Genomic DNA, 916,370 nt, shown 5'->3' on the forward strand with positions numbered 1-916,370 from the left:
ATGTCCTCCTGAATGGATATCAAAACCACACTTACAAAAACAACAGCCCAAATTACTCCCTATGTAACAGGCTGTATCAGTCCCCCCATAAGGCCCTGTGGTATTTGCCTGCCTCACTTCTTTAAACTCTTCGAGGATTCTCTTGCCATTTTGGATTCTCTGGATTATAATGGAATCACAGAATCACAGAATGTGTGGGGTGGAAGGGACCTTAAAGCTCCTCCAGTCCAACCCCCTGCCATGAGCAGGGACACCTTCCACTATACCAGGTTGCTCCAAGCCCCATCCAGCCTGGCCTTGCACACTTCCAGGGATGGGGCAGCCACAGCTTCTCTGGGCACCCTGTGCCAGGCCCTCCCCATCCTCACAGGGAAGAATTTCTTTCCAGCATCTAACGTAAATCTACCCTCCTGCAGCTGAAAGACATTTCATTCATATGTTATTAATCTAAAATCTGCTTTTCCTGTCTTTGTGGTCTCTAAAATGCTTGGAATTGTTGGCTGTGAGGCCACATTGTCTGTATGGTTTTGTACTGGGCAGAGAGAAGGTAGAAGGTGCCGGGTGTCACCTGCCATTGAATTCTGCTCAGGTTATCAGTACCTCCAGAATAAGCATGTTGTCATTCCTAAATCTGTAATTCCATGGATGTGCCCATCCGCAGAGCCCCAACAGGCAGGACCACGAGTAGAAGGCACTGAGACAACACCCCTGTGCTGCCCTGGACTCCCTCAGGCTTCTGCCAGAGCTCTGATTCTGCCTTCCCCTGCTCCCAAACATCCCAGCAACCCACAGCCACCTAAAACAGCTTCAAAACAACAGAAAATCCTGCAACTAATCCTGTAACTTTATTATATCCATAACAAATGTACAGGTGCATTTTAAGGCATTCTTTTGGGAAACAAATATCCAAATGTTTTGTACAGAACAGGACTCACCTGCTCAATTTTCTAAGCCATATCATTCTCAGTTATTGAAAAACAGCTTGCAAAGCTTTTAGCATCCAAAACCTAATACTTAAATATATGAACCCTCTGCATGTGTCCTCTGTAAAGTTCTGAGAGGGTTTGGGGTTTTTGTTCATTCTGGTTTTAGTGCAGAACTGGTACAGAAGACCAAGGTCCCTGTGGTGAAGGTGTGGTTCGGGCCCTGGACATGCCACCTGCTGCCTCCTGGGCTGTGGATGGTTCCTCAATGCTCCTGCAGCATGAGGGCAGTGATTCTCCTCTCCATGACTCATCTGTTGTAGCTATTTAAACTAAAACTCCACGAGATAGGGAGTGAAATTTTAGCTCCTCACAGCCCAGTGAGTTTGGCTCACTCCTTATAAACACACACGGTCGGTCGGTTAAGCGAGTTCAGGTGTCTGTGTAGTGAAACCCTGATCTGGGCTGTGGTGTCTCAGTGCTTTTAGAGTGCTAAGAATAAGGATGTGGTGGCATATCCAGGACTATACTGCAGCCACAGAAATGTAAGGTCTCCGTTTTCAGTCATCTGAACGCTGCCAAAACCATCTATGCAGAAAAGCGCACCAGCAGCGGTCCAGGGTGGGTGATCAGGGAAATGCTTCCTCTTCTCCACTTACAGCCAGCAGTGCTGCATCCGTGTGGAAAACAGAGCAGGAAAGCAGAAATCACAACTGGGATTTCAACCCCGCAGAGAACTGAATTAGGAGTGAGAGCTGCAGAGAAGAGCAGTCTTTCCAATGTAGCTGTTCTGGAGGGAAACTGTGGTATGGAACTTGTGGAGAGGAGAACAGGGAAGCCTCGGGGTGTTTCAGTGCCTGCACCACCTGGTTCAGGAGAATCCTCTGGCTTACAAGAGGCTCCTCCATGAGCAGCTGGCAGCTCTGCATGGAATAGAGAAGGTCCTGGAGAAGACCCGGATTCCCACCAAAGGACACAAAAGGAAGACTACTAATCATTAAATAAATCAGCAAATCTGGCTACAGCTGAGAGTGATGTGGAGGAAGATGCTGAATTTCTCTCAGTGATGAAATTTGCTCCTGTTTAGGCCTAATCTGGGAAGATATTTCAGAGTCTAAAAGACTTTCTTGTTAGGGGAAAATAAAAAATATTCAGCTTTTTTTGTTAAGGATCAGGCTACAACTCCGAGCTGTCATAAGAATGAAAATCTGTTTTCTGAACATCAAAAAAATAGAATCTCACCCTCCCCCCCCCAGTGGTCAGTTGATGCAGAATAATGGCATTAATTTTTTTGTTGCTGTTGCTTAAGAATTTCAGAATCACATAGTCAATATTGCAATTTAACTATTAAGAGATGGAATGAGTGTGCTTATCTTTCAAAATTAAGATCTAAAATATTCTACATCATCTCAATATTAGTGTTATTCTCATTTCTTAAAGGGTGTGGGTGTGGCTCTGCACTGTAAGAGGTACAGAGTAATTCTGATTGGATTTCCTTAATGAGTTGGGGCCTATGTTAATAAAAACCAATGCATGAACTTTAAACATACCCAGTTGTTCCCAAATGCCCTTAATTTGGAATAAGGACGTCTTTATTTTATTTCATTTAATGATTCTTAAAGTTAGGACCAAGAAACCACTGCCACTAGTGGAATTCCTTTGAGTCACCTTGCACAACCACACAGAGCTGACTCATTCATAAATTTTACTGTTTAATGGAATTCTAGAGACTGTAGTTAAAGAGCCAGTGGTTTAGAGAAATTAAACTATGCCAAAAAAGCCAATTATTCTGGATGGAGTGATCACGAGTTGAACTATACTGGTACAGGAGGTGTAACCTTCCTGTGTCACCAGGTCCCAAACAGCTCAACTTCTCCTGAAGCTCAATGGCCCTTGTGTTCTTAAATCAGACATTTTTGGAGAGACATGCATCCATTTGAAAAATACCAAAATAGAAGTGAAAGAAATAAAAAATTGTAAAATTATCTGGGTCAAAATCTGGAGTATGAAGCCATGAAACTGAACCTACATCCTTCTGTCTCCAGCTTGCTCCTCACCTCCCTCTGCCTGCTCTGGATATATATGACACAGGGAATAAACAAAATCTCTTCCAGAGGGATCAAGAAGGGCATTGTAAGAACAGGCAGTCAATTAAATATTATCTGCAATTGTTGTGCCACATCTTTAAACAAGAAAGCACAAAGCCCATTCCCTTTTACCAGCAGCTTACTCATGTAAGTGCCAGCTGACAAGTCTCATGCACAATGAAATAGATATTCCTACTAACTCCATGATTATTCCTGGAATTGTAAATACAGGGGGTGTTGGCACTGTGACTTTAACGAAAACCACAAACTATACACACGGCACAGACGTTCTTCTGCACAGTTTAGATTTAATCTCCAAAGTCGTGGCATATGGCGCAGGCGGTTTTTATACAGAGACATGGAAATGTACACAGAAAATTTACTCCAAAATAAGGCAGTGCAGACTCAAGCCCTACCGAGGGTAATTTTGTGTTCATTAATTGAAACAGAATCAGCCCAGCCCAGCTGCCCCTCAGTGACTCCCCTTCCAAGGAATTGAGAACTGGGGCCAGCTCTGGTGGGGTTCCTGCGCCATGGCCCCGTGACCACGGACTGCGATCTCTGGATCCACACCTATGACCTCAGTTTGGAATTGGTGATCTTGGAGGAAGAACCAGTCAACTGGCTCCAGCTAATTATAACTTAATTAAGCTTAAGAGAAGTTTTTCCTTCAGAAGAATTAAAAACCTCAGTTGGTTTTCAGCAGAACTATGGAGTTTGCCAAGTGAGCTGAGCTCATCTCTCACTCAGTCAATCACAAACTCTGTTTGTGATTCCGATCCCACCATCACCACCGGCTTCACTCTCTGCAATGCCTCTGGGAAGGAATTATCCCAAATGTCACCATTGCTCTACTTGATATTGCCAGCTCAGTCTCTCAGCGGGAGGCAAAAACAGCTGGACTCTCAAATAAGATTTTGAATTTAAAAAATGTAATTATTTGAATTAAAATTAGTCTCTTCACATTTTTCGTCTCTGCATTTCATTGTTAAATTCAGATCTGAAATTACAGTTTCCTTTGCTAGTTTTATACCCTCCCTTTCTACCCTAAAGTTAGGATAAGCTATTCCGAAAGGAGAACGAGTTTTTGCAGAAGGCACACAGAATAAAGGACACATGGGTTTAGCACCAAATAATTCCCATCTGGAAGTCTGAAGCCAGGGCTTCAGGAACTTTCACCTTTTATTTAACCTGCTTATGCCGATCACAGTTCCAAAGTATGTGGACATTGTACTTCCTAAAGCTAAAAAAAGCACTGAAAACTGATCATAAGGAAGGATTTAGGGGGAAAACAACCCAACCACAAAAGAAACAAGTGTCTAAAACGACAACTGGACAATGAAGAAAGATGGCGACTTCAGCTGAAAGGAGTCTCAGTTTCTCAGTGATATAAAGTCAGCAATTAAAATAGAAAACCCAGATGACAAATGGAAACAAGGCAATAGGTAACAAGTAAAATCAACCAGAAGCTGTGGGCAGCAGGACGTGAGCGGGGGAGGCTGAAGAGAGCAGGAAAATGGTTACAAAGTTGGGATATTCAGCTTTAAAGTGTAGTAGAACACACAGAAGTCATAGCTCTGATGTAAAACCACGAGATGATGATGACAAAGTGGAAAACAAAGCAGAAAACCTAGAAATCTTCACAGTTCTTACTTCAAAGGAAGGATTTTGAGAAAGTTACCAAAGAACTATGAAGCACTTAAGAGGTTCATAGTGCTGAGCTCTGGTGAAATTAAACAAGGCTTTAGCGACTGGGAGAATTTTGGTCAGTTCTGGGCAGAACAGATGTTCTCCGACACCCACACCTGGCTGAGGGTCAGGAGGCTCAGGAGGGTCCACCTGGGAGCAGTGGCTGGTGGGCAAAGAACTGATCCCTTCATGAAGAGCATGGACCAGCATATGCAGGACTGTGCCAGGCACGGCCTTGGGCAAGAGCTTAAGAATCCTGAAGATAGTAATAATAATAATAATAATAATAATAATAATAATAATAGAGGAAGAACCATTATTGATGATAAAGATGACACAGAAATCACAGAATCAGAGAACCACAGAAGGGCTTGGGTTGGAAGGGACCTCAAAGCCCACCTCATTCCACCCCCTGCCATGGGCAGGGACACGTTCCACTATCCCAGATTGCTCCAAGCCCTCCCCAGCCTGGCCTGGAACACTTCCAGGGATCCAGGGGCAGCCTGTTCCAGGGCCTGCCCATCCTCACAAGGAAGAATTCCTTCCCAGTATCCCATCTAACCCTGCCCTCTGGCCGTGGGAAGCCATTCCCCCTTGTCCTGGCACTCCAGGCCCTTGCCCCCTCTATGTCTTATACTTTACTGTGGGAAAACAAAAGATCTGGTGGTGAAGTTAGGAGATGACTCAAATGAGAATCTGAGGATACATTTTCTTACCACGACTGTGATTAATCTCTGCAAAATGTTCGGGGAGGAGGAGTTGATTCTCCATGGGACAATTTTAACCCAAAATCAGTGCCATTCTTGAGCAGAAGCCCAGTAAATATCCAGTTTTGGACTAGAAAAATCAGCAATTAAGAAAACTCCATTTCTAGAGAGGTCGTGCAGCCCAAGACTTCTGTGGCTTTACATTCAAAGGTGGAAAAAAACAAACAAAAAAAAACCCCCCCAAAACGCCCTCAGAGCACCCTTACCAAGTCAAACCCAACCACTCCAGTGTCAGCACTCTCTTGCACTCAGGGTACTTCTCTGCCCTTTTTCTTGGCAGTAAAGTACTGCTGGCCACAAATGCAGGGTCTGGAGCATTTCTGCCATCTGAAGGACGAAACAAGACTTTTAACATGTTTGTTTTGAAGCACAATTTACAGCGAGGATTTAGGCTGAAACCGCATCCCTATGCTGAAGAGGGGATGAAAGGCCCAGCAGGGAAGAAAGCAATAAAAATATCATTGTAATTATCCCAAAGTCAATCATCGTCTCTCTCCAAGTGGGGCAGGGCATGGGCAGGGGAGCATGAGGCACGTGTCCCTCACACAGGGGCACACGGGGCCCATGGGGCACCTCAGGAACACGACACACGGTGCAGACAAGCCCCATGTGTTCTGCCTTCTCTGAAGCCCTGGCTCAGCCCAGCTGTTGTCCTTGCCCCTGTCCCCACTGGTGCTCTGTGTCCTGCCAAGGCCATGGTGCCCAGTGCCATCCCCAGCAGATTCCAAGGCCTTGCAAGGGGGTCACGTGGGCCAGAACAGCCCCTCGCCCAGTGACCCCTTGCCACCCCTTGCCACCATGGCAGCTTTTCCATCCCTGCCCCTTGGAATGTAGGGAGTGAGAGCGCACTAATTTGAATTCATTTTCATCCTTATCAGCTCTGAAAGATGCACAAAAAAGAGAATTGCTGAGGAGCTTTGTGCTTGCAGCCACCACGCGGGTTGGGTGAGGACATGCTGGTAACGTCTGGAATATCTCTTTTTAAATGAGGAAAAAAGGTGGGGGGCTTGGAAAACAGGTTTTAGTGTCCCAATGAAAGCATGACAGCAACAATTTATAATTTTCTGCTGTCCAGTTCCCTCCATATTTCTCCCTGGCTGCGCATCCCTCTTCTCCTCTCCCCCCCATCCATCCTCCATTTCCAGCTGACTCCTCGGCACCGCTCTAGCCTCCTGTGAAATGGTGGCGTGCAGAGGGAAGGGAGGAAGAGAGGGAGGAAGAAAGGGGCTACAGTGGGGAGGGCAGGGGAAAGAGAGAGATTGAGAGAGACAGAGAGAATGTCAAAGCTCAAGTCTGGCATTTGCCTATTTAAATTCAATCACGCAGCCCTCGCCGAGCTGGAAATGGATGGCCTGCGTTATGAATTTCTGATCAGACGGCTGATAGGTTATGAGCGGGGACGTAATCCCATTGAGGAAGGCTTTTTCCCAAGCAAGGGCAAGCAGTAACTGCCCTTCTGAGATGGCTCTTTGCTTTGCCCTTTTTATATTTTTTTTTTTCCTTTTCTTAAAAAAAAAAAAAAGTCCAAATAAGCATTTTTATGATGATAAATGTGTAATAATGATTCATTCTGCCTGCGTCTGAAATGGGAGATGCCTTGGTGAAGCAGACATGCGCTCAAAATAAACTGCCATATTTTTTCTTTTTTAAACCTAATTAGAATTCTTGCCTTCGCTCAGCTCATTTTGTACCAACACTAGTGATCTAAAAAGAAAGTGAAACGAATGAACACGTGCATTGAGACTGGTATTTTTAATACCCTGCAGGGTTTTTAATGTTTTATAGCTTGCCTTTTTTAACACAATGTGTTTACATAAAAGGATACAAAAATTTTTTTCTTCAACTGGCAAGAACTTCTGGCACACTGTGAGGCAAGCCAGAAATTAGCTCAGAAGATGATGTTCTCTTACATCTACCCACATGACGCGGTTATGTTGTACTGAATTAATTGAAATAGCTGAGGACACTGGCAGATCTGCAGTAGCCAAATTCACCAGGCAGGGAGAGCACAGCAGCCACAGTGGTGTGTGCCAGCCCCAGGGCCTCCACAAGCTCGCACACAACTTTTGTACTCATCAAAAGTAGAAAATGGAGTTTGCTACTTAAAATTCAGGATCTATGTGCTGAAACAACACCCATCCCAGTGTGCAAGAAACCAGTTCTGGGGAGGAGGATGTAGGGTCAGGACTGCACTGACAGGGCTGGAGCTTCTGAAAATAATCCAAACCTTCTGCGGACACAGGGGAGGAAGGGAAGAGCGGGGAAACATCTCAGTGTTGGTGCTAAGCAGGAACTTGCTCTTGGAGCTGCATCTCTAAACATGTTTCAAAGTGCAAGGAACATGGAATCACAGAATCCCAGAATGGTTTGGGTTGGAGGGACCTCATCCCCTCCCACCCCCTGCCATGGGCAGGGACACCTTCCACTGTCCCAGGTTGCTCCAAGCCCCATCCAACCTGGCCTTGGACACTGCCAGGGATGGGGCAGCCACAGCAGCTCTGGGCAGAAAGAGTCCCCTGGGACCTGGGATTTAGCAGCCACCTCCCACCAGTCTGGAGCCAAGTTTAATCTCAAAAATGCAGTTCATTCAGAAGATCACAGCTGCCAAAGTACCAACTTTTCATGGTTTTCCTCATTTTGTTCAAATCCTGGATCATCAGCTAAAAAAGCAGAGTGTTGTGGGCAGTCCTCCAGGACTGCTGGGCCAAAGTACCATGTCCTGCCATAATCCAGACCCTCAGGTGACCAACATCCCACCTGTGCCCACCAGCACGGCCAGCAGGGGCCAGTGGGGGAGAGGCTGGGACAGCTTCTGACACAACAACCTGATTTTCTCTTTTAGGACATTACATTGAGATGAATCTGCCTGTGCTGAATTGCCAAAGCTCCATGCACAAAGGGAAAATTGTTAAACAGATATAATAAAGTGATTTTTTTACCCTCCTGACAGCATCATAACTGCAGAATTTCTGAATTTACACATACCAAAAAGGAGGGTCCCAGGAAACCCTTGCACTGTAAAGGGCTGTTTTTCCTGAGGGACACAAAAAGCTGATGATCCAAGTGGTTTCCAGCTTTCACATACTCAAATGGTTAATTTTGCTCAGTATCTACCACAAATGGGCCAGAAACCTGCAGCTGATAATTATGAAATACTGCAGCCACAAGGGAGTTCCCTCCCCAGCACCACTGGTTAGGGATTGTCTTATGTCCTGGAGCTGTCGAATTTTGATTATTTAATTGAAATTACATATATTAGCATGGGTGTTCTCATTAGCCATAAAATAAAACATCTAATCTTTTCCATCTTGTTGCATCAACATCTGGTGGTGATGAACTCTGAGGGCTGCAAGCCCAGAATGTGAAAACATCAGTGTTTAAATTAGTCACCTTTTAGTGTCACTTCCTGGCTTCTTGCATTAGGAAAAAGGAAAACAAAAGGGAAGGAGTGGGAACGAAGAACTGTGTAATATTAGCCTTCTTTATCTCCTTTTATATCATATGCAGAATAAAAAATTTGCTTTAACTGAGGTGGAATTGTCGATTATCCAGCATATCACAGAATTTATTTTCAATTACAGTTTCTAACTATCTTCCATTACCAGATCTTAAACCCAGGTGTTGATATCCTCCTTCACAGGACTGATCAGTTCCCAACAACCAAGTGAAACTCCAGAAAGATTATTTTTTTTATTATCTGTGTTCTAATCAAATACAGGAATTCCTAAGCTGGTGATTACAGCAGTGCCACTTGTATTTGCAATCTCTGCTTTACATGTTTATTCACTAAATCAAAAATAGAGCACAGATAAAGAAGCAGCCTACAATAATAAAGCATCTTCTTGCAAAAAGCTTTGAGTGCTTTCTCTAACTTATCATTAAATTTAAACTCATTTTTCCCAGTTTTCACTTCTGCAGTTAATAACTTTTATACAGCTATCCTATAATTACATTAACAAAAAAGTAAATTTCCCCCATTTCTCACTACATTACCGGTATTACAGCGTTAATGGCAAATTAACCAGTAAACCTGCAAATTAAGTCAACTCATCTTCCACTGATAGGGCAGAAATCTGTAATTTAGGCAGGTTGGAAGTTTTCAGTGCTTTTTTAACTATTGTCGAGCTTCTGCTTTTCCCAGTGTACCAGTAAAACCCACACAGGAGCTATTGCCATGTTCTAATCACCACTCAGCCCTTTTTAGCTGTTTCCTGAAGTACGGCCAACATGGAAGTGCTCCAGTGGAAAGCGACCCACGACATTCCGCCCTGGACTCCGGGACACGTCAGGGGAGGTGGTGGCACACCCGGTCCCTGGCAATGCCAGGAGCCAGTGAAGCACCAGGGCTGCTCCAGAGAGATTTGCTAAGGGTTGTCCTGCACTGTTGTCCTACGTAGGCAGTGCACAGCCGCAGTGTGCAGTCATGTCCCTGCTGTGTTATCCATGGAACATGGCAGTGGAAGCACCACCTCTCCCCTGCAGGGTCAGTCCTCAGCAACCACGTCAAAGCCCTCAGTGCGGGAGAGCTTGTGGAACATCTACTGCATGGAATCATGCAATGATTTGGGTTGGAAGGGACCTTAAAGCTCATCCAGTTCTATCCCCTGCCATGGGCAGGGACACCTTCCACTATTCCAAACCCCTCCAGCCTGGCCTTGGACACTTCCAGGGATCCAGGGGCAGCCACAGCTTCTCTGGGCACCCTGTGCCAGGGCCTGCCCATCCTCACAGGGAAGAATTCCTTCCCAGTATCCCATCTAACCCTGCCCTCTGGCACTGGGAAGCCACTCCCCCTCGTCCTGGCACTCCAGGCCCTTGGTACATGTCTTGTATTTCAGCTCCAACTATGGTGTGGTGGGCCAGCCTTCTATGCTCCTGAGCCATGGAAGAGAGGGACAAGGCAAACTCGGCATAAAATGAACAGAATTTCAATAACAACAGTCAAAGATACATCTTTGGAATATTAGATTTATGCAGTGGAAAGGAACCATCAAAACCGTTCCATTTCAAAAATATAAAGGCTTCCTGAGCTAGTGAAGCGCAACAGAAACACTCAGTGATAAAGGACATCACAGCTCTTTATAAACTGAACCGGTGGTTTCCCAAATTTAATATGCATGAACACTGCATGTGAGTCCTCTTAAATCCAAGTACCAAACCCTGCCTGTTTAATAAATCTCACCAGTCCTCCACTATTAGACAGGGGATTAAAACTAATCTATCAATCCCAAAACCAAGCACAGAGTGGATTAAAATGCAAAACACATGAGAGTATGAAGATGCTTAATGCTAAATAACAAACATTTCAATCACAGAAATCATTTTTATCTTCTTGTTTATGCTAAGTAGATACTATTAGGCTTAATATCTGTATTAACACAAGTGGGGGAAGAAACAGTTTTAAGGAGACCTAAATACTTGAATGCTACTGGATTGCTGTGAGCAGAAGCTCTCGTGGTGGAAGTGAGCACACCCCGGTGTTTGAAATCATGTTTGCTCTCTCAGGCCAGCTCAGTGGTGCTTGACCTTTTTCCTATGTTTTTAACCCGAAGCAGAACACCCAGAGGGTCCTGACAAAGCCAGAACTTAAACCTGTTATTTGCATCAGACATCTGAATATCCCTTTTCTCCCACTTCAGGGTTGCCATGACATCAGTCTCACACCCAGATGCTCAGGGCTCCTGTCACCCACCTGCACTTTGGGTGGGGTTTGTTGCGGTTTTTTAGGAGTACATGAAAAAAGCTCATCCCACCATAGGATAAATGTAATAAAAGATGGAGCTATGTGTGCCTGTATCACACCGGGAATAACCAAATGTGACTCACACAATGGCTCCCAGTTCACCCTCACCCAGTAATTCACTTTGTTATTGTCACTCTGAATTCCTGGCAATGGGATGATCCCCCTTTCTGACAGGAAGTTATCCATCTACATCTGCATTTGTCTATCTGCCTGGCAGAGATAAGGATTTGGGAACACTGCACCCAGTTGTGGCAGGAGAAAGCACTTGGTGTGTTCCTTCCTGATTTTGAGTGCTGGGAAGTGCCCAGTGTTAGCTTGGATTCACCTGAGAGCATCCCAAAACTGCAGAGCTGGACCTTATTCCTTGGTATCCGAGCAAAACTTATGCACTGAATCAGAGGAATTGTAAGATTTGAGGTGAAATAATGTCCACCAGAGATCTGTGTGAGGCTGCCATCACCCACATCTCACTCACCAGCACATGGGGTTTTGGGGGGATTTCACACCAGCAGATGTGAAGCTGGTGCATTAACCCCAGCATTGTCCCAGCAGAATGGTTAATGACGAGAGGGAGGGGCTGCCTGGGCTGGGGGAGAATGGCACACGAGTTCAGGCCATCCAGCTGGAGAAGGAAATTTGGCAACAGGAAAAAAGAATGGAAAGAATAGCCAACCCCTCAACAACACTAACTTACAATGATGGTTATTTGTCTGTGGGGCCTTGGGTTTGGTGAGGCAGGAGGCTCTGGTGTTACTTCAGCTGAAAGTGCTGTTGACTTGCATTCTTCGTGTTTAACTTTGCCTTGGTTGTGAGACAGTTTTTCTGATGCGTCTTCATTCAGTAGTGACTTAAGTCCTTCACTCCCTCAGGAACGCGTGAAATACAGAGGCAGTACAGAAGCACGCTACTTTTTCTAGGGTTCAGATACTTAAATAACAGACTTCTGCTCTCGTAATCTTTGAATTTTAGCAGAAATGACAAATTCAGGAAAGGAGGAAGGCAAGGATGCAGCAGTTTGATAGTCTTTCCACAAACTGGAAGCAGAGATATATAATTTGCCAGGAAGGAAAAGAACCCAGGGCAGCTCAGGCACCTCCCTCTCCCACAGGCAGCCCTGCAGCCTGCCCACAGCTCTGCTCTTACCTGCCCGTCCTCGGTGCAAGGCAGCAGCGCACCATGGATGTGCAGTGGCACAGCAAAGAGCACCAGCGCCTCACTTCACAAAGGAAGGCATGTATAGGCAGCACTTCTCCACATCCCTCTGCCCTAGGGAAGCTCCTGTGCCGCTCCCCAGGCTCAGGAGCTGAGCGTATGGGCATGGCATTGTGCCAGGTCCTCCCCACCCCCTGCAGACACCACAAGTCTTTCCTCTTCCCCTCTTCCCATTCGTGGTCAGCATCACTCCCCAGGGACTGTCATTCCCCAAATGCCCAGTGATTCACTTCTGGTCTTTCCTGGCATTCCCAGTTTCCCTACTTAATCTAACACTTAGCACCCAAGATGCCAACAAGGAAGTAAGAAGTCAGGATCATCACACGTAAGCAGCTCACAGGTGTTAGGAGAAGCTGTCCTTCATTTATTCTAAAAATAAATTAATTATTGTCAGTAATTGTGGAAGCACTCATTAAAATGCCATTTGGAAAGAGGAAATACCTTGGACAAAGATAAAATACCTGGGAAAAAATTAGTCTCTGGCAGCGTAGGACTCAAAGAAACCTGTGGGCAGGAGGACAGGAAGGAAAATGGTGCAGAAACTACCTGAACTTACAGAGCAGTTCTGTTATCAATGGGAGGCATCTAAAGACCCATCCAGCTTCTCCCAGTCTGGAGCACAAGCACGTGTCTGGGGAACAGTCATATTTCCCTCTCAGTCTCCAACTTCCATCTTCCTGTTCCTGCATGTGGTTGGGGGCCCAGCTGCCCACCTGTGTGATTTGGGTACCGCTGTCAGGAAAGCACATCACCACTCAGAAATCGTCCGTGACCCGGATCAGCCCTCCCTGTACTGGGCTCCCTCTCCCAGCGAACAAAGAGGGGCAGCTGGGGCCCCGCGCTGCTGTTCGGCTGATCGGAGCCCTGGAAGTGTGGAGAGGTTTATAAGATTAATTCTTATCTCTCTGGGCAGTGGGTCAAGTCAGAACCATCATTCAACAAACTCTACGGATAATCTCCCTTTATTACTTTCAATCAAACTAAATGTCTGCAATCTGCAGCATGGTTACTAATTTAGTGAAAGAAATTACCTGTAGAGCTCGATTATATAACAGACGAAATATAAAATAGTCCGGGTAAGCAGCCACTCAGTTCGTACATCCCTCAGTGCAGAGCAAAGCTGCTCTAGCCTGGCTGCATCCACGCCCACAGCTGCCCTGTGGGGGAAAACGCCCAGAAAGGAGTGGACAGTGTGTTTGTCCACTGCCTAATTAAACTAAGAGAAGAAACTTGTGCTTAGGGCTACACTTGGCATCAAATCTAAAAATTTGCTGCTTGTGAATATTTAACAAATGCGTTTTGTGAGAAATCAGATTTCCAGCGTATTCTGGTTAATGGAATTCTGCTGCAGCCCCTGGACAAAACAATGTAAAGCTGCCTGGCTTGTGGAAATCATTCTCCTCCAGTGATGGATAATATAGCATGAGGTTTGCCTTGGTTTGATTAATTTCAGAATATTGCAGAGAAGCTGCATAATCCCTAAGATAGCAGAGAGCAGGAGGAAGACACGATGGAGCGGGATAAAAGCGCGCAGTAACGAGCACAGGCAGTTTCATACATATATTATGTAGATATTAGAACAAGGCTCACAAACTCGGGGGTCTGGGCAAGTGGTGACCACAATAAGGGGCAACACTGAAAGCAAAAACCTGCTAAACATTTCCACGGCTATGACCAGAGACAGAACACAAACAAGAAAATTTCCATTTCCTTTTTCCATTCACAACAGCCATTATTTACACAAGCCCTGAATATGAAAAAGGCTCTAACAAATTTACAGTGGGGTTTGGATGGATGAGGATGACGAATGATGGATGAGGGAGACAGAGGATTCCCTTATTAAAGCATCAAATCTTTCCCTAAATATCAAACAGACATCTCAGCCTCAACCACTCAGCTCAGACCAAAAATTATGCAAACCAAGGAAGCAAAATTTTGCTTCCTGATAAAAACTGGAAATTTGTCTTCCATGTTACCCAATTTTCACTACATAACTTCAATTTTTATGCTGGCTTTTACATCTACTTGAAAGATTAATTAAAAAAAAAAAGACAAACTTGACAACACAAAAGCCCAAAACATCAATGAACTTCAGAACAAATCAGGCAATTGGCATAATTACAAAATTGCCCTGTTTGGCAATCCAGGGAAACAGCTCCAGCACCCAGTCCGCAGCAGCCCTTCCTGGTGTCGCCAGCAGAGCCACCACCACAGGGGTGTCTGGTGGGAACCTGCCGGGATCCTGGTGGGCACTGGGCAGGCAGAGCCACGTGCAGGGCCTGAACCTGCAGCCCCGTCCCATCCACACATACTGGAAATTTATTAACTTCAACCTATCTCTGTGTTGCCTTAAAACCCAGCCCTTTCCATTTTCCTTTCTCTTTCCTTTTCCACCTGCACACAGGAGGACACAAAAAAAGAGCTGCAATAACAACAAGGGAACACAGTCCCTTGCAGGGCTCTCCGAAGCTCTCCAGAGAAATCAACACCAACAGCAGACTTCCCTTGTCCCCATCATGGATGCTGGTGGCCATGTAGCCCTGGGGCAGCTCAGACTGGGAGCAAGACAGGGAAGGAATATTGCCTTAAATCCTCCTCCTCTTATGTGTCAGCCCATGGGTGAGCAGTGACTGCTCCGACCTTCCGGCACGCTGCCGCTGCGCGCGCGGGAGGCACGGCCACCCCAACTATTTTAGGAGACATAATGAAGAAAGGAGAAGCAGCCCAAGTCCTTGAGTGAGAAGAAGCTTCCAGGACTGCAAAGCAGCAAACCCAAGGTTCACGAGGGAGGGAGAGGAAACAGTGCATGAGGATGATGAGTAATACAGGAAAATAACATGTAACACATGGAAATGGAGTGTTTTCAGCTGCAGTGTACAGTAGTGACCATCCTACTTCCAAAATAATATTGCACAATTAGAGATGATTCACAGCAAACTGCCAGGAATGATCAGGGATATGGAAAATCTCTTGTATGACCAGAGTGAAAGATTTTTTTTTCTAGTCTTAACTAGGCAATAAATAAGAGGAGACATAACAACAGCAATAAGATAATGAACAACCTACAGGGGGTAGATCAGCTTCTTCTGGGCCATCTCATAACACGAGTACCTGGGCAGCCTCCATGAAATTAAAAGGTGATGCATTTGAAACCAATCAGGGGAATTTCTTTCCACAAATGCAAATTAAACCTGGGGACTCCCTGACACTGAACATGCCAAGCAGAGCACAGACAGATGCAAAAAATGGAGTGGACAGTTCTGGTAACACTAAAATAATATTTTAAAAATCCAGAATTATAGTTGTTAATGACAACAATTTAAAAAACCCCACAAAATACCTCATACAAGTTATGGTTTAATTCACTTTCTAATTATAGGGAATCAAGATGAGAAACAGCTCCTTCCTCTCTGCAGCCCCACAGCTCCCCAGGAAGGCTCACGCTGCACCCACCAAGCTGGTTGTAGATTTTACTCTTGAAAATGCCCCTGCGTTTCCCTCTTCGCTACAGAGCAAATGCTCTGGATGAAAACCCAGACAGCTCAGGTCCTGGGCTCAGCATCCCAGGAAATGGAATCCACATGAGAAAACATCCCCTTAACTGCCTTTTGATTAAAGCTTGACACAAAGCGTTTTCTCCCTTTTTTGTGTGGGAAATAAACCCAGCCCAGTCCATTTCCACAAAGAATTGTTTGACTCAGTTTAATCAAAAATAAAAAACTTTTTAAAAAAAACTGCTTTCAAAAATTAGTTGTTGTTTTTCATGTTAAAGGTCCAAGATTTTCAATCAAGACAGATATTTAGGTGAAAAATTCCATTTCCTCACGACATCATTTTTAGCTGAGAAAAAAAGGGTGAGTGTAGCTTTTTTCAAACATCTCTTGTTCCTCAGCATAAGCAGAGAATCCCAGCATGGTTTGGGTTGCAAGGGACCTCAAAGTTCATCCCATCCCACCCCCTGCTGAGGGCAGGGACACCTTCCACTAGCCCAGGTTGCTCCAAACCCCGTCCAGCCTGGCCTTGGCACTTCCAGGGAGGGGGCAGCCACCCTTCTTGGGATAATTAATTTGCTTTATGTTCTTTGCCCCCAGGGTGCAGCATGGGACGATGGCAGCCTTGGCCCCGATCCCACACCGCGGTCACTGCTCAGGAACACGCTGTGGGAGGGGGAACCACGCGCATCCATGGGGATGGGACACTTTGAGAAGCGCCTTCGCACTAGAATTCAGTCAGAGCTTTACTGAGAAATAGACAAGAAAAGCCAGGCAAGAGACAAAACCTACTCCCATCAGTTGCCTGGTGGTCTACAGTCCCATTTTTGCATCAAAGTTCCTAGAATTCCATGCAGTGTGTTTTTTTCCAGTGAATGCAATTTTTTAGCCTCAAAAAAGCGATAAATAAATGAATAGTTGGGTAAAGCTGCGTTTAAAGGAGAAGAGGATCAAAGTGAGGCAGCGCCAGAGAAGGCAACAGCTACAACCAGATTAGGCTGCAAACACCTTTAACTCTTCTTTTATTACTGCACCTGTTGGATTCATTTTTAACCTTATAATTTTATATTTTAAGTCTCTAATAAATCACATTTACCTCCCTTGGGTGACATGTTTTGATATCTGGTTATTTATTCACTTTAGTGCCTGAGTGGTTGTGCAGCAAGGGAGGAGCTCACTGGGGGGCACTGGCACTGACACAGGAGCTGCTGGCATGAACTAACAGGAGCCCAGAGTCTCCTGGCTACTAAATTCCACTTCTTTTTTTCTTTTTAGAAGTGGTGGGAGTTCAGTTGATGCCTCCTAGTCCCTTCCAATCTTTGTGTGTGATTCCCATGATCTCCTAAAGCTGAGGAGTTCAGTCCTCATTCAAACAGGTCCACACGACTACAGAGTGAGGCTGATGTTGTGTTTAGGGTTTGGGGGAAAAACCTCACAGCCCATTGGACTGCCCTGAAAACAGGGCACGTGTCAACACAAGCTCTTCAGGACAGCAAACCCTTGACTGCAGTTCCATGTTTTATTCTGGATGTGCTCCGAGGACACGGCAAACCAATCCACCACAAGTATCACAGCTTTCCGACAGACTCCAGAAAGGCTCCTAAATGCAGGAAAACAAGTCTATAATTACATAATTGAGCAGATGCACTGCAAGTTTTCTTTTTTGTTACCCCTTAGATTTTTCAAAGGCAACGGGACAGCGCTGTGCTAAAAAGCAATAAAGCACGGGTAATTTAATACAAAATTACATCCATATTGAAAAGTTTACATGAAGTTGAGAGCAGGCAGAGGTCAGGTTTGCAGCAGGACTGTCTTTAATTGTGGCCATCAGGTTTAGCAATCCAGATCTCTGGATCAAAGACAAATAGAAGGCGTTTCCTCACCGCTGACTAGTGAAAGCCGCCAGTGAGCACAGCACTATCTTGCACCAAAAGGTCATAAAAATTATTATCTGAGGGGGAACATGTCTCACTGTTCAACACACACCTTCACAAAGGCACCGTGGATTTTTCTACAGATTTTTTCAGCAATTAGGAGCATAAATTAAAAATTTTATTATCAGTTTTCAGATGTAAAGGGGTTTTCTAGTCCTCTAAAAAAATGTTTCATCTTTGTGTAGGTCTTTTTTAATATTTTTCAGTTGCTTTCAATCATCCTCTCAGCCCAGTGAAACAATTCCTCCCTCCGTAGGGAAGAAATGTGAGCTGAGACACTGTTTCCTTTCCAAGGTGGGGGGAAAAGGAAAAAAAAAATCAAATGAGGAGTAAATTATCAGCAAATCAGATAGAAACAAGCTCTCCAGATCTGCAGATCCATTGTACAAATGAAGCAATTTCATCTCAGCTTGCTCTGGGGGTGGGATTTTAAGTGGCCAAGGGGGACTGGAGCGGGATGCTGGCAGCCGAAGCATCACAACATTTGCATGCACAGACCACTCAAATCTGCACCAGGAGACTACTTGTGAGAATCCATCTTTTTTCACTTAACAAGATACAAAATATAAAACACATTTGCCTCTTATTAAGCCTCTCTTGTAAGTGGTTCCAGGTCCACCACTTTTAAAGAGGGGGAGAGGGGAGCCTGGATGCTCTCTTGGGAATTTCACAGGAGTGACTGGAGATGAGGTACAGGCTGGAAGCCTTTATTACTCTTTCTTTTTTTTTACTTTTTTTCCTTGTCTCTAAAAGCACAGAAGGAATAACATTTTAAATCATTAGCATTTACTTTAAGTAGCCCTTTCTCCAACTCAGCTTCCCTTCCTGGCCCTCACCCTGCTTGCACAGAGGAGCTGCCCCAATGGAATTGCCTTCTGGTTTTGGAAGGCAGAAGGTGCCTTTTTCAAAGCTCTGGCCTCCAAACTGAGCCAGCTGTGAAAGAAACCCTAATCTTTTTTTTCTTTAACGTGTACTGAGCACAGGGTTCTTGTGTTTATTAGCACCCAGACCTATGAAGCATTTTGCCTCTTAGATTCCCTTTAGTGCTCTTGGAGTGGTTTCTGGTTTGGTTTAAAAACAAACCAACACAAAAGCAACACCAGTCTCAGCAAAAAACAAGGATTTTTAGCAGCCTCAACCCAATTCACAGTCCTGTGTCACACATTCCATAGCATTTTCATCGTTTCTATGCTTGTTAAATATTAGATGCAATATTAAAATATTGAAGAGAAAAAAAGAGGCTGGTAGCAACTGCTTGAATTTACAACCCAGACAAAGAGATCAGTGCAGTGAGTTATAAAAGGAGTTGTGGATCCTGCAGGTTTGAGCATGTTACAGAACACAGTTATGAAATACCCCTCATTCGGTGTTCAGAAAGGAAGGAAAAACAAGTGGTTCCTTTACCTGGAAACTAGGTGTTAATGAGAGCTCTTCAGAGATAAAAATAGTCTAATTTTCACTGCAAAACAGACTATGTGTTCTTGATTGCCATTTGCCTGAAAGGAAACCTGGGCACAGGTGCTTTGTCTTGAAATTTGAGGATTTCTAAGAAAATGGCCCGTATTTCGGTAATAGGGCAAGCACTGTCCTTCATTTCCACATAAAGGAGGAGGCAGAACTGCTAGAAAACAGCAAAAGGGATGGAAAACAGAGCATCTGTTGGAAGAGAAAAAACATCCAAAACCTCATTTCTACTGCATTTGGAATCTAAAACCTTTGGATATTTCCAATGCATCCTTCCCAAGTCCAGAAGTTGCCACATTTCCCCTAAATCTCCTGAATTTGCTACTAAAGCACATACTGAACAACCCCTTGTGTGATGAGAAGTTCAGTGAGCAGGTTCAGTCCCTGGAGCAGCTGTGCAGGAGGTTAAACGCTGGGCCCACCTGTGGTTTGGGGGAGCCCAGGAGGTGCGAGGGTCTCCAGTCGGATGCATAGCTCAGGGCAGGAGGTGCATCGGCACCACAAGGTCCTCAGGGTGAGGGGCCTGGCGGGGCTCTCGGGTCCCAGCTGAGCCCCTCGGTAGGGTGGTGGCACCCCTGGCCCAGCCCCAGAGATACAGAGTGAGACAACGATGGCCACGAGCAAAGCACAACATCTGTTTGCCACTGGTGACAGCGGGAGAGGACCAGGGTACACAGGTGACTTGTCTCTCACCACCTTAGCACACACATTCACCACTCAACGTTTGGCAACCTTGGTCACCCTGCAGCCAGAGGGAACACCCACTTTTGGACTCCATGCCTCTCAAACCCACTCCCCACCATTCCCTGTCACCACCACCAACCCTCTTCCAGCAGCTGTCCCTGGGCTGACACTTTGGGGTAGGATGGGAGGAAAGGCCAGCTCTGACCTCCCCAGCAACAGCCACAGCTCAAGAGGTCCCTGCTGGAAAGTGGTATCTGCACCTTCTGCTCAGTGAAGGGACCTCCCAGGTGCTCCCAAGGAAAAGCTGGTTTCCTTAATGGTTACACCAGGTCTCAAGATGTAAGAGAGGTGAAGCCAGTTACTAATCCCTAATTCTGGTGGGACATTTCACCTCCTCTGATTGAAGGTTTTGTGGTTTCTGTTAAGGAAACTTCCCAGTCAGACCATTCCCAAGACTCCCGAGCAGTCACACTCCTAAGGCCAGAGACTTTCACTGCTGGGACCAAAGCCCCTCCACAGTGGTGGCTCCAGTGACCTGATGTGTCCCATTTGATCTTGATGAAGGTGATAACTAATGGATAAAGGAACAGACTCCAAAGAGCTTGGCTGCCCAACAACTCTCTCCCATGTGTCATCCTCAAAAGTGCTCTTGTGACTTCGCTGAATCATCAGGGTTGGAAGAGACCATCCAGTCCTGCATTTGTTGTGTTCTGGCACATCCATGGGTGTCCAAGGGTTTGGGGCAGGAGGACCCTGACCTGGGTGGAAGATATAGGGCTGAGGATTTAATCTCTTCGTACCTCAGTCACCTAATCCATAAAACAGGGATAATAACGCTTGCTAATCTCAGAAGGCTTTAACTGATTATTTGTTAAGATCATCAAGAACTTAGAAGGAAGGCTTTAATGACCTACTAAGTCTATTAATTATTTTATCATCATTGCTGACAAATTGTATGATTTCCCTCCTTTACCACTGAGTCCTTTAGATGGGAAAGGTTCGAGGTGAACTTCATGTCTTCCCACTTGATCATCCCTAGGCCACAACCCAGCTGAAGTGTTGGGGTATTATTACTACAGATAAGCAGAGCTTTATGGGTAAATTCTTCAGCCCAAGGTTTCTGTCTTTCTGTTTATCTCATTGCTATGGAGAAAGAATGAAAACAACCTGGCAGAGCCCAATGCTGCGGTTAAAGACAAGGAGTGAGGAGGTGCTGCACTAAAACAGGTACAGTGAGGACAGCGCAAAGTCAAGTGGTGGAGATCCAACCACATCCCCAGGTGAATCTTAATGAGGCATTGCCATAAAAACCTATGGCTGTTTATCACTGCTAACACCATGACAATTGCATGTTTATTAATGTAATAGAGGGAATCATATTCAAACCATATGTTTGTCTACACATGAGTTCACTGATATGTTTTCTTTAACTCATTTGACCCAAACGTCAGTGTAACCCACTGTAATAATGTTCATCCTTTATGCTCAAAGTCTTGTTAAAGCACCCATCAGGCAAAGTCTCTGTCGAAGTTATAGACAGTCTGAGACAAGTTCATCAGCTTTATGGGGAACCTCTTCCAGCGGCGAACTGTTACCATATCTGTGTCATATTCCCTGTTGGAGTTTGGTGATTAGAAGCTGAACCCACTCCACAAAAAGGGCTGACTTCTCTAAAGTGCTTTAGGTAGTTCCTTGCATTCCTATTTTTTGCATTTTTTAGACCCAGAGAATGAGCAAATGTTGCTTGTCAGCAAAGTCAACCTGGGGCAGGACTATTCTGATGCTCTAGAGTAAAGATTTTTCATAGAATCCCAGAATGGTTTAGGAGGGAAGGGACTTGAAAACTCATTCCATCCCACCCCCTGCCATGGGTAGGGACACCTTCCACTATCCAGCTTGCTGCAAGCCCTGTCCAACCTGGCCTTGGACACTTCCAGGGATGGGGCAGCCACAGCTCCTCTGGGCACCCTGTGCCAGGCCCTCCCCACCCTCTCAGAGAAGAATTTGTGCATGATTCTGGCAGTATTTGGTCAAACCTGAAAGATTAACTTGTCTAATATCAGTAAAGAGAGATATTTAATGGCTGGTGTATTAGGAGGAAGCATATCCTAAATTACCTTAATTCACATTTCATCTTTTTACTTCACAGGTCCAAACTTCTCAGAGCAGTGGCCAGACAGCAGAGCAAAACGGTGCTGGAGCACAAAGGGAACACGTTGGGCCTCGGGCCGGCAGTTTGGATGCACAGAAAACCACGTGCATGGATAACCACGTGCATGGATAACCACGGAAGGCTGTGGGCAGGAGGGGGAAGAGCTCATTTTGTTAATGGCCTCAGGACACTGAGCTAGAATCAGTCTAACAGGAAGGTGAAAGTTATTGAGCCACAAGCTTTCTCTCAGATGGTTTTCTCTTCAGAAGTTTACTTTACCTCCCAAATTAAATTTTTTGGTAATATTCAATACTTTAAAAAAAAAAAAAAAAAACACTAAGTTGTAGCAGTGTGTCCACAGTTATTTATTACCTGCCTTGTGGTCTGAACAAATATGATTTTGTTATTCTATGTTGTCAATAGAAAAAGCACATATGGTTTTGGTTGACAAAATTATGATAAAATTCACTGTATCCTAAAAAATGATTGAAAAGTTTGCAGATGGTTTCTGGGCATACTAGGGAGGGGGAGGATTGAATTTCAACAAAAGACGTGCCAAGTTTTTTTCTCTTCTTACTGTTCACCCTGTTTCCACATCCCAGCTTTTTCCTTATTAGATATGAGGGTAAAGCAGGTATCCAGCCCAGAACTCATCTGTTTCTCTTTAGCTTTTGGCATTCCATCACGCTTGGTCATGTTCACATGATGTTATACCCAGGTCCCTTCACAGATAAACATGAAATGACATCATAAGTCTCAAGTCACAAACAGCAAAACCCAAACCCAATTACGGTAATCTAAAGAATTTTGCACACCAAAAATTTCATGTTTGTTGAATATTCCTGATCTGAAGGTTTTCAGTTAATCTGAATCTTGTATTTTTTCTTTTTTTTTTCTTTTTCTTTTTTTTTTTTTAAACTAAGTTCTGTTCTTCTCAGTTCTCTTACTCCCCAAGGGACAAAGAACTGGGGAGAGGGCCAGAATTGCCAACCCAGATTAGCGATTATCTTGTTTGGTTTGAACTGATAACCCCCTTTTCCTCAGCACTGTTCACACAGACAAGGCAAGCCCTTCCATGGGGTTTGCTGCAGATGCTTGCAGAGCTTTAGGATGTTCTGTAAAACAAAAGACCAGTGCGAGCTCCGCTTTGTGCATTTCATCTCCAAAGCATCTGTACAAAGAGATTTCACCTGTCATTGCAGAAACACATCTTTCTTCTACTTTGTCTTTCTGGGGAAAATACTTATTTAACTTTCTGCTTGTCCCTAGAGGGTGCAGTGACTGGGGCCCTGTGAATGGGCTGGCTGGGTGGGCTGGCAGTGGGACAGACGCCTCGGGCGCTGAAGGGAGCAGGGCCTGGGAACTGCAGGCTGGAGATCTTGAATTAACCCCCATGCACTGGGACCAGCCTGATCTGCTGAAACAACTGGTGGGGAGCACCTCTCACCTTCTCATGCTTTCCAGTAATTTGGGAACAGACTTCAACCTGTCATGGCCATTTTCCTCTACGTGATGCTCATGGTAGTTGATGATCTGCTACATCAACACCTCCAACAGCTGTTACCATGGTGTGCACACTCCACATGGTGATCAGTGGGGGCTGGAAGAACACAACCTGGGCAGGAGAGTCTGCTTTCCCCAGGAGAGGGTGGAGGGAGGATGTCCTCACTGTGTCTGAACAAGAGGCGAGCTCTGAACTCCATCCCTGCTCTTTCTTTTGAGCCACATTAGTGACAGATAACCCATAATACTCAGAATTTATTCAACTTGCCAGAATATTTCCACCTCTGCCAAACCTGTCAGTGGCCTTCAGTGGCTGTCATCCCGCCTGCCTGGGATGTCCAGGAAGCAGCAAGCCAGCCTGGAGCAGATGGTTAATTATTGAGGGGAGAACATCTGGAAGGTGTCACTGGAGTGTTAGTAACTCTCCCTGTCTATGAGCTATGCCCAAACATGTCGATAAGTTTCCCAACATGGAATTCATTTTTTCTAACAGGATACATGTGGAAGTTCATGTTTCAGCAGTGGCCAGAAATGGCTTTTTTCCTCTTCAAAAAGATTTGTGACCTCTTCTTCAGGCTACTGTAATGTGATTTATTTGGGTCTCCTCTCAGAGAGCACTCAGGGGGCCCAGTGGAACAGAACACAGGAACACAGGCTCCCACCTCCAAGTTCCTGGGAGCTGTGCTCCATGACCTGCATCCTCTGCCCATGAGCCACGAGTGCAGTGACACCAGCACAGGGATGTTCCGTGCCAGGGGCCATGTGTCCAGAGCCGCCAGGATACGCAGGGCAGGGCAAGCTGGGTAAGGACAGCAAAACTCCATGTGCAGAGCAAGTGTGGGAGTGCAGGACACAACAGAGGGATGTTTCCCATCCCACATCTGCACCCAGCAGCTGCAGCCAGCTCTGGGCACTCTCTGTGCTCCATAAACATCTGGGACATGAAGGAAAATGGATTGATGCCTGGTACGGCATCAGCCACAGAAACACAGGCATACAACAGTGCCTGTGTCTCTTTCCTAAAGCCGCTTTGATGCTGGAGAGGATCCCTGGGACATGGAGGGTTAAAGCCCAGCACCCAGAAATGTCCACGGTCACCCAGCCATACCTGATCAGTCCAAGGGTCCCTGTCCTCCTGCACTGACACACCTTCTCTATAGGCAATTACTGCACTTTGCAAAGGAAAGATTTTGCAAAGCCTTGACCAGTGACCAAGGAGCGAGGTGCTCCCTACGCCCACATCTGCTTCCAGCAGAGAACCAAATCTTATCTAAAACTATTTTCTCATTCAGCATCTCTCCAAGCACATAATAAAATAATCAGTTTAACAATCACAATGACCCCAGACAAACACAGGAGCTGGAAGATCTACAGCAACAACTCAAACAACATCCTTGCAGAACATGGCACATCACGTGGCTCTCCCAACACCACACCTCTGAAGGTACTTTCTCAAGCAACCATGGGAATAGCTTGGACAGAGAGCAACACACTTTTATGCCTTGTCTGAGCCGCCAGCCTCCACCCAAGGCCCTAAGAGGCAGGGTCAGCACACTGCATCACTGCAAGTCCTTGGTATGATGCTTAAACCTCTAACCCACCAGTTCAGAGGGAAGAATTCTACCCAATAAACCTTCCTGACATGCAATAAAATAACACATTTATTTACTTGCTTGAACCCACCAATGTGCTGTTCATTTCAGTGATTGATAGAATTGGGTTATAATAAGCATACTTTATTATTGAAAAATTTAATTTAAGGTTTAAACATAAAACAAATGGTATTTTCAAATCTATTTTAATGGAGACTATCAAAACCATTCCATTGCCATAAGGGAAAAATTCTGTCTCCATATCTGTTATGTATATATGCATAAAATCTTCAGCCTACAAGTCAAAGTCGCCTGTCCTTCTATCAATCCATCATTCTGAAAATAGAATACAGAAAGCCTTATTTTTTCACTTAATTTTCATTAGATTCTTGAGGGAATTAAAATAACACAATAATGGGCAAATGCTGCCACTACAAATCCAAATGACAGCAATGAATCTACTTATGGACAGAATTCAGCCAAAACTCCAGCTTAGAGTGCCAAGCAGAAAGCAGACACCCATAAAAGCACACTTAGAGCTCAACTGTGTCAGGTAGGTAAACAATTTACTTCAAATCCAGACAGGAATATCATGCCTTTAATGTCTGGTGTTGCCTGGTGCTCACAGTGACGGACTCAGCACATCCATCCTCATCCAGGGTTTCCCTGCCAGGTGTCAGCTGGGCAATCCTCACAAGCACCGTGTCAAAGGACCCAATCCAGCAACCTGCCAGGACACCTCTGGCCTCCCAGCAGGACTGGAGAGGCACCAGGTGTGTCGACTGACTTTCCCTTTCTTTGTGCACCTTGTGCCATTCACCTCTCCTCACAGACACTCTTGGAAAGATATTTGAGAATATATTGAGAGAAGAACTTCATAAAGCTTTCCCCTGGCACTTTCCAGAGACCTCTCCGTGGCCAGTGAAGACATCACCTTTCCCATCTTTAAAATAAAAAAGTGCAAAAAGATATGGCAGGAGAAAATCCTAAGCCCCTTGCCTTCTCCTTCCCCTTCCTTCTCCTTCCCCATGGCTGCAGGTGCCTGCTGTGTGACACAGGTTTTTCACGATGGTCTTTCAGCCCCATCCTCTCAGCTGAGTGGTTGGAAGATACCTCTGCCCAGCTGGTGACCCCTGAAATGCTTCCCTGCAGCCCCAGCCAGGGCCACACCCTGAGCTAAAAGCACTCAGGGCATCATAGCTCAGCAAAGCACCATCCCAGGGTCGGGAAAAACAGATGCCCACAGGTGGCTATGCTGGCCCCACTCTCCTCAAACCCCTGCTCTATTCCTGTTATTTGTGAACATAGGCAAAACATGTTTTAAATTTGAATACATTTAAATAAAATGCCATGTGGCTGCCAGCTTGTTGTTCATAAGTAAGTTCAGCTTCAGCCACGCACTGAAGTTCAAGTGGGAGGAATGTTCTCATGCACGTTTTCCTTACACTTTCTTAAAACACCTCAAACCACAGCAGCACATGAAAAGCACAAGGTGTTGGCTGGACTCTCGTTTGATAATTTTTAAATTACTTAAATGATGGTCTGTATTCTAATGGGGTTTGCCCACTGCCCTGATAAGTCAACATCTTCACCTCCTCAACAGGTCAGACCCTTGGTACATTTTGTGTTGCTGCAGGAAAGAAATTTATCTTTTGCAATGACTTATTCTTTCCCTGGATGTTCCTTTGATGCAGGTCTATTGTTTCAGGGGAAAATAAATGTATTCCTTTAGCAGGTTTGTGCCTTCAGTGGAATTTGTGTAAGGAGGTTCCACTGCACAAACACAAAAAGCCCTAATAGATGCAGGCTGGGGCTGCCGCACGCAGGCACATGTCAGGTTTGATGACTGATGGTACTTACACAGATTTACACAACAAAAAGTACATTAAAAGGACGTTAAGATTGTGAGCCAATGTCACAAAAGCATGGAAATTCACATTTCAGGATTTAAACTTCCAATATTGACATGGAATGCTGAATATTAAAATGTGCTCCCATTAGAGTGAAGGCACTGAATAATTTTTAATCTAGACTAATAATTTCCTGAAATTTGTTGTTCTCTCTGCCTCTTAAGGCTTTCACATTTTTAATTAACTTTTTGTTGTGTCCTTGTCTTGTAATTTCTGAGTTGCTCCTCCAGTATAATTACATAATATATGCGGCACGTGTGATAGCTTAATTGGAAACGTTAACCACAATACACACGGAAATCATAAAAAGCTTCATGAAACTTTGAGAGTAAATGTTTCTACAGCTTTAGTGAGTTTATAAATGGCTGCTTCCAGTATTATTCTCTAATAAAAACAATTACACCTAATGCCGACCCAACTTGGAGTAGAATTAGGAATAAGGAGAAGAATAATTAGTACCTACAGAATCCCTATCACCGCAATGTTATTGGTTTCAGGTGGAAAAACAGATTGAGGCACAGGCAGCCAACATTAACCCCCCTCTCTTTGATCCCTTGACCCCCTTCCCCCTGGGTCTGGCGTTACTCCTACAAACCCCTTTTGGATCCAAAGCTTTCAGATGTTGAATTGCTCTTAGGAGATGGGGAGCACTAAAATAAATGGGAACTGAAGGTGCTTAGAAATGTGTGCAGCCTGAAGGATGCGAAGCTAAAAATAGGTAAGTAAATTGTATTTTGGTATTTTTTGTAGCATTCAAAAGGATTATTCCCAAGTTTATGCCAGGTCTTATCCTGCTGTCAGTTCTCTCAGGCTATTTTACAAGACTTCCAAGGAAAAGCGTGAGCAAACCCAGCGTGCTGTAACTTTAACTTGCAGCCTTGCTGCAGGAATATCCAAGTTAAACCAGTGGATAAAAAACTCTCCCCCGTAATGACTACTTGCTCTGCTCTGGAAAGGGGCTAGGACAGAGGGAAGGAGAGGAGGACAGGGAGGAAAGCAGAGTGCAATGAGATAAAGCAGAAACTGCTATTTGGAATACAATTTATGTTTGCTAATTCCATTTCTATCCCTCCAGAAGTGAGGCTCCATCTTACAGCATGCTGCAGCCATTTTACCTTCACCAAGCAGGAACAGAAAATAGAATTCTTCATCAAATAACCCAGAATATTGGGTCATGGGCTGATGGGAGCTAAGCAATGGCTAATGGATGATTAAGGCCGGAAGCAATTAAAAAGGGGAATTTTCTTAATATCTCAAGACAATTCTGTAATTCCAAGGCCAAAGGAGCTGCCTCTCTCCAGAAGTGCTCCCACATTTCAATGTTAAATCAGGATTGCAATTCATCAGCTCTTAGGCCCGTTATTGCAAAATACAATCATTTATTGGGTTCCATATTTGTTGAATTTGCTTTCCTGCCTGCAGCATCTTCAGATGAGCACAAACAGTGTCTCCCATTCCCTTCCAAAGGCAGTGCCTGGGACCCTGCCATCCTGTCAGGGCACCGAGCGGCAACACTGAACATAGACCCTGGCATCAGAGAGAGAACAGGAAGGCAACACATGGAAGAGGACACAGCCCGGGGGAAATGCCTCAGTGTTCAACAGCAGAGAGGCAGAGGTGGGTCAACGTGTAGAATATGAAACATGTCTTGGAGAGAAATGTGTCCGTAATGCAGGACATGCCAGAGGCTCTCCAAGGCGCCAGTGAAAGAATTTGGACCAGGCACATGCTGTTGCCACAGAGAAAGACATCGCTGGCGCAGGCCCCTCCTGACATTGGTATGGGCTTGGGAAGGAGTTTTCCAGAGCCTGAGGAAAAGCATGTATACTCATTTATCTGTTCCCTGAGTGGTAATGAATGGACAGGTCTGATGTGCTCCAGAAAGAATCTCAGGTTCTGAGAGGGACAGGGAGCACATCAGAGCTAAGGCTGTTGGTGAAACAATGGGCTTTTCTGGCCATATTTCATGTCCCTGGATCAAAGTTTGGGGTTTGAGAAACAGGAGAAGACAATTTCTACTGAAGGGAGTTGTCAAAGGAGTATGTCTCAGGTGGCTGCGCATTTTTCTCCCACCAGAAAGTAAAAAGAACACAGGTTATTAGAAGGAATTGTTTTCCTCCTCATAGACAAAACCACACACAGTGAAATTTGGACACAAGATAATCCAAGATGTGACAGGAAAGAGTCAAACACTCCAACTAGACTGTCTCACCACTGTACAGCCCTGTTTACTTGCAAGCAACCTGGGAAACCTGACCTGAGCAGCTCCCAGAGCTGAAGCCATTAAGGGGTTGAAATTTGGGGTTATACTAAGAAACAGATTTCAGCCTCCACTCTTGACTAAAGCCAGCGTTATCGGAACAGTGACAAGTGCTCGTCATACTGAGCTTCAGCAGAAGACCACTATCAGTAACACTAAAAGCCATGTTGTAGCTGACAAATTGTTATGGCAGAGCACAACGGTGTCTCCCAAACGTCCCCGCGCTGCCCAGCCCCGGGTTCGGCTCCTTTCCCACACCGCCTCTGTGTCCCAGCCAGCAGACACCGAGTCGTCCTCCCCTGCAAGGCTGAGAAGGGCCCTTTATTCTTTCCAGGTGTCCTGCCCTGGTTTATTTATGGGCTCAGTTTCTTCCCTAGTGTGAGAAACCCAAGCTTTTAGCCAGCTGGGAAGGATTGGCAAGACGCATTTGGGAGGGGAAAAAAATTAGTAATGCTTTTTTCTCTTCAACCTTTGCTCACCTTATCAGCAGGGAATTTTCCAGAGTGTCAGCAACTGCCCCACGAGCAACAATGCACGAAGGCACTCGGTGCTGAAACGTGGTCACATCTGATAAACCCTGGCTCTGGCTTAGGATAAACTTCCCATGAAGAACATGAAGGAAGCCAGACTCAGAGGATATTTCTGGCATTTCTGTTCTCCAGGGCTTTGGTAAAATCACAGCAAGCCCTACACAGCCCAGGAGCCATTACATCTCTCACAGGCCTGATAAAGCCACCTTCTCCTCTTCCCAAGCCAGTGTGGCAGGGACAGAGAGGAGAGGTCCCCTTGCAGCACCACATCAACCCAAAATGACATCCAGCAGCTCCCAACAGCCCAGGAGCCCAGTAACCCTCCAGCTGGATGAATCTTGTTTTTCAAATGGAAATGGCACAACAGGAAGAACCAGTTGTGCATCACCAGTGGCTCCTCCAGCTGTAAATTCACACCAGCAGCAGGGGGGTCTTTTTTTTGCTGGAAAAGGGACACAGAGAATGTGTTGCAGCAGCTTCATGAAGCCCAGAATCCCTGTGGGACAAAACTGAGGTGAAGTTCAGCAGTGTTGGATGGAGCCCATGGGGCCTGTCTTTATCACCGAGCTCCTGCCCTTGGGCTCTTGGTCATCGGAAAGGTGACATGGGAAACGTGCCAGGAGCTCAGTTTTGAAACACAGAAGCATGAAGACCCTGGAGAAGTTGTTTCTTGGAAGAAAATTAATCTTGGGTTTATCAAAATGAAGTGTCAGATACCTTTATGCTGATGCGAGAGAGATCCTACCCTGCTTGGTTAATGGCAGGTTATTCCTTTTCCTATGCTGTCAACTATTGTTACTGATTGTTAATAGCATTAATATTTCCATCACTTAATTTATTTCATTAATCCCATTCAGGTTTACCATTCCCAGCATATGAACTGTAAATAGCAATAATAATGCCATCAAGGTTAATATCAGTGATGCTGAAGGGTATTATGTAAAACACAGGCTGTGAGCGGCAGCGAGACAGGCGCCTATAAAACCTGCCCGCGCTAGCGGGGGGTGGGTTAAACAAAGGTCTCACGCAGATTTACGGAATTGCGTTATCTTCTGGAAGAGGTGAAGATTTAATACCCAAAGCCTCCTTTAAATTTCCTATAATGTTCCTTTCTATCCCCCGACTGTAAAAATACAGCCACAGACATCCATAAGGAATGGCATTTTTAGCTTAAATTATTAAAAGTCTAATAGTGGTTTCAGTTTGTTTCTAAAAGCAAAGGCAATGGCAACAGACAGATTGTCCCCTTTTAAATCCCAACGTGCAGGTGTTGGGGTGACTCCAGGCAGTGCAAGGAAAAGGTCTGTAACAGAGCACAAGACAAACAAAATTATGGATGTCCCCTGAAAGCCAAATGCCGGGTGGGAAGGGGGAGGCAGTGACCTGGGGACCCTGACAAGACACCCACTGTGCTGGCAGGGTTTCTGGACACTGTTCACAGACAATTCCACGACACAGCAAACCCAGGGTTGCCCTGAGCACAGCACGTTTGACTGAGAGAAGCAGGATCCCACCAGCACTACCGTTCCTGCAGTATTTATTACCTCAGAAATAAAAATACATCTGCTACCTAAAGCAATTAAAAGGCTAGAATACCTCTATGCAAACAACCATTCTCACAACTGGAAGGCTCACAGCCCCGAGGGGACGTGGGTCCTACGTGCTCATCACCGTCGTATCCAGGTAACCCAGCACGTCAGTGCCCCTTTTCCCATGGGGGCCAAGGTGGGAAGCAGAGGAGAACCCCCCAGGGACATCCCTGTTACAGACCCAGCAACCTCAGGAAATATTTGCTAATGTCACTCTGGAAAAAAAAATGGGGTAAAAAAGAGTCAAGAATGAGAATTTAAACCCTACAAGAATTTTGGGAGAATAAGGGAGCCACTGGTAAAGAGACCACTGAAAACAGGGGCTGAGGGAAAAGTGGGGAAAGGGCTCTGTTTGCCCCTCTGGGCAAATCTATCCTCTGGGATGGATTTCTGAAGATAAAGAACACGTTGGCTTCCTGCGCCCAGCCAGTGGAATCGAGTATTCACACCACTGGATTTGGGAGGAATTTGTAAAAGAGCTGGAGCTATAAAATACCTTTCTGCTCCTTTTTCATGGATGCTGCTGCTGAGGGTGCAGGAGTCTGCCAGGGCAGGGAATGGAAAAGGACATTTGCCATGGAGGATGGCTTCGTCCTGCGCTGGGAAGTGGCCCATCCACACAGACCCTCCTTTCTTTGTTACATCTGCCATGCCTTGAAGAATTAAATTAGATATACAAGGGGGAAAGAGAGAGGGAGAGAGGGAGAGAGGGAGGGCAAGGGAGGGAGGGAGGGAGAAAGGGAGGGAGGGTGAGAGGAGAAAAAAGGCTCAGGCAGGAATATATTTCCTATGTCTGGATAAGGGGAAGGATTCGAGGTAATTGCTTGCTTTTCTCATTGTTCTCAGCTGCCAAGCAGAGATTCATAGAGTGTCTGCAAAGATCTCTCTCTTTTTTCTTTTCCTTCTAATTCCTCACCCCCCCCCCCCCACCCCGAACCCCCATCTGTCCCAATCCCTATCCCTCCCCTTCCTCCTGCTTATTCCACCCTAGGAGGAAAAAAAAAAAGTAATTTGTCTGTTTTATTTATGATGCAATGAAGGTATGCTGAACGCATCGGGATAACCTGACACTGGTCAAACTATCTGTCAGCAAAGAAGAACTGCCTTCATACTCCAGCGAGTGCATAATTTAACCATTTCTCTCCCGGAGGCCAACGCCAGCCCATCCATTCCCAACACGAGGGTTTGTCACTGCTCCCTCCACGATCAAACCCGGGGTTGTTGGCAAAAACCAGCATTTGACATGTTTTCAATCAACCCTTTATCTTCTCATTTTCGCTAGTCATATACAGATTGTCTGCATGTAATAAAACTTCTCCTTGGAAAAATAGAAAATTATTTGAGATATTCAGATGAAAGCCAGGTCCCAAAACAAGATGGAACACACAAATCTGCCAGCTAGGAAACCAATTCAGGATGGATTTAGGACCCAGATAGAGCCAGACAATTGCATGCTGAGTATGGGGAAGAAATAGTAATGCCTCAGGTCTGAGAGAAGTACAGCTAATCCTTTCCTCCTGATGCACAGGGAGCAACGGCTTCAGCTCAGGGAGAAAATGCAACCCATCCAGTGAGCAGGGTGAGAGGGAATGGGAGCTAAAGGAGGGAGAAAGCCAGAGGAAAAAGAAGAAAATATTAGCACATAATATTCTGGAAGATTTGAAATGTGAACCCAGAATAAAAAATAAAAAATAAATAAAATTAACTGCATAAGGTTTTGTTGTGGTGGTTTTTTTTTAATTTTAAAAATTCCAACCAAATAAAAATAATCCACACAAGCCCTGTTGAAATGAGATGGAGCAAAGAGGGGACGGGAATTACTAGTTTCATCCCACCATTATAAATTAGTCCCAATATCTTTCCATGACTCCCAGTACAGCGCGGGGGGGAGCATGTGTGAGCACGCTGGCTGAGCCAGTGCCAAAGGGGCCATTTTCCAGCATGGACTGTGCTGGTGGTTCCCATCCCCACCAAGGGGACAGGGGGATTCCCAGGCAGCTCCCCGTATCCCCACAGCTGTGCCGTGAGCGAGAGCAGCTCCTGGTATGAGACAGGAAAGGACTGGGTGAGTTTGAACAGATTTTTGATACCATCATAAACACGGCCCTCAGGATTCGGCCCTGGCCGTGTGTTCCCGCAGCGGGAAGCAGTGCCAGGCAGGACTGCCTGAGCCCCGGGCTGAACACACCCGCAGCATTCTGATGTTTAATAAACGACAGAAGAAAGTATAAAATAAATAAGAAGAGATTTTGCCCTCTAATGCGATGCATGCAAGAGGGATCAGGGCAGAACTCCAGGAAATGAGGGCTTTGACGAATAGCTGCTGCTCGGGATCTTATTTATTCCTGATAGACCCCAGCCCTCACTGCCACAATCAGGAAAAGATTTTATGAATGGGAGTATCTGTAGCAAGAGGAAATGTAACATGGAAGAGAGATAATAGGAAGGGTCAGGTGAAAGCCAAGAGGCGGCTCCTGGGCTAGGCAGTGACACCACAGGACACCCCGGGGCCACTGTCCGGGGCCACTGTCTGGGGCCAGCCGCTTTCTCCCGTGGCCAGGCTGCTCACACGGATCTGTTCGGGAAGGAGGGATTGGAGATTTCAGTTCTGGGTTTACTCTGCATCCCTGAGAAACCAGCAACTGGAATTCACATACATTTTCCTTTGTGAGATTATTTAGGAGTCAGTCCTTACACCTATTTGTGCACTTACCTATCAATATACAGGTATGACACACACATTAAGATAAAAACAAATATATTTGACAAAATATACAAGTAAGGACATAATTTGTATATGGAGAAGCAATTTATAAAGGATGAGATTCTGTAGCAAATCTATCAAAAACAAGCACATGGTGCTGTTTCTCCTGTCATTCAGGAAATCCCACATCCATGCAAAAATAATGAACAATCACGTTTTTCACACAAAAATTTCTCCCTAGTAATTAGTATATTTGGGAATAAAAAGGAAGTCCTTTTTACTTCCTTGTTAACCTGTATTTTTTCACTAGGGAATGAAGAAAAACCATGAAATTACAAGGAGCCACACTCCTTTTCATTCATGACAATTTTAAAATTTAAAATATTAAAATACAAGTAGAGGTCAACCCAGCAGGCACAGATTTTATTGTCAAATCACAACTGAAATCAAAATTAGTTAAAACAATTTAATTTTGTTAAGAAAAGGTACAATGAGACTGAAATGTCCTGTGCCTGCTTTTAACTTGTACCAACTCTTAAGGCTGAGTCCTAAACCTGCAAACAGGACACCCATAACTAGAACAGTTTCATTAATATAAGGGCGGGAGCCCCAATAACATCATCCTAATTTCCAAACAGGTTTGAGTCACCTCCTCAAATCCACAGGTAAAATCGACTGAAATAAAATTCCGCATCTTTTCGACTGGCAAGGAACTGCAGTTCTGAACACTGATTTCTGTTCGGGATTTGGAAGTGTTCGTAATTTGTGTTTGCCAAACCAGCCGGGTTTTTCCAGTGGGGACATGGGATTGGCTTTCCGTCTGCGCGAGATTCCTGCAGAAATCTGACAACCCTCCTTCACGAGCCCCTCGTTCAGTAACTGCTCTGCCATTTGGGGTTGCTTCTTTTTCACCTGACTTGGCTCCACAGAGCCCAAACCACACATTTAAAAATGGATTGCAATGTCCCAAAACAAAATTTTTTATTAACAATAATTCTCCCATCCCTCCTCCCCATAACACTGAGCACAGATACACTGATAGGAGGGAATTTACTCAAAGCAGTAATATTTTAATCAGGGACTTAGAGCAAATGAAAATCATACTTCATAAAAATCATACTTTGTAAATTATATTTGTTAAAACATGTTTTGTAAAAAATCATCCTTGGTAAAATAAAATAACTCCCATTCCATTTCAAAATGAGAAATTTTGAAAAGAAAAGTAGAAAATATTTGCAGAGAAAGAAAAACCAAACCAAAAAGACTAAGACAGGTAGCGGAAAGAAACTTTAAAAACAAATTCACAATTCTCACCAGCAATGTAAAAATTCTCTGGAATATGGATTTCTATGACATCCAGACCTACATTTGCAGAGCTGGCTCTGAGGATATTTTTGCTTACATGCTCCTTTGCTGTAATAAAAGCAAATAATAAAATGCTAGTGCTATTTACTGGAACACATCCATGAGGGTTTTTCCACCTCAGATGAGTGACGGGCATAGACGGTGCCAGACCACTTCGACCCAGGTTTAAAATAACCCTAAACAATTTCTATAATCTGTTTTCAAGGGCAGCTTGTTGGTAATACGAGATTTTTTTCCACAAACTCCAGAATACGTAATTCCTCAACTGTTTTATCATTTGGCTGCTGAGTATTTCTTTCTCAAGAGATATACTTCAGAGCCTCGCACAGAGAGATCCCGATGCTTCCCTGGTTGAGCTCTTTGTAAGTCTGTCCCTCTCCCACGTATAAGCATGGGAGAAGCACACAGAATAAAGGCTGCTTCCCAGCACTGTGACAGCCCACACTTGGGGCTGAAAACCAAAAATAATTCCCTGTATTTGCCCCACTCTGTTAGCTTTTCCCTTTTTCGGATGGTGCCTTAATTAAGGATTTTGCCTCTCTCATCTCCATTGCTATTAAATTTTAACCCAGACACACAGCCTTTGCTATTTCCACCCCTTCTATGATTCCCGTTACGGCAGCCCCTGGCCCCCCACGTCCCTCCAGCCTCTCGCTCCCCACATTGGATCTTTTCCTCCTTAAATCTCGGGCTCTTCCCGCTGGCCTTGTGCACTACCAGGGAATCATTTGCTTTCATAATTTACATTTTTTTCTCTGCATCTCTCAGGGTTTGGCAGAGGATGCTGCCGGACGCAGCCTCGCTGCGGGTGCTGTTCATGGATGGCGAGTGCCCTCTGCAGGAAAACACCCCCAGCCAGGACAAACCCTCGGAAATAGGGGAAAACGGGAGCAAAGAACTCCTGCTTGATTATGATTTTTACTCATTTCATTCTTACACACACCATCAGCACTGCTGGTCCCTGAGCTGAACTTTCCCAAGCTGCTCCATCCCTCCCAGCCCCACAGCCACATCCCAGCCCATTCCATATGGAACCAGATCCAATAAGGGTTTTCCTTTCTCAGGTAATGTTTTCTGCCAGGCTCTGAAATCTCAGCCACATTATTTCAGAGCACAGACACACAGGATTCCTGCTTTTGCTGCAGCAAAGCTGCACAGGATGGAATTTTTATTAGTTTTTCCCAAAAAATAAACTCTTTAGGAAATTCCAAATCAAATCCTGCTCAGACCCCTTTCCAGAACAACAGCCTTTGCTGTGTGTGCCCTGCTCACTCTCCTTTTTAAACACCAAATTCTGATTAGGTTTTATATATATAGATAAAATCAATGCAAAACATTGTCTGGGAGAAAACTCAAGTGGCAGATTTAAATCAAATGAAAAATAAAATAATTTTTAAAAAACAACAAAGAGAACACTTTTAAGGTAGGTCTCTAGCCAGGGCCTCCTGAAAGCCTTTTAATCAAAGGCCAGGTCCCACACAGGGACCCTGCTGCCATGGCCATCCCCAGCCATGACTCCATCACCAGCCACAACTCTGAGCTGTGTGTCTTGTGGCAGAGGGTGGGATTAGGAAAAAAACCCTTCTCTAAAGGAAAAGCATTTTGAAAGACGTCACGAAATGCGAATTTACTCGTCCTTTCCAAGAGCTAATAATGCCTGTGCAGCACAATAGGCATCGCTCACCATGCTATGGGCAGACTCCAAGGCTCCTTTCTCTGTCTCCCCCTTTTTTGAGGATATCACTTATGCAAACCTCACCCGGCCTCTGCCTCGAGATTGTATATCAGAGCAGCAGGGGGGCTGATGAAGTGCTCATTTTTTTACATCAGTCTTATAAATTGCTCTCCCCATTAATTGTTTCCATGGAAACAATGCATTTGGCCTGGATGGGGATCCTGAAAAATTTTTAATGGGATTCTTAAAAATGTGCAGGAAGCAGGTGGGGGGTAGAGGAGGTGCTCTCAAACACCCTCCAAAGAGATCCAGCCTAAGTTCTACCAACATGTGCTGTTAATTGTTTGTGGCCCAAAGCTGCCAAGCCTGGAGTCAGTCGAGGATCTGAAAACATTATTCAAATGACTGGGAAAAAAAAGAACCAAAAGGGCAAGTACAGATTACGTGACAGCAGAGATGAGAATTTCCAAACACCTCCTGGCAAAACACAGCCATGAGACCATGACCAAATAACAATTCTTTAATGTCACAGCCTTAACTAATAATTTAAGCATGAGCAGCCCTTGATAACCCATCAGATCCTCCAGCGAACACGGTGCTCTGCGCGGAACCGCCGCGCTGACAGGGACAGCAGTAGCGACACGGCCGTGCACACCCACCTTCCCCTTCTCCACTCTTCCTGCGCCTGAGAGGATTTTTCTTTTAATTTTTTTTCCCCCAGCAGGGAAAGTATTTGTATTACAGGGTATGAAACTAGTCCAACATGCAAGCTTATTTAATTTGGAAAATGTGTGGCTAAATGCCACTTGTTATGGGATTAGTTAACAGCTGCAAGTCTGCTACTGTGGAAAGAATTTTTTTTAAGGCAAAAAAAAGGAAAGAAAAGGATTTAACTGTGAGCTGCTATGTGCTGTCTCCCAGCGTTCTCTGTGGATTTTTGAGTTCCATCGGGTGTCTCAGCTCTCAATGGGGTTGTCTTCACTGTCAGCTGAAGCCATCTACACTTACATTAGCTCCTCCCAAGTAGCTCCAAGTGTTAGGAGCGAGCCTGGAACCCAGCCCTGGAGCTGCCCAGCATGTTCAGAGGAGCCAGCCCAGCCCCACAGCGTGATCAGCAGCAGCTCCGGCCTCACTCCGGCACGGCCGGCTCAGCCCAGCCACCCTCTGCCTCCAGTCACAGACACCCACAAGCGTCAGGTTACTGGCAGCTCTCAAGTTATACCTCCAGCTAATCCCACAGTGCAGACAGGCTCTAAATTACTTGTTAAGAATCCTGTCCTCGTCCTGAGTGTCCTCTGGTGTCCTCCATCACTAAGTGCTGCTATTGAAGGAGCAGATCATCTTTAACACATCAGTCACACAAGCCAAACCCACCAATCACTTTATTTTCCATGACCTCCCTACATGACCAGAACAGATATTTCCATACAGATGCCAAGAAGCAAGTTCCTAAATCATAACTTGCTCCTCCCAATCCCAAAGTGCTTCTCATTAGTATCCCGTTGCTGTCCTCTTTCCTACCCAGGAACACCGTATCTTAGAATCATGGAATGGTTTGGGTTGGAAAGGACATTAAATATCATCCCGTTCCACCCCCTGCCATGGCCAGGGACACCTTCCACTATCCCAGGTTGCAGCAAGCCATCCAACCTGGCCTTGGACACTTCCAGGGAGGGGGCAGCCACAGCTTCCTAGAGCTGAGGCCCTTTGTCAGCCTCAATTGTTGGGTAGGAACCACAAATCTGGTGCTTGGTTCCAGGCTCAAGGAAGGACACAGTGCCACTCCAGGAGCTGAGAGGAGCAGCTGCCTCCCAGGGAAGAAGCCGCTGCAAATCCTCGCCTTGGAGAGGCGTGAGGAGGAGGAGGATGGCTGGGAGGGGAGGAAACGCACTGCTGAGCACAGCGAAGGCTGCTCAGATAGTGTCGCTTCCCATTTCAGGCTCTGCATCTCACTGCTGCTCAACCTACAGTGCAACAGTCCAAAAGGTTTTCATGGCAAAAGCCATAACAAAGGAAATAAATCCGTTTGTCGCCCCCTATGACAGATGTGACCCAAATTATCTTTGCAGAAAATGTACCCTAGTGGATCTACTGCTCTGGGGGGCAGGAGGACTTTGTGCTTCTGGGCACAAAATGCTTGAGGCATCCCAGTGAGCTACAGCAGGGAGGGGGACAAAGAGGTTGGCATCAAACCCCTGAAAAATTGCCTGTGCCTGCAGCTGTCTCAGATCAGTCATCTCTGAGCAGAAGCCAATGTGTGCTTCTCTCAAGGTTTCAGGGGGCTTTTTCCAGCCCTCGGACCTCTGGAAGTCCATCTCTCTTTGCAGCCTGTCCTTGGAGCAGAGGAGAGACTGTACAAGGCCTGAGCTCACCAAACCCCATGTTATTAGCTCCAGCCAGTCTCTGCAGAAGTGGTGCTATCTATCCTAGCTGAAATTTTGTTTCAATCCTGTATTTATTCCCATAATTTAGAAACAACACAAAGATAGTCACGTCACATGGCAGGAAAATTCCCCTTTGGCTGTTCCTTTTGGATGCCATAACCCGATTACTTTCATGTTGCATGCACACTAATGATCACACTGTGCTGACATACACCCCGCAATTACGTGGACACAGATGGATGCTACGCGGCATTTTCCTGCTGGAAGTGATACCCTGAAAGGGGGAGGATGGAGGTAATTGGACCAAGTTTCTTAAAATCACATTTCTGCTATACCAGTGCCAATTCCTTGGCCACAGCCTGAGCCAGTGTGCATACGCTCGGCACAACCAAGACCTGACTGTGCAGGAAAAGCTTTTTCCTTGCCGAAGATCACCAAACCGGAGGTCACAGCAGGCTCCCCTGTGGCTGCACACCCCTGGAAAAGGAGCGAATGCAGGACAATGGGGTGTGGTGGCTGCCCCTGCAGCATGTGCAGGCAGAGGCTGCGCCTGCAGCTTTGTGCTCAATGGCCCCAATGGACTTGTAATACTGATGAGCACGTTGTGCTGAGACAAAGTACCAGCAGAGGGGCTGGTAAAGACCTTTGACATATCTTTTAAAAGTGCTGGAGATAAACGCTACACATACACTTTTTTAAGTGTATCAATATCGCGCTCACAGTGATGAGCAGCAAACCAGCCCAGGGCTCCTGGTACTTTTCAGGGCTGCATAAGCTGGATTTGCCATTTCAGTTAACAAATATAACCCCCCCCCAATAAAATTTAAAATAAGTGGGTCATTATAACTCTTTTCAGCAAGCAAGATTCCCAAAGTTATGTGTGAGTGCTCAAGCAAGCACTCCCAGTCCTGTGCTCCTGGGTACGTCTTCACACAGCACAGACAGGGAGAGTCCCTGTCCTGGAAAGAGCATCAGCACATGGAAACTACAGGCACATCCCCAGCTCCGCTGGGACCTGCACGCTGCAGATGCTACAAGTGGAAAGCTGTGCAGAAGAAAGCTGTCATTTCCTTCATTGCCTTTATCTTAAAAGGGCCCAGACTGGGTAAATTCTGTTTCTCACAATGCTACAGCAAAATTTTAGTTTTCTGTGATTCCTTTTTAAAAATGACAGAACAAAAATCCTTGTTTCCAAAGCTGGAGGTTTGCAGCCTCTGTTCCTGGGGAGGAGGGGAGGGGAGTGGCTAGTGAAGGTTTTTTCCATTTGTCCACATTTAAAGCTGGGTCCAGTTTAAGAGAAACAAGCGAGAACTGGGTTTTACCATTTCAGAAATGAAAGGTATTTACCCTCAAGACAGTAAAGGATCTTTTAAACCTTGCTGATGCAGGGGAGGAAATGAGAAGTTTACACTGCACACCCAGCCCCACTCCTGCTCAGGTGTGGAGTTCACTGAAATCAATACAATTTCTCACCAGCACAGTCACACATCAACAGTTCCATATTTGCATCTTTTATCAATGCAAAAGTTGCTTTCAAGAAGAAAACATTCTTCACAACAAATTCAAAGTTTGTCCAGTTTAAAAATGATTTAATAGACTCATGGAATGGTTTGGGTGGGAAGGGATCTGAAAGACCATCTCATTCCAACCCCCTGCCATGGCGGGGGACACCTTCCACTACCTGAGGCTGCTCCAAGCCCTGTCCAACCTGGCCTGGAACACTTCCAAGGATGGGGCAGCCACAGCTTCTCTGGGCATCCTGTGCCAGGGCCTCCCCACCTCACAGGGAACAATTCCTTCCCAGTATCCCATCCATCCCTGCCCTCTGGCAGTGGGAGGCCATTCCCTGGGTCCTGTCTCTCCATGCCTTGTCCAAAGTCCCTCTCCAGCTCTCCTAGAGCCCCTTTAGGCACTGGACGGGGCTCTGAGGTCTCCCCAAAGCCTTCTCTTCTCCAAGCTGAACAATCACAATTCTCTCACCCTTTCCTCAGAGGGAAGGTGTTCCATCCCTCGAAATCATCTTGGTGACCCTCTTTTCTCCCACCTCATGATGTCACATAAAGCAAATCCCAACTGCTCACCAGAAAAAAATGAGAGCTATTTTCTAGAGCCCTGATAAGGTTTAAAAATATATAGTCAAACATCATATAGGCTAAGTGGAGGCCTGATAAAGTCCATCTCTTACACCAACCTTCAAGGTAAAATTAATAATTAATTAGTAAAGCCAGGACATGGAATGATTGCTATCAATATTTTAATACTTTTACTGCTAATTTCATTCTCCCTCCATATTCTGCTGCTGGAGGAGCAGAAGAGCTGCGTGTGCGCTTTCAGTGCGGCCCCTGCCTCAGGGCCAGCGCTGGAGGAGCAGTATCACCCACAAGCGTGCCCCAAACACCCCTGCTGCCGGAACCCAAACCCAGCATCCACGCCTTGTTACGTGTGTCCGGCACTGGCACGTTCCAGCCTTCCATGGCATCAGCTCCAAGCCAGGGCCACCCCCATGGAGACAGCAGGCAAAACTAGGAGGGGTTTAATGAAGATAAGCAAAATGCAACTGAAATCTTCCCCAAGCATTAGAAATATCTATTCCCGCTCCTGCAATGCAGCAAGGAAAACTTTCCAAGAGGAAAACTGCTGAGAAACTTGTGAGGAGGTGATTCCAGGTAGGTGCCAGGACCCAGGAGCAGGAAGCAGGTGGGTGGGCAAAGGAAGGGAGATGAGTGTTGCCCTCACTACTGGAAGGCAAAGTGTGTCCTGCCTGCTTTATTTACTCTTTATTAGTCTAATGAGGCTGTTTCCTGGGAGTTTAATTACCATAATAGAGACAATTCCTTTCTTAACCCTCTTTACAGCTTAGAAGAGAAAAAGCTTCTGACAGGGGAATGTGGAACACATGGGCTACACTGTGTTTGCATCAGCCCGAGCAGAGCCCCCACGCCTCAGGCACGTGGCCACAAACCTCCCCCTGTGGGGGAGTCCCTGCCGTGGGGGGGTCCCAGCCGGGCTCCACTGCCCACCCTCGCCCAGCACCCCATGAATGGCTGAGCTGGAAGGCAGTGCTACAGAGCTCTGCTGCAAAAAAATTAAGAGCACATGATTAATGCTACATAAAATGTGTGGGTTCCCAGCCCTTTGAAATCGTACCTCTTCATCATTTCCATTTACAGTTTACTAATGAAATTAGATATGGTAAAGGAGTCCTTTCTTTCTTTTTTCCCTTAAATTGAGTGTACATTTTTTTAGAGTTAAATCAACATATTTTCCATTCCATATTCAGCAAGAAATCAGACAATTAAATGTGAGGGGGTTTTTTTCTGGTGCTGCTAAGAGCTATTTCTATGGTGTTGCCATAATACATACAGCAATTTACTGTATTAGACTTACATGTCTGTTACTCTGCACAACAGATACAACAGATCAGATTAGAACAAGGTAAAGAGGCAGTGAGGATGAAAAGCACCAGATCTAAGACCAGAAAACACACAAGCTCTGAAAAGCCACAGCAGAGCTGTGCTCACCCAACCGGAAGGCTCTCCCAGCCCACTTCATCCACAGCTACACAATCCAGACAACACCCTGCAAAAGCAATTGCTAAACCCCTAATACACTTGTGCCAGAATCCAAAATCCAAAACAAAAAATCCTTGCCTAATTTTCTTCTAATCCAGCCTCACAGAAGGGATAAGGCACGAAGTCCTGATTCCTGGGCACCGCGGTGTTGATGACAGGAAGCCATTAAAACATCACTGTGAGGTCACAATCAAATTAAATGAGGCCGGAGACAAGGGTCATGCTGGTGTGACGCATGCACGGTGTCCAGGTAAGTTATACATGCACTGTGTCCAGGTGTCTTACACACATGCACCATGCCCAGGTGAGCTGAACACATGCCATTACCCAGGTGAGTAACATGCCATGCCCGTGTGTGTTACACACATGCCATGCCCACTGCAGCCCCAGCTCAGTCCCTCCCAGGACAGCTCTCTGGCATTGCTGGCCTCTGGGACCACTCACTGAGCACTGTCCAGTGACCATCAGGAGGGAATTCTCAGATTCTACTCTTTAAAAACACGGGGGGAACAGGTGTTTACACAGCTGTCACCTTAACACTGGAACTGTAAATGGTGAAATGAAATAACTAAAGGCATTTCCCCCAAAATTCTGATCACAGAGTTGCCCCAAGAGCAACAGGATTTGGGAGCCTCACATTCCAACGCTGCATGTTTAGATGAACGCTGTCTTTTCTGCAGTGCAGTTTGAAGGTTTGAGCTTGGCAGTAAGAAACTGCACTCTCACTAAAATTCATCCATGGATATCCCCTTTGAACGCTTCTTGGATGGGTATTTTCACTAACATTGTGTTTATTAGCAGAACAGAGGGAGGACTGTAAAGCAGGATCACGGGAGAGTTTGATTTCCAGGCAGTGATGAATGGCGGGGGAGGCCAGGTCACCCGGCTGCAACATCAAAGGGGCGACTGAACCAGCAGCACACTTGAAGTTAGTTAAAATGCCATCACCATTTTCTGAGTTTTGCTTTTTTCTTACATTTAAAGAAATTATATTCCCTAGTGCAGGCCTCAGCCATTATTTCCAGGTCTCTGATGATACCCAGGACTCTATAAAGGCACTACCTGCTGGCGTGCCAAGGAGGATTTGCCACATGGTTTAACTGTGATACGACGCTCTCCTGTCCTCACCATGTCATTTAAAGAGCTTCAACAATGCGCTTTATGCACCTTCCCATGGGCCTGCCCCATCCTAAGGCACCAGAATTAAACTGCCAAAGAATCTGTGTGGGTCTGGTTCCTTTCGGGCTAAAAGTGGACAGATTCTTTCAGAGTTCTGCCCTCCTTTTCTGTCAACATGGAGTGAGGAACCAGGTGTTCCTGGGGTAGCACATGGCAGGAGAGGCAAGTCCTAAAGCCTTGGAGCTGAAGCAGACACAGGCTAAAAAAATAAAGTTGTGTACTATATGCACACTTACTGTTAGCAAAGGTAAAAGCAATCTCAAACCAACTACTAAGCACAAGATATCCCAGACTGCTTTGGATTGGAAAGGACCTTAAAGCTCATCCAGTTCCACCCCCTGCCCTGGTCAGAGACACCTTCCACTGTCCCAGGCTGCTCTAAGCCCCAACCAACCTGGCCTTGGACACTTCCAGGGATCCAGGGGCAGCCACAGCTTCTCTGGGCAATTATGCCAGGACCTCTCCATGCTCACAGGGAAGAATTGCTTCCCAATATCCCAATTAACCCTGTCCTCTAAATATGTACATTCAATATACCTAAATAATTAATAAGTGCATTGAATGAACCAAATCCTCAGTCAAGCCTTACTAAGGGCGGGTGGAACACAGAGAAGACCTGTGGTAGATCACACACACCTGCTGGGGCCTCTCCTGCGGCCGGCCCCTTCGCTGGCTCCTCCATCAGCCATCGCTCAGCAGGGCTTTGGCTTTCTCCTTCCCTGGAGAAACGGCCGCGTCCTTAACGTGTCCATCCCTTCCATCATTACGTTTAAACAGTAAACGTCAGTGATATTTGTAATTATTTGTAATTAACTGGTCTCGTCTGAGCCACGTTCCCACTGCGCCGAGCCCGCTCCAGCACCGACCAGTTCTGGCGGCTCGGAGCCGGCGCGTGCCCCCTCACACATCCCGGCGCGTGCCCTCCTCGTGCCCGCTCACACATCCCGGCGCGTGCCCTCCTCGTGCCCCCTCACACCCACACACACCTGCGCGTGCCGCCCCCGCGCGTGCCCTGCCCGTGCCCCGCGCGTGCCCCCCGCCCCGCTGCGCGTGCCCGCGCTGTGCGCTGGCGCGGGGGCACCAGGGGGCAACCTCGGCCCGGGAACCGGCGCGGCCGGGCCGGGCCAAAGCCGGGTGAGACAACACGGAATGAATAAACACACAATAAATACACACCCCCCGCGGCGGCAGGCCGGGAGCGCCCCGGGGGTAACGGTGCTCACAGGCACGGCTGAGCCCGGGCGGAGCGAGCGGAGCGCCAGTGGCCGGGGGCTGCAGGGACTCGTGTGACACACGTGTGACGCCTCAGGGAACGAGGGCAGCGGGATCCCGAGCACGGGAGGAAGCGGGGGCATGCTTGACTTTCTCACTAATAAATTTTACCTACTTTTCACACATTGTCAATATTAGGAAGGAAGAAAAACCCAAGTTTTTTAAAACCCCAATCTCCCCTAAAAAGGCTTTGGGAATCACAGAATCCCAGAATGGTTTGGGTTGGAAGGGACCTGAAAGCCCATCTCATCCTACCCCTGCCATGGGCAGGGACACCTCCCACTGTGCCACGTTGCTCCAAGCCCCAATGTCCAGCCTGGCCTTGGACACTTCCAGGCATCCAGGGGCAGCCACAGCTGCTCTGGGCACCCTGTGCCAGGGCCTCCCCACCCTCACAGACAAGAATTCCTTCCCAAAATCCCACCTAACCCTGCCCTCTGGCAGTTGGAAGCCATTCCCCCTTGTCCTGGCACTCCATGCCCTTATCTGAAGTCCCTCTCCAGCTCTTCTGGAGCACTGGAAAGGGCTCTGAAGACCCTCTCCCCCTTAGACACTGGAAGGGCCTCTGAGGTCTCCCTGGAACCTTCTCCTCTCCAAGTCAGTGCAGCACCCACCCAGACACAGGCTGGGTTCCCCCCAAGTGCCCCACTTCACAGCAGGTTTCAGAGCACGGCAGGTACATCACAGGGATGCTGAGTCCCTGTGGATCACCAGCTTTCACGGATCACAAGGGAACAAAAAGTCTAGAAGACGTGCCCAGGCTGTGGTGTAATGCTGGACATTCCTGCGCGTCAGGCTTTCCTAAATTATCTCCTGGGTAAACAACCTAAAACCAGCCTCTGCGCTCTGACGTACACAGGCTTGTTTCCCTGGGCATTTTGCCTGGGTGAAGAACCCGGGCCTTTGTCCCAGATTTTTATCTGAAGAATTGCATATATTTATCCAGGCTGGTCCAGCCTGACCTGGACTGCAAAGGCCCAGCCCTGCCCCTGCAGCCAGACCTTCCCCCCTTCTCCTCCCTCTCTGCAGTGACAACAAATCCATCGCCACCGTGTTCACCCGGCATTATCTTATCAAACAGAGAGGGGGGATAGTATTGATCCTTTTCTCCGATTTTAAAAAGAGGGTGAGAGGAAAAAAAAGAAAAAACCCAAGAAGGGGAAAGCAGACAAAGAGAGGCGAAATCAAACCCCTGAGCAACAAAGGAGGAAAACCAGGTGGAAAACGGGAATTGTTTTCTGAAGGCCAGCTAAGTGGAGAATTGAAACGAGGGAGGCTCTGCGAGAGGACTGGGGGATGAAAGGGAGTGAGGGTAAGAAACACAAGGGCTATATAAGTCTGAAAATGGCTAGAAAGAACAAGGGAGAGAGGAGACAAGAATGGAAACCTCTGATGTTGGCAGGAAATGTTGTGATTCTAAAGATGAAACAACTTGTGGGGAAAGAAATTGGAAAAAAAATACCCCTGTGTATTTCCTAGGGTGAACTCGAGCAGCAAATGAACTGTGGCAGAGGCAGCTGCCGGACAGCGCTGGGCAGGAATGAGGCAGCACAGCGTCCTCTGAAGGAGAATTCAGTGTTAGGAAATCACATCCCTTCACAAGGCCATGAGTTTTCCAAGCCTGCTCCAGCTGCAGCTGCAGATGTGGCTTAAAAACACGAGCAGGAGGCCCGTCCCCTGTGGCAGGACTGTATATTCTATGGCCATAAGATTATGGCCATGAGGGGAATAAGGAGAGACAGGGCTGGAGAGATCTTTAAAACTGCCAAACTCATCTGAGGCAGGTAATAAGGGACATACATGGAGTCCAGGAGGAGAAACCCGACAGCTTTCTTACTTATCTAGGAAATGAATACAGAATAGTTTATTGTGTGTATTTTCACTGTCCCCTGCATGTTGGGGGCTCTAATTCCTTTGGATGAGTGCCAGTGTGTTAGGAAAAAAATTCTGGGGAGAGGGAAGGAGTAGATTTACTAGAAAAAAAAACCTGCATTCCTTCCAACCTTTCTGCAGCTTCTTAAAAACATACAAAAAGCCTCCTTCAAGCTGCTCAGTGCCATACCAATTTCCTGTGTAGACCTGGATATTAGTATATGTTTTTCTGTGTCTCCGAAGTTTCCCAAGTTACCTAATGCACGCTCAGCATGGAGCATTTTTAAATGAGTTAGTCTTTATTGAATTATGATTTCCAGCAGTCACTAATAACAAAATTCAAATTGCTCCAGCAGACAAGGATTTGAAGAATGCTGAGAAGAAACTGAGTTTTTAAGAGACTCTAGAAGAGCCACCCACTGCTTGTGTATAGTAACCGTGAGCCTCTCGACGGAATACTTCAAATAGTTAATTAGATTTGCTAAAAAAATAATAAAAAATCAGTCATTAGGCGTTCCCACTCTGGAGACACTGAATAAAGGCTGTTACTGGCACACCTATAGCTCTGGCAAAAGTGAAGCTAAAAATAGAGGGGATTTTAAATAAAGTTTCAGGTTTTCATCACACTGTCCCTGCAGTGGGCACGACGCAATTAGCAACACATCTAAAGAAGAAAGAGGAACTTTTATTCCATTAGGACTTCTTTTTTACCTCGGGAATTTCTTCAGGCTGCTAAAGAGGCATTTTTCAAGCAAGGAATAATAGGGAGGCTCAGAGCCCATCCACAGCACGCGGGGCTGGGAACTGCAGCTCACCTGCAAACTGAATTTGCTCTATTTTGTTAACCATTTATTTTGTCTTTACTGGCTGTTCAAAGGGAAGTGTGATAATCCCACTGTTCCTCACTCCCTCAGTGGGGAGTTTAATCTAATAAAGCTATTACAGCCGAATGGATTAAAGCAACGTGAAGCATTAGTAATTTGAGGAGCAGTTAAAGAATGTTAACGCTGAGGCTCCGCGCGGATTCTTCTCCAAACACGATCCCAGAGATGAAAGCAGAGCTGCTACTCAATATGTCATTTTTCAGGCACAAAATTTAATTCTTTCAGCCTCCTCATTCAGATGTTTATAGCAAGGAGCAAGAGGCTGCCCATTACTGAACAACTGCTGAAACCAGAGGCTGACCAGAATGGGCAGGCTTTCACTCACCCCAGTTTTGATTAATCCTTCTGTTACAATAATATCTTTTTCAGAAAGAGAGATACATGACCAAAGTCATCTGATATGATGTATTAGGATGAGCTGCAGTATTAAATCTGAGGGACTTAGTAACGTTCCCTGTCTGACCCCTTTGGTGCAGCAGATGTGCAGCATCACTGCCAGGAGGGCTGAGAGTCATGGCATGGCCAGGCAGGGATGGAATGGAGGGATGGAGGGATGGAGGGATGGAGGGATGGATGGATGGATGGTATGGCCAGGCAGGCACAGGATGGATGGATGGATGGATGGATCTGGAAATGGAGATTAATACATTCAAAGTTCCTCTTCTGATATTCTTTACTGCATTTCCCATTAAAAAAAAAAAAAAAAAACAAAAAACAAACAGCTCCATGCTGACATTTGCATTGATACATAGCAGCAAGATAATTTCTAGGAAATTCAGGGGGAAACTTGGAAACTGGACTTGAAGCATGAAAGTAGCTGGCAGCTTAACTATGAAAAAATCTATTGTCTCTACATGATGCAAGTTCCTCCACTTAATTCACTCACTAGTTAATTTGTTTCTTTGTTTAATATGATAGAAACCCCAGGGATCGAATCATTCATAATAAAATTATATTAGTACTTTATTTTTGTCATTTCTGATTGCTCTGAGCAAGCATTATTGAATAGTTTGATCATGGGATACAGAAAGTTACCATTTAATTAATATGAAAGGTGCCTAAATTTTGAATAATATTGAAGAAAAAAGCCTTAGGACGTGGCAGGAGACTTGGTGTGTTATTAACTCTCTTGCTTTCTGTGCTGTGTTGGCTGTCAGCTTTGGGTGCACTTCAAGTTAGGGATTTAATCTCTAAAGCCTAGAGTTGCTCAGAATGCTGTGGTCAGCACACAACAGTTGTACTGACACAATGGAGAAGAAGATGATGGGTGTGGGTGTGGGTGTGGGTGTGGGTGTGGGTGTGGGTGGGTGCCAGGGGCTGGCTGCTGCCCCTCGGGGTGATAACCACCTACCAACTGGATGAGCTCAGGAACCATCAACTTGTTACTAACACTTTGACAATAACCACCAATGCTGGGGCCACATGTTCACACAGAAAGAGTCACACAAAAAATGGGGATAAATATTTTCTTAAGTGGAATCAGCAAAGTCCACCTGCCTGACACTACCATAAGGCAAAAAGAAATTTCAGGAATTAAAGGGGCTCTGGGTGCTCCCCCAGCAAAAAACAGACAAACAAACAAACAAACAAACAACTTGTTTGGAAGCAGGAACAAGTAAAACCTGCCCTAGAGAACATTTAGCCAGCAGGTTCCACAGCATCCCAAAATCTGTGCTCACCTTTTAGCACTCCAATAGTGGGAAGCTTTGTGGGACACCCTGGCCAAGTCACCCTTCGCACAAAAATAAGTTTATGCTCTTTAATATGGTTGGTAGAAAAGGTAGCAGTTAATTAGCATAGGAGAGGATAGTGAGGAAAGAGAGGAATCAGCAACACGACTGGCAATGAAAAGCGATGTTAATAAGCAGAAGGAAATGTATATTAGAGGCAAAAACTAATGTATTGATAGACTCAAAGATATCCCTGATCAACAGGGTCAAAAAACCCCATGTTTCCGTAACACATCCTGTTGGAGTAGCCCAAAGGAAGTCACTGCAGACACCAACACTGCCAGGTTAAATCAACAAGATTTCCTAATTAAGAAGTTTAGAAGGATATTAAACCTTGTACCCCAGGGCTTCTGTCAGTCTTTTACTATTGGAGCAAAGCAAGAGACACATTTTGGGGCGGGACTGTACAGCACCAGTGTCCTCTGAGGTTCTTGGGTTCTCCCCTGTAAGATGCAACAACCATTACAGCCAGGGATGAGGATGAACCAGCAGAACAAAACAGACTCTGCTTTCCCTCAGCACAAAGTCACATTAGTTTGAAATCCCAGAGTCTCTGATTCAATTTGGGAGCTGCAGTGGCGTCCGCAGCAACACGGCTCATCCATCTTACACTGTTTATGCTGCTGAGCCTCTTTGTGGCTTGCGAACCACCCAGCTCAGCTCTGCAGCCTTCATCTCACTGTGCACGCTGCCCAGGATTATACCACACAGGAATTTTTAAGGAACCTATGTCTTTCTACCCATATGTCTTTAAAAATGAGGCTTTCTACACATACATCCAGATATTGTGATTTTACGTTCCCACAGAAAACTCAATTTTCTCTCCACAGGAACAGGCCACTGAAGGTATTTATAAAGGCATTAGAGCTCATTCTGCTGCCTTCTGTAAAGATATATTCCCGTTTAGTATAATAATGCAAATTATTTGGGCTTTGTTGATATGGCCACAGAGTGGGAGCAGGGATGGGGAGCAGCCTGAAAAGTTTGCACAAGTTTCTCTCTGTCATCACTATTTCCAATACGCAAAGGGTTTTTCATTGCTGGGAATAATTGAATAAATGTGCAGGTTATATCTAATCAACTCAATTCTCATTTTCAGGTCTTAAGCAGCTCTCCACTACATTGGCCAACAAACACAGAGCATTGCCATTCTCCAACTTTCCTACCAGAAACAGAAATGCTGTTTGTTATCAATCAGTTCCCTAAAGAGAGGGTTACAACTTCAATAGTTTTCATTTCCAAATCCAGCTGAAGCATTTTAGAAAGTTCCCGGTGCTCATTACCCATCGCTGCCCAACAGCCATGGATGTCTGCCCTTCCCAGACCCTCTTTAACCCTGACCTGCAAGCAGAAGGTACTGGAATGGCACCGTGAGAAAACCCAGGCCAAGCCAATTCATTTAATATGTCTCTTGGGACAGTTTATCCAGTATTCCCAGTTGATTAAACAGGAACACCAGCAAGGGGAGTTCCCGTTTGGCTGCAGGAGGCTGAGCTCCTCTGCTGACCCCAGCATTCCCACAGCCTCCCTGCAGCACCCTCGCACTGTCCGTGTCAGGCCCTCCACAGAGAGCCTCGGGAGAGCCCACACCAGTGCTGGATAACTTACCAAGGCACATCTTCTGCCAGCTCCTAGCACTTGATAGCTTGGTAACTTCCTGAAGCATGAGATTTGGATGCCTTGGGATGATTATTTAATGTATTTGAGAGGATTTAAGTTATTCCTCCCAACACCTCGACTTTCTTGCTTTGCTGAAATGTTTGGCACTTCAGGACACATTGTCCCTCGGCAAAGAGGGAAGGTGAGAAAACAGCCGGGGCCGATTCCCTTCCACCCTCCTCCCAGCCCTGCTATTCCTCCGAGACCTCCAGCATCATCCAGCAGAGCGTGGAGTCAGCCATGTGCTAATTCTGCACTTACTGCTGGCTCATTTAATCGCTCCATTTCCAGCCCTGTAACCAGAAGAAAGTGTTTCTCTCCGCTAGAATAACCTTCCTGCTCGGCCCGGGTCCAGCGCCAGCTCCGGCGACACTTGCGGGGTGTCCCGGCAGAAATGCAGCCACCGGGCGGGGCCAGCGGGGACCACGAGCGAGCCTGGGCAGGGATGTCCTGCCGGACTGCCAGGGGTGCCCGCGGGCTCCCGGAGCAGCAGGCGGCCAGCGGGGAGCGCGGTCGGGAGAGGCCGCTCAGGGCACTGGGTGTCCCCGGGCAGACACGGCGCAGTTCCCTCATGTTCAGCATCCCAGCTCTAATTGCTCTGGCTCTCTTTGGGCCTGGAGCGGCAGAACAGCTCCACCTTCCAGCTCCAGCTGTAGCAGGAACTTTGTCTTTGGGCTGTGCTCTGTAGGGTGATCATGTAATACAGGACCATGGGAAGAGCCCACTTCACTGCAGAACAAGCACCGAGAATAAACCTGCCAAGTGTTTCACCCTTTGCACTTTCTCCTGCTCCAGCGTTACCTACAGTGCTCCGAGGGGAGCAAATGCCTTGATCTTATCTAAACATTTCTTTTGCCACTTTCATGGCAAGTCCCCATTGCAGCTTGAACAAGTGCAAAACCAAAACTAACCAAGGAACACCTGCTGGAAAAATAAACAAGAAACTGATTCTGTTTGTAAAACTTTTCTCCTTTTCTCCTTTTGCAAGATATTCACATCGGAGGATATAACTATCCTCCTTGCAGGTCCAGTGTAAATAGTGCTTTTCGTTAAAATTAAAATAATCAATGTTTTTAATGCCTGTCAAGGCCTTGCAAATACAAAATGCTGGAGGCTACAAAGGACAAAAAATAAGTCTAGAGCTGAAAACATATATTATAACTGGTCCCTTAAAGCCTGGTGTGGGATCCTTTTATCATTCCTTCATTCCAAGGTTAGTAGGTTATTAACCTGTATCCTGAGGGAGAAAAGATGCACATCAATTATATCAATTGAATAGACAAATGAAAATCAAATTAAAAATTTAACACATGCCACCATAATTACAATACAGAGCTACAACGAGGAATTTTCAGCTGAGGAATGAAATGGAGAAATGCTTCCCAAGTGCAATTTACAGGAGCAGGAAAAGTAGCCAGAGATGGGAAACCTACTGAAACTAAAGCCCATACAGGAGAAAAATAATTTTCTAAATCTGCCACCCACTGAGAACTTTTGATTGCAATTTTAGACTAGGATGCAAAAATATTTAGCTCATTTAAGCAATTAACTGTGTTTATATTGTGTAATTATATGTATTAACATTGGCATATTGAAACAATCAAATAAACAATCGCAACACTTCAGCCTTTCCTGGTATTTACACATCCCAACAAGTTGCAGCCCCATGAAGCTTCCAGCTAGCAAAGTCCTTCTGGGAACACAGGATGCACAAGGGGTCCCTGGCCACAGCCAGGCTGTCACCTTCCATGGTTGCCAGGAGGCAGCAGGTGTGGGAAAGGCAAAGGCAGGCACAGTCAGCTCATTCCAGGATCTCCAAGAGATGGCAGAGGACAGGGAGGAGGCTGGAAAAGTAAAGCACCTGTAGGAGGAGAGGCAGGCATTGGAGGTACCTGCAGTGAGGCAGAACCTGCATGTTTAGAACACGTCAAAGGCAGCCTTTACCCAACATTCCCAGGGCCTAAGGATAACAACTGGATACAGGTTCAACAGCTGCTTTAAAATGCTAAAAGAGCCATTTTGAGGTTGTAGAAACGTTCTGCCTGAGTTGCAGCAGTAGAGCTCTCCAGGCCTCCCATGGGGGAGCCAGACCCTTCCCCTTTGGGGAACAGGCTTGGCCGAGTCCCTGTGCCGCCGCTGCTCCCAGCCCTCGCCTCCTCCTTCCCTGTGCCAGCAAGCCAGAAACACCTTCCTACCAACAGCTCCCAAACATCTCAGCACCAGAGCGGGGGGGAGAAGCTGGAGGCTCCGCTTCGCTCTGCACATCTGCCTGTAACTTCAGCGCTCCGTCACTTGTGTCTGAGGCCAATTCCTCAGAAACAAACAGGGAACAAAGGCGGTGCTGCACCGGAGTGGTGCCATTTTAATGCTATTTCTGTCTGTATAAAATCTTCTGTAATTTGTTTACGACTACCAGATTCAACAATAGTGTGCAAATGCAAACCCACTTATGTTAATGTCCTCTCTCGCTCTCTTTCTCAGATCAGATTCTGAATAAAAATTACGTAAATACTCTGTTTGAAAATATATAAGATGAGAACTAGTTGGGGAGGGAGCAAGAGAACCTCCAAATGCACGGTCCTATCAACCACATTATTTTTTTTTACTTAATAACTTAAGTGTACTGTTAGTGAAATTACAACCTGCTTGTGACACAATAAATTTACAACAAAACTCATTCCATAAATTATTCAATTCGCTGACTCCAACGATGCTGGGAAATATCACCATGAGCAGATGATTAGCATGTGAAAGGAAAGCCATCTCCAGCCTGAAACAATCACTGTCACACCTCCATTTGAAGATGCCTGGTGGAGTTTTGTAAAATTACCATTAGGAATATACATTTAAGGCTTTGTAGTTTCTATAAAAGCATTAAGTATTTGATTTACATTAGATTCATTTGTTCTTTCTTCAGCTGTCTCTTTTTCCTACAAACCATAACTGTTTGGATAAATGCTGGCTCAATCAAGTGTGCATTAAAACAAAAGAATTTAAGTTCCATAAAAGTGATGAATCAGAACTAGAAGCCAACCTTCCCCCTCCCTCCTCTTCCCAGGCCACAGGATTGTTCCAGAAGGAGAAATGGGCTGGTTTGGGAGCCTGGAAGACAAAATAGTCTTGTCCCACATGGACACATGTTCCTGGAGGATAACCCAGGCCCTGGACCATTGGTGTGGAGCTGTTGGATCAAATGCCAAGTCCTCCTCAGTGGTGGGAAGGAGACGAGGTTGGGGATGAAGAAACATTTCTACGCAGCTAAACAGTGGAGCTCTCAGTGGACAAAACTTGGCATCTCCTAGCCTAACCTGAGCCACAGCTTTTTGGGGAGCCACCAAATGAAAATTTTAGCCAAAATTCAGCAGTGGGGTCAGCACATTCCCAACTACAGAGAATGGGACTACTCAGTGTAACCCACGCCCGTGTCAGCAGCAGCTACCACAAGCATGAGCAAAATCACTGGAAATCACTGGAAATGTTCTTCCGCAGCCATCCCTTAAAACTGTTCTGATAGAGCAAGGAAAAGATTAAACCCTCCCTCTGTGCTCTGCTTTTAGCCTAATTTTGAACAATTCTCTTTATTTCATTCTGTGGCTCTGCAGACATGCGTGACCTTGCTGATGAACAACCCGCACCCAGCCGCTGCCACGCTCCAGCCAGGCTGATGGAGAAACTTTCAGCACAATTTTCTCAGGTGACCTAGATGAGTTATCTGAATGCCTCCATACAACAGACCCTTCTGATCCAGGCCTGTGAAATTTAAATATCTTAACCATTAGAAATATTGAAAAGTCTTCCAGCATCTTCTGCCTGCTGGATTTCCCAGGTGGAGAAATTCAAGGGGTATAGGTAAAGAATTTATTTCCCTGGAAAGGAGAAGGAAGGATTCTTCTTGCTCTGGGAATGAAAATGTCACACTCTTATAAAGTAGTTTAAAAAATAAGAAGTCCAACAGCAGCAACCAAGTGATTCAAGAGTCAGTGGCTCTTTCACAGACAAGAGTGTTTTGAAACAAGAGCTACTGGTTTTAAGCTGCATAATGACACCACTGTGCCAACTTCCTCACCAGCCCTGCCACTTGTATTACACAAATCAAAGATTGTTCTAGGAGTGGCGACTGCAAGAAAAGGAATTTTTGCTCCTTTACCCAGAAACTTTATTGGCTCTATGTGAGACTGCACTGCCCCATCCAGTGACAAACTGCTGGATCCCGAGTTCATTGCCAGCACTCAGACACATTCCCTAACTCCTTCCTGAAGCCTCTCCCATCTGAAAGCATGAACTTACATTATTCATAAGGATAATCACAAATATGCAGGGAGCTGTAGACATGTAATGGAGAGGCTGGCTTGTATCCCATCCAAATTCCACGCGCTTCATGGAGCTTACGACTTTCCCATAAATTTTTGCAGCATGGGACATGCCTCCATTCTCAGCCACTCCAGCAGTCCCAAAGCAGGGACAGCTTTGGGAAAAGTTCTCATGCTCCCCCATGGAGCTTTATTACTTTTGAAGGAAGGAAATCAAGTGGAAATCTTGTGCCACCTTCCTGTGGGTTCTCCAGGGGATGCGTTTGTTTACACACGCTGACTGCGCAGACAGAAGGCAAAAACGTTCGTGCTCTGAAACGGAATTCTGGAAATTCTGTGAAAATAAATATTTTCAAGATCATAAAACCAGCAAAATTGAGTTACTGTTGTTTCCACTGCCTCAATGAAAAAGCCAGGGAAGGCCAGTGCCCTGCTTAGCATCGGCAGCTGGCAGCCAACAAGAGGGCAGGTCTTCAGGCAGCTTCTTTAGGGGTGGTGACATGGAGACATTTCTGTCTCATCTGCCTGCAAGAAGCACCTGAGGCAGCCACAGTCCTGTGGCAATGGCTGTGTGAGGCAGAAGGGAGGAATCAAAGTCCAGTCGGCCTAGAAGAAGAAAAGAATTAGATATGTCTAACTCTGGGAGTTGGAATGATGTTTGCAGGAGAGATTATGAAACAAGGACAGGTAGGAAAGGTGTGGGACCCTCATAGCATGTGTTACTGGAAATATCCCAACTCCTTTTAGACAAGATTATTAAATATCAGTAATAAAGTAATAGATTAAGAAAATGGAGGTACTTCTAAATCCCTCAAATCTAAGACCAAAAGAAGATTCTTTCCCTTAAGCTTCAAGCCCATCCTGAGCGGATCCATGTCATCGGATGCAGTCCAGTAAGGAATCAAGAGACGAGGTATTCACAGCCACATTAACAGTAATAACTGTAACTTCAGCAGAAGACAGAATTATGGAGACATTAATAAGTGATGAGATCACAAAACATCTGGAGAAACGTGAGCTGATACAAAAAGTTGCCAGCAGAGTCTTATAAAGGGCAAATCTTGTTTGACAAATCTGCTGGAATTTTTTAAAGAGGTAACACAGACTCCAGACAGGAAGAAAACATAGGACATAATCTGTTTGGATTTTAAAAGGTTATTTGACACATCACAGCCCGCAGGCCGGTGTATTAAAGTATATCAATCAAAAAATGCACCAACCTGGAATGGACAAATGAAATGCAGGAAGTTCACAGCCTGGTGGTGTCATCAGCACAAACCAGAGGGAGCAAAGTGGAGCCAGTTTTGTTCTGGGCATGTAAGATGGAGAAGAAAATATCATAGTACAAACATCTCTCCAGATGGATCACATCGACCCGTGACATGGAGGACATCAATTAACACACTGTAATGGCCATTAATTTTAACTGGAAAATGAGGATTTTTACTATTAGAAGCCTTAGCATAATGATGCTTTTGGAAGACACACAACAGAAGAAACTGGGAGAACCTCTAGGAATACAGAAGGTTTCATGATGGGCAGAAGGCTGACAAGACTGATAGAGCCACACCCAACAGGGAAAACTGGCTGAGTGCTCCATGAACGATGCAGTGGAGAAAGAACAGCCACCACTCCTGCATGGATGGACAAGCCAAAGGCTGACCCAAGAAACAGCCCCGATGTAGGTCCTTCTGAAGCAGATCCCTGGCAGGAAAGGAGATCTCCTCCAGCCCCTCTGGAAGCTGCAAGTCAGCAGTGAGTTAAGCACTGAACAGCCAGCAGCAAGGAGAGGAACCTCTTCAGCAACAGGTTCCACATTTATCTCTGGCAGTGGGAAGCCATTCCCCCTTGTCCTGGCAGTCCAGGCCCTTGTCCAGCGTCCCTCTCCAGCTCTTTTGGAGGCACCTTAGGATGTGACCAAACTGGTCCAGAAGTATCATAAGACACAGGGCAAAGTAGGAAGAAAACATGACAGTAAGAAAGTGCACCCTGGAACAGGAGGCAGGAGCTTATTGTCAAGTATTTAATGTTTTCTAACTGCAATACAGAGACTTAAAATAATTTCTATATAGGCTTTCTGGGTAAAAAGCACAGTCAGGGAAAAGTTACACTAATTTAAACAAAATTAATAAAGAAATGTTCTGCTTCTTTTTATCATCTTTCTACCTCTCATCATTTATCATGCAAATTAAATTGCAGTAATAGAAAATGTAAAGAAAACAAACTCTGCAGTATATTGAAACCTCTATCCAGCAAGAGATAAGGTTGAGTATTAGAAGGAAAGGTGCAGAAAATTAGCTGTCCAGACAATAACTGAGAGGGAAACTGGTTTATTTAGCCTGGAGGGATTTTTTGTTGCAAACTGACTAAATTAAAATCCTGACTATTATACCCAGTATCACACCAGAAAACGCCTTTTCCTTGCACTTTTAGATAAATTTTCATTGATCTCATTTTATGCATGATTACATTTTTAATGAGATGTACAGTATTTCGAAGCTAATTTTAAATGCCTTCTCCCTCTCCTTCCTCTGCTCCCCTCCCTCCTCCCACCACATACACACTTATGCTTGTTGGATTAACATTTCTGATAAATTGCTTGGCCAGAAAGGAACATTACCAAGAGGAAATAAATTACTTCCATCTTTCGCAGCTCCGGCGTAGTAAAGTAACCTTTAAAATGGCCACTGTCTAATTCTGCCACCTTGCAATTCCTTCCAAAAGCAATCATTTTATTTCATGGAATGATTGTATTTGTTGTTGGTCACGCTGAACAACATATGGAGCAAGGGAAGAAGTCACTTTCCTCCACTGGCAGTTCTGACCAGAAGAACCAGCCATGCCTTGAAACTCAAAACTCTCCTGAAATAAAGAGTTTTATCGTCAGGATCTTTGACTCTTGTGAATAAAGTACAAAGCAGGTGAAGGTGGGTGAACTGGCCTAATGCCAGAGCATGGGGGTCTCGCCTTGAAAGTATTGGGCAATAATTGATTTTCAGCATGGAAAACTTGGCTTGTTCCCAGAAGTTTTCAATTTTATTTTCTTCCTTTGACTATTTTTGGTAAAGTCACACCCTGTAAAACAAAGGGGGAAATTGCAGGGACAAAGTATGAAATAAAATTCTGCCTCCAGCCCATCATTAAGGACCCAGCAGTTTATTTCCCTCTTTGATTTCAGGCTGCTTTTTGTGAAGAGGGGCTGGTTTGTCCAGCCAGTTTCTCTCCAGTCCATGCTCAGGAAGGGGAAATAAATGAATGAATAAGTATGGAGGCTTGGGTCTCTCCTAACTGAATTTCAACTCTGTAATTTCCAGCTGTTTTGCAAACTTCCCAAGGTTGTTCTGAATTGCTGCCTTGCCCTCTGGAGGGATAACAGCCGCTCTGCTCCTTCCGTCTGCCAGCCGCATTCACTGCTGCATCGCTCCCACATCCGGGAGATGCCGGGATGCTCCTGGGAACTGGGGTCACTGGACACGATCTGCATTTACCAGTGTGCCCTTTTGTGTTTCTCCTTGTGCCTGACCCACACCAAGGGCCAGCAGCACGTCTGGCACTGCACCTGCAGTGGGAGCTGCTCCGGTGGTGAGCAGAGCCAGGTGGGGAGGAGGGGAATCGGGGACTGTGAGATGGGACAGCCCAGTAAAGCAGCAGTGGAGAACAGGAGAAAACTGGCGAGGATTGCAGGGGAAGGGAAGAGGGCTGAGACGGAGCCTGGGCTCCGAAAACCACGGAAATGAAGGAGTAACAGAGGAGTATCAGCTCAAGCTGAAGCATCAGGAGAGGGGATTAGGAGTTTATACGTGGGACAGTGGAAATGAAGCTGAGTAAAATGTCCCACAGACAATGGGAGCACGAAAGAATCTTAAATGCAAATCCACGTTTCACAAAGGATTTATCATTATCCAGCAGTGCTTTGAGAATTAAGTGTTTCCATCAGAAGTCTTGTCCCAGTGCACTAACACGACAGACGGCATGAGCCTTTCCAGATGTGGGAGTGCAGATGGGCTTACAGGCCTGCAAAGCAAAATCTTCCCACTCTCCCCAAATGGATGAATGGGACTGTTACACAACCTGTGAGGAATTATCACTGCCGAGAAACCAGCACTACAGGAACAGACAATGGGATCCCCAGAGCAGAATCCGTGTGTGAAAACACACAGAACAGTTCCAGAAAGGTAAACAGCTCAAGAGAGGGAATATAGATCATGCAGCAAAACCTGGCCCTCAGGCTGCACCCCCAATTTTTATTATCATAGAACCAGAGAATCCCAGCTTGTTTGGGTTGGAAGGGACCTGAAAGCTCACCCAGTACCACCCCCTGCCATGGGCAGGGACACCTTCCATCATACAGGTTGCTCCAAGCCCCATCCAACCTGGCCTTGGACACTTCCAGGGATGGGGCAGCCACAGCTTCTCTGCACAACCTGTGCCAGGGCCTCAACACCCTCTAACGTGGTTAAACTGTGTTATTATTAAGTTGTAGGTGTGAAGGTTAAAGAGAATCAGAGTTTTCCATGAATAAATGACCGGTCTTTGTGATGAAATTAAAAGTGTAACATTTCCACAGCTAAATGACAGCAAAGAACTTACTCCAGGTCAGTCGGTACCTCAGGGGAGCACAAACCCTCCCCACACACAAAAAACATTTTACTGTTTCTCCCACCAAAAAGGCTTTTCTGGCCCCAGCTGCATCCAGACCCAGCATTTTACCCCATTGCAGAGGTGGATCTTGGACTGGGGCTACTTTCAACAGAGCACGTTTTCCAAATAATCCCAGACGTTTGGCAGGGAAATTGCCAAAGCTGCTTGTAGGCTGGATGTAACTTTTAACACTTACACTGCACAAAGCAATTACTGCCTTGGTTTCACTGGCTCTCCAGAAGGATCCCCTTGGTGTGCTGGCAGTGGGAGAGCCTGCACTGCACTGGCATTCAGGAATGTGAACTCCTGGATGGTGCTGGATGGCAGGCTCATCCCTGGGCTCCCCCCACACGGAAGGCAGCCCCTGGCTGGGCACAAGGGGCAACATCACACAGAGAAACTCCTTCTTTGGACCAGGCACAACCAACTCCCCCCCGGTATTGCTGCTACTGCTTTATTAAAATGCATAAAGCAGCCAGAAGCAAAGACACCAATAAATTCTTCTGTAAGAGCAGAAATGTTTTTTTCAAATGGCTCCCCTAACACTAATAATCACAGCTCTCTTATGTGTACTTGACTCTGGTTAACCTTTTTCTGGCACTTTTTAACTTCTCCAAGTCAGGTACTAATATGGAACTAATGTGGGGTTTATTTTCCCTATAGGAATAGCAGAAAGAGCACTGCACATTAGCGTAATCATGCCGGCTCCTTCCAGAAACTGCAGGACTTTACATCAAAGCAGCCGCATTATGGCACAGGAAAAGAATTTAATAACAATTGGGGGACTAAGCATTTTTTTAATGTTAAGGGGGTTTTATTGAATATTAATCCTATAAAATGCTCCTGAAAGTTGGCAGAAGGAAAACTGATGTCCCAAATAGTTACCGTGGCCTTCCACAGTGCTGGGATGCAACTGCAGTGTAATCAGAATTCATCATGCCATTAGCAGAAGGACAACAGGAAAGGAGACACTTCCTCCCGCATCCTGGGGCTTGAACAACCAGAGCTGTGAGAACAAGCTCAGCATTGACAGCCTCAGCCAAGCTCTCAAAGTTTACGCGCTTTTGGGTTCAGAGCTTGTAGTTTCTTTCAATACAACTCGATATTTGCACTCTTGATGTTATCTTCTGCTAAAGATTTTCATTATATTTTTCTCTCTGAGGGGGTTGGAGGTGCTGAAAACAGGTCTGCAGTTAAAAGGAACAAGAGGCACCCAGAGTTTTTTCCCCCCTCTTTCTAACTACTGGATACTTTCCTTTTTCTTTTCCTTTTTTTTTCCAGGAGGAGGTCACTCTGCTGCCCCGCATGGCTGCAGCCATGCTCCAGCCACATTAATCCCTGCCCTGCTGAGATGCTGGAGAAACAGGAATTCATCTGGCACCAGCAGAGGAAAGACAGAAGGAAAAATGAAGGGGGAAAAAATGAATAAATAAATAATTCAGGCAGAGGATGAATACTTGAACGAAGCAGGGCCTGTGTGCAAGGGAACACTGGGCTGCTCTGGAACAGAGAAGAGCACCAGCCCACAAAGCTGCACGTTTATCCAAGCAGAGTCAGTGCTCCTGCCCGGGCGCTGAGCAGAGCTTTCCCCGGGCACCTGGACACACACAGCCGTGCCCCGGGTGGGACCTGCCCTCACCCTGGAGCTGAGTGCCCCGCACAGACCCTCCTGTGGGCACTGTCTGTGCCAGTCAGGTCAGCTGCTCCTGGATAGACACTCGGCACAACTCCTCCTTTCCTAAGTGTCTCCTGGCCCCCATCGCAGACCTTAGGATTTCCAGAGTAACTTCTGAGGGCCACCCCTGAGGGCTGGGTAAGGGACCCACACGTGGAAAGGGCCCTATGCTTTAACCTCCATCTCAAATACTCCTTTTCTCTCTTTTTCCCAAGCCAAGCTCTGAAGGGGTGGTTTCTTCCTGCTGCACATGCCAAAACAAGATCAGGAACCCAGAAACCACTTGTGTAGAGAGAGCCTGATGCTGGAAGGCAGGGCAGCACAGAGCCCACAGGGGCCCCCCACACTTGGACAGTGTCTTAAGACACACTTGATGTTAGTTTCTTGTTCTGAGATGCCTCCAGCTTCTCCTTCACTGGAAAAGGAAACTCGTTCATTATGTATCACAACAGTGTGTTAACAGCTCACAGCCTGAAATGAAGCAAGTGCAGAAAACACTTTCATCACCGTTTCCGTCTCGTCAGTTGGGAGTTTGCTGGCACTCAGTGGAGATGTTTTCCCACACGTTTACCATATAGCTACCCCAAAACAGTAAGTGGAAGAGTGACTGACCAGGTACAATGCAAAAGACCACTTGTTCCCCCAGCCACGCCGCATGGTCTGTGCCATGAGCGCTGCTGTCACCATGAGCCACTGCCGTGGTGCCTCTGAGCAGCCCCGGCCCTGCGGCGCTGTCGCCTGATTGACCTGTCAGGAGCATCGAGGCTGGGGCTGAGCAAAGAACACATTAATAAATCTTGATATCAGCGTTTTATCAATGTGGTCTTGTAAGTTTACGAGCATTTGGCTTTGTTTTACACCAGACAGCTCCACGCTGCTCCAGAGCAGGCTGCCAGATGTGCAGCATTTCCTCTGCAGCCTCATTGCTTGTGACGGGTCAAGTCCAACAGGAACCTCCTGGGGAGCCCGACTGCTCCCTGGCTGCCCCACAGCTCCTCTGGACACTGCTCTCCCAACAGGCTGACCACACTTGTGACCTCTTTGGGAGTTACCGTGCAGACAAGGTGCTGCTGCCGCCCAGCATCTGGGCCTGGGATGCAAAATTATGGTTGAAACATCTGAAAGCCCAGGAAGGAGGGTGCTGCAGTAGGGAGTGAAGGTGTGAACTCCATGGGGATCCTGAGAGCTGCAGAGGCAGTTTCCATTCATATCCCCATACAGGTTTCTCAAAATAAAAAAGTGGAGCTTGCATGTATGCAATACCAAAAAAATCTATGTGCTATCAGGTGCCCACAGGAATCTCTGCACATTTGGCATTTGGGAGTGGTGGGAACATCAAATGGTTGTGGACATCTCAGCAGCATCCAGCATTTCACTGTACTCCATTCTCTGCCATCACCTAGCCTTGCTTTAAAACTCTCTAGAGACTGTGTTTCCTCCCATCTTTGAGAGACCTTTGCTTAAAGATTTCATTACTGGCTGATTTTTAACCACTATTGCCTAAACATTTCTTTTGTTAAATTCAGCCCCTCCTGTTCAGTTTTTAGGGTGGGCATCCTACTGGATCACGGGCCCATCCATGGTTGCTCACAGCCATGGGTGCTTACATGGCTGCTGAGTCACTGCAGAGCCAGGCTGTGACAACTAACCTCTCCTAATCCTTTCTCATAAGTCAAATCTTCAGGTCCCCAGTTCTCCTTGCTGCTTTTCTGTGAACTGGTTTTCACTTGTGAACAGAAAGCCACTGATGTGGTGCCAGAAGAGAGAACAATCTCCCAGCTGCAGCCACGGGGCATAAGGGGGTCACTATGGTTCTCCTGCTCCTTGCCATGATGGTTTATAGTGCAGGCAAATCCAAACTGCTCATCTTTCCTACAGGACACTGCAAACTCCTGTCTAACTCAGTGGCTCCTGTTACCCTGAGACACCTCCGAGCATCGCTGCTGCTCAGGTTCTTTCCCATGGAACATACCTGTGATGGATTAGTACTTTCATACACAGGCAGCTACATCATCTGTATTTTTCAAGGCTGAATTTCATTTTTCCCCTTTCCTGTTTCTAACTTCTATAAATAAGCTGGTATTGTACCTGTATAAAACCACTCACAACTCATCATTCTCCAGAGTTAGTCTGATGAGGTTTCCTTCATCTCTCAAACTATTAGAAGTTATTAAGAAGTTGTTGCCCAGAGCAGATGTGGCTGCTCCTGGAAATGTCCAAGACCAGGCTGGACAGGACTTGGAGCAACCTGGGATAGTGAAAGGTGTCCCTGCCCATGGCAGGGGGTGGAACAAGAAGAATTTTCAGGTCCCTTCCCTCCCAAACCATTCTGGGATGCCATGATTAAAGGAGATGGCATAGAATTAAATCAGGACCAGCCATGTGGCTGTAAACAACCCACCACCACCACATTAAACATTCTGCCTTTATTGCTGTTCTTAGTCTTCAGTCTTTAGTTGAGTTTTCTGTTTGGTAGACAGAGCTTCCACCTGTACCACCAAAATTAATTTTCAAACACAAGTCCATGGGAAGACAAGGGCTGTGTCAGTCTAACCTGCCATAGGGAATCTACTGCCTCCACAGAACCACAGAATCAGCAAGGTTGAAGAGACCTTGGAGATCATCAAGTCCAACCATCAACCCAGCACCACCATAATCATTCCTAAAACACATCTGCAAGTGCCACATCCAGATGGCTCTTTAACACTTCCAGAGATGATGACTCCAACCCCTCCCCGGGCAACTTATTCCAAGGGTGAAGAAAAGGGAGTGACCTTTGGAGAACCTTATTACCTCTATTTCTAATGAGGCTGTGAGCTCCAATCCCCAGCACAGGGACAATTATCAGTGCCTGGGCCACCTTCTGAAGACCAACCCGGCACTGTTGCCACCGTTGCTGTTGGGAATTGTTTGCAGATTGGGAAGGCACTTGCAGCAAACATGACTCCTCCTGCTGTACCTCCTGCAATCACCTAATGAGTTCTGCGTGGGTCTAATCAAGAATGCTGAGGCAGGACTTGGATGAGGTCAGAGCCCTTTGCTACAACCACCACATCTGTGGGGCTGCTTTGAACCTGCCTCTCAGTTTTATCACACTGGCATCTCCTTCCCACCAAAGAGCACTCAGGAAACCCTGAGATGCTGGTGGAAAGCTGATCAAGTGCTCTCTTTGCAGCCAAGCCCAGCAATCTTCACCCTGCAGGAGTCATGCATACCCTCCCCAGAGCCATGCCCCTGGGCTTTGTCTGGATTAGAAGGAAAACAGCACGTTTAACCCTCCAATTTCAGGCTGCAATAGCTCTTTATTATCTTACCCATAAATCTGAGCACCTCTTTTAAACATCCAAAGAGAAAACTTCAGAGCAACTAATCCAAAGGGAAATTGCCCTCTTGGCAATCTTACAAAAACCAGCCCAAGGGAGATTTCTTGCCCAAGTCCCTGTTCCATGTGCCACACAGCCCAGCTGAGTTACAGAAACAACAGACCCTCAAAAGCTGCTGGCAGCTGAGTAGTTTAAAGTTGCTATAAGGCAATATTTTGGCAAGTGGTCATGTAATTGTTTGTTCTGGACATCTGCATTGACTGCAGGAGCAGTGAACACAAGACTGTAGGAGTTTTGCTTGAATGTAGAGCAGAAGGCAGTGAATGGTCTCTGTTCCCCAGCAGTCTGTCTCAGCTTGGGCTCAACTACAAGAAATCTCTATTTTTAGTCTTACAACAGGTGGCTTAAGGCAAAAGCAGGTATTGACTACTGCCCTTTTCATAAGGCCTTTGGAGATGCCCAATCCCACGCTACTGAACACCTCAAGGAGAGGAGGGGGGATTGGCACATCCTGTGAGCAGACCCTGGAGACGGGCAGGGAAAAGCCTGCGTGGATACCTGCATCCATGGAATGTCAGCATCTCCACACTGCCTTTTCCAATGACAGCTCAAGACCAATTTTTGTTACAAGGTATATCTTTTGTTATACCTCCTTATGTTACAAGAAGGGAAAAGAAACAAGAATTAATAGAGTTGTGGATGTTTGGAGGTGTCGGTCACTGACAGAAGAAGGCAGTTGTTAAAGTCTCAGCTGCCCAGACTTCAGACAGCAAGGATATTAGGATCAAAAGAAATTCCAAGAACTGGTTTATTGTTGGGTGGATATGATTATATTATTAATAAAGAAGCAGACAGGGCAGAAGTGGTCAATAAACATTTTGTTAGGAAACTCAGCCAGTGCACTCAAATCAGATGAAGACAGCAAACCCATCTGAGGATTTCTAGGCACAGGGAGCATTAAACAATCTAAAATCTAACAGCCTCTGGGTGCCTTGTGCTCCTACACTGTAAGAGAATTGCCAGGAGAGATCCCTAATCTGTCAATAGGAATGGAGAAAAGTTACCAGAGCAGGAAAATCGTGGTACTCTGGAAATGCTGTAGATTATATCCACACTCACCCAGAGCAAGCAGGACTTGTAACTACAGGTTACTTAACCTGTCGTCAATGTCAGCAGAAAGTCAGGGAAGTTAATATAGAATTTGATCAATAAAATATTAGAGGATGGGAATAAAATTAACTCAAGTCACAAATGTTTTGTTCAGAGTCTTGCTGAGCAAACATTGATTTTTTTTTTTTAGTTTCATAGTGTTGTTTCAATTGACTGTCTCAGAGTCAGAACCTGTGGGCAAACAGGGCTGCTCCATGCAGCAAAAGCTTCCCAGGACTTTCCCCGCCCTGGCCCCCGGTGACCAGTGACAGCAGGTGACTGTCCCCAGTGCAGGGGCTGAGAAATGGCCACCAGACAGCACACGGGTTATCACGGCCCAACCAGATCCTCACTACCACAGAGAGCCACTTCCCATTGGTTTGAGGGCAACAATCCTATCCTTGGCTTAGGCTGATCCTCTCACAGAATCACAGGATGGGGCAGTTGGCAGGGACCACAGTGGGTGATCTGGTCCAACCTCGCTGCTCTAGCAGGGTCATCCCAGAGCATGGGGCACAGGATTGCAGCCAGATGGTTCTGGGATATCTCCAGTAAGGGAGACACCACAGCCTCTCTGGGCAATCTGTTCCAATCTCAAGCAGGCCTCAGTGTACTGGGTTGCACCACTGACAGAAATGCATGGCAAAACCTAAGAAAATTGGAGTTTTATCACCTAATTGCAGTAGGGAAGCCAAAGAACAAGTGATGGTGGAGACACTCCTCACAGCCACCGCTACTGTCTCCACTGCCCCTCAGACCACAAACGCCGCGTGACACTGCAGCCAACCCTGCAGAGAAAACAAGAAGCCAAACAGAAGTTTGGCCTCGATCCACTGAAAGCAGGGGCTCATCTGTAAGTGTTACAAGGTGTTCCCATCCCACGTTATGGCCCGACTCCAATTTGTGCAGAAGCTGGAATAATGGCTTTTACTAAAGGAGGCCGAGGCCGGCCCTTGGCTCACTGCTGCATGAGCTTCCAGAGGAGCAGCGGAGTGATGCTCACTCGCGGGAGACTGGAGCTGATGCAGCCAGAGAGCTGAGCTTCCAGGCACTCAGATAAACCCACCTTGAAACGAAATTTTATTGAAGTTAAATTCTCCTTGCACAGATTTACAGCAGGTGACCAGCTCAAAATTTTAATTGCAAGCAGAGAATGATTAAGCTGCTTATTTGAAAGGCAAGGCAGAGTGAGTCTGGTGGCCCTCGGGTAGCACTCCATAATGGGACAGAGAGCCTGGGCTGGCACTTGGCTCTGCAGCAGCCTCACCTATGGGCAGCAGAGGAAGGATAATCATCTCCTGGAAAGGCTCCAGTACTCATCTGGGCCTCCAGAGCCATTACTGCCTGGAAAACAGGGAAAGCTGGGAGGCAGCCAGTGAAGCCCTGCAAACACAAAGTGTGGGGTACCACGGCTCACCGTGCCCTTCCTGGATGGGAGAGGAGGCAACAAGGGCTGAGTTTTGGGGGGGTTTTCTTATTTAAGAGCATTCTCTGGTGCTGCAAGGTCATACAGTCACTTAAACCACAGCACTTTCACTGCACCCACTATTGCCGGTCTATTTGTAAATTATTTAATAATAAAAAATAAAAACAACTCTGCAATCACCATCCCTTCATCCACCCCCTTCACTGCCAGCCTGACAAAGACACTCACCCCCAAACAGGCACAAACCCCCAGAAAATGAGATCCAGCAATTGTAAGATTCAACTTCAAAGACATCAAGAGATATAACATTTTATTTGCCTTCTGCCTTTTAACTTTTGGGGTCCACTCAGGTAATGCTTTTGAATTTTTAATTAAAAATAAAAGCAAGGCTGCTTCTGCTGTCATTTTGCTTTGTAGTTGAACATTTAAGTATAAAATCTGTTACCTGAAGACTCTGCTAAAGCTATGAGTTAAGGAAAACTGCCCAAAACATATGTCTCAGCAGATCTGGACACATATTTTGGTTTGAGCTCGTTTTATTTTGCCTAAAACTCTTCCTGTACATTCTTTCAGCAATTTTAAAGTAATTTTGATTTTCATGCAGTTTTTCTTTTTGCATTTTAAATTTAAATCAGAATCATGTAATCACAGAATGGTTTGGGTGGAAAGGGACCTTAAAGCCGATTCCATCCCACCCCCTGCCATGGGCAGGGACACCTTCCACTGTCCCAGGCTGCTCCAAGCCCCATCCAACCTGGCCTTGGACACTGCCAGGGATGGGCAGCCACAGCTTCCCTGGGCAACCTGTGACACAGGGAGGGACTTCATTAAATTTAATGCATGCATTTGGTATCATGAGGACAAATTGCCTCCATTTCCACCCAGTCCCGACCCCCTCCTCACTCAGCCCTTTCCCACTGTCACTGTGACAGTTCACATGTCCAGACAGACCACTAGGGAGACGGTTCCAGTGACACCTGGGAGAAGAGCAGGTCCAGGGGCTTTCCTAACACCTTTGGTGCCAGGTGGGGATCGGTGCCCATCTTGACAGAGCCCTGCAATTCCCGTGGGCCCTTCCCCAGGCAAGCAGCGCTGGGGGCTGTGGCTGTGAGAGCGAGCACAAGCCCCCAGTGTTCCTGCTCCCTCCTAACCACAACAGCACACCAGCATCCGACAGTGCCGCTGTAATGGGATCCAGCAGCAAAACGCTCTTTCTACTGGAGGACTGCTATATTTCATTGCTGAAAGAACTTAAAACTTTTGAAGCCTCTCCTTAATTTTCAATGAAAAGTGTTTGGTTCCAGGGTGACAGACGAGGCTCTTAAGAGCTGTTACCACATCAGGTAATTATAAAATGAAGGAAGGGAAAGGGAAAAAAGCAAGTGAGCGCCAGATTAACACTCAGTGTGTTTGTGCAGGGCTACAAAGGCGCTTGCACGGCTGCCTGCGCGGAGAGCTCAGCTACAACAGCTTCCAGTTGGAAAGAAAACTGAAGGAGGATGGAAGTGAGGAAAGAAGAAATTGCAATTAAAAACTGAAATGAATTCCAAAATAACATATGAACTGGAATGCTACAAAATACTTTCGGGGGAAAAAAAAAAAAAGGAAAAAGGATACTTTTGTAGCAAACTGAAACCAGCCCAGATTGGAAAGAAGATTCAAAAATCTCTTGTGGAAGCTTGGGGCTGGCTCAGGCCCCAGAAGCTGGAGGAGGGCTGTCCTCTCCCTGGGAAGCAGGTAAATCTCAGCAAACTGGAATTTCACTTTGTCACTTCACTTAACGTACTCTGTGTACAACTAGGGGAAAAAATTAAAGCAAGGCAAACAGGCTGAGCAGAGCCCTATGAAATGGTTCCAGCAGCAATAATTTATAGAATCCCAGAATGGTTTGGGTTGGGAGGGACCTTAAAACCCATCCTGTTCCACCCCTTGCCACAGGCAGGGACACCTTCCACTGTCCCAGGTTGCTCCAAGCCCCGTCCAACCTGGCCTTGGACACTTGCAGGGATGGGGCAATATGGTGAAACCCAGTGATGTAAGAACACATAGATCATACAAGAAACATATGGAGTAGAGGCACAATCCCTTGATAAGTGATAAAACACAGCAGCTCTCAGTGAGAAGAGGTGAGCCCCGAGGTGGGACCACGCACTGCATGACTGAACAGGGCAGAAGCAGCAGACAAGGGGCATCACCGAGTTCAGTAGCCTTCAACTTTGGATATCCTGCCCCTAAATCTAAATTAAACCAGAATAAAATGCAAGATTACTAGCCTATAGGTCCACATAATAAATTCCTCCTGAATTCTGCCTCCTGCCAGCAGAGTGTTTATAGCACTACCTGGGGAAAAGCTTGGAAATTCTGTTTTTTGAGTGGCCGCGCCCAGTGCCAGCCGCCAGGGCCCATGGACACCAGCTGTGCCCACCCATCCCAGCCCGGAGTGGTGTGCACAGGGGCTGATGGCAAAGAAAGGGCCTTTAATAAACCAGCAGCATAATTCAGGACTCTGTCCTCTTTATTTTTTAATAGAAGCCTTTCACGATATGGAACTAATTATCGCCATCTGCCGTCCCCGGTCTTATATTTCCTCTCTCACAGCTCATTCTTCAAAAACTCAGTAGCTTCCTCCCTTTACATTTGTAAATGCTGTTGACTATGGATAAAATCCATGTTTACTTTGTATTCAGGGCCCATAGGAAAGCTTGTTTTAATCATCAACAGATGTTACATTCTGCTCTGCTGTGCTTGGCACACAACTTCAGAGGGAAATAAAAGAAAAATCTTTATTTTAAATTTAAATTGTAGATTGTTACAGACTAAATAAAATGCCAAATTGTTATTGGAAACAACATGGCCACTGTAATAACTGTAACTGACATTTACTTTTTACAATTAGGGTTTTTTTCTGGTGCTGTTTAACACAAGATGGTTTCCACATTTTGCAAAGGACTTTCTTTCCCTTTGCTCTGAAATAATTTGCAATCAAGCCACAGACATTTGTAATTTATTTTTATTTAATACTTTCCTATGAGCTTATGAAATACTGGGATTATTATGCTATTTACAGTAGATAGTTTTTGAATACGTACTCTCCCTCCGGACTCATATTTCAATACACGTTATCCCCTTGAACTCATTTATAAACACCCATTATTCCCCCAGACCCCGCTATAAACATGGAATATCTCCACGGACTGTTCCAGCCTTATGGTCCTTTTTATCTCTGGCTTCTTTCCTATTTATATTCATCTTTGATGTCTGATCCCGCGCTCCCCCCGCCGCGCGTGCCCGGGGGATGCGGTGCCCTCCCGAGCCGATGGCAGCGGGACCCCGCAGGTCCGGCCGCTGCTTCCCTCTTCTCCCTTCGCAGCTGCTGCAAAACCCGAGCTGGCGACAGCGGCTGGCGCGGGCACCTGCTGCACGTGTGGGGATTGCGGCATCCCGACATTCCCTGATGATGGCATCCGCTGCTCCTTTCTCAGTCCCTGTGTGAGCAGTGACAATATGATCCTCAAGCCTCCAGTGCCTGATCATTCATTCCTCACCCAGTTACTAAAACGGTGCTTTCTTTGAGTGTTAACTTCTCATTTCAGTTTTATTTCCACACCACTGCAGAAACTAATTATGAAGTTATTTAGAGGTTTGGTATTGCTCAGAAGCAAAACAGCATAAAATGTCTGAGCAGGAAAAACTGAAATATTAGGCAGGATAGCTCTTCATTGTACCTGACTATGAGAGCGATTGCGAGGGGACATCCTCCACTAGACCAGGTTACTCCAAGTCCTGTCCAAATTGGCCTTGGACACTTCTGGGGATGGGGAGGACAGATTTCACGCCAAAAGATGTTTTAAACACAAGCTTTGTGCATCTGTGAGCTTATACATCAGAGTGTCCAGCAGTTTTTAGAGCAAGTCCATAAGGGAGCAGAAGGAGCTGTGCTAGACCTGGATGACACTGCTGGGGCTCTGAAGGATCAGAGGTGGGGGTTTAGATGTAAGAGAATTAATTTGTAAAAACACAACGATGCATGCCAAGGTCAGATGTTGCATATATTTGGGCAAATATTAAGCACAAACAAGTTTAAAAAAATTTCCTTATGAAATTTGTGACCTAAGAAAGAAATCTCAGGACGAAATAAATCCTTTTCTTTTAAAAATTGCGAACTCCAGCACAATGCAAACCAGCTTGGAAAGCACCAGACAGCTATTTTACATCACTGGTGAATACTGTTACGAATTAACAGCTCATTAAGAAAAAAACCTTTGCAAACCATGAATCTAAAAAGAAAGTCAGAGAAACTGTCATCTGCAATCTCCAGTGTGTGAATAAATCTAAAATCCATCAAGGGACAGAGTTCTTCCGAGAGCCAAACAAACAGGTGTCCCCTGGCCTCCCGACCCCAACATCAACAGCGCAATAAAACTCTTCCCAGTTCAGGACCAAACCATTTGGTACCAGTACATGGGATAATACCTGCTCCTTAAAACACGGAAACATGGATAACAAATGCCTCTAAAGTCCCAGAAGAAACAGAGACGTGCACTGTGAAGTATCCCCCCAGGAATCCTGTAAATCATACCCAAATTTCACTTGTCCTGGAACAGGTTTTAAAATCTGTTTGTGGTTTCTCCAACATATTTTAAACTGTATCTGGTCAGTTCAGAAATGAAAGAGTCCTTCAAACTCCAGTGGAAAGATCTCTGTACGTGTTATTTTAAAATAGCCTTAAACTGCAGACAAATTTGCTCTGCAAACTCAATTATTTTCATGGTTTTAAAACATTTACCCTTTTTTTATCACATTTGATTGATTTGTACAGTAAAGTGCCATTACTTCCTCCATTCATTGCTCTGTGTCAGATTTGTTCACGTTGGCACCCAAAGGGCAGTGCTACGCTCGTCCTGTGTTATTCTCTGTTCCCTGAGCTCCAGCATTCCCAGTGCAGCTGGGAACCTTTGGGCACTCAAATCATCTTGGGGCAGCTGAAAGCACCATGAGCTTCTCCTGTTGGCTTCAATGAGTCTGGCCTTATCTCAGCACCAGGGGTATAAAAACTTCTGGTCACGCAGATGGTGACCCACATTTAATTTCTGGGACTACCTTTCCATCCATCCATGGATTCCTCCGCACTTGAAATGTAAGATCAGCTTGGAAAGCTGTCCCAAGATAACCTTCAGTGTCACTTCCAAAAGGCCCTCTCTGATTGAGGGTGAGAGCCCAGCCCCACTCTGGGGTCACATCTTTGTAACTCGCTGGGTTCACCTGGCACTGCAGCACAGGTCAGCCAGAGGAGGATTTTTACCAGCACAGGTTTACGTGCAGTTTATTAACATGAAACCCTTTCTCCACACTGTCACTTCTCCCAGCTCCTCGTGGTTTATCCCATCACTACCCTAACACAACGTTCACACGCAGATATGATAAACACCAAATAATAAAACACAGAAGCCAATGTTGTGACATGCACAGGAGGTAGCAAAATTAGAGCTGGAAGTATCACTCCAGCCCTGCATCACACCACGCGTGACACGGGATGCCACCGCCACACAAAGCATGGGAGATTGAAGAGAAGAACAGATAGGAGTATACAAAAAGGCAGAAACATCAAAAAAAATTTTTATTCTATTTTCCTGACAGCTCCTCACATTTATTTTCTGTACTTCGGTTCACCACTGAAGAAATCCCTGTTCAATTAATGATGATGGACTAAAACATCATAAAAACTCGAGCTGGTAGGACTGAGTTGTTCAAGAAAAAGGAAATTATTAGAGGTCGTGTTTATTCAGAAACAAAAGTGCCTTGTTAATTCACAGGACTCAAGATAATGTGATGATTTGATCTGACACTTTGCTTAATACAGGCCACCAGAATTTTCTGTATTATTTCCAGTTTAAAGCTCAATAGTTGCACTTGAACTGCAGGTTTAGAAAATCATCCACTCTCGATGTTAAAATATCCACCATAATGGCCATTAAGTTGTTCCAGTGATTAATCACCTTCCCTGATTAACACGTACATTATTTCTAGTCAAATTTTTGTCTACCTTTAATTCAATTCACTAAATCTCATTGTATTTTTTTTCTTCTACTCTTAAGAGCTCTCTATTTGTTAATTCTTTTTGCCCGTGTAGGCACTTATTGACCAAGTTCAACCACCTCTTCAGTGCTTTTCTGATAACAGAAGAGGCTTGATTTTTTTTAATCTGTCACCATAAGATAAATTTTTCACTTATTTAATCACCTTTGTGGATTTTCAGTGCATCTGTTTCAGTGCCTTTTTGCAAGTGTCAGGCCAAGAAATGGACAACAGCACATGAAGGCACCAGAGGAGCTGCAGGGACTCCCAAGATTAACTAAAAGGAAATTATCAGCATACAAAAGCCTTTCAGCAATTATTTTTAATTTTTCAAAAGAACCGTGTACTTTTAAAGTGCATTTCAACAAAAGGCAGTATCGTTTGTTTTATATAAACGGACAACTTTGAAATGCATTCTCTTTAAAAATTATACCACTTCTTCACATCTTAATTAATGCCAAAACTTGATTTTCTTCCTTAGCAGTGTATTAGAAAACTGCTATTAATGTAATTTAATTTTTGTAAGGAGCAGCATTTGTTTTCTATTTAAAAAAAAACAGGTGGTTGTGAAATGTTGGTCTGTCAACATCGCTTAGAACATTCCCATTCCATGCCTCTACGTAATAAATTAAATCAGAGTTTTAATTGTGCCCATGCTTTGTGGTTCCTGGCAGTACAAAAAGATATTCTGTGAATTCACGTCCCAAAAAGTCCTACTGAGTGATTAATTACTGGTCTGGAAGATATAAATATGCTTTTCAGGGAAGTCAGTATGGACTGCTGGAAGCTTTGGTCTTATATATGGCTGTAGGTGTCTCTTGCCCAGCAGACATCACCCTAATTCAAACAAGATCCCAGTTCCAATATTTACTGGCAGTACAAACCCCTTCCCTGCCCGCTTGCCCTATTTAATTAATACAAGGTCTATAGATTTGAAAGTGAGGAACACAAGATATGTTTATTCATATTTTAGATTTCTCTGAGTTTTCCTCAGCCTGGAAGAAGCCACCAGCATAATGTCTTCAGTCCTGCACATTCTGGACAGCGGAGCTCCTCCAGAATATGTTCTAATCAGCATGGGAGTAAAGCCCAGCCCAGCTGTCAGTCCCAACCCCATGGACTACTTTCTTCCCCATGACTCAGGGTTGTCACAGCTGGTGGCTTTGCTCTCCCCTCAAACTCTTTCTCTGCTCCAAATCAATTCTTGGGGCAGCTGGTGGTATTTGCAGTCTGCTCCCAGTGTGTCATACGATAAATACACAAGGAGAAGAGCTTTATTTTCCTTCCCACTGGAGCACCATCAATATTAAAACCAAAACCATCCCACCTGCACATCTGGAGCAAGTCAGAGCCACCCCAGCCAGGCGATGGGGTTCAGCTGGAGCTTCCATCACCCCAGGGGAACATCTCCCAGCAGGGTGAGGAGCAGCAGGCAGGAGATCAGTCAGCAAAAGGAAAACTGATCAAAACCAGCAGCGATTTGAAAGGACCTGGAACCAGTAATGCAATAGTGAACTTCTCACAGTCGGGCCACCAACACAAGCCAAAGCAACCCAAGTGGAGATTACTGCCTAATGGCCTGGCAGAGGCGGCTGAGGGATCACAGTCCAGCTCCTTGCCGCAAAGAACACCATTTATGTCACCACAAGCAAGAACATGACAAACAAAGACAAACAAAGACTAACTTCATCCTTCCTCTTTGAAAAGGTCTGTCCGTAGTCAAGGAACAGAGTGAAATGTGAAAGAGAAATGTGTTCCTGTTTGGGGGATACAAGACAAGAGTTTTGCAATCCTCTGAGCACCAAAATTCACTGAAATCACCGGGGCCATTGTGATTGCTCATTAACAATACACATCTTCCAGCTGACATTTTTCATTTGGACCTTGTGAAAACCACAAATCAAACATACATAAGAAGGTAGCCAACTTCAACCGAGGAAAGGTCTTTAAAAAACAAGAAAGAAAATAAACCTTTGATAAAATAATTGCTTCTACTGTTATTTTTTTTGCTATTGCTTCAAAAACAATTTCTCTTTCTTTCTTGTTCATCTATCTGGTGTCCTGCTGGTGTGCAGATGAAAGGTCCCGTCTCTTTAAAATTTCATGCAGGGCTCTTCAGAACATCTCAGTTTTAAATGCCCATGGCAAAGACAACAAAATGTACCAGTAAATGGGAAGCGGATGAAACCCCTGTTTATCCACTCCATAAAGGTAGAGTGTGCGACAGGGTCTGTTTCCACACCCACGCAGACTGGCAAGAACCAGCCATAAAATCACTAAACCACATCACTTACATTCAGCCAGTACTGACCCCAACTCAGCACTCCAAAAACTACCTGGGACTTAGCAAACCCAGGTGGGTACAATTCTATCACCTGATAGGAAAGTTTTTTTCTCCTTCTACCCTTCCAGTACCTGAAGGAGCCTACAAGAAAGATGGAGACTATTTACAAGGAATGACAGGACAGCAGAGAATGGCTTCACTCTGCCAGAGGGCAGGGTTAGATGGGACATTAGGAAAAAATCTTTACTGTGAGGGTGGGCAGGCCCTGGCACAGGGTTCCTAGAGAAGCTGTGGCTGCCCCTGGATCTCTGGAATTGTCCAAGGCCAGGTTGGACGGGACTCGGAGCAGCCTGGGATAGTGGGAGGTGTCCCTGCCCATGGCAGGGGGTAGGATGAGATGGGCTTTAAGGTCCCTTCCCAACCCAAACCATTCTGGGATTTTGTGGTATCACTGACATTTCCTTCAAGTGATTTTGCCACTCACTAAGAGCATGTTTTGACCAAATTCAAGACAACAGATTCTCACGACGTAATTCAAGTTTCTACAGCTCATGGGCCAGCATGGTAACCACCACCATCTCAGGCTGCAGCGTTCAAGTCTGACAGGTTTGTGTGGGTTTGTAGTACCTTTTTGCATCTAATGAGTCTAAAGTATTTTGCCAGAACAGTCACTGAATTTCCAGCCGGAAGCCACAGCATCTGTTTCCTATATCTCTGCTGTTGCTGCTCTCATTTACAGTGTTCACAACTCTAAGCACTCTTGAGAAGATATTTCTCAGCTCACTGTGGAGTTGAAGCAGATGATTCACATCTGTGGTGCTGAAGCAGCTTGGGAGGGACCAGTAGACTCCCTGCCCAAAAGTGGGAATATGTATAATTAAAAAAAAAACAGAACAAAACACACAAAACCCATCAGAGGAACCAGTTGTCAAACACTGAGACTCTTGAGGAAGAACAGAAATTTATGGACTATTTTTCAGAGAAATGTTCTAATATCTAACAGCAATCTAAATTCCTCTTAGGAATAGGGTAGCATTAGGTCCATAAACTCATTATGAGTGGAATTATGTTTTGTACATTAACAATGAAAAGAACAAATATTGTATCAAAGTAGGTGAGATGGAAGGTTTGGACCCTCAGGATCCTGACACAGAAAATGTTACCCTGCAGGAGTCACTTGCATTAATCAAAGCACCCTGATAGTGAATCGCACATTGAGAACAAGGGCCAACCACTCAGTGGGACCAGGTGTGCGATGGGGATGGCTCAAAGTGAAGACAATTCAACCACAACACATCTCTGCTGCAGTCTAGAGGTTGGGTTTGGGGAGCACTGTGCATCACCCACAAGGAAAATTTCAGTATCCGAAGGAGCTGCTGATCAACAGCCTCATCCTGGATAACCTTGTGCCAAGGCAGTTCCAAGGAGAAAAATCAAAATCATCCGATGTTCAACAGAGCAGCCTTGTAGATGAAGGATGGTGTCACAGAGTGACACACGAGTGAGTCATGGGCTCCTCAATGTGCAGAAGTGAGTCATGGCTCAGTAAATAGGTTTGCTCTGGCCACATCCCTTTGTCACATAGTGCTAATTACACCAAACCCCTCTAATTGCATCAGCCACTGCAGAGGAAATGATAAAACTCCTTCAGTCAAGCCTGAGCTCCTGCATCCAGAACAACACCACCTCACAGGATTTTGCAGCCAAGTGCTGTGAGGTTATGAACAGGGATATGAAGCATAAACCACTTTCTGTATTACCAAGTAACTACAGAGGTGAAAAAGCCCAGAGAGCCCCAGCTGGGAATGAGCCCGTTGTGATTTGCTCCACAGGATTTAATACACACAAGTCCTGCAGAATCATTCTCAGGAGTCTCTGCCCCAACTGGGGTGGACGCACTTCGCTTTGGGCTTTTAAGGCTGAAAATAACACGGATGATTTTACACGATAATCGGACCAGTGCAATATTTCCACCCAAATGACATCTGTATGACCATAATGGAAGGTGTAAGTAAAAGGAAATCTCTGTTATTCATCACAGAATGTAATCAAATGAGAAGGATAAACAGTGTTTTCTTTGACAATCATGTCTATGGTACATGACCTGCTGTCACACCAGAACAGCCTTAATACAAAATGAAGAACTCAGGGCTATTTTCTGGAAGTAGAGAAGTAACTTGGGGTTATCTTTTTAGCTTACTCATGCATTATGGACTCAATAGCTCAGTCTTGGTTTTTCATTTGTTACTATTAATTAGACATGGTGTAAGCCAGAGGCAGAAAGCAATCAGAAGAACCAGCAAAGATCAGAGATCCCCTTCCACAGGACCCTGCTCATTGCCCAGCTGGACCCTCACTGCCTCTGACTGCCCAAGAGACACGTCTGGGCGTAAAATTAGTACAAAACCTGTGACAGTCTTGGGCCAGAACCTCACTGGCTGTAAAGCTGCTGTCCTCTCTGTCTAGAAGGGAACCACTACAACTGCTGTGCCTCCAAAGTCCCACACCTGCACTTCTCACCTGCACATCCTAAACCCCTCATAGGGGTCATGGATGGATCACCAGTTATCACCTCTCCTAAAGGTAACACATGAGCTCAGATAGCCTTTAAACACTTAGACTGAGAAAAATAAAGAACCAAAAAAACGCTTCTCTCTTCCTACTCCAGCCCAGCAGCATCCCAGAGGGATGCATGGACAGAGATGTCAGCCCCAACAGACACCTAGTTTTGGTATTAAGAGTGGACCCCAGTTTGCAGCCCATCATTCCCCAGGGCAGAGAGGGACCATCCCTGGCCTCAGGACATCACATCTGCTGCTGGTTCTGGAAGGGACCATGATAGATTAATATATAATTTATTTATTATATAATTAATTAATATATAATTATATAATTAATTAATTATATAATAAATATATAATTAAAATACCACAAATTCCATCCTGTGACCTTGAGCTGTTCCATGGTTCTGTGGTTCCCAGTCAGACTGTGACACTGGACACCAGGTAGATGAAGTTTTCAGCTTCACAGGCAAAAAAGCTACAGCAATAATTCTGATGAACTTTTTCAAACACATCCTGAATTATCGGCACATTACCTATAGCCCTCTGCCAAGCCTCAGTGGTGCTCTGCTGAGGGCAGCTTTCACCAACGCTTCACGAGAGCAGCACAGCCGATGCGCGGGTGCCTCCTGCCCTGCTCCGGGGACACCCTGTGCCCAATCCCCGTGCCCAGTCCCTGTGCCCACCAGCCTGGATGGCCCCACGCACAGCATAGCCCACGGACAGCCAAGCCCCAGCACAGGGCTGGCAGGAAGGCAGCAAACCAGCCCACCGGGGCACAACCACCTGACCCAGGAGCATCCTCATTAGAATCCTTGTTAGCCGCCCCATGTAATTAGCTCCAGGCACATTTCTGCTCAGCCTTTCTACATCTGTGTTTTCCCCAAAGACTTAACTACCTGGTTTAATGCTCAAACACTAAAACTCAGCTCTCCTTCCATAAAGTATTTTAATCTAAAAATAATTTGAACCATGTTTATTTTTAAGAACTTTCACCCTCCCAAAAATAATGTTTAAAAGAAAGCAACTTTAACCATGAATACAGAGTAAATAATTGCTGTTGCTTTCCTTGCAGATAAATCACTTTTACTCTGATTTTTTTTTTTAACAAAGATCAAAAGTAATATTAATCATGCTGGCCAGGGAGCAAAAGGACATTCCCAGACATTAACTGCCTTCCAAATATGAAAAACATATTAAATATCTCTCTAAAACAAGATGTTTTCCTCATGTTTCCTTTGGGAGAAAGCTGCTGGGCACATTCCTGCATGGGCTAGGCTGGGGGGGCACCTGTGGTGTGCCACCCCTCAGCACACCTGCCCCACACGCCTGGCATCCAGCAGACTCTGGCCCTGGGATGAAGATGCTCTGGTGGCACCAGGCCACCTCACCTTTACACAGGAACTCTGCGCTGGGAGTCATCCTGATTGTGCAAATTGATTTTTCCCAAACTTCTGCAAGAAAGCACACACATGGAAACTCCCAGCCATCTGGCTGCCACCACTGCACACGTGGATCCGACACCACAGACTTTGCATTTACTTAATCATGATCTGTGATTTCTGTTGCCATAGGATCAGAGGCACGAAGGAGACAAACCTCCTTGGGCAGCATAAGGAAATACAATTAGGGTCAGTCCCAAGAAAGACCCAGGAAAGCTGTTTTTCCCTCAGCCCAGGCTGGCCCAGAATGCCAGCACACTCTCAGTAACCCTGAGTCAGCAGGAAGGTGCTGACGGGGCCCACAGTTCCAGCAGCAACCCTTAAGCCCACAGTGTGCGTTTGTTATTAGGACAAAAGAAGGGGGACAATGCCCGGTGGTGGGCATCGCCCACAGAGTGAAGGCCATTAAGAGCATTACTCTTCTCCAGAGGGTTTTATCCTTCCCCTTCCCATCCCCAAAGACTTTTTAATGGTTTAATCAAGAAAATATGGGTGCTTTCTTCCCTTAGCGGGAACTGGGGAACTGCGTGGCCAGTGCAGCCCACTCCGCCCCACGCTGGGACACAGCCGGGGCCCGCCACAGGCACGGCCCGTGGGAGATGCCACTGGCTGCCAGGCCGGCACACGCCCTGCCAGTGCCATCCCATACCACAATGCCCAGCTTCTGGAACGCCCTCTTGCCCTGCTCCTTGGAGCCGACCTGTGTTAGACCACACAGCTCCTGCCAGGTGCCTGCTGCCACACCACACCTCCACAGCGAGGCTGCTTGTGCTCCTGCTCCCAAAAACAGAGCTCTGCCTAAAGGAGATGGACGAGTTTGGTGTCCCAGCAATAAAGGCTTCTCAGCACCATCAGTAACTCCTCTTCCCCTTCATTTCCCTGCTCCCCCCAGCAGCAGGAGGGACACGCAGACAGGAAGGCTGCGGAGCAATGGCCAAATCTCCTGTTGGATTTGCTGCCTGTATTTCTTTGTTACTGAAGTCCCCCTAATTACTTTGAAAGTCTGTGAATTCTGGTCACAGAATGAGGGGTTTCTGTCAAAGCAATTTTCCAGAAAAAGCTGTTTCTCTGGAATAAACTTCTCATCTGCTAATCCACCAGTGCCGCAGTCGCCGGCTGGCCCAAAACAAAGGAATAAGGTTTTCCTCCCAGATACCCTGAGGAAGAATTTTATTAGCAGCATACATGTATGATTAGAATAACAGAAAGAAGAGTTTATTCGTGAAAGAATTGACATCAAACCAATACCCAAGTCCTCCGAGGACAGGGTAGATGCCTTTGAGCAAGAAGCTTTAAAAAAAACTACCAAAAAGCACAGAGGTCCCTCACTTTTTCCATCAAGTTTCTTCTCTGTGTCTCACTAGAGTCCTTTTCTTTTAAAGCAATAGTATTTGAACTTGTACCAACTCCTAAAAATTAAGATTTTACATGTTGATCATCCCTCGTAAGAAAAAATTCCCATATATCCAAGTGGGAAACAGCACACAACACGAAGTGATAAAATTTGGCAGAAAGTTAATAACTACGAATCTTTAAAATGCTTCATGTGAAAGAGCTGATGATGCAAAAGCAAACAGAGTGAGCGAGCATCCCGGGATTTGTAAATTAAAGCCGTTCAGTACCTCACATCCAATGTTACAGGTCCTGTTAAAGCAGGAATTGGCTGTCCCTGACTTACCAGCCCTCCCAAGCAGAGCTCTGCTGACACCGTGCCACGCAGCAAAGGTGGGTGCAGAGGCTGCTGTAGCTGAGGGGTCTCACAGCACCAGGGCTGGCAGCCAGGCTCCCTCTGCACCCCTCGTGTCCCAGCCGGTCCTGATGGCACCAATGGAGTTTGGGAGGTGTTTGAGACCACAGCAGGACAACCTGACAACGCCTGTCCTTGGCTGTGGTGAGAGCACAGCCCTGAAGGGACCAGCCCAGTGCCCGGGCTGTTGGAATGTGTGCCCTTGGCTGAATTATAGCACCAAAAAAGGAGCCTACAGAAATTATTGTTTTCTGATTCACTCTTAGATTAATACTCAGAGATATACAGTCTCAAGTTATTTTCCAACCATTAGAAGCAGAAAAAACAAATATTTAATAAATTGATTAAACTTCTGTTGGGCAAAAGTACTTCAGCATACCCTGAGCTGTGGGTGTGTCTGTGCCACCCCCAACACTGCCAGCAGACCTTGTGCAGAATTGCTACAGTAAAAAAAAAAAAAAAAAAGAGAAAATATAACTATGTGAGGCTTCTCCTCAACCTGTTTTCCTTTCCTAGGAAGGAGACAGTTATCCCTGCTCCAGTAGGACGGAGATAAGCACACGCAGAATGCCCACAGGCTACAGTTTTTCATTTTCCTCTTGGCCGATCTACAACTAAGCTGCCAAAATAAACCTCGCCTTCTAGTCAGGCTCAAAATGAACCAAACTGAATTTTTATGTCATAAAAGGAAGCAAAAAAATAAGCATGAACAGTTAAAATGCTTAAAATATCAACACTTTTTTCCAGAAGGGAAAATAAATTTATGAAGACAAGCTATTAAGCGCTGATTTCAGACACTAATTACGCAGTCCCCAACACATCCATTGCAGTATCTCAGTCACAGTTGCCTTCCTAAAGTCAAGGAAGTGAGAAAGTTTGGCCTCATGACATCAGGGACCAAATCCAGACTTTTTAGGTCAGAAGAGGACCAAGCACATATTTTGACAGCTACCTCATCTAACTTGTTCTTTGCAGAGCAACAGCTTCATTAAACGACAAGGTTTTTTGAGTGACATTTTTGTGGCCCAGTGAAAGCTCCAAAAAGAACTTGGAGAGGAATCCAAAGTCCCCCCACTGACTCAGAGCAGCAGGGATGCCCCAGGGTCACCTGAGCAGCCAAGAGCCTCTCAAAGAGCTGGTATTGATATTTTCTGGAGACACTGAAATTTCTCCGAAGGAACCAGACTACTTTCAGTTTTAGACCTAATATGAACTTCAAATGATTAAATGTTTCATTGTGTACTGAAGACCTGAAGGATGAACTTTTCTAAAATGCTGAAAACTCAATAAGCACTATGAAGACATAGACCTGGAGATTACCCCACTGCCCTGCCATGGTGCCGTCAGTGCATTTCCCAGGGTTCTGGCCCAGCTCTGCCTCTGGCAGGCCAGAAACCACAAAAAGAGCTCAGCCCAGCCTGTGCAGGCTCCCTCAAACAGCAGCTCACACGTCCTGCGTGGCCAGCTCCAGAGGCCTCCCTGAGCTGCTGCGTCGGGCACTGCCTCCTGCAAGAGATTTCTCTGACCACCTGGCATTAAAAACTTAATTACCTCATGCAAATGACTTGCTCTTCAGAGCTGGGAGGTGCAGTCCCCAGGAGGTAATGCCCATGCTGGCCACTCCAGCAGGATCATGTACCTGTGGAGTGTGACGGTTCCGGTGGTTTTGGCCATGGGATGGAAGGAGAGCACTGAAGATTGCTCCAGCACCCCTCTCACCAGTCACCTCATCTTGGAGCAGCCCAGCATTGTTTTAACTTACCAACACCTAAGGCACCAGGGAAGTTGTACACAGGCAAGAAATTCTCTGGCAGCGGATTATTTTGTAAGGTGTCAAGGAAAAGGAACCCAAGGAGCAGCCAAGATCTCAGAGAACCCTTCAGAGGCTTCCTGCTCCCCTCTCCTGTGCTGACTGTTCCCTGGCTTCACTGACCTGCCAGTCTGAGGCACAAGCACACCAATCCACCATGATGCTGCATAAAACAGTGCAAAAATACCTATTTTAAGGAAAAGCCCATTTTGTGAGTCACGTAGACAAAAGTACAAACGCCAAGTACCTGCTGTGTCAAGCAAAATACATAAAGCACAATCAGAAAAACCCACTGGAAAAATGCAAGTGCCACACAAAGCAATCTGGAAAAGTAACATAAAATGACTGACGGGTTGCTTGTCACTTTTGTACGTATTCTCACCCTTCTTCCACTCACTATACTCATTTCCCTTTTGTAAAAAAATATTCCCCTTATACGGTGTCCTTGATCCTTTCAGAGTATGACACAACATTAATAACAGAGGTAAACAAACTTCCAGACCAAAACAGAGTATGTCATCTATCACACTTGGTTCCTCATGAAGTACAAGCTTTAACTGGAATTTGTGTGGCCAGCAAGACCAAATTATCAAATTAATCCGCATTTTGTAAGTTTTTTTCCTTGTTATTCTAATTGAAAAAACAAAAAGAGGAATTATTTCCACAACATATATCTTATGACTACTGCAGATCCAGACCGACGACATGCCAGAAGGTTGGAGAGCACCAGCCTGAGGCAGCAGCCCCACACATGTGGCAAGTGGAAGCACAGCAAGAGTAGCCTCTCTTCTGTTTAAAAACACGGTAGAACAACCCAGTTGCAAACGAGTGGGCAGACACGCCAAGCAAGCGGCATCGCACACCTGGAGCGTGCGACGGCAGCGTGAGCCGCGTCAGGCACTGGCACACGGTTCTCTTGTCCGGCCCCAGCGGGAACACGGTCAGTGCACTCCCCTGAGAGCAAGGCAAGGCTGTTTTTAGTGGGGACAGGCTCACCCAGACATCCAGCTCAAGGTTCCAGCGATGACAGGGCTGATGGCTGACAAGTTACTGCCCAGAGGCACGGACTGGCCATCCCTGCACATGTCCAGAGCAAGGTCTGACCCCGTTACAAACACAGGCGTCGATCCACGACGCGTTACTGAGCTCCATGGGGGACCACGGCCACAGCTGGTGGTTCCTCAAACAGGGGTGCTGAAAGCTTTGAGTCACACAGTCAGGATAATTTTCTATTTAATCTCATGGACATTCCAACTGACCCCTGCTCCTCACATTGCCATAATTAGAAGCGTTTGACATTACACTTTAACAACATTCTTCTTAGTTGGCATTTTTGTGAGCAATTAATAACCTCAACTAAAAATAAAATGTATGTATATATACACTGTGCTATGAAACCCACAATATTTTAAGATAGTGTTTCATCTGAATACTTTCTTGAGGTCATGTGTAGCATCTATCTCTTTATATGGATAACTAGAAGCAAAGAGGAATCTGTCGTGATAACATGCAAATAAGTACGGTGCATTCATACGAGACCAAACACTAGAGTAATAAAAAGGAAGGAAAACTACACAGCAGGACAGATATTTCCAGCATTAATGTAGCATTTTCACCTGCTGTGCAGACACAAATTCTGTGTACATGAATTAACACTTGTTCTTATTTGTTTTCTCCCCTTCTTTATAGACTAGAAGCCTTATGTGCACCTTTACTTTCAACTAATATTAAGAAGCATCCATGGCTGCAAAGATTATTTTCATTTATTCATGTGAAAAATGGGGTTGTTGTGTACACTTCCTGAGGGAAAAAAAATGTGAAAAGTTATGCCAAAAACTAAGAAGAAATGTCTCTTAGACTCTCATCATTTTATCACCAAGATACCTTTAAAAAAAATGACTCTTACATCCGAGCAATGGTCACCCTATTGCCAATAATAAGGGCTAAATCAATTTAATCACAGAGCTTCTGTACTTTCTGGTTGAGCAAAGCTCAGCAGGAGCTCCTGGGCTTCATGGAGGTAGAGACTGTCCTCTGATTTCTTATCTTAATGTTTTACATTAACATTCTTTTAATATTAACAGGAGCCTGAAAACAGCCCTGCATGTGCAACTCAATCATGTGCTTATTTCCATCAGCATTCCTCTGGCAACCAGTTCCTTGTAGATAAGATTTCTAAAATAATTAATATTTTCATGGAGCCAGCTATGTTTTAACGTCAGAGACACGCAAGGAGATGGCTCTGAGGAAAAAAAAAAAAGTCATTACCTAAACAAGTAATTTTTACTGAATTCCTGAGGGGCTCCAGCACACGGAATTCCCTCAGCTGGGCTGTACATTTGCTATCAGAACATACGTGCACTGTACCTCACTCAGCTTGACTCATAAAACCTGAGTGTGCTAAGTCTCTGGTGATAGAACAGTCCTGATTGCTTTTGTTCTGCTAATTAGCAGGGAACAAACCCTTGGAATAAGTTTTTCCCAGTGAGTGCGCTAGGGCACACACAGTGCAGTAATAGCACCACAAGAAACTTGTGTAACAGAGAATTCTGGCTTCCTGCTTTCTTAAGCCTGACACAAAGCTGGAATAATTAGGGTGATAAAGTCGAAGCAGCCCGAGTAAATTCAGCTAAATCTGGTATCACCACAGTTGGGACACTTATTTGCATGTTTAAATTACTCAAGTGACTAATTTTATAATTTCCTTTTCAACTGCTGAATGCCTTACGTCTCAAACGAGTCCCCTGGGAGGCAGAGGCACAGTGCACGGTGTGTTAAACTTACAAACTTGTTATACTGCACCAGATTAGCATAATACTGCATACGTTATTCCTTATTTAATAAAAATTTAATTGTGCATATAATTTGATAATTCAATACCAGTAATTTGTTATACAAAATCTAGAATGCACTCATTTGGTTTCTTCCTTGGAAAAAAGTTACCTGTGAGTTCTCTGTGACTAAACATTCTCACTAGAACTCCCAATTTTGCCATATTTTACCTGCAGCCTTCCTAAACAGGACACAGCTCACACCCAGGGAAATCAAAGCCTTTCACTGGCACTCAGAAGTCCTTAAATCCAGCCCCCTGGGCTTTACGTGGAAGATGCAGAACACTGAGGCTGCAGCTCTTAGTTAATGATGTTCTGATGGTACTCCTTGGGCACATCTTCCACGCAAAGCCAGGGAATGACCACGGAACGTGACCAGAACAAACAGCATTCTGTGCCCATTGGAGGCGAAGTTCTCCACACACTCTGATGCCATGTGAAGATTTCAATCACAGACTGCAAACAGCCACTGAAAACATCTTGAAAAGCATTTGGAAAATCCCGTAGTTACATCATTCCCAATTACCATCCCTGGCAAACCAGCCTTTCCACTGGTTTGTTGACATGCAGTTTGGTTTTCCATGTCCTAGGGGAAAATGGTGGTCTTGGGAACCTCCTAATGAAAGTAAAACTCACTCAACAGGATCACAGGAACGACAAATTTGTTCTCTTCTGTAGAAATTAGCAGAAAATATTTGTCTCGTGTTCTACTGACATGTTATTTCTTCCCTGTTTTCTAGTTTGGCTCTCTGGAGCTCATCCAAAGCTTCTGACACAAAAAGTACAACTGGCAGCAGTTCTCCAACCCCTAGGGCAGCCCTGGGGATTTAACACCCACCCACCCTCCCAACTGGGTGCCAGCTGAGTCCCAGCAATGTATTTTAATTGAGAGCAATTACTCCACTAATAGAGGAATGCCAGAGAATGCATTTTTCCATTGAAAAAAAATTCCTAATAAACAGCCACCATCACACAGGTGTTAAAACCATTAACCCCCACAGCTGAGAGAGATGAAAGCAAACTTTTGGAGAAGGCAGTTTTTGCAGAGCTGCGTTAACGTCCTCCCACAAAGGTCAGTGCAGCTCAGCCCGGAACCTCCCGGAGCCTGCTGAGAAACCCTTCACATCTGCCCAGCCTGGGTGCAATCTCAGTGTAACACACAGGTCACCTTCCTAAGCTTCTCTACCTTCTCTACATTTAAATTAATTGTATCATTTTATTTATGTTTCCAACTTACTGTGGTGTATTAGCATATTAAAATTAACTCTGCTGGCTGTAATCACTTTACCTTAACAAAACAACTTACCAAGGCAAATTTGATAAAATTATAGTACCCCCTTGTGGTGTTACCTTCATGCCCCAGTAGAACACCTTTCAATATTATATTTTTTTAAAATCCTTTTCTATCAAGCTCAGTGGAGAACTAACTAGCCTTTTCTAGGATCCATCAGGAGCAAAGGGAAGCAAAGGGACTATCACTGGAATCCAAGAATGGATGAGCTAGAACACCACTTTTCCATGAGCCAAGGGAGTAATCTGTACTAAAAACTGACTCATTTTACATCAACAAACACAGCCTATGACACTTTGATATGAAAACATCACTTGGGCAATTGCCTCCCTGATGTAAAAAAAACCAGTAAAGAATGATTTCCATTAAAAACCACCAAGCTCAACACCCAGAACACAATCAGCCCAATCAGCTTACCAGTTAAAAAGAAATTTGAGAGTTCACCAGTGATTATACCCCAAAGAATCACCCCCCCCAAACTGTACACACAAACCTCAGAGGCACCTCCTTATAGATCCTGAATATCCCGTACCATTGCACCACGGGTTCCAGCACTATGAAAACTCCTGTGCGACAGGTTTAGTACCCAGGAGTTCAGGTGCCCTCCAGAACCTGAAAATATGGGAACGTGGGAGCATCCAAGAGCCTGCTCAGTGGAATTTCACAATCAGGGAACCTTGCAGGGACAGCCTGGACACAATTCACAGCTATTTTAAACTCATCATCTACCAAGCTCAACCTGTGACCTTCCATCACGACGTTAAAAAGTTACTGTCTCCTGTTCATGACAAATGGAGCTTTGCAGACACAACGTTCCCAATATTTGGCTGCAGTCTAAGAATGGAAAAGAGAGAAAGTCTGGCAGAAATACACCTAAGGAGATTTTATTCAGGGAAGAGAGGACCTCCTGCTTCACACACACAAGCCATTAAGAATTTTACAACCAAATCATATGGAGCTGCCTGTACAGAACGTGTTCCTTCTCCCTTCCAGCAGCCCTGCCTGATAAAGGAGCCTGGCTCCAGGCTGGATGTGTTTCCTTCTGCTTCAGGACTCAACTCTGCCTTTCTTTTTCCTACTGCCTTTCTGAAATTCCATGGAAAGCCATTGTTGTTAAACAGCAGTAAGTGTTACTCTCCCAGCAGTGTACACTAACAATAATTCAGCCCTGTGTCAAGGGAGGCTGTGAGTTCCTAGCTGAATTTATTTGAAAAATAAAGTTTGTTCTTTTTCTCCGAGATCTTTCCTTAAGCCAGCATGGAACTCTTGTAAAAGAAAAGTGCCTCTAAGTACCAACTACCCAAGGAACAGCCTTTTTATTTTATTTTTTTATTCGTTGCTCACCATGACAACATAATAAATGAGCCCTGAGAGACTTGCAGTGCTTAACTATTTAAAATTGTGTATTTTATCTTTCACTGTAGGCTTCCAGACATAACATCCATGATCTATTTTTCAAACCCTCTTCAGTGTCTCTGAGTGAAAGGCGCCAATTTTCACCTGCAATACGCAATGATCAGAAGCACACCTTGAGCAGGGACTCTGGTAACACTTTACAGAACTACTCTTACAGTATTTTTGTGATCTATTAATAATTACTCGCTCCTGTAAAAGAAAGGCAACAAGGCAACAGTTTCACCATCTGCTTTTTCCATTTTTGTTTGGAATTCTGCTGGACGGCTCTGTATTCTTTCATACATGACTAATAGGAAAGATACAAGACTAATAGGAAACACAACTGCAACTTCACTTAGGGTTGGTTTCAGTTAACAGATGGGCTTTAAACTATCCAACATAAAAGCATTCATTTCAGAAAAACTGACCCCAAAACTGCTTCATAAAATGAAGTATTTCCATTTTTTTTTCCCCTCAAAGCTTTAGGATCTCTCATGACACTACAGTATAAGAGGCCCCTGGGTTAAAAAAAAAAATAGCGCACACACACTTACAATTTCTGACCTTAAATATCAGAGACTAAAGGTTTTGCAATAAAAGTATCAGCAGTAACACACACAGCTCTACAAAAAGCCTCCAAGACCACAGCTTTCCTTGCTAAATTTCAAGAGTCAACATAAAATTACAGCAAAGAGATCTCCAAAATCCCGTTTTTTGGTCAAGCGAAGCTCTGGTTTTCCACCAGCCATACAGCAGCTGTGGTGAGACTTGGGGCTGTTGCAGCAGTGCTTCCCTCTGGATAAGTAACTCCTACGAGGCAGTCACGGATGGACACTGTCCAGAACCGCTCAGTCACAAGGACTGGGGGGCAACAGCACAAGTCCTACTTCCAAACCCCTGGATGTAAAGCACAGCAAGTGGAAAACTGCTCATCCCACACACACCCGGGACAGCTGAAGAGCATTTACCCAAGATCAAGATCCCTGGATGTGCCCGAGGCCAGGCTGGAAAGGGCTTGGAGCAACCTGCGGTAGTGGACGGTGTCCCTGCCCAGTGTGGTGGCAACTTCAATCCGAACCCGGCTCAACAGCGGAGCTTTCCCGGCCTCCCGCTTCCACAGGCTCTGGCTCCAGCCCAACCCACACCACAGCATTGGCAGCAGCTTCACGCGGGTTTACATTTACTTGTAAAGATGTTCAAAATTATACTGAAAAGTATTTTTTTGCAACTTGTTTCTCCTACTTCTGTCCCAAAGGTGCCAGGGCACCCGCCCCGGCCGCTGAGAGCGAGGGGGCTTCCCAGAACTTCCAGGCAGAGCCCATAGGTGGCGGCGTTTTCGTATGGAAAAACCAGAATTCCCTTTATTTTAACAGTCACGGCACAGTCCGATTCTGAGCCCGCAGGTGACGGGCAAAGACACCGATTCTCCCCATCAGCTCCTCTCCCCAGCCGCGGCTGGGCAGTGCCCACACAAGCAGCAGCATTTCCCTCTGGACAAGAAGCCAAACTTTCGTCCCCGCTGCTGTTAAGGAGCAGCATCCCAGAAGTCACCAAAGCACAAGTTTAGAAACAGAGGAAGCAAGTGAAGCTTTCCAAATTGCACTGTACCCCATGAAAATGGCTCTTCGTTTTGAATATTTTTATTACTTCCTAACCAGAATTCTCTGAGTTTTGCAGAGAGGTATAGAATCACTCAAAAAAATAAAAAAAGAACACCACACCAAACAAAACTCCCCAAACCCTGTAGTTTAAAAAAAATGCTGTTAAAATTTCATACAAGAATTAACAATGGAGAAAAGTTAGCGAATAAGACCAAGTAGAAAGTAAGTTCCTGTGTTTCCAGCAGTGGTTTTGCCAGATGCATCATCACATCTGCATGTGAGCAATTTTTCATTATTTATAAATGCGTTACAGGAACACGGCCAAGCTACAAACCAAGGAGTCCAACACACATTAAAAAAAAAAAAATACCAGGGAATGTGTCTTGGTTATAGAACAAAAGAATTCATTTTATCACTTGGCTTTAGCACTGGAGAAAATGGCTCCTGGTGCGCTGAACCCCGTGATGAATGTGCCCCCTCCAGATCTTTATTGCCCCTGTAAATCACCGCACTGACAGCACTTAATAAGAAAGCTTTGGAGTGGGTTTGAAGTTTTGCTTTGTACAAATAAAATCTCATATTAAAGAATTTGCTAGTCCTCAAGGTGTGGAAAAATAAGTATGACTAGAACCTGTTGTGCTTGCCTTTTTTAACTGTTTGTTTCCACTATTTTTTTAAAATCATTTTTTAGCAAAGGGACCAAAATAACATAAGGAAAATTATCTGTATTAAAATAAAAAATTAGAGTTAGGACTTAGTTATTAAAACCCCATATTTCTGATGTTTTATACCCTGTGATGTCTGGACAGGGCAACAAAATCAGAGGCATAGAATATAAAACATTAAATATCTTCCATGGTGTGATACGACATGCTGACAATACTCCTGGTTTTTAACTAAAGAAAGTGAGGATTCGATGTCCACAGTTATCGGTCAAAATTCCACTCTCTGAGAGAGGGCAGGATTATCTGAGTCACCTGCTACCCCCTAGGTGGGAACAAAAGGGTTTAAATCCCTTGGCAGCACTGCAACAATATTCACAGATGTGGTCAGTAACGACTTCTACATATACATATATACACACATATACACACAGAGCTTTGGTCAAGCACCCTATAGGAAAACAGAGAAATAAACTACTACAACACAAATATTTAAAGTTCATATCAGAAAGCGAATAGACTCGTTTATACATACAGATTTAATTGTTTGCTTTAGAGATGACATTCTAGAACAGATATTTGAGGGGGAAAATGGCTATTTGGAAGCGTTCAGAAGCAAAGTGCAGCTTGGCTCAGGCCATCATGTACTGATAGACAGTGTCAGCACATCACTGAACTATACTTTAACCAAAATAAATCACAATTCATGTGGTGGTGGCTTTCTGTTCTGCTTCCATGGCTTGCATTATCCTTGCTCAATTCCAGGCAGCATCATTCCTTCTAAACCAGTTTATGACACACCCTGGCCGAGGAAATCTTAACAGGAAACTACAGTTATTTGGACAAAGCTAAATGTATTTATAGGGAAATAAATGTATTTCCTGTTCAAACTGGGAGCACAAAGGTATTATGTGACAGACTATCAACAGGTCTGGAGGAAGTCCAGCTTCTCCTGATGGATTAAACACATTTGAGAAGGTACCTCAAGAAAATACACGCTAGTGGGCATGGTCTGGAAGAGTAGGAAAAATAAAGGAAGGTTTTTCCCTAAAAACAAACCCAACCAGTACTAAAGCAGCACATCAGTAAGAGTCCTTTAGGATTAGGATCCAAAGTATCAGGTATCAATATTTCCCAGCTGCATGGATCTTTCCATGCATCTTTTTCTACCTCTCATCACTGGAAAGAACATCTGCAAAGGTACCAGAAAGAGTAACCTGGCACTTGGGGCGAGTGTGCAACCCCAAACTGAGCAAAAGGAAGAGGATCGGGGCAAAAGGGGGAGAATCAGGGCACACGTGGATTTGGAAGGAAGTTCCAGGTTGATCATGTTCACCCCCAGGGACCCCCTGAGCTGGACACAGACCCAGCACAACCCCCTCCCCTTCCATGGACGTTCCCCTGCTGCCCACTCCCCCTACAGCTCACCGGGGCAACAGCTAGAGCCTCCTTTAACATTTATAATCATTACTTTGATTTTTAAACTACTTTATGATGGTTTAGTCTTACTTTCCAAACCAGAAACCATTCTTACACCTCTGAGAACTTTTGTGTGTAACTTTTGGGGGTTGTGTGTGGGTTGGATTGGGTTTTTCTCAACAAAATAAAAGCCCAACAAATACTGCAGGAATCACCTGTTCCATTTAAAGAGCAGATCCCAGGTCCCTTCCTCCTTCCATCCCCACTTCAGGTGAGGTGCCAGTGCTCAGGGACAGTCCCAGCTCAGCACTCCAGAGCAGGATCCCCTCTCAGTGAGGATGTTTGCCACTCCACAGCTCAACCACCTCATTAGCTGCTTTTTATTGAGCACCAACACTCATTACTTCTCAATTCTCTGATTAAGCACCACACTGCCGGGATCCCCAGCCTGCATCTGCCACCTGATTAGCTCAATAATTCTGATAATCGCAGACCCAGAGAGCTGGGAAGGGAAGGAACTGCAATCCCTGGGAGCTGGCTCGATTTACCCCTTTGTATACAACATCAATACCCCAAACTCCCAGCAACACTGTCCAGAGAATCCAACTTCAAACGCGCCAAGTTCGAGAATAATTTCAATAAAAAGCCACAGCAGGTCATTAAAATGCCCCATAATTGTGTCTGCATCGCACTCCGTGCTGCTCCCACCCCGTCTGGCACCCTCCAGAGGTTTAAAGCTGCTCGGGGAGCTGGAGGAGCCCCGGCAGCCCCGCCGTGGCTCTGTCACAGCCGGGGACAGTGGCAAAGGCCAGCACAGCCCCCTGGCCCTCTGCCCCCAGTCCATCTCCCCGCTGTCCCCCGTCACTGCCTGACATGATTTAACAACTGTAATTCCTTATTTAACGATGTCAAAGGTTTTTAGGAAATTGACTGTATTTCACCAACGATATATTTCTTCTCTATGACAGAGTGGTTAAAATGATTTTTAAACCAAGACAGCAAAATAAAGCAGTAATAAAATCAATAAAAGGTGCTTAAAACATTCCTTCTATTAGGTAATGGCATTTAAAATATCCGTAGCTTGTAATGGCACTTAGGATATGCCCGAAAATCAATGAGCTAAATTACTTATTGAACTAGTTAATTTGAACATTGAGTTTTATATGTATATTGATAAAACAAGCGACAAAAACCCTGGGTGTGTTCGAATTCCACGGTCAGATATCTCCCTCTGCCGGGAAAAAAACTCTTAAAACTCCACCAGAGACTTTTTTTTTCCTTTTTCTTTCTTTCTTTTTTTTTTTTTTTTTTTTTTTTAAGCAGGAACACTAAAGGATGTAACAACTGAAAACTCCACCAGAGGTCTCAGACTCTGTAGGGTTTGTAAATTATTGTTGGTTTTGCCAAAATCTTTGAAGTTTTACGATGCCGAATAGCAACACTAAACCTTCAATTGCACCCAAAATACCATTTGGTATTTTGAAATAGCAAAATATTGCCACTATATCCAGAAATATACAAAACCATGTGGGAAAAGTGTAGAAAATAAGCGGATACCGTAGTGCTTTAAAAACTGTGAGATCACCCTCAACAACTTTGGTATTTTTCATGTTAGTAACTCCTCCATGTAGACTCTGAAGTAATAGCCTCAGGTAATACTTTTGTTTTGCTAGAAATAAAGTGGGAAAGACAAGTTCTGTGTCAGCTTCTGCTCCTGAGGCGCAAAAACCCTTCTCCAAAGCCTCACCCGAGCCCGCTTCTCTTTCACACGGTGCAAAAACCTCTACAAAATCTGAGAGGCTGAAGGGCATTGGCTTTACCTGACACGGTCCCTGGGAAGAAACCAAACACTAATAAAGATTTCTACCTATTTTCGTGGACTTTTATCGCTGCGGTAGCGGAATCCCTGCCGTCCCCGGAGGCTCTTTCCCGGGCCGGGTCGCAGGGACAGCCCCGGCGCACCTGTGAGGGGGAAGATTAAACCCGGTGTTGGCACTTCCACTCCGTCCCAGGGCTTCCCTGCGCTCCCACCCTCAGGCGGGACGGCAGGGCCGGGAGTGCGGCCCGAGGGATTCCTCACTCTGGGAGAGGGCACGGAGATGCCTGACCCGCGGAAAGGCGAACGGCAGCCTCATCCTGCACGGGAGCCGCCGCGGGGGCCGGCACGGCCCAGAAGCACCCTCCCGGGAGGGCTGGGAACACTCAGAGGAGGGATGGGGGCAAAATGAGGGGAAACGATGGGGGAAAGAGGAGGGAAAAAAGGGGAGGGGGAAAAGAAGCGTTAAAAAAAGCAGGGGGAGAAAAAGGGGGGGGGAAGAGGGGAAAGGGGAGGAAAAAAGGAAAGAAAGAGGGGAAAGGGGGGCAAGAGGAGGAAAAAAGGGGAGAAGGAGGGGGAAAGCGAGGAAAGGCACAGAAAAAGAGGGGGAAAGGAGGGGGGGAAAGCGGAGGGAAAGGGGAGGGATCCGCAGCTGGGGACGGCCCCTTCCCGCCCTTTCCCCGCCTCGGGGCGGAGCAACGCCACAGCCCCAAGATGGCGGCGGCACCTTCCCAAGATGGCGGCGGCACCTTCCCAAGATGGCGGCGGCACCTTCCCAAGATGGCGGCGGCACCTTCCCAAGATGGCGGCGGCACCTTCCCAAGATGGCGGCGGCACCTTCCCAAGATGGCGATGGCACCTTCCCAAGATGGCGATGGTACCTTCCCAAGATGGCGATGGTACCTTCCCAAGATGGCGATGGTACCTTCCCAAGATGGCGATGGTACCTTCCCAAGATGGCGAGTGCACTGTCTCAGGATGGCGAGCGCACCTTCCCAAGATGGCGGCGCTCCCCCGAGCCGGCGGCCGCCCCGCCCCGCGCGGTGCACGCCGGTCGCTCGGGGCGGGCTGAGGGCCGGGGCCGGTCGGGCCTTGTGCGGGCGCGGGCGGTCGGAGCGAGCGGGGCCGGGCCGGGCCGGGCCGGGCAGGGCAGGGCGGGCGCCATGCCGGAGCTGGCCGTGGACAGGGTGGTCGTGCACCCGCTGGTGCTGCTCAGCGTCGTCGATCACTTCAACAGGTGCGGCCGGGCGGGAGCGGCGCCGCGGCGCTGAGTCACGGCCGGGCCGGGAGCGGGGCCGGGCCGGGAGCGGGGCCCTGAAGGAGCCCGGGGCTGGGAGGGGACCCGGCGGAGCGGGAGGGCCCCGGGGCCGGGAGGGGACCCTGTCCCTCCGGCACCCTGGGTAATTTGGGCCTAATTCCGCTCCCTCCCGCCGGTGCGGAGCGGTTTTAGAGTCAGAAATAAAGCCCTAAATCCCAGGAGATGCCCGAGCCCACGGTGGGTGACAGTGGGATCGGTCGCTGCTCGCAGGCGGTGTCGGGGTCGCATCCCCGGCCTCCCCGGGACAGGCTTTGGTTCCGAGGGCTCCGGGACGCCCTTTCGTGGCTGCGAACACAAGCAGTGATATAACACAGTCACTGCCCCTCTTCCACCCCCGCTGTGTCACCCCCGCCACGAGAGGGGGGTCCCTGCTCCCTCCCTCCCGTCTGTGAAAGGGACTGACAGTCGTTTTTCCTTTCAGAATAGGAAAAGTGGGAAATCAGAAGCGAGTGGTCGGAGTGCTGCTGGGCTCCTGGCAAAAGAAGATCCTGGATGTGTCCAACAGTTTTGCAGGTGAGTTCGGGTGTCCTGCCCTTCTCCAAACCCACTGAATTATTTAGTGGATGGATTGTGTTGGGGTTTTGGAAGGCACCCTGATCCATCCATGTACAAATCACCCCATATCCAACAACAAATGCAAACTGCTGTCGACACCCCCAAGTAAACCTCACTCTCCTTTACCAGCCAAAAATACCCAAGCCAGAGCGTTTCAATAAACATTTTAATTCAGGAAGTTGGATTCTTAAACACTGGTGTTTTGTTTTATTCCCAGTACCTTTTGATGAGGATGACAAGGATGATACTGTGTGGTTCCTGGACCATGACTATCTGGAGAACATGTATGGAATGTTTAAGAAGGTCAATGGTGAGTTGAGATCTTCTGACAGTCAGGGGTACATTCCCAAAAACTTTCAGGGCTGTGGAAAAGGGAATTTCTATTAATCACAGAATCCTTAAGGTTGGAAAAAACCTGTAAGATCATGGAGTCCAACCATCAACCAGTACCACCAGCATGTTGTCCACTAACCGTGTCCCACATCCACGCAGTTTTGAACACTTCAGGGATGGGACTTGCATCTCGAGATGTCAGAGGTGCAGGCTGTCAGACCCTGAGAGCAACGCAATTAACAGAAGCCATTAAATAAGCAGTGAAGGGACCAGCAGGAAGGTTGTGGGTCAGTAACGGTGACGAGTGAGCGTGGTCACTGCTCAAGCCATGGCCTTGTAATCCATTTCCCTCTCCTCCACATGGATCAGACTCTCACCCTTGATGTGCCTACCCAGTCTCTGCTCTGGTCTCTCTGCTGGGGCCTCCCCACAGTTCTGATTCCAGATCCTTTCTGCTTTTGCTCAGCCAGAGAAAGAATCGTGGGGTGGTACCACACGGGCCCGAAGCTGCACAAGAATGACATCGCCATCAATGAACTGATGAAGAGATACTGCCCCAACTCTGTAAGTTTGGCCTTTGGGGTTCTTCTTCTTTCTCTTTCCCTGAAAGGGGCATGTGGGAAGCCTTGTCCCCCACCTTTTTTGTTGGTGACACAGCATGGTGGCTGTAAAGTGATTGAGGAACTGGGATCAGGAGTTTTCTGAATCATTGTCTCAGTGCCTGCGGTTACCCCTCTGAGCAGCCTCGTGCTGGTGCTGAGGAGGGAAGAGCTGGCTCGGGTATTTCTTCCTACTCTTTGACCAAAATCCAGTTTCCTGCATGTTTTCTTTCTTCCCAAGGTGCTGGTGATCATTGACGTGAAGCCGAAGGACCTGGGGCTGCCCACAGAAGCCTACATCTCAGTGGAGGAGGTCCATGATGTGAGTGTTGACCGTGTGAAGTGTCACAGTCACGGCTGGGAGCACTCGGAGGCTGTCACTGGCTGCAGGTGCTCCCAGGTGTGCCCCGTCATTGTGGGCCTGCCCTGAGCAGCTCACGCCTCACTGAGCCCCATGCAGACAAACACCCAGCAGTGAGTCACTGTAATTGTTGCACTTCAATTATGGATGTGTATGAAATATTGGATCTTTTTGCCTTTCTGAGGCCTTCACTACAGAGCAGGAGCTGCTCTCCCAAAATGCAACGAGGCTGGATCAGGGAAGAGAGAAATAATTGTGATATTTAGTGAGAATTTCCATTGCTCCCCGCTGGGTACACACCAGCAAAATGCAGAAATGGGAAGTTACCCAGAGCAGGAGAGATTGCTGGGGCAGTCGGTGATACGGTGATCAAATCAAGGACATCCCAACTAGAGCTGTTCCTCTCACATCCCTTGTGGCCTGTGTAGGGCTGCTTTTCTGGTTTCATCGGTGCAATCCCTCATGCCCTGGCTAAAATCCCGTTTGTGTGTCCCTTCAGGATGGCACCCCGACCTCCAAGACTTTTGAGCACGTGACGAGCGAGATCGGCGCGGAGGAGGCCGAGGAAGTGGGTGTGGAGCATCTGCTGAGGTGAGGGGGGAGCTGTCCCGGGCCCTGCCCACGCTCCCAGCGGCATTCCCGGTGCCGTTCCCGGTGCCACTGCACGAGGAGCGCGTTGAGCACATGGCATAAATCCCGGGAGCACTGGATCCCATCATCCCTCGGCCGTGCTCACATGGCTCTAAGCTGGAAAGGTCCCAAGGGACGGTGCCCAGCAGGGTGAGGTTCTGATCCCAGTTCTCTCTGTATTTCAGGGACATCAAGGACACCACGGTGGGCACTCTGTCCCAGCGGATCACAAACCAAGTCCATGGCTTGAAGGGACTGAACTCCAAGCTTCTGGACATCAGGAGCTACCTAGAGAAAGTAGCCCTGGGCAAACTCCCCATCAACCACCAGATCATCTACCACCTCCAGGACGTCTTCAACCTGCTCCCAGATGTGAACCTGCAGGAGTTTGTCAAGGCCTTTTACCTGAAGACCAACGACCAGATGGTGGTGGTGTACCTGGCCTCGCTCATCCGCTCCGTCGTGGCCCTGCACAACCTCATCAACAACAAGATTGCCAACAGGGACGCAGAGAAGAAGGAAGGACAGGAAAAAGAAGAAAGTAAAAAGGAGAGGAAAGATGAGAAGGAGAAGGACAAAGAGAAGAGTGATGGCAAGAAAGAAGAGAAAAAGGAGAAAAAGTAAAAGGTGTAGTTTTTTTATTTGTAAATTAAAAATCTTGTAAACTAAATCCCTGGTGCTGGGGTCTTGTATGTTGTGCTTAGCACTGCTCTTCCTCACCCAGGCAGGGTTGGGGGAGCCATGCAGAGGCTTTTGATTTGATTATACTTTAATACAGCACTTTTCCTTCCCCCAGTGTGTCTTGGGGGGTGTTGAGGCCTCAGCTCACACACAGTCTGCTCTTGGTGCGTGTATTCCCATTTTCCAGGGCTAATCTATTGCCATCAGCCACTTTCGTGCACCGCAGCCATCCCTGTGTTTAACTGGCCCTGTGCCCCAGCCCCTAGGGGTGTGGCACAGCTGGGATGTTGTCACTGCTGTCACAGCTCTGTGCCAGCAAGGCCCCAGCCCCTCCCTGGGGACAGCGCTGGTGGCCCTGTCACCCCTGCTCGGGGCCAAGCAGCTCTCAGGGCGGCAGGAGGCTGTGAGCCCGGGGAAGCACCGGGACCATCACCGCTGACACAGAGCGGGCAGGGACAAAATCCACGGGATTTGTGATCCCAGTGCTGAGCTCCGGCTGCTGTCATGGTCCTGGAGCCTGAGCACTGCACAGACCCCACCCTGGGAGCCATACCCGGGCCCAGGGGAAATGCTGAGCCAGGACAGGCAGAGACCTGGGACTCGCAGGGATCCAGGACACAGGCACACCTCGGTAGCTGCTTTGTCGTTTATTGCACAGGAAGCCTCGCGGGGCAGGCAGGGCTGTGCGGACCCGGCCGCTTCCCAGCCCGGAGCCGTTGCAGGGTCCCGTCTGCACGGGCCCCCGGACACACGGACATGCCAGGCCTGTTGCCCGCACACACAGGGAAGGGCAGGAGTGACATCCAGGTGATGTTGCCCTCTCCGCAGCCCGGCTGGCAGCAGAGGGAACACTGAAGTGTGGGCAGGACCCAGGATCTGAGCGAAGGCCGGCAGGGCCCCGGCAGTGCCCCGAGCCCCCGGGGCTGCTGTGGAGCACCAGCTCCGAGCAGAAACCACATCACTTAAATACAGCTGCCCAGGGGCCACAGGCTGCAAATCCGGACACGCTCAGCCAGGCTCTGGCTCCAGCGGCTGCGGGTCTCGCTGGGGAAGGGGCTGTCCTGGCGCTCAGACGGTGCACAAGAGCCCTTCAGAAGCATCATCTTGAGGGTCCTTGTCAGTGTTGCTGGATGCTGGGTGCAGGATGGGGCCCAGAAATCAGTCAGAGCCATTTTCCCCCTCACCTGCCACTACCAAAATGCCATCAAAAGGCAGAAAACAGGAGGGGGAAGAGCCTCTACCAAACACCTGTGTCTGTGAGGGGGGCCGAGAAGCCCCAGTGCCCCCTGTGCTGCCCCCCAGCCCCTCTGCGCCAGCCCTCGCGAGCCAAGCCCTTGTGTCCTCCTCTCCATCACACCTCAGATTTCCTTAGGGAGGGAAGCAAAGCCCCATTCCCCCAGGGCCGTGTCAGTGCAGGCCTCGCCTGGGAGCAAGAGCCACAGTGTCCATAGGGGCCTGTGCACATCCCAGAGAGGGCCCTGGGCACCGGTCGGCAGCACTCTGGGAATGCCCCACAGCTCCATCACTCCTGTCCAAACCCTTCCGTCTCCTCGATGGCGTAAAGCAGCTTCTCCTTCAGCTGTTCGTAGCTCTTGTAGGGAGGGAGATCCAGGCGGTTGAAGCTGGGGAGAGAGCGGAGGCTGAGACACGGCCAGGAACAGCACTCCCATCCCACAGGATGGAGAGCCCCGTGCAGCCCCGCAGCGTTCCCTGTGCCCTCACGCACTCCGACCAGGCCGAGGGGCAGTGACTTACCACGTGTGGCTCCGTGGCAGCCACGTCTCTTTGCCAACTTTATCGATGCAGAATTTCTGGGGCCCGTTGCTGCCTGTTAATGACGAGCACAGCAAAGCTCATTACACGACCAGGAGCTGAAAAAGAAACCCCTCCCACACACACTGAGATCCAATCCCAGGGACACGGGGTAAATCCACGGAAACAATCTCTGCCTGTTTGCAGAGAGGATGTTCAAAAAACAAAGGAGAAAGCAAAATGCAGGTTCACAGCACCAAGGGGCAAGAGCACCATCTCTGAGCATGATGGTTCCATAGCCAGTGCTAAAACTTATTGATCTGTGAACCCTCAGGATTGTGCGAGTCCATCCAAGAGTTTTAAAGGACCTGGTACAGGAAGTCTGAGTCACTGGCTTTTTAACAGATTGGGAATGCTGGAGAGGTTCCAGGGGGCGGAAAAAGCTAATATGCCAGCAAGAACAACTGAGGGGGTTAAGCAAGCTGGTTGGCTTGACACGAATACCAGGAAAGTCAGGGAAAGGCTGGTGCAGGCCCCAAAAAGCAGCAAATTAAAGGATGAGTGGAACCACACTGTGGTTTTCTGAAAAAGAGGCTTTGTCACACAAGAATCAAAATTCAATCAGAAATCCAATCTCATTCAGATTGAGATCACAAACCAGCCCGACAAAGTTAACCCTGGCAAGGCGGTCATGGCCAAAGAACGTGTCTGGCAATGGCACACCACCAGATGGGACCCCTGTGCTCAGACCTCGCAGCTGCTTTCCTGCTCACGTGCTGCGTGTGCTCTGTGTGGGGACAGGGACAGGAAGGTGCCACCCCCAGTGGCTCCCCAGGACACACCGATGAGCTCAGCAAAGCCCCCGACAGGCAGGCGGCAGGTCCCCGTCACGAACTGCAGCAGCCGGATCCTCTTCTCGTTGTCCATCTCCTTAACCACCTGCAGCAGGAATGCAGCAGGTGAATGGGATCCTGGTCCCATCCCACAGGATGGCTCCTGCCACCCCACGCCCTCAGCTGGGCTCAGACTGACCTGCCAGAACCACTGGATCTGTTTGCTGTTCTTGGTGTAGTGCCTGTAGATGGTATTTTTCTGCCAGTCGTTCATATCGATCTCCTGCATCCCGCACAGCATCAGCTGGGGACAGGGGAACACTCAGCAGGGGACAGACGGGGCCCTGCACCCGCACTCCGAGCACCAACTCCTCCAGTGCCAGCCTTCAGCCGGCCCAGGCACCAGCACTGAGGCATCTGGGATGAATTCCTCCCATCCAACAAGATGTTCTCTTGCCAATGGACCCAGTGAGCCACCCGCAGAGCAAACACCCGGGGCCGTACCCTCGTCAGCAGAGCCGATGGGCACAGAGCATGAGCAGGGTCACCATGTGCCTCTTCACATCCACGTCCCCACCCCAGGTGCCAGCTCACCTCCAGCTCCTTCTCGTCGAAGTAGCGCAGCCACTCGAGTGGCACCACCTCGTTGAAGCCGTCCAGGAATGCCTTGGTCTGTTCCTCCACGCCCCGTGTGAACCTCCAGTCCGTCAGCAGCCTGGGGAGGCAGACGGGGTCGGCACAGAGCCAGCACCGCTGGCCCAGCACGGGGAAGCCCCAGGATCCCTCCCACAAGCAGGGAGGGCCCCGGGAGTGTGGGGAAGGGGAGAGGGGCTCCCTCAAAGCACCAGGGCTCCCCTCAGTTCCCACTGGTGGATTTCTGTCTCTGCCCCCAAACCCATGAGCAGCATTCAGCCCCAAGCATAGCACAGCGGCCTTAGGAGCTCCAGGGGTACAAAGCAAGTCCCCTGGCTGGAGATGAGCTGGCCCTGGCAGCCCCCAGGCAGGCAGGGGTAACAGCCATGGGATGGGAGAGCAGCCTCAGCCTCTCTCCCCTCTCCTTTTTCCTGAAAGTACTGGCAACTGCCCAGCCCGCAGCAATCCAGACTGCAGCAGAGCTCGGCCAGCCGCGCCAGCCCGGGCTTGTCACAGGCCACGTAGCCCAGGGAAGCGGCCACGTCCCAAGCCCCACGGTCCCACCCCTGCAGCCGCTGGGGGCGGGTGCCTGACAGGACCCTTGGGACAGCCACTCACATGATGTACTCCTCCTTGTTCTCCTCCGTCACACGGATGCTCTCACCACCCTCCTTCAGCTCGTGGGTGGTCACCTTGCCCAGGATCTCCATGTCCTGGATGAAGTACAGCTCCAGGCCGCACTCCTCCAGGCTGTTCTCCCTGTGGGGGACACTGGGATGTGATTCCTGATGGAGGCACCCAGCAGCAGTGAGGGGCTGCGGGGAGAGCTCTGCCCGCCCGCAGTGCGACCGGAGCAGGTGGAGGAGGAGCGCAGGGCACTCACTTGGTCCAGACGATGGAGTTGTAGAACTCGGGGTCGATGGACTCCAGGTCCTTCAGCGTCGGGCGCTTGTTCAGCATCCGTTTGTAGAAGGGCAGCGTGAAGCCGGTATCGATGAACTTCCCGTGGTACAGAGCCTGTGGCGGGGAGGGGACACCAGGTCATGGGGGACCCCAGGACGCAGCCCTGGGGCGAGAAAACGCTCCACCCTGGGGCACTGATGGGGCAGAAGGAACTCATTGCCAGGTCCCTGAGCTGTGGCACTTGCTCCTGGCTGGCACACACGGTGGGAAAGGGTGGGCTGCCCCAACAGCACCGCCCAGGGCGGGTGGGCTGCAGCCCCTCTCCCTCCCCACCACAAATTCCACTGCGTCTCCCTCTCCCCTCACAGCTCTATTAAGAGCACTTGTTTAAACAGAGCTGTGCTGTGGTTTCCCTCAATCCCTGGCTTCCAGGAGCCCCGAGGCAAAGGCAGCCAAAAATAATGCAGACGCTTGTCTAGAACAGCCCAGCGGTGAGTAATAGTCTGGGGTTTTATTGGTATCCTGCGAGGCGGGGCAGGGCAGGGCAGGACAGCGGGGCCGGAGCCGCCTCCGCGCACACCCCGCAGGGCTGCGGGCCAGGGACCCTTCCCTGGGCCTGGGGAGCCCTGGCAGCCCCCCTGCCAGCCCGGGGCACATTGGCCTTAAGGAATCCGAGACAAACAGGAGGAGCTGCTCCGGAGCTCGGGCAGCTGGAAAATCTCACACGGCTGGGACTAAAAATAGTCCCTGGAGCTGCAGATCCGACAGCACCTGGAGTGACAGCCAAAGACCTGGAGCCATCCATCCCCGCCACAACTCCTGGGAAACCAGGTCTCCTCTGGCCCCACAGCCATTCCCTGGATTTAAAATGCATCACCCCACAGCACCCCCTTGCAGGGCCATCTCCCATGGACCCACATGTGGGCAAGAAGGGGCTCACGGAGGGCAGCAGTGCCGAGCCCAGCACAGCTGTGGCACATGGAGGTGCCCCTCGCCCTGCTGACCACCCCGTGCCATCCCCCAGGCTCTCACCATGGCGATGAAGCGGCCGATGAAGCGGAAGTAGGTGAGGTGGTCGGGGTTGATGGAGGAGGCGGGGTTGATCTGCAGGCAGTAGTTGTTCTTGCCCGCGTACTCGAAGAGGCAGTACATGGGGTTGAGCACCTCGTGGGACAGGAGGAAGAACCACTCCCTGGACGAGACAAGGGGAACACGGTGACAAGCAGCTCAGGGAGGAGACAGTGTGTGTCCCTGCACCAACCGGGTGCCCACCTCCTCAGGGTGCCAGGCAGGTGTTGGGCACTGGTGTGACTGGGCGAGGGTGTCCCCCTCCCCGAGGTGCCCTGTGGTTTGTGGGGGTTGTGAGATGTTTCTGGAGATGCCAGTTTGCTGCAGGCCCCACTCAGAGCATCAGGAACCCCGTCAGGTGCCCACACACTCAGTCCCAGCTGGGCTGTCCCACACATACACACCCCAGTGCACCCAATCCCTCTGCACACGCTGCCCCAGGAGCCCCACGCCAAGCTCGGGACAGCACCATCCTGGCTTTGCTCCCCCGGCCGTGCAGGCAGACAGGAATCCTCGGACATGGAGGCAGCCCCGGCATCCCGTCCGTGGTTCTACCCTGTGGTAGAACAGCATGACGTAACCTACCATAGGGTAAAACCACTGGCAGGACACAGAGAGAGGTGGAGCAGGAGCAGGAGCCAGGGTAGCAGCCCCACGAAGGGCAGCAGGTGAGCGTGGGGTGGCAGCGGGCAGGGACACACCAACCCCAGCTCCAAGGAGATGTCCCAGGGGAGCCAGAGGGGGCTCACAAGCACACAGGACCCCCTCAAGCCAAGCCACAGCCCATGCCCTGTGGCAACACCATACTGGGGCAGCAGCAGGGCCGCAGCAACCACATCACACCCTGTCTGCCCTGGCATATGCTGACTGTCTGGGAACACCAGGGCCTGTCAGCTGCAGGGAGATGAGGCCACTCAGCCCATCACCCCCACACTGGGGGTAGCAGGGGAGCCCCAGCTGCGTCCCCTGTGCTGTCGCTGCCAGGGACACGCCTGGAAGTGCTTTCAGGGCATTCCACCGCTCCTAAAACCCAGTTTCCCATTTAAACACCCCTGGACTCCTCTGCTCAAGGACTAGGAGTCCTGAGTGCAGCTGCCTCGTGCCTGCACTGCCCACAGGACAAAGGGCACAGGCATGGCACAGCTCAGTGGCCCGGCGCGCCGCGCTCACCTGGCAATGCCACCGTAGTCCAGGCCCTCCTCCCCTCGCATGATGATGTACAGCCGGCGCCGCAGGTCGTACGGCTTCATGTTCATGATCTGGGGACGAGCAGGGAAGTGTCACCGCGGCGGGGGCCAGCTCCACTCCTGAGGGCCAGCTCCACTCCTGCCCGGCTCCGTGGCCCCGGCACCTCCCTACCTGCTGGAAGGAGTCCTCGAAGAGCGTCTGCCGGGACACGCTGATCTTCACATGGCTGGGCAGTGCGTTCGACTGCAGGCAGGGCAGAGGCACAGGGCTGTGTGAGGCAGGCACGGCCCTCCTCACCCACACCTGCCCACAGGGCTCAGGGCACCCACGCAGCCGCCCACAGCCGTTCTACTCACGTGGCAGAGGAAGCGGAACTGGTGGTACTTCCAGCGAAAGCTCCGGTCATACGCACCTGGGGAGCCGCCGTGCTTGCTCCTGCCAAAGCAGCAGGGCCTCGGTCACACCCCCGGCCCCGAGCAGCCCCCGTCGCCAGCCAGGTGGGATGAGGGTCACTGGGTGCAGCTCTCCTCTGTCAGAGCCCACGCGAGCCCCCAGACCCGCTGCTCGGGGCTTACCCAGACTCAAAGCCTGGGCGCGGGTCCTTGAAGGTGGTGGTGCGGGTGTTGTGGTCCACGAAGTACCGCACGCTCTCGTTCGTGTACTTCATCTCCCAGCCCGGCGGCAGCGGCGGCTCCTGGATCATCCTGCTGGCAAGGAACGGCTCACCAGACAGGCCCTTCGGGCAGTCCCCCCTGAACTACAGCTCCGTGCCAGGCAAAAGGAAGGATCCATGGCATGGGACTGGCAAGCGACTGCGCGCACCCTGCGAGAGGAGCCCTGCCTGGGCAGCACTCCGGCCACAGCCACGGCACTGTCAGAGCTTCACTCTCCATCTGTGGGACGCATGGCCTCAGTGCAGGCCAGCAAAAGGTCCTCAGCCAGGGCAGGTCCCTGGAGAACAGCACCTTCCCAAACCCTGCTCCCCCCACAGCCGCCTACCCCTGCGTGCGAGGGTCTTCCCACTGCGTGGTCCGGGTGTTGTGGTTCACGTAATACACTCGGCCATTGTCCTGTCTCTTCTCTAGGAGAAAAGGGAGAGGAAGCGTCAGCTGGAGTCCTGGGAACAGCAGCTCACAGAAGTTTGTCAGCTCCCCCATTCCACCTCCCTGGCTCCTTTGGAAAAGGCAGGATAAACCCCACATTCTTTCCACGTGCCCGAGCTGCCTCAGCCCAGCAGTGCCAGCATGCGGGAGGCGCCAGGGCAAGGCCAGCGCTGCCAATGCGCTGCCAGGCCAGCACGGGGGCTGTGCACAGCCACACACCCTCGTGGCACACACACCCCCTCCTGGGACACGCAGCAACGTCCCTCCCTCCACATGGAGCCACAGGTGCTTTCCAAACTCCCTGCACGGCCTTGCTCCAGTGCACACGTGTGTGAACACACAGGGTCCTCCTTGTGCTGCACACAGGCACAAAACAGCCCCACCACACACACCAGCCACCCCTACACACACCCCTGCCTCCCCAGCACCGTGTGTGCCCCGCACCTCCTCCTCGTCCTCTGTGTGCTGCATCACTCCCACATGCTCAGCCCTGCACCACGCAGGCAGCGACACCTTGTCACCTCCCTGTCACCCTTCTGGCCAGTGCCAGCCCCTCGCTCCATCTCACTCCTGGAATGTGGGCAGCAGCCCCCAAATGATGGCCAGGACTGCATCCACCCCAGGGATCCCATCCATCCTGGGGACCCCCAACCCAGGGGGTGCTCAGCCTCACGCAGAGCTGCGCCTCCCCAGCCTGCCCAGCTGGCACTGGGGACGGGTCCCTTCTCCTTGCTGATGGGAGGCGGGATACCCAGCAAGGGCTCCACCACTGCCCCCATCAAGACACTGCCCCTGTGGACTCCCTTAGCAGCCTGAGCCCCTCTGTCCTGCTCCAAGCTTCCACAATTTTAACCCCTCTCCTGCTCTCCCTGGCACAGCACAGCCCAGCTGCACCCACGAGCGTCCCAGCCTGCCCTCTCCAGGGATGCTTTGGCCATGGAGGGGATCTCTCTGTCCTGCGGGTGACACAGGGACTTTTCAAAATGTCCCGGCACACAATGCTTGGGCCATGTGGGGACCACCAGCCCTGCTCCTGCCAGCTCCCAGCCCTGCTACAGACCCAGGCAGAGCAACCTGGAGGCAGCACGGCAGCAGGACAGATCCCTGCTTGGCAGAGGAGGGGTCTGGGGACAAGCAAGGACTTGGATCCCCAGCATCTTCCCCCATCCAAAGAGCAATCACAGGCACTTCTGCATTCAGCAGGTGAGAGAGGCTGCGAACTCCTCCAGCAAAAAGGGAAAAAGGGGGGGAAAAAAGTTGAATTTCACATCAGAGATCGTGCTAGTCACAGGCAGAGTCAGCCCCACGTGCAGCCAAGCACAGGGAGTGCCGGCTCCACGGCCACCCTTCCCAGTATCGCCAGGGATGGGAGCGAGGAAGGCGCTGGCAGCACGGTGCTCCCCGCGGGATGGGCAGGGTCCTGCTGCCGGTGACAGGAGTGTCCCCTGGGGGCCATGCAGGAGCAGGTGAGGCAGCACAGTACTTACCCCAGCCAGGAGGAAGGGGCCCCAGAGGATCATTGTCGGACGGGGCTCCGGAGGACTAGAGACAACAGAGAGAGCAAAAACACGGAATAAACCCCAGAGCCGGGATGGCTGGGAAGAGCAGAACATAGAGGTGAGCCGGCCAGCCCCGCTTCCACTCGCCTCTCCTTGGCCCACAGCTCCCAGGGAACTAAAAAAAACTTGCACACTCAAGGAGGGTTAAAAAAAGAAACGCAAAAAAAAAAAAAAAAAAAAAAAAAGAAAGAAGAAAAAAAAAAGCCCAGAAGCTCAGCCTAAGCAGGGGCTGGGGCAGCCAAGGGGCGGCGGGCAGGGGCAGGGGCAGGGGCTGTGCCGGCCGAGGGCAGCGGGACGGCCCGGAGGGCTCCGGACGTGCGCGGCTGCTCGGCTGCGCCGGCGTCCCCTCCACATACACCTCCAGCCTCCTCCAAGAACCACACACAAGAGGGGAAAAAATATCGCAGGCCTTTCCAATGAAATCATTCCCACAAGCGCTGTCCACGCCCCGCGCTTCCTGGCGGGATGGCGGCCCCCTCCTCCCGGGCAGGGCCGGTGCGGGATGCGCTGCACTGAGCCCGCATTCAGCCCGGGCGGCCCGGCCCCCGCCCCCGCCGCACAAAGCCCCTTTCTCCCGAGCCGGGCTGGCCCAGCACGGGGGGCACGGGCCGCTGTCCCGCGCCGGTGGGTGCAAACCCCCGCCCCAGCCCCGCTGCGCTCCCTGGGGATAGAGGGTCCCCGGGGCCCAGGGCAGGAGGGGACCTGGAAGCGCTTTTAATGGTTAAATAAGAAACGAATCGTTACCCAAAAGGTAAAAAACCCAGCTGCTGGAGGGGGCTGTGTCCCAGCTCCCCGCGCCAGGACGGATCCGAGTCAGCCTGGGTCCAGGGCATGCCACCCGCAGCCAGACCCGGCCCTCGCGGCGCCAGGGACCCCCACCCCCGAGAGGCACCGAAACCTGGATGGGTACAGCTCATGGCAGCCCAGCACCCCGGGGATGGCCTGGCACAGCCCGTGCCCCTCTGAGCTTCATCTCTTGTACCCGCCCCCCGTGCCAGGACTGGCATGGCCAGCACAGCTCGGACCTCGGGCAGCGTCCGCTCCCTCCCCACCAGGACAGGCTGCCCAGACACGCAGCCAAGTCTTGTCCAGAGGTACCACCTCACTGGCACCTAAACATAGCTAATTGAAGCTACCAGGGCAGGGCTCCAGGCAGCTCCTGCAGCTCCCCACAGCCCCTGGGAACAACCTGGCCCCTGTGCCAGAGACCCTTCATGCAAGGGATGCAGCACCAGGGCATCTGCTGGGAGAGCGAACCCTGGCTTCACCCAAGCCCCCCAAGCTCTGCCTTTCCCAGGCTCTGCCCCACTGCTCATCACCCCCCCTACCGTCCCCTCCAGCAAGGAGGGCAGAGGGATGCTGGAGGCAGGGGCAAGTCAAGCAGAAAGCCCCTGTGGGGCAGGAGGCAGAGCAGCAGCCATCACCGCTGGCAGCAGAGTTTGAAACAAAAAGTACAATCGTTTCATCAGGCTAAATTTGGAGCTCGAGTCCCTCCCTCGGCAGAGCGCAGCCAGGGTGAGTTGCACGGCGCTGGAGCGGCTCCAAGGCTGGCGCTGGCGGGGAGTGAGGGACGGGCCCGGAGCCCCGCTGGGAGCCCCCTCCCAGGGGAGCCCCTCCCAGCGCCCTTCCACTGGGCTCTGGTGAACGGCACGTGGGACAGCACGGTCGTGGGGGTCCAGCTCCCCTGTGAGGCTTGGAAGGGTTGGAGAGACATCCAGGGAGGGACAGGCAGGGGGAGGAGAGGGGCTGAGCCCCAGGAGCGGCCCCGGTTGTGTTCCACACAGAATGGACTTTGCACTGCCTACTCCCCTGCCCAGAGAGCAGCTGAGCTCCTCGATGCAGCCCTGAGCTCACTGCAGTCTCAGCTGGGACTCCTGGCTTTCTCTGAGGAGATAAAAGTCAATGAGAAGCTGGTTCCTCTAGGCTGCCCACCTTCCCTCCACACCTGTTCACCTGCCTCTGGCACGAGTGCAGTTTCACCACTGCACGGGCCAGATCGCTGCTCCGGGTGGCAGAACCGCTCCAGCCTGGCCCTTTCCCAAGCACTGCTCTCCCTGCAGCCCATGGCCACCAGCACTGCTCAGGTCAGCAGAGGTGCTCACTCCCACAGCTGGGTCCAGATCCACAGCAAAGGTATGGCTGGGACAAGCGTGGTCCCTGCCCAGAAACAGAATGGTTGAGACCATTCCCTGAGCAAGGAAACGCAAATACTCAGCCCAAACCAGGAACGAGGGGAAGCAGCAGAGGAAGCAGGAGGGAGCTGGCCAAGTCCAGCTTGTTCCTTGCACCCTCTGGTCCCTGGCTCCTGCAACCCTCTGCACTTGTACCCTGGCCCTGCAGCTCCTGCTGCATCCGGGACCCAACCACGCTGTCCTCAGCCCAACAGAGACCCAGGGAGGGATGAGCTCAGGCCCCAGAGCCTCCTGTCCTGCTACACACCAGGCTCCCACAGCTCCCTCAGCTCCAACAGCAGGTTCTGCAGCCCCATAGGTCTGCAGCAAGGCTTGTCTGATGGGAGTCACAGGAGAATGTGTGCCACTGGCACTGGAGAGACCTTGGGCACAGGCAGCTGAGGACACCTCCCACCACTCTTCAAGGCCGTGCAAGCTGGTTTATAAAAAGCAAGTCACTCCCCCACAGCCTCTGCAGGCAGCTGAGGAGTTTGTGGGCTCCCATCCAGGCACTGCTCTGAGCTCGCACAGACCCCACACAGCCCAGCAAGCGCCTTCCCACACTCCGTGGCTCCCAGGCAGGCCCCGGCGAGACCAGCGGGACAGCCAGGTGAGACCCCCGCCAGCACCACGCCCGGCTCTCACCTGGTACAAGAACCTTTGGCTGAACTGCTGCATGGCCCCTTGGAGCTGGTTGCGCTGCGACTGCCACTGCTCGTAGTTCCTGACGTACTCGGCCGTGGGGCGCTGCCACGTGGTGGTCCGGGTGTTGTGGTCCACGTAGTAATACCTGCCTCGAGGATCCACGCGCTTCTCCCACCTGCAAGCACCCAAGGAAGTTGTCACCGTGTGTCTCACGCAGCTTGGCGGGTCCTGCGGACTGGCACCCTCCGACACGAGGGCTCCGTGCCCAGCTCCAGCATAACCACTGGTTTCACACCTAAAGGGGCTCTTTTGGACAAGGACCCACCAAAACGAAATACAGAGGACGAGTGACTCTTCGAGTAGCTCCTGCAAGGGCACACGAAGCCTGACAGGATTCTGGGACACCAGCAGAGCTCCCACCAGGATGCCATGAGCATCCCTCCAGGACAGCCGACCTCCAACTGAGGCAAGGCCTGGAGCCCCTGAGCCCCTTACCCTGGAGGAAGGGGTCTCTCCCACGTCGTGGTCTTGTTGTTGTGGTCTACATAGTAGACTCTACCATTCGGCAGCTCCCGCTGTTCCCACCTGCAAGAAAAATAAAATCATGAGGCAGGTGATACTTGCTGGCACCAAGAACATCCAGAGAGCTGCCCCTGGTGGGTCAGGGAGCCCAACCCCTCACATCCTTGGCATTCCAACCTTTACTGGACAGGTCTGCACGGCAGCTGCTGGGCCTCCTAGATGGAGACTCTGGGAGAGGGGCTGCAGCACTCTGCTTCCTGAACAGGCATAACCTGGAACATAAATTCCTAATTTCCCCCAGAAAGGTCGGCGTAAGATTTCACACAGGGTCAGTTTTATGCCCTGTGTTTCTGATGTTTTTGGTTGGTTTGTCCTAATACATCTTCAAAGGGGAGTGTTTGAGTTTGGGCTGGGGCTGGGTTCTCTCCCTGGCAGCCCTGGGCTTGCTGCTGACAGCTACGGCTTAAACACACGTGTGGCCACGGCACTCGGGCTGGGGTGGCCCTGAGGACAGCCTGGGTGACAGCGAGCCTGGCTTTACAGGGCCACACTGGAACCATTCTTTGTGTGAATTCATTCATGAATTCACCCTGGCAAAGGTAAAAGCTCTGTGGAGCCTGTGCTTTCTCGTCAGCTTTTATCCTTCAGCAGAGGAGGCGAGGCAGCAGCTGCTGACAGATAAAGTGTTCTCCTGCCACACTTCTGCTCCCACAGGCCTCTCTCCCCATTCAATCTTCTGTCTCAATTAATCACCATAAAAAGCTCTAGGAAATTAATACACCAGCTTCTGTGTGACAGCAAGGGAGCCAGCCCAGGCTGGCAGGGAGAAGGCAGCCCTGGGGATGGAGCTGCTCCAAGTGCTAGTGCCCCACAGCCTGGGCTTGTTCCAGCTCAGCCCCACAGCTCCAAGGACAGCAAAGCCATCGGTGACCTCACCACAGCCACACACCTGCTGTGACACAGCTCAGCTGCATCGCAGCCTCTGTGGAGCCCACGCAACACCTGCACATGTTGCTTCTAGTCAGCAGCACTGGACCTTTCTCCTCCCTGGACCAGGTCAGGGACAACAGTGGGTATCCCCGAGGAAGAGTCCAAGGCAGCATCTGCTGTGCCCCTACACCGTAAGGGTGAGGAGCTGCCAAGCCTGACACCGCCCAGTTTCCTGGTCACAAACCATGAACTTGGTGCTTCATGAGCATAAAAGCACCAGGACAGGTAAAACAAGAGTGAAATCTCTAAAGAGAAAATCAGCACAGCTGGGGTGTCCTAAGGCACAAGGATGTCCACCCCATGAGATGGATGGCAGAAGGTGCCCAGGCACCTTCAGGGCAGTGGAATTGCCCTGGACAGGTCCTCCAGTCTCATTAACATCAGGTTCTCTGATCCATACAGCTCTGAGGACTTGGAAGGCACCATTCCTGTGGCTATAGAGACCAGAATTCCCATGATGAGAATTCCTCCAGGTTTCTGGATCCCTCTGGGTGTGCTCGTGACTGAAAAGAGACATGCAGGATTGCGGAGAGCTGCTGGTGGTGGCAGCTACTGCTTGATGTCCCCCTGCCCCCACCTCACCCCCTGTAAAAACACTGATGAGCTCACAAACTCCTCCCCAGCAGCTCCTGGGTGATGCGAGGAGTGAATCTGCCGAGGGCTGGCTCTCCCTGCCAGTCACCGCCGGTGGTGATGAACCGCGGTTACCGCTGACACACAGAGATGGGGACACTAGGGACAACCAGTGCCCACCTTGCCCAGCTCCACACAGCCCCCAGCATGGGAGATCCACGGTTTTGGGAGCACTGGATGGTGGGAGCTCTCCCCACATGCACCACACTGCAACCACAAAGCACCCAACGTGCCGGTCCCTGCCAGCTCTCCTCCAGCTGCCCACAGGCTCATGATGGCCATGGACGCAGGGAGCCACAGGCACTGAGAAGTGGCAGAGCTGAGGCAACCCTGCAGTCCAAACAAAACGCCCTCCTTACGTAAGAAACCACAGCCCCATGGGTTCTGCCAGGCAGCATAAAGCACCTCTTTGTGCGGGCAAGACAGCACGCACGCCCCCTGCTCCAGCCGCCTGTCCCCACATGGGATCATCCCTGATAGGATCCAGATGCAGGAGCCAGCAGTCCCCCTCCCCTCCCTTCACTATCGATCCGCTCAGAAACCCCAGCAGGAGAGCTGGGACCCCAAGACCTTGGGCGCTGTGGCCGCGGCTCCGGCGCCACACACGCTCCCAGCTCCGCAGGGGAACACTCTGCCCAGAGGATGTGAAGGAGGTTTTGGGCACTGTCGGGGCTGGAATTACTCAGAACTCCTTCCAGCCCTCTCTAGCCCCTAGGACAGACTCCCACTTGTGTGAGGGATGCCTTTGAGCCACCACACCTGGTGCCGATGTTGAGACACGGAGATCTGAGCACAGCAAATCACTTGGGATCCCCACATGAACCCAACCGTCTGTTACAGCCCAGAATGAGCAGGGAGGCTGGGACCACCCTCCAGAGGCTGAAGGGAGTGCTCCCCACGCTTCCAGGGAAGGAAGGAGACGCTCGGAGAACGGCGCAGGGCTCAGGAGGGACGTGCCTGGCAGCTCTGCAGGGGGACGCTGCTCCTGGAGTGGCAGAGCAGGAGCCATCCCCACGGGCCCTACAGTGCTCTCACAGCCGTCCCAGCAAGGGGCTATCCTGCATCCCCATCTCCCAAGATGGGCCCCAAACCACCAGTCAGAAAATTCCGTGGTGAGGTGAGCCCGCCAAAAACCAGCCTCCCTGGATCAGGGCTCAAGAGAACTCCAGAAGCTCATTTACACCACCCCAGGGACACAGCACTGTGCAATCCAGTTCAGCAAATCCCCATTAGCCCAGGACCTGCTCTGGCAGCTCCCTGGCAGGGTTCACACCGTGGAGACCTCAATGGATTCAACTCTCTGCTCTCCTTCACCTGGGAAGCCCCTGATCTCTGGTCTCCCCCTGCTCAGGCCAGCACAGCACAGCACAAATGCAGCTCGTGCTGCCCTCTTTCCCCCTACAGATCCCACAGCCAGCACAGAGGGTGCTAACCAAAGGTGTCTCCAGAGATCTAAGCTCCAGCTCAGCCTGGAGAATGCCTCACTACCCCTTCAGTGTTCCTCTCCATCCATCTCCCAAAGCAAACGCCTTTATCCTCCTCCCTGCTCTGACACACCCGATTCTCTGGTGTGTGAGCTCCACAGGGAGATGGGCACAGACGACACGGCCACTTTTCCACCTGGCTGGGCCAGGTAAATCCAGCCTGGTGTCTTAGAAAGCGGCGCCTGCAGCCTCCTGAACCTCCAGAATCCTGAGGTATCTGCAGGCTTCCCTGCCCCAGCACAGAAACAACAGCCTGTTTCCAGCCCCAGGTGGGGAAAAGGAGACCTTCAGTCTACCTGGTAGGAGCAGAAAGAGGCATAAGCTCTGGCTGGAATAAAGGCCTTTTTGAGAGCACTGGACTTTTCCAGCTGCCTGGAAACAGGAAGCGCCCAGGCCAGGAGAACAGAAACCCTCACACACCCGCATAAAGGCACAGTGAGCCGTTAACCCTAATTACCTGTGACTGACACGCGAGCGGGGCCCTGACCTTCCAGGCATCGCCTCAGCCAAAGCAAAATAAACAGCTCCCTTCATCCCAAACACAGGCCATTTCACCCCCCGCCCAGAATTCTAGGGGTCTGACACGAGGGGAGAACGGCGCAGCTGCAGCACACTGGGGGCTGAGCCCAGACCCCGACTGCCACCCCCACAGCCCGAGCCAGCAGCCCCCACTCCTCTGCAGCCCGTTCCCAATGTCCTGTGGTGGAGGAGGAGGATGAACAGCATCCACACCAGGCAGAATGAGCACCACTACTCGAGGGCCCTGCCCCCCTGGCCCCAGCCGTGGCCAATGTCTCTGTGGTGTCCCCGGAGCACGCCTGTGCCCTCCTGCTCAGTGGAGCTCCCTGAAAATCCACGCTCACTCTCCTGGGTGTTTTCCTCTGACTGATCCCTTGAGCAGCCCGGTGAGAGTGGAGGGCTCTGCTGCTCCCCAGGCACAGATGCTGCTTGGCACAGAGATGCCACTCACTGTTTACTGCCCCAAACACCCAGCAGGCACAGGCCAGACCTCAGCCCAGAGCATCCTGGGCAGGCAGGCAGGACAAGGAGCACAGGATCCCCAGCACCTGCCCCAGGCCCTCCTTGTTCCACTCAGCACCAGCATCTCCATCAGTTCCTGGGGCAGCACTTCCCCTCCCTTGAACAGCCTCTCATCCCAGCACACAGCAGTGCCCCAGTTGGTTCCCATCCCCACTCCCCGAGGGCCACAGGCAGAGCTTACCCGGGGGGCAGAGCATCCAGGGTGAGCACGGCTGCCCGGGCTGGGGGGGCACTGGGGCCTGAGGCCGCCTCCTCGGCCTCTCCGGAGCTGCTCAGGGCAGGAAGGGCAGGAGCAGCGGAGCCGTCGGCCGTGCCGGACGCCGCCGGGGTCGGAACGCTGGCACCAGCTGCCGGCCTGTCCTCATCCATGTCCACGGCACCCACGGCATCCCCGTTCACTGGAAAGGCAGAGGGCAGGCGGTCAGCACCAGGGAGGGGGCCAAGGCCGGCTGATCTTCCCGGGAAGCAGAGCACGTGGTGGGTCACAACCCAAGCACGGCGCTCTCAGTGCTCCCAGCCTGCAGCAAAGGCAGCACCTGCTTCACCCAGACCCCTCTGGGCACCACTGCCATCGCCTCCATCCTGAGGCAATAGCAGAAGGTTCTTTGCATTTGTGCTCAGTGTCTCCTCTGCCACTGGAAACAAGCTGCACCCCGGATGGGAACTCAGGGAATGAGGGGGAGCTCCGAAACAGTGGGTACAGCATCTCCCCTGAGGCAGAGTGAAACCCAGGCTCTGCAAGTCAACAGCACTGGAAAGAGCTAAACGTTGCTGGATTCCACGGAACTTTTGGGAAGGGGAAGAGACTGAGCAAAGGAAAACTACAAAGAAAACTGGTAAGTTTTTTGCAGAGAAAGAAAGTTGAAAGGGAATTTGTTTGAGGAATATTTATTAGATAGCCAAAACGCTGAGACCTGGCAGCCCAGCTGAGGAGAACCTTTGCTACAAGGCATCCTGGCTGGAGTGGCAAAGCAAAAGCTTTATAAACAACCCACAAACAAGGGAGTGAGGGATGCAGACAGATTTCCATGAGTTAGAGCTGAGAAACATAAAAACTGTAAGGGAAGCCCAAATATTTAGAAGCATTGTAGGAAAAAGCAGTATAAACCCTCATGGAAGGGAGACTGAAGAGCTACAGATGCTCTGTGGAAGAGACAGAGTGCTCAGGACACTCTGCTTGGCAGCTGGAGGGTGGCAGGACAAATCCTCCAGCACCAGAGGGATCCTGGGACACAGCAGCAGCTGCAGGTGCCCCCAGGCAAAAGCTGCAGGCAAGGAAGATTTCCAGGTTAGCAACAACTGATGTTCCATCAGAGTCCAGCAGGACCCAGCTGAGGAGGTCTCTGACTGCCCTTCATCTCCAGCAAGCCTGGGAAAAGGCCATTTTAGAAGCTTCAGTCACATTGTGAGAAGCTTCAAAGGGAACCTGCAGCAGGACCCAGGTGAATGCACCATGGTCAGTTTGATCTCAGTCCTGGACAAAGCAGGGAAAAGCTGATCCAAAGTCCACCTGATAAAGAAGGGCTCCAGGGGGAACATAGCAAGGGCTGAACAATGTGGCTGTGGGGAAAACACGGCTGGGAATAATCTTTTATTGTCAGCTGAAATTACAGATGTGAGTGACAAATGTAATGGGGAGTTCTTGCAACAGCCTGCTTGAAAAACATGGCAGTGTCACCAAAATGTGCCACAGTGAGGGAGAAGAGGTTGGTTTCTAGGCATTCCAGGATGTCCAGCACTAATCCCAGCCACACAAAACACTCTTCTCCCCATCCCAAGCCATTGCTGACAGGACCTGCGGGAGGCATGGAGGGTGGTAAAACAGCAACAAGGACGGCACAGTCATAAAGCCACTGGGGAGGCTGTGGCTGGGCCAGTAAAAAGTGCTTTAAATACACCAAAGCCAAGGAGCCAAGTTGTACTTGAGATCAAAATCCCCGTCCCCAGCCTGAGGGAGTGTCCACAGAGCAAGGAGCCTGGGAGGGGCTGGGCTTTGACAAAAATGGGCTTTGGAAAAATTGAAATTGCATTGCTCCAGGTTTTCCCAACGAAACGTCAGAAAACACCAAACTCCTTCTGGGCTGAACAGTACGTTTCCTTCTACCCAAAACAAAGCGCTCTGCCTCTCCTTCATCTCCCACAAAAGCAAATGCAGTGCAGAGGAGCAGAAGATGCTCCATGAGAGCCAGAGAAGAAAAACAGATCAGCCACGTGTGACTTCACAGTCAGGCACTCAGCAGGTCTCAGTCCTGCTCCACAAGGGATTTATGGCTTTGTGGACAAATCCAAGAAATGACAAGAGAAATCTTTCCAAAAATACCCCATGGTGTAAGAACCAGCCCTCTATGAGAGGTGGGTTTGTGCCTTGTCTCATGCTTGACAGGCAGCTGCTCCTCCCCACTTCAGAGCTCAGAACATTTTCACTGAAGACTGATGGGAAATTCAGCTGAACCCTGAAAAAAGTCCACTCAGCGGTGACAACTGTCCTCCTCACTGTGATATCGGTGATATTGCTGCCCCAGTATCCTTTAAACACGTGGAGCTGGTGACTCCAGAGTGGAGTCACAGAAATGATTCCTGACAGGCAGCACAGATCCCCCCAGTGCGCTCTGCAGAGCTGCCTGGCTTATCAGAAGTAAAATCAATAAAAATCAATCACTCCGCGGGGACAAAATTCCCAGGCACTACAAGATGCATTATCTCAGCAGCAATTCATTTTCTAAATGAGTAATAGCCCCGAGCTCTGCCCCCACCTCCCACGAGCGCAGAGTCACCTGTGCCGTTGGCCACACCATTGGCCATGCCGGTGGCCGTGCCATTGGCTGTGCTGGTGGCCGCGCCGGTGGCTATGCCATTGGCCATGCTGGTGGCCGTGCCATTGGCCATGCTGGTGGCTGTGCTGGTGTGCTGTGAGCTCTTGGCCTGCTGCCGGTGCCGGCTCCTGGCACTGGGACTTTGCTCTCCACTCCCCGCGTTTCCCCGGGCTGCTCCGGCCACATGTCGGTGCGTCCTGCAAGGGAAGGGAATGTGGGAGGTGGCAGACATCACATGGAACACCCCACTCCTGTCTTTTTGCCCTGGTCTTCCACTGCTTCCTCCCAGCACAGCCACTGGTGTCCCCTGGGAAGGGCCAGGATACAGTTCCATGCCTCTGCTCAGGGCAGTGCCTGGAGCTTCATGCTGCCTGCTCAGACCTGCCCCCAGTCTTGGCACACACCTGCTGGTGGCAGAGACCCATGGAGGAGTCACCCAGGTGACACCACCTTGCTTTGTTCACAGGCGGTCACTCTACGTGCCGAGGAATGGCCCTGGCCGCTCACGGCCGGACATCTGCTTGCCACCGTGGATGCCAGCTTGTTTCATCCACCCCTGCAGATCCCAGGAGATCCCACACCAGCCCCAGGTCCTGCACCATGGTGGGGACCCTGACCAGTGCCTCATGCCTGGCTCCAAGTCTTGCACAAAGGCAGATGAGGAAGGTGCTCCCAGGACAGCTGTGGCCTCCAGAAAAGGAGGGGACAAGCAGACGGGAAGGAGGGAGCTGAAATCACAGCACAAGTTGTGACCAGCTCAGGTGCAGCTGCTCCATCTCTTGGGGGTCGCTGCCACCCTGGAGCTCACCTGCCACTGCTTCCCATGGCCAGGGCAGCCCAACCTCCATGGGCAGAACACCTGCAGCTCCCCCCAGCAAACTCTCCCCTTTGGACCATCCAGGGTCCCCAAGGCAGCACAGAGGCATTCCTGAAAAAGCTGGGTTTCACCTTAAGAATTCATTCCTGTGAGCGAGGAGGGGGACAGGGCAGGAGGGGAGACACTGCCATCCCAAATCTGGGGGGCCTGGGGAGCAGAGGCAGAGCCCAGGCAGCAACCATGGAGGGTAAAGACTGCAGGGACAAGGACATCAGTTTCTCCCAGCCAAAATCTACCTTAAAAGGGCAAAACCCACAAACTGTCCCCAAGTCTCAGGGCTGGCACTGGGAGGGGAAAGCAGCTTGGCAGCGACAGGGCACAGATCAGTCATGCCACTCACAGCAGCTCCAGCAACTGGAACCCTCCCACTCACTCCAAAGCTGCTCTCCTTGGGGAGCGGCTCATGGCAGGACTGGGACTGGGAGGAGACATGGGAAAGCAGGAGATGGTTGTTGAAAATAGATTAGATGAGAGCCACGGGCAGAACAGGAGCTGCTGTGGCCATTTCAGTGTGCCCCCAGGAGGGCAGCCCCAGCCAGGGGCTCCTCACACAGTGAACTCACACTGGAACCCCGGCTGCCCCCCACACGTGGCTCTGTGCTGGGTTTGCTTTGGCCACCCGCACCCGGGAGCAGGGAGCAACTGTGGGTACAGAAGAGGCTCCTCTTCCCCCATCAGGAAGTGAAGGTGGTCCCTCACTGATGTGGCTCAGCAGGGCATACTAGTAACCACCCACCTTCCAAAAGCTGGCTGGGACCTCTCCCCACAATTCCCCCCATGGTGAGGCCAGAGGCAGCACAGCCCCTGGAGCCCTGGCCAGAGGGGAACAGGCAGGTGGCAGCAGGCTGTCCCACTGGGAGCAGCCTCTCTGGCATGGGATGGATCTGGCCCCTGCTCTCCTCAGCACAGATGAGCTCAGAAGTGCCCAGAGAGTTTTTAGAAACCAAAACAGGATGTTTCCAGGCTGCCAGCCGGCAGCACAGGGTTACCAGCCTGAATTAGCCAGCCTGCCGCCCAGCCCAGCCCTCCTACGAGTGCTCCCATCTGGGCATTGTCTTTTAATAGACACTGGAAACAAACCCAGCAAGGCCACAGAGCGTGGCGGGATGGGAGTGTGTGCTTAAAATAGGAGCAGGGAAAAAACCAGGCAGAGCACGGATGGGAACAAACAGTGGGGTGGGGTGGAGCGGGGTGTGCGGATGACAGCCCCTCTCCCACGCCGGGGGCAAGACCCTGCTGTCCCCCATCGACTTGGGGACTTGGTGGCTGCCCCATTGCCCCTCCTGGGCTGGGGCAGATGATGCCAAAGAGCAAAGTGGCATCAGCCAGGTGACATCAACATTTCTTCTCCCCCTTCTGCCAAGGCGGGGTCCCCTCGCTACAGTGGCCAACACGGACCCCAGCCAGGAAACCCAGGAATGGCCAATTCCTGCAGCTGAGTTGGCCAGAAGCTCCCTTGTGAGATGCAGCAGAGGTGGCAGCATGTCTCGGTCTGAGAGCCAGCGCTGGCTGTGGGGAGCAGTGCACGACCTCTGGGAAACAACTGGGAGAGCACCAGTGCCATGCAGGCAGTGAGAGCACAGCTCCCGAAACACAGAGCTGAGAAATTCCCCCTGTCCCTGCCAAGGTGGAAGGAGGCAGCCACATCCCCCAGCACCCAAATGGGAGAATCATGGAATAACTTGGGTGCATAGAGACCTGAAAGCTCATCCCGTTCCACCCCCTGCCACGGGCAGGGACACCTTCCACTATGCCAAGTTGCTCCAAGCTCTGTCCAGGGATGGAGCAGCCACAGCTCTGGGCACCCTGTGCCAGGGCCTCAACAAACAGGGGTTGTGGCACCCATGGCCCCAGCTCTCAGCCAGAGCTCCTTTTCTCCCTGCACAGAGGGCTGTGGAATTTCACACCCAACCACCAAGATTAGCAGCAAATCCCAAGATGACATTTGTTCAGGAGAAGAAAGAGAAGCCCTGACCAAGCAATTTCCCTTGCAGGGACAGTGTAGAAATAGCTGAGGAGCAAAGAATGACCCTTTTCTTCCCATCCTACCGCCGAGTGACTTTGCCAGCATCCATCACCAGGCCCAAGAAAATAAACACGGCTCTGTGTATAAACACAGCAACCCATCAAACAACATTCCCAAGTGCAAGGGACCCACAGTCCACTCTGGAGCAGGCAGCTGCCTCCACTGTGGGTATGCAGAGCAGTGCTCTGCCCCACAGAGCAGCACCACATCAAACTGAGCAGGTATGCCCAGAACAACCCCAAATTCAGGTAAGAGCAGCATGGATTGAGAACTAGCTTGAAGTTTCCCATACCAGGGCAGCCATGGGATTTGACTGATCGCAGGCACACCTGGCAGGTGTCTGAAGGTGCCCTGCACAAGTCCTGGCCAGGCCTCACCACACTCAAGGTGACACCTGAAGCAGAAACTCCTCACAGTCGACGGGAAACCAGCGGGGAATGGGCCACAAGCAGTGCCCGGGCTCAGCCTCCCAAACTAGAATTTTCTTTGCAGGTTTTCTAGCACCTCCTGAGAGCTGCTAAGTGCCTGCCAAGCCCAGCTCAGTCAGGTCACCGAGCACTTCCCACCCCTGGGGAGGCTTTAACACCTGGACAGCAAGAATCAACAGGAGCAGCCACCACAAAGGGGCATGAACTGTGTTCACAACCTGCTCCCAATTTCCATCTCTCTCCCTCCTCGGGTGGGAGATGGACACACAACATGGAAAGACAGGGTCACTTTTTGAGCCAAAAACATCAACTCTGGTTTGTGCCCAGCAGATGAAGAAGGAGCAGAAGAGCTCAAGGTGTGGAGCTTGTAGCTGAGAGCGCTCCTGAGCCTGGGCCACACAGAACCTCCCACGGGCAGGCTGCAGGCGTCCTCTCCACAGCCACACTCCTACCCAGAACATCTGTACAGCCTGCTGGGCCACTGCCATGCTCTGGAAATATAAATAGGTGTTAAATTCAACTCTCTGTTGACAGTGTGACACGTCTCTCAATAACCACAGCTCCAAAAGGAGCAGCGCTGAGCCACTCCAGCCCAGCAAGGAGGCAGGGCAGGGCATGGAGCCAGGTGCAGGATGGCCTGCTGCCCAAGCATCTCACTTCCTTTGGAAGCAGCTGTTATTTCCCTGCAGCTCTGCTCCTCCTGCTCTGCCTGGACCTTTGGAAGCATCTCCCTGTGGCCAATGCCTGGAGGGACATTGTGCTTCCCAGCCTGGTCAGAGCTGTGCTTGAGGGAAGAGCTGGGGTTCCTGTGATCCCCATTTGAAGGGACCCCACTTTGCTGGTTTGTCTGGTCACAGCTTGCCCCACTCCTAGAGAGACCATTCTTTCAGCTGCCAGTGGAGCAGCTGGTGGAAACTCTCTGAGCCATCAGAGACCTGATATTCCTTAAGAGACCCACACTTTGGGAGAGGCTCAGGCCAGCCACAGCCCAGCTGTACAGTCACCCCTCTGCACTCCCAGCTCTGCTGTCCCCCAGCTCAGGCCCCCCCTGCTCCACACCTCCCGTGTGCTGCGCGACAGGGGCTCACTGGGAGATCTGGAGCAGGATGCACAGCACAAGGACAATCCAGACAGAGCCACAGCAGCCCCTCAGTAATGGACACACGGCATGGGACCCTCACCTTAGTCTGCTGCCAGAGCAGTTGGTACTGGGAGGTTGGTGCCAGCCCTCCGTGGCCACAGGTGTGCTGGTGGGGTCCCGTCCAGGCACCTGGGACCCTGCATGGGGGAAGAACAACGGGTGAAGAAAAGGACTGAACCACCTATAGATCTACCCTCCTTCCCTCCCTCCCACTTTCCAGAAAGGAGCCCCAAAAGCACAACAGCCTCATCCCTTGTAGGACAGACCCCCAGCACCCAAGGACCCCCCCACCTCACACTGGGGTGCTCTCCTCACACCACACAGCCTGGCACTGCCTGGCCCCCCAGCACTCTGTAGCTCCAAGCAGAACACAGGACTCTGCAGAGCTGGCAGTGCCAGGAGAGTGCTGCATCCACAACTCCCAGATGTCACAGGTTTTGTCTTCTAGCGACAAAGAGGAGCCAAGGGAAATCAATGCATCAACCCTTGTTCTGTACAAGCTTTGCTCCCCTGGCAGCCCCGAGAGAGCAGCCACCAGCCCGTGACCCCACGCACGCTCTGCCGTGGGGAGCTCTCTGTGAGTGGACCAGCAGACACCATTTCCCCAGCCCTCACGGCCAGCGAGGGAAGGGGCTGACCCGCATGGAAGGCTGGAGGAGGGCCTGGAGAAGGGCCGCTCCTCCCAGGCCGGCTGCTGTGAGCCTGTCGATGCTCCCGTTCCGCTCCAGCCACGCGCCCGCGGGAGCCCACAGGGCTGGGGCCCCAGCGGGGGCGGAGGCGAGTGCTGGCCCTGGGACACCATCCCGGGGCTGCCGGGGCCGCGCTCACCCCGCTCCGCTCCCCACGCCTGGTGTCCGGAGCGGCCGCGCGGGGCTGGGCACTCACCCTCCGTGCCGGCACTGCCGTCGGGAACGCTGCCCAGAGCAACAGCCGGCCCGTCCAGGAAAATCGTCAGCTCTCCGCCCGACACAATGCTGCCTTTGTTCTCCGTCTGCAGGTCCAGGGTCAGCTGCCTGTTCTCCACTGTGGCAGACGGGACATGGAGAAAGAGACCCCCAGTCACCACCGGGATACCAGCGGTGTGGAGGTGGCTCCACTGCCCCAGCAATCACGTCAGCCTCCCGGGCTCCTCCAGGCCTCCCCCGTCCCCAAAGGACAATGTGCCCACTCCCTCAGGGCCAGCTGTCCCAGCGAGCACCACCAGTGTTGGCCCCACACCTACACACACCTGCCAGCGCTGCCAGAGGACCCCTGGCCAGTCCCACCACCTGCTCCTGAGGAAGATCCTTCTTCACCACCCCTCAGGATCCCTTCACCCTTTTCCTGGGGCTGCAGCTGCCCCAGGGGCCCTGGCTGTGACACTGAGACCCCCATCACTCACAGATCCAGGAGCTGGGGCTGTAGGGCAGATCCCAGCAGGAAAGCCAAAGGATTCGGCTCCTTTGAGATGACACACGGGGCAAGAAGGGTCCTGCATGATGGTGAGGATCCCTCCATCCACATCCCCGTGCATCAATTCCACTGAACAAAACCGGCACAGAGGGCCGTTCCCAAACAGGAACGCTCTGTTGCAGCACTGGACCACACTCACAGAAGGTTCTGGAGAGGGTGCCACAGGCTGGGAGGCTCCTGGAGACAGATGCCAGCTCCACTCCCTCCCTTGAGAGCCAGCCTGGTTTCAGCAGCTTCAGCAAGGCTTTGCTGGTCCCTGGGGGCAGCTGGGGCACAGCACAGCCCTCAGCACCCACCCCATCACAGCAGTGCCTGCCAGTGCCAGCCAGACTGAAACACCCGGCTCCATCACAGAAGGCCAGAAAAATTTGGCTGCACCAGCCTGGGACACTGGCCCAGACGCTTCCTGACTCATTTGCTCAAATAATATTTTTATTATACACGGATTGCTCATGACACAATGGCACCATTTTTTAGCAACCTGCTTTGTCCCGGTGCGATGCGGGGACGGGGTGTGGCTCAGGCCAGCAGGAGGAGGATGGGAGCACACCCCCATGGAGCCCTTGTCCCACCTCTAGCTCCGGCTGTCCTGCACTGGACTTGACACTTCCTTCTCCAAGGCACCCCAAATCCCAGTGACACAGGGTCTGCGGTGAACACAGGCCTGTGGGACAGGCGGCACTCGAGGATCTGAGGGAAGTCTCCAGCACCAAGAAGATGGGTGTCTCCTACACAGCTCATGGGGGCACAGCTCTGTCACTGATCACCATCATCCAACACGGGATTCTGCTGAGCCTGGTCTCCCCCTCTGCCTCACGGAGCTGCACTCCACTTGCTTCCATGGGAAACTGACCTCACAGACAGTTTTAAGAGCCTGAGACAGAAGATGCTACTGAGCACAGCCAAAAACCAGGACAAATCCAGACCCTGTTTCCCCCCCGGCTCCTCCAAGCCGTAGGAATCCGCATTTTCTCCAGGGTCCCTCCATCCCCCTCCACGTGCACCGCTCTCCGGGGCCGCACAAGCCCTCATTGTGCGGGCGCCCAGCCGAGGTGCAAAGACAAGGTGTCTCCAAGTGGAGGATGTGAACATGAACCTCCCAGCCGGCTTCCTTCTCCCCCCCTCCACCCCCTCCAGCTTTTTTAAAGAAAATAAACACTCGCAGAACCTTCCACTCCCTGTCCCCGAGCAGCGTGCGGGACGCACAAAGGGACATTGCTGCTGCACCGACGGCGGGTCCCCCGAAGGGCCCAGCACAAAGGCTGCCTCTGTCCCGCCGGCTGCCAGAATGTCAGAGGGATTATTATTATTTTGGGAGGGGGTCGGGGGGTGATTTGGTCCTGAATAAGGTCTCAGTTCAGCTACTTCCAGTGCCCTGCACGCAGCATCAGAGCTCCCATTTAGCAGAGGTGAGCTGGAATTCCCACCCAGCCCATTAAGCGGATTTACGGTTCTGCGAAACGAAGCTGGGAGCAGCCGGCACGATAATGGCCCCGGGCTGAGCCCCAGCTCCGGGACCCCCAGGAACCACACGTGTCTGACCCCAGGGAGCTGCCACACGAGACGAGCAGCTCCTCTGGAAGACCCTGTGTGAGGTGGCTCCATCATCACACCTGCATACCAGAAGATTTTCAGACAGACAGCCAAAAAGTGCTTCCCAGTCTCTCAGTTCCCCAAAGCTAGCGCCAAGCTCCTTGCCCAGTCCCACTGGATGCAAAGGCCAGTTCCCATTCCAACAGCTCCACGTGATCACCCAGGTTTTGTCTGGGATGAATCAAAGCTCCCTGGTGCTGAGCAGGTGAAGACTGGCTCAGCATTGGTGCATTCCCACAGCAGAAGGAATGACTCTATGCTGTGGCTACAAGTCCCTCCAGGAACAAGCAAGGGGAAAGTTAAACCTTCCACAGACATCCCCAAATGAAGAAGGAACCCAGAGTTTTGGGGAAGGGATAATCCTTAGTGTCCCATGAAAGTCTCCCCAGGGGAGCTTTGCCTTTGCTGCTGATCCAGCCTCAACCACCAGAGGTTTAGAGACAACTGTGTCCTACTCCATTTATCTGCCAGGGATAACCAGGAGGGCCTCAGGTTTCTGTTCCTTTCCTCTAAAAGGTGACATGGGATGGGCACTCTCCAATCCCCATAGTGACCTGCTGGCTGGATGGCCAGTTTTGTGGGATTACATCCTGGCCATGGCAGAGCCAGCTCATGGAACTGCTGGGACATGCAGCACAGCACAGCTCCTTTGGCATCACAGCCACAATGGGGTGGAGCTGCAGTTTTCCAGAGGCTGGGAATTGCTGCTGTTGTCCTGAAGGATCCCAGGAGGCCAAGTTCCAGCCACTCTGCCTGGGGCACAGCAGCAGAGACTCTGTGGGATCTGTAAAGCCCTAGCACGTGGTGCCACTCAGCACACAGGGGGACCAGCAAGGCCCACTACGGGCTCCACACAGCCCAGGATACGAGGCCGGCCAGGGCCAGCGGCAAGGAGCTCCCAGAGCCCGGGAACAAAGAGGTGCCTCTGCAGAGGCAGCAGCTCAGGGGCCGGGGCCAGGGGCCGTGCCATGGCAAACGAGCTGTTTCATGGGAGCCCTGGGAGCAGCTCAGCTCCTGGAAGGCTCCAGCTCCTGTCAGTGATTGAGCCAGTGCTGACCCACCTCTCCACCTCCCCGGCCAATCCCTGGGAAGGCGGGAGGTGCTCGGAGAGGCCCCGCAGGCGCTGCCAAGGCGCTGGGAAGCGCTGAGAGCCCGAAAGCTGGGCTGGACCCACCGGAGCAGGAGCTCCTGCGACAGCCAGGCTGTTGGCTCCAGAGGCTCTCACAGCCTTCCCGGGAGCTCAGGCCTCATCACTGAGCCCTTTTTCCATGCTCCGGGCCTCAGAGCTGAGACTCTTCCCCCTGGAGTAAGGCATACCTGGCAGGAGGGCTGACAGCACCATCCTGGCAGGCGGGAGCCCAGCACGCACTGCCACAGGTGTCACCAGCAGTGAGGACACTGTCCTGCCTGCTGAGGGGAACAACAGGAACATCAACCCAAGGCCACAGCTACACTCACAAACCAGTAACTTTCATAAAGCCTCACCAAAACCATAACAAACCCAACGAAGACAAAGGGGCTGCTGCCCGGCAGGAGCTGCCCTGGGGAAGGCTCACTCTGGCTGAGCACTTCCCAGGATGGGGAGAGGAGGGCCAGGCCCCTCCAGTGGCAGGGGGCACATGCATTTCACTGCCCTTCACACATTAATTGCCTGACCCAGAATGGCTTGAAATCCCAGATGCCTTTTGCACGACCTTGCCTGACCCAGCCCCTTCCTCAGGCTGGCTGGCAGAGGGAACACACTTCCCTCTTCCCAGGAAGCGAGGAGCCCCTGAGGAAAGGATCTCCCAGGCTCCCATAGGGCCCCCAGCAGTCTCTGGCCCACTCAGACCTGCAGCAAAGCACGAAGGCTGAGCATGAGCCTGCAGGGAAGAGGAGGGAGCAGATGTCAGCCCAGACAAGGAGGGCAGACGAAAGCAGACAGGAGCAGACAGGCAGCACCTTCCCGGCAGGGCAGGGCAGGCTCTGCAGCTTTAAGAGTCCTTCCTCCCTCCCAGCCCACGGTGTCAAGGAAAAATCTGACACGTTTTTTCTGAGGGATGTTAACAGACAACCTAGAACAGCCAGTTGCCTTTTCCATTCATTTTCCACACAGCCCCCCGGGATGGCTGGGAATGAAAGAGCCAATTGTGCCCCCGTGGAGGCGCAGGTAGGGCGGGAACCGCGGCAGCTCCGGGAGCCCGGCAGGGCCCCTGCACACCTCGGGAAATAACGGCTGCAGGGGAGGGTGCCCAGGGGCACAGATCCCACAGCTGTGGGGCTGGCTGGCAGCTACACCCCAACAGAGCCAGCCGAGGCACACATCCAAGTCCCCACAGGCCTTGCGAAATGACAGCAGTGGCAGCACATGTCCCATGTGTCCCTCACTGCCACAGCACCTGGTGCCACCCAGAGCCACAGCAGCACGGCAGGGACACTGATGTGGTTTCAGAGCTGGCAGCACCAGGGGAAGCAGCTCACCCCAGCCCCCGGCACCGGGGAGGGTCTGAACCAGCCCTGAATCCCTCGGGGTGCAGGAGGCCCCTCTCCCTGCTCAATACCAGGTCTGTGTCTCACAAGCTTTGCTTGGAAGAGACAGAGCACGCCTTTTCCAGCCCTGCGCGGCCACTCGCGCCGCCCCAGCCCTGAATGGCCGCCTTTATGTGGGAGCTGCTGTCACAAGCCACGCTCTGGCAACCGCAAACGGCGGCAAATAGCAGCGGGGTTTGTGTTTCCGAGCCGGCTGCGGCGCCCGGGCTGACGCAGGTACGGCTTCCGGCACGCCCGGCCCAGGGCACACAACGGCACCTTGTTCCCTGCCGGGGAGCGCTGGAGCCGCTGCGGCCACCCCCGTCCTGTCCCCTGTGCCCCGGGCAGGCGAGCGCAGCCCCGGGCCCCCCGTACGTACACTTGCCGCCGCCCTTGAGCAGGCTGCCGAGGCTGATGGAGGCGGCGCCCAGCAGCTCGTTCCTCAGCGTGTGGCAGATCCACACCTTCAGCTCCAAGTGGCTCTGAGCCGTGACATTCCTGCAGAGACCAGGGAAGGGGGCTGTCACCGTGGCCTCATGCCTGCTCCATGCTTGGGGAGCAGGCAGTGCCAAAGGCAAGCAGCAGAGGAAGGTGGGCAAGGACATGGGGCAATGGGAGACCCCCCCTCCCACTGCCCTCCCAGCCTGGCTGTCTCTGGCAGTGTCCTCATGCAAGGGACAAAGCTCTGTGACATTCAAGTGTCCCCAGAGGGGCACACAGGGCCAGCCCCACAGCAGGGGTCACATGGACTCACAGGGTGAGGACCTCGTTCCACAGCAGCTCAGAGACCCCCATCTGCTTCCCCGTCTTCTTGGTCTCGCTGGGCAGCCCGTCGCCGGCCACCTCCACGTAGCAGTTCATCCGTGCTGGGCGGCTCTGGGCCTTGGGCTTCACAGACACGACTGGGCAGGGACAGGCACAGGGTCAGGCAGCCATGAGACACCCTGTCCCCTGCCCTCATCCCCCACCCCATCCCTGCCAGCCCGGGGTGCCATGACTCACAGCAGAGTTCTGGGAGAGGGGCAGTGGGGAGCAATGCTCCTGGTGGCAGCGATGGCTGGCACCAAGCCCTGACCATGCCCATCCCCAGCTTCACCCCTCCGAGGGTGGCAGGACTGTCACTGTCCCCACGGACACCTCCCGACCCCAGGGCACGGGGGCAAGGTGGGACGGGGCAGCCCCGGGCCAGCAGTGCCTGCGGAGGGGCAGAGCTGGGGACGTGGCTCTGAGGGGACGGGGCTCCGGGCGCCGGGAGCCATCTCGCGGCCACGGGAGCACCAGCGCGGCCCCAGCAGGGCCACGGAGCCACGTCCCCAAGGCAGCCGGGCGGGGGAAGCGGCCGAGCCCAGCCCACGGCACACAGGGCAGCGCTGGCCATCCTCAGCCCCTGCTGCCCCCGGGAAGGTGTCCCAGCCCGGGGTGCAGGCAGAGCACACACAACACACGTTCCTGGCAGGGGGAATCCCGGCGAGGCAGCGGGACCCACCTTTCACGGAGAGCGGGGACTTCTCGCAGGGCGGCCCGGCCCTGGCCCTGCTGGAGCTGGCAGCGGCCATGGCATCACCCCCGGCTGGAAGCAGAGAGAGGAGACACCTCAGCACCGCTCCCACAGCGCCCAGGGAGCCCAAACACAGCCCGATGCTGCTGCGAGTGCCCGGCACGGCAAGGACACGGGGAAAGGGTTGGGCAACCCCCGGGAAACACAGGCTCCCTCTCCTAATAAACCAGCCCTGCACCACAGACAATGCTGCGTCCCTGGGAGAGCAACCCCTGCACGGCACCGCTGCTAGCCGAGCTGGGCAGTGCCACCTCCAGACACCCCTCTGGGCACCTGAAGCTTCCCTGACCCACAGGTCAGTGCTGATGGGGGACAGAGCAGCCACCAAAGCCTTGCCCTGTGGGACACTGACTCGTGAGCCCACACATCACCAACAAGATGGCAAGGACATGGCAGTGGCACAGGCTGGACAGAAGCTGGTCACAGCACGGGGTAGTGGCCACATCCCTCAAGGGAAGCCCTGGTCTCACTATGGTACCAAATCCACAGAATCACTGAGGTTGGGAAAGGCCTCCAAGACCATCGTGTCACGCCCCCAGACAGGAAGGACACACTGTGACACCAGGCAGGGTGGCAGGACACGTGGCTGGGGCCTCTGCCCAAATCAGCGACCACAGAGCGGAGGGATGAGGTCACACATCACACAGGAGCACGAGACGCTGCGTCTGGGATCACGGAGTCAGCCATGGGCTTGCTCCAGCCTCCTCCCCACCATTCCCAGGAGCTGGAGAGGACAGGGGCCAAGGTCATGGCCCAGCCCCTAAGCCAAGAACTGCCCAGCCAGGACCAGGGCACTGCCAACCTCCCCCTCTCCGATCAGGGGAAGCAGGAAAAGGGAGGAAGCAGCTCCAGCCCCTCTCCCTGTGCAGGAGCCTCTTCTCTGCTCTCTCTTTACATCCTCCTTAAACTGTACCGAGCTCCAACCCATGGCAGATTCCCTGTGAAATCCCTTCTCCCAGGGTCTCTGCTCTCCGTGCCAGCACAGCAAACCTGCCTGGCACCCCAGGGCTTGGCTGTGTCTCATACAGCCCCCACCTCTGCCTGGAAATCCCCGTTTGGCACTGTCCAACCACTGTTCTGGCTCCATCCAACAACAGCCGGGGCTCCTGGACACATCCCAACCTCCTGTCCCTCACCGTGAGGGGCTACTCACCACACTCACACAGTGACTCCCATTCCAATTATCCCGGCCCGCAGATCACCCCGACCTTCCCTGAGGATATTGCATACTCCTCCTCCTCATGTCCCCAGCTCCACATCACATGGATTCCATCGGGGCCGTGCCCCTCCAGTGCTAGGCCGTGCCCAGCCCTGTTCCGCCTGGGCTGTCGCCATCCTTCTTCTTTCAAACCCTGACTCTTCCCCATTTCCTCTTTTCACCATTTCTCCGTCACTCGCTCTGACATCCCCGGCCACGCCAAGCACCCCTGATCCGCAGAAACCCCTCGGTGTCCAGTGCCGCTCCCCGGGCACAGCTTTGCTGTCCCCGGGCTGTTCCCGCTCCGCACACCCCCACAGCCCCTCAGCCGAGCGGGGCCATGACCGGCCCGGGCCGGGCCCGGGGCGCTCCCGCACCCCACACATGGGGAATCCCCCTTGATAAGGCCGAGGCCTCCCTTCCCTCCCCGGCTTCCCGTTTCCGACAGCCTGGCCTGACCTCCCGGGTCACCCGCGGGGCCGCCGCCCCGGCAACGAACACCGAACCCGCCCCCGGGACCGGCCGGTCCGGCCCCGCAGCCCCGCACGGAACTGGGCCGGGCGCTGCGGGCACCGCGCACAGGAGGCGGAGGCCAAGGGCCCCACCTTGGCCCCGCTGTCCCGGGCTGGTACCGGCACCGGCTGAGCAGCTCCTGGCGGCCGGAGCGCCTCAGCAGGCCCTGTCCGGCGGACGGACGGGAGCGCCCCCGTGCCGAGCTGAGCCGAGCCGAGCCGAGCCGAGCCGAGCCGAGCCGCGCCGCCCCGCCCCGCCCCGCCCCGCCCCGTCCCGTCCCGTCCCGTCCCGTCCCGTCCCGTCCCGTCCCGCCCCGTCCCGTTACCGGCAGCCGCTCCGCTCCCGCTCCCCGGCTCCAGCTCCCGCCGTCATGTGACCCCGGCCGCCACGTGATCCCGCCGACCGGAAGCGCTCCCGCGGCACGGCCGCCGGTCCCGGCGTGCCCCGCTTGAACTACAACTCCCGGCGTGCTCCGTGCTCGGACCACAACTCCCGCTGTGCTTCCCGCGGCGCTTGGACGGCGGCCCGGGTGGGCCATGGGGCACGCGGACATGGCGCGTGTTCCGCACGTCGTGGCCGACACGGGCGCGTTCCTGAGCGCTGCCCCGCTGCAGGTACCGGGGAAACATCGGGGAGATATCGGAGGGGCGGGGAGGACGAGGGGTTACGGGCAGGTGTGACTGCGCTGCCCGCAGGACATCGCAGACGCGCTGTACACCGTGCCCGAGGTGCTGGCCGAGATCCGCGACCGGCCCGCGCGCCGCCGCCTCGCCGCGCTGCCCTGCGAGCTGCGGGTCCGCCGCCCGCGCCCCGAGCTGCTGCGCCTCGGTGAGTGCCGGGCAGGCCCCGGTTCCCGTCCTGCGCGGGGCACCGCTTCCTTTCCCTCGGCCCCACGGCCCGGCCCCGCCCCGCCCGGCTCTCGCAGCCCGGCCCGGCCCGGCCCGACGGTGCCATTGTTCCCCGCCCGCAGTAACCGAATTCTCCAAGAAGACCGGGGACTACCCGAGCCTGTCGGCCGCCGACCTGCAGGTGCTCGCCCTCACATGCCAGCTCCAGGCCGAGATCGACGGCCCCGGCTGCCTCCGCTGGGAGCCGCAGGACAAGGTAGGATCGGCCCGGGGACGGGGCCCCGGTTCCAGCGGCCCCGCCGACGCCCCGTGCCGCTCCCCAGGTGCGGCTCAGCTCCACCCCGCGGCACCCAGAGGCCCCCCTGCACCTCGCCGGCTTCCACCTGCCCGCCAAGGTAAGGCCCGGAGGGAGGGCGAGGGCGTGCGGCCCCTCGGAGCCCCGGGTGAGGGTTCCCCGTGCTGTGCCCCCAGCACAAGCCCGCGGGGAAGGGCCCGCGCCAGCCCAGCCCCGGCAGCGGCCCGGCCCCGCCGGACAGCGACGAGTTCGGATCCTTCCTGTACTGGCGGCCGCCCCTGCCCAGCATCGAGGAGGAGCTGCGGGAGCTGCTGGTGAGAATCTTCTGGAGTTTTCTTTCTGTCCTCGCTCTGTGATTTCTGGCTGGCCTTTCCCGACCCCTCTGTGCCACCCTGACTGTCTCCTCCCCCCACATGGCCCAGGTCATCTCCAGTAGCCCCGAGCCCCTGGAGGAACACCCGGAGGAACACCGGAGCTCTGCAGATGGGGCCAGCGCCGGCGAAGAGGAGGAGGATGAGGAGAGCGATGACGAAGGCTGGATAACTCCCAGCAACCTGAAGCAGGCCCAGCAGGACACGGGGCACTGCGACACTGCTCCCGTCGGTGTCCAGGTCGGCTGTGTCACCACGGACTTTGCCATGCAGGTGGGTGCTGGGCTGCAGCCACGGCTCAAACCTCGGGGCTGCTCCCACCAAGGCAGTGCCGAGTCCCTGGGCAGGGGAGAGCAGCTTTGGACAGCTCCGTGTGTCGAACCAGTAGGGTCTCAGTTCCAGAGGCCTGTGCACAGCCTGTTGGGCTCTCACTGCCCCAGCTGGCAGGGCCCAGTCCCAGCTCCCGGCATTCCCAGCTCCCGGGGTCCCAGGTTGTCCCTGCTCTTGCAGAACGTGCTGCTGCAGATGGGTCTCCACGTGCTGGCCGTGAACGGGATGCTGATCCGCCGGGCCCGGAGCTACATCCTGCGCTGCCACGGCTGCTTCAGGTGCTGAGGCTGATCCTGCTCCCGGGCTGAGCCCCTGTTCCACGGCCCCGGGAGCTGTGAACCTGTCTGTCCCACCCTCACAGGACCACCTCGGACATGACCAAGGTTTTCTGCCCCCACTGCGGTAACAAGACCCTCAAGAAGGTGGCAGTGAGTGTCAGCGACGATGGGAGTCTCCACATGCATTTCTCCCGCAACCCCAAGGTGCTGAACCCCCGGGGGCTCAGGGTGAGTACCTGGACAGAATCCCAGACTCACTGAGGTTGGAAAAGACCATCAAGATCCTCAAATCCAACCTGTGACCGATCCTCACCTTGTCAGCCAGACCAGAGCACTGAGTGCCATGTCCAGTCAATTCCTTGGACACCTCCAGGGATGGGGACTCCACCACCTCCCTGGGCAGCCCATTCCCATTTTTAACAACCCTTTCTGTGAAGAAATTCTTCCACTGGGACCCCAGGGATGGGAGCCCAGCCTGTGGCTGGCAGGTTGGAGGGAATCAAAGCAAACGGTGAACATCCTCCAGATGTTGCACCTGGACCCCAGGGCTTCTGGGCTTCCCTGCTCAGGTCTCCAGAGGCCTGTGGTCACCTCGGAGTCCCTGGGAGCCGGGGCTGATCCCTTCTCTCCCGCAGTACCCGCTGCCGGCGCCGCAGGGCGGGAAGCACGCCAACAACCCACACCTGGTGGAGGACCAGCGCTTCCCGCAGCAGCGCCTGTCCCGCAAAGCCAGGCAGAAAACCAACGTGTTCCACCCCGACTACCTGGCCGGGGCCTCTCCCTTCGCCGAGAACGACGTGCACAGCCGGGCCGCGCACCTGCACCTGCGCGATGCCGCCCTGGGCGCCGGCCGCCGGCGCCTCAACCCCAACGCCGTCACCAAGAAGTTCGTGAAGAGGAGGTGAGGGGCAGGACGGGCCCCGCCTGCAGGACCTGCCTGCCCGGCTGCCGTGGTGGCTCCACCAGGGCAAGGCCTCTCCCAGAACCTGGCATGGGCGTGGGCCAGGCCGCTCTGTCGGCACTGCGCTGGTGCCCAGAGGGCCACCGTGACTGGGGTGGTGGTGGCTGGGTTTGGGGAGGCCCCAGCATGGGGGAGAGGGTGGGGTGGCTTCCCTGCTGGCCCTGGGTGCCCCTGGGCAGGGGCTGTGTCACCCAATAAACACCAAACCCCAAAGCACCGTGGCTCAGTCTCGTTTGTGTGGGTGCCTGTGCCAGGGGGAGCCTTGCTCTGAGCCTCGAGGGATAAGGAGGCTGGGACAGAGGAAGGGAGGATTTCTTTGATGTTTTGCCCCATGGGATCATGAGCTCCAGAAAGACAAAAGCCCAGGGCAGGGGGTTGTGTCTCACCCTGGCACTAGGCAATGCCCAGGGCTGAAGGGGGAGACTCAGGTAAAGCTTTTTGGATAAAGCTGCTGAAATCTTCCACAACTGCCTGTTCTGCCCAGCTCTTGCTGCAGTTTCTTAACCCTGCTGAAATTGTTCAAGGTAAGGAAATGCCTGGTACCAGCTGTGGCCCCTGGTCCTGGGGAGGTTGCAGGGTGGGAGCAGGAGAGGGGAACACACCTGGGCCTTCCCCAGCCCCAGGGCATTTTTGGTGTGTCAGAGCTGCAGATAAAGGGCATTGGGTAACGCACCCACAAATCCTGCTGAGGAGGTGGCAACTTCCAGCGTCTTTGCTTTGGACTCTTGGCCTCACCTCCCTGGGGCAGCCTCTGTGTCTCCCCCAGTCCCTCAGAGACAGGATCCCGGGCTATGGAAGCTGTTCCCTCGGTCACAGTTTGGAGGCTGGGTTGGGCAGCTCTGGAGATGCCCTTGGAAAAACCATCACAAGACTTTACACTGCAAAATGAAAACTTTCATTGTTTATTCTCGACTGCAGCTGTTTACAGAAATATAGTTGCGAGTATACAAATGTCCCAATAGAAGCAAAATATTTTTATTTTTTTTAATATTCAACAAGTTATCACAGGAGAGCTAAAAACATAGATGCAAATAAAATATCCCCTCATAGACAAACTGAAAACACCGGGAATCAGTGCTTGGAAAACCCACCTACGAAAGCCATATACACAGAACTGCACGAAGGAGTATCTGGTGCTACTTTCACATTGCAGGACACAGAAGAGGCAGCTCAGCGGTCGAGGGTGCACCCAGAACATCTGGCAAGCAGGGGAGAGCCCACCAGAGGTGCAGGGACAGAGAGGTTGGAGCTCTGCTCTGAAGGGGTTGGAGCTTAACTCAGCATCAGCTCAGATGGGAGTAATTCAAACTGCCTCCTTTTATCCAGAATAAAAAGGCTGCTAAGGATACTGGAATGTGATCCCAGTTCTGCAACACCCAAAGAGCCACTTTCAAACAGGAACGTCCCCCTGGACACGTTATCCCGATGGGCAGCCATGGTCCTGCCCAGGACACTCGGGGCAGGTCCCGTTCCACGGGCAGCTCCAGGGCCAAAACAAAGCCAAAGCCATTTACCTGTCACATGAACACAGAACCCTTCCCTCATCCCAGAGGGATGGAATGTGTCACAGAGGCTGCCGGGTGTGGGAGCTTTGGAACCTGAACAGAGGGGTCAGTGAGCAGGGAATCCTTGGATTCCTCACCCTGTCCCCACACAGTGAAGGTTACCAGGAAATTTAAAGAAGTGTAACAGCAAAAATGACAGATCTCTGGAAAAAGCAGGGCTCAGCCCAGCAAACTCCAAGAGAACAAATGAGGACATTGGCTGTCAGTGTGGTGGAGGTGATTTAAGAAAACCTGTACCAGGACAACACTGTCTGATCCACTCATGACAAATTCCAGTGGAACGTGGATTTGGAATGAAAAAGTCATGGTGGCCACAATACACACTATTGATTTTATGACCTGATTTAATGGCTGGAGCTGGGCAAGGGGAGGTTTAGGCTGGATATCAGGAAAAGGCTCTTCCCCCAGAGGGTGCTGGGCACTGCCCAGGCTCCCCAGGGAATGGGCACGGCCCCGAGGCTGCCAGAGCTCCAGGAGCGTTTGGACAGCGCTGCCAGGGATGCCCAGGGTGGGGTTGTTGGGGTGTCTGTGCAGGGCCAGGAGCTGGGCTGGGTGATCCCTGTGGGTCCCTTCCAGCTCAGGATGCTCCATGATTCTACGATCCTTAGGATTTAATTCCTCACACAACCTGCAAGACAGAAATCAGCACAGTTGTGGCAGGTTCCTCATGGACAGAATTCAATGGGAGCTTCACTGGCTTTCAAGGAGTTCTCTACATTTTGACTGCTGCAGTAATGAGTCAGTTAAAAAAAATCAGTTTACAGACTCCTGCCCTTATGGGAATAAAGAGGAATGGCAGAGGAGCTTCCCCTCCCTGACCCAGCACAACCAGGGACCCTTTGCTACACAGTAACATCCAACACACCTGGCTGGTGTCAGCCCAGCCCCTCTGGGGGCCACCACCAACCCCTGCCTGCATGAGCTGCTGCCAGACTGGGGATGCAAAAGGCTCTGGGGTTACCCGAGGGAAGCCGAGGGATGCTCAGGGCTGCAGGAAGCCCATCCTCAGCCTGGGTGCCAGTTCTATCCTAAACCACATCTGCAAGTATGAACTACAAGATATAAAAATACAAAAGTGGCCACATCTGCTTCCAACCCACGGATACCAGCGAGGTTCCCAAGCAGAGCAACTTCTGGAGCCAACGGTACCAACAGGGCCACACGTCCAGGACTGAGAGGTGTGAGACAGCTACTTATGAGTTACTACAAAAACCTACTGAGGAAAAGGAGTATTATTTCATCTTTATAAAAATGTAAATATAACAGTATTCTATGCATGTGCCTACTATTATTTATATATAATAATCTGACTCCTCTATATACATATATATAATCCTAGAATATACAGGCAGTGTGTATTTACATCCCTATACAGATTGGGAGAGGAAAAGCCTCTCCTCCTGTGTAACCCCCCGGAGTCCCCCACTCCCCTAGAGAATTCCACCAGTTTCCCTTTGCAAGAGTTTACCCCCTGCAGCATTCTTCCTTGTTTCTGACACGTTTATCCCATTTCCAACGCTGACCCTCTCCCGGTGCCACGGCACAGACGCCCTGCCCGGGGCACCACGGCCACTACAGCTGGCACAGCTGGTCTGAGCAGGAACACAAAGTGCTCACAGTCAGCCCCAAAGTCTAAAAAAGCCCAAATTAAAACAAACCCCCTGAACAAACACAGCATCCCAGTGCTGCTTCCTTTTAGCTTCTACAGAATGGAGCTGCCCCGAGACCCTGGAACACGAAACCACCAACTCCCTGAAACTCAGTTTTGCACTAATGACAAGTCACCAGTGACCAGCATTTGCTCTTCTCACCTTCCACCCACAGCTCGGAGCATGCCAAGCAATTCCCTCTCCTCTCTCCTGCTTCTCTCTCTCAGATCCATGTCCGTGCTCCCTGTGCTCCCACAATGCCCCTGGAAAAGGAACCCAACTGTTTGCCAAGCAGAGGCATGAGAAAACAGGAATGAAAATCCATTCAGACATATTTTCCTTTTATAAATTAGATACTAAATCAAAATCTCAACAGAAACTTTAAAAAATAAAGTTTGGCTCATTCAGGTGAGGGGAATGTCCACTGACACAGCTGCCCAGACTTGGTGCTTCCAGTAAAAACCTGCCAAAGTTATGTTTAACTGCTCATGCCTTAGTTTATCTTAAAACTACACAGGAAGCAACCACCCTGTCAGTGATTAGAAGTAATCATAGTCACTGATCAGACACTGGACATCCACTTCAGAACAGCCAGCCTGGAATTATTTCTTGAACTAGATTTGTGTTAAAATAAGAGCAAAGTGTTCGGCTTGCTGCAAGATCAGGCAGTGAGGAGGCAATTAATAACAAAACAACTGTTAATTAAGCACAAAGCACCAGTAACTCCATGCCAGAGGAGCTGTTCAGCTCCAACTGTGCGTTAAGTGTTGTCTCTGTGGTTTCTGGGTGGGCTCTGGGCAGACTCAGGGTAAAAGCTGAGGGGATGTGGTGGGGGCTGGCAGGTCCCTCTCCCTCAATTTTCACCTGTGCCCACAAATGGGTGCTCTGGGACCCCCAGCGATGCTGGATTTACAGACTGATACCTCAGGAGCCTCTCTGCACCCAAAGGGCCCAGACACGATGCCAGTGCTCCGTGTGCTCCTGGAACACAGGGATCATAGAGAAGCTCTGCTGCCCAATCTCAACTGCTAAATATGCCAGAAGTGAATGTTCAGGCCCCTGGTAAAACACAGATGTGGCTCAGGCTGTGCTCCCTGCCATGACACCCTGCAGCCTGTCCATGAGCTCTTTTGGGGCTGATCCAACCCCTCCACCCTCGGAGCCGCTGCCCGAGCACGCGCCAACCGCTGAGCGACCTCTTCAGTCACACAAATACTTTTTGTAACCAAATCACATGTTCAAAGTGTTGTACATTTAAACATTGACCTAAAATGAACAGGTAAATTTAACACGAGGAAAGGAAGGTGTTTCCAGAAGGGAAAGCTGGGATAGCACAGCCCTTGGTTGGTTTTTTGTGTATGTTTTTTTTTTCTCTCTTCTCTTCATAAGCGACCTCAAATGCCCACAATTCAAACATACCCTTCCCTGGAGCTGTGGCAGGCTTGGGATGAGGATCTCTTCTGGGCACTCATCCTGTTCCATGGAGAATTGGTCCCTGGTGACTTGGCACTGACCAACGAACGGATACAGCCCTTCGGAACAATGAGCAAACTGAAGCAGCACACGAGCGAATCCATCGTTCCTGTCACTCCTTCTGTGTGTGACAGCCCCAGGTGACACCCAACAGCTCATCCTGGGACACTGATCCTGCAAACACCACCAGTTCCTTTCCCAGTGAGTGGCTATGGACTTCCACAGCCCTCTGGACGTTGTTGGGTCCATTGTTCTCAGCCTGAGCAGCCCCACACAGCACCTGGGCACTGCTGGGGGCTGCTGCTTTCCTGTCGTGAACCATTACAAGATGTTGTTAATGTTTTGTCTTAGCAGGGGAAAAAAAATAAAGTACAGAAAGAAAAAGTCTGGGTCAGGGTTAAAGCAGCTCTGGACATGATGCAGCGGGGAATTCTTTCTGTCCTGATTAAAATTTCCAACGTTTGAGCATAATCATAAATTAGGAGTTAAAACACAGAGGCGCTAGTATTAAAATATTAAATAGGCAATGAGAGTGAAGAAAAGCTGAATGGCTCATTCTGAGGGAAACCCCAATATTTCATACATTATATAATCCTAAATGCCTCTGGGTTTCCTTGCTAGGCTGTGAGTGAGGGACACACCAAACACAGAGCGAAGCTTCTCGTGGCCAGCTGGACCAACACTGCCTGATGGAATGGCGAGAGATGAACACGTTATTTATGTTGCAAAAAGTACTTAAATACTCAATAAAGACATAATAAACCCCACCCCACCCCACTGTTATCAGACGCCACGTTGTGGTAGAACATCAGACAAACTCACAAATTTACCACAAAAATGTGTGGCAAAAAGAATATTTTATATATATGTATATATATAAATTTTTTATATTTATGCCAATGTACTCACTCAGTACAAATAGCAAAATAGTTATACCATTTCCTAAATACAAAATATAGCTTTCCAAAAAAATGAAACACACATTTAGATATAAACCATCCAAAACTTGAACGATTGAAAACTGTATTCAAAATTAAATGACCCAGAGCAGGTCTCTTTCTGAAAAGTTCCCTTCATATCGGCAAGAAGCCTTACTACTGAAAACGTAATTCAATGCCTCTCAATGAGAGAGAGAAAGAGAGAGACAGAAAGAGAAAGTGAACGTCGTGACAGACCAACAAACGGGGGAAATCCAGGAAAACCAACAAAAACTCTACACGGCTCAACTACGCACACGAGTTAAGGGGAAAACACACAGTAAACAGACTCGAGGAACTTAAAAAAAACCATTTACAGACGGTTCTTTTGTTATTTCAAATAACAAAAATGAAAAATGACGTGATACCAGCTACACTCTACCGAGGCGGAACGGGCGCCGCAGGAGCGGCTCGGCTCCGGCGGCAGCGGGAGGAACACGGATCTGAACGAGGCTGTAGTGAGAGATCACACACTGTCCGGAGAGTTGAAGCACCTAAAAAATCCACATGCCTCACAATACACCTGCGTGGTCTGGAGTGGGTTGTTTTTACATTCGGTAACATCAGTCAATGATTTATTCTTTAATTAAACACGACAATCTAGAAACCAGACTTGGGGCTCTGTGGTAGAAAAAGGAAAAATCACTTCAGAACTGCAATGAGCTCCACGTGCTACAAAGATGCAACAGCTCAGGATGAAGTGATGTTTTAAGAAGGCTTAAAAATGATGCAATTTGCCCCCTACTTGGAGTAAAGCCAAGCTTTTTCCATCAGTCACAGCTGGAAGTGGCGGGTTAAGGGGGATTCCTGCGTTTAGAAGGTGGTGGAGAAATTGCTTCCTCTCTCCTTAGTCCTTGATTATTTGTCAAAGCTTCTACTGACTAAGCAATTTACTGCCAACGATTCCTAAAAGCTGTTTCTGAGCTTTAAAGCCAGTAGGACATTTACGTCTTTTTTTAAAAACACAATACAAAACTGAGGGAGAGAAGGAAAACCATGGAAAGAATGAAAGGGAGAAGGCTGGTTTGGGAACAGCTCATGAGGCTTTACAGAGCTCTAACCCATCAATCAAGAGCGGGAGACACAGAGGAGTCCCTTCCTCAGCAACACAGAATGCTCTTTTCAAGCTGAAGGTGTTTTAGAGAAGATTTTAAGATCAACTGGAAGTTCCCCTTCATTTCTTCATTCTGTAGAGCCACCAAACCCTTGCTCTATGTACAGCTCCACGTAAGGGATGTGGGAAACCATTAATCTCATTGTCAGATGGGAACTGGTTATTACAGCAGCAATTCTCTGCTTGGTTATTACAGTTAACAATACTTGCAATTCATAAAGGGTGGGTTTGGCTCTCCCACTCCGTGTCAGCCAAGAGATCCCTTCACTTACTGACAGCTGAGTCACAGCTCGGGGCAGAGGCAGCTGCTGTTTCTGCTGCACGAGCTTCCCGAGGAAAAAGAGAGGATGTGAAGAAGGAATAGGAGGGAAAAAGTAAACGTGGTAACATGGATTACCTTCCAACAACAATAATAACTGACCAGATATGCTTTAAATTCCAAGAGCCCCCACAGTAATGAGGTTTAGGAATCCGGTAACAGCCCAACCCCACGCCCCAGTAACACAAAGCATAACTCCTCAGCATTATTGGCCCTATGGAGCCCAAACTCCATGGTCATGGCCTCAGGTCTGCCACTGGCCACGCGTGTGCTCTTTAAAGAGGCCACTTTTCCACAGAAGCAATTGGTTCCACGCAGCCTAATCCAGAGTTGGAAGGTCTGAGAGGATCTGGGGAATCGTCGCTTTTTTTTTCTTCACGGAATTTCTGCATGAGAAAACAAGCAGAAAAGTCAGGCATAACTAACCACAGTTCCCTCTTCCTTCTGTGCAGTTGCTTCATCTTCAGGGTGCTCCTCGTGAGCAGGCACTGAACCAGGGGTGAGGAGCAAGAGAAGCTCTGGAGAGACTCCCAACTCCATATACAAACCCTTTTAGATTAGAGAATGAAGTGTATCACTTCAGTGAAAACTCAAGAGGGGATTTAGCTCCAGACCAGCCCCAAGTTCCACAGCACAGCCTACACTGGACTCCAGAGTCCTCCTGGTTCTTGGTGCTCATTTGTAGTCAAGGGCTCTTTCCCCCCTCTGAAAAAGACACCTTCTAAAAGCAGAGTGTCTCCTAGCAACAGCTGATGCTGTCAGCTGTTTCTAACACAGACTCAGCATGTGGCACACTCAGGAGCTGCCACATTCCACCAAAACTTGTTCTTACATTACATTATTGTAACCCGGGGGAAGAGTTCAGAACAGTTCAGACTTGAGGTGTTATTTACTCATTAAGCCTCACGTTTTTAAACTACAGTCATGTTTCGTAAGGTTTTGATCTGCCAAGCTGTCAGTGATCCACTCTCCTCCCCAACAAAGCACCAGACTCACGGCAGATGACAAAACGTATGAAAATTGAACAAAAGTCTCAACTGTTTCATACAAATTCTGACCTCTGACTGGTTTTAGTAACTTCATTCTGGTACTATAGTCTTAATTCAGCCTCACTGGTGTTTTAGCTGGCCTCTTAAAGCACAGTCACACACTGCAAGGTACAAATGGGCTGAACAAATCTCCTGTGTGGCAGGAAAGAACCCAGAGACCCAAACTCACCACTTACTTGCCTAATTAAAATGAGCCAGCCATGTTGTTCCCCTGGTTCTGCAAGGACACGAGCAGATCATCTATTTTCTCCATGTTCTGGTTGGTGGCCATGGCTGAGGGCAGCGGCGGGGTCTCGGGGAGCTGCTGGGACAGGAGCGCCGGCACCGCGGGCTGCGCCTCGCCCTGGGGCTGCCCGGGCTGGCCCATGGCCATCAGCTCCTCCGGCAGCGCTGCCGGCCCGGGGGGCAGCAGCTGACCACAGTCTGGGGGACAGAGGGACAGCTCAGTGTCTTGGCACAGTCCAGCAGTTCCCACAGCAAAGCACCCAGCTACGACCACGGCCCACCACCAGCTGTGTGCCCTGTGAGAGCTGCTACAGCCTGTTGTAAGCAACACCTGCACCTCTCACTGCTGGGGCTCACAGGCACCCACAGACCCATGCACACAGAGAAAGGCTCTCCATCCCACAGAACTGCTCATGGAGGCTGGGTCCAGAGAGGCTATGAGGAGAAGTGCAGGTTTGTACAGCTAAGTACACTTTAACACATTTCTGGACCCTATAGCTTCTAAAGTCCTTGCTTTCCTTCAATAACGTGAAGAAAGCCAACGTGTATTGCAGAAACCAAAAACAGGAAGAGAAATGCTCTCTTAAGAGACCACAATCATTCCTAGATTAGACATTAGGGAGAGATCCTTCCCTCTGAGGGTGGGCAGGCCCTGGCACAGGGTACCCAGAGAAGCTGTGGCTGCCCCTGGATCCCTGCAAGTGCCCAAGGCCAGGCTGGACACTGGGGCTTGGAGCAGCCTGGGACAGTGGGAGGTGTCCCTGCCCATGGCAGGGGGTGGAACAGGATGGGCTTTAAGGTCCCTTCCCACCCACACCATTCCATGTTTCTATGGCAGCTCTCTATCCCGAAAGCTCAGCACGAGGCACTGGTCACTTACTGTTCTGGATGCCGAACAGGAATATTCCCGATGTCTGCTGGGATGAGGCAGGGGAATTCTGCAGCTGGTTGATGGCACCTCCCGCTGTGTTGTGGAACAGAGGAGCCTGCTGCTGGGGAGGAGAAGCAGTTCCTGGCATTCCTGCCATGCTGTTTTGGGAGGAGTACATGGGGGACTGCTGCAGCTCCGGCTGGCTCATGCTGTTCTGCAGGGCAGACATGGAAGCTGAGGAGATGAAGAGGGTGACTTGTTGCTCTTGAGAACTTGGGGATCCTTGGACCAGCTGAATCTGGGGCGAGTTATGGAAGATGGTTGGCTGCTGTGCTTCGGCCTGGTTGGAGCCAGGATTCTGGAGAGGAGACACTGTGGTCTGACTCTGGAATTGCATGGGCTGCTGCTCCTGGTTCATTGAGGCCATGTTGGACTGTGGATGAAAAATGGACTGGCCTTGTTGCTCCTGATTGGTAACTGGGTTTTGATTTGGATTGAAAATCATGTTCTGCTTTTGGGAGGCCATTGTACTCATTGCATTTTGATTGCTGAACATCATGTTCTGCTGCTGCTGCTGTTGCTGCTCCTGAGCTGGGGGGCTGCTCTGGATAGCAACAATTGAATGCTGAGGCTGGAAGATGGCCCCTTGTTGGTTCTGAGGAATGGAGCTGGACTGGATGGAGCCCAACGACACTTGGGACTGAAACAAACCCTGCTGAGCAGGCTGAGTCTGGGGCTGCTCCTGGGGAAGCATGGAGCTCTGGATATGAGAGATCTGTGTCTGCTGCTGGAAAGAAGCCTGCTGTTCAGTGTTTGTTGCTGACTGAAGAGGAGAAATGGGATTTGGGCTTGTAAAGAATGACATCTGCTCTTCCTGAGTGGCAGGGTTGCTCATGGAACTCTGGGAAAGGAACATGTTGGCAGACTGCTGGTCTTGAGGCACAGAGGAGCTCTGCAAGACACCCATGGCATTCTGTGAGTGGAACATCGGGGGCTGCAGCTGGTCAGAGGAATTAGTGTTGGTCTGGTTGTGGACGATGGAATTTGAGCTGTGAAAAAGGGATCCTTGTGTTTCCTGGGATATATTCTGAGTGTCGCCAATAGGGTTCTGAGAGTGGAAAAGCTGAGCTTGTGAGTGTGGAGACTGTTGGATGAAGCTTCCCGACTGAATGGACATCATTTCTCCACCTTGCTGGAACAGACCCCCGCCCTGCTGCTGAGTCCCACTGGCCTGGACACTCATCATGGTCTTAGTAGATGAGAAGAGATTAACCTGGGACTGACTTTCCCCACTGTGCTGCATCTGAACCATGGTCTGAAACACAGAGCTCTGCATCTGTTTACTCTGCCCCGAGGCCTCTTCTCCCTCAGCAGAGCTCGATGGCTGGAACATGGCAGGGCCGTTGTTGGAGACCGGCTGCTGTGCGGGGGCGGCTGCCTCGCTGCCGGACACCCCCGGGGACGAGGAGAACAGCTCACACTGCATCTGCATGTCTTCACTTGTGGATAAGCCACCCATCATGTGAGACGCCTGCTGGTACACCGGGGACTGCTGCAGGGCTCCGTTCCCCGACGTGGTGGAGGAGAACAGGTCCGACTGCATCTGCGTGGCCGCCTGGCACATGTTCTGCTGCATCCCCATCACCATCGCCGCCGACGTCTCCATGGCCTGCTGCTGCTGCTGCTGCTGCTGCTGGTTGGACAGGGCACCTTCAGGCTGGGAGTGAACGTTCTCAGCTCGTCCAGGCAAAAGGTTCTCCGGTCTGGAATGGACAGCTGTGTCTGAGGAGGAAAATATCCCAGGATTTACACTGTTCTGTATCTGGCTGACCTGCTGAAAGATATCTGCATTCAGCTGATCTTGGACATCCTCGCTGCTGTCTGAGCCCGAAAACAAAACGGAAGATAACTGCTGCTGAGCTTCCAGAACCTGCTGCACCAAGTCAACGTTCCTGTTGCTGCCCGTGGCGGTGTTGGTGGGGAAGTTCCCAGCCTGGAGCTGCTGGATGGTGTTCTGGAGCTGACTCACGCCGCTGGCCGACGAGAAGATGCTCGAGGAAATCTGCTGCTGCAGGGCCTGGGCCGGCTCCGAGAGCGTCGGCTGCTGCTGCTGTGAGGCATCAGCCAGCTGTGACAGAGTCACCACTGTGCCATCCGACTGCAGCACCTCCCTGGGCTGCGAATCCCTCGTCTGGAACTGCGCAGCCTGCTGCAGCAGGGCATCGCTGTTCTGCAGCTGGCCCGGGGTGGACACTGCGGAGAAGCTGCCGGGCTGGGAAATGTCCTGCGTTTGGATCGTGCTCAGGGTCTCTGGGTTGTACACCTTGGGCTGGATTTGCTGCTGGTTTTCGCTTTCAGAAGGTAAATGGGAAGCAGAAGTTGATATGCCAGACATGCTGTTTTCCAATGTTTGTTGAGTTGACCCAACCACATTTGAAGCCTGAAAAGAGCAAGGCATTCAGTAATTTATAAACTTACTGGGGTTATGCTGATACAACTTCCCCAAATCCCCGATGTCCAGGGAAGATCAGAGGAAGATGTGAGATGTGAAAGCCAGACACACCCAAACCAGTAAGCAAATGATTAGCAGTGGAAATGCTACTTCAAGGATGGAATCACGGCACAATTAATGAAAGCAACACTAAGAAGTGATTAACAGAATATTCTTACAGTAATTTACTAGTTCTGTGTCACAGGACAAAACACCCCATTGTAATGTCACTAACCCATCAATCTGTCTGGGTGCAGCAACCAGGTGAGTCATCTAAGGAAATTGTCTGTTTTACTCGTGCTCTGTGACTGTGTTTTGCCCAGACTGATCGTGGACATGGCACTTTCCCTGTCTATTACTCTTCTCCACTAGCAAAGCATAGACCAAGGAGTAGAGGTAACTCAGAGTCTGAAAGCTGCTGTGCTCAGCCCCCAACAAACTCACCTGGAGCATGGGGGGAGAGCATTTTTCTGTACTTACTTCCATTGGAGCCACATCTTCATTCTTGATCATACTGCTTGGCATGAGTGGAGTTATCAAGGCACTAGGAAGAATGTTCACCTTCTCCAGGTTACAGCCCGTGGCCTTCACTGCTGCAGCCACAAAGAAAACAAGAAAAAGAGGGGCAAAAGATGGGTAATACCCATCATTCCATAACTCCTTTTAAGTAAATTAAAGAATTGTTCTTCAATGTAAAGCAACAGATCTCCACGCTTTAACCAAATTTAAATCTTACAGCAACGTGGCAGTAAAATTTCTGCACTTGTGTATAGAGTGAGGAAGGACAGAGCAGACCAAGTACATACAGCAGATAAAATGCTCTGACCTCTGGTTCACAGTCAGCCTGGAGTAGAACAGGCACAGGAATGAACCATCAGAGAGGAGCTAACACAGAGACCCCCATGAGAAGGTAAATTCAGCTTTATTGCATAAATTGACTGAGGACATGAAGGAACAGCAACAGCACGCTGTGTTCTGAGGAGCAGCAGCTGTTCTCCTGGAGCAGTTGGGATCTTCCCTCCGTTAAGCTCCACACCAAATTAAGATGGATGTCAGGCTTACCCTGTATATAGTTATTATTTTCCTCATCTTTTCAACCTGGCTACTAGAAAGCTCTTACCAGTGCTTTACCAGTTTGTTTCACTGCCCTCCATATTTTTGTAAATTTCTCCCCCCAGGTACTCTCTGCAGGTTTGAACTCAGCATATCTTCTATCATCCTCTCTAACACTTGTAAAGTCTCTTGTAAACCCAGCCCTGCCAAGACCCAGCCTTAACGCCAACACAAGTCCATGGTCTCACCTGCAGCCAGAGTCCTATCCCACTGTGACCCCAGTGCTCATCTGCTCCCTCCAAGCTGCTTTTCCAGAGCAGCTCTGGGAATTCCCAGGCATCTTTCTGCACCACCAGAATCTGAACAGGCAACTAAGAGACATTTCCTTCCTTGACTTCATTTTAATACTGGAAGGATCAAGTCACACTTAAACAAAGAACAGGTAAACCTAAAACCTGTTCCTCTGGAAGAAAAGGACAAACTTCTTCTGGATAAAGGAAAAAAATCCTCACTGAAGGGGATAAGTTGCAATTCCCAGAATTAACATTTTTAACTAGTCCCACTGAAAGCCGAGTTATAAAACCTATAAAAACACAACTTCTGAAAAACACCACATTGTCACATTTGTTTTTCAGTGCTCAGCCCTTCCCCACCACTACTTTAGATGTGTTTTTGCTTAAATTAACACTACACAGTTTCTAATTCTTCGCATTAACTGCGATCTTATGCTTCCTTTTTATTCTTCACTTGCAAATATACTAAATAAAGATTAGACTGCAGAGCCTAATGCATGAAAAATAAAAAAAATCAGTAGTATTTTTGCTTTTTTTTTGTTCTATATTAGCTTGTACTAAAATACACTGATAGGAATACTGTGATAAAGCAAAATATTCAGAGTCAGAAAACAAACCTCCCTGTAAGAATAGGGCCAGATTTTATAAGCACAGACTTATCACAGGATGTCTGATTCATTTCTCCAAATCTGGGTAGGAATTCATAGTTAAATTATTAAGAACACTGATAAGAATCAATTTAGTACCTTTTATAGCCTCTTCAAAAGAACAATGTTGGGCTGGGCTGGAGATTTCCTTCTTCACATTAACATTCAGAGTCCCAGCTGCCGAGACAAAACACATTGAGAACTTCCTTACCTTAAATCAGCAAACAAGCCAAAAAAACACAAAGCAAACCAAAACAATTCCTTATAGCTTAAAGAAATTCAGGTTCTTTGAAACCCACACAAACCTTTGCACTGTCTATTGCGATACAGATAAATAAATAAACTAAAATACATGAAGTGGGCAAATTGCAGCTTTCCCCAGGACAAAGCCTGGTGGGATTTCTTGGTTTATTTGGTGCATTGTATGGAATATGTTGATTTTTTTATCCTGCTCAGCTTCATTTTGATCCTTAAACTAGAAATGGATGCTGTTCTGTAAGAACAGCCGTCACAAGACAGCTGGAATTTGAGGTATTTGGCACATAAATGAGAAAAGCAAAGCCTTTAGATCTTATTGTTAACAGAGCAAAACTCGCCAGCAAGAGGAGTTTGGAAAGATCCATGCTACTGAACATTCCTGTGGCATGGACTAAAGGCTGTGGAGTCAGAAGTGTTCAGCAGGTGCAATGGCCACTCCTGCCCCAGTGCATCCCACACACCTGGCTCTGGAGTGTAGGTGAAGGGCTGCACGTCGTGAGATCTCCCAGCGTTCGTCACCACGTATATTCCCACTGAGACAGCTGAGGTGATTTGCTGGTCGTGATATGGTGGCACCTTCACAATAAGGTGATTCTGCAGGGCAAAAATAATTGAAAAAATCACATTTTATTACTACTGATCTCAATCCTACTTACATCCATCAAAAGCGAGAAATAGACTGATAAACCACCATAAAAACCCAGGACACTGGGGGCAATGCACATGTGGCATACTGCCTTCAGAGGTGGGACCAGGATGGCACTTTTCTGACATCATTTGCAGCCAGAGTGTCCTCCATGAAGACACTTATTTGTGTGCAAAATAATACATATTCTGTAAAACATTTCAAAGTGGAACAGAAATTCAGCCAGTTATAAAGACCATGGTGTACACACTATCCCCTTCCATGGAAAACTGCTGGGAAAACTGAATTAGGCCTTTTAATTCCATTGTATGCAAGGGCAAAGACCTGCTCACCAAACCCACTGTGGGATCCAAGCTCTCGGTTAGAAACTGACCGATTATACTTGTGTAAACCCAAAATTATATTCTACCAGACTCACAACAGACCTTACGTAAAAACAATTAGTATTACTTCTAGAAATGCAGAGAAAGAGGAAAAGGCTTGATTAATTTTTCTTTGAAAACAAAGTCACTGTTTTTTAAATTAGAAATATAATAATAGTACTAGTAGTAATAGTAGTAGTAATAATAGTAGTAATAATAATAGTAATACAGAAGTACCTGATGAAATAATTCCATGTCAATTTCAGCTTCTGCCTTCCAAGAATTCTCATCTAAATAAAAATTAAAAAGCATAAGTTATTGCACATCCTATAGAGCAATTTATTTTAGGGCCTTTGACTCTGCTCCTCAGTTTGCTCTCCACGACTGAGCCTTACCCAGCAGTGAAACCCCGACCCCAGGCTCTGCTCAGCACCCCAAGCCAGCACTGCTTTCACACTAACCGGAAACATTCTCTTGGAAAATCACTTTTGTTCCCTTTAGGAAGTTCTTGCCAATCAGAAAAACTTCCTCTTCACCCTTCACTGAACAGCTGTGGAGACTTTTCTTTAGGATCTCTGGGACTCCTGCTGGCTGAGCTGCAAGGGAAAAAAACAGAGTCTGGAATCAAGAAAATATCAACATCCAAACCAAACCACTTTTACTTACAAGGTTATGAAGGAAAAAATAAAACTCCTGAGCTTCTTTCTTTATCATGTATTTCGTGACAAACTCTTCAGAATATAACCATTTCTGTAATTTGCTCACTAAATGTAATGAGCTCACAAAAATCACACTTAGCTCAATGATCTACTAATAGTCTTTTTCCTTTTCTCCTGCACGTATTAAACCTTCACAATGAAACTCCCAGTGTTGGGGCCAAAGCTCAACAAGTGCTCAGAACAGAAGGAAATGTGTTTCTGTAACTCCCTCGTGTAGAGTGATCTCCAGAGGCATCAGCCCTTAGACACACCTGAAGCCAACTTGCAAATTCAGCCTCTGGGTCATAAAACTTTTTTTGTGAAGCTTATTTTGTTCTGCTCTGCAAAAGAGCAGAAGCAGCAATTCCCCAGTTACCTGGGGGGCTTTGCAGCCTTTTTACGTGACACAGTTTTCTGGCTGGTGCAAGCACTAACCCAGGGCTTGGAGCAACCTGATATCCCCTGGTCCATGGCAGGGAGTGGAACAGGATGAGCTTCAAGGTCCCCTCCAAATCCTTGCAAGACTCACATCTCTGTAGTTGGGAATTTTAGCAATTTGAATCAAATAAGCCAAGAGGATGTGGTTTCAAAGACACACATGCCTGGATGCCCCAGATGATGATTTATATCACTCTTATAAACTGTCTTTGTTGCAAACCATTCCTATTCTTCTTAAACCTTAAACCAAATAGGACCACATGTGCTAAATGCAAATGAGCACTGCAGACAATTCAGAGATACATTTTAAAATAATGTGCTTTGACACATTTAATATAAAAGAATTCCAGTTTCTAACGAACGTTCCTCAACCACCTTTTCTCCTTGGGGCACACACACAGGCTCGTGCTTCTGCACTTGCCTGGCCCACTTTGAGTGTTTAATAACAATATTCCCTGGGCTTACTACACAGCAGAACATACATCCTGTACCACTCCAAATTATTTAATGACCTTTCAGAAAGGATTTTTCTACAACTCTGGCTGCGGGTTCCCAGGCAACCGTTACGCAACGACTGAATATGCTAAAGGCACATGAAAAGAGTAACTGGATTTAGGTTTGCTAACAAGTTAACAAAGCCTGTTTAAAACACAGGCCTTAAATAAAGAGCCTGCAGCTCCTTAATGCCTTTTCTATGGTTTCTGGAACATTATTAGTTATAAAACACAACGTAAACAGGCCATGATGAGTGTAAATGCAAACTGTGTTGTGAAGGTACATTACACATCTGTAGTAAGGTTTATGTAGCAAAGCAACCGGGCGTAATGTGCTTGAGGAGATAATTTATATTCAGTAACAACACATTTCACGCCATTTTGATCAGCCAGTAGCCATGTGCCAGCACTATTTCCTTGGCCAAGGTCTACTGCAAGTCCCCGTAGCTTCAGCGTAAGACAGAAGCACAGAGTCCTGGAAGGAGCCTCAGGAATTCCCCTCTCAACCTTCACACCACGATCAGCTTTATCCACATATTCCCCAAAGACACAAGTCTGACCAGAGTATTTTGTTTTGTGTTCTAAGACTTCCAGCAGTGGAGACATTGTAAAATTACTGGGCAAGCTCTTAGCAACTTACACAACTTACACAACTTAAGTTGCAATCTCTTAGCAACTTACACAATTGAGACTATTTTCTTAGCAAGTGACCAAACCCCAGCCTGCCAAAAACCAAACCAATTTATTCTTTGCATCAAATACAGCTTCTTTTAGCTCAACAGCCTATTTTAAAATCAGTCTCTGAATGTTTCATCTCAGACTCAGCTTCTACTCACAATAACAAGTTATGGAGTGTTTGAGAAATCATCAGGTGATTTCCACTCCCTTTTCTTCTACGGTTGAAATAATTTTATCTTTAACCAGAAAGTTACAAACAAAAGAGATACAGGAATGGCTTTGGAAGATTTTATAGAAAATGTTTTTATCTTAAATCTGAAAATTAGTATCAGATGCTCTATTACTGTAATATACCACCATGGTCTACTGACTGGAATGGAGCTGCAAAGATGACCATATTTCTAAAAAATATCCACAAAATATTCTTTTTATACCATGGAAAGAGCACAACACGAGTGCCCAGGAGTTCATCTACTCTTTCCATGAATAGAGAAAAAGCTCTCCATCTCATTCATCAAGATAAGGGGTGGAACAAGATGAGCTTTAAGTTCCCTTCCAGCCCAAGCTATTCCACGATTCCCTTTTCCCTGTTGGTCAGTGGAACCTCCCCAGCCGAGGCAGCCATCTGTGCTCGTGCTAAACAGAGCAGTTTAATAAAGAGCTATAAAAAGTTTTGTTCTTGCACTGAACCAGAATAGATTCAGCCTCTGGCCCACGCAAGGACCACAGCTGAAGAGCCAGGCTTGCTGACTTACTGCAAGTCTTGTCTAGCACTGAAAGCCGAGGCATGAATGTGACAACACAGAAGAAAGTCGTACCAGAGTCATTTTTCAAAGCAATCATGACAAAAATTGTGAAATTTTAGGAGGCAAAAATTCATTTAACTGAAGATCAGGAAATGCGTAACTATTTTTCAATACTAGACAACAATTTCAACTAATACCTCACCACAAATAAAAATCAATCCACTTGATTTTAGCAACAGCAATTCTGAAATTATCACAGATTAACACGGGGTGGTTTTTTCCCCCCAAGATAATTTCACAGAATCACAGAATCATTTAGGTTGGCAAAGACCTCTGAGACCATCAAATCCCAGCTGTGCCCCATCCCCACCTTGTCCCCAGCCCAGAGCACTGAGTGCCACGTTCAGGCCTTCCTGGGGCACCTCCAGGGCTGGGGACTCCAAACCTCCCTGGGCAGCCCCTGCCAAGGCCTGACCACCCCTTCCATGCAGGGCTCACACTAAAACCGAGACCCCTCTCTACTCTCAGCTCTTTGGTTTGACACTCACTGCACAGAATTGGGGAAGAAGGCGTCTGCAGGGTCAGGGTGGAGCCGTCCTTGCGCGTGATGTTGACGCGAAAGACGAGCCGAGCGCGGGTGCTTTTCTTCTTGGAGCCGGCAATGCCTATCCTGGCTTCCACATCAGCGTTCCTCAGCTTCAGGATTCCCACACAATCAACCCTAACAACACAAAACAGAGCAGAATTTCACCGTTTAATACGTTCAGCATCTTTAACAATCTCTCGAGTAGTTTCGTAAGCCAAAGTCAAAAGCCTTGAGGTAATTACTGACATCTTATTAGATTTCTTTTTATTTACATGAAATCTATGACCTTTTTCAAGTTTTCATTCAACCCTGCCTAATTTGGATGATGAATCATGGGAGAAAGGCATATGAAAGCATGAATAAAACAGAAAGTGCAATGTAATTCGGGTAAGCATTCAATTTAGAATCACAGCTCTTCATTCTTCCATCCCCAGGGCAAGATCTGTGTTTGTAGGATTATTGCTTCAAAATATTCTGCATTCACTTAAAGAAAGCAGGAGTAGAAGAAAACTTACTGTAGTCATATTATTTATGTTCAGTGGGACTTGGAAGTGACAGATAAGTCCTCCCATAAGTGTGGTCCTAGGGGAGATGTACAGGGCCAGGTGAGTGATGCAGTGCTGGCTTTTCAGACAGGCTCCATGCAAAATGATTTAAAGCAAAAAACAGCCCAAAAAATAAGAACAGGAGAAGCAAACACAGCCGGATGTGTTAAAAAGAATAATATTGCCATTTACCCAGGATTTTGGGTTCTGTGCCCAAAAAGCACACACCACCTGGTATCTCATTTGAATACAGCGAATTGCAAGCAAGAGCTGAGCAGCAGAGAGAGGAGAGTGCCAAGATGTTCAGACTTTCACTATAACCCATCCAAGGGAAAAAGGAAATCGGTTCCCAAGCCCAAGCTAATGAACGAAAATATTCATGGGAAGAGCTACTCACGCCAGTGTCATGTTGTTGCTTGGGTCCAGCCCCACCTCTATGACAGTGGTGCCCTCGATGTCCACCTCCTTGCAGGGTGTGGTGTTCCTGCCCGTGACCCTGCAGGCCTGGTAGAAGCCGTGGGGCTTCACACGCCCGGAGTCGTTGCCCACGAACACCTGCAGCACCACGGGCTCGTTGTGGCCTTCCAGCTGCAACACGCCAGGTGGGCAATTAACACAGGAATGACTGCTTTAATTATTATTATTATTATTAACATCCTGTTTCTAAACCAGCCTGAATCCTGTCTACCTTCAGACAGAAGTATCCCAGCTGCGACTCTCACATCTCTTACAACCTCCTGTTCTCACCCCAGCTGTGACTACTCCCCCCTCTCTTCCCAGGATTCCCCCCAGCATCTACATCCACCAGGCAGCCGAGAAACAGAACATTTCCTGCGGCTCGTTCCAAAGGTGAAGAGGTTTTGCTGCTCAGTATGTGTACAGCCACTGGCATTCCAGGACCCCACCTTCATGCCAGCCGCATTTGAAATCCTCGTGAAACCTGATTACAATTGTCCAACACCTGCAAAACCCCTGAAAGAGTCAGAATAGGATGAAAGGGAAGCAGAGGGAGGAATGGGATGATTGAATGGTCCAACCATCCAATCACATAAGCCCAGCTTTCCTTCAGACACCAAAATAAAAATGGTAACTTGACATCTCCTACTTAAAAGGTTACAGTGTCAAGATTCACTGAAACACTTCATAAATAAGAGCAAGTCAGACATTTTAATATCCTCCTGCAACCCCATGTGCAAGCCATAATTATCCCAGAACATGTCAGTGAAAAATACATTCATTTTTGTTACATGAACACCCTGGCATGAAACGGTTTGTGTCCTCTTAATGCTTTTTTTATCTGGGATCCCCACTGGGGTCACAGACTAAAAATACCCTGAGGTAAAAGAAGTCCTGAAGTAAACCTGGACATTGCATTACAAAGGAAACTCTCCTTCTTTTTAGGAAATAGTTAAGAAAAATACTCCAAGTGAAAAGAAACATTAGATTGTTGCCAAATTCCCGGGCCAGAGCTGGAAATTCCTTGCCAGAGCATTCTAGGAGATAAAATGAGTATTTTAATGTTTCCATTGAGACACATTTGTTGCTAAAGGATTTCTGTGTGACAGTGTTGTCTTTTGTCCCAGGCCTGGAAGCCTAGGCAACACCTGCAGAAAGAAGCTCCAGTTTTATTAGTGAGGACATGCAAATGAGAGCAGAATCCTCTGGAGAATCTCTTGGGGGATTATTCCCTGACACACTTAAAAAATGTAGTTCTGAAGTCTGTAGCAAGTTTGAATAAAGGAAAAAAATAAACCAGTAAATACTGATAAGATCATCGTGGGCTCATGTCCAAATAGCAAATGTGACTGTCAAAGATGAGCAAAGCCCCAAGATCTCTGCAGGTGGCCCAGCACAGGCATCCACATGGGACCCACAGGCACAGCTCACAACAAAGGGCTCAACAGCCAGTCCCTTGGTTAAGGCTTGGTTATACAATTTTAACATTGCATACCAATTGTAGACTCAAGTTCTAAGTCACCAAGAACAGAGTTTTATTGAAATGGCCACTGAACCTGCTTCTCCTCCTTGGCCTGAGTCAGAGCCACGCACCTGAGCTGCTCCCAAGCGCCAGATCTCTGCTGAGCACCAATATTTTTACACTCTTCTTCTCCATCTTTAAACCCCACAAACAAAACAAAAAGCCCCCTTGTCCATAACATATTTTTTCCCACTAGCTCAGATTTCCTGAAGATTCACTGACTCATTTGTCTGTCCAGCCCTGGCAGAGTTTTATCTGCAGGGTACGAACTCCTCTGCCTACTGGTAAAGCAAACTGGAACTTCCAGGAATTCAGTAACATGAGACTCTTCCAAAGAGAATTTTCACTGATGGGTGCTAAAGGGTAACTGGGAAAGGAATTAAAAGGAAATTCAGATGAACAAAGGCCCATTAAGAAAATCCACATAAATGAGCACTAAATCCCCATAGCAACAGGCCGATATGAATGGATTCTTTTCTTATGAAACTTTACTGGAGTTCTGCATTACTCAGGAGGACTGAGTGAAGGGCTGCTGGTGTTCCTAACACTGCTGAACAGGACTTTGAAGTTAAGTCTACTTCTGTATTCTGTCAGCAGCAGTCAGCACAAATTTTAAGGGCTGTATCACAAACAAACATCTCTTTGTGGACCTGGTAAGTTAGTTTGGGTTGAGAACTGCTTTGCTGCTTTCTCAAAGTGACGTAACTAAGAAAAAATATGAAATTAAATGTCTTTCACCCTCCTCATCTGTATGATAATAAATCTAGCTGTCTACTCGCTCAACCTGCTGGCCACACTCCTCCCAGTATGCCCAGTATGCCCAGTATGCCCAGTATGCCCAGTATGCCATTTGCCATGGTGCCAGTGAAGTGCTAGCCTGGACTTAGCTCTCTGATGACTCTCATAATCACTCGTGGGAGGATATTTGACATCAGTTCATCTGTTTGTCACTCTAAGTCAAGTCCAGCCTTGCTCCTGGTGAGCCTCTCTACCATTTCCATTAGGAAACCTTCCCAAGTAAGTCCAACTGCTTTCCCCAGGCTAGACAGGTAAGAAACAAGACCTGCAAACTCCTACTCTGTGCATTAGTGAACAGGAATGTCAAAGATCTCCTTGTAACCTTCTTCTTTGTGCTTCTCCTCAGATCAAGAGGCCTTCAGCACCTGAATTTTAAGGCATCAAAGTCCATAGAGGAAACAGGCTGCAACTGCCAACTGTGCACATAAATGCTGCCTCTTTCCTTGCCCCCAATCTCCAGTTCTCCTGATCCACATCTACCTCTACTGCCTCCACCTGTACCATGCTAAACACACTCAGCAGTACGACCTGTAAAACACACCTCAGTGAGATCTTCATGACTCACTTGAAAGACACTGCATATGTCAACTCAGATGGTGCTGAATTAAAAAGAACAAAAACCACCAAGCAATCAAAAAAAAAAAAAAAAAAAGGCCCAACCAAAACAAAGCAACAAAACCAAAACATCCCACTTATAATTAATTTCTTTTAAATGAAACCTGGTTTTATGTCCTTACTAATGATGACCCACTGTCACCAGCCATCAAACAGCTACAGCATTTCACTGTCCCACTTTCGTAGGCATGGAATGTCTCTGTACTCATACACTTCATGGAACTGCAGCCTAACAGGAAGTGCATCCCAGATTTTGTATCCCTGCTTTGACATCCAGCTTCCCTCTCCTCTAACTCTGTGACACCAGCAAGACTTGTGACCTGCAAGAAGAGACCCAGTCCAGCCCCTGCAGCAAAAGAAAAGAAAGACTGCAAAGCCTGGTCCCTCAGCACTACAGAGACAGGAGGCCCACTGAACCAAAGCAGCTGCCCTCCCCCTGGGGCAGCCCTGGGAAGGCAGTGCTGTGTCCCCAGCCTACCTTCACGGTGGGAAAGCCCTGCTGCGTCCGGTCCTTGACGGAGCCCCGGCTGCCCTCAGTCAGGTACCGAGCCCTGTGCTGGGTCTCTGGCTGCACCACGATCTTCAGCTCCTTCCCCTCACTCTTAGTCGGGTACTGACCACACAACATTGGGGTCTTCTTCCCTCCAGCTCCCTTCTGGTTCTCTGATGCTCTGGGAAGTCAAAGCACACCATCAAGAAGATGTTAGAAGCAGCTCCCCAGTAAAAACACTCCAAATCACAGAAAAGCTAAAAAGGCAAAGAGTGTGTATTAATGGATGGAACATTTGTAGTTAAAAGCAAACTTTGGAATTCTCTTTCTGCCAGAGGAGACCTGCAGGATGAAGAGGAATGGTGCTTCCCTGCCTCCTCCATCCAGAGCACATGGGAACTGCGTTTCAGAGAGCAAACATAAAGGAAGGAAAAAACAACTAGCATTAAATGATGTTAACAAACAGAAGGTGCCTCATAACCTGCTTTTCAGAGCCTATGACACAGCCTGAACAAGCTGTTTTGCTGCTGTAACAAACACACACGTACACACACACTGGATGGATTTAAGGTTAAATGACACTTCTTTAAACAGGAAAACAGCCTCATGCCTGTCTCCATCTCAACTTGTATATCCATGCAACTCCAGCTCCAATTTCCATCTAAACAGATTGACCAATTTATGTCAAAACCCAATTAGTTATTGTAAAAACTCTGGCATAATTGCACCAATGTTAAATCAGTGTATGCACAAGGCCTTTCTTACCAGGTGCATTCCATAAGATGCAGCGGCTTGTGCTCAGTTCCATAATTAAAACCAGGATGAAGGAGCCCTCCCAAGTCTATCAGCACATGAGCCATTTTGTGTTCTCTTTACAGCACAATGGGAAATAACCCTTGATCCTACAGAGATCGGGATTTGGTAATGAACCTGAAGTCCAAAAAACTCCTTTCCCACTAGGAAATGTGGATGTGCCGCAGCACACGGTGCACGCAGGAAAAGGGCCCCATGATTCATGCAAATTTCATATTCTTCCTTCCTAGCAAAACACAGTTTCTAACAGCTAATGCCTGGGAAGAAAGCAGTTTTAAATAACAGGTGTGAATTGCTTAAAAAGCAAATCCTGTTTAAACGTGCAAGTTATGGAAGTAATTTATCCAGGATTTTTTCCTTCTCAAACAGGGTGAAAACTGCTTTTTTTTCAAAATTATTCCCTGGGAGGTTTGCCACTGCATGAAGCTCTCACTGACCCAGAGCTGGGGTGACCCAGCTCTTCCCAACTACCAGATGATTTACATTTACAAACACGATCCACACCTTTCCTAAAGCTGCTGCTGCGCACAGAGCAGCCCCTGGACACAGCACATGCCCCTGATTCCAGCCCTCCCCCAGCCCTGTGGGGCCTGGCCTGGCACTGCTCCTTTTCCTGCCCCAGGAAAAGTCGGGCACTTTGTGCCCATCCCACCACATTTCACAGCCCTGAAAGCCATGGAATCATAGAACAGTGTGGGCTGGGAGAGACCTCTAGAGATCATCCAGTGCCACCTCCTGCCATGGGCAGGGACACCTTCCACTGTCCCAGGCTGCTCCAAGCCCCAATGTCCAGCCTGGCCTTGGGCACTTGCAGGGATCCAGGGGCAGCCACAGCTGCTCTGGGCACCCTGTGCCAGGGCCTGCCCACCCTCCTTCTAAAAAACCTTCTCCTTTGATCTATACTAAATCAACCCTCTTTTAGTTTAAAGCCATCACTCTTTGCCTAATGCAACAGGTCCTATTTGTCACACTCTTATTTTCATTAAGCCTTCAAAAACCTTTCACTACCCATTAAAAAAAGGGTTAAAAAAAGAGTTGCTGCTTGGGATGATTTCCATTCCCATTTTCTGTCCACGAAGGTTAAGCACTTCACTGTGGACAGCCCAGTCATGGCCCTGGCAGCCTTGCACACTCACCCTCAACCAGGACCCAGCTGAGGCAGGAACTAGATAAAAACTAGCATAAAACCCTGCAAAATAATAATAATACAATCTTACAATAAAACTATCTTCCTGGCAAGGAGTCCTGACTACTCTGCTCAGTGCAGTCACACTAGCTGCTTCAAAACAAAAAGAAGCTATGCACAACAGCACAACATACCTTCTTTTGGGAAAAGGGACAAAACTGTCCTTCAGTGCAGCACACAGAAAACCTTCGACACGCTAAACAAACTGTAATTAACACCATTATGTCTTTGCTTCTGTACAAGTTCAGGGAAAACTCTAATGCAATTCAAGCTCATTACACAATCACTTTCTATCTTCCTGTCAGGACATTCCTCCCATGGACTACTCATTTCAAGGAATTTACCAACTTTCAGTCAGTATCTTTTCTTTTTCTTGTTCAGAATTTAAAAATAAACTTCTCAGCTTCCCACAGGGAAGACAAGAAGAGATGCTGGGCAACCTCAGCTCTGGTGTTTGACCCTTCCGAACACCACTCTGGGACCCGTGGGGCCCTGGCTGGGCACTGGCACCGGACAATGCTCCATGGAAAGACACCACAGGGACTGCTCAGTCTGACCTTGCCACACCTGCAAGTTCCAGCTCCATAAATTAATGAGACTGGGACATAGCTGAATTTTGAAGGGAAACGTTGGCGAGCAGGCCATCAAAATGAAATTCACCTTTACTGCTCCCAGTGCCACGTTTCAGCAGCGTGACATTAACACTGACCTCTCCAGGAGAACTGTACCCTTAAATCCCAAGTACCTTAATTGTCAGCGTACTAGTATTTTATCATTTTAATATTTATGCAGAGACATGCTCCTCACAACTATTTTAGTCGTTCCTCTAGAAACTTAATCATTACTTTCAATCAATTAACCAAACCTGGAGGCAATTTAAAGCCTTCACCAGAACTTCTCAGTGGTCCTTCTCCTCAAAATATGAGGATGAATCACTTATACATCCCTTCAATTAATGATTTAATTTTAATTCAGTTTATGCATATTGCAATTATTCACACCTGTACATTTAATACACACATATTTAGCAATTTGACTGTTACCAGACAAATGTCCTCTAATCCAGCACTTCTTTTTTTAAAAGGAATAAATGTAATTGGCAAATCTTATGACTCTACTCAAACAGATCTCCTGAGTAAAGTTTGGCCTGGTCCTGCTCTGCTATCAGGCCTGTTCGCAGGGCAGACCTGAAAGTGAAAGTGAGACCAGGAAACCTGAGTCTCTGCCCTGAATCACCACCAATTCATCCCCTTCTAAAAAGGCTTTCACAAATTCCAAGTTTCCACAGGAACATATTCTTTCTCTTCCTGCCTTTTAACAACAACTGTGTCTTTAGGGGCAAATGCCATTTCCATTCACCACGGAGCACAGCAGCTTTCCTTGCTCTTTTCTTAAAGCCAAAAGTAAATGAACTCCCTTGGCTGAGCTCCACCAGGCTGGGAAGTTTAAAAAACTCCAGTCACTACAGTGACCCAGATTTGTAAGGCCAAATCTCCACATTCCAATGGCAAAATCAAATTTTCTAAGATCTTGGCCACTTCTTATCCCAGAGTATTTATTTCCAAGGACAGTTCTGTTACCTGGGAGTTTTCCTGCAGTTCAGTCTGGCCTGTGACACGTAAGGAAAAACATTCCACTTTCTTCCCCTCTGCACTCACAGAACCTATGGATTTCCCTAGTCAGCCCAGTGTTTTTGGGGAAGTCTTGTTCTGTTCTTAGACCAAGATCCCACATACTCTTTCAGAGCTTACAGAACCTCCCTGAGATCACGTTTACAGTGGCACAGTTCTTGCCTTTCCGTAAAGCTTTTCCCTGTGTAAGGGAGGGCCTGGTTCCTTGGAGCTGGGGGAGGCACTTCCCTCATTCCAAGCCGCCTGGTCTACCAGGTACTAATATTTTATTTAATTACCATTGATTTTGGCTGGTGAAAACCCCGAGGCTGCAGGCCACCATGCCCAGGAAGCAGCAGCACACTCAGGACATGTTCTCAGAACTGCTTTTCACAGTGAAATTTTAAGTATGGAACTGCACTGACCCTGGGAATACAGACTCCAGGCTCTTTCCCTTTGGGATATGAGAAGTTCATCATCTTTGCCATCAGTCAAATTTTAACAGTCACCCGTTGCTGTGATGAACGTCAGAACGTACTGCAAGCACAGACATAAAAGTCAAACCAAAATGCACTCCTGCCCCCAAAAAAGCCAAAACAAAAGAGCCAAATCTATCCATTTGACCATTTGAAAAGTACTGAAGAAGCAACAAGTTAAAAAATAAAATAAAGAAACGTATCAACACACTCTTGCAAACTGATGGAATTGTCCTCTTTAAGCAGCTACTGGAATGCATTTAGTGAACAGTGTGAAGTGGGAGATGAGGAGCCACCACCCAGGCGTGCCCACGCAGACACACGCACACAACCCAGAAGCACAGAGAGAAACAGCATTAGAGATTTATTTCTGAAAAAATCAAATACAGAGTGAATTCACAAGGAAAAACCAAAACCTGGTTCACCATATTGTCTTAACATTTCATAAAAAAGTAAAGCAAGCGATAATTTAAAAGATGAGAAATCTTAACGAGACATTAACCATTAACTTCTACTCCCATCCTTATTTCTATTTGACAAACAGAGCAGCAGGTGAAGTGCACAGACTGAAATCCTCACATAAAATCCTGCAAACAACCATTCAGGGTGCGCCCACTCCACTCTGCCTTTCTTTTTAAATACATTTTCATTGCCATTTTATAAATGAAATTGTGTGGCCCTCTGGGAATTTCACTTAAAGAACAGATGAGCTTATCAGCACTGCATTTAATTGCTGCAGGAAAGTTTAGCTCTATCTTCCAAATAAAGATTAACAAGTCTAATGAAAACTTATCACAGAATCATGGAGTGGTTTGTGTTGAAAGGGACCTTCAAGAGATCCAGGTCCACCCCCTGCCATGTGCAGGGACACCTTCCACTATCCCAGGTTGCCCCAAGCCCCGTCCAACCTGGCCTTGGACACTGCCAGGGATGGGGCAGCCACAATTTCTGGGGGCAGGAAGAACTTATCCTGGGCTAGGACATGACAGGGACAGCAGAGAAGGGAGGGGTTTATGTGAGAACCTGAGCAGAACATTTGCCGGGGCACAGGGGCACTTTTATTAGTTTGGGTTTACATGTGGAGATAGAACGTTTTTTTCTTTTTTTTTAAAAAAAAAAAAAAAAAAAAAGCAGATACCAACCCATTTCCTGCTTTTGAGTTGCTTTTGCTGTCCGTGCTGAGCTGAGAAAGGACATAGTGAGGCGCTTTGGCACTGTCGGCATCAAAGATATCCATGTTGGACTCTTCGCAATCTCGGCGTTTGATCCCTGGCCTCTGCTTTGGGTTGCGTTTGCGCGATTTACGTGGCACCTCAGTGTTATCATTGTAGGAACTGGTACTCATGTTACTGAAGTTGGAGGGTGAATCCTCCATCCACATACTGCAGCTCTGTTCTGACTCCAATCCACAGCCCTCATCCTGGCAGGACATCCGGCTGTTGTCCAGCAAGTCCTCGGGTGGTGGCGAGATGTACAGGACTGTGTGGCGCTTCGGCGTGGCCGGGTGCTGCTGGGCTGTGTTACTGGTTATCTGCTGCTCACTTACCCCTCGGGTACTTACCCCCACGGCCGCGGAGCAGCTCTCCACTTGCATAGCCTTGCTGTCGGTGACTGAGGTAGAGTAAATGGTAGGGCTGGAAGAGGTGGTAAAGGAGCTGCAAGCACCGCCCATGGAGGAAGAGGAGGGAGCTGAAGAAGCATCTGCGGTGTACAATTCACAAGTAAATACAGGACCCGTGGCGGGGCGTGCGCTGGCTATAGCAGTCCCAGTGAGATCAAGGTGATTTAGGAACCGATTGCTTTCCCCCAAGAAATGTTTGGAATTTGGTTCAGTTTTGGAATGGAAGTGCTTAAAGCAATACAGCCTAGCCAATACTTTGGAAATGTCCAAACAAGTCTTAGCACGATCCACTGTAATCAAATTTCTTTACAACTTAATGTTAATTCATATAAATGGCTGCGAGTAAACAGAGCTTTCATTGCCTCAGCTGGACTAATTATTGGTGTAGAAGCCATTTCATCTAAAATAGCCCCAAAACAAAATGCTTATAATCCACATTCAATGCCAATTAAACCATTTATTGTTGGAAATTTTTAATTTTTTTTTTTTTTTAAAGATGGGACTGTGCTTAGCCACAAAATATTAAAATAAGTTTCTAACCTATGAAGCAGAGAACTACAGGTCATTTTTAATGCAGACACTCCCTGCTTCAGAGGCAAATCCTGGAATAAAAATATGAGAAAATAAATGAGAAAAAGAGCTGCTGATTATTCCATCATAAATGAGAAATAAAATATAAAATCAACTGAATTGGTAGGCAAAATGGAACTGGTATCAGTCACTATGAGTGAGCTGTTGATTTTGAAGGTTCAAAAGAGGGATGAAATATCTGTGCTGGAGACACGCTGATCCAAGAACTGGGAATCTCTGTAATTTGACTTGTTCAGTCACTGGACCGATTTCTCTCAGACTTTATCAGTCCCTTCCACAGAGATGGCTTGGGACAGACCTCTGAAAAATTCACATTAAACAGGAGATTTCCAACACTGTGACTGCGACTTCTGCAGAGGTCCCAGAGCTCAACCTGGTTTAGAAACATGAAAATTATTAAACCAAAGCCCTGAAGATTTCTGGAGAACACTGTAATTGTTGCCATTGAAGAATTTTAACGGACAGATTAGTGGAATACACTGAGTTAAATATTCCAGGGGAAGCAGGCCAGACAAACATATGTATTTATTTCAATCATCTGTAGCTCACTGAGGAATAACTGAATTTTATAGTCAGATTTCAGCTTCCCGTGGGGAGACCCTGTTTTCTGTATTTCTGCGCTGCCACCCACACCTGATAAACCAGAAGCACTGAAATCATCTAATTTTGGAAACAAACTGTACATTAAATATATACATAATAATAATACTGTATGTTTGTTCAGCTAGTTACTGCTGTCACACAGGTAATGCTTATTACTAAGAGGAACACGATGTTTCTCCTTTTTGTTACTTGGGATTTTTTTAAAATGCAAAATATTGTAATAGTCTCTCAAGTCTAAAAGTTTTAGGGACTTTTGGACTATTTTATACAGTTTTAGTTATTTGAAAGTAACAGAAAAAAGTATGTTCAGCCATGATATATACATTTAAATAACAGCAAAACTCGGCCAACTTTCCTATACTGGGAATTACTGTGAGTATCAATGACTGATGATAAAGAATTTTTAAACCATTACTGTTTCCTACAGCTTTCCTGTACTTAATGAATGTGAAAGCAAACTTACACCACTTCAGACTGTCAAATTTAGTGGTTGTTACAGTTTATCAATAAACTATTCTGCCTTCCCCGAGCCTCCCAGTGAACCAGGAGCAGCTGAATGATACCAGTTCCATTTTCCAGCTTGTTCTTTGGCAAATACAGTGGCTGAAATTGGAGAATTCAGTCACTTTGCATTCCAATTTAAAGGCAAATTTCTCCTTTCTACATCATGCATTAATGCAATGCTTCTTTCAAAAACATTTATAGGATTGGCAAGAACTATTAAATATAGGTATTCATTTCAGTGACAATATTTAGGAGCTGATTTGCAGCCACTTTGAGTTGAGACAGCCCACTGCTATTGGGGATGTTTATTTTGGTAAAGAGGATTAGTTTCCATCCATCATTTATACCTCCAGAGAGAAGCAGAAGTGTGCCCAGGGAGCCCCTGGAGCACCTGGCCGAGCTGCAGGACTGGGGGGCCGAATCCCAGGAGTTGCCCCAGGAAAGGTCAGTATATGGAATTCAGGGAAGAGCCCGAGGCAGTGTGGGCACGTCGGGGGTCTGTGGGACAAGGACTCAGACCATGAAACCATCACACACATGGAACAGGCAGCAGGGCTTCGACTGCAGGATTCTTCCTCCAACAGATTAATATCAGATTTATCTTTTCACATCAATCCTGGGAGTGTAAGAAAACCTTGGACACTCCAGGCTCAGCTCTGCGTGGGCCACGTACACAAGCACTGGGCTCAGCAGGGGCTTCAGTGCATCTCCTGGCCAGGAATGCAAAACCTGCACTTTTCCCTCACTTTCCTAGGGAAAAAAATAAATATATCACTGAACCAAATGCTTTTCAGCACAAAGCTAAAAGAGCTGGTGATGGTAGTGTTGTTTTAGGGTGCAGCAGTGTGAAATATTATCATTACTGCAATATCATCATTACTGCTCTCCAAAACAATTTCTCCTCCTTTCTTTTTATAGAAGTTAAAAAGCACTTATACGTATGAATATGTGTATGTGGGCTTTTATACTTTTAAAAAGTCAATAAACATTGTCCATTATAAATTGGTAACACTCTCCTCCATTTACCAGAGATGCCCCTGTGTAATGATAAGATTAGATTATGGAAATAAATCCAAATTGAACAGTAATGGCAAGAAAATCTCTCTTCAGCCTTATATAATAAACGAATGCCATTACCATAAATAAGAAAGTATGATAAATATTACAGCAAATAGAATAAATTGGCTGTATTGGAACAGTCAAATACACAGATTTAAAAACTTTTGGGGGGATAAATGAGATAAATTAGTAATTGCTTCAGCAACACTTTAAGTTATGAAAATACTAAGAAACAGTGAAATCTGTGTTTTCTCAGAGTCTGCAGGCCTTGAGCCAACTCATCTTCCTTTGAACTAATAAATAAACTGGGTCAATCAAATAAGAATTCACCATGTTACTGCAATGAATAAACAGAGCTTTACATGGCTCCCATTTGGGTTCATCATTTTATTGCAAAGCCACATTTGTATCTGACACCCAAAATAGATTCCTTGGATGAACGTGCTGCATTTTGGAAAAAAAATAATTTAGTAATTTTGACTTAACTTGTGTTGCTTTACAAGGTGAGAGCATACACACACCTTCCCCAGCTTGAGCATTCCTTTTATTTTACTTTCTTTAGACACATATTAATTGGAATTGTTACAGGTGGCTCATGATTTGCAATTTAACAGTGCGTGCAATGACAAATACATATATGTATTTTTAAGTGAGTAGGTACATTTTGAAATAGAAGACTGAATATATTTCATTTAACACAGTCTCAAAATCAAACTTGCTTTCAGAGCGATGACACTGAACAGAAGCAGTGCTTGTCATGGCAAGTGTGCAGCCTCAGGAATAGAAATGAAATGTGCATCAGCATCACAAGGTGGGGGTTTTTTTTTTCGTTTTTTAATAAATAACAAGATAATATTCCACATTAGAGCAACTGTGATCACTGTTGAAACTAAACCTCCTGAATCTCTTTACTGCCATCACTGTAACACAAAAGGGAGCTGGAAGAAGTAATTCAGACTTTGTTGCCTGTGCTACAAGTTTTTCTTCCCCAAAAGAGGCAGAATTGTACCAATCAGTCCAGCACAGGGACTAAAAGTAAGGGAGCACATAGCAAAGAGTGTCCTGTGAGCAAACCAGGGCAGGCTTTTTCTTTTCAGTACCAAAAAACCAAAGAAAATTTATTACCTCCTGCATTAGCAACCAAGGCAATGACATATTTTCTATATCCTATTCTCCTGTGAAGTCAAACAAGGCATTCAGCCTCTAAAAAAAAAAAGGCTGGAAAGGCAGGAGAGAGAAAAAAATCACTACTCGGCATTGAGGGAGTCTTTTTAGGTAACACTTCCGTGGAGCCAATCCTGAAATCCTTGTTCACTCTTTTCAAATACCCTTAAATACAACAAGGATTACCAAGTCCTCAAGGAGAAAGAGTGTCCTGATGACTTTGCTTTTTAATTGCAAAAGCAAGTCATTTCCCAGACTGGAAAGCTTAAGATTGTAAAGACAAACTGAAGATATTTTTGGTTTCACAAGTTTTCCAGCCACCTGTGCATGGACAGCCAGGACAAGCAAAAAGCCATTAAAGAACTGCTTTTTTTCTCAGAACCTCCCCTGCATCCCATGGTATCCTCTATGCTCTGTGCAGAAAACAACTGTCAAAAATGAAAACTCACCCATAGGGTGAGGATTAAGTGGCACATAAGCTTAATATGTGAAGTGTAACTTCTATTAAATGTGTTAATTTATCTAACATGTCATGTCCTTGGTAAGATTTTTTGATGTCAATTGGTTTATTTGAACCCCTGGACACAGAAGAACAATTTCAGGACAGACCCAGAAGGAAATTGTGCAAATTTCCACCATCAACCTTTGTGTTGTCAAAAGGTTTTAAAGGTAAAACCCAGAACTTACAAAGTGGCTGCAAACCTGCTTTCAACACCTCACATGCCAAACTTGGGGTTCTACTTTTCTTCTTCTTGTATTACTGATGTCATGTCAAAAACTTTTCCAAAAAGTTTAGTTTCAAATCAGTATCAATCCACTATTCAGAAATAAACCAAAAAAAAAAAAAAAAAAAAAAAAAAAAAGTAAAATTTAAAAAAAAATTAAAAAAAAAAAAAGAAAGAAAGAAAAGAGACTTATGAAGAAGTCTGAAAACAAGACCGACCTATACCCTGGGTGAGATTGGATGGGTTAAGTGTCTCTGGCACTATTTGTCTTCACTATTGACAGACACTGTCACACAACCCACCACTCGATGCCTGTCTCTGAATGGCGAAGCTAGAATGCAAGTTAAGTGTATTAATAGAGAAAAAAACTAGCATCCCAGCAAATATCATAAAGCAATCCAATTCACCAGTTATTAAACACACTCAGATTCAAGATAGGTAGGTTAATTTAATTTACATTAAGCCCAACAGTGTAAATTCCCCTTTACATTCCCATGCTGACCCAAGCAGTGTATTATTATACTTTGGGTAAATACATCAATCAATGGTTTTGTTATGACTCCCATTATTCAATTAACACTCAAGTTTAGGTATCTAAGGAGGACTTTTGTTAGTGTCTCACACACACCAATTCCACGGATCTTAGATCTTCCCACTCAGTGTAAAAGGCTGATTCCAAGCAAGCAGAACTCTGGGACCCTCAGCTGCTCTCTCCAAGCTCTGCCACCCCTCAGCACCTCCCCAGCTCCCTGAATGAGACATTAAGATTGATGGATCTGGCAAAAAACACCTCAATTTAAGAAACAGACTATTTTATCTCTTAAATATAGGGCTGGGTTTTTCCTAAGAAATCAAGAACTGCTCTTGGCCTTCACAACATTGTCGATGCTGCTACAGAAGGAGGTGTCCAAGCAGTGGCACAACAGGACTGTTCTTCCCCTTGCTGCCTCGGTTTTCCATGATTCCTTATGGAACAGGGAATTCTCATGTCACAAAGTAGTTCTCAAGTCTTTCTGATCTAATAACAGGAGCCATTTAATGCAAGAAATTGCCGTAAGAAAAAAACCTCACAGAATGATGACAGTTTCTTTGAGTAGTTCTAGAAAACTGGGTTTACTGACTGTATGAAATTCATGATGACTGAAAATAAATTTAATTTAGAAAAAAGATGCGAACTAGATGTGAAATTTATAAAGACTGAAAACAAACAATTTAGAAAAAATATGGACTAGATGAACACCAATATAAATATGGAATTCCAAGGAAGCTCATGGAGCAGGAATGCCCTCAACACACGACTCCTTACAGCTGGTATATTCCAACTAAATTTGGAGAGAAAACACCTAAAATGGAAACAGTGAGAAAAATCTTTGTCTCTGGCATTTCCCAGCAATGATGTCTCACCAGAAGACCCTTTGGAACGATGAAGGAACCTCTCCAAGCTAAGCTGACCCTCATCACAGCCTGGCCTCTCCAGACTGGGCTCTGCCACGGCTCTTTTGGGACATGAACTTCCAGGAGAAACACTTAAACCCATGTACAGCACCAGGAGGGTGAGTTTTGAATGAGCATTAGGGTCTGCTTGAAGTTCATTGTGTAAGAAAGAAGTATTTGACTCGTGACTGAAGCAAGAAGGCTGCAGACAGAAATCCCCGGAAGACATCCTCCTGGAAATGACAGGAAGGCATTTCCAACTGGGAGGGTGGTGGGAAGAGGAAGGGAAAAGCCTACAAAGAAATGGAAGTTTTTACAGGCATTGGAGGCCAACTACAAAGAAGAATCCTTTTTTCTGCTCATTTGTTTACAACGTGCAATCGTAAGCCCAGGATAAGAGAACTGGGGACAGCACTGAGATCCCCTTTGAAATCTCTGGTAATTATTTCTGTATCAACAGGAAAAACTGACTAATGACACCAGGAAGGATGATAAATGGATAAAATATTTTCAGTAAAAATAAAAACGAAGAAGCCTGAGAAGCCACTCAGGGAAAACTAAACCAAAACAAACCCATCTCCATTTTGAGGCTTTATGAGAATCTTCCGTTTGAGAATGATGAAAAAGCCTTATTTTGGCAGCAGAAAACACGACCCCTTAGCACCCAGCCTCTACCCCACAGGTGATGCAGATATCTTTATCCATGTCTCTAAAGTAGCAATTCAGAAGCAAAGCCCTATTTTCGTCATTAAAATGACCAAAGATGCTTATAGCAACATTTCAATTACAACTCCAATCAAAAAAGCCAATTACATCTGTTTGGACAAGTAGGTTGTCCCTTTACTGAAAAAGAAGCATAAAAAGAAGCATAAAATTGATCACAAAAAGGTAAAGTTTCATCATTTACCTACTATTTTCCTAGGATGTAATCACAGGCGTTTGAGAGCCAGAAGACTTCACTACATCACAGATTAACTGTATCCCAAAACAGAGAATGCAAAAGAGGAGATCAGTAAATACATTTCAGTAGCACAAAATCTGTTCCCCTTTTGCTGCAGCAAGAACACCACTCTGGAGAATTCCACTGGAAACTACAAACTGGAAACTGGACAGCAATGCAAAAAATATGGAAATATATATATATTTGCCTCTGTGGGAAATGGAAAGCAGCTTGAGAGATCATCAACAAGATGAAGCATCTCATTCCAAGTTTTGCTGCAGGAAGAACAAGGAATGGTGAGAAGGGAAGTGAGTTTCTGTAACAGTTCACTGGGGTTCAGAAGGTTTGAGCATTCCTGGCACTGGAAAGAAAAGATGAAAAAGTAACACTCATTTAAAGAATATGACTGAAAACACTCCTGATCATCCCCTAAAGACAAGAACCATGAGCTACCTACAAGCTGGAAAGACACCTTTGAGAAAGGACTTTAATTGGCAGAGTGAATTTTAAGCATTTTAAGGTTCAAGGTGTCTTGATCAACACCAAAAAATTGTTCAGCCTTTCAGAACCAACTGAGAAGAGACTCAAGCATTGCTCCTCAAAACTGGAGCTCACAAACACTGTGCAGGAGCACTGGGAAAGCTTCAGGCACATTTATTTCATGTAAAATCTCCAGGCAGAGCACACAATGACATTTCTCAGCATGACACCCTCAATGCATTTCCAGAGTCTGGAGATGATTCATATTTAATGTGTTTATGGTGCTGCACTGGGAAAAATCTTGCTTTTCCTGTCCCCTGAACAAAGACCCTGGAATTCAAGTAGCGAGTATAGAGAACCGTTTCCAGGGGTAAAACCTTTCCCCTTCCCTCCCTTCTGCTTTCCAGAAGAACTACAGAATTAGAAGCTTGAGCTAGCAGCTCAAAATCCCAGAGTTCTATGAAATCATACTTGCCAGTTTGATATTCAGAGAGTGGGTAACACCTCTTTTGTCTGAATTAATGAATAGGAGATACACATTTATTTACAAATTAATGAAAATCCAATCAGCAACATTCCATTTTCATACTCTTACAACTGTTCTGTAAATCACAAAACAAATTTCCAAATGGAAGAAGAACTAGAAGTCTGCCCCTGTGAGGTCATCACTGCTAAAACCAGCCCATCCTGCTCCTCCAAAAAAAACCAGGAGTTAACTGCAGCAGTATTTCCAACCTACAATGTGATTTATATGGGACAAAACCCCACAGCAAGGTGACAAAAAAGCCTCAAGTAAGCTGAATTTCAGCCAGATATTGCCTTACTCCGTGTTTCAGGAAGCAGAGAACAAGCTGTGTGAACTACTAGAGGAGTAGTAAAAAGCTCTGAACACTTTGGATCAATCCCTGTCACGGAATCCTCTCATTATCCAGAGTAATCAGATCTGCAGGGGAATTCTACATGGTGTGGCTAGCTGTTCAAATTAGCCCTTCCTTTCAAAAACAACAATAAATGAGATTACCTACAGCACTATGCAGACTGAACTATCATTTCCCTCTCATTCCTAAATATGAGGTTTTAAGGCAAGTAAGAGCAGACAAAAAAAAAAAAAAATAGAAAGACTTCTAGAAAACAAGGGGAAAATTTCAGATACAGAACAAGAAGTTGCCAGTCCTTCCTCCTTACCCTGCTCCTGTACAGTGTCAGCTCCCCAAAAAGCTGCCCACAGTCTGCTATTAAGCATTTGATGTATACAAATGATAGTCAATCTTCATCTTTTGAAATGCAAGTGTAAAATGTATGTTTGTTTCCCTGTATAAACACCTGGTCTGCACAAAGCCCAGGATGATTTTTCTGTGAAGAAACCCTAACCAGACCTCTCATTACTACTCGAGGCAGGGTAACACGGGCTGAAAGTGAGGTGGCAGCTTCTCAAAGACATAGCAGAAATCCCAAAACAATTAAAGAAAATAGTAAACCACCTTTTGTCTACCAGCGTGGTACAGCTACAGCAAGAACATGTGCCACGTTCAAACCAGCAGTGGAGACAAAATGGGTCTTTGTCTGGTTGGGTGGGGCAGTTTAAACAGAATTTTTAACAACTGTCACTCCAGGCCCGTGTCCCCATGTCCCTGTCCAGCTCTCCTGGAGCCCCTTTGGGCACTGGAAGGGCTCTAAGGTTACCCTGGACCCTCCTCTTCCCCAGGTTTAATAATCCAAGCTCTCAATTTGATATCAGCTCAGAGGGTCACTGACATTGAAAGGTGTTCGTGGGTGAATGATCAGGTCTCCTTTCAGTGTTAACAAAAAGCCTCAACATTAGTTTTTAAAGTTTTTGATTCCAGAAACTTGTGCTGCAGTTTAACCCAAACACACCTAATGCATCTCAGGTTTTTTAAAGGATCTGGACTGGCTGCTGGCAGACACCAAATACCTGGAGGCAACAGACTTTTAGTTCCATTCAAGTTTAAGTCTTTTCTGTTAGGTACAGAATTAATTAGCAGTTCAGGTCTGTCTGTGGATTTAGAGTGTAACAGGGTTTGTGGGGTAGTTTTGTTCAGTTGTTTTTAGGATACGTGTTTCTTCAAGATTTGGTTGCTGCTGTCTATGAACCAAACCCACCATTAAGAACCCTGATTTTAGAACAGATGCCCAAATTATTTTTTTAGTAAGTGATATAAAAGTATCAAATCCTTCCAATATAATAAAAGCATCAAATTCTTTCAATGACCAAGTTCCACTGTGCACAGTTAAATCCACAGGTTCTCAGGAGAGGTCTGGCAAAACATGAATGGTGAGCAGTGCTGTAAAGTTTCTCTGACAAATCTACAACCACTTCAGGTTCTGATCAGGATTCCTGAACCATGCAAATCTGGGAAACAGTCTCACACAAACATTTAATGCATATGAACTTGGAGAGAGAGAAAATGGAATAATGCAGCTATCTGAATCCTCACCCTACAGACATTTTTTTTTTAAGCAACAATTTAAGGCCAATTAGTGGAACATGACCTTATAAGATATATGGGGATCAAATTACGAAAAAAGCCTCCTTATCCAGTGAAGGGAGATGCATCTATAATGGGCAAAATTATCTTTTCTCCCCATTGCACAGATGTTTACTAATATGTATGTTACTGACAAGAATTCCAGATGCAAGCCAGCACTAAGGCTAACCTCCCAAATCAAAGCTTTGTCCTTAGATCCTCACTTTTTTATGTTTAATGAAGATCAGTGAGAGTCTTTAAAGTTTACAACATGGCTGGGAATAAGAAAAGGATGCAGACTAAAAGGTCATGCCTCTTTTTTATATGTTGTCAATTAGAAAAATAACTACACTGGTCATTTACAGAGTTTCAGCTGATATACATTATATCCTCATGTATTTGAGGATTTTTTACCACATCATGCTAGAGATGTGTGTGAAAGGAGTTTAAATACTACACTTCCTCAGGCCCCAGTGGAAAACATGACCTTTTCTTCCTCCTCACATTTTGGTAAAAGCTTCATGGCCCAAAATGTCATCTCCCATTCCATTTTTATCCTAACTAGAATCCACTGGTTTACAGTCAGTCGGCGTTCCACCTTAGTTCCAAACAGGGATTTATTCCCTTGGAAGACAGAGTGCATTCTAGGAGTTAATTGCCTGTGTGGCACAACAGAATAGAGGAACAGATAATTTATTTCTTATGGAGATGCATACACGAAACACAGCAACCATTAACATAAAATACCTGACACTTTTGATCACCCAGCTGAATGATACCACCTATATTCTCCTAGAATGAACTCTGTTACTTCTCCACAAGCTCTTTCTTACACTCAGAACTTTGCCAGCACTGTTCATGTTGGCCAGAACATTATAAACCTTAAGAAAATACAAGAATAAAGGAGAGTCCTTACCAGCAGCAACTACAGCTGGAGGCGGCGAACCGGCCTCGCCACCGCTTGTTTGGCTCATGGATGCTATGGATGTTTCTCTGGAAGGTGGTAACTGCAGCTCCTTTGGGAGAAGGTCATAGACAGATTCTGTGGAACAAAAAGAACTTGATCAAAAAGTCACCCATGTCCTGTACAAGAAAAGAAAGAATGTTTTTGCCTATAAGATACAAACTATTACCCAACCCTTTCACAACCTCTGGAAAAAGCTGCAGTAAGTGCTCGGAAGTAACAGCATGGAGAAAAGTTATTTCAGAAAACAAACAAACATTAAGATGCACATTCTGAAGACTGAAACAAAGGACACAAACTTGTTCAAACAAAGAAATAATTCATGAACTCCCAGAGAAACTATTCTCATCCAGAATGAAGGGCTGAGGGCAGCACATCACGTGAGAATCTGAGACAAATCTGGTTTCAGAATTCCAACTGTGCAACTGACTTCTTAAGGAAAAAAGCCTAATTTAGCACCACCATCCTAACAACATCCTATAGTCTTCGAATCACAGACTGGTGTGGGTGGGAAGCAACTTTAAAGCCCATCCCATCCAACCCCCTGCCATGGGCAGGGACACCTTCCACTATTATCCCCAGGTTACTCCAAGCCCCATCCGACCTGGCCCTTGACACTTGCAGGGATCCAGGGACAGCCACAGCTTCCCTGGGCACCCTGTGCCAGGGCCTCCCTACCCTCACAGCCAGGAATTCCTTCCCAATATCCCATCCAGCCCTGCCCTCTGGCACTGGGAAGCCATTCCCTGTGTCCTGTCCCTCCATCCCTTGTCCCCAGTCCCTCTGCAGCTCTCCTGGAGCCCCTTTAGGCCCTGGAAGGGGCTCTGAGGTCCTCCTGGAGCCCTCCCTTCTCCAGGTGAACTCCAGCTGTCCTAGTCTGGCTCCAGCACCCAGGGGCTCAAGGCCTTGGATCAACTTAGTGACCTCTTCAGGGCTTGCTCCAACAGGTCCATGTCTTCCCTGCCCTGTATTAATCCCCTGGTTTTGATCTCTCTTCCTCCTTGTGTGTTACCCAGGAGACGTCCTAAGGTTCCCTCCTAAGAGCTTGTTCCATCCTCTCATATTTACAGCTCTCAAGCTAATTCCAGCCTCCTGTACACCTGCAGCCTTAGGAGTGCTCACCAGGTGTTTCAGGATAGAGGTTTGGCGCCATATTTTAGACCCTATTTCAAGTAACTTGGTCTTTATCAATGAAGCATGAAATTAAAGATTTGCTCTTAATGGTCTTGTGACCTTTGGGAATGTGCTTCAATTCTAATGCTGGCTTTTCCTTCCCCTCCCTCTTTATCATACTGGAATTATTCACAAAGATTAGAATTGTGCTGCTTGTGGATTACTGCAAAAATCATGTGCTCCCTAAGAAAAAATTATCCTGTGGGAGTCTTGGATGTAAGTATCCCTTTAAAGCAAAAGGTTTGACAGAACCTTCACCACACTGGAGAGTCAAAAATAAATTTCTTAAACAAAAAAACATCCACAAGAGCCACCCCAAAGAGAAAAGCTCTCAATTACCTACTAACTTGAGGTTTGGAAAGGAGCTTTTGTAGTCAACTCTGAATATTTTATGAGTCATGACAGAATGATGATGATGACAATTCACTCCTCTCAGAGGCTGTCTTGAGGAGAAAGGAATGCAAGTGTATGTATATATTCAACTTACATATGAAATATAAAGCATTCTGTAGTTACCTGCAGACACACACTGCTGTAATCCCTCATTTTGGGGCCCCTCACTAAACATTTTGAGTAGCAGCAGCCCTGAACACCTGCCTGTGAGTTTCCTGCCCTGCTACAGGTAGCAGTGCCAGTGCCAGCCAGAGTAAAGGCTGGTGCTCATTTACAAGGGCTTGTACAAACTGCTGCACTCATCTCTGAGGAAAAGCAAATGCAGCTGCTCCTTGTAGTACAACAGGGGCAAAAGTGACAACCAACCAGTGTTGCCTTCCAACCCCTTCCAAACCATTCTGTGAATCTATGAACACAGGGCAGAAGTTTATGGTCAAATCCAAACTTTCAGAAGAAAAACAAATCTCCTGCTTTTCTCGCAGCAGATGCAGCTTCACAGTCTAAAACACATCATTAGTGAACTGCAGTTCAACACCTTCCAGAGCAATCCCAACTGCAGTTCAACACATCCAGAGCAATGCCCAGGTACCTTTAAGAACTCTTGCTGCCACAAACCTACTCCACACACATCAGACTTCAAATGAAACTTTGTGTTTTCACCTAAACACAGGCCAATGTTTATATATGCTGAACTATAAATAGCATTAAAGCAAAAACTGACAAATTCCAGAAACATGAGAGTTGTTGCAAGGAAACTAATTCTTCCCCAGAGGATACAGCTCCCCCCATGCCTCACACTGCATTAGGAGCTGAAGTTACTGCTCAGCCCCTTTCCATCACCATGTTTTACATGTGTGTGCACTCACCAATACTGAGAACATGAAATTTCCTGCTATAATTTTATGTTGATTCATGCAGAAAACACCTACTAAAGGGAAAGGCTGCTATAGAAATGCAGTATTACATTTGGAGGCAAAAATAGCATTTCAGCATCATTACGTATTTCTACATAATTAGCAAGAAAAAAAATGTGTAGACAGAATTCTTGCTTCCAGCAGCCAGTGCCGAATCAATGAGGAAGTTTAAGCTGTCTGACAGCACTAAGTGTCTTGTAATTTATTGCTGATTTAAATTCCATTGATGAATACATTGGTTGATCTGAAGTTCCTGGGGTTTTTCTCTGGAAGTAGCTCCATTTATACTCAACATTTAAACACATTTTCTCTCTCCATACAGGAAGCAAGGAACACGTGTTTCAGGATTAGTGTTATTATGAAATATAAACAAGATAACACACAAACAAGATAACAAAACCCTAGTGATCAGCCAGAAGTCCCACACACTCATTTCCCCACACAAACCCTCACCTGCATTAAGGTAATCAGTTATTAGACATATTATCTACAGTAAACTTCCAAATCTCTTCTCTTTCCCCAAAATATCTCGCCTAGACAAGCCCAGCTTCACAAATTCTCCTCCCGAAACCAAGGACACACAGGGACAGGCAGATTTACAAAAAGTATTTTAAGTGTCAAATTTCTTCAACTGCCCTTTATCCGATTATCCTGCCCTCATAATCTCTCATCTGAGATCAGCTGCTTGGAACTTTGATCTTCCTGCCAGTTGTACTGACAGTCCAGAAAATTCTATTTCACATGGTTATTATATGGACCAGATCTGCACCAAACATCGGATCAGGATCCAACAACACAGCACCTGCAATCAGGACAGAGATGATTTTGTCCATGTGTACTACTTGAACCTGCACAAAACATTCTGAATTTATATATTAGTAGAAAGTAATCAAGAAATTTAGGAAGGAATTGTTCCTTTGAGGGTGGGCAGGCCCTGGCACAGGTTGCCCAGAGAAGCTGTGGCTGCCCCTGGATCCCTGGCAGTGTCCAAGGCCAGACTGGACAGGGTTTGGAGCAACCTGGGCTAGTGGAAGGTGTCCCTGACCAGGGCAGGGGGTGGCACTGGATGAGCTTTAAGGTCTCTTTCAACCCAAACCATTCCAGGATTCCCTGGAATTGGGTCATTTTAAGTTAAAACAACCACACAAAAGGTGTCTGTGGCAGGGCCGGACACATGACCACCAGTCCACACAAAATACGCCCTTGGGTCAACACGGACCTGGATCAGTCCCAGCAGCTGGTGACAGGAGCTCTGTCTTTGAGGGGGAGAGGAGAGGCCTTGGAAAGATTTAGGAAAAATAACACTGAGAAGGTACAAAAAGCAGCGTGTGAAGCTGATGTGGTGATGCTGCAGCAGGAGTGCAGAAGGCTGGTTCGTGATGGCAAACCAAATTCTGCAAGCTCCTTCACTTCCTTTTTTACTCACTTCCCCTCAGTGCACACACAGCTGCCCTTTTCTAGGAACGTTTTTGGATTTCTACACACAACCTAACCAGGCTGAGTTACAGACCTGGGCCTATAGCAAAGTCCAAGTGCTCAGCCTTCTCCCATACCCACCAGCAGCAAATACCTCTGGAATTCCTAACCCATCCTCATCCTCACAGCACCAAGGGACCGTTCAGAAACACAACACACCTTGCAAGCTGCAACATCACATTCCTCCTCACTCACTAACATGCTGGGATTCCATTTAAACTTCATTCTCAGGAACAGAGCAGTTAAGCTTACAGGAGCAAAGAGAACACGACACAACTGCTTCCTGTGTGGGAATGCTGAGACAACTCCAGGATTCTGTGACAAGTCCCATACAAAGCCCTGCTTTTCCCAAAGAGTAGGTATTCCCAGCGTGGAGAGTGCTCTCCCTCTTCATGGAAAAAGTTTTCTGTAAAGCAGCAAACCAAGTACACAAGGATCCACTATTCTGTCACATGCAGCACCTGTGAGACTCTTCTGGGCCATGAATCCTCCATGACTTTCTGGCTGCACCTACACAGACATTTCAGCTGCACAGATTAAGAACCGTGATTTCTAGAAATTTAGTGCCCCATTATCTCGAGCTGTGCTAGGACTGGCTCAGGGTGTTAAAGAACCTCTCTGTCCTCAAGCTTTTGTGATGCAAATTGAATTGAGATCCTTCTGGTTGGCTGACCAAATTGCTGCTGCCCTTAACTCAGCACCTGGTGACACTGGGAGCACAGAGACATGGAAAAGAGCAGAGAACACCCAATTCCAATGTTTAAAACACAGCAGCTCAGCCACGAGGAATGCAGACATCCTCGCTTTGCCAGGACCTCCAAACACCTTAAAGGTTATAGTATTTTCTTTACATACAGAAAAGAGACCCCTAAGCTTTGCTATTACATATCAAAAGCCAAGCCACGCTACCCAGAACTGCCACAGCTGGAAGCCAAGTCACAAACCCGATGGAGAAGTTTGCTCTGACCTGCAGGCAAATGAGGCCATAACTAATGCAGAGGGTCCTGGCTGCAGCTCCAACTCCACCACCATTTCTCCAGGTTGTTCCCAGGCCCAGCCTTGAGGAGGTCGTTGGAATCCAGCCCCAGCTCTCCCCCAGCTCACCTGTGCCTGTTCCACCACTGTGACCTGCTCCTGGGATTTCAGCCCCTCTAATGCCAGGGGCTCCTCCAGCAGCATCCCCTTCATCCCTCCTCCTGGACTAACAGGTAATGACAGATTTCCTGCTCCATGGAAATCATGCAAAGAGCCAGATCAGTACATGGGGGAAGATGAGAACCACCCCAATTATCAGCACTAGAGACAGAGATAGGGCATTTTCCACTTGCTGCTGACATTTTTTGCCCTTAAGGAAAGGTACATCCTGGAAATCCCTTACCACTTCCATGACCTCATGAACAGCAGCCAAGTTAATCCTCGTCTTTTAATAAGCTCCCTGCACTGAATGGCTGCCCATTTGATCCCCACTGATACTCGTCTCCTCAACATGGTTTAATACCCGCACAGATTTGGCTGGTTCTTCCAAAGCCATTTCCTTGCTGCAGCACATGACAGTCACACCAGAGATTAGACAAAACCTTGGTGTCCTCCTCTAATCAGCTAGAGGCATCGGAGCAGAAATCTCTTCTAATGATGTTCACTAAGCTGATCAAAAAAAACAAGCAAGCAAACAGGCCAAGAGAGTTGTTTATATGGAACTGAGATTAAAAAACAATTAGAAATCATGAAGCAGCAAGTAGCCTCTGCTACACAGGGGAGGTCAAAGAAGTGAGCACGCGTGCTCAGCAAATTAAAGAGGCCATAAAGGAAAAATAACAGTGTTCATATTCCACCTCACCCCCAGCTAGGGATGCAAATTCCATTTCAGAGCACCCACACACATATATAAAGGTCCTATGATGCTAATCTAAGACACAGTTTTGGGCTAAACCTGTATTACCAAGGCTCCAAACGTCAGATTGTCACTCCTCACTCCAAAGGCCACTGCATTTTAATAAAACAGTACATGTGACTTGACATCTTTCAGAAACTTTTGTGGGTAAGGGATGCTAAAACCAGAATCTACTCTAGACCTAAAAAATTCAGGTCTCTGCCAGAAGACCTTGTGGTTGGTCTATGTGTTTATCTTGAAGTTCAGTTCTACTCAGATTTCAGTGTCCATGATAAACACCACAGCTTAGTGGTTGAGCTTATTGGAGGCCACTGATTCCACCACAATAGCTTAGTTCAGAGAGTTTTTAGAGAATGATGGGGGAATGGGAGAGCTCTAAATATTTAAAATCTAATCAAAGCTTTGCTTTGTTAAAAACGTTCATATCACATGACCCTCGGGGATTTTTCTGTACACAAAAGCTTGGGTGTGGGAAGACTTTGAAGCAGATTATTTTGCCCATCAGGAAGAGCCTGTAGGAGCCAGCTGAGGAACCCTCTGGCTCTTCACCCCAAGACAAACAGGTTCTCCTGCAGACCCCAGGAACAGTATTGACTGAGTAAGTTTGGTTATTATAACACAGAGAATTCAGAGAATCACAGAATCAAAGAATGGTTTGGCTGCAAAGGGGCCTTAAAGTGCATCTCATTAAACCCCCAGCCACAGGCAGGGACACCTTCTGCTAGACCAGGGTGCTCCAAGCCATGTCCAACCTGACCTTGGACACTTCCAGGGATGGGGCAGCCACAGCTTCTCTGAGCACCCTGTGCCAGGGCCTCACTGCTCTCTCTCACAGGGAAGAATTTCTTCCCAGCATCCCAGCAGAACTCCTAATAAAATTAAGGAAACATTTCAGAAAACTTAGGCCACCCCACTAGAGAGAGTCCACATCTCACAGCACGACTGCTCTCCCTTCCTCAAGGCTAAACCAGGAGAAGTAACCTCAGGACCCACAGAAGTAACTCCTGCAGTGGAAATACAATAGCTCAGTGCCTTTTAGCCTTTGAGTGAGCAGACAAAACTGTTCCTCCAGCTGCTTTGAGATAGCACACCCATAGCCCTGACAGGGAATGGCAGGGAAATCTGCCCCCAGCCCCCGGAATGTTTTAAGCATTGAGACGGCAATGCCAATAACAGGGCTGGCACAGGGACTGGCACAGGGACCGGCACAGGGACTGCATGGATGGAAGCCAAAGAAGGATAACAAGGATTCAGTAAGAAGCTCAACAGAGGAAGCTCTGAGAGTCTGAGAAAGGCAACTAGGAGAGAGACAAAGCCCAGTGCATGAACCAGAACAGAAACAGACGGAGACAGGCACAGCCCAGACAGATCAGTGACCACTAAAGCACTTCCTACTTCAGTGCCGAGGGTTTGTTGTTGTTGGGGTTTGGGCTTTTTCCTTTTTTTTGTTTGGTTGGCTTTTCTAAGTATTCCTTAGGAGATTCAAACTCTCACTTGCAGAAGTGAGAATCACCCATGACAACTGCAGGCCATGGCAGCTCTGCTTAAGGGACAGCAGAGATTTTTAAGTTATAAAGTTACAAGATAAAAGATATAGAAGAACACACAACAAAGAGTAAATCAGCTTTTGTTCTGTATCTGTCAAAAGAGGATTTAGGACATATTACAGACTATCATACTCCTGTATTTCCTAACATCTTTGCAACTTCACTGACTTAACATCAGAAGCTTGGCAGCAGGGAAAACAAGACAAACAGTCCTGAAAACAGGTTTAGGTTTCACACAGAGCAAAATGGAAGGACCCTGCTTGAACATACATAGAAAAGATAAAATACAGCGACTGTTCAAAGAAACACAAAATCACTAAGGTTGGGAAAGACCTTTAAGAACATCAAGACCAACTGTTAACACAGCACTACCAAGTCTCACTAAACCACAGGAATATAGATTTAGATGGGATACTGGGAAGAAATTGTTCCCTGTGAGGGTGGTGAGGCCCTGGCACAGGTTTCTCAGAGAAGCTGCGGCTGTCCCATACATGGAAGCGTCCAAGGCCACGTTGGACATGGCTTGAAGCAACCTGGGCTAGTAGAAGGTGTCCGTGCCCATGGCAGGAGGTGGAACAGGATGGGCTTTAAGGTCCCTTCCAACCTAAACCATCCTAGGATTCTGTGACACTTGTGAAATTCTGTGATATAACTGCATGGCAAAAGCCAGAGAGCAAGAAGCAGCCCATAGGCAGTGAGGCTGAGCAGGAGGACAACAGACACTACATAACAGTCTTGATGCAGACACCCTAAACATTTTACAGAGTTAGTGGTCTAATAACTCCTATTTTTGCAAGAGTTGAAGCTGAGTTGTAGTAAGATCATAACTCACAAGGCTCCCGGTCCTATCTGTCTTACCCAGCGCCAAATCCACCAGGTTACATTTACTAAACCATTGCTTTCATTTCATATTTTTCAGTATGTCTCAGAATAGAATTAAACAAAGGACTCAATACAAATTAAGTGTGTAATCGAAAATACGTAAAGACTAATTAGCATGTTCTGCCTAATTGCCCAACACTGGCCATGGATTTCCACACAGTTCTCAGATGCAGGTCTGTCACCAGAGACTTGCCAGGCTGTCCTGACAGAGGAAACAAACTGCAGAGCACTGTTCCCTCTATCTGCCACGCCATCCTCAGCGCATCTGCCGATGGTGGAGCAGGGAAAGACTGGAAGCAGGTCTTCCCACCAGCACTCCTGTTATTGTCAGCCCTGGCAGGGCTAGATTGCTGCTACAGCAACAGTGGCAGGTTTTCAAAGAAACTGCAGTGTATACAAGGATGTTTTACACAGCCAAATAGAAAATCTTCCTTCCAGTTCCCCCTGGCTTCAGACAAAAGCAGCAAACCCTAAATCAACAGGCTTCACGCGCGCGGAGGGAAAGGCAGATGCCGCAGTGCTGCCTGTGCTAGAAAACTTCAGGATTAAAGAGCTGATGTTGGTGCAGCTCCACTCTGAAGAACCCCCAGAGGATCCGAGTGCTCCGTGTTGATGATGTAGCACAGGGCACTAAAATTCAAATCTTGCCTGCAAATGCTGCTACTCCCTGAAATGCACTTTATAATGTGTTAGTGAAGGAGAGAGAGGAGTTTTCTGAAAGGCTGTTGTTTTACAGAAAGATGGCCAGTAATATATTATTAATGATTAAAGTAATTAACATTTGATCACAACTCTAGTATCACAGAATCCCAGACTGGTTTGGGTGGGAAACGACCTTAAAGTCCATCTCATTCCACCCTCCTGCCATGGACATGGACATCTTCCACTAGACCAGGCTGCTCCAAGTGCCATCCAACCCAGCCTTGAACATTTCCATAGTATCATTATTTCTTTTACTTAAAAATAAAAATGAAAGCTAAAAGTTATTTCTTATATATTTTTAAAGGACAAGTATTACTACCAAAAATGGCAGTATTAAATAGGTAATTTTGCAAGCAATTCGTAACCAGCTCCTGCAGTATATCCCACCACCCTTCAGAAAAGCTGCTAATCTCAATATTCAGGATTCTGCACAGCAGGGTAGAGTTGAGAAATTAATCCTTTTAAAGTTGAATTTCAACAATTGACAGAGGCATGTGTTAGCTGAATTCTATTTATGGCATTCATCCAAATATCAAATAAAGCTTTCCTGGCTGTGTTTCAGTCATCCCCATTCACAGCTCAAAGAGGACTTTTATAAATGTAGACAGGCAGTATAAATCCTGGATCTTGTTTGCATCCAATTTTACACATCTCAGAATGAGAGAACAACATTATTTAGGAATTGCCACTTCAAGGGACAGACCAGTAATGACTTACTGAGACATCTATCCTGTGCAGTTGTAAACTCCAGACAAAAGCCAAAGAACATAAAAATACTCCTAAAATACCACTGTGGACAAGGCAGAGCAGTATGCAGGCTGACAGAGCTGCAGGTACACAAACACAGAATCATGGAATCACAGAATCCCAGACTGGCTGGATTTGGAAGGACCTTAAAGCTCACCTCATTACACCCCCTGCCACGAGCAGGGACACCTTCCAGTAGACGAGGCTGCTCCAAGCCCCATCCAACCTGGCCTTGAAATGTTCAGAGAAACCCAAATACCAAGTGATCAAAGAACATCAGTAACAGCTATTTATCAACCCCTTTAAAACACCTGTGTTGTTTCAAAAATCAAAGTTCACCAGAAACAGAGGTAATCAGGCAGTTCCTTAGGTACAAAGCACCATCCGAATTCAAGGACACACAGAATCCACCTGACCCCACAGTTCACTGTTGTCTCAGAACATTTCTCAGCCTTTTCAGGTTTGCACCATTTTTTCTGATGGGGTTATTTTTGTCATCTCTTATATTTCCTGTGAGCATGAAAAGCAACAGCAGCAATGAAAGATACAAGCACCTCTTTCTTTTGAGGCTGTACCACAATACGTAAGGTGAAGAATAAAAGGCATTCTGACAGACTTCCAACACATTGCGGCCACCTCTTGGGTTCAGTATTCCATTATAAACCTGGATGTACAGGCTGTGCTCCTGAGACCTGACCTGTCCCAGTAACTCCCAAAACGACACCCAGCATCTCGAGTCCACAGACTGCCTCCACGCCTCCCTGCCTGTACTCCCATTAAAAGTTATGTTCTTTCATCATCATCAAAACTGAGAAATGCTTATGCTTCCTGCCACCACTTTGCTTTCTACTGCTAACTCAGCTGTGTTTGATGATAAACACTGTTCTTCAGACCAAAGATGATGTTTCATAAAGAGCACTCCTCGGCACAGTTACAGAGCTCTGGTGAGTCTGACACCTCTCATGCTTCGAAGGGACCGACTGATCAGGGACATGACCAGCATGCTCACCTGTGTGACCAGTAAACCTGTGTCAGCTACTGCACCTGAAGGGATTCCTCAGGGAAATAAAGATGCAAGTTGTTCATAAAAACAGGTTTTCAGAGCATTAAGCAAGTTCCTCTCCAAGTACATTCACACACAACTCTCAGGAGACAAATGGGAACTTAAGCCAAACATTTAATGGTAAAATGTGAACAAAAGATTCCTTGCTGCTCTACAGAGCTAAAATCAAAATGGGAGACAGCAATGAAGGAATCAATCTAGAAGGAATCTAGAACTCCCAAGTTACCAAAAATTTAAGGACAGCTAAATATGGATTAACCAACCTCTTCTCTCTGACAGGCAAAGGTTGACAAGAACAGGACATTTAGAAGAGTATTTCTATTATAATTCCTTCAAATTCTGACAGTCATCTACAGACTCACTCCCTGGTTCAGGGGACTGCCTGGCTCAGCTGCACTAAATCTTCCTAAAGGAATTCTTTTGCCATTGTATGTACCGAAATACCTGCACGGCAAGGAGCACCCAAATGTGCTCTACCCAACACAATCCTTCTCACCACCACACCTCCAAAAGCACCGTTTTCACTTAAGTAGCAGCAAATAACTGAATTACTGAAGCTTACACTCAACTCTTTCAGGCCACAAAATAAATCAAATTATTTCCTCATCTGATTAAAGAGTAACTTGGTTCCAGGCGTGGTTCAAGTTTCCAAGCAAGGCAGATGGCCCCAGCCAGAATTCAGATGTCCTAAAATTAAAACAAAGTGTTAAGGATTTTTGTCTCCTTTAGAAAAGATTTACTCCCAGGTGAGACCTGCACACCTGCTAAGGAAGGGCACTGCTCACACTCACACAAACACACTTGCAGACAAGAGACGATGGAAATTCTTTCTCTGACACTGACATGCACATAGGAGTTGAAAACTGCTGAAAATGCTGAGTGTGGTTGGAGCACAGAATTCCAGGAATGCCCAAAATGTCACTTTCAAAGGCATATGCTGGTGACAAACAAGTGTAAGCTTCTTTGTAAGGGAGCAGCAAGACAGTCACACCTCCCAATAGGGTCTGATCCTAGTATATATCCTCAGCAAAGTTACTAGGATACAACTTAGTGTCCAGGAAAATCATAGATAAATCACAGATAAATAAATCACTATATTTCAGAGGAAAAATCTGACTTAGTGCCCCAGTAAGAAAGTGACTACAATGTAACTCTAAAATTCCTGGTCTGGGGACTCACAAACATACAAACAGCAGAAGCTCTTCAGAAGTCACAAAACAACATGGATTTAGGGCCAGGAAGATGAAGGGCCTGGAGCATCTTTCACACAAGGAAAGGCTGAGAGAGCTGGGTCTGTTCAGCCTGGAGAAGGCTCAGGGAGGTTTTATCCACGTGTGAAAATTCCTGATGGGAGGCAATGAGAGGCTCCTCTCAGCGGTACCCCGTGACAGGACAAGAGGCAGTGGGCACCAATTAAAACACATTAAATTCCATCAGAATTATCTTATCCATGGAGACAGCCAAGCACTGGCCCAGGTTGCCCAGGGAGGCTGTGGAGTCTCCGTGAGGACAGACAGACCCAGCTGGGCACGGTCCCAGCACCTGCTCCAGCACTGATTCCATGATCTCCAGAGGTCCCTGGCAGCCCCAAGGGCTGAGACTGAACGCTGGCACTGCCTCCACAAGACTCACCCGGCTCCTCTCCCACCACCCGAACATCTGACTGTTTTCAGAAGTTTAACCCAAATCAGATTCCTGGGCTCTGCAGCATTTACTTATGAGATAAAACCAAGACTATTAGAAACTGTAATTATAAATTCCTCAGTAAATCTGCTTTAATAGGAATACACATTCCAAGGAAAGCTGCCTTTTTTCCTCCCTAAGAAATAAAACATACTCAAATATTACCAGGAGACCTCCTCATTCCTAAACTGAAAACAGAGTAAACTTTAAATGAAATACACGTATTTATTCACCACATATACAGCTAGACTGTGGGATTTCTTGCTGAGTCAAAAAAGAGCTGAGTTAAAGTCTAGATAGTCCTGTTCTGCCCCAAATAGTATGGATTTACACATCTCCACAGTGCAGGATCCTTGCTGCAAAGGCAGAAAGCTGTCAGTTAACAGAAGCTCTGAACTCTGCAGCTGATTATTCCCCAATCACCCCAGAGTGCTCCTATCCAAACTCCCTGATTCTTCTGCTGAGTGAATGCATACACACAAAAAACATCAGGCCTCCAGACAATGACGGACTGAAACAACTGGATGTAGTGTCAGTTTTTCTGAACGGGAATGGAAACTCCAACATTTGGAAACTTTTTAGGACTGCCTTTGAATCTCTCTCTTCCCTATCTTCACCTTGTCTGGGCATTGACAGGAACCACTGTCCATCTTCCCTCTGTTTGCCAAACGTCCTGACCTTCACCACAACTCAAACCTGCTTTTAGGATCAAAACCTTGTGTTTCTTCAGCACTTCAGTTTCATCAACTTTGTAAGGTGACCCCAAATTCTTTCTAGTTATTTACAAAGCAACCATAAAACCTTTCCAAATGCTGAAGGGACAAGTGATGGAAGGGAATGGAGAACAATTTACAGAGAGTATTTATGTAAATAGACAACATTCCTCAGTCTGGTTAAATGATATTCACCTCACAGATGCCTCAGAGCTACACAACATGGTAAAATAACGTAGCTGAAGTTGGACATTTACATTTTAAGCACTGCTGAAGCACTGCCTGCTTTGCAAACAGCAGTTACTGGGGATTTTACTGCGTGTCCATTAGCACCTGCTATTACTCCACAGTTCAAAGTTGGATCTGAGAGTTTGTTCAAAGCTGGATCTGAGAGTTCGTTTCAGTCAGTTCCTAAAACAACTGCTAATGACAAACTGGCCTGAACGTTCAGCCTCATCAGTTTACTCTCTACATACCCACCGAGATAACACACGTGATAACTGCAGAGACATGACCACACACCTTACTTCACCTGCACTTTGGCCACTCACCAACTCCTGCTGGGGTTCACCAGCACTTCTACACTTCAAAATGAGTTCAGGCCATTGCCTCTTTGTATAGAATAAAATATTATTTCTCCTTCATTTTCACCATCCCTGGAGGTGTTCAAGGAATGACTGGACATGGCACTCAGTCCTCTGGTCTGGTCAACAAGACAGGGATCACTCAAAAGTTGGACTCAACCTTAGCGGTCTTTTCCAACCTAAATGATTCTGCGCAACACACTTCCATGTAAAACTACATAACCTGTGCACCAGTGCAAAAGTCAGACCAAGGCTCCAGGCTGCCAATCATTTTTAGTTACAGATACCAAAAGGTAACTGTGCTGTTGAAAATTTATAAATAAAGGTCAGATGCTTCATAAAAAATGAAAAATCTTAACCTATAACCTCAGAAACGTATGATGAGAAAATTCTACTTCTTGACAACACTAATCTGCAGAAGTACAGAATCGCAGAACCATGGAATGGTTTGGGTTGGAAGGGACCTAAGTTCATCTCATTCCACCTGCTGCCCTGGGCAGGGACACCTTCCACTAGACCAGGTTGCTCCAAGCTCCATCTGGCCTTGGACACTTCAAGGGACAAAAGAATTGGGCAATGTATGGAGATTCTCTAATAGAAAAAAAACTACAACTCTCGGAGAACAACAAAGTATTCAAAACAAGTAAAACTGACAATAAAAGAATCCAACTAGTCTTAGAATCAAAGAAAAAGCATACTTAATTCCTTTTAATTTCCCCTACTTCTTGATCCACACCACATATTTCTCTATGGAAAGGGCTGCCCAGGGCACTGGTGGAGTCCCCATCCCTGGAAGCATTCAAAAACTGTGGATGTGACACTTAAGGACACTGTTAGTGATGAACATGGTGGTGTTGGGCTGACACTTGGGCTTGGGGATCTTAAAGGTCTTTTCCAACCTCAACCATTCCATGATTTAGACTTGGGTACAAACGGAGAAGCACTAGAGAACCCAAGGCAGGAGCAGTCTCACACTCCTTCACCCACACCTGTGGCAGAGAGCCTTTGCAGTGTCCTGCCCAGCCCTCCAAGCTCCAGAAACAGATTCCCTCGCCAATTCCCAAAAACCAGCCCCAGCAGGAATCCTGTCTGTCCAGGTCTCGGCACAAGAGCACAGGCACAGCAAATGCTACAGAAGGCACAACATGAGGAGCATCTCTTTCCATGGCAGAGCCAGTTCAGCAGTTTTAGCTCATCTGCTCCCACCTCCACCACTTGATCCCAGTGCTCCAGAGCCCCCCTCTCCTGCTGTGACACCACTCCTTGTGCAGCTGCACAGTAACTAGACCAGGAAGGAGAACAGTGTGAGAAAATCCAATCAGAAGTACAATATCCCCATTCTAGATCAGTTTCCCAATCCCATTCATCTTCCAACCACAAACAACAATTGTGCTGGCACGATTCAGAGCACAGTCCATGGGTGAGAACAGACGGTGGGGAAAAGGGGCTGTTCAGACAGCTCTGCCACCGGAATATTCAAATTACACCCTGGGAAGCTGTGAATTCAAAGTCCTCCCCCTACCCCCAGCACCACACAATCATCTTGCAGCAACACATTCCAGAGTTTTGTTTTGAAAGCCAATAAAGGAGGAAGATTCCAAGGAGGAAAGGACATTTACGAGGCTGACGCACAAGTTAAGGAACTTTGGTTGAATCCATTTAGGTTAAGTCAGACTGTCCCGGGGGCAGCTAGAAGAGCTGCAAGAGGTGGGTGTACGGATCCATCCTTCCCAGGGCACTCAACACAACGCATCCACCGTGGCACCTTCTAGCAGTTACAAAAAAGATAAAAATTGCTACAAAAAGAAGCCAAGTCTGATTTCTATTCCTAAAACCTGCTAGTACCAGTTCCAAAGTTCAAAACTATCTTTATAAAGCATCTTTTCCATCTCTCTTCAATAATTTAGTGACTGTCTTAGTAGAGTTATCCCTGGGATGATGGGAAGAAAAAAGTTCTGGTAGGGAAAAAGAAAAACCACCAAATTCCATGTTTTGTATCACAATTCCCAGCAAACACAACTGGATTACAGTCAGTTCACATTTAAGCATGAAGAACGTTTGAGTTTTGATTATATAACGTTTTTAGGGCAAAAGAGCTATTTATCAGACTACTAACATTCTTCTTGTTGCTACCAAATTCCAGGAAGTCTCTCAGTTTTACAGTCACTCCATTGTGGAAAGCAAAATCCAGGAGATGACTAAAAACTTCTAACTGCACTTGCTGCAGTGCAAAAATGCCATTTTATTAGTACACACACATTATTGGGTAATTCAAAATGAATGTATTAGCTAAACTAATCCCATGTTTAATCAGATTTGGTACCTGACATCTGATGAACTGCTTTAATTACAGGTTTTCACCCTCGCCTACTGCCAACGAAGAGCCAACTTTGCTCTATTTGAATGCTGCAGATGATATTCAACCACAGGACAACCAGCCTCGAGGTTTTAGGTTTTATGCTCCAGTGGTTTTTCTACTACATTACTAATCTGTATGCATATTTGGGTTGGTTTATTCCAAAAAGGACAGTGTGTTATGTAAAGACGGGAAAGAAACATACTACAGCCTAAATATTTTCGGCATGAAGTGATGCATATTTTTTTATATCTCTATTAACTTCTAAGCAGGAGATGCCATCCTTCTGCAATGGTTACAAAGCATTTCTTAATTGATTATACATTATTTAATACTGACTATACATTAGAAGACTGGTTTTAGTCCTTCACACAAGTCAGCTCCTCAGGGTCTGTGGGATGAGCTCCAGCAACAGGCCTTGGAATCCACATTTCCCATTTCTTTCATTTTTAACTGCTACAACCAATATATAAAACATTTAGAGATCCTGTTGCAGAGGCCTGCAAGTACAGTTTCACTATCATTTTAAGCCAACATAAGCTGCTGCTGAAAGAACCAGTCCCACCTCTCCTCAAGGCCAGTTTCCACACGTCCCTTCCTTGAGTCAGCATGAGCCATTCATGAAGACCCACAGCAAACACAGGATACTCACCCCATTAAAAATCATTTCTCCTCCCCTTTTCCTTTGGGAAGGAATAAGGGAGAAGCTGAGTTAATTTCAACACAATCAGTCCAGCTCACTGTGGCCACGTCAGAGTTGGCGTGAGCTGAGGCACAAGGAAAAGAGGAGCACACGACTGCCTGAACTGTGCACGTGGGAATCATTCTCGCTGGAGCTGCTCATGGAAACACACCTACAGGGGCAAAAACTGGAACATAAAGCATTCAGATACTCAAAGAAAATACTCCCTGTCCCAAGATACGCATAAATGAAAAGAAATTACTCGAATGAGTTATCAGAGCAGTTTACATTATCGACTCACACTGCGGGCTGAGTTTTTATTACCCACTCACACTCACCTGAGGTGTGGGGGCTTTTAGAGTTTTGTTTAACATTTTTTTTACGAGAATATGAAAACAAAACTCTTAACTGAAATGGTGGTGCAAGCCAAAATTTTAACACATGGTGCAGGGACAGTCTGATGACGTAACTCGGCCTGTCCAGAGAAGGGGAGAAAATACACCAGAAAAAAAAATCACACTACAAAAAACTTCAGTCACTGAGTTTCCAAATGTAGCTTCACTTTTTTTAATCGGTGCATGCAGACTCTGCCTCTTTAACTCCAACAAACCAAATTTTGTATGTCAGAAACCCCAGTAACCCCCCAGACCACTCCAAACTCAGCTCCTCTCAGAACCTCTGTGCTCCCCAGCACCCATCAGCGATGGCTCCCAAGGCCGGGCTCGCCAACCACACGAACCCGACGCGCACAGGAATGCGATTCAGAGGAGAAGGGACTGGCCCCAGTTCAACCTGGGGCTGGATTCCACCCGCGGGGCGGCTGCGCTGCTAAAAGCAGAGCAGTTATAAGAAACTACTCTCTCTTAACACACCCTCATCATAAATGCATATTTGTGGTTCTCTCACTATGTTCAGACCTTTCCCTTTATCTCATCAGTTGTACTTGTACCCTGAGCCGGAGCACTTGTCCACAGGATAAACTTATCTGTATCTATCTAGGAAAAAAAAAAAAGGTGCACTGGAGCGTGTTCTGATCAGTCAGAGAACCACTAACACGTTTTCCTAAATCCAGATAAAATCATATTCACAATCACTTCACTACTCATTCTCAAGAAGTATATTCATTGGTTCTAAAGTTTAAATTGCATTTCAACTTATCATCTCCTTGATCTTTTGTTACAACAAAATATGAAAAGCAAAACTTGCTTTAGCCTCTTTATAACCCTTCTCTGCTTTATACACCTCTGTCACAGCATCTCGCTTGGATCAAGCAGCTCATTGTGACCACAACATCCTCCCCTCGACCTCTTCCAGCTCTGAATCCACATCTATGCACCAGAAGAAAAATACACTCTTGATTAATCAGTTTGAGACTCTTTTCCAACCTGAAACACTCAACCATTCAATTAAATACAAAAAAATAAAAGAGAATTCACAGTAAGATTGGGCAGTTCAAAAGCTGTGCTCAATTAACAAGTACTTGAAGCAATTTTGTGACTTACACGGAACATTTTTACACGCTTCCCAAATTTCCAGTAGGATAAATCATAACTTCGATGGGGTTTATCACCTGTATTTATAATTGAACTTCCCTGTTCCAAAATACTCTCCCTACAGCTGGCACTAGGACTGAAACCAACTGGAACGCATTGTGCTGGGTAACCAGAGAGCCTTGAGCCCCTCTAGTAACATCCTAAAAAAAAACTTACAAGCTACCCGTGATAACTTTAAAGAGAGAATCAATTACTCTGAGCAGTTTGAGAGTTCCCAAGATGTGCTTTGATTCATTAAAGTCTTTCTATTTCTTTTACCTTCATCACTTACCAACATACAATTCGAAGTTAATGACCATATTATAGTCCTAAAAAAGTTAAATCTTTCCTGCAACAACATTAAACTGGTTTAAACCTTCACTTCAGGGTAATAAGGGACTTTCCATTTCTTTTGTTGTACAGCCCCAAAATTGTTCCCTCCACCAGCTGTACTGTGGGCAGATATATTCAACAAACTACTAATAAACTACTAACAGGTACTTCTAGTACCACAAACTAACAGTAGTGGCTTTCAAGTCTTTTAAACACGAGAAAATGAGTTAAAAACTCTGTAGTACGTAACACTTGTCCTGATGGACTTACCCATGTTCATGTGCACTTGTCAGAGCTCAAATTCGGTATTTTGAAAACAGAAGTTAATTTAATTTACTTTTAAACCCACTTCATCCCCTCCGGGTCCGACTCCCCACAGAGGATGCTGCTTTACTCCGGTGCACGGGGATAACGCCCGGAGATGCCCCGAGGTCCCGGCACCGGGGCCCCTGACCCTCCGCTTCTCGACCTCTGGGCCCGTTTTTAACCAAAACCAGGCCATCCCACCCCAAAAATCCGAGCCCTCTTGTTCCACTGAACCGCGTTCCCGGGACACTTTAATGAGCAGCTTTGGGGGCCCCTCACCCGCCCGCGCTCCCCGTTAGTTCCCGCTCCGGGCCAGAGCGTATCCGTCCCTCCGGCCCGGACAGAGCCGGGGCCGGGGAGGGCCGGGAGGAGCGCCGGGAGGGACCCCGGGCGGGCCGCAGCCCCCCGCCGCCGGCCCCGCCGCCGGAACCTGTCGGGACACATTCTTGCGGCGGCCGCGGCCGGGCCAGGAATGCGGCCGGGGGAGCCGGAGCGGCCCCGCGCGGCCCCGGGGCCCCTACGGACGCGCATCCCGGGGCGGGGGCGGCGGGCGGGCGATGCCCCGCGGGGCCCGGGGCGGCCCGGAGCGCGGGCCCGGCGGTACCGGCGCTGCCCCCCCACCACAGCCCGCCGCGGTCACTCACCCTTGGAGTAGAGCGACTTGGGGGACTCGAGGTCGAGGTCGGCGCTGAGCAGAGAGATGAAGTCCGAGGGCATCGCAGCTCCGCGGCCCGGCGGGGGCGAGGGGGCGGCGGGAGGAGGGGGGGGCCGGGCCGGGGGGGGGGGGGGCGCGGCTGCCTTCGCCGCGCGCGGAGCGGAGACACGGGCCGGGAGAGCGCGCGGTGCGCACGGCGGGGCCGCGGTCGGCGGGGCGGGCGGGCGGGCGGTCGGGCCGGGGCTGCGGGAGCGGGCGGCGCTCGCAGGGCCGGTGTGCAGCGGAGCGCGCCCGACGCCGCTCCGAGCCCGCTGCGCCTGCGCGGGGCACGGGAGGGGCCGGCGGGGAACGGCGGCGGCGCGGCCGCTCTGCGCGTGCGCGAGGGGAGGACGGGGACCGGCGGGGGCGGAGCGGCCGCGCGTGCGCACGCGGGCGGGGTGCGGGGGAAGAGTCTGGAAGGGGGGGGGGTGGGGTCGCGATGGACGTTCACGGGTTCCCCCTGCACTGAGGGGAGCCGGGGTGAGAGGAACCCTTCAGGGCAGCTCCTGGTGATCAGGGGAACCGGGAGCGCCCTTCAAGGGCAGCCCCAAGGATGGACTCTCAGAGGAGCCTCCGGCGGTGAGGGGACCGGGATGGTCCCTCAGGGGAGGCCCCGGGGTGATTCATCCCGGGAGACCCCCAGGCTCAGGGGAGCACCCCGGCGTGAGGGCAGCTGGGATAAACCCTCCCGGGAGCCCCCGGGGTGAGGGCGGCAGCACTGGTTGCCCCGAGATCCCGCGGCCGGGGCTGTGCCTCGGGGGGCTGTGCCCGACCCTCCTCGCACGGTGCTGGGAGTCGTGAGGACACCCCGCGGGTCAGGGCCGGCTGTGGTGCCATCACAGCTCCGTCCACCCTCAGGGTTCTGCCATGGAAACCCACAAGGCAGAGCTCGCAAACCCACTGGTGGATATTGTCCCAAAAAAAAGAGCTATTTTCAAATAACATGAAAATGCACAAGCAGTGTCAACAGTGCATTATCATTGACACGGGTGGCAGCTGCCTTAAGAAACAAATGCCCCACATGGGGGGAATAGGGAGAACATGAGTGCTGAGTTACTGAGAGGGAGTTTGGGAGTCCCTTTCCCTGAAAGGTACAAGAAGGGGGAGGAGGCGTGGAAAGGTGTCCCGCACAGATGTACAATTACATTTCCAAACTGTCCAAAATCTGCTTTGGAAGTGGGGAAGGGATGGGAAAGCAAGAGGGGTTGTATGTGAGTGGATGGAGGTGCCAGGCGAGTGCTTAAGCTGTGAAAAATGGAGGCAGAAGGAGCTGTGAACAGCTGCCGCGTGCCTCCGGCACCGAACAGGGTCCAGTTTCCCTGGGACACCAAAAGGTTGGCTCCCGTCCCTCCTGCTGCCAGCTCCTTGCCAGTCTGCTCTCAGATCCCAGCGAAATCTCCCTCTAAAAACACTCAGTAGCTTCCATGTGCTTACCGCAGCCCAACAGCCAGTGAATGACCCTTGAGCCCCATGCCCTGCTGGTCAGTCGGTCACTGTGGGATGGCCACACTGGTGCCTTCACCAGGCCCTTGACCACAGTCCCGTGCTTGTGACACCGTTGAGTTGATCCTTGGAGCACCAGCACTCTGTTCCGCCACACTCCCTGTCCACCGGGCGCCAGGCAGTGCTCGTGGCATCAGAGTGGGACACACATGGTGTCCATGGCTTCACAGTCCTGGCAGAGCAGTGGCAGCTGCACGGTGCGTGGTTGGTGGCATCGGTTTCTCTTTCATCCCAGACAAGCTGCTGTAATTCCTGGAGCTGTCCTGGCTTTTCGTCTCCTCTGCCTGTCTTCATTCATGGTGTGGCAGGAGGGCACAGGACTCCAGTACATCTACAGATTTCAGCCCTGTCCATCAGCCATCACTCCTGGTGACCAGCCCCTCCCCAGAGTGTGCCATGGAAGTCTCCAAGACCCTTCCCTGGACAGCGACAGCCAGGATGCAGCCATCCTGGTCCCCAGGAACACTCGTCATGGCACATCGCAGTTCTGCTGCTGTTTCAGGGTGCTCAGCACTGCTCACCCATACATTGTTCAAGTCAGGTATGAGTGCCCTCCTGAGTTAAAAGTCTTCCAAAAGGGTTTTCTGTGATCACTGAGTCCCTCAGCAAAACGTCCAGGGATGGGACAGCCACAGCTTCACTGGGCCTTACCACCCTCACAGGGAACAATTCCTTCTCAATATCCCATCTAACCCTGCCCTCTGGCAGTGGGAAGCCATTTGCCCTTGTCCTGGCATTCCAAAGTCCCTCTCCAGCTCTCTTGGAGCAGTCATACTCAGGAGAGCTGAAGGGAAAGGTTCCCCTTTGTCAATCTCAAACCTGACAACTTCAGAAGGAAAGGGGCATTCACCTGTGCAAGGCGGGGATTGCCCTGCCCTGCAAGGGAGGGAGGAATGTCAGTCCATGAGAGGAGAGAGAGCTACTGCTATGCTGGCACTACAAAACTGAATTGTTTGGGAAGCATCCAGGGAAAACAATGTAAGACTGTGCTATACTCACCTCCTGTCTGAGTGATGAGGGAGACAGAGGCTCTTGCAGAACGTGCCATCACCAGATGGGCTGTGGTGGGGAAGGAAAACAGATCTTAGTCCTGAAAGGGAAGTGGTGAGAGACAGAGTGCTCAGGGATGGAGCAATTCAGGATAGAGAAGGTGCCTTTGAGAGGCACAGGAATTCATGGCTGGGCAGTGAAAGGACAGCACCGAGAGCCTGGACGTTGCTGGCCCAGCAGCAGCAGCTCCACGACAGCTGCTGGAGCGTGTTTGGCTGTGAAGGGCTTTGCAGGGTCCTGGGAAGGGCAGAGCTGGGAGAGTACAAATAACAACATAGAATGGGGGGTCAAAGCAGAGAAAAAAGGAGTCCTAGCACTCTGTGGAGTGAGGCAGGAGCAGACTGGCTGTGCAATCCCGCCTGTGTTCACCCAGCCTGGGGGAGCTTCCAAAGCACTGCGCTGGTAACAGCTGGAAAGGAGAGAGGCCCTGGTGCTCCCAGCATTCCAAGACAGGGAGGCTATGGGCAAAGGCCAAATTTGGAGAATAAATAACCCAATTTTTTGGGAGGACCAAACAGTCCTGGACAATTAGAGTTTTAAAGGATTAAATAAATTATTAGTCCACAGTGCAGCACAGACCAGCAGAACCACACTGAGGCGGGTCAACAAAGCACATGTACAAGGTTTCCTGGGATCCAGTTGGAGCCATAAAACTCCTCTTGTGGGCCCCAGAACATGGAAAAGCCGTGGGAGCAGGTTGCAGTGGTTCTGTGTCATTGAGGTATTTTCTGTCTTTATTCTAAGTTCCTCTTCCTGCAGAAGCAGCCGGATAGCGGCAGGTGTGAGGGGGAAGGAGCCTAAACCGGGATCGTGGGGACAAATTAGCAGGTGCCTGCAGAATATCACTAACCCCGTCTGCGATTCCGGAGCCGACGTAGGTGTTTTATTTTCTAACGGTGTTAGAAAGACTGTCAGAAAATAATTAGGCTCTGTCAACAGTTCCCCTATTCCCAGATTACTTACGACTTCCTGACTCATTAGAGCTGCTGAGGTTGGCAGGAAACCTGTTTTATAGTAATTTCTGTTAGTGGTGTCCCTGGAGAAGAGACAACATGGTGCGGGTGACACCAGCGTGTGACACCAGCATGTGACACCAGCGTGTGACATTGGCGTTGACTTCACCCTCGTGATGGAGGCACTGGGGCCGTCGGGGTTGTGCAGGGTGGTTACTGCTGGCAGGAGACACCATCCTCCCTCCATCCCCATCCTGATGACAGGGAACAGGACACTCGGTTGCGGGGCCAATGCTGGGCAAGGTCCAGCTTTAAGTGCACGGGATTTGCTGGTGTCCTGAAAATTTGCCTGGTCGTGACAGTTTTAAAAACAGAGGGGACACGTAAATCCCATTAAAGGGCCTTTCCATTTAATCCTGGAATAAAGCCACCATAGCCTCCCCGTCCCAGAGTGGGAGCTGTGATGTGCAAACACAAGTTGGCTGTGTCAGGACTCTTCTGGGGCTCACTGGCCCCTGAATTTTACCATCTCTGTCTCAGATACCCTGCAAATCCTCTTTGGTGCTCAGAGGAGCAGGACCATGCACAGTACTGACCCTGCAGCACTTGGAAGCAGATTTAAAAATAGTTCTGAAATCTTCTGTTTATTTCTCTGATTTTTGGATCTAATTCCTCTAGATGAAAGATAAAGTTTACAGTGAGACACTGCTTGTCAAGAACACAAAGCCCAACCTTCCTCCTCAAAACTTGCATTTCCCACTCAGTTCATGCCCTTTTTCCCTACATCATCTCAGCTGAAATCCAGGACCAAAGCAGATGTTCCCATTGATTTTCCATGCCCTTTTCCAAAGTCAGCACCTTGCTGACCTCCTGCTCCCTCCTGTGATGCTCCAACCAGGTACTGCTTCCCTGAGGCTGCTGATGGTACTGCGAGATCCATAATCAGGCAAATTTTAAGAGCCTGATTCTGCTGATAGCCACAGGAGTGGAATGTTACATCCTTTTATAAGCAGACATGCAAATAAGCGACAAATTCTATGGTCTCCATGTCATCTTTCCATTGAAAACAACCCTCCTACACACTCTTCTCACAGAGGTGTGAGCATGGGACTCCTGGGACCACAGGGCAGTGGTGCCGCCATCACACACCACGTGGCTTCTTCCAGGGAAAACCCATGCCCATGGCTGCTCTGCCACTTGCTCATGGCACTTTCTAAGAGATGATTTGGATTATCAGGATGATATAGGCAGCCCTTACAGCTGCCCTGCTGCAGTTGTTAAAACTCCCATTGTAATTACAGCATGGAATATTGTATGGAATCAGGAGCTGCCTGTGCAGTGCTTAGCCCCAAACTGCTGCTTCCCCAAGGCCCACAGGGACCATCGGGTCGCTCGGACACCCATGCTGCCGATCATCCTTTGCACAGGCTCAGCACCAACTTCTACCAAGGAAAGATTTCTCCTCTACCAACAGGAAGGCAAATCCCATGTCTGCAGTAGCTCCCCAACACTGGGTATTTGAGCCCTGTAACACGGGGTAACAGGGTATGGAGTAACTAAATATCCCACACCTGCTGGAAGACAGGATCCTGCACCTGTTTGTTGTACAGCTTTATTGAACACAGCAAACACACAGCCTGGCACCTCCTGCCAGGCAGACAATCTCCAGCTACAAGAAATGGCATTTTGTGGGTGCTTGCATCACGGAACATGCACCAACTGCGCCCTGGAACACCCTCAGACTTCCCACCCCTCCTCCACAAACCATCAGCCCAATTAACAGTTCCATTCTGCGTCATCAAGGAACTTGGGGTGGTGGAGAGGCAGAAAAGGTCGGCACTGCACTCTTGGGCAGCCCTACCATGCTCACATTAAGCAAAGGAGCTGCCTCCGTGCTCATGTTTCCAGCTCCTCACTCAACTCCTCCTCCTCCGCACCTGAAGGAAGCGGAGCACAGCCCAGATTGAATTCCACCCACAGAGGTTTCTGTGGGGTGAAAGCTGAGACAGCGCCGGCATTGTGCAGGGACCTGGCAGCAAACACGGGCTGTGCGGGTTCAGCATGAGGACAGAGCTTGGCAATTGCCTGTTTTAATCCTTGAACAAAACGAATAAACAAGCTTTGTTAATGCCTCCCTTGTTGCCCGAGCGGTTTCACACCTGTGGGGCCCATCCTTGAGCCAGTCAGAACAGAATGAGAAGAGGTGGCTCCACCACCACACCAGAGGACACCCGGAAAGCACCGGGCTCATTCCAACCCACCTCCATCCCAGACACTCTGCCCCTTGTCATTAATGGAGAAGTGAGAAGACTTTGATGTGGCTTCTGCAAATGCATCTCAAGCACTTTGAGGTCTTTGAGGAGCTGGCACATGTGCAGACAGAGGCTACTTGGGGTTCCACAAGGCACTGGACAAGGATCTTACCAGCTCCAAGAAGCCCTGGAACAAGACTGAGAATCTCTCCATGGCAATCAATTTCCATTAAGAGGAAATAAAGGTTCCATAGCATACAGGAATCAACAGGCAACTTCCCCAATAGCAGAGGGTCAAGAGCTGATGGCAAGGGTCAGTGATGGCAAGAAGTTATTTAGAGCAACCAAAATGCAACTCAATGTAAAGAGTACCAGGAAAATGGTATAAAAAAAAAAAGTCAAAATCCAGGTAAAAGTGCTGCCTGTGGAGAAAACAGGTGTGTTTCCAGCATCACACCTGCCCTGTTCCTCAGGTGAGCACGGTGCTCCTGGATCCAAACCAGCTGACCTTTGTGGAGTCTTGCACTGTCCTGAACAACCCTGACTCAGCACAGTGATACTTTGGCCAACATGTGCCTTCCAGCTTCAAAACCTTTCCCTGATACGGAATCTACTCTAAACTCCCCCAAACTGAGTTCATAGTTCACAATTTTGTGTTAGATGTGAAGGCAGCCCTGGCAGTGCTCTTACTCCAAGTTCCCTGGCCTTTGCTTTTAAAAAGCAGTGTGTAATTCCACATCCAAGAACAAAACCTTCTGGAGGACACAGTAGTTTTATGGAAGAGAGAAGAAACCCCACAACCCATGGAAGGTTTTCACAGCAGAACCCCGGGGTATCACTGCCCTTTCTGCTGATACCAGGGGATGATCAGCTGTGCTGCAGGTTTGGATTGGGAGCCAGTGTCGCTGGCAGAGCCCCGCCAAAGGGTAGTGGGCACCAGGATACCACTTCCCTTTATCAGATCCCTTTATCCCTTTATCTGCCCCTTTGGGCAGATCCCAAAGCCCCAGACCAGTGTGCTGGAAGAGCTGGAAAAGTTCCTGTCTCAGCACAGGAAGCAAACTGTGCACTGTCTGCCAGCACAACTGCACAACACACAAAAACAGGGCAAGAGGGAAATACCCTCCTCTATTCCCAGACAAAACCAGCATTATCCACAAATCCCAAATGCATTTCCTTTCCCTTTTCATTTTAGTAGAAGAGACCAGATTTAATTGTTTCCCCCATCTGGTGCACATTCACAGTCCATAAGAATGAGTTTTGTTTCCAATACATGTGTCGGATCATGACCTTAGGGAGAAAGAAGAATCTGCATTTCCAGGAGCCACATGCCAGTTCCCACTGGCTCTGCCACGCACAGCACGAAAACACCCAAACCAACCAGGATTCAATATAAGTTGTTCACAGGATATACATTCCAAAGGGACAAGTACAAATACTACAAAATGAACAGAATCACTTTTAAAATCCATGTATTTGTTTAACCGTTAAAAACAGACAGGTACAGGAAGAGGCGGCCAAGCAAACAATTCCCTGCTGCTCCAGTTAGTGTTGCCTGCATGCTCTGGGAATGTTCGTGTGGAACCAAAGCTCCAGACATCTTTTCTGGCAAGGGCTGGAGACAACTGGCAGATGATTCCCAACTGTGTGAAGGGCTGAGGCAGAGCCACAGGCCCAGGGCAGCTCTTTCATGGTGTCTGGCTTCACGCAAAGGCATTGTGAGAAAGAGGTTGTCTGGGGGTTATGTCAGAGAGCAAGAGAGAGTGAGAGAGAGAGCATGAGGGACACCACACCAATGCCAGGGAATACTGGAAGTTCCTCTTTCCCTGCCACTGCAAGAGGGGAGTACGACAGGTCTATAGGTCCCAGAGTTAGGACAGAGTTTGGAATTAGCTTGGTCCCATGGATATCAACATCACTTGACAGACTCAGAGCTAAAAGCAAGGCAGGAAAGTTAAGGGCAGCAGAACTCCACGTGTGGCACACATATACTCTCTCTCCCTCTTTTCAGGCTGTCTGAGGCCCCAGCAAGGCCAGCTCAGGAGCTTTTCCCATCCACCATGTAATACCGATACATTAAACCTAAGACCAGTGCTCCGAAGATGGGGATCAGCCATGTCGACCAGAAACTACAGGGAGAGAAAAAGAAACAACAAACTAAAACGTACACACCACAGAAACCACAAGAAAGCATCTAGTTAATAATCCATTCCCAACGTTCATCCCTTGTTACAAATCTAGGGAACACCTGGGAGCTGTACCCACAGGGTGACCCCCCAGCCTGGGCACAGGCTGGGCAGGCCCCACTGTCCCCGTTCACAGGCTCTGCCAGCCCCCACAAGAGGCCCAAGCGTGGCCTCGTGCCTTATAAAATAGCAGCTGGATGGCTGAAGTTTCCAGCTTGGCACATCCAGAGACCAATGGGGGGGTTTGCTGTTGGTTTGGTTTTATTTTCCTTAAATAAGTCAGGCTGTAATTTGCATTGTACAAACAACACAGTTGACTCAAGGATGACAACAGCTACAGCTGTGCCCCAGTAAATCCGCCTTGCTCAGACTCCAGAGGCCACAGGCTCACCCTCAGCAGCCTCCTGAGCAAAACCTTCTGCACCAGCTGCAGGAGACCAGGGCCCTGTGCTGGTTTTAAGGATTTTCAACTAGACAGGCTGATCATGGTAAAATCCTCCGAAACCCCACTCATCACTGCGTTGTGCCACTCCTCGGCCCACAGCGACCACCCAAATAACCCCTGTGGTTACAGGGATGCAGCCACTGCCGTGCAACACCAGCACATGGGGCAGAGAATTCCAAACACTGGGATGCTGGTTCTGCCCAGCGCAGAGCAGACCTGGGCTCACATCCAGCAAGGGAGGTGCATACTCTGGCACTTGCTTTGGGGTATCTGCTTGCCAGGACACTGCAGTACATCCCTGGGGATTTTCCTGCCCTTTGGAGTTAAAATGCAGCTCTACAAACAGAGTCCCAACCTCTCCATGTCTCACTCTTATTTTCAGGAGATACTATACCTTGATTGGCCTGAGGATGTCATACTTGGATTCTGGAGGAGGAAAGAGGGAGTTAGCAGGGGAACAAAGAAACATTAAACAAGTGCTAAGAAGACAAGCCTGAATGTGTGATTACAAGTACAGAGGAGAAATAACCCTCCTCTCCCAAACACCCCGTCACCAGTGCGGATGTTTTTGGGGATGTTTGCTGTCATCTTTTCCTCCATGTTCTTTCCATCAATCCAATCTGTCCCACCCAGTCACCAACTTCATGCTGGAACTTGCACCCCTCTCAAAATAAGGCCTTGCTTATTACATCACAGCTTTGGGTTGGTTTTGTGCTTCCTCCTTATTTATTTCTACGTTAGTGATTCTCTCTCTTGCTGCCATCTTTAAATTACACTGGAATATGATTTTAAAACAGATGTTGCCCTCCAGAGAGAGCCCTCAGCTGTGCATAACGTGCTGGACTTATTGATCAGAACAGAAAAATACTTGAAAAAAAAATATTTAACTCAGATCCAAGGGAGCTACTCTGATCATCCCTGACTTCTGTGCACGTTTTCAGCATGTGATTCTGTTCCTGAATCGGAGTTGAATCAAACGATAAATTTTAAGGTGAATATGTACATAATCACACAGCTCCATGTTATAACTAAGCATGGGCTTTACCCAGCCTGAGTTATCCTTGATTTCCCTGCTGACATTTTCCTTCTGGATTCCTGCTGCTCTGCAAGTGGTCCTGCTCAGAGGAACATCTCCTGAAAGCCTTGTTGAAGGCAGAGCTGTGCCCTGTCCAGGCCTCCCAGCTCAGCTATCTGTGAGGCACATGTTTACCTCCCAGCTGGGAGTCTATTTATTGCCTTTTCCCTCTCCTCATCCCTTCCAAAGGCATTTTTGCAACACTCTGTCCTGTTCTAGTCCAGGAGTACCTGAGTGTTAAGCAACACCACTGATCCCCGAGGCAGTTAACAGAGAATTCCTGTTTGCCAGCCGGCCCCCAGCCGTGCCGTCTCCTGGCTCGAAGGGAACAACAAGGAAACCAGTTCCGTGGTCAGGACACAGCCAGAAATGCAAAAAAATGGTCTGTGGCTCAAGGTGTGGAAAAAACATCATTGCTGCCAGCAGAGAAAGGGCACAAAAACTCCCTTCCAATTTCACACTGAGGTGCCCACTGAGCTTCAGAACAAAAACAAAGGTAGAATTTGCTTGGGAAATTTATTCATGTGTAGTTTGCGTAAACATAAAGCCACAAGCTCCACAGAAAAAAAAGAGGGGGGAAAAAACCTCCAAAAGACATGTGACATTAAGTAACAGCAGAAAACTGAAATGCTGAGAGCTTACCTTAGAACCTTCCTTATTACGATCATTCTATCGGGAAAAAGAAGAAAGAAGAGGTAAGTGCTGACTTCAAAGGAAGGCTGCAGCCTTTATGAGGGAATTGTTCTGTACACAGGTAATTGCCTGGGCTCAGTTTTCAAAGGAGTCCTTCCTTTGGCACCCAAAGGCAGGCAGGAAGGTGGTGTTTGTGCTCCTGGGAATTCTCACCCTCCTGAGCTCAGAATTACAAGGCAAAGGTGGATTATGCTTCCACCAGCTACAGAGGGAACCCATGAATTCAGCTTAAGTACCCCAATTTAAATGAAGTGAGAAATCTGTTCTGAATGGTGGAAGGAGAAGACCAATTTAGTTCAATTTCCCCAACAGAAACCCTGGACAATAAAGGGACTGCCTAAACCCCTCAACTACTAACCTATTTCACAAGACGTGCCTCAGTGTCTGTGTGGGGGGGTTATGCAAGGGACTCACCGGATGGACCTCTCCAATGTAGTACTGCTTCAGCATTTCCCTGGCATCCGTGGAATGGCCCACGTCTTCGAAGCTCTCAGTGGCATCTCTGCCAGCTTGCTCGAGCAACACCTCTTCTCCACCTGGGTGCTGGAAGAGAAGAGTCCAGCTGAGCCAAGGGCTGGATGCAGAAAGGCACTGAGGATGTCATCGGCCTTTCTCCCAACCTGCACCGCTGGACACCTCAACCAACACCAGCAATAAAATCTGCCAAAGGTTCAGCTGTTCAACATGTCAGGAATTCACAAGACACCAGTGGAGGAAAGGATATTCTACTTCTTCAGGTACTGCTAAAATGATGGTGTTTGGCTGAGTCTGCACACAATGTGCAATACTGAACTTGATCCTGTGTGCAACCACCAGTGACACAGGGGGAGGAAATCATGAAGTATCACAAAAACTATACTGTTTAATGTCATACGCTGATTTCAGAGATTCAGAGCTACAACAGCCAAATCCCCAGGGAGCTCCAGAGTGGCACTGCCACTGCTGTGGGTGGCAGCTGGTCACAGCTGACTTTCAGATGAGATAAACTGACACAAACCCGGGTGTGGTTCTGTTGTCTGTGGTGGGCTGGGCTCTGTCCACTGTCGATGCCATAATTACAGGAACAGACCGGCAATGGAAAGCGCTAACCACAGACCTAGCAAAGGACAATCCCTTTACAGTCTGAGTGTGAACTACCAGCTAATCCAGTTACACCAATAAAGTGGTCACGCATCTCAAGGCACGCACAGGGACTAACCCAGGGCTTCAGGCAACCAGCCCTGAATTGGAGAAGAGATGTTGGGCTGCATTTCAGATCAAAGGACCAACACACCTGCTTGTCTCTGTCATATCCTTCTCCTTCCCACAGACACAGAGCAGTTGCCTCCCCTCCTCTTCCTTCAGTTTGTCTGTTTTTGCTGCCAAAAGTCTGAATATTCCCACCAGGCCATCCCACAGCGTACCAAACACAGGATGGACACAAACCAGCCCCTCTGTGTGCTCCGGTGGGTTGCTGCAGCCAATCCTGCAATCCTCGTACTGCAGCTCTTTATTTGGAATAAATCCCTTTATTGTCCAGGTATGTCACTAAACCAACATGGAGCTTTCTCAGGAGCCAAAAAGGGCAAAGTGGAGGGACACAGTTTGTTAGCAGGCAGTTATCAGGTGGCCTGAGCTGGGGCACCAGGTGAGGCTCCGTGGCTCTTTCCCTGTGCCCAGCTGCAGCTCTTGCTGCCTCTTCTCCCACACCAACCCTCAGGCTCGCTTGATCCCAGAGAAGTCAGACCAGGGACTGTTGGATGTTGTCTGTTCACATTGCTCAGAACAGCTGTCCAATTTCCAGCTAAGATCCACTGAAAAGCTGCCCATTTACCTAAGCCTTCTAGAAGAACTCCTTAAGGTTGCCTCACCAGAAATTTCATATTTCAGACAGGGGAATATCTAATTTTAAGCAGACAACCTTCCTTTCCTAATCATTCACTCTAAAAGGGCAGACAAAACCCTGCAGCAAGAGGGAACATGCAGTGGATCTTTCAGTGACATCCAGTCTCTCCACAGACAAAAGACAAGAGGAAGGATAAAATTCAAGAGAAGGAGAACAGTAAAGTTCAATCCTCTTTACATCTCTGGCTCTGAAACCTTTCTATGCATTTGCTCAATCCACAAATATTTATGCACATCTGTCTTTCGCTGCAATCTCCAAGCTTAAAAGAGAAAGACCTTCAAAATATTTTGGCATCTCTTATTTCTGAAGGGCTCTGTCCTCCAGACAGCACCGCTGCAGCCAGACAATTCCTACCTTGTCCTACCCCGGCAAACGTAAACCCAGACTATTTGTACAGGAAGTCATTGACTCTGCCACAGAACTTCCCAAAACTTTGCAAAGCTGCAGCTGCTGCAGGAAAACACGGAAACGGTGTTGCAAACTATGGGGGATGGAAGTACTTCCAGGGGAAACAATGGCTGCAAAATGTCAATTTCTGACAAGAAACAGCCAAAAGCAAACCAGAAGGAGAGAGGTGACAATAAAATTGGGTCCTCCGTGTCACTGGACCTTCAGCAGACACAGTGAATAACAGTGACTTGGAACTGAGGGCACGCAGCAAAGGCCTCCAAGAGCACATCCCAAACTTGCACAAGGAGAGAGCCTGGAATCCCCTCCCCACAAACTCCAAGGACCTGTCTGCAAATGTCTGGCTGGGAACTGCTGGTACAGACCTACTGGAGACACAAATGAGCTCAGCAGCACCACTAAGCTTCATGACTAATTAGATCACGGTGTCAGGTTGAGGAGGGATGCAACTTTCATTCCTACTGCCCAGAGCTGAAGAAATAAACCAGGAGAGGGAAGAGTATTCCCGTGCAATAATAATGTGCCAGCACCATACAAGCCAGAACCAAGGACGAGCAGCCACCTGGACAAATGATCCCCACATCCTGCACAGCCGGTTGTAAGGCATGGAATGGGTTTTCCAAAACCACTTCTGCAAAGCTGGAGCAAGTCAGCATGAGGAAACCCAGCTGCCTGGTGCTCCTCCTTCTCTTGAAGAACACTATACCTGAAACCAACTGACCGATTTGGGTCAGTGGTGTCACAACCCAGGCTCCTTCCACTTGGAAACTGGAAATGGATTCCTGCTCACACTTATCACGGGGATCGGGAACGGCAGCTTGTGCTGAGACATGGAGCTGTGGGGGCTGCTGTGTCTTGTGGGCTCAGATAACAGACACAGGAGCTTCCTAGAGAAACATGGATCTCCAGACAGTCCTACTCATATGTGAAAATGGAGATAAACTGTATCCCTCCAGCATAACTGTAAATAAGTCTGTTATAGATTGCGCACAAGTTAAACACTCAGATTTTGATGCCGGAGTGGTGAAGTGTGAGCCTGACAGACCCCAGAGCACCTGCAGGAGGTAGAGCTGCCTCCCTCCACCCTCACTCACCCTGAGCACCCAGCCCCTCCTGCTCCAGCCACAGCCTACACGTGCTTTTCTAGACCACTGCAACCTGGAGTAATAACATGTATCCTGGTGTGGTCTGGTTACCCAGATTTGGGAGAAAATAGATCACCATAAGGCTCTCTAGATTTTAAAATAATCCTATTTCATTTCAGGCATTCACAGGCTCTCTGAAGCACAGGAGATTGCATCTCCCAGAAACACCTCCAACACTTCAGTTGCTGTCTTCGCACATCTCCTGGATTTGGTTCATGTTCTTAAAATTCAGTAAATTTTGCTATGTGATACATGTCTTGTTACTCCTATTACACAGTAAATAATGTGAATTGGAAACTTAAACTGGTCTACACTTCCAGCAGCACACAGATTTCAGCTTGGCTGACCTGCAGTGCATAATTTGCAGGAATCATGAAGCCAAATTCAACCTTTTAGTGGTGACTTCTTAAGGATTGCACAACCCCACTCATGTAACGTGCCAGCACTCAGCAATCCCAGCCAAACAAATCTGTGAGCAAAGGCCAGGAAAGGCACCCACCAGCTCCTGCTCCAGTGACCACACGGGGCCAGGGGGACACACAACAGGGCACCCCGAGTGCTGCGGCTGCACCACGCAGAGCTCTGCAGCACCAGCTCCTCAGAGAACTGCAACTTTCAATGGAGACAAGCACTCCTGGTTCCCATCAGCTGCACGCCGTTCCCCGGCACTCCAGAGGGCAACAGATAGAAAGAGGATTTTTGCCAATAAATTAGGCCTTGATCTACAGTTCCCCTGTGCCAGCGAGGGGTGTGCACAGCATGGTGTTGTGTCAGCCACGCTGGCACAGCTCAACAGTGCCCTTATTCTTCTCCCTTTCCCTTGTCCAAGTAGGTCTTCTCATGTCAGAAAAACACAAATGGGAAAAAGGGCCTGGAAAGGACAGAGTGAAATATCATCTCAGAGTGAAACACCATCTCAAGGTGACACTCAGGGCACTGCTGAACCTGACTTGCTGGAGGGACCAAAGTGTTTTTCTGGGCTCACTTATAAGCCCAAAGGTGTTCCAGGGAGCAGGTCCCAGACTCCTTCTTACAGAGAACACCGAGGTGAAGACTCGACCTCCCTGCAGTGTCCACACTCTGAATCACAGCACAGCGACAAGTGTAAGACAAGACTCGCAGCTCCTGCAACGGCTGTCCCAACCTCCAGCTCATTCTGGCTCTTCCTAAATCCTAACCCAGCATTTTCTTATTCAGAAGCCAGCTGTGAACTGCTTCTCCAAATTTTTGCCTGGTCTTCCCTTGCATCTACTCAGCCTTTGTGCCCCCACAGCTCCCTCCCATCAAACTGTCCTGCTTCCACCTTGCACATCTCATCCCACCAAACTGCCCTGCCTGGAGCAAAGGAGGCTCAGGGGGTGCCTCTGCCTCTCCACAGCTCCCTGACAGGAGGGGGCAGCCAGGGCAGGTCGGGCTCTGCTCCCAGGGAACAGGGACAGGACAAGAGGAAACGGCCTCAGGCTGGGCCAGGGGAGGGTCAGGTGGGATATCAGGAGAAATTTCTTCCTGGAAAGGGTGGTCAGGCCTTGGGAGGGCCTGCCCAGGGGAGTGGTGGAGTGCCCATCCCTGGGGCTGTCCAAGGAAGCCCTGGATGTGGCAGTCAGTGCTCTGGGCTGGGGACAAGGCTGGGACTGAGCACAGCTTGGACTCCATGGTCTGGGAGGGATTTTCCAACCTGGACACTTCTGTGATTCAGTCATTTTCTGGACACAAAGAAGAAACCAGATTGTGTCAAACTTAATGAATAAATACTGAGAGCTGCAGAACAAGGCACAACCTCCAGTTGCCAGGTGATCACTTGCTCCTGCCTGATGCACCTCCGCCCTCGCCACGGCAGCTCTGTCACTGCACGCTGTGACTCCACAGCACACAGGCTCCAACCTCACGGGCCTGGAGGGAAACCAGAGTTGAATTCAGACCAGCAGAACCAACAAGCTGGAACATGTGCATTTCAGTGAAGTGTCTTCTTTGGAGCTGGTTCAGCCCAACCTCTGTACATTGCCCTGCAAATGCCACAATGTCTTTGCTGTTATTTCAAGTTGGGATAAACCCCTTTGAAATTTTCATAGAACCACAGAATCACAGAATATCCTGAGCTGGAAGGGACCCACAGGGATCAGCAAGTTCAACCCCTGGCCCCGCACAGACACCCCAACAACCCCACCCTGGGCATCCCTGGCAGCGCTGTCCAAACACTCCTGGAGCTCTGGCAGCCTCGGGGCCGTGCCCATTCCCTGGGGAGCCTGGGCAGTGCCCAGCATCCTTTGGGGGAAGAACCTTTTCCTGATCTCCAGCCTGAGCCTGCCCTGGCACAGCTTCATGCCATTCCCTCAGGCATTACTATTTTGTAACTGTTTATTCCCACTCTATTTACAGCTCTCAACACTTAGGACACCACTCTCAACCTTGTCAAAATCAGAAAACAAAGGCAGTAAGTCTTGAAGGAATTTTTGTCCCCACATCCAAGGGAACTGGAAATTTGGCAGAAGCTGCATTGTTTCCAAACCCCTGGTGCATGGTCCCTGCTGGGCAGGCAGCAGAGTGGTGGCTGCTGTGTCACTGTCACCTCCTCCTCTGACTTCTGGGGTGTCCCTTCACCCCAGACTTCACATTCAAACTACTGACGTGCCCCGATCCCGTTCACCCTTCAAGATGCGGAGTGAGGTACTTTTGAAATAGAAACTTCAAGCGCAGCATCTTGGACTGCTGTGATAACACTGTCACGGGCCTCTTCCACTTCCTTTTGAGTTGCTGCTGCGATGAGCAAATCGCCCATGTAATGTAGAATCATTGCTTGTGGATGCTTCTGTCGCGCTGGAGAAGGGGCCAGCTGGAAAGAAATCTGCCCCTCCCCGTGACCTGCCTGGACAGATTTCTTGGGAAACCTGGAATTGCCTCAGAAGAGCAGCAGCACAACCCCTGCCTCCGCCTGGCCGCGGCCACCGTGACCCGCCATCCCCTCCCTCCCCTGGAGGTATCACCGCGGGCATGAGCCCGGTCAGAGACCGCACAGCCCGGCCCGGGGGCTGCCTCAGGGGCACCGCGACCGCCTCAGGGGCCTGCTCGCCCCCTCCTCCTGCACCCGGCCCAGGGATCTCTGTCCCCACGGCACCCCCTGACCCTCCAGGGTCCTCCTCGCCCCTCTCGGCCTCACACGCCACCCCCCAGCCTCTCCCCGCTCCCCTCAGCCCCCGAGGGGCCGGGCCGAGCCGCCCCCACTCCAGGCCTCACCTCCTCCAGGAACCGGGTGACATCGTAGACGCGGCCGTGGATCACCAACCAGGTCTCGCGGCTCGAGTTCCGCTTCCCCACCTCCTCCAGGGTGAACACGGGCGCGGGCCCGTCCCCCCCCGCCGCCGCCGCGGCCTCTCCTCGCCGCCCGCCCTCCATGCTGCCCGGCGCGGCTCCGCGGAACGCGCGGCCCGACCCGCGCCGGCCACCGTAGCGATGGCAACGCCCCGCGTGGTTTCGGCCGCGCCCCGGGACCAATGGGGAGCGAGGCAGAGGGGGGTGCCGCCGTCTTAGCCAATGGGAGTGCGCGCCCGCGGGCAGGGCCCAATGGGGAGCGGCCGCGGCCAGAGGCGGGAAACAGCGCGCGAGCGTCGCCTCTGAGGCGGCAGCGGCAGCGGGCGGACACGAACCCGCCGGGACCGGCCCCCCCTCAGCCCCGGAGCCCTCAGCCCCCGCTCCCTTCAGCCCCCATTCCCCCGATACTGGCTCCGAGCCACCCTGCTACCCTCGTGCCGCCAGAGAGCGCGGTGCCCGTCAGCAGCCTGCCCTCAGCTTTTCCACTGTTCCTTTTGGTTCTTCCTGCGTGTATATAAAATAGATATGATCCCACAGCCCTTTCAACCGAGCCGGTGGAGGTGCAGCACATCCCCAGGTCCTGACTTTTCCCGGGTTCCAAAGCGAAGTTCACATTCAGGTCTGATGAGAAGCGCTGGGTAATTCTCCCTTCGGCAGGGTCAGGGTCAGAGGCCGTTCGGAAGCTCAGGGACCCGAGTAACGCATGAGCCTGACGGTTTCCCTTTACGAACTGGCATTTGTGGAATGTATTTCCTTGCACTTGCGGCACAGGTACAAGGCTGGGCAGTGGGTGATTGTTTAACAGCTGCTGAGGAGGCAGAAACGCCGTGCTGTCAGTGCTAAACTGTGACCAGCACTGGCTGAAGGTTAAAGGTGTGCGCAGGGAGAGTCCAGCGGGCTCACAGCTGGGCAGGTCACAAATCCCTCTGCATCCCAAAGGGAGCTCAAGTGAAGTTCTCTATTTTAGGCAAGTCCATACATTCACCTACCCAGATATTGGGACGTTAAAGGCTCAGCCTGTTCTGAAACCTCTCCACAGTCACCTGATCAATATTAAATATTAAATATTAAATATTGAGGTGCTGCTTCTTTTGATCCTTTCTGTCTACCTTTTCCCAGTCATCAGGGTTCTGTGTGTAACCCAGGAACCTCTGACATGGAAGTGTTTCCAGCTCCTGGTTGTGCTCAGGCATCCCAGCTCTCGGCACCTTTCCAAACCAATGTCTCTCCTTCTAGATCCTTCCCTGCCTGACCCAGTTCCAGAGGGAAGAGTTACCTTTGCTCACATTGGTTCAGAGTTTCTATAATCTATTTGATGGGTTTCTTAAAAAGTGCCTTTGTGCTTCCTTCTCTCCATCCCTCATGCCTGGAGGGTTTCTCTGTGGATTTTCAAAGGGATCTCATTACCCTCCTCCACATTTCCCTTGTCCCCTGTTCCATTGCTCCCTGTTTTTCTGTGGCTCTCCACTGCCTTTCTAAGGCCTGAATGGCCTTGGAAGGGACCTTAAAGCTCCCCCAGTTCCACCCCCTGCCACAGGCAGGGCCTGTCCAGCCTGGTCTTGGACATTTCCAGGGATGGGGCAGCCACAGCTTCTCTGGGAGCTGTTGTCCTGTCTGGTGCTCCAGCACAGCAAGAGCAGAGCCTGGTGACCAGGGGCCCGGTGATTTTCCTGTTCTGTTTCCTGCTGTAACTCCTCCAGAAGGATGTGACAGGCACGAGACCACGGCAACATGCAGATCCTGTTCCCTGGAATATTTTCTTTCATCTGTAATCACTTCATCAAAAGCCACAAATCAGTGAGGGGAGGCTCAAATGCACAAGCACGGCTGCAATTTGTGCCTTCCTGCCCAGTGTTTTGTTTGGCATGTGGAACTCCAAAGCTTTTCCTGAAAAACTGATGATGGCACTACAGGAGGACTCCGTGAACCTGGATAGTGAGGCCACTGGCATTCCTGGTCCTGATTCCTTTTCGTTTATTGGAGACGATGCAGAGAGCAAACCAATCAGTTTATTTTTGTATTTACTCTGGAATTTACCATTCCAGGCTTGTTTTCCAATCCTGGGTGCTGTTAACACACTCGTGGCTCAGGCAGACCCCACAGCTGTGCAGGAGAGAAGCCTGGATTGAGGTGCCAATGCTGTGCCCTCCCCAGCTCCAGAAGCATGTCGGGAATTGTCACCTTCTCCAGCTCCTGGCTCTGCTGGGGGGATCACTGCTTTCGTGACATCTGTCACGTCACCACCCTGTCCACACCTCCCAGGAACTGCAGAGACCTTGTGGATCTCATGGAAAGCAAATCCATCTGATAGGGTGGGAGGTGATCTCCCAAACATCCAAAGGGTTGACACCTTCACCAGGAGGGCGTTGGAGGAGGAGATGGCAGCCCAGAGAGACGCAGACAGGAGGCAGAAACAGGAGGCTAGGGAAGCTTTTCCCAAGTGAAACCTGGCTTGGAGAAGGCAGGTGGCCCTCGAGTGGCTTTATCCTCGTGTCTCAGAGAGGAATCCCTCTTTGCTTCCCTTGGGAGAGGACTTCAGGACTCTCTTTCCTGATCTTTGTGCAAAAATGAATGAAATTTCTCAAAATCCTGAAACTTGTACAGGGCCAACAGGATCTGCTGAAGTGGCTGGCACATCTGGTTGGAGCCGTGTGGATCACAGAGGCAGAAGTTACCGAGCTCCCTGACCAACACGGAATTTCCTGGTCAGGAGAGCGAAGGCAGTGTCTGAAGGGCTGTAAGCATGAGGCTGATCGGCCTCTCCCTGGATTGGGGGGACAGTGCTGAAATTCCGGGGTCCCACCCTGGCACCTCCTCCTGCATCTTGTGACAGAGAAAGAGCAAAGCCACTTTGCCCATGAATATTGCACGTGGAAAAGCATTTGACCCAGAGCATGGCACTCAGTCACCTCCCGTCAGCCCAGGAAGCAGCTGTCGGTATCGCTCCTCGCATCCTTCCGAGCACCCTCCATGACATTCCAAGCGCGGCTGTGCCGTGTCCCGCTCCCACCCTGCTCCCCAGGGCAGTCTCCCCGCGCCAAGTGATGCTTCTGCCTTGCACAGATTATTTTTATCTTCGTTTGCCAATAAAAATCCCTCCCAGTTTTTCTGTTTTCCATCTGACACACGGATTTTTCCCATGTGTGTTTCCTCCTCCCCTGGCCTGGGGCAGAGGGAAGGGAGGATCCCGGATCACCTCATGCCAGAGGAATTTTCACGTGCTTTTCCACCTCAGGTGAGAGAGCCTCCAGGACAGTGTTAGGGATGTTCCCTGGGCCGAGGAGACACGTGTCCAAGCAGGACACCCCAGAGTGGCAGAGAACCACCCCATGATCCCGAGGATCTGCTTGCCAGTGCCTTCGCCTCCGGGCACCAGCTCTGCTTGGGAATTAGTCAGCAGGATCACTGGGCAGACAGGACTTCTAATTCATTACCCCAACTCTGAGTGACTGTGGGACAATCTATGCCCAAAATCCTGTCCGGGGGACCTGCTTTGCTGCTCGTGGTGAGGGGAATCGGCAGGTGGCTGAGGTACAGAGAACAGGACTGTGGGGGTTGTTTGGGAGGCCAGAATAAAGGCAAACCCCCGTGCCTGCGCCGGCAGAGGGGCACAGCCAGCTTTGGGTGACACGAGTTTAACACAGGTGAGACACTCGCTCGGGGGTCTTAGCGCTTACAGGTGGGCGTTTTCCTGCTGTCGGTGCCGTGGGATGGGCGGCGGCCGTTCCCGAGCCCGCGGGGACTCGGCTGTGCCCCCGCCGGCACCGACGCCTCCCCGGCCCGTCCGCCAGAGGGCGACCGGTCCTTCCCGGCGGGGTCGGCGCGGTGCACGCCGGGAGTTGTAGGCGAGGCTCCCGCTTGGTAAGGCCGCGCCGAGGGGCTCGGGGCGCTGTGTTGGTGTCGTCACTTCCGGCGCGCTGGATCTCGGCGGGATGGCGACGCGGCGGGCGGCGCGGCAAGAGCGGGACCCGGACCCCGACCCCGACTGGGCCGGGATGGCAGCGCTCCCTGAGAAGACCGTGAACGGCTGGGTCCTGCAGTTCTACTTCCATCGGGCCATCGACGCCTATCGCTCCGGGCGCAACCGTGACTTCCGCCAGTTCCGCGACATTATGCAGGGTGCGCGCGGCCGGGCCGGGCAACGGCGGGGCCCCGAGGTGTCCGGACCGCACTGCACCGCCATGACGAGCCGTTTGTCCCACAGCGCTGCTGGTGCGGCCCCTGGACAGGGAGCCGGAGATGGCCCAGATGCTCCGGATAATGCAGCTGCTGTCGCGGGTCGAGGAGGGTGAGAATCTCGGTAGGTGCCCGGCCCGTTCTGCGAGCTTTCGGGAGCTCCGGTGCTGCTTGCAGCCGCTCCCTGCTCCCCCCGTCCTGTGTGCGTGTCCCTGCAGCTCCCGGAGCTTTGTCCCCGCACAGAGCAGGGCTCAAGGCGGAGGCTGCCGGGCTCAAGGCGGAGGCTGCCGGGCTGTGCGGGTCTCCCTGCGGGTGAGGGGTGGCTGTTCTCATCTGTCTCACTGGGGGGCCAAGAGCAGCATCCGTGGTGTGCCGGGGCTGGCCTGCTGGACAAACACATCAGCCTGGTGACTCCTGCTTAGCCTCGGAGCTGCCAAAGTGCTCCCGTGGGTCAGGGCTGGGCACCTGGGAAGTTCTCGAGTGCTGCTCCCAGAACTTCCCATGGCTGTTGGGGGGCAGGAATTGCAGTTCAGACACTTGGCAGTGCCTCAGCAGCTGTGGAATTTGTGGTGAACCTGTGTGGGTGGATGGCTGCCACCTGTGCAGGTAAATAACCAGCTCTCCGTAGGGAAGCGCCGTGACCCCCCCCCCAAAGTATGGATGCCAATTCTTATAGATTGCACCTTCGAAAAGGAGTCAGAGCTGACCCCACTTGAGTCGGCCATGCTTGTCCTGGACTTCATCCGTGAGGAGTTCTCTGTGGCGGACAAGACGATGGATGCTGTGCAGAAAATGGTGAAGGAAGCTGTAAGAGCTTTTTTTTTCTCAGTAAATACATTGTGCAGCTTTTGCCTTGGAAAGGTCTCGTGTGGGTGATGGTGGGAGCTGCCTCATCTGCATGTGATTCCCTCGTTATCTGCAAACTCCTACCTGCAGTGATGTAGGAGTTGGTCTGTGTGAAAGTTGGCACTGAGCTGTTCCCTGCTTCAAACTGTCCCTGTTTTCCTCTGTAGGCTGTTATTGTTTGCATCAGAAACAAGGAGTTTGATAAAGCTTCTGATATCGTCAAGAAGCACATGGGGAAGGAGCCCAAAAACCAAGTGAGTCCGTGCTGGAATGAATTGGGGGCTTGTGTGTCCTGGGGGGTTGTTGGGGTGAGGAGGCCAGAATGGAAACAGTCTTTCTGGAGTGCTGGCCCCTCAGTGTTGCAGGTTTGGATTGTCACCTTGGAGCCCCCTCTGTCACACACCTTCATGGGCCTTCCAGGCATCACCATTTATTCCTTGATGAGCCTCCAGCTCACCTTCAGAGCAGGTTCTGGGGACAGCAGGAGTTCCCATTCCTGTGTCTGCAGGCAGTAGGGTGCTTGAGCACTGGAGGCAAGGAGAATTCCTGAAATAAGGTGGTTCTGCTGCTCCTTGGTTGCCCTCCTGTTCCTCTGGCCTTTTCCCAGCCTCATCTCAGTGCAAACTGGTTGTGCCTGGAGAATGCCAAACAGGAAAGGCCCAGTCCTTGCCCACATCTTTGTTGTGGTTGTCACTGATTCCCTTGTCCCTGCCCAGAGTGTTCTTACCTGATCCTATGAATCCCTCTTCTAGAAGAAGAGGAACGAGTGGCTGGCTGTCATCCGGGAGAAGAATCCCTCTCATCCAAAGATCAAAAACTTCTCCTACGAGGACTTCCAGCAGAGCATCTTTGAGTTCCTGAAAGGCTACGTGGACGACTCGGAGCCAGCGCTGCTGACGGTGCGTGTCCACCTCGCTGCCCCGGGGATCAGGCGCCTGATTAACAGCAGGTTAAACCTGGAACACTAAATTTGGTCCATTCCTAAGAGGTTTATATGGCCAAACATGTTTTTCGATCTGTGAAATGCCTTTGGGAGGGATAAAATGGAATGGGAGCGCGAGAAATCATCTCTGTAACGGTGCTGTGCTTTTTTTCTCTCCAAGTTACTGAAAAGGACTTTGAATTCGGAACACACCGACAAAGCAAAATCCTCACTGGAGACTCCCGAGTTTACAGATGGGCTGAATGACCACGCAGCAGCTCCAGAGGCCTCCGGAAGGGCAGAAGGTCCAGCCAGAGCTCCAGAGGCCTCTGGAAGGGCAGAAGGCCCAGCCAGAGCTCCAGAGGTCTTGGGAAGTGGGAAGGGCCCAGCCAGAGCTCCAGAGGTCTCGGGAAGGGTGGAGGACCCAGCCAGAGCTCCAGAGCCTGCAGGAGCAGCAGAAGACCTGGAGGGAGCTGCTAGCCCTGCAGATAGGGCAGCTGGTCCCACAGCAGCTCCAGAGATTATGGAAGAAGCCAGTGACCCTGCAGCAACTCTGGAACCTATGGAAATAGTTATTGACCCAGCAGCAACTCCTGAACATTTAACAGCAGCATCTGATCTCCTGAACGGTATTCCAGAGCCTATGGAAATAGCTAAAGAACCAGCAGCAGCAACACCAGAACTCCCAGGAGTGTCCAACAGGGAATCACAAAGGTGGGCAGAGGAATCTGGCTCTAGACTGTGGATGCAGTGTGGCCGCAAGTTCTCTTCCATGGGGTAATTCCTTGTGTCCAGGCAGCTCCTAATTCCCCAAATGCCTGCCCCGGCCAGCCCAAAGGCGTTGGTGCAGGACTCTGGATCCTGGGAAAGCTGTTGAGGTGGTTTGGCTCAGTTGCTGAGACAAGAAGTGCTGTTGTGACCAGGCAGGGGGGCAGTGGCTGCTCTCGTGGAGCAGCGTTGGGAATAGCAGGAAGCAGTGGAGCATGAACGTGTGTTCTCCATACCGGCTTCCTGGGGCACTGCACCGTTTAGGAGGGAGCACTGGAGGGTTGGGAATGCCCTCGTCCATAGATTTGCACTGTAGGGCCAGGAGCTGGGGGTGCCAGTGGAGGGAAAGGCCGGATTTCGGGGCAGCACAGAGCTCCCTCGGCGGTCTCTCTACAACCCGCTTGGTTGTGTTTATTTTATAGGCAGCCCCCCGGAGCTGTAACCTCGTGTGGGATTTCTGTTCTGAGAGAAGCTTTCAAGATCCTGTCGAACTCCGGGGACTCGGACACACTTTTCACCAAACTGGACGAAACAGACTTGCCTTCCCCCAAGCAACTGTCTCCTTCTGTATCCCACAGAACCAAGAGACGCAGAGAAGCGGAGAATCAAGATTCTGAGACCTCACACCCTCCTGAAATACCCCAAAACATCAAAAACTTGTTCAGCATAAGCAATCTGATCGTGGAGTTGGACGGCTCGTCCAGCAAGTCGAGTGAGAGCCCCGACTCTTCCCAGGAGCACGTGGTCTCTTCTGCTTCCAAACCTGCTCAGAAATTGCCTGATGAGCCCTTGTCTGCCCAGAGTGACAAGTATGGAGCCCCTCTCGTGTGGTATTGTCTGCTCTGCCCCCAGTCTTGTCTTGCTGCTGTTGGTAGCCTGAGCACCAAACCCTTGCCCTCTGTCCCAAGATGAGTGTTGACCTTGCCTGCCAGCCCACGTGGAACTGGGCACAGAAAGCCTCTCTTGTCCATACATTTGGCTTTAAAATTAATTATGGTTTAATGGAGAGGAGAAAATGATCCAGGTCCTGCTGGTAGTGAGGTGCTGCAGCTGGTCCTGGCAGGTGATTCCAGTACAGGTAACACATGTTTTTCCACACTTCTCCCACCTTCAGCATCACTGGCCAGAGGCTGTAGGAGCATCCTGTGGAACAGGTTAAACTCTTGCTTCCCACATCTTGAGAAGTACAGTGTCCAGAGGCTGGCTCTGCTTGCTTGGTGGCCCTGCACCTCCTCCCCAAAAAACCTTCTTCTGAGCCAGTAGCCAAACTAAACCCTCACCTAATTTCAGGTCCTTCCAAGGAAAGTGGAACAGCTCCTGTGGCACGGAGGAGAAGGACAGTTGGAGTGATGAGGATGAGCTCTTTGCAAATGCAGGTATGGAGAGTCCCCGGCAGGGATTTCCTGTGCTAATCCTGGCATGGGGGTCACTCACAGGGGTCTTGCTGCTGTCTGAGTGACTGAATTTTGAAACCAGAAATCCTGTGGAAAGGCTGGGATAAAAGAATTGGGGTGTATTGCCTGTCACGGGGTGTTCTGACTGCGCAGCTCAGCAGTTCAGCCCAAGGCAGCCTCTTAAGGAGGTCTGTACTTCCCAAATGATGGAAAATGTAGCCCTCTCCCTTGTTTTCCAGCATCACTTGAGAAAAACAACAGCGTCACCAGGAACTTCAGCTCCAAGAAACAGGTATGTGGAGCCTTAGGTGCTTCCAGCAGGGCCTGCAGTGGGGCAGTGTCTGTATCATCTCCATGGTTAAACAGGCTGGAGCTGTGCCTGTCCTGCCTGCAGGACACTGGGAATGTGCCTCAGCTCCCTTTGCCTCAATGGCTCAGAGCCGGGTCTGCCAAATTGCCCTCATGCTGGCGAGGTTCAGAGTCTTGTTCCAGGTGAGGGGCACGTATCTGGCAGCTGTTACCCAGGAACCGCTCCCACGTTGGTGCCACCAGGAACTCTCCTCCTGACCCATAGGAAGGCAGCTACTGCACCACATACGCAATGCTGGAGTGGTGTGTGTGCAGCTGCCAGGACCTGTCTGCCTTCCCTGCCGTTCCTGGCACGGGTGATGAGGGAAGGAACATGCCAGGAAGGAGTTGGCAGCAGGTTCTCTGCCATGCAGCTCTTCCCTGAAGCTGCTTCCTTGCTCTTTGCAGAAATGGACCATACAAGAGAGCGAGTGGATCAAGGAAGGGGTGAAGAAGTATGGAGAAGGGAGGTGGAAAGCCATTTGCCTGAAGTACCCCTTCCAGAACCGCACATCGGTGATGATCAAGGATCGCTGGCGGACCATGAAGAAACTGGGAATGCTGTGAAGCTGGGACGTTCCATGCAAAACCCTCCTCGTTTTATTTTTTGGAAGCTGGACCAGAGTGCCATCTGTGCCAGTGTGGGAAGCCCCTCTGATGCCAAAACCATGACTGACAGGAACCCAGGAGCCTTGTGCTCCAGCTGTATTTGCAAAGATCAGTGTGCTGCAGGGGGCAGGGGCTGTGCAGCCTCTCAACATGCACTTAGAACCACCTGGATTGAGATTTCCTTGCCCACTTGACCACTGCAGCCTCTGGAATGAGTCCCAGCTGTTTGCTCTGCTCAGATGTGATCAGCAGGATGATCTCATAGGTGACTGTTTTTTTTGTTTTGGTTGTCTGTTCTCTGAATCATTTGTTTCATCTGTTTGCCATCACTCTCTTGTGGAAGAGAGGCAGCACTGAGTCCCAGAGCTTCTGCAGGGAAAAGAGCCAGGCAACAGGATCTACTTGGAATTTCCCCCCCCCCCCATTTATTTCTGCTTTATAAATGACTAATCTGTGAGGGGAAATTCCTCCCTTTCAGCTCTGAGTCTTTAAAAATGAAAATTATTTTGCATTTCGGTACTTGGAACTGCTTGTTGTTTCCACGTGAAAAGTTCCAGTTCTGTCTGACTTTGGTCATGTTCTCCTTGCACTTTTCCTGGTAATATCCTTGCTGTGTGTGAGCTCCAAGGGTGCCATGTGTTCCTGCCTTCAAGTGCCAAAGCTGGAACAGTCATTTGTAAAATAAAATTCCTTTCTTGTTTAGTATCAAGACTTGTAAAAGTGTGAATTTCTACCTCGTGAGTGGAAATGCTCCAGGCATGTGGGGCTCTCCCTTCTCCTCTGGGGGTGTTGGGTCAGGAGCAGCACTGCCCTCATGGTGTGACATGCTGGTGTAAATGGGAAACGGGAGTTTCTGGATTAGATTCCTGTGGAAAAAGGTCGGGGGGGGGGGGGGGGGGGGATACAGGGGCACTTTCTAAACTTAGTTTCTAAGTTTCTCTTGGCTGTCTTCCAGCAAAGCCAGGGCTGGGAGAAGTCTTGTCTGGGAACAGCTGCTTCCCCCTCTGTCCTTCAGCTGCAGGTGCTACACTGAGTGTCCCCTGTCCCCTGGCTGTGGCCATGCATTTCCCTCCCCTTCTGTAAATCCTTTCCCTGGAGAGCCCGGGGCAGCAGGAGTACCCAGGTAAGAGATGTGGGCCACTAATGGCCAGTGGGAGGCAATGCCAGTTGGTGGTGCCCCACTGGAAGGAGCTGTGTCCTGTTCTTCTCCATGCCAGGCTCTTGCCGTGGCAGCACAGGGTGCCAGAGCTCCAGCTCCAGGATCACCTTGAGCCGTGGCTGCTGTGCTGGCACAGCCCCGGCGCTGCGGAGCAGTTAATGATTACCCCTCCCTGCGCCTCGTCCCGCGCTGCCCTGCGTGGGGAGCGAGTGCTCGAGCCCAGGGAAGCAGGAGGATGCTGCTGCTGCTGCTCCTGGCACTGCTGGGCCCCGCTGGCTGCCCCAGGACAGAGCCCCTGAGCGGCTCCAGCCAGGAGCCACTGTTCCGCGGCGCCGATCGCTACGACTTCGCTGTCGTCATCCCTGCCGGCACCGTGGAGTGTTTCTGGCAGTTCTCGCAGCAGGGTGGCAACTTCTTCTTCAGCTACGAGGTGAGCGCTGGGGACGTGTCCTGGGAAGACGCTGACACAGCCAGGGAATGGCTGTGCTGGATCCATCCATGCTGGTCCTGTGGTGCACTTCATCTCAGGGACTGTGCCTTTTTTAAAGCAGTTATTATGGAATGGTTTGGGTTGGAGGGATCTTAAAGATCATTTCCTTCCACCCCCTGCCATGGGCAGGGACACCTTCCACTGTCCCAGACTGCTCCAACCCCTGTCCAACCTGGCCTTGGACACTTCCAGGAATGGGGCAGCCACAGCTCCTCCGGGCACCCTGTGCCAGGGCCTCAGCACCCTCACAGGGAACAATTTCTTCCTGATATAACCAACCTCATCTGTATCCATCATCAATCCCATGCATTTTTTAAAATTACCTCGTTTAAACCCATGAAGTGGTGCTTGCAGCTCCAGCACTCTTGGAAGCTCTGCCCTTCACTGCCTGCCCAGAGGCTGGGGCACAGTCAAAGGTCCTGGCACAGCATGTTCCTGAGCTCTGTCCCCTTCCCACAGGGAAACTCCAGCCCCTTCATCTGCTGTTTACACTGGGCTGGCTGAAGGAGAGCCAGGGTATGGCTGTGCCTGGTAGTGGCAGCTTCCCCCCGGCTCTGTGCTTGGCAGAGCAGGCCCACAGGAACACGTCCTCAGGGTTTGGCACAGCTCCATCCCTGACACACCAGTGACCCACAAATTCCCCTCGGATGTTCCCTGCCTCCAGGTCCAGCGGGCGACGGGGATTGGCAACAGCAGGAACATCCTGGTCACAGCAAATGATCCCAATGGCTTCCAGCTTGGAGCGTCCCAGGATGTGCGAGGACAGATCAACTTCCTCACCAAGGACACAGGTCCCCCCAGCCCCGGCCCCTGCAGCAGCTCTGAGCCTGCCCAGCCAGGGCTTCCCAGAGCGCTGATTGCTCCTGGGTGGGGAGGATGAGGGTTGAGCACTGGGGATGTGTCTGCCTGGTGCCCTTCCACCCAGGGACCAACAACCCCCTTCCCTTCCCTCTGCAGGTTTCTACCAGCTCTGCCTGGACAACCAGCAAAACCACTTCGGCCTCATGCAGGTGTATCTCAACTTTGGTGTGTACTACGAGGACTTCAACATGGAACACAAGCAGCCAGCAGAGAGGAAGGAGCTGAACGACACCCTGGAGGCGATTGGGGTGAGGGTCAGGGAGGCCAGAGGGTGCCCCAGCACAGCAGGGACAGGCACGTCCTGCCCAGGACACTGAGCAGGGCGTTTGCTCAGGCTGAGCTGCAGCTGAATTCAGCACTGAGCCCCACGGGCAGCTCTGAGTGCAGCTCTGCCTCTCCTGCAGGTGAGCATCCAGAGGCTGCAGATCCACACCTTCCACATGTGGCGCTTCTACAACTTTGCCCGGATGCGGAAAGGGGCCGACTCCTTCCTCCTGGAGTCCAACTACAACTACGTCAACTGGTGGTCCATGGCCCAGAGCTGTGTCATTGTCCTCTCCGGGGTGCTGCAGCTCTACTTCCTCAAGAGCCTTTTCCACACACAAACCTCGGGCAGCCAGAAGTGCTAGAACAGGGCAGGGACCCCCCCTGCAGAGCCAGGGGCCCTGGCTGCCACTCTGTCCCACCACAGTGGGAGGAAAGGCTGGATTCTGCTTCCAGGAGGAAGTTGGAGAGATCCCCCTGCTCCTGCCTCATCTCTAGCCTTGACATCAACCTGAGAGAAGTCAAAGGCCACACTGTCACCTGAGCGCTGTGTCGGTTTGTCACATCCCTACCCATTTTTAGTGTCTTAATGGGCCTTTTCTACCAGACTCCCAATAAAGGAACCCCTGGCAGAGTCCAGGGAGCGACTGCTCCCTGCTGCTGCCATCCAGCCTCTGTGAGCCTAGAAGCTGCTGGCCTCTTCCTCCCTCCCTCCCTTCCTGAAGCTCATCCTCAGACTCTGAGGCTCCCCCCGACCTCATCAATCCCCCCAAGCACACCCCAGTGTGTCACATTCCCCACAGGAGGGGTGAGGACTGGTTCCCCTTGGGCCCCCACACCAGACAACAGGCACTGAAAAAAGGAACAGGCTTTATATGACAGGGCTGGGGCCAGGGCCCCTCTTCCTGTGCTGGCAGCAGCCCCCAAGGGCTCTGCGCTAGCAGCTCCCCCCATCTCCATCCCACTCTGGCTGGGCTTCCCACAGCCGCAGTGCAGGACAAGGTCCGTTCTACCCCGGAACACTCACAGGGCCTGAGGGTCCCTTGGGCGCCCCGAGGGTCCCTTATGTCAGCGTGTCCTCGTTCCGCACGTACTCCCCGACATCGGCTTGGTGGAACACCACGATGGCTAAGGGGTCGACCTTCCGGCACTCCTGTGTGGACTTGGCAGCCACCCCGAAGCCCTGGGGGATGACGAGGAGGTGAGGGAGGTCGCCCACCTCGTACCCCCGCGCAGCCCTGGCCGGGGCCGGGCGCTCACCAGCGGGACGTCGGCCATGGAATACACCACGACACCCTGGTACTGCGCCGTGCTCTCCGTGATGCGGCCCAGCCCCGACTTCAGCACGTGGTTGCCGTAGAGGAAGGACTGCTCCGAGCCCGGCTTCACCCACACCTTGTACTGCAAGAGAGGGGCAGAGCTGTGAGGGGCCGGGGGCCAGGGCCGGGGCTGGCTCGGGGGCTGTGACCCACCTTGGCATAGGGTGCGAGGAAGTCCAGGGCCGTGACGCTGAGCCGGAACTTCTGGGACTTGGTGAACTTCCCAAAGCAGGTGCCCGGGGCCACCAGGCTCTCCCGGGGGACGCTGGCCGCCAGCTTCAGCAGCTTCTCACTGCGGGCAGGGCAGTGCTGGGCGGCGGCCGGGCCCGCACCCCGCGGGGCTGGCCCGGTCCCCACCCCGCCCGGCCCCTCACCTCAGGTAGTAGACGCGGTCCCGGTGCAGGCGGAAGCAGTAGGTGCCATCGGGCCGGTCCACCAGCAGCTGGATGTTCTCCCCGATGCTGCGGGGATGGACCCCGTGAGCCCGGCCCGGCCCCGGTCCCTGCTGCCGCGGCTCCTCTGCTCCGGTTCCCCCGGGCCCAGCCCTCCCGGTCCCCCTCCGTGCCGGCGCCCGCCCGATCCCCGGTGTCCATCACCCCCTCGGTCTCCCCGTTCCCCGGGGTCCAGCCGGTTCAGCTCACCCGGTGCCCATCCTTTCTCCATGCCCGGTCCCGCCCGATCCCCGGTACCCATCCCTCCCGGTCCCCGTCCTGTCCCCGTGCCCGGTCCCCGGCATCTCGCCGGCCTCCCCTCCCCATTCCCCATGTCCCGGCTCCTCACTATTTCCCGAGCTTCTCGAACACCGCCCGCGTCTCCGCCTCCGTGAGCGGCCGCATCGCCCGCGCCGCACACGCGGGGCCGCCGGGCCGGAAGTGACCGGACCGGAACCGGCGGTAGCGGAAGTGACGGACCCGGAACCGGCGGGTCCGGAGGTGACGCGGCGGTCCCGGCGATGGCGGCGGCGGCGGAGGAGGCGCGGCTGCTGGCCTGGCTGCGCGGCCCGGCGGCGCCCGGCGGCGCCGAGCTCGCCGCTTATGTGTCGGAGCTGGCGGCGCTGGGGCTGGCGGAGCTGGGCCGGGAGCCGGCGCGGTTGGCAGCGGAGCGGGCGCGGGTCGGGGCTGAGACGCGCCGCCTCGCCTTCGAGCACTACCGCGCCTTTATCCGCTCCGCCGAGTGCACCGGCCGTGCCGGCCGCGGCTTCGGCGGCATCGAGAGCCGCCTCGGCAGCCTGCTGGAGCGGCTGCCCGCGCTGCAGGACGCCTGCCGGTGCGGGACGGGCCCCGGGCACTGGGAGCGGCGGGCGGGGCGCGGCTGGAAACGGGGCCGGGAAGGGCCGGGGATGGAGTGAGGCTGGGGCACGGCCGGTGTGCGTGGGAGGGTCCCGGCATCCACCCGCTGCAGGGAGGACTCTCCTGCTGATCCCATGCCGCCGCCGCAGGACCTTCATGCGCGATGCCGAGGCCATCGCCTGCAGCCGGCGCATGAACAGCCTGACCCTGAACCGGCACACGGAGATCCTGGAGATCCTGGAGATCCCACAGCTCATGGACACCTGCGTCCGTAATGGCTACTATGAGGAGGCGCTGGAGCTCACGGCCTACGTGCGCAGGCTGGAGAGGAAGCACAGCAGCATCCCCGTTATCCAGGTGAGCCCTGCGCTGTCCCTCACCCCTTACCGAGATGAACCCCGCGTTGTCCCAGCCCTGTGATTCAGGAGACCTCTGTGCTGACCCAATGCCCTGATCCATGTGGGCCCCACACTGCCCCGTGCCTGGGCCCTGACCAAAGGCTCTCCCACAGGGCATCGTGGAGGAGGTGCGCCAGTCCGCCCAGCTGATGCTGAACCAGCTCATCCAGCAGCTCCGCACCAACATCCCGCTGCCCGCCTGCCTGCGCGTCATCGGCTTCCTGCGCCGCATGGACGTGCTCACCGAGGCCGAGCTGCGCGTCAAGTTCCTGCAGGCGCGGGATGCCTGGCTGCGCTCCATCCAGGCCTCCATCCCCGACCACGACCCCTACGTGCACATCACCAAGACCATCGAGGCCTGCCGGGTGCACCTGTTCGACATCATCACCCAGTACCGCGCCATCTTCTCAGACGAGGAGCCGCTGGTGCCGGCCGAGGGCGCGGCGCCCGGCGAGGGGGCCATCTTCCACGGCTGGGTGCTGCAGAAGGTCTCCGAGTTCCTGCGGACGCTGCAGCGCGACCTGGACCGCGGGCTGGGCGGCCGGCTGGACTCGCTGCTGGGGCAGTGCATGTACTTCGGGCTGTCCTTCAGCAGGGTGGGCGTGGATTTCCGTGGGCAGCTGGCCCCCCTCTTCCAGCGCGTGGCCGCCGATGCCTTTAGGAAGGCGGTGGAGGAGGCGGTGGAGAAATTCCGGGAGGAGATGAATTCCTATACGCTGATCTCAGCGCCAGCCGTGCTGGGGGGTGGTGCAGGAGTGCCGGTGCCCACGGCCCAGCCGGGGACGCTGCAGCCCCCCATGGTGCTGCTGGACTTCCCACCCCTTGCCTGCTTCCTCAATGGGCTCCTCGTTGCCTTCAATGACCTGCGGCTCTGCTGCCCCATCGCCCTGGCACAGGACGTCACTGCCTGCCTGGACAGTGCCCTTGCTGAGGTGAGTCCAGGGGATGGAGCTGGGACTTGTCCTGGGAGAACGTGGGGTGGGTTTGTTCTGAGTGGGTTGGGAAAGCCTCTGAGATCATCCAGTCCAACCGTTCCCCCAGTGCTGCCAGGGACACCACTGACCATGTCCTCAAGTGCCACATCCACCCAGCTGTTAAATCTCTCCAGGGCTGGGGATTCCACTGAGCAGCCTGCTCCAGGGCTGGACAGCTCTTTCCATGAAGAAATTTTCCTAATATCCAACTTAAACTTTCCTTGGCACAACTTGAGGCTGTTTCCTCTTGTCCTGTCCCTGTTCCCTGGGAGCAGAGCCCGACCCCACCCTGGCTGCACCCTTCTGTCAGGGAGTAGTGGAGAGCAAGAAGGTCCCCCCTGAGCCTCCTTTTCTCTAGGCTGAGCCCACCCCCAGCTCCTCCTTGTGCTTCAGCTCCTTCTCCAGCTCCGTTCCCTTCCCTGGACATGCTCCAGCCCCACAATGTCTATCTCAGAGTGGCCCAGAACTGACCCCAGGATTCCAGGTGTGGCCTCACCAATGCCCAGCACAGGAAGATGGGCAGTGCCCTGGGCCTGTGGCCACACTGTTGTTGGTACAAGCCAAGTGCCATTGGCTTCTTTGCCCACCTGGGCATGTGGTTGTCATCAGGTGACACCTTCGCTTCTCTCTCTCTCTCTCCCCAGGTGACTAAAACCATCCTGGCCTTCCACCGTGCTGAGGAGGCTGCTTTCAGCGGGCGGGAGCAGGAGCTCTTTACCCAATTTTGCACAGTCTTCCTGGAGGACCTGCTGCCCTACCTGAACCGCTGCCTCCAGGTGCTCTTCCCTCCAGCACAGATTGCACAGGCACTGGGTGAGATCTCAGGGTTTGGTTTTCATTGCAGGGGGAGGACACTTGTGGCTTCCCCCTGGCATTTAGTGGGCCGTGTCCTGCTCTTGCTCCCCTGACCCCTCTCTCCCCATCCCCAAGGTGTCCCCCCCACGCAGCTGCAGCGTTTCGGCCGCCTGGGCCGCATCGACGTGGCCGCGCTCCGGGAGCCGCTGGCTTTCCTCCTTCCGCCGGCACCGGGCCAGGAGGAGCCGTCCCCAGAGACCGCCCCGGACACGGAAGAGGAACGCGCGGCCGTGCCCACCGAGCCCCCGGAGAGTCCCTCCGGGGACGCCGCGCTGCCGGGTGACTCGGTGGGCACGGGGTAGCCGGGCTGCGGCGTGGCCGGGCCGTGTCCCCCCGCAGGAGCGACCCGTGCGGCGCCGCCCCCTCCCCGGTCCGCCCGCCCCGGGCCCCCGCCCGTTCCCTGCCCCCCGGGGCCGCCAGGCGGCGCTGTTCCGGCGCGGTGCGCGCGCACGCGGGGCGCCATGGCGGCGGCGCTGGGACGGGCCCGCCCGGTGCTCCCGGCCTGCCCGGTGCTCCCGGCCCGCTCGGTGCTCCCGGCCCGCCCGGTGCTCCCGGCCCGCTCGGTGCTCCCGGCCCGCGGCTGCGGACACGCGGCGGGCTGGGACCGGCGGGAGCGCTCGTACTGGCGGGCGCTGCGGCGGCGGGTGCTGGGCCCGCCCGTGCCGCCGTTCGCCGAGCCGGTGCAGGTGGGAGCCCCGGTGCTGCGCGGCGCCGCCGCCGCCGTGTCCCCGGAGCAGCTGGGCGGCCCCGAGCTGCGGCGGCTGGCGGCGGCGCTGGCGGCCGGGCTGCGGGGCCGGCCGTGCCTGGGGCTGAGCGCTCCGCAGCTCGGGGTGCCCCTGAGGGTCTTCGCCGCAGAGCTGCCGCCCGCCCGCTGCGCCCGGTACCCGCCGGCGCTGCGCCAGGCGCACCGCATCGAGCCCTTCCCGCTCCGCGTCCTCGTCAACCCCGCGCTCCGCGTCCTCGACACCCGCCTCGTCACCGCCCCCGAGGGCTGCGCCAGCATCCACGGCTTCTCCGCCTACGTCCCGCGGCACTGGGCCGTCCATGTCTCCGGTACGGACCGACCCACCCTGACCCGGGTGGGACCGCGTACCTGCCCCACCTAAACACGGTCGCCTTCTCATACGCGAGTCCCCCATTCCCTCCCGGGTCTCCCCACTCTCACACGGGTCCCTTAATTCTCTGATGGGTTCCCTGTTCCCTTATGGATCCCACCACTCTCTCACAAATCCCACCACACACAGGTCCCCTATTCTCTCACAGATCCTCCCACTCTCATCCGGGTACCCCTTTTTTTCCCCTTAATTCCCCCCCCAACCCACCGCTACCCCGGCCACAGGCGTGGACGAGCTCGGGGAGCCAGTGAGCTGGGAGGCATCGGGCTGGGCCGCCCGGATCATCCAGCACGAGATGGATCACCTGGATGGGACCCTCTACATCGACCGCATGGACCCCCGCACCTTCACCAATGTGGGCTGGATGGAGCTGCTGGACTGACCCCACTGCCCACACGCGGCTGCCCTGACCCTGGTGAAAGAACCAGTGCAGCTCTGGGGGCTCCCACTCAGCTTTATTGCAGCCAATACAGACCTGTGGCCTCAGCGTGGCTCCGGCCCTTCCTGCCCACTGTGCGCACAGGGAGGCAGCCGGGGGTCCCACCCACACTCCCCTGGACACCCGGAATTGCTTTGTGGGTCTAGGAACAACCTGCTGCCAAGGCTGTGCAGGGGAGGGGCAAAGGGGGGGATCCTCCCATCTGGGGCTTGTTTGGGGCTCATGGTCAGAGCGTGGGCAGCAGCCGGGCACAGCACGGGGGGGCACCGAGATGGGGCTGGGGGGCAGCAAGGCTGAGGGGAACCCAGCAATTGCACAGGGGAACATGGGGTGTGGGCTGGTGGGTGTCATCAGCTGGTGGCTGCTTCATCCAAGTAGCTCCTGCTGTAGGCACAAATCCCTGTCTGGGATGGGGGGAGCACGAGGAACCCTCACCCACATGGGACAGGCAGAGGCCTTGGCCCTGGGTCATGGCATTTCGGGGGGTGGGGGGCTGGGCAGAGCCCCCTGATGTGGGCAGAGCCTTGGGGAGTGGCCAGGCATTGCCTGAAGCTCTCAGATTGTTTTTATTTTCATATAAACAAGACAGAACCCAAAGCAGCATTAATTTAAAAAATAAAAAAAGAGCAGGAAGAAGAGTGGGGTGCAGCTGGGGGGGACCTGGCCACCCAGGCCATGCTCAGACCCACCCCCCGTAGTGTGAGCCCCCAGGGCCGTGTCCCCACGCCTGCCGGGTGCTGCAGTGCAATGGGGCAGGAGTGAGCGAACACGAGTCGGTTTGGCACGGCCGGGGAGGGAGGTACAGTGGGGCCTGCAGCTGCCCCAACCCCACACCCCCCATGCCCCCCTCAACCTTCCTGTCCAAAGTCCTCCGTGAATTTCTTCACTTTGAGGAGATCCTCGGCGTTGACAGTGGGGCGGGTGGTGGCCAGCGAGCGCAGCATGTCTGACTGTAACACAGGCGGGTGGGCACGTGGCTCAGACCGGGTAGGGCGTGGGATAGGGACCCCCACGGCAGTGGGGCACCTCTGCCCCATGGCAGCAGCACTGACTGCAGGTGGGTGCTGCCTGGCAGACCCAAGGCCCTTTCCTGTCACCCACCCATCCTTTGGGGGGAGCTCAGGACTCCAGGGGGGTAGACTGGGGGGTTGTGTCCACCCCCTGGAGCCACAGAGAACGAAGAGTGAAGTGGCCGGGCTGAAGCTGCGGAGGGGACACTCACCATGCAGACAATGGGCTCCATCAGCTTGTCACTGGGCACCTCCATCCAGGTCATCTCGGTGGCCCCAGGGTCACCAGGCGAGCATGGCGTCAGGAGATCATCCACCAGGACGCCAGGGATAGTGCGGGAGGGGCCACGCACCTGCACAGAGCCAGTGGCACGTGGCACAGAGCTCGGGGTGGGGGGACAGCTGCCACAGTGCCCACCCCTTCCCAGGATCACCCCAGGCTGTGGCAGCCCCCACTCACCTTCTTGAAGTGCGTGGCCGACTGCACCTTGCGCACGGGCTGCATCAGGGCGTCCCGCACGATGATGCTGATGTCGGCCCCCGAGTAGCCATCGGTCTTGCGGGCGAGCTCCTGGATGTCGGCGTCCGTCAGGGAGTGCGGGGTGTTCCCCAGGTGCAGCCGGAACATCTGTGCCCGCGCCGCCTCCTCGGGCAAGGCGATGTAGATCCTCTTCTCAAACCTGGCAGCACGAGGGGTGAGCCCCAATTCCAGCCCTGCCGGGGGGGCTGGCACAAGGGGCTGCATGTGGGGCTCACCTTCTCCTGATGGCCGAGTCCAGCACCCAGGGGATGTTAGTGGCACCCAGCACCAGGATCCCATCACTGCTGTTTCCCACACCTGCAGGCAGATGGCTCAGAGCAATCTCCAGGGGCTCTCTGAATCGTCAGGTTCCGCCTGCCTCATCCTGCTCCCACCCATCCCTGGACGGGCCCCCACCCACCTTGCATCTGCACCAGGAACTCGGTCTTGATGCGCCGGGCCGCCTCGCTCTCGTTCTCATTGCGGGAGCCACACAGTGAGTCCACCTCATCGATGAAGATGATGGAGGGCTTGTGCTGCCTTGCCAGCTCAAACAGGTTCTTCACCAGCCTGGGGACAAAGCAGGGGATGGGGTCCCCACTCAGAGACCCTCCTCAGCACCCCCATGGCAGCCCCATGTTCCTCCCATCCAAGGAACCCCACACTGGCAGCAAGGGAAGTGCCAGACCAGGGGCTGTGGGGCCCCTCAAGGGGCTGTGCTCTCTCCTGGGACCCTGTTCGGGATTAAAATAAGTCTAATTATAGGGTATCAGAAATTAATAGTGTAGAGTTAAGTTTAATTATGACTTGCTCACAGCTTGGCAGGGGTAGGCCCTGCTCAAAGCTTGCTGTAAGTGAGCTGTAAATGAACTCTGAGCATGGACAGATGGGAAACCTTTCAGTAAGAGCTGCAACTCTGGAAGGTCACAGAGCTGCCCCAAGCTGGAGCATGAGAGCAGTTAATTGAGACAAGGAAACAGAACCCAGTTACGTGTTAGAAGACCCCATCTTAAAATTGCTGTTGGACTGAGAGGTCTGTAAAGCTGGAGGGGCACAGGCTGTGAGCGAAAAGAGGCCCAGGGTTTGCTTTGCTCAGAGTCCCACTCTGAAGGCACCAGCTCCCAGCTCTTCTTTGACAGCCCCATTACTGGGGTTCACTGATGCTGGTGGCTCCTGCCCCAGCCTGGCCGGCCGGGAGCCAGGCTCTGGCCATGTGTCCCTACTGCCAACTTACTTCTCACTCTCCCCCAGCCACTTCGACATCAGGTCGGATGATGACACAGAGAAGAAGGTGGAGTTGTTGGCCTCAGTGGCCACGGCCTTGGCAAGGTAGGACTTCCCGGTGCCAGGCGGCCCGAAGAGCAGGATCCCGCGCCAGGGCGTGCGCTTCCCTGCGGCAGAGACCGGGGTCAGGCCTGCCCATCCCTGCACCCAGATCCGTGCTGGGATCACCCAGGGAGGGGTCACCTCCTGCACAGCCCCTTCCCACTACCATGGCCTCACCTGTGAACAGGTGTGGGAACTTGATGGGCAGAATCACGGCCTCCTTCAGGGCTTCCTTGGCTCCCTCCAGCCCAGCCACATCGCTCCACCTCACGTTGGGCTTCTCCATCATGATGGCACCTGTGAGGGTGTGACTCTGCTCACATGGCCCCACAAAGATGGGCACAGAGAGCAGTGAGAGCCAGAGTCCCTACCCACACACCCAGTCCTGCCTCCCCTCAGCACAGCAGCTGTTTGGGGTGACCAAGCCACAGGAATGCACCCCTGGGCCCCAGTCCCACAGCCTGTCCCCCTCCCCACAGCTGCCCTTTGACTGGGTTGTCAGTGAATCCCTCCTCAACCCCAAAGGGTTGGACCCACCACAGCCTCTCTCACCCATCAGCTGCTCCTGCAGCTTCTTCTTCTCGGGGTTCTCGCCCTCGCTGTCACTGTCACTCCTGGGGACAGAAAATAGGGTTCAGGAGCAGGACCAGCACTGGTTTAGCAAGGGGGGGTCCTGCCAGCTCCGCGGCCAGACAAGGGGATCCCTCACCCCCCTCGTCCCCCACGCACCCCTTGTTGTCATTCTGTGCCTCTCTGACGGGCCTCTTTCCGTGCCTGTCCTTGCTCCGCAGGTACTCCTTCAGCTTCTCCGCCCGGTCCAGGTACTGCATGCACTTGGCTCGGATGCTCTCCTTGGCCTTGTCGCTGTGAGCCTCATCTGCAGGGACCCGCAGGCGTCACCCGGAGCCCCCCGAGCCCCGAGCCCCCCGAGCCCCCCGGCCGGTCTCACATTTGATGGCGTGCAGGAAGTACTCCACGGCGTGCTGGTACAGCCGCAGTGCCTCCTCGTAGTTCTTAGCCTTGTCCTCCTCAGTGGCTTTGGTGACCAGGTCAATGGCTTTCTGCGAGGAGGGGAGCGCCGTGAGCACCGGGCACCGGCGGAGCCCCTCCCCAGCGCCAGGGGCCGGGCCGGGCCCGCCCGCACCGGGGCTCTTCCGCTTCGCCCACCTCCCTTCCCACCGCGCCGGCACCGGGGCTTAGCAGGGCTCGGCGACCTCAGCGGGGCTCTGCACCGGGACCGGGTGAGGCCTTTCCCCGGCCGGCACGGCGCAGGGGCCCGGGGAGGCCTGTCCGCCGGGCCGTGCGCAGGCCCCGCGGGAAGGAAGGGCGGTGTCGGCGCGGCCGGAGCCCCAGCCCCGTCTTCCTCCCGGTGCCCGCGGTCGATACCTGCAGGGTGGACGTTGTCATCGCATCGCCCGGTGCGGCCGCTCCGGCGGCCCCGGGACGACGGCGGCGGCGGCGGCGGCGGCAGCGGCACCGACTGCGGCTGCGCACGGCCCCGCGCCCCCTGCCGGCGCCGCCGGAACCGCGCCCGGTGCGCGCGGCCAGCCCCGCCCACAAAGGGGCGTGTGCGCGTATAACCACGCCCATTTGGTGACGTGTGCGGTTGTGGGGCGTGGTCTCGGACGGACACGCCCATTGATTGACGCCATATTGTTGGGCGTGGTTCAGTTTAGCCCCGCCCGTTGAGGCCCCGCCCCGCGGGCCCCGAGTGCGCGCGGACACCCCCAAAAACACGTGCGTGGGGTGTGGGGGGGTGTGTGGGGGTGTTCATGTGTGTCTGTACATGTGTGTCTGTGTCTGTACGTGTGCCTGTGTGTGTACATGTGTGGGGGTGTGTTCATGTGTGTCTGTGCGTTCATGTGTGTCTGTGTGCGTACATTTGTGTCTGTGTGTGTACGTGTGTGTGTTCATGTGTGTCTGTGTACACGTGTGTGGGTGCATTCATGTGTGTCTGTGTGTTCATGTGTGTTTCTGTGTGTTCGTGTGTCTGGGCATGTGTGTCTGTGTGCGTTCGTGTGTGTGTGTGTGTTCATGTGTGTCTGTGTGTGTACGTGTGTCTGTACATGTGTCTGTGTGTGTTCATGTGTGTCTGTCTGTAAATGTGTGTCTGTGTACATGTGTGTCTGTGTCTGTACATGTATGTCTGTGTGCGCGTGCCCGTGTGTGCGCGTGCCCAAGTACACAGCCTGCACGGTATTTACCTGTGCCCGCACACACACCCACCCCCTCCCCGAACACCCTCAGGTCCCTGTGCCCACTGCTGTGCCCGCTGCTGTGCCCACCTGTCCCAGAGCTGCACTGGCCCCGCTGCCCTTGCTGTCAAAGCTGCCCCAGCCCCCTCAGAATTCCCCATAGAGACCACCCCAGCTTCCCCAGAGATCCCCCCATTCCTTCCAGAGACCCTCATTCCTCCCACCATCCCCACACCAGACTCAGAGCGAGACTCGGAGCCCCTGGAAAAGGCAATCTGATATAAATAGCGATTTACAAAGAATACAAAAATAGAAGGAGAGGGGGCAGCACCCCAGGCCAGCACCCCACAGCACCCCTGCCCAGCACAGCCCCCCAGAAGCAGAGAACCATGCAGGAGTTTGGCTGGGGGGTACTGGGGTCCCAGTAGGAGGGGGGAGCCCTGGGGGGTCCCACTCTGGTCCTACCTGGGCCTCCCCAGCCCCCCCAAAGTGTGAGAGCTGCCCCCAAGGGCAGGGAAAGTACAAAAAGCGAAAAGTGCATCAATCTACGTGTCCTGCCCCGGGGGCCCCGGTGGAGGGGCACAGGCGGCAGCAGCTGGGCAGGGACAGCCCCGGGAGGGTCCCCTGCAGCCCCAGCCCCTGGCTCATGGCAGAGACACGGCGTTTGTTCTGCCTTTGGGAGATTTGGGGGTCGCTGCTGGGGGCCGGTGGGGCATGGCGGGGAGGCCAAGCCCCAGGGACCAGGATCCTGGGCCAGAGCATCCCCTTTGCACCCCTGAGTGCCCCCTGTAAGACAAACGTGCCCCCCCACCCTGAGCGGGGCACGGGGAGCCTGTCATGCAGCAATGGGGGGTTCCACAGCCCCAGCCGTGTCCCATGTGGGGACAATGTGACCTCTTTGGGGGAAGCCCGAAGGCAGGGGGACACTGGCTCCCCTGGACATGAGTTGGGGGGCACCACGGGTCCCCCGGGCGGAGGGGACGAGCTGGCCCCGCTCCAAGGCACAGGCGGTGAAATCAGTGATGGCTTCAGCCCCGGGGGGATTAAAGCTGGTGTGTGTACCCCAACCCCCCGGGGCACTGGGGGGGCCGGGAACGCTGGTGTGGGGCAGGAGGGGCTCAGCCCCCGCAGCCATCCTGCCACATTCCTGGCGGCTCTCAAGGCAGCGATCTCAGCCCCAGCAAGGCACCGACAGGGCAGGAGAGGTTGGGGGCCCTCTGTGACCCCCAGCTGGTTCGTGACAGGGCGGGGGGACCGGGGCACCTACGCCAGCAGCCCCATGCGGGTGACTTTGGCCGAGAGGAAGGTGTGCAGGACGAAGACGATGGGCTTGGGGCAGGAGTGCAGGTCCAGCGCCTGGGGGGAGATGGAGAGTGGTGTCAGCCGCCCCCACATCCCACTGGGGGCACTGAGGATCACAGGGCTGGGGGTTCCAATCAGCCAAACCCAGTGAGTCTGGGCAGCTGGGATGCTGCAGGGATGGGGGAAAGCAGGGACCAGCCCTGGAGGAAGTCCCCCAAACCAGAGGGGTGAGCCTGACTGCCCCCTCCTCACCAGCTCCCCCTCAGGGCCCCCGAAATCCAGGTAGAGGGTCCTGATGCCGTCATCCGCAGACATCTTCAGCCGCTCGTAGGGGTAGCGGAAGAGGACGCTGGAGCCCGGCTCGTCCCGGGAGATGGTGAACCCGCCCTCGTAGTGGATGGAGAGCTGGACCTCCTGCCCGCCCAGCGTGCAGCCTGCGGGCACAGCCGCTGTCAGCCCCTCAGCCCTGGAGGGGAACACGGGGGGAGCCGGGGGTCCCAGCACGGCGGCACTCACCCACAGTCACCTCCTTGATCAGCTCGGCGGCGGCGTGACAGCCCTGCACCAGGACGCGTGTCCACGCCGACAGGTCCCGGTGGGTCTCCACGCGGAACACGTGCATCTCCACGCCCTGGCGAGAGCCCGTCCGCGTGGCGAACGTCAGCTCCGAGCCCAGCGCGGGCGAGCGGCGCCCGGAGCCTGAGTGGACCAGCCTGGAGGGGAAGCGGATGGATGGGGGTCAGGGCTGCGGTGGCAGTGCCGGCACCACTCACCCCGTGCCCATCAGTGCTTTGGTGTCTCTTCCCTGCTCTGAGAGGCAGAGCCACGGCTCAGCCAACAGACGCCAGTCCCCAAGGGGGCCCAGCCCCAGCTCACCTGGTGGCCACCAGCGGGTAGCTGTGGCAGGGGGAGGCCCAGGCGTCCCTGGTCCAGGGCATCCCATCGTACAGCAGCAGGTCCTTCTCTGTCACTGCCATGAGCACCGGCCGCCACTGCTGCCGCCCGCCGTCCAGGCGCGCCTGCCGGGCACCAGGGCACCATGAGGGGCACCAGGGGCTGCAGGCACCCAGCAACTCAACCCCGAGCCCACGGTCAGATGGATCCCCACCCAGTGGTTCCTCATTGCCAGGCAGCATCCACAGCCCGGCCATCCTGGGAAACCAAGCTGGGAGCAGCCCCCAGGGGTCCTGCTCACCACGCTGCCTGGGCCAGCTGCAGCTCTCAGGCCGTGAATTCATGGAAAAGGGAGGGTGTGATGAGGGGCTCCATCTGGAAAATCCCAGTGGGAGAAGGGGCTGAGGGCACAGGAAATGCTGCCATCACCGGGGCACAGCCAGATGGGAGAGCAGCAGAGACAGTGCCCAGGCTGGGCTCTCTGTCTGCATCCACAGCCCCAGTGGCATCCTTGGCACATCTCATTGGCACTGCTGTCCCTGGGAGCACCCCAGCATATCCCATCAGTGCATACCTGCTCGGCCAGCCAGGCGATGTGCTTCACCTCCCGGCCGCCAGCCGTGGGGCTGCCAGAGCCCAGCGTGGCGTTGAGCTCGGCCAGGACCTGGGGCAGCAGCGCGGTGATGTTGGCGTGCAGGGCACTGAACCAGGCGTGGGCCGTGGCTGTGTCCCGGCACCGCAGCACCAGCGTGTTCCGGCTGTCCGGCGAGTGCAGCTCGATCAGCCTGTGAGGGGACAGGGACATGGTCCAGGGTGGGACATCAGCACCCAGCCGAGTGAGCCCCTGCCTGTACCCAGCACAGTAAACTGGCTGCACTGGTCTGGGGCTTCCACCATGCATTTCCACCTGCCAGGGCTTTTAGCCCTCATTTTGAGGCAGAGGGGCTGCCAGGGGTCTGGGAGAGAACATGGCATAGCCCTGGCCCTGGCCAAACCCTCTGGACTGTCCCTCTACAGCTCAGTGGGCAAAGCAGGAGGCCACGGCCTCATTGATGGGCAGCCCCCAGCTGTGGCCAGGGTGTCCATGGGGCGCAGGGTCAGTCACACGGGCACTGGTGGACAGACCCAGTCCTGTCCTGGGGGTCTTTGGGGAGCAGGATCTCCCATACTGGCACCCACCGGCAGCCCCTGTCCTCACCTGTTCTCCAGGTCGGGCATGCTGAGGTTCCGGGCGGCAAAGCACATCTTGAGGGGGATCACCTTGCGGTCACGGAGACCCTGGTGCTGCGGGGACCCCGAGTCCTCGCTGCCACTCAGGCTGGGGGACTGCGGGGCCGCCCCCTCCCATGGCAGGTCTGACACCAGCGATGGCTTCTTGATGTAAGGGGTCACCTCCCGCATGAACTTCACTGGGGGGAGTGGGGGGACAGTCAGGCCTGGGGAGGGTCCTGCACCTCCACACCACAGCCCTGTGCCCCAGGGTTGATCTGATAGGGCGACACACCAAGGCTTGGAGGGTCTTGGGGGGTCCCACCCTGTCCGGGTCGGGGAAGTCCCGAGTGAAGGACGGCACTGGCAGCTCATCCCTCTGCCGGCACGAGTGTAGGAAGGGGAAGGCGCCACAGGACAATGGTGCTGGGCGGGAGGTCAGGCTGCAGCCCATCCTGGTCCCATCCTGCCCTGCCGCTGTCGGAGCAGCCAGGACTGTGCCCGCCAAGTTTCCAGCACTGTAGGCGATGCTGAGCCGGCACTGCCGCTCACACCCACAAGGCGAGGAGGGTGTGCAGCCAAGACATCCCGGCTCCACGCGCCTCTCCAGGCCGGGAAGGAAGGAAGGAGGCACCAGCTCCAGCTCCTGCTCCCCCCGGACTGTCCCACCCCAGCACCACCCTGCTGACAGCAGCCCTGGACCCCCGCCCGGACACGGCTCTCGGCCGGCCTGCGCCGAGCCCCAGCAGCCAAGGCCAAGGGAGGGACACGCTGGGGACAGAGATGAGGCAGCGAGAGGGAAAACCAAACCAAAACAGCAAATAGGCTGTACTGCACTGGGGAGCAAGTGGTGAAAGGATCCTGCAGCCGGCACAATGCCACAGCCAGGCCCACTGGAGGGGGAGCAACACTGGCGGTGGGGCCCAGGCTGTGCTGCTGCCAATCCTTCACTGCGGAGCTGCCGAGTGGGGAGGGGGGCAAGGATAGGACAGCAGCGATGGGGAGTGGGCAGGAAACACCAGTCCCCCACCTTCCCACCAGCTCTGCTGAGCCACGGCGCTGCCATGAGGCGCTTGCCCTTGCTGTGGGCAGCACACGAGTTAATATTAGCTGCCGTCGCGCTGATCCCGGGATTACCGCCGTCCCCGCACCCCTAATCCCGCTGCCGGGCCGGGCAGGGAGCGCCGCGGGCAGCGCCACAGCCGGCAGCTCCCGCTGCGGGGCCACTTGGCAGATGTTTGCCAGATGTGGGTAGCTGCCTCCAGCACTGGGAGGGAGCTCAGCCCATGGGGGCTCCAGCTCACAGTGCTGCAACCCTGCGGTGCAGGCACTGACCCCGATGGAGTCGGGAGGGTGAGAGGCCAAGCTGGGCAGCCAGCAGCACCAGAGCCTGAGTGCTGTGCCAGGGCACTGCCAGAGAAGCGTGGGTGCCCCGTGGTGACTGGCAATGGTGGATGCCCATGGTGGGGGCAGCAGAACTGGCTCCCAGTTTTCAGTGGGATGCATCCACGGTGCAGGCAGGACATGGAGCACCTTGTGCCAGCAGGCACAAGGCTGGCACTTGGGTGGTGGCACCTGCAACCACCCCTTCTGCTTCTGGCGAGCTGCTGACCAGCACACAGCTGCACCAGCACAGCCACGGAAACTGCCCTGGCACAGCCACCATCACGCCGGCACAGCCACTGCCGCCCCACCTACGCGCTCACCACAGAGGAAGCCCAGCTGTCGCTGCGCCCCTCACCCGTCCCGCCGCAGGAAGGCAGCTGCTCTGGCTGCACAGCAGCGCCGGCCGCACACGGCTTCACCGGGGCCGAGCCCCCTGCACCCAGCAGGGAACACCCACCGGGTTTCCAAGGCTCGTGCCCGGCTGTGCCCTAGGCAGTGCCCACAGCTTCCCGCAGGGGCGGAAGGGCTCCCTTCCCCCAGGGCAGCAGACAGGGCCTGTGGGCACCCGGGGGAGGTGCTTGGCGTGGGCCCTGTGGCCAAACCCAGGACCCGGGACGGGTGACACCAGCCTCACGGAGATGCTGGTTTGGGGCTGATGGTCCCGCCTCCTCCACTGGCAGAGGGCCCAGGAGAAGCTCTGGCACCTGCCAGGGTGGTCAGAGCTCCAGGGCTGGTGAGGAGGGATGGGGCTGGATAGCACAGCCAGTGTCTCCCACCAGCTCCTCTCCGGGGCCTGCTGATACCAGTTGACCACCAGATGGTCCCACCACAGCCATCGGACCAGCAGTGCCCAGCCAAAGTGAGAAGGGAAAGGAAGGGAAAGGAAGGGAAAGGAAGGGAAAGGAAGGGAAGAGAAAGCAAAGGAAGGGAAAGGAAGGGAAGAGGCGTCTGCTGCGGTGCCCATGCCCATGGCGGAAGTCAGGGACAAACACAGCACGGGGCTGGAGCTCCTGTGGGACAGGATCAAACAGCCAGGCAGCCCGAGGAAGGACGCGCTGAATCCGGCACGGGGTCCCGTGGGGACTCTCGCTGTGTCCGACAGCAGCCCTGACCGAAGCACCAAGCCCAACACCGCCACTGCACCTCAGCCCCTGCCACGCTCCAGCCACGGCCAAGCACCTCGTGCCAGGTGTGCCCACAGCAGGGAGCCCAGCCACGTCCCCTCGTGCCAGCACAGTGTGCCAGGAGCAGGTGAGAAAGCAGCAGCACCTGTCCCCATACCCTGTGCCCAACGGGCACCGTGTCCATGGAGGAGCCTCGTGCAGCAGAGGACAGACGGACGTGCCGGGACACCTGGACAGTGTGTGGCACCACAGCACTGTATGGGGCACCCTGACCCACAGCACAGGGGGCTCGTGTCCTCGCGGTGCCCCATGGCACGAGCCCCATGCCGTGCCTTGGGCTGGGCAGGTCTTGCCCGAGCTTGTCGGGCTGCTGGGAACAGGTCGGGCAGGAGCCGGTGGCTCTGTCAGGCCAGTCCCGAGCCAGCCGTGCCGTGGGCACAGGGCCCACAGGGACACCGAGCCCGCGGGGAGGCTGAGCTCGCAGGGACACGGGCAGATCCCGAACCAGCGCCCTCCCTGGGGACAGTCAGCCAGCCTGGGGATTCTGTCACCAAGGATAGGCGACAACCTGTTCAGGGGGACGCCACAGCCAGGGGACACCAAGTCTATCCTGGGGGACGCCAGGTCTGTCCCCGGGGACCCCAGATCTGTCTCTAAGGGACCCAAGTCTGTCCTGGAGGGAAACAACCAGCAGAAATGTCATGTTCTTGTTCCCAGCTGTGAGGGGTCCCCATCCTGCCACAGAGGGAACAGCCCGACCAGGAGGGGACACCCCAGTCCCTGTCCCCGTGCCTGGGGGGCCCACGGGGGTTGGGGCTTTTGGGGGTGCACACACACGCGCCAGGACTGGGGTGGGGGGAGTGGCGTCCCACACCCGGAAAAGGGACCCAAGGGGGGCCCGGGAGTCCGGTGACAGCGGCAGGGGAGTGTGGTGGGAGCCGGTAACGGCGGGGGAGCAGCAGGGTGGGAGTCAGGAGAGCAGCAGGGGCCCGTACCGGGGACTGGGGGAGAGGAAGGGGTTTAGGCGTTACCTTCAAGGATGACCTCCCTCCCGGCTCTCTTCAGCGCCTGCACAGCTTGATCGTGGGTGGCATCGCGGAGATCGACGCCGTTAACAGCGAGGATGGCGTCGCCTAACCGGAGCGCCCCGCTCCTTTCCGCCGCCAATCCCGGGAAGATCCGTGAGATCAGCACCGGCATCCGATTCTCCCGACCTCCCTTAATGCTGATCCCGAGCCCTCCCGCCTCCGCTTTCACCACCCGCACCCTCCTCACGCCACCGGGTGCCGCCGCCTCCGCGCTGCCGTTCACCACGCCGTTCACCACCGACGGATCGCCGGTTCCCGGTTCCGCCGTTAAGCTCAGCGTTTCCCCGGTCAGTTCCGCCGACACACGGACCCAGCGTTCCCGGAGGAGCAGCTCCAGCAGCCCCGTTTTACAAGCCCGGGTCCACACGGCCATGCCGCCGCCGCCGCCGCCGCCGGTCACCGGGGAAGGGGCGTGGCTTGGCGGGAGGGCGCGGCTTCCTGGCCCCGCCCCCGCCCGCATGGCGCGCTGCGGTAGGCTCGGGGGGCCGGGGGGGCCGGGGGGGGACGCCCCGCCCCCGCCTCCTGTGCCACCAATCGCAGAGGTGGCGGATAAGCCGCCGCCGCTGTGATTGGTCGCGTCAGAGGGCGGGGCCCGGGGAGCCACGCCCCCGCACGCCATGTCTGGCGCCGAGATTTATTTCGCGCGCTGCGATTTATTTCACGACCTGCGCTTCAAATCTCCCTTAATTCTCCGGGGATTCCCGATCTCCCTCTCTCCATCCTGAGGGAATGACGCTTCCCTGCCCCACGCAACACCTAGAGAGCCCCGTCCTTAGGGAACGAGGCTTCCCGGCCCCAGGCGGCACCCACGGACCCACGCGGCCGCTGGGGAGAGAGAAGCCAACACTGGGATTAGACACTGGCAGGGAGAAGGGACGGAATTTGGGGTGTCACCTTGTCCCCACAGCGCCGGGGAGGAACACTGGAGGGATATGAGGATAATGATGACATGATGGTGATGTGACAACAGGGAGTCACCCACAACAAGGATAAGCCCTGAGCCTGGACATGTACAGAACAGCGAGGTTTTATTCCTACAGCACCCTAGGAAAATTCCTACAGTGCCCCAGGAAGCAGAGAGACAGTTCCCGAGGTTGGAGCAGCTTCTTCTGCTCTCAGGTGCCAAATTTCTTCTGTTGGACAGGCAGAGGCAGCTGGGTTTTGAAGTCCATGATGGGTCGTTCCACCACAACCAGGCAGTTCTCGTCCAGCAGATCCATGAAGAGCAGGGGCTGCAGGGCAGGAGATGGGAAACATGGAATCAGGGAACGGTTTGGGGTGGAAGAGACCTTTAAGGGATCCTGTTCCTACCCCCTGCCATGGGCAGGGACATCTTCCACTATCCCAGGTTGCTCCAAGCCCAGTCCAACCTGGCCTTGGGCACTGCCAGGGATCCAGGGGCAGCCACAGCTTCCCTGGGCACCCTGTGCCAGGGCCTCCCCACCCTCACAGCCAAGAATTCCTTCCCAATATCCCATCTAACCCTGCCCTCTGGCAGTGGGAAGCCATTCCCCCTTGTCCTGGCACTCCAGGCCCACGTTCAAAGTCCCTCTCCAGAACCCGAGCATCTCCATGACCCTGCTCGCCAACACCATCACCCAACCTGGAACTTCTTGCAGATCTTGAAGGCGTGGAGCTGCCGCTTCCTGGCCGTCTCCGGGAGCTGTTTCAGGGTGCTCTGGTTCATCAGGAGGGTGCTGTCATCGGGCAGGGGCTGCGAGAGCGGGCACAGCCCAGGTCAGCGCTCCCACAGGAACACACCCCGGGCACCCCCAGCCCTCTCGCGGGCTCACCAGGGACTTGTCGAGGACGCAGAGCAAGTAGGTGTCGTGGAGCAGGATGTGCGCGGGGTTCTTGGGGTTGAAGGTGATGTGTGTGATGGGCGAGTCCCGCTCCAGCCAGGCGCGGTGCAGCCCCCGGCTCTGCACGGCGCGGCTCCAGCTCGTGTACTGCTTCTCGGGGATGCTGAACTCAAACAGCTGCACGGGGCAGCAGGGACACGGGGCGGCTCAGGGGCGTCTGCTCCTGGCAGCACCCCCGCACCAGCGGCTCCAGCCAGGTCCCCAAGCCGGGCCGAAAAGCTCTGAGGGCAGGGAGAGAGGCACGGGGAAGGGAGCAGGGCCATGAGAGCTGGACCAGAAGAGCTCCCACCTGTTGGTCTGAGTAGGCGATCACAAGGTTGTTGGTGCTGGGGTGGATGGCGAGGGCCGATACGGCGCAGCTGTAGGTGGGCACCACGCAGTGATGCTGCAGGAGGGGACAGTGCACTGACAGGACCCACCAGGGCCACCGCTGGCACCTCTCCCACACACCCACCCCTGACCAGAACCTCCGGGACTGCCTCTGACCCCCTTTCCCACACACCCATCCCAGCCCCGCTATGGGGATGCAGTGATGGCTCCTGGGGGGCCCTGCCTGCTGAGCCCCCCATGCCCCGTCCCCTGAGGCTGGGGGCTCATTCCCAGGCCCACCTTGAAGCATTTCAGGTTGTAGATGTGGATGACCCAGTCGCCGCTGACGGCTGCCAGCCAGTGCCCGTCCGCGCTCGGCGCCAGCAGGTAAACAGCCTCAGAGCAGCCTGCAGAGACCCTCAGGCTGAGAGGGGTGCTGGGAGCCCCAAATCCCCCAGGGACACCCAACCCCACATCCCCAGATCTTCCAGTGCCAGGCCATCAGGGCACAAACAACCCCAGGAGAAACTCACGTGCCCCTCAGGGCAGGAAAGGGGGACACCCCCCCTCTGCCCCCACAGGGGAGGGAGATGTGGAGCCCAGGAACCCCCAGCACCATCCCAGCTCCCCCCAGCCCACACCTGAGGGCGGCCGCAGGGTGTGCAGGTGTTTGCAGCCCCCCGGCTCCAGCAGCTGGAGGACGTGGACAGATCCTCGAGCGGAGGCGACGAAGAGGCTGTCAGAGTCGGCGGAGAACTGGAGCTGGTAGGCCGGAGGCAGCAGCTTGGGCACTCTGGGGACCTGGGAGCGGGGACAACACAGCCCTGGCAGCCACCCTACTGTCACCCACACTCCCCACAAGTGACACTGGCCACACCAGCCCCCAGGACCCCACAGCCCCCCACCCCTCTGACCTTCCTGAGGCTGACGCCGTCCCCGTCACAGCGCACGCGGTACAGCTGGAAGCGGGAGGCGGTGGAGTAGCCGATCCAGGTGCCGCAGGGTGAGACGCAGCTGCAGTAGATGTGCTCCGGGCCCTGGGAATGCCACGGGGCTGAGGGCGGCCCGAGGAACCCCCAGAGCGCAGCACACACCCCTCAGCTGCCCCAGGGACACCCCAGCCCCCTCAGCCCTACCTTGCTCTTGAGCTGCACGAGGTGCTCCGGCATCCGGCACAAGGGAAGGACCTCGCCGTCCTTTCCTGGGAAAGAAACCACACGGAGCATCAGTGATAGTGGGAAAATCACACAGGGCCCTTTGAGCAGCTGCAGATCCTGGGGGAGTGCCCAGACCCTTCCCCGAGGCGCAGGCCAGCTCAATCCCAAAATCCTGCTGGCAGCACGGGCTCTGCCAGGGAGCCGACACCGGAGAGCTGCGCCTGTGACTCACCAGTCTCCTCAGTGGAGCCAAGTCTCCAGAGCTCCAGGTGCTGGGAGAACTGGAAGAGGAGCAGCCGGGCTTTCCTGGCGCAGGAGACGAGGCGTCGCTGTGTGGAAAAACAGGCAGGATGTCATGGACCCACAGCCTGGCACAACGGGCTGGGGCACAGCTGAAATGCCCTAAGGTGCTGGAGACTCCGCAGCGGGGGAGAGCAGGGAAATTAGGTCTGTGGGATGGGAGCCTGGAGATGTAGACCCAGCGGGACCAGCAAGACCAGCTTGACGACTTCTACTGCTCCTTGGCAGAAGCCTCCAGATGTACCAGGAAAGGGGACACAGTGGGGCAGAGAAGGGACCCAGGGACAGGGAAGGAATCCTGGCAGGGCAATGAGGGCACCTGGTGGGGCAGGGAGCTCCAGCCCTGCCAGCCCTACCAGCCCCAAGACCCCAATCCATGCATCACTCACATGGGGGAAGGTGAATTTTCGGAGTGCTGCGTCGTAGCCCTTCTTCTGTATCTTCTCCATCAGTGGGCGGATCACCAGCTGGGCATCCAGGCCTGGAAGCCAAGCACAGGTCAGCCGAGCCGGTACCACGAGGAGAGATCCAGCCCGGTCCCGGTGCCACCGGCAGTCCTACCCCCGGAGATGAGGGCGGTGGGGCTGTGTGCCACAGCCCGCACGTCGTGGCTGTGGTACTGGAAGGGCTTTGTCCGCACCCAGCGCTTCTCCAGCCCACCCAGCTTCACTGGCAGCAGCTGCAGCTGGTAGGTGGCCCCGGTCGAGGTGCCCACGACGATGCTGTCCTCCTTCTGCAGAGGAAAATAGGACAAGGTTGTGGGAGCAGACTGGGAGGAACAGGAGGGCACTGCTGGGAGGCACCGAGTGCAGCAGCTCCCGCTCCTCGTCAGCCCGGGGGGGACACGGGGGTCTCGCCCACCTCTGACACAGCCAGAGAGAGCGCGGCCGAGGTGCTGACGGTGTGGGACTCTGCCAGCGTGCCTTGCTCCCAGTCCCAGAACTGCACCCTCCCGAAGGAGTCGGCGCTGACCACGGTGCCGCGGGAGAGGAGGGCGATGGCCCACACCACGCACTCGCGCTTGGCCTTCTCCACGTGGTGGTTCACCATGATCCTCTGCACCGTCTGGCCTGGAGTGGGAGAAGGCTGGGAGTGACCGAGGGATCCCCCGGTGCAGCCAGTGGGTGCCAGCGGTCCCAGGGGATGGGATGGGATGGGATGGGATGGGATGGGATGGGATCACTCCAGGGGCAGCAGGTACCTGAAGTGACGTCGATCACACGGAAGAAGTCGATGGAGCCGGCCACGATGTGAGTGTCTGAGGGGTGCCACGACAGGCACAGGACACGGCCTGGGGAGGGAAGCTCCGTGTGAGAGCCCGTGGGCTCGCAGCCCCGCGGCCACCGGGATGCCCGGAGGGACAGAGGCACGGCGCTGCAGCCAGGACCCACCTTTCCGCCTGTCCAGGTTCCGCTCAAACTGGATTCCCCCAGGAACGACTTGGAAGATCTTAACAGAGCCGTCCTCGCAGCCGATCTGCGGGGGATGGGGATCAGCGCGGGGCACAGCGGGACGCTCTGCCCCCGCCGCCGCGCCCGGCGGGACTCACCGCCAGCTGGCTGCCGGTGCCGTTGGCCGCCAGGCTCCAGACGGGGCCCCCGCCGCCATCCACGCCGCGGGCCGCGCTCAGCCGGGACAGGTCGTACTCGGTGATGTCCCCGCCGAGCCCGGCCCCGAACAGCCGGTCCCCGGCCGCCCAGCACAGCGACTCCACCGACCGCGCCTCGTGCCCGGGGATCACCTGCGCAGGGACGGGGTCACGGTACGGCCCGGTACGGATCAGCGGGGCCGAATAAAGCCCGGTACAGCCCCGGTGCGGATCCGTAGGGCCAAGTAAAGCCTGCTCCCGGCTCGGTACGGCCCGGCTAGGCTCGATGCCGACCGGAAGGATCAAGTAAGCACGGTACGGGCTCGGTACGTGCACGGTACGTACCCGGTACAAGCTCGATAAAGCTCGATAAAGCTCGGTACGGCTCAGCACAAGCCCGGTACGGCCCGTGCCAGTGCCCTCACCTTCTCCTGGAAGTAGTTGGCGGCGAAGTTGTACACCTCGACGGTGCCGTCGGTGCGGGCCAGCGCCAGGCGGGCGCCGCGGGGGTGGCAGGCGAGGCAGCGCACGCCCGCCGGCACCAGCCCGAAGAACCGCACCCGGTGCACCTCGAACTCGCCCATCGCGCTCCGCCAGCCCCGGCGCCGCTCCGGCCCCGGTCGCGGTCCCGGCCCCGCTCCGCCCCACGTGCGCGCGGCGCGCCGGAACCGGAGCTGCCCCGGGGGCCGCGCGTCACCGGAAGCGGAAGCGGCGGCGCGGCGGGAGATTCGGGCGCTGCCGGCGGCGGGCGCGGGGCCGGGGCGGCGGGGCCAGGGTGCGGCCCGGGGTGAGCGCACGGTGCAGGCGGGAGGGGTTCGGCCCCGAGCGGCCTCACCGGACTGCCCCGGGCCGGCCCCGCGGCGCCGGTGCCGCTGGAGGGCACCAGCGCCCCGCGCAACCGGGCAGCGGCACGGGAGGCGCCGGGCCCGGCGGCGGGTCTGGGTCTGGGGGGGGGTTTCTGGGCATGGGGGTCTATGGGTAGCGGGGAGGGGATGGGTCTGGGGGGGTCTGGCGTCTGGACAGGAGGGCTGGGGGTGCTGGGGGCTGGATCTGGGGTGTCTGTGGGGCTGGGGGGGCAGTAGGACGCGTTGGGGGGAGATCTGGGCTTGGGGGTCTGTGGGGCCCAGGGGGATGGATCTCAGGATCTGTGGGCCCAGAACGGGGGTCTGTGCATGGTGAGTGTGTGGGGGGCCCAGGGACAGAAGCTCATCCTGGGGCCCCAGGGATAGAGGGGAAGGGCCAGGGGCTCCTGCTCCCCTACCCGCTCCCCCTGCCCTGACCGTGTCTCTGCAACCCCTGGCAGAGCCCCAGCATGGTGCAGATCGTCATCTCCAGGTGAGCCCCGCAGGTCCGGTCCCCGTGGCCCCTGTGCCAGCCGGGCCAGGGTGACGCCCCCTCTCTCCCACAGCGGCGGCGCGGGGGCCCTGGCACAGTGGGTGCTGGTGGAGCTGCAGGGCGAGGTGGTGCCCCGGCAGAGCGGGAGCCTGGCCGGGAGCCTGCTGGGAGACCTGCACTACACCTCTGAGGTGAGGCTGGACACCACCGGCACCCTCCAGGAACCCTCCAGCCCAGCCTCACCCTCACCCTCTGCTCTCCCCAGGGTATCCCTGTGCTCATCGTGGGCCATCACATCCTCTACGGGAAGGTGGTGCAGCTGGAGAAGCCGTTTGCAGTGCTGGTGAAGCAGGGAGGAGCCCCCCAGCCCAGCCCCACGGGGCTCCACGGCCGCTACACCGTCACCGCCCTCATCAAAACCAAACTGCTCTTCAAAACCCGCCCCAAGCCCATCATCACCCACGTGCCCAAGAAGGTCTAAGGGGAAGGATGTGGGCTGTGAACTGTGATCTGCTGCTGGAAAGAGCGGCAGGGACTTGGGAAGATCCAGGACCTCATCCCTGTCCTGCACAGAAGACTCGGGAGCTGCTGGTGTCTGGACACCTAGAGCCCTTTCTGGGTCACTTGTCCCCGCCAAAATGACTATTTTCAGAGAGTGACCAAGCTCTTGGCCTCATACCCTGTGGGTCACCCTCAGGGATACAGCTCCTGGTAGATAGGGACCTCCTGTGAGCCTGGGCAGGGGTGTCCCACCCTACAGGCTGCCCGCAGTGTCCAGCAGCTCCCAGGGATCCACGGAGGTGCCAGTGTGGAGATGTCTCCTTCTACCCCCTCCCTGCAGCTGTAGGGGCACCAGTGCCATGCAGGGACTCAGGACCAACCTCCCTCAAGTCAGGCAGGGGGACCAGGGACCCTCCCCAAAACACACCATGTATCCTCACTGCAAGTCTTTATTTCCACATTCCATCAGGATATAAAAACCAGCTTTTTCCGCCCGAAATATGAAAAAAAATCCCCCTGGCAGGTTCAAAAATAAATAGATTTACAAACCATCTGCAACAATACCAAAGAGCTACAAAAGTCTTCTAAAAAACCTTGTATTAAATTAAACAAAAACCAGCTAAAAGCTCTGTCATAGAAAGGGATTTTTATCCAAGTCCTGAAAAAAGGACCCACAGGTGAATTCCCTGGGGAGGGGAAAGGTTGGGAAGCACCTTTCCTAAATCCCCATCTTCCCACTGCTGGGAAGGTAGCGGGGTGGGAATGATGGGGCTGTGCGTTGCCCAGAGTGTGACGTGGCCCAAAAGGGTCTCCAGCAACACTCTGGCCAACACACAGCCCCCCAGTTTTCCCAGTTTCTCCATACCAGGATCCCCCCTTGGCTCTTTGGCAAAGCTGAAGGGACCTGCTGCCCTCCTGGAGCAGCCAGACCCCCCGAAAGGCCTGGGGGGCTCCCCGTGGGTACGTGCCCGCACGCAGCCGTGGGGCAGAGGCAGCACCAGCCAGCAGCACTGGCACCATGCTGGACGGAGACTCTGTGTCCTGGGGGTGGGAAGTGCTGTAGCACCATGGAGGTGGGACTGAAATCCCCGTAAAAAGCACCGAAGGGTGGAAAATTCTGGAGTGGGGCGGGAGGAGCGTGGCCAGCAGCGCTCCACACCAGGGTGCTCCATAGGGCACAGCGGGGCTGCGGCCGGCAGCACCCAGCTGGGTGATGGGCAGCCCTGGCTCGGCTTCTCCGTGTGGAAAAATGAAAATATAGGAAAAATAAACATCTTAATAAAGAAAAAAAGCAAGATTTCAAGATCTGATGAGAAATGCCAAGGGTTGGGAGCGCTCAGCGCTGCCCAGCAGCTCTGGGATGGGGAAAAAGGGGACTGGGGGTGTTCACTCCAGCATGTGGGATCACCCCAGCACCTGGTGGTTCTGGCATGGGGAAGAGGGGATAGGGGGTGGCTTACCCTGACACGCTGGATCACCACAGCACACGGGATGACCCTGGCACGGACCACCCTGCGGTCAGACCTCAGTGAAGACCAGCCCACACTGCTCCTGTCGCTTGCCACAGCGGCGGGCGACGATGGCCAGGTAGAGGGTGAGCAGGGCCACCCAGTAGCAGGCATAGAGGATGGCACCTGAGATGAGAAAGGCCACCTCGGTCTCGCTGAAGAGGTCCTGGCTGTAGGCGGTGTAGGCCAGCCCGCCCAGCAGCACCGCCACCCACACTGACACCGGCAGCAGCCCCACGAAGTTCACCACAATGGTGCGGCGCCCTGAGGTGCCCCAGCCCGACTTGTTGATGGTGGCAATGGCGAAGATTTTGGCGGGCAGCAGGCTGGACATGTAGAGGAGGGCATAGAGGGACATGAAGATCATCTCGGCATTGCCACGCAGGAAGCAGGCATAGGTGGCCTTGATGACACCCACCAGCTGCACTGTCAGCAGGAACAGGAGAATGTTCCAGACGCGGCCGCGGTAGAAGAGCTGGATGACGGTGGCGATGAGGAAGAAGGGGAAGAAGCCGGTGACCACCGACTCATAGGTCATCCAGAGGTGATGCTTGTGGAACCAGAGCGCGTTGTAGAGCCACTCGCGGAAGTAGGACTTGCTCCAGCGGGTCTGCTGGTTGAGCCAGCGCAGGTACCGCGTGGGGGTCTCCGTCAGGCACTTGGAGCGAGCCGTGTACTTGGTCCGGTAGCCCAGGCTGAGCACGCGGTTGGTGAGGTGCCGGTCGTCCCCGAAGCTGCACTTGCTGCCCAGGAAGGTCTGGTGGTACCAGTCCTCGAGGAACTGCTGCAGCAGCGCGTTGCGGTACATGCCCAGGGGGCCGCTGATGCACTGCACGCACCCGAAGTACGACTGGCACGCGCGCTCCACGTTGAAGGCCATCCAGTACCGCACGCTGCTCAGGAAGGAGAGCCACGAGTCGTACTTGTTCAGGATCTGGGGAGGGGATGGATGTGAGCCCCGGCAGTGCTGCAGGCCCCCGGCACCCCCAGCCCTGCCCTCGCCTCGCCGCCCGGGGTGCCCTCCCGCATGCCAGGGTACCTGGACGTCGCCGCCAACGCCGCCGACGTGGGGGTCGGCCTCCAGGATGCGGAGCATCTCGGCGGTGCAGGCGGGGTCCAGCACCGTGTCTGAGTCACACACCTGGGGGCAGAGGGAATGTCGAGCCCCGCTCCCGCCGCCCACGCACACCCGGCAGACAGCCCAGCCCACAGCCAGGCAAGCCTGAGCCGCGGACGGCGAGACCAGGCAGAGCCCCGGAGACCGGCAGGCGATGGCAGGGAGCAGAGCACCCGGTGGTACCGGGGCACCGCTGCCCAGGACACCCATCTCTGGCTGCTGGCACTGAGGGAGGACCTGTCCCAGTCACCGCATGTGGGGACCTGGCGCCCCGTGCCGCACTGTCCCACGGGATGGCACCACAGCCGGGCATGTGCTGAGGAGGTGATGGGACACCCCCGTGGGCAGCTGTGTGGGCAGGGCTCAACAGCTCAGGCACCCCAGTGCCAGTTGCCCCCAGCCCTGCACTGTCATGCATGGGGCCAGATCCAGTGCCAGGCACCCTGGTGCTACTGAGGATTCCCGGGGCTGCTCCCGTTCCACCCACAGCCGCTCTGCCCGGCCATGCCGGCAGGACGCTCGCTGCCCACATCCCCCCAGCCCATGCATGCACCTGGATATAGTCCACGGAGTCTCCAAGCGCCCGGAATGCCGTGTACATCACCTCCCGCTTCCCGCCCCACTTCTGGAGGATGCAGGAGTAGGTGTTGTTGCGGACCAGCGCCTGAACACGGGCCAGCCCTTCCCGCAGCCCGGCCTCCGTCTCCCCCTCGCCCTGCGCGTGGAAGTTGCTCCTCCAGATGTAGCTGCCAGAGTGCTCAGAGCCCATCACGTCGTGGAAGATGTCCAGCATGTAGGTGTCATCGGGGCCATTCCCGTCCACCACCATCACCACTTTGAGGTCAGGGAAGGCGATGCGCTTGACAGAGCGCAGGCACTTCGTCAGGTAGTCGGGATCCTCCTGGAAGGCGGCGATGCAGAGGGCCACCGAGCGCCCCGGCCGCACCGGCTGCCCCTCGCCCCGCATGCGCCGGTGCTCCAGGAAGGCGAAGAGGCTCTGGATGAAGAGGTGCAGCCCCAGGATGGCCCCGTAGAGCCCGAAGGAGAGGTAGTGCTTCTCCGTGTGGATGAACTGGTACCCTGTGACGTAGGCGGCCAGGATTCCCCCCAGCACCGCCACGGCGAAGAGGCTGGTCCCCACGACACGCAGGGCCGTGGAGAGGCTCCCTGGCATCTGGGGGGACACGGGGCACGATCAGGGCAGGGACAGGTGGACATCCTCCCCATCAGGTCACCCAGAACACAAAAGCGGGGTGGCCCTGCTCCTCTGCTGGCCCATCGCCGGTCACTGGTTTGGGGGTGACGCCTTCCCAGTACCTCCAAGGGGCCAGAGGAGGTGCGGGGGTCCCACGCACCCCACTGTGTGTGGTGCCAGGTGAGATGTAGGGGTCCCGAGTACCCCACTGTGTACAGTGCCAGCACCCCCCATCCACCCAAGCAGGAGCACGGCTGCTCCCATGCGATGGCTGGGCTGGAGGACAGGGAAGGGCACGGCGATGGCAGGGACCAGGGTGTCCCCGGGGAAATCACGGCCGCCCAGAGCCCTCCTCCGCCCCGAGCGCGTGCGGCGGGACCCCCGGCTGCGGGGACGGCAGCGCCCAGACCCCCACCCCGCTGCGGGATGGGACGAACAGCGCGGGCGGGACGGGACTGCGGAGCCGCTCCGGGACGCGGGCAGGGAGTGCGGGCGGGTCGGGGGTGCACGAGCACGTGCGGGGGTGCGGGCAGGGCGCAGAGCCAGCCCCGGGGACCCCCGGCAGCACCTCCCGGGAAACCCCCTCCGGCTTCCTCCCGGTCTCGCAGCCCCCGGCGCTGCCGGCTCCTCCCGGTCCTGCAGCCCCCCGGCGCTGCCGACTGCCCGTTACCCCCGGCCCCGCAGCCTCCTGAGCCGCCGGTCTCGCAGCACCGCGGGGGCGCCCCGAGTCGGCACCAGCGGGGCCGGGAGGGAGAAGGAGGGACCGGGACTCACCGTGGTGGTGCCGCCGCTCCCCACCCGCCGCCGCCGCTGTGCGCCCGGCCCGGCCCGTGCGGCCCCTTTATACCGCGGCGGGGCCGGCACCGCCCGCAGCCCGCGGGGGCCCCGCCCGGCACCGGCACCGGCACCGGGACCGCCGGCACCGCCCCCGGCACCAGCACCGGCACCGGCTCCAGCTCCGCCCGCAACCCCCGGGAATCCGCCCCGCACCGGCAGCACCTGGCACCGGCCCCAGCCCCGCACTGCGGGAGTGATGACCGGCACCGGCAGCACCGGCGGCACCGGCATCAGCGGCACCAGTGCTGCACCGGCACTGGCATCATCACAGGCATCACGGCACAGCTGCTGTACCGGCAGCACCGGCAGCGGCTCCGATGCTGCACCGGAACCGGCATCACCATCACCCGGCACCGGCATCAGGCACCGCGGGCACCGGCACCGAGCCACGGGGCAGGAACCGGCCACTCCATCTGCCCCCGCCCCGCTCTCGGGGCCCCTCTCATCACACCCACGTGTCACCTTCCTGTGCCACCGTGTCCCCCCGCGGCAGAAGTCACCCGTGTCACTCTGTCCCCGTGGCCGGTGGGTGCCGGGGCAGGACCAGGGTCATCCCGGGGACAGCAGCACTTTGTCCCCGTGCCGGCCTGGTGGCAGGGGACAACCAGCTCCTGGAGGGGCCATTCTGAGTAGGTAGGAGCCACAGCCTCAACTCGGGGCTCAAATTTAGCACTTTTGTGTTTCTCACCCCAGCCGTGTCCTGCTGTGCTGGGAGCTGGGTGCAAGGTGGTGCCGGGATTGGGCCCGGAGACTCCAAGCACCAGGAGCTGGGAAAGGGGATCCCTCCAGCAGGAGCACCCCGGGCAGGCGGGTCCCCCTTGCTGACACCCCCGGCGCTGTGGTGATGTTGTCTGGGAGCTTCCCAAGCACCTGGAGCGAGTGGTGAGGAACCGGTGAGTCCCTGGATGGGACAGGGACACGCTGGGACCCTCGGCACCACCAGCGGGACTCCCACATAGCCATGGTGGGGCACAGGGGTGTGAAGCCCAGTACAGCAGGGTCGTGCCTGTGCCACCACCACGGTGCTGGGACAGGGGACAGGGGCAGTGTGCCTGCAGCCCTCCCTGTGCCCTCATCAGGGTCCCCTCACTTTTTGCTGTGCCCATGGCTGCTCGAGGTAGAAACCAAACTCTCTCCACCTCCAGCACAGCTGCTGCCTTGTTCCCAGCAGCAGGACAGACGGACACATTCTTGCTCCTGGAGGCAGGATGGCTGGCCAGTGCCCGGCCAGTGCATCAAACCAAGAGACTTTTCATTCCAAATTCCTCCTCTGCCATGCACAGCAGGCCCTGGACAGGCACAGCTGGTACAGCAGCACCCCGCTGCGTGCCTGTGGGCTGACACCAGTGCCAGGAGAGGTGAGGAGTGCTTGGCCATCACTGCTCTCTGGTGAGGAGAACGCTCCCGCTGCTTGTGCACTCACAGCACAACATGGCACTGGGGGGAGACACGGCCAGGACTCCCAGCCTTGCAGGGAAGGGGGGTGCTGGACCCACCTCCCCATCTGGCAGGACACGGCAGCTGGGAATTGGGCCCCTGGGGCTGTGCACGGTGGTGCTGGGCTGCCTGGTGCCAGGGGAGCGAGGGGGCCACCAAGCTGGCTCCCTGAGGACTCTGCTCCCCCCACACTGCAGGTGTGGAGCAGCTCCTGGTGCAGGAATGGGGCCCATGGTGCTGCAGCACTCATGGGGACTGCCCTGCCTGGAGGGAAGAGGTGACTCTGATGTTGGGGTATCCCTGAGCACATGATGGTGAGTGGTGGTCCCAGCCAGGTGCCCTTAGCCCCTTCTCAGCATGGAGGGGGCTCTTGGTGCCACAGCAGAAGGGCCCATTCTCAGACCCTGTGGTGAGGGAGCCCCTGGAGCCTTCAGCATCCTCGTGGTGTGAGTACAGGGCCAAGGAGGGGCCATGGAATTCCACGCTGGGGGTGCAGACAGCAGAGGCCCCCTCCCTCCTGACTCCCCTCGGAGACAGCCACACATTGGTGCTGGTTAGCCAAAGGGAGCCTGAGGCACTGGCCCTGCTGGCTGCTTGCCCAACCCAGGGCTCACCCTGGGGATGATGCCCACCCTTCCACAGGACACAGGGGCTGGGACATGGCCAGGATGGTGCCCATGAGCTTTGCGTGGCCCCACAGACATCACAGACACAGGGCTGAACACGTCTCTGTTTAATCCCACACCCCGTCCCAGCGAGGTTCCCTCCCTGTCCGACACCGCCAGTGGCATCCCGGAGGGCACAGCAAGCCCTTCCCTGGGGAGCCACTGGCCCCAAACCCGGAGCAGGAACAGTTCATTTCCACGGGCTCAGACCCACTACGGCAGCACCACGATCTTCTTCTCCAGCGTCTGCGGGGGGAACAGGACCCTCCTCATGGCGGTGTCCAGCTCCTCCAGTGCCAGCTGCGCCTGCAGCACCGTCGCGCCGTCGCGCTCGGCCGTCGCCACGTGCTTCAGCAGGCGGTACAGGTCCCGCAGCACGTCCCGCAGCACCTGGGCACGGCGGGCAGGGGCAGCTCAGCGCCCGCCGGCGCCTCGCCCGCACCGCCCCCTCGGCGAGCCCTGGCAGGCGTGGGGCTGCCCCCTCCCCGGCGCCTCGGCCCCCCGTGACTCAGTTTCCCCACACGCCAGCAGCACATTGTGGTGCTCCTTCAGCACAGGGGCACCAGGGCATGCCGGGATCTCGGCTGTGGGGATTCCCGTGGGGAATGGGGCTGTTTCCTCCATGGGAGCTAAGTCCCAACATGCTGTTACTGGGAACTGCGGAGGGAGGCCACGGTGGTGGAAAAACTGGGCATTTCCAAGTCAAATCAGCGATGAACAACTCCCACGGTTCCCAAGAGCTGGCACTGCCCCCGGCATGGCACGGCACTGCCCCCGGCACAGCCCAGCAGCTCAGAGGGACACCCCCACAAAGCCCCCCTTCCCCAGGATCCATTGAGGGAACCCTTTAGTGGGGATGCCCAAACTGGGCGTCTCAGTCCCTTGGGGGGCTGTGCCTGCCCCAGGGACAAGCAGGGGGTGACCCACCTCAGTGACCTTCTCACTCAGCCCCCGCAGCAGCAGCACCACCACGTGCACAGCAGCTCTTCGCACCTCAGCCTCGGGGTCTGTCCGGGCTATGGACGTCACACAGCAGGTGACCTGTGGGGACAGGGCAAGGGGGCATCAGCAAGGACTGAGAGATGCACAGGGTCCCATCGGAGCAGCCACTGAGGTGCTGGCGATGTCCCAAGAATGAGGATGGGACCCCCATGTCCTGCGGGGCGCGGGCTCCGAGCAGTTCCAGCCAGGGCCGGGTGGCACATGGATGCCTCAGGAAGCTGTGTAACAGTCTGTATAAAAATCAGGCAGAGCCAAAGGAATCTAATTAAATCCCGGCAGTGACAGCCGGGAGAATTAGCAGAGCTCGCACCTTCCCGAAATAGCAGCGTGTGGCTCACTGGCATCACATCAACTGCTGGGATCCACCGGTGCTGAGCGGGAACTGAGGGGAGCAGCTCGAGTGCCAAATCCATGATGTCTCACTCCAGGAGCACCGGGGAGTGAAGCTCTGGCGTCCGTGAGGCACAGACCCATCGGCTCCAGGGCTGTTGGGCTCACCGCACTGGGATCTGAGCTCCAGCAGCTCGGCAGCCCTGTCTCACCCACAGCCTGCAGCCAGGGCGGGTGAGGGCCAGCTCCGTGATACTGATGATACTGATAATGGTAATTACGATAACGGGAGGGTAGAGAGGTGTCATTAAGCGGGAGGTGTCTCTGGCAGGCACCACTTGTGCCCCTAGGTCTCCTCTGGCAGTGACTGCCATGGGTGGAGCAGGCGCATAAAAATCAGGGCTAGAATCTCCCTAGTGTTTGCTTCAGGCCCCATGACTTTTATAGTCCACAATATCAGCAATTACCACTCATGTCCTTTATGGAAATGTCCCGTTTCCATATGGAAATGTCCCATTTCCATGTCCTCAGCAGCCCAACCATGTGCTAACAAATGTGCTCCTTAACGAGAGGCCCCATGCTCCCCAGGCAGGCTCAGGGGAAGGATGGAGCTGGTACCTCCTGGATGATGGATCCCAGCTGGAAGCCGAGGTGCTGGCAGAGCTCGCCCAGGTTGGAGAGGCTGCTGGCCCGCAGGGCACTGTCGGGATCCCGGGCACCCCGCAGGAAGGCCCGGATCAGCGGCTCCCGGTGCTGGAACACCATGTCCCCTGCAAGAGAGAGCAGAGCTGTGTGTCACCAGCAGGGAAAGGCCCATCCTTCCTGCCAAAGCCCTGGCTCCTTTGGGAACAGATGCATTGGGCATCTGCCCTGCAACACCACTGAACAGCTGGATGCAACATCTGCAGCGTGGCTTGTGTCCCTTGGCACACACCCCACGGCACAGACCTTGGGGCCCTTTGGCACATCCCAGTCCTCCCATGGGGTCACCCATGGTCCTGCAACCACACCAAGTGTGAATCCCAAATTCCCACATCACCCAGACCCAATCCCCTGCCCCAATTAGCACACAGAAGTGCTGTGGATGCTTGAGCTGCTAATGAGAGCTCAGGCCCGTGCTGAGCATCCACAACCATCCCAGGAGTGTGGTCATCCCACAGGAGCTGAGCAGCTCTGTGCCCCACGGCACAGGCACACCTCCTACTGGGCAGGGCCTCAAGGGGTGGAAAGAAAGCTCCAGAAAGCCAGCTGGCCTGTGAGTTCTGTTTTTCCAGCTCTCTCAAGCTCCAGAAGCTCCTCAGACAACGGTGCCCTGCAGCAGATGGAGGCAGTGGGATGGGATGCCCCAGGGTGTGGAGACAGGAATGATCCTTGTGGGCAACAGAAGGTCCCCAACACCCTGCACGTGGGGGCTCAGGGCTGGGGACTGGCACAGGGTGGGGGAGCACAGGGCAGCGCTCTGATGCCAAGGACTTGCTGGGAACGTATCATGCTCTGTGCCTGCATCCCAGGACTTGGAATTACAGCAGTGTGAGCAGTGCAGGGTGATCCGAGCGGGATGCATCCCCTCCAAAGCCAACAGTGCAGCAGCCTCTGTGCCAGATGGCTACACTTCCTTTCCCCTCCTAGAAAGGGAAAGCTGCTCCAGTGAGACAGAAAACAGGGATGGGGATGGGGACAGGGCAGGAGGGAGGCATGGCAGTCCCTCGGCAGAGCAGGAGAGCTCAGAATCACAGAGAGCTGTGGAGTGATCCTGAAGCGCTGGGTAAATCCTCGCTCTCAGACACTGAAGCTTTGCAACAGAAACAACTTGGTGCAATTTGTTCTATAAATATGCCGGCGAGCCGGGACGCGCCGGAGCGGCTGCCCACGGCAGCAGCACCACGGCGAGCGGGGAGAGCACGGGGGAGAGCGTGCCACCACCCCCAGGGCAGCTGCCAAGGGAAACCCTGCACTGGGTCAGACACTCGGACATCGCCCAGGGAGGTCCGGGACTGAGGGGCTCTGAGCTGAGACAGTTGGATGCCCTCTCCCCATGCCAGCAGTGAGGATGGATGGTGGCGCAGCTTGGCACTGGTGGGATGCCACAGCTGGCAGAGCCCAGGGATGCCACTGGTGCCAGGGAATGTGGCACAGGACACAGGAGAGTCACAGTCCTGGGGCTCAGGGGGTCTGGGCTTTTCAGGGGCATTCCCAGCCAAGACACACAGCGCCCACCCGGTGACCAGGGACCCCTGCCCGGCTGCCCCAGCACCACAGACACCGGCTGCCACCTCCCTGGCCATGGAGAGCTCCCACTGAGCACTCCCGCTGGCCAGGCCTCCTCCACGGAGTCAGACAAGGCACTTTAGGACATGTCCCAACAGCAGATGCCGGAAAGGCCTCATCCAGTTTCTACCCCTCAGCCCTGCGTGTCCGGGCGCTTCCCAGCAGTCTCCAAGCCTGGTGCTGCCGACCGAGGGGATGGTGGGCTGCTGGCAGGACCCGGCATCCTGCTCCTGCTGCTGGCAAACCTCGGCCAGCTTCCCTTTGGCTTCCGGATCCTTCCCACCTTCTGACAACAAAAGTCCCCTGTGGGCTTTCCCACAGGGAAAGGGGCTGAGCGGTGCTGTGGCTGCTGGCAGCGGGCAGTGCCATGCCCACGGCCATGGACTCACCCAGCGCCCGGGTGACACGCATCAGCACCTCGCCCAGCTTCATCCTGGTGACAGCGGCCGCGGCGTCCTCTGTGCCCTGTGCCGGGCACTCGTACTGTGCCAGCAGGACAGGCAGAATCCGCTCTGGGTACTCACTGGAGAGCAGGGCAATGCCTGGAGCAGAGAAAAGCTGGAAAATCAGTAATTTAGCAGTTGGCAGCTGGTGTCTGCTGCTGGGTGATGCCCTTTGACACGGTGTGGACTTGGTGCACTGGGGGCAGCTGGGCACTGCAGCCAATGCTTGGGCACAGAGTGGGGTCACTGCTCCCAGTTCCTGGCCATTGGCACATGGTGTCAGCATGTCTCTGTCCCTGCCGGATTTGCCTGGCCCAGACTGGGAGCAGGAGCCAGTGTGCATGCTCTCATGCCCGCTGCATCTTCCAGGGGCTGATGAGAAATCAGATCCCAGACACAGGGATCAGATCCTTCTCCAGCTCCATTGCCCTTCCCTGAACACACCCCAGCCCCTCAACATCTGTCTTGTCGTGAGGGGCCCAAAACTGACCCCAGGATTCCAGGTATGGTGTCCAGTACAGCAGGAATACATCAGTGGAGTCCAGCTCCATGAAACCCAGCGGTGCCACAACCACTGGCAGGGAGCAAGTGATACTATGGGGACCCGTCTGACGCGGCCCCCAGCCCCATGCTTGGCACGGCACGGCTCGGCACAGCTCGGCATGGCACAGGTGCTGCTGCCATGGGTGAGTCAGCGCTGCGAGGAACCGCGTCAGGGTTAATCACCGCCGCGGCCGCGCTGCCAAACGTGCGGCAGCTGCATCGGCGCGTTAATCACCAGGATGGTTCCAGCCTTTGTGCTCCAGCCGCGGGCAAGGACAGACCCGTCCCTCTCAAGACCGTACAGGCAGTGGGAAGCACAGCATAAACTCCTTTCCCAGCTGTTGCCAAAGGTTACCAACCCAACGGCAGCGGTGCCAGCATCGCTGTGGGCCAAGGGAATGGCACCTCCCTTGCACGGAACCCAGGGGACCGTGACCGTCTGTTGTCACACAGGACATGCCCATCACCCCAGGGCAGAAGCACCTGCCTGCAGATCCCAGGGGCAGCCTGGTGCTGTGGGGCTGTGCCGAGCGTGCCGGAGCAAGCACTGACCTGAGGGTTTCCTGGGAAGCAGTGTGAGTACTCAGGAACTGCCACCACGGCAGAGCCCTGAGGGAGCACCAGCGGGTCCCCCTGGTCCTGCTCCTCTGCCAGCCTCAGCTGAACAGACCCCTCAGTGGGTGCCAGGCCAGAACTGCAGCCCCAGCTGGTGACAAAGACCTGGCACAGGGATGGTGACCAGCTCCAGGGAGTAAGAATAACTGGGGGATGAAGTTTCCAGCTTCAGGAACTTGGCATGGAGCCCACGTGTGGCCCCAGGCTTGATGGAACAGCACAAAGCCACAGTCTGGGAGGGCAGGAGATGCCAAGCACTTCGGCCTGGCCATGGCTCTGCTGCTCTCCACTCCCACTTCCCAGAGCCCCCCCAGAACAAAACCTTCCCTGACAAAGTGCTGGCACTCATCCCGACAGGCACGGCTCACCTTGGATGGCTGAGAGGTAAACGAAGGCGTCCTCGTGCTGCATGTTCTCCAGGAACACCTGGAAGGAAGGGAAGTGCCATCAGCAGTGACCCTGGGCTGAGCCAGCAAGGCCAGAGGGCTCTGATAATTACGACCATCTCCAACCTGATGGCACATTCAGTGCCAGCTCTGCTGGGACGGGGCATGGGATGGGGGACACAGCAGGAGATAGGGACCAAGGCAAGGGACAAGGACCACAGCAGAAGCCTGGTACCTGCAGCAGCTTCTCCTGAAGCCGAAGTGCCTCGGGATCCCGCTGGGTGACCAGGCTGGCGAGATGGCGCAGGGCAGCTGCCCGGCTGGGGGGCTGGGGGTCATAGGCTGACACCAGCAGCTCCTGGAGCCCAGCCGGGGCCGGGCTGTCGGCACATGGGGCTGGAGAGGCACTGGGCTCATGGCGTGTGCTCTGCTCTCCGCTCCTCTCCCTGCGAGCTGAGGGGCTGCCATGTCCGTGCCGTGGCGATGGGGGGCTGGGGGCTCTGCTGGGAACGGCAGCAGGGCTCGGTGCTCCCGTGCCAGGCTTCCTGCCCAGCACGTCATCGGCAGCGGCGCCCACCGCGCTGGGGGAACAGGTGCCGTGGGTGCAGATGGCGATGCGCAGGTCCGAGGCCAGCTCCTGGGTGAGGGGCTCGGGGTAGGTGCGGGACAGCTCCTCCAGCAACGGCACCAGGCACTTCAGCACCACGAAATCGCTGGATTGGAGCTGTGGAGGGAGAAGAGCAGTGCTGGCACCAATGTTAACGAGAGTTCACTCCCTGGCATGCTCCCAGGAGGGTGGGCGGGCATGGGGGTGAGGAGCCCCAGAGCCCATGTGTAGCCCCATCCCCAGCCCATGAGCCGGGCTCTGGGCACCACGAGCTCCTCTCATCCCAGCGCCAATCCCAGCTCTGGCAGCTCTGGCAGGACAGGAGAAGGTGGGAAGGGCATGAACCTGAAAAACAGCGGTGTCCGTGCATGGGGGCCAGGCCAGGGACATCCCTCCCACCAGCACTGTGCCAGACTTGCCACCAGTCCTGCCTGGAAGGACGCTCCTGGCACGGCAGCCACAACCTGTCCTGAGCTCAAGGAGCTCCTGCCGTAACCTGGATTTAACTACTAAAATTTGGGATGTGAGGCCTGAAAAAGGGTGCTTTAGCAGAGATTTTGGATGATTGTGTAAAATCCCTCGCCTGCTAAAACCCAAACAGTTCTGCAGCTGCTTCCAAAACCTTTCACATTCCATTTTCCAAATTATGTCACTCCCATTAACGCAGAAGTGGGAGCAGGAGCTCGCCTGGGAGGGGCCCATTGCAGCCGCAAGGCTCTGGCTTTAACTTCTCTTCAACTACAGTTCTTTTCCCAGTGTTAGAAATTTAGCAATAAGAAACAATAAATGATCTTTTTCCATTAACGGCTGGATTTTCCTTAGGGCAAATCCAGGGATGAAGCAACCCCAGCAGCTCAGTGATGGCAGCGTATTAATGGATGTGCCATTGCTCGCCATGGCAGTCCCACTGACACCCGAGTGACACAGAGCTCATATCTCTATAGGTATTACAAGGTAAGCGAGAGATATAAATAACAATATAAATATGTATAAAATGTAAATATAAAAATGTAAGAGGATTTTCAAGGGTACAGCCCACATGGGAAGTTCACAATGCTCCAGAGCCTGTGACCGTGTGGGGATGCAGAGGGTGCAGTGCTGGCATTTAAAGATGCTGTACGTGACTGTGCTCCTCTGTCAGTGCCTTTTTGGAAGAGATTATAAATTAGTTAATTGGGCTCTTCGGGGTGCCCTGCTCGGATTGAATCCTTGGTCAACACCCCAGCACCACCCCAAGGAAAATATTTATATATAACTCTCTAGATAACTACTTACAGCTTGTGACCGAGCAGGGACCCCGAGCCAGGGCACCCAGCTGTGCTGCAGCACCCTCGACTGGGCATGGCACTGCCCGGCCCCCCGCCCCACACCCACCGAACCCCTGGCTTCCCCCCTCACCTGGACGGCCCCGCCGAGCAGGGCGGCCACGAGCCCCATGGCCATGGCGAGGGTCTGCGCCTCGGCCGCTGCGCCGGGGCCCTGCGCAGGGTGGGCACAGGCCCGGTGCAGCACGGCCGCCACGAACTCCTGCACCTGCCAAGGGAACGGCCGTCAGCAGCAGGGACACCCCGGGCCACCTCCTCTGCAGCCTCTGCACCCAGCTGAGTGTCCCCAGCCCACGCAGCTCTCCAGCACAATCCCACACAAGCTCAGGGAGCGTTCGGACAATGCTCTCAGGGATGCACGGGGGGGGATTGTTGGGCTGTGCTGTGCAGGGCCAGGGGTTGGACTCGATGATCCCCATGGGTCCCTTCTAATTCACAATATTCTGTGATTCTGTAATTCTGTGAAACTCTTCCCATTTTCCTCTTGTTGCCACTACCCTGATCCCAGTGTGGGCTCAGACAAGTCACATCCACAACTGGGACAAGGTCATGGTTAAACTGGTGAGGTCTCTCAGCAGCAGAAGCCCCCGTGGGGCTGCAGGAACAGAGCGATCCCAGCTCCATCTCTGCCTCCTGCCTGCCTCCACCATGGGATGGAAGCTGGGAAGGCAACTGGGATAGTCCCAAAGGGAAGCTCAAGGTGGTGGCAACAAAGGTCTGTATGGAATTGCCCTAGGAAAAGGTTTGGGAATTCCAGAGCCAAGGAGCTCCAGCCCCTGTCCACAATTCTCCATACCAGCCTCCCCCTTATCCTGCACAGCTGACACTCCATCCGGGCTGTTTCCCATGTTTTCACTTACTCTGTGATTTTTCCCACAATATTTTTATTCCACAAGCCTGTAACAATCCTGCCTGGTTGGCGCTGGCCTTCTCCACACTTGGCACCAACACTTTTGATCCCACAGGCTTCCTGCCTTCCTAACATATCTTGAAATGAGGGAGTTGATGTTCTCCATGCCTTATCTTCTCCCAGACAAGCCTGGGAAGGGTTTGGATCAGGGTCATTCCTACCTAATAGGTGTGTTGCAAAAAAAGAGGAACTAGTGTTCCTACTTCAGAAAACAAAGTACGAGGGCAACAAGGCCCTACTGCACCAAATCCCAAACTTCCACCCTCAGGGCACTGGGTGCAGGCAGCATTTCCTCCTCAGCTGCCAGCTTCCTTAAGCACATCCCTTAAGCAAGGAGGGAGGCTGTGGAAAAAGCCTTTGGAAAAGGCTGCATAAAAGGCTCAGGTACCTGCTGGGATAATTATTCCAGAGAAGAAATTCCATCAAACAGCAAGCAAGTAAAAAAAATCGGAATATTTGCTTTCACAACACAGTGACACGCAAGCTGGAAGGACTGAAGTTATATTTAATGTAAGAAAAAAAAGGGAAATCGTGAATAAATAATAGTAGATGGCAACTGAGAAAAATTAAAACTTAAAAAAATAATCTGGAAAAAAAAACATTTTAAAGTGGGAGGGAAAAAAATTGTAAAATAAAACACACTGGGGCACAGTTGTGTCTCAGGCAGGAGGAGAGAATCCTTGGTGCAGTGAGGAAATCAAGCTGACCTTGGTTATGGAGGAGAATATGTAAATAAAACAAATGTGCAGTTGGGGGGGGCCACAGTGGCTGCTGCTCCTGGGCTCCAGCTTTGGAAGGATGGATCCCACTTGCTCCCACCCCATTAGGGCCCCCCCAAACGCCCCAGGGAACCCCACACTGCAGAACCTGCTCAAAGCCTGTCCCTGTCCCAGCCCAGGGCCTCCCTGAAACACAACCCCAGGCAGGAGGATAATGGATTTTTTGTCTGGATTTCTTTGGTGGTGGATTTTAATCCCAGACTCCTGGCTGGACCCTGAAAACTGGCAAAACCCTTCCCCATTTCCCACCCCGACTCTCCGGCCCTGGTGGGTGGGTGTGATGGGGAGGCAGGTGGGGACAAAGCGCCGCTGGCTGTGTCCCCTCTGCTGCTGAGCACACAAAGGCTCCTTTGTCCCAAAGGAAACGTGAGGAAACCTGCCTGAGCCGTGACCGCCCCTGCCCACGGCGGCATTGAGAGCTGGCATAGCTGGGGCACTGGGGGAAAAACAGCAATAAAAAACAGGATGAGGAAGTTAAAAGACATCGGATCTGCAAAGGATCTGCAGGGGATCCACACGGGAATGGCATGCTGCCCTTGGTGTCCAGATGCCTTCCTGACCGGCACATCCAGGGAGGGGAAAGATTTTAACAAACCTTTTTGGGACGAGGGTCAAATGGCCTTTGAAATTACCGTATTTAATAAATTTGGCACTGCCCATTCACGAATGTAGGAGCACAGTTATGCCAACCAGGTTGCTCCCATCCAACCTGGCCTTGGACACTTCCAGGGATGGCACAGCCACAGCTTCTCTGGGCACCCTGTGCCAGGCCTCACCACTGTGACAGGTAGGAATTTCTTCACCATATCCCATCTAACCCTGCCCTCTGGCACTGGGAAGCCATTCCCCCTTATCCTAGCACTCCAGACCCTTGTACAAAGTCCCTCTCCAGTTCTCTTGGAGCTCCTTTAGGCACTGGAAGTTTCTCTAAGGTCACTCTGGACCCTTCTCTTCCCCAGGCTGAGCAATCCCAACTCCTTCAGCCTCTCCTCCTGTAAGTGTTCAGCCAATCCCCCTGGGCTTTGCCACAACCAACCTGCACAATGTCAGTGAACACGGTGTCGGAGATGCCCTCGCACAGCGCGGCCACGAGCTGCAGGACCAGCAGCTTCCTCCCCTGCCTGGCCTGGTACTGCTCCAGCTCCAGCAAACTCCCTCCAGGCTCCACAGCCGGGTTTGGAGCCGCCTCGTCCTCTGCAGCCACCTGAGTCAGCTCCTGCCGGGAAGGGAGCACAGGGCATGGAGAGGCAGCGGTTAAACATGGGGAACCAGTGCCAGGAATGCCAGGTGACTCCTCACACCACCACCACCTTCCAGTCCGTAGATGAAGGTCTCCGAGAGCTGTCCACAGCCCCTGGGTGTCCCATACCCATCTCCTCCTGTGACTGTGGGCTGGGGGCACAAAATCCCAGTCCAGCCCAGGCCTAGAGGGATCTATGGGGGGCTCCAAGTGGGATCAAAGGAAGCAGGTACGGGGCCCCTCTTCTACAGCCAAGGAAGCAACAGGGATTATTCCCAGCCTCCAACACACTTCAGACGTTCCTGTTGTTAAAACCGGCTGGGGCGGGGATGAGGATGAGGGTTAACCCCTTCAGGGACAGGGCTGCTCCCCCTCCTTGGCTTCCCACCCAGCACAGGGCTGCTCCAGCATGTGCTGTACCGCGGGACACGCAGGGGGTTGATCCTTCTTTTGCCTTCTGCTTGTCCAGGGAACCCCTTCCTGCAGGTATGCCCCAACCAGAAACTGGCTGCCCTCACCTTCAGGCAGTGGATGAAGAAGTCTCCAGCCAGACCACTCTTCTGGCAGTGGGACAGGAGTTCCACCAAGCTTTCCACATGGCACTGCTCCGAGGAGATCTTCTGATACAGGGCCTCATCTTCATCACTGGAACAGTCACTGTGTCACCAACACAAACACACCCAGAACTCCCTGACCCCCAGACTCCAGGGCATGGTGAAATCCCAGTCTGCATTTCCCTGGAACCCTTTCTTCCCAGCACTTCCCAGCAGAGCCTGGAGGCAGCTGAGCCAAACATTGCCCAGGTAATTTGGGCTCTGTTTATTAACTAACCTGCACTCATTAACAGAAACCATGAGCCCAAAACATACATTTCATCCAGCCATCCCATAAACAACAGGAGTAGTGCTGGCTAAGTTAGGCAGTGGTCAGAGCCGTGGCAGCAGGGGCATGGGCAGAGCCAGGGCCATTATGGAACAAGTTTAAAGTATTCCCAGTTTAAGCAAGGCAGAGCTGCTTCTAATTGTGGCCTTCCAGTACCTAAAGAGAGTTAATAAAAAGGGCCTGGAGTGACAGGGGGGAACGGCTTCCCACTGCCAGAGGGAAGGGTTAGATGGGATATTGGGAAAGAATTCTCCCCTGTGAGGGTGGGGAGGCTCTGGCACAGGGTGCCCAGAGCGGCTGTGGCTGTGCCATCCTTAGAAGTGTCCAAGGCCAGGTTGGATGGGGCTTGGAGCAACCTGGGATAGTGGAAGGTGTCCCTGCCCATGGGAGCAGCTGGAACAAGATGAGCTTTAAGGTCCTTTCCAACCCAAACCAGCCTGTAATTCTAACTCAGGTCATGAATAGCTTGAAAAGAAGCCAAACAAACGTATTTGTGGGGATTTTGCTGCAGGTGCTCCCAGCACACCCCTGGGCACAGCTGTGCCTCTGCCTGCCCCACAGTGCTGCCCTGAGCCCTCCTGCCAGCTCACAGCCCCTCTCTTTAAACCCAAGCTCCTGCTGCCGGATGTCCCGGGCTGCATGGCTGGAGACTAAAGGCTGCAGTTAATTCCCAGCATGGCCAGCTCTGCCTCTACTTCGAGACCATCTGCCCGCGCCAGAGGAGCTCCGTGGCTGCTCCGCGGCGCTGGCACTGCCACAGTCTGTGCTGTGACTGTGCCACCTGTGCCCGAGGGACTCCGCTCACTGTGTTACCAGACAGGCTTGGGCTGGAGGTTGGAAGTTGAATTTGGAGGTGCTGAGATTGGAAATGCCCATCCCATTCCCAGACACTGCACAGGCAGGGCTTAGCAGACAGGGAAAGCAGGCAGGGAGTGCACACCAACGCTCAGGTGGAGAGTGATGCTTTCTGGGGCTGGAAGTCAGAGCTCTGTGCCATGTCCAGGGAACCTGGGGGCTCTGTGGGTTGTGTGGAAGCGTCACCTGCCTGAGCTCGAGGGGATGAGACCCTGGTGGGATGGCACTGGCAGCCCCCTGCTTGCCCAGGCTCTCTCTGGCAGGCTTCCTTGGAAAGCCCTGGGTGCTGAGTGACCCAGGGGACTGTCCCACAGCACTCACCTGATGGTTTCCTCCATCACAATGGTAGCACCGCCCTCGCTGCCCACACGGAGCTGGCACCGCGGGTGAAGGGTGGGCACGTGGCTGCTCAGCCCGGCCAGGCCTTCCAGCACAGCCAGGGACTGCTCCCACTCTGCCTTCTCCAGGAACCACAACAGGATGTCCTGGCACGGGGAGCTGCCAAGGAGAAAGGAGCCGGTGGTGACATTGCTCTGCCCACTGCACCTTCCCTGTGATGTGGTTTGGGATGAGGGACATGACTGGAGCACTCCGGAGCAGCCATGGGCTCTCCTTGGGATGCTCCAGCTCCTGGCTCTGGCAGCTGAAAGCATTTGCGCCTGTTTCTAAGGGGATCAGCAGCACATCCTGCCCTTCTGGCATTCCCAGATGGAAGGATTTGGGTCCCTCCACACTTCAGGCTGGCAGAGAAAGGAGTGCTGTGAACACCCCTGGCACGCCCTGCCTGTGCCTCACACCGAGGTGACAAGGGCTGGTGGCAGTGCCAAGGGAGAGGAGGAAGGAGATGGGAGCACTGAGGTGGCATGGGGAGGGAGCCCTGCCAAGGGAAGAAGCAGGTTAATGAGGTGAAGCAGCCGCGCTGTGCTGTGCCGTGCCAGGGGTCTGGAAACCCGAACACTTCCAGGCAGCTGCCGGTTCAGTCAATCCTGCCAAATTCCTTAGCAAAGGAAGCAGTGACTCGGCATGAACTTGGCGCGTTCCACCAACTTGTCACGGCACTCGCTGTTCTTAGAAGTGATTAACGATGCCTTTAGTAACAGCAGAGGCCGTGTCTACACACACCTTTTAGGGAAAGCCTCCACACGCCAGGATCACTAGAGCACAGAGTAACCCCACCAGGAATGGTTTTACCAGGGAAAGCCTGGCGGGAGCAAGGAGAGAGGACAGCCAGCACCTGGCCACCCCTGTCCCTGCCACAGCTGGCACATGTGGTGCTTCCCACTGTACAGCAGTCATGGGGAGCTGGGCATGGTATGGGTATCAGCTGCCAGGAGGCAGGTCCTGATTGTACCAGAGGAGAGTGATCCCAGATTGGAGAATGATCCTGTACTTCCAAGAGGCAGGGCTTGAACTGTTTTCCCAGTTTTTATGCTATTTGTAGAGCCCTCCAGCCAGTTTCCAGCATTGCTACATCCATCCATGGACAATCACAATCCCTGCTCTAGGCAGAGCTACTCTGTGCTCCCGAGGGCATGTTCACTCCTACAAGGAACATTCTGGCTTCAGGGAACACAAAAACTAACATGAGAATGGCTTCCTCAGGCACAGGGCTGCCAGTGAGCCCTGCCTGTGGTTACTGCCTGCTTGGAACGAGAGTGCTTTGGGATGAGAACATGGATCTCTGCTCCTGCTTGTGCCCTGAGCGTGGCTGTGGGAGGTGGGCAGAGCCCAGCAGATGAAACCCCAGCAGAAGCCGAGTACAAATCCTCCCTTACCGTAAGTATGACACATTCTGCTTGGCGAAGGAATAGAGGGAGAAAACCACTCCCAGGACTGACTGCAAGGATCCCAGGAGCAGGCTCGAGCTGTCATTCCCAACCACATACACCTACGGAGAGAAGGGCACAGGGAGGGGAGTCAAACACCTGCGTGGGGCTGAGGGGAGTTCAGGAACACGTCTGCGCACAGGGCACCTATCAGGGAGGATGGTGGAGGGTTCTCAGCCTCTTCCTTCAGTCTGGAGGCTGTCTGCCCTGATTATGCCATATTCCTTATTAAAACCTGCCTTCAGCACCATCTTTCTCCAAGAATTTGCTTAACCACAGCAGGGCTCCAAGCTACAGGAAGGTTGCAGCCAGCTATTTGGGAAGTCTGCAGCTTAGGGGTAAGGTCCTGCCTTACCCAGGGATGCAACAGGCCCTCTGGAATGAGCAAATCTTCATTGAATTACAGCAAATCTCAAACACAGAGATCAGTCACTAGCAGGGCAGCTGGGCTGGTGGGTGCTGAGCTGAGGCACTGGGCTGCACAGGGTCTGGGGGGACTGCAGGAGCTCTGGGGATGTTGTAGAGGCTCTGGAGGGGGTTATAGGGGCTTGGGGGTGATTGCAGAGCCTTGCTCCTCTTCTCCACCTCAACCAGCACCCTCCCAAGAGGCTGAGAGACGCCCCCATAGGGCCCTGCCCTGCCCCATTGATGCACACAGACCTGTTTCCCTGTGCTAATCCCCACGGAGCCATTCCTCCTCCCCAGATCCTTGTGTACACAAAGCCTCCCAATGAAGCCCCAAGGATGGTTTCTCACAAAGCATCAAATGACACTTGCTAGGCAAGAAACACCCCCAGACCTGGGGTCCCCTCACTAATCTGCCTGCTGTCAGGCCCCCAGTGCTCTGCCATTAAGGAGGGACCCACCCCAACCCCCCCAGCACTGCTCTGGGAGGGAGCAGCCCTCCAGACCAGTCTCTGCCTGCCAGCCAGTTACAACAGATCATTACAGGGAAAATAGACAACAATCCCAGGATTTAAGAGCTTAGCCTGCCTCGGGGCATGCCAGGAAGCAAGTCACCAGCTTCTGAAATTTGAGTTCCTGGACTGGAGATGTCCTTCTGGGTTGGAACGTGCAGCAGGAAGCTGCTGGAGCCTGCAGCGTGGCACGGGGGATACTGGAGGGAATGGTAGGAAATGGAGTTATGAGGGGAGGTGTCACAGGAGAGACCTCCACAAAAAGCCCTCATCCTTCACAGGAAGCACAAGGATGGACGCCACCAATCCCCCAAATTCCAGAACCAAGGACACCTCAGAGCTCCTTACAGTGTCTAAAGGGGCTCCAAGAGAGCTGGAGAGGGACTTTGGACAAGGGCCTGGAGTGACAGGACAAGGGGCAATAACTTCCAACTGCCAGAGGGTGGGCTAAATGGGATACTGGGAAGGAATCCTTCCCTGTGAGGGTGGCGAGGCCCTGGCACAGCCCATGTGGAGGCTGGGGTACTCCTGCAGATGAAAATGAGATGACTGAGCATGACTGCAGGAGACACATTGGTTTGTGTGGCCCAACACACACTGAACTGCTCACCAGGTCTCAAACCAGCTCCTTTTCTCACCCAAAGCAGACACGGTACCTTGAGCACATCTTCCACACAGCTGCTCAGCTCTGCCTCTGGCACCAGCACGGCCCCTGCTGCCAAATCCTCCAGTGCCAGCTCTGAAAGCAAAGGGCAGAGACATGAGCCCCCAAAACAGCCCAGAGCCCCCAGCAGCAGAACTGCCCCACCCTTCCCTGCACCCAAAAGCACTTCCACAGCTCCCTTCCCTCCCCATGGGAACAGACCAGCCCTCATTAGCTGTGCTAATTGTCCTGCAATGCTGTAAACCCCCAAGGACACATGGAAATCAAGGCAGACCACAACTCCATGATGGATGATTCCCCAGAGAGCTGCTGGTCAGCGTGGGGAACTGACGGCTTCCATCTGGAAGCCCAGAACAAGGGTGTCAGACTGGGAGAGGCTCCCAAGGAGCACAGGGCAGAGCCAAACTGCTCAGCTCCCACGCTGCAGTAGTAGCAAATGTGGTGTACCCAGACAAACTGACAGGGTCAGCACAGAGAGCTGGGCTCCCACACTCCATGGCCTGGCTGCTGGCCTGAGGAAATTCAGATGGAATGACAAAAACCAGTGAGGAGAGAAACCAGACCCTTCCCCAGTCCGGGTACCTGCGGCCTCGGAGCAGCGGCGGAGCGGTGCCAGCAGGGGCTGGAGCAGGTGCCTCTCTGCCAGCTGTGGCTGCTCCCTGGCCATGGTGAGCAGCGTGGTGGTGGCCACACGCTGGAACTGCCGCGCTGCCACTTTGTCCTGGATGTGCAGCAAGTCCAGAACCTGCAAGGAAAGTCCACGATAAAGGAACAAGGATCAGCACCCCCTCAGAGGGGGCAGCCTGGCTCCTCGCAGCAACCAAGGAGCAGCCAGTGTGCTGCTTTGCTGGGCATCTGGCATGATATTCCATGTGTGGAAGAGCCAGTGTCCTTCCCACGCAGGCAGGATGCCTTTCTGGGCTCAAACCAGGAGCTTGCACCACTCCCAGAGCCAAAGGCTGGAAGCAAGGGCTACACAGAGAGTTCTGTGTAGCACAGTGCCAAGCACCTCGTGTGATCAGACAACATCATCCAGCATTTCAATAAAACATGGAAAATTCAAGAGCAGAAATGTTCTACTGCCAAAAGAACACGTCCATGTTGTGCTGGCTTGAACGAGGCCACACTCAAGCAAAAGCAACAGCCCCAGCACTCTCCAAGCCGCACTCCCCAGCAGAGGGGACAAAGGACTTACCTGGGGGCACACCTGTCTGTAGTAGTCCTCGAGGGACAGGCACTGCTGTGGGCAGGCAGCCAGGATCTTCCCAACTGCATCGCACTTCCTCCAGTCCAAAGCTGCTGCTTCAGTGCCAGCACCACCTACAACAGCAGCAGAAATCCCAGGTCAGCTCCAACCCATGGCTAGCTCTGGCTGAAGCCAGGTGTTCCTAGCCAAAAATCAGATTTTGAGCTTTTATTGCTCTTGTTAAACTTTCAGGAGACACCTGAACTTAAGGATCGAAAGGGGAAAATTGCTGTGCAAGAGCTCTGATAATGGAAAATAACTCCTACAGCCAGGTGGGTGAGCCAAAAGGTGGGGAGAGGTTGTGCTTGGATGGTTGGAGTTGGCCAGATGAGATTTTGGCACTAAAAACTGTGGGATTCAGCTTTTGGAGACCAACAGCTTCCCTTCCTGGCAGGACATAGTGAGGAGGGGATGGGATGGGTCTCACTGTCCCTACAGTTCTCACAGCACAGTGCCCAGCATGGCTCCCACTGCACTGGCACTGGGACAGGGCATTCCCCGGGACTGGTCCCACTCAGGACACACACGAGGTGTGACTCCATCGAGGCACAAACAGGGTAAGTGGGGTTAGAGTCTTTCAGTGTGGCCCTCAAACATAAGTGTATCCCAAATTAGAGCAGTTTGGGAGCTCAGCACAGTCAGGGGCAAAGTCTGTTCATCACCATGTCACCTCACACCAGCACAAGCCAATTCCTACATCCAGCTCTTGTGGCTCTGCTCTTCTGGGCCTCTCATGGGATGTACCATCTCAAGACACCTCTGAATCTGTGATCCTGGGGCCCAGAGCCCTCCACTCACCATCTGTGCCCTCCAAGACACCCCGAACCACGGCCTGCACCCCGCCGGGCCTCAGCAGCCTCTCAGAGAGCAGGTGCCCGCAGAGCCGCCGCAGCCAGGCTGGAGCTGCCCCGGCACTCGGAGACCTCTGGAGGGGAGCAAAGGAGCAGGGTAAGGAGCGTATTTGCACACACCTGTGCCAACCCACCTCTGGGCAAACAGCCCATGCTCTGACAGAGAGCACAGGACACAGACAGGCTTTGAATTGCTGCTTCATCCAGCGGCACAAAGCAAATCAGGAATTAATGAGAGAGGTCAGCCCTCGAGTGCTTAGCATGCTATTCCATCTCTGGAAGTGTCCAAGGCCAGGTTGGACGGGGCTTGGAGAAACCTGGGATAGTGGAAGGTGTCCCTGCCCATGACAGGGAGATGAACTTTGAGTTCCCTTCCAGCCCAAGCTATTCTGGGATTCTGTGATTCTATTAAGGGCATTATCCAATAGGGACTTTCCTAAAACAACACTCAAGAGATTCTCCATCTCCTCCTCCCCAGGAGGCTTTGGAATAGCCCCAGAGAGCAGCAGGTGCCCTGTGTCATACCCCGAGTGGAAGGGTGAGGTCTGGAGGAGCAGAGGCTGTGCTTGGCCGGGCACGGCGGATGTGGATGCCAAGCCAAGGTGGCACGTGCGGCGATGACAGTCCCTGACACACCCACACCCCGCTCCTGCACAGCACGGCTGGAATGACACACACCCAGCAGCCTCGCCAGCGCTCGGGGACTGGTTTTTAAGGTGTAAGAACATTTCCAGGAGAGCAGCACCCTCGGAGTGTGGGAACCACGGGGGTACGGAGCCCGATAGCCCCGTGCCGGGGACGGCCCCGGGTACCTGCTTGGGCTGTCCCTGCAGGACGAGCAGCTCCTGCACCGCCAGCGGCTGGTAAACGCGGTCCAGGATGTCCCTCAGGGCTTCCCGGCACCGCGCTCGCTCCGCTTCCGAGACACCCTGGAACAAAACACACCAGGGCTGTTGAGAAGAGAACAGCTTGGCTGGGCACTAAAGCCCCGGACCCGCCGGTGTCCTGCGGCGCCTCGCCGGGCTCCGTGCCTCCCGTCCTTCCTCTCACGTGGGGAACGGCGGGCAGGACACGGGCGGGACCGCCTGGGGAGCGGGCTGGGGCTCGGCTGGGTACTCACACCACCACCGGGGAGCGGGGACAAGAGGTGCGAGTGTCGCACGGACCTGGCAGAGGGTGGCGGGGCCGTGTCCCAGCACGCAGAGCCCGGCGACGAGCAGACGGAGGTGCCGGGCGAGCAGCGGAGCGCCCAGGGCCGGCAGCCGGGCCAGCTCGACCAGCGCGGCCACGGCGGCCAACAGCCGGGTCCCGCGGGTGCCGGGCGGCGGCCCCAGCCCCGGCCCCGGCCCGAGCCCCGGCGGCAGGTGCGGCAGCAGCCCCAGCCCCACGGCGGCCCGCAGCGCCCGCCGCACCGCCCGCTCCTGCCCCACGCTCAGCGTGTCGGCGCCGGGCGGCGGCGGCGCCCCGGGGGCGGAGGGGGCTGCGGGGGTGGCGGCGAGCGCGGCCAGGCGCTCCTTGAGGCACAGCAGCAGCGCCAGCAGCCCGCAGGCCGCCGCCCAGCCCGGCTCCGTGCCCGCCACCCCCGCCGCCAGCGCGGGCGCCCGGGACAGCATGGCCGCCCGGAGCTCGAGCAGCGCGGCCCAGCCCGCTGCCCGCGACAGCCGCTCCTCCAGCGCCGCCGCGTTCCTACGCAGCGTCTCCGGGCACAGGGCGGGCTCCGGGACGGACTTGGTAGCGCTGTCGCCGTGACTGGGCGGCCCCAGCAGCAGCTCCAGCGCCTCCACCACGCGGCCCGGCTCCGGCTCCGCCGGCGCTTCGCCCACCATGTTGGGACTGCTGTCAGTGAGCGCCGCCATCTTGGGGAGGTCAGGGAAGGGGCGGGGCGGCCGGCGGCCGCCATAGTGGGGAGGTCGCTTGAGGAGAGGGGCCGCGCTTCCTGCCGCCATCTTGGGGAGGTCGGGAAAGGGAGGCGAAACCGCCCGGAGAGCTGGGACGGGACTTGGGACGAGGGATGGAGCGACAGGACAGGGAAACGGCTTCCCACTGCCACAGGACAGGGGTCGATGGGATACTGGGAAGGAATCCTTCTCACTTGAGAGTGATGCGGTCCTGGCACTTGCCCAGAGAAGCTGTGGCTGCCCCATCCCTGGCAGTGTCCAAGGCCAGGTTGGACGGGGCTTGGAGCAGCCTGGGATGGTGGAAGGTGTCCTTGTCCATGCAGAGGAGGGGATTTGGATGATGCTTAAGGTCTCTTCCAGCTCAAACCCTTCCATGACGCTGATTGCCCACTTGCCCTGTGGAGGGGGCCTTGGCCACACCTGCGCAGCAGGTAAAGCCTTCGAGCACCGGCAGAGCCTCACGTGCAGGAAAGGGATTTGGTTTTCTTAAAACAATTTATTATTTCAATTTTATATAAAAACCATGCAATCAACACTTGGCCACTGCTGGTTTCCCAGCTTGCGTCAGACCCTTTTCCCATGATAAAAAATACAAACGGTGACGACAGCTAAAGACAGAGGGCAGGATTTCGGGAAAGCCCTTTGATTCCAGAAAGTGCCTTTCAATGAGTGCACGCTAATTACACCTGGCATGACACGGGCAAAAATCAAACCATAATCTGGGATACAGAAAAATAGAAATCTGCCTGTACATACTGTAGTAAATACAATTCCCTGTGACGGTGCATCTTTGGTCTGTTTTGATCAAGTACCTCATCCTACTTCTCCATCACCAGGTTCACGATCTGAGCCTGGTGGGAGAGCAGCTACGTGGGGCTGGGAGCACGAGGTATTTTGGAGAGTGCCAGAGAAACCCTTTTTCCCCCATGGAAAAGGGAAGAAGGAGCTGATCCTGCCCTCCAGAGGTGGGAGCACCTCACTTCCAGGATGGGGAATGGACCAAGCTGTTCCATGCCCTGGAGCCAAGGGGGCCAGGAAACAGCCAGACTACCCCAAAACACCCCATCCCCAGTGAGCCTGAGCTATTCTCAGTGAGGGAGATGTGGGCACCAGGTCCAGGGGGTGTTGGAGGGGGTTCGGCCACCCCAGGTAGAGACCGGCATGAGTCTGGAGGGGTGAAATGAGGTGGCAGCAGCGGGCCGGGGGTCCCTAATCGTCCTCCTCGCCGCCGCCGTAGAGCTCGGCCAGCTTGCGGAAGCGGCCGCCCCAGTCGTTGAGGTAGTCGTAGTCCTGGTCGCCGTCGGAGGCGGAGGAGTTGAGGGAGCTGAGCGAGGTGGCCTCCGAGCCGCTGCCCTCGTAGTCAAACACCAGCAGCGAGTCGTAGGGGGGGGCCGTGGGGTCCGTGTCGGCCGCCTTCAGGTTCTGGGGGAACAGAGGGGTCAGTGCCTGCGGCCCCTGTGCTGGTGTGGCAGGGAGCTGTCACCCCCTGGCCCCCCTGGGCCAGGACTCACCTCATCGATGAAGTTTCCGATCTCGTCGGGGTTGGCAGGGCGGGGCCGGTACTGAGGGGCCGCCATCAGCGGGGGGGCCACGTCATTGCGGATCACCTCGGGCCGGGCATCCAGCCCCCGGTGCAGCTGGCTCAGGTCATAGTCCTGGGGGGACAGGAGGAGACAAGGCTCGAGGGACAGCCATGGGCACTGCCACCACCACTTGGTGGGCAGGGTCCAGCAGGCACAGCCATCTCACCTGGTCCTCCTCGCCACCGCCCTCCTCGTCATAGTGGTAGACATTGTCCCTCATGTCATCCTCGGGTGGGAGCAGCGGCTCCTTCACCACCTTCCTCCTCCTTGCGAAGAGCAGCAGCAGCAGCAGGAGGACTGCAGGCACAGGGACAGGGCGTCAGGGCAGCAGGGAGAGGGTGACCCGCACTCCATCCCTCCCGTCCTTGTCCCCAGGTACTCACTGAGCAGTGCCAGGATGCCCCCCAGGATGCCCAGGATGGCGGGCACCCCCATGCCACCAGAGATGAACGCTCGCCGCTCGCAGTTCTTGGCTGGCCCCTCGCAGCTGCAGACCTGGGCTCGCACCGGCGTGATCTGCTCCTTGCCCTGCCCGTCCAGCAGCTTCAGGAAGATGCTGTACTCGCCCGGCTCCAGCTCCTTCTTCATGCTCAGCTTCACCAGGTCTTGGTGAACCACAGAATCATTTGGGTTGGAAAAGGTCTCCAAGATTATTGAGTCCAGCCATCCCCCAGCACTGCCAAGGCCACCACTGACCCATGTCCCCAAGTGCCACATTAACATAGCTCTTAAATCCCTCCAGGGATGGGGACTCCACCACTGCCCTGGGCAGCCTGTTCCAATGCCTGACCACACTTTCCATTAATGAATTTTCCCCAATATCCAACTGAATCTCTCCTGGCACAACTTGAGGTTGTTTCCCCTTGTCCTGCCCCTTAGGAGCAGATCCTGGCTGCACCCTCCTGCCAGGGAGCTGTGGAGAGTGAGAAGGTCCCTCCTGAGCCTCCCCAGCTCCCTCAGCCACTCCTGGTGCTCCAGCCCCTTTTCCAGCTCTGGCTTGGGAACACCCTTGGCACTGGCACAGGACTTTGCCCCGTGGCAGGTCCCCAGCCTAGTGCCCACTGCAGGGCCCAGCAGCAGAGCAGGTGGCACCCACCTGGTGGAGTCACCCTGGCAGTCCAGTTGCTGCCGGAGCCGTGCATCAGCTCTGCCCTGAAGGGGAAGGTGTTGGGGGGCAGGTCCTTGTCGACGATGTTCAGCGTCTGCTCCTCGGGCTGCTGGTTGCAGATGTCGAAGCTGCGGGGCTCTGGCACAGGCCCGTTGTCGTTCACATCCTGGAGCAGGAGGAGCAGTGTCCCCGTGCCGGTGGCATCGTGTGGCGATCCTGTGGGACTGAGAGTCAGCGAGGCACCCAGGGAGGGGCCTGGACCCCACAGGGGGACATGGAAGTGGGCAGGGGGGCAGCAGCTGGACACCCTCACCATTGTCCACGGCCAGGACGATGGCCTTGTAGGTGCTGTTGATGACATGCGCTGCCTCCCGGTCCAGTGGCTGGGCTGCCGTGACGATGCCGTTCTCAGGGTCAATGGCCAACCACCCCGCGGGATCACTGCCCATGCGATACCTGGGGGCAGCCAGGGGTCAACAGGGGGAGAGAAAGGGGCACATGGTGCAGCACAGCCCCTCAGACACCCTAGCAAAGGCCCTGCCACCATCACCCTCCACTCACGTGATTTTCTGGCTCTGGTCCTTGTCGGGGTCCTGGGCTGTGTAGGAGGTGACCTGGTATCCCACCGGTACATCCTCCATCACCTCCACCTGCTTGACTGGGGGTATGAAGATGGGGGCTTCATTCACATCCTTGACCAGCACCAGGACAGTGGCCGTGGCAGGATTCAGGGCCACAGTGAAGGGGACCTCGTTCTCCACCGACACCACAAGCTTGTACCGGTTCTGGGTCTCATAATCCAGGCCCTGAGGATGGGAGAGAAACCGGGTAGTGCCAGAAGGGAGTCAGCTGGTGCTGAGGCAGCCATGTGGCAGCAGGACCCACCTTGGCAGTTTTCAGGAGCCCATCGTTGGTTTTGGGGTCAGTGGTGATCTCGAAGTCACCCTGCGGGTCCCCGCTCTGGATGCGGTAGACGGCATGCCAGGCCGGAGAGCCTGGCAGGTCCTGGTCCGTCACATGCAGCCGGGCCACCAGCACTCCCACCTCGTTCTCGTTCACTGACTCCTCATACTGTAAAATGGGACAGGGACGGTCACCTGTGTGGCCCCAGGCACCCCAGCTGGGGGCTCGTGCTATGATGCCCGGGAGGGCAGCGGCTGGGGCTGGCTGGTACCATGGCAGGGTTGAAGACGGGAGGGTTGTCATTGACATCAGTGACTTTGATGATGGCGGTGGCGGTGTTGGTCAGGCCAGTGCCCTCCTGGTCCGCAGCCTGGATGATCAGCGTGTAGTTGGGAGTGGTCTGCAGGGCAAAATCACCCCAGTTAGGGCTGGGGTGGGGACTGGGGTGTTCCCCTCCTCCAGGCATTGCCTGCCTGCTCATCCACCCTTCTTTAGCCTTGCTCTTCCCTGCTGGCACAGAGGTAGCTGATGTCCCGGCTGCCCACCCGAGGGGCTGGCCCTGCACCCACTCCAGGGCTCAGCAAGGCTGGGGGTCCCTGGAGTGTCCCCAGCACAGCTCCTGGTGGGCTCGAGGCTGCAGACACCCCTACAGGCAGGGACAGTGACTCAGGGATGGCACGTCCCAAAACCAGATGGACACCAGGGCTCCAGCATCCCTTTTACCCCATGGCACATCCCACTGTGGAGTTGCCACAGGTTCCCCTGGGCCATGGCAAGGTGCCCACCTCCCGGTCCAGTCCTGTGCCAATGATACTGATGATGCCCTTCTCGGCGTTGATGGTGAACATCTGCTGTGGACCCTTAGGCTCCTCGCTGAGGATGGAGTAGCCGATGATGCCGTTGTTCACGTTGATCCCATCATCTGCATCCGTGGCGTTCACGGTCATCACGGACGTGCCTGGACACGAGGACAAGCCAGGGAGATTTTATCATGGGACAGAATCCACTGGACACCCTGGCACTGCTCCCGCTCAGGGCTCTGTGTGGTCCTGGCTCAGAGTCCCCCACGTACCTGGCTTTGCATTCTCCTCAATGTAGCCAACAAAGACTTGCTGGGTGAAGACGGGCCGGTTGTCGTTCTGGTCAGTGACGGTGATGATGATCTCCATGGGATCCTCCACGGGCTGCCCGTTGGCTGACACGGCGTGGGAGTAGAGCTGCAAGGACACAGTCAGTGTGTGTGCAGCCCCCCAGGACCACCCCCGTCCCACCACAGACCCCCCCTCACTCACCAAATATTTATCCTTCTGCTCCCGGTCCAGGGGTTTCGTCACCTCCAGCCACCCTGTCTCCCGCTCGATGATGAAGACACCCACGGGGATGGTGTCTGCTCCCTGCCCCGTGATGCTGTAGAAAACCTTCATCTCCTTGTCCTTGTTGGATTTGATCTGGCAGCGAGGCAGGAAGAAAGGGGGTGGAGACATGTCCCAGCAGTCTGGGGACACCCCGGACCCTGCCTGGTCCCTGTGGGGACACGTACCTGCACCAGCTTCTTGGGGAAGGGCCCCCGCTCATTCTCGGGGCAGTTGATGGGGGGGATGACCCAGTCCCTCTTCTGCCGCCGGAGGCCATGTCCATGCTCCGGGAAAATCAGCATGTCGGGTACTGTGTCCTGTTGGGACAGTGGCTCTGCTCAGTGCCAGCCCCTTGCTGAGCTCTCTGCACCAGGGACAGGGGCTGCTGTGACCCCAGGGAGTGGGTCTGTCCTTTACCTGCTGCATCCGCTCGTGGTGTCGGTGCTGGTGCCACCGCCGGCGCAGGATCACCTTGGCCGAATGCTTCTTGCCCACAGCGTCCCAGGTGTGCACAGCGAAGGTGATCTCCCCCCGCTGGAGCTGCAGGGGCCGGGTGGCAGAGACGACACCATCCCTGCTCACCTTGAAGCGCGTGTCGTCGGAGAGGAAGGCGGCATGGTGCGACTCACCACAGTCCACAAAGCTCACTGGGGATAAGGGACTGAGTGGCAGGAGGTTCTGGGGACATGGGCACACGCAGCACAGCCACATCCCAGCAGCATGGGGTGTGGGGTCACAGCAGTGGTGGGGATGCTCCACACACAGTGACACATGCCCTGCCAGGATTCCACCGGGGCACGACACACGGTGCATCCCTGCCCTGGCTTTGGTCCAGGATGGGACATGGCAGGACCTGGTGTGCCACGGGATCCCTGCCGGACAGTGACAATGGAGCAAGTGGCACTTGGCACAGCACATCCCTGTCCCCAGCACCATGTATGGTATGGCACCGGGCACAGCACATCCCCACATGGGTGTATCCCTGTGGCACAGTGTGTCCCCAAGTGTGGCGTGTCACCACCACTGTGCTTCTCCAGCTGCTTTTCCAATAAAAGCAAGGGCAGCAGTCACTCACCTACACTGGCACCCAGTGTCCTGGCAGCCAGAACCCCCGGGACCCCCAACCCCAGGGAGAGCGGCCAGGCGGGGTCCCGGTGTCACTAGCTGGGGTCTCGGCTGGGCGCGGCAGAGCCACGAGGCAGCGGTCAGCCGGCATCACATGAGCGGGGCCGCGCGGCCACAGCTCCCGAACAAACGCCCTTTGTCTGCGACAGAGCTGTTGGAGCCAGCGGCACCGAGGCTCCGGAGCCAGCACTGCCACCATCGCCCCGGCGTGACCCGCGCCTCGGCAAGGGGCCGTGCGGGGCCGTGCGGGGCCGGGCACGGCCGCACGGAACGGGGCCCGCGGGGTTCCGTCAGCCCGCGAGCAGCCCAGGAATCCGGGCTGGCTGTGGGTGGAGGGCGAGCGATCGCTGCCCCCCTGCCCACCACGGTGCCCCCGACTCGGCCCAGGAGGAGCCACCGGCGCGATGCCAGCCCCGCTCAGCCCCACGGCGGGACCCCCGGCCAGGGCTGGGGAGCCGGTGGGGCCGGCTGGGCAGGAACGTGCCGGGGCAGGCGGGAAGCAGAGGCGGCCGCGGGCGCGGAGCTCGGCCCTGGCCCGGGGCCCCGTGGGAGCAGCGAGGGGCAGCACGAAGCCCCCAGCCCCACACTGAGTGCAATGAGTGCTCGCTGCTCAGCCCGCACGGGGTTCAATGAGGGTGCTCAGAGCCCGCTCCCCCTTTCCTGCTCTCCCCCCCTTCCAACTCCCCCCCTTCCCACCTGGCCATGCACAACCTGTTTTTCCAGCTTGGCTGAAGGAGGGCTGTCCCCAGCCTTCCTCTCCCCGGGGCTGGGAGCTGTGGGGGGTGGAGGGGGGGCCCTCTCTTGGGAATGATGGGGGTGGGAGAAAAGGAGAGCTCAGGGAGTCCCACAGGGGGTGCCCCCCACTTCCAGTCCCCCCCACCACCACCTATAGGGCACTGGGACAACCAGACTCTGGTACGACCAGGCTGCCAAAGAGGGTGTGGGGCTGAGACCCCACACAGGGGAACAGGGCAGCCCCCAAATCCACCTCATGTCGTGTGAGGTCTCAATGGGGCTGGGCACAGGCAGAGCAGGGTGTCACCATCCCTGCAGTGCCACCACCCCATGTGTTGCACACGGGCAGCAGCGTCAGGGCGGGGGGCTCACCCCAGGGTGAAGGTGCTGCAGGGTGACACATCCCACTGACGTCACCCGAGTTTCGCTGTGACTTCAGACTCTCAAGGTTTCTCCACCCGGAGCTGACGGGGACTGTCCCAGCCCCCACCACGTCCCCACTACCCCAGAGCCCCCCGACCCACAGAGCAGAGCCCTGGTGACGCCGCAGCCCCCACGCAGGTGTTGCTGTTCACCACCCTGGCGCCGCGCAGGGCCTGTCTGGGCCTGCTGGAGGGAAAACACCGCGCTCAACTCACCAAGCTAATTACAGGCCGGCTCGTCAGCCTGGCCGTGAGCTTTGGGGTGCTCTGTGGCCCAGCATGGCCTGGCACCCACCAGACTCAGCCACCCCATGGCTGGCATTGCTGTGGCACAGCTCTGAATCACTGGGTGCCACACAGGCCTCAAGGGCAGATGGCCCCTTCCTTCCTCCCACGCCCTGACTGTGCCCGGAACCCAAAACTGAACGTGCTGGTGCCAGGACAGAGGATTTTCCGCAGGTCCCGGTGCTGCAGGGAAGTCACAGGCCTGGCTGTCACCCTGGTATCAGGCCCAGCCCTCATGGACATTGGCTTCTGCACGTTAACGATCAACCAGAAGGCAAACAAACACAATTCCTGGGGTATGACGTAGGGTCCAATTCCTGGCTCTCCCAGGTGAAGCCGTTACGGAGCTGAGGATGTTTGGGAGCCCCTGCTGCAGCACTGGGTGCTCAGTACCCCTCAGCTCTGTCCCCACTCAGCCACCCTGGCACACACACCACAGTGCCAGCACCACTCTCAGCCATGAACTGGTGCAGATGGTAATGGCCACTGTGCAGCCCCAGAGCCCTCAGAGTGCTTTTTGGGGACCGCAGAGTGGCAGCAGGTGCCCAGCACACAGATCCCCAGTGCCCCCTTGTCACACCAGAACAGGGCTTTGGTGCCAGCATAGCGGGACACTATGTCCCCAAAAGCCTAGGAGCCCATCGTGGTGCCTTGTCCCCATTCCAAGAGCTGCCCTGGGGGCCTACACTGAGGGTCCAAAGGAGGGCTCACCCTGGTGAACCCTGGGTGCCAGGTGAGGCTTGGGGCAGGGCAGGCGCCTGCGCACCCCACACCCCAACCTGCCGGCCCCAACAGGTCTGCGGCGCCTGAGTCAGCGCCGCCCGCGCTGGCGCACCCCGGGGAGCGGCTCCCGCTGCCCCCGCGCCACGATGCCCTCCCACCAGGAGGGCCAGGACCACTGGTGCCCTCGCTGGGACCACCAGGGCCCTCAGCGTGGCCCCACCGCTGCATGTGGACACACCACCACGGCTCTGTCCCCTGTGCCACCTGCCACCACAGTAAGCCTGTCCCCAACGCCATGGCACTGTCCCCACCGCGATGGCACCACCCCAATGGCACCATCCCCACTGCCACAGCCCTGTCCCCACGGCCACGCTGGCATCACTCGGGCACGGAGGCACGGCTTCATGTCCCCCTTTGCCCACCCTTGTCCCACAACCCCCCTGTACCCACAGTCCCGTCCCCGCAGCCACCCTATTCTCCACACCCGCTTGTCTCCGTGTCCTTACCTCGTCCCAGTGCCCGTCCTGCCGCCACGCTGTCCCGCGGCACCGTCAGAGCGAAGGTCTCGGCGGTGAAGCCGGGCTGGCACGACGCTGCCCGCTGGCACAGCCGCTGCCCGCTCTGCCCGGAGAGAGACGTTAGCACCGGGCAGGGTCCCGAGCAGGGTCCCGCTGCCCCGGGCAGGGTCCTGCCGTCCCATTTCGTGGCTCACCTGGAGCAGGAACAAGAGGAGGCAGAGCGGAACCGAGCAGCCCGCCCGCCGCCCCATGGCCGGTGCCGGTGCCGGTGCCGGTTGGTACCGGAGGGATCGGGAACTGCCGCCGTAGAGTCGCAGGTGCGTCCGGTCCCCTCCCGATCCCGCCCCGCAGGTGTCGACCCCGCCGGGAACCGCCCCGTCCCGCCCCGACAGGAGGCGGTCCCGCCCCGCCCGCACCCGGGACCCCGGTACTCCCGGTACCCCCTACGCCCGGTATCTCGGTACCCCCCCACGGTACTGCTGGGGTACTTCTCCCGCGGTCCCTGCTACCGTGGTACCCCCGTTACCGTTTCAGCCCCCGGTACCCCCAGCCCACCACCAGCCCCCAGTACCCCCAACATCCCTGGTGCTTTGCCCGTCCCGCGTACCCCCGGCTCCCCGTGCCCCTGATATTCCCAGCTGCAGCCACAGAGTCCCCGGGCTTTCCTTGCCTCTCCCATCCAGGGCTGTGGGAGCAGTGGGTGTTGGTGGGTGACAGGAGCCAGGAGTACCCCAGGGTCTCCCCATGCCACAGCCCCACAGGTCCCGGCTCTGCAGTGGGGGCAAACATCGTACCCAGGGACCCCCCGGGCAGGAAGGGCCCCTCAGGATGCTGCAGGCCCTGGCTTCCCCCATACCCCTCTGTCCCAAAGCACTGCATAGCTGGGGGTGACCCCATGGAAAGGGACCCCCAGGGATCCCCAGTGCCACCAGCTGCCCCCATCCCACACCTGTCAGGAGCTGATCCTGGAGCCAGTGGGAGACCCCCAGAGCTCGGGGTCTTGCCAGGGCCAGAGGCTGCTGTGCCCACCCATGCTAGCACCCATGGTCATCTCAGGGGGTTGGGGTGGCAGCCTGGGGGCTGCAGGGCTCCGGCTGCCCAGGCCAGGAGGGATTTAGCACCAGGAATGCCCAATGCCACCAGTGTCACCCCATGGAGGAGAGATTGGAGGTCAGTGCCCTGCCCATGCCCATCAGCACCCCTTTTGGACAAAGACACCCTGGGGGAGGCACGGGCACTACCCCTGCATGGGTGACACTGCAGCTGTGCTATAGGTTCCACACTGGGGTGGACAAGGGGGGACAGGGCTGGGGAGGGGTCACTGCAGGGCTGCGCGCAGCACTGACCTCCAGGGCACAAAGTGACACACAGCCTGGAGCGTCTAAAAAAACCAAATCCTTTATTAAAACTGACCCAGCTCCCATCCCCTCATCCGCAGCATCACACGCCGTCATTCCATACCTTAAAAAATAGATAATAACCACAAAATCGCAGCCGAGGAGGTGAGGGGGCTGCGCTGGGGTGGGGGGGCATGGCGGGGGGAACCCCCAAGGCACAAAAGCAGCAATAAGGCGGGGGCAGCGGGCCGGGGGTCCCTAATCGTCCTCCTCGCCGCCGCCATAGAGCTCGGCCAGCTTGCGGAAGCGGCCGCCCCAGTCGTTGAGGTAGTCGTAGTCCTGGTCGCCGTCGGAGGCGGAGGAATTGAGGGAGCTGAGCGAGGTGGCCTCCGAGCCGCTGCCCTCGTAGTCAAACACCAGCAGCGAGTCGTAGGGGGGGGCCGTGGGGTCCGTGTCGGCCGCCTTCAGGTTCTGGGGGAACAGAGGGGTCAGTGCCTGCGGCCCCTGTGCTGTCACCCCCTAGGCTCTTCAGGTCAAGCTCACCTCCTCGATGAAGGTGCCGATGTCATCAGGGTTGGCGGGGCGGGGCCGGTACTGGGGGGCTGGCAGGAGGGTAGGGGCCACATCATTGCGGATCACCTCGGGCCGGGCATCCAGCCCCCGGTGCAGCTGCCGCAGGTCATAATTCTGGGGACACACACATGGAGAGGGGCAGAGTCAGGTTGTCCACGCTGTCCACCAACCCCCTCACCCCCACACCCACCTGGTCCTCCTCGCCGCCACCCTCCTCCCCGTAGTAGAAGATGTTGTCCCTTGTGTCATCCTCGGGCAGCAGCAGCGGCTCCTTTGTCACCTTCCTCCTCCTCACGAAGAGCAGCAGCAGCAGCAGGATGACTGCGGGGAAGAGTGCCATCAGCGGGGACGTGTCCCCCACTGTGCCCAGGGCAGGGGTGTCCCCAGAGCCCCAGGACCCCCAGGATCCCCACTCACGCAGCAGGGCCAGCAGCGCGCCCAGGGTGGCGAGAACAAAGGGCAGGGCAGTGACAGGCTGGGGTCTCTGGGGACAGCCCTGTGCCAGCCCCTCGCAGGCGCACACCCGTGCGGTGACAATGGTCACTTGGGCTCTGCCTGGCTGGTCCAGCAGCCGCAGGTACACGCTGTAGGTGTCTGGCTCCAGTGGTGCCACCAGCTGCAGTGTCACTGTGTCACCTGTGGGAGATGGGGGGCTCATGGAGGAAGCACCAGGAATGCAGCCACGGCACAGCTGCCTCTGCCAAGAACCCCCCACATTATCTTCAGCCCCACTGCAATACCTGTGTCCCCCACCTCCACAGCCCAGCTGTCCCCTGAGCCGTGCATGAGCTCAGCACGGAAGGGGCCGGTGTTGGGGGGCAGGTCCCGGTCGGTGACGGTGAGGAGCTGGGGCTGGGGGCTGCGCTGGCAGACAGTGATGTCCCGTGGCTCAGCCTCAGGGCCATTGTCGTTCACGTCGAGCAGGGTGAGGAGCAGCGTGCCCGTGCCCGTGGCTGGCGGTGAGCCTGGTGGGGACAATTTTGGAGGGAGGACCCCAAACCCAGGACTCTCATGGGGACATAGGTGACTGAGCACGCATGGGGACAGGGGGTGCCTCAAAACCAAGATGTTCCCAGGGACAGAGACTCTCTGGGCAACAGTGGGTACAGTGAGGAGTGATGCTGGAGGGGGAGGTCCCAAACCCAGGACCCTCACGGGGCAGGGGTGGGGCTGGGCAGTCCCTGCACTGCTCCATGCTGGAGCTGGGATGTGTTTCCTGGTGATGGCAGCACGTGCCCCTCACGCGGGAGGGGAAACAAGGGCTCTTTCATGTCCCTCACCATCGTCCACAGCCAGCAGCACGGCCATGTAGGTGCTGTTCTTGACGAACGGGGACTCGCGGTCCAGGTGGTCCCGCGCGGTCACCAGGCCATTCTCAGGGTGCACAGCCAGCCAGCCTGCCGGGTCGTGCCCCACCAGGTACCTGGGGGGCACAGGGGAGCTGGTGCTGCGGCAAGGGGCAGCAGAGACCCCCCCAAACCTCCACGCCAACCCTGTCCCTGCTCACTTGATCCTCTGGCCCTGCGCCTTGTCAGGGTCCTGGGCCATGCAGGCGGTGAGGGTCTGCCCCGGGGGTACATCCTCTGACACCGTGGCCAGCTGCACCAGCGGCATGAACACCGGGGCCTCATTGACATCCTCCACAGTGACTGTCACCGTAGCAGTGGCCATCGGCAGCTTCACGACAAAGGGGACCTCATTGGCCACTGCCACGTGGAGCACGAACTGCTGCTTGGCCTCGTAGTCCAGACCCTGGGAGAGGGGGAGACATGGGCAGTGAGAGGGGGACAGGCAGGACCCCACTGTGGGTAGCGATGGGGCGACACGGGGGTGACACAGACCTTGGCGGTGCGGAGGATGCCCTCATTGGTGGCAGGGTCGGTGGTGATGGCAAAGGCACCCCCGTCATTGCCGCGCAGGATGGAGTAGACAGCTCGCCACGCCGGCGTGCCGGGCTCATCCAGGTCGGTGACAGCCAGCCGGGCCACCTCCCGCCCAGCCACGTTCTCTGGCACGGCCGCCTCGTACTGCGGGTCAGGGGCACCATCAGCACGACAGCCCAGCGGGCACCAGGGAGGGTCACACCCAGCAGGGGGGCCCACGTTACCGTTTTGGGGTCAAACTCGGGGGCATTGTCATTGACATCAGCGATCTCAATGATGGCCAGCGCTGTGGTGGTCAGCCCCTCACCGTCCAGGTCAGCTGCCTGCACAGTCAGTGTGTACTCTCGCACACGCTGTGGTGGACAGACAGACACCTTGTCAGCCCCTGCTTGGGGCTGGGACCCCTGCCCCACGGTGCTGCGGAGCCCACCTCCCGGTCAAGGCCACTGGCAATCATGCTGAGGGTGCCAGTGGCCCGGTTGACGGTGAACATTTGGGGATGGGGCTCCCGTGGCTCCTGGCTGAGGATGGAGTAGGCAATGACACCATTGTAGGTCTCCACCGCATCATCCGCATCCGTGGCTGTCACCTGCATGATGGAGGTGCCTGGGGATGTGGATGTCTGGGTAAGTGGGCTGCTGGGGGGGACGGTGCCGGGGCTGTGCCCAAGGAACATGGCAGCTGGGATGCAGAGCTTCCCAGGGGTCCTACCTGGCAGGGCTCCCTCTGGCACAGAGCCCCTGAACACCTCCTGCGTGAACTGGGGCTTGTTGTCATTCTGGTCTGTCACTGTCACAATGATCTCCATCGGCTCCTCCACTGGCTTCCCATTCTCAGACACAGCGTGGGAGAAGAGCTGCGGGGTGGGGTGTGAGTGGGGGGCCTGGCAGAGCACCCCAACACCTCCCCAGTGTCCCTTGGCAAGGACCTACGTGGTATTTGTCGATGTGCTCACGGTCCAGCGGCTGCGTCACCTTCATCCAGCCTGACTCCTTCTCAATGGTGAAGATGCCCTCGGGGGGGGCATCCGCTCCCTGCCCTGTAATGCTGTAGAAGATCTTGGTGTCTCTGTCCCGGTTGGATTTGATCTGGGAGGACACACAGACCAAGGAAACGGGTCAGTATCCCCCACCCCATCATACCCTGCCCCGATGCAGTGGGGATGCACCGCCAGCACCCACCTCCATGCCCAGACCCCCCACCCTCATACCTGAACCAGCTTTTTGGGGAAGGGGCCCCTCTCATTTTCAGGGACCTTGATGGGGGGGATCACCCAGTCCCTCTTCTGCCTCCTGAGAGCAGCGCGAGCCCTGGGCAGCTCCTGTGGGATGGGGGTGAGTGAGGGCACAGCCGGCCGGGGGAGCGAGGGGGGGGGATATGCGGGGCAGTGTTACCTGGGGGGAGTGCCTGCTCTCTGCGGGAATTGGGGCAGGGTCTGGCTGGCCAGCGGCATCCCGGGAGGAACCAGCACCTCGGGGGGGTATGGTGAGCGCCCTGCTCACCCCCGGTAGCCGCACGGGGCCCCCATCATCCCGCACCCCGACATCGGGCTCCTCCGTCCTGTACGGCCCCGCGCAGCCTCCGGAGCTCCCTGCGAGGGTGAGGGGTCAGGGGGATGGGGGGGACCTCTTCCCCGACACCCTCGAGCCGCAACCACCAGCTCCAGGACCCCGCAATCCCCCAGAGCCCCGAGGCGGAGTGGGGCAGGGGACGGTAGAAGAGGGGTAGCGAACACCAGGAGCGGGGCAGGGAACACCGGGCGCCGTACAGGAGCGCAGTGGAAGTTTCGGTGGAAGTTTCGGCTTTGTTTCATACATGATGGGAAATTCCTGGGCGGGCAGAGCCCGGCCCCAGCCCCCTCCCGGTGTGTCACCCCCCTCGGGGCTCCCAACCCCTCGTGGCCAGAACACTGGTCACTGAATCTCCCTCCCCCGCCTCCCACGCTGCATCCCTCGTGCTGGACACAGCCCTGGCTCCGCGCCCCCCCGGGGGAAGGATTAGGGGATTAGCGGAGCTGAGCCAGCTCCGGGCGGCCGAGCGGGCCAGGGCGGGACGCGGAGCGGGGCTGGGGGGGCTGCGGAAGGCGTGGAATGGGGCAGGGAGAGCTGTGCCCCGCGGCTGCTCCACGCCTGAGGGAGCGAGCCCAGGGGTGACGGTGGGGCCATGCGGGGAGCAGCAACCGTGCCCCGAGGGCAGTACCGGGGCCCCTCCCAGTCGCGATGGCCGCGATAAGGGACATTAATGGGGCTGGAGGAGCATCAGTCACCCTGGCAAGCGGGGCACGAGGAGCCCGGGGAAGCCCCCAACCCATGTCATGGTGGACCCCCAGCCCCGCTCCCCAGCTGTGGCACGGGTTGCTGTTCCCACCGGAGGAGCGGGCGGCACAGGGGGTACCCCACCACGTCCTCGGGGGTCACTGCTGGGTGCCAAGGCGGAGCCACACGGTCGGTGCCGGGGCCATGTGCTGCCCACGGAGGGGGGTCGCAGTGGCATGGCCAGACCCCAGCCTGTGCCCACAGCAGGGGCCTGGCAGCGCCCAGCTCCAGTCATGGCGGGCTCAACTGATGGAAACGGGATGTGAAAAGGGATGTGGTGTCCAAAGCAGGCGGAGGTCGAGGCCCCTCCCTGGCACTTACCGCCAAGGAGAGCTTTTAGTGCTCCCGCGGCCATTAGACGAGCGCTGGCTCCGGCCGCCTTGCCGGGCAGCCCCAATCTCCCGAGAGCCGCTGAGCGAAGAGGGCAACGGGCCCGGGCCAAGCGCCGGCACCGGGCCAAGAGCTGGCAGCAGCAAGACCCTGCCCAGCCTCGGGCCAGACGGACCCCGCACCCCACGGCCGGAGAAGGGTGGCCCTGGGGCACCCAGCCCCATTGCCAGCCCGGCGCCGGCCACCCACCCTGCGGAGACCCAGCCCTGCTCGCAGCGGGCGCCGCATGGCTGGGCCAAAGGCACTGGCATCAGCCGCCACCAGCCGGCCCCACGGGGCACCGCCAGCCCCATGGCCATGCCCCACAGCCCGGGGGGGGGGGAGGGGCACAGCCCTACAACAAGACCCACAGCCCGGGGCGGAGGCACAGCCCGACACCCCAGGAGCCCAACCAGCCCCGCGGCGCATCCCCACACTCGGGTACCCCCGCCAGCCCCACAGCCGGGGCACTGCCAGGTCTTCCCGAAAAGCAACGGCCCCACCACCGGGGGCAAAGCGATCCCGATCCCGGCAGTGAGGGGGGCCCTGCCGCCCCCTCCAGTGCCCGAAGCCCCGATCCCGGCCCCGATCCCGGCCCCGATCCCGGCCCCGATCGCGGCCCCAGCCCGTCCCCGAGATGTTCCTGGGGTCCCGGTGCCGCCGCGCCCCGACGGTGCGAGTTACCTAGTGCGGGGAGCGGCCCGCGGCGCAGCCCCGGGAGGACGCACGGCGGGGCCGCGGAGGGGGCGGCTGCCGGCAGGAGCGGGGAGAGGAGGAGGAGGATGAAGATGGAGAGCGGGCAGAGCCCGGAGCGCGGCCCCCGCATGGCCCGTCCGTTGCTGCTGCCGCCGCTCCGGTCGCCGCCCGCCGCGTCCCGCCCCGTCCCGCCCCGCGCCGCTACGCCCCAGGTGAGGCGGCGGCCGCGCAGGTACCGCCCCGCCCCGGAGAGCGGCCCCAGCACGCCCCAGGCACCCCCCGGCAATGCCCTGGACCCCTCCATTACCTCCGGGACCCTCCTACCGGGGGTTTACCCCCTATAACGGCCCCGGCAATCCCCGTTGCACCGCGGTACCCCTCTGGAAACCTCCGGCAACCCCCGATACAACATGGCACCCCCCGATACCACCCGGGCACCCCGGGTATTCCCCTGGAAACCCACCGGCAATCCCCAGTGCCCCATGTTACCTCCCAGGCACCCACCCGTCAAGATCCACGCACAGCCCGGTACCCCTCGGGCACCGCCCAGTACTGGAACCTTCAACACCCGCCGGGCACACCCGGCACCCCTCTGAAATCCTCCCGTCAATCCGCAATTCCTCCCGGGAACCCTGGGGCACCTCCTGGTAACCTCTTGGAACCCCGTGGCAACCGTCGGCAATCCGCGATACCCCCCGTTGACCCCCGGTCACCCCCAGTTGCCCGTCGGGCACCTCCCCGGTATGCAGCCATCGGTATCGCCTTGGAACCCCCTGGCACTCCCCGGTATGGCCCGGTACTGCTCGGGCACCCCCGCTCTCTCAGTGCCACCGCCCGGTGCCCGAGCCCCCCCGCCGCTGCCCCCCGGCCCCTCAGCGTAGCCCGGTGGACACGCCTAGGCATCCCGGGATCTCCGGGCACCTCCGGAGTCCTCCCACGCATCCCTCCCGGTGTCCCCATGAACCCTGGCCCCTCCCACCATCGCCCCGCAGGAACAGCCCCCTTCCCCATTCCTCCGTGCCACCCCCGGCTGCCTCCTCCCCCTCTGCCGCCTATGGGTGCCCTGGAACTCTCGGGGGGCCTGTGTGTGCCCCCCAGCCCCACTGGAGTGGGGGTTCCCACGGCCACCGAGGGGCAGTGCCCCGGGGGGTTCCTGGGCTCTGTCGTCCCCCCCAGCCTGGAGCAGCATCCCGTGTGCTGGGTCCCCACATACGGCCCCTCCCGGCCCCCCCGGGGCTGGCAGCGCTGGAAAGCCGGTACTGCTTTCCAGGCCAAGGTCACTGACGCAACAGGGAAGGTTTCCAGCCGCCATCTGGGGGAGCAGCCAGTGCAGCCGAAGCCATGGCACCCTGCACCTTCACCGTCCTCCTTCTCCTGCTGGTGGGACCATCGCAGTGGGGCCGGGGGTGTTGCATGGCCACCCCCCAGAGGTTCTGGGCAGAGCCGTGTCCCTCCATGGCCCTGCAGCCCCGCCCTCCATCCCCCAGGACATGCTGATTTTCCTGGAGCATGGACATGGCCTCCGGCGGCAGAAGAGGGACTGGGTCATCCCCCCCATCAACTGCCCCGAGAATGAGCGGGGGCCCTTCCCCAAGAAGCTGGTGCAGGTACGTGTCCCCACAGGGACCAGGCAGGGTCCGGGGTGTCCCCAGACTGCTGGGACATGTCTCCACCCCTTTCTTCCTGCCTTGCTGCCAGATCAAATCCACCAAGGACAAGGAGATGAAGGTTTTCTACAGCATCACGGGGCAGGGAGCAGACACCATCCCCGTGGGTGTCTTCATCATCGGGCGGGAGACAGGGTGGCTGGAGGTGACGAAACCCCTGGACCGGGAGCAGAAGGATAAATATGTGGTGAGTGAGGAGGGGTCTGTGGTGGGACGGTGCTGGGGGCTGCACACACACTGACTGTGCCCTTGCAGCTCTACTCCCACGCCGTGTCAGCCAACGGGCAGCCCGTGGAGGATCCCATGGAGATCATCATCACCGTCACTGACCAGAATGACAACCGGCCTGTCTTCACCCAGACAGTTTACCACGGTTCTGTGCTGGAGGGAGCTGAGCCAGGTGGGACCACTGCCACCACCTGCCAGGCAACACGAGAGTGTGTGTGACAGGACACTCAGTAGCCACCTGCTCCAGGCACATCGGTGTTGCGGGTGCTGGCCACCGACGCGGACGACGCTGTGAGCTCCAACAATGGCGTTGTGAGCTACTCCATCCTGAGCCAGGTGCCGGAGCAGCCCCAGCCTGGGATGTTCACCATCGACAGCAGCTCTGGGCTAGTCTCCGTGGCCATGCTGGGGCTGGTGGCAGAGGTGAGCCCTAGACTCAGCCCCCACCGAGCTCATCCCCCACTTGTGGGTGACGCAGCCTCTTGCCACAGGCGGTCCCTGAATACACACTGGAGATCCAGGCTGCTGACCTGGGGGGAGTCGGGCTGCAAGCCACCACCACCGCCCGCATCATGGTGCAGGTAAGACACTGAGCCCCCCGGTGCCCTGGCAGTGCAGAAGGGCAGGGCGAGGCTGTGGTGAAGCCAGTGCTGGCTCCTGACAGCCCCACATGCCCGGCTGCCGCAGCACAGACACGCTCCAGGTGCTTTCCATGGTGGGAGGCGAGACTGGGATGGCAGCTGTGCTGTGGCTCCTCCTGGCCCGGTGCCCCACCTTCCCACTGGGCTCTGGGCCACCAGCCTCAGGGCCATGGCACTGCCGGAGTCTGGGTGCCGGCGGGGCTCCTGGGCACAGCTCCCAGCGGGAAGCCGCCCGTGCCGGCTCGGCCCAGCCGGGGAGGAGCACCCGGTTCTGCGGGAGCCCTGTGCCAGAATAGCGGCATCCAGCCGCGCCAGCTCCACAGGGAGAGGCCCTGGCGCCAGGAAGGGAGGCCGGGGCCGGGGATGGCGTTTTGTGCAGTGTCACCGGCCACAGGTCCCTGGCCGAGCGGGACAAAGGCCAGCCAGGTAAGCTCACCAGGGTGCCTCTGCGGCACCCCCGTGTCAGCCAGTGCGGGTGTCAGGCTGGCAGTGGGAGCTGCTCCTGCTCCAGGGAGGCTGCCTGGTCCTGCTGGCTGCTGGGACGCAGTCCCAAGTCATGCTCCCACCCCAGCGTGGGAGCTCCAGGAGAAGAAGGGGCCTGGCTGCCCCCAGCAGTGCTGACCTTGACACCTGACATCTCTGGAGAGCTAGGCAGGGTCAATGTCCGCCTGCACGTGACACCGTGGGCAGGCATGGGGCTGCTGGGATGGGGCTGCTCCCTCATCGGGTCCAGGCTGGCTGCTGCCGCCGTGCTGAGGCCCACCAGGACAGGCAGGCGAGCAGGGAGCGCGGTGCTGCGGTAAGCACAGAGCCCTGCATCCTGGTGGGAACCAGCTGGCACCCACGCACGGTGGCTGTGATGCCTGGGGCTGAGCACCGTAGCACGGGAACGACGTGGGTTCCCACATCCCAGCTCTGGGAAGAGCGAGGTGCGGGGGCTTGGCTGCAGCACAGTCAAGGTGGAGGCAGATGGTGCTGCTAGGACAGGTCCCAGCCCTGCTTCCCTCTCTGCCACAGGCTGACGGCATGTCTGAGGTGGGAAACGGCACCCTGACCACCCATGTGCTGAACACGGCCATGGGGCTGCCAGCAGCCGGCCTTGTCATCCGCCTGGCCCAGCTGCAGGAGCCAGGGCCTCAGTGGACGGAGCTGGCACAGAGGTAGGACAGCTGGTGGCACTGGAATGGGGCAGGGACGCTGCTGCCAGCACTCTGTGAGCTTGGCAAAAGGCTCCTGGCACAACTGGCTGCCCAGCCTGGGGTTTGCTGGTGGCAGGGCTGTTGCTTGGGGGTATGGCCAGGGCAGGTTCTGGGGGTAGGGCAGGGCTGGCTTGGTCTGGTTTCAGGCACACGGACGCGGACGGGCGCTGCCAGCCCCTCCTGGCACCAGGACAGGCCAAGGCCGGCACCTACAAGCTGCACTTTGAGACAGCTGAGTACTGGCAGGGGCTGGGGCACACCAGCTTCTACCCCTTCGTGGAGGTATGGAGTGTTGGGGAGATGGGGACAGCTGACACAGCAAGTCTGGGGGCTGGGGCCAGGCTCAAGGGGCTGCACTCCCCAGGGCCCCACTATGGGAAGGGGATTCCCATCGCTGTCTCCTCGCTCTCCCTCAGGTCGTCTTCATCATCACTGACCCAGCACAGAAGCTCCATGTCCCACTGCTGATCAGCCCCTACTCCTACACAACGTACAGGGGCAGTTAGAGGGGCACAGCCTTCCCCTGGGGACACAGGAATGATGCCACCGACACTATTAAAAGCTCCAAACAGCAACGCTTGTCTTAAAAAATTGCCTTCCGCTTGTGCGAGGACAGAGGGAGCCCCAGGGGCGGCCTGGTGGGGTGGGTGGGATGCCTGGAGCCCTCCAGCTGTGCTGTGGTCCCCCTTGGGAGGAGAGGTTCCTAAAGATGCTCACTGGGGCCTGTGTAATGGCATGGAGCAGGAACAGGGCACAGCCCCACTTCCAGTGTGCCAGTGGGACCCTCAGTGCTGCCGGCATCAGGTGGGCACCGCAACGAGTCCAGCAGGGCCCTGCCCCAGCTCCTGCCCTGGGACGGGGAAGGACAGTGGCTGGAAACCCAGGTTGTCCAAGGGGATACCAAGGGCTGTCAGCTTTGCCTCGAAGGTCTGCAGCATGTCGTTGTGTGCCTGTGAGGGAAGGATCCCTGTCAGCCCCTCTGTCAGCAGAGGAGGGCTCCCTGCACCCCCAGTCCCATTTCCAACCCCCAAGCCACGGCCATGGAATCACAGAATCATTTGGGTTGGAAACACCTCTAAGATCATCGAGTCCAACTGTTCCCCCAGCAGTGCCAAGGCCAGCATTAACCCACATCCCCAAGTGCCACATCCACACAGCTCTTAAACCCCTCCGGGATTTCTCCCCGCCTTTACCTTGCAGACTCGGGCCAGCTGGAGCTGCAGGTCCTGGATGGTGGCATTCTTGGAATTGAGCACATCCTGCAAGGGGAGATTGGGATGAGGCCGCGCTGCCCAGCCCTGGGGACACGATGGCCTGCCGCGGGCGGGTGTGGCGTGGCAGAGCACACGGAGGAGCTGCAGCGCGAGCAGAGCAGCCGGCAGCACGGCCTGGCAGGTGGCCACCACCCTGCCCCCTCCGAGTGGCACTGCCAGGGACAGCCAGCCCCGGGCAGGGACAGGGAGCTCCCGGATGAACACCACAGCCATCCCAGTCTGCCCCGCTGCCGGGGAGTGCCGGCAGCACCTGCTCCAGCAGCACCGCCCTGCCGCCGCGGCACCGCGGGAATTACAGGGAGCCAGGCTCCCCGAGGCAGCTGAGAGGAGGAATTCAGGGACCCCAGCAGCTGCAGGAGAGCCCGACGCCAGTGACACCATCTCAGGAATGTGTTTTCCTTCCACCTGCTGGGAGGTGACACATCCGCTGCCTGTCCCATAGGCCTGGTATGCATCCCAGAGCATCCCAGAGCTTCCCTGACACCCCCTGCAGCAGGGATCTGTGTGGGGACAAGCAGGAGGGCACCGGGCGGTGGAGCCCTCGTTCCCTGTGTCTGTGCCCAACCCGCAGCAAGCACTGCTCCCTGGCTCCAGCTGCGGAAGGCTGCAGGAATGTGGGTCTCCAGGCTCTCTGCAGAGGTATTTTTAGCACGGCAGACACTGCAGAGCCCCAGGATCCTGTCTGCACTGTCCCCATGGCCAGGCGAAGCTCACCAGGTGCGACCCCACCTGCACAGAGCCCCTGGGTGCCACTAGACCCACTGGCAGCCGGCTGTGTGGCAGCACAGGGTGCTGGCAGTGCCATGGAGCCTGCGGCCATGCTCCTCAAAACAGGCCCCACCTGAGGGACAGATCAGTGCCAAACTCCGACACCCACACGCTCCACTCTCGAGGCAGAGCCGAGTGCCCCGCGGCACCGCACGTGGCCCTGGGAGTGCCAGGAACGAGTGACGTGCCACCTACAGCCATGCAGGATGGGGACCGGTGCATTCAGGGGCAGCAGGCACCCCACAGTGGGCTCTGCCCCCCAAATCCAGCCCTCGCCAGGCCCCAGTACCTCCAGCTTGTGCGAGACCAAGGAGAGAGCGCTGGGGCTGAGGTTGGAGGCTGCGAAGACCTCGCTGAGCTCCACCTCCTTCTGCTCCAGGAGGCTGAGGAGTCCATGCAACTTCCGCTCCAGAAGCAGGTTCTTGAACCCCGTTTTTTGCTGCACCTCGTTAATGGCTCTGGTGAACTTCTGATAGAGCTCGTCTCGCTCCGCCTGGACCTGCTCCGGGAGACAGCGCAGTGTCACACCACCCTCAGGACCCCAGGGGACACGGGGGCCTGCACGAGGCTGACTGGGGTCTGCGTAATGGTGTGGAGTACAAACAGAGCAGAAAACTGGTCCAGCAGCTCAGCCCGGCCATTCCCCACGGCACCTGCAGCCCACAGGGAAGGCAGGTGCTGCGGCACAGCTTCCCTCCCTCCCTTCTTCCCTCCCTCTCTCCCTTCCCTCCATGGCGCAGCACCTGCGCTTCTCCCTCCTCCTCCTCCTCCCCTCCAGGCATGGAATGCCCCAACGGGCTCTCAGCAGCACTGATTCAGACCCCAGCGAGGGCCCCCTGGCACATGGGGGTCACTCCTCTCATCCCCACAGCTGGCAGCAGTCCCTGGCTCACAGCTAGTTAATAAGTGTCCTAATTAGGACACAGTCTCTCCTCCAAAGCCTATTTCTGAACGCTCCGAATCTGGCGCTGTCTTAATGATGGATTGTTAATGAGGCCTCGGATCAATGTTCATATTCCTGGGGATTTCTACGAATTGCAAATAAGCTCTCTCCTGCCTCAACAGATTTATCTGGGTTAGTGGGGGGGAGAACTCGCTCTGCAGGGCTCTTCCCAAGCCACCCCAGAACAAGGAGAGGGAGCGACCCTGTAACACTGGCAGAAGGAGGGGCCCGTGGCAATCCCCCCTCAGCTCTGCCCCACGCAGCCCCGGCAGCCCAGGGGCCCCCGCTGGAGCGTGCATGATTGCTTAGCAAAGGACAAGGCCAGACCTGTCTGCTGACCGTGGGAGAGGCTGGAGCTGGGAGCTGCTTTGCTGGGAGCAGCAGTTATCACCCGACTCTGGATTAGCTTTGGAAAGCCCTGGGCTAAGCACGGGCTCTGCTAAGTCCCACGCCCTGTCCTCTGCAGAGGGTTTGGAGAAGGTTTGGAGAGGGAATGGGATGCCCAGCCCTGCCTGCAGGTCTCACCTTACTGAACCGCTGCTCCAGCACCTCATGTTCCCACTGAAGGTCCTTCAGTTCCTTCTGGGTGATTTTCAGATGGGCTTTGGAGTTCTGTGAATGGGAAGGGAAAGTTAGAGTGCGGTATTGTCTGGGAAATACTGGGGATATGTTCTGGGAAGGGAGGAGAGTGAGCAGCAGAGAGAAAACCAGGCAGCACCCACACCAACCCCCCTGCAGTAGGGTGGTCTCCTTTCCAGTCTCTGTGGATCCCCATCTGAGGTCCCACAAACACACAGTAAGCAGAACAGGACTTGCTTTGCCCAGCAATCACAGCACACCAAGTGGCAGAGGTCAGTGTTTTCCCTCCAGGAACGAGCCCATGAAAGGACAGGGCTGGCCACTCACCATCAGGGCCTCCTTGTCCCTGTAATAGTGAACCAACTTCTTTTGCAGCTCAGCCACCAGCTCCTGGGTCTCCTGCAGCGGCCTTGTCAGCTCCTTGTTCTGGAGCAGCACTTCTGCCTTCTCCTTTTCCAAGACAGTCTCCTTCTTCTTCAGGTCTTCCACCTGCTCCTGTTCTTGAGAACACAAGTGCTGGCTCCTGGGAGCTGCCCAACCCCTCCGAGTCCCCCACACCCTCAGGACACCCTCCCCACTCATGTGCCAGTGTACAGGACACCAGCAGCACCCACACCGACACCTGGGAACTGCCAGATCCAGCAGACACCCTGGCAGGAGCAGTCCCTGGGTGGAGGGGTGACAGGGACAGGCAGTACCTTCAGGAGGTTGATGAGTGTCAGGTTTTTGGCGGTGATATCGTTGTAGTAGTTCTTGATGGCACCAAAAGCCCCCTCATGGTTCCCCATCAGCTCACTGATCTGGGTGTTCTTCCTCTCCTCCAGCTCATGGAGCTCCGTCTTCCTCCGCAGGTCCATCTCATCCTGCAGCGCCTGCATCTTTCTGGTGTACTTGGCCTCCATCTCTGGGGGGAAAATGGTCAGAGCTGGGGGAAAACTGGCTGAAACAGGGGAGGAAAAGCAACCAGAATGGGCAGAGGAGAAAAACCACCCAGAACTGATGGAAAACTGACCAAAACTGTGTGGTGTGTGTGGATCAGCTGGAATTGGGAGGGAAAAACTGGGGAGCCAGAACTGGAGGGCAAACTAGACAGATCCAGGGAGGAAAACCAGCTGAAATTTGTGGGGAAAACTGGCCAGAACCTCGGGAGGGGACATCAGCCAGAACTGAGGTGGGAAACTGACCAGAACTGGGAAGGGAAAAATGCCCAGAACTGGGAAGGCAAAAATGCCCAGAACACGGGGGAACCTGCTGCCATCTGCTCGAGGTGCTGCTCGGGAGCCAGGAGCAGCTCTCCCTGTCATGCTCCCATGGGATCTGCCTCATGCCCTGACCTTTGGTCTGCATCTCGAAGTTGCTGCGTAGCCGGGCCATCTCCTCCTCATGTTTCTGTGCGGAAGAAACTCCGTGTTGGAGGAAACAACCAAATCCCAAGCCAGCCCATCCCCAGGGATTCCCTACTGCTCTTTGGGAAAGGATTCTGATCCCATGTTGATGCAAAGAGTGGCTTGGAGGTTCTCCAGCTGCTCTCACAGCTCCCCACTGTGGGAGAGGGGTCACCCAGGAATCCCCATTCCTGTACCAGAAATCCCATCCCACCCCACAGAGAGAGTGAGGGAGGCAAGATCCCAGTCCCGCTCCCACCCTGGGGATGGGGCACTTCACAGGTGGCTCCAGGCCAGACAGGGACGTACCAGGCAAAGGTTTGTAATGGCTGCCTCATTGGCCAACTCCTGCTCCTTCAGCTTTATGTTCAAGGAGCGCTTCTCTTTCCACAACTCCTGCTCTTGGTCCCAGTGATCCTTCTGGGCCCGCCTCAGGGACAGCACACCCTCTGCCTTCAGCTCCGTCAGGTTCTCCTGCTGCTCGTGCAACAGGTGCTTCACCTTCTGCTTGTACACCTAAGGACAGGCCAGAGACCAGGTGAGGGGCTCAGCAGGAGACACCCAGAACTGGGATGCTGGTGAGACATTCCTGGATCACATCCTGCCCAGCTCTTCATCCTCCTCTTCCCTTCCTCTCCTTCTCAGAGCTGCCCAAGGCTCACCTGGAGCCCTCCAGCCCCACCTTGATCTCCACTTGGTGCCGCTCCTCCGCCTCCTCCATCTCCCGGTCCCGGTTCTGCAGCTCTGCTTTCTTCTCCTCCAGCTCCCGGCGGGTGATTTCCCAGTAGCTCTGAATCCTGTTACACTCCAGCTGGAAAGAGTTCCGCTCCTGCCGCTCCCGGTCCAGCTCCTCCCGGAGATGCACCGTGTGCTCCAGCAGCTGCGAAGCCAAGAGGAAGAGACAAGTAACGGAGGAGGGAGGCCTTGGACAGGTGCCTTTGGACACTCCATGTGCCAGACCCGGCAGGACATGGTGGTTGTCACTGATGTGGAGCTGAGGAGGTCCCTGACTGAACCCAGCAGCTTCTGGAAAAGGAGTCACAAAGCCTCATCTGACTGCCCGCAGGATGGGGTTCTGGCTCGCAGTGTCCAGTAACACCACTCTCAGGTGCTTAAGATACTTCTGGTTCATTGAATTTTTTGGGTTGGAAAAGCCTCTAAGAGCAAGTTTAACTGTTCCTCCAGCACTGCCAGTGCTACCCCTAACCCACGTCCCCATGACTCTCAAATCCCTCCAGGGATGGGGACTACATCACTGCCCTGGGCAGCCTGGGCCAGGGCTGGACAACCCTTTCCAGGAAAAAATTTTCCCAATATCCAACTTGAACCTTCCCTGGCACAACTTGAGGGCATTTCCTCTCCTCCTGTCCCTGTTCCCTGGGAGCAGAGCCTGAGCCCCCCCGGCTGCCCCCTCCTGTCAGGGAGTTGTGCAGAGCCACAAGGTCCCCCCTGAGCCTCCTTTGCTCCAGGCTGAGCCCCCTTCCCAGCTCCTTCAGCCACTCCTTGTGCTCTGGACCCTTCTGCAGCTTCATTCCTTTCTCTGGACATGCTCCAGCCCCTCAGTGCCTTTCCTGTCATGAGGGGCCCTAGGATTCCAGATGTGGCCTCAGCAGTGCCCAGAACACAGGGCTGGAGAGCAGAGGGTGAGATGAGGAGGCTGCTCCTTCCAGGAACAGCAAGAACCCCCCTCCCCGGCCCCAGACAGGCGTCAGTGACACAAACCCCGGCTGCTCGTCCCTGTCACCCTCTGCACCTGTTGTCCCCAGAGCTGGGGCCAGGCGCCTCGCAAGGGTCCCCGGAGCTGTTCTTTCATGAGCAGCAGTTCTTTCCTCCCCAGGGGGTGGCCTGCGGGACCTCTCACCTGCTCCCTGCTCATGTTCTCCGGGGCCGAGGCATCCACCACCGCAGGGCCTTTGCCCCCTTTCCCTTTCGCTTTCTTTTTGGGTGCCTGCGGACAGAAAGCCAAACACAAGAGGTGAACGGGTGAGGCGGAGACTGCTGCTCAGGGCCCCCGTGCCGGCCCCGGAGCATCCCGGCTCTCACGGCAGGGACGGGGCAACAGCAGCGACACGGAGCCGGGGGCCCCGGGAGAAGCCTGGAAGCGGCTCATGCGCTGCCACTGACTCAGCTCCGTGGTGAACCCCTGGGCACAAAACACCTGTACCCAAAACAACGCCTCAGACGCATCACCGCAGTGCTGGGAACGGCGCCGAGGGGCTCTGTACCCTCCCCGGGAGCAGACCGGGACAGGACGGGGCTCGCAGACATCGGGGCGCGGGGCTCCACCGCCCTCCCCTGCCCGCACACCCCGGCTGCAGGGGACCCTTCAGCAGCCGCCCCGGTTCTCCCCCGGCCCCGGTTCTCCTCCCGATCCCGGCCCGGGGCCGCTCTCACCATGGCGGCGGCCGGCGGCACCACCGTCTCCGGGCAACGGCCGGGCAGATCCCGCGAGAGGATGGTGAAATCTCGCGAGAGGGGCGCTGCGGGAAAACACGCCCCTAGCAACGCCACGCTCCGCCCTGGCAACGGAGGAGGGGCCAGCGAGACCGGCGGGGGACGGGGAGGGGACCGGGAGGGGACGGGGCGGGGACCGGGAGGGGACACCGGCAAGAGGCGGGGGGACATCGCGGGGACCGGGCGGGGAGGAAGCGGTGGGGGGCGGTTGGAGGGAACGGGGTGACCGGGGGAACCGAGCGGTTCGGGGGGAACCGGGGGTACCGGGGGAGTTCGGGGAGGGCTGGGGGGGACAAACCCGAAGGGTCCCGCTGTGCCCGGCACAGGCTCCTCCCACCCCCGCGCCCACCGCTGCGCCCGGGGCTGTCTCCCCACAGCTGGGGTCCCCCGCCTCCGCTCCCGCAACCCCCCGGTCCCCGCTGGACCCCCGGTCCCCGTGTGCCCCCCCGCTCCTCCCGGTCCCCTCCGCGCCCTCTCTTGTCCCTCTGGTGCCTCCCGCCCCTCGGCTCCGCCCATCTCGGTGTCCCCGCCCCGCCGCGGCGGCAGGACCGTGCGGGCTGCGGGCTGGCACCGGGCCCGCCCAGCACCGGACCGGCACCGGCACCGGCACCGGCATCAGCCCCGACCCCGGCCCATGGCGGCTCCGGCAGCGGCCGCCACCGCAGGTGAGGGCGGGGGGCAGACGGGGGAGGCACGGACCGGCACGCCCATCACCGTGGAACCGGGCCGGGCCCCGCGGGGCGGACAAGGAGATGTAGGGCGGCGTGCAACGGGAGGGGGTGCATGAGGGGCGCATTGGGGGGCAAAGGGGGGCGCGGGGCCGTGCTGGGGGTGCCCGGCTGCAGGGGGAGGGGGGTGTTGGGGGGGCGGGGACAGGACATCGAGGGGGTCTGTGCAGGGAAAGTGGAGATGGAGGGGGAGAGCAGAGGGGTGCCCAGAGAATGTGGCGGGACACGGGGGTGTTCAGGGGGTGTTCGGGAGCACTGGAGTGCGCTGGGACCATGGGGGGCAGTGGGATGCTCGCAGGAGGTGGGGGTGCAGTGGGGTGACAAGGGGAGGCAGTGGGGTGGCCAGGTGGTCAGACGGAGCAGGCGAGTGCACTGGGGACTTGGGTTTGCAACGGGATGCCCAGGGAATGTGGGGGGACAGTGGGGTGCACGGGGGTGTAGAGGAGTAGTAGGGTGCTCACAGGACATGGAGGAACACCGGGGTGCCCAGGGGACGTGGGGAGCACTGGGGTACCTTGCAGACATCCCCCCACAGCTGTGCCAGTGCCGGTGTGCGGAGGGGCTTGGGGACAGGGATGTGGCTGTGCTGGTGCAGCTGAGGGGGGCCCGGTATTCTGGGGGGGCTTCACCTGGTGACAGAGGCGGTGCCAGGGCTCCCCTGCACGCCCGTCCCTCCCGCGTGTGGCCCGCACACGACTGTGCCGTAGCCGCCAGCATGGGGCAGCCCCGGCCGTGGCACCGGGGGAACGGCGGGACACCGGGCCCTTGAGGGGACAGTGCCACTGGGGCGGGTTGCGGGTGCCACGGGGTGACCGGTGCCATGGGGTGCCGGTACCGGCGGCTGCCCGGCTCTGCGGTTGCCGTGAGTCAGCACACGTCGTGCGGGAGAGATCCCTGATCCGGCCCCGCTCCCGCCAGGCAGCCGGTGAGCCCAGGCCGGAGCGGGCGGTGTGGCTGGTGACACTGCTGGTGACACGGCCGGTGGCACGGCGGGACCATGCAGGCGGAGGCCAGAGGGGAATTCTGCAGCCGGGACCAGCGCCCTGGTGGGTGGCGGCGTGATGCGGGCAGCGGGGGCCGCGCTCCTTACGGTGACACGGCACAGTGTCACCCACCGGGGCCGGGCACTGCGCGGGGAGAGGCGGCGGGAGCGGGCGGGAGCGGGCAGCCCCCGTGTCCTCTCCGGGGGGATCTGCTCTGCTCTGGAGCGGGATGAGGACCACATTTTCCGGCCCGAGGGAACGTACCGTCAGCGCGGGGTGCCTGATCCCACCGTGCGAGGTCAGGACGTGGCAGAGCCAGTGTCGGGCAGAGGGCTGGTGTCCCGCTGGTGTCCCGCTGGTGTCCTGCCCATGTCCTGCAGCTCCATGTGCCAGCAGCAGGAACACCTCGTAACGTCCTTTTCCCCTTTGGGTTGGGGGTCTCTGTCCCTGCCCCGCTGTCACCACCCTGGTGGGAGGGAGGCGATGCCCATCCCTGTGCCGTGTCACTCGGTAACGCAGTGGTGGCATGGTTCGGTGGTGGCACGTGGTGCCAGGGCACCGGCACTGACCTCGGGGGGACAGGGTGCTGTGTCCCCCGGTTCTGCCCTGGGCACACAGGGCCTCCTCCCACCCTCAGTGCCTGCTCAGCCCCGAGACACGGCTGTGCCCCCACCGTGTACCACCACCGCGTGCCGTGACCTGTGCCATGGCCAAGACCATCTGCCGCGGCCGCCTTGTCCCACCGGCTCTTCCCGGGGACAGTCCCAGCACAATCCGCCCTTTTCCGGGCCCCGGCACAGGCTGCGCTTTGTCTCGTCGACACAAAGGGGCTGCGCGGGGAGGGGGGCGCGGAGCGGGGGGTGGGGGCTGCCAGCTTCCGACACGAGGGTCTCGGCAGTTCTGCCCGTCTCCCCGGTCCTCCCAGGGGTCCTGCTGCCCCCGGCCCCTCAGTCGGGCACCCTGTGAGTGCTGGGGGGCCCCGGGAGGAACTGCCTTCACTGACGCAGAAGGTGCTGATGTGGCAGAGCTTGGCAAGGAGCCACTGGTCCCGGAGCACCCTGCAGGGACCCCCACCCACGGGCCGGCCCAGGAGACCCCCCGAGTCCCCGCGGAGGAGCAGGGTGGCATCCCCATCCCCAGCGCTGGCCTGCTGCAGGTCACCGAGCGCCGACGTGAGTGCGGCCCTGAGCTGGGGTCCCTGCCTGTCCCTACCTGTGCCTGAGGCCGCCTGCTTTGTCCCTGGGATGTCTGCCTGCCCATAGCATCACTTGCCTGTCCCCAGCACCTCGGGTCTGCTCCGGGGTTTCCTGCCTGTCCCCGAGAGTTGTCTGCCAGCCCTTGGGGGTCTCCTGCCTGTCCCGAGAGTCTCCTGTCGCCCTCTGGGGTCTCCTTCCTGTCCCTGGGGTCCCCTGCCACCCCTAGGGATCCCCTGCTAGCCCCCAGCCAGTCATGGCCGTCTCCAAGATCCTCATACCCCCAGCTCCCTGGGCCCCGAGCACCAGACCCCCGCCCCCCTCAAGCCCCCGCCCCCCCCATTGGGGACAGCGGTGGGTCCCCAGCCTCTCCCCGGTGCCCGCAGAGCCCCTGAGCAGCGTGTCCTCGCTGGAGGTGCACTTCGACCTGCTGGACCTGACGGAGCTGACGGATATGTCGGACCAGGAGCTGGCCGAGGTCTTCGCCGACTCCGACGAGGAGAACGTGGCCGGAGAGACGCCCGGCGGTGAGCGGGGGTCCGGGGCCGCCGGTCCCGGTCTGTCCGTCCATCCCGGTGCGTCGCTGACCGCCCACCCGCCCGTGCGTCCCGCAGGGCTGCAGCCGCCGGCGGTGCCGCGGGCCGGGTACCTGCGCTCGCCCTCCTGGACCCGCGCGCGGGAGCAGGGCCGGGACAAGAAGCACCTGAGTGACCCTGAGCTGCCGCCGGGACCTCCGGGACCCCCGGACGCCTTCCTGCCCGCCGAGCGCCCGCGGGAGCCGTAGGGACAAAACCCGCCGGGGGACACCGGGATACGCCGGTGCTGGTCCCGTCGGTACCGATGGAGCCCGTCCCCGGGCGCAGGACTCCCGTTAGCCCGCCCGGAGGGCAGAGGCGGCCCCAGCCCCGCGGCGGGGAGGTACCGGGGCTGCCCTCAGCCAGTGGCCCGCGGCCCCGGGTGGAAACCGGGCCGGCCCCGCCGGCCCCCGGGAGCGGCACGGCCTTGGTTGCTGGGAGCAGCGGGTGGGGCAGGACGGGACGGGCCGCACGGCTCAGCGCGGCCCGACGGAGCGCGGCCGGTGCCGGTGCCCGCCCGGTTCTGATGTAGCAGTGCTGTGATCCGGTAAAACCGACCGACCGACCCACCGCCGACTTCTGCCCGTCTGCGCCGCCGGGGCGGGAGCGGGAGGAGTTGGGGACACGGAACACCTCGGGAGCACCGGGGAGGGGGGGGCCCGGCCGGTACCGGGGCAGCGTGGCCGCGGCCCCTCTCGATGAGTGTGGCACATCCCCGATAACGTCGCGCAGGGCAATTCTGTCCCGCGGGTGGCGCTGGACCGGGGACCGGCCCGGGGCTGGGTCGGTCCCGGTGCTCGCCCCGCGGCAGCCTCAGCCTCGGCAGGAGCTCCCGGGCTGCCGCCCCCGGCATTCGCACATCCTGCCCGTGCCCCCGGTGCCCCCCGCCGCCGCCCGAAGCAGGGACACGAGTGCTGGGTTGCGCAAAGAGGCTCGTTAATGCTACAGGAAACACCGGGGAGAAGGGAAGGCAGCGGCTCCACACCGCACCCGGTCCAGGCCGGGGAAGATCCCGCAACATCCCCCCGGGGCTCGGCCCCGGTAACGGTGGTGCCGAGGGCTGGGGAAGGACCTCATTCCGGTATTGTTTGTGGGGGACTCGGTCCCGTCCCGGTGCCAGGGCTGAGCCCTCCTGCCAGCACCTGCCGCCCCAGGACAGCGCAGCGCCAGCCCCGGCCTGCACCCCGTCCCTGCCCGCACCCGGTTGCAGGCAGGGACGGCAGGAGCCGCTGTGGGGCCATAACCGGATCCCGGTTAACCGGATCCTGGCCCCTCCGGCGAGGGTCTCCATGCTTCCGGGAATGGCTGGAGTTCAGCAGTGATTCCCCCCCCAGCAGTGCTGCCATTTCCATGAGCAGAGGGTCCCAGAGCCAGGGCCACCCCAGTCCCCAAACCACCACTGGGCTGATTGTGTCCATCCCAGGGCCCTGTGGTGGGTGGGGAGCAATCTTGGGCCTGAGACCCCACCATGGGGGCAAACTCCCCTCAGGGCTCTGCTTCCGTGCTGGAGTCCTGGAACAAGGATTGCTTCCGCAGGCTCAGCCGGGCGCACCGGGGACAGGTGGTGGAGTTGTCATAGTAACAGTCCCTGGAGGGGGGGACAGCACTGGGTCACCCCCTGCCACCACCACGTCCCCACATCCCGCCCCAGTGTGTCGGTACCTGTGGAAGACGGCGGAGCAGTCGGCGCAGACCGAGGTGTGGCTGTCGAAGGGGAAGAGCACGTCGCCCTCCCGGCACAGCTCACAGACGAAGCCCTTGGCCTGGCATCGCTGGGGGAGCAGGCAGGAGGTGACAATGGTGACCCCGCCAGCCCTGCACTGGCCCCATGGGGGTGTCCCCCCGGCTCTGCCCCACAGCACGGGCTCACCTCGCAGTCCAGCTTGATGTGCTTGGCAAAGAGCGTGTGGATCTCGGTGAGGGAGCAGCCGAGGCGCCCGGCCTCGATGTCGATCAGGTCCTGCAGCGAGTACATCTCATCGTTCTCCACAAAGTGCTGTCGGTCCTGCAGCTGTGGGCAAACGGGTCACTGTGACTGCCACCGCTGTGTGACCGCCACCGCTGTGTGACCACCACCGCTGTGTGACCGCCACCGCCATGCCTGGCCCTGGCCCCCAGCCTGACCTGCAGCAGCAGCCGCGCCTCCATCGCCTCCTTGCAGGTGATGAAGTAGGGCTTCATCAGCAGGATGTCCTGGCGCAGCTTCTGCAGGGGACAAGATGGGATGGGATGGGAATGAGGATAGGAATGGGTGTGGGAGCAGGGATGGGACAAGCACAAGAAAAGAGGCAGTGGCAGGGGCAAAGATGAGATGGAGACAGTGTGAGAATGGGACAGGATGAGAATGGGGACAGGGATGGGATGGAAATAGGGACAGGAATGGGAATAGGAATGAGGACAGGGATGGAATGGGAATGGGTTCAGGGACAGGAAGACAGGGTTGTGATTGGGATGGAGACAGGAGCATGGCAAGAACAAGACCAGATTGGGTCAAGTTCATCCCTGTAACAGTCTGGGCACCCTCTGCCCCAAACCCCCCCACCTCACCTTGCTTCCTCTCTGTGGGACCCAGTGGGTGCCACTGGAGTCCCCCCCACCTCCTGCTCATCCCACGCGCCCTCTGTGGCGTCCCCTGCCCTTGTGGGGTGTCCTCCCCAGATCCAGCACTCACCCGGATCTCCACCAGCTCCTCCACATAGTTGAAGAGCAGTGGGTTGATCTCCCGCAGCTTCAGCACCGGCCGTGACACCATCAGTGCCAGGTACCTCATGCTGCACCGCGACACCTGCCCGACACCGCCAGAGCCACCGTCACCCCCCGCACCTGCCAGCCCTGCTGCCACCACCCACAGACCCCTGGCAGGGCCCCATCACAGGGACACGGCCCTGGGGACATGGCTTCCCCTCAAGTGAGCTGTGCCCAGCAACCCCCATCACCAGGGACATGGCCCCCATGACCAGGAATGTGGTCCCTCGAGTGACCTCTACCAAGGGACATGCCCCCCAGAGACCCCCATGACAAAGGACAAGGCTCCCAAGTCACCTCTATTCATGGATGCAGCTCCCAGGGACCCCCATGACCAAGGACATGGCCCCCCCAGGTGGCCTCTACCCAGGACCACTGTCCCAAGGGACTTCCATGACACCCCAGGGTGCCCCCACCCCATGCCAGGGCCACCTTGCGGGGCTCGAAGTCCCAGTTGTGGATGGCACGGGCGGGCACCACGGCCAGGTCGTTCCAGTGGCAGCTGGAGCAGTAGTAGAGGCCGGTGTAGTCGCACTGTCGGGCCTCGCTGGGCACCCCCCCTGTGGCGGCACAGGGCTGGCATGGGGCTGGCACTGGCACCGCCCTGCTCTCTGCCCACCCTACACCCTGTGTGTGCCCCCAGGACACCCAGCAACACCTGGGCACACGGTGGGTCCCCAGTGTCACCTTCCTCAGATCCCCGTAACTCCCAGAGCCCAAACCTTCAGCTCCCACCAGCCCCACACACCTCCCACCCCACAGCCCCTCAGCCCCAAGCAGCTCCCCCCAGCCTCACAGAGCCCCCCAAGGGAGCCAAGCCCCACAGGCTCCCACCTCCCCTCAGCCCCTCCAGCCTCACAACCCCTCAGCTCTGCACAGCTCCATGAAGCCCCTAGCCCTACACCTCCTGGTCCCACACCACCCAACCCCACAGGGCTCCCAGCTCATCCCAGCCCCATATCACCCAGCCTCAACTACCAGCTACCAGAGCCCCCAGCTCCCCCCAGCCCCACGGCTCGCCCCAGCCCCCCTGGCAGCAGCAGGGGCTCACGGAGGGAGATGGGGGCCCGGCACTCAGCACAGCGATAGTCCTGGCTGTCCAGTCCGCTCTCGGGGCAGATGCTGAGCTGGTACTCGGCTTGGTGGCTCACCTGGGCCCGCACACAGGGCCGGCTCACCAGCGGCAGGCACTTGCTGTGGCACCGGTAGTAGCAGCCTGGGGGACACAGGTGGTTGTCAGCGTGGGGATGGGGCAAACGGGGACGTGGAGGGGGTGTCCCAGACCCACCTGTGCAGGTGTACCAGGTCTGGATGAGCCCCCAGATGATGGTGCTGCACTTGTCACACATCTGCTTGACGCTCTTGCTCTTCTCCTTGTAGAAACGATGCTCCAGGACCACCCGGATGTTGGGCTCATCCTCACCAGGGTCCTGCAGGGGGAAAAGGGGGGTCAGAGAACTAAAGAATCACAGAATTGTTTGGGTTGGACCTTAAAGCTCATCCCATTCCATCCCCTGCCATGGGCAGGGACACCTTCCACTATCCCAGGCTGCTCCAAGCCCTCTCCAGCTTGGCCTTGGACACTTCCAGGGATGGGTGTCAGCATGGAGCCCCAGCCATGGAGACCCCCCTGGCCCCAGCCCCAGCCTCAGTCCCACCTTCAGCTCCTGCAGCTTGAGGCGGAGGTGGATGAGCCGAACCACGGCGTCCTTCTGCCGCTCTGAGTGCTCAGGCAGCGCCAGGATCACCCGCTTGCACTCCTCGATGGCCTGGCGCAGCTGCGGCACGTCCGACGCCAGGATCAGCCCCTGCCACCACCACCAGAGGAGGAGGAAGGTGAGCTGAGACCCCCATATCCCCCCCCATCCCCACAACACCCAGCCCACTCACCACAGGGCGGGAGAAGTGGTCCTCAGCCAGCCCCAGGTCCAGGGCGCCCTCGAGGTCCCCTGGGGTGGGATCCGGCTGCTGGGCTGCAAAGTGGGGTCTCAGGGGGGCCTGAACCCACCCCCAGAATAGGGGGTACCATGGAGGGGCTGGGCCTGGTTGCCCACCCCAGTGTGGGACAGGGAGTGGGGTGGGGGAATCAGCACCCACCTGGGGCAGGGGGTTCTCCGTCGGGGCGCTCCAGCTGCTCAGGGGTCTTGTTGAAGGGGTTGAGGTGGGCCTGGCGGAAGCGGGCCAGCCGCTCATCCGATGCCATCGCCACCGTCCTGCTGGGGAATGGACACTGCCTCAGTTACCCCAGCACTGGCACAAGCACCGGCACCGACACCCTGGCATCAACACCCCAGCACTGGCACTGACACCATCACCAACACCCCGAATACCATCACCAGCATCCCGTCAGGAGCACTTGCGTCGTATCACCAGCACCCACACCCTGGCACCAGCACAATCACCCCATCACAGGCACCAATAGCACCTCAGCAGCACCGACACTGTCACCAACACCCTGTCATGGCACTGATACTCCAGCGTTGGCACTGACATCCCAGCACCAGCAGTGACACCCCGGCACCAGCACCAACACCCTGGTACTGACACCTCAGCACTGACACTTCCTCGCCAGCAGCAACACCCCGGTACTCCCACCGGCTGTACCAGCACTGGCACGGACACCCCAACACCAGCACCGAAACCCTGTCACTGGCACCGACACAAACACCGACACCTCCTCACTGTCACTGACACCCCGGTACAGCCACAGAAACGCCAGCACTGCCACAAACACCGGCACACCGGCACTGACACAAACACTGACACCGACACACCGGCACCGGCACAAACACCGGCACTGACACACCGGCACCGGCATTCTGTCACGACCACCAACACCCCAGCACCGTCTCCGTCCCCAACACCCCGGTCCTGGCACCAACACCCACCTCCGTTCCCGGCCCTGTCCCCGTCTCCGTCCCCGCGGACAGACGCGTCTCTCCGCCTCCCACGCCCTGCCCCGCCGCCACCGCCCGCTTCGGCCCACGGTCACCACGTACCGGCACCGTGCACGGATCCCCTGGGGTCCCGATGTCTCCCCGATGTCCCCCCGATGTCCCCCCGATGTCCCCCCGATGTCCCCCCGCAGCCCCTCCCGCGCGCCCGCCAGGGGGCAGCGCCCCCGCCCCGCTCACCGCCGCGCGCCGCCGCGCCCGCCCGCGCGCCCCGCCCCTCAGCGCCCCCGCGCTGCTGCCCCCTGCCGGCCGGCAGACCGCACTGCGCCGCGCCCGGGCGGGGCCGCTCCGCGCACCGCGACACCCGCGCTGTGCCCACCCCTACAGCCCCGCAGCTCCCCTCCGCGCTGTCCCCACCCCTACAGCTGTCCCCACCCCTACAGCCCCGCAGCTCCCCTCCGCGCTGTCCCCACCCCTACAGCCCCGCAGCTCCCCTCCGCGCTGTCCCCACCCCTACAGCTGTCCCCACCCCTACAGCCCCGCATCCGACACCCGCGCTGTCCCCACCCCTACAGCCCCGCAGCTCCCCTCCGCGCTGTCCCCACCTCTACAGCCCCGCATCTGCCACCCGCGCTGTCCCCACCCCTACAGCCCCGCAGCTCCCCTCCGCGCTGTCCCCACCCCTACAGCCCCGCATCTGCCACCCGCGCTGTCCCCACCCCTACAGCCTTGTCTCTACAGCCTCCATCTCTACAGCACCCGGCCTCATCATCCCTTGTCCCTACAGCACCCATCCCCACAACTCGCCGTCTCCATCACCACTGTCTCCACCCCTACAGACCCCACCCCTACAGCCTTCATCCTCAGTGTCCCCATCGCCACAGCCCCCAGCCCCACTGTCCCCATTCCTATAGCCCACAGCCCTATCAGCCCATGGCCTCCAAAGCCGGGGGACTCGGATCCAGGAGTGTCCTGGGTCCTCCACAACTGCGCACACACCCAGCCCTGGGGAAGCACCCTGGGGTCTGCGCTACCACCTCAGTTTGGGGAACAAAGGGCCAACTGTGGCTGCCACACCCCCCCAGCATGGAGAAGGGTGACAGTGGGGACAAAGGCACAGCCCGCCTGGGGGGGCTGAATCTGTGGGGCAGAAGGGTGGGGGGCAGTACATGGGGGCTTCCCAAACACCTCCACTGGCTGGGAATGGTTGAACTGTGTGGGTGTTCCCTGTCCCCCCTACCCAGCAGCCACAGACAAATAGTACCTGGACAGCAATAAATTTATTAAGTATTCAAAAAAAATAATAAGACACAAACCAGTAAAAAACGAAAAGGGGGGAGGTAGGAAGGGGAGCAGGGGGCCGAGCCGGCTCAGGGGGGGACGGGGTCAGGAGACACTGAGGGGACGGCGGGGGGAGCAGCACCCGGGGGGTGCAGCAGCGCGAAGCCGGGGGGCCGCGGGCAGTGTCGGGGGGCGGCGTCGGGCATCACTTGGCGCCCTGCGCCTCCGACTCCTCCTCGTCGTCCTCGTACATCTCACCCTCCTCCTCGGCCGTGGCGTCCTGGTACTGCTGGTACTCGGACACCAGGTCATTCATGTTGCTCTCAGCCTCGGTGAACTCCATCTCGTCCATCCCCTCACCTGTGTACCAGTGCAGGAAGGCTTTGCGGCGGAACATGGCTGTGAACTGCTCCGAGATGCGCTTGAAGAGCTCCTGGATGGCCGTGCTGTTCCCGATGAAGGTGGAGGACATCTTCAGGCCCCGTGGTGGGATGTCACACACGGCCACCTTGACATTGTTGGGGATCCACTCCACAAAGTAGGAGCTGTTCTTGCTCTGGATGGCCAACATCTGTTCATCCACCTCCTTCATGGACATGCGGCCACGGAAGACGGTGGCCACGGTGAGGTAGCGGCCATGGCGGGGGTCACAGGCGGCCATCATGTTCTTGGCATCAAACATCTGCTGGGTGAGCTCGGGCACGGTGAGGGCGCGGTACTGCTGGCTGCCACGTGCTGTCAGCGGGGCAAAGCCGGGCATGAAGAAGTGCAGCCGAGGGAAGGGCACCATGTTGACGGCCAGCTTGCGGAGGTCAGCATTGAGCTGGCCGGGGAAGCGCAGGGAGGTGGTGACGCCGCTCATGGTGGCCGAGACAAGATGGTTGAGGTCACCGTAGGTGGGAGTGGCCAGTTTGAGGGTGCGGAAGCAGATGTCGTAGAGCGCCTCATTGTCGATGCAGTACGTCTCATCCGTGTTCTCCACCAGCTGGTGGATGGACAGCGTGGCGTTGTAGGGCTCCACCACCGTGTCCGACACCTTGGGGGATGGCACCACGCTGAAGGTGTTCATGATGCGGTCTGGGTACTCCTCCCGCACCTTGCTGATGAGGAGGGTGCCCATGCCCGAGCCGGTGCCCCCGCCCAGAGAGTGGGTCAGCTGGAAACCCTGCAGGCAGTCGCAGTTCTCACACTCCTTCCGCACCACGTCCAGCACCGAGTCCACCAGCTCGGCCCCCTCTGTGTAGTGCCCCTTTGCCCAGTTGTTCCCGGCACCGCTCTGCCCTGGGAAAAAAAAAAGAGGCTCCGATGGCCGCTGGCCCCCCACGCCCGCGGGCACCGGGGAGAGGATTAGGGCTGGGACCGGCCGCTGCCGCCGGCAGTACCGGGGAGATCTGACGCCGGGGCGGGGTGGGAAGCAGGAACCGCAGAGGTTTGGCGGCGTGCCGGCAGTGCCGGGCCCCGCGGCGCGGGAGGGGTGTGCCCGCCGAGTGCCCCAGGGACGGCGACAGGCCGGGCGGGTCCGAGGATGCAGGGGCTGGGGGGGAACATCGGGGGACGGTGCACCCCTCCCTCCTCGGGGACCTACCAAAGATGAAGTTGTCAGGGCGGAAGAGGTGGCCGAAGGCACCCGAGCGCACGCTGTCCATCGTCCCCGGCTCCAGGTCCACCAGGATGGCGCGAGGCACGTACTTGTGAGCTGAGAGAGACCCCATGACGGGAGGGGACCTGCTGCCGCCCCCCCATCCCGCCCCCAGGGGTGTTTCCCAGTGCCCTGCAGGGTTCTACAGGACTGGGTGCACAGGTCGTGTCCCCCCCAAACCCCAGGGGCTCATGGGGTGGTTGCATGTCTCATGCCCCCCAAACAATGGGGGTCGCATGGGGTGGGTGCAGGTGTCTGTCCCCCATTTCCCCTCGGGGCCCCATGGGCTGCGTGAATGTTCGTGTTTTGCTCCCCCCACACCACAGGATCCTCCAGGGTGAGTGCAGGTGCCCCTCTCCCCAAGGTCCCATGGGACTGGGCGCAAGTGCGGTGTCCCCCCCGCACCACAGTGTCCCACGGGGCGGGTGCATGTGTCATGCCCCCACCCAAACCACAGGGTCCCATGAACTTGGAGGTACATGTGCCCCCTGCCCCCCCAAACTACAGGGTCTGAGGGGGTGGGTGCACATGTCTGCCCCCCCTCGGGTCCAACAGGGCGGGGGTGCAGGTGTTGTGTATGACCCCTCCCAAATCACAGGGTCCCATGGAACTGGGTGCACTTGATTTCCCCCTGCCCCAAACTAAATGGTGCCACGGGGTGGGTGCACATGCCTGCCCCGCCCACACCTCCATGGGGTGGGTGTCTCTGTCTGCCCCCCCTCCCCACCCCAGCGGACCCAGCTCCTCCTGCATGGGGGGTCAGACTGGGGCCCCACGCCCCAGCTCAGGCTACCCCGCCGGGGGCAGTTCCGAGGGGAGGTCGCTTACAAGAGGCCTCATTGTAGTAGACACTGATGCGTTCAAGCTGCAGGTCCGAGTCCCCCACGTAGTTGCCGCTGGGGTCGATGCCGTGTTCGTCGCTGATCACCTCCCAAAACTGGGGAGGACGGGGAGCTCAGCAGGGCGGGAGGCACTGGAACATCCCCAGACCCCCGGGCGAGGCACGGGGCACCAGGATCCTCCCATCCCTAGGCAGGGCTGGGTGGGGCAAGAGGCACTGGGATACCCCAAACACCGAAATCCCCAGGCAGGGAGGGGCGGGGGGCACCAGGACTCCCCAAACCCCTGGGCAGGCGGTGGGCACCGGGATCCCCCAAACACCCAAAATCCCGAATAGGGAGGAGGGTATTAGGACTCCTCAAACCCCGAGACAGGGCTCAGCGGAGCGGGGGGCAGGGGGATCCCCCAAACACCCCAAATCCCGAGCAGGGCGGGGAGCACCCCCAAACGCCGGGCGGGGCTCAGCAGGGCGGGGGGCACCGGGATCCGCCGAGCGCCGGGCGGCACTCAGCAGGGCGGGGGGCACTGGGACCCCCCAAACGCCGGGCGGGGCTCAGCAGGGCGGGGGGCACCGGGACCCCCCAAACGCCGGGCGGCACTCAGCAGGGCGGGGGGCACCGGGACCCCCCAAACCCCGGGCGGGGCGCGGCGCGGGCGCTGTCCGCGGTGCTGACGGACAAAGGCGGGGGGCGGGGGGCGCGGGGGGGGGGCGGGGCGCTTTGTCCTCCCGGTGCGGCGGCAGGGGGGGAGGGGAGCGCAGGGGAGGGAGGGGGGAGCAGGTCTGTCTTTGTCCGCCGCCCGGCTCCGCCGCGGCGGGCGGGGCGGGGCGGCGGCGCCGCCGTTACCTTGGCGCCGATCTGGTTGCCGCATTGCCCCGCCTGGATGTGGACGATCTCCCTCATGGTGCGGCCGGGCCGGAGCGGAGCGGGACGGGAGCGGGCTGGGGCCGGGAGCGGAGCGGCACCGGAGCGGAGCGGCACCGGGAGCGCGGGGGGCGGTGCGGCCGCCGCCGCATCCTTTATAGGCTCCCGCCGCCGCACCGGGCCGGCCGCTGACGTCACCGCCGCCCGCAGCCAATCAGCGGCCGCCGCCGCAGCGCCGCAACAGCCCTGCGGCACCGGCACCGCCCGCCACGCCCCGCCCGGCCCCGCCCGCGGCCACGCCCCGCCGCGGCGGAGCGGGGACCCGGCACCCGCGGGGGGCACGGCCGAGGGGGCACCCCGCACCCGCGGGCAGCGGGGACACCCCGGGACCCGTGGGGGGATCCTGGGAGCGCCCGGCGTCGGCGGGAGCATCCCGAGGCGGCGGCGGCGGCGGGTCTGGGGGACACACGCGGGACACCCCTCCCAAGCGCGTCCCGTAACGGGGAGGGGTAGGAACAGGGTACGGGAGGGCCACCCTGGGGTTCGCGGTCGCCGGTCGTCCTCCCCGGGACCGGGGATAGTGCCGGTGCCGGTGCTGGGGTGGGCGGCGGCGGGCGCGGCCCGAGAACAAAGGCGACGGTGATGGGCCCTTTGTCCGGGGGCGGCCCCGGCCGCCCCCCGCGTGGGGTCCAGCCTCCTGCCGCCCCGCCAGTCCCTCCCGGTTCCAGCCGGTACCCAGTGGGAGCAAGTGACCCTTGACCGACCGGCGGGGCCGGGAGGGACCTCTCCCCCCGGGGCTCCCCGGGGCCGCCCGATGCCAGCCACAGCGTCACTGCAAAGAGCCTTTATTGGGAACCGTGAGCCCCTCGCCCGCACTGGGCACCCCGCGGCTCGTCCCATCCATCCATCAGTCCATCCATCTGTCCATTTCGGGGCAGGGGTGGCCGTACTGGTACCGTGTCCTGCTGCCTACCACGAGCACGTCACCACCTCCCGCAGCGTCCGCCGGAGCTCCTGGCTCCGGAAGGCGTAGATGAGGGGGTCAATCACCGAGTTACAGATGATAAGGATGAGGAAGAGGTTGAAGTAGCTGAAGAAGCAGATGCAGAAGGGGTTGGTGGGACAGGTGACGATGAGGATGAGGTGGAAGAAGAAGGGCCCCCAGCAGATAAAGAAGACACCCAGGAGGATGGTGAGGGTGATGGCACCCTTCAGGCTGCCACCACGGTGGGTGGTGGGTGGCTTCTGCTGGCTGGAGATGCTGTGGAGGTGGTGGCGGGCCAGGGTGAACATGTGGATGTAGAGCACCAGCATGAGGACCAGCATGAAGAGGAAAAAGCCGATGAGGCAGAGGAGGATGGTGTTGCTGCTGTAGTAGGTGATCAAGACGGTGCTGGAGACAGTGCTGGCCAGCCAGATGCTGACCATGGTGACCACGGCCCGCTGGAGTGTCATGATGCTGTGGTAGCGCAGGGCATAGAAGATGGTGATGTAGCGGTCAACGGCGATGACCCCCGGGAAGGAGAGGGAAGACATGACCGAGCTGCAGATGAGCATGTCGATGACGCTGTCCATGTGGTGGATGATGCTGGGGCGCATCACCAGCACCCCGTGCTCCAGCAGCAGCATGAGGAGCATCTCTGCCAGGTTGCTGATGCTCACCAGCATGTCAGACACAGCCAGGCAGCAGATAAAGTAGTAGGTGGGAGAGTGCAGGTTCCTGTTCTTCAGGATGGCGGCCACCACCAGCAGGTTCTCCACCAGGCTCACCAGCCCCAGCACGAGGAACAGCTCATTGGGAATGTCCAGCCCCTGGCACCAGCCGCTGCTGGCCCCGACCGTGGCATTACTCTGGTTGCCCTTGCTGGCATTCCAGGGCTTGCGCAGCAGACGCAGGGAGGCCAGCGTCGACATGGCCCCCTCCTCAGCCCCGGGGCCCCCCGTGGCACCTGCACGGCCCCCGAGCCCGCGTTGCGCCCCGCCAGCTCTCCCGCGGTGCCCAGCGGCGAGGCTGAGGGGATGCCCAGGAGTTGGGGATGGGAGGCGTGGGATGTGCTGGGGGTGTCACGTGCCTGCTGGGACCCTCCGGTTTGGTGGCCGCTCTCCACACCAGCGCTGCCCAGCGCCTCACGCCCGCTGGCCCAGGGTGCTGGGGAAGAAAGGGCCTTTTCTCTGCCCCACTTTAAAGCCGTTTCCCGCAGCTCCTCCTCCTCGGGGGGTGGGCACCTCCATGAGGGAGGCACCCCAGCAGTGAGAGGGGCCGCTGCCGAGGCCAGGGCTGACAGACCCCCAGGATGGCCCTGGGGAACCCGATTGCTTGGGATCACCATGAGCCGTGGGGTCTCAAATGCCCAGGGGTCCATGCATCCCTGGGGTCATGCACCTTGGGGGCACTGCCATAGGGGTCCTGTGCACCTTAGGGTCCCCACGTGTCCTGAGGTCCTGCATCTGCTGGGGGGACCCCTGAACCTTGGTCTGCATATCTTGAGGGGTCCCATGTGCCCTGTGGGACTCGTGTCTTGGGGGGTCCCATCTGCTGTGGGGGTCATCCACACACCCTGAGATATCCATGCACCTCGGGGACCCCTGTAGGACCCTCCCTACTGCATGATCCAAGCTGTCCCACACATTGGGACTGGGAGGGGTCCTATCCCCATGGCCCCGGGGAAGATGTTTTACCATGGGGCAGGCGTGGGATGCCATAGGAGTTGTCAAATGCGTGATTAAATGGGATGCTGCAGAGCCCGGCCCTGGAGGGATCCCAGGCGGGCTGGGAGGGACAGGACCCATCTGACCATCATGTGCCTTAGGTCTGTGTTGATGCCTGGAGCCACGTGGCTGCCAAAGAGCCATTCACAGCTCCATGAAAGGGCCGATCCCACGGTTATCCACTTCCGTTGGGAAGCCCTTCCCTCTGGCATGGATGCAAACGGCTCAGCTGCACACACTGGGAATGGGGTCCCAGGCTGCCACAGTGCCAAACTACAGGGATGGGACCCCACGGGATTTGGATATGCCAGCGGGGAACGGAGCCAGGGTGGGCTGGCTTGAGACTCAGGGTCTGCACACCCAGCCAACCCACCCCAGCTACAGCCCCTAGGGAGACAACACAGCAGAAGCAGGGATTTATTCCACGTATTCACCATTACTCAGCAAAAAAAGGGAAAAAAGCTTTACGGGAACAAGGATGAGTTACGGTTTGAGTGTGGCCTACCTCAATCCTGGCTCTAGAAGGTGAAGGTGAGGGAATAAAGGATGGAGAAACAAAGAGGGGGGGAAAAGATTTCTTCTCCAAACTAAATAAAAGGCTGAAAAAGCTGCTCCATGCACAATTCTAGTGGCACAGGGAACTCTGAGACCTTTGGAAGGTTCAGTAGTGAGGGTGCAGAGTATTTTGTGGAGGCAAGGAAGCTCCAGGCTACGGGAAGCACAAAGGAGCTGAAGAAGAGGGCAGTAAAACTCCTCTGGGAATTAAGGACAAGAGCCCGGAGAAGAACAGGGAGGGGAATGGGATGGGAATTGTGTGCAGAGGAGACCAGAAGGGGACTAAGCTGCCGTGGGGACAAGGGACAGCTGCTGTCGATTAGCTCGGACATGCTCAGACAGTCCTTGTTCCCCGTTAAAGAGAGGGGCCCTGGACAGGGCCCATTGCTGTGGATTCAGCCCCCCTCCCTGGACAGAGACCAGCCCATGGATGCAGCCCCCCTCCTCAGAACAGCCCATGCCCACAGCGAGTCCATGTGTGATTTTATTGGAGTGCGACACGAATCTGGGGGCAATGCCAGAAGGTCTTGGGGAGAGACACCTTGGGCTCAGTCCCAGTCCCCGTCGCCCTCAGGATTGTCATCGCGGGGGGGCTCCTGGAACTGGATGTTGGCCAGCATGTCCCGCATGGCCGCCATCAGCCTGTTCACCCCCTGGTTGAGGTCCTGCACTGCTGCGGCCTCGTCGTCCCCATTGTGCCTGATGTCCCCCTGCAAGAGAGCAGAGCTGTGGTGGCAGGGACAGGCACAACACTGGTGCCAAATCAGCACCAGGCTGTTGCCAGCTGCAGCTGCTGGAGCGGGAACACCACGGGGGAAACGGTGCACCCACATCCCAGCGTGCACTCACCTGCAAGTTAAAATTTGGCAACAGTGAGCGGAAGAAGAGGGATAAAGAGCTTTCGTTGGAGGGGTGGCTTGTCCTGGAAGACACAAGTGGCACCATAGTGAAGGGACAGCTCAGTTTGTGACTCCTCAGTGGGATGAAGTGGTGCTGGGAGAACCATGGCACTGCTGGAACCAGCCCTAAGGGAGGGAACTGCGGGGTTCCAAAGGGATTCTGAATTCAGGCAACTCCGAGCAGCAGCTCTGAGCAAAGCAGCCACTAAGAGCACAAACAAGGCCAGGCTGGAAGAAGCTTGGAGCAACCTGGTCTAGTGGAAGGTGTCCCTGCCCATGGCAAGGGGTGCAACGAGATGAATTTTAAGGTCCTTCCAACCCAAACCATTCCAGGATTCCACGATTCTACCAGCTCCGCTCTGAGCGGGTTGGTGTGGAACACACACACAGCATCACCCCAACACCAGGACTGGCTGTACTTAAGCTTCCATTTACCCCAAACCCTCCTGGGTCAGCTGTGGCCTGGGTTTTCCCTGGCTTTTGCCCTATGGCTGGGAATGGCCAGTGGTGACCACCACGGGAAGCAGCAGGACCAGTCCAGCCTGTAGCTCTGCCTGGCAGGAGCACCACAGCTCTTCCTCTGCCATGGAGGAGGATATCAGCGCCGAGCGCCCACGTGCAGCTTGGCCTGGGGCTGAGGGCGTGCCAGGAACACGCCGGGAATACGGCCGGTTGTGCCAGCACAGACACCAGGGGTGGAGGTGGTACCTTTCCGGTCGGGTGTAGGAAACAATGGAATCCAGAGGAGGGAGGGGGTCAAACCCCATCACTGGCTGTGAGGTCACCTCCTGCAGGAGAAGGAGAAAGGAGGGATGAAGGAGAAAGGAAGGAATGAAGGAGAAAAGAAGGGATGAAGGCGAAAAGAAGGGATGACGGCTGCGCATCCAGCAGCAGCAAACACGGGGGCCCACAGAAGCCGCGAGTCACAGGGGTTAGGATGGGCCCAGCAGGGACACAAGTGCCACGCCACCATGTGCAGCCACAGCCCCTGTGCCCCATCAGGCCCCTCACCAGAGGCAGGGCTGCCGTGGCCTCCTTCATCTCCGAGAGGATGATGTGCCGGTAGATGTTCCTGGGAGCGCTCTGGTACCGGATCTTCCTCCTGAGGCGGGAGGGGACAGAGCAGGGCACCCTGAGCAGGCACATTCCCGTTTCTGCTGCTCCAGGCACAGTGTCAGCAGCTTCCCTGGCTCCAGGGGACAGGCCACATTGGATGGAGCTGGCTTACAGCGAGCCAAAGGTGGGTGGCAGCTGCTGAGCTCCAGAGAAAGAGCAGAGAGCTTGGGGACGAGCAGGTTGACCTTGGCTTAGGACACCTGATGGCTCTCCTGTTTCTCAGCACTGGGAAGTGTTTCTAAGCTCTCACCTGCCCTGTGTGGCCATCCCTGCCCTTCCAGGCCACCCCTCCACCCTCCCCGGGATGTTTCCAGGAACAGGTGACAGCCAAGCCTGGGGAAGGCAGTGCAGGATATGCAGTGCAGGTTCAGCTCTACATTCCCGTTTGTGAAAAGCATGGAAGAGCCTCTGCCTTCCTGGCCCCATGCCGTGACCCTCGGCATCAGAGCAGCAGCTGTGGGGCTCTGAGCCCTGTCCCAGACACTGGAACCGCTGCTGCCCAGGACAGACCCTCTGTCCCACTCGTCCCCTGTCTCTGGCACAGGAGCCCTGCCCTCCACCTTCTGTGCTCACTTGTGCTCAGCCTCCTGCACCAGCGCGTCCCCGGCCTCCACCATGCGCAGAACCTCGTGGACGTGGGGCTCCAGCCAGGCCATGACAGCCGGGTCCTTCCACAGGGCGTGCGTCCTGCCCACGTACAGGGACGTCAGCTGGTTCAGGGCGGGTGACTGGCTATGGGAGATGGCTGTTACTCACGGCACCCTCCTCCTCCTCCTCCTGCTCCTCACGGGACAGTGAGGACTCAGCTCTGTGCTGGGCTTTGGTGCGGGAACATGAGAGGACCTGCAGGCTCCTGCCTGGCTATTGCCATCCACCTTCACCAGATCTTCTGCCTCCATCTATTTTTAGGCTAAGCAGAGCCATGAAATGAGGGAACACTGCCCTGGCCGGAGGGAGAGCCTTCGTGTGCTGAGGAAGACCACGTGTCAAGGGAAGGCAGACTGGTTGGAGACAGCCTGCCCTGGGAAGACACACACGTCACGCTCCCTCTCTGCAGACACCAGCAAGGCTCTGGGGTGAACTTCTGACCTGTCCACCTTGAGGTGAGGTGGGTCTGTCAGCCTGATCCAGAGGCCATTATGGAAATCCATTATCAAAGGGATTATCAAATGAGGCATTATCAAATGAGCCTACTCAGGGAACCCAAACAAGCTCCTCCATTAGCTGTCTGAGCATGCAAGATCCCCGCCGCCGGCAAAATCGATCCCTTCCCTTTGCTGAGAACATCTTCAGGCCTTACCTGATCTGGGCATTCAGCCCGAAGAAGGGGTGGGAGGTGACCCTGGCATCGGGCTGCACGCTGCAGTGATCCAACAGTGGCATCAGAACTGCAACACAAAGGCAGAGAACTCGTCTGGATCTGTTGGTGAGGAGCAGTGTGGGGTGGGGTCACCCCTTGCAGACAGTCACCCCCCTCCTCGGGGCCAGCACCCCCTGGGGCACCAACAAGGACACAAGGAGGGGGTGAGGACACTGCTGGTCCCTGTGCTCACACAGTTGTTATTTCAGTTACCCCAACGAGCAGCCTAGAAGATGTTTCCAGCCCCCACCAACTGAATCCCGGCTGGAGAGCTGGTTCTTCCTGCTGCACACACCCTCCTCTGGGCCTGAGGGCAGTGTGCTCCTTTCATGGACAGCAGCACCCACAGGATGAAAGGGAGAGTGATGGACACCCATGGGGCGAGCACATCTAAAACAGAGCTATGCCTCGGAGGGAGAGCCAAGGAGACTGGCTTGTCCTTGCTCCGGGCAGTCCTGAGGAGGTGAGACATCTCCCTGCTCTGAGATTCCAGCTCTCACCCTCCCCCAGCCTGCTCACCCCTGACCATCACTGGTGGAGAAGCATCGGTTGCTCTAGGGAGGGAGGACAGAATCATGGAATCACAGAACTGTAAGGTTGGAAAAGCCCCTAAGACCACTGAGCCCAACCATTCCCCCAGCACTGCCAAGGCCACCCCTCACCCATGTTCCCAGGTGCCACATCCACACAGCTTTTAAATCCCTCCAGGGCTGGGGACTCCACCACTGCCCTGGGCAGACTGGACCAGGGCTGGACAACACTTCTGGAGAAGGAACTGTTCCCAGTATCCAATCTTGAGGCTGTTTCCTCTTGTCCTGTTGTTCCCTGGGAGCAGAGCCCGACCCCCCCGGCTGCCCCCTCCTGTCAGGGACTTGTGCAGAGCCACAAGGTCCTCCCTGAGCTTCCTTTGCTCCAGGCTGAGCCCCTTTCACAGCTCCCTCAGCCACTCCTGCTGCTCCAGCCCCTTCCCCAGCTCCGTTCCCTTCCCTGGACATGCTCCAACTGCCCCCAGGGTGGACCCCCCACCATAGTGGGCACAGGCACCGCCATTCTGCCCCGCCGCGTCCGCTCTGACTCAGGGCTCCCTCCTCAAAGGCCCTTTGCAAATTCCTGCCTCTGCATCCGCCTGCCGGGAATCCAGCCCTGGCTCTCACAGAGGACAGTGACAAAGCCCGCGGGCATGGCCTTACCGGAGGGGACAGACTCACCGCTTGGGAACATGATGAGCGCGAGCTGGATGAGCCGGGCTGCTCGCTCCCGGGCCTGGCTCCGCTCCAGCTCTGGGCGCTCTTCCTGCTGGCTCAGGAAGAAATAGGCCAGTGGCACTGAGAAGGCAAAATTGGGCAGCTGGGACAGATTCCGGTGACTCTGCAGGATCAGGGAGAGCGTTACTGAGAAATGACGCTGTGCAGCAGAGCTGGGCTGCGCGGGGTCGGGGCTCTGCCTGCTGGGGTTAAGTGAGTTCCCAGCCACTGGCTCGGTGCCCTCACGGCTGAGTGAGCAATTTTGAGTTCTTACAGCTGTTTGCAGGATCCAAGGATTACAGAAACCAACAGCCCATCCTTTATGGATCATTCCAATGCTGCTGGGACGCCAGCTGGGCTGTGAGATCCCTTCCAAAGGGCTCACCTGGTGGGGAACATCCCAAGCACCCATCCCCTCACCTGCTGGCCACTCACCTCCCACTCCTGGAAGAGGCGGGTCAGGAAGGTGTATTCCCTGGCCCGGAGGGACAGGAAGTCGATCAGCAGCAGCACACAGAGCGGGTCATTCTCAGGATCAAGGCTTGGGAGCAGGGGAGAAAACAAACTCGGTGTTACAACAGCTGAGAGGGCTGCCCTGATTTCTGGGACAAACAGCCTCTCCCAGTGACATCCAGTGACTCAGCAAGTGGAAAGAACGGGAACACGGTCACTCCGGCACGGCCAGTGGGATGACGGAGAGCTGCTCGGTGTCCCTGTAGAGGGGACAGTCCCCTGCCACCATTCAGGAGGACAATCAGTGGCCACAAACTGAGTGGGCTGAAGCCACTGTCACACCTTGCTCTGCTGAGCCTCCAAGCTCAGGCCACACTTCAGTGGTCACAGGCCACCCAAGGCCCCTCCTCACCCATCACCTCTCCAAGAGCACCAGTACAGACCTGTGCAGCTCTAAGGGGTGGGAATGAGCCCATGCCAAGCACAGGAGCAGCAGGACCCCTCTGGGGTGACTATGCCCCCAAACCCAGACACTCCACCCTCGGTGGAGGGATCTACCTCAGGATGAGCTTGCAGAACTCCAGGGCTGTGCGGGGACAGCCCCTCTTCTCCAGGAACATCAGGTGCTTGAAGAGAGCCAGGAAGAAAGCCCTGCATGGGGAACAGTGGCAGGACTTAAGAGGCCAGATGTAGAGACACAGTCACCACCACCTCCTCACCCCCAAGCATCACATCCTGGTGTGGCACAGGGTGCCACAGACCCCCCATGATCCCATCTCTTGGTTTTGTTATCTTTTTGTGCAAGAACAGGGACAGCAAACTCATAACCTGCTCTGGAGACTGGGACCAAGACAAGTAAATCCTAGAAGCCCACATCCCGCTTTGTCCCAGTGGTGTGGGGACGGTGACACAGAGCGGGGAGGCCCAACACCTGAACTGGTGACACAGGTCACTGATGGCACAAAGTGTGTCAGCCAGAGGGACTGAAATGTGAGCACCCTCCAGGTACAGCAGTTTGGGAGAGATGGCTTAGGTCAGCTGACTGGAAAATTCCCAGAATAAAGTCACCTTTCCCAGCAGCTGCAGAGCTGGAGTTACATAAAAACCTAGGCTGGGAGGAGTGTGAGTGCTGGGGATGATGGCTGGAAACATACAGCAAGGATTTTTGTGACTATTTAGGGCTAAGGGGTACTGATGGCATGAGAAGGATATGACAGGGAGGGACAGTTCCTACTGCAGGAAGATACCCTTGGGAAAAGGGATGCTTTGTGCAGAAGCTTCCACGCATGAGCTCCCTGTGCTCCAGCACCATCCCAGGACCCCCAACAGAAAGGGACACTCAGGGTCTCCCCGGCTGAGCAGCAGTGGTGAATCTGGGTGGCTGTGGCCAAAGTGGGCCACCAGGAGCTCCAGCAGAGCCTCCCTGCTCCCCAGCCCTGCTCACCTGTTCTCTGGCCGCCGGTAGTCCAGCCTGCAGGCCCCACTGGTGAGGCTGAACACGGGGTGGAAGGCACATTCCAGGCTGTACAGCGCCCGCTCTGGGGACAGCAAGGACAGTGTCAGGGACAGGACAGGGACACCACCCCAGCACAGCACTGCCTGGCACTCGGTTTAGCCCAAAAGACAGGAAACCAGCTCATTCCCAGCCCAGCGAGGCACAAAGTTACTTCACACAACGTGGTGGCAGCAGGTACCAGGGCAGGGAGCACTTCCACATTAGATCTCACTCTGGGTGGGAAAAGGAACCATTTTGGGATTGAGGCTGGTCCAGCTGCCTCTGCCACAACTCTGTTCACATGGGAAAGCCAAGCTCCTGCCCTCCACTGCCCTGTGCCAGGGCCTCCCCACAGCCTGCCAGGGAAGGATTTCACACCGACACATCTGCTCCTCACCTCACTCTTACCTATGAGATCCCGGGCCATCTCCTGGTCCTCCTGCATCCGGCACACGTCGCTGAGCTGCAGGAGGGAGTCCACGTGGTAGGGGTTCATCTGGAGCAGCAGCTGCACAAGAGCATTGCAAAGATTCCGTCTCATTACCGGCGTCTCAGGAATTTGGTCTCTGACCCAGGTACCTCCCAGCACCAGCTCTGTGACACACAGCACCAAGAGCTTCCTTAATCCAGCCCTGCCAGATCCATCCCCAAGCTGGAAGGGCACAGGGAGCTCCATCCCTACCACATGCAGGATGGGAGCCCTCAATGGCAGCCTCCCTTGCCCTTGGGCAGCTCCCTCCCAGCTTTTCCAACCAGGCCTTTGATCATCTTCACTGTCCTCCTCCAGATCTCTCCCAGCTCCTCCATTTCTTTGAAAGGAGAGAACAAGATGTAGGCACCGTTACAGTTTGGGGTTTTTCATCTATCCCTCAACAGTTCTGAGCACTTGATCAGGGTTTTGAATCCCCTGGATACTGAGAGGACATTTGGACACATCTATTACAAATCCAGGAATCAACAATGGTAATGGATAATAATAATAAATAAAGATTTACTCCCAGGCTTCAGAAGAGAAGTTTAATCTAAAACTTGCTCCATTCACTAATTGTATTATAAATAGGCTACTTTTCCCAAGCACCTAAAACCTCAGTTCAGTAAAAAATTCTGAAGCTACTACAAATCTTCTCACAGTTTAGTTTGGGGATTTTTTTTTTCTCCTAAAACTAAAAAAGAAAGCTTCCAAAGCTCCAGAAGTTTCCATCTGCAGGGTGGGGACCCGTGGGACCACCTACAGCACAAAGACTGGATGTTCCAGGCTGGCCTGGCCCTGTCTGGAGCCACTTGCCTGATGCTTAACCTCTTCCTTAAGGGGTAAGATTCTTAAGTTCCTTTCTAGTCCCCTTTTTGGGGGGACATGGAGCACTCAGGGTCACTGTGATGGGAAAAAAACAAGAAAAGGTCACCAAGACCCTTTTAGCCTACCAGCAAGTGCAGAAAAAACACTCACTGAACAAGAGACTCCCCAAAAGTAATGTTTTATGAGCTGAAACCACAGCAACAAGGCAGAGTTGGGCTCAAGCTATGGCAGGACCATGGTGACCATGAACAAACTGTCTGGTATTGGCAAATCCATCTGTTAGATTTTACCCTTAATGGAAAAGGGGAAGACTTCAAGCTGTGTGAATGTCCTCAAGTTTAGCCAGACCCCCTAAGAGGATCAGAGCATCCAGATTAAAATACCATGGAAAGCCTGTCCTGTGTGGGACTGAGCTTGAGCTGTCCCTGGGACACTCACTGCTGCACAGGAATTACCTTGGCTCACTTAATCCAAATCCCTCAATCCAGGCAGAACTGCTGAGCTGGAGAGAGCCCCACGGCCCTGAGCCAAGGGTGGGAAAGCAGAAGGAAATAAACTTTATTTAGCAGACAATGGGCTCTTTAAGGAACATCTCCAGGGCATGTATCCCAGCTCACGTGGCCAGGCCTTTCAGAGAAACATCCCCCAGTTATGGTTTAGTTGGGTGCAGAGCAATTTTGCTGTTGCTTATCACTCTAAACTATAAATGTTACCATACAGCTTAATGAGCTCAGACATGCATGAAGGAATCCCAACACAAAAGCCTGTTTTTGCTGAAATACCAAGGAAAGACACATTTTTCATCTTGCAGACATTTATAAATACAACAGCTGTTAGTTTGGATTCCCAGTTCATGATGGGTTTATGCAATATTCCTCCTTTCCCAGCTAAGAGCTGAGACAAGGGAGCTTTATTCCCACCCTTCCAGCCAAATGGACAGTTCCTGTGGGTTCCTCTCTCAGGTGGTGACCTGGCACATGCTTGGCAGAGCCACCACGGCTCAGCCACCAGACCTCCTCTGCACCAAGGAGGTCACTGATTAACAAGGTAACAGCATAGCTCAGCACTGCGGGGCTGCCTCGCCCCACAGAGAGGGACACAGGGCTCTACTGCCCAAACAAGACTCGAAATAAAACATCAAGGGCTCTGCAGAGGGATCTGGACAGGATGGATCAAGGGGATGAGGCCAGAGGGATGAGCACAGTGAAGTGCTGAGTCCTGCTTGTGGGTCACACCAACCCCATGAATGCTACAGGCTGGAAAAAGTGGCAAAGTAGCTGGAGAAGGATCTGGGGGTGCTGGTGACAGTGGATGGACATGAGCCCAGGCAGGCAGGAAGGCCACTGGCACCTGGCCTGCGTCAGCAATGGCATGGCCACAGGACCAGGGCAGTGCTCATCCCCTGTGCTGGCACTGCTGGGGCACTTCCAGTTCTGGGGTCAGTTCTCAGCCCAACACAGACATGCAGGGGCTGGAGAGTGTCCAGGGAAGGGAATGGAGCTGGGAAGGGGCTGGAGCAGCAGGAGCAGCTGAGGGAGCTGGAAAGGGGCTCAGCCTGGAGCAAAGGAGGCTCAGGGGGGACCTTGTGGCTCTGCACAAGTCCCTGACAGGAGGGGGCAGCCGGGGGGGTCGGGCTCTCTCCCAGGGAACAACAGGACAAGAGGAAACAGCCTCAAGTTGTGGCAGAGTCAGGTTAAATACTGGGAACAATTCCTTCTCCAGAAGTGTTGTCCAGCCCTGGCCCAGTCTGCCCAGGGCAGTGGTGAATTCCCCATCCTTGGAGGGATTTAAAAGCCATGTGTGGACATGGCACCTGGGGACACGGGTGAGGGGTGGCCTTGGCAGTGCTCGGGGAACAGTTGGCTTAGAGGCTTTTCCAACCCAAACAATTCCACTGAAATGCACCAGCCACACTTGCCAGGGAAAGGGGCTGCAGGAACCCAGGAGGGAATGGCACAACCAACCCAACGTACCACGATATTGTTGGGGTCCATGGACTCCACAGCGTCCAGGAACTTGAACTGGACCTGCTGGTACTCACGGTGGTGCTCGAAGGTGAAGTGCTGCACCCCCCTCCGGGTGTCCAGCAGCTGCATGGTGATACCTGGAGGGTGCAGGGGAGACCTGGGTACCCCAAGAGAACCTCCTCTGCTCTCTCACAGCATCAAAAGCTCACTCACATCACTGGGTCCAGAGCTATATGTGTTTTTGGAAGCTCCCAGAGAGTTTCAATCTTTTCCCCCCTCTCACAAGTCAAAGTCCCAAATCCACCCAGAAAGCCCAGGCTGCTCACTCTGCCCAGGGATACTTCTCATTATCCAGCAATTCTGCTGCTAAGATGAGAAGCACCCTCACCCTGCTAACTCCAAAAGAGGGGAAAACAAATCCAAATTATAAGGGACAACTCCCCAGAGTTCTCTGTTTAGGCAGAAGGTGTATTTCCACGAGCTGAGGAGCAGTTCCCATTTACATTCTGTGCCCTGAGCAGCATCCATGTCACATGGGCCAAGCGTTAGGAGGGCAGGAGGCAGCCCCAAAAGCCTCACCTGTCTTACTGTAGCGTGGCCAGGTGTTCTTGGGAGCCGTCAGCCACATGCTGCGGACGTACTGCCGCTGCCTCTGCCTTGGCCTGGGGAGGAGAACACACAGGTCACACCTTCTCTGCACTGACAGGAGGAGGACGAGAGATGAAACCATGTTAAAGGGAAAAATGAGATCAAAATTCTTCCCCACAGAGAGCCACACAGAGCTGTGCCCAGAGCTCTACATTTGCCTTCAAGACACAACATACCTGTGCTCAGGCTTTGCCTTACGTGCACCATCTAGGCCAGCCAGTGCCTCCAGCATCTCCACTTCCAGAGCTTCTCTCCCTGTTTTTATCCCTGCCAAACTCTCAGCTGCCTCTGCTTCAAACAGCTTCCCAGGTCCAATTAGGAGAGCCCCACAACCCTCTGACTCACCCCTCTTCCTAGCAGGGCCTTCAAATGTCAATTGGATTAGTTTAAGCCATACTCAAAAATGCACAATTTATTGGTTCAAGAGCAGTTCAGGATCAAGGCTACTCTGAGGGAGTAATGTCTCCTCAGAAAGGGATCATAGACTGTCCTGAGTTGGAAAAGACCCACAAGGATTATCAAGTCCAGCCCCTGGCCTTGCACAGTCACAAGGGACTGCAGTTTCTTCTTCAAGCACCAAATGCTCTTCCACAGACTCTCTCCCTCCTTCCACCTGCATTGCTCCAAGCTCAGACCGTTCTTGGTTTTCCAACCAGCTCATGGAAGTGGGGATTTTGTGGATGACAAATTTTTTATGCACAGTGCAGTGCATAAATGCAGAGATGTCACACCCAGGGAGCAACAGGTTCCCTGGAAGCAAGTGCGTGAGACACCCTGAGAGTATTCAGGGTCCACTTTCCGTCCAGAGGCTCTGGAATGGCAAGGGACAAACGGTGGAGAAACAAACAAAATCTATGTGTCTGCACTCTGTGAACTTGAGTGAAAGGACTTTGAAGGGTGATTTGCAAGTAAATGAGAGGGGAAAGAAGCAAAGGAAAAAGCAAATGCCAGCAAAAGCCTGGAGAAGTCTTTCCCCACCTTGTACATATCACAGAAAATATTCCTCTGTCTCGATAAGCAACTACTAAATGAGTAACACACCCTGAGCCTGGGATTACCCACCCAGGTGTGGCACCAGGGACTCCTTGAGCCCTGCCAAGGGCAGGACAGACACACCTCCTTGGATTTGGAAAGGGTTTAATATCAAATTCTGAACTAACCTCTGGTCCCCAAGCACAGCACGAGCCCCGAAGTATCTCTTCAACTCATTCTCTGGATTCAAGTTTCTGAGAAGGTGGAAAGAAGAAAGAAAAGCTCCATCAGTTAAACACAGTGCCACACTCAAGTCTCTCCATCAACACTCAGCACCTCAAAGTGCCTCTGGAAAACCCCCAAACTGTCACACACTCCCCACTGATCAGACACAGCATGGAGAAAGGAGACTAAAACCGGCCAGAACTGGCAGGGAAAGTGCTGCTCCATCAGACAGGCTTTCTTCCTGCTCTGCTCCAGAGCTGGGGAATACTGCTGCTGCCCTCTCCAGGGCAGCTGGAGCCTTAGCTGGGATGTTCCCGGGAGAAGATCCTGAGTGAATCTCATGTCAAGCTTTACACACCAGGGCTATTAGCACCTCTGCAGAGGTTCTCCCACAGAGGATCTGAGGCTGGAAGGTCCCTCTGGAGACTAATCTGGTCCTGCCACCACTGCAAGCAGGCCTGGCAGCAGAGAATCCCCGTCAGAACCAAACGCAGCTTCCAGAGGAGCGGTTAGAACAGGGATGTGCACAACCATCCCAGCCCTTTCATGCAAGGTGCGGAGTTCCTGGCCAGATCACACTGGGAAGCTCCCAACTCCCTTCCTCGAGGAGCAGATGTCCTGTCACACCAAGGCCAGAGCCGGGTGGCAGCCAGCAGTACCTGTGCTCCACGTAGAGCAGAGGCCGGCTGTCAGTGATGATCCCACCCTGGCTCTGCGGGGCCAGCCCGGGGTCCTCGATCCTCTCCAAAAGGCTGTCGATGTCTTCCAGGTCGTTGTCTTCCTTAAGAGAGGCAAAGCCAAGGCATTTATTACAGGCTGAGTCACAGCAGCCTGCAGGTTACCCAGCAGAGATCACACCCAGCTGCCTCTGGCTCATCCTGATCCCTGGGTGATGGGATGTGGCTCTTCAGAGAATCCCAGAATGGTTTAGGTTGGAAGGGACTTAAAGCTCATCCCGTGCCACTCCCTGCCATGGGCAGGGACACCTTCCACTATCCCAGGTTGCTCTAAGCCCTGTCCAGCCTGGCCTTGGACACTGCCAGGGATCCAGGGGCAGTCACAGCTGCTCTGGGCACCCTGTGCCAGGGCCTCCCCATGCTCACAGGGAAGAATTTCCTCCCAACATCCCACCTCTCCCTGCCCTCTGGCAGTGGGAGGACATTTCCCCTTGTCCTGGCACTCAAGGCCCTTCCTTGTGCAAAGACATTTTAAATATTTAAATAACAACCTTCACCCTCTACTTTCCACAGAAACACCAAGTTACTGCTGTGAGCCTCATGACAAGGTCTCAAACACTCACATGACTTTAATCCAACTCTCCCATTCCCCATCTTCCAACCACCCCAGGAATCCATCCAGCTGCTCACATCCAACAGTTGTATAACACTTTAACCCTGATTTCCCTCTATTTTCCCCCTTTAAACAACAAGTGACACATTTCTTATGTGCCTTTTTCACATCCTCCTCATGATATCCATGGGTGGAACACAGAATTCCATTCAGGACACCCAAGCAGCACTGCCAGCTTGCCTTTTCCAGCTAAATTTAGCCCCTGTGCGTGCAGTGTACACAGGAAAGGGATAACGTGCTCTGCATGGAAGTGCTGGAACAGAGGTTGTATTATCCCTCGCTGGCAAACCAAACTGCCTGGGTCTGGGTGTCCCAGCTGGCCCATGTCCCCCTGCTGCTCGATATTCTTGGATTGGGAAATGAAACAGGCTCTCCAAGAGGGTTCTCCAACCCCAGGAACTCACTCCTGAGTGGAATTCCCAGGCAGCAGGTGGCCAGCTGTGCGCTGGCACTGCTGTCACGGCTTAGCCATTCTCTCCAGAATCCTGTGGCTCAGGATGTTGAGCAAAGAATCTCCCTGGAGTGAACAGGGAGGTTGGACTCCATGATCTGGGAGGTCTTTTCCAACCTTAAGGATTCTGTGATTCTGTGGACAGTTCAGACTCAAACCTCAGCAGAAAACCAGCTCCCACCTGAACCTCGCTCCTATTGAATTTAGAAGATCAATGACTTTATCCATCTGGTACTTCCAGCTCTGGGGTCCCCAGCACTGGAAGGATGTGGAGCTGCTGGAATAAGTCCAGAGAAGGCCACGAAGATGCTCCAAGGGCTGGAGCCCTCTACTCTAGAGACACCTTAGAGCCCCTTTCAGTGCCCAAAGGGGCTCCAAGAGAGCTGAAGGGGGACTTTGGACAAGGGATAGAGTGACAGGACAGGCTGGACAGGGCTTGGAGCAACCTGGTCTGATGGAAGGTCTCCCTGCCCACACGGCAGTGGATGGAATGAGATGATCTTTAAGGTCCCTTCCAACCCAAACCATACCAGGATTCCATGATTCAAAAAAGACTTCTTTAAATTTGAATTTAGAAATGGCTTTTTTGCCTCAAATCTCTCCTACAGTCACCTTGGAATTCCCACTTTGCCAACCCCACTGGAGGAACCAGCCTGGTCCCTGACTCAGAGCACACACAAACATACCACAGTCTCTCCTGCTGCATTTTTCTTGGTTTTCCTTTTCTTTTTTTTCTTCCGTGGCTTGTTACTCGATGCCGGCTGCAAAGACAAAGAAGGGAAGAGCTGTCAGCATTCCTGTGAACTGCAGGGGTGCCAGCTCCACAGGAAGAAGAGCATTTCTTGCAGGGATCAGCACACTGAGGGTCCTCAAAATTCACCCTTTAGCGTTTGTTAGTGGGTGGAAATCAAGAAACAAGGAGAAAATGGAGGAAAGCACCAAAGATTCACAAAGGGTTAAACCTCAGCTGACTTTCAGATCGATGTCTGAGGCTACGAAATCAGGAGAGAAACAAGATTAGCTGTGTCAGGTGTGGAGGAAATGCTTCAGCCTCTTTCAGTCTCCAGGACAAGCTGCATTTCTGCTTTTCTGGGGAGTAGGACAAATCCCAATTTCACTCCCATTTCCACAGAAACCAACACCTGACAAAGGCCCCAGTGCCAGAGCACCTCTCCCTGCAGATGCAACTGCTTCAGCTCAGGATGCTGGGGGGCATTCCCTAACCTGACTGGCACAGCTGGGAAGCACATTTCCAGGATCTAGCAGGTAACACAGCAGGAGATCACAGCATCACAGAACGGTTTGGGGTGCAAGGACCTCCAAGTTTATCCAGTTCCTACTCCCTGTCTAGGCAGGGACACCTGCCACTAGACCAGGTTGCTCCAAGCCCTGTCCTGGCTCTACCCAAGAGCAGCAGCTGCCTGTGCAGGGCTCCCACATCCTACCCGGAGCTCTGGGAGCAGCCACAGGTGTGTCCTGCAGTGCTGGCACAGCAAACTCACCAGGTCAGGGCCTCTGGAGCCACTGCTCACACAGGGACCCACTATCCAGAGCCCTCACTGCCCCTGGGCTGGCAGAGGCCAGCAGCACAGCTGGAATGCACAGTGGACTTTGCTCCTCTGGCACCCAAACCCGAGGAACACACATCCCAAATGCACAGCAAACAGGTGAGACCAGGGGCCAACCCCCTTTGCTCCCCCAACCTTCATCTCCAGTGAGATCTGGGCTGGACTTGCCATGGGAAATTGTTACTGAAATGCCCCTTTCCTCACAAAATCCTGCAAGGAGACACTTCTGGGCTGACACAGACCACAGGAGGAATCTTGATATCAAATGACAACAAACCACTATGGGGAAGAACAGGTTCAGTGTTCAGTTGACTGTGCTTGAAGTCCTCACATCCCCTGTTCAAAACAAATGCTTCCTTGAGACCATTCCCCCCTGGCCCAACCTCGGTGCTCATGTGGATGCAGCACAACGCCTTCCTTGGGTGCCTCCTCTCTGCAGCTGGAAAATCCCTCTGGATGCTACACACAAACCCAGACCTCAGCACCAAACTGCTCATCCTCCCCCAGATCCAAGTTCCCAGGTTTAAGTGTGCGTCCCTGCCCAGGATCCCTGGGGGCAGTTACCGTTCGGTCCGGCTGCCCGGCCTCCTGCCCCTCTCTGTGCCCATCTCCGTCCGTCTCCTCAATCACAGCCCCTTCCTTGCTCCTGTCCTTGCTCCCCTCCTGGCTCCTTCCCGCCGTGTCCCCCTCGCTGAGCCGGGTGTCCGGTCGCTCCTCTCCGGCCAGCAGCTCATCCTCTGACTCCTCAGCTGGGATCTGCAAACAGAGGGACAAGCTGCAGGGACAGCCCAGGGATGGAATTCCCCAGGGATCTGATCCAACACTCCACCTGCAAACAGACAGAGTCATGGACACCCGTCGTGTCAAGAGTGTCACCCCATGGCTGCCTGGAGAGTCCCACACATATGGAGAAGAGCACAGGACCACCATGATGTGTCCCCTCGCACCATGGACTCTGCTCTTCCCAGCCTTGCCTATGCTCACACAGCCAGGCCTCGGGGAAGGACAGGGAATGGCTGGGGTTGGATGAGGTGTCTGGAGAGCAGGACCAGGCTCTGTCACCCCAAGGACCCAGCAGTGCCACCAGGGCCCATCTGACATCCAGCACTGGGATCCTGCAGTGTTGGGAAGGTGGCAGGGATGGGATCTAGAGCTCCTAAAAACAGCTTCACCACTCCAGCTCTGACAACATCCAAACCCAGCCACCCCCAGGCCTCTCTCCCATTCCCTCCCAGTTCAGCCCCAGTTGCTGCCCCCCATCCTTCCCACTCACCCACCACCCAAACCAGTCACTCCCACTCCAGTCACTGACCCCAAATCACTGCCACCCACAAACTGTCACCCCCACTGTGTCCCCCTCTCAGTCACTGCCCCCCTGTTCCCTCCAGTCACCCCCAAACCCCGTCAGCCTCTGCCCTAGGTCTCTGTCACTCCAGCCACTGCCGGTGACTGTCACCTCAGCTGTCCCCCAAGTAAGTGTCCCCCAGCAACGTCCCCGACTGCCCACCCACTTGTCACCCCCAGTCACTGCCCTGCATTATCCCCCCAGTAACTGTCCCCCACGAGTCCCTGCCACCCCAGCTGCCCCCCAGCAACCGCCCCCCAACCGCTGCACCCCGGCGACCCCCGCCTTTGGTCTCCCTCACCAGCTCGAAGCGGTTGCTGACGCCGGCGCGGGGCGGCCCGCGAGGCCCCTTCCCGGGGGCTGGCGGCGGCCCCCCTTCACGGGCGCACTCGGAGCCGGGGTCGAGGCCAAGCTGGCCCAGCCCCGGCCCCTCCTGACCCCGTTGCTCCCCTCGCAGCCGCCTCAGGGCCCGGCGCGACATCGCCCCCCGCCCGCTCCGCGCCTGCGCCCGCACTGCGCCTGCGCGCCCGCCCCTGCGCCGGGCCCGCCCACTCGCAGCCCGGGCGCCCATTGGCTGAGGCCGTTCAGGCCCCGCCCCCAACGCCCCGCGAGCTCCGTGGCGCTCCGCGGCAGCGGCGCGTGAAATATGTCCCGGAAGGGGCAGCGTGGGAACGGGGCGATCGCCGCGGGTCCCGGGCGGGGCACGGCCCCGGGACACGGGCGGGGACCGGGGCACAGGCTGGGGTGGGCCCGGCGCTGGGAGCGCGCAGGGAGTGGCGAGGGAGCCGTGGGAATGGGGAGCGGGGTGTTCCCACGGTGCTGTGCGGGGTCGCGGGTGGGCACAGCCCGGGGCGGGGGGAATAGGGATGGCGGTGGGACATGTGCACGACGAAATGGAGTGCCCCGATCCCCTGGCACCCCGCAGCACCCTTCACCACGCTCCCCCATCCACTCAGGACCAGCCACGCGGCCCCAGGGCAGCCCAGCGGGTTTATTGTCGGAGGGGACATACAGAACAGCCATGCCAGCCCAGGGCACCGGGCACCCCGGCACAGCCAGGGCTTGGCACAGAAGCGGGGCGAATGCAGGGACTGTGAGTGTCCCACAGCAGGATCCATCCCCCAAGAGCTGCCCGCAGCCGCATCCGTCCTCCCGGGAGCTGCAGGATCCATTCCACCGGGGGCTGTGGGTGCCCCACGACAGGATCCATCCCCGCGGGGGCTGGTGGCAGGGACAGAAGGGGATGGCAGGGACAGCGGGAACGGGTCCTTTTGCCCCCTGGTCCATAATGTATATAAATATAGAGGCTGTGTGTATCCATCCTATGTATATATGTACATCGGGGGGCTGTGCCGGGGTGACCGGCACCCCCGTGGCGACCATCACCGGGGCGCCCGGCCCTTCACTTGAGCCACGCGTCGCTGTAGAGGGAGCGGGCCTTGGCGTGGCGCCGGGACGCGGCGCTGGCGTTGAGGACGGCCACGCTGCGGCGGCTGGAGCTGACCACGTCGGTGACGAAGCCGGCGCAGTCGGAGCAGACGTCGCGCAGGACCGAGCCCTGGGCGTAGATGTGGGGGAATTCCTCCTCCACCCGGCGCCAGCACGGCCCCGAGAGCGAGCTGCGGCACAGGGTACCCCGTCAGCCCCCGGCGGGGGAGGAGGAGGGGAGGAGGGGAGGAAGGCTCAGGAACTCACTGGAAGGGCTCCCTCCGGCGCAGCGGCACGGCCTTGGGCAGCAGCGAGCCCGGCAGGCTCTCGAAGCCCAGCGCGTAGACGGGGATGTGAGCCAGCTTCTTGGAAGGCATCTTCATCTACCGGAATGCGGGAGTCAGGGCGGGATGGGACAGGGACAGGGATGGGATAGGGATAGGGCACACAGGGATGCAGATGGGTCAGAGATAGGTACAGTGACAAGGCAGGACAGGGACAAAATGGGGCAGGAGAGGGACAGGGCAAGGGCAGGGGCAGGGTAGGACAGGGACACAGTGGCACTGCTCAGAGCCAGTCCCTTACCTTTAGACTGCAGGAGCTACAGACAGACCTGGGGACACAGAGAGGTGGGTGAGAGGGGCCATTGTGGGGACCCTGCTGCTGCCCCCCCCAGCCCCGTGACACGGCGCAGCTCGGCGCAGCTCAGCGTGGTGCTCACCGCTTGCAGAAGAAACACGACGCAGGCCAGGAGAAGAGAGGGAACTTGGCCCTGCAGCAGCAGCAGACCTGTGGGCAGAGCAGGGTCAGCTGGGGGCAGGTGGGGGGGGACACATGGCCCGCAGTCCCTCCAGCCCCCGATTCCCACCTTCCCCCTCCGCAGGCTGCTGTACAGCTCCTTGCTCTGCAGGAACTTCTCCATCTCGGCCTTGACCAGCACTCTGCGCACGTTGATCATCTCCTCCACAGTCAGGGCCAGGCTCTCCACGGGGTGGCTGAACTCCTGTGGGACAGGGGATGATGTCACACCAGACTGTGGCACAGGGCATGGTCCAGAGCACTCCTGTGCCAGAGCAGAGCATCCCTGGCATTGGCAGAGCATCCCAGGACAGCCAGAGTATCTCCAGCACAAGGACACCCCAGCCACCATGTGTCCTCACGCCAGGCTGCCATGCACCCATGGACATGCTTGCCTGGTGTCCCCAGCCCCAGTGTTCCCAGCTGGCGTCCCCAGAACCCACCAGCCAGAGGTGCTTGGAGCTGCTGGCGGGGGCAGCGCTGGATCCGTCCTCTGGCCTCTCCTCCACGGCGCCGAGGGCAGCCCGGGGTAGTGCTGGGCCATCTGGCAGTGGGTGGCAGCTGGCGGGGACAGAACCTGCAGGGAGGGACAGGGAGGCCGTGGCAAGGACGTGTTTCCCGGCGCCACCACTGGTGAAAGGCGCGGCACAGATCCCCTGGGGACACGGACACGGGGACCCCTGGCGGTACCTGAGCGGGGCCGGGGCTCGGGCTGCAGCGGCTCTGGGTCCCGAGGCGCAGCCTGGTCACCCCCCAGCTGACTCTGCAGCTGTGCCAGGTCCCGCTCCGAGAAGGAGCGATCCCGCTTCAGCGGCACCTCCGTGGCTGGAGAGTCCTCCTCCTGCGAGGCCATGGGCACCGTGTCACCAAGGGCACCCCGGCACCTCCCGTGTTTCCCCACCTCTGCAGGTTCCCCCTTGCCTCGGAGAGGTTCATCTCCTCCATCTCGGCCAGGGTGGGCGCCTTGAGCAGGACGCGTGGCCGCGGGCGCACAGGCGCGGCGCTGGCCGGGCACCGGGACAGCTCGAGGCAGGAGCTGGAGCTCAGGTGGCCGGCGCAGGCGTGCGGGATGCAGGGCAGGGAGCTGTATCCTGCGGAGGGATGGGCTCAGCGCCGTGGGGATGGGCACACAGGTGGCATGGCACAGCGGGGAGGGGACACCGGTACCTTTCTGCTCCACGGGCCGGAGCTTCCGCTCCTGCCTGATCTCCTCCAGGATCTTCTCGTGGAGCGTCCTCTGCTTCTGGGGCAGCGGCCGCAGCCGCCTCTCTGATGCCTGTGGGGTGCACAGATGGGACCTCAGGTGGTGGCCGTGGCTCGGGGATGGCACCGCCAGGGTGGGGATGGCACCGGTGGGACCCACCAACACTGTCACGCCAGCAGGTGGCCTGGTGCTGGCACTCACCTGCTTCAGGGGGGGCCGGGAGCGGATGAAGTCGAGTATGAGCTCGTGGGCATCCTTCTTCACCCGGGGGGGGATGTCTCCATCCACCTGGGGAGGGAAGGGGGTCAGTGCTGGGCTGGAGGGTGGCAGGATGGAGGGCAAGGGGCTGGCACGGTGGCCATGCTCACCATAACTTTGCGGAGTTTGTAGTTGCGGGCACGGATGTCCTGCATGAGCATCTCGAAGGGCGTGAGCTGGTACTCGGTGGGCAGAGGGTTGAACTGCTTCTCCTGCACCTTCTTCAGCTTCACACCGTGCCGCAGCTCCCGCATCAGCTGCACCCACAGCCGGGCCTGGGGGGACACACGGACACGGCGTCAGTGCCCACCCGTCCCCGGCACGGCCCCCATGCCCGGCCCCGCTGCCGTACCCAGTCTGTGTTGCGCAGGTTGCCCAGCTCCGCCGCCGGCCGCTCCTCCTCTTCCTCATCCTCTTTCAGCTTCTGCAGTAGCTGTTGAGGCACGAGATGCTGTCACCCTGTCCTGGCGGCACTGAAGGTGCAGCCAGGACTGTACCATGGAGCTGCAGCACTGAGCTGCACCCCAAAACACCCTGATTCCCAGCCAGCATGGCAGTCCGGGAGAGGGTGTATGGCCAAACACCGGCACCAACAGCCCTGGTTGGGGTGGGCAGAGGGGGCACTGCAGTCTCCCCGGTCCCTTGTCACTGCAGGTGTTTTCCCCAGCAGGGCAGTGATGCCAGCGGGCACCCATGCTCACCTCCTTGGCATCGCGGATCTTGGCGAGGAAGGCCATGAGCTCCACGGTCTCTGCGAAGAGGGCGCGGCAGACAGCCTGGTAGTGCGCCGGGGCGCCGGCGGGGTCGGCCAGGCGGGCGGCACAGCAGCGCATGGCCTGGCCGAAGGTGCGCACGGAGCGAGGCGGCCCCTCGCCCCCCTCCTCCTCCTCATCCTGCCCCCCATAGCCCTCGTCGGCCGTGGCGCAGCCGCTGTCCTCGGAGTCGCTGTTGGTCATCAGGTCGATGAGCTGCTCCAGGCGCGGGCTCAGCTCCCGCTCCTCGTTCTCGTCCAGCCCCCAGTCCAGCGCCCGGTACACGGCAAAGCCTAGCGACTGCACCATCTGCGGGAGACAGCACTGGCGGGGGAGCGGATGCACCCTGGCACCAGTTGTCCCCGCCCCCTCCTTGGTGCTGGGTCCTGTCCCAGGACCTGTGACCCCCGGGCGAGGGGGGCAGGGGGCCGTGCCCACCCCACACCGGGCTGTGATGGCCCCCACGTACCTGGGCTTCGGCGGAGGGCGTCAGCAGCGCGGGCAGGTCTGGGGGAGGAGGGCAGAGTCACCGCTGGCACCCATGGCCCTGTGCTGAGTACCCCACCCCGCATCACCCACCCGCTCCGGCTGTGGGGCCCCCACCCTGAGCCGCTCACATCCCCAGCTGCTCCTCCCCCCAGCTGGGATCCCTTCCCTTGCTCATCCCATCCTGGCCTGGTCCCAGGGCATGGCTCCATGGGACAGTGGGCACCTGCACGTTGAGCCCTGGTATCAGGCAGTGCTGGCACAGCCTTCTGGAGGGCACACTGTGGGGGCACAGGCACCCAGGTACCCCTCACCCCCGGGGCTGGAGGGAACTGAGAGCTCTACACCCATGGGGAGATGCCCCCTGCACCCATCTGGGATGGTGGGCACTGGCAATGCGGACACCAGGAGCGTGGGTACCAGCAGCACAGGCACCAGCAGTGTGGGGACTGGCAGCCACAGCTGGAGCATGGCACACACAGGGAACCCAGGACATGCTTGTGGGCAGCTTGAACCCCCCTGGCAGCTGCAGGACAAGGAACACGAGTGGCCTCTGCAGTGTCCTCAGGGCTCCTGGCTCCGCTTCCCTCATTGTTAGCTCTGCATTGAGCTGATCAATGTGGCAGCCACAAGGATGTGCCAGTCGTGTGCCAGCCGTGTGCAAGCCAGGAACGGACAGGAAAGGCAGCACAAGTGGTGGCCCTGCCATGGTACCACACACAAGCCCATCAAGAAACCATGTCCCAGACTGTGCCTGGCTCCCACTGCAGTGCCAGCCTCTGGGATGCCACCTGCTGGGTCCCAGCAGCTCCCTCCAGCCACTGGGGCACAGCTGAGGAGGGAATTCCCATAGGCTAGGGGACAGGAGAGGTTCCAGAGGGTGCTGCTGGCTCACCCAGCCTGGATCCAGCCCTGTGCCCTGGCAGAGCTGCAAAGCCACATGCCAGGCCAGTGCCACCACCTGCCCTGGCACCCGGAGGCACCTGGAGCCCTCAGGCTTCACTGTGAAGGCTTCACTGGTTCTTCCGTGGGGAGATGGCTCGGGTTGGCACAGAAGCAGCCTGGGAGCAGGAGGTGGCACAGTGGCACTAGTAGGTGGCACTGGCAGGTGACACCGGCTCCAGCCCTGCGGTAGCTCAGGGCAGGGTGTGGGGCCGTTCTCATGCAGGACCAGTGGAGCCGGTGTGACCACGCCATGCCCAGCTGCCACAGGCACGTGCCATGCCTGTGCGTGTCCCTGCCCTGGGCATGGAGCCACCTGATGCGCCCCGGTGTCTGCTCAGCCACCGGCACCGAGGACACACAGTGACCCCGCAGTGTCCCTGCCCAGTGTGGGCGAGGCCACACAGTGACCCCATGACACCAGGTTCCATCGCTGGTGGCCTTGCTGTGGGCGAGACGGGTGGAGACGTTGGCCATGCTCCAGGTGCTCCTTGTGGCATTGAGCCGCCCCGGTGTCACTGCCGGCAGCCAGCCTGGTGACACCCCGGAACCGTCACAGCCATGCCTGGCAGTGCAAGGCACCTGTGGAGGGATGGCTGGGAGGCCAAAGGGCAGGGATGGGGCTGTCCCGTGTGCCACTGCCTGGGTCTGGAGCGGGGGACAAAGTCCCGGGCGGTGCAGATGTGGGTGACAGGTGCCTGTGCTGTGTGGGTGTCCATGCGTCCGTCCGTCTGTCCTTGCTGTGTGTCCTGCAGCCCCATGGTGGGTGCCAGGACCACGCAAACATCCCCACCTGGCTCCAGCCTCCCTGGGTCACCCGGGACACCCAGTGCTGGTGACCTTGTTGGTGCCAGTGCCGGTAGCAGTGCCACACCAGTCCCAGACCCCCAAGTCACCAGCCCACCCCCTCCCCCAGGCCTCAGCGCAGCCCTTCCACTGATACCGGCAGTGCTGGTGTCAGTCCCCCTCGCCAGGGCCAGGGCTTGGGGCTCACCCTCACCCCTGCCCGGTGTCGCCTTCCTGCTCCCCGCTGATGGGACCGGCCTTTTTTCCTGTCCTCACAGTCTCTCTGGCGACCCCCGGCACTACTCCCCTGCTGCCGGTGCCTCGGTGCCTGCCCCCCATCTCCGGTGCCGCTTCTCCTGCCCATCTGCTGCTCCGGTACCGGTTTTTCCCCGCCGCTGCCGGTGCGCCCCCCCCGCTGCCGATACCCCCGGTCCCTCCGCGTCCCCGACGCTGGTGCAGCACCCCCTGCCGGTGCCGGTAAGTCCCGGTGCCGGTAAGTCCCAGGTCCCCGCTCTTTGTGCTGGTAAGTCCCGATGCCCCGGGTCCCGGGGCCGAGAAGTCCCGGTGCCAGTAAGCACCGTACGCTGCTCCCGGTGCCAGCAAGCACCGGTGCGGGTAAATCCCAGCGCCTCGCTCCTGGTGCCAGTAAGCCCCGGTGCTGGTAAGTCCCGATATCCCGGATTCCGGTGCTAGTTAGCCCTGGTGCTGGTAAGCTCTGGTGCCCCCGTGCCGGTAAGTCCCAGTTCCCCGTTCCTTGTGCTGCTAAGCTCCGGAGCAGGAAAGCCCCGGCGCTGGATCCCAGCGCCGGTAAGCTCCGGTGCCCCGCTTTCGGTGCCGGTAAGCCCCGGTGCCTCGCTCCCAGTGTCGGTAAGCTCCGATAAGCCCCAGTGCCAGTAAGTCCCGGTGTCCCGGGTGTCGGTGCCGGTAAGCTCCGCTAAACCTTGGTAAACCCCGGTGCTCCGCTCCCGCGGTGCCGATAATTCCCAGTGCCGGCAAACCCTGGTGCCCCGCTGCCGGTGCCCGTAAGCCCCGGTGCCCCGGTGCGCCCCGGTGCGCCCCAGCAAGTCCTAGTGCCCGTAAGCCCCGGTAAACCGCGGTAAGCCCCGTTTGGCGGTGCCGTCCCGTCCCCCCCACCCCCCCCCCCCCCGCGCGGGCACCGCCCGCTCCCGCCCCCCCCGGCGGCGGCGGCCCTCACCGTGCGGCGGGGCGGGCAGGCGGACGGAGCCGTCGGCGCGGAGGCGGATGTCGGCGGTGCGGAGCGGCGCGGGGGCGACGGGGGCGGCGGCGGCGGCGCGGCAGCCCTGGAAGCAGAGGGCCCAGGCCTGCTCCTCGTTCAGCGGCTGCTCGTAGCACTTCAGCACCTCCTCCAGGGACAGCTCCCGCGGCGGCCCCGCGCCCGCCCGCGCCATCGCCCCATCCCGCACCGCCGAGCGCGGGCGGGGCGCGCCGGGCGGGGCCGACGGGGCGGGGCCACGCGGGGCCACGCCCCAATTGACCACGCCCACGACGTCTCCCCATCCCGCACCGCTGGGGCGCGCGGCGGGGGCGGGGCCACGAAGGGGAGGGGCGGGGCGACGGGGAGAGACCCCGCCCCCCACACCGGCACCGGCACCGGCACCGGCACCGGCACCGGCACCGGCACCGCCGCAGGCGCCCGCCGGGAGGGGCCCCGGTGGCGCTGGGGGGCACCGGGCGGCTCGGGACGGCGCGGGGCCGGGCGGTTCGGGACGGTGCGGTACAGTAACGGTACGGGGCGGCACGGCACGGCACGGCGCGGTGAGCTCGGTACAGACTGGCACGGCACGGCATGGCGCCGTGTGGCGCGGCACGTTACAGCACGGCTCGGTGTGACATGGCTCGGTACGGTTTGGCACAGCTTGGTACAGAGTAGGATGGGGCAGTAGAGTGTGGCATGGCACAGCACGGCTCTGTACAGTATGGTATGGCTCAGAATGGCACAGCTTGGCATGGCGCGACACAGCTCGGCTCTGCATGGCTCAGCAGGGCGCATCACAGCTCAGTACCGGTGGCACAGCTCAGCATGGCATGGCTCAGGGCAGTACAGAACAGCTCAGCACCGATGGCACAGCTCGGCATGGCATGACATGGTACGGCACAGCTCAGCACAGTGTGGCACAGTACAGCACAGCTCGGCCCAGGCTGCCAGGCTGCAGGGCTGGGAGCAGGGAGTGGTTGTACTGGGCTAACTGGGTGCAGAGTGCAAGGTTCGGGGCACACAGCTGGGCACAGGACACAGGGCGCGAATCGCAGGGCATGTGCTGGTGGCAGTGCCCAGCATGGGTGCAGAGCAGTGCTTGGTGACAACCCCGAGGGACATGAGACCCCCCTGTGCCCCAGGAGGAACAGGGTGTCCATGGCCCATGGCTCGGCCCCAGCCCTGGCTCTTGCCCCATGGAGCCCACATGCCACATGTGGGGCAGCACATGCAGGGACACGATGGCCTTGGCACCAGGGTCACCTGGGGACACACGAGCGGGAATGAGGGCAGGAACATGGGATTGCCAGTGCCCACGGGGACTCCTGCCACGAGGCACCTGCCCTGTGGGGTGCTGGGGGAGCCCTGGGGCACTCGGCTGGGATGAGGAACTGGCACAGGGAAGGGGCCAGGCTGGGACAGGAAAACTTCCTGGAGGGAAGGACAAGAGCTCCAGATGCCAGAGTGGTTTGGGCATGGCCAGGAGCAGCAGGAGCTGGGTGAAGGTACCAGGATGAGCTGGGAATGGGAATATGATGTGGGGGGTTGGCATCCTGCAGCCACTGGGAAAGTCTAACATGAGAGCAGGATCACCTTTGGGCACCAGCTGGTCCCTTCAGACACATGGGGAGGGCAGGATTGTCCTGACGGAGCAGAAAGGACAACCAGTGCATGGGAAAGGTCAGAGGGAGCAAATGAACACTCTTGTCATGATGAGCTTCCCGTTTCCATGATGGAAGGAGAATAAAACCCTGTCTCAGCTCCATTAACCAATGAGCATAAACTGGGATCAATCCCAGAGCTGTGCTGGCAGGGCTGGGACAGGGATGGAGCTGACACACGGCTGCTCATCTGTCCCACATGGCCAAAGCGCTGCTCCAGGCCTGGAGACATCTATCAAAGAGCCCGGGATGGAGGAGAAAAGCCCTTCAGTGCCCATCCCAGAGAACCTGAACAGTGCCAGCTCCATCTTTGGGGAAGAAAATGGGATAATGGAGCTGGAATACCGAGAAACACAGCTCTGCATGGTGCCCTGGTGTTTGAGAAGGGGGAGAAGGGCTATGGGTGACCCAAGGTGTTCGTGCATCTCCGAGAGCGCTCAAATGCCCCATGGGTGGGTGGGACCACGTTGCAGGGAGTTAGGAGCACGGTGCCAGCTTCATCTCCAGCTGGATCCACGCGGGATCCTGCACAGCTGCAGCCCCCGGAGCAGCTCGTGGCCGCGGCGCCGACATCTGGGTCTGAACTGAGAGGTTTGAACGCCCCGTTTACCCTGTAATCAGCCGGTTTGGAGCCTGCTTGGGAAGCAACTTTCCGGGAGGAAAGCCACCCGTGCTGGCCACCGGAGCAGGGCCGTGCCGTGCCGGCTGCCAGCTTTCCAGCGCCTCTGGACACAGCCGGGGCGGCAGCGTCGGGATGGGAGCAGGAGGACGTGCGGCGTTTGAAGGAAAACCCACCCTGCAGGATTCGTGGGAAAGCATTTGCATGATAAAGCACGGAGCCCTTTGCTTTGGGTAAATCTGTAATTAATATGGAATCGTGGTGTAATTAAAAGCTGCCGGCTGGAAAACACAAACAGAAGCCAAGCGTGTGTGTGGATGAGGGAAATAGAATTAAACCCGAAAGAAATAGGGGGGAAGGAAAGATGAAGAGTTTGGGAAATGGTGTCAGAGCACTATGGGAGGGTTGGAATTCCTGGCTCCTTCAGTGTGGAAGCAGGATAAGGCACGGAGTTGGGATGGAGGGCAGGCAGAGCCCTTCCCCAGCCACCTGCAGCAGGGCTGTACCCCTGTTTCCTTGTGGATAATCCACTCCCGTGGGTTTCAGCTCTCATATGCAAAAAAAATTCCTTACAAAGCCACAGGAACCTGGGATGACTGCACAGAGCACCTGTGGGGTGGATGTGCCTCTCCTGCCTTCCCTCCATGCTGCAGTAAACTGGGAACATGGAAGGAGGGAGCATTTTACTTGGCAGTTTGCTCCTGCTGTGTGCTGGCCTCGGATATGGCTGGAGTTTGAGGGGGGACACTCTGAGACACACCTTGGGGACATTCGGGACCACTCCAGAGGCATTTGGAATACCCTTGGGGACCTCAGGAACACCCTGGGGACCTTGGGGACACCATGAGGACTTTAAGGTCACCCTTGGAAACTCCCTGGAGACCTTGAGGACATTGCAAGGACCTTGGGAACACCCTTGGAGACCCTGGGAATAAACCCCAGGAGCACTCTGGAATGCCAAGCTCCCAGCCAGATGCCTGCTGGGGCTGGTTGCGATGGGGGATCCCAAAATCTGGGGCTGCCCAGACCCCCCCCACTTACCCCCTCCCCCAAAATCTGGGGCTGACACAAACTTGACGATGGCATTGGGGGTTAAAGTGACTCAGGAATGTGACTCTGGCAAGGATTCCCAGGCTCGGTGCCGTGGGGCCTGTCCGCAGTGGGATCCCATGGCACTGTCAGTGCTGGATGCGCTGGCACTGCCGGGAAGTTCTCCCTGGCTTGGCATCATGTGCTGCTGACTCACACCCTGCCAGGGCCAGCACTGCAATAAACCATCCCACATCCCACGGCCAATCCCAGCCGGAGCTGCTTCCAATGGTGGACACCCTCGGGGGCTTCATCTTTCAGTGAAGAATGACCACTGTGGCTCCAAGCCACAGTGGCCAACAGCAGTGGTTCGTTGTCAGGAAGGATCAGATCAGAGGGAAAAGCCCTCTGGGAATTCTACTCTGCTCCCTGTGAAACTTTGCGGCGATTCTGGACATAAAGAGATCTGAGGAAAAAGAGGGAGAGGGGTGTTGGACACGGGCCTGGAGTGCCAGGACAAGGGGGAATGGCTTCCCACTGCCAGAAGGCAGGGTTAGATGGGATACTGGGAAGGAATTGTTCCCTGGGAGGGTGGAGAGGCCTTGGCACAGGGTGCCCAGAGCAGCTGTGGCTGCCCCTGGATCCCTGGCAGTGCCCAAGACCAGGCTGGACATTGGGGCTTGGAGCAGCCTGGGACAGTGGGAGGTGTCCCTGCCCATGGCAGGGGGTGGAAATGGATGGGCTTTGAGATCCCTTCCAGCACAAACCATTTTCTTCCAATCCAAACCATTCTGTCATTCCATGATTTATTCTCCCAGCAATGCTGGTGATTCTTCCCTTTGGGATTTCCAGCCGCTCTTGTCCCCTTCCCTGGGTGGGATCAGGGTCAGCAGCATCCTCACCGCTCAGAACTGACAGGACTGGAGTCCCCCACCCTATCCCCCACACTCTGCAGCTCACAGCCCGTGCGGAGCGGGTCCCCTCACGGTGCCTGACCCCCCGTGTTGTCCCACATCCCTCCGTGTCCCCCTCCCGACACGGCCGCGCTGCCCCGCCGCTCCCGCCGCCCTCCCCAACATGGCAGCTCCCACCTCCGCCACTACCAAGAGGGCGGCGGAGGGGCGGGACCACGCCGCGCTTCCAACCAATGGGCAGAGGCGGCGGGGGGGCGCGAGCGCGGCCGCTCGTCCGTTCCAGCCAATGGGGAAGGCGGGCTCGGCCGGCGGGAGCCAATGGCGGCGCGGGCTGGCGTGGCGGGAAGCGGCGGCCCGCGATGGCGGGCGCGGGCGGGAGGAGCTGGCGGGACCTGCTCGGTACGTGCGGGCTGAGGCGGCCCCGGGGCAAGCTCCGCGCCGGGCGCTCCCCGCGGGGACCGCGGAGGGGACGGGGGGCGTGAATGTCTCCTCTCTGCCCTCATACACCCCTTCTGTCTACCTGCACACACATCTCTCTGCCCCCATGTCCCGCTCCATCCGCCCCGCTCTGCCTTCCTCAAGGCCCCCGAGCCCTGGTACACGCCATCTGCCCTCATGTCCCCAGTCTGTTTTCTTCGCACCCCCGCTCTGCCCTCGTCCACCAGCAGCAGGGAGCGGGCGGTGATCTCGGGGTGCCCTGGGAACACGCTGGTCATAAACCCAAACTTCTCAGCAGGGAGAGCCAGGAAGCGGAAAAGCCCCTTTGGGAGCGAAGCGGAGCTCCAGGAAGCGGCTCTGCGGCTGCTGGAACACCACCAGAACCTGAGTGACCTCCTCCTGGAGGTAGGAACGGGACAGTTCAGGGTGGCATAGTGGGAGATCCCAGCTGGAGGTGGGTGCCAGTGCTGGAGTCAATGTCCCAGGAACAGAGCTTTCCGTGATACGTGGAAAGAAAAACCAACGCTGTAGGAATAGATGAAGTTGAAAGGTTTGTGTTGGAGAAATGAGATTGTGTTATCCCTTTTTTATCAATGTTTTACTTTTACAGACTAAAAATGGTTAAGCGTGGTTTGGATTTGGGAAATCCAGTACATTTTCCTTTGAGTCAGACCTGGCTTCTTGTGAATGTAGGGAAAACAAATCAGGAGAGACTTGGCTTTTCTCTGAATTGCCAACCACTTCAGACTGACATGACTGTCTTCGTGACAAGCTTGTCTTGAGCCACTGTTGTGATTTGGCCACGTTCTCCCTCTCCTCACACACTGATTTTACAGCTGCAACAGATAATGTAAATATCTCCCATAGTTCAGGATCTTTCTTTCTCTAGAGAATATTTCTCTTTATAAAAAGAAAAAGGGGATTTAACTAGAAAATGATCCAACATTTGGACATGTTTCATCAAATATTTATGGCCACGTGGCTTCATAGAAAGGACTTGAAAGATAGAGATTATAGAAATTCTGCTCCTGGTGCTGCTGCTGAGCTGTTTGGTCCCTGGGGATGAGGAACTTCGACCTGTATCTCCTTCTTTCTGCATAAACTGACAATAGCTAAACATACGTCTCTTGTAGGGTGCCATGAAATCTCTGCTTTTCCCTTCCCATGTGGGAGCTGTGTGTTAATTTCACTTCACTACAGGGATAGGTTTGTAAATGTGTGTGTCAGACATCTAAGAGTTTTATGGTTTTATTTGCTTTCCAGGTGGGAGATTCAGCCAAGCCAGATGTGCAGGATGGGGCTGAGCACCGGGGAGTGTCACCAGAGTCATTTATAGGTGAGCATCTCCCAGGCCAGATGTGGGGAAGAACTCTTCCTCAACACTGAATTTTTGCCTTTAAATGCAACCCTAGTCTTACTTTCTTTTCATTGTTCTGGTCTTGTTTCTTACTTACCTGGTGATGACAGTTTTCTGCTTTGCTCTTTTGTTTAGTCTCTGTTCTTCAGGAGCAGGCCTCAAAACTGGGTGTGCCCACAGCAACCTTGGCAGCCAAAAACGCTGTTGCCAACGTGGAGCGGATCTGCCAGGGTTCTGCCAGCCCCTCACGAGTCCCACTGCTGACCTCTGACCAGAGAGTAAGGGGAAAGCTTTATCTTTAATTTATCAACAAAACAGCACTGTTAGGTTTGACTTTAAGCCCAGTTTATCTGCTCTGATAAAGCCCCAAACACGAGCGGGCAATTATTCACTGCGGTGTTTGATTTGCTTGCAGAAGTACAAGATATATAAGAAGAGAAGTTTAGGCCTTTCCCCTGAATTCTCTCCACCATTTGACCCTTTAAAAAGCAGCAAACAGGGCAAAGCAACAAATGGTTTTTCTGATAATGTCTTATTCACAAAGGGAATTATTTCTTCTTCATTTCTGGGGTGATGCCAGAAGAGGTTGTCCTGCTTGCTTCAGACTGTGAAGGATTTGCTGGCAAACAACACGTTCTGTCGCTCCCTCTTCTGCCAGGAAATGTGGAAAATGAAGGTGAGAACTCATGGAGAAACATTGTGGTGTTACAGGCCATGAGATTTCATCCACGGGATGTGGCATCTCTGAATTCCTGAGAATGACTGGTCTTCCTGACCTTCCAAAAGCATGAGCTGGATTATAAATGGTGGGGGTTCTTGGTTATTTTGTTTATTTTAGAGCAAGTTCAGTGGCAATTTCCTTGTTTCTGCAGTGGGATTTGCTTTTTCAACTCAGCTGAGGTTTGGAGTTATTTCAATTATTGGGAACTGTCACAAAAGGATATTGACAGCACCTTGGTGATCAAGTGCTGGTTTTGGGGTGCTCTCCAGGTCCAGTGCAGGAACTCCCAGCTGACTGTGGGGTGGCACAGTCCCAGAGCCCTTCATGTGCTTTGCCAGCAATATTCCAAGTGTCTTTGGCATCCCGGTTCTCCGCTTTGTTTACCTGGGAAGGGCGATAAGACAAAGTGAGGTCACAGAGAAAGAAACCAGATAGCAGATAACAGCTTGTGCTGCCTCACAAACGGGATGTCTTGATTTCATCTGGGTGTGTTTTGTGGAGACAAGTGGTGCTGTGAGTGGAGTTAAGGGCTTTTTATGAGTGGGGCAGGTCTGATTCCTCGCTGCTCTCATGGGAAAGGAGGAGAAGGCTGATCTGCCCGGATAAAGGGCCGTGCTCTAGTCTCAAATATCCGCTCCTGAGCTGAAAATAGAACCTGTGTGTTTCACAGGCTGATTAAGATCTCCTGGTCCTGGGGCAGACATGGGGATAAATGAGAGATAACTCTGTAACTGAGGGCGTTACAGTAAGAATTAGGTTGTGAAGACAAATTATGTGGGCGAGTTTGGGGTCAGGGATGAGGCAGCTGCTGGTCACCACAGGAAGCTCCTGGGGCTTTGACTTTCCCCTGTGCCCGAGGCTCCCAAATGCCCCTTCCTTCCCAAGGTGGGAAGGTTTCTTGAAGGTGTTGGTTCTGCCTGGAACGATCAGAAGCTGCTGCTGCACCTTTCCCCTGCCAGGTGCACCCTGCAGTGCTGTTTTGCTGGCTCAGGACTCTCTGGGGCGTGCTGTTCTGGGCAGGAGCTGGAAGGGATGTTACAGGGCAGCAATTTGATCCACACAGGAGCGATGCCTGGTGCACATTTTTGCCAAAGGTTGTTCATTTTTCCTTTGTGTCCATCAGCCTTTCTGCCTGGATGATTGCAGTGGCTCTTCCTGTAGTCTCCTGCAATCCCAGCTCTATTGGGATATGGACTTGAGAGTGTGCACGAACCACTTGAGAGTGGCAGCCTTGTTCCACAGAGAACATAATAAACAGTTAATAGACTAAAGGACAATTCTCTAATCTGGATCTGGATCTGAATTAGCACGACCTGAAACTCAGTTGTGTTACCTGCTTCCTGGGATATCCCTGCTCCTTTGAATCTGCAGAATCAGCGTTATTCCAGAGGGAAAAGGTGGATATATTCATTACTTGTCCATGAAAATTTAAAATGATGATGCATCTACAACCCTAAACCACCCAAAACTTGTAGGAAATACAATCTTTCATCACCAGGTATTTCCTGTGCGGTCAATTAAAAAATTTTAACAGCTTCTGGATAGTTGGAATAAACAGAATTCAGCTTTACTTTTCATGTACCATTTGCAATAGCCAAATGTTAACTGCACAGTGCAGCCTGTGACCTAATGGTGGCATCTCCTTAGGAGCCCCTGGTGCTGGAGGCCGTGTGGCACCTGCACAGCGGTGGCATCGCTGGCCTGGCAGAGCTGCTGGAGAGGTGAGCGGGGCTCTGTGGGTTTGCAGATGTAGCTAATCTCCTAAAGCCTATTGGAATATAATCAGGGATTAGTCATGAGTATTCTGGACTGAGGATATAGTCAGGTGCTGGCAAGGGATCAGATTAGCAGGATTAAGGAGCTGCTGTGGGTTTGGGTGGTTACTCTGGGGTAATTAGCTCAGTTTAGGTGCGGTGGCTCCTCGGTGTCCACCAGCTGGACTCGAGAAGTAATCTTGCTCTGCAGAGGCTGGGTGCTTCCATCTTCACAAAATCTTACATTTTTTGGTCTGGCAGAGTTAATCTCCAGAGAATAGTTAGTCTAAGAATTTTAGTTTTTGGTTTTTGTCCCCCAACGAGTGTCCAAGGCCAGGTTGGACGGGGCTTGGAGCAACCTGGGATAGTGAAAGGTGTCCCTGCCCATGCAGGGAGTGAGACAAGATGAACATTAAGGTCCCTTCCAACCCAACCCATTCCATTATTGCATGATACAGAGCTAACAACTCGCCCATTTGTGAAGTTCAGGTTGTCTCCTTATTGTGTCAAAAGAGTGTCCCAGTGATCTTTTAGGCTTTTGATGCTGGTTTACTTGTCTGTTCACAGTGAAAGCCTTCGGTGCCCACTGTGCTTCCAATTTTAGGGAACCAAGGGCATAGATTAAGAATTTAATTTATTTTTTGAAGCATTTTTACCCAAGTGTCTTAGAAATTGGAACTGAAATTCTTCTAGCAGAGGTTTCTCAATGGAAACATTTTCATGTCAGAGATGAGGAAATACTTGGATGCACAATTTCACACACATTTTTTCCTTTGCATGCGTGTGTTGTGGGATCTTTTTATAAAGCAAATAATATAAAAAGCAACTGTTTGTAAAGCAAACGTGCTGGTCCAAGTTAAATAAATGAAGTGACACATTTAGGGCAGAATGCACAGGTGGCTCTTGCCTGGGCCCAGAGGATGGTGGTGGAGACAGCCAAGCCTTATGGAAAGCAGGAGGCATTGAACTGAAGGTGCTTTTGTGTGTTCCAGGAGCCCAGCAGGCCCAGCAGCAGTGGAGTGGCTCTGCAGCAGCCTCTGTGGCCTCTGTGAGCAGGCTGGGGACATGCCCTGTGGGGACACAGAGCTGGCACAGCGACTTCTCTCAGGCAAGGCCCTGGGCTGGGTGCAGGGCAGAACGTCAGAGGTGTAACAACACCGGCCTCACTTTGGGTTTCCTTACCTCATTTTTCTGGGGAATATATTTTTTATGTATTTGGAAAATTTAGCAAATTTTCTCCCTTTAAAAAGTAATTGATTTGAATTTTTCCATCCCTTGGAGTTATGGTAACTCAGGAAATTGTAGTTGTGGGGGGCATGGTTCAGTGGGGATACGCTGGCACTGTGACACTCTGCAAAGTCTGAGAGATTTTGGGCCAGAAATATTTCATGGTTCCATTTCCTCCCTATCAATTTCTATTATTTATTTTCTTAGTTTATTTAGGCAAAAATCCCTGCAGTCACCGACTGTGGACCAGTGCAGCTGGTCAAGTACAGCCCCTCTGAGTTCTGCTGAGGTTGTGGAGCATAGCTGCAAATTCTTTAGACTTTATAACCCTTGAAGTTCTGGATTCTTTTTCCTGGGAGTAATTTTACTCCAAGACAGTAAATGACTCCTGCTGAGTGGAGGCTTTTCAGAGACTGTTGGGACAGGTGGGAGGGGAAGGAGCAGGTGACCTGTGTGCAAGGGGGATGCTGGAACACCGATTCCTTCCTGATTTGCAGACTTTGCCATCGTGTTTCTTCAGAATGGCTTTGAGCAGGCTTCGGAGCTGGGAAGGAAGGTGGAATTCCAGAAGGTTGCCTACGTAAGGACAAAATGAACCTGGTTACAAATTGTGCTTTAATAAAGGAATTCCATTCATCTCTGGCTCTTGCTGAGTACAAATAATCCAGAGCTTGGAGCAGCAAGGAGAGGGTGGTGGTACAGGTGCTGGACTGGGGGAAATGGTGAAACCAGGAGTGAGACTTTTTGTATGGAGAATTGCTCCAAGGTGGCACATCAAGGCGTTTTTAAACTTCCTTTCACCTGGATTGCTTGGGTGTTCCATTTGAATATGAGACATGGAATGCTGGTGAGGTTGGAAAATGCTGCCCTCCTGTCTATTTTACCTGCTCTACTGCAGAGCCTGAGGTAAAAGTGAAGCTTTAAGAGGGACAAAACTCTTTCTTTGAGTCAATTTACTTTTTCTGCACTGAACTGCAGCTCTTTAAAACTCTAAATCCCTTAATTTGTCAATTTTGAACAGATCTGCCGTGCTGTTTTACAGAGAATGCTGGCATGTAAGTATTGCTGTGATCCCAGCTTTGTGCAGCCACTGCTGTTTCCAAGACTTCTATTCCTTGCTCACTGCTGAATCCCTAAGGAGAAATCCTTTGCCTGGCTGCTCTGTCTGTGCTGTTGTGCATAATATTTATGTCACTGATTTTATTTGCCTCTGCTTTCCCTGTCGTTCTAAAGTGTCTGCAGACACTGCAGTAATTTCTTGCCTTTTATGCTACTTTTTTTTTCTACTCCCAGCTGTAACATCATATAGATACCTGATCCGATTTCCTGGTTTTTAACAGGTTTGCTTGGAAGCAGGTGGAGCACAGAGGTTAGGCCAGGGTCAGTTTTGCTGCTTAGATTTATTTTTTTCTGCCTAGTAAATTAAACTTTGAGTTTACAGTGTTATGAGTGCTTTTGCTGACTCACCGCTTGGATTTGCAGGCTAGTGTTTTCTGAAACCCCTATTTTGGTGCTGAGCAAAGACATCTAATGTAGGTGTGCAGTCTTTAAGCACCAGTGTTTGTGAACTGCAACGTGCCTGCCTTGGCCTGAGCTGCCCTGGTGCTGCTGCTGAGGGCTCAACGCAGCAGTGCCTGGTTTACCAGCAAATCCTGGCGCAGAAGGACTAAACACACACACAGGGGGGTTATTTTTGTCCTGTGTCACAGCTGATCCTCACGGGGAGATGCTGTACCTGCTGTTGTCACGTTCCTTACACCCCTCCCGTGTCCCACACCCCTGGCTGGTGTCACCTGACTGTGCAGCTGCTGTCACTCCTGTCTCCTTAGTGACAGCGCTTCCCCGCTTTCCTTGCTGGCACGTTTCCTGCTCTGCGCTGCTGCAGAGGCTGCTGCTTTTTCTCTGCTGTAAGGTGACCCCATCCCAGGACATGCCACCTCCCCTCCATCCCTGTGGGCACTGCCAGCCCCATCCCTTGCCCCAGGTCTCGCAGGGAGCACTGTCTGTACGCAGAGATGCCTCACAGACCTTGTGAGTTCTTCTGGAAAGGGAAAGCTGCAAGAGAAGTGTTTTATTGTTTAATATGTATGAATCCCGTCTCAGGTGGCCCTTTTACAGTTGAAAAGCAACCCTTCTCAACAGAGGAGCAGGGATTTTGGAGGAGGAGGAACACGCTGTTGGCAGGCAGACAGGAGTCTGCATCCTGCTCTTCATTTGCCCTTCCCGTTTGCGCAGCCTGCACTGCCACACTCGCAGTCTGCCTGCCTGCAAAAATGCATTACACGAGGTTTATATAAGATATTTTATTAGTCCATACTTTTGGGTCACCTTTGAGGGGTCTCACTTCATTAATCTTTGGAGAACATTAGGATTTTTAATGTAAAAGAATTCCCTGTTACTGAAGACCTTCACAGGAGGAGAAGGACAGGCTGGGAGTAGCATGGGAGCAGTGTGTTCACTGTAATGATCTGGCAGTGTTGAACTGCTGTGCCTGAAGATAAGCTGAGTTTATCTCCTTTGCTTTATTCTCCCCTACTTAACCTTAAAGTATTCCTCAGCAGGAGAGCAGAGTGTTACATCCTGATGCTGTGGTGGCACGTGAGGGACTCCGGTTTGCTGCCCCTGCTCAGTAAATGTTTTTTTTTATGTTTTTTTTTTCTTAACTAGATGATTTTAGTACACAAACCAAGCTCCTTTAGCAGTTGAAAGAGGAGGGTTTTCAAGGCAGGGTGGCACAAAGCAGAAGTGCTGCTGCAGCAGACTGCAAAGCAAAGGGTCTCGCAGTCTGTGGGCTCGGAGTGGTGTGGGCTGATCGTCAAGACAACGCGCTGCGCAAGCTGCCAACCTGTTTGATCTCTCCCCGTCGTTTTTGGGGCAGATCGAGCTTTTAAAGGAATTCCTCCGATGCAAACGGCACATTACAAACGCGTGGCCCTCCCCCAGCCTGCTCTTTGCTCGGACCGTGGTTTCCAGGGTGGTTAATTCAGCTCGTGCAAATCCCTGCCTCCAGACAGGCTTCACAGCGCTCACGCTCGCGGATGCACGACACCATTAGGGTTGGGTTTGGAAATGAAATACTAATTTTATATGCATTTTTAGATGGCTTCATTATTAGCATGTTCTTGAAAATGCTTTTAAATTGGTTCAAGGTCAGTGATAATAGTTTCTGAGTCTCTGTGTCACTTTGGAGAATATCTGGTAAGAGTTTAGCGCTGCTGAGTGGCTTCTGCACATTTCCCTAGCAGGGTCATCTTTGCAAAGGGGCACAAATTGCTCATTCCTGTTAGTTCCTGCGTGGGGTTTAGTGTCACAGTTCTTTTCTCATTGGGTTTTTGTGTGTTTTGGGGTACAGGGGTGCTTGATGCTGTTGGTAAAGAGAAGCAGGAAGATGTTTCCATGGTGCAAGCTGTGAGGTTCTGGTAAGAAACGTTCCAAACAGTGTCAGGAGGAGGTTTTCATCCACTGTTGCACTTCTTACTGAAATAGGAGGAATGCTGTGGGGTGTTTTTTTACTTATCTACACGCCCCCCACCCCTCCCAGTGCTACTTGTGCTTGGTATTCTCCTCTAATAAAATATGTGCCGACAAAAGTGCTTGTAAAAAAGATAAGGGCCAGATAGGAAAGTGGGTTCTGGCAGTGCTGGAACCAACTCTGGACCTCCCTCTTGTCATGCCAAAAATTCCCCATCAAGTTTTCTCACTGCTTCTGAGCAGAAACACCTGGAAGGTGCAATCATCTCCAATTCCTGCTTCCAAACTTGTTTTATTTAACTGCTTTGTACATGTCACCTTCAGCCCCGTGCGGGGATACACACCTTAGACTCACATTTATAAATCTGATGGCTACATAGTGTTGAGTAACCACAAGTTGGTTTTGTTTTTAAATACACACAAAAAAGTATATATTTGTGGCAATTTGAGAAGATGGATGTAGAATAAAAATAAGTCATTCACCCTAAGCTGCAGCTGGTTGTTCATATTTCATCAGCAGCTGGTGGATCATATATTACCAATACCTGGCTGATCATAATTAGTCAGTACCTGGTTGATGCTATTTAATCAGTACCTGGCTGATGACCTGGCTGACATTATTTCTGGCATTTCCTTGTCCTTTGCAGGCTGAATGTGTTCAATGTGTCACTTTATGGAAGTGTGGCTCACCCGGATTCCTTGAGGCAGTTTTTCAGACACACCCTGACCGAGGTTCTCACCTACAACCCCGTGCTGAAAGGTGGGAAGGGGCAGGGACAGGTGTCTCCAGGTGTGTCCAGGGCTCTGTCCCATACTGGGGCCCAGCCAGAGCAGCCTCCAGGCTTCTCAGCCCCTTCCCGGGGTCTGTATAAGCAGGGTGCCAAATCAGGCAAAAAAAGTCATCTGAGGGTCATAGTTCGGGAGAAAATTTTGGGCAGGAAGGTTTCTAATCCTGGGTCAGTAATTGTGAAGCTTGATGTTTTTAGGAAGAAATATGTTTGAGCTATAAAATCTCTGGTAAAATCCCCATGAGCTGTGATCTGCTTGTCTGTTGTGTGGGAGAAGCTGTGTCATTGCTGGCTTCCAGATGAAAGAGGTTAATGAAGGAAAAGCTGATTCCTTGCTGATTCTCTGTGCCTGTGCCATGTCAGCCTACGCAGGTGTGATCACAAAACCAGCTCTGGGGTGGCAGTGCCATAATGGAACAGCCCAGTCCTTGTGCCACAGCCCATGTTCAAAAGGCAAATGGGAGACAGAATTCCACTGGGCAGTTTTCATGTGTCTGACTGCACAAGGGAAACTTACACATTTTGGGTGTATTTTAAAGCCTGTTGCTGAAGTTTTCTCTTTCTGGGTGCAGTGTCTGATGCCATCCAGATGCAGAAGGAGTGGAGCTTTACCAGGACTTCTCCACTGCTCACGGCTCTGTATCGCAAAGTACGTCTGCCTGGTGTCACCCAGAGAACTTTATTATCTTGGGTTTACATCCACTGAAATACCTGAAATCAGATTATTGGAAATTAGTGCAACATTATCCAGTTGCAGAATCCAAACCAGTTGCCAGAAACTCTGTGAAGAGGAAGCGTGAAGGGAAGGAACTACAGTGTTTTTTGCTAGTGCAAAGCTCTTAGTGAGAACAAAGATGCTGTTTGGAGACGTGAATTTTCACTGGTACAGAATAAGACGTGAGTTCTGAAAGAATGGGAATTTTACTATTTATTGTAACTGGTGCTGGTTCCAATCCAGGCTGATGTTTGGGCCTGATCAAAAGCTGCAGGATAGCTTGAAAAAGTCACAGAAAAGCCATCTGCCTGTCCATCTTGTCTGCATTCCCCTGTTTCTTGTGGCTGTATGTCCTAGCTAACAGGAATTGCCATCACTCCTCCAGCTGTTGGTGGCATTCAGTGTGAAGGAGTCCATCTGCCAGCTGCAGCAAGTCCTGGAGACCCACGAGGTGAACTGGCAGCATGTCCTGTCCTGTGTGTCCACGCTGGTGGTGTGCCAGGCTGAGGCTGAGCAGCTCTTCAAGGGTAGGTGGGCACTGCCACGCTGGTGTGTGCCTGTGCTGCTGGGGTGGGGAACAGGGGAGTCATCCACGGGGGCCGTCTGGAAAGGATTCCTGCGTGGAAAGGAACAGCAGAACAGCTGCTTTTCCACTCAGACATCCCATGGCCGTGGTTCCATGTGAATGCCAGGCCTCGTGCCTGCCACTTCTCAAACTTTGTGTACAGCTCAGGGTGGTTGGTTGATAATTACCTTCATTATTAATTGGCATAGTGATTACTTAAGCTTACTTCTAGCTCACCCTCACTAGCAGAGCTTGTTTGTGAGAATTCCTTCCTAATTATCCCAGTGCTGGACTCCCTACAGGGAATCCAAGTGTGTTTGACAGTTGAAAGTGCATGAAAAAATAAAATCAGACCCCAGAGGTTCTCCAGGCTGCAATACATGTCCTGCCTGATGTTTTATCACAGATATTTGTCTTCATTTACTGTGGAAAATACAGCACTGTTGTCAGGAGCAAAGTGTGAGGTTATTGTTTTACGTTCCTAGATCTCCTGAGCCATCTCCTGCTAAAGGCCTTTGGGAATTATGACATGGAAAATATGATCACTGCATTCCTGATCGCTCGTCAGGCTGCTCTGGAGGGCCCTGCTGTCTTCATGCCTTACTCTGAGTGGTTTAAGGTGAGACTAAGTGAGGCCTGACTGTTGAGTTTGTTTTAATTGTGTGAGGAAACATGTGCATAAGGAATGTTCTGCTGCGTGGAGAAAGCCTTGTTCCAGACAGGATAACCAGGAATGAGAAAGGGGAAGAACAAAAAAAAAAAAAAAAAAAAAGAAAAGAAAAGTACAAGTGATTGTATTGATATTAGGAATGATTGAATATTTATTATTGCCTTTGTGTCTGCAAAGAATAAATTTATTTGGCCTTCCCCAGTTTTCCCTCCTTTCATCTTTTAAGTCCACCTTGCCTGTTCTAGTTATTTGCTAGGAATGCAGACATGTAATTCCTGTTACAATCATCATCTTGGATGGGTTTCAGTATCTTGATAAGCAGCACTGTTGTTGTTGCATAAGTTGGGGGTTATGGCAGAGGAAGCATTCCTGTTTCCTGGAGGTTTGCATGCAGCTGTAATTGCTGTGTTTGACCTTGCAGATAATTGGTTGTTGCTTTTAACTGTAAACAGGTGGGTGTTTTAGGGATGCAAATCTCCACGTCAATTCAACCTGGAAATTCCTTTGTATGAGTTTGCAAATCTAAGCTCAGCTTTGGCTGATAGAGCGTCCAGGAGGTATCAAAAGGCAAACTGGTTGTGTTCTCTGTAGTCTCAGACTGGTTATTTTCCTTAGAATGCCCAGATAAACCTGTGTAGAAACCCGCAGATTTGTGGTTCCCTCATGAATCTCAATCTTTCGGTGCATCTCAAAGTTGCCTTGTTTAAGAGTTCTCATGGCAGCAAGCTTCCAGAGACTTCAGTAAGTCACCATGACACAAGGGAGCCCCTCTGCTCTGGAGCCAGGCTGGGAGAGCTGGGGGTGCTCACCTGGAGAAGGGAAGGCTCCAGGGAGAGCTCAGAGCCCCTTGCAGGGCCTAAAGGGGCTCCAGGAGAGCTGGAGAGGGACTGGGAACAAGGCATGGAGGGACAGGACACAGGGAATGGCTTCCCAGTGCCAGAGAGTGGATTTAGATGGGATATTGGGCAGGAATTCCTGGCTGTGAGGGTGGGGATGCCCTGGCACAGGGTGCCCAGAGAAGCTGTGGCTACCCCATCCTTGGAAGTGTCCAAGACCAAGTTGGATGGGGCTTGGAGCAACCTTGGGTAGTGGAAGGTGTCCCTGCCCATGGCAGGGGATTGGATCTAGATGGTCTTTCAGGTCCCTCCCACCCAAACCATTCCATGATTCTACAAACTTTCTTTGGAGACTTTTCTCCAGAAAGATTCTCCTGACAGAAATGGGATGTTTGGCATTTGTGTGCTCGGCCATGGCACTGCTTGGATGAGGATTCTCTCCACGCTGAAAGGCTGTCTCATCATTTTTCCCTGTTTCAGGCTTCCTTTGGGAATGCTGGTGGCCAGCACGGGAGCAGTAAGAAAGCTCTGGTCTTCCTCTTCGAGTTCCTGTCAGAGCTGGTGCCCTTTGAAGCTGCGCCGTACCTGAAGGTGAGAAGGTGCTGACAGAGGTGGTTTTCAGGTCCAGAACTGCCCCAAAGTGACTGTCCTTGTGCCTTTCAGTAGGTTCAGCTCATTGTAAATGTTGTTATAGTAATTGCATTACTTCTGGTTCATTATTCAAACCCTTTTCTTCCTGAAACAAGGAAGGACAAGATTCTTTTGTTGACGATGGGAGTTCCTTTCCTGAGTTTAAGCACTTCACTGATTTTGTTTGTTTGTTTGTTTGTTGTTGGGAAAAATTGTGCCAGTTGCCATGAAAATGATTGGTCCTTAACCAAGCAATAATGCCTTCTTTGGGGAATATTTGAGGTAAATGATGACTGCAAACATTAGTCAGAATTAGTTAGTTAGAATTTTACATGGGTTTCCTGTCAAAATGGCAAATCTCACTGTGATTTTCACGTTTCAGGTGCATATCATGTACCCACCTTTTGTGCCCACGAAACACCGGTCCCTGCTCTTGGAGTATATCACTCTGGCTAAAACCCGACTGGCCGACCTCAAGGTCAGGAAAAATGGTCTCTTTTGAGAAGAATTCTTTCTGGATCTGTCAAACCCTTCTGTGTGTGACCACCTGCACCTCTCACCTCACACAGGTGGCCATAGAAGACATGGGACTCTATGAAGACCTCTCTTCCACCGATGAGGCCGTGCAGGTACTGCTGCTCTGTCTCCCAGTTTTCTCATCAGCCATGTCCCTTTTCCTCTGGAAAAGCACTTAGGTTACCAACCTCCCTGCCATTCCAAAGCTGGCTGTGCTGCCAAGTCTCCGGCTTTAAGCCAAGGGGTTTTAGTGGCCATAAGTACGGGATCTCCCCAGTTTTCAGGAAAACTGGAGTGACATTTTATAGGAATCTTGATTCTTTTCAGTGGAGCACTTCCCCTCTGTGGTGTGGGACCAAAGCGTGGATATTCAAAGGAGATTTGGGGATGGAATCTACACTCTGCAGTTTCACACTGTGGTTAATGATGAATGCTGGGTAACAACAGTGATTTATAAGGAAGTGTTTGGCTTTATTATTCCTTCCTACATTTTGATCAGAGGAAGAGGCCTCACTTATACAGTCCATGATTACATGAAATACAGGCTGGAGGCAGGGTAGCTGAATTACTACAAGAAACCCAGTCTGTGATAAACTCACAGGAGTAAGCGAAGACTTAATTTAATTTTTCCAAGTCTGCTCTGGTTGTCAGTTAAGAAACTTGTTGTAGTTTGAGGTGTCTTACAACTCAAACAAGAGAAACCCGGGGTGTCAGCGCCTCTGCCTGCAGGCACAGGCTGGAAGTGGAGATGATGTGTCTTAATTCCACATGAACAACCAAAATAGAATCACAATAATCCAAATTCAGAACAGAAGAGGTAAGTTTATCATCACTCTCTATTTCTCACATCTTTCTCTCGTTCCTCGTGTGAGGCAGCCCCAGACCCAGGCACTCCGTGATGTTGAAAAGGCCCTTCAGATATTTGAAAACACAAGGAAGATCCCAACCTCTGTGATAGAAGCCAGGTACTGTGTGCTTTTCAGCTCCTCCTGGGCTTAGCTAGAATAATGGTAATAACAGTAATTGTAGAAGCAAAGTCTGAATCAAAATAAAGAAACAAGAAAAACTGAGGATGTGAGCAAGGAAGGTTTGGGGAAGTTCTTCCCACTTCCTGAGGAGTCATCTTAATAGAGGATATTTGTGGGGAGAGTGAAAAGGCACACTCCCCTGCGCAGAAGAAGTCCAAAATTATTATAATAAAATGCAAAATTAAAGAAATTAAAAACCATTGGCTAATCTGAACCTGTGGTTATTCATGTTACCATGAACATTTTGTATTTGCAGGAGCCAAATTAACTCCTGAGGTGTGGAGGTGGCACTTTGGACCTTCGGCATTGTTAACACTTTGCTCTGTTTATTTTCCCAGCATTTTCAGACGACCATATTACACTTCCTGGTTCCTTCCAGCTTTGCTCAGGCCCCGTGTGGTCAGTATTTGGCTTTTTCTTTGCCCCTCCCATTAGCTGTGTGTTTGTACACAGATAATTTGTCTCTAACCTGCCTTTTCCTCTCTTGAAGCTCCCTAAAACCCCAGATGGACTCATGGCTTTTATAGACTCCTTGAAGAGGTATTCAGATTTCTCAGTGTTGTTTTCTGTGCTGTTGGGCTTTCATTTTGGGACACTTGATATCAGATTATCAGGGGCTTTGACACTTTGGTTACAACCAACCTCTTGGCAGGGCTTGGTGGCCCAGGTCTGTGGCTTGCAGGTTGTGCATGGAGGAGCTTATCTGTGAAGTCTTCAGGTCTGTAATTAGTCCTCTGGCCACTGTGAAATCATTATTTAGGAGTGCCTCTGGCTCCAAGCCAGGTACATTTTGATGCAAATCTTGGAGGCTACAGCTGAATATAAAATTTCCCCAGGAATATCAGCCCTCTCTGTGAAAGGCTCTTTGGGAGAGGATAAGGGAGGAGTGAAAGACGAGACTTAAATGTCTGCTAACACACAAGGAACACCAGGATGATGTCCCAGGAGGACACAGCTCCTCTCAGGAGTCGAGCTGGCCCTGTATGCATGTTTAGAAGTGTTTTTCTGCACTGCAGGCACAGCTTTATTTTACATCCAGTAGTTCCTCTGTAACCTCCCATGAAGGAAGAATGTTTGCAACACTGTCTGCAAATGAGGTGCTTGGTCCTGCCTTGTCATTCCAGTCTGGCTCTAAAATTAAAGACTGGATCATTTAGTGAAATTAAAGTTGTAAGAGAAGCAGCTCTGTTCTGGGGAGCCTTGTGGGACGTGTTTTTAGCAGCGAGTGCCTGCCCTGCAGAGAGGAGGTCACACCTTGTTCTCAGCACGTTCGTGTTTTACACGTGTGAGTGCTGCATCTCACAGCTCACACTCTTATGAGATCTTAGACACGAACTAGATATGAAATAATCATTAAAACATTAATTAATAACATATATAGTGTTGGGTTTGTGTGTGCTACACATGTGCAATACTTGCTGTGAAAGCCTTGGCTAGAAATCTCTGCCCCTCATGTCAGATGATTAAAAAATGCTTCAGATGCTCTTTATGCTTCAGAGTCCCTCTAATTACATTTCATAGAAGGGCTGTTGTTTGTGCTTATTTAATAAAGCTGCAGTTTGTGGTTATGCAGGGTAATAAATCTCTTCTTTTTCACAGAGCTGATAAAATACCTTCAAACCTGTACTCCACGTACCTGCAAGCCTGTCATGCCATGAACGAAAAGGTGTTACAAGGTAAAAAATACAACATTTACTTATGGATCAATATGAAATGTTAATTTTTCCACTGATGCCCTCCTGAATTGAAAATTTTCAAAGATTTATGGCTGAATAGGTATTTAATCCATATAAATATGTGTTATGTTCTTAATGCTGTATTGAGGTGTTAAATCCTTACTCCTGTAATGGCTTTTTCTGCCAGCCCTGCTTGGGTGGGATTTCTGCAGTCCCTGGGAGCTTTGTGCTGTGCTGAGGCTGCAGATGATGCCTGAGCCTGAGCTGGCTGAATTCCACCTCCAAGACCTTTCCATGAATCAGCGTTTGCAGCTCGAGCTGCTCAGCCCAGGCTGGGAATCTGCTGTGCTGGGAACCTGCTGTGCTGATCCCTTGTGCAGTGACACTTGTGCTGTCTGAACCCCTGGCATCCTCTTTTAAGAGAGGATTAGGGAGATCCTGGGGGGAAGGAGGGGCTGGGAAAGGGATTGCAGCTCCTGGTTTGTAGGTGTTGGGGTGGGAGGGCTCCTGCTGATTTCAGGTCCCATCGCTGCAGCTTTACTGGGGCAGGATAATGGATATTTAATGAGGGTATTTCATGAGCTCTGCTGTCTCTGTCAGCAAGTGGGTGTTTCAAACACACCTTGTAGTGGTTTACACACAATGAAAAGGTCAGGCTGGTGAGCAGAGATGGTTCCCAGAGCGTGGTGGGGATAAGTTACAGATTCGTACTCTGACTACGGAGATAAATCTGTAGCCAAGCCCTGCTCAGGGCCTTTGAAGCTTTCTGGAGATGCTGTGGCTGGAGAGGCGTGACAGAGCCGTCCCTGGGCACCGCAGATGTGCAGCAGGCTGGCCTGGCTGCAGGGTTGGCCTGGCAACCGTGGGATGGGGTCCCTGTGGGCCGGGATGGGATCCGCAGTATCCCGGCAGCTCCGCAGGGCTCCCTGCACTGCCGCTGACCTCTAGTGGCACTGCCTGCGCGGCGTGCCGCCCTCCTGGGCAGCCCCAGCTGTGTCCCCTGCTGTCCCCTGCGCTCTGATCCTCTTCCCTGCTCCCTGCCCCATCCCCGGGCTCTGCACACAGCCGGGATTTAGGGCAGGGTTGAGCACTGGGCAGCCGCAAGCCCTTCTGTCAGTGCTCACTCTTGCACACGCAGGTGACTCAGTGGGCTCCTAACACCTTATTTTCCAGCGTCTTTACAGCCAGTATCAATTTCAACCTTTGTTGTTTGCTGTTCCTGCTCCTGGGTGATTTATCCTGGGCCTTGTACAAGAAGCTGTTCCTGTCTAACCAACTCTGGGGGGATTTGGGGCTGTGGCAGTCGCTGGTGACATCTCTTTCTAGTGGTAGAAGGAATTTCCTTTTATTCCTTCTTGTAAACAAAAAGCTGGAGTAACATGGAACATCTGGAGAAGCTGGCGATGTATCCATGCTGTAATGTCTCTCTCTGCATTTTGAGCCTGGCTCCAGTCTTCTGAGGACAGCAAATGTTACTGTGAGGGGCAGAGCTAAAGGAAGTGGGAAGAAAACTCTGAAAACAGGATTTTTTTGCCTCCGGTCTTTAAAAACTGAATTCCTTTTTGCAACTAGGCATAAACCCATAAATTATTAATTAAATAGCACATTCCGAATGTAAAAACAAAGCTCTACGTGTGGCAGCCTGACAGTTTGGGGTTTTGTTAGGGCTTCGGGAAAAGTAAATTCTGCTTCTACAGAAAGTGCAGGCAGAAATTGCTGAATGCATTTCCTCTCTTCCTTGTCTAGATGACTCCAAAGCAGAGCCCAGCCATTCCAAAGAGCCTTTTGAGCAGCTGAAGGCTGAACTGGCTGAGCTCAGGTCGCTGGTTGTGGAGCAGGCTCAGTGGGAAGGTATGAGGGAGCTACTTCTCACTGACTGTCCCAAAAGCTGCCTGAATGAAGTGTGGCTGGTGCTGGCCAAAGGCCCAGCAGGAGTTCCTGCCACTGGTAACCTGAAGCTGGTAATCCTTCAGAGCTGATAATCCTTCCAGCTATGAATATGTACATTTTAATGTCTGAGGTATTCCCGTGCTTAATTTGGGACTTACCTTTGTGATAATCACACCAATCTCTGCTGCCCCACTCCGGGGGCTCACCTGGTGACTCGGGCCCCCTTTGGAAAGCATCTTCCTCTCTGACATGATAAAAAGTAACGCTGTGGATGCTGATCCACTGGGTCCCAGCCAACATTTTTTTGCTTATTAAAGCTTTTCCTAACATACTTTTGACTCTGACTGATTAAAGTTCATATTTTGCTTGTTCTTGCTGCCGTGGGGGGTTGTAACTGTTCCATGCCTGCTGTCCTGACCCCTCCCCGCAGAGGTGCCCGCTCGGATTGCCGTGATTTCGGAGAGACTCCGCAGCGTGCTGGGTGACAGCAGCGAGGAGGACGGAGCTGCTCCTTTGGATTCCCCAGTCCAAGTGGCCGTTCCTGCCCCCAGGCTGGCACCCTGCCACCAGAGCGTGAGTACCATCTGGCTTGGGCTGAGGAACAGTGGGGCTGGGTAGGGAAAAATGCATCTGGATAGCAGGTGTGAAAGGCTGCTTTGTCTGCCGACAGCAGGAGATACACTTCTCCTTTTGTCTCCCTTGTCCTGCCCTGCACAGACTATTCCTGTGTTTTAACCACCTGGAAGTTGCTGGATCATGGGGGATCTGGAGATATTTTCTACCAGAGCAGTCCTATGATGAGCAAGGCTTTCCCCAACAGCTGTATCTAGGTGTTTATTGTGTGCTGGGGTCATTCCTGGGCTGTCATGGGCTTAATTTTCCATCCTTAGTGGCAGTGGACCTGTACAGCTTACAGTGAGTATCATTAACCACTGTGTCTCCTTGTTTTAGTGTCAGGAAACGTAATATATACAGAGCAGAAAACTAGGTGTAGGTGTCCAGCCTGGCAAGCAGGAATCAGCAGTGTGGGTTTTATTCCAGGTTTGTTCCTGGTGGTTTTTATTTCAGGTTGTTGATCTTCTGCTGACATCATTCTGCCAAACCCTACTAGCTGCTTCCTCTTTTAACCCTCCTGACAGGTAAGATGTGAGTCAAAGAGTAGGAGAACCAAAATTGGGTGATAACCGGAATTCCAGCTCTTGTGCAGGGCTGAGGAGGGACTTTGGGTGTTCATACCCCCATGCCAGGCTGGCAGCTGCAGGCTGCTTCCCCCGGAGTTTCTGCCCTCCAAGAACCTCACTCTGAGGTACATGAGTAAATAAAACCTGTTTCTTCTCTGTGGTTACAGATCCTTTCAGCAAAGTGGCCTTTGGCTCTGCTTTGTGCTCTGTGACAGGGATTAAACACCCCCCACAAACAGTGCCCGTTTCAGCCCAGTGGTGGTGGATGGCAGCGAAGCCAATCCCTTTTGTACTGGGATCCCTTTTGTCCTGGGATCCCTTTTGTCCTGGAATCGCTTCCCCCTGGCAAGGACTCGGGTTGGTTCTGGCCTGGCCGAGGAGGGAGAGGCAGCACTCCCCTGCACTGGAAGCACTGCTGCGAGTCAGCTCCTCCTCGACATAGCAGAGCCTGTAAACATTATGGGCAACATGTCAGTGGAAAATCACTTTGTTGGGCAACAAGGACGTGCTGAGGAGCTGGCTGGGATCCCAGCTGCCGCGGTGCTCTCCGGAGGGCAGCGTGCTTTGGCAGCCAGGGCATCCTTCCCTCTCTCGAACTGCTTTGCCCCGGAGCAGATGAATCACTGTTAAAAACCTGATTGAAAAGTCGCTGTGACAAACGAAGAGTCCCAGGAAATGGTGTCTAAGCACAGCTCCCACTGGTCTCCTCTGAGGATGGGCTTTTCTGTTATCTGGGTGGGAAAATCCCTCCCTCCCTCCCTGCCCCTGCTTTGCAGCAGGGCCTTGTCATAGCAATTCCTTTCTGCTTTGTTCTGTGATCCCATTTATTGCTCTGCCTCTGGTTACCCTGTGCTCTGACTGTGCCCCAGGCAGCTCCTCCTGTCCTTGTCACCTCAGAGGCCACTTTGGCCTGCTGAGATGACAACAAGTATTTGAGATGCCATCCATTGTGTGAGGCAGGGCACTGGTGGGGGGCATGTCTGTAGGGGTTCTCTGCTCAAGAACCCCAAAAGTGCCCCTTCCTCTGAGCCCGTGAGTGGAATGATAATTGTGCTGTGTTTACAGACAAGCATGCATCAGCTTCAGGGTGTTCAAGCATTTTTAATTACCTATTCCTGTGTTGGGGATAAATTTAATGAGCCTGTGGTTTCACCCTCTGCAGGCAGGGCCCGTGCCTCTCCTTGGTGGTGAAGATGATGTGTGGACACAGGAATCTCCTGCCTGCACTCCTGGGCAGGCTCTGCCAGCTTATTTATCATCAGGTCAGCTTTCCAGCCAGGAATCCTACGGTGCTAAAGGCCATCCTACTCCATTTCCTGAGCTGGGGGGCATGGACCTGTCTGGGCTGCACTGTGGAGGGACTTACTTCACCAGCCTCCAGGCTTCCAAAAAATACCCTGTTTTGGTCAAAGAGTATGAAGTTGCCCTCAGGAATGTGAGGAGAATTTTTCCCTACAGAAATACTACTTGTGGAAGGTTAATGCATTCTGAGACATTTTAACAGAAGCTAAAATAGGCAAGTTTAGGAAAGAGACAAAAGAAAAATGGCAGGATGCTTTATTCCTAATCTTCCACATTGAATAACTCAGCTGTAAAAATTAAAAAATAAAATTAAAATACTCCTATCTGGGCTGAAGGAGTGCATGGTTTTGTTATTAAAGCATTGCTTGGTTTATTTCCTCTACCCTGTGATATTGCAAGGGTGAAAATAACAGGCTGATAGACTAAATTAGCTGTCAGAGAAGCCAAAAAGCCTTGAGAATCCCAAAATCTGAATTTACAGTGAGTTATTTCAGGTTGCTGTATTGGAGAAACCTCCCATTCTGCTGCGGGTTGTCTCTCATCTGCTCAGTTGTTGCTGCACTACCGGTGGGCAGAAACAATGCTCTGCTCCTTCACTAAGCCTGAGTTTTTTCCCTGAGAAACCTTGTTTTGGTACAAAATGTTACAATAATACAAGTGAAGTGTTATAGTATTAAAAATGAAATATTAAACTGTTACAATGAGACAAAGAAGATGTAAAAAATTTACAAATGTTACAAAGTTACCAAAAATATCTCTCCTGTTCTTTACTTATTTTCCCTTTCAGGGTCCTTCCCTCAGTGCCGCTCATATTTTAGGACTAGCAGCTTTTGTGATTCACTTAAGTGAATGCAGAGCTTTAATTCCTGGAGTGGAAGCCAGTTTTGGGGTTTCTCAGCCTGTTCCTGGAAAGGCCCTTTCTGTTTCAGAGTACTGGAGCTCCTTGCTCGTGTGCAGGACAGAAGAGTCGTTTGCCTTCTGCCTGAGGTGAGGTGGGGCATCCTTCACCTCCTTGCTCCCCCAGCTTTTTGGGATGCTGGGAAGGCTCCCGTGGAGGATTTCCAGAGCCTGTGGAGGTGGTTGAACCAACCAGACAATGGAGTTCTTTCCTTTTCTCTCTCAGGTTTTGCACTGCAGCAGCCGCTTATCTGATGTGCAAGTTCTCATCCTGCTCTTATGAAGATTTTTGTGCCTTGATTCCCCCTGGCCTGATTAAAAAGGTAAAAGGGAAGAAGTTTTGCTATTACCAATTTCCTGCTGCAGGTCCCTGTGCAAGTATCACACCAAGAAAACAATGTAGAAATACACCTCGGTGCCCTCCCCTCCTAGCTCTTGGTGCCTCTGCTTGTTTGGCAGTTCCACACAAGCAGAGGTGGCTCTGGGCCTGCCATGAGCAGGGTGTGATGTTTCCATTCCAGCTGCAGTACCTCGTGCCACGGCTGAGCTTGGAAGCTCGGGGAGTCCTGTGTGAGGAGGCCAAAGCTGCCCTCAGCTGGAGTTCCCTGTCCTGCCCCTCTCTGAACTACAGGAGAGCCAGCCTGTGTTTGTGGAAGCAAGCACGCTTCCAGGAGCTCTTGGAGGAAAAGGCATTCCAGGTACAAATCTTTTCCATCACCCAAATTCACCATCTGATTCTCACCTTTTTAGATCTTCCCTTTGCAATTTCCTTATTGGTGATCAAAAGCTTCTTGTAAGAACTTAATGCCTGAAAGTAAGAACGAAATACCTGAAAAGTTGTCTGGCAGCTGAGTCATGTGGGCTGGGATGTTGATGGGGATGATAAGGTAGAAAGAGAAAACCAGAGGTAAAACTTTTGTGTCTTACTTCTTGGAAAAGCAGGAAGCTTGGCAAGCTGTAGAAGCTCAGGCACTGCAGAGCAAAGGCCTGTCCATCACCCTGGCTCCCTGCTGTGCTCTCTGTGAAGTGATGGAGAGGCAAATAACTGGAAATCCTTGCTTTTCTGGTGCTTTGTCTAAATGCCAGTGTTCCCCCGAGCCACCTGTGCACCTTGGATTGCCTGGCTCAGCCTCGCTCAAAGCACCTCAGCTATTCTCTTTGTACCACCTTTGCAAAGTCTCTGATTTGACAGACTCTCTTTTTTTTAACACACTTCCTCTAAAACCAGTTTGTCTTTGTGCAGAGCAGTTTGTGGTGTTCCTAGAATGAGTCCTTGTGCTTGGCTGGCTCAGTGTCCAGGGCTGGAACACCCCTGTGTTAGAACCTGTCTTTGATGCTCACACCGCCTGTCTGAGCTTTGCTCATTTTACCTTTATTTCTAATAACACCCGTTCATCCTGGTATCTAGGCTCGGAGGGGATGAGTGTGTTTGGAAATGTCAAAGGGATGGGTGTGCGTGGGACAGGCTTTATGGGATTTCCATGAATTTTTGAAGGCCAGTGGGGTTTTAGCTTGAATTTTTTAATAAGAGAAACAGGACAGGAACTTCTTTGGGTTGATGTCTCTTGTTTCATATCTCTTAATCCACACGGGATTGTGTCTGGAGAGGAAGTGAAGGTGGGGTTTATGTGGGGCAGCAGGTGGCTGTTCTGCTCAAGTTATTTCCCCTGGTGTTCTTCCCTGCTCCTGAATCCTTGTTTTTCCCAGCTATCTTTCAGAGAGTGGCTGCTGATGGAGCTGGAAGTGTGCCCTGAAAAGGACATCCTCTCTGCTTCAGAAAGGTAAGGGCCAAGGGGCTCTGTTGGAAAGGGAATAGTGCAAGAGTCTCCCATCAAAATTAGGGAAAAACACTGAAGATCAGGAAGTAAATGAAGAGTTGCTGCAGGATACAAATGCCTGTTGCCTGCTGTGGTTTGTCCTGAGTTCAAGCACTGCTGGAATGAGCTCTGTGTATGTTTTTACTTGAGGAAGGCCAGGCTGGATGGGGCTTGGACTGGTGGAGCCATGGCAGGGGGTGGAACTGCATGGGCTGTAAGGTCCTTTCCAACCCAAGCCATTCCATGGTTCTCTGAGGCTCACCCACACAGCCTGCATGTGCAGCCCTTCCAAACAACTTGTGACAAACCCTCCCTGTTCTGGAAGCCAGAGCTGGGTGGGGTCTGCTGGAGGACTCCTCATGTCTGTACTTACATGGTGCTTTTATCTGAGCACACATCACTCATCACACTTGATGTGTGAGCTTCCTTCTACATCAAGGGAAGGGCACCATTCCAGTAGATTTCCCATCTCCTCCTTTTCCTTACTGCAGACAGGATTTCCATTACTGGGCCATCTATCAGCGGTACCTTCCTGCGCCTTCTGCTGCTGGTGGCTGTGATGGAGACCTGGAGAAGGCTTGTGGAGTCATCATCGATGCCATCCTGGATTCCTCACAGAGGTATTCTGTGCCATGACTTCCCCTTCTGGTAATGGCCTTGAGGCTGTGCACTGGGAGCTTGTCCCTTCCGTGGGACTGGGGAAGCCATTCCCTTCTGGTCTGGCTGGAAGTGGGAGCTGGGAGGTGGCCCCGTGCGACTCACCAGTCTGAGCATAAGCCTCTTGCTTTAGGTGACAGAGGTCTGGGGCTGCAGCCACAGAGAGGCCCTCGTCTGGCTGTCTTTTTTAAGTTGACTTTGCACTCAGATTTGTTCGGCCAGACAAGCAGCAATGCCCCGGGGGCGTGGCTGGAGCTGGAAAATGAGGAGGGAGGTTAGAGCAGAGCTGCTGCCTCAGCTACAGCTTATTTAAGGCACAATGTCTGAGCTCTGTGTTCATCTGAAGCATCTGACTGTATTTGAACTGTGCTGTCCCCTGGGCTAGCAGGGTGAGTTACCTCGTGTGTCCCCTAATTTCAGGCTGGACCTGGGTGGCTGTGGCCAGTCGAAGATATCGGTCAGCCCGGAGATTCTCTGCAGGCTGCAGGTGATTTCAGACTCTGAGGATGTTCAGTCCTTGAACTTGACCAAAGTATTCCCTCATTCCTCGCTGTTGGCAAGGCTCCATTCAGCTCTCACATGTGGGCAGTGCTGTGGGGATGGGGAGAGGTTCTTTTTCATCTCTGGTTGCTTCAGAGAAACAAAGAGGGTTGGAGAGCAGGCTGGTGTGTGGCCCTCACTGGTTTCTCCACCACCCTGTTCAGGAGCTGGTGCTGGAGCTGAGGTGCAGGCCAAAGCTGCTTCCTGGCTGCTCAGCTGCCCAGAAACACTTCCTGTTCGAGATTCTCCGGGGAAGACTGACAGCCAGCCAGCATGGATCTGCTCTGGGAGAGCAGCTGTGGAGGCAGCAGGAGCTGCTGCTGCACAGAAGGTAAGTGCAGGCCTGAGCAGCTGGGAATGCCCCCAGCAACACTGCTGCTCGGGGCAGGGTGCTGTGTGCAGTGTCTTCCCCTCTGGTTCCACAGCAAGGGACAGTGGCACTGGATGTCATGGGGACAACTGTGCAGGGGACACTTATTCCCTGGCACCCACTGGAATTAGCTGTGTTTCCATGGGCCATCTTGGGCTACGAGTCGCCCCTGCAGCGGGCTGGGTGTCACACATCTTCATGGGGAGGCTGGTTCTCTCCCTGACAGTAACCTCAATATTTCATTCTTCCCTGCTGAAGGATTCTGGTCGGGCTCCCTGCATCCACCCTGATCACCACGTGCTGGAAAGGAAACACAACAGTGCTGGACTGTGACGACTTTTTTTGTTTTGTGAACTCGGAGCTGGTAGGTGACGTGAGCCAAGTGGTGATTGCTAAATGCTCTAGACAAAGACCTCACATTTGAATTTAGGGAAGGAGGTCGCATCCAAACTACCCAGAAAAGCTGTGGCTGCCCCATCCCTGGAAGTGTTCAAGGCCAAGTTGGAGCAACCTGGTCTATGGAAGGTGTTCCTACCCATGGTCCTTTCCAACCCAAATCATTCCATGATTCTGTGACTTTTGGGTTCATTCATTTGGAACTTTGGTGGCATTTTACACTATTGAGAGCAAATCCTTGGGAGTCGCTTTGTTTGGTGAAGTGGGTTACAGACAAACCTCCAGCGTTTCCATGGAGGCCTGGAAGGGGTTGAGCATGAGCCCTTCTCCAATCCCTCTGTCATGCCAGGGCCTTGAACTGTTTTGCTGTAGAGTGAGATCCTCCTCATCCTCCTGAGAAACACCCAGGGACATCCCTGCAGCTTTCTGGAAGGTCATTTGCCTTGCAGGTCCCTCAGGACACTGCTTTGTGCTCCAAGGACAGCTGATTTCTGTTTATTCGTCCTGACTGGCCTTTCCAGGCCCTCCTGCACTGTGATATTAGGCACAGCCAGAAACCTCTGTTCACCCCAAGACTGTTAAGCCATCTGCTGCTGCCGCCCTGGGCTCGGGGTGGGCAGGGACGTGGGCGCCGTGCAGCTCAGGTCCGTGGGAGTGCTTTATGTGGAAACCACGTTCCTGCCACCTGAGCTGGCCTGCAGGACTCACGGTGTGGTTCTGTGCTGCCTGAGCCCCTCTCTGCCAGACACCCGAAATGCTCTAAGGAAATCACATTCCAAAGGCAAGGAATGATGATTTTCTTTTCCCTCTCCATGTCTTCCTGCAGAAGAACGTCTGTTCCAGAGGGTACGCGCTCTCCTACGACATCACAGCTCACTTCTTCAGGGTAATGCTGCTTTTGTCACTCTGCCTCACTGTCCCTGCTCAGAGCTTTCCTCCTGATACATGAGGTGTCCCCTTTGTACCCTCCTTCTGAGAACCCTTGATGTAATTCCGAGAAGAGCGGTAATCCAGGAAGATGAGGGGAAGCAGCAGGAGGAAGTAGCGGTGGAGGTGAATTTTAATACAATGCAGCAAAGCTGGTGGGGGAAGGAGCTGTTGGTACACATTTCTTTTGCTGAGCCGTGCTGACCCCTACAGTTATCTCAGATCAGTTTACACACGCTCAGTGAGGGACTTGGAGCAGCAGAGAGGGATGTGTGGAGTCACCCTGTCATTTGTCCTCTTCCAGGGCCTGCTTAATGCCAGCTTGGACTGTGAGGATGCAGCAGAAGGGGTCAACGAGGCTCTAGCAAAGTGTCAAACTAAGTGTCCCGTGGTGCTCCTCTCTGCAGCGGTAACTGATCTCCTTTTGGCTCTCTGATTTTGGGAGAAATGCAGCACCAGTTCAGAGCTTGTGTTAAACACTATCTAAGTGTGCAACATCCAGCAGAAACTCTTAAAGCCTTTGGAAATGTGCAGGGTGTTTTTGAGCCCTTGGTATCACTGACCCCAGCTCTTGGGGTGCTGCCACAGGGGCTGTTCCAGAGAGGTGAGCTGGAGGCTTGTCCTGGTCTCTGATGCACTGTGTGGGCTGGTGGTTACATCACAAGCAACCAAAATGCCAAAAAATCCCTTTTTTTTCCTCTCTCCTGTGTGTAACTCCTCATGTGCAGTTTTACACAGGTTTTGGTGCATGTGTTGAGCGTGGCCATCACCTCTGTGGAACGGTTCTTTCATTCTGGCTGCTCCTGCCAGAGGAGTCCCAGGGCAGCCTGGTGTGAGCCTCTGCATTTCCAGGGCGTGACATTTCTCCCATTTCTGATGTGTGCATGTACAGCCTGGGCTTCTTCACTAAGGAGAGGGGAAAAACCTTTCCTTGAGTACCTGGCTGTACCAGACTGCAAGCAACCACTGAGGCCCCACCCCTAATGCTGCTGGCTTCCGTCTTTGTCCCCAGCTTTGGTGGCCGAGGCTGGAGCCAGTGCTTTGCTCTCAGTGGAAGAGACTCTTTGGGGCTCCACTTGCAGAAGAACTGGACAGACTGAGGAGCTGGCATGGCTCAGGCACCAGGTGTGTGTGAGGGATGGAGCGTGGAGCTGCTGTCCTGGAGGGACCAGCCCTGGAGGCCAGGCAGGATGGGATGCTCACGTGGGCTGAGGCTTGCAGGACAGCTCTAGACAGACTCCTCTGCAGGGCTTAAACTCAAAATGGGTCATTCTAATTATTTAGTCTGGCCCTGTGTGCAATGTGGGTCAGAGTGCTTCCCCACAGGGAAAAGGGGATCTCTGCAGAGGAGGCTGGGAGGCAGAGTCCTGGTTAGGCACAGCCTCCGCAGGCATTGAGTCACTCCTGGGAGCTGCCGCACCCTTTGCTCCCTGGATTTGGGGCATCTGGGCTCCTGAAGCTGCTCGCTGGCTCCTGAAGCTGCTCACTGGCTGCTTGCTTCCTTCTTTACCTCTCCTTACACGGTCTGTCAGTGCCCTGCAGCTTTTCTCCAAAAGCTGGGAGTTTATGTAAGAATCTCTTTGCAGGTTATGGCAGGTGATAATCACATGCTTCTGTAGTGTAGAGTTACTGCCTGTCCAACTGCTGATAAAAGAGATTTGGGAATGCTTCTGTCTGCTTCTAGACTTTGGCTTTTTTACAGCTGTCTCCAGGTAGCACCCAACTACAGGGAAAACAAAATGGAGAGAATGATTTACTTTTTTGTCCCAGTCACAAACTTGCACCTTTGCCCAACTCCCCGATTTCCTCCTCATTCACAGCTGTGCTTTTTCCCCTTTTTTATGTCCAAACCCTTGACATGTTTGTTCTGTTTCCCAGGTTCCTTTGTTCAGGAGCAGTTTTCCCTCTCTGTGACCCCTCTTGGCTCTCAGCTGCCTTCCTCCACAGTGCCATCCTGCAGCAGTCACCACGAGGACGAGGGAAGGAGGCACTGGAGAGGCTGGGGGCTGAAGCAGAGCAGGCAAGGCTGGGTGCATTTTATGTGTCTTCTCTTCCCTACACCTGAAAACTAGAAATAGGAGGTCTTTAACTGAGAGAAGTTGTCCTGAGATAGTGCTGCATCCCTGGTAATCCCTGTTGGGAAATCTTGCTGGTGGCTAGTTGATAAAAGGTGGCTATAAATTGCCAGTTGCTAAATTCTTATCCTAAAGGCAAAGTTGTTCCAAGCTTAAAGTTTTAACTCAGACTCTGGCTCCTGTGAAGTCAGGGAGGGCTTCTCAACAGCCGCATTAAAAGCTGAAGCTGGAGAGGGCCCTGCAGTGATGGAAAGCTCCATCCATGGCCTGCCAGGATTCCCTCTCCCTCCAACAACAGCAGTCCTTGTGGGTTTTAGCTCGGGCAACTTGGCTGGAAAGTTAAGGAGATGCAGGAAGTCTGTGAGACAGCAGCACAGGCATCTTAGGGGCTCTGGGAAGTTATGCTGCGATTCCCAGAGACAGATTTCCTGAGGGTTTTCCCAAGTCTGGTCCAGGAAATGGCTCTGTCTGTCACCCCAGTGCAAGGGGAGTTCCCCGGAGGGCTCTGCTGAGGAGGAAGCCGGGCTGCTGCCTGGCAGTTCTGGCTGTGGATTTTCCAGGGAAGAGCCAGGATCAGAGCTCAGCACGGGAAGTGTCCCTGTGCCAGAGGCTCACAGGTGCCAGTGCTGAAGCAGAACCTGGGCCTCGTGTTTACTGTGGAGGTTTTATTGCTCCAGGCAGCAGCTCCTCTTCCTGTGGGATTGACTCCTCCACTGTTGGTACTGGTCTGGAGCCAGGAGCTGCCAGTCAGAACCTGGTGTCACTGAGCACACTTGGTACACGGGGAACAGCTGCAGCTTTCAGCTCAGCATTCCTGGAGGGTGCCAGGGCCAGTGAGAACCGTGGGAGGGCTGAGGGGAACTGGGGTCCCAGCAGGTGAAACACTCTGTAGTTCATCCAGGTCCAGCCTGGGAAGGTACCTGGTGAGATGTTTGTATTCCCTGATTGGGAAGGTCGAGTTCCAGGTCATCACTACAGGTACAACTAACAGGCAGCCTCTCTCCCCTGCAGCTCCTTGTTGCTCTGCTGTTCTTCTCACTCCTGGATCTCATCTCAGCCAGAATAGCACCAAAGGTGAGTTCAGCCCCGAGGGAATTCTCATGGCAGTGGATGTGTCTGATCAGCTTGGTTTGCTGCCCGAAAATGCTTTGTAGCAGCACTGGGAAGGCTAGGAGCTTGTTCTGCCAGGAGGAAGGGATCAGCAACACCCCAGACAAGCCTGCTGAAAGCCCTTCTGTTCCCATCAGATTAAACCTGTGTTTTCCTCTCACTGACGTTATCTCCCTTTTCACTACTTTCACTTCTCATCCTGGATGATTTACTGTTTTCAGTTTCCTCTTCAGACTTCACACCTCCCAGGTAGTTCAGGAACCTCATGTCTTGCTCAGCTTTTGTGTAGCATCTCACATCTGTCAGATGATGTTTTTCCTCAGGCTGGAATGTGCTACTTCATGGGAGAAGGGCTGCCCAGCGAGGAGGAACATTAGTTTCCAAATGGTTTAATGCTATTAAGCGAAGGAGCAAAGATGACAGGAACTTCCAGCAGCTGCCTGCCCTGAGCATCCTGCTGCCTGTGAAGGCTTGTTTCTGTCCCTTTGCTGTCACCTCAGCTTTGAAGTGCAGCCGTTTGGGGAGTCACCTCACAGATGGGATCAGGGAGCAGATTCAAGGCAAAAATAACCAACTGGTCTCAGTCTGCCCGTGGGAGAGTCTGGGGGAAGAGCCAGGGAGGAGAGAAACATCTTGAGCAGACAGAGCTGGGAGGTTAATCCATGTAAAATGAGTAATGAAAAAAGAAACCCCACAATAATCCCAAGACACGTCACTAGAAAGGTTAGAGAGGACAAAAGCTGCTCCAGTGGGGTGGGTGTAGGACGTGCAGTGGTCTGTTGATTAATCCAGGTTGGATGGGGCTTGGAGCAACCTGGGCTAGTGGAAGGTGTCCCTGCCCATGACAGGGGGTGGGACTGGATGATCTTTAGGGTCCCTTCCAACCCAAACCATTCCACGGTGCAGCTTTCCCCTCTCTCAGCTGAGCCCTGTGGTGGCCTGATTTGGTGAGGAGGACACTGCCTTGCTCTGGTGCCCAGTTTCCTGGGGGAATCCAGGCTGCCAGGTGAGGGGAAGGACTTGGGCTGAATTCTTCGGGTCCGTTAGCAGAGCGCTTCATGTGCAGTCTCCTGTGGGGGTTCCTTTCTGCTTCGGTGTAACTACAGCCCAAGACAAACCAGACCTCTCCTTTCTGACACCCAGGAAGGAGTGGATTTTCAGATGTCTCTGGAATGGTCCCTGGAGATCTTGCAGTGCCTGGAAGAGAGGGGCACATCCTGGCTCCTGCTCTTCCATTCGGCAGAGAGAGGTGAGTCCTGTCCCCAAGGGGTGGAAGGACGAGTGACCCATCCCTTGGGTTGGAGTGTCCCTGGGAGAAGGGGCTGCTGGCCCTTTGGAAGCAGCACAAAAAACACTTGTGTGAAAGCTGAGAAAACATCCTGCTTCTACCCCAGAGTTTGGCAGACCCAAGTGACGATCAGGAATGACTGAACTCAGGTTTGTTCCTGCTGGTAGAGAAAGCCTGAGGGGACAACTTGCTTCTCTTGTTGGTTAGCACCCCCAAGCCCCCGTATTTATTGTGGGCTGGAAGGAAACTGTGCAGCCCTTGTGCTGCTCCAGAAGTGTGAAAGGTGATGTGAGGCCCTCTGAAGGTGCTCAGTGTTCCTCCCTGTCCTCGCAGGCCCTGGGCAGTGCCATGTCCTGCGCAGCGCGGCCTCGGACCGCCACACCCGGCTCCTGCCCCTGGCATTCTACAGGTGACTCCTGCTGGGCTGGGAAGGAGGAGTGAGGGGGCTCTGGGGGAGGGTTGGCATCCACAGCAGCTGGCATGGAGGCAGCAGCACTGCTGGCCTGTAGGTGAGCACAGTTACCTCTTAGCTGAGCTGCGGAGGAGAGGACCCCTCATCAGAGCACGATGCTGTTTAAGGAGCCCTGTGTCTTTTGCTAAAGAACTTAGTTAAAAGTTTTCCTTCAGCCTTGTGCTCCAAACACAAGATTTTGGAGCCACCTTCGCTTCCTGGGGTGGCCCTGCACACAGTGGGACTCAAATCACACAGGGCAGAGCAGCAGCTGTAGTTTTCCTTGTGCCTGTGTGTGTCCCATGGACCCAGAGCTAACAGAGCCCCTGTGTGACCTCCTCCAGCCTCACCCCCTGCTTCCACCGGGAGCTGCTCCAGAGAGATCCGACCTTCCTCGGCGTGGCACTCCAGCTGTACATCCAGCTGCTCCAGCTCTTTATGGAAGGGCAAGTCCTGCCACAGTCTGATCAAAACCCTGCAGAGCATGTAAGCAATGCTTGGACTCTTTTTTTCTATCACAGACCCAGAATGGTTTGGATTGGAAATGACCTTAAAGCTCATCCTGTCCCATCCCCTGCCATGGGCAGGGACACCTTCCACAAGCCCAGGGTGCTCCAAGCCCTGTCCAACCTGGCCTTGGGCACTGCCAGGGATCCAGGGGCAGCCACAGCTTCTCTGGGTACCCTGTGCCAGGGCCTCCCCACCCTCACAAGTGAAAATGTCTTCCTAATATCCAGTCTAAATCTACCCCTTTTCAGCTTAAAACCTCTTGTAACTGCTCCTATTCTTTAGCTCTTCCCCTGCAGCAGCACTTGCAGTATCCCTCTTGTTCCCATCTTCCTGTGCAGAGCAGAGAGCTCGTGCAGGTGCCTTTGCTGGCAGCAGGCCCTGGGGTGCTCCCAAACCCCAAACACCCCCTGCCCTCTGAGCTGTGACAGCCTCAGGGGTGGGGTTGTGGCTCCTGCTTCTCTTCTGGAGTAGGGACTGTGCTGAGGGAGACGTTTTGCCGGGCACCCATGGCTGTGTCTCTCCCGTGTCGTGCAGGATCCCTTGGAGTTGATCTCTGCAGCCCGGCGGTTCCTGCTGGGAGCCATCCCCCACTGCCCTGCCCGGAGCTTTGGGAACACACAGCCGGTACGTGCAGGCGTTCTCCCTCTTCTCCCGGTGTGTGAGCTGGGAGTGCTGCTGCGGCTCCCTCGGGCACTGATCCCGCTTCCCTAACGCACCTGGGAGCAGGGGGACACCTGCTGCTCAGCCGGTGCCATGGCCACATCCTCCACCGTGCCCAGCCCATCAAACCCTGCCCTCGTGCGGTCATTCCCGCTTGGGCTGAGGGAAGTGTCAGGCACAGCCAAAGGCATGAGTGGAAGTTTCCCCCTCCTCTGCCTGTGCTTGGCTGAGAGGCAGCAAAATGCTCCGGTGTAGCGGGAACTGAAGCTTTGAGGAAGCACGAGCAGCTCTAAACCGGCTCCCTGCCCTCTCCCCAGCTCCTGAGCACCTGTGAAGAACTTGACCCGGAGCTGGGAGCCACCCTCCTGCACTTCTCACGGCCTGCTGTGGACATGGAGCTGGAGGAAGAGCTGGAACTGTTCTGAGGAACACACCCAGCCCAACACCCCCATTACACCCAGCACAAGGAGCCACCTTTCGCACCTGGGCCATTTTTTTCAAATTACTTTGTAAATAATTTATTACAAGCATAACCATGAAGCTCTTGTTACAATAAAAAGTAGGTTACAAATTTTCAGTTTAGACTTGCTTTGGGAATCATAATTATGTTGTTGTTTTTTTTTTTTCTTCTTTTTCCAAAACAAAATGTCTCCTGAAAGTTGTCCCACTGTCCTCTGTCCCCCTTGAACCCCCGAGGGCACCTCTGTGCAGGCAGGGAACAGTCGTGGCCAACTTGGTTTCTACAACGTGTGCGTGGGGCTGGGGACACGAAGGGGTGCTGCCAACGTCCCCTCCCCTGGGATTAGACACTCTTAGTACAACACTGCTGAATCAGACGTGAGCATGGAAACCACTGCATGAGAACAAGCCTTTTCTGAGCAAGCTGAAGCTAATTCCACGGAGTTCTTTGGGAGACTAAAACGTAGATTAAAAATCTCCACTGCCGTACGGCTTCTACGGGGCTGGGCTGGGCACGCGTCCCCGGCCCCTCAGGTGGGCTCGGGCTGTGCAGTCACTTCTGGCTTCACCGCCTGGCCTTCCGCAGTCCCTGAAGTAGTGAGGAGGAGGATGGGCTCTGGCTCCAGCGGCTTGGCTTTGTCCTGAGTCTGGGTCAGAGGGTGCACCATGGACATGTGGACGTTGAGGTTATGGGCCTTCTCGAAGCGCTTCCCGCACTGGTCGCAGGCGAACTCCAGCTCCGCCTCTGCTTTGTGTTTGGTCATGTGGTACTTGAGGGAGGCGCGCTGGCGGCACTGGAACCCACAGATCTCACACCTGCCGAAGGCAAAGGGGGCTCAGCACCAGCCTGGTGCTGCCTCACTCAGCCCAGGGGAGAGCGCTGGGGCTGGAGCAGGCGCTGGGGATGGACATTTCATTGAATCACAGAATCCTGCAATGGTTGGGGTTGGAAGGGACCTTAAAGCTCATCCCATCCCACCCCCTGCCATGGGCAGGGACACCTTCCACTATCCCACATTGCTCCAAGCCCTGTCCAACCTGGCCTTGGACACTTCGGGGATGGGGAGTCCACAACCTGTGCCAGGGCCTCACCATCCTCACAGGAAAGAATATCTTTCCAACATTCCATCTAACTCTGTCCCCTGGCAGTGGGAAGCCACTCCCCCTTGTCCTGTTACTCCAGGACCTTGTCCCAAGTCCCTCTGCAGCTCTCCTGGAGCCCCTTTAGGCCCTGGAAGCAGCTCTGAGGTCTCCCTGGAATCTTCTCCAGGCTGAACACGCCCAGCACTCCCAGCCTTTCCTCATAGCAGAGGTGCTCCATGACCCTCTCCTCATTCATTCCGTTTAAAGTGATCCAGCCAGGATGCTGCCAGCTCCAGGCAGGGTTTGTATCCCAGAATTACTGTGCCAGGGTCAGTGACTGATCCCTTTGCTCCCTGGTGGAATCACTTACTGCAGGGGCTTCGCTCCCGAGTGCCGCATCTGATGGACCGAGAGGTGTTTGCGTTGCTTGAAGGTCTGCCCACACTCATCACAGATATAGTTCCGTACCTCTGCCACGAGCAACAGGAGAGAGGCATGGATTCTGCTGCATTCCTGGAATGTGCCCCGCACACGCAGCTGCCCACGCTCCCTGCGGGAGTCTGAACCCCTCCCCTGCCTTGCGTTCCTCTGTGTGCCCCTTGTTCCATTCACAGGCCCACGTGAGGTGCCACCCCCGCCCAGAGCCTCAGCACCTCCAACCGTGGTGCCACGAGGTGCGGGGTGTCTGTGACCTGTCACCTGCTGGCACACACCTGTGTGGATGAGCTTGACGTGCCGCTGCAGGTACCGGTCGATCATGAACACCTTGTTGCAGCCAGGGTGAGGGCAGGGCCTCTCCCGCACCTCCTCGTGGTGCTCTTTGATGTGTTTCTGCAAAGCAAGGACAGAGCTTCTGTCAGGGAGCAAATTGGATCCCTGAACACCGAGACCACCATGTGAAAAACCAGGATTTGCATCCCGATCTACCCCTGGCAGCAGGGGCTTTAGCCAGACATTGTGGAGCCTGTTCCAACGGCAGTGAGCCAGTGGCAGGAGGAACAGGGAGAGCCAGAGCTGACTGGAAAAGGCCAGGACTCCCAGCAGGCTGCTTTTAGTGACTGACTGCCTCCTGTAGAGCAGGGCGGGGAATTAAACCCATCAGGGATCCTCTGCTCACATGGAAGTGGCTCCGGAGTACTGGGAGCCACCAGTGTGGGACAGGAGCAGAGCCCGAGCTCACCTTCATGCCATCAGCCCCTCTGTAGACAGCGGTGCAGCCCTGGTAAGGACACTTGTAGATGGTGGGCAGCTCCTCCCTGCAGGCAGAGGTGTGTGAGGTGGTGTGGGCGTGGGGCTGCAGCCCGGTCCAGCCCTGCCAGACCCTCTCCTTACCGTTCACATTTGATTTTTTTTTTCCAGCCTGGCTTAGGCCCTGGCTTCTTCCTTATTTTGGGCTCTTCCACCTTCTTTGCTTCTTTATTGTCACTTTTCTTGCCAGAAACCCTCCAAGAAAGAACCAGGACAGTGGTTTAAGACTTGATCTTGGTTTTAGACCCACCTAAGTGTCCCCAGTTGTTACAGCTGACTATGACTTGGCAGAGCAGGAGCACACACAGCCCCAGGCAGATGAGCTGGGCTGTGGCTGTGCCAGGCTGGGGATGAGGGATGCGGCCCAGCTTTAACCCAACGGGGAGCTTGGGGGCACCTCCGTGGCCCCCAGGCAGGAATGTGTAGGGAGCAGAGCCATAAGGAAAGAGATGTTGGCCCTGTGGGGGTGGGCACCCGCCCCCCCACCCACCCCGAGAGCCCCTTACTTCTTCTCGGGGTAAGGCTCGAAGGAGTCATCTGAAGATTGCACGTTTCTCTTCTCGCTTTCATCATCGCTCAAGAAGTCCCTGAGAGAGAGAAGTTGCCCTTTACCAACGTGACCTCGGGCTGACCCTCAGCACCAGCAGTTCCCCATTCCCAGCACATCCATCTCCCCCACGGCACAGCACGGCGGCCGCTCCACGTGTTCTCCTCCCCGTCCTCTCCCCGAGCAAACACAGCGCCGGTGAACCCAGCAAAGACCCAAATCAGGACCTTTTAGGGCTAAAACTCTGCAAGAATAATCAAACCACTGTCAGGAGAACAAAAAAACGGCTGTTACTGAAAGGATCTATTCATGGGTGAGGGATGTGGTTGCCGCTTCCTCTACCGGGAAAAGGAATTTTGTGGAGCAAGAACGTCGCGTAATTGTCTGGCGCAGGTTAATGAAGCTGCAGGTCATTCTGTGTTCCCTCAAATGTAACAGCCACATTTGGATTTTTCTTTTTCCTCCTTTTAGGCCTTAAGCCATACAAGAAGCAATTAATTCCTGAAGACAGGAAATAGGCAATAAATTGTTGCTGCCCTTTTAATGTGACAGCTGACAGGCTCAGCTGACACTGGAGTCACTCTGCACTTGGCCCTTTAGACTCGGAACGCCTGCACTTGTGTATTTACAGCCCCATTCCAAACACCTGTGTTGGACTGAGCCAAATCCTTGCTCACAACGGACCGTGGAGCTGCCAGGTCCCTCCCGCTTCCCTGGGAGCAAACGGGGTGGTTTCTCCTCGTGCCACCCCGTGCCTGCATTCCCGCTCCCACTGCTCTCCCGCAGCCCCAGCCACGGAGGGAACTGCCCGGGGGTTATGGGGCTGGAGCAGCATCTCCCAGCACGGCTCCTTCCCCAGCGCAGAGAGGGGACAAAACAGGGCCAGGATTGCTGGAAGCAGCCGACAAGCACGGAGCACACGTGTGTGCAAACCCCCCAGAGCACAGGAGGGAGCTCAGAGCCTCAGAGCCACGAGCTCCACGGTGGCTGCGGCAGAGCCACCGCTCCGAGCCCCCACGCTGGTGGAAAAAGAGCTCTCTGGGTGGGGGAGTTCACACTGGCAAAGAAGACATTTAGGCTATTTTAAACCCACTCTTCTCTCACCCCTCAGAAAGGTCACTGAACTCGTCTTTTACCCGCTCATCCGACGTTGCAGACAGAACCTGCTTCCCACTCAACTGTCCTAGGGAATGAAGGAGAACACGGTGCGTTACAAGGAAAAGCAGCAGACCCATGTCGGCCGAGGAGGAGCCGACTGCTCCGGGTGCACTTGCGTGGTCACACCGTGGGGAACACATGCTCCGTGGCAATCAATGACTGTTTAAACCAAACTGTCCCCTCTGCCCAGAAATGGCTCTCCCTGTGCTCCACCTTGACCCTGCAGCTCCCAGGAGCAGCTTTTGGTTCCTCCTGTGACACCCATAACTGACAGACTTGTCCCTAGGCAAGTCCCAGCTGCCATTCCTGTATCCAGCAGCGGACATCTCCCGTGGGTGTGGGAGCTAAGCACAGTCCCCCTTCTGCAACTCAAAATGGGTGTTAATTCCTCACTTCTAGAAGTGGCGTTTGGGGCAGTTCACCCAGCAGTTTTCCTTTAGGGACAGAAGGGGATCCTGGGATTCAGCATCAGCTGCTGTGGAGCAGGGAAACCCAACTTCAGGGTCAAGCCGAAAGAAACATCCAGCAAACAGTGCTGGGGAACCAGTGACCATCCTGTACCTCTGGAAAGAGCACGGCAGCAGGGTCTCCCCTCTATCAGAAGGGGAACAGCACACAGAGCCAGCAGGGTGACCCCGTGTTCCCCTGTCCCTTCTGCATGGCTCAGCGCCCTCCTCCCTGATCAGAGGCCAATCGCTGAGCACTGCCCAGAAGGATCTGCGCCCTCCTTGAGGAACAGCAGTCTCCAGGGAGAGGGCCCAGCCCCTTGTTGCTCCCTGGGCCACCTCTCCAGCTCCCTGTCCTTCCCCAGGAGGGAGATCAGGAAGCAAACCCCTTACCTGTGGCAGTGCTCAGCGGGGAGACGGGCTGCAGCAGGGCCTGCTCCCGGACGGAGGCCGCGCTGTCCAGCTGCGAGGGAGACGGGTCTCTGTCCTGCGGCGGCTCGTTCTCCACATTCAGTGGCACCGCCGTGGTCCCTTTGTTGGCGGGCTGCTGGCAAGGAGCTGTCCTTACTGGAGCGTGCTGGGCTTTGGGAGCAGGAACAGCCTCGGCATTGTCCGCCCCGGCCCCGTTGTCAGTCAAGCGCTGCTGCGCCGTGCCCTTGCTCCACTCCCGTTTGACGGACAGGGCGTTGTCGAGCAGCACGGAGCTGCAGTCCGAGTCCGTGTCCATGACGTAGTCGTGGCCGTCCCCGCAGCCCCAGACGGCGCGGATGATGCCGCAGTACTCGGAGGAGAGCACGCTCCGCAGCCCGGGCACCGAGTCGCAGCTCCCGGCGTGCGTGTGCGTCCACGTCACCAGGCTGTGCAGGCACTGCGGGCTGGACGTGATCAAGTCAACTGGCCAGGGGAGAGGCAGCACAGTCAGGCCTGGGCACGGGGGGGATGGGGATGTGGATCTGCTCCCCCCAGGGCTGCCCCAGAAAGGCAGGTGGGAGCCACCCCAAGGGGCTGCACCCAGAGGGCTGGAGCAGGGCAGCCCCAGCGCCTGCCAGGATCACAGAACCACTGAGGTTGGAAAAGTCCTCTGAGATCCCTGAGTCCAACCTGTGACCAAACACCACCCTGCCTGACCAGAGCACTGAGTGTCACATCCAGTCTTTCCTTAAACACCTCCAGGGACAGCGACTCCACCACCTCCCTCCATCATTTGCTTCACAGGGTATTTCCAATTGTCCCCAGTGCCTGACAGCAGCTGGGACAGGCCTGGCACTGCCACCCAAATCTGCTCTGCCTGCTCTTCCCACCCTGAGGTGAGCCTGTGCCTATCTGGCCCAGCTCAGGAAGGTGAAGATTCTCCTGGGAAGCCAGAGGGAGGAAGGAGAACCAGCCCTATTGAAGGACACCAGAACCCTCCTGCATGTGGTCACTTCTCAGCACCCATCAACCCCAGCCCTCCACTGGTGGCGTGGCAGAAGGAAAAGGGGAGTGAGCACTCACCCAGGCAGGAGGCACCTCCTTCCATCCCCGGCTGCGCCTCGACCTCGCTGCTCCTGCAAAAACCAGAGTGGCACAGTGGGATTTGAGGGTCATGGAGGGACCACGTGGCAACACATGGCACCGTGCTGCTCCCGGGAGGCAAGAAAGGCCACGTACTTTCCTTTGGACTTGGCGTGGCCCGTGGGCGAGGCATTCACCCTCTGGATGAAGGTCCGGAGGACGCTGCGGCACTTGTAGAACTGGGCATGGCATTTCTTGCAGACGAACTGTGGCAGCGCGGGGTCCTGCCGCACCGCCACGCCCACCAGCCGCTGGAAGTCGGCGAAGAACACCTGGTCCACGCGCCGCTGCTTCTCCGAGTTCTCCCCCAGCACGGGCACCTTCCCGAAAGCATTGCGCAGGCTCCGCGAGGAGAACTTCCCGTGGCACAGGCGGCAGTAGCCGGTGCTCAGGGCTCTGCCGATTCCTGCCGAGGAGGATCGAGCGTGGCTGCTGAGGAATGGCACTGATCCACCCAAAGGTGCTCCCCTTCCCTTCATCCCAGCTGCCTCCATAGCCCCGCCTTCAGCAAAGCAATCCAGGAAAATCCAGGCAGGAGAAGACCCTTCTGACACCAGCTGACCCAAAATCACCCTTTCTGGCCCCACTGTCCCAGTGGCAGAGCCTCCTCTCTGCTGTGGTGTTCCCAGGCCTCTGCCAATGCCATCCTTTGGTTTCAGCAGTTCTTCCCCTTCCCCGGTGTTTATCTCCCAAGTATTTACAGCTGGCATTGTGTCCCTTGGCTGCCCCAGTGCTGGCTGTCCCATTCCTCAGCTCCCCAGTAGCACCCTGGAGTGGGGCAGCAGCTGGGGACATGCAGCTCCCAACCCGGAATAGCGGGGCAGGATGAAAAGTGTCACCCAGTTCACTGCCCTGTGGCGTTCCCGCTCTGTGGAATAATTTCCATCCCTCCACTGCACCCCAGCAGTGTGAAGGGAACCCTAAGCACAGCCTCCTCCCGGCCCTGATCCAGCCCAGCCGTGCTCCGAGCCCTGGGGGTCTCACCACAGCCCGCGGGGGTGGTGACAGTGGTGGTGACAGTGGTGGGACAGGGCAGCAGCTGCTGGGGGAGTGTCTTGGGGGGGACCCGAGTCCCCGTTTGTGAGTGCCCCGTGAGCCACCCGCCCTCCCGGGGCAGCGCCGGTGTCACAGCACCCAAGGGAGCCGCTGGAGATCCCGCTTATCTCCTGCCCCAGCTGCAACACGCGCGGATATCAGCCACCCCAAAGCGGGATGGCAGGAAGGTCCCAGTCACCCCAAACAGGATGGCGGGAGTGTCCTGACCACACTCAAACCGTGACGGAGGGAGGGTCCCGGTCACCCCCAAACCGGAGCAGGCGGTGGCCGAGCACCCCGAAATAGCGGGAGATTCCCCCGCTCTCCCTCCCCGGGTGCCGAATTCCTCCTTGCTTTGCCGTTACCGGCACCGGGATGTTCGGTGTTTCAGGGGGGAAGAAACTCCACACAAACGGGCCGGTTCTGACCTGCCCCCGCTCGGCACCGAGCCCCGGGACGGGAGGTCTGACCCCGGCAGTGCGGAGGGAACCCCGCCACACCAAGGGCTCGCCCATAGCCGGTCCTCGCAGCCCGTCCCGGTGGCGGCCGGTCCCGCCGGTGGCCCCGCAGCGGCTCAGGACCCGGGGAAGCGGCTCCGGCCGTGTCCCCGCTCCCCCCGCCCCGGTCCCCGCGCTCGGGCCTCACCTGCCTCCGGTGCGCAGGCGGCGGCCGCGGGGGGCTCGGCGGGCTCGGTGCCGCGGGCGGCCGTGCCGGGGGTCCGGCGGGGCGCGGGGGGGGCCCGGGGGCCGCCCGGGGCCGCCAGGAACCGCCCGCGCCGATCGCGCTTCATCGTCCCCGCCGGGCCCGGAGGCTCCGCCCGCCCGCAGCGCCCCCGCCGGCCGGGGGGACCCGCCGCGCCCGGTCCGTCCCGCCGCGCTCCGGGCGGGCCCGCGGCCCCAGCGCGCCGTTCCGGGCGGCCCCGCGGCCATGGCCGCGCCGGGGGCCGGCGAGGGGCCCGCGCCGGGCCGGGGGGCCCGCGGGCTGCAGGGAGCCATGAGGGCGGCGAGCGGCGCCCTGGGCATGGACAGCGCCGGGCGGACCAGGGTGAGCGCGGGCACGGCCGGGGAGGGACCCCCGGGCACCGCCGCATCCCCGGGACTGCACCCCCGGGGCTCGCCCCGCGCCCCCGGGCTCAACCCCCCCGTCCCCGGGGCTGCATCCTCGGTCTCCTCCTGTATCCCTGTGCTCCTTTTGCATCCCCGGCTTCTCCTGCATCCCTGGGCTCCCCCCGCATCGCCGGGGTGCGTCCCCCGGTCTCGCCCCCAGCCGCGGGGCTGCACTGCCGGTCTCATCCTGCATCCCGGGGCTCAGCCGCATCCCGGGGCTCCCCCCGCATTCCCGGACTCACGCCCCACTCCCGGGGCTGCATCCCCGGTCTGACCCAGCACCCCCGGACTAGCCCCGCACCCCCGGGCTCCCCCCGGCTGCCGTTTGGACCGGGACCCTGCGATCCCCCTGGGGGTTCCCGAGCTCCCCCAGCCCCGGGAGTCCCTGCTCAGCCCCCCCTTTGGCAGGAGGCCTACGTGGAGTACCTGAAGAGCATCACCCTCATCGCCCAGGCCCTGCAGGAGGAGGCGGCAGGGACGGGTAAGGCAGGACCCCTTGTCCCCCCCGCGGAACCATGGGGTCGGTGGAAGTCCTGCAGTGACCTCAGCACCCCCTCCCCACAGAGAACAGCGAGGGGGTCACGCCTGACACCCCAAAACTGCTGAAGCTGGCGGAGCAGTGCCTGGAGAGGGTCAAATCCATCGCAGCGGCGCTGGGTGAGTGAGGGGTGGGGGTCCCGTTTTGGGGAGCTGGGTGCCCCCCCAGGGCCAGGCTGGTGGTGAGGCACAGCCCACCTGTCCTGCCCCCGTCTCCAGGGAAAGCCCAGGTGAAACCGGCTGCACAGGAGCGGGGTGGGGGCCCCACGCCCCTCTCCAGGCACCGCCGGGTCTGCTCAGATGAGGGGGGGAAGCTCTCGCCATTCCTGCCCCCGGAGATCTTCCAGAAGCTGCAGATCGCTGAGGCACAGAGCGCACGGAAGTACGGGGGGCTTGGGCATGGGAGTTGGGACACGGGGACTGGGACATGGGGCTGAGACAGAGAGGGGTGGATCATGGGGGGCTGATGTGGACTGGAATGCAGGGGCTGGGACATGGGAGGCTCAAACACAGTGGGTGGGACATGGGGGGTTCAAACTTGGGGGGTTTGGGACACAGGGTCTGGCAAGAACTGGGACACAAGGACTGGCAGTGGCCCCATGCCCGCCTGGGGGGTCATGGGGCAGGATGGGGTCCTGGCACATGTCCTGTGGCCTGTCACGGGTGCTGAGGCCGTTCCTACAGGGAGCTGACGCCGCTGGAGGAGGCCTCTCTGCAGAACCAGAAGCTGAAGGCGGCCTATGAGGCGCGGGTGGCACGGCTGAACCCAAGCCAGGCCGTGCAGAAGACATCCCTGGCAAGTGGGGGGCTGGGGAGGGGCTGGGAGCCGCATGGAGCCGGCAGCCAGGCAGGGAGAGGGTTCCTGGGGGATCCCCCACTCCCCACTGCTGGCCACGGGGTGTGGGTGGATGTTCCCAACGCTCCTCCTGCTCCGCAGACACTGTCCCTGCAGCGGCAGATGATGGAGAACCTGGTGATCGCCAAGGCCCGGGAGGAGACCGTATCCTTCCCAGCGGGATTGCTCCAAGAGCTAGCTCCAGCAGAGCCTCTGCCCTGTCCTGGGTGTCACCGACCCCACACAGGCCTCTGGGGTCCCAGCTGGGGGGATGGAGGAGGGCGAAGGGCAGTGGGTGAGCACGGTGGTGGCTCCGGACCCTTAACTGTGCCTGGCCCAGCTGCAGCGTAAGATGGAGGAGCGGCGGCTGCGGCTGCAGGAGGCGGCCAACCGGTGAGTGGGGATGTCACCACAGGGGCCCTGCGCTGTGGGGACACTCAGCAGTGCGCTCACTGGCCCGGGGTGTCCCCAGGAGGTTCTCCAGCAGCGTGGCCCTCACCCCCGAGGAGCAGGAGCAGCGAGCACTCTACGCTGCCATCCTTGAGTATGAGCAGGACCATGTGAGTGTGGGCCAGGGGCTGCTGGCAGGCTGGAGGCTGTGCCGTGGGGCAGGAGGCTGTGCCGTGGGGCAGGGTGCCGCACCTTCCCCATGACCAGCCCTGGACACTCCCCAGGACTGGCCGAGGCAGTGGAAGGCGCAGCTGAAGCGGAGCCCGGCGGATCTCTCAGTGGTGTCAGGGCTCTTCTCCTGCCTCTTGAGGTACTGCCGGGGGTGGGCACGGTCCTGCCAGAGCGAGGGGGCTGCGGCTGCTGCCGGTGCCCCCTGCCCACCCCGTCCCTCTGCCCACAGCTGCCCCGAGCACCCCATCACGCAGCTGCTGCGGCGGCTGCAGTGTGCGGTGTACGCCCGGCTCTACCCCGCCGTCAGCCGCGGCCCCGCCGACGCTTCCCCCGCCTCCCCCTCGGGCCTCTCCTTCCTGTCGCTGGACGCCGGGGGCTCCTCGCTGCCCGCCGAGCCGGGGGGCCGCCGGCTCCGAGCGTCCCGCAGCCTCCACTGCATGTTCTCGGTGCCCGAGCACGGCCCGGCCGCGCTGCGGCACAGCCAGTCCACCACCACCCCCCTCGCCGACAGCGGCGCCCCGGGGCCCGCCGAGCCCCCCGAGACCCCCCGGGAAAGCTCCTTCGAGGACCTGGAGCGGTTCCTGGCGTCCCCTGAGGGCTGGGCCCCCGCAGAGACCCCGGCCGGCCCCGGGCAGGACACGGCGCTGCCGGAGCTGCTGAAGGGCGTCGTGAGGGACATCCACAACGCCATTGGTGAGGGAGTGGGGGGCAGATGAGGGCTGTCTGTGGGCTCTCCTGCACCCCGTTATGACTCGGGGCACAGGGTGGGCAGGATAGGAAGTCCCAGTGTGGGTAGGACAGGGGTCCCAGCTTGCTCTGTGACTTGCCCTTCCCAGACAGGCTGCTGGCTCTGACTCTGCTGGCCTTCGAGGGGCTCGGTACTGCCGCCGGCAAGGACCAGTGCCTGGCCTGCCTGGAGGAGGCCTTCTTCCCCCCACTCTGGGCCCCTCTCCTGGCCCTCTACAGGTACCGTGACCCGCTTTGGAGGGTCTGAGACCCACTGCTCCCTTCCTGGCACCCCCCTGTCACCTCTGTGCCCTCAGGACCGTGCAGCAGCCCCGCGAGGCGGCCCTGGCGCGCAGCATGGAGCGGCACCGGCACGCCAGCCCCGCCGACATGGGGCTGGCCTCACGCCTCTTCCCGCCCACCCCCGGCCGCCCCGCATACGCCTCCGCCGTGCAGGACCTGCGCCTCATCCCGCTGGAGACCTGTCCCCGCAGGAAGCTGGAGTGCATCGGTGAGCGGCGGTGGCGGCGCGGGGCGGGGGCCCGGGGCTGGCGGTGACCCTGACGCTCGCCCTGTTCCACAGTGCGAGCCCTGCGTGGCATCTGCGAGTGTGCCGAGGAGTACTGCGGCACCCGGGACGCCCGGAGCCTCGCCACGGCCGCCATGTGAGTACGGGAACAACGTCCCTCGGCCAGACAGAGCGGAACAGGGAGCGTGGGGAGTATGGGGCAGGTGTGGGGCTGGGGGCTGCTGCGGCCGGTGCAGTGTTGGGGCACCAGTCCCTGTGGCCACCATGGCTGACGAGTCCCTGTTGTCACAGCGGGGCAGATGACCTGCTGCCCATCCTGTCCTACGTGGTGCTGCAGACGGGGTTGCCCCAGCTGCTCTCCGAGTGCACCGCCCTGGAGGAGTTCATCCATGAGGGGTACGTGCCGGGGTGCTGGGCCATGCAGGCAGCCCTGGGCTCAGGACAGTGTCACCCTCCCGGGATGGGGGTGGCAACAGCAGCTCCTGGGAGCGCAGGGCTGAGGGGTGGTGGCTGTGCTGGTGTCCTGGTCACGGCAGTGTCACAGCCATGACGGTGCGGTGCTCGTGCGGTGCCTGGGTTGGTGTCCCGGTGGTGCCGGTGTCCCAGCGGTGGCAGCCTGGCGCCCGTGGTGGTGTCCCGTTGGTGACAGTGTGATGCGTGTGGGCACAGGTACCTGATCGGGGAGGAGGGGTACTGCCTGACGTCCCTGCAGAGCGCCCTGTCCTACGTGGAGTCCCTGCAGTGAGGAGGGGGCGGCGCGGGACCCCCACAGCCCCGGGCAGGTGCTGACGCCCCCTCCCCGGGTCCTCCCGCCCTGCAGGGGGCGCTGTCCGCGGTCTCGGCCCCGCCCCGGGGGCGGAGCCACGGGCGGCACGTGCGTTCCGGCCCGGTGGGCGCGGAAGGGGAACGGGGGGGGGGAAGCGAGCGGCCGGACCGGCAGGTGGGGGGAAACCGGGACCGGGGCGGAACCAGGGGCGGGTGGGAACACCGGGAGGCCTCGGGGGGGCGAACAGGGGGAAGCAAGGGAGTGACACCGGGGGGACCGGGACCGGGGAGGTGCCGGGGAGGCCTCGGGTGAGCGGAGTTCCGGGGCTGAGGCTTTGGCGGGGGTATCGTCATAGGTCTGGGAGGGGGATGCCAGGGTGGGATCTCACGCTGCTGTACCCCCAGCATGTGTGCAGGCTCGGCGCTGCGGCAGGAGCAGCGGCAGGAATACGGGCAGGAGTTCCGGCAGGAGTTCCACCGGGAGTACCGGCGCTCGCTGCAGCGGGAGTTCGGCCCCGCTGGGACCTGCCCCGACCCCGCCGTGGCGGAGCGGCTGCGGCAGCGGCTGCAGCGGGAGCCGGCGCTGCTGGGGGCTCTGCAGGAGGACGCCCTGGCACTGCTGGCCCGGGGGCTGCGGGACCACCCCGACACCGGGCTGGCGCTGCAGGGCCTGGCCGGCGCCTTCCGGCTGCTGGAGCTGGCGGCCGTCAACCTCTACCTCTTCCCGTGGCGCCGGGAGTTCGGCACCATCCAGGTGAGGCCCTAAGGTGGTAAGGGGATGTCGTGGGAGTACCCAGACAGCTCCAGCCACGCCTCCCGTTGTTCCTTGCAGACATACTCCGGTGCTTACGTGCACCTGCTGCGCCCGGCGCTCCCCGAAGCCGACCTGGTGTGGAGTTTGGGCCGACTGGGCTACGAGCGGCAGGACCGGCACCGCCTGGCTGTGGCCCGGTTGCCCCCGGGGCCCACGCTGATTGCTGCCGCTGTCGGCTTCCTCGCCTGCCGCCTGGAGTGTGAGATCCTGGCGGAGCTGGCGCTGCGACTGCCGCGGCCCCGCGCCGAGGAACTGCTGGAGGCGCGGCATCGGGCCGCGGGGGTCAAGGGGCACCTGGAGATGCTGCAGGACCCGCGGACGCAGCGCGGGGCAGCTGCTGACTGTGGGGACAGCGTAGATCTCTACCAGGAGATGCCAGCCAGCCCCGAGGACACAGGGGGCAAGGACACAGCTCCCCCAGCGCTGTGGAGGGACCCTCAGGATGTGCCCAAGAGGGGCTGGGGACGCTGCGATGGTGCGCTTGGGCCGGAGCCCGTGCGCAGCGCTGATCTGGACACCTCCTCTCACCTCTTCCCAGAGCAGGAGCCGGTGGGGACCGGCAGAAGTCCCCAGGTGCTGGGGGAGCACCGGGATTGCCCCCAGGATGCCCCAGAGCTGCCGTGCTACCAGCTGCACTCGTGCCTGCACCGGGGCATGCTGCCCTCGTACTGCTGCAGCACCTGCCGGCAGCTGCACGCCGGCGGCTGTGCCACGGGCCGCGCCTGCCGCAGCCGGCACCGCGGCCAGGAGCTGCGCGGGGAGCGGCAGCAGCGGCTCTGGCTGCAGCGCACGGAGCTGGACATGCTGCTGGCTGAGGGCTCTGCACCCTGCTCCTAACACGGCTGCTGCCTGCCTGCCAGGAAGGGAGGGGCACGGCCACCGCGTGGCACAAGGACACCGGACTCATCAGCCCCCGAGACAGCGGTGCCTGGGCCCTGCTCCAGCCCGGGCACTGCTGCTGTAAATTATTCAGTGCATCAGTAAAGTGGCTGCCTCAGCATGGGCTGTTCTGTCCTGGTGCGGGGGACCAAGATGCCTGGTCCAGGGGCAGGGTCTGCAGTGATACCTGACAGCACATCACCCTACAGGAGCAGCTCCCACCTCCCATGAGAGTGGGAGCCGGGATCCACTTAAAGGTAGGCAGAACCTGGGCTGGCATGGAGGTATCCTTGTCCCTAGGGAGGAATGTGTGAGACAGAGGAAGGAGAGCAGAGCCACAGCTTCTCCCAACCCTGCTGGCACCAAAGGATGAGGTCACTCCCTCCTACCATTGCCAATTCAGATACTTTTAATGATGGCAAAGTCGGGGTTGCCCCCCACAGACAGCACAAGCCAGGACCCCTGTGGGACAGGACCGGCCCTGCCAAGCCTGGGCATCCCCAGGCCCCATCTCTCCTCACTCCCGACCCTGGGGCCACACTCGCCCAGCCCCAGACTGGAGCCTGCCCCATCCCACACAGGGAGATGGTTTTGGGAGCCGTCCTGGGAATGGATGGAGCCCGTGGCACTGGCCAGGACTATTGGGCTGAGGGAATCCACCTCAGCCAGGACACATGGTGCCTGTTCCCATGGGACAGCTCAGGGCTTGCTGCGCTTGGCCTGGCTCTCCATCCCCGTGCCGGCCGCCCGCTTGTTCCGGTGGTGTGGGAAGGTGGGCATCAGCTCCGGCTCACAGGCTGTGAGGCACAGAGAGGTGTCAGCAGGGCCCAAAGCCTCCCAGTCCTGCCCTGCCCTGCCCCAGGACAGGGCGGGGGGGGGGTACTTACGCAAGGGCTTCTCCTTGAAGTAGGAGCTCTCCAGGCAGTCCTTGGCTGTGGCCCTGTGGGGGGCACAAGGGCAAGTGGAAGGGACTACCCCAGCCTGGGGGACAGCGTGGGGCAGGTTCCCTGCCCTACCCACCCTGCATCCTGCCTGGCTCTTACCTTTTCTTGGGGTCATACATGAAGAGGAAGTTGAGCAGTCGCAGCCCAGCCTCTGAGAGCCAGGGGAACCTGTGTTTCAGGTTGTTGTAGGGCTGTTTGCGCAGGGTGTACTGGGTGGCCAGCGGCAGCTTGGAGAACCCCTGAGGGAAACTGCATGTGAGGAGGGGCCAGGGGAGCAGCCAGGGAGACAGGACTGGGAAGATGGGCAGGGAGCTCTCACCGGCCAGATGTTCTCGTTGGGTGTCCCCAAGAGCTGCACGATGAGGTCGATCTGGTGGATCTCGGAGGTGCCCGGCAGCAGCGGTTTGTGTGCCAGCAGCTCGGCCAGGATGCAGCCAGCAGCCCTGCGGAGCACAGGAGCCTTTCCAGTGACCCCCCGCAGTTTGCAGCCCCCCAGCTCCACCCAGGCAGCCTCAGCACCCCCCTTACCACATGTCGATGCTGGTGGTCTGGGTCGTCATCCCCAGCAGCAGCTCTGGTGCGCGGTACCTGCACAGGGGACGCTTGGTGGCAGAGCCAGCACGAGCCCGTCCCGCTGGGAGGACCCGCCCCGGCACCAGCCACTCACCACAGAGTCACCACTTTGGGGGTCATGGGCTTGGGGGGCATCCCGTAGGTGCGTGCCAGGCCGAAATCAGCTGCAACAGAGAGTCACAGTCAGGAGGGAGCCCAGCTCTAAGCTCCGGGCACGGCTGGAGCGGGACGCAGGTGCCGGCACTCACCTATCTTCACACAGCCTTTGTCGGTCATCAGCAGGTTGGAAACCTTCAGGTCCCTGTGGGAAATGGAGCAGCTGGAGGTGAGAGACCGCAGGGAGAAACCAATCCCATCATTCCATGGCCTCCCTACCCTGCTGGTGCTCCCACATTGATGGGCAGCAAACCCCCACCCGGAGCTGCTCCTGATGGTGCCGCTTGCTCCCAGCACATGGGAAGCGTCCCCAGACACCCCTTTGTCCCCACAGCTCCATCCTGCCGCTCCCACCTGTGGATGATGTAGTTCTCATGGAGGTACTGCAGGCCCTTGAGAACCTGCAGGATGATGCACTTCACCTGGGGACAGAGGACAGGAACTGTGACCGCTGCAGGAGCAGCACTGGCTAGACAAACCCCCACAGGCCAAACCCACTGGGGTGTCCTGCAGTCCCTCCACCCCTGTGTCCTCCCAGGGGGTTCTGGGTGGGCATTTTCTCCCAGCTCTGTTTCCCTGACAGTTTGCTCCAGCCCCAAATCCAGCCTGGAAAGTCCCTGGAGGGTTCACTGAGATTCAGCAAATCAGGCTGCATCAGAATCCCTGGCATCCCCCACCTCAAGGTCTAGGGAGCCCCTCACAGTGCCCACATATTTTGGCAGGAATGGCAGCACCCTCTCAGGGGTGCTGGACCCAAATCCTGCTGCACCCCATACCTGAGCCTCTGAGAAGGGCGTCTGCATGTTCTCCAGGAGACTGGCCAGGTCCTGCTCGCAGTATCCCATCACCAGGAAAATGCTGTTGGAGACAAGACAAGGTCAGAGCCTCCCCCAGGACAGATTTGTCTGCTGAGGTGGCTCAGGGCTCCAAGGAGGTCTGGAAGGCAGAGGGAGGACACACAGGGGACTCTCACCTCTCCAGGTGGTTTCCCACAACCACTTCCTTCAGTTCCACAATGTTGGGGTGCTGGAGCTGCAGGAGCAGGGTGATCTCCCGCAGGCTGCTGATGGGCATTCCTGGGGGAGGGAGGAACAGCCGTGCTGCAGGAACGGGCTGGAGCCAGAGCCAGGACAGAGCAGCCCCTGCTCCCCCCCTCCTCCATTACCATCTTTCTCGTTGTCCATCCGCACTTTCTTCAGTGCCACCGTCTCGTCCGTCAGCGTGTCCCGGGCACGGTCTGGGGGCAGCACAGGCTGCGTTGGCACCAGGACACACACCTGGGTTCATCCCGACCCCACCTCGGCCCCCCAGCCCAGCCACAGGGGTGCAACTGGGTGAGCTTCAGGCCCCTCCCGACCTGGGGATCCCAGGGACCCGTGCTGGGATTCTACACGGGGGAACGTCTTCCCAGTGCCAGAGGGCAGGGATGGATGGGATATCGGGAAGGAATTCTTCCCTGGGAGGGTGGGGAGGCCCTGGCACAGGGTGCCCAGAGCAGCTGTGGCTGCCCCATGCCTGTAAGCGGCCAAGGCCAGGTTGGACGGGGCTCGGAGCAGTGTGGTCTAGTGGAAGGCGTCCCTACCCATTGCAGGGGGTGGAACGGAATTAACTTGGGGGTCCCTTCCCGGTCCCGCGTGGCCGCAGCGCACCGGGAGCCGCCCGCGCCCGGGAGGCACTGCCCGCACTCACACACGATGCCGTACGTGCCCTCTCCGATCCGGTTCAGCTTCTCAAACTCCTTCACGCTGCGGCACCGTCCCAGCTGAAACCAAAGAGCAGCGTCCAGGCGGTGCCGCCTCGACGGTTCCTCACCGGGGACCACCCCGCCGGCCCCGAGCCCTCTCACACCCCCGGGGACCCGCTGCACTCACCCGATCGGCTGCCGAAACCTCGAAGAAGCCGTCGCCCCGCAGTCTCCGGAGCCGCAGGGGTTCCAGCTCTGGTTCGGCCGGTGCCGGTGCCGGCGCCGGCGGCGCTCCCGCCTCAGCCGCTGCCATGTCCGCCATGGCGGGTTCCGCCCCGCGCACGCGCACTATTATCCCCGCCGGCCCCGCCCACCGCCAGGCCCCGCCCACATGCGTTAAGCCCCAAGCAACCGTTGCTAGGGAGGGACCAATAGCGACCTTGCCCGGTACGGCCCCGCCCCGTTTGGCCCCGCCCCCTCCCCGCCGTGTGCCCCCGCCCCTTCGCGGCCGACGCCCCCCAAGGCCTTCCCGCTGACCACGTGACCTCCCCGCCCCGGCCGCGAGTCTCTCGCGAGGTTCCGCGCGCACAGCCCGGAAGCGGCGGCGGCGGCACCCGGAAGCGGCGGCGGCACCCGGAAGCGGCGGCGGCACCCGGAAGCGGCGGCCGGCAGGATGGACGGTACCGGGGGGTTGGGCGGTACCGGGGCCTCCCGGTGGGGCTGGGGCGGGTCCTGAAGGCTGGGGCTGGGGGTGGGGAATCGGAGCCAGGACTGGTGGCCGGGATGTGTGGGCGGGGTCCCCGGTCACCCGGTCCCGGTGGTGTCGCTGAGACTGTGCTTTCCTTCCTTTCCAGACACGCTCTTCCAGCTGAAGGTGAGGGCAGCGGAAGCCCTTCCGCCTCCTTTCCGTCCCGTATCGCTGGTCCCGGGAGAGCCCCGGGGTCGGTTCCGCCCGCTGGCTCGGCCTCATCGGGGCTTCTCCGGCGGCGGGGCCGTCACAGGAGGAGGCCCCGGAGTGCGGGGGGGACCGGAGGTGCCGCGGGCAGAGGGTCGGGCAGCCGTGGCTAGCGAGAGGTGGGCTGGGACAAGTGGCACTGGCACGGTGGCACAAAGGGGAGCGGCTTCCCAGTGCCAGAGGTCAGCGATGAATGGGATATTGGGAAGGAATTGTTCCCTGTGGGGTGGGCAGGCCCTGGCACAGGGTGCCCAGAGCAGCTGTGGCTGCCCCTGGATCCCTGGCAGTGCCCAGGGCCAGGCTGGATGAGGCTTGGAGCAGCCTGGGATAGTGGGAGGTGTCCCTGCCCAGGGCAGGGGTGGCACTGGAGGGGCTTTGAGGTCCCTTCCAGACCAACCCAAACCATTCCGTGACTCTGTCCCTGGCCCTGTCCCGCTGTATCCCGGCGCTGTCCCGCTCTCCTCCGCAGTTCACAGCGAAGCAGCTGGAGAAACTCTCCAAGAAAGCCGAGAAGGACTCCAAGGCCGAGCAAGCCAAAGTCAAAAAGGTGGGTGGGGCTCATCCTGCCGGTGCCCAGCGCTGCGTGGGGTAGCTGGAATTCCCTCCTCCCGCCATGCAGGAGCAAGAAAGGGGCGGATCCGCTGCCCAGCCTGCACTCCTGCACTGCCGGGGGAATGTGGCACATCCAGCAGCAGGAGGGGTGTTTATTCCCACTCTGGGGCATTCCCAGCTCTGGGGTCACGGGAGAGCTGTTTCCTGCTGGGAGCCCCCAGTCTGAACCCGTGGGGGCTTCTCTGAGCGTGGGTTCTCCGTGTGCCAGGCCCTGCAGCAGAAGAACGTGGAGTGTGCCCGGGTTTATGCCGAGAATGCCATCCGCAAGAAGAACGAGGGGCTCAACTGGCTCCGGATGGCGTCCCGGGTGGATGCTGTGGCCTCCAAGGTGCAGACAGCCGTCACCATGAAGGGGGTAAGAGCCTCCAGCGGGGCTTTGGGAGCTCCATCCCCGCATGAAGCTTCCCCTCTCGGTGCCTCCAAGCAGCACAGGCTGCCCCGTCCCCCACAGCGACCCCGCTGAGGCTCCTGCTGGTCCTGATGCCTTTTCCTGCTCTTAAAATCAAGAGTCATACACGGTTAGAAGGGGAAAAGGGATTTTACCTTGGTGTTTATTTTAAGGATCCTTAGGTGCACACGTCCAGGTCATATGCATCGAGATGCACCCTGCTGAGTCTATCCCCAAAGATCTGGTATCACATTATAGGTGTTACTAATTAGCAGATCTATCAAAGATTCCCCAATGAGAGGCTCAAGTGAGCCCCCCTCCCTAAGAAGCCTTCCCCTGGATGGTTCTATCTTGGTTTACAGAATGTGTTCTGGAGAGGACCTTGGGGTCTGGGGCACATTGATCTTTAGCTATGAAGCTTCTAAAATGTTGAGTCTCTCAGCTTGACAAACAAGTCCAAGAATGTAGGCAAAAAGCACTGGGAATACAGAAGTTGTAAAAAGGTATAACAGGGGTATAAAAGAAAAGGCAAAAAATCTTCATGGCATCAGTCTCAGACAGGTTCATCCTACCCGGGGAGGCGTCAGGACAGCGCTTGGATTCATCTGCACCCCTCAGAGCCTTCCTTAAGGAATCTCCTCTTGCAGGTGACGAAAAACATGGCACAGGTGACCAAGGCCCTGGACAAGGCCCTGAGCTCCATGGACCTGCAGAAGGTGTCGGCAGTGATGGATAAATTCGAGCAGCAAGTGCAGAATTTGGATGTTCACACGTCGGTGAGTGCTGGGCATCCAGGAGAGAGAGGGTGGGACGAGGGTGGGATCCCTGGGCCGGGCAGGGTGACAGGGCTGTGTCTGTCCCAGGTCATGGAGGACTCCATGAGCTCGGCCACCACGCTGAGCACGCCGCAGGAGCAGGTGGACAGCCTGATCGTCCAGATCGCCGAGGAGAACGGGCTGGAGATCATGGACCAGCTCAGCCAGCTGCCCGAGGGAGCCTCGGCCGTGGGGGAGAGCTCTGTCCGCTCCCAGGAGGACCAGCTGTCCCGGAGGTTGGTTCTCTCCCAATTCCTGGATGGTTCCAGTGCTTCCCAGGATCCCTCACTGGCATGAAGGGAAGGAGTTGGCCCTTCCTGGGGGGCTCAGGGGGATGAGCCCCGTCTGTTGTGTTTGGGCAAGTCCCCAAGACTGTGGGGCCACTTTGGGCCTTGGGAGGGGGTGGGCCTGGTACTGGGCAGGGGCAGGACAGGCCCCCCAGCCCCACACTCACCCTCGTGCAGCTGCTCTGCTCAGGGAGTGCCTGGCACTGCCCTGCCAACAGCTCTGGAACTGCCCCTGCTCCCACACAGCCACCACGGGGCCACCTGGGGACAGCCCCGAGGCTGTGGCATGGGGACAGCCTGGGGAGAGGGACCAGAAGAGAAAGAGGAGTTGGGAAGCCATTCTCCACAGCACCTCAGCTGTGTGAGTTCACCCCCAGCCGCCGTGGTTGCGGCTCCAGGGCAGGATTTCGGGGAGGTTCCTTGGCAGAGGAGTTCCCTGGACACACTGGCTGCAGCTGCCCCCGAGCTGTGGCTGTTCCTGCTGCCCTGACCTCACTCCCTTCTCCCGCTCTCCCCTCCAGGTTGGCTGCCCTGCGGAACTGAGCTCTCCCGTGGACGGCACCGGTGGAGCGGGTGCAGGAGCCGGGACCCCCTCCCACAGCCCCGGCCGGCCCTGCCGCCGCCCCACAACACGTCCCCATTTCCCCCCCGCCTCGGGACTCTCGTGTGGGGGTGGCAGCCCTTCCCCGAGCAGGTGGCAATCCCGGCAGGAGGGAACGCGGCCGCTCCCGTGGCCGAGGAACGCTGTGCTGGACTGGGGGGGCTTTGTTCGGAGGGTGCTGCTGGTGGTGCCTGGCAGAGCCCCACATCCCGCTGCTGATGGAACACTAAGGGGACTTTCCTGGTCTCGGGATGCTGCTCCCCCAACTCCTGTGTTGTTCCCTGTCCCTGCCCGGAGCTGAGCTGTGGGCTGAGTTCCTCGGGAGCTGTTTGGGAGGAGCAGGAGAACCCGCGGGGTTCCCAGTCTCTGGCGGCGCTGCGGGAAGGACCCTGTGCCTGGCTGTGGATGTGGGGAGGTCGGTGCCTTGCAGGAAGGGGCGGTGACACCGGGGTGTCCCTTCCTCCGCTGTCACTGTCCCTGTGCCCTTTGCTGCTCTGTGTCCCGCCGGGCCAACACCCCCAGCCCCATACCACGAAGTGCCCTTTGGAACACCCTCCCACCCAGCCCTGTGCGTGTCAATCCACACATTCCCCAGGCACTGCCAGCTGGAAATGGTTATCCCGGCCCTGGCTGCCAGTTTGGACCAGTGAGGACCCGTGTCCACCACTGGGAGCGGATTGCAGCAGCTGTGGTGGCTGCAGACACGTCCCCAAATGTCCCCCTGCCGGGTGGGTGTGACAGGGAATGCAGAACCATCCCGGGAGCAGCTCCGTCTCGATCCTTGTGCCTCGTCCCTGGATATCCTCTGTCCCCTCGCTGCTGGCGCCGGGCTGGGGGCGGGGGCTGCTCGCCGCGTCCCCTCTCGCCGCTTGTCCCTTGTCACCTTCGCCTGGGGCTGGAGCTGTTTGTGCCCCTCCCGCGCGATCCCCGGCACCGCGGAGCTGCTGGATTGCTGGAAGCTCTCCCGGAAGGAAACGCTGTTTCCTTTGGGTCTCCCAGGAGCAACTTTGACCTCTGGGGGATGTCATGGGGGCCACCTCCCCGGCACAAACACTTCCCGCTGAGTTGTTTTTCCCGAGTTTAGTGGCCTTGGAGCGTGTGGCTGGTGACACAGAGCCTTCCTCCCCACCGAGGAGGAGGAGGAGGCGGCTTTGGTCTACAGCAGAGCACTGGATCTTGTGCCACCTCCCGATGGGCCGGGCGGGCAGCTGGGGGACCCTGGAGATTTGTGCCTGGCTCCCGGCTCCCTGCACGGTGTCCCCGTGGGACCGGGGGCTCCAGAGCTGGCCCCTGTCCCTCTCCCCGGGCTCTCTCTCTCTGGTTTCAGTGGTGATTTTTTTTAAAGTTTGTCTTATTTGCCTTCTTTTTCCCCAAACCGTGTCCATCCCCTTGTGTGGGTTTAAATAAACAATCTCTGAACACCTCAGTGTGTGTTGGGGGTGTGGATGCAGACGGGGTCCGTGGGCCCCATGGTCTCACCCTGTCCCCTGCCCTGCGACAGGACCTGGTGCCAAGGGGCTGCCCTGGAGCTGAGGGGGAGGAAGGGGCTGCTCTTGTTCCCACAGCCTCTGCCCATCCAGGAGCTGGGAAGTGGCTCGGGGTGCCCGCTCTGGGGGTGCTGGAGGACAAGGACAACCGCCTTCCGCCACTGCTGCCACTTCTGCAGGGACCTGTCCCTCTCCTGTGGCCGGACCGGGGGGACCAGGGTGAGCAGGAGCTCGGAGCAGCTGGAGCCCAGCTCCCCTCCCCATTGGAGTTGGGCCAGCCCAGCTCCCTGCACCGTTCCACAGCCCTCGTGGGGACAAGCCGGGCACCCCGGGTTTGTCACCGCACCGAGGTGGCACCGCACCCATCCTGCCATCAGCACCTGCCCACGGCAGCCTCACTGCCAGGGACGGGGCTGCGGGGGCGAGGGTGCAGCCTTCCCTGTCCCCATCCCCTCGCTGTCCCCATCCCTTCCCCGTGCCGGGCTGGCAGAAGGGCCCCGTGCCTCAGCCAAATCCCGAATGCCACAGGAAGATGGCTCTCCTTCTCCTGCCTGTTCGCCCGCCTCCGCTCCGAAGACAGGCTGTTCCTGAATGTGAGAGGAAATTGCTAAGGAGATAATTAAGTAGCCAATTAATTAGCTAATGATTAGTGGAAGCATCCTGCGGAGGCAGCGCCGCAGCCGCCCCGGCCAGGTGTTGCCGGGATGTGTCACTCCCGGTGCGGTTACGGCTTCCCGGTGGGCGCCGCCGGGACCCGGCTGCTCTGCCCCGCCGGTGGCATGCCGGGCTGGCCGGGGACACGCCGGGGTGGCCCAACACCTCCAGCCAGGAGCCGATGGGCGCTGGCGGGGGTCCCGCAGGGTCCCGCACGGACACTCGCTGCCGGCACTGCTCGAGCCACGGTTTTATTTCGCCGGCAGATCCGGCGGAAAGGGGCGCAGGGTCGTGCCCCGCCCGGCAGCCCCCGGGCACGGTGCCGGGGCCGCGGTGGCAGCCGGGTGTTAGCGGAGCACGGAGAGGAGCAGGGCCAAGGGCAGCGCCAGGGCTGCCGACGGGGCCCGGGCGGTGCCGGCGCCTTTGGAGTACCCGTAGCTGGTTCTGCACGTCCCCTCCAGCTCCTCGAAGGCGATGGGCATCTCGAGGGCAGCTGTGCCCTGCAGGCTCTTCTTCACCTGCCGTGGGGACACGGTGGGCTCCCGCTGTGAGGGGCAGTGCCCGTCCCCACAGAGCCCCTACCACCCCGCACTTCTCTGTGCCACCCCACACCATCCCACGGATGTCCCGGTGCCCCGTGAGTCCCTGTGCTACCCCCTGTCCCCATAAATTCCTGAGTGCCACATGCCCTGATGTTTGGCCCGTGTCTGCTGCCCCAAGCGTCCCCGTGCCACGTGCCCCCATGTCCCATACATCCCCATTCCTGATGCTCCCAGTGCCACTTGTGTCCCCACGGCCCAAGTGCCCCTTGCCCTGTACATCCCTGTGCCCGGTGCTTCCCAAGCCCCACTCACCTCCTCCACTTTGCTGAAGACCCGGAGCAGGTTCTCAGCCAGAGCCCACTTCACCTCCTCCTCTGTCCAGTTCCTCGCCAGCAGCTCGGCCACCAGCGCAGGATACTTGGAGACGTCCTCCAGGCCAGTGGGGACCCTGTGCCACCCCACAGGTCACAGCTGGGCTACCCCCAGCACCCCCAGCTGCCCACACAGGGCACGAGGGGACGCCCCCGCCCCTCAGGAAGTCCTCATGGCGGGGACACACTGCCCCATCCCATCCCATCCCATCCCATCCCATCCCATCCCATCCCATCCCATCCCATCCCATCCTGCACCATCATCCCCCTTTACCCTGGGACCCCGTCGTAGTCCCCGCCGAAGCCGACGGCCTTGGCACCAGCCACCTTCTTCACATAGTCCATGTGGTCTGGGGGGGAGGGACCGGGGTGAGCAGGGCAGGGGGGTCACTGCCACCCCCCACCCACCTGGGCACCTCCTCACCTGCAACGTCGGACAGTGTGGCCGTGCCACTGCAGGTCACGTAGGCATTGTAGAAGTTGACCATCACCAGGCTGCCCGTGGAGGCCTGAGGGGAACAGCCCTGAGCCCCCAGCCCCCCCCCAGGACCCCCCACTGTCCCTGCCCTGCCCCGGCCGTGCCCCCACACTCACCACCAGCTGCAGCACGTCGTCGGGCACGTTGCGGCGGTGCGGGCAGATGCTGTAGGCAGACGAGTGGCTGAAGATGACGGGGGCTTTGGAGATGTTCAGTACAACCTTCATCGTATCCACTGAGACGTGGGCCAGGTCCACGATCATGCCCAGGCGGTTCATCTCCTCCACCACCCTCTGCAGGGACAGGGATGGGGTTGGGGGGCTGAGGGGTGTATGGGAGGGTCCTCTGAGGGGTTCCCTGTGGGGATGTCTGGAGCTGCTTGGGTGGCTTTTGGCTGATGGAACAGAGGGATGGGCGGATGGATGGATGGATGGATGGATGGATGGATGGATAGATGGATGGATGGAGGGAACACTACAGCCAGGGCAAATCACCCAGCATGGGGCCAGTGGGCACCAGTACCACATTCCTCCAATGCCACTGCTCCTGGACACCACAGCTGATGCTATTCCTCACCTTCCCAAAGGGTGAGAGGCCGTGGTGCACAGGTTTTTCTTCCTTGGTGTCCACCAGCCAGTTGTCAGCCCTGCAAAGCAGGGAGAGCATCAGAGTGGCCACACCTCTGACCACATCCCCCCACACCGACCCTGCCACCCCCTCTCTGTCCCCTCTGGGGGTCTTACCAGGGAGTGTTGCAGCTGTGGGTGAGGGTCATGTAGCGGGCGCCCAGGCGGTAGAGGGTGCGCAGGATGCCCAGGCTGCTGTCGATGGAGTGGCCGCCCTCCACCCCAATGAGGCTGGCCACCTTCCCGCTCCGGAACGCCTCCCGGACACCTGCGGGAGGGCAGGGGCATCAGCTGCGGTGGGCACGGCCTGTCAGCACCCCGTGGTGCCGTCCCTGTGCCCGCTCACCGTTGCTGTCCGTGACGCAGGCGAAGGTGTCGGGGTACAGGTCGCACATGCGCTGCACCACGTCCATCTGCTCCAGCGTGCGCTTCACCGCGTCCTTGTTCTGCGTCTCGCAGGGCACGTACACGGACCAGAACTGCCACGGGCGCTCCGTCAGCACGGCAGCGCGGGCACTGCCCACCCCACTGCCCGCCCCACTGCCCACTCTACTGCCCGCCCCACTGCCCGCCCCACTGCCCGCACCACTGCCCGCACCACTGCCCACACCACTGCCCGCCCCGCTGCCCACCCTACTGCCCGCACCACTGCCCGCACCACTGCCCACCCCACTGCCTGCACCACTGCCCACCCTACTGCCCGCACCACTGCCCACCCCAGCGTGTCTGCCAGTCCTGGTGCTGTCCTGAGAGCCCCAGTGCTCACCCTGGCGTCCCTGCCCACCCCAGTACTCTTTCTTGTGCTCCTGTCCACCCCAGCGCCCCCCATTCCCCGTGGTGCCCTCACTGGTGCCCCTGCCCACCCGGCTGCTCCCTGCCCTCCCCAGAGCCCCCCCCAGTGCCCGTCCCGGTGCTCCCACCTGCCCGCCCACGTGCCCCTGGCGCAGTTTGGGGATGTTGGTGTGGGTGTCGTTCAGCAGCGTCAGGTTGGCTGCTGGCAGCATCAGCTGGTTGTTGAACTTCTGGAGGAGCTGCCAGGGCAGGTCGTTGTGCCTGGGCAGGGACAGGATGCGCACTGAGGAGTGGCCTGACCCTCTGCCCACTCCTCCTCAGGCTGCCCACCCCCCTGGCTCGCTGCACACACAGTCCCCCCGTCTGGCTGTCATTCCATCCATCTTCCATCCATGCATCCATTCACCCACACACACATTTATTATCCATCCTCCATCCCCCCATCAGTCCATCTCTCCACCCACCTGTCCTCTCAGCCAGAAGCCACCCAAGCAGTTCCAGCCAGGAGCTGGACACAGGGCAGTCCCAGGGGACAGCGCCGTGTGGGGCCCCTGGAGGACCCTCCCGTGCACCTTTCCCACCCATCATCAGCCCTCACACCCGGGGGAGCCAGCCCGACATCCCTTTGACGGGGATGTGACCGCAGGGACATCCTGCCACGCACATCCCACACCGGTGGGTGCCACCGGGGAAGTGGCAGGCTCCGGGCTGAGTGCCACTTCCCGCTCCTGCGTCACAGTCCCACATCCCCCTGCCCGCTCCCTGTTCCGATGGCTGCCGTGGCACAGCACTGATGCATGAGGGAACGCTGCAGGGGACTGGAGCCTCCTGAGGGTCCCGAGAAGAGAGCAGGGACATGCCTCAGGAAGAGCAGGGACTTCCCCCAGGGCAGCCTAGCCCCGGCTTCCCGGTACCCTGCTCAATCCCGCTGGGCTGCGCCGCCGGGGATCCCCTCGGCTGCACGGACGGTCCCATGGGATCCCCAGGGGAGCTGTCCCCTGTCCCCACACAGCCCTGGGGTGCTTGGCATGGGGATCCCCTGGGAAAGTTGCTCCCTGTTCCCGCACAGCCCTGGGGTGCCCGGCCCGGGGATCCCCCATCGGGCTGTCCCAGCAGGGTTTCCCAGCTGGGATTTTCCCACAGAGACCGAGCAGCCGGGCACGCTGCAGGGCCAGGTGACCTTTGCTCACCCGTCGATGACCGGCGTGGTGGTCATGATGCGCTTGGCCTCCTCCAGGTGCTGCTGTCCATTGCTGGGCAGTGCCAGCGCCAGCACCAGCACCCACATGCTCCCGCCTGGCATCTTCTCCCGCTTGATGCTGCTGGGGACAAGGGGGGACCTGCCACCACCACCGTGTGAGCACACGCACAGGGATGGCTGCCCCTCGTTCCTCCGTCCCCTCCCACCGTCAATGAATAACCAGGAGCGCAGCGCTACTCCTCCCTGGGTGCCCTGTGCCCACTTGGCAGTGCCAGGGCTCCACGGCCTCCCCCAGCCCAGCCCCAGTGGCTGTGTCGTGCCAAGGCCTCTCCTCCGAGCCGCGGTGACGCTCCCAATCCGTCTAATGAAGCCCAGATTTTTTTTGGCTGGGAAAGTGCCAGTCCCATCCCTGCCTTAGCCTCCCCGGCACTGGCATCCATCGGCACCCCCAGTTCAGCACTGGCACCCTCAGCATCCCCGGCACCCCCAATACCCCCGGCCCCGCTCACCCTGGCCCCGGGACACTTGGGCAGTCCCTGCCTGCAACGGCTGTGAATTAAGTTTTCCGGCTTGCGTGCGGTGACGGGGCTGGGATGGGCTCCAGCCACCCCAGAGCCACCCCCTGCCATGGCGCTGGAGCCGCCACATGCCCGGGGGGAAGCAGCCGGGGTGGCACGGCCGTGGTGTGGGGCGGCTGCTGGTCCTCCATGTGTGCTTGGATTCCCCACACTCCTGTCCTTCTGCAGCGTCCCGAGGGGAAACTGAGGCACCGTTATCCGGCAGATGCTGCACATCCCTGCTGGCTCCAGCTGTAGTGTCCTTCCCAGCAAGAGGCCTTGGTGGGGCTTCTGGGAATGGCACGGAGCCACGTGGAGATGGCCGACCCAACCAGACACCTCATGCTTGGAGTGTGCCGGGACGGGAACCCCCTCCGCCGGTGCCAGCCACGGGGAGCTCGGAGTGGGGACGCTGTGGGGCTGGCATCCCTCGGGCTTCCCGGCCCCCTTCCCGGGGTGGCGCAGCCCCCACGTTTCTCCCGGCTGCGGCGGGGGGTCTGGGAAGGCAGGAATCCCATCCCACCCATCCCCTTCCATCCCATCCCGGGTGTCTCCAGCCCCTGCCAGCAGCTCTCTCCCGGCGCTGGCCCCAGCGCGGCCGGATTCCCGGCGCCCCGGCAGGAATGTGCCGAGGGGTTCCGGCCCCCCGCCCGCCGGGGCCGCTTCCTCTTTCGGCGCTATTTAAGCGGCTCCCGGCGCGTCCCGCCCGGCCGGGCCATGGAGCGCATGGAGGTGACCGAGACCTTTGCGGGCATCGCCCTGCCCGGCCACCTCCACACGCAGGAGTCCCTCGGCTTCGCCGCCGCCTTCACCTTCCGCCCCACCGACGTGCTCATCGCCACCTACCCCAAATCGGGTGAGGGGCTGCGGGGACGCGGGGACAACGAGGGGACGTGATAGGATAGGGCTGGGACCCCCAGCTGGAGGGGGTGCGGGGGGTCTTTTCCGGAGCTGCCGGCGGGACTGGCAGATGGCTGGGCTTGGGGACACCCGGACCTGGTCCCCGCGGCCATTCTCGCACAGCACGGGGACCCCTGGCCAGGAGCTCCTGCCCGCTGAGCCCCTGTGCTGCTGCCATCCTATCCCCAGCCCTAGATTGGGGTCCCTGGGTGCTCAGGGGGGGAGAACACAGCCCTGCCAGCCCAGCTGCTGGGACGGGACACGTTGTGATGGGGACGGGACAGGACAGGCTGAGCCGTGCCTTGCTGTGCCAATCTGTGCTGCCTGTGCCAGTGCGGTGCCATTCCATGCTGTGCCACGGTGCCATGCCGTGCCATGCCAAGGTGCCATGCCCCGTGGTGCGCCGTGGCCCTGCCCCAACACACACCTCTGCAGGCACCACCTGGATGCAGGAGATCCTGACGCTGCTGTTCAGCCTTGGAGATGCCCGCCCAGCCAAGACCATTCCCAACTGGGAGCGGGCGCCCTGGCTGGAGCAGATCTACTGCCGGGAGGCTCTGCAGGACACCGAGACCCCCCGGCTCCTCACCACCCACCTGCCCGCCCACGTCCTGGCCCCCGCCCTGCAGCGCAGCAAGGCCAAGGTGAGCAAGGCCAAGGTGTGAGGGGTCCCCACTGGCCTGGGGGTCCCTGCAGGGACGTCCCACACCCACGGAACTTCCCAAAGCCAGGGAAATGCCGAGGGCTTTCTGAGCGGGGCGCAGCGGAATCCCCTCAGCCGTGGGGGTGGCACTGTGTCCCCCCAGGTGATCTACGTGGCCAGGAACCCCAAAGACGTCGCTGTCTCCTTTTACCACTTCCACCACCTGGCCAAGTTCCTGCCCGACCCCAGCTCCTTTGATGCCTTCCTGACGCAGTTCCTCGAGGGCACAGGTAAGGGCTGGGGGGGGGGGGGGGGGGGGGGGGAGGTGTCTCTGGGGGGCACTCAGCCTCAGGGCCGCCCGTCACCCCCACCTCCCCCCAGTGCACTACGGCTCCTGGTTTGACCATGTCAAGGGCTGGCTGGGCCAGCGGCACCTCCTGGACATCCTCTACGTCACCTACGAGGAGCTGCACCAGGTGAGCCCCGCTGTGTCCCCATCTCTGTCCCTGTCCCCGTCCCTGCTGGTGCCCAGTGCTGACCGTGCTCCTGCCCCAGGACCTGCGTGGCACAGCGCAGCGCCTCAGCACCTTCCTGGGGTGCCCGCTGGCACCGGGGACGCTGGCAGCCCTGGAGCAGCACTGCAGCTTCTCTGCCATGCGGGACAACACCATGGCCAACTACTCCCTCATCCCCAATGAGATCATGGACCACAGCCAGGGCCGCTTCATGCGCAAAGGTCAGGGGGAATTGGGCTGGGGGGCACGGGGGGTGTGGGAGTGCAGCATCCCTGACTCCCCATCCCCTCTGTCCCACAGGGGTGGTCGGGGACTGGCGCAGCCACTTCTCCCCTGAGCAAAATGCCCTCTTCAACCGCCGCTACCAGGAGGAGATGGGGGCCATGGAGCTGCCCTCCCAATGGCCCATGGCCTGAAGGACCTGGGGTTTGGGGGGGACACTGAGCCCCCACCTGCTGAGAACCACTGCAGTGGGGTAACCCTGCACGGGCCCCCTCAGGCACCCCATGAAACCCCCCCTGTGTCACCCCAGCACCAGGGGTTCCCATGGGGCTGGGGGTCCGGTGGGTGGCCATGGCACCATCCCACCTCCCTGGGGACAGGGAACTTTTCCGGCCATCCATTGTTGCCGTCCCCGTGGCCTTGCTCCCCCCAGTCAGGGACACATGGCCGTGACCCTCCTTTCCGCCCACCCCACCCTACAGAAATAAATATTTATTGCTGTTTCCAGGCAGCCAGCTGTTCCCATGGGTGTGAGGTGGGAAGCGGCACCAGCAGCGGGAAGAGGTGCTGTTATTCAGAACACAGCGGGGTGGGGACCCATCCCCGAGGACCTTATCAACAGGCGGGGGCAATGACCGGGTGGGCAGCACGGGTGTGGCGGGATGCCAGGCTCCGGGTCACAGCATGGCTACAGGGATTGCCGGCAGAGCTCGTGGCACGGAGCTGGCTCCTTCAGCAGGACCCAGGGCCCTCCACCCCTGGGGTCTCCCTCCCGGGGGATCCCCTTCCAGTGCCCCCTGCCCCGACTACCCTGGTTGGATGCTCCCCCTGCCCATCTCCCCTCCTGGGGTGTTTGCACTGAGGGGTTTGTTTCATCCCCCACACCCCAGTACCCTGGGGTCCCCCACGCAGGCAGCACCCCGAGCCCCCAGCCCCTCTGCTGCCATGCTCTAAGGAATTGCTCTGTGGAGCCACTGGGGAAGCAGATGCTCAGTCAATAATTAACTGGCTCTGTTACCCTGCCCCTGCAGGGTGAGGGCTTGGCCCTGGCATCCCCAGGACCCCTGGCCAGGGCTGCCTGAGAGGGGGAAGGTGGTGAGACCCTCCTTGGGGGCTGTGGCACTGTGGGACAGTGGCACCAGTGTCCTGCCACTCCTGCCCCCTCTGCCAGTCTTGTCAACCCTGCCACCTCTGCCAGCCCCTCCGCACTGCCGGTGGGGACAACCCAGCGTGGTGTCTCTGGACACTCCCAGCCCCGTGGGATCCCTCTGCACCCACCCTGGGGTCCCCATCTGTCCCCATGGATTGGAGTGCCAGGGCAACTCCTGCCCGCACCAGGACTGGCCCCTGCTGCAGCCTCCCAGACGGGTTTGGGTTTCCACGGCAACATCCATGATCCCGCCTTACGGGGGATGAATCAGGAGCTATAAATAGGTGCTGAATGGGGGTGCAGAGACTGTGCCCCTGCCTGTGCCTTCTGCTGCCAGCAGTGCCCAAGGGCCAGCAGAGCCGTCCCAGTGAGTGACACCTGCATGGGGACAGCCTGGTACCTGTGCCTGCACCCCGGGAGATGGCAGCATCCCAGAGCCCAGCTCGATGCCACCTGCACAGCAGCTCTCAGGTGGCCCCTGCCCTGTGAGGCTGTCCCAGGCCCCGGCGGTTTCAGTCCCTGTGGTGGCCTTGGGCATTCCTGCCCCTGGGAACGTCACCTTGCCAGGAGCATCTGATGGCACCATGCTGGGAGCATCAGCACACAGCATGTGGCAGCAGCCTGGCACAGTGCCTGGCACATGGCATGTGGCACAGCACGATGCATGGCATATGGCACATGGCACATGGCACACAGAGCATGGCACACGGCACATGGCACACCGAACATGGCACAGGGAACATGACAAGGCACCCATCATGTGGCACATGGAACAGACACGTGGGACATGGCACACAGCGCATGACACAGGGCATGTGGCACACAGCACACAGCGTGGCACGGGACGCACAGCACGTGGGATGTGACACAGTACACGTCACAGGGTACATGAACACGGTGCATGGCCTGTGGCACTCGGCGTGTGGCACACGGCACACATGGCACATGGAACACAGCTGGGGACACACAGTGCACTGCCTGCGGCACACGTCCTATAGCACAGGGCACACGGCACAGGGCACACGGCACAGGGCACGCAGCACAGGGCACGCAGCACAGGGCAGTGGCCGTGTGCCGGGCAGCAGGGCCCACTCCGCTGCCGCCTCTCTCCGCTCCCTGCCCTGGATTCGGGGCCGCGGCACAGCGGGGCGAGCGCCCACGCCGGCACATCCAAGCGGCGGCTGCTCGGGCGCTCCCGGCACGCTGCCGGCCACGGACACCCGGAATGTGGGGGCTGCGGCTGCCCTCGGCTCTTGTCACCAGGTGGGGCAGCACCCAGGAGCTGCCAGTCTCTCTGCCCAGCCCCCACTGAGCCCCCGGAGGGTGGGGGTCAGCACCCAGAGAGCAGGAGGATGGGCACAGGGGTGGTGCTTTATTGGGGAGATCATGCAGCCTCCAAACATCACAGTGACAGAGAAGCGGGGACCGAGGGGACCGAGGGGACAGCAGGGATGGGGTGGGTCCGGGCCACAGGGCACAGACCACCGGGAACGAGCAGTGCCGGGGGTAACCTGCCGGGACTTTCCCCATGTCCCAGCCAGGCGGGGGCTGGGGCAGGGCTGGGACTTGCGGGGACTCCGTCTGTCCCCATGGCACACCGGGAGAGTGGGGGGGTCTCACTGGGACGCGTTGAGACTGGGGTCGGGGGCCCTTCACTGGGGCAACCCAAGGCTGGGGCTGAGGGGCACTGGAGGGTCTCTCACTGGGGGGAACTGAGGCTGGAGTCGGGGGTCGGGGGTCCCTCACTAGGGAATACTGAGGCTGGGGCTCGGGGTCCCTCACTGCGGGGAGCCGAGGCTGGGGTCGGGGGTGGGGGGCCGGGGGCAGCGCGGGGGGAAGGCCTTGTAGCTGTAGTACTCCACCACCTGCTTGGGCACCTCCGCCAGCACGCACTTCGCCAGCGCGGTGGGTGATGCCTGCGGGACACCGGGGGACACCGGCGTGAGCCGCGGACACCGGGTCCCTGTGCCGCCACGTGGGGATGTGGACAGGGGAGGGGACGGGAGAGGACGGGAGCGACAGATGGGGACGACAGGGAACAGGAAGAGAGGAGATGGATGGGAGAGGGAAAGAGGGGACGGGACAAGTCGGGGGCGGGACGGAAGGGGATGGGGTGGGACAGGGAGGGGATGGAAAGGGACGGGAGAGAACGGGAGGGGAGGGAGGGGCCAGGAAGGGCAGGCAGGGGCAGGCAAGAGCCCGTGGCTGCTGCACTCACGTTCTTGAACTCGCGGAAGGGGACGAACTGGACGATGTCGCGCAGGACGGGCTCGCCCTTGGGGGAGCGCAGGACGCCGTCGTCCCCGTCCAGGATCTGCATGTCCGTGAAGTCGGCGTTGCCCACGCCGACGATGATGATGGACATGGGCAGGTAGGAGGCCCGGACGATGGCCTCCCGCGTGTCCGCCATGTCCGTCACCACCCCGTCCGTCAGGATCAGCAGGATGAAGTATTGCTGGGGGGACAGGGATGCTCGGGGGCTGCCCTGCCTCACCCGGCTGCCGGCCCCACGCCGGAGCAGCCACGAGTGTCACGAGTGTGCAAGGTCTCAGCCCAGCCCCGGCCCGGGGGGCAGCGGGACCCACCGACGCCTCCTTGGTCCGCTCCTCGTCGGCCGCCACGCGAGCCACCTTGGAGATGATGGGAGCCACGTTGGTGGGGCCGTAGAGCTGGATTTTGGGCAGGCAGCTCTGGTAGGACTCCACAACGCCCTGGATGCCTGTGGGGTGTGCGAGGGGTGAGGGGCGTCCCAGCCGTGGATCCAGCCCCTCTAGAGCTGGACTCACCCTCACACTCATCATTGTCGGGGTTGAAGTTGATGGCGAAGTCGTGGGAGACCTGGAGGGAGGAAGGGGAGGGGAGGGGACAGCTGGTCCACCCCCTGCCACAGCCCCTGGCACCTGCCAAGCACCAGCAGTGCCGAGGGTACCCAGAGGGACGAGCACATCCCTGGGGTACCACAGGGCCTTGGCAACCTGAGACCCCCCTCACCTCGTACTTGGGGGGGATCCTGGCACCAAAGCCCAGAGCTGAGAATTTCTTATCGCTGCAAGAGAAGGGGTGTGAGGAGCTCCAGTGCCATCACTGAGTGCCTGTCACCAGAGCATCTGACCCCAGGGTGGCCGTCACCAGTGTGTGTGGCCCTGGAGGACCCTCCAGAGCCACCAACCTGTCGTAGTCCTGGCAGATCTCGCCCACGGCCACCAGCGCCTTGAGGTACTCGTTGGGCTGGTAGGGGTTGATGTAGTGCAGGGAGCAGCTGTTTCGGGGGTCCCCGTTGGAGGCCGTGAAGTCGATGGCCACCTGATGGGGGGGCAGGGAGGGTCCCCCAGGGTGAGCAGGGCCACTGGTGTGTCCCTGCTTGCTGGGGAGGGGACGCTGCTCACCGTGAAATGGATCTGGCAGCCGCCCATGATGTAGTCCAGGAAGGAGTAAACCCTGTGGATCTTCCAGAGGGACCTGCGTCAGGCCCTGCCCCACGCCGGCCCACGGGGCCGGGCACAGCCTGGCACAGCTCCCAGGCGCTCACCTTCAGGTCCAGCAGCACCACGACCCCCGAGTTCTTGTAGTTGCGCTTCTTGATCTTGTACTTGGGGTTCATGCAGTCCCACTGCACCTGTGGCACCGGCACCCGCGCTGCCTGCGGCCCCCGCCCGGGACACGGCCCAGCCCCGGCACCGCAGCCCCTGGTGCCACGGCTCGGCACAGTGGGGACCCCACAGTCCCGGAACACTGCAGCCCAATAACCCTGCACCCCCACAGCCCCAAGGTGCAGCTGCCTTCCCCCACTCCCAGCCAGGCTCCAGCCACCCCATCCATGACTGATTCCCCAGAAGACCCCAAACCTACCATCCCTTCCCCAAAAAGGAGGGCAGTGAGCAGAAAATGACCCCAAACCCAGAGGAGGAGCTGGAAGGTGGCTGCTAGGATGGGCTCTGCTGGCAGCACACAGGATCACCCCAGGCCATCCCCGTGTCCCCGTGTCCCACCTTGTTCTCCCCCATCGCCTTCTGCATCTCCTCGAAGGTGGTGAAGAACTCCCCGATGAAGTCGTGTTTGCCCCGCGAGTCGTAGTCCCACACCACGCACTGCGATGGGCACGGCTCAGCCCCGGCACCAGGGGGTCCTCAGCCCTGTCCCCAGCACCGTGGGGTCCCCGGAACACCCCCAGGGAAGCTGGGGTACATAAGCTCCCAGGGCAGGAATAGGGCTCCCCATCATCCTTCCTCACCCTCAGCTTCCTCTTCTCCTCACAGCTGCAGAGTGAGTTGAGGGAGACTTTGAAGGGCTCCCAGATGGGGCTCAGGTTGTTCTTTACCACCTGCAGAATGGGGGGCTCAGTGGGGCTGGGAGCCCCTGGGGTGGCCGTGGGGCAGCCGAGGGCCCGGTGCCGCCATGGCCTCACCTCGGTGCGGTACACCAGCTGCTCGCTGCGGTCATCGTCGATGCGGTAGATCTCCAGGAAGGGATCTGACTTGCTGAAGAGGTCCTGGGGGAGGAGGATGGGACAGAGCATTGCCCACCCTGCCCCGTTTGCCCCCTGGCACCCGGCTCACCTTGTCGTCCAGCTTCTTGGCACGGAAGGCGAGCTCCACGTAGCCGTTGTTCCCCGAGATCTCCTCTGAGATGATCTGCGAGGAGAGGCGGCCGTGGGGTGCTCAGTGCCTGGCATGGCTTTGCATCACCCCTCTGTGGTGCCCCGGGCAGGGACAGGGTCCCACGTGCCTCCCTGGCACAGCAGGGACCTTCAGGATGGCCAGTAGATGCCACCAGGGACCCTGAGCCCTCCCCACCCCCAAGAGTCTGTGCCACCCTACTGATCCAGTCCAGTGCCACCCACGTGTCCTGTCTGGTGCCATCCCAGGATTCCAGCCCCATGTCACCTGTGTACCCCATCCTGGTGCCGCCCATGTGCCTGGGTTTGGTGCTGCCCTGGTGCCCCTGCTCAGTGTCACCCCACTGTCACCCCCAGCACAGGCTCAGTGCTCACCGTGATCGTGGACTTGCCCGCGAACTTCCCGTACTTGAGGAACAGCGGCTTCGTCACCCGTTTCTGCGCCACGATCTGCGAGAGCCTAGGGTTGGGGAGGGGACACCATCGTGGGGTCCCCGGGCGGGGGTCCCCAGGCTCACCTGCCCCACGGTGCACTCCATGCCCCCCAGGAAGTCGTCGTCGTGCGTGCCCACACCAGCCTGGCCGTGGCTGTCGTACACCTCGAAGCGCAGCTTCTGCACCTCCTCGAAGTAGTAATCGACCGTGAAGATCTTGGCGAACACGGGGTTCAGGTTGCTCTTGATCACCTCGCTGCGATCCACCTGCGTGGGAGCGGCACAGGGCCTTGGGATGCCAGAGCTCCCACAGGGGTGTGGGGAGGCAGGGATGGGGGATGAGGGATGGGAGCTGTTGTGGCGGGGGATGAAGGGATGGGAGATGCCAGGCTGAGGGATACAGGGATGAGGGATAGGGATGCAGGGACAGGGAATGCAGGGATGGGGGGTGCTGGGAAGGACCAGCTGTGCCCAAGTGAATGGCATTTGAAGGAGCCTCTTGTGCCCCCCACAGCCTCCAGCCCTGCCAGCCTTGGGTCTGGGGTGCCGCTCCCACTGTGCTCCAAGGGGATGCTCTGGCTCTGGCTGTGCTTTGCTGCAGCTCCACTGGAGCAGGAACAATGGGTTGGTGCCAGGACAAGCCTCTGTGCCCGTCATGGGGTGGCCATGCCTGGGGGTCACCCAGCCCCAGTGGCCCCGGTGGGCAGTAGGTCCTCAGCGTCTCCAGGCCGTGCTGGCAACGGGTGCTGAGCAGTTCTGGAGCCTCCCCCGCATCCGTCCCTGCCAGTGTTGACTCAAGGGGACACATCCTGGCCAGGGCACCCTGCCAGCCGCTGGCCCCTGCCCACTGCCTGCCCAGTCTGGCAGCATCTGTTGAACTCACACTGCCACCACCCTGCTACAGTCACCCATGTCCCTCCTGCTTGGGCACTGCCAGCCCCTCATTCTGGGATGTGGGTGTCGAGTGCCTCGGACCCTCTGGTGCCAGGATCTGCCAGCAGGTCCGGGGCCATCTCGGCTCTTGGAGCCAGCAGCAGAGCCAGATTCAGGCACCCCTCGTCTGGGGGACGCAGGCTGGCTGGGACAGGGAGGGGACAGGAGTCACTCCAAAAGGTGGCTCAGGAGGGGCCCTCTTGCCTCTTGGAGCTGGCTGATGTCTAGCACAGCACAGCATAGAGCATGGCATGGCACAGCATGGCATGGCACAGTGTGGAGCATGGCATGGCACGGTACAGCACGGCACACAGAGCATGGCACAGAGCACTGTGGGTACGAGTGTCTGGCATGGCACAGCACACTGCAGCTGGCACGGGGCCCTTGTCCCCCCCCGGTTCTGTGCTGGCTCAAGCGGAGTCGATGACACGCCGAGGGATTTAGCGCTAAATCTGCCGGCTGAGCTGCCGCGATTAGAGCGGAGCTGCCGGTGCCAGCCCAGAGCTCAGCACGGGGAGGGATGGAAGGAGCCGTGCCAGCCCCACTGCCAGCCCCAGTGCCATCCTGGTGTCTGCCAGCCCCAGTGCCAGCCCCAGTGCCATCCTGGTGTCTGCCAGCCCCACTGCCATCCCCACTGCCAGTTTCAGCCCCAGTGCCAGTGTGAGTTCAGTGCCAGCTTCAGCACCAGCCCTCCAGCCCTGAGCCACCCCAGGTGGGGCTGAAGTATCCTGTGTCCCTGTCCCGGGGCAGTGGAGCCACTCTGGAGCCACACACGGTGAACACCCCACCCCACCCCACCCCACCCCACCCTGCTCCCTGGCCCCACTGCAGCCCCAGTGGGCTGGATGTGACCCAGTGTTAGCACCATCCCCACAGGCTGCCGGGTGCCCCACAGTGCCCTGCCCACTCTGCATCACCCCCTGCACCCCGTTCTGCACCCTGCAACCTGTTGTGCACTGTGCACCCTACTCTGCATCGTCTCCTGCACCCCATCCTGGTGCAGCTCTGCACTCTGTTCCCTGCTCCTAATCCTGCACCTTGCACCCTGTTCTGAACCCTGACCCTGTTCTGCACCCAGCATCCCATTCTTCATTATCTCCTGCACCCTGGTTTGATCCCTGCACCCTGGTTTGATCCCTGCACCCTGGTTTGACCCCTGCACCCTGGGCTGAACCCTGTGCCTCGTTCTGCACCCTGGGCTGAACCCTGCAGCCCGTTCTGCACCTACCACCCTGCTTTGCACCCTGTACTCCACCTCTGTTATCTCCTGTATCTTGCTCTGTACCCTGCACTCTGCTCCCCACCATCTCCTGCACCCTGACCCCTGCTCTGCACCCTGTACCTCGCCCCCCACCACCTCCTGCAGCCCCCTGCATCCACCACCCTGTGTCCAGCCCCGCCACATCCCCAGGGCCCGCCCTGCCCTGCCCAGCGCGGTGGGTGCCAGCTGTGCCCCCCACTCTCCTACCTCCATCCACTGGCCCTGGGACTGCATCAGCAGCAGGACACAGGGGTCCGACTTGTTGAGGGTGTCGCGGTCCAGGAGGTGTTTACAGCTCACCCGAAGCTCCACCTTGGAGAGCACGGCCAGCGGGGCCTGCGGGCACGGCTCGGGCACGTCGCCCATGCCGGCCGGGGCGCGGGGGCCGGCCGGGCGCGGCGGGGGACAGGCGGCCCCGTGGGCGAAGGGCATGGGGGGCGAGTGGGGCGGCCGCTGCCTCGGGCGCCGTCAGGGAGCCGGGCAGGTGCCCGTCATGCCCGGGGCACGGCGCCCCGCGGTGCCGGGCACGGCCCCGGTGGCAGGACAGGGGTGAGGCGGAGGGACCCCAGGGACCCGCTCCGAGGCGGGGTGGCCGGTTCCAGTCCCGCTGGCTCCGCGGGGCCCTGCAAGGCATCAGAGCACGGTGGGGTTAGCGGGAGCTCGGGCACCCCTCGTGGGTGTGCCCCCAAGTCCCAGCCAGCCCCATGGGCACTGCTGTGGGGGGTTCACATGGTCCTGCAGGGCCGTGCCCAGCTCTGTCCCCGCCCCGCCCCGCCCCAGGGGCAGGATGTGTCCCGAGGGGAAGGGGGACCTAAGTGGGGTGGGGTACCCACCCTGGGGTGCCCCGTGTGGGGCTGTGGAGTAGAAACCCTCTCCAGCTCCTGCGGGCAGCACCCCCCAGCCTGGGCAGGGCTCTCCAGAGGGGAGTGGGGACACCAGCTCCGTGTCTGTGCCAGCAGGTGACGGATTCCCCCGTGCTGGGGACGGGGTTCATCCTCCCCTGGATGCTGGTAGCACTCAGCCAGGTGATGCTGCCTCACGGGCCAGCGAGGGGCTCTGCCAGTCCCAGCCCGGGGCTTGTCCCCCCACCTGCGGGTCCTGGGGGTTCCTGACTGGGGCAGGGGCAGGTCCAGGGGCAAAGCAGCCCCTGCCCGCCTGTACCCTCGCATGCCCCGCCCGGCCAAAGTTTCCTGGGGAAGTCATGCAGTGCCCAGGCCCTCCCCAGCACGTGGCTCCAGTGCCCCAGCTCCGGTGGGCACCGTCCCCCTCCCCAGGATCGCGGGCACCCCTTGGCATCATCCATCTCTCAGTGGAGGGGACAGCAGGTCCCACCGTGCCCATCGCCCCCTCACCTGGGTGCTGGTGGCCTGGGCTGGGTCGGGGTGCCCGCCGTGCCAGTGTGCCCGCCGTGCCGGTGTGCCTGCCGGAGCTGCTGCCGCTGCCTCCTCCACACAACTGACTCAAGCTGCAGCTCGGGAGCGGAGCTCTAAGAGAGAGATGGATGACAAGCTCCGTTAACTGCCTCGCTGCCGGCTCCGGAGCGGAGCCCACCCTACACCGGGGCTGAGCGGGGTCCCCAGGGTCCCCAGCACTGCTGCTGTGCCAGGGCAGGAGCTCCTGCTCCAAGTGAGATGCCCATGGCACAGTCACAGCCCCTCACCCTCTGCAGCTGCTCCCCATGCGGTACCCAAGGCCACGCTGGTCCTGGCCCCCCACACTCTGAGCCCACAGCCCAAGCACGAGGATGGGGTGCCCCACACCCACCGGGTGCCCTCCCCACATGCTGGAGCATCCAGACCCACATTCCATGCACATGGAGCCCCATATGCTGAGTCCCCAGCCCGGGACCCCCCACCCACCCCTGTCCCCCCAGCACTGCGGTGCTGTCAACCCAGCTTTATGGAAGATGATGTAATTAGCCCAAATTTGGAGGGATTAAAATGCAGATAGGGCTAACGAGCACGAGGGCACTGCAGGGTCCGGGCTTTGGGAGCTAATCCCCAGCCCGCCTGGCAGAAATAGGCCACTCTCCTTCCACAGCCACCAGCACGGCTCAGCAGGGCAGGAGGCACCGACCCACGGCCAGACACGGGGGCTGGGCAGAGCGGCTGGAGGGACACGGTGGCAACTGGACACAGGAAGCACCACACCGGGCACATCTTGCCTCTCTGAACCGCCCAGGATTCATGCAACCTGCCAGGGCTCCCGCATTAAGTGCCCCATCCCATCCCATCCCATCCCATCCCATCCCATCCCATCCCAGCTGCACAACAGCCCCAAACTGATGGACCAACAGTGGGCTGGGTGAGTGCTCCTGGAGCAGCTCTGATCCCACTGACACATCCCAGTGATGCATCAGCCCCAGGCACAGGAACTGGAAGAGCCTGGGATCCCCCCAACAGCCAAAAGGATCGGCCAGAGCCCCCCCAGTTTGTCCTGAGCTCCAGTGGTGCCACTTGAAGTATCACAGAACTGCTTGGATTGGAAAAAGCCTCCAAGATCAGTTCACCCTCTCCCCAGCACTGCCAAGGCCACCTCGACATCTCCAAATGCCACCTCTACCATGGAGTGGCCTTTAAGCCACAAAGAAATGGCTAAAAGGTCCCCAAACTGCAGCAGGGGCTGAGCCACGGGCCAGGGAGCACAGCATGGCAGAGCAGCACAGACCAGCCCTGGGACTCTGCTCCCGCCAAGCCCAGCTCAGGAGCAGGGCCACACCTTGCTCCCTGTGCCCCCCCCCAAAAATGGAAAAGCCCCCCTGCGTGAGTAGCACCTATGAGTGACCCCCACCATGACACCCAACTTGTACAGCTTGGCCTCACACAGAGGAAATCATCAAACCAGGAATACTGGTGTGGAAGGCAGGGAAGGGGCAGCAGACAAAGCCTGGCATGGAGGGGGAACCCCCAAAGCCCCTCAGAACCAGAGCAGAAGGGAGCCCAGGCTGCAGCCCTGACAAGGCAGAGGAGTGGGCACAAGGCAGGTGTTTAACTCGCTTTCAGGGAAATTTGGAGCCTCCAATCACAGCAAATGAGGCTTCCCACGCTTGAGCACATCCCTGTACTGCCACAGGCACACGGGGCAGCTCCGCTTGGTACATGTGCCCCAAAACCACAGCACACCCGGCTCTCTACGGCTTTTTATTGACAGTTCTGGGGAGAACAGTTCATTTCTTTTTCTCCACGTCCTGCTCCGCTGCTTCCTTGGCGCGCTTGGCACGGATGCCAAAGAGGCGGGCGTTGGCCCGGGCCATGCGAAGGCTGGCAAAGGCCTTGAAGTTCTTCTCGTCTTCCGAGATGACACGAGCCTTCTCCCGCTTGAAAACCTGCGGAGAGAGCGCCAGACAGTCAGACTGCCCCTCGGAGCCGAGGCTTCCCGCAATTATCTCCGCAAGGAGCAGAGCGGGAACGGAGTGCTCGTGCCACCTACAGGCCCTGCCCTCAGCCTGCTCTGCCGCGTTCCCGCTGGCTCCTCGCCGTCAGCACGGAGCACAATGGAGCAGGAATAAAAACAAGCACCACGGGAAACTTGAGTCAGGCTTCACAGAATCACAGCACTGTTAACGTTGGTAAAGAGCTTTAATAGCGAGTCCAACCATCAGCCCAGCACCACCATGGTTACCACCAGCCATGTCCTCAGGTGCCACATCCACGTGTTTTTTGAACACTTCCAGGGATGGGGATTCCACCACTGCCCTGGGCAGCTGTGCCAGGGATGGACAGCCCATTCTGTGCAGCAATTTTCCTAACATCCAACCTAAACCTCCCCTGGCACAGCTTGAGGCTGTTTCCTCTCATTCTGTCACTTGTCACCTGGGAGCAGAGCCCGGCCCCCACCCAGCTCCACCCTCCTGTCAGGGAATTGCAGGGAATGAGGTTTGTGACACTGCTGACAGCAGCTCTGGGAAGCAGAGAGGATTTAGGACAAACAGTGACCACAGAACCTGCCTTAGCACTCCCAGCCCAGCTAAACCCAAAGTGCCCTCAAGTTCTCTCAAAGACTTATTCCTGGGTTCTTTTTTGATCCAGGATGGGCAGTGCCTGGAGACAGCCACCCTCAGCTGTGAGGCAGCAAAGAGAGAACCCTCTCCACAAGCTCAACCTCAATTACATCACACAGAAAACATAATTAAATGACACTTACGTTCTTGATGGGCATAACGGGTCCTGTGAGCTGAGTGGCCATCTTGAGTTCCTCTGGCTGCACAACAGGAAGATGGGAACGTTAGAAGAACAGAATTTAAACTTCTCCGGCTAAAACCTCAGCTAAAACACAGCTTGTATGCAGGTACCCAGCTTAAACGTGGTGCTAATGATCCTGACAGGAGGTTTAACACCAAATGGTAACGAACCCAGCACTTCAGAGCGTTTGGCACTGACAAGCTGCATCAGCAACCCACGCTGTGCCCGGATCCGGCCGGAGCAGCAGCGGCCCACAGCTCTGCCAGCTGGGAAAGCTTTGACACCAACTGTGCTATTCTCAATTTACACAGGATCACAGGATCATCTAGGTTGGAAAAGACCTCCATGATCAATAAGTCCAATCTGTGCCCAATCCCCACCTTGTCACCAGCCCAGAGCACTGAGTGCCATGTCCAGGCCTTTCTTGGACACCTCCAGGGGTGGGGACTCCACCTCCTGCCAATGCCTGACCACCCTTTCCAGGAAGAAATTCCTGATGTCCAACCTGAACCACCTTCCCTGGCACAAACTGAGGCTGTTCCCTGAGCCTCCTTTTCTCCAGGTTGAGCACCCACACCTCATATACACCCAACACATTCCTCAGCAACTCCTACTCAGGTTGATTCCAGCTTCTTGTAAAAGCATGCCATCAGACAAAAATGATTGAACGTTTACTGAATACAGCTGAGTTCCAGCAAACACATCTGAATCAGTGTTTCAGCTCGAGGCCCTTCCTCCCTGTGCTGAAGATGGAGTTGAGCAGCTTGGAGCTGCCAGACTCCCCACAAGATGTGAGGACAGTCTGAACTCACCGTTGTGTTCCCTGATCTACCACCAGCAGAGCCAGGAAACACAGCTCTGCTCTGATCCTGGAGAGGTTTTAATGAAAAGCATTTTTGAATGTCAACAGCAACCACCTTCTGAAGCCTGGCTGGCACACAGCTCTGGAGCCACTCACAGCCTGTCCCTCAGCCTTCCACCAGCAGGACTGACTCCAGGGGGAATTTCCAGCCATTGTGACAATTTAGCTCCCTAAACTAAAACTCAGCTGGCTGGGGAAGGATCAAAGCTCCAGGAATCAGTACCAAAACAGGGCTGCAGCTGCTCAGCCAAATGCCTGGCTGGAGTGCCACTGCAACCCAGAGAGCCCTGTTAGACTCGACTCTGCCAGACCTGGCCTTGTGCTGGGCTCAGACCCACGGCGGTCACATCATGGAGAAGGCTCAGGAGCTGTGCCTGACACCAAACCTCCCAAAACAGGACACACTTCCAGCAGTCAGGTACTCACAGAGCTGTCTCCCTTCTTGGGCATGGCTGGCTTCCTCGGGAAGAGGATGAGCTTGGAGTGGTACTCCTTCAGCCTCTGCACGTTGGCCTGCAGGGACTCGGTGGACTTGTTCCGTCTCCGGGGATCCACGGAGATTCCGATAGTCCGGGCAAACTTCTTGTTGATGCCAGCAAGCTGAGGAGAGAGAAAGAGAGAGTGGTGTCAGCAAGCCATAGCTCCCAACAGCCAGACAGGGATCCAAGCACAGTCAGCACGGGATACAGGGTCTGGAGAAAGGCTCAGCATCAGCTGAGGGACCAACTACGCCACCCAACAAACGGTGTCCTGGTGTATCTTAGTGCTTAAAATGTTGTGCAGGCTTTGATTTTTGGAGGTGGATTTCCCTAGGGGAGCAAAGCACAACCGCTGCGGGACACATTTAAACCTGGATTCATACAGACATTTATGAGACGGTTCATGGACAACTCTGGTTCACTGAACGCTGGGAGCTCCATGAAGTAAGGATTGTTTTCTAACCATCTGAAACAACCATTAAATAGCTATTTTTTTAAACTATCTTAAACAAAAAGCTCATTTTCTGTTTGAAGACAAACAGCTGCATCCTACTTTGTGTTCCACCATCACCCGAAAATTAAAGAAAAGTAAGTAATGAAGCATTTGGCACCCAGAAGAACAATTTCCCTGCCTCAGTGCACCAATTTCAGTTATAAATGTTTTAATTAAGGCACTGAACCAGGCGCAGAGGCGGCTGGTGGCTGCCAGCGAGCCCTGATGTGGAATCTGATCAGATACACAGCAGGCAGCCCTGCAGACCACCTTTACCAGCTCAGCACACCTGGGCAGGTCACAGGGACAAGGAATGAAGGACAGGAAATGCTTCCCACAGATTTTAGGTGTTCCTAATCCAACTATTATCAATCCAGCCACTCTGGGAAGCTGCGCTGAATGGTTTCCTCCTGGTACAACATCCCCTGCTACTCTTAGAAATACATTGAGCTGGGTTTACCTGGTCCTCAACATGAAAACGCTGGCTAAAATATTTAGAATCAGCAAAAAAATGTTTAATTAATAAATAATTTAATGAAGATGATCTTAATCTTCCCACTCCTCTAAAGAAGTTTAGGAGACTCAAGGCTCTTTCAGAATTTGAATTTTGTACAATCTCTGAAGAGTTTGGGTTCTAAGGGACCTTAAAGATCACCAAGCTCCACTCCTTGCCATGGGCAGGGACACTTTCCCCTATCCCAAGGTGCTCCAAGCCCCGTCCAACCGGGCCTTGGACACTTCCAGGGACGAGGCAGCCAAAGCTTCTCTGCAACCTGTGCCAGGGCATCACCACACTCATAGGGAAGAATTTCCTTTGTATATCCAACCTAACCCTATTTCAGCTTGATTTTAATGGAACTTTAAGTGACAGTCTGACCAGATAAACAGACATTTACCTTCCAAAGCACCCTTCACACACCCACTCCACTGTCACAGGTAAGACCATCCTTCCTCGCTCCCAGAGCTGGGAAATCCACAGCCTTCCCTGGCTGTGGCAGCGCCAGCAGGTACTGACACCTGGGGAAGTCACCTTGTGCAGGACAGGAGAAGCAGCTGAGCTCAGACTGGGAGTTCACTCATTTGAATCAATGCTCTGTACTTACTTTAAGCTCCTCCAGGCTGAAGCCTCTACCAGCACGAACTTTTTTGTGGTATCTGATCGTAGGGCACCTCACGATGGGCCGGATGGGCCCAGCCACGGGGCGAGGGGCAATGCGGCGAGCCTTGGCCTGGCGAGCCTTCCTCCTGGAATGGCAGGATCACAGGATCATTTAGCTTGGAAAAGACCTCCAAGGCCATCGAGTCCAACCTGTGACTGATCCCCACCTTATCAACCCAGCCCAGAGCCCTGAGTGCCACATCCACTCCTTCCTTGGGACAGCCCCAGGGATGGGGACTCCACCACCTTCCTGGGCAGCACTTGCCAATGCCTGACCACCCTTTCCAGGAAGAAATTCCTCCTGATGTCCAATCTGACCATTTCCTGGCACAGCTTGAGGCCGTTTCCTCTTGTCCTGTCCCTGTTCCCTGGGAGCAGAGCCCGACCTGCCACCAGCTGCCCCCTCCTGTCAGGGAGTTGTGGAAAGCCAGGAGGTTCCTCCTGAGCCTCCTTTTCTCCAGGCTGAGCTCTCCTAGCTGCTCCTGGCCATCCAGACCCTACCCAGCTTCCTTTCCTTCTCTGGACATGCTCCAGCACCCCAATGTCTGTCTCGTAGTGAGGAGCCAAATGTAGCATCAGAGTTCCAGGTGTGACATCAGCAGCACCAGTACAGGGGACAGGCACTGCCCTGGTCTTGCTGGTCACACTATGGCGGGGCCAAGCCAAGTGTCACTAGCTTCTTGCCCACCTGTGACAGCCACCGGGTACACGGCATCTTTATCACACGTGCCACTCCTGCCCAGCGATGCCTCCGGAACAAACGGGCGGGCCGGGCTGGCTGCTGCCGCCCTGGAACCGCCAGTGCCATCAGAGACCCAGGGAAGAGCATTCATCACTGTGGATGCAGCGATTCCGGAGATGTCTCATCACCTGGCTGCAGCTGGCAGGGACTGGCTCCGAGCACGCGCAGAGAATGGCTAAACAAACCCACGGCGCCCCGGCAGCTTAAGCGGTCCCGCAGAAGCCGGGAAAGCACCTCCCGCGGCCCCCGGAGCTCCGGGACTCACCTGCGGAGCTTGCGGGCGGGCTGGTTGAACCAGGTGGCGACCCGGCGCTGCCAGTCCTTGTGGAAGTGGGGCTTCAGGATCATCCCATTGCGGCTGGGCGCCATGGCTGCGGCCTGCGGACACGGGCACGGTTAGCGCGGCGACATCCGAGGCGCCCCCAAGCCCGCGGTCCCCGGCCCAGCAAGGCCCCATCGGCGCCCCCGGGGCCTCCCCCGCGGCCCCGCGCGGGGCTGTGGCGGCGGCGGGCGCGGCCCCGGCGGGCGGATGGCGGCGGATGCAGCCCCCGGCCCTCACTCACCTCCCGCCACGACAATGGCCACCGGAAAGAAAGCGCTGGCGCGGCGGCGCCGGAAGTGCCCGGAGAGGGGCGGGGCCAGCGAGCGGCGGCGGCTTCCCGCGCCCGCAGCAAAGATGGCGGCGGCTCAAAGGGCCCGCGCACGGCGAGCGATGGGCGGGGAACGGGACAGGAGCGAACGGGGCGGAGCCAGGCCCGACCGGGAGCAGCAGCTCGATGCCCTCTCCGGTGCCCAGCATCTCCTGGGCAGGCCGGATGGGACGGACACCGGTCCCAAATCCCTGAGGAATCCCACGGGAGCATGGGGGTCCCTGTTCCCATCCAACCCCAGAGCAGGATCCCTGCTCCGCTGTCCTCCCTTTGGGGGAGCAGCGTTATCGCCCACGTGGCAGGAGAGGGCTCGGGGACTGCCATGCCCCTCGGCAGGTCCCAGCACCCCAGCAGCCACTGAGGAGCCTGCGCTGTCCCCAGCACTGTGCCCCGGTGCACTGCTCCCACCGGCACCCTCAGCTCCACAGCACTGAGGTTTTGTGAGTTAAAAACATAAAATCAAAGATCACTTGAAATTTCAGCTGCTGCCTGGAAAGGAAATTCAAAGAGCGAGTCTGGGAAGAAACAACCAAGCTTGGAATTAAAAAATCCAGGCAGCATTTTAGATGTAGAAAATTACTTGTGCCCCTGAAATGAAGGGAAATCAATCCCTAGGCACGGAGAGACCCCAGGAAATGAGTTGGGACAGGGGAGAAGACACAGTGCAGAGTATCTTCACATTCTCACGGAAGGAGGAGGCTCCCAGCTCCAGCCTGACCCGGGACAGGAGCCTGTGACTGTGACAAAGGCCCGAGGGCTGGGAGCTGTCAGAGCCCCCACTTGTGCTGGGGTCTTTCAGGTCACACACAGCCCTGGTGGAGTAACTCCAGACAATAATCTTTCCTAAAAGATGCACCCAGCCAGGGCACTCCAGGCAGCAACAACCACTTTAATGCTTTTTCTGATGAACACCAGACAACCCTGTCAGCAGGGCCTGTTTTGCAAGAGCCACGAGGATGAAGCAGCTTCTCCTGAGGATTCCCAACAAACACACCTGCTTTTGCTGGATTTCCAGGAGCACCTCTCCAGCTCTGAACCAGCAGCTCAGAACAGTCTTCCCATATGGACTCAGAGTCACCCTCTGCACAGTTGGTTTCCCATGTCCCACTGCTGAGCTCTGCAGAGTTTTGCCTCAACCTCTGCTTGGGAAACACTTGCTGTAAAAACTGGACATAAATTATTGACCAGGGAGAAGAAGGCCCTTGTCCCGACCACTCCACAGCTCTAATGAGCTTCATGTGTGCCAAAACACTGCCGGAGCCTGACACATTCTACACACACAGCAGCATGTTGTGGGCAGTTTATTCCAGCCAGGGCTGTTTGTGTGTTATTTTCAAAGGTTACACAAGAGCTGCAGCAGCTCAGCTCAGCCCCACAGGGGTGTCCCCATGCTGAGGGCACAGCCCTGCCCTCCTCCCATGGCACGTGGCTTACATGGGATCTTCCACCCATTGGAACACGTTCCCTGCTCCTGTGTACAAGAAACCTCCACAGCAGATCTGACTTACCCGACTCCTAATCACCACTACCCTGCTGGGAAATCAGTTCTGAAATCCTGAGGAGTTCTCCTTCCTGCAGGATAAAGCTCAAAGAGCCAACTTTGCCATCCCTTAATTTTGGGGTAGCAGCAGCACAGCAATTCCCTGCTCAGCATCTTTGATTCTGGAGCTGAGAAGGCAAAGGGTTTGTGTCTGAAAGAAGCCTCCAGAGCCGTCTCATTCCACATGGGAGTGGGTTCACACTGGTCTCAGGCGTGGTTCCTCCTCTTCCTCATGATTTGGTGGCTGAGGAGGTGTTTCCTCCTCCCTGGTGTCCTGCTTGTCCCTCTCTGCCTGCAGCCAGCTCTGAGGAGCAATCATCTTCTTGGGTCCGTGTGGCGGGGGCCCGATCAGCGCTTCAATGTCATCATAATTGATCACTTCTTTCTCCAGGAGGGCATTGGACAGCTGGAAAGGAGGAAGAAGGCAAAATGAGGGATGGAGCCCCCGGGCAGAGCAGAGAACTGCTTCTCTGAGCTGGTCTGACCTGTCAGCTCAACTCAGGCCTCAGCACCTGCAGCCCCCAGGAGCAGACCCCAGCTGTCCCACCACAGATGGGGTGACCCTGAAGCTACTGCAGCCAGGACCAAGTTCTCCAGGCTCCAGCACCGCTCCCAAGAGCATGTTTGGCCAGGAACACACGACGTGACTGCAACAAAGCAAGCTCTTGGGAATGATTTGGAATGAGAGCTCCAGGAACAATGAGAGAAGTGTCCCTCCTGCCACTGTCACTGCACCTGTGGCCCTGCCCAAGAGCCGAAGCAGCAGCATGGAGACCTCTGGCAGACCCTGAGCTTTCCCTGCACACACAGTGCTAACAAAGAGCTGCCTGTTCCTGCAGGCAGGGGCTGGAGGTCAGCACAAGTTCCTCCCCAGAAGAGTGGAATTCTCTGGCCCCTCTGGCAGCAGCACCGCCCCTCTGGAGCAGCAGGTGGCTGTCCAGCGTGGAACTGCTCGATGCTGCTGACGAGATGTGACACGCTGGCCTGGCAGCTGAAACACTTACTCTGGAGATACTTTGGCTGCGCTTTAAAGTTTTTCTGCGCTGAGCCTCTAGCAAACAGCTGGCTGCTGTTACACGGCAGCAGCAGGACAGAGGAGCCTGCAGAGACACCCCTGAGGATCCCCGCTCCAGAGCTGCCAGGGCACTGTCCCGGGGACAGCGGCGTGCCCCAGCTCTCTCCTGACCACGCACTGGAGGCCTGACACTGCGTAGCTGAAGGGGTTGTTGTTGCTGTTCTTGATTGTTTAAAAAGAAGAATTAAGGAAAAGAATTGCTTCATTTGCAAAACAGGCAACATTAAGTTGACTCCTGGTCATTTTGGAAGTCACGGACTGGAATTCTGAAGGGAAGTCAAGGAGATACAGAGGGTGCTGTGACCCAAGCTTGGCTCAGCACTGGGCACAGAGCTCCTGGCACAGGTGGGGATGTGCCAGGGTGTGGGGCTGGATTGGGACTGTCACGACACAGAGGAGAGGAGGAAAAGCTCTATCTCTGCAACAAAGATGCCTTGGTGTATCAGTTATCAAGGAGGTGAAAACTGCCTGGAGTCACCAGAAAGCGGGAACCAGCCCCAATCAGCCAAGGTGACAGGCCCCCTATTCCTACACCAAAGCCAGACACTGTCCACCTGATTGCTGGCTTGGCTTCCCAAAAACAGCCACTGTCAGCTCTCCAGGAAACTCTGCTGCCAAGAGGCAAGCAGAGAAGTGCAGGTGAAGGACACAAATTCCAGCTTTGATCATTTCCACAGAGCACTCCTCCTCCTCTACCCTGCAAACACCAGCTGGTGTGAGGAGGCAGACTACTCACTGCTGGGAAAGGCACACACATTCCTCCCGTGCCTGCTCTGAATCTGGGGGATACACAGTAAACAGTCACTCGTTCCCAACACTCCCACTACAAGACTTTCTAGGAGAGAGACAACACTGCAACAGCTGAGCTACAGAGCACAGAAAGCAGCAAGGCAAAAACCACCGGTTTAAAACACCCAAACTAACCCAAACCAACCAACAAACCCCCACACAATTCAACTCACTGTTTGCAGCTTGTCCCGGTTCTCCAGCAAGAGCTTTTCTGTGCGCCTGTAAGCCTGAGCCACCAGGCTTTTGGCTTCCTTGAAGAAACAAGAAGAGGGAGTTGGGGCGTAGGTGGCAACAAACACAACGTGTGGCTAAACAAGGAGAGCACTGAGGGATGGAATCTGCAAACTGAGCCAGGCAGAATGTGGTTCCCATCAACAGAAACTATGGATAAACTGGTTGGAAAAAGGCCCAAGGAGTGCTGGTGATAAGGGGCAGTGAAGTCTTGCCCTAGCACAGCTCGATGGGAAATGCAGATTAAGGCTGTCCAGGAGCTAAAGGTGCAGCTCAGCACAAATCCCAGGGAAGCACAGCCATGGTGCTTCTGAAACAGAGCTTTTTTGTTTCCAGCTTTTTGACTTTTGAACTAAAACAATGTGTTTTTTCAGCAATGAAGCCAAATTTCCTGTCAATACAGGCTGATTTGCAGTCAAGTCTGACCATCATTTTGGTTAGATCTCATCTAGGAAGTGCAGACATTTACACTGTGCAGCTGTGACCATAAAACACAGATTTCTTGCCATCTTAGCCCTGCACAGCACAGGCTACTGGACGGAACTCACAGCCAGGTGGGATTCTGCCTGTTCCTGCTGCCTCACTGCACAGCCCTGCCACAGGCATGGAACAGGTAAGTGCTCACTCACTGGCCAACAGCAAAATGCAAATTGTTTGGGTGTAAACCACTTGCCATTTTTCACTGAACTGCAGAAAGCAAAGAACAAAAAGAAGCCCTTAGCCCAGGGTGACCTTACGTGGTCCATCATTTGCTGCAGGCCCTGGCTGAAGGGGCGCCGGCCGATGCCAGGGGCACTCTCCAGGTCCGGGAAGGAGATCTGCCCGATGCTGGGCACCATCCCGTACTGCTTCACCATGGAGTAGGCGATCTTGGTCACCTTCTTCAGGTCATCCTGTGCTCCTGGGCAGGAAAGACACACACACTGCTGGCCAGCTCTCAGCTAAGTGCACGAAAAGCACGTCCTGCACAAACACATGTCCTACCAGTGGAGAGAGCAGAGGACCCACTGGAGCCCATGGGGGTGAACACTCCACCCACCGAGGGACCTTCCTGCACGTCCCAGAAGTGACAGGGAGTGACCCTACTGTGGCCAGCTCACCTGAGTCCTGACCTGCCACTGCCCACTGAGCAACCTGGTCTAGTGGAAGGTGTCCTTATCCACGGCAAGGGGTGGAACGAGATGGGCTTTAAGGGCCCTTCCAACCCAAACTATTCTGTGACCCTATTTGAATTGAACTAGTTGGAAACAGCAAAGAAAGCTCTAGGTCTTCTCAAGAGCCTCATCAGTAACTCTACCAGTGGCCTTAGGCTTTGGGACAAGTCTGAGACAACACAGTGACAACCAGCCAGAGACCTCCATGCTCACCAGTGTCAAAACACACCACGTGACATTTCTTCTTGCCAGCACAGGAAACCTCTGTTCCTTGCTGAGACCCCCTTGGACCTCCACCTGCCCATGCCAGGCTCTGGCTCCTCACCTGTGGTGACTTTGTTAAAGGTGATGGCCTCAGCCACTCTCCCCCCCAGGGCCATGCACATCCTCTCCAGCAGCTGCTCCTTGGTGAACAGGTACTGCTCCCGGGGCAGGATCTGCGCGAATCCCAGCGCTGCGTTTGTCCGAGGAGCTATGGACACCTGCAAAACAAGGCAGCTCCCTCAGCTCAGAGAGCGGCACAGCTCTCCCTCCAGCAGCACAGGGAGGGCAGGAAGAGGCCTCTGCATTCCCAGTGAAGTTTGCCCATAGCCGTGGACAGATTGGCCTACAGAGACACGGCCATGGACAGCAGCCTGTCCCTATTCCTGCACTGAAGGCTCTGCCTTCACACACAAGCACACTTCCTGTTCAGGAGATTATCCTTAACAGCAAGTCACAGAAATCCTGAAATTTAGGAGTTACTTTGGAGTGTATAGGCCGCACAGAGTTCACTGATTCTGTTCCAGAATCTCTAAGACTACCTGCAGAAACACAGAAGCCTTCAGAAAAATAACAGCCATTTTCCCCACCCATTAAACGAGAGTAATTAACACCAGTTCTGCTTACACAATGGGTGATTCAGAGTGAATGTGCCACTGGTAACGGGCCAAGGAGCTGTCGCCCTTGTCATTTCACTCCCCACCTCCCCCCAGTGTCCCGGCTTTTGGAGGAGATGTGCACGGATCACATCCCCGGGTGCCAGAGAGGCCTTTCCCTGCAGAGAAGGGCTTCGGGCAGACAACCTCCCAGTCTGGAAAACACATCTCTCCATCAGTATCAGAGCAATTCCTGCAATGGCTTCGCCGGCTGCAACGTGCTGGGAAAGGGATCACATTTGGATGTGTGCACACATGGAGCAGCGTGGAAGTGCATGACTGAGCAGCAGCACCAGGAGACTGAGCTGCTTCTAATTTTTAATTGCAAGGCTTCTCCTATAGCTGGTTAATCAGCTTTGCACCAGCACTATCATCAATGGAGCCTAATAATGGATTTCTCTACAGCATGAATTAGGGACATGGTTTATATAATCACAGAATCATTAAGGCTGGAAATGTGCTCCAAGACCATCAAGTCCAAACTTCAACCAAATCCCACCAGTCCACTGAACCATACTGTGAAGTGCCACGTTCGCTTGTTTTTGAACATTTCCAGGGATGGTGACTCCACCACTTCCCTGGAGAACCTGTTCCAATATTTAATCAACCTTTCAGAGAAGAATTCACTCCTAATATCCAGCCTGAACCTCTCCTAGTTTAGTGGTGGGCTTGGCAGTGCTAAGTTAGTAGTTGGACTCAATGACCTCAAAGGTCCTTTCCAAAGAAAATGATTCTGTGATTCTGGATTTGCCATTTACTTTGCCACAGTAGCACAGCCCCAGGCTCACAGAGCTGAGCAGAACTGCACACAAGCACCACAAAGCAATCTTGGACACAGGGAAGCCCTCGGGACTCCCTTCCCTGGCAGTGGAGGTACCTTCATGACGGCCTCGGTGTGCTCCAGCAGCCAACCAACCAGCGCGTGCCCGGATTCATGGAATGCCACCACCTTCCTCTCTTCTGGTGACAAGATCTTACTTCTCTTGGCAGTGCCTGTGGCAACACAGACCAGGGTTTGATAAGTTACCAACAGGTGGAATCAGTGGGGCATAACCTGGTCCAGCCCAGCCGAACTGTTTGTGCTGCACTCTGGAGAGGAGGAGGCAGCAAAAGTCCTTTAACTAAAATGTTTGGAAAAGGTGCTCCCTGGCCCTGAGGTAGAAAGCAATCCATGCCTGGAACTGCTTGAAAACCCTGGCAGAAGCTTTCCCCCTTCTCCTTACAAGAGACTTAATCATTAGACAAATAATTTGACATTTGATTTGATCACAGCTCAAGAACCTTGCTCCCAGCGTTGGATCTGTAACAAGGCAGCTTACTCTTTTATTTTTTTTGTGGAAAAAAAATCTGAAAACAACACAAAAACCCCCCAAACAACAAAACCCAAAATGAGACTAGCTAGAGCCTCGCACTGATTTTGCTGTTTTCAGTCCCTTAGGCAGAACAAGAGAGATGCTGAATTATATGTACAAGGTCCCAGCTGAGAAAATTGTGCATTAAGAACGTTCAAATCAGCTGAAGTCCGAGAGTAGATACAGAAATCCTTTTCCAGAGCCTGAAAATGTCTCTGATTACACATGGCATGCTCCGTATGAGCTTACTCCCAGGCTCCTGCGAACCAGCAAATGAAGCCATAACTCACACTTAACCCTTCCTTGAGGAAGGTGATTTTTGAAAGTATCTATTTTCCAACTCGGCAGAGCAAGTCCAAAAAGGATAAAAAAAAAAAAAAAGGTGAATGGAAGTAAAACTTCTAGCACATAGGAAAGTAAGTACAGAACACACAGTGTGCCAGGCATTCGTTACAGCTCGGAATGTTGGATGCAAAAAGGTCCCAGGATTTGCAGGCCAGAGTCCCCAGACAGAGCCCAGAGCAGCCAGTCAGAAGCAATATTGCACCAAGCTTGCTTCATGTCTTGGAAAACAACATTCTATTAACACGAATTTTTAAACAAAGTCAAGGGTTTTATTGAACAAGGAAACAACAAAATTAGTGTGGCAGATCTTGTAAAATTACTGCTCAGGGACCCAGGAAACTGCTGTGCCCCGCCAGGCACGATGGAACAGCAGATTAATTGCAACTGCCTTGATTATCATCAGTCAGTCCCTTACCCTGCCCTCAGCAGTGTGTGAGCGTGGCCCTGTATGGCTATTTCCACAGAAAGATGTACCTACTCTCTATAAATATATATGTATATACTTATATATACACACATACACACACACTTAAAGAATTCTGGAAGCATTCCTCTGTCAGCCCACTGAGGGAGGGACTGTGCTCTCCACAATAGCACACAGTGTGCCTACCAAGATTATTTCTTTTCCTACACAATCTCTAGGCAGAAAAGTTCCCTGAAAGCCTGTAGTTATCACATTTATGACACAAACTACCCAGGAAACAACTCTGGTGCATCTCTGCTGGTCTTACACAGACCCCACCAAGAAAATAGGCTCCATCTTCTAAAGCCAAGCCCTAAAAGCCTCTGTGTGCACAGCAGGTTTCTTCCCTCGCTCCCAGGAGACCTGACTGACTGCTTTCTGTTCCCAAACTAAAAACACAATGGGAACTACCACAGAGAGAAGTTCTTGCTCCTCCCTTACAGCAACACAAAGCTTTAAGGCTAACAGGGCCTCTGGACTTGCAGAGCTCCCTTTTGATTCCACCCCACTCTTATTAAAACCAGAAGCTCCTAATGGAAAGCACAGTAGTATCTTCTTTCTTTCAAGAAAAGCTTTTATAGGAACTGAAATGCCCTCTGGATTGTGAAACCCAGAAGCATTTCTATGACATGGAAAGGGTACATTTAATACAGGGGCCTGAGGGGTTGTTTGGGGTCTTTTAGAATCTGTCTACAAAAAATAGCCAGTCCTGCTAATATGAGAGAATCTGATTAAGCAACAAAAAGACTCCGTGGCCTCCTACACACCCCAGAGCCTGAGTGAGGCCAGGCAGCTTTAAGTGCCAAGCCCACGTCCTGCAATGCCCCACCACATGGATCCCAGAGATCCCTTCTGCTGCCAGGCCCCTGGCCTTCCTTGCTTTTTGCTTTATTTTCCCAGTCTGGGGAACTAAGGCAAGGCTGGAACTCAGAAAGAAAAGGCAAGTGAGTCCCTACAAGCCTGGTGCTTTTGCTCCTGCAGATGGGAAAGTAAAGCACATCTTTACAAGAGCACGTGGTGCCAGGACAAGGGGGAATGGCTTCAAACTGAAAAAGAGGAGGTTTAGTTGGAATATTAGGAAAAAAAACCCCTTCCCTGTGAGGGTGGGCAGGCCCTGGCACAGGGTGCCCAGAGAAGCTGTGGCTGCCCCTGGATCCCTGGAAGTGTCCAAGGCCAGGTTGGACAGGGCTTGGAGCAGTCTGGGCTAGTGGAAGGTGTCCCTGCTCATGGCAGGGATTGGAATATAGACTTTGAAGTCCCTTCCCACCCAAACCATTCCAGGATTCTGTGATCTTTGCTGCGGCTGATGAGAATTTCTGTGTTACACCTACAGCTGTCTCACTGTCCACTCTTGGGAGCTCGTGTTTGTACCCAAAGCACTCAAAAGGTTTTGTTTTCCTGCAGCAGGTGAAGCTGTGAGGAATTTTCTCAAACATCTTCTTTTAAATGAGGAATTCTCTAAGCATTTTCTGATAAAGCAAACACTCAGGATTTAATTCCAGGATCAGGAAGTAACTGACCCAGTACAAACATCCTGTTGCACACATTCCACTAAAAAGGCACAGAATGCCAGTCTGTGTGCCCGGGCTCCCCCTGGGAATGGAGCCTGGAAGCAGTTCACTGTCTGATTATGAAATCCACAGCTTGGCACCAGGGCAGTTCAGCCTGAAACCCACCAGATTCAAATCCCTCAGGTGAAGTCAAGAGTTCTGGGAACTCTTTTGCCCTCCCTACAATACACTGCTACAGGGAAATCTCCAGAGGTTCCTCTCCTGGCAATGGCACAAGCAGCAGGGAAAGGCCACAGGATGTTCTCAGAGGGAGAACAGTGCTCTACTGTCTTGCAGTTTATTCTGCCAATTCATCAAAGCCTGGGCTTGTAGAGCAGAAAGAAAAATCTCTAATTTCTTGCTGGTGAGGATGCAGAGACTATTTGCTATTGATGTTTATGTAGCAGGTGTCCAGAGCAGCAAGAAAAATTCAGAAATATTGTCACTCTTCTTGTTTAAAAAAAAAAAACCAAAACAACAATCCACGAACCCCCTCAACCTTCTAAACTGAAAATGCCACACATTCGAATTCTACTCTTTATGATTTTGCCACTGGCCACTTTCCCTGAGCTATGGGTTCAGACTCCTGCAGATTCAAGAAGAGGAAGCCATTTGGGGTCTTTTTCAGAGAACTTTCTGTGACTGTCATTGAAGACCTTCAGACCACAGCACTGTCTGGACCCATCTCTCTTTCTGGAAGGTAACCCTCTCACCTGAGCAGAACAGAGCCCTGAGGCAACACCAAGAAATGCTGCTGTCCTGGCACAGGGTGCCCAGAGCAGCTGTGGCTGCCCCTGGATCCCTGCAAGTGCCCAAGGCCAGGTTGGACACTGGGGCTTGGAGCAGCCTGGGACAGTGGAAGGTGTCCCTGCCATGGCAGGGGTGGGACTGGATGGGCTTTAAGGTCCCTCCCAACCTGAACCATTCCTTAATTCCATGAAATGCCTACATCTCTCACCTGCAATGACTCTTTCCACAGCATACTCGAAGTTGGAGGTATCGATGGATTTGTGCCCTTCCCTGGCAGCGTGAAGAGCAGCTTCATTGCAGATATTTGCTATATCAGCTCCTGCAGACACAAGTTCACAAGAGTTACACTGGGTCTGAATGGGACAGAGAATTCAGAGGAACGGGCACAAACAAATCTGGAGAAGGACCTAAGGAAGTCAAACAGCCTGTGCTTTTTGTTCCTTGGGAACAGAGAGCAACCCCAGCCCCTGGTGTTGATGTTGGATTTGAAGAATATAACTGCTTTGGCAGGGAATGCTGATACCACACAGAGCTCAGCAATCCAGGAGCCGGCTGAGGCCAGGGCTGGCTCCCAGGGACAGGGATGGTGCGGGCAGTGGGCTGGCACAGGCTGCTGCTCTGCTCAGCCTCAGAGAGAAGAGAAGGAACATCTGTTCCCAGTTTGTGTGGGTGGGTGATGGTGGCGGGGGGCTGCTGAGAGAAGTCACGGAGAGGCAGCGTGCTGGGGCCTGGGAGAGGGGAAACCCAGAAAGGATATTCCAGGAACTCCACACAAACAGGAACTCTGGAGCCCCTTGCTCAGTACTGTTTCAAGCTCCCAGGGATCCACCCTGGAAGCAGGCTTGATGCAGGAGCCAGGCAGAGCTGTCCAATTTCTAGTCTGACCAGCAAAATAATTCCTACTCATTCCTTCCATTGCTTTCCTGGTAACATAAATCAATTTAACAATCTCTCCTCTGAACTGCAGCACCTCATCCTCAACAGCTCTGAGAGGAGCATGACTGGTTCCTCCTTCCCTCAGGAATTAGGCACCTGGGCATTATAAAAGTGTGTTTCCCCTACCTCCCCACCCTGCTAGTCCAACAAAATTTTGAAGATTGAAAATAGTTGTGAATAACTGCTCATCAGAGCTCAGCAGGGAGCTGGTCAGGTTCCCACAATTTTTTTCTATTTCCCATAGAAATGGAGAAAAAAAGCCCCTTTTGACCAAAACTCCCTGTTAGACCCCCAGCACCCAGGAGCTCCAGCCTGAATGGAGCAGGAGCAGCCCAAGGACACATCATACCACTGAATCCCGGGGTCAGCTCTGCCAGGTGCTGTGAGTAGAAACTGCCATCCTGGATCAGCTTGAGGCCCTTCAGGTGCTGCTCAAAGATCTCTTTTCTCTCCTGTAAAGAACACCCAGCACCTGAGCCCAGGCAGGGGTCACAACGCGGCCCTGCTGTCCATGGCAGGGAGCAGGGCCGTGGCACTGCCGGCAGAGGGGACGACGACAGTGCCAGCAGAGGGCAGGGCTCTCCTTGCAGCGTTCCGGTGCTCCAGCAGCCCTGATAAACACCCAGCTCTCAAATTCCCAACAGATGCACGAGGCTCTCCCTGAGTCACCGCTTTCTCTCTCAGGGCCACTCTCCCCTCCTCACTCTCACTCTGATCTGTCTTAACTTTTCCCTTACCATAAAAGCTCTCGCAGGAAGGAGCTCCGACTGCCTCGACCTGCTCCTGCACAAACCACAAACTGCAAAGCCCATCCAGCAGCTCCTCAGCCTGCGCCCATTTCCCAGCCAGGGGTGGGGGTGAGATGCCGCTGGCTAGCAGCCACCAGTGACTCATTCAGCTGGTCCAGGAGATCCTGACTCAAACAATGGGCTCAGTTGCCAGGGTTTTTCCCCTTCCTCCTTCAGGGCAGCTGCACAGTTCATGCTTCCGGGGCCAGATTCTATCAGGCATTTAAGGTATTTTCACTGAAAACTCTGCGGAGGACAGTGAAGCACAGATGGGAGAGGAAGAGCCTGTGCTGGCAGAGCACACAGATCCTCACTGCAGCTGAGCCTATTCCCAGAACTCTGCTACAAATGTCAACACAGCGGACATGGAAGACTCTTGTAAATGGATTTAAAAAGCATTCAGAAGGAGAAAGTCACTTAACAGGCTGCCTAAAGGAAAATGAGGAGCCTTACAAGGATAGGGAGGGCAATAAACCTACAGAACAAATAGTGCTCAAGGCACATGACAATTTAAGCTCTCACACCAGCCAATTGCCAATTAGGTGCTTCCCAATTCCTTGAAGAGAAGACACAAACATAGCTTGCATCTGCATGGCAAAGGGAACCTCACAAAAGAATTCACTGCCAAGGCTCTACCAGAGCAGAGACCTCCAGACCAGCGAGCTGCCACTTCAGAGGAATAGGCTGCTGCATTAGCACCACAAATCCTTGATTCAGAGCACAGAAACAAGAACAAAGGCAAATAGAGGCTCAGCATCTCCATCTCCTCCAAGCTCAGCCTTGCCAGGCCAGTGAGACCAGCAGGGACTGGGACACCTCAGTCACAGGAAGGACAAGGCAGCTGGTGGAACATACCTGGAGTGTTGGGAGATCAATAAAGATGTGCCTGTCCAACCTCCCAGGTCTCATCAGAGCGTTGTCCAGGACATCGGCGCGGTTGGTGGAAGCCAGTACTATGACGTGATCCGTGGTCCCCATTCCTGCCAAAAACAAGGAAAACCAGAGGAGAAGGTTTTCCACACCTCAGACTGCACTGCAGTGGGCTGGAGGCAGGGGATGGAGTACACAGCTTTACACAAAGCCAGAGGGTGTTCACAGCATCCTTTGGGGCTGCTGAGGCTGAGTATCCCCTGCAGCTCGGAGCAAAGTCAGGAAGGAACCTCCCAGGTCACCCAGGCCAGTCCCTGGTTATTATGGATACTCTGAAATCCCCTTTTCCTTTACTTAATAAGCCTTGGCTTAAGACTTCTTTTTCTCCTTCCTATTGCCACTCTTGGAAACTGCTCTAACTAGAACCCAGAACAGAATCTCTGTTTTGATGAGTTCACAGATGCCTTCTCACCCCCAGGATAAGTCAATTCCCGATCCTTTAGCTCCAGGTTGTACAAGCAGCATTTCCTAGCTGAAACAGCCTTTTCCACAAATTTCCATGGAAAGCCCTTTCAGTTTTTATTTACTTTCAGCCTTCAGTCACAGACAGGCCACCAGGGGTGATACAGGCTTTCCTCTGGCCTGCTCAGGTTAGTGCAGAGCGAGGACAGCTTTGCCACCCAACAGGGGCCATGTTACAGCACGAGTTGGTCTTTGCCTCCTCCCTCACCACTTACAGGCACTGTGCAGGGCCCTGCACAGACCAGCCCTGCAGAACGCACACCAGAAACACAACACAACCCAAGAGCTTTGCATTGATTATCAGCACAGAATTTGGCCAAGCCAGTCAGAGCAGGTTCTGTCTCCAGGTCTTAAAGATGAAGGGAGCATCAGGATTTACAGGCTGCCTGAGAGCAGCCTCAATGGAGGCATCAAAGACCGGCAGGATTTCCTGGGGAAGGGAAGGCAGGGCACTGGCAGCTGCAGGAGGGCAAAGAGGGGCAGACTTTGAGCTGCCTGGGTGGGGAGCCAGAGCTCCTGTTGAATCACTGCCCCACACTGTTATTTATTGCATTCCTCCAGGTGCCTGCAGGCCCCTGGGCATGAGTCACCTGCTTCCAGCACATTCTCCAGCCCTGGCACACAGCAGCCTTCCCAGGGAAAGGACACCACAGTCCCATGTGCTTCCCTCTGCCAAGTCCCACGCTGTGGAGAGGCGGCTCTGTGCATGTAAGCTGGGCCAGTTTCAGCTCTCAGCTCCAGCAGAAGAGCTGCCAAATGTGTCAGCGTGCGAGAGCTCAGCACAGATCAAGGTTCCAGGTGAGGCAGGGGACTGGCTGTGCCAGCCTGTGCTGCAGCAGACCCGGTGCTCCCTCTCTGCAGGCTCCTGCCTAAATAAGCTGCCGGAGAGGATGAAGCCGAGCACCCTTCAGGCGTGTATCACACTGCACTCTGGAGAGGGATAAACAAGCAGAGACTGGCAGGCACTCCAGGAATGGCAGGATTAGATGGCACACTGCATTATCTGCCTTGCAGCTGGGAAGACTCTCCTAAAATAGGTCTGACTATTAGAACAAATAAAAAACCAGAAGCACTAAGAGCATCCTCCTCACATCGGCTTCTGCCCCACTTGCTTAATGCAACACCACCTGGCATGTCACAGGCAAAGGTCAGCCAAAGGAACAGGCTACAAAAACAACACCTCATCACATCAACAAATGAGAGACAGCTCTGAAAATGCAGCCTGAAGAAAAGAGTTCCTGCAAGGGTCACAAATGAACCACTCCAGAAAGGAATGGGAAAAAGGGTCCACTTGAGCTGCAAGTGCCCTGCTCCCCACTGAGCCACACACTGCTTGGTGGGCATCTCACCTGCACGGTTACACTGTGTCACCCTCCAGCCATTTGTCCAAAAGCCTTTGGACATCTCCTGGGAGCAGTGGCACTGAAATGGGGTCCCTTCCTGAAGGAAGCCTCGGGGCTGCACATGGCACAGCTTTGGACTTGTCTGAGGGCTCCAGGTGAAGAGCTCCTACCAAAAGCCGTCCTGCATTTCCATTCACAAACCCCAGCTCAGCCCAGGACTGCCAAAGCTCCTCTCAAAGCATCCAGAACAGAGGAGAGATTTGGGTCACATTCCTCTTCCGCTTGTCTGCGGTTTGAGAGGGAAGATTCACTATTCAAAGCAGGCACCTGCTCCGACAGAGCCGGGGTTTGTGCGTCACTCACTCTGCTCTCACAAACAGCTTTTGTAGAGAGGCTCCCTCCAGCGCCTCCCTTTCTCCCACCACATCCCGGTGCTTCCCGAACTCAGAAGTTGTCAGAGGGAAGGAATCCGAGGCTGCTGAGGGAAGGAACCTGAGGCTGCTGAGGGAAGAGCCCTCCTATTACTCCAAAATGTTCACACCAGTGTGACCGAACCCCAGCCTGCACTCACCCCATGCAGCTCATGCTGTCCCCACCCCCCTGCAGCCTGCACAGCTCTGATCTCCTTTTCTCCCTCTCCCTTCCCTCCAAGGAATCTCATTCAATCACAGAAATCCAACAATCACTGATGACTCACTGATCTGCTTTTGTGCATGTTTTTTTTTTTTTCTCCAGTTAATACCCACCTCGGGTCTGTGGTGTTGTCTTGCCTCCAACATTCAATTTATGCTCAACCTTCCCTCTCAAGGCTTCCTTACAAACACCCACCACTCCTGGGGCAGAACTGTTCCCCTCCTAAACAGCTTATTCACCATCAACCTGAGAACTGTTTTGTTGTGACGCACGTGGCACATCAGTGTCATTTTAGGCAACACACCCTGTTAGGTAACACTCCAGTGACACGTGCCAGGATCCCTGCTGATCCCATGTTCCCAGCACCAGGCTGACATCCTTGCCAGCTGTCTCCTGTTTGACACTGTCAACTCCTTGGACTGTTTTTTTTAGCGTGTGTTTGATAAAGCAGTGAGCAAAATGAGGGACTCTGTACATGATCTGTGCGAGACATGAATAAAGAATGAGATAATATAAATTTAAAAATAAACCAGGCAGCACACTGCAAACAAGGGACTATAAAGTACACACTGAGGATAATATTTACCTTCTAAACTCACTTTCCACTTGAGTTGAACCCTCATTTCTGCATTGAGACTCACCAGGAAAACACTCTGGAAACCACACCTAATTTTTACAGACTGATGGAAATCAGACATTTTCATTTTTAGGATAGAGGTGTGGAATGTACTGACTCCATATTCCTGAACAGACATGCAGGCTTCCATTTAACTCAGAGGCCAGCTCACAACTGTCAGGGGAGAAAAGGACCCACCCAAGCCAGGACTGCTGGGCTGTGTTACCACTGGCCTTTGCTGGCAACATCCTCTACTTCACTGCAAACACTCAGTACAGAGCCAGCAGCTGGAACCCATGTCTGGGGATGCTTTTGGTGCATGATGGCTTAATTTTTCATATGAAGAGTGTGATGAGACAACATGACAGTCAAGCTACGAGTCACAGTTACAGTGAAGGGAAAAATGAAACAAATGCTCCCTGATGGGCAGGTAGTTGGTTATTCCTGATCCTGCTCTGCAATAGTAAGATTTAGCAACAGAAGTACTGCAAGTTGGGTCAGTGCTGCAGGCTTGGACAGAGACAGGACTAAGGACTGCCAAAGGATCATTCTTGGTGTGAAAGTGTCTGAGCACAAGGCCAATTCCAGGTGCAGAACAGCCAGAAACCAAACACAAGTGTGGCATCAAACCAGGACTTGTTTGCAAAGCTTATCTCCCTCATCTCAGAGATCCTGTGGTCAGGCAGACAACACAAACATAAGGCAATGGACAGGAGAACTGATGTACTACATCATTTATGTCCCTTTGGGACAGCTGAACTCTAAACCCTGACAGGCTTTAAACCACTACCTGTCTCAGACTGGATACAGCAAGTATCCAACAAAGTGTAATGGCCAGCTGGACTGAAACTCCAGGGGGTTAAAATTTACTAGATTTAGGGACTAGTGATGGGGTACATGGGTTCAGACTGGTTCAGACTTCAGCAAGAGAACACTGCAGAGACCAGGCAAGCTCAAACGGGACAAAGATGAACAGGCCAACAGCTGGACCTCTGAGGAGATAAGCGCAGGGAGAAACACTGACCATCCATTTCCACCAGCAGCTGGTTTAAGGTCTGCTCCTCCTCAGCATTGGCAAAGCCAGACACGTTGGTGGAGCGCTTCTTGCCCACGGCATCGATCTCATCGATGTAGACGATGCAGGGAGCGCGAGCCTGCGCCTCCCGGAACAGGCTCCGGACACGAGCGGCTCCCAGACCTGCGGGGAATGGGAACAAACAGTGAACCTGGCAGCTGAAACTGTTAGCAAAGCTGGAGAGCAGCATTACTGCCCTCAATGAGACACCTGACATCAGACAAACCCTCTAAATATGGCGGTCCCACTCTCAACACTCTTGGCACAAAGAAACAGCCCCAGAACTTGTGATTAGTCCTTAGGCTCAGTCTGTCCTGGAGCTGGCTTTAACTGGGCTCCTAAACCTGCAGAGACTCCTACAGCTGCTGCAAGAGGAGCTTTGCTCCCAGCTCCCAACATGGCCTCCTGTTCCTCCCACAGCTCAAAGCAGATATATTCAACATTTTCCTGCATACTGACCCTTGTCGGGTCTCAAGAGATCTGTGAGGAAGGAAGAAAAGGAGAAGGATGGAAATCCCAAGGCACAGAGAGGCCCTACTTTCCCCATCTGCATTTCCATACAAGGAAGGAAGCCTCAGTCAAGGGCTTTAATAATAGGTACAGGGAAGCCAGGGAGGATGCTTGCAGGTGAAGAACCACAGCTGCACACTGTCAGAAAGCAGCAACCAGAAATGCACTTCAGATGCTACATAATTAAGGAACTGCATCACTGAAAACCGTTTATATCTTCAGTCTAAGTATCCAACTCGCCCTCCCCATGCCAAGCCCTGTCCTTTGCAGGAAGCCCAGCCAGCCCCCTCCACAACAGACCAAGAGAGCTCCCCCCGTTCCTCGGAGCACCTCACCTCCAATCACCTCCACGAACTCAGAGCCTGCCATGGCCAGAAACGGCACCTGGGCCTCTGTAGCCACGGCCTTGGCCAGCAAAGTCTTCCCACAGCCTGGAGGGCCCAGCAACAAGGCACCCTTGGGCACTTTGGCCCCGAGCTGGAGGTAGCGATCGGGATTCTGCAAGGACAACACAGCCTGGTCAGAGCCACAGCTCACACCAAGCACCTGCACCACAGTGGGGCCTCCCAGAGCTTCCTGAGAATGTTTTCAGCCTGGGCAGCTCTGAGCTGCCAATGGGAGCAGCTCCATCTGCATTCCCATTGTGGAAATGGGCATACAGAGCTTTTTTCAACAGAGGCTGCCCAGAACCACAAAGGATAAAGAGCAGAGCACCACCTCCTCCCCAGGTCACCCCTCTATCCCAGAAGACAGGGAGCAAACATTCATTTTGTCCTACTTTTACATACCTTTAAATAGTCCACAAACTCCTTGACTTCCATTTTTGCCTCATGCATTCCTGCTACATCCTTGAAGCTAATCCCTTTTCCAGATTTCCCATCCACAATGGTGAAACGAGCCATCTTCAGCTGGTTCTGTGGAAGGCAGCACAAAGACCAAACAAATTTGGACAAGGCAACAGTCTGGAAAGGCTCTTTGCTCTATTTTGGGCACCAGCCCAGCTGTCCCCACCAAACACCACTGAAGTCCTCACCAAAGCACTGGTGTTTCACGGATTTTTGCTCTGGAGAAAGTTCCCAGATGGATGGTTGACTCAGACTTTATTTATCCACATATTGGGAAGAGACAGAATAAACTTGCAGTAATAGTCCCAACACAATCCAGTTCAAATTCCACATAGACCAGGCAGGGATGATTATTAAAAACATGCAGATGTCCAAAACCTGATTTGGGATCTCCTCTCTGATTTCTAAATGCTCTGATCCTCAATACACATGGGACAGGCACAGTTCCGAGGAATATGCATTGATGGCAAATAACTGTCAGTGGCAAATAATTGCCAATACTTGTGAAAGCACAGACACTTTGCACCAGTGCCTGATGCTGCTGCTGGTTTCTGCTGGAAACACCCCAGGCCAAAACTACAAGTTCTCAAATTGAACAGCCACCACGTTTCCGTCTCCTGATGCATATGAAGCCACAATGAGAGTCAAAACAAGAATTCAGTTAAACATCCCACTCATAACTGCTCAGTGCGTTCTACCCAAAACAGCTACTCAGGAGGTTTTTGCTTTCAGAAGAAAGTTTATGGCTTCTGAGGCCTCAGAAACATCCAGAGGAAGAGTTAAACTCAGGGCCTGGTTGTCCCCACTTAGGCAAGGACACAATCTAGTCCTCAAGGCCTCATTACTCAACATTTCTTTAAAATATTCTTTTTCTCTGAGCAGCTGCATCCTTTTGTTCAAAGAGAATCTCAAAGCCAAAAGAGAACTGCGGAGGAGACTGAGTGGGAAATCCAACAAGGGACTGAATTCACTGTGTTCTCATCCCCAATCCCTGCGGTCAGGGACAGAGCACCCCAGGCTGATTCCTACAGTTTCATCAGCTGATCCAGACCAGGGTGGGAGAGGGGAGGAGGGGGAGGTTTGCCTGGTGTTGCAAGAGAGGCATGCGGCAGGAGCAGAACAGGCCAACACATAATGAACTCCAGAATCTGAACATATTTTATAAATTGAGAACTCATTTTGCAGAAAGCAGCAATTCCTACTTCTGGCTGTATGGGAGGCATGTTGGCAGGGCCCAGTGAAAAACACCATCTGCAGCTGCAGCTCATTAGCAAGCTTTGAAAACAGCAAACTGGACTGAAATTCCCTGAGCTCAGCCCTTCCTGCCATTGGGAAGGGACCTCAGCTAAGGCCAGTTAAGGTACCAGCCAGGGAGATGATCAGCACAGGATGCAAGATGTGGCAAGATGGGAGAGTCCTTGGCACCAGCTCATCCTCATCCTGCACTGACTTTGCTGGGAAAAGGGGAGGAGATAACCCAGCAGAAGCCAGGACTCCCAACAGGCTGCAAAACATGCTGAAAACCCAGGCTACTCACAAAGGCGTTGAAGCCTCCGGCCCTGCTCGCCACCCTGAAGAGGCGGAAGATGCTCCACAGCATGGACACGGCCACCAGTGTCACTATCAGGGAAAGGACATCACTGAAAGGACAAAGACAGGTACAAACTGAAGCATTCGGCCACAACCTGGTCAATATTACCCAACGTGGCCACTTTTAAAGGACATTTAGGCTACAGTGCAAATGAGCAGACGTGATTAAGAAAATGGAACTTTCACCGGTTTTTATACGGATACATAAAACCCCAAACCCCAGCCATTACATAACCTAAGAAGTTAAGCAGAGGGCACTGGCAAACATTGCCTACAGCTGTGGAAGAAATTCAACCTCACCATCCACTTCAGAGGCATTTCTGCTTCTAAAACAAGCAGGACCTCGAAGCACTCAGATGACACCCGGAGCAGAATCCACTGGGGCTGGCAGTACATCCAAAGGGACCTCACTGCAGAGGACAGTGTCTAGTAACAATAGGGATTCCAACCCCCCCAATCCTGGCAGAAATCCTGGTGTGGGTCTCCCATTAAGAGACTGCTTGATCCTCTGTAGTTAAATCTCTCAGGAGCCCTTTATGCCAGAAAAAAGTGCTCCAGAACCAACACTGTCAGTTTTCTGGATCCTTTGGAACACCCATTGCATTAGAAGGGAGTGGGGAGCTGAGATGACACTCCAGGTCCAACACAGTTACAGGACAAACATGCTGAGAACAAAAACCCTGTGAGCTCAAAACAAAGGATGCTCCCAAGAGCAGGAACATTGATCCTATGACAGATGACAGGCTGAGATTGGTGGGCCCCTGTTCTGCTCCACATGCCTGAGGAACCATCTGGCCTCGCCCCACTTTCATGCTTATCTTTACACCAGGAATGTGTGTTCCACCTCTCAGAGAGGGATGATTTACTGAAGCAAGGGACCAGCAGGAGCTCTATACCCAGCTGCATTTTTTTCTGCTCAGTGAGAGATGCAAAGGCAACACTGAAACCTGAAAGTCACCTTCAGTTTGTCTGCTCTGCAAACAGGATTAATTCTGAAACACCCCGAGCGCCCACAGTGCAGAGTGGGCTGAGCCCAAGTCACAAAGGCTCTGCACCTCACAGGCTTCAGACTTGAGACCAAATCCTCCAGACATGCATCAGGTCTTCTGAGAGACTTCACACCCCATCACAGCTCTTAAATTGTTTAAAACCTCTTTTGAGGAGCAGGGGAAACAGTTTGTGTTGAGGGCTGATTGTCTGTTCAGTCCTGTCTTCCTGTTACACCTAAGTCTGAAAAAATTGGCAAGTTCTGAATTTGAACTGAAGGTCTCATACTGCATGATTAGTTTGAAAAGCCTATCTTCACATATTCAACTATATATTAAACATGTCCAAATGTTGATGAGAGGACAAAATCCAGCCCAGGTATCCATTCATACAGAAACTTCACATTTTGGCAAGGTGTCTGTGAGGAGGAATTGCACACACTGGCCATCTCCAGAGGGAAAATCCAAGCATTTTAACAAGGAAGGAAAGCTTAGTGCACTCCCAGCCTTCTCTGCAGACCAGGCTGCAACATCACTTGTTGCCAAGATTTCTATCACACTCTGCACTTGAATAGTTGATTATGAGGACAAAAAGTGCTCAGCTGGGCAAGAACTCGGTGACCCTGACCTGAAACATTTTGGCCTGTTGCATGTTGCAATTCCAAAATTCTCAGGACCCTCACTTTTCAAACATCAATGTACATCTAAAGCACCTTATCTTTCAGAAATATTCATTCAATGCTCCAAATCCAAGCCCACTTTTTCATTCTGTATTTAGGTAACATTTAGCTGAAAGTCACTTTTCTCTCCAAGCAAAGGATGCTGTCACCAATACAAGAGCAACAGTAAGGACAATTTATATCATACTTTCCATAAAAGCCAGGGTGTTTGTAGGAAATGGGGATTCTCTCTTTCTCATCAATATTCAGCTCATCCTCCACAGCTCTGAGCTTCTCTTCGAATTTGTCGATGTTTGCCACGCGCATGGTGTACAGCAGGGTCACGTTCTGGGGACAGGCAAGCCACAGCAGCATGGAAATGTTATTTATTATACATCAATATCTGCAAGGAGCAGAGGTGCACAGCATGGACAGGTCAGGTAAAAATTAGCCTCATGCTACACCCTTTGATCCTGCATCAATGAATTCGGGAGCACATGACTGACACCAGGGCTCCAAGTAAATTTAGGAACCCTCTGGTCTCAGGGAAAAAGGCTGATGGAGTTTGACAGAACACTCATGACTAAAATCCAAGCAGGAGAACACTTTTGAACCAAAACCCAGTCGTAAGAGTTTACAATCTCCTGTACGCTTTTTCCCATATCAGACTGAGCTGGTAGAAGAAAATTGAGTTTCTCCAGCTTTTTAGACATACAAAAGAATTTTTTCGAGGCCATTATTAATTATTTTTACAATTCAAACAGGAAGTCTTAATTTTCAAGTTGCTTGAGGCCCCCTGAACTTCAAACACAAGAAAGAAAAGAATTAAAGAAAAGCAAATTTACCAGCTGGAGTTTTACTGACCACATACATTCATTAATTCAGCCACCTTCTGCAGTATTATCTAAGCTCATTCACTCCAGCTGTAGGGAGTCACTCACAACTTGTCCATGTGGAGTTCCTCCTGGGTGCAGATAAATCTCCACGATGTCACTCTCAGGCACCACCTCGATCCTCTGCACCTCCCCCTTGGCCAGCATCTCATTCACAAAGTAGTTCCAGGAGATGTTGGTCCCTTCCCTGTTCTCGCTGATCATGAAGCGAAGCATCAGCACGATGAAGGTGAGCACCAGCAGTGCCCGCAAACGTTCCAGGTGCATCTGATTTTCCCTTCTCCTGCGCTTCTCCTCCTCTTTAGAGGAAAGGTATCAGAGGAAAAAGGATTAGTGCGTAATTGTGGAGCTTTCTGACCCAAAGAAGGCATAATTAAATGACAAATATTAACGCAATGGCACTTGTGGGGGGGTTTTGTGCTGCATGTTTGGTTTCTCCTAAAGGACTGGGCTTCCCACGGTCCTAGTGCACCAAACGCACTAAAATTCCACCAAATACCATTCTAGGATAAAATGAGACACTCTCTTGCCTGGCCCCATATGGACAGAGGTCAAATAAAGCCACAGGATCCTTATTGCTAAAAATCAAACTGCAGAATGACTATAACCCACTTCATACAACATGGTTCCACAACAGAAAATATTAGGAATAAAGCCAGTGTCCCTGGTAAATCCCACAGCACATTATTGTTTCCAGGCGAGCTCTGATCTCCTGGCACCTGCACCATGACTCCAGCAATGCTTCCACTACCTCAGTAAATACCTGCATTTGCAGAGAATGGGAAATAGCACAGCACACAAATACACTGCAAATCCATCTGCCTTAACCAAATTCCCCGGATTTTCTCCCATACATCTCACCTCATGTTTCAGAGGGTTTGATAACTTGCCTACATTAAGGATCTGTATCCAAGAGGGATTCCTATGTTGGATGTGCTTTCCCACACTTTTATTGTACTAGAGCCACACTGAAGCAATGACACATGGAAAAGGGATGTTTTACTTCAACTATTTGCCACCAAATATTTTTCCAGTCCCACAACACTTTTTTTTTTTTTTGCACTGCACAGGCAAATTTATGATTCTGTGGGCTGTAAAGGACTGTCACAGCACAGTTCAATGTCAGCCGCTGGCCAGTGTTTGAGTTGTTCAAATGACAACAAATATCTCCTCCTCTTTCCAGTCACATGTGAATGTTCCCAATATATAATTTAGCACTTGCTCTTGATACACAATTTAACAGCAACAGCACCATGGCACACATAAATACCCTTCTACACCCAGAAATAAATTCATTCTGTGCCACTGGGCTCTAATGCATCAGTGCTGCAGCCCAGATTTGATTTATTTGCAAATTCATAACAAATGTCCTGACACCAGCATTTATCACCAGTCACCAATTAGGCCCTACGCATGCTGCAACAAAACCCAGGGACAAACATATGACCCAGGCAGCTGCTAAAAAAAGTCCTCTGTCCTTCAAAGGCACAGCCTCATTTTTCACTGCTTCCCAGCTCTGCTCCACGCTGAACAGGAAAGGCTTGTTCCTAAATAGAAACAATGCAGCTTGGCAGAGAAGTCATCATTTCAGAGGGCTGTGACAAGCTCAGGCTCCACGTCCAGCCCATCCGCTTTGTTCTCTGCTGCCATCCCCTCACCAAGTGTTATCTGCTGCATCCAGCTTTGTTAGGACTCAGGAATTCATCCCAAGGCTGCAGGATGACATCCACTACAGTCTTATTACGGAAAATTAAAATACGTGATAGAAGACTTAGTCTGCACAACATCCTGAAAAGCTGAGCAGGTTCTAAATAAAAAGATTCTACAGAGAAAAGAAATTACTTCAGGAAACTGAATCCCAACAGGAAAAAGTCCGTCTATGGCTGTGCAAGTTCCTTGGAGGCGTCAGAGTCAACTCCTGCTAGAGCACTCTCCTGTATTACACTTCAGACCAAGTGGAGGCCCATAACCTGCTCTAAGCACACACAACCAGGGGTGCGATCACAAAAACATCACCCAGGGGAAAGCTGCCCATTAGACATCCCGACACAACTTCTCCCATTTCCAGGAATTAGATCTTTCTAGGACCTTTAACCTGCAGCTGAATAATTTCAGGAGAAAACCCCATTTCTAGAAAGCTGGAAGGCAACACCATGCTTTCCTCTGGTCTGCATTTAATTAAGGACAAAACCGATCTATTTCTCAGCTGAGGTAAAGCACGACTGACTGTACAGCACAACATCCACACTGCACCACAAGCCACCCCACAACACTCAGGAAATTAGTCCTAGGGACTGCATGTGACACTTGCAAGCAGCAGCTGTGGGAATACTTCCAGCTTTTGAGTCTCCACCAAGCAATGATTTGCCATTAACCCCAAACGTGAACTCTCTGATTAAAATCTTTGCAAGGGCTGTGGTGACAGTTTGAAGAGTTCTTTGTAATAATTACAGCAGAGACAAGTGTTCCCCTGGAGACACGGGGCAGCATTCCCCCTCCCAAAGCCAGGCTGTCCATTAATCACAGGAGGAGAGAGGCCACGGAACACGGTGTGTTGCTGGTTACTGATTTGAACAGCTACAGTGCTTCCAGGTGCTGTGCTCAGTCATCCCCTGGCCTCGCTCACCACGGGCCCAAATTCCACACCCTGACTTCCTTCCCGAGGGCTCTGTGATACCTGCACTCACATCCCACTGAACACTTCGTCCCAGTTAAATCATCAAGGAAAAGCCATTGCTCTGGTCCTAAGGGCACTCCAGTGACACCAGCCAGGCTGTCAACAGCAGCTGACCTCTGACTTCAAAAGCAAAAAGTCCAAGAGGATTCAATTATTAAGCACAACAAAGCAAAAGCCAAGTGCTCACGTCATTTGATGATACCCAGGTAAATGTTTAGAAAATAAATTATAAAATTATATTACAATCTGTAACGACATTAAATGCCTCCCAACTTGCAGTACGAAGTTCTGGAGCCACAGCAGGGGGTTGGAACTGGATGATTTTGTGGTCCCTTCCAACCCAAGCCACTCTGTGATTGACGGGTTTTTAGAGAGATAAAACTCATTTTCAAAAAGTTCTGTACGTGCCTGGGGCTTAGGAGAATAAGACATGGAAAAAAACAGTATCTAGAAAGACTGATTTAAAAAAAAAACCCACAAGAAAAATTAGTAACCCAGCTGAGAGCTCTTCAAGGAAATTTATATCTGAGTTCTGTGAATCAGTAGAGGTAGGGGCACATCCACATTGAAGGTAAATGAAATATAAGAAAATAAAACCAAATCCAGCTTAAAGGACTGGGTTTAGTCAATACAAGTTTATTAAGTCAAAATGCTCTACAACAAAACCTCCCAACCAAAAGCCAGCTAATGTTACTGTCCCCCTCCATAAAGGGGCACAGCCAAGGCAAACAGTTATAGAGTGATTTGCACAGGATGCAAAGTGGCCCAGAGAGAGAGTCATTTTCATGCTCTTTCATCCTGTGATTAGATATTAGGGAAAAATTCTTCCCTGGGAGGGTGGGCAGGCCCTGGCACAGGGTGCCCAGAGCAGCTGTGGCTGCCCCTGGATCCCTGGCAGTGTCCAAGGCCAGGCTGGACATTGGGGCTTGGAGCAGCCTGGGACAGTGGAAGGTGTCCCTGCCCATGGTAGGACAGGTTTTAAGGTCCTTCCAACCCAAATAATTCCAGGATTTCTATGATCTGCCTTGTATCTTCCAGTCCATCACCTAAACCAAAATACTTCTTAAAACCTGCTCTTAGCTCCAGGCTCGTACAGGGGGAGGTTACAGGTACAGGGAACTCCCCAGAGAGAGGAGCACAAAGTGTTCCCCTCCTGTGTGCCCCTCCCTGGGTTTCAGTAAATCCTGGAATTTTTGGCACACACGTACCATCCTCCTCCTGTGGAGATTTCTTCTTGAATCCTCCATTCTTCTGGCTACTCCCCCGAGAGCTGGAAGTAGCAAACCAGGAGGTGCTACCTGCAGGCAAGCAGAGGTCAGAGATTGTTTTAATGGCACAAGGGAAATAATTTGGAGACATTTCTTTAGTACTGAAACATGGACACAATTCCCAAGGCACAGCTATCGTTAACACTTGTGTGGGCAGTTAGGAACAACCTCACACTTGGGATGGCAGATGCTCATTAAAGGAAACACAGGAAATGGAATTAAATCAGGCTTCTTGGGAATGCTGGGGGATACTCCAATAAAAGCCAAAAAAGACTACAAACACAAAGTCTAGCGACTCCAGTAGCTCTTTAATCCCATGAGCTCCTCACAGGAAGGTGCCACTGTTCATCCCTGTCACCAAACACAAACCTGGAGCCCTGCAAACACACCCAGCTCCCACATCCAGAAACGGAACAGCTCTGCTGCACTTTCAGGAATGCAGAGGGAAGGTGAGGAAAGGTCAATTCTCTTATGAAATCAGACCTCTTCCCTTCCTGCTCCTCAGGACTCACCCAGGAGATTCCAAAGTCTGACTGGATCCCGGATTATGTGCTGTTTTGTCAGGACTCCACTGAGACCTTGACGTGGTAGGGAAAGTGTTGGTGCCAGGAGGCTCTGAGCAAGGAGAGAAAGAAAAACAAGACAACGATTGGAAAAGTGCTGGGGCTGCTCAGGCTTTGTGTACCTCTGTGAGACTTGAATTCCTTAACAGGGAAACACTGTGGGTGAGTGTCAGGACAGCAGCTGGGAGCCCTGGATGGGACTCCTGGTTGTGCACTTCCCACGTGACTCTGGAAATGTTTATAGTCCAGTTCAAAGAAAGCACAAGCAAAAATAGACAACCCACACTCAAAACACTTCATATTTCATCTTTTTCCTCCCTGTGTCTGTTTTTTGTTCTAAAGGCACATTGGAAATCAGTTCTTAGAATGTAAAGACTCCCTACCATATTAAGAGAAAGCTTTTTAATGAAAAAGGATTTTTTTAAAGGAAATTTTAAGGACTTTTAACCCTCCTGCACAGCAGCAAGGCCAATGCAGCTCTGTCCCAGAGGTAACTCAGCAGGAATCCTGCAGTGGATACTCCCATTTAAGTGCAATTTCACAACAGCTAAACTAACGCTAGTAGTCTCACTGAACACAAGTCTGGCTCCTTCTCCAGTGTGATTCCCTGTCTCCCCTCCACTGCACAGGCTCCAGTTTCTAAACCAGCCAGGGACACTGAGCAGGCTGAAACCCCTCACTCTCTTTTCCTGGTTTTCCTCTTTTTTCCAGCTTGTGATGGCTTAAGATGGCAACCTTAGGACTGATGCTCTCTAGAACAGAACAGCCTACATTTAAACGATCCCAGAAAAACTTGGCATGAAACAATGTTCCACATTGTTCTCCCTCCACCTCCTACTTGCACCACAAAAAAAGGCTTAAATCCAGAGGACGCCACAAAGTTGATGAGAGGGAAGGAGCACCTCTTGTACAAGGAAAGGCTGGGAGAATTGGGATTGTTCAGCCTGGAGAAGAGCTTTGCAGTGACCTGTGACCTTTCCAGGGCCTAAAGGGGCTCCAAGAGAGCTGGAGAGGGACTTGGGACAAGGGATGGAGGGACAGGACACAGGGAATGGCTTCCCACTGGCAGAGAGCAGGGTTAGATGGGATATTGGGAAGAAATTGTTCCCTGTGAGGGGGGTGAGGCCCTGGCACAGGATGCTCAGAGCAGCTGTGGCTGCCCCATACGTGGAAATGTCCAAGCGCAGGCTGGAGGGGGCTTGGAGCAACCTGGGGGAGTGGAAGGTGTCCCTGCCCATGGCAGGGCATTAGAATGAGATGAGCTTTAAGGTCCCTTCCCACCCAGATAATTCCATTATTTCCACGGTGTTTCCCAAGTCAGGGCCCAACAGCGCTGACACGACGGACCTTTGGACGGCACAGTCAGAGGTCCCCTCCGAGCAGCCCGAAGGTCCCTCTGCCCCCGTTCTCCTCCTCTCCCGGTGCCCCCGGTACTCGGTGAGGCCCCACCACCGCCCCGTTACCTGCAGGCCGCGAACTCCACCGAGGGCACAGCCGCGGGGCCGGGCCCAGGCGGCGGCGGGAGGCCGCCAGAAGGAGCAGCGGCCGCGGAGAATCCCCATCCGCAGCAGCAGCGCCATGTCCGCCGGTGCCGCTCCCCGGAGGCCTCACGAGCCGCGCCGGCGGGACGGGCCCGGGCCGGGCCGCGGCGGCTCCGCCGTTACCGGGACCGCAGCCTCGGCGCGGCCGGAAGCGCCCGGTGAAGCCCGGGCGGCCATCTTGGAAGCGGGCCGGCGCGCGCCGCGCTGCCAGGCCTCAAGATGGCGGGCGGCGCCGCGCGGGGGCTGCCGGGAAGGGTCGCGCCGTTACCGGGGTAACGGGCGGCTCCGGGGCCGGGCCCGGTCCGGCGCCTCAGGCCGTGCCGGCCCCCTCCCGCCTCTCCTCGGGCGGGCTCTGGGCTGCAGGCGAGCCCCAGGCCAGGGCCGGCCCGGTCACGTCTCCTGGAGCAGACGGGTCCCCACCAGCCCGGTTTTCTCCAGGCTCTGTAGCGTGGCCAGGGCCCGGCACGGCCTTGGCCCGGTCCCAAATTATTTAGGCAGGAGAACAAACGCTTGGGAGGGGCGAGAGGGTCCCTACAAGGATAGCGGGGAGGCTGCACTCTGCACCACGGGAGAGGCCTGAGATTGGAGTCTGGTGGTGTGAGCACACAACCAGCCCGGCTCTGGGATTTTATCACTCCTAATCCCTTGTAATTGTAATGCCTGGGAAAAGAAGGAACAGCCTCCGCAGTGTTATTAAGGAGAGAGGAAAGAGACCAGCTCCCTCCCTGTGCAGCTGTGGCTGAGGAAGGTTCCCTTTCTGACAGCCCGAGGTAGGAGTGAGCTCTGGTAGAAAACAGCCTTTGTGTCTGCGGTGGGAGTGAGGGACTGAACTGTGTTCCAAGGGAAAGGGAGTGAAGAAACACATAGTTATTTATATTTACTTTGAGGGTGGGCAGGCCCTGGCACAGGGTGCCCAGAGCAGCTGTGGCTGCCCCTGGATCCCTGGCAGTGTCCAAGGCCAGGCTGGACATTGGGGCTTGGAGCAGCCTGGGACAGTGGAAGGTGTCCCTGCCCATGGCAGGGGGTGGAATAGGATGGGCTTTAAGGTCCCTTCCAACCCAAGCTATTCCATGACTCCATGAAGGACGGCTGGGGGTCTTTGCCTCGCTGGTGCCAATGCAAAGTGATGCCAGAGAGTCAGGAGGTGCTGCCCTGCATGGGCAGCTCAGGCTGTCCCCTCTGTGCATGCCAGAGGTGACCTTGGGAAAGGTGGCTTCAGTCACTGCCCTTGGACTGACAGTATGCTCCTTTGGGAGTAAGCCAATATTCTGAGAGGACAGATATAACCTGATCCAGGCTTGGCCTTGCTGGGATGTGCTCCAGCCATGACATCACTCAGTAATGCCACATCTATTTACTACCAGGGAAAGGTGCTGGATTGGAGGCTGAAATCCCTGGTTTATCTCCTGAGCAGGTTAGGAGCAGGAAGCAGCATTAGCAGCCACATCTTGTTCTTTTCAGGCCAAGAGAAGTCAGTTTCCATTGGAAACACAGCTCTGCTCTGTCTGAGAAGTCACCTCTCCTGTTTCCATGCTTCCTGTAAGGCAATCTTGCCCTCTGAGGCTCGGGAAGTTCCTCAGCCCCCCCAGTTTATCCCTGACTCATTTCCACACAGCACTTTGCCAACGGGGTAAATGGATACCTGGAATCAGGTGGCCACTGTGCCATCCACAGACTTCTTAACAATGAATCAAAGGATTATATGCAGAGCTGAAGCTGCTGGAAGGTAAGTTCAGACTTTTTACAGGATGAAAAAGTGCCCCAGCAGCTAAGCCAGGACTTTGCTCCAGCAGGACAAACCCCCTGGCTCGGAGGGCCCAGAGGTTTCCAGCCTCCCCCAGCACTGTGCATCTCGGTCATGCACCGGATGGGATTTTTTAGATTACTTCTTTGCAGATGACAAATCAAGGTCAAGGGATAGATGCTCCCCTTCAGCACAGCAAGGCCAAGAACCCAGGAAAACCTTAGGATCAGCAACAAAGGATGTGCTTAAAAGACCACATGGTTTTCCCTCGAGCACAGTAAAACTCCTCACCAGGAAAGAGCTGTTCAGCCTTTTTCCATGAGCCAGTCCAAACCCATCACACCTATTCTCTCCTCCAGGAACAGCTTGGGATCACAGCGAGTTCCAGTTCCATTGCAGAGGACAGCATGGCACCAACACTGCTCCTCCCTGGGGCACGGAGCCTCCCCAGCCCCAGGGCGAGCCTGGGACACAGCACCGGGGTACAAATCTATCTTTGGGTCACCTCTAAAGCCCTGCGAGTGTAAGACAGGCAGGTGACAGATGGCTGGAGGCAGGGGATCACGGGGACTCGGCCACCCCGCAGCAGCCACCGTGCCGTCTGCCAGCCGGGGCTTAGAAACCTCCGGAAAAGCTAACACGGGGAAGAGGGAGCAACGCTCCGAGGGTGACAGGGGTAAGGGGCAGAGCAGGGGGAGGGAAGTGGCTTGTTTGTGACTCAGAGCAGATTGCTCTGCGGGAGTGCACTCCCCAGAGAGCTGCTGGAGCGTGCGGAGCTCGGAGAGGCCCGGAGTCCATCTGTGTGCGGGAGGTGGCTGAAGTCATCTCCAAACCCGCAGACCGGAGGAGGTCACTAAGCTCCGAGTGAGCAACTGTCACTCCACACCCCTGAAATCCATAAGCAGCCTGGAAACCCAAAGCCTGTCATTAGGAATGACAAAAACAGTAATTAGAGCCGGGTTGTCATGAGTTCACACCTGGAACATCAATACAAGGCGTTTACCCAGCAGCAGGAGAGCAGTTCGCCCAGAATCCATCCTCTGCGGATGCACCAGGCACAAAGCTCCACGGACCACTCTTCACACAGGTGTAAGTCCTGTAAGGAGCCCTGCAAACAGACATTATCCACCACAGCAGCAGCTCCCAGCTTTGAGGGATCCAAAAATGCTGCTGCTGTGGAGGCACAGGAGCTACATCAGCTCCTGGGCTGTGGGCTCTGCCTGTCCTGATCCCAGTCCTGGTGCTTCACTGGGACTGAGCTGGGTGCACAGTGGGCTGCACTGAGGAGTTAAACCTTCAAAACACACAGACTGGGGGGGCAAACAAGCTGTACCAAGGAGTTAGACCTTCAAAACAACGCAGATTTGAATATGAGAGAGCTGTTGCATGAATTTAGCTTTAATTACATCTTGTAGAGCTCTGAGTAGCCACCACACTGAAAAGCAGGTGAAAGCCCAGACTTTTATTTCTTTATGGTATCACAGGTGGAACAGCTTAAGTTGGAGTGTCCTTAACAACAACAACAGCAAAGAAATACAAGGATGGCTTGAAAGTAGCTTTATTTAGTAAAACTGAGTCTGTACAAAGCCAGGGAGGTTCCTGCTGCAGTACAGCAGCTGTACTCCTCACTGCCTTCCCAAATGGCTGCTTGGTTTGCCAAACCCATTTCTCTTCAAAATGTTAATAGATGACATTAATTAAAACATGAGCCAAGCTTTAAAGTAAAGGTTTTTCTAATCAAAGTTCTTCTAGAGTTTTATTCTCTTGGCCTCTGTGATGTTGGCACCTGACTGGTCACTCAGGATTCACCCAGCCATAAATCACACCTTGTTTTGTCTATTAAAAATAGATCCCCATCCCTCCATCCTGAGCGGAGCTATGTCAGCAGGGAACTGCACCCACAGCAGCACAGCACAGGAATTTCTGACTTTAGGGTTGGCATGATGGTTCCTTCCTTCACAAGACAGCTGCTGAAGGATTGAGGTGAGTTTGGTCACCCACAGGTTGCCGGAGCAGGTGAGGAGCTGACACAGGTGCCATCTCCAGAGTGAGCCAGAGAGCAGTGCCAGAGCAAGGAGTGCAGGGTCAGGAGCTCTGTCCCCAAAGTCAGTGTCCTTTTAGCTCGCTGCGACAGACAGAAATAGGCCTGAAAGCACATTCCTCAAGCGGCCTAATTTCCCTGCCCTCACACAGTGTTCTCTTTCCTCTTCAGCACCAGGGTATTTGTTTTATTTTAGGATTTAAGAGCTTACAACCTTTATCGAAGGATAAAGGTGCTGAACAATTGACTGTAATTTTTTTTTTTTGTCTTAAGTATTGCAATTAAGGAGCAAAAGCCAGCCCAGGGTAACAAACCCAGGCAGGTTAAACATCCCCATCACACAAGTCTCACCCAGAAAACCAAGATAACCCCCAAGGAAATAATCCTCCCATTCCTGCTAGCAGCTTCCCTTGCCTAAATACTTCAAAGTCTCTCCCTGAACCAGGCTGTTGTGTTCAAATAGAAAAAGGTCAGGGTGACACAGAAAGGGTTTAACTTCCTCCCCAGCACTGGATCTCTGACCTGGATGACATTCAAGGTTGTCAAGGAAGCAGTTACAGACAATTATATTTAGGAAATGAAAACACGTATTTCCCCTCTGCTCAGAGGCCAACACTCACCTGCAGCGTTTGCAGGGAGCTGTGACAAGAAGCTTAATGGAAAGGAAGCCAAAAAAACCCCAACCCCTTTCTTTTCACTGGTTTAGTAGGTCTTACAGAGGAAGGAGATGGGTAGAGATAAAAAGACTAAGCCTAAGTGGAACACAGGACCAGCTTAACAGGCTCAGAATAAACCTCTCTCCTGCTGTTATTTAACAGCAGAGCCGGACACGTGCTCCTGAGCCACTCCTTCCTGCTGAGCCCAGCACGGGGATTTCTCTTGCTGGGGCCTGTGGCACCCCCAGCACATGAGAACCGTCCCCCAGGCTGCCAAGTGTGTGACCCGGAGCGGCCCTGCACATGCCAGAAGAGAGATCCCAGTTACAGCCCCGCTCCTGGCGGAGGGGGGTTAAAAACCAGGACAGTTCTGGATGAGGTCATGGGCAGAGCTGCTGCCTCCAGGCTTCCCCATCCTCAGCAACCGTGGTGACGCAGCCCCACGGGCACCGCAGCTGGGACCTGCTCCACGGACGGGATTCCTCACTGGGATTGGTCTACCTTGGTGGCACGGAGGTGCTGGGGCAGTAGATGTGTGGTGCAGAACAGAAACACACAACAGAACAGTGGAAGAGTTTGGGGTGAATGAACCTCAAAGTTCATCCTGTCCCACCCCTGCCACGGGCAGGGACAGCTTCCACTAGCCCAGGTTGCTCCAAGCCCGCTCCAGCCTGGCCTTGGACGCTGCCAGGGATCCAGCTGCTCTGGGCACTCTGTGCCAAGGCCTGCCCACCCTCACAGGGAGGAATTCCTTCCCAATAGCTATCTGTGACTGATGGATCCCAGCGTGTAATCAAACACATCCCAGCCTGTAATCAATTGCCACCTTGTCAACCAGACCAGAGCAGTGAGTGCCAGGTCCAGTCGTTCCTTGAACATTCCCGGAGAATGAAGGAATGACTGACATTATTCATCACGGACAACCTGTCTAGGAGATGTTTAAAATGATTTCTTAGGAGGCACCCTACACATAAAAACTGCACAAAAGCCTTTCGGTGTTGTGTGATAGGCACTTGGAAGGATTAGGCCCAAAACCCAACCTGGTCAGGAGCGAGCAGCTATCCCAGCCTGTCCCTGTCCCTTTGTCCCTTTGCTCTCCAGGGCCATCGCCCTGGGCTGGTGGAGCAGCCCCGCGCGGCACCGTCCCGCCCGGCACCCACTGCCCCGACCAGGGCACCTGTGCGAGCCCTCAGTGTCCCGCTGGGCAGCGGCTTCCATCGCGGCCACTTCGGAGAGCCGCGGCACAGCCGGCACCGGGAGCTGTACCGGGCCTGCGGCAGGAGCTGGGCCCCGGCCGGGAGCGGAGCGCTGCGTGCCGCAGGAGCACCGGGGGAACGCCCCGCGAGCAGAGGTGCCCCAGCACCCCCGACGCGTTTCGGCTACTCCGGTGCCCCAACTGCCAACACCGGCAGCACCGACCACCGCCCCGTGACCACTGCCAACCGGGAAGGGCCCGTTCCGGTGATCCCACCATCCCGGGGCAGAGCGGCGGGCCCGGCCCGGGGCTCAGCTCAGCCCGCAAGTCCTTGGGGGGGCCTATCCCGGTCCCGATCCCGGTGCCGGGCACAGGCCGCACGTCCCTCCGGGCCGGTTCCGGTGCCGCTCTCGCTGCCGGTGCCGATCCTGGTCCCGCTCCCGGGGGGTCCCCGGGCCCCTCCCGCCCCCTGCTGGCCCCGCCCCGGAAGCGCCGCCCGGCGCGCGCGGCCAATGGGCGGCGGCGCTGCCGGGACACGTCGCGCGCCACCGCGCTCCCGTCAGCCTCCGCGCGCCACCGCGGTGGGGGGGGCGGGGGGCGGGGGGGCGCTGCGGCTCCTCCCCCCACCCCGGATCGCCGTGTCCGCCAATGAGCGGCGCCGTCTCATCGGGCCAATGAGCGGCGCCGTCTCAGAGGCGCGCGGGGGATGGAGCGCGCGGCCCGGAGCCGCCACGGCGCGCGCCCCCCGCGCTAGGGCCGGACCCCGGGACCCCCGGACCCCCCAAAACCGCCCCGCAATCCCCCCGCAGCCCCCCCTCTATGCGGCGGGGCCGGCCGAGCCGCAGGCCTCGCTCCGCCGCGGGGCTGCCCTTGGCCCGCTGAGCGCCGAGCGCCGGTAAGTGCCGGGGGGCGGCGGGCGGATGGCGCGGGGGGGGGGGGCACCGGGGCGCCGGGGACGAGGGGCCGAGGGCAGAGGGGGTCCCGGAGAGGGGCTGCGCGGCTGGGGGGGGGGGCAGCGGGAGAGGCACCCGGAGCGGGGGGGGCCCAGGGGACAGAGGTCGGAGGGGGGGCACCGGGCCGGGGTGGGGGTTCGAGGAGGGGCAGCGGTAGCGGCAGGAGGTGGGACCCGGTGCGGGGAGGCGGCGGCGCGGGGTCGGCTGGAGGGAAGAAAGCGCCGCAGCGCGGATGGGAAGAGGATGTTGGGTTTTTGGGGGGGCGGCGAAGGAGATGAGGGGCTGTTCGGGGGCTGCGGGGCGACACCCGGGGGGCAGGGGGTGTGAAGGGGCTGCAGGGAGAGGCAGCGTGGCTGGGAGGTGGTGGCTTGGAGGGGCCGCGGAGAGAGCCCGGTGGCTGGTCGGGGTTTTGGGGTGCGTAGGCTCGTGGGGAGCCGTGGGAGGAACTCGGAGCTCCGTGTCGAGCCCGCAGCCCCATTTCCCGCCCCCCGCCCTCCAGACCCCGTTTTTTGGGGTGGGGATGTTTTTTTTCGCAGGGGTGCGGGGAGGGGGGGAAGTGCTTTTTGGGGTGAGCGCTGTGCTGGGAGGAACAATACCAAAAGTTGTCTGAAATGGTAATTTCCGTTTCCCATTTCATCATCCCCGGGTAGGCGTTAGCCCTGCGTGTGTGTGCGCAGGGCCGGGACCGCACCGAGCCCAGCCGGCCCCAGCCCCGCGGCTTTTATTTATTGCCCCGTTTAATCTTTAAATCGCTCCGTGTTTCTGTCCTCCGAGGAGCCTTTGTGTGCCGGGGAGGGGCTGCTCGACACCTTTGCCCCTTAGCAGAAAGGAAGAGAAGGGGAAAAAAAAAAAGCCTCCCAAGCCCAAACAGCTGCAGCCCAGGACGAGCCTCCCCCAGCCCGGGGATGGATTCATGTTTAGAAAGGCAAATGTGCTCGGAGGGAGCCGGGATGAGCCGAGCCCTCGGTGCCCTCTGCCCTTTCCCAGAGGGAGCAGCTGTCCGGGGTGTGCGGCTCAGAACGGGCCCTTCATTGAGGCACAGGGGCCGTGTGTTTACGGCTTGGCTTCTCCTCCAGGCTTGGGGATCTGTTTTGATATCCAGTTGCAGGAAAGGGTTCCTCCCCCCTCCTGGTTTTGTACACAAAGTGCTCTCTCACCACTGGGGACATGGCTCTATAGGCAGAGAGCGAATTCCAGGCAGCTCTTGAAGCAAAATTCCCTCCTGAGATGGCTTGTGAAATGGGGTATATACACCATTTCTACTCTCTCTGTAGGCAAAGATTTTTAGGTGAAAACATCTGTACTGCTTTGTAGTGGCTGTGTGCTTTCCTGAAATTTATATAAATTTAAGGAACTTGGAGCTCAGTGTATTTCTTCTTTTTTTTTGGTTTGTTCATAAAATGGAACATTTTTATATAATGACTCCAATTATTTCCTTTTTCTGTGGGAGAAAACCACTCCACGGAGTCATGGAGAGGGAAAAGGAGATTAACTCTCACATGTTTCCCAGCGGCATCGATACATTCTTTGTGTGTGCCCTACCAGGAGCTCAATATTTAACTCGATTAGCTTAAAAAGGGAAAAAGTTGGCGTTTTTACAGGCCGGATTTTCTGGCAGATTCCAGGTCGGAGCACTCTGAGATGGCTGTGGGGTGGTGGAGGGGCTTGGAACGTGATGCGGAGCGAGCCCCACGCCTCGGCGGGGAAACTCTGGGCACGGCGTTTGGTTACAGAGCTCCGTGACCTGCTTTCTTTCCGTGGGAAGCGCTCGGCAGGGCAGGATCTGGCTCGGAGGGGTGGTCCGTGCCTGTGTGGGCGAGCTCTGGGGCTCTGTGGGAGCCGGTCCAGGGCTCAAAGCCGTGTCTGCGCTGCCTTGGGGGTGTCGGGGTTTGTGGAGCTCAGCGCTTTCCATGCAGGAGCGCTCCGGGTCTCCCCGGTTCCAGGAGAACTCGTCAGTCCTACGGGAGGTACCAAACCTGCCGGGGCACATCCTGCCTGGAGAAGGGCTCTGCTGTGAACCCGTCCGGGCGAGCCGGGGCTTGTGTCACCCCGGGGTGTCTGAGTCAGAGCGAGGGGTTGGTTGGTTTTCGAAACTCCCAGCAAAGCGAGTTGCCCGTGCAGCAAACAACGTGCTGGGCTTGGAGCACAGCGAGCCCTCAGTTCCCAGCGCTTTTTTGCCTCCTTCTTGTAAATAGTGACCGAGGAGCCCCGGCCATGTCGGCGCTGGCTGCCGCGACTGGCTGGAAACTGGAGATGTTGCGTTTCGTGTTGCACACTTGGTTTTGCTGTTCAGTTCTGCTTCTGCTTTTAGAAATGAACTCTTCTCTCTTGTCTGTGTCTCCATTTCATAAAAAAGCATGGCTCAGAGTGAACAGTTTGTTTTTTTTCCATGGGCAGCTTTTTGTTTTTATGATGTTGCAACAGCATTTTCTCAGACTTAAACCTGCAAATTGTCCAGTTTGAGGGTTGGGTTTGGATGGGGGAGGAAGTCTTAAAAAAAAGCCCCAGAGCAAAACCCCTTTGGCTTAATTTCTTCCTTCATGTGTGGTAGGCAACCTGATAAGATTATTTTATTTTCCACTCGTGTTTTAATGGACTAAGTCCCCCCAAATGCTTGTGAACAAAGCGAAGCGTAGCGCGGCGTCGTGCCGCGTTCTTCCGCTGCTCAGCAGAGCAGACAAATGTGTTTCTCTGGGGTCAGTGAGACTCGTCGTGTTAATCAATACTGTACCAGCAGTGTTCCCTTTCCAGGGAACCAGATGGGCTACTTACAACTGGTGCTGATTATTTTAACTGTGTAATTGTAACATGGCTGCGTGATGACAGTGTTTCCTGCAGATACTTCAAAGGAAGGTTCCCGACGAGTGTGTCTTTACAGCGTTTAATCTGTCCTCTTTGTCTTTATGTTGTGGCTTTTGGACATGTGTTTGAAGTACTAAGAGGTTTTTTTTTCCTTACCTCCAGCTTTTCTATACATTAAAAGGAGGCAGTTCTCTGGAATGATGAAGCGTCTCCAGTGTGGGAATAAACCCAGGGTTTTAGAGGCTCCCACAGTGGTAGGTTGGTTTCAGTGAGTTTCAGATCCAGGCAGTGACTAAGCCAAAAGCTGGGAAGAGATTTAAGTGGCTGTGAGGAAATGGCAGTATTTTTTTAAAATAGTGCATGTGGCTTTGTTTTGGGGAAAATATGTTGTGTGGTGACTTGAGTCTTAACTGGGACAGGCTAATTACTCGGTGAAGAAATCCTTCTCCGAGGGAAGGAAAGGCACAGGGCCGGAGCTGGTTAATTACGTTCTGTAAAATTATGGAGTGATGGCTTTCTGAGGAGGTCTGCCCCTCTTCCTGCCCTGTACCTGAATTTCAGGCTCAGCAGTTGCCTTACGGATTGAAATTCCTCCTGGGTATTAAGATTTAATGGTGGTAGACCCAGAGCAAGTAGTGGCAGGTACTGCTGCTTTTCAGTACAGCAAAGCAAATAATACTGGAAAATATTTACATGGGGGTTGTTATTCTCCTCGTATTTCCTCGATGAGCTCTAGTAAAGGTGCTTGTGTGCTCCCTCCATTGCCGGGGAGAATTCCCTGCACTTCGGTTGTAAAAGGCTGTGGAGAGGAACCGGTGTCTCCATAGCAAAGATTCCAGTGTTTCGTGATCAGCTCACATATATTTTTACCCCATCTAATTTAAACCAGTCTGCACGACACTCACAGGAATGATTTGTATGCAGCTTTTAAATATTTTCCTCCTTCCTGCGTGAGGGATTAGCGGCACAGAGCTGCTTTTTCGGAGGGTTCTCAGCCAAGTGTTACGTAATTTGTGTGCCACCGATGCGCGGCCATAAAAAATACTCCCATCAATGTTAAGGGAAAGCTTGTGTAGGCAATTATTTGAAATCACAAGCGTCCTAGGCAGGTTTGTGTAGCCTTAAAATCTGGGCAAAGTGCTGCCTTTGGAGTCCTGCTGGGAAGGGGGGTGGGAAGCTGTCAGTGCCCATGGTCTGGAGGCTGGTTTTGAGCACATTCTACTCCACTTTTTAAGCTTTCCTGTGTGAGAACTGGTGTTTTCTGGTGTATTTTCTCATGCAACTGTTGGGTGGTTAAAAGCCTTAATTTCTCTGAGTCTGGGTGGTGGTGCTTCAGCTGGGGCTGCTTATGAGTGATGCCAATTTGTAATCTTTTATGAGAGTATGGGGGGAAAAAAAAGTAAAAAGAAGCTTAAATGCTAATAACAGCGAAAAATCTGCTCGGCGTGGAGTGCATGTGAAGAAAGCGGGTGCACGTCGGGCTGTGGAGTCTCCGTCAGCTGAGCTGGGGGCTTTTAAAAATCTGCTCTAATTTTTATGCTGCATGTGGAATGGCTAATCCCATAAAAGCCTCGCACCTTTTGACAGATGAAAAGCTGCTGTTCTTCACTTATTTGAGCAAAATATTTTTATAGATGGTATTAGCTCTGTGGCTCCGAGGGTAATTCAGTCCTTAGACGAGAAAGATCTTGCTTTGATCTGACAGCTTTCAAGATCCATTTCCAATCTTGGAGTTCCATTAAGTCTGTTTGTAATGGTGCCCTCAGACTTTTTTTCTGTTTATGTGACTCTTTGGGGTGTTAATGTTGCTCTGTATTTGAGTTCTCTTTAATAAACTGAAGGAGTCAGGAATAATAATTGGGGTCAGGAAAGGAAATAATCATGTTAGAAGGTGCAGTTAATTATATCAGGTATTTTGGGCTCCAGAATTCTTTGTCTTGATTCTAATGTTTTCTTCAAGTTATAGGATGTAGTGGAATTATCAAATCATCAAACCAGGACAGTGGGGCAGGGTGATGTGTGATGGTTAATTCTGGCAATGTGGAATGAGTGTGGCTGCAGGCTTGATGTCCATGAGTGCCGTGAAGGATAGGAGGGATGGTTTCTCTGGTGAGCAGTCTCTTCCCGCTTCTGTGGGGCAAGAGGTGGTCTTCTGTGTGGTCCTGTGTCCATCCAACATGATTTAAATGATCTTGTGTCCATCCTGTATGACTTACATGGTTCTGTGTCCGTCCAGTGGGTTCTTTGTGGTCCCGTGTCCTTCCGACATGATCGGTTTGGTTCTATGTCCAGGGGGGGTCTTTGTGGTCCTCTGTCCATCCAACATGGTCTGTTTGGTGCTGCATGCATCCAACATGGTCTTTGTGGCTGTGTGTACGTCCAGTGGGATCTCTGTGGTCATGTGTCTATCCGACATGATCCATGTGGTCCCGTGTCCCTCGAGGATGGCACGGGAGCCCCCTGGCTCAGCAGCCCCGTGCAGGGCTTGGGTGGGTGCCGGCTCTCGGCGGGAGCAGCCTCCCTGCTCCCTCTGCTCCTCCTCCTCCCTTGGGGCCCTGCCGGCGTCTCGCCAGACCTCAAGTCTGAGAAACCATCCTGGCTTTTCCTGCCCCAGTGCTGGCTGGGAAGGCGCGAGCTCCCAAAGAGGACGTCTGAAGCCTCCGTCTCCTCGGGTTTGTTCCCGTTTTCTGGAGTTCACCATGTGAGTAAGGCGCGCTGCTCCGTGCCGTGTAGCTGCTGTGAGCAGAGGCTGTAATTGCAGCCTGGGAAGGCCGAGGGACTGGGAGACACTTCCCCACGGTAACCCCACAGCGAGCGGGTGGCAGCGCCGGGGAGGGAGTTGGCTGCTGGAGTCAGAAGAAAGTGATGTTTTTTTCTAGGTCAGGGTTGAAGGCACTGTCAGGGTGGTGATGTGCAGCATATATTACTGTCTGCATTGTCCCTGCCATATGGATGTGTGCACACTGCCCTTGGCATTCAGGCATTGAATTATTTATCCTCTCCAAATCTGGAGGCAGCCTTTCTTCCCTGTCTCGAAGAAAGCCAAACTTACCCGATGAGTGTTTTTAAAATAAACCTTCCGCTGTGAATTACTGCAGTGGCAGGAGCAGGGTATTGATTGTATGTTGCGTTTGGATTCGGAAACCAAAGGTTACAACACTGGATATCTTGTGGAAACACTGAAATATTTATTTTGCTGTTAGGTGCAAGTGTGTCTGTGCTGGTGCTGGGTTTGTATGTGGCTAAAATGCCATGTAATGAAATTTCCGGACCTGGAGAATGGAAAGGGTAGAAAACTTTGTAGTATGTGTAAAAGCAGCTTTGTCTGAGCTGTGTGTGAGGGAATGGATGTTTTTCCAGGGAGAAGGCATCTCCTTTCCTCTTGTGCTGTGTTGGATTTGCTCTGAGAGGAATGTTAAGGTGGTCCTGGTTTGGGTGATGGGCTTCAGGTCCTCACTGAGGATGTGGGTGTTTGCAGGGTGTCACAGTGGGGTGGTGCCAGGCTCGAGGAAGCAAAGGCTGGAGGGAGTTGGCTCTGTAATTATTTTTGAGAGACTGACAGCTTTGCAGGATAGAAAAGGTCTCGAATAATTTACCTTTAGAGCAGCATAAAGCTGCTAAAACTGTGTCACAGGCACGGGGAAGAATCAGAGAGTCAGGAAGGGAGATGTTACCCTCTAAAAAATTCACCACGATCCGGAGGCAGTGTGTCCCTGAGGGCTCAGCAGCCAGAGGCTGGAGCGCTGGGCTTGGAAATATGGTGCTGCCCTCAATATCGGGATGTGAAATGAAAGGATGTGTAATTAGGAACTCAAAAAAAAAAAGGCATTAAATAGCTTTAGAGGTGAATGGAAGCTTCATTATTAAGTACCGACTGCTTAGCTGCAGTTCGTGGTGCCTCTTCCTTTCAAATCACGCACACATGAAAGTGCTCCCCGCCCCCAGCCGGGGCGTTATCGGCTTATCTGGGCAGGAGTTCAGAGCCATAAAAACTATATCCTGCTTACACCTTCCAGCCGATCCTGTGACCTGTGCTGTGTAAACAAGTTGTACCAGGAGCTCCAAATGGCTGGTAAGTGGCTGGGTTTCTGCGGGCTGGTTAGGTCCAGGAGGAGCCAAGATAAAGTTCCAAGAAGTTCCCCTTTGGGAATGGTCTCCTGATAGCTGCTACAGGGAGGAGGTGGAAGGGCTGAGATCCTGCTGACTGTGGCAGTGACTGTATCCCATGGAAAGCACTTTGGGATAGACTTTACACTCCAGGGCTGGTGTTTTCCACCTTCTGCAGGAGGATGGCTGTGGCAGATTGTGAAATGTCAGCGTTGTGGTAACAACACCGACCGGCGCTCTGTGGTTGCGTCAGGCCTTGGATGTGCTGGAGATGTAAGCCTGTCTATAAATATATCCATATATCTTTGGATGGATGGGATTAGCCATGGCGGTGCTGGGAAGAGATGGAGGTAATGCAGGGAAGGGGTGTGTGTGGGGGGACGCAAACATCCTGCCCCTGGCTGTGCTCTGGGGGTTTAAATACCACCGGGCACTCCGGTTATGGTGCTTGGCTGCTGCCCACCCCGAGCTGTCTCTGTGGTTTCATTTTGCAGCTCGGCACAGGCAGATCCATTTATCCAAGCTGGACTGTAATGAGCAGGTTTGGGGATTTAGTGTGTGAAACTTCACCTTTCTCAGCAGCCCAAGGGTCGGGTGCACAGGTTTGAAGATGAAAACCTGTTCTCCTTGAATGTTGACCTTTTTTATTCGTGTGGTTGCTTGTCCCCGCATACGGGGGAATATGCTGGGTTTGGGAATTAGGCTGGCTGGTGGCTGCTCTGCTTTCCCTCCTTGCACTGGCCTGTCCTGGCACGTGCCAGGGTCCTGTGTGATGGCTCTCCTGGCTCTGAGTTCTCTGTTCCTCGTTTTCCCAGCAGCCTGGAAGGTTTCTGGCTCTCCCAGGAGATCTGAGGTGCCCTGTGTTACTCAGCTGCTCCACGGTGAATTCAGTTCCCTTCCCCTGTGATCAGCACTGGCACTGGGGTGTTAAACTGGTTCTGTGGTGAGAGACAAATTCCTCTTGAGTTAGTCCAGGGCGAAAGGGATTGGACACGAAGTCAACTTCGTGGCTCTTTCCTGGTGTGCTGAGTAGAGCTCCTTGGTTAGGGAGCTGGAGGCTGTAGTCTTAAAACGCTGCATTTAATTTCCTCCTGCAGTGTGTTCTGTCTGCAAGCTTCCCCTGCTTTACCCACCAGGATGTTTCTTCTCTCTCCTGTCCGTCCCTCCCCTTTCCCAGGAGCCTCATCTGATGGAGGGTCTGCTCTTGCCTTGGTCCTCCTCATCTAAGATTCTTGTCTCTAATTTTAGCCCGTCTGCCTTTTGAAGTCCCCTCCTGTCTGTTCCTGCCTTTCTCCTTCTCTCGGAGTTGTTACTGCATCTTCCTCTCCCTCTGGAGAGCTGGACCTTGTTTTTGCACGGTGGGAGGAAAGTGCTTGGGAAGGGAGTTGAAGCTGTGGGTGTGTTGAGGTGAAGGCTCCTGGGGTGTGGGGAATGCTGGCAGGGATGTTTGGGGTGCTCACAGGGAGCAGCCCTTCCCTCTCCTGCATCTCCCTCACTGTCCGTGCTTGGATCCGCTCTTGGAATCTCTCTTTTATGGATTTATCCTGTATTTGTATGATGGGGCTCTCTTCCACAAGGTTACTAGTAGTGGTAGTGCTGCCCAGCAACCTGGTGTCCCTGAATCTCCTGCCCTTTTCCCTGCAGGAAAGCTGCAGGCTGCCTGGTTTTTCCTGGAATCTCACTCCATATTAGCATGTATTTGCTTATGTTTACAGAGAAAATGACTTTTCTAACAGGGAGGCATCTGACACAGTCAGGTCTCCTCAAAGGGATGTGGAGCCCATCAGGGAGAGCAGGAAGACTGCTCATCCTGGTGGGATCCACCTGCTTGGAGCCTTGGGAGCACGGTGTGTGCAGCATAATCTGATTTGTGCCTGGAATATAAATCCTGGCTGTTGCAGACATGCAGCCTGGGATTTTACAAGTTCTTTTGTGAAAACAGCATTCAGCCCCTCCACTGCTGCAGCAAGGAGCTTCCCTGGAAACCCAATCCCAGCAATTAGTGAGGTTTGCAGAGGATCCTAGCAACTGCTGCTGGGGTTCCATTGGCAGGGGTTAGGTTTTGTTTTTTAGACTGTTTGTAGTTATATTCTGTGCCTTGTATGGAGATACATAAACTAAACCACAAGAAGTTCCACCTCAACATGAGGAAGAACTTCCCATGGAGGGTGGGAGAGCCCTGGAACAGCTGCCCAGGGAGGGTGTGGGGTCTCCCCCTCTAGAGGCATTCCAAACCCACCTGGATGTGTTCCTGTGACACCTGCTCCAGGTGGCTCTGCCTTGGCCGGGGTGGGACTGGATGATCTCCTGAGGTCCCTTCCAACCCTCTGCCTGCATATCTTGTGGAGGGAAAGGTGTAGGGGGCCAAGGAGCAGTACTCAGCTGAAGTGATAATGGGAATGCTGCTGTGGGCTCTGTAGGAAGTTGATCCTCGGGGAAAGTGGAGCATGGCTGGAATATATTGGGTGGTGTGTGACTTTGGTGTTTGTGGGTAACCTGAGCTCACCTGTGAGGAGTTTTGTTACCCAGATACTCTCTGACCTGACTTGCTTTTGTCAACAGTGGCTCCGGATGACTCGGGAGCGATGCTTTCCGCCAGGGTGGTTATGCAAAACCTTAGTACGCTGCGTTCTTCCAGCTCGGCTTTACAACGTGCGCAGGGCTCCGAGTGGAACTTCAAAGGAGGGAGTTTGCTTTATGGCTGAACCTATGAGCAGTTTTATGTGCAGGGTGGAGTGAACTCGTGGAGAAGATTGCAGTTTTCCCACTGTCATAAAAAGTTACGATCCTCATGATCCAAGCATTGTTCCGTAGGCAGAGGCAGGAGGCAGATGCAGAGGTCAGTGGGAGCGTGCACGGAGCGAGCTCAGATGTGCCAGCGCAGTGAATGCCCTGCTCTGTGTTCCCAGCGCTCCCAAACGCCTTCAAAAAGTGCCTTGTGCTCTTTCTGGGGCTTCCTAAGAAACCTGCACCTGTGTTACTCGCCGAACAGGCAGGCATTTCCATGGGAAAGGAACTTGGCAGGGCGGCCGTGGAAGGCGGCTGAGGGGGGGCTGTTTTCCAGGGCAGTATTTTAAACCCTTCTGAAAACGTGGCGTTTCAGTGGCACAGACTGTGAGTCAGTTTATAACCTCCTTCCTTTCTTTGGGCTTTTCTTTGGGGTACAAGCCAAGGGAGTTAAAAAAAAAACGAAGTGGCTGCATCTTGACGAGCCTCATTCCAATTAACTTCCCTCATGCTCCAGAAGATACATTCCCTAAAACTGAGATACATTCCCTTGAAAAGGACTGTTCAGGCTAAGCTGTGACAGTGGGAGAGTAGGATCACCTTTTACAGCCTTAATTGTGGGCTTTTCTAAAAGCCCATTTTCTAAAAGCCAAATTTCTGAAATTGTGGCCTGTGCTGCCTTTAAACCCTGGTGGGGTATAAGAGTCTCCCAGCTGTGGAGTCACCACCCCAAATTCTGAGGTATGAAACACCTTCCAGTTCTCAGTAAGTTATAGTTGATTCAAATAAGTCACTATTCCAGTTTCAGTCAGATCTTTCTAAATATAAACTTAACCTCTCGTTTAAACCATTTTCTGCTGGGATGGGGAGGTGTAAATGTGGTCTTTGTTTGCAGCTAGGAAAATTAAAGATTCACAACATTCAGAAATGTGCATTTTAGATCTTCTGAAAAGCTGCTCCTTAAAGAATGTTTCTGTTTGGAAATGGGCAAATACCTTGGGTAAGGTGGGTTGTTTCCCATTCTCTCAGCTTGAAGAATTTTATTCTGATGAATAGACTAAAAGTTGGGGGGGGGTGGGGTGGAAAAAGACACTGATCCTTCTCTTTGGATGATCCATTAGCTGCTCCAGCTGCCTTTTATTTATTTTTGTAGACACATGTGTGAATGTAAACATTTTATCTGGAATGGCCTTGCAAATGTTCCCGCATTAACATATATTGTCATGGAGAATAATTTTCATTTAACTGTAATTTGCTTTATATTTTCCTGCCTGGTTGCCATGGAAACGCAGACGGATGTGGCAGGGACTCCTCACAGGAGCCAGGTTATGGATTGCCTCTCTAATGGACCTCTGTTAATCACACTGCAGCCTGCACTGGAGGAACCAGGGCTCTTTGCAGGAGACACTTTATTTAGATAAACTGTGAGATGCCTGTGCTACCTTAGCTTAATATTCAGAGTTACCAAGGGTGTTTTTCCTTTCTCCAGAAGTTTTTTGTCATAAGAACTATGTATTATGATCCTGGAATTGAGATATATTTATTTAAATTTAATGTCGGTCAGACTTGATTTTCAATTTTCATTTCATTTGCTGCAATAGCTTAACTGGTAATGTTCTTTCCTGGGTTCAGTTTAAGATCTGAAACGTTTGAAACAGAGCAGTGAAACATTTGTTATCTTTATGCACAAGAAGTTTACTTGCTTTTCATAATAATGTGTCTGTACTTTTGTGTTTCCTTTTGGCTGCCAGCAGGTAGAAAGGGGGCAAAGATGGATTTTATGAAATTTATCATCTATGGATTTTGGGTCTGTTTTGCACCTCTTGTTTTTGGCTGCCTTGTCCATGTCTGTCTCACAGGACAGCTGCTGTTCTGAGCTGAGCCCACACAGCGTGTCCAGGGAACGGAAGGGAGCTGGGGCAGGGTCTGGAACACCAGGGGTGGCTGAGGGAGCTCACGGGGCTCAGCCTGGAGAAAAAGGAGGCTCAGGGGCGACCCTCTCACTCTGGAGGTGTTAAAAAATGTGTAAATGTGACAGTTGGTGGCTTGGCAGTGCTGGGCTTGGTGATCTCGGAGGCTTTTCCAAACTAAACTATTCTGTGATCTCCAGAATTATCAGTGCTCAGATTCCTGACATTTTAGGATGCTGATCTCTGCCTTTGTCCATGGCTTGTTGGATCCTTGGAAGGAGCTGCCTTCCAACTACTGAGATAAGAATCACGGTGGCATGGGTTCAAACTGAACTCGCCAATTAGCAAATGATTCATTTTTGGTTAATGGGGATGAGCTCAAGGAGAGAAAATCAACCACCTGTGATTCTCTGCTCTGGGTACTTCCACGGCAGAAACCTCAAATCGTAACTTAGAGACATGAATATAATTTGCGTCCTGAATCAGACCCCTCAAAACGAATTTTTGGGTGGGTTTTAAAGGGAAGTTGGTTTGGCCCTTCCTTTGCTGCTGGTTGTGGTCAGACGCCCATGGCCGGTTACATAAGGCTGGATTACTCCAGCACGTGGATGTTTCCCCCTGTATATAGTCTCACAGTTATTTCTTGGTGCTTTGCAGAAGGAATTGGGTAACTTTTTGTTCTGTAATGCAGGATGAAGAAATCCAGCATGTTTTTCTGTAATGGCGTATAAACAAGTAGTGTAACATCCTATTTCAGGCGTTTGGAGGAGGAAGGGCTCGGAGGGGAGGCAGGGCTGAAGCAAAGCTTTATTTTCCTAGACCTACACACCAGATTTTAGTAGCTTTGCCGTCGGTGGCTGCTGTGAGTGTTACAAATGAGCTGGTTTTTGAGGTGTGTAAGCTCAATTCAGTGGGTGCTTAGGGTGTGGAGGAGCCTTGGTTTTAGAGGTTGCTGCCGGTCCCTTCTGCATTTCTGTGTTTCACTGGGTGATGTTGGTTCTCTTTTGCTGCTCACGAGGGGTGAATGTGATTCATAGTCTAAAGCCAATCTAATTTTAATACAAGTCTGAAAATGGCTTGGCTCTACTCAGGACTTCTGGGTCTTGCGTAGGCTTTTTGCATTTTTCCTTTATTTTTGTTTTTCCACTCCTTTTCTGCCTGTTGTCCCATGAATACTCAGAATTGAGCATTTGTGTCCCCCAGTGGCACATTTGGGATTCCCAAAGGCACCTCTGCAGGGGGGTAGGTGAGGCCATCTGCATCCAGGCAGTGCCATCTCTGAGCTCTCGGATGGGACCGTCAGAATACCTGGCAATTTATGAAATAATAAACTTTCTAATTACTGATTAGTCTCTAATTCATAGTTTTACCTGCATTTTATTCCATTTTTGGACTCCCAGGTTTGAGGCAGTGATCCCTGCACACCTGCCAGGTGCTTTTCCCAAAGGTGTGTCCCTGAAGGGTTGGTGATGAATGGCACTGTTGTAGGTGGAAGCTAATGTGACTAAATCACCTTTTGTGGCCTGGGAATGTAGGTGGAAGCTAATGTGACTAAATCACCTTTTGTGGCCTGGGAGTGGACTCCTGCACCTGATAATTGGGTTAAACATTGGCTCATGGTGGCCAGGAGAGCAGAGCAGCTTTGGTGGCCGTGGCCGTGTTTGGCTCCCTTGGAAGCTTCACTTTGAGGATATTCTTCATCAGGAACTGGAGTACCAGGACACAGGGAATGTCTTCCTGCTGCCAGAGGGCAGGGCTGTATGGGATATTAGGAAGTAATCCTTCCCTGGGAGGGTGGGGAGGCCCTGGCACAGGGTGCCCAGAGCAGCTGGGGCTGCCCCTGGATCCCTGGCAGTGCCCAAGGCCAGGCTGGATGGGGTTTGGAGCAACCTGGGACAGTGGAAGGTGTCCCTGCCATAGCAGGGAGTGGAACAGGATGGGATATGCTTAAGATCCCTTCCAACCCAAAACCATTCCATGATATTTTTCATGCTTCACTCACTTGGATTCGGCCAGCAGCTGATGCTGCTTTACCAGTACTCATTGAAAAGTGTTAATTGCAGATAAAACAGTAGAAAGCCAAACTGTTGTTCTGCTCCTTTCAGTCTCGTGGACGCTCGGGTTGACTTTGAGCCGCTCATCCCATGTTGTGCCATGAACGCAGCTTTGAATTTATCTCCATTAATTGTGCCAGAGATGCGGGGGGAAAGAGCACTTTTAATGTATTGCTGTTCCCCAAAAATGGTGCAAATCGGGATGAGCTTAGGGGGAGTTTAGAGGAGCTGCCTTGTGTGCAGTCGTGGGAAGAGGGATTTCTTTGAGGAATGGGTGAATTGTTTCCTTCTGCTCTGAGCAGCCTCTTGATGAGCTGCCCTCTCCAGGGTGTGGAGAGATGAACCTCCCATGGCTAACTCCAGCCTGGGAGGCTTCCACCACATCGCTGCCTTTGGATCCTTGGATCTAAAAATACATCCATGCTGCACAGCAGACTCCAGGCACGTTCATCTGCTCCCTTTAGGAAGGGGACTTGTGGTACTGGATGAACTACTGTGGAGATTGTATTTTTGCTGTGCTGTGTTACCAGTTTTCTTCTTCCAACAGAAAAGTGTCGTGGAAATCGTTGCTCTGGTTGGAATTCCCTCTCTGACAACAATAGCAGCAATGGGGTGGGGTGCTTTGGAATTGTTTAGTGAGGGAAAGTTTTGGAGGAGCAAGCTCTCCCAGGCTGCGCTGGCTCCAACTCGTGATTCCTGTGCGCCGGTCAGGCTCCTGCAGGAGCATTCCCACCGCTGGCTTTTGGGATACTTCTGACCACTGCTGGCTTTTCCAGCACAGCTCTGTAAGATTGCTTTTTCTCTATTGGAGCTGGGTTGCTCTGCCACCTTCCCCCCTTCAGCTGGGCTCATTTGGTTGTAATTTAGCACGTTTTCCTGGGATGAGGAGGAATGAGAGCCTGCCAGGCTAACACCTCAGAGCACTCCTGCAGTTACTGCTCCCTCTGAGCACAGTGATTCATCCCCAAGGCAGGCAGCTCGTGCCCTCCATACCTCCCTGGAGCTCCAGCCATGCTCATACCATGTGCTCCAGCCTATCTGGCTGCAGGCTCAGCTGGGATGCTGCTCTTTCCTGCCAGCCTTTGTTCCCAGGTAACTTTGGGAATATTTTAGGGCAGCAGCAGCAGCAGCAGCGCGAGGGCCGGTTTAGACACAGCACGGAGGGGCTGGAGCTGTGTTTGCTGCCTGGTGTTGAACAGCTCAGTAGCTGGTTCTCTTCACGAGTTACAACTTGAATTGCTGCTGTTTGTGCCAGTGGGGCGTTTGAGGTCTGGGATCCAGGATGACTTGCAGCGAGGGTTGGTTGCGTAAGCGTGTGTAGCTCCGCTCTCGGTGCTTTGTTTTCTCTTGTGTTCTGAGAGATGCAGCTTTTGCCTCTCCAGCTATTTAAGATTCAGAGTGTATTTTCCTCCTTCGATGTTTGGCTTACCTTGACAGGCTGGGAGAGCTGGGCTTGTTCAGCCTGGAGAAGAGAGAGTTCTGGGCAGACCTTAGAACCCCTAAGGTTCTGAGGTGATAAAAGGGCTTCCGAGAGAGCTGGAGAGAGAGTTTGGACAAGGGCCTGGAGTGGCAGAACAAGGAGGACCGGCTTCAAACTGAAAGAAGGAAAGATTTAGATTAGATACTAGGAGCAAATTTTTGGCTGTTAGGGTGGGGAGGCCTTGGCACAGGGTGCCCAGAGAAGCTGTGGCTGCCCCTAGATCCCTGGAAGTGTCCAAGGCCAGGCTGGACGGGGCTTGGAGCAACCTGGCATAGTGGAAGGTGTCCCTGGCCCACGGTAGGGGGTGGGACTGGATGAGCTTTAAGGTCCTTTCCAACCCAAACCATCCCGTGGTGTTGACACAGGAGCTCACCTTCTCCACCAGCCTCTGTTTTCCTGGGATGTGCTGCTGCTCATTAGCACAGGCTCAGTCACAAGCTGCTCAGACAACCTAAACCATTTGTAAGGAAACTGTCTTTAAAATATGGATGGCATTAGAGGGACTCAGGCTTAAAATTAGAAACTGTTTATGATGCACAGTTGTAGTTGTTTACCTTGAACCATAATTATCTTATTTCCTGAGTTAAAAACGTCACGTCAGCTTGCCGAAGCAGGATTTGATGACAAAGGAATTGTTTTTAGCCACCAGCAGAGCAAAGAACACTTCAAAATGTGTGTCTAAATATGATTTTATAACCTGAAGTATAGCACACTCAGGATTTTAAATTGGCTCTGGAAGTTGTGTGGGCTTATGGGTCGGCCATTTGGCCGGGGATCAAGGGACTGGGTTTAATCCTGACTCCGTCCTTTTGTCCTCTGAGCGTTTTCCTTGCCACCCTCTGTGCTGTTTGTTTGGACGGCCCTGTGTTGGAAGGGAGGGCTGTGCCCTTTCTCCGGGCGTTTGTGGCTGTTCCCGGGGCGCGGTGTCGTGGCACGGCCGCAGCGGGGTTGTGCTGCTGCGGGGGGTGAGGCTCCCACACCCTCCAGCCGGGGGACAGAGGAACTTCAGGAGTTTTCTGCTGGGCTGGCAGGTTCAGCTGATTTATGGACAAGCTCTGGAGTGGCCCGAGAGAGAAGCTGGGTGCCAGCAGCTGAGCAGGGGCAGAACCCGTATCCCTCGAGCCCCTCTGAGCGGCTGGGGCACTTCAGTGGGCACAGACAGACATTTGACTTCCTTGTTTTATTGTTATTATTATTAATGACAGTATTTCCTTATTTCATTATTCAGCAATGCTTTCTGATCACATGTGGCTGAGGTGGCCTGTGCCCTCCTCACACCCTTTTCCAGACTGGATTTCTGTACCTGAGCGAGATGGCAGCTGCTCCTTCCTTACCTGTGCCTGCTGCTGCCAGGATGCTCCTGTCTTGGGAGAATGGAAAGTGGGAGGGGAGCAGCTTCTTTAATGATGACAACTGCTACTTAAACCTGTTCAGGGCTTAGAATAGAAAGGAAAAAAGATCAGTGGAAGCTGTAGGTGCTTTCAATGTATGTGGGATTTTTAAGGAATCTTTTTATTCTGACCGTAACTTGCCAGGCCCCAGACAATAGGGGAGGGATGCCATGTGGAAATCAAGGAGGTGCTTCCTTTCAGCTCTTTCTTTGCTGTGTAATTTGAGGTGGTTGTAAGGCACTTATAACTCAGGAATTGTAGACTTGAGCACATTCTACAATTACCTTTTTCATGTTGCTTGCTGTGGACCTCCTGGGTTGTCCAGCCAGGTAACGGTGTCTGATCCTACGTACCTGGGTGTGGGGCTGCTGCCACCTGCATATTCCTGAGAAACCTGTATTTGAGTTGTTGAAGTGTCTGCTTGTAACATTGCTGTCTCCACAGAGAGTTTTCTTGGCTGGGGAGGTTGTACTCAACCTGCTCAGAATCCAACCAGAATCCACTCCATGGCTGTTTGCTGTGTTTTATTTTCTCTCTGTGAGGGAGATTGTGTCTGTTCTTGAAGGCTGAACAGTGACTTCCTTGACTCCTCCTTGGCTAATTAGTGTGCTTTAAAATGGGATGCTTGCATCCTTTTCACCAATCAGCATTCAGAAAGGAAAGGAAATAGTTCAGGTATTAATAGTAACCTGTATCCAATTTGCCATGGAATTACACGGATGCAAATGTCTGGGACTGCAAAGGTGTCAAATGTGTCTGTCTGTCACTCTTCTTCTGAAAAATTGTATTTTCTGGATGTGTTAAAATTTAGCACAGAGTAAGAAATGCACATTCATTTTTAAATAAAGTGGAGCTCGTTGTGGCCTAGTGGCATCGTTCACCCTCCTGCTTCCCTTGGGAGAAGGTACTGAGGGAACTGAGTGGGACTTTGTGGTGAAGTCACAGGGAGGGATTCAGTCTGGGGAGGGCAAGGATGTGTTTGTCCCACCTCACTCGTATTTAGCAGGAATGGAAAGGAGAAGGAGCCTGAACTATGGCAGCAGCTGTGAGCTCATTTTAAATTACAGCTTTAGTTCCAGAGGACATCCTCGCTTCTTGCCTTCACTGGGTCAGTGAAGTTCAACATCTTGGAGCTTAATCCTCATTCCTGGAAGTGTTCATTGCCAGGTTGGATGGGGCTTGCAGCAACCTGGGAGAGGGAAAGGTGTCCCTGCCCTTGGCAGGGGGTGGAACAAGTTGAGCTTTAGGGGCCCTTCCAACCCAAACCATTCCGTGATTCTATGATGTGTCATCACAGATCTTGACCTCTCCTAATTCACTGGAGAAACATCTTGGTCATTCCTGAATTTAGGCTTCTGTCAACCCCCAGTTCCTAGGGACTGCATTGTCCATGTCAGACTTTCAGTTAAAACTCTTAAAGGACAGTGTGGTTTTCCAGGAATCACAGCTTTCCCATCCTTTGTGCTTTTTACAGTGGGACAGTGAACCTTGGGCTCTTCAGCCCACAGAAGTGTCTGTGTTTTTGAGGACTGTATCAGGTTATTTTGTATTTTTTATCAAGTAGCACAGACAACACAAGCTTTAAGAACTGTAGATCTCAGCATACATCTTATCTGCAGGGCAAAATAAAGGAGCTTTAAGACCAAGAATATATCACCTACTTTTGTTCCAAAAGCTGTCTAATTAAATTTTACTTGATGCTACGGTTGTGTCACAGTCAAACACGCTGAAAGGTGCTTTTTTTTAGGACTAGTGAAATTCTCTGTGTGCTTTGGCTTTTCACTTGGGTAGCTGGTGCTGTTTGAGCATAGTTGGTTTGCGATTGCTGCGGGAATGTTCGTAAACTGCAGCGAAAGGCAGGTCCTGGAGCTCACCCCAGTGCTGGGAATCTCTCCGAAAAGGGTGGGAGTGGCTGCAGAACGTGAGGGTTTGCTGTGTGTATGCACCTGGAGATGGCTGTGCTGGGAGCCCCTGATAGGCTGCGGGGGGGGTATTTATCTCAAATTTATGTGGATTTCTTGGAAACAACTCTTTATCCCCTTTCAGACCTACAGAGCAACACCTCTTCTTTTCCTCCTCTCTCTAGAGAGTGCTGAGCTGCGTGGAGTGGTCTGGGGGTGCTTTTCCAGGCTCCTGAGGGAAGTTGCCACAAATCTGATGATCCATATTTGCTGTCCATCCCTTGGCAGGGGCCAGGAAAGCTTTCCTGCTGTGCTGGGCATGGGTGTTCTGGCTCTCAGTGGGATGGGATAGACAAAGCTCCAGAGACAGGGATTTCTGCACTGTTTCTGTAGAGGTGGCACGTTTTCTTTCCCAGACTCCAGCATTTGTTGGGATTCTTATCTGACTTGCGTGCTGTAACCAGGCAGGAATAGAATCGCTGTTGTTGTGGAAGGAACCCGTGGATATTTATGGAAGACATCTGTGGGGTTTGTAGTGCTGCTGCTCATGGGTTCTTCCCCCACTCCCCAGTCTCTATTTGCTCAGGTTCTGGAATTATAATGGGATTTAAAGCATTTTTCCCCTTTTCAGCAGGTGAAAGCTCTGGCTGTGCTGTGTCAGGCTGTGCAGGCAGGCACTGAGCTGTGCCAACGGAGTGCACAGGAAAACATTTCCAAATTTCCCCTCCCTCCAAATTTGCTGTAGTCGTTCCCCCTTGGTTCTGTGTCGGAGGTAATGGAGCTTATCTGAGAGCAGGAGCTCCGTGGGTCTCGGGTGCTCCCCTGGGTGTATTTTCACTGGAGCCCCTCAGAGAGATGCCTTATTGAAATTCTGTCTCTTCCTGGAATTATTTTGAGGGAAGCAGATGAGTGCTGTGGAAAAAGGTTCTCTTACTCCCTAGAGATTTTTTCCATTCAAAAGTTGGTCTAAACCAGAATCTAAATCTCTGATATCCTGTTACACTGCCTAGTTCTGGATCACCATAAAATCTGAATTGGTGCAAGTCTCACTTGGGGTCCAAATACAACTTCTTCCCTCAAAGAAACACTAAGGGGGAGGCACACATTTGTGGGGATATTGGCCTCTGGGTTTCCTGGGATGAGACACCATCAGTGGCTTCTTTCCTGCTCCCTGTGAAATGAGATTTCAGCAGAACCTTTCTGCATTATTGATCAAATTTAAAAATATGGAGACATATGAAATCATTGACTCTCAAACACATTTTTCATGGAGACCCTTGTAGGGACTCTGCATCTGCACAGAACTGGTTTATTCCTTCAAGGAAGCCAATTCCCACCTCGGTGTTGGGACCAGTTGGTGTTGCTGCCACATCCCAACTGCTATGGTGTGGAGTCTATAGCTAATGCCAGTGTTTTTCAGGTCACAGCTTGGGATTGTGAAGCATTTTCCATCTTCAAATACTAATTTCTGTGGAGTTACAAGATACCCTTTTATTAAGGAGGTTTGAATTATGTAATTCCCAATTTTTTCAGTGGAATGCTGGCAGAAGTTGCACTTTGTGCTCTGAATGTGAAGTCCTGATCTGTGTGTGGGTGCAGCAAGAATCACTAATTTGGAGAAATGCTGAGGGACCCCATGGTCAGTGTTAAGATCAGGAGCTGGTGGGAAAACTTAGAAGTTTAAACATTTATATATTTATTTTGGTGGAACTGTCTGCTTGCGCAGAGTTACCAAGTTGCTTCACGTTAAAAGAAAAGAAAGTATCCCAAGTTTTGAAAGACTGAACCTGTTTTAAGCCAGAATCTGGCCACCTTGAGCACTTGATTATTTGGTATTTCTATGACCATTTCAAGGCACAGGAGGACCAGTGTGTGCCGTGGTGCACTGAAGATGGCTCCTGTGCAGTGACCGTGAGCTCGGCAGGGTTGGAGCATTGTCCATGGTCAGCTCTGCAAGTTCCCAGGAGGGACAAGGGCAGTGATGATACTTTGTGAAGTGATACATTTTCATCAGCTAAAGCTAAGAAAATGGGATGGATAGGTGTGTTTATTAATTATAATGTGGCTTTTGGAAGTGAATTTGGGTTTAAATTGAAATGTTGGATTGCGTGCAGCAGGAACGTTGTGTGAGTGACCTGACCACGTACAGCTAGTGAGGCTGTGCTGGGCATCTCCCACTGGAGTATTTGCTGCATTCCTAAGTGATTTGATAACAATTTCATTAAAAAATGGTGCCATGTTCGTTGTGAAAATTACTTGGCTCATGTGTGGTTGCTATTTCAGCTTTATGATACTTTATGCATGTTTATATGTGAGCCAAGGAATGAATAAATTTGCTGTATGTGGGCCAGGAAGCAGCTGTAAACAGGCCTTGAAAATGGTGTATCAGTGTCCTGGGACTGATTTCTGTAGACTTTTTGGTAATTCTGTTCACAGTTGATCACAGTTGTTGCCCAGAGAGGCTGGGGCTGCCCCTGGATCCTTGGCAGTGCCCAGTGCCAGGCTGGATGGGGTTTGGAGCAGCCTGGGACAGTGGAAGGTGTCCCTGCCCATGGCAGGGGGTGGAATGGGATGGACTTTGAGGTCCTTCCAACCCAAACCATTCCATGATGCTGTGGCAGTCAGTACTGTCAGCAAAGTAGCACTGCTGAATTTCCAGACAGTGTAGTTGGAAGTTCAGCTGTTGTTCCCCCAGTTTATCTCTTACTGCTGTTGAAGTGCTAATTAGTGATGTGGCTGTTACTGTGCAGGAGAGGATAAAAGGAGTAGGGGAATCCTGCTAGAAAAGGTGCTGTGCAAGTACTGCCATCATGCTCCATAGGGCTGCAGTTCCCATCAGGGGATCCCTCAGGCTCCCTGGCCTTGGAAAATCCACGAGGTAGCCATGTGTCTGTATTTCCTTTGCTCTTCTCAAAGAAAAATGCCAGAAAACTTCTATTTTGCTCGTCTGGAGAAGTTTACCTGCTGCAGGATTCCTTTCTTTGAGTCAGGATCCTGTGCCTTCACATCTTCCTATGGGTTTTGGGGTTTATTTTGGCCTGTTCCTTTTCACTGAGGTTCCCAAGACTTCCCTCAGCCCAGCTGGAAGCAGCTCTACCCTGGATGCAGCTGCATTGCTCATCTGGACATCTTCCCTTTGGCTTTTCATTGGGGAGTGAAAGTTTCCCAAAACAAACAAGGCTCTCCCAGGGTTCCGAATCTCCTCCACTGTGTATCAGTCCCAGCTGGCCTCAGAGTCTCTCCTGGATGGTTCTTGGAAGGAACCATCCCGTTGGAAAGCAGCTGTCCAAATCCAGCTACATCAGAGAAGTTGTTTGTAAGGTGACGAGCAGCGGTAAAGCATAAAATTGTCACCAGCTTTGCAAGGCAAGAAATTCAGATTTTTTTCCCTGCAACTGGAGCAAGGATTGGTCACTGTGTCCCTTGGTGTGCTTTGCAGTGTCTAGAGATTGGATGGAATATGGGGTTTTGGGGAATTTGGCATGAGCAGGATGTGGAGCTGGCATCTGTTTAAGCAGACCGGAATAACATCACTGGCACTGGGGAAGGCCCAGTGCTCCCAGTGCCTCACTTTGCTGCTTTCCGTACCTACGGGTCCCTCACCATCCCACTGAGCTTCTCCACCTTGGGAACGGTGAGGAGTGCAGGTTTTGGGCTTGGAATCTGCCAGTGCTTTCATGTGCCAGTTAATGAATCTAATTCCCCTTGGCCTTGGGTGCTGAGAGCTCCTGCTGGTTCCTGCCCGGCGTCAGAAATTTCACTTTGGGAATTTGTAGCTGGGAAAACATCCTTGAAGGTACAGCAAGAGCTGGTCAAGAAAATCACGTTAGAGGTTTGTAGAATGAATAGATTCACTGCTATTCAGAGCAGAGGTGTGCTTGAAAAGAGAGCACTTGTGCCACGGATAATTCCACAGGGGTTGTTTGGGAAGGTGAATTCCCAGCACGGGAGCTCGTTCTGGCCCTGCCTGTCTGTGGGTTCGTGAGCTGCTCAGGGTTGGGGGGGTGACATACCCTCATTTGTAAATAAAATGCCTCTCAGCCCACCCAGATGGTTGCAGGAACCTTGAAGCAGGTGATTTTTAAAAAAAAAACTATTACCAGAAAGTTATGGGACAAGGTGGGTGCTTGGTGGAGCTTCCATGCTTTCCTTTATTCTGCTGTTTGGGCAGAGTCGTTACCAGGAAGTTTATTTGTGGATTAGGCAAGGGTTTGTACTGGGTAACCATCATGTACTCAAATCCAGTGTGTGTGTTGTGAATAAAACTCACTTGTTTTAATTTTCTAATGAGCCAATTCCTGTGTTTTTCAGATTACACAGCGTTTTTGGGACACACCTCTGTTGGATTTTAATATATGTCCTGTGAAGAACAGCTTTCAACTATGGAATCGGTAAATATTGACTCTGCTTCTTTCCAAAATTTCTGGTTTATTCCCTAACAACTGCTTGTGTCTCTGTTGGACTGTTTGGTTTTGCCTTTTTAAAATGTTTTTCTTTATTTTCTGCAATTTGAAGGCAAAAATTGCAAGTTCTATGGAATATCTAAAAGGTACTAACCAAGAATATCTTGGGAGTTGTCTGTAGTTCTGAGATGTCTTTTTAATTTTAGATAATTTTGAATATAGCAAGTTTTTCTCTGACCTCAGTGAAATCAAAGTGAACTTTCCTGCGTGGGCAGTTCCAGCACAGGTTTGCCCAAGCAGACTGTGCAGCTTGTTGGTGCTGCTGACTGCTGAGTATTAAATAATACCACAGTCCTCTTTCTTTCTCTTCGCTTTCAAAATGTCTTGAAAAAACCCAAAGTCTCTGAGTTTCCCAGTGTTACGTCTTCTTGTGATTAGCCTAATTGAAACAGATGGCACCTACGTTTCATTTTGGGCAGAGAAACCTCCCAATCTGCTGAGACTACAGTTGGATGCAGTGTTAGGATTCAACTTTTTGGGAGCATTAACAGATGCAGAAATAACAGGCTGTCGTAGAGTGCAATTTAGGGGGAAAAACGAGATTTTTGCCTCTGTTTTGTGCGAGAGGGTGGGAGAGGCTGGTGCTGTCCTAGAAATCCCGCTGGTGTGGCTGGAGCTGTAGACAGGGGGTTGTTCTGGCTGGTTTTTTTGCTGTGCTGGTGGTTTGGTGTGATGGGAGCTGAGCAGAAGCTGGGTGGGCTCAGCTGGGCAGTGTGTGTTGGGGTGGGGGGATGCGTGGCAGTGCAGGCTCAGGGTCACCCCCAACATGCCCAGAAATCCTATGGAGAAGGCTCCTGCTGGATAACTACAGTGTGTGGCTCCTGCCTTGGGGCCCTAGATCCCTGGCTGACCTCTTGGTTCAGGCTGCAGGGGGATTATTTGTGTTGAGGTTGTCAGCACGATAAAGGCTGTTGCTGGAGAGTTGCTCGGTGCAGTCCAGCTCTGCTCCATCGGCTGCCTTTGCAGGCTGATAGGTGTCTTTTGTCCTGGATTTGGAGGGGAAAAAAATAAAAACCGTTGTGTTTAGTGTGGCCATGATAATTTCAAAGTATTCAGATGGAGACAAGTTGTTATTTCAGCTTCCCCTGGTGAATATTAATAGCAGGAGAAGCCTTTCACGGTGAGACAAAGCAGAGTAGGCATTGGTGACTCTCGGTGCTGTTAGGTAATTAAAGTGTATCAGGTGTGAGCCCTTTTCCTGGCGTGTGCAGGAGGTCTGTCCTCCTTCCCGGGAGCTCTGCAGGGCCCTGAAAAACCCAGCTCAGCCCTGATATCAGTTATAAATCAGGCTGGTTGCTGTTTGCTGCCTGTTTTATTTCATAGCTGGGGACAAAGGTTTTCCTTACAAGTTTTGGGGGTAAGTGGTGTTTGTCTTTCTGAATGCAAACTGTCCTTTTCAAACCTGGATAACAAAAACTTACCCAAAATTCAGGTGTGTTTGCACAACCCTGTTGGGAAGCACTTGCTTGAAGCAAGCCGGGTCATCACAGAGTTATGGAATTGTTTGGGTTGGGAAGAACCTTAAAGCACATCTTGTTCCACCCCCTGCCATGGGCAGGGACACCTTCCACTAGCCCAGGCTGCTCCAAGCCCCGTCCAACCTGGCCTTGGACACTTCCAGGGGTGGGGCAGCCACAGCTTCTCTGGGCAGTGGTATTTGCTGCTCTTTTTGCTGTTGGCAGCAGGGGTGGCTGCGCCACGCTGGGCTTGTCCTGGCCTTTGGTGACTCCACTGCTCCCCAGCACCGACGCCGACAGCCGGTGCCATCCGCATGTTCCCGACACCTTCCCAGGGAAGCAGAGGGGTCAAGGCTTTCTCCAAGCAGCAGCTTTGCTAGTGGCTTTGGCAGTGGTGTTTCAGGGAGTTCCTAATGAATATGCAGGTGTGAGATTAAAGGGATGAATGAGGAACAGAATTGCTTTCCGAGCTGCAGCCGCGCGTTCTGACCTCCCGAGAAGGGCACGATTGTAAAGCCGAGGCCTGGAGTGGAAAAGCAATTACAGTACATGCTGCCAGGATTGAATTGTCCTCGGAAAGTCAGATGCTGCAATAATGGGAGCGTTGTTTAGGTGGAACGTGACTTCACTTAACTGCTCGGTGTTTTTCTATTAATGCTCTTAAACGTGTTCACATACGGTTCTCAGGTTTTACTGCTCTGGGGGAAATCGAGCTCAGTATTCCACCAGGAAGATACTTCTCTGCAGGAAGTGTTCTTCTGAGCTTGCTGCCTTTTTTCCCATGTGTTTCAATTCTTGTCCCTTTCGGATTAGAGGGGCTGGAGGATAACACTATGGCAGTGCAGTGTACATTGATTCTTTAGTGTGTTGGTCATTGTGGAGCCAAGGAGAGCTTTCCGTGGGGTTCTGGGGTGTGAAAGGGTTGGCCTTTGGGTTAAGAAGCTGGTGTGTTGCGAAGCAGGGCTTGGGGAGGGGAAGCCATGTACAAGGGGAATTAATAGTCTGAGAGAGCTGGGATTGTTCAGCCTGTGAGAGAGAAGTCACCAGAAAGAGCTTTAGAGCTTCTTCCAGGGCCTAAAGGGGCTTCAAGAGAGCTAGAGAGGGACTGGGGACAAGGGATGGAGGGACAGGACACAGGGAATGGCTTCCCAGTGCCAGAGGGCAGGGCTGGATGGGATACTGGGAAGGAATTGCCTCATGAGGCTGGTGAGTCCCTGGCACAGGGTGCCCAGAGCAGCTGTGGCTGCCCCTGGATCCTTGGCAGTGCCCAAGGCCAGGCTGGACAGGGCTTGGAGTAACCTGGGCTGGTGGAAAGTGTCCCTGCCCGTGGCAGGGGTGGAATGGGATGAGCTTCAAGGTCCCTTCCAACCCAAACAATTCCATGATTCAATGCAGCATTAAAGAGGCAGAGTTGCGTGGCTTTGTGGGTTTGCTGACTTCTGCTGGAGCCCTTTCTCTGGGAAAAACAGATTTTGGGAGCTCCATAAAGCAGCTGGGTGGCACTCCAGGTGCGGGTTTGCCCGGAGCGTTTCACCAGGGCCAGTTTGGGTTTGTGCTGCCATGTGGGTCATCCTGGGAAGGGGAGGTGGGGTCAGTGGGGAACACCCCAGCCTCTACACTGTCCTCCCTGTGTGTGAGGTGGGTCTGCATGGCCCTTCGGAGCAGTAAGTGTTTGTGTGGCCATGTTCTGGTCTCTTGGACAGCACTGAGGTGACACAGTATAAATTTAACTTCTAAAGCCGTATCTTCACCGCCAGCAGAGGTTAAGCAGAGGTGGCTTAACTGTGAGCCTGGAGTTCTTTGTGGGTCAAACAAGCCTTGAGTTTTTGGACTCAAAACCCTGCTGAGACCTACAGGAAAGAGCTTTAAATCCTTTCCCCTGTCCATGTGAAAAAGCTGCTTTTTCAACTGTAATCTCAGCACAAGCGTTTGCTTTGAGTGGTTGAATTGCTGCTTTTACAGTTCTCTGTATTTTCCTAGAATTTGTTAAATTGCCAACGTTATTCACATGGCACTTTTGGCAGGTGCCACCTACATGCCCTCAATTTGAAGGTACCTTTCAGGAGCAGTGTAGGTAGGGAGGCTCCTCTCTTGCATGTCAGATGTTGGAGAGCACAGCACTTCCATTAATTCACTTTCCCTGACCTTTCCACTGCTAATAAGCCAAGCTGGAGCACAATGCAGCACCTTAATGAACAGACCTGAGCTGAGCAGGGGCTGCTTTGAAAAATGTCTCGCTTGACTTGTTCATTGGGTGTAATTTTGGTCCATTTATTCACCATGGCACAGACGGGAGTTCTTGGTGAGAGCAACCCACAACCAAATACAGCCCTTTTTCTCCCTGCTTTAGTGTTTAGAACTAGAGAAAACCATGTCAGTAACTGCTTGAAAAGAAGCAAAATGGCTGGTTGGGCTTTTTCTCTGAATCTATTTGATTTGAATAATTTTGTTCTCTGAGGGGCTATATTGTGACCACAAAAATCCTAATTTTTAAAAGAAATATACTTTTGAGTTAGGATTTTGTAGATTTATATCTGCTAATGTAATGTACACTGAAAAATGCACGCTTCTGGGTTATGATGTTGTAGGTTAATACCAACCAACATGTAATCTATGCTTAAAAATCACAGTTGCATTTAGGAACAAGTTCATTAAAACAAGCAGACAGTGCACGGGATTATCATTTCCAGTAGCTGCCAGGCTGTTATTTCGTGGAGGAAGCTCCTGAGCCACCCAGCCCGGGTGACAGAGGGAGGCTGGGATTTTTGGGAAGGGATCTGTAGGTTTCTTGGCCGGTTCCTGCTTCCATTTGTTGTGCAATGGTGTTCCTGGGTGTGACCTCTTGGGAAAAGTAAAAGTGCTGGGGGGCAGGTTGTGGGGTGGTGAGCGAGGGTTTTATTTATTTATGGGTGTTCCACAGAGCTCTTCAAAGCTGTGGCCTCCGCCCTGAGGAAGTGACACTGGCTGGGGAGTGAAGTGGCAGCGTGACACATGATATGGCTGCAATCCCTCGTTTTCCAAAGGTATCCATCATGATGTGATTAAGTGCAGATGATGCTCTTGGCAGCAGGAGGTGTGCAAGATGTTCCCACCTCCGGAGCTTGCAGGCCAAAGGCCCACGGGGAGGACCAGGCTCTCTTGTACTTCTGGAATGAAGCTTGGGATGTTCTTGTTCCCTTTTGTGTAGGTAGTGGTGATCCTGAGGTTTTGACATTCAAATCCTGAGTTCTTTGAGTGAGGGGAGTGGTTCTGTGTTCAGGGAGTTCATTCCTGCCTGGGAGGGAGATGCATCAGTGACTTGGGCATGTTTAGTGAGGCTGCAGGTGGGACAGTCATTGTCCAAGGAACAGGTCAGCTGCTGGACCCCCTGTGAGGGGGGAATGAGGTGGGAATTGTGGCTGGGAGGTGTTCAGTAGCAGAAGAGCCAGAGTGTGAATTTATGGAAACCTTGTATGGAAGGTGATTTGGCTGAGCCACCCAAGTGTCTGACATGAACAGGGAGGTGCAGTCTGGTCCTGGTTCTGTCCTCCGTGCATGGAAAAGTGGGAAATGGTTATTGCAACCAAAGGCAAAAGTGATGGATCTGCTTCATTGATAGTCCTTGGAAGGGGACTTCTGACAAAACCAGGAAGCAATTCTGAAAAGTTAAGTCTAAAATGCTGGATGTGCCCCATCCCTGGAAGTGTTCAAGGTTAGACTGGATGGAGCCTGGAGCACCCTGGTTTTGTGGAAGGTGTCCCTGCCCATGGAAGGGGGTGGAAGGAGCTGAGCTTTAAGGTCCCTTCCAACCCGAACCATTCCGTAGTTCCATGTTGTGTGGAGATGGGAAGCAGGCGTTACCAGTGTTTCTGTTTCCTTGGCTAAATTCTTGGCAGGGCTTTGATTCTGGAACAACGGGAAAACAAGGGCTGAGCTTTGCTGGCTCAGCCTGATTCCTTCCTGGCTTAACAAGAGGCTTGAGGACTCACTCAGGTGTTCCAGCAGTTGTTTTGCTGCTGGGTGTTACCCCTGTTTTATGGTAGTTTGCTGGACTTCCCCAGAAATCCAAAGCTGAATTGTGTTTAACAAGTTACTGCTTTAAGGAGTGTTTTGATCTTGGGTTGTGACTGGACAGGCTGATTGTTTCCAGTTGCTGGAGACATGTAGGAGCTGGGAGAGGGGAGGTTTTGGCTGTTTGCAGAAACTTGTGGACATGAAGGGAGTGAGGGACCGTGGGCTGTGCCCACCATGGCAGAGGCTCCCCGGGGGCTGGAATTCCAAGAACTGCTCCCTGTGCCTGGGTGTTTTGGGAAGCTGACACTCCTGGCTTTGGCCTCAGAAGTAGCTTTGGGTTGGTGGACAAACACTGAGAGCTCTGCTTCCCCTCAGAGCTGTTCCATGCCTTGCCTGCCTTCCCCTTCCCAGGGCCCTGGCTCATCCCGGGAGCGGGCAGATGGCTGCAGGAGCTGCCTCGGGGTGTTTTGGGAAGGCACAACGCTTGGGTGAGGGCCGAGGCAGAGCAGCAGTGAGCAAAGTGGAGTTGTGGAGCTGTGGGACCGGCTGAGCCTCGGCGCTTCCTCTGAGAGCAGCGTCTCAGCTGCGACGTTTTTAACTCTTGAGTTTGGAACAGACTTAGCAGCTCACCTTTGGGGGTGGGAGCTTGGGAGGTTGTCAATACTATTGCCTGGAACCATCTGTTCCTACCACTAAGTAGCTGCAAAAATCAGTAATTCATTCCCTATTTCTTTTTACTTTTTTTTTTTTTTTTGGAGGAGCTTGGGTGTAAATCTTCTCCCTTGTTATTTTTATGGGCTCCTTCATTATGGAAGACAAGCATCTCCACGGTGCTGGAATTGACGTTCTCGCTTCAATCTTTCATCTAAATTTATTTGAAATTTAAATCCCTGTCGTTATCGATATTAGAGGTTACTTTGGAGCACAACAGCTATTTCTGGGGAACTGGGTGCGTGGGGCTCCCTTATCAGCCAGGAATGTGCTTGTGTAACGTCACCCCTCTGGATGAACCGCTCGCAGAGGAGCGGGGATGGCAGCCATGTGTACGGGTTATTTTGGGAAATCGCCACTGTAAATGGATGCTGTGTTTGCTTTTGCAAGTAAAATTGGTCATGGCTTCCTATTTTTCATTTATTTTTGCCCCAGTGAGTTAACAGTCCAAGTGGGCTGGCCCTGGTGGTGCTGACGTGGAGCTGGTGGTGGTTGTGGTGAGGGTGCGCTGGTGGTTCTTGTGGGGGAGTCACGGGAACACCAAAACCAGCATTGGTTGTAGGGCAGGCACACACCACTGCAGATAGCCTGAGTTGTCTATCCCGGGCTGGGATTTCAGTCCTAGGCTTAAACTGCACAATCAAGATGAATTGATACCACGAAACTCTGTTAGTGTTTCGGGCAGGAGGTCCCTGAGACTGGTGTCTTCGATGCAGGTGGTGACACTCTTTAAATACAGAAGGACCTGGGGTCCAGAGAAACCGGGTCTTGGTATCTCTGTCCATGGCAGGGGGTGGTGATGAATTTTAAGGTCCCTCCCAACCTAAAGCCCTTCTGTGACTTTCCTGCCTGAGGCCTGGTGTTTGTTGGAGATGGTGTTTGTTTTACACTCTTCCTTACTGTGTCACTGGAGTTGAGTTTCCAGGTGTTTATTTCAGTGGTTATCTAAACTGCAGAGTGAATACCTGAGGGTTCTGCCAAGCTGATGTCCAGTCTTCCCAGCATTACACCAATGGCAGAAGCTGGGCTTTTTCTGATCTGAAAGAATAGCGGTTGGATTTTGATGGGGTTTGTGTGTCTGGACTCATCCTAGTGTACAATAATGTGAAAATACAGCCATCAATTCCTTGTGTACCCTTAGAAAATGTTAATGCTTTCAGGCTCCAGAGGATTTTAGGAAAAGTTGTAGTTCAAAAGTTGTCATGTGCCTTGCAAGGAGGCCTGGAGTCCATACAGCTGAGCCAGGTGGTTTTCAGAGCACATTCTCTGTGAGTGTCCTTGGTTTCCTTGCCTAACATTTAACCTTAATTCTGAATTTCCTGGAGGTCTTGACACCCAGTTTGTTTCCCCGTTTGGTGAAAGATGGGATGGCAGCAGGAGAACCAGATGTGTTCACGTGTGTGTGGCACCTCCACCTTGGAGGTGACAAATACTTGGAGGAGCTGCAAAAATGAGAAGAGCTGGTCAGCTTGATGGATATGAGTGGGTATGATGGGAGGAGTTCTCTGATTTTGATCGTTTTTATCCTTTTATATAGTTTTTCAGCTGTTGAACAGTACAACAAGGATTCAAAGGTCAGCGCTGAATAGCTCTGGTTATTCTCTGCTGGTCCTAAATGTATTGCTGGTGTCATATGAGAAATATCGTTTCTTTTTATGTTGCACAGTCAGAAGAAAATTATTTTGTTGTCTTCAGTAGTTTTTACCTCATTCTTGTAGTCTTGCCAATATCCTGTAGTTGTTTTTTGCAGGAAGCCTTTCAGCATTCTCTTAATTGGAATTAACTTTTGTAAGAGAAATGCACGTTTGGGTTGAAGATAATGTTGGAAATAAATATTCAGGGAAATCTATTTTAACTTAGTAGAAAGACGTTCATTGCAGAGCTTTGCTTTGGAACTGTAACTTTGGAGAGGTTTAAGGAGAGGTTTAGGGTAATAATGGAGGAATAAACCAACTCTGCTCCTGAGTCCTGTCTGTGAATTCCTGTGGCAAGGGCAGCTCTGATCTCTGCTCTGATGTCCTGGGCAGGGCCAGGAGCTGGACTGGATGATCCTTGTGGGTCCCTTCCCACTCAGGATATTCTGTGATCCTCTGATTATTTTGAGTAACCTTAGAGACTGGTAGTAAGTCTACTTGTTATTGTCTGGTAAATCATGTTTACTAACATAATTACACGGTTTTAATGCTACATGGAAGTTATATGGAGTCAAAACCAAATAGCAACAGGTAGTAAATAATTGGACAAAACAAAAACACAAAACCAAATAATGAAGAAGAATAATCATGTATTCTTTTCCTGTCACCAGTCGGGGCTGCAGCTGGATGTAGCAGCTGCCCAGTCCTGAATTCTTTCTTCCTCTCGTTTTTAATGCTGCTTTTACAACAGTCTGAAGGAAATCTCTGTCTAAACCAACTGGTAGCAGCTCCTCTGGGCTTTGCCTTTGGCAAGGTGTCACACAGCTGAATTCTCCTTCCTTTGCTAAATTCTCCTCTCTTTCTCCTTGCAGTGTTTAGTTATTTAGTGCTATAAGGGGAACCTGAATATATGAATTTAGCCAAACCCTTGAGTATATAAAGTAGAGAAACTTCCCTCATTCCCTTGACCTCAAGCTTGCTGAGGTAGGAAAGCATTTAAAACACCCACAGCTCTGTGTGCACATGCAGATGTATTTTTAAATGTCCCCTACTTGAAGGTCATCCACAATTCCAGTTGAAGTGCAGTTTGGATTTCCTGTAGCCAGAGACCTTCCCTGGGGCTGGTCCTGTGGTCTGCAGGGAGTGTGGGACAGGGACCCCAGGAGAGGTTTCCATCCAAGTGCTGCTTTGGACCTGCCTGAGTAGAGCGAGTCCAGAGGGGGCCATGGAGCTGCTCCAGGGCTGGAGCCCCTCTGCTCTGGAGCCAGGCTGGGAGAGCTGGGGGTGCTCAGCTGGAGAGGAGAAAGCTCCAGGGAGAGCTCAGAGCCCATTCCAGGGCCTAAAGGGCTCCAGGAGAGCTGGAGAGGGACTGGGGACAAGGGATGGAGGGACAGGACACAGGGAATGGCTTCCCACTGCCAGAGAGCAGGGATGGATGGGATATTGGGAAGAAATCCCTCCTTGTGAGGGTGCTGAGGTCCTGGCACAGGGTGCCCAGAGCAGCTGTGGCTGCCCCTGGATCCCTGGCAGTGTCCAAGGCCAGGCTGGACAGGGCTTGGAGCAGCCTGGGACAGTGGAAGGTGTCTCTGCTCATGGCAGGGATGGGATGGGATGGGCTTTAAGGTCCCTTCCCACCCAAATCATTCCATGACTCCATGAGAGGAATGTGGATGAACATCTCTCTGCCCACAGGAGCCTTCAGAGCTGCTTCATCTCTTTTTTCCATCCTTGTGAAATGCTCCTGTGTGAGCCCAGGCCATGATGAGCCAGAGGTTTAATTAGATCTTCAGGACAGATAACTGCAGCAGTGAGCTGGGCATAACAACAGCATGGAATTCCAGGGATGTGTTCTTGGCCCAACCAGAGTTTTTCCTCAGTGTCTCACTCCCAAGCGCCCCTGGGCTCTAGAGCAAAAGGATGTGAACAAAAAAGCTCAACTCTGATGGTTTACACACCAAAAGCTGCCAGTGATGAACTGTGGGTTTGGTCACCTCTTGCTGGTGTCTTCTGGTGCTTTTGTGTGTAATTTAGATACCTCCAGGACACTGCCCTAGGCTGAGACTGACCCCTTTGTAATGCTCAGTTAAATAATTATAATAAAGTATTAAAATTACCCTCTAATATAGTGATTTTCTGTGCTGTCACCATACCAATTGTATGGTTTTGAGCAGGGACACAGCTTATTTGGGAATTCTGTGCTGCCACTGGTGCCTCTACCCTGGAGGATGTGGTGGCTTTAAGGTCAGGTGTCACTTTAAAGTGAATATTTTTGTGAGTGAAACATCAGGTTAAAAAAAAAAAAATCTCCCTGTGCTGAGCTTCCTTTGCTCACAGAAATAGTTTCTATATTAATATTTAATTTACAGTAGCTCCGAGGAATGAAGAAAATCCTGGACTTTTTTTTTCTAGTCCTTAATACATTTCTTTGGAACAACTCTCAGATATAAACAAGGAGGACAGAGTGTCCTGGGCAAAGGATTGAGACAGTTTGTGTTAAAACCATAAGTGTTCATGGCTTTAACATTGGAATGTTCAGCATTAAGGATCCATCAGGTACCTTGGAGTAGCCCTAGTTCCCAATTGCTCTTTTTCAGTCTTTTTTCTCCTGGGATTCTTCATGGCTTTACCCCTTGATGCCCATTTAGATGTTTTTATTCTTGAAACCTCCTGTTCCTGATGCTGCCAGTGCAGAACTGTGCTGCATGTCAGGAGAAAGTGGGTTCAGAATTCCAGACACACTCCTGGCACGGCTTCAATTAAAAGGTGTTGAAAGAGGCTGGATTTTGCAATTTTGCAAAGTTGGAATTTTTGTGCCTGTTAAAACCTTGGGGATCCCTGGGAAAGGAGCTTGATCCTGGCTTTTTCTGCAGGGTGAGGAAGAATTTATACCGTCATCCCCCTGCTTTGACCCAGTTATGAAATCCTTGCCTGTAAAATTATTAATTTGGGGACTCTCAGCCATTCCAGCGTGAGAATTCAAGCAGTGGGAGTTTTCCTGGAGAGCCACCTCCAGTTTAGCCGTTAAAAGCTGGTGATAAATCCAATGAACTTAGTAAAATATGTATTGCAGTGTGCCATGAACCTTCTTCATTACTCTGGAATTAATCAATGACTTGGACTACTTTTTCCCCCTGCTCAGCCATACTTTCACAAGGTATAATTAAAATAAAAAAAGCTCCAGTTTTCCTTTTTGTTCAACTCTGCTGTTGTTGAACTATGTATGGTTTGGACTTCAGCCCTCCAGAATGTTGGCAGAAGTTCTCGTCTGGAAAGAAATGGTAATCCTTTTGGGGTTGAAAAACGGGGAAGGAAAGATCACTGTAGCAGAGATGATTTCAGGCAGAATAAGTAATTTTGCACATATATATAGCATGTGCTAACGTTTGTGTGATTTTATATAGATATTCGTAATTTTGGTAGTTTTATGTCAGATTTGCTGGTTTTTAGTTTATTGTAGCCATTCCAATTTTTAAACTTTTTATATGAAGCTTAATGGAGTAGCTAAAGTTGCCCATGGAAATTACTGCAATTTCAATATTGCGTTTTAATTCAGCTGAGGTGATAGAAAAGTGACCTAAACCTATCTATAGAAAAGTGACCTAAACCTATCTTTTAAAATTTGAATTGCTTCTCTTTTACCTTGTAAGCAGCCAGCAGAAGGCTATATGTATCCCTGCGGTGCTGCCTGTGTCGTATGAAGTTACCTGTGCAGAGTGGAAGGGGAAATGTCCACTTCTTTCAGCTGGAGAGTGATAGTCTGTCTTTTTCTGGGACATGTTTGGAATACTTCTCCGAGAGCAGCGCTCGTGGTTGTGTTACCTGCAAGGGGTGATTCTGGAGGTCAGGATAACTTCACAAACCTTCCAGGATGGGCTTCCCCTCATTCCCCAGCAGAAACCCCGGCAGCAGCTCTCCCAGCTCCTCCTCTCAGGACAGTCCAGTTCTTGTGGGAAGCTCTGTTGAAACACAGGCTCAGGCTTGGAGTTCTCTCAGTCTAACAACATTCACTCCCGTGAACTCGTTTGTTTTTCTGCCGTTGTCCAGCTCTGTTTGATGTCCCTGCTCTGGCTGGAGGGACGCCTGTGTCACTGGGTACACGTGGTGCCGGCAGCCAAGCCAGAGATTCCGGCTGCTCCTGGAGCTCGGCCCCTCAGGGGGACACAGCACCCACACCTGGAGGCTTTCCCAAGGCTGTGCATGAAGTTCAGCTTGGGTTTGCAGGGGAGGGGTCGTAGCTGGGATTGTCTGTCCTGGTGCAGGGTGAGGATTTGCAGCCTGTGAGGGAAGCAGATGGGGAAGTGATGGGGTTTGTGACGAGTGGTCGCTGTGTCACACTGGTGCTTCCCAAATGGGCAGGCTCCAGACTCGATTCACTGTGGATGTAATGCCCAGAACTCCAGTTTGGAGCTGTTTGAACGTTTTCTGTGAGGAGCAGGAGGTGCAGATGTCGCTGAGGGTTTGGGTTTAGCAGCCCCTTCGGCACCTTTGTCATTTTAGGTGCCAACGAACGAGGGAGTGTGGAAGCACTTGAACAAAGAATGTCTCTGGAAGTGGCCACTGGTCATTCTGGCACACACTTCCACCAAAGCTGCTATTGTTTTTCTCTTAGTTAAACAACAGTCAAGCTCACGCTGGGGCTTTTTTCTTTTCCCTTGCAGTATAATGTTGGCTTTTATGTGTCCCCCGGGCCCACACCCGGCCGTGTGGTGGGCCAGCACACAGATGCATTGTTTGGGGTCCCACATTCCAGGGAGATCAAATGCTCCTGCACCACATCAGCTGCACATCTGCAACTGCTAAAACCTCAGCAGCCCTGCCGGATCCAGGTGCCATTCAATTACAGGTTAAAGGCATAGAGAGCTGCTGCTTCTCAGGCCTTTCTGTTGAATTCTGCCGTCTTTGATTCACTACAGCTGGTGGAACAGTCAGGCTTGGTTCAGGCATGTGTGGAAGAGAGCTCATTTCATGCTTGGAATTGTAATTATGTTCTTTTCTTTCAAGCTGCCAGCGGTAAAAGATGTCTTCCAGTGTGTATTATCTAAATAAGCTGTAGTGTTTAAATGTTTTCTTATTTCATTTTAAGAATGTGGCAAAATAAATTGTGCTTACTCTTCTAGTTTTCGTTCTGGAGCAATTAATTCCCCGTAGCTCTCCTGCGATCTGCACTCATGGGCTCTGGGAAGCTGCTGTGTTACGCTGCAGTTAAACAGCTCTGGGCAGCAGAGTTCTGTGTATGGGCACTGCCCTGGCGTGCCCGGTTGGCACTGGTGTCACCTGCTGTGTCACCTCCTGTGTGCTCCGACTGTAGGTGATAGCTGCTGTCAGCCATCCATTCCATCCCAGTTGTCTCTTGGAGTGGTAGCTGCTGAGTTTTAGGGAATTCTAATCTGGGTAATACATACGAGCAAGGGACAGAGAGTGCAAACGCTGACGGGACAAGGGAATGGTTTTATGCTGAAGGAGGATTGATTTAGATGGGATACTGCAAAGAAATTCTTCCCTGTGAGGGAGGTGAGGGCCTGGCACAGGGTGCCCAGAGCAGCTGTGGCTGCCCCTGGATCCCTGGAAGTGTCCAAGGAATGACTGCATGTGGCACTCAGTGCTCTGGGCTGGAGTCAAGGTGGGGATCGGTCACAGATTGGGCTCGATGGGCTTGGAGGTCTTTTCCAGCCTCAGTGATTCTGTGAATTCTGTGTTGTCCCAGGAAACAGTTCTTCCCTGGACATACTGGCTCTTTGGGAGGGCTCCCTGTGCGCGCTGTGACCCAGGACCCTTCAGAGCCGGGCTCTGGGCTGGGACTTTTGCCTTCCTCACAGAGATGTTTTTCATATGCAGCTGTTGGAGCTTCTCTGTGAATTTTGGGTGTCTGGAGTCAGCACTTTGATCTGCCTTCCCTCCTCTCTGGAGTCTGTCTGCTTGCCTGTGGTCTCGAGGAGAGAGCCTGATTGCCATTTCAGTGTCTCCGTGATTGACTGGAAGTCACACTGGATAAATCTTTCATGATTGGAAACCACTTAAGCCACGAGGTGGCTGGTGATCACTGGGTATTAGTGGAGAGGTTCTACCAAACAATCAGGGAAAATTGAGTGGCAGAACATATAATTTATGACTTCATCCCAGCTCTGTGGGGGCAAGTCAGTGAGAATCGAAACACTGAAAGAATTATATTTGACAGATATTTTAAAGAATGACTCCAGTTAGTGTCATTTATTGCTGGAATGTGTGGACAGATCCCCAGTCAAAACCCTTGTAGGAGCAGTGCCAAAACCAGATATGAAAGAGTGTGCAAGAAGATGAGAACATGGGATGTGGCCGAGGGCTTGAATTTTCTGACAATGGGTAGAAAGAATGTTCTGAGGGCTTTTTTTCAGACATTTTCCTTTGATAATAAAGTTTACAGATCCTACTTGGTGTTTGCTGAAACTCCTGCCTGAAGGGGTTTTGTTGGAGTTTGCAAGTTGAACACTGAAGGTGTCATCAGTGTGCAGAGACCAGTTAGAGAAACTTCTGGAACATTCTGGACTTTATCTCTAGGATATCTTAATTTTTGCCTAGCAGTGATATATGGCATAGGAGAACTCCATTGCCCTGTGCTGGAATGTGCATTAAAAATACCTGGGCAGGAGTTTTTCCAGGCAGTGGCAGGTAACGACCCTTGCTCTGAAGGAGGAAACGTTCTAGAAAAACACTCTTCCCTCAGATGTTTTGTAGTGGTAATGCCTCTGGAAGTATTAATCTTTCCTGTCACAATTTGGCACTCACTCTAGTTCCCAGCAGGGGTTTCTCAGCTAATCCCTGTCTGGAAGATTTTCCCTTACCTTACATTAATTTCTGATCCCAGCATCGTTTGAGGGTTTGTGTTCAGCTTACATAAATACACCCCAGGCCATCCTGTCGACTCAGGGTTGAACATCGGGGCAGTGGAAGTACCTGTGTTCCTGAGCCCTCACGGCTGCCACTCGCCTCTCCAGCCATCCCCGAAACCTCCACCCCCTGGACTGTGTCAGTGTTATTCCCCCACAGCCCTGGCGAGATTATTTGAGAATTTTGGTTTCAGTGCAGAATTTTCTTGCTGTGAGTAGCTCGCTTGGAGAGGAGAGTGGCAGCTGTTCTCACTTTAGCCCATGAGTGACAGCTCCTGAGTCAACATCTGCCTTGCTGCTGGAATTGTCCGCGAACACTGCCATGCTCGAGAGACCGCCTCAAACTCGCTGGAGCCAGCCCTGCCCGTGTTCCCTCTCGTGCTCCGTGCTCTTGGAAGCAGAGGCAGCTGCCGTCGGCATCGCTGCTCGGCGGAGGCAGCTGTGGCTCGTGATCCACCCTCGGCTCGCCTCGAGCCCGCGAAGGGCATCGGGAAGGGACATCCCTGCTCCCTGTGCAGACAGGCTCATCCTCGATGCCGCAGCCGACCTGTGGGGACACCTCGGTGTCAGACCCGATCCATCAGTGCTGGGACTGCCTGTCCCGGAAAGTTTGCATTTGGGTTTGGTAAATTTGTCCCCGTGGCACAAAGAATTGCTGTTGGTAAGTGCTGGAGAGATTGTCCAAAGCAGTGTCCATGAAAATACTGTGATTCTTCCTTTGTCCTCAGACTTTATCCTTTTAAATGGTTGTGTTTCTGCTGTTGCTTTCCTTTTTGACCAGCCTCCCAGTCTGTTCTGACTATGAGGGTGTGAAGCTGCAGGCCTGGATTAGGGCTCTGTGTTCCACAAGCATCCCAACGTGGACTCAGTCATTCCAGGGGAGTGGGTCTGCTGATTTTCTTCCCAAGTTTTGTATCTAAAACTCTTGGGAGCTGAAGTTTCTGCCAAGTCCCTGCAATAGACCCAAGGAGAGGGAATAAACCCCTTAGCTAATAAAACACTTTTGATTACCTTTTTTGGCTTTAGGTTGGTTCAAAAACAGATAAAAATTATTTTTTTTCAAAGAAGTCATCTGAGTTTTAAACTTAAAAGGCTTAGCCCATAAATAACCAGCTTTTCTTGGTTTGTACTTGATTTTTTCCCACATCCCAAAGGAAGTGAATCTCCTGGTGATGCAACTCAAGGTTTTTGTGCTCCCCTCCAGGTTTTGTAGCTTTGACCCTGCCTGGGGTTGAAAGTGCTAAAGCTTAGTCTTGAATTCAGGCCTAGTCTGGTGCGTGTCTTAGCAAAGGGGATTTTGGAATTATCTTTCAGCTGTGTTGTGCCTGGGTGAAGGTTGTACTGGTCTTTGGAGAGTTTTTGTGGTGTCTGAAGAGGAGCCTTGAGAACGGGAGCTGGCAGTCACACTGTGGGGGGAGTATGTAAACTTAGTCTAAAGATAATTTATGGTTTCTAAAGCTGCTGCTGAGTAAAACTTTCCAAGGCTGGCTCTGACCTAGCTCTCATCAGCGTAAAACTGAAAACAGTCATCTCAAAGTAGCATTTTGAGTTGTGTGGAGGGGAAAGAGGAAAACTTTGCTTTCTCAAAGGCTTCATTGGCTGTAGCTGTGCAGCACACGAGCAGCTCTCTCTTTCGAGCACGAACCACGGGGTCACTGTTCCGTTACCTGAGCCTTGACTGGTTTAAACTTGGCTTATTGGTTTAAACTTGGCTCAGAGCACGGTGTTTTTTCGCTGGGTTCACTTTGCAGCAGCTGTGATGTCAGGGTTCTGATAACCCCCCTGGGCTGTCTCCGCAGCAGCGCAGCCCCGCTCCCTCCCCGCGTTCCCGCAGCCGCGCGCCGGCACCGCCGGGAGAACTTTGGGTCACGCCGGGTTGAGCTGTTGGCAGCGACGCTCGTGTGTTGGCAGGAGCTTCCCCAACAAGATGCTGGAGAGCAGGGGAAGATTTCTCCTTGTTTTTGCAAATTAGCAAATGAAACCCTAAATAAGTTGCTAAACTCAGTTTCCTTCTGTTGGGTTAAGAGGAGGGGAGTGCTTGGAAACCTTCGAGATCTTAATTGGCCCGAGCGTGCTAAAAACACCTTCTTTCCACCCCAGGCACTGCTTCTATCTTTCCAATACATTTGGCTCGCTCAGTGGCAAATCATTTTTATAACACTTCAGAAACTGTATAGCTCCAGAAAAACAGGATGTGTGCCCTGCCTTATATTTTAGATCTGCTTTCCAAGTATTTTTGGGGGTTGCTGAGAGCCCAGCTCTGTTTCGGGGCGTTGGGGCTCTGCCCGTCGGTTTGGTGCTGGTGGGGCGATAGTGACAGCGGTGCCCCTTCACTGAGTGATTCTGTGTTGGGGTAACGACTGGTTTTATTTGAGCACAGATACCCAGCCAGGCCCCCCAGCGCTTTCCTTGGGCTGGCTAACAATTTCCCTTTGCCAAGGCCAGTTCTCTATCAGCTCCCAACCAGGAGCACACTGAGGTCCCATCCAGATACTGTCCCCCTTCCCCTCCCAAGCTGGGGACAACGAGCTTCTCATTTCTTCCTTAGGCTGATAACAGCAATTCCTCCTTCCCACAGAAAGCTCTGGAAGTTATTTAAAGTACTACAGTATTGTTCCTAACAGTTTTCCGGAGTTTTCTATGTTAGATGGTTGGTTTATGGCTTTGGCCACTTAATTTTGCATCTGATTTGGCATTTAAAAACTTAGTATTTTAATTTTAAATTCCCTGTGAGCTGCAGAGCTTCAGGGTGTGGTGGAAGTCCCATTTGTATCTCAATTTGGGCAAGAAACTGGGATTATAAACAAGCTGTGGTAGGGCTTGAAAACCTGGAAAAGGGTTGGTTGGGCATTCAAGGGGATGGTGGGAGGGGGTGGCTGAGGGGGAAGATGGAAAATGTCATTGACAGTCAGTTTGAGATGGAGTTTATCTGACAGGACCAACCAGCCAGCACTTGGGAATGTGAGACCATTTCTCTAATGATTAAAATACCTGTTTGTAACTGGTTTTCAGGGTGAAGAACCAAAGTTTGGGCATCTTGTAAGACTGTGAGGTTTTCCTCTGAGCCAGTGGATTAGGATACCCCAAAAGGGTCTGACGTGCACCTGAGGTGTCTCAGTTCCTTCCTGGCAGGAGCTGAGTGCACATCTGCATATTTAATTCATGCAGATATCACAGGGTGGATCTGGAGGTAGGAAAACCTTTTCAGGACTTATGTTTTCAGGTATGGCAGGAGAATTTTTGCTGCTGTTCTCTTCAGCTGATTATAGCTGAATAGTGGTTGGAGACGAGCTGGCTGGGCTGTGGGTGGTGGGTGCTCCTGTCCCTCCCTGCCTGCTCACCCGCCAGGCTCTGCATTTCCAAAACCTTCAGTCTCACCTTATATTTTCTTCCTAGTCATTGTTTTATTGTTTTTAAGTAGCATTTCACTGCTTCAGAGCATAACCACATTACAAAATGTTTTTTGTCTCAAATACCACATCTGAGCTCTGGCAAAGGTGACCCTTTGGGTCTCTGACTCGGAGACTCTCCTGATGCATTTCTTTGTCTGTTTTTTCCTTTAATTTTTCTGACTTACTCCCATTTACTCTTCCATCATGACAAGTTATCCGAGATCTTGCTGTGTGTGGTGATTTCTTGCTTTTAGGGTTCAGTGTAGAGAGCGAGTCAGTTTTTACAGTTCCCCAAGGAAGTGATGTGCCGTTATTATACAGAAACCACTGACATAGCACATTTTAGGCCTGGCCTGCTGACTTGGGATTGCAGCGAGCTTTAAAGTGACAGTAAATCACTTGTGACCGTCTGCAGCTGCGGTGCCCCCGGGGGTGGTGGTGTCGGGGCAGAAGAGCCCAGGGCCACCCACTGCTGCAGGTCTGGTGACACCAAACCTGAGCAAGAGTGGCCTCAGGGCAGGTGTCTTGTCACCCAGAGCCTGTACTGGTGCCCCCAGGGTGTGAGGACACAAACTTCTGAATGGGGGAGAGTGAGAAGCTGGAGAAATAGTCTCAGCATAGGGAATGTGTCTGGTCGAGCACTTTGTAGAATCACGGAATGGTTTTTGTTGGAAGAGACTTTAAAGATCTTCCAGTTCTACCCCTTGCTGCAGGCAGGGACGCCTTCCACTAGACCAGGTTGCTCCAAACGCTCTCCAGCCTTCTGTCACTTCATCGCACAGGAGTTTTGGGTACCTCGGTTCCAGCACAAGCACAGAGCTTGTTGTGTAAAATGGAGTCCCCCTTGCAGTGCTTCTCTTTCCCCGTTCCCAAACCCCTCCTGGCTTTGGCAGGACGCGCTCAGCCCTGGGCTGGGGAGGCCGGGCAGTGACCGAGCGCTCACCTTCCCGCAGGGACGAGTGTCCCCGCTGGGCTGCTGAGCCCCTCTCTTCCTCGGGGCTGTGCTGGGGAGCAGGGGGCTCGCTGCAGCTGGGGGCCTCGTTTCCTCAGGAAGCCAGGCTAAAAATACCGGAGCAGTGCTCGGGGAAGCATTGCGCATCGTCGGTCCCGAGCAGCCTCTGCTCAGCTCGTCCTCGAGTTCTGCACATCCGTGAATCTCGCGTTAAATGTGGCCCTTTCCCATTCCGGGCGTTCCTCCTGCTGTCCGTGTCCCGCTTCCAACCCTGTCTCTTTAAAAACAGCCCTCTCCAAATCCTTACTCCAAATATTAACGTCCTTTTCGGTGGTGGGAGAGCCTCCAGCTCCACGGGAGCTCTCTGTGGAGAGCAGGAAGCTGCGGTTGGAGTCAGAAGGGTGGACACGCAGGCCAGTAAGAGCTGTTGTTTTAGTGGAAGTGTGATGCACTCTTCCTCATGGACAGTGGTGGGATCTGCTTGGAGTTGATGTGGCTGGGGGGGTGCAGGTGGGCTGTGTTAAAAAAATGAGGAGTGGTTTATGCAGGCAAGAAGTCAGGGTTTGGAATTGGGGCGTGGCCTTGGGTGCCACCGTCTGCTGGTCCCTGTCCTTCATCCCTTTGGGATGTTCCTGCTGGGGGGAGGTTCTGCTGTGCCAGGGATCTGCGGTACCATCACCTGAACCCCAAACTGGGATCGGGGAAAGGTGCGGAAAGAAACCTTGTCAGTGGGAAGTGATGTCAGGCAGGAGATTTGCATGAGGGGAGTTGGGCTCAGTGGCTGTTAAAAAAGTGATTTTTTTCAAATACTAATTGAAAAACTGGCTGAAACTCTGGCTGTGTTCTCTCCTAAAGAGTTTTGCTACATCCCACTGAAATTACAGACAAATTGAAGCTGAAACATTGCATTTTTCCACAAATGTGGCCAGGCTCCAGGACCATAAAAAGAGTTTGGAAAGGCTGTAAAACACATGTTAAACGATTTTTTACTTGAGGCACCTCTAGAAACATTTCTTTACAAATAAATTAAGTGTTTAACTTAAAAAATAATCTTTTTTTTAAAAAAAAAAAAGATACTGGTAATTAGAAGCATTAGAAGCAGAATGTTTCTTCCTTAGCAGATGCATATTAAGAAAGTGATACAGCAACAAATAATAAATGAAATATAGTAAAATTTGGACTATATAAACCAGTGATTGTAATTAGGGATGTTCCTTTCAAAGGCAAGTGTTTTGATTTCGCTGGCATAATCAACTCCTGTGGTGGTTTTTTCAGTAGTTACTACAGAATATATACTAAATCAGAATTACAAAAATAAATGATTGTGAGATTTAAAATCTGTGAATAACTGGGCAGCACAGAGGCCATGTTGCTTTAGGATCTTCAACTCCTAATCTGGTCAGAGAACCTCAATATTTGATGCTGAGATGAGTTTATGAATTAAACACCCTTGTATTTTTGTACAGGCAGGAAAAGTAGCATTAGTGATGTCTACAAATGATATATTTAACATATTTTAATTGATGTAAAATGATTTTTAAAAGTGTATTTAAGCTCAGCATTATTTGCCAAGGAGGACAGACTTCACATCTCGGCACAGAAGGTATTAATACAACTTCAATGAGGAAGCAATGGGCACTTCCCATATTTTTTGAGACTAGATGCATCTTTTTAAATCGAAGAGGGTTTGAAGAGTGTGCCTGCAAACTGGAGATTGAGTCAAGCTGTGAAATGCCAGCGATATGTCATGTGTTCTGTATGTATTATTTTCAGTTTTTACAGAGGAGGAAATTTTGATATTTAAACTTTTCCAAATGTCAGCTGGTTCTGCACAAAATAATCTTCAGTCTCAGTCTCACCAGGAGTTGCATGTCACCGGGAAACCTCCTGGGAGCTGAAAAACAAGGAAGTTGTTCCATCTCAGCACAGAGTCCTGTGGGAGAGGATGTAGTTGAGGGGTGGAAAGGAGCTCTGGAAGGTGGATGCTGGGAGTCGTCCCCTCCACACGGAGGCTGGGGTGCCTTGACCTGAGATCCAAACCCCAGAACTCCAAGACCACGCTGGCTGGGGCTTGGAGCAGCCTGGTCTAATGGCAGGGGATGGGACTGGATGAGCTTTAGCATCCCTTGCCACCCAAACCATTCCATGATTCTATGAGCTCCATCCTTTCCCTGCTCCTTCCAAACATGGCGTTTATCGATGCTTGATGCAAGACTTTGGATAGCTCCCCAGGCTGACCCCGCATCCACCCTCCTGGTCAAATTCTCCAAAAATTGCAGGCAGGACAGGGAGCTGCCTTTGGAAGTGTCACTGGCACTTGGTAAAGCTCCTGCCCGCACGTCCTGTGGGGGCTGTTGGAGCACCTTTGGGAAAGCAGCTGGAGGTGTGTTCCCTGTTCAAAACGCTGCTGTTACTGTGTCCCATGGGAGTTGTCAGACTGGGAATTTCTGTGTCCATTAGTCTCATGCTAGGAAAAATACTCAGTTCCTACTGACAGCCTGAGGAATCATTAGGACCGGTGACTTCCAGTATTTTTCCTAAGCCTCGGCAGAACCTGACTTAATCTTTAATGAAAACTAGAACCCAGTGTGCTTGAGACTTTATATAGCAACCAGCCCGACCAGTTCCGGTGTCCCACCTCCCTGGGAGGGAGTGCTAAGGAGCTGGTTGGTCTGGATGCTTCTAAGGATGGTATTTAACGTGTAAATGTGGTTAAATTTTACACATGAAAGCAGTGTTTTAGCCCCAAGATACTCTGCACAGCCCTCAGCAGCAGAGCTGGGCAGAGCTCACAACCCACTGTTTCTTTGAGAAGAAGAGTGAATTCTGCTGATGGCTCTTCCTGACCTGTCTGGTCTTTGGGAGTAACGCTGGGACAACGCTGCCATACATTTTCTTTTGGATGGGGAGTGTTATGTGCTTGTGGTTTAATAGCAAGTGCTTTTATTCTGAGAGGTGGCTTCTGTGTCTTCTCGGGGGATGGTGAAGGACTCTAAAACCTAAAAATTGGGTGATGGGTTCTAGGTCTGTCCTTCATGAAGCCCCAGGCAGCTGTGGGGGGTAAATTCCATCTGCTGAGAGGAGGGATGAGGAAAATTTGTGAAAATGAGCTTTGACTTCTATTTATTTTTAAGACCTGCTCTGTTTCCTCACCCTGTTGTGGTGCATCTTCCAACCCTGAGTGCAGGTCACTTGTCACAGCAGCTCAGCTTGGTGGGCATCAGCTTTGCTCTGCTTTGGCCAAAAATTGCTTTGGTGTTTAGTAACAGGGTCAAAATTGGGAGCCGAATATTGGGAAGGAATTCTTTCCTCTGGGGGTGGTGAGGAATTCTTTCCTCTGGGTGCCCAGAGAAGCTGTGGCCGTCCCTGGATCCCTGAAGGGTGCCCAAGGCCAGGTTGGATGGGGCTTGGAGCAGCCTGGGACACAGTGGAAGGTGTCCCTTCACATGGCAGGGGGTGGAACTGGATGGGCCTTAAGTTCCTTTCTGACCCAAACCATTCCATGATTCTATTAAAGAAACTTCCCCAAACCACTTGGTTCTTCAGACTGTGAATTCTGGGAGGGACAAGGAGCCAACAGCTCCAAAGGAAATAACACGTAAAGGCAACTTTCTGTGGAGTTATCTGTAAATGATAGATCATTCTAGCTGTGAAAATTGTGTAGAAATCCAAACTGGTCACCAGACATTGCAGAGGTGTCATCAGAAAACTGCTCTGGGAATACAAATATGGATTTTAGAAAAGCTGCTTGGGGAATATCATCCTGTGTTGTGGAAAAATTCCTTGGGGAGCGTAGTGGAGCGCCTCCAGCTTCAGGGAGCCGAGGCAGAGTGGGGGCAGGTGTGTCTGACATCGTGGGATCCTTCAGCTGGTGTCATGTGGATGGGATTTGGGTCAAGTCCTCAGTTCCAGGTGAAGTAGGAGCCCTGGTGGTCTCTGCAGCACCTCTATCCCGCCAGAACCCTCCAGGTATGGGGTGTGGTCACCGAATGCCCAGACTCGGGGCTGCTGTCTGGGAAGCGCTGGTGAGGAGGCGGCTGCCGGAGTTCTCCCTGGCTGGAAGGCTCTGTCCCGGCAGGCTCCCCTGAGGAGGAGCTGGAAGAGGCTCCAGGAAAGGCACATGAGCGGGGCTGGCTGCCAGCTCTGCACGGTGCCGGAGCACGTTGGCTGTGCCGGCACGGCACGAACCGCTCCCGATCCCGGGGTCCTGCCAGGGGCTTTTCCTCATGTGGATGTGATGCTGTTTCACTCCACAGGTTGGGGGCACCTCGTCTGGGAGAGGAGGAGAGGTGCATTCCCTGCGGAGAGGTAATGCTGGAAGCTGAGCAGGAGCGACCCAGACACACGTGGGGCGAGGTGGTCACAGCCTCCCTTCCTGCTCCCTCCAGGAAACCAGACCAGAGGAATTTTTCACATCTGGCAGTAGTGGTGCATTTTAAATTATTTTTTTGTCAAGGCAGAGCAGCTTTACAGTGATTTGAACGTCAGTTGTACCCACCGGAGCGTTGCGTGCCGTGCCGAGGGCTGACTAACAGCCTGGGTGGATCACGGTCCTTCCCAGTCCTTCCCAGTCGGGTGGATCTCCCTCCTCCTGGCAGCGTGGCTGGAGCCCGGTGTGGCTCTGCTGCCTGAGTCAGTGCAGCTGCTCCAACAAGTTTGTGGTCCTAGGCAGCAGCGAGGCTGGTGGGGGTGGCTGCAGGGATCCAACAGCGGCGTTCCCATATGGCTTTCATGGAAAACACCTCATCTGAGTCTGGTTTTTGATCTGCTTCCTGCTTAAATGTTGAATACAGAAATATATTTATTAGGGTGGAGGGAATTAAGACCTTTTCTGTATGTTGTAATTTCTGTTACTAGTCTTGCTTTTCTGTAAACCCATTAAAAATGATACTTCATGTCAGCTCCTTCTGCTGCAGTCCAGGCTTAAATGCTTCCCATCCATTGTGCTGGCACAGCCTCTTGTGGGCCTGTTGGAACTGGGTTAGAGACAGTAAATTTTATTTTTATTTTTAAAAAATATGAAATTTTTTTGTCTGGCTGTATTTGTTTCCAGCTGAATTAGTTCCCTGCTCTGAAGTGCAAGTGTGGCAGGTCACTGAAGAGGGTGGAATCATTGGATGTGGTGGTGCTTTTGGGTGAAACCTTGGGTGTGATGAGGACTTAAAAGTTGAGTAAAAGTGGTCTTTAAAGGTGGTGCAGTTATTATACACTAGCTGTGGTTTTCAAGGTCTTGGCTCTGTGTTTTCTGTTACGTGAACCACGTGGTGCGTATTTAAAAATACGACAAAAAACTTTAAGATAATTGAATAAGTTGGTGGTGTGATGGCAGTGGAGCTCACCTGGCCTTCCTGGTTTTTGGTGTGTCTTGATGGGATTGCTTGTCTGGAACTGGCTGGGAATGGTTCCTGCAGGGACATGTCCTGGCAGTCACCTGGGCTTTGTCTTCTGTGCTTAAAAATCCCTTCTGTAGGGAAAATGGATCAAATGGAGTTGGAGCTCCTGGAGATGCGATGACAGGAATCACCAACTATTTAGGGTTGGAAGGGGCCTCTGGAGATCATCCAGGCCAAGGCAGGGGCACCTGGAGCAGGTGGCGCAGGAACACGTCCAGGTGGGACTGGAATGTCTCCAGACAGGGAGACCCCACGCCCTCCCTGGGCAGCTGCTCCAGGCCTCTGCCGCCCTCCATGGGAAGAAGCTCTTCCTGATGTTGTGGTGGAACTTCTTGTGGTTTAGTTCATGGCCATTGCTCCTTGTCCTGTCACTGGGCACCACCAAGAAGAGCCAGTGTTGTGTTGTGACCATACCAGCAGTGCGAGGCTGCTCTGCCTTCGGGGTAAAGGGATTTTTCCCCCACCTTTCCTACATATGCTTTCCATGGTTTATCCTGGTTGGGCAGTGAAGTTGCTTCCTTGAGATGAGCTTAGAGTTCGGAAGCTGTGCCTGTGTGTCCTTGTTGCTCAGCCGAGCCATGGTTGCAGGTCCATAAACCCTGGGAGAAGCGATCCATCCTGACGGAGCCGGAGCCTGTGCATGTGGTGGGAGAGCTGGGAAGAGGGGCAGAGCACGGAGCACCCCCCACTGCCCCCAGCCTGCTCGCTTCCTCCCAGCCCATTGTTGGCATTAGGAATTAACTTGTCCCCAAACTGCGGCGCCGCGTACGCACCGATTTTCCAAGCTTCCCTGCACCTGTCTGATGCGCTTTCCAGCCTCGGCGTCACTAAACTGTTTGTCATTCGGGGGGACAATGTCCCCTTGTGTGCCGGGCTCCTGGAGGGAGGGGCTGGGCGGGGGCACGGCCTCGCTGGCGGATGGGCTTCCCATGTGAAATGAGACGGGAAGACAAATTGCTTCCAGAGCGGCGTTTCGCACAGGCGGGAGCGCGATCCCGCTCCAGCAGCGGCAGCGCCCGCTTGTCACTCACATTTCCCTTATCTGGGTTAACTATAAAAGGGGGCAAATGGGGGTGAAGAGAACACAGGGGAAGAAAAGAGCTTATCCAGGGCTCTGAAGGCTCTGCTGGCGAGTTGCCGCCCTGGGATCAGCCACGGGTTTGGATGGCCTGGAGCTGATCCCATACAGATGGTGCACCAAGATCCCTGTTGGAGCCGAGGAACTTCCTGGTCACTTGTGCAGGAATAACTTGGTTCTTTTTCCATGTTTCTTTTCTGGTGAAAGTTTTTTTTGTAGGGTTCTTCTCTTCTGCGTGGGGATACCACAAAACCTTGTGTGTGGCTGGTCTTTCTGTTGGTCTTTAGGCTTTACTGTAGGAGACTCCAGTAGCTTTTCCATATTGAGTATCTGTACTTTAAAGAAGACACAACAGTGTCACACTAATTTTCTTATTCTGTTAAATGAATAGAAACACAGCCCAGAACTTTAAATAAATGTGTGATTAAAGTTCAGTGGAGGTAATAGAAAAGGTAAAGTCCAGGCTCATCTGAATTATCCATACCTTTGGAAAGCACAGGGATTCTCAAAAGTTGTTTCCTAATAGTTGAGGCTTCAGTAAAACGTAACACTTTTCATGTCTTGGGAGATACTGACATTTCTAACTTGTCCCAGGTAAAGGCAGGAGTGGAGTTCAGTTGGCTGCTCCATTAGGAAGGAGGGGAAAGAGGAGCGTTTCCGTGCTCTTTGCTGGCCCTGGGAGTGAATCCTACTGTGCTCAGCGCGGTGTCACTTTAAGGGCTGCATTATAATATTCCATTAGTGGCAAGTGCAGCATCAGCACAGCAGCCGGCCGCGATCCCTGCTGGCAACCCCTGGAACACGGTGCGGGAGCCTCATGCCGGGATGCTCCATTCCCGTCCTGTGGGATGCTCCATTCCCATCCTGCAGCCCGGCCGTGCTGCTGGCAGGAGGTGAGTGAGAGCAGAGCAGGTTCCCAGCTGGCTGCTGTGCCCAGGGGAATGGGCAGCAAAGGGAGGGATTGTGGGGAGACGAGGGGTGGCTGCAAGGGTGTAGGGAAGGAGTTTCCGCAGAGAATTTCCAGATGGAATTGTTCAAAACCGGGTGGATGAGGCTTGGAGCAACCTGCTCTGGTGGAAGGTGTCCCTGCCCGTGGCAGGGGTTGGAGGGTTGGAACTTCAAGGTCCCTTCCAACCCAAACCGTTCCATGGTGAACCGACACCGTGGTCCTACTGGCCTTGGAAGCCCAGACCAGTAAGGGTTCAGGGAGTTACCAGACTGTTGCTTTTTGTTCTTGTGTTTGCTCTTGTACCCTTAACACACTGTCATCCCTGGAAGATTTCTAAAAACAGGAGTCAGTGTGGTATGTTGGGATATGGTTTAGTGGGCATAGTGGGATTTGGTCAAACATTGGACTTGATGATCTTGGAGTTCTTGCAGTGGGAACGGCGTGGAGGAGGCTGTCAGGACCTCTCTGTTGTGTGTGGTTTTCTCAATCTAGACTAGAGGAAGGGAAGGAGGAAAGGGAAAAGTTAGTGTTGCTTCCCTGAGCAAACTCCATTTCCCAAGTCGGGGCAGAGGTGGATCCATGGAGTGCCTGTGGGGCAGGCTGGGGAGTTTCTGAGACATGGAGATGCTCCAGGGAGAAGCCATGTGCTCTGTCAGGGTGTGGGCGAGCAAAAACAGCTCCTGACCTGGGTGTTATCACGGACACGAGGATGTGCAGCGCATCTCATACCCGGCTCTGGAGGGTGGTTTGCAGGGCGGCACGGGGAGAGAGGATGTAGCAAATACAATATTGGGAAAGATGAAAAAACGAGTGGGTGGCAATGAGAAGGAAGAGGAGGAGACAACCCAGACGATGAAGGAAAACAGGATCTTCTCTAAGAGATGGGAATACTGGAAGGAAGCCAGGAAGGAAGCCTGAGAAAATGGTGAGAGCACTAGGAAGGCTGGTGTTGCTCTGATAATTCTAGCAGGTATTCCTGGCATGCAGTTTCCAGAAACGAGAGAAGCCTTTGAAAGTCTGGTCAAAACCAGTGACATGCACAGAATAATTTAAATGTACCCAAGTTAAACTTTTATTGTCTTGCTGTTTTTTCCATATGGGATTTGGCATGTGCTGTTGACTTGTCCAGGAAGGAGGGAGCTGACCTTGGAAAGGGCTTGGGGTGCAGGTGGGTGTCACCATAGCGGGGAGGAATGCTCACTCAGATCGGAAGATTCAGGCCTTTCTGTGCTAAGTGATCGAATGGATTTTTCTGCGGATTCTGATGGGAGAATCACTCTTGGTGTGAGCAGAAAGCCTTGTGCTGTGTGGATGGTGCCTGAATTCCATGCTGGGCCCTGAGAGCCGGCCGGATCCCTCCAGCTCGGCAGAGCGCGGCGAGCTGGGAGAGGAGCGGCAGCTCCAGTTCCAGCTCCTGCTCCGGCGCCGCATCCATTGGTTGGTAAAAATAGCTCTGCTGCTGGCGTCAGTGCCAGGCCTCGCATCTGGCTTCCCCGAGCGGGGATCGAGCGGCTCCAGCCCTCTCCCTCCCTCCAGACAGGGTCTGCTGGAGGACACATGGCTGTGACGGCTGCGCCAGCCGCTCCCCCTGCCCTCGCCGGCCTTTGGGAAGGGCCTTTGTGCTGGAGGCTCCCTGCAAACCTGGCCCTGGGCCTGGAATCGAGGGTTACCCCACCTTAATCAATCCACGAGGGAAACCAAAATCATCTCCTGCAGCCCGAGGGGTTGTTGGGAGCCTTTTGGGTGTTCAGGGGAAAGGTGAACACCCAGCTGAGTGTGCAGATCGTGTTTTGCTCCCCTCTTGCGCAGGTTTGGCTGAGTAGGTGTTTAGAAACAGTTTTATGAAGTCGGCTGGTTCAGTGTCGTGATTTCTTTTTTTAGTCTTGCTTTTTTCAGCATTTAAGCTCTGGAAAACAGGGAGATACCAAGTGCAGGCAGGAATGCTCTCTTTGTAGACACGGAAAGAGACCAAGGCAGCCTTGCAGATCGCCTTGAAAATTTGGTGTGCGCTTGCAACTGCTTACCTGCATGACTGACAGCGAACAGTGAATGTTTTACATCATGGTTTAAAAAATTAAATTATTTGAGCTCCAAAGGGTGTTGCAAAACTGTTCCATACTCAGGCTCAGTGTGGCCACACAGGCTGAGCTCCATTCCCAGTCTGCCCTGAACCCTGACCGACCCCCTTGCCTGCTGATCAGGGTTTCAGCTGCCGTCACACACGTGCCAGGAAGAGTAATTTACCCAAAAAACCTGCTGTGGGTGTTTTCTGCTTTGCTGTCAGTCTCTGACCAGCAGTACTTCGTTAGTGGGGCTTGCTCTGCTCACCATGGACGGTCTGCAGAGGATTTCCCTTCCTGCGCCGCGGTGAGCCCGGATGGCTGCTGCTACCCAGCAGATGTTCCTTCTGTTTGCAGCCCATAATTCCTAATCTTTCTCATGAGAAACATCTCGAATGGAGCTTCAGGATCTGCTGAGCTCTTCCTTGTGCTGTCCCCAGACTTCCTGAGCACCAGGCCACCAGCAGACTTGAAATCCCGGCAGTCAACCTCACTGGGAGCTTCCCTCTCTGCTGCTTAAACCAGAAGTACTTTTGTTGTAGTAACTGGACAAATATTTTCAAGTTATCAACAGTTTTGTTTTCAGACAACTCATGAGAAGCTCCTAGTTTTCTCTTTGGGGAATTCAAAGCAATTGGTGACATACCTTGTGGAGTTACTGCTCTGCTGGCAGATGCCCTGTTTTTAACATACGTGCACAGTGTGTGTTTGTGTGCTTGAATTTGGGGACACTCGCCTGTTCTTTCTCCAATCTGCCTGCTTTAGGGCCATTATCATATTTTTATCATAGAAACCTGTTTAAAGCAGAGGAGAAATGAGAATGTCCAGGGAATGTGTAACTCAGGAGTAGTCAGAGAGGCACAGCCGGGCCGAAGGAGGAGTAGGGAGGAGTAAGGAATGTGCCCTGGACACCCACAGGTTCTGAATTTCATCTTTTTGTCCTTTTCAAGGCACAAACCTGAATGCACGGTGTCCTGTGTGGTGGAGCTGGCATTGCTGGGTGCTGGGGAGGCCAGGGGTCTGAGACCTGTTCGGTACAGGGGGTTCCACACCTCTCTGTCACCAGACCAGTGTGTGTTGGAGGATCCACAGGGCCACTTTCCACCTTTAAAAAAGAATTTAGGTCAAATACTGCAGTTGGCGTGAGCAAAAGTCCAAACAGGTCATTAGTCTGATGTTGGGTCATCGCGGGGCCTTCGGCCCTGAACTCCTGGGAGTGAGCTGGGGTGAGAATCACCCCTGCGTCGACAGGTTTTTCAGGTTTTTAGGACTGCTTTTTTGGGGAAAATTTGGCAAATATCTAATCTCCACAGTTAGTCATGGTAGGCTGTGATATATATATCTTTTTTTAAGCACTTGAATAGTGTGAATTTTGCTTGAATTTCTCACTGCCCCTTAACCAAACTAGGCCAAAGTAGCCAAGCCTGGGCTGGGCTGCCTGGGAACTTCTGGGCACCTCATTTCCCATGTTCTTTAGAGAAGGCTATGTCCAGCTGTAGAGTTTGCAGGTAGATTTTTTTTAAAAAATGACATTCCATAAAAATAAAAGCTCTTTGCATAAAACGATGCCCTCTTTAGTATTGCCTTAATTTTTTTAGAATGTCATGGATGGTAAGGAAATAAACCCGATCTGCAGAGAATTAATCTCTCTTCCCTGTGTGCATCATGGAAAGCATCATCTTTCATTTCATTCATTGATTAGCAGCTCGCAAACCTGTTCCATAGCCTGCAAATCCTGAATTCCCAACAACAGAGTTCAGAGCTTGTAGTCAGAGCAGCATAATTCAGCCCCAGCTGTTTCTTGCTTTCTTTGGTCACTCAGCTTGAAAATTTACCTGTCTGCGATGAAGAAACACAACCGTACCCTTTGCGTGAGGTTTTGCTGAGGTTTCATTTGTTGTAGCTTAGAGTTGGGCCTGTGGCAGGCTGTGCTGGGAGCGGGGGACAGCTCCTGCTGGCCTCTTTGTCCTCACTTGGGCTCCTGGGGTGCTTGTGGACCCTTCTCCCAGAAATATTCTATTTATTTCTGCTCAAGTCTGATGGCTGTGGCTGGTTTAAGGTGCAAACCTTCCAGGCTACCCCAACCTCTCCTCTTCCCCATGTGTTCCATGCCCAGGTAGGGTTGGCCATCCTGGGGATGGAGTTGGCTGCTAGTGACTAACTCAGCTTAGGAGTCCACGATGTTTTTGGGGTGTTTTGCTTCTTGTTGGCTCTTTACCCTGGGCAGTGCCAGACTCTGAGCCCTGCCCATGGCATTAGGCACCCCAGGGCCCCTCACTACGCTCATCCTGCCATGGCAGGGTGTGAGTCTGGGTGATAACGAACCAACGAACAAATCTTATCTCCATAGCTCATGGTATTTTGGTTTTTATCTCCCCTCCTGCCTCTTAATGTACAGACAGTGTTATCCAACCCCATGATTGGCTTTGGGAGCTGCTGCAGCTTGTGAGGGACTTCTGGGATGTGAGTGGTGCCTGTGGGGCTCTGGGTCCTCCCTGCTCTGCCCACACCAGGATGTGACAGGAGCTGCCTGGTGGGACTTTGGCCTTTGCTCCAAGTGGCCCAGCTTTAAAGGAGGTGGTGGAATCCCCATCCCTGGAGGTGTTCAAGGAATGACTGAATGTGGCACTCAGTGCTCTGGTGTGGGTGACAGGATGGGGATTGGTCACAGGTTGGACTCGATGACCCCGGAGGTTTTTTCCAACCTCAGTGATTCTGTGAAGAATTTGAGTATTTAAACTCAAAGGAACGTGTGTTATTTGAAGTGATGCTTTGGCGTTAGAGGAACTAGGATGGAGAAGCAGCTGGTTGGTGTTCCTGCTCAGTGCTGAAGGAAGGCACAGTTGTGTCAAGCCCAAACTGCTGTGCTGGCTCATAGGGGCTTTTAGGAGCTGGTTGAGGCTTCAACCTGCCCTTGCAACAGCAGAATCCTTACAACTGGACTCCAGAATAATTTCTCCTAGAAACTGTGGGCTTTGGGAGGTACAGTTGTCTGATTTTCATTTTTATTTATTTTTTAAGCGATCACACTCATGTGCTCCTGCACCACATTTACCACACCATCAGCTGCTTATAATTGCTTCCAACTGAAACCAAACAGCGAGCACTGTGGTGGAGGTAAAATACTATTTTATTTCAGGAGGAGATTGGGGAATCTCTGGGTAAACAACCCAATTCAGCTTCAAAGCCTTTTCAGCCCTGGCGCATTGTTCCTCCTCGGAGCTGCGCTGCCTCGCACCCTAATAAAAGTGGAAATCAGGCGTGGGGGGATGGGGACGCAGCAGAAAACACAAGCTGAGAACTGGAGATCAAAAGGACAAACAGAAGCAGAAGGCAGGGAAAGGGAGGCACAAAGAGTCACAGCTGAGCGTGCGGAGCCTGGGAGGGATGGAGGAGAGACAACAGCTATTAGAGGAGGCCGGGAACAATGGGCTGAGCGGAGCCCGGGTTTAGCTTTCATTTCAGTTTAACAAAGCTGCCTTCCACCAGCGGAACTCCGTGGATGCTGTGCCCTTAATTCATCTTGAAAGTTGTTGGCTTGCTGCTCGCCGGGGCGCGGGCTGGAGATGCGCTCCAGCGTGGTGGCTGTCCCTCGCCGGATACACGGATCTCTCAGTGGATGGGCCCTTTGGAGGAATGATGAATGATTTTTCCCAGTTCATACTGTGGCAAAACCTGTCTGAGTTCTTTTAGGCTATAGAATCGTTGAATCCCAGAATGATTTGGGTTGGGAGGGACCTGCCATTGGCACAGACTCCTTCCCCAATCCCAGGTTGCTCCAAGCCCTGTCCAACCTAGCCTTGGACACTTCCAGGGATTGGGAGTCCACAACCTCTCTGGGCACCCTGTGCCAGGGCCTCCTCACCCTTATTAGTAAAGAATTTTTGGTTGCTGAGAGTTGGAGTCGGGGGGACTGTGGGAACCAGCCGGCAGTGGCTCTTCACACTGGGAATGTCCTGCGCAGCCGGAGCGTGCTCCCTGAGCTTCCCCAGCTGATTAAACCAGTTCCCAAACCTGGCAGCCTGCGAGCAAACCCAGCTTTGTTAGTAAAGCCTCCGGCTTTCAGGGCAAGTATTTATTGTAACAAATAATTTCTACTGGCTGAAGAATGAGGAATATTATTTCTGTGGAGCCAGCAGTACGTGTTGCTGAGGCGAGAGGACTGGCCATTGGTGTGGTCCCGTTCCGGCTGCGCTCCGGCACCCTGTGTCCTGGGAATTCCGTGCCCCCGGCATGTGGGCACACAGGCTCAGTCCTGCCTTCCCCGGCTTAGTGCTGGAAGCTGCTTATTCCCTGTCCCCATCTGCTTCGCTCCACTCGGAGCTGTGAGGGCTGACCTACGGCAGCCCCTGGTCCTGGGGTGCCCCTGGAGCTGGGAAGTCCCTGGGGAAGGAGCAGGGTTTATCCAGCAGATGGGGAGAGGCCGTTCCTTAACCTTGGAGCTGGGCTTTGGGAGGTTTTCATTCCTGACCCGATCCTGGGATGAGGGCTGTGCCAGGGAGGTGGCTGTGGGTGTTTGGAGCCTTCTCCTTGGCCAGAGGAGTTTCTGGACCTCGGTTTGATTGTGAAAAGAATGGCTGGGCAGGTCAATGCTGCTGTATCCTGCTCCTCCCTTGCAGCCCGTGTTTGCTTTCCTTTGTTTGGGTCCCTTCTTGCTCTGACTTGCCTCCCTCAGCTGTGCTGGCTGCGGCTTCGTGGGGCGAACGCTCTACCTGGGCGCTTAATTAAAAGGAGGGAAGATGTATTCCAAAAATCCTTGGCTTTCTCGTCTGCGTGGAGCGTGTTGCTGAGCTGGTGGCGGGGAGAGGAAGGGAGCGCAGCATTCAGCTGACAGAGCATCTGAATCGCCGGTTGGGGCCCGGGAGTTCAGGAGGGGGAGGGAGAGTGAAATGGATGCTGAAATCCTGAATCTGCTTCTTAAATTTCCTCTCTCCCTGGAGAGGGAGGGAGCGAAGTTAAGCGGGGCGTGTTTGGCTTGGCTCCCTGTTACCTGCTGTCTCTTCCCAAGCAGAGCGCTTGTGGCAGGGATAAAGGATGGGGGTTTATGGTGGGAGAAAGGACTTTTTCCTTCAGCAGTATTTGCTTATTTGTGGTGGAAGCGCATTAAAAAAAATAATCCAGCATTATTGAGGAGTGAGTGGGCGAATCGCTGCATCAACTGCCATGGTAACTCCTAAAGGGCTTCACCCAGAGCTGTCAGAGCTGGATTTTTAGTGTTGGAGTGACTTTTAATGTACAATCCTTTCCAGGCCATTTAATTATTTGGTCTCCTCATTTAATAACGAAACAACACAAAACCCCTCTTCTCTGAACTACGTTCTCGTTGATGTTCTCCTCTTTGACCTGAGTTCATCTGACCCATGGGACCCTGAGTCAACCACTGCACTGGTGTTTGTGTGCAAGGACTGCGTGTGCTGCTGCTTGTGGAGTCATGGAATCAGGGAATCATGGCACGGTTTGGTTTGAAAGGGACAGTAAAGCCCATCCAGTCCCACTCCTGCCATGGGCAGGGACACCTTCCACTAGCCCAGGTTGCTTTAAGCTCCATCCAGCCTGGCCTTGGGCACTTCCAGGGATCCAGGGGCAGCCACAGCTGCTCTGTGCACCCTGTGCCAAGCAGGGCCTCCCCACCCTCACAGGGAACAATTTCTTCGCCATATCCCACCTAACCCTGCCCTCTGTCAATGGGAAGCCATTTCCCCTTACCCTGTCACTCCATGCTCTTATAAATAGTCTCTCCAACACTCTCTAGTCCTTGTAGAAACAATCTCATGGTGGTCTCAAGCCCAGCAGGTCGTTGGGGGACCTCCCTGGGGACCCATGCCATGGCAGGAGTGCAGTGGGATTTCTCCTGTCCTCCTGCCTGGTTCCTTTGGCAGGGTGGCCCAGTGCTCCTGGCAGTGTAGGGAGTGCTGGGGACACCTCCATGGCCTTAGCACAGTGTTCCAGTCATGGGAGCCATCTCCTCCCACCCAGCTGTGGCAGCGGCTTGGGGAGCCTGGATGTGCTGGGTCACCCAGCAGGGATGTGGCACCCAGGAGTGGGCCACCCCTGCTTTCATCTTCTATCCCTGGGTCTGCGTGAAGGACCTGTGGTGGTTGGGAGTGTCCATGAAGGACATGTGATGGCTGTGAGGCTGCTGTGTTGCTCACCAGGCTGCCCTGGCACATGAGGGTCACCATGCAAACCACACCCAGCCCAGTTGTCCTCATTCCTGCTACTTCATAGCCCGCCACAGGAGGAAAATCCAGCAAGGAGGGCATTTAGTGCTCAGACATGGCTGATGGGGTGGCTTTGGGGACCCTCCCATGGCTGGACTAGGTGTGGGAGGTCCCTGGGCCTCACACTCCTGCAGATGGAGTGTCTCTGGGTGTGATGGGGACACCGGGATCTTGATGCTCAGAGATTTCGGGGTGTTTCCTGGCGCAGGGTCCCAGGATGGGCTGTAGCTGCACTTGGAACCTCTGCGTGAGGAAGCCTGGGATTCTGGTCATGGCCCTGGCAGCTTCCTCTGCAGCACCACCCATCTTAGCTTTGCTCAGCATCCCAATGGAGTTTAAAATGGTTTCATTCTGAATAATTTATCTCCCAGAGAGAGAGAGAGACACAGTGGAGGGAAGCAGGGAGGGGAGGGCTGAGCATGGGCAGGGATGGGGGCTCACCCCGGAGCAGCTCCGTGCACTGCTGGGCTTTGTTGCTCCCGGCATTTTTCTGCTGAACAAAAGCTCTGGATCACGGCTAGAGGCTCCTGTGGGAGCCCTCCTGACCCCTGACCTGCCCTCCTGCCACCTCCAGCACCTCTTTGTCACCCCGGGTGAGCCCAGGCGTGACGGTCCGTGGTGTGGCCGGTTCGCTGGAGCAGGACATGGCTTTACTATGGGTTGTGAGCTTTCCTAAAGGGTTCCACACTGGAGGCAGGGCCGTCTCCCTCCCCACCGTCCCTACACGCTGCCCTACTTCTCGCCAGGCTCAGCCAGCTCTTGCTGCAGCCCTACGAAGAGGTTTGAATGCATTAGTTTACATAGAATTAATCTCCAGATTCCAAACATGCTTTCAAGCTGGTTTGGCCTTATTTTCCTGCAAAAGGAGGCCAACTCTGTGTTGTAGGCAGGGGCTGTTGTAAGCGAGGGTTGAGCTGGAGCAGGGAGAGACCAGCACAGGCACCATATTCAGGCCATTAAAAGGAATTTTTGGCTCATGGACAAAACAAATTGAAAAATCTCCTTCTTTGTCACCACATCAGCAGTGATGGAAAAACAGAGCAAGGTTGTGGGATGATCCTGCTGGTAGCCACTGCACCTTTCCAAAGGGATTTGAAGTTCAGGTCTTGATAGGAAAATAATGAAGTATTTTAAATGTGTCACAAATGGTTGTATAGAATATTGTGGGTGAGGGGAGTGATGGGAAAACGTTGTTATTGGGGATGAGGAGAAACTGGAACACTGAACTCTGAGGTGAGGTGGTTCCTGCAACAGGTTGGTCCGAAATTCCCAGTGCTCCTTTGTCTGCCGGCGGAGCGATGCCGGCCGGGGAGGGAACAAGGAGCTCAAATGCTCCTGGGATTTTTTTGGATAGCCTGTCATCCCTGAGAAAGGAACAGTTGTGTGGGGGTGGGGAGCGTCGTATTCAAAAGTGGGTGAAATGGAAACGAGCCAAAATTCTGCAAATTTATAAGGAGCAGCAAACAGAGATTTCTTTGAGGCAAGGTCGGAGCGTTTTCTGTGAGCACCGCCCTGGTAGGAGTGTGCGAGGAAATGGAAACTGTGCTCCACTCTGCAGGGCTTTTTTCATCCTTTAGCCAGGCAAAGATACACAAAGCTGCTTATTTTGGGAGGTAGTGGAATGTTTCTGTAATAATTTCAGCAAATTTTGGTTCACATAAAGCATCTGTAAGAGCAGCACACCCCCAGCTTCATGGAGTGTGTTCTTTGTGGGGAAAAAAAATTGCTTTCCCTTGAATTTAATGCCTTTAAGCTGCCAGAGGGCAGGGTTAGGTGGGATATGGTGAAGAAATTGTTCCCTGTGAGGGTGGGCAGGCCCTGGTACAGCTTGCCCAGAGCAGCTGTGGCTGCCCCTGGATCCCTAGAAGTGTCCAAGGCCAGGCTGGACGGGGCTTGGAGCAACCTGGGCTAGTGGAAGGTGTCCCTGCCCATGGCAGGGGGTGGAATGGGTACTTCCAACCTAAACCATTCCAGGATTCTATAAATTTGAAAGTGATTTCACCCAGAAGAATCTGTGCTGGGTTTGTTTTTCCTCCCTGTTTAGTATCCTGCATCTGCCAGGTCCTAATGCCTGGCTCATGGATGAACATCCCAAGGATACCTGTCCTGGCTGTGGATCCTATGCAAGCCACGCTGGGCAGAGCTGAGGAGCACACGGGGCTCAGCCAGGGGAAGATGATTAGAGAAGGAGCTGGGATGGTTCTCGGGAGGGAAGGGCTGAGCCGAATGCAGGAGTAATGCAGGAATATCCCCGCGGGGTCCTCACAGCACACCTGGGAGCTGCTGGATCGCTAACAGCTCCGATTAGGACTTCATTTTGGGCTGACAATCCTTTCCCCTTGTTGACACGGAGCATGTAGAAGCATGTAGTGTTTGAAACACAATATGCAAAGCACCGTGTTAGTAACCGACTCCAGAACATTCCTGCGCTGCAGCGAGGCTGCCCACAGCCTGCGGATTTCATCAGCTCCTCTGAGCTGGCACAGGGAGGACGTGGAAGCGGTGAGCTGGAGTCACAGGAGAGCACGAGCCATTCGCTTGAACCACGTCCACAGTTCTCAGGCTTCCAGTGCCCGCTGGAGCCTGTGGGCGTTTGCCCTTTCCAAAGGGAGGGAGATCCCAACCTTCTGCCTCTTCAACCGGCGTCGTGTGGCCGGAGCCAGGACGGAACATTCCCGTGCCGGTGGTGGCGGGGCTCGGCTGCGCTTCCCAGAGCAGGGCGAGGGTTTGGCCACGTGAAGTGGCCACGAGGCGCAGGGAGGTGTCGGTGGTGAGCGCTTGGCTGGTTGCCCGTGGGCAAGCAGAAACCCGAGTTATCTGCAGCAGATAAGCACCGGCAGGAAAACACGGCAGCCTGGTTTGTCTGTAAACAAGTTATTTCGCAAAAATGTCTGCCTGGGATGACTGGCAGGGAAAGTGAGGAGCCAGGAGCGTGCCAATGTCTGGCTGGGCAACAGGGAGCATCCGGCTGGGCATGGGAAGGAGATGCTGCAACAAATGGCTCTGCCACTTTAAGCCGAGTTAAAACCCACACTGAGATCCACAGTGCTGCTGGGCCCGAGCGCAGCCGCTCGCTACAAATATATGAAGAAAAAGCCACCAAAATAGAAAATGTCATCATCGCTCACGGGGCGGCGAGAGCCGAGCGCAGCGAGCGGTGGCAGAGTGGGACAGGAAGTCTCCTCCCCCTCCCCGGGTAGTGCTGATCAAAAGGATGTAAAGCTTGTTTACAACATGTATGCAAAATCTAGTTGGGAAGAAGTCTGAGAGCTTTGCAGACCCGGGTGCACTAGGAATGAGTGATGTTGTGTTTATGTAGGTCTGAGCCTGCAGAGCTCGTGACCCAAAGTCAGAGAACTGTGGAGCATCCTGAGCTGGAAGGATCATCGAGTCCAGCTCCTGGCCCTGCACAGACACCCCAACAATCCCACCCTGGGCATCCCTGGCAGTGCTGTCCAAACGCTCCTGGAGCTCTGGCAGCCTCGGGGCCGTGCCCATTCCCTGGGGAGCCTGGGCAGTGCCCAGCACCCTCTGGGGGAAGAGCCTTTCCCTGATCTCCAGCCTGAGCCTGCCCTGGCACAGCTTCATGCCATTCCCTTGGGTCTGTCACTGGTCAGCAGAGCAGAGATTGGTGCCTGTCAACTCATGGTCACTTTGTGCAAAGCAAGAAGAGGTGCCTGTCTCTGTGGGTTGCATCCACTGGGCTGCTTGGGATGCCCACTGGAAGCGTCTTGCACCTCTGCTAGCAAATGCTGGCTGTCAGGAAATCTTCATAGAGCTCCAAGTGAATGTCAGGACCCGGTGGGGCTGCCATCCATGGGGTCATTTTCCTTGGGATGAGTGTTTTGCGTAGCACCGATGCCCAAAGGTAGGAAAGAGCATTTGGCATTGGAAAGATGGAGGTTTTGGAGCTGTTGCAGAGTCCGGAGTGAAATGGCAAAGGTGCCTCTAGGCTGGTGATGGATCAGGGATAGACTCATGTTTGTTTGCATGGAAACAGGCGAGCTCTGCACTATGAAGTGCCTCTGTGCAGCCTTCAGCCTCACTCACGTCCCTCTGCCTCGGCCAGAGGCACTTCCTTACCTCACCGGGAGTCTTAAGGCTTAATCCATTGTTTGTAAAGCTCCTTAAGATCCTTGTTTGGGAGCGCTGGAATCTGGAGGATTAGAACCAATTTATTTTTGTGTGTCTTGTATCATGTGCATCTCAAAGACTTTCCAAAGAAGGAGGAGTTGTGAGCCGGATGGAGATGGCAGGTCCGGAAGGTAAACACGAGGGAGGAAGTGGCAGGGAAGAACAAAGAGGGAAAAAGCCAAAAGCTGGTTCTCTGTGGTGGAGACTTGGCTGTAAGGACGAGGAGTTTCTAGCCCTGGAGGAAAGGGCTGGATGTAGTAGAGCTGTCTCCCTCTTAATGCCACTTAAAGACCCATCTGGTCCATGCTGCTGCCTCAGGAAGGGCAGTGGCAGCTTTTCCCTTGCTGTGTCTGTGCCCTTTGATTGGGAAGCAGGAATCTCACCCGTCCTCACCCAGTCCCTTTTGTCAGCTCTAAACCACCAAATAAGCTCATAAGAATTAATGTCGGTGATCTGGACAAGGGAGATTTTTAAAGCCAGGTCTAGGATGGTCAGTGAACGGCCCTGCTTTCCCCAAGCCCTTGCCCTGGTGTCTGTTGGCACATCCATGCCCTTGCCCGTGGACCTGCTGGTGACATCAGTGAGGTGTTTTCTCCAGGGGACCCCCCTGGCCCTCGTGTGGGGTGACTTCACTGTGAGGCTCCTCACACCTGCCAGGAAATCCTTGCTGGCAGCATGTCCCCATCCTTCCTGGCTGCTATGGCCCTCCCTGATGCCACCCCCTCTCTTCTGAAGATGCTGTGTGTGTGCATTGGTGCGACTGCTTTGCCACCTTCCCCACCCTCACCCCCTTCTCCCCATGTCCCTGGCACAGCCCAGGGCAGCTGCCGCGGCCTCTCCAGAGGCTCACGTGCCGGGTGTGACAAGCCAGGGAAGAGGTGACCCGGTGCTTTGGGCACTGGTGGTGCCTTCACTCCCGTGGGGAAGCAGAAACTGGTGATTAAATTCTTTCCCCAGGTGCAGGCCGGAGTGTTCTGTGTAGGTGTGTGGCCATCATGTGACTCTTTGCATTTTACACAAGGTGTTTTCCCACGTGAGCTTGGTTGGGGTCACAGGACAGGACTTGTAGCTGAATGTAGGACGGGTCTCCATTGGGATTTCTGGTTTGGGAGCTCCCCAAGAGATGTCCCAGATCCTGGGGAGGTTACAGGCATCAAGGCAGTGGTTTCCAAAGGATGTCAGAGCACACTTGAGACCCTCAGGATTCTGTTATTCAAACCCTATAATCCTACAGGACCTACAGTATAGGAGCAGCCATCAGCTGGTACTGGTGGTACTGGTGTGCAGGGGAGGCTCGTGTGGGGCTGGAGGTGCCAGAGCTGGTGCCATGTGTTGGCAGGCAGGTGTAGGTGTGGTGCAGGAAAATTCCTGAGGTGTGGGTGTGCTGGAGCCAGGGAGGATGAGCTACCAGTGCCAAGGGCTGGGAATGGGCAGTGCCAAGCCCTGCTCACCGGGAACAGCACTTGGTGGCATTGGGACACGACAGAAGGGAAGCTCTGGGTTCTGGGACACTGCTGGTGTTATGTTTTGGCACTATCAGGGTGTGTTTATCCTAAACCCAGCAATATTTGTTGTTCACAGTCTCCTGGGATCAGAGCAGTCTGAGTTACAGATTCTGTGGGGAGCGGGTAGGACGGGCTCCCCGCGTGGCTTTGCGCTTGCAGAGCTAATGGGATTAAAGGAGTATTCACTGGGAGAAGAAAAGAAGAGGCTGGGGGCTTCAGTGGGGCTCAGAAGCCTCGTTTCATGTGCTGGGAGTGGGAAGCACACGCTATTTGGCTTAGCAAGGAGAAAGTTGGGAGCATCTGGCGGGTTGGAAGCCCAGCCGTGCTGATGGCCAGCGCTGGGGCAGGGTCTGGGGGGTGTTAGCATCCAAAACATCTGCTGCCCTCAGATTTGGGGTGACCTCACCTGACACCCACCCGGCTCTCCTTGTCCTGGGATGTGTCTGCCTGCTGGAAGTGGCAGCTAAATAAATAAAAATCAAAAATAAAGTACCAAATTCCTTAGGAGGGTTGGTAGTGGGAGAAGAGCTCATGTTGTGGCTGTAGCAGCCCTTGCATCTGTAAATATGGGTATTAGGCTCTCCTTTAGTTTGAAAATATCTGCTGTAGTTGGTCTGAATCTCTAGAAATGCAAGAATTTACCTGGGGAAGTTCTGTCACCTCTTTGCTGAGATCCTGCAGCAAGTCCTTCTGGCTTTGAAAAAGTTCATTAATTTGAACTCTTCTCCTGTTTTTGTTGTTTCTCTTCCTTATGTCTGTGACTCTCTTGCCTCCTCCATTACTTCCTCCTTCAAATCCACTTGCTTCACACTCCAGCTCAGCTGTTCCTGTGCAGCTGGGCTCGGTACCTGCAGCTCCAGGTGCCTTTGCTTTACACCCATGATCTGGCACTCCATGATCTTGCACTCCATGATCCAGCACTTGGTGCTGCCTTCCCTGCTTCCTGTCTCAGCTCAAAGTTACTTAATGGGAACTCAGAGTGCTGTTTGAGCTCTGGAACTAACGTTTCCCTCCAAATACATTTTTCCTTTTGTTCTGCTTGATCTCGTGACTATCCAGTAGTTTAAATAAAGCGCTTTTTTGTCTCCTGCACCCTCAGCAGCGAAACACGGGAGCTCTGAACAGGCACCAATGTTTTCTCTTGCACAGCAGAGAAATTATCCCAACCTTGACTTAATTTTCCCTCCCTGGTGACCTCATGCATCCCCCATCCCCAAGTCATTGCATCGTGATAAAGCAAATGGAATATTGTGCATTTTGGGAGAATTTATGAATTCCTCAGGGTTAATCCGTGGCACGTGAAGAGCCTCGGAGCAGAGTTTTATGAAGCTCCACTGCTGACACCGGAGCCAGTAGCGGATGTTTCAGATTTTGCTGCTGTCAGGTGTAAGCTCAGCCAGTGCGGAGCTCTGGGGCAGAGCTGCTCCAGCGGGAGATGGGCTGGGATTGCTGTAGCAAGGGGCTGGGGATGTATTTGGGAGGGAATTGAGGCCTGTGTGCTGGTTCACAAGGGCTCTGCCTGTTGTGGGGTTGGGGTGGGACATGGCTGCACTTGCTGGCTGAGCTGGGAGCGTCCAGACTTGCACCATCCTGCTGGGAAGGAGCAGGCAGGTGCTGTGTTTAGGAAGAGGAGCTGGAGGTTCAGGTTGCATCAGAAATCTGCTACTGATTTGTTGTGAGTGAGCAACAGCCAGTTACTCACAGTGTGTGATCCCCTTCCTCTGCTGGGATCCGTGGATTTGTGCCCCTCTGTTTCACTGCTCTTCTCTGTAAGTGTCCAAGGCCAGGTTGGACGGGGCTTGGAGCAATCTCATTTAGTGGAAGGTGGCCCTGCCCATGGGATGGAACTGGATGAGCTTTAAGGTTTCTTCCAACACAAATCTTTCTGGCATTCTGTGTTTCAGCCCCCCTGTGTTCCAAACCAACAGGCTGGAGATATCCCACCCTGCAATATCCCACCATGCTTTTATTGTCTTCTCCTTCTTGACTTCATTATGTCTTGATCTCTGTAACCTGTTTAACATGTGTAAATACTGAAATGAGATTATCTTTAAAGAGCCCTTTATTAAAAATGTACTGACCGTCCTAATCAGGAGAAATGTGCCTGTAGCTGCTTTTCTCTTTGCTGCATTTCCACAAGTAGCGAGGGCAGGATGGTGAATCATCTCACCAGGGCGACAGCTTGGGCTGCAAACCGGGCAGGTTTCTTCACACACCGAACAGACGTGATGCTCCCAGTGTGGCACGACCTGCACAGGAAGGTGGGCTTGCTCCACGGGAGGGTCCCAGGGACACGTGCTCTGGCTGTGTTTGCAGTTTGAGCAACTCCAGACCTCACTGGTCTGTGGTTGGTGGCCCTCGGTGTGCTGAGTCTGGTGCTGCTGCCTGCTTGGCTGACAGCACCAGACTCTTTGGGGAGCTGTATCCTGGAAATGCCAAGGGATCTGTGCCTGGTGGCTGGCTGGTCTCTGGTAGATCAGGAGGGCCCAGGGAATATCCTCATGCCTTCCCCTCCCACACCAGCCCCGGGGTGGAGCAGGTGGAGCTGACATGGGACCTGCACCCCAGTGTAGTGTCGCTGGGTGCAACCTCCCTGCTCAGGGCTTCACCTCACAGCCCCTCCCTGTGGAGGAGGTTTTAGAGCAGAGGAGGGTGGGGTACAGCCAGTGTGGGGGGCTGGCAGGGCACAGCCTTCCCTGGGCACAGGCGATGTACCCAGAAACGGCTTTGGGCCTTGCATGGGCACTTTGGGCCCTGCCATGAGAATGATGCGTGAGGGGCTCAGACGAAGCTGCCTCTCAGTGCGTGATTTAATGAGCTGCAGTCATGGGAATTTGGTGTTTGCTGTGTAGAGCAGGGCCAGGAGGGCAGGGGGGCCCCGGAGAGGTAGCTGAGGCCCCAGGGCCACCTGAAGAGCAGCCGGGGCTGCTGTGCCAGAGGTGCTGTGCCAGAGGTGCTGCCCGTCCTCGTCACTGAGCGCTGCCGTCAGTCCTGCCCTGGGCAGCAGAGCCCTTTCCTGAGGCCTTGCAGGCAGCTGTGCCCGCCTCTGCCCGGGATCCCGGCTTTCCCTGAGGGATTGCTGGAAAGTCCCCACATCCATGTGCTGTTTATCACAGGGTGTGAGCAGGGTGGTCTCACTGCTTTTCCATCGGTGTTTATTGCTGGAGATGAGGAGCCTTTTCCGTACGGTTCTGGTGGAGCCTTCAGCGCGTGAGGATGATCACAGAAGGGTTTTTTCCCCCCTTGTAAAATATATTCCAGCTCCAGTTCGTAATGTGGCGAGAGGGGGAGCGAGAGAAGGGAACAACAGCATTAGCGGATGTAGAAGTAGCTGGAATGAGAAGCTTTTGTGCCATTAATAACAGTCCTGGCAGGCAGCCAAGGCTGGGAGTGTGGGATTAGCCTGAACAATCAAGACTGCAGGATCAAAACAAGGAGGCAGGAACAGCGAGGTCACACTGCTGCCATCTGCGCTGCCGCAGTGGTGGGAGGGAGCGGAAGAGGGGGATGCGCTGGAGGAGCGGTGCCGATAGCGCAGGCAGTGGGGGGCCACCGCCCCCAAACCGGCCCCGCGCCCCTGCCGGGGGCTCCGGCCTGGGGGCTTCACCTCCCGGCTCTCCACAGGCACTTCCCGAGCCCCGGAGGGGAAGGCGGCTGCAGCGCGGCCGTGTTAGGAAATGGCTTCTGAAAAGCCAGCAGCGGCTCGTTGGGGGGTTTGGGGCGGGGGGCTCCGTGTGGCAGTGCCGCTGGCTCGCCCCAGCCTGTCTGGCGGTGGCTCCATCTGGTGACCCAGGGGTGGGGAGAGGTCAGCGGCCGGATTCGGCCGCAGCTTTGTGTGGGTGAAGCAGCCGTGTCCCTGCCCGGCGTGGGGGTGAGCCGGCCTTTCCGGGGGCTCCACGTGCGGCTTTACATCTCCTTTCCAAAGCAGCGACTGGAGATCGCAGCTGAAAGGCGATTTTTGAAGCAGATGGAGGCAAATCTTGTTCTGTTTCACTCTGGCCTCCATCAGCCTTCGCCGAAAAACCTTCCAAGAGTATCAGAGGCAAAAGGATTCGCATCAGTTGTGCCGCTTCTCCTCTCTTTCTCTCTGACCCAGTAAATCTCGCTGTCCTGTGAATGTAAATACAAAAGCTGAAGCGCGAGAGAAGCAAAGCAGTGTCCCACAAACAGCCTTCCAGCTCTTGCTAAAAATATCTCGGTGCGGTGCAGTAACTCCCAGGCATTCTTTTGTCTGACTGCTTTTGAATTCCCTAATTGAAGTTGGTTGGAGGGCAGTGCACCAGCTTCCTGAATAGCTCAGATGTTGATTGTGAGTTAAAAAACAAGAGCAAAATTGTTTTTCCTTTGTGCCGCCACGCTTTTATTTACCTTCCCCCTCCCCTCCCTCATTTTTAATCTCTGTATTTTTTTACTTGCAATTTTATTTTGCGAGACAACCGCATTAAATCGGGCTGCGGGGAAGGGGCCGGGAGGCAGCGAGCAGGAAGACACAGTTTTGGGTACGTGATGCCACGTGCGCCTCGGAGCTGGGGCTCTGTCAGAAGCGTCCGGGCTGGCGCAGAGATGCCCTGCAAATGGAGCTTAACGTAGTAGGAAGTGTTAATAATATTCCTAATTGCCTACTAATAACTAAATCTGTGGAATTTGGCAGCAATTGGGATATAGTTTTCTCCTGCAATCTGTCCATTCCCTCCAGAAAGAACAGAGTTGCTTCCCTCACACACAGCAGCAAATCTGGAATTCACTGGAGGTACTGGGGGGAGTTTTCCAGGTTCCACGTGGCCTCAAACCCGTCCATGGAGCTTTCAGGGGTGCTTCCCTGGATGAAAACTGCCATGTTTTGGTCCAGCACTCCAGATTTAACAGAGAAAGAACAAAACCAGGCTGTTTCCCTCCTTTCTGCTTTTTCTTAGTGTTATTTTTCATTTGGACCTGGAACCTGTAAAATCCAGGCGTTCCAACAAGGCTGCTGGAAGCATTCATGGTGTGTACAGTTGGCTCTCCTGGCTGTCCAGAGATAGTTCTTGGGCTTCCATGGGGACAGGGAGGAAAAGTTCATGAATATTGGTGTAAATGAAATAAATTGGAATATTCGGTATATATTGGGTAAAAGATATAAACCATGAATGCTCCGACCTCTGGCAATCAGACACAGACTTTGCTTTTACCCGAGTAAATTAAAGGTTTGAAATTGTGGTGGAGGTTGGAGAGAAGCTGAATCAGATGCTGCTTCAGGAGCCAGAATTTATTCAGGCTCTCCATGGTGGGAGACATTTCATAGCTGCTCAGCAGCAGCAGAAAAACAAGCACAAATTTTTCTGTCTTCAGGGATAACTGCAGTGAGGCCCATAGGGGACGGCTGTGCCGGGACCGGAAAACCTCCCTGGAAAACCTCCCCATCCCCTGCACAGCACCAGGCCCCAAAACTTCCCCAGCACGTGGGGACCGGGCTGGCCTGCAGGGCCCGTGGGGGGAGCCAGGCTCCTCTGGCGCTTTCCTTGGAAATGGAGCATCCTCCTGGTCTGCCACACACAAAGCCAAGATGCCACACGGGCTGAGCGGGCAGCCTACGAGCTGGGTGTGCTGCTCCTGCTCTGCTGTACTGGAGGCCAAGTCTGGGAAGAGCAGTCTCCTGCATGTGCTCACCCTGCTTTTGGCACGGTGATGGGAACCAGGTGCCAGATGTCACCCCCTTTCCGTGCTGCTCTGCCCACAGGCAAATGGACTCTGCAGTAGGGAAACGCACTTATGGATGCCCCGTCCCTGGAAGTGTCCCAGGCTGGGTTGGACGGGGCGTGGAGCAACCTGGGATAGTGGAAGGTGTCCCTGCCCATGGCGGGGGGTGGAACAAGATGAGCTTTGAGGTCCTTTCCAACCCCGACCATCCTGGGATTCTTTGATTGTCCAAAACCTCCCTTCCTTTCAGTGCCTGCAGCTTGTGGAAGTCTGGGCATGGCTGGTGGTGTGGGGCTGGATCCGAGCTGTGGAGCTGCAGCTGGACTGTGGGGCTGGAGCAGGATCGCAGCACCAGGGTTGTGTCCCCTCCACTCAGCTCCCAGGTTAATGTTTAACCTGTTTGGGTTTCAGTCCCTGGGGTTGTTTGGTGTTTCAGGGCACTTTTTCGGCTCTGAGCAGCTCCTTGGAGAGGCTGGGCTTATCGGCTGTGCAGGAATGCGAAGAATCCATGAGGAGGAAGATGAGTTTTCCCGTTCCCAGTGGAGGGGAACCAAGCCTGAGCAGGTGACACGGTGATGTTTTGTACACACAGCAGCTCCCGGCTGTGGGAGCCTCTGTGCACTTTCCACCTGGCCAAAATATTTTGCTCTGACTGTGAACCTTAGAGGGGAGAGAGCTCCAGTGGAAAAGTTGACGCAGCCTTATCTGCAGCACAGCCTCTGTGATAGAGGAATCCAAGCCCTGGCTTATATCAGGCTGGAAGCTCTCCCCTTCCCTTCCAGCAAACTGCATTCCGTTGCCTTGGAGCTGCTCCTTCACTGGGGGCACATCCTTCAAGGAGTGTGGTCAAGAATACCGGACTGGGTTCATTTTAAATACATATTGAATTCCCCCATGGCTGTCTTTGTTAGCCCAGTGTCTTGTGAATGGTCCTCCTTGGAGTGCCACAGCATTCCCAGCATCCCTCCTCCAGAAACTTCAGCCCTTGCCTTCAGCGTGCAATTATTCTTGCAGGAGTCATTCAGGTCATGCGTTCTCCTCGTGCAGTAAGTGACGCTTCTACCCATGACTGATGCTGAACATAGTCTGGGGTCACCTTACCCAGCACTCGGTGCCCAAGGCTGCTGTTGCAGTGCGCGTGAACAGGCTCCCAAACTTCCTGCCGGCGGTTTGTTAGCAGGGAAAAAGCCCTGGAACTCAGTTTGCCAGCAGTGCCCAGACCCCCTTGCTGGCACGGTGGGGCTGTCCTGGCTCAGCCTGGCGAGGGAGGCACCGCTGCTCCTCTCGCACCATAACCCCCATAACTGACCCGAAACCGCAGCTCTGGGGTCAGGCTGACATCTGGCACCACAGCCAGCAGGGGAGGGAGGGGGAATGCTGGCTGGAAGGGAAGGAGCTGGAGGAGGAGGGGAAGGGGGAAGGACAGAGCTGGGAGCTCCTGAAGCTCCAGGGTGAGACATTAAGCAGGAGAAGGGGCAGGATGTAATGCTCAGTGATTTTTGCGAGCGGCCAGGGGCTGGCTCGGGGCTAAGGGCAGCTTGTTTGCAGCGAGGCACTGCAGATAACAGCAACAACGGGGGCAGTTAATTGCCATCTCTCCATCGTGCCTTGGTCTGCATTTGTCTCGGGACAGGATGCGTTTGCAGATGGATTTTGGAAGTAGCCGGGGATCAGATGTGTTTTGTTCTTTGGTTTTGCTCGCTGTCGGTGCTCGGTGACGCGGAGCTGCCTCTGCCTTCAAAGGCCATGGTTAATGTTACAATTTCCTTCCTGCTATGAGCTGCTGTTTTCTCTGCTCACACCTTTCTGGAAGCCTTTCAGGCTACAATATTCCCTACTTGGTTTTGTATTACAGGAGTCTTTCTGTGGAAGAGTTGAGAAAAATCTTTTCCTTTTTGCTTTAGGTACATAAAAGAATAATATTATGTTCACCTGCTAAAACCAGCCCAAGGTTTCAAGGGGCCAAGCCTCTTGTTCTGGTGAGGGAAAACATTCCCTTAAGTGGAGAAGCTTTTGCTGCTGAAGCAGAGGTTTAGGGTTGATGGTTGATGGTGTGTTGTCCTGCTCAAAGTCCTCTCCCCTGGCTCTTGGGGGTGAAGATTCTCCTGCTTCCAGCTTCCATCCATTTCTTCATGGAAAGGGTTGTCAGGCATTGGAAGGGGCTGCCCAGGGAGGTGGTGCAGTCTTCATCCCTGGGGGTATTTTAAGGACTGACTTGAACGTGGCACTCAGGGCTCTGATCTGGGTGACAAGGTGGGGTTTGGTCACAGGTTGAACTCAATCTTGGAGGTCTTTCCTTTTCCAACCTAAATGATTCTGTGATTTTGGAGTTGCCTGAAAACCCCCATCCTGTCACACGCTCCCTGTAGAGGAACAGGGCTGTTGTACCTCTGATAGCTGCCAGTTTAGTGCTCTGGAGTTGCATTTCCTTTCAGGAGGCTCAACCTCACAAGGCAGATTAGGACAGAAAATCCAGGTTCCATTAAAAACCATTGGAAATGAGTTCCCAGGTTGTTCTAAGGTAAATCAATAATGCCTGTAATCTCCGTGGCTGGACTGAGTGACCGAGCCAACAGTTCATTTAACCACTTTTTTTTTTTTAAAGCACTTTCAAAATCATTCCTGTTGATTCTGACTTCTCGCTCTGAATTGCTGTTATGAAATTCTCCGGCAGTGTTTGGTTCTGAGTGCTGCCAAAACCTTGGTAATTCCCTCAGCCCCGTGCCTGGGAACTGTAGTCACTGCAGGGCTGACCCTGCACTGGCTCCAAGGGAGCCACAAAATTCCTGCCCGTTTGAGAGTGGCGCTGATCTGGAGAAAGACAGCTCCTTGTCAGTGTTGCTGGGTCTTGATGGGTCTTGCTGATTTTTAATTTATTTCTACTCAGCTTTAATAAGAGACTTGTCCTTTCTCAGAGCAAATACTCCAAACTTGTGAACCTTTCAAGCTAAATGTGAGAAAGAGGTATAAATGGTGCTTTTTAGGTACAGATTTGAGGCTATTCAATAAATATTTGTAGTACTTTGTGTCATGATAGCCATCTTTTTGATTCTTGTGTAGGTGCCTTGCAACCAGGTTTATCATCTCATGGAAACTCAGCCTTATTTAACAGCATTTGAACAGCTAGATACTGAAGTAATGTCTTGAATAGGGTGAGACTTGGCTTGATATAGGGCTGTGGTCTTGGAAAACCTATAATTCCTCCTTCTCCTCCTCCCCCTCCCCCCCCCCGTTGGTATTACTATCAGATTTTTCTCTTTAGCTGTGGCACAGAGAAGATTGAGTTGCTGGAACATGATCTATTTTGATTACTAAAAATCTTAGCAGTGCTAATTTAGTCAGTTGGTACGTTATGAACGTAGGGTCTGTGTGTTCAAACTGTTCTTGGGTTTTTTTTACTTAATAAGTTCTCCAGATAGTTGCCATGGAAATAATCCTGGATTCAGGGAGGATGTGAAGGCCCCGAAGACGCCGGCGCGGTGGCAGCCGCGTGTGGTCTGCACGTTCCGGGCTTGGCTCAATGACACAGCCTGGTGTTGTGACTGGCTCTGGGATGGGAACCAGCTTGTTCCTCCCATGGCTGTCCCAGTTCCCCCTTTTGGAGTTTTGGGCGGAATCTTCCTGATTTTCATAGCACAGAAAGGTTGAAGAGAAGGCTCACTGCTGGTTTTCAAGGCTGACTGTTTTTCTATCTTGTCTTTGCCTGAATCACACTGATATGAAAAGGTTTGGCTGTTGCCTTTGCCTCACCTGGGGTTCTGTGCCAAATCTGGGGAGATTCCCCTTGCTCCACTCCTGGAGCACTGGGAGCTGTGCTGGACGGGGCCTCAGCAGGAGCCTCCCCTGGGCCTCTGTTTGTGCTGCAGAAGAACAAACCTGCTTCCTCTGGGCCTGAGATTTCTTTTTCTGCAACTTCCTTGTTGTGCAGATGTTGTGTTTTTGGTGAAATCTGTGTGTGTGGTTTCCAGGCACCGTCATTAAAATGTGTTTTGTGTGGCTTAAACCAAACCTGGGCACTTGCGGCTTGCAATAAGGCAGCCAATCCTAAGTGCAGGAAGATTCAGGTTATGTTCCTGGCTTCACAAGACTTGAAAAAATACCTTATTATTTAAGCTGGAATTGACTTTAGTTTATGTTATGAGACGGATATTTGGGCTGTGTGGATCCTCTTTATCAGTGGTGCAGGACCAAGCACAGGAGCTGCCAAAGCAGCAGCTCATCTTTTACCTGATTTCTGCCAGAGTGATGTGCAGGGGAAGCATCTCTTGCACTGATGGAGACCCTGAGTCACAGAATCCCAGAATGGGTTGGGTCGGAAGGGACCTTAAAGCTCATCTGTTCCTCCCCCTGCCATGGGCAGTGACACCTTCCACTAGCCCAGGTTGCTCCAGGCCCTGTTCAACCTGGCTTAAGCAGCTACAGTCGAAATTTAATTGCTTTGCTGTAGTTATCAGGCCAAATGAGTGACGTATTTCCAGAGTCTGAAGAGTTGTTGCAGCAGGTTTCATTTTGGGCAAGCAGTGGAGGAGGTGTGTTGTTAAGTTGTAGGGACAAAGCCTTGGAGAGCTGTTTTCCTACATGGTGGCCCAGTACAATGGGACACTGCCCCTTCCTCGGTGGTGAAATACAGGTGGATCACAAAATGGCTTGGCTTTAAGGTCCCTTAAAGCCCATTTTGTTTGAGACCTTGTCTGTGCACTTTAAACTGTAGCTGAAACAACAACATATAAGAGATTTTCCTTTTTCAACATATAGGTATACATTAATTATTTTTTCTGGAGAGCTGAAGTGTCCTTTCTCCTCCCCCCCTCTTACTTGCATCCGTTACTGAGTAGCTCTTGCTGGGATATGTAGGAAGCCATGCAGTGCAGCCTGCCCTTCGTGTGGCACGGAAATGGAGATGGAGATCCCATGGCTCCACCACTGTCCCACCTCTCACCCTGTAGCACACCTGCCCTGGATCACGCCGTATCTCAGTCCAGTGACCAGGGGAATCTCAAAGGCAGGTTTAAAACAGCCAAGTCAGCACCTTAACAAAGATGACTGAGGCCTCACCAGCTCGCTGTAGACCCCACCTCCCCGTTCCTATTCCTATTCCAGGCAGCAGCTCTGCATCCTTTTACGCTGCGCTGGGTGTATTAAATTAGGGAGCAGAGTGACAGCTGGGCAGGAGCTGGGAACAATGCAGATAAAGTTGGCTTTCAGCGCTGTGACCCTCTCCAGGCTGCACGCCAGGAGACTATAAATAATTGATAGGAGCAGCCACCCTGGCCAGCACGCTAATGTACCGCGCGGCTCCGGCGGCGAGCGGAACTGTGCTCCCCATTACATCACCCGGGCTCTCCGACCGGCAATGTCATTTCTCTGCTTTTAAATAATAAATTGCACTGGGAGTTGAAACACTCCTTCGCCCCATTCAAGCCTACCAGGGTGTGCAACTACACAAATGAATTTTACAGATGGTAGAATAAATTTTGTATCAAGCTGAAGAGAACTCCTCGTGGGAGGAGTTCAGCCCCGAGGATTCGCCCCCGATCGATGATGGGTTATGGGGATCAAAGGCAGCTGTTGGTGGTGTTGGATCTGGCTCATTATCTGGAATGACTTTGAAGCTTGACTTGGGGTCACGGGCCTAAGTTCACGGGTAGTTTCGGGGGTAAAGTCCTCCGGTGTTGCAAGTCAGAAAATCCCCCTTGGCCAGGGCCGTGTCTGTGAGCGAAGGCATGCGAGTGGCGCACGCCGGCTCCGCTTCCGCTTCCAATGGCTGGAGCGTCCCAGCAGTGAAAACAGCCTGATGTAACCCAAACCCTGAGATCTTTCCCTTGAGTCTTTCTGTAACCTCCTGCTTACCCACAGATGTGTGGAGAAAAGCTAAAATGTGCTTTGTCTAATCATAGAATCAGGGAATGGTTTGGGTTGGAAGGGACCTTAAAGCTCATCCAGTCCCACCCCCTGCCATGGGCAGGGACACCTTCCACTATGCCAGGCTGCTCCAAGCATTGTCCAGCCTGGCCTTTCCAGCCTCTGGGAACACTGGTTCTGACCACAGGGGGACACCTTTTTGGTGGGCCTTAGCAGCTTTTTATGCTCATTTGTGTGGGGCTCCATGGATTTTGAAAATATAATTAAAAGAAATAAACCCTATGAGTACTAGACTAGAGTCCACAAGCATTAGGAATTAATTGGGCAGGTTGTGGTGCCCTGTTCCTGATAAATTAGTGGAGAATAAATAGCGAATCAAACCAGAGAGGAGTCAGCTGTTAGTATGGAAAAAACGAGTGAAATTCTGGGAAAACCGAGAGCAAGGACCTGCAGTGCATGACCAGAGCAGCAGGACACAAAGGTGAAAAATTCTTTGCTCAGCACTGAGTATGGAGTCACAGAATCCTTTAGGTTGGGAAAGACTTTTAGGTCATTGAGAACACCCATTCCCGCAGCACTGCCAAGGCCACCGCTAACCCATGTCCCCAAGTGCCACATCCACATGGCTCTTAAATCTCTCCAGGGATGGTGACTCCACCACTGCCCTGGGAAGATATTTGGGACTTCCAGGAATTATCCGTCCTGTGAGTGCACCTTGCAAGTCTCAGAATCTGTGCAGGGTGGCTGTAAAGGGTGGTTTCTCACCTTCCAGAGAAGGGGGCTTAGGGAATGATGATTTCCAAACCAGGAAGTGAGCCATGGCGCAGAGCTGCCTAAGGAAGCGTAAGCTGCTTACGGTGGATTAGATGAGTGCCTGCTTAGCTCTGCAATTAGAGAGGGAGATGGTGTGATAAATCATGAGTAACCAGCTTACCTGTCCCGTGATGTTGTTTATCTCCGGGCACATGTCCTCCAGTTTCCATAGGTGATGAAGCATCTGCTTTTGAAGGAGTAGATCTGGAAAAGAGGATGTGCTTTCCGTACAGTTTTCTGGAGTTTCTTTGCTACCCTTGAACATCAGGTTTGCCCTGGAGTGAAGCTCTTTCCAGAGGAGCCCGGATGTGTGTCACCAAATTGGGGTCACACTGCAGGGCTGGTTTGTGTTTTCCAAGGGGTCCTGGGCTCCTGGTCCAAGGCCATGGCCCATGAGGGTGGTGGCACCAGCCTCTGTGTGCTCTTCTTGAGCCCATCCCTTATCCTACTGCTGCCATCCATGAGCTGCCCTGTGATGGGACCTCACGGGAGGCAGGAAGGGAGGGGAAGGTGTTTTCCAGGGGTGCTGGGCTGCAGCAGCATCTCAGCCTCCCATGGTCTCCAGCTGCCATGGTGGTGCTTGTTCCCTCCAGCTGCACAGAGAACAGCCTGCACAGGTCTGGGGTGTTGCTGACGTCGATGTGTAAATACTCTGGACACAGGAAAGCTTTTATTGGGCATAATGTGTGAAATACTGAAGCTGTTCCTTGCTGGTGGTTGAGCTCTGGGTGATCCACCTGCCTGCGTCTCCAGCTGGTCCCTGCCAGCCTCTGGTGTCAGGAGGACACAAGTCCCAGCACCAGCAGTGCAGAGCTTGCTTTTTCCCATCCCAGGAACTCTGCCATATCCTCCCCAGATCAGCAGCGTCTCCTCCACCTCTCCCAGGTGTACAGCTTAGCAAACACATTCGAAGCACTGCAAGATTTTGGCCAGCCTTGGAGAGCTGGTTGATGGAAGAAGAGATTCTTTTCCAGGAAAGCAGCGCAGCCCATGCACAGTGCTGTTAACAGTGTGACTGTTGTAATCGGTCCTTTCCCGGGTGATGGTGACAGGTGACTTGTGCTGGCTGTCCCTGGGGAATGGTGTTCCTCAAACTGAAATACCCATCTGGAATTTTAGGGTGTCTCTGAAGATTTGACTATAAGGGCTGGGAGGTGCACAAACCGTGCTACGAGCTATGGAGAGGGGCTTCCAAATTAGGGAAATAGGTGATAAAGATGCCAAAGGTTGATCATGGAATCCCAGACTGGTTTGAGTAGGAAGGGACCTTAAATCTCATCCGGTGCCAGCCCCTGCCACGGGCAGCAACACCTTCCACTGTCCCAGGCTGCTCCAAGCCCCGTCCAGCCTGGCCTTGGACACTTCCAGGGATCCAGGGGCAGCCACAGCTTCTCTGGGCACCCTGTGCCAGGGCCTGCCCACCCTCACAGGGAGGAATTTCTTCCCAGTGTCCCATCTAACCCTGCCCTCTCATCCCAGCGGGACATGCTGGTAGCCTCAGCCCCTGCTCCTGCCAGGAGGACAGCAGAGAGCAGGAGAGGCTGCTGCACCTCCATGCGTGCGACATCCATCAGCTGCTTCCCACTCTGGCCAGTCCTGCTGGCCCCATCCCCTGCTTCCCCTGTGCCTCCCAGGAACTCCTGGGAATATCCTTCCCTGCAGCTCACCTTCCCGAGCTTGGGTAAGAGTCTGTGCTATTCTTAGCAGCTCGGCAGAAGACTCAGGCAGGAGCCTTTGATGGAGGGAGCAGGAGTAACCATGGCAGTCTCCCGGAATGGGGAACCGTGGATTACAGACATTAAAAGGCATAAAGCAAATAGCAGGATTATCCTTGGCGGTGGTTTTCTAGTGAGCAGAAGGCACTACCTGATTTCCATGTTTAGGTGAGACACTGTAAATTACCTGCAGTTAAAAAATAATGCTAATTAAATTCAGATGCAATAACGATTAACACTGTTGATCTCAATGCACTGGATTTCCTTGCAGCTCTAATTGACAGAGAAAAAGCCCCGACCCTACCTGGGAAAAGGAGGGGGGATTCTTGCTTCTGGCTCTGTGCAGGATCCTCCTCCTAGTGCAGTTGTCAAGTTTGCATTTCCCCTTTCCCTGCCTTATTACTTCTATTTTTAATGCAAGGCACTTCACAGAATCACAAAATCCATGAGGTTGCAAAAGACCCCCAAGGTCATCTAGTATGACCCATCCCCACCTTGTCACCAGCCCAGAGCACTGGCCAGTCATTCCTCCAGGGATGGGGACTCCACCACCTCCCTGGGCAGCCCCTTCCAATGCCTGATCACCCTTTCCATAACAAAATTCCTCCTGATGTCCAATCTGAACATTCCCTGGCCCAGCCTGAGGCCGTTCCCTCTCCTCCTGTCCCTGTTCCCTGGGAGCAGAGCCCGACCCCCCCGGCTGCCCCCTCCTGTCAGGGACTTGTGCAGAGCCACAAGGTCCCCCCTGAGCCTCCTTTGCTCCAGGCTGAGCCCCCCAGGTTCCCTCAGCCTCTCCTGCTGCTCCAGCCCTTTCGCCAGCTCCGTTCCCTTCTCTGGACACTCTCCAGCAAAATCAGAGGAGCTGGGTTTGCCAGAACCTTTGCCAGTGAGCAGGGCCGGGATCCGGGAGCCCTGCAGGTTCCTCGTGCCTGTGTGTGGTGGGTGCTCACACCGAGCCCCAGCACTTCCCTGCCCTGAGCAGAAGGCACCGTGTCCTCCTCCTTCCCTGGGTTTTCCAGAGGAGAGGGGAAGGAGCCGGGTGGTTTGGGCCTCTCCCGCAGCGTTCCCGGGGTTCACTTAGCATGCGAACGGTGTTCTCTGCACAGCAAATTCCGCTTTCAAGTTCAGCGAGTGCTGAGGCTCTGCCTAAATGGGCCTGCTAAAGATATTTTTTGACATTTGAAAATCCTATTAAGGCCGTTTCTCTGTCTCCCCTCGCTCCCTCCCCGCTGCCAGCTCACCATGGAGGCTCTGCAAAGGTTTCTTTAGGCGGCCGGGTCACGTCCAGCACAACAAGCCTCGGGAATATGGGTCACAACGAGACGAGGGGAACAAAAACTATATTGTCCTCATGTCTTACGCTGATGGCTGATTGAGGGACTCCCTGAACGGACAGTTTAGGGTCTTAATGAGGTACCAAACATGAGGTAATTCAGAATGTGCCCCTTTCAGGCCGCTTGCTCAACGCGCGGCCGGCCAGGAGCGGGTTCCTCGCGCCCGCTCCTGCTCCAGCTCCTCTTTTCCAAGGGCACAGGCCTGGCAGCACGTCCTTGGAGCAGAGTTTGCCATGGTTCCCGTTCCTGCGTGACTCACTGGTGAAGCCCATGAGCACATTGTTGATTTTCTTATTTACAAATAATTCCCTAAGTTGAAGCTGTTACTCATTGACTTCAAAACCCAGGGCTGGAGGCTGGAGCTGGTCCCTTCAGCCTCATATTGCAGCTTCTTCTCCAGGCTCTGTAAAATTAAATTTAAAGAAGGATTTCTGTCAAATCCTCGTTTTCTGGGAAATTCCTGAAACTGAGAGCAGCCTGCAGTGGGACAATCACCAGTTGTGCTGGTAGGTGTGTAATTACCCAGGTTTTGGGGAGCGGGGATGCAAACAAGTTTGCATACATTGAATTACAGGCGGTGTTTTAATAGTATGTTTTTTAGGTCTTGGCTTGGATCCAGAATTTTTTCGTGCTATTATCCTCTATTTACAGCTTTCAGAAATCAGCTGATGTCACTGCACATATGTTTAGAGCCGTTGCTAAGGTGATTAGCTCCAGAATTCAACGCCTACGCAGCGCTGATGAAAGGCTGAGAAACTGCTCGGCAGTGTCTGTTCAGAGCTTTGTCGGCTTCAACTATTAAGAACCATAAAACAATATTACCCAATTTTAGGGTAAATACGTTGGCCTTGACTGATAATCGTGCATCAGGTTTTACAGGAACAGAGGCTTTATCTGGCACGTTTAACTAAGCCTGGGAACATTTTTCACTGGGAAGGTGTTTTAAAATCACCTAGTTCCTCATTTCCATGAGCCTGTGCAGAGTTGTGAGTTCAGGATTTCCTCTGCCAAGAGGTGACAGTCCAGAGCCAGGCCAGATGTCTACTGTCTGTCCCATGGGCAGGGACACCCTCCACTGTCCCAGGTTGTTCCAAGCCCTATCCAACTATCACCACCCTCCCAGGGTAGAATTCCTTCCCAGTATCCCATCCATCCCTGCCCTCTGGCACTGGGAAGCCATTCCCTGTGTCCTGTCCCTCCAGGCCGTTTTCCAAAGTGCCTCTCCAGCTCTCCTGGAGCCCCTTTTAGGCACTGGAAGGGGCTCTAAGGTCTCCCCAGATCCTTCTTTTCTCCAGGCTGGACACCCCCAGCTCTGTCAGACCCAGCAAGACCCAATCTCTAGTAGGAGTCCGTCCTCTGGAACGGAAATTGAAGTCATTTACCTTCCTCTCCTCAACAATTAAGTTGCCTTCCTCACCAGGACTGGGATCCTCTTACCTGCCCAGCTCCTGCTCCCAGAGCAGCAGGAGAATGCCTTTATTCATGGTGGAGAAGCCATGGAATACAATCGAGTTGCCCACAGCCTACACCAAAGATGGGCCACCAGGTTACATTTCATAGGTGAAAACTCTATTTTGGTTTAAGTCAGAACATTAAATTCATGTGGAATATCTTTTTTTGCTGTTCATGGCACGTTAATGTCCTTAAAAAAATTACAAAAATTAAAAATCTACCATTTAAACTATGGAAATATGTAGATAAATGTGTGTGTGTGTATATATATACACACACACACATATATATATGTATTTTTGCCCCAGTCATCTAGTGCACAGTATGTATTGTAGATGTTCACAAGCATTTTTTCCCTGGGAGTTTGCTGCTCTCCCACTGATTATTTTTTCCTTTCCTTTTTTAAAGGAATCTGGTGAAGGCTTGACCTAGTTTGGCTGTCATCACACCGTGAACAGTGCAAGCCTTCACCTAACATAGCTCCCTGTATTTTTGTTCTGTAGGCTGTGCAAAAATAGCCACACACAGCCAACAGCAGGGGTTTGAGCAGCAGCACAGGGTTTGCAAGGAGCAGGGCTGGGAAGGTGCTTTGGCATCAGGGATCTCTCTGGGAGCGGGCAGACACTGAACCTGATCGGTGGGATTGGAGCCTTTCAGGGGATTGTAAAAGAGGAGGAGGGAGAGGGACTTTGGACCAGGGTCTGGAGAGACAGGACAAGGGCTTCCCACTGCCAGAGGGCAGGGCTGGATGGAATATTGGGAAGGAATTGTTCCCTCTGAGGGTGCTGAGGCCCTGGCACAGGTGCCCAGAGAAGCTGTGGCTGCCCCTGGATCCCTGGCAGTGTCCAAGGCCAGGTTGGACAGGGCTTGGAGCATCCTGAGCTATGGAAGGTGTCCCTGCCCGTGGCCAGGGGTGGAATAGAGTGTTGAAGGTCCCTTCTCACCCAAACCATTCCAGGATTCCATGAGGTGTTTGGCTGCACAAGTAAAACCTGGTCTACAGCTCCTGTTCCCTGTGAAAGGAGGAGTTTGGCTGAAGGGATGGGATGTGCCGTGGGAAGCACATCCTTGGTGGTGAAACCTCCCCAGCGGGGTCTGGAGCTCCTGTGGGTCCCTGACAGCCTGGGACCATCCCTGGAAGGATCCCCTTCAAGGGGTCCATGCACAGCCCAGTGTTGCTGAACATGCCCTTCCTGGGATTTCTGGCATGGGTTTTTTTTTCAAGAAGCAGTTTAGTTTGGGTGGATCAGCTGGGAACAGCTGTGGTCTCACTGAGTGGATTCCCAGGTGCATTTCAAGTGGAATTCTTTTGCCAGGCTCTCCTTTTGCAAGAATGGCATTAAAAAATGTGATGTTTGGGGGAGTTTGGTTCTGCTGTCCTGGCTCCAGGCTGCCAGGGAGCCCTGTCCTGTTCCTTTGGCTTGGTTCAGCTGCTGCAGGGCACGGGACACAGTGAGGGCATCCAGGATCGGCTCCTTGCTCCTCTGGCTGGGGGAGTTCACTCCCTGGACCCTCCTGGAGCCTGGGATCTGTGGTGGCTGTAGGAAAGCTAAAGAAGCAACGAATACCTGAGGTTTTATCATGGAATTATAGGATCGTTTGGGTTGGAAGGGACCTTAAAGATCATCTAGTTGCAAGCAGGAATTGTACATTAAATAAATAATGCAGCAAACCAACTCCAAACTGGCACTGGTGAGTGGCTTTGCATGTTCTGCTCTCATGGAGAAGTCTCTGGATTCTCTCCCAGTTTGGAGGACCCAGAACAGAGAGCTCTGCCTTTACCCACTGCCAGTCGTGTTCCCAACATCTGCACAAAGAGGGAAAAGCTGCAGTAGTTTCACTATTTCTAGAAAAGTCTTCTGTCCTGCTTTTGGCCCGGCTTCTGGGGAGAGTGCTGGGCCCTCTCCTGCCATCCCCTCGAGCCTGCTCCTGGGTTGTTGGGACATTGAACAGCTCCCACAGAGCCAGTCCCGGGGGTGGGTGATGTGGGGACCTGCATGTGGCAGGGGGATGCAGCCATGCACACCCTCCTGGAGATGGGAGCTTTCGTTCTGAGAATCCAAATATAGCTCTGTGTGATCAAGTGCTCACAAAGAAATGGAGTAATCCATACTTGGGATGAGTCCAGGGCTTAAAATTCCTAACAGCCTCTTTCCCAGGCTCGGCAGCATGTGCTGCACTGAAGGCTTCGGAGAGTCAAGGTCTTTGCTGCTGATGGTTTAATTTGGACAATGAGCATCACTTAAGAGTGGCGTTTTACCACATTCGTTTCACTCTTACTTTCCAAAGAATCCTTGTGACCCATTCAGGCTCCTCCCTTTGGATGCTAATGGACTTCTGCTGGGATTTTGTTGTTACTGCGAAGCACCAAGGTCCCGTGTGCAGGGGCTGGGGCTGGAGAACTGCTCTGCCCTGAGACAATGCCCCCATTCAGGGCCCGACACAAGGGGAGGGGAGAGGCAGTTCTGGTGGCAATTAGTGTGCAAAGCCGGTCCTAATCGATGCCTTTGCTGGGTGTCCAAAGTGCTGAGCTGGTCCTTCCGGGCTGCACGTTCCTGCACTAAACTAAATGTGTTCCTCAGGCACTTTTTAGAAAGCAAGGGAAAAAAATTCCCCAGTTCACATCTCAGCAAGAGCAGAGCATCTGCAGGAATGGTGGTGGGAGAGAGCAGCCACAGCTGGTTTGGACCAGCCTTTTTGGAAGTAAAACCTGCTACAAATAGTGCTTGGTCCTCGCCTCCTTCGTCTGTGGGGCAGAGGGACCGGCTGGAGGGGGACAGCAAAAGGTGCCCCCATGGGATGAGGGTGTTGTGAGGGTCTTGAGGGTCTGCCTCAAGTTGTCCAGAGAAGCTGTGGCTGCTCCATCCCTGGAATTGTCCAAGGCCAGGTTGGATGGGGCTTGGAGCAGCCTGGGACAGTGGGAGGTGCCCATGGCAGCGGTGGAATGAGATTAATGTCCCTTCAACCCAGAGCATTTCAGGATTCTGTGGTTTAATTTGCTGTTGTTCATCCTTAGCAGAGGACCAAACAAGCCATGTTTTGCTGTAACTCCAATGCCAAAATTTCCAGTATATCCCAGTACGGTAGGATGTGCTGTGCACAGGCTCAGTGTGGCAGGGAAGCGCTGCCTGTCCTGCTCAGCTCCGATGTGTCCTGGCACGGTGTGGCACCTGTGACATCCTGCATTTTACAGGAAACCCCCTGGATCGGGAGCCACATGGTTTGTCCGTATCCCAGTCTGTCCATACCCTGCTGGTCATTCCCAAAGGAAACAATGCCACTTTGTGTTTCACAAGCTGTTTTTAATCTCTTGGCTCAATCCCAGTCACGAGGCTCGGAGGTGGAAGGGCTTAGAGAGACCGACATGAATCGTGACCGTCCCCATCGGCACCGGGAGGCGGCCGCCAGGGATGCAGACCTGGAATAGCCAAACCGTGTAATCCGATGTGCCAGGAACTGCAGGAGGCTGCCCTGCTGCCCGGGTTGGCCTTGGGAATGGTCTGGAATGCAGCAGGTCCCGTGGGCAAGAACAGAAGGCTCCGGGGAACCATCTCTGATGGCTCCTGGTGGTGCAGTGTCACTGGATGGGTCTGTTGGCATTTGAGCCAGTCATGGCTGGTGCGTGGCCTTAAGGAGTTTGTCTCGTGCTGTGTTGTGGGAAAGGCTGTTTGACCTCTGACAAGTGACGGATTAGCCGGGAAGTGGGAGCTGGAGACCTGGCCCTCGAGTCTCACCACGCTGAGCTGCCACTCTTGGGAGCGTCAATATGGAATCAAATCACAGAATCATGGAATGGTTTGGGTTGCAAGGACCTTAAAGTCCATCCCATTCCACCCCCTGCCACAGGCAGCAACACCTTCCACTATCCCAGGTTGCTCCAAACCCCATCCAGCCTGGCCTTGGGCACTGCCAGGGATCCAGGAGCAGCCACAGCTTCTCTGGGCAGCCTGTGCCAGGGCCTCCCCACCCTCACAGGGAGGAATTTCTTCCTTATATCTGATTTGAATTTCTCCTGTTTTAGTTTAAAACCATCACCCTTTGTTTTGTTGCACCAGGCCCTCCTGGAAGGTTTGCCCCCATGTTTCTTATGGGCCCCTTTAAGTATTGAGAGGCCGTTTTAAGATTTGCTAAAGTGAGTAAATAATACAATTATTTCTAGAACATTTGCAGGTATAATTCCTACATGGGGGCTACGTTCAGGTGTCCTTTAAACCTGAGCCTGCCATGACTGCCTGGGGAGGAACTGCCTCAGAGCACATTGGGGATAATTATATCTGGAGTTTTCCTTGGACTTCACGCAGTTGTTCCCTTTTGCATAGAAGGTGGGATTGGGAACAGTGAAGCCCCCGTGTGCTGGGGCAGCTGCTGGAGATGTTTCCATCTCTGGCCTCGCTCTCCTGTGGCTCAGCACACCCACCCCAGGTGATGGGGCTGGTGCAGCACAGTGGGTGGGATGGGCTGGGGTGGGCTGGGTGCCACGGGGTGGGATAGACTTTCCCCGTACAGCACCGAGGCGTTAACATTTTCCCTGGAATTTTAAATAAATCTCTTCATGTGCAGGCTGGGTTGTGACTCACACCCTTGGGCTGATGGCAGCAGCAGCGTGGTGAGCTCGCACTAAAATGAGGACAGAACTCAACTTATTAAGGCTGGTCACGTGTTAAAGATGCAAAAGGATGTAAAGATGCAGAAAAACAAGGATGGCAGAGAAAACCAGCAGGTGGAAGTGTCCTGATCCAGCAATTTCCGTCCATCCAACGTAATGAGGGATCGGAGAGCTGCTTCCAGCTCTGGACCTGCAGTGTTCTCTGCTCACACACACACTTATGGACAGTGTGTTATGGCCCAGAACTAGAAACAGGTGCTTTTTAACATCAGAAAGGCAGAACATTTCCCCCCTTGTGGTGTGACGGTCTTGCCTCTGCTCTCTGAGAAATGTTGAGTGTAAGGAGAATGGAAATGGTGTTGTGGATGATCTTTGATTCCACTTAGACTATGGAGAAAACTGTACTGCTGATTATAAAAAAAAGAAAAAAAAAAAACCCAAAAAACAAAAAACCAAGAAGCAAGCTGGATTAAATGTGTTGGTTGGTACTGTTCCTGTAAAACCATGTGGCCAGGTCCAGCAGAACAGGGATGTACAGAGCAGTTTTGGGAAATCTACTTGAGGAGGTCTGAGAAGAGAGGGAAGGAGGAGAAAATACATGAATGGATGACTTGACTTCAAATCCCTGCACTTTGACTTAACTCAGGGAAAATAGGTTGTGACAGTGCATGAGTCATACAGAAACAGCTTGGAAATAGAGGGGAATGTGAAAATACCTTTGGATTTGGTCAGTGGGGACCTGTACCTTCACAGACAGGTGAAAATACCTTTGGATTTGGTCAGTGGGGACCTGTACCTTCACAGACAGGCAGTGAGGAAGGGGAGTGGGTGGGAATGGAGCACGGAGATCCCGTGGAGGTTCTTGTAAGGTGGGGTCTTGGAGGTCTTTTCCAAACTCAGTGACTCTGGGGTTCGATGTGCATGGAGCTCGTAGGTTCCACGAGGAGTCACTGCTTGGTTTGTGATCTGTTGGTGGAGCAGGAGGAAAGGAGGAGGAGGAAGGCTGGGGAAGCCCTTGAAGGTCACCATGCTCCTGAGCCTTGCAGAGCAGCACAAGGAGCCCTTGGCCGGTAGAAGAACATGAAAGAATCTCTGTGCAGATCTGTTTATATTGATATTCTCGAGGATATGGGGGATAAAACGCTCCAGGAACCGCTGGGGCGTTCATTTTAAGTGTTGGATAACCAGCTGGATAAACAGCTGGATCTTCCCTGCCGAAAACAAGGCATGGGGAGGGAGAAGGGTGCAGATGGATCCAGGAGCTCTGGTGCCCCTCTGGCGCTGGGACATGAGGTGGTGGAGCCCGTTTGGTGAATCAGCACCCCTGGGTCGGGATGCTCTGTCCCCAGGCTGTGCCTGCAGGGAGCTGAGTGCTCCTGTGGGAGCAGGTTTGTACAGGAATCTCATCCAAACCAGGCTCTGACTAAGTCCCATCGCCCCGGTGTGATGCCAGGCCGGGTTTAGGATGTGGCTGCACCTTGGAAAAATCTCGGGTTCTTGCTGTGAGGTCCCTTTTAAAACAGTGCTCACATGACAGGCTGCTTACAGGGAAAATTGAGCTGCTGCTGCAGCACCTGGTGCATCCTGAAATCCCTGACAACTGCCTTGGAAAGCAATCTCAAAACCTCTCTGTCTTGACAGTGTCTCTTAATGGCTTACTAATAATGCCTGAAGATTTGCTGGAGCTCTGCCACAGCCTGCTGTAGAATCACAGAATCATGGAATGGTTTGGGTGAGAAGGGATCTTGCAGCTTATCCTGTTGCACCCCCTGCCATGGACAGGGATACCCTGCTCCAAACCTTGTCCAACCTGGCTTTGGTGGGTTCAGAGTGCTCTGCTCTGCTCTCCTCCAAACTGAGAACCTCTCAGTTTTCCGTGATTAAAATAAATCACCCCAAACTGGGAGCCTCTGACGGTGTTTTCCAAGTGCCCTCCAGGAGGCAGCCAGAGCGGGCAGGGAGGGATCTCCTTGATTCCTGGCAGAGGTGCAGCGTTGAGGAGTGCTTTGTGGTGGGATCAGACCTGTGGCTTCATTGTCATCTACAGCCACTTCATCATGGGGGACACGGGAGCCCCTTGGATTTCTAAGAGTTAAGGTTGTTGAGTGAATCCATAAGCAAAAATTCCAGCTCCATAAACGTACTTTGCTGTGGCATGGGGTTTGTGCCTGTCAGGGTGGGGAAGGGGTCATGTAATCCAGGCATACAGCACTGGATTAAATTATCATGCACAGCGTTTGCTCCCATTTTTGGAGGAGAGGGGGATTTCTCCCACCAAACATCGCTGCTAAGCTGAATGAGGCTTTTACTGTAAAATAAAATAGGAATCAGAACACTCAGTGCACACCTGGGCTTCAGTCATCGCCACAGAAGGTTTGTGTACAGCCCTGACAGCTCCAGAGTGTTTGTGGGGGGAAGAGGGACATTGTGCGAGGGAGGCTCAGGTTGGACATTGGGAAGAATTTCTTCACGGAGAAGGTTGTCAGTCATTGGCAGGGGCTGCCCGGGAAGCTGGCGGAGTCCCCATCCCTGGAGGTGTTCAAGGGACACCTGGACGTGGCACTCAGTGCTCTGGTCTGGTGACAAGGTGGGGATTACTCACGGGTAGGTCTCATTGCTCTTGGAGGTCTTTTCTAATCTCAGTGATTCCGTGAAAGCAAAAGCAAATGGAAGCCAAGAGCTTTGCTGGTGAACTGTTGGGATGGTCAGTGTTACTGTTGGGAGAACGTGTAGGTGCAGCCAAGCGCGTGGAGAATCCTTGGGCTGAACAGGGAACAAAGGCAGCACGAGGCTGGATTTTATATTTACGAAGTCCCGACGTGCCGAGTGCTCCGGCGGCCAGGCAGTGCCAGGCTCTCCTCCCGGCCCCTCCTCCTCCTGCTCCCCCGGGCTCCGCTGACGCCGTGTTAATAATTACTAGAATGTACTTTTGGGCAGGTTATTTGTTTTCCCTCCTCATGATGTGCAAGAGCGGATAATGAAATTAATTTGCACACTTGGTGAGTTTGCAAAGCCGGCTTCAGCCACGTTGCCACGATACTGCGGCGGTGCCGGTGGCTCCCAGGGCCCGTGTTTGCACAGCCGGGGCAGCCGGCTGCTGGCGTGGGCAAACAGAGCTCGGAGGGAGCTGGGGCGTACCCAGCCAGGAGCAAAGCTCCCTGCAGAGCCAGCATGGAGTGTGCAGGCAGTAAAAGCCCTTCCAGGCTGTAAAACCCCTTTCCAGGCTGTAAAACCCCTTTCCGACATGAAGCGTTCGGCGCTGCTGATTCCAACCAGTTCAGTAGGTCAGCAGCCCAAGGAAGAAATTCCTGTGTTGCTCCTGCAGGTTGTAGAGCTCGTGGTGGGATCACCTGGAGCCTGTTGGTGAATTCCGATGTTGCATTGTCACTCGTCTTTAAGTCCTGAGTCCTGTATCCCTGAGCTCAGGGGTGTGGTACATGAACCTCAGTGTTTTCTGGGAGCACCAGGCACTGCTCCTTGGAGCTGGCCAGGCTCTGCTGGGCAGGTTGCAGTCAGGATGTGGCTGGTGAGGCTGCCCACTCTGTGGGATTCTCTGGAGAGGTGGCTGGGCTTCACCGTGCGGTGGTTGGGAACTGCAGCTCCGACATTCCCGTCTTCCTCACCACGTGCTCGGCCAGGGGGCAAAATCAGTTTGGGACAAGATGTGGTCGAGTCGTTTTCTGTGCCCTAATTCACCACACAAGTAAAGGACCGAGCCAGGAGCACAAAACTGCCAAAGGCTGACACTCCTGTCCTGCTCCTGAGGCCCCTGGGGCTGTGCCCTCCATGGGCACCCAGCAGCATCCGCCCTCTAGCACAGGAGGAGTTCAGGGTGGCTGTGTGTTCCCAAGCTGAGTTCTTTTGGGGTTTCACCCTCGTTTGTGAGAAGGTTCAGTCCTCAGATCACAGGGAGGAAGCTGGCTGTGCTCAGCTCTGGAGGCTGTGGTTCCCCTTGGCCTGCTGTGATCCTGCTGGGAGCACATGCGCCGTGTGCCAGGTGTGCCATGTCAGCCTGGCGCAGACCTGGGGGACCAGCAGCACACAGTACCACTCGGGTGGTTCCCTTCCTACCTGTATCCTCGTGATCCCGCTCCAAGGCTTGGCTCCATGTGTCCCTTGATGTGTTATTTTGCTGTGGCTGCAGCCTGGCTTTAGGTCGCTCTTGGGGTAGAGGTTGCCTCTCATTCCCAGCTTATTCCCCCCGCCCAGGGTCGCAGAGCCTGGCTTTGATCCCTCCGTTCTCCGAATTCTGCTACCGAATGCCACGTGTTCATACCGGGCTCCTCAGCCTGGGGGAGGCAGGCGGATCCAGCAGGCAGCTGGGAGACAGACCTTGCTTTTTAAGGAAGACAAGGAGGCGGCAGAGAATCTGTTGGGTTTTTTTCCCCCAATTTGCCACATGTACGTGTTGTCTGAGCTTTGCCTTTTGGAAGATGCTGGGGTTCCTGGGTGAGCTGTGGTGGGGCTGTGCTGGGGACATCTGCAGGGCCACACATGTCCCACCACGGCACTTGTCTGATCAGCTGCTCCAGGTATTGCTAGAATTACAGGGTCATGGAATAATTTGGTTTGGAAGGGATTTTAAAGCTCATCTCATCGCACCCCCTGCCATGGGCAGGGACACCTTCCACTATCCCACGTTGCTCCAAACCCTGTCCAGCCTGGCCTTGAACACTTCCAGGGATGGAGAAGCCACAACCTCTCTGGGTATTCTCAGTTTTTGGCCGGTGTTGAAGCAGCAGCTTTATAACAAATTGTTTTACCAGAGGTCTCATGTCACTTCATTGAGCTCAAAATCAGGAGGGGCTCTCAGGTTTGTGGTTTTGGGGACTCATGTCCTTAGAGAAAAACCTGTTAAGGCAGGTCTGTTCTTACAACTCCTCATCGCTCCTGCTCCAATGGCACCTTCAACAAGAGCTCTGTAGAGAAAATGGAGTTTCCCCATACTAGAACATACCCTTTTAGTAAACACATTCCTGTGTCTTTATATACAATAGAATTCCTTCAAAAGCTGTGTGATTTGGGAGATGGAAAGCTGCAGGTTTGTGGAGAATTCACCTTGCTTTGATTGTTTGCAAACCAGCAGCGGGGTTGTGCCGTGCCCAAACCTTCCCTGCCGGCCCCTGGCCCAGGATGGCCCCTTCCCCTCGGCCGTGACGTGCGGCCGGCCGGGGTCCTGGCACAGAGCTGAGCCAGGCCTGGGCCTCCTGGCACCGCCACAGCGGAGTCACCGCATGCTGGACCAGGAATGGGAAAACCGGACGGGGAGTTTGGCTTCTGGAACAAGATGAGCAGAAGTGATGAAGGTAACGAGCAAGGTGCTTCTCCCCATACACCTGGCAGCGCAGGGTGTGCGTTTGCTTGGAGCAGCTCAGGATTTGCATGTTTCCTGTGTTGGCTGTGGCACGCGGAGCCCCACGGAAGCACAGCAAGCGCTTTCCTGTCACGCAGCTTGCTCAGCAGTGATGGGCTGTCGTCAGCAGCACTGCTCCAGCCAGAGCTCAGCTTCCAGCTCAGGCTGAAACAATCAGGAAATCCACTGTTGGTGTCAGTGTGTCAGGGCTCGGGGAGCCACCGTGGCTTTTGGAGTGGTACAAAAAATGTGGTGACAGCTCAGCTGCTGGGAGGGAGCACCAGCAGCTGAGGACAAGAGGAGCCAGCTCCGAGCGAGCCCAGAAATGTGCATGGAAGCCCTTCCACGCACCCACTCCTTCCCTCCCTTTCCCTCGGCTTCCCTGCCCTTCCCTCCTGCCTGCACGGAGCTGTGACTCCGGCCGGAGCCCGGTGCTTGCCTGGCCTTGGCGCTGTGCCGAGCTGCTCCGTGGTGCGTGGTGTGCTTGGGAGAAAGGCTTCCCTGCCGAGTGCTGCCCTGGCACAGGGCTGGAACTTCACATGGCCTGGACTTCTCCTCATCTCCCCAAGCGCTGTCCATGCTTACAGAATTCCAATTTAATGTGAGCTGTGAATCAGTCTTTTCACAGAGTCATGGAATGGTTTGAGTGGGAAGGGACCTTAAAGCTCCTCTTGTCCCACCCCCTGCCATGGGCAGGGACACCTTCCAGTAGCCCAGGTTGCTCCAGGCTCATTTCAGCCTGGCCTTCTGTCCGTGTCTATTCAATTGTTGCCCTGTCCTTTAAAGGCTGACAGTAACATGGCAAACAAATCCCAGTGTTGCTGCAAAGTGTTTTGTATATGGATCAAATGTGAGTCTGGAATCTGGAAGCCACTGGCCTCAGTGAGAAAGAAAAGAGGAAAGCAAAACTCCTGGGTTTGCAGACCCCAAATAAGAGGAAATCAGTGAAGTTCTGTGCTGGATTTTCCCCAAAGCCTGATGCCTTCAGGGCCCCTGTGTGAAATATGTTCCGTCTGGTCTTTAGTCCTGAATCCACCAAAATATTTCTGAGGTTCCCACACTGTGAGGAAGCACGAAGATGCTGAGATGGAGAGAGGGATCCTGGGAAGAATTGTGCAAGAATGGGGGAATGTTTTGCTGCCATTACCGTGGATTTTCGTGCTCACAGCTGGGAGAAGATGTTACTCTGCTGTTGCGACATCATGGACTGTAACGAGATATAAACACAAACATCCCAAATCTTGTGTCCAAATCCGCCGAGGCTCAAGCAGGGATTTCACTGGGGGGGTAGCTGGTGTTGCAGAGCCCTCAGTCGAGGGTCTTCTCAACTTGAAGGTCCCTGTTGCAATGGTCATGGCACCTTTTGCAAAATATTTTTGGTTTCTTTGTCATGTAATGAATGTGCTTGGTTGTGGTCTCCTCTCAAGTTTAAGTGCTTAAGTCATGTGGTTTATCTGTAGTTAAGGCTGTTTCTTGTCCTAGACGTGGACACAGTGATACCAAAACTTGGGCAGAACTGCAGTGAGTCTCACTTGGGTGTTACATTAAATGTCTGTGTGTCTGTGCACGTGTGTCCATGTGGACATGTATGTACAGAGATGGACACTGTGAATGTGGAGTATTTATGGAATTAAAGCAGCCTGGACTCCCAGGGCCAGGTCTCTGTTCAGCTGTGTTATGTTAGAGCCAATTCTGAGTGCCCAGGGCTGAACAAGGCACAGAGTTGTCAGTGATGAGGCCACGGAACGGTGACGCCTGTGCTCCTTTAAGCAGCCAAAAATGAGCCCAAATGCATCCTTCATTCTGCTCCCTTCCCAAGCCTTCCTGTTGTGCAGCTGAGCAGCAGATGGGACTCGCCGGAGCCATCACGAGCTTTCCACGGGAACCGTGTTGGTCCCGCAGCCTCCCCTTGGGACAGGAGTGGGAAGATGGACCCTGTGCAGGTGGGAGCGCAGAGGAGCCTCGGCCTGGCCGAGGAGGGAGTGGAGTGAGCCAGCAGCCCCTGCCAGCCCCGTGTCCCTGGTGCCACCGCGGGGTGGGTGACGCAGGTCGCTGCCAGGGCACCGACAGCCGCTGCTGCTTCATCTGTCACCCTTTGGTCCGTGATGGTCAGGAATTGTCTGTGCTCACTTGTTTCTCTGAGTTGAAAATCGGGTCTGGCTCGTTCCTGGGGCTTGCCTGATGCTCCTGAACCCCTCGAGCTGCACTTGGAAGCCGCAGCCACGGCTCTGTGCTGGGCATGGCAGAGCTCCCCAAACTGTCCTGGGAATGGCGCTGGTTCTGCAGTTCTGTGGTGTTTAAATTTTGCCAGGATAAAGCAGCCCTGGGAGATCCCCGTCTTTCCCAGCTGGTGGCACCTTCAAGATCCCACTCTCATCCTGGTGAGCTGCGGGTGAAGGCTTCGTCCTCCTTGGACTTCGCAGCTCCCCAGCATCACATTTCTGCCTTGTTTTCTTTGTGCTGGGTAGTTCGGGCTGCATTTCTCCTCCCATGTGCAGCAGCACTGGGAAGATTCATGTGGAGTTGATCACTGTTCTAAGGAGGTTGATGTGCAGAAACTCTGGTAGTGACTGTGCTGGCAGACGTGGTTACAGCTCTTCCCTGGCTGAAGCCTGACGGGTGTCCAGGAGAAGCGGAGAGGAGATGAAAGAAGCGCAGAGTCCTCCCTCTCCGGCAGGTTTTGGTCTGAGCTGGTGATCCAGAGCCATCCCGGAGAGGACAACAGTGTCACAGTCACTGTCCTGCCCTGGCTAACAGCGGTGCAGCAGGGCCGTGCGCTGCTCCAGCCTTCCTCTAACACTCCGGCTGCTCCAGAGGTTTCCACATCGCAGCTAATCCCGCTCCCAGACCGCAGCCTCGAGCACTGACTCAAACTGCAGTTTTGTAACTTGGCCAGGAACCAGATCATCGGCAGCATCCCGAAATGGAGCAATACCAGAGGCAGCTGTGTACGGATAATTGAGGGAAGGGTTTGTGGGAAAAACTGCTCCCGGAGAAACCACACAGGCGGAGTGGCTGCTCGTGGGTGCAGGGCACTGTCCTGGCTCTTCTCATTTGGATTTTGTGTCTCCTGAGAATGGTCCCAGCTGGAAGACTCTGAATCACAGCGTGGTTGGGCAGAAATTTCCAAATATAATTCTGTTAAATAGCAACGCTTGGTGCAATAGAAATATGTCGAGTTGTCAGAATTTGAGACTGCTGACCTCTTGCTGGGGCAGGAGGAGACACTGGCAGGTCACAGGTGTGGGGTTGTGGTTTGAATTGAACCCCTTAGCAGGGATGGGTTCACGCAGTGGAGCCATGCTGGAGAACCGTGCAGGAGCTGGACGTTCATGGTGCCCAGTGAAGTCATGAGCATCATCTTCATGGTGATCCTTGGAGAGCTGGGTGCACATCCATGTGCAGCCTGAGCTGCTCCACTGTGTTGTTTTCTGCAGGTCCTGAGGAACTCTGGGAAGGAGCATCTGTCCCACAAAAGACTGAAGTACTAATAGCTGCTGTAATTCAGTAGTATTATTCAATTCAGTTTAATTGAAATAACTTAGGCTGCAGGATCGTTGTATTTTGTTACAGTAGGGTGGGAGGCCCTGGCACAGGCTGCTCAGAGCAGCTGTGGCTGCCCCATTCTTGGAAGTGTTCAAAGCCAGGTTGGGCAGGGCTTGGAGCAATCTGGGACAGTGGAAGGTGTCCCTGCCCATGGCAGGGGCAGAATGAGATGGGATTTTGTGATTACAACTTAGTAAGTTTACCTGGCTGGTGTGTGTTTGAGAGAGCAGCAAGCCTTGCCCAAGCCAGTTGTTGTGCAGGCTATCAGGAGGTCAGGATACGTGGGGTAAGGCAGAATAAATACTTCGGAAAGGTGGAAGAAAGGACAGTTATTTGGGACCAGGCAATGACTTTGAGAACAGGAGAGGAGAAGCTGAGCAAAGAGCTGAAGAAAGATGTGTCATCTCTAAGAACTCCTGATAAGGAGCGACATCCCCTTTCTAAAGCCAGGAGCAAACAGGTAACAGGTCCTCAGGGTAAGGAGGGATGTGGAGTTGAAGGTGAGGACATGACAGAGCTGTGAGACCGGGGTGAGCCCAGCTGTGACACCGGGCGGAGGCGCGTCCCCACCGGCTGTGCTCTGGGAAACGCAGGCTCTCCGTTCTCCTTGGTCTCAGTTCTGGCTGTAAGAATTAGCACCTTGCACAGCTCTAGCTCAGTAATAGCTAATCTTTGTGATTACCCATTGTCAGGTGCTGAGGAAACCACCTGCGTTTGCCATGCAGGTCTGCAGGGCTCCTGCTGCTCCTGGCCGTGTATACTCACTGTGGAAAGCCATGGACTTTGCTCTTCCAGAGCTGAGCTGCAGCACAAAGAGCAGTTGTTCCTTGTTCCCCAAACTGCACGTCCTGCTGGTGCTCACAGGCAGTTTCAGGGACTAATTGTGGGTCATGTTGGCTGCACAGGTGGAGGATAAACTGGTGCAGGGCAGGTGCTGGGAATGCAGTGGTGGAGCAGCCTGAACACACAGCAGGGCTGGGTTGAGGCTGGGGCAGTGAGAAGCTGTGAGAAGCTGTTGCTGCCTCATCCCTGGAAGTGTTGGTAGGGCTTGGAGCAACCTGGGATAGTGGAAGGTGTCCCTGCCCATGGCAGGGGGTGGAACGGGATGAGCTTTGAGGTCACTTCCAACCCAAACCATTCTGGGATTCTGTGGTTCTGTGTGTTGAAAGACATCAGCTCTTGGTTTTCTCCCTTTGCTTTCCAGAGCTGGGGGACAGGTGTCAAATTGTGGATGTGAGTTATTAATCTAAGACAAAGATTTAAGACAGGGTCCTTAAAAGGAGCCTGAAGTATTAAAATTTTCGTTTTTCACAGGCTTGTTCCTATTCCAACCTTTTCAGACCAAACAAACGTGTTGGATCTGTGCAAATAATGTCTGGGGCTCTAATTGCATCGGGGGGTTTGGACGGGCAGGAGCCTCCAGCCAACTCCCTCCTATTCTGGCATTTAAAGAAGGCTCCACAATCTTTTTAACTCCAAGCTGGCGGGGTACGAGCAGGCTCCAATGCACAGATCGTGGGCATGAGCTCATTTGTTGTGGCTTCAGATTGAATGGCAGGAGTTTGGCTGCTCTGCGGGAGGGCAGGGAAGGAGGGCTGGGACCAGGAAAAGCTGACATTCCCCTTGGAAATACATCTGGAAATGTTCTTTATTCTTCCCTGTGAGGGTGGGGAGGCCCTGGCACAGGGTGCCCAGGGAAGCTGTGGCTGCCCCTGGATCCCTGGAAGTGTCCAAGGCCAGGCTGGACAGGACTTGGAGCAACCTGGGATAGTGGAAGGTGTTGCTGCCCATGGCACAGATACAGATGTTGGGGTGTTGCTCACTGGTTCCATGAGGCAGGAGGGGTAGGGATGGGGAGTTTAAATGTACATGGGATCCGTAGGGTTGTTTAATGAGGAGTCTCCTCTCCTATCGGGCCCAGTGTTGGTTTTTGGCACAGGCTGGAGTCTGTCTGTGGGCTTTGTCCTTGTTCTCTGTGCCTGTCCCAGTTTGCCCATCCTGGAGCCTGTCCTGGCTAATGGGTGCCACTGCTCCCACGCTGCCTCCCGGCTGCCCAGATGTCCTGGGGTTGAAGCCAGCAGTGCTTTCCTCCTCCTTGTCCTCCTCCCTCCAAGGGCCAGATGACATCCCCTTCCCTTCCATCCCTCTCGGGGCCGTGGCCTTTTTAGGTCCTTCACAGAAGTGTTTGGTCTCAGTGTGTGGCTTTGACTTGGTATGCCCTGGGCAAAATAAAAACCATTTCCAACTGTTTCCTTGGCCCATCGAGGGGACAGGGGACGATCGTGGGTGGGTGTGCCTGGGGCTGGCTCTGCCATTCCCAGCCAGACTCATTCCTCGCTGCTCCAGCCCTGCTCCTGGTTGTGTTCCTGACAGTCCTGTTCCTCCGTCCTCTGGGAGGGTGCTCAGTGGTGCTGTGGGGGCTCTGACACCCATCCAGGGCAAGGTGGACCAGGAGGGCCCCCAGTCCAGAGCAGGGTGACGGGGCTGGGTGTCATCCCTGCTCTTCCAGCTTTCTCCCGGATGGCAATACTCCATGGGCTGGGGCCGCCATAGCCTTCATCCCTTCCATCCCTGCTGGATCCAGCCCAGGAGCTGCCATACCCAGGCTAGTCCATCCCAGGGCAGGCTCCCCCTCTCTATTCACCACTTTCCCAGGGGGTTGTGTGGGATCCAGCCTCTCCAGCTGCGGGGTCTGCTGTGGCCGGGCCGGGGGCTGGTGTGCACCGGGCCGGCCGCGCGCGCAGCCAGGGCTGGCCCCTGGCCAGGGGTAAACAGCTCCTTTGTTTTCCTGGAGAAGTACGAGGGATTATATTCTGTTGAGCTCACTCGGTCTCCCACTTGGTATTGTGCAGCCACATGTAATCAGCTCCTCGGAGGAGCTGAGTTAATTGTTTGTGAGATAGGAAGGGTGCTGGTTGTCTCCTGTAGGGAGGTGAGTTTGAGAGGGGCGTTGTGGAAAGGGAGTGGCTCGTCCATCTCCTAAATTAGGAGGAATTGAAGCCAAATTGTCATTCTGCAGCCCTAGATTTGCCACCCTGCAAATGCTCTGTCGCGAGCCGGGGAAGACTCTTCCAGCCGGGAATCTGTGCCTCCCCTCTGACTCTTATTAAACGTGCTTAAAAATGAAACGAACTTATTAAACGTGCTTAAAAATGAAAGGAAGGCTGCTGCGTTGTCGGTAATTGTTGTGCAAATGTGATACTCCCTGCAAGCTGTGGAACAGGCCAGGGCTGTGTTTACCCGGAGAGGCAGCCAGCTTTCCAAGTGTAATGAGTCAGCTCTGCGAACAGAAGGGGCGCAGAATTAATCTGGCATCCGTCTGGCCTTTTCTCAGTTAAACAGGTTTTGGAAGCTCCACGTGAATAGGTGCCTACCCTGGTACAAGCAGCCACAAAGACTTGGGAGTGGGCACGATTTTTTTGGGAATACATTGGCAGGGTGCAGGTCATGGGGTGCTTTGAGTGAGGTGCTGGCAGTGACGGGGTTGGGTTTTGGCTGCCGGTGGGAGCAGAGCGTGGCCCGGTCCCACTGTCAGCAGAGGTGAAGCTGCTTGGGTTTAATATGTACTGTAAGGTGTAAATAAATCTCCCCTGCCCAGCACTTCATCTGAATTTCCCCCTCTTGGATTTGCAGTGAATATTGAAGGGAATATTGTCCTCTGCTCCTGCCTCCTCCCAGGCACACGCTCCTTTCTCCTGTACCTGCACCTTAATGAGCCCGAATAAGAGGAACCGAGGGGAAATAATTCTTACATTTTCCCAGCTGGATAATGATGCCTGGCAGAGAGAGAGGTTCCTGAGGCTGGGAATGGCTGGAGCTGCTCCTGGAGGCACCCCATGGATGTGCAGCATGGAGGGGACACTCTGGGCTCTGGTGGGATGTCCCAAAGCTCAGCTGTCCCCATGTCAAGCAGAGGGGCACAAGGAGGTCTCAGTTCCCAAAGTTTTGTTCCTAAATATGGATAACGGCCTTCCCACAGCCCAGGCAGAGGAGCTGGGCTGCAGAATTAGCTGCCTTGGGAAGCACAGCCTCCTGCTGGAAACACCAGCATTGTCTGTGCCTGGTGCTTTGGTCTGGGAATTTGTGCTGCTGCAGGGCCAGGCTGGGCTGGGGCCTCTGAAACACCTTTTAAAAGAAAGGAAAACAACTCAAAGTGTCCCAAAGCCTCTGAGGCGTAAATGGAACAGAAATTTTGAAGGGATTTCCAGGGAACTTCTAAATACAAGACTTCTCTCTCTCCTCGCTGAGAATTCCCATCTCCCTGGACAATTTCCTGCAGTTGTAGCTCTGCAGAGCCACTGCTGTAAGATGGAAATGGGTGCAATTTAGGGCTGACAGGTGACAATTACTTGGGGAAAAGTTCCTGTTTGTGCCATTCCAGCCTCGCGCTGAGGAGCTCGTTGCTGTTGGGGTTGCTGGGGATCACTCCGCACAGATATCCCGTTGCACTGATGCTTTCCAGCCTCTGGTCTTGGGAGAGGAGATACTCCTGTTCACCTGAAAGGGCCTTGGCTCCAGCCAGTGTTCCTGAGCCCTGCTCCAGCTTGTGCCTCGCTGTATTTCACATGGCAGTTGTCTTTCCAGCCCTGTAACCAAGCAACACACGAGGAGCAGGGAGCGCTTTGTCCTCTCCAGGTTGGCTTTCCCCAGCCAAGGTGCGGAGCAGGGTGAGGAGCTGTGACAAGCTGCTCCAGGAACACCGAGCCCTCTGTGCTTCCTGCTCCTGTCTCATGATGGCAACATGTTCAAAGAGTGCCTTTTTAATGGAGCTTTTGTAATTTGTTTGGTCCTGCGAGTGTCTGGGAATTCAGTGTGGCAAACTGGGTCTGTCCCCCTGTCCCTGTGCTCCGGACAGAGCCACAGCTGCAGGAAGCTTTATGTGGGCTTGGGGTGATGCTGTGGACGAAGAGCAGGAGGGATATTGCTCTTTGATGGGACTTGATCCTTTCTAGGTTGTTCCTTGCATATGAGACAAGCCACGTCTGCAGCTGCAGGATCCAGTTTGGAGTTGGCCTCTTCTCCCAGGAAACAAGTGACAGAATGAGAGGAAACAGCCTCAGGCTGTGCCAGGGGAGGTTCAGGCTGGAAATCAGGAGGAATTTCTTCATGGAAAGGGTTGTCAGGTGATGGAAGGGTCTGCCCAGGGAGATGGCAGAGTCCTCATCCCTAGAGGTGTCCAAGGAAGGCCTGGAGGTGGCACTCAGTGCTCTGGGCTGGTGACAAGGTGGGGATCGGGCACAGGTTGGATTCGATGTTTTGGAAGGTCTTTTCCAAGCTCAGTGATTCTGTGTGATTCCATGTGTGATTCCTTGCAGCACCTCTGTTACTCACTGGGAAAGTGACAGGAGCCTGCTGCAGCTTTTCCCACATCTGAGGGTGCTCTGCCATCCCAGAGTTTCCATCCAGGGGTTGGGAGGGGGTTTATCCTCATGGGAAGTGCCTTGTCTTTCCCCCCCACAATGGAGAGATCCCTTGGAGATGTCTGACCTCCCTTTTCCTCTCTCCCAACAGACGGTTGATGATGAGGCGATGGCAGCATAAATGAAGATCAAGTAAGGAAGGCAGAACGATGCCCAAGGGTGGGTGTTCTAAAACACCACAGTCAGAAGATTTCTCTCTCAGCAACGACATGGTGGAGAAACAAACGGGGAAAAAGGTAACGTGTTTGGGCCACCTGCCTTCCTTCGGGGATGCTGCTCCTTGAGCCTGGAGTCCTCAAGCCATGGCAGCGTTTGACGTGGCAGGAGGTTGCCCTGGGCTCTTATCCCAGGATTTACATTGGTGTGTTGGTGCTCTGCCAGCTGATGGGGTTGGGTTTATTTTCCTGCAGTCCTTCCCAGGAAGTGCTGTTCCCACCTGGATCCGAGTCAGCCGAGTGACAGGGGATGCTTTGGAAGATTCTCTTTTGCAAGTTCTGTGTGTTTTAGGGGTTTCTGCACTAAGCTGTGGAAGACCTAAGTGATGTGGTGATGGTGCAAGTGTGTGCTGGGTGAGGGAGGAGCTTCTCCTCCTCTGGATGGAAATCCAGGTCCTTGTCAGCTCGGCTGGTCTGGCTTTTCCCAGCAGCACAGCTGGACCGGCTCAGCCTGGGAGTTGCTCTGCTGAAGTTGCTGCTTCTGAGGGTTGATTTGAGGTGTTGTCTGGTTTTTGGTGTGGCTTAGGTGAAACTACTGAGATGAAATCTGAGTTTACCTTCACACTTCTCCTCTTCATCCTGTTTTGCTCTAGGTGTGAGCTCAGCCTCCTCTCATTCAGCTTTTCCCCCCTTCTCAGTATCAGTCATTTCCAGTCAATAGCTGTGCAGAAAACTGTGTGCAAATGTTACTTTTAAATAAACATGAAAACCTACATCTACTGAGTTCTGCTAAGGAACAAATCTCATCCACTTCTCTTTCATCTCCCTGCTCAGTTTCTCAGCATTCCCCTGGGAGTTTTTGCCAGGCCCCGGGAGCTGAAGCTGAGCACGGTGAGCCCCAGCTCCGTCACTTCCCTGGCAATCCCACCCCACTGATGGCAGTAAGTCCTCATATGACTGAGCTCTTGTTATTGACAAAATGGGGAAAATGCAAAATAACCAACAGGAAAATCCCAGGCAGGATTTGGTTGTGGAGCACCTCGGTGGCGTCTGCCACGTTCTCCTTTCTGTGTCACTGCACGTGCAGGTCGGTGCAGGAGTGTTGTGGGCGCAGCGTGGGGCTTCTTAGGAGGGGGAAAATCTGGGATTAGGGGTGTTGGAGGGGGAACAGCTGCCTGGTAGCATGGGGAAGATGCCAGCATTTACCCTGGCAAAGGAGGCTGTGCCCAGCAGTGCAGGATATGTAAATACAGGCTGGGTCTGCGCTGGGTAAGAAGCTTAATGCTGGCGCAGGTGCTCGGGGAGGGAGAGGATCAGTTGGAATATGAATCAGCTCCCATTTTATTTCATCCACTCCCGGCAGCTTAAAGGCTGCGTGTTATTTACAGAGCAGGTTTGTCGAGCGGCGCGGGGCACGCCGGGAAGCGGAGTTATCTCCCGCTGGCTAAAGAACTAGGACACAATTCCTGCCTCCCATTCAGAGGCACAGGCCTGCCCGGAGTGGCACTGAGAGGGGACGGGGCAGAGTTCCTGCTCCTTTAATTCTGGCTTTTGCAACAGAGGAGACGCTTGCAGGCTCTTGTCTTCCAGGGGCTGAGCTGAGCTCCAGCCCGAGTGGCTTTTGCCCTGTTTCTGGTTAATTCTGAAGCTGAGCCGGAGCAGTGACTCAGGGGAAAAGCACTTCGACCTCCTCCCTGCAGACGCTGTTGTACCTGCCTGTCAGCAACCACTGCCTTGCATTTATCTTGCCTTTGTCAACACGTTCAAAGGCCCGAGCTGGGACTTGGCTCAGCTTCCCTTCTAGGCTGGAGAGGGAGGGCAGAGCCTGGGTCGTGCACAGGGACCCGCCATGGGCACAGGGAGAGCATGGCAAAGTGGTGCCAACCAAGTGTTTTCCTCTTACGGTGACCTTAATATTGATAGTTGATTTAGCATTAAACAGGCTTTGCATGCCTGGGCTCTGCAGCTCTGGCAGGTGGAGGGGGGTCCTGGTGCTGCAGCGGGCTGAGTACCACAGGGGACAAGGGGCTGGCCTTGAGCTGAAGGAGAAGAGGTTTAGATGGGATATTGGGAAGAAATTCTTCCCTGTGAGGGTGGGGAGGCCCTGGCACAGGGTGCCCAGAGAAGCTGTGGCTGCCCCTGGATCCTTGGGAGTGTCCAAGGCCAGGTTGGACAGGACTTGGAGCAACCTGGTGTGTGGAAGGTGTTCCTGCCCATGGCACGGGGTGGAACGAGATGAGTTTTGAGGTCCCTTCTCACCCAAACCATTGCAGGATTCTGGAATCACCAACTTTTGAACCTGAGTTCCATGCTTGATCATGTAGCAGGCTCTCAGGGGAGCTGCCCTGTTCCAGAGGGCTCCTGCTTTGAGGAAGTGGCTGTGAGCTGCTGCCTGGCAGTAGTAGAGCTCATTATAGGAGGGAACTCCTGGCTCTCTGCTCCCTGCCCCTCCACAGGAGGGACTTAGGAACTGGTGGGATGCAGCCCTGAGAGTGAAGTGGTTTAAAGAGCGTGTCTGAGGGCGCTGGATGCTCTGTGGTGTTGGATGAGGAGCCGTTTCTCCCGAGGTTAGTGGAGCCCTTATAAGGCTGCACAAGCCTGCCCGGGGCGGGCGCTGGCAGCCCCTGGGCTCCTCCTGCTCCCTTTAGCCTGAAGGCTTTTGTAGAAATCTGCATGCCATATATGAATAATTCTCCTTTCTGGTTTAGATCCACAGATCCCCATAGCAGGAGATTACTCATGACTTAGGCTGAACAGAGCACCACAGCAAGGGTTATGTCAGTTGTCAGAAGCATTTCCTGGTGGGCCTGGCCTGGCGTGGCTGCATGGTTACACCGTGTGCTCGGCACAGCCTTTGCCTCTTTATGGGGAAATGCTCCCTCTTGCATAGTCAAAAGTGCATTTTTGCTGCAGTGAACACCAAGCAGAACAGCACTTACCCTGGTTTTTGCTTGTAGGAGCTGGCAGAGGTTAAAAAAACTTGAGGTCTTTCTCCTTCCCCTTCTCCCCTTTTCAGAGAAGGGAAACGTGGTCCTTATTTTTCAGTTCTTCATGAAATCTGTTGTGCTGTCAGGACTTTCCAGACTGGATGAGTGAGTGCTGGGCTCTGTGTCCAGCACAGAGTCACTCACCGGAGTGTGAAACCTGCAGGAGTATCTGGGTGACTGAAGAGATGACATTTCAGTGAAGTTAATCAACCCGTGCTCATCACAGGGTCATATTTCTTACAAACTTCGGTGCCTGAGGCTCACAGGAACGGGACTTCAGCTCCAGTCACCTCCATGCTCCACATGTTTTATTGCAGCATTGATAACAACACAAATTCAGACTTTCTGGAACTTCGTGTGTGTGTGTTGTACTCTGGCTTTGGGAAGGCTATGGGGGGCCCAGATTTAGGGAATTGTTTGGTTTTCACCAAATCCAGTTGCTTTCTGGGTAAAACTGCGCCCATTCCTTTTTGTGATGCAGGGTGGGAATCTTCTGCCCCTTCTCCCTTCTTGCTGGCACAGCCAGGACAGACCCTCTGGTGCAGGGAAAGTCCCTCTGTGGCAGCATTTGCTTTTTGCAGCGTGGGTTGTTTGCCCACAGCAGGAATCTGATGTGGGGCATTGCCCAGGGCACCAGCCTTGGAGCCTTCCTGGGCTTCTCCTCCCAGGCTGCCCGTGCTGGTTTTGTTCATTGCTGTCTAATTTTTACTGACATCACAACCTGAAATGCTTAGAGCTCATTTTGGAGAACAAAGGGCTTTGGGGATTTCCATGGCTGGCAGTGCAAGTCTCTGCATAAGCACTGGGCTGCGAGTCAGGCTCTGTCGGAGCGAGGTGACGGGGCTGGAAATACGGATTTCTTTGCATGCCTTTGTAAATTGTAGAATCATGCACTGATTTGGGCTGGAAGGGACCTTAAAGCTTATCTCATCCCTTCCACTAGGTCAGGGTGCTCAGAGCCCCATCTAAATGTCTCTGTCTTGCAGAAATCTGCATCAAAAAATCCCACAGGATTGTTTCTGCTCTGAGAACTGGCCTTTGGCCCGCTCGTGTGTCACAAATGCCCTGAGCAGATTGATGTCAGGGTCTGTGGTGCTGATGGGAGAAGCCCTTCCATCCCCACCCTGCAGCAGCTCGCTCTGGGTGGCTGCTGGGGCCAGTTCCTGGTGGGTTTGTGCTCCAACCACGGCGGCTGAGAGCGACTCGTGATGCATCTTTTCACTTTTGCAGGAGTAGCTCAAGGTGGGCTCAGTTACTCATAGTGCAACTCTTACTGCAAGTGTGATGTGTCAGGAGGGGATTTTTTCTGCTCACGGCTGCTGACAGCCCTTTGCCAAAGCAGCTTTTATTAACACCTGCAAAGGGGAACTTGCTGCTGCTGCTGAGCTCTCGACTCTTCCCCATCCCCAGACTCCTGTCCCGGCCTTGGAGAGCCCCAGCTCTCGCACAGGGGTGTTCATACAAGTTGCTCTGCAACGTCAAGGCCAGCTTGGATGGGGCTCTGAGCAGCCTGATCTAGTGGAAGGTGTCCCTGCCCATGGCAAAAAGGGTTGGGATGAGATGAGCTTTGAGGTCTCTTCCAACCCAAACCATTCCAGGATTTTGTGATTCTAATTTGGATTTGTTCCATTTGTGAAACCTGATTCCGATGAGTCTGAGCTTACTTTAAACATGAGAAGACCTGAAAATGAAACAAGGTTTTACTCCAGTAAAGGACAACATTCTTCATTACAGAATTGGAAATAATTAGGGAAGTAAAGCTTAAAATAAGAAAATGAAAACTCTCAGGAGCTGGACTCTTCAACTGCCTTGACGTTCCACCCGCTGCTGCAGGCATCCCCAGCAGGTCGCTGCTTTCCAGGGGGAAGCAAAGTCTGGATCTTCCTTGCTCCAATTAGTAGAAAAGGTTATCATTGTGCTACTGTAGGAATTAATCTTCAAAGCTGCCGCCGCTTCCTTGGCTCCTGGTATTTAATTGTGCTGAACTGACGGGATCAGCAGCTCCGAGCGTTGGGGCGGAGGCAGAGGAGGTGCTGCCCGAGCGTGCCCGGCACTGGGATTCACACGGACACTGCCAGGGCCACGCTGGGCTCACCCTCTGCTCTGAGAAGGGTTTTGTCATCATTCCTCTACTCTGTCTCTCCTCCAACACGGAGATCTTAGCAACATGGCAATAACTATGGCTTTAAACTGACAGATGGGATATCAGGGAAAAATCCTTCCCGGTGAGGGTGGTGAGGCCCTGGCACAGGGTGCCCAGAGAAGCTGTGGCTGCCCCTGGATCCTTGGGAGTGTCCAAGGCCAGGCTGGATGGGGCTTGGAGCAGCCTGGGACAGTGGAAGGTGTCCCTGCCCATGGCAGGGGGTGGGACTGGATGGGCTTTAAGGTCCCTTCCTACCCAAACAATTCCATGATTCAAACTTCTAGAATGAGCTGCATTTTTACCTGTCCTGCCCTTTTTCTCACTCCTGAGTGCACAGAGATCCCAGGCAGCATTAATCCAGCAGAAAACCTACCTGTGTGTCTAAGAGCATCATCCAGATGCTTCTTGAACTCATACAGCCTTGGTGCCCTGACTGCTTCACCCGGCAGGAACCTCACAGACTCATGTCTTCAGTGTTCAGAGATGCCTTTCATTCAAGTAGATACAAGGAAAAGTTCAGGATGTGAATGGCCACTGTGGGACAAGGTGCATTATTTATTTGGTGGCTTTTATTCAGAAAACATACACATTTTATTTATCCTTTTGATAAAATATTTCATAGAATCATAGAACTAGGACAGACCAGGGTACCTGCTCACAACATGATATTCCTGGCAGGTGATGGGAGCTCCCTGGCCTCACCGCCACCTCAGAGCAGTAGAAGTGGCATCATTTGTTATTCCAAACTATTTTTGTTCACCTCAGAAAACATAAGTCAAAAGCTTTTCAATCTGGAGGGTTTAAAGGAAATGCTGGAGTGTTTATTTTGGCTGTGGGGGCTCTGTCCCGTCGCTCCGGGGCCGGTGCTCGCCGGCTGCTCTCGAGCAGGGCTGCCCTTCCTGGGGCTCCGAGCGTGCCTTGGCTGCCTCCCACCACAGAGCCCTGTCAGGCAGGTTTGTTTCTCTTGCTTTACCAAAAAAGGGATTCCCCAACCCATTTCCTTCATCCTCGCTGGAGGGCGGCCCCGGGGCTGTCACGCTGCCTGTGGCGCAGGGATGTGCAAACACATCCCCCTGGGGCGAGTCAGGGGCTTCTCTTTCTGCTGTGGGTGAAGTGTGGGCTCCAGGCAGACACGGAAAGAGGAAGGAGCGACGCACGCGGTGACGGTGACGCCGCAGTCCTGTGACTGCTGGCACCAGGGCCACCTGCCAGGGAGCTGCCAGGGCCAGACAGCAGGACTGTGCCTCTCTAAACAAGGGAATGCTCTTAGGCTGGCTCGTCTGAGCTTCCAGCCACGCTCTGGCATGATTTCCTGTACTGAGGTTCTTGTACTTAATCTCACTCTGCCTCTAAAGCGCAGAGTCTGGGTTTTGCTGGGTTGTTGAAGTCAGATCTGTGACAAAGCCGCTTGTGCTGCCCTTGTTGTTCGGGCAGGGGCACAGTGGTCAGTCCAGAACTGCTCACTTAAAACAATCCTGTTCCTCACACACAAAAAACACAGGGCATGACCTCAGGCTGTGCAGTCCCAGCACACTGGACTCCTGGAGTTTGAGCTGGGAACCAGCTCTCCCTGGTCACATGAAAAATCTCATCTGTCTCAGTATCTGTAACTTGCTCAGGACGTTCCTTCAAAATCTCTTCCTGCTTCCGAGCAGTTCACAGCATTTTTGCTTCACATTGAAATCCAAACCAGCCTGAACAAACAGGACTGACACAAAGCAGGAATGGGTCATTCTTGTCGTGTGGTTGCATTTGGAATTCCTCAGGTTCCCCTATCCCAGCCTGCCTTCTCTCTGTGCCCACAGCCAGGTGCATCCTCAGCCTCACGCAAACAATTCATTTGGCACCATGCAGCAGCCTTGATTGGCCTGGCTCTTCTCTGGTGGTGGTAGAGCTTTAGATCTTGGTAGAGGCTGCGTTGGCAAACCCTGATGCTGGAAATCAGCAGCAGAAAGGGAAGGGACGTTGCATGAGGCCAGTGCAGGATTTGGGGAATCAGGTGAGCACAGTCTGGGGAAGGCTCCTGTTGATCTGGTCTCTTCTCTTTCCAGGATAAAGATAAAGTTTCTCTAACCAAGACTCCAAAGTTGGACCGGAGCGATGGCGGCAAAGAGGTGAAAGAGCGAGCGACCAAACGCAAGTTGCCTTTCACTGTCGGAACAAATGGAGATCAAAAAGACTCGGATACAGGTACACAAATGCCACGTTCCACCCTCAGATCCTGGGTGATGGGGCTGGTGGGGAGCACACAGGATCCAGTGTGCAGCCAGTCCGTAGGGAAGTGTTGTATCAAATTCCCTGTATTTTTTAATTGAAGGAAGAGGCATGTGGACGAGGGGCTGGATGGGATGACTGCTCTGCTCCACACGTGCACATCTGTTCTTAGGGATGTTTTTTAGGTGGACCAAGCCATGGCTGTGTGAGGGGACCCCTTTCCTTCAGCTCTTGTCTGTTCTCCTTGTTTCTGACTATCCCGGTTCAGGAACTGTGGCTGGGACAAGCCATGGAGCAGGGCCTGCTTGTGAGAACTTAGAAAATAAGGGAATAAAGATGAATAGTCTTTAAAAGAAAACCAACAAGTAGAATCTGGTCAAGCAGGTCAGTCTTGTAGCAGAAGAGTGGCTGGTGCATGAGGCTCCTGGATGGGCTGTTGGATTTGTTAGCAGTTGGGAAGAGCTGTCACAAGGCTTTGGCATGGAGAAAATTGTGTTGTTTGGTTGTGAGGGGCTGAGCTGTGGATTTCTGGGCAGAGGTTTGTGTGGGTTCTTCCTGTACATTCCTGGGAAATCTGCATTTGGAAATAGTTCTGGTCAGGTAAAGCTCAGTGATTGTGTAAAGAGATAGAACAGGCTAAAAGTTGGGAATATCCTTGAAAATGGTACAAAGGCTGTATTTGGTGGTGCTCTGTGGTGAGCCTGGGAGATGGGATGACGTGGGTTGAGTCTCCTCTGGCTCAGGAGTTGGGAGGGCAGATTTGGAAGGGCCAGGAGTGCCACTGCAGCAGTGAGGGCTGTTCATGGGCAGGGACATGTGGTAGTGACGTGTCCTGAGGCTGGCCCAGTGTTTCCATGGGTTTGTGTTCCTGAACTCCCTGTCCAGAGAGAAAGTTTCCAAACATTTGTTAATTGTCTGAAGCGTGTTGGCTGTTTGCAGAGTTTTGGGTTGCTGTGGTGTCTCCCTTGGGGTGTCACCTTGGCGAGGGTGGCTGGGGCCAGGCAAAGCTGATTAACCAGAGCTGGAGCTGCTCTTTGTCAAGGGTGTTTGTGCTACGTTCAATACTGGGTTGAGAGTTGGAGCCCAAGCTGGCTGCAGGGCTGTCTGACCCTCGTGACAGCTGGAACGTCACGGCAGGGATCTGCTTTTCCCAGGGCTCCGCTGGCTCTCTGGCTGCAGAGATGTTGGAAATGTTTGCGCTGGCAGCAGCGAGAAGGAAACCAAATGCAGAGGAGAGCAGGGAGAGCTGCTGGGAGAGGCTGCGGCTGCTGGGTGGGAGCAGCAGCCCATGAGACCCCCCTGCCCAGGGGCTCCCCCGTTACCCCTCTGCTTTCTGCAGCTGCGTGACTTTTAGCTCCGGACACGTCTTCTCCTTCCTCTGCAGAGCTCTTCCCCTTCCTCTCCAGAGCTCGTCCTTCCTGGGGAAGTGGGTGAGCTGAGGGGCAGCGGCAGCCCAGCTCCCAGAGGAGACCTGGAGGGGGGTCATGGCACTCAGAGACCCATTTAAAGACAAACTGGGCTCTCACAAACTCTGGGAAGGTGTGTGGAAGGTGCAGGCGAGTCTCAACAACCTGTTTGGTGGGGACTGGGGAGGAAGTGACTCAGCCACTGGGTTGGAGATCCCGGCAGGGAGCTGCAGATCGATGTGCACAGTCAGACTGGTGCTTAGCAGGAGCCTGTTTCTGTTCCCTGACATCGTTTACTCCAGGAATCAGATGCTGGAGATGGGAAAAGACTTCCTGGCACCTTGCTCTGCTCTTGCATCATCCCATTGCAGGGTGTTTCAAGCCTGTCTGGTCCTTGGCCTGGCTCGAGGTAGAGGCAGGTACAGACGTGTTTGTGGTGCGCAGAAGCTGCACGTTCTGGGGGTGGAGGAGTCCCCCCAGTCTGAGCTGGTGCCATCAGTGGCACCTGGCTGAGGACACACATGTGACATGCAGGACAGGCTTTTGTTTGGAACAAAGGCTGCTGTGCACCCACCCCACGTTCCTGCAGGAGGGGGAGGCGGCTGCTGCTTGTTCTGCTCCTCAGCTTTGCTCCCAGCCCTTGGAGCAGCGGGATTGCACCATCGCTGCTGGCTGACCCCGGGTGGTTTATGTAATGTGGTCTTGCTTCCCAGGCTGTGTCCATGGGCTGCTGTGTGTGCATGAGGGCGTGTGCCAGGATATTCCACGGCCACGTGGAATTCAGCTGTAAGGACGTGGGAGCTGAGAGCTAGCAGAGCTCTCTCTTTGCTTCTAGTGGGGTATTTTTCTCCTGTTCAAATGTTTAAACAATAGCGTGGATCCTCATCCTGATGTGTTGCAGTGACTCATTTTCCTTAGCATGCTGTGTGTTGCTTTTTTCCCGGATGGCTCTGGCTCAGCCCTGACGTAGGTGCTCCATGTGTGGGGTGAGAAACATCAGAGGTGGGTTTGTCTCCCATGGAAAGGTAGCAAAACCCACCCTGGCCAGGGGTGAGTCAGCAGCTGGTGCTGTGGGACTGTTTGGGGGCAGATGGGATATTGGGAAAGAATTCCTTCCTGTGAGGGTGGGGAGGCCCTGGCACAGGGTGCCCAGAGCAGCTGGGGCTGCCCCTGGATCCCTGGCAGTGCCCAAGGCCAGGCTGGACACTGGGGCTCAGAGCAGCCTGGGCTAGTGGAAGGTGTGGGACAAGATGAGCTTTAAGGTCCCTTCCAACCTAAACCGTTCCAGGATTCTGTTGTGTGGGCTCCCAGAGGCGTTACTGGCCAGCACTGTGCTGAGCGCATGGTTTGGGTATGGTTAGTTCAGAGCTAAATCTTTTAAAATAATCTCTCTCAAAATGGTTTCTAGAGCAACAATTCTGGCTTTCGGGTTCTTCAGAGTTAACTAAATAAACTGTCTTTAGGAAAAAAAAAATGGCATCGAGCCATGAGCCTCCAGACTGTGCATGTTACAGCTCCAGCACTGTGGGAGCAGCATCTCTGTGCCTCTGACTTCTCCTCCTTCCTTCTCCTTCCCTCGTGTGGCATCTCCCCACATCCACAGGCGCTGCCCAGAGCCTACGTGCTGCCTGGCAGCCGCCAAACGAGCACAGCCAGCTTTCCTCCCAGCAGCTCCAGCAGCGTGCGCGGCTCCCCGGCCGTGCACCGTGCTGGGAGGGGGCTTCAAACCCAGGAATATTGGATAATTGTGGTATTAACAAACACGCGGAGAGGGAGATGGGAACAGTCCTGCTGGGAAGGCACCTGGCAGGAGAGGTGGGCACGGGCGGCTGGCGCAGCGGTGCCGTGGCTGCGGCGCTGAGCCACGGCTGAGTCACGGCTGACTCAACGGCACCAGACTGCCGTCCCGCGGGCTCTGACGGGATGGATCCGCAGCAACAGGTCCCTCGCTGCGGAGTGGGACAGGTAACGCTGGTGGAGAGCAGCTGTGAGATGCGCGGAGCGCAGAAGGCCGTGTGCCCGCTCCTCCTGCGGATGGTTTCCTCAGCTGGATGTCACGCTGTCACTTGAGTCCCTTGGCTCGAGGTACAGCTGTGGTTTCCAGGCCTTTTGTCATCAGCAGGGAGAGTTGGGGCTCAGTACAAATCTCGGAGCACGCTGGGATAATTTTGGCCTCTCACAGCGCCTGAGCGAGGCTGGGTCAAAGCTGGTGGTCCTCAGCAGTGCTGGGGGCCCTGCTCTCCTTGGTGTCCCACTCCCTCCCTGGGGGTCCCTCGCTGGGTGCCCAACTCCCTCCCACTGTGTGTTCCAGTCCTCCCTCTTTGTCCAGTTCTCTCCCTCTGTGTCCATCTCCTTCCCTGGGTGCTTCTGGAGGAATAAGGGAGAGGGAAACCCCCACCAGCTCTCCAAGCTGGTCTGTGCACATCAACCTCTCCGGGAGCCCAGGGCTGATTCCAGGGCTCGTGACCGGCCAGGGAGGTGCTGTGGTGGCCGAGGGCCAGTGTGAATATGGTTGGCAGGAGCCGGCCTTGGAGCTTCAAACTCCGTCTCTAATCCCCCGAGGTTGTTACATGACGCTAATTAGTAGGTTAGAAAATGCTCGATGAATCAGCTGACCCAAACCATCCTCTCCCGGAGCCGGCTGCTGCTTGCCTAATGCTGGAGCGTTTGGAGCGGCATGGCATGGGAACGGGCTCGGGAACGGGCTCGTTAGTCCCAAGTCGGCGAGGCTGGCGAGGGAATCCGTGAGAAGCAAATTGCTGGCTTATTAAAAAAGGCATCTGCATCCCACAGTGGTGTTTGTGCTGTTCCTGTGCCTGGCTGCGCTCCGGTGTGTGCAGCTGGGGCTCGCAGGGGCTGCGCTGCAGCAGGGCTTTCTTTGCTTGTGTCATTTCAATCCTTTTACTAAAATAGTAAGAAACTGTTCTCACCTAGCAACCAGGGAGAGAGTGAATGTCAGAGCTTCTCCCTTCCTAGCTGGGCTCTATAATGCCAGTACAGTGTGGAGAGCCTGGCACACACCAGCCTTCAGATCACCCTGAGAAACTCCCCGTGTGCAGCAGCCATCTGGGAAGGGCTGCGCAGAAAACCAGGTCGTTTTATGACGGGAGCTGCCATAAATCTCCCTCCTCCCCCCTCATCACCTCCTTAACATGCAGAGGGAGAGGTTGCAGTGTGCTGTGTCTCTGTGAACCAAAAATCTATCAATGATGGCTTTTTCCTTAATACAAGAGCTTTTATCAGCGCTGTCTGCAGAGTGTCCTGGCCCCAGCTCCGGGAGGGGAGGGCTTGGCCGGAGCCTTCCTCCCCCGTCCTCCCTCCTCCAGCTCTTTCTATTTCGTGGGAAATGAACGGTCTGACTTAAAAATTGGTCTTGCTCTGAATTGTTCACTTTTAACATGGATATTTTTGTTTCTGATGAAGCCTCTGGGCTCCTCTCGCAGCATTTTGGGTGCCAGTGGCCACTCTATGGAGGAGCTGCTTTTACACATCGGGGCACAGCTGTGGGGTCTGGCCTGCAAGTGTAGGGAGAACACCTGGATTTGGATCACAGGCTGTCACACAGCATTAAACCTCTCCAGTCAAATCATACTTCAAAATACTGCAGCCAGTGGGGTCGGGCCCTGCGGATCCTCATCCCCAGGGAGCCCAGCTGAGTAGTGGGGATGGTGGGCTCAGCTGCACACAATGACCTGGCATGGTTATAAAGGGGCTTGTTCCTTCTGGCACCTTTCCTCTGCTCCTGACTCACAGCCAAGGTCTCCACCATCCTTCCCAGCAGTCTGGGATGAGGTTCTGGTTCTCCATCCTTGAGGTTGGGAACAAGCTCCCTGCTGTATGGGAGCAGCTCAGGGTGCCTTCTGTCAAGGCAGACCTTGCTTTTCCTCTTGTTTTCCTCCAAATCACCTCCTGGCTGTGCCCCTGGTCTGTTGGCTCTGCAGCGTGCCCATGACCCCCTGGTGCCAGTGTGTCCCCCCAGCCCAAGCCATGTTCCTCTGCATTCCAGGGGTCTCCTGCTCACCCTCCTCACTGAGCTCTTCACCACCGAGTGTCCTGGCCTGTCCTGCTGCCCTCTGTTGTTTGTCCACCTGTGCCACGGTGCTGCTTCCCTTTCCACGCCGCTCCTGCCACCTCCAGCCTTCCCCTCAGCCTGTCCTTCAGTTCTGGAGTGCCCCAGAGCTCTGGCATGTGGTGGGACCGTGCTGCTGTCAGCCTTTCACCTTCTGAATCATCGGCCCACATTGCAGGTGCCCTGTGAGCCTGGGAGTGCATCCCCAGGCCACGGTGCTGGGCTGGACCTGCTCTTCCCTGCTTTGAGCCGACATGCTCCAAAACGTTTTATGCCCTCCAAGTTCTGCAGCAGGAATGAGTCACTCTTACGCAGGCTGGGCCGGGCTGGGGGGAGCAGAGCCCGCGTGCTCTCCCGGGGGTGCAGTGCAGTCTCTGTTGCTGTCTGTGCCGTTCTAATTTATTCCTATTGATCTCCTGGTCGTGCTCGCTCGGCACAGCAGCGGTTGCAAAGCCCCTCTCGCCGGTGAGCCGGCGCTCGGCGTGGCCGCGCGGCACCGAGACGTTCGGCGCGAGCCGCTCTTTGGAAGTGGTGTTTTTCCTCAGGGTTCCACCTTCCGAGCGTGTGTTGTCATGCCGAGCAGTGGGAGCAGATGCTCTCTGCGTTACGGGGTGTGCTGCGTGCGTGGGGAGCGAGGAGCCGCGTGGCTCCGGCCTCCCCACGACCTGCACGCGTCCCACCGTGCGCCAGAGAAACCTCCGAGAGGTTTTCCATCACCGCCCTGCTCTCCTGCCTTCCCTGCCCCTCTGCGTTTCACCTGAGGCTGGGTTCAGCCTGTGTCTGCACACAGAGCCAGCCCAGCAGCACTGAATCCCTCTCAATCTGCCCTGGGATTCTTGTGGAGTTGCCAGGGCGCTTCCAGCAGCCCTGGATTTGTGCTCCCCATTGCAGCACTGCCCAGAGTCTCATGTGGGCATGAGAACCACCCTCAAGCTAATGCTCAAACCCCTTTGTCCTGGGGATCTGCTCCTGCTCTGCCTTTGCAGCCTCTCGGGCTCTGTGTGGTGAAAGGCAGGAGCAGTTCCCGGCTCAGCTCCTGCTTTCCCCTTTAAGCCTGCGCACGCGGTTCCTGCTGGCGTCAGCGTGAGGGAAGAGCCGAGCAGGATCCCCGAATTAAACCAGAGCTGGTGCTCGGGAGGTTTGCAGAAGGGCTGAAGCAAGCAGCAAACGAGCTGCTTTAAAAATAGCTGCATGGAGGTGTGGCTCATCCCGGGCTCATGGAGCATCCGTGGGCTGCCGTGGTCCTCCTCCCGCTGGGATCTGTGTGCACGGTCCAGCCACCGCCGCTGCCGATCGGCACTGGGGGCTCCCTGCCTGCACCCCCCCCCCCCCCGTATCGCTGGGGTCTGTGCTTGCTAAAGGGATTTTAGTGTGAAATCAGCTTTTTTTCTGTCAGCCGAGGTGGATAACACTGGGAGAGTTTCTCTCCAGTCGCTCCATGTTGCTGCAAGGAGTTGCAGAGGCGCAGTTAATTGGAGGCACAGGAGCAGCCCGCAGGAGCCGGCGAGTGGAGATCTCTGGGCAGGGACACCTTTAAATCTGCTGAAAATCTGATTCTGAGTAAAATCCTCTGGGCTGAAATAACATGTGCAGCTCTGTGAGCCTGGGACCAGCCAGGGCCAGGAGAGCCAGCCCAGTGCCAGGCGGGATTCTCACCCAGCTGAGGCTCAGGATGGGAGGTGGGTGCTGGGAGCAGCTCCGTCTCCATCCTCCTGCTTGTGTTTCAGACCCACTGCAGGATCTTGCTGATGTGATCCCTCCACATTGCCTGAGGATTGTGCCACTCAGGGAGCCAGGGGCTGCCACACTGCCCACACTGGGATGCCAGCACTGGAGCCATAGAATCACAGAATCCTGGGATGCTTTGGGTTGGAAGGGAGCTTAAAGCTCATCTCCACCCCCTGCCACGGGCAGGGACACCTTCCGCTGGACCAGGTGTGACATCCCACCCTTAAGGGTAGGTCATCACACCAGGTTGCTCCAGGTCCCATCCATCTGGCCTTGAACCCTTCCCACTGGGAAGCACGAGCCCGAGTCCTCGGCTGCCTCCCCTCAGCGAGCGAGAAAGCAGCAGTCGCTTTCCAATTTATTTTTATCTTGTTGATCACATGCTTTGTAATGTTAAATGTTCTGTGGAGGAGGAAATTTCTGCAACTGCAGAATGAATAGGAGTTTAGGGGGTTTCGGTTGAACTTGATAATCAATTTTTGCAAATCCCAGGCTCGTGCTGACAACCTGCAGCAGCCAAGGGATATTAATGAAAATGTTCCCATTCTAATTGTGGCTCCGTACGTGCGGAGCAGCCCTGGGCACTGTGTACTTCAGGGACTCTGCCTGCTGGCACCGTGTACTTCAGGGACTCTGCCTGCTGGCACCAGCCAAGATGTGACCCCTCGAATGTCTTCATGCCTGGCCTTGGGGCACGGCTGGATGTGACCGAGGCTGGGGGAAGCCAGGCCTGTCTGAGCAGGGTTTAAGCAGCTTGGAGCAGCAGCTGAGAGTCTCAGGAGGAGCAGGGAGGTGCTGCACACATGGATCAGGTGTCCCTGTGTCCCCTGGCAGGACACACAGCACAGCAACGTGGCTCCTGGAGCCACCCCGTCAAAGTTGTCTTCCCGTAAGCATGCTGGGTTTAATTTTATTTTAAGCCATTAAAAAACTGTCCTATGATCTGATTTCATCTTCCAGCTCTGTTACAGCTGCCAGGATGACCAAAATGTGGTTTCAGAGTAGACTGGGATTCGCCTTCAATGCAGACATGTTTCCAGGGCTTGCATTTCATAGAATCATGGAATGGTTTGGGTTGGAAAGGACTGTAAGGCTCATCTCATCCCACCCCTGCCATGGGCAGGGACAATTTCACTATCCCAGGGTGCTCCAAGCCCTGTCCCACCTGGCCTTGGACGCTTCCAGGGATCCAGGAGCAGCCACAGCTTCTCTGGTCAATGAGCAGAGGGCTTTGAGGAGGGGTGGCCGTGCTCTCAGGTTGAGAGTCTCCCTGGAACAATCATTATTTCTTAAATGTATGGGATTCCAGGAGCAGGGGTCGATGGAAATCACCTGCTCCAGGTGGGACCTGAGCTACAGAGCTTGGCAGCTCTGTGCACTGTGCCCAGAAAAGGTTTCTGGAGCTGGCTGTGCCTCAGCCGTGGGAGCTGCGAGCGGCAGGGACGGAGCATCCCCACACGCTGCTGCCCTCGTCTGCCAGAGACCTTTCCTCGGCTGCAGCTGGGTGGGTGAAGGAGGAGACCTGTGCTGTGCTGCAGAGTGTGGTGGCCGGGTGTGACCTCATCTGTTGGTGGTTCCTCCTGACCCGCTGGACTTTGTGTGGAGGCACCACAGCTCCGTCCCACTGGCCATGTGCCCGTGACCCACATGGAGCGTGACAGGGCTGAGCAGGGCTGGGGGAGAGGCTGCAGGATTGTTATTTTTTTATTATGGTGAAGGCACTGAGGCACCTTCGGGTTGCCCAGCGAAACTGTGGCTGCCTTATCCCTGGAAGTGTCCCAGGCCAGGTTGGACGGGGCTTGGAACAACCTGGGCTAGTGGAAGGTGTCCCTGCCCGTGGGGATGGGACTGGATGGGCTTTCAGGTCCCTTCCCACCCAACCATTCCATGCTTCTGTGACTCTGGTGTGGCTGTGGTTCTCTGAGAGATGGTGCAGCAGGATTTGACAAATCCTAGCTTTGGGGGTGGTTGCTCTTGGTCCCTCAGCAAGAGCTGCCTTTGCAGCTGGATGATTTAGGAGACCCAGTGTCAGGCTGGGATTTGGGATGACAAGCCAGGAAACATCTGGGGTTTCTTCCTCCCCTCCTGTTTGTTCGGGATTTTTTTAGAGAGTTGCAGAAGACCTGAGGGCAGGTGGGTGCTCTGGGCCAGGTGGGAGCAACCACTTTGGAAGGAGAGGACCAGCCTGGTGCTCCCCACACCTGTTTGGCTGCAGCCTCCTTGCTTTGATGATGATGATGATGGTCATGGGTGTGATGGCCACATTTCCGAGCTGTCAGCCTGTATCTTTCAGCTCTCCTTGTTGAGGCTGTTCAGTGCCTCCATTGAGTCCATGCTGTGCTGGTGTCAGGCTGTGTAAGCTCCTCCGAGCACCCTGGCGTGGGATGGAGGCTCCTAAAGCAGGATGGGAGGTACAGCACTGGCAGTGGCCCCTCAAAGGATCCCTTCCCTCTTTTCCTGTGCTGCTCTTAGATGGTGAAGGAGAATGGGAGGCTGTTGGAGGAGCAGGAGTGGGGCATATCCTGGCTGCACCCTCAGCGGTGTGAGCCTGGCTGGCTGCTCCAGGTGCCACTGCAGGGATCCATCCGTCACCACAGGGATCCCTCACTCACCACAAGCTTTTTGGAACTGTCAGTCCCATGCTCAGAAAGGACCGTGGCTTTCAGCTCCAGTGACGTTCATGGCTTGTGTCTGTGTCCTTGTCCCACAGAGAAGCAGGGTCCCGAGCGGAAGAGGATTAAAAAGGAGCCCGCCACCAGGAAGCCTGGCCTGCTCTTCGGCATGGGCCTCTCGGGGATCCGGGCAGGGTACCCGCTCTCCGAGCGCCAGCAAGTCGCCCTCCTCATGCAGATGACAGCAGAAGAGTCTGCAAACAGCCCAGGTGAGACTGGGGAGGGGGTGAGCTCCGAGGGGTGGGTGGGCAGGGGGGAGGTGCCGCGAGAGGCCCCCAAACGCCGGGAATTCCCGGTTCCTGGGGTCACCAGAGGCTCAGCTGCAGCAGCAGGGCTGAGCTGCCACCCCTGGCACGGTGCAGGGGGGCTGGTTTGCTGCTCTGTGGGGTATCACCGCTCCCACAGGGCTCTGCAGGTGACTCCAGGTACGGTGTCACTGGGATCCACACGTGGCTCTGGCTGGCCTCCCTTTCTCCAGTGTCCCTCAGGCCCGATCCAGGCCACCACGGAGCCCACCCTGGCTGCTCAACTGGAGCTTGTCCTTCAAGGGATTGTCCTTCACCTCAGCTCTGTGTCTCTCTCAGGCTATCTCAGTAAAGGAGGATTGTAAATAAAGACAAAATATCATCCTCTGTAGGTTTTTAATGTTTCTTTTTGTGGAAGGGGATAAGATGTGTAGCCACCACAGCTGTAACTTGAGATGTGGAGCAGCTGGAATGTGTTTACCACGGATTTTGTGTTTTAGTAGTTTTTATCTGTTTCAAACCTGCCCCACCCCCCGGGTTTTTGGAGGGTCTGTGCTATCCGTGTGCTCACATCCACATCCTACACACAACACTGCAGCTTTTAGCAAAAAAACCACCAATCTCTCCACTTATGTTGCTGTTATTTGGGAAAACTAAAAGAGAAAAAGCTGCAGAGTGTCGAGAGCATTCCAGTGTTCTCCCAGGAAATGCACATTCTCCTCCCAAGGCCGTCAGACCTCACATGTGCTTGGTAAAAGGCCACGTCTCTCGAGAATTGAGGTTTGGGGGTAAGGAGCTGCATTGTCTGCTCCCAAATCACGGGATTGCCCACAGCATTTGCCAGGACTGCAGCTCTCCAGTGGGCTCTGGCAGCCCACAATTCCCACCTCTGTGGGACACACAGGCTGCTCTGTTCACATCCACTCTGGAGCTTGGGTTGCCTCTGGCTGCCTTGTGGTGAATATTTCGGGAAGAGCCGAGGCGAAACGCGATGCACGAGCTCCCTCTAAGGGCTTAGGAGTTGTTTGGAATGGCAGCTGCTGACGCTGTTTCTCTCCTCCCTGCAGTTGACACAACACCAAAGCATCCCTCTCAGTCTACAGTTTGTCAGAAGGGAACTCCCAACTCTGCCTCCAAAACCAAAGATAAAGTAAATAAGAGAAACGAGCGAGGAGAGACTCGGCTGCATCGCGCTGCCATCCGCGGGGACGCCCGGCGCATCAAGGAGCTCATCATCGAGGGTGCAGATGTCAATGTGAAGGACTTTGCAGGTAACAGCCCAGGAATCCCAACCTTTTACCACCTGGTTGTGTGTTCCACCTCCAAGAGTGACTCCCACCAGAAAAAGTAGTTTGTTCCTAACACAGGGTTGTGCCGTGGAAAGAGGGGATTTGCCAAAAATCGTGGTTTTGTTCTTTGAAGAGGAAAAAGTCTTTTTGCCCTTTAAAAAAAAAAACCAAAAAAACCAAACAGCAAAGAAAGGCCACATTAAAAAAACCTCCTGAAGCATCAGTTCTCTTGTTGGAGTTTGGGAGCAGAATTCCCAGGCTGTGCAGTCTGCTTGAGGTGGTGAAGCTGGGCTGGGCAGGATCAGAGAATCCCTGGAGCTGCTGTGGTTCCACGCACCAGAACTGACCAGGCCACTCGGGACCATTTCCTTCTGCCCTTCCACGGGGGTGCCGTGTTGGAAGTCTGGAGGGGGATTTGCAAAGGGAGGTGGGCTGGTTTAGCTCTATTTTTACTTAAAATAGAAGGAATTATGTGCACAGAAGTACAGCTGAGAGTGGGCTTGTGAAGTCATCGCTCTGGAGCTGGGGGGCCGATGCCTGTGAATTTTTGGGAGTTGTTTTTAAGGACTGAATGTGGGGGTGCAGCTGATGGGGAGGGAATGTGAAGGGCAAGGTCAGGCTCCCACCAGGCACCCAAATTGGAGGAGATGTTGACCATCCTGACCCTCAGCTCAGGAGTAGCACCACCTCCTCCTCGTCCTCCTACTCCTCCTCCTCAGCAGTGCTGCCAAGCTCCTGCTCAGGGTGGTGGGATGGGATGGGATGGGAACAACCCCGAGTCCTGCAGGGAGGAGGCAGCCATGGGATGATGGGGAAGGGGTGATGAAGGAGCCGTTCGGTGGGGCTGGATCAGCCTTTCTTCAGCGCGTCCGAGAGCTTGACTTTGCTGTTCTCTTTGCACGATTCTGGGGCTATAAATAAATAACGGCTGTTCCTCCGCCCGTATGATTAATCCCAGTGCCAGACTGAAGTATCAGTTGTGATTAATTCCGGGTACAGGTGCCCCCTCCAAAGGCTCCAAGTGAAGGTAATGGAACGTGCTCCCACGGCACTATCAGCAAAACACCGGAGCAGCTGCGCTGGGAAACTTCAAAACAGGCTCTGCTTAAAAATAGTCTGTTTGAACACGACAAAATATTTTGTTCTGTGCTCTTCAGAGATTTGTTTGAGAGCTGGAGCTGCCCTTACTGCTGAGACCCTGCTGTTTGGTTTCCCCGCGAGCCTGGGCCGGTGTTCCTGTGTTTGGAGAGCACACAGAAAATCTGTGTGGGGGCTGTCTCGGAGCTCAGGCCTGCTCTGGGCACCAGGGTTTCCCTTACAGAGGGATTGGAACCTAAAGCCAAACCTAAAGGCTAGAGAGGGATGTTTCACAGGACCATGGAGTGGCAGAACAAGAGGGAATGGCCTTAAACTGATGTAAGACAGGGTTAGATTGGATATTAGGAAGAAATTCTTCCCTGTGAGGGTGGGGAGCCCCTGGCACAGGGTGCCCAGAGAAGCTGTGGCTGCCCTGTCACTGGAAGCATTGAAGACCGGGTTGGACAGGGCTTGGAGCACCCTGGGATAGTGGAAGGTGTCCCTGCCCACGGCAGGAGGTGAAACAAGATGAGCTTTAAGATCCCTTCCAACCCAGTGGTATAAAGGGCAACAAATTTAAGACCTGCCTTTCACATGACATCAGCAATTCTCCTTATTTTCCAAATAAAACTTTCCCTTTCCATTTCCTGGGGCTGTATCCGGTCTGGCAGATGCTCTGACTGTAGCACATGGCGTGACCAGAGGGAAAAGTGGGATTGATTCTATCACTGCCTGGCAGGAGTAGCAGGGCAGAGCTGCAGGTTCCTTCCTGCTGTGCCATGGGGATCTGGGCAAACACAGCCACCTTGGCTATCAGAGCAACACAGCCCTGGCCACACTGACCCTGCAGCCTCTGGGCCTGGAGGAGACTTGCCCTGTGTCTGAGTGTCCTGTGAAGGTGGTGTCGTGTGCTGAGTGTCGCTGTCCTTGCAGGCTGGACGGCGCTGCACGAGGCCTGCAACCGGGGCTACTACGACGTGGCCAAGCAGCTGCTGGCGGCCGGCGCCGAGGTCAACACCAAGGGGCTGGACGATGACACCCCCCTGCACGACGCGGCCAACAACGGCCACTTCAAGGTTGGGGTGCTGGAGCTCACTGCTGTGCTCTAAATGACTCTTCTGGAAACTTGTGCTTCAAGCAGCCCGCTGAAAACACGGAGATTCTGAGTATTTTTGTTTCATTTCCTGTGTAATGGGCAGGAATTTGTGCTCAAGGCCAGGCTGGACAGGGCTTGGAGCAACCTGGGTTAGTGGAAGGTGTCCCTGCTCACGGCCAAGTGTGGAACAAGATGGGCTTTAATGTCCCTTCCAGCCCAAACTATTCCCTGATTCTGTGAATGTCCCTGTCTCAGAGCTGTTGAGTGTTTTACTTGGAGCTCCCCTGCACAGGGGATGGTTCATCCTTCTGGAATTGGGACAGGAGTATGATTTTGTACCTTGTTCTTCCCCCTTCTTTCCTGCCCAGGTTGGTTCTTAGAATCACAGTATAATTAAGGTTGGAAAAGACCTCCACAATCAGAGCCCAGCCCTTAACCTAATGCTGCCAATGCACCACTAAACCCTGTCCCTAAATGGTTTTTGGCCACTTCCAGGGATGGTGATTCCACCACTTCACTGGGAATGTTGCTGGGGTTTCTCTCTTATGTTAGTCCTGAAGACATCACTCTTTCAGTTATGTATTAAAATAATGCAAAAAAAAAACCCCTGGAATGAAAACATCATGAGCATCTTCAAGCCTCAATTTCTCTTTTCAGGTGGTGAAATTGTTGTTGCATTATGGAGGGAATCCTCATCAAAGCAACAGGAAGGGCGAGACACCTTTAAAAGTAGCGAATTCTCCCACCATGGTGAACCTGCTCCTGGGGAAGACCACGTACCCCTCCAGCGAAGAGAGCTCCACAGGTGAGACTGGCCTTTCTGTGGCCATGGCAGTGACACTCGTGGCCTGCAGCTGTCTGTTAACACAGAGACCTTAAGAGGACGGTGAAATTAGACTCCTGTCAGATGCTGCCGTGGTCAGGAGCCCACCCGTAGCTGTAACCCAAATTCAGACAACCTAACCACCAGCTTTAGCTCGGGGGGCTGCTTGCCCTGGAAGCCAACGTTGAGATCGCTTCCCTGGTGCAGTCGGGATGTGGGATTGGAAGCCAATTGCAGGTAAATGGATGTCTTACCTTTGGAAGGTGGGCTGTTCCAGTGGAGAGGAGGAGGTTTGTGTGCCCACCCTGTGTTCCTGTCCCTTGGCTGTCCCAGCACTGGTGTTTCAGGTTCTGCTTCTGGGCTGTGCCTGCTAGAGCTTCTTCCACCAGTGCCACCATTGTGGGACACTCTACAGGTTTTAATTAGTGCAAATTAGAGTTTCCAGTCTTTTGGGGAACCTTGACCCACACTGTGTGCAGTCACAACCCTGTTCCAAAGTTCTTGTGATACACCCAGGATGTTATTTTGAGGAGCATCCCTTGCAGGTTGGAGCTGGAGGAGCTTCCTTCCAAAAAGATCCCCCAGCCTGGCATTCCGAGCTGTTGGCTGCCAACTTGCAAAGGCTGGGTGAGGCCAAAGGGCATCAGGGCTGTTTGCAGGGGTTGGTGTGTGCAGGAGACCACCGATGTTCCCCCCCCAAAACCCTTGGCAGTCCCTAACACGCTTTTCTTCTCTCTCTGCAGAGACCTCAGAAGAGGAGGACGCCCCTTCCTTCGCTCCCTCCAGCTCCGTTGATGGCAATAACACAGACTCAGAGTTTGAGAAGGGTTTGAAGCACAAGCCCAAGGCCCAGGAGCCCCCCAAAACCATCACCCCGGTAAAGGATGAGTATGAATTTGATGAGGACGATGAGCAGGACCGGGTCCCGCCGGTCGATGACAAACATTTGCTGAAAAAGGATTACAGGAAAGAGACTAAAGCAAACAGTTTCATTTCCATACCCAAAATGGAAGTGAAAACTTATACTAAAAATAACACAATTACACCAAAGAAAGCTGCCCACCGCATCCTGTCGGACAGCTCGGATGAGGAGGAGACCAGCGTGGCCGTGGGCACGGGGGAGAAGCTGCGCCTCTCCACCCACTCCATATTGCCCAGCAGCAAAATTCGGGAGCCCACCAGCGCCAAGGCACCCAAGGAGAAAAGCAAAGTAAAAAAGAAGCGGAAGAAGGAGACAAAAAGCAAAGAGGTTCGGTTTGGCAAAAAAAATGACAAGTTTTGTTCCTCTGAATCAGAGAGTGAAAACGTGGAGAGTGAGGAGGATGATAGAGACTCTCTGCAGAGCTCTAGCTGTGTAAAGGACTCAAGGCTAGTGCTAAAGGAATCCTCCTTGTTTAACTCTCTGTCTGCCTCATCGACCTCTTCTCATGGGAGTTTAGCATCCCAGAAACACAATCCTAATCTTACAGAACAGCACTCCAAGCACTGGAGGACGGACAATTGGAAAACCATATCTTCTCCAGCTTGGTCAGACGTCAGTTCCCTATCGGACTCCACCAGGACGAGGCTGACGAGCGAGTCAGACTATTCGTCCGAGGACTCGAGCTTAGAGTCACTAAAGCCAGTCAGGAAGAAACCAGAGCACAAAAAGAAAAACACCCCCCACAACACTGTTTCTGAGAAAAAGAATTCATTCCATAGCAATGTGGATGGAGCAATTCCAAAGCTGGACAAGGAGGGGAAGGTTGTTAAAAAGCATAAAACAAAACACAAACATAAAAACAAGGAGAAGGGACAGTGTCCTGTCAGCCAAGACATTAAAATAATCAAAACATTTTCTTTTGAGTTTGAGGACTCTAAACAAAAGCCTGAGAAAGCCTTGATAGTAGAGACAGAAAATCCAGTCGAAAACAAGTTGAAAGTGTTAAAGCACGATCGGGAACATGGTAAGAAGGAGGAAAAGCTCCCCAAAGGTAAAGCAGAGGAGAAGGAGTGGTTGTTTAAAGATGAGACTGGAAAATCCTCAAAAGAGGAGAAATCGTTAAGAAAAATCAAAGATGGTAGTAAAGACCTGAGCAAATCCTTCAGAGAAGGATTGAGTAAATCAGAAAAAGAGAAACCTGTCAAGGAGAAATCTCCCAAGGAGGAGAAGCCGAGAATACACAAGGAGGAGAGAAAGAAGAAGTCAAAGGACAAGCAGTCCAAATCTGAGAAGAAGAATGAGCTGAAGGAGGAGAAGGTTTCTAAACTAGAGAAAGAAAAATCCTTCAAGGAAGAGAAGGAAAAATGCAAAAAAGAAAAACTTTACAGGGATGAGTCTGGGTTTGATGAGTTTAATAACAAAACTCAATTTGCTGAAAGCGAGGACACGAAGTTCAGCCTTTCGGATGATCAGCAGGAGAGGTGGTTTTCAGACTTGTCCTCTGATTCATCCTTCGATTTCAAGGGTGAGGACAGCTGGGATTCTCCAATAACGGATTTCAGGGAGATTAAAAATGACACCGTGGCAAAATTAATCATAGAACCCGTGAAAGAGGAAATTAAAGACAAGAAAAAGGAAAATAAAATGAAAGAGAAGAAGGAATACAACGAGAAGCGGAATGAAAAGGACACTTTCTTAAAGAAGAAGGAGAGGGATTATGTGGAGAAAAGCTCTGAGAAGAAAAAGGACCAAACAGACAGACACAAAGTTACTCCCAGTTATTTGCCTGAAAAGGATAAGAAAAGGAAGGATTCTGTGGAGACTGGCAAGGAGAGGAAAGAAAAAGACACAGGTGAAACCACCAAAGACAGAAAAGATTCCTCTGATGGCTCTAAAGAGCGAAAAGATCCCAAGACGAAGCAGGAGGAGCCCTATCGAGATGACTTCAAGGAGTACAGCTGTGAAACATTCTTCAAGGATAAGTCTGACCCTGAGTTCAGTGGGAAAACCCTGGAGAGTTGGGAGAGGCACCATTCTGGGAAGGAAAAGGAGAAGAAAGATGCTCCTGATAAAGAAAAAAAAGAAAAGGTGAAGCCAGAAAAATACAAGGAAAAATCCAAAGAAGGCGACAAGGAGAAAAATGAAAAAGCTGCTCCAGAGAAAATCCTGAAGGACAAAGAACTAGAGAAGAGTTTCAAAGAGAAGAAAGAAACCAAGGAGAAGTACAAAGATCTTCACAGCAAAGACAAAGAGAGGAAGAGTTCTTTCGACCAGGTGAAGGAGAAGAAAGAGAAAAACTTTTCCACAGACAGAGACGATTTCTCCGAGAAGAAGGATGAGAAGAAAGGCAAGGAGAAGAGCTGGTACAGCATCGCTGACATCTTCACGGATGAGAGCGAGGACGAGAGGGACGATTACAGCCTGAGTGGGTTCAAGGTGGGCGACTCGGCCGGGAGCGAGATGCATCGCCTGGACAGTCTGCAGGACAAGGACGACGGCGCGGCGGCCGAGAAGGAGCTGTACCCCGACAAGCACCGCAAGTACTCCTCCGACCGGCAGCACTCGGAGAAGCAGAAGGATAAGGAGTCCAAGGAGAAGAAAAAGGACAAAGGAACATCAGAAGGGGGAAAGGAGAAGAAGGAGAAGAGTTCCTTTGAGAAACACAAAGAGAAGAAGGATAAAGACTCCAGTGAGAAGTACAAGGACAGGAAGGAAAGAGTGTCCATAGATTCCACTCAGGAGAAGAAAAACAAGCAAAAGCTCCCAGAAAAGGTTGAGAAGAAACACACCAGTGATGACAAGGTGAAAAGCAAACATAAGGAGAAGCCGGACAAGGAGCATTCCAAAGAGAAGAAGTCTTCAAAAGGAGGGGAGTCGGAGAAGAGCCTGCTGGAGAAACTGGAGGAGGAGGCTCTGAATGACTACAGGGATGACTCCAATGACAAGATCAGCGAGATCTCCTCTGACAGCTTCACGGACAGAGGGCAAGAGCCAGGACTCACCAGCCTCTTTGAGTCTTCTAACCTCTCTCTGACCGACGCCGCTGAAGAAAAGTTTAAGGACTCTCTCCCTTTACCCTGCCTGCAGGACAAACTCAAGGAGAAGGAGAGGCACCGACATTCCTCATCTTCCTCAAAGAAAAGTCACGAGAAGGAAAAAGCAAAGAAGGAGAAGACAGAGAAAAAGGAAAAATCAGATGAATTCAAGGACTCCAGCAGCAGAAAGGATTCCACTCATTATGAAAAGGATTTCTCTGTGGATGGGGAGGCTTTTGGCTCTTCTTACAACATGAAGGGAGAGGCTGATGAGGAACCGGAGAAGAGCATTGATTACTTATTTTCTGAAAAGAAGGATAAAAATGATTCTGAAAGAGAGCTGTCAAAGAAGGCGGAGAAAGAAAAGACTTACGGTTCCAGCACCATCAGCACAGCTAAAGAGAAAAAGAAGCGGGATAAACACAAGGAAAAATGGAAGGAGGAAAAGGAAAAGCATAGGGACAAACACACAGATGGTTTCTTTAAACATCACAAAGATGAGCCAAAGTCAACACTCAAAGACAAGGATGGGCCTCAAGTTACCACCTTTAAAGATAAATCCAAGGAGGACAACCTCAAATTTGGTGAAACCAAGCTGAAGGAGAAGCTCAAGGAGAATCAAGACAAAGACAAATCAGAGTCCATAAAAATAAGCAACGGGAATGAAAAAATAACCCTTTCCAAAGACAGCAGCAAGAAGGATGCCAGGCCGAGGGAGAAACTTCTGGGAGATGGTGATTTGATGATGACCAGCTTTGAGAGGATGCTGAGCCAGAAAGACCTGGAGATCGAGGAACGCCACAAAAGGCACAAGGAGAGAATGAAGCAAATGGAGAAAATGCGGCACAGGTCTGGAGACCCCAAGTTAAAGGACAAACTTAAAAGCTCAGAGGATGTGCGCAAGAGGAGCCTGGATCTGCCGACAAAGAAGCCGCTAACGCTGGACACGCAGCTCAAGGACAAGAAACTCAAAGAGTTGGGTCCCCTGACTCCTATTCTGTCACCAGAAAACAAGGCACAGCCTGCTGTGGGGACAGACTCCAAGGACTGGATCACGGGTCCTCAGCTGAAGGAGATCCTCCCGGCATCTCCCAGGCCGGATCAGAACCGGCCCACGGGCGTCCCGACCCCGGCATCCGTTGTGTCGTGCCCGAGCTACGAGGAGGTGATGCAGACGCCCCGGACTCCGTCGTGCAGCAACGAGGACTACACGGACCTGATGTTCGAGTGCGCGGACTCGCAGCACTCGCTGCCCATCTCCACCATGTCCATGAACGCCTGCTCTCCCTCCTTCTTTGACAGATACACCAATGTTAACAGCGGGCTCCCTGAGAACCCCAGTCAGACCCCAACTCGCACCATACCCTCCTCGAATCTCTACCGTTCCATCTCGGTGGATATCAGGAGGGCACCCGAAGAGGAATTCAGCGTTGGAGATAAGTTTTTCAGGCAGCAAAGTGTCCCAGCAACATCAAATTATGACTCTCCAGTGCAGCATTTAATGGAGGAGAAAGTTCCCCTTCCCTCTGTTCCTGCTGAGAAGTTCCAGTGTTTGTCTCCTGGGTATTACTCCCCGGATTATGGAGTTTCCTCACCCAAAGTGGAAGCTTTGCACTGCGCGCCGGGAGCTGTCAGCGGGGTCGCCCAGTCGCCCGAAAGTGTCTTCTCTGGTTTACAAGCAAAATCCTCCCCTTCCCACAGGGATGAGTTGCTGGCTCCTTCAGTGGAAAGTGCTCTTCCCCCTGACCTCGGCATGCCCTTGGACACCACGGAGGAGCAGCAAGCCACTGCCTCCATCATGCCCCCAGAATCCACCTACCTACCACCCATCGAAGAAAACCATTTTAGTTCGGGAATGCCAGAACAAAACAACATAGACTGGGATAACCCTCCTTCCCGAAACCCAGACACCACCATTCCTCCCAACCTGGTGGGCAACCCCGCAGAGCACTCTGTCACCTGGTCCGTGGGCTCGGAGCTTCTGATGAAATCTCCCCAGAGGTTTTCCGAGTCCCCTAAACCCCCGCTCTGTTCCCTAGAGCCGATTCATCCTGCGCCAGTAGCTTTCATTCCCACAGAGACTTCCTACCCTGTTTCTCCCATCTCTTACCCTCTGTCAGTGTCTGAACCGAGGCTGGAGGAAGTCAAGGAGGATGCTGAGGAAGCAGTTCCAGGAGAAATTGCAAATGCCGAAGAGCAAGCTCCGTACATGTCCCCTACTAGGTTAGACACCTTCTTCAACAACTGCAAGCCTCTTCCAGAAGAAGCACCAGAGATCCCTCCAGAGCCCCCTTGCGTGCCACCAGAACCTCAGGCCGAGGTTGTCACCGCACCAGAAAACAACTACTTGGAGAACAACAACGCAGCACCTGCGAACGCGGAGGAGGCGGTGACGTGGCCCGACCCCTTCACCAACACCGAGGATGACTTGGACCTTGGCCCATTCTCGCTTCCAGAGCTGCCACTCCAGCCTAAGGATGTTGCAGAGACGGAGATGACCGAGGCAGAGGCGGTGGAGGAAAGCCCAGCAGCAGCTTCAGAACCGGGCGCTGGGATCATCAAAGCCGGCCCGTCTGTGATAGCGTCCGGTGAGCCGGAAGAGCCTCCGGCCAGCCAGGCAGCGGCCACCCTGCCCACGGACACGGAGCCACCAGCAGAGGAGCAGAAAGCAGAAGTGGCTGCACAAGAAGCCGCCTCGGAAGCGCTGAACGCAGCTGAGGAGAAGGCAGCGGAGAACTCGGAAGCGCAGGTTTTCCAGCAGACCCCATCTGAGTCCACGCAGGCAGAGAGCAAAGAGGTGGAGGCCGTGCAGGAGGAGCTGTCGTCGGCCGGTGGGGCGGCAGAGGGCAGCTCCCAGCCCTGTCCCGTGCCCGTGGCGGGCTCTGAGGGCAGCGTTCCGCAGGACGGTGCTGCGGCCCGTGGCGGGAGCCAGGCCCCACCATCCCAGACGGACGCACCTCCTGGCAATGCTCAAGCAGAAATTGTTGAACCAGTACAAAAACCAGTAGCAGAAGCTCCCAAACCACCCAAAATAGAAGAGATTCCTCAGCGGATTACCAGGAACCGGGCTCAGATGCTCGCCAACCAAAACAAGCAGAACGCCGCCGCATCCGAGAAGGAATTTCCTCCCGTCTCTGCGCCCGTCACGCGTGCCAAAGGCCGCATCACGGAGGAGGACGATTCCCAGGCTCAGCACCCGCGGAAGCGCCGCTTCCAGCGCTCCAACCAGCAGCTGCAGCAGCAGATCAACACGTCCACCCAGCAGACGAGGGAGATGATCCAGCAGACACTGGCAGCTATCGTCGATGCGATCAAACTGGACGACATCGAACCTTACCACAGCGACAGGTCCAACCCCTACTTCGAGTACCTCCAGATCAGGAAGAAGATTGAGGAGAAGCGGAAAATCCTGTGCTATATAACTCCCCAAGCTCCGCAGTGCTACGCTGAGTATGTCACCTACACAGGCTCCTACCTGTTGGATGGCAAACCCCTAAGCAAGCTCCATATTCCAGTGGTGAGTCACCTTCTCTCTTTAGCCTCAGGAACTGTCCCCCCCTCACTGTTAACAGACACATCCACGTTGTCCCCCATGCCCTGTGACCACGTTGCAATGCCAGCATGCCCTGACCTGCCTTTAGAATATGACACCAAACCTGAGCCTGGGTAAGAGCCTGGCTGTGTGGTAAATGCAGCCCCTGAGATGCTGCATTTTTGCAGGGAGGACCTTGGGCTCTGCTGAAGGACCTGAGGTTTGGTCAGGCTTTAGAGCGAAGTTTCTAAGAATCCAGTGGATTTGAGGCTGGAAGGTAAAGCTGCTCTTGAAGCAGTGTAGTAACAGGATAATAAACCTAGAACATGGGAAAAAGATGGCTCTTAACTCCTGCCATCATTTTCCCCAGCTCTGCTCTTTGACTTGGCACTGGGATCAGCATTTCACTGCTGTGCTGCAGGAGCAGCCTCGCTAATACAAGTGCAACAGTAAACGCAGTGCTGCAGGTGGCAAATCTGGGATCCAGCTTGGAGGAGAAGGGTCAGTGTGACCAGGCACCATTCCTTGCTGCACACCCTGCCCTGCAGCACGAAGGCAGGTCAGGCTCTGGTTGTGCAGGCTGAGCTCTGCTCCCAGCACTGGGCACCTCTTGCCAAGTTCTCACCCTCTCTGAGGTCTGGGCACTGGCAGGACCTTGTCCTTGGCAGAGCTGCTCCGCGGTCTCCATAGGCACCCCGTGGGATGTCCCTGCTCCCTCTGTGGCCTACACACATTTTGGGGGGCAGGCAGCCCCCAGGCCGTGCCCCACGGAGATCCTGCTCTCAGCCTGTGCCTGTGCCCGCAGATCGCGCCGCCGCCGTCGCTCGCGGAGCCGCTCAAGGAGCTCTTCAAGCAGCAGGAGGCCGTGCGGGGGAAGCTGCGGCTGCAGCACAGCATAGAGCGGGTAAGGGGACACTCCAGCTGGGCAGCAGGCCCCGAATTTCCTCTGCTGGCGAGGCTGAGGCTGCCACACTCACTGCTCTGCTCTTCCTCAGGAGAAGCTCATCGTCTCCTGCGAGCAGGAGATCCTGAGGGTGCACTGCCGGGCAGCGAGGACCATTGCCAACCAGGCCGTGCCCTTCAGTGCCTGCACCATGCTGCTGGACTCTGAGGTGTACAACATGCCTCTGGAAAATCAGGTCAGTGCCTGGCTCAGTGCTGAGGAAGTGTCTCAGGGTCTGTGCAGGACCCTGAGGGAGATGGGCTTTTCTGGAGGGAAGGAGGGAAGGATGGAGGCAGGAGTTACTAAGGCTCTCCTTGCTCAGGTCACCCACCACAGCCCGCATGGCAGGATGTCACCTTCCCCAGAGGGCAGGGTCAGATGGGATATTGGGAAGGAATTCTCCCCTGGGAGGGTGGGCAGGCCCTGGCACAGGGTGCCCAGAGAAGCTGTGGCTGCCCCATCCCAGGCAGTGTCCAAGGCCAGGTTTAAGGTCCCTTCCAGTCCAAACCATTCTGTGACTGGGAACATCATTTGCCTCATCTGCCTCAGTTTCCACATGTGTGCTGAGGAAGGAAATAGACTCAGGAATGTGGGATACAGGGAGTTCGTGTCTGTTAGCAGCAGAAATGGCTCAGCTTTTTCTGTGAGTCTTGGGACCCTCCGTCCTTCTTGGTCAGGATCATCTGCATGCTGGGAAGGGTTTCCTTTACTACACGCTGGGGTGTCTTTTCCTGTGAAAGGAAAGGAAGAGAATCATTACACTGCTGCATTGCAGGAGGGATCGTGGGCAGGACAGGATCCTGGGATTTATTAGTGAGCTGCATACTGATCCAGGAGCTCTGATTGATCCATTGGCATTTCCCAGCCAAGGGTCTGTGCTGCTGCAATCTTGGCGTGAGTTGAAGGAGTCAGAGAGGTGCAGGTGCTGTGATGGGCTGACATGGACAGATTCCCTGCAAAGCAAGGAGAAACAGGGACTGAGTGCACAGGGGTGCCATCCCCATGTGAGGCTGAATCCCTGGAAAGGGCTGCAGGAGCAGCTGGGCTGCATCTGCCCTTCCTGCAGGTTCTGAGGAGTGTGCGCCCCAGGAGGGGCTTGAATATGGCCTGTGAGACCTGTAACTGCTTGAAGTCCAAAACTAATCCCCTGTGTCCTGCCCTTTGCTGTCCCATCCTTAGGGAGACGAAAACAAATCGGTCAGAGACCGTTTCAACGCGCGACAGTTCATTTCCTGGCTGCAGGACGTGGATGACAAGTACGACCGGATGAAGGTGAGAGCTGTGGGAGCCCCGTGCTCCAGGCAGGGGCATTCCAGGAGAGTTCTGCCTGTGGCTGGAGCCTGGGAGCTGCCTTAGTGGTTTCCAGCGTGGAGTCGGTGTCCCGAGATTGTCAGGGCAGTGTTGCATGGGAGGGGATGCTCTGGAGTGCTGACAAGCCTTGCAAACACAAACTTTGGGGTTTGCCTTGGCTCCTGCTGGAGCTGGGCTCAGCAGAGATTCCAAATCCAGGTGTCCTGTGTGTGGCATCCCTTGCTGCATTTAATCCTGTGCCTACAGTGGCTGCATGTCCCTTCCCTTTGCCTGCCACTCAGCCCTCATGTCCCACTGTTGTTTCCCTATGCAGACATGCCTGCTCATGCGACAACAACACGAAGCAGCTGCCCTGAACGCGGTGCAGAGGATGGAGTGGCAGCTGAAGGTGCAGGAGCTGGACCCCGCGGGGCACAAATCCCTCTGCGTGAACGAGGTGCCCTCGTTCTATGTGCCAATGGTCGACGTGAACGATGACTTTGTGCTCTTGCCGGCATGACAGTTCCAGCCCAGGAGACATCACTGAACACTGGCAAGGACGGGAGCACTCCGAGGTCGGGCGGTCAAGCTCACATTCACCCTTAACCGCTTGCTGATGAATCCCTGGTCAGAGGAGGAGGAAGCAGCTATCGGCAGAAAACAAAACAATAAGAGAAATAATTGCACTTTCTTCACGACGTGTCCCTCGCTTCCGGACTGACGCGGCTCCGCGGGGCAGCGGGCCGGGCGCAGCTCCTTCCCACCGGCGCCCGCGGCGGGGAGGCTCCGGGCAGCGCGGGCAGCGGGCGCTCAGCGGCCCCGGGACTGGCCGAGGCGCGGAGGGAGGAGGCCAAGGACACCGTGTGTGTGTTGCAGAAGCTGCTGAGCAGGGCCAGCAACCACGTGAACCATGTACTTGTGAACACCGTGATTTCCAGCTCTCTGTTTTCCACCGGGCGCGGATCTCCTCTCGGAGAAGCTGCAGTAGGAAACCATGGGGGGAGGGGGGGGTGTTTGAGTTTCTTGTTCCATCATGGGTATGTCTAAAAAAAAAAAAAAAAAAAAAACTACTACAAAAAAAAAATCACAAAAAAACCCAATTAGAAACAAAAGGACAGTGTCCAAGCTGGGCAGCGGCGGCTCCGGAGCGGGGACAGCTCCGGGATGTGCCGGCGGCCCCGCAGCAGCCGCTGCCACCGCTGGGGATGGGCAGAGGAGCCGCCGGGGCGGCACGGCCGGGGAGACGGCGACGCAGAGAAAGGACTTTGCCAACTGTGTTTTTAATGGAGTAAAATCCACGTGGTTTATATATTTTTTCCTTTAATCTTGGGCATTTCGTTTCTCTTTCTGAGAACATAACTTGAAAACACTACAGAGCCAATACTCATATAAAGAAAAATTGTATCCCATAAATGCTGTACAGTTTTTATATACATTAACAATGTACTTTTGCTGCCTTCTAGATAATTTATTTTGCAACACATTACTGCACAGTTGTAAATAACTTATGTACTGTAACATCACTTTCAGTTATGTGTAAAGAAATAAATAAATTAATTAAAATTATCTTTGTATTTATAGTTCACCCTGGGCAGCAGTTTTCCTGTCAAGGAAAAAGTTGCCCAGAGCAGCTGCCCTTGGCAGGGGATGGAACAAGATGAGCTTTAAGGTCCCTTCAAGTGCAAACTATTCCATGATTTTAAACATTATTCTTCTTTTTCTGTGCCTCTTTGTGTGCAGTGGGGTTGGAACCCGCCAGGTGTGCCGGTGGTTGTGGTGGGGTGGGTCATGAGGAGAGGAGAACCCCCTGTGCTGGTGGATTCGCCACCCCTGGAGTGACTGAGCCAGCAATGCTCTTTTGGGGCTGCAGAGTCTGGACAAGGATGGGTGGATCCAGGCAAACTCAGTCCTCACTCACCAGTTCAGGGATGCAGCTGGAGGCAGATCCCAGTGCCTTTCCATGATCTCTGTGCCTTCCTTCCTCCTGCTGCCTGGCCTTTCCTGATGGCTGCAGCTGCCAACCCCAGGCAGGAGTGAGAGGTGGCCCCCACGGACCCCTCTGCCAGCTCGGTTCTCCACCTTCCTCTCTTGGGTTTTCCTGGTGCTGGCCGAGTGTCTCAGCTGCTGCTTTGGGAAGCAAAGATGTTCCAAATGCCATTTGTTCCTCTGCTGGCATGTCCTGGCTGGGGGGACCAGAGGAGATCCCTGGATTCAGCTCCCAGACCCAGCTCCCCCCTCGCTGCTGCCGGCTTTGCAGTCACTTGAGGAATTTTCCACAGTCGGGGCAGTGGGACCCTGGAGGCTTTCGCTGCAATGCATCACAGCAGCCTCGGAGCCAGGGGGGTCCCACCTTCCCCTGCCCAACCCTCAGCTCCTGCCTTGGCACCTCTGGCACCAGGACCAGGGTTCACACAGCCACAGCAGGCCTGGCAGGGCCATGTCCCAGCTACAGCCAGAGGGATTTTCCCCCCATCCTTGCCCAGGGTTGTGGGATGAGTGTGGTGGGGCACTGGAGCGAGTGCTGGGACCAGGGGCTGCTTCAGTGTCAGGGGCTTCAAGAAAGCAGCCACAGGTAACACTTCAATTAATGTCCATCCCTGCTCTTTAATTTGTTCAAGAGCCATAAATTCATCTCCGTAGTCACACACCAGCCTTCTGTGAGTGCCTAAAGCTGGAAAGTCCCACAGGCTCATCTGACCACGGTGCTGGTGACCTTGGGAGTCTCCAGGGTCAGTTTTCCTCCCGCTGCTGTAACTCCCAGACGTGTGCGTGGGTGTGGATCCCTTGGAGGGAGGCAAAAAAAATGTAGATGGGATTTTTTTTTAGTGTGATTTTTCAATGTTGAGTTTGCAGGTGTGATTTTTCAGTGTGATTTTCAATGTGAGTTTGCAGATGGAATTTTTCCACCATTGCAGGTCTGAAGCTGAGCACCCGAGCGATGCTGCTGCCCCCAGAAATGACGTTTGTGAGTAAACTTTAAAAGGAAGAGGGAAATAAATGCTATTTGCAGTTCGACTGCTCTGTTGGCTCTTCCCACGGGCTCACATGGTGCTGGGTGCCAACACGTTCCCTTCCTGCAAGGGGGGAGTCACAGATGCCACTGGCTCCCTTTGAGTTTTGGGGGGACCTGGGTGCATTTGTGGGTGTGCACAGATGGATCCTGGCACCCCCGGCTGCACCCCAGGATCCCCGACACCAGCTGGGGCAGGGGGTCCCCCAGCCCTGAGAGGGTGCCTTGGTCTGGAGCACCATGGAGAAGGAGGGCTGAGCTGGGCTGGGGGCGGTGAGCTGGGGCTGGGGGAGGGCAAACTGGGGCTGAGCTGGGGTGAATGGGGCTTGGAGAACCAAACTGGGGGCCTTGGGAGGGGGGAAACACCAGACTGGGAGTGCAGCGGGCTGGGCCCAGTGTTGCCAGGGAGCGAACCAGGGCTGAGGGGGGCGAACCGGGCCGGGGATCTGAGCCGGGGCTGGGGTTTGTGAGCCGGGCTGGGGAGACAAACCGGGCTTGGGGGGGCGATCAGACCGAGCCTGAGCCTCGTGTTGCGGGGAGCAAACCGGGACTTGGCGGGTCTGAACCGGGGCTGGGGGGTCCGAACCGGGGCTGGGGGGTTCTCAGCCGGGGCTGAGGGGTCCGAACCGGGGCTGGGGGGGTCAGATCCGGAGGGAGCCGTCGGGGCGGCGCCGCGGGGCGGGTCCGGCCGGTGCCGCCCCACCTGCCCGCGCCGAGCCCGAGCCCGAGCGCGGTGGCGGTGGCGGTGGCCGTGGCGGTGGCGGTGGCCGCGGCGATGGCGCTCGGGGGGTCACGGCCGCGGGGCCGGCGGGCGGCGGGGGGGTGGGCTCCGTGCGCGGCGCTGGCGCTGGGGTGGGCGCTGGGGTGGGCGCTGGGCGCGGAGCCCCCGCACCGCTGCCGCCCCGACACCGCGCTGCTGCCGCCGCCGCTCCGCCGCCTCGGGGGCCCCGCGCTGCTCCGCGCCGCCGTCCCGCGCCTCCGCGGCGGCTGGAGCCCCTGCCAGCTGTACCGCTACCCCCCCGGAGCCCCCCGCCCCAACGGCACCGGGCCCTGCACCCGCGGCTGGCACTACGCGCTGCCCGCCGCCGGCCTCCGCGCCAACCTCGTCACACAGGTGGGGCACGGGGCTGGGGAGAGCGGGGGACCCCCGGGCCTGGGGCAGTCTGCGGTGCTGGAGGGGGCTGAGGGGTCCCGTGGGTAAAGGAGGGGTTAAGGGAGGGGCCTGGGAAAGCCGTGGGGGGGGACAGCTGCGAACAAACTGGGGAGTCCCAGAGGGAGCTGGGGACTCCAGTAAGGATCCCACGGGAAAGCCCTGGGTGGGCAGGGGGGAGCAGGGTGGACGACCCCACGGAGGGGGTTTGGGGCTGGCTGGGGGAGCCCTGGGGAAGGGGGCTGGAGGGTGTCCAGGGCTCTTGGAATCACCAGTACTGTCCTCTCACATCTGTCCCCACATTTCTGTTTGTGGGGTGGGAGCTGTCCAGAAGCCCCCCAGCCCCATCCATCCCAGCCCTGTGGGCAGCGGCAGGGGGTCTCCCAAGGTCCCCAAGCTGACACCTCCCTGCTGTGTCCCCTGCAGTGGGACCTGGTGTGTGCCTCGCGCTGGAAGGTGCCACTGGAGCAGACCACGCACCTGCTGGGCTGGACACTGGGCAGTGTCACTGCCGGCCTGGCCTGTGACAGGTAAAGGGGGTTCCCGGGCAGCCCCCATGGGCAGGTGGCACCGTGCCCAGCCCCTCTCACAGCCCGTCCCTGGCAGGTTCGGCCGCCGTCCCACCTTCCTGCTGTCCCTGGCGCTGGCCGTGCCCGTGGGCCTCGGCGTGGCACTGGCTGTGGACTTCCTCATGGTCCTGGTGGCACGGCTGCTCTTCGGGGCCGCGCTGGCAGGAGCCTTCCTCGCCCTCTACGTGGCACGTGAGTGTGATGGGGGCGGCCATAGGGGTGCGAGGACTGGGGGTGCTCCAGGATGCACTGGGAGCAGGATGCTGCAGGCTATGGGATGTCCCAGGATATAGGATGCTCCAGGGTGTAGGATGGAAGCCCTGCGTGCTTGGCACCCATGGTGGCCCCTTCACTCGCTGCCAGGGCTGGAGCTGTGTGACCCCCCGCACCGGCTGGGGGTGACAATGGTGGCCGGATTCTTCTGGATCGCCGGGGAGCTGCTGCTGCCGGGACTGGCTCTGCTGTGCCGAGACTGGCGGGTGCTGCAGGGCGCTGTCACCATGATCCTGGCCCTGCTGGCTGCCTGCTGGTGGTAAGGACCCCCCGGGCAGGGGGCTGCGTGGGGCTGGGCTGTGCCACGGGGCTGGTGCCAAGCTGTTCCCAGCCCGGCAGACCCTGCCCAGGGCCGCGGCGGGGATCAAAGGCCACCCGGGGCTCTCCAGAGGAGTGGAACCCCCCCACCCTGGGCAAATGTTTGCTCAGGTTTGAAGCTGAGGGTTTCTGGGCAGCGTTGCTTTGAATCCGGGTGGGAAGGTCAGTGCTGGAGGGTGGCCAGGCCCATGGGGAGCCCCGTGACCTGACACTCATGCCCCAGGTGCCCGGCACTGTTGCTGGAGTCACCGCGCTGGCTGCTGGCCACACGGCAACTGGAGAGGGCCAGGAAGACCCTGCAGGCGCTGGCCGAGGACAATTGCCCCCAGGACAGCCTCCTCGCGGGTGCGTGGGGGACTCCGAGGGCGATCGGCCCCATCCCCGAAGCCGTGGTTGTTTGTGTGGGTGGGTGGGGGGTGTGACAGAGCCGGCTCTATCCCGGGTTCCCTTCTCCCGGCAGAGCTGGAGGCCGTGTCCGAGGGGCAGCCCCGGTACCACTCTGTCTGCGAGATCTGCGGCACCAGGGTCATCTGGAAGAACGGCGCCATCCTCGGCTTCGCGGCGTGAGCGGCGGGGGGGTCGGCGGGGTGGGCATGGGGGGGCCCCACTCGCGGCCCCCTGACCCCGCTGTCCCGTAGGTTCATCGGCTCCGGCATCCGCCACTGCTTCACCCGCAACCTGGTCCCGCACCTGCCCCACTTCTTCTCCTCCCACCTGGTGCTTGTGAGCACCGAGGCGGCCGCTTGCCTCTTCGTGTGTCTGACGGCCGAGCGCTTCGGGCGCCGCGCCATCCTCCTGCTCTGCACCGTCCTCACCGGCATCTCCTCCCTGCTGCTGCTGGCCCTCACCCAGTGTAAGACCCTCGCGGGACCCCCGAGGACGCAGCCCCAGCCAGGGGGAGAAGAGGTGGGTGCAGAATTTGCCCCCTGATGTGCTTCGCCCCCCCCCAGACCTGCTGGAGCTCATTGTCCTGACGCTGTCCGTGGTGGGCACGGCCGCCTCCCACGCTGTCACCATGCTCAGCATCTTCTTTGCCAGCGAGGTTCTGCCCACCGTGGTCAGGTAACGGGGAGCTGCCTCCCTCTTGCGCTACCCCGGAGCGGGAGGCACCGGGCAGGGCCCCCTCTGAGCGTGTTCCTTCCCCAGGGGCGCCGGGCTGGGCCTGGTCGTGGGGGCCAATTTCGTGGGCAAGGCCGCGGCGCCCATCACCGCCATCCCCAACAGCCGCGGCTTCTTCCTGCACCACGTCGTGTTCGCCTCCTTCGCCATCCTGGCCGTGCTCAGCATCATGTTACTGCCCGAGAGCCGGGGCCGCAGCCTGCCCCAGTCCCTGCAGGACGGCGAGAGCCAGCGCCGCCCGCCCCTGTTCCGCCGGCCCCCCCGCGAGGACCACCTGCCCCTGCTGGACCCCCGCGCCATCCCCCACGACTATTCCCGCCTGGCCGCCTCCACCAAGAGGATGCTGCGCTCCCCGGAGCCCCCCCGCGAGATGTAGCCGTGCCCCCCCCCCCCGCTCCCTGGGGTCTCCCTGCTGCTGGAGGGGCTGAGCACGGTGTGGGACCCCAGTGCAGGGATGTAATGGGAATAGCAGGACACGCGTGGTGGAGGGGCCGGGGGAGCAGCGCCTCCCCCGCGGTGGGGCCGGATCCTGCCCCAGGAGCAGCGGTGCTGGGAGCCCTGGGGCGGGGGTGACGCCCCCCGGGGGCGCTGCCGGCTCCCAATAAAAGTGCCTTGTTTCTACGGGTCGCTGGTGTGGGGAGGGTCACACGCCCCCGCCACCAACCCCCTGCTCTTTATTATGGGGGTCACCAGGGGTCTCCTCGCCCCCTTCTCAGCTCTGTGGGGCTCACCCGGGCGTCCCCCCCAGGTTTGCTGGGCTGGGCTCTGTGTGTGGCTGTGCACCCCCTGCACGGAGGCCTCTCGTTGCACACGCGTGTGCAAAGCCGCTCCAGCCGGGCGTCCTGTGCGTGTCCATCTGTGAAACCGCTGCAGCTGGACATCTCCTCTGTGTGTGTGTCTGTGTGTGTGTGTGTGAGCTCCCTCTGCCCCGTCCCTGCCCCAGCCCCTCCGTGGGCAGTGGGGTGTCCCCCCCTGCCCCCATCCCCGCTAGTGCCCGTAGAGGTCGGCCAGGCGGCGGAAGCGCGGCCCCCACTCGCTCAGGTAGTCGTAGTCCTGGTCCTCGTCCGTCAGGCTGGACACGATGGAGCTGAGCGGGCTGGCGACCGAGCCCGAGCCCTCGTAGTCGTAGATGAGGGCCGTGTCATAGGGGGGCACGCTGGGGTCACTGTCAGCCGCCTCCAGCCCCTGCGGGGACAGGGGGCCACCGTCAGTCCCGCCGGCCATGGGGGACTGCGGGCGAGAGTGCCGGGCTCTGACCCACCTCATTGATGAAGTCCTCGATGTCGGAGGGGCTGCTGGGCAGCTTGCGGGGGGCCAGGGGGGTCCCGGAGCGGAGCGGGGCGTCCCTGCGCAGGGGGGGCTTGGTCCGGGGGGAGAAGAGCTCGGGGTGCCGGAGCTGGTTGATGTCGTAGGCGTCCTGCGGGGCCGGGACGGGGTTTAGATGTGCAGGGCTGAGCTGCGGACCCTCGGGACACCCCTGCCAAGGGTCCTGCTCACCTGGTCCTCCTCGCCCCCGCCCTGCTCGTCGTAGTTGAGGATGTTGTCGCGCATGTCGTCCCGCGAGCGCTGCAGCAGCCCCTTGCGCAGGGCCCGGCGGCGGCTGCGCACCCGCGCAGCGCCCAGACCCGCCAGCACTGCGGGGACACGGGGACACGCGTGTGGGGAGGCACGGGGGGCACGGGGCGATGGCTGGGGTGGGATGAGTTGGGCTGGAAGGAGGGATAGGGATGGAGGTAGGGATTGGGGTGGGATGGGCAATGAGGGAAATGGTTAAGGGGGTCTTGAGAGCGGTCGGAAGGGGTTGCTGGGTGGGGGGGAGGTGTTGAGAGCCATGGGTAGGGGTCGGATGGGATGGCCAGGACCAGGATGGGGTGATGGATGGGGGACAAAGTGACAGAATGTGCTGGTGGCATTCGGGAGGGATCGCCAGGACCAGCACAGGGCTGGGGTGCCAGGGGGGAGATGGAGGTGTGGGGTGAGGCTTGTGGGGGTGTCACTCACCGAGGAGGAGGATGGTGCTGCCCAGGATGATCATGAGGGCCCCGAGGGTAATGCCGGCCCCGGCTGTGGCCGCGGCCAGGACCCCGTCCAGGCAGGTGCCGTCCCGGCCGCAGTGGCACACCGAGACGTTCAGCAGCTGCTGCTGCTCCCGCGGGGGGGTCCCCGAGTCCCGGAGCAGCAGCGGAAGCGAGTAGGACCCCTCGGGCAGCTCCGCAAGCACGGCCAGCACGGCGTGGGTCACTGCGGGGGGGCAGGGGGTGAGCGGGACCCTCTATGCAGCATCCCCCCACCCCGGCTGACCCTCACCATTAAAGCGGGCGATGCTCCAGTTGCGGGCGAGCTGGGGGTGCTGGGGGCTGAGCTGGAAGTGGAAGGGGGCTCCGTGGGGGGGCCGGTCATCGTCGGTGGCCCCCAGGAGCAGGGTCCCGCCCCGTCCCGGCCGCCCGCAGAGCACCCCGGCCGGCGGCTGCAGCTGCGGCGCGTGGTCGTTCACCTCCACGATCTCGATGGAGAGGGTGCCGGTGGCCGAGAGCGGGGGCTCGGCTGGGGACAGAGCACAGGGGTCAGTGGGGGCAGCGGGAGCGAGGGGACAGCGGGGGCGGCTGCTCACCGTCATCGCGGGCCAGCACCAGCGCGATGTACCAGCCGCCCTGCAGGAAGGCGGACGGGTGCAGCAGCTCCCGCTTGGTGCGGACGGTGCCGGCGTGAGGGTCCAGCTGCAGCCAGTCCGCGGGGTCGTAGAGCAGCGCGTAGCTGTGGGCGAGGGGGGTGCGTGAGACATCGCCCCAAATTCCTCCCCCAGCGGGTGCCGGGGGCGATGAGAGGGGAGCGGGACTCACGAGAGTGTCTGGATCCGGTGGGTGTCGGGGTCGCTGGCGGTGTAGGTGGTGATGGCGGTGCCCGGGGGGGTCCCCTCCAGGACGCTGATCCGCCGCGGGTTCTCGCGGAACACGGGCGCCTCGTTGACGTCCCGCACCCGCACCCGCACCGTGGCCAGCGCCCGGGGGCTGGCGGGGGCCGAGGGCTCCAGCGGCCGCTCGTTCTGCACCGACACCGTCAGCTCGAAGCGGTCCCGCACCTCGTGGTCCAGCGGCTGCGAGAGGGGCCACGGGTCAGCCGAGCCATGAGACCCCCGGTGTCCCCGGCTGCCCCGTGCCCACCTTGACCACGGAGAGCACGCCGTCGTTGGTGTGGGGGTCGGTGCGGATGGCGAAGACGCCCTCGGGGTCGCCCTCCAGGATGGTGAATTTGGCCAACCAGCTGGGGGAGCCCGCCAGGTCCTTGTCATGCACAAAAACCTTGCCCACGTCCACGCCGGCCGCCTGCTCCTCCACCTCCATGGAAAACTGGGGGAGAGCAGTGTGGGGCTGGACTCTGCCCCTTTGGGATGCTGCAGCTCCCCGGGGGGCCAGCTCCCACCCCGCTGACCCCATACCCCACCCGGCCACTACCTCCTCCTTGGTGAACTCGGGAGGGTTGTCGTTGATGTCCTCCAAGTAGATGACGGCCATGGCCGTGGTGGTGAGCCCGTCCCCAGACATGTCGGCCGCCTGCACCGTCAGGTTGTACACCCCCATGGTCTGTGGGGAATGAGGGGGCCAGAGCTGAGTCCCTCCAGCCCCCAGGGAGCACAGAGATCCCCCAGCTGCTGCCCACCCACCCTGTCCCCACACCTGAGTCTGCTCCTGGATGGAGATGTGGTTTCACCATGTGGGGTGTACGTGACTGCCCCGAGTCCCAGTGCCCCCCAGTCCCACCCAGGTGACCCCATCCCGCTACCTCCCGGTCGAGGCCAGGCCGTGCGGTGCAGATCTCCCCAGTGGTGGCATTGATGCTGAACATTGCGGCAGCGCCCTGCTCCAGGATGGAATAGCGCAGTGCCGCGTTATCCGTGTCGGGGTCATCGGCGTCGGTGGCATCCACGGTCATCACACAGGTCCCTGTGGCCGCAGGAGCGCCCAGTGGGTGCTGGCACAGGGGCTGGCTCAGCCCCCCAGCCCAGCCCCCCGGCTGGACCCACCTGGCTCAGCCCCCTCCACCACATGCCCGGTGAAGACGTCCTGCCGGAAGAGCGGCCGGTTGTCGTTCTGGTCCACCACGATGATCTCCAGGTCGGTGGGGTCCTCCAGGGTGACACCGCCCAGGTCCAGCGCGAAGGCTCTCAGCTGTGGGTGCAGAGCAGGGGGGTCGGGGTCTGGCTGGGGGCCCAGGGAGGGGCTGTGGGCACCCAGGAACATCCTTACCCGGTAGCGGTCGTTCTCCTCCCGGTCCAGCATGGCGTTGAGGAAAACCTTCCCGCTGAACTTGTCGATGGAGAAGATGCCCAGGGGCTCCTCATCCACCCCCGGCCCTTTGATGCTGTAGATCACCCCCCCGGGCTGCTGCTTGTCTGACTTGATCTGCCCCAGGAAAATCAGGGCTGGGGGTCCCAAGCTGGGGGTCTGTCCCCCTCTGGGAGTGCCCCTGTGTAATCCCCCTGCCCTGGATGTCCCCACTCTGCAAGCTGGTGAGAGGGTGGGGGGCTCTCTCCTACCTGCACCAGGAGGTGGGGGATGCGCTTGTGGTTCTCCGAGACACTGATGGGGGGGATCACCCAGGCCCTCTTCACCCGCCGAGGAGCCTCCTGCTGCCGCCAGGCCTGCGGGGTTGCAGCGCCTGGCTGGGCTGGGCTGGCACCCTGCGGGGGACATGGTGCTGCCCGTGACCCCAAAACTCCGGAGTGGGGTGGAATGCCAGGGCAGTGGGCAGGGAGTTGAACCTGAGCTGGGTATGCACAGTGCTGGGTGCCCCTGATGGGGTTGGGGTTGGGATTGGATCTGGGGGAATGCAGAGGCCACCCAGCTTCCCTGGGAGTTGCGTGTCAGCTGTCCCCTGCCATCCCGGTGTGATGGTGATGGGTGTCCTGCTGGGCTCACCAGGAAGGGGTGCCCCACAAATGACCCCAGTGGTGCCCTGGGCATGGATTGTGCCCCACGGGACCCCTGCAGGGGGGGTAGTTTGGGCAGGCAGCATCTACCATAGCCTGCGCCACACGTCATTGTCACCACACAGATGTGGCAGGGAGGGTGAGGTGTCAGGGATCAGTTCTGAGGTGCTGGGGGGAGGCAGAGGGAGTTGAGTGCCTGGGGTGGAGCTGGGGGCTGTGAGGGGGAGATCTGGGATGGAAACAAGGGGAACAGGAGTCCTGGCGGGCTGCAGGGGGATCAGGGAGCGGTGGGGGCAAGAATGAGTTTAGGGGCTGTGCGGGACCGAGGTCAGGGAATTGGGGCGATTGTGGGGGGGAGCCATGGGGAGCGTGGGAGCTGTGCATGCAGCCGCCGACCCCCCGGCTCCGTGCCACCCTCGTCCTGGGCTCCGGGGGCAGGCGCTGCTCCTCCCCGAGGAGGGAGCACATCTGGGCAGCACCAGCCTTGCACCCACATCTGTGCCCAGCTGTGCCTGCACCGCTGGCTGCCGGGGAGTCTCTGGAGCCCCGGGGGGCCGCTTGTGCGCCCTGATGGGGGACGGGGGAACGGGGCAGCGCGGCTGGCTGTGCCGGGGGTCCCTGGGAGGGAGGTGTGGGAAGGGGGGGGGGGAGCTGTGTACCAGCCCCATGGGATGGGCAGGACAGGGGGCTGGTTCAGGCTCGGGCGCCGCGCTGTGGCCTCCAGTTCTTTCTCTGCGCTCTCCTCCATCAGGAGGAACCCCCCGCCCGTCCCTGGGGGCCGCTGGAGCTGGGGGGATCCGGATGTGAGGGAGGGACGCTGGGGACCCTGTTCCTTTGGGGGCTGCCCTGCAGATCCCCTCTCCTTCCCCTGCCCTGAAGCAGCCGAGCGCAGGGGCCAGGCCAGAATCCCAACGGCCCCATGTGGCTCCGGCCCGAGACCAGGATGAGGGGCTCTGGGGGGGCGCGAGTGGGCAGGGGGGTGCAGGGAGGTCTGGGACCACACCTGGGGACTGGGAAAAAGGGGAGCAGGGTGTCTTTAAGTGCCTAACCCTCCCTCGAATTCCATCTCAGTCCATCCCAGTCACAGGCGCAGGCACTGTGCCGGAGCCGCAGGCCCCCCCCTGCCACCGCCATCTGTGGGGTGAGAAATGCCTCAAGGGGGGCTCCGAGCCCCCATCACCCCTAGCCCCATCCCCGCTGCCCGCAAGGACGAGCTTCCACGAGGTTTGGGGTCCGGCCGCCTCCTGGCTCAGCGTCCAGGCTCCCCGTCCCAGCCAGCCCTCCTGGGGCACAGAGCTGGGGGTCCCCATCCCACCCCGTCCCACCCCGTCCTCACCACCCCGGGGTCCCCGCACCCCTTACCCGAGCGCAGAGCGGGGCGAGCAGGCAGGCGAGGAGGAGCGGGGGGCCCATGGCGGAGCGGGGCACAGCCCGGCCGCCGGCCCCGAGCTGAAATAGCGGCGGGCCTGGCTGAGTGACAGCACAAGTGCTGCGGGCACCGGACCCCCCCGCGGGCAGCTGGCCCCGCCGCCCCCGGCCCTGAGCCCGCACCCCCTGCCCGGCCTGGCGCGGCGGGGGCCCGACGGGGGAGATGCGGGGGGCGTGGAGGGATGCAGGGGGGCGCGGGGGGGTCCCTGCTGCCCGGGCCGGGGGAGCGGGGCCGGGGCCGGGGGTGCGCAGCCCCGGGCAGGGCGGGCGGAACGCGGCAGCTGCCGCCGGGCGCGCTCCGAGGATGCCGCGACGGGGAGGGCGGGAGGGGGAGACCCGGGCCCGCTGCCCCCCCGGCTGCTCCGGCGCCGGGACAAGGACCGGCTTCGGCACCGGCACAGGGACAGGGACAGGGACCGAGACAAGGACAGGGACAGGGACCGGGATTGACACCGGCAGCGGAACAATCACTGGCATCGGCACCGGCACCGGGACAGGGAGAAAGGAACGGCATCTGGACAGGGACATGGAGAGGGGCAGGCACAGGGACAGGGACAGGCACCGGCGCCAGCACCGAGACAGGGACAGGCTCCAACACCGACAGCGGGACAGGGACCTGGACCGGGACTGGGATCAGGACAGGGAGAGGGGACCGGGAGCAGTTCTTCGCGCCCCGCTCGGCCGCGCCCCGCGTCGGGGTGAGCCCGCCCGTCTGTTCCCGGCCGTTCCCGGTGCTGCTGCCATCGGTGTTGGCGTCGGGGCCGGTCCCAGCGCGGAGTCGGGAGAGGGACGGCAGCGTCCCGCGGTCTCCTGGTCCCGGCGGGTTCCCCCGGGAGGCGAGGGTGGGGGCTGCTCCGGGAGTCCCGACAAGGCTGCCGGCCCCCGCTGTCTGTCCCGGCGCTGTCCCCCGACCCCCGGTCCCGGTGCAGCCTGCGATCCTCGGGTCCGGTCCCGGTGCTTCCTCCCACCCCCGCGGCCAGTCCCAGCGCTGTCCTCGACCCCAGCTGCCGGTCCCGGTGTTTCCCCCGACCCCGTAGCCGGTCCCGGTGTTTCCCCTGACCCTCGGTGCCGGTCCCGGCCGCCGCCGTGTCGTGGCACCAGGTGGCAGCATCGTCCCGGCCACCGGCCCCGGTGCTGCTCGCAGCCGGGGGTGCCGCACCGGGGAGCGTTCCCCGCCCGCCGGCGCGGGGCCCCGGTGCAGCAGGGATGGAGAGCCGCGAGCCTTCGGGCAGGGCGAAGGGGTCGAGGGATTCTTGCCCTGCCGGAAAACCGAGTCCTGGGCCTGGCAAGGAAGTGTACAATGGGTCGGTGTCACTGGTAGCATCAGCTCGTCCCTGCTCGGCAGCTGTGGGGACCCCCGCCCGGCATTGTCCCTTCCTTGGCAATAAATGCCCTCGGTGCCCTCCCGGTGCGGGTCATCAGCACGGGGATGGGGAACAAGGCGTGGGAAAAGGGATACAGGAGGAGGGGTGCAGGCTGTGTCCTCTCCATACCCAGGAGCTGAGCGGCGGTGGCAGGGCTGCCGGTGTCCCCAAGGACGTGTCATGAGCGGGTGAGCGGCGGGCACCGGTGACCCGCGGCGTGGCCGGGCCTTGGCGGGGGCAGCGGCGCTCACTTGCCCGTCTGTCTGTCCGATCCCATCCGTCCGCCCCGCTGCCCCGTCACCCCGCATCAGTGTCACGGCGAGGAGCCGCCCCGGCGGCGCTGGCCGGGGGTCCCGGCGGCTGCCCCTGACCCTGACGCGCCTTGGCAGCGGGGCGGCCGAGCAGATGTTCCCTGCCACCGGCACCGCGGCGCGGGGGTGGCAGACGTGACAGGCTCTGACAAGGCGCCAGCCCCGCTCGTGGGGACGGGGCTGCCCCTGGCACGGCCGCGGCTGCAGCACGACAGGGACCCCGGCCCCCCCCGCTGTCCCTGCACTGACACCCCCCGCCCCTCTGCCCCTGCAAACCGGGGCTCTCACTGGGGTGCAGGGATTTGAGGTCCCACAAATGCTGGGTCCAAGTAGGACCAGCCCAGGACTACAACTTCCCTTGCTGCTCTGGGCGCCGGGTCACCCTATTTTGGAGGGTTCCCCCCTCCCGGCTGACACCCTCTGAGCTGCCCAGCGGCGCAAGTGTCACGGGTGTTGGAGCTGTTGTACCCCACCGTCTGTGTTGGGACCAGCCACGTCTCTAATGTGGGGGGCAGCTGGGCCCGCCATGACCCCGGTGTGGCACCAGTCGTGTCCCTCACGTGTGGGGCAGTGGGACCAGCTGTGACCCCAGTGCGGGGACTGGAGGGGTCAGGGCAGCGCCCAGGAGGGCAGAGGGAGCAGCTGGGAGTGCAGAGGTGCCACACACTGGCGCAGCCCCATAAAGCCACCGGAGCTTGGATTTTATACGGCAATAAAAGATAATGTCAGCTATAAAATGCTGGAGCAGGTCCTGGCGTGCCGAGCCGGGGGGCACAGAGGGGTGGGCAGCCCCCAGCTCCCCGGGGACGCCCCAGCAGGGCAATACCCCCTCGGGGTGAGTGGGTCCCCGGCTGCCCCAGGGCTGGGGACACCCCCAGCACTGCCACGGGCTGAGGTTGGGGTCAGTGCATTAAAGCCGCTGCTTTGGGCTGTGGTTGTTGTTTTAACGGTTTTATTGGGTGCTGCTGGGCCGGGCCTGGCAGGCCCTAATGAAGGAGATTGATGGCTTAATCGCCTGCAGCCATTACGGGGTAATTGAATGGTTGTGTACACATGATCCGACCGTCAATGCCGACGTGGCTCGCAAGCGAAGCGCCCGGAGCTGGGGGGACACACACAGCCCCCCCTGCACCCCGAGGGATGCAGCGTGGGGGGCCAGAGCCCACGGCCTCGGGACCCCCATCCATCCCAGGGGGCCTGGCTGTGCTGGTGCTCCTGGAGGTCTCCACGTTCATCCAGTGGCACTGGGTCACCCCATCTCCATCCAGCTCAGCTCCCAACCAGGGCACTGTGCCCAGGTGCTTTAACGAGGCTTTTAATTAACGGGTCCCACCTATAGGGGTGAGGAGCGGTGTGGGAGTGGAGGTGGAAGCATGGGGTTCCAGCATGGATGGCAGCCCCAAACTGGGGGTCACCCTGACCACCCTCCCTGCGGGAATCCCCGAGGAGCAAACGTGGCAGAGCCCCAGGCAGGTCCCCGCGCGAGGTGTGAGTCAAACTGCTCATTTTGTGTGTGACAACCAGGTGTTTTACAGTATTTGCTACCTGTGATCATCCATCAAAGCAATCGATAGCGTTCCTGCAGAGTTTTATTAATGATCTTGTCACCGGGCTGGTGCGGGGTGCCCGGGGTTGTCGAGAATGATAGATCATTAAGAGCTTTCGCTGCTATTTATTCTCCAGTGACCTTGTCTCTCTCCATTGTTGCTTGCTTAAGAGTTATGAATGCGAGACATGATAATTTGATATTGATCTATTTGGTAAGTTAAAAAATTTACTGCATCGTTGATGTTTTAACAAAGGATCCGCTCGGGCCCTCCCGCTGGTGCTCGGCTCCACACGTGTGTCCCTGTGCCTGGGCTGTGGGACACTGAGAGGCGGCCGGCGAGCTCTGGGTGTCCCTCGTGTTCCCATCGCAATTCCTTTTGAGCCTGAAGTACGGAAATGCAGGAGGTGCTGTGGGCAGGGTGTTGGGATGGACAGAGCAGGCGTGTGACCAGACCCCTCTGCAGGTGAGGTGGGGTGGGGAAAGCCTGTCGCCATCCATAGCCCCTTCCCCTTTTTCCCAGCCCCACTCCCATCCCAGCCCGCTCGGCCCAGCACCATGTGCCTGCCACAGTCCCCTCCATGTTCTCTACATGTCCTCCCAGATTTCTGGGGCTCTAGTGACCCTGACCAAGGAATCCTTGTTCCTCCTGCTCCTTGCTCTTCCTGGTACTTCCAGAGCCCCATCAGCTGCTGGAGCGCCCTGTCACCCCCTCAGCAGCGGATCCACTGGTTGGGAACCCACAGGGCAGTTCTGCTGTCCCCCACTGGCTTTATCGACCCCCTGGGGATGGCAGCTCACGTGTGGAGTCAAACAGGGACAGAATTCCATGTATAAAGGCGGGATTTACCAATAGTGTGCTGGGATAACCTGTATGTGGAGGATGCACTGGATAACACAGTCAGTATTTATGTGTGATTTTGATTTATTCTTTATTTCTGCCGGGAAATCATTCCCTGGGAGGGTGGGCAGGCCCTGGCACAGGGTGCCCAGAGCAGCTGTGGCTGCCCCTGGATCCCTGGAAGTGCTCAAGGCCAGGTTGGACGGGACTTGGAGCAGCCTGGGACAGTGGAAGGTGTCCCTGCCCATGGCAGGGGGTGGCACTGGATGGGCTTTAAGGTCCCTTCCAACCCAAACCACTCTGGGATTCTGTGACTCCTACAAGTGGCTCCCAACACAAGGAAACCCTAACTCTGCAGCTCTGGCTCAGCCAGGCAGGAAAAATCCTACTTTTATCGGACAATAATCATGGACTAGGCTGCAGCGAACCCAGACCTGCCAGGGATGATCCCTGTGGCTCTTCCTCAGGGGCAGAACGGCCGTGGATCAGGGCCAAGCCCCCCCGGGTGGGCACTAGGCTGGGTAGAAGCGCTTCAGAAGCTCCTTCTTGTTGACTTTGCCCATCTGGTTGCGCGGGATCTCCTCCACCACGATCAGCTCCGTGGGGATGGTGTAGGGAGCCATGGTGTCCCTGCAACACCAAAGTGCAGCAGTTACAGCTGGGCAGAACGAGCTGAGCCTTCCCGGGAGCACCCACAGCCCCGACCAGCCCCACCTAGGAGCCCATTTAAGCTCAGCCCCGGGCTCCCAGCCCCTCTGGAGCTGTGCGGTGGGATGCCTGCTCCCAGCCTGTCCCTGCAGGGAGCAGCTCATCGCTGGGGGCTCCTCAGCGGGGTCAGTGACCCTCCCCGAGAGCACGCAGAGGTGTGAGGAATGCAGAACCCCGTGTTCCCGCTGCCAGTCCCTGAGCGGACCGCAGGTGAGCCACCTCCCCGGAGTGTGTCGGTGACCTGGCAGTGATCACAGCCCCGAGCATCATCCCGTGCCCTCTGTGGAGCGCGGAGGGGGGGCTCTCCTGCCTTCTGCTGCCCGTGTGTCAGCAAGCTGGGGCCGGGCCCGGCTCTGGCAGCGCCCTGGCACCGACTCTGATGCGAGATGCCAAGTCTGCCGAGCCCTCCAAGCCCCGGCCGGCCTCCTCCCCCCGCCGCCACCAGCACCCGGCCATATGGAGCCGCTAACTCGGGATGGCGCCTGTCGCCGGGAAGCACCATCGCAGGCGAAAGCCGCAAAATGAATCACTCTGAAGAGGGACATGTGTCTCCTGCCAGGGAGTGCGAGAACAGGGGCCAAGCGAACGTAAGTGACACAACAAATAAAGGGGAGCGACAGGGCGAGAGGGGGAGGCGGGCGGGGGCCGGAGCCAGCGCTGGGCTGGGAGCACAGCCGGACCCTCCGGGGCTTCGCTTTCAAGGGCACGAGAGCGACGTCCCTGTCACAGAGCTGGGGACAGCGATGGGAAGAGACGTGCGGGGAGCACTCTGGGAGGGGGCAGGTAGGGGGGTACAGGGGGCCTGAGCAAAGCCCCCTGCCTGGCACCAGGGTACCCCCAGAACAGCCCGGGGGATCCTCAAGGCCACAGGTGGGGGATGAAGGGATCTCCTGGCTGGGTCACCGGTGTCCCTGGCAGGAGATTTAGGGATGAGCAGCCACCTAAAGCATAGTGAGCATCTTTCCTGTGAGGAAAAGCTGAGAGAGTTGGGCTTGCTCAGACGGGAAAAGAGGAGACTTTTTATGAGAGACTTTTTTACAGGGCTTGGAGTGCTCGGACAAGGGGGAATGGCTTCAGACTGCCAGACTGGGATATTGGGAAGGAATTCCTCCCTGTGAGGGTGGTGAGATCCTGGCACAGGGTGCCCAGAGAAGCTGTGGCTGCCCCTGGATCCCTGGCAATGTCCAAGGCCAGGCTGGACATTGGGGCTTGGAGCAGCCTGGGACAGTGGAAGGTGTCCCTGCCCATGGCAGGGGTGGCACTGGATGAGCCTTAAGATCCCTTCCCACCTAAACAATTCCATGGCTCTGCGATCCTATGGCATGTCCCTGCTGAGGACACTGCTGGCTTTGAGCCTGCTCCCCCTGTGCCCCTCATTCACCTCCCGTGGGGTTTTACCTGGCCCAGTCCTTCAGGTCCCTCACGGAGAGCATCTCGCCCTTGCGCAGCTTCACCACGGCGCTGACGCGCTGCCCCCACACCACGTCCGGGGGCCCGATCACCGCCACGTCTGCAGGGGAAACAGGGACAGGACTCAGGAACCTGAGCAGCTTCTGGGGCCCAGGGGGGCAGAAGAGGGGTTCAGGTGTGGGGAGGAAAATGCCACGGGATGTCAGCACGGGAAAGCACCCTGGGCTTCTGGGCTGACATGAGAACAGAGCTTTTTACCATGGAAAAGGCAGGAAGCTCCATGGTTTGAGAATCTGGAGTCAGTGGGGAGGAAGATGGTGTAGAGGGGAGCTGGGGGCACCGCTCCTGACCCCTTGCACAGGGTCATGCACAAGGGCAGGGCAGATTTAATTACAGTCTCATTTCCAAAATCCGACAGGAGCTGCTGCTGACTCAGCTCCGGCCCTGGGAGAGCAGGAACTGCGGGACTTAAACATCTCCTTGTGGGAGGGAGCTCCAGGCACGAGCCCTTGGGGGCTTTGTGCACCTGCTGAGCCAGAGCTGTCCCCAGAGCCATGTCCCCACGCTCTGTCCCCTCTGGGCACGGTCAGGGAGCAGGAGAGCACAGACCTGTGATGTGGGGGTGTGCGAGGAGGTGCCGCTCCACCTCCAGCGCGCTGATTTTAAACCCTCCATTTTTGATGATGTCCACGGAGGTGCGGCCCTTGATCCAGTACACTCCATCCTTGTACACTGCTGTGTCTCCTGGAAAACAAACAGCTCCGTCAGAGGCTGTTGCCTTGATCCCCCCTGCCTTTCCTGGGATGTGGATGTGGCTCTCTGGTGATGCTGCAAGGGGGAATGGCTTCCCACTGCCAGAGGGCAGGGAGAGAGGGGATATCGGGAAGGAATTCTTCCCTGTGAGGGTGGGGAGGCCCTGGCACAGGGTGCTCAGAGAAACCATGGCTACCTCATTCCTGGAAGTGTCCAAGGCCAGGTGGGACATTGGGGCTTGAAGCAACCTGGGATAGGGGAAGGTGGAGCGAGATGAACTTTAAGGTCCTTCCAGGCGAAACCAGTCTGATTCCACAAAAAAATGGTGGGGAATGACACTGGGAAAATGAGCCTGTCCTGAGCAAGGTGCTTGGTCCAACAGGTGTGACCCTGCAATCAGCCCAGCCCAGGTACCCCAGGATGTGCCAGCAGTGATGCAGTTTTCCACATCCCGTTCCCAGCTCACCTCTGGCACTGGAGTTTGCACATGGTGCAGCAAGGGCCCAGAGATTCACAGTGTCAGAGCAAGGAAACATCAGAATCAGTCCTGAAATCCAGGCTGCTCCCCAGAAGAGCTGTGTCCCTGCTCAGCTGGCACCTGCCAAAATCCTGAGCAGCTCAGCTCAGCCAGGGAATGATTAATTGTTCCTGTATTTTCCTGCCCCTTGGCACTCCGTGGATGCTGAAGGCTGGCTGGAATATTCTGAACTTGGGGGAGAGTTTGAAACTGGGGCACTCTGAGTGTTTGGCTGCTTGGAGGGGGAAGGAAGTCGTGGCTGCTGTGATGAACTGCCTTCTGCACCTGGACACGATGGGTCAGGGGACATCAATTAAACGGTGGCACTGGGGGAGCAGGAGCTGCTTATTCACATTGAGAAGATGGGGAGAGGAGAGGGAATTCAGCCCTGGTTCAGTGGCACACAGTTCCCATGTCGCTCTTCGGGATGTAAGCACAGGAAAACAGCCACACTTGCTTTTCCTCTGCCCTGATGGGGTGAATGATCCCTGGACAGGTCTCCTCTCTGCTCCCCTTCCACCCCTGTGCTCCCCACAAACGCCATCGCTGCTTCCCACACGGATCCCTCATTCCATTGGCAGCGCAGCACAGTGAGGGGATGTGTCACATTATTACTGTGACTGTTGGGAGCTCCTGAGACCAGCTCTATAATTCCCCCCGTCTCTTCCTTTCTGTCTCCTCTCCAGCACCAGGCCCTGGCTGTCACTTCCCGTGCTGACAGCCCGGAGTGCTCTGGGGGATGCCATCCACAGAGGACAGCCCCGTTACCCTCTGCCCTGCACCATCTGCTTCCAGCCCAGCACACCAGGCAGCCTGTGCAGCGGCACATCCAGCATTCCCTGCTTCCTGAGCCACTGAGGAATTCCCAGACCGATTAAAAGGATGCTGAATTTGCTTAACGACTGTCCCCAGCAGTGCTGAGTGTCGCTTCTGAAGTGGTGCTGCCCCGAGAGCCCCAGCAAGGACTGTGCCTGTCCTCCCGGGTGTCACAGGTAGGTCCCTTGCCCCACCAGCCCCCATGAGCAGCCCTGCTGCTGGTGGTGTGTTCCATCCATCCATCCCAGCTGCTCCATCCAGCAGGATGCAGCTCGGAACCACAACCAGCATTCCCTGCCCTCGGCCAGCTGCACCAGAAAGGGGATTTTGGCTGATGAGGTGACGGTCTCTGACACCCCATCTCCTCCTCTGCCTGCCTGGGCCACTCCACCCGGCTCCTGTCACCACACAAAGCCGTGGCAGCAGAACCTCGTGGCACGTGGCTGACGCCGGCGCTGCGGCTGCCGAGGCCGTGGGATTATTGCTTCCCTGACAGCAGCCGTCACTGCTACCTTTGGATTTGTTTCAAGATGCTCAGTGGGCATCTGTTCTGCAAAATGTTAAAGGCTCTGCTGAGCTGCATATTGAGCAGGCTCTGCGCCGGCGGGGGCTGCCCTTTGCTGGAGTTACAGGCGGTTATAGATAGATTTATCCAGTTAAAAGCATAGAATTAGGGACAGGTTTGGGCTGGAAGGACCTTAAAACCCATCTTGTTTTACCCCCTGACATGGGCAGGGACACCTTCCACTAGCCCAGAGTGCTCCAAGCCTCATCCAGCCTGGCCTTGGACACTTCCAGGGATCCAGGGGCAGCCACAGCTTCTCTGGACAGCCTGTTCCCATTCCTCCCCACCCTTCCAGGGAGATGCAGAAGGAGACACGTGCAATGGAGAGCAACATTTCCCACCTCAAACTGCAGAGAGTTCTGCCACGAGGTTCTTCGAGTTGCAAAATCCTCATTGCAAACATAAAAGGGCCCTTGGGACTCTGCTGTAGTTTGAGCACCTCCTTCACCAAGTGCTGAGACCTCGTGGGGACTAACAGGCTGCTGCAGCTGCTTCCCAGGATGTGGAGAACAAGAGCCCCTTTGCTCCTTGAGCTGAGCTGCAGGATCAAACCCTCACCTGCGTCAACACCCTCGCCCATGGGGCAGCTTGTTCCTGGCAAACACGGCACAGTTCCCACATCAAAGGTACAACCAACTATTGACCTAGGAAACACTTTGGCTCGAGAAATGAAACACTTGAGTGGCTTCAGGGAGCTCCAAGATAGCTGAAGTATGCATAAAAAATGACTTTTTAGGTGAAACGGGTGACTTCAGCCTGCTCTAGATACAGAGTCAGGAATGTCCCAGGATCTGCTGGAAAAACAGGGATAGTGGTGGCCTCGCAATGGGGCTCTGTAAGTCCAAGATCTCAATCCTGCACACAGGTGATGAGGAGAGGTCAATACCCCCGGAGCTGCCTCCCAGCAGGAGCCCACCCCAGGCACAGCAGCCCTGCTCCTGGGGATGGATGTCCCTTGGAAGCCTGGGAGGCTGTTTGGTAACAGGTGTCACCAGCTTGGTGGCAGTGACAGTGTGGCTGCGACGTGCGAGCCGCGATCTGGCACGCGGAGCCGCGCCGGGAGCAACGCGGTGCTGCGCTGATCTGCAAACTGTCACACGGCATTGCTGGCTCCTGGCAGCTGCTGCCCCATCCCATGGTATTTGTACACCTATTCCTTTGTGTTCAGAGCTCCAGAGGGGACGTGGCAGGCGTTTCCCAAGCGGCTCTCAGTGCCAGCGCAGGGGATGGGAGGAAGGATAGCGCGGACACCTGAGGATGTGCACTCCGAGGTTTGAAATCAAAGCCCCACAGCCCAGTGCCACCAGCAGAGCGCTGCGTCCAGCAGCGTCATTCCCAGTGGATTTGGCTCTTCGTGGCTCTGATGTCCCCTCACCCCTGCCACAGCTCCAGCAGCCCACGTGCTGCACAGCAGAAAATACCAAGGAACAGCAAATCTCGCCTTTGAAAGGCAAATGATTTTGTTGATTATTTCAGCCTCCTGCTCTGGAGGCAGTTAATGCTCTCATCAGGAGCTCCAGGGGCCGGAGCGGCGCCGGGGATGCTGGGGGGCTCTTCCCTGCCAGCAGCAGGATGTGGTTGGAGCACTTTCAAATATTAATTAGACCTTCTTGCTGTTAATGAATCACTCCTGATTTTTGCAAACTCTTGGCTTTCAAATGCTCCATGCAGAGCTCAGCCCAGTGCTCCTCAGAGTGGGGATAGAGAGCAGGACTGTCTCACAGCTACTTTTCCAGGTGACACTGACCTGCAGAGCTCCTCTGGGGACAGTCACCACGTGCCACCCAAGGACAGCCAGCAGAGCTCCTTCAGACCACACAGTGCACCTTGCTCTTTTGGGAGCCTTTATGCTTTTTTTTCCCCAAGCTCCAGGAGGAATTCCCTGCTGTCAGCTGTTCTCCTGCCATGATGATCCCTCATTTCCAGAGGCAAGAGCCGGAGCAGTGCACTCACCCTCCTACATTCCTCTGGAATTGCTGGCGTGTGGGGGGACCAGCAAGCTACCGGCTGGAAAACCCCTGGGAAGCTTGCAGGGAGGCAGTTGGAACAATCAGTGTTTGCCCTTCTCTGGTGCCTTTCAGCAGAGGATCTCCAAGCACACCGATCCAGAGGCTAATCAGGCAGAAACGGGAACAGCTGGCAGGACAGCGGCGGGACGCGAGCGGCCGCGGTGGGATGTGGAGGAGCCGCCCCAGTGGGATGAGGAGTGGCCTTGCACACCACGGAGCAGTGGGCAGGAGGTTCTGGATCTCTGCTCTACCCTGGGATTAACTCCTACCTGCCTCCCACTTCCCTGAAATCATTGTTGATGCTGCTGGTCTGTCAGGCTGAGGCAGAGCTCACCCTCTGGCAGAGACACACCTCGGTGATCAGGATTATGATTTATTTTCCAGGCAGGATTGGTCCAACAGCCCGGGCAGGTGATGAAGAGCTTGAGTCCTGATCCTGATCCTCACCACTTTGGAGAGCAGAGTCAAAATCTGAGGGCTCAGTCCTCCTTTGCCAGGTGAGGATTTTGTGGGAGCGAGTCTCTGACCCCAGCACCCACAGATGCATGGGGACACGCAGGGGCCCAGCCAGGGCTTGTGATGGTCCCCCTGACCACTCAGAGGCAGCTGTAGGGCCGCAGCTGGCAGGAAGGTCCTCATCCATCCTCCTTTCAGCACAGTATTCCTGCCTGCAGATCAGCTCCAGCAGCAGACCATGGAAATGCTCCTTCCCAGGAATCCTCCTGCAGCCGCAAGCTCCAAGTGCCCGTCATGTTTCTCACGTGTGTCCAAGTTTCCCTGCTCTTTCCAGGGCAGTTCAATGTCTCACCACTCTCCTAAATCCACGGGAATGATTTTTTGCAGGTAGCACAGACAGTGGGGCTGGTTAGCTGCTGAGTGTGGCACAGCAGTGACAGTCCTGTGGTCACTCTGCCTCTCTTCCCATCCCTCTGGGCACAAGCTCTCTGTGCAGCTCCCAAGCCCAATGCTAAAAGAAACGGTTTGTTCCCATTCCCAGAGGCTGCAGAAAAGCCACGTGGGGTGGATAAATGATTACGAGGCAAGTGCTAAAGGCTTTTTATAGGAATTAGATAATCCATCCCCTCTGTGGCCAAGTGCTGACCACGCCGGGCTGTGGCACGGGTGGCCAAGCACTGCTTCTTCGTCATGGACATCCACCTTTCCCTCCCCCCACGCCACGAAAACTGCATCCACAGATCCCCCATCTGCTCACATACATCACACACTTCACTCCAGTTTATTAGCTGGAATAAATCATAAATATTTCATTATATATCAGCGGCGCTCGACTCTGGGAAGGCGCAATCCATCACCTCGACGTTCCCCGCGACCTGCGCCGTGCAATGAGCTTTCCAGTCTATTAAACAAGATTGATACAGTGTTCCAGGCTGGACTGGGGGATTTATTTATGGAGCACTGGGAGAGAGAGGGCACGCATTGCGTGGGGCCGCACGAGCAAGTGGGGCTGCTCCCGGGCAGCCCAACCACACACCCCAGAGCAGCAGGAGGCAGAGTCCTCCAAGTGTGTCATGGGAATGCTGCTGGCATTAGGAGAATCATGGAATTATTTAGCTTGGAAAAGACCCTCAAGACCCTCTATTCTACCTGTTCCCCAGCACTGCCAAACCCAGCACTAAGCCATGTCCCCAAGTGCCACATCCTCATGGTTTTTAAAGCCCTGCAGGGATGGGAACTCCACCACTGCCCTGGGCAGCTGTGCCAGGGCTGGACAGCCCTTTCCATGGGGAAAGCTTCCCTAGTATCTAAGGCTGTTAGGGAAGGCTGTTTACTCCTGTCCTGTTGCTTGTTTCCTAGGAGAAGAGATGGGAGAAGACACCGTGGCAAAGCAGGGCCCAGCTGAAGCAACATCCCGCCTCCAACAGGGACCTTCCTGACTGTCCCCACCTCAGGAATTCCACCTCATCCACCCAAGTGAGACCTCATCTCTCCAAGCCACATCTCCCTGCAGGACCAACAGCAGCCTCACTGTGAGCCACTCTTTGGTGGAATCCTGGCGTTGGGTGAGTGACCAGCACCCGAGGGATGCTTGGGAAGGCGCAGCTCCCAGCGATCCGGAGCCTCTCGGGCACTGCTGGGATTGATTGGAGGCATCCCTGCTCCTGAAGGGGAGTGACGCCGCCTCGGCAGCGGTGATGTATGTGCACAGATCCATTTAATGAAATGCTAAATGATAGGCTAAATAACTGAGCAACTTTAGCTTGATTTATTGTGTGGAAGTGAGGAATGTGTGTCCCTGCTGTCGGCCATCTTGGCTGCCAACAGAGGTCACGAGCACTAATTGTAGCTAATTAACAGTAATTAGACTTGGGAAAGACTGGGTCTCCTCTCCCCTGTCATCCCCATCCACCCCAGCCCTTCAGCACACACATTTCCTGGAAGCAGGCTGCATTCCCAGCAGCTCAGGGTTCAGCAGTTCCTGTTAATCCCAGTCCATCTGAAATCTTCAACTCCTGCATTTCCCCACCTTTTCCACCCTGCTCAGACCATGAGGGTGAGACTTGCCAGGCTCCCAGAGTCCAGCTTGCTGCTCCCTTTGGAGTGTGTTACAGCCTTGGAGTGACTCTTAGGGATACTCGAGTCCATCTGCCCTCACCAGGTCACCTGGACCAGCAAATGCCTTCCTTGGGCTCACAGGGGACACTGTCCAAAAATACCGGGGCTGCTCCGAGGCCCGGCTCCCTCTGTGGAGCACGGAGGGTTCGGAGAGCGCCGCGGTCATTAATAAAGCATCAAAGGCTCCTGAGGGGGAGAGTTTGAAACCTCCTCAAAACCTCACATGTATATTAATACCACAGCAATTATTCATGAGGAAACCCTCTCCCCAGCACTCCCAGGGCTCCCACTCGCTCCCCGGGTGCAGGACAAAGCCTTTCCTGGTGTCCCAGCCCTGCCCAGCAGAGCCACTGGCACCGGGAGAAGGTCTGGCACTGTACTCCTGGGTCCAGCTGCTATCCTGGCATGGGCAGCCCCGGCTGGCAGCAGCACTCCCATCTGCTGCCAAAATCCTGCGGCGGGGCCCGGCAGCAGCAGGAGGAGAGCGGCTCAGCAGCTGCAGCCCGAGACCCGTCCCTGTGGTGGGAACAGGCAGGTGAGCTCGGCACGGAGCTGCTGTTCTCCAGGCAGGTTCCAGCTGGAGTCCACAACATCGGGATGTGGAGCTGCTGCAGAGAGTCCACAGGAGGCCACGGAGCTGCTCTGAGAGCTGGAGCCCCTCTGCTCTGGAGCCAAGCTGGGAGAGCTGGGGGTGCTCAGCTGGAGAGGAGAAGGCTCCAGGGAGAGCTCAGAGCCCATTCCAGGGCCTAAAGTGGCTCCAGGAGAGCTGCAGAGGGACTGGGGACAAGGGATGGAGGGACAGGACACAGGGAACGGCTTTAAACTGAAATGGGGTAGGCTTAGATGGGATATTGGGAAGGAATCCTTCCCTGGGAGGGTGGGCAGGCCCTGGCACAGGGTGCCCAGAGCAGCTGTGGCTGCCCCTGGATCCCTGGAAGTGCCCAAGGCCCGGTTGGACATTGGGACTTGGAGCAGCCTGGGACAGTGGAAGGTGTCCCTGCCCATGGCAGGGAGTTGCACTGGATGAGTTTTAAGGTCCTCCCAACCAAACTCATTCTGTGATTCTGTGAAACTCCATCCCAGAGCCTCCTCCAGGCTCAGAGCAGGCTCTGCTTCACCCCCCTAGAAATGAAGACCCCTTCCCGCTGTGCCTGGAGGATCCTGCTGGCACAAGAGAGACCATCCGAGGACACTGGTATCTCAAGGAGAACACTGGCTGCTCCCACGCCTCTCCCACACCAACATCCAAGAGCAATCAATGGCTGTCATGCCTTGTGGGCCCCTGGCCACTGGGGCAGAGCAGGATTTAGCCACCCACGTGAAATCTGGAGGTAATTTAATGGCTCCTGAGAAAGGGAACCAACCCACTGGAAGGGAATCGCTGTTTGTTCCCGCACCTTGCCACGAACATCGCCGGGAGCGGCGGCAGCAGCAGGTGGGTGCGCAGCACCATTTATTTACACAGTAAAATTGTTAAGGAGATTTGTAGCTCAGGGCCATCCTCCCCTCTCCCTGTGCCTGCCTGGCTCCCAGCAGCTGAGAGGCAGTGAGGGGGGACAGACCCTCTGAGTGCCCTCGTGGCTGCTGCCAAGGGATGCAGGGATGCAGATGCCTCAGCGTGTTGGTTCCTCGCTCTGGATTTGGGCAGGGGGTGGGAATTGTATCACAGCTCAAAGCTGCTTTGCAGCTTTCTATCTATCCACGTGAAGCTGTGTCAGGGAGGGTTAGGCTGGGTATCAGGAAAAGGTTCTTCCCCCAGAGGGTGCTGGGTGCTGGGTGCTGGGCACTGCCCAGGCTCCCTGGGGAATGGGCACGGCCCCAAGACTCCAGGAGTGTTTGGACACTGCTCTCAGGCACAGGCTGGGATTGTTGGGATATCTGGGCAAGGCTAGGATTTGTACTTTGATGATCTTAATGCATCCCTTGCAGCTCAAGATATTCCATGATTGATCTGTGAGAGGCATTGGGTCATCTGCAAGCTGCCTGTTCCCAGGAGAAAGGGGTTAAACAATGGACTCCCCACTCTCAAAACTTCTCCAGAGGTTCCTGGAGCAGCCAGCATGAGGAAAAGAGAAAATCAGAAATGAAAAAAAAAGAAAGGCCCAGCCTGGAATGAATTCCTGTCATGCTCTCTAACAGGGAACTTTGTATTCCACAGGCAGCAGCGCTGAGCCTGCTGTCAGAGCCACGCTGGGAGAAAGGGCAAAACCCTGCCGAGATGAAAGAATGGGAAGCACTGGAACAGCCTCCCCTGGCATTTACACCTGGAAAAAAATAAATCACTCAAGGGCATCTCACAAAGAGCTGTGTTAATAAGGCTCTCCTCCCCACGCTGTGTGGCTGCGCCGGCGGAGCGGAACATGGAGCGGTGCCAGGAGTGCTGGCAGCAGCTCAGGCACCTGGGAGGTGAAGGGAGCAGGTAAGACAAACCTGACTGAACCCTGTAAGCCTGAGCTGAGCTCTGCCCACCCTGCTTCCAGCCAGGGGACAGAGGGACTTGGGGACCTGCCTCTGGGCAGCCCAGGAGTGCAGCTACCCCTTGTCTCAGCTGGTCCATCAGGGATTCCTTCCCCTCACGTGTATTTTCCAAAGGCTCCTCACATTTACTGCACCTCTCAGTCAGGGTGAGAAGTCAGGGTGATTCCCACTGACCCTCCTGCCTTGTCTGCACATCCTATTTCCTTCACCATCCAAATTCCCCCTCCACAACCCCGTCCTGGCCCCCGTGAGTGGGCTCATTCCACCACACAGACCTTTCCCTTCTCCCAAGAGGACTTTTCTCCTTCTCTGAGCACAGGGAAGAAGTCAGTACAGCATTTAGGCATTACCCTCTCGTGTCAGTGTCCCACCATGTCTGCACACAGGATCCCCCCTGGGGTGGGGAAAGCACCATCCACTGCATGCCTTCCCCATCCCATCCCCTCTCCCATCCCCTGCAAGCCAGACTTCCCAGCACACCCCAGTGTGCAGCAGGTTTGGCTACCAAGCACCATGTCTGTGCTATTGTTCTGGGCCTCAGGGGTTGCTGCAGATGGTCGCTGCTCCAGCCTCGGCCTGGCCTGGGTTGGACATCCTCGCACGGCCTCTGCCAGCCAAGCCCTGGGCGCCGGCACATGGCCAGGAGAACACAGCACCAAATGGAAACTCAGCCTTGGCAAAGCCTGGCAGCACCTCAGATCCTGCCTGCCCTTGGCAGAGGAGCTGCTCCTCATTTTTATCTCATTTCTTCAGCGCAGCATGACCAGGAGCCTCTCCAAGCCCTCACAGCCACAGGACAAGAGCAGATGAACGCTCCCCAGGCTGCACGTCCCGCTCCAAGGGGGCCACGCTGCTCCAGTGGAAAACAGTGGATAAACCAGGCAAACCTTGAAGGTTTCTGCAAACCAGGCAGCCAAGAGTTTGGAGGTTCAGTCCTCATTAGCAGGAACTCATGGGTGACTGATATGACACAAGCAGGCTGAGCAGGGACCCCCCCCTGCTCCTCCAGCCTGAATTACTGCACATGCGTTTGCCCAGAGGACCAGCCAGAAAAGAAAATGGGTAAGTAAAAATGGAAAACGCTTCTTTTTTTCACATTAGCATTTAAGTATTTATGGAAATCCCTGCAGACAACCAGATGAAAAAGAAAACTCAATGAGTAATAAATAAGTCAATGCTCCAAGGTGTGGCTGCACAGCTGAACGTGGCTGGTGGAGCTTTGAAGAGTGTGGTAACAAAAAAATAATGGCAATAATAAAAATATTAGAGCAGATCCCTCTGCTCCCTGCAGCCACTGAAGGATGATCAAACCTTAGCAAAAGGGAGAATCACCTCTTCTTTTCCATGCACTGACCTGGGGCCTGGCCTTGGACACTGCCAGGGATCCAGGGGCAGCCACAGCTGCTCTGGGCACCCTGTGCCAGGGCCTGCCCACCCTCCCAGGGAAGGATTTCTTCCTAAATCCCTGAAATGGGATGGAATTGAGTAAGACGGGATGGGGAAGAATGATTCCCAGCAGTCAGGGGTTCGTTCCAGGCTCTCCTTCCAGGCTGTGAGAGCAGCACTGCTGCAGCACAGCTCGAGGGGCAAAAGCAGACACAGAACAAGAGGGAAGAGCCTGGATTTTGGAGCTGCAGGTGCCTGCTGTTCCCACCATCTCTCAGCTGGGGAGCAATTGCTCCACGCCTTTGGAAACGAGCCTCAGTGCAGCAGAGGTTCTCAAAGAAGGAAAGGGTTGGCATCAAAGATGTTTGATACGACGAGAGCAGAGCTTTAGAGAGTAAACAAATTCTGTGCCAAAAGCTGCTCTCATTTACAGCTACAAAAATCCCAAGTCACTCTGAACTGCTGAAAACATCAGTTTCACCAGCAGGCAAGGAAACAGAATCATAGAATCAGGGAATCACAGAGTGTTTTGGGTTGGAAGGGACCTTAAAGCTCATCTCGTCCCATCCCTCCCATGTCCTGGTGACCCCAGGGCTTCCAGCTGTCAGGCAAACCTGGAAATACTGAATCCTCAAGGAGAAGGAATAAGGAGAAGGGAATTCTCTCTTCAAAGTGTTGGAAGGGTGTGTGTAAGGAACATTTGGGGGTGATAAAGGCTGATATACTGGAAAATATTTCATCTTTATGTTTTTAATTTTAGAAACACCTCTTAAATTGGGGCTGGGTGGAACGGGGAGCCCAGCACATGCCTGGTGTGGCTTCTGCTCCTGCCCCATGGATATCTGGTGGGATCTCCTTCCTACAGCAGCACACGGAGCTGTGTCTGGGTCCAGCTGGCATTTTTGGGGGTGTCCTTCCATGTCAGTCATGGGAAGGTGGCCCCCAGCTCTAAGCTGCTTCCAAAGGCAGCAGGTGAGCGCTGCCATCCTGCCCCACCGTGAGCTGATCCCTGCCAGGCTCCAAAAGAAGCTCCTGCAGGCAGGAGCCCACACTCCATCCGGTGGGATCACACCGGTAACTCGCTTAATTTCAACGCATTACAATTAAGGAATCATTTCTTTAAAAATAGAATTTGCATTAGCTGGATTTGTGAGTAGGAAAGCCACTGCAAACAAACAGAAAACCTGCAGATTAAGATGCTAATTAGATGCATTTCTATTTATAATCTGCCTTGATCAGCCTCAAGTATTTTCTCCTTCAGGTGTCTGTGCTCCACCCACGGATGTGAGCAATTCCCCTGGCAGGGAAACACCTGCTGCTCCCTGGGGACAGCCAAGCGCCGGGAAAAGCCTGTGCCAGAGGGATGGGGGTGCATCCTGCTCCTTCTCCTTAGGGAGCAGCCCCAGAGGAGGGATGGGCTGTGCCTGGCCAAGGATGACCTGCGCGGGGTCCTTCCTATAAACACCACATTCCTCTGTGCTGGAAAACTGCAGGAAGCTTTGCCTTTCCCATCAGAAGGGGTGAAAATCAGAGAATCATGGAATTAGCTGGAAATGATCTTTAAGATCAAGTCCAACCATCAGCCCAGCACCACCACCATGGTCACCACTGACCATGTCCCCAAGTGTCACATCCAGGTGTTCTGAACACTTCCAGGGATGGGGACTCCACCACTGCCCTTTCCATGAAGAAATTTCCCCCCATATCCAACCTAAACCTTCTCTAAGGCCATTTCCTCTCATCCTGTCTCTTGTTTCCCCCCCCCAGCTGTCCCCTCCTGTCAGGGAGTTGTGCAGAGCCAGAAGGTTCCCCCTGAGCCTCCTTTTCCAGCTCCCTCAGCCGCTCCTGGGGCTCCAGTCATGATGGAGGTCGGACTTGATTGCCTTGAAAGGTCCTTTCCCACCCAAACTATTCCGTGATTCTATGGAATCTCCGAGAGCCAGGGCTGGGAATGGCAAGGATCTGCAGCTGCTGTCAGCTGTGGACTGGAGAGCTCAGTCTGAAAATGATAGAGACAGCAGGAGGTCGCTGAAATCAGTCAAGAGTCACTGGGATCCTTCCCTTGACTGGGATTCATGGCTGCAGCAAAAGCATGTTCCATTTTTGGAGCAAGCTGGGAATCCAGTGCTGAGTGAGATGCTCCCAGCTAAGCCAGGGCTTGTCCTTGGTGCTTGGATTTGTAACCACAGTGGAAAAATAACTTCTTTTTGTTGTTGTTGGTTTGGTTTGTCTTGTTTTATTTTCCCTAGAGTCCCCTCTTTCACTGCAGAACATCCAGAAGGAACAAAGAGACACCAGCTCCACTCTGTTCTCCCTCTAAAGCCTTAACAACAGGATATGGGGAAGTGTTTTGGGCCATAGGATTTATTATTAATGGGGTTCAGGAGCGTTTGTGACCTGTGCAAAAGGGTCCAGCAAAAATTCACTGACAAACCAAGATTTAACAATGTGAAAAACAGCTCCAAGGTTGTGGGGGTTTCTTAACTGCAGCTCAAAGAAAGAAATTTAAAAGATGAGTCATCATTCCGAAATGTGCACCAAACAAGTTAAATAACTCTTACTTTCTTAACGACATATTAATCAAAGTGCATTGATTCTCGAATCAGATTCTACTCCCAACAAGCTCTCTATCTTCTCCATCCTGATGCATGCATTAAGAGAGTTTTATTCTGACAGATACAATATAGCAATCAATAAAATCTTATTATACGGAGCAGAGATACATGGATTTGTTGCAGGATTTATGCACTACTTTCAAACCCAGTGCTATTTCATGTCTCAGCCTTAACCTGTAATTGAAAATAAATCTCCCTGAATACACCAGATTCTAATTTTCTGGATGTATGGGCAAATGTGAATGGAAGCTGGCCTTCCCTGGGGAGCACGGCTGGATGGGCACATTCCTCTGGAGAAATCCCTGTGCAGGCAGGGAAACGTGGGGAGAAGGGCAGTGCCTGGGCACCACAGTGGGCACCCACCACGTTCCCAAAGCCTCCTCAGGCTGCCAAAGGCACTTGCTGCCTCCTGGGCAGGGATAACACAGGGACAGTGCCAGAGCCTGACCCACGTGGGCAGGGCAAGGCTGGGATGGATGGAGGGATGGAGGGATGGAGGAATGGATGGATGGATGGAGGGACGGATGGGTGGATGGACGGATGGACGGACGGATGGATGACCAGGGAAGCTGCTGTTTCTCTGCTGCTCTCCTCCAGTTCCCAAGGTTTGATTTTGCTCATAGGATCATAGAATGGTTTGGGTTCTGAGGGACCTTAAAGACCACCCAGTACCACCCCCCGCCATGGGCAGAGACACCTTCCACTGTCGCAGTGAAGGAGTTTTGGCTCCAAAACCCATCCAACCTGGCCTTGGACACTTCCAGGAATGGGGCAGCCACAGCTTCTCTGGGCACCCTGTGCCAGGGCCTCATCCTAAAAAACTTCTTCCTTCTTTATTTTCTCCTCTCCTCCCCTCTCAGCAGCACGTGAGTGAGTGTTTGGAGGCTGCCTCTCACCTGGCAGGGCCTGGCACAGCTGGGAAGGCTCAGCAGGGACAGGAGCCAGATGCCCACAGGCGTTTTTCCTCTGGGCTCGGCTTGGTCTCTGAGGGCTTGGTGCCACTTGGATGTATGACAGCAGGTGGAAACCCAGCAGTCTCCCTGGAAATGGCTGGAGGGGACTTTGATCTAAGCAGCTCTGTCAACAGCGTTAATACAATAAAAATAATCAAATTCACTGGGATGGAAATGAGAGATGGAGGGATCGGCAGACAGCAGCGCAAATCCCAGGGAATAAAGAGGATGGGAGCAACAGCACATCCCCTCTGCACCACCAGGAGCTCAGAGGCTTCTCAGAAAAGCCACAATCTTGAATTCATCAAAGTCACTGGTTTTTTTTTCTGAGTTTTTTGGACAGGGCTTTGAGCAACCTGCTCCTATGGAAGGTGTCCCTGCCCACGGCAGGGGTGGGGCAGGATGAGCTTTAAGGTCCCTTCCCACGCAAATCATTCCACAATTCTGTGAAACCCCAGCCCTGAGGGACTTGGCCACCACCTGTAGCCTGCAGGTCACTGGTGGGGACACCCACTGGGGTTGGCAGTGAGCGGAACGCTGGCACCGAGTCAGGAATACCATCGCCGGGGTTTTGGGAACACCATGTGCTGGCATTCAGCCTCACCTTTAAAACACTCACCTGGATGACCTGGAAGTGGCAGATACAGGGAATTACAGCCTGGCAGTGGCCAGGATTCACCTCTATTGGATCCTGCCAAGATGGTTTTGGCTCCAGAGTAACCAATTTGTGCTTAATGGAGATAATTCACCATCCAGATCCAATCCCTGTGACAGGACACAACCCCTTTCGTTCCCTCAAGGGTTTTTTACCACCACAGGACATTAGCCACCTCTGAGTGATCTCCAGAGGCTGCTGATGAGGCTGGGGCAGGCAAGGTGAGGATGGGGCCACGGGATCGCTCCCGGCACTGCCGGATAAATGAGGCTTGGGAAAAACCCAGCCCCATCGACCTGATACAAGAGAGGGAGCAGGAGGCAAGAGAGGAAAGGAAGGTAAGGAAGGCAGAGTGGGGGTAGGGATGGGGAAGGCAGCTCAAGCCTCCTGCCCGAGGGAAGGGGGACATCAGGGAGGTCACCTGGCTGCTGGGGGGGTTGTCCAAGCACCCCTTGACCCACCCTGAACACCCCACTCCTGTCTCTGCTCCCCTCCCTTGTTTCCAGCCCTGAGCTTTGCTCGGTTGGCGAAAGGGTTAAGTTTAATTTATACTGATTTCTATTTAATATCATTCTCTCCCCGTAGGAGCCGGCAGCTGTGAGCTGATTGTAGTCCCTCATTATGCAGTCTGTATCACTAATGGCCTGTGACAAAGGCATGCCATCTTCCCGGCCTTACCCCCGAGAGCCAATTAAACACACATACTCCCTTCCTGTTTGCGGCGCATTACAATGAAATTAAACTGAATTTCAAAATCATTTTCTCCTAAAGACATCTCTTTGCAATAATTAATGCACGCTATTCCTTTGCAGCTGAAATATTCATCAGGAGTGTTGACTAAAAAAATTTTTAAAGCTGATTGCCCTGCACCCCACGTGAGGGCTGGTGATGCTCCGGTCCCAGCCCGTGGTACCCGCCTGGCTTGGGGACTCGCGGTGACACCGCTGGCAGAGTGAGCTCTGCTCCGGGAGAACAACCAGAATAAATCACAGCTTCTTCAGGAACCATCAATAAATCAGGTTACACAGAAGGCATCAGAAATCCAGCCTGACTCCTGCCACCACAGCACTGCTAGCACACAGTAAAGAGGGGAATGGGGAAATCAAGAGCTGTGGATATCATGGAATCAGAGAATCCCAGGATCACTGAGGTTGGAAAAGACCTCCAAGGTCATGAAGTCCAACCTGAGACTGATTCCCACCTTATCAATCCAGCCCAGAGCACTGAGCACCACATCCAGGCATTCCTTGGACACCTCCAGGGATGAGGACTCCAAACCTCCCCAGGCAGCCCCTGCCCATGAACAACCCTTTCCATGAAGAAATTCCTCCTGATGTCCAACCTGAGCCCCTCCAGGCACAGCTTGAGGCCATTTCCTCAAATCACTGGAAGTAGATCCCAACCCCCACCTGGCTGCACCCTCCTGTCAGGGAGCTGTAGTTGGCAGTTAATGATTCCGTGCAAATTGAGACAAATCCCACCTGTCTGCCAAGCCAAATTCCCTGGAGAACATTCCACAGTGCTATTCTATGCTTAGGAGCAAAGGACCCCAAACACCCCCCGCCACTCGGTGACTCCCTACGGCCAACGCAGGCAAAGCCCCTTCCCGAGCCAGCGTTTGGAAGCACTCCCAGCTGCCACCCCCAATTCCAACCCCCCTCCAACCCTGGGCACCAACCCGGAGCTGCTGTTCCCTGTGCCAGGTGCTGGGGGGCCGTTCCCGTACCTGTTCTGAACCAGCCGTCGGGCGTGAAGGCGTCCGCGGTGTCCTTGGGTCTGTTCCAGTACTCGCGGAACACGGAGGGGCCCTTCACCAGCAGCTCCCCCTCCTGTCCCTCCAGGCCCGGTGTCACCTAGGACAGGCACACAGTGAGTGCACGTCCCCATCACCTGTCCCCCAGTGCCAGGGAGGCAGCGTGCAGGGTGGCACGCAGGACCCACACCGCAGGACCCACACCACGGGCCCTTCCAGCCTTTGCCAAGCTCACCACGCCCTGCCCACCTGCAGGACCTCTTTCCTCAGGTGGAAAGGCTCGTCCAGGTGCTTTTGATATTCCAAAGCACTGGAAATGAGCACCTGTGTTATACAAAAACAAGGATTGCCATCCTGGAACCACAGTCCAGGTGATGCCTTCCAGCTGCTGGGAGAGAGGTCACACATGCAAACGTGCAGGAAATACCCTTGGGAAAGGGATGGTCCTTTCTGACCCCTTCCAGGGATCCAGGAGCAGCCACAGCTTCTGTGGACAACCTGTGCCAGGGCCTCCCCACCCTCACAGCCAGGAATTCATTCCCAATATTCCATCTCACCCCATTCTCTGTCAGTTTAAATCCACAACCAAGGTGTGCAAAGCCACTGCTGGGATGAGATGTGCTTGAACACACGGCTCCATCCCTCCATGGAGAACAGCTCAGTAACGGGAATTCCAAGCCACTTTCCCAGGCACTTTGTACTTGAGCTGCTGCAATGGCCAGGATCCATCTGGGACCCCGAAAACCAGCAGTGCCAGAAACAGGGCCACGAGGGAAAGCTGTAATAGCAGCGCTGGAGCACCAGGCAGTCCCAGGGCAGGGCAGGCTCTCTGCAGCCTCTGATGGAAACAAAGCTTCCCTAATGGAAAACACTTAGAAAACATTTTTAAGTAATTTCTTCCTGATGTCCTGTCCTGGAGGATGAGGTGACGAGGGGATCTCTGCACACACAGCCCAGGCTGCCAGAGCCCTGGCTGGGGATTAATTCCCTGCCTGGAAGATGCTGCAGGAAAGAAAGATTGTTAACGGCAAAGAGGAATTTTGCTGAGTGATGGCAAGGTGAGGATGGTGCTGGGTGAGTTCTCCCCAGGGATCTGAAAGAGGGAGCCTGAAGTCCAGACTATCCATGAGCAGGACAGCATGGAGAAACCTGAGGTCCGGGAGAGGATGGAGCAAAACTCCACACCTGCAGCAGCAAGGGCACAAAGGATCCAAAAAAAGGGCACAAAGAGGCACAAAAAAGGGCACAAAGGGCACAAGATGCACAAAGCCTCCATGGACAAGCAGGGACATGGTGGGTGACACAGAGGGACCAGCAAGGCTGGTTCAGGGCTCTTAGGGGCTCTGTGGAGTTTTATGATGTAGCTCTTTCTTCTCACTCCTTTTCCTGCTGGTCCAGCTGTGGCATCACAAAACAAGCAGCTTCCCTGAGCAGTGTCCTGGTGTTCAGGCTCCTTCCCACTCCCCAGAAGGGCTGGGGAGGGGATGGCAGAGATAAGAACCTGCAAACAGTTCCCTGAGCTTCACCAACACATCCTGCCAGGCTCTGGCTGCTTCTTGTCAGCGCTGAACACAAGAAGAGGTGTAAATCTGGCTGCTACAAACCCCTCCAGCCCCATCCTGCCCAGGAGTCCCTGGTGCCAGATACCTGCACAGCCCCAGGGATCAATCCTGCCCAGTGTTTACCTGCCCACTGCCACGTCTGGTGTGAATCAAGCCTTGAACCCACTCCAAATTTCTTGTCATATCAACTCAAATTTTGGCAGCGGCTCAACCCACATCTTATCTCGAGCAGAGCCCCTTGGCAGCAGGCACCTCCCTGTTGTGTAATTTAATGATGTTATGGCTGGCTTGCAAACAGTAAAACAGAGAGGCCGTGACGTTATCTTAATAGGATTGTGCTTGCTGCACTCGGAATGTCACCGGCACTGCTCCCCAGCGTGGCACAGGGGCACAAACCGCCCCGGCGCCAGCTCCCCAACAGCAGCAATTAAAATTCAAGGTTCATGGCACTTATCTCCTCCAACCCCTCGTGTCTGATCCCTCTACAATCCCAGGTACACCAGGCTGCCTGGCTCTGGGAGCGGGGATGGCAGCACACGGCTGGGGTGGTTGTTTCCTTCCTCCCTCCCTCCAATCCCGGCGGCTCCCGTCGTTCTCGCACGGCTCACAGCACAAGCAGCTGCTGGAAGCATCACATTGCTGAGTGCACGGATCTCCCCCTCTCCCAGAGCCATATTTTAATGCATTCCAGCAAGTTTAACACCCAAGCACAGCGTGGCCCTGAAGGTTGTCTGAGAGCTCACTGCTCTAAACCCAGTCGAGCTGGACCAGCCGGCTCACGAGATAAGATCCCATTTTCCACGCACGGAAATAAAAGGTTGTAATAAATCCTTTGAAGGCCTAAAGCTGGGTGATTAGAAAATGCATATTTCCCCCCGTTCCCATTTTACCTCTTTATTGGGAGGGTGGTTTGTAAAGAGCTGGGAATCCCCGCCTGGCACTGGGCCTTGGGATTTGTTCAAAGGGGCCGTTTGTTTTCCTGCGGTCTCTGCCCCGCGCTCCGCCGGGAGCTGCGGCACAGGAGCTCCTAATGCACTCTAATGGAATCAGGGAAGGCTCAGAGCGGCGTGTCCTTCTCTGGGAAGCAGGGAGGGCACGGAGGACTCTTAAGCAGAAACATGTGGCAGACACAGAGGGGAGGCTGGAAGGTGAGGGTTGAGGAGGTGGGAGCGTGTTCTTGGGCTGGGGACTGGGAGGAAGGCAGACTTTTAGGAGAAAACCCAAATACCTTCAGGCTGCAAACAGCAGATTTTAGAGGGACCCATTTAACTTCTACCAGATGCCTCCTTCCCCCTTCACCCCCCAAAATACTCAGAGTCATGGAAGCGTTTGGCTTGGAAGGACTTCAAAATTTATCCAGTCCCACCCCCTGCCATGGGCAGGGACACCTTCCACTGTCCCAGGCTGCTCCAAGTCCCAATGTCCAACCGGGCCTTGGGCACTTCCAGGGATCCAGGGGCAGCCACAGCTTCTCTGGGCACCCTGTGCCAGGGCCTCCCCACCCTCCCAGCCAAGAATTCCTTCCCAATATCCCATCTAAGCCTACCCCATTTCAGTTTAAAGCCATTCCCTGTGTCCTGTCCCTCCATCCCTTGTCCCCAGTCCCTCTCCAGCTCTTTTGGAGCCCCCCATGGCCCTGAAAGGGGCTCTGAGGTCTCCCTGGAGCCTTCTCCTGCACAGGGACCTGCACTTGGCTTTGCTGAACTTCTTTCCTGGGTGAGCACCAAAGGCTGTGGGTCAGAGCATCACCTCTCAGCAGGGACCTTAAAAAGGGACCTTACAACTCCATGAAGCAAAAGCACTTCGACTTGTGGGAAGGAAAGAAATGCTTCTGCAGCCCTGCCTCCTCCTGCTGTGCTGCTCAGCTTGGAAGTGCTTGGCATTTTTCCCCACCTTGTAAATAAATGATTACTGTGATCAAAATAATTAAGCAACTGAGCCCTTAAGTGACTAATAGAAGACAATAATTTATATATGTGAGGTTTATGGAAGTGACAGAGCCCTTTTAGCTCTTCTGCCAGAGAAGGAACTTTTTCCTGGTGTTTGTTGGGCTTTTTTAACATCCCAGAGCACAGAAATGATACAAAGCCTGAAGGACTGATCCAGCTTGGGCTGATCCAAGGTCAGGCTGTGGAGCACAGATGCCCTGCCAGGCTCCTCACTCCTCTGCTGGAGCTTAACTGCCACCAGCACCTCCAGACACCTCCCTGTCCCCTCAATCACCCCTTCAAGGCTTCGGTGCCCCAGAGCCTTGTCCCAGAATCCCAGGACCACTGAGGTTGGAAAAGACCTCCAGGATCATTGAGTCCAACCTGTGTCCCATCCCCACCTTGTCCCCAGCCCAGAGCACTCAGTGCCACCTCCAGCCCTTCCTGGGACACCTCCAGGGATGGGCACTCCAAACCTCCCTGGGCACTTCCAAGGCCTGAGCTCCCTTTCCATGGGGAAATTCCTGCTGCTGTCCACCCTGAGCCTCCCCTGGCCCAGCCTGAGGCCGTTCCCTCTCCTCCTGTCCCTGTTCCCTGGGAGCAGAGCCCGACCCCCCCCGGCTGCCCCCTCCTGTCAGGGACTTGTGCAGAGCCACAAGGTCCCCCCTGAGCCTCCTTTGCTCCAGGCTGAACACAGCATCCAACAGCTCAGCCCCTGCTGACCTGGAGAGAGCAGGGCAGCTCCAGGCTTGGCCCAGACTCTGCTTTTCCAGCTCACACCACATCCAGATCTGGTGTGGGAGGTGAGGACATGCTCACCTGCCTCCTAAAGGAAGCTGGAGACAATAATCTGCTTGCCAGTGCCTTCAATCACCGTCTCCCAGGGCCATACTGGAATGGATGTCCTAGGACTGTGAGGTTTGTTAGAGCATTACCAAATTCCCAGGCAGTCTGAACTTCCCTGCACATTCCTAATTAAAAATTCCCTGCTAAGTTGCCTGTTTTTGTAAAGGCATTATCGTTCCTCGGAGCTCTGTGTCCTGCAGCATCCACACAAGCCTGGCAGGAGGCAATTTAGACACAGAACAATTTTCCTCCTGCTGGAAAAAGGCAGATTTCTGCTCCTCGGGGACACAGCACAGAGAGAGTAAGGAAAAAATAAAACCCAAACCTAAAAACCCCAAGCTCAGGCTGTAATCTGCAAGGCCACATTTCACATCTGTTTTTGCAATGTTAACTTTTATAAAAGGGCTGGGAATAACACAATCCATTTACTTTTCATTTTGGAGAGTTATAAATTTAAAAGCAAGGCTGGTGCACAGTGGAGCTGGAACACTGAAACTTATTTTCAAGCAACCCAACCCTCTACTTACAGCAAACGTTGCTCCACAGAAAACAAAAGTGATTGTCTATATTTTTAGGCAATACTGATTTTTTTAAGTTACCAGCCTGATTAGCTCCAGATGATCCCAAAAGCACAACAGAAAACAAGCCAAGTTTGGGAAAGGTCAGTCCTCCCCACAATTGCTCCGTGGACACAAAACTTCTTGATCTATATTAACACCATAAATTAAATGTGTAACACTATTGCAGAGATGCCAACAGCTCTCCACGCTGCTGCTCTCATCCCTGTCGTTCACAGGCTTCTCGGGATAATAAATGAGGTGAGATGTCAGCACATCTTCCCACTCCCCCGGCCCTCCTTGTTAGGGGAAGGCTCCTGATGTGCCCTCGCGCCGATTCCGGGCCCGGGGCAGGCAGAGGACCAGGCAAGGACTCAATTAGTGGCCCACCTTTGGTTTGGTTTCCATCAGCCTCCCCTAAAAGTGGCGGTGGGGAGGCTCTGATGAGCTGTGGCTGCACACACGCTGCCCCACAACCTCTAATTGCTTCCCATGCTGAGCCAGCCCCTGCTCCCCTTGGCTGCAAGAGCTCTGGGACAGAGACTGCTCCTCTTCCTTCAGCACCTCCCCACCATGTCCAGGGTTCTTCCACAAACATCCCAAATCTTCCCTCAGCTACAAAGGGCAATATTCTAGTGGAAGGTGTCTCTGCCCATGGAACGAGGTAAGCTCCATCCTTCCAACCCAAACCAGTCTGGGATTCTATGGAAGAATAAAACAACAATAGAGAGATTAACAGAGACCCTGAGGGGTGCTGTGACAAAGGTGAGCTCAAAGGAAACACTTGTGGAAAGAGGCTTCTTCTTGACAGATGGACTCAACTTCCATGTGCAAGGAAATGCTCTCCTGGGATCGAGGCTGTCCCTGTGATGGAAGAGTTTCCAGCTGAGAAACAAGGGGATGTGATGCTACTGCAACCTCTGCCTCCACTTCTACTACCAGGAAGAAATAAATAGAGCGATGGCCACAAATAAAAAAAAATAATCAGAGGGCAGGCAGAAAGAAGGAAGGAGATATAAATACATATGAGAATGGAATCAATGCCCAGGTTGAGTAAGGAACTGGATGTGATCAATGAGAAGCAGTTAAAATGTTTATACAGGAACAAAAGCAGCCTGGGCAACAAAGTGGAGACTCTTGAATTACTTGGGCAGGACACAAAACAGGATCCTGAGGAGATGAGAGAAATATGGGGAAACAAAAATGGTAATTGGAACAGACACAAGTGCAGTGTCCAGCACTGCGAGGGCTTTGGAAGGAGGTTTTGGAAGAAGCCGAGGCAAATGGAAAATGGGAATAAATGCAGAGTGTTTTCACCAAAGGTGGATCGTGCCAGAAATCCCAAGGGTTGGGGTTGAAGATAGAAGAAAAGCTGCAGATCTAATCCAGACTGCCTTCAACAACACACTGCCCACACTCCCTGATGGAAGAGATCAGGGAGCTGAGGAAAAGCTGCTCGTGAGAGGTGGAATGGGGATGCTGGAGGTAAAGTCCACCATTGAGGTACCAATACATGAGGATGGGGTGGAGCAGGGACAAGAAAACCTGCAGAGAACTGAAGGAGAGCTGTTCTGGAAGTGCAGGAGCACTGAGGACAAAGAATGAACAGGCCTAGGCTGAGGTCTGGTTGGGATAGGAAAGGAACAACACAAGTGTTCCGTTGGTTGTTCCTCTGGGACAGCCAGAGACAGGACTCCCCGGGCCAGGCAATCACATCTTGGCTGTACCTGGCCATTCTCAGGAACGCCAGGCACGGCTGGCACGTGCCCATCTCTGGCCTCCAGAGAAGAGCCAGGTACAGTCACACCACATGTCATGGAATAACTGGCTGGATGAGGAGAATCCCACAGGGAAACACGTGCCAAGTACCCAGACCCACACCTCCCACGGGCAGCAGCCACGGGGGTGCCCACTCCTCCAAGACGACCCTGGCAGCTCCCTGGGCACCTCCCCACGGGTTCTCCAGAGATCTGGGACAAACACAAGCAAGGTGGAGCCGCTCCTGGTCTCCTCCACAGGGACATCAACGGCCAAGAGCTGCAGTCACAACCACGGGTGACAGTGCCAGCTGCCCCCAGCCCCGCCGAGGTGCTGGCAACCAGCAGCAAGCTGTGAGCAGATGGCACAGACACGGGGGGCACGGGGAGGAGGGGACAGAGATGCTGGTGGCTTTGGGGAGGGACGGCCACAGCCGAGCCGGTTCCCATCCAGGACGACAGCTTGCATATGGATAAACAACGAGATAATTACAACCTTTGGAAGGGGGGGAAGCCCACGGCACAGCGTCCTCCTGCTGCCAGCTCCTGCAAGCCATCCGTCCCCACGCTCCCTCTGCAGCCTCTGCACGAGGCAATTGCTCGCCATAAAAGCCCTGGCTACAGCCCTGCCTTGGCTACAGCTGTGAAGCCATTTAGCTATTGATAGCCCCCCATTGTCAGCACCAGGGTTGGGCTTTCGTGAGAGAGAGCAATTTGGGAAAGATGAAAAAAAAAAAAAAAGAGAAATCCAACAAAAATGACAACCCAAAAAACCCAACAAACAAACAAGCAAAGACTGAGAGAGACAATACCCGACAGCTTGCAGGGTTTCCAGGCCTCTGCCAGCTGGGAAGCTGAGCGTATGAAATATGCATTGCACTGAACAAAGCAAACTGAAACGTTCAGAGCTGGAGAGCTGTAACCCTTTCCTGGGCGCCACAGCCACGGGGAGAGCTGCCAAAAATTCAGGGGAAAAAACCCCAGGGGAGGAAGCACTCGGGGCTGTGGGTAAGGATTACTGAGGCTGAACGGTCAGACGGGCTCCGCAGGCAGCTGCCTGAGGAAGGGGGAAAGCTGAGGAACTGCTTCGGATGCCAGTGGCTCCTGGAGCAAGATGTGGGATGACTCCAAGCAGGCAAAGCTGCGCTGTCCCTGACACCCACTTCCACACCTCTGCTCCCCAGGGAGGTGTGGGAGGAGAAGCATTCTCGCCAGCACTCCCAGGACAGCATCCCTGCGGGGGCCCAGCTCTGTGTCCCCGCAGTGCTGCACCGGCAGGGCAGGCAGGCACTGGGACTGCCATGGGACTGCCACCTCCTGCCCACGCCGGCCTGCCACAGGCATCCCCAGGCTGCTGCGCATCCTCGGCTGAACAGACGGAGCAGTGAGTGGATCTGCCAGGCTGGAGCACCTTGTCTGGGTGCTGGCAGTCCCGGTGCAGCCTCAGGCAGCCTGAGCCTCGTGGCTCTGTGTCAGCTCCGCAAGCCAGCGCAAGGTGCAAAACACCCGGAGGAAGCAGCACAAGAGTGGCTGGAAACCTGAGCAAATGGGATGGACGGAGCACAGGGCTCCTGAGATGTGAGGAGACGGAAGGGCTGGAGCACGTGCGGGAAAGGAATCCAGCACTCCAATCAAGGGACACGGGAGAAAATGCAGGAAAGAACAGAGATCCAGCGAACTTTCAGCTAAGTGGATTATTGATCTTCAGGGTGTGCCAGGAACCAGCTTTGCAAATTACAGCAGTCCCCTGCTGCAAGCTCAGGCAGTTACCGGATGGCAGAGCAGGAACGCTCCCCAGCTCCCTGCTCCTGCCACCCACACGCTTCCTCCTCCTCCTCCTCCGCCGCAGCTCCTGTTTGGATCTCACGTGTCCAAAGGGCGCCGGCACGAAAGGAAAGGGAGCGATGCCCCAGCCTAACGGGAGAGACGGGGTTAGTGGGGAAGGAACAGCTCGGAGAACGCCTGCTGTGCCGGGAGCAGGAGGCAGAACTCAGCCCAACGCGAGTGGGGAAGGCGCTGACCTTGCGAGGCTACGCAGACAATTCCCTTGGCAAAGGCAGCGCTCTCTGCTCGATGTCAGGAGGGCTCGGCAGGCACAGCCGAGGTGTGAACACCTCGCAGATTGCCCTGACAGTGCCTCAGCCCCGGCACAGAGATCACCTGCTCACAGGAGCCCGGGCAGGAGAGATGGCTCAGAGCCCAGCTCCTGCCGGGGTGCTCAGCATCCCCCTGGATCAGCCCCATGGTGCCTGAATCATGGAATCACAGAATATCCTGGGCTGGAAGAGACTCACAGGATCATCGAGTCCAGCTCCTGGCCCTGCACAGACACCCCAACAACCCCACCCTGGGCATCCCTGGCAGCGCTGTCCAAACGCTCCTGGAGCTCTGGCAGCCTCGGGGCCGTGCCCATTCCCTGGGGAGCCTGGGCAGTGCCCAGCACCCTCTGGGGGAAGAACCTTTTCCCGATCTCCAACCTAAACCTCCCCTTGTCCAACTCTGGCCGTTCCCTGGGTCCTGTCACAGGTCACCAGAGGGAAGAGATCGATACCGGCCCTTCTGCTGCCCCTCACGAGGACGTTGAAGACCCCTGAGGTCGCCCCTCAGTCTCCTCCAGCCCTCAGCCACTGTAAGGTTCAGAGCCCTCCTGCAAGAGAGACAAGGAAGGAGGAGGCAAGGAAAAGGCCATGTGGCACAGGCAGGTGACACCAAGCAGCTCTTCCCATCCCTGGGACAGCCCCTCTGCCGTGGAAGAGCTGATTTAAACAAAGCCGGGCCTTTCTCGGACCGCTGGAGCGTGATGAGCGCTCGGACTGTCAGATCCGCCTTGTTTTAAATAAATTCCACTGACGCTGTCTCTCCTGACATGAATTATTAACCAAGCATGATGCACACAGCGCCAGCAGCAGCGTCTGGGGCAGGCACTGAGCAGGTGAGGCTCTGCCTGGGACCGCAGGTGTGAGGCACTGGAATTCCAGCATCCCTGGGAGCAGAGGTGTTGTCGCCACGGCTGCCACCTGCCTGCCCGCGTGGTCACACCAGGGAAAGTCACACTCCATGCCCAGGGCATATAAAACCCAAACTCCTGGCACCTCCTGGCATCCATCTGTGCCAACACACGCTGGGAGCAGGGACTGTTTTTCCCACCTTGTGACAGTCCCAGGGACAGAGGCAGCTGGCTCTGCTCTGCTCCTGGAAACGCTGTGGATGTCCTGGAGGTACCCAGCCAGCCACTCTCTCCTAGAGGGGCCCAAACAGATGGGACCATTGCTCTCCCTCCAGCCTGAAGGAACTGCCAGTTAGGCTGGGCAGAGAGGAATGGTGGGTGAGATGGGGACAGCTTTTCAGAGAGGGACCAACCCATGAGCCAATGCCCAGAGGCAAATTACCACCTCCCCACACCCTCCCCGGCTGATGACTTGAGAATTCACCAGAACATCCAAAAGGTCCCCGAGGGAGAGCCTGACGGAAAGCAACCATCAGCAAGGGGCAGGGAGCCAACGGCAGCACTGGTGGGAGCTCCTGGAAGATTTGTGAGCCATGGGTATGGACCTCAGCCACCCACACTGGGGGCTGCAGGGTGCCTGTGAGAAATCACCAGGATAAAGGGCAATTCCTCTCCCCCAAAATAAACCCAAGCAGCCTGAAGCCAGAGGAAAGAGAAGAGTTATGTGAACTCCAGCTCTGTGAAGCCCTGAGGAGGTGCTGGGCTCCCAGCACCAGACACAGATCATCTGGGCTCCCCTTCTCTGGTCACTCAGTGCAATGAGAAGGAAGGCGAAGGAGTACTGAGCAGAAAAAATAACATTCCATATTTTTTCCTCTCATAATTCAGTAGAACAACATCCACATTTCATCCTGGAAGGAGCTGCACTTTGGGGATTCTCGTGTCTGAGACCTAATTTGTAAAGTGCCCAGGGATCCCTGAGGGGAAAAAAGCATTATAGGATCATTATTAAAAGGGACATGTTATATTTCATGTCTCGGTTCCACACAAGTGGGAAAAAAAGGCCAAGAACAAACTCTGGGATCAGAGGACAAACCTGTGAAACATAACACTCATCCAGGAAGTGACAAGAACAGGACACGGGGAGTCTCCTGCTTTGCCCACTGCTCGGCCATACCACAGCAGTGACACAGAGTAAGGAGCAGCAAAGAGGGTTTTCTTAATAAAAGCCACAATCGTGGTCCCTCTCAGCTGTCCCCTGGGCTGTTTTAAAGGTCTGGGGTGGATCCAGCTCTTACAGCTTCAGAACATAGAACACATCCCGAGCACAACCCACCCATGGGGCTGCCCATGGTCCCACTGGCTCCTCCACCTGCCACCAGATAATTTAGACAAAAAAAAAGGGGTTTTTGAGCCTCTCAGCAGTGCTCACACCAGCAATGTCTCCGGCACAGCCCAGGAAGCTCCTTCCAAGCCCTCAGTAGTAGGTGGCTGGATGAGAAGCCATTTCCCAGGGCAGTGAGTGAAGGAACCTATTTCAGGTTGAATCTCACAGCTGCCCATGTCCCACCCATGCGCTGTCACTGCCGGGGTCACTTCTCTCACACACAGCATTTATCTGCTCAGCCAAGCCCTGACATCACCGGGCATGCATCTGCCAGAGCAGCACAACACCCACAGTGAGGGTGTGGAGGGGAGGTGGCAGGAAGGCAGACCCTGCTCAGCCACTTCTGTGGGAAGAGACAGCCTGGACCTTGGGCTGGGGCTGCTGCTGCATCAGGGAACACTCAGCACCCCAGTACAGGGGGAGGTTATGCTTCCCCATCCCACATACCTGCGACCTCTGGCACACCAGAACTGCAGGTGCAGGCATCATGTGGAGCTTAGAATGGAGCTGGACTTCCATGGAAACCTGATGGGTTCCCCCCAGTGCTGTTTTCAAAATGAGTGCAACCCTCAAGGCCAGGCCTGCTCTTTCAATCACAGAATCATGGAAAGGTTGGGTTGGGAGGGACCTTAAAGCTCACCTTGTTCCATGGGCAGGGATCTTCCACTAGACCTGGTCTTCAGAATGAAATAGAGTAGGTTTAGATTGGATATTGGGAAGGAATTCTTCCCTGTGAAGGTGGAGAGGCCCTGGCACAGGGTGCCCAGAGAAGCTGTGGCTGCCCCTGGATCCCTGGAAGTGTCCAAGGCAAGGTTGGATGGGGCTTGGAGCAACCTGGGACAGTGGAAGGTGTCCCTGCCCACGGCAGGAGGTGGCACTGGATGAGCCTTAAGGTCCCTTCCAGCACAAACCATTCCATGATTGTATGGACAGCACTTGTACAGTCCTTGAAGTACCACGGCTATAGGAACCCACAAAAACAGTACAAGAGACTCAGTGATACAGAGCTCCTGGGAATTAGAGCAGCACAAGCCTCAGTCCTCAGGGTTTCAGAGGGCTGGGAAGGAGAGAACTTTCCCTGAACGAAGACCTTTCCAAAGGGAAGCAGCAGAGAAGACAGCTGAGCAGTACCTGTGTGCTGTTTTCATCCCCCTGAGCGTGGATGGTGTAGGACCAAGCGCCGTCCCTCAGGGTCTCGCCGGCAATGCGCACCTCCACGCCGGGGAGCGGGGTGCCCACAGAACCTGCGGAGGAGAACAGCATGGAAACGGTGCCCAGACTCTGGGAAACCACAAAATCAAGGATGCAAAGGAGCAGCTGCTTGTCTGTCAGTGGCATCTGTGGGCTGTGCTGGCACTGAAGAACCTCCTAGCGGGGGGTGTCCTTCAGGAAGGCATCGATCCCACCGTGTGTCTGCATGGAAGTGTCAGGGAGGTGCTGCCGTTGGCTGAGCAGGCAGTGCTGGGAATGCCTCTGAACACAAACGTGTCTCAGCCCCGAACAGTCTCTCTTGGCCACTCTTTGAAGACATCTGTACAGCTTCAGAGCTCAGGAATGAAGCTGTTTCTTTTTTTTTTTTAAAAAAAAAAAGAAAGGCACCACAAAACCTACACAAAGCTGTGAAAAGCAAGAGCACAGCGATTGCTCGTCTGCAGCCTGCACCTGACAGGGGAGGCAAAGGCTTAGCAGCTGAGAATTGCCAGGGATTATCTCAGTTTTAGGAAACATCAATACACTGGAGACAAAACATCACAGGAGAAAAGCAGGGATCAAAACCACCCTGTTCTTCCACAGGTTTCAATTTCAAAGCCAAGGAGCTGACACTGTCACAACTACCACAACTGAGCTGCAAGCTGGGTCTGTGACCCAGAGCTCCCCGACCTGCAGCGTTCCCACCCCCTGGTTTAGTGCCTGTTCTTCCTGGGGAGCACCTGAAAACTCAGCAGAGAGGGCAGCTGTGGTCCTGTGACCTGTGGGATGGGCAGCTGCTGCCTCAGCAGGCCTCGCTCGGCATCTTGATGGCACAAGATGGCTCCTGTGGCAGAATGGGGCCTGTGACCTTCATCCCCTGGGAGCAGGGAGAGGGACAGCAGCTCACAGCAACCTGTGGCTCAGCAGGTCTGGACAGGACTGAGTTTCAATTGCAGAAGGACTTTTCACAAGGGCCTGGAGTGACAGGACAAGGGGAATGGCTTCCCACTGCCAGAGGGCAGGGAGAGATGGGATATCAGGGAGAAATCCTTCCCTGGGAGGGTGGGGAGGCCCTGGCACAGGGTGCCCAGAGCAGCTGTGGCTGCCCCTGGATCCCTGGCAGTGCCCAAGGCCGGACTGGATGGGGCTTGGAGCACCCTGGGATAGTAGAAGCTGTCCCTGCCCAGGGCAGGGGGGATGGAACAAGATGAGCTTTAAGATCCCTTCCAAACCAAACCATTCTGTGATTCTCTAAGTCGGTAACTGTGCTCTTTATCTTAAAGGATGATCAATTCTTTTCCCCTGGAGTGCCTCCAGTTGATGCTTTCCAGGTCTGCCAGGATCACCTTGACACTGGGAATTCTCTAGAGCAGGGAGTGCAGGACCTGGAGCTCAGCCCTGTCTTCCTCTTGTCACTTGTATTTCAGGCATTTGGGTTCAAGGGGCATTTTCCCTGTCCTGCTCTCATCCTCCCGTTGAAGCCCTGGAGATCTGCTATCCGTGACATCATGATTTTGTCTGCTACATTGGTCAGTTGCCATGGAAATGGATATGTCGTCGTAGCCCAGATTTATGGCATCCCTGCAGGATCAGCCAAGAGCAGATGGGCTATGAGGGAGTGAGATTTTATTGCAGCGAAACTACCCGAACAATTAGCGAATCTGGCTGGAAATAAACACAAAGCGACGTGGCAGCTCCGTGATCCGTGCCTGCTCCGCTCCAAACTGCCTCTGGCATTCCGGTCAGCCAGCACAGCCAGGTCCTCCCCTCACCACCAGCACCCCTGGGCTGCTCCCACCTCCAGGCCACACACTGCCAGGACTCAGAGACAGAGGGTTGCAGCAGGGGAAGGAAGGAGCCACAAGCCAGAAGTGCCCTGAGCTACCGTGTCGAGGTATTTATGGAACCAGAGAATCACAGAAGTTGGATCCCACAAGGATCATCAAGTCCAGCTCCTGGCTCTGCACAGGCCAACCCTAAAAATCACACCATATGTGTTACAAACAATCTTGCACCTGCCATGGGAGGCTCCAAGAGGCCTCAAAGCAAATAACAAGTCATGGAAAACACCCTCAGTGTCGCACGGAAGGTTGCTGGAGCCACCTTCTAAACCTCTGTGGGAACGGTTTCTCCAGGGTGAGAAACACCGTGTGTGAACAGACTCCAATCTGCCCACAAGACGTGGCACGTTTGTGGGCAGGCACCACAAAGTCAGTCCTGGAAAGCTCAGGGAGGGAGCAGAAACCAATGCAAGGAACTGCCAAGGGCTCTCACAGACTTGGAATTTTTCAAATCAAGATCAGCCTGATGCCTTCCCAGAAGATGCTTCTTCCCTGGATGCAAGCTGCAGACCTCAACATGGAAATGGGCAGTGACTCATGGGCAGCAGGACTCCAGGATTAGTGCCCACTGCTGCTCCCAGCCCTTGGGAATGAGACACCAAAGATCAGCACAGTGCTGGCACATCTGAAGGCACAGAGGAGGTGACGTGTTCCCCACAGTGTTTCAGATCACAGCTACTAACACAGCCCCACCAATGCCTCTCCTACTGGGCTAAAATAAAACCAGCATGTAAAACAAGTCCCTGGTGGAGAGCTGCTTCCTTACGTTTCTGTCTGGAGAAGCTTTTCTGGTATTTAGGGAAAACGGCAAACTTTGAAATCAACATCTGTAAAGGCTGAAAAAGCTCCTACCATTGATTAGAGCTCCACAAACCTGACAGGATTCATAGAATTTGTGCAAAAACAATGACTAGAGCTTCCCAGGCCCACCCACCGTGTCAAAATACACCCTGTGCCAACTCCAACAGGTCAGCAGAAATCTGGGCCCATCCCCAAAGGAACGGCCCCAGAGGTCCTGCCATAGCTGGGGTGATCAGAAGGGGGTCAGCACTCTGCACTGGCTTCCTTTTGTCCCCAGACATAATCCTGAGGGGAAACTGGGGAGAAATCCCTGCTCCTTCCCCTCTCCATCCCTCCAATTTGCAGGCTCCTGGATGTTAAGCGACGCTGGCGCCTCGCCCGCGGTGTCGCAGGGCTGCAGGCAGGAGGGGGTGGCACTGTTCTTCTTTCACCCGTTCTCCTCTGTTTAAAAAAGTTGTCAGCTCTTCCCAGATCAATTTAATTGGCCCCGTGCTCTGTGTCCTTCGGTATGTGGGTAGCTCGGTGCTGTTCTGTGCTGTGGTGTCCCGGGAGGATCGGAACAGGGCAACGATAAGGCACTCAAGGATCTCACTGTCAACAATACACGGAGTCCCCGCTGTAGCAGCTATTAGCTGCCTCTGATCTAAACCTCCAATTAAAGTGGTGATTAGGCCCAGTGAGGCATTCTCCGGCCATGAATTATTCATCTCCCTTCACAGTAACAGCACCAGGGGGGATTAGAATGAGAGCTGGTGAAAACAGAGGCATTTTAAGCAGGGTTTTAACCATATACAAGCAAACATTTATCTTTCAAATCTTTCATCTTTGCTGCTTCTGGAAATTAAAGCTCCCACACCCCCATCCCCGTCCCTTCAGACCTGTGCTGTGGGTGGAGAGTGGGGACACATTGCTGGTGACACTGGTGGGGACACAGGCAGGGTGGGCAGGGTCCAAGGACTCAACCCTTCCCCTGCCACACCAAGTGTCTGAAGAGGGCAAGGGAAGCCCCAGGATCTCTCCTCAGAGGCTCATGAATCATAGAATGGTTTGGAAAGGACTTTAAAGCTCATCCCATTCCACCCCTCTGCCCTGGGCAGGGACAGCTTCCACCAGCCCAGGTTGCTCCAAGCCCCATCCAACCTGGCCTTGGGCACTGCCAGGGATCCAGGGGCAGCCACAGCTTCTCTGGGCACCCTGTGCCAGGGCCTCACCATCCTCACAAACAATAATTTCTTACTAATATCTAATCTAAACCTAAATTTAAGTGGGAAGCCATTCCCCCTTGTCCTGCCACTCCAGACCCTTGTCCAAAGTCCCTCCTCATCTTCCTTGTAGGCTCTTTCACGAACTGGAAGGCCACCATTAGGTCACCCCAAAGCTTCTCTTCTCCAGGCTGAACAATCCCAATTCTGCCAGCAGAGCTGCTCCATCCCTCTGATCACCCTGGTGCCTCCTCTGGGCTCACTCCAACAGGTCAAAGCACTAGAGAAGGACGTGTGCTGCTCCCACTCCAGGAGGAATCCTCTGGCAGATGTCCTCTGGTCCCAGCCCACCATCAGCTGACTCTGGGATGCTCTGTGGTACCTGGTGACCTCCTACCCAGCCTCTAAGAGGGCACTAGATCAAAAGCTTTTTCACAGCTCCAGTAAATTATGCCTCAGCTTCACCCATCTGCTTCCCAGCTGACGCTTCCTGAAATAAATTAATCAAGCCTATTCAATTATAGCCTCCTTTCTGTACGGTCTCTTGCTGATCCCCACCTTTGTGAGACACTTCTCTCCCCTCTTGGGGCTGCAGGAGCTCCTGGATGGGGCTGGAGTGACAGTCCCCAGCCCCTCTGCTTTGGCTGCACAAGAGGATTTGTCCCCAGGTCCCCTGCAGACCCCGGGATCCACAGGGATGCTGCCTCAGGAGCACGGCCACCAGCTCTGGGGCAGGAGCTGCCCTTCTGGGTGCCAACTTCTGCATTGCCATGTTGCCTTCAGTCTTATTTCTTTTCTCTTTTAGTCCTCTGAGATATGTCTGGAGTCTCCACTCATTTTCCCTCATGAAAATCAATAAAAAGCAAATATAAGCAGGCCACAGGGGCAGTGAAATGCTCCCTGCCCTGTCAGCCTGGGGTGTGGGGCTCACACACAGCTCGAGCTCCTGCAGATGGGAGTCTTGTCTTTCCTGCCTGCTTCCCTCTCCTGCCTGCAGGGATGGGGCTGCTGGAGGAAGATAAAACTGGCTGAGGTGGGGTGAGGGAATGACAGTTACCCTGCAAAAGTAAAACAGAGTTTGGATTTCAAGCTGTTCTCAGGCTGAGGAGTCAACGAGGGGGAGTTTTGGCTTCTCCTCTCCCTGCGGGACCCCTGCGGGACCCAGCTTCTGCACCCCATGGGATTGGGGTGCTGTGGGAAGCTGTGACACCCAGGACACCCCCTGGGGTAACACCAGTTCCCCAGGAGGCTGCATATGGTGCCACGCCTGCACAGACAGCCTGTGGGGAGGCAGGTGGCACAGGGTGGGCACACAGATGGTCACGCTCCAACCACAGGGAGAGTGGGGGCATTTTATATTTGCAATGTCTCAGATCAATTTATTTCTAGGTTCCAGAAAGTACAGCCATGGAGAGGAATCACAAAGTGTAGCTCAGAGAAGGGGGGGAAGACAAGGAGAGAACAGGCCCAGAGTGTACAGAGAGGTGTGACAATTTTGAATTCCTGAAGAGGCAAGAAACAGGCACTAAAATAAGAGTGAGCAGACGTCCTATTTTAAGTGTTCAGCACTGATGGGTTGGGCAACCATTGCTGTGGGGAGAATCCTGTGTGACACCACCCAGAAACACAACTCCAGGCAGCAGGAGCTGAAGAAACACTCCTTCAGTTCACCGAGATTTTGGAAGTAATGAAGCATCAGTCTGGAGTGTGCCAGCCTGGTCAGGCCAGTGGGCACCACTGCCAGCTCTGCCCACACAACTTTGATCCCTAGGAAACCCAGCAGCCACTTCCCACACACCCATGTCCTGGCTTCCCAGTGCCAATTCCCAGCATCCTTGTTCCTACTGTGGCCTCTCCTCACTCATGTGCAGAGCAAACCCCAGACCACTTCCCAGCAAACGCCTCCAAACAGGGGGCACCCTCTGGAGACTCCTACCTGGGACACGGATTCCATGCAAAGGGTTAGAAAGCGCCATGCCAATCTCAGTCATCCCATACCTCTCCAGCAAGGTGTGCCCCGTGATGCTCTTCCACTTCTCCAGGACAGGCACAGGCAGGGCTGCTGAGCCTGACACCATTAACCTGCACAGGGAAAGCCCAGGCAATAAGGGAGTATCCAAGATCACCATTGCTGCAGGGAACCTGCAGCCTGACACGGGGGCACAAAAAGCTCTACGTAAAACCTGAAGCCCCAGGAGGTTTTTAACCAGTACCAAAGATGTCCCTCACACTCTCTGCTTGACATGGGGTTTAAGTTAAGCAGGACAGCCTCTTAGAAGAGATGCTGGAGTACAAGGCTGGGCTGCAGGACAGAGTCCTCAGCCGTGTGTTACACAGGGTGACACACATAACGAGCCCCTGCTGGCTTTCCCATGCAAGAGTGGCTCATAATTAAATAATGTCACCCTTGTTCCTGTCAAAGAGACACCAAAGCACAACAACCAGCACTGAAAGAGGTGATGCTGAGAGGAAAACCTGGAGCATCCAGTGAGCCACACAGCTCACCCACCTGATGTTCTCCTGGCAAAAGGCACGCACAAAATCCTGCACTTGGGGCTGGGTGAAATGCTTGTCGTAATATTCCATCAGCTTGGCATAGATGGTGGGCACTGCCATGAACACACTGACACGGGGAGCTTCGGAACTCAGGAGCTTCTCCCACACCTAGGAAGGAAGGGAACACACATGGATGAAAACACTCCTTTGCTATCTAAGATTTCATGGCAGTACAGCTGGAAGCTCTTGTGTGCCCCTCATCCCTGTCCAGAACAAGTTCCCAACTTTCAACACGCCCCTATTTCCCAAAGCACAGTGTTCAGATCTCATCCCACCAGTGGATCCCCCACCTACCAGCACACTCATGAGATGATGGAAATGGCATTTTTTAGTCCTGTCATGTGGGAATAATGTTCTTCAGCTAACCTGTGGGAACTATGAATGGGGACAAATTCCAGCAGCCAGCTCTGCTGGGACGCGGACAAAGACACCTCTGGGATGAGCAGCCAACCACGGGTCAGAGCCACAGATGTCACAACTGAGCCCATTCCTCCCACACCTCACCACCCTCCCCCCCAGGTAAGCTCTTCCCAAGACAGGAGCGATCCAAAGCCATCAATAAATCAGAGGCCCCGCTGACGGCGCCTCTGTCCCCGCGCTCCGGTCCCTGCCCCGCCGGTGACAAATGTATTCCCTAACAGCTCCTGACACCGAGCGCTGCCTCGGCGCTCCCCGCGCACGCTCAGCCGCACACGAGCGAGGCAAGGCAGGGATTGATTGAAGGTGAGCCAGGGATTCTCCTTCATGCTGTCACTCTGCCCCTTCCCTCCGTTCTGCTCGCTCGGGCTCCGTTTCATCCCTTTCTCCTTGGCTGCGCCGGCGCCGCCTCCCCCCGCATCTCGCACTCCACTGCTCCAGAACAATCGGCTCCTAAAAACCCCTCCCAGCACCGGGTGGTTGATGTTAAAGAGCAGGACACGTCCACAAAGGCACCGTCCCACCCAACAGGAGGGAGCTGATGCTGTCCCCAGCCCAGGGATGGCCCTCGGTGAGGAGAGGTGAATGCACAAGGTAGAAACCCACCGGACACCTTGGGAGGTGGGACATGAGCGTTGCAAGATCCCCTGGGAAAGGGAAAGTAGAACTGGAATGTGACTTCCTGCACTGATGGGTGTTTTGCCCAGAGAAGGAACATTTCACTCCCTGCAGAAACTCACCTACCAGCAAGATCCCTACCAGCCAGATTAGGTAAAATTGCACTTAGAGGGGTCTAACCTCCCCCATGCTCCTCCCAGCCCCTTTTTTCCCCAATATCTTTCCCACTCTAGGCAGCAGGGTGGAGAAGGATCTCCCCAAAGCCAGGGCTGAATGGATCTGCTCTCCTCAGCCTGGTGCTCCCGAGAGCCACGGCTGTGGGCAGGGAAGGACGCGTGATGGCAAGCAGGGATCAGGACAGTGCCGAGGGGATTGAAGGGAAACAGCCGCTCAGGGGTTGTTCAGTCCTTGCTGTGGGAGTTTGTTTTGCCTTCCCAAGCCCCGAGCAGCTGTGGGAGCATAGGCAGACTTCCAGTCTGGCCATGCAGCAGAGTTTTTGTCACATGATTTTGGATTTGAAAAAACCCCAAAACCCATCTACACAGAGCAAGTCTCTCTTGCACCCCAGAGTCCCCTGTCCTCACATGCCAGCTCAACTCCTGCCAGAGATAAAATCCTCCCTCCTGCACTCCAGCCACGGGAGCAGCTTTTTCCACGTCAGTCCGGCTCGCCCAGCAACAGCCCCGTCCTGAGGATAAGCAGCTGCCTTTGGAGTTGTGCCACCAGCTGCCGGGGCGAGCTGCTGACAGCCAAACCTCTCCACCTGCTCTGCTCCTGCTCAGTCAAATCTGGATCCTTCCCATGTGTTTTAGCAGGGCTAAGCCGTGGTACAAAGCTGGCAGCTCCGAACGCTCCGCAGAGCCCGAGCTGGCCAGAGGACTTGGCATTGCCCAGCCTGCTGAAACAGCTATTGCTGGCTTCTAACTATAACTCCATGCTCAGAGAGAAGGATTTGTGGGAAATCCTCGTTACCTGGGACTAATCAATCAACCCAGTGTAAGGGGCCAGCTTTGTCCTTCCAGCAGCTGGCGTGTTCCGAGAGCACTGGGCTTGGAGCAGCACAATCCATCTCCCCCTGTGCTATCCCGTGTCCCCATCACCACGTTAACTCCCAGTGCACAGGGTACTGGCAGCCCAAAACTCCCTTTTGGTTTGCTCACCTGATACCTCAGGCCTCCAAGCACTTTTAAAAAGCCCTGGATTCGGGAAGCAAACGTGGCACTGCGTGCCAGGGCAGCAGGGCTCTGCAAAGAAGGGAAGCAGCAGCCTTCCGATGCAATGTGCTCAGGAGATGCATCAAGATTCCTTTCAAGATAACCAAGGGCTAGAAACAAAAAGTTTCTCACTGCAAGAAAGCAAGAGTGGGAACAGCTTCCCACCAGCAATAACGGCAGTGAATGCTTCAGGTCAGGGCTGCCTGTGCCAGCAGAGAAGTGGGAGACCTAATGTTCCCAAGAGCCTTCCCGTCAGCATGACATTCCTGATTTTCCTCCCCTCCCACTGCTCAGAAGCATATAATGAGCTGGCCAGTGGGATTTTGCCATCATTAAAGGAAAAAAAAAGGAGAAAATGACACCAGTGGGTACAAAACAAGCGCAACAAGGCACAGCTGGGAGATTTTTCCCACGTATTTTTGCCAGCTCGCAGATGGTGAATGAGGATGGAGGAACATCCAAGCTGCTCCAAAGGGCGGTCAGTCCATACAGCAACCTTCCCAACCAGCCTCCAGACCTGCTAAGATCACCTGGAGGAAGAGATGTGAGCACAGAGGAGGAAAGGGAATGACTTTTCCCTTTACAGAGGGAGATGTGCAATGCCATGAACCAGCCAGAACCACCAAATTCAATACCTGGGCATCTTCTCATGCAGAAGGAGAAGAGAAGGTGGCAAACCCCATGTAAGATTCTGGCTGATACAAGATTCCCAAAACCAGTCAGAAGAACTGCAAGCTGTAAAGGAAGCAAATATCAGCATGGATTTTTCCATCAGCCCACAAACAGATCACAGGCAGCCCGTGGTGCTGCCTCTATTGACAGACACAACAGCTCCTCTCTTCTGTAAAATTATTGTGCCATTTTCAGTTGTAATTGAATCTTTTTAAACCTTTTCAAAAATAACAATCCCTCTAATGCAAGGGTAACTCAGCCCTTTACTTCCCTTTCACTCGGGGAGATGGGTCTGTGTTTAGCATCGACCGCTGCCACGTGGGAAGCACCGTCGAGGAAAAGGGATGCCGGTGATTTTCGGAATGTCTGTGGCAGCAACAGGGCTGTGGCCAAACCAGCTGCTTGTTTGGTGAGACCCTGTGCCAAACAAGGGTGGGAAGCTCCTGTAACTCAACAGCAGCAGTGAAGGGACTGCAGGACCATGCACACACATCCAACACCAAATTATCCCAGAAAAGCAGATGGGCACGTAAGATGGGAGAGCACCAAGGGGAGCTCTGCTCTCTCCCAAGGACTGAGCCTCCAACACTTCAGGAGCAATATCCAGAGAGAGAGAAACATTCTTCTCTTCAAAGAGAAATCAGGCCCTCGGTGGCTTCGTCTCATGTTTGTTATAACCCCGAACTGTTTGTGCTCTGTGTGACTCTGGTTTTAATCATTTATTCATCAGCACAGTTTGATGGCCCCTCTGCATTCCAGGCTGAAGCTTTTAAACCCTTCCTACGCTGGAGGCATACTGAAAGGAGCAAGTGCTTTCCCTGGGACCTGGAAATATAAGTAAATATGACAGGCTCTGGTTCCATTTTTTGTATTTCCCCACACACATCAAAAGCCATTACTTGGGAACAGATGCTGAGGACAGACGGCAGATCTGGGGAGATGGGAAAGAAAACCTCTAACTTTTTAAAGCCAGGTCTGTGAGAAGTGATCAAACATAATCCATTCACCAGTGACCTGCTCCTCCCTCCACCGACTCCTCTTTGAGTCTGAAATAAAATTACTCCTCTGAAGCCTCCCATTAACAGATGAAAAGACTTTCAGCCTCTCTCCAGCTGAAACTGGATGGGGGCCACGATCCCCAGCGTGCCTGGATGTTGGAGCTCAGGCTCCTCTGCTTGGATTTCTTTTCTTTTAAAAATAAACCAAAAGAGCTGCCCAGAGTGATGTGTGCAGAAGTGACAGATCCAGGGGAGAGCTCGGTGCAGTGCACGCTTTTCCTTCCTGGAGGCAACAGCGACTGCCGAGCCCTGCATCTCCCTGTGCAGCCCAGCCAAGGTAGAAAGCCCCAGCACCCAGCCCAGCCTGGCTCACACAGAGAACACCAGTGACAAGGACAAAGTTTGCTCCCAGATACAGCACAGGCTTTCCTGGCCTCCAGGAATTCAGGGCTGTGAGCACATGACGCAGCAGCGACCCTGGAGCAACACCTCCCACTCATCCTGTGCCAGGTCTGCAGCTCCCTCCCACCACGGGGAAAAGGTGCCACAGGGGACAGAACGTCAGGGGAAGCTTGTCCCAAATCACACACCATCTTTGGGCATGCAGCATTCCTACTTCCCTAGAAAGAAGGGTCCAAACAAGACGATTTTGATGGCTCTGAGTGCGACATTGTAAAACAGGGCATGGTTTTTAGAGGGCTTCATCCTCGGAGCACCTTAAGTCAGACAAGCAGCAAGGCTGGCACTGAAACAGCAGCTCTTGGAACTGCAGGGCAGGAAATCTGCATCTTGGCATATTTATCGTGGAAGGGGTTGCAGGGCACAGCCAGGGCTGTCAGTGCACAGGCAGCACATCACAGCTCAAACCTGCCCAGCAGAGCCGAGCGGGCAGCACGCGCCACAACTGGGTCACCCGGAGTGGAGATTGCCACAAGAGGAATCTCTCCCATCACTCATCAGAGCAAGTTTCTTCCTTCAGGTTTCTGAATACTCTTATTTCCAACTCTGCACAAAAGCCTGGGAGACCTCCCAGGATCTGATCTCGTGTTTATCAACACAGAGAGCTGACAGGGAACCTTTTGCCATTAGAGCATCTTCCCCTCAAGGCAAAATCAGGGGTGTCCAAGGCAAAGACAAGCTCTTCCTGTTGTTCAAGCTCAAAATGAGTCCTCTTTGGCCAAAAACCACAGCAGAAGATCCTGCAAAGCAGACACTGACCTCACAGCTTGCACCAAAACGCTCCTGTCCAAAGGGTGCCTGGTCAGGAACAGGGACATCAGTGTGTGACTGTCACAGCAAGCACAGGGGACACTCAGCTTCCCCAGGTTTGTCTCTCCAGACTCACTGACATTCCCACAGAGCAATGGTCACACCACAGGCTGTGCCTGAACTGATGCAGGGAGGGACATGGAGGGAGGGACCCACTGGGAATGGATGCTCCAGAGGGTGCTCGGTGCAAGCCCCGATGCTCAGAGCCTTGGCCAGGAGGAAAAGGCTCACCCTGCACTCCGTCCTTAACAGAGACATTCATCTCTTCTCCTCTGGCCACCAAAGTGCACAAAACCAGCACAAACACAGCACCTTTAAAATTCCTACTCCTGGACAAGAAATTCCTACTCCAGCATCTGGGACAGGTCAGCAGCAGGTGAGAAATGCAATCAGGAACAGAGCAGCTGAAGAGTAAACTCAGCTTGGGAGCAGGTTATGGAGGGAGGATCGTGCAGGGGTGCTGAGGCTGCAGCTTGCTCTGGCTCCAGAGGAGGCTTCTGCCCTCCCAGTTCTCACTCCTGAAAACCAATAAAGCAATAAAACAGTAACACCACAGCCAGCCGTGCCCCACACAGCTGCTGGCAGAACACTCCTCAGGCTCACTGCTGTTCTCCTGCCTGCTCTGCACCCACCCCTGCTGAAAAGTCTCCCTCCACAGGCACCCCTGCCATTCCCAGTCCCAGAAGCACGGACAGGAGCACTGGATGCTGCTCCCACGGGCTCCAGGCAGCAGGAGGGCTCCCTGTGAAGACACTGCACCCCAAGGAGCACAAGCACCAGAGGACTCAGTACATCATGTACGAGTCGGCTAATTCTGGAAACTAAGGGTCCATTTATAAACCCTTTATTAATAAATGATTAATAGATGCAGCCATATTTTTTAATAACTTGCAATAAAAAAATGCTACGAAAAGCTTAAGCAAGACAGTCTTAACAGATGGTGCTATAAAGTGAATTATAACATGTACAGTAGCTAGTGCAGAGTAATGGATGTCCTCATTTAATAAAAAGAATCTGATTTTATGCAGCAACTTTCACGCTTGAGGCACCTCAGCACACTTTAATGAGTCCTCGTGGCCCCAGCAGTAGCCACAGACATCACATGCTGTTTTAGTGAGGGGAAGGATGTTGGTCAGGACACCAGGGCTACTCCACAGCCCTGATTTTTAACCTTTCCTTGGACAGCTCCCAAAAACAGACGTAAAGGTCTGAAAGCTGCCACCTTCTAGCCCTGCACCACAGGGAACGACAAGCGAGCCGTGGTCTGGGGCTGGGAATGTCTTCTCAGGGAAAAAAAAGAGCATTATTCCCACCACCAAAACCAGACTGCCATCTGTATCCACGACTATAAGGCACGCCGCAAATTATGTAATTTAATAAACACTGTAATAATAAAGTATTTATTTTGTATAATGAAGTGTTAGTGATTAGAAACCAAACACACATCGGGCGTGCTGCTGCGGTTTCTCTTGAACCTTTGCCAGTATCACTCAAGGCTAAATATGTCTGCAGCAGGTTGAGAGTAAGTTCCTCGCCTTGTTTTGATCAGCCTGTCAAGTGTTTTAGCTGCCAGTCGAGTTTCTTTATATCACACTATAATTGGCTGCTTTCTCAAGGTGCAGCCAAGGAAAAAAGCACACGGCAAAACTCGGCCTCCTTTGGCAAAATCCTCCACTGCTGCTTTGCTGAAAGCTGATTTCAGTAGCAAAGGGCACTTTGTAAACAGCTGGTGAAAATAGAGTGGAACTGAAAGCCAGCTTGCAATAAACTCCAGGAGAAAGCCTTATTTACCCTCCCGTGCTCGCCTTGCAATGTCCATCAAACCACTTGCAGCTCCCAGGGGAGATCCTCGGAAAAATAAAGGGAATAAAAGAAACCCGAGAAGCAAATGCCGTCCTTCCTTCGGAGCCCCCTGCACCTGAGAGCCCCGCCCAAGGCGTGGTGCCCTCACCAGCCGCCCTCCCTGCCCAGGTTCAGCTCCAGGGCCAAGCGGCCACCCCGGCGCTGTCCCTTCGTGTCCCATCTGGGGAAAGCTTTGATCAGAGCAGGCAGGACGGGGGTCCCGCTCCCCCGATCCCGACCCCATCCCTCAACGTCAGCTCATTGATTTGCAGATGTCGAGAGAGAGCAGAGGAAAACAGGAGGGTACGAGGGAGCATCAATCACCGGTGGCACAGGATGTGGAGCACCGCGCCCTCCAGAGGCTTTGCTCCAGCCTCTCAGCGCCGGCCCCGCCTCTCACCGGCACCTCCGGCGCTGCTCCGGCACAGCCCTGCTGCACCCCAAGCCTTTGGGGTCACCCGAAAGTCGGGGAAGATAATTTGGCAGCGACCATTGAGGTGAAAGAGCAGCCGGGGACCTTCCTGCCTTCTACCACAGCATCCACTCACTCTCGTGAAGTGCAGAGCTGCCCCTCTGGGGTTCTGGGGCTGTCCCCCCAAAAAGGATCAGTGCTCAGGTGTCAGAGGCATCCTGAGAGAAAAAAGGAAGTGTGCATTTTCTGTGGCTGCTGCTCTGAGAAGCAGAAACGAGCCAGGAAGAATCACCCGGCCCTGCAGTCGCTCCAGTCGGAGCTGGGCCCGCTCTCACCTGGCAGCAGCACTGCCAGAAGCTTCCAGGTGTATCCCACACCTGTGCACTTTGTCCTTTCTATGGGACAAGCCTTCCCAGCATGAGGATAAACACAGACAGGGAGAGCAGCCTGGGGAGTTACCCAGCACAGGCTTTCCTGCAGTGACAACACACTTCTGTTTCCTCTCTGCTCAGAGTGGCAGCAGCACCTGAAAACCCAGCTGTCCCTTAACAGTGACCCTGCAGACACCACCCAGGACACTGGGAGACGTGGATGGATGGTGCTGCATCCCAGGGGCTGGGAAATGCAGAACCTCTTCCACCTTTACTGCTGCTTGTCCCTTTCCTTCCCCTCTTTCCATCGTGTGCCACTGCTGCAGGGAACAAAGGAGACGCAGAACACTGGCACTGGGGCTTCCTGGCTCAGACAGAAAAGGCCACTGTAAATGCATCATTCCAGTAAGGATCCCCTCCTGCCACCTTTCCTAAAAGCTGCAAGGAGGTCTGGATCTGCAAACTCTCTCTCACATCACAGAGCCCAACCCGACAGCTCTCTTAACTCTTGTTTTTCCACAGAGGAAGAGCCATCTTTCCATGCAAGTGAGGAAAACCAGGATTTCCCTTACCTGGGCAGCAAAAACCTCAGAAGGCTGCGTTCTGTTGTGTAATGCAATACAGAACACTACGGATGTAGGACTGGAAGGGGAAAATTTGGAAGGGGCTGCCCAGGGAGGTGGTGGAGGCCCTGTCCCTGGAGATGTCCAAGGAATGACGGGACATGGCACTCAGTGCTCTGGGCTGGGTGACAACGTGGGGATTGGTCACAGGGTGGGTTGGTGAGCTTGGAGGTCTTTTCCAACCTCAGAAATTCTGGGATTCTGGGAAATGCAAGCCACTAAAAAAAAAATCAACCAGCAGCACACCACTAACACACAAGAGAGAATCCAGTACTTCCACCTTTCCTGGCACTAAAAAAAAAAATCACAACCCTAATTCTTGATGGAAATGCTCTCAGTGGGTACAAAGAGAGGTCCACCCACCCCCAGCCAGACCCCTCAGCCCAGGGCTGGGAGGGGCAGCGCAGCATTCCCATTCCAACATCACACTTCCACAAGCTGCACCCTCTGGAACAGCACATTTACCCTGGGCCGAGCATCCAACCAACGCCACCCTTTGCTGTGAACCACGCACGGGCAGCGGCTGAGGGGGCTGGAATTCTTTAGGAACGTATTCCCAGAGGTGCTCTAACTGCAGTGCCCGGGTCCTGCCGCTGGATTCCAGCATCCCCCCGGGCTCACCGTCTGCGCGCTGAATTCCGGGAACATGACGCACGTGGCTCCCACCCAGAGCGGGCACAGCAGCTTATTGATCACCCCGTGGACGTGGTGCAGAGGCAGCACGTGCAGGATCACATCCTCCTTCTTCCACTCCCATTTTTCAACCAGCCCCGTGGTCTGCAGAAGAAAACAAACAGCGTGGCCTTAGGGCAGGAGGAAAGATTCTCCCGAGGTATTCCCAAAGTGTTCAGGCCCCAAATTCCCCGGCAGGAATCCCCGGCCTGCCTGGGCACAATATCTTTCCTTCAGGATCAGCATGAGAAAAATTCCCACCACAACAGCAGGACACAAGAGGAACCCCTTCAGCATCCTGTCAGGATGTGTCTTTAAACCAGCAAAGCCCTTCTTGTTACTGAGAAATATCAACAATGATTTTAAGTAGGACATACACGAATATTAATCTGCTGCTGCACGTACAGATTTGGCAGAAATAGTAATCAAAAAGCTGATTTTCCCAGAATTCTGTTGCCATGGTTTGGACACTGATGACATCAGGCTTTTAGCACCTGTAAGGGATAATCAGCAGGAGCAGGAAATTGCTGATAAACAGAAAGTAGGTTTCATGTTAGTAAAAAATATGCGAGTAGCAAGCTTCCAAAACACTCTGCTCTGAAGGGATAATTATCTGAAGGGATAATTATCAGGTTTCTGGGTCAACAATGCCCTTCAGAGCCCAGCACTGGCAATTGCAAAGCTTATTTCCAGCCACCTAAAAATAAGAAAAGCATCTGAACAGTGGAATTTGGTCGTGTCTCTCACAGCCCTCCTCCACAGGGCAGGGAGCAGCTTTTAGACTTCCTGCTGGACAGCACAAAGGATGGGGACTGCTCAGGCCACCCCCCAAATAATCAGCATATTTGTAAGGGAACAGATTCTTTGCCCAATATAGCCAAGGCATGGCTCTATCCATCAAGGCCTTCATTCCTCTCGGGACACTGCGGTATCCGAGCACCCTGAGCACCGTCAGCTCTCGGAGGCATCCCTGCCTTCCCTGCCCTCTCTCCCTAATGGCAGGAGTCTGGCAGTTGCAGGCACTGATAACCAAGTGGTGAGCTAGTCAGCAGGCTTATTCAAACTTTTAATTCCTTTTGGCTCTGAGAGCTAATGGATTTTTTGCCTTGGGGATACAGAGCTGAATAATGCACAGGCTTCACACAGCACTGGGCAGGGCTAAGATATTTTCCAATTAGGAGCAAAGATTCTCCCCTAGTCACAGGGTAGAAAAGCAACCTGCAAAGAAATCAGGTTTTTTACTGCAGGTTTCATCCCTTCTGCTTTCCAGGAAAGCAGGGAGGAGAATCCACCTGCCTTGGGATGCAGCTGCAGCATGAACAGGCCACGGTTTAGAGCCTCACGTGCTGCTGTGCGTTCACCTTCCCAGTGTGGAGGATTCCAGAGCTGCAGCCCCGCAGCTCTCTGCAGGAATTTGGGAATGTGAAGGTGTGTTTGTAACCCCAAATCCCCCCCAGATTCCAAGGCTTTGTACCTTGGCACGAGCTCGGCAGAGGGGCAGCAGCACTCACCACAGCCTGCACGTTCTCATGGGTGCTGAGGACACCCTTGGGCCTCCCCGTTGTCCCGCTGGTGTAGATGATCATGGCTCCTCTGTCCTTCCAGGAGGAACAGCTCGACAAGGGCTCCTCCTCCATGGCTGCAGGGCTCGTGGATCCATCACCACCAGACCTGGGAAGTGGCAGCACTGGGACTCCCAGTTTCTTGGCACTGGGGGTTATTTTCCCCACAAACTCTTCGGCAGCGATGAGCAGAGCGCTCTGGGAATCCTGGATCACGTATTCCAGCTCCGGCACAGGGTGTTTCCTGTACAGGGGCACCGCTATGCCCCCGCTCATCCACGAAGCCCACTGGGCCACCACGTATGAGGCATCATTGGGGCACAGAAACGAGATCCTCTCTTCCCTCAGGTCCCTGCTGGGGCACTTCAGGACCCTGCAGATCTCCTGGGATAAGCGGAGGCTCCGGCTGAGCAGGTCCCTGTACGTGTGCTCCCCGTTCTGGTCAACGATGGCCACTTTGTCACCAAAAGCCAGAGCCCTGGTGAACACAGGGGTGATGCCACTGCTGTAGGTGGCCCAGGCTGTGTGCAGAGCCCTGTGGGGACAGCCAGCCCTCTTCCCATCCCATCTGCAGCGGGACAGGTCCCGGAGGAGGCAGCAGAGGGGCCGGCACACCTGGGGGAAGAGCAGGGGGAGCAGCATCCTGCCAGCACGGCTGGGCTGAAGTGATTCTGCAGAAAGCAATTATGGGAGCTGATAAGTACGGGCAGGGATTACCCAGGGGGTTATTCCCACCCAGGGAGAGTGGCAGCCTTCATTTGAATAATATCTGCTGTATAATTTATGTCCCTGCCTCAGAGTGCCACATCCTGGGCAGTCTGAGCATCCCTGGGTCCTGCCACGATGGAACAGGAGGAAGAGACCCTTCCCTGCACAGCCTCCAATCCCTACAGTCCAGCTAATTTAAATGATGAGCCAGTTTTCATAGAATCCCAGAATGGTTTAGATTGGAAGGGACCTCAAAGCCCAGTTCCATTCCCTGCCATGGGCAGGGACACCTTCCACTATCCCAGGCTGCTGGCAGGCAGGGGGTGGAACGAGATGAGCTTTAAGGTCCTTTCCAACCCAAACCATTCCATGATTCTGTGAAGAATCCTAAATCCCTCTGCACAGCCTGGAGCATCCTCTCCAGACAGCACCGGGGAGCAGAGAGGAGAGAACAGGGCGGTGGCAGGAGAGAGAGGGATCTGCTGCCCAGAATCCAATCAGCACTCAAACATCCCCAGAGGGGTTCCATGACAAGAGGAAACAGCCAAAGGATGACAAGTTCTCACTCTCCAACAGCGCCCGTGACACCTCCTTGACGAAGGCAATAGCAACCTGATTTTTACCCTTTTCTTGCTAAATGCCTATTAGAGGAGCAGCTCAGCTCAAAGAGCCTCCCAGCCCAGCTTCCCACTGCAGGGAAGAGCTGGAACCAAGGGGATCCAGCCCAGCAGCTCCCCAGGGAAGAGCTGACCAGGGCTGCCCCCAGCTCAGGCTGCACAAGTGTTTATTTTCGTGAGCCCTGCGGTCTCTCCCCTCCACCTTCGGAGCATTTCCCCACCCAGACACTGGCCCTGCTCAGATTTTCTTTTGCAAATCAACCTCAATTTCTGCTTCTGCAAAACAAGCTTGTGATTTAGGGTGGAAACATCTGGGGGAGCACAGTGGCTTCAAGCCCAGAGCGGGGTGACCGTGGGAACTACTGACATTTGCCACCAGCATGGAAAAAAACAAAGCAGGTCACAGCAGAGCTCGTGCGACGCCTTTGCATTGCTCTGGAGAGACTAAAGTGTAAAAACCCGACCTAATTCACAGCCTAAACTGAACCCGTGGCCATGGCAAGGTGTGAATGCCCTGAGCAGTAGGAGGGACATGAACTGGAAGCTGTGTTTTCCCAGGATGAGCGTGGCTGACGCTCTCAGTGCTCCCACTGTTCCTCCAGCTCCTTCCAAAAACCCCATTCCCACCAGCCTGTATTTAATTAACGAATTAACGAACAGCAGCCCCTTCAGCCAGGCCTGGGAATGATGGATTTCAGAGAGCTGGGGTGATGGTGCGTGCACACACTTGGGACAGGGGGAAGCAAATCCAGCAGGGGCTGTTTCCCATCCCCTCCCAGTGCTCAGGGATAACTGCTGCCACCAGCTCTGGCACAGCACACCCGGAAACAAAGTTTGTCCCTAGAGCTCATGGGAAGATGGTGGCAGTGCAGAGTTGTGGCTCTGCTGCCTCGGAAGGGAAGGTTCAAACCCCCCTGGGAAGGGAAAATCCAAGCCCTCATCCTCCTGCGACTGAGGAATTCAAAGCAGCTGGAGGGCTCTCCCCAGCTCCCAGCACAACAAAACCAGTGCGAACTGGGAGCTGACCCACTGCACACCCCTGTCCCCTTTGTGCCATCGCCCTCTGCACTTTCTGAGGACAAAGGCCACAAAATGCATCTCCTGGAGTAAAATGATCCTTGGAGTTACTCTGAGCTATTCCAAACTGGGTTATGGGAATAATCATCGCTCCAGCTGTGAGCAGTGCACGGCTGACCTGCAGGATCCCACCCCTTCCTCATCCACAGGCATGTGAATACAGAGGGATTCCCGGCTGTTCCTACAACAGAGATGTAAAAATTACTTTGTTTTTAGAAAATAATTTTAAAATACTGTATTCTTAGAAAATCATAAAGTAACTAAGAGAAAGAGACTTGGAAAAGGTTTCAAATAATGGCCGAGATGCTGACTGTCCTTCCCTTCTCACAAAACAAAAACTGGGGAAAGGTTTGGATTGGAAAGGACCTTAAGGCCCATCCAGTCCCACCTTCCACTATCCCAGGCTGCTCCAAGCCCCAGTGTCCAGCCTGGCCTTGGACACTTCCAGGGATCCGGGGGCAGCCACAGCTTCTCTGGGCACCCTGTGCCAGGGCCTGCCCACCCTCACAGGGCTTTATTCTATTCTCATTCCAGAGCTGATTCCCACCCTCCAGCTCTCTGCCCGCAGCCTACTCACGGCACATCCCAGAGCAGGAATAGGAAAAAACCTCGCCCCGCCATTCCCGAGGTACCGCGGGCACGGACGCGGCCCCGCCGCCAGCGGGTCCCGCAGGGAAGGAGAGCCGGGTCCGAGTGCACCGGGCCGAGGGCAGCAGGTCCCGGCTCGCCCTGGCTTTGGGGCCATCCCGGGGCCATCCCGGCACCGCCGCGTCCCGCAGCCCCGCGGGGCCTCACCTGCCGCCGGGGGACCGGTCCGGTCGCGAACAGCTCCGGCGGGAACGTGGCGCCGCGACCCGAACGTTCCGCACACGAATGTTCTGCCGCCGCCACCCCGCACCTGGTTTGTGGGGATTTGGCCCCAAACCGCCCACGGGGGCGGGGCCGGGACGCCGCGGGGCCTACTGTCCCTGCAGCCCCCTGGAGTGTCACCTCGGATGTCACGGCGGGCACGGGTGTCGCCGTGGAGCTGCACATCTACCCCGCGGGCCCTGGGGCCATGAGCCCCGCGTGCAGGATTTTGGGACCTGGGCAGGGTTCAGGGGTGGCCAGGACTCGTGGAACCTTCACGGTGTGGACAGCACACAGACACCTTGGGGACACACAGACACCTTGGGGACACACAGACACCATGGGGACACACAAAGTCCATGGGGACACACAGACATCCCGGGGATGCCCAGAGGTGCCCGTGGTGGCACATGGCACGTCCCTCCCAGGCCTGGCTCCCGCGCTGGAGCCGTGTTTTTCCGGCCGTGCGCGGCGGGCCGTGAAGCGGCACGGCCGGGGTGACCCCCACCCACTCCCCAGGTGTGTTTCCACCGGGGCCGCGGCCCACGGGGTGCAGCGGGGTGGGAGCGGAAACGGGGCTGGGATCCCAGCGCCGGTGGGGAGAGCACCCAACGCTCTGCACAGCCCCGCTCCCGGAGCACCATGGCACAGCTCCCTCCTCATGGCACAGCTCCCTCCTCATGGCACAGCTCTGTCCTCATGGCACAGCTCCGTCCTCATGGCACAGCTCCGTCCTCATGGCACAGCTCCTTCCTCATGGCACGGCTCCCCATGGCACAGCTCCCCATGGCACAACTCTTGCACAGTCACACAGCTCGCCAGCGGATGCATTGCACGGCTCCCTCCCCATTTCACCGTGGTTCCCTCTCCGTCACATGCCTCCCTCCTCGTTTCATGGTTCCCCATCACAACCTCTGTCGCCATTTCATGCCTGCCCATTTCCCTCCTCCCCGCTGCATGACTGCCATCCCACGTCTCTCTCCCCATGGCACAGCTCCCTTCCCACTCCATCCCCATTTCTCATGTCACCTCAGCATTCCTCAGCTGTGGCAAAGCTCCCTCCCTGTAGCACGGCCCTGTCCCCATTTCCTCCCCCCTGCACGCTTCCCCATCACACCCCTCCTTCCCCAGTCCCTCCCCATCGCATGGCTGCGTCCCCACGGCACAGCTCTCACCCCCCTCCCCATTTTACCCCCCAATCTCTCCCCCCACCACCCACCTGCCCCGTGCAGAGCTGCTGCAGGAGGCTCCCAGCAGCGCCGGGTCGGCCCCGGTGCCAGCGGCGTTGCTGCAGAGGGCTCAGGGCAGCCCTGCAGGTGTGCCCAGCACCCACCCCGGCCCTGCCACCACCACTGGCATGCTCCACATGTCTGTCACCAGCCTCCCCCGGGCCCCTGCAGGGATTAACCCCCTCCCCAGGGTGCCAGCAGGGTGCCAACACCTCCGTGGCGGTCCAGGAACTTCCGGGCACAGGGTGCACGTGGTGGGGACAGAGCTGGGACATCCAAGGATGTGCCAGGAGTGGCTCCATGGGGGTGACAGGGCCGTGCTCCCCCCGTGGTGGCAGGCGGCGGGGCCAGCTGGCCACGTGCTCAGCAGATGTCACCCCGAGCCACCCTCTGCCGCTCTGGCCCCCAGCACCTGGTGCCCACCGGCCATCTGGAGCCAGCCACATCCCCGGAGATGATGCTCAGCCCTGGCCACTGCCGCCTATCCGGGGGTTCCAGAGCTGGGAGGGAGGGAGGGAGGGAGCTGCTCCCCGACTGCATCGAGGAGGGGTCAGTCCAGATGTGCCAGCACAGCTGGGAGCGAAGCTGAGACCCGGGTGTAACACAGCCCTGGCCGCCTAAGGACCCCTGGCCTAAGGCCTCAGCTGCTGCCATGGTCCCCAGGGCACTGGACTGTCCCCAAGCTGCCACCACGCATTCTCACGTCCCTCCCAGCCGGGTGTGAGCCCCACAGCCCGCGCTGGCGGGAGGGTTTTCCGCCTGCTCTGCCCGCCTTGCTCAGCTCGGTGATTAATTGTGGATCCAGCAGAAAGCTTTTATTGCGCTGGAGTTTACTTGTGGCACATCCGTATTTATTAAAGGAAAAAAGGAGAGTAATTGCTGGGGTGGTGTAAACACCACAAACACCGCCGGGCTGTGGGAAAGCTCAGGCTGACGGCGAGTTCATCCCAGCGCTCTGTGGTGGGATGGGATGGGATGGGATGGGATGGGATGGGAGCACTGGCAGCTTCCACTGTGGTGCTGCTTGGAGTGAAGATGCAGCACAGCAAGGTGGGAGCCTGTCCATCCCCGCTGGGACACCCCAAAACCATGGGAAGTGTGTCCCTGTCCCCATCCTGCCCCAGCCCACGGAGGGACAGAGCCGGAGCAGAGTCGGGGTCCCCGCTGGCTGCCCAGGAGGGTGCTGTAAACAAGGGGCAGTGAAATGTTTGATCTCCATCCATCTGCTGGCCCCTAATCCCCCACTCAAGGCCCTCATGCCTCACCACTTCCCAGCCTCCCTAAGCTGCTCCCTGCCAGGCAGCGGAAGGTCAGTGCCAGGGCTTCTGGCCCTGTCCCCCGGCACACCCACGGGGCATCGGCACCACCGCCAGGCTGCCAGGGCTGCCAGGGCCCTGTGGTGGCAGAAACCAGATGGAGTGTCCCCATTTCAGGCTTTAACCCTGTGCTGCTGCTCCCGTGGCGGGATGGCACGAGGCAGGGGCAAGGTCTCCCTCCTTGCCTCGTTTTCCTCCGTGTTTCAGAGGTCCCCCCCTTGCCTGCATCCCTCCCACGATGAGCATCCGCTGCTGCAGCCGCTGCCCGCACCCGGCGGGGCCGGTCCGTCCCCAGGGGCCTGCAGGGGACACGATTGCCATGGGGACTCCCCGGGGACCGGAGCAGCTCGGAGCTGCTCGGCGTGAAGTGGAGCCGTAAGCGGCTCCTGCGTCACGTGGCGAGGATAAGTGCAAAATGGCCCTATTATGATAATTGCCCGGAATTATGATTGATGGAGATTAGCTGCTTATTTGAGGAAATGGCAGGCGCACGTGTGACACGGGCAGGCCGGGGACAGCCACCGGCGCGTGGGGACGCGGGCACAGGGCACGCCGGGATGGCTCCGGGAATATTCCTGTGGCACAAACAGTCACCGCCATCCCGGGAGCTGCTGCGTCCCCGGGCTGGGAAGTGCCACCACCCAAGGATAGCAGGTGAAGCGTGGCAGGAGGATGGGATGGGCCAGTGTGACCCACTCACACCCCGTCCTGCCCCATGGAGGGCTCCTGGTGTCTCCTGCCAACTCCATTAAAGACATCCCTGATTAGGGGGTAAACCTGTTAGCCAGGGATGGCCGCTGCTCTCCGTGTGCTCCTGCTGCCTGCCCTGCCTGGGCCATGGGGCTGGGGAGGGCAGTGGGGCAGCCCCAGTGCCCCTGTGCCTCCCAAAGAGTGAGGCTCCCAGTAAATGACTTATTTTGGGAGAAACTGGGCAGGAACTGGGCTGGTCCCTGTCTCCTGCTCGGCCATTCCCATCGGTGCTCCCTGGCCTTAGGGGCCCTCCAAAGGCATCGGCACCAGGAGCATCCACACTACAGTGGAGGCACAAGCCGCATACCCACTTCTGCCTTCAAAAAGACACCCAATCCAGGAATTTTGGGAAGAAAAGCCGGAAAAGCAGGGTTGGCCGCTGTGTCATGGATGGAGTCATGGCACGACTGAACTGCTGGGGCCAGGATTTTGGCACGAGGTGGGGATGCTGTGTTGCACAAGGCTGAGATGGCCATGCCAGGCAACACACGGCCAGAGGGCACCCCAAAACCCCCCACCCATCACCACAAGTCCCTCCTCCGCTCTCCCCTTCCCAATTTCCCGGGCCCCCCTGTGCAGCAGACGGATGCTGGGTAAGAGGTGTGTCTGTGGGAGCCGTCCTCGCCACGCAGCATCGCCGGGCTGCGGTGGTGCTTGCCATGCCTGGGATGGGCTTTCCTGGCTGGGCTGGGGGCACGAGTTGGGGCAGACGGGGCTGAGCCTCTCCATGCGACACCGGCACCGTGGACAGGCTCTGGAGCCTCCGCCGAGGGACGAGGACATCGCCCAGCTGGCCCTGGCAGAGGGAAGGGGTCTCTGGTGGGTCCCCGCCACAGGGCACTGCGAAGCCAACTCCTTTCTCTGCGTTCTCCCCTTTTCCTCCCCCCATTTGGCATTTGGCAGCGGAGCCGTGGCGGCGGCTGGGGCGCGCCGTGCCGGGGAAGGGCTGCCAAGCCTCGGCAGCCCCCCACGGCCCCCCGTGCCAAGGCTGGTGGCTGGCAGAAGGTCTGCCTGCGCCTGGCAGGGCTCCGTCAGCTGCTGGAGGATCCCTGTGCCGCGCTCGCTGCCAATTTCCCTGCGAGCTGGCACCGCAGGCGGCTCCGGAGGCACCGGCAGAGAAGGCTGGGGAGGACGGATTGTGAAAGGGAGAGAGGGAAAAAAAAAATAATGGACACATGCCATCGCTGGAGCGGCGAGGCTGCCAAAACGCCAGCAGGCAGCGGGGGCCAAAACCCACCGGCGGCGGAGAGGAGGGTCTGGCAGCGCGTGCCGGCATGGGCACATGGAGGACGGGCAGCGTGGCGGAGGCACGGCGTGGCCGAGGCAGGACGAGCGGCAGCCGGAGGAGCCGGAGAGGACAGAGGTACTTGCCTTCGTTTTCCAGGGTGTGCGTGTGCGTGCATGTGTCTGTGCCGGGCTCTGCATCCCGGCCGGCTCCGCTCCGCGCGGGCTGCCCGCGGCCTCCCCGGCCGTCCCTCCATTTCCCCCTGGCCATCCCTCCATCTCCTCCCCAGCCATCCCTCCATCTCCTGCCTGGCCTGTCCCGCCATGTCCTGCCTGGCCTGTCCCACAGCCCTGCCCTGCCCGCACCGCCGCCTGGCACGGGCAGTCACAGGCTCCGGGTGCCGGCCGGGGCTGCACAGAGGCTTTGCCGCACGCGGGGCCGGCGAGGGAGGTTGTGGCTTTGTCTGGTTGGGCTTTGTCTGCCGGCGGCGGAGGGGCCGGGGCCGGTGGGGCTGCAGGAAGGGAGGTGTGAGCCGAAGTCCTGCCGCCAGCAGCGCTGGCACGTGGGAGATGTGTCCTGCTCCCAGCCCGGGGCTGCCCCGGAGCAGAGCCTGGTGCTGGGTGAGGAGGAGAACGGGAGGGTGGGAAGAGAGCCCCTGCATCCATCACCGTGCTGGGGAGGAGGAGGAGGAAAGGGCAGGATTGCAGGAAGCTCGTGGTCCCGTGGCCATGACTCGCACGATGCCGGGGTCGTGGCCACGGGGCTCTGGGTGAAGGAGACGGGGTGTGAGTGGGTGTTCGTGTGGGGTTGGAGTGTGGGGGGAGTGGGGAGCCTTGGGAAGGGGCTTGAGGGTGCAGGACAGACCTGGTGCTGCTGTGTGCCTGTCTGGGTGGCAGAGCCTCCTGCCTGCCTGGGGTGCAGGAGCAATGCTGGAGCCATTCCCAAGCCAGGAGCAGCGTGGCATCACTGCTCCACTGGCACCATGTGAAGGGGATGGCAAAAGGGCCCCCAGGCACCAAACGTGGCCCGTGCTGGGGGAAGGGGCTGGCACTGAAGGGGTACAGGGATGCTGGCCATCCCAAATCTCACAGCGCCCTGATTCCTGCTGCTCTGCACCCCTGAAGGACCCTGGCTGTGCCCACCAGCACCCCTGTGCCCGGGGATGTCCACTCTGCACCAACCCCAGCAGGACAAACCTCCCTCAGCACCCATCACCTACAGGAGCCAGGGCAGAGACCCCAGCATCAGCTTCGAGGGCATCAGCATCTCCCTGAGAGCGATGTGGACTGGGGCAAGAGGAGATATCCCATCCCATCCCATCCCATCCCATCCCAGTGCTCCAGCATCACTGGCTGATCACCTGGCCACCCAGCTCTGAGCTGGAGGAGCAGCTCTGCCCATTCCTGCACTGGATGTCGGGATTAAACACAGTGGCCGCTGCAGCCTGGTCCCCAAAATGTCCGGAGAAGGATCCTCCACATGGATGGCACCACCACAGCCTTTCCAGCTCCCGTCATTCCCCAGAGGACGAAGCCCCGCGCCTGCCCCGCGCTGCTCGGGGAGGGCCAGGAGGGCAGGAACGCTCCCCGTGTCACGGGATGATCCCCCCAGCTCCCCCTCTCCCTCGTTTTCCTCCGTATTTCACAGTTCCTGCTTCCTGCACAAGGCAGGGGTCTCCAGGGACTCCAGCCAGATGTTCTCTGCAGCACACCACATTGCTTTCCTAATGAAATATTCATGGAGCCTCTCCGCCTCTTGCCATGAAAGCCTTCTGCAGCTCCCAGCCATGGAAACGCTGCGCAGGCAGCATTCCTGCAAAGCTCCCGGCCCCCTGCTTCCCGCTCGGCACCTCCACCTTCCTCTTCCTCCTCCCACCAGCGGTGCCGGAGCAGGGGCTTTGTCCCCTCTCGCCTTGCAGGTGAGGCAACACCAAGGGCACAGCCAGAGCCGCGTGTGGGGACACCGGTGGTCGCCCACCCCGAGGAGGGTCCCTCCGTGGCTGTGAGAAGGGGGCAGCTGGGTGCAGACCCCGGCGTGGAGCACGGAGGGGTCTCACCAGTCCCCTGTCCATGCCGGTTCCCGGCGCTCCCGGTGCTCCCGGGGCTCCCGGTGCTCCCCGCTCCCGCCGGCTCCCAGCCAGCCCGCGGCATTAGCGATGCTGTGCACTATAATCCAATTAGGTTGTTTATGCAAACAATCAGGTTTTATGTTTTGGTAAAAAGCTTAAATAACCTTAATCAAAGCGAAAGACCTGAAACTATCGCCGGCGGGGGCTGTGGGGTGGTGGCTGGTGGCAGGACCCCCTGCCCGGCTGGTGACGCCCTGCCCGGCTGGGACACCCTGCCCAGCTCACTCCCCCCGCCGGCAGCCCGGGGGCTCAGCACCAAGGGCCACGTGGGAGATGCTCTGCTCCATCCCAGAGCTGCTGCCGGCGGGTCTGAGCTGCTCCGCTGCTCCTGGGGGCTCCTGGCTCCTTTCAGTGTCACACCCAGCAACCCCCAGCCTGGCTCAGAGATCCCGGGACCTCTTGTCACCTCTGTCCCCAAATGTAGGAGCACTGAGAGGTGGCATCACGCCGGGGGTTGCAGGAGATGCCAGCCAGTGACCGATCCAGCACAACGCCACCATTCCCCCCTCACATCACCAGCTCTGGGTGTTTCAACAGCACCACAGCCTCCCGGTACTGGGAGAAAATCCCTGCAGCTCCAGCTCGGGTCAGTGTGAGGTGGCACGAGGGACAGTGCTGTGTCCCTGTGCCTGCCCAGGGGTGGGCACGGCGAGCTGGGGAGCAGGGCCGGCTCTGGAGGGCCATGCCCATGGCGCTGCCTCCTGCACACCCCGAGTTTCTGGAGGAGTAATAAGCTATGCATGTAGTGTAGAAATAAAACATGTTCTGCAGAACAAATGATGTTAATTTGCTGAGAGGCTCTGAAGCCGAGTATTAGCGAAATGCCTTGAGGGAGAGAGCGGCAGCTGTGCTGGAATTAATGGCAACGTGCCGAATTAGCACCGCTATGCATCATAGTCAGAGGGAAAAATTACCGGAGAGATGAGGAAAACAACCCCCTCCGTGTGCCAGCCCCGACCCCGGGGCACGCTGCCGAGCGCGGCCGGTGCGGCCGGTCCTGGTGCCCGTGGGATGCCCAAGGGATGCCTATGGGATGCCCTGGCCCCGGCCCTGCCCACACACACCACAGCTCACTCCAAGCCCAACAGCCTCCCCTGACAAGGTGTGTGTCCTCAGGACTGCTCAGCATCCCTCTGGGATGCTCGACATTGCTCCTGGGAGTGCCGCACCCCCCTGGACCAAACCGTGCCATTCCAACCCGCCCTGCTCCCAGGGATCATCTCCTTCAGGATCTGCATCCCCCTGGACCAAACTGTGCCATTCCAACCCACCCCAGTTCCAGGGATTGTCTCCTCCCGGATCTGTATCCCTGCTGCTCCCCCGTTCCTTCCCCTGCTTTCCGGGGTGTTATTCATCTCCTTGTCTGTTTATTCCTTCTCTTCATTCCCAGTGGTTGAGCGCCTAAAGTCTGTAGCTCCTCATTGATTCCTAGCAGTGCATCTGGTTTGTGGCTCTGCAGCCTCCTCCGGAGCATCCGTCTTCCTCCCCCGCCGCCTTCCACCCACCTCGGCATGGCCCGGCTGCGGGAGCGCGCTGCGGATTGGGCATTACCTCCTAATGGATGCTTCCAGTAAATTCCACACCTCTGATGAATATTTAACACCTGCATCCGTCTCTGCTGGTCCCACGGTGCTGCTGGGTCTCACGGGAAGTTGGGTTTAGCCCTTGGGTGGCTGCATCCAAGGCTGTGCAGATGACAGGGAGCAGTTATCCCAGTGGAGAACTGGGACTGGTGACATCCTGAGCCAGTGTTCCCATGAATCCCTCATCAGCCCGTGTGCCCGTCGCAGCCTGTGGCTGCTCATCCCCAGCCTAACACATCCCCAAAAATAAAACATCTCTGTCTCGTCACCCTCAACCTTCTCTCCCACTTTTCCTCTGCAGGTCTCAGTCCCATGGAAGCAGCCCCAGTCTGGCCCCGGATGCCACCGTGCCACCCCTCCCCACTGTGGGAAAATCCTGGGGCTGTGGCTCACATGATGTGATGGATGTGGATGTACCACCAGCCTGGTCCTTGCTGGGATGTGCCAACAACTGCTGAGCACCAAATCTGCTGGGATGTGGCAGTGGGAATGGGATTTCCCCAGTGACCCTCCTGCAGCCACCAGGATTCAGCGTCCCCAGCAGTGAAGAAGGTTTATCCATCCAGAGGTTTATCCATGCAAGCACAAGTGGAGCTTTACCAAACACACCCAGGCCCTGCTGGCTGCCCTGGGGCCAAGATTCTGCTTGGGAAGGAGGAACCATGCTCCCAGCCCTGCTCCAGACCATGGGAGAACAGGGGCTGATGTCAGCATCACCCAGGAGACCTGCATGGACACTCCGAGGGCTGTGCCAGAAGCTGCTTTGCTCACCTGGAGCACCATCACTTCTCATCCCAACCCTTCTCCGTGTCCCGGGGATGCTCCGCGTTGTCTGCCCCATCCCTACCCCACACCAGGAGCTCGGGGTGCACGGGGCCATCCCACCCTTCTATCCCCAAGGAATATGGGCTGGGAAATCTTGTAACGGGGTAGGTTTTGGGGTGGGATGGGGGAGCTGGAGGCGGTGCTGGGGGTGCTGGGGTGCTGCGGGTGCCCGGGCACAGGCGGGAGCTGCCGGTCACTGCCAGGTTACATCTGCCGGGGCATGCAAGAGTGACTCCAGATGCATTAGAAGTGCCGTGCTCCAATTTCAATTTCATCGTCTCACAATCATTTTCAGGCTCCTCTTAGTGCCACATTAACGAAGCCTGCTCGTTTGAATGCATAATTAGCCCAAGCATTCTACCTCGCTAATTTCGAAGCAAGGGGGGGGAGAGAAGGGGGGGAATTTGCATATTAATTTAGCAGAGGGAGAGAAAAACTGTTTACCACTTGCTTCTTGCTGTTGATCACAGCGGACTTAACTCTTTCCCGGGTGCCATCTGGAGCCGCGGAGCCGGCGCCCAGCCGGCACGTGGGACGGGCTGCAAAGGTTACACACAGCAATTAAATCCTCCCGACCACCCGGGCTGCCCTCGGGAGCTCACTGGGAGCACTGGGGTTGCAGCTCCTGGGAGCACAGGGCAGATGAAGGGCAGATGAGGTGGAGGTGGCAGCTCCAAGGTGCCCCCCAGACCTCCTCCCCGTCGTGGCTCCGGGCTGAAAAGTTCCATTCTCACCCCCTCAGGGTGGCGGGGTCCCATCCCAGATCTGTCCCTGCCATCCTTGGCAAAGCCAGGAGAAGGGATCATCCCTCCTGCAAAGGGTGGCTGGGTCCACTCTGTCATCCTCGGTGTGTTCCCTTCGAAGGGACGCATTTGCCCTCACATCTCCCTGATTTTTAACATCATGATATGATGTTGGATGAGCACGTGCCTTCCCCAAAATCCCTTTGCAGCGGGAGTGTCCCATGGAATCAGCGCATATGGGATCCCCACGGATGCTGCACACAAAGAGCACCCAAGGACCAGGGTGGGCAGCCTGGCTGAGCATCCACAACTCATTGCAGCCCCCCCAAACACCATCTCCCTTTGTTTGGGAGTCTGTGGGCGTCTTGAGCCGAGGTTAGAGGTAATTTGTCTGTCTCCTGCAGCGGGCTGTCATCTCGCATCTGTGAGCCAGTTCCATTTGCTCTGCCATTAAAAAAATCTCAGGTCTGACAGGTAGTAAAAAAAACATTAAAAAAAATAGCAACAGGATGTTGGGAATCTCATGGGCTTGTCACAGCTGGACCACCCTCAAACCCAGCTATCACTGTCCAGGTACCGCCGGATTTGAGGGTGGTCTCAGCTGCAAGGAGCCATAGTTTGGCCTTTGGACATGTATCCCCTGCGATATCCCCTTTGCACCTCCATCCCAGCCCCCCAAAATGTTTTCCTCACCCCTGGAGACCCCCTGCCCCATCATCCACCCTGTCTCTCTGGCTCGGAGCCATCCCAGCGCGTCACAGCGATTTGGGGACACCTCCATCCTCGGCACCCCTGTCTGAGTCCCGCATCCCAGCCGGCACCGAGCGATGCCCAGGGGGTTTATCCTGCCCCTTGCTCCAGGAGCGCGGAGCTGCGGGCAAGGGGCACATCCCAAATGGGGGTGTGGGGTCTCCGGAGTGGCCGGAGCGGTTGCGGCGTTGCGGAGGAGCGCGGGGCTGGCTCGGAAAGGGTTAACAGTTGATTACAGCCTTTGTCTCCGCATCAGTGTACATAATGCGCCCGCATTTGCATACTGCAGTGTGCGCTCAATTAAAATGAACTTTTAATTTCTTCTAAGTAAATTACTTCTTCCCGCTACGTGACGCGCACAAAATGTCAGAATAATGGGAGAGCCTTAATGAGCTGGGAATGAGGGGCAGGGAGGGGAATGCTGGGGGCTCCGGCTCCCCTCTGGGCCACTCCTGCCGCGGGAAAGGATGGATCCTGCTCTCTTCTGCCTTTCCTGCTGGGCCACGGGACATCCCTGCTGCCAGGATGTCCCCTGGGCAGGGCAGGGGTCGTCCCCTCCTCCCCATCGCCTCCTGCCCGTGTTCCTGCAAGGAGCTGAGCTCTGCGGGAGCATCCAGGGATGTGCGGGGACACAGGAATATCCCTGCACGGGTTTGAGCTCTCCGGGTCCTGCCCACATCGTGGCATCCAGGGATGTGTGGGGCACAGGGACACAGGGACATCCCTGCAAGGGGCTGAGTTCTCCGCGTCCTGCCCGCATCCTGGCACTCCGCACCCGCCCGGAAATGCTTCCTGGGGCACGTCCATCTCCGGCTGCCTCCTGCCACCCCAGGGACCCACAGCCCGCTCTGTCCTTCCCACGGAGGAGGCTCGGGAGGGACACGGAGCCCCCCGCCCTGACCCTGCCGCTGCCCCCCGCCCGCCGGGGCGGCCGCGTGTCGGCGGGGGCCAGATGGCAGGCGAGATTACTGGAATTTGATTTTCAGATAAATCACAAACCTGGATGAGCGAGTGCTGCTCCAGATGCATTATCCGTAATCCCCTGGAAGGGAACCTTTCGGAGGAGACGGTCCCCGTGCCAGCTCGGCAGCAGCTGGGTAATCCCGGCCGGCGGCACAGCCCGCACAGCCCGGGGGGATCAGCTGCTGCCCGGCCGCTCCGCGGTGTGTCACCCGCGCTCGCCACGACCCACATTCGGTCCCGCCGAGCCCGGGCGGGAGCAGATGGAGCCAGATGGAGCCACACCAGGAGCGCACGGGCACCAGGACGAGCCCGTGCCCGCGGTGCCCGTGCCTGGCTGTGGCACCCGCTCTGCTCAGCGCTGCGGGAGGAGGGTGAGGGGTGCCGGGGGTCTCTGCTGGGCTCTCCCCATCTCACTTCTCCCAGTAAGTGATGCCCAGAGCATCCCAATGCTGCCCAGCGCTGCCGGTGTGGGGAACAGGGAGACCCCCTCTCCTCTCACCCCACCACGCCTGTCTGCACCAACAGCATCGCTAAATCCTAGGGATGCACCTCCACTTACCCCACAGATTAACTGGGATGTGGGAATGACTCCTAGGCTGCAGGGCCAGCCCTGGTGAAGCTGCTGTGGAGGACAAGGAAAGGGACAGGGTGGCCACAGCCAGGGCTGGGAACCCACGGGGGCTGCTCGTGTCCCTCCCTGCGGTCCTGGTGCTTTGGGCTGCCCAGGGGAACTGGCACCACGGAGCTGGGAAGAGCAGAGGGTTGCAAGCCCCACAATTTCTAGGGTTGCTCAGGGCCATGCTGGTGGCTCTCCCATGGTTTGGGGGCATGTTTTGGGGGCACATCGAGTTTTGGTGGTTCCGAGTTGGGCACATCTTCCTTGACCTCAGGTCTGACCCATCCCCACTGCCTCCTGCAGCTCCTCCTCTCCTTCAGCAGCACAAATTCAGGGTCCCCCCAAATAAACGTAACCTGCAAGAGGTGGGGGTGCAAGGTCCAGCACAAAGCCCCCTCTCCCCACTCTGCCCGGCCAAGCATAGTCATGGACCCTGGGGCTGACCCCGATTTCCCAGGTGGTGGGGTCAGGTTGTGCCCACCTGGCACGAGACATCCGTCGCCCCCCAGGGGTGGCAAAGTCAGCCCTGGCCCAGCACGGTGCAGAGCCCTGGCTGGAGGAGGTGCCGATCAATGGGAGCTTTAACCTGAGCCTGCACCTCCTCCCCGGGGCCGGGGGGGGGGTTGGGGGGGCCGGGGGGAGGTGAAAGATATTAATTCCTCTTCATCTCCCGAGGGAAAAGGGGATGGGAAAAGCCGAGCGGGGAAAGCAAAGCTTTGTCTGGCTCCAGCGTGGTGTGGGAATGTCACCAGTGTGTATGAGGATGGTCCTCACACACCTCAGCTGTGTCCCCCCTAAAGGACAATCCCAACCGTGTCCCCCTAAAGGGAAGGGCCCCCAGGCTGTTTGTGACACTGAGCGTATCAACAAACGTGTATTTGTGGGGATCAACAGAAACTCCAAACCATGGCCATTGCTGGACCCTGCTTTTTATTTTTCCTCCCTAACCCTCCTCTGTTTGCATCCTCATTTGGAGGGAAGGGCACTTCATGTCCCCAGGCTGGTGGCCCAGCTTCCTGGGCTGGTGGTCCCTCTCCCTGGGCTGGTGATCCTTCTCCTTGGGCTGGTCACCCCCTTGCCAGGCTGTTCCCAACCTCTCCATGGTGACAGAGCTGGGATGCAGCACTGCCAAACCCCATCCTCGCTGAGGGCAGGCATTTCCCATCCCTTGCCCCCTTGCTGGGCTCGGTGCTCCCCCAGACCCCTGGCAGGTCCCTGTGGCAGGCAGGGAGCACGCGCCAGCTTTCCCCCCAACGCCAAAATTTACATTGAACCACAAATTAATTTCATAATTTTTTCCTCTCTAATTATGCCAACATCTGCTGCGAGGCCCAAGCTGTGCGCATGCATTTTAATACATCCCTCCCCCCGCCTCTCTCAGCACTGAACTTTTCCGTAATTATCACCAGGAGAAGGGCTCCTTTCCACGGGAGGGAGAGGCGAAGGCTGGCAGCGGGCAGAACACATGGAGTGAGGTGCAGGCAGGGGCTGTGCCTGGCTTGTGGGCTGGCATCAGCCTCTGCTGAGCTGTGGGGCCTTATTTCCAGGAGAAAAGGGAAAGAGAAGGGATGAGGCTGCTCTAGAGGCAGCTTGGGAGAGCAAAGGGGCAGCAGGGACCCTCCATGTCCAGAGAGCTGCACCCTGTGCGAGGATGGGGACCCCAGGACTGGCTCTGCCCCAGGGATGCTCCCTCCCAGGCCAAGGCCAGCCCATGGATAGCAGTTCCCAGCTCTCCGCAAGGACATTGCAGGGTCCTGTCCCTGGACACCTTGGTCCTGTTTTCACCCTGCCTTGTCCCTGTCACCCCGTCGGGGTGAAGCCGGTGGCGTGTCAGCCCTGTCACATTCCCACTGCATGGCTGCTCCCACTCAGGGAGGCGTTTCACGGCCTTGCTGGAAGATGCAAAAGGTCATTTGGCTGCCAAGTAATTAAACCCGGCAATTATCAATGTAGAGCAGTGAGCTCCTGGCCTGGTGGGTGCTCCGGGGATCCCACGTGAGCCGCAGGATGCAGTGGAGGGGCAGAAATGGGACAGTGGGACAGTGGGACAATGCACACCCCCATGCTGGGACCTCACCTCCTGCACAGGCAGCGCCTCTGGAGAGCCCACGGGGCTGCCACGCTCTCACTGTGAAGTTCATCAAGTGTTTTAATTAAAAGGTGAGGGGATGAAGGTGTTGCTTGGATACAGGATGAGCTTGGCTGCTGTGCTCCGAGAAGCATGCCCTGCTCCGGGCGCTGACGCACGGCCCAGCCCCAGATTTGGGCAGAACCTCGGAACAGCCTCAAAACTGGGAAGGGCCCGATCCTGCCCGGGGCTGAGCGCCGGGTGTGCCACAAGCCCGGGCACCCATGGCATGACCCAGTGCGTGCAATCTCTCTTCCCTTTCCCTGCCTCGAGGCACCCACCCCGTGGAGCATCACCCCGGGGGACAGCGGGGACAGCCCGCACCGCACCCGGCTGCCCGGGGTGCCACCCCCGCGCGGGGCCGGCTCCCGTGGCGGCCCAGGTGTGACAGCAGGAGCGGGGCCGCGCAGCCCCGTTAGGCTGCTGCCGCCCGCCCGCCGCGCAGCCGGAGCAGATGGCAGGCGACAGAAGCTGCCGATGAATAATACACGGCTAATGAGCGCCGCTCCCGCCGCCGCCGCTGCCCCGCGCGCCCCATCTGCGCCCGCCACCTCCGCGGGTGGTGGCCCTGCCGTGTGCCCGGCACCCGTGGATCCCATCCCACACCCTGCCGTGTGCCTGGCACCCATGGGTACCACCCCACACCCTGCCGTGTGCCCGGCACCCGTGGGTCCTGCCCCACACCCTGCCGTGTGCCCAGCACCCGTGGGTCCTGCCCCACACCCTGCCGTGTGCCTGGCACCCATGGATCCCATCCCACACCCTGCCGTGTGCCCGGCACCCATGGGTACCACCCCACACCCTGCCGTGTGCCCGGCACCCGTGGGTCCTGCCCCACACCCTGCCGTGTGCCCGGCACCCATGGATCCCATCCCACACCCTGCCGTGTGCCCGGCACCCGGGGGTCCTGCCCCACACCAGGGTCCCTCCTGCCATGCACCCTGGCACTCATGAATCCAGAACTGCTCCTACCACCCTGTGGATGCCGAGGCAACAGGATGGCCCGGGGAAGGGTGCCGGGCACCAGGCAGTGTGTCTGGCACAGGGCTGGCAGGGAAGGAGCATGTGGGTGCCACAACATATGGCAGTTCAGCATCCATGCTGCCAGGAGCAGAGGAAACAGGATGGGGATCAGCTTCCCAAGCAGCTGCTGGATTCCTGTCCATCCCACAGGCAAACTGGGGCTCCAGGGGGGGCTGCTTCCCTGGCTGGGGGCTCTGGCTGCTGCACCTGGGAGCCCCGGGGTCCTCCTGGTGCCCGGGAGGTGCATTTTCCATCACCTGAGCACGAGGGTCTTGGACCTCCAGTCCTGGGATGCTCTGCTCTCCGTCTCCAAGGGGTTTGTGCCCCCATGCCCTGGGCTGAGCTCCCACCCATCCTCATCATCCTTCAGACAAGCTCCCACCTCAGCTCCCCCCTCGGCTCCTCTCTCCCAGCCCGGAGCAGCACAGGTCAGTGGGCACCCGGAGCCAACACCTCGGGAAGGGGAGGAGGAGGGTGGAAAACAAAACGCTGATGGATTGTAAAGCTATTGAAGTGCCAGCGAGTAAACTCCATATTTTTAACGGCATTTAAATGCCTCCAAGCAGATTAATAAGGTCTAGGTAATAGCAGCACCAGTCTATATTTATTCTATCTTAAACGCCAGTTTGTCAGGCTGTATTAATATTGATGGTAAGGCTTGGATTGAGGACAGGAAACGCTGGGACTTCACTTTATCTCTCCCAAACAGGCTGCTCAGCCCCTTTATCAGGGCTGCGGCTGCGGCAGCAGCTGCCTCTTCAAGGGCTCAGCGCATCCCCTCTCCCCCCCCCCACTCCCTCTTTTTAATCAGAGGAGGAGAAGTTGCTGGCTTGATCGTTCCATTTTTATCTCTTTTATTTACTCCATTTTCATGTCTTTCAGCGCATATTTCATTCCCATCAAGGCAGGACCATTGATAGCTTAAGCTGTGTCCCCCCCGGCTCCCTCCATGAGCCTGGCTGGGAAGGACGAGGGGTAATTACCAGGAAAGAGCCCCCCCTGCCCTCCCCTCCTGCCCCACGGCAGCCACACACAGAGTGGCCCCCAGGAGGGGCTGAGCTGCCATTTGGGGGGGCTTGGGAGAAGCATCCACTCCTGACCCAGCCTTGGGGGACCCCACTGCCCCCCAGCCCCTCGAATGTCTCTTACTGCTGTCACAGTGCTGCTGCAGAGGGTCCCGTGCCCACTGCCGCCAACCCCTCATCCCACCCCATCCTGCCCCACTGGGCACTCCAAAAACTCCTTAAATGCTGCTGGGTTGCCTTGGGCCATGCCATGTGGGGAGAACCCACTGGGGTGCCACGAGTTCCCACCCTGGAACCTCCCGTGGGCCGAGGCGAGGCTGAGGACAAACCCGTTTTCTTCCTGAATATTCCCCAAAGCCCAGATTCCTGCCTGGCTCTTCCCTGCCAGCATTTGAAATGCAAAGTACTCTGGGCCTTGATTAATGCTACAAATCATCCAGCTGGGGAGCAGCCGTGGCCACGTGGCTGGGGCAAGGGACCGGCACCGACGGCGGCGCTCCCCGAGCCCGGAGTGTTCACGGCAAACTGTGCAGCCCTTCCCCTGCAAGGCTGGGAAAAGGGATGCAAAGGGAATTTGCACACGATTTCAGATGGGGTAGAGCTCTGGCTCCGTGGGTAATGAATGCAAAATAATCATAATAAATGCTAATTGCGGGAGGAGGGAGGCAGCCTGGCATGGCGTTTGGAGATAGTCTGGAAAAATCCATGTGGAGAGCACGACACTGGATAGCCTGGGGTGCTGGGTGCCTCAGGGATGCTGCGTGTCCCAGGAATGCAGGGATGCTGCGTGCCCCAGGGATGTCCAAGGATGCTGAGTGTCCCAGGGATGCAGGGATGCAGAGTTCCTTGGGGATTCAGGGGATGCCTGAACACCCCAGGGACACACAGGAATGCTGGGTGCTGTGCTCATGGGCAGGAGAGCCCATCTCTCACCCCGGATGGCCACAAATCCTTGTTCCCACATGACCCTGGTGGGGGTGTAGTGGGAGAATCCCTGTCCTCTCTCCACAGTGGCTGGTGGCTCCCAGGGCTTTGGGCACCGTGTCTGGAGCAGCCCATGCTCCCCATCACCCTCCAGCACTGGCAAAGCGAGTAAGTTGAATTTAACAGCCATTAGTCCTGGAAACATCAAAGGGCTCCTCCATCGGAAAATGAAAATCCTCATTAACTAATAAAAAGCCCATCGCTCACTCTGCCTTTAATATAATTAACACCAGCCAAGACTTCAATTAAGGTTTTATCCAAACTTCAAAATGCCACTCTCTCTCTCTCTCTCTCCATAATCACGGCAGGCACAGCAGCTCCAGCCTTCCCTGGGATCCTCCGGCCACGCACACGGCTGAGGCCACGGCGTGAACATCCCAAATAGGAAATGTTTGTGCTTGGCAGGAGCCGGGGTTCTGCCGGGTGCCTCTGACTTCAGCAGGGAAAAATGCTGCCGGGAGGGAGCGGGATGGGGGCGATGGGAACGGGCCAGTTCTCACCACTCTCCTCCCTGCGGAGCCCGGGCCGGCAGCGCTCGTCTTGCTCCAGGGATGGGAAAGTCAAGGGATGGCAGAGGCTCAAGCTGTGCTCACAGGGATGTGTCACCCTGTTCCCTCGGCAGCATACCGGGTGTGTGGAGGTGGCCCCAAGCCAGGACACATCGGGGGGATGCTTGAATTCCCCAGGGATGAGGGATGCTGGGTACCCCAGGGAGGCAGGGATGCTGGGTGCCTTGAGAATTCAGGGATGCCTGAGCACCCCAGGGATGCACAGCAATGCTGGATAGCCCAGGGGTGCTGGGTACCTTGGGATGAGGGGTGCTGGGTGCCCCAGGGAGGAGGGATGCTGGGTGCCCCAGGGAGGAGGGATGCTGGGTGCTGTGCTCATTGCAGGACTGCACTTCTGCCACCCCAGATGGCCATAGGCCCTTGTTCCCATGTGACCCTGGTGGGGACAGAGCGGGAGGCCCAGCCCCGATGGGTGCAGCGGGTCAGTGCTGCCATCCCGGGAGCCAGCACGGACAAGGGAGAGCTCGGCTGGACGCGCTGGGGCAGCAGAGCCGCCGGGAGATGGACACGCAGATGGCCGCTCTCTTGGAGAGACGGGGCCGTAATCCTCCCCACGGGTCCCATTATCATCCCTATCTGGTGAAAAAACTCTCATCCTGGATGTGTCTAATCCTAATCACTCCCTATCGCCCAGGACCACTTCAGACGGGCCAGACGGACAGACGAGGCCTCTCCTGCCCGGAATATCTGCACAGGCAGCCCCCGGGGGGGGCCGGGGAGGACAGGCCACCCCTTCGCTCCTAATCCCTCGGCGAGCCCTTCATTTAAAAGGGGATTTGCTGTTTATTCCCTCCGCAGGCTCCACGATCATCACAGGGGTCAACATCGGAGCTGGGAGAGCCTTGTTAAAACATAAGAGTGGTGTGTTAATTTGGGGGGAATGGTGGGGGGCTGGGAATGCACTGGATGGTTTCCAAACCCCAGAGCAGCGCTCGGGCTCGGTGCCTGCAATGAAAGGCTCAGGTCTCTGTGGCTGGGGATGCTCCCAGAAATCCCCTTTGACCTTCCCAAAACACCCAGAGGTGCTGAAATCCATCCTGGGGGAGGGTGGCTGTGACACCAACCCCTCCCCCGGGCATTTCCTCTGTGGGGGGCTGGGATTTGGGCACCACACGACCCTTCTTGGGCATTTAATTCCCCCCTCTCCTGCTTCCACATCCATATTTATGGCAGGGATGGGCACGGGTCAGGAAGGTCATCACCTGGGGGGGGTCTCCTTCTGCCCACCCAGCCCTGGAGGATGCCTGGGGCTGCTGGGGGAATGGGGATTAAATCCAGAAGGGAAAATATCCTGCAGCAGGTGCAGCTTGCGACAGGTCTGAACGGCTGCCAGCCGGCTCGGAAATCCCAAACACATCTGTGCTCATCAGTTGGACACCAGATGGGCCCCGGGTTAGTATTTTGGGCTGGGGTTATCTGGGGGGGTTGGGCAGGGCTGGAGGGGGGCTGGCTGTTCCAGCCCGGGATGCTCACACCCCGCCTGCATTCCCTCATATTTATCCCAGTATTTTTAGCGTGTTTTATCAGCTGGAGGTCAGGCCCCTCGTGGGATGTGGAGCAGCTTGGGGCCACACCACAGCTCACAGCCAGGCACCACAGCTTTCTGAGTGCTGGCTCTGTCCCCAGCTTCTCCCCACAAATCCCTGGGGACACCCATTTCCTGGCCCCTCCGGAGCCCTGGAGCACCCCCAGATGGGAGCTGCAGAGCCCTGCCTGCACTAAAGGTGCTAAATACCTTCAGCCCTCGGTGTCCTCATCCACAGCTGCACATCTCATTCCCCAGTGGATTAGGACCATCTCAGCACCAAGAGCATCTCATCTCCATGCCGGTGTCCTCCGGTCCCTGGCATCAGGCTGGCACAGGGATGGCTGCATCCAAACTCTCCTTGAGCCGAATTGTGCTGGGGCCAGTCCTGTGCACCCCAGCTCTGTCCACCACGGCTCCATCCATCCCAGCCCCATCCATCCCAGCCCCACAGGATGAGGGCTGGAGCTCCAAGTCTGCTCCCTGTGGCAGCAGATGCAGCTCTGCAGCCTCTCAGCTCCCAGCTATTTTTAGGAGCATGTCTGTGGCTAAATCTGGTGCCGTGTGGGCTCGAGGCTTCCCAGCGGCGTGGCTGCTGCCCTGGGAGGCTCTTTTGGGTTCTGTGTCTCCTCGTGGGAGCCGGGAGCATCCTGAGCACACTCGGGGCAGTGCTCCCTGGCCAGGGTGTGCTGAGAGTGGGACATGCAGGATGGGAAAACCATCCTGGAGCAGGGATGGCTGCGGCAGGAGAGAAGTTTTGCAGCCCCGAGTGAACGCGGGGGACAGGGTGGGTGACACCAGGGAAACACCAGCACCCCTGGCCGCATTTAACAACTCCGATTGTCAGGAGAGAGGGACAAGCCCTGACCCCATGCACAGTGATTAACAGCCCGTGAGGATCCCTGATGGCTTCACGTGGTCTCAGCTACAAGCAGGGTGATGCCACCACCCAGCCCTTCCTTCCCTGGGCCCCGTGGCCCAGCCGAGCTGGGAGCTCATGGTCGCTTTGATAAGAGGAGAAAGCTGTTGAATACAGAAATGTGGCTGCGGGAAGTGGAGCCAGCAGGGCCTCGCATGCCCGGGAGGAGGAGGAGGAGGAGGAGGATGTGCCTTCCTCCAGTCCTGCCTCTGCCCAGCCAGGGCTGAAACAGGGTATTGGGAGGGGTTCTTTTTCTTTCCCCTGTGTCCCCCCCAGGTCCCACTGCTCCTGTGCTTGTACAGAACCATCCCTGTCCCCTTCCCCACCTCTGTCCTCATCTCCATATCTGTCCCCATCCCCATCCCTGTCCTCATCTCCATCTCTATCCCTGTCACTGCCCCCATCCCGATATCTGTCCTCATTCTCATCCCTGCCCCATCCCCATTTCCATCCCTGTCTCCATCCCTGTCCCCATCCCCGCCCCCGCCCCTCCCCACAGCCCGGCCGGTGCCGGCAGAGCCCCGGGGATGCTCAGGGACACTGTGCCCGGGGCGCCGAGCCCAGCACCCCGTCAGGGCCCGGCTGCGCGTCCCCGCGGCCGCCGACGGCCGCCGCTCTCCCCTCTCCCCCTCCCCTCTCTCCCTTTCTGAAAATTGATAATTAACCTTTTGTCCGTGGGGCTGTTGTGTTTATTTGGCGCAGGCGGCTGCAGGGCGCTGATATGGAAATCGCAGCCGGCAGCCAGCTCCCGTCCCCCCGCAATCTGCAGCCGCGCACAGCCGCTGGGCAGAGATAAGCAGGTGCTTATTCACAGCCCCGCAGCTGCCGCCGAGGGCAGCCCTACCTGATCACTCCAATCTCAGTGAAAAACTACTTGAGGTTGGGCTCCCGCGATGGAGAGAGGCGATAGGGACGCGCCAGACAGCTCCCCCGGCTCCCGCTTCGCCTCCCCGCGCCGCCTGCCTCCCTCTGCCCGCGTCCTCTCCGCTCTCTCCGTCTCCCTGCTCTGTCTTCCCTCTTATCTCCCTCTCCACATCCCTTTGATTTCTTTTTTTTTTCTTAAAGAATTTGTCTTTGTGTTCCCTGTGAACTCTCGGCAGCTCCCACGTCCCTGGCTCGGCCATCGCTCTCCTTTCCATTCCCAGCGCCTGCCTTTGCTCCTGCATCCCCATTTCCCTAGGCTGGAAGAGGCAGATTTAAGCATCGATAGATAAAGCCCCGTGCCAGCCCCAGGCTGGGGCCGTGCCCCCATCCCAGCCCCTTTTGGGAGGTGATGGTCTCGGTTCGGTTCCGACAGCTGCCGGGGATGTTTTGCTCACCGGTTGTTGCTGCCGCTTCCTTTTCCTCCTTGTTCCCCCCCCATTTGCTCTCAAATGGAAAGGGGAAGGCAGTGGGGCTCTGCAGGCAGTGGGGCACATGGGCAGGGGGCATTTCCCAGCACTGGGGAAGCGTGCCATGCCGTGCCGTGCCATGCCATGCCGTGCCACGCCGTGCCATGCCGTGCCGTGCTGTGCCATGCCATGCCGTGCCGTGCCGTGCTGTGCCATGCCATGGCATGTTCCCCCGAGCACGGGGCTGGCACAGCCCCGGTACCTGCGGAGGTAGCGAGACCCCCAGGGCTTTCTGCCCTCCTTCCCCCACCTCGCCGTGAGTGTGGGTGCGGTGGGGGCCCGTCCTGCTTCTCCTTTAGCAGGGGGAAATTTCTGCTCGGCAGCAAGAGCGGCTCTGACTCAGAGAGAAACCGGCCGGGAGCGCCGGCGGCTCCCGGAGCGTGGGCGGGAGGGGTCACCTGTGACGGGGCAGACCCCGCGGCCCAGGGGTTCCCCCATGCCACGGTGGGTCCTACACCCCCAGGGGTTCCTCTCCGTGTTTGGAGAGCTCAGGTGTTTCCCCTCACCGCGCCAAACCCCGGGATCCCAGGGGTTCCCCTCCCTCCGTGAGTCAGAGCTCTGGATCCCAGAGGTTCCCCCTGCGCCAAGCCAGCCCCCGGGACCCCGGGGGTTCCCTGCACTCTGGGGCAGAGCTCAGGGCTCTCCCCCGTGCTGGGGCATTCCCCGGCAGCCCGGCGCCTGCAGCTGCCCGGACAGGTGCTCTCCGTTTCCTGGCGGAGAAAACGCGCCCGCGCGGGTGACACGGGGACACGGGGCCGCCGCTGGGTGGGATTTTCCTGGCCGGCCCTGAAACCCTCTTGTTTTGACTCGCTGCCCTGGGACACTCCCCAGAAGTGGCCACTCTCCGTGTCCCATGCTGAGCCAAGGGGCAAGGGGCAGCTTGGCAAAACCCCGAGCGATGACACCGTGCCCAGCTGGGTCAACCAGAAAGAAAAGGGGAAGAAGCCAGAGCCTGAAACACAGCTGGAAATCCTGCCAAAACCTCTGCCAGCCTTCAGTCTGTACTCAGGCTGCTGTGCCTGTGCTGGTGGGGCACGGGCATCTCCAGGGTGGGTAGAACAGATCTGGGGTGTCCCAGCATTGCTGGGACGCAGGATGTGGGTCTGGGGCAGAACTGTGCAGGGGACAGCTGTGGCATCTCCCCCCAAACACACAGTCCTGGAAGGGTCAGGCTGTGGTTTGCAGCTTGTGGCCCTTTCCCCAGCACGTCAGCCCCGTGCTGGGGCTTCCCCTCCTCTCCCTGCAGCACCCAGACCGTGCTCGACGTCCCCTGGGGCTCAGGGCTGCACCCAGAGGGCAGAGACCCTGCTGGTGACACCCCGCTCTGCCCTCTGCCCCCGCAGCACAGCACCCCCACACCCCGGTACCCTCCTCCCCACTTCTACCCAGCCCTCCCCGGCCCCCCCCGAGCCCTGGGCGGGGGGCACAAAGCGGGGAGCCCCGGGTACCATCTGCGGGAGCCCAGGTGGCCGCCGAGACACGCCATCTGCTCAGCCACCTTCGGGGACCGTGCAGGCGCTGCTGTATTTTTAGGACACGTTTCCTCCCTCCCACCTGCAGCCCAGAGCCGCCTTTCGGGTTTCTAACAAGTTGTTTCTCTCTCGCTGACAGCTCTTGGGGAGCCCAAACTCCGGCGCTGAGGGGCCTGGCCTGGGGGTGCAGGGATGGGCTGCACAGGGGGGTCACCCCGAGTGCTGAGAAGGTCGGGGTGATGCTGCAGCTGCAGATCAGCAGCAGCAGCAGTGGGAAAACCTCATCCCATGGGTGACCCCAGGCAAAGGGGCTGTAGCAAGGGGGGGGCGAGGCTTGTGCCAGGCTGCAAATGGACAACCGTGCCATGCCGTGCTGCGCTGGTTGTGCCATGCCACCGTGCACGGTGACAGCCGTGCCGTGCCGGTCCTGCCGTGCCGCCCTGGTTGTGCCATGCCACAGTGCACGGTGACAGCCGTGCCGTGACGGTCCTGCCGTGCCACGCTGCCCTGCGCTGCCCGTGCCGAGCTGCACCGCGCCGGCCCCTCGCAGTGAGGAAGTGAAGCCGGCGCGAAGGGGAAGTTGTTGGAAAGTCAGACCGGAATGGCTGATAGGGAAGGCAGAGCTGGGCTTGGTCACAGATGGTTCCTGTTGGGGAAGGACACGGGCGCAGCTGCCCGGCCACCCCCACCCGCCGCATTATCACTGCCCGGCAGCTGTTCACCTTCCCCTCGCCATGGGACACGGCTCCGCTGCCACCGCGGCCCCGGCCGTCACATGAGCGGCCCTGGCGGCCGGGCAGGCGCCGAGTGGGCAGGACACCCCGCGCCCCTCCGGAGCTCGGCATCCCCAGCCCCAGCACAGCTCCTGCCCACACGTGGGACTAGGCTGGCGGCACCAGCCCCGGCGGGGCTCACAGCACTGCGGTGCTGCCACCATCCCCTCGGGACCCCCCAGAGAGGACAGGGACCCCTCTTGGGCCAGGGCACCACGCAGGACCAGCCAAGGTGAGAGGCAGCGGTGGGAGGAAGGTGGCGGTGGCCGTGGCGTTGCCGTGTGCCGTGGCACGGGTCACTCAGCCGGGCGTCCAATGCAGTCTTGGGCAGGCAGGTGCTCCCCAGGGTGGCAAGCGGCTGGCACCAGTCAGTGCATCCCCTTGGGGACCAGCCAGTGGGAATGGAGGCTGGGACATGGTCAAGCCAGTGGCAAAGGCACCATGGGGCACCATGGGCTTGCTGTCACGGCGACCCATTCAGAGCCTGCTCTGCAATTAAACCTTTCCATAACGAGTAATCAGCCCCGAGGATGTTTTATTTGCAGCATTTCAGTCCTCTGTTTGCTGGGTGGTTTTGCTCATTCCGGGATCAGCAGCTCACATCCAACCCCACGGGCTCTCCAGGTGCTGCTGATCGTTTGCAGCACGGAGCATCCCCCATCCCTGCGCTGGAGCATCCCCAGGCACTGAGGCCGAGGGGCCGTGGCAGCTCTGGGGGGCTCAGGGGCTCTGCTGGGCCTTGCCTGGCGCAGGCAGGAAAGCGGAGCCGGCTGAGTCACCGGTGTGAACAATGCTGGCCCCGTGCCCCGCTTCCCCTCACACCCCCACCCCGCTCCTCTGGCACGGGGCTCCGGCCACAGCCCCCTGCCCACCCTTGGCACCTGCCCGTGGGTCAGGGACACGGCTGGGACAGAACAAGGGCAGGGTTTGGGTGCACCGTGGGTGCTGCACCCGTTGTGCCGGCTCACCGTGGGTGGGAACTACACTGGGGTCCCTGTCCCCAAACTGGGCACATGCCAGGCACGGGCACGCAGCGATAAGGCGCCGGGATAAGGCGGCACGGCCGCGGGGCTCGGCGGGCACCACGCTCCGGAAGGCTGCAGCCAGCGAGCCGTGCAGATTGCTGCGGGCTGGCCGGGCAGCCCGTTAGGCTTTTGGCAGGAGAAATGTTTATTTTGTTGGCCAAATATCTCTGCAAACTTCCTGATTTCCTTGCGGCCAGCGAGGCAGCGATAGGGCTGGCGAGGCCGTTGCCGGCCGCGCTCTCTGGCCTCGGCACCGAGAGCTGTTATCTCCGAGGCACAGCGGGCAGGGAAGAGGTGGAGAAAGGGAAATGAAATACAACAGAGGTGGCACATTTTTTGCTCTTGATAACAAGCCCTGCTTTTAGCCTGGGAACTTGGAAACGATGCAGGTGGCCAGAGACAGCCACAGCGTCCTCCGCTGCCGTGGCGCATCTGGACCTCGTAACGAATCCCAGACCTCACCCAGCACAGGGCCGTGGCTCCCCATGGCATGGCCTGGCACAGCACAGACTGGCACCGGCCTCCACACGGCCAGAGCCCCAGGCTGGGGGACTTTGGTGCTGGGAAGGTTCTGAAAGCAGCCCCAGGACTTGGGTGTCCATCCAAGCCGCTGCCGGAGTGAAGGCAGGCTCACACTGCCTCCCGCTAGCTCCCATTGATTTTTGTAGGGATGTGAGGTGTTGGAAGCACAGTGCCTGCTAATTAAATTCCCATCGTTACTAAAGAGCCCTGTGCAGCCTGTGGGGTGGGGAGGGCCAGGAAAGAGCTGCTCCCCGAGGTTAGGGTGGGAGAAGGGGAATGTGAAACTGTTGTGAACCCAAGGGCAGCTCAGAGGATTCTGTTCAGCATCTCCCGGTGAATTCCTGCTCGCCAAGGATGAGGCTGGCAGGACTTGCCACTGGCTGCTGCTCCCGTGGAGGTGCCAGCAGCATCTCCATGCACAACAAAACACCAGCTCCTGGAGTCAGGGCAGCACGTGGTCATCTCTGCTTTGTAATTAAAACACTTCCTAGGCTCTCCATGGCAAAGAAAAGCTGGAAGCTTGGCCCTCAGCAGCCCCCAAACCTTGAAGCACCCAGAGGAACGGTGCTGTATCCAAAAGTCTCCCATTTTTTAAGGCAAGCCGGTGATTTTCCGGAGCCGGCGGTGCAGGGTGAGCTGGATGATAAGCAGTAGGGGGTGGTTTCCCTTTGAATGCCACGAAGCAGGAACGAATCTGTCAGCAAGGAAAACAGGATTTTAATTTTTTTTTTTCTTTTAATGGAAGATGCACTTTTTTATTTTCAATGTGGCAGTGGTGGGAAAGCCGCAAAGCCACTGGATCTGCTTCAACAGCCAGCAGGGCTGCTCCTTCCAGCCCAGTGGCTACAGCGTGGGTGAGCCCCAGTCTGGGGACCCCCAGGAGTGGTCACGGAGGGAAGCCAGGCACAAACGAACCCCCTTCCTTGGGAAAGGCTGGCGCACGGCGCTTCCTGCCCAGCAGATGTCCCCGGGCGGATGCAGCTGCGGCGGGCGATAGCCGGCGGGCAGGCGAGCGTCTTCCCCGGCCGCTGGCTCCCCACCAGCCCCTTATCTCCCTACTGCATTCCCCGATGGATTAACGTGCAGGAAAATCCAGCGCCAGGGCTCCTGCTGCAAGCAAAGTGCCAAGGGAAGAGCGCCGGGGGCTGCAGCCTGGCTCCCGGTGCTCGCTCCGGGATGGATTTAGGGACTGAGATTTGGGCCACCACATCCGTGCTGGCAGCCGGGGCAGGGCGATGGGACCATCCGTGGCCACAGCGACCCCTCCCAGCCCTGCAGGCATGCTCCAAGCAAAGGGGGACTGGGGACCCCACAGCCGTGTGGGGCTTTGCATCCCTGCAGCTCGTGAGCAGCCGCCACACGTTGTCCCCAGGCTCTGCTTGTAGGGCACTGCCGGCACTGCCGCAGCTGGTGAGGACTCAGAGACGTACCCAGGGACGCTCTGCTCCCCGAGAGGGAACGGATAGAGACCGAGAGACCCAGACGGACAGACAGAGTGGCTGGGGATGCCACAGGAAACCTGTGGCACGCCAGGGCTGAGCGCCGGCACGGCTCGGTGCCTTCGCCTGCAGACATCGTCCTGTGAGAGCTGGCGGGGGCAGGGGAGGCACGGCCCAGGGTGCCCGCGGAGGGACAGGGGCTGAGTCACCGGCCTGGCGGGGGCCAAGGTGTGATAAACCAGCACCGTGGGCTTCTTAAAAATGCCTGAGGCTTGCGAAGAGGGAATGCAGCCGGAATAGCAATCAGCTCGTCCCGGCACCCTGGGAAGCACCAGGGCTGAGCCGGGAGAAGGGGACAGTGCATTGCCGTGGGGGGCACGGGGAGGGCAGTGGGTCACCACTGCTGGCTGGGCACTCCCAAGGTGTCAAAAGGGTCCCCAACACCGCGGTGGCTGCAAAGGCAAGAGGGGGCATCCAAGGGTGCCTTGGTGGCACTGTGAGCCCAGCACCCACCGCGTTGCCCCTGCCCACCTGCCCGGCCCCGATAGCAGGCAGGGGTCATGTGCAGGTGCAGATATGGGGCCTGCATGGCACATGGTGGTGACCATTTCCTGTGAGGTTCTGGCGCCAGTTGCCTTCATCTGCCCTCAGCGAGCACTTTATCTCCTGGCACGCACCAAGCCGAGGCCTCAGTGCTCCCCTTCTCCCCCAGGCTGTGCCTTGGGGTGTCCCTTCCCCTGGGGCAGGTCCTTGGCACTCTCCAAACCACTTCATGCAGCCTCTTGATGTGCACACCCAGCAGGGATGGAGGACATCACCCAGCACCGAGAGCACAACTGATGGCTGACGGTGACACCCTCCCGTGGGGTGGGCAGGCAGGGATGGGCACCGGGCAGGATGCACGGCGCTGGGAGGTGCCACCTCCCCAAAACAAAGGGATCACGGATCACCACAACGTGTGTGGCTCATCCCCGCACCGGGCTCACCACGCCATCAATCACTCGGCGTGACCGACACTGAGCCACGACAGGAGTTTCCACCCTCTCCCACGGGTGGGAACGCACTGGGGCCCCATCCTGCCCCGGCTCCAGATTTGCCGGGGGAAGGATTGCCAGGCCCGGGTTGGGATGGATCCAGCCGGCTATCGGGCTCTGGCAGGAGCTTATCTCCGGGCCAGCCGTTAATTTCCCACCGCAGCGCAGCGGGGCCACCACCGGCTCTGCCGGAGCGGGGCTGGTCCCACGGCCTGCGCCCAGGCACCCAGGGAGCTGAGGGGTGGGGGGATGTTTCCCCGTAGGGAAGCCAGACCCCCCCTTTATCCCATCCATGGGACCCAGGCCTGTGGTGGATGGGTGGCCACGGAGCACACGGCAGTCCCAGGCTGGGCAGGGAGAGGGTTTGGGGCAGGAAAGGGTTAAGGCGGGGAAGTTTGCTCACTCTCAGCAATGATTTAAACCAGACAGAAAGGTTCTGTCATCCATCACGCTAACAGCCAGATCATTGTGTTTTAAAGTGTCTGTAATTGCAGCAATACAGAGACCGGGAGAAAGATAAAGGCTGGGAAGATGCAAATGCCGAGGGGAAGCACCAGCCCCTTGCACCCGGCGGGGAGAGACCCAGGGACAGCCCTGGGGACAGCCGGGGGCGGCCCAGGCGTCCTCCTGCCTAGTGATGGCACGGGGTGGGTGATGGGGCGTCGTTGGTGTGGTAGGAGCACCCACAAAACAGCACAGGAGTACAAAGCCAGTGACAGGGAGGGGCAGAGAAGGGTCTGAGTGGGTGCTGGACTCCAAATATTGTCTAAAAATTACATTTATCTTCCTCATTATCCCTGGATTAGCACAAAGTGGCTCTTCTTTCCCCATCTCCTTCGGGATCCAGGGGATCCCAGGGACACGGTACAAAGGAGGGTGAGAAGTCGCCCGAAGCCTGCGAGGAGGTGGCCACGGCCACGACCACGGCCACGGGTGGCCGGGCTTTGTCCCAGCATCCCAGGCCACGTGCAAAGCCACCAGCAGGGAATTATTAACATTCAGCCGAACCCCGCCGAATAAAGCGAGCTAACACAAATGTTTATTTTCACAGTAGTGAATTATGACTTCAATAGACCAAAATTACAGGCTGCGTGCGTGGAATGGGAACGCAGCAGCCCCTGCCACCCAAACGCCGCCGGGGGGACGCGGTGGCTCTGCCCCCCCTGCTGTCCCGTGGGGTGACAGTGCCGCCTGCCCATCCTGACGGTGCGTGAGCAGCTCCTGGGGCAAGAGGTGCCAGGGCAGGGGGTGTTTGATGGTGTCCTTCACCTGCACCCCAAATTAACCAGGAGCCGAAGAGGTGGCGACTCTTCCCGGCAGGTCCCTGTGATGTGTTTGTGGCAGGGGGCTGGCAGGTCAGTGGGGATGGCTTTGGTCACTGCTGGGCTCATGGCACGGCACCAGCTGGGCACTCACGGGAGGGTTTTGTGAGGTATTCGAGGTTTGCACTTGGGTGTGTGACATAGGTAGCTTGGCTGAGAGCACGGTCAGCCCTGTGGGCAGGTCCCTGCTCTCCCAGTGAGTGGCCAGATCCTGAAGGAGCCCTGTCCTGGCAGCCCAGAACTTTGGGAACAGTTTTGGGCTGCCTCGCTGATGCTAAGGGTCTGCGGCACCTCGACCTGCGGGGTCTGTGCTGGGAACCACGTGTCCAAATGCACGTCCAAGTGCACGTGTCCCGAAGCACACGTGGCGCTGGCATCTGCATGTGCCAGCCGGTGCCACCCCTACGGAGCTGGGGTGTGGTGAGGTGGCCGTGCAGCTGTGCAGGGGTGGATTTCCCTCCCATGCTCCTGTGCCAGTGGGGCCGTGGCACCTGCACGAGGCTCCTGGGGAAAGGACCCTGTGGGAATGAGGGCAGCAGGACCTTGGAGAACCACAGGCCCTCTGGGAGCCCTCTGGGAGCCCTCTGGGAGCCCTCTGGGAGCCCTCCGGGAGCAAGGGATGGAAAACTGGAGCTGCAGGCCAGGATGGCTCTGAGAGGCTGGAGGGGCTGGGTCGGGATTCTGCAGCACCTCCTGCTGTGACCCCATCAGTGGGGGGAGCTTGGCTGTGCAGTGACCACCGTGTGGTGGCCCCATAGTGGCCATGTGATGGCCATTTACTGGCCATAGAATGGTCAGTTAGTGGCCTTGTGATGATCATTTACTACCTATAGAAAGGTCATTCTGTGGCCATGTGATTGGCATTTACTGGCCATGCAGTGGTCATGCAGAGGCCATACGATGGTCATTTACTGGCCACACAATAGTCATACAGTGGCCATCCAATGGTCACACCGAAGCCACGTCATGTTCATTTACTGAGTGCCATGCAACTGGCACTCAGTAGCCATGCAAAAGTCATGTACTGGCCACAGAATGGCCATTTACTGGCCATGCAATGGTCACACAGAGGCCATGCAGCAGCTGTGCAGTGGCCATGCCAGGGCCGTGCAGTGCCCTCACAGTGCCCACACAGCGTCCATGCCTCAGCCATGCCAGGGCCACGCTCTGGCTGTCCAGTGGCCACGCAGCTGTTCCATGCCCCCCAACCCTCATTGTGCAACAGCCGAGCCGGGTGACCCCGCCTGGCAGAGCTGCCGCGCTCCCAATCCCTGGGAAGCGGGCAAGGATGAGTAATACAGCCGGCACAGGGCAGTGGCAGAGGGAAGCAGCTGCCAGGCACAGTAATTACACACAGAGGCAGGGCCGGGCTTGCAGGGAAATTCACAGGGAAATTGGCGGGGATTGTGTTCCCGCTGCACGGGCAAGCAGCAGCGCTGTAGCAGGGCTTGGGGAGGGAAAATTTGAATGCTGTCCCCCAGCTGGCACGGGGCACACGGGAAGGGTGTGCCAGGCAGCCGGGTGTGCCAGGCAGCCAGCTGTGCACCGCTGCCCGGCACCACTGTCGGGGAGGGTCCCACCGGCATTCCCAGCACGCAGCTGCCCTTGGAGTCCCACCGAGGCCCAGCAGGGTGGGGGGCACTCCAAGGCCAGGCTGGGATGGGCATGTGGGACATTGAGGGCTGTGCCTGTGGTCTTGTGGCTGCTCCAGTGCAACCCCAGCCCTTGGGCCCCTGGAGAGGGAAGCTGAGCACAGCTCCATCCCCCTGCAGACCCCTAGCCCCCTGCAGACACCCCCACCCTGCTCCAACCCCTCAACTCTTCCCATGGCCCCAGACAAGTCCTGGCCCATTCCCTTGCAGTCCCCCTACCTCCCCCAAAAAAACTCCCAGCTCCTTGCAGCTCCCCAAAACACGTTACCACCCCCCCCATGCAGCCCCCCACTCTCAGCTTTGCAACCCTCAATCTTTCACACCCCCAACTCTGAAGGTTTTGCAAACCCCAGTCCCTGCAGCCCCCAAGCCCCGCACACTGCCCTGCATGGCCTTCCAGTCCCCATAGCGTCAGCAGGTCCCATGCACCCCCTAAAGCCCTGGGGAGCCCCATGTCCCCGTGCAGACCGCCGGTGTCACGCAGCCCCGTGTCCCACTCAGTCCCCCTGTGCCGTGCAGCCCCTCGGTGCCGTGCAGACTCCCTTGTGCCGCACAGCCCCGTATCCCCGTCCATGCCACCCCGTTCCCCTCGCGACGCCGCCCATTCCCATTCCCATTCCCATTCCCATTCCCATTCCCATTCCCATTCCCATTCCCATTCCCATTCCCACTCGCCGTCCCCGTCCATCCCATCCCGGGGGTCCCGCTCCGGTGGCGGCGGCGGCGGGGCGCCCCCTGGCGGGCGCGGCTCGGCCCGGTCTAAGGCAGCGGCGCGGGCGGGCCCCGCTCACTCCGGGCCGGGCGGGCGGCGCGGCGGCAGCGGCGGCGCGGCGGGGGCCCGGCCGGGCACGGAGCGCGGCCGCGGGCGCCCCACGGCCGCGGCGCGGCGCCGGGAGGATGCGCCGCCGGGCAGCGCGCAGGGGGTGAAGCGGCCCCGCGGATTTACCGCGGCTTCTCCGCCTTCCCCCGCTTCTCCGGTGCCCCCCCTGCGGGGGGAGGGGAAGCGCCCCGACCCCCGGAGCTGGCGGCGAGCGGCGGCCCCGGGCGCGGCGAGCGGCGGCGGGCAGGTGCCGGGGGCAGCCGCCGCCGCGGGGCCGCGCTCCGCCAGAGCCGGCCTTAAGCGGGCCGGGGCCGCCGCCACCGGGGGCCGCTGCCGGCTCTGCCCCCTCCTGCCGGCCCCGCTGGCCCCTGCCTTGGGACTTACCTCACGTCTCCGCCACACCTCAGGACGGTAAGTGCCGTCCGCCAGCGGGGACGGGGACGGGGAGGCTGCCGGTGCTCGCGGAGGCTCCCGTGAAAGCGGAGCTTGGAATGCTCCCCGTGTTCGGGGGATGCTCCCGGTGCATAGGGGAATCGGAGGCTCCCGGTGCCCAGGGAGGCTCGCAGGGAAGAGGGGCTGTGGGGTACTGCTGGTGTTCGGAGGATGCTCCCCGTGCGTCGGGGAATCGGAGGCTCCCGGTGCCCGGGAAGGCTCCTGTGGAAAAGGGGCCGGGAACGCTCGGGGGATGCTCCCGGCGCGAAGGAGTCGGGGAGGCTCCCGGTGCCCGGGGGACGCTCCTGTTGTGCAGGAGTCCGAGATGCTCTCGGTACCCGGGGGAAGCTCCCGGTGTCGGAGAAGCTGCCGGTGCGCAGGGCAGTGAGAGCCTCCCGGTGCCCGGGGGACGCTCCCGGTGCCCGGAGGATGCTCCCGCTGTCGGGGCGGCTGCCGGTGCGCAGGGGACGGGGATGCTCCGAGTGCCCGAGCCAGTGCGGTGCCTGCAGCAGCGGAGCGGAGCGGGGCGAGCGGGGGCACAGCCGGGGCGAGCGGGCGCAGGGCTCGGAGCGGCTCCGCGGCGGAGGCAGCGCGGAGCGGGATCGCCGCGCCCGTGGGCCCCGCTCCCACGCACCGCGCTGCCGCGGCGGCGGCGGAGGGGTGCAGACCCCTCTTCCCTGCATTCCCGGGGCACTTCCTGCTCTCCGTCCTCGTCCCCGGTCGCCGCTTCCCCAGCGCCAGGGCGGCGTGGGGCGGCACAGCGTCCCCGGGAACACACGCGAGTTTGTGCCCACCCCCCAGCAGACCCCCCCCGGTTGCGGCTCCCGATTCCTGCCCAGCCGCCCGACTCTTTGTCATCCCTGCATCCCTCCTGTCTGCCCGCCAAGCAGCCAGCTCCGCATCCCGCTCCGGCTGCCGTGGAATGGAGCTGGAGCCGCGTTTGGTGGCGAGGAGGAGCTGACCCACTTGGGAGAGTTTGCGGGAGGAATCCCAGGGCTGCCGTGGGAAGTTCCAGCCACCTTCGTTCTATGTTTATGTGCGAGGACACGGGTCCGTGGCGGGGACACGGGGCTGTGGTGGGAACACTCGCAGAGTCCTCGCGTGTGCCAGGGGATGTTTGTTTGGACGTGGATTTGGGAAGGAAGGCTGGCTCGGGAGCTTCCAGCGCTGCCGTTCATCACCGCCTGCTCTTGCTTTCCCTTTGGATTACGTTAAGCTGGGCAGCCCGGCTTTGCCAAGGGAATGCTGCCGGCGCAGCGATGGAGCGAGGCTGGCCCCACGCTCCTCCGTGGCTCCTCCGCGACACTGAGCCGGAGCAAATCAGCTCTTCCCGTCATTCCCTCGCCGCTGGATGGTGCCTTCGGATACCGCAGAGCGTTTCTCTAGTTAAACACACCTTTTCTTGGAATTCTTTTTTTTCCCTCTATTAGCCAAGAAAAACTTTGCAACTTTTCTTCGCTGTCGGAGAGGAGCCACTGCCGCTGCTGGGTTTCATTTTGTTTTTTTAATTCGAGGTCACGTGTGCGTTGACAGTGTCTTTGATTCCAAGCGATGGTCTCGTCTCCAGCTTAGGAAGAGCTTTTGAGCTCTTCCCTCTGTTGTTTTCTCTCTGTTCAGGAACAAAGAGATTTTTTCTGCCTTTAATTAAAAGGAATATTAATTCCCTGCTCCTTTGTCGAGCGACTTGAAGACACTCTGCGAACATCCGCCTGCTCGGCGCCACGGTGGGGTGAGCTCTGCTGTGGTACAGGGCATGGAGAAATGGGGGAACCATCCCGAAATCCCACAGCAAACACGGAGCAGCAGCCGGGGAGGATGCTGACAGCCACGGTCCTCGGGTGAGGAGCCCCATGGAGCTGAGCTGCCGCCTGGGGTGGGCTCTTGGATCCCCGGAGGTTTGTGAGGCAGGTCCCTGTGCTGAGTTTCCACACAGGGAGAAATTCCGTGGCTGGGGAGGCGAGTGGAGGTGAACTTGGCTGTGCCAAGGGGGTTTTCCCTGCCGGCTGCCTCCCACGCTGGCAGGTAAGGTTTTACCCAGGAACAGATAGGTGTTGGATGTGTTTTGTTTGGAAAACCTGAGTGCAGGTCTTGGTTTGTAGGGGGAAAAGCCAGGACACGGCGGGGGAGAGGCTGTTCCCCCGTGGCTCTGGGTGCTGGCGTGGGGTGGGTGCCAGGTTTGGGCAGTGGGGAGGCCTCGTGTGGGTGCAGGATTTGCCTCTTACATCGGGAACTTCCAGGCTGCAGGATGGAAAAATATTCTGGTGCTCAGCCCCACTTCAGGGGTGGGCTGCTGCGGGCAGGAGTGGGCTCTGGCAGGTCCCACAGGGAACCTGGGGCTGGCACGTCTCTGCCAAAGTCCCTTCCTGGAATTCTGCTTCTGAGCCATGGATATTTGCATGCAGGATCCCCAGGCAGGATCCAGGCGTTGTGGCTGGGCCATGGAAATGGGGTCTCGTGGACAGGGGGTCTCTGCTCCGCTCGCTGCCAGCAGTTGCCGTAAATCCCTGGTGAGGTCTGGGGGCACTTTGGCTCTGCCCGTGGTTGTGCACGGTCCCCTGTCCCGCAGCCACCTCGGGAAGCTGTCTGGGTGCTGTGGGACCCCCGGGGAGGAGAGGCACCCCATAAATATCTGTTATTATATCTCTTAGTGGGAATCAGTGGACTGGCAGTGAGTCAACCAGGAAGTGCAGGGCTGCCTGGGAGTGCTGGCAGTGGGGCAGGGGCTGGCTCCCTGCTAGGGGGACACACAAATCCCCCCCACCAGCACTGATCCTCTCCAGCCCCCGGCCAGACCAGCACGGGCACAGTGAGCACAAGGTTTGGGGCAGATCAGGGCCGGGTGCCACGAACGGGGCTGGGAGGGACCAGGGACAGCCCCTGGGTTAAATTGGGCTTAATCGCTGCTGCTGGGGCCGGGGGGATGTGGTCGGTGCTGCAGCCTGACCTGTGCTTTCCAAGCTGGATCTCACGTGGGAGATGGATTTAGCTGCCCATCAGGATGGGGACGATGGGAGTCCCCAAGCTGGGATCAATCCTCACCAGCCAGAGGCAAGAATGGGCTGGTGGCACAGAGGACACCCCCCTGCCCGGCTGGCCCGGCCTTAGTGCTGTTGCCCTCTTTGGGGCTGTTTTTAGATTTCCTGAAGCTGTTTTCTGCCGTCCCTCCCGCTGTGCTCAGGCTCCCCAGGGGGAACCCCACCTTGACAAACCCACAGCTTTCCTTCGGAAGATGCTGACCAATGGTTCCAGAAAACATCCAAGGGATTTCCTGTTTATTTTGCAAAATTCTCATTAATATTTTTTCCTGTGTTCTTTGATTCAATTTCACATGGGCAAAATCGCCTTGAAATGGAGCCCGTGGTTCAAAAATAGACAAAGAGTCGGTGAGGCGGCAGCCTGGAGGCTGTGGGAGAGCGCGGCCGGATCCGGCACCCCCTCGGAGCCGGTACCAGGCTGGCGCCTGCGGGGCAGGATCTGGCACGGGGTCCCTGGGGAGCCGGCGGCGCCTCGGCGTTCCCACGCTGCAGGGAGCTCTCCGGGAGCTCCCCGCCGGAGCTGGGGTTTGCAGGGGGAGGTTTCCCTTCTCCAGCCCCTCTCTGCCTCCAGGATGCCGCGAATCCCCCGCGTGTGCCGCTTGTCCCTGCTCCAGCCGCCAAGGCCACCTTTGGGCAAGAGCATCCCCGTGCACATGGCTGCGGACATCCCCGACCGGGGCGCTGGGCTGGTTTTGGGGTGCCCCTTTGGCACCCTTTGCTTTGGGGGATGGTGCAGAGAGTGGTGCAGCCCAGGCGCGGGTGTTTCCTGGGTGGGGGCAGCTCCGGCAGGGTCAGCCGCAGCCCTGCTCCTCTCCAGGTGTTCCGGGCTGCCCGCGGCACTGTTTACTCCTGGTGTTTAGCCAGGATATTTAATTTCCAGGAGTGTAAGGCAGCTGGGGAGCAGCAGGGTGTGCGCGCCCACCTCCCCGTGCCACCCCGGTGGGACGAACCCGACGGTGGCAGCGGGCACGACCCTGCGGCGGCGTTTGCAGCAGGTACTGTGCCCTGGCTGGGTGCTGCTGGCCCATAGGTCGGGGGGCCCCCCCAAAGTGACCCTGTGCATGGGGGACCCCTCCTCCCAGCCCGTCCCCCCGCCAGCAGCCACGTCGCCGCCAGCCGCTGTTGACTCACAGGCTCCGCCGCCGAGTCCCGGGGCTGAGCCCGAGATGCTTTTACAGGCAGGGCTGAAATGCACAAAATGTTCGACTTGTAAAATATGTAGCGTGAGAAAATAGCCTTTTCTGCTCTCCTCCTCCTCCTGCCGCCGCTCCCCTGCCCCATCTGCTGGCTTGGAAAGCTTCCCGCAGCCGGGGGGGCCGGCGGCGCCCGGGGTCCCTCGCCAGGGATGTCACCCACCCCGCGCAGCCGTGCCCGTGCCGAGGGGCCACCCCTCCGTGCCAGGAGGGCAGCGCGGGCACCTCGAGGATGCGCTCGGTCCATGCGGATGTTGCCTCCTCGCTCCCCTCGCCATCCCAAAGTTTCTCTCCCGTGGACGCGTTTAGAGAGCGAGCGCGGGGCTGGCACCGGGAATGCCAGCGGGGCTGTGCCGCCCGGCGCGGGGGATGACGCAGGCGGAGCTGGGGCATCCCATGGCGCTTGGGGTTTCCAAAACCTCTCCAGAGGGTCCCGGGAAATCCCCCTGCGAGGCGCCCCGGCAGCCCCGGGAGGGAACCGCCACGCCGGAGCTGGCCACGAGCCACGGTTTTCACCTTAATCCATCATTATCTGGGCACATTTCGGATCCTTGCCAAGAGCAAGGTGGGAAGGGGGGGTGTAAGCATGCTTTCCCTATTCCCCTGCCATCCTTTTTGCTGCCTGTGTGTAATTAACAGAGTAATTAAAAACAGGATGAGTTAATTGGTATTCATTTATGTGGCAGATGTTTTTAATTGAGATACGAAACAATTTACCTGTTTACATAAACAATAGCAAATGAAGGCTTGTAAAACAGAGAGGGCGCCTTTTTTTTTTTGGCTTTTTTGTTGTTGTTTCGAGGAAAAATCAAACCCATCCCCCACCCCCGGCCACGCCAGCTCGGGGCGAGCGGGAGCTGCTGGCACTGCCTTGGTGGCACCGAGCCAGCTGGTTTGGGTCCCTGGGTGGATGGTTTTGGCTTGAAAAGTGGGATTCTGGGGGCTTGGGTGCATGGAGAGCCTGGCTGTGGGTGCAGATGTCTCGTGTGGAGCTGTGCTGTCACTGCCACGCTGCGGGAGGTGGGAGGGGACTGGGGGGGCTTGGGGCCTGCTGGGAGTTGGTGCCCGTGGAGCATCTGCCCAGCAGCGCTGGCACTCCAGGGATGTGGGTGCAGGCAGTGTGCTCAGAAAGCAAAGCACATCGGGATGTACCTGAGCATGGTGCCATCTGCTTTACTGGAACTGTGCTGGTGGGAGGTGTCCCAGCTGGGCCAGGGGCACGGGACCTGTCTCAGGATGCCCTTGGGGAAGGTGGGGATGACCTGCAGGGGCTCCCCAGGACTGGAGCCGGCTGAACCTGGGTTCCTTTACAAATTGTGCAGAGAGTTTAATTAATTGGATTCACTTTTAAAGAGCTTTGTTAGTGCAGATGAGTGCCGGGTGTGGATTGCTCCCTGCTAGGCTGGCTCCCCAAAATGAGCATCCAGGACACCCTGGTGGTGGGTGGGCAGCATCCCTCCAGCATCATCATGGAATCATGGAATGGTTTGGGTTGAGAGGGACCTTAAAACTCATCCAGTTCCACTGCTATGGGCAGGGACACCTTCCACTGTCCCAGGCTGCTCCAAGCCCCAATGTCCAGCCTGGCCTTGGGCACTGCCAGGGATCCAGGGGCAGCCACAGCTTCTCTGGGCACCCTGTGCCAGGGCCTCGCCACACTCCCAGGGAAGAAATCCTTCCCAATATCCCACCTAAACCCACCTTCAGCATCCCACAGCTGCTCTCCTTACTCCTGCTCCAAGTGCAACTGGGAATGAGCCACCTCCAAGCTGCCCGCTGTCAGCTTTTCCCGATGTCACCACGGCCCCAGGGAGGAGATGAGGATGGGTGCGGGGGAGGAGGGAGCTGATCTCTGGGAAGGGATGAGGATGGGTGCGGGGGAGGAGGGAGCTGCCGGTGCCGTGAGGTCCCACCAGCTCTGCCGGGCTGCTGCACTGTCTGGCGCTGCTGCCCGGCCTCAGGCACTGCACGCTTCCAAACCTGCTCCAGCTGGGACAGCTCCGGCCCTGCCATCTTATCGGGGAGTTGTTGTTGGCCCCGCTGGCTGTGGCAGCTGAGGAGCAGGAATGCTTCCCTGCCTTTGTTTCGGAGGCAGCCTGGCTCGGGGAGACGTCGCCTCCAGCATCTGGATTTCATTTGTGGCCCTTTGGAGAGCATGAAGGATGCTGGGCGCTGAATTCCCCTTAACCCCTTCCTCGCCCGGGGAGCTCTGCCTGCAGGGAGCCGCAGCTTTCCAGTGGCCACATCCAGGGGCAGCTCCCTGCCTGCTCCATCCCCATCCCTGGGGAACGCAGAGCGGAGCAGCCAGCCCGTGTGCTCCGCACTCATCGGGCTCGTCCCGGAGCTGGCACATCCCACTTGCTGCCCGGGGAGGAGGCACAACCCCGGGCTTGTGGTGGCTGGATGGGCTCCCTGGGGCTGTGGGAAACGGCAAATGCCAGGCTGGGATGGCTGCCAGCCCCATCCCTCCGGCACTGGTCCTGTCCCTCCAGCTCCAGGCTGCAGGATGCCGTGTGCCCACTAGAATGCGTGGCTGTGTGACGGTGTCACCCCAGCAGGGACCCTGCCCGGGGGTTAAACCCTGCGGTGTGACAAATGGGGGGCTCGGGGTCACACAGGGGTGTGCGGGGGTCCGGCATCCGCCGGCCCCGGGAGGCAGGGTGGGGAACAGCCGCTCCCGCCAGCCCAGGAGAAAATACTAATCCTTTTATTTTTATATTATTACTTATTCATCTGGGCTGCACAGACCTAATGGAAACCAGATGGAGGAAAACAGACACAGCCCCGAGCGGCTGGGACAAATTACCCCAAAGAGAGAAAAAAATGGAGGGAAAAATAATTCCAGCGGAGTTGGAGTTGTGCTGGGGAATCGCTGTTTGGAGGTGCTGAGAGGAGGCTGCACTTTGCCCCCCCAAAACCCCTCATGGAGTTCATCCCATCCTGCAAAGGACCTGGGTTGGTGGCACAGCCGTGGTTGGGTCCTCTGGGCCTTCCAAGCTCTTTATCCCATTGGGTTTGGGATCATTCCTCTGCCTGCCCAGCTATGTTTGGGTTGCAAACACCTTGGGGAAAATTTAAAACTTGGAGGAAAAAAAGGAAAACTCAAGAAAAACCAGAACCAGGCCCCATTTCCCCGAGTGCTTGCTCAGCTTCATGGAAACTTTCCTGCTGATGGGAAGCTGTGGAAAAGCCATGTCAGTGCCAGGATGAACGTACCCATGTTTTCCCCCTGGTGTGGGCATGGGTAGGGAGTCAGGGCAGTGAGGGGGACCAGAGCTGGGATGGGGATGCAGGCAGAGACCATTCCAGGGATGCAGGCAAGGATGGTGCCAGGGATGAAGGCAAGGATCGTGTGGGATCAAGGTGCTGCAGCTGTGACCCCTCACAGGGGCACACTCTGTGCACACTCACGGCTCAGCCTCTGCCCTTGGAGGTGGATCCTGCTCCGCTGAGTGACGGGGGAAGCCTGGAAGGCTGGACAAGCTTTGCCCAGAGATGGACATTTCCACGGAAAGGAAAATAAAAGGTGTTTTTCAAAACAAACCATTTATTCTGGCAGGCCCTGTAAGGAAACTGAGGTTTTGGGGGGAGAGAAGCTGCGTACTCTTGGAATTTCTCCTACAAGGAATGGGAAACTGGAGCAAGCACATCCAGGCATCTGCAGGATCCCAGTGTGTCACGGATAGGGGTGGATATCCATGGTGCTGGAGCCACCCAGAAGGATGCTGTGGGTGACCAGCCGAGATTTTGGCTCTTACACCATCTCCTGGTGCTCTGCATGCCACTGGCTGCAGCATCTCTGTGGGGATGAGGCCCTGGTCTTATTTAGCCCGGCCAATGTGCTCCGGCCGGGTTCAATTAATCTCCCCACAGTTGCCCTGGATTAAGGGTGAATATTGGATTAGTGTTTATCAGCTGGGCTGGGGGGGACCGTGCTGGGGCGCAGGGGGGACCCCACGGCCGGAGGTGGCCGTGGCGGCCGCTTCCATCTTTGGCCGGAGCCGGCGGCAGCGCGGGCACAGTGACAGATCCCCGCAGCTGCCAGCACTTGTGGCCACCCGTCACCACCGGCATGGCAGCCGCGGGGCCCAGAGCCTGCACCGGGGCCGTGCTCCGGCCGGAGGGGATGGTGCTGGCACGCTCCCCCCGGGAATGCACTGCCGGGCGTTATTTGGGGTTGGGAGCGCAGGGAGGTGGGAGGGAGGCGGCGATGCCCAGTGGGGTGATGGCGATGGCCGGGAGCTCCGCGCTCCTTGGGTTGTAGGATCTGGCCTTGCAGGGCCTCTCAGGGCTGGGGGGGACAGTCACTGGTGGACACGTGGGTCCTGCCATTGCCACCAAACACTGGCTGCAGTGATCCCACGATCCCTGCCTGGGGCTGTGCCAGCCCTGGGTGATGCTGCTGGGGATGGTGAGGGCAGCGGGAATTCCCAGGATGCGTCAGGGGTGATGTGACACAGCAGGGGTGGCACTGCAGGGGCAGAGCGGTGCCCACACCCGGTCCCTGCACTCTGTGTCCCTGCACAGGGCACTGTCCCCACTGCTGTGCAGGTGAACAGCAGGTCCATCACCCTCCCCACCACCCTGTGGCACACAGGACACCAGGCACCGTCCCCGTTGCCTGAGCTCTGCCATCCTACAGTGGCAGCGGAGATGCCCAGGCCAGCCTGAAGTCCCCAAGTGTCCCCTCTGTTTGCCAGGGAATCACGGCCCTGCCTGGCACACCCTGGTCACCACCCCGTGCCCTCTTCCCGCAGATAACGCGGAGACTCCGGCTGCCACCATGCCTGATTCTCCGGCCGACGTGAAGACGCAGGCCCGGTCCACGCCGCCCAGCATGCCCCCGCCGCCGCCGGCCGTCACGCAGGGAGCCACGCGCCACCCCTCCTTCACGCCAAGCACCAGTGAGTACCGCGCTGCCAGCCTGGGGCTGCCAGCCTGGGGCTGCCCAGCTCCCCTCGCCTCCACCTCACACGCGGCACCCGGGGCCAGCAGCGTCCGCAGAGCCCAGCGCGGTGCTGGCTGGGACGTGGGGTGACGTTGCCTGTCCTCGGGCTGGATGAGCTCCCTGAGTGCACATTCCCAAGGCATGGCTCGTGCATGTTCCCGCGGGGAGCGCCGTGGCACTGGCCATGGCCAGCAGTGCCCTGCGAGGTCCCTGGGGACAGGGACACCCTGCTCTCCTGCCACCCGGTCACCAGTGCTGGCACAGAGGAGTGGCTGACTGGAGGATGGTGAGGGTTGGGGGAGTTCCTGTGGATCGGAGATGGCCCCGTGGTGGGTCCCAGGCGTGTGGGGACACATCTGTCCCTCTGCCTGTGGCACCCAGTGGTGGCAGGGTGCTGTCATGGCCAGCCACAGTGGCTGGGACCTCCTTGCCCTGCCCAGGCTGTGGCGTGGTGGCATCAGGGGACTCCAGGTGGGAGTCTCGGTCTCTGTAGTTGAACTGGGGACAGCCCAAGGTGGTGGCTGTACTGGAGGCATGTGGGCTCACTGCACACCCGCAGGGTTTGCGCCAGGGGTTGGTCACTGTGCCGCTGTCACCGTCCTGGCACATGGATGGACAGGGCACATGCAGGGTGGGATCCAGAAGAGCAGGGGACAAGGCTGGCCCCCTGACAGGAGTGGCAGTGGCCATTGTCAGTGGCTGTTCCAGCTCCACCGGGACGTGTCCCGGGCTCACGTGTGTGCAAGGGTTTTGCTTGTGGCTGTTTCCTGCTTGGAAAAACCCCAGTGAGGAAGAAGAAACCCTAAACCAACCCCTGAGATGCAGCCCCTGACACCTGCAGCCCCCCAGCAGCGCTCCTGGACAGGCTCTCTAGAAATCAGTTCGTGCTTGGCTGTGCTTGGAGGGGGTTTGGGTTTCAATCCCAGCGCTGTGGCTGACGTGGCAGCCCAGGTTTGGCTGGGTCTGGGATGCAGGACCAGGGGTGCAGGCAGCCTCTGCACCACGGCTCAGCACAGAGAGGGATTCAGGACACAGGGCCAGGGGTGCAGGCGGCCTCTGTGCCATGGCTTGGCACAGAGCAGGATGCAGGACACAGGGCTGGGGGTGCAGGCAGCCTTTTTGCCACAGCTCAGCATGGAGCAGGGTTTGAGACACAAGGCTGGCGCCTTGGAGCAGCTTGGCATGGAACACCACAGCGTTTTGGTTGTTCCTGGCCTCGGGGGACCTTGTTCAGTCCCTAAAATGTGGGGACTTTATCAGACAGCCGAGCATCCACGCCCTGAACCCTCCCTGTGGCTGCGGTGGGACACAGGGGCCCGGGTCCCCGGTGTGTCCGGCGGCTTTGCCCGTGGCACGCGTGCCCACGGTGAGGAGCGCCCCGTGCAGGGCCCCCCGGGCCGAGAGCTGCCCCCTCTGCTCTCTCATCATAGCGTGTTTTATTTTGCTTGCAGATCGAGACGCTGGCCCTCCGACGTTTCTGCCTCGCGGCCGTTTTCATGGTTGCTTGAAATGGTCGATGGTCTGTCTTTGTAAGTAAAATGAAACACCCGCTCTCATGAGAGACCCGAGTGCAGCCGCAGCCCCCCGGGGGTGCTCCCCGTCGCCAGCCCCTCGCCCTGCCCCGGCGGGTCACAGGGATGCGACCCCCAACCCCATCCCGGCGCAGGGACATGTGTGGTGTCCAACTTAGGAACGCACCTGTCGCGGGAATAAAAGCAGTTGTGGCCGCCGGGTTATTTTCGGCACCTCTTCAGCGGGTGGCGGGCGCTGCCCGGCCGGAGAGCGAGCGGGAGCCCCCCAGAGCAGGCAGGGCTGGCAGGGCAGCACAGCACCCCCAGGTCAGTGTGATGCCAGCGGGGACAGGCGCGTGCGTGCCGGGGGCCGCAGGGCGACGCGCGGTCAGGACGTGGGTGACGCGTGTTGTCACCCGCGCCGGCGGGACGTGGGTGACGCGTGTTGTCACCCGCGCTGGCCGGGGAAAGGTCTCTGTGCTCACAGGGAGCTGGTGCAGGAGAGAGGGGTCTGCCACGCTGATGGTTGGCACCCCAAAATATCCCTCCTGGGTTTGCCGGTGTGGGGTGTTCAGGCAGCTCCTGTCCTTCCTGACTGGGCACTGGGGACAGAGGTGGCAATGTGCCGCAAGCCAGGCTGGGCTCCGTGGGAAATGGCTCCTGGATTCTCTCTGGGAGTGCTGAGCAGCTCCCAGAGGGCCAGGATGGAGCCCTTGGCTTGGCTGCCTTGGCTGTTGAGGAGCTGGATCAAGCCCTTGCTGTGCTGGGAGATGCTCTGCATCCCCTCCTTCCCCACAGCACCGGGAGCAGTCCAGGATGCGGCCCCAGGGACGCAGCAGCATCGTGAAGCCTTCCAGGGGGTGCCAGCCCCGCATTACCCAGCAGAACACTCTGCCATCCCAGCCTTGTCCCCACCGTGCCAGGGCACAGCCACCCGCTCTGACCCCCCCTTCCCTGTCTCCCCAGTGATGAACGGGAGCAGCCACTCACCGACCGCCATCAATGGGGCTCCGTCCACCCCCAACGGGTTCAGCAATGGGCCGGCCACCTCCTCCAGCGCCTCCCTGTCCACCCACCAGCTCCCTCCGGCCTGCGGCGCCCGCCAGCTGTCCAAGCTCAAGCGCTTCCTCACCACCCTGCAGCAGTTCGGGAACGACATCTCCCCCGAGATCGGGGAGCGGGTGCGCACCCTCGTCCTGGGGCTCGTGGTACGTCCGCCGGCCGCGGGGTCAGCCACGGGATCGCCCACATCTGAGGATCCTGGGTTTTCTGTTGGGGACGGAGATGCTGCTAAAAGGGAAAGAGGGGCCTAGATTGACCTAAATCCTGGAGAAAAGGGGGTTGTTTTCCCAGCATCTCCTGGGATCTGCACAGCCGCTGCAGGGTTGGGTCCTGGCTGCTGGCATTGCCAGTGAAGCTTTGAGCATGGTTTTCCCTTGAGTGTGGTTTTCCTGTGAGCGCGGCAGAGCTGGCAGAGGAGCAGGAATGGGAGAGGACCAGCCAAGTGTCCCCCAGGGGTGCGGGGGTTGTGCCAGGGGTGCTGAGCCCAGGCTGTCCCCACAGAACTCCACCCTCACCATCGAGGAGTTTCACGCCAAGCTCCAAGAGGCCACCAACTTCCCGCTGCGACCTTTCGTCATCCCCTTCCTCAAGGTGGGTGCCCCAGCCTGGGCATGGCGGGATTCGTGGCAGCATTTCAGCACAGGGGATTTGGGGGTGGCTTTGGGGCTGGCAGCCGCCTGTGGGTCTGCCCGTGTCCCCCCAGGCACACGTGTGCCCCCACACGTGTGGAGCCGCACAGGGCCGGGCTGGTTGCAATACAGCAAGGGGTCGGCCCAGCTGGTTGCCATTTGCAATTCATTAAAAATTCCCTCTTTTTTTTTTTATTTGCCTTTTAATTTCGTGCTGACTCTGCAGTGTCACCCCGCTCTGGAGAGATTCGCCCGGCGCTGGCACGCCTGGCAGCACCGGCACTGCCGGCAGATGTTCGAGCCCAGTGTCCCCTGTCCCTCATTAGCAAAGAAATAATTTAAAAGTGCAAAAATAGCCCCTTTTCCACCTCTGCATCCCAGGCCTCCCAGTGCAGGCGTCCATGAGTGGAGGTCTGTGCTCACCTCAGGAATCTGCTGGAGTGGTTTGCTCCAGGCTGAGCTGGAGGGGGATGGCAGAGCCCCCTCCCCTCCTGCCCAGTTTGCAGGGTTTTTGGGATCCATGGGAGCAGGGAAAGGTGAAGCCCCAGGCCCTGGCAGGCACTGGTGGCCCTGTGGCTCCAGGCAGGCTGGGATCCATCCCCGCTGTCCCAGTGCCAAGAGCGCGGCGGCCGCCCTGGCACCGCGCTCCCAGCTGTTCCCACCACCCGTTCCAGATGTTTCTCATTATCCTAACTGCAACCAGCCGGGCTCGGCGTGCTTCCCAGACTGGGGACTTGCTGTTTTTGTGGGATTGCTCTCCCCCGGCCGGGGAAGGGAAGGGGAGGGAGGGTCCGGCCTTGCTCACCGCAACTGCAGCTCCAGCTCGGGCGCTAACGTGTCCCACAGATGGGATTTGGCTGCGGCTCAGCTGCCTCAGGCGAAATCCAGGGCTGGCAGCCAGAGCGCTGGGCAAAAGGGGGTTCTGCTGCTTAATTCCTGCTGCTCCTGGGGCTGCAGCGCCGTGGGGGGGGACACGGTGGGTGGGTGGGAGGGGAGTTCCCAGCTGATCCTCACAGTCGTGGGTGCCACACAGGCTGGGGGTCCCAGAAGTGCAGTCCCCAGGGAGCAGTCGTGGGGACAAGGGTGACCGAGATGGCCAACCTGGCTCAGGGGACGGTGCTCTGCAGCCCCTGCCAGGATGCAGGAGAGCTCTGTTGAAGCTGTGTCTGAACCCTGTGGGGTGCCACATGTGTGGCCCCCAAAAGCCCAGCTGCCCCTGGGTATGCTACTGGCATCCCAAGGCTGTCCCCTGGGGAAGGGGAGCGGGACCCCAAAGGGAAGGCAGCTGCCTGCCTCGCACCCCCTGCCTGTGGCGAGAGGGGGGCACAGCCGGGCTGCTCCGGGGGGGCTGCGGGGCCGCGGACTGGACTGTGACCCCCCACAGGCCAACCTGCCGCTGCTGCAGCGGGAGCTGCTGCACTGCGCCCGCATGGCCAAGCAGACCCCGGCCCAGTACCTGGCCCAGCACGAGCAGCTGCTGCTGGACGCCAACGCCTCCTCTCCCATCGACTCCTCCGAGCTGCTCCTGGAGGTGGGCGAGAGCGGCAAGAGGAGGACGCCAGACAGGTGCCAGCCGGGAAGGGGCGTGTGGGCTTTTTCAGGGACACATCCCTGAAAAGGGGAGGTTGTTCCCAGGGGCCCAGTGGGGACCATCTCCTCTCCTCCGGCCAGGACCAAAGAGAACGGTTTGGACCGAGACCCCCTGCATCCCGAGCACCTCAGCAAGCGGCCGTGCACCATGAGCCCGGCGCAGCGCTACAGCCCCAGCAACGGGCTGAGCCACCCCCCGAACGGGCTGGCGCACCCCCCCGCCGGCCCGCCCCTGCCCCAGCACTACCGCCTGGAGGACATGGCCATGGCACACCACTACCGGGACACCTACCGGCACCCCGACCCCCGGGAGCTCCGCGAGCGCCAGCGGCCCGCCGGTGAGCCCTGCTGTCCCCACGCACGGGGGGGAACGGGGCTGGGGCCCCCCTGAAGGGAGAGGGGTCCTGCAGGGGGGCTGACCCCGCTCCGCTCTTGCCTTGCAGCCGTGCACGGGACGCGGCAGGAAGAGGTGATCGACCACCGGCTCACGGACCGGGAGTGGGCGGAGGAGTGGAAACACCTCAACAACGTACGTGTAGCGTCCCTGCCCCGTCCCGTGTGCATCCCGCCCTCCATCTGCCCCGTGTCCCTCACGGGGCTTTTCTCCCGAGCATCCTCTGCTCCGCAGCCAGCACAGCACCCTGGAGCTGGCACAGCCTGGCACAACCTGAATCCCCCTGCCCAGCGCTGGGCACCGCAGCCCCCCGGCTGCTTGCAGCAGAGCCCCCTCCCCATCCCTGCTGTTGCCCCGCAGCTGCTGAACTGCATCATGGACATGGTGGAGAAGACGCGGCGGTCGCTGACGGTACTGCGGCGGTGCCAGGAGGCCGATCGCGAGGAGCTCAACCACTGGATCCGGCGCTACAGCGACGCCGAGGACATGAAGAAAGGCAGCCCCCCCTCCGCGCGCCCCCACAACTCCTCCTCCGCCGCCGCCGAGGCTCCCCAGTTAGGTACTGAGCCCCGGGGCGGGGGCTGCGCCCCTCTCCGGGGTGCCCGCGCCGTTCTCCCGGGGGTCCGGCGCTGCCGGTGGGTGCGTTCCAAGGGGACGGCGTCTCCTAAGGGCGTCCCCTCTCTCCTTCGCAGATGCTCACCGGGATTTTGTGCCGCGGCCGCTCTCTGGGTACATGCCCGAGGAGATCTGGAGGAAGGCTGGTGAGTGTGGGGTGGGCAGCCCCCGCAGAGCGCTGAGCCGGCAGGGGCTCTGCCCCAGCTGCCCTCATTGGGATGTCTGTGGTGCTGGAGGAATTTGGGGTGGTTTTGAGGGAAGGGGGGATGCTGGGGCGCTGGCACACCCTGGCCATGCTCGGCTGCTGCCTTCCAGAAGAAGCCGTGAACGAGGTGAAGCGCCAGGCCATGTCCGAGCTGCAGAAGGCTGTGTCGGATGCCGAGCGGAAAGCCCACGAGCTGATCACGACGGAGCGCGCCAAGATGGAGCGGGCCCTGGCCGAGGCCAAGCGCCAGGCGTCCGAGGATGCTCTCACTGTCATCAACCAGCAGGAGGACTCGAGCGAGGTGGGGACCCTGGGGGGACGGGCTGGTGGCAGTGCTGATGTGTGGGACCTGCTCCTCTCGCAATCGAGGTTGCAGCATCTGCGTGTGAGGGTGGGAACGGGAGCCTGTGGCAGCGCCATGGGATGGGAGGAGAGGGGAATACTTGCACTGAGGTGGAGATGTGGGGTGTGGCCAATGATGGGGTGCATGGTCCTGGATGGGGTGCATGGATAGGGATGCACGGTCCTTCATGGAGGTGCATGAAGGGGGATGCATGGTCCTGGATGTGGGAGGATATCCAAGATGGGGGAGCACAGTCTGGGATGGAGTGAAGGATCCAGGATGAAGTGTGTGGTCCACGATGAGGTGGATAGTCCTGGATGTGGACGCAGTCTAGGATATCTGCATGGTCTGGGATGTTGTGCGTGGTCCAGGGTAGGGTTATATGGTCCAGGATTAGAGGGACCCAGTTCAGGATAGGGGAGCACAGTCCAGAATGGATGTGCCTGGTCCGGTATGGGGATACAGAGGATGGGATGGATGTGCACGCTCTGGGATGAGGTACGTGATCCAGGACAGGGGTGCATGGTCTGGGATGATGCAGTGCCCGGTCCTGGGTGAGGGTGCCCAGCCCGGCCTGGGGGTGCACGCTCCGGAGCTGAGGCTGTGCTCCCGTTCCCGCAGAGCTGCTGGAACTGCGGGCGGAAGGCGAGCGAGACGTGCAGCGGCTGCAACACCGCGCGCTACTGCGGCTCCTTCTGCCAGCACAAGGATTGGGAGAAGCACCACCACGTCTGCGGGCAGACTCTGCAGGGGCTGCCGGGCCCCGCCGCCCCCGGGCCGGGCCAGCCCGACGGCGTGCCCGCCATGGCCAGCAGCCCCAGCGAGGCGGGCTCGGTGGCCGCGTCCCGCGCCGGCACCCCGGCCACGCCAGCGCCGCTGGACAGCGCGTCCCGCTGAGCTGCCCTCGGACTGCGAGAGCCACGGACTGCACCCGGTGCAATTTCCTCAGCTACCTGACTCGTGTGACCTCCGAAACGACCTCTCTAGCTCTCACAACTAATCCTCACAGATCCTCAAACTGGGCTTTAAGTGGAGTTAAGGCAAATACCGGTCTCTGTTCTCTCTTCAGTCTTTGTTTTGGCTTTTTTCGGTTGGTTTTCTATCGGTTGGGGGATTGTGGTTTGGGATTTTTTGGGTTTTTTTGGTTGGTTTTTTTTCCTTTTTTGCTCTCTGGATGAGGGATTTGGCTCCAGCCTCACCACGTAGTGCTGTGGGGAGAGACCAGCCTGATCCCATCCCACATCAGCGCTGCCAAGAGGCTCACCTGGAGGAGGAAAGAACCTTCTTTTCTTCGTCTCTCTCTTCCTGTTTTTTTTTTTTTCTTCTTTTTACCTTTTTTTTTTTTTTGTAAAAAAAATAAAGAAAATAAAAAAGAAAACGTCGGACTCTTTGGCTTTAAGTAAGAAATTGTAAAAAAGGAAAAAAAAAAGAAAAAAAAAAAAAAGAAAATCCAAAAACCAGACGACGCGTGACGGATGCTCACCTGTAACTACCTTGCTAGCTAGCCAAGAACAGACCAGACTCACCTCTGCTCCAAAGGAAATCCAAAACCAAGGAAGATCCAAACGTCTCTCCACTGCCAAAGTTCGTTTCGTTCTGTTGTCGCTTCCTTCCCCTCCCCACAAGGATGGATGGACGTGCCCCTGGGGCTTTAAAGAGTTTCTATTAAAATAAAGCAAAAAAAAAAAAAAAAAAAAAAAAAAAAGGTGTTTTTTTACTAAAACCCCAACCCCCAAGGTGTGGGAGGGGGAGATGGGGCTGAGAACCGCAGCCGGAGCCAGCACGTCTCTACCTCTGCCCACCACTGCCCTGGAAAAGGAGAACAAAAAGGAGAATTAAAAAAAAAAAGAGAATAATAAAAAAAGAGAATTAAAAAAAAAAAAAAAGAAAATTAAAAGACAGATTTTGGGTTTCTCCCTCCCCGAAGCCGTCGGGGGACCCCCCATCCCTTCACTGCCAGGCTGCTCCCACACCCCATGCTGGATTTGTTTCACAAGGATTTTTAAGAGGAAAAGGAGAAGGAAAGGAAAAGGAATGCTGCCTCCTTCCTGGCCGAGGCGGCGGCCAAGGACGATGTGGATTATTTGGGATTCTTGCCTCGCCGGAGCGGCGCAGAGGACGGAAGTGCAATACGGAAAGTCCGGCGGCTCCGAGCGGAGGCAGCAGTGCTGTGCGCTAATGTGAATGTAAATAGTGTCTGCAGAGGTCCAAAAATGAATAATAATAATGATAGTGATGATGATGATAATAATAAGAGACTTTTGCCAAATAAAGGATGAGGAGGAAGCGTGGAGCTGTGGTGCTGGCCCGAGCGAGGCCTGGCATCGAGAGGAGCTGTAGTTTTTCCGCATTTGCAAAACCCATCCTGTGTGTTTTCCGTAGGGGAGGAAGAGGAGGGAAGGGCTCGGGGCCGGGGGGGTTGTGCTGCACCCAGGGCTGGGCTGGGCCACAGCAGAGCTTGGGACACCCCAAGGGTGATGTCACCGGCCCTGTGCCACCAGCACCCAGCCCTGCTGGGGGTTCTGTGCACCCCAAGGCCTTGGTGCATCCCCTGGGAGGGTTCCGTGCACCCCAAGATCTTGGTGCGTCACCTTGGACGAGTTCTGTGCACCCCAAGACCTTGATGAATCCCCCTGGGGGGTTTCTGTGCACCCCAAGGTCTCTGTGAATCCCCTCAGGGCTCTTCTTGTGCACCCTGAGGTCTCGGGGCATCCCCCAGGAGGTTTCTCTGCACCCCAAGACTTTGGTGCATCCCCCCAGGGAGTTCCTGTGCACCTCAAGGTCTTGGTACCACCCCGGGGACGTTTCTGTGCCCCCCCCAAGACCTCGTTGCACCCCCTGGGTGGTTTCTGTGCCCCTCCAGCCCTGGGAGCTTTGCCGGGTGCCCCTCCCTCGACTGTTCACTTTATTTATGGTGTGACATATGTAATATTGTCTATTTTTCTTACGTTTCCTGAGAAGAGGTAATATATAAGAGTATTGCAGACGCCCCTGCTCGCCCGACTGTCCGGCCCGTCCCCTCCCTCCCGCTGTGTCCCCGCCTGCCCCCGGCCCCGCTCCTGCCGGGGCTCTGCCTCTCTACCTCCACCTCGCCGGGAAATCGCGGGCGAGAGCACTTCCACAGGGGCTGCTCTCCTTTCCACTCCCTGCTGGTTTGCTTTTTTTGGAATTATTATGATTTGTTTTTTCTTTTTTCTTTTCCTCCTTTTTTTTTTTTTTTTTTTTTTTTTTTCTTTTAATAAGAATAAAACTGCCCTACAGAACCTTGCATCGAAACCAAAAGCCGACGGAGGGAGGGACGGAGGGAGGGGACGGCGGTGACGGGCGGCACAGTCTCAGCGGGCGGCCAAACCAGAACGACAGCTTTAAATGTGAGATTTCCCAAAAAAAAATTTGTGCTGCGGGGAGGACGGAGCGGCCGCGGGGCCGGAGTGATGCCGTGCTGGTGCTGTGGGTGCTTCCCTGGGGGTTTGCTCCAAAATGGTGTTGTTGGGGGGTGTGGGGGGCCAGGGGGCGTGTGCCACGTGCTGCGCCCCCTCGGTGGCTCTGTGGCACCTGGGAGGTGGCAGTGGGTGAGCAGCGTGCTCCTGGCACAGCCTGGCCGGGGCAGGGGCCGTGGGGCAGCGTGGTGCCACATCAGGTCCCCGTGGCTGCCCACAGCTGCTGGGTTTCCTGCTCCCATCGCGGCTGGGGCAGGGGGACGGCGTTGGGGACATGGGGACAGCGTGTCCCAGGTCCCCGTGCCCGTGGGGAGGCAGAGCCCCGGGCGCCGGGTGCTGGCTGTGGCACCAAGCTGGGGAGGTGGCAGGAGAGACGCGGCTCTCTGGTGCCAGCCACGGCGCCGGGGTCCCCTCTGCAGCCCCTTCCTCGCGTTCCCAACCCAAAATCCCAGCTGAAACCAAAGTACCACATCCCGGCGAGGCTGGAGCGGGGCCCCACACCTGCCTGGCTGTTGCTCCATCACTGCCAGAGCCCCCCGAACTCCCCCTGCAGCATCTCCTCCTCCTCCTCCTCCTCCTCCTCCAGGGGCTGCTGGGGTCCCCCCCTTTGTCCTCGGGGTGCCTCTCTGGATCCCAGTGGCTCTGAGGCTGGGGACAAGATGCCGCTGTGTTCCCAGCTCCCAGGCACTGTGATGGGATGTCCCCCCTGCCGTGGCAGCCCTGGGGGCTCCTCCGATGCCACGGCCCCGGGAGGGAGCTCGTGCCAGTGTCCCCCCTCCCTCCCGGCTGCGGCAGCACTCGCTTCCCGGAGCCCTGCCAGCCCTGGCACGGGCACACCGGGCACCGGGGGCCCTGAGGGGCTGGAAACCAGAGCCCCCCGCCAGGGCCAGGCGTGGGGTGTGGGGCCAGCCCAGAGAGATGACGTGGTAGGACTTTCCTTCGGCATGCTGTCCCCCCCTTGCTGTTCCCCGCTTTCTCTAAGTGTACTGTATGTTTGACCTGTGAAAGATGTAAACTTTATGATTCAGGTTATGTCTGTTCTTAACTCTGTATCTGTGTAATAAAGACAATTTAATATCAACCAGAGGCTCCGTAGCCTGGGCTTGTGCTGGGTGCCCTCGTCGCCCACTCCTGGCAGTGCTTTGCACTCCGTGCCCCCGGCCCTGGCTCGGCGGGTTCATTACAGCCCTGGGGGCGGTCAGTGCAAAGGAGGGGTGTCCGTGGCAGGGGAATCTCAGGTGTGTCGCCAGGGCACTCAAAGGGATGTGTCCCACCTGCCGCTGCTGCACCCTCGGGGTGCCCCCCTGCTCCCCCTACGCAGCCAGCTGCCTGCAGCCCCCGGCATCACCAACGGGGTCCGTGCACCGTGAGGAGCGGAGGGGGCCCTGCCCACGCGTGTCAGCCCCAGCTGAACGTCACCGCCTGGTCTCGAACTCCCAACCCCGGGATCCCGCCGGGGCGGGGCCGCCTCCGCCGCTCCCCCGCCCGTCGCTGGGGGGCGGGGCCTGGCGCGCGCCCCGCCCTGATTGGCCGCTGATGTGTGAAAGCGGCGCGCGGGCGCAAGGGCCGCTCGTGGTGGCGGGAGAGCTGCACGTGGTCGTCGCTTCCGCCGGCCGCGCGCAGCATGTTCGGGACCCGGGGCAGGTGCGGGCGGGCTCCGGGGCTGCGGGGCTGCGGGGCGGGCACGGCGGGGCGGGCACGGCCCCCCGGACACGGCCCCCCGGACATGGCCCCCTGGACACGGCCGCCGCGGCTCCCCGGGCTGCAGCGGGATGGGCTTCCCGCTCACGGGTGGGCGAGCTCGTTCTCCTGGGGTAGGGCGTGTCCCTCTGTGAGCCCTTCGGCGGCTGGGAGGGTGCGGCTCTGCCCTCGCTGCGGGAGGCAGAGCTCCCAAGTTGCTCTCTCTCTTTACAGCCGTGTCCTGCGGCCTCTCTCCCTTCCCTTCCGTACCAGCCGGCCGCGTGGCCCTGGGGGTTTTTTTCCACTTTGGGGCAGCTGCTTCCAGGTCCCTTGTGCAGCCCCGGTGAGCTCGGAAGTGACTCAGTATGAACTGGGCACCTTTTGGTTGTACTTTGCAGGTCTGGGGTTTTGCAGCACAGAGAACAAGCTGCATTAATGTCACCTGTTCATCCTTGTGGTGGAAACACCCTGAAAACCTTCGCCTGGCTGAGGCTGTGCTTTAGCTTCCATGTTAGATGGGTGTTTGTTAAATGCCTTTTTACCCCTTGTCCTACCCAGTCCTTTCTTCCTGGACACTTCAGAGATCTGGTGGCAAGACCCACCGTCCCTGGAAGCGGAGCTGGCATCCTGGGACATGGCAGAGGTGGCATCTGTGTGTAAGGCAGCAGATGAGAGCTCAAATGCGAGCCCCCAAGAGGGGAACAGCACAAAGGAGCTGGGTGTTCTGGACCCGGTGAGTGCCTGCCTGGATGGGGAACCAGTTTTCCCTGGTGCCCAAATGAAATGGGGAACTTTTTACACCTGGGGTGTCCCTGCTCTGTGTGCTGCTCGTGCTATTCTTGTTTTGGGATTCAGGAGCTGGAGGCCATCAAAGCCAAACTGCGGGAGATAGAGAAAGAGGATGAGAGGTTGAAGGAGCTGCAGCTGGAAGCTGAGAACCACCTGTTCATGAGCTCAGAAGCAGGTATGGGTTGTTGCTGGGTGCTGTTCTCCCTCCCCAGGGACACCTCTGGGGCACAGGGTGACAATTGGAGCCCAGAGTATTTGGCTCTGCCTCTCTGGGCACCTGGGACTGGACACATAAGGTGGGTGAGGGGGGTCCCAGGCTTGGTGTGGTGCTAATGCACCTTCTGTCAGCTCTTACCTTCTACCTGTGTGGGCCCAGATGCAGTAAATTAACTTAATTGCATTTAATTCAATTGAATAATTGAGTTTAGCACCAACAGCCCCAGTAGAGGAGTCACTGTGAAGAGAAGAGGGGCAAGGGCATGGAGGAGGAGGCAGCAGTGTGAGGACTGGGATACACCTGGATGTGACCAGGGACCTGAGGAGCTTTGCAGTGTATCAGCTCAGTGGTGGCTGTGCTGGGAACAGACAGATGTCCCTCTGTCCGTGACCAATCCCTTCTCTCCACAGCTCTCTTCCCACTGATGACCAAGGAGAAGGTGGAGGCTGACCAGCGTTCCATCTACGTGGGCAACGTAAGTGGGAGCCCTGGAGCAGAGCCCTTCCTGCTGCTCAGTGCCCAGCTGAGCGTGTGTCCCAAATCCCTGGCATGGGGCCCATCTGCCCCCCACCACAGCCTGCCTGTTCCCATCCCAAGTGTGTTTCTCCTCTGCCCAGCCCAGCCTGGGAATGTGGCTCAGCATCTGCCACTTGCAGCTCATCTCTTGCAAGTGTCAGCTCCCCAGAAGCCCCTGGAAGCCGTGGGTTGTGTGGTGTGGCCTGTTCTCTCAAAGCAGGGCAGGCTGTCTCTTGGATTTGTATGTCCAGGTGGCAGCACTCATCTGGGAGGGTCCCCTGGCCCTCAGGAGAGGCTGAAGCTGTGGTGAGGAGGTGTGAGCGGGGCCAGCTGGGCCCTTTGCCTCCCGTGGTGGGGTGTGGATCCCTCACCCACGAGCTGGGGATGGGGACTGTCGTTGCAGGTGGATTACGGGGGCACAGCTGAAGAGCTGGAGTCTCACTTCAACAGCTGTGGGCACATCAACCGGGTCACCATCCTCTGTGACAAGTTCTCAGGCCACCCTAAAGGGTCAGTGCTGTGGGCAGGGCGGGGATGGGGTCTCCAGGGTGTCCCTGGGCTGTGCTCACACCGTTCCCTCACAGCTACGCCTACATCGAGTTCGAGGAGCAGAGCTCCGTGAAGGCTGCAGTGGAGCTGGACGAGAGCGTGTTCAGGGGCCGTGTCATCAAGGTGAGAGCTGGGGGAGGCCCCGGGGGGCTGCCCCCACCCCATTCCCAGCCCTGGATGCCTGTGGTTGTGCCGAATCCCAGCTCCAGCAGCCCCTCCCCACCTTCCAGGTGCTGCCCAAGAGGACCAACATGCCCGGCATCAGCAGCACCGACCGCGGGGGCTACCGGGGCTACTTCCCCACGCGGGCAGGGCTGGGCCGCTGGGGAGGCTACTACGGGGGGCAGCAGCCCAGGGTGCGAGGGAGGACCTACAGGTGAGTCCCTGGGCGTGGGGGTTCCTCAGGTGTGGAGCAGGATGTTCCTGGGATGGGGTTCCCTGCTCTGTGTCTCGGCTTTGCCCCTCCCACCCTGGCATGGCTGGGAGGATGGAGAAGGGCTCTGGCAGGAAGGAACAGCTGGAAACGTGGAGTTGTTACCCTGTCCCTGCAGGAATTCAGGGAGTGGTGGGTGGGCATCACGCTGCCAGCCTGAGCAGTCCCAGAGCTGTGCCTGGCTTTGGGGGCTCCCCTGGTTTTGGGGGTGCAGCCCGGGGTAGCTGTGCAGGAGGGGGGGAGCCCTTGGAAGGGTGAAGGAGCAGGGAGCAAATGCCCCTGTGCTTCAGGATGTTGGTTTTGTTCTGTTTAGGGGTCGGGCAAGGCTGGTGCCTTGGTATTTTCCATACTAGAAAAGGCTGGACTGCCTGGTGATGCCGATGGGACTGAAACAAGGAGATGGGATTGGAGAGATTTAAAAATATGCCTATGGAAGCCAAAAAACAGATTAATTTTAAAAATGCCATCTGCCTGGCTGTGAGGATTACTGATGAGCCCTGTGCTGGGCTGCAGGAGGGAAGATGGGATCTGCTCCAGCCTGCGAGCATCCCAGGAGAGCTCATCCCACCTCAGCTCTGCCCCGGGGGGTTGCGTTTGTGTGGAGAGCAGGCTCATTCCAGAGAACACAGTCCTGGGAAGGGATGAGCCCTCCCAGACCATCAAGTCTCCTTCTTTATCCTGTGGAAAAGGGCTGTCCTGGATCCTGGAGGGTTTGGTTTGGCTCCTGGCTCGCTGGATGCCCTCCATGCCACTGCTTGGCCGTGAACTTCCCTCAGCTCTTCCTACAGCAGCTGGATGCTGCCTTCTCCTAAGGTTCTAAAATCTCCTTTCTTTCCCAAATGAGTGGAGAAAGTTTTGGGTTGCAGCTCCAGATCCGATTGCTGGGGAGCTTTTCCTTCACCAGCCCTGTGGATGTGACCTTTCCCTTGGGAAGAAGGTGGAGCTTGATGTGGTTTGGGTCTGGTTTTTAGCTCGCTGTGTTTGTACATCCAGGATAGGGAAAAAGTATCCCTGGTTCCTCTGGAAGCCTCTATCTCTGGTAGTTGAACAAGACCTGGGTCTCACAAAACCCTGCCCTTTTTTAATTTGCGTGTTAGCAACCCCCTCTTCCCTCCCTCCTGCTTTTATTCCAGAGCTCCAAGAATCAAAGGGTGCTGCCAACTCCTCATTTGACTTTTTCTCGCAGTAGCAGCATTGCAAAATCACCTTCACTGGTGCAAATTTAGTCTGGTCTTTCTTTCTATTCCCACCACCATTCCTGCCCTGGAGTCACTTTGGGGATGGTGTGAGCCCAGCTGGATGCTCAGGACCAAAGAGCACCACCAGAGCTGGCTGCCAGGCAGGAAGGTTCCTGGCTCTTCCCTTTCTGCTGATTTTATGCTCATGAGCTCTGAAGCCACGTGTTTTTAAAGGAGGAACTTTGTGTTAGAAGAGGCAGGCTGGGAACCCCAGCAGACAGCATTCCAGGGGGAAGTTCTGCATGGAAATGGGTTTTATTATGTAATTCTCCCACTAATCTTTCAGGATCCTTGGTTAGGATTCTTCTAACCCAGATGCAACAGATGCAACTGACTCCTAAAGCAGCTTTTCACAGCTCAGGGGCATTGCCAGGCTAAAAATCCCACTGATTTTTTTTTTTTTTTTATTTCCTTTTAAGATCTCTGGAATTTTTTTTTTTTTAAGCTTGAGGCCTTAACTCTTCATGTTGTGTTGATGTTGTGCTCAGTGCTGCTGAGGCTGACCTTGTTTTGAGCTACCCTTAGGCTTAGACTATAAACCAGCTTTTTCTAGGGCTTCTGTTTGATAGGATTATGATTTTTTTGAAACTTTTTAATAAAAATCTACTTTGGGGTGTTTGGACTCTCTTGTGGAACAGGCAACACGGAGCTCCTGTTTCTGTGTGTGAAAACAGCCAAGATTTTTAGATGAAAATGTTTGAGGATAGCAGTGCACAGCTGTGCCTTGTGGAGATGCGGTGGGAGAGGCTTGAACCTCCCAAGATTTTCCAGGTGGTTGTTGATGAAATGTACTTAAGTTCTTGTTGAGAAAGTATTTGTAATTGTTACTTTTATTAACTGTTTTTTATTTTTAAAATAAATGATCCTGCTGTGTGAACTTCCTGTGTGCTTGTGGCTTTCTCCAGGCTCCTGGGATCCCCTGGAGCTGGGCAGCTTTGTTATTTTTAGCTGGTTTGTGTGGTTTTTAACTGATGAGGTGCTTGGAGTAGAGGTGTGTGAGAAGCACTGAGCAGTTGCTCAGTGCCTGCTCCTGCTTGCATCTCCTCTGCTGAACCTGGAGTGATGGAGCTGGGATGCTTTTCCAGTGCAATTTATGCTTTATTCCATTTAAATACCTGCTGCTGATTTGGGAGTCTTTAATTAGAACAGCAGGGAGCTGCAGGGGAGGAGATGCTAATAGAGATTAATTTGGGATGAGCCAGGCAGCTGTGCAATCCTGATGGCTTAATCCGTGGCTGGATTGGGTGGTTTTATTCCAGCTGCTCTACCGGTGCTGGGGGTCACTGTGGAGTGTGTCTGGATGAGGTGCAAAGTGATAACAGCAAACTCAGTCACCCAGGAAGGGAAGCTCCTGGAAAGGTTTGGGTGGGAAGGGACCTTGGAGCTCCTCTTGTTCCAGTGGGACTTGGAGCAGCCTGGAACAGTGGAAGGTGTCCCTGCCCATGGCAGGGGGTGGGATGAGATGGCTTTAATGTCCCTTCCCACCCAAACCATTCCATGATTCTGTGATTTCTCTGCTATGCTCAGGTTTGCTCGAGTACAAATCCAGGCAAACCCTGCAGGTGTCACGTTTATTTTACACAGAATAGATTTAAGTTATGAGACAGAATGGAATATTTACAGCACTGCAGGCACGCTCCTGCACACAGGGAATGTTTCCCAGGGGCATGGGAAGGGGTTCAGCACACCTGCATCATCATGGAGTTCACCATGGTATCAAAAGCCCTGGAGAGGGAAATAAACACAGATTATTAAAGGAAGCAGCTCAGTGTGCACAGCAGAGCTTTTGTAACAAAACCACTTTCTCACCCTGCCTCTGCCTGGCTTTCCCTAAGCTGGACACAGGGTTTTACTCTTTACAGCACAGGCTGTTGAGGGATTAATGATTTTAATTAAGCTGAGGTAAGGACAGGTCTCACCCTGGCTGCAGCCCTGTCTCTGTGAAGTATGGAAGTTGTTCTTGCCAAGGCCATAGAAACTCCCAATTCCCTGTGAGATTACAATGGGAATGGGGGACACTGGCCCTCCCTCACACACAGGGAATTCCATGTGCTGAATGTTTGTCCCCACCCAAGGATAAACCCTGGACAAGGGCTGTTCACTCTTTACCCTGTTCAACTTAACTGGATTTTAATACAATTATTAAGTTTGCAAAAGACCTCTAAAATCATCAAGTCTATTTTCAGGTAGTTTTTTCTCCCAAAAAAATACATTTTCTTGCCTTAATGTTTGTAACACCAGTTCTGGGGTGGGAGTGAGAGTTCAGTAGAATTTTTTATGACACCCTCAGTTTTTTGTGAGGCAGCAATGACCCAAACCCAGCATCACTGTTCTCATTAAGGCACTTGGAGCATGCACACCTGAGCTGGCCAGCCACAGGGTTGGTCCTGTTGCATCAGAGGTACCCTGAAAGTTCCAGAAAGGTGGCAAAGAGATGGGAGATCCATGTGGACAACCCACTCACCTGGAATGGATCCTGTCCCCAGGGTTATAGAAAGGGTTACACATGATGTCAGTGTAGGAACTGTGCAGCTTTCGGAACATCTGAAAAGGGAATGGAGGTGAGTTCATTAATTTTTTGTTTCTCAGCACTTCTTGAGTAGCTGGAAGGAGCAAACCCACCGAGGTGGCTCTGCTTTGGTGCACTCACACTGCGGATCTCGTTGTCCCTCAGGGCCGTGTTGGAGGAATCCACCACCATGACAAACTTCACCTTGGAGTTGGTCACGTAGCCGTACCTGGGCAGGGGTTAAGGATGTACTTCTCACACAGCAGGGCCTGGCAAAGCCACTAAACCACGCTGGAATGTGCCCAAAGAGACAAGCTTTGGAAACATGAGGGAACTTCCTCATGAGGGGCAGACACAGAGCTGTTCTCTGTGTGAGCAGGGACAGCACCCAGGGAGCGGCTGGAGCTGGGCCAGGGCAGGATCAGGTTGGAGATCAGGGAAAGGTTCTTCCCCCAGTGGGTGCTGGGCACTGCCCAGGCTCCCCAGGGAATGGGCACGGCCCCGAGGCTGCCAGAGCTCCAGGAGCGCTTGGACAGCGCTGCCAGGGATGCCCAAGGTGGGATTTGGGGTGCCTGTGCAGGGCCTGGGGTTGGATTGATGGTCCTGTGGGTCCCTTCCAGCCCAGGATATTCTGTGATTAAACTAAACCCACAATGGCCTGGCCAAAGGCGTGACAAAGATACACCTTGTAGTCTTCAGTGGGGTAGAGGAGCCCCAGGTACAGCTCCCTCTGGTCCACCAGGGCTTTGCCCATGGCTGAGATCTTCTCATCCACCACGTCCAGGGAGGTGTGCACGGTGTAGTGGAACTTCAGCTCGTTCTCCGTGGGGACGCTCCGGATGTACAGCGGGTAATTCTGGGGGCAGAACGAATCACACGCACTGGGATCTGCTGCTGGCAGAGCGATTTAACCATTGGTGTTCACAGCACGGCCCCCTTCCCACGCTGCAGCACCTCCGGAGCACAGCTGTCCCCACGGCAGGAGAATCATGTGCACAGGCACTGCACAAGGCTCAGGTCTCCCTGCTCCCCTGTCCCCTTGTCCCAGCAGGGCCTGGACCCAGCTCTTCTCAAGGGAAACTCCTCTCCTCTCCCTCACACTGTGCCTGTGCCGGCTGCCCCAGCCCTTCTGCTCCTGCCCAGCCCATTTCACCGCAGTGTCCGCCCCACTCCCGCTGTATCTGCTCTCTTCTGCTCCCCTCACCCCTCTCCAGACCCCACAACCTGACAGCCCGCCCATTCCCCTCTCCCCTCACAACCCCACCCGGCCCCACATCCCAGGTCCCGCTCAGACCCTAAAAACAGAGCCCCAGCCCCTCTCCCCTCACCCTTCCCCAGACCCCACTGCCCCGCCGGGCCCGCCGTTCCCCTCAGCCGGCCCCGGCCGCGCCGCCCGCACCTCCTTGGCGATCACGGCGATGCACACCGCCATCTTGGCCCGCCCCTCCCGCCGGTCACGTGCGGCGCGCGCGCCGGTCACGTGCGGCGGTCACGCGGCGCGCGGGCCCGGTTGCCATGGCGAGCGCGGCGCTGGGGCCGCTGTGCCTCTGCTGGGTGCTGGGCCCCGCCGCCGCCGCCGCCCCCAACATCCTCCTCCTCCTCATGGACGACGTGAGTGGGGGACCCGCGGGGGCTCCCCGGGGAGTCCCGGTGGGTGGCGGGGGGGTGGGAGGTGGTGTCGGCCCGGGGGAGTCACCCCGAGGGGGGTGTGAGGGATCTGGGCATCGCCCTGGTGAGGAGGCACTGCGGGAGCTGGGCATGGGCGGGCTGGAGAAGGGAAGGCTGGGAGGGGATCCCGTCAAGGGGTGTCAGAGGACAGTGCCAGGCTCTGTTCAGTGGTGCCCGGCGACAGCAAGAGGAGCCACGGCCACCAACTAAAACACGAGAAGTTCCACTTCAACACGAGGAAGAACCTCTGTCCATGGAGGGCGGCAGAGGCCTGGAGCAGCTGCCCAGGGAGGGCGTGGGGTCTCCCTGTCTGGAGACATTCCAGTCCCACCTGGACGTGTTCCTGTGCCATCTGCTCCAGGTGCCCCTGCCTTGGCCTGGATGATCTCCAGAGCTCCCTTCCAACACTAATGGTTGCTGATCACAAGGAGGGGGTTGGTGGCCTCCTGAAAAACTAAGCAAGAGGAAAAGTAATTCTACTCATTTGGGCTCTCTGAACTGGGAAAAAAAAAAGGCAATAAATTGTTAAGGAGCAGAAATAATCACAGATTTATTTCTAACTCAAAGTCTTTTCAATTTTGCACCCTTGGACACACGGATAAGGAAATATATTCCTTTCCAATGCGTTCAGGTCGCTGCCATCTTCCTGGTTTGCTTCTCTCCTAACAGTTTCTGTCACCTTCCAGCTGTGTTTGTGGTGGAAATGTGTTTGTTGCTCTTGGAAGCTCCCCAAGGAGCTCACAAGGGTGGGCAAACCCTTCCCACCTGTTTGCCAGTTTATCCTGCTTGTTGTTTCCGTGGTGTTCCTATACTCCTGAGCAGGATAATCACCTGCTTTTCCAGCCACTTGAGCCTCTGGAAGGGTCTGCCCAGGGAGGTTTGGAGGTGTCCAAGGAAGGCCTGGACATGGCACTCAGTGCTCTGGGCTGGGGACAAGGTGGGGGTTGGGCACAGCTTGGACTTGGAGTGTTTTTTTCCAACCTCGGTGATCCTGTGATCTCAGTTTTCCATTCAGGAATATTTCCCCCTCCCAAGCTGGCATTTGTAATTTTCCAGAGGAAGGCTCTTTGGGACAGTGATTCTCCCGCTCTGGAAGCGTTGGTACAGCACGAGGCACAGCTCCTGTCTGGAGCTTCTGTGAGCTATTGATTTGTGTAATATGTTCATTAGAAATACATCTCCCTGCTTTTTTTTCCCCTTGATCCTCTGGGACTCCGTGGAATTAGAGCAACGTGAGATTCTTTTTGTCTTTCTTCCTTGATGATAAAGCAGCAGAAGAAAGAAACTGGGGCTAAATCCATTGTATCCGTTTTAATTCCACATCCCAGTGTCAGGCATTTAATTGTTCCTTAACTCAGAATGTAGCTCTGTGACAATTTTCTTTCCCAAACTAATGGCACCAGATGGTTTCCTAGGGATCTGGGTACATCCCACCCTGTGCGTGCATGGCTCACGGGACACACACCTGGATCAAAGGAATCGCTTGCCTTTGTTAAAGCACAATAGAACCCCCAGCACCTGGGGTGCCTAATGGCTCATTAAGCTGCTCCCTTCTAGAACCTTCTGCCTGAAGCTGTGCTTTTCCCAGTAATGAAATTTTCAGCAGTGAGCACAGACACCGTGGTGGGAATTTTATGGTTCTCCTGGCGTGTGACCCCTCGGAATTAGGAGGAAGAACAGGGTGAAACCACAGTCCTGCAGATAAGCACAGTGACATGTGATGCCTCTGGCAGATTCCTCTGGCTTTTAAAACACTTCCTTGCTTTTCCTGCAGTGCTGCTTTTGAGTTCAGACCTTTTCTTTGTGTTTCTAGTTCTGCAGAGGGATAGATCCAGAGGCTGAGGTGGAATCCTGGGGTCCAGCACAGACACGTGGGCAGGGACTGAAGGCTCAGACGTGGCAGCTGCACAGCCACGAGTAAATCATGTGTAACTTCCTCTTCCCCCTTGCTCTGGGCGTGCCTCAGGCCTCTGAGTAAGAGTAAAGGCACTGGGCTTCTTGCAAGTGCTTTTGGTACCTGTTAACAAGTCATTTAATGCCGTGTGTGCCTCAATTTCCCACCTGCCAGGGAAAAGTACAAGAGTTCCCTGCTCCACAGGGTTGGCAGAGATCATTTTTGTCCCATTTGTGAAGTCTTCAGTAGGGAGATGAGTGCTGTAAAATTTTATAAGTTAAGGGATACAATAAAAGTGTTATGTGGGCCCAGAAATGTGGCTGTGGAGAAGGACTTTGACATCTTCTGGTGTGTTCCTTTTACAGATGGGCTGGGGGGATTTGGGAGCTTTCGGAGAGCCTTCTAAGGAAACTCCTAACCTAGACCAGATGGCTGCAGAAGGGATGCTTTTCCTGGATTTTTATACTGCCAACCCCCTCTGCTCTCCCTGTAAGTAAACTGGAGTTTGAACCGTGTAAGCATGAGAAACATCTTCCTCTGAGAAGTTTGGGGTGTTTGCCAGCCTCTGACATGAATCAACAACCCAACCAGTGATTGCCTTCAAGCCAGAGATTGGATTTGCTGCTTTGATCTTGCCTTTTGCTCCCCTTTTATTTATGTTTGGATTGGAAAACCGACAGTTTTCAGTTCATACAAAGCACTGGTTCAGTGATCAGTCCAGCTAAAGGATTTTTATCCCATTTCAGTTCAGTATTCCAGCCCTAGTCATTGCATTTTTTTCATCTTTCTCATTGTGGGTTAAACAAAGCAGGATCTGAACTGTTGCTGAGCATATTTGGTGTGAGTCTGTTGGCTCTGGTGAGACTTTCATGCAAGGAAAGGCAGCAGTTTGTGTCCTGCTTTTGACCCTGGTGTCTTGCAAGACTCTTGGGACAGGGACAAGAGATAAAAGGAACGTTTGGGTCTGGCAGAGGCAGATATTCTTCTCCTTATTGTTTTTTCTGTGAGGTGGTTTCTTTTTTTCCTTTCTTTTTTCCCCCTCAAACCTGGTTAGCTGCCAAGAACTGAAACAAAAATGAAGAACAGGGGCTTTTTATTTGGGCTCTCATTTAGGATAGCACTTGCCAGTGTGTTGATGATGTCCTTGCTCAGAAAAGGCATTTAAAATATGCTGAGATCCTGCTAATCCAGTGGTGGGACTGCATATACTTGAAGTTAAGCATCTGTTTAAATATTCCCTGCAGTCAGGACTTGACTTTTATTGTGAAAGCTGGACAGCTCTTTCTTTATGTTTCATGATTTTTGTTCAGTCAAGCTCGAAAGCTTAGCCTTGAGCATCTGATGAGTGTGTGCTAGGATTTCCTCTTAAATACATAATAAATATATCTCTAACTGAGATAGAAGGGTTGCTCCATTGGCTATTCAAAGTAATGACTCTTCAGTGTGGCTGATTTAATGAAGGGGCCAAATTTCACCTGCAATAACTCAAATGATGCATCAGAACCTGGCTCTCTCTGTGGCTTGTGAGAGAGGGGAGTTCTGCCAGTTTTAATGTGGGTGATTTTGTGGCTGTGACAGGAGGACACTGACACACTTCAGTCAGTGTGCTGGCCTCATCTTCCTACAATAATATTAATATTAAGCAGGGAATAGATAGAAATAAATGTTTGTGTTGTTTGCAGCAAGAGCAGCACTGCTGACAGGTCGGCTCCCAGTCAGGAATGGCTTTTACACAACGAATGGACATGCCAGGAACGGTAGGAGCCTCATTCCTGATCCCCCTTCCTCTCCTGATTTCCCTCTGTGCCTTGTAGGAGGTTTCTCTTTGGACAGAGGGGATCTTCCCCCGTGGATCTTGCACCAAAAGATGACCCTGTTAAGTGCTGGTAATAAGTGTGAATTGTATTGCTTCCTCCTCTTCAAGCAGAAAACCTCCTCAAATTAAGAGGATGAACCAGGCTGGTTGATCCATTTGTTTGTGCTGGCTGAGAACTGTTTCCTCTGGGCAGGGGAATTGGGGTCTGGTGAAGGAAAATCAGGTGGGGGGTGTTAATACCCAGAGGAAGAACTGGCTGCTCACAGGTTTATTCAGCAGGCAGATTTCTATCCAGTTTTAGAGCAGCTTTCCGTCCCTCGTGCCTGTGGTGCTTCCAGGGGAGATCCCTGGGTTGATTTGGGTCCCAGAGTCACAAATGCCACATGCTGGGACATGGTTGGGCAAGAATCAGGAGCCAGGGGTTGATTCCCAGAGCAAAGTTACAGCTGAGATGTCAGGGGCTGAGAGAGACTCTTCATTTCTTTCAGCTCTTGCAGGCTGAGTACCTTTATTGGTTATTTGATTTAGGAAAAAGCTGCCTTCATTTTAGAAAACAGAAGGCAGATTTACAACATGAAAACCACACCTAAAGCACCTGATTTTCTGTGACATCCCCCTTTCAAGGGTCTCACCTCCACTCCGGGGTGGCAGCCCCCTTTATTATTTGCCCTCATGCACAAGTGGGTGGAAACCTCCCTTTGGTCTCTCTGATTCAATTTATCCTCTCCATCCCATGGGAGGACTTCCAAGGAATGACATTGCTGGGACTCCAAACTAATTGCTTTTTCTGACCCAGTAACACTGCTTCTAATGTTAAGTAGCCATGAGCTGTTTGCTGTAATACTTTTAAGAGTCAGAAAGATATTTTTGATTTGTTTTCCACAGCCTACACACCACAGGATATAGTAGGAGGAATCCCAGATTCTGAGTTACTGCTTCCAGAGCTCCTGAAGAAAGCTGGTTACATCAATAAGATCATTGGCAAATGGTAAATTTATTTGGAGATCGCTTGCTTTGAGATTTCATGCTGTATGTGTTGGGAAGGAGCAGCAGAAAAAAACAGAATTACAGAAAAAAAAACCCCTGTTTTGAAGCTCAAATGTCCAACTTTGGAACGTGTGATGGATCTTCCCCCTGCTGGGATCAATTCCTGAGTGTTCCCATTACAAGTACTTCCATGTATCTTCATACAAAGAGTTGATGGGGTTTTATGTGTGTATTTATATTTATAAACTCCCCAACTCTGTGCTTTCATGCACACCTCACACCACTTATTTAATCAGAAAACACCAGGATATTCTGTTGGAATTTGCCTTGGGCACCTACATGATTTTTATCTTCGTCTCTTGCTATATGTTGGGTTTTTACTAATAAATGAATTCCTGTGGAAAGTAACAGGAATTTCTTTATCAGTTTCATTAACAGGTTAGAGAAGGGTGGGTTTGAATTGTGGTTGGATTCACCTGCTGGAATTGGGAGGAAAGCAAAGCACCCTAAGACAGTGAATTATTTATCAGCAGGAGAGTGGCCCTGAAGGATCAGCTCAGTGGGCTGGGTGCAATCAGCTGCAGTTCAGTGCTAATAAATGTAAATTCATACACCCAGGGAAAAGGAATAAACATGGCAAATGCAGATTGGTTCCAGTTCTTTGGAAAAAGACAGGTCTGGAAGGACCTGCAGCTGTTAGCAGGAACAGGACTAAATAGGAATGTGCAGGGCATTACTGTGCATCCAAAAACTTCTCCTGGACAGGGCTGGGAGTGATGCTGAAAAACTGGCAGTGCTACCTGCTCCCTAGAAAGGTGTAAAGAAATGCAAGGTACAGCAGTTAAAGTGGAGTCTCATCCTGGCTGCGCAGAGAATTTCAAGGTTTTCCAGCAGAAAATTTTCTTATTGTTTCATCATCCCCTCTAAAAACTTTTCAGGGTATCCAGTGACAGTAAATTCCATGGTTTAATTATAAGTTTGCAATCTTCCGTGACCAGTGTGGAATTTGTTGTGTTTCATTAAATCTCAGATTTTTGTGCTGTGAGAGGCAGAGACTGACCTGCATCTCAGTCATTGTTTAATGTCTCTGAAAGTGCTCTTAGGGCTTTCTTAGAATAAGATGCTTTTCCATCTCCCCTGTTACAGAAACAGCCAGGAATAACTTTGTATTCCCACAAATGGGGAAAGGGTGGAATCCTGCAGGTCAGGCTGGCAGTGGCAGTTACATCACAAGCTGTAATCATAGCTGGAATGATGATTATTCCTGTAATAACCCAGTTTAGAATAGCTCAGAGTAACTCCAAGGATCATTTTACTCCAGGGAATGCATTTTATGCCCTTTATGTTCAGAAAGTGCAGAGGGGGATGGAACAAAGTGGACAGGGGGCAGATGCAGGCTTGTGAGGGGAAGATGGAATGATTAAATAAACATTAAGCTACCAAGATGCTCTTTAGAGACACAGAGGATGGGTGTTCTCTGTCTTAAATGCAGGAAATGTAGATTTTGCAGTACAAAAACTGGAGATTAGAGAGGAGCTTCATCTGGAAGTTAAGGATGGAGGATTTTCAAGCTGCACAGTAGAGAGGAGCTGTCATCAGGAGTAGCTGAACGTGTTTTATGTCCACATGTGCACATAAAAACCTCATTTTGTTTCCATTCAGGTCTCTTTGTACCGTTTTGGCAGCGTGAGTACTCCATAAAGGGGATGAGGATGGAATGGTGCATTTCATGAGCTCTGCCTTGTGTTTTTACAGCTCAGTGGGATAAAAGGGACTTGTCGTAGATCAGAATCCTTAAGTAAAACATTATGTGCATCTCTGCAGTGGTTTGGGGCAGTGTAGTCCATGAGTGCTGATCATCAGACAGCATGGAAGAAGACACCAGTGGAAGGAAAAAATGGAAAACAGTGATTGGAGAGTAAATAAAATGGAATATAAGTGAGCACTGGGGTGAGTCTGCATGGCTGTGCTTGCAACAAGTGTGAGAGAGCTCAAGACACTGCTCTGGAGTCGTTTATGTGATTGAAGTACTTTGAGTTTTCATTTCTTAGGCAAAGACTGTGTTCTTGCATGCTGTTCTGGTGAGCTGAGTTTTTGCTTCTTTGCAGTAGAATTTTAACTGCAATCTGTTGCTTTTGTTCCCAGGCACTTGGGGCACCGGCCCCAGTTCCACCCCCTGAAACATGGCTTTGATGAGTGGTTTGGATCCCCAAACTGCCATTTTGGGCCCTACGACAGCAGAGAGCGCCCCAACATCCCCGTGTACAGGGACTGGGAGATGGTTGGCAGGTAACCCAGCTCCTTGCCTGGGAGTGGGATTTTCTGGGCTCTCCCTGCTGGCATTACAGAACTGGGTGGGCTTTAAGGTTCCCTCCATCCCAAACCGTTCTGGGATTCCATGATTCTGTGGTTAATAAAGGTCCAAGCACCAAGACTAACCTGGAAGTTGCATGTGGACAGTGTAGGGATGTGGAGCTGCCCTCCCAGAGCTGTTTGCTCATCCCTGGCACCCTGAAGGCTTCCTGTGAGGATTTCACTGCACTCTTGGAAGCTGTTCCCATTCTGTACTGAAAGACCTCTTTGTTCCTTCTCTTCCTGTTTGGAATAACATTTTGTGTGTTTGCATAACTCCGTTCCGTGTTCCCAGTCTGTGCCCTTCTTGTCCATTCATTTTTCACTCTGGTATCATCTCATTTCACTGCTGTTACTCCCCTGAGCACTTCCCCAGGTCCTTCTCTGCTTTACTGGTGGCTAAAGGTCCCTCTAAAATAATGTTTCCAAAGCATTCCCAGGTTCTGCTTCCAGGATTTCTCTGTTTCACTGAAAGTTGTTCTGTACTTCTGAATTTTTATTCACATTCTGCCCAGCTCTCTATGAAGCACCATGAGATTTTTAAGCATTTTGCCCCTTTTCTAACAGCTTAACAGCAAAAGGCCAGTCCCTCAGGTTTGTCCAAAACTTGAAGTCATTAATTTGGATCAAGCTGTGTCACCACTTTCTCCCGTAAGAACAATTATGGTGACATATTTTTCACATCTGGAGAGAGTTTGCTGAGTGTTGACTGTGACTTGTTTGTCACCTCCTTACACAGGGAAGAAATTCCTTAAAAGGGGAAAAAATCCATTTTGTGATGTTTATTCCTTAGGATTGATTTTTTTCCCTCTCTGATTCCTTTTATCTTAAGATACTATGAGGATTTCAAAATTGATCTGAAGACAGGTGAAGCCAACTTGACTCAGCTCTACCTGCAGGTACTATTTTAGTGCTGGCTTCTCAGCCAAGGTGACTTTATGCTTTTGTTTTTTTGGAGAGGTTTCGACAGCAGAGGATAAATTCATTTTTATTGTTGTTTACAGGAAGCTCTGGATTTTATTAGCAAGCAGCAGGCCAGCCAGCAGCCATTCTTTTTATACTGGGCAATTGATGCTACCCACGCTCCTGTTTATGCCTCCAAACAGTTCCTGGGCACGAGTCAGAGAGGGCTGTAAGTCCTGCTTTTGGGGACATTGGTTTGTTGGGGTTGTTGTAATTAATTCCTCGTGCTGCTGGAACAGGCAGCCTAAGCAGAGTTCTAGATCCAAGGGGATGGATCACTCCTCAAGTGTGTGTGTGTGTGCTGAAATGCATTATTTGCTTGGATTGTTCTTCCATAATTTGGCTTTAATCTGAACTGCAGATCATGTGACCCCAGGGGGAGGAGGGGGGCTCTAAGCTCCTTTGCCAGTTGTGTGAGGAGTGAAATGCTGTCTGTGGCACAGATGATTTTTTAGAAGGCTTTTGTATGATTAGTGCCTGTTTTAAAAGCCTATAAATCAGACCAGCAAACAGGAAAGCACTCCTAAAAGTGCAGTTTGGAGGAGGCAAAGAGCTCTGTAGACACTGGGAGTGTTGCTTCAAAGAGTTTCTAACCATAAGGAAAACGATGTTGTTACCTCCCAGTCTGTGGCAAGATGGTTTGCCTCTGTTTGTGAATTTTATGCCTGAATTTCTCTGTCCAAGAGGGGCTCACACCTGAGCAAACTCTGACCCTCAATACCCCAGAGGGGCTGCTCTCTGCAGGTCAGAGACACAAGTTTGCAGTGGCAGCAGAAAACCTGATGCATGAGAAGGATTTCTGCAGCACAGGTACAAATTAAGTCCACTGAACACATTGTGCTGACCCTTTTTTTTTTGCTGCTTTGAGTGTTTTGCATCTCCTTTTGCCCCAGGTATGGGGATGCTGTGAGAGAAATTGATGACAGCGTTGGGAAAATCCTGAACCACCTCCAGCAGCTGGGGATCAGTGAGAACACCTTCGTGTTTTTCACCTCTGATAACGGGGCTGCTCTCATTTCAGCTCCCAAACAAGGTGAGGCTCAGCTGAACAAACCTGGGCTTGGCAAATCAAGGCTTAACTCTCTCTCTATGAGAAGAAAAAAAAAACCTGTGTGGAGGGTCTGTGTTATGAGTTAGGAGAAGCCTCAAAAGACAGAGTGTTTATGTTTAGAGTAATTTATGTTCAGTGCTTCTGGTCACTGCTGGAGGAGGTGTCCTTGGCCAAATGGAATTTTTCCTGCCCCAGTGTTGCTGTTACCTGTGTGTATTTGCACTGTCAGGGAGGGAATATTCTGTAATTTATTTGGAACCAGGCTCAGTAACTTAGCAGGGTGTTTACTCTGCATCTGCCAAATGCATATTTCAGCCTTCTGAGCAATTACAGAACGTTCAAGAGTCTCTCATTCTTTAGCTCTCATGAAAAATATCAAGAAGAGAAATGATTTTTTGTTACCTCACGAGTTTTCTTTTGTTCAAGTGAGGGTTTTTCTGGAAAAAATCACTGCAAATTGACTTTAGAACCTGCTCTCTCCTCTTTGGAGGCAGACTTGTCTTGTGGTTATTGAACCACAGAGCAGGGAGTAACCTGAGTTCTGATTTCAGCTGGCTTTGACTTTGTGTGACCTGGAGTCAGTCATGAGACTTCCCTGGTTGTTCCTGAGCTCCAAGGTTGGGTTAAAACTCCAGATATTCCTGCAGAGCTCTGGCCATCTCTGAGAATGATTCAGGAAATGCAGGATTATTTTTCTCACTCTTATACCTTCCTCTAATATTGTTCCGGTACTTTAAAATTGAAAATCATTATGAAAAAAAAGCTGTTTCTGCCTGAAAATGTCAGGTTTGGTTACAGACAGCAGTTAACACCCCTAGAGGGAAGAACACCAGTGAGGTATTTCCTGTTTGTTGGGGGTTTGTTTTTCATTTGGTTGTTGATAGCAAGGTGTGTCTAACTGTCCCTTTCTCCCTGTGCTGAAAAGACACTCCTAAAATTTCATCACAAATGGATATTGAAAAAAAACCCCCAAAAACACAACACAACAAACAAGGAAATAATGACAAAAAACCCAACTCTGGTCATGTTGTTTGAAGAAGCAGCCATGCAGAAATGAGAATTCATTTAAAACCAACCTGGGTGACAGTGTCCTTTTGAAATGCTGGTATTTTGTGGGCTTTAAGGCTGCTTTTCTGTCCCTAGGAGGAAGCAATGGGCCTTTCCTGTGTGGCAAACAAACCACCTTCGAGGGTGGCATGAGGGAGCCGGCGATTGCCTGGTGGCCCGGCCACATCCCTGCAGGAGGGGTGAGTCTCTGCTTTGGGCCCTTCTCAGCAGCCTCGGGTGGACTGCAGGGAGAGGAGAGGTCCTTGCCGGGCTTGGTGGGCTTTGCTTCACGCTTTTACCGTGCCCCAAGTCCAGGGGTTTGTGTAAATAAGGAGCTGCTGCTGCTGCTGCCCCAGAAATCGGTGCCATTTTAATGCAGATTTGCATTTAGAGGGTCTGTGCTCAACTTTGCTGGGAGCACCCTGGCTCTGGTCTTGTCTTCCTGCTCTTTTTAACAAACCCTTTACTCTTCTGGACCTCAACATTTCTCATGTGTTTGAACAAATCAGAGTGTAAAGAGCAGGAATTTGTTACCTACACTCTCCATGCCCTGAGGTACCAAGTGGTTTGACTCTCACATCTCTCACGTTGTGCCTGATGAAAGTTCCACTCAGGGAGGCTCAGACACCACATTATTGCTGTGTGCTGCCTGCACACAAATGCAGATATGATCACTTCAAAATAACCCCCCAGTGGCACTGCCAGCCCCCCTTGTCCCAGCTCTCATTACAGAGGGATGCAATCAATCCTGCTGCGGGCCAGGATCACAGGGATAGCACAGCCCCCTCCCCTTGCTGAGCATCTCTGAGCCCTGAAGAAAGTGATCCTTCATTAACTGGGCACCGTGCTTGAGCCTGCAGACTGTTCATAAATAAAACATTTGTCGAAGTTGCATTCCATTGGGGTGGTTTAATTGAGGCAGGCTAATGATAATTTATCATTTACATTTAGAGGGACCATGAGGCAGCTCAGATCTGCAGCTGAGGGCAGGAGGGTGGTTTGGTTTCATTATTTTTCGAGAGTTCACCAAACCTACCAAGGATGGTTTATTATTTTTCTAATTTGAAATGAAAACAGTCTTTTTGTTTAAATTTAAACATTTCCATAAAGCCTTTGCAAGCCAAGTACAACAACCCTGGGCTAGCAAAGGAGAACATGAAACTGCAGCTGAGTGTTTTGTTTGCTGGGTCCAAACTAAATAATGTGCTAAAAGTAAACATGCATTATAAATGGGGACGAGAAAATGCCCAAATTTAAAAATTCTTTCCATTGTAGTAACTCTGAGGATAATTAAGAACAGGAGGAGAGAGAAATCCTTGTGCCTGCTTCTTTCCTGCCTGGCTGGGACTCCTCTCCCAGGTAGTTTTTGGGAGCTGCTGCTTGAGCTCCTGGGACCAGGCATTGCTCTGCAGAGCTGTGTGTGCAGGGTGGGCTGGGCAGCTGAGCTGCAGAGCGTGCCTGGAGCTCCCACATTTTGGGAGGCACCCAAAATCCCTCCTCCACCATGCCAGTATCACCCTGAAGCACGTGCTGAGCTTTAAATCCTCGTTATCCCGGGCTCCAGCTCGGGGTGCTCCCGGTGCCAGGTGTGTGCCAGGTGTGTGCCAGGGCTCCCAGGGCTCCGTGGGGGCCTTGGGGAGCCAGTGCTGCTCTCCATGCTCAGGATGTGCTGCTTTGCTCCCAGTGTGATGCTGCTGCTCAGTAACTGTGTAATAGAAACTCACCTGTGTTTTCTGCTTGTGTTCTTGCCTTCGAGGCTCCAGCACTGCTCCCTCAGCAGCCCTGACCACAGGTGAGAGACTTGTGTCCACCACGACATTTTTGGCTTTTTTTTCTGTACCTTGCTGTAGCTTCCCCATCCTCTGGAGGAGTTTTAACTGCCCAGCCCCAGTCCTGTGCGCTCCAAGGAGCTGTAAAATGTGGGAAAGCCCCTTCAAAGTCTCTCGTTGCTCCTTCTTTTCAGGAGTTGAAGGAAACAGAGGCTTGGGAGATCTGAACTTCAGCACAGAGCTGAAGGGTCAACTCCTTCCTGCGCTGGATTTGCTCCCAGTGCAGTGGTTGTTCCTTTTGAGGAGCAAGGGAAGGGCCAGGAGCTGTTTCAGGTGCAACAACTGGAGCCAGGAAAGGAGAGCTCGTGTCTCTGGTCAGTGAAATGCAGTTATTGGGTGGAAAACTCCTTCTGCTGATGGGAATGCTCCAGGGAGACCTCATTGCAGCCTTCCAGTGCCGTGGGACAAGGAGGGAAAGGGACTTTTTATATGGGCAGATAGTGCCAGGACAGGACAGAGGGAATGGCTTCCCACTGCCAGAGGGCAGGGATAGATGGGATATTGGGAAGGAATTGTGCCCTGGGAGGGTGGGCAGGCCCTGGCACAGGAGGCCCAGAGCAGCTGTGGCTGCCCCTGGATCCCTGGCAGTGCCCAAGGCCAGGCTGGACATGGCTTGGAGCAGCCTGGGACAGTGGGAGGTGTCCCTGCCATGGCAGGGGTGGGACAGGATGGGCCTTAAGGTCCCCTCCAACCCAAACCATTCCATGATTCTACCTGGCAGTTGGTTAATAATTTTATTGATATATAAGGTTGGGGTTTTTGTTTTTATTAGAGAGCACAGTGATGTGCTGAAATAAAGGAGCACCCCGGCCTAAACAGAAGAAGTGAGGGGACAGGGTGGGAGCACCTGCCAGGCTCCCTGTGGAGCTTGGGATAATTGGTGCATTTGGCTGGTTTGCAGGTTTTTGGAGGAGGAATATGCCTCAGGAGTCTGTGTTGCTCTTGGCATCAACACTCAGTGAGTTCTGGTCCCCCATCAGGAATATTTATTCACACACAAACAGCCTTGCTGCACTTCCCTCCTCGGCTCCGTTTTCCAGGTGAATTCACAACAAATCAGTGTTTCAACATTCCCCACATCACATCTGCCTTCTGGAAGGATCCAGCTGGAAAAAAAACCCCCACATATTCTGTTGGTATTTGAATCCTCCTCCTCTCTCCCCTCGCCCTCCTCCCCTTCCTCTCTCGTGCCTGCTTCCTGAAGGAGAAAAGAACATATCAACCCAAAGACAGCATTGCAACCTTTTCTTCCCTATCTCCCATGGGGCACAAATTGAAATTGAATTAGACAGGGATATCAGGTCTGCTCGCTGTGATAACTGTAAAAGGATTTTATTTAAAAACACCCTGACATTTGTTCACCCAGTTTCAAATATTTAGCTTTCCTCCTTTCCATTCCTGGCGGGGGCGACTTTATTAATTGTCGCCTTTGATTCAGAGTTAAAGCTTGAAAGCACTGATAACAGCACTGGGGACTATTTCTTCCAGCGCCGTGGCCCACAGCAAAAGGATTTCATTTTCTTAAAGACGTTGTGTGGATACTGAGAGTTTATTAAAAAGAAGGGGGGGAAGGAGGGGGGAAAAAATCCGTCCTTACGTGCGTAATACCGGCTGTTCCTCACTGATACAGCAATATCTGATCTCCCTCCGTTTATATATTATTTATTTTCTCTGGGCTGTTGCCCTCTCTGGATTTTTCTTTTTCTTTTCTTTAAAAAAAAAATGAAATAAATAAAAGGGAAAGGCAGCTAGAATGAAAGAGCCCTGTTGACAGGAGAAAAATGGTAATTTTTTTATTTTTCCTCTGAAAATACTTCAAAGTTTTATATAAATATTAACCTTTTTTTTTTTTTTTCCCCTTTTTCCTTTTTCAATGTGGTGCTGCAGAGCACAGATAAATCCAAGTGGCTGTGGCATGGGCATTTAATTTCCTTAAGAAGTTTTCTCTGCTTCACGGCAAAAATGTTGTCTGAGACCAGAAACGTAATTGGATGATTAAAGAGAGTCATCTACATCTGGTGCTGGTTAATAAGGGCCAGGACAAGGGGAGCGTGGTGGCCCCCCAGGATTGTCCCCACGCTCTGGATAAATGAGGTGACATTAAAGGCACGAGCCCGGGGTCAGCGATTGCCTCTTATCAAAAGATTGAGGTGCTGGGACGGAGCCACAACAGGAAAAGTGACTTTTGGATTAGATGTAGAAATTGTGAGAGCTCTGATTACAAAAGGGCTCAGCCAGGGGCTGGCTCTGGGTGTGGGGTGGGGGCAGCAGGAGGGGTCCGAGCTGCTCTTCCCTGGAGTTCTGCAGCTGGGAATGAGCCTGGCCTGAGGTGCTGGGAGCTGCTCATGCCCTGCACTCCAGCCCTGGGGAGCTGGGGCTGCCCAGCCTGGGGGACCAGAGCTCAGAGGGGCCCTCAGCCATGTCCATGTGCAGGGAGGGGACAGAGGGGCCCTCAGCCATGTCCATGTGCAGGGAGGGGACAGAGCAGGGTTCAGAGGGGCCCTCAGCCATGTCCATGTGCAGGGAGGGGACAGAGCAGGGCTCAGAGGGGCCCTCAGCCATGTCCGTGTGCAGGGAGGGGACAGAGGGGACCTCAGCCATGTCCATGTGCAGGGACCAGAGGGGCCCTCAGCCATGTCCATGTGCAGGGAGGGGACAGAGCAGGGCCCAGGCTCTGCTCCCAGGGCCCAGCCATGGCACAGGAAGGAACTGATCCCAGGAAGTTCTACCTGGGTATGAGGCAGAGCTTCTTTCCCCTGTGCCCAGCGGGCGTGTGGAGTCTCCCTCAGGAGATACCCCAGAGCTGCCAGGATACCAACCTGTGCCCTGTGCTCTGGGATAGCCCTGCTGGAGCAGGGAGGTGGGATGGGATGATTAAAATCATTTAAAGGAGAGGGAAAGGCTGCACTAAAATAAGGAATAAATGTTCTCCAAATCCTATCCAAGCTGGCCTTGAGCACTTCCAGGGCTGGGGCAGCCACAGCTTCTCTGGGAAGCATCTCCCTTTGTCACTGCCCCCAAGGCCAGGCTGAGCAGGACCTTTCCCAGGCAGTGCCCACGGATAAATCCTGAACTCGAGTGCCCAGGACCTGTTGGTGTTGGTCAGCTGATCCAGCTGCTTTCCCAGGGATTTCCACGGCCAGGCTTCCTCTTGTGCTTAAAGCTTTGCACTTTGTTTCCTCCCAAGGAATTGTGGCAGGATTCCTGCATGCAGCTTTAATAAGATGTGTTCCTGCCAACACCTCCTGATGAATGAAAGCCATTAAAAATTGAAATGACTGTAATCAAGTAATGTGATATTGTAATGTTAAACTTGTAATTAGGCCCCTGCATGTTGCTTTCTCCAGTTGTTTCTTGTTTTTTTTAATTTCTTAATTCTTCCTTTGTGCTCAGTTTGTTCAGCTCAGTCTCTTAATACAAGGCTTAGTGTCCCAGGAAAAACAGCAGTTTTCCTTTATTTTTGAGCTAGTACCTCACAAAAATTTATTTATCATGCCATCATTTGTTGCATTTAAATAATTAGTGTCAGCTTAGAGGCCGAGGGTCTGTTTGCGAGTAGAAAGAATCAGAGGTAAAAAGTCTTTGATAGTCCCAACATTGTTCTGTTGGGATTAGACTTGGATTTTAGTCAGAAAGTGCTGTGGTACTCACAGATGTGGGGTTGTATCCAATGGTTTCTTGTTTCCCAACAAGTGCTATGGCTGAAGATGCCCTTTCCCTGTCACGTCTCGTGCTGGTGCCTCCTGGTGCTCCTGATCTGGCAGTATCTGCTTTAATTTAGTGTGTCACTGACTAATTAAACACTCTACAACAGCTCCCACGGTCAGGGAGGGAGAAAAGATTCAGAAAGAATCAGGCAGAGCAGACTTTGTAGGGTTTTAAAATATAAATAATTGAGAGCAGAGAGATGAGTATGGCTTCTAAGTAAGAAAGAAGGGGGAAAAAACCCCCTTGCACATCTCCATTGAAGCCAAACCCAGATGTTTTCCTCCCTTATTAAAATATGGACTAAAAATACCACAACTTTACAGTTCTTGAATTGTTGGAAATGGTTTGCAGATGAAGTCATCAGGCTCTTTTTGTTATTATCCATCTATCCCTGTGCTTTCTGGGAACTCTCTCAGGGTATTCTGGACTCCAGAGATGACCTGGAGAAGGGCACAAACAGAGGACTTTTTTTTCCCTTGGTGTAAGTGCTGATTTTTCAATCCACGGATGAGTTGGAATTTGCTAAATTAGGCTGAGCCCTGCGACAACACGCTCCTGGAAAAGGGATACACAGGAGCGAGGAGAGGGAGAGGAAAATGGAGAAAAAAAGAATCAAAATGCAAATTCTCCCTGGAAGGGGAGAAATAGGGGTTGTTTCCTTGGCTTTATTATTTTCAGAGGAGTTTGCTGGTGACTGCAGCAGTGTAAAGGGAGAGCTTTTCAGGAAGCTTTGGAGGGAACCTGTTTCCTTATGGATTTTCCTGAAAGGCTCTTTGCAAATGTGTTTCTGTTGATTTTTTTGTTCCAGGTCAGCCATCAGCTGGGCAGTGTGATGGATCTGTTCAGCACCAGCCTCTCCCTGGCGGGTCTGCAGCCTCCCAGTGACAGACAGATTGATGGCATCGACCTTTTACCTGTCATCCTGCAGGGCAAGCTAATTGACAGGTCAGTTATTATCCCCGAGCTGCCAGCCCTGCTCCTGGCTGAGGGGATGCCAAATTCAGGGCTGGTTTTTTTAACACCAGCTCACAGATACTGAATAGAAACTGAATGGGTGCAGCTTTGCTCCCACTCTGTGAGGTGGGGCAGCAGCAGAGCTTCCCACTGTGCTCCCGCTCCGCTGGAACAAGCTGGGGTGGGAATTCCTGACATGTGGCATGTTGCCATACAGTGGAGTCTGGGGACAGATGAAAATGTCACAGGGTTAGCAGGGATCCCTGGAACAACATATGGCAGTAGGGGAGATAAAAGCCTGAGAACTGGAGCCTGGCTGGGGGAGAATCCATTATTTATCACTGGAAAAGCAGCCTGGAGTGTGCTGGGTGCTTGTCCTGCTGCAGAGGTGGGAGGTAAAGGCTGTGCTGCTGCAGAGGACCTGGAAACACACCTCTTCCCAAGGTCCTGGATCTGGGAGTGCTTCTGCAGGGATAGATTTGGGTGGAAGACCTGGAATCTTTGTGTACTTTCAGCTCTTGGGCACAGGCACCGAGATCTGACAGCAAATCCTGCCGAGAGGTATTTTATTGGAACTGTCAGAGGTCAAGAGAGGTCTTGGAGCTGGGATTTTGGTGAGGAATTTGGCAGCCTGGGAAATCTGGCTACAAGCGTATTCTTTGGGAGATAGCAAGGAAACTTATGCATGGAAAACATTTCTGGAGCTCTTTTCTTCGTTGGATAAGAGCCTTTGTGCTGTGAAATTCCTCCTGTGCCTGTTAAGCAAGGAGCACACCTGAGTGTTACCTGACAGGAGCCTTGCAGGTTCCTCAAACGCAGCCTGGCCCATTTTCTGGAAGTTTGGAAAGTTTCTTTGTTGTTTTAAAAGGGAATTTCAGTGCAGGCACCAACCCCTTGTTTGTGTTACAATAAGAGTCACTTAAAGCACATTGTGGCTTTTTCCTTCTTTTTTTTTCCTTCTTTTTTTCCTTCTTTTTTTTTTCCCCTAGACCTGACCAAGATGAAGTTTTCACAGCTCCCCAAAAACTTTCCAGAAGATGCAGTTGTTGTGTTCTTTTAAGCTTAAAAAGGAAAAAGTGAATGGGGGGGGAAAAAAGAAATCATGTGTATCAGAATATTGAGTACAAGCTGGAATCCTCCTTCAAAATAAAAAATGTATTTTTTCAAAAAGGAAAAACCTAAAACCTTCAGTCAAAGGGGGACATAATTGGTCAAAGATTGAGTGTTCATGGGAAGGAAAAGGAGGCTGGAGCACTTGGTGGAATATTTTTGGGAGATTTTGTTGATGGGACTGGTTCAGATCAGGTGCTGCAGTTTGGCAGGTCTCTGGCTGCCTTTATTTCACTTCCAGGTGTGTTAAGGATGCAGGAATGGGCCCTTCTGGGAGCAGCTTCCCCTTCTTCCTGGGGACCAAGATGTTTCCCCCTTGTTCCTGGTGGCAGCTCGTGGTTACAAAGGAGGGAGGCTCGTTGTTTGTGTGAGGCTGTAAGAGCTCTAAGGCCACTGCTGTCATTCAGACAGGGATATTTAAATTTCACCTTGCATTTAGGGACAGGTTTTTCAAGGTGGCATCACCAGAGTGAGTCGTTTTTGGGTGGCATCTGAGAAGGAAAGACAAAGGCTCCCCCTGACAGTGACAAACAGCTCTGCCCTCGTGTCCTGTCAGCAGCCCAAAACAGCTGGAGAGAAGAGCTGACCTCGTGTGAGGAGCTGCACCAACAAATCAACCCCCTCTCCTGCAGACAGTCCCTTCCAGTAAAATTTTGTGCTGTTCCCTCAAACAAACCAGGAGTGTTTTGTTGGGAAAACTGACAGGAACATTGCTGGGATGCCCAGGGAAGTGCACAGATGCAGCAAGTGAGATGCATTTCCCAGATGAATTATTAATTAGGGAAACCTCTGGGAACAAATGCAGCTTTAACAGTGTGTTTACATGCTGCAAAGTGAGGTTTGGGGGGAAAAAATTGATAGGAGTTAAAAGCACAGCAGGTCTGGCTGCCAGGTTTTTCCATATGGAGTTTCTCGGAGATGTCATCCAGAACACGCCAGCAGCTGGTGTCCTCCCGGCCACCCTGTCCGTGTGACACTGACAGCTCGATGGCAGAGCTGTGGAGCTGCTGGGAAGAGGAGGCTGAGCATCCCAGAGCCCGTGAATCCCACTTTTCCCCTCCCACCCAGGCACTTGAGAGCTGTTTGACGTTGAAACCGCCACGCTCCAGAGGAAATCCCAGGGGCTGAGAGTTCAAGGATTAACAATCACTGGCAGCCAAGCTGGATAATGTTTCATTCTTGCACCGTGTGAGCTCTCAACTTGATGAGCACTTTAAGAAATGTTAATTGAAAACCTTGCAGAGGAGACTATTAGGAGGCAGCCTGTTCCTGCCTGATATCCACATGGGAAGTCAGATGCCATTAAGGGGTTTGTGGCCCTTATCAGGAGGCTGGGCCCGGGCTGTTGGTGTTTCTCATGCAGCTCTGCTCTCCTTGCAGGCCCATTTTCTATTATCGTGGCAACGAGCTGATGGCAGTGAGAGCTGGGCTTTACAAAGCTCACTACTGGACCTGGAGCAACTCCTGGGAGGAGCACAGCAAGGTAATGGCACAGGGACCTGTCCCTGGAGTCACCGGATCCTGGGGACAGGCACCCTTTCCGTTGGGGGATGTCACCATGCTTCAGGCTCCTCAGAGCTACCAGGGCTGCTGTGCAGGTTTATGTTGGATATCAGGAATATTTCTGCCCCTAAAGGGCTGTCCAGCCCTGGCACAGCTGCCCAGGGAGGTGGTGGAGTCCCAGTCCCCCTATTTATCAGCCATATGGATGTGGCACTTGGGGACATGGGTCGGTGGTGGCCTTGGCAGTGCTGGGGGAACAATGGGACTCGATGGTCTCTGAGGCTTTTCCAACCTAAATAATTGTATGTTCCTAAAAAAACAAAGGAGACTGGTCTCACACACCCCCTCTCCTGAAATCAGGGACAAAGAGAGGAAAATGAGCAAATTCCAAGTTGTTCTGAAGGAGGCTCCCTTTAATCAGCACTTAATCCCCCTTAGTATTGAATTTTCCCTGCTGAATTCTGAGCTTTTAGGTGTCCCCTTATGGTTGGGCTCCCTGATCCTTGTGGGTCCCTTCCAACTCGGGATATTCTGTGATTCTGGGAAGGTCTGGAGCCTGATGCCACACTGACCACTTACCTCCAAATTCCTGGCACAAAACACCTGGTGCCCTGAACTGTTGAAATGGAACTGGGATGAGTTTGTTGGGTTTGTGATGGTTTGAAAGGAAAGCTGTAGGAAAGGCCCAGTGGAGAGAACAGCAGTGCTTGAAAACAGTGAAATAAATGTGTTTAACCTGTTATCAGTACTTTTGTGAGCTCACATCACTGTGTGAAACATTTTATTTCTCTAATTTATTCACTTCCTGGCTGATCTCCTCACAGTTAGATGTTAAGCACTATTATTTCCTTTTGGGTTTGTGTCTTTCTTGGGCTCTAAACTCTGGGGCATTTGCTGAGTGGCAGCTTCACTCGTGTGCCTTGCTGGAGGTACCCTCAGACAGGAACCCAGTGCATTAAGGCCCAGCTCTCAGCAATCCTGGCAGCAGCCTGGGCTTGGGGAGGGATTGTTTGCATGATTTTTTTTTTAATGCCTTTTTTTTTTTTCTTTTTTTGAACTTATGGAAGGTCCTCAAGGCATCACAGGTGCAGAACTAAGTGCTGGTGACATTTGTGGATATAAAAGTGCAGGGATTCTTTCATTGGGATGTCCTGGGGGGTAGAAGGAAGTGTCAGCTCCAAGGGAGTCGTTTACATTCAGGGCTGTAAATGTGTGTGTTTGTCTTTTTTCAGACTGCAGTGCTCCAGGAGTCAGAGCTTGTTTTACAGGGAGCGAGGAGGAAAGGAAAGTTGGCTCTAGAAATGTATTTTATGTTCTGTCTCAGTGCTAATTCCACACAGATAAAATGAGATCATTTGTTTGTCTTGTGTGTGAGTAAAACCTGTTTATCACCCGTGGAGGGTTTTCCCTGGGTGGGAGGAACTGGGAGCTCCTCTGTCCTTGTGTTTGGTGTAGGGTGGCCTCCTGCTCTTGCCATGAGCGTGGCAAATTCCCACAGGAATTCTTGCTCTCCGTGGTGATAAAAGCACATAGCCACACTTCCAGCCCCAGTTGGGAAATAAATAAACCCCTCCATGGAACTAAACTTATCCCTACGTGTCTGAGTGTGTAACAGTGATAATGGGGACCAGCTACTCCTTCCAGAGGCTCTCCCACTGTGAGCAGTGGCAGTGCTGCAATTAAGGAATATTTATTTCTTTCCGAGTCTTTGTTTAACTGCTGTCTGATAAAAGTCAGCAATTATCCTGTACATCAGAGAGACGATTACAAATCCACTCTCTTTCCTGCAGCTTGGATCACATGAGCTTGATGTGGGGAAAATTGGAGCACATTAGTGGCCAGAGCAGCCATTAACAACACGCAGAGGAAGCTGAGGCTGAGATTTGTTCCAATTCTCCTCATGTCCTCGAGCCATTAATTACAAACCTCACAAGTTTAAAAATAGAAATAAATCAGAATGCAGAGCAGTTCCACAGTTCCCAGCCCTGTTGGAGGAGTTTCTAAGCTCACCTTGCAACACACTTCCCTCTTTCAGTGACTGGGCTTCCCAGCTGTGTTGATGTTGGACTCTGGAATCAAAAAGGCCACTTTGTTTGCTAATTCCATTTGAAAAACAAATATAAATCCATGCACATCTGTGGCATTTGGAATTCTGACTGTTGGCCTGTTTGTTCAATAAGTTTGATTTGCTATCCCAGTAGAACTCGAGCTAATGAGGATTTGTTAATTGTATGATCGTCAGAGGTCTTTCCAAATAGTGAAGACTTCCAGATATGAAACTCTGTGTCTGAAGGTCCCCACTCAGACCTGGAATATGTGGTTTTGTTGTCATCCATTGGAAAGAGAGCTGAAGTTGGCCAGATGTGGCAAAACAGCTACCTGCACATTTTGAAGAGGTTTGTTTTATGGGTAGGTGAATATTTCATGATTTTGACAGACAGGGTTTAGCCAGACCTCCTTTCACTTCTAGCATTCCCTTGGTAATTGGCTGTGTGGGAAATCACTGGTACAGAAAACTTGCCCTGGGTTTAATGCACGTTTTTGTTTGACTTTTAGGTGAGATTATCCCATTAACGCAGCCAGAACCCTATTTTCATGTTGATGCTGGAAAATGGGGAGCTGGTGCCTGTCCTGGGTCTGTTTAGGATGACCAGGATGGGCGAGGGAGGATGTGGCCCCTCACCTGGAAAGCTGTGTTTGACTGGGGTGTGAGTTGGTTCAGTAATAAAGAATGTACACACAAATAAAAACGTACCAGAGAGACACAGCCTGCAGAAAGCAAAGCCTAGGAAAGCAGAGCAGGGATCTGAAGGCTCCTCTCCATATGGCACTCGGAATATTTACTCTGGAAACATCCCATGCAGGCAGCACACAGGTTTACAGTCATCCTCAAGTCCCACGACAGAAACATGCCCTTACTGGTCTGCATCCTCTGCCTTATGGCCTGGGATTAGGACTTGTCATCTGACACACAGATGAATTGTGCTCTTCTGTTCTTCCCAGGTTTTGTTTATTTTTTAACCCCCAAGCCATTTTTTTTCTCTAGTCTGACTCCTGTCAGGAAGTCTTGTAGTCTCTCTCAGTGCTGGAGGATACCTTGATGCTGCCTTTTCTGCTGGATTAACTGGATTTCTTGGTTCTTGAGGGGGTGGTCTCTTGAAAGCATAAAGGGAAGGCTCACTCTACAGAATCAAGTGGGAGTAAGCATTTTGTGGGACATTTTCCCTGTGGATTGCACAGGATGCTTATTAGGAGCTGTTTACCTGGCTTCCATCTATATAGGTGGCTCATGTTTACATAATTTGACATCTCTGACATTCAAGAGGTGATAAATGGGACAGAGAGAGATGAAAGGAAGCCTGACTTGAAAAATGTGTTTGTATTTTTAAACAGTTCGACAGAGGCAGAGAAATCTCCCTCCTGCATGTGGGCTGAGTCCCTGGTGCTCTAGCACTGGTGGGTGGAAAGCTTTTCCATTGTTGTTCACCTTTTTTTTTCTTGTAGGAAAAATCAGCAGTGATAAAAATAGCCACGTGTGCAGGAGCGAAGGGAGAACTGAGGATAAACCTGGGGAGATCCCTCTTGGACAGTGTAACACACAGGACTTTTACTGGAAGTAACCTGTAAAATCCTGGGGGTTTTTGAAAGTAGGAGTCTGAAAGGGGGAAAAACGGGTGTTTTCTATAAATTTACCTGAGTAGGCAGCAAATCCTCAGGAATTTCCTAATTTAATGCTGCGTAGAGGAGGCAGGAATAGGAGGTAGCAGGAGAAAGGAAATTTCCTTTTCTCTGCCTGCCACCAAGAGTATCCAGCACAGAACAGCCCTTGTACCTTCCAAGAGCACTGATGCAAGAAGGGAAAAAAATAATTAAGGGGAAAACGTGGAAAACGCCCTTGGGTTGTCGGAGAGGGGCTGATAACATCAACCTTTGTGCTGTCAGCTTGTTCGGAGCCTTCAGTGGGGTTCCTTGAGCGCTCCTGTGACTTTAAAGGCTGGGTGGAGGCGCCTGCCAGCAGCCGCTATTGTTTTAATGCGAAATGCCAAAGGGGTTATTCCAGTCAGGCTCTGTGATTGCCCTTCTCCTCCACGTGAAGGGATCGATAAAGCCTTTTCTGCGCAGGGGATGTGAAGTCAAGTAGAACCTCACAAATAATGACATTTGATTGTGGTCCTCTGAGCGTATGAACCAGCCATCGATCGGAGCTCGCTGAGCTGCCCGTCTCCGGGGGCTGCCCATCTCCGGGGGGCTCTTCCAGCCTGTTAACACATTAGAAGCAATTTTGGGTGCACGGGGGTTGAAGCTTGGCACCCACACTTGGAGCTGACTGCTCATCCCAAGGAGGATCTCACCGGGAATGACCGGCAGAGCAAGGACACCTGTGCTGTGGCAAACAGCAAGAAGCGACATTCCCGGCTTCCATTGACAGCTGCGCTCTTCTCCTTGCGGTGTTACCCTGGCTTTGGTGCCCTGGGTGGCGTTGGTGGAGCGAGGAGAGCGGAGCAGGAGGCAGAGCCCGGCTGGTGTGGCTCCAGCCCGAGGTGCCGCCTGCCAGGCGGAGCGGCTGGGCTGGAGCCAGGCTGAGCGATTGCCAGAGGGCTCCCGTTAACACGAGTGGTGATTCAATCTCTTGGCCGCGAGCCCAAACTGGCAACCGGCTGTGTTTGTCTCATGTCTATATTGACACAGCATCTGTGGGCCATTTGCTCTGGAAATTAAAGCTGTGCAACCAAAGGCTGCTGCAGCCCAGGGATGCAAAAACAAGCCGGGCTGTGTGATTGCTGAGAAGGACAGGGAGGGTGATCGCTGAAAGGCTCACCTGGTGGGCAGGGAATGTTATGTTTTAATCAGAATAAATGAAGGAAAGGATTGTTGGAATCTCTCCTGCAGCAAACGGGTTTATGTGGTGGTGCAAAACACTGAGCTGGGCAGGAGCTGAGCTGTTCTTGGTGCCACTTGATGCTCTCTGTGGGCTCCCTTAGAAGGCAGGAGATGCTCCAGGCAGGAGCTTCTGGTTTGGCTTTCAGGCTTTTGTGACGGAGAAAAGCTCCAAGAGTTTGCCGAAACACAGGGAGTGACCTTTGTGCTGTGTTTGATCAGTGATCCCTGCAAATCGCACAATCCTGGAGGTTGGAAAAGCCCTCCAGGTCATGGAGTCCAACCTGTGACCGATCCCCAGGTGTGAGCACTGAGTGCCACCTCCAGTCCTTCCCTGAGCACCTCCAGGGGTGGGGACTCCATCCATTTCCTTGGACAGGGAGCAGGGACAAATATTAGGAATGTGCTTAAACTATTGATCCCTGCGTGTTGTTATCAGCAATAACAATTAATGCCATTAGTCTGACAATAAACAGCTTCCAGGGAGCAACAGGACAGTTTGGTTTTGGGTGGTGGTGTCCTGGTGGGTAGGACAGGCTTAGGCAGCCCTTGGCTCTTCTCCAGCTCCAGACATCACCATATCTGTACAAAAGAAATAATATTGAATTTTATATATTTATATCTTTTTTTTTTACTCGTTTGTTGATGAATAGAAAATCCTTGAAGCTCTCTCTGCAGGCTGAATATTGACTCTCACGCAGGACATAAAAATAGCAATATTCCATTTCATTTGCAGGGATAAAGTTGGAATGCCTTAGAAATGTCCTAAAATGGTATTCTTGGGTTTTTATTTATTTACCTATTTGATTTTTCTCCACTAGACTGCTTTTCAAGAGGGCACTGAGTGCTTAAATTAGAATGACAGGTAGCTTTGGGCTGGTGGCATCAGGCAAATTGTCCCAGCACTTTCTTTCCTGGGAAGCTTTGGGATTGAGTTTTGGAGTCTGGGCTACAAGGATTTCCTAGGAAACACGAGATAAAATAGAAACAGAGCAATGTCTAAACAAACACCCGAGAGACGAAAATCTTTCACACTGAAGCATTCGCAGCCGAGGAGCATTGTACCAATTAGCAGGCTCTTAATTAAATTGCTTGTTTGATTTGCATCCAAATTATAATTTGGATGTTATGGAGGCTTTGATACCTTTTCATTAGCTGGTCCTTTTGTGGGGGAGAAAAAAACCCACAAAAATCTCTTTTCCCTGTGTGTTTCAGAGGCCTGTGGCGTCACAGGGTGGAAAGGTCAATCAGTTTTGTATCCATTTAAAGTCCATTATTGGTAGGGCCACTCCAACCTATCAAGCAACTCCCTTATTTTTCCAGTCAGTGATTCAGGAATCTATAGCTCTGTGCAGATAAATGGGATTTCATGGGCTTCTAAACTTCTTGCTTTATTGAAAAGCAGAATATTAACTGCTCCACTGACCAGCTGTCCATTAAAAACATGGGATATTTTTAGAAAATTGTTTGCCAATCAAATCCTACCAACATCTGTAGAGAGCCTTTTCAGTTTGTTTTATAAGCAAATGCTACAGCTGCTTTCCCACTTCCATTGAAACATTCCCATTTACCTGCTCTCCATGTCTCTGTCCGTGTCTCGGGGCACTTTGGGGATTGTAAGGAACAGCGTGGGAGCTGGAATTGTAAAACCCAGCTTTAACAAGTCCATTTGGGGCCGGGCCTCGCTAGGCTGGGGGGGCCCTGCTTTATTGGCTTCTCAGGGAAATGAGTGCTTTTGCATTTTTGGCTCTTCCCGGGGTTTAAATGGGCTCTGTTGGCCCTGGAGGCTGCAGGCCAGGGATTAGGGAGCTCCCAACTGGCTAATCAGGGCTGGGAGGGGAGCAGGAGCTGGCAGGGCTTCGGGGCAGATGGAAATGGCAACTCTGGTGCCCAGCGAGCACTTAACCCCTTGCTGCTCCCAGTTGCTCTCCCCGGGAGATTCCCAGTACCTGTGCCCTTCATATCCACTGCTGCTGCAGGGAAAACCCCACCTTGTGCCCCCCCAGATTGTCAGAGACGGGAATGTGGGAATGTCTCCACTCCCTTCATCCCCACTGGCATGGCCAGGGCCAGCTGAGTCCCTCAATACCAGTTTGCCATGAATCAAATCAAAACCACACCAGTTTTTTTAAAAATTAACCAGATTTGCTTCATTCTTCAGAGAAACTGATCCTTGAGGTGCTGGCAGGGGGGTTTTCAGGGAGGCTGGCAGGTGCCTGCTGCCTCTCAGGGTGTCTGGATGTTTCTCCTGGGGTTTTGGTTTTGATCAGAAGTGCCAAGCGATCCCATCTTCCTGGGGCGTTCCAAAGCCTTAAAAACCAGAGAGAAAACACTTCCCACATGCAGAATTTTAATGATTAAATGCTTCCACCTCTTTGTCTTTTGTTCTGCCATTTCATTTTAATGAATATTTCATTGGGATTATATTTTTATAAGACAAGAATTCACGGCCTTGCTTCAGCTCTTATGTCAGTGCCACACCACTTGGTCACCTTATTTTACCCCTCCAGCTCAGAATGTGTTTTGCAGACTGAACTCTTGGTTTAAAATAATTCTGAGGTTCGTTGGTGTTTTGGAGCAAAGTGCTGGAGAAAGTGGCATCAACTCAGATTTTGCTGCCTGCCCTGCATCACCTTTGATGACCTCTCTCCTTTTTCCTGCAGGGCATTGATTTCTGTCCTGGCCAGAGTGTGTCTGGAGTGACAACGCACACCCAGGAGGAGCACACCTACCTGCCACTGCTCTTCCACCTGGGCAGGGACCCTGGTGAGAAGTTCCCATTGAGGTGAGCCACTTCATGAGGTTTCATGAAAACTCAGCAGTGTCAGCATTCAAAATTCATTTGCTTTGGTAGCTGGTTCTTGAAATCTGCTTAAAAACTGTCCCAGAAAGCCACTCTGGGAAATAATGGCTTTCCTGCTGAGGCTTTTCCTCAGGAAAGAGAAAGGACCGAACCTTGTTTCCAGGTGGGCAGGTGAGGTGGGTGTGCACACGGACTTGTCAGTCTGGTTGTTCCTGTTCTGTGTCCTGCAGCCCCTCAGGGAGGAGGGAAACCCCCATTTTTGGGCAGGACAGGGCTGAGTGCAGCACAGCTGTGCAGTCAAACAGAGCTGCTGGGGAGTTGTGCCCTGGAACTGGGAGTTCTGGGGCCAGGGAAGAAACAAGCAGTGGTGTGTGGTGCTGGAATCTCTGGAGGGCAGACTGGTAACCTTCCAGTCTCCTACCCTGGCCAAGAGAGCTTCTCCAGAGGGTCTTTAGCAAGAGGACTTTGTGCCCAACCCTGCTCTCTGGCCTCGGGCTCTCCTGGCTGTCTGAATCCATTTTCCTCTCTCTAAGCCTGCTATTGTAATGTTTATCTCTGGCACACACCATGCCCTGAGAGATTCCCGCATGGATTTATGCAGGCAGCAGCCAGGAGAGCCCACAAAGAGCCCTGCCACCTCCAAAAACGCTCCCAAGGTGTCCCCACCTCCTTCCCTCCCTCCCTGCAGCAAATCCACGGACAAGCAGCCTCATCCCTCACCAGTGGCTCCGACTGGGAGAGTGTGGAAATAAATCAAGAGGGAACAAGTGCTGCTGGGACTGCCTGCCCAGAACTGGGTTTGTGCAGCAGCCTGGAGAGGCAGAGATGTTTTCTGAGCTGACAGGGCTGCAATTACTCAACTGTTTTGAATAATTGAGTGGACACACTCAGCCTATTCCTTCCAGAGGAACTGAGCCTGTGCTATCCACTGAATATTTTCACTGGAGAGAGGAGGGGAGGGAAAATGTTTCCATTCTCTCTCTAGCTTAACAGAGCACTTTGGAGGTGCATCAGGCAGTGGGTAAAGCTCTCTGGGAGCTCTGCTTCCACGGCATTCCAGCACTAATGAGTGAAGCACAGCTGCAGCTCCAGGGCTGTAAATACAGCTCAGTGGAACTAAACTGGGCTGGGGTTCCAGGCGAGAGCTGGGCAGTTTAACAACTGTTTTATTTCCCAAGGGCTTGGAGTGCCAGGACACAGGGAATGGCTTCCCACTGCCAGAGGGCAGGGATAGATGGGATACTGGGGAGAAATTCCTCCCTGTGTGAGGGTGGGCAGGCCCTGGCACAGGGTGCCCAGAGAAGCTGTGGCTGCCCCTGGATCCCTGGCAGTGCCCAAGGCCAGGCTGGATAGGGTTTGGAGCAGCCTGGGATAGTGGAAGGTGTCCCTGCCCATGGCAGGGGTGGCACTGGATGGGCTTTAAGGCCCCTCCAACCCAAATCAGGCTGGGATTCTGTGATTCTGTTTTAGGAAATGAGTGTACAGAAATAACCACTTTTTCCAAAAATCAAACAAAGGGGTAGCAGTGACTGAACTGTAGCTCGCCTGCTGTGTTTGTCACCTGTGTCACCTGCTCCAGGCAACCCTGCCTTGCCAGGGGATTGCACTGGATGATCTCTAGAACTGCCTCCCAACCCTAAATACTCACATTGTGTTTGGGATTCTGTGACAGTGTTTGTGTTCCTCTGGATTCAAGGCAGAGGAGCTCTTCCCTCAGAGGTGTTTGCAGCACCTGCTTCCCTGTGATTTCTCTGTTCCTTCCCACCACCATGGAGTGAGCATTGAAACAAATTCCAGGGTTCCATCTGCAATCATTTCTCATATGGCTGCATTGATTTTTTGGATATTCACAAGCTGTTGCTTTGATTGAATTTTATGGCAAGATTATGCCCCGATTATGGAGAGCTGTGCTGGTGTTTATTATGCAGCCCCTAATAGAAACCCTCTTTTTAGCAAGCCACTCTTCCTTTCTCCAGCACATTCTGCTGCTATTGTCTCCTCTCTGGTCACAATGGAAAACTCATGGGAAGTGGGTCTCCTCTATCGAATGTGGTAATTAAATTATCCTCATTTGTGGAGCTGTTCCTGGTGTGTATTTTTATTTAGCTTAATTATCCCCCTTGGCAGGGAGCCTGCTGGGAGTCCCGACACTAATGTTTCTCCAAAGGGAATCCAGCATCCTCCTCCCAGCCTGCATCTGTCTGTCCTTACATGCTGGCTCTGTTCTCCCTGCCTGCTTTTGCTCACTTTCTATTACATTTATTCCTTATTTAGTGCAGCCTTTTCTTCTCCCTTGAAATAATTTTAACAATCTCTCATCTCTCTTGATTTACGTGAATTTGGAGCGGGGTCACATGCAAAGGCACCAGCAGTGGGTGTCAGTGCTGCTCAGGGAGGCCTGGCATCACAGGCACCTCCAGAGGGATTTGCTGCTTCTAGATTTGGGATCTCAGAGCCAGGGAATCCCAGGAATCAGCAGCTCAGTCGCCTGCAGCAACACCCTGTCCTGCAGGACACGCAGAGACAATTCTTCAAGGCTGCAATTTCACAGATTCAGGGAATGTTTAAGACTGGAAAAAACCTTTAGGACCATCAAGTGCCGTTAACCTGGCCCTGCCAAGCCCACCACTGCTTGGGTTGGAACAAGATGAGCTTTAAGGTCTCTTCCCACTCAAACCATTCCATGCTTCTGTTACTCTGCATTAGGAAGATGAATGGATAGAAATAACTTCTTTTTCCAAAAATCCAACAAAGCTTTTCAGTCTTTGTTGAAGTGGCTGCTAAAGAGATGCCTGAGGATGCAAGTCCTGCCAGATCCAGAGGCAGCAGGTGACATGTTCAGCTCCCTGCCTTCCTTGGTGAGGCAGGACAAGTCCTTCCTCTTCCTCCCACGGTTCGCTGCATTTCCTGGAGCCTGCCTGCAAACAATCCCAGCCAAAGGAGCTCCCACAGGAGCACTTTCCATGCAGTGCAGAAACTGCTCAGGCAATTCCAGGCAGGTCCTGTCAGCGTGCTGGGGACGCGTCTGGCAGGGCTGAGCCATCTGGCACCCTGCACTTGTGTTCCCTCCTTGTGCTGCATCCCTGCCCTCAGCTGCTCTGGGAACAGCAGGGCTGGGACTTCTCTTGCTGCTGCTGCCCCTCTGGGTTTGGCTGGATCCCCCCTGCACCTCAGTTTCTGCCAAGGGACACAGTTGTGTTTGCTCCTTTGCCTTGACATATCATGGAATCCTGGAATGGTTTGGGTTGGAGGGACCTTAAAGCTCATCCAGTCCCACCCCTGCCACGGGCAGGGACACCTTCCACTGTCCCAGGCTGCTCCAAGCATTGTCCAGCCTGGCCTTGGGCACTGCCAGGGATCCAGGGGCAGCCACAGCTTCTCTGGGCACCCTGTGCCAGGGCCTGCCCACCCTCACAGGGAGGAATTCCTTCCCAATATCCCATCTAATCTGGCAGTGGGAAGCCCTTCACCTGTCCTGTCTCTCCATCCCATGTCCAAAGTCCCTCTCCAGCTCTCCTGGGGCCCCTTTAGGCCCGTCTGTAGGAATTACTTCATCCCTGGTGGTGAGAAATGAACCCTTTGTGCCTTTGTCACCTGAGAGATTGCCTGGATCAGTGCAGGCTGGGGGACAGAAAATCTCTCTTTTTTTATAGCTCTCAACTTTAAACCATAACTAAGAATGTGTGTTAGGCAGCACAGAAAGCAGAAGTATTTCCCTGAGTCTGAGCAGGGCTTTGTTTCCTCCGTGGATGCAATAACTGCCCTTGTTACCAAATTTATCCAAATGCAGAACTAAAAGATCTGATAGGTTTTTTTCCTTGGCCAGTATTCTGTTATCTTTGGGCTATGGTGTGTGTGCTAAGTACCACCAAGGGAACTTGTTTCTCCAGTGTGACAAATTCAGTAAAATTATCTGTTGGTACCATCTTCACGAGCAGTTGTCAGATTTATTATCTGAGTCAGGTTATTGTTTATACAGACATTTACTAAAATACTGCTTTACCAGTCAAGAAGAACAAAAATAATGATTTTTTATTTATATATATATATATATATATATATATACACTCCCCCCACATATATATATATTAAAAAAAGCAAAGCTGGCACAGGTAAAAATACAGTTACTAAAATACCTAATGCAGCCTGAAGTAGGAAAAGTGTTTTTAAAGCCAAAGAATTTATAACAGAAATCTCTGAAATTCTGCCAGTTTGAGCCAGAGGTGCAAAGCTGAATAACAAGTAAGGACAGGGTAAGCAGAGCCTGCTCACACCTTGCTCTTACTCCAGGTTTGTAGCAGCTTCTGCTCTGAGCAATGAGTTTATTGAATTATGAACATCAAAATTCCTGTGTTTTACTTAGGGCAATGGATTTTACTATTATGGAAGAAAATGGAAGTGATAAGGCTTGGTTGATGAACATAATGATTTTAGAACACATTAATTAAGAAGAGAGCTCACAAGTGCCTATTTCGAGCAGATGGAAAATTCAGGAAATCATCAGAGAGGTAATTGCAGTGGTTATGGAGCCAGAAAAAAAGGGAAGGAGCTCCTGAAGGGAAGCTAAAGGGGAAAGGATCTGATAGAAAAGTTGCCAGTCTCACCTTAGTGCTCAGGGCACAAACCTGGCTGTGGGGAAGAGAGAGAAGGTGCAAAACAGGGGAGAAAATGTGAATAACAACAAAGAGCCCAGGGGAGACGCTGACTCCTCATCTTGGAAAGAGGGAAATGGTGCCAGCTGCACTGCAGGGGAGAATTAGCAGCTGCCACAGGAGAGGTGACACTAAAAGGGTGGAAACTGTGGATAAGGAGCCTCAGAGGTGGCTCCATGGAGCACCAACCACGCCAGGGCTGCATGCAGGAAGGTGGGAAGAAGCAGGTGAGCCAGGTGTGGCTGGTACAGAGCCAGCTCGGAGGGAAGAGGGGGAAATAAAATCCACCTGTGGAGGTGAATCATCAGCCTGGAGACTGGCAATGGACACAAACACGTCTGGGGCCATGGCTGCCCTTTCCCAGTCTCTGTGACTCGGGGTTCACCAGCCCACAACCGTGCAGCTGTTCTGGGTGGAGTGATGCTGCATGGAAAGGAATATTGGGAGAAAAAAGCTGCACGAACCAGCTGCAGGAAATGCAAAATGCAGTTTGGAATGGACGTCATCATCATCTCCACAGACAGGCCCGGGCAGTGCTGCAGCCACAAGAAAGTGGCCTGAAGAACACAGTGCTTAAGTTCTGATTCAGAAATACCACTGCAAATTAAACTTCAGGAATAGCACTGAGAAGTGAACTTCAGGAATAGCACAGAAGCAGCCAGCAGGAGGATCAGTGGATAGCTGTTGTTTCCTGTCACCTGCTCACACACAGATGAAGCCTTTACTACTCTGCCTTTATCCCCTTTGCCGTTTCAATGCTGTGGTTCCCCGCAGTGAAGTCCAGCAGAAAGGCAGGATTCTGGGCGCTGGGGAGGGAAATTTCCATGAAAATAGGTGAGCAGGTAGAGGATCAGCACCATCGCATCTCCTTGCTGCAGGGAGGGTGCTGATCATCACGGCTTGGACTCCACGGTCCTGGAGGCCTTTTCCAATTTGGGGATTCCAAGGTTTCCTGTGGCTCAGTGGCCACATGCCCCTCATGTCTCCAGGGGTGCATCTGGGCCCCAAAATGCTGACTTGGGGTCAGGGCCACGTTCACTCCTTGATTCCTCATTTGTTTTCCTTTGGCTCCTCTGAGTCTCTGCAGTAATTCCAGCAGCAGAGCCCCAAACCTGTCTCTGCCTCCTGCATTGTGCAGACCTGAAATTGTGAATAAACTTGATAATAGAAGAGAGGAACAGAGGAAGACTGAATAATAAGACAAGATCAAGACTTGGATACCGCAGTGCTGCGAAGCCTCAAAGCACTGATAACAGATAAAATCAAATTATCAGAATCTGGGTGTATTTCACAATTAAAAATAATGGTTTTAATTAAAATAATTCCAGGGGAGAAGGAAGTAAAGTATCATTAGCCACGTTTCATGCTCTTCCCATAACTTCATATCAAGCAGAGAGCTGCTATTCCTAGAACCATGGAATCCTGGAATGGTTTAGGTTGGAAGGGACCTTTAAAGCTCATCCTGTTCCACCCCCTGCCATGGGCAGGGACACCTTCCACTAAACCAGGCTGCTCCAAGCCCTGTCCAGCCTGGTGTAGAGCCATTTGTCAGGTTTCTGTGAATCCCATTCTAGGATTTTTTATAATACATCATTCCCATTTTCTCCAGGCCTCTCAGTAACGCCGCGGTCCCATCACTCCCAGGCCAGACACTGCGCTGTGCATCAGCAGGATGAGGTGTAAAACATCTTGAAATCCTGCTGGAAACGCTCTTGGATTTGTTTGGGTGCTGGTCTGTTTGAGGGTGCATTTAACGATGGCAGAGAATTGGCCCCGAAGGTGAAAGCCCAAGGACCACAGGATTAAAGCAGAGTTTTAACCCTGTGTGAGCCAAACCCTTCTCCCTGCAGGGCTGGGTTTGCTGGGAGGGCACGCTGGGGTTAACCAGCAGAGCAGGTTCCAGCGGAGCTGTGGGGGGAGGATGGGAGCAGATTGCCAAGGCACAATTACCGTAAATGAAGGAAGCACAGCCCACACCTGTGCCTGGGACCCCGCGCTCCAATCCAGCCCTGATTGCATCTCCAGGGACTTCCCGGAGGTAAAGTGTCAATTAGTGTAATGACCCTGGACTTTGTCCACTCTGTTCCCTCGTTCTGAGCGTGGAATAATTTCATGGACGCTGGGGGATCTCTTTTAGCAAACTCCTCACAACGCCACCTGCTCACCCTCTCATTCTTGCAGTGCTATTCCCAGCTCTCCTTCCCGGGATTGCTGAACTGGAATACGAAATGCAGCACGCCCAGGGCTGCATCCTCGCAGACAATGGTGCCCAGACACCTGTACAGATAATTCCACCTCTTTTTGGAACAGGGAATGTAGCAAACCTTGCCTTGCAGCCCAGGCCGGCATATGCATTCCAGGAAAGGATGGGACTCCAGGTAGGAGAGGTTCCCAGCTCCCTTAACAACTCAGACTGATTACCATGAGGTAATTATCCCCATTTTACATGCAAATTCGAGGCACTCGTGCAGATTTTGTCTCAAAATGCACTTGCTTAGGGCTGGAGGCAGTTTTAACTCCTGTGCAGTCAGTAAATACTTCACAAATCCATGGGTGAGGAATTTTGGGATGTTGTAGAGCTGAACAGGAATATCTGAGGAAAAACTGAGCTTAGCTGAGCCAGGAATCTCCATAGAGCCAAGGCAGGAAAAGCAGCCCCTATGGAATGGGGTCATGAAAAGAAAACCAGCCTCCATGGAGCAGAGTCAGATGGGACATTGGGAAGGAATTGTTCCCTGGGAGGGTGGGCAGGCCCTGGCACAGGGTGCCCAGAGCAGCTGTGGCTGCCCCTGGATCCCTGGCAGTGTCCAAGGCCAGGCTGGACATTGGGGCTTGGAGCAGCCTGGGACAGTGGAAGGTGTCCCTGCCCATGGCAGGGGTGGGATGGGATGGACTTTACATCCCTTCTGCCCCAAAGCATTCCAGAGTTGTCGGATTCTATGAAATTGGGGAGCTTCTCAGGATACTCTGGATTTCAGGGTGGTCCATCAGCTCTCTCCACCAGGCTGCAGCCGGCTGGGTGTGAGAGCAGCAGCTCCGTTTGCTCCAGCTCCTCATCCCACATTCCCTTCCGGCTCTCTATCAGCACAGCTCAGGCCCAGCCCCACAATCAGCCTCTCCCTGGCTGCCTGCCGAGGTGGGATATTTATAGGGTTTACTGGAAACTCTTGGCACATTGCTGGCCTTCGAAATGTGATTGTTTTGCAGAGAAGGAAATTAACTGGAGTGTGGGGCTGGTGGCCAGCTCGGCCTGGGAGCAGAGGGAGCTCAGGACCCAGCTGCATTGTTTCTTTTATCTTCAGAAGGAATTTGCCGCTCTCTGTGGGGTTGTTGGTGTTTTTTTAAGTGGCTCTTAACATGATGGACAAAGTGAGATCATTGTTAGGAATCCTGCATTTCAGAAATACTTGAGGTGTGAGTGAAGTGCACCCTGAGTCACTCCAACAAGTACCTACTGGAGGAATCGGGTGGATCAGGATCTGGTAGTTTATAACCATGTTTGAGGCATGGCAGATGGGTCCCAGCTTGGAATAATCAAGCTGTAATGGAAGAATGTGGATGGGGCAGAACCTCGGGATGTTGTGGAATGGGGGAGGTATTCTTGTCTTGGACAAGGCCCTTCTATTCTTCTCCTCTCTGTTTGCATAATTTTAGTTCATTTCCTTGGTGATTGTGGAGTTTAACCGGCCCAGGGCTGTGTTTGAAACCCTTCCTGAGAACACTCTTGTAAAACAAAATATTGACATTCCCTTCGCTTCCCTACAACAAACGCCTCCGCCTGGGGCAGGTGTTCCAGGAGAGCTCTTGGAAGATTGGGGGGTGAGTGTGGAGAGCTGGTGACCTCAGGTGGGACACGCTGGAAGGGTTGCCTTGGGAAATTTCTGTCCTAAGCTGTCTGGGAAAGTGTTTGTCCTGTGTCTGGGAAGTCTCCCTTGATCATCATTTAAAGGACAGCTCGAGGACGGCCCAGAAATGCCCTTTTATTTGCTAACACCGTTCCCTTGGGAACCCACATGAGCTCGCAGCAGATCTGCACGAGGAGGAAACCTTTGGGGCCCCTGGAGCAGCAGTTTGGAAAGCTGATCTGCTGGCAGCCAGGTGATTTCTGGGGAGGACAAGCCACTGCCATCCTCGTTGCCCTAAGCAGAGCACCTGTACCCTGTCAGCCTGGATTTCCTTCCCTACAGACCTGTGGGCAGCTGGCAGGATGTGTGCACATCTCCTCCCTCCTTGTGGCCCAGGGAAAGTCTTGTGGCCCAGCCTGGTGATGTGGACACCACAGTGAAGCCCCAGCAGTAACCCCTGTGTCTCTCCCGTTCCAGTTTTGCCAGTGAGGAATACCAGCAGGCCGTGGAGCGCATCTCGGGGCTGGTGCAGCAGCACAGGGCCACCCTGGTGCCAGGCCAGCCCCAGCTGAACGTGTGTGACCAGGCTGTCATGGTGAGTGCCTAAAGCACAAATGCACTGGGGAATCCTTGGATTAAAATACGTTTTGTAAAGGTTTCATGAAATGTCAGCACTGGGAAGGGATGGAGGAGAGATGCACGGTCACCTGTTGGTGGCATCCTTCCTTAGAGGCAGGGCAGATCCTTCTCCTTTCTAACCCCCTTCTGCAAATCTCAAAAGTCACAGAATCCTGGAATCCTGCAATGGTTTGGGTGGGAAGGGACCTTAAAGCCCATCCAGTCCCACCCCTGCCATGGGCAAGGACACCTTCCACTGTCCCAGGCTGCTCCAAGCCCCAATGTCCAACCTGGCCTTGGGCACTGTCAGGGATCCAGGGGCAGCCACAGCTGCTCTGGGCACCCTGTGCCAGGGCCTGCCCACCCTCACAGGGAGGAATTCCTTCCCAATATCCCATCCAACCCTGCCCTCTTTGTTCTGAGTCCTCCATGGGACAGTGCCTCTTTTTCAGTGGTGTATCTTTGGTCTTGCTCTGTCTCCTCCAATTCCCCCCCATGCCTGAAGTTTCCAAAGTCTTTATTGAATTGAACATTTTCAGTCCTGTTTTCTCCTTCATGTTTCCATTGGAAAGTTACAGTTTGGCTCCCCTGTCAAACACTGCTTGGTTTGTTGAGAACCTGGGAAAGAAACAGGATAATCTGGGGGAGGTTGTCAGTTGACAGGAGGTTGTGGAGTCTGAGGGAATGTGTCTGTGGGCTGACACGAAATAGTAACAGGCAAAATCGTCCTGCTGCAGAAATAATCTCCTGAATCAGTCAGAACCTGCTGCCTCTGGTCTGTCACCAGCAAGGAACAAAATGTGGAGCTGTGTCCCCTCAGTAACAAGGCAAAGATCTTCCTTAGCTTTGTCCCATCTCTTTATTTTTGGATGTTAAATAGGAAAAAGATTTGAGGGCCCATTGTTTCTTTGTTGTTCTCTTTCCTTATTCAACTTTTCCCTTAATAAACTCTGTTCTCTGCTCCTCTGGGACCTTTGGGATTCAGGCACTGTCCCCAGGGCCTGGCTGCTGCCAGAGCCCTGCACTGCAAAGGCATTTCTTCCCGAACTGCTTCACAAACTGAAGGCCATCAGAGGCAGAAAGGGGGCTGGGGGGATCCTAATCCCAGGGGGAATGTTTCAATCCCAGCAGGAAACACTGGGAGTTTTCCAATCTGTGTACACTCCTCACAGGATAACCCCATGGTCACTACACTAAAATGTCAGGCACCAGATTGCTGCCTTTGAGACCAGAAATGAAGATAAGCAAATCTTTTTAGGGTGATTGTATTGCTGGGGTAGACTGGGGCCTAAATCTGGTTTTGGGCGATGCTGGGAGATAAAGATCATTTACTGACAATATCTCCTGTCACCTGTTTATTTGATAAGGATGTTTGATGTATTTGGGAGACAGAAGAATTGTCTTTACTTTTACATAATCAAAGTGTGTGGAAGTGTTCAAGGAAGTGTCCAAAGCCATGGAGGGACAGGACACAGGGAATGGCTTCCCACTGCCTGAGGGCAGGGATGGATGGGATACTGGGGAGAAATTCCTCCCTGTGTGAGGGTGGGCAGGCCCTGGCACAGGGTGCCCAGAGCAGCTGTGGCTGCCCCTGGATCCCTGGCAGTGCCCAAGGCCAGGCTGGACATTGGGGCTTGGAGCAGCCTGGGACAGTGGAAGGGGTGGCACTGGAGGGGCTTTAAAGTCCCTTCCCACCCAGAGCATTGCAGGATTCCAGGACACAGAGGGATCATCCTGGGGCTCCTGCAGCCGTGGGTTGATGGAGGCACAGGAGCAGGGGAGGTTCTGCAGCCCATCTGTGCTGGGTCCCTCCAGCAGTGTCCAGGGAGCTCCCCCAGCTCCGGCTCTGCTGGGGAGGTGTGGGAGAAGCTGTTCCCTGCAGCTCGGGGCTGGCCTGGCTCGCAGCACACGTGGTGGTGTCCCCAGGGCTCCCAGCACAGACCAGCAACGGGACTGGGACTGCGAGACTGCAGCACAGACCAGTTATTGTTCTGCTTTTTCAAAAGAACAAGCATTTCATGTGTTCCTTTGGCTCTCGATTCCTTCTGCAGAGTGGTCTGAATTTTCCAGCCGCGGCCGCACATTTTAAACCAGAGAATTTAGAAAAGAGCATTAATTGTTCTGCAGGCCTGCGGAGCCCTCGGTGCAGAGGTGCCTCCAGCGCAGCTCCCTCTGTGGCTGCTCCTCTGCAGGAATAGCTGGTGTCTCACTGCCATCTGTTGTCAGCTCCGTGGAACACAAACCTCCTCCAGCGGTTTTTTTCCTGGGGTTGAGCTTTCCTTTTCCATAGGAATTTAATTCCAAGAAGACATAAATACTTGCAGGGTGAAAATCAGCAAAGTGAAAGGCAAGGGGTCAGAGTTGAACAGGCCTTTAGTAAGGGACAGCAGGAATGTCCCGTGGATGGACAGCCCTGAGAGAGGGAGGGACAGACAATGAACACAAAAGATTCCTGAAGGCAGAATGGCAATTGTTACCTGCGCTTCCCAGGACCGCAATCCCAAATGTTAAATGGCAAAACCTCAATGAAATTAAAATGTTCACTTATCTGAATTCCTTCCTCCATGAATCCCTCTGGAAGCTGAGGCTGGCTGTGGCTCTCCTTGCTGGTGTCCTTTCCCTGTTGCACACATTCAGGTAGCTCAAGAAACATGGAAACAAGGAAAACAAATAGTTTTGGTGTGCAGGCACTGGAAGAGGTGTCTCAGGAATGCTTCCTGCTCCATCTGCTCATGGATTCATCCCTCACAATGCTCATTAAAATACCAGCATTCTTATCTCTCTCACACCCTTGGCCTTCTGCTGCCTTTGGCTACCTCGAGAAAGTGCCTGGATATTGCAGTGCTGAGAATGGGAACTCTCCTGGAATCCCAGGAAAAACCTTCTGGTCTGGTTGCTCTGTGCTCCTGCAGGAGAGAAAGGAGGGACACCAGCATCCCAGCAAACCGGGAGAGGCCAGGAAGGACTGGTGTATCTCAGAAGAGGGAATCATCTGCTGCACAGGATTTGTAGCCTTCCCTCCAGCTTTTATTTGAGCAGTGTTTGGAGTGGGGAATTTTATGAGCCCAGAGGCTTCGGCTGCAAGAGGAGTTTCATTTTTCAAGCAGGACATAAAAGTGTCTTTGTGAGGATCATAAGGAGCTGGTCGGGGTGAGAGCTTAGCAGATACTTGGTGTGAATCATCTTTCTGTCTATTTTTGTTTGTTTTTACCAGAATTGGTCCCCTCCAGGCTGTGAGAAGCTTGGGAAGTGCCTGAAAGCGCCAGAGTCTGATCCTAAGAAATGCTCTTGGCCTCACTGATGGCTGCAGCCCTCCAGGACTACCCAGAGAGCCCGAGGCAGCTGGACATCCAGTTTCCAAAGCACTTCTGCTCCTGTTGGCACTCCTGTTTACACAGGAAGGGTGTGATGTGTGCATGATATCATCACTTGCCCTTCCAAAGGGCCAGTGTTTATATTCCTCATGCTCAGGGTTTCGCCTCCACTCCTCTCTTCTCCCAGTTGCTTCCCTAAATGGTAACTCCAGTGAGGATTGTTTCAGCTGGAAAAGCTCTCTGCACAGCCACGACTCTGCCATCAGCTCCGAAATGCCATGGATCACTCCTGCTCCTTCCACCCAACCTTGCTCACTCGGGTGCCCCAACAGGAGCCATGGGACGGGTCAGGAAGCTCGGAGCTGCCAGAGAGCCCTGCCCAAAGTGCCCGTGTTTTGTTTGCCTGTAACTTGTTGTTTTAACATTTGATTTCCATTGTGAACTCTGGACATCAACTTGTTTTTCCTTTCTCCCTAAATTTGTGAGTTCTGGGTGCAAACAAAGGATCCCATCCCTCCTGTTCACAGCTGAGGGGTTGGACACAGGGGGAATGCCCTGAGTGCCTTCCATGTGTAGCTGCAAACATTCCCTGGGTTATGGTTTAAGGAGAGGTGAGGATTTTGTTCAGGTAAGTGTTGGACTGGGGTTACAGCCCCTGCCAGTGCCTGAAAGGGCTCCAAGAGAGCTGGAGAGGAAAAGGGCTGGAGGGACAGGACACAGGGAATGGCTTCCTGCTGCCAGAGGGCAGGGCTGGATGGGATATTGGGAAGGAATCCTCCCCTGTGAGGGTGGGGAGGCCCTGGCACAGGGTGCCCACAGCAGCTGGGGCTGCCCCTGGATCCCTGGAACTGTCCAAGGCCAGGCTGGACACTGGGGCTTGGAGCAGCCTGGGATGGTGGAAGTGGGGTTACACCGGATGAGCTTTGAGGTCTTTTCCAACCCAAACCATTCCAGGATTCTGTTGCCTAATTGTCAGTGCAGGACGTTTGTGGGGAGCTGGGGGTCAGGTGTTCATTTCGGAGCTTTCCTTAATTTCCAGGATTCTGGGTCTGAAGCTGTTCCAAGTCACAGTTCCCATCTCGTGCTCTGGGCCCAGCCAAGGGCAGGCTCAGAAATGCCCCTTTGCATCAGCCCTTAACTCCTGACCCCGTTTCCAGCACACGCTCTCCGAGGAATTCTCCTTGTGCAAACTTTCCCCAGCCTGGGTGTAGCTCTCCTTTAGCCAGAGTTCCTGGGGAGCACAGAGCCTTTGCTCAATTCCACAGGGCACATTCCTGCTCTGCCTCGGAGCCTGTTTCACACCCTTCCCTGTCTCCAATAAACCTGTCTGGAGCAAAAGCAGGCTCCTCTGGGCTCTCAGGGCAGCAGCTGGAGGGAACCCTGAGCATGTTTGGGTTCAAACTGAAAGAGGGGAAATTTAGGATGGGATATTGAGAAGGAATTGTTCCCTGTGAGGGAAGTGAGGCCCTGGCACAGGGTGCCCAGAGCAGCTGTGGCTGCCCCTGGATCCCTGGCAGTGTCTAAGGCCAGGTTGGACAGGGCTTGGAGCAGCCTGGGACAGTGGAAGGTGTCCCTGCCCATGGCAGGGGTGGAATGAGATGAGCTTTAAGGTCCCTTCCCACCCAAACCATTGCAGGATTCCATGATTCTCCATTTGCCCCACCAACAGCTCCGCTTCCACCCCTCCAGTGTTTCCCACAGTACACGTGCCCTTTCTGATGTTGTGCTGCCTTAGGAAAATCTGTTTTTCCTAAAATCCAGGAGCTCTGTACCTGGAAACAGCTCAACTTCCTTCCCAAGCAAAGCTTGGAGCTGCTTGAGGGCTCTGCTTCTGTGCCAGCTGCTGTGCTCCCGCCTGCTCCGGGCTCTCAGCTGCTTGTTCCTACCCTCCTGTAATCCCAAACACTCCCATTCTCCCCATTCCCCTGGTTTATGTACCTGTAATCCCCTCCACGGTAATTCCTGGTGTGTGTCTCATGAAGCTGGATAACCCCCTAAGGTTGGGATAAGAACAGCGCTGGAGTCAGCTCTCGCTGTTCCCACCCCTCAGAAATCCCAGCCAGCACTTCATGGATCCCTGCACATCTGCAAGTGGCATTTGTTTACAGCCCACATTTCTTAGGATGTTCCTAATTGTCCTTCAAGTATATCATGGCATTTCCAGCTCATCCATAACATTCCTCCTTGTTTAGACACAGCTCCAGGCTTGGGAGGTCCGGCCAGCCGCTCCCTCGGAGGTGAGGTGAGGAGAGGACTGGGAGGACTGGGAGGAGCTGTGGGTCTGTCAGCATAGGAGACCAGATAAAACCAGTAACTCCCCGTTTGCTGGGGCTGCTCCACCTCTGCTTTAGTGCTTCTCCATATCCAGAGAAGGGAATGGAGCTGGGAAGGCTCTGGAGCCCCAGGAGTGGCTGAGGGAGCTGGGAAAGGGGCTCAGCCTGGAGCAAAGGAGGCTCAGGGGGGACCTTGTGGCTCTGCACAAGTCCCTGACAGGAGGGGGCAGCCAGGGGGGTCGGGCTCTGCTCCCAGGGACAGGAGGAGAGTTGTGCCACAGGAGGGTTAGGTTGAATATTAGGGGATTTTTTTTCATGGAGAGGGTGAAAAGCATTGGCACAGGGCACTGGTGGAATGCCCATCCCTGAAAGCATTGAAAAAATGTGGATGTAGCACTTGAGGTGAGCATGGTGGTGGTGCTGGGCTGAGGGTTGGACTCCATGATCTCAAAGGTCTTTTCCAACCTTAACGACTTTGATTCCCCGATTCTGTGACCCAGAACTGCCCGAGCCCTGCATTCACTATAAAACTCCCACCAGAGGAGGGAGTCCATGGCTGCAGCTCCCTGGAAATCCTGTCGGCCCTCAAATCGGTGTGAGCTAACACCACTTCGTGGGGTTTTGTGCTGCTTAGGAAGAGTTCCCCCAGGATCAGAGCTGGGCCCTGGCCTGGCCACGCTCCTCAGTCCCCAGCCCTTGTGAACACCCACTGGGAGTGCTCTGGACACCTCCTCCCTGTCCCCTGTCTGCTGCTTCCTCCTTTTCTTGTTCACAGCTGCACTTTGGAGGATCCTGCTTTGCCCCTGGAGCGTGCTGGGACAAGTCACCCTGCTCTGGGCAGCCACGGGGTTTGTCTGTCCTACCAGCACAGCAAACCCTTGTTCCTCCCTGGAATGATCTCAGGACACAGATCCTGGAGGGAAACTTTGCACTAGAGAGCAAGTAAGTGAAGCCATGGAGTGTCTGTTTGGAATAAAAGGACACGAAGCAGATAATAAATAATCAGGGTTTACATGTGACAAAGCTTCTGCTTTAAATTTAAATAGGGATAGTTGTTTTACAGCTGGGTAATAGGAGGAATTTTAAATTGATGCCTTTCCTAAAAATGTACAGATTTAAGAGTTGTGAGATAAAGAATTAATGAGGAAAAATAAAGTAATTTATCAGAAATGCAGCCTGTGATTTCACCTGTAAGCCGAGGGAGTAACACCTTGCTTTGGGGCACTCTCCCAGGTTCGCCTCTGGGCTCATGGGACTGACTTGGGTTAAAAATAACTTGGTTTGTTTTCCCGGAATTATTTTTACCATGGATCGATCTCGCAGCCCACATGGTGCAGGGCCAGCACAGTGGTGGGGATGGTGCCTGCAGCCCCCCCGTACCCCCTCAGGGCACAGAGTGGCCACATCTGCTGTTAAAAACCATCCAGGGCTGCTGGCCTGAAGCTTCCCAGTTTGGGAGCTGGGGCAGGAGTGGGGCTGGAGGGATTTCCTGCCCACTCAGGGATCTGCAGCAGCCAAACTGGTCTGGTGGTGGCTTCTCTTCTCAAGCTACGAGAGAAATGCCAAAGGAATGCTGGAGTTTAGGGCTGTGATGTTCCTTTCTTTATATTTATTATACTGAACACTAAAAGCTTAATATCTTCCTGGGCTAAGAGTCCAAGGAATTTCTTTCTTGCCTTTAATTTCCAATTAGCTGAGCCTCTCAAGCCTCCCAGCTCTGCCCCTGAGGCTCTGTTATCATCCCAGCCTCTGTGCAGAGAAGCTTCTGAAATGGATGGAACTAATAATCGTGGAAAAACTCCGGCTGCATTTGCAGGCTCTGGCTGCAAAAGTGGAGCCTTGATTTCAAATCCTGCAGCAACAAATGGATTATTTCGGTGGCAAATTGGTCCCTGGGGACCAACAATTTGGGGAGCTGAAGGCTGGAACTGGGAAGCAGCAGATCCATTCCGAACACTTAGAGCCAAGGTTAATGCCCTGCGCACTGCCTGAGGGATAACACGGCTCTGCCTGTCCGAGGGGAGGCTCAGGAATGTGGTGTTGAAGGGAAAATGGGGAAGTTTGGAACAAGGGGAGTGAGCAATCCCATGGATTTGCTGGTGAAACCTGGGGGCTGAGGTTTTGGGCAGTGACAGTGGGATTTGACTAAAAGAAGTGGAACTAATATCTCCAAGGAGGAGGCTGTGGGACTTGGGACAGTAGTGGAAGCTGGCAGTTCCCATTACCTGCCACCTTGAGCCCTTCCCAAACACCATGGACAGTGTCCCAAAATTCCTGGTTTCCCATGAAGGATCTCCTGAAGGTTGGACACTCTTGTTTTCCCCAGCGACGACAGCTTCGAAATAACCACATGAAAGAATTCCAGCAGCTGAAGAAGAACCTGTGGAAGGTGAGAACAGAAGGGTCTGTGGGGGAGGAAGGTTTGGAGGAGCTGGGAGGTGGATTTTTGGCTGCAGAGTCCCCAGCAGCCTCTGGAGCACAGCCAGCACAGAAATCCCTCCCCAGGGATCCTGCCCTTGTCCTCAGCACTGGGAAACTTTACAAACCAAACACACTTTTAAGAGTTCCTTTGCTTGTTCAGCTTCCAAATAACTGTTCTGCAGTTAGAATGGCCTGTTTTCCTTCTCTCCTAGCAGTTAGAATACTTGGAAATCGACTTTTCCTTTTGTTTTCTGGTAGCATTGGATGTTTTTCTGTGTTATCAGGAGGCGACACTGTGGTGCCCCTTGAATTAAACTGTCAGGTTTTAAGAACAGCTGTAAGGGAAGAACTGAAATCCCATTTTTACGTTCTTTATTCCTTTGGAAAATGGCTATTTTAAACACCAAGGCTCCATTTGCCTGTTTTCTTTATATCCCCTTCCACCATTTAAAGTTTTGTTGTTGCTTGAAGTCTAGTTCGGATTATATAAATCCTTTAGGTGGATCCGTAGCCAGCAGCTCTCGTGGTCTTTTAGGAGGGAGAAAAAACCTCTGCCTTCCAGCTTCTGGAGGGAGGCAATCTGGCAGCTCTCCGGGCCTTTGTCCCTCTTGGAGTCACTTAACACCCTCTGGGTGACAGGAGGTTGGTAGCACAATTCCCAGCTGAAAGGGAGAGCAGATAAAAGCCAGCAGCGAGGAATGCGAGCCAAATCCATTAGTTCTGGATCAGACACAAAATCCAGGCTGGCCAGAGGAGAGAGAGGAGTTTTGTGTCTTCTCCAAGGGCCTGATCCAACCTGCTGCAGCGGGCAGGAGGTGCTGGCTCGGGCTCTGAGGGAGGCAGAGCCAGATCATGACACTTTCCCTCTTTAGGGGGGCAAAACCAGCTCGGATGCTTCTATCCCGAGCCCAGGGCTCTGGCTGGGGAGCTGCATTCTTCTGGTGTTGAAATAAGATATTTCAAATTTGGTTTGGTTTTTTTTTTTTAAGGGTTTAAAGTGCATGTGTTTCCTCAGCTGAGATTGAAATGAAATGTTCCAGTGGATTTGCAGGGAAATTTTTGTGCTCATTTTCCCTTGTTGAAATTTGGGGCATTTTGTTCCACTTCACACTGAAGTGTTAAAAATCCTGAACGGAACAGAAACTTCCAGACTCAGCACAGCTCTTTAATTGCCTGGTTAAGCTGATTAAAGTTCATTCCCAAGCTTTCATATTCCCAGTTTCTGTGCTCCCTGGCTAATAACACCTCTCCTATCAGGACCTCAAAGCACTTTTAAATCACTGATGGCTTCTGTGCCCAGAAAAGAGGCAAACCCAGAGTTTCCCGAGGGAATCCAGATTCCAGGTGGTGATTCCTTTGCCAGGCACAGATCAGCCCTGAACCTCTCCGAGCCACAAGCGGATGTGGAGTCACCTCCCGGGTGATATTCCAGAGCCCTTTGACATCACATTTGGAAAGGGGTCCTAGGAAAGTTCTTTGCAGATGGAAATTGCAGTAGGAGTCAGCAGTGTTGTTTGAAAGGTTGAACAATCCCAGGGAAAACTGATTTCCTTGGGATGTGACAGTCCGGTCTGTGCCGGTGGGTGCAGTTGGAATCCTTTGAGATGAGGGATAAATCAGGAGTTCAGACAGGAATCTCGGGAATGTTGTCTTTTAACCAGGATTTCTGGCAGCTGGATCACTGCAAGTCCGATTTGGTGCAACCTTTGTGCCCTTCCTGGCAGAACTGATGGAGACAGACTGACCCCACATCCGAGGAGGAGGGATCCCTGGCTGTGGGCTGGAGCAGTGGGAGCACTCAGCAGCTCATCCTGGTGAAAGCTGCTGGTTTGCCAGGGCTTGGTTGGGATGAGGGGCCTGGGAACCCCACTCAGCCTCTGGGAAAATGTGGTGGAGTCTCCTGCAGTAAGGGTGGGATCAGGAGGGGGGTCACAAACAGGACAGGGGTGACACAGACCCCCCGTTCCGGCCCCTCTGTTAGTGAGAGGCAGAAGCAGAGCTGCCTGGCAGGCTGAAATGATCCTTTTTCCCAGGAAATAAGCTCCTGCTTATTTATTTCCACGAGTAGGCAGATAAATTCCATCAGCAATTCCATCTGCCAGGAAGAAGAGGAGTTGCTGGAACAGCTCATTGTCCAGTGCTGTGGTTGTAAGGCCACAAGAGAAACCCGTCCAACTCATCCCAGGGAGTGAGAGTGCTGCGGAGCCCCGGTTCCACTGGAAGGCTGTGTCCTTCCTCCGTGTTTGCTTCCCTGGAACAGCTGCCCGAGAGGATTTTTCTGGTGCCAAAGAGATAATCTGAGTTCAGGGAAAATCTTAGTTTGTGAGGGAATGGTTGTGAAGGGAACAGGGGCTGTCTCTGGCAGCAGAGAGTTTAACAGGGGTTGGGATTGTTTAGCCTGGGGAAGAGGAGGCTCCAGGGGGATCTTAGAGCTCTTCCCAGTGCCTGAAGGGGCTCCAGGAGAGCTGGAGAGGGACTTGGGACAAGAGCCAGGATAAGGGGGAATGGCTTCCCCAGAGGGCAGGGTTAGATGGGATATTAGGGAGAAATTCCTCCCTGTGAGGGTGGGCAGGCCCTGGCACAGGGTGCCCAGAGAAGCTGTGGCTGCCCCTGGATCCCTGGCAGTGTCCAGGTTGGACACTGGGGCTTGGAGCAGCCTGGGACAGTGGAAGGTGTCCCTGCCCATGGCAGGGGCTCTCCAGAGGGTGTGGGGTGAAGTTTTCCCAGTCACAGCTCTCAGCAGCGAACACTGAGCTCAGCCAGGGGTGTCACAGGCTCAAACTGCTTCTGCTTCTGCTTCTGCAGTGGGCTGTGCCTAGATGGGTTTGGAGCAGATCCAAGGTGGGCTTGCTAATGGAAGAGGAGATCTGAACTCACTGAGTGGATTTTGCGTGGCCAAACAACATTCACCTCCGGCAGATGGGAGACAGGAGCTGTGGGAGCTCCCTGACCTGCCCAGGCCTCGGTGACACCAGGAGCTGTTGGTCCAGGAGCCGGGGCTGTGTTATCGTCCCTCGTGGGGGATGGTTGTAACAAACACAGAACGACTCCAGGAGTTCACACGAGGTGACGAGGGATGGAAAAGCAGGAAATAGTGAAGTCCTGAGGAGCTTGTGGAAGGCTGGGCAGGGTGAGGGGCTGGAAGTGGATCCCCTAGGCAGGGGGCTCCTTTCTGAGGCAGGGAAATCCAGCTCCACACGGAGCAGGTACCTGAGCCTGGGGCTCCATCCATTGCAGTGCCAGGGCTCCACGCACGGGGGAATTTGGGCTCCGTGCTTGAGGTGTCAGAGCTCCAAGCACCAGGGAGCCAGGGGTGCTCATACCGGGGGTATCGATGTGTGCGGGGCTACCACCCCTCCGTGCCCCGCGGGGCTCGGAGCCCTGGGATCCCTCCGTGCCTGGAGCACCAGAGCTCCACGCCCTGGGAAGTCGGGGCTGTGTGCACGGGGATACCAGAGCTCCGTGTGCCCGCGGGGCTGATACTCCATGCCCCCAAACACCGGGGGGACTGGGGCTCCAAGGCCCCGGGATACCGGAGGGACTCCTGCTCCATGCCCTGGGGTACCAGCCGTGGGGACAGCAGCTCCACGCTCCCGGTACCGCCCGCACACTGCGGTGCCCGCCGCTCTGTGGGGCCGCCCCGGGGCGGGCGGAGCCGCCCCTCCCGCCGGGCCGGGCCGGAGCTGAGGCGGCTGCGCACGGCGGGGCCGCCATGAGCGACGAGAGGCTGCGGGCGGTGCGCGACCGCGTCCGGCCCTTCCCGGACTTCCCGGAGCCCGGCGTGCTGTTCCGGTGCGGCCGGGGATGGGCACCGGGATGGGCACCGGGATGGGGATGGGGCCGGACCGGCGGTAGGACGGGGACGGGAACAGGATGAAGATGGGGGCGGGGATGAGGACGGAACCGGGACAGGGATAAGGATGGACCGGGAATAGGAGCAGGACCAGGTCCAGGGGTGGATCGGGAAGGGAAGCAGGACCGAGACTGGAGCCAGAACTGGGGATGGAGCCAGGATAGGGCCGGGGATGGCGCCAGGACCAGGGCTGGCGATGGGGATGGGAGCAGGGCTGGAGCCAGGCCGGGCAGCTCCTGTTCCCACTGCCCGTCCCTGCCCTGGCAGCACCAGGAGCCTTCCCCGGGCTCAGCAGCTCAGCGTGTCCAGAGCAGCCCCCGCAGGTCCCTCACTCCCCGCCCTCTCTCACTGCAGCGATATCAGCCCCTTGCTGAAGGATCCTGTGGCGTTCAGGACTTTGATTGATCTTCTGGAGGATCATTTGAGGGCGTCTTTCCCCAAAATCGACTTCATTGCAGGTGAGTGTTGGTTGAACATCCCTGGGGCCGGGGCAGAGCGGTGTGTTCCGGGTGGGAAGTGTGGGGTGGCCCTTCTGGAATGTTGTAGCCCTTGGACGCGAAAATCACCTGAACATTGGCCTGTGTCGTGTGGTAACACGGGGGCAGTTTACACCCTTAACCTCCTGCTGTAAGTTCCTGAAGCACTGCTTTGGGTTGTGTGCCCTCTGATACTTCAGTGCCAGTTGCACAATTCATTGTTAAAAAAGAGGGAGCACGCAGAGCCTGCTTGTTTTCCTCAGGGAGCCTCTCCAGGCCAGCACAGGCAACCTCTGAGGTGTTCACCTGGCCCAGGGCTGAGGAAGGCCGTGCTGGGGCCGGGCCACAGCCCAGGGTTCGGGGAGCACGGACCAAACCTGGGCCAGGTGTCTTGTGATAAGTGAAGTCTGCCCAGAGGGACAAACTCCCTGCTTGTGTGGCCGAGCTGATACCGGGGCTCTGCTGGGTTTATCTCTAAGGAAAAGGGCCAGAGGGGAGGGAAATGGGCTTTTGGGGCCTGTCAGCAGCACATCTGGGTGACACCAGGAGTGTGGGCTGTGTTGTCAACCCTCAGAAGTGACTTCAAGAGCAAACTGCTGTTAGAGCCCCCCTGAATGGGAGGATAAAATGGAGGGGTCGTGCCACGACCCTCCCCCAGTGAAATGGCTCCAATCTGAGCGATGGGACAAGAGGAGAAGGCTTCAAGTTGCACCAGGGAGGATTTATGTTTGATATGAGGGAAAGTTAAATCACTGAGAGGGTGATCAGGTATTGTAACAGGCTGCCCAGGGCAGTAGTGGAGTCACCATTCCAAAATTGTGTGGATGTGGCACTTGGGGACATGGCTCAGTGGTGGCCTTGGCTGTGCTGGGGAATGGTGGGACTCGATGGTCCTGGAGGCCTTTTCCAGTGTGAATGATTCCCTGATTCCTGTGCTACCCAGGCCTGGACTCCCGTGGGTTCCTCATTGGGCCCCCTCTGGCACAGAGGTTGGGGATCGGCTTCGTGCCCATACGGAAAAAGGGGAAACTCCCTGGTCCCACCGAGTCCGTCTCCTACAGCCTGGAATATGGCAAGGTAACGCCTGGGAGGAGCAGGGGCTCGGGCTGGGGGGCCAAGGAGGGCTAAAACCAGTGGGGAGGGAGGTCCCAGACTGGGTTTCTGTTGCCGTGGATAATCCAGCAATGCACAACCCTTGGGAATGGCTGAGCTGGCCCCGAGCCACTGTCGCTCCCTTTGTGCCCGGGGGTGATGTTTGGTGCTGTGCCGTGATTCTTGTGAGGGGCTTGGTGCTCAGACTTGGTGCTAAATGGCTTTCTTTGGCTTGAATTCAGGGGCATGACCACGGAGAGTGTTTCCCACTCTGGCAGTAAGTGCTGTAAGTCAGAGCCGTCCCGCATGGCTTCCCACCCTCCTGCCCCGTAACCCCGCGGCTGCTCGAGGACTGAGCCTAAAGCTGTGCTACTCCCACTAATCACTAATGGCAGCAGAACCCCCAAAGCCAGGCCTAAGCCGTGAGGATTGCTTGGGCCCACCCCAGCACATCCAGACAGGTGCCAGCTTGGATCTGGCTCCAGGCAGAGCTCCCCAGTGCATGACAGGGGGTTTTCCTCGCCGGAGAACTGCTCTGGGATAAGATTCCACCGTAACTCATGTGAAGGAAGTTCAGGATCTTGGCGTGCCAGAGGGTTGGCCCAGCAATCCCCTCCCTGCTCTCTATTTCCGTGGCGCTCCGCTGTAGCTGGAATTTTGGGATTTTAGGTGCTGAGTGTTCAGGCTGATGTCGCTGAGGACTTGTCTGTGTTCCAGCATGAACCAGCGGCTCGTGAGGGGTTTCTCTCCGAGGCCAGGCTGAAACAAAGCTGCTCCTTGCTCCCTGCAGGCTGAACTGGAAATCCAGAGCGACGCAGTGGAACCAGGACAGAAGGTGGTCATTGTGGATGACCTGCTGGCAACGGGAGGTGAGGGAAGCACGTGTCACCCACGTACACCTGTGTTCATGGAATCATGGAGTGGCTGGGTTGGATAAATCCCATCCAGTCCCACCCCCTGCCATGGGCAGGGACACCTCCCACTAGCCCAGGTTGCTCCAAGGCCAGTCTAACCTGGCCTGAGACACTTCCAGGGGTATCCACACCTCTCTGGTACCCACAGGCTGTTGGCAGCAGCAGGGCTGGCTGTGGGGCTGGAAGCTGCCCCTGGAGTGAGGATGTTTCTGCTCCCCTCCACAGGTACCATGTGTGCTGCCTGTGAGCTGCTGAAGAGGCTGAAGGCCAAAATCCTGGAGTGCCTGGTGATCATAGAGTTAAAAGCCCTGAAAGGGTCAGAAAAGCTCAATTCCATCCCTTTCTACTCCCTGCTGCAGTATGACTGAGGAGGAGCGAGAACAGGGGAGCGCTGGGAACAAATCTGGGGCTTCATTCAGTGACTCTGGGTGTCACGAGGGGGTGGGCAAGGGGGTTAAACACATAGTTTTGAGCATGGCCAGATGCTCCTCAATCCTAAATTTCCCAAACACTGAGTTGAGTGTAAGGATCCCTTCTGGAGTTCATCCTTTTGCAAAGAAGGAGCAGGCTGACTGGGGGGATGGAGACCAAGGTGCAGCTTCACTGAATCTGTGGTTTCTAGGAGACCAAAGTGACAACGTTGCTGCTGAGGCAGGAGAGCTCTGACAGGGCACCAGCATTCCCTGAGCTGGGCCTGTCAGCCTCCAAGGAACCTGCTGAAAAATTCCCAAAGAAACACAGGAGATGGGCAAAGAGCAGTTATTTCTTTAAGGGACAAATCCTGCTGTATTTGACCTCAGGGGATGGTCCGGGTGCTCTGTGCTGTCACTCACACCAGAGGAAGCTGCTCCTACATCAGGGCTGTGCTTGTCCAGGAGAACAAAGTGCCTGCTGTGTCCCTAAAGCAGGATGGTGCTGGTGGGGATGAGCTCAGTCGCTGTTTTCCTTCCCTGGACCCCCCAGGCACCTTTTGTTCCACACCAATTCCCCATCTCCTGCACCACATCCCCCTCCCTGTGCTGCTGCTTTTCCTCTGCTCTGCTGTTTCAGGCCATCAGGCTGCTGCCAGCTCAGAGCCTGCTCTTGGGGGGAGTTTGGGGTCGGGAGAGGCCACAGGAAAGGTGTTCAGTGGTCTCAGGTGTGTGATGGATGATGGGGGCTTTGGAGATGCTTCCTCCAGCATGGTTCAGTGTGGTCACAGCCAAATCCCTGTGTGCCGAAACTTCCACAAGCCTGAAAACATCAGGGACTGTGTCCCTGGCCCAGCAGGGACTGGACTCACGGGTAAAATAAATATTGACTGATTTTTATGTTTTCTAAACTGTCTCAGAGCTGTTCTTGCAGTGGCTGAAGCCGTGAATGACCCTTGGGAGTGTCTCCCTCCAGCCCCAGGTGGTCAGTGGAGCAAGGTTGTGGTGTGAGCTCTCACTAACCCCCCAAATGCTTGGAATTGTTTTCCAGGGAGCATTCAGGTACCTTTTCTTTATACCTTGCACCCACCTCTGGCTGGAGGGGCTTGGCCAGCTCAGCTGGTGCCACTTCCCACCCTGCCCTTCCACTTGTAAGGACTATTCCAGCTGGTTTTGTCCCCATTTCCTGAAAAGCCACCTCGATGCCTCTCAGTTTACGCTGAGGAGCAGCATTCCCTGGGGACCCAACCTGTCCCAGGGCACTTGTCCCACAGCCAGCCCCGTGGGGAGCCAGGGCAGGCAGCACCTCACAGGCCTGGCACCAGGAGAGGGTCCCTGCTGCGGGGGAGAAGGGAAAATCAATTCCAACCCAAAGAGCCTTGGAAAGCAGCTGCGTGCCAGGGAAGCAGCGTCAGCCCCGCCAGTGCCAGCAGGTGACATCAGGGAACGTGGGGACGGTGCCCTGGCCCTGGCTGGGCTGCCAGCAGCCCCTGATGTCATTTGCTTGGAGAGATGAGGCCAGGCAGGGGCGGCTTCCAGGTGGGAGAAGGGTTTTATCCCGAGGAGCAGAACAGGAGCTCACTGGGAGCTCTCCTGGGATGTGAGTGTGGCTGCCAGGCTGCTGATTCCAGCTGCTTTCCAATCCTGCTCCTCGGCTCCAGCTGCTGAAATCCAGCTCCTTTCCACCACGGGGAGGGCCCTGAGCATGGCTGAGCCCCCAGCCTCACAGCCAGCCCTGCACATCCCTCCAGACCCCGGGCCAGGTTTAATCCCTTCTCCTCCTCCCTGGAAACTGGGCACGCTCCTGGCCAGCAGTGGCGAGCAAGGGCCTGGAGGAGGAGGAGGAAGAGGAAGGCCTCCTGCTCCTTCGGGAAGTGCTGTGGGATCTCAGATGCTGCCAGACTTCAGGTGGAGAATCTGCCCAGGACCAGCATGGGATGGAAGGATGAGGGAGTCACCTTTCCCTGCGAGTCCCTGGTGTCCCCAGCTCCAGCCAGCCTGGCGTGAGGTGTGTGTGACGTGGCCCTGGGCAGCTCCCACCCCTCCCCTGCGCCCACACTGCCCCGACCCGGGCGCGGTGCCAGCCCAGCACCTCTGCAGCCATCCTCACCCTCTCTGTCCCTCTTCCCAAGCCACTTCAGCCAAGTGGCCTGGGATTTCCCCTGGGAAAAAGCCCCCCCCGGAGCCCTGTCAGCCCTGCCTGCCCCTGTCCCTGCAGGGGCTGCTCCCCCCTCCCCATTTACAAAAGCTGCATTCAGCTCCCTGCAAGCCCACGCTCACTTTTTCCAGTGAGTCTTTCTCCAGGAGCTGGATGAGGACCCAGCCCTTCCCGGCGCCAATTGCCATGGAGAGCCACGAGACAAGGCAGCGAGGAAGAGCACTGGGTTAACACAAGTCAACTATATTTAAAACATTTAATACAAATATGTTTTGACAAGTCCTGTAGTTGTTTCCAGCCAGGACTGGAGGATGCGTTTTCCCTCCCTTAAAAACAGAACGAGGCCCGAAGCTCCAAAAACATCAATTTGTGACTTTTTCTCTCACTCCTTCCCACCTGTCACCCTCTCAGCCTGCCCCGTTCTGCCTTCGCCCCACCAGGACCCAGTTAATGGAAGAAACCTCCAAAATTGAACCTTCAGGAGACCCCTCATGCATTGAAACTTCAGGAGAAACGGGAAAGGAGAGGAAGAGGTTCCTCAGGGTAGGGTCGCTTTCATCATCACCCCAGGACTGCTCAAGGATTAGGGGACCTACAATCCTCACGGATCCCACCACAGGGATTAGTTAAATTAAATTAAGGCATTTTGCCCTTGCTCAGGCACCCCTGAGGATGAGCCTCCTGCCAGCCCACCCCAGGACCCGGAATGCTGTCGGGATTTGCTACATTTCGAGGAGATTGCACAGAGAAAAACTCAACCCCTGAGGGGCTCAGAGGGCTCCGGCCTCCTTGGCCGCCTTGTTGAGCCTCTCGGTGACGAGGCCCAGGTCCTTCTCTTTGTCCAGCTTGACGTAGGTATCCGTCCTGAGGGCGTGCACACCCACCCAGTCGGGCAGCAGCTCGGCGAAGAGCCGCACGTGTTTCTCCATCTCACCTGCGGCGAGGAGCACCAGGGTCAGAGCTCGCCTCCCCACAGCCCCTTCCTCCCGCAGCAGAGATTCCCCCCGGGAATTCCTACCAGGCGCCACGAGCTCGGGGCAGCTGTCGGCCAGGCGGGCACAGAGCAGCTCCATGCTGAGCGCCGGCTTCTTCTCGGCCACGAAGACGCTGCGCAGGACGCGCGCCATGGCCGGCAGCCGCGCCAGCAGCGCCGCCCGCTCCTCCTGCCGCGCGTCCCGCGTCAGCAGCACCTGCAGCCGCTGCGCCTCCTTCGCACGGATCTGCGGGACGGCAGGGATGGGTGAGCACAGGCAGCACCCCCGGGCCCTGAGGGGACGGGGTGGGCACAGGCAGCACCCCCAGCCCCGTGGCTCGGCCAGGACAGGGTGACTCACCCGGTCGAGCAGCCCTTGGGACACCCCTCGGAGCGCGCTGGAGGTGCTGGCAGGGGCTGGGGCTTTGGAAAGCGCCGGTTCCCCCGCACCGGCTCCGGCCGTTCTTAGGGCCAGGTTGGCAAGAGCTTTTTCCATCTGCTCATGTGGAAGAGGGAGGAGGAGCTGGGTTACAGTTCAGGCTGGAGGAAGGAGAAGTTTCCCCTCTGCCGCCCCCGCCATCACCCGGCAGCCCAGTGATCCCAGCCCAGTTCTCCTGATCCGTCCTGCCTGCACCAAGGAGTTCGGGGTGCTTCATGGAATCCTGCAGTGCTCTGGGTGGGAAGGGACCTTAAAGCTCTTCTCATTTGCAGCCCCTTGCCATGGGCAGGGACACCTCCCACTGTCCCAGGCTGCTCCAAGCCCCAATGTCCAGCCTGGCCTTGGGCACTGCCAGGGATCCAGGGGCAGCCCCAGCTGCTCTGGGCACCCTGTGCCAGGGCCTGCCCACCCTCCCAGGAAACAATTCCTTCCCAGTATCCCATCCATCCCTGCCCTCTGGCACTGGGAAGCCATTCCCTCTGTCCTGTCCTTCCATCCCTTGTCCCCAGTCCCTCTGCAGCTCTCCTGGAGCCCCTTTAGGCCCTGGAAGGGGCTCTGAGGTCTCCCTGGAGCCTTCTCTTCTGCAGGTGAGCACCCCCAGCGCTCCCAGCCAGGTTTGTGTCCCGCCCACCTCCCTCTCACTGTGCTCCCAGCCCTGTGGCTCTGAACGACCCTTCCCACCCCTCCGGTCACACCTTCCCAGAGGTGGCACAGACAGAGCCAGCGCCCAGCCCTGCCTCACCTTGGGGCTCAGCATCCCCCGGGCCGTGCTCAGCACCTCCTGGGCCGTGCTCAGCCTGTCCTCCTGCGGTGCCCGCGGCAGCTCCGCGGGGCTGATGTCCGGCACCTCGTCCACGTTGAAGCGGGGATGCCACCGGGTCAGCTTCTCCTCTGGCACCACCATGGGAGGGCTGAGGGCAGCCAGGAATGCCTGGAGAGGGGTGAGAGCTGTGTCAAGGCACCAGGAATGGGGAGGCAGCCACTGCTGCCCTGTGCTCCCTGCATGGCTCGGTGACACAGGGATCAAATTCAGAGCCCATCTCCAAGAGGAACCGCCGTGTCCTTGAGCCTGGATGCCACCCCACTCCCAGAAAGTGACAAGCCCAGAGCCAGGGGTGCCAGGTGCCCTCACCCTGTGGTGCTCCCTGACGATGTTCACCAGGCTGCGGTGGAATTCCCTCCGGCGCTCCAGCAGCCGCGACGCCGACAGGTGCGGGCGCCCGTCCACCTTCTCCTCTGCAAGGAGGGACATGAGCGTCACCCACAGCACCCTGGAGGGGCCCAAACCACGGGAGCCTCAGGAAGGATGGGATCAGAGCCCTGCCATGAGCTGAGTCGCTGCCACAGTTACTGCCCCACCATCCTCCTCCCTCTTGTCCCAAACCTGTTCCCCACTCCCAACACGCACAGGGGCTCCATTTAATGGACCAAGCGGAGAGCATCCCTATGGATCCAGGGATCAGCCAGGACTGAGCGTACCCCAGCTCTCAGGCACCCCAAAACTGTCCATACCTTCCCCCAGCACCGGCTCCAGCGTGAGCTGATAGTCAGACTTCTTCCCGCCGCTGCCGAAGGTGGGGATGTTCTTCTCCTGGCGCAGCCGGTACGAGCCGGGATATACGGCCTTGATCTGCCCCAGGTGCCGCTCCTCGAACTGCCTGTTGCAGCATCAGAGAGGTTGGGGACCCCCAGAGTCACCAGCCCCAAGAGCTTCAGCTGGGACCCCAAAACGGGCTGCTGGGACCCCAAAACGCAGTGCCCACCACTGCCAGCTCACCTGCGCATCATGTCCTGCACGCCCTGCTTGACCTTGGCAAAGGTGACGGTCTCGGCGCGGTTGAAGAGCATCCCGGTGATGGTGTCCACGCTGCGGAACATCTCTGCCAGCACCCTGAACTTGTAGGGCAGCGTGAGCCCCGGGGGCAGGTCCTGGGCCAGGGTGTGGAACCGCTGGTACGCTGGGGGCTTCTTGCTGCAGGGAAGGACAGGACAGGGGTCAGGGTCCCGCCAGGATGGGTCCTGCTGCTGACTCAGTGCCACCTCCCAGCCCAAACCCCTTCTCTGAGTAGGTATCGGGGTCACATCACCTGGGGACATCGGTGTCCCAATGCTCAGAGCCCCCACCCCCCTCAGACCCCCCTCAAATCCCTCCTGCAGCTGCTCCTCACCCGGCCTCTCCCGCAGGAACCGCTGCCCCGGTGTCCCCGGCCGGCCCTGCTCCCGCTGGGGCTCCGCTGCCCGCTCTCCTCTGCCGGACGCGCAGCTCCAGCTGCCGCACCCGCTCCAGGCGGCTCCGCAGGTCACTGCTGGTCCCGCTGGGGACAGAGGGAACCTGGCTCAGCACCTTCATCCTCTGCAGGCGGTCCTGCAGCTCGGCCACGTCCTCCTGGGCAGGGAGGGAGGGAGGGGACACAGGGTCAGAGCGGGACACGCAGCACCAAACGCACCCAGAGCGGGAGCAGAGCCGGGAGCAGCCCGTACCCGCTGCAGGCGCCTGGCTGTGCCCGGGTCCTGCCCACGGCTGGGGGAACCGGTGGTGGTGGCCAGTGAGGACACGGCAAGGTCCCGTGAGAGGGGTGTCAGGGGTCGAGGAGTGGCCGGAGGCGAGGAGCTGGTGGCCTGCAAGAGAGAGGAGAGTTAGGGAACGTCCAGGGAATCCACCCGCACGGATCCCTTCCCCTGTGCCCCCCAAAGTCTTGCAGTGGGAAGGGGAGCCATAGGGGGGCCTGCAGTAGGGGCAGGGGGCAAGCTCGGGGGGCAGAGAGGCTGAAGGGGGCAAATTTTGGGGGTCCTGCACTTGGGGCAGGGGTAAGTCCGGGTGAGGGGGGGACTGTGGATCAGGAGAAGGGGGGGCAAGTTCTGGGGGTCCTGCACTTGGAAAAGGGGTCGAACACTCGCGGGGGCTGTTGTTTTAGGGTTCCACACCCACCCACTCACCCCCCCACTCACCCCCCCACGCCCTTATCCTCCCCCATCCCTTTCAGGGCCTCATCCCAGAGGAAGCGGCACATCCCCGACCCCACCATCTCCCTACCGCTGCCGGAGACCCCGGCTCCGCATCCCGGGGCAGCTCCAGCCTCTTCCGCGCCGACTTCCCGCTCGGTTCCCCGAGCCGGGCCCCGACCGGCGACTCCGCTTCCATCTCCCGGCGGCTCCGCTTCCTGCCCGCCAGGCCCCGCACGGCCGGGGAGCCCCCGCGGGCCGGGGTACGCGGCGAACCGGGCAGCGGCAGCGAGCGGGTGCTGAGCCCCGCCGGGGAACCATCCTCCTCCTCCCGGAGCACCGAGGGACCGGCGAGGGCGGCCTTGAGCTGGCGGCCGCCGCTGCGCTTGGCCGGGGCTCCGGTGGTCGCTTTCGTCTGGCCGAAGAAGTCGGTGAGGCGGAGCTGGGCCATGGCCACGGTCCCGGTCCCGGTCCTGGTTCCGATCCCGATCCCGATCCCGGGGACACGTGGGGCCGGACCCGCGCGCTTCTCGCTTGGCGGGAGCCCGCGCGCCGAGGCTCCGCCCACCGGGGGGCGGGGAGAGGTCACGTGAGACGAAATTGGCGCCACTCGGCTCTTAAAGGCGCCGCGTCCTCGGGAGCGGTGCCGCACATGGGGGCCCGGGGGGTCCGGGACATCTCCAGGGTAGGGGGGCTCCAGCATTCCTGGGTCAGGGACTGGCTGATGCGCCATGGGCAGGGATGGAGGTTGCCCACTCCAGCAAGTAGGGCAAAAGCAGGGAGTTTACATCTGGAATGGTGCTGGTGGTCACCCCCTCCTGTGTGCTCCCCAGTGCACGTGCGGCCAAACCCTGACTGGGTTCCATCGAGAGCTCCATGGTGGCATGGAGACCCTCCAGGGTCCAGCGATGGGAACGAGGGGCTGTGGAGGCACCTGCAGCATCCCCCTGCTGCAGCATTCCCTGCCCCACACTGTGGCTCTGTGCTGTTGGCAGTGCCCGGCACTGGGAGAGGCCTCCTGCCCATCCGTGCCAGCGCAGGCACTCAGGCCGTGCCCGCAGCACTTTACGGAGCCTCACGGATGTCTCGCATCTCTCATAAAACCTGAGCGAGGCCGGCAAAGTGCAGTGGGGCCGGATTCAGCTGCGCAGGGCAGGGCTCTGGGGTGCCATTCCCGGTGCCCATTTGCTTCAGCAGCCTCCATTCCTGGCCTGGCTGCGGGTGCTCGGGGCTGGGTTGGGAGCGAGAGGGTGGTGCAGGTGCCTGCATCACCCTTTCCTGGATCCCTGCTGGCTGGGGGGTGCAGCGGGGGAGTGGCAGAGGTAATTCCCACATCCAGCAGGTCTCATGGACACGGTGTTAATGCTGAACTTCGCATCTTTGTGACGACAAGGGTTTAATTGACACGAGCAGATCCCTCTGGATGCCAGTGATGAGGGTGGATGCAGCCGCGTCCCTGTGATAAGGATGCTCTCGCGGGGGGCTGTGCCTGCCAAATCCATGGATGCACACACTCGGGAGCCATCAGGCCCCCCGTGGTTTGGGGGTTATGGTGTGGGCAGGGGTGCCTGGATGGCTGGGGCTTGGGCACATTTGGGGTGGGGAGAAGAGGCCCTGGAATTCTGGAGGGAGCCCAGAAGAGAGTGGGGGGCAGTCCAGCCGTGTGCCAGCTGGATGCCAGTTTATTAACCGTGTTGGGAAAACAAGCGCAGGGAAGCCAAGGAATGTGGAGAATTTCATGGGCTGATGGCTCCTGTTGGAGGCTGGTGGTTACCAGCACTGCCAGGTGTCACGGACCACACTGCCCGTGCCACCAGCTGTGTGTGGCACCTTCCCACTGGGATTCGAGTCGGGATGAGGTGGTGAGCGCAGCTCCCAGCTCCAGACGTGACCCCCACACCCCTCACCTGGGCTCCCAGTTCCATGGGGGTGTGGGTCTGCCTCTGGCTCTGCAGTGGGCACCGAGCTCTGGGAACACGGGACTGTGTGTCCGGCTCAGGGATGTAGGATCATGGACCCAGCTCCAGGAACACGGGATCATTCCCCAGTGCCAGGGACACACCACCCAGCTCCAGGGCTGCACGTCAGTGCTCCCCATTCCGTGCAGCAGCTTTCAGCTCTGGTATCAAGACCAAAAATTCGGCAAAAATTAGCTCCGGCTTCTTTATTTCACTTTTGAACGGAATAAACAGGAAACACTGTCTGGGCCTGCTTATGTTTATTTATTTATTTATTTTTTTTTTTTTAAAGTGGGTTTTTTTCCCCGACCGCAGAAAGCGGAACCCGGGGAGCTGCGGGGCCCGTGCTGAGCCCGCACAACTCGTGTCAGCAGTGGCGGGCGCGGTGCCGGCGGGCGGTGCTGAGGCCGCGCCGGCCCCGCGGGGGGGGCGGGCGGTGCCGTTTATAAAGCGGCGGGCGCGGGGCGGGGGCAGCGCCTCGGAGCGCCGCGGGACCGGCCAGCGGCACCGGCACCGGCCAGCGGGGCCTGCCCAGCCCCGGCGGGGCGGAACGGCTCGGAGCGGCTCGGGCCGGGCCCCCCCCCCGTTCCCCGCCGCGATGAACCGGCGGGGGCTCTGCGCGGGGCTCTACTGGCTACTGCTGCCGCTCGCCCTGCTCGCCGGTGAGTGCGGGGCGCGGGGTCCCCACGCGGGGGCGGCCGGCGCGGAGATCCCCCAAAGGTGACCCGGGTGGGTCCCCCGCCTGTGGAGAGGGTGGCTCGGGGACCCTGCCCCCCCGGGGTTGCCCCGGTGGCTGCTGCCGCTCGCCGGTGGCTGCGGGGCTCCCCCCAGCACGTGGAGCGAGGGGCGCGGGAAGTGCCGTGAAGCCCGGGGCGAGCGGAGCCCTGCAGCCGGGAAGCGGGGCTGGGATCCCCGCGCCGGGAGGAGCCGCCGGTGGCTCCGGGGAAGGTCGGTGCCGGGACGGTCCCCCCGCGGGGATCACGCTGAGTTCTCCCCTCTCCACCCGTGACCGAACCCACTCGCGGGTAGCGCTGCGACTTTCTCCGGGGCGGGAGGGTGTGCGCGTGTTCCCCCCTGTCCCCCGACACCCGGAGGCTGTTTGGGGTGCAGGTGACCCAGTTTGGTCACAGCCGTGTCACCACGCTCGCTCCGCTGTGGTTGCAAGGTGGGGGGTGAGGAGGGGGCCGGGGTGGGCGATGCCCGGGGGCGGCTGGCACCTCCTTCTGTCCCCATGCCCGGGTGGATCCCGGCAAGCAGAGTGCCCACCCCAGCTCCTGTGGCTCTGCGGTCCCCATGCTGCCACCAGCCCCTTCCCAGCACTGTCGGCCTTTGATGGCAGATGTGCCACCCACCAAGGCAACCGGCTGGCCACCAGCCTGGAAAATCCCCGTGTCCCGGGACGCGCAGGACAAGAATCGGTTCTTTGAAGCCCGGTTGCTCCGCAGCCTCTTCGGGGACGCTGCGTTTGCGTAGACGCAAAGGAAAAACCTCTCTATAAACAGGATTGTTCAAGGGGCTCCTTGTGCCGGGCACGGGCTGGGGCTGTTCGCCACCAACACCGGGCTCGCACCACCCATGCTGGGAGCCCTGGCATGGCTTTCGGAGTAACCCTAGAGTGACTTTCGGGATAGTGTCACCTGGAGAGAGAGGGACATGCGCCCGGCCGAGGGAGGCGCGTCCGGCCGAGCAGCCCCGTTCCCGGCTGTGTTTTGGGGAGCGGGATTGGGTTTCGGGGTGCTGGCTGTGCCGCTGGCGCACCGGGCAAAGCCTCGCTGGCAGAGGAAGTCGGTGACTCTTGAAAAAGCTGCTTTTCCTTTGGTTTGCTGGGGCAGTGACTCAGAGCATCGCGCAGGATGTGAGGAGGTTAATTATAACCCAGCCCACGAGCGGGGCTGGGAGCCGGGGCTGCGCTCTCCGGACAGGGGCGCAGCGGCCGGGCCGGGCCGCGGGAGCTGCCGGGTGCATCCCATGGGTGCCCGGGGCGACACGTGGCCTCCGGGCGCAGCGTCCCGTGGGGCCCTCGTGCTCCAAATAACGCTGATTTGGCCCCAAATCGCCCCAGGCTCGCTTGGCTCTTCACCCTGTTCCGGCACGGGCTATGCTGGGGACCCCCGGTCCCCCCCCCCCAGCTGGGGACACTGGTGGCCTTGCTGTCCCCTCCCCTGTGAGCTAGTAGGTGGCTTGTTGAAATTTGGGGCCCCACTTGGGCGGGGACTCCGTCCTTCTCCAGCTGATTGGCCACGGGGGTGACTCAGCAGTGCCCAGGGGTCTCGCAGGAGCACCCGGGGGAAACTGAGGCACGGGGGGCTGTGGCTCGTCCCACTGCACCTGGGTGGGAGGAATTGCCCCGGAGCACGACCCGCCTGCGGCCCTTCCTTCCCTGGCAATTTGGCTCTTCCCAAACGTCCGGAGGATGTTTGCTCGCGGCTCCCGGCCAGCTCGGGGCGAGTGGAGCTGCAGGCCCTGGGCCCCACGGCGTGGCTCGGGGCGGGCCCCGCTTCCCACGGCTGGCACAGCACAGACCCCACGGGTGGGTTCCAGCCGTGCCATGGGGCTGTATCCCCACCGCGGCTCCGTCCTTCCTGCTGGGGTTCTGGGGTGCTGGAGCCGCTGTGGGGGGGCACAGCACATCCCACGCAAGGGGGGACCGACCGGGCACCCCCAGTGCCAGTCGTGGCCACGCTGATCCGTGGTGCTCGGGCAGGAGCGATGGGTGAAGGTGGCACCCCCTCCGTGCGGCTGCGGTGCCCCCCAAACCCCCTGATGTGGGGACACAGCCCCTCCTGCCCGGCCAGGGTGCTGGGGGGTCCCTGCGGGGCCCGGGTGCTGCAGGGCTGGAGCTCAGCCGGGTGTCAGTGTGGGCTGCAGCAGCTGCCTCCTGTGGTCAGGTGCTTTTTATAAAACCAAGGGAAATAAAATAGAGGAGGAAAAAAAAACTGTATTAAAAAAAAAAAAAAAAAAAAAGCAAAGCCACTGCTGTCTCCAAGAGCAATAACTGCTGCTTCCTCCCAGGAGCAGGGGGAGGGGACGGGATGGGATGAGAGGATGGGATGGCATGGAGAAGCAGGGCCTGGGTGCCCGTGTCCCCAGGACTGAGCCCCCACAGTGCCACCGAGGTGGGGGACACCGTGGGGGCTCCGCAGGGGTGCAGGGGGTCCCCTTTGGGTGAGGACAGCAGGGTTTGGGCATTGCTTGGTGCTGCCATATGGCAGCCACACTGGGAATATTGGTGGATCTGGGAATGTGCGTCCTCATGTGTCCCAGTGCTGAGCCTGCAGCTCTGGGAGCCCTGTGGCACGGGCTGTGCCATCCTGGTGTGTGCCAGGGAAAGGGCTGTCCCCTGACACTTGTCCCCCAGGCTGCTGCGTTCCCTGCCCCATGGCACGAGCTCCTGCTTGATGCTGGGATTTCCCAGGCTGGCAGCCGTGGCACCCGCTGGCACCCAGCCCAGTGCCCTCCTGGGGCATCTCCTGCGGCATTCCCAGGAGCAGGGAACTGGTGGGATCGGGATTAACTTTCCACAAAAACAGGATATGGTGGGTGAACCGGTGGGGCTGTTCTTTCCTGGAAAGAGGAGCTGGGGCTGGGAATGTGCCGGTGGCCAGCTCTGCTTGCCCAAGGACTTTTTGCTTTGGGACTGATGGGATTTTGGGATAGGGAGCCACACTGATGGGATTTTGGAATGGGGCCTCTGTGTTTATCACCCTGCCTCTGGTTTGCAGCCAGTGGGTGCAGAGTCCTGGGAGCAAAGTGACACCTTGGGGACCCCATCAGGGTCCTGGGGGTTGGCAGCTGGGGCTGGTGAAGTGGGAGGCAGCTTGGCAGAGCTGCCTGGCTCTGGCAGCAGGTAACGGCCCTGTGAGTGAGCAGGGCAGGGAATTAAAGAGCTCTGCTAATTAATCCTGAGCGGCCGCAGTCCCTGCAGAGCAGCGGCTGCACCAGCGCCAGGAACGGTGTGGATGCGCTGATGGTGCAGGGCTGGTGTGTGGGACTCCTCCAGCTCCGGGGGGTCTGGGGAGCCCCCTTTCCCCACGCAGCTGGGAATGGATCCATCCTGGCAGCTGGCTGGGTGTGGAATGGTGCCTGGTTTGTGGGAGGGGGCTGTGCCAGACCCCAACCCTGTCCTGCAGCTGCTCTTCCCGGCCCAGTGCACCGGGACAGATCCTGATGCCGACTCCTCCTGGCTGCCTCCACTTCACCAGTGGTGCCCAGTGACCCCAATCCCCTCCCATGGCGAAATTCAATTAAGGCTGGCATGGAGGAACCCCACACATCCCGCCCAGCTCCCCAGAGCTGCAATTTTCCTCCTCCCAGCTCGTTAACGTCGTTAATATTTCCCGTGCCGCCGGTGCCGGCTGCGGTGGCGGTGACCTCCCGGCAGCGTGGGAGCTGCTCTGGCTGCTCCCGGGGTCACAGGGCTGGGCAAGCAGGAATTTGGGGTGCCAATCCAGGATACCTGACTTAGGGGACGAGGTGAGTGCTCCGAGAGAGAGACCCCGGGATGTCGTGGGTAAGGGTACTGCTTGCGTGGGGAGGGGGCCGTGGGTGCCACGGCGCTGCACCCACCCACCTGCACACCCAGCCGGCCGCTCGGAGGGCGGGTTTGCTCTCCCCACATGCCAAACTGGTTTTTCTCCCTGTGCCTGCACTTTCCCGCTGTCAGCACTGCAGGGAACCGGTTCCCTCCGTCTGCAGGACGGAGCACCCACACACCTTGGCACGGCACGCCCCGCTGCAGCCGGGTGGGTTCCCAGCCGGGCTCCGAGGGTGCTCCCGAACCAGGCTGTCACCACCTTCTTTCCCTCTTTTTCTGTCCTGGCTGAAGCCATCGAGCACCTCTGGGAGCTTTCTTGGTGATGCCTGAGGGGTGCAGGGTGAGCCGCCAACCAGAGGGTCCCGGGGGTGCTGGTGGCACCAAGCAATGGGGTCAGCATGTGGGTGCCCCCCCAGTGCCAGCCATGCCTGTGGGTCTCCCCACAATCCCCGTTCTCATCGGAACTCCAGCCGTGCCACCACGTGCCCTCGGTGCCACCGGCACCCAGGCCGTGGCCGTGGCTGGGCTGAGGGCTCGCGGTGGGGCTGCTTCACCCCAGGGTGGGTGGGTGGGTGCCAAGGGGGGCCTGCCTGGCTCCCACGGAAGCTGGAGCAGCGTCTCGCCCCCATGCCGGGAAGGCTCCTCTCGGCGCTGGCGGGGACGGACGGGGAATATTTGCTCCATGAGATCATGGTTTGCCCAAACAGCCAGGAACCCTCGGCAGCAGCGGCGTGCGGGAGGTGACGCGGCCTGGGGTCACCGCGGGGAGGTGGCCGCTGGTGACGGTCCTGCTGCCCCCACCGCGGGCTCCCTGTGCCCCCCGCCCCTGCTCGGGGCCGGGCTGTGCTTCGCAGGCTTGGCGACACGTGGGGACCCCGCTGTGGGGCTGGAGCTGGGTTTAGCCCCCGTGTGGGGCTGTGGGACGTGTCCCGGGGCGTTCCTGGGCGCTCCCTCCACTGCCCCCGTGCCCTGCGAGGGTGCCCCGCTGTCCCCGGGGGTTGTGCCGTGTCCTCCCGGCCGCGCTGTCCCTCTCTCCAGGATGTGTTGTCCCACTGAAACCTCGTAAACACAGGAAGGGCCGTGCCGGGCTGCGGTGCTGAGCACGTCCCTGGCGCCCGGCTGGGCCCCCCTCGCCCCCCCAGCCCCACGGGGTCAGGGCTGCCCTCTGACCCCCCTGTCCCACCCCCTTCCAGAGTGGGGTGCCGAGGGGAGCAGCTCCCTGCCCCGGCCGTGCAGAGCCGGGGTCCCCAGCACCGGTTCCCTGTGGCTGCCCCCTTCCTGGGCTGTTCCAGAGGGATCCCCCGATGCTGGTGGGATGTGTCAGCAGAGGGGATGGGGGGATGTCCTGGCACTGCCTGGGGCAGGGCACAGTGACAAAGCTCAGCTCCCCATGTCCAGCCAGGCACTGCTCCGGGGGTGTCTCGGTGCTGCTGCCCATCCCCGTGGCCTTGGGGCTGCCCTGTGGGTGCTCCCAGCTCCTCCTGCCGTGCATGTGCCGGTGTCTGTCACTGTGAACGCGGTGACAGGAACGCGGCGTCCCCAGCTGGGGCGGCAGCTGCCCTGCCACATCCCCGCCGTGCTGTCCTTGTCCCCATCCCTGTCCCCGGTGGTGGCAGCTCTGCAGGCTGCTGCCTCGGCCCCGCTCCTCCGACGGTTTCGTGCCTCCAAACAAGCTGTAATTTAGGTCTAAAAATAAGCGAGGGGGAAGGTGCTGAGCTGGTGGCACGCCCAGAGCATGGCTGGGGACAGGTGCTGTGCCACCCCCGGGGAGGTCACGGGTGGGGGTCCCAGCCTGGCTGTGGGGGTCCCTGCAATCCTCAGTGTGGTTTTGCGGGAATGATGTGGAAACGCGGCAGATTTTTCTCGTGGCTCTTCTTCCCCTGTCACCCCACGTGTCTGGGACCTTGGGTGTGTCCCCTCTTCTCCGTGTCACCCATGTGGGTCACCAGGAGTGGCACAGCGTGAGGTGCTCCTGCCTGTGTCCCTCTTTCCGATGGCATTTCTGGGGCGCTTGACCCCCTCGTCCTACCTGGCATCACCCCAGGACCCCAGTCCCACCTGGCATTTCGAGCTGCCTCTCTTTTGGGGATGCCCATGGTGGGGGAGTGCAGCTGTGAGCCCTCCCCGTGCCACATCCCTGTCACTAACCCCGTCCCTCTGTCCCCAGCCTGCCTTTTCCGCTACAACGTGCTCTCCCTGGTGTACCTGCTCTTCCTGCTGCTCCTGCCCTGCTTCCCGGGGCCCTGCCCACACTTCACTGCAGGTAAGGGGCTCACCTGGGGCTGCAGGGCTGGGACAGGTGGGGTGGGCAGCAAGGGGGCTGCCACCCCCCTCCCACGGGCACCTTGGCTGCGGTTTCACCCCGGCTGGGCAGCGTGGCTCCGTGTGGAGCCTCTCTCTGTTAATTATAGCCCAGCGGGGCTATTAATAGCCCTCCTGCTCCAGGATGGCCACTTCGGAGCCTTATTAACCATCAGCCTCAGGGCTCAGGGCTGGGCTGTGCGGGCACACCACGAGCAGCCCCTCCGCCCTGCCCGGGGCGTCGCGGTGACCACAGGGGGTCACCCACACCGGGGCAGGTGGGCACGGGGTGCCCGTAGCCCCCCCTGTGTCCGGCTCTGACCCTGCCCCCAGCTCCTGGCACGGCCACAGCTGAAAGCTTTACCCTCTGAATATTTCATGGGCTCGCACGGCCCCGGATCCCCGCGCTGCCGAGAGCTTTTGTGTGGATTTACAGGAAAAAACAAGTGGAGGGAAAGCTGTTGGCCCGGGGCCGCCCCCAGGCCGGCTCGCAGCTGTGGTGGGCTCGCTGCCCACCCCACCCCCTGGCCAGGAAAACGGGCACAGGGCCCGGAGAGCCGGGTGGGATGGGGGCACGGCTGCAGCTGGTGGAAGGGCTGATGGGGTTTGGGGTGGGGAGGACCCCTGGATTGTCCCCTCCCATGGGACAATCCAGCAGGGATGGGGATGCCGACTGCATCCCGGTGTGCTCCCTGACCTGCAGGGCCAGGGAAGTGCCAGCTGGGTGCTGCAGGGACACAGGGAGGGAGGGTGCCCATGGGCCGTGCTGGGCGCACAGTGAGGTGGGCAAAGCCCTGGTGGGATCCTGTCCCTGGGGCAGAGCCTTGGAATCTCTGGGCACAGTGCACCCTTCCCAGCTCTTCCCGAGGGTGCAGGGTCCCTGCTGGGGTTGTGGTGTCCTTGGGTGGTGGGTGACAGGTTGCCCGTGTCTCGCAGGTCCCACCAGCCGCATCCTCAAAGCCCTGCTGGGGACCAGCATCCTCTTCCTCCTCGCGCACTTGGTTTTCCAGATATGCCTGCACACGCTGCCCGTGCTGGACCAGCTGCTGGGGCCCAGCTGTGAGTAGGGGGTGCCCATGCCCACCCTCACCCACCCACAACTCTGCTCCCTGTGCTGCCCTGGGGCTGCACCCTCAAGCTGGGGACGTGTGGGACCCATCCTGCTGGCACTGGGATGGTGCTGAGGCTCTGCAGGGTCCCACCACATGCCATGCCAGGGTGTCTGCTGGGTGCCCACTGCACTGGGCACAGAGCCCATCCTGCAATCCCATGGGTGGGAATGTTCTCCCTGTGGTGGGGGGGTGCTCAGAGCCTGCCCACGCAGGGTCTGCCCCGCTCAGTGCCCCCCTTCTCTCCACAGGCAGCTCCTGGGAGGTCCTTGCTCGGCACATTGGGGTCACCAGGTAAGGGCACCCCGGTGTGTGGGGCTGGGGGCTGGCAGTGGCTGGGAGGTCACCCCTGAGCCCTCCCCTGCCCCGCTCTCCCCCCAGGCTGGACTTGAGTGACATTCCCAACTCGGTGCGGCTCGTGGCGCCCGACGTTGGCATCCTGCTGGTCTCGTCCGTGTCCTTGTGCCTGTGCCGCCGCCTCGGCCCTGCCACCTACAGACGGAACCCAGAGAGCCTGGAGTCCTCTGAGCAGGTGAGAGCCACCCCCGGTGCCGTGGGGACATCCCACCATCCCCATCCCACTGCGTCCGCGCCAGCCTGTCCGTGGCTGGTCCCTGTCTCTTCCCTGGGCACAGCCTGGGACGTGGGGGGCTTGGCATGGGGTCATCCCCAGTAGTTGGGGACCCAGTTTGGGGCAGTTTTGGCTAGGATGGAGGGCTCGGTCATTGTCCCATGGCCTGGGGTGACACAGCCATGGAGGAGTGCCTGTGTTTGCTCCAGCATTGCCGCAGGGACCCTGGCAAACAGCCGGGACAGTGGAGTGGGCAGTTATGGGGTGCCGGCCCCCAGCTCGAGCTCGCTGCTGCAGGGCTGGGTGCTGTGCTGTGCCATGCCAGCCCCGCCTGGCAGTGCCAGCAGGTCACGAGGACGCCGTGCTCGTGGCAGGGGGGTCACCAGGCAGACACAGCCCCAGTGGCACCCCCAGCCCCGCTTCGGGGCTCCCCACTGCCCAGGCTGCCGCGCCTGGCTGCGGCCGTGCCGGGCTGTAACCGGAGCAGCGGCTGGCGTGGATGCCTTTGCCGTGAGCCCGGGGAGGCAGCCTGGAAAAAAGCTCGGTGCTGGGAACCCGCATCCCGGTGCCAAGAAAAACAGCCGCCCTTTGGAGGCGCTTTCCAGGCAGCTGATGAGATAAACACGGCCAGGTGCCGGGCACTGTGCCCACCTGGCCGGCCACCCCTGCCCTCCCCAGAGTGGGGAAACTGAGGCACGGCCAGGAGCTGTCCGGGATCGGGTCATGGAGCTCACACCAGCCTGGTTTTCCCTGACAGAGGGAAGAGAAGGATGTGGGGCGGCACCGGCGCGCGGCCAGCAGGGACACACCGCTGAGCAGCCGGCTCTGGAACAAGGCTCACTGGCTGCTCTGGGAGGCTGGGAAGGGCCTGGCCATCCTGCTGCTGGCCTTGGCAGGTGGGCACGGGGTGTGGGGGGCACGGGGTGAGCTGGGGGGGGCTTGGAGGGCATGCTGCTGGGGGGATGCTTGGTCCGGGGGGAGAGCTTGGTCCGAAGTGGGGACTCTCAATCCATGGGAGTTGTGGTGCTCAGTCTGAGGAGAGGGATGCTTGGTCCACGGGGGGAGGATGGAACATCCAAGGGGAAAAGCTCGGTGTATGGAGGGAGGGATGCTTGGTCTAGAGGGGAAAACAGTCTAGGGAGAGGGGATGCTTAGTGTTGGGGGGGAGAATGCAATCCAAGGGAGAAATCTCAATCCAGGGGGAGAGCTGCTCGCTCCGAGGGACAGATGCTTGATCCATGGAGGAAGAGATGCTTGCTCTGGGGAGGGAGGGGATGCTCAGTCCAAGGAGGGAGGATGCTCATTCCAAGCGGGAGCGATGCTTGGTCTGAGGAGGACGGATTTAGAGTCCAAGAGGCAGGAGATGCTTGGTCCAAGGTGGAAAACGTGGTCCAAGGGGAAGGGACGCTTGCTCTGAGGAGGGATGCTGGGTCCAGCGGGGTGCTCTCAGTCCAGTGGGATGCTGCTCAGTCCAGGGGCTGCCGGGCCGTGCACTGACCGCCTGCGGGGCGCTGCTCCCCAGGGATCACCCTGCCCTCCGCCTCCTCCAGCGTCTACTTCCTGCTCTTCGTGGGGCTGTGCACGTGGTGGGCCTGTCACCTCCCCGCCAGCTGCCAGGCCTTCAACGTCCTCTGCATCCTCGTCAGCATCTACTGCGCCGCCCACCTCCTGTGCCTCTATGCCTACCAGACCCCCTTCGTCCAGGGGGTCTTCCCACCCCCCACCATCTGGGCACGGTGGGTCTGTGGGGAGGGAGCTGTGCCCAGGGTCCCCGTGATGTTGAGCTGCCCCATCCCACCCCAGGGAGGGCGGCCAGAGCATCCCTCCAGTGTCGGCTCATGGTCCTGGCTGGGGGGTTAATGTCACCTCCTCTGTCCCCACAGCGTGTTCGGCTTCAAGGACATCATCCTGTACCGCAACTGCTCCCAGCCCAACACCCTGGAACTCAACACCAGCTACCCCTGGCCTGTCTACGCCAACCCCGGCATCCTGCTCCTGCTCTACTACACCGTGGCCACCCTGGTGAAGCTGCACTGGCTGGGTGCCAAGGTGAGGGGCTGCAGGGCTGAGCTGGACACTGATGGTGACAACGGTGACCATGGTGCCTGGCGCGCGTGGCCGTGACTGCCCCGGCCCTGGCACAGGGGGACGTGGGGGGCAGCGGGGTGCCCGCAGTGTGGGGTGCCTTGGCAGGGGCCTGGGGCACGATCCTGCTCCCTGATGGTGGCAGTGGGTGCCCTGAGCTGGCTCCTGCCCCTCGCAGAGAGCCGTGGCACCGGCACAGCCATGCTCAAGGGTCCTGGTGGAGCTGGAGAGTTGGCCCAAGGACACTGACCGCGTGGTTGAGGACACCAAGGTACGTCTGGGGGGGGCTGTGCAGGGAGTGGGATGGGGTTGCCAGGGTGGGCTCTGAGCCCTCTCTGCCCCCAGCCCATGCTGTCCCCCAACACTGAGAAGCCGAGCGGCAGCACTGAGAACTGCACCGTGCACGTCCTGAGCGCACGTAAGCCTGACCCCAGCCCCTCCCCAAACGCTGCCCGCAGCCCGGGGTGCCTCACACGCCCCCTCCCCATGCCAGGCAGGAGCCGTCGGGTGGAGTGGCTGCCCCTGCGCACGCTGGGCCACGTCCTCATGAAGCAGAGCTACGTGTCCGCCCTCATCGCCATGATGGTAAAGAGCTGGGAGGGGACACGGACACGGGGAGGGGGCTCCTCCTGGGCCGAGCCCTCATCCTCGCTGCCCACAGGTGTGGAGCATCACCTACCACAGCTGGCTGACCTTCGTGCTGCTGCTGTGGTCGTGCCTGATCTGGATGGTGCGGAGCCGCCGGCACTTTGCCATGCTCTGCTCGCCCTTCCTGGTGCTCTACGCCATCACCCTGTGCAGCCTGCAGTACGTCTGGGCCATGGACCTGTCCCCCGAGCTGCCCACCCGCATCAGCTTCATGAGGCTGCGGCCGCTGGGGCTGGTGCATCCCAGGTACCCCTGCCTGGCCCTGGGGGCGAAGGTGAGTGTGGTGCTGTCCCAGCCCTGTGTCCCAGCCCTGGCTGGCCCCGCTCACCGCCTGTCCCCACAGCTCCTGCTCACCCTCACCTTCTGGATGCTGCTGCGGCAGTTCGTTAAGGAGAAGGTGCTAACGAGGAGGGCCCCGGCCACGCCGCTCCTGGAGGTGTCTGTCACGGATACAGGTGAGGGCTCCTGGTGTCACCCACGCTGCGCCAGGCTGAGCACCCCACAGCTGGGGGGGGGGATCCTGGTGCCCCCTGCCCGGCTCCTGCAGCCCCTCTGTGCCCCACAGACACCAGCCAGATGCGGGATGTGCTGAAGAACCTGGGGCAGGTGGTGAGGAATTTCTTTGCCAAGTTCTGGATCTGCGTCTGCGCCGGGATGTTCATCGTGGTGACCTTCACCGGCCGCCTCGTTGTCTACAAGATCGTCTACATGCTCCTCTTCCTCCTCTGCCTCATCCTGTTCCAGGTAGGGGGGCTGGGGACCCCTGGGAACCTGTGCCATCCCCAGGGTGGCCCTGCTGATGTCCCTGTCCCTGCAGGTGTACTACAGCCTGTGGCGCAAGGTGCTCAAGGGCTTCTGGTGGCTGGTGGTGGCCTACACCATGCTGGTGCTCATCGCCAACTACACCTACCAGTTCGAGGACTTCCCCATGTACTGGAGGAACCTGACGGGCCTCACTGATAATCAGTGAGTGTCCCCGACCCACCGTGGGGTGGCATGAGCCCTGTGGTGGCACCAGGGCACGGCCAAGGGATGGGTTGCACATGGGGAAACTGAGGCACGGAGCAGGTTGGGGTTGAGCCCCGGCATGGGGGCTCGGTGCCCGTTTGGGGTGGGATGGATGAGGCCCCGTGCTGACCCTCGTGTCCCCATCCAGGCTGAGCGACCTGGGCCTGGAGCAGTTCAGCGTCTCCAAGCTCTTCTCCAGCATCCTCATCCCGGGTTTCTTCCTCCTGGCCTGCATCCTCCAGCTCCACTACTTCCACCAGCCCTTCATGCTCATCACCGACCTGGAGCACGTCCGTGCCCCCTCTGGGGCCCCCTGCCGCATCCCCAGGTAGCACCCAGTGCTGGGTGAGCCCCCCTGCACCCCGAGCCCCCCATCCCCGCTCTGAGCCCTCCTTCCCACAGGTCCGAGGAGCTGCACGGGAGCCGCCTGCTGCGGGATGCGGCCGCTGCCGAGAGTGCCCAGGCTGGAGACTCCGACACTGAGTCCCTGGGTACAGGGCTGGGATGGGGGTCGGGCTGGGATGGGGTGTCCTCCAAGCCAGGAGGGACCTAGCAGGGGTAGGGGGATGGATTTGGGTTGATATCCAAGTGTGGGAGGGCATGGAGATGGATTGGGGCACCCTCCAAGCCTGGAAGAGACTTGCAGGGTATGAATTGGGATGTCCTTCAAGTCTGGGAGGGTATGAGGATGGATTGGGATGTCCTCTGAGCCAGGAAGGGGCTGGGAGGGCATGGGGGTGGATTGGGGTGTCCTGTTAGCCAGGGTGGTGCAAGGATTTATTGGGGTCTCCTTGAAGTCTGGAAGAATACAGGGATGGACCGCGATGCCCTCTGAGCCAGGAAGAGGCTGGAGGTTACAGGGATGGATTGGGTTGTTCTCCAGGTGCGGGAGGTTGTGGGAATGGGTTGGGGTGTCCTCAGAGCCAGGGAGGCTGCGGGGGTGTCCATGAGGGTCCGTGTCCCACAGACTCTAACAAATGGGGGCTGGTGCTGGAGCGCCTGATCGTGCTGGGCCGGACCTTCTCGGACACGGTGACACGCGGGGAGGTCTTCATGAGGCGCCTGCTGGAGCTGCACGTCCTCAAGATGGTGGCTGTCTACACCGTCTGGGTGGCCCTGGAGGAGGTACCCTGGGGAGCTGCGGGGTTGGGGGGCTCAGCCGGGCCCCCCCGAGGTGCTGACAGGGCCTGTGTCCAGGTGTCGCTGATGAACTTCTTGCTGGTGCTGCTGTGGGCCTTGGCCATGCCCTACTGCCGCTTCCGCCGCATGGCCTCGTGCCTCTCCACTGTCTGGACCTGCATCATCATCGTCTGCAAGATGCTCTACCAGCTCGAGATCGTGGACCCCCGCCAGTACTCCAGCAACTGCACTCAGGTGTGCCCGGCAGGGCCGGTTCTGGGGGGGCTCCCTGGCTGGAGAGGGGCTCTGGGGGGCCAAGGGGCACTGACCCATGCGCTGGTGCTCCCCTCTGCAGCCCCTACCCAACGACACCAACCTGACCCCAGAGGAGCTGGGCAACTCCACGCTGTACCGCGGCCCCGTGGACCCTGCCAACTGGTTTGGCATCCGGAAGGGCTTCCCCAACCTGGGGTACATCCAGGTGGGGCATGGGGACATTGTGAGGACCACCTGGGGGGATTCTTGGCTTGGCTTGGTCCTGAGCACCCCCTGTTCCCCCAGAACCACCTGCAGGTGCTGCTGCTGCTGGTGTTCGAGGCCGTGGTGTACCGGCGCCAGCAGTACCACCGCAAGCAGCACCAGCTGGTGGCCCCTGTCACCGAGACCATCTTCGAGGACATCTCCCGCGAGCACCTCGACCTCGGCCTCGTCAGCTGCGCCAAATACTTCATCAACTACTTCTACTACAAGTTTGGCTTGGAGGTGGGAGCACGGACGCTGCAGGGGGGTCCCAGCGCTCGCAGCACCCCGGTGCTGAGCCCTGCACCCCCCTGCACCCCCAGATCTGCTTCCTGATGATGGTGAACGTGATCGGGCAGCGCATGAACTTCGTGGTGATCCTGCACGGCTGCTGGCTCGTGGTGATGCTGACGCGGCGGCGGCGCGCGGCCATTGCCCGCCTCTGGCCCAAATTCTGCCTCTTCCTCGTCATCATCCTCCTCTACCAGTACCTGCTGTGCGTGGGGATGCCGCCCGCCCTCTGCCTGGGTAAGGGGCACGGGGGCCTTCCTGGGGGGCACCATTGGCCTGCCCTGGGAAGGGGCTGGAGCAGGGGGGTGGCACTGATTGTGCCCCCCTGCCCTCCAGACTATCCGTGGCGCTGGAGCCACACCATTCCCCTCAACTCGGCGCTCGTCAAGTGGCTCTACCTGCCCGACTTCTTTGAGGCTCCCAAATCCACCAACCTCATCAGTGAGTAGCCCCCTGCCCACGTGGTGCCCTGTGCCCCTACTCCAGCCCCACTCCAGTTCCCCCCTACTTCAGTTCCTGGGATCCCCCTGCTCCAAGAGTGCCCCAGCCCCCAGTTGCCCCCTGTCCGAGGGGTGCCCTGTCACCCTACTCCAGCCCCTGTCCCCATCAGTGGGGTCCCATCCTGCCTCCAGCAGGGGGAAGAACAGGCAGGAGGGGTGGAGGAGCTTTAGGAGCCCCACCCCATTGGAGGTGGAGCCTAAATCACACACACCCAGTTGGAGGAGGAGTCATGGCAAACCCCACCTCTTTTTGGGGGAGCTTGATTGTTTCCCACCTTCTTTTGGAAAAAGAAGGGGCCTGGAGACATCTGCATCCAAGGAGGGGCTTGGTTAAAGAGGAGGAGGTGGGGCTGAAAACGCCACACCTGCCTGGAGGGAATGAATGAGCTCCCCATCCTGGCATCCTTGGGGAAGGGTTTGGGGCGTACCGGCATCGAGGGGAGCCCCGTGGCCGGGGCTGAGCCGTGTTCCCACAGACGACTTCGTGCTGCTGCTCTGCGCCGCCCAGCAGTGGCGCGTGTTCGAGGCCGAGCGCTCCGAGCCGTGGCTGCAGGAGGCCGGGGACAACTCCGACCGGCTCGACCGGGAGCGGGACCACCACAACCCCACCCCCAACTTCATCTACTGCAAGTGGGTGCCCCCGGCACAGCACCCTGACCTGTGGGCTGGGGCCACGGGAATGGCATCCCCTGTGGGCAGTGAATGGGGCGGTCACCTGGGATGGGATCCCTGGGGGTATGGACAGGATGGGACCCAGCTGGGATGAGATTCCTTGGGCTATGGATGAGATTGAATCCCGCCCTTGGAATTCCAACCTCAGGATCCCAAACTTTGGGGTATGGATAAGATGGTTCCCCCCCAGGGATGGGACCCTGTGGGGTGGGGACAAGATGAGATCCCATCCTTAGATGGCAAATCCTGGGATGGGACCCCTTGGGGTATGGATAAGATGGGACCTTCAGGCAGTGGGACTTGCTGGGCTGGGATCCTCTACGATGGGATTGGGACTCCTTTGGGCCAGGGGTCCCATTGGACAGGACCCCCCGATGGCTGGAGCAGGAACACTCCCAGGCTCTTCTGGAAGGAGATGAGGTGGTCCAGGACACCCCTGGTGATGGTGCTGGACCCTCAGAGGCGTTGGGACCCCACAGACCGGACGCAGCCCTTTGTCCCCCACAATAGGGCTGGTGGGGGGACTGGGACTGTGCTGGGAGGGCACCAGGCCCCTGCTCTGAGCAGCCCATCCGCAGGTCCTACCTGGACATGGCGAAAGTGGTGGTGTTCCGCCACCTCTTCTGGTTCGTCCTCGTGGTGGTTTTCATCACCGGCGCCAACCGCATCAGCCTCTTTGGCCTGGGCTACCTGCTGGCCTGCTTCTACCTGCTGCTCTCGGGCACCGCCACGCTGCGCAAGCCGGCCCGCGCCCGCCTCGTGCTCTGGGACTGCCTCATCCTTTACAACATCACCGTCATCATCTCCAAAAACATGCTGTCGGTGCGTTGTGATCCACGTGCTTCTGCTCAGGTCGCCCTGGGCATCCCCTGGGCTGGTGACAGAGCCGTGTGTGCCCTCTCTGCCCGCAGCTCCTGTCCTGCGTCTTCGTGCAGCAGATGCAGAACAACTTCTGCTGGGTGATCCAGCTCTTCAGCCTCGTCTGCACCGTCAAGGGCTACTACAACTGTGAGTTGCTGGTCTGGGGGTGATCTGGGGGGCTTGGGGGGTGCAGGTTTGGGCTGCTGCCTGACCCACCTGCACCTCTGCCTGCCAGCCAAGGCGATGGCCAAGGACCACGACTGCACGCTACCCGTGGAGGAGGCCGGCATCATCTGGGACAGCATCTGCTTCTTCTTCCTCCTGCTCCAGCGCCGCATCTTCCTCAGCTCCTACTACTTGCACGTCATGTGGGACCTCCAAGCCTCTGCCCTGCAGCCTTCCAGGTGCGATTGGGGTCCTGGAGGGGTCCCCATGGGTGCCGGGAGGCCCCCCTGACCCTCCACTGTCCCTGTCCCCCAGGGGTGTGGCTCTGTTCAAGGCCAGCATCATGAAGAGCCTGCGCTCGCACCGGCGAGCCGAGAGGAAGTCGCTGGACCAGCTGAAGCGGCAGTGAGTGGGTTTTGGGGGGGCACTGGGACCCTTCTCCGTGCACCTTGGGGCACTCCCATGTATGGGGTGCCCCTGGGGCTCTGGGGGAGCGGGCTCCGCAGCATCCTCTGCCCGCAGGATGGAGCGGATCCGCACCAAGCAGCAGAAGTACCACCAGGAGCGGCTGCCCCGCAGCGCCGGCCCGGGGCAGGACGGGGCCAGAGCAGGTGAGAGCCGGGGGGGTCCCTCCCGTGTCCCCACCCCCTCTCCGGCACACGGGTGTGCCTGTGGCCCATCGCCGACGCCCATCCTGGTGGAGCCCCGTGGAGCAGTGAGGTGACCCCTCCCCGCCCCGAGTCCCCCCCAGCCGGGCTGGGTGCCCCGGGTGTGGCCGTCCTCAGCCCTGTCTGCTGTCCCACAGCTCCCGGCGGCCCTGCGGACCCGTCCCGGCTGAGGGAGCGGTGGTGGCGGCCATGGTTAGACCACGCCGCAGGTACAGCCCTGGCACGGGGCCGTAACGGGGCACAGCCCCTCGGAGAGGTCCCCCCGCCGGGACCACTAACACCCATGGGAGCCGTAGGTGACACCCTGCATGTCCCCTGTCCCCAGGCTCGGCCGCAGGGCACTAACCACGGCTCCTCTGCTCCCTAGCACTAACGGGGTGTTGGACTGGGGGTGCCAGGCTGGGGTTGGGGTCACCGACGTCGGTTGCCTCCGAACGCTGGCGCCGGAGGGACCCCGCTTTGGGGACGTGGCAGTTGAGTCGTTGGCTTTGATGTCCCCGTGGGTGTCCTCGGTGCCAGGCAGAGCCCTGGGAGATGGCAGCGGGGCCAGCCTGGGGTGTGACACCCCTGCCATGGCCCTGGCTGTGCCATGACGCCCTGTGCCCCCACCCCGGCAGTGCTGCATTCCGGGGAATACTTCCTCTTCGAGTCGGACAGCGAGGAGGAGGAGGAGGTGCAGGAGGAGCCACGGCCGGAGAGGCTGAGCGCCTTCCAGGTGAGCAGGGCTGGGGGACTGCAGAGCAGCTGTGGGGGCTGGCAGTGTCCCCAGGGTGCTGATGGCCGCTGTCCCCCTCCAGCTCGCCTACCAGGCCTGGGTGACCAACGCCAGGACAGTGCTGCGGCAGCAGGAGCAGCCCGAGCAGCCAGAGCCACCCAGCCCTGAGAGTGCTGCAGGTGGGTGTGACACAGGGCTGGGGGGGGGGTCAGGAGGGGACACAGCCCTGCCTGGTGCCCACTGTGTGCCCTGGCAGGGCGCTCCCAGTGTGTGTGGGGGCTCTCTGGTGGCTACAATGGGGTTGGGCATGAGCTGTGCAGCTTCTTTGGTGCCCGCGCTGGTTTTTAAGGTGGATGTGGGGGGACAGGAGATGGGGTGGTGCATGGGAGAGCCCCAGAAATGATGTTCGCCCTTCCCTGTGGTCTGACCCTTGCAGGGGATGGTGCAGGGAGAGAGGTGGAGGCTCCTGAGGGGGCTGAAGGCCAGGAGGAAGAGAACACAGAAAGTTCTGGTAGGTGGGCAGCAGGACTGCAGCTCGGGGAGATACTGGGGGGGTCTGAGTGGGCACCGAGTGACCCCCCACCCCTCTTTTTGCCCTGGCAGAGCGGAGCAACGTCTTGCAGCGGGCGCTGAACACGCTGAGGTTCCTGTGGCTGCTGTGCCAGGCCCTGGTGGACGGGCTGACCCAGTGGCTGGACGCCTGCACCCGGGAGCACACGGACATGTCCCGCATCCTGCTCCTCGAGAGATGCGTCCTGGCGCAGCGGCTGGCCAGGGTGAGCCCGGGGGGGCACTGGGGCACGGGGGGTGGCACCCCACAGAGGCACTGACACCCTGCCTGCTGCAGGGAGAGGAGATAAACCACGAGTTCCCAGATGAGCTCTACGTGCTGCCACCAGAGGAGTTCCCGCAGGAGCCGAGCCTGCCCGGCGCCTTGGCTGCAGATTCCCGAAGCGGCGCTTCCAGGCAGGTGCATAGATACCCCGTTGGCAGTGCCACAGGCGGGGCGGGCGGGCACGGGGCTCACCCCTGTCCCTGTGTCATCCCCAGCGGGAGCCCAAGAGCCGCCCCTGCCGACAGCCAGGAGCTGGTGACAAACCTGGGCTCCCAGGAGGACGTGGCTGATGCCCAGGGGTTCCTGGCCGTGCCCCAGCAGCGCAGGCGGACTGCCAGTGAGCTCCTCATGAGCAGGTGGGGACAGCGGGGCGTGGGGACAGCGGGACGGGGATGGGGAGTGGCGGGGGGCTCACCCCAGCCCTGCATCCCGCAGGAGGATGTACGTCTCCGAGCTGGAGGAGTCGGAGCGGTTCTACCAATCCCACAACCGGTTCCTGAAGCTGCTGCTGGCCGGGTACCGCTGTGTGACCGCCCACTCCGAGCTGCTCTGCTACTTCATCATCATCCTCAACCACATGGTCACTGCCTCCATCCTCTCCCTCTTCCTGCCCATCCTCGTCTTCCTCTGGGCCATGCTTTCCATCCCCCGGCCCACCAAGCGCTTCTGGATGACCGCCATCGTCTTCACCGAGGTGGGCAGGGGGTGGCCGGTGAAGGGACGATGCCACCCAGCCCCCACTGCCACCCGCTGACCCAGCGTCCCCACAGGTGATGGTGGTGGTGAAGTACCTCTTCCAGTTTGGGTTCTTCCCCTGGAATGGCTACATCACCCTGCTGCGCAACGAGGGCAAGCCCTTCTTCCCACCACGCATCCTGGGCTTGGAGAAGACTGGCCGCTACAACAAGTACGACCTCCTGCAGCTCCTGGCCCTCTTCTTCCATCGCTCCCTGCTGCTGGTGAGCCTTGGGCTGTGGGTGGGTGTTTGGGGGGAGCTGCAGCTGCTCCGGGGGGGCTCTAGGGAGAGCCCAGTGAGCGCTGGGTGGCTCTGCTGTGGTTTCCCACCAGTGCTGGTTGGGAGGGAGTTGATGCTGCGGGATGGGGAGTGGAGGTGTGTGGGGCTGGGGGGCAGCAGGACCCGTGACCGTGTCCCTCTGCAGTCCTATGGGCTGTGGGACCATGAGAAGACGACGGAGGAGAAGCGGGCGGACAGCAGTGAAGGGGAGGAGAAGGAGGAGGCAGCCGTGTCCCCGCCGTTGGTGCTGGTTGAGGAATGGCCAGAGGCTCCAGCCGAGCGGGAAGCACTGGGAGCAGCCACGGAGCCGGAGCTGGAGCCAGAGCCGGAGGGCAAGTCCATGGAGCAGAGAGAGGGGACCGAGACCACACGGCTCCGCTTCAGGAGAAGTCGGGGAAGAAAAACACCAGAGGTGGTTCCAGGGGAAGGTGAGCACCACTTCCCAGCCCTCACACCCTGGTGAGGAGCAAGGCTGGCACCCCCAGCGTGCTGGGGTCAGGCAGGGTGTGGCCCTGCAGGGCCCGGGCTGTCACCCACGCTGTGCCTCACTTCAAGGGGTTGAGAAGAAGAAAGAAGAGGTGGAGGAAGCAGCAGAAGAGAGCCACGCTCAGAGGAAGCTGAAGGCGTTTGGCTTGCGGGTCAAGGGCTTCTTCCTCACCATGTGAGTCGTGGCGGTGCTGGTTGGGGTGGGGGCTGTGGGGTGCAGTCCCAGTCACCTGTCCCTGTGTCCCCTGTCCCCGCAGGGCACAGAACATGTACCGGCCAGTGCGCAAGTTCTTCCAGGACATCCTGAACACGCAGAACCACGCGGCCACCGACGTCTACGCCTACATGTTCATGGCCGACGTGGTCGACTTCATCATCATCATCTTCGGCTTCTGGGCCTTTGGGGTGAGCAGGGAGTCCCACAGGGCCCTGGCTGTCCTGCCCCCGCCACAGGGGTGAGGCTAGGCCACGTGCTGACCTCTGCTGCACCCCAGAGATACACGGCGGCCGCTGACATCACCTCCTCGCTGTCGGAAAACCAAGTGCCGCAGGCTTTCCTGCTCATGGTGCTCTTCCAGTTCACCACCATGATCATCGACCGCGCGCTCTACCTCCGCAAGACCGTGCTGGGCAAGCTCATCTTCCAGGTCATCCTGGTCTTCGGCATCCATATCTGGATGTTCTTCATCCTGCCGGCCGTCACCCAAAGGTACATCCCAAAGAATTCCCCGCCGTGGCACTGCGTGGTCCTTGCGTGGCACCTTGGTGTCCTCAAGCCCACGTGGTGGCCCAGGCTGGTGGCTGAGGGGGTGACACGTCCTTCCCTCAGGTTGTTCAGCCTCAACTCGGTGGCCCAGCTGTGGTACTTCGTGAAGTGCATCTACTTTGGACTGTCGGCCTACCAGATCCGCTGTGGCTACCCCACCCGCATCCTGGGCAACTTCCTCACCAAGAAATACAACCACCTCAACCTCTTCCTCTTCCAGGGGTACGGCACAGGGTCACAGGGACCCCTGGGCACCCCGAGAGTGCCGTACCAGTGCCCTGTCCCCGTGTCCCCCCAGGTTCCGCCTCGTGCCCTTCCTGGTGGAGCTGCGGGCCGTCATGGACTGGGTGTGGACGGACACCACACTGTCCCTCTCCAACTGGATGTGTGTGGAGGACATCTACGCCAACATCTTCATCATCAAGTGCAGCCGGGAGACGGAGAAGGTACAGCCCCTGTGCCAGGAAGGGTCCCCCACTAAGCCCCTTGTTTCTTGGGGTCCCCCTGAGCCCACCCTACACCGTGTGCTGTCTCCCCCCACCCCAGAAATACCCCCAGCCCAAGGGGCAGAAGAAGAAGAAAGTGGTGAAGTATGGCATGGGCGGCCTCATCATCCTCTTCCTCGTGGGCATCATCTGGTTCCCGCTGCTCTTCATGTCCCTGGTGCGCTCCGTGGTGGGCATTGTCAACCACCCCATCGATGTCACTGTCACCCTCAAGCTGGGGGGGTACGAGGTGAGGATGTGGGGTGGGTGTTGGGGTGCCCAGCTGGGGCACCAGCGTGGCCTGCCCAGCTGATGTCCCCCTGTCCCTGTCCCCCAGCCCCTGTTCACTACGAGCTCCCAGCAACAATCCATCCAGCCCTTCACCTCCCAGGACTACGAAGACCTCACCAAAGAGTTTGAGAGGGAGCCGGTAAATCCCCCCCCCCCCACCCCAAAAAATCCCTGCTGGCTGTCCTGGGCGGGGGCTGGCAGAGCCCCCAGGGTGGGGGCTGAGCCCTGTCCCCCCTGGTGGCAGCTGGCCATGCAGTTCATCACCCTCTACGGCGAGGAGGACATCGTGACCGCCCGCGTCGAGGGCAGCTCGGGCTCTCTGTGGAGCATCAGCCCCCCCAGCCGCGAGCAGATGCAGCAGGAGCTGCAGAACAGCTCCTCTGACATCACCCTGCACTTCACCTGGACCTTCCAGAGGTACCTCTGGCACGGCCAGGGAGGGGCCAGCCCTGCCTGCGCCCCCCCTGCCCACACTGAGCCTCTCCTGCCCGCAGGGACCTGAGCAAGGGGGGCACGGTGGAGAATGCCTACGGCAAACTCACCAGAGACCTGGAGCCCGGCGCGCCCCAGCGCCTGGAGCTGGCCCAGCTGCTGGGTGGCACCAGGGACGACCCCGTGTGAGTGTCCCCTTGGGGGGGGGGACTGGACCCCTGTGCTCAGTGGGATGGTGTAACCCCCCCCTCACCCCCCTTTCTTGCAGGGAATTGCCCAAACTCTTCCCCAAATACATCCGGGCGCCCAGCGGCCTCGAAGCCGAACCTGTCAAGCAGCTGCTGCCAAGTAGGTCCCAACGTGTGCCCCCACCCCAGAAAATCAGCACTGGGTGCCACTTCTCTGAAGACAGGGATGACATGAGTCCCTGTGTGCTTCTCCCTAAAAAATCAGTGCTGGGAGCACACCAGTAGCCTGATGGTGCCACCCCCCTGCAGACAGTGAGGACGTGAGTCCCGCTGTGTCACTCCCCCCACAAAAAATCATCCTTGAGAGCACAGCAGCCACTGTGCTGTGCCCTGATGCTGTCACCCTCTCCAGATGACAAGGACAGCTACCTGGACGTGGAGGTGCAGCTGAAACGGGAGCGCAGGGGCTCTGGCCAGGATGACAACTTCGTAGAGTGGTGGGTGCTGAGGCTGAAGGACGCCCCACCCCGCGATGGCAACATCCTCCCCCTGATCATCTTCAACGACAAAGTCAGCCCCCCCAGCCTGGGCTTCCTGGCTGGCTACGGGTGCGTGGAGGGTGCCAGGGTGGGGGCGGAGCCGGAGGGAATTGAGAGTGGGATCCAGGAATGCAGGATGTGCCCCTCCCTTGCAGGATCATGGGGCTCTACGTGTCCATCGTGCTGGTGATTGGCAAGTTCGTGCGGGGCTTCTTCAGCGAGATCTCGCACTCCATCATGTTCGAGGAGCTGCCCTGCGTGGATCGCATCCTGAAGCTGTGCCACGACATCTTCCTGGTGCGGGAGACGGGCGAGCTGGAGCTGGAGGAGGAGCTCTACGCCAAGCTCATCTTCCTCTACCGCTCGCCCGAGACCATGATCAAGTGGACACGGGAGAAGGAATAAGGGGAAGGGGTTCCAGCCCCCCCCGACAGGGACATCACCGCCAATGCCTTAAGCAGCCCCCGCCTGGCTGGGGCCGCATCCCGGCCCGGGAGGCAGTGGGGTGTGGGGTTCTGGGCGCTCCCTTGGAGGGAGGATGTTTTTCTGGATGTTTCTCTTCTGTTGCTTTGAAGCCGTCCGACCTGCACAGACCACGTTGTGCCTTCCCGGGGAGGGGGACAGGAGGTGGCCCCCCCCACCCACTGGGCACCTCTGGCTGCCAGGTGGGGATGGGGGGGTCAGGAGCCAGCCCGTGCCCCCTCCCTGCTGGCCCCAGCCCTGCTCCAGAACCAGGTTGAACTCAAAAGCAATAGCTCCCACCCCCAGCTCCAGGATGGGGGTCCTGGGTTGTGGCCCCCCACGTTTGGGGGGGCCTGGCAGCCCCAGTTGGACTTTAGACACTTGTGACTTTGGGTTTGGTTTTTTTTTTTTATTAATTCAAATGGTTTATTTATACAGATATCGAATAAAACAAACTTGAGCCCTCCTGGGCTGGCAGGCAGCTGAGGCAGGGAGCGGGGGGGACCAGGGACCTGCACCCCAGCCCCCAATAAAGGGGGGATGGGGGCTGTCCCCGCCCTTGCCTGTGACAGAAATGGGGTATAAAAGCAGCTGCCTGGGTGTCCCGAGTCCTCACCAACCTCTGGGGTACCCCTGAGGGGTGGCACCTGCCCCAGCAGTGCCACAGCAGGATGGGGGTGTGTCCCCCGCTGTCCCCAACCCCTTCAGCTTTTGCTCGACTCTTGGTTCTCCTGGTTCTGCTCCATCTCAGCTCTGCAAGGGATGGACACTATGGATGGACACGGCCTGGGAGGCTGAGCAGGTGGGGAGGGGACCCCCACCCCCGGTACCTGCGGATCCTGCGCTGGCCCTCGGCGCGCACATAGGGTGGCAGTGTGGCAAGGGGACCCTGCAAGAGCAGGGCCGTGAGCCTGGGGACCCCCAATCCCCCCCGGAACCGCCCCCCTGTACCCCAAAACCTCACCAGCTCCTTGAAGGTGAGGCGGCAGCTGTAGCACAGCAGGGGGATGTAGGCAGCTTTGCTCTCAGCCCTGGGGACAGGGACAGGGACAAGGACAGGGACACTCAGTGGTGCCGCTGTGGTGGCCTGGGAGTGGGTGTGGAATTCTGGAGTCCCCCCTGCCCACATGCTCACCCTTCTCCTGGTTTCTCCAAGATCAGCGTGGGCTCCAGAGCCAACTCCTCCTCTGCGAGAGCCAGGGGGTCACTGAGGGGTGCACGGCTGCTCCCCAAATCCCCCGAGCCCCTCACTGTCCCCCCCACTCACCCCCATCAGTGTCCAGGCCGCAGAGGCAGAGGAGGCATCGCTGGGACTCACTGCTGGCCTTGGCCGGCTCTGGGCTCAGCTTCTCCCCCGTCCTGCAGCCACAACAGGGAGTGTGGGTGCACCCCCATCCCCCCCCAGCCCCAGTACCCCCACAGGGACCCCCCGTACCGGTACACGGTGCTGATGGTGGAGGGGAACTCCTCCTGCAGCCCCAGCAGGAAGCGCTCGACCAGCTGATGGATGCTGGGCTTCTCCCGGCGCTGTGGGAACCAACAGGGAGGGCAGAGCTGGGCTGGGCAGTCCTGTCCCCACCATGGGGACGCAGAGCTTGGGCTCCCCACCACGGGACCCCCCTACCTTGGTGAAGAGGGGTGGCACGCTGACGGTGGGGACGCTGAAGAAGCGGTTGTAGAAGGCGATCTCCTTGGCTGTGTAGTCCCGCATGGGTCTCACCACCATCACGTCGCCGTGGCGCTGGTCCGTGAAGCCCTGTGGGTGCAGGGCTGCCAGGGGACTGTGCCACCACCAAGCCACACCCCCACGGCATCGTGTCACCCCTAAGCTCACCGTGTCGACGGCGAGGAAGGCGCCGCGCCCCAGGGACAGGTTGGTGAGGAGCTTGATGGCCACGCGCGTGAGGCTCTCGCCCATCATCACCTTGGTGTAGCCCCTGTCCCGGGCCGTCTGCACGATCAGGTGGGTCCTGGGGACGAGGTGACAGCAGATCAGAGCCACCACACCCAGCTGGCGCTGGCCCCAGGCAGGGTCAGTCCCTCACCGCAGCATCTGCAGCAGCTCCTCCCGCGCCGTCGCCGTCCCCGCGGCCTCGAAGCCGCGGAGCAGCTCCTGGGTCTGGGCAGCGTCCGGCAGGCGGGGGGTGGCCGGGGATCCTGCTGGCGTGTCCTGGGTGCTGTGGCCAGGCAAAGAAGTGCCACTGTCGCCGTCCTGCCGCTGCTGCTGGATGAAGCTGTCCACAGCCTCCTTGTAGGAAGGGCCGGACGGGCCGGAGCGCTCCAGCCCCGGCTGTAAGATGGACGGGGGCAGCTGCAGTGCCTGCAGGGCAGAGATGAATACAAGGGGAAGTTGGGGTGTCCAGGTGAGTCCCCCTGCCTCAGCACCTGTCCTCATGTCACCCCAATACCTCCTCCAGGTGGATCACGTGGTAGGGGAAGCCGGTGGCCTGCAGCAGGGTCTCCATCTGGGCCAGGGTCTGCTCCCGCTGCTCCGGGCTCTGCCTGCGCACGGCTCCCTCTGGAAGGCAGGGAGGCAGTGCCAGGGCTACTGTCACATTCCCAGCCCCATTCCTGGGGCCAGGGGGACAGCACGGGGTGCCATGGCCTTGCTGGACTGGGTGGCAGCACCCTGGCCCTGGCACAGTGCAGGGGACACTGTGCTGGGAGCGGGTAATGGGGCAGGGAATGGGGCAGGGAACAGGCAATGCAGCTGGGAACTGGCAGCAGGACAGGGAACAGGCAGTGGGGCAGGGAATGGACTGGGAATGGGCAGTTGGACACGGAGCAGGGAATGGACTGGGAATGGGCAGTTGGACATGGAGCAGGGAATGGACTGGGAATGGGCAGCTGGACACGGAGCAGCAGCGGGGTTCCCTCACCCTCAACAAAGACGAGGCCGGGGACGAAGCGGAGCCTCTTGGCCGCCTCCCGGCTGAGCCCCTGGCAGAGGAGTGGGGTAAGGTGTGGGGTGAGAGGGGTGGCTGAGCCATGCACCCCCCGAATCCCCCCAAGCCCCGAATCTCACCTCCTGCACCTGCCGGACCATGGCACTGGAGGCAGGGCCCCCTGACACTGCCAGCAGCACCTGTGGGGAGAGCGAGGACGGTCACCCGCCCTGGTGCCACGCCCGGGTCCCCTGTCCGGGTGCCCCCTCCTGGTACCTTCTCTCCCGGGAAGATGACGCGGTTCTTGCCCAGCATGGCTCGGAACTTGTGCACGAAGTACTCACGGAAGCAGCCGCTGGGGGACACGGGGACATGTGGACCCCTGAGCTGCGGTCTGTTCCAGCACCCCCAGACCCCACATCCCCCGGCCCCAAAGTCCTCTTGATGTCCCCGAGACCACTGTCCCAGAGCTCCAATGATCCCCAGACATTACTGTCCCCCCTCCCCTGTCCTCGACACCCAGCGTCCCCAAGCTTTGACGTTCCTCGGCCCTGCTGCCCCAGACACCCAACGTCCCCAAACCTTGAAGTCCCACAGATCCAATGTCCCCAGCCTCAACATCCCCATGTCCCAATCAACGACCCCCAGACCAAACGTCCCCGATCCCTGATGTCCCCAAGACCCAAAGTTCCCAAGCCCCCATGTTCTGGAGCCTCAAAGACCCCAATTTCTGATGTCCCCAAGCCCCAATGTCCCCATCCCATCGTCCCTGCCCGGTCCCTCACCGGCAGAAGGGGTCCCCGACGCGGATGACGACGGCGGCCGTGCCCTGCCCGCACTTCATGCACGTTCGGGGGTGGCTGCGGGGACACGGCCGGTCACCGGCAACACCGGGACGGTCCCTGTCCCCGGGCAGCACCAGGAATACCCGCGATGTTACCGGGGGAAGCAGCGAGAGATATCGGGGGATATCGGGATCGGAGGTGACACGGGGAATACTGGAGGGACACCGGGAACAGCACCGGGGGGAGACCGGGGCGGTACCGGGGGGTGCTGGCGGGCGCATTGGGGATGTACCGGAGGCAGCACGGGGGGGGATGCCCGGGGGAATACCGGGGGGTACCGGGAGCGGCCCCGGGTGTCCATTCTGAGGTCGATCGGACTCCCACCTGTTTCCCGGTGCGCGGCGGCGCCGCGGCGGTTCCGTGTCCGCCCCGCACCCGCCACCGTCCCCCGCCGCATCGCACATGGCGGCCCCGCTGCGTCCCGCTCGGCTCGGGCCCCGCTCGGCCTCGTTCGGCTCCCCTCGGCTCCGCTCGGCCCTGTTCGGCTCCGCTCGGCCTGAACTCGGCTCCTCTCGAGTGTCCCGGCGGGTCCCGCTGTGTCCCAGTGCGCTCCCCTCGGCTCCGCTCGGCCCTGTTCGGCTCCGCTCGGCTCGAATTCGGCTCCTCTCGGCTGCCCCGGCGGGTCCCGCTGTGTCCCGGTGCGCTCCCCTCGGCTCCGCTCGGCCCTGTTCGGCTCCGCTCGGCTCGAATTCGGCTCCTCTCGGGTGTCCCGGCGGGTCCCGCTGTGTCCCGGTGCGCTCCCCTCGGCTCCGCTCGGCCCTGTTCGGCTCCGCTCGGCCTGAACTCGGCTCCTCTCGAGTGTCCCGGCGGGTCCCGCTGTGTCCCGGTGCGCTCCCGTCGCGCAATGATGACGCGACGGCGCCGCTCGATGACGTCGCGCCCGCCCCGCCGGCCGCCGCCGCCGCCATGTTCCGGAGCCTGCTGGTGGCGGCGGCGCAGCGGCCGCAGGGCTCGGCCGGGCCCCCCCGCACCGCCCCCGGGCCCGGGGCCGCGGCCGAGGCGCTGGAGGCGCAGTTCAGCTGTCCCATCTGCCTCGAGGTTTTCCACCGCGCCGTCGGCATCGCGGGCTGCGGGCACACGTGAGACGGGGCTCGGGAGGGGGCGGCGGGGACCCCCGGGCTGGGTCGGCCCCGGGGATGGGCGCGATGCGAGCGCTGGGCGCTGTCCTGGCCGTGGGATCCTTGCGGGCTCTCTGCCCGGTGACCCCAGCCGGCACCGGCACCGGCATCCCCAGCCCGCCCCCAGTCAAGTACCGGGACCCCCAGCCCACCCCGGGGATGGTCCGGTACCGAGACCCCCCCCTTCCGCCCCCAGCCAAATACCGGGGCCCTCATCCCATCCCACACTGGGATCCTCATCCCACCTCTCCATCCCACAGTTGGAGGGGACAGGAATGCCAGGATAATTGGATTTTGGGGACCGGGCTCCTTTGGCGCCTCTGGGCTGCTAGGATTCCTTAGCCCTTGGATTCCTTTGCTCCTGGGGATATAAGGACCTTGGAAGGAGGTGATCCAGGCTCCTGCCTGGCCTGGATCCTCAGCACTGACTTCGTTTGGCTCCTTTCAAATCCCACCTCGGAGCAGTGGAATCTTCTGTGCGTGCAGGGAGCTCCTTGGGGACCCAGCCCCTCCCAACCTCCCCCTTCCCGCAGTAGGGACGCTGATCCCTGGGTTTTGGGGTGTTCCGAGGAGCCCGAGGGGTGCCCCGCTGGGATCCCGCCGTTCCCGGGGTGCTCAGGGCCGCTCTGTGCTCCCAGGTTTTGTGGGGAATGCCTGCAGCCCTGCCTGCAGGTGCCCTCCCCGCTGTGCCCGCTCTGCCGCGTGCCCTTCGACCCCAAAAAGGTGGAGAAGGCTTCCAGCGTGGAGAAACAGCTCTCGTCCTACAAGGCTCCCTGCAGGGGCTGCAGCAAGAAGGTAAAGCTGCCTGTCCTCTCTGTCCCCATCCTCCCCTGGAATGTGTCCGGAGAGGGAGGGGTCTGGGGGGGCTCAGCCTGGAGCAAAGGAGGCTCAGGGGGGACCTTGTGGCTCTGCACAACTCCCTGACAGGAGGGGGCAGCCGGGGGGGTCGGGGCTCTGCTCCCAGGGAACAGGGACAGAACCCCTGAGGATCCCTGCAGCCCCAAATCTCCGTCCTGCAAGGAAGGACAGGCGGGTGCAGCGTTCCCACTGCTCTGCGTCATCCCACGTGGACCAGGGGTCACTCCCACCTCAGCTGAGCAAAGCCAGGGCAGGAGCTTTGTCCTGGCTCCTGACAGGTGTTCCTGCACCTCCAGGAATGTTCCTTGTCCTCCTTCTCCAGGTGACCCTGGCCAAAATGCGCTCTCACGTCTCGTCCTGCGCCAAGGTGCAGGAGCAGATGGCCAACTGCCCCAAGTTTGTTCCAGTTGTCCCCACATCCCAGCCTATTCCCAGGTATTCCTGTGCCTCGGGTGGGGAAACGTGTCCCTCCTTGCATGCCCTAAAATCCAGGCCTGTGTTGTGCCTTTCCCTGGGAGGAAGATCAGCACCTTTTCCCTCGTGGCACGGCTGCTCTGGGTTTCGGAGCGTGGGGTTGGGATGAAGGATCCACCAAAGCAGGGAATTGGGGTGGGAAGGGGCTGGGCTGGCTTCTGCTGGCACAGAACTGCTGGGTTCGTGTGGAAGGAGTCAATCCAGCCCCTTCCCTGGGGGTCTGAGCTCATCCTTGCTCTCTGCAGCAACATTCCCAACCGCTCCACGTTCGTGTGTCCGTACTGCGGGGCCCGGAACCTGGACCAGCAGGAGCTGGTGAAGCACTGCATGGAAAACCACCGGAATGACCCCAACAAAGTGGTGAGTGAGCCATGCTGGGATGGCTGGGACAGCTCTGGCAAGCCAAACACAGCCCAGCTGCTGCAGCATCCCAGGCCACAGCACGGATGTGTGTGGGAGCACAGCTGCATTCCAGCTGGTTTAAATCCCTCTGGGAGCTGGGATCTGTCTCTGCTTTGGTAGAGGCTCCCTGGAATGAGCTGCCTCCATCCCCCTGTTCCTTCAAACTGGGTGGTGCTGGATTTCCTCTCCCTGTTCGCTCTGGGTTGACCAAGGTGGGGAATTTGGGATCTTCAGCACAGGAAGGACATGGAGCTGTTGGAGCGACTCCAGAGGAGATCACCAAGTTGATCAGAGGGATGGAGCAGCTCTGCCATGAGGAAAGGCTGAGAGAATTGGGATTGTTCAGCCTGGAAAAGAGAAGCTTCAGGGACACCTAATTGTGGCCTTCCAGGACCTTCAGGAAAGGTGGAGAGAGGCTATTGACAAGGGCCTGGAGTGATGGGACAAGGGGAATGGATTCAAACTGCCAGAGAGTTGGTTTGGGTTGGATATTGAGGAGGAATCCTTCCCTGTGAGGGTGGGCAGGCCCTGGCACAGGGTGCCCAGAGCAGCTGTGGCTGCCCCTGGATCCCTGGCAGTGTCCAAGGCCAGGCTGGACATTGGGGCTTGGAGCCTGTCAGGGGGGACACCACTCACCTGTCTGGGAGGTCCCTGTGCAGGTGCCACCATTCCGTGTCCCTGTCCCCGCAGGTGTGCCCGGTGTGCTCGGCCATGCCCTGGGGCGATCCCAGCTACAAGAGTGCCAACTTCCTGCAGCACCTGCTCCACAGGCACAAGTTCTCCTACGACACCTTCGTGGTGAGTGTGACCCTCAGCCAAAAAAGGGGAACCCCTCTCCGTGTGTCCTTTGCCAGGAGGTGAAACCAGCCCTTCCCTTCCCGTGCTGGGGTCAGCCTATCCCGCTGGGATAGGGACACGGGAATCAGGTGGCACACGTGTCCCACCCCACGTGTCCTCACGCACCAGGAGGAGAGGGAATTGTTCCTGCACTCCACAAAATGGGTTGTTCCACTAAACTCTTCCCCTGAGAAATTCTAACACAAAACCCCTTTTCTTGGAGGTTTTGGGAGTAGGGGAGTGACCAGCCCAGCCCCAGTGTTGGGGGGGGGGGGGGTCTGGTTTGCTGCACGTGGGGGGTCCCTGACCCCTCCTGTGTGGGGAGCAGCTGTGATGGCTCAGCCTTGGCCTCAGGGAATGCTTTCATTGGATAGATGTCAGGGAAAAGAACCTGCAGCCATTAACAGAGGAACATCCCAACTTCAGGACTTGTGGTGTTGGATAAACCTGACCTGGAGCTCTGGAAAAACCCCTGGCCTTGCTAGAAAGCTTCACCCTTTGGCCTCAGCTTGTGTGGGCCTGTTCCATCCCTCCTGCCAGGTGTGAGATTCCAGACAGGAGAGGGATGTGGGCACAAAGGACACCCCAAAGAGCACGGGTGGCATTCCTGGGATGTGAGTGCCAGAGGAATGGAGGCTCCGTGGCACAACCGGGAGTGGGCAGGGCTCCATGGGGACAGCATGCCCTGGCTGTGCCAGCTCTCCTGAGCTCTCCTGCTTGATTTTCAGGATTACAACATCGATGAGGAGGCAGCGTTGCAGGCGGCCCTGGCTCTGTCCCTCTCTGAGAACTGAGGCTGATCCCTGTCCCTGCCCCGGCTCCTTTTGCACACTCCGGGACCCACGGAGCCCTCCGGAGCCCTGCTGCTGCCTCTGTTCCTGCTGCTCTCCGGGCAAATCCCACCTTGTTTAAGAAGGTGGAGCCTCTTCAATGTCACAGTGAGTGAGCAGAGACCTCTGGAGAGAGGAGCTGGCACCGCAGGGCTGGGATCAGTCCTTGGATGGGCATTTCATATCCGTGTTGGGAGCACATCCCTGTGTCCAGATCTATTTATGATTAGATGCTTCTTGGCACACTCGTCCCTGCTCTCTGTTGCAACAGAATAGGTACCTGAAACTGATAGAGTGGATGCAAAACACCCTAATTTGGGATTGGAATCAGCCATATCCTTTTAAAAAGGAGGAAGGCAGCACGGAGCATCTTTTTTTAAGCTCTCCAAGGATTTTTCTAGAGATGTCAGGCTGTCCTGACCGCCGTGCCGGAGGCTGGAGCTGCCTCCTTCACCTGAATCCCAGGATGAGACTGAACAGTGGTTCAGAGGAGCCCTCGAGGATGGCATCCAGCATCCAGGGAAGCCTTCCCCTTCCTCGTTTTGTACCGGCTCTTGGGATACCAAATGCTCGCGTTTTTCTACACGAAGCGGCGCGAAGCCTTTTCCACGTTTTCTAGAGCGGGATCGGAAGCCGTTCCTCTTCACACTGCAATATCCGGCACCCGGGACAAGAGTATTTTTATGGAACATTACTAAGAACGTTTATTTTTTACACAGATAACCCAAGCAAATGAACACGTGGATTGGGAATGGGGTGGGAAGCAGGAGGTGGATCCCGAAGCGGCGGGTTGGACTCTGAGGTGGGGGGAAGTGCAGGGATCATTCTGGGCCATTCCTGGGTATTTCTGGGCCACTCCCGGATGTTTCTGGGCCACTCCCGGATGTTTCTGGGCCTTTCCCTTTCCTCACCAGAATTCCTCTGCCTGTGAGGGAGCAGGCAGGGTCCTTGTGCCACGCTGGCACTCGGCACAGAGCAGCTGGATTGGATCCAGGTGCTGGTTGCCCATGGAATGTCTGTCCATGCAGGATCCCAGCCCCAACGCCGAGCTGCTTATCCCCCCAGAAATAAGGGATTGCATCCCCCTTTTCTAATCTCTCTCTGGGAGTAGGGCACTGTTGATCCAAGGTGCTCCACAGCATCTTGGTGACCTGTCTTGCCCCCCTGTCCCCTTCCTCTCAGCCTTGCCTGCTGCTGCTGGTGGAGTTGGCTCTGGAGGGCTGGGAGAGGGTGGCAGGGAGATGGCACCGGCTGTGGGATGAGCCCAGGGCTCCCAGTGGTGGAGCTGAGGGAGGGGGTGATTCCTGAGACCCACCGTGCTGCAGGGAAAAGGGGCGGGAGAGGCCCCCCTGTGCATCTCCCTGCTCGGGGAATTCCTGAGGTTTATCCAAAATCTGGCTCCAGCTCTGCTCTAGCAATACTGGCTTGGTTTTTATTTTCATTTTCATGACGATTTTGGGATCTGCAGCCCCATGAGGAGCGTGCAGGGAACCCTCTGCTCTCCCCTGGCAGGGCAGGGAAAGGGCTGGAGCTGTCCTGCTCCCCTTTCTGGAGCCAGGCTAGCGAGGAGGGATGGGAACTTCTCTTACCTGCCCGGCATTGCTGGCACCTGGAGGATGTTCCTGGTGGGATGGAGAACACTGGCATCTTCCAGGAGGGACCCGGGGGCTATCCCTGTCCTGTGCTCAGCAGGGACCCTCAGCTCCTGGAGCAACCTCCCTGCTTTTGGGCCAGCACTGTTAACCTCGGCCTCCCTTCCTTCTTTCCTCCTTTTCCTTATCCTTTCTGCCCCACAGAACCAGAGCAGGGGCAGCAAGAGCTGCTTTTGTAAAGCACTTTAAGGCCCCGGGTGTGAGGGGCCACGCCAGGCCGTGCCAGGGATCCCTGTGTGCCATGGATCCACGGATCCTGCTGTGCCCGGGATCCCGCCGGCCGTGCCCGCCAGTGTGTCACCCACCACTTTTTTTGCATAGTTAGAACTTTTAACGAGCCGTCCTGTTTTTTGAAGAATTAACTCGATGACGTATTTGTAGCAAACCATTTTTCTCAATAAAGGCAGTTTCATCCACGCCTGGCCTCCCCAGGGGGAAGCGCTGAAGGGATGCACTCTGAAGGCTTCGGGAGCACTCCGGGAGTACTGGGGATGTTTGGAGCGCTGGACTGTGAAGGTTTTGGGGAGTTCGGGAGCACTGGAGCTACTGGGAGCACTGGAGGTGTGCTGGGGACACTGGGGCGGTACTGGGATAACTGGGAAAGGTGATGCACTGGGGGGACTGGGGACACCGAGGGCACTGGGTAGCACCGGGGCAGTGGGGTGCTGGAGGCAGAGCGGTGTGGAGAGCACCGGGAGCGGTACCGGGACGGTACCGGGGGCAGAACCGGGAGCGGTAGCGGGACAGTACCGGCAGCACCGGCAGCGTCTGCGCATGCGCACTTCCTGCCCCATTCAAAAATGGCGCCCCGCAGGCCCAGCCCAGCGCTCTCAGGGGGCGGGGCCGCCCGTGGTCCGACCGCTGCCATTGGCTGTTGGGAACCGGGCGTTGCTCCCTCCACCAATAGCGAGGCGGGACCCGCCGCAGGCCACGGTCACGTGCGTGGCGCGGGGGCGGGGCCTGAGGCCGGCGGGCTGAGGCGGCGGCGATGGCGGCGGAGCTCGCGCTGGCCATGGCCACTTGCACGGCCCCCGTGAACATCGCCGTCATCAAGTACTGTGAGTGCCCCGGGACACCGGCCGCGGGACCGGCACGGGGCGGGGGCGGGCTTGGCACCTGTACGCGGGGTACGCGGGGCACAGGTTCCGGACGGTGCCGGGTGTGCCGTGTCCGGCTGTGCCGTGACAGGTGACACCGTGCCGGGCCAGGCCGTGCTGCGCCGTGTCCTTGCTTGCCGTGCCATTCCTAGCCGTGCCCTGCCATTCCAAGCTGTTCCATGCCTTGCCAAGCGCTGTTATGCCACGCTTCGCTGTGTCCGACAGTGCCGTTCCAAGCTGTTCCGTGCCATTCCTAGCCGTGCCCTGCCATTTCAAGCTGCGCTATGCCACTCCAGGCCATTCCGAGCCGTGCCATGCCGTGCTCTCTTGCAGGGGGCAAGCGTGACACCGACCTCATCCTGCCCATCAACTCCTCCCTGAGCGTGACGCTGCACCAGGACCAGGTGGGTCAGGGACAGGATCAGGGTCAGGGTCAGGGTCAGGTTTAGGGTCAGCCCCCCAGCCGTGTCCGGGGGTGCTGAGCCCCTTCCCTCTCTCCCCACAGCTCAAGACCACCACGACGGCGGCTGCCAGCCGGGATTTCACGGAGGACCGGCTGTGGCTCAACGGGAAGGAGGTGGACGTGGGGCACCCGCGGGTCCAGGCCTGTCTGCGCGAGGGTGAGCGTCCCCTGCCCGGGGGTGTCCCCGCTGTCCCCGCTGTCCCCTGACCCTGCTGTCCCCCCAGTGCGGCGCCTGGCCCGGAAGCGCCGCGGGGGCAGTGAGGACACGGCCGCGCTCAGCCTTTCCTACAAAATCCACATCGCCTCCGAGAACAACTTCCCCACCGCCGCCGGGCTCGCCTCGTCCGCCGCCGGCTACGCCTGCCTGGGTGCGTGTGGGACGGGGCACTGGCCTGGGGGGGTGTCCCAGCTCTGATTTGTCCCCTCCTTGGTGCTGCGAGGGGTGATAGGGGTGTCCCCTTGCTGTGACCTGTGTCCTGCCTGTGGCTGTGTGATGGGCACTGGAAGGGGGGTGACAGGAGTGTCCCGCTCCTCTGATGTGCGACCTGCATGTGGCAGTGTGGCGTGGAGGGTGCTGGGAGAGGGTGACGGGGGTGGCTGGGGCGTCCCCTCTGTTTGTGCTCCGGCTGGCCGGGCTCTGTGGTAGCACCGGGAGGGGTGACAGGGGTGTCCCCTCTGCCTGTCCCCGCAGTGTCGGCGCTGGCCCGGCTCTATGGCGTGGAGGAGGAGCTGTCGGAGGTGGCCCGGCAGGGCTCGGGCAGCGCCTGCCGCAGCATGTTCGGGGGCTTCGTGCAGTGGCAGTGCGGGGAGCGCCCCGATGGCACAGACAGCCTGGCCCTCCAAGTAGCCCCCGAGACACACTGGCCGGAGCTCCGCGTCCTCGTCCTGGTGGTGAGGGGCTGGGAGGGCATTTGGGTGGGATTTGGGACTCAGGGGGCTCAGGAGGGGCCGTGTCCCACTGTCTGTGTCTCACCAGGTCAGTGGGGAGAAGAAGCCGATGGGCAGTACGGTGGGGATGCAGACCAGTGTGGAGACCAGTCCCCTGCTGAAGGTATGGGGACACGGGACTTGTCCTGCCTGGGCAGGGACAGGGTCCCCGTTCCCTTGGAATGGGGCTGGAGGGTGTGGAGTGACACCCAAAGGGTCACCAAATTGGAGTAACTGTGACCCATCTGCCATGGATGTCACCAAACTGGGGTGGCCACAACCTGTGTGCTGTGATTGTCACGGATTTGGGGTGACTGACCACAACCCACCTGCCGTGGGTGTCACCGAACTGGACTGATGGTGACCCCCATGCCGTGGCAGCACCGGGCAGAGGTGGTGGTCCCGGAGCGCCTGGCCCAGATGATGCGGCACATCCGGGAGCGGGACTTCGAGGGCTTCGGCCAGCTGGCCATGAGGGACAGCAACCAGTTCCACGCCACCTGCCTCGACACCTTCCCGCCCATCTTCTACCTCACCGACCTGTCGCGCCACATCATCGCGCTGGCACACCGCTACAACACCCACCACGGCCACACCAAGGTACCAGCGGTGCCCCGGGGGTGGCACGGCACCGTGCCCTTCCCCAGGTCCCCATGTCCCCCCCAATGCTGCCACAGGTCGCCTACACCTTCGACGCTGGCCCCAACGCCGTCATCTTCGCGCTGGCCGACACCGTGGCCGAGTTCGTGGAGGTGGTGAGGCGCAGCTTCCCCCCCGCCACCAACGGGGACCAGTAAGGGAATCTCACTTCTTACTGGGGGAGGCCTGGGGGGTTGTGGGGATGCGGGGACTGAGCACTCGCCGTGCCACAGGTTCGTCCGGGGGCTGCCCATGGGCTCGGCCGTGCTGTCGCAGGAGCTGGTGGCCGCCGTGGTCACCGAGCCGGTGCCGGGGGCTGTCCAGTACATCCTGCACACCAAGGTGAGGGGCAGTGGGGGCTGGGGGAGTGTGATGGGGGGCACACGGCCTCTGTGGGGAGGCTCTGACCCTGGCCCTGGCCCCGAGGGGGTGGTGGGACCCCATTCCTGTCCCCAGGGGTGTCCAGGGCCCCATCCCTGTCCGCATTCCTAGGGGAGTCTGTAGCAACCTGTCTACATCCCCAAGGGTGTGTGTGGGACCCCATCCCTGTCCCCATCCCCAGGTGGGTGTGCAGGACATTCCTGGACATGCTCCCTCTGGCACAACCCATGGGGTGACCTTTTGGGGTCCGTGGGGCCCAGAGCTGCCCCCCACCTGCACCAGGGGGGACCCTGGAGGCAGTGGGGCTCCCTGGTGTCCCTGACTTGTGTCCTGCCCCACAGCTCGGCCCTGGTCCCCAGCTTGTGGATGATCCCAGCCAGCACCTCCTGGGAGCGGATGGGCTGCCCCGGAGCCACGCCTGACCCCGGTGACACCCTGGGACAGCCGAGACACGCCAGGGGGGCTCTGCCGGTGCCACCAGCGGGCCTCAGGACCCTGAGCCAGGCCTGCTGCAAAGCTGTCCCCAGCCCTGGGGCAGAATGTGACCCCGGGGCTGGTTTTTACTCTTCTGTAAGGAAATAGAGGGTTCCTGGCTCCAGTGCTGTTTTGGTGTGTTGGGTTCTGCGTGTGGTGCTGGGGGGGAACAGCGGCAGCCGAAGTGGGGGGCAGGAGCTGGGGACAGTCCCTGGTGCTGATCTGTCCCTCTGCACAGCTCTGTCACCCCACATGATCCCTGTCCCCTTGTGTCCCTTGTGGGGCATCTCCTGTCCCATATGTCCCCAAGTTGTCACTGCTGGGGCTGATCCTGTCCTTCCACACGGCCCCTGTCCCTTGCACATCCCACATCCCCTGTCCCCTCCCTGTCCCTGGCAGCACAGATCCTGTCCCGTGTCCCTCAGATGTCCCCTCTGGGGCTGGTCCTGTCCCCCTGGATGGGGCTGATGCTGTCCCTCCGCGCCATCCTTGTCCCCCACCGTGTCCCCGCGGGGGCGTGGCCTGTGGGAAGGGGCGTGGTCAGTGTGAAGAGGGCGTGGCCGGCGGGTGGTAACGCCGCGCCCGCCTTCCGGGTCGGGACCGGCCGAGCGGAGCCGAACCCGGACGGGCCGGGCCCAGCCGAACTCCATCGGGCACAGCGGGCCGAACCCGCTCGGCTGAGCCAAACCCGACCGGGCCGGGAGCAGCCGAACCCGCTCGGACCGAGCCGAGCGGAGCCGGGAGCAGCCGAAGGCGCTCGGGCCGGCTCCGGTGCGGGCCATGGGGCAGATCGAGTGGGCCATGTGGGCGAACGAGCAAGCGCTCGCCGCCGGGCTCAGTGAGTGCGGGGGGCACGGGGGGCTGGGGGGCTTGGGGGGGCCGGGCACTTCAGAGGGTCCCGGGGCGCTGGAGGGAGTGAGCGGCCGGCGGGCTGCAAATGCTGAGCCCAGGGAGGGGATGCTGAGCGCCGGGGGTGCCCCCAGACACAGCCCCGGGGCATGGGGCGGGTCCCGGTCCCACCGACCGGGGGGTGCGGGCGGGAGGTGCCGGGGACGGCCGGGAAGTCCTGTCCTCCCTTCGCTTCCTCCTTTTCTCTTCCTCCTCTGCCCTCTCTTCCTCGGTTCATTCAGCTCCTCCTCCGCTCTCCTCTTCCTCCGACCACGGGGCCAAAAACCTCCCCCCAAGGCCTTGGAGTTCCCTGAATCCAGGGGGTCCCTCACGCAGCATCTCCCCGGCATCCCACATGTTGGAGTCCTTGTGGCCATGGAACCCCCCAGTTCCCTTCCCTGAATCCAGGGGGTCCCGCCTGTCAGAGTCCCCAGGGCCGTAGTCCCGGGTTTGGGGTTTGCGGGAGGCTGTATCCCATGTTGGGGGGTGGTATCCCGAGGTTGGGGTGCCATATCCTGAGTTACGGGTTGTATCCCTGGTTTTGGAAGCTGTATCCCAGGTTGAGGGTTTGTACGTTGGTTTGGGGGGTTGTATCGTGGTTTGGGGGTCGGTATCCCGGGTCGGGGCCGTGTCCCGGCCGGATTCCCCCATCCCGGCTGTTCCCGCAGTCCTGCTGACGGGCGGGATCGTGGCCGTGGCGGGGCAGTTCAAGGGCTGGTACTTCGCGGCGTATTCCATGTATCCTTCCCGACAGCATTCCCGGGGCTGGGCTGCGGGAAAACCCCGTCCTCATCGGGGTGGGAGGCGTGGACGGGGGGGGGGGAGGGGGTCGGTCACATCCTCATCTCCCCACCCTGGTCCCAGCTGTGCTTTCCCTGCCCCACACAGCCCCTTTTTGGGATGCGGGTTGTTCCTTGGGGCTATTCCCGGTCCGATCCCGCCTTTCCTTGACCCCCCCCCCGGCAGCGCGGCAGGCGTCCTGGTCTGCCTGCTCGAGTATCCCAGGAGCAGGCGGAAAAAGGGCTCCACCATGGAGAGGTGGTGAGTGGTGTGTCCCCCCTGCAGCCCTGGAGCTCCTGGTACCCCCCAAACGCAGGGATGTGGGAGCAGTGGGCTGGGAGCAGAGCTGGATCCCACGGGTGGGTTCCTTGGGGTGATCCTTGCGGAGATTGGGGTCCTGGGTGGGGACACCTCGTGTGACCCCCCCGATGTCACCCTGCAGTGGCCAGAAGTACCTGACAGCCGTGGTGAAGCTGCTCGGGCCCCTCACCAGGAATTATTACATCCGAGCCATCCTCCACGCTGCGTGAGTGGGGTGCGGGGTCGGGACTGGGGGCTGGGCTCCCAAACCCCCTCTGAACCCCAAATCTCTGTCACAGCCTGGCTGTCCCCGCCGGTTTCCTCCTCTCCACCATCCTGGGCACCGTCTGCCTGGGCATCGCCAGCGGCATCTACCTGCTGGTGAGTGCTGAGGGGCTTTGGGGGGCTTTGGGGGGCTGAGAGGAGGAGGGTACCCCTAAACCCATGGACTAGTACTCCCATGTGAATTCCAAGAGCTTTCCCAGACTGAGCTGCAGGAAAACCCCATCCCAATCGGGGTGGGAGGCGTGGACAGGTGCTCACATCCTCCTCCCCCGATTCTGGTCCCAGCTGTGCTTTCCCTGCCCCAAACAGCCCCTTTTTGGGGGTGAGGGTTGTTCCTTGGCACTATTCCCAATCCCACAGGCCGCAGTTCGAGGGGAGGAGTGGAGACCCATCGAGCAGAAGCCCCGGGAGCGGCCGCAGGTGGGGGGCACCATCAAGCAGCCCCCCAGCAACCCGCCGCCCCGGCCCCCCACCGACGCCCGCAAGAAGCAGCCAGAGGTGGGGGGGCAGGAGAACCCCATCCCTGTGGAGGTGGAATAACAGGGGATCCTCCTGCCCTGCTGCCCTGCTCCCGCTCCTGCTTCCCAGCTGCTCCCAGATCCACCCCAGGCTCCTGGGGATCCCCCAAACCCTGGGGGTGCTCAGTTCCTTGGTGGGGCCCCAGCTCCTGGTGATGCTCAAACCCCTGGGATCATCAGTTCCCCCGGGCTTCCCAGCCCCTCAAGGGATTCCCAAATCCCCAGTGATGCTCAGCTCTTTGTAGGATCTCTGTCTTCCTGTAGGGTCTCCAGCTCCAGGGGTCCCCAAATCCCCAGTGATGCGCAGCTCCCAAATTCCCAGCAATGTGGTGCTCCCTGTGGGGTTTCCAGCCCTTGGGGCTTCCCAGCTTCTGGAGATTCCCAAATCCGTGGGGATGCTCAAGTCCCTATGGGGTCTTCAGCTCCTAGGAACTCCCCTGCTCGTGGACCTCCCCAAATCCCCAGGGACGTTCAGCTTCCTGTGAGGTCTGCAGCCCCCAATGGCTTCCCATCTCCTGAAGATCCCCAAATCCTTGGGGATGCTCAGCTCCTTGTGAGTCTCCTGTTTCCAGGGGCTCCTCAGCTCCTGGGAAACTCCAAATCCCTGGGCATGCTCTGCTCCCTGAGAGTCCCAACTCTCCAAGCAGCCCCCAGTTCCCCAGGGATCCCCAAATCCCTGTGGAGCACAGCCCTCAGGGGATCCCCAGTGCCCCGGGGGGATCAGGCAGCTCTGCTCCAGCTCTCCCTGGTTTTTGTCACTTCCGCAGCTGCAATAAAAAGTAGGAAAGGCACCGGCTGCCCCTGCCTCCTGCTCCAGGGGGGAGCCTCCTGGGGCAGCTGGGACAGCACTGGGGGCGTGTTTTGAGGACAAACAGTGCGATTATGGGCAAACCCGGGATGGAGATGTGCAGAGTGCAGCCATTGCAGGGTCCCCTCCCAAAATCCTCACGGACCCAGCAGTGGGGTGGAACGTGGAGGGCCCTGCACTGGAGCTGCGCAGCGAGTCCCAAAGGAGCCCCCAAAACCTGGGATAACCCCCAGCAGGGAATGTGGGGAGCATTTCCCTCCCCAGTGCCATCCTGGTGTGCTGCAGGTGCCAGATTCTTGATCCCACTGGGATCAGCAGCTGTTCCAGGTCCCCCTCTGCCCCCTCCCCACACATTCCTTGGGGGGTGCAGGTGTCCCAGGGCACCCCCAGGTGCTGCCAGCACAGGCAGGGTGGCCCTGGCGGGTGGCACCAGGTCTGTGGGATGTGGTGCCTGGGGGCAGAGCCATGGGAAAGGTGCGGGTGTTGGGATGCCAGGGCTGGGTCCCCCCTGGGGCTGGGGGTGTGGGGCACCCCTGTGCCCTGCCGCCCTCCCCATCACCTCCCAGTTCACCCTGCCCTGCTGCACTGGGTTCACTGGTGCTCTGCCCACCGTGCAGGGGCTGAGGGGTGTCCCACAGCTGGGCATTGCCCATGCGTGTGCCTCTATCCCTGCACCCCAATTCCCAACATCCCAGTGCCCTGGCTGGGAACAGAGCAAGGACTGTGCCAGGGGTTGTTGGCTTTTATTTGCAGCATTAAATAGCACTAGAGAGGAGACAATAAATAGCTTTTTTTGGGGGAATAAATAACCAGCAAGCACCAGGGCAGCACTCACAGGGTCTGGCCAGGGGGACCTCGAGCACCGTGGGGCGATGCTGGCCCCAGAGTCGCAGCCGTGGCCGGGGGTCAGCAATAAATAGGGGGTACAAAAAGCCCCCCGGCAGCAAGGCTTATAAATAACTCATAAATAACGAGGGGAGGGGACACCCTGGCGGGGTCGGGTGCTCTAAAACAAGCACGGGCGGGGGCCGGGCGGTGACACGGTCACGCTTCGGGGCGGCGCGGGCTCAGCGCGCCGTGCGGGGCAGGACGCAGGTGCAGCCCACGGGCACTCGGATGTAATCCACCTCCAGCGCGACCAGCCCCAGCCCCGCGGGCCGCGGGCAGGGCTTGCGCCGCAGCACCAGCATGGTCTGGTGGATGGTCACCGAGTTGAGCGACGTCGTCTCCCGGCCGGTCTTCACGTCCACGCAGCCGCTGCACAGGCACTCGGCGAAGGCCAGCTTGCGCGGGTAGCGGTTCTCGTCCTCGTCGATGCTGCGGGGACACGGCGACACCTTCCCTTGTGCCACCGGCTCTTCCCGACTGGGATCAGCCGGTGGAAAGGGCGGGGGAAGGGACAACCGAGGTGTTGTCGGGGCGCGGCGGGCACTCACCGGTAGCGCCACGGGGAGATGGAGCGCTCGTGGGGCTCGCTGCGGAGCCCGGCGCGCAGGGACAGCGCGGGGCAGGCGTGCGGGCGGTGCCGCCGCAGCCGCCGGGCCTCCAGCCGCTCCAGCGCCGGTACCAGCTGCACCGGGACGTGGCGGTCCCAGCGCAGGCTGCGGCCCAGCAGCTGCGCCGGGGGCTCGTCCTCCAGCTCGGCCCCGCTGTAGCAGCGCACGGGCGAGTGGGCAGAGGCACCCGCGGGCCGCCGCAGCGCCCGGCACTGCCCCAGCACCGCCAGCACGGCCAGGGCACCCAGCCAGCCCTGTGGGGACAGCAGAGAGCGTCAGCGAGAGCCGCGGGGACAGGCACACAGCCCCAGGGACACCCACGGGGACAGTCGCACCCGGCCAGGGGGGTTTGACGGGAAGGGACCCAGCACAGCCCTCCCCAAAATGTCAGTGTGCACCCCCACGGCACCTGGGGCGTGGGCATGTGTGTGTCTATAGATCTATATATCACCCATCTATATATCACCCATCTATATATCATCTATCTATCTATCATCCATCTATCTATCTATCATCTATCTATCTATCATCCATCTATCTATCTATCATCTATCTATCTATCTATCTATCTATCTCTATCATCTATCATCTATCTATCTATCTATCTATCTATCTATCATCTATCACCTATATATCTCTATATATCTATTTCTAGATGTCTCTGTATGTACAATCTATATCTGTATGTCTATATATAGTATCTATCTTCTTATCTGTAAGTAGATATCTATATATCATCTCTGAATCTCTATGTATCTCTATATCTAGATAGTTATATATCTGTATTTACCTTTATCTCTCTCTCTATGTATATCTATATCTACATCTAGCAAAATATATTACCTCTATCTTTCTGTCATCACTATCTATATCTTTATATATATATATCTGTAAGTCTATACCAATATATCTCTATATCTCTCTCTCTCTCTCTCTCTCCCTATATATCTATATCTATATATTTCTAGGGGTGTATGCCACCCCTAGAAAAATAGCACACTCATGTACAGACATGCACGGACGCACACAATGTCCTCCACACTCACACATGCATATATATATACGTATAAACACACACACACACATATATATATTTATATATATATGTATACATATATACAGAGAGAATACACACACACACACATATATATATTTATATATATACAGAGAGAATATATATATGTATACATATATACAGAGAGAATATATTATATATATAATATATATAATATATATGTATTATATATATTTTATATATCTGTATGTGTATATATATATTATATATTTTATATATATGTATGTATATATATGTATGCATATATACAGAGAGAATATATATATAATATATATAATCTATTATATATATATGTATTATATATTTTTATATATATGCGTGTATATATATTTTATATATTTTATATATATGTATATATATTTGTACATATATAGAGAGAATATATATTATATATATTATATATTATATGTGTATTATATATATTTTATATATATATGTATGTATATATACGTATACATATATACAGAGAATACACATATTTTTACATATATATTTTCATATATATATATTCACAGAGAGAATATTTATATATGTATACAAATATACAGACAGAATATATGTATAATATATATTATATATATATTATATATTTTATATATATGTATACATATATGCAGAGAGAATATATATATATATAATATAATATATATTATATATATGCATGTGTATATATATATGTAAACATATATACAGAGAGAATACACGCACACACATATATATATGTACAGAGAGTATATATATATATATATATATATATATATATATATATGTGCCCACACACAGTACATGCACAGAGGTATCACACCCTCCACCCCAAAAGCCCAAAAGGTGGCACAGGTGTGCAGGACGTGCACACACACACACACACACACGGGGCTGTACACACACACACACACACACGGAGCTGTACACACACACACACACACACACACACACACACGGGGCTGTACACACACACACACACAGACACACACACGGAGCTGCACACACACACACACACACACACAGACAGACACACAGAGCTGCACACACACACACACACACACACACACACACACACACAGAGCTGCACACACACACACACACACACACACACACACACACGGGGCTGTACACACACACACACACACACGGAGCTGCACACACACACACACACACACACAGACAGACACACAGAGCTGCACACACACACACACACACACACACACACACACACACAGAGCTGCACACACACACACACACACACACACACACACACGGGGCTGTACACACACACACACACACACGGAGCTGCACACACACACACACACACACACACACACACACACACGGAGCTGCACACACACACACACACACACACACACACACACGGGGCTGTACACACACACACACACACACGGAGCTGCACACACACACACACACACACACACAGACACACAGACACACACACGGAGCTGTACACACACACACACACACACACACACACACACAGACACACACACGGAGCTGTACACACACACACACACACACACACACACACACACACACACGGGGCTGTACACACACACACACACACACACACACACACACACACACGGGGCTGTACACACACACACACACACACACACACACACACGGAGCTGCACACACACACACACACACACACACACACACACACGGGGCTGTACACACACACACACACACGGGGCTGTACACACACACACACACACACACGGAGCTGCACACACACACACACAGACACACACACACGGGGCTGTACACACACACACACACACACACACACACACACACGGAGCTGCACATACACACACACACACGGAGCTGCACACACACACACACGCTAGAGAAGATGCATTTCTCTACAGACAGAGGGCCAGCACACACCTATAGACCCCCACCCCTACAGCCGGAGCACACCCCCCCACAGAGGCTCGCGGTGCCCGCAGCGCTCTGGGCATCTCTGCACACCCACGGAGAGCATCACACCCCCCCAGAGCTGTGCACACGCACAGACACGTGCACAGAGCACGGAGAGCTGTGTAAAACACAAAAATAGGTGTTCTAGATAATGATATCTACTATATAATATACACGATAGTATGTATCTCATACCACATACAAACACAATATAGAATGTAGGTAATTTAATATACATAATGTGATATGTAGTACATAGTATATAGTATATAGTATATAGTATATAGTATATAGTATATAGTATATGGTATATATTATATATATCCAGCAGCACACGTATATGTCCTTATATATATGTTATATATTATATATTGTATATTATGGATAATATATAATATACATGATAGTATGTATCTCATACAATATATAAACACAATATAGAATATATATAATTAATATACATAGTGTGATATGTATTATATATAATATATAATATATAATATATAATATATAATATATAATATATAATATATAATATATAATATATAATATATTATATATATACAGCAGCACACGTATATGCCCTTATATACTATATATAATGATATATATTATATAGTATATATTATATTGTATAGTATATATTGTGTATATATATATACACAATAGTATGTATCTCATGCAATATATAAACACAATATATTATATAATTAATATACATAATGTTATAGCTATAATCTATAATCTATTATATAATCTAGGATCGATTTATTATCATATATTATGTATTATATATTATATATTATATATTATATATTGTATATTGTATATTGTATATTATATATAAAATATTCTATATTCTATATTCTATATTCTATATGTGTATATATCTCCATGCATATATAGCACAGTACACATACACACATAAATATATATTTTATATATATATGTGTCTGTATGCATAGACGTGTATATAGTTTTATATTTATTCATCTATTTATATATTTATATGTTTGATACCACCCCACAGGAGTAGCAAATGTCTGTGCACACACACACATCTGCAGGTAATCCTGTGCAGACACTGCCTGTGCATGCACACCCACACTGGCACAGAAAACACCTGTGAAATATAAGGTAAAGGATAAACGACCCCCGGAAATAGAAACAAATAATAGAAAGAAATAACAGAAAGAAAGAACCTGAATAAAGAAAATATAAATAACAAATAAATAAATATAGAACTAAAATAGAAATAAAGGTAAATACAATGAGTAAATGGAGTGGAAATAAGGATAAATAAATAAAATAAAATAAATTAGAAATAAATATAAATAGATATATAAAATATAAAAATATAAGCATATTTTTAATATTTAAGGATGTAAAATTAACATAACTATAAATAAGTAAATAAATATAAAAGAAGAGATAATATAAAGAAAAGGATAATGTAAAGAAATAGAGACTATAAATATCAATATAAAATGAACTAGAAAATGAACATAACAAATAAAAATAACATCGAATTGAATATGAATATTAAATCATGTCCCTGCAGTAATAAATAAAATCTGTGTGTGTTGATAGTGCACACACAGGTGGGGACAGGGACAGCACCCAACAACTCCTGTGCCCACGGCTGCCAAACACACACCGGGACCCCTCTGTGTGTGCACAGGGCTGCTCATGGAATGCGGGCTGTGATCCCACCCATCACAGACATACAAACACATACAAACACATATAAACACGTATAAACACGTATAAATACATAGAAATACATACACACACACAGAGCACTGGCACAGGTGTGCCCACCCTGAGCTGGGAAGGCTTTGCACACCCCCACGCCTGGGCACAGGTGTGCACACACCGACACACATAAATACACACACACACACACACTCATTAACATCCCCCCAGATATAAATACAGATAAAACCACAGAGACATAAAAACACACCCACAGAGACACAGAACCCTGCACACGGCGTGCAACACACACACACACACACGTAATAAACACTCACACAGAGCACCCTGCACATGACAGGGAGCACAGATAATGAACACACAGACACACACACAGATGTGATAAACACACAGAGAGCCCTGCACATGACAGAAAACACACACAGAGCCCTGCACAGGACAGAAAACACACACAGAGCCCTGCATATGACGTGTAACACACACACATCATAAAAACTCTCTCACACACACACAGAGCCCTGCACATGACAGAGAACACACACAGAGCCGTGCACAGGACATAAAACACATATAATGAACACTCTCACACATAAAACACACGCAGAGCCCCGCACATGGCGTGTAACACACACACAAAACTCACGCACACAGAGAACCCCGCAGACGGTGTGTGACACGCACAGAGATAAAACCACACACGCACCTGATGAACACACACAGAGCCCTGCACATGGTGTGCGACCCTCACATAAAGCCCTGCACATGGTGTGCGACCCTCACATAAAGCCCTGCACAGGACACGGCACACGCGAACACACACACGCCCCCTCCCAGCACCTCTCCCAGCCCCACATTTTCCCCTCTCACCCCCCAACATCCCCCAGGCCCCCCCAGACCCCACGTTACCATCAGCCAGATGTCGAGGGACCACGCCAAAATTTGGGGAGGGGGGGGGCGGGGGAACACGCCCAAATTTGGGGAGGGAGCGCGCCAAAATTTGGGGGGGACCCCTTGGGAAGTGCAGCCCCAGGGATGAGGCGGCCGAGTGGCAGCGCCGCAGCCGCCGCCTCCGTTTTATAGGGCCGGGCAGGTGATGTGCACACACCTGGAAACTCCAGCTCCAGGTTCCTTCCTCCTCCCCGCGGGCCGGCACTTCCTTCTCCGCTCCACGTGTGCCAGCCGGGAATACGGGCGCCTCACACCTCCAGAATTTTAGCAGGGAGGTGGGAAGGGGCGTCCAGGGCTGCCCTGGTGACACGGGACGGGCATCCCCCAGGCCGTGCCCTGTTGCGTCACCCGCACCGTGAGATCACCACAACATTCCCGGGCAGAAATCCCAAATTGGGCAACCTGGGAAGAGCTGAGGGACTGTCATCACCCCCTGCTGGGACTCCGCGCTCCAGAATGGCCCCGCGGCCTCCAACAGCACCAGGGGGATGCTGGGCTCATACTGGGAACAAGGAGCAGGGCTGGAGGATGGGAAATCCCAGGGACCCCAAAAATTATTCCTGAAACGAGAGGGGTTTGTCAGGGGCAGCCCCAGATACCCCCCACTAACACTTCACAGCAGTAGGACACTGGGAACAAGGAGCCTGGGAGATCCATTGGGACATTCAGGGCCCCCAAACGTCGTTCCCTAAATTAGGGGGATTTATCAGAGGGACCCCTCGATGACACCAGGCAGGGCAGAGGCTGCAGAGCCCCCCCAGTCACATTCCAGTGGGATACTGGTTTCACACACTGGGTGCTCCCCCAGGAAACAGAGCAGCTTTTCCATATCCACAGAGCTGCTCACGTCCCAAAAACCCCCAAAGGGAGGGGAGTACAGACCCCTCCCTGCCCCCAAGGCAAGGGAGATGCAGAGAAGAGCAGGAAAAGGAAAAACTGGTTATCAAAATATTTTATTTCAGGGAGATCCCTCCAAAAAAAAAAAAAAAAAAAAAAAAAAAAAGAAAAAAAAAGAAAAAAAAAGGAAAAAAAGAAAAAAAAAAGAAAAAACCCAACAAAAAAATAAAAGGAAAAATCAAAGGAAGAAGGACCCTCCTGGCAGACGGACATGCCCACAACACCTGCAGGGCTCCTGGGAACTCAACTGAACCGATCCCCTGCTCCAAAGAAACGACAGGTCATTCCCGAGGGGACTGAGGCAGGAATATATATATTTTTTTCCTGGGGGAGGAGGGGCGTTGCCAGCAGTTCACAGCAGTTTTCGGCTCTCTCGGCACACGGGACTAGAACTGCATTGCTGAAGACACTCAACACACAGCAGGGCTAACTAGGAGAATACAACTCGAGGCTAGCAAAGAGGAGAGGGGACACAGGAGAAGTGGGAGCACCCCACAGGGCTGGAGTCCTCTGTGCAGAATTTACACGGCTCCGGAGCCCTCCCGGAGCCATTCGTCGCGGGCCTTCCCGGCTGGACAAAACTTCCTTAATTTTTTTGTTTTGTGTGGGTTTTTTAAAAAGAACCGCGGCCAAAATGAAGACAGGAACTGCAAAATCCCAAAGCAGCCGCTTTTTCCACTATTTATAAAAACATCAACAGTCACTACGGGGCACGGCCCACTATACTTTTCCCGGGATTTTGGCCCGTTTGCGGGCGATGGCGTCTTCCACCGCCTTGAGCTGCTTCAGGAGCTCCTCCCGCCGGGACAGGGTGCTGGATTTGCTGCCCTTGGCGGCCGCAGGGCCCGGCTCCGAGCCCTTGCCCGGGACACTTGTGACTTTGCTGGAGCTCTTGGACTGAGGGGACAGCTGGCGTTTCCTGCAGGGAGAGAGGGAGATGGGAGTGAGAGGAGCTGGGAACAGCCCAAAGGCATCGGCTGCACGGGAATCCAAGGTACAACTGAGCCCCACTGTCCACACTAAACCATACTGGAATCATGGAATTTGTGTTGGAAAGGACTTTAAAAATCATCTCTTTCCATGGGCAGGGACACCTTCCACTGTCCCAGGCTGCTCCCAGCCCCAGTGTCCACCCTGGCCTTGGACACTGCCAGGGATCCAGGGGCAGCCCCAGCTGCTCTGGGCACCCTGTGCCAGGGCCTCACCACCCTCACAGGGAGGAATTTCTCCCGAATTCCTGAGTTAAGCAGAGTATCAGGAAGTGCCAGCACAGGAAGTGCCACATGTAGCACATCGTTCCAGGAGCAGGTGGGAGAAAGAGGTTGGAGACAGGAAGCCTTGGGTTGAAAACTGGCTGAAAGAGTAAAAAAAACAGCTATTCCACAGGGATTCCCAGGATTAAACTCGGCGCCAGCTCGTGGCTGCAGGGAGCAGCTCCCTGTGAGACACAGAGGGGAGAGGAGCCCTGGAGCGTTCCCCCAGTCCCAAATCCTTCAGCCCCTTCCCTGTGATGTTTGCCCCCAGAGATCGTCGGAGAGGTGGAAAAAGGCAAAGCAGCAGCATCTGCTGAGGGCAGGGAGGACTGAGGGAGCTCCAGGTGTGTCCCACATGTTCCACAACCCTCCAGCCCCCGGAGCCACACAGCCAGCCCTGCACTGGGACATTCCCAGTGCTGCAGCGGGCACAGCTGGGCTGAGCTGGTCACTGGTCAGCTGCACGGGAAGGTGCAAAGGCAGGGCTGTCCCTGCCCTGCCCCGTGCAGGGGACACCCTGAACACAGCACAGCAGCAAGGGGAGCAGCTGGGGGTGTGCCAGGCTGGGAAAAGGGGAATCGGGCACTCCTGTCCAGGAGGAGCTGGGCAGGGGAAAGGGGTTGTACTCTGTTGCTCGTTAACAGCACGCTAATGAGCTGCAGGGGCACGGGCTGAGCTCACTCCTGACCCACTTGGCTGCTGGTGCTCCTGCTCTTCTCCCAGCAGCAATGGCCCAGCTGGAGGCTCTGCACGAAGCCCTGGCACCGCTGGCACCCGCCCAGGCAGCTCCGTGTCCTTCATGTGTGCTCCATGGCAACTGGAACTGCCGGCCTGGGAGAGCCTGGGAGGCGCTGGGAGCGGGGCTGGAGCCCCTGGAGGAGCAGGGCTGGAGCCCCTGGAGAGCTGTGTGGCCCGGGAGAAGCAGCAGCACTCACCTGTCTGCCTGTGCGGGGGAAGGTTTCGGGTTCTGACCCCGCTGCCGCTCCTGTTTGGGGGACGAGAGTCTCCCGGTCGCCTTCCTATCGCGAGAGCCTGGCGGGAGAGGAAAAGGACATTCCTTCATTTTCCTGCTTGCCACCAAGGCACAGGTCACCCCCTGCCTGCAGTGATTGACCAGATGATGCCCCAAAAAAAGCCAAGCTCAGCAGCAGCTGGAAGAACCTCACTGTTGTGCCCCCCACACCTCAGGGGGAGCAGAGAAGCCAGTCAGGGCTGTGCCCCACGGTCACCTGGACACACCACCTTCCACTGCCCCTCCTCACCTTCCAGCTGCTGGAATAAGGCTCTTCCATGGCATTTGGTGCCTGCAGAGCTGCTGGCTCTGGTGGCTCACAGGGTGTATTGGCTCCAGGAGGGACAGGCGAGGGCAGCTCTGCTGCTTTCAGAGCCAGCGGCACCCCCGTGTTTGTTCAGCACAGCTCAACTGCCAGGCCCTGCCCCAGCAGAGCTGCCCTGGGCACTCAGGGATGCTGGGGAGCAGCTGGGTTATCCCAGGAACAGACAGGGAATTCTACCTGGAGGGCAGCCTGTGGACCTGCTGCCCTGCACTGACCTCAGCTGGAGCAGCACTGCGGGAAGCAAAGGTGCCCAGCCCCTGGTGGCAGCAGCCCCTGTGTGTGCCAGGGCAGCCCTCTGCTCCTCAGGATGCACACTGGGACAGCCCCAGCCCACAGGCCCAGGTTACAGAACAGCTGACACACTCAGGCCACCACCACTGACCAGTTTGGTGCTGGGATGCCGAGGGGCTCGGTCCCAACTCAGCCAAGGGCATGTTTGCCACTGGATTTGGAGTTCCATGGCTTCGACTCCCCATCCCTGGAGTGTTCAAAGCCAGGCTGGATGGGCCTTGGAAGGTGTCCCTGGTCTTTGCTCCCTTCCAGCCCAAACCAATCTGAGCTTCCATGATTTGCTACAGCTTAAAAAGTGGTAACACAGAGACAACGAAAAGCAGAGGATGACATCGATGCCTCCCTAGAAGCTGTGCTGGCCTGGCCCCGTTGCTCGTGTGTGAACCAGACCCCAGTGAACTTCAACCTCAGGCAGTCCCTCGCAGGCTGCCCTTGCAGGAGGTGAACGTTGCAGGCTATTAGCACGGTTAATAATAGCGTTGCAGGTTATTAGCACAGAGCTGCTGCTGGCTGGCACCCAGAGTCAACAGGATCCACCTACAGCTGAGCCACCAGGGAAAACAACATCACGTGGCAGCTCCGACGTCACCAGCCGCCACCTCTGGCTGCCAACTGTCCCCCACCCCCTCTGCCCCTTGGCAGCCACAGCAAAGGCTGGAGGGTGGCACTGAGGTCCCTCTCTGTGGCTGCCAGCTTGGTTTTCCCAGCTGTTCCTGCTGCTGGGGAGGATTGAGGCCCAGGAGAGCACTTGGAAAGCCCAGGTCTTTCTAAACATCCAGGGCAGAGCGGGTTGCCCGAGGTGGGGCAATCAGCTCATTTCCCGGGATGGTGATGCAGGCAGGGATTGCATCCCTCCATCCCTGCTTGGCAGCCCGCGCTCCCTTTCGAAGCACCGTCACCAGCGCCGGGGTTCGGGGCTGGCGGCTGGCAAAACTCCGGGATGCACCAAAGGGAACTCCTGTGACTTGGAATCACGGAATGGGTGAGGTCTGGAAGAGAACTTCACATCATCCAATCCAAGCCTTAGCCCAGCACCACCATGGGCACCCCTAACCCTGTCCCCAAGTGCCACATCCCCACCTTTTTGAACACTGCCAGGGATGGGGACTCCCCCACTGCCCTGACAGTCTGTTCTAATCCTTTCTGGGAAAAAAATCTTTCCTAATATCCAACCTAAACCTGATTTCTACAGCCACATCCCAGGCCAGCAGCAGCGAGCAGGAGGCCATGGGGTGGATGAGTCAAAGCCAAGGGGTTATTTTTTTTGGAGAGGACTTCCAGGGACACAGGGGAGCCACACTAGGCACAATGTGGGCACACCTCTGCTTGTGTTTTCGCAGCAGGATGGTCAATATAGCCCCTTTATCTGGTGGCAATCCCACTGTGAGGTTTTGGAAGGACTGCAATGGATCTTTCCAGCTGCTGGAAAGCAGGAGCCCGGGCTGGCTGATGCCTCACCTCTGTCAGGTGACAGGTTGGCCCGTTTGGCTGGAGGAGAGGTCGGCCTCTCTTTGTCTGCTGGCTCGTATCTCTTCCTGCTTCCTTTGTCAGCTGCCTGCAATGGAATTAAAACAACAGAGCTGAGCAGCCACTTCCCTCTGGAGAGGGAAACAGGCACAGCCATCCCCTGGGATGTGCTGCCTGGCTCCTGCTAACCCCTTTCCCAATGAACTCTGCACACACCAGTCCCAGCCATTCCCGAATCCACGTAGCTCCCAACCACCAGAAGCCAACAGCAACACTCCCCTGCACTGGGGCTAACGCTGCACTAATTTCAGCACAGGAACGGGACAACAGCAGCTTTTTGGGATGTTTTTTTGTCCAGCAGCACCAAGGATAGCAGATGCGAAGCAGGCATGTGGAGCCGTGCCTTTTTGCAGGCTGTCATGTATCACTGCACACTCCTCCCTCCGGAGCAGCTTCCTGCCTCTGATAAAGCCTCCTCACGTCAGAGCACAGGGAAGTAGAAAAATCTGCAGCCTCAGACTGCGCCGGGGAATTTGGGCTGGCAGAGCAAAATATCAAAAACAGGAACCTGCCCACGTGATGGGGCCAACACCCTGCCCCGGCACCAAACCCCACGAGGCCCAACTCCCCCACATGCTGCGGATTGGGATCTGCGCCGAGGGCTCCAAACCGGGGCAGCAGGATCAGTGGCAAGGGGAAGAGCCAGGTGGGCACCCTGGCAAACTGAGGCTCTCGCCACTTGCCCCTCTGGGCTCGGTGCTTGGCTGTTCCCAGCCCGCTCTGGCGTGGCACAGGAAGCGTGCCCGGAGCATCTCCCAGTGGGAAAGGCCCCGGCACACGCGGGACCTTCGAGCAAGCGGGGAAGAGCCTGGAAGCTGCAGCAGGAATGTGCCCCAGGGAAGCCGTCAACACAGTCCCAAAGTGAAGCCACCACAGGGTGTGTGCTGCCAGACTGGTTCTCTGTGCCGCCCTCCAAGCCAGCCCCAGACCTTCCCGGCTGAGCTCATCCCAACAGCACCGAGCCCGGAGTTCCCCTCCCACTGGGATGCATCCCCTGCTGCTCAGGCCCCTGGGAGCAGGGAATGCCAGCCACCAGGGAATGCCAGCCACCAGGGAACCTCACCTTGTTCAGGAGCGTCAGTTTGATCTCCTTGTGCCCGCTGAAGCCGCCCTGCTGCGCCTGGGGGGCCGAGGGCTGCTGGCCCTGGGGCACCTGCTGGGATTTGCTTCCTGGGGTGGGCTTGGCTGATTTCAGGAGCTGAGCGGGCACATCCCGTTTCCTCTTCTCCTCTTTAGCACTGTCTTCTTTTTTTGACTTTCCTGTAGGGAGCACAGAGCACAAGTGGTGACTTGGGAACGATTCCTGTTGCCTGCTTGCCCTTTGGGCAAGAGGACGCTGCTCCAGGGATGGGAAAAGCCCACAGCAGTAACTCAGCACGTGGCTCCGAGGTTAAGGGACTCAGGAAACCAGAATTTCCACAGAGAGGAACACAAAAGACAAGGAACAAAAGGCTTTTGCCACCGACTCTGCTACGGTCTGGAACGAGCAGAGGAAGAGCAACGTGATACTGGAGTTGTCCAGATTTACGTCACCTTCCAAGGGTGAAGGAGAATGGGATGAGGGAGAGGCAGAACTGCCAGGCAGGAAAAGGGATGAGACAACCAGAGGCACAGGGATGGAAGGATGTGGACGTAAATTTGCTCCACAGCCTCACCGCACCTCTGGGCTCCTGTGTCGCCTCTGCTCAGTGATTTTCCCGGAGCCCGCAGTATTCCCAGGGAAGGATCTCTGCTCTTCCCTTCTTTTCCAAAGACTCCCTAGAGGAATAAAACCCCACCAAAGCAGGCAGCTGTACCTTTCTTCTGCTGGGCCGGGGTGGGGGAGCGGGAGCTGGCCGAGGACACGGGGCTGGCCAGGTCCGCGTACATGTCCTCGGAGTCGGCGCTGCGCACGGAGCTGCTGCTGGACGAGGCACTGGACACGGAGGAGACGCTGCTCACGCTCAGGGACCTGCGACCAACCAACAGGCAGGAAGGCAATGAGGCCTTTTTTCATTGCCAGGCATGGCTGGGTGTTGGGAAGATCAACAGGCAATGATCAGGAAGACACACAAAGGCTGTGCGTCCTGGGGTGCTGCTGGTAGGAAAAATCCCAAAGCTGTGGGATGCAGGCCTAGAAAGTAATGTTTATTTATAGCCAGGATTAGGGCAATGTGTAAACAGGTCACTGTTTGCCCAGGAAAACAAGGAGTGAAAGCAGGGAGTGCACTGGCACATCCAGGTCAGTGTTACAGCTCAGGGCAAAGGTTCCCTGGCAAGGTTTCTGCTGTTGGCACACATCGACTGTCACGACTGGCAACGACAGGGAGATGCCTTCAAGATGGGTATTTCCTACCAATGCCTATCCTGGGAAGTGTTCAAGCCAGGCTGGACAGGGTTGGAGCAACCTGGTCTAGTGGAAGGTGGCAGAGAGTTGGACTGGATGAGCTTTAAGCTCCCTTCCAAGCCAAACCATCCCACTCCATGAATATTCAGGAGCCTCTCCAGCCTGTTCCACACCCCGACCTGCTCTGCCAGCCAGGCCCAGGCTCCCTGGCTGGAAGCTGGATTGGGATGACTGAAGGAGCTGTGGCAGCTTCAGCACAGACCAACCCTCTGCAGCCTCTACCCCCTGGCACCACGATGGAGCTGAGTTCTGAGAGCTCTCATGGATTGCTCCAGTGGGGCCAGGATGAGCCAGAAACTCCTTCTCCAGGCTACCAGGATGGCCCAGCACACCTGGTGTGGGCACCCGGTGCATTTCCCACATTTCCCCCTTCCCACAGGAGCAGCACAGCAGCCCCAGGCTGCTCACACTTCCCATCCATGGCCTGGTGCTCTCTGAAGCTCTTGCATCACCCCTGGCTGAGCTGATGAATGTGACAAGCACGGAGTAAACAAGCCGGGATTTCCATAAAGTAACACGGACGCTGAACCTCGGAGCTCCACAGAGTTCACCGATGGGAATTTGCAGCTGCTCTGAGCCAAATCCTGCTCCATCCCCTGCTTTTACACCACAGGACTACTGTGACATCCGTGTGCCAGGGAAGTGCTGTGTTTCAAGGCTCTGCCTGTGAGGATTTGGGGAATCCTCTGGGTGAAGAGACGAAAGAAACCTGAAGGAATGACTTGAGAGTGGTTTGTTTCTCTTTGCTGGAAGGAGTTTGCTCTTTACACATCCCACAGACCAACAGGCTGGGAACTATTCACTTGGGGCTAAACACAAAGGAACTGGCCCTGCAACTCTGGCAGCAAAGGAAAAATATCATTAGCTGAGCCTTTTAGGGATTTTCTGACCTACCTCTCCTGACAGGCCAAGCATGTCCCCTAAGGACACACAGTAACCAGAGGTAGGAGAGGCTCAGGAGAGCCAAGCTCCATAGCCTGAAACTGTTCATTTGTAAATTAATTAGGATGTGGGATCACCCTGGCCAGAAGGAGCTGTTCTGGTCACCACTTGGGTTAAATGGGTGCTTGGACACACATGACAGGATTATTTCCTTGAATAAACCACAAGGGAAATATATCAGAGAATCATGGAATGGTTTAGGTTGGAGGAGACCTTAAAGGTCACCCAGTTCCAACCCTGACACCTTCCACTGCCCCAGGCTGCTCCAAGCCCCAGTGTCCAGCCTGGCCTTGGACTGGGATCCAGGGGCAGCCCCAGCTGCTCTGGGCACCCTCACAGGGCAGCATTTTTCCCAAACATCCCATCTAAATATCCCCTCCTTCAGTTTAAGGCCATTATATCTTGCTCTATCTCTCCATGCCCTCTTCAACACTGCATTCCCACCACAATTCAGGAGTTGGGATCCAGTCTTGTCCCACCTCCCAGGCACCCGCAGCTTCTGCTGCTGCAGCTACAGAGAGTTTTCCGTGCAAGAAACCAAACCAGTGAGCAACAGCCACAGTCTCTGCTGTCAAACAAAGGTCACGAAGGGTCAGGGCTGTACCTGGATTTCCTGGACCCAGAGGGAGAGTGGGAGACTGAGGCAGAGGATGATCTGGAATGAGATCTGGAGAGAGACCGGGACAAGGACCTGGATCGGGAGCTGGACCCGCTGTAGCTGCTGGCACTGCCACTGATGCTGCCACTGATGGTCCTCCTGCAGGACAGCAAACACCCCTCACAGAAAGGGAATTGGAATGGGAAAGAGAGAGAGGGAGGGGGGAAAAGCCCACGAGAAAGCAGAGATTTGCTCAGCACCCCCTGACTGATGCCCGGCCCTCCCTGAAGGGTGATCGGCCCCTTCCACCACTTCTCCCAGTTTATGTCCTGGGAATGATGTTCTGTGGTGGGCAGTATCGCTGTGGCCAGTGTGGGTCAGCTGCTGACCCTCCACCACATCAGATCTGTGTGGGACCAAACAGATCTCACACATTCCTTTTTCCTCACTGTGCCACCTCCACAACCAGCAGCTCTCAAAAATGTCTTTTTTTTTCCCCACTCCCACTCTGATTTTAACACATTTCCCATATTCCACCTATTCCATCCTCCCCCCAGCCTCCAGAGGCACGAGCCACTCATGGCAAGCCAGGAACATTTCCCCCAGCTCTCTTCCCCTTTTCTCCCTGCCCCAGGAGATGGATTTCTCCTTTAACGCGGGCACTCGGGACTCTGGGATTTGCTGGATCTTCCAGGAGAAAGAAACGCAGGATTTGCTGGATCTTGCAGGAGATCAAGCCTCACTCCACCCCCCAGCTCTCTCACCTCCTGGGTGGAGTCCTTGTCTGACGTTCCTTCCTCCTGGCTTCCCGATTATCCCCTGGCTTGGCTGGCTCCGGGGCTGCTGCCGTGACTTTCGTGAGCGGCTGAGGGACTGGGAGGGCAGTGAGTTTCTTCACAGATTTCTCCCTGGAAAAAGGACAATTTTCAGGGGTGTGATCCCAGGGGGTGGGCACAGACCACGGACATCCTCAGAAATGATGTGCCCAGGTTCGCTGTTGTTTAATATTCTAGAGATTATGGGATCCTGGAATGGTTTGAGCTGGAAGGGACCTTAAAGCTCATCCCACTCCACTCCATACCATGGGTAGGGACACTTGCCACTATCCCAGGTTGCTCCAAGCCTCGTCCAGCCTGGCCCTGATGTGATTCCTGTAGCTACAAACACTTGGCCGTTCCCCCAAAACACAAACACCATGGATTTCCCTACAGGGATTTGTTCCCCATATTCTCAATCAATTCATCTTTTCAGAGACAAATTACTACACAACAGCCAATTGTGGAGATATTTGACTTGTAAATTAACTCCTGAAGCAGACTGGGTGGAAATGTTGTTTCTTATCCATTTAATTCCATCATTTTTTATCCCAAACACTTACAGCTGCTTAAAATCTGCCAGTCAGGCCTCAGAATGAAATGCACACAGTTAATGCAAAAATTCTCTTTTTAACTCCAGAACCCAGATCAGGAGGGTGCAAAACGACCTGTGGGTGCAAGTATCCCTTGGATCTGTCCCTTGGCTTGTGTTCCCTGTGGAAAACTCTGTGGGAATCCCACTGTGTGATCCAACACTCACTGCATGAGATGGGAATGGCTCTGGCTCCTCAGTGCTGCCCAGTTCAGGGCTCAGAGCACTCCAGCCCTGCTCTGACAGCTGGACATTGCTCAACTCATGATCCTGGAATGGTTTGGGTTGGAAACACCTTGAAGAGCATATTCCACCCCCTGCCATGGGCAGGGACACCTTCCACTGTCCCAGGCTGCTCCCAGCCCCAGTGTCCAGCCTGGCCTTGGACACTGCCAGGGATCCAGGGGCAGCCCCAGCTGCTCTGGGCACCCTGTGCCAGGGCCTCACCACCCTCACAGGGAAGGATTTCTCCCCAATATCCCATCCATCCCTGCCCTCGGGCAGTGGGAAGCCATTCCCTGTGTCCTGTCCCCTCCAGGCCCTTGTCCACAGCCCCTCTCCAGCTCCCTTCAGGCCCTGGAACATCCCAGCACTGATTTCGCACCTATTAACTGGGGAGGAGGTGCTGTCTGCACACACACACTGTTAATTCCTCCTCCTTCTGTGCTCAGTATCTGCAGTTATCCCCTGCAGAACACAGGATTAAGCCCATGGCATGTCATCCAGTGCCAATAATCCCTGTGCTGGGGCAGGCTGCTGTGGCATCACCAGACCAGCACCGGGAGGGAGCACAGACATCGCTGCAGGGGCCTCAGAGGGCCGAGCCCCGAGTGGAGGGGAAAAAACCCCAAAAGGCAGCATAACAAGGGACAAGAAGTGTGGCAAAGGGGACTGTCCTAAATTCTGGAGAATTCAGGGGGATTCCCATGGTGTCATTTATTTGCAGGTCAGCTTAAAAGAGGTGACATCACTACGGTGTTGTGTCACCCTCCAACGTCCCCATAATTTGCCACCGTGGGGTTTGTGAAATAGCAATTTCAGGAATTCAGAAGAGCAGCAGGGCTGTCAGAATGAGCCAAACCCAGCTGCAGAGAGCTCCAGTCCTGTTTTCATCCGTCTCCAGTGTGAAAAGTTGATGAGGCTGAACCATTTCTTTATTCTAAGGCTGTGGATGAACCAAAGCCACAGCAGAGGAAGGAACTGGAACTTTCTTATAGCTCCTATTACGTATATTCAGATTATACAAATATATCTGCACACACTGAATGTTTCAGCAGTAAATCAGATGTGTTTAGACACTTGGATACAGTAATATTTAAGGATATTTGCAGAGCTTAACTTGGATTTAGTAAGTAAAAGTGTCATTATTTAATGAAATTTGCCAAGCTAAAAACTCTTCAATAATGGATGTATTCTGCATCTTTCATTTCTTTCTTAAATTCTCAACCAGGATTAGAATCCATGAATGGTTTGGATGGGAAGGGACCATAAAGATCCTGTTCCACTCCCTGCCATGGGACACCTTCCATAGCCCAGGCTGCTCCAAGCCCCATCCAACCAGGGATCCAGGGGCAGCCCCAGCTGCTCTGGGCACCCTGTGCCAGGGCCTCTCCCTGCTCACAGCCAAGAATTCCTTCCCAATATCCCATCTAACCCTGCATTCCTTCAGCTTAAGGCCCCTGAAGGTCAGAAGGGCTCGTCTGGACTCTGTTCAGAGGTATCCAGAGGAAGATGGATCCTTACCCTTTCCCAGGAGGTGGCAACAATTCCCCTTTAGCCTTCGCCAGTGGCTTGTGAGGAGATGGTGTTGGAGAAGGAGAGGGAGAAGATGAGAAGGACCTTGACCTGGAAAGGAAGGAGACATCACTGAGCTCAGGCTCTGGGATTGCAGGAGCTTTTCCTGGCTCTCAGGGAGTTCAGCCACCATTCCCTCCTCCCCAGGAACCTGTCCCGAGCTTATCCTGCTGTTATGTTTGGACTCTGTGCAACAAGACTTAACTTCTGCCATCAGACCAGCAGGAAGAGTAGAAAACAAAAGGAAAAAATAGGATCAGCTGGAAAAGAGGCACTCCAGTTATCCCACAGCAACACCTGAGGCTGTCTCCATCCTCTCTGAATTCAGTCCTTAGGGAGCATACACAGGAAAACAAGTAGGATTTTGACTTGCACGTTCATCACTTTATGTCCCGTTAACTCCCAGAGCAGCTCATCCTTTCACCAGCAGCAAAACCCCAAAAAACTTGGGGGAAGGACACAAAAAATACACCTAAACCTAATACTGATCTGTAATTCCTGGAACACGAGGAGAAGCACTAATGGTGCATGTCAAAGGCAACCATCAAGGGCAGGAGCTGTTTCCTGAGCCCCTGGCAGGCACAACACGTGCTGGGGTTGGGGTGATTCACCCCAGTGCCAAGACTGGAAGTGCCTCTGTTGCAGCCCAGTGCCTCAGCAGCCTGACTCCTGCATGACAGCTCTTCTGGGGAACAGCTGGGCAGAGGGCATTGCTCACCCCAGCGAGAGGCAGCCAAGGGTGTCACCCACGCTGGCACTGCCCTCACGGAGCAGAGCCTGGCATGGGCTGCATGGGGGAAGCTCATTCTGCTTCCCAGATGGAATCAGCTCCCAGCTGAGCTTTTCCCAGGAGAAAGCAGTCTCCCAAAGTGACAGCGTGTGTTTTTCCATCACCTGTGGGATCTGCTCTGGGTACCTGCATGGCTTCAGCTCTGAAGAGGTGCCTATCTAAGGAGCTAGTTCTCCCACTGTCTCCCAACTTTCCAGACTCGGGAAACTGTCTGCAGGGGCAAGGAAGCTGCAGAGGAATAAATAATAATCAGCATGGGACATTGGAGTGCTACTTTGAAGTGTCAGGACTATCACAAGACACAACTGCTTTAATAAAGAAATGGGATTTGCCTCCTGAAATCGAAAATTCCAGCGCCATGGAAAGGAGATGCTGCTGAACTCCTTCCAGCCAGAAAATGCAAATGATGGGAATGTTCATCTACCACAGGCACAGCAAAGAGCCCAGCCACAACAGCCCTGCACTCGTGGGTGGGAGCACCGGGGAGAGGAGGGGGTGGCTGACGGATCTCCTTCATCCAACAACCACAGCCTCCCTCACTCAGGGAAGTGCTTGGAGTGCTTTATTTCAATGGAGCAAAAAGGAGCTGTCAGGAAGCATTTGGAAACCATTCCACCATTGGTTCCCAGTCCCAGGAGCCACTACCTGGACCTGCTGCCTGAGAAAGAGCTGTGCCTGGAGGAGCGACTGGAGTAGGAGCTGTAGGAGGAGGATCTGGAGCGCGAGCGGGAGGAGCCGGACCCAGAGTAGGTGGATGAACGAGAAGAGGACCTGGAAGAGAAATATTAAAATTCAGAGCTTCTTGAAAAGCTCCCAAGGTCTTGTTTCCAAAGATGTTCTTCCCAAGTTCTGCTCCAAACCCCACGTGCCTTCTCCTCAGGGAGCTGTCAGGATTTGCAGCCTCTCCTCAGATCCCCTTTTTCTTCTAGGGAGGATCCTGTTGTTGCTACTCTCTTTGCACCCTTCAATAAGCCTCTCTCTCTTTAATTACTGATTTTCCATCCATTTTGGCAACTGCTTCCACATATTCCATGCCTTTTCACTGGACAAAACCCTGACAGATCACCTGACTGGGTGCAGTGATCCCAGCAGGAAAATCTGCTTCAGGAGGGCTCTGGCTTTTAGATGCCTATCTCCAGTTGAACATGTTCCTCATTCCTCCTGGATACTTCCCCCCCTCCTTCAGGAGCTTCAAGTTCAAGCATTTAGAGGAAATTGATCCAGTCTGTGCCTCGAGGCTCCCAGATTCAGGGAGTTTCTTTCTGAAAGGTGCTTTTTATCTTATTTTCCACCGTTGGTTTCCAAGCCCCATTCCAGCCCTCCAAGGCTCTGTCGAACCTCCACAATCCCAGTTCTCCCAGTAGCATCAACCTGCTCTTACTGGACTGAGCTCAACTCCTCCCTCCATCCATCCCAGGGTGACCAGGATCCAATTCTTACAGCTCCCAGTTCTTTCTGCTCCCATTAAGGTCAGTTTTCATCTAGGTGAGTTGCTATCACCCAGCCTGCATCCAGCTCTAATTCACTGGAAAAGTGGCTTTTCCAAGGATTTCCTTTTCCTAATCTCCAACAGGTCACAGCACAGCTCCCACAGCTCCCTGCCCCCTTTGGCTTCCATCTCACTGCGTGTCCATAGGTGTTCCTGAGCAGCAAAGTCTTTGCTTCCCCAAAAATAAAACCATGGAATGGTTTGGGTTTGAAGGGACCTCAAGGATCATCCAGTCCCACAGAGCAGGGACACCCTTCCAGTGTCCCAGCTTGCTCCAGCCTGGGATGGAGAATCCACAACCTCTCTGCACAACCTGTCCCAACACCTCAACACCATCCCTGGCCACGAAGGAGCCCCATCCCATTCCAGGACACGCTTCCAGGATGTGCCAGGCTCTCCCCTTCCCCTCACCTCGAGGAGCCAGAAGCGGACGCCGACGAGGCCGAGGTTTTCCGGCGCCTCCGTGCCCGGCTGGGGGACACGGACACGCCCAGTTTCTTTTTGGGAGACTTGGATCGGCGCCAGGGGTCCTTCCACTCGTCTGCCCGCTTGGATGGGGCACTGCCCAGCGCCGTGGCATCCTTGTCCTTCTTTGGTGGCTCGGGCTGGCGGCTGGAAAGCAAGGAAGAGGTCAGCAGCTGGGATTTTGGGGGGGTTATAAAGGATGATACACAAGGGACAAGGAAAAAATACTGGAAACGATAAATATATTGTAGTAAAATGTATGAATAGATCCACAGGGCCATGCAAAAATCCCAGAATTCATCCCTTAGATTAATACCTCTTAACCTCCCACGTGGGATTCCAGCACCACTTTGGGGGGAGGAAGTGTTAGAAGAACTCTCAGTTTGTGAAGCAGTGCTGAACCAGTGCTGCTCTGTAAACCAACAAAGCCACAATTCTGTGAGCTCCTGGCTGATTCCAGGCCCAGCTCCTGGCCTCCAAGGACTGCACACAAGCAAGAGGGAAGGGAATGGGAAACCTGGTGCTCCCTACACCTGTGCCCAGCTCAGAGCTGGAGCAAGCCCAGCCTGGTGCAGTGGAGAGGGGTCCCCACTGAGCCTGGATTCCACTCCCAGGACATCCTGTGGGGCTGTCACAGGCCAAGACACAGTGCCTTCCTTTCACCCTCCCAAAGGGGACAGCTCCCTCCTCACCTGGGCACAAAGCAGGCTGGTTCATCGCTGGGTCACCCTCTGGGTGTTTATAAACACCCCCAAACGTGCTGCTGTTGCTGGTATCCACGCAGAGGTGCCCAGCCAGGCCCCACTCTCCATCTCCTCCCTTCTCTGGTAACGGTCCTACTTTCATTTCCCCTTTTTTCGTTCCCCACCTTTCCCTTCTCCTCTCCAACCCTCTGAAAATAATTCAGGGCCAACTTTTCAGCAGCTGCACCACACACCTCCTTAACTAGTCCAGGATGAGTTTCTTGAGGCCGAGACTTTATTACCTCTCTTATCTCCGGGTGATTTAACTTGGAATTCTTCCTTGCCCTCACTCCAACCTGCACTCAACTCCTCGATTACCTGCTTCTGACCTTCTCCCTGGGGTTTCAGGCAGAGTTTGGGAGGGATTAAAGCTTTCTGAAGTCTCTTGCACTCACCAAATTAGCAGGACAATGATGCAGTTATTCCTTTCCTCAAACTAATGAGTTTCCTGGGAACCTGGGGAAGGAAAGGCCCCTTCCCCGCTGCGTTCAGCCAGTACCACCCCATTACTCACACCACTGAAGCAACCACTCCCCACACAACTTCCTCTGCCTTTTTGAGATAAAAAAGCCACCTCCAAGTTTTCTAATAATTCCAGGGACACTTCAACAAACCCCAGGATAATGAAAGCTCTTGGTTAGGAGCCTGTCCTGCCCTTTGAAGGCTTCACACCTCACTGAGAAGCCTCATCCCCTCCTTGTTGGCAGAGTTTCCTCTTCCTGAATCCAGGACTGGGATGTGCTGACCTAAAAATCCAGCATCTGACTCTTTCCTTATCTCTACTGATGTGAAAGCAATTTTACTCTTTGTCCCACAACTCCCTTGGAATATTCAGAGGAAAACCCCTCCTTTCACGTTCACCCCTCCGACAAATCTCACCCCAGCTCCAGGAGAGGAGAATTGGGTGCTTCCATCCAACACAGAAGCTCTGAGTGCCCGGGAAGGGGTCCCGGGCAGGGTTATGGCTCAGCTTTATCCCCCAGCAGCTCCATTCCATCCTGCCCCTTTCCCAGCACTGCTCCAACACACACTGTTTAACTCAGCACAGGCTACCTGCAGTGGATTGGTCAAGTTTTCCAAGTTACAGCCACAATTCCAGGAGTATTTCATCATGGAGGAACACCACGACTCGGAACAGGGGGCTGAGACACACTGGACCTATTCTTTATACCCTGACAACATTCAATAGTCCAAGCTGGGCTCAAGGGCTCCTACCAGCTGATGTTTACAAATCCATTTGGAATTGCCAATTTAACCTCTGGAATATCCTCAAATCAACCAAGTGCAGAGAAGGAAGAAAGGGAAGACTGGGAAAAGCCTCCACACCTTGCATGAAGCAGCAGGATAAAGAGCAAGGAAAGGAGGAGAGAAAACCATGTCAGGATGCTCATGGATAATGCCCAAATATCCTGCTCCAACATCCCTTCCCATGGGATCACAGTCTGCATGCTCTGGGAGAGGCAGGGGGAATATTCTGCTGGCACAGGTGGGCTGAGAGGCAGCTTTATCCAGGATAAAACCTCTGGAGAAGCTTCTCCTGCAGTGTCTGAGACGACAAATGTGGAAGCCAACAACTGTGGCTCAGGTGGGACAGCAGGGAAAGGTCCTTCCCCCAGAGGGTGCTGGCACTGCCCAGGCTCCCCAGGGAATGGGCACGGCCCCGAGGCCGCCAGAGCTCCAGAACAATGCTCAGGGTGGGATTTTGGGGTGTCCTGGGCAGGGCCAAGTATTGGGCTGATGATCCCTCTGTGTCCCTTCCAGCTCAGGATATTCCATGAATACATGAACTAACGAATGCCCTCGCGCCTCTCCAGGCTCAGCTCCCTCCTGAACCAGTTTTCAGAAAGAAAAGTCTCCTACAGGATTTATTCTCCCTTAAAACCAACTCAAGATTCACGTCCAGCAGCACATCCTGGGAGCTGGAACAACTCCAGCTGGACTGCAGAGCTTGGGCGCCAGCTGGGAGCAGGGATGACTCTGAAAGCAAATCTCATTTACTTGCACCTATTACCTGGTTTGATGCAATTCCCTCTGGATGAAGTCACTTTCTGGAGGAAAGGTTTTTCCCCAGGAAAACCACAACAGAAAGCCTCATTCTGGGGTGTGCTTGGCTTTTTGACTCAGCAGTAAATGCTGCAGATGAGGAAGATGCTGCTCCTGTCAGGACATTTTCAAAGCCTTTCCTCAGAGCTTCCAATGCGTGGCATCACCAAACAAACTCGTTCAACCTAAACCTGGGATCTGATGCTGCTGGACTCGTCTTCTCCAGTGGAATTCAGGAGGCAGAATGGAAAGTGAGCTGGAGGAGCTGCCAAGATCCTCAGCAGCTCCCTAGAGGAACATCCCAATCCCAGCCTGGACAAATCCCACAGCTGGGAGATGAGGAGGGGAGGACTTCTGGCTTTCACTCTTCCAGCCAGGTCATTTAGTGCTGGATCTGGTGCTTGGTGGAGCTCCCAGCTCCTTACTTCCATAAATTAAAAAATAAGAACTGTTTGCTGCTGGCTCAGTGAGTGCAACCTGCCCTCGGGAGGGGCTGAGCCACGGTGAAAAGGAGGGAAGGAAGGAAGAATTCCAGGGCTGGTGAGCCATGGGATCAGCTCAGGAGCTCATCCTCAGCTGCCCAGGCTGCTGGCAAACCTTGCACACTTCAGCACAGAGACTGCCAGAGAACTCTCGTGTTCATCCCAATCTTTTTCACCACATTCCTGTTTTTAGGAAACATTTGAAGTATTTCAGAATTAACTCCTAAGTCTATTCCACAAGGTTTAAAAAAAAAATAAATTAGAGGGAAGAAGAGACAAGACAAGAGTGACCAGAAGCACCTGAATTTCCAGCCTGATCCTCAAGGATCACTCGGGCAGCAGCTTCCAAAGGCAATTTTACCCTTAAAACAACTAAAAGCTGTCTCCCTCCAGAAGGAACGTGCTGATGCCCATTTGGCTGGAATCTAATGACAGCAATCAAGAGAAAAGTGAGGCTTTGGCAGGGAGAGGAGAAGCAGAGGCAGCTCCAGCTGGCAGCACCCCGGCGTGGGTCCACGCACGCGCCCAGCTCCCAAATAAACCCGGCTCCCAAAAAAACCCCGGCTGAAGCACGTCACCGAGTCCAACAAAACTTTGGAGAGAGGGGGAAAAAAAGGAGCTGCCCAACTCCAGTTCTCCTCATGTATTATGCAAATGCTGCCAAAGCATTTCTAATCTTGGAGGGCAAAATGAGCTTCCCGGGGAAAGCGCTTCCCGTGTCCTTCCCCCTCCCGTGGGACATGGCTCCCACAGGGAACCAAACCTTATCACCCCCGGGCAGCAGTGACGCCAGCCTGGCTCCGGGGCTGCTCTTCCAGCTCCGTTTTCTCCAGGAGGAAAGCCCAGGGATGACTGAACAGCCTTTGCGTTTCTCGCAGGAAAGCTGCGATTGCGTCAGCAGCGCCGGCGCCGCTTTTCCTGCAGCGGCAGTGGAATTTTCCAGAGGAAGTGGACTCGAGGAATGACTGGAGCCATGTGCCAAGGCAGTTGTGAAGGGACCTGGAATTGCTGCAAAATAAATTCCAGCAGAGTGCGAGCATGCAGGGATTTTTCCTGTCTTGGAGTAATGGAGAGGGACAACAGCTCTGGAAAGGCATCTGTGTGCGTCCAGGACAGGGAATGCTGGCCCTTGGAGCTGCTGCCCACTGATCTTGGTGAAACATCAGCAGGGAAAATGCTTTTCTCAAGCTGTTTCCATCTGAAGCTGAGTTATCAGTCAGCTTGGAAAAAAAAAAAAGGGAAAAAAAAAAAAGGAAGGATTTCTTCAAAGCCTGATGGGGAGAGGCTTGGAAATGAAAGAGTGGAGATACAATCTGAACCTCCAGGATGAAATCATCCCAGCAGGGAGATAAAGCTATCTGAGACAGCATCTCCCCTAAGGGCTGAGCATTTGAGGCCTGGAGAGCCTCCTCTCCATGAGCAGGAGGCAGCGATCCTGCCTGGAATGTGCCAGTGATCCTGCCCTGGAATTGCCTTGTTTCCCTAAAATCCAGGCTGGGGGATCTCCCAGTAATTCCATCTCTGAAATGCCAAAGAAAATCACATTCCTTGAGATCCACACCTGAGTCACTCAGTGCCCTTCATCTCGATCTGGGGTTACGAAACTCGTAAGGACCAGCAGAAACTGCACTCAGCAGGAATGTTTTGTGGAGAACTTGGGAAGTTTGGTTTGATTCACAGATTTCATTATCATGGAATCACAGAATGGTCTGGAGGAAGGGACATTAAAGCTCATCCAGTCCCTGCCATGGGACACCTTCCACTGTCCCAGGCTGCTCCAAGCCCCATCCAACCCAACCTTGGACACTTCCAGGGGCAGCCACAGCTGCTCTGGGCAACCTCCATCCTCAAAGGGAAGCATTCTTTCCCAATATCCCATCTAATCTGGCAGTGGGAAGCCATTCCCTGTGTCCTGTCCCTCCATCCCTTGTCCCCAGTCCCTTTCCAGCCCTCCTGGAGCTCCTTTAGGCACTTGAAGGGGCTCCAAGGTCTCCCTGGAGCCCTCCCTTCCCCAAGCTAAACACTCCCAGCTCTCCCAGTCTGGCTCCAGAGCAGAGCTGTTCTTATCACCAACTTCCCAAAAGAGCTGGGAGCAGAAATGAAAGCAAAGCTGTCTAAGCAGGTTCCATCGCTCTGGCTGGCAGCTGCACCACGAAAAACGGGGATGTAAACAAGTTGTTATCGTGTTTATCGCAGCAGAGCTTCCACGCAGGGCACTGGATTGGGATTCCAAAGAACCTTGGAGCAGCACGGGGTAAGCTCTGTATGTGAAAGGAAGGGAATTGCTCCTCTGAGCAGTCCTGGGACACCTGGAGTGTGCAGGAGCAGAGGTACAGCTCCAGCTGGAGCAGATAAAACCCATCTCAGCCTGGGAAACCCAACACTGGCTTCCCTTAATTCCCTGCACTCCGAGAAGCCTCCCAGGGAGGTGCAGACAGCTGGAGAGCAAACCCATGCTCCTGGATGGAGGCTCCTTTTCCCACTTTCACTAAATTTTCATGGATACAGGACTAAATCAGGGCATTCTACCAATGCCCAACTCCAAAACCAGGAAGAGCACATGGTTGTCTGCCCTGCCTGCTCTTCCTCCTGTGGCAGGACAAACGGGAACAAACGAAGGATTTCTTCTAGGAAATGACTGAGATTTCCACAGGGAAAACCAAGAGGAACCCAAACCCACCATCCTCCCACCCCATCTTTGTGCAGCAGGGTGAGATGCCATCACTAAGCCCCCCAAAAAGTGACTGACAGCTGCTTTCATTCAGAGCCTCTACACCCAAAAAATAGGGAACAAATCCAGCTGGCAGCACTGGGAGACCACCAGAAGCTCTCAGGAGAGAAACAACGACCCAGGAACACCTAAAATTAGAGATTCTTCCAAAAAAACCCAATTCAGTTGCTTTGTGGCACACACACCACCGTGAATCACTCCATTTGCATTCCCTATTTTTGCCACTCCTTTATCAAATCGAGCTCATTCCAACGCTTTCTGACTCGCAGGCCCTGGATAACCTGCACCCGCTGATTCCAGACCTGGGTTTTCCTGCTCATTAACGTGCTCAGAGATTAACAAAGTCAACTTGAACCGGCCTGAGAAAACAACCCAAGGGTGAGCACGGCCATGGGATCACGTAACCTTTTGTCCTGGGATCTGCAGCACCTCACACTCCAGGTGAGGCCTCGGGAGCAGCTGGGAAGAAGCTCAACGCTCCCTGTTGGAAAGGTTTTACGAGGATTTGTGATTTGCCCTTTCTGACTTTGCTGTCAGCTGTCTGAGTGCCCACTCACGGGGTTATTTTGGTTTTTAATGGCTGCCTAAGTGCTCTCCATTTATAGGTTTTAGTCCTGATGGAGGGAACTTCCTTCCAAAGAAAGTGTGGTGTGTGCGATAATGACAGCATGGTCCTCAGGACGCTGCTCCTTCCTGGCACCTTCAGAGCTGCTGTCACCTCCTGGGAACACCTCTGAGGACAACAGCCCCCTCCTTCTCCTCATCCTACCTGCCACTGCTGTTCCATGGAACTTGGGGTCTGTATCATGAGAATCCCAGAATCACTGAGGTCGGAAAAGAGCTCCAAGATCATCGAGTCCAACCTGGGACTGATCCCCACCTTGTGCCATGTCCAGTCCTTCCTTGGGACACCTCCAGGGATGGGGACTCCACCACCTCCCCGAGCACCCCATGCCAATGCCTAATCACTTTTTCCATGAAAAAATTCCTCCTGATGTCCAACCTGAGCCTCCCCCGGCACAGCTTGAAGCTCGTCTGGTCTGTGTGGGAAGAGGTTTAGCTCAGACATCAGGACAAATTCCAAGAACTGGAGATGACAACATCTCACTCCAAGGTTCATTTTGCCATGCTGCTCCTCACCAGAAACCTCCAGCATTCCCTGGAGATGAAATCCAGGTGGGAAAGAAACCAATGCCCATCTCATGGACCTTCTTCCTCCTTGCTTGGTCAACAATACCCAGCGCCACCCCAGCTGAGGGGGCAGCAAAATTGAGGTTCCTTCTCTCTCTGGTGGGTCCAACTCAGAATCATGGAATATCCTGAGTTGGAAGGGACCCACAGGGATCATCCAGTCCTTGTGTGGCCCTGCACAGACACCCCAACAACCCCACCCTGGGCATCCCTGGCAGCGCTGTCCAAATGCTCCTGGAGCTCTGGCAGCCTCGGGGCCGTGCCCATTCCCTGGGGAGCCTGGGCAGTGCCCAGCAGCCTCTGGGGGAACAACTTTTCCCTGATCTCCAACCTAACCCTGCCCTGGCCCAGCTCCAGCTGCTCCCTGGGTGCTGTCCCTGGTCACAGGGACATCAGGACCAGCGCTGCCCCTCAGGAATGAACTCCTGAATTTCCCTCAGTGCTTTGGGAATACAGCCACCAACAGGCCCCACGACGCTGGGTTGCTTCATGAGCTCCTGGAACAACCAGATTCCCTCAGCTGCCAGTGGGATCAAGGCCTGTGGCAACAGCAGAAAGGATTAAAGCAAATTATTCCAGCGTGCAGAGCCCTTGCTCCCAGCTAAGGGTCAGAACATCTTGCACTGCTCAAAGTTTCTTCAGAGACATATTTCATGTCACACTTCTTTATCCCTCAAAGGCTTTGCACAACAGGGAGCTCCAGCAGCAAGACAGAGAGAAAAAGAAGGAATTTTGCACTCAGCAAAAATCAGGCCCAGCCTGGGGCATCAGAACTCGTTCTGGAGATGGGAGCAGGAGGACAGACAGCCAAGTTATCCCTCTAATTGATCATAAAGTGTCCTGGCTTGTTTGAGTGTTTGACGCCTGAGGAGGGAGGAGGAGGAGGAGGAGGAGGAGGAGGGGGAGGGGGAGGAACACTTTTACCAGCAGTGCAATCTCAGATTTTAAACTTCTTGGAGTGCTCATCTTAAGCTTGGGAAAAAAACCCAACCCAAAGCATAAAGCAGCATTTCCATGTTCACAGAACCATGGAATGGTTTGGGTTGGAATGGATCTTAAAGCTCATCTCATTCCACCCCCTGCCATGGGCAGGGACACCTTCCACTAGCCCAGGTTGCTCCAACCTGGCCTTGAACAGTTCCAGGGATCCAGGGGCAGCCACAGCTTCTCTGGGCACCCTGTGCCAGGGCCTCACCATCCTCTTGGGGAGGAATTTCTTCTCACAATCCAATCTAAACCTCCTCCCTGTCAGTTTGAACCCATCTCCCCTTGTCCTGTTAGAAGTCCCTCTCTCTCTCTTTCTTGTCAGCTCCCTTCAAGTACTGGAAGGGAATTTTTTGAATTCCTGAAAAATAGGCCAAATCCACATGTGACAATCCCACTGGAGCCCAAACGCTGCAGCCTCTTCTCTCCAAAGGCTCACAGAGAAACCCTTGTCCCTGAGAGCATCAGGGTTTAAATCCTTGTTAAATTCTCATCCTCCTCATCTGCATCCCCCAGTAATGCTGGGAACTCCTCTGCGTTTTCAGCCTTGAACTCCTCTGCTGTTTAGAGACCAGGTGAAACCTTCCTGCTTTCAGCAGAATAGAAAGGGATTTGTTCCCTATTCCTGGCTATTTGCTGTTTGGGTTCTCTCATCCCTTGATGCTGCAGCTCCTGGTTTGTTTCTTCCTCCAGCTCCTGCGGGAGCCCCTACGCCGACGGAGCGACCGGCATCGACCTGGGATCGCCGTCCTCAGCTGTGCCTTTGGCAAAGCTCGGTGCTGCTTGCACAACCTCTGTGGAGGAGTTTTGCAGGCTCTGTGGAGCAGTTTTCCAAGCTCATTAGTGAGCAGGGCCGCGTGGGCCCTGGAGGCGGCAGGAATGTTAACGGGCAGCTGTGGCGTGAGCCGGCCCCCAGCGCCGCCCGGAGAGGCCGGACCTGCCAAAAGCTGGGATCCAGCAATTAGGGAAAGCCCGGAGTCTATAAATAGACCCACAGGTGAGTGCTGTGGCCCTGCTGTGCATCCTGCTTTCCCAGGAAGCGCGGAGCAATCCCCGCTGTGTGACACGTTAAACCAACTCGGGAGCCGCTCAGTGCCAGGATGCCAAACCTGCTCCTCTGGAGCCTGGCACGGAGCCAGGCGGAGAAAAGGTGACACGGCTCGAGCCACTGCACTGCCATGAGGAAGGTGGGAGCTGGTCACCAAGTGACGTGGGACACAGCCCAGAGCCAGGCCACAGCACGAGCGTGACGGGGACTCCTGGGGAAACGCCAGGTGACGGATGAGGGACGTGCTCTCCGAGGGAGAAGCTGGAATTACGCCTTCACGTGTTAAAAAGCTTTTTCAAAACCTGCTCCTGCAGGCTTGTTTTCCCCACAGACACCCAGACACCCACAGTGCTGTGGGAAAGGGTCATGTTGACAGGGATGTCAACCATGGGAAGTCCTATGGCAGGGGGTGGAATGGGATGGGATGGGCTTTAGGGTCCCTTCCAACGTGGGCAACCTGTGCCAGGGCCTCCCCACCCTCACAGGGAGGAATTCCTTCCCAATATCCCATCTAACCCTGCATTCCCTTGAGCTTAAGGCCATTCCCTCTTGTCCTGTCACTCCATTCCCTTTGAAAACTCCCCTCCACAGCACACTTAAAACAAAAACAGCAAAGAGGTGCATCAGAAAGTATTTTTGAATGACCAAGACTCGTCTCAAGGAGTTTTGGAGACACAAGAGGCATCCCCAGCTGCCTTGTGCCAGAGGGAAGCAGGGAATGTGCATCCCCTGAATGCTGTCAAATCCCATCTCCGGGCTCTCACATGGTTTCATGGAATGAGATGGATCCAAGACTGGTGAGCACGGCCACCGCTCCTACCCAGCACCCTTTGGGCAGCACTGGCAGCCCAAACTCTCCCTACAGAGCCCTGCCCCAGGACTCCAGAAGTGCCAAGGGAAGGAGCAGGCAGCAGGCTCAGCCTTGGGTCACGGTGACCATCAGTGACTCATGACCTCGAGCTGCCAAGCAGGTGACATCACTTTCATTGACATCATCTCCATCACACGGGTCTGGACAAGATCTGTCCCATCACCAAGCCAAGGAGAGCACAAACCACCAGGCAATGTGGTAATTAAAGTGCACAAATCGTGGCTATTAAGTGAAGATTGTAATTAAACGGAACAGGTAATTATGGTATTCCTATAACTGCTCTGGAGCTGCTGCTGCTCCTCCAGACCGTTCTGAAACTGTCACTTCCTCTTGGGAAAGAGGATCAAAAATCAGCTTTCCTTTCGGTAATGCAGATCAAACTAAGCCCTGCTGCCACCTGAAGCTACCTGATTCCACGTGGAGCCTCATTCCTGGCATTCTGAGCCCTGCTCTTCATTAATCCCACTCTTCCTCATGCCTATCGTGTCTCACACCTTCCTCCAGTGCAGAGGAACAAAGACACCAGGAAAAGCTCCAATAAATCTTGGGAAATAGCTTCCCTGCACCTCTCCTTGCCCCACACGTGCCTGTGTGTCCCCATGGTCCTCCACACGCTGTGGGAGTCTCCATCTGCCACTCTTCCCAAGCAACAGTTCAGCAGTTTTCCTGGAGATCACAGAATCATGGAATGGGTTGGGTTGGGTAGGACATTAAAGTTCATCTCATTCCACCCCCCTGCCATGGGCAAGGACCTTCCACTAGACCAGCTTGCTCCAAGATGTCCCTCAACAAAAAACGTGACACTTTTCCATGATTCTGAACCAAACGAGGCCGGGACATTACAACTTCCATTCCACTGGGATATTTATCCAGAGCTTCACAAAGACAGAGGAGGCTAGGAGGGCAGGGTACGTAAATCATTGACAGAGGAACAAAACAGGGATCACGTCCCTGGACTTTCAGTCTGGTCTGGGTTCCATTTTCTCTTTCACACAGGTCACGACCGGGATTTTCACAAACAACAGGCGGTCAGAGGCAACAGACCTGACCCCACGCTGCACTTCCACTGAGCAGAGACTCATTCCCAGGACAATTCCTTTGCCTTTTCCTTTTGGAGTATCTTCAGATACTTTTGCTAGCCACAAACTCCCCAAGCAGCCCTGGCTCTTGTGACAGAGATTTGTCAAGGCCTCAAAGGGAGTCACCAGAGCGCTCCCAGGAACCAACCTGCAGGAGCCCCTCATCCTCCCAAAACCTCTCCAGCCTGAAGGGAAGAGGGCTGAGCCGAACACCCCCACGCCAAAACACACTCCTGCTTTGAGGGTCGCGTTACGCACACTCATTGTCACCGATGTTTTAGCTCCACTTAGCGGCCACAAGGCTCATCAACTACTACTTTACTCAGCAGTTACACACACCAGCATCTTCACTCCCGCCAGCTGCAACAACGCCGAATCCGAATCCCAGCAAACACTTACCTCGGGAGCAGCGGGGACCGGGGCTTTGGCTTGTCCTTGTCCTTGTCGCGCTCCCTGTCCCTGTCCCGGTCCCGCTCCCTGTCCCGGTCCCTGTGCTGCCTGTCCTTCTCATCCCTCTTCACTCGTTCCCGCTCCCGTTCCCACTCTTCTTTCCGCCGCTGCCGCTCCTTGTCGCGCTCCCGTTCCCGCTCCCGTTCGCGCTCCCGCTGGCGCCGCTCCCGTTCCCGCTCTCGTTCCCGCTCCCGTTCCCGCTCCCGTTGTCTGTTCTCTCTTTCCCTTTCCCGTTCTCGCTCTCTTTCCTTGAAAAAAGAACAGAGAAACCATCGTGATGCTGTGGGAACGGCTCCCAGCGAAGCGGGTGGCAAGCGTGGGACTGCCAGGAATTACATCTGCCCTCCCTCATCAAAGGATTGAGATCAATAACCTGCAAATCAATAACCTGCAAATAAATCTAGAGATCAATAATCTAGAGATCAATAATCTAGAGATCAATAACCTAGAGATCAATACTCTGCATCCTGCTGAGCAGAACCTGGATGCAAACACAGCATCGTAGCCCACACAACTGTTGTTTTCAAAGGCAATGCTCAGATTAATTTGGTTTATTAAGCTTATTAAAGAAATGTATTGATGTTTACAAGTCGCTCCTCTCATTGCTAATCGTTTCTATAACCAGCTAATTAACTTTGCAAACGAGCACCAGGAAAATCATTGGTCATGTGGGGCTCAGGCTCCTGTCTGGGCACTGCTTCTGCAGAAAACAAGGATTTGGAGCAAAGGAAAAGCGATTTTTGAAAGGATTTGATGGAAAGCACTGAAAAGCTCCCTGCTGAGCAGGGCTGGTTGGTTTGGTCACTGCTCCCGAGGCACAAAGTTTGCATGAGGGGAAAAGGAAGAGCAGAGAAAAGGTTCAGAGCCTTGTTTTCATCCAGATCCATCTCACCACCCAGCTCCTGGGATTTTAGCAGCCGGCTGCTGCTTCGCTGTGCCTCAATCCCAACGTGCAGCTCCACCAGCACTGGACAGTCAGGGTGGAGCCTCTGCTGGTACACAGAGCACACCTGCCCAAATCTACTCCTCTCCTTCCCAAGAATTAACAAGGAAACCTTTCCAGGTTGTTCTCTGGAAACTCCCTCCCTCTCCAAGATGTCCAAGAATGGCAGCAGATGTGGCTGCAAGCGCTGCTCAACTGCTACACTGAGGAGCAGCCAAGGGGCATGAGGAGGAACCACCTTCCCATCTCAGACATGGAATTGCTGAGGTTGGAAAAGGCCTTTAGATCATCAACTGCAACCCCTCAGCTCAGCAGCACCACCGTGGTCACCACTGACCACGTCACCAAGTGCCACACCTGCAGGTTTTTTGAGCACTTCCAGGGATGGGGACTCCACCACTGCCCTGCGGTTAGGCAGTTCCAATGCTTTACAGCCTTTCCATGAAATAATTTCCCTAATATCCAATCTAAACCTCCCCTGGCCCAGCCTGAGGCCGTTCCCTCTCCTCCTGTCCCTGTTCCCTGCGAGCAGAGCCCGACCCCCCCCCGGCTGCCCCCTCCTGTCAGGGACTTGTGCAGAGCCACAAGGTCCCCCCTGAGCCTCCTTTGCTCCAGCCTGAGCCCCTTTCCAGCTCCCTCAGCCGCTCCTCATGCTCCAGACCCTTCCCCAGCTCCCTTCCCTGGACACGCTCCAGCCCCTCAGTGTCTGTCTTGGAGGGGCCCAAATCTGACCAGAACTCCAGGTGTGGCCTCAGCAGTGCCCAGCACAGGGCACAATCCCTGTCCTGGGGCTGTGGCCACACCAGGGCTGGTACCAGCCAGGTGCCAGTGGCCTTCTCAGCCACTGTCAAGCAGCCCTCCAGGTCCTTTTCCATCAGGCAGCTTCCCAACCTCATTCCCAAGCCTGGAGCGCTGCTTTTGCCCTCACGATGCTGGAACAGATCCTCCTCCCATCCCTTCACCTCTGGTGTGCTCTGTGCTGTCATTAAGCCAAGATTAACTATTTGAAAAGTCCTGTTTCAAGCACTGCACTGGAACTGTGCCAAGGCCCAGAAGAACCTGGAAGAAAGTTGGGAAGGAAAAGCGGGGAAGGGGGAATTTCCTTACTTACTCTGTAGTTACGGTAGGGATCGGGGTCTGTGTACTGAACCCTGAAATTCTCATACTGCCCACCACGCCAGAACCGCTCTATTTCATAGTCATAATAGGGATCTGCATAGGGATCAAGCCTACAACGAAAAACAGGGAATGTTAGAGAGGGAAATGGCACCTGGGCACCACAAAATCTACGTGTTCTAGGTCAGCTCAGTCACCGTGATACAAAAACCACGGGCAATGCAGCAGGGCTGTACAGAGAGGTTGCTCTTCTACACAGCCCAGCCAAAGAGTCTTTTTTAAGGCTTATCTCTTAGTCTCTCTTATATCTCTTATTCTCTTTTGAGGCTTATCAGAGAAAAGCACAGACCTTTCTTGATAAACACCAGAAAGAGAGGCACCAAAAACTCACCCTGGTGCAAAGCCAGGAACTGCTCCTGAGAGCCCCTTCCAAGGCCTGCAAAGGCAGCAGGATGTGTTTCACCTCATGGGTTGAGAGCTGGGATTTCTGTCCACGCACCCACAGCTCATCCCAAGCACCTTCAGGAGAGGAAGGGATGGAGATCTCCCAATTCCCAGCCCCTGGAGTGCTGATGGGTGCATCCCAGTGCCACCAGGACAGGACAGGAGCTGGTGCTGAGCTTTCCACTGGGAGAAGTGGAGCTTCAGGGGCAGGTCAGCAACACCCTGCCTCTTCACCTGGAGTGTCCATGGAATGGAGGCACCACTTCTCCAGCTGGTATCCTGCAGTGGGAAGCAGGTGCTGGCCCACCCACGGACTGGTGAGCACGTGGCACACACACAGCTGCAAAACTAAGGATTTTTGGGGAGGAAAAGGACTGAAACCCCACCCTCCTTAAATCGGTTTTCCTCCATTTCCTGATTTCTATTTACATTGTTTGATGATTTTAATTCCCCAACTCAACAACATCCAACCAGCTGGAGGGCAAATATCAGATCCACTGTGAAGATGGGGAGGTGGGTACAGGGAATAAGAAACTTCCAGGGCCACAGAGGAGTTGGTGGCAGAGCTAAGACTATAAAGCAAGTGCTCCCAAATTCCAGATTATCCATAGTGAGACTCTGATTAAAAAAAAAAAAAAAAAAAAGAAATAAAGAGCCATTTTTTGCATTTTAAAAGTGCCAAATAACCTAAACCAGGCTAAGGTATAGGTGCTGCCCCATGAGTCAAGTGGTACCTGTACTTCTTTCTGTGCTTTTAAAGAATTTAAGGTTTTTATTTTGGACTGAAGCAATAAGCCAAGGGGAAGAGAACCAGGGACCTTGATTAGGGATGCTTCAAACAGCACCAAAGTCCTGATGCCAACCCAAACCCAGCCTGGATTCAGTGACATCAGGTGTTCAAAGAGACAGAAAAAACCATCTCAAGCCACACCAGAAAGGAAATTCTGCTTTTCCATACAGCCTCAAGCCCAAATTTCCCCTTCCTGTAATATTGGCAGGGGTTTTTTATTTCAAAAAGGAGCACTGCTGTGTGTTTAGATAATTCAGTGCTTAAATCATTAGGAAATCATTGGTATCACCCCAAAAGTAATCCAATATATCCACTGAGCCAACTGCTGGGGGGACACTGGTCGGTCTGTGGCCTCGGAAGTTTGAGGAAGTGCAATGGAAAAAAAAGGAAAAGGAATATTTTTATACAGTTGCAACAGTACTGGAATCAAAGACCTGCTTACCCATAGTTAATGTTTTCTTTGATGTCCACCTCCCTATAGTTATTCAAAAAAAGAAAAAGGGATTCATGAACTACTGAGACAACTCCATAGGTCACAAGACAGTGCTGAAAGCATTTTCCACATCCCAGCTGCACTTCCAGGGCTCACTTGGCTGCAAGGTGTCCAACTGGGCAATAAATTGTGTGTGGGGCAGGAAAATCAGCATTTTCTAGAGTTTACAGCAGCAGATTCATAACTTTTCCCTTCACACACAATGAAGATATTTTAATGGCACAGTCTGCTCACACATCCGTGAATTTTCAGGAATTTCACTTGTTGGATGACTTCTGTTTAACATGGGCAATGTGCAACACATTTTTTTCTGGACTGTATGAAAACCAGGCCTGTTCTTAACAATTCTTACATCAGACAGGCCCAAAACGCTGCTGGTGGATTTTATAGACAGTCATAAAATAAAGGTAATGTATGAACAGTCCCCAGAACATTGGGGATAAACCCCAGGTGCCTCTCAGAGGAACACAAGGCCAAGATCCAGAGCTAATTAAACTCTGGAAAACATTAATATTGTAGAAAATGCTTTTCTTTCAGGCTGCAGAACCGAGGACAGGGGTTTTTTAAATTAGGGAAAGGAATTGCACTCCAGAGCAATCAAAGGATATTGAACAAAAGCTTCATCTGCTCCTTTCCAGAGGTTTTTTGTAATTCATCCACTCTAAACAGAACTAAGCCTTGCAAACCCTCTGGGAGTGGAAACAGTTCCATAATCTGTCCATGTAGGAAGAACAGAGGATGCACAAGCACGGAGACACAAATCCACCTGCATCCCTGCAGAACACAAGCCTCTTCCCCAAAAATTCTCTTCCCATTCCTTCTCTTGCCTTGAGAACTACCAAACAATTCCCCAGAGCTGGGTTTGAGGTCTCCAACGCTTCAAATTTTACCTTAAAACCCCAATCACCCGAACACTTAAATTCAGGGTGCTTGTTGTGGCCAGGTACCAGCTTTGCTTCTGCCCACTGCCCAGTTTATAACTGGGACCAGTTAAGGTGTTTGCTGAAACCAGTTGCTGCAGCAGCGCAAAGGAACCCCCGGCGGGGGCTGAGCACGCTCCAACTTTGCAGCCTCAGCTTGAATGGCTTTAAATTCCCACGGTTGGGGTAGGGAAAAAAAGAGGGAAAAAAAGCTGGAAGAATGCACTGGTGTGAGGGAGGCAATGCACAGCTGGAGAGGGCCCGTGAGGGGAGCAGAATTCCAAGGTTTGCTGGAGGCAGGAAGGGTTAAAGGAGGTGGGGTTGAACTGGAGCGAGCGGAGGCGGCTCAAGTTTTTAACTTCCCGCTTAATGGAAGCTGTTGCCATGTTTGGAGGTGATGTTCTCTCAGTCTGGAGGGGCAGGTGAACCCCAGCCAGCCTCACTGCACTGCATTCCCACCCAGGAATCCCTGGAGCAAACCCAAGAGTGCCTCTTACGCTGGGTCCCGGACGTCTCTGGTGATGCGGTAATTCCAGTCGCGGAAAAACTCGTTCTCCTTGTCGAACTCCCGCTCGTCCTCGCCAATGGTCACAGTGAATCTTTTCTCCTCAAAGTCAGGCTCCTGCTCTTTCCTCATAGTTGCCTTTTTCAATACCTGTCAGAACACAAAAACAGCGTGAGGAGAGAACGTTCCCGGCGTGGGGAGAAATTGCAATGTTAAAAATCCTGCTCTCGGGAGAATGCCAGCAGCTCAAGCACCTCAGAAGGAGCAGGATGCTGGACTTTCCCTGATTAATTCCCTATTCTAGCAGCTCAGAACAGCAGGGAACAGAAGCTTCCCCCCTGAAGTGATTGCATGAACTGGAGAAACTGGTTCTGAAGTGAGGGAAATTGGATCAGCTTAAAGCTTTGCTTTGTGGAGGGCTGGACTTGAGGGCCACAAATTCCCACTATTTCTAAAATATAAAACCCCCCAGAGCTGGATTTGAGCTCCTCTTGGCTGTCTAACAACTGTGATGTACAACAAAACATAATTAATAGGTTAAAAGGCAAAAGGGGAAGGGAGAGAGCAAGGCCCACATGCTCCAAAAGGAGCTTTTCCAGTGGATTTTGGAGCCAGCCTGCAGCTCCCTGAGGAAGGAATTTACCTCCTTAGCGTGCCGGAGTCCCCTCTCCCAGGCACTTTCTGTTGGAGGGTCTGGAGGAGGTGGAGGTAAGATTTCATCAACCACTGGCCCTCCCTGTTGGAAAGGTGAGAAGGAGAAGACACTTGAGTTAGTTTTAAACAGCAAAGCCATGCTTTGTAAAGCTACCTCAGAGAATCTCCAGAGATGCCTCAGCACGATGGAAGCCGGGAAACCATGGAAAATTACCCCCCTCTGCTGGCAACTCCAAGAGCACCATCTAAAAATCACACAGCCAGTTGTGGATTGAATTTTGCTGAGGCATTAGCTCGAAACAAAAAAAAAAGGAGAAAGATCACAGAATGGTGGAACGGTTTGGGTTGGAAGGAACGTTGAAGCTCATCTTGTTCCACTGGAAGGGACACTTTCCACTAGACCAGGTTCTTCAAGTCCTGTCCAACCCCACTTGGAACACTTCCAGGGATGGGGAGGGTGCTGCAGAAGCCAGAAATGCACAGAAGAGATTCCATACCCAGGGGTTGGCTGGCATCAGCGGGTGAGGGCCGATGGGAGGGGCACCGTTGGGGGAGAAGGGCTCGGGTTTGGAGATCAAGGAGTAATTTCCTTTGTCGTTCACTCCAGGGTGGATAAAGCGACAGTTCATGCCCCAGGTGCAGTGTCCTGTGGGAACACACAGCTGTTAGATCCCTGTTTCCCACCAGCAAGCAGCACTTCAGCCCCACAGCCACGAGAAACCCCATCAAGCATTGAAAATCCATCAAGGATTTTGTTGTTTGAGGTGTTTGACTTTTCTCCTCTCCAGCCTGGCTGGGATTTAGCTGTTTCACACACATGGAGAGACACTCGTCACCCTCCACCTGCCAGAGGGGACAAACACATCCAGGCACAGATGGATCAATGGACCAGAACCTTATTCCAGTGGGGAGAAGGGAGGGATGGACACACAGTGTTAATTAAAGGCAGAATAAGCCTGTGAGCTCCTCATTAGTTAATGACAAACATTTCCAATTAGGAGCTTTGCCTTTCACAGGAAACCTGAGAGCATAGCAAGCACCATGGTGCATCCCAAATAACCAGTGGTGAGGCGGGGAGCACGATCATGGAATGGTTTGGGCTAGAAGGGCCTTAAAGCTCATCCAGTTCCAACCCTGACACCTTCCACCATCCCAGGGTGCTCCAAACCCCATCCAACCCGGCCTTGGGCACTTCCAGGGATCCAGGAGCAGCCACAGTTGCTCTGTTTCATTCCAAAAACCCCTGCAAGTTTCCCTCTATCTGCCTCCTCCAGGCTCACCACGCTGAGGGCAAAGCCCTTTTTGTGTAGTGGCTCCATGAAAATTCAGCTTTGGCCACCAAGAAACAGGAAGGTGACGCTGAGGACGCCTGGGGCAGAGTTTATCATGTAACAGCAGCTTAATGGGGAAAAAAAAAATCCCCAAGCAAGGCCAATTGCAGCACCTTTGGCTCCTCCCACGCCCCAGAGTGTGGTTACCTTTCATGAAGAAGCGGCAGGTGGGCCGTGGCCTCACTTTCCTGTCGTTGGGGTCTTTAACTTCCCCTTCCTCCAAGTCATCATCCTGGAACAGACAGACAGAGCTGACATTTCACATGGGGCATTCCCTGCAGGACCTGACACTTCCCAATCTGCTCCAAGTCAGTCACTGAGAACCACGCTGGGGCAAAACCATGGGAGACCAACAAGGGCAGGTCACAAGGAACACCCCAGGGCACCTCCACAAGGTGCTGCTACCAACAGGGAGATGGGAGACTCCAGGTGGCTGTGAAAGCACCTTCCACTGTCCCAGGCTGCTCCAAGCCCCGTCCAGCCTGGCCTTGGACACTTTCAGGGATCCAGGGGCCTCCCCATCCTCACAGGGAGGAATTTCTTCCCAATATCCCACATAATCCTGCCAGTTCCACCTCGTTCTATCACTCCATACCCTCGTCCAAAGTTCCTCTCCAGGGACAATCTCACAAATGAACTTTTCAGGGTAAGTCCAGCATATCTTCTCCAGCAACTCCTTCCCTTCTACTCCTCAGCTCCACACAGGAGCTGGGAACCAGCTCCAACAAAACTCTGCATCCTCCCCAGGGACTGCAGCCCCAGGAATAAATTCTGGGAGCTGGAGGCTGCTCCAAGATTAAGAAAGAACAGCCAGGAAACACCTCCAGAAGAAAAGTTATTGGAACTTTCAAGCACCAGCGTTTGCTTTTGTTTTCCAGGAAAAAAAACCCCAACCTTCCCTGGCTTGGTTAGGCTGCACCTGGAAAGCCAAAAGGACCTGAAAGGAGCTGGGGATGCAGAAGGCAAAGGTACAAACGACCAGGGAGTTGTCACAGGAATGTGGCCAGGAAACCAGGATTGTATCCTAAAAACCATCCTGGTTTTCCCTCTCTCTGCCTCCATTTCCCTATTTCCAGCACATGAAACACGTGAAGAGGGAGCATCTGGATGGGCCTCCCCTCTGCCTGGCAGCAGTGGTTTTCTGGGTGGAAAAGATGAGGAAAATTCTCTCCTTTGATCCATTTAGCAGCTGGAAAGAAGGAAAAAGCCATCACTGGGCTGTAGACAAACAAAGGAGCAACAGAGAGGAGGGTTAAGAGCCTCTCCTGCTGCATTCCTGAGCCAGACAGGGAGAGCTCCCCTCAACAGCAAGGGATTTAAAAGCCTACACTTACATTCCAATTAAAATTTGCATTAATATTCCCCTCCTGAAAGCAGAAGAAAATGCAGAGATTGAAGTTTTCCCCAAAGCTGGGGCTGGCTTTCAGTGCTGCCTGAATGGAAGAACCAGCTCCACTCTGCTGCTTTCAAAAGAACTGTGTGAAGTCTGGAACAAAGGGGGAAGTATTTATTTCTGTGAGGTCTCCTTGGAATCAGGCAGCTGGGAATGCTGTTATGAGTTAATGTATGAAAACCAGAGTACAGATTCATCTCCTGCTTTGTAAGGAGAGCTCCCAAGAATGCCTCAGGCTCCAAAGGAGAGCATTCATATTTTAATCAAGGAGCAGGCACGGAGTCGGGGCTCCAGGAATTTTTTTGCGCCCCATAACGTGCTGGAATTCCTTCTCACTGATTCAGGAATACACAAAACCTTTGGAAAACACGTGTTGAACACAATCACCTGCCAGGATGGGCACGAGGAAGAAAAACGGCGTCATTTTTTAAAGCAATTAAACTTGTCAATGAACTATGAAGAGTAAAAACCACACAAAATACGATTCTTTAATAAAAAGCGAGGAGGGTCTGTCCAGGGAGGCTCCAGCAGCTTCCCAGGGTCCTGTGGCCAGGTCAGATCCACAGAAACGGGGCCTGGAAGGACACAGCACCTCCCCTCCTCAGCTGAGGAGCCCCACCAGTGACCCCACCTACACTCCAGTGCTTCCCTGCACATTCCCAGGATATTCCCAGGATATTCCCAGCACGCAGCCCAGCTGGGCAGGTGGGACTGTGGAACGGGGAGCCAGCCCAGGTGCTCTGCACCAGCAATTTCTCTTGGCAGTGCTTTACACTCCCACTGCTGAGATGCAATTCCAGACCAGGAGCCCACGGGAGGGCTTTTCCTGGAATTACTTTGCCCTGTTTTCTCCATGAAAAAGGAGGGAAATTGCCATCAAGCTGCACGAAACAGCTGCTGCTCTGCAGAGCTCCCTGCTGCACACAAACAGTGACAAAGATGATATTTTCCCTAATCCCCACTGCAACTAAAGCCCACTTTTGATTTTTCTGAGTATCTTGGCTGTGAAACTCTGCACATCCCTGACCCCACCTTCAAACCATGCCTTGGGCATTTTCCAGAAATCCCAGCGCCTTCTGTTCCCCTTCCACGCATCCAGATGCTGCTGGAGCCCCACAAACAGCTGAGGATCAGGGTTCCCCACCTGCTGAGCACCACAACCACCCTCCAGCACCAGCCCCTCAATCTGAGCAGCTCCTGGACACCCAATCCATGGGATTTGCTGTCAGCATCACTCCCAAGTCCTCCGGGAGCAGTGGAGCACTGGAGCCTTCCCATATTGAGAGGGAACAAAGCTCATTTGGGATGGCTCTGGGACAAAGCTTTGGTTCAGCGTGTGGCACCAGGGGCCCCAAGCCCTGAGATCAGGGCCTGCCCCATGCTGCGGCCTTACCTCCAGGGAAAAGGGTGTTCCTTGCACACTGGGGACACGGATATTCCCATCAGGAGGAGGAGGAGGAGGAGGAAGGAACTGCAATGGGAGAGGCAAGCAGCTCTGAACCCCCACAGGGCTCTGCCCACCTCCTACTTACATCGATTTCTCCATCGTCGATTTCTCCATCATCCTCTTCTTTCTTCTTCTCCTTGAGGGGATCCTGCCCGTCCTTCTCATCATCACTTTTGCTGCTGGATTTCTTCTCATCTTCAGGGGCATCATCTCCTTTCTCCTCTTCCTCGTCATCCTCCCCAGCAGCTTTCTCCCCATCCTCCTCTGCAGCAGCAGCACTGGGTTCCTCGGGAACCTCCTCATCATAGTCCAGCTCGTGCTCATCCAGCTCCCTGGTGACAGAGGACACTTCCAGGTCATTTGTCCTGTCTTCCTCCTCTCCCTTGCGGGGCTGGGGGCTCTTCAGCTCCACGCTCTGCTCGTTGGTGTCGGATTCCTGGGACTTGGCCTCGCTCAGCCGATCCTCCTCATCCGAGTGGTTCTCCTCTTCCCCCCGGCTCAGGGCCCTGACTGCATCCTCCTCCTCGCCCAGGAGGCTCCCCTGGCCACCCTCTCCATCGAGTTCCCGGTCTGAGCCGCTCTCCTTCAGGACCTCCTCATCGGAAAGCTGCTGGTCCTCTTCCTCAGGAGAGCAGGGGTTTCGCTCCGGGCTGTCGGAAACGTCCATCAGTACCAGAGAGTCTGCAGGGAGAGAAGAGCTCTGGTTATGGCAGCAAACTGGGAAATCAGGGAATGCTCACCCTGAAGGACTTGTTCTCCTGTGCAAAGGCCTCCTAAAGAAAGGCTGTTTGAATTCCTGGGAAGCCAAGGCTGGATGGGGCCCTGAGGAACCCAATCCAATGCGTGGCATCGGTGCCCATGGCAGAGGTTCGGAATGAGAGGAGCTTTAAGGTCCCCTCCAACCCAATCCATCTGGGATTCCACGAGCTCAGGAATATGGCTCCTCAGAGATCCTTCAAGAGGGAAACACAGAGTCTGAACTGCACAAAGAACAGGTTTCAGTATTGTCCCAGACTGGCGTGTGCCACCCTTCACAGGCAATGGCAGAGCTTGAGGTGGAATTTCACAGAATCCCAGAATGGTTGGGGTTAAAAATCATCCCCTGCCATGGCAGGGACACCTTCCACTGTCCCAGGCTGCTCCAAGCCCTGCCCAACCTGGCCTGGGACACTGCTAGGGATCCAGGGGCAGTCACAGCTGCTCTGGGCACCCTGTGCCAGGGCCTGCCCACCCTCCCAGCCAGGAATTCCTTCCCAACATCCCATCTAACCCTGCATTCCTTCAGCCTAAGGCCATTCCCCCTTGTCCTGTCACTCCAGGCCCTTGTCCAATCCCTTCTCCATCTTTCCTGTAGCTCCTTCAGGCCCTGCAAGGCCACACCGAGGTCACCCCAAAGCTTCTCCTCTCCAGGCTGAACAATCCCAGCTCTCCCAGCCTGTCCTGCCAGCAGAGCTGCTCCATCCCTCTGCTCATCCTGGTGCCTCCTCTGGACTCTCCACAGCTCCAGGTCCTTCTGGGGCTGGGGCAGCTCTGCAGGTGGGGTCTCACCCGAGAGGGGCAGAACCCTCAGTAAAGACCCCAAATTCCTTCAAAGCAGCAGATCCAGCTGCCTGCACTGAGACTTTTCTAGAAGATGTCTAAATATGTGCTTGGGAGATGTTAAAAATCCCAAGTCTGCCGAGAATAAATCCAATAAATACAACAGAAAAGGGCAGGGTGCAAAGCAGGGAAAGAAACCTAAGCCATACATTTATTTATTTTACTCCAGAAACAAAAACCCCATAAATTACAGACCTGCCTGACTGGAACTGGCTGAGCTGGCCCTTCCTAGGCAGGTGGCTGCTTCACATCCACGCAAAAGCTCTAAAAACCCTAAAGAAGAGCTGTGGAATTACAACTCATCTTCATTTTAATGGGTCCCATGTTTTATTCCAGCTGCTCCCTGCAGGTTCATTTAGTGCTGCCACAAAAACATAAACAGTCAGAGTTTCACCTGTTATTTTTAAAATCCTTGGAGCAGAAATGCTACAAATGTCAGACTCTGGTTGCTGCTTTAACCACACCCAGTGATCCATCAGGAAATCAGAGTTTATTAAACTTTTATGAAGCTGCTCCTTCACCTTTTCCTGACACTTTTCCCTGTTTCTCCCACTGGTTTTGCACAGGGAAGGTGATTTCCCATCAAAGAGCCACCACAGACACACCAAAGCCTCCCCCAACCAAAGCAAACTGAGCCTCCCCAGCACCTGAACCCCCAAAATCTTTTGGTAACGAACAAGATTTGCTGCAAACTCTGAAGATCAAAGTCCCCCTTCAGAAAATGCTGCTGCTTATACTGTGGGAGGTCTGCAGAGGAGTTAAAACCAGAAAATAAATTCAAACCACTCCCAGAAGCACCTTAAGCTGTGTTTGAGGACTGACTGTGCTCTCCCCAAGGCCTCAGAGCCCTGCTGATATCAGCTAATTGATAAACATGAGATGATCTCAACATCAGCAGGGTCCAGAGCAGCAGAAAATCCACATTTCGAGCTCCCTCCCAGCTCCTCCTGCTCCTCTGCACGTCTGAAGTTGGTTCCTGCTCACCAGCAAAGTTCTGATTCCCCTGACAAAGTCAAACCCAAAATGAAAAGGCAGAAGTTGCCTCCTGGTGACAACGGCTGCGATCCCAGGATGGATCTGAAGCAAATTATCTCCTTATTGAGCACATCAAGCCTGGTGCTGAGCTCATAAATTCCTGCACCAATTGTTATTGGCTTTGAGAGCCAGCTCAGAGCGGGGATTTTAATTGCCCAAGTGCCTGAGAAGTGACTTTGTGTGAACACAGAGGTCAGCCCAGAGAGGCCATCACAAATAGAAAAGCTGCCAGGGGCACGTGGACTCAGGAAATTTGTTTCTTGATTCCTTGCAAATAAGCAGCACCAAAAAAAAGAAAAAAAGGTATTTAAGTGAAGCAAATGGCTTTTTGTGTTTGACACAGAGACCTTTAGAGGGATGGGAGGAAACAAATATGTTCTGATGGGGAAGAATATAAAACACTGACCTCCACAGCAGCTATTAAAGCTCTTATAAAAATCCAGAGCATCCAGCAGTTGTAATAATTTCCTATTAATTTCCATCAGCAGAAATGATAAGAAATGCAATAAATGATGCCCCAAGTGAGAAGAGCTCACAGAATCCAGGCAGAGAGGGGTTTTTGGGGTGTATTTGCTTGGATTCAGGGATTGGGCTGTTGCTCCGAGATTCCCCAAAACCAACAAAGGCAGATTTTGGCAGCAATCTTACCGTGTGTGGAAATGCCCCAAAACAAAGCCCAGATGGCCAAAGGTAAAATCAGCAGCAGGAAAAGAAACCTGGGAGGTGGAAATTAAAAGGAAAACTGCCTAATGATAAAACAGGACAGCAAGTTTAATTCCAGTTGTAAGTGTTGTCTTAAACAAATCTGAAAATCAATTTATTCCAAATCTGTCGAATTCTGCAAGGGTTTGGTTTTTTTTTTTTTTTTTTAGATGGTTTTTAATCTGCAAATCACAATTTATCCCAAACCTCTGGAATTGTGAGAGGTTTTTCTGAGGAGGCTTTTTAAATCTGCAAATCACAATTTATCCCAAATCCTGAAAGGTTTTGGATCTTTTTGAGGTGTTTTTTTAGGGGTTGTTTTGGGGTTTTATACATTTGGGGCTTTTAAAAATTGCCTTCTGCTGCCCTTTAGTGAAACATAAAGGCAAATATCACAAAAACCTGAGAAAAGTGACTACATGGAAGTATTTAAAATCAAGCAACAGCGACCTAAGTGGCAGAGCAGAAACCCCCAGGTTTCATCCCTCCCTCACCTTAAACTTGGCCTTTTTTTGTGCCTTAAAACTAAGCCAGTTTCTTCCTGATTCACAACCAGTTATAAAAGCAAAAAATTAACTCCTAAGCCCCAGATAAGCTTGTTTGACTTGCAGCTCAGGCAAGAAGCAGGGATGTATTAATGCTTCTCACTGAGCAGCCTTTTATCTTTGAAAAAAATCTTGAAAATTCAGGCAAAGCTGCCTTTGGTCCCAGCTGCACAACTATTTCTGTTCCAAAACTGCCTCTGTTTGCTCAAAGTGTGTCAAATGTTCCTTTCCTGCATGGCGGAGGCAGCCTGGAGCAGCACAGGGCACTGGGAATTCCATGCAGGCTCACAAACCTCTGCTGGTTCCAGGCTAAACGAGCTGGGACAGCCCTTCCACGGGGAGGTTTAGGAGTAAATGCACTAAATAAGGGGCATTTTCAGGCAAAAAACGAAGTGTCTTTTCCCCTGGTTTTGGAATGACTTGGGCACGCCTCAGTGAGCTGAAAGCCTCTTCAAAGCAGGTCACACGCTGTTGGGGAAGGAGCTGAGGATGTGGCAGCAGAATTGCTCCCTGGGGGGAGCAGATGGCACTGCTGGCCCCACAGGTGGAGCCAGCCTTTCCCTCCAGTTGTTCCCTCTGGATTCTGTCCCTGCCAGGGCTGCATCCAGCAGGATCAGGCATCCCACGAACACAGAAAGTGGGGAAAACTCCTCAGCAACCCAGCTGGGGTTTAATCGTGTTTTTGAGTTAGGAAAGAAGAGCTTTCAGTTCACATCAGTGACTCGGAAGTTTCCCAGCTCTGGAATATTTCAAATTAGGGAATGAAGCATGAACTGCTCCTTAATTTATCAGTGTTCCATGGCAGAGATGCTCCTCCTACCCGGACATCCCTACCTGCACCAGATGCACCAGGAAGGAGCCAATTTATTCCCAGTGAAGCCTCCGAGCCTTGCTGGAAACACTTAAAATTACACATTTCCCCCCCTAAAAAGAGGGGGAGAAAATTGTGGAGATGCTACAGAAATTTAAATTCAGCTGCTTCACTTCCTTTATAACACATTCTTATCAAAGCTTAACAACATCCAAGATTTTTTTAACTTAAAGCACCGAGATCAAGCAGCCTTGGCACAGCCTGAAGGCAGGGAGAGAAAAGCCCTTTGCTACTTAAGCTGTTTTTAAAACTCCACTTCCACCTCGCCAGGGAATCCCAGGACACATTTTAAATAATATCCTGAACCGCACACTTTTGTCAGTTGATTTGTCCAAGGCCAGAGGAGTCAGAGCAGGAATTCTTCTTACCCAGCAGCTCCTTTTGCAAAATCAGACCCAACTTCCCCTCTTTTGTTAATTAAACAGCACCAAAAGGTGCAAAATGAAGAAGGAAGGAATTCCAGCCAGGAACTGAGTACCTATAAAAACCTGGAGCTTGGCAGAGCCTTAAAATCCTACAAATTTTCATGGATATCAAGAACCAAGCACATTCCCAACTTTTGTCCCACTCACAGCCCTGGGGGAGGTCACAGGACAGGTGGGAAGGAAAGAAGAGAGAGGAAGTTCCTTCCTTCAGGCTGAAATCTTTGGGATAAAAGGAAAAAATCCACTTCCTAAAGGGCAAACAGCTCCATGCAACGTGAAAATGTCCCTGTGAATCAGCTCCATGCAATCCAGGGGTTAAAGCAGAGCAGAAAAGTTCTGGAGCAGGGTCTAAGTGCAGCCAGGAACAATGAGGGAGCTGAGGAGAGAGAATGGGAATAGTGCTGACAGGACAGGTGAGGAGAGAAAGGCAGCACAGAAAGATTTAGGGAACAAAGAACTGCAAAAACAGAGGCCAAGCAGAAACAAAGGGCAGGAACCAACACGCGGAAAAACAGGGAAGAGCAGAGACAGCAGGAGAAGGAAATAAAATACCTCAGGATCCAGGAAAGGGGGAACAAGGAACACTGAAAGGATGAACTTGTGTGCAGCCCTGCCCTGATTGGAATTCCAGTGGTTAACAGGGTTAATTAACCAAAATCCTCATTTCTCTGCCATCCAGAGGGAGCTCCGAGGTGGAGGATGCCCTGGAAATTCAGCAGCTCTCAGGGAACCCTTTAATGCCCCAAACTCAGCTGCCTTGTGGGATCAGTTTGTTGGTGAGAGGCATTTCCAGGAGCTTGGGATGGAGAGCTCCCGTGGAGAATGTTCCCCATGGCTTTGTACTGGAAACCTGAAGGGAAAAGCAGCTGGAGTTTGTTTTCCCAGCACAGCTGATTCTCCTACTGCTCCTCCTGCAGCTGTCCCCCAGCAAATGCTGAGTGTGAGCTCTCAGGGCCTCAGGAAGAGACAACCAGCAGGGTTATACCTGAACCTGCAGGATTTGGGGATAATCCCACCCAAAAGAATGATTTTGGATCAGCAGTTTGGCAAAGAGCTGTCCTGATAAACTGGGATGCTTTTCCTGAATCCAGGTAAACCTCAGAAAGAAAGAATTCACACCCTGGAGGTGCTGTTCTTGCTACAGCTCTGAGGAGACTCACCTGAGAACTGACCCTGCAGGTGATGGACCAAAAAGCCAACTCAGAACTGACCCTGCAGGTGGTGGATCAAAAACCCAACTCAGAACTGACCCTGCAGGTGGTGGATCAAAAACCCACCTCAGAACTGACCCCGCACGTGATGGACCCCAAATCTACCTCAGAACTGACCCCACAGGTGATGGACCCCAAATCTACCTCAGAACTGACCCCGCAGGTGGTGGACCCCAAATCTACCTCAGAACTGACCCTGCAGGTGACAAACCCCAAACCCACGTCAGGACCCCCCCGCACGTGCAGCTCGTGCTGCTCTGGGGTCCCCAGCTCGTGTCCCCCTCACCTCAGAGGGTCTCCTGCCAGGCTGGGCTCCTCCTGCTGTGCCCCCCGGGCCGCGGCTGCTGTTGCTGTCCCTGTTCCCACTGCCTGGGGAGAGGGCACAGTCAGAGCCACCTGCACCCCTGCGCTCTGTCCCACCCTCCCAACGCCCCCCGATGAGACCCGGCTGTCCCCAACACCCACCCACAACTACGGCACCCGCCAAAGCCGCGGCCGCCCCTTCCCATTCATTACCCCACAGAAACGGGGGGAATTCATTGATTTCCCCACTCTCCCATCCCCAAACGCCCTCCAGGCTCCCCGCGCCCCGCCCCCCTTTTAAAGGAGCGCTGTGCCCTCCCCTCCCCTCCCCGTCCCCCATCCCGGGCCACTCCCGGGGGGTTCCCCCTCTCCCCCCCTCCCCGGGGCCGCCCCCGCCCCGCGCTTCCCCCTCCCCCTCCTCCCGCCGGGCCCGGGTCCGCCCCCCCCCCCCTCCGGCGCTAGGCCGCGGCAGCGCGGGCGGCGGCTCACCGGTGTCGGGGGGCGGCGGGGGCCCGGCGCGGTGCGGGGCGCGGCGGGGGCGGGCCGGGGGCGGCGGGGGCCGGCGGGGCGGCGGCGGCAGCGCGGGACGGGGCGGCGGAGCGGCCTCTACTCGCGGCGGCGCAGGGCGGCCATGGCGTGACGTCATCCGCTCGCGACGGGCCCCGGCTCGAGGCGAGAGGAGGGGAGGGGGGAGCGCGCGCGCTCCGCAACCCCCTCGTAACCCCCCCCCACCCCGCGCGCGCGCGCGCGCCTTAAAGGGGCCGCGTCTTAAAGGGGCCGCGTCTTAAAGGGGCCGCGCACGGCAAGGACGGGGCACGCGTGTGCGCGCACAGGTGCGCGCACAGGTGAACAACACGTGAACACGTGAACGGCGTGTGTGTGCAGGCGTGCGTGGGCGCACACGCGAGCACGTGGAGGGGCAGGGAGGTGCAAGGGTCCGTGCACGCGCGCGGCTGGACAGATGTTCGTGGGGGCACACGCGTGGCTCCAGATGTGCACAGGCCGCGCACACACACACACACACACAGAGGGACGGGGCGTGCCACAGAGTCAGGGAATAGTTAGGGTGGAAGGGAGCTCTGGAGATCATCCAGCCCAAGGCAGGGGCACCTGGAGCAGGTGGCACAGGAACACGTCCAGGTGGGACTGGAATGTCTCCAGACAGGGAGACCCCACGCCCTCCCTGGGCAGCTGCTCCAGGCCTCTGCCGCCCTCCATGGACAGAGGTTCTTCCTCGTGTTGAAGTGGAACTTCTCGTGTTTTAGTTGGTGGCCGTGGCTCCTCTTGCTGTCGCCGGGCACCACTGAACAGAGCCTGGCACTGTCCTCTGACACCCCTTGACGGGATCCCCTCCCAGCCTTCCCTTCTCCAGCCCGCCCATGCCCAGCTCCCGCAGTGTCTCCTCACCAGGGTGATGCCCAGATCCCCCAGCTGGGACTGGTTGGGGCAGGAGAGGGTGTGGCCGGGGGGGAGGAGTGTCTGCGACAGGTATAAAAGGTGAGGTGAGGCTGACGGGGGTGATCCAGAGGAGAAGAGCTGGGATCTGCTAAAGGTGGGGATGGGGATGGGGATGGGGATGGGGATGGGGATGGGGATGGGGATGGGGATGGGGATGGGGATGGGGATGGGGATGGGGATGGGGATGGGGATGGGGATGGGGATGGGGATGGGGATGGGGATGGGGATGGGGATGGGGATGGGGATGGTCCACTGGATCCCCCACCATGAGACTCCTGGCTGGAGATACCCCTGGAGCCCCTCAGCTAGTGCCTGGCTGGAGATATCCCTGGATCAGCAGGGTTGGGGGTGCTCCCATGGGTGTCTCTGACTCCCAAAGCCCTGGCTGCCCTCTCTGAGGGCCCAGAGCACAGGCACAGCCCCGGGGATGGTGTCTCACCTTTGCTCCAGCGCTGACTCAGGCTCCCACGTGTCCCTTTACGAAAGAGCCCTGCTGGCAGGGGACTCTGCCCGGGCGGCCACCGCTGGCCTGGCCCCTGCCAAAGGGCAGGACCAGCCCCTGTAAAGGCAGCGGTGACAGAGCTCAGGCTCAGTTCTGTCACTGGAATTGCCAGTGGAGAGATCTCAGAGCTCAGGCTCAATTCTGTCACTGGAATTGCCAGTGGAGAGATCTCCTGGAGCAGACAGGAGCTGAAAGGAGTGGAAGATCCCCTGGAGCGGAGTGCAAGGTACTGGTGGGAACAGGTCTTGAGTGGACAGGAGCTGACGGGACCACTGTCCTTCCTCCCCACAGGGTGCTCCGTGCTCCTTGGAAGATGGATTATGCCAAATCCCTGAGCCAGCGCCTGGCTGTCCCCGTCTCCAAGTAAGTGCCGTGGAGCCCCTGTCCCCAGGATGGGGACATCGCATCAGAGCCCTCCCTGCTCCCCGGGGTGCTGGCACTGCCGAGGGGTGGTGCTGGCTCTCAGGACACCCCGATCCCTGTATCCCTTCCCAGATGTGTCTCAGCCAGTGCCTCCATGACCCAGCAGCTGCTGGCGGGCCCGGCCCCACCGCCCCGGCCCTACCGCGTGTGCAACTGGGACCGCAGCCTGCGCAAGGGCGTCATGGCCCCGAGCCTCGCCGAGCTGCTGCGCCAGGTCGGTCTGTCTGTCTGTCTGTCTGTCCGGGCTCTGGCTGTCCGTCCAGGGACCGTCCCCAGCCCTGCTCACCCCCAGCCCCGTTGCAGGCTCAGAGCGCCCTGGCCCTGCCGGCGCCCATCGTGCTGGTGCTGGACGAGGACGGCACCGCGGTGGAGACGGAGTCGTTCTTCCGGACGCTGGAGGAGGGCACGGCACTGATGGCCCTGAGCAAGGAGCAGACCTGGACTGCCCCCAAGGTGAGGGGATCCCTGAGAGGGGCAGGAGGCTGGTTTTGTCCTGTCTGGCCCACACTGGAGGTGGGACTGGGAGGGTGGGGTGCACCGGGTGACCGTGGTCCCGCTCTTTCTTAGACACGTGGCTACCAGGTGAGCCTGTCCCGCAAGCCCCCGCGCAGGATCGACGTCGCCTGCGTCACCTTCGACCTGTACAAGACCAACCCGAAGGACCTGGGCTGCCTCAACGTCAAAGCCACCCTGTATGGCACCTACAGCATGTCCTATGACCTGCGCTGCTACGGGGCCCGGCGCCTGGTGAAGTGAGCACGGGGGGCTGGGGACACTCCGGGAGCAGGGACACTGCCCAGCCCCTCCGTGGCATGCTGACCCCTTTCTCCCTGCCCAGGGAAGCCCTGCGCTGGACGCTGTTCACCATGCAGGCCACGGGCCACGTCCTGCTGGGCACCTCGTGCTACATGCAGCAGCTGCTGGACGCCACCGAGGAGGAGCAGAAGGAAGAGGAGAAGAGCCCTGTCCCCCTTCAGAACCTCCTGCCCCGCAGCCTCCCTGCCCTACCCTACAAGAAGATGCTGCAGTGAGGGCTGGCTGGCCTGGCCTGTCCCCTCCTCTGTCCCCCCAGCCCTCGGGGGTCCCAGCACCCCACTAGGTCAATGCCTGGGCAGAGGCTGCCGTGGTGGCACAACCTCTCCTTGCACTCCGCTGGCTGAGTGTGGCCAGATCTGCTCTGGAATAGCTGCTGCTCTGTAAATATATTTATTTAAGTCAAGTTCTCCTGCATTCAGCTGCGTCTTGTGTCATCTTTGTGGGGGGGGACACCCAGGACACGCAGCCCTTGCACTGCTTGGCAGGCTGAGGTGGTGGTGTAAGAGGTGAGAGGAGGGGACCTGTCGCAAGTGCTTCCCCAGGGGAACTGCTGCCTTCATCACCCTCCTCCTCCCTGGCACCAGAGCCTGTCTCCCACCCCCTGGCACTGCAGCCACCCACAACATGGTGATGGGGCAAATCCCAAAGCCCCTGGCCTGTGGCAGCTGGCGCCACGCCTGTCCTTGCTCCTTTTAACAGGATGAAAGATTTCCCTGCTCCTTGTGTCCCTGACTGTGCAGGGCTGGCACAGAAGGACAGCCCTCATGCCCTGGAGGAGGTGTTCTGGTCCCTGGGGTCCCCAGCCCCCGTGGCAGCCCTGGGCAGGGGCTCACTGTGCCCACTCCAGCCTTGCACATCCCCCAGTGCTGGTGCTGGCCTGGCTCTATCCACGGGGATCCCAAGGGCCCACCAGCTCCAGGGATATCAGCTGGGAAACAAACCGAGCTGGGGACACTGGGCTCCAGCCACCTGGCCCTTGGGGGGCTGTCCCCGAGTGTGCAGGGGGAGCCCAGAAAGATCCTGAAGCATAACCCCTGCCCGAGAGGGTGGGAGGGAGGGCAACAACCCACTACCCACCTGTGCTGGACTGGGACTACTGGGCTGAGCTGTGGGGAGGTGAGAGGCCACGCTCTGGCAATCCTTAGAGCCATTCCCCCCACCCCGTGTCACACTGTGGGGGACACCTGAGCTGAGCCACACTCACCTGGGCACCTACTGCAGGGCCTGGAGCTGCAGCACAGGAACTGATCATGTGGCAGAGACCTGAGCCCCAGCTGGGGCTGTAGGGACTTAATTAGCCTGATAACTAATGAGGATCAGCACCAGCTGAGCCCCATCTGGGAGCAGCGCCTTTGCTCCATGGCACAGATGTGTGACCTCCCCGTGCTGACGCAGTGCCACCCAGGGGCACCAGGGACAGCGTGGGCACTGCCCTGCCCCGCCCGTGCCGCTGTCACCCCATGGCTGTACACACCCGGTGGCCACCTCCCCCGGCCCCTCGGGCTGCCGGTGGCCGTGCCAGCCCCGCAGTGTCCCCGCCCCCACGCAGGTGTTTAGCAGACATATTTATTTCTGTACACACTTATACACACAGCTCCCAGGGCAGCTCCATCCTCGCTCCCAGCGCCGGCTCTGCTCTGCGGCAGGGCCACCCCCGTATTTCCTGGGGTGCTGGGGCCAAGCCTGTACCCCTCACACCCCCTCCCCAGCCCCGTAGTGTCTACCTGGGGGAAAAGCCCCCTGCAGCCCCCAGGGCAGCGCCGTGCACCATCCCCCTGCCTCAGTTTCTCCCCGGGAAGAGGTGGGGGCTGACTCCCACCAGCACCACGCTCCCACCGCAGGGTCCTCACCCCCCAACCCGGGTGAATTTGGGGTTCCAGATGCTGCAGCTGCCCCGGTGGAGCCTCCTGGGGGTAGTCCTCCATCACCCTGACCCCTGCACGGGGGGTGTCAGGCACCGGTTCCATCCCCTAGCCCCTGCAGCCCCCCGAGCGGTGGCGGAGGGCTCTGGGGGGGCTACTTGACGTGCTCGGCAGCGTGGGAGGAGCAGTAATACTTCTTGTGGGCGATGAAGGTGGACAGGCTGCTGAACTTGATGTTGCAGAGGCGACAGTACCTGTGGTTGCCGTTGGGCACCGGGCCGGGCACCGCCTTGGCCGGAGGGGTCTGCACCCCCCTGTCCGTGTAGGCCGGGGGCGTGGGGGGCTTGCGGGCAGCTTCCCGCAGTCCCTCGGGGGCTCCGGGCGAGGCGGGGGCCCGGGGGGAGCCGGGGGGCCGGGGGCTGTCCCGGCCCTCCTTGGCGGTGACGCTGTCCCGGCGGAGGCGGGGGCCGGGCGGGCGAGGGGGGGACGCCGCGGGCAGCGGGGGCTCGGGCGTCCTGCCGGCACCGGGGGCCAGCGCGTCCGGGAGCCCCTGCCCGGCCCCCGCCGGCGGCTTGGCCACGAAGAGCCCGTGGGCGTTTCGGAAGTGCTCGAGGAGGTCGCCCTTGATGGCCCCGTTGAGGGGACAGTAGGGACAGGCGGCGAGGGGACCCTTGGCCCCCGGCGGTGCCAGGGGACCCTTGGGGTGACGCTGCAGCGAGTCCGCGCCGGGGTAGGGGATGCCGGGGCTCCCCGCCGGGGCCGCCCGCACCCGCACCGATCCTTCGGGGTCCCCCTCGCCGGGGCTGCCGGGGCTGCGCCGGCCCTTGAGGGGGGCGGCCATGGCCCCCTTCATCTTCTGCAGGTGCTCGAGGGTGCGGGGCTGCAGCGGCGTGGCCGGGCACTGGTACTTCTTGTGCGCCAGGTACGCGTCCAGGCTGTTGAAGCTGATGCGGCACGCGGTGCACTCGTGGTAGTCGGCCAGGGGCAGCAGCGGGGCCGGTGTCGGTGTCGGTACCGGTGCCGGCTCGCTCTGCCACCGCGGCTTCTTGCTCAGGTCGATGGGACCCTCGGCGTCGGGGCTGGCGCGGGGCTCGGGGGCGGCCGAGGGCGGCTCTGCGGGCGGGGGCTCCGGTGCCGGCGGGGGCTCGGCGGGGCGGCGAGCGGCGCCGTGGATCTCGTAGAGCTTGCGGCGCTTGCGGGTGCGCAGCGGCTGCGGCACGAAGGGCACTTTGGGGGCGGCGGGGCGGCGCAGGGGAGGGTCGTGCCGGGAGGCGCAGTAGAAGCGCTTGTGCACCACGTAGGTCTCGTGGCGGCTGAAGCGGATGTTGCACGCCTCGCACAGCGTCTTGCTGGGGTCCTCATCCCCCTCGTCCCCTGCCGAGCTGCTGGGGCTCTGGCTGTCCTCGCTGCACCGCCCCGACCCCCCCTCCGCCTCGGGGGACCCCGCTTTGGTGCCCCCCTCTTCAGCCTTGCCCTCTGGCGCGGTGGCCGGCGGTGTGGCATCGCGGCCGGCGTCCCCGTCCCCCGCCGCAGGGCCCTGCCCGTTGCCCGCCGGAGGGGACAGCAGCGTCCCCGGGGCGGGGGGACCCTTGGGCACCCCGGGGGGAGCTTTGAGCTTGCGTGCCCCGGGTGGGCTGTCCTCGGCCAGGTGCCGGCTGGAGCAGTACAGGCGCTTGTGCACGTAGTAGTTGTTGATGTTGTTGAAGGTGATCTCGCACTCGAAGCAGGTGGCCCCCTTGGGCACCGGCGTGCCCGGGTAGATGGCGGGCGGCACCGCGCCCCCGTGGCCCTGCTTCAGCCGGCTGTGCACCAGCTCCGACATCTTGGCCAGGATCTCCGACGCCTGCGGCACCACCGCGGCCTCGTGGCTGAACACGTACTGCGGGAGGAAGACGGTGCCGCCGGCCGTGCCCGTCCCCGGCTCGCTGGGCACGGGGCTGGAGCCCGGCGTGGGGCTGGCGAGCTCCGACTTGACCTTGGCCGAGGGCAGGCTGCGGGGGGACGAAGTCCGGGAGCCGGCGTCGGGGCTGCCGGCCCCCTCCCCGCTCTTCGGGGCCTCCGCCTCGCTGGCCGGGCTGCCGGCCGGCTCCTCCTTGATGCGCACGGGCTCGCCGGACGTGGAGGAGGAGGAAGAGGAGGAGGAGGATGCCGATGAAGGCCCTTCCCCGTTCTGTGGCTGGGCTGGGGGCGAGAGTTTGCCGGCCCTGGGGTCGGGGGGCGAGGCGGGCGGTGCCGGTGCTGGTGCCGGTACCGGGGCGGTGTCGGGGCCGGGCGGGGGGCCGGGCAGCACCACGTGCTGCGGCAGGGCCGGCAGCGCCTCGGGCAGGAACGCGCTCAGGCTGCACTTCCGCAGGGACGCGTTGTTCGGCTGGCTCAGCCCTGCAGGGGGACAGAGGCGACAGTGTCACCGACAGCCCCGGCACAGGGATGCTCGCCCCGTTCCTTGTTCCACACATCCTGGCAGAGGGATGCTTGCCGTGCCCCCTGTTCCCAACGCCTCTGGCACAGGGATCCTGCTCTGTTCCCCATTCTCAATGTCCTGGCACGGGGACACTGTCCTGTCCCCACCTCCCTTCCCACCACCAGGCCCAGCTGGGGACAAGCCCTCGGTGACAATGCCATCCCGTGTCCCCCATGGCCACAGCCCCAGGACTCACCAGGAGCGAGGGGTTTGGCAGCAGGAAGGGCTGATCCTGGTGAGAACACCTCGCCCTTGGAGCCCGGCTGGCAGATCATGTGGTTGGTGACCAGGTGGCTGTACAGGATGTCCCTCGTGGTGGAGATGAAGCCACAGCTGTGGCAGACACCTGAGGGGACAGGGCACGGGGCTGAGCGGGCAGGACAGTGGGAAGGACAGTGCCCATCCCTGGGCTGTGCCGGAGGGGACGGGGCTGTCCCCATGGGACACTCACCGTTCAGGGTGTCTGTGTGCACCTTCAGGTGCCGCTCGCAGTTGGCTTTGGTGGTGAAGGCGGACAGGCAGATCAGGCAGACGAACGGCCGCTCTCCTGCCGGACAGATGGACACTCAGTGCTGAGGGAAGGGGGACAGGGACTGTGGGGACACCCACAGGGCCACCCCACAGGGCCAGATCCCTCTGTCTCTGCGGGTCTGAGATGAAGACCTACCAGTGAGCTGTGCCAAACCAGTGGCCCAACTGGGGAGAACTTCATCCCACTGGTCATTGTGCTCCAGCCCCACATCCTCCCTACCCCTCCAGTAGCTCAGCTGGGGTGAACCTCCTCTAAATGGTCACCATGCTGCCACCCCCCAGCCTCCCTGTCCCTCCAGAGGAGGGGTGCTGTGCTGTGCTGTGCCATACCGCTGTGGCTCCGCATGTGGATCTCCAGGGAGCTGGCACTGGGACAGCTCTTCTTGCACTGTGGGAAGGGGCAGACCCTCTCGTTGGGATATGTCTCCTTGGGCTTCTCATCCAGGGCGGGGGAGCTGGCGCCGGCGCTCTGCCGGCTGGCACAGTAGTACATCAGGTGGGCCTGGAGGTTGCGCTCGCTCCGGTACCAGATCCCGCAGTCCTTGCACGGGAACACGTCCTCTGTGGAGAGCAAGGGACAGGGACATCAGGACAGGGACATCGCTTGTGTGACAGGCTGGGGAGCCCTGGCAGGGTTGTGGTGCCGCGTGTCCCTCCCCGTGTGTCCCTCCCCGCGTGTCCCTCCCTGCGTGTCCCCAGCACTCACTGTTGACCACGGCGGTGGCCAGGATGGCGGCCATGCCGGCCTGCTGTGGCAGCAGCTGGATGTCCGAGTGCAGCGCCGCCGGGTACGGGGACTCGCCGGGCTCCGCTTTCACCCCGTGGTTGGGGACAGCTGGTGGCTCTGCCATCACGAAGGCGCTCAGGGGCTCGTCCTCCCGCAGCGCTCGCGTTGTCCGGCACCACAGGGCTTCGTCTGGGATGGGGGGACAGCGGTGAGCGGGGATCGCTGCATCCCGTCCTGCCGCCTGCCTGGCCCGTCCCCTCTGTCCCGCCTTGTCCCCGCTGCTTCCTCCCGGCCGTGGCCTGGAGATGGCGGTGTCTGCCCGTGCTGAGCCCCGTGGAGCCTGCCCGGACCCGCCGCTCCGGCTCGTGCCTGTCTCTGCACGTATCCCTGTGTCCATCCCTGCATCAATCCCTACATCCATCCCTGTATCCACCGCTACGCTCATCTCTGCATCATCCCTGCACCCATCCCTGTGCCCGTTTCCACGTCCATCCTTACACCCATTCCTGTGCCCATCCCTGCATCCATCCATCCATCTTTACACTCATCTCTGCGCTCATCCCTGTGCCAATCCTTGTGCCCATCTTTACAACCATCCCTGTGCCCATCCCTGCGTCCATCCCTGCGCCCATCCCTATGCCCTTCCCTGTGCCCATCCCTGTGCCCATCCTTGCTCCCATCCCTGCTGGGACCCTCCCCTCCCCAGGGACGCTGGGACAGGGACGTGCCCAGGGACAGCCAGCGGTGGGACAGGGGGAGCAGACACTGGGACAGGGGGACACAGAGGGGGCCCCCTCCCCTCCCACCCTCACTGCCCCCAGTACCAACCCTTCCTGTAGATGACGGCGTTGGCATCGGGCTCTCCGGGCACGAGGGGCAGGTGGGACAGCCAGCAGCTCTCGTCCCCCAGCACCAGCGTCACAGGGGGGCTCTGCGGGGCAGGGACAGGGGGTCAGCACCGGGGTCACACCGAGGGGCTGCCAGGGGGGTCACAGCGCTCCCCAAAACCTGCTGGGGTCACACTGAGGGGCTGCCAGGGGGGTCACAGCGCTCCCCAAAACCTGCTGGGGTCACACTGAGGGGCTGCCAGGGGGGTCACGATGCTCCCCAAAACCTGCTGGGGTCACACTGAGGGGCTGCTGGAGGGGTCACAGCCCTCCCTGCTCAGCCCATGCCCAGCTCCCCGCATTCTAATGAATATTAATGAGCACAAGGGGGGGGAAATTAATCTCCCTGATCCTCCGATGGCTGCTGCAGTAACGATATGAAATCTAATTATCCATCCCAATATTTCCAACCCCTCCAACTCAGCCTGACAGTCGCAGCCGGTTGGGGCCTTATCACTGCCAGGAGCCGAGTGCTGGCAGCGTGATAAAGCCCCCAACACACGTGTGAGGCACTGGCACAGGGGTGTGACACTGGCACAGGGCTGTGACACACTGGCACAGGGCTGTGACACACTAGCACAGGGCTGTGACACACTGGCATGGGGTGTGACACACTGGCACATGTGTGACACACTGGCACATGTGTGACACTGGCACAGGGCTGTGACACTGGCACAGGGCTGTGACACACTGGCATGGGGTGTGACACACTAGCACAGGGCTGTGACACACTGGCACAGGGCTGTGACACTGGCACAGGGGTGTGACACAGTGGCACAGGGGTGTGACAGTGGCACAGGGCTGTGACACACTGGCACAGGGGTGTGACACACTGGCACAGGGGTGTGCACCTCTCACAGTGTGGGGGAACCCACCCGCCCCTGCAGACACCCGAAATGGGGCTGGGGGCTTTGGGACCCCCAGCATGGGGCACAGGGATGGGCACCGCTGGTGCCACGTGGGTGAGGCACCCTCGAGGAGAGGAGGGTCCCTTTGGAATTTCGCTCCAGGCATGGGGACACTGGTGGGTACCCCCGATGGAGGGAGGTCCCTGCGCTGCCCAGGACCCCGCGGCACCCCAAGGTGCTGCCAGCACCCCAGGGTGCCCACGCTGGCTCCCTGTGACGGCCCCAGCCCCGGCGTGAAGCCCTTCCTTGTTCTCCCTGGAACAAAGAGGTCGCTGTCTCCGCTCCGCACCGGCTGATAACCATCGGAAACCCTATCTGCTCCGCATCCGCCGGGATGGCGCATCGGCACGGCCCCTGCCCTCGCCGCAGCCCGGCCTGGGGGGGACACGGGGCACCGGGGGACCTGGGGGTCAGTCCCAGAGGGGCTTCACGTTCCCTTGGCACCCCGAGCTGTCTGCCTGAGGGTTTCCACACCTTCCTGAGCAAGGATCTTTTGGGGATCAGCTGGGGGCGGGCAGACATCCTCCTCCTCCTCATCTTTTCCCTCCTCCTCTTCTTTCTCCTTCTCCACCAGCAGGCGATGGGCACACACGGTGCTCCAGCCACAGAATATCAAAGCCACCCAGTGCTCCCAGCTCCCACTAAAACCCCAGGCTGGGATCATCTCCCACATGGAGATGAAGAGCAGAGCCGGGCAGGATTTGGGGGAGACCCCCTGCACACCCCCCCACCGCCGCCAGCAACAAAGACGGAGGGACCTGAGGGCGACAGCCCCTATCAGGGATGGGGCTGCGATTCCTTCCTCCCTTCCCTGAGCAGAGATAGGGAAGGAGGAGAGTGGCAGAGGAGAGCAGGGCTGGGAATCATCAGCCGGGCTCGATAAGGGAGCTGCTGAAATGGGAGCAAAAATATTTAGACAATAAATGAAGTATCAGAAAAAAGCCGCGCATATCTTCGGGAAATCAATCATCCTGTACCGGGTGTCTGGACACACGGCGCCAACCGGGAGATAGGGAGCCAAACTGGGCAGATAAGGGTTAATCAAGGATTTAATTCAGCAAAGATAAACGGGCCTGAGCTTAAAAAAAAGAAAAAAAAGAAAAGGAAGAAAAAAAAAAAAGAGCAAAGGAGAGAGGAGGAGGAGGAGGAGGAGGAGGAAGAGGTGGGGATGGAGCCAGGCCTTGAGGATCCTGGGCTGGAGGTGCCTGTGTGCGGCTCGGGGGGGATGTGGAGGGAAGGATGTGGCTGGGATGGAGGATCCAGAGCCCAAAAACGCCCACAGTCACACTCATGGGCACCAACGGCCACCAACAGCCACCAGCCCCTGGTGTCCCCTCAGTGCTCCTCTCCTGCCCCTTCCCCACGGCTGCTGGTCCTCCCCAGGCACGACCAGAGTCCCCAGGGAGCAACTCTGAGGCAGGAAAGCCAGATCCCATCTCCCGTGTGAGGCGACAGGTGCCACCAAGCCGCCTGTGCAGAGGGGACAGACGGGGTGGCAACATCCTGTCCCCTGCCTGTGGGAATGCTTTCGAGTGGCAGGGAAACCTCCTGGGCACCCAAACCAGGAGATTCCCAGGGGGTGAGGAGCTCAAGCAGGGAAAATCCTGCCCAAAGAGGATTTGTTTCCCCCTCCACCGTGCCCTCGGGGTGCCCCTTACCGTGTCGCTGTGCCCCGGCGATGCCGGCTCGCTGTGGATGCTGCCCTGGAAGGGGCCCCAGGAGAAGCCCTCAGGGAGGCTCCTGCAGGTCCGCACCCGTCTCTGCCCCTCCTGCACCTCCAGATCCAGCTCATCTGCGGGGAGACAGGCACAGCATCAGCGGGATGCACCCCAAACCCCAGGGGATGTGGGCACCCAGCTGGAGCCGGGAGCTGCTGGTGGGTGTCCTGTGGGGGGATCCATCCCCTTCCCGGGGGGTCCCGGCACGGCCCGGGGGGTCCGGGCCCGGCACGGCGGAGCGGAAGGAGCGTTTCCCATCCCCGCACCCAAAGTCGAAGCAGCTTCAGGGCTTAATGGCTTTGATTATCTGATAAGGCTCTGGTTTAATGGGTTAGATAACATGTTAATACGCTATGAAGGCTGCTCGAAAATGTTTTAACTGTGCCTTTGTCTTTGGGAGCGCAGATAAGATGGCAGGTAACCAATACCCAGATGGATGCGCTGCCTGCCCCTCGCCGGCTGCCGCCCCCCAAAAACGAGCTGCTCCCCAGAGACAGCGAGCCAAAGGCAGCCCTTCTGCGGCCGGGAATGCTCCGAGCCCCGCGGGATCACCCTCCGCCCTGCTCCAGGACAAGGAGTCCCCTGAAGCGCCGAGGGGATGCAGCCGGTCCGGGGGCCGTGGGCAGGGAGGAGGCTGCGCTGGCTGAAGGCAAAATTGCCTTTGGAGCCGGGAGCGTGGGGAGGATAAAGCGATCCCATGGCTGCAGAGATTGAAATCTGATGTGTTTATTAGTAGGGCTGACATCTGGATCCTCCCGGTGCTGGGGTGAGCTGAGGTGAGCGACTGGGAGCGCTGGGTGGTGTCACCTGCGATCGCCCAGGTGCCACTGCCACCCACGGGTCCCCTCCGGCCACCCCGGGCCACTGGGGACTGCCCGGAGCACATCCCAGGGCAGCAGCCCGTGCCACCTCGGCAAAACCTGCTGCCCACTGGGAGGTCCGGGAAGGTGTCCAGGGTCCCCGAGGTGTTTGGGGTCACCAGGCCGGTCCCTGTGCTAGGGCACGTGCCACCCTCCATCCCTGTGCCACAGCCCCTTGCACTGCTGGTGACGGGCTCTGCCACAGCTCCCCTGCCCTGCCTTCCCATTCCCACAGCCTGGGAATGCTCCCAAAGCCACCTGGCCATGGAGATCCTGGCTCTGTTTCTAGCTGGGATTTCATCCCTGCAAAGGGGTTTTGGGAGGGAGCGTGGCACGGGCCGTGCCTGCCCTGCATCCTTGGCATCCTCCCACCCTACATCCCCCACATTCCTGGCATCCTCCTGCCCTGCATCCCCCTGCCCATTTCCTCATCAGCTCCACCTCAGCCCAGGGAAGAGGAGGAGGAGGGATGAGGCCTTGGAGGAGCTGCTGGGATTTATTCCCTGGCACACACTGACCCTGAAGAAGAGCAGCAGCAGCTCCTTGTCCAGCTGGGCCTTCCTGTGAAGGACCTGGGGGCAGGCGGGGAGCAGAGTGACCACCAGAGCGGCCTCGGGGCTGAGCGGGGCAGTCGGACCCTCCCATTCTCCCACATTTCCAGTGCCCTCCCATCAGATTCCCAAAGTGGTGCCGGGGTGCTGGACCCCCTCCAGCCTCAGCATCCCTGAGCTGCCCACCCTCCCCTCCACCCCTAAACCCCCAGGAGAGCCCCAGCAGCGCTGGCTCCACTCTGGCTTTGCCACCCCGAATATCCCGGCTGCTTTTGGGGACCGGAGCCCAACGGCCTCGTCCCCCTCTCCGGGTGCCCCCCCTCGGTGCCCCCCCTTGCCCGTCTCACTGGTAATCAGCGGCGTTTGGGTCAGGAGACCATGTCTCCGAGATAAGAGCGTTCGCCTGACACTTCCCATGTCAGAGCACTTCATCTTGTGTGTATCAATCCCCAGCAGAGAAAACACGCAGGCGCTGATAAAGAGAAAACCGTTCCAGACAGGGGGACAAAAATAGTGCTGCCGGAGCCGGGACCGTTCCCGCCAGCGCCCCGCGGCCGTGGCCTCCACCCACCCAAAAACGGGGCGCTGGAACCCCACCAAGGAGGCTGAGCCCCGACTCAGCGGTGCTGAGAGCTCCTCCAGCGGGATGGGGGTCCCTGTGCCAGCCAGGGATGCTGCCGCAGCCCCGGCGCTGCACCCACGTTAACACAGCGAGGGAAAAACGGAGGGAAAAGATGATTTTTCCAGCTAAACACGTGGCACAGCTGAGTGGGAACAGGGAAAATGATGGGGAGGGCTGGGAGATGCTGTGTGTTCCACGCTGGGGACAAAGCCCAAGGCCGGCAAGCTGTGTCCCCACGCGGGGACCGCCAGGCAGCAGGGAGTGATCCCACTGTGAGATCCAGGCACATCCCACTGCCTGCAGGCTTGGGAAGAGCTGCTGCCAGCCCCTGGGGTGTCCTGGAGCAAAGTCCATGGGCTGCAGCTCCCTGTGGGATGCCCTGGCAGGTGAACACCCCCCAGGTATCTCACCTGGCCATCGGTCCCTCGTTATCACGGGAGCAGGGCTTATCTCCCAGCTCATTAACCAAGCTGGGCAGGGACTGGCCTGTTCTCTTTGGGGCGCAGAGAAAAGCAGCAGGAAGGAAGGAAGGGAGGAAGGGAGGAAGGAAGGGAGGGAGGGGGAAAAGCCCCTGGAGCGCCCAGGTGCACCTGCCTGGTGTGACACAGACTCTGGGACCACGGGGCTGCTCCTGGTTTATCTCCTCATCGAGAGATTCCAAAGGAACCAGCTGAGCTGTGCCGGGAACAAAGATTAATCCTGTCACCACCCCATGGCCACCGGGCGATCGATGGCCGGCACCTGCATTCCCACCCATCCCGAGGGTCCAGGGTGGGCACAGCGGAGGGAGGAAGCCTGTGGGGATGCCATGGGGCTGCGTCTTCCTGCGGCACGGGGCGTGACGGAGATGAACGGCCCGAGCCCACGGACACGGTGACCACAGCATTCCCACAGCCAGGGAAATGAACGGCCCTGCCGCATCCAGGCACCTCCATTGGCTTTCCTTGTGGGAGGCGAGCAGGAGGGAAGGGCAGGGGGCCACCAGACCGTGCCAGCCCATCCCATTCCAAGCTGTTCCCGCATCCCTTTGCCTCAGCTGCATCCAGAGGATTTGAACCACATCCAAACCAACGGCTCTGCCCCTCAGTGGGCATCCGGGCACAGAGGTCCCTGCAGTGTTTGCAGCTGCCTGGATACTATCAGGATAAATACTGCAATCGGCGTGTCACGGGATCACATCCCGGGATCAGCCGCCTTGTTCCGATTAAATTCAGTGCCCTGTGCCAGCCTGGGGGGCCATGCGCCAGATCCGGCCCCGGCCCTGGTGATGGAGAGACTGGGAGATGGGGAGGGACAGATGGATGGATGGAGGGATGGATGGATGGATGGATGGATGGATGGATGGATGGATGGATGGATGGATGGATGGACAGATGGACCTCTGAGCCCAGATCCCTGCCAAGGGACCGAACAGTTCATTTGGATGCAGTTGAGGCAAAGAGATGTGGGAGCAGCTTGGAATGGGATGGGCTGGGATGGGTGGGTTTGTCTGGGGCCCCTCTGCCCTTCCCTCCTGCAGGGAAAGCAAATGTGGGTGCCTGGATGTGGCTGCACCTCCGGAACATCCAGGAGCAAACGTGGGCGGCTGCAGGAGCTGGCCTGGCAGTGGGATGGATGGATCCGTCAGTGGGTACCCAACCTCCCATGGCTCTGCCACTCCTGCCTGGGGAAATCCGAGCTGGAGAAGCCCCGGTTCCCCCTGGTTCCCCCCAGTTCCCCCTGGCGGCCCCGTCCCGGCCTCAGCTGCTGTTTTTAGACGCGGCGAGAGCGCAGCGGAAGGAATAAATCCTGACAACTCAACTACTGCAATGATGTGATGGCACCGCTCCGATAAGATGGAGGGAGCCGATTGGGAAGAGTCTTAAGCTGTGAACACGCAGCATCTCCACTCTTCACCTCGCTCACAAAGGGAAATCTCTCCAAAGGGGCTAAGGAGATTATCCCGGCTTTGCCGTCCCGGGTGCTCGAGTAATCAGGGCAGCCTTGGGGACGACAAAGGAGTGAAGAGGGTTTAAATCGAGCCTTGCTGGGCTGCGCCTGCTTGGGCTCAGCCTGGGCTTGCTCTGTGGATGGAGAGGGGATGGCTGTGGCAGAGCCAGGCTCTGCCCCCGGTTTGGGGTGCTGGGGACGCCCTGGCGGGGCGGGACCCGAGGGGGGATTTCCGCCTTTATCTCTCCTGCCCATCGCTTGCCACTTATTGATTGTTTGCTGCCCGAGTCCAAAAGCGACTCCTTATCAGGCTGAACCCTGCCCCCGGATAATGGAGCAGCCGGGCCCTGCCCCACGCCCGGAGCGGGCACCACCCGGCCCCGGGGGGGCTGGACAGGGGGGCTGGACACACAGCGGGGGGGGCTGCACCCCAAAAGGGCGCGCTCCCCGCTCGCCAGCTGTGGGGCACAGCTGGCAGGTGCTGGCGGCACCGGCTGTGCCACGTGTCGCCCGGGATCGCCCCACGGAAGCTGGGGTGCCCTGCCCCAGCAGGATGGGCTGATAAGCATTCCCGGGACATTTGTGTTTGAGGTGTTGCTGTGCCTCGCTGGGATGGTGCTGGGAGGGGGTCCCAGTCTCCAGAGGGTCCCTATCCCAAGGGGCCCCCATCCCCAGGGGTGTCATCCCTCATGACAAGGGGTTCCCCACCCCAGGAAATAACTGGCACCTGTGCCTGCAGGGATGTGGATTTAACACTGGGAATAAGATCAGAAAAGGTTCAGGGAGGATGGGAAGGAGGAAAACTTCCAGGCTTCCCTGGGGCTGCCAGGGCCTCTCTGCCAGGGATGCCCTGTCCCTGCTCTGTCCCTGCTCTGTCCCCACTTGTGGAGCCCATCCCAAGGGGTTCCCATGCCGAATCCCAAGGCAGCCCCTGTTCCCAAGGGTCCTCCTCACAAGGGAGAACCAGGAAACACACGGGACCTGTGACCACAGGGCTGGGGACAGGAATAAACGCTGGGAAAAACACCAGAAAGCACTCAGGAAGGATGGGAAGGAGGAAAACTTCCTGGCTTCCCCAGGCCTGCCAGGGTGGCGGGACCCCTGTGCCAGGGACACCCTGTCCCTGCTCTGTCCCCTCTCTCAGGGCTGCTGGGACCCCCCAGCTCTGCCCAGGCAGCGGGAAGAGGGCACTGGCGGGGGCAGGAAGCCGGAGAGGGGGAGGAAGGGGAACGCAGGGGCCCCGGAGCCGATGCAGAGGGAAGATATCCCGTCCGGAAAAGGGGAGGGGACCACAGGGGGGTCCGTGCCACAGCCCCAAGTGCCTGCAGGGGGATGGGAGAGCCCCCAGGAAGGGGGTACCCAGGTGGAGAAGGAGGGTCCAAGCCCCAAATCCCCATTGGTCCTCAGATCCAGCCAGGGCAGAGCAGCAAGAGGAGTGATTGACAGCTGTCAATCATCACCAGGCTGGCAGCATCACCCTCAGGGCTCTCACCACAAGAGTGTGAGACATCGCTCTGCTTCCCAAGGGAAAATGGAAGGGAGATGGGAACAGAGATGCCTGAGCAGCCCTCCACCCTGTTAGTGTCCCCAAAAGGATCCTGAGCATCCCTCCACACTGCCAGTGTCCCCAAAAGGATCCTGAGCATCCCTCCACACTGCCAGTGTTCCCAAAAGGATCCTGAGCATCCCTCCACACTGCCAGTGTTCCCAAACATCCCCAGCATCCCTCCACACTGCCAGTGTTCCCAAAAGGATCCTGAGCATCCCTCCACCCCAGCCATGTCCCCAAACTGCTCTGATCACCCTTCCACTCAGCAACGTCCCCAAACCAGTCGGAGCACCCCTTCTCTGTATCAGTGTCCCCAAACTGTCCCCTCCACCCTGCAGTGACCCCAGCAGAGACAGGTGCTCTTCCATGTCCCAAATCCAGGACAGGTGCCTCCAGCACTGCTGGGATCGTCCCCATCCCGCTGCCTTTGGCAGGAGGATTTGCTGGACACAAGCTGGGCAGGGGGAGGATGTCAGGGTGCTGAGCACCCCCTGATTTGGGACGGTGGGGGTGCCAATTCCCTGAATCCCCACTGCGCCCATCCCCCAGCATTCTCCCACGAGCACCGCTCTCTGCTGCTCCACTCCCAGCGATAAAACGGAATAGCTGGAATAATTTTTCCCACCCACACATACCAGGGTGGAGGGGGAGGGATGGGGCAGACGTGGCGGGGGCCATGTCCCCCACCCCCCCCGGACGAGCCGTCCCCCCCATTGTGCCCTGCTCGCCCCGATAATAAACCTTGAGGTTTCCAGACAAACTCCGGGCAGCCGGAGATTATTGAAGCTGGAGATAAACACAACCGAAGGGGAGCGGGAGCACAGGGGAAGGGGGAGCTGGGGGGAAAAAAAAAGGAGTTGGGAGTTTTAATTAGATGCACCAAAAAAATGAGTTGCACTGTGCCATCCCGATATGGAGGGTAGGGGGTGAGGATGGGGGGGATCGGGAGAGGAGCCGGAGCTCTGTAATCAACCCAGAGCCATCGTTACCTCCCAGAGGAAGTAGTAATATTAAATTAATATTTCATAATGAGGAATTAATTACTAAATAAAGCCCAGGCAGGCAAGACAGCAGCAGGGCTTGGGGTTCAGCAAGGTGGAGCTGAAAATTGTGATGCCGATGTGGGGAAGGGGGTGAAGAATTCCCTGGGAAGTTGGTGGGACACGGCTGGCTGGGACAACGCAGAAGCCACCCAGGGTTTGGTCACAGCTCCTCCATCCCGGCCCTGCCCGTGGTGTTCCCACAGGGACAAAAGCGAAAAAGCTTCGTCCCACCTGGTGGAAAGGGAAGAACCCGGGATTCCCAGGGGCTGCAGCCTCCGGCAGCTCCCGCTGGGAATTCTCTGGTGGCTCATCGTGTGGTTGAGCAGCCTGTCCCCCAGCAGGGCTCTGCTCTGCTTTCATTCCTGCCCCAGCTCCACGTGAAATTTGCCAGAGCTTTTCGTCTCATCCTTCTGGGAAAACTGGCTGGAATTGCTGAGGCTGCCTGGGCAGGGATGGGACAGCCCTGGGATGGGAGTTGGAGGCTGTGGGTGCTCCCAAAATTCTCTGCTACTGGCCCTTCTCCAGAGCAAACCAAAATGAGTGGGAAAGATGGAAACCTGAGGCTGTGGGGGAATTTGGGATGGTTTGGGGGAATCTGGGAAGGATGGACATCCTGTCTCCAGCCCCGCCAGAGGATGGAGTGAGCGCAAAGCATGGCCATGCTCCATTGGGAAGCAGAACCGAGCCAGGATATCCCAGCACCCTGGATGAAGGGGTGGCACATCCGTAGAGGCTCCCAGGTTGAGCATTTCAGCCTCCAGCTCCCGGGAATTTGCCTTTCAGCCGGACGAGCTGCGGCCCCCTCCAGGGAGCAAGGTCATTTCAAAGATAAACCAAAACCCCCTTCTCGCTCCTGCCATGTGGGGCTGGGGAGCCCCAGGGCGAGGTCCTGGCAGGCCACATCCCCTCTGGAACAGCAGGAACACCTCTGGGAGCACCAACCCACAGCGGGGGTGACCCAGTGATCCCCCAAAACCGCCCAGGGGATGGGGAGGCCCCGCGGGGCGCGAACAAAGGCCCCCCCGGCGCGGCGCATCCTCGCGGCCGCCATGGCTGACACCCGGCGGATCCTGCCAGATAAAGCAGAAAATTCAGGCTGCTCCGAGCTTCCCTTTTCGCCAACTCCATCCCTGATAAGTGCCGAGCCTGCAGAGCTCCTGATAGCCGGGGCTATCGCGGCGGTTGGTGCGAGAGGAACACCCTATCGGCACGGCATCGCCGGCCCGCCAGCGACTCCCAGCCACACCGAAATTAACACCACTCCAATTACCAGAATAGAGATGGGCTGCGAGAGGCCGATAATAAAATCTCTTTTACGTAAAGAATGCAAATAACCCGCTCCGAGAGGCGAGGGGGAAGGGGAGGCACGGCCTCAGCCAGGCTGCCTGGCTCCTTTCGGGAGCTGGGGATGAGGGGCTGATGGTGACCCCACAGGGAACGGGGGGATCCGTGGGGTTGGAGCGGCAGCCCCCTCCTGCCCTGCACTGGGATCCCGGGAGCGCCGGGGGCAAAGGGCTGGGGAGCAGATAAGGAGGAGCCGGGGGTGGCCTCGCAGCTCCTTCCTGCCCCGCACGCAGGAAGGGCCGGGATATCAGCGGGGCCGGCAGGAGCTTCCCCTCGGCCGGGCGGGAAGGGGGAGCAGGGTTCCCGCTGGGCTGTGGGGATTTGGGCAGCTGCAGGAGCATGTGCGCTGGCAGCCGCCGCTTCCCAGGCACCTCCAGCACCTGCAGCCTGGTGGCCTTGGGGACACAGCGGGACCCGCCCGGGGCATCCATCCCCAAAGGCCGATCGCTGCCCTGGATCGGGGTCACCACTTCCCTACCCCAAAGCTGGGAGGTCCCCTGGGAGGAGCAGGGTGTGGGCAGCACCATCAGGGCCCGAAATGCGGCACATCCACCCCTGGAGGTCTCAGGTTCCCCTGGTCCCATCCCCATCCACCTGCCAGGAGCCGTTCCCAGTGGAACAACCCACGACTCCAACCAAGCAGCGATGGCCATGAACTAAACCACAAGAAGTTCCACCTCAAGATCAGGAAGAGCTTCTTCCCATGGAGGGCGGCAGAGGCCTGGAGCAGCTGCCCAGGGAGGGCGTGGGGTCTCCCTGTCTGGAGACATTCCAGTCCCACCTGGACGTGTTCCTGTGCCACCTGCTCCAGGTGCCCCTGCCTTGGCCTGGATGATCTCCAGAGCTCCCTTCCAACCCCAGACATTCCGTGACTCTGTGAATCCATGTGGCACAGCCCCGTAACCTCGTGGCTTTGGAGATAATGGGTGATAGGGCTGGGGGTGCCCACAGGGCCAGCCCGGCCTCGCCGGTGCCCCGGTGCCCACGGAGATACCAGGGGGAGATAGAGGCTGAATTCGCTCCTTGGGGTTTTGATAACCATCACCAAACCACCCCAGCGTCACTCTTGTGGTTGCCAGGATGTTGGTGAAGTGCCCTGGTGCGACGCAGGGTGGGTCCAAACCCTGCCAGTGCCAGCAAGAGCGATGCCAGCTGTGGGGATGGCATCCCTGCTGCTCCAGAATCCGCTTTTACCATCCCAACAGCATCCCGGGGACGCGGCAAGTGACAGCCATCGCCTCACACCTCCCCTCCAGCAGGAGTTCTGGGCTGTGCAGCCTGCCCGGCTCCCAGCGCTCCCAGTCCTCCTCATACTTGCAAGAGGAGGGGAATGCTTGAGGAGCGCTCCAGCAGATCCAGTGAGGACGCTGGGATGGAGCGGGACGACCGGCCACACACCAGGGACTCACCTGGCCCGTTCCATGTGTCCGGCTCCTGGGGGTTTTCTCCAGGATCCGCCTTGTCCGGCTCCTTCGGACTCTCCAGAGCATCTCTGGACTCTGCAGCAGGAGGGGGAAGGCAGCAGGTCACGAGCAGAGAATTACAGGGGCAGCATTCCATGTGGGCTGGGACCACGGGGGCCGGTGACACCCGTGGGATGGCCACAGGGAGGGGATTCACATCCCCCTGCGAATGCACCATCAGGCCAGCCAAGCCCCTCCACCCCAAAGACTCCCCAGCCCAGCCGAAGCCCGCGGCACATCCGTGCCATCCCACGCCAGCGGGCTGCGCCCCGCTCCCCTCACGGCTCTATTTGTGGCGTATTCATAGCAACTTGATAACAATTATTTTCTCCATTAACTGCTGCTGGAGATGGGCTGATAAGGCCAATCTGCATATGACAGTGTGGCAGATTAGTGCCCAAAGTACATGTTTGCCTTGGCGTCCCGGGCGGATCAGGCAGCGCGGAGCCCAATCGATCGGCGCCACCGCGGCCGCCCAGCGGTGACGTCACCGCCATCGGAGATTATTAATACAGGTGATAAGCGCAATGATTAACATCAAATAAATCAATCACCGGGTATAAAAGTCCTATTATTTTTGGCTATAAATCAAAGTGCCTGGCATATCGATTTTTATCCATCGCGCTGAAAGCTTTAGTGGCCGTTATTGCTGCTTGGCCTTATCTCTGCTATCACCTCTTTATCGAGGCAGGCCAGTGCCAGGTGCAGCTCCGCGCCCCGGCTCCGGCTCCTCGCCCCCAGCTCTGCTCCCCCATCAGATAAGAGACCTCGCTTCCCTCCACCGCTGAGCAAAGTTTGCCTGGGAGACCGCCCTGACTCAGCTACTGGGGTCCCTTCCCTGCTCCAGTTATCAGGTCCCCTCCCTGTTCCAATTATCGGGCTCCCTCCCTGCTGTGCTGTAGGATCCCTTCCCTGCCCTGGCTGTCGGGGTCCTTTCCCCGAAATCGGGGTCTCTCCTTGCTCCAACTATCAGGGTCCACTCCCTGCCTTGGCCGTTGGGATCCCCTGGCCTGCCTCAAATATGGGGGTCCCCTCCCTGCCCTGGCTATTGGGATCTCTCCCTACCTCATCTGTTGGGGATATCAGGGTCCCTTCCCTGCCCCAAATTTTGGGGTCCCTGACTGTCTCAGCTATTTGGGTCCCTTCCTATCTTGACTATTGGGGTCTGTCCCTGTCCCAACTCTCAGGGTCCCCTCCCTATCCCGGTTATCGGGGTCCTCCCCTGCCCCAGCTGGTGCAGATCTCTGGTGCATCGTGGCCTGGCTGCCCTGGTTTTGGGGGACACTTCTCCCCCAGAGCCAGCAGTAGGAGGCAGCGGGGTTTGCCGGGAGCCGCGGCTGGGCTCGGTGAGGCAGCGCAGCCTTGCCCCGGCGCGGTTATCTCAAAGGGCACTGCAAACATTAACTGATTGGGATTTGCCCCCACCTCCACAGGAAGGAACTTAAAGGATATCTGGGACTGTTTCAGCCCGGCCCTGAGTCGCAGCCACCTTTGGGGCGCGGCACAGCGCGGTGCAGCTCGGCACGGCGGCAGCCTGGCGGCTGCGTGGGCAGCACGGTGGCACCAACAGCCCTGTGCCCCCAACCCACCCAGGGCCAGCACCTGTGGCCTGTGGGGCTGCTGGGCACCCTGGGGGAGGCACTTGGTACCCCAAGGGATGGGACTTTGTGCCCTGGGAGCAGGAACTTTGCACCCGGAGGGACGTGACCAAGATCTTGAATGGGGAAAGGAACTTTGTATTCCAAAGGATGTGACTTTGTACCCCAAGAGGTCACTCTGCATCCCTGGGATGGGACACTTTGCACCCCAAGGAAGGGGGAAGGGTCATTTTGCACCTAAGGGGTCACTTTGCACCCAAAGGGGTCACTTTTTATCCCAAAGGGTCCCTTTACATCCCTGTGAAGGGTCACTTTGTACCCCAAACTCTGTGACTCTACACCCCAGTGGGGTCACTTTATCCCCCAAGGGACACGACTTTGCAGCCTGGGCTGTCCCCAGGGTGTCCTGCCACCGGCCAGACGCTGCCCAGAGGGATGGAACCCCCCAAGGACACGGGGGTATCACTGACCCACCAGTCCCAAGGGGTGGCCACGCTGCTTCGTTAGCTAATTAACACCCTGCCCCACCAGCAGAGACTGTCCCCGTGGGGAGGGGACAGCAGGGACAGTCCCAGGGCTCACCGTCACTGCCGGGGGGGCTGCAGGTGTCGCGCTCGGCGGAGCCCTCGCGGTCCGAGGTGGCCCCGTCCCTCTCCGAGGGGCTCTTGTCCCCCACCGGGGCATCCTCACCTTCCTCCATCGCTGCCAGGGAACCTGCAGGAACACGGACAGGCTGGTTAGAAGGGGACAACCCGAGGGAAAAGACCCCAGGAGGTTTTCCCAGCCGGGAAATCAGGATGCTGGGAGGAAACACCCCACAGGAAGGGAAGGGAAAGCCCCTGCCCAGCCGTCCCATGGCCCAGCACCTCCCTGGGGTCCCCTGTCCCCTTGCAGAGGTGGCCGTGTCTTGCTCCAGGTGTTCCTGAGGTGTCCCCTCCCTGAGGCACTGCGGGGAACAAGCCTGGCAGCAAGGGGGGCACACGGCTGTGGCGTCACCCGTCCCCAAAAGGGACCCCAGAAATAGCCACCCCTTATCTGACGGGGGACGCAGACAGAGGGGGATGACGCTGCAGGGGGGACACAGAGGGGACAACGGGGGTGCACAGGGGGACATCCCTCAGCCCCGCCACCCCTCTCGGCCATTTCCATGGCAATGCAGCATCCCTGTCCCCCCCAAAGCACGACAGCAAGGCCCAGCACCGGCGGCACACGAGGCTGGCACCGCACGACGCCGCGGTGCCGGGGGCTGCCGGGGCCCCACCCGGGCCCGGGATCGGGGGATCACGGGGGGATCGGAGTGGGGCCAGCCCGTCTGCAGACCTCAGCTGCTCGCCGTGACTCCAGGCATGTATATTTACAGCAGCAGAACAAAGAGCCCATAATCTATACAAAGCACACAACAATGAGCGTGAATAAAGAGGCTGCCGGAGAAGGGAAGGCAATTTATTCTAATTCTGCTAATTTCAGTTCCAGCACAATTAAAAAGGCTCTGATAATATTCAGAAACAATCGCCAGCTAACAAATCGTTTCTCCCGCTGTAAATGAAACATTGTTAGGCTAATTTCTTCCTTCACGCCTTCACGGCTCTTGGGCTTCTGATAAAGTTAACCCAATGCTCGCCTGCGCCGGGGTTTGGCACCTCCAGCCTGCCCAGGGAGGGGTGGACGGGGCTGGGAAGGGAGGGGTGGGACCAGGAGGGCCCCTGGCACCCACCCAAGGGTGCCGAGACCACCCACATCCTGCCCGGGAACAGCAGGAAGCAGGATGGGCATGGCTTTGGTACCACAGCATCGTGGCCTACAGGGGTGATGGGCAGTCAACAGCATCCCATCCATGGTCTCTGGATGCATCCCATATCCCACCCTGAAATGTCCATCCCCAGCCAGGAGGGAGATGGGGATGCCCCATATAAATCCAGCTGGGGTTTGAGTCCTGGGGTGTCACCGAGTTCCTACAGGGGTGACGGGCGTCAAACAGCATCCCAATACCACGTTACTGGGGGTCCCTGGATGCATCCTGAGATGACCCACATCCCACCCTGAAATGTCTGTCCCTGACCAGGAAGGAGATGGGGCTGCTCCACGTAAATCCAGCTGGGGTTTGGGTACTGCGGTGTCCCCCAGTGCCTACAGGGATGAGGGGGAATCAGCAATCCCGGAATCTCGTCACTGCGATCCCTGGATGCATCCTGGGACCACCCACATCCCACCCCAAAACACCGAGGGGCCCAGCCATGAGGAAGATGAGGATGCTCCACACAAACCCAACTGTGTCAAACCTGCTACGGGGATGACTGGCGGCCAACAGCACCCTGGAATCATCTCACACCGTCCCTGGATGCATCCCACATCCCACCCCAAAACACTCCCAAGCGCGAGGGAGATGGGGATGCTCCACATAAACCCAACCATGGCGTTTGGGGACCATGGCGTCACCCAGTGCCCGTGGGGAGGAGGGGTGGCCAACAGCATCCCGGAATCACGGCCTGGGATGCATCCCGACCCCGCTGCAGCATCCCACTCCCCACGGATGGGTGCCCATGGAGGCACCGCCAATGCTCCCAGCTGCGCGGGTTAAACGAACCACTGGGAAAACAACTCTAAAAAACGGGGAAAAAAGGGGGAAAAAAAAGAAAAACGAGTGAGGGAGAGGGAGCACGGAGCAGGAGCGGAGCGTCACTTGCTGGGATTGCTGGGAGCCCTGCACAGTTATCACCGCACACAGCCTCCCTCGGCTGGCCTGATCTGTCTATTCTTCATTAAGCAAATACGCTGAAATGGAAATGAAAACATAATAGCTATTTGATTCTCGGCGAGATATTTTGCATATTGGTTCAGTGCTGATAGTGGAATTTCATCAACTCCCTTTTTTCATGCTTTAAAACTGAATTACTGAGGCTGGTTTTACAGAGAGGGGAAGAGCCAAAAAACGCTCCCTTCCAAGATACTCCGCTTCGACGATTAACTCTTCTCCCTCCCTCCTTCTCTCTCTTTTTTTTTTTTTTATTGATAACGAGCAAGGATTTCTTTTTTTTTTCCCCTTCTTCTTTTTCTTCTTTTTTCCTCAAAAAAAAAAGAAAAAATAAAAACTGACGGTGACTCTAAAAACTTGCAGGAAGCCGAGGCCGTGAGCCCGTGCCACCAGGGCTGGGGCCGAGGGTCGGCATTCCCAGGGAAACCCGGAGTTATCCAGGTAATGATTTGATCGCTGCACTCCAATTAAGGCTCTCCCAGCGCAGGAACAATAAAGCTTTTCTTGATTCTTTGTGCTTAGCTGGTAAATTAAATGAAAGGCAAAAGAATATAGGGAATATCAAGGAGGGGGGGGGGGGGGGGGGCCTTTTCCAGGCTGCCAAGAGCGAGACCCTGGGCACTCGGAGAGCCGGCACGGAGACAAGAGCAAAGTGATAAGAGGCCTTGATAACAGATAGAAAATAGCAACAGCCACAGACTTTCCCACCGGCTCTGGAGCAGGGAGGAGGAGGAGGAGGAGGAGGAGGAGGAGGAGGAGGAGGAGGAAGAGGAGGAGGAGTTCCCGTGGTGGAAAGCAGGTCCTGGATCGGGAACACGTGTGGGCTGGTGGCAACCTGCCTTTGCTGGCTGGCGCTCGGCGCTGCCGTCAGGTCCAAGTGTTTATTTTTAAATACGAATTTAAATAAAAATTCCCATCCAACTCCTTCCAATTCCCGTCTCTGGAAGCGTTCAAGGCCAGGTTGGACTGGGCTCGGAGCAACCTGGGCTAATGGAATGTGTCCCCGCCTGTGGAGGGGGAGGAAGGAGATGAGCTTTAAGGTCCTTCCAACCCAAACCGTTCTGGGAATCCATGACTCTTATTTCTAAAATAAAAATTCCTCCAAGTCCCATTGGGCAGGGGATGAGTCCAAGAAAGGCTCCAGGAGGCAGGGAACGAGGGACAGAGCCCAGAGCCGGATGGCCTCACATCCCAAACCTTCTCTCCAGGCACCTCAAAGCTCAGCCTTGGCTCTGGGTGTCACTGGGTGGGGGACAGAGGGGACACCCCAGCTGTGCCAGGGCATCCTGGGGGATGGGATATTCCAGCTGACCAGGCGGGCAGTGTAATGAAGGATCCCTTCTGCATCCTTCCAGCTCCTCCTCATCCCTGTGCTGGCACCATCCTCTTCCAATTAAAACCCCACGGTAATAATAACAACAACAATAATAATGATGATGATGGAAACCAACTCAAAAGCAGGTTGGCGAGGCTCCAAACCAGATTTTGGGATGCATGAAGCATCACCAGGATGCTCACCCATCACCTCATGCTGGAAATGTGGGAATTCCACTCAGGCATAGCTTCCTCGCTGCCCCTAAATCACCTCCTTTCCCCCCAAATTATGGAGCCCAGAGCAAAGGGCTGGTACTCCTCAGGGAGAGATGCTGCTGGAGACAGTCCCAGCTGCTCCTTTAGGAAGGGCATCACTAGTTGTTTGGTGGGATCCGGGACATGCCGGGATTCCCCAGGGTCTGGCGGCAAGACTGTGCCGTGCCCGCCCCGCAGCCAGAAACACCCGGAGAACAACCCGGGCTGCAAATCCCGGCTGCTGCCGGTATCTGATGGGACAGCCGCCCGCTCTTCTCACCCAATTCCTCCCTGGGCCCTACCAATGTTTGTTTTACCAACGACCTCGGCTGCTCCCGAGCCCGTTCCCTGCGGATCGGGAACGCCAAGCCGGGACAAACGAGGTTTCGGTGGACGCCGGCCCTCAAAGGTCCCGTCAGTGATCCAACAGGACACCTTCCCTTCCCTCAGGTGATGCTGCACTCAATTCCAATAGTCTGGAGTCTGTCTGGGAGAAAAAGGGGCTTTCTGGGGCACAACTCAGCCCTGTTCCCTATCAGCCCGGCTGCAGCATCCCGGGCCGGGCTCTTCCCATGGGTATCTCCCCGCGAAAGATCAGCCCCGTGCACGAAGCCGATAGCGGCTGGGGCCGGCCCCCAGGGGCTTTATCTCCAATTTGAGGCCCTTCTCCATCACCCCCTGATAAAACTCACCCTGACCCTTCCCGGGGTGCCCTGGGGGAAAAGGGCAAAGAAAGAACAATACATGGTTGGAGAGTTGGAAGGTGAAGGGGGGGATTTATGAATTTGTTGTTAAATTATTACTGGTTTATCCAGGAGGTGGTGGGGATGCTGTGATTGCTGACAGGGGATATCTATAATCATTTATAAATGACATTTATAAACTTATTACATTTTTGTATTTAGGCCTAATTTATCCAGCAGAGGAATAGGGGATAGAGGTGCTGGGTGATGCTGTAACCCCTGGTGGGGAAGATGCTCCAACTGCTCATGAGGGGTTTTATAACAATTAATATTATTACATTTATAATCTACTAGGCCTAATTTATTCCAGGAGGGGAGTAAACGGTGGTGAGGGCATGGAGGTGGTGAGTGATGCTGCCATTGCTCATGGGGTGGTATTAACAATAATCATGAGATTTCTAATAACGGCTGAACTTGTAATATACTTAGGCCTAACTTTTCCAGGAGGGGAATGAAGGACAGAGCGGGAATGGAGGTGCTGGGAAGGCTGGGATGGGATGGGATGCTCCAGTTGCTGCTGGGGAGCTGCTCTGTCCCAACCACCACAGCCCAGTCTGGTGGAAGATCCCGGCCCTGGAGCCGGATGAGCTTTAAGTTCCTTTCCAACCCAAACCACTCCAGGGTGAAATCCAGACACCATCCCTGGGATGAAGCCCCCCGGAGCATCCCTCAGTGCTGGGCTGCCCCAGGGGAGCCCCCTGGGGAAGAGCAGAACTGGGGAGAGGCCGAGCCTGAGAAAAAGCAGCGCTGCTGATAGGGGAGGGATTGGTTTCAGCCGGAGCTGCTCGCGCTGCCAAGCCCAGGCGGGATCGCGGCGGGTGCAGTTACTGAACATTCATCACTGCCTGAACTCTGTAACTTTATCAGCGGCGAGCGGCGCCAGCGCCGGCCCCGCCAGCCCCGGCTCCGATGGGCCGATAAACCACCGAGAGATCCCGGGAGATTGGGGCGCTCCGGGGGCCGCCATTCCCAATAGGAACGGCCGGCGGATCAGCCGCGCACGAGGGAGGGGACGCGGGGAAACAGCGAGGGAAGAGATCCGGGGACAATGACAATGGAGTGACTTTAGGTTTCAGATGGGGTCGATAAGGCCCTGATAGATTTGGAGAGAGGAGAGAGCGGAATGGAGCCGTCCCCGGCCTCGGCGCAGCAGATGGATGGGGTTGCTCCGGGAGAAGGGATGTGAACGTGGGCCTGCCTTCCCGGCTGGAGAGCACACGGAGCCACGAGAGGCTGCTCAGAGCGCAGCAGGGAAACTGAGGCAGCTGGTGAGACTGGAAGACAAGGACTGGTCCTTACTGGGGGGACTGGAGGCGTCTCCACCCAATCCCCACCCAAGAGCAGTTTGAGGCGTTTATCCCCATGGTGATCCAGGATTCAGGCACTTCGGGAGCAGCTGGATACCCAACAACAAGGGAAGAGACTCCAGCCATGAGGATCAGGCTCCAAGTGTGCCACCATTGCTCCCTGCCAGAAGGCGGAACTGGGGAAAACCCCTCGATTCGGATACTTCTTCTCCCACCTGGAATAAAGGCATTCCAGCCAGGAATGGCTGGGGGTGGGGATGCTCAGAGCACATCAATACCAGGTGACAGCGAGGACAGAGGTCAAGCTCTGGGCTAATCCAGCGACAAATTACCCCGGAGATGCCGAGCTGGAGCCATGCCCCTTCCCGTGGGAAGCAGCTCCAGGCCCATCCCGCTCCCAAAAGCGATGGAAAGGGAACAGGGATGGTCTCCAGTGTCCACCCCAAGCCTTTCAGTCTGTGACAGCCCTGGGTGATGACAAGGCCGGAGGGATGGGGACAAGGACAGGGATAAGGGGACATCAGCAAACACGCTCTGCCCAGGATGTCCCTACTGCTCCCAGTCCCACAGGGTGCCTGATCCCAGCTCCCGGTGCCATCCTGGAGCACTCCAGGGAGCACTGTGGCCACGAGCAGGAGCTGTGGGAGCTCCAGGAGCAGGGAAGGACCCTCAGAGGGTACAGCCAGGCTGGGTGGCCCATCTGAGAGCAGCTGGCACACAGAGATCCCTGTGACAGCGCTGCTCCCAAAAAACCTTCCCTGCCTTCCCAGCACCCCAACCCTCCTCTTCCTCCAACTCCAAGCCCTTCTCCTGCCCAGCCCCGTGGACGCCGAGTTCTCTCTGTGTAAACGTGCCTGTGCTGCCTCTTTCTTTTTTCTAATTTTTTTTTTTTTTTTCCTGTTCTTGGCATTTTGGTGGAGCGAGATAAGAGTAAAAAACAACAGAGCTGCTCGGAGAGTGAAAAAGGGAGATAGATAACGCAGATACCGACTCCTACACAAAACAGTCCTGGCTTTATCTCTGCTTTTTATCACAGTTCCCCTAAAAAAAATAAAGAGAGCAGCCCGACTGGAATGGGGCAGCACATTAAAAAATGAACTTTATACTGTTTGCTCTTTAGTTTTATATTTAGATGAAACAAACCCAGATTCTCGTGGTCGATACCTTTTCCAAACCAAAAAGCCTGGAAGCTCTGTTTGCTCCAGTGGGGATGAGCAAGGGAAGTCAGGGAGTTACGTGTGGACGGGGCAGAGGGATGAGGCTGCTCCAAAGCATCCAGGGCAGGGAGAACCAGGGAGCAGCAGAACCAGCGAGATGGATACCGACATGGAGATGCTTCCCGAGCATCCCTAGGTCCTGCCCCAGCAACTGCCAGGATCAGCTGGCAAAGCCCAAGCTCCCTGTGATCCAGGTCCCTGGATGCAGGAACAGCATCTCCATCCCAGCACAGGGACACGACTGGACGTGCCCTACACCCCATCCGCGTGGCTCCCAAAAATCCTTTCTCCCCACCCCGTTCCTGAGGGCGCCTCACAGGGCTCTGCCTTCCTGCTGGGAAGTGCATTTTGGAGCAGCAAAAACCCCAACTCCCAGGGCATGGCCAGAAAGAGGGAAGGAAGAAGAAGAAGAAAAAAAAATAATAAAAATGGACTGGAGGTTTTTCCCTCCCCTCGCACTCCCTTCCCTACCTTCTTTTTGAAAAACATAATTTATCTGTGTATTATCAAGAAATCCAGACACTTTAATCAGTGAGCTATGAAGTCAGTATTTCCATTCTTATCTAGCGGAGGAGTGGAAATGGAGAGCAGATAGGCAGCTCCGAGCCCGGCCGTGGTGGGGAATGTTAATGGGAGGAGCGGCGGAGCCATTGGCTACCGAGCTGCCACTATCGCTGCCATTATCGGGCCCTTATCGCGGCAACCATCGCAGCGCAGTAATGGGGCCAGTTCAACTTTCCGCATTATCATAGGAGCTGCGAGTAGCATGAGAGGCCTCGGCTGGGAGACGGAGAAGAGAGCGAGCGGCCAAACTTCCCGGCGGAGCAGGGAGGGGAGGGAAAAGCGGCTTTTCCTCCCCGCCGTGCCCTCCTGGGCTGGGGATGCTCTCCCTGCTGCTCGCGGCCCCACATTCCCAAAGCTCTGTGCACCCCGGGTGCTGTCCTGGAGGAGCATCTCCAAAGCTCTGGGGACTGACTCCAAGGTGCATTCCCAAAGCCCCAGGCACAGAGCCAGAGAAGTATCCCCAAAACCCCAGGCACCGATCTCATCGAGCATCCCAAAGCCCTGGGTACCATCCCAAGGCACATTCCCAAAGCTACAGGGACTGACCTCGATGAGCATCCCCAAACCCCTTCAAGCATCCCTAAATTCCTGGGCACTGACCCCAAGGTGCATCCTTAAAGCCCCAAGCACTGAATCTGTTGGGCATCCCCAAAGTCCAGGGTGCCAAACATTCCCAAAATCCTGGGCACTGACCAAAGCCCATCCCTAAAGCAAGGGGCACTGACCCCATCAAACATTCCCAAACCCTGGGCACCGATCCCCTCAAGCATCCCCAGAAATGCAGGTGCCAACCCTAAATACTCCCAAAGCTCCAAGCACTGACCCCATGGAACACCCCTAAAACCCCACACGCTGACCCCCAAAATCTCTGGGCCGTAACTCCACTGAGCCTTCCCAAAGTTCCGGGCCACCGGCCCCACTGACCATCCCCAAGCCCTGGGCACCGACTCGGAGGCGCATCCCCAGATCCCGGGGTCACGCTCCGGGCCGGCCAAGGCCGAGGGAAAACAATGGATCCACATTTCATCAGATGAACAAATTAGAGGAGCGCATTTCCTCCACGCGCTATCGACTGGGAGATGTCAAGAAAATATGTTGATGTGAGAAAGAGGAGATAAAGAATTATTTTGGAGGAAAAAAGCCGTGGAAGGCTCTTATCTGCAGTGACTCATAGGCACACACTCCTTAACCCCACTGCAGCCCAAGGTCAGCAGTTGCATTCCTTTCGGCATTTCAGCCCTTCCAAAAAAACATGTTGCTGCAGGAACAATGTGGAGCCTTTGCCGGGCAGCCATCGGAAGAGGGAACTGTATTAGCCCCGAAACACTTGAACTTTCCTGATAAAAGGAGCAGCAGGACACAGCCCGGCCAAGCTGGAGCGGCCAAAAGCCCTGAGTCAGGCAGCAAAGGCAGTCATGGGATGTGGCGCAGAACAAAAAGGAGATACTGGCCTCCTGCTCCCATTCCTGCTCTTCTCCAAAGTGGGGGAGCTGCTTTCTTGGCCCCACAGGAAGAGAAATCCATGCCCTCGGCATGGAGCAGAGGTGGAGTGCGGTGCAGGGCTGGCACAGAGGCCTTTTCCAATGTATCTTCTCAAACGCTGAATTCCCAAAAGCTCCAGGTTCCTCGCTCCTCGGTTCCTCTGCTCACATCCTCTCTCCGGGCAGCATCGGATCTCAGCCCCGGCTGTGCCTCTGGGCTGGTTTTCCCTCCACAGCAAAGCCCCATCCAGTGTTTTCCAAGGCACATCACGGTTATTTTGCAGTAGGACGGACGGCACGCATGGAAAACATCCTCAAAACATCCTCTTCCTTTGGCCAGCTCGGCTGTGTTTGACCCCAAATCCACCAACACCACACAGGGCCCAGCAGCTCCATCCCTGGCCCCGCTGTGCCCAGTTTGGGCAGCGTTGTCCCTTCCTTTCCCAGGGCCGTGGGTGTCCCCTCAGGGCTGGGAATGCTGCACTGTGCGGGGATTCCCAGGGATGCTGCCCCGGTGGATGTGGACACAGTGGTGCCTTTGGGATGCTGCCCTGGCCGGGTGGCCCCGCTGGCTTCGCAGGGAGGGGACCCAGGGCTGCCCCTCTCCAGGAACCTGGGATCACCTGTGCCGTGGCACTGCCTCCTTGCACAATTCCTGCAGCACCCGTGGGGAAAGGATTGCTTTCTTCCCAAGCCCTGATTGCCGAGCTGGCCGCATCACAACTTGGCCAAAGGGGAAGCTGCAGCTTGCTAGGTGGCCTCGTGATTCACCATGGAAAATAAGACCTTGCCCAACCTCGCCACTTCGGATCCCGAGGTGCAAATCCCAGCTGGAGGTGGCTTCCCCGGGATGCCAGGGACAGTCCATCGCCGTGGCTCCGTGCCCGCCCGGTGTGCCCGGGCTGGGGACAGCGTGGGGGCATCCCCCAGGGGCTCAGGAGGCGGAAGAGCGGCAGCAGACACAGAACCACCCCAACCCCGGCGCCCACGGGCCCTGGAAGCAGCCGCCTGGCAAAGCCTCCGGAGCCTCCCTCGCCGGCGCGGCTCCAGCGCCGCCTTCTCGCCCCGCGGCCGCGGCACTGGCAGGGACGTGCGCCGGGCTCTCGGCAGAACTGGTTTGGCCATGCTCCTGGCTGCCGTGGCCAGCGCGGCTCCAGCCCTCACTCCCCGAGCATCCCCCTCATCCTCCCTGCCCGCTGCGGAGATGGGATGGCCAGGAAGAGCCATCCTGGGATATAGCCCCAGCACGGTCCCAAAAGGGCTTGCGGGGTTCCCTGGCGTCGAGGGATGAAGTGTACCATGGCTGGCAGGGCACAGGGCTGGTGGCGCTGGCCACCAGGGCTAGTTATTCATTATCCACGGGGAATGGATTTCCTGCTCCGAGCTGTCATCTCGGCCACCAGCTGCCAAGCACGGTGCCAACCCTTCTCCCAGACCTGGGGCCTGCAGGGATGCTCACACCTGGAGCACTGGCTGTGGGAGAGGAGGGAAACTTCCTCCAGCATCACCTGAGGCTGGTCCAGACCCTCCACTGAGCAGGAATGTGGCTTGTCCATGGTGGGAAACAGCTGCAGACGGCTGGGAGAACTCCCACGGTGGGCTCTGCCAGGTGCATCCCACCAGTATCCCACTGGCACCACAGCCCATGGGTCACTCCCCAACCCCGTCCCACCTGTGGGGACCACGACGGGTGCCTGGCCCTGGGAGCCCCCGATGTCACCCACGGCGCATCCCAAGAGGCCGGTGACAGCCAAGCTGGGCAGAGCCGCTGCGGGGGCAGCTGTGCCACGGGGCTTTGCCACCCGCACCCCTGCCAGCTCCGAGGAGCCGCCGCTCGGATGCCACCGCGCCAGGGCTGGCAAATGCCTTGGGGCTTTTGCACAAGAGGGGAGGGGCTGGCAGGCAGGCAGCGCCCGTGGGTGTAGCAGACATGTGGGACACGGGGATGCCACCCTCGGGATGCCAGGAGTGGGATACAGGGGGATGCGAGGCTGAGGGAGCCCCGGGATGTGCAGAAAATTCCGGTTTTGGGAGCAAAGCTGGGAGGCCGTGCCGGCACCCGGCTCATCCCGGGAGCAAACCCTCCCCACCGCACGGAGCACCCCGGGGTAACACCGCCCCAAACAGCCCCCGCCCACCCCGCCCCGGCGGCGGGGAAGGGGAAACTGAGGCACGGAGGTGGCGGGGATGGAAAAGTGCAGCAGCATCAGAGCGCTGGGGGAAAAACAGGCAAGAAAAAAAAGAAAAGCAGCAAGCAGAGGAGGTTGAAACAGAGTCACCTGAAAGGGAAGGAGCGACTCAGGGAGGGAAGGCAGCGGGAAGGAGCGGGCAGGAGGCGTGCCGGGAGCATCCCACGCCACCGGCTCACCACGCCGCCGCTAAAAATAGACGCTGGGTTGGCCACTGTCATCTTCACGAGAAACGCAATTTTCCAAGCTCCCGGGAAGGACGGCTCCCACGGCCCGGCCGGCACCGCCACCCTCTGCCCGGCTCCAGGACCCCCTTCCCGGCACCGCCGCCGAGCCCACGCGGCACCGGGGAGCAGCCGAGCGTGCAGGAGGAAAAGGAAAAAAAATAAAACCCGCCCAGCCCAGCACAACCCGTCAAGAGACGGCGGCTTTAACAGCGCAGATCACACTCGTTATCTGACACCATCTAATAGCAATTAAAGAAAATCCACACGCAAAAATACGACGGTGTTTTCACCTCCCCCCGCCCCCCCTCCCCACCCCCCCCCCAGCCCATGCGTTCGCTCGGCGGAGCAGAATGGGAGATAATCATCAAAAAAAGTCAAAGCTCTCATCAAACTAATGCAACATCTGCAGCCGATAACAGGCGCTGGGGAGAGCTCGGCTTCTCAACCCAGCTCGTTCCACAGAGCCCGTGGAGGGGGGGGCAAAACCACCCCACCACCTTGAGAAATAAAAACACACATGCAGCTGCCCCCCATCAGATAATTAAAGTGCCTGCGTTAATCATATTTGCAATGGAACAAATTGTTGGAGCCCTTTTGCCCCTCTTTGCTGTGTTTGTTGTTGTAGCGAATCCTGCTCCGGTCTGGTGGGGAGAGATAAGTGATCCTTATCAGCCCTGGCAATCTCTATCAGGATGGAGATCGGGGCTCGGCGCTTATCAGGAGCTCAGATCTACTGTAGCTGAGCACAGAATAAAAAGGGAAAAGGAAAAAAAAACACCGTAAAAAAAAAAAACAAACCACAAACAGGCCCCTGCAACTATGACAAAACATTGGCTTCCAGCTCACTTAGGAACAAAAAAAAAAAAAAAAAAAAAAAAAAAAAAAAAAAAAAATCTGTATTAAAAGAACAAGGGAGGGGGAGGCACATCAGCGCGATGAGATCAATCTCCCGCTTATCAGGCTCCCCCATCGCAGGACCCGGCGCTGCAAAAGCACCGGCAGCTGCCAGAGCCTCGCTCATCAGCTGGGCGCCCGCGCTCCCATGTTTGAAGTTAATAAATATAACAGGCTATCTGGGTTGGAGATCAGCTCCTGCTCGCTATCAGCCCCTCACATCTATCTACCAGCAGAACAAAAGACAGACACACACACACACACAAAAAAAAAAAAAAAAAAAACAGAGAAAAAAAATAAACCACCCCATAAAGCAGCAGCAGCTGCAGGGAGGTTGGTGGTACAGGCAGGGATGGAAAGATACTGTCCTCTGCGGGCGGGAACCCCCAAAAATGAAAGGAAGAGATGCTCGGGGTGTTTTCTCTGCTATCAAAAGCCACCATCGCGATGCAATCGGCTTTCAAAGCCTCCCCACCGCGTGCCACCGCTGCTGCCGGGGGGGCCCGGAGGGAGCGGCACCCCCGGCCCCTCCATCCCCGCACGGCTCCAGCCCGGAAAGGCACGAAGAAGAGGAAGGTTAAAGCAGCTGGTTAAATATAGTCCGGTGTCTGATCTTTGTCTTATCTCTGCTGGCGATCGCCCGCTCTCCCGGCGATCTCCCCGCGAGCCTTAATCTGCGCCTCGCATCGGGCTTCAAAAAAAAACAACAAAACCCCAACCCCACGAGAGAAGGCGAAGCCAGAGCGAGAGCATCGCGTCACCCAGGAAAATAAAATCAGCAGATACCAATCTGGAGGAGGTTTTTAATGCTCCAGCCGAGATGATAAGGAGGATAGACTTTGTGGAAACAGGTCCGGTCTGTACATGAGAGGAGTCTGGTTACCGGAGCCCTGATTCATGCATACCTTCCCTGATGGAGCAGCGGCAGGGCGCTCTCGCCGCGCTCGCCGCCTCTAATGACTGTTTTCATGTTGACACATACAGGAAGGCTTCCAAGCTCTCAGCTTTTAATCAGTTTTGGCCATCGCCAGCGGCCTGAGATCAGCCTCCCACTTTATCATTTCTTCACATCTCTGCAGAAAAGCAGCAGAGGAAGGAGATACGAGGAGCCGCCGCCGCCCGGCCGAGTTGCCACGGCCTCGTCCTGCCCCAGTTTGCCCCATAAAGTCCACGCTGGTGGGTGCTGGGAGCAGGCATCCCACCAGCGGCAAGGCTCCCACAGAGAGCAGCGTCTTTCCAGCGCTACCGCTCGCTCCGGTCTGAACGCTCCCGGTTTAACGAGCTGGAGTTACCCAGGCAGGGCTCGCAGGGCTTTTTGCCGAAATAAAGCCGCGGAAGTTGGATAAAGCCAAAGGAGAAAACTATCCCAAAAAAAAAAAAAAAAAAAAAAAAAAAAAAAAAAAAAAAAAGGAGGCAGCTGGGACTATTTTTAACTCTCCCCGGGTAAAAGTCTAGCTGAGCGTTATCACCAGAGCAATCACCCCAGGCAGGGAAACAGGTAGGTGCAACTCAGCCTTGCAATTATTTCAGGAGAAAGATAAAGGTAGATTATCACATGGTGGCCAGCCTTCCCTATCCTCCCATCTCCCTTTTATCACCAGCTTCCATCGACTCGAGGGGGAAAGAAAAAAACACACACACACACACACACACCGGAGAGGAAGGAGAAAAGCCAAGCTGAGCCCGGCACCGGAAAACTTCCAGCACTTTGCAGGATTTCTCTGCCTTGCTGGTACATCCTCGCAGGAGCAAAACAAGAGCCCGGCTGATGGGCTGGATCGTGGGCAGCGCGACCCTCTGGAATCACCATTCCACAGGGAGAGGCAGGGATGTGGCCAAAGTCCCGCGGGACCCCGAGGTGGTTCCTCGTGGCCATGTCCCACCTGGGCTGGGATGCAAAGCGGGACTTGGGGGGGCACTGGGCAGGGTGGAGGGTCGGGGACAGCGTGGCCGATGGGGAGGATGGCACATGGGGACGATGGCACCATGGGGACGATGGCACGGCGGGTCCAGCAGCAGGCAGGATGGGGGTCCCCATGTGGGGAGGGGACCCCTGGCAGCGTCAGGGGGCTGTCCCCGCGGTGAGGAGCCCCTGGCAGGGGTCGGGTACCCCAGGGTGGATGGGGAGCCCCAGAGTAGGTCGGAGAGCCCCTCGCAGGGTGAGGGGCCCGTAGCTGGGGTGAGGAGCCCTTGGCAGGGCTGGGGTGGCCCGGCGGCGATGGGGAGCCCCGGGGGGGTTTGGGGAGCCCCTGGCCCCGGCTGCCGGCGCTAGATGGGAGGCAGGCGGGGGAGATAAGATCACAATTTCAGGCCGTCCCGACAGAGCGATGTTATCAGGACAGGACTTGCAGAACGGAATATTTTAAAGCCTTATCGGGGCCCCCATCGGGAGCCGGTACCGGAGCCACCGCGCTGGCGGGGGGAAGGCGGCGCGGGAGGGGGAAGCGGCGGCGGGGACCGAGAGCAAGGCGGGCGAGCGGCCGGTAGCGGGAACGGGCACCCACGGCGGCCGTCACGGGTGGGTCCCGGGTGTGTCCCGGGAGTACCCGGGGGAGGCGGTGCGGGAGCGCTGCAGCCGAAGGGGTGGTGCAAAAACAACCCGGGGGGGGGGCGGGGAGGGGGGGGGGGTGATGTGGACAGCACAGAACGCGGGAGGGGGTGCCGGTAGCGGCGACTCACGTTTGATCTGCCGGGGGTTGCTCTGTTTCCTCCTGGACATCGCTCGGCGAGGGGCGAGCCCGGCGCCCCGGCTGGCGGCTGGGCGGGCGGCAGGTGGGTGGCGGCGGGCGGGCCCCCGGCTGCTCGCATGCCCGCCCGCCCGCCCGCGGGGCCGGGCCGGGGCCGGGGCCGGGGCCGGGCCGGGGCCGGGCCGTGCTCGGCGGAGCGAAGCCGCCGCCGCCGCCGCCGCCGCCGCGGGATTTTCTCAATGGGCGCCGCGCCGGATCAAACCCGCGGAGCGCTCCGGGGGGCGGGGCCGGGGCCGCCGCCGCGGCCGCCCATAGGCCCCCGCCCCCCGCGGGCCACGCCCACCGGATGGCGCGCGCGGCGGGGCGGGGCCTGGCGGGGCGGGGCGGGGGGCGGGGCCAACGGCGCGGGGGGCGGGGCCTCGGCGGGCCCGATCCCTGCGGGGGCTCCGTGCCCCGCTCGCCCCGGGGACCCCAAAGCCTCCCGCGTGTCCCCAGCCCCGCTCTGGGGCACCCCCCCTCCCCCCCGTGAGGCCTCGCCCTCTGTTTTGGGTCTCTGAGCCCACCCCGTTAGGCCGGACCCCTCCTTTTAGGGTTCCACCACCCATCCTGAGCATCCCAATCGCTCCCTTTGGGGTCCTCAATCCTTCTTTGGGTTCCCCAAATTCCCCTTTGGGATCCCTTGTGCCCTCTCTGGAAGCTCCTACAGTCGCACCAATCCCCCCTCTGGGACCTCAGTGACCTCGCTGGGTCCAAATTCACCTTCTGCAGATCCTCAAAGCCTCTTTGGCATCCCCCCAAACCTTTCTGTGGGGTCCTCAGGGTCTCTCTTTGGGATCCCCACCCCTTAAAACCCTTCTCATTTGCAGCTGAATGGCCCAAAACCTCCCGCTTGTGACTTCTATGGTCACCGTGACCCTGGCTTGGGGTGGGGGACACCCCAGGACACCCCGGGGATGGTGTAGGGGGCCTGGGGTCGCCCCTTGGCATCATCCCAGCCAAGTCACCTGTGAGCATGGAGAAATGTTGGGGCTAAATGTAGGATAAACAGGAGCCACTTATATTTTGGATCCACCATGGGAATATTTTCCTGTGGAAAAATAACAATTTCTCCCAAACTGGACCTTGCCCATGGCTGCTCTTGGATCGGGGGGATTTGCCAGTAGCGACGGCTGGTGGTCCCCAAAGAATTATGGAGTTTTTGGATCAATGGAGGGGGCTGGTGGGCTGTGGGGACATGGCACAGCTTGGCCGTATCCCTTCTCCATCTATCCCCGGACATGGACCGTGCTTTTTCCCCCCCTTTTCTTTTTCTCTTTTTAAAGGGTTTTTAATTAACTTCCTGTTTCAATGGTGGGATAATGAGTTTTAAGCAGCACATGATTCCAGTAAAGAGGTCAAACCGGCAATGAGGATGTCAAAAGAAATTAAGTTAGGAATTAAGAAGAGATCCAGGGGAGAAAAAAAAAAACCCTACGGAAGGAGGGAGATGCTGCTGAGGACAAGGCTCTGCTGGGCCCCCCCCCCCCCGGCTGACCACCCCCCAAAACGATCCTGGCGGCGCCTTTCACCTCGTATGGCCTCGAATCGCCGCCTTCCTGGAGACCATCCCCCCCGGGGGAGCAGCTCTGCTTCCAGAGCCTTTCCCTCCCTTCCCAGCCCGGCTTTGCCGGGTCCGGCCCAAGGAGCCTGGAGTGGCCTCTGCTCTGCGGGCTCTGACTCCATCAGGGGCTGCTGATGGGCAGCCAAAATCCACCCCGATGCTTTCGGGGGTCTGCAGCCTCCCCTCGGCACGGCTCCAGGGATTTTGGGGCTGGGGGCACTGCGGATCCAGCCGGTTCCTCTGGCACATCCATGGCATCTCCACCGGCACCGCAGCCCCCGTGGTGTTTGCCTGGCGTGTTTGCTTACGCCGAGATAATTAGACAACCATTTAATTAAACACAGCCTCATTAATTGCATGAATTTGAGGGGCTGGGGGTGAGCGAACACCGATGAGGCGCCCAAATTTCCTCTCCCCGGGAGGCGGCAGGGGGATGAGGGCTGTCGCCGGCTCTTTGTGCTGGAAGAAGCAGTGGCAGCATCTCGAGGGGGCGAGGGGACATTGTCACACCCACGGGGGGCCGCATCCCGCCCCAAAAAATGCCCCAAAAGCCTCGCTGGAGCCGGTGCGTGCTGGACGGACACGGCGGTGCCACCCTGCCCTGGGGAGAGAAGGAAAGAGGTTGCAGTCCTTCCGCTGGCACATTCCTTGCCAATGACCCTTTAATTCCCTTTTTGGCACCATCCCAGAGCCACTGAGACCCCCCCTAGGCCTGACAATTCGCAGTCTCACCCACCGCCCGAGGGCTGGATCTCGGCGCGGGGACGTCCCCAAACCCTGCATCCTGCTTCCCCATCCCCCGGGGGGACCCATGGGTGCCCCTGCACGGGGACAAGCGTCACGGTGGCAGTGACAGCGGCAGGGCTGGGTGTCTCGCTGCTCCCTTCCCGCTCCCGTGGTGTTTGCAGAGAGATTGTTATAGGGGAGCCGAATAAATAGCGTGTTTTCCCGAGGAGTGAATTACACGCCTGCAGAGCAGAGATAATGCGGGAGCAGCCGTTCCCCCCATTGTGAGCGAGGTGACATCTTTTTATGGAGCTGTGTACATTTGTATTAGTGCCAATTAATCTGGCCTGATATTATTAGAGACGCGGCGAGAGGAGGTGCCGGCGCAGGAATGTCAATGGGAAGAGCCAAGGCGCTGCCTCAGCCGGATTTCAGGGCTCAGGGATGGCTGGGGGGGATCTTGGGGGGCTGTGCTGAGCCCCTCGAGGGGGCTGAGTGCCCTCGGTGCCAGCACTTTGGTCTGCCAAGGCTCCAAAACCAGCTTTTTCCCAGCTCAAAATACCTAATTTTAGGGGTTTTTTATGTCCCAAGACGGACGACTGGCATCCCGGTGCCCCACCTGCAGAAGGGCCCTGCCACCTGCTGGCAGGACAACCTGGCCCGGGGTGCCACTCGTCACCTGCCCGTGGCTCAGCCTCGGGTGGCTGCCAACAGCCTGGGGGTCCTCCGTGGCTTGGGCATGGCTTGGGCACGGATATGACACGGAAAGGACATGGATATGGTATGGATATGGCATGGATATGGCATGGCTTGGACGTGGCAGGAGCAAAGCCTGGGCATGGCTTGGGCACGGTTTGGGCACGTCTTGGGCATGGCTTGGGCATGTCCCTCCACGACTTGGGCACGGCTCGGGCATGTCCCGTGCCGAGACGCTGCTGTGGAATTCCGGGCTCCCGGGAGCTGCGGCGGCAGCACGGAAGGTTTTGGGATTAGAACAAGTCACAGCCACGGAGCTATTCAGGTTTGAAAAGCCTCCAAGATCATCGAGCCCAGCTGTTCCCCCAGCACTGCCAAGGCCACACTGAACCATGTCCCCAAGTGCCACATCCACGTGGCTTTTAAATCCCTCCAGAGATGGGCACTCCACCACTGCCCTGGGCAGCTGTGCCGGCGCTGGACAAACCTTTCCATGAAGAAATTTTCCCAATATCCAACCTAAACCTCCCCTGGCACAAATGATGCTGGATGCTCCTGAACCAGGTGGGAATGTGCGGCTGAGCAGCCCCCACATCCCAAATCCAAGGCTGGGATGTCTCAGTGCTTATTTCCCCCTCCCTCTTACTGATCTCCTGCTGTAGGGACGATGCTCTAACTCCCAAAAGGAGCAATCCAACCAATTCCTGGGAACTGGGCAGCGAAACTGCGCTTCAGGAGCATCACTGCTGCAGGATGGCATCCCTGGGGGGTGCACGGCTCCTGTGCTCCTGTTCTACCCCTTCAGAGCCCCCAGGGCTCCAGGTTTTCCTGCATGAATTCAGCATCGGGGATGCAGGATCCTGCTGGTGCGTGTGGTCCCTGTCACGCACCCCGGGGGGGAAGGTGGGAGCTGGGCTTTAAATTCCTGCTGTGCAAGGAACAGCCAGATTTGACTCAAAAGCAAGAAAAAAAAATTTCTAAATCTGCAGCCCCTGCTTGCAGTGTGACAACCATGGTGGATCCCGTTATCCTCCAGGCTTTATGGAGAGGCTTAGAGCACCTCGGGCTCAGAAACTTGGATGTGGGGCTGAGAAAAGAAAGGCC

General features: G+C 55.3%; 54 protein-coding genes and 3 long non-coding RNA genes across 99 annotated transcripts; 26 read left to right on the forward strand and 31 right to left on the reverse strand.

The window, feature by feature from the left end:
* Positions 1 to 71,519: 71,519 nt before the first annotated feature.
* On the reverse strand, positions 71,520 to 95,731 carry LOC125332291. The gene is made up of 3 exons (XR_007206440.1): positions 95,549 to 95,731; positions 95,336 to 95,430; positions 71,520 to 71,835 (listed from the first exon to the last, which is right to left on the reverse strand). It is a non-coding gene; the product is annotated as an uncharacterized LOC125332291 (long non-coding RNA).
* Positions 95,732 to 96,410: 679 nt separating this feature from the next.
* On the forward strand, positions 96,411 to 99,875 carry PSMD7 (proteasome 26S subunit, non-ATPase 7). Its single transcript, XM_048316492.1, has 7 exons — positions 96,411 to 96,521; positions 97,024 to 97,115; positions 97,375 to 97,467; positions 97,957 to 98,054; positions 98,331 to 98,411; positions 98,950 to 99,041; positions 99,266 to 99,875. Exons 1-7 carry the CDS (start codon positions 96,448 to 96,450, stop codon positions 99,702 to 99,704), a joined length of 969 nt encoding a protein of 322 aa, XP_048172449.1. The 5' UTR covers positions 96,411 to 96,447; the 3' UTR covers positions 99,705 to 99,875.
* Positions 99,876 to 100,389: 514 nt separating this feature from the next.
* WWP2 (WW domain containing E3 ubiquitin protein ligase 2) lies at positions 100,390 to 132,806 on the reverse strand. 2 transcript variants are annotated; one of them, XM_048316489.1, is made up of 24 exons: positions 132,719 to 132,806; positions 130,611 to 130,694; positions 129,879 to 130,026; positions 129,504 to 129,622; positions 124,457 to 124,594; positions 123,612 to 123,708; positions 119,061 to 119,296; positions 116,468 to 116,684; positions 112,112 to 112,201; positions 111,617 to 111,791; positions 108,729 to 108,783; positions 107,138 to 107,219; positions 106,714 to 106,842; positions 106,495 to 106,573; positions 106,310 to 106,381; positions 106,121 to 106,209; positions 104,915 to 105,074; positions 103,863 to 103,996; positions 103,598 to 103,738; positions 102,941 to 103,061; positions 102,546 to 102,650; positions 102,356 to 102,452; positions 101,517 to 101,589; positions 100,390 to 101,383 (listed from the first exon to the last, which is right to left on the reverse strand). In XM_048316489.1, exons 2-24 carry the CDS (start codon positions 130,678 to 130,680, stop codon positions 101,284 to 101,286), a joined length of 2,727 nt encoding a protein of 908 aa, XP_048172446.1. In that variant the 5' UTR covers positions 130,681 to 130,694; positions 132,719 to 132,806; the 3' UTR covers positions 100,390 to 101,283. The 2 variants fall into 2 exon arrangements, with proteins under 2 accessions (XP_048172446.1, XP_048172447.1); XM_048316490.1 differs by lacking the exon at positions 132,719 to 132,806 and adding an exon at positions 132,486 to 132,582.
* Positions 132,807 to 132,830: 24 nt separating this feature from the next.
* NOB1 (NIN1 (RPN12) binding protein 1 homolog) lies at positions 132,831 to 135,692 on the forward strand. Its single transcript, XM_048316491.1, has 9 exons — positions 132,831 to 133,007; positions 133,089 to 133,221; positions 133,364 to 133,497; positions 133,565 to 133,636; positions 133,713 to 133,850; positions 133,959 to 134,180; positions 134,418 to 134,515; positions 134,599 to 134,743; positions 135,151 to 135,692. The coding sequence occupies exons 1-9, from the start codon at positions 132,930 to 132,932 to the stop codon at positions 135,418 to 135,420; spliced, it is 1,290 nt and encodes a 429-aa protein (XP_048172448.1). The 5' UTR covers positions 132,831 to 132,929; the 3' UTR covers positions 135,421 to 135,692.
* A 4,357-nt stretch (positions 135,693 to 140,049) lies between these two features.
* On the reverse strand, positions 140,050 to 194,936 carry NFAT5 (nuclear factor of activated T cells 5). Of its 7 annotated transcripts, none has more exons than XM_048316987.1 (14): positions 194,812 to 194,936; positions 175,143 to 175,268; positions 163,762 to 164,320; positions 158,523 to 158,715; positions 155,051 to 155,241; positions 154,071 to 154,243; positions 150,930 to 151,064; positions 150,706 to 150,758; positions 149,922 to 150,054; positions 149,302 to 149,379; positions 147,690 to 147,799; positions 144,728 to 147,158; positions 143,799 to 144,045; positions 140,050 to 142,959 (listed from the first exon to the last, which is right to left on the reverse strand). In XM_048316987.1, exons 1-13 carry the CDS (start codon positions 194,882 to 194,884, stop codon positions 143,807 to 143,809), a joined length of 4,494 nt encoding a protein of 1,497 aa, XP_048172944.1. In that variant the 5' UTR covers positions 194,885 to 194,936; the 3' UTR covers positions 140,050 to 142,959; positions 143,799 to 143,806. The 7 variants fall into 7 exon arrangements, with proteins under 7 accessions (XP_048172944.1, XP_048172941.1, XP_048172940.1 ...); XM_048316984.1 differs by having other exon boundaries at positions 143,803 to 144,045; positions 147,690 to 147,802; XM_048316983.1 differs by having other exon boundaries at positions 147,690 to 147,802.
* A 7,138-nt stretch (positions 194,937 to 202,074) lies between these two features.
* On the reverse strand, positions 202,075 to 211,885 carry LOC125332259 (cytochrome b5). 2 transcript variants are annotated; one of them, XM_048316991.1, is made up of 5 exons: positions 211,688 to 211,885; positions 205,433 to 205,561; positions 204,968 to 204,994; positions 203,645 to 203,676; positions 202,075 to 202,748 (listed from the first exon to the last, which is right to left on the reverse strand). In XM_048316991.1, the coding sequence occupies exons 1-5, from the start codon at positions 211,844 to 211,846 to the stop codon at positions 202,658 to 202,660; spliced, it is 438 nt and encodes a 145-aa protein (XP_048172948.1). In that variant the 5' UTR covers positions 211,847 to 211,885; the 3' UTR covers positions 202,075 to 202,657. The 2 variants fall into 2 exon arrangements, with proteins under 2 accessions (XP_048172948.1, XP_048172949.1); XM_048316992.1 differs by having other exon boundaries at positions 202,706 to 202,776.
* A 3,772-nt stretch (positions 211,886 to 215,657) lies between these two features.
* TERF2 (telomeric repeat binding factor 2) lies at positions 215,658 to 221,534 on the forward strand. 4 transcript variants are annotated; one of them, XM_048316500.1, is made up of 10 exons: positions 215,658 to 215,881; positions 215,967 to 216,062; positions 216,567 to 216,745; positions 216,952 to 217,038; positions 217,540 to 217,683; positions 217,888 to 218,420; positions 218,897 to 219,283; positions 219,765 to 219,850; positions 220,108 to 220,160; positions 220,625 to 221,534. In XM_048316500.1, the coding sequence occupies exons 1-10, from the start codon at positions 215,695 to 215,697 to the stop codon at positions 220,781 to 220,783; spliced, it is 1,911 nt and encodes a 636-aa protein (XP_048172457.1). In that variant the 5' UTR covers positions 215,658 to 215,694; the 3' UTR covers positions 220,784 to 221,534. The 4 variants fall into 4 exon arrangements, with proteins under 4 accessions (XP_048172457.1, XP_048172456.1, XP_048172459.1 ...); XM_048316499.1 differs by having other exon boundaries at positions 215,659 to 215,881; positions 217,537 to 217,683; XM_048316502.1 differs by having other exon boundaries at positions 215,659 to 215,881; positions 217,537 to 217,683; positions 219,053 to 219,283.
* A 509-nt stretch (positions 221,535 to 222,043) lies between these two features.
* On the forward strand, positions 222,044 to 224,287 carry TMED6 (transmembrane p24 trafficking protein 6). The gene is made up of 4 exons (XM_048316507.1): positions 222,044 to 222,414; positions 223,139 to 223,265; positions 223,432 to 223,583; positions 223,740 to 224,287. Exons 1-4 carry the CDS (start codon positions 222,220 to 222,222, stop codon positions 223,962 to 223,964), a joined length of 699 nt encoding a protein of 232 aa, XP_048172464.1. The 5' UTR covers positions 222,044 to 222,219; the 3' UTR covers positions 223,965 to 224,287.
* A 165-nt stretch (positions 224,288 to 224,452) lies between these two features.
* NIP7 (nucleolar pre-rRNA processing protein NIP7) lies at positions 224,453 to 225,817 on the reverse strand. The gene is made up of 5 exons (XM_048316508.1): positions 225,699 to 225,817; positions 225,293 to 225,379; positions 225,072 to 225,210; positions 224,860 to 225,000; positions 224,453 to 224,782 (listed from the first exon to the last, which is right to left on the reverse strand). Exons 1-5 carry the CDS (start codon positions 225,752 to 225,754, stop codon positions 224,663 to 224,665), a joined length of 543 nt encoding a protein of 180 aa, XP_048172465.1. The 5' UTR covers positions 225,755 to 225,817; the 3' UTR covers positions 224,453 to 224,662.
* Positions 225,818 to 225,855: 38 nt separating this feature from the next.
* Positions 225,856 to 230,035, forward strand: COG8 (component of oligomeric golgi complex 8). 2 transcript variants are annotated; one of them, XM_048316505.1, is made up of 6 exons: positions 225,856 to 226,184; positions 226,357 to 226,564; positions 226,719 to 227,537; positions 228,224 to 228,392; positions 228,510 to 228,656; positions 229,774 to 230,035. In XM_048316505.1, the coding sequence occupies exons 1-6, from the start codon at positions 225,871 to 225,873 to the stop codon at positions 229,929 to 229,931; spliced, it is 1,815 nt and encodes a 604-aa protein (XP_048172462.1). In that variant the 5' UTR covers positions 225,856 to 225,870; the 3' UTR covers positions 229,932 to 230,035. The 2 variants fall into 2 exon arrangements, with proteins under 2 accessions (XP_048172462.1, XP_048172460.1); XM_048316503.1 differs by lacking the exon at positions 229,774 to 230,035 and having other exon boundaries at positions 228,510 to 228,835.
* Positions 230,036 to 230,535: 500 nt separating this feature from the next.
* Positions 230,536 to 234,341, reverse strand: VPS4A (vacuolar protein sorting 4 homolog A). Its single transcript, XM_048316506.1, has 11 exons — positions 234,231 to 234,341; positions 233,794 to 233,905; positions 233,574 to 233,721; positions 233,397 to 233,458; positions 233,022 to 233,141; positions 232,753 to 232,909; positions 231,940 to 232,088; positions 231,755 to 231,836; positions 231,459 to 231,678; positions 231,211 to 231,351; positions 230,536 to 230,938 (listed from the first exon to the last, which is right to left on the reverse strand). The coding sequence occupies exons 1-11, from the start codon at positions 234,249 to 234,251 to the stop codon at positions 230,837 to 230,839; spliced, it is 1,314 nt and encodes a 437-aa protein (XP_048172463.1). The 5' UTR covers positions 234,252 to 234,341; the 3' UTR covers positions 230,536 to 230,836.
* Positions 234,342 to 235,298: 957 nt separating this feature from the next.
* SNTB2 (syntrophin beta 2) lies at positions 235,299 to 242,460 on the reverse strand. The gene is made up of 7 exons (XM_048316905.1): positions 241,986 to 242,460; positions 238,434 to 238,644; positions 237,810 to 238,020; positions 237,218 to 237,360; positions 236,858 to 237,054; positions 236,594 to 236,775; positions 235,299 to 236,395 (listed from the first exon to the last, which is right to left on the reverse strand). The coding sequence occupies exons 1-7, from the start codon at positions 242,413 to 242,415 to the stop codon at positions 236,303 to 236,305; spliced, it is 1,467 nt and encodes a 488-aa protein (XP_048172862.1). The 5' UTR covers positions 242,416 to 242,460; the 3' UTR covers positions 235,299 to 236,302.
* A 593-nt stretch (positions 242,461 to 243,053) lies between these two features.
* On the reverse strand, positions 243,054 to 247,903 carry UTP4 (UTP4 small subunit processome component). Its single transcript, XM_048316928.1, has 16 exons — positions 247,684 to 247,903; positions 247,220 to 247,411; positions 247,062 to 247,146; positions 246,872 to 246,961; positions 246,532 to 246,740; positions 246,232 to 246,403; positions 246,060 to 246,151; positions 245,603 to 245,699; positions 245,350 to 245,414; positions 245,128 to 245,250; positions 244,855 to 245,014; positions 244,514 to 244,620; positions 244,194 to 244,289; positions 243,836 to 244,021; positions 243,646 to 243,756; positions 243,054 to 243,274 (listed from the first exon to the last, which is right to left on the reverse strand). The coding sequence occupies exons 1-16, from the start codon at positions 247,840 to 247,842 to the stop codon at positions 243,158 to 243,160; spliced, it is 2,061 nt and encodes a 686-aa protein (XP_048172885.1). The 5' UTR covers positions 247,843 to 247,903; the 3' UTR covers positions 243,054 to 243,157.
* A 125-nt stretch (positions 247,904 to 248,028) lies between these two features.
* CHTF8 (chromosome transmission fidelity factor 8) lies at positions 248,029 to 249,657 on the forward strand. Its single transcript, XM_048316930.1, has 4 exons — positions 248,029 to 248,045; positions 248,562 to 248,593; positions 248,667 to 248,784; positions 248,859 to 249,657. The coding sequence occupies exons 2-4, from the start codon at positions 248,571 to 248,573 to the stop codon at positions 249,072 to 249,074; spliced, it is 357 nt and encodes a 118-aa protein (XP_048172887.1). The 5' UTR covers positions 248,029 to 248,045; positions 248,562 to 248,570; the 3' UTR covers positions 249,075 to 249,657.
* On the reverse strand, positions 249,526 to 253,729 carry HAS3 (hyaluronan synthase 3). The gene is made up of 4 exons (XM_048316929.1): positions 253,689 to 253,729; positions 252,273 to 252,893; positions 251,642 to 251,743; positions 249,526 to 251,536 (listed from the first exon to the last, which is right to left on the reverse strand). Exons 2-4 carry the CDS (start codon positions 252,891 to 252,893, stop codon positions 250,613 to 250,615), a joined length of 1,647 nt encoding a protein of 548 aa, XP_048172886.1. The 5' UTR covers positions 253,689 to 253,729; the 3' UTR covers positions 249,526 to 250,612.
* A 2,177-nt stretch (positions 253,730 to 255,906) lies between these two features.
* TANGO6 (transport and golgi organization 6 homolog) lies at positions 255,907 to 275,404 on the reverse strand. The gene is made up of 17 exons (XM_048316706.1): positions 274,709 to 275,404; positions 274,355 to 274,471; positions 273,490 to 273,616; positions 272,641 to 272,765; positions 272,028 to 272,190; positions 271,438 to 271,520; positions 269,814 to 269,926; positions 268,360 to 268,536; positions 266,820 to 266,946; positions 266,098 to 266,277; positions 263,446 to 263,580; positions 261,676 to 262,164; positions 261,423 to 261,480; positions 259,843 to 259,995; positions 257,804 to 257,955; positions 256,781 to 256,894; positions 255,907 to 256,243 (listed from the first exon to the last, which is right to left on the reverse strand). The coding sequence occupies exons 1-17, from the start codon at positions 275,396 to 275,398 to the stop codon at positions 256,067 to 256,069; spliced, it is 3,180 nt and encodes a 1,059-aa protein (XP_048172663.1). The 5' UTR covers positions 275,399 to 275,404; the 3' UTR covers positions 255,907 to 256,066.
* Positions 275,405 to 275,916: 512 nt separating this feature from the next.
* Positions 275,917 to 284,534, reverse strand: CDH1 (cadherin 1). Its single transcript, XM_048316707.1, has 16 exons — positions 284,392 to 284,534; positions 284,186 to 284,300; positions 280,807 to 281,036; positions 280,575 to 280,706; positions 280,327 to 280,482; positions 280,107 to 280,251; positions 279,820 to 279,992; positions 279,306 to 279,434; positions 279,017 to 279,202; positions 278,693 to 278,937; positions 278,445 to 278,587; positions 278,120 to 278,347; positions 277,407 to 277,628; positions 277,190 to 277,320; positions 276,952 to 277,095; positions 275,917 to 276,862 (listed from the first exon to the last, which is right to left on the reverse strand). The coding sequence occupies exons 1-16, from the start codon at positions 284,446 to 284,448 to the stop codon at positions 276,650 to 276,652; spliced, it is 2,649 nt and encodes an 882-aa protein (XP_048172664.1). The 5' UTR covers positions 284,449 to 284,534; the 3' UTR covers positions 275,917 to 276,649.
* Positions 284,535 to 285,577: 1,043 nt separating this feature from the next.
* Positions 285,578 to 291,535, reverse strand: LOC125331886 (B-cadherin-like). 2 transcript variants are annotated; one of them, XM_048316283.1, is made up of 15 exons: positions 291,359 to 291,535; positions 289,385 to 289,581; positions 289,201 to 289,311; positions 288,923 to 289,078; positions 288,702 to 288,846; positions 288,421 to 288,596; positions 288,215 to 288,343; positions 287,949 to 288,134; positions 287,615 to 287,859; positions 287,388 to 287,530; positions 286,848 to 287,072; positions 286,525 to 286,743; positions 286,298 to 286,428; positions 286,078 to 286,221; positions 285,578 to 286,005 (listed from the first exon to the last, which is right to left on the reverse strand). In XM_048316283.1, the coding sequence occupies exons 1-15, from the start codon at positions 291,498 to 291,500 to the stop codon at positions 285,793 to 285,795; spliced, it is 2,562 nt and encodes an 853-aa protein (XP_048172240.1). In that variant the 5' UTR covers positions 291,501 to 291,535; the 3' UTR covers positions 285,578 to 285,792. The 2 variants fall into 2 exon arrangements, with proteins under 2 accessions (XP_048172240.1, XP_048172241.1); XM_048316284.1 differs by lacking the exons at positions 289,201 to 289,311; positions 289,385 to 289,581; positions 291,359 to 291,535 and having other exon boundaries at positions 288,421 to 288,579; positions 288,923 to 289,014.
* A 970-nt stretch (positions 291,536 to 292,505) lies between these two features.
* LOC125331889 (5-hydroxyisourate hydrolase-like) lies at positions 292,506 to 295,680 on the forward strand. Of its 2 annotated transcripts, XM_048316287.1 has the most exons (9): positions 292,506 to 292,750; positions 292,858 to 292,977; positions 293,069 to 293,224; positions 293,293 to 293,437; positions 293,513 to 293,688; positions 293,757 to 293,846; positions 294,924 to 295,066; positions 295,252 to 295,387; positions 295,522 to 295,680. In XM_048316287.1, the coding sequence occupies exons 1-9, from the start codon at positions 292,712 to 292,714 to the stop codon at positions 295,609 to 295,611; spliced, it is 1,095 nt and encodes a 364-aa protein (XP_048172244.1). In that variant the 5' UTR covers positions 292,506 to 292,711; the 3' UTR covers positions 295,612 to 295,680. The 2 variants fall into 2 exon arrangements, with proteins under 2 accessions (XP_048172244.1, XP_048172245.1); XM_048316288.1 differs by lacking the exons at positions 292,506 to 292,750; positions 292,858 to 292,977; positions 293,069 to 293,224; ... (1 more) ...; positions 293,513 to 293,688; positions 293,757 to 293,846 and adding an exon at positions 293,855 to 294,332.
* GAS8 (growth arrest specific 8) lies at positions 295,661 to 302,549 on the reverse strand. The gene is made up of 11 exons (XM_048316285.1): positions 302,449 to 302,549; positions 301,916 to 302,002; positions 300,737 to 300,934; positions 300,364 to 300,570; positions 300,004 to 300,058; positions 299,368 to 299,573; positions 298,997 to 299,164; positions 298,616 to 298,702; positions 297,437 to 297,646; positions 296,299 to 296,364; positions 295,661 to 296,055 (listed from the first exon to the last, which is right to left on the reverse strand). Exons 1-11 carry the CDS (start codon positions 302,449 to 302,451, stop codon positions 295,906 to 295,908), a joined length of 1,437 nt encoding a protein of 478 aa, XP_048172242.1. The 5' UTR covers positions 302,452 to 302,549; the 3' UTR covers positions 295,661 to 295,905.
* Positions 302,550 to 302,750: 201 nt separating this feature from the next.
* On the forward strand, positions 302,751 to 306,557 carry DBNDD1 (dysbindin domain containing 1). Of its 4 annotated transcripts, none has more exons than XM_048316290.1 (5): positions 302,751 to 303,173; positions 304,155 to 304,282; positions 305,227 to 305,391; positions 305,799 to 305,939; positions 306,027 to 306,557. In XM_048316290.1, exons 2-5 carry the CDS (start codon positions 304,234 to 304,236, stop codon positions 306,194 to 306,196), a joined length of 525 nt encoding a protein of 174 aa, XP_048172247.1. In that variant the 5' UTR covers positions 302,751 to 303,173; positions 304,155 to 304,233; the 3' UTR covers positions 306,197 to 306,557. The 4 variants fall into 4 exon arrangements, with proteins under 4 accessions (XP_048172247.1, XP_048172248.1, XP_048172250.1 ...); XM_048316291.1 differs by having other exon boundaries at positions 304,159 to 304,282; XM_048316293.1 differs by having other exon boundaries at positions 302,753 to 303,173; positions 305,245 to 305,391.
* A 345-nt stretch (positions 306,558 to 306,902) lies between these two features.
* On the reverse strand, positions 306,903 to 310,945 carry DEF8 (differentially expressed in FDCP 8 homolog). The gene is made up of 11 exons (XM_048316286.1): positions 310,830 to 310,945; positions 310,623 to 310,705; positions 310,391 to 310,540; positions 310,021 to 310,162; positions 309,784 to 309,948; positions 309,165 to 309,292; positions 308,659 to 308,772; positions 308,112 to 308,192; positions 307,858 to 307,998; positions 307,650 to 307,759; positions 306,903 to 307,575 (listed from the first exon to the last, which is right to left on the reverse strand). Exons 1-11 carry the CDS (start codon positions 310,933 to 310,935, stop codon positions 307,473 to 307,475), a joined length of 1,323 nt encoding a protein of 440 aa, XP_048172243.1. The 5' UTR covers positions 310,936 to 310,945; the 3' UTR covers positions 306,903 to 307,472.
* A 1,942-nt stretch (positions 310,946 to 312,887) lies between these two features.
* On the reverse strand, positions 312,888 to 318,178 carry TUBB3 (tubulin beta 3 class III). The gene is made up of 6 exons (XM_048317087.1): positions 317,223 to 318,178; positions 316,774 to 317,092; positions 316,232 to 316,705; positions 315,375 to 315,483; positions 314,493 to 314,603; positions 312,888 to 314,188 (listed from the first exon to the last, which is right to left on the reverse strand). Exons 1-6 carry the CDS (start codon positions 318,161 to 318,163, stop codon positions 313,113 to 313,115), a joined length of 3,030 nt encoding a protein of 1,009 aa, XP_048173044.1. The 5' UTR covers positions 318,164 to 318,178; the 3' UTR covers positions 312,888 to 313,112.
* Positions 318,179 to 319,979: 1,801 nt separating this feature from the next.
* TCF25 (transcription factor 25) lies at positions 319,980 to 336,389 on the reverse strand. The gene is made up of 18 exons (XM_048316821.1): positions 336,205 to 336,389; positions 335,123 to 335,314; positions 333,677 to 333,751; positions 331,849 to 331,970; positions 331,153 to 331,218; positions 329,924 to 330,006; positions 329,351 to 329,481; positions 326,489 to 326,588; positions 326,030 to 326,123; positions 325,144 to 325,236; positions 324,568 to 324,673; positions 324,097 to 324,256; positions 322,829 to 322,916; positions 322,102 to 322,260; positions 321,424 to 321,514; positions 321,121 to 321,200; positions 320,363 to 320,435; positions 319,980 to 320,223 (listed from the first exon to the last, which is right to left on the reverse strand). Exons 1-18 carry the CDS (start codon positions 336,382 to 336,384, stop codon positions 320,062 to 320,064), a joined length of 2,055 nt encoding a protein of 684 aa, XP_048172778.1. The 5' UTR covers positions 336,385 to 336,389; the 3' UTR covers positions 319,980 to 320,061.
* Positions 336,390 to 336,874: 485 nt separating this feature from the next.
* On the reverse strand, positions 336,875 to 343,994 carry SPIRE2 (spire type actin nucleation factor 2). Its single transcript, XM_048316995.1, has 15 exons — positions 343,753 to 343,994; positions 340,813 to 340,850; positions 340,293 to 340,652; positions 339,944 to 340,024; positions 339,702 to 339,866; positions 339,535 to 339,621; positions 339,297 to 339,405; positions 339,051 to 339,220; positions 338,820 to 338,970; positions 338,573 to 338,706; positions 338,200 to 338,334; positions 338,053 to 338,120; positions 337,917 to 337,944; positions 337,599 to 337,714; positions 336,875 to 337,522 (listed from the first exon to the last, which is right to left on the reverse strand). The coding sequence occupies exons 1-15, from the start codon at positions 343,964 to 343,966 to the stop codon at positions 337,306 to 337,308; spliced, it is 2,073 nt and encodes a 690-aa protein (XP_048172952.1). The 5' UTR covers positions 343,967 to 343,994; the 3' UTR covers positions 336,875 to 337,305.
* A 4,344-nt stretch (positions 343,995 to 348,338) lies between these two features.
* FANCA (FA complementation group A) lies at positions 348,339 to 381,041 on the forward strand. Of its 3 annotated transcripts, none has more exons than XM_048316792.1 (43): positions 348,339 to 348,395; positions 348,730 to 348,839; positions 349,698 to 349,770; positions 349,927 to 350,069; positions 350,372 to 350,467; positions 352,160 to 352,233; positions 353,259 to 353,374; positions 353,991 to 354,073; positions 354,515 to 354,548; positions 356,846 to 356,912; positions 357,612 to 357,724; positions 358,325 to 358,401; positions 358,853 to 358,994; positions 359,518 to 359,651; positions 361,019 to 361,129; positions 361,551 to 361,646; positions 361,738 to 361,797; positions 362,561 to 362,649; positions 363,051 to 363,111; positions 363,203 to 363,252; positions 364,312 to 364,388; positions 366,135 to 366,239; positions 366,709 to 366,851; positions 367,347 to 367,417; positions 368,622 to 368,721; positions 369,549 to 369,748; positions 369,885 to 369,981; positions 370,180 to 370,356; positions 371,366 to 371,439; positions 371,967 to 372,095; positions 372,553 to 372,619; positions 372,837 to 373,003; positions 373,301 to 373,406; positions 374,265 to 374,324; positions 374,670 to 374,774; positions 375,378 to 375,490; positions 376,244 to 376,385; positions 377,452 to 377,514; positions 378,694 to 378,799; positions 379,172 to 379,247; positions 379,634 to 379,775; positions 380,334 to 380,423; positions 380,777 to 381,041. In XM_048316792.1, exons 1-43 carry the CDS (start codon positions 348,356 to 348,358, stop codon positions 380,882 to 380,884), a joined length of 4,287 nt encoding a protein of 1,428 aa, XP_048172749.1. In that variant the 5' UTR covers positions 348,339 to 348,355; the 3' UTR covers positions 380,885 to 381,041. The 3 variants fall into 3 exon arrangements, 2 of the variants coding, with proteins under 2 accessions (XP_048172749.1, XP_048172750.1); XM_048316793.1 differs by having other exon boundaries at positions 348,347 to 348,395; positions 348,733 to 348,839; XR_007206369.1 differs by lacking the exon at positions 379,172 to 379,247 and having other exon boundaries at positions 380,777 to 380,868.
* On the reverse strand, positions 380,951 to 388,451 carry ZNF276 (zinc finger protein 276). The gene is made up of 10 exons (XM_048316794.1): positions 387,051 to 388,451; positions 386,895 to 386,947; positions 385,794 to 386,294; positions 384,901 to 384,979; positions 383,756 to 383,836; positions 383,334 to 383,444; positions 383,182 to 383,257; positions 382,715 to 382,832; positions 382,372 to 382,471; positions 380,951 to 381,734 (listed from the first exon to the last, which is right to left on the reverse strand). Exons 1-10 carry the CDS (start codon positions 387,698 to 387,700, stop codon positions 381,449 to 381,451), a joined length of 2,055 nt encoding a protein of 684 aa, XP_048172751.1. The 5' UTR covers positions 387,701 to 388,451; the 3' UTR covers positions 380,951 to 381,448.
* Positions 388,452 to 388,916: 465 nt separating this feature from the next.
* On the forward strand, positions 388,917 to 393,604 carry VPS9D1 (VPS9 domain containing 1). The gene is made up of 16 exons (XM_048317088.1): positions 388,917 to 389,033; positions 389,504 to 389,576; positions 389,660 to 389,752; positions 389,852 to 390,014; positions 390,317 to 390,428; positions 390,570 to 390,632; positions 390,808 to 390,860; positions 390,940 to 391,027; positions 391,142 to 391,227; positions 391,318 to 391,781; positions 391,925 to 392,054; positions 392,132 to 392,325; positions 392,398 to 392,479; positions 392,635 to 392,739; positions 393,013 to 393,125; positions 393,514 to 393,604. The coding sequence occupies exons 1-15, from the start codon at positions 388,917 to 388,919 to the stop codon at positions 393,086 to 393,088; spliced, it is 1,899 nt and encodes a 632-aa protein (XP_048173045.1). The 3' UTR covers positions 393,089 to 393,125; positions 393,514 to 393,604.
* Positions 393,515 to 394,759, forward strand: SPATA2L (spermatogenesis associated 2 like). The gene is made up of 2 exons (XM_048317089.1): positions 393,515 to 393,862; positions 393,941 to 394,759. Exons 1-2 carry the CDS (start codon positions 393,515 to 393,517, stop codon positions 394,757 to 394,759), a joined length of 1,167 nt encoding a protein of 388 aa, XP_048173046.1.
* Positions 394,760 to 395,187: 428 nt separating this feature from the next.
* CDK10 (cyclin dependent kinase 10) lies at positions 395,188 to 398,498 on the reverse strand. Its single transcript, XM_048316777.1, has 13 exons — positions 398,346 to 398,498; positions 398,164 to 398,236; positions 397,640 to 397,711; positions 397,448 to 397,550; positions 397,251 to 397,332; positions 396,829 to 396,896; positions 396,567 to 396,619; positions 396,413 to 396,482; positions 396,274 to 396,333; positions 396,065 to 396,188; positions 395,845 to 395,984; positions 395,689 to 395,741; positions 395,188 to 395,598 (listed from the first exon to the last, which is right to left on the reverse strand). Exons 1-13 carry the CDS (start codon positions 398,478 to 398,480, stop codon positions 395,501 to 395,503), a joined length of 1,131 nt encoding a protein of 376 aa, XP_048172734.1. The 5' UTR covers positions 398,481 to 398,498; the 3' UTR covers positions 395,188 to 395,500.
* A 290-nt stretch (positions 398,499 to 398,788) lies between these two features.
* CHMP1A (charged multivesicular body protein 1A) lies at positions 398,789 to 403,242 on the forward strand. The gene is made up of 7 exons (XM_048316778.1): positions 398,789 to 398,838; positions 399,013 to 399,032; positions 399,583 to 399,660; positions 399,934 to 400,080; positions 400,761 to 400,889; positions 400,977 to 401,164; positions 401,737 to 403,242. Exons 1-7 carry the CDS (start codon positions 398,832 to 398,834, stop codon positions 401,756 to 401,758), a joined length of 591 nt encoding a protein of 196 aa, XP_048172735.1. The 5' UTR covers positions 398,789 to 398,831; the 3' UTR covers positions 401,759 to 403,242.
* A 953-nt stretch (positions 403,243 to 404,195) lies between these two features.
* Positions 404,196 to 409,018, reverse strand: DPEP1 (dipeptidase 1). 3 transcript variants are annotated; one of them, XM_048317077.1, is made up of 11 exons: positions 408,477 to 409,018; positions 407,957 to 408,085; positions 406,895 to 407,027; positions 406,321 to 406,453; positions 406,092 to 406,242; positions 405,925 to 405,994; positions 405,465 to 405,641; positions 405,295 to 405,379; positions 405,145 to 405,220; positions 404,812 to 404,947; positions 404,196 to 404,475 (listed from the first exon to the last, which is right to left on the reverse strand). In XM_048317077.1, the coding sequence occupies exons 2-11, from the start codon at positions 408,067 to 408,069 to the stop codon at positions 404,305 to 404,307; spliced, it is 1,245 nt and encodes a 414-aa protein (XP_048173034.1). In that variant the 5' UTR covers positions 408,070 to 408,085; positions 408,477 to 409,018; the 3' UTR covers positions 404,196 to 404,304. The 3 variants fall into 3 exon arrangements, with proteins under 3 accessions (XP_048173034.1, XP_048173033.1, XP_048173032.1); XM_048317076.1 differs by having other exon boundaries at positions 407,957 to 408,106; XM_048317075.1 differs by lacking the exon at positions 408,477 to 409,018 and having other exon boundaries at positions 407,957 to 408,262.
* Positions 409,019 to 409,132: 114 nt separating this feature from the next.
* Positions 409,133 to 411,315, forward strand: LOC125332309 (sulfotransferase 2B1-like). The gene is given in 7 exon segments (XM_048317078.1): positions 409,133 to 409,165; positions 409,167 to 409,380; positions 409,860 to 410,068; positions 410,231 to 410,357; positions 410,449 to 410,543; positions 410,623 to 410,803; positions 410,883 to 411,315. Coding segments are annotated over 7 exon segments (960 nt in total). The 5' UTR covers positions 409,133 to 409,147; the 3' UTR covers positions 410,999 to 411,315.
* Positions 411,316 to 413,305: 1,990 nt separating this feature from the next.
* On the reverse strand, positions 413,306 to 420,961 carry CPNE7 (copine 7). The gene is made up of 16 exons (XM_048317045.1): positions 420,550 to 420,961; positions 419,405 to 419,820; positions 417,088 to 417,270; positions 416,945 to 417,019; positions 416,511 to 416,585; positions 416,360 to 416,443; positions 416,186 to 416,275; positions 415,944 to 416,042; positions 415,484 to 415,570; positions 415,341 to 415,400; positions 415,124 to 415,257; positions 414,946 to 415,000; positions 414,741 to 414,792; positions 414,540 to 414,673; positions 414,173 to 414,409; positions 413,306 to 413,870 (listed from the first exon to the last, which is right to left on the reverse strand). The coding sequence occupies exons 2-16, from the start codon at positions 419,627 to 419,629 to the stop codon at positions 413,733 to 413,735; spliced, it is 1,728 nt and encodes a 575-aa protein (XP_048173002.1). The 5' UTR covers positions 419,630 to 419,820; positions 420,550 to 420,961; the 3' UTR covers positions 413,306 to 413,732.
* A 1,363-nt stretch (positions 420,962 to 422,324) lies between these two features.
* Positions 422,325 to 427,757, reverse strand: RPL13 (ribosomal protein L13). Its single transcript, XM_048316575.1, has 6 exons — positions 427,677 to 427,757; positions 427,379 to 427,491; positions 426,316 to 426,457; positions 424,667 to 424,840; positions 423,341 to 423,397; positions 422,325 to 422,522 (listed from the first exon to the last, which is right to left on the reverse strand). Exons 2-6 carry the CDS (start codon positions 427,480 to 427,482, stop codon positions 422,364 to 422,366), a joined length of 636 nt encoding a protein of 211 aa, XP_048172532.1. The 5' UTR covers positions 427,483 to 427,491; positions 427,677 to 427,757; the 3' UTR covers positions 422,325 to 422,363.
* An 875-nt stretch (positions 427,758 to 428,632) lies between these two features.
* On the reverse strand, positions 428,633 to 456,375 carry SPG7 (SPG7 matrix AAA peptidase subunit, paraplegin). Its single transcript, XM_048316573.1, has 17 exons — positions 456,167 to 456,375; positions 454,653 to 454,755; positions 454,081 to 454,170; positions 450,244 to 450,494; positions 449,511 to 449,650; positions 447,605 to 447,707; positions 446,011 to 446,136; positions 445,558 to 445,720; positions 444,662 to 444,835; positions 440,509 to 440,633; positions 439,215 to 439,317; positions 438,138 to 438,248; positions 434,347 to 434,462; positions 432,878 to 433,034; positions 432,136 to 432,299; positions 431,341 to 431,418; positions 428,633 to 429,709 (listed from the first exon to the last, which is right to left on the reverse strand). Exons 1-17 carry the CDS (start codon positions 456,281 to 456,283, stop codon positions 429,500 to 429,502), a joined length of 2,331 nt encoding a protein of 776 aa, XP_048172530.1. The 5' UTR covers positions 456,284 to 456,375; the 3' UTR covers positions 428,633 to 429,499.
* Positions 456,376 to 462,661: 6,286 nt separating this feature from the next.
* ANKRD11 (ankyrin repeat domain containing 11) lies at positions 462,662 to 594,516 on the forward strand. Of its 3 annotated transcripts, none has more exons than XM_048316945.1 (13): positions 462,662 to 462,775; positions 485,517 to 485,596; positions 561,879 to 562,023; positions 569,124 to 569,262; positions 579,200 to 579,370; positions 580,474 to 580,677; positions 582,706 to 582,848; positions 583,526 to 583,673; positions 584,435 to 591,165; positions 591,986 to 592,084; positions 592,176 to 592,319; positions 593,303 to 593,395; positions 593,748 to 594,516. In XM_048316945.1, the coding sequence occupies exons 3-13, from the start codon at positions 561,937 to 561,939 to the stop codon at positions 593,931 to 593,933; spliced, it is 8,145 nt and encodes a 2,714-aa protein (XP_048172902.1). In that variant the 5' UTR covers positions 462,662 to 462,775; positions 485,517 to 485,596; positions 561,879 to 561,936; the 3' UTR covers positions 593,934 to 594,516. The 3 variants fall into 3 exon arrangements, with proteins under 3 accessions (XP_048172902.1, XP_048172903.1, XP_048172904.1); XM_048316946.1 differs by lacking the exon at positions 462,662 to 462,775 and adding an exon at positions 469,689 to 469,707; XM_048316947.1 differs by lacking the exon at positions 462,662 to 462,775 and adding an exon at positions 485,014 to 485,037.
* Positions 594,517 to 595,066: 550 nt separating this feature from the next.
* SLC22A31 (solute carrier family 22 member 31) lies at positions 595,067 to 600,476 on the forward strand. 2 transcript variants are annotated; one of them, XM_048316950.1, is made up of 9 exons: positions 595,067 to 596,378; positions 598,000 to 598,103; positions 598,180 to 598,334; positions 598,506 to 598,674; positions 598,957 to 599,078; positions 599,194 to 599,296; positions 599,372 to 599,586; positions 599,684 to 599,795; positions 599,880 to 600,476. In XM_048316950.1, exons 1-9 carry the CDS (start codon positions 596,352 to 596,354, stop codon positions 600,226 to 600,228), a joined length of 1,356 nt encoding a protein of 451 aa, XP_048172907.1. In that variant the 5' UTR covers positions 595,067 to 596,351; the 3' UTR covers positions 600,229 to 600,476. The 2 variants fall into 2 exon arrangements, with proteins under 2 accessions (XP_048172907.1, XP_048172906.1); XM_048316949.1 differs by lacking the exon at positions 595,067 to 596,378 and adding an exon at positions 597,199 to 597,537.
* On the reverse strand, positions 600,477 to 606,234 carry CDH15 (cadherin 15). The gene is made up of 14 exons (XM_048316948.1): positions 606,142 to 606,234; positions 604,387 to 604,530; positions 604,097 to 604,252; positions 603,874 to 604,018; positions 603,633 to 603,793; positions 603,305 to 603,433; positions 603,014 to 603,199; positions 602,693 to 602,946; positions 602,464 to 602,606; positions 602,160 to 602,396; positions 601,854 to 602,093; positions 601,350 to 601,486; positions 601,114 to 601,269; positions 600,477 to 601,037 (listed from the first exon to the last, which is right to left on the reverse strand). The coding sequence occupies exons 1-14, from the start codon at positions 606,190 to 606,192 to the stop codon at positions 600,840 to 600,842; spliced, it is 2,337 nt and encodes a 778-aa protein (XP_048172905.1). The 5' UTR covers positions 606,193 to 606,234; the 3' UTR covers positions 600,477 to 600,839.
* A 4,276-nt stretch (positions 606,235 to 610,510) lies between these two features.
* Positions 610,511 to 662,056, reverse strand: ACSF3 (acyl-CoA synthetase family member 3). Of its 4 annotated transcripts, XM_048316616.1 has the most exons (11): positions 661,904 to 662,056; positions 661,227 to 661,289; positions 658,656 to 659,377; positions 657,094 to 657,249; positions 647,990 to 648,144; positions 647,417 to 647,562; positions 641,577 to 641,689; positions 629,435 to 629,561; positions 612,997 to 613,131; positions 612,376 to 612,487; positions 610,511 to 610,899 (listed from the first exon to the last, which is right to left on the reverse strand). In XM_048316616.1, the coding sequence occupies exons 2-11, from the start codon at positions 661,249 to 661,251 to the stop codon at positions 610,782 to 610,784; spliced, it is 1,809 nt and encodes a 602-aa protein (XP_048172573.1). In that variant the 5' UTR covers positions 661,252 to 661,289; positions 661,904 to 662,056; the 3' UTR covers positions 610,511 to 610,781. The 4 variants fall into 4 exon arrangements, with proteins under 4 accessions (XP_048172573.1, XP_048172575.1, XP_048172572.1 ...); XM_048316618.1 differs by lacking the exon at positions 661,227 to 661,289 and having other exon boundaries at positions 661,904 to 662,008; XM_048316615.1 differs by lacking the exons at positions 661,227 to 661,289; positions 661,904 to 662,056 and adding an exon at positions 661,741 to 661,897.
* LOC125332063 lies at positions 616,250 to 625,070 on the forward strand. Its single transcript, XR_007206358.1, has 5 exons — positions 616,250 to 617,544; positions 618,863 to 619,202; positions 620,748 to 621,056; positions 621,780 to 622,040; positions 622,853 to 625,070. It is a non-coding gene; the product is annotated as an uncharacterized LOC125332063 (long non-coding RNA).
* A 23,860-nt stretch (positions 662,057 to 685,916) lies between the features above and the next one.
* On the forward strand, positions 685,917 to 714,186 carry CBFA2T3 (CBFA2/RUNX1 partner transcriptional co-repressor 3). Of its 6 annotated transcripts, none has more exons than XM_048316252.1 (12): positions 685,918 to 686,126; positions 703,126 to 703,272; positions 704,768 to 704,845; positions 705,794 to 706,035; positions 706,391 to 706,480; positions 707,903 to 708,084; positions 708,190 to 708,446; positions 708,552 to 708,637; positions 708,863 to 709,061; positions 709,195 to 709,263; positions 709,433 to 709,623; positions 710,287 to 714,186. In XM_048316252.1, exons 2-12 carry the CDS (start codon positions 703,152 to 703,154, stop codon positions 710,560 to 710,562), a joined length of 1,791 nt encoding a protein of 596 aa, XP_048172209.1. In that variant the 5' UTR covers positions 685,918 to 686,126; positions 703,126 to 703,151; the 3' UTR covers positions 710,563 to 714,186. The 6 variants fall into 6 exon arrangements, with proteins under 6 accessions (XP_048172210.1, XP_048172209.1, XP_048172211.1 ...); XM_048316254.1 differs by lacking the exon at positions 685,918 to 686,126 and adding an exon at positions 693,992 to 694,119; XM_048316250.1 differs by lacking the exon at positions 685,918 to 686,126 and adding an exon at positions 694,971 to 695,978 and having other exon boundaries at positions 709,436 to 709,623.
* Positions 714,187 to 714,663: 477 nt separating this feature from the next.
* Positions 714,664 to 719,404, forward strand: PABPN1L (PABPN1 like, cytoplasmic). 2 transcript variants are annotated; one of them, XM_048316257.1, is made up of 8 exons: positions 714,664 to 714,749; positions 715,344 to 715,518; positions 715,641 to 715,749; positions 716,202 to 716,266; positions 716,711 to 716,817; positions 716,892 to 716,979; positions 717,087 to 717,232; positions 717,603 to 719,404. In XM_048316257.1, exons 1-8 carry the CDS (start codon positions 714,730 to 714,732, stop codon positions 717,640 to 717,642), a joined length of 750 nt encoding a protein of 249 aa, XP_048172214.1. In that variant the 5' UTR covers positions 714,664 to 714,729; the 3' UTR covers positions 717,643 to 719,404. The 2 variants fall into 2 exon arrangements, with proteins under 2 accessions (XP_048172214.1, XP_048172213.1); XM_048316256.1 differs by lacking the exon at positions 714,664 to 714,749 and having other exon boundaries at positions 714,879 to 715,518.
* A 680-nt stretch (positions 719,405 to 720,084) lies between these two features.
* On the reverse strand, positions 720,085 to 722,535 carry TRAPPC2L (trafficking protein particle complex subunit 2L). The gene is made up of 5 exons (XM_048316258.1): positions 722,436 to 722,535; positions 721,720 to 721,892; positions 721,178 to 721,265; positions 720,992 to 721,071; positions 720,085 to 720,252 (listed from the first exon to the last, which is right to left on the reverse strand). Exons 1-5 carry the CDS (start codon positions 722,466 to 722,468, stop codon positions 720,207 to 720,209), a joined length of 420 nt encoding a protein of 139 aa, XP_048172215.1. The 5' UTR covers positions 722,469 to 722,535; the 3' UTR covers positions 720,085 to 720,206.
* GALNS (galactosamine (N-acetyl)-6-sulfatase) lies at positions 722,455 to 762,470 on the forward strand. The gene is given in 15 exon segments (XM_048316255.1): positions 722,455 to 722,471; positions 722,473 to 722,647; positions 724,964 to 725,087; positions 726,281 to 726,355; positions 727,300 to 727,402; positions 729,547 to 729,690; positions 730,586 to 730,652; positions 730,758 to 730,885; positions 731,610 to 731,749; positions 732,911 to 733,014; positions 739,160 to 739,296; positions 741,796 to 741,898; positions 749,460 to 749,581; positions 758,574 to 758,691; positions 761,929 to 762,470. Coding segments are annotated over 15 exon segments (1,644 nt in total). The 3' UTR covers positions 762,016 to 762,470.
* Positions 762,471 to 764,508: 2,038 nt separating this feature from the next.
* Positions 764,509 to 768,807, forward strand: LOC125332246. Its single transcript, XR_007206416.1, has 3 exons — positions 764,509 to 765,243; positions 766,628 to 766,690; positions 767,712 to 768,807. It is a non-coding gene; the product is annotated as an uncharacterized LOC125332246 (long non-coding RNA).
* Positions 768,808 to 769,373: 566 nt separating this feature from the next.
* APRT (adenine phosphoribosyltransferase) lies at positions 769,374 to 774,378 on the forward strand. Of its 4 annotated transcripts, XM_048316961.1 has the most exons (6): positions 770,396 to 770,514; positions 770,930 to 771,033; positions 771,995 to 772,128; positions 772,386 to 772,420; positions 772,934 to 773,012; positions 773,283 to 773,397. In XM_048316961.1, the coding sequence occupies exons 1-6, from the start codon at positions 770,435 to 770,437 to the stop codon at positions 773,310 to 773,312; spliced, it is 462 nt and encodes a 153-aa protein (XP_048172918.1). In that variant the 5' UTR covers positions 770,396 to 770,434; the 3' UTR covers positions 773,313 to 773,397. The 4 variants fall into 4 exon arrangements, with proteins under 4 accessions (XP_048172919.1, XP_048172918.1, XP_048172920.1 ...); XM_048316963.1 differs by lacking the exon at positions 772,386 to 772,420 and having other exon boundaries at positions 770,399 to 770,573; positions 773,283 to 774,378; XM_048316960.1 differs by lacking the exon at positions 772,386 to 772,420 and having other exon boundaries at positions 770,399 to 770,514; positions 773,283 to 774,378.
* A 1,474-nt stretch (positions 774,379 to 775,852) lies between these two features.
* Positions 775,853 to 780,537, reverse strand: CDT1 (chromatin licensing and DNA replication factor 1). Its single transcript, XM_048317112.1, has 10 exons — positions 780,072 to 780,537; positions 779,519 to 779,656; positions 779,206 to 779,423; positions 778,815 to 779,009; positions 778,550 to 778,695; positions 778,170 to 778,273; positions 777,780 to 777,968; positions 776,960 to 777,094; positions 776,644 to 776,845; positions 775,853 to 776,559 (listed from the first exon to the last, which is right to left on the reverse strand). Exons 1-10 carry the CDS (start codon positions 780,429 to 780,431, stop codon positions 776,396 to 776,398), a joined length of 1,851 nt encoding a protein of 616 aa, XP_048173069.1. The 5' UTR covers positions 780,432 to 780,537; the 3' UTR covers positions 775,853 to 776,395.
* Positions 780,538 to 782,466: 1,929 nt separating this feature from the next.
* Positions 782,467 to 805,669, forward strand: PIEZO1 (piezo type mechanosensitive ion channel component 1). Of its 3 annotated transcripts, XM_048316592.1 has the most exons (51): positions 782,468 to 782,600; positions 788,640 to 788,735; positions 789,710 to 789,832; positions 790,134 to 790,176; positions 790,264 to 790,414; positions 791,211 to 791,349; positions 791,976 to 792,189; positions 792,337 to 792,502; positions 792,717 to 792,809; positions 792,884 to 792,956; positions 793,032 to 793,123; positions 793,200 to 793,460; positions 793,530 to 793,641; positions 793,752 to 793,930; positions 794,004 to 794,152; positions 794,343 to 794,522; positions 794,597 to 794,685; positions 795,162 to 795,319; positions 795,392 to 795,568; positions 795,669 to 795,794; positions 795,875 to 796,075; positions 796,156 to 796,360; positions 796,460 to 796,564; positions 797,100 to 797,253; positions 797,874 to 798,117; positions 798,207 to 798,303; positions 798,392 to 798,560; positions 798,637 to 798,726; positions 798,844 to 798,932; positions 799,127 to 799,198; positions 799,607 to 799,704; positions 799,787 to 799,883; positions 800,141 to 800,215; positions 800,308 to 800,480; positions 800,552 to 800,670; positions 800,755 to 800,895; positions 800,975 to 801,233; positions 801,310 to 801,498; positions 801,700 to 801,982; positions 802,110 to 802,215; positions 802,298 to 802,445; positions 802,535 to 802,749; positions 802,870 to 803,028; positions 803,105 to 803,252; positions 803,353 to 803,541; positions 803,629 to 803,721; positions 803,827 to 803,999; positions 804,077 to 804,199; positions 804,283 to 804,362; positions 804,615 to 804,810; positions 804,897 to 805,669. In XM_048316592.1, exons 1-51 carry the CDS (start codon positions 782,537 to 782,539, stop codon positions 805,144 to 805,146), a joined length of 7,425 nt encoding a protein of 2,474 aa, XP_048172549.1. In that variant the 5' UTR covers positions 782,468 to 782,536; the 3' UTR covers positions 805,147 to 805,669. The 3 variants fall into 3 exon arrangements, with proteins under 3 accessions (XP_048172548.1, XP_048172549.1, XP_048172550.1); XM_048316591.1 differs by having other exon boundaries at positions 782,467 to 782,600; positions 792,884 to 793,123; XM_048316593.1 differs by lacking the exon at positions 799,127 to 799,198.
* CTU2 (cytosolic thiouridylase subunit 2) lies at positions 805,592 to 809,770 on the reverse strand. The gene is made up of 15 exons (XM_048316594.1): positions 809,258 to 809,770; positions 808,874 to 808,948; positions 808,365 to 808,443; positions 808,229 to 808,288; positions 808,083 to 808,143; positions 807,612 to 807,721; positions 807,249 to 807,523; positions 807,038 to 807,173; positions 806,828 to 806,959; positions 806,639 to 806,730; positions 806,471 to 806,562; positions 806,339 to 806,390; positions 806,168 to 806,234; positions 806,034 to 806,092; positions 805,592 to 805,956 (listed from the first exon to the last, which is right to left on the reverse strand). The coding sequence occupies exons 1-15, from the start codon at positions 809,335 to 809,337 to the stop codon at positions 805,908 to 805,910; spliced, it is 1,419 nt and encodes a 472-aa protein (XP_048172551.1). The 5' UTR covers positions 809,338 to 809,770; the 3' UTR covers positions 805,592 to 805,907.
* Positions 809,771 to 809,818: 48 nt separating this feature from the next.
* Positions 809,819 to 815,520, forward strand: RNF166 (ring finger protein 166). The gene is made up of 6 exons (XM_048316595.1): positions 809,819 to 810,012; positions 810,690 to 810,846; positions 811,232 to 811,344; positions 811,629 to 811,743; positions 812,476 to 812,583; positions 813,351 to 815,520. The coding sequence occupies exons 1-6, from the start codon at positions 809,840 to 809,842 to the stop codon at positions 813,414 to 813,416; spliced, it is 732 nt and encodes a 243-aa protein (XP_048172552.1). The 5' UTR covers positions 809,819 to 809,839; the 3' UTR covers positions 813,417 to 815,520.
* A 542-nt stretch (positions 815,521 to 816,062) lies between these two features.
* Positions 816,063 to 819,209, forward strand: MVD (mevalonate diphosphate decarboxylase). Its single transcript, XM_048316892.1, has 10 exons — positions 816,063 to 816,162; positions 816,535 to 816,605; positions 816,707 to 816,821; positions 816,889 to 817,032; positions 817,356 to 817,555; positions 817,641 to 817,715; positions 817,973 to 818,191; positions 818,269 to 818,384; positions 818,464 to 818,572; positions 818,953 to 819,209. Exons 1-10 carry the CDS (start codon positions 816,093 to 816,095, stop codon positions 819,031 to 819,033), a joined length of 1,200 nt encoding a protein of 399 aa, XP_048172849.1. The 5' UTR covers positions 816,063 to 816,092; the 3' UTR covers positions 819,034 to 819,209.
* Positions 819,210 to 819,292: 83 nt separating this feature from the next.
* LOC125332201 (cytochrome b-245 light chain) lies at positions 819,293 to 822,647 on the forward strand. Of its 2 annotated transcripts, XM_048316894.1 has the most exons (6): positions 819,766 to 819,923; positions 820,642 to 820,711; positions 820,940 to 821,014; positions 821,196 to 821,279; positions 821,353 to 821,434; positions 821,699 to 822,647. In XM_048316894.1, the coding sequence occupies exons 1-6, from the start codon at positions 819,866 to 819,868 to the stop codon at positions 821,876 to 821,878; spliced, it is 549 nt and encodes a 182-aa protein (XP_048172851.1). In that variant the 5' UTR covers positions 819,766 to 819,865; the 3' UTR covers positions 821,879 to 822,647. The 2 variants fall into 2 exon arrangements, with proteins under 2 accessions (XP_048172850.1, XP_048172851.1); XM_048316893.1 differs by lacking the exons at positions 820,642 to 820,711; positions 820,940 to 821,014 and having other exon boundaries at positions 819,293 to 819,923.
* A 753-nt stretch (positions 822,648 to 823,400) lies between these two features.
* IL17C (interleukin 17C) lies at positions 823,401 to 830,437 on the reverse strand. The gene is made up of 3 exons (XM_048316896.1): positions 829,796 to 830,437; positions 824,101 to 824,414; positions 823,401 to 823,981 (listed from the first exon to the last, which is right to left on the reverse strand). The coding sequence occupies exons 1-3, from the start codon at positions 829,796 to 829,798 to the stop codon at positions 823,732 to 823,734; spliced, it is 567 nt and encodes a 188-aa protein (XP_048172853.1). The 5' UTR covers positions 829,799 to 830,437; the 3' UTR covers positions 823,401 to 823,731.
* Positions 830,438 to 831,031: 594 nt separating this feature from the next.
* On the reverse strand, positions 831,032 to 873,890 carry ZC3H18 (zinc finger CCCH-type containing 18). 2 transcript variants are annotated; one of them, XM_048316824.1, is made up of 20 exons: positions 873,852 to 873,890; positions 873,346 to 873,428; positions 866,757 to 867,352; positions 863,979 to 864,063; positions 862,998 to 863,146; positions 862,490 to 862,582; positions 861,839 to 861,996; positions 860,371 to 860,403; positions 858,690 to 858,807; positions 856,585 to 856,883; positions 844,960 to 845,160; positions 843,705 to 843,830; positions 842,219 to 842,320; positions 839,833 to 839,976; positions 839,075 to 839,227; positions 836,939 to 837,093; positions 836,206 to 836,402; positions 835,074 to 835,170; positions 832,923 to 833,019; positions 831,032 to 831,653 (listed from the first exon to the last, which is right to left on the reverse strand). In XM_048316824.1, exons 3-20 carry the CDS (start codon positions 867,336 to 867,338, stop codon positions 831,455 to 831,457), a joined length of 2,988 nt encoding a protein of 995 aa, XP_048172781.1. In that variant the 5' UTR covers positions 867,339 to 867,352; positions 873,346 to 873,428; positions 873,852 to 873,890; the 3' UTR covers positions 831,032 to 831,454. The 2 variants fall into 2 exon arrangements, with proteins under 2 accessions (XP_048172781.1, XP_048172782.1); XM_048316825.1 differs by lacking the exon at positions 860,371 to 860,403.
* Positions 873,891 to 874,095: 205 nt separating this feature from the next.
* On the forward strand, positions 874,096 to 876,975 carry CIDEC (cell death inducing DFFA like effector c). 3 transcript variants are annotated; one of them, XM_048317151.1, is made up of 6 exons: positions 874,096 to 874,195; positions 875,614 to 875,685; positions 875,818 to 875,959; positions 876,049 to 876,198; positions 876,313 to 876,497; positions 876,584 to 876,975. In XM_048317151.1, the coding sequence occupies exons 2-6, from the start codon at positions 875,636 to 875,638 to the stop codon at positions 876,774 to 876,776; spliced, it is 720 nt and encodes a 239-aa protein (XP_048173108.1). In that variant the 5' UTR covers positions 874,096 to 874,195; positions 875,614 to 875,635; the 3' UTR covers positions 876,777 to 876,975. The 3 variants fall into 3 exon arrangements, with proteins under 3 accessions (XP_048173108.1, XP_048173106.1, XP_048173107.1); XM_048317149.1 differs by lacking the exon at positions 874,096 to 874,195 and adding an exon at positions 874,884 to 874,914; XM_048317150.1 differs by lacking the exon at positions 874,096 to 874,195 and adding an exon at positions 875,318 to 875,548.
* A 1,138-nt stretch (positions 876,976 to 878,113) lies between these two features.
* ZFPM1 (zinc finger protein, FOG family member 1) lies at positions 878,114 to 912,341 on the reverse strand. The gene is made up of 10 exons (XM_048316910.1): positions 912,237 to 912,341; positions 897,197 to 897,328; positions 894,963 to 895,052; positions 885,596 to 885,729; positions 882,971 to 883,073; positions 882,122 to 882,331; positions 881,746 to 881,976; positions 881,336 to 881,431; positions 881,081 to 881,230; positions 878,114 to 880,802 (listed from the first exon to the last, which is right to left on the reverse strand). Exons 1-10 carry the CDS (start codon positions 912,274 to 912,276, stop codon positions 878,578 to 878,580), a joined length of 3,411 nt encoding a protein of 1,136 aa, XP_048172867.1. The 5' UTR covers positions 912,277 to 912,341; the 3' UTR covers positions 878,114 to 878,577.
* Between the last annotated feature and the right edge of the window lie 4,029 nt (positions 912,342 to 916,370).

The sequence above is a fragment of the Corvus hawaiiensis genome, chromosome 12 (genome assembly GCF_020740725.1).
Source record: "Corvus hawaiiensis isolate bCorHaw1 chromosome 12, bCorHaw1.pri.cur, whole genome shotgun sequence".
Taxonomy (NCBI): domain Eukaryota; kingdom Metazoa; phylum Chordata; class Aves; order Passeriformes; family Corvidae; genus Corvus; species Corvus hawaiiensis.

Coding starts and splice junctions, on each gene's coding strand:
- MVD (XM_048316892.1), top strand. CDS start 816,093: ATGGCGGCGGAGCTCGCGCTGGCCATGGCCACTTGCACGGCCCCCGTG. Junction 816,822..816,888: donor CCAGGCCTGTCTGCGCGAGG/GTGAGCGTCCCC, acceptor CTGTCCCCCCAG/TGCGGCGCCTGGCCCGGAAG. Junction 817,033..817,355: donor CGCCGGCTACGCCTGCCTGG/GTGCGTGTGGGA, acceptor CTGTCCCCGCAG/TGTCGGCGCTGGCCCGGCTC.
- CDH15 (XM_048316948.1), bottom strand. CDS start 606,192: ATGGGCCCCCCGCTCCTCCTCGCCTGCCTGCTCGCCCCGCTCTGCGCT. Junction 604,253..604,386: donor TCCCCCACCTCCTGGTGCAG/GTAGGAGAGAGC, acceptor TTCCTGGGGCAG/ATCAAGTCAGACAAGCAGCA. Junction 603,794..603,873: donor GGTGGAGGGGGCTGAGCCAG/GTGGGTCCAGCC, acceptor CTGCGGCCACAG/GGACCTGTGTGATGACCGTG.
- SLC22A31 (XM_048316949.1), top strand. CDS start 597,199: ATGGCGCTCGGGGGGTCACGGCCGCGGGGCCGGCGGGCGGCGGGGGGG. Junction 597,538..597,999: donor GCGCCAACCTCGTCACACAG/GTGGGGCACGGG, acceptor TGTCCCCTGCAG/TGGGACCTGGTGTGTGCCTC. Junction 599,587..599,683: donor GCTGCTGGCCCTCACCCAGT/GTAAGACCCTCG, acceptor GCCCCCCCCCAG/ACCTGCTGGAGCTCATTGTC.
- LOC125332259 (XM_048316991.1), bottom strand. CDS start 211,846: ATGGAGGGCGGGCGGCGAGGAGAGGCCGCGGCGGCGGCGGGGGGGGAC. Junction 203,677..204,967: donor GTAATAAGGAAGGTTCTAAG/GTAAGCTCTCAG, acceptor TTCCTCCTCCAG/AATCCAAGTATGACATCCTC. Junction 202,749..203,644: donor ACATCCTCAGGCCAATCAAG/GTATAGTATCTC, acceptor CTCTCCCTGTAG/TTTCTGGTCGACATGGCTGA.
- ZFPM1 (XM_048316910.1), bottom strand. CDS start 912,276: ATGTCCAGGAGGAAACAGAGCAACCCCCGGCAGATCAAAC. Junction 885,730..894,962: donor GGACACATGGAACGGGCCAG/GTGAGTCCCTGG, acceptor GTCTCCCCGCAG/ATGAGCTGGATCTGGAGGTG. Junction 881,432..881,745: donor CCACATGCGGAGCCACAGCG/GTATGGCACAGC, acceptor TCTGTCCGGCAG/GAGAGCGGCCGTTCGTCTGC.
- SPATA2L (XM_048317089.1), top strand. CDS start 393,515: ATGTGTGCAGGCTCGGCGCTGCGGCAGGAGCAGCGGCAGGAATACGGG. Junction 393,863..393,940: donor GGGAGTTCGGCACCATCCAG/GTGAGGCCCTAA, acceptor TGTTCCTTGCAG/ACATACTCCGGTGCTTACGT.
- CIDEC (XM_048317151.1), top strand. CDS start 875,636: ATGGATTATGCCAAATCCCTGAGCCAGCGCCTGGCTGTCCCCGTCTCC. Junction 875,960..876,048: donor TCGCCGAGCTGCTGCGCCAG/GTCGGTCTGTCT, acceptor GCCCCGTTGCAG/GCTCAGAGCGCCCTGGCCCT. Junction 876,498..876,583: donor GGGGCCCGGCGCCTGGTGAA/GTGAGCACGGGG, acceptor CTCCCTGCCCAG/GGAAGCCCTGCGCTGGACGC.
- APRT (XM_048316960.1), top strand. CDS start 770,435: ATGAGCGACGAGAGGCTGCGGGCGGTGCGCGACCGCGTCCGGCCCTTC. Junction 771,034..771,994: donor CAAAATCGACTTCATTGCAG/GTGAGTGTTGGT, acceptor TGTGCTACCCAG/GCCTGGACTCCCGTGGGTTC. Junction 772,129..772,933: donor ACAGCCTGGAATATGGCAAG/GTAACGCCTGGG, acceptor TGCTCCCTGCAG/GCTGAACTGGAAATCCAGAG.
- ZC3H18 (XM_048316824.1), bottom strand. CDS start 867,338: ATGGACGTTTCCGACAGCCCGGAGCGAAACCCCTGCTCTCCTGAGGAA. Junction 845,161..856,584: donor CGGTCCCCGCTGCTCCCGAG/GTAAGTGTTTGC, acceptor CTTGCTTTCCAG/CCGCCAGCCCGAGCCACCAA. Junction 839,228..839,832: donor ACAAGGACTCCACCCAGGAG/GTGAGAGAGCTG, acceptor GCTGTCCTGCAG/GAGGACCATCAGTGGCAGCA.
- VPS4A (XM_048316506.1), bottom strand. CDS start 234,251: ATGACAACGTCCACCCTGCAG. Junction 233,906..234,230: donor TGACAACGTCCACCCTGCAG/GTATCGACCGCG, acceptor CCCTCCTCGCAG/AAAGCCATTGACCTGGTCAC. Junction 233,722..233,793: donor CTTCCTGCACGCCATCAAAT/GTGAGACCGGCC, acceptor GGGTCCCTGCAG/ATGAGGCTCACAGCGACAAG.
- ANKRD11 (XM_048316945.1), top strand. CDS start 561,937: ATGCCCAAGGGTGGGTGTTCTAAAACACCACAGTCAGAAGATTTCTCT. Junction 579,371..580,473: donor AGAGTCTGCAAACAGCCCAG/GTGAGACTGGGG, acceptor TCCTCCCTGCAG/TTGACACAACACCAAAGCAT. Junction 592,320..593,302: donor ACATGCCTCTGGAAAATCAG/GTCAGTGCCTGG, acceptor TCCCATCCTTAG/GGAGACGAAAACAAATCGGT.
- FANCA (XM_048316792.1), top strand. CDS start 348,356: ATGGCGGGCGCGGGCGGGAGGAGCTGGCGGGACCTGCTCG. Junction 350,070..350,371: donor TGCTGACCTCTGACCAGAGA/GTAAGGGGAAAG, acceptor GGGTGATGCCAG/AAGAGGTTGTCCTGCTTGCT. Junction 356,913..357,611: donor GTGCAAGCTGTGAGGTTCTG/GTAAGAAACGTT, acceptor TGTCCTTTGCAG/GCTGAATGTGTTCAATGTGT.
- NOB1 (XM_048316491.1), top strand. CDS start 132,930: ATGGGGCACGCGGACATGGCGCGTGTTCCGCACGTCGTGGCCGACACG. Junction 133,008..133,088: donor TGAGCGCTGCCCCGCTGCAG/GTACCGGGGAAA, acceptor CGCTGCCCGCAG/GACATCGCAGACGCGCTGTA. Junction 134,744..135,150: donor TGAACCCCCGGGGGCTCAGG/GTGAGTACCTGG, acceptor TCTCTCCCGCAG/TACCCGCTGCCGGCGCCGCA.
- DPEP1 (XM_048317077.1), bottom strand. CDS start 408,069: ATGCCAGGCGGGAGCATGTGGGTGCTGGTGCTGGCGCTGGCACTGCCC. Junction 406,454..406,894: donor AGGGGCACGTGGGCGGGCAG/GTGGGAGCACCG, acceptor CGCCCGTGGCAG/TTCTGGTCCGTGTACGTGCC. Junction 405,995..406,091: donor CACAGCTGCAACACTCCCTG/GTAAGACCCCCA, acceptor CCTGCTTTGCAG/GGCTGACAACTGGCTGGTGG.
- CTU2 (XM_048316594.1), bottom strand. CDS start 809,337: ATGTGCGATGCGGCGGGGGACGGTGGCGGGTGCGGGGCGGACACGGAA. Junction 807,174..807,248: donor GAGCTGCTGCAGATGCTGCG/GTGAGGGACTGA, acceptor CCTCGTCCCCAG/GACCCACCTGATCGTGCAGA. Junction 806,563..806,638: donor ACCATCAGCACCGTGTACCG/GTACGGGGGGTC, acceptor TTGTGGCTGCAG/GACGGGGGAGAAGCTGAGCC.
- TERF2 (XM_048316499.1), top strand. CDS start 215,695: ATGGCGACGCGGCGGGCGGCGCGGCAAGAGCGGGACCCGGACCCCGAC. Junction 215,882..215,966: donor GTTCCGCGACATTATGCAGG/GTGCGCGCGGCC, acceptor TTTGTCCCACAG/CGCTGCTGGTGCGGCCCCTG. Junction 219,284..219,764: donor TTGTCTGCCCAGAGTGACAA/GTATGGAGCCCC, acceptor ACCTAATTTCAG/GTCCTTCCAAGGAAAGTGGA.
- CPNE7 (XM_048317045.1), bottom strand. CDS start 419,629: ATGCCCTTCGCCCACGGGGCCGCCTGTCCCCCGCCGCGCCCGGCCGGC. Junction 416,444..416,510: donor CCAAGAAGCTGGACGACAAG/GTGAGCCGGGTG, acceptor CTCCTCCCCCAG/GACCTCTTCAGCAAGTCAGA. Junction 415,258..415,340: donor GCTGCCAGATCCATTTCACG/GTGAGCAGCGTC, acceptor CCCCCCCATCAG/GTGGCCATCGACTTCACGGC.
- TANGO6 (XM_048316706.1), bottom strand. CDS start 275,398: ATGGCGGCGCTCACTGACAGCAGTCCCAACATGGTGGGCGAAGCGCCG. Junction 259,996..261,422: donor TTACCTCTCAGCCATCCAAG/GTGAGCCGTGCC, acceptor TCTCTGCTCCAG/GCATTGCCCTGCTCTCCAGT. Junction 256,895..257,803: donor TGGGATCCATCATCCAGGAG/GTACCAGCTCCA, acceptor CTGTCCCCACAG/GTCACCTGCTGTGTGACGTC.
- CDH1 (XM_048316707.1), bottom strand. CDS start 284,448: ATGGGGCGGCGGGCGGGCTGCTCGGTTCCGCTCTGCCTCCTCTTGTTC. Junction 284,301..284,391: donor TCCTCTTGTTCCTGCTCCAG/GTGAGCCACGAA, acceptor CTCTCCGGGCAG/AGCGGGCAGCGGCTGTGCCA. Junction 280,252..280,326: donor AGCAGAAGGATAAATATTTG/GTGAGTGAGGGG, acceptor GTGTCCTTGCAG/CTCTACTCCCACGCCGTGTC.
- SPG7 (XM_048316573.1), bottom strand. CDS start 456,283: ATGGCGCTGCTGCTGCGGATGGGGATTCTCCGCGGCCGCTGCTCCTTC. Junction 440,634..444,661: donor GCTGCTGGTGGAAATGGATG/GTCAGTGTTTCT, acceptor TGTTTTTGGCAG/GAATGGGGACCACGGATCAC. Junction 432,300..432,877: donor CTTTAACAAAGTCACCACAG/GTGAGGAGCCAG, acceptor TTTCCTGCCCAG/GAGCACAGGATGACCTGAAG.
- TRAPPC2L (XM_048316258.1), bottom strand. CDS start 722,468: ATGGCGGTGTGCATCGCCGTGATCGCCAAGGAG. Junction 721,266..721,719: donor CCCACTGAAGACTACAAGGT/GTATCTTTGTCA, acceptor ACCCCTGCCCAG/GTACGGCTACGTGACCAACT. Junction 721,072..721,177: donor GGGACAACGAGATCCGCAGT/GTGAGTGCACCA, acceptor TTCCCTTTTCAG/ATGTTCCGAAAGCTGCACAG.
- CBFA2T3 (XM_048316252.1), top strand. CDS start 703,152: ATGCCTGATTCTCCGGCCGACGTGAAGACGCAGGCCCGGTCCACGCCG. Junction 706,481..707,902: donor TCGTCATCCCCTTCCTCAAG/GTGGGTGCCCCA, acceptor GACCCCCCACAG/GCCAACCTGCCGCTGCTGCA. Junction 708,085..708,189: donor AAGAGGAGGACGCCAGACAG/GTGCCAGCCGGG, acceptor TCCTCCGGCCAG/GACCAAAGAGAACGGTTTGG.
- NIP7 (XM_048316508.1), bottom strand. CDS start 225,754: ATGCGGCCGCTCACGGAGGCGGAGACGCGGGCGGTGTTCGAGAAGCTC. Junction 225,001..225,071: donor TCCTCGCACCCTATGCCAAG/GTGGGTCACAGC, acceptor CCTCTCTTGCAG/TACAAGGTGTGGGTGAAGCC. Junction 224,783..224,859: donor CCATGGCCGACGTCCCGCTG/GTGAGCGCCCGG, acceptor GTCATCCCCCAG/GGCTTCGGGGTGGCTGCCAA.
- PSMD7 (XM_048316492.1), top strand. CDS start 96,448: ATGCCGGAGCTGGCCGTGGACAGGGTGGTCGTGCACCCGCTGGTGCTG. Junction 96,522..97,023: donor GTCGTCGATCACTTCAACAG/GTGCGGCCGGGC, acceptor TTTTCCTTTCAG/AATAGGAAAAGTGGGAAATC. Junction 99,042..99,265: donor GGTGTGGAGCATCTGCTGAG/GTGAGGGGGGAG, acceptor TCTGTATTTCAG/GGACATCAAGGACACCACGG.
- UTP4 (XM_048316928.1), bottom strand. CDS start 247,842: ATGGGCGAGTTCGAGGTGCACCGGGTGCGGTTCTTCGGGCTGGTGCCG. Junction 245,700..246,059: donor GAAAATTCACCTTCCCCCAT/GTGAGTGATGCA, acceptor TTTTCCACACAG/CGACGCCTCGTCTCCTGCGC. Junction 243,275..243,645: donor AGATCTGCAAGAAGTTCCAG/GTTGGGTGATGG, acceptor CCTGCCCTGCAG/CCCCTGCTCTTCATGGATCT.
- CDT1 (XM_048317112.1), bottom strand. CDS start 780,431: ATGGCCCAGCTCCGCCTCACCGACTTCTTCGGCCAGACGAAAGCGACC. Junction 779,657..780,071: donor AGCCGGGGTCTCCGGCAGCG/GTAGGGAGATGG, acceptor TCTCTCTTGCAG/GCCACCAGCTCCTCGCCTCC. Junction 777,969..778,169: donor TCGTCAGGGAGCACCACAGG/GTGAGGGCACCT, acceptor ACCCCTCTCCAG/GCATTCCTGGCTGCCCTCAG.
- IL17C (XM_048316896.1), bottom strand. Junction 823,982..824,100: donor ATCTCCCCGTGGCGCTACCG/GTGAGTGCCCGC, acceptor GTGTCCCCGCAG/CATCGACGAGGACGAGAACC.
- LOC125331889 (XM_048316287.1), top strand. CDS start 292,712: ATGGCACCCTGCACCTTCACCGTCCTCCTTCTCCTGCTG. Junction 292,978..293,068: donor TCCCCAAGAAGCTGGTGCAG/GTACGTGTCCCC, acceptor CCTTGCTGCCAG/ATCAAATCCACCAAGGACAA. Junction 293,847..294,923: donor CCGCCCGCATCATGGTGCAG/GTAAGACACTGA, acceptor TCTCTGCCACAG/GCTGACGGCATGTCTGAGGT.
- LOC125331886 (XM_048316283.1), bottom strand. CDS start 291,500: ATGCGGGGGCCGCGCTCCGGGCTCTGCCCGCTCTCCATCTTCATCCTC. Junction 289,582..291,358: donor CGGGCCGCTCCCCGCACTAG/GTAACTCGCACC, acceptor TCACCCTCGCAG/GGAGCTCCGGAGGCTGCGCG. Junction 289,079..289,200: donor TCCCCAAAAAGCTGGTTCAG/GTATGAGGGTGG, acceptor GTGTCCTCCCAG/ATCAAATCCAACCGGGACAG.
- CHMP1A (XM_048316778.1), top strand. Junction 399,661..399,933: donor AGCAAGCCAAAGTCAAAAAG/GTGGGTGGGGCT, acceptor TCCGTGTGCCAG/GCCCTGCAGCAGAAGAACGT. Junction 401,165..401,736: donor GAGGACCAGCTGTCCCGGAG/GTTGGTTCTCTC, acceptor TCTCCCCTCCAG/GTTGGCTGCCCTGCGGAACT.
- RPL13 (XM_048316575.1), bottom strand. CDS start 427,482: ATGGCGCCCAGCCGCAATGGGATGATCCTGAAGCCCCACTTCCACAAG. Junction 424,841..426,315: donor TCAGCCTGGAGGAGCTTAAA/GTAAGTACAGAG, acceptor CTCTCTCCTCAG/CTTGCTGGCATCAACAAGAA. Junction 423,398..424,666: donor CCAAGAAGGGAGACAGCTCT/GTGAGTACCTGA, acceptor CCTGTTGTGCAG/CCAGAGGAACTCAAGATGGC.
- DEF8 (XM_048316286.1), bottom strand. CDS start 310,935: ATGGCATCGGATGAGCGGCTGGCCCGCTTCCGCCAGGCCCACCTCAAC. Junction 310,706..310,829: donor CGGAGAACCCCCTGCCCCAG/GTGGGTGCTGAT, acceptor CCCACTTTGCAG/CCCAGCAGCCGGATCCCACC. Junction 308,193..308,658: donor AGGAGCTGGTGGAGATCCGG/GTGAGTGCTGGA, acceptor TGTCCCCTGCAG/AAGCTGCGCCAGGACATCCT.
- GAS8 (XM_048316285.1), bottom strand. Junction 299,165..299,367: donor CACTCATCAACCTCCTGAAG/GTACTGCCTGTC, acceptor TCTCAAGAACAG/GAGCAGGTGGAAGACCTGAA. Junction 298,703..298,996: donor GGGACAAGGAGGCCCTGATG/GTGAGTGGCCAG, acceptor TCCCATTCACAG/AACTCCAAAGCCCATCTGAA.
- COG8 (XM_048316505.1), top strand. CDS start 225,871: ATGGCGGCGGCGGCGGAGGAGGCGCGGCTGCTGGCCTGGCTGCGCGGC. Junction 228,393..228,509: donor ACAGATTGCACAGGCACTGG/GTGAGATCTCAG, acceptor CCCATCCCCAAG/GTGTCCCCCCCACGCAGCTG. Junction 228,657..229,773: donor CCCGGACACGGAAGAGGAAC/GCGCGGCCGTGC, acceptor CCCCGGCCACAG/GCGTGGACGAGCTCGGGGAG.
- CDK10 (XM_048316777.1), bottom strand. CDS start 398,480: ATGGCGGACATGGCAGCGGCTGAGGCGGGAGCGCCGCCGGCGCCGGCA. Junction 396,189..396,273: donor ACCACCAGCATCGACATGTG/GTAAGGGGGGTG, acceptor TGTGCTCCGCAG/GGCTGCTGGCTGCATCCTGG. Junction 395,599..395,688: donor CTTCAAGGAGAAGCCCTTGC/GTAAGTACCCCC, acceptor TGTGCCTCACAG/CCTGTGAGCCGGAGCTGATG.
- DBNDD1 (XM_048316289.1), top strand. CDS start 304,926: ATGGCCAAGACCATCTGCCGCGGCCGCCTTGTCCCACCGGCTCTTCCC. Junction 305,392..305,798: donor GCAGGTCACCGAGCGCCGAC/GTGAGTGCGGCC, acceptor CGGTGCCCGCAG/AGCCCCTGAGCAGCGTGTCC. Junction 305,940..306,026: donor GGCCGGAGAGACGCCCGGCG/GTGAGCGGGGGT, acceptor TGCGTCCCGCAG/GGCTGCAGCCGCCGGCGGTG.
- LOC125332201 (XM_048316893.1), top strand. CDS start 819,511: ATGTCCCCTCTGGGGCTGGTCCTGTCCCCCTGGATGGGGCTGATGCTG. Junction 821,280..821,352: donor CGAGCCATCCTCCACGCTGC/GTGAGTGGGGTG, acceptor TCTCTGTCACAG/CCTGGCTGTCCCCGCCGGTT. Junction 821,435..821,698: donor CCAGCGGCATCTACCTGCTG/GTGAGTGCTGAG, acceptor CCAATCCCACAG/GCCGCAGTTCGAGGGGAGGA.
- CHTF8 (XM_048316930.1), top strand. CDS start 248,571: ATGGTGCAGATCGTCATCTCCAG. Junction 248,594..248,666: donor GTGCAGATCGTCATCTCCAG/GTGAGCCCCGCA, acceptor TCTCTCCCACAG/CGGCGGCGCGGGGGCCCTGG. Junction 248,785..248,858: donor ACCTGCACTACACCTCTGAG/GTGAGGCTGGAC, acceptor TGCTCTCCCCAG/GGTATCCCTGTGCTCATCGT.
- ZNF276 (XM_048316794.1), bottom strand. CDS start 387,700: ATGGGACAGCCAGCACTGGGGCAGCCAAGGGACACAATGCCAGCTGTA. Junction 384,980..385,793: donor CCCGCTGAGCACTGCCACAG/GTAAGGGGTTTG, acceptor TTCATTCCCTAG/GACAGTTGAGTGGGAAGCAG. Junction 381,735..382,371: donor TCGGGAGCGAAGCCCCTGCA/GTAAGTGATTCC, acceptor TGCCTTCGGCAG/GTGTGAGATCTGTGGGTTCC.
- HAS3 (XM_048316929.1), bottom strand. CDS start 252,893: ATGCCAGGGAGCCTCTCCACGGCCCTGCGTGTCGTGGGGACCAGCCTC. Junction 251,744..252,272: donor ACTCCGTGGACTATATCCAG/GTGCATGCATGG, acceptor CTCTGCCCCCAG/GTGTGTGACTCAGACACGGT. Junction 251,537..251,641: donor GCGTTGGCGGCGACGTCCAG/GTACCCTGGCAT, acceptor TCCCCTCCCCAG/ATCCTGAACAAGTACGACTC.
- PABPN1L (XM_048316256.1), top strand. CDS start 715,294: ATGTTAGATGGGTGTTTGTTAAATGCCTTTTTACCCCTTGTCCTACCC. Junction 716,267..716,710: donor GTTCCATCTACGTGGGCAAC/GTAAGTGGGAGC, acceptor CTGTCGTTGCAG/GTGGATTACGGGGGCACAGC. Junction 716,818..716,891: donor TTCTCAGGCCACCCTAAAGG/GTCAGTGCTGTG, acceptor GTTCCCTCACAG/CTACGCCTACATCGAGTTCG.
- TUBB3 (XM_048317087.1), bottom strand. CDS start 318,163: ATGTCGACGCTGGCCTCCCTGCGTCTGCTGCGCAAGCCCTGGAATGCC. Junction 314,604..315,374: donor CTACTACAATGAGGCCTCTT/GTAAGCGACCTC, acceptor GGTCTCTCTCAG/CTCACAAGTACGTGCCTCGC. Junction 314,189..314,492: donor CCCTGACAACTTCATCTTTG/GTAGGTCCCCGA, acceptor TTTTTTTCCCAG/GGCAGAGCGGTGCCGGGAAC.
- PIEZO1 (XM_048316591.1), top strand. CDS start 782,537: ATGAACCGGCGGGGGCTCTGCGCGGGGCTCTACTGGCTACTGCTGCCG. Junction 801,983..802,109: donor AGAGGTGGTTCCAGGGGAAG/GTGAGCACCACT, acceptor CCTCACTTCAAG/GGGTTGAGAAGAAGAAAGAA. Junction 802,216..802,297: donor AAGGGCTTCTTCCTCACCAT/GTGAGTCGTGGC, acceptor CTGTCCCCGCAG/GGCACAGAACATGTACCGGC.
- ACSF3 (XM_048316615.1), bottom strand. CDS start 661,864: ATGGCCCCGGGATGGCCCCAAAGCCAGGGCGAGCCGGGACCTGCTGCC. Junction 647,563..647,989: donor TTTTGCCAGGAGAACATCAG/GTGGGTGAGCTG, acceptor TTCCCTGTGCAG/GTTAATGGTGTCAGGCTCAG. Junction 613,132..629,434: donor CGACGGCTGGTTCAGAACAG/GTACGGGAACGG, acceptor TTTGTTTTCCAG/GAGACACAGCAGTGTACAAG.
- TMED6 (XM_048316507.1), top strand. CDS start 222,220: ATGCTGCTGCTGCTGCTCCTGGCACTGCTGGGCCCCGCTGGCTGCCCC. Junction 222,415..223,138: donor ACTTCTTCTTCAGCTACGAG/GTGAGCGCTGGG, acceptor CCCTGCCTCCAG/GTCCAGCGGGCGACGGGGAT. Junction 223,584..223,739: donor ACACCCTGGAGGCGATTGGG/GTGAGGGTCAGG, acceptor CCTCTCCTGCAG/GTGAGCATCCAGAGGCTGCA.
- WWP2 (XM_048316489.1), bottom strand. CDS start 130,680: ATGGCCGCTGCCAGCTCCAGCAGGGCCAGGGCCGGGCCGCCCTGCGAG. Junction 116,685..119,060: donor TGGTGTGGCCAACGGCACAG/GTGACTCTGCGC, acceptor CTGCCTTTCCAG/TGAACGGGGATGCCGTGGGT. Junction 106,210..106,309: donor TCGAGGACTCCTTCCAGCAG/GTAGGGAGGTGC, acceptor GCTCGTCCCCAG/ATCATGAACATGAAGCCGTA.
- TCF25 (XM_048316821.1), bottom strand. CDS start 336,384: ATGTCGCGCCGGGCCCTGAGGCGGCTGCGAGGGGAGCAACGGGGTCAG. Junction 333,752..335,122: donor CCGGGCAGCCGGACCGAACG/GTAACTGCCCCC, acceptor TTGTCTTTGCAG/CCGGCATCGAGTAACAAGCC. Junction 325,237..326,029: donor TACCGGCGGCCAGAGAACAG/GTGAGCAGGGCT, acceptor TTCCCCATGCAG/GGCTTTCTTCCTGGCTCTCT.
- SPIRE2 (XM_048316995.1), bottom strand. CDS start 343,966: ATGGCGCGGGCGGGCGCGGGGCCGCCGCGGGAGCTGTCCCTGGAGGAG. Junction 338,335..338,572: donor GCTCCAAGCACCTCTGGCTG/GTGGGTTCTGGG, acceptor CCTGTCCCACAG/GAGTTCAGCCACCCCGTGGA. Junction 338,121..338,199: donor GCAGCCTGCGGAGGGGGAAG/GTGGGAATCGGG, acceptor CTCTGCCCACAG/GTCTGCTGCTGCTGCAGGGC.
- NFAT5 (XM_048316984.1), bottom strand. CDS start 194,884: ATGCCCTCGGACTTCATCTCTCTGCTCAGCGCCGACCTCGACCTCGAG. Junction 175,269..194,811: donor CAAGTCGCTCTACTCCAAGG/GTGAGTGACCGC, acceptor TTTGTTCCACAG/AATCTGTCTATGACCTTCTC. Junction 154,244..155,050: donor AGCAACAACATGACACTGGC/GTGAGTAGCTCT, acceptor TTGTGTTGTTAG/GGTTGATTGTGTGGGAATCC.
- VPS9D1 (XM_048317088.1), top strand. CDS start 388,917: ATGGCCGCGCCGGGGGCCGGCGAGGGGCCCGCGCCGGGCCGGGGGGCC. Junction 390,429..390,569: donor CCGTGCAGAAGACATCCCTG/GCAAGTGGGGGG, acceptor CCTGCTCCGCAG/ACACTGTCCCTGCAGCGGCA. Junction 392,740..393,012: donor GAGGAGTTCATCCATGAGGG/GTACGTGCCGGG, acceptor GTGTGGGCACAG/GTACCTGATCGGGGAGGAGG.
- SNTB2 (XM_048316905.1), bottom strand. CDS start 242,415: ATGGCCGTGTGGACCCGGGCTTGTAAAACGGGGCTGCTGGAGCTGCTC. Junction 238,021..238,433: donor ATGCCCGACCTGGAGAACAG/GTGAGGACAGGG, acceptor GTCCCCTCACAG/GCTGATCGAGCTGCACTCGC. Junction 236,776..236,857: donor GATCAAGGAGGTGACTGTGG/GTGAGTGCCGCC, acceptor CTGTGCCCGCAG/GCTGCACGCTGGGCGGGCAG.
- RNF166 (XM_048316595.1), top strand. CDS start 809,840: ATGTTCCGGAGCCTGCTGGTGGCGGCGGCGCAGCGGCCGCAGGGCTCG. Junction 810,013..810,689: donor ATCGCGGGCTGCGGGCACAC/GTGAGACGGGGC, acceptor CTGTGCTCCCAG/GTTTTGTGGGGAATGCCTGC. Junction 812,584..813,350: donor TCTCCTACGACACCTTCGTG/GTGAGTGTGACC, acceptor CTTGATTTTCAG/GATTACAACATCGATGAGGA.